Source organism: Eumetopias jubatus, unplaced genomic scaffold, assembly GCF_037043125.1.
Source record: "Eumetopias jubatus isolate StellerSeaLion01/CBP00866 unplaced genomic scaffold, mEumJub1_p1.0 scaffold_2, whole genome shotgun sequence".
NCBI classification, from domain to species: Eukaryota; Metazoa; Chordata; class Mammalia; order Carnivora; family Otariidae; genus Eumetopias; species Eumetopias jubatus.
In genome coordinates, this window is record NW_028274808.1 from 32,336,930 (window position 1) to 33,490,362 (window position 1,153,433).

Genomic DNA, 1,153,433 nt, shown 5'->3' on the forward strand with positions numbered 1-1,153,433 from the left:
TGGGGATAGGTCTGAGGACCCCAAGATCACTCCCTGAGCCAAAATCAAGAGTCAGAGGCTTAACCACTGAGCTACCCAGGTGCTACGTATTTGACGTTTTAGCGTTTTAGTGTGTGTGCTCTCAGCAGGGCCTCTACATTGCTTAATGACAGAGGCACGATTCCTAGTCCCCACACTTAGTCAGGACACAGTCCACATGAGCAGGGGCTATGGGCCCGAGGCTAAGGGTTTCAAGCAAGAGAGTAACAAAACCGTCGTAGATTTTAAAAAGAAGCCCCTGGCTTCTATGTAAGCAAGTGCTTCAGGGCAATACAATGAAAGCTGAGACCTTATAAAAAGCCATTGGTATAATCTGGCAGGAGGAGATAACGGGCTAAACCTAACAAGGAGATAAAGAGATATGTGTGGATTTAAGCTGCATTACCAGCTGGAGCTGATAGGGCTCACTGATGGATCAGAGGGTTGTGGATGTGGGGGAAAGTGACTCACATATCTGGTGTCTAGGCAGCAAGGTGTGCAGTGGTGCCCTTTACCAAGATGGAAAAGAGGTGGTTTGGGAGGGAGAGAGGTAAACACACCTCTAGTTCCTAACAAACCACCTTTCCTCCCTGTTCTCTTTCTTCTGCTTTGTCAATCTGTCCCTTTCTATTGATCATTCCTAGAAGTAACAGATGTACAATAACATTTCCCATCTCATATCCACTCCCTCGGCCTCCCCGGTTCTGCAGGGTCTGGCCCCGATGGGCTGCATATCCCATGCTCACAGGTGAGCTGGCCTGTGCTGGGTTTGGCCAATGAGAGAAAAATGGAGGATTGCAGGACAAGAGGAATGAGAACCAAAACGCTTCTCCAGGCCCTCTGCTTCAGCTGGCATTGTTGGTAGAATCAAGGACGTTGGTACCCCGACTCTATTTAGAGTTCAGGAAGGTCAAAAGGATCCAGAAAAAGGGACTAAGATGGAGTAACCAATAGAAAAAGAAGAACCTGGGGCACCTGGGTGGCTCAGTAGGTTAAGCGTCTGCCTTCGGGTCAGGTCATGATACCAGGGTCCTGTGATCAAGCCCCGCATCTGGCTCTCTGCTCAGCAGGGAGCCTGCTCCTCCCTCTCCCTCTGCCCCTCCCCAGCTCGTTCTCTCTCTTTCTCTCTCTCAAATGAATAAATAAAATCTTAAAAAAAAGAAAAGAAAAAGAGGAACCCCATAAACCAAGTGGTAAAAACTTTTCCAAAAGAGAAAACAATCAACTTTGTCAAATGCTGCTAAGAAGCCAAGGAAGATGATGACTGAGAATTATCTATCATGTTTCACAACTGATACTATGAGAACAGTTTGGTTGGACTGGTGAAGATGAAAGCTTGACCAGGAGAGATCCACCCAAAATATGAGAAGAGGAAATAGAAACAAGTATTGCTACATTTCAAGACCAGAGAAATATGACCCTCATTTAAAAGGAATATAGTGTTTGGGCAGGAATTGTCTAAAGATGGGAGATCTATCCATCAGAGTCCACCCAGTAAAACAGAAATCTCCTGAAGCATTTAAAACAAAGGTAATTTAACCAGATAATGCAAGAGCTGAGTTACCAATAGGGTCAGATGAAGGAGCCCAAGATAAGTGGCCTGCAGACCTCTACTTCCTTCCACCTAAAAGGACAAAGGGAAGTAAGATGTTGCTAGAATCCAAAATATAGGGTCACCTTCAGAAGCTGGAATCACAGCATTTGTGTCCATTTGGATCTAGAGCCAAGAAGAAGACACAGCTTCTATTAGATATATTCTAATTATTCAAAATTCTTCTTGCTGATTGCTCAACATTGACTTGGAGAATCCTACACTGGGCAGTGATTCTTAACAATGTCTGTAAATACAAATCATCTGGGGTGCCTTTTAAAAATACCAGTACCCAGACTGTACCCCAAACTAATTCAATCAGAGTCTATGAAGTTTTGGTATGTTTTTAAAAATTGCCAAATGATTCTGATGTATTGCCAGGGCTGAGAACCACTGCTCAAAATTCTGCATGATAAAACAGTATCAAATCTTCCTCGCACAAAACTGCCTCCAGCACTCGAATCTGGTCCTAAGGTATACATCATAGCAACAAATGGTAAAAGCCCAAATGGTGAAAGCTCCCTGCATCACTGAATTAATTTTCTTAATGAAATCAGCTGCCTGAAAGCTCCCATCTCTTTAATGCTCTTTTGAGGTTAGAAGAGCAAAAGATGAAAAGCCCAGAAACAACATTCTCTGTGTTTCCTTTCACCATAACAGAATAATTAAGTGGTGTGGTTACTCACATGGCGCAGAGAGACACATTTTTCAGGATGCTATAGGTCACAACTGATAGAAGTAAAGGGGCATACACTGCCCACGTGGAGTGAGGAATTAACACACCTGATCTCTTTTCAAACCACTCAAACGCCTTTCAGAGTGGCTCATGTTTGTGCTTCTCTAATTTGGAATATATTATGTATCTCATAATTAGGGCTTCACTCTTTCTGGGAGCCTGAAACATTTGTCACTTTTACGGAATCGAAATCTTGAGTCTGTGGATCAGAAATAAGCTCCTGGTCTTTTATTGGGAATCCTGCATTTCGGGTAATTTCCCCCAAGCAGCTGGGATTGAGTCAGTGTTCTTAGTTATAATTAAATGATAAATCTTCACATGGAAGGCATCCAACACCAAATATGTCAGTCCCATCAAAGTGGAAGAGAGCACAAGATACATTTACCTAGGAGAATGATTCCACTTTGGAAAATTATATTCTCTTGTCAGAAGCCAGATGACAAGCAGTTGCCTGTGAACAGTCGATAACAAAAGGCTCTTTAGTGGCTCATGATGCATCTTTCAGACCCTGCATCCATGCAGTTTTCTGGAAATAATGAGTGGCTCCCTCCCTGTCTGACATTTCCTTATTGGCATCGGCATCACCAATGTCCAGATAGGCTTAGTGCTCAGCATTGATTTAGGGATGCTGGAATGCTCAGCTGGAATGTGAAGCACATCGCAGCCAGTTCTTCCTGTGGCACGCTGATCATTCTACCATTCAGGACTGTTACTTACGTTCCTTTCAAACCTCCTCTCAACAAACATTTATTAAATACTTACCGCGGACTGGGCTTGTACTGGCAATGTGGGAGGTTCAACCCTGACTGTGACAGTTTTGATTCACTTGTCCAGTCAGGCATCAAGAATTCGTTAAGATAGGGAGAGACAGAGAGCTTGGAGTTGGTGATTCAAAATTGTCCTTTCCAAATTGAAAATGATATGGTTCTGTTTACATATGCTTGTGTGTGTGTGTTTAAATATAGCACTGTTTAACTCATTTCTGTATCCCATGTGTCCTAGCACAAGGCACTATAACTACTAAGAATTCAGTAAGCTTCTGCTGACAATGCATTGCATGAACGAGATAATTAATTATGGTCTTTGGAAATGCATAGCATAAAATTTTCGAATAGTAGCTAACACATAGATGGCATACTGTGTGCAGAAGACTCTTATAAATCATTTAATCCTCACAAGAACCATAGGAAGTATTACTGTTTTCATTTTAAGATAAAAAATGGGAGACACAGGGTGCCTGGGTGACTCAGTCATTAGGCGTCTGCCTTCGGCTCGGGTCATGGTCCCAGGGTCCTGGGATCGAGCCCCGCATTGGGCTCCCTGCTCCGTGGGAAGCCTGCTTCTTCCTCTCCCACTCCTCTTGCTTGTGTTCCCTCTCTCGCTGTCAAATAAATAAATAAAATCTTTAAAAACAAAAATGGGAGATGCTTAGAAATCAAGGAAACCATCCAGGCACACACAGCAGGTAAGGGGTGGAGAGAGGGTGCGTACTCAGGCTTTCTGGTGTTATTGCCACACCAACAAAACTAGAGAGCTGTTGTAAGTTAGTGTCTGACCTAGGCTAGCATTGTTTCTCAGAAGTAGGGAAACATGGGGCCCTAGAAAGGGATTTGTCTTTGGGATCCAATATACCCAGCCCCACATTGAATGGCTATGTGACCTTGGGTCAGTTCATGGACCTGTCTGAGCCTCAGTTTCCTAACCAAAATTATAACTGTGCCTATCCTGTTGGTAAACAGACTCTGGAGCCAGACTGTCTAACTGCATCACTAAGCAATCTACTTCACCTCTTTGTGCCTCAGTTTCCTTGTTTGTAAAAGGGGCACAGACAGGTAACTATCTCCTATGGCTGCATAAGGGTATGGCATAAGGGTAACATGTATCAATGTATGAAATGCTTTGAATAATGGCAACACCCAACAAGTGCACACCATCGATGTCATTTATTATTGTATTGCTATAGATATTACCATTATTATTTGGCTTTACTAGACACTGAATATTTGTACTGCTACCTAAGGCCAATTCTTCCACTTGGCAATAAATCAAACTCTCTTTCACCTACTCAAGGATTCACTCCAGGAATGCCTCCCTCTTTGTCTTATGTCATCCTCTCCACTGGGTCATTCCAATCAGTATTCAAACTTGCTATAATTTCTCCCGTATTCAAGAAACAACTCATTTTATCCCATTTCCACCTCCATTTCTGCTCCTTATTATAGCAATAGTCCTTTAAAAAGTTGTAAATATTCGTCATTGCCAATTTTCCTCCCATTCTCTCTTTTTTTAATTTCTGTGGTACAATATGTATAACATAAAATTTATCATCTTAATCATTTTAGGTGTACGGTTCAGTGACATTAAGTACATTCATATTGTGCAGTCATCATCACCATCCATCTCCAGAACTTTTTTCATATTTCCAAACTAAAACTCTATGCCCTTTAAACAATAACTCCCTATTCACCACTCCCCCAACACCTAGCAGCCCCCATTCTCCTTGCTGTCTCTCTGATTTGGCCGACTCTTACTACCTCGCATAAGCAGAAGCATATAATATTTGTCCTTTTGTAGCTGGCTTATTTCACTTAGCATACTGTCCTGAAGGTTCACCAAGTTAGTATATGCCAGCTTCATATATCTGATGCTCTGTTATTGGGTACATACATTTTATAATTATTGTATCTCCTTGTTGTACTCGACCTTTTAATAGTATATGATATCCTTTCTCACTTGAAAGTTTGACTTTGAAAGTTTGATTATAACATGTCATCGTGAGTCTCTTTAAGTTCACCCAGTGGGGCAGGTGCTTTTTGACTGTCACTCACTGCTTCTCATGCCTGGGGCAGGACAGGATAGGTGCTTTGTTGCACTGGTCCAGCCCCCGCTGTGGGCCAGGCTCCTTCTTAGTGGACCTGAGATGTAGAGATCCTCAGCATTCCTGCTTCTTCTCCCTGTAACAGCCAACTTTGCCTTGAGTCTGTGGTAGAGTTTGTGCAGAAGAGTTTCTTGCCTCTCAGTAGGAGACCTTAAATATAGACTCTTCAACCTAAAACCCTTTCCTATTCTTTCTCTAGGACTAAAGGGATTTTTCTTCTATCCTTTCCCCAGAAAAACATTAAGGTTCACTGCCTCTTCCCAAGAAGCTTAAAGGTTTTCTTTTGTGTGAGCAAAGGGGTCTGGGGAAATATGTGATGTTTTATGCCTGCTCTGGAGTGGCAATCAAACCCCTCTTACAGGCCTATAGCACTGTAGGAGAGTCTCTGGTCTCCTGCTCTGGGCCACCAATCTTTCTACCAAGCACCTGAATGAGGTCCGTGAAAAATATCCTGTAAATGAGTATGAAATCTCATTGTGTCTGGGGTCCCGAGGGGATCTATACTGTCATACTAACCCACATTCAACTATTAACTGTTCATTACAATATTTACTGATTTTTTTTTTCTTACCCGTAGAACGACTACTGGTGCTTCTCCCTCCCATTCTTTGTTACTTCTCTCTCCTTGAAAGGTCCTATCCTTGACTTTTTGGCCACTTGGTTGCCCAACATATCAGCTTTGATAGGTTCCAGAAAATTAATTACTTTGTAATTTATCTTGCTTCTTGTTGTTTTGGTGCAAGTGACACACGTTCTAGCTTGGTATATTCTAATAAGAAGCAAAATTTATCCATTATTTTTTATACTACACCAATTAGGATTTTACCTACACCTCTCGACTGACACAGTCGAAATCATCAGACAGCTCCATACTGCTAATCTACTAGATAATTCTCAGTACTAATCTTTCTCCATTAGTAACTCTAGGCAGAGTTGATCCCTCTCATTCCGTAAACATTTTACTTGGTTTCCAATACACAATAACTCATAGCTTTCCTCTTTCATCCCTAGAAGTTCCTTCTCCCTGTATTTTGCTGACTCCTCTTCTTCTTTTCAATGTCTTAAACTCAGAGTACCCCTGGGCTCAATTATTTCACCTCTTTTCTTCCCTGCCTATGTCCATTAGTGATCTCATCCAGTCTTGTGCCTTTAAGTATTAGCTCAAATTTCTCTATCTAGCCCAAATCTCTGTTCTGCCACGCTCATATTAACTTATTATTTGACTTCTTCACTACAGTGTCTAATAGGCAGCTCAAACATATCTTGTCAAAAAAATTAATTCCTTATCCTCATATCTGAATCTACAGCACACACATTCTTCTCCATTGCTCTAGATCACAACCTCTTATTTCAGATCCAGAGGACAAAAACAAAAACTTAGTTACCCTTGCCTTCCCTCTTTCACTCATGTCACCCAATTAACTCTTTAGCAACTCATCAGTTGGCTCTACCCGCAAAATAAATAAAATAAAATGTTTTTAAAATAAAATAAAAAAATTCAATTTTTTCTAACTGCTTTGATTATTGCAACCAAATCATCTGTTACCTGACTTATTGTAATTATTTTCTATCCAGTCTTCTTCATTCCACTTTTGCTTCAGTACATTTTCATCATGGCATTAAGAGTAAATTTTGGAAATAATAGGTCAGATCATGTCACTTTCCTAGCCCAAATCCACTAGCAACCCCTAAATAAGCCAGAATGAATACCAAAGGTATTACAAAAACTTTTTCTCTGGACCTCCCTATCTTAACGTCATCTCTTACTGCTCTTCCTCTCACTCTCTAAGATGAATAATAAATTTAGTCTACTAAAATAAAAAAATAAACTCCAACTACATTTGACTCTTTCTACTAGTCTTTGAAAGTACCAGGCATATTACCACCTCAGGGCCTTTGCACTTCCTGTTCCCGCTGACTGGAACTCTTCTCTCCTGGGCATCTACAGAGCTTACTCCTTCACCTTTAAATATTAGCTCAAATGTCATTTTTTAAAACAATAACCAACCCACTTCCAACAAGCACTCTTTGTACTTCTTACTTTGTTTAATTTTTCTTCATAGTACCTTTACCATAGTATACAATTATTACTTCTAACAAAGTATATAATATACTTATATTCTATGCTTATTATTATGTTTCCTCCCATTAAATAGAAAACAATAATTTGTCTCTCTTTTTCACCACTGTAACCCCAGTGTTTAAAAGAGTATCTAACAAAAAAAAAAAAGAGTATCTAACAAATAGTAGACAATCACTACATATTTCTTGAATGAGCTATCAGGCTTGATTGTATGAATTAAATTAAGTAACATAGGTAACGCATCTGATATCCAAGAGAATCTCAGTAAATACTTTCCATGAATAGAACAAGCAGTGATGGACACATATTATAAATATTCTTTGATAAACTAGTGTGACTTTTCAGTTTTTAAGTTTTAAATTCCCTATTCTGAGTAGAAACAAATAATGAAAAAGTACATATTTAAAAATTACATTCTCATAAGTGAGAAAGAGTAGTAGAGAACAATGTGCATTTTACCATTTTTGTGGGGTTTTCCAAGTCTGAAGAGAGTTTTTCTTTAACAACACAAAACTATGTGCTACAAGTAGTTGTCTATGAAGGGACCTAGGGCAGCAGTGAGAATCACCAGTGTGATACAGAGACTTATTTTTCACTGAATGCATTTTGTACTTGTCGATTTTTTTAATCTTATGCATGTATAACTATTAAAAGTAAATAAAATCCAGTAATTACATTTATAGATGTATTTGAATTCTACAGAGAAACAAACAAACAAAAAGAGTGTGTGTGTGTGTATGTGTGAGAAAGAGAGTTATTTTAAGAAATTGGCTAACATGATTATGGAAGCTGGAAAGTCCAAATCTGCAATGTGGAGAACTAATGGGGCAGATGTAATCCAAATGCCATCTGTCGGATAATTCCCTCTTGCTTGAGGAAGCCAATCTTTTGTTCTATTCAAGCCTTCAACTGATTAGATGAAGCCCACCCACATTATGGAAGGCAATCTGCTTACTCACATTATAAATGTTAAGCTCATCCAAAAATATTCTCCAAGTTGACACAAAAATTAATTATCAAAATAGCTATTTAAACACATTAAAAACCCTTAAAAAAACTTGTACAAAAATTTTCATAGCAGTTTCAGTCAGAATAGACAAATCTGGAAACCTCTCATTTGTCCATCAGCAAGAGAATACATAAATAAATAGTGGTATACTTATAAAGTGAAGTACTACTCATCCATAAAAAGAAACAAATTCCTTATCCACACCAACATAGATTAAGCTCAAAAACATTAAACTGAATGAAAGAAGGCTTACATAAAAGAGCACATATGGTATGATTCCATTAAATAAAGATCTAAAACTGGCAAGACTAATTTATAGCAGAAAAGAAAAACAGAATGGTGTGTGAATCTCAGGGCAGGTGGGTAGGTATTGATGAGAAAAAGAAGTGAAGAAACTTTTCAGTGTAATAGAAATGTTCTGTATCTTGGGGGCACCTGGGTGACTCGGTTAAGTGTCTTCTTTCGGCTCTGGTCATGATCCAGGGGTCCTGGGATCGAGCCCCACATCTGGCTCCCTGCTCAGTGGAGGGTCTGCTTTTTCCTCTGCCCCATCCCCCCACTCATGCTTTCTCCCTCTCTCTCAAATAAATAAAATCTTTAAAAAAAGATAATGTTCTATATCTTGAAGGGATTGTGGTTTTCACAGATGTGTGCAGATTCCAAACCTATTGAATTATACACTAAATTTTTTCATATACTTATATAAAAACTTTACCTTAAAAACAATAAGCAAATGTTGAACACTAGTTAATGATATGTATGCTCAAGTATTTAGAGGCGCCTAAATGCCTTAGCATGCATATCATTAAGTAGATTTTAATATTTATTTATAGCCTACAACCTACTTAAAAATGCATCAAAAATTAAGTGGATTTGTGGGTAAACAACAAGACAGATAGATAGTTATGTGAGAAAGCAAATATAGTACAGTTAATCAAGGAATCTATGCGGTAAATATATGGGTATTCACTGTACCTTTCTATGTTTTTCTACATTTGAAACTTTTTGTAATAAAACATTGGGAAAAAATAAAATGTAAATAAAATAATTATTTGTAAAAGTATCTCTCTATGCATTCAACATAACTGACCCCCTTTTGGAAAAAATGAAAACTCATTTTCCTAATTTATATTTAAGTAGAAAACATCTACAAAGAAAAACTGTAAGGAAGTTTTCCATGTAACTCTTTCAGTTGCATTTTTTTACTGTAGAGCAGAAGCAAGGTATAATAAAAACTAAAGCATTGCTTGTTAGGGAATCCACATGATTAGTCCCTTCAACCAGGCATGAAAGGGAGAATTTTAAAAGAGGGCTCATGAGGCTCCTATCTCCCTGTCTAAAATGTATTATTATTGCTTTTGCTATTAGAACTCTAGACCTAGGAGCCATGGGATATATTACTGGAGCGTTGATAACAAAGCATCCTTGTATCACTGAAATTCTCCAGTTGATGGGCTCTGAGTACTTCAGATAGAAGGGGAGTGATACCTATCAACACTTTAGTCTGATCCCTGATTGTAAAATGAAGGTGTGACTTCTCACCACAAATTTCATAATAATTTGTCAGTGACTTTGCAAATTAAGGGTTGAGAAAAGAAATAGTAAAACTTCTAAGTTTCCAACGGCAATTTCTGAGGTAATATAAAAACACTGCCTATATCTGAATGACTTCTATTAAGTTAATAACTCTGCACCAATTATGGTGAACTTGACCATAGATACTCCCCATTATCATCAGGTAAGAACTCAATTATCTCCTCTAAATTGGAGCCCTCTGGATCTCCATCCCACTTTTGCCTCTCTCCATTATTCCACTTCCATAGGGTCCTTGCTCAAATAGGCACATAGACGCAGCCTAATAATGTTGAAAAAGTATTTTCCAATAATAATACTTCAATGCCAGGGTGTCTGGGTGGCTCAGTTGGTTAACTGTCTGATTTTGGCTCAGGTCATGATCTCAGGGTCCTGGAATCAAGCCCTGAGTCAGGCTCTGTGATCAGTGAGGAGTCTGCTTCTCTCTCTCTCTCTCTCTCTCTCTCTGCCCCTCCCTATGCTTGTGTTCTCTCTCAAATAAATAAATGAAATCTTAAAAAGTAATAGTAATACTTCAATGCCAGGGTGTCTGGGTGGCTCAGTTGGTTAACTGTCTGATTTTGGCTCAGGTCATGATCTCAGGGTCCTGGAATCAAGCCCTGAGTCAGGCTCTGTGATCAGTGAGGAGTCTGCTTCTCTCTCTCTCTCTCTCTCTCTCTCTGCCCCTCCCTATGCTTGTGTTCTCTCTCAAATAAATAAATGAAATCTTAAAAAGTAATAGTAATACTTCAATGCCAGGGTGTCTGGGTGGCTCAGTTGGTTAACTGTCTGATTTTGGCTCAGGTCATGATCTCAGGGTCCTGGAATCAAGCCCTGAGTCAGGCTCTGTGATCAGTGAGGAGTCTGCTTCTCTCTCTCTCTCTCTCTCTCTCTGCCCCTCCCTATGCTTGTGTTCTCTCTCAAATAAATAAATGAAATCTTAAAAAGTAATAGTAATACTTCAATGCCTTTCATTCACATAGTGCCTTATATTTCAATATGCTTTAGTAATAGTAATCCACTAAGACTCAATAGGTAACGCTGTCTGCAGCATTAGTTCTCAAATCATTGTTCAGATAAAGTAGGAAAATCACTGGTGGCTTATTTTAAAAACAAGTTTATGAGAACAATCCTACAAGTACCCAAAAAGAAAGAATTCTGTAAGATGGTGCCCAGAAACTATAGCTCCTTTCACTCAAGAAAGTTCAAGAATCCCATGTTCTTGCCAATTATGCCTCTTCTTTGGCATGACAATCTTGATTGCAATTATCACCCATGTCCCAGCTAGTTAAGATAGCGATTCATAACAATACGTGTAGAACTTTTGAACTTTTGAATTGAAAAAGAGAAAGGGTTAATTGAAAATACTTTAATGTCTATGATGGAATGGCTTTACTAGAGCATGCGCGTACGGAAAAAGAGAGGGACAGAGGTATAGACTGTGGAAGAAATAGGGAATAATTAGAGTCATTTTTAACATGGTTCTGGTTATAATGCCTAATCCCTTCTTTGTAGCAACTAGTGATAATACTAATCAAATGAGGCTAACAATAAATCTTTGTTTGGCCATAGTCTTTCTTTTCTTGTCATCCTGGGTCAGTCTTCTTAATCTCTGACTTCCAATGGAATAATGGCTTCATTATGGCAGCTAGGAAATTTCAATGTTGGGAGACAATTATCCAGAGGTTTCTCATATTTCTGCATGTCTTACAAGCCGAGACAATGATTATATGATTGTTCTGAGCTATATTTTCATGACTGTTGGCATAGCAAGCAGCCTTGAATGATAGAGACAGTGTCTTCCTTGAGAGCAACAGGAAGGATTGCTTAGTGCCCACTATAAAAGATGCATGTTTCCTAAGCTCAAGGTTTCTTTCCTGTAATATAACCCATCACGTGTAAGTGTCACCTGGCCCTCCTCACATCACCTTGTGGGAACTGGGGCTTAGGGCATCAGTGCAAGAGAAGACTGATTCTCTAGCTACTGTGTAATTAATTGTCCTTTGTCTCTAATCTAGAGGTTGTCTTCTTTCATCATCTGTGGTGAGGTAATTCACTAGCTTAAAGGTAAGGTAAAATCCCAGGTGCTTCATGGTTTTGACAGTGAATTGCATAACATTTTCCATTTCTCTCTTACTAAAAGTTCAGACTAAGCAGCAAGCCCTTGAAAACTCTATTTGTATAATCTAGTTATCTCTATTGGTAACTTACAAAGTTTCAAGTGACTCTTTCACTTTGTAGAAAGTGTAGAAAACATTTCTACAAGTAATTTGTAGACCCAGACATGGCATCCCTGTTCTAACCAGGTCTACACTCTCACATGTTGTCTCTCCTGAGAATTCTGATTTGCATTCTATTGGAGGAACAGGCTGGCGTTTTATCTCACTATGGTCTCTGTATATGGAGCAACTTGCAGATCAAATCTTAACTTAAACATATTCTCCTACTGATTTTATGATTGATTTTCTCAATGTGTCTAATAAATCTGACCATAGTTTCCTGTGCAAGTGGAGAGGAAGGAGAGTGGTAATATTTCCTTACCAATTTATCTCTGCAGTCATATATAGACTTCAAAACTTTTATTTTGTTCCCTGTTTTTGGTAAACATAGTATCATAGACTTAAATTTTAAAGTTGAAAAATATTTAAAAGTCATCTCTGTGCAACCTCCCACAGAAAGCAGATACACAAAATATAAGCAGACATTGCTTAATAATCTACGGTGATGGGAGCTTATGGAATTCACAGGAAAGGGCTTATCATGATTGAGTTTATTTAATATTTAGAAATGTCTTCTTATACTAAGCATAAATAACTTATCCTAATGATCTCTAACCAAAGTCCTAGGACCATCCTCTGGAGCCTCCACTGAATTTATCTGTTCTCTCTCAGATATCATAAGCAATTTCCTCCCCAATCTAAACTTAGTCTATTATTTCTTAAATGGCATGACTTCAAAATCTTTGGGTATTCTGGCAAAATCCATACTAAAATGTACTTTATATGCACTCATCCCACAAAAGCCTAATAGCAAAACTTAATACTGTATTTCTCCTTTTTTTATGTACAGTTGCCTCATATTGTCGATTTATATTATGTTCACAGTTAACTAGAAATGGTAGGTCTTTTTCACATTAATTCCTGACAAAGCAAGTTCATCACATGTTAAATTCACACAATTGATTTTTTTTCTCTTATCTAAAGTAATCAAAAAGAACTGTGCTAAATTAGTTTCCTGGGTTTAAATCCATTTTCTATTCTCTTAGGATTCTTTTTGAATGTTATTTCTCTAATCAAAACTATTGGTAGCTTTTTCAAAATTTGTCATTAAAAAATCTGAAACAAATGCCTTTAAACCCTTATCTAAGTTATTGATTAAAACATCAGATAGAACAGGACCAGTAACAGAACACTTTGATCTTTAGCTTTCTCTCATAATTAACATGATTTTTAAGATCTGTATTTTTTTATGTGTGGTTACTCAAAAGGTTTCAAATTTATCTTACTATATTGTCAGCTAGAATTTATTTAGTTATCTCATTTCCAAAGTTACAATGACTTGAGAAAATTTAATGTGACTTGCTGAATTTGGGTAAAAAATATTTGATTAATCTTTATTATAAAATGTATGAATATTTATTGGAGAAAATTTCAAAATCACCTGGAAAATATAGAGTGCAGTTGACCCTAGTATAAAGGTGGCTATCAAAAAATAAATAAATAAATAAATAAATAAATAAAATAAAGGTGGCTATCAAAATCAGAATAGGCCCACACAGTCTGAAAAATAACAGGTAGATAAATGAAGAAATACAGATAAAACCACACAAAACACACAGCTTCTGTATTATCAGAAAACAGAGACTACTCTGAGTTTTAATTATCTGTATATAGAGAAATCAATATTAAATACCAATGTAGCTACTATTAGACTTCTGACTATCACTTCAAGACAATGTGTATAGAAACAGAGCTAAGACTGAGGAAACTACATAGAAAACATGAAAAGAGAAAAGGGGGCATCACAAAGCAAACATAAAATTACCACAGAATAACCCAACACTGAACACAGGTCTAAAACCTGATAGCTGAAAGTGCTAGATGTGGCAAGAAATTTGAAAATATATAGGTCCTGAGGTGGCAGTCTTGGACAGAGGACATTTCTGGGGGAGAGGCAGGTAAATAGAAAGGAGAAGACATCCTTTTAAACTAGTAGTGAAGGCAAAGAAAGAATAAAGAGAAAAAAAATAGAGATCTTAAAATTTAAAAAAAAGACATGAATTATTTCCTTCCACCACCAACAACATAAAAGATATCCATTTTAAAAAAAAGTAACTTTATTCTAGCCACACAATCAGACAAGAAAAAGAAATAAGAGGCATCCATATTGGTAAGGAAAAAGTTAAACTGTCACTTTGCCCAGATGGCAAGATACTATACCTAGAAAACCCTAAAGACTCACCAAAAAACTATTAGAAGTAATAAATGAATTCAGTAAATTTGCAGGGTACAAAATTAATACCCAGAAATTGATCCAATTTCTACATACTAATAATGAAGTAGCAGAAAGAGAAATTAAGAAAAGTTCCATTTACAATAACACCAAAAAGAATAAAATACCTAGGAATAAACTTAACTAAGAAGGTAAAAGACCTGTACTCTGAAAAACTATAAAACACTGATGAAAGAAATTAAAGATGACACAAACAGGGGCGCCTGGGTGGCTCAGTCAGTTGAGCATCTGCCTTTGGCTCAGGTCATGATCCTAGGGTCCTGAGATCGAGCCCCATGTTGGACTCCCTGCTCAGCGGGAAGCCTGCTTCTCCCTCTCCCACTCCCCCTGCTGTGTTCCCTTTCTCGCTGTCTCTCTCTGTCAAATAAATAAATAAAAATATTTAAAAATAAATTTAAAAAATAAATATATGACACAAACAAATATAAAGATATTCCATCCTCATGGATTGGAATAATTAATATTGTTAAAATGTCTATACTACACAAAGCAATCTACACATTCAATGCAATCCTAATCAAAATATCAACAGCATTTTTCATAGAACTAAAACAATTAATACTAAGATTTGTATAGATTTCTAGCCACAGCAATTTTGAGAAAGAACAACAAAGCTGGAGGTATCACAATTCCAGATTTCAAGATACACCACAAGTTGCAGAAATCAAACAGTATGGTACTGGCATAAAAACAGATACATAGATCAGTGGAATAGAACAGAGAGCCCAGAAATAAACCCACACTTACACAGTCAATTAATCTATGACAAAGGAGGCAAGCATAATAAAATAGGGGAAAGACAATTTCTATAATAAATGATGCTGGGAAAACTGAACAGCAACATGCAAAAGAATGAAACCGGACCACTTTGTAACACCATACACAAAAATAAACTCAAAATGGACTAAAGACCTAAATGGGAGACCCAAAATCATAAAAATTTATAAGAGAACACAGTAACTTCTCTGACATCTGCCATAAAAACATGTTTCTAGATATGTCTCCTCAGGCAAGGGAACCCAAAGCAAAAATAAATCATTGAAACTACATCCAATTAAAAAGTTTTTTCACAGTGAAGGAAACCATCAACAAAACAAAAAGGCAACCTGCTGAATGGGAGAAGATATTTGCAAATGATATAACCAATAAGGGGTTAATATCCAAAATATATAAGGAACTGATGTAACTCAACACCAAAAAAAAAAAAAAGAAAAGAAAATCCAATTTAAAAACGGGCAAAGGACCTGAATAGATATTTTTTTCAAAGAAGACATACAGACAGCCAACAGACACATGAAAAGATGTTCAACATCACTAATCATCAGGGAAATGCAAGTCAGAACTACAGTGATATATCACCTCACACCAGCCAGAAGGGCTCGTATCAAAAAGACAAGAAATAACAAGTGTTGGAGAGGATACGAAGAAAGAGAACTGTTGGTAGGAATGTAAATTGGTGCAACTGCCGTGGAAAACAGTATAGAAATTCCTCAAAAAATTAAAAATGGTAATATCACATGATCCAGTAATTCCACTACTAGGTATTTATCCAAAGAAAATGAAAACACTAATTCCAAAAGATATATGTATTCCTGTTGTTTATTCCAGCATTATTTACAGTAGTTAAGATATGGAAGTAACCTAGTGTTCATTGATTGATGAATGGATAAGAATGATCTTGTAACATATATACACAATAGAATATTATACCACCATAAAGAACAAGAGCTCTTGCCATTTGAGGCACCATGGATGGACCTCAAGGGTATTATGCTAAATGGAATAAGCCAGACCGATAAATACAAATGCCATATGATTTCACTCATAAGTGGAACCTAAAAAAAAATGAATGAATAAATAAACATACCCAGAAAAAATTCAGGCAATTAAAACATAATCTGGGCGAGAGCAGCTCTTTGATATAGGAGACAGACTTCAAAGCATTATTTATAAATATATTCAAAGAATTAAAAGAAAAATTTTCAAAGAATTAGGGGGAAAATGATAAAAGTGAGTGAACAGATAAGGAATATCAATAGAGAAAAAAATTATCAAAATGCATAGTATATAACTGAAAAATACAGTAACAGAAAGTTAAAGCTCACTAGATGAGAAGTAACAGCTGATTGGTGGACTTCACTTGACTTTGAGATTGCACTAAAGCAAAATAAAAAAGAGTAAAGTTTGAACCTAAAAAAGGATATTTACTTCAATGGAACAGAAAAGAGGATTTAGAAGCAGACCTAAACTTTTATGAGGAACTGGTTTCTGACAAAGGCACAAAGATAAGTCCTTTGTGGGGAAAGGATTAATTTTTCAGCCTATGGTACTTGCAGGACTGGATATCCATCCATTAAAAAAGTAGAACTCAAGCTTTACCTCACATCATACACAAAATTAATTCAAAATAATGTATAAATAATTCATGGGCTTATTGTAAAAATTAAAACTATAAAAATTCTAGAAGAAAGCATACAAGGCAACCTTATGATCTTGGATAAGGCAGGACTCAGATTCCTTAGACAAGACCTAGGAAACAGGAAGTGTAAAATAAAAAAATAGATAAAGTGGATTTCACCAAATTTTTAAATGTCCAATTTTCAAAAGATACTCCTAAGGAAATTAATAGGCTGCACAGACTGGAAGAAAAATATTCACAATACATATATATGATAAAGGAGTTGTATGCAGAAAATATAAAAAACCTTACAACTCAATAACATGAAGACAAACAACTACCAAAAAACTGGCAAAAGATTTGAACAGAAACCTCAAAAAAAAAGCTTTATGAGTAGCAAATAATTACATGAAAATGTGTTCAACAGCATTAGTCATCAGGCAAATGCTAATTAAACAATTAGATACCACTCCAGACCCACTAGAATAGCTAAAGCAAAAAACAAATGAACAACAAAAAACTGAAAAGACAAAGTATTGGCAAGGAAAAGGAGCACCCAGAATACTTATACATTGTTGGTGGTAATGTAAAATGGTTCAAGAACTTTGCAAAACAGTTTGGTAGTTTCTCATAAAAGTAAATCTGCACTTACACTTGCAGGATCCAGCAATTCTACTCCTATTTACACAAGAGAAAGAAAAGCATATTATTATTATGTTCATACAAAATTTGTACACAAATGTTCATAGAGGGCTTAGTCTTTTTTTTTAAGATTTTATTTATTTATTTGACAGAGAGAGAGACAGCAAGAGAGGGAACACGAGCAGAGGGAGTGGGAGAGGGAGAAGCCAACTCTCCGCTGAGCAGGGAACCCGATGTGCGGCTCGATCCCATGACCCTGGGATCATGACCTGAGCCGAAGGCAGACGCTTAACAACTGAGCCACCCAGCCATCCCGAGGGCTTAGTCTTAATAGCTAAAAAGTGAAACAACACAAATGGGTATCACTGGGTAAACTCATACACAAATTGTGATACATACAGTGGAATACTACTCATCCACAAAAAGAAAGAAACTAACACATAATATGGATAAATTTTAAAGCCATACTGAGAAAGAGAAGCAAAACAGAATGCAATATATAGTTCATACTGTATGATTCCATTTATATGAAATGATAGAAAATTAAATGTAATCTATAGTGACAGAAATCAAATCAATACTTGCTTATAGCCAAGGAGTGGAATTTTGGGATGTTGCATGTGTGTTGGGGGAAAGGTATTGACCAAAGGCAGGCACAAAGGAACTTCCCTGAGTTATGAGAAAGTCCTATATCCTATATCCTAATTGAGAAAGTCCTCTATCCTAATTGTGATGTTTATTACATGTTTTTTACATGGTTTATACAAGTGTATACATTGTCAAAAATCATTAAACTCTACATTTTAAATGGTTGATTGGATTATTCATTTTGGGGTGTTGAATTATATAAATTCTTTATGTATTTTGGATACTAACCCTTTATCAGATTTGTCAATTGCAATGATCTTCTCCCAACACCCATAAAAAGGAATATTCCAAACACAGGTGAAGACATGAATATATTTTTCCCAAAGAAGGCATACAGATGGTCAACAGACACATGAAAAGATGCTCACTAACTTATCATCAGGAAAATACAAATCAAAGCTGCAATGAGATATCACCTCACACCTGTCAGAATGGCAAAAATTAACAACACAAGAAACAACAAGAGTTGGCAATGGATGTGGAAAATGGGGAACCCTCTTGCACTGTTGGTTGGAATGCACACTTGGGCAGCCACTCCGGAAAACATTATGGAGGTTCCTCAAAAAGTTAAAAACAGAACTACCCTACGATCTAGCAATCACACTACTAGGTATTTATCCAAAGAATACAAAAACACTAATTCAAAGGGATACATGCACCCTGTTGTTTATAGCAGCATTATTTACAATAGCCAAATTATGGAAATGGCCCATGTCCGTTGACTGATGAATAAATAAAGAGGTGGTGTATATATACAATAGAATATTACTCAGCCATAAAAAAGAATGTAATCTTGCCATTTGCAACAAAGTGGATGGAGCTAGAGAGTGTTATGCTAAGCAAAATAAGTCAGAGAAAAACAAATACCATATGGTTCACTACTATGTGGAATTTAAGAAACAAAACAAATGAGCAAATAGTAAAAAAAAGAGAGAGGGGTAAACCAAGAAACAGACTCCTAACTATAGAGAACAAATGGATGGTTACCAGAAGGGAAGTGGGTGGGGGGATGGGTTAAATGGGTGATGAGATTAAAGAGTGCACTTGTTGTGATGAGCACTGGATGATGTATGGAATTGCTGAATAACTAAATTGTACACCTGAAACTAATATAAGTTAACTAACTGGAATTTAAATAAAAACTTTAAAAAATGGTTGAATCGGGGAGAAGTGCAGCTGGCGGGAGCTGCGGGATTTGGTGGTTTGGCACACAAAGAGCCCACACTATGACTGGGCAACAGCTCTCAGGGTGGTGTGACCCCCAAGGGACACTGGGGCAGCACTCAGCATGACCTGGGAGCTGTGGAAGAGGGTGCATGCGCGAGCCCACAGCCGCTAGCGATTGCAAAGTCACAAAGGGCAGAGACACTGGCAGGTCCCCGTGACTCCCCCAGGAGAGGTGTGGAGGGCAAGAATTGCATGAGTCTGTAGAGATTGACCTGGAGGATTTGCTGAGGTGGGGAGACAGAGACATTGAGGCTCTGGGCCAGAGATTTCCCACAACCATGTTTGCTCTGACCCTCTAAAGAGACGCAGAAGGATGTCAGGGAACAAAAGCTGGGCAGCCAACCAGTTCACATTAAGCCCATCCCCCTGACAAGGGTTGGGGCAACTCCACCCAGGCAAAGACACCTGAGAAACCAAGCAGCAGGCCCCTCCCCCAGAAGACAGACTGGAAGAACAGGTGAATGATAAGCCTATTTCCTACAGGACTGTAAAACTCCAGCGCCTGGAGAAAATTATATAGGGAGCTCCAGGTGTTCCCTCATGACTCACTTATACTTCAGGCTAAAATTTTACATTTCTTTTTCAGTTTCTTTCCTTATTCTTTTTTTTTTTTAACCCTACTCCCATTTCAAATGGATTCGTATTTCCCAACCTATGTTTTTAAGTCACTTCTTAACTTTTTTTTCACATATATGTCTTACAGATTTATGTCCCATACTAGCCTGTTTTTCACTCTATTCAATTTTATCTTGATATAAATGTAAGTTCTCTTTCTTTGCAATTTTGAGATAGAGTGTCTTCTAACACACAGACCAAAAATCAAGCAGGAACAGGCAGGTCACTCTGCTGAGTCCACCCTGAGAGATTATAATCTCTTTCCCTGCCCCCCCCTTTTTTCTCTTTTCTTTTTTCTTTATTTTTTATTCTTTTGGATCATCTTGGACTTGGTGGCATATCTGTGGTAGCTTTTGACCACTTTGGATTTTTTCTTAGGTGCATTTGGTTGGGTCATGGTTTATATTTTGGACTCTGTGCATTCCCTCAACGATCCCTCAACAGAATGACTAGGAGGAGGGACTCCCAACAGAGAAAAGAACCAGAGACAATGTCCTCTGCCACAGATCTAATGGATATGGATATAAGCAAGATGTCAGAGATAGACTTCAGGGTAGCAATCACGAAGTCAATAGCTAGGCTTGAGAAAAGCATTAGTGACAATATAGTATCTCTTAAGGGCAGAAATGAGAGCTAATCAGACCGAACTGAAAAATGCTATGAATGAGATGCAGTCTAAACAGGTTACTCTAACAGCCAGGGCAAATGAGGCAGAAGAATGAATTAGTGAGTTAGAAGATAAGCTGATAGAAAGGAAGGAAGCTGAGGAAGGTAGGGATAGGCAGCTAGAAGCCCATGAGAACAGACAGAGAGATCATTGACACCATGATATGTTCCAATGTCAGAATTATTGGGATCCCTAAGGGGGTGGAGAGAACTAGAAAGCATATTTGAGCAAATTATAGCTGAGAACTTCCCTAATCCAGGGAAGGAAACAAGCATTCATGTCCAAGACATAACCCCTCCCAAGATCAAGGAAAACAGGCCAATGCCCCGACATGTAATAGTAAAACTCACAAATCTTAGAACCAAGGAAACCATCTTAAGGGCAGTTAGGGGGAAAAGATTCCTTATGTACAGGGGGAGGAACATCAGAATAGCATCAGACCTATCCACAGAGACTTGGCAAGTCAGAAAGGGCTGGGAAGACATATTCAGGGTACTAAATGAGAAGAACATGCAGCCAAGAATACTTTATCCAGCAAGGCTTTCATTCAGAATGGATGGAGAGATAAAGAGCTTCCAGGACCGGCAGAAAATGAAAGAATATGTGACCACCAAGCCAGCCCTCAAGAAATATTAAGGGGGATTCTATAAAGGAAGAAAGACCCCAAGAGTAATATAGACCAGAAATTAACAGAGACAATCTATACAAACAGGGACTTTACAGGCAATATGATGGCACTGTATTCATATCTTTCAATACTTACTCTCAACGTGAATGGGCTGAATGCTCCCATCAAAAGGCACAGGGTTTCAGATCAGAAAAAAAAAAAAAAAGCAGGACCCATCCATATGCTGTCTACAAGAGATTCATTTTGAACCTAAGGACACCTCCAGATTGAAAGTGAGGGGATGGAGAACAATTTATCACCAAAGGACCTCAAAAAGAAAGCTGGGGTAGCAAATCTCATTTCAGACAAGTTACATTTTAAACCAAAGACTGTGATAAGATATGTAGAGGGACACTATATCATACTTAAAGGGTCTATCCAACAAGAAAATCTAACAATTGTAAATATCTATGCCCCAACATGGGAGCAGTCCTCTACAAAAACCAGCTATTACCAAAATAAAGAATCATATTGATAATAACACATTAATAGTAGGAGACTTCAACACTCCACTCATAGCAATAGACAGATCATCTAAGCAGAAGCTCAACAAAGAAACAAGAGCTTTGAAGGACACGTTGGACCAGATGGACTTCATATATACATACAGAACATTCCATCCTAAAACAACAGAACACTCATTCTTCTCAAGTGCACACAGAACTTTCTCCAGAATAGAACACATACTGGGTCACAAATCAGGTCTCAACTGACACCAAAAGACTGAGATTATTCCCTGCATATTTTCAGACCACAATGTATTGAAACTGGAACTCAATCACAAGGAAAATTTTGGAAGGATCACAAACACTTGGAGGTTAAAAAGTATCCTGCTAAAGAATGAATGGGTCAGCCAGGAAATTAAAGAGGAACTTAAACAGTTCATGCGAACCATTGAAAATGAAAACACATTGGTTCAGAACCTATGGGATACTGCAAAGGCAGTCTTTAGAGGGAAGTACATAGCCATCCAAGCCTCTCTCAAAAAATTAGAAAAATCCCAAATGCACAAGCTAATCTTACACCTAAAGGATCTGGAGAATGAACAGCAAACAAAGCCTAAACCAAGCAGGAGAAGAGAAATAATATAGATTAGAGCAGAAATCAACGAAACAGAAACTAGAAGAACAGTAGAACAGATCAATGAAACTAGAAGTTGGTTCTTTGAAAGAATTAATAAGATCAATAAACCTCTGGCCAGACTTATCCAAAAGAAAAGAGAAAGGACCCAAATCATGAATGAAAGGGGAGAAATCACAACCAATACCAAGGAAATAGAAACAATTATTAGAACTTCTTACCAGCAGCTATATGCCAACAAATGAGGAAATCTGGAAGAAATGGATGCATTTCTGGACACTTATAAACTACCAAGACTGAAACGGAAAGAAATAGACAATCTAAACAGACCAATAGCCAGCAAGGAAATTGAAAGGGTAATCAAAAACCTCCCAAAAAACAAGAGTCCAGGGCCAGATGGCTTCCCAGGGGAATTCTACCAAACATTTAAAAAAGAAATAATACCTATTCTACTGAAGCTGTTCCAAAAAATAGAGATGAAAGAAAAATTTCCAAACTTGTTCTATGAGGCCAGCATTACCCTGATCCCAAAACCAGACAAAGACCCCATCAAAAAGGAGAATTACAGACCAATATTCCTGATGAACATGGATGCCAAAATACTCAACAAGATCCTAGCCAGTAGGATCCAACAGTACATTAAAAGGATTACTCACCATGACCAGGTGGGGTTTATTCCTGGGATGCAAGGGTGGTTCAATATTCACAAATCAATCAATGTGATAGATCACATTAACAAAAGAAGAGACAAGAACTATATGATCCTTTCAATTGATACAGAAAAATCATTTGACAAAATACAGCATCCTTTCCTGATAAAAATCTTCAATATATAGGGATATAGAGAACATACCTCAATATCATAAAAGCCATCTATGAAAAGCCCACAGCAAATATCATTCTCAGTGGGGAAAAACTGAGAGCTATTCCCTTAAAGTCAGGAACATGACAGGGATGCCTATTCTCACCACTTTTGTTCAACATAGTACTAGAAGTCCTAGCCTCAGCGATCAGACAACAAAAAGAAAAAGGTGTTCAAATTGGCAAAGAAGTCAAACTCTTTCTCTTGGCAGCTGATATGATACTTTATGTGGAAACCCAAAAGTCTCCACCCCCAAAATATTAGAGCTTATACAACAATTCAGCAACATGGCAGGATACAAAATCAATGCACAGAAATCAGTTGCACTTCTATACACTAACAATGTGACTGAAGAAAGAGAAATTAAGGAACCAATTCCATTTACAATAGCACCAAAAACCATAAGATACCTAGGAATAAACCTAACCAAAGAGGTAAAGGGTCTCTACTCTAGAAACTACAGAACACTTATGAAAGAAATTGAGGGAGACACAAAGAGATGGAAAAACATTCCATGCTCATGGATTGGAAGAATAAACATTGTGAAAATGTCTATGCAGCAATCTACACTTTCAATGCAATCCCAATCAAAATACCAACGGCATTTTTCAAAGTGCTGGAACAAAGAATCCTAAAATTTGTATGGAACCAGAAAAGACCCTGAATAGCCAGGGGATTGTTGAAAAAGAAAACCAAAGCTGGGGGCATCACAATACCTGACTTCAAGCTATATCACAAAGCTGTGATCATCAAGACAGCATGGTATTGGCACAAAAACACACAGACCAGTGGAATAGAATAGAGACCCCAGAAGTGGACCCTCAACTCCATGGTCAATTAATCTTCAACAAAGCAGGAAAGGATATCCAATGGAAAAAAGACAGTCTCTTCAATAAATGGTGTTGGGAAAATTGGACAACCACATGCAGAAGAATGAAACCAGACCATTCTCTTACACCATACACAAAGATAAACTCAAAATGGATGAAAGACCTCAGTGTGACACAGGATCCATCAAAATCCTAGAAGAGAACATAGGCAGTAACTTCTTCAACATCGGCCACAGCAACTTCTTTCAAGACATATCTCCAGGGGCGCCTGTGTGGCTCAGTTGGCTAAGCAACTGCCTTCGGCTCAGGTCATGATCCCAGGGTCCTGGGATCGAGCCCCACATCCGGCTCCCTGCTCGGCAAGGGGCCTGCTTCTCCCTCTCCTTCAGCCCCTTCCACTGCTAGTGCTCTCCTGCTCTCTCATTCTGTCAAATAAATAAATAAAATCTTTAAAAAAAAAAAAAAAGACACGTTTCCAAAGGCAAAGGAAACAAAAGCAAAATTGAAGTTTGGGGACTCCATCAAGATAAAAAGCTTCTGCACAGCAAAGGAAGCAGTCAACAAAACTAAGAGGAAGGGGCGCCTGGGTGGCTCAGTTGGTTAAGCGACTGCCTTCAGCTCTGGTCATGATCTCAGGGTCCTGGGATCGAGCCCCGCATCAGGCTCCCTGCTCAGTGGGAAGCCTGCTTCTCCCTCTGACCCTCCCCCTGCTTGTGTTCCCTCTCTCACTGTCTCTCTCTCTGTCAATTAAATAAATAAAATCTTTAAAAAAAAAAAAAAACTAAGAGGCAACCCACAGAAGGACATTACAGATAAAGGGCTGGTATCCAAAATCTATAAAGAACTTCTCAAACTCAACACCGAGAAAGTAAATAATCCAGTCAAAAAATGGGCAGAAGACATGAATAGACACTTCTCCAAAGAAAACATACAAATGGCTAACAGACATGTGAAAAAATGTTCAACATCACCAGCCTTCAGGGAAATAAAAATCAAAACCACAATGAGATACCACCTTACACCAGTTAGAATGGCAAAAATTAACAAAACAGGAAACAACAAATGTTGGTGAGGATGTAGAGAAAGGGGAACCCTCTTACATTGTTGGTGGGAATGCAAGCTGGTACAGCCACTCTGGAAAACAGTATGGAAGTTCCTCAAGATGTTAAAAATAGAGCTACCCTATGACCCAGCAATTGCACTACTAGGTATTTACCCCAAAGATACATATGTAGTGAAAAGAAGGGGCACATGCACCCCAAAGTTCATAGCAGCAATGTCCACAATAGCCAAACTGTGGAAAGAGCCGAGATTCCCTTCAACAGATGAATGGATAAAGAAGATGTGGTTCATATATACAATGGAATATTACTCAGCATCAGAAATGATGAATATCCACCATTTGCATCAACATGGATGGAACTGGAGGGGATTATGCTAAGTGAAATAAGTCCAACAGAGAAAGACAATTATAATATGGTTTCACTCATATGTGAAACATAAGGAATAACATGGAGGACCATAGGGGAAGGGAGGGAAAACTGAAGGGGGAGAATTCAGAGGGGGAGATGAACCTTAAAAGACTATGGACTCTGGGAAACTGAGGCTTACAGAAGGGAGGGGGTTGAGGGGGTGGAGTAACCAGGTGATGGGTATTAAGGAGGGCACGTGTGGTGATGAGCACTGGGTGTTATATGGCAACAAATGAATCATTGAACATTACATCAAAAACTAATGATGTATTATATGTTGGCTAATTGAACATAATAAAAATAATAATAAATAAATAAATATAAATTAAAAAATGGTTGAATCTTATATATGTAAGTTTATGTAATTTTACATAAGAATCAGGAAAAAACTATAATCAAAGAAAATTTTCTTAAAAAAAGATCTGCATCTATATATTATAAAGGTCCAATCGAATAATTGATTTGAAATTCTGAACTCCATGGCACACCCTGGTAAAACTATTACAATTTAAAGTTAAAGACAAATATTCTCAGGATTTACACACTAAAAGGCCAAAGTTAGAAAATAATATTATAATCAGACCTCTCAAACTCAACATACAAAGCAAGGCCATAGTGGAACAACATTTTTAAGAAACTCAAGGAAAAGGAAATGTGATCTAAGGGTGTTATATCCAAGTCAGCTACTGTTCAACTGTCAAGACCACAGACAATGATTTACACCTGAAATAACTCAGACTCTTCTCAAGAGTCTTTCTAGAGGAAACTACCAGGGGATGATCTTCATCCAACCAAAAGATAATGTGAAATTTTTGGCAAAAGGATGAACAGAGAACAATCGGTATATTTAATTTTAGATGTAAGACCAAAGCAAAGATGAGAAAAAAGGTGAAAGAAAACCATGTAAATATGATCTCAAAAAGTACAAGAATTCCACTTTTAAAATGAATTTTTTAAATGGAGTGTAAATGGGAAAAATAAAATAAGCTCACTGATTGGAGTAAAAAAAGACAATCATTGTAAACTGATGAATTAAAAAAGGAAGGTAAGAGCAAAAGGGGATTAAGGGTGCTATGAAAGGTAAAAATATAAAGATAATTTCAAGAACAAACAAAACAAAATGAATCCTTCCAATATACTAACACTTTTTTAAGAAAAGATAATTTTTTGAGAAAAAATATCATACATAACTTTCCAGAAATGTTCAATATTAACTAGAATTCCTTCCAACCTCTCCTTCCCCACCCCCCTCTCCTTTTTCTCATCCACTCTTGGCTCTCTCCGTGTGAATTATCAGCACAAACTTCAATTGTTGGATTGCATTTTCATTTAATATTTCATCATGGGCATTGTCCATGCCAATAAATGTTCACAAAAAAAACATGACTTAATAGATTCTTATATATTACATGTAATGGATGAATTGATATATTCATCTGAAGTCTTGTTAGTTCATTCTATATTTGTGATTAAGCATGCATCTTTTATTCAATCATTTAACATGTATTTGTAAGATGTCTTTTGTATACAATACATCTATGAGCAGGATAGATGTATTCTCTGCACTCCTTGGAGGGCCCATTAAATAGTTATATGTTAATTATGTGGAATTAATGTTAATAATGTGGAAATTGAGAGAGGTGTGGGAGCGTGGTTTAAGGGGATTTATCTCAATCTGGAGATAAAGTCTAGGCATACTTTAGGCACCCCTGTGGAAGAAAGTGAAGCTTAAAATGAGCTGTGAATAATGTGAAGTGGGCCTGGGGAGAGGAGATGGGGACCATTTGGTTAAACTTCCTTAACGTCTCCATTTCTCTATCACTTAAAGGTTACATTTTTCTTTGACTTTTGTCCTCTCTCTAAACTAGACTATATTTACTTTTTTTAAAAAGATTTTATTTATTTATTTGACAGATAGCAAGAGCAGGAACACAAGCAGGGGGAGTGGCAGAGGGAGAAGCAGGCTTCCTCCTGAGGAGGGAGCCCAATGCGGGGCTCGATCCCAGGACCCTGGAATCATGACCTGACCCGAAGGCAGACGCCCAACGACTGAGCCACCCAGGTGCCCCTATTTATTTTTTATTTCTAGAAGCCTTGAAATTGTTTTTTTAAATTCCAGTATAGATAACATAACAGTGTTATATTCATTTCCAATGTACAATATAGTGAACAAAAATTCTATACAACATTCAGTGCTCATCATTATAAGTGTACTCTTAATCTCCTTTACCTATTTCACCCAAGAAGCCTTGAAGTTTCAACAAAATATGTTGAACCTCTTCTTTTCTCTAATCATGGTGTCTTCACTCTTGTACTGAGATGAGAAAGTACCTAACTTTGTTTCCTTCTCTGTTGCTACTCCTTTATCAGTTTTGTTGTTATGAGCTAGAACTTTAAATTCAAATTTTATGAATAATAATGTCTTTCATTATATATCTTCTTTATACACACACACACACACACACACACACACACACACACAATGGAACATTACTCAGCCGTCAGAAAGTATGCATACTTATAATTTACATCAACGTGGATGGAATTGGAGGGTATTATGCTGAGCGAAATAAGTCAATCAGAGAAAGAAAATTATATGGTTTCACTCATATGTGGAATATAAGAAATTGCACAGAGGATCATGGGGTAAAGGAGGGAAAACTGAATGGGAAGTCATCAGAGAGGGAGAAAACCATGAGAGACTCTTAACTCTAGGAAACAAACAGGGTTGCTGGAGGGGAGGTGGATGGGGGGATGGGGTAATTGGATGATGGGCATTAAGGAGGGCATGTGATGTAATGAGCACTGGGTATTATATGCAACTGATGAATTATTGAACACTACATCTGAAACTAATGAGGTACTATATGTTGGCTAATTGAATTTAAATTAAAAAAATTAAGAATTTAGATGTTTGCTCTATTTTATAAACATTTTAGTGACCGTTAACTTTGTGTATAATTGGTTGTTGAGTTATTTTATACCACCACCTGTCCATTTTCAATTTCTTATGTTGACTACTTTTTGTTTACTCCACTATTTTAAGTTTTTCCCCCAGGAAAAATATCCTTGTTGATATTTATATATATCTTGTGTATGACAATTTTAAGGAAGATTATAGTAATTTAAACAACAAAGAGTCAGTATCTTGTAGCAGGATTTGTTCTTAAAAATGAAATGATGAGGGGTGCCTGGGTGGCTCAGTAAGTTAAGCATCCAACTTTTGATTTTTGGCTCAAGTCATGATCTTGGGGTTGTGAGACTGAGCCCCATGTTGGGCTCCACGCCCAGCATGGAACCTGCTTGAGAGTCTCTCTCTCCCTCTGCCTCTTCCCTTTTCTCTCTCTCTCTGTCTCCCCCCCATAAGAAAAAAGGAAAAATGAAATAATGATCATTAAGAATCAGTTTAAATCCCATTTATCTGAAATATCCAGAATAGGTGAATCTATACACTTGATCTTAGCCAAAAGGCCGAGATCTGTAGAGATAGAGAATAGACTAGGGTTTGCCTGGGCCCATGGGACTGGGGAGATGAAGTGCAAAGCTAAGTGATATGGTGTGAGGTTTCTTTCTGGAATAATGAAACATCATAAAACTCATTGTGGTGATGGATGCACAACTTTACAAATATACCAAAAGTCATTGAATTGTATACTTTGGGTGGATTATGTGGTTTGAAAATTATATCTCAATAAAGCTGCACAAAATGAATCAGCTTGTTATTTTCACTGTTCAATAGCCTATTATTTGCTGAAATTTATCTTCTTTTTTGAAACCAGAGGCATCATCTGCTAATCTCCAGGCTTTTGGCATCTCTCCTCTTCACTGTGGTTTCAAACTCAAAGTATGAACTAGATGAAAATCACAGCAGAGAGAATTTCACTCTGTATCAGCTGGATATAATAATATGGATTTCAAAAATCACTTCCACTATTTACTTTTTGTTCCACTTTGGTTTTATCTGTGTCTCTGATGTCTCATGTTCTGCCCTCCTCACACTTTGACCCCTTAGACAAATAAGCTATTATGAATGTATCTGATCTACTGTTCCCTGTGTATAAAGGCTTACATCGTGACCCCAGGAAACATCACAATGACAAAAACCCTTAGGTCGAAGAGCAAAGGTGCTAATGATGAAATTTAAGGCAACAGAAGAGATTAGAAAAGCATTCTGGAATACAGAGATTCTCCAGTACCCGGAAATCAGGATACGTGTGGGTCTGTGGCAATGCATCCTGCTGAGGCTGGCTCTTGAGTGCCCCTGGTTTACGCTTCCACACTTTGCACTATAATTCTGAAGGCCATTAAGGCTGGTTTTTCACCAAGCACTTTCCCTTGTCTAGCCTGGGGTAGGTTTAAGATTTATTTATTTATTTTAGAGGGGCAGGAGGAGGGACAGAGATCCTCAAGCAGATTCCCTGCTGAGCCCAGAGCCCAACACAGATCTTGATCTCACGACTCTGAGATCATGACCTGAGCCAAAATCAAGAGTAGTCTCTTAACTGGGATAGGTTTAATAACACCTTTATCATCCTTAGCTTGGTTTTTCTCCTCTCCTTCATGGTCCTCCCCCTGCAAACTGTAGATGGAAGATGTATAAGGCCAATGCCATGAAGAAAGTAATAAATTCAAAGCATTCTTTTAAATTTATGTTGCTTTATTGAAACATTTTATGAACCTTGGCATTTTTTTCTTCTCTTTATCTAAAACAGTGCTTCAAATACTTAAAATTTCAGACAAGACATTTATGAAGCCTTAGAAAGAAAAATAAGAAAAATACAACTGGAGAAAACATGCTTTCTAAAGATTACCCGTATTCTTTTGGAAATTTTTCTCAGTAACTAGGGGAGGAGGACAAAAAGTCATATAAAGATATTTTTTAAATTAACTGGGCACCACTCACTGGCATTTAGAGGTCTGTGGAAGTGAAGTCAACAGGCTGACACTTCCCAGCAAGCACCAGCCTCCTTGGGAACTGGTAGAATGAAAATAGAATCTAGGCCTTTGGAGGAGCCTTCTAAGGTCCCATCATCCACTGCCCTCCCCCTCTATCCAGTAATGAGGGCTGTATCCACACAAGCCCTTCCTGCTAAAGATCAGGTCATTTTTTGGAGGGGAAAAAAAATGGTACTTTAATTCCAGGTAGTCTGCTGCTATTTAACAACACTAACAATGACATTTTTAGCTATTTTTGGACTATTTTAACACTCCTCAGCTACAACATAGCCTTTTATCTCCCTCCTCTTGTGTCCAGTGGAAATGAAAGTTTATCATCCTTTCTGGATTTCAATGTGTTTATTGTGGATTTTCTTTTTTATTTTAAAGATTTTATTTATTTATTTGACAGAGAGAGAGACACAGCCAGAGAGGGAACACAAGCAGGGGGAGTGGGAGAGGGAGAAGCAGGCTTCCCACTGAGCAAGGAGCCGGATGAGGGGCTCCATTCCAGGACCCCGGGATCACGACCTGAACCGAAGGCGGACGCTTAAGGACTGAGCCATCCAGGCGCCCCTATTGTGGGTTTTCAAGTGAAGTCGTCTTTCTGTTCCCTTTATCATCATCTTCTTCTTCTTTTTCTTCCTCTTCTTTTTTTTTTTTTTTTTTTTTTTGGTGGGTCATCTGAAATTTCTCTTACAGTTTTATCTCTAACTCGAGTGAGTGGTGGAGTTGAACTTCGCTTCCAGAGTGAAATACCCTCCTGGCGACATGTCCCAGAACTTCCGAGGTTACAGACCCTCGCTCACATCAGACTTGCTGGCTGATGGAATCTCTGCATGGCTGACTCCCAGTAGGCTCATGATCCACCGTGACCCCTCAGTTTTTCTCCCTCCCGCGTGCCCACAGCTCCTCCTGCCTGGCCGAAGTTTGCTTTGACTTCCTAAGGAGAACTCTTGCTTTGTTTCCCCTACCCTTTTGCAGCTTTTCAGGGAGCCACGAGTGTCAGCTGTTGAGGCGCTTTTTAATTACTGACTCATCAGCCTTGGCCTTCCCGGGGGAAAAAGAAACTGCTTTTTCACATTTGTGCTATTGAGGGCCATGTCGAAGATATGATAAATAAATAACAGCGCATGATGAGTGTCTGATCCTCTGCAAGCCGCAAGAGACAACGTGTGTCGAAGCAGCCATGCTTCTTTCTCCTGCTAACAAAGCGACACCACTTTCGAGGCCCCAGCTGCTAGGGTAAAACAATAAGCAAGTACTTAAGGCTCCCAGCTTTCCCATGCCCAGACAAAGAGGGTGGCAGCCTTCATAAATCCTAAACTGTGGGCCTCATCTATTTTCATCCTTTTTCTGGACCATTTTAAAGGAAGAAGAACGGAAGTGAGAGTTCCTCTCTGGAGACCTGCATGCGTGTCCTTGCTTCATCATTGTGGGGTCCTTAGCCGCTCACTGTCTCTCCGTGCCTTAGGTTCCTTCTCTACAAAATAGAAACACTACCGCACTGTCTACTCCGCATCATTGTTAGGAAACCCCAATGAAAGGGGATGCATGGAAACTAGAAAAATATAAATGTTTATTAGCAGGAGGTATTTTTCTCTTCCCTCATTCTTTAAGTTGACGAATATGTAAAGATCTAGGAAAGCTGCACTTTAATTTGCTCACTGCTATTACCTAAAATCATGCCTGACGCATGGTGAGCACTCATTACATATTCAAGGAATAAATGGCTGAAAGAATGAAGAAATGAGTTGAGCTTCTACCGTGTAGTTATTGTGCCTGATACTGGCTAATATGAAGGTACCTAAAATGGGCATGACTTCTGCCCTAGGGAGATTTATAGACCATATATATAGATCATACATCATAGAAACTATAGAGTGCTTAGAGCAAAGATACTGAGATCCCCGCCCCCAACTTAGAGACTGGGGGGAAAAAAAGAAAAGAAGAAAAGAAGAAAAAAATGCAACTAAGTCTAGGTCTAAAATTAGGTGAACTTTGGAAGCCCGCAAAGTCATCTTGAGGGGCCAGGTTTTCTCTTTACGTTCTCCCGGCTTCTTAGCAAATTTCTTCCCCCCAGTTCTCTTTCAGATTACCCCCTTGTGGCGAATTCTGTTTTCCCTGCTTTCAAACTCTTCTTATAGAAATATATCTGTGACCTTCATAATATTAATGCATTTCTCAAACTAGTATCCTGGGAAATGTCAATATTTGCTTCAAGGAAAGTGGATTTTGGTGCTGAATAGCTCTGGAAAATGGTTGCTTAAATGATGTTCAATAGGATGCCATTTAGTCTGTAGATGAATTTGGTAAGAAGTGACATCTTTGAATGATTAAGTCTTCCAATCCATAAATATGTATATTTCTCCACTTACGTAAGTCTAGTTTTTTTATCATTTTATTTTTTCACGATGATAAGTGTACTCTTTAATCCCCATTACCTATTTCACCCATCCCCCTGCCCACCTCCCGTCTGGTAACCATCGGTTTGTTCTCTATACTTTGAGAGTCTGTTTCTTGGTTTGCCTCTCTCTTTTTTTTCCCCCTTTTACTCATTTGTTTTGTTTCTTAATTCTGCATATGAGTGAAATTATATATTTGTCTTTCTCTGACTTATTTCACTTATCATTATACTCTCTAGCTTCATCCATGTTGTTGCAAGTGACAAGATTTCATTCTTTTCGATGACCGAATAGTATTCATACGTGTGTGTGTGCACACACACACCCACACACACCACTTCTTCTTTATCCATTCATCTATCAGTGGACACCTGGGCTGTTTCCATAATTTGACTATTGTAGATCATGCTGCTATAAACATCAGGGTGCATGCATCCCTTTGAATTTGTATTTTTGTGTTCTTTGGGTAAATAATCAGTAATGCTGGATCGTATAGTTCTGTTTTTAACTCTTTGAGGAACCTCTATACTGTTTTCCACACTGGCTGTACCACTTTGCATTCCCACCAACAGTGCACAAGTGTTCCTTTCTCGACACATCCTTGCCAACGACTGTTGTTTCTTGTGTTGTTGATTTTCACCATTCTTACAGGTGTGAGGGGATGGCTCATTGCAGTTTTGATTTGCATTTCCCTCATGATGAGCATGTTTTCATGTGTCTGTTGGCCATCTGGATGTCTTCTTTGGAGAAATATCTATTCGTGTCTTCTACCCATTTTTAATTGGATTATTTGTTTTTTTGGGTGTTGAATTTTATAGGTTCTTTATTATATTTTGGATACTAACCTTTTATCAGATATGTCTTTTGCAAATATCTTCTCCCATTCTGTAGGTTGCCTTACAGTTTTGTTGATTGTTTCCTTTGCTGTGCAGAAGCTTTTTATCTTGATGTAGTTCCAATAGTTTATTTTCGCTTTTGTTTCCCTTGCCTCAGGGGATTTATCTAGAAAATATTGCTATGGCCAATGTCAGAGAGGTTACTTCCTGTGCTCTCTTCAAGGACTCTTACGGTTTCAGGTCTCACATTTAGGTTTTTAGTCCATTTTGAGCTTATATTTATATATGGTGAAAGAAAGTGGACCAGTTTAATTCTTTTGCATGTGGTTGTCCAGTTTTCCCAACACCATTTGTTGAAGAGACTGTCTTTTTTCCATTCTATATTCTTTCTTATTCTGTTGAAGATTAATTGACCATATAATTGTGGGTTTATTTCCAGGTTTTATGTTCTTTTCCATTGATCTATGTATCTGTTTTTATGCCAGTACCATACTGTTTTAATTACTACCACTTTGTGATATAACTTGAAATCTAGAATTGTGATATCTCCAGTTTTCTTTTTCTTTTTCAGATTGCTTTGGCTATTAGAGGTCTTTTGTGGTTCCATAAAAATTTTAGGATTGTTTGTTTTAGTTCTGTGAAAAATGCTATTGGTACATAAGTCTATTTAATTATATTCAGTAATATTTTGTAACTTTTAGTGTAGGAGTCTTGCACTACACTTTTAAAATGTATTCTTAAGTATGTTGGGGTTTTATGTTATTTTAAACATTTTTTAAATTAAGTTTCAATGTTTGTTACTAGCATATAGAAATACAATTGACTTTTGTATATTGACATTTTATCTTCTGACTTTAATAAATTTACCTATTTCTAGTAGTTTTTGTAGATTCTCTGGGATTTTTTTTTTAGAGGATGAAGTCATCTGAGAATAAAGCAAAATTTTTTTCTTTCCCATAGATGTCTTTTATTTTCCTAGCTTACCCTATTTCATTGATTCAGACAGCCAGTTCAATGCAGAATAAAATTAGTGGGAGTGGACATCATGGAGATAATGTGCTCAGTATTTTATCTTTATCCTGATATGGTGGGCTTTTTTGTAGATGCCCTATGCCAGAATGAGGAAGCTTTCTCCTATTCCCAGTTTGCTGAAACTTTTTACTGGAATAAGTTTTGGATTGTGCAGATACCATTCTGCATCTAATGAGATGGCAGTATGATTTTTTTTATTCTATTAATATGTCAAATTACATATTGATTGTTTGTTTAATGCTAAACCAATTTTGCTTTTCTGAAAATAAGCCCTGATTGCTCATAATATATTGTCATTTTATGTATTGCTGGATTTTATTTGCAAATATATTTCTTAAAGTTTGATGTTCATGAGGAATATTTGCATGTAACATGTTTATTTTTGGAATATCTTTGGCAGGCTTTGACAGCAGTATTTGGCTGGCCTAATAAAAGAACTTGGTGTTTCCTCCTCTACTTTCTCAAAATATTTGTGTAAGATTGATAGTATTAAATTCTGAAATGTTTGGTAAAATTCATCACTGAAACAATCTGGACCTGGAATTTTCTTTGTGGAACAATTTTTATAAATATTTGAATTATTTTAAGGGGTATATGAGTCTTCAGATTTTGTTTTATCTTGTACCATTTTTTGGTAGGTTTTAAATTTCAAGGAACTTACCCATTTTATCTGAGTTGTCAGATTTAGTGGCATAAAATTTTTCATAACATTCCCTTAGTACCATTTAATATCTGTCTATCTATACTGATATACATTTCATTGGTAATTTATGTCTTTCTCTCTCTCTCTCTCTCTCTCACACACACACACACACACACACACACACACATACCGGTCTACCTGGGGATATATCAATTCCATTAATACTTTCAAAAAAACAACTTTTTAGCTTTATATTTTTTCTATTATATTTTTGTTTTCTATTTCATGGATACCTGCTCTAATCTTTATTAATTCCTTGCTTCTAATTACATTATATTTACCTTGCTCCTCTAGCTTCTTAAGGTGTACTTATGGATCATTGATATTAGGCCTTTTCTGTTTTCAAATATAAGCATTTAATTCTATCAAGTTTACTCTACACTTAATTCCCCTCATTCTGTTCTTTTATCTTTTCATTATCATTAGATAAAAAGTAATTTCTAATATCTCTGTGATTTATTTATTCTTTGGCCCACTGGATTCATATAGATATCTTATTATTACTAATTTAAAATTTAATTTCATTATAAGCAGAGGACATTGTCTATAAAATTTCCGTCTTCTAGCCATATTGAAACATTTAAAACTTTTGCCATATCAAAACTTGTTTAATAGCCCAGAGTATGGTATATTTTGGTGAATGTACAAAGTACACTTGAATAGAATATGTATTCTAGTATAGTGTTCTATAAATTATAATTAGTTCAAGGATGTGTATAGTGTTGTTCAGAGCATTTATGGGCATACTAATTCTTTGTCCAGTTTAGAAAGGGGTTTAAAAATTTCCAGCTGAATGTATAGATTTTAATATTATTCTTTTCATTCAGTCAGTAGTCACATAATGTATTTTAAAACTATTATTAGCCATATACATACTTATGATTGGTATGTCCTCCTGGAAAAAAATGACATATTCATCATTATGAAATTCCCTTCTTCTGTAATACTCTTTAACTTGACATCTGCCTTACTCGATATTAATATAGCCACTCCAGCTCTCTTATGTTTATTGCTAACATTGTGGTTTTTTTCCACTTCTTTCTTTTTAACCTTTCCTCTTCTTTTATTTTTTTGTAAGGCATTATTTTTTAGAGAAGTTTAAGTTTCACCAAAAAATTAATGTGAAGGTAGGAATTTACCCACTGCCCCAACAAATGTACAGCCTCCCACATTATCAACATCACTCACCAGAGCAGTGCTCTTGTTACAACCGATGAACCTACACTGACACATCATCACCAAGAGTCCACAGTTTGCATTACAATTTACTCTTGGTGTCTGTATATTCTGTAGTTTCATGAATGTATATATCTAGTAGCCACCATAATGATATCACACAGAGTATTTTCACTGCTCTAGAAATCCTCTGTGCTCCTCCTCTTCATCCCTCCCACTCCCAACCGCTGGAACCACTGACCTACTTACCAGTGATCCATTGTTTCAGGAGTTTCACCATTTACAGAACGTCATATGGTTAGAATTATACACTATATAACCTTTTCAGATTGGCTCCTTTCAATTGTAATATGCATTTAAAGTTCCTCTATGTTTTTTCATGGCTTGATAACTCATTTTGTTAGGCACTGAATAATATTTCGTTGTCTGGATGTACCACAATGTATTTATCCATTCACCTATCGAAGGACACCTTGGTTGCTTCCAAGTTTTGGCAATTATGAATAAAGCTGCTATAAACATCCATGTGTAGGTTTTTGTGTGAACCTAAGTTTTCAACTTCTTTGGGTAAATACCAAGGAGTGCGATTGTTGGGTCTTATAGTAAGTGAATGATTAGGTTTGTAAGAAAATGCCAAGCTGTCTTCCAAAGTGTTTGTACCATTTTGCATCCCAGCAGCAATATATGGCAGTTCCTGTTGCTCCACATCTTCACAAACATTAGGTATTTTCAATGTTCCAGATTTTGACCATTCTAATAGGTGTGTAGTGGTGTCTTATCGTTTTAATTTGCATTTCCTGATGACATAAGATGTGGAGCACTTTTTTTTTTTGCTTATTTAACATTTGTATATATTCTTTGATGAGGTATCTGTTAAGGACTTGGCTTATATTTTAATCAAGTTTTTTGCTTTCTTACTGTGGAGTTTTAAGAATCCTTCATATATTTTGTATAACAATCCTTTATCAGATGCGTGTTTTGCAAATATTTTTGCCCGGTCTGTGGCTCATCTTCTCATTTTCTTGACACTTTCACAGAGCAGAAGTGTTTAATTTTAATGAAGTCCAGTTTATCAATTATTTCTTTCATGGATTATGCCTTTTGTGTTGTGTCTAAAAAGCCATTGCTATACCCAAGGTCATCCAGGGTTTTGCCTGTTATCTTCCATGAGTTTAGAGTTTTGCATTTCACCTATAGGTCTATGATCCATTTTGAATTAATTTTGTAAGGAGTGTAAGGTCTGAGTTTACTTTTGTTTTTATTTTGTTTTTGTGTGTGGATGTCCAATTGTTCCAGAACCATTTGTTCAAAAGTCTATCTTTGCTCCATTGTATTGCCTTTGCTTCATTTTCAAAGATCTTCCAACTTTGTTCTTCTCCTTCAATATTGTGTGGGCTCTCCTTGGTCTTTTGCCATTCCATATAAACTTTAGAATAAGCTTGTCAATATCTATAAGTAACTTGATAAGATTTTGTTTAGGATTGTATTGAATATATAGATCAAGGTAGGAAGAAGAGACATCCTTACAATTAGGGTATTCCCATTCATAAACATGGAATATCTCTCCATTTATTAAGCTCTTCTTCGATTTCATTCATCATAGTGTTGTAGTTCTCCTCATACAGATCTTGTACATATTTTGTTAGATTTATACATAAGAATTCATTTTTAGATGCTAATATAAAAGGTATCTTTTTTTTAAGATATATTTATTCGAGAGAGAGAGAGAGTCAGGGGAGGGGCAGAGGGAAAGAATTTTCGAGCAGACTCCCAGTTGAGTATGGAGCTGGACGCACTCACAGTCTCACAACACTGAGATCATGACCTGAGCCAAAACCAAGAGTCGGATGCTTAACTGACTGAGTTACCCAAGTGCCCCAATGATATCATGTTTTCAATTTTAATATCCACTTGTTAATTGGTGGTATATAGGAAAGCAATTGACTTTTGTATATTATTTTTTTAGTCTGTAACCTTGCTATAATTGTTTGTCAGTTCTGGGAGGTTCTTTTTGTTTTTTGTTTGTCAATTCTTTCAGATTTTCTAAATAAATGATTATGTCATTTGTAAACAAGGATATTTTTATTTCTTCTCTTCAGATTTGTATCGTTTTTATTTTCTTTTATTGCCTTATTACAATGGCAAGAATTTCTAGTAACATGTTGAAAAGGAATGGTGAGAAGAGATAACCTTACCTTATACCTGATGTTAGTGGAAAGCTTTGAGTCTCTCACCATTACCCATGATGTTTGCTGTAGGGTTTTTGTAGATATTCTTTTTTTTATTTTTTTTTTACACTTTAAAAGGATACATTTTATTGTATGTAAAATTTGCCTCAATAAAGTTGATTTTTGAAAATATAATGTTACAACCACAATACCTTATCATAATTTGTGAAATAAAAGCATACAAATTAAAAGAAATATTAAAAGGAAAAACCCACTCAGATACCACGATCCTAACAAAGTTTTTCCATTTCTGCTTGTAATCTTAGTCAGTGCATATATATTTTGTGCAGCTGTTATTGTTTTGTATAAATAATTTTACATCCAACTTTTTATTTATGTTATACACATTTTTCACATTATTTCCTAGGCTATACAAAATGACATTATATTTCTTGAAGTAGATTTGCTATAAAAAAGTAGATATGCTATAATTTAGTTATCCACTAATCTTTAGACCATTTGCATTGCTTCTCATTTTTTCCAATTATAAAAATTATCATAATGAACATCATATATAAAGAATCTTTTCTTTTTTTTAAAGATTTTATTTATTTATTTGACAGAGAGAGACACAGCGAGAGAGGGAACACAAGCAGGGGGAGTGGGAGAGGGAGAGGCAGGCTTCCCGCGGAGCAGGAAGGATCCGAGGACCCTGGGATCATGACCTGAGCCAAAGGTAGACACTTAATGACTGAGCCAACCAGGTGCCCCAGAGATATTCTTTATCAAGTTAAGAAAGTTCCCTTCTATTCCTAGATTGCAGAGAGGTTTTATTATGAATGGGTGTTGAATTTTATCAAATGCTTTTCTACATCTATTGATATAATCATGTGAGTTTTCTTCTATCACCTGTTGATGTGATGGATTACATTGTTTTTTGAATGTTGAACCAGTCTTGAATACTTGAGATAAAGCTGGTCACGAGAAAAACTTGGTCATGTTGTATAATTCTTTGTCCATAATGTTGGATTTAATATTTCAATAATATCTTGTGAATTTTTATATCTATATTCATGAAAGATACTGGTTTGTAGTTTTCTTTTCTTGTAATTTTTTTTCCTGGTTTGGGTAGTAGAATAATGTTGGCCTTGTAGAATGAGTTAGGAAGTATTCCTTCTGTTTCTGTGCTCTGAAAGAAACTGTAGAGTATTGGCATAATTGTGTCTTACATATTTGGTAGAATTCACTAGTAAACCAATCTGAGCCTAGTGTTTTGCATTTGGGAAGGTTATTGTTGATTCAATTTCTTTAACAGATATGGGCCTAATTAAATTGTCTAGTGCTTCTAGTGTTTTTGCAATTTATGTCTTTCAAGAAATTTATTCATTTTATTTAAGTTATTTATGGGCATAAAGTTGTTCATAGTATTTCTTCATATCCTCATAATTTCCATGGAATGTGTACTGATGTTCACTCTTTCATTTCTGATATTAGTAGCGTATGTCCTCTATTTTTCTTCATCAGTCTGGCTAGTGGCTTAGGGATTTTATTGATCTTTTCAAGGGCTAGTTTTTAGTTTCATTGATTTTTGCTATTGATTTCCTATTTTTAATTTTATTGATTTCAGCATTAATTCTTATTATTTATTTTCTTCTACTTGGTCTGGTTTTAATTTGATCCTCTTTTTTTTAGTGTCCTAATGCGGAAGGTTAAACGATTGATTTTAGATCTTTTTTTCCAATATATGCACTCAATGCTATAAATTTCCACCTAAGTGATGCTTTCACTACATTGCACAAGTTTTGGTAAACTGTGTTTTCAGTTTCCTTTAGTTCAAAATATTTTAAAAGCTTTGATTTCTTCTTAACCCTTCTTATCTTCTTGTTTATTTAGAAGTGTGTTGTTTAATCTCCACATATTTGGGGGATTTTTCAGTTATCTTTCTGTGGTTGCCTTCTCGTTTAATTTCACTGTGATCTGAGAACATATATTGTATGATTTCTATTCTTTTAAATTTGTTAAGATGTGTTTTAGGGCCTGCAACGCCATCTACATTGGTGAATGTTCCATATGAACTGGAAAAGATGTGTATTGTTGGATAGAGTAGTGTATAAATGTCAAATGGTGTTGTTGAGTTCAACTATGTCCTAACTGATTATCTGCCAGCTGGATTTGTCCATTTCTGATAGAGCAATGTTGATGTGTCCAATTATAGTAGTGAATTGATCTATTTCTCTTTATAGTTTTATCAGTTTTTGCCACATGTATTTTGATGCTCTGTTGTTAGGTGCATACACATTAAGGATTGTTAGAAAATTAAACCTGTTATATGATAATCCCCATTTTTAATAGGTGCATTTAGACCATTGATGTTCACAATGATTACTAATATTGTTGGATTAATATCTACTGTATCTGTTACTGTTTCCTATTTGTTGCCCATGTTCTTTGTTTCTGTCTTCTACTCTTTTTCTGCCTTCTGTGGTTTTAATTGAACATTTTATGTGTTTCCATATTCTCTTCTTTTTTAGCATATCAGTTATGCTTCCTTTTTTTAAAACTTTTTTTAGTAGTTGCCTTAGAGTTTACAATATACATTACAAGTAATTCAAATCCAATTTCAAATATTACTATACCAGGTGAATGGATAAAGAAGAGGTGGTATATATAGACAATGGGATATTACATAAAAAAGAATGAAATGTTGCCATTCACAACAACATGGATGGAGTAAGAGAGTGTTATGCTAAGCAAAATAAGTCAGTCAAAGAAAGACAAACGCTGTATTATCTCTATCTCATTTATATGTGGAATTTAAGAAACAAATCAAAAGAGCAAAACAGAAAAAAAGAGAGGGGGGAGCAAACCAAGAAGCAGACTCTTAACAATAAAGAACAAACTGATGGTTACCACAGGGGAGGGGGTGGGAGGATAAGTGAAATAGTGAAATAGGTGATGGGGATTTGTCCTGATGAGCACTGGGTGACATATGGAATTGTTGAATCACTATATTGTACATCAGAAATTAATATAACACCATATGTTAACTATACTGGAATTAAAATTAAATTAAAAATAAAATAAAGTAAAATAAAATTACTATACCACTTCACAGGTAGTGTGAGTACCCTATAATACCAAAACAATACTAATTCTTTTTTCCTACTCTTGTATCATTGTTGCCATTCATTTCATTTATATATAAATATATATGTAAGTATATAGATACGATGCATACATAAGCACACCCAGAGTATGTTGTTACTGTTATTATTTTGAACAAAATGTTATCTATTAAATCAATTAAGAATAAGAAAAATAAGTTTTTTCTTGGGCGCCTGGGTGGCTCAGTTGGTTAAGCGACTGCCTTCGGCTCAGGTCATGATCCTGGAGTCCCAGGATCGAGTCCCACATCGGGCTTCCTGCTCAGCAGGGAGTCTGCTTCTCCCTCTGACCCTCTTCCCTCTAGTGCTTTCTCTCATTCTCTCTCTCTCTCAAATAAATAAATAAAATCTTTAAAAAAAAATAAGTTTTTTCTTTTACCCTTAATCCTTCCTTGATGCTCTTCCTTTCTTTGTGTTGATCCAAATTTTATATACTTTATATATATAAATAAAGTACTTTTATCATTTCTTGCAAGGCAAGTCTACTGACAAAAAAAATTCCCTCATTTTTTTGTCTGAGATAATCTTCTTCACTTTTAAAGGATAATTTTGTAGGATACAGAATTCTAGGTTGGTGGGTTTTTTTCTCAATACTTTTAATATTTTACTCTACTCTCTTCTTGCTTATGGTTTCTGAGGAGAAAGATGTATTTATCTTTGTTCCTCTATAGGTAAGGTGTTTTTTCTTCCCTCTAGCTTCTTTCAGGACTTTTTTCTTTAGCTTTGGTTTTTTGTAATTTAAAAATTATAGATTTAGGTGTAGAATTTTTTGTTGTTGTTATTGGCGGTGGTGGTGTTTTGTTGGTTTTGTTTTGTTTTGCTTTTTGCGTTTAGCATTTATCCTGCTTGGTGTTCTCTGAGCTTCCTGGATCTCTGGTTTGGTGTCTGACATTAATTTGGGGTATTTCTCAGTCATTATTATTTCAAACATTTCTTCTGTCCCTTTCTCTCTTCTCCTTCTGATGCTCCCATTGTGTGTACATTCCACTTTTTGTAGTTGTCCTACAGTCCTTGGATATTCAGTTCTGTTTTGTTTTGTTTTTTAGTCTTTGTTTCTTTTTGCTTTCCAGTTTTTGAAGTTTCTATTGAGATATCCTCAAGCTCAGAGATTCCCTCTGCTCTGCTTCTAAGCCTTTCAAAGACGTTGTTTATTTCTGTTATCGTATTTTTTTTTTTTGTCTCTAGCATTTCTTTTGGTTCTTAGAATTTCCATATCTCTGCACACAATGCCCATCTGTTCTTGCATGTTGTCTTCTTTATCCATTCTAGCTCTTAGCACAGTTGTTTCAAATTCCTCATCTCATACTTCCAAAATCCCTGCCTTGTCTGGTCCTCAGGATTGTTCTGTCCCTTCAAATTGTGAGTTTTTGTTTTGGGTTTGTTTGGGTTTTTTGTTTTTTGTTTTTTGTTTTGTTTTGTTTTGCATTTGGGTATGCCTTGTAATTTTTTTTTTTTTTTTTGATAGCCAGACATGATGTACTGGGTAAAAGAAACTGCTGTAAGTAGATCTTTAGTAATGTGGTGGTGAGATGTGAAGGGAGAGGGAGCTTTATATAGTTCTATGATAGGTCTCAGTCTTTTAGTGAGGCTGGGACTCTGGACTGTGAACTTCACAAGTGTTTCTCAGTTTATTTTCTCTCCCCTTAGTAGGAGAGGATGGCTAGAGTGGGCTGGAGTTGGGTATTTCCCTTCCCTCAGGTCAATTAGACTTTGATAAAACACCAGCAGGTTAGGTTCTGGTTAATTAGTTTCTCTTGAAGGCAGATCTTGTTAAGAAGACCAGAGTGCTCCTGTTATTTCAAAATGGTTCTTTTTCTCCTCCCCCTGACAGATGCTTGAGGGTATGTTTATTATTTACTGTGGGGATTTGGTTGAGCCACTGGAAGTAAATTTCACAGTATTGGGGGGCCCTCCCTATGACTAGGTCCCTGCTAGAGTTTTTAACTCTCGGAATTGTCCGTACTAAGCCTCTGATTGTTAATTACAGTTCGAGGTTTCCCTACCCTGGCACTGGTTGCTGAAGCGGTTTTCCTGTGTGAGTCTCTGCTCCAGTGAACTGTTATTCTTCATATGTGCCTGTCTGTCCAATATTGGGCGCAGTGGTTTATCCTGTGTCCTCCTCTTTTATAGGTCCTAGAGGAGTTGTTGATTTTTCAGAGTTTTACTTGTTATTAGGATGGAGTGGCAACTGCCAAGCTTCTTATCTGTGGAACCAGAAATCATAATTCATAATTTCCTGTTTTAATGCATCATTCCCACTCCCAGTCACACATGCTGTCATTCTCTTAACTCATCATCCCTTTTGGCAATCATTTCTCTCTTCCCCTTTACAAGAAAACTTGTTTAAAGAGACATCCTCATTGCAGTCAATTAGGTTCCCATTTCCCTTGGGTCCTCGCCAGTAGGGCTTTCGCCGGTAACACTTTACAATAGCTTTTATCAAATTCACGTAAGTCCTCCATGTTGGTAGGTCCGATAAATAATTCTTAGTTATCTTACTTGATGTAACACTAATACTTTGCATAATCAATCACTCCTTCTTCTTGGAAATATTTCCTCTGCTTAACTTGAACGATATCATACTCCATTTCTTCTTCTCCTTCTCTGGGGGCTGCTTCTCAGTTTCTTCATCTGATTTTCCCTCATCTCCTTGTCTTCTAGGCAATCTAGGACTCACTCTTTGGACCTCTACCCTTTTGTATTTACTCTTCTCATTTTGTGATCTTATCCAGTAGCCTCGCTTTAAATAGGATCTGTATGCTGATGTCTCCCAAATTTGTATGGCAACCTGGTCTTCTGTGAATTCCAGACTTGTAATTCCAACTACCAAATATTACACTCAGCACACCCATCAGTAAAAAGGCATTTCAAATTGAGCATATGACCTTCCCCTCTAAACATACTCCACCCACAGTCTCCATTAGTTAGTGGCAAGTGTGTGTGCTTCAGGTAGCTTAGGAAAATCTGTCAGGAAACTGGTTAGGAAACCCTCTTGTCTCCACCACAATATATATTCAGAATCCTCCATTATCACAATCCCTACTATAAGCCCCCTGCCAAAGCAGCATTTGCTCTTTCCTGAATTATTGACATATTTTTATTATTTGTCTTCATTGTTTCTCTTTGCCAAACCTCAGCATGCAACCAAGTAGGCTAGATCCTCTTACTTCTCTGGTCCAAACCCTCTGATGGCTTTCCACCCAATGTAAAGTAAAGATCAGGAATATTTCAAGAGCCTAGAAGGTCCTACACAATCAGCCTCATCCATTACCTCTCAAATGTCATCTCCTAGCCCCCCTACTTATTTATTCTGTTCTGGTCACACTGGCCCTCTTGCTGTGTGTGTGTGTGTGTGTGTGTGTGTGTGTGTGTGTCCCACATTTTATACACAGTTACAACTTTTTGATACAATGTTCCTATTTCTAGGAATGTCTGTCTTCCTCAGATAGTTGTGTGCCTTGTTGCTTTTCCTCCTTCAGATTTTTACTTAAATGTATTATCAATGAGGTCTCTCATGATCATCTCATTTATAACTGGAATCTTTCAACCTCTCTAACTCCCTTCTTTATTTTTTTATTTTGAAACTTAACCCCTTCTACTGTTACATTTATCTATTTATCTTTTTGTTTTTTGTTTTCCCCTCACTCAGTTCCATTTGTGGATATATGTTTGTTCTGTTTGCACATTTAAAATAAATATATATTTATGGGCAAGCATTAATTTTTCTAACCAATGGAAGATAAATCTGAAGTATGAATAATGAAATAATTTTAAGTGTTGAATAATTAAAGTAGCCTTTATGTATTGAGAATTTATAATATGTCAGCCTCTAGATTAAGAGCTATACTTGTAGTATCTCAGTCATCACAGTCACCCACGTAGGTAAAAATTTTTTTCCCAAATTTTCAGGCAAGGAAACTAAAGCTAGAGATGATAATTACCAAACAAGGTGAGGGTCAGGTTAGTATCTGAACCCAAGTATTCTGATTCTAGAGCCCATACTCTCAGCCACCACACTAGCATCTGACATAGGTCTGCCTTTCTACTAGGGATTCTTCCTGAGTTTGGCCTTTGGATTGCTTTGTATGGGATATTGTAGATATTTGTGAACATATATTGTTTATTTCTCCCATATATTACACTCTGCCAGTGAGAGATCAGATCCTATCTTAGTCAACTTTGTATATAATGTTCAGAGCAGGGTCTTTCTCATGGAAGGAGCTCATTAAATGTTGGCTTAAGAAATATAAACCAATGTGTGGCTGCTTGATGATTGATTGAAATTAAAATAGTAACTTTGCCTATGGAGTTTTGATTCTAGAAACGCAGGGAAGCTGTCCAATTTCTATCCTTTTTCTTTCAACTAATCCTTATGATCATGCTAGGAGATAGAAGCAATACTTTCTCTGAATGTTGCCAAGTTTATCCTCTCTCAAATGTTTTAGAGCACACAGTTTTCTGCATCATTCATAAAAATAGAAAGGATTGATGTCCATTAAGCTATAATTATGCAGGTTAAAGACTTCATAATTAATTAATGGCAAAGCACTCTTCTAGCTTTGTGATATATAAGAAGATGATATAAGTAAATTTGTCTTTCAATTAACTTGAAAAAATCTAACTGACATTAAGATGGTTCTTCCACCCTAAACATAAACTTTCTTTAAATATTATTAATCAGGAAAATAAAAGGTTCTAAAGTGTTTTTGAATTAAAATTATAGAACCATCACACTTTGATAGACTACCCATGCTGAGTTACGCAATTGTTAAAGTTACATTTTTTTCTGTCATGGGCAGCTTTGAATTTACAGCTCTTAAAAACTCCTAAAAGGACACAAATAAAATTTTAATGGGCATTTCAACGAAGTCTTTCTGAATTTTGTATTAGATTTCCCTTTAGCCTTGGGTAAAGCCATAAAAAAATTGCCTGCTTAAAAATGTAATCATCACACAGGAACCTTCCTAAAGTCAGCCTCAAATAGAATAAAATATATTTTATTAATGATACAATTCACAAAATTACCAGCCCTGCCACTCTCTGCCCTCCAGGGACACCTCCTCCTCCTGTTACACGTCCACCAGTCACTGGTGTTTTCTCTGTGTAATTTAACCTTCTGATTGCCTTGAATGTTTAATGAGCCAGATTCAGTGAAATGCTGATTAGGAGTGTTGACTCCTGTTGGTAAAGTGGACCAGTGAAATCTCTTTTTTGAGGCACAGCCCAAGCAAGGCCCAGTCCTGATTAAAGAACTAGAACTAAGAAAGCCCAGGCAAGCTTTGTTTGTTTCCACTTCTAAAGTAAAGTGTTAGTAAGTAAATGGAGTCCATTTTCAAAGATCCAGTCAGACCTGGGAATCTGAGCCCCTTTGCAGGGGCAGTGACCCCATTCTCCTTAAACGACTTATTTCTTCCTCAAGGTATATGTCTAGGACTCATACCAAATTGTAACTGATCTCTTTTCTTTTGCCTTAACTTAGTTGGTTTATCCTTGTCTCAGAATTAAATAAGTTTCTTCCTAAATAAATTTCTTCCTCAAGGAGAAGGAAGAGGCGGACCTTCCTGGGAGACTAGTCCACAAGCCTGAGATTAGATCCATCGTGAAGCCAACACCTTACTCTTACAAAGACTCCCAGCAAGGTCCTGTGCCTTCTCAGACAGAGAAAAATGCTATTGGTTAATGCTTATCATTTGGTAAGCAATAAAATTTGATTATAGTGTTTTAATCTGGGATTCATTAAACACTGAATATTATTTGTTAGATATTAAAATTTATTAGGCTTTGTGGGCTAACCCAAAAAAACCAAGATCATTTTCTTAAACAGTTTTCATAGCAGTTCATACTAGATGTTACTCATAACACCTGGTAAAAATGACATAATAACTTGGAAATATCAAGTGGAAATTTAAAGTACTGTTTACATGTTCAAACTTGAGAACTGAGAAAGGAAATATAAAACCAGGGACATTTACAATAACAATATTCTAATATCTAACATCAGCTTTACTATTGGAATAGAAGAAATGGTCAAAACAGCATGTTGATTATTCTGAGACTAAATTTCTACTGGCTATCTAGACTTCCACAGAAAAATAATTTTATTTACTTAATTTATTTAATCCTCAGTGAAATTATGTCTCTACTTCAGAGGGCATCACATCTGCTGTAAGAAACATACTTCACAAGAGCAGAATGTCCATATGATGAGATAATTCTACCCTTACTCTAGGGGTGGGAAATTAGGAAATAATTAGCACTACTTTCAACTATTCCTCTATTCTAATGTTCTCAATAAGGTGGATTTTCCTTACCTTTCATTAAAGGAAATTTAAATGCATATTACTGAATGAAATAAGCCAATGTGAAAAGGCCTCATTTTGTATAATCCAACAATATTACTAAATAAAAAGCCAATCTGAAAAGCATAATTCTGTATAATCCAATAATTTTTGCCTATTCTGGAAAAGACAAAACTGTGAAGACAGTAAAAAGGTCAGTTGGTGCCAAGAATTGGTGTAGAGGAAGGATGAATAGATAGAGCACAGATTTTTAGAGGAGAGAAAACACTCTGTAAATTATTATAATAATAGATATACATCATTATAATATTTGTCACAACCCATAGAATATACAACACGAAGAGTAAGTCCTAAAGTAAATTATGGAGTTTGGGTGATTATATGTCAACATAGGTTAATCAGTTTAACAAATGTACCACTCTGGGGAGTGATATTGATAATGGGGGACACTGCATGGGTGGGGCCAGGGAATATTTGGAAATCTCTGTACCTTTCTCAATTTGGGGGTGAACCTAAAACTGCTCTAAAATAATTAAGTCGGGGGCACCTAGGTGGCTCAGTTGGTTAAACTTCTGCCTTAGGCTTAGGTCATGATCTCAGGGTCCTGGGACTGAGCCCCACGTTGGACTCCCTGCTCAGCAGGGAGCCTGCTTCTCCCTCTCCCTCTGCCTGCCATTCCCCCTGCTTGTGTTCTCTCTGTCACTAACTTTCTCTCTCTCTCTGTCAAGTAAATAAATAAAATCTTAAAAAGCCTGGTGATGGGTATTAAAGAGGGCACGTACGGCATACAGCACTGGGTGTTATACGCAAACAATGAATCATGGAACACTACATCAAAAACTAATGATGTAATATATGGTGATTAACATAACATAATAAAAAAATAAAATAAAAAGACAAAAAATAAGTAAAAATAAAATAAAATAATTAAGTCAGGAAAAAATTAAAGAAAAAAAGAAAATTATTGACTTTGGGTGAGAGTGAATTACCATAGTGATGTCCTTGGGGATACAGAATGAAGTCTAATATTAAGAGTACCTAGGATGGTAAATGAAATGGCAGGACACTGTGGAAATTTTATTCTGATTATCTAGAGTTGCTCTGAGAATCAGGAAATAAGCTACAAGCTGAGAGTATTTCAGAGAGAGGAGAAGGTATGAATCATTTTCTAGAACAGTGCTACTTTTTCCTAATCTTTTAGTAATGATAGTAAACTGGTGTGTAGGGACTGTCTGCTAAGATAGCTGGTTATCTGGTCATCTCAAATTGTCATTTTCTCTCTTTGCTGAGATGATTCAAAGACTCACTTTTGCCACTATACTGTTTTCGGAGAACAAGGATCATGCCTTTGTAACGTTGGCACTTCTTTCAGTGTCTGGCAAACAGTGGACATTGAATCAATGTTTACCAAGTCAATAGATATTTTAGGACCTTACTACATTTGTGTATATTGCTGATTTTTTACATATATATTTCTTTCTTTTTTTTTTTTTTTACCATAAACCGTAGTTTACTTTTCTGGGTAAAGGAAAAAAAAGAAACCTTTATAATCAACATCCCACTCGTAAGTAAAAGCGGGAGGGAGAAAACGTGATTGTTTTGAATCTGGCATCTGTGTGTCCTCGCATTTCCTATGCACAGTTTATTGGGTACCACTGCCGTGGCCGGCAAAATACCCAAAAGTAAAAACAAATATCAGGAAGGAAAAAGTATTAACAAAAGGAAGCTCAAAAAGACAGCTTCAGGAGGGTGGGTGGCGCCCCGGGCGCCCGGCCAGGTGGGTCAGTAGAAGCAGACGGTGTGCAGGAAGGCTCTGCTGCTCTTCTCCTCAAACTCCTGAAGCAGCTCATCGATCTCGTTCTCCATGTCCTCTGTGTGCTGAATGCACTGGCACAGCTCGCAGATGAGGAACGCCCCCAGGGTGGCCTCTTCGTGGTTGTCCTGGATGTCCACATTGATCACGTGCACTGGCTGGCAGGTCTCCTGCTCTCTGGAGTTCAGATCTTCCACCACCTGATCGTACACTCTCTCTTCACAGGTGAGGATCAGATCAAACAGGTCTCTGCAGTTCTGGAACCTTTCTGGCTGTGGCTTGATCCTCTTATTTCTGTCCAACATATGTAAGATGCCATTCTGCGTATAGAGTTCTTTGTCCTTCCTAAGGAGATCATTGTACATCTGATCATATGTAGTTTTGAAATCATAAACATTTGGCTTGTCGGGTGCTGGTCCTGGGAGCTTCACATGAGTTCCTGTTCCAAAGGACCGGACACTGAATCCCCGTTTGCTGAGGATGTTGTGCGCCTCCGTGCTCCGGTTCTGGTTGCTCGAGCGCACCACCGCCACCCGCAGCAGCGACGACGGCATAGCGGCGGCCGCACCGACCGCGACGCAACCGCTCCGGGACCCCCACCCAACCGTAGCGCTTCCGCGCGAGCAATATCTACATATATATTTCTTGAGGGTATGTGTCCTGTTAGTCCCAAATACTTCCCGACACTAATTATCCAGCTCTATTTGGATATTTTCTCTCCTAAAATTAAAAAAGAAATTTGCTGTCTTTTAGAGAATATTTTAATGGCCCACACCCTGTAAATATTCACAGTTAGGAATAATGTTTTCACTAACCTCTATCCCAGGGCAGAAATTCCAACTGTTTTTAGTGTACTATCAGCATGAAGCAGTCTGACATGGAGGAAAGAACATACTGTTTTAAAATCAGAGATACTGTAATTGGAAATTATAGTTCTATTTGGAAAGTTATTTTAGTACTTTCATAGCCTGTGTCTACAGTCTGGAATCACACATTAAATGAGATATTATGGTCCAGTTCAAAGTCAGTATATAGTGGGCATTCAATAAATTGCAGCTAAGGAATCCAGTGCTTGAATATTATATTTCTATTTTTAAGACAAGTTGTCACTGAAAGTTGTCCAAATAGAGATCACATGTTACCTTGGACTGTATTTTGTTCAAGGAAGAATCACTTGAGTGGAATTCTATTATTATACAAATGTAAGACTCAGAGTTACCCAATGACCCAGGGAAAAAGACTGTGATCGGATTTTTTTTATGTAGGCTGAAGAAAGCCAATTACATTCGGTAGGTGAGCTTTGGACAAGAAGGCAAGCTAAAGAATATCAATACGCAAATGGATCTCTCTCACTGAAAACCATCGAGGCTTCTATGAGTGTTTGGAACAGAAAAAAACATCATCATATCAGTGAACAAGATAGCTTTAAACTGGTTAGACCAATACTTCACTGATTTCTAAGAGTATAAGCAACAGTAATGAAGCAGCCCTCTAGCAGACTTCCTATGTCCTCCACTGTTCCGCCATGATGCACTGAAGCAGAGTAAGCATCCTCAGATTCAGAGACAATTCTGCCCTACTCTCAAATGGAGATTCAAGTCAGTTGTAATCTGAAAAATGTTTTAATGTGTAACCCTTATTTGATAGTAGCAGTTAATTAGGTTTTAGCTATTACATTATTGTTACTAATAACATTATAATCATTATTAGGTAACAGCTTCATAGAGAAACTCCATGGGGAGAACAGAATGGCCAATATTTACCTCTTATATGTCCCTCGAGTGTCAAAGTTTTCTCTGAAGCTTTTATTTTTTTAAAATCTCAGGCATCCAAGCTTCTGAACCCAACTTCCTACCAATTTTCATGGAACTATTCTATTCTGCTTCTTTTCCAGAATGCTCCATGGAACACACACACACACACACACACACACACACACACACACACACACACAGCAACTGGATACTTTTACTTCCTCTTTAGAGACAATGCCATCATGTCTCACCTTCCTAGAAAAGCCATAAGCTCTTCGTAGGTAGGTACTATTTTATGTTTGATTTATGGTTGGCTCTACATAACATCCAGCACAGTGAGTAGATTTATGATTGATGGATTGGTTAGTTGTGAAAACATATTTTATAGTGGACAGTGAACTCAGGAATTAAGAAAGTTCTCTGTCACAGCTGAAATTTCCAATATCCCAGTGGTGCTAATCGTGACTTTCCCATTGTTTTACTGTGTGACATATCTGTTTCTCATCAGCATTCACCAAGTGCTACTGTTCATGTTTCACTGTTCTTCACGTTGACTTTCATTGCTGTCATCCCCTCACCACCACCACCACCACCACCCCAAAAAGCACACACAGATATTTTTGGTGGTGTAGTACATATATTCTAATTGCTTTTTGGTGTAAAATGGCAAGTCTGTGAAAATTTAGTTTATACAAAGACCAACAAGAAAAAAGGAAGGCAGTTGCCATAAAAGCTTTATTTGACTCATCCTTCCCCCCAACACTAACATTACCTCTTTTGAGCCTTTCCTCTTGCTTTTGTTATTCTATTCTGTGACCACAGCTATATTTAGTACCTTGGACTATCTTCATTCTTAAAAGTGAAGAAAATGTTAATTATGTCAAAGGCTAAGCATCATTTAATTACACATTTTAAAGAATGTTAAAGGCACTGAAAATATTTAACCACCAGGTGAACCTCAGTAAAGTAACGAGGTTAGCAGGACAGTGTTCCAATTCAGTGAGCAGCAAGCTGGATTTAAAGAATGTAAGTGAATGGAAGAGAAAATGTGATTAAAATCTCAGTCCTGCCAATGGTCAATTACTTTTCCCAAAAATATACTAATAGAGTTCTTCAAGCAGTTTATTGTGTCTCTTATCTCCATCATCACCTTTCTTTGGGGGGGCAAATAAGGCCTCTAATATGGTTTCCTAAATCGTTTCTTACTGTTGAAGCAGATGTAAGACTTCAAAAGTTATGTAATTATTATCTGAAAACCAGGTGCTTGAATTTTCTGTCCTGGTTTATCTTCCTTCTAGGAATTTCAGCCCTGAGACTTTCAGCCACCCAATTCTCTGATTCAGACTCGTAATGAACTGAAAAAATTGGTGTGGGTGATTGGGTAAATAGGGTAGAAATAACTCATAAATGGGGGGTATAGTAGGGGAGGATAAAAATTGATATCCAGTTTAAGTCCAAGGTGCAAAGGGCAGGTACTCACCATGATACCCCTATTCTAAAGAAGCTTCTCAAATATCAGACTACCCAGCATCAGTCACCACCCTCATCCATTCTGTTCTAATTCACCAAGTTTATATTTTTAAGTCTTTGATTGTATTATTTATTCATTTCAGTCATTCAGAAACACACATATTTAACACCCCCTCTAAGCCAGTTGTCATGTTAGGGAAAATGATTTTAAAAAATTAGAAGGAGGGGCACCTGGGTGGCTTAGTTGGTTAAGTGTCTGCTTTCAGCTTAGGTCATGATCCCAGTGTCCTGGGATCAAGCCCTGCTAGGGCTCCCTGCTCATCAGGGAGCCTGCCTCTCCCTCTCCTTTTGCCTCTGCCCCTCCCCTGACTCAGGTGCTCCCTCTCTCTCTCTCTCTCTCTCAAATAAATAAATAAAACCTTTAAAAAAAGAAAAAAATTAGAATGTATTATGCTAAGTGAAATAAGTCAGAGGAAGACAAATACCCAAATACTATATCATTACACTTGTATGGAAAATTTAAAAAAAATGAACAAACAAAACAGACTTTTTTTTTAAGATTTTATTTATTTATTGGAGAGAGAGAATGGGAGAGAGAGCATGGGGGGGGGTCAGAGGGAGAAGCAGACTCCCTGCTGAGCAGGGAGCCTGATGCAGGACTCAATCCTGGGACTCCAGGATCAAGACCTGAGCCGAAGGCAGTTGCCTAACCAACTGAGCCACCCAGGTGCCCACAAAACAGACTAAAATACAGAGAACTAATGGCTGCCAGAGGGGAGTTGAGGGTGTATGGGTGAAATAGATAAAGGAGATTAAGAGGTACAAACTTCCAGTTATAAATAAGTCACAAAGATGAAAAGTATAGCATAGGGAATATAGTCAATAATATTGTAATTATTTTGTATGGTGATAGATTATGACTACACTTACTGTGGTGAATGTTGAGTAATGTATAGAATTGTTAGATTATTATATTGTACACCTGAAACTAATATAACATTGTATGTTAATTATACTTCAGTAAAAAAATAGAACATAACATTAGGGTAAAAACAGTGTTTTCAACAAATGATGGTGGGAAAACTGGACAACAGTATGCAAAGGACTGAAACTGGACCACCTTCTTCCACCATATACAAAAATAAACTCAAAGTGGATTAAAGACCTAAATATGAGACCTGGAAACATAAAATTCCTAAAACAAAACATAGACAGCAATCTCTTGGACATTGCCCTTAGCAACATATTTATGAACATGTCAGGCAAAGGCAGCAAAAGCAAAAATAAACTATTGGAACTATGCCGAAATAAAAAGCTTGTGCACAGAAAAGGAAACCATCAATAAAACAAAGGCAACCTAGTGAATGGAAGAAAATATTTGTAAATGATATATCCAATAATGGGTTAAATATAAAGAATATATAAATATATAGTATATATTTTAATATATCATATAATATATATAAAGAATTTATACAACTCAACAGCAAAAATCAATCCCATTTAAAAATGTACAAAGGACCTGAATAGACACTTTTCCAAAGAAGACATACAGATAGCCAGCAGACACATGAAAATATGCTCAACAGCACTAATCATCAGGGAAATGCAAATCAAAACCACAGTGAGATATCATCTTATACCTGTCAGAATGGCTAGTATCAAAAAGACAAGAATTAACAAGTGTTGTTACAGATGTGGCAAAAAGGGAACTCTCCTGCACTCTTGGGAATATAATTTGGTACAACCACTGTGGAAAACAGTAAGGAGCTTCCTCAAAAAAATTAAAAGTAGAGATACCACATAATCCAGTAATTCCACTACTGGGTATTCAACCAAAGAAAACAAAAACACTAATTCAAAAAGATACATGCACCTCTATGTTTATTGCAGCATTATTTATAATACTCAAGGTATGGAAGCAACTCAAGTGCCCGTCAATAGATGCATCACTGAAGATGTGGTATATATACATTGGAATATTACTCTGACATAAAGAAAAATGAGATCTTGCCATTTGTGACAACATGGATGGACCTAGAGGGTATTATATTAGGTGAAAAAAGACAGAGGACAAATACCGTATGATTTCACTGATATGTGGAATCTAAAAAACAAAACAAATGAACAAACAGAATCGAGACTCTTAAATCCAGAAAAAAATTGGTGGTTGCCAGAGGGAAGGTGAAGTGTGATAGGCAAAAGAGAAAAAGGGAATTGAAGCTACAAACTTCCAGTTATAAAATAAGTCACAAAGATGAAAAGTACAGCATAGGGAATATATAGTCAATAATATTGTAATGATGTTGTGTGGTGACAGATGGTGACTATACTTATCATGGTGAGTATTAACAACAATAAAAAAATGAAATAGCGTATGATCCTTTCTTAAAAGACTCACACCGTCTTCCTGGGGTACATTCATATAAACAAACCAAAGCCTACACCTAATTCAGTGGAGCATAGAAGAAAGAATACCCAATTGTATGTAGGGTAACCAGCAAAAGCATCACAGATGCATAGAGCTTGAACTTTGGCACAATAAGTGAACAATAAGGAACACACACCCATAGAGAACAACAGGAATGAATGCACAATGGTATAAAAGAAAATGGCACCTCCAAGGAATGCATTTGTTGTGATGGCAGCAATACAGAGTGCATACAGGAAGGGCAGCAATTACAATAATTGAAACTAAAAAAAAAAAAAAAAAGTAGGTTGGGCACAGGCCATAATAAGATTATTTCACTGATGGGAAGCTACTGAAGAAGAATTTTGTAAAAGGAAATTATGTGATGATAGGGGCACCTGGGTGGCTCAGTCATTTAAGCGTCCGCCTTTGGCTCAGGTCATGATCCCAGGGTCCTGCTCAGCTGGGAGCCTACTTCTCCCTCTCCCTCTGCCTGCTGCTCCCCCTGCTTGTGCTCTCTCCCTCTCTCCCTCTATCTCGGTCAAATAAATAAATAAAATCTTAAAAAAAAAGAAATTATATGATGGTTTAAGTAAGACCCACGTCAAGGAAACTAATAAGAAGATCATCCCAGTAGCTGTGAAAAGAGAAGATAAAAGCCTTTGAAAAGGCAATGGCAATGATTATTGAGAAGAGGGAAGAGGTTGAAGAGATATTGGAAGTTAAAAGAGACCTAACTGAGTCATACAAAAAGATGAAAAGAAGACTACAGGGACTTCCTGGTTTCTGATGGGCTTCTAGGTAGCTTAGATTCTTTAATAAAATTGACAATATAGAAGGATGCACAAGCTTGAGTGGAAAAGATAGCATTCCGATTTGATTATGTTTATTTGGAGTTATTTGTGGGATTCCCCAGGCATTGGCACCCATATATGCCTGTAATTCAGGAAAGTGTTCTGGTCTGGAAACTTGGATGTAAGAGCCATCACCAGACAGGCACTAATAGAAGCTGTGTCTTTGTATGAGAAAGCATTCAAGGTTTTTACTAACCCACCTCAACCTACAGTTCTAGCATCATCTATGGCATTTTTCTAATCAATTCCTTTCCTACAGAGAGCACATATTGATACTATTGCATTTTCCTAAAAAGTCCTCTTCCTCTTTCTTGACTCCCAACATGTTATGTTTCCTTTAAATTAAACCTGAGACCTTGGGGCACCTGCGTGGCTCAGACGGTTAAGTGTCTGCCTTCAGTTCAGGTCATCATCTCTGGGTCCTGGGATCGAGCCCCACATCTGGCTCCCTGCTCAGCAGGGACTCTGCTTCTCCCTCTCCCTCCGCCCCTCCCCCCACTTGTGTTCTCTCTCTCACACTCACTCTCTCTCAAATGAATAAATAAATTCTTTAAAACAGAAAAAAAAAAAAACTTGAGTCCCTCTTAGCCTGGGAACCCTTTCCTGGATAATTCAGTCTCACTAATGCTTTCACTCCTTCTTTCTAATTCCTATAGGATATACTGCCTATCTCAACTATTAGTTAATTATATCCTAGTTAGCATTAATTTATAACTTATAATAATTTATATTTATGTATAATATAACACATATTCATAATATACATGTAAATACTTCTGTTTTACAAACTTATTATTTTTGCAAGCAATGGATTATAGCCTTTATGGTTGTTTGTAATGTACCATATCACATACATAATTGGTATGCAACAGTATCTGCTGCAAGTTTTATAATATACATGTTGTAACAACTATACTACTAATAGTGCTTAGAAGACTCCTACAAACTGTTCTGAGGTTCAAGTGAAATTTATGAAAAGTAAATGCTTTGTAATTGTAGAGCATTTTAAAATTTGAGAAAGATTATTGGTATATTAATTAAATGGTAAGTATGCAAAATTACATACGTTATTATATCCTCTATGCACAATGAATGATTACAAGAAGTTTTGGATCACCTTACATGCCAAGCCTTGTGAAATACTGCTTCAGAGTCTTAGATTGTTGGCCTTTAATAGTAGAACCCCTATTTTATGATGAGGGAAATGTTTGTGTTCTAAACTCACAAAACAGAAGAACAATTCTAGGATCATAGTTGTTCTAGAGAATGTCATGTTATTTTCTTCTTATACTTCCTTAGAATTATGTTTTTAAAAAAGATGTCCATTTGCACACATTCTTTAGAGGAATGTAGAAATGACCATACAAAACAACTCTTAAAAATAAGAGTTGGAAGTTTATACCCAGCTTCTAGACTTTAGTAATAAAGACAGTGTAGTATTGACATCAAGAAAGGAAACTACAGAATGATGGAAGTGAATAAGCTATCCAAAAATAAACTCACACTCATATGGTCAATTGCTTTTTCATTAAGATACCAAGAGAATTTATGGGAAAAGCTTTCAACAAATGGTGCTGGAACAATTGGATACCCATATGCAGGAAATGAACCTTAATCCTAACCTCATAGCTTAAACAAAAATTGAATAAAAATTGAACATAGGCTTAACTGTAAGAATTTAAAATCTAAAATTCCTAAAAGAAAACAGAGGAGAAAATATTAGAGATCTTGGGGTTGATAATTTTTTAAATAGGATGCAAAAATTATGAACTATAAATGAAAAAATCAATAATTTGGACTTCATCAAAATTTGAAAAACTTGCTCTTCAGAAGATACTGTGATAATAGTGAAATAACAATCCAGAAAATGAGAAACTATTTGCAAACATATATCTGAGAAAGGCTTTGAGTCTAGACTAAATAAAGAATATTTACAACTCAATGTTAAGAAGATAAGCAACCCCAATTTTTTACATAGGCAAAAATAATTGAAGAGACATTCCACAAAGATGTGAATGGCAAGTATGAGAAAAGATGCTCAAATCATCAGTCACTAAGAAAGCACAAATTCTGCTTGCAACTAGATATTACTACCTACCCACTGAATGTTTAAAGTTAAAAATAATGATCTTACCAGTTGTTGGTGAGAACGTGGGACAATTAGAACTCTCATTCACTGCTGGTGGGGATGTAAAATGATTCAACGACTCTGGAAAATGTTTAACAGTTCCTTAAAAAGCTAATCATAGGTATAATATACAAGACAGATAATCAGCTTTAGATATTTACCCAAAATAAATGAAAATATATGTCTAAACAAAGATATGTACATGAATTTCCACAGCACTTTTATTTGTAATAGAAAAACTAGAAACAAGTTGTCCATCAATATGTGAATGAATAAACAATTTACAGTATCTTCATACAATGGAATATTAGTCGACAAGGAATAAATTATTGATATACACAACACTGAATTTATCTCAAATAGTTATGCTGAGTAAATAAACTAAATAGAGTTCATACTGGATGTTTCCATTTATATAAAATTCTAGAAAAAGCAAACAGAACTCTAGTGACAGAAATCATATCAGTTGTCAGGGCTGGGGTAGGGGAGCGGAGGAGGAAGAGAGAGAAAGACAGAGGCATAAGACAATTTTTGGGGGTGATAGATATGTTCATTTTCTTGAGTGGAAGGTGAATAGATGGCAAATTTATCAAACTGTACACTTTAAATATAGGAGTTTATCAAACATCAATTATACCTCAATAAAACGATAAAAAAAACATTAAAAGCCAAATGTCTACTTCAGACAAAAAACATGCATATTTTTATACCTTCTTGAGAAAGTAGAAATCGCTGCCAGAACTTCAGCTATATTAACAAAAACACCTACTTTGCTTCATATTTCTCTTATTGGTCCTCCTAAAATCCCCACTTTCATGCTCCATATAGTGTTGGGTCAGTGGAAGAAGAAAGCCAGTGTTCCATCTAGGGACCAGGAAAGACATGTATCTGTCTCTCCAGCCTTACACACTGCACATCAGGGCTCAGTACGGCATTGTGTTTGGTGAAAATTTTGCTATGTCAATAAAGCAGGAAGCATTTCTTCTCACCAATATTGATCAAAAAAAATTCTTTGACAAACTCCTTTTGTTTGAGACCAGACCTTTACTGCTATATACTAGAAGTCACTCCACACAGTAGGACCTATATGAGACACTTTTATCATCCCCTTCATGAAGTGAATCCTGAACCTTTTCTTGCCATCTGGAATTACATTTTCCAACACCTGTGTGTTTCCAGGTATATCTACAGATTGTAGAGATGTATCATACTGACCACAATAAAAATTACAACAGAAAGTTACAAAGACAGAATGAGTTATCGCTGTAAGAACTCTGAGTTTAGTTCAGTTGAAGATGGAATGTGCTATATATCCAAGAATTACGGAGCTTAGTCTTCCTTGGAGGAAAAGAAACTTACCAAAAGAGAATGAGAACTGGCTACTTGCCTTCACCAGGCTTTTCCAGTATCATGCACTGAGAGGATCACTTGCAGACTGAATTATGAGCCAACTCTGACCATTGGTAGCAGTATATCAAGAGATACCTTCCCACCATCAAAGAGCAGTGAGCCTGGAATTTCTTTCTGCATTAAATTTGGTGTCAACTTTGAACACGTGTGTAGTCACTGAGTTGTAGCTTCCCATTACCCATCTATAAACAGTATGCCTATTCCTAGGGTTTGGTTTTCTGAATTGTCTGATTACATTTCAATTCACTTCAATGAATAGTCACTAAATCCTACTTTGTGCATTGAATTTTGTTAAGTCAAGGGACCACAGGGATAAATACAGACTGAAAACTCACTAGTACATGAAAATAGAAATCTAAGAAATGCATGGACCTTGATCCCAAGGAACTCCTCTAAAATGGGAGACTGATCACCAAGTTTCTTACTAATGCTGGTCACATACCTACTTATTGATCGGTTCCACACATCTCCTCCTGGGGCCACTTTCTTTTACTGACCCAAAATTCTTGTTACTATACCAGGGATCATCTTGGTCTCCTTGGGTACTGATCCACAATGTGTGTTTTCCAAAAGTTTGGACACTGTAGTTTGAATAACTGGCAACCCATCTTGGGATCATCCCTTCAGTTAATTACTAGTACAGTCTATTCCTGCCTTCTTTATCTTCCCTAGCAGCTTGCTATAATATTCCATGAATCTTTGTACCCAAGCCTGACACGCTAAGAAATTCTAGTCAATATTAGCTCCAAATATCATTATGACTCACTTTAATATTCAAATATTGTCCTTGACTTACCAGAAATTCAGGGAGGGCATCCAAAGTAAGTGCAAATATCAAGGATCAAGAACTTGAATGCCAGGCAGAGGCAAAAGAGACCATGATTTTATCCAAATGTTACACTAGAATAATTTGGGCATTGTAGAGAATGATCAAGAAAACTCTAACTTTTCCAGAATAGTGGAATCTGGCCTTGCTCTTTGACACAATAAAAGAAAGGAAATCATAGGCAGGGAGATGTCAAAGAAAGGGTTAAATCTACAGCAACTGATTCTAAAGACAAAGGAGGGGTTTTGATCAGGTGCATAGGAGAAAACTTTGGTAAAGATAAGGGATACAGGTTTATGTGATGTCATAATAGGAAGAGAGAACAGGAAGGACACTGATATGTATTGAGATGTTGAAGAAAGTAAAGAAACTCAAGTCAGAAGTTTTCAATTCTGCCAGTATCATAACTGTAGTTAGAACCTTCAGGTGACATGTGTAGGGGTGGCAACCTAAGGAAATTAACAATGTGGAATAATGTGGAGCAGTGGCTGTGGGGGATGCTTTGTTGCATCCCTCCACATATAAATAAATAGATCAAGGATTACTGAGCAGCACGGAAGGCCTGGCTGTGTTTACTTAGCATGAAATTGCAGTGGACCCAATTATTTCAGTTTTGTGACTTTCTTTGTCCACTGCTGGCAGCTCAGCAGAAAGAGTTGAGAATGCTTGATGGGGTTATCCTGAGTTAGGGATCTATAAACTAAACTAGACAGAAGGTTGGGAGTGGTGGTAGAGAATTCTAACATGTTAATGAGATGTCACTGAATTGTCCGACCATAGGTTCCAGGCTTTATAGGAAGGCAAGTGGATTCAGAGAGAATTGCGGGACTATAAGAAATGGGAAAGTTTCAGGGATTCACATTTATGAAGACTGAGAAAAGTATTTCAGAAGAATAAAGAATTAGAACAAGGACCTTATAAAAAGATGATAGTCACCAAAAAATAAATAAATAAATAAATAAATAAATAAATAAATAAAAGCATCCCAGAGATCCCAGACTGCATGAAAATGAGGTCTATTAGGCAGCCTTACTGTTATGTATGTGTTATGAAATAGAAGGAATGTAAAGGTCAAGACAATCACAAAAAAAGAGGAGATGGGTAAGCAAGATGCTATGCCCATTACGAAAGACAGGGCAACACCATGGATGTTGATCGATGAATGTGGTGGATGTCTTCAGTCGAAAATGGCATAAACTTCAAAAGTAAACACGTTATTGAGTAAAGCCATAGTCTGGAAGTAGCCATAGCATGAGACAGGTTAAAAACAAAGTCTGACTCCATCAACTTGTCTCAAGAATTGTCAAGCAAGAGAACAAAGAATTTGGTAAGGAATTCAGGAAAAGGAAGCCATTGGAGAAAGGCAATTTTCAATTAAAGCTAAGAGCTAGAAAGAGCACAAACAGAAAAGTCTCAAATCAGAGGGAAATTTCCTTGCTTACAGTACCACAAAGTTTCCATGTAGGAGGGGAGATGGAAAATGTGGGGGGCTCCTAAGGCAAGAAAACTTGAACCTGAAAAAAATTGGGAGCGCAGAAGACAGGAAGGAAAGGATTTGTTCCTGCAACAGCAAGTGTTGATATTTGGCATGAAAGGAGTGTTGTTGAAGAATAAGTGAAATTAGCTCTTCTCAACAATTCTTTGCTAAATTCCTTACACTTTCATATTACTACTTAAGGATAGTACTTTAATATTGAAAAATAAATCATTGAAGTTGGTGGAAAAAAGAAGGTAAAAAGTAATGTGAGAAATAAATTTAGAATTCAATCAATTCCTACAGTACAGAAAGTGAATTTAATGAAGTTAAATAACCTGTCTCAACTTCCTCGGCTTGGAACTAGAATTCACATCTTTTAACCATCTGCCCCTAATTAACTGTCAGTCAAACAGACTCGTATTTTTGCCCCATCTCTACTATTACTGAGTTTTTTGCTTTGTTTTTAATCACACTACCTGCTCTTTTTCTTTTATTATTATTATTTTTTTTTTTACATAATAAGTCACACAAAAAGGCAGAGTGCTTGAATCTCCCTGTGTCTCTTGGTGGTAGGTGAACTCAACCTGACACCATACGCTAGCAATACTGCATGCGGTTTCATTTCTTTTCTCAAGCAGAATGGCAGGATGGACTTTTAAATCTGAGTTCAAAATTCTTACATTTCCACTGACAACTTTTGTCAAAATAAAATTGCACACAGCTACAGGGTTTTCATTCTAGCCTGTGCTTTCCCTTTTATTTCTCATATTATTTCCCTGTGAAATAGTATGTAAAACATTAACAGACTTTGCTCTTGACAAATGTTTGAACTGTATCAAGTCAGTTCCTCTTTCTGGGTCACTAAGTCATTTCTATGTGCAATGAAGAAGTTGTACTACACTATTCCTCAAGCCATAAAAGCAGATATAAGAATTTTCTATGAAACTCTTCATCTTTCCTATGCTCTCTTCCCTTTCTCCACAAAGCGTCAGAATTTTCCCCAATCTCCATGGGTTCAAAAGCCTGTTTAGTTCTGAAATGTGTAGCAGACAGAATCTGCCCTAACATCATGCTACAGTAATAAATAGCCCCCAAATTGAAATTTATATCCAAAGGGGCACAAAGTTTCAGTTATGCAGGACCTGTACTTAACCATACTACATGTGTAATGAAAGTTTGGTAAGAGGGCATATCTTAAGTAGTTTTATCACAAAAGAAAAGAAAAAGGTAATTTTGTGAAGTGACGTCTATGTTAATTAGTTTGATTGTGGCAAGTATTTCACAATGTATATGAATATCATCGAAACATCAAGTTGTATACCTTAAAAGTATACAATTTTTATGTGTCAATTATAACTCAATAAAAATGAAGTTAGTCATTCATACAAAGTCCACTGTGAGTCTGAATGAATCCCAGATTAACATTTTTCCTTGTGAAAGCTCAGCATTCCAGACAGGTTGGATCTCACGGTGCCTCTACATCAGCACACACTATCAAATCCTGGGTGACTAAATAGTCAAGCATTGAAAATGAAATGCCTTACAATTGGGTTTATACTTACTAATGCTGTAGGCAGAAATTGGTAGGTCTGAGAAGTTCCAAAGTGGAGAACCTCCAGAATAAGATATCTGGGAAAGTGTTGGGAATGTGAGAGAGTATCGGGTCTGGAGATGCCAGGGACTCACGTACAGTAATCAGAACACTCGAGTATTTACCTGAGAAGTTTGCCAAAGTCCTTGCTTGGAGCAATGGTGGCGAGTGGAATATGAAAGGTATGCCTGGTGGCAGTAAAAGGAATGATTTTGCTATTGCTGTATAGGCCCTTAACTAAGAATTTATAAATTAAAGCATCAGCTTATATACATCAATCATTTGCTAAGTGACAAGTTTCAGTAAGTTTTTACTTACTGAAATTAATCAATTACCTGAAAGATAATTGATTTCGATGTTTTGAACTATATCCTTTCTATTGCTGATAAATTCAGTACTATAGTGACTGGCAAAAACTTAATGATTATGTTTATAATCAGGTAACTCCAACAATTGAATTAGACCCTACCACTTCATTACCAGCACAACGTAGGCTAAGCATTCTGCTACCTGAACAGATTTCTGCAAAGATACTGCCAAAAGTCGTGCTTCTCATTTCCTCCCCCTTGACAAGAGACATCAGGTATATTATGAAGTGTGGCTGATTTTTATCCACTGTGTTAAACAAAGCACTTTTTGTTACCTCAATCATACTCTGTTCCTTCATGGGAAACACTCAGCATGACTCATGGTACCTGCTGGTGCTCATTACCTTGGACTGTGTAAGAGGTAAAATAAAAATGATCAGATTTAAAGGGCCAGAAGTAATAAGGAAGCAGAAGGAAAATCATCTGGAATAAATGATTGTGTGAGGACATGGCACATGCCCAGTAGCTAAGTGTTGAGCTTTGGAGTGCTTCCAGGCTCCCACGTCACATAAGGGCAAAACAAAATTTCCTACATTCCAAGCAGTAGGAAACAAATCAGTGACCCTGCAGGGAGAAATGCTCATGATTGCTCTGGTACTTACATCTAGAAGTGATAAGCAGATGAGTCAAAATCATTGCAGGATATTGAGAATACTTTACTACTAACAGGTGAACATAAAGTTTAGTATCCAGGCTGGGATAAAGGAGACAGTGTTAACTAATAGAGCCATAAAAAATATTCACAGCTGGAGGCTACTCAGATATGTGATTCACTTTTCTTTTACCAATGAAGTCAAAATGCTTTTGAAAAATTTGGAGACTGAAATTCTGGACCGGCTCCTTGTGGAACAATGTGTCACTCTCTATACCTGAGAGGTACAGCTCCAGGAGACTACAAAGCTTGCACTCGAATTTGGGAATTTCCTAAGTGTGGTGGCCCTTGTTGGGAGCCTTTAACTGCTGCAGTAATAGCCCCTTTTCATCAATTTGTCATTTTTTTCTGGCAATTTTAGAGGATTATCCATCACTTTCATGGGGGAGGGGAGCAGATGTATCATCTCAGGCAGTTTTATAATCTACAATTTCCTTATCTATTAGGCTCTTCCGTCGTTGATCTAGGTTAGGGATTCCCAAACATTTTAATACAAGAATCACTTGGAGAGATAAAACTTTTATACCAATGCCTGGGATTGCCTCCAGTAGTTTTGGGTGGGATCTGGAAGTCTAAATTTTTTAACAATGACTCAGCTGATTCCTATGTAGGTGCTCCAAGGATCACACTTTGGGAAACACCTCCCATGAATCACCAAGTCTGCAGAACCCATTGCTTAGGAATAACCATGGCTAGGGCTCTGCTGAATACAAATTTGGAATTAGGTTTAGAGGAGAGCTGAAGAAGAAAAGATAGATTAACAAGAAATTTTACCATAAGTCCATGATGCATCTATCTCCAGTGCATGAGCTGGCTATCCCTACAGTGAGAAGCAAGTCTCGTTTTTGATGACTAGAAAAGAACTCAAGAGCAAGTTCCTAGGAAAATGGAGTTTCCTAACAACTTAAATCCATTCATTCTAGTGGTCAGAATCTTACCCATTTCCAGTAACCACGATCATTCTGGAAGGTAAAATGATCTGTCTTCTCACTGAGATCTGCAATCTCAAAATAGTAGCTCTACTCCTCTCTGTTTGTGGCCTGGAAATCCCAGAGGAGAGTGTCGCTCACTGATGCTGTTTTTTACTTAAGGAAAGGCATACCAATACATTTTGATATAGTTTCAGGGTCACTGCTATCGAGTCCCCTAAATTTCCACTTTTGACCAGCATGAGGTCTAAGTCTGAAGAGGAAACCTGTGATCATTCAGTGCATTGCTAAACAACTGTATATCATGTAGTTGACTTTGTTCCCTATCTCACATACTCGTGCACATATAAAAAATAGACCTACTGTAAAAAATCACATGCAAAATTGATATTTTATAAATGTTTCATGGTAAAATGGATGAGTGGAACTATTACATTATGTACAAAACACCAGTTTTAAAAAATTCTATTTTCCCAAACAATTTAATAAACCACCAGTTTATGCAACCCACTAAACAAAGTCCTCTGATACTAGTATTTAGGAGAACCAAACCATTTCTGAAACTCAAAACTATATGAAGAACATCTCTTTTAAGAAGTGGACCTTGTCATTCGTTAGGCTTTCAAACCCTGCCTGCCTCTGTGAATTAACAAAACGATGTTTTGGTTCTTTTTAGCCACCCAGCTCCTCTTTCCTTTAGAATCTAAGATAAATCAAAATGGGAAATATTTTTGGCTTCTGAATTGATTAACTGCTTAACCAACATTTACAGAAGGTATCCATTAGGATCTATGGGAACAATTTCTTAAAATAAGTACTTACAAGTTGCTTTCTATTTGCCCAAAGTGATCCTTCCCCTTCAAGTATAGTGAGGTGACTGAATGTCAGAGCTATTTCTTTGATGGCTAATAATGAGCCTTGCTCTAAGGGCACTGGCTTGGTCCATTTTCGATGACATTCCTGAGTAATACATCATGTCTGACACTTAACCCTTTTACAATTCAGTGGAAACACAGGCCCCTGCTGTTTTAATGCCTATAGGAGAATCAAATGTGCTCAGGGATGTAATCACTCCTTCTTAGGAGAAGAATTCGCCTTCAAATAACCTGTTTTTAATGTTTTTCAAAAGCTTGCAGCTCAGAGTAGGTAAACCTGTCAGTAAATTGCTTGTATTAAAATTTAATTGTATTATTTTTACAGAATAGTGGGTTACTTCATGCACTTGGCTTTCTTCTACACCAAATATGGGAACACGAGAAGCAGAAGTCACAGAGATAAAAACAAAATCTTGGAATAGTACAGTGTAATAGGAATTTAGAGATAATGGTGTCTACGCTCATTTTACAAATGAAAAAAGTGAGGTCCAGAGAGGTGTGTCTCTGCTATTGCAGTATGTCACATTTTCTAATAACTCTCTTTTCTCTCTCTTCCTGGAAACTTCAGCTTTCTTTCTTCCATGTGACTGGCTTCTACATACTCTAAGCAGCAACTCAATGCTGCAAGTCCGTAGCACTTTGTTCTTATGATATACCGCTAACAGTATTTTATGAATTGGCTGCACATCTATCTCTTTAGGGGCAGGGCCTTCATTGTCTTTTTAGTCTCAGTTCCAACTACAATGCATTGTACAGAGAAGTTACTAAAAAAAAAAAAAAATCGGAGTAACTTGCTCAAGTTCACACAAGTAGCCATGAAAATGGCCACTGGTTTGTTTTTGTTTTTATTTTTAAACTCTCTCCACCTAGTCCTATTTCAACTTTGTTAGGTTGACTCAGAAATTGTAGAAGAATTGGTTATGTCTAATATGTTTCTCTTTTTATCAGGATACATCTGGAAAAGGTGTAAAGTGTTGAAAAGACTTAGCCAGATCCATTTTTTTTAAATAACACCAAGTCACATCTTTATAGAAAAGAGAAACAAAAATAGCAAGACCTAAGGACTTAAATAGCATAGGATTAAAATGCTGGTTCTGCTACTATCTATTTGTGAAATTATTCAGCTAATCTGAAATGTCTGCCTGAGAAATTAATTGATTTATCTGAATCCCCCTTCCTAAAATGATTATTGTAAAAATTAAATGAGATTCTGAAGTATGACATTTTGTAGAGGTTACTTTTCTCCTGTCTTTTTCACTAATTTGACACCATATAATTTCCAGGATTTTTGTTTTTAACATTTTCTCAGCTGAGTTATTATAGCTCTGTGAGGTGGCCAAGAGAGATATTACCCTCTAATTACAGGAAAAGAAAATGACATGTTTGAGATATGTTTCTGAGGATCATATAAATAAAAAACAGGTTTGTTTGGGTTTTTTTTTTTTTTTGCATCTATCAACACAGTATCCATCCAGTGCCAGGAATCAAAGCTAGATCTTCCCATGTGCTAAAGTATAAGATAAATATAAGCTCTCCCTTCCATGGATACCTGGACTTTCCTAGAAAATTCCAGGAGAATCCAATATGAACTGTGTTAAGGTCTCAGAAATAAACACAATCCAGTCTGACAAGGACTAATTTAAGTCAGGCATGCTATCAGTGTGATAAAACTATAAAGAAAAGCAACTAAAAATATATATCAAACAGGGAGGTGATTGCCATTCATTTGTAAATGAAATATATGGACATATCTTTCTACACCCCACTGAGATGCTTCAGGTGACAGATGATCAATATTTTCTCTGGGTGGGTCAATGTATTCATTATGTCCCCAATCTTAGTGATGCTTCTAAAAGCATTTGAATAGCTGGTGGACTGAGGAAGCTCTAGTCCTCCCTTATATAACAGAGGAGACAGAAGTCAGATTGTTGAAGTGCAATGCTGTCCATGATTCATGTAAGCATGTGGTTATCCAGTTTTCCCAGCATCATTTATTGAAAAGATTATCCTTTCCCCAGTGAATATTCTTAGCACCCTTTTCAAGTATTAGTTGACAATATACATGAGGGTTATTTCTAAGTTCCTAATTCTGTTTTATTGATCTATGTGTCTATTTTTATGTCAGTATTATACTGCTTTGATTACTATAGCTTGGTAGTATGGTTTGAAATCAGGTATGTGATGCCTCCGGGTTTGTTCTTCTTTCTTAGGATTGCTTTGAGTTCAGGGTCTTTTGTGGTTCCAAAAAATTTTAGGACTTTCTTTTTCTATTTCTGTAAAATAATTCCATTGAAATTTTGATGAGGACTGCATTAAATCTATAGATGGTTCTGAGTAATATGGACATGTAAACAATATTAATTCTTCCAATCCACAAGCATGAGATATCTTGACATTTGTTTGAGTCTTCTTCAATTCCTTTTATTTTTTATGATCACTTATATATTGTTATTTAATAATCAGTTCTTTTTAAATTTTTATTGAGGTATTGTTGACAGGCAATATTATATTAGCTTCAATGTACAACACAGTGATTCAATGATTATTTACATTATGAAATGCTCAGCACAGTAAGTGTATTTACCATCCATCACCACACAAATTTATTATATTGTTGACTATATTCCCTATGCTGTACTTTTCATCCTGTGACTTATTTATTTTATAACTGGAATTTGTACCTCTTAATCCCTTCACTTATTTCACCCAATCCCCCCACCCCTCTCCTCTCTGGCATCCACCAGTCTATTCATTCTATTTATGAGTTTATTTCTGGTTTTGTTTGCTTCTTTACTTCTTTTCCAGATGTTTTGCTTTTGGTGTGTAGAAACACAACCGATTTCTGTATGACTATTTTCTATCTTGCAACTTTACTAAATATGTTAATTAGTTTTAACCATTTTTGGTGGAATCTAAGATTTCCTATATATAAATCATATCATCTGCAAACAAAGATAGTTTTACTTCTTCCTTTTATTATTTTTTTGTTCCGTGGTTGTCCTGGATGTGGGTTTGTCATAGATGGCTGTATTATGTTGAGATATGTTACTTCTATATTCAATTCATTCAGCATTTTTATTATAAAAGGATGTTTTATTCTGTCAAACACTTTTTCTGCATCTGTTAAGATAATCATATGATTTCTGTCTTTCATTCTATTAATATGGTGTATCACATTTACTGATTTGCTTATGTTGAACTATCTTTTCATCCCAGGAATATTTCCCACTTAACCCTGGTACCAAAACCAGATAAGGGAACCAAAAGAAAAGTAAATTATAGAACAATGCCACTGATGAATATCAACGTAAAAGTTCTCAACAAAATATTAGTGGGCTGAATTCAACAGCATATTAAAAGTATCATATACCATGAACATCTAGCATGTATAAAAATTATGCTAGAGAAAAAAACAGAAAGTGAATGAAGTACTGATATATCTTTAAGGAACTTGAATCAAAGAACCAAAATCTATGGGAGGGAGGGAATAGCAAACAAATAACCTATATGCAACCAACATAGAGAAAGACATTCCCAAGATTGAATCCCAGATCTACAAAGTAATAGCTGGTGACATTGGGCTAGTAACTTAATCTTTCTGAGATTAAGAATATTCTGAAAAAAATAAATCTTCATAAGTGTGTTTGGGAGATAAAATCTAAATCAATTTAAATTAACATGGGGGTAATAGATTATTGTAGGTAAGAACTCATTCTCAAGAGCTCTACTGCCTTAGTTCATACTCTACAAGTCCCACTACTAGTTCTATGACAAGGTAAACAATTTGTTAGATTGGATAATTTAGTTAATTTTCTTAGTTCTTAGTTTAATCACCTGTGAAGTAGGAAAATGGAAAAGGAGAAGATTGGGCAGGCTTACAGTGTTACCAAGAGCTCTGATTTGTCTACTCTGAGTTTGTTATTCCTTTGAAAAACAGTGGAGCTATTCCAGGGAGAATTCATAGCTGGAGATATATATATGGGAGTGACAGGCATATAGGTGATAACTAAAATCAGTATTAGAGGTAGGGCAGATGATCTGAAAAAGTAGGAACTATTAAAACTAATAGTTGCAGGATACAAAAAAGTTGCAGGATACAAAATCAATATACAAAAATCTGTTGTATTTCTATACACTAATAACAAAGTAGGAGAAAAATAAATTAAAACAATTCCATTTATAATTAGCATCAAAAAGAATAATTTACTTAGGAATAAATTTAATTGAAGGGATGAAAGACCTGTACTCAGAAAACCATAAGACATTGATGAAAGAAATTAAATATGATACAAATAAAATGGAAAAATATACCATGCTCATGGACCAGAATAATTAATATTGTTAAATGTTCATACTACTTAAAGCAATTGACAGATTCATGGCAATACCCATCAAAATACTACAGGGGCACCTGGGTTGAGTAGATTAACCATACAACTCTTGATTTTGTCTCAGATCATGATCTCAGGGTCCTGAGATAGAGTCCATGTCAGGCTCTATGCTCAGCACAGTCTTCTTAAGATTCTCTCCCTCTCCTTCTGCCCCTCCCCTCACCTCACCCTCTTTCTCTCTCAAAAAAAAAAAAAAAAAATACCACAGAATTAGCACAAATAATTCTAAACTTTGTATGGAACCACAAAAACAATAGCCAAAACAATCTTGAGAAAGAATAAAAAGGAGGTATCACAATCCCAGATTTCAAACTACATTGCAAAGCCATATTAATCAAACAGCTTGGTTCCGGCACAAAAATAGACACATAGATCAGTGGAACAGAAGAGAGAACCCAAAAATAAAGCCATGCTTTTATGGAAAATTAATCTACAATATAAAAAAAACCTACATTGGGAAAAAGACACTCTTCAATAAATGGTGCTGGAAAAACTGGACAGCTATATGCAAAAGAATGAAACTGGACTACTTTCTTATACCATATACAAAAATAAAATGGAGTAAAGACCTAATGGAAGACCTGAAACCATAAACTTTTTTAAAAGAAAACATAGGCAATAATCTCTTGGATATCAACATTAACAATATTTTTCTGAATCTGTCTCCTCAGCAAGAGAAATAAAAGCAAAAATAAACTTTGGGACTACATCAAACTAAAAAGCTTTTGTACAATGAAGGAAACCATCAACAAAATGAAAAGGCAACCTACCAAATGGGAGGACTGATTTGCAAATGATAAAGCAGATGATGGATTAATATCCAAAAGATACAAAGAATTTATACAACTCAACACTAAAACACCCAAAAAATCTGATTTTAAAATGGACAGAGAGCATGACTAAACATTTTTTCCAGACGACATAGAAACAGCCAACAAACACATGAAAAGATGCTTAATGTCACTAATCATCGGGGAAATGCAAATCAAAACCACAGTGAGATATCACCTCACACCAGTCAGAATGGCTAAAATCAAAAAGATAAGAAATAAGCATTGACAAGAATGTGGAGAAAAGGGAACCCTCTTACACTGTTGCTGGGAATGTAAATTGGTGCAACCACTGTGGAAAACTATATAGTTTTATATATACATATATAAACTATATAACAATAGCTATAATATATAGTACTAATAACTATATAGTTTTTATATATGTCAGTGTATATATACTGATAATATGAACATAAAAACTTAAAATATTCTTTATATATTTGCTATACATAAATATGTATTTTATATATAACAAATGTGTATGTTATATATAATAAATACATAAGATACATTAATATATAATATAATAATTGTATAATATATATTTTACATGTGACATATATATATGTAATGGAATATTACTCAGCCATAAAAAGGATGAAATCTCACTATTTGCAACAACATAAATGGACCTAGAAGTTTTTATGCTAAGTGAAGTAAGTTAAAGAGAAAAAAGACAAATGGCGTATGATTTCACTTATATGTGGAATCTAAAAAACAAAACAAATGAACAAACAAAGCAGAAACAAACCCATAAATACAGAAAACTGGTGGTTGACCGTGGGGAGTGGAGGTGGGTGATGGGCAAAATAGGTGAAGGGGATAAAGAGAGAAATACTTCCAGTTAACAAATAAAATGAAATATAAAATGAAATTAAAATGAAATATAAAGATAAGATAATGAAATAAAATTAATTTTTCATTATAATTAAATTAATAATTGATTAAATTTAATTAAATAACAAAAGCAGGTGGACTGGTTTACCTTGAGTCAGTGTCTCCTGGCCACATCGGACTACAGGGGTTGGTGGAAATATCTGGAAGCTGTGTGGCCCAATAGTACTTGAGTTGAGAGCTTGGTGGGCAAAACTGATCACCCCCAGAACAAAGAAAGTTCTGGGTGTGGAAGACTCCTGTTCTATGCACTGACACAAAACTGTAGGGCACACCCAACCTGTCCCAACCAGAGAGACTTTTTGGGAAATTGAGAGTTGTTTGGAGCCGCCCCACCCCATCCTTCCTAGGCAAGGTAGCTGAGACATAGCTCCATCAACTCACTGTAGTTCCCAACCCCATCTGATGAAAAAGGCTGCTGAGAACACCTGGAAGCTGTACAGATCAGTGATATTCAAGGAGGGAGGGACAAGCAGAGCAGAAACTTTGCAAAGCAAACCCAGTGGACCTATTTGGCCAAGGAACTTGAGGCATAGGTCAGCTTGAAATTTAGGACAACAAAGAAATTTAGTAGTCTTAGAGCTGCTTCTCCTACTGTGCCCAGGCCGGGAAACTAATTTGTAGTTCTGCTCATTCCTGAATACAGACTCCAGCTTGCCCAAACAGGGAACCCAACTGGAGCACATGGGAAACTATGTAGCCCATCCAAAAGCTTTGTTTACAGCGGCATTTGAACAGAGAGCACAGCCCATGGCTTTCTGGATCTGCAGAGAAGAACTGGTGGCCTCACCTGATCAGGGAATTTAATGCACACTCTTGCCCGATTTGGATTCCCAAATGATGAGTTTCAGATATAGACCCTGGGTCTCAGATCCTGATACCTTCCAGGACAGGCAAGCTAAATCATAGCCTCATTTACCAATGAATATAGTACCCAGTCCCAACCATCTAGTAAGTCTGACCAGAGAATCCAGGCAAATACAGGACCCATCCTACAGCATCACTTAAGTGGAAAGCCAAACAAACAGTCCTATCCAACTATTGTCAGCCAGTGACACACACTCCTACCCCAACCTCAGAGGACAAACAGTTTTCTCACCCCAAAATAGACCATAACAGCAGGCCCCACTTGCCCAAGAACATTACCAATAGACATACTCAGAAACTCAAACTGAGCTACTGGTAAAAATCTGTCTGTGCCAAAGCAAGCCTAAAGTCTGGAAGAGGAAATTGATTACTCAAATGTGCAAATACCAGTACAAAGAGTCAAGGATCAAAAACAAAAACACAGGTAAATATAACACCAACAAAGGAAACTAATAAAGCTCTAATAACTGATCTTAAAGAAATAGAGCTGTATGGACTATCAGCCAGAAAATTCAGAATAATCCTCTTAAAGACATTTAATGATTTAATGAGCTGGAAGGACAGACAGACAGCTAAACAAAACAGGGAAACATGCATTAAAAAAATGAAATCAACAAGGCAATGGAAACCACTAAAAAAAAAAAAAAATCCTTGAGATGAAAAATATAACTAAACTGAAGAATTTACTAGAGAGTTTCAAAAGTAGACTAAACCATATAAAAGAATCAGTGACTTTCAATCTTTTTACTTAATAAAGTGAAAAAATGAAAACAGTTAAGAAAGCCTACAAAACTTATGGGACACAATGAAAAAGAACAATATTCACATTATGGAAATTCTAGAAGAGGAAGAAAAAGAGAAAGAGGTAGAAAGTACAGTTAAAGCAATAATGGCTGAAAACTTCCTGAACTTGGGAAGAGAAATGGACATCCAGATCCAGGAGGCCCAAAGAACTCCAAATAGATTGAACCCAAATAGGACACCAAGACACATTACAATTAAATTGTCAAAAGTCAAAGAGAAGAATTTTAAGAGCAACAAGAGAAAAGAGAAGTTGCATACATGGGAACCTCCCTAAGAATACAAGCAGATTTCTCAACAGAGACATTTCAAGCAAGGAGAGAATGGGATGACGTATTTTAAATACTGAAAGGGAAAAAAATCTGTCAACCAAGAATTCTATAGCTAGCAAAACTGTCCTTCAGAAATGAAGAAACATAAAAACTTTACCAAACAAACAATAGCTGAGGGAGTTCATAACCTCAAGACCTGTCTTACAAGAAATGCTAATGGAAGTTGAGTAGAAGTAAAGAGGCATTGGTTAACATAAAAACAGAAAAAGGTAGCATATAACTCATTGGTGATGATAAATTAGACTCAAAATTAGAGTTGAATTAGAGTCAAAATTAGATTCTGTAATTAGGTAATGATGTTGCATAATTCACTTACAACTCTAGTTTAAAAGTTTAAGAAAATGAATGCAGTAGAAATAACCATAATCAGGATAATCTGTTAATTGCTACACAGTATTAAAATATGTAAATTATAACAGCAATAACCTAAAATATGAAGGGGGGAGGAGAAGTAGAAGTGTAAAGTTTGGGGAGTCTATTGAAGTTAAGTTGTTATCACCTTATAATAGGGGTTTATAAATTTTTATATTTTATGTAAGCCTAATGGTAACCACAAGGGAAAGAGCTGTGGCAATAATGCAAAATAACATGATGAAAAAGTTAATATATACTGATATCAAAAGACATTAAAAAGGAAAAAAAGATAGCAAGATAAGAAACAAGGAATAATGAATCTGCAAAACAACCAGAGAGCAATTAACAAAATGGCAATAGTAAGTCTTTACCTATCAATAATTACTTTAAAAAATTACTTTAAATGTAAATAAATTAGATTCTTCAATCAAAGACATAGAATAGCATAAAAAATACAATGTTATGCTGCCTACAGAGGCTTACTTTCACCTTAAAGACACACATACACCAAAAGTGAATGGATGGAAAAATTCATTTCAAACAAATAGTAACAAAAATAACAAAAAAAAGCAGGGCTAGCTATATTTACATCACACAAAATAGACTTTAAACTAAAAAGAGAAAAAAAAGAAAGAAAAAACAAAGGTCATTACGTTATGATAAAGGTGTTGATCCATCAAGAACACATAACAATTGTAAATATTTATGCTCCCAATATCAGAACACATGAATATATAACATAAAAACTAACAGAGATAAAAGGAGAAATAAAAAGTAATGCACTAACAGTTGGGGACTTTAGTCACACTCTTGATGATGGATAGATCATCCAGATAGAGACAGAGAATCAAAAAGGAAAGAGTAGATTTGAACAGCATGATAGACCAAATTGACCTAACAGACATATACATAACATTCTATCCAACAACAGCAGAATAAACATTCTTATCAAGAGCACATGGATCATTTTCTAGGATAAACCATATGTTATGCCACAGAACAAATCTTAGCAAATTGAAGAAGATTAAAATATCTTCTCTGACCACACAGTATGAAACTAGAAATTAACAAAAGGAAAACTGGAAGATTAAAAAACACATGGAAACTAGAAATTAATAACAAAAGGAACACTGGAGGGCACCTGGGTGGCTCAGTCAGGTAGGCATCTGCCTTCCTCTTGGGTCATGATCTTGGGGTCCTGGCATTGAGCCCCACGTTGGGCTCCCCACTAAGTGAAGAGTCCATTTCTCCCTCTTCCTCTGTCCCTCCCTCTGCTCATGTTCTCTCTCTCCCTCTCAAGTAAATAAATAAAATCTGTAAAAAAGAGGGGGAGACACTGGAAGATTCACAAACACAGATAAACAATACTCTCCTGAATAACCAATGGATTAAAAAAGAAATGAAAAAGAAATAACAAAGTTTCTTAAGACAATAGAAAATGGAAATACAACATACCAGAACTTATGGGATGGAGCAAATAAATCCTAAGAGGAAAATTGATAGCAATAGATGCCTACAGTAAGAAGCAAGAAAGATTCCAAACAAACTAAATCTGCTTTAAATAATTGGAAAAAGAAGAATAAGCAAAGCCCAAAGTTTGCAGAAAAAAAAGGAAACAATAAAGATTAGAAAAGAAATGAATAAAATAGAGAACAGGAAAAAAAATAGAAAATTTTAACCAAACTAGGAGTTGTTCTTTGAATTGATAAAAAAAATTGAAAAACCTTTAGCTAGACTAACCAAGGAAAAGAGTACCCAAATCACAAAAATATAAATAAAAAAGAAAACATTACAATGACTATCAGAAGTACAAAAGATCCTAAGAGGCTACTGTGAACAACTATATACCAACAAATTGGACAACCTAGAAGAAGTGGAAAAATTCTTAGAAAAATATAACCTACCAGGACTGAATCAGAAAGAAATGTAAAATCTAAACAAATAAATTACTAGTAAGGAAATTAAATCAGTAATCAAAAAAAAAAATCTCTCAATGAAGACAACCCCAGGACCGGAGGGCTTTACTGGTGAAGTTTACCAAACATTTAAAGGAGAATTAATACCAATTCTTCTCAAACTTTTCCAAAAAATCAGAGGAGGGAACACTGCCAAACTGCTTTTGCAATGCCAGCATTACCCTAATACTAAAACCAGGAAAGAACACATCTAGAAAAGAAAACTACAGGCCAAGTTCTCTGGTGAATATAGATGTAAAAATTCTCAATAAAATACTAGCAAACAAATTTCAGCAGCATATTAAAAGAATTATTCACCATCAAGTGGGATTTATCTTTAGTGTACAAGGATGGTTCAGCATACGCAAATTAATCAACACAATACATCATGTTAATAGAATGAAAAAAAATCATATGATTTCAATAGATGCAGATAAAGCATTGGACAAAATCCAGCATCCATTCATGATAAAAACTCTTAACAAATTAGGCATAACAGAAACATATCTTAACATAATACAGACCATATATGACAAGCCCACATCTAATATCATACGCAATTGTGAAAGGTTGGAATTTTTTTCTCTAAGATCGCTAACAATACAAGAGTGCCCACTTTTACCACTCCTATTCAATATAGTACTGGAAGTCCTAGCTAGAACAATCAGGCAAGCAAAAGAAATAAAAAGTATTAGAATTGGAAAGAAAGAAGCAAAATTGTCTCCATTTGCAGATAACATGATTTTATATGTAGAAATTCCTAAAATCTCAACCAAAAAATATCAGATTTAATCAGTGAATTCAATAAAGTTGCAGGATACAAAATTAACATACAAAAATTAGCAGTGTTCTATACACCAACAATAAGTTTTCTGAAAAAGAAAAAATTTGATTTCATTTACAATAGAAAAATATAATACATTTAGGAATAAATTTAACCTAAGGAAATGAAAGATCTCTACTCTGAAAACTAAAAGACACTGATGAAAGAGATTGAAAAGATACAAATAATTTGATATGATACCATATTCATGGATTGAAAACATTAATATTGTTGTGGTGTCAATACTACAAAAAGCCATCTATAGATTCAGTAAAATATCTGTTTTCAATGGAACTTTTACAGAAGTGAACAAAACACTCCTAAAACTTATATGGACTCAGAATAGCCAAAGAAATCATGAGAAAGAAGAACAAAGCAGGAGGCATCACATTTTCTGATTTCAAGCTATAGTAATCAAAACAGTATGGCCTAAAAACAGACAAATAGACCAATAGAACACAATTAAGAGCCCAGAAATAAATCTAAGCACATATGGTCAACTAAGAGTTGACCAAGGTGCCAAGAACACTCAGTAGAAAAATACAGTCTCTTCAATAAATGTTGCTGAGATAATTGGATATTCACATGAAAAAAAAAATGTAGCTAGACCCCTATCTTCCATCATTCACAATAAACTCAATGGATTGAATGGATTAAAGATTTAAAGATCTGAAACCATGAAACTCCTGGAAAAACACATAGGAATAACACTTTTTGACATGGGTCTTGGCAATGATTTTTTGGATAAAGGAACTAAACCACAAGCAACAAAATCAAAACTAAACAAGTGGAACTACATTAAACTAAGAAATTTTTATACAACAAAAGAAACCATCAACAAAGTGAAAAGTCAACCTAACCTATTGTATGGGAATAAATATTTCCTAACCATATATCTGATAAGGGCTTAATATCCCGTATATATAAAGAACTCACACAACTCAATAACAAAAAGAAACAACCCAATTAAAAACTGCACAAAGGATCTGAATAGACATTTTTTTCAAAGAAGGCATATGAAAGACCAACAGGTACATGAAAAGATGCTCAAGATGAAGTCATTAGGGAAATGCAAATTAAAACCACAATGAGATATCATTTTATGCCTGTTAGAATGGCCATCATCAAAAAGGCAAGAGATTACAAAAGCTAGCATGGATGTAGAGAAAAGGAATTCTTCTGTCTGGTTGGTGGGGTTGTAAATTGGTATAACCACTATGGAAAACAGTATGGAGAGTCCTCAGAAAATTAAAAATAGAACTACCATATGATCCAGCAATTCCACTTCTAGAATATATCCAAAGGAAATAAAAACATTAAAAGATATCTGCACACACACACACACACACACACACACACACACACACCCTGTTAATAGCAGTATTATTTACAATAGCCAAGACATGGAAACAACCTAAGTGTTCATTGATAGAGGATGGATAAAGAAGTTGTGAGATAAATGACAGATAGATATAGATAGATGATAGATGATATATAGATAGATAGATGATAGATGTTAGATAAATAGATGATAGATAGATGATAGATAGATAGATAGATAGATAGATAGATAGATAGATAGATGATAGATAGATGATAGATGCAATGGAGTATTATTCAGCCATAAAAATGAGAAAACCCTACCATTTGTGATAGCATGGATAGAACTTGAAGACATTATGTTAAATAAAATAACTCAGACATAGACAAAGGCCTTATGAACTCACTTGTTTGTAATTTATAGATAAATACATACATATATACATACATACATACATATATGCATACCAACCTCATAGAAAAAGGGATTAGACATGTAGTTTCCAGAGACTGAGGGTTCAGGAAGGCAGAATTGTGGAAAGGTTGTCAAAAGGTATTAATTTCCAGTTATAAGACAAATAGATACAAATAGGAATGTACAACTTGACGACTATTGATAACACTGCTGCATGATATATAGAAAAGTTTTTAAAAGAGTATATCCTGAGTTCTCATCATAAGGAGAAAATATTTTTTCTTCTCTTTCTCTTTATTGTATCTATATGAGAAGATAGATATTAGCTGAACCTATGGCAATAATCATTCCATAATATATGTAAATCAAAGCATCATGCTTTATACCTTAAATGTAGACAGTGATGTTTGTCAATTATTTCTCCTCAAAACCTCAAAAATTATTTCTCCTCAAAAATATATATGTATATATATATAGTCTCTTCATCTCAGCTGAAAAAAAATTCTATTCAAATACAATTGAATCCTACAGCTAACTTCAAAGGAGAGATCTCTGTATGCACTAGAAGCCAAATGTAGAGGTGAGAGTCTATCCACTACTGAGAATTCCTTTTTTTTTCTGCAACAGCATTAACTATTTATATATGAAGTAATTTATATATGAAGTAATTCAAGGGCCTAACAGGAAGTTAAAGTAGCAACAGAGACCATTCCTTTAGGAAAATATTAATATCAATCCTGATCCCCCTAATTTTTTTATTTAAAATGCTAAAAATTACTCAGATATATTTGTTAATAGGAATTCTCTATTCAAATTTTGACTGCCATTAGCATGGACTTCTAAAGAGATGATCACTTCTCCCCAGGACTGCATGGATTTTGCTTTATTTTAAGGTTACTTATATAAATTATTAAGAGGCCTGGGTAGATGACATAACAAAATGAAACTAAACTTCGGAACCTCATTTTATGCTTTCATTTCTGAGAGATTGAACATCTGTAGAGATTGTGGGTTTGGCAATGGTATGACGGGGGGGGGGTTGTTTTGTTTTGTAAACCTCCTTTTCCTTACTCTTCCTTTTTCCTTTTCTTTATTTCTCCTGTCAAAATAAGTGAAGACCAATCAAATGAGACAGGGAAAAGTTACTGAATCAGAGTTTACAATAGCAAGAGAGTCAAACACCATCACATGGGGTCTGGCAGAGATGCAAAGGCAGGCAGAAGAAAGAAATCTTCAGAGTGGAAAAAGGGGAAGTCTCAAGTGGGCCCTGATTGGAGGTTGTTGGCATGGGAAGCTGTAGGCAGGCGCACTAGAAGTGGAGCATTCTATGTGATTAATTATGGGTGCATATTTGGCTTTTTCTGGTTTGTGCAAAGTTGGAAGTAGGGACAAAATTTAGAGAAGTTGTCAGTTATTCATCAAGTCCTGGCCACTGGGGGCCAATTGCTATAGAAGTTTTTGTTCCCCTTCCTGGATTGTTATGAGATACCAATCTGGCTTCCTACAAGTCTAACTTATAGAATGCTGGCTTCCTGAGCCATTCACTGCAGATAAAGTGGTTGGTTTTCCTGAGCAAATTGCTGCAGATTGTGGGTCAGATTTTTGTTTTTTCCATATGATCTGGCCATTGTCCTTATGTATATTCAGTCTCTTACTCCTCTTAACTTTTTATCTCCTTTTCTCCAAATCTTTTTCTCATCTTTCTTTATTTCTTCTTAATATGTGTGTATTTTTCTCAGAGCTTAGTAAAGATTGGGGAAAGGGAATGTGAAATGTGGTCAAGATCCAGTGTCTCAGGAAATATTTTGTTCATTCATGTCATGTTCTGAAGAGCTCTTAAATAAAGGATGGGTAATTTGGGTAATTTTGTGATCCAGAATGTACAATAAAAATTGTTCTTATGAACAAATATTAAACACCATGCTATTATTTAGCTATTCTAAAACATAATAATGAAGTGCTTTTCTGTATAAGTTTCCCAGAAAATAGAAACTTAAAATCTGAAAATGTGATTTAGTATCTTCTGGAAGTGAGATTGAACTGAACATTCTTAATTTCTCTACTCTGGACTTGCCAACACATGGGACTATTTTGAGATGAGACAGCAGAAAAAAATAACATAACCTCCAATATGTACCTCCAAAATATTTAATCTTTTTCGTTTTAGGGACTAAGAATGAATCTTAAGTGTGGCCATTTGGCCTAACAATTCTTCCTATTTGAAGTTGCATTCAAATTTTTTAAAAAAACAGGCTTTAGAGAAAGTGGATATTTGTTGTCTTTTTGGAATATTGCCAACTGGAGCAGTAAACCTAAGTGAGTCAGTGAGACTCAAGAGAGGGAAACTCATTTAAATTAACAGCCAGATCTGATATTTTTACAGGACACCTGCTCCTGTGTGCTGAAGATCTATGATCAAAGTGCTAGGAGTATAGAAATATTTTATATTCATTGCAGAATTGCTAAGTTTGTGGATCACACTTTATTACGTGAAATGTATTTTTAATGGCACTCCCTCTTTTCTGGATTTTTTAAAGCCAATTAGGCAATAATACCTTTAGCTGTGAACACCTGCAGCATCTTCTTGTATCCACTCTTCACCTAGCATAACACTGGGTTTTTGCAGGGGAAATAAATATTGCTGTATATCTCCAAACCCAAAGAGGAGGGTGGTAGGTTAGGCCTCCAGATCATAACAGCCTCCTAACTCTACAAATGTGCCCAAGAACAGCATTTTTGAAGGTAATCCAGCTGTGCAAGCTGAATCACTGCTCACAGTAATTTTACTAATGCATTCCATCCTAAATTTCAAAAGCCTGATGAGTCACCCTGTATCACCAACTGCTTACATTATTAAGCAGAACATAAAAGCATTTACATACATTGGCACGATCCATTGCTATATCAACCACATTAACTCCTACTTTTATAACCCTTCAAATTTCACAGGGACAAGATAAATGGTTCTTTAACTAATAGAATGTGTTGGCAAATGTAGAATTAAAATGTCAGCTGTTCTATTCTCTCTCATATTTTATGTCTATGTTGTTCTTCCATGAAAGTAGTTAACCAGTACACATGAATTTGAGGGACAGCAGAAGACTGGGTTAAGTTGTCTCATGTGCTAAATGATACCCATGTAAGGATATAGGACGTTTTCCTGGCATGGCTTAACGAGACAATATCCTTATATTAATTTAAGAGAGGCAGAGAGTGGACTAAGTTCTCTCTGAAGAGTGCATTGAGTCTAGAAAATTTTCAGCTTCAAGAGAACCAGATCATCTATATGAGAGGTCTTAAAGTCCTTTATTTTAAAAAAAATGTTACTGTGTTTAAAAAGCAACTTTTTCCAGGTAACAATAATGTCTCTATTCCTGTGGCCATTCTCTACCATTACAATCATTACTCATCATTTACAGTACATGGCACTTTTGATCTTCAGAACATTTGAGGCATTTTATCAAATTTTCCACACATCACTAGGAGGCACAGCTGCCTATAACAGTAGATATCACACTACTTTTGAAAAGTATCTTGGGATTTTATTTATTGAGTCATTAATGATAGGAACAGAACATCTATATTTATCATCATCTCTAAAAGAACACTGTCATGTGTTCAAGACTTGAAAGCATTTGCTTATAATCTCTAAGGAAAAGATATGATTGTTTCCCATGTTGTACTTCTTTTGTTCATGTAGTGCTTTCACACAGTGCTTTTTATATGTTTGCTCAGTATCCATATCATGTTACCATGCTGCGTCACTAAATATCTAGTATGGTCATTGAACATTTTACACTCAATATTCTTGAGATAATGATTTTGTATAAACAAAAAAGTGTAACAGGGTTAGATAATATTTATGCAGTATCAAATCATCTTAAAGTTGCAGGGATCTTGAAGAATCCCTAAACCTTTTTTAACAGATGCTTGAATAGCTCCAGCAATAGCTAACTCACTACCTTAAGCAGCTCGAGGAGATGCCAGCTTCCAAAGCTGTATGGGGACTAGATTATTAACATGCATGAAAGGGTAACAGATAAGGCTTGACCTTTTCAGGATATAAAAGTGAAACTGAGATTGCCATGTAAAATCAGAATCTCTGTAGAAGTGCAGACTTAGCACATAGGTATACTAGAAAATTATCTGGATACCAAAATAAGAAGAACCACAGAAGTTTGTTTGGGGTCTTCTATTCCTTGTTTTATTGTGGCTTAGCTTCTGTGCTTGGAAAGAACCCCTCTCATTCAGAATTTGTATTATATGCATTTGAGATTTAACTTGTTATACCTGAAGGGTTAAAGAACACCCATCCCCAAGCTAATAAAAAATATAGTACTTGACTAATGACAACTCTGGGGAGCTAAGCATAAAACACAAAACCTCTCACACAACTTGAAGCAACCTATAAATCTCTCCAAAAATCTCAGCGATAAATCATTTCATCAACCAAAAGTATAAAGCATATAAGGAAATCATCTACTACAAGTGAGAGAGAGGGCTATTGGAATTAAAGTACCCTAAGATCTTTATATCTTTCTCAAGGAAGTAGAGGTATACTGCATATTAATTGATGAATCTGAAAAGTCAATATGCATGTTAAAAATTTAAGGGTACTTATAAAAAAGAAAGAATATACAGTGTTAAATCAGTGGTGGTACAAGGGAAAAATAATAAACTCTAGAAGATAGGGAAAAAGAAGAATCAAGATGTAGAGTAAACAGATAGCAACAAATAAGATGGAATATTAAAAATCAGTGTGGGAAATTACATTTCTAAGAAGATGGAGTATTCCTACCTCCCTATTCCTCCCACTAAGTACAACTAAAAATTTGGACACTATAAATAAAATAAACATAAGAAGACTCTGAAAGATGGAACGAAGACAGATTAGCTGAGGATCTCAGAACATAAGGAACAGTACAGTAATGATTTCCCTGAGTTTTCTTTTTGTTTTATACATTCCATACATAGAGTTGAAATAGACCACAACACAGAAATACTAACATGTATAAAGAAAAAGAGCTCCCAAAAGCCTGCTCCCTTTTCTCAAAGGACCAAGAAAGACAGAAAACTTTTAGACAATAATCAGTCTATTTCAGTCAAACACCACAGAAAGAAAAAAAAACTGTGACCAAACCACCATCCACATTAGAAAAAGCCAAAAAGAGGAACCTAGAGTTCCACTCTCAAGACACTATGCACAGGTATCTCAGTACCTTTGCCAGGATGGTATCAGAGATGACCAAATGGGAGCTTGACTTTGAATCCTTTACATAAGAAGCCTGAATGTCCATACCCACCCAGCACTGATGAGGTGCCTCAATTTGTTTCTACTAGAGTGGCATCAGAGGAGGCCTAGTGAAGGGTCAGGACTTGCCACCATTGCCCACAAGGGGCTTCCTCTACCCTGAGCTCTCAATGAATGGTGAGTAGGGACCACGGACTTCTAACTCCACACAGTACTAAGAAGGCAGCACCCAGCCACCCTCAAGTTTGCCTGCCAAAGCAGCATCAGACAAAACCAGCTAAAATAGAAGATTTAAATAAGAATCAGAGTCTTATAATATAATATGAACATCTCTGAATTTAAATGGAAAATCATTCATCATACCAAATATCACAAGGAACTCAATCAGAATTTTTATAAAACGACAGCCAATATATATCAACACTGGGATAACAAAGATGTTATTACCTGGCAAAAATTTTAAAGCAGGTATTATAATAATGCTCCAGTGAACAATGACAAAAAATGATGGAAACAAATGAAAAACAAAGTCTCAGCAAAAAAATAGAAGACATAGAGAAAATGCAAAAGGAAACTTAGAACTGAAAAACAGAGTAATCAAAATAAAAATGAATGGGCTCAAAAACAAAATGTAGTGGATAGAGAAAAGAGTCAATAAGCTAGAATATATAGGAATAGAAATTACCCCGTTTGAACCACAGAGAGAATATGGACTAAATAAATAATGTGAGAACCTGAAAGACAGGTGAGACTATAACAAAAGATTTAACATTCATGCCATTTGAGTCTTGGAAGGTATGAGAAGGAAGGTGAGGCTGAAAAGGAATGCAAAGAATTCTTTGCACAAAACTTTCCAAGTTTGGCAAGAGACACAAACCTGCAAATAAAAGCAGTGAGTGAAACCTAAACAGGATAAAACCAAATGAATCCATGCTAAGACACATCATAAGTAAGCTTTTGGAAACTAAAAGAAAAAAAATCTTGAAAGCAGCAGCAAAAAACACCTTATCTATAGAGGAAAGACGATTAGAATGACATTGTAGCCCTTGTCAGAAGTCTTGGAGGCCAGAAGGAAGTGTCACAATATTTTCCAGGTTTTGAAAGAAAAGAACTGGCAACCCAGATTCCTCTATCTAGATAGTATCCTTCAGGAATGAATGGGATAATCGAGATATTCTCAGGTAAGAAAAACAAAAAGAATTTGTCACCAGCAGACCTAAACTAAAAGAATGACAAAACAGAAATGAAATGACATAAGAAGGAAACTTGCAATATCAAGAAGGATTAAATATGATGATGGAAGCACAAATTATAGCACTGTCAGATGCAGATCTACATGGACAGAGAAAATATTTAAGATGATCATATTATAAAAATGGGAAAGGTAAAGGGACATAAAGTGTGTTTTCTGCACTTCACTCAAATTGGTAAAATGTTGACAATAATACACTGTGTATATAATGTAATATCCAGAGCAATCACTAAAACAAGCTATAAAAAAAGATACAGTCAAAAACACTATAGATAAAACAAATCAAAATTCTAAAAAATATTCAACTAACTTAGAGAAAGACAGAAAAAACAGAGAAACAGAACAAATGGAAAACAAAAATTATAAGGCAGACTTAAGTGTTTATCCCAGAGAAATGAAGATTTGTGTTCACACAAAAACCTATATAGGAATTTCTGTAGCAGCTTTATTCATAATAGACAAAAACTGGAAACAACTCAGATGTTCTTTAATAAGGAAATATTTAAACTGTAGTACATACACATCATTGAATACTACTCAGTGATTAAAAAGGAGCAAACTAGGGGCGCCTGGGTGGCTCAGTCATTAAGTGTCTGCCTTCAGCTAAGGTCATGATCCTAGGGTCCTGGGATAGAGCCCCACATCGGGCTCCCTGCTAGGCAGGAAGGCTGCTTCTCCCTCTCTCACTCCCCCTGCTTGTGTTCCTGCTTTCTCTCTCTTTCTCTCTCTCTCTCTCTCTGTCAAATAAATAAATAAAATCTCTAAAAATAAAAAATAAAAAGGAGCAAACTATATGATATACCCAACCTGGATGAATCCCCAGATAATTATGTGTATGGAAAAGGCAAAGTCTGAAAATTATACAAGTATGATTCCATTTATATAACATTTTTGGAATGAAAAAAATATGGACTTATTATGGTTAGTTTTTGCATCATATATCTTTCCTTATCGCCTTACTCTCAACATGTTTGTACATGTGAATCTACAGTGTATCTCCTGTAGGCAGAATAGGCTATGTGTTTTAATTCACTCTGACAATCTGTTTTTTGATGGCTGTATTTGCACCATTTCTATTTAATGGAATTATTAATGTGTTAGAGCTTACGTCTGCTATTTTTCATTTTGTGATCTCTGTTTTTCATTTTTGTTCTCTTTTTCTGTGTGCTCCTATGACTTATTTGAATGTTTTTTAGTATTTAATTTGGTTTATCTATATGGTTTCTGAGTGTATGTTTTTCTATAGCTTTTTAGTAGTTGCTTTATGTATTACATTTTATATATAAAACTTAACACAGTCTACAAATGTTGACATTTTACCAATCTGAATGAAAATAGAAACCATGCCTTAATTTACCTTTCCCCTTTTATAATATAATGGTCAAGTATGTCCTCTATGTTCATTTAAGGGCGCATCAGAGAGCGCTACAATTTTTGCTTCGATCATCAAGCATAATTTAAGATGCCCAACATGACAATAACCTGTAGTGTTTATATATGTTCACTGATACCACCCTGGTGGTGAAAGATTTTTACCCTTTCTGTTGTTCATTCTTCTTTTTGATGTTTCCTTCTTTTGTCATTTCCTGTTTAAGGGACTTCTGCTAGCCATTTTCTCAGAGTAGGTTTATTAGCAACAAATTCCTTAGTTTTTCCTTCATGTGAGAACGTCTTGATTTCTACTTCATTCCTAAAGAGTATTTTCACTGGATATAGAATTTGGGGTTGAAATTCCTTTTCTTTTCACACTTTAAAATGATGTGCAGCTTTTGCTTGGCCTCCATGTTCTCTGATGAGAAATCCACTGTCAGTTGAATTGTTTTTCTCTGTAAGTGGTAAGGTATTGTTCCTTTCTCATTGTTTTCAAGACTTTTTCTTTGTCTTTAGTTTTCAGAATTTTGACTGCACTGTGTTTTGATGTGAATTTCTTTGAATTCATCATGTTGGGTTTCTTTCAACTCCTTGAATCTGTAGGTTTATGTCTTTTGCCAAATTTGGAAGTTTTCAGCCACTATTTCTTAATTACTTTTTCTGCCTCACTTTTTCCTCTTCTGGGACTCTGGTGATGCAATCCTTTAGTTACAGTACCATAGGTTGCTGAAGTTCTATCTTTTTTTTTTTTTTTTGGTATATTTTCTCTCTGCTTTTATGAAAGTTTCTATTGTTTTATATTCATATTTACTGATTCTTCTTTCCTCCTGACCATTCTGTTCTGCTAATCCACTGATATTTTTATTTTAGTAAATATATATTTCAGTTCTAAATTTTTTCATTTGATTCTTTTTATATCTCCTGTTGCTTTGCTGAAATTTTCTGCTTCTTTACTTTATTCAAGTTGTCCATTTTTTTTCATTTGTTTTAAGAATTTATTAATTACTCATTGACACTTTTATGATAGTTGCTTTATCACTATAGGATAATTCTAACTCTGTCATCTCAATATTGGTGTCTATTGTCTTTTTTTGTTCAAGGTGAGATTTTCCTTGTTCTTTTTATGATGAACAATTGTCAGTTGAAACATGGACATTTTTATATTATGTTATGAAACTTTGGACTTATTTAAAGCTTCTTTTTTTATCTGGCTTTCTATGATACTGCTCTGACAAGGAAAGAGGGTAAGGGAGAGTGCTGCATTTTTGCTGCCATATCAAATAAAAGTCTATGACCCTTCATTGGTCTTCACTGATATCCAATTAAGGGTGGGTGGCTCCTCATTACTGCTGGGCAGAGGTGGGAATTCCAGCTAGGATAGGAAGGAGTGCTTTATTATTGCTTCCCATGCAGCTCCACCTAATCACTAAGGGAGGGGACTTTGTAAATGCTGGATGGTGGTGAAAGTTCTGACTCTACTAGGCCTCTTCTAATACCATCCAACAGGAAATGAGTAGGTTTCCTCATTATTGCTGGATGGATGAGTAGGGAGAAAATGTCCAGGCTCCCCACATTGTCTCTGGTGATACTGTAGGAGACAAAGAGGGGATAACTTCACCATCTAAGAGGGATAAAACTCTGAGCTTCGTACTCAACCTTCTCTGACACCACCATAGTGGTAAGGTGTTAAGGTGTCTCATTTCACCCTGGTGAGAATGGAAGTCTAGATTTCCAATTTGGCCATTGTTGACCTGGGTGAAGATGAAGTATGCTCTGTGGTGTTTGGCTGAAGAAAAGTAATTATTGCCTTAAAAATTTTCATTCTCTTATGCTACTCCTTTCCTGGTCCTTCAACTAGACTGAGCAAGTTTTTCTGAAGACTGGGGTTTTCTGTTTGTTTTTTTGTCTTTTTGGTTTGTGCCCATTTTTATTTATTTATTTTATTTTATTATGTTATGTTAATCACTATACATTACATCATTAGTTTTTGATGTAGTGTTCCATGCTTCATTGTTTGCATATAACATCCAGTGCTCCATTCAAAACATGCCCTCTTTAATACCCATCACCAGGCTAACCCATGCCCCCACCCCCCTCCACTCTAGAACCCTCAGTTTCTTTCTCAGAGTCCATAGTCTCTCATGGTTCATGTCCCCCTCCGATTCCCCTCCCTTCATTTTTCCCTTCCTACCATCTTCTCTCTCTTTTTTTTAACATATATTATTTGTTTCAGAGGTACAGGTCTGTGAGTCATCAATCTTACACAATTCACAGCTGTGCACATTTTTAAGTTGCTCCTTCTAGGCTGGGACATATGAGGCAAACTGAAAACCTAGGGAACTCTCCATGTATTGTTCCTCAACCTGGGATCCCTAGCCATTCTACTTTTTTTCCTTCCAATCTCTCTGAATCTCATGGTTGTTTTATACATAATATTCAACATATCTAGTTTACCTGGTGGGAGGAATAGGAAAAAGTACATGTATTCCATCTTCCCAAAGTCGAACGTCTTTAGATTCCTTTTTTAATCTTCTTGTTTCCCGGAATAAAATATATTATAGCCAAGACAACATAATATTTGTACAGCAGCTTGATACTCTCTCATAGTCTCTTTGCTAAACTTGGATATCTGTTCTCCTATATTTAGCTCAAAGGTCAATATCCAAAATAGAGAAGGAGAAGAAAAAAATTAAAATGAAGTGTACTTTCTTTATTGTATATCTATATTACATATTGACAACTTCCCTTACACCTCTGGGCAGCAGACTTATTCCTTTTTTGGTCTTCTGATTTCTAATGTAATTTTAACATGTGCTTATTGTTTTTAGCATTTTTAGAGATTTGCATATTTTCAATCATACATGCTACAATTTTTAATTTTTAAAAATAATTTCTCATTTTACACTACCATTTATTTAGTGTCCACTATGTATTTTACCAAGTGACCTGTGTTTTGCCAGTGACTATAGTATTGTTAATTTTAAAATTATATGAATATAGGTTTTAGAGTTATTTATTCATAAAGCATATTTTTTAAGATTTTATTTATTTGTTTATTTTAGAAAGATAGAGCATGTGTGAGCAGGGGGAGGGACAGAGGGAGAAAGAATCTCAAGCAGGTTCTGTATCAAGCAGACTCCACACTGAGTGTGGAGCCTCATCCAGGGCTCAATCTCAGGACGCTGAGATCATGACCTAAGCCAAAATCATGAGTCTGACACTTAACCAACTAGGCCATCCAGGCTCCCCTCACAAAATATATTTATTCATAAAACATACTGACCACACAGAAAAATAAACAGACATGGTCTCAGTCTTCATGGATTTTGCAATCTGGTAGGAGAGGGAAAAAGAGATAAACAAGAAAGCAAACAAAAATATACAGTAACTATATGTTGTGGTGAATGTTCTGAATGACTTTAAAATATAGAGTAGTAGAGCATAACAGGGTAAAACAACCTAGAAAGTTGAGTCGTCAAGGAAGGCCATACAGAGGAGTCATTTAAGCTAAGCTTCGAAGGAACAAAAAGAAGTCAGCCCTACAAAGCATGAAGTAGAGGGTGTTCTAGGCAATGAAGGGCAAGAGAAAAAGTAGAAAATATCACAAAGTAACAGAAGAGGTATAGTGAATGACCCCACTACATTCTGAAAGTGCCTTCCAGGGATCATTTCCAGTTTGGCTTTCTTCAACTTTTCAAGATGTTGTTTCTGCCTACCATCTGCTCAAGCAGAAGGTGGTCAAGCCTCAGGGACGTTGGTAGTGCCAGTTTTCCTGGTCCTCCAGAAGCCTCTGGTCACTAGCTGATTACCCATTCCATCTGAATTCAAAAATCTCAAAACAATAACCTTTTCTCATCTATCCCATCTCCAAAGCACAAGCCACAAGGAAAGAAACTAAGTGAAAAGAAATGTTTTGATGGAACAGTTGTAGACTGTAGACAGGGAATAGAATGCCAGAGTTCCAGTGCTAATTCGGCCATCCCTCATTTTTTTTACATGTATAGGCAATTGCCTTCACTTGACAAAGTATTCTTTTCTCCCTGGGAGGATGAAAATCTTAGAGGCAGAAAAGACCTTATAGATTCATCAGTATAGCTCTCTTAGCAGCACAACCAGGTATACACTGATTTTCAACCTTCATATCAAAAGATCTACTACACCTCACAGCTGTTACACATAAAACCTGCCTTGTCTGAGCTCCCAGGAATTTAAACTAGAATAAATGCTAAGTGATCAGTCTACATGTGAATGTATGTATATAGTATTTATAAACATAATCTATACACATTTTTTGAAACACAAGTATAAAATAATTGCACAAATGCCTTGATTTCCTCAGAAGAACAGCTATCCATATGCAAGGAAAAGATAATGTTAGAGAAGAAGCCAAGTACATACAGTTTTTCTTCCTCGATGTATATTCCTACCTCTGCTAAAGGCAAAGATAGTTAACTATTAATTGCCTTGGGAAAATGAGACACAGAGAGCATTTTCTCTTTTCAGATAATGCTGAGTATCTCTCCAGAGAAGGATAAGATTTGACAAGAGGAAAAACCATGGAAAAGTTTTGTTTTTAAGTGATCCAAACACCAACTGTCAGCCTCAAAGGAAAATAATATGCAAGACAGAAATAAAAAATGAATGATGACTTAATCAGGACATTATTAGAAAGGGCACAGAGAATTTTAACTATACTACTTAAAAGTTGTTCTACTTTCCAAAATCAAGGCATAATCTATGGCCAAAGATGAATCTAGCAAGAATTCAGATCAACTTTATGTTTCTGAGATTCTAAATTTTTTTTCTGTTAGCCATAAATAATTAACATAAATATAGTTTGACTGCAGTGACATACTCCACCTTAACCATTACCTAGTGAGCTTATTTGACCTGAAAGTACACACTCTATCTCTTCCAGGACCAACATCTTCCAAAGCATCTTCTGAAAGTCCCATTAAAGATTCAAGATATGTCTCAGGAAAAAAAAAAAAAACTCAGAAAAAAGATTCCATGTGAAGTTAAATTCAAGAAATATAGAGTGAGGGGTGCCTGGGTGGCTCAGTCAGTTAAGCGTCTGCCTTCAGCTCAGGTCATGATCCCAGCATCCTGGGATTGAGCTCTGCATCAGGCTCCATGCTCAGCAGGGAGCCTGCTTCTCCCTCTCCCTCTGACTGCCTGTCTTCCTACTTGTGATCTCTCTCTCTGTCAAATAAATAAATAAAATCTTTAAAAAGAAAAGAAATATAGAGTGAAATGAAACTATCTGCACATCTTCAAAGATCTTAGCAAAAAGAAATTAGCTGCATTTCCCACATACATTTGAGCAAAGAACACCTCTATGAATCAAGAGAGAGATACTAGTTTTCCTTGAAACATAACTTGGGAACAAAACCCTGGGCACTCTAATCAAGCTGCAGTATCAAACCACAATTCATACTTGCTTCAGCAGCATATATATTAAAATTGGAACAATACAGAGATTAGCCTGGCGCCTGAATGAGGATGACATGCAAACCACAATTCATGGAATCCCTGTGTGAAACCAAAAATTACTTCCCCTTTCATGTTGCAAAAATGTTCCATGGGATATGAATCTGATATCATTTGCCACTTAATGTGTACAGCTTTGTGATCTCATAACTTTTGAAAGCACAGAATGTTTTCCTTTATTCTCCTAATCTACCTCAACACTTGTATTCTACAATGTGATTATCTAATCTAGTTTTGTAGACCAGAGTAAGCACCAGGGAATTTACCCTCAATATTCTCACCCTTGTTTTTTTGTCTTTTATATTATGTATCTTTTGCTAGTTATAAATAACAAATTCATGCTCATTGTAGGAATTTAACCAAAATATAAGAAAACTAAAATCATATGATTTGATATTTATAAAAGTATCTTAATGTTTATATTGAGTAATAAATACTTAAGAATAAACAAGAACATCATGAAGCAAAATAACAGGAGTAAAGGTAGTATAGGAATTTGCCTTACCAGATATCAAAATATACTAAAATTTCACTTAATATGGAATGGACAAATAGATTATGGGAACCAAACAGAAAATCCAAAAATAGATCCAAGAAAATATAATAATTGAACATGTGACAAAGGGGTATTTGAATTCAGTGGGAAAAGATGATGTATTTTTAAAGGATACATGGACAATAGTTATATGTTAAAAAGAAAACAAAATTATATCCCTTCCTCACACTATATACAAAAATAAATTACAAATGGATTATACACTTAAATTTATTTTTTTAATGAGACAATAAAACTCTTAGCAGAAAATCTAGAAGACTGCATGTTAAAAATTTAAAGATGCTGAGGATGCAGAGGAAGGGGAACCCTCCTACACTATTGGTGGGAATGCAAGCTGGTGCAGCCACTCTGCAAAACAGTATGAATATTCCTCAAAAAGTTGGAAATAGATCTACCCTAAGACCCAGCAATTACACTACTGGGTATTTACCCCAAAGATACAAATGTAGTGATCTGAAGGGATACATGCACCCCAAAGTTTATAGCAGCAATGTCCATAATAGCCAAACTATGGAAAGAGCCAAGATGTTCATCAAGAGATGAATGGATAAAGAAGATGTGGTATATGTATATACAATGGAATATTATGCAGCCATCAAAAAAATGAAATCTTGCCATTTGCAACGACGTGGATGGAACTAGAGAATATTATACTAAGTGAAATAAGTCAATCAAAGAAAGACAAGTTTCATATGATCTCACTGATATGAGGAAGTTGAGAAACAAGACAGAGGATCATAGGGGAAGGGAGGAAAAATTAAACAAGATGAAACCAGGGAGGGAGACAAACCAAGAGAGACTCTTAATCTCAGGAAACAAACTGAGGGTTGCTGGAGTGGTGGGGGGTGGGAGGGATGGGGTGGCTGGGTGATGGACATTGGGAAGGGTATGTGCTATGATAAGCACTGTGAATTGTGTAAGACTGATGAATCACAGACCTGTACCTCTGAAAAAAATAATACATTATATGTAAAAAAAAAAAAATTAAAGAACAGAAGACACTCTAAACCAAACAAGAAACCTAAGCCTACAAATAAATAAATTTAAAATATGTAAATATGTAAACTTTCATATGCCAAAATACATAATAAAAAATAAATGATCAGCTTTGAAAAAAATAATACAGTTGACAAACTGCTTATATTTGAAATACACAAGGATTGTTTTAAAATACAAGAAAAATACAAACAACCCTATAGAAAAGTTGGCAAAATTGGGAAAAGGCAATTCATGGCATAGAAAATTTTAATGACAAAATTAATACTAATTAGGTAAATTCACCTTAACATAACCACAAAATATAACTTTATACCACTAAGATTAGCAAATATTTTTTAAAACAGTATTTATTGCTAGAAGAGATAGGAGATGAAAACATAAATTGTTACCATCTTTGTAGAATGTTGAAAGAAATCTGGCAAGAGCAATTAAAAGTAAACATACCAGGATGCCTGGATGGCTCAGTCAGTTGCGAGTCTGCCTTGGGCTCAGGTCCTGATCCCAGGGTCCTGGGATCAGGCCCCACAGCAGGCTCGCGGCTCAGTGGGGAAACTTCCTCTTCCTCTCCTGCTTCCCCTGCTTGTGCTCTCTCTCTGTCAAATAGAGAAATAAAATCTTTTTTAAAAAATTAAGAAAAGAAAAAAGAAAAACAAATAAAAGTCAACATCCCCCCTGCCAAAAAAAAGTAAACATACTAATACCATTTCACACTGAATTCCTGCTTCTGGTCATACTTCCCATTGAAAAAATTCTCAGTTAACATGAACATATGTATATAGATGATTAATATGAAATTATTTGTAGTGACAAAAGATACAAATGAGTTTTTCTTTCACTGGGAAGTAGAAAGATAGAAAAAGAATTTTGAGACCCATTAAAACAAAAGTTTAATGAGAAAAAAAAAGTGCTCATCACTTACCTTGATGAGCACTGAGTAGCACATAGAATTGTTGAATCATTGTATTACACACCTAAAATTAATATAACATTGTATGTTAATTATACTTAAATAAAAAATCTTATTTTTTAAAGAAAAGCACAGATCCCATAAACAATGAGAAAAACCAGGATCAACTAAAAATTATACCTTTTCTTGACCCCATTGGAGAAGTTGGAGTAACCAGAGATGGATAGGCCCCTCCCAGGAGAGACAAAATAAACTGACTAGCTTGTGACAGAGCACAGGGAGAGGAGCTGGCTATTCCAGCTACTCTCATGGGTTCATTTGGAGTCTCTTTTTCACAGAACCTCAGCAGGTGCTCACAAGAATACTGGTGACAGGGCAGGGGAACAGAGCAACCCCCCCTCACACACCTGCTTTGCAGTCAGATATGGAGGAGGGGATTAGGAATCACAGTGGAAAGGGCACAGAGCCTCACCACCCCTGATCCCCTGCCACAGACATTTTTGTCATTTCAAACCAAAGCCTTAAGCTCCTAAAATGGTATTTAAAATACTGTTACCTGCAGGGTACACATCGAGACCCATGGTAGCTGGTGAAAGGAGAGAAGGAAAAACAAAACAATTCCACTACTGATGGGAAAGCAAAACGTAATAATAATAATAATAATAATAATAATGGGTCCTAGACCCCTTATTTCCTGTGTGCAAGTGTAGCGAGGCTAGAAGGTAAGAGTAGAACACAAACACCAAGAAAAGCCCTCTGGGACCACAGCTACCTCCCTAAGCCCAAGGCTACAATGGTGAACACTTGAGAATGTTTTTGGTAACAGCTTAATTGAAATACAGCTCACACACATACAATTCATCAACTTAAAGTGTACAATTCAGTTATTTTTGCTACATTTACAGTCTTGTGCAGCCATCACCACAATTTTAAAACATTTTTATCTCGGGCGCCTGGGTGGCTCAGATGGTTGAGCGTCTGCCTTCGGCTCAGGTCATGATCCCAGGGTCCTGGGATCGAGTCCCACATCAGGCTCCCTACTCAGTGGGAAGCCTGCTTCTCCCTCTGCCTCTCTCTCTCTCTCTCTCTCTGACTCTAGGAATAAATAAATAAAACATTTAAAAAAAATAAAACATTTTTATCTCCCCAAAAAGAAACTCCATACCATTTAGACACCCCCAACTATTCCATCTCAATGATCCCCACCACCAACTCTAAGACAACCACTAATTTACGTTTTGCCTCTATGAATTTGCCAATTCTGGATATTCTGTATAAATGGAATCATATAATTTGATTATTAATTGTGGCCTTTTGAGACTGACTTCTTTCAGCATGTTTTCAAGGTTCATCTATGTCACAGCATGTATCAGTACTTCATTACTGTTTATGGCCAATAAATAAATATACCACATTTTGTGTATCATTTCATCAGTTGGTGAACATGAGTTGTACTCATTGTTCTCACTTTTAGCCCATCATGAATAATGCTGCTATGAATGTTCACATACAATTTTTAAAGATTATATATATATTTGAGAGGAGACCATGAGGAGAGGGGGGAGAGGGAGAAGCAGACTCCCCACTGAGCAGGGAGCCCAACATGGGGCTTGGTCCCAGGACTCTGAGATCTTGACTTGAGCCAAAGGCAGGTGCTTAACCTACTGAGCCACCCAGATGCCCCTCATATACAATTTTTGTATGAATATATATTGTTTTGTGGGACGTATATACTTAGGCATGGAATTGCTGGGTTATATGATAATTCTATGTTTAATTTTTTGAGGAACTGCCAAACTATTTTCTATAATGCCTGCATTATTTCCATTCCCACCAGCAGTGTATGGGGGTTCCGATTTATCTACAACCTTACCAAAACGTATTATCAGTCTTTTATCTTTTTAATTTTATTATGTTATGTTAGTCACCATCCAATACATCATTAGTTTTTGATGTGTGATCCACGATCCATTGTTTTCGTATAACACCCACTGCTCCATGCAGTACGTGCCCTCCTTAATACCCATCACCGGGCTAACCAATCCCCCCTCCTACCTCCCCTCTAAAACCCTGTTTGTCTTTCAGAGTCCATAGTCTCTCCCTCCAATTCCCCCCCCTTCATTTTTCCCTTCCTTCTCCTAATGTCCTCCGTGCTATTCCTTATGTTCCACAGATAAGTGAAACCTTATGATAATTGACTTTCTCTGCTTGACTTCTTTCACTTAGCATCATCTCCTCCAGTCCCATCCATGTGGATGTGAAAGTTGGGTATTCATCCTTTCTGATGGCTGAGTAATATTCCATTGTATATATGGACCACATCTTTATCCATTCATCTGTTGAAGGGCATCTTGGCTCTTTCCACAGTTTGGCTATTGCGGACATTGCTGCTATGAACATTGGGGTGCATATGGCCCTTCTCTTCACTACATCTGTGTCTTTGGGGTAAATACCCAGAAGTGCAATTGCTGGATCATAGGGTAGCTCTATTTTTTAATTTTTGAGGAACCTCCACACTGTTTTCCAAAGTGGCTGTACCAACTTGCATTCCCACCAACAGTGTAAGAGGGTTCCCCTTTCTCCACAACCTCTCCAAAATTTGTTGTTTCTTTCCCTGTCCATTTTTGCCATATTACTCATGTAAGGTGGTATCTCAATGTGGTTTTGATTTGAATTTCCCTGATGGCTAATGATTATGAACATTTTTTCATGTGTCTGTTAGCCATTTGTATGTCTTCTTAAGAGAAGTGCCTTTTCATATCTTTTGCCCACTTTTTGACTTGATTATTTGTTTTTTGTGTGTTGAGTTTGAGAAGTTCTTTATAGATCTTGGATACCAGCCCTTTATCTGTAGTGTCATTTGCAAATATCTTCTCCCATTCTGTGGGTTGCCTCTTTGTTTTGTTGACTGTTTCCTTTGCTGTGCAGAAGCTTTTTATCTTGATGAAGTCCCAAAAGTTCATTTTTGCTTTTCTTTCACTAGGTTTTGGAGATGTATTTTGAAAGAAGTTGCTGTGGGCGATGTCAAAGAGGTTACTGCCTATGTTCTCCTCTAGAATTTTAATGGATTCCTGTCTCACATTGAGGTCTTTCATCCGCTTTGCGTTTATCTTTGTGAATGGTGTTAGAGAATGGTCGAGTTTCATTCTTCTGCATGTGGCTGTCCAATTTTCCCAGCACCATTTATTGAAGAGACTGTCTTTTTTCCATTGCATGTTTTTTCCTGCTTTGTCAAAGATTAGTTGACCATAGAGTTGAGGATCCATATCTGGGTTCTCTATTCTGTTCCATTGGTCTATATATCTGTTTTTGTGCCAGTACCATGCTGTCTTGGTGATCACAGCTTTGTAATATAGCTTGAAATTGGGCAACGTGATGCCCCCAGCTTTGTTTTTCTTTTTCAACATTTCCTTGGCGATTCGGGGTCTTTTCTGATTCCATACAAATTTTAGGATTGTTTGTTCCAGCCCTTTGAAAAATGTCATTGGAATTTTGATCAGGATGGCATTGAAGGTATAGACTGCTCAGGGTAGCATAGACATTTTAACAATGTTTATTCTACCGATCCATGAGCATGGAATATTTTTCCATCTTTTTGTGTCTTCTTCAATTTCTTTCATGAGTGTTCTGTAGTTCCTAGAGTATAGATCCTTTACCTCTTTGGTTAGGTTTATTCCGAGGTATCTTATGGTTTTTGGTGCTATTGTAAATGGAATCATTTTCTCTAATTTCGCTTTCTATGGTTGTGTTGTTAGTGTATAAGAAAGTAACTGATTTCTGTGCATTGATTTTGTATCCTGCCACATTACTGAATTGCTGTATGAATTCTAGTAATTTGGGGGTGGAGTCTTTTGGGTTTTCCACATAAAGTATCATGTTGTCTGTGAAAAGAGAGAGTTTGACTTCTTCTTTGCCAATTTGAACAACTTTTATTTCTTTTTGTTGTCTGATTGCTGTTACTAGGACTTCTAGTACTATGTTGAACAATAGTGGTGAGAGTGGGCATCCTTGACGTGTTCCTGATTTTAAGGGAAAGGCTCTCAGCTTTTCCCCATTGAGGATGATATTCGCTGTGGGTTTTTTGTAGATGGATTTTATCAACTTGAGGAATATTCCCTCTATCCCTATACTCTGAAGAGTTTTAATCAGGAAAGGATGTTGTATTTTGTCAAATGCTTTTTCTGCATCAATTAAGAGGACCATATGGTTCTTCTCCCTCCTCTTATTAATGTGTTCTATCACACTGATTGATTTGCGAATGCTGAACCGCCCTTGCATCCCGGGGATAAATCCCACTTGGTCGTGGTGGATGATCCTTCTAATGTATTGTTGGATCCTGTTAGCTAGGATTTTGTTGAGGATTTTGGAATCCATATTCATCATAGATATCGGCCTGAAATTCTCCTTTTTGATGGGGTCTTTGCCTGGTTTGGGGACTAAGGTAATGCAGGCCTCATAGAATGAGTTTGAAAGTTTTCCTTCTGTTTCTATTTTTTGAAACAGCTTCAGTAGAATAGGTATTATTTCTTCTTTGAATGTTTGGTAGAATTTCCCAGGGAATCCATCAGGCCCTGGACTCTTGTTTTTTGGGAGGTTTTTGATCACTGCTTCAATCTCGCTATGGTTATTGGCCTATTCAGGTTGTCAATTTCTTCCTGTTTCAGTCTTGGCAGCTTATAGGTTTGCAGGAAGGCCTCCATTTCATCCAGATTGCTCAGTTTATTGGCATATAGTTGTTGATAATAATTTCGAATAATTGTTTCTATTTCCTTGGTGTGAGTCGTGATCTCTCCCCTTTCATTCATAATTTTATTAATTTGGGTCCTTTCTCTTTTTTGGGGGGATAAGTCTGGCCAGTGGTTTATCGATCTTATTAATTCTTTCAAAGAACCAACTTCTAGTTTCGTTGATCTGATCTACTGTGTTTCTGGTTTCTAATTCATTGATTTCGGCTCTAATTTTAATTATTTCTCTTCTAACGCGTGGCTTAGGCATTGTTTGTTGCTTTTTCTCTAGTACTTTAAGGTGTAGGCTTAGTTGGTGAATTAGGGATTTTTCTATTTTTTTGAGTGAGGCTTGGATGGCTATGTATTTCCCCCTTAGACCGCCTTTGCAGTATCCCATAGGTTTTGGACCAATGTGTTTTCATTCTCATTGATTTCCATGAATTGTTTAAGTTCTTTGATTTCCTGGTTGACCCAAACATTCTTGAGCAGAGTGGTCTTTAGCTTCCAAGTGTTTGAATTTCTGCCAAATTTTTTCTTGTGATTGAGTTCCAGTTTTAAAGCACTGTGGTCTGAGAATATGCAGGAAATAATCTCCATCTTCTGGTATCAGTTGAGACCTGATTTGTGACCCAGTATGTGGTCTATTCTGGAGAAAGTTGCATGTGCACTCGAGAAGAATGAGTATTCTGTTGTTTTAGAGTGGAATGTTCTGTAGATATCTATGAGGTCCATCTGGTCCAGTGTATCATTCAGAGCTGTTGTTTCCTTGTTGATTTTCTGCTTAGATGATCTGTCCATTGCTGAGGGTGGACTATTGTGGTCTCCTACAATTAATGTATTGTTATCAGTATGACTCTTTATTTTGGTTAACAGTTGGCTTATGCAGATGGCTGCTCCCATGTTGAGGGCATAGATATTTACAATTGTTAGATCTTTTTGTTGGATAGACCCTTTAAGAATGATATAGTGTCCTTCTGTGTCTCTAGTTACAGACTTTAGTTTAAAATCTAATTTGTCTGATATAAGAATTGCTACCCCAGCTTTCTTTTGAGGTCCGCTGGCATGGAAGATGGATCTCCATCCCTTCACTTTCAGTCTGGATGTATCTTTAGGTTCAAAATGAGTCTCTTGTAGGCAGCATATGGATGGGTCCTGTCTTTTTATCCAGTCTGCAGCCCTGTGCCATTTTATGGGAGCATTTAGGCCATTCAAATTGAGAGTGATTATTGAAAGATATGAATTAATTTTCATCATGTTGCCTGTGAAGACGTTGTTTTTATAGACTGTCCCTGTAACTTTCTGTTGTAGATGACTCTTGGGGTCCTTCTCCTTTTATAGAACCCCCCTTAATATTTCTTGCAGGGCCAGCTTGGTGGTCACATATTCTTTCAGTTTCTGCTGGTTGTGGAAGCTCTGCATCTCTCCATGCATTCTAAATGACAGCCTTGCTGGATAAAATATTCTTGGCTGCATGTTCTTCTCATTTTGTACCCTGAATATGTCTTGCCAGGCCTTTCTGGCTTGCCAGGTCTCTGTGGATAGGTCTGACGTTATTCTGATGTCCCTCCCTCTGTACGTAAGGAATCTCTTCCCGCTAACTGCCCTTAAGATGGTTTCCTTGGTTCTAAGATTTGCAAGTTTTACTATTACATGCCAGAGTGTTGGCCTGTTTTCCTTGATCTTGGGAGGGCTCCTCTCTGCCTCTAGGACGTGAATGTTTGTTTCATTACCCAAATTAGGGAAGTTCTCAGCTATGATTTGTTCAACTATATCTTCTAGTCCTCTCTCTCTCTCCACTCCCTCTGGGATTCCAATTATTCTGACATTGGAATGCCTCATGGTGTCACTTATTTCTCTCATTCTATTTTCATGGATTCTGAGTTGTTTTTCCCTGGCCTCCTCTTTTCCCTTTCTATCTATTATATTGTCTTCCAGGTCGCTTATTCATTCTCCTGCGTCAGTTACCCTAGCTGTTCGATTATCTAGATTGGATTGGATCTCACTGATAGCATTTTTAAGTTCTGCCAATTCAGCTTTCATTTCTGCCCTTAGAGACTCTATGTTGCCATTAATTGATTTCTCCATTCTAGCTATTGTCTTCACAATTGCTAGCCTGAATTCCATCTCCAACATCTTGGTTATATCTGCATCCATTTGTAAATCTGCAGCATAAGTCATGATCTCTGAATCTTTTCTATTTTGGGAGTTCCTCCTCCCAGTCATTCTGTTGATGGGTGTTTGAGGGAATGTATAGAGTCCAAATTATTGACCAGAACCCAAGCAAGATGCACTTGTTTTCTTGGGACCTTAGGGTTGCTGGCCTCTTGTTTTCCCAGCCTGTCTTCTGGGGGAGGGGCCTGCCGCGCTGTTACTCAGGCAACCCTGTTTGGGTGGAGTTGCCCTGCCCCCCTGTGGCGGGGGATGGGCTCAGTGGAAATCAGTTTTGGGGGCTTTTGTTCTCTGGCGGCTTTCCGTGGCAGCTTTCCACATCTCTTCCATGAGTCAAAGCAGAAGAGACTGTTTCCAACCCTCTGCCTCAGAGCAGAGAGACCGCAGTCCATTCTTCAGTGAGCTTTGCAGGCCACACCATCTCCCCTTCTGTCCCTGCTGCTATAAACTGCAGTGTCCTGGGTTGTGCGCCCCTCCGCAGTGCCCCCAGTCCTGCCTCCAGGTCAGGGAACGTCTCTGCCCTTTGTGCTTCTAAAACCGCCAGCTGCTCTCAGTTCACATGAGCAACCCCGCCATTCCGGGTTTCCATCCCAGGGGCTGCCCTAAATTCCTTTCCCCGCCCCTATTGGTCTTAGAGTCTGTGCCCAGTTCCCAGCGCCCGAGGCTGTCACTCACTGGCGGTGTAGGATCCCCACGGCCAGGCTCCCTCCCGCTGCCGTTTATCCTCCGATATCTGCCCATGGAATCATGGCTCCCCTCTTCGTACCTCAAAACCAACTGCCTGCGATATTCTTTTTGTAGAGATCCAGATCTTACATCTCAGGCTGGTTTCATGGGTGCTCAGAGTGGTCTGGTAGATATTCAGCTCAATTCCGGGGACCAGTTGAAATAGGGTCCCCTACTCCTCCGCCATCTTTCCTTCTCAACTCCGTATTATCAGTCTTTAAGATTGCAGCCATTTTAGTTGATAAGAAATGGTATCTCATTTTGGTTTTGATTTGCATTTTCCAAGTGGCTAATGATGTTGAACATCTTTACGTATATTTATCATCCATTTATATGTCTTCATTGGGAAAATAACTATATAAATACTTTGCCCATTTTTAATTGGGTTATTTGCCTTTTTATTATTGAGTTATAAGAATATTTTATATGTTTTATATATAACTCTGTCATTTTATGTTTTATATATAACTCCAATATATAATTTGCAAACATTTTCTCCCATTGTATGGGTTAACTTTTACTTTTTCCCCAGCTTTATTCAGACACAATTTACTTGTATATATTGTGAAATGTTTACCCCAATAAGGTTAGTTAACACATCCTTCACCATACATAATTACAGTTTTATTCTTGTTGGTACTATGGTTAGAGCACTAAAGTTCTACTCACATAGCAACTTTAAAATATACAATGCCATATTATTAACTATAGTTGAGGCTGTACCTTAGATCCTCAGAACTTATTCAATAACTGAAAGTTTGTACCCCACCACTAATGATCTCACTCTCCATTCCTCAGCCCCTGGAAATAATCATTCTATGTTTCTATGAGTTTGATATATTTTGATTCCAAATTTAAGTGAGATCATTCAATTCTTTCTGTATAATTACTTATTTCACTTAGTATAATAATGTCAAGGTCCATCCATGTTGTCACAAATGATAGGATTTCCTTTCTTATGGCTGAATAATATTCCATTATATAAATACATATCACATTTTTTTACCCATTCATCCATCAATGGACACTCAAATTGTTTCCATCTCTTGGCTATTGTGAAGAATGCTGCAATGAATATAGGAGCACAGATACCTCTTCAAGATAGTTATTTCAGGGGCGCCTGAGTGGCTCAGTTGTTAAGCGTCTGCCTTCGGCTCAGGTCATGATCTCAGGGTCCTGGGATCGAGCCCCGCATCGGGCTCCCTCCTCGGCAGAAGCCTGCTTCTTCCTCTCCCACTCCCCCTGCTTGTGTTCCCTCTCACTGTCTTTCTCTGTCAAATAAATAAAATCTTTTTTAAAAAAGACAGTTATTTCAGTTTTTTTGGGGGGGCGCATATACCTAGGAGTGAGATTCCTGAGTCATATGATAGTTCTATTTTTAATTTTTAGAGGAACCTCCATACTGTTTTCCATAGTGGCTGCACCGATTTACATTCCCAAGAACAGTGCACAAGGTGTCATTTTCTCCACATGCTCACCAATGTTTTATTGCTTGTGTATATGATGACAGCTATTCTAACAGGAATGAAGTGATATCTCGTTGTTATGATTTGCATTACCTGAATATTAGTAACATTGAGCATCTTTTTATATATTTGTTGGCTGTTTGTGTATTTTCTTTGGAGAAATGTTTATTCAGGCCCTCTGCCCATGTTTGTTTGTTTTTTAAAAAAATTTTATTAATATATGATGCATTATTTGTTTCGGAGGTACAGGTCTGTGATTCATCAGTCTTACACAATGCACAGCGCTCACCATAGCACAGACCCTCCCCAATGTCTATCACCCAGCCACCCCATCCCTCCCACACCCCTCCACTCCAGCAACCTCAGTTCGTTTCCTGAGATTAAGAGTCTCTTATGGTTTGTCTCTCTCTCTGGTTTCATCTTGTTTCATTTTTCCCTCCCTTCCCTATGATCCTCTGCCTTGTTTCTCAATTTCCACATATCAGTGAGATCATATGATAATTGTCTTTCTCTGATTGACTTATTTTGCTTAGCATAATACTCTCTAGTTCCATCCATGTCATTGCAAATGGCAAAATTTCATTTTTTTTTTTGATGGCTGCCTGGGCCCTTGTTTTAATCAGATTATACGTGGATTTTTGTTGTTGTTTCATTGTGGGTTGGGGAGGTTGTTTTGTTTTTGTTTTTGTTTGCTATTGAGTTGTATGAGTTCCTTAAATATTTTGGATATGAAATCCTTATCATATAAATGGTCTGCAAATATTTTCTCCCATTCCATGATTACATTTTCATTTTGTTGATTATTCCCTTTGCTGCACAGAAGAGTTCAGTTTCATGTAGTCCCATTTGTCGATTTTTGCTTTTGGTGCTTTTGCTTTTGGTACCATATCCAAAAAATCATTGCCAAGACCAATGTCAAAAATCTTTATCCATATATCCATATCCATTCTTCTAGGAGTTTTAGTTACAGGTCTTATGTTCAAGTCTTTAATATATTTTGGATTAATTTTTGTAAGTGGTATTATATAGGGGGTCAATTTCATTCTTTTGCATATGAATATCCAATTTTCCCAACATCATTTACTAAAGACACTACCCTTTACCCATTGAGTATTCATGGCTCCCTTGTCAGATATTGGTTATCCATATATGTCTGTCTTTATTTCTGAGCTTATAGTTTGAATCAGGAAGTGTGATGCCTCCAGCTTTGTTCTTTCTCAAGATTGCTTTGGCTATACAGGGTCTTATGTAGTTCCATATAAATTTTAGGATTTTTTTCCATTTCTGTGAAAAATAGGAATTTTGATAGGGATTGCATTGAATCTATACATGTCTTTGGGTAGTATGGACATTTTAACAATATTAACTCTTCAGATCCATGATAAAGGGGATAGCATTGCATTTATTTGTATCTCCTTCAATTTTGTTTTTCATCAATGACTTATAGTTTTCAATGTGATTGCTCACTTCCTTGGTTAAATTTATTCCTGAGTATTTTAGTTTCTGAAGTTACTGTAAATGGGATTGTTTTATTTCTTTTTCAGATAGTTCATTGTTAATGTATAAAAACACAACTGATTTTGTATGTTTATTTTATACCCTGAAACTATTGAATTTGTTCCTTAGTCCTAACAGTTTACTGGCAGAGTCTTTAGCATTTCCTATACATAACATCATGACATTAGCGCACATAGACAATTTTACTTCTTTCTTTCTGATTTGGATACCTTTTTTTTTTCTTGCCTGATTGCTTGGAATAGGGCTTCCAGTACTATGTTGAATAGGAGTGGGAAGAGTGGGCACACTTGTCTTCCTAATCTTCGAGGGAAAGTTTCAGCCTTTTATTATTGGTTATAATGTTAGGTATGGTTTTGTCATATATGGCCTTTATTGTGTTGAGGTATGTTCCTTCTATAACCAATTTGTTGAGCATTTACATAATAAATGGATATTTTATTTTGTCAAGTGTTTTCTTTTCATCTGTTGAGGTGGTCATATGATTTTTGGTCTTTCATCCTATTAATGTGATGTATCACATTTATTGATTTGCATATGTTGAACCATCCTTGCATTCCAGGGATTAAATCCTGCTTGATCATGGTATATGATACTTTTAATGTGGTATTAAATTTGGTTTGCTAGTATTTCTTTCAAATTTTTTGCATGTGTATTCATCAGAAATATTGACCTGTAGTTTCTTTTAATATGTTATACTTAGCTGGTTTTTGTAACAGGATAATGCTGGTCTCACAAAAAAAAAAGTTTGTAAGTATTCTCTCCTCCTCAATTGTTTTGAAGAGTTTAAGAAGAATTGGTCATCATTATTTAAATGCTTGATAGAATTCACCACTAAAGCCATATGTCCCTGGCCTTTTTTGTTGTCATTGCAAGACATTCGATTAAAGGTTCAATCTCCTTACTTTCAATTGGTCCATTCAGATTTTCGGTTTCTTCATGATTCAGACCTGGTAGATTGTGTTTTTCAAACTCTATCCATTTATTCTAGGTTGTCAAATTTTTTGACATATAATTCTTTATAGTAATCTTCTACGGTCCTTTGTATTTCCATGTAATCTATGTCTCTTCTTTCATTTATAACTATTTATTTAAGTCCTCTATTTTTTTTCTTGGTAAGCCTAGATAATATATGTTTGCCAATTTCGTTTATCTTTTCAAAAAACAAATTCTTAGTTTATTTATCTTTTTTATTGTTTTTCTGGTCTCTATTTATTTCTACTCTTATCTTTGTTATTCCCTTCTCTCTGCTAACTTTGGCTTAGTTCATTCCTTCTTTTCTAGTTCCTTGAGGTGGAAATCAGTATGAACTTCTCCCTTAGCCCTGCTTTTACTACATTTCATAAGATGTCATATATTGTGTTTCATTGGTTTCAAGATTTCTTTAAAATTTTCCTTTTGATTTCTTTCTGACCCGTTGATTGTTCAGAAGGGTGTTATTTAATTTCCACATATTTGTGAATTTTTCAACTTTCCACCTGTTATTGGTTTCTATCTTCATCCCACTGTGGTCAGATTTATAGCTAAGTATTTCACTTTGAGGATGCTAATGTAAATGTTATTGTGTTTTTAATTTTGAATCCCACTTATAAATATTTACTTTGGTATATTTACTTTGTATCATGTAAACTTGCTATTATTGCTTATTCTTACTAGTTCCAGAAACTTTTTTGTTGATTTTTTAAGGAGATATATATATGTCTGCAAACAAAGATAGTTTTCTTATTTCCCTCACAGTCTGTACTTTGGGTCCTTTTCTTGTCTTATTGCATTAGCGAAGACTTCCAATATAATGTTGAAAGATGTAGTGACAGGAAACATCCTTGCATTTTCCCAAATTAGTGGGGAAGCTTCAGATTTCTCATTATTAAGTATGGTGTTAGCTGCAGGTTTTTGTAGATATACTTTTCAAATTGAGGAAGGTCCCTTCTGTTCCTAATTACCAAGAATTTGTCATGAATGGGTGTTGGATTTTGTCATATACTTTTTCTAAATCTATTGATATAATCATGTGATTTTCTTCTTTAGCCTGTTGATGTGATGGATTATATTAATTGACATTTGAATACCTCAGATAAACCCCACGTTTTCATGGCATATAATTCTATTTATACATTGTTGGATCTAATTTGCTAATATTTTGTTGAGGATTTTTCATCTATGTTCATGAGAGATATTAGTCCATATTTTTCCTTTTTTGTAATGTCTTTTTCTGGTTTTGGTATTAGAGTAATGCTTATCTCACAGAATGAGTTAGGAAGTATTCCCTCTACTTCTATCTTCTAAAAGAAATTGTAGAGAATTTGTATAATTCCTTCCTTAATTGTTTGTTAGATTCAACAGGGAATCCCTCTAGGTCTGGTGCTTTATGTTATGGAAGTTTATTAATTAGACCCAATTCTATTTTTTTAATATTTTTAGAGATAAAAATGACATATAATATTATATTATTTCAGGTGTACAACATATTGATTCAATATTTGTACATATTGCAAAATGATCACCACAATAAATCTAGTTATCATTTATTACCATATATATTTACAATTCTTTTCTTGTGATGAGAATTTTAAGATCTCCCAGCAACTTTCAAATATACAATACAATAGTATTAATGGCAGTCATCATGCTGTAACTTATATTCCCATGTCTTATTTAATAACTGGAAATTTGTACCTTTTGGCTCAACCCATTTTGCCCCCAATCCCACCCCCAACTCTGCCTCTAGCAACGACCACTCTGTTCTATTTCTCTAAATTTTTTTCTTTTTTAGATTTCACATATAAGTTAGATGTTAGGGTATTTGTCTTTCTCTGCCTTTTTTTACTTAGCATAATGTCTTCAAGGTCCATTCATGTTGTTGCAAATGGCAAGATTTCTTTCTTTTATGTGGTTCAATAATATACCACTGTATACATTTACCACATTTTCTTTATCCATTTATCCTTTGATGGACACTTAGGTAGCTTCCATATCTTGACTACTGTATATAATGCTGTGATAAACAGGGGTGCATATATCTTTTTGAGTTAGTGTTTTTGTTTTCTTTGAATAAGTACCCAGAAGTAAAATTCCTGGATCATATGGTAGTTCTCTTTTTAATTTTTTGAGAAACCTCCATACTGTTTTCTGTAGTGGCTGCATCTATTTACATTCCTACCAACAATGCACAAGAGTTCCCTTTCTCCATATCCTTGTCAACACTTGTTATTTCTTTTTTATAATACTTATTCTAACAGGCCTGAGGTAATCTCTCATTTGGTTTTGATTTGTATTTCCTTGATGATTAGTGATATTGAGCCTATTTTCATGTACCTGTTGGCCACCTGCCTGTCTTCCTTGGAAAAATGTCTATTCAGATCCCCTGCCTATTTTTTAAATCAGATTGTTTTTGTTGTTTGGGGTTTTTTTTTATGCTATTGAGTTGTATGAGTTCTTTATATATTTTGGGCATTAGACCCTTGTCAGATACATGATTTGCAAATATTTCCTCCTTCAGTAAGTTGCCTTTTCACTTTGTTGATGGTTTGCTTTGTTGTGCAGGAGCTTTTTAGTTTTATATGGTCCCACCTGTCTTTTGTGGTTCCATAGAAATTTAGGATTGTTTGTTCTATTTCTGTGAAAAATGCCATTGTGATTTTGATAGGGATTGCACTGAATCTATAGATTGCTTTGGAAATCATGGTCATTTTAACAATATTAATTTTTCTAATCCATGAGCATGGAATATCTTTCCATTTATTTATGTCTTCTTCAATTTCTTTCAATATCTTAGTTTTCATTGTACTGGTCTTTCACTTCCTTGGTGATATATCATCTACAAATAGTGACAGTTTTACTTCTTGCTTTCCAATTTAGACACTTTTTTTTCTTGCCTAATTACTCTGGCTAGGATTTCCAATACTATGGTGAATAAAAGTAGCAAGAGTGAGCATCCTTGTCTTGGTCCTGATCTTGTTTCAGCATTTTGCCATTGGGTATCATGCTAAATGTGGGCTTCATAGACTCAGTTCCTCTAATAGATATAGGCCTATTCAGAATATCTATTTCTCCTTGTGTGGGTTTTGGTATATTGTGTCTTTTAAGGAATTGGTCCATTTCATTTTGATTATCAAATTTATGGGCATAGAGTTGTTCATAGTATTCCTTTACTATCCTTTTAATGTCTGTGGGATTATAGTGATGTCTCACCTTTCATTTATGATATTCATGATACATGTCCTCTTTTTTTCCTTAGTTAGCCTGGCTAGAGATTTATCAGTTTTATTGATTGTTCAAAGAACTAGTTTTTTGTTTCATTAATTTTCTCCATTGGTTTCCTATTTTCAATTTTGTAGATTCCTGCTCTCACTTTTTTTCTTCTTTTTCTTACTTTCGTTTCAATTTGCTTTTCTTTTTCTAGTTTCCTAAAGTGGAAGCTTAAATGTTTGATTTTGGATCTTTCTTCTTTTATTCACTCAATGCTATGAATTTGCCTCTAAACACTGCTTTTGGCACATTCCACAAATTTTGGTAAGTTGTACTTTTACCCTCATTTAGTTCAAAATATTTATAAATTTCACCTGAAATTTCTTCTTTGCCCTGTGTGCTATTAAGAGATGTGTTGTTTAATTTTCATATTTTTTTTATTTGTTGCCCTGTTCTTAGTTCCTATTTTTGTCTTTTGGTCTTTTTCTGCCTTTTGTAATTTTAACTGAGCATTATATATGTTTCCATTTTCCCTCCTTCTTAGCATATCATTCATACTTTTTTGTTTTACTCTTTTTAGTGGTTTCCCTACAGTTTGCAATATACATTTACAACTAATCCAACTCCATTTTCAAATAACACTATACTTCATAGGTTGTGCTAATATCTTATAAAAACAAAATTATCCTAATTCCTCCCTCCTGTCTCTTTTGCCACTGCTGGTATTCATTTCACTTATATTTGGGCTGTGTGTGTGTATGTGTGTGATACCTTTTGAAGTTATCCCACAATTCTAGCGTTGTCTGTTCTGGTCTATTTTCTCTTTGCTTTAAGTTTTGGCAGTTTCTTTTGAGATATCCTCAAGCTCAGAGATTCTTTTCTCAGCCATGACCAATCTATTATTAAGCCCATCAAAGACATTCTTCATTTCTGTTACAGTGTTTTTGATCTTTAGTATTTCTTTTTCTCTTTTCTCTCACAGTTTCCCTCTGCTTATATTTCCTGTCTGTTCTTACATCCCATTTACTTTATCAGTGAAAGCCTTAGTATATTAATCTAGTTGTTTTAATTCCAGGTCTGTCAATTTAAACATGCCTGCCTGATTTTGATGCTTTTCCTGTCTCTTAAAATGGATTATTTTGCCTTTCAGTATGTCTTATAGTCTCTTCTTGATAGGCAGGCATGAGATGTACTAAGTAGAAGAAACTTTTACAAATATATTTTTAATTATGTTGGTAAGATGTTAGGATAGGGGAAGTATTCATAGTCCTATGATTAGGACTCATTCCTTTAGTGAGAGTTTGCCTCTGAACTGTGAACTTCACTAACTCTTTCTAGTTTTTCCTTTCCTTAGATGGAACAGGATGGCTAGAGTAAGCTGGATTTGCAACTCAATTTTTTTTTAATGGCAAAGGATTTGGATAAATATTTCACAAATATGATACACAGATTAAAAATAAGCACGTGAAAATATGGTCAACACCATTAGCCATTAGGAAAATATAAGTTAAAACTGTGAGTTACAGCTACATATATAATATATTACTTCATTTACAGAATATTCCATAATAGGCAAAATTATAAGGATAGAAAATGTATCAAGGGTTACTATGGACTGAAGGGTGGTGAAAGAATTGACTAGGCATGATAAAATATTTGTGGTGGTGGAAATGTTCTACAACTTATTTGTAGTGGTGATTACACAACTGTGCACTTGTCAAAATTCATAGAATTAAATACCCAAAAAGGCAAATTTTAGAATATATCAAATATATATGAATAAACTTGACTTTTAAAAAGTAAACATTAAAGCATAGAAAATAAAGTAGACTATAATGGAATTATTGAATAAATTATGTATATACACATGATAGAATAATATTAGTTGATGTAAAACCATTTCCACAAAATATTGAGTGAGAAAGGGATCATGCAGTAATCAAACATAAGTGTAAATGAGGTTCCCCAGAAGGAACACCAAAATATTGACAATTTTTTTAAATACTTAAAATTATAGTTTAAGAAATATTTCTAGAAATCAAAGATTGGAATATGCAGAATAACTGGCAAACTATGTCCCAGAAAGGATGTCACAAATGATCCATATTGGAACCCATCCCAGTAAGGTTAAGAAAATATCCTAAGCTAGCCAGTCAAAAATCCCCTCACTGATGAAGGGGTAAATAGCAGCTGGCATGAAATTTTTCCAAAGAAATATTCAAAGACAGAAGATAGTAAAGTGAGGCAAAATAGATAGAAACACTGGTAGGAAAAGGCATTCTTTCTATGACTAATCAACTGGAAAGAAAAAAAAAATGTTACCTTTGGGAGAAGCTGGGTGAAGAATACAGAGGACTGTACTAATTTTACACATTTTTGAGGGTCTATAATTAATTCAGAGAGGGCAGGGAGACAAGATGTTACCTAACCTAAAAAAGAAAAAGAAAAAGAAACAAACTAAAATACACAGAATAAAAAAATGTTACAGCAGAGATAACCAAATAACCGAAAATTCGGGAAAAACTCAAATTCTGAAAGTGTTTTTTTTTTCCATCTTAGGGAAGTGATTGTTGGATGAGATTCAGAATTTGAGATGTATCCACATCTCAAACCTGTACATTTTCCCTCCATCAGAAACTGCTACATTCATGTATGGCACCACCATTTCTCACCTGCCTTCCAACTCATCTCTTTGATTCCATCTTACACCTCTCAGTCATTCTTCACACAATAGCCAAAGTAACCTTTCTAAAATGTTAACTGTACCAGGTCACCAAAAAAGTCCCTTCACTATATTAAATCCAAAAAAAAAAAAAAAAATTCTCCTGGGTTGTCTTCTATTTTTTAAGGTTTATTTGTTCATGTAACTTTTTAAATTTTCATCTTTATGTAAATATGGAGTCTTTTTTTCCCAAACAGTTAACTATTTAAACATTTAAACAGTTAACCTGATTGTTATTAAATAAGACTTTCTCATATTTATTTGTGATGCCAGTTTTCTTATATAATAAATCCAAAATACTCTTATCTATTCTTGAGTTATTTCCTCTCTTAAGTTGGTCTCTCTGTTAATTTTACTTTGTTATCTTGCTTTTATTTTAATTTATAGTATATTATAGTACCTGGTAAGAAATCTTCCCTTATTACTTTTAATACTCAAAATTTTTAATTTTAATTTTTGAATCTTTAATTAAACACTTTGCAGGGTTCCCAATCATTTTATTTTTACAGAATTCTTTATTCATGCTTTCAAATTACAAAAAAAAAAGACCTTTTGAGATTTTCAATTAATTTGTGTTTAAAAATATAAAGTAAGTTGACATCCATAAAATAATCAATCTTCTTGTCCAAGAATAAAATGAGCCTACTGGCTTAATTCCTGATCACTTAAAAATTTTGCATTGATGATGCTTCCAACTGATGAGGCTTCAGTTACTTAAACTTTTCTCCTCCAATGGTCTTATCTTCCTACCTACCTTATTTATTCACTTCTATAATCATATCTTAGGCCTCTTATGCCAATAATCACATCTCTTCTATATCAATTCCAAGCACCACCTCCCGTCTTTCCAGTTCACTGCCTTTAGAACCCTAACTCCAAAGGCCCTTAAGTCTTTAGATCTTATAATCTCTTTTCACTTTCCTCCACACTCTTTACATCTTCACCAGTTTCCATACACAATTTAGACACTAGGTTCTCATTATATTGATGATTATTCTTTTGTATAGATACAATCAACTCAGTCGCCCTTCTCTCCATTGATCCTACTTGCTCAGAAATTTAACCTTGATTAAAATTCTCTTTCTACTTATACCAGTATCCATGTAGCAGAATGTTGACTACCCTGCTGACTATCCCTACTCTAAATTCATGACCACCATCCACAAAGTGCCCTCAGTACCATGGGATGATTCTACTTCCTTTCCCCATTCCATTCAATTTCCAAATCACCTAGTAACTAACTACTTTATACATTTGTTGCGGCCTCTAATCATCTTTCCCTTTCTCCTCATTTTCAATTGATGATGTTGCTTTCTTTTTTAATTAAGAAAATAAAAACAATTACAAAAAGAAAAAAAACTTTCACATGCTCCTATCAGTACAACTTCTATGTCACCTACATTTGTGTCCACATGGACTAACTTCCATTCTATTTCCAGAGTTAAACTCTGTATGGCTTTCTAAAACCACACAATAGGTGATATAAATCTACCTGTAAACTGAATTCCATTCCCTTTTGCCTACCCAAAAACATAGCTCTAGTAATTGTTTCCTACTTCTACCACATCACAAAATTTCTCTTCTCTATAGATTTATTCCAATCAGTATATGAACTTTTTCCCATATTAAAAAAATATTATGTTATGTGAAATCTGCCTTCACCAAACACCTCATTTATTAGCTTCTCTTTGCAACAAAATTTCTTAAGAGTTGTCTATCTGTGTGATCTCCAATTCTCTTCCCTTCCATTTTGTTTAGAACTACTCCAGTTATACTTACACTCCCACATTCTATCAAAAAAAATTTTATCAAGATCACTGAAGGCCTCTTTATTTTTAAATTTAATGATCAATCCTCATCAATCTATCACTAGTATCAAACTTGATGATTACATCCTCTGATTCCTTTTTTTTTTTTCTTTCTTTCTTTCTTTTCTTTTAGACTGGCTGCCTGGACAACAGTTTCTTCCTCTCCACTTTTCATTCCCTTGGCTAGTTTTTCCTCATCTTTCCTCTAACCTCCTAAAAGGGACTGTCTCAAGTCCCCATCCTTGGTACTCTTCTCTATCTGTAGTCTCAATCTTGGTGATCTCTTCCAGTTCCAAAGATTTTTATTAGGTTGAATCTTATGAAATTGCTGGCATTTGCAGTCAAAAATCACCAAGGATTGTCAGTTGTATAAGGTTTAACTTCTATCCCATCTACAAGGTGCCAACTCTCAGCTCAGATATATCTTCTAAATCCCAACCAATATAGCCAAATGCCTACTCAGCATTTCTCTTGGCTGTCTAATAGATATCTCACTCTAAACTGTCATGCCTGAACTCCTGCTCATTTCCACCAGCCCACACCTTTTTCATGCTAGCCCATCTAAATTGATGGCAATTCCATCCTTTCAGTTGCCCAAACCAAAAATCTCTGAGTCATCTTTGCTCTCTTTTTCCTGCTCCCCATATGCAAGCTGCCCCCCCCCAAAAAGTCCTATTGGTTCTACCGTCAAAATATATCTAGAATCCAACCAACTTTCCATGAACCGCCCCCAGCCTGGTACTAATCACCATCTTCTTTCTCCTTGGTTTTTGCTTTTCCCTTCTAAGTCTCCTTGCTTCTACCTTTACCCTCTATGCTCTATTCCCAAAAAAGTAACCATAGTCATCTTTTTAGAACATAAGTCAGATTATTTCACTTCCCTTCTCAAAACTACCCACGGCTCTCATATCACTCTGATAAAGGTCAAATTTAATGCATTGATCTTTAGGATCCTACTAATTTGGCTTCCAGTGACTGCATATTCTTACATATCCTCCCTCTGTCATTGGGCTTTGGCCTTGATGTTCCTTCTGCCTGGGGTGTCCTTCCCCAGACAGCAAAGGGATGAAATTCCACACCTATCTCATATTTTTTCTTGAATGTCACATTTTCGGTGAGGCCTACCTGAGCAACCAGCCCTCCCCCTGACCACACTGAGGCACTCTCAATCTCTGCAATCTTGATGAATTTCTTTTTATTATTCCATATCACTAACCACCTTCTAGCACACTACACAATTTACTTATTTTATTCATGGCTTATTTTTATCTCTCCCTGCCAAATGCAAGCTCCAAGATTGCCTGCTTTGTTTATGGATTGTATTCTAAGTACCTGGAATGGTGTCTGGTACATAGTAAGTAATAATATATATTGATTCACCCACAAGTGTATTTATTCCTTAATTTTAAAAATATTACCTAAATATCAGAAAAATCTACAAAATTTTACTTTCCATATTGATTGAGCTGAACTCTCTACCATATAAAATTGTTGCAATTCTATTTCTCCAATTAATATCACCCAGATATTCCTATCTTAAACTATGGATAAGCCTCATTTTCCCCCTGATATCTATCACTTTTTGTTCATGCTTCCCTGTTTTTTTCTTTGGACTCCAAAATGCTGTCCAAAATCTTTGCCATGGACTGTTTTGACATCCAAATTTAAAAAGAAATATCACTATATTTACAGTCTTTAAAACCTCTATGACGACTCACAATATAAAGTTTCTTTAATAACCACAGGTTTCCTAAATCCAGTTTTACCAGAAATGAAATTTCTTTAACTGATTTTTTCCCTCTCCTTAAACTTTTTAGCTGACACACTAAATTGATGCAAGTCATGTGATGTACTGGAATATGAATCTGCCATCCATCTTGATACATCCCAATTCAATGTGTCAGCTGAATTCATTTTCAAAAGCCCTGCAGCTCCACAGAAATGCAGCTCTTTAAAGTCACATAAAAATAATAAAAGATTGAAGGTTGGATGTTAACTTTCTAAAATACCACAAGCAATAAAAGAGACCCCTCAACATGAAGTGCTCCATACCCATCCCTCATAATGGTACGCACCACTTGACAGTGATATCCAGGATATGGCTTATCGATCTTGGACTTCTTCCATGTTCTGTTTCTACAGTAATCCAAAAATCTTTATAATAAAGGGATCTCACATATACTCTGCCGTCTCACACAGGGACATCAAAGCTGGCATAGAATATAACATCTGAATGTAACAAAAATTCTTGCTCTCTACTCCTTTGAGTAACAACATTCTCTCTAGCCATCCCAAATGAGAGATATGTAACTGACAAATGTACCTCTCTCTATATAGTAGAAATAAATTGTGAAATCAGATGTTGCATCTTCAATATTCATTTATTGGCCCTGGATTTAGGTGTAAGAGGTCTGTTTCTCTTTGCCAGAAACAAATGCTTATAAGAAATGTTCTCATTATGTAATGGTTAATTTTATGTGTCAACTTGGCTAGGCCATGGTATCCAGACATTTGGTCAAACACTAGTCTAGATGTTATAGTCAAAGTATTTTTTAAAAGAGATTAACATATAATCAGTAGACTTTGAGTAAAACAGATTACCCTCCATAATGTAGGAGGGCCTCATCCATTTACTTGAAGGCCTTAAGAGAAAAGACTGATGTCCCCAAGGAAGAGGGGTTTTTTGCCTTTGGTCTGCCTTCAAACTTGAGCTGCAGCATCAACTGGGTCTCTAGCCTGCCAGCTGGCCCTGAAAATTTTGGATTTGCCAGCCTCCACAATCACATGAGCCAAGTCCCTAAAATAAATCTCTCTCTCATGTTCCTCTCTCTCATTAACATATAATACATATATGGTATGATATATATATGATATCATAAATGTATTATGTATATATGTGTATATACATCCTATTGGTTCTGTTTCTCTGGAGAACCCTGACAAATATTGACATTGAATACTACTAAGAAAACAATGTTCCAGAATAATATGAAACATAGATAAAATTTGTTATTATTTGCCATTCCCCTCTTTCTTAAACTAAATTTGTTATCAATGAACCAAGAAGCTTATTTATTTGGTTATTTTTAAGAATCCGTGTTTCTAAGAAGGAAAATACTTCCTAATTTGAACTCACAACAGAAGATTATATAACACTTGTCACAATGGTATATTTCATAGATTTAAATGTTTCTCTTTGCTAGTATAGGCTCTTAAGTATCTTTTACAAAATGGTTTTAGAGAACACTACCCTTGGATTACATTTGGAAAATTGTTTTTTTAATCAAAGTGTTTGAAAAACTGGGCTTAAAATTTATTCTCAAAGGTTTCTTTCTTTTTTCCAAAATTGCATAAGTAGGAAAAATAGGCTTATGTCAAAGCATATTTAATATGCTTGAACCTTAGGGGTGGGGAGAAGTAAATTGCTTAACTGGGTGAAGCACACCGTTTCTTAGAATCAGGAATCAAATTTGTCCATCTCTGTTTTGCATTTAGCAAAACTATGTGACCAAAAAAATTTCTAAAATGTTGTAAATTTCTTTTTGAGTCATGGTTTAATACAAAACTGCCATACATCATTGTGGTTACAACTGAGTCTGAGTTTGAATTTTAATTTTTGTCACTTAATAGCCATGTAACATGGGGTGAGTTTTAAGTTCTCTGGGCTTCTGTTTCTCATCTATACAGAGAGAAAATAATTGTATCTTTCCTCATGTCTGTGCTGCTTAAATGAGTTTAATGAATGTAAAACCCTTAGAATGTAAGAAACACTCAAGCTATATAGTCTTTGTGTATAATTGGAGGAGTTCTAGTTTATATTTATTATTGTGTTTACACGTAAAACTAGTTGAAACTAAGAGGTGCATTTGAGTTCAGTGTAACAAACAGAAACTAGTTACTAATAATTTGATTTCACAAGTTTTGTTTGCTACATACATTTGGGCATTTTGGCTAATTGAACATGAGCCGTGTGCATCCATGTGATGGAGCTGCCCGTGTCACGACTTCATTTGTGGATGTAGCCCTTTGATGGGAGGCCTCAGACTTCTGATGATGATGGCAAGTAATCAGCTCTCCTGGAAAGAGGGTATCCTTCTGAGAAATTTTCTGAAAGCCATGTTCTTCTGCTATTTTAGCAACAACTTGTAGGCAAATAACTCATCTTCAAATTCATTTCAAAAAAATTTTTTCCATGAAATACTTGAATATTTTTCAAGTTTTTCCTTTGTTCATCCACTTTCAATCTCTTTCCCTTGCCATATCCCTAATGAGTTGCATTCTTTCTTTGCTATTAGATTATATCTTTTTTTGTTTTTGTTTTTGCTTTTACATAATAATTTCCTACTGTAACAAAAAAAAGGTATTAATGCTTACCATTCATTTTACTTTGGTTTCTCTTTTTCATTTTCACTTCTCATTTTGTTGTACTGTTGTTCGTTTTGTTTAATGACAGAAAGTAAAACTAAAAATCACATTCAGATACCATAATATGAATATCTAAAACATAAAATAATCCATTAAACAATTTCCTCCTAAATAAATTAACTGGATCTCAGTTGGCTTTTCAACCATATTTTTTCTATTATCTCTTTAATCCATAAAATCAAACTAAATTCATATCCTTCCCTCAACTACAAGGGAAAAATAAATCTTTACGTTTCCCCCACTGTCTCATTTTTACGTAAGGTAGTTGCCATATGGACATGTTAAAAATGACATCTAAAATTGCATGTATGCAGATGTTCCACAAATACTGGTTTTAGAGAAATATAATTTTTTCTGAAAATCTGGAACATCAGACATGTTCCATCTTTATTTAATGGAACAGTCTAACCCTCGCTAAAATTATAACTTTCATGATTGATTACATCATTGATCAAACCAAAGCTATTCTGGCATTAACATCTGTTAATCAACCAGATGTTCTCTATGTTCTCAGTGATTGAAGAAGACTCTTTCCCTGCTGGTTGTGGGCTAACGGGGAAGTGTTTTTTGCAAGGGACATTTCTCAGTGCTGAAGAAAGAACAATATAAATTCTAAAAAAGCAAAAATGGATGATGAGTCTCTTTAGATTTGTACTCTGGCACACTGGAGTTGAATATATACAATCTGTGTTCTTCTTTGGGTTAATAAGTATGAGTCACTTTCTGACATCAATTCCAGTCTTATTTTAAGGGAGCATATTTTGACTCCCTTTCAGTGAAACATCTGCAATCCACACACACACAAATAAGTTACTTGTAAACCAAAAATCTTTACCTATTTTATAACTCAATCTCTTACCAATCTTTGGCTTATCCAAGTGAAATGTCAATATAGAAATATACCTACTAGCAGTAATGCCAAGTCTCAGTGACTGATTCATAATCAGAATCTCTTTAGTTACATGCATGTGGAATAAAAAAAAAGAAAGCTCCAGTAAATTTAGCCTTATCTTTTTTATTTAGAAGGAAGGAAGGAAGGAAGGAAGGAAGGAAGGGAGGGAGGGAGGGAGGGAGGGAGGGAGGGAGGGAGGGGAGAAGGAGGAAGAGGGAGGGAGGAAATATCATAGTCTTTGATTTATCTTATCCCTAAGAATGTCTTAAATTGACCTAAGGCCCAAAGTTATCCCTAAAAGTATGAGGTCAAAAGGAAATTTTAATTTTTTTGATCTTCCTTTCCACCTCATTCCATCTCTAATATTTACATAAGATCTGCTCTAAATAAACCCAAAAAAGCACCAAAAGTTATAAGTTGCACAATATTTTAGCCTTAGAGGTCTGAGGGGAAAAGCTAATTCCCAATACTAAGGATTGGTTTTTGTGTTATGGAGAAGCTGAGGAAATATTTGCAGGTCTAAGCCCTGGCTTGTTTTAGCAGCAGTTCACAGATCGGCCTTGACTCCCTCCCTTCCCCTCTCTCCTTGCCCACCACATGCATGCAATCCCTGTCCAGGTAAGCAGCCATGGCAAGGGAAAAGCAGGACTCAGCACACCTACCCAAAGACAATGCAAGTAATACGACACTAGAGCTGCATGATGTTCTTCCTGTCACATTTTTTTCCCCTTATATCGTCTCATTTTCATCCTTTACCTGTACAGAACAAATCTGTAAGGTAAGCATGATAGAATTTATTTCATAGCCAAGGGAACTAAGGCTCAGAACAGTCAGGTGGCCACCCAGGGCATACACATACTGAGGGGCAGCTGAAATTGTAACCCAGTTTTCAAATCTAACAGTAGAGGAGTTCTTCCTCTATTCTCCAGAGTAAAGGAGATGACTCACTGAAATGACAGTGAAAGGTCAGAAAGGATCAGTGCTGAACAAGCTGCCACTTCTCTTTCCTCTGTATCACAAATTCTCTCAGAATAACGTACATGGACCCATAGACACACACTCAGATGTGCTCACACATCATCCCGGATCCCTAGTTGGGGGAGGACCTCTCCGGAGACAGTAGTCCAGCCATGTGACAATTATCTGTATCCATGGAGAATGAAGGAACACTGATAAATTTATGCTCCCAAACAAGCCTTAAAAAAAAAAAAAAAAAGCCAAAGGGCACCTGGGTGGCTCAGTTGGTCAAGCATTGGATTCTTGATTTTGGCTCAAGTCATGAACTTAGGGTCATGAGATCAAGCCTGGGTCAGGCTCCACACTCAGCACAGTCCGTTGGAGATTCTCTTTCTCCCTCTGCCCCTCCCCACCTGCTTCCTCTCTCTCTCAAATAAATAAATAAATCCTTATAAAAAAATACAAGAGCCAAAAGAATTCATATTTTTGAGTGATTCTTGCCTGGTGGGACAATTCCTAACCTCTTCCGAAACCACACACCATGTTGAGTTTTTATGCATCCATGTTTCACCTTCAAAAAATCACAGCGAGAATTAATAGCAACTCTCTCAACTATAAGAGGGGTGAAGAGACTTTGATTTTACAGCAGAAAGTTGGCAGGCCATTACCATTTTGAACTTTTCATACAATATTCCAGAGTTAGGAAAACCTGGCTTTTTCAGGAGACGAATCTCTTCCTTTCCCAGCCGAGTAAGTTTCCAGCTGCAGCCAAACCCAACCTGAAAAATCTCCATTTCTCCTTTTCACAAGATGACCACAGACTCAGGTGGTATAAAGGAAAAAGGAACTAACTCTGTGAGGTCAAATGATCTACCTCACAGCTGAAGTAATAAAAATTGCTTCTAGTTCATAATATGGCCCCTATTCACCTTCCTGTCTTCTGTCTGGACTGGGGGAGAATTTTTCAGTTAAGTTGCCACGTAAAAAAAACATTTTTCTAACACCCTTAAAACTTTAGAAAAAGCAGTTCTCTATAGACTTATGAGATTCCCAAAGACAACTCAGCTAATTGTTGATGACACAAGACACAAGAATCAGCCCACCATCCTCAGTCTCAGTCTCTCCAAGGTTAATCTTTTTTTTTTTTTTTTTTTTTTTGCCTTTTCTTATGTGGTGACTGGTAAGCTCTGTAGCCTTGTGATTATAAAAGTAGGTTGTCATGGAATGTAAGAGTTTGTGTTCAAATGCCAGCTGTACTAATTCTTAGCCTCGCTTTTTTAGTGTGTTTAGTGGGGATAATGATAACTAACCCTTAGGGTGATCATGAAGAGTATAAGAGTAAAATATGCAAAGCACTTAACACATTGCTTAGCACATAGCTAGTGTTTAATAAACAGTAACTCAACAGAGAGCATAAGACTATATATATATATACACCACAAAGAAAAATAAGGAATACATTTCACACACTTAAAAAAAAAAAAACTAAAATAAAGGAGAAAGAAAACTGCTAAAGATATAAGTCACAACTGAATTCTAATTCTTTTTAAAAGTCTTTCTGAAGAAGTTTAATAATTCTAAAAATTCTGCATGTAGCTATCATACTATATTCCTAGCCCTTTTTACAATTCCTCAATCTGCTACATCCCAATCCCCAGCTCCAGTGTTAGCCCTTCTAATTGAACTTGTTAATGCTATTGGCTCAGAGGAACAAGGTAACAGCCAATCAGGACACGAAAGGCAAGACTCTCTTCACATTGTCCTTTATAATTTAAAGGAGTTGAATGCCTTGTATACTCAATGGGCAATTCAGAGCAATGTCAGGTTGATTTCCCAAAGGGTAGAATTCAATGTTATAATCATCACACATATGGAATCCAGCTTCACACACTGAAAAAAGAGCAAAGCTAGAATGTATTCCTTGTTTGAAGTTAATTAAAATGATAGTGAAACAACCCATAGAACACTGTCTGCAGCCAACTAATTCTACTCCACCAAGGATGTTGATTTATCTTGATTCTGGTACATATATTTTTCCAGTTCTGCTAATCAAATAAACAAGAGTGCCTTTTTGTGTGTGTGAAAATTACCAGAGGCACTTAAAAGTGGATATTTCAAGGGCTCACGGCTGGTCTTTTGCAGGCTGCCCACTTCAGGTTACACAAAAAGAAACAAAACTCTTCTCTGGTTTTATTTCCACTCTGTATTTTAGTAAGGCTTTGGCCTTCGAACGCATACACGATCATTTAGAGAACGAGATCACTCGCCATTGTTTTAAGGCCACGTAGGATACAAACAGAGGCAAGTTAGTCATTTGCATAGGCTAAAAATGGAAACCAGATTTTTCTCCATTTATCTACTACTCTTCTCTCTGCTCCAAGAACAGAGTCTGAATAGGTTATAAGTCCTCATGAGTGTCTGTTGTGAGTGCAAACACAAATGTCCATTCTTGTTTTTTAACCTCTTTATGCCCACACATGTTCTTTTTGTATAATGAGTAAGAATCAAGCAATTCCTAGATGCCACAAACTATTCTTCTTTTTCCAAAATTTCTCACCAAGAGCCTTCTTTGAATTCACTCTCTATCACACCCATCCCAGTATAGAATTATTTACTAGATAGCTGGCATTGTGCGATGAGTTTTATAATCAGTGACTTTTTGAAACCTTAAAACATTCCTAAGGAGTAGATATCATTTTCATTTTTAGGGATGAGGAAATGAAGGTTAGAGACTTTTAATGATTTGATCAAAGCTACATCATAGGGATGATATTAATCATTTCTTCATGATTACACTGCATTGCCTTAACTAATAATTTGACTCAAATTTATAAAGAGAGAAGGGACTTAGAGAACATTGAGTCCAATTGCTTCATTTCACATGCGGGGAAGCTAAGTGAGATTAAATGTTTAGCCCAAGGTGTCAGGGCTCAGCAGATCTAAATTAGAAGCCATAATCCAAATTCAAGTCTATGTTCTTTTCACATTTCTAGAATCCATAATCTACTGTATAATTCAACCCAACAAAAAACACGCTTGCCAATGCTTTGTATTCATTGCTAATTAATGCCATCCTTTACCTAGTCTCCTGCCCCTTTACCTCTCCTGCACTTTTCAACAAATATTTCTATCTTCACCAATTCTCATTTATCCGTCTTTCCTTTCCTCTGCCCTCTCCTGCAGTATATGATGTTTTGAACTCCTCTTCCTTTTGCCCTAGTGTGCTTTGGTTCCCCTGACTATCTTGTCTCCCTATTTTCTTTCCACATATCTGACCGCCTTTTTCAACCACCTCTGCTTGCTTCTCCTCTTCTACCATACCTTATACTACGTGGCCGCTCATGGTTCATCCATGGTTTTCCCTTTATCTCAATCACAACTTTGTTTATACTACCACCCCTATCCTAATAATTCCACATCAGAAACTCCATCCTGATGCTCAAACTCAAATTTAACACTACCTGCAGAATATTTCAACCAGCATGGAGTTGAACCCATTTTCTTTGCTTCCCATCAAACTTGCTTTTTAAAATTTTTCATTCCATGGCATCGCCATCTACTGATCATTGTAGCAGAAACTGGCCCATTATTCACCAATATCTGAGTTCTATTCCTTAATGCCACCCATTTCCTGATTCCCTTGAGATTAACAGAATTTGGGTGGAAGTGGTGTGAAGACTTCCTGAGTCTGATCCTAAAGGTTTATGAAATATTCCACTCTGTCTTCCTCTCTTACCTCACCTGTTGACTGAATGCAGAGGCTTCAGTGTAGGAATTCAAGTTCCTGCAAGGTTGTGGAGCTCAGAATGGAAGGAGCCCATGTCTTTGAATTACTTCATGAAACAGACTGGTCATGGTCACTCCTCTGTCAACTCGCATTAGAATGTAAGTAAAAAAATACATTTTCATTTCAGCCACCGTGTGGGAGATGTCACAGAAATTAGCTTACCCTGACCAATAGCATCACCTAAGTAACTAGTCATTAATCACCCTGTTCTTTTAGTTCTTTTATATACCCAATCATTCCCAATTCTCATTACTTCTTCCTAAGTATTATTTTTTTAATCCTCTCCATGTTTATCACTGTTATCCCAATGTAATTGTTCCCATTTATTTCACGCTTTCATATCTTTTACTAGAACTAATGCACTTTATTCTCCATTGCCCTTTGCTACAAATATTTGTCAAATTCATTTGTTAACACAAGTCAACATCTAAAATATCAAGGCTTAAAATCATTCCATGGCCTTAAATCATTGCTATCAGGGTGAAGTCCAAACTCTCGATCTTGGCACAAAAGATTGTTAATAGTTTTCTTTTCTATTCGTTTGCTGCTCTAAATCATTTAGCATTTGGGGCGCCTGGGCTGCTCAGTCGTTAAGCGTTTGCCTTCAGCTCAGGTCATGATCCCAGGGTCCTGGGATCGAGCCCCACATCAGTCTCCCTGCTCCGTGGGAAGCCTGCTTCTCCCTCTCCCACTCCCCCTGCTTGTGTTCCCTTTCTCACTGTGTCTCTCTCTGTCAAATAAATAAATAAAATCTTTAAAAAATAAAAATAAAAAATAAATCATTTAGCATTTTACTTAAACTATTCACACCCTTATTCCATCAATTTATTTATTCTATAAATAAGTATATAATTATAAAGAATTATAATTCTTTTTTTCTCTGCTGTCAAAATTCGTCAAGGACTAAAATCATAATCTCTATGGTGCTTTCTCTAATCCCAAGATCAGAAATGATTCCTATACCCTTTGTGTGTGTAACTGTTCTATCAAACTGTTCACCTTAGTTCTGAATATCTTAGTCTCTTCACTACTTTGAGAGATTCTTATAGCCAAATATCAGTGTCTTTTCCAGTGTTTATTTTCTGGTTCTGAGTGTTTATTTTCTAGACCAGGCTTTATACTTAAAGTAAGTACCCAATAAAGATTCGGCAAATTTTTGAGGAAATAAATATATGTACAAATGCAATATCAAACATATTGCACTTGTGAACCACATTGCTAGGCACCAGTATTTATTAAAATGGTTCATGATATAGTCTGCTTTCAAAACAAAGTCTAATGGTCTCTGTCTGTATATTCCAACCCATCAATGATTTGTTATTGTTGTTTTTTATAGTTGTTCATTTATCTCAACTCTTTGAAGAGGTTGGAGTTCAAAGCTGCCTTTTAACTTTTTTTTTCATTTTTTTATAACATTTTAGGCTTTCTTGAATTAAGCATAAAACCACTTACCTTAGAAAATGCATAAGAGATCAAAGTAAGATAGCTCTGGAAAGTACACTTAAGAATTAGGAAAGGGTAGTAATATTACCATATAATCATTTTAATTTACCTATTTTTCAAAGCAAAAATGATCCTCCTTTGCTTCTCTAGGCCATCAGTGACCACCTCCTATAAACACATAGAACTCTTTAAGCATAAAATCTCTCTTGGAAATGAGGTTCTCCTCCATAACTTATTCAAATAATAACTCAATTTTTGTTTTGTTTTAATCCTTAGAACACACAGTGAAATATTCATGCTTTTTGTGTTTTTTTTGGAGAAGGGGCTACATTTCTTTGGCTTAGTTTGGTTAATTTAACTTTATTTTATATGTTTGGCCTTTGCTATCCCTTATTTGAGTAATGGTGATCAAGGCACTTAATTCCAGGAAAGCTCACTTGGTGTATTTTGACTGAACAGGAGCGATTTGGTGAGATGATAGTAAGGGAAATCATTTGTGATTCATATTATTTTGGTCAGGACATGAGTGTTTAAGCATACATGATTCTGGGATTGGTTTTGAGAAATGACAAAAAGAGAGGACAAGATTCACTCTGTGTCAATAACAGTGGAGTTTAAATGCCAAGACTGATTTCCACTCACAATTTTCACTCCTCTGGACCCCGGACAGTCAGCTATCCCTTCACTCATTTCATTGTTTTTGTTTACTATGTGTACTCTCAGGAAAGAATTTGCCTCCTTAATGGCTATATACTTGCCTCAGATTCTTAGATTCATCTATTATTTGAGTGAAGGAGAATCGAAAGCAAATGAGGGCTTGCAACTAGGTCCTCAAGGCTATTTAATTAAGGTATAAACCCCAAAGTGGCCCATTTGTTTTCCTTCACCCTCCATTTTGAACTGGAGAGAAAGAGCGAGGAAGTAGTCAGAAGCAGGCACAGAATTAAAGCTAATTATAAGAAAATTAAAACACCAGTGTTGCTAAGCATTCCTCTTTCTCTTCTCCCCATAACAACAACAGCAACAAGAAATCGCAAGTGACTCCAGTCACATTTGGAATGGGAAGGTAAAGCTATAGTGGTATTCAGTGTTTTTCTGAATTTTCGGCAGGGCAGCTCCATTCCAGCCTCAACACTGCCATAATGCCTGGCCAAGCAAGTATCCACTAAAGAAACCATCTACCACCTGGCAGCACCCTGCCTAGGATGTGGAGGATGGACCGTTTTATATGTTGCAATGTCTGTATACAACCTCATGTTCAAGGCCTCTGGAATCCCCGAGCCAGAAAGTCAGCTTGCAGAAAGGAAATCCTTAATCGAATGTTCAGAGTTCATTACCTCTAAGAAGGTCTGAACTTTCTTCCCCACGACCACGTGACAGATGGAAAAAAGAGAAATCTACTGCCATGGTGTCTGAGGGAGGAAAATCTTGGTTAATATTTGTTACTAACATGAAGCCTGAAACCCTCAGACAGTATTTCTCTTCATTTAGTCTGCAAATCCCTCACTGTCCTTTTATGTATAATGGAGTCAATTCCCAGAGCCGGCACTAAAATAACACACATCGACAGCTTCTCTTTCAGCTCAGTTTGGGGAGCATGTAGTATCAGGTTCAAAATGGCGGTCCCAGGTCCAGTTGCCTTCCGTTCCCTAGCCAGGAAGAACACCACGGCCAAACTTAATGAAATCGGCCTCGAAGTCAATTTGCATTGGTCTGTCCCCTGCCCTTTGTTACCAATAGGTGGAGCTGCTGCAAAGCAGATCAATATATATACGGTGCCTACGGGATTGTGTTAGCTGCAGACTTGTATGCACTGGAGCATATGCGCTCCGGTACACCCTAACAGCAGAGGGACTGGCCTTAATTCCATCACCAAAAATGGTGTTTATTCATTAAGAGAGTGATCATCCACAATTTCAAATAGCATATCTGCGAAGGACCCAAACTTTGACCTCTATTTAAATAAATCTAGGCTTTCCTTTCATTTTTTGCATTCTTTGCTTGAAATGAGCTCAACTATAGTTTGCCTCATTAAAATATTTTAAATATTGATTGCATTACAATTCCCTCAGCAAGTCCTGTTAGAGTATTGTTGTCAGTTTTAAATATGAGAAACAAGTTTTCATTTTTCCCCCTTTCTTCCCTTACCTGACACTGTCAACCTTGACTTTAAGGAAAATAGCATCTAATCATGCCATGGGCCATGGACTAGAACAGAAGATCTGACTTCAGAAATCTGTCAGAGACAAGGAAGTAAAATCAAAACTGGATCAAAGAAGATATACACATACATATACCCATATTTATACGTACATATATATGTGCATATATGTATGTATGTTTATCTTCCCTACAAAATCACCCATGCTTTATTCATCAATGCTTTTTCATACCTTGACAGAGAAAATCTAGTCATTTTATTAAAATGACGTGCATAAAGTGAGGTTAAAATAACAACAAGTAGAAAATCACTCCTATACATCTCAGATGAGTTGCTGATCACATAAAGAGAAGCTGCAAGGAAGTACAAGCTAAATAAGGCCGATGATCCTCCCTGCCTTATGCTTGTCCATCTTTCTATCATAATTGTGGGGATCGTTAGCTGGTGAGTGTTACTGGAGCTCTGCTTCAGAGAGTGATGATCCCACAGAGAATGTTGTGTGGACCTATACAAACTCTTCCAAACTCACAAGACATCTCTGAATTTTTTGCTCCTTAGAAAAATGACTTACGCTTTCCAATATTGGTTCTGAATATTTTTGCTCATAATTCTGGCAAAGCATTGATTTCCAATGACACCCAATATAACTTCCCCGAAATCATTCCCTTCCCCAAGAGGCTGCTAAATGAAACTGTCTCCAAAAGCTACATCATTAAGTGAGAACAAGCAAATGGTCATTCCATAAGCTTGGAAGAAAGGGGAGGACAGTGGTATTCCAAAGTCAGAGCAGATACCAATGGAAATGTTCACATTAAAGTTCCTGGAACTCACTTGATCTCAACTCCAGTTGCATCACCAGTGAAATTTCTTTGTCCCTGCCAAGCTCAGCCTTTCTAACAAGGGTCATCTCCCCAGAAATAGGTTTAGTACGTTCAGCTCAGTGTTCAGTGCATCTGAAACTTAAGCTGAGCACCATTATAGGTTTCTGGGCATTCTTAGGATATCCCACTGGCTAAAGTTCCATGATTAATATTTTAAAAAATCTGGTTTCAGGAAGTCTGTCTCTTCTATGTTAGATAATAATGCATTTCTATATAAGAGAAATGTGACAGTATCAGGGAAACACCTCTGACACCCTGACCTCCATCCAAATAGAAAATTATTGAACCATAAATCCAATATTATGAAAATCAATTGCTAAACCACCGACAGCTAAACATTAAGTTTGTTCCTGCTTCCATGCATGATACTATATGTCTCTCCAGATGATCTTTTAAATTAATTCATAATTTTCTTTAAAAAGATATATTGTATCTTCCCTTTCTAAAGATAGAATACTTGTAATACAATTGAATTATTTCTCCTTGATAATGAAAACATTCTTTAAGTCAACTTAGTCAATGCAGTGTCTATCTTAGGTGACTATTGAGAAATTCCCTCTATTTATGGTCTCTCTCCCACTGTACTTCCCTACTTTTTATTCACCAAATAACATTTTAAAAAACAAACAAAAAACAGATGCTTGAGCCTACTTCAAGAGATCCTTGTCCACTTGCTATGTAAGCAAGAGATTTTAGAACCAGAAATTTAGTGAAAGATTATAGTTTATTAAATTTCCTTTGAACAACACATTTCCAAAGCATCATTTCAGAACACCCATTACACATTCATTGGTCTCAGTGAATTTTTATTAAGTTCTTAGTCAGCGGGGCAAATGAAATTTTAAGGCTCAAATTCCTCAAAGTGGTTCATCTCAATCATATTCTTAATGGTACTTGTCTCTCTTTAAAATTATTTATTTATAAGCACATGTATTTTCTTTCTGACAATCATATTAAATCTTGACCAAAAAACATTTGAATAGTGTTTGATACATAGGGACTCAATAATTACAAATAAATAAACAATGTCTTATACATGCTGTTGTTATACATGAAAATAATATAAAAAGTTAATTCACCTTCATTCATTGTTGGTGGGAATGCAAAGTGGTATAGGCAGTTTTGAAACCAGCTTTCCAGTGTCTTATGAAATTAAACCCACCATATGACCCAGCATTTGTGGGACCTAGCAATCCCACTTCTAGGTATTTACTTAAGTGAATTGGAAACTTACACCTACAAAAATCTGTACACAGATGTTTATAGCAACTTTATTCATAATGGTGCTGAAATTTGAAACAACCATGGTGTCCTTCCATAGGTAAATGGATAAGTGAACTGTGGTACATCCATACAATGGAGTATTACTCAGTGATAAAAAGGAATGAGCTCTTAATGAAATTCAAATTCATTTTTCAATTTAAGTAAAAGAAACAAGACCCCAAAAGCTACATATGGTATGGTTCATTTATATGACATTCTTGAGAAGGCAAAGCTATGGGGGTGGAAAACAGGTAAGTATTTGTACAAGGGATTTGAGGAGGGAGAGTGATTGATGCAGGGGGGCACCTATGGGAACTTATGAGGTGATAGAACAGTTCTGCATGGCACTAGGGAGGTATAAAAATGACTTTGTGCATTTGTCAGAACCCACAGAACCATACACCACAAATTATCTTTATTACATGCTAATTAAACAAACAAATAAACAGAACATGTTGGGAATCCTAGATGGAATGCAGACTCTGACAAATGAATCTAACTATAGTACAGATATGTGAGAAAATCACTCTGAAGGGAATGGGGTAAAAAATGAGCTGACCTAAGTAAATTTGGCATGCAGTGGTTTAACTGGAAAATGTAGGACTGAAGACAAATGAAAACTTTACCTGAGCGCTGTATTGTGGTCAGTAAGTTTGTTTTTCAGGGGTATAATTAAGCAATTCTGAAGCTACTTTGTGTATACTCTAGTGAGTTTAACACTCAGTAAATGACTTGTAAATAATAGAAGCCAGATCTTTCACTGCCAAAGTAAGAAGTGGGTTAGAGTGAAAGATGGTGTGTGTGTGTGTACACGTACGTGGAGAGAGAGAAATGGGAGGGAAGGTACTGAAATGTAGATATGAGTATATCCACAAGATAGTTTCTGTACAGATAAATTTTCTAGTTCTGCACAGTGAGAGAATTAAAAAGCATTGACAGGCTAGGAGCAGCAAGCACACACAGCTATTGCCCAGGTCTTGGTTTCTAAATACCATTCTCTGATAATAGGAACCAGGGCTTCGTAGAAAAATAGTTGGTTCTAGGGTTCAGGAAATACAAGATAATACTGGAACATCTTGAAATTCCAGAAATTAAAGAAGGGTTCAAAAAAAATGGAGGCACCTGAGTGGCTCAGTTGGCTAAGTATCTGACTATTGATCTCAGCTCAGGTCTCGATGTCATGGTCGTGAGTTCAAGCCCCAAGTTGGACCCCACACTGGGCATGGCGCCTACTTAAAAAAAAAAATGGAGGCATGCCAAAAAGACATGAGCTTCCAAAAGCCAACGCTGGAACCGAATAAAGAGAATATTGCATTATAACCCAAATAATAATATAAACATATATCTATGACATACTAACATAAATAAGTGAGTAAATGAATAAATGTGCAAATGGACAAATATTCCATAGAGAAGAATCCCAAATGATTAATACAGAAGAAGTGAGGGAAATAGAAAAGCACCTTTAGACCACCATAGTAATAACCTGCAAGATTCACTGATAGATGCTAAAGTTAATGAACAAATATTAAGAAGAAACAGGATAAATCAATAGCCTCAAAGTATGTCTCCCAGAACACTTAATAATTGCCATTGTCATCTTTACTATATTTCCAGAAATTCTTTCATACTCCTTTCTACAGGAGGTGGACCTTAATTTCCCTTCTCTGAAATGTGGGCTAGCCACACTTAGTGACTCACTTTTTTTTTTATTACGTTATGTTAATCACCATACATTATATCATTAGTTTTTGATGTAGTGTTCCATGATTCATTCTTTGTGTATAACACACAGTGCTCCATGCAGTACGTGCCCTCTTTAATACCCATCACCAGGCTAACCCATCCCCCCACCCCCTCCCCTATAGAAGCCTCAGTTTGTTTCTCAGAGTCCATCATCTCTCATGGTTCGTCTCCCCCTCTGATTTCCCCGCCTTCATTCTTCCCTTCCTGCTATCTTCTTCTTCTTTTTTTTTTTCTTAACATATATTGCATTATTTGTTTCAGAGGTACAGGTCTGTGATTCAACCATCTTACACAATTCACAGCGCTCACCATAGCACATACCCTCCCCAATGTCTATCACCCAGCCACCCCATCCCTCCCACCCCCCCCAGCACTCCAGCAACCCTCAGTTTGTTTCCTGAGATTAAGAATTCCTCATATCAGTGAGGTCATATGATACAATCTTTCTCTGATTGACTTATTTCGCTCAGCATAATACCCTCCAGTTCCATCCACGTCGTTGCAAATGGTAGTGATGCACTTCTAATGAATAGAATATGAAAGGGGAAAAATAATAACATAGTAGAGAAACCTAACAGACAAAACTTGATAAAATTTGAGGCTAACATTACCAGTGATAAGTCACAGTGGCATCATGTGTTCTCTGGTATAACGTGATGTTAAGGACACTTTATCTCTTCAATGTTCTTCAAAATCCATAACCTCCATCTTGTCATGAGAAAACAAATGGAGGTACAGTCTACAGAACACTTGTTTAGTGCCCTTCAAAAGTGTCAAGGTCACACACATACACACACAAAAGTCTGAGAAACTGTCACATATTGGTGCAGACAAAATGACATGATGATTAAATGCAATGTGGAATCCTGGATTGGATCCTGGAACAGAAAAAGGTCATATTAGAAAAAATAGGGAAATCCAAATCAACTCTGCAGTTTAGTTAATAGTATCATACCAAGCGAATGTCTTAGTTTAGATAAGTGTACCATGATTATATAAGATGTTAACATTATGGGAAACTGGATGGAGGGCATCCAGGACACTCTGTATTATCTTTACAACACTTCTGTAGATCTAACATCATTTCAAAATACACCTTTAAAAAGAAAAACAAGTTGATTAATAATACATGTCACTTCTCCAAAGAAGACATGCAAATGGCTAACAGACACATGAAAAAATGTTCATCATCATTAGCCATCAGGGAAATTCAAATCAAAACCACACTGAGATACCACCTTACACCAGTTAGAATGGGAAAAATTGACAAGGCAAAAAACAACAAATGCTGGAGAGGTTGTGGAGAAAGGGAAACCCTCTTACACTGTTGGTGGGAATGCAAGTTGGTGCAGCCACTTTGGAAAACAGTGTGGATGTGCCTCAGAAAATTAAAAATAGAGCTACCCTATGACCTAGCAATTGCACTACTGTGTATTTACCCCAAAGACACAGATGTAGTGAAAAGAAGGGCCATATGCACCCCAGTGTTCATAGCAGCAATGTCTGCAATAGCCAAACTGTGGAAAGTGCCGAGATGCCCTTCAACAGATGAATGGATAAAGAAGATGTGGTCCATATATACAATGGAATATTACTCAGCCATCAGGATGAATACCCAACTTTTACATCAACATGGATGGGACTGGAGGAGATTATGCTAAGTGAAATAAGTCAAGCAGAGAAAGTCAATTATCATATGGTTTCACTTATTTGTGAAATGGAGGACATTAGGAGAAGGAAGGGAAAATGAAGGTGAGGAGATTGGAGGGAAAGATAAACCATGAGAGACTATGGACTCTGAGAAACAAACTGAGGGGTTTAGAGGGGAGGGGGTGGGTGGATGGGTTAGCCCAGTGATGGGTATTAAGGAGGGCAGGTACTGCATGGAGCACTGTGTGTTATGCGCAAACAATGAATCATGGAACACTACATCAAAAACTAATGATGTATTGTATGGTGACTAACATAACATAATAAAATAAAATTTAAAATAATAATAATAATAATAATAATAATACATGCCAAATGACTAGTGAAGACCAAAACTGAAAAAGGACATCACTGTGCACATGAATGTTAACAAGGGAGCAGGCAAGGAGTTGGGTGTAGCAGGGTGGTTAGGATTTGGACATGGAGAAAGTAAGAGGAAGGGGTAGCATGAGCAGAGTTAGAGCAGGGAAGGGCACAGCTGGGAGGGGTTTGCTGTGAATGAGCCAGTCCAGCTAAGCCTCAAGTTGGCAGAGTTAACAGGGCTCCCTCCCTTGTTGTATAAATAATGGTTTTGCAGTGTAGGCATTGGATTTAATTGCTTGCAATATTCATTTTTCTAAACAAAAATATCTTTACCCTTATTCTTAGATAAGAGGGCGACTTCCTTAAAATAATCCAGACATTATGTCATCAACTTGTGACTGGTAAAGACATAGTGTTTGTTGTGATTTGGTTTAGGATGTTTTTTCAGCTACCAGTGAATCCATTAGTGGTCCAAATGGTTGATAAAACATCTGTTTATGTCAGTGTCTCAGAAGGAGGTTAGGTAGAAAAATTAAGACCTTTGAGTCTGATTGACTGTTATTAATGTGCTACAACACTTGATATGACATGACCTTCCCTGGATCATTCTATTATTACATAGTTGTCTGTCAAAGACCCCTCCCAGGGTTCCAGAGTGACTGTCCTCAGATATTGGCTCTTTCTCCTCATGAGGAGGTTCCTACCCAGAAGTCTTGCCATCTTTGTGCATGAGGGATTTGAGCTATCATTTCTGGAAATTCTAGTAGTGTTTCTATATGATTTAACATTTATTTTAGTTAAGGAGTCCACCTGGAATGACTGGGGCATTGTGCATTTTAAAATTCCCCATAATTCCCATCTAGAAGGCTTCCTGAGGCCCTCAAGAGCCCTCTGTGGTCTTCTTTAGTGTACAACATCTTTGCCACTTGGACATTTTATGGGAGAAGTACAAAGCTACTCCTCTAGGAGGCTAGCACGCTACTTAGCTGAAGTTCAGCTAATGATAGGAGGTACAGATAAAGCATGGAAACTAATTCCCCCTCATTGTCTTTGTTTCCTTGACAATCACTAAATTCTGCTGGCAAGGTACTTCCAGGTAGCAATCCCACCATCCAAATGCAAACACACATTGCCCCTCCTCATTGCAATCAGCCCTTACACACACACACACACACACACTGACACACACCCTTTGCTTTCATCACAGGGAATCTAGCCTGGAAATAATTGTCTGCTTTTGGAGAGGAAATTCTTTCTTTCCTGCTAGTAATGAAAAGTATAAAAATGTGTCCATGAAAACTATGTCTCCTAGGAATTCACTGCTGCTTGAGCCAAGATCTCACTGGTAACAAATGACTGAGGGGAGCGGGGAAGGACTTGATGGCTTGTGGTGTCTTCATCAAATTCCAGGCACAAATCTGAACAGTCACTGGCAAAGGAACCCTGGAAACAGTATATATTTTGCATCTCCCCAAAAATGATCAAATATAGATAATTTTAATAATTCTAGTTTTGTTCTTGAAAGTAATTATGGGCTAGTCCAAAGAGCACTGAAGATTACCTCTGCTTGATAAGAGTCTTAGTACAGGGGTTGGCAGGAAAACAGTTTCTAGACTATGGACTTAATTAAACTGAAAATACAGAATGTTAACGTTAAAACCTCAGACTCACAGTGGGGTTCGATCCAGGAAGGAAAAAAAAAAGCCTCTTAATCCATGCAGAAAATAATGGTGCTTTAGAATGTGAATTTGGTGCCAACGAGGGATCCCGGCCAGAGTTCCAGAGGCCAAGAGAAAACCCAGGTAATTGTAACCCAGAGCCCTCGCCATATCCTCCATGCCTGCTGGTGCCTTGGCCCTGTCCTGGAGGTACCATCCTCTTTACAGAGCAGTGTGATGCCACATTCAGACCTTGGCATCGCTGTGGAGATTCAAACACTTCTTTGGAGAAGTGGTTTTCAGCCTGTGGACACCCCATGTTCTGCAAGGAAAGGGACAGTGCTTCAATACGGATTTTCCTCACTCCGCTGTGCTGATGAATTCGCCTGCATGGTTCTTTCAGCTCTCCCCAGGCTCTCAAATCCTTTTTCCTTGACACACACACACCTGAACTTCATTGGAGCTGAGTCCCTAAGAAAACCCAAGACACAGGCCTCCTTTTTATGCATGGTGCCAAGCAGGAGCAAACACTGTCTGCTCCTACTCATAAATTCTCTTTCATTTCAACAAGAAATTATGCTCTTTCTCTGTCACCTTCTCTCTCACACACACACTTGCACACATTGACTCACAGAAATTTTCTCCCTTTCAGCTCATAATCAATAGGAGGATACACTCTCCTCGGGAAAGTTGCAGAGTGGGCCTCCTGCATCTCGAAAACAAGGGAAACGCTGGGAAAGCTTTTCCTGGAAGAACCGTCCAAGTGATCAGCATGAAGCCTGATTTCAGTCACCAAGAGAGAAACTGAGTGAGCATTGACCAGGGTGAGTTGGTATCTACCCAGTCGCTTCACCAGCTAAACTTGTTACTGGCTGTCTTGACATGATGGCTTGACATTAGATAAATAGATTCACAGAATGAGAAATCACGGAGGAAAATAATTGCGCCTGGCAGAGAAGAATGGTGTGACATTTCTGGATCCCCAACTGCCTTTCCTAAGAAATCATTCTCTGGCATCAAGAAGTCTCAGAGTTAAAGTCTGATAAGGGACTTTATTCTCTGTAAAGGAAAAAAAACAACAACAGTCAAACAAAAAAATTTTAATGGGAAAACAATACCGTGGTTTCTTTCGCACCTCAGATGAGAAACTCAAAAATCAATTTACAAAGAAAGTCTTGCTTATCTTGTGAATTAGGAACTCTGCAAGATGAAAAATTCCCCTTTGACTTCGATTTCTGCTGCAACCCTGAGAAGCAGCCAGCTGATGTTCTTGAAAGTTCCCCCTGTTGAGGACATATGATGTCCAGTTTTTCTGATAAAATGATCTTTTCCTGTCTTATGCATACGCCTTCCCTTTTCTCCTTCTTGATGCATCAACAAATACAAGCAAGACTCTGAATTCAAGAAGACTTTGTCTTCAGCCTCCCTCTAGACATCATGCTTGAGTCTGACCTGAACAATCTCAAATACTGCTTGATGAAATCATTTCCTTTGCTTGAAAAAAAGGATTTTCAAGCTTTAAAATGTGATGGTTTTTTGTTTTTTTGTTTTTTTTTTTATCTCAGCTCTTGTCAATCACCTTCTAAACAATCAGTAACGACCCTCTTTTAACCTTCAATTCTATCTTGGGCTGTAGTTCAAAGATTCACAGAAGTCAGAGGAAGGGGTATTCTCACTTTCCATTGAGCAATTTGTTCTCAAATGTGTCTTCCAGAGCGCACGCCCTCATCCGCGGCCACCTTGCTTTCCTTTCTGGGGTGGCTTTCACTTTACTAGCATGTTCATTTTTAAAGAATGGTTCGTTTTAAAATGAAAAAGTGACTTCCAGAATCAGGAAAACACTACCTTTAAAAGGAAGAGAAGTGCGATGGACCATACCCATCCTCTATCATATGTCATTTTGCTTTCTCCTTGTAATAAGTATATGCCAGCCATCACTGATCTCAAGTAGTGAATAAGGAGCCTGGGCGTGACTCACGCACAGCTCAGCTGAGAGGTGGGACCCCAAACCAGGCTTCTGTTACTGCTGAGCCTACCTCCCCTCTGCCAGAGGATGCCCCTCCCCAAGGTCATTAAATGGGTGTATGAGAACTAGAAGAAAAGGTCCAGGAAGTCTGAAACTGGGCATTTTTTATTTCCTTACCTTTCCAATAAAATATTAAGCTTCAGTTTTTAATATTAACATCATAAGTTCTTTTTTAATGAGCACTAGTAGAAATCAGTTAATGTAAAATAATCTTTAGAAACTAATAAGTGTATTTGTTTAAGTCCAACAAAAATAGGGAAAAATTTTACCTCTCTTTAAGCATATTCTAGATCTTTTTTAGAAATGCCAAGAAAGGAAAGATGGCAGTGCTGAAAGCCAGAAACTTAATAAAAAGAATCTGGTCCTTTAATTACCCAAGCTGAATGGAATATAAAAGCACACCCTGAATGATGAGAAATCTTCTTTTTCCTCTTGGGGAAAGGAAATAGTCATACATTGCATATATCTGGTTTTAATGATAATGTGTATATGTGTACTACTTATTATGTATATACACACATATATAATGTATAATGTGTATGTGTGTATACTGTTCATTATGTATACACACACATACACCTTAAACACACACATATTATACATTATACACACAGGTTTACTTGTAATTTACAAATAAACCTGTGCGTATACTGCTTCTGTGTCAGGGGTTGGCAAACCACACTCAAGGGCCACATCCTGTCTTTTTTTGTAAATAAAGTTTTATTGGAACACAGCCACACTCATTTGTTGACATATTATCTATAGCTGCTTTCATGCACACACGATGGCAGAGCTGTGCCATCTATTACAAGTAGAGGCAGTCTGGCCTGCAAAGCCTAAAATATCACTATTTGGCCCTTTACAGAAGAAGTTTGCCAATCCCTGATCTACATACAATGCATAACTACCGATCAATTTTTGTGGGATTGAGTTTCGTTAAGGATCTTTCCTGAATGTATTGCAGCAACAGATTGTATAATTGATGAACAGGTAAATTCATATGCTTGAATAAACTCTGTGATTATGTTTCTGTTCAACATGATAAAAGTGAAAAATTATTTTATATATATTGTGTTATATAATGTGGTATTATAAGCAAATATTGACAAATATAAGCACAAGTTCCTATGAACTTTCAAGGAAGATTAAAAGTTGCTCCTTATCAGCTCTGAGGCCTTGGCCTTTCTAGGCCTCAGTTTCCCCATTGGTAAAACTATGATAATAATAGGCATATTATTGTATACTAACATCATATTGCCGTAAGATGAAAGGAAATGAGTGCTTGGCAGAGTGCCCAGCACAGACTAAACACTTAATAAATGTAAGTTACTAATATTTTTATGACTATTGTAGCTATTCTCAGGAATCTTTGCCCATGAGTAGGCACCTCTATCCATCTCTGAGAGGTGGTGTATGATCTTTTATTTAGGGGAGACTTCAAGTCGTTATCTGAAAATGTTAGCTTTGCCATCTAGACAAGTGTGTAGAGCCTTAATGTGCCAACAGTCTGGACTCCAGATTCCTGTCAGAGCTTACTCTGGGGGAGCTTTTTTTCAACTTATGTGAAAAGAAAACTCAGAATGATTGAATATGCTAAGGGCAGTATAAGGAAAACACTATTCATCCATTCTTACAGGCTTTCTTGAGTTGAACTTGTATCAAGTTCACTGGTAAAGAGAACACATAATCTAGGATGTATTCCTTCACATCACATCAATTTATCAGGTGCCAGGGAGTACCTTTGGGGCACAACAAACACTAGCCTGGCCTTATAAAAATTACTCCAGTTGGGGGCTTGGGACATCCAATGACATTTTGGTTCTACTTCTCCCCTGTACCTCTTTCTCTCCTCAACTCAACCTGGTTTTTGAGTTATTGATGCCAGGTAATAGTATCTTGTCTCTAGCTCTGGTTTCTCTCTCTTGCATGGCTTTCATCTTCTTTTATATATTCCATCATTGCAGTGTTCAACTCTGTTTTTACTTAATTACAGAGAATTAATAAGATAAATTTGCTGTTTCTTCAGCAAACTTTCACCTCTGTTGGTACCACATGCAATATAGTAAAATACTTTTACCTAATTAAAATCTACACGACATCCTAAATTTTATATAGGATCATGGTAAGAAATATGTTCATGGGGCGCCTGGCTGACTAGGTCAGTAGAGCGTGCAACTCTTAATCCTGGGGTTATGAGTTCGAGCCCCACGTTGGGTATAGAGATTACTTAACAATAAATAAAATATTTTTTAAAAGAGAGAAAGAAAATGTGTTCATGAAGTAAGTTTTTCATCTTCTAGAAATTTTCTTTTGAAGGACTCTAACGTGAGGATTTGTATTAAGTTGTTCTGAACAGTAAGTTAGTGTCAGACATTGTCTCTTCTAAATGAAATGCATGTTTTTTTAAGCTGTGAAGGCCATATATCTTTTCTTATCTATCTATCCATCTATCTATCTAGAGACTGAATATTTGGAAGCTCTGAATAAATTTGATGTTTAAGTGTAATTACCGCATAATCCAAGTTTCTGTGAGAATTTTTATTCCATTTTCTGTGAAGACACAGATCTTGAAACACAGAAGAGCAACACAAAAACAGCGCCAAAATAAATATTTTTTATTGTGAGATTTTTCTGATTTTTTGTTCTTATGATTTTTAGATGAGTTAGATATAGTATTAGCATACCATACATTCTGAGTAAATAAGCACTACTTTAAAATATGTTACAATGATGCCCTCTATACATGTTTGAAAAAAGAGAATCCCTTTGTGAAAATGCATGGGGAGAAAATTAGATGCTTTTAAATCTGTGTATTGTTACAGAGATCCACTGATACAGTATATCGGTATTTTAGCTTAATAAAGATATAGAAACAGCAGTCTACCTGTAAATAGTGATTGTTATATAATGTAGGATGCTAGATCTTGGGAAATACAAAAGATGAAATAAATAACACTTGCTTAAAGGCAATCACCATTCTTTTCCATGGCTTCACACAAAAATCCAGTATCATCCCTCTTGGTTGTGAGAGTCGACCAGGTCATCATGGGTGGTGTCACTTAGGGACCTCTCACCCCACAGCAGTTTGATGGTCATGAGGCCAGAGTCATCTGGAGGCTTTCTCACTCATGTGTGGTGCCTGAGTGGGACGTCATGATATCTGCGTGGGCATGTCTTTCTTGCTCTCACGCCTTCTCTCCATGCAGCCTTTCCCCATGGGTTCCTTCATGGCAACCTCAGATTCACTGAACTTCTCACCATGACAACCGGCTTCCCTTAAGCAAGTGTACCAAGAGCTTAAAATCATTTTAAGAGTTAAAATAATAGTAGTATTTTAAAGATTTATTTATTTGAAAGAGAGCGCATGAGTGGGGGGAGGGGCAAAAGGAGACGGGGAGAGAGAATCCTCAAGGCAGGCTCCCCACTGAGCATGGAGCCCAACGCCCTTGCAATCACTTGAGTGCAAACCAAGAATCGGTCACTTAACTGACTGAGCCACCCAAGTGTCCCAACAATAGTAATATTTTAATGAGCACCTGTTTCTATGCCAGATATTATGAATATCTTTTATTTTATTCTCCTAATAACCTTGAAAAATGAGTACCATTATTTCTATTTCTCTTTTAAAGATGAGGAAACCGAGATTCAGAATTGTTACCTAATTGTGTCAGTCCACATTGCTGCAAGGTAGGCAATCCAGGTTGTCCGATCCAGTTATTTTGTCCAATTTAAATCCAAGCTCTTCCCTCACTAGAACCCATATCCTTTCTCCTATGCTGAGCCACTGCTCATAAAACCATGAAAAATTAAATGGCACTATAAGAGATAAATAACAGTTCAATACACATGAATCCGTTATGACTAATTGCCAAATTAAAATACAGATAACAAGTCCTCTAGGAGTACAGCATAGGGAGACTTCCCCATGGACTAGTATTTTTGAGGAGTTTTCTTAGAACTAAGTGACCTAAGTGCCACAAAGTTTTGTTCACAAACGGAAGATAATTCAACAAGTTATACATTTTATTTTTTGTTTATCAGGTATTTTTTGCTTACCTCAAAATTCTGTGGATACCTTTTTCCCTTACATAGATATTAAATTCCAGATCTGTAAAAGGCAGAGCAGATACCATTTTCTTCAAGTGGCTTGGATAATAACTCTTGGTCATCTAGATAGTTTTGCTGATTTCCTTTTTACTATATTAGATTATATGGTCATTATTATTTAAGCCTAAAAGAGAGTCCAATCCTTTGATTAAAGCAGGAAGAAAGGACTATTTCATTAGAAGAGGCAGTTGTGCTTTCCTTTATGGGGAGAATGATGATCACAATGTTAAATCAGAGTATTTTCTCTGTTCATTGCAGAGAGAGCCTTGTACAACTCTAAAGTGCTCTTCAAACTCTGCTTTGTGCCTACTGGATGTGTTAGTAGCAAGTTTAGAGCTTCAGCTTCTGTTGACTCTGGTTTCCTACTGCACGCCCCTCCCTAGTGAGAGCTCCAAAGAGGGTCTGTTCCAACAAGTACAAACTCCATAAAAAGGGAGAGAAAGGACACATGCTCATAGGAGACCTGCAGCCGATTCATCTTTACACTGATTAAATTGCCCAAATCAAGTAAAGTGGGCCCATGACAAATTAGGCAATGGAGCCCTTTGATGAGTTTGCAAGCTGGAGTTTCACAGAATTCGGTGTTGCCAGAGCAAGAGCTGAGGGGAATAAAGTTGCCCAGGGCAAGTCTACATACAAGTGTTGTCCAGACCATTTTTTTTTCTCACGATGCTTTCTATTCCTGGGCTTACACATTTTTAAGACTTCTGTGGCACACGGTGCACCTGGGTGGCTCAGTCATTAAGCATCTTCCTTTGGCTCAGGTCATGGTCCTGGGGTCCTGGGATCGAGCCCCGCGTCGGGCTCCCTGCTCAGTGGTGAGCCTGCTTCTCCCTCTCCCACTCCCCCTGCTTATGTTCCCTCTTTTGCTGTCTCTCTATCTCTGACAAATAAATCAATAAAATAAAGATTTTATTTTATTTATTTATCTGTGGCACCATCCAGAGTCTTTTGGTTTGGTAAAAAGAGTAATCCAACGATCCCATCAGTCGCCTAGACTCTATGCTCCTGGAGGCCGAATGTAGGCAAGACAATCAGATCCTTCCAGGCATCTAGGGTAGTGCTTGCCCACATGATATTTGCTTTGCAAGTCAACACCTCTTGAATGTCTGCCTGCTACCACACTTTATACTAAAGCAATATCAAACTCTTGCAGTTGGCTTCCTACCCAACTCATGCTCTGGAACTTGTCCACATCCTTTGCTGTCATTCTTCACGTGCCTTACTCCTGCTTAGCTGCAAGTTTCAGCTCAGATATTTTCCCCTCCAGGAAACCGTCTAAAGCTCCATTCCATGCCATGCACACTTCTATCACATCCCTGAACTAGTCTGTCAGAGACTTCCGTGTAGTATACCTGGCTCCATCGGCTCACTGAGAATAAAAATCATTTCTTTTTCATCCTTGCACCTCTGTTCCCAACTCCAGGCCTGACTTGTAGTTTGAGCTCAGTTAATAGTTGTTGCATGGAAGAATGGGATGAGACAGGAACTTGATGAGGCGAACAAGGGAGCTGGGCATCCCAGATGCCACCAGTGTCTTCCACATCCCTTGGAAAAGGGTCGCTTGTGCAGGGATTTTGTTCAGATTAACTCCACGCTGCCTCCTAGAAACACAACTCCATTCTTTTTTGCTTTTTAAAATTCAAAACTGGGGCACTCGGGTGGCTCAGATGGTTAAGCATCTGCCTTTGGCTCAGGTCAAGATCCCAGGGTCCTGGGATCGAGTCCCACATCGGGCTCCTTGCTCAGCAGGGAGTCTGCTTCTCCCTCTCCCTCTGCCTCTCCCCCTGCTTGTTTTCTCTCTGTCTCTCTCACAAATGAATAAATAAAATCTTTAAAAAATAAATAAATAAAATTCAAAACTGCTATTGAAAACAGAATGGGGAGGTTCTAACAAATAATTGAATCTGTCCCACTTCCCTTAGGAGTTGTGGGAAGACCCAAGAGGAAGGAGGTAGAAACTGATGCCACCAGAGGGGTTCCACAGGTGTCAGGGCTAGAGAGGGGGTTTCTGATTACCACCAGAGAAGCCGTAAATACAGGAAAGCAGACAGAATGGAGTGATACCACATGAAAGGGGTGTGTTCTCCTGGCACAGGAGAAAAGACAGCAAGCCAAAGAGGTTAAGCATAAATGGAAAGGAATTTGAGTTAATTCCCTAGAAGAACTGACACTATTTGAGACTTGCTTGGATGTGCCAGATTTTAAACAGCCACGGGCTGAATGGATAGTGAGTGTTGGCTGCCTTGCGGTGCCTTCCAGAGATCAGCTGCATATGCTGGCCTGCACCACAGCAGATCAGACATGAGAAAGCGTGGGATGTTGGATGCCCCGTGAAGGATCCCAGTGCCGACCAGCAGATCTCACATTTATTTAGGGCAAGAGGAAACAAAGTAGGTATCAGGCCCCCCCTAAGGCTTTCTGATGAGCTTGGAAGCAAGGCAATGGGACTGACCAGACAGTCCTCCAAAATCAGTGAACTGTCAGTTGCATCTCCTTGGGGAGCAGGAGAAGGTGCCAACATGAAAGGACAGGAGGGCATTTCCTTCACTACCATGCTGTGAAGCTGCTGGGACCTTATCCCAGCCTCACTTGCTCCAATGCCATTTGAATTAGATCTTCTGTAAAAATGCTGCTTTTGAAAGAGATGGTGCTAATGTTTCTTGTTGGACTTCAAAAAAAAGGGTGAAGGAATTGCTTCATCTGGCTCAGCCTCCTCATCAGCGGATGGGATTCATGACCCCAGACAGAGGGGTGTTTTGGTTTCTTCGAGTCAAGTCCTATCCCCCAGAGCATGGCATGTGGGTTGCCCTGAGCTATTGAGAGATGCTCCCGGACAGAAGGGAACAATGAATTGCGGTTCCCAACTGCATCTGAACGTTTCCGATTAGCTCACTATCCTTTGCAGTAAATCAACTTAGTCTCCATTACAATAGTGCATATTACTTGTCAGCAACATGCCGCAATAATAAGACTCTTTCAAACTGCCTCTCAAATGCTGATTGTGATGTCTGTGGAGAAACAGAACTGCTTTTAAAAAGAATATGAGCAATAAGTAATAAGGCCAGATCCAGTATTGAAACAGGAGGGTTTCTGAATTTTCTTACATCATGTCAAGAAATTTATTGCAGAAAGCATGGTGAAAGTTCATTATTTAATTGAAAACTATTTATGAAATTGAAGTCCTATTAATTCAGCAAGAAAAATATAGCCTCCAAAATGCTCAAAGCCTACGGAAACTACAAATTATCTGGTGGACTCTGGAACCAGCCTGAAGGATCAGATTCAAACCTTGCCTCTGCAGCTTACTACCCACACGACTATAGGTGGGTTACTCAGACGCCCTCCTTACCTTATTTGTCTAACAGAGGTCATAACAAGATGTCTGTACAAGCTTGTGGATTAAACAGGATAACGTCTGCAATGTGCTCTAACAATGCCTGTAACACAAGGGTCTGATCGATGTCATTTACAATTATCTTATGCCCAGTGTTTTCAGTTTCTAACATTGAAAGACCAGATGCACCATTTAATTCAGGAAACCCATAGGATGCCTGTTCCTTATTTCTTGCCCTTCCCTTCATGCCAATATAGATTTGAATTCCCAGCCAATATTCCAGGGGGATTGAATTCTGAGCTTCCCAAAGGGAGAAATAAAGACACCAAAGTCAGCTTGACCCCACTGGGTTGGCATCTGACAAAGATTTGAAGTGGCTGTGAGCCATCATGGCAAGTGGCTAAAAATCACATTGTCAGCCTGAAACGCATCAAAGCTAGTTGCTGGCTTGAGCTACCCCAAGGAGAATCTCCATTCAGCTTCGTTCGTGCAGAATCACGTTTGGCCCTGGTGGGATGGAAACTAACTTACCATCCCATATGGCACCTAGTTATTGTAAGCACTTGATGAGAAAGAAATCATGACAGTCATAACCCCTCTTCACCCACAAACAGTACTCAGTTAGGGACATCTGTTATCATTATCACACGGCCACAAATTCTGATATTACTTGGTGCCATGGAAAATCTAATGAAGCTCTTCGCTTTGCAGCTAATAAGGAGGGCATCTTGCCTAAGCTGTGAACGATAAGGAAGTCCGCCAGTGGCATCAAGCATGCCTACCCCCACCCTCTGTGGCTGTCTTGTTAGCATATGGAGAGCACTAATACATCCTCTTTATTTTTCTTGTGCTTAATTCCACTTCATTAGCCAGAATCTTCCTCCCTGTACTTTTGGATAATCCAGATTCAGTGCCATCCTGTATTTCCTATTGGCTTGGGTGATGAACGTGCACCCTCCTACCAGAAAGATCTCTGCAAACTTGGGGAGGGAGTTCCTGCTAGACCCGTGATGAGTCTCCCCTTGCTCGCCGACTGCATCAAGTCACTACTGGTGCACAGGTCACATGAGCTAAGTCAGCTTCTTAGCGACCAGGGGTATGCAGTGTTCCTGGGACAGTGGTTTGTAAGAAATATGAAATCACTTTGAGTTTCTTTGTAGATTTAAGGTTGTGCTACATTATAGGCTATTTCTACCCAGAAGGAAGTGAGTTAATGACAGAAGGAGGCAGTTTTCCAAACTCCAGAATTGGACAAACATCAGCCCAAAATAGAGCCCCTTTTTTTCTCATAATTTCTTTTTTTTTTAAGATTTTATTTCTTTATTTGTCAGAGAGAGACAGCACATGCAGGGGGAGTGGCAGGCAGAGGGAGAAGCAGGCTCCCTGCTGAACAAGGAGCCCTATGTGGGACTTGATTCCAGGACCCTGCGATCATGACCTGAGCTGAAGGCAGATGCTTAACTGACTGAGCCACCCAGGCATCCTTTCTCATAATTTCTTACTTAGTAGGTCTCAATATTCTGGTTGGCTAGGAGGAAATAAAATTTCCATGCCCGATTACTTTAAAGCAATGAGTAAGTCAAAGTCCAGTGAAATGTCTTGAGTCAGGGCAAACACAATCCACATTGTAAGTGATGAGTGAGAAATCCCTGCCCCCTGTTGCTTAGGCACTGGTGTCTTTTCGTAGCACTTGGTTAGTGTCTGCACTTTGGTACATGTTCTTCCTCATTTACTCATCATTTTGCATAAAGGATTGAGCTAATGGTAAGATATTCTGAATCACAAAATCAGCTAGAAAAACTTGGAATTTAGTTTTTCTGTTTGTCACTGAAAATTGTTAACATGCATGAGCCCAATTCTACAAAAAAACTGTTTGATACATAGAAAATATATCATTTAGGAGCTCCTGGGTGACTCAGTTGTTAAGCATCTGCCTTGGGCTCAGGTCATGGTCCCAGGGTCCTGGGATCGAGCCTCACATCGGGCTCCCTGCTCCACGGGGAAGCCTGCTTCTCCCTCTCCCACTCCTCCTGCTTGTGTTCCCTCTCTCGCTATGTCTCTCTCTGTCAAATAAATAAATAAAATCTTTTAAAAAAAAGAAGAAAATATATTATTTATTACATATATCCCAAATGGTCCAAAAACAAATGTTCTAAAGGTCTGAAAATAAAAACTAAGGCTTAGATGAGTAGAGTTATTCTTGACGTGTAAGAGATTGAGTTTCATACTCTGTTTTCTGCTACCTGTATTCAGGTGAGCCCTTCCACCCACCCCTCAAATTACCTGTCCTCTGTAAGCCTCCTTTGTCATTTCTAGAACAAGGGAAATAATTTTCCTGTCTCATAGAGTTGTCATAATGATTAAATGAGCTAATCCACAAGTGACATTTATTTATTTTTATTTTTTTTAAAGATTTTACTTACTTGTTTGACAGAGAGAGACACAGAGAGAGAGGGAACACAAGCAGGGGGAGTGGGAGAGGGAGAAGCAGGCTTCCCGCTGAGCAGGGAGCCCGATGAGGGGCTTGATCCCAGGACCCCACGATCATGACCCGAGCTGAAGGCAGACGCTTAATGACTGAGCCACCCAGGCGCCCCTCCACAAATGACATTTATCCTTGTGCCTACAACACATTAAGCCCTTAGCAAGCATTACCCATGATGATCATGTGACAATTCCTATTTCACTTTGCATTTTACTAAATAAACATTTCCATGTATATGAACATACGGGATTTTCTTCCCCGTTTCACTCCTTTTGTTCCTCATTACTAAAAGGAGAGGAGTGTTTGAAAGATGGCCAATAGAAGCAAGAGCAAGTTTCATTACCTTGTAAAATGCTTCACTCTTAGGGAGGTGAGTATCCAAGGCAAGAAATGAGAATTTCCAGAGACTAGTTTGTTTTAAGTGAGGATCCTAGGAACAGCAGTAGAGGAGGTGGGTGGTTGTCTCAACTGGGCAGGGGGTACACAGAGCTGCCTTTCCGGGAGCCCACAGGAGGTGAACTTGTCACTGATTGAATGGAGTCCCAAGAGAAATGAAGATGATATTTACACCATTGCCTAAGCACCGAGTCTATTCCTAACTGGCTGCTAGTAAAAGTAGAGTCTTTGGGGAATGGAACAATGTAAATACTTCTCAGATATTGAGGACAGAAAGGCAGGGTTACATAAATTTTCCAGCAATGTTTCAACAGATGGCCAGCTTCATTCTCTGAGGGAGGTAGCATTATTATCCACGTTAACAGTGAAGACAGTAGTCCCTTCGTAACTTTCTTGGGGGTCACACTCATTTTATTTTATCATGATAAAAAATAAAGCAGGAGATCTATCCTCCACAAATCATGAAGTATAGAGTTCAGTATTCTTAACTATAAACAAAATGATATACAGCAGATATCTAGAACTTTTTCATCTTGCATAACTGAAACTTTATACATAATGAACAGCAGCTTCCCATTTCTCTCTCCCTCAAACCTTTGGCAACCATCATTTGACTGTCTGTTTCTAGGAGTCTGGCTACTTTAGATACCTCATAGAAATGGAATCATGCAGTATCTATACCTCACTAGCTTATTTCACTTCACATTATGCCCTCAAGGTTCATCTATATTATTGCATTGTGGCAGGATTTCTTTCTTTTTTAAGGCTGGATAATATTCTAACGTGTCTACACATGACACAGGGAGAGAGCTCTGGTATATTTCCTACACTTATAAGCCTTATCAGGCAAGGGTCCCTTCCTTATGACCTCATTTAACCTTTATTACCTCCTTATAAACCTAATCTCCAAATATAGTCACATTGAGGTTAAGGCTTCAACATATGAATTGTAGGGGTAAGAAACATTCCATCCATAACGTGCACCATTCTGCATGTGGAGGTAGGTAGTACGAGAGAAATATTTGGGCTTTTTGTTGTACCAACATATCAAAGGCTGTACATTTTTTTATGTTGTTCAATCTCCGAGAGGTATTGTCAGGTAATTTTTGCAAGCTTAGATGGTTGATTTCCTATCCAAAAAAAAAAGGAAGAAAACCCATGCTAGGTTAGTGGTGTGCTCTGGATCTGCTAGAGTGGTTTTCTTCCATCCAGTCAGCATGCGGTTTCCTTACGATGGAGCACTTCATGTGCTGCTAATCATATGTCAACATCGATACACCATAAGACTTTCAATATCTAAGGCTTGATGGGGTGAGTGAAGTCTTGCATTTCTATTCCCACTGGACTGGCCAGCTCTCACAGGCTGGTGGTTGAGATTTTGTGCTCATGGGACTTTAATGTAACTTTTGATTATAATATGAACAAGATGATTCAGAAGCAGTAGATAGAAGTAACCGGACCCAAACCTTTCATTCAACTACCCTTCTACCTTCACCCACCCAACTAGGCTTCAGCTGACAGAGGAAGACATTTTTCTCTTCCTCCTTTCACTTACCAATCTCAGCAGTCATCAACACTTCAACACCTAAAGCATGAGCAACAAAAGCAAAAATAAGGCTCTCAAGAGAGCCTCTTTGTAAGTTCAATGAGCCGTTTTCATATCCCCAGAAATGGTCTTAGGCTGGTTCCTTTTCGCAGGGTTGTTTAACTGTATATGGTTTGGGGGGTGGGGACAGTCACCACTGCACCACTGCTTTCTCACACTTTTTTTAACTAGAACATATAAATGCACTTAGTAACTTTTTTATTATTTATTTTGCTAAGTTAATATTCCTTGTCTGAGGTCCAAATCAAAAGATATTCTAGGGTTTAAGAGATCTTGAAATAACAAGGTTTGAGGTGATTCCCTCCATGCAAGACAGCTTATACCACCATAATGTGGTTTTTGTTTGTTTTTCCAGTTTTACTGACATATGATGGACATATAATGTTGTATAAGTTTAAGGTGTACAACCTAATGATTTGATACATGTATACATTATAAAATGATCACCACAATAAGTTTAGTTAACATCCATCCCCTCACAGTTATAATTTTTTTCCTGTGATGAAAGCTTTTAATATCTACTATCTTTGCAAATTTCAAATACACAATACAGTACTGCTAACCACAAACTCACACATATACAGTGAACTAATATTTGACAAGGAAGCTAAGGATATTCAATGGAGAAAAGACAGTCTCTTCAATAAATGATGCTGGGAAAATTGGGTATTCACATGCAAAAGAATGAAAATAGATTCCTATCTTATACCGTTCACAACAATTAACTCAAAATAGACTAAACATTTTTTTTAAAAGATTTTATTTATTTGACAGAGAGAGACACAGTGAGAGAGGGCACACAAGCAGGGGGAGAGGGAGAGGGAGAAGCAGGCTTCCCACCGAACAGGGAGCCGGATGCAGGGCTCAATCCCAGGACCCCGGGACCATGACCTGAGCTGAAGGCGGATGTTTAATGACTGAGCCACCCAGGCGCCCCTAGACTAAACATTTAAATGTACGACCTGAAACCACAAAGCTCCTAGAAGCAAATAGGGGAAAAGCTCTTTGACAATGGTCTTGGCAATGATTTTTTTTTTTTTTTTGTATATGACACCTAACGCATGAGCAACAAAAGCAAAAATAAACAAATGGGACTATGTAATGTTTTATTAATAACATAAGGATGATAACTAATATTTATTTGTCCTTACTATAGGTCAATAATATGCTAAGTACTTAATATGGCTTATAACATTCAATCTCATAAGAGCTCCACGAAGTAGATGCTGGGGAAGTATCCTTATTATGTAGATGAGGAAATTAAATTAAGAGAGTTTAATGACTTGCAAAGTGACAGACAAGAAGAGATAGTAAAATCTGGATTTGAGCCTAGAGGGGGTCCAAATTTCCGTCTTTACTTGTAACTGTTACATTTAGATGATGCGCTGCTCTACCATCTTTCTTGTCACACCTTTCTTCTTCCCTTTATTTATTTCCTTTCCCTACATCCCAGGAATGCTGGTGGTTGTGATTAATTGTGGCATAAGGTGTTCATTTATTGAACAAATATTTATGATAGTCCATGAGTGTGTAAAAGCAATTTCACCTGGTAGAAAGGGAAAAAAATAGATACACGAATTATTTTCTAAACTCCCAGCTTATTTCTTTTCCCACATCTTCTGTGTTGAGTATAATCTCTCTGTCCTGCTCTCTCCTATAAAGGCTCTGTAGCTTTTTGCACTTAACAAGCCCTATTTTACACTATGCAGTGCTGTGCACAACAATGTATAAGATGTTTTAAAGACCATCTTGGGTAACTTTGCTGTAATGTTTGAATCTGAAATGTTTTCCCCTAAACCCATTATTTTCCATATAGTCAAGCTGCTAAATTGCCTCTCTGAGAGGCAGAAATTACTCTGCTGATTTGATTTCTTTTGTTTCTTAAGCAAGTATAAGATATAACCGATTTCTTTTTAATCCTACCACGATTGCCACGTCTCCCTCCTCACTTTTAAAACTCTAGACAGTTTTCAAAAATAAGTACCTGAAGAAATATTAATTTTTATGGAATGAGGAAAAGTTATGTGCTCTAATGTTTTAATTGGCATCCTTAACCCTCTTTGTGAACTTTCTAGCCCAGTTTCTAGCAGCAAACAAGCAATCACGGCAGCCAGGAGTCAGCACCATCTTCTTGTTATGCTTCTGTGTTTCCTGTTTGTCAAGCAGCAATTGTAAGGCTGCCTTAAAGGTCTCCCTTAGGAACCAGATGTTCTTGAAGACTTTTCTATGTGCTAATTAGTCAATATGAGAAGATACGGACCTTTGTGTTAAGAAAATTTGTCAGAGAGGTGACACTCCTTCCGGTAAAGACTAAGTTGGACTCTTGTTCTACACATATCAGAGTTACTTAAAATTAGAAGCAAGCAAGTAGTTAATGACTAGCTTCTTCCCCTGAACCTGGATCATGACACAATTAAGTCAAGAGAATATCAAGTAGGGATAATTTCTCTCAGTTACAGAACAAGTAAAGTATTATAAGGATTTATGCCACTTCTTTAAATAACTGAATCCGATGATTCAAGAGCTTGAATTTGATTATGCACTTGTGACCAGAATCCCATTTTTGTACCTACTCTACTGAAAACACAGCACCTCCTAAGAGTTTCTGCTTTGGTGAGAAGTTCCTCTATAGAATTTGGTTAGATTTTGAATGTCTGTTACCCTTCATTTTAGAATATTTTGCTTATTCACTCTCAGAGTTGGTTTATGAGTTAGGTATATATTGGTTTTATTCTGTGGTGTCTGATTTGGGATATATTAGGACTTCAAGGTAAAGATTTCATCACAGTTCACTTGAGATACATATTAGGAAATGAAGGCTTGTGTGCTTCTATAAATAAAAACAGACTACTTAGAAATTTCTGATTTAAGGGGCGCCTGGGTGACTCAGTCGGTTAAGCGTCTGCCTTTGGCTCAGGTCATGATCTCGGAGTCCTGGGATGGAGCCATGCATCGGGCTCCCTGCTCAGTGGGTGTCTGCTTCTCCCTTTCCTCCCCACTCGTGGGGCTTTCCCTCGCTATCTCTGTCTCTCTCTCTCTCTCAAATAAATAAATAAAATCTTTAAAAAATGAATTTCTGATTTAAACACATATTCATGTGCACACACACAATACAACCTAAATTTGATATATATGAAAATTCACTCTCACAAGAAAACTTTGGCTTTATTCAAGTTAAAATGGAAAGGCCTAGAATACGCCTTTCAAATAAAGTGATTATTTTGATGAAGCATGTTTTAGCTGGTTTTTATATACCTGAAATGATTTTCATATTGAGATAAATCAAAGCCCTTAACTAAGTAATGAATTGAATGTTATTGGCCATAATCTCTTAGGCAGAATTTTAGATTTTAGATAATATTTATGTGGATGCTCATAAGTATGAAAAATAGGCAGAGAAGTTAATTTGTCCTTACCTGGCATTAAACCTTCTTGCTTATCATAGTGTGGGGCTGGCTGAACAGAGCTGCAGTGACCTATGTGTGAGGGACAGAGCCTCGGGTGGAGGCTGGAGTGATCTCCAGGCACAGACCTTGTGGTTACCATTTCAGTACACCTTCTAGAGCATCGTAGAATCTCTCATCACCCCACGACCTTCTGCCATTTCTGTACCAATTCCCAACCCTAAGCCTTCCATCCCGTGCTCTCCCAATCTTTTAACTCTCAGTGGCTGAACATGAGGAGAAAAGTCATGAAAATGTATTCTCTCTTATCTCCTAATTCATCTGTCTCAACTCAGTTAGACTGCCTGGACTACCCAGAACAATTTTTATTTATCATTTATCTCCTTTTATAATCCACAGCAGGCTATTCTACATTCCTTCCATAGCTTTTGGATACCCATTGTCATCTCCATATCCCTAACTCTCAAGGGGTGGTCTTTTTTCTTCTTCTTCTTCTTCTTTACCTCGTTAAGAAAGCCTAGCTCATCCAGCCTTAATTCCTGGTTCCATTTCTGCTTCACCTGACCATTGTTTCCCATCATCTCAGGGTTCCCCTGAATGTTGCCCTAAGCTCTTTTCCCTCCTATCATGAAGAACAAGACATCTCTCTGTGTTACTGACACTATAGTCTTTTGCATCTCTCGAGAACTTCTTTGTATTTCTTTTTCTTCACAATTTTATTTTGTGGCTTTCCATTGGCTTTTTCCCTTTTGTTTTTCTCTGTGTTCAAGTCTCCTCATGTATAAAAATAACTAAAAGCTAACAAATCAAAAACACCCTGGTATGCAATGGGAAGAATTTAAATCAGAATCTTCCCCTTGTGCTCTAGGAAATCATAGAAAGAAATAAGGGAAAAACTAAGTGCCCACAAAAAGATACACACACTCCATTTAAAATGAAACAAAAGACAGAAAGCTGCTAGGGCAGGGGTGGAGTTGTCAGGGAGCTGGTGTGGTATTTGGCATCAAGAGCAGCAGTGTGCTATGAATGAAATGAAAAGACCTCAGGATAGGAGTCCCCAGAAATCACTGGCAAAAATAATTCCTGAAGATAAAGGTCATATCCTAAGGTCCAAAAGCTGCCTAGGAATACTGAGAACAGAGTTGGGGATTATCAGGAGACTCGGTACACAGAGATGGCAAGAAAAATGGCAACAGAGGCTGGGACAAGCAGTGGCTGATTGGGAAAGCATTTAGTGACATGCCCCTGAAATAGATCCCATGAAAACAGCGCTTGCCAGCCCAGAGCTGGTAGCAGAAGCCCTCCTGGACCAAATTAATTTTAGAAAAAGGTGGAGGCCTATTCAGAAGTCATAGAAAAACACACAGAAGTGTCATACTGGAGTAAACAGTCTGTCCCTCTGGCAGCAGAAGACAGACCCTTGAGCTGTGCAGCCTTTTCCTTGCCACACACTTCCCCAGTCCCACCTACCACAGAAACCTCCTGCAAATAGCTGGTCTGGAAAAATCTAACCCAGTTGACCTTGAGTCATAAAAGAAGAGTGGTACAGAATCCATTCAAAAATACTATTAAAAATGTGTAAAGGAGCAGTAAAACTTTCCAACAGGAGAACAGTCACCAGAAAAATATTGTCAAGTTGTAGCTGAAGATTTAGCCAAAGATCTCACCATTAAAATGAGTTATGAAGCAATCACAGCAAGAAGGAAAAACACGAAGCAGGAAAATAAGAAGGTGCAGGAAATGGCCACACAATGCAGACAAGTGAAACAAGAGCTGACAACACTCAGAGAAGGAAGAGACGGAAGACAAAAGGATTGCACAAATGAAGATTATAAGAAAGAGCACAAGGAGAAGAGTTATTGTGGCTATCAGTAGCCCCAAGGGGACAGTAAAAATGATAAAAGAAAAATAAAATGGATGAACTCTTTTAACTCTAAGAAGTGTAGAGGAGAAAAGCAAAGGGCAGGCAACATATTCATATTTGGAATCCTTAAAATCCAACAACAAAAGCAATGGAACAAAAGAAATGTTTTTAAATGTAATTCAAGAAACTTTTCTGAAAATAGAGAAACTCAGCCTACATTGTGTTCCAGAAAATACAGACGAGAATAGTCATCTCTACGATGAATACTAGTAAAGTTACTGAATGTTAAAGATAATAAAATAATCCTCCAGATGTAAAACCAAAAATAAGGTCCTAAGGGAAAAAAACTTCTATATAATCAAGCTAAAATCAGACTTGTCTCTCTACCCCAATATCCAGCACCAGAAGACCAAAGACAGTGAAGTCACACTTAAAAAATATAAAAGGCACATAGATTCTGAGTCAAAATTTTATATCTAGCTAAGCTATCCTTTAAGCATGTAAGATATAAAAAGCCATATATGATAGTTACAGAAAGTTTAAAATGGAAAAATTCCAAGAATACTTTTGCTGTAAGCTCTACTTGAAGAAATGATTTAAGACTTTTACTCAGAGGAGAAATGACTGCAGAAAGTTTAACAACAGACTGGGGAGAGGGGTGAACTACGAATATGTTTTGCTATAACTACAATTAAAACAAGTGTGGGGATAAGGGTAACAGCATTGTATGGACATATGAAGAAAACAGCTTACAAAAAGAAGAATAGAATATAGACCTAGAAAAGAGGAAGCACTGAAGCAAAACAGAAGCTTTTATTTTAGGTCTTAGAACTGCAATTCAAGAGCACAGATTTGGGTAGCATCCCAAATAATGTCCCATTGACATAAAAGCCTGCATTAGCAGGGGTGCCTGGGTGGCTCAGTCAGTTGAGCATCTGCCTTCAGCTCAGGTCGTGATCCCAGAGTCCTGGGATTGAGTTCCACATCGGACCCCCTGCTGCTTGTGCTCTCTCGCGCTCTCTCTCGCTTGCTCTTGCTATCTCAAATAAATTAAATCTTTAAAACAAACAACAAAAAAAAGGCAGGATAAAGAGTTTTAGTCCCCCCAGATAGAATCTGCAACGTTCAGAGAGTTTACAGAGGTTCACAGGTCAGAGGGTGCCCGTGAAATAAACTTGCTAAAGCCTCATTGTTAGTAGCCGAGAGGCAAGAGGTAGCATTGAAAGCTGGCAAATCAAATAACAGAAATATAAGCAGAGTTACAAATACAGTGGTAAACGTGAAGGGAAAGGACTTTGAGGGAGAGATAGATAGGGAGGAGATAGAAAAGAGAGAAAAGAAGGTGGATGAAGAATACAGGAAGATATCAACTGATTTTCTAATGCTCACGGAAAGGAAACTAATAGATAGTAGGTATTATTATAGTGGTAATCACCTGAAAATGCAAACTTTTTAAATATCAGAGGTTGTACAATTTTTTTTAAAGATTTTATTTATTTATTCATGAGAGACAGAGGGAGAGAGAGAGGGAGAGAGAGAGAGAGAAGCAGAGGGAGAAGCAGGCTCCCAAGGAGCAGGGAGCCCGATGCGGAACTCGATCCCAGGACACTGGGATCATGACCTGAGCCGAAGGCAGACGCTTAACCATCCGAGCCACCCAGGCGCCCGAGGATGTACAATTTTTGAAAAAGAGAATAGTAAACACAGTGGAGCCTACCCTCAGGAAAAATGAGTTAACTGGAGCCTAACTGACCTGGGGGAAGGGAAATACCCAGCTTGGAGCAACTCCAGTCATCCTCCACTACCCAAGGGAAGAGAAAGAACCCTGAGAAACACTGGGAACGGTCACAGTCCAAAGGCATGAGCTCACTAAAAGACAGAACCCTAGGGCACCTGAGTGGTTCCGTCAGTTAAGTGTCCGACTCTTAATTTCTGCTCAGGTCATGATCTCAGGGTTGTGAGATAGAGCCCCGCGCTGCACTCTGCGTGGGGCGTGGAGCCTGCTTAGGATTCTCTCTTCCTCTCCCTTTGCCCCTCCCCCTCTAAAAAAAAAAGACTGAGCCCTGACCACAGCGTTATTGAATACTCCCCCTTCCCCACACCTCACTACTACATCACTGAGAGCCCACTGACAGCAGTAAACACAATGGATAACATATATTCATATTCAAGAAAATGATTCACGTGGTGGCCTGTTAGAGGCCAACAGGCAAAAACCAGAGTAAACAGGGACTTGTCTTAACATTACACTTTTCTCTGTTTGATTTTTTTTACCAAAATAAATATATTACCTGTAAAAATGATTTTTATTCAAAATAAAAATTTAAATATTTAAATATTTAAAAATAAGAGAAATTACATTCCAATAGCAGAAATGTCATCAGAAAACTGTCCTTTGGTTCTGTTGCCCCTTCACACTACCATTTGACTTCCTTTTCATATACATGCAGACTTCTTAAAAGTGTAATACATATTATTGTAATAAAAACGAGTAAATTATATCAGCTTTCTCCACTTTCTCACCCTTTTCTACTTACCACATAAATATTTGCAGGTAACTTCCCAAGGTCACCAATGATCCCATGTGGACAAAGCTATAAAAATTATCATCATTAATATACCTCCTTTTATTTAACCATTCTGTATAATGCTGTCACTAAGTCAAATGTTGGTGAAGTGAGAAAATAAATCATTTTAGTAAATGATATTTATCTCTTAATTTATTTGTTTCTTATGTTACAAGTTTTGATGGTTTCAATTTTGTTAAGATAATGTTAGATGGAATGATTTTGATTTTTTGAAATGAGATTTTAGTAGGAATATTACTTTTTGATTCTATTATTTAAAAAAAGTTTGTGTGTATGATTAGGTGTGCATTTACACAAGGCTTCACAAAATGTCCACACCCCCATTCCAGGGTGCCAACTCACACATTACAATCTGGCCACCCAATTCCACATCACATAGTGCCCACTCATAGAAGCTCCTTAAACACCCATCCCAGGCCTCTTCTTAGATCCTCCCCACTCACACACCCACCAGGTCTGAAAATGTTTGTTACTGAAGCGATAAATTCATCGATAGGTACTTGCTTCCTCTAGTTAATGCCGGCTCCATTTTCCAGACTCAGGGTGAAGAAAAAGAATCTGAAATTGCATTTTGTCTGAAGTAATAAGGGATCACTAATTTTCCTGACACAATTGAAAGAAAATGTGTTTTAAAAATTAAAAATAAAACAACATAGAACCTGCAAAATGGCCTTTGTTTTCCTCTCAGTGCCAAAGCTTACTTCATTATGCTAATTCCAGAGGGCCAGCATAAGAAAACTGACTTAAATTGAAGAGTAATCCATAGTGAAATTGACTAATCTGGTTTCACTTATTACTGACTCTGTTAAATGCAAAAGTAGTACATTAAATTGAAAATAACAAAAGAGCAAACAGTGTTTCTAAATTGCTAATACATTGGAAAGCCAATGTCTTCCAGCACGAGGTATGCATGTAGCATAAGGCACATGTGTCAAATGGGAATTTTGCAGTCTTTTCTTATAAAAACCTGTATGAAACTCTATCAGAATTCAAAAGCATAATCTTTAACTGAGGCAAGTCAAAGAAGCATTTTTACCCGGCAAAACCAGACACAAACAAAGAAGAGCAGGTAAATGTCAATTAAGAATCTCTTTAGGAAAAGCCATAAAACAATATAAATGTTCACTATATTGTGTAAAGGATTTCAGTTTTAAAGGGTACCTCACATCCACACATCCCCCGCTCTCATCCCACAGCAGCCTCTGACATGACAGGTTGTCTTCTTAAGTACTGTCTCAATTCCAATTAAAACAGCATTCTCAAAAATAGAGAAAAGTATGTACAGTTTGCTATCATTCATCTAAGGGAAGAAGGAAATACAAATATGTGTGTGTATAAGTGTGTGTGTATGTGTCTACTTATACACATGATATGTATGTTTGCTTACATTGTTAAGGACACCTTTAAGGGGATAGGTGAGAATAAGGTAAAGGGAACAACAATTCAAGCTAAACTCCCTTGAATGTAGCTTGTTTTCTAAATTAGAATTTGAAATCATGTACATGCATTATATAATTATAAAACAAAATGTAAATTTAAAAAATGATCCTATAAATAAAAAAATGAAATAACTAATAACTGTGTAATTCAATTTTTGGCATGGCCAGAGAGGAAATATTTCAAGGGACTCTAAAACACAATAATTTGGCTGCATGTCCATAGTGGATAGATTCCCAAGAGAAACAAATTGCAAAAGGAAAAATGTAGCTGTTTTCAGTAATCATATTATTGGTGGTAATGTTGTATTATTGTTATGAGACTGTTATGTCTATGAGATAAAACAAATAAGTAATTATATTGGTGTTACTGAGAACTAAGATTTGGGGCATGGCATAAGTAAAACACTGATATTAACTAAAATCTCTTTAGTTCTTGATTTTAATTGGAAATATCAGTATAAATTCACAATGCATTTTGGGTTTTTTAAATGTATATTTTCCAGTTCTGTCCCCTAGGAAGGCCTAAAAACAATGAATAATACCCCTTGTCATGGTCTTGATATGCCATCACCAACCGAGAAGAACCAGGAGTCTTTGAAGACATAGCTGTTACCAGGAAGAAGAATGTGTCTTGGATAATTTTCAAAATAATCAAGGACAAGGTACCTGGGAAAGTTTAGGAGTATGGAAGAAACAAGATGAGCATTTCTCCACCAGAAAGCAAGGGAGTTATCTGACATGACTACACTGTGTGAAAGAACTTTGGAGCCAACTTAAACAGGTTCTCGCTGGTCAAAGATGAGACAGAACATCAATAAAGGTAATGACCACAGTAGATTGAAAAATATTAAACTATTTAAATCCATCAGTTCATAATGATCCCTAAAAAGTCAGTCATCACCTTTGGAAAATATTAAGTCTCACTATTTTGAAAACTCATAAATGGAAGAAAATAACCAAGCACTAAACCTTTAACAACTATACCTTAGGGCAACCAAAGAATTGATTAAGACAGATTTCTCTATATAGAAGTATTTACAGTAATGATTGAAGAAGGAATGATGGACTATTACCCTTCTATAACCTCTAATGAATTAATTCATCTAATTAGTGATTTTCAATAGCTACTAATATCATAACAACAGAGAAAACTTGAAGTTAGGTACCTCTTATGGGAAGAACATACAACCACCTATAAAGTAGCCTGGGAAAAAAATCTAACTTGAATATGATGATTACCAATGTACATGAGAACAGAGCATGTTATCATTATGGATATGACGTCCATAACACAGTCTGCAACAAATTCTACAGGAAAAATGACTGGATTCTATATCAGCAAGAAAAAAATGCAAGAAAAAAAGAGAGATGGAGAAGACACTTAAGGGACATGCTAATCACAGTGCATGGATCTTATTTAGATCCCAGTTCAATAAACAAAGAGTGGAATTTATGACGAGTGATGTATCTGATGCTGACTGCACTGCAGGAACATTCCCTATCTGTTCCAGATGTCAGAGGCAATAGTTCTAAGGCCTGCCAGACTCTTCCTGCATCTCTCTGAGGACATTTTCTAGACTCAGAAACAGGCCAAAAGTCCCAGGACATAACTCTCAACCAGTGAGATATGACAGAGGATAAATACTCAGTCTCCTTGACCTTTTGTGGGATAATTCTGACATGTGCCCCACACCGTGTCTCCAAGGGTCTCCAACGGGATTGGATCCCACTTGCCTACAACAGTATTTCTCCATTAGCAAGCTCTTTATTCACTTTCATTTCCTCCACTTGCCCACTTCCTCCCCTTCAGAAAGCCTTCCTGGTATCACCTTCCAAGGTAGTTTATAATAGCATCCAAATCTTTGTCTTAGCGTTCACTAATTTGAGGGAACTTAGACTGTGACACCGGGAATTTTATAGTAATAACTTTTTATTTTTCTGGAGTGTGATTATAGGGCCAATGTTCTATTTTAAAAAGAGGTCCTTTTAGAGATGCTTTCTAAAACCTTTATAGATAAAATTATATGATGTCTGCGATTTGTTTCAAACTAATTTATGAGTTGCTGGAAAAGTAGGTGAAGTTAGAAACATACAAGATTGCCTGTGATCTGATAATTGGTTAAGTTATATGGTGGGTGTATGGAGGTTTATTATACTGTTATCACTACTTTTAAAGATGTTTAATATTTTCTATAATAAAAAGTTTTATCAAATTAAGTCCACAGTAATGGCTAATGGCTTCAAAGAAAATAGAAAAACTGGTTGCATCTAGTATGGGTCACATTGGTTGCATGTCAAAAATTGGTTACATCTAGAGAGTAGGAAAATATAGTAAAGGGAGGTGCCTGGGTGGCTCAGTTGGTTGGGCGACTGCCTTCAGCTCAGGTCATGATCCTGGAGTCCCAGGATCCAGTCCCGCATCGGGCTCCCTGCTGGGTGGGGAGTCTTCTTCTCCCTCTGACCCTCCCCCCTCTCATGCTCTATCTCATTCTCGCTCTCAAATAAATAAATAAAATATTTAAAAATATATATATAGTGGAAGGGAGATTTTTCACTCTATAATTTTTTTACATCTTTTAAAGTCTGACTATGAGACAGTGTTACATTTTCCAAAAAATATAATTCTATAATAATAAAACTAGAGTTTAGAAGAGAAAGTGAAAAGCAGTGTGACTGATCACATCACTTTCCTGCTTAAAACCCTTCACATGTAGCCCATTGGTCTAAATGTAAAGAGTAAAATCTTTACATGTCCTAAAAATCCCTGCAGGACAGTCCATTTCCACTTCTCAAGTTTAAGCTCTTTATAGCTTGGCTCAATATACTCTAAACATGGACACCTGGCTGGCTTAGTTGGTGGAGCATGCAACTCTTGATCTCAGGGTTGTGAGTTCGAGCCCCATGTTGGGTATAGAGATTACTTAAAAATGAAATCCTAAAATATATTTTTTCTCTCCTCAAAGACTTGGCACAAGCAATTCCCTCTTCCTTAGGTGGGCATTTCCTAATCCCAGACTATGTCCTCATTTCATATATACTCACAGTACCCTATGCCCCTGATGCTCACAATTGTGATTTCATTTTTATATTATATAATAATATATACAAAAGCTATGGTTTTAGTCCACAAACCCAGCTGTGTAAGAAACGTATCTTTATTTAGTGTCTGTTTCTTCCCTGTTAAGACTTCATCTTTGGGCGCCTGGGTGGCTCAGTTGGTTAAGCGACTGCCTTCGGCTCAGATCATGATCCTGGAGTCCTGGGATCGAGTCCCACATCGGGCTCCCTGCTCAGCAGAGAGTCTGCTTCTCACTCTGACCCTCTTCCCTCTCGTGCTCTCTCTCATTCTCTCTCTCAAATAAATAAAATCTTTAAAAAAAAAAAGACTCCATCTTTATTTTTTTTTAAGATTTTATTTATTTAGGGGTGTCTGGGTGGCTCAGTTGGTTAAGTGGCTGCCTTCAGCTCAGATCATGATCCCGGGGTTCTGGGATCGAGTCCCGCATCAGGCTCCTTGCCCAGTGAGGACCCTGCTTCTCCCTCTGCCTGCCACCTCCCCTGCCTGTGCACTCTCGCTCTCTCTCTGAAGCACAGGCTGGGGGAGTGGCAGGCAGAGGGAGAAGCAGGGTCCCCACTGAGCAGGGAGCCCAATGTCAGGTTTGATCCCAGGACCCTGGGATCATGACCTGAGCCTAGATGCTTAACTGACTGAGCCACCCAGGCATCCCAGGACTTCATCTTTATGAGCACAGATACACTACCATGGTCCCTTTGAAAACTCCAGCATATGGTAGACACTCAATATTTATTGGAGAGAGATGGATGGATGGATGGATGGATGGATGGATGGATGAACAAATAAGTAAATGAATGGATGTATCCATGAGCAGAATCTTTTGAATTTTGGCCATCGATTTTGTTGCCCAAAGATTTGAGTTAACATGTGGCTGATCTTTGTATTTCAGTGTTTATAAAACCAAATGAAAGCCTTGGTTGTACACTAGGATAAGGAGAAAGGGATGATATGTGGTTGAAGTGGACACCTCTAACAAGTTGAGGCCACTCCACCTCCATTTGTCAGAGTAAGCATCATTCTCTCTCAACACTTTATTTATTTTTTTAAAGATTTTTATTTATTTATTTGAGAGAGAGAGAATGAGAGAGAGAGAGAGCACATGAGAGGGGGGAGGGTCAGAGGGAGAAGCAGACTCCCTGCTGAGCAGGGAGCCTGATGTGGGACTCGATCCCGGGACTCCAGGATCATGACCTGAGCCAAAGGCAGTTGCTTAACCAACTGAGCCACCCAGGCGCCCCCTCTCTCTCAACACTTTAATACTGCAAGCAGTGCAAAGGGGACTCTGTCTCCTCCACTACAACATGGGAATGCTAAAATCTCTTTGCAACATTATTACAGGTACCATTAAGTAATAATATATGTCAAAGTGCATTGTAAATGTCAAGGGTATTAAAACTGAAGTCAGTCTGTACTTTAAATGATGTCAAAGTTAAACATGAAAGCCATTCTTGGGCAGGAAAATTTGTTACAAAAGACAAAATGCAGACATGGAATGTACCTGGAAGAGAAGGAGATCATGTTGACTATGGGTTTCCAGTGGAATTCAGTTGGTAAATTAGTTCTTCTTGTTCATTACATCTCATCTTTTCAGGATCAGTCTGTCCATTGGGAATATAGCCTTCTCTGAATTCAAGATGAGATCCTCACCGAAGCACCCTTCCTGCTTCATGTTTGTAATGTATTTATTCTCTAACCCAGCCAACTGTTGGGAAGGTGGGCCATCCCAATAGCTTATTTTCATGACTCCAGCTTTCAGAGGGAATCGACGTGCCTACAAGGGAGAGATTGTGCTTGTAACCTGGAGGGAGGCAATTTGGGAACACAAAATAAGTATCTACAGGTTTCAGACTTGTGTATTTTATGTTCATACATATCCACACTGCTGATAGGCATCATTTCTTTTTTCAAACTATCGTGCAAGATCAGGCCCACCTCATCAGACAGGAGTGATTAAGAGAAGAAAAACTGGGGCCTGGGTGGCTCAGTCGTTAAGCGTCTGCCTTTGGCTCAGGTCGTGATCCCAGGGTCCTGGGATCTAGCCCCGCATCGGGCTCCCTGCTCTGCGGGAAGCCTGCTTCTCCCTCTCCCTCTGCCTGCAGCTCCCCCTGCTTGTACTCTGTTTCTCTCTCTCTCTCTCTCTCTCTCTGTGTCAATAAATAAATAAAATCTTAAAAAAAAAAAAGAGAGAAGAAAAACTGCAGGCCTTCGCCCACATGATTCCACAGTAAAGCATTCAGCATAGACACTCCATGTGGGTTGGCATTCCTGAGGACAGTCTCCCTGCTCGATCGCCTCCCTCTTTACAGGGCAAGCATGCAAGCAACATGATTAGTGAGGCGACACCTACACATCTTGGACTCCAGACTGCACAGATACAATTACCAGCAGTTTGCAGACACTGCCTGGAAACGCTTGCTGCCCAGAACCTGGGACTCCTGTGAAGGTGCTGTGCTCCCCTTCCTGTAGGAAAGATCCCATGAATCCCAAAGGAAGGTGACCTTGGATGCAGCCCCTCTAGGTTGGAAAAAGACTCCCCTCCCCAACCTGCCCCACTAGCTCCTTGTCCAGACCACCTGGAGAAGTCCAGGTTCATTTTCAAATAGTCTTGCTTCTTGCATCACACAAAGCAACACTAACATCTGTTCAAATTCACTCTGAGTTAGCAGGGGCATTCAGCACATGAAACCAAAAGTGGGCCGACCTGTACTGCCAGTCAACTAAAAAACATAACACTGAAAAATATATTTAAATAAGCAGACATTTTCCAGGCGTCCTTACCTGTGGATTCAGTTAAAGGGCTAACTTAAAATTCCCTAGTTTTTCTCCTGCTTATATAAACCCAAGGCCATCTCTTCTCAATTTAAAAATATGTATATTCATATGGCCATGAAATACTCCTTCATTTCTATAAAGAAAAGAGGAACAGTGTGCTCAGAAATGAAGAAAGATCTTAAAATCAAGAGCACAAATTGGAGCAGTAAAGAGAAACAATTAATTTGCTGGCAGCAGGAGGGGATGACCTCCTTTCAGATAGCGCAAGTTTCATATGTTACAGACTGGTCAGATGAAAGGCAGAGTGGGGAAATGAGCAGGTGATGTGAAATGAGGTAAATGTTTCATTACCGATTTGAAGCAGATGATGTCAGGACTTGCAGTGGAAGATCAGCAAGGTAAGGGGATGCTGTGCACTAGGAGCTGGCCACTCTTGGTTCCCTTGGTGTTGCAAAAAACAAAACAAAACAAAACAAAACAAAAAAACACAGCTCTTGGTCATGTAGGAGTTTCTGACCAAAATGTTCACCCTTTACAGAAGCAAAGTTGTCACAAAAATCACAGAAACAGCATGACCGTTTTGAACATTGCCTCTGATACTGTTTATACTGTTGAAAACAGTGGAAGAAAGTCTTTTAATTTCTAAGCAAAATCACTGTGGCAGTTTCTTGATGGTACAAGATATAATATATGCTCATGAAAACTATTTTCTTAGGCACTTAATCTGATTATTTTTTACCAGCATAGCAGGTGCAAATCTATCCTCATATACTAAATTGTATCTTAAGTTAATTAAAAAAACACTTTCTGAAGAGAGTGAATATGTTGATTCCCCTTTCAGCTAGTTGTAATGACTCACACAATTATCCTTTCTCCTTTCTTATGGCACTAACGGGTACCCCTGACTCAGCTACAAAATCAGTTGAGTCATCAAGCTGATCTATAATCGCTGCAAGAAGTTCTCATTCATCTTATGATGTTTCTTTGGAGTACCCAACACCATCAGACTCTGTGCGTATGGTCACTAATGTTTTGTCTCTCGTAGTCATCTATTTTTACTTATTTATTCAAGTGAGGATCTTGACTTATGTTTCAAACAGCTTCTGAAAATTAAATAAACTTCAAGTTACCAAATCTTCAATTCTTCCAGATTCTGCTAAGATTCTTAAGTGTTAGTTAACTCCCCTCCCCTTTTATTGGATTGTTCAGGAAGCACAAATAGTGTGAGATTGGTGTTTAAATATGAAGTGTTGTGGGGCGCCTGGGTAACTCAGCCAGTTAAGCAGCCAGCTGTGGATTTCGGCTCAGGTCACAGTCTCAGGGTCCTGGGATGGAGCCCCGCGTTGGACTCCATGCTCAGCAGGGAGTCTGCTTGGGATCCTCTCTCTCCCTCTCCCTCTGCCCCTCCCCAGCTCTCTCTCTCTAAAATAAATAATTTTTAAAAAAATATTAAGTGTTGCACAATGTCCATTGTCTTTGAGTTCCACCCACCTCCATCACACAATGAAATAAACATGGTGACAGCCATTGTATCTGTGGTTTTGCAACATGACACTATCCGAACATAAGGGAGAGATTTTTCCATGGAACAACCTGAATCCGAAGCATTAACAAGGAGACGTTACCTGAATTCAAACAAGGTCCAGCCACTCCCACATCACTAAAACACAAGCTGGAGAAAACCCCCACAATAACCAAAAGGCAGATCTTTTTAGCAATACTACTATTCAACTCAGTTCCACTCTCCACTGCGCATGGCTTATTTATCATTCTGACAAGTTTTGTGCCAGCAGTTGTGACTATTCTCTAGAGAGTCATGCACACTCATGAATTATTTTGGCAGAGCTTTGTTCTCATGTCTTATTTGGATCACTATAACAGGACAGTGAAGGGGCATACACCCAAAATATCAGTTGGTACCAAGGCAGAAGACAATGCTAAATGATGGTTTGGCTCAGTGTGGATATTTTTATAGCTCTTATTACCCTAAGTCCTAACTCAAGGAATTACTCCAATAAAGCAGTTTGTTCCTTCCTCTGTGTCTAAAATGTAAGGGGAGAAGAAAGAGTCTAGATATAATTTTCTTCTGTCTCTCATATACATAAGAATATATATATAAGAATAGATGAATCTATGATTTTCATCTCTCAGGCAAATACATATATACATTCATTTTCTATATATGTGTGCGCATATATATATATTTATGTGCCTATTTATTGTACATATATACACTTGTGCATATATATAATGACTTTCTGATAGCCAATCAGTAGACTTGCATTTTTATTGGATTGCTCGATTCTGCAATTGAGCACCTTGGAATGCTTTGCATCATTTAATTACATGCTGGTAATTAAATAACTACATTCAGGGATAAAAAAACACCACCAAGCAGATGTCGTATACACAAGGAATGTCATATTTGTTCTACAGATAAAAACAATTGTATTAGTTTAAAGTAGATAGATGTTTAGTGCAGTCTTTCCCATGCCATGTTTGTGCTTTTCCTCAAACTATATGTATCCTATGCCGAGAGTATTTTTCTGTTTCAATCCTAAAAGCCTCTTCCAAGGTGTCAGTAAAGAATTGCCTATTTTTCTTTGTCTATAGCCTGGTAAGTGAAGATCTGAAATGAGCAGGTCATTTTCACAACCAACACCAAACCATCCTTCCCTCTCTTGTTTTGTGATTTGTAGTTCACACTTCTTAAGAAACAGAATTCTCTTACACAAATACTTATGCATAATACATTCATTTAATTTATTTTTACCAGGTGGCTTTGCTCTGACTTGTTTCCTAGTACTTGAAATTCTGCTTTGTTTATATTTCTCTTTCTGAGTACATTTTGTTTGTGTCATGGTTTTCGTAAGAACCCCTAGATGATAGGGACACTGCCTGCCTTGTGTTAAAAAAAAATAAAAACCAGTTGGTTAAATTGTCAAACCTGCTTTTCTGTAAATGCAGCAAGAACAACATTGACTGTGGCCAAGTTAATGTGATGAACAGTGTGTTCATTCTTTGACAGAATACTTGAGCAGTATACAATAGAACTGTTTTAAGTTATAAGGTAATAATGATGTTGACCTGGCATAAACAATAAGAACACATAAGTTGTGGGACGCCTGAGTGGCTCAGTCGCTTAAGTGTCTGCCTTCGGCTCAGGTCATGATCTTTGGGTCCTGGGATCAAGTTCCGCAACAGCTCCCTGCTCATTGTCATAATACCAAAATATTTTGATGACTCAAACAACAGGAAAAAAAGAAGCCTGTGAATTAAACGATTTGTCAGTGTGTTTTTATATTTTCCAAAATGGGCAGTGTAGGGGATGATTCTATTGACCAAACTTCCTGATGTAGATAAAAGACCCTAGAATGAAGAATGGCAATTTCTGATGTTATGATAATGTGTTAGAGGTACCTCTCTGGGTCCTCCCTGAACTTCAGTATTCTGCCTGCCTAAAGAATGGAAGTCACTCATCAGAACTCCAACGTACAGACTGCACGCCACAATCTTGCAGCAACAGGTAGGATTATTTATTTAGAAATTCCTATTATTCTTTGTAATAAGTAAGGATTCTTGTCTGTCAGTTTAATATAGGCTTGGAATTACAAAGGAGCCAAATCACTTCAGGTCAGATCACTGAGAATAAGTTCTTGTACCCACAAAGGTGAGACAAGATTTGATTTGCAGTGACTGAAATAAAGTGCAGATGATCCTTGCAGCCATGCTTTAAATTGGATGCCAACTTCTTTCTGTCCAATGTAGCCAATTGTCTTTGTCACATGCTAGTTAGTAAGCAGTTAATGGGAATACTTAAAAATAATGTGGTGTTTACAAAGCTAAGATTTTAGTTTCTATATCTTCAATTCATTTGTTCTAAAATTGTCAATATTCAGAAATACCCTATATTTCTTTATGATACAATCATTATCAAAATCATCGTCATCACGCGGTGCACAAGTGGCTCAGTTGGTTGGGTGTCCGACTCTTGGCTTCAGCTCAGGTGGTGATCTCGGGGTCAGCAGATTGAGCCCCATGTTGGGCTCCACACTCGTTGGGGAAACCGCTTGAGATTCTCTTTTTTCCTCCCCACCACCCCCTGCCCCCATGCTTCTACTTTCTATCCTATCTGTCTCTGAAACAAATAAATAAATCTTTTTTAAAAATCACCATCATTGGGGCGCCTGGGTGGCTCAGTCGTTAAGCGTCTGCCTTTGGCTCAGGTCATGATCCCAGGGTCCTGGGATCAAGCCCCGCATTGGGCTCCCTGCTCAGCGGGAAGCCTGCTTCTCCCTCTCCCACTCCCCCTTCCCTCTCTCGCTGTGTCTCTCTCTGTCAAAAAAAATAAAAAATAAAAATCACCATCATCATATTTGGACAGACAATAGAGCCATCTCATGATTTCATAGGCAAAGAGGGTTCATACTTGCAAAGAAGTAACCCCCTTTACAACAATGGAATCAAGGCATTGTTTTATCTCTAATAGAAGGACCATAAGTCCAAGGGCTGGGGTAATTTACCCAATGACACAGCCTCAAACTTTATATTTTTGGCAATAGAATAATGTTATTTACTAAAAGGAAATGAAATACAATTTTTCAAATGAGTTTTAATCAAAATGTAACTTATGTATCAGACATATTTTTTCTTATTTTGCTTAAGGGGGTTGACTTCCATACTTCAAGCTTTTTGTAGTGTGGAATTTACCTGTGAAATTTTGTCATGTGATGGATCCTGTGAATATTCATACTTTTAAATATTTAAATAATTGGCTGTATCAAAGCATAAAGCATCTCTTTGCCCTGTCAGGAAAGATGTAGTTGCTTCTTAGGGCTTGTAAGGAGATGCTAGTTGTTGAATTATAGATTTAAAAAATAAAAAAGGGGTCACCTGGGTGGCTCAGTCATTAGGCTTCTGCCTTTGGCTCGGGTCATGATCCCGGGGTCCTGGGATCGAGCCCCGCGTTGGGCTCTCTGCTTGTTGGGAGGTCTGCTTCTCCTGCTCCCACTCCCCCTGCTTGTGTTCCCTCTCTTGCTCTCTCTCTCTCTCTCTGTCAAATAAATAAATAAATAATCTTTTAAAAAATAAATAAATAAAAGATAAAAAAGGTTTCATCTCAATATTAACCCATGGGCAAGAAATTAGGAAAAGGTGACCATTTAAGAGAAAAGGAGAATGTGATTATGTCTACTATTCAAATTTATGAATTTACAGTTCTGGGGAGCTTGATATTTGATTCTATTATCAAATAATAGAATAATAGAATAGAATAGAATAATAGAATAATATTCTATTATTAATCTTTGAGAACCTGAGCATTGCAGAAATTATTAAAATACCAATTTGAATTATTTTCATTGGATAAAAAGCAAGAAACCATTGTATGTTCTGAGGCCAGAAAGTAAGATTGTAAGTAAAACTTACAAAGACTTAACTTGCCAAACAGTTTGTAGGACAGAGGAGTGCAGAGAGTGACTGTGGGCAAAATCATGCTGTAATGTCACAAGAGCTCTCCCATGAGAGTTGTGTTGTCTGTGAAAACAAAAATAAAGGAGACACTAATAATTATTTGTGCATCTTTTATTGAAAATTTCAAAGGGAGTCTTTGGGCATAAAATATGGAAAATTCAGAAATGTGTAAAATTAAAACACATTCAGAATACAAGATGTAGGATAATGGGTAAGGCAAGGAAATCCCTTGCTATTGTTTAAACTATTTATTGAGTTTTAAATTTTCATTACTCAATATAAATTTCTAGAAATTTGATTTAGTCATGTTTCATTTGTAATTTATATAAGACAATATCCACTTATTTTAAGAGTGCAATTCAAAGAGCTTGAAAAAAATTGTGGAGTGGTGTAATATCATCACAAATCAGTTTTAGAAACAATTCCATGACCTCAAAATATTACCACAAACAAGTTTACAGATGATCCATGCTGCCACCACCCTCTGCAGACCCAAGACAAAACTACCTTAGAGTGAAATTGCTAGATTGGATGGTAAGTATATGCTGTGTTTTAGAAAACTGCCAAACCGTTTCCCAAAGTTAGCTGTACCCACCAGCAGTGTATGAGGGTTCCAGTTGCTCCCTGTTCTCATGAAAATTTGATATTATCGATCTCTTTCACTTTAGCTAGTCTAATGGTTATGTAGTGTTATCTTGTATTGTTTTAGCTTGCATTTCCCTAATGACTAATAATGTTTAAAACATTTCCATATGCTTATCGGTCATTCATACATTTTCTTTGGTAAAAGACTTAACTAAAAATTGACAATTGGCATGCCTGGGTGGCTCAGTTGGTTGAGTAGCCAACTCTTGATTTAGGCTCAGGTCTTGATCTCAGGGTTGTGGGATCAAGCCCCGTGTTGGGCTCCATGCTCAGCAGGGAGTCTGCTTGAGGATTCTCTCTCCTCTGTCTGCCTCTCCCCAACTTGTACTCTCTCTCTCTCAAATAAATAAATAAATCTTTTTAAAAATGGACAATAGCCTGACTATACATGACAATGCATTGACTCTTAACTTCTGCAGCAAAAAGTCCAGGAAGCCAAGTAAGAACTGCTGCACCCAGGGGCAAAGAAAGGTCAGGAATTGGTCAGGAATAGCCAGTTTTTCTTATTTTTACCTCCACTTTCAATTCAGAACTGGAGAAGGCCAAATAGTCTCCCAAACCAATTACACTGGCTGCCCCACCTCCAGGTTGCCCTCCTCCAGTTTCTCCATGCCAGTAATCTCTCATCAAAGCCTGCCTGAAAACTTTTCCATTTTTCACTATTAAAATTTCCCACTTCTTTGCCTGCCTTTGAGTCTCTGCCAAACTCAAGAGATGGTGGCTGACACCCTTACAATAGCAAGCTCTGAATAGTCTCTCTTGGTTCTCTTTTGGGTTGTCTTCACTTATTTTTGAACTGGTGAAGCGACTATTCAAATTTTTGTGCATTCTTGTGGGGCTTTTTGTCCTCTTATTATTAAGTTATAAGTGTTCTTTAATTATTCTGGATATGTCTATAATCAAATACATGATTTGCAAATATTTTATCCCACACTGTAACTTATTTTATTTTCTAATGGTGTCTTTCAAAAAACAAAAGTTTTAAATTTTGATGAAGTCCAAATTTGGCCATTTTTATTCATGGATGATGCTTTTGGTGTTACAGTATAGAAAACTTTACCAAATGCATGGTCACAAAATTTCTTTTCTATTTTTTAAAAGTTCTTACATTTATTTCTGTAGTCTGTTTGGAGTTCATTTTATGTATGATGTGAGGTACTAGACCAAGTTTTGTTTGTTTGTTTCATATGGATATTCAGTTAATATAGCACCATTTTTATCTTTTCCTTATGTAATCTCCATGGCACCTTTGTCAAAAATGAATCGATCATAAATGTGTGGGCATATTTCTGGACTCTCTATTCTGTTGTGTTTCTATGTCTACCGGTATACCAATACCATTGCCTTATTATAACTTTACACTAACTTTTGAAATCTGGAAATTTAAATTCTCCCAATTTGTTCTTTTTTAAAATAGTGTGATTTTTATAGGTTTTTTTCCTTCTGTATACATTTTAGCAATCCAAAAGAGAACCAAGAGAGCCTATTTATTCAGATCTTGCTAATTTCTACAAATAAATCTACCGGAATTTTCATAGGGATTGTGTTGAATATGTAGATCAATTTGGAAAGAGTTAAATTTTTAGGTTGTTCATCGATAGTATATAAAAACATAGTTTTGGGGTGCCTGGGTGGTTCAGTCAGTTAAGTGGCTGCCTTCAGCTCAGGTCATGATCCCAGAATCCTGGGATCAAGCCCCATGTTAGGCTTCCTGCTCAGTGGAGAGCCTTCTTCTCCCTCTCCCTCTGCCTACTTGCTCTCTTTCTCTCTCTGTCAAATAAATAAATAAAATCTTAAAAAATAAATAAATAAAAACATAGTTTTTTGGTTTTGGGGTTTTTTGTTTTTTGTTTTGTTTTGTTTTTTGTATATTGATCTTATATCCTGCAACCTCCCTATACTCACTTATTAGTTCTAGTAGATTTTTTTTTGTAGAATCCATAGGTTTTTGCATCTGAATGATCTATCCATTCCAAATGGTATGCTTTCTTTCTTCTTTTTCTGTTTTTCTGTTTATTTCACTATCACCATAACTACAATGGTGAATATATATGGTAGAAGTAAATATCCTGACAGTGTTCTGTATCTTAAGGGAAAAAGAGTTGAGTTCTTCACTGTTAAGTATGATAGTAGCTATAGGTTTTATCTAACTGTCCTTTTAACAGGTTGAGGAAGTTCTCTTTCATTCCTAGTGTTAAGATATCTTCTAATGAATGGATATTAAAATTTTTAAATGTTTTTGTGGCAAAATATGTAAAACATAAAATTTACCCTTTAGCCATTTTTTACATGTACAAGTCAGCACGGTTAAGTATATTCATCCTGTTATGCAATCATTCCTACCATCCATCTCCAGAACTTTTCCATTTTCCCAAGCTGGAAGTCTAAACCAATTAAACAATAATTCCCCCATCCCTCTTCCCCTCAGCCCCTATAACCATTATTCTATTTTCTGTTCTGGGTACCTCATATATGTGAAATTATACAATATGTGTCCTTTGGGTCTGGCTGATTTCACTTAGCAAAATGTCCTCAAGTTTTGTCCACTTACAGCGTCTGTCAGAATTTCGTTCCTTTTTAAGGTCGAAAAATTGTATCACATTTTTTTATCCATTAATCTGTCAATAGGTATTTGAGTTGCTTCCACCTTTTGGCTATTAATAATATTAACATGAACATGATAAGTAAATACTTGTTTAAGCCTCTGCATTCAATTCTTTTGGATATATGCCCAGAAGTAGAATTGCTGGATCATATGTAATTTTATTTTTAATTTATTGAGGGGCCACTATACTGTTTTCTGTAGCAGTTGTACCATTTTACATTCACACCAGCAGTATACAAGTATTCCAATTTCTCTACATCCTCACCAACACTTGTTATTTTTCTGTTTTTTGTTTTGTTTTGTTTTGTTTTTGTAACAGTTATCCTAACGAGCACAAAGTAATACCCAATTGTGGTTTTGACTTGCATTATCCTAATGACTAGTGATATTGAGCATCTTTTCATGTGCTTATTGGCTATCTGTGTATTTTCTTTGGAGAAATGTCTATTTCTTTTTCAGAATCATTGAGATGATCATGTGTCATTTTTTTCCCCTTCATTCTGTTAATGTGGTATATAATATTGATTGGTTTTTCTGTTGAAATATTCTTGCATCCCACTTGGTCATGGTATATACTTCTATTATGTTGTTGAATTTTGTTTGCTAGTATTTTGTTGAACATTTTTGCATCAATATTGATAACGTCTTAGGTTGTTTCCATGTCTTGGCTATTGTAAGTAATATATCAATGAACGTAGGTGCAGATATCTCCTTGAGATAGTGATTTCTTTACCTTTGAATACATATTCAAAAGTGGAATTTCTGGATCGTATTAATCACTTTATTTTTAATTTTTTTGAGGAATCTCCATGCTGTTTTCCACAGTTGCTATACCAGTTTACATTTACACAATGTACAATATTTCCTTTTCTCTACATCTTAGCCAGCACTTATTATCTTTTGTCTTTTTGGTAATGGCCTTTCTAATGGATGTGAGGTAATATCTCATTGTGGTTTTGATTTGCATTTCCTTGATGATTAGAATGTTGAGCACCTTTCAAGTTCCTGTTAATCATTTGAATATCTTTTTCAGGAAAATCTCTAGCCAGGTCCTTTGCCCATTTTTAATTGGACTACTTGATTTTTGGCTGTTGAATTATATAAATTCCTTATAATTTTTGAATATTAAACCCTTATCAGATATGTAGTTTGCAAAATATTCTCCCGTCCATAGATTGTCTTTTCATTTTGTTATTTCTTTTGCTGTGCAAAAGCTTTTTAGTTTGACATATGATTTTAATCTTTCATTATATTAATGCATAGAATTAAAAATAAAAATAATATGGTCATCTTAATAGGTGCAGAAAAAAAATTTGAGAAAATTCAAAATCAATTAATGGTAAAAACTCTGAATAAACTGGGTATTGAAAGACCATACCTCAACGTAATAAAGGCCATATATGGTTAACATCATACTCAATGGTAAAAGGTTGAAAGCTTTTCCTCTAAGATCAAGAACACATTAAGGGTGTTCACTCTCACCATTCCTATTCAACATGGCACTGGAAGTCCCCAGAGCAATCAGGCAATAAAAAGAAATAAAAGACATCCAACTAATAAAGGAAGAAGTAAAATTATCCTTGTTTGCAGCTGACACAATTTTATATAGAGAAAATCCTGAAGATTCTACTAAAAAACTATTCAATATAATCAACAAGTTCAGTAAATTTCGGAATACAAAAATCTCTTAAAAAATCAGCAGTGTTTCTATATACTAACCACAAATTATGTGTAAAAGAAATTAATAAAACAATCCCATTTATAATAGTATAAAAATAATAAAATACTTAAAAATAAATTAAACCAAGGGAGTGTAAAGTCTGTGCACAGAAAACTATAAAGCACTCATGAAAGAAATTAAAAGACATAAATAAATGGAAAGATATCTTGTGTTCATGGCTTGGAAGAATTGATATTGATATTATTAAAATATCTGTACTACCCAAAACCACCTATAGACTTGATGCAATTCTTAATCAAGATTCCAACAGGATCTTTTACAGATAGAAAAAAAAATCCTAAAATTTGTGTGGGACCACAAAAGACCCCAAATAACCAAAGCAATCTTGAGAAAAAACTAACGCTGAAAGTGTCACACTTCCAATTTCAAAGTATATTACCAAGCTATAGTTATCGAAAGAGTTAGGTATTGGTATAAAAAAACAGACATAGAGGTGCCCCTGGGTGGCTCAGTCATTGAGCTCCTGCCTTCGGCTCAGGTCATGATCCCGGGGCCCTAGGATCGAGCCCCAAATCGGGCTCCCTGCTCCATGGGAGGCCTGCTTCTCCCTCTCCCACTCCCCCTGCTTGTGTTCCCTCTCTCTGTCTCTGTCTCTCTCTCTCTCTGTCAAATAAATAAATAAATAAATTCGAAAAAAAAACAAAAAACAAAAAACAGACATAGACCAGATCAAGAGTCCAGAAATAATCTGAAGTATACACAGTCAATTAATATTTGACAAGGGAGCTAAGAATCTTCAGTGGAGAAGGCAGTCTCTTCAAAAAATGGTGCTGAAAAAAACTGGATATTCACATGTAAAAGAATGAAACTAGATCCCCATCCTATACTACTCACAAAAATTAAATTGAAATAGACTAAGACTTAAATGTAAGACCTGAAACCATAAAACTCCTAAAAGAACACACAGGATAAAATCTTGACTCTGGTCTTGGCAACAAGTTTTTGGATATGACACCTAAAACACAAGTAACAAAAGCAAAAATAGACAAGTGGGACCACAGCAAACTAAAAAATACACTTTTCTTACAATGTCTTTGGCTTTGGGAACAGAGTAATGCTGTCATAGAATGAGTTAAGAAGCATTCCTCATTTTCAATTGTTTTGGAGATATTACAGAAGGTTCAGTGTTACTTTTTCTTTAAAAATTTGGTAGAATTTACCAATGAAGTCAGCTGGTACTAGGCTTTTCTTTGTTGGGAGGCTTTAAGTTACTGATTCAATCTCCTTACTATATGGAAATCTATTCAGATTTTCTACTTCTTCATGATTCAGTCTTGGTAGATTGTGTTTTTCTAAGAATATGTTCATTTCATGTAAGTTATATAATTTTTTGGTGAACAATAGTTCATAGCACTCTCTTATAATCCTTTATTATTTCTGTATAATTCATTAAAATGACCTCACTTTCATTTCTGCTTCTAATTATTTGAGTTTTCTCTCTATTTTTCTTAGTCAATTCAGCTAAAGGTTTGTCAATTCTGTTGATCTTTTTGAAGAACCAAGTCTTGGTTTCACTGTTTTCTCTAATCTTCATTATATATTATCTATTTTTTCTCTCTCTCTGCTATAATCTGTGTTAACACTACAACTATAAATTTCCCTCTTAAAACTGCTTTGGCTAGGGGCACCTGGGTGGCTCAGATGTTTAAGCCTCTGCCTTGGGCTCAGGTCATGATCCCAGTGTGCTGGGATCCAGCCCCACATCAGGCTCCTGGCTTAGTGGGGAGCCTGCTTCTCCCTCTCCCTCTGCATCTCCACCTGCTCATGCTCTCTCTCTCTGTGTATCTCTGTGTCTCAAATAAATAAATAAAATCTTTAAAAAAAAACTGCTTTGGCTACATCCCATAAGTTGTGGTATAATGTGTTTTTATTTTCCTTTGTCTCAAGATATTTTCTAATTTCATTTATGATTTTTTCTTTGACCCATTGTTTGTTTGAGTGACATGTTTAACTTCACATATTTGCAATTTTCCAGTTTTCCCTCTGCTATTGATTTCTAGTTGTAGTCCACTGTAATCCGAAATGATACCTTGTATGATATTAATCTTTGTAAATGATTAAATTTGTTTGTGATCCTATGTATGGTCTATCCTGGAGAGTGTTATATGGGCACAAGAGAAAATATATATTCTGCTGTTTTGGGGTGGAGTGCTCTGTATATGTTTGTTATGTTCAATTGGTCCATAGTGTTCATGTCTTCTATTTCCTTTTTTATCTTCTATTGGTTGCTCTATTGATTAATGTAAATAGGGCTTTGAAGTTTCCTATATTATTGGAGAGCTGTCTATTTCTCCCTCAAATTCTGTCAATGTCTGCTTCATACACTTTGGAGCTCTGATATTTGATACATATATGTTTATAATTGTTATATCTTCTTGGTGAATTGACTCTTTAATCAACATATAATGTCCTTCTTTGTCTCTTGTAATAGTTTTTGACTTAGTCTACTTTGTCTGATTTTAGTATAGCTACCCCTAATCTCTTTTGATTATTATTTGCATGAAATTTCTTTCTCATCCTGTACTTTCAACTTAGCTCCATTCTTAGATATAAAGTGAGACTTGTAGACAACAGATAGTTGGTTTTTGTCTTTATATCCATTCTACCAATCTGGGTGTTTTGATTGGGAAGTTTAACCCATTTGCAAATTTTAAAGTAATTACTGATAAACTTATTTTTGATGTTTTGTTATTTATTTTCTGTCTTGTAGAGGCCGCTTTTAGGGAATAGGCTTGAGCAATGGAAACCTGAGTAAGGTAAAAAAGGACCCCAGGCTGTGACCACCAGGCTGAATGCAAATAGGCCCATTAGGTGACCCACCTCAAAACATCCATAAGCCCTAGCTGACCAATGGGCTACTTATAACTGTGCACAGATACTACAAAAAGGAAAATTCCATGTGTTCCGATACCTCTTCACCTTCCCCCTTTAACTATAGCTCCCCACCACTGCCTTTTGGCAGATAGTCTCTCCTTTGCTGTCCTGCCTGCTTCTATCTCCTTTGTTCTGCCTCCAGTGAATCCTTTCACTGCCTATGCCATTACCCTCCACCTGATTGGGTCATCCCACATGTCTTATAATTTTATTGTCCCAGCTATATTTCCAGTGTTTTTTATGGTTTCGCCTTTGAGAAGAAGGTTGCCTCTTTACTGAGTCATTTTATTATATTTTAATTTCAGAGCCCTGAAATGGTTCATTTTATCTAGTTTTAAACTTTTTTTTTTCCAGATAGAATCCACTGAACTTCTTTTCTTTGAGTACATTTATAAACTGCTAAAATCTTTCTCTGCTAAATCCAACATCTTGGTCAAGTGAATTTCTATGACTGTCCTTTTTTCTGAGTATAGGTCACACTTCCCTATTTCTTTGGATGGCTCATAATTTTTGTTTAAAAATTGGACATTTAAAATAATATATTTTAGCAAATCCTAGGTGCTCTTCTTTTTTTTTTCATTGTTTTGTTTTGAATATCCTGCCTAGAATGAAACTGTGGAATCTGTTTCCCACTCAGTACAAGTGATGTTTCTTCTTAGTTTTTGATTTTTCTATTTTATGTTCTAGCCTGGTTGCCTAGGGTTTGTCCTTGTGTCTGCCTAGCTCAGTGGTTAGCGAGGTGATTTGGAAAGAGCTTGTATCCAAACACCTGAAGCCCATAAGGCCGCCATCCTATGCATTTAGATCTCTTTGTGGTTTGGGGAGCACATTCAAATTTAGAGCCGGTGCCCACATCTCCCTTGCCTTTTACTTTTTGCTGGATTGCTCCTGTATGTAGTTTCCCAGTCACCCAGATAGATAGAACTCATCTCAGCACCTCTATGGCTCTCACCTCTCCAGAATCTCACGTTAATTTCTGCACGATTGCTTGCCACAACTTGGGACCTCACTCTGGGGACTGCACAGTTGCAGGTGTTTCCCATTCATTTCCTTTTGAGTGTTCCATTTCAAGCTGACAAAGCTACCAAATGTAACCCCTGTCCAAAACTGAGTCTCCCACTCCAGCAGCAAAACTGCTAGGATTGTTGCCACTCCTACGCTGGTAAAGCTATAGTTCTTATCAGTCAAGTTAGGAAGGAAGGCTAGGAGTGTCCCAGGCCAGAAGGCCAAAGACTCTCACTGTTTTTACCCTCAAACTCTTCTCATTTTATCTTCTTGGTTTCTCTCGCTTCCCCCCACCCCAATTCTTAGAGCCCTGAAATGGCTTTTTTCATCCAAAAACTTTTTTTTCTAGATGGTATTCATTGACACTCAATGCTTACATAGGCATAAGTTTGTCTTCTTTATCAAGTTTGGATACTCTGAAATAGTTGTTATATTCCACAGCCCAGCAAGGTAAGTTAGATAAAACAATACTCTACGGATTGCTTCTTAATTTTGTTTTCATAATTCTGTCTTGAAAACTTCTATCTTCAGCTATTTGGGGGGAGCTATATCAACCACAAACTCTTACTGAATATCCCTATCAACTAATTGTGTGTTGGATTATAAACATATGGAGAATGACACACTCCCTGCAAACTTCCTGAGGGAAAGGATCTATTTAGTCTTTTTGTATAACATCTTGTTTCTTGCCAGTGTGTTTCAAATTATTTTATTTTATTAAATATTATAAAAAGTCTTATTTAAATTGTATAAACATGGGGCGCCTGGGTGGCTCAGTTGGTTGAGCGACTGCCTTGGGCTCAGGTCATGATCCTGGAGTCCTGGGATCGAGTCCCGCATTGGGCTCCTTGCTCAGCGGGGAGTCTGCTTCTCCCTCTGATCCTCCCCCCTCTCATGTGCTCTCTCTCTCTCTCTCTCTCATTCTCGCTCTCTCAAATAAATAAATAAATAAATAAATCTTTAAAAAAATTGTATAAACAAAATTACAATATCTGAATTTTTCAGTAACATGATTCTTTAGCTTGTTGATTCTGTTAATGGACTCTTATTGATGCTTATTTCCTGGTATTTGTCATACAGATTGTAAGTTTATATTTGCCGGGGTTTTATGGGGAAAAAATTCCCAGTGTTCAAGGGTACTCTCTCTAAAGAGGACATTCTTTTCCTTTTGCTACATACCCTGCGCCTGGGACACTACCCATCTAGCACAAGTTAGTTTCATGATTTCAATTTTCTGTAGCCACATAGGTAGGTAATTTTGACCCTCAAACCTACATTCCGGAAGACCTCATTTAAAAGTCTTAGAAATGTTGTTGTTGTCTTTATTTTTAACCAAATCTTAGGCCAAGACAGATGAGCCTTTCTGTGGCCTCTCTTTGTTGGTAAGTGGCTATTTCTGGTCCACGTTTTCAGTTGTGTTGAAGCACTTAATGGGTCCCTGGTTTGTATGCAGATCTCAAGTCTAATTCCTCCCTTTTGGAAGCCCAAGAATTAGCCTCTTGTCCTCAGAATTAGCATTAAAATGCAAGCCCATAGGCTGTAGACTTTGTTAAATTCCTCAGGACAACGACAGCCTCAAAGTAAGTTTATCATTCTGATTTCCAGGTCTTGAAAAAAATTTTAGCTTCTGCATTTTCCCCTTAGTTTGACAGGAACTTGACAACGCACTGCAGAGAAGTTTGTGATATTTTATCCAGCATTTCTAGTTTTGTTTTCTTTTTCCAGGTGCCACAAGCAGAAATCACCATAGGGGTTTTAGTAAATTTTAAAGTTTAGTTTCTACTTAGAAAATCATACATGCATAAAGAAAAGAAAAGATAATCATACATGTATAAATAATCTTTGTTCACTAGTCTCCATTATGGTACGTGGAATTTAATAAAAGAGTTAACTTCTGAACAACATGGGTCTGAACTATGTGGGTCCACTTATATATGGATTTTTTTCAATAAATATAATTTTTAAATTGATGGAGATTTGTGATATTTGAGAAAACTTGCAGACAAACCACATAGCCTAGAAATGCTGAGACACTAAGAAAAAGTTAGGAATGTTATGAATCCATAAAATACATGTGGATGTCTGTTTTATCATACACTACCATAAAATTTGCAAAAATCTATGACAAAAAGTTAAAATTTACCAAAACTTACCCACACACTTACAGACCATACATGGCCCCATTCCCAGTCCAGAGAAGTGTAAACAAATGCGAAGATGCAGTATCAAATCATGACTGCATAAAATTAACTGTACTACCTATTGTATTACTGTAATAATTTTGTAGCTGCCTCCTGTCCTGTTGCTATTGCCGTGAGCTCAAGTGTTGTGAGTATTCACTTAAAATGCCATGTGATACTAATCTTCTCCCCACGAACAGTTCATCTCTCCAGTATATCGCATATCGCAGAAAAAAGCGATCTCTTGCATTTCTTGTGTATTTGTTATCATGTCTAGTGCAAAAGTGTCGATTCTGAATAACATCATGGGACCCATACAAAGTGCCAATAGTGAATCTGGAGATGCTCTCAAGAAGCAGAGAAAAGTCATGACATTACAAAAAAAAGTTGAATTGCTTGATGTGTACCGTAGATTGAGGTCTACAGCTGCAGCTGCCCATCATTTCAAGAGAATGAATCCAGTGTAAAGACCATTGTGAAAAAAGAAAGGGAAATTTGTGAAGCCATTGCTTCAGTTATGCCAACTGGCATGAAAATCTGGGACTTTTTGTAAGTGCCTTTTTATCTTGTATTGAAAATGCAGTTTTTATATGGGTGCAGGATTGCTATCAGGAAGGCATACCTATAGACTCTAATATGATTCAAGAGAAAGCAAAGTCATTATATGACAACTTAAAGCAAAAGGAAGTGAAGCATCTAAAGCTGGAGAATTTAATCCAGCAAAGGATGGTTTGATAATCTAGATAGAGGTTTTCTTGCCAGGTGGACCTGGGGAGACCCCCAGGTGTTGAGGCCTCTACCCAGCCCATCCCCTGGATATTGGAGGTTCTTGATCTCTTAGCAAGAAAGAATTCAAGAACAGGCCAGACACAATGGTGAGTCTTGCAAGGAGGAAAGTTTATTAAAGTGAGAGTATACTCTCAAGATGTGAAAGCAGGGGAGTTATAGGGAGAGATGAGCCCAGGGTTTGGGTTCTAGTTGTTAACTAGGAAGTGGGATGTTCATTATTTGGCAAGGAGATTTCTTTGAGAGCACGGTTTCATGCCTTTTCTCCCTTACTTGGTGAGGGTTCTCCACCTTCTTTGACTTGGGCCTGTCTGGTTTGATCCAGCTTCTTGTGGCTTTGTTTTTGGAGGGCTGCCAGGACAAGTCTCTAACTGCCCCCCCATAATAGGCCATGATTCCCCCCTTTGCTGGCCTCAAGGCAACCAGTTAAAACCTAACTAACGCCTACCCTAACAGTTTGCCTTAAAAATTGCAAGATAACAGTAGAAGTAGCTTCTGCCCACCAAGAGGCAGCCAACAAGTTCGTAGGTGCCATTAAGAGAATCATTGAGGACAATGGATATCTGCATGAACAGGTTTGTAATGCAGATGAAACTGGGGAAAAAATGCCACAAAGGACATTTATTAATGAGGAAGAGAAGTGAGCACCAGGATTTAAGGCAGGAAAGAACAGGCTAAGTCTAATGTTTTGTGCAAATGCAATTGGGTTTATGATCAGGACAGGCCTTGTCTATAAAGCTAATAACCCTGAGTCTTGAAGGGAAAAGATAAACACCAGCTGCTGGTCATTTGGTTGTACAATAGGGAGGCCTGGACAATGAGAAACTTCTTCTGGATTGGTTGCAGTGATGATTTGTCACTGAAGTCAGGAAGTACCTTTCTAGTAAGACTTGTCTTTTGAAGTTCTTTTGATATTGAATGATGCTTCTGTCACCCAGAACCCCATGAATTCAACAGCAAAAGTATCAAAGTAATCTATTTGCTCCAAAACACAATGTCTCTAATTAAGCATCTAGATCAGGGGTCATAAGGACCTTTAAGGTTTATTTCACATAATACTCTAAGGAATGGATGGATTGTCAACCCTATGGAAGAGAACCTCAAGGAAGAGAACGTCATGAAAGTCTAGAATGATTACACCATTAAAGATGCCATCATTGTTATTAAAAAAAAAAAAGCCATGAAAGCCATCAAGCCTGAAACAATAAATTCCTGTTGGAGAAAACTGTGTCCAGATGTTGTACATGACTTCACAGAATTTACAAAAGAACCAACCAAGGAAATCATGAAAGAGTTTGTGGATATGGCCATAAAGGTGGGAGATGAAGGTTTCAAGACACAGACCTTGGAGAAATCTAAGAGCTAAGAGACACCACACCAGAGGAATTAACCAAAGATAGCTTGATGGAGATGCATGCTTTTGAACAAGTGCCAGATGATAATCAAGACGACATAAAGGAAGCAATGCCAAAAACAAAACAAAACAAAACAAAAATTGACATTAGACCACATGGCAGAAAGTTTCTAATTATTCAAGACCATCTTTGACTTATTCTACAACATGGACCCTTCCATGATATGGGCACTGAAACTAAAGCAAATGGCAAAACGATTGGTACCATATAGAAATATTTTTAGAGAAATGAAAGAACAAAATACCCAGACAGAGATTAGAATGTATTTCTGTAAATGTAACCCCAAGTCCTACCTTTGCCACCTCCCCTTCTGCCTCTACCACCGCTGAGATAGCAAAACCAACCTCCCCTCTTCCTCCTCCTCAGCCTGCTCAATGTGAAGACAATGAGGACCCACTTCCATTTAGTGAATAGTGAATAATGGCAATGCCATACAATTAAAAAACTGACCTGGTGTATATGTGTGAGTGTCTTTGTGTGAAAATCTAATAACCATACAGCAGGAACCAGATGAGACATTCTGTGCCATCATCATCATCACCTGAATATTCATCGTGTAACACATGGTGTGCAAGGCTCATGCAGAAGTGGTTAGCCTATATTTACATGGGCATCAGGTGAGTGATATTTAATATCAAATTAATAATGTGTTATTTTTTTACTATTTTATAACATTGCTTTTGAAGAATGACATTACTGGGGCACCTGGGTGGCTCAGTCGTTAAGCATCTGCCTTCGGGTCAGGTCATGATCCCAGGGTCCTGAGATCGAGCCCCACATCAGGCTCCATGCTCCACAGGAAGCCTGCTTCTCCTTCTCTCACTCCCCCTGCTTGTGTTCCCTCTCTCGCTATGTCTCTCTCTGTCAAATAAATAAATAAAATCTTTAAAAAAAAAAATGAAGAATGACATTACTGGACAGTATGCCTCTCTCTCATAACCAGAGAAACCATGTATCAGCTTATCATAACAGGTAAGTGCTTTTAAAAAATAACAATTTTTCTAATATTGTATTATGAATATGACTGCAATACTATATTCCATAAAATTTCATAGTGATTAATTCATTAGTATATAGGCTAGGGTACCATGAAACAATCATATCAATGACATAAGACTGCCATATGGTAATCATATTGCTACTTCTTTATCAGTGCGTGAATCATTATACCTGCAAATAAATATGAATTTCTTTTTCACATTATTTCATTTTTATGCCTAGTGTTAGTAATATGTATAACATCTACACTGTTTTGTATTATATAAGACAATATTATGGAGGTACTGACAGATGATTCACCTTGTAAACAGACAATGTAAACTCACGGTATTGAGAAATATAGTAAAGGACTGTAAATATATTTTCTCTTTCTTATGATTTTCTTAATAACATTTTCTTTTCTCTAGCATACTTTATTGAAAGTATACAATATATAATACATACAACACATAAAATATGTTTTAATCAACTCCTTATGTTATCAGCCTTCTGATCCACAGTAGGCTAGTGCTAGGCAGGCTTTTGGGGAGTCAAAAGTTACACATGGACTTTTGACTGTGTGGGAGATCTATGCCCCTAACGCCGGCATTGTTCCAAGGTCAACTGTAATGCATTACAGAGGCTGAATCATCCTGAACCTTGTTAAAAAATTAGAATGAGAGCATTGTAGTTCATTCATAGTTTTAATGAGAATGACTGTATTTTGCTTTATAAATTTGGCTCTGGGTTTGGAATAGTCAATCTTAAGAGTGTCTTCCTCTTTTTAGTTTAGAATATATATGCAAAATGTAACAAATGTCTTTTTTGCATCTATTGGGATGACTACAAAGTTTCAAGTATTCAAGTACTACAATATTTTTGCCCAGCAAGAGATAGCTGTTATCACCTTCAGCGGAGGGATCCCAGTCCACCAGGAGCCGCAGTCTCAGGATGTCGATTCAGTCCATGGTTTGGTGTGGCAAGAAACACAGGAGTCATACAAATATTAGATGGAACAAGGCCTACTTCCAAACGGAAGAGACGGAACAACATCGCTTTAGTAGTGGATGTTAGGACCCCAACAGCCAGTGGGTCTCGTCCCAAAGTGACAGAGTGATGGTCTGCATGCACCCCTCTTCTGTAAGCAAAGGATCCTGACCCCTCCTCCATGGGGTCTGAAATTCAGAAAGCTGGGGGGCATGGCTGAGGGTTACATGATGCACACCCTTAAGCAGAACAAAGAAGCACTCATCAAGCCCTGAACTGGGAAAAATACTCCCAAATGGGGAGGTATGCCCAGCACAGGCTGTATTATGTAAGGAAATATTTCAGGCTCAAGGCCACTCTTATGCAGACATGCAGGGTAGAAAGATTGCATGCACAAAAGGAAACAAACTGCCTTTCCCAACAAGTTTCTAATATTGAACTGCTTTACATTCCTGAAAAATCCTTATTTGGTCAATTTTACATGTATATATACATATATATATGTATATATATAAATATGTAGGTATATATTTTAAATATACATTTTATATATCACATATACACACATACATGTATAATACATTTGTTTTACTTTAGAGCTTTGTAGTTATATTCATATAGAATTTATTTTGTACACACTATGTTTCCGTGAATTATGGTAGTTTTATAATTAGGAAGGAATTTTTTCTTAATTTTTCCTTGTCAAATTTTGAATTTCAAAAGAAATACATGCTCATTTTATCTAGTGGAATAATGTAAATTATTTAGTGGAATAATGTAAAGATGCATAAAATAAAGTCAGCAATCTCTTCCCATTCCCAAAATTTTCCCACTTTATTTCTACATTTTTCTGTTAATAAAAATTCCCAAATACTTTATATATTTAAATTTTTTTGTTTGGGTACTTTATTGTTCTTATTAGAATGGAATCCATAGTGCTCATGACTTACTTTCCCAAATTAATGACATTGGATATATTGGGTATCTCTTCAGGTCTACATGTATAAACGTATCACCTGTTTTTTTAATGGTTACATAATATTTCACAATATGGATGAACTACAATTTATTCACATTTTCCTCCCATTGATGAATATCCACATAGGACTTATAAAGAATTTGTTATTGTTTTGTTTTTATTTGCCCCTACAAAAAATAAACATCTTTGTATATATAAACTATATACAAGTATTTTCAAGTTTATAAGATAAATTTATCAAAGTGCCACTGTAATACAATAGATATTCTCGGAAAAGTTTCCCAAAGGGTTATAGGGTCATACTCATCAGTAAAATATGAATGAGCATTTCTTCTTCACACCAACATTTTTATATTGTATCTTCTGTTCTAGGTAAACAGTGGAGGAACATTGTATATTTAATTGACTTTTCCCAGACTACTAATGAGATTGATCATTTCATGTATTTATTTTCCATTGGATTTTCTTTTAGATAATTGCTTTTCTTTGACTATAATATTATCAAATTGCTTTTAGCTATCAATATATAGAAGCATATCATTATTAGCCATAGTAACTATTTTTTGTCATTTAAGTTGAAAAAATATTCCCCATTTTACTGTTTGTTTTTTGATGTTATAAAGTTACAATGTTTGGACATAATTTTTTTTTTTTTTTTTTTAGAGTGAGAGAGTGAGCATGGGGGTGGGGTGGACAGAGGGAATGGGAGAGAGAAAATCTTAAGCAGGCTCTACACCCAATGCTGAGCCCCACGTGGAGCTCAATCTCGGGGCTCAATCTCAGAACCCTGAGATCATGACCCCAGCCAAAATCAGATGCTTAACCCACTGAGACACCCAGCGACTTGGACATAATTTTTAAAATCATTATTTAGGGTGCCTGGGTGGCTCAGTTGGTTAAGTGACTGCCTTTGGCTCAGGTCGTGATTCCGGAGTCCTGGGATCGAGTCCCGCATCGGGCTCCCTGCTCAGCGGGGAGTCTGCTTCTCCCTCTGCCCCTCCCCCCTCTCGTGCTGTTTCTCTCTCTCTCTCTTTCAAATAAATAAATAAAATCTTTAATAAAATAAAATGAAATCATTATTGAAGTATAATTTACATATAGAAAAATGAACAAATCATAATTGTACAGCTTAATAATTTATCATGAAGTGAGCATAGTCATGAAGCCCTCACCCAGATCAAGAAATAGGACAACAGTGGCAGCCAAAATCTCTCCTGTATTTCTTCTTGATTCATCACACTCTCCCTTGTCCCTGACTTTTAACACCATGGATTAGTTTTGCCCGTTATTAAAATGCATATATCTACACATATCTTAAACACATTATGACTTCACTGTTTGTTACAATCGATTTTCATTTTACTAAAAATGCCATCTTTTTATTGCTTTTCTTCTCCATTTTTGTATTTGTCTTTTCATATGGTATCCTTCTCCTTCTGCCTAAAGAACTCCCTTTAGTATTTCCATTATATGGCATCTGCTGATGGTAAATTCTTTCAGTTTTGTGTGTAAAAAGTTCACCCACTTTACTTTCATTTTGAAGGGTATTTTCCCTGAATATAGAATTTAAGTTGATATTTTTTCATTCTTTTTATGACCCTCTTCCACTGTCTTATAACTTCCACCATTTTGTTGAGAGGGGAGCAATGATTATTATCATCACTCTGCCATTCCTTTGTTTTTACTGCTTCCTTCTAAAAACATTTTTTTTCCTTTTTTTCCCTCCTTCCAATAGTTTTACTTGATATGGTATGGTTTTGCTTTGTATCCTGCTCCAGCTTTTTTTACAGTTTTGAATCTTTATCTTAATGAGTTTCATTTATTTAATCACATTTTCAGGCATTATCTTTTCAATATGACACCTGCTCTTTCTTCATTCTTGTCTTCTTCTACTGAAATTCCAAATTAGTCTTTTCCAGAATGTAATATGTCTCTTGTGCTCTTTTCTCCATTTATTTTTGTTTGTTTCTCAATGCTTCATTCTGGATATTTTCTTCTGATCTCTCTTTCACATCACCAATTAACTCTTCCTCTGTGTCTAACATAATATTACTCACCCAACAAATTCTGAATTTCAATTACTAAATTCTTTAGATCTAGAATTTCTAATGGATTATTTTGACTTTGTTAGTCACTGAATAAATTCTCCATATTTTCATGTAATTCGCTAAAAATACTAATCATATTGATGTATTGACCTGTATCCCTTAATCTTTTATGTGTAAAACATCATTTAAAATGTTCTATATTATAGATTAAATTAATTACATTTTACATTGATACTTATTTCCGTCTAATAGTCAGATGATATCATTCCATGATCTTGAGCCATCCACAATGGCTGATGTTAAATCTGTTTCTTTCTACATAATATGTATTTTTAAAAACTTCTTGGGGCACCTGGGTGGCTCAGTCATTAAGCGTCTGCCTTTGGCTCGGATCATGATCCCAGGGTCCTGGGATAGAGCCCTGCGTCGGGCTCTCTGCTCAGCAGGAAGCCTGCTTCTCCCTCTCCCACTCCCCCTGCTTGTGTTCCCTCTCTCGCTGTGTCTCTCTCTGTTGAATAAATAAAATCTTAAAAAGAAAACTCATAACTTTTAATAGTTCTTTTAATCTTTTATATTCTGTTGTATCACTATGATGTGTTGATATGTGGATATATTTTATATGTATTGTACTTAGTAATTTGAGTATAATTTTCAGCTGAATAATTACTTATATCTTTAATCTTGGAAAAATTTCATTTTCTGTTTCCTAAAAAGTTATTTCTCTACCATTTCCTTTATGATAATTTCCTGCAACTCTTATTGGATGTTTGTCGGAGTATCTCAATCTAGCTTCAGAGTCTCTTAATTTTGCTTAAATTTTGCAATTACACTTGCATTTTTTCTATATCTGATGTCTCTTCAGTATTATTTTCAAATTAATTAGTTGTCTTTTCATCTTTGCCAGCCTTGATTACTTTTCCGTTATTTGACCATAATATCCAGTTCCTAGATTTATATCTTTTCTTATCTACCAATACTCATTACATTTTTTTGTTTGAATTCAGTTGTTATTTATTTTCTATAATTTTGTAATCAATGTAGTTCTTTCTTTTATTGTTTGGAGCTTTCCGAATACATACATTTTAAGTTCTATGATGCTTTTTTTTTCTATAAAGTATGAATTGATGTTCAAATATTGATTGTATTATTCTGTATTTTTTAAAATGTTATCCGCAAGTGTTTTAGGATGCTGGTCAGTATGTTCATTTTTTAAGGGAGGGGGTTCATTTTTCTCTCCCCTCCCCACTATCATCTATCTCCTTCTGGGATTACCACTCTTTGAACTGTAGCTTTGTGGCTACCTCCACCTAAACCCAAGGCCCGAAGTCATTCAGGACATCTAAGTTGTGGTATTATTGGGATATATCGCATTAGCCCTTGAGCCAGTGTATGGTTAGGTGCAGTTCTCGGTGAAGAAGCTGTGTCTTTGTAATTCTTGCTTCCCTAAATAGCAGTCTTAGATTGGCTGAGTGTTTTTCAGGCAATTCCCTTGCGTTGGGGAATTCCATGTCAATTCCTTATTTAAGTTGTGCAACTGGCACTGACATCTCATTTGTCATGGAACCATTTGTTCCCTATTACACTGCATTATTCAGACTTCCATATTCCACTGCCTGCTTCAAGAGCCAGGGTCCAGAAAGTATATGGATTTAGCACCACTCACCATTTATCAATTTTGTTTTGTTGATGATCCATACAGGTATCTGTCTTGGTTTTGAGCTAGGCAATGTTTCTTCAGTTTCCTATTTGATATGCAGCCTCATTTCTAGGTGTCTAGAGCAGACAGAGGTTAAAGTAAAATTATGAGGTCATCTTGGTCAGAAGTCATCTCCTTTCCTCAAAAATACTTTCAAATATTTCAGTTCTGTTTTCACACACACACATGTACACACACACACACACACATCCCACACTCTGGTTGGATGTGCCAGTTCATTCACACACACACTTAACACATATATGTATGTATGTATGTTCACATGTGTGATATATATATGCATGGGACATATATATGCATAGAGATATATTGATTCATTCATCTGTATACACATAAACAGTTCATTCATATATACATAAGTATAAATATATAATATTCATTCATATATATGTAAATGAAATGGCACAAATACCCAGAGTGTGTATATATATATATGTATGTGTGTGTGTGTGTGTGTATATATATATATATATATATATATATATATAGTGAGTGTGTGTAATTTGCTTCTCTTCTCAACAGAGAAGTATATTGTCAGTAAGTTGAGGGCAGGAGAATCAAAGGAGTTCTAGCTTTATTTTCTGTTTGGATTAGTTTCTTACCAAAGTAATAGTAATGATCATGGTCTTCTAGTGATCCCCCCAAATCTACTCTAGAACTAGACTGTCTGTCTCTAGGGAAATTGGTACTTGAATTGGGATGAAGTCATCCTTATACCTGACAAGATGAGTGGAATATGTGGTTGAATTAAATTGCAAATGGTACTCTCTTAAATTTTATTTTCAGTAAAATACTACTTAACATGTAAAGTAGATCTTTTCTCCTTCAAAATGCATGACAGTCATTTACTAATGAATGCTTTTAAATCTACTGCCTGAGCCTTAAGATATAACAAATTATAAATTCATAGGGTTTTTAGGGGTTGGGCTATAAAGATGGAGGAAGGAAGCAGGTGTGGTAGGATTTGGGCCATGAAAGTCAAAGCTTTATTTGAAAATTGGAAACAATTCTGTTTGTTAAGCTAGCATTTTCTCTTTGCACACCATCAAGTGGAATCATGTAAGAGTTACTTAAGTCCCGCTTTAAAGAATCTACTAGAGTTGTCATCCTTCTCCTAGTGACAGGGATTAATTTATAATATCTTATTCCAGAGGCAAAGTCAAGGAAAGTGAAGGAAAAAGGAAAATGAGAGCAGAAAGTAAAAACTAGGAAGAAAACTTATGGTTGTTGGTTTTTGTTTTGTTTTGTTTTTTCCTTTCAGAGAGCCATTCCTTTCTTTTCTTAGTGATTTCCAGCTGGCATTTGTACAAGTGGCTTATTATGGTTAAAGACTCTTAGATAAATTCCTTTGATAGCATAGGCTACTCCCTGAATATGTACACTAACATTCTGTTTGTCAGATTTTGTTTGAGGCCAGATGACCACTTTTGGTTCTATTACTCTAAAAAGGTGCATATTCTGTTCTAGTCTCTAATTTGGGCATACATATATCCTCCTGACTGTGTCCATTTATTCCTTAGCCCTTGTCAGGGAGGAAAATGGGTAGCTTTAGTGGAAAAAGATATGTGCTTGCTCTTGTCATGTCTCTACATGGAATCTGCGTCTAACCCTACTTTCCCACAACAATTTGCTCTGGGTGTTGTGCCAGAACCAGGAAAATCGAACACCTCTGGATCTCATAACATTAAGGAGGGGATGGGAAGGTTGGAATATGAGTTTGCTCAACTTGTTACAACTTTGACTCTTGACTCTCTTCTTGACCGGAACTTGCAGGGCAACCATCTCCGCTGGGCTTCAGCCTTCTGTTTGGATATAGCTGTGTGGTTAACCTGTGTGTTCTAGTCAAGGCTATGTGGCACTTTGAACTATAAATTTGCTTTAATTGTCTTTGGATATCTCTTCCCTTGCCCCCTCCGGGGGGCACAATGTCTACCAGAATGGGTGAAGAGGAGCAAATGAATGAATGACTGAATGATGTCCCAAGGCAGGGTGTGAAAGGAACAAATAGAAACAAACTAAGCAGGAAAAAACCTGTCCCAAATAAAACTGTCCCAAATACACCCTCTACAGAGGTTTGGCAGCATCCTCCATTTGACAGTAAGAGCCATGGTATTTTCTCCCAAAGTGGAAAGACACCAGGCTATCTCTCAGCTACCACAAATACCACAAAGTGCCGGGATGTGTACACTGTCACATGTCTGATGCTAAATGCCAAGGTCAGGTAACTCAGGGGTCGTGTGTTGTGTTGTCATCCGAGGCTACATCTTTTATGGGTTAACGCATCTCATCTTTTCTCCTCAGTTTATTATTTTTTTAAGCGCTAACACATTAATTTTACTGCCAAAGAATTGTGTTTGTTGTTATTATTTTGAAGTTCTTTCATTCGTCTGTGTCAGCAGCTGAAGCTAAAACTCCAGGATGCATGATTCCAGGAAGAATTCCCTGGGTACAAAACGGGGAAGGCACACTTGCAATGTCAGGAAAAACTTGTTTAGTTAGACTCTTATCTTGGTGCCCCACTGCCCTTCTTAAACAAATGTATTGGATTTTTGCACTTTATTGCTGCTTCATAACCCAATATCTGAAATGGACTTCTCTAATTTTGTGTGAGAGGGTTTACTTAACAAAACGATCCCTTATTGCTTTTAAGAGGGGAGACTGTTAACCTGGATTATTGTGCACAGACAGAACATGACATGTGAGGAAATCACAGCTCCCTGGCTTTGAGCATCCTTTCTTCCCCATGCTTCCAGCAGGTTCATGAATCATGAGCTGGGCTGGGAGCACACGGTGCTGCTGAATAAAATTCAGCATGTTCTCGAAAGTCGCATGCATTTCTAAAATGTGCTGCTCTGATTGAACAAGACCTTCCTGGGGAAATGACTGGCACAGAGTATTCCCAATGGAAATATTGCTTGTAGAATATCTCATTTACTTACATTGTCAGGTTCACCCGTTGAAGTTGCCAACTGTTGCCCTTTTGTCCAGTTGATTTTTGGTCTTCCCTATTTATTACCGTAATTGTATGATTAATAGAAATGGTGGCTTTTATCAGAAAAGTCTGCGAGTGGCAGAGCTAGAAATAGTTGTGTCTTCAGAAACAGTAGTCAGGTTCTGGGAGGAGGGAGGCCACAGTGTTAACATCCCAAATGTGGGAAGACTGCCCTTTCTCTATAACCCATGCCTAGGAGAGGGTCTGTGTGCAGTGTAGAAAGGCCCTACAAACCTTAAAAATTCTTAGAGCAGTTCTAACTAAAATTGCCAGTTGAGCCCAGAAGGTTAGGTAAAAGTATGATGCACAAATATATTGCAGAATTCTTTTCAGCTCCTCTTTCCCTTAGTCTTTTTTTTTAAAGATTTTATTGATTTATTTGAGAGAAAAAGAGAAATAACAGGAGTGGGGTGGGGGGAGAGGAGAGGGAGAGGGAGAAGCAGACTTTCCGCTGAGCAGGGGAGCCCTTTGTGGGGCTTCATCCCAGGACTCTGGGATCATGACCTGACCCGAAGGCAGCCACTTAACCAACTGAGCCCCAACTTTCCCTTAGTCTTTTTTCTTTTTTTTTTTTTTTTTAAAGATTTATTTATTTATTTATTTGACAGAGAGAGAGGCAGTGAGAGAGAGGGAACACAAGCAGGAGGAGAGGGAGAGGGAGAAGCAGGCTTCCCGCGGAGCAGCGAGCCCGATTCGGGGCTCAATCCCAGAACCCTGGGATCATGACCTGAGCCAAGGCAGATGCCCAGTGACTGAGCCACCCAGGCGCCCCTCTTTCCCTTAGGCTTAATGTTCAATGTTCTTAAGCCCATTTCCTCTCCTTTCAGCTACAGCTGTGCTCTGTTCCCCAGGGTCTTGATCTCACTGACTTCTGACACCTTGCTTTTGTTCAGATTTTAAATGAGGCACTTCCTGCTCCTAAAAGAATGCAGGTCTAAGGTTTAGGACAGTCCCAAAATATCTCCATACTTTTCAAAAGCTTCCATGTCTAAAGTCTTTTTGCTCTCTCCCGAGTGTTTTGTCTTTAGTAATCTAGGTGCAAACTACAATCTCTTCACCATTTTTCATGAATTCACTTGCCTCTGTAAGCTTAAAGATGATTTGGAGCTCCCAGGAGAAAGGCCACATCTTAGCCAGGTCTTGGCTTTCCACCAACCCCTTGGCTCCCCTTTTCCTTCCGCAAATCCTAGAACAGATTCTTCCCCTTACTCATGTAGAATATTTCTATTTTCTTTAACTTCCCTTGGAGTTTTACAATTTACACCAAGCAGGTTGGCTAAAATCTTTAAATACCCTTTTCCAGACAAATACAGAGCTTTTACTAAGGACTTATAGTAAGCCATTTTTAAAAAATTCATTATATTTGGGAAAAAATTCATTATATGTGCAAGGACAGATCTCTCTATGCCCAGTCTCTATCTCCCCTCCTCTAAGTTTGATTTAACTCAAACATTTTCTATTTTTGAGGCTAAAGATGGCCAAAAGGCAATGCGAGTAGAAACCTTCTACCTCTTTATCTTTATGTATAAAGTGTTAGAAAATAGGCATAGTCAATTCAAGCAACAAAGAATAGAGGAAAACACTACCAAGTCTGTTCTCTGAATTAATATTACCTAGTTACAGCTAATAACTTTAGGGTGGCTATCATCCCAAATAATCTGTCTAGAACATATTTTGCATTTGTTACATGATTGCCCCAATTCCAGAATAGGTGGCTTGATTTCTGATTTGGTTGTACTGAGTATTCAAAATCATAATATGCCACAGTTGAAAATGATGGATTTTAAGAAGGATTGAACTTAAAATTCTCTGGTCAAATACTCCCATTTTTTCAGATGGGGAAACGGAAACCAGATGTTGACTTGCTACCAGGCTACAGAACCAGTCCTTGGCAATGTCATGGTCCTAGTCCCTTGGTGTCCCGATTCTCAGGCTGTTTCTTCTTCTATGGCCTTGCTGCTGCTGTTTCATGGCTGGAGACATTGGTCCTGGGCAGTGACTCTTCAATTTATTTCTCCAAGTGGAATGGACTACAATTCATACATGTTTAAAAATAGCCAGAATTAGATTAATACACGATATTCTAATATATGGAACTTAATTAATGTGTCATGTATAATTCATACATGATGTGTAATATGTGGGGGTAATACTGAAGATCCAACTTCTCCCAATTCAATAGCTAAATAGTACTGAGGAGGACAAGGTGGAATATCTATTTCTGGAACATCTGATTGAAAGGATACTACCTCAACCTTCATCTTGGGTTTAGAATCACACAAACTCACGTCTCATTCTTGATGTTTGCACACTTACCTTTAAGATCTTGGGCAAATCACTTCTCTACTCAGCCTGACTTTCCTTATCTGCCAAAAAGGGATAATAGTACCTATATTCTAGGATTTGGTTCTGCTATGAAAAAAAATATATGTGAAACAACCATTTCTTTGAACAGGTTATGCACTCAGTTTTCTTATTTTCTCTCCTGTCTCATTTGTCATTGCAATTTTACTTTATTAACTAATATTAGCTCATCTAGTTCCGATATATATATATATATTTTTTTAAAGATTTTATTTATTTATTTGACAGAGAGAGAGACAGTGAGAGCAGGAACACAAGCAGGTGGAGTGGGAGAGGGAGAAGCAGGCTTCCTGCTGAGCAGGGAGCCCGATGTGGGACTCGATCCCAGGACCCTGGGATCATGACCTGAGCCGAAGGCAGACGCTTAACGACTGAGCCACCCAGGCGCCCCTGAGATATATTTTTAAAAAATAAAATTGTTTTTACTTTTTCTCCCCTCTGGGGACAGTAGTAATACTTAAATACTATTTTGGAAACATAGTAAGTCTTTTTTCTTTCTTTCCCCCCCTTTTCTTTTTTTTCAGAAAGTACTCATTTGTGATAGAACTGCCACGTAGTCTTGAAGAATAAGGAACGTCAGAGGATGAATGACTATTTTCCAGAAGACAGGTAAAGCATATTTGGTAGATTAATTCTCAATTCACCTTCTCAGAGGAAAAGGACAAAACACTCATCTACCAAGATTCTAAAGAGATTTTCAGGCGACTCCCTAGCCAGACCCACATTAGTCTTTGCTTCGAAGCATTCATTCCCCAGAGCTTGGTTTTCTTGACCAGGACCCAAACTTTTTACTGAGCTGCAAGAAGACTGGAGAAAGCAATTGGCTCCTCTCCCCGACATTCACAGGTCTGGTGGCATTCAGGAGAGGGATGGCGTATGTACTTATCAGGGAATCAATCTTTCTGACTCCTATCCTCTTTTTCTTCAGTAGAGAGCGAGTTAACACAATTACCTCATCTAGAACAATTACCTCACTTTAAACTGTTTATTCTCCGGAGAAACGTGTTTGGGAGCAGGGAGCACTTTGGCAAGAGAGAGATGGATTTTTTTTTTTTTTTTTTTTTTTTTAGAAATACTCGTATCAGTGTCGAGTGTGGGCAGTGGGGAACCGTCGGGAAGGTTTTCTTTTGAGCCAAGACTTCATTTTCTGTTGGGGTCAACCTGGCAAAAGGGGACGCGTGTTCTAACCGGTTGAGTTCTGGCACCATTTTGGGGGCTCACACCTGGGAGAGATGGTGCGTGCTTTGACTATGGAGTCTTGGACTCAGGGCCAACTCCCTAGGTGTGTTCTTTGCTCTGAAACTGTGTGGCCTAAGGCAATCTCTCTTAAGTGACTACTTCGGAGGGAAGAATAAGAGGCAACCGTGAGAACTTTCAAAAGCAGTTAAAGATTTGACAGGTTATTCAAAATAAACCACACTTAAGAAAAAGTCTTTCCTTCTTGTTATAAAGGCCAGCACGACTCACTTTCCCTGATACTTAGAAGAAAGGCAATTCCCAGGGCCCAGATTAAAACAAACAAAACCAGGAGGCGTCAGAAATGAGGAAGCTTTCAGATAAGTTAAGAAAAAAAGCAGAAATAAAAAATCTATCACATACCCGTTAACGCACCCCTGACTGTAATTTCCTTACTTCTTTATTTATATGCATGCAGATTTAGCATAGTTACAATAATGGATTTATTCTAGTGTTATTTTTCCCCACTTGGCATTTAAGCCTTTTTCTTTTTTCTTTGAACATGTACGGAGTGCTGTCTGATCTGATGCTAAAAAATGGAAGCAGGAGAGGCAGGACTGCGAAAGGGCTCAAAGTTTAACAAAACAGAGATTTCGTGGAAACGGCAGACTCCGAGGTAGCCTGCCGAGATGCTCACATCTTTCCGCGCTGTGTTCGCCTCCGAGAGGTCCGCAGGCGCCACTCACGTCCGTAGGCGTGAGCTCGCGTCCCCGAGCCAGGCTCCCGACCCGCTTCCTCTCTCCGCGAGCGGGGGCCTTTTGCGGAGCGTGGAGGAACCCGGGGGCGCGTGCCGCCGCCGCGGGGCTCACCTGAGCCTCCCGGCCTCCCGCCCCGCGCGGCCTGCCGCCGCCCCGCCCCGGCCCGGCTCATTGGCTGCCTCTCGGAGGGGAGGAGAAGGGGCGGCCGCGGGGATCTCATTAGCGATGCGGACTCGCTCCTCGGCCCCGTAGTCCCGGACCCGGCAGCAGCAGGAGCGCGGCGAGCGGTGCTGCGGAGAGGACGCGCGACTCCGGCAGCGGCCGTGGCGGCATTGGTCGCCCCGCCGTGGGAGGCTATGGGGGCGCGTGCTGGCTCCCGGTGCCCGGCCAGCGGCGGCTCGGGGCGCCCTGCCCCGGGGCTGTAGGGAGCCGCCGTGGACCAGTCACTCGCCGAAGACCTCCGGGACCCGCTCATCTCGGTCCCCGGCTCGCCGTGTCTCTCCCGGACGCCCGGGGCGTGGAAGAGAAGCCAGACTCCGAGCGGGGCGAGGAGCATGGGGAGAGCGGCCGCCGCAGGAGGAGGCGCTGGAGGGGCGCGCCGGTGGCTCCGGTGGCTGGGGCTCTGCTTCTGGGCGGCGGGGGCTGCGGCTGCCCGAGGTAAGCGCCGGGCGGAGCGGGCGGCGGGGCTCGGGGAGAGACGAGGGGGCGACGGCGAGACCGAGCGGGACCCGCACCCATGGCACTGGCTTCCCAAGTTGCGCCCTGCATCTCTGCGCGCGCGGACCCCACAGGGTGGGAATCGGGCGGAGGACCTCGGAGGGGACCACTGCCTCCCACCCCAAGTTTGCAATCAGCCGCAATCCTACAGGTTGCTGTGACCGGGGCCCCTACCCCTTGACGCCCATCGCCTGATCCATTTTCCGAGCCCTCCCCAATTGCTGCAGACCGGAGTACCCACCTCCAGCCTCGCTCTCCCCTGCCCTCTTCATCTGCCTCCAAGGCGAGAGACCACGGGTGGGCGCGCATAGTGGTGTCCGAGAGTTCCTGGGAGAGGGGCGGGGTGATGGGAGTCTCTTTAGGGTGGTCTTGAATGGAGAGGGCGCTTTTTCCCTTTGGGGAGCAGCACCCAAGCTAAAGTCCGCTGAGCTTGGCACCCCACGGGCGACACTAGCCTGAGGACCTAGACAGCACTGGGCTTACTTTCGAGGAGGCCGCGGTGTGCGGGAGCCCGGGAGAGCTGTGTGCACCATCCGCGTTTAGCTGTGCCTGCAGTGCCGAGCCGGGGTAAGCGTTTGTCCCGAGGCCGCTCACCCGGCGCCTTCTCCCGCTACCGGGTGCTTACTCCAGCTAGGGAGCTAGCGAGCGCAGGGCTCCACGGCGCAGCGGGGCAACCTCCGCTTCTTGCTGACTTTGAAACGTAAACCCCGTTTTCCTGGATCCTCCGGACTCCAGTAGAATGAAATTTCGCAACTGGTTTCACCTCCACTGTGAACGAGAACCGTGAGCATCACATTAAAGATAAATCCCGTCGACTTGTTTTGAAGATGATCAGAAGCAATTTCAGCACATAGCTTGAGTATTATGGCTTTACCTTTGAAATAACCCCGAAGCCTCTCCTTCCTGCCCATCTTTACCTTTCTCCTTCCCTGTGTGCCATCCATTAGGTTTTAGAATATGTAATTGCACTGAATGATTTACCTTAACGCTTGTCTGGCGAGAGGGGGACTGAGCCGACCACCTCACCTTCTGCTCTCTTGGCTATCCTGAACATAATGAGTAGCCAAGAGACAGAAGAGGGTGCAAGGGGTTGACGACGATCATAAAAGAACCAACACAATCTAATTTTTATAAAAGCTAACAGTGTGTTAAAAGCAGTCAGGGTGCCTAGAATGAAGAATTAAAAAAAAAAAAGGAAAAGAGGTAGATAGAGGCTGTTTTATGATCCTGTTCAGTGACTATTTGCATTTCATTTCCTGAAAACTTTTTTTCCTTTTTGTTTTGTTTTGTTTTGTTTTTGGTGGAGCAGACTTTTTAAAAAGCAGCAAAGGTTTAAAAATGAGCCTCGTGATTGCACACTCTGGGTTCTGGTGAAGCATAGTTGTTTCCCTTGCTGGAAGAAGCATAAGCTTCAGCCATTTAATTTACTATGGAGAAAGCCTCCTTGCAAAGTCTGCTCTGAGTTGTTTTTAATACACTGTTATAGGGAAAAGCAGGCTTTTTCTTTTCTAAATTATCTAAATGTCTGAATTCCCACTTGCTATTTGATGTGGAAATACCTAAGAGTGCCTGACTCCATGTACTGACCCCTTGGAATTTGGTTGGTGGACTTGTCTTGAAGCCAGCCCAAAACAAGAGGTGGGGACATGCCAGAAGCCTCTTGGATGGAGTTTTGCTGGCTGTGAAACTAAGGCTAGCACCTCTTGTCTGCAAGCTGTTCTTTAAAGGTCTCCTAGAAAACATACTGTACACTCTGCAGGCTTATTTACAACAGAATGTCTTGCACAGATCATAGTAATGATCAAGACACATGGAGTAGAGCAGTAAATCTGCCTAATATTTCCCTTGTAGTATTTTATGTTGTGGGGGTATGAAGCCCATTCCTTATGAGGAATTCTGAGATTCAATAGGGAATGAGTCGTAAGCCGACTCTGGAACCTGTGAAGCTGCATGCACCTGGTTTTGGACAGGTGGGCACTATGGGAGTTTTCAGAACAAAGGGTGTGTTTCAATGTTACTTAAGTTCTGCCAGCTTGGGAAGGTGCCCGTTCATTAAAAGCAAGAAGAGGTGCACTCTTGCAGCATGTTTGTTGAGTCATCTCACCAGACTCTGTGGGGTTGACCCTAGGTTGTTCTTTATCCAACGAAGTGTTTTTTTTTTTTTTTTTTGCAAGCCTTTTCATGTTGATTTGAACCAAGGTATTCTGTCCCCCCAAACAACAGGGTATATAGAATTATGCCATTTGCTTTATGATCTAAGAATATTTAACAATTCAGTAGCATTTTCTTTATAATGACTTACGCTTTGTTTGCCAGATGACTGTGCCAAGTTTTTTTTTTTTCTCCTTTTCTTCTCCTCCATACTTAATGTAAAACTGTCTGAAAATCAGAGGGAGATTTCAGGTAATTGGCTTTAACTGAACGTACTAGAAGGGGAAGATAACTTGGGACAAGGGACTGCCCGGAGGAACTGGTGTGGCCCAAGGAACAAAGTTCTGGTTCCTTCCTTTGCAAACAAGACTTATCTTTCCAGATTTGTGTTCCTGACTGCTGGCACACTGTAAGGAAGGCACTTTGGTGCCATGATTACTGTATATTTTAACACTTTCCAACTTAAAAGAAGGTTGTTTAAAAGTTATTCATGACCTGCCAAGTGCTAATTGAATCCACATTGTGTTGTCATGTTGATTTGTTTTTGTTCTTTGAAAAACAAGAGTAGTGCTGTAGATCTGGTTGTGATTCCTGTATTAGATACTGTACATAAAGATATCCCCATCTAAAGGCGGGGAGGGAGGTAATCTTAGGCTAAACTTCCCCAAAATTCCTTGCTTTAAAAAATGTCCCGGACAATGACATCTTCCTTATAATAGCTATAGTTAATGCATTAAGGGCAAGAGAGGTACACATTTATTTTCTGGGCATAGTAGGGTCAGACGGTTTACACATACTTAAATCTATTTATCTACCTGGTTCATACATTTTAAAATCTTTAGTCATTTCCTTGTTAATGAACTTTATATGCCTCTGCCTCCTTCCCGCCCCCCCCCCCCCCCCCCCGGCCTTCCTTGTTCTGCTCCTTTTCCTCAAAAACACTGTTCCTCCAGAGTGCTATGAGGAAAGTGTCTTTTCTCCCAATTTCCTTCCAGGATTGTCTTATTCTCACTCTTGGGTTGTGCTCGCAGCTTGAACAGTCCCGTGGCACCTTCTTTTCCTGCCTGACGAAGTGTTCTGCTCAAGAAATGTCTTCGAGTATCTTAGTTCTTAAGATGAGATTTGTTGTTCTGATTTGGCCCTTAGAAAGAAAGTTGTTCTTTTGCAGGGTCTCGCTGTGAAAAATAAATGTCCTTCCTCACTCTTTGACCTTTGTATGGTTCTGGAAGTGGTGGCCCATAGGGTGGGAAAAGCTACGGGGCCAGGAATCCTCCTTGAGCTCTCAGAACTGTATGACTGGGTGGGTCAGGTAGTTCCAGACCCTGCTGTCTTACTAGTTAGGGAAGCACTTTTCTCTCTATCATCTCAATGACTTTATTGTCCTCCTTCTACCGTATATAGTACCCAGCTAAAAATGTTGCCAACTCTAAAGGTTTCTCAAGGAATTAGTTGTACAGGAGATAGTGAATATTTGATACCACTCCCTTGTGCCTTTTCTTCTTTTTTTAATGTGACAGCTAGAGACCCAGGCTGCATGCATTCACATCTAATCCCAAAGACAGGTGTATGTACAAAGAAAGATGTATTCTATAACATCCTCTTAAAGAAGGCGGTAGTGGGGATACAGGTGTCCCCATAATGGACAGGCACACACATTCACAGAAAGTCCCGATGGGGATGCCTCTTGATTGCACTTTTGCCACTAATCCTAATCCCGTATTGAGGCAGGTGCCAGCTGAGCAGCCATGTCATTGTCTTCTCTTCTGTCCTTCTCCTTCTGATATCTTCGTGAACTAATGGCATGACTGAATAGCCAGTGGGAACTTTCCTATAATGAGAGCTGCAAACTAGGCGAAGACCCTGACCAGCTCAGCCCCCTCATTTGCTAAACGGCCCCTGTTGGCGTTATAACTTACCATCGTGTTGCTACCGCTCTTTATATTCTGCCTATTCCTTCAGAGAAGGCATGTTTGTACCCTTGTTTGAGTGTGAAATAATAATAGCAATTATTGTACTTAGTGTGTGCCATTGATTATTCTAAACACTTTACGTATGTTAACTCATTTAGTCCTTAAAATACCACTCTGAGGTGAGTTGTATTCTCATTTTTAATACAGGAAACGAAGGGCAAAGAGGGATTAAATAACTTGTGCAAGGTCACAGAGTTAGTATATGGAGGAGCCTGGATTCGAACCTACACTGTCCTGCTCCAGAGCCTACAACAAGGACCGTTTTCTAAACTATGCCAAAAATAAAGTGACCCTTATAGTTTGGTGACAAAAGGACTAAAAAATTTCTCTATCACTGTGAGAGTTGTAGAGGGATTCAGAGTAGCTTCAATAAATCTATAAATATATTCAGATAAATCTCAGAGATTTATGTTGTATGAAAACAACCACCCTCTCACCATTCAGCTTAATATTCTTTGGGATTGTATTCACATTTAAAATTCTGAACGCCAGTTTCTAATACGATAGCTTGCTTTATTTTTTTTTTTTCAATTTTGAATTTCAGCAGAAAATATTACTCTGATTGAATACGCCATCCATGGAATGGCAGATCCCAAGAGACTATTGGTTGCATGTCTTGTATTTTTAGCCTTGTTTGCCGGGGAAATGTGGAGCGTGAGATTTGAGAGTAGACTGTTAACACCAGAGGCTGCTGTTTCTGCTGTTTGGGGTACTCCTGCTGCAGCTCTTTTGAGGCAGATAGCTAGATTCATTTACAGAAAATAGATATTCGTTCTATTTTGCATTTCCGCTTTGGAAAGAACTTTTAATTGTTTGTGCCACATTGCATTGTGGGGCCTTATTGTGTGCATATACATGCTCTGCGTAGATAATTTTCAGAATTAGGTGGATGTTAATATATTCACTTTGGACTGCCTTAGAAATCCACTGTGAACTCCGCTGTGCTTTTGCAGTATTTCTTCCGAAAGCGGGTGTGGGTGTGCAGGACGGGGTCTGACCCGCGTCTTCTGTGCTCAACACCTGCCCCTCCCCACTGACTTCACCAACATAGAAATTAGGGGCAGAAGTCCTGGGTTGTGTTTCTGGGGCTCGAGTAGAAACAACCCACCCGTATGATGCTTCTCAGGTATATTGGACCACTACAGGACTCAAGAGTATTTCCCGATATTGTTTCTTAACAAGACAAGAGTAAGGTGAGGCCTGAATTCTTCCTCTATGACCAGTTCCTTTCTTCATAAATAAGGAAACTGGAAAACCAAAAGCTGTCTTCCAAGTGAGGTCAAGGCCAGCTTCACTTAATGCAGATTCTGATTCTCTGTCCCCAAATTTCTGGTTCATAAAGTGCAAAAGAGCCTTACTCCCCAGGAAGAGAGACCTTGGCGTGCAGGTATCCCACCAACCCAAGCTGGCATTTTAAGGCTAGGAGGAATCATGTGGCGTAAACGTCACTGCAGCAATGTGGAGCTTGAATAAGAATGAATTTCGCAGATGCTTTGTTGTAATCTAAAATCAAACGTTGTAATTTCTCAAATCAGGTGAGTCCAAGGGAAAGTGATACTGCAGAAATTCCGGCAGGTAGGTGGTTGGCAGGCAGGCATGGGAAGAAATCATCCTGCATACTTCAAAGGCTCAACTAACACCAGCATAGCTACGTTGTGTGTACTATCATTCACAGATTTTTGATAACTTACTATAAAAGCAAATTTATTTTCTAAATATTGGGTGAGAAATTTGCCCCTGAATATATTTGTGCGTGTGTTGTTGGGAGTAGTGTGAAAGGGATTGGTGGCTTCTGCTAGCAACAGTACTTATTTAGTAGTTACCATCTTTGTTTGAATTTAATTTAATAAAATCTATGAGGAGAGGAGGGGAAACCAAATGATCATGGGTTATGGAAGCTACGCTGGTAATATCTTTGAAACTTACAAATCAGTGCTTTTCAAATGTTAATGTGCATGTAAATCTCTGCAATTCTCCTAAAAATGCACCTTCTGATTCAGTCAGTCTGGGGAGGGGCCTGAGATTCTGCATTTTTGATAGGCTTCTAAATGACCGCATCCATGAACCCCATCCATCTTTAAGTAGCAGGGCCATATGTGATAGTAATTCAGAGTTTGTATTTTCAATATTGTTTTTCACATGCAAGCCAGTATGAAGTGGAATACAGTGTAAGACTATTTTTAAAATGCCAATAGAATAGGTAAACACAAATGTCAGTTTTAACTCAGACAAACATGCAGCAACTCATAAAACGAACACATTCAGGAGCTCCATTCTGAGATGATATATTGTCCTGCTTCCAGCATTTGTAAAGACAGATGCAATATTTGAAAAGTCTTGAATCCAGGGCACTTGGGTGGCTCAGTCGTTAAGTGTCTGCCTTCGGCTCAGGTCATGATCTCAGGGTCCTGAGATCGAGCCCCGCATCGGGCTCCCCGCTCCTTGGGAAGCCTGCTTCTCCCTCTCCCACTCCCCCTGCTTGTGTTCCCTCTCTCGCTGTGTGTCTCTCTGTCAAATAAATAAAATCTTAAAAAAAAAGTCTTGAATTCTATTTTGAAGTAATTGAGGACCGATGTTTGCATCTAATTAATTGCATGTAATAAAGAGGAAACTGGAAGTTGAGCAGTTTGCCCAAAGTCAGATTTTCTACTCCTCTCAATCGCCTTCATTCTATCGTATCTCTTGACCTCACCCGCACTTGAAATGATCTGGAATTCAAGATAATGAGAGAACGAGGCCATAGTTAAGTAAGAGGTAGAGTAAAACCAGTTGGTTCAAAAAAAAACAAAAAAACAACCCGCCCAACAGAGCACTGTTCATACAGCGTACTGAGGCTTCCCCACCAGCTGGATTATCGTTGTCACATCGTGTATGTGTTTGGGGTCTGTCTTTCTCTGCTGCAAGGTAGTTAGTTATGTCTCCTTGACAGGGCCCATTGTGCTTACTGTTACTCACCCAGCCCCTGGCAGTCATTGTCCAGTAGCATACACCAACCAATATTTTTTACTACAACCTCATTGTGTTAAGGCATAAATACTATTTAGGTGAAAGTTTCTAAAACTTATTCAATATTGCGATAAAATAACTCAGGGAAATGTAATTGCCAGAGAAAGAATTAAATAACTGTAAGAGGGTTTTATATATATATATATATATTTTTTTTTTTTTTCCCTTAATAGGTTGGAAAGCCTACATTCCTAGACAGACTATTCTAAAAAGATGTTTAAGAGTGATACTCTCATGGATGACTGTTTTGAGTAATCATTCATTTGCTTGGAACTTGGCACCTTTAAGGGATGTTTACAAGTGTGATTGCTTTGTATTTTCACATCCACCCTGATCTTGAACAGATGATAAAATTAGATTTAGAGATTCTTCAACCAAGGCCAGACAGGGAGCAGTAAATAGTACCAAGCCTAGAAGCTGAGTCTCCAAATGGTTTCTGGGCCTTTTGGACTTCCTTACCATGTAATTCTATTTTATTACTAGATGGATTGATTAGACCTGAGCCAGACGATACAGCATTTTGCTCACGTTGCATTCGAGACAGGGCCGTGGATGTGTGAGCATGTGTGAGGAAGGAGAAATACGTGAATAAAAATTTTGGATGATACCTGTGTTGCCTTCTCGGTCTGTTTGTATTATGTTTCTCATGGTTATAAACAGAAATGGCCTTGCCTGGGAAATGTGTCCGAAGTGATTGGAGGGAGGGGCGCCTGGGTGGCTCAGTCATTAGGCGTCTGCCTTCAGCTCAGGTCATGATCCTGGGGTCCTGGGATCGAGTCCCACATTGGGCTCCCTGCTCGGCGGGAAGCCTGCTTCTCCCTCTCCCACTCCCCCTGCTTGTGTTCCTGCTCTCTCTATCTCTCTCTGTCAAATAAATAAATAAAATCTTAAAAAAAAAAAAAAAGAAGTGATTGGAGGGAAGTAAAATTGTGAATATATCACTAATGGCATACTGTGGTCTGGAGTAAGTTGTATGTCACATATTCTGAGGAACTTGCTAAGCAATAACATTTTCTTTATCAAAGGAATGAAAGTGTTCATTAAAGTAGGTGAAATCGCAAATTAGTTCTCTGGTTTTATTTTTAAAGATGCCATTATAAACCAGGCTTTTTAGAAATAGAATACTAGCTCCTCCATCTGCATGGCTTTCTAAATACATTGCCTTTATTATTAATTTTAAGTGTATGTGCTGTATTTTTTCTTTCTGTGTACACTTGTAAAACAAGCTTAAAGTCTTTAAATTTGTACTTGAAGGTTGTGCCGTGGCACAAGGCAATTGGACTTCCAATAACAATTTTCATTAGTGTGTCTTTAAGAATTTTACAGCCTGTCTTCAAAAAGATATAGGGCCAAAAAAATACAGACCACCAAATAAAATTCTTTGCCAGGCAAATGTAAGTATTTTATAAGCCATTTGAGAGGGGCTGGAAAAAGTTTAACTCTCCTCCATCTAAATCAGCAACCCTTGTATCTCCCTCAGTTTTGGGACCAGAATTACACTGATTGCATCAAATTTCCAAAGTTGTTTTCCTTACGGAAAAACAAAAACAAAAACAAAAACCCAACAAAAACAATCAGGAGGTTCACAGGTTTTGTCAGTGTGAGGTGTGTGGGTGGGATGTATTTGGGGGTTTGCTTTAAAGAAATAAAGCTGAATAAAAGATTTGTCATTAATTTCTTTTTTTTACATTGGGGCAAAAAGAAAGCAAAAAAAGAAAACCCACACAACCCATTTAGTATTTTCTCAAGTTTAACAGACAGCTTGAGACGCATTTCAACCTCTGGAATGGCAGTGTGGAAAGACAGCACTACCATATCACATCCTGCAGCAGAGAAGACCATCATTTACAAAGCCAATCATTAATAATTGTCAAGGTGATAAGTGCTTTGATGCCTGGGTATCTGTGTATGTATTATATATTAGTAGAATGTCATATATCATCCTTATAGTAAACTTAGATCATGAAAGTTCTATGCTATTAATTTAAATGGCATTAATAACACTTGAGATGTCGATTTAATTTTGACTTCTGAGTCAGCTTCTTAATTTAGGTACTCTGTTTCTCTCTCCGTGGTATCTCTTGTCTAACCCCCAAATCTTTGTATTTTTTTTTTTAAGATTTATTTATTTGAGAGAGAGAGAGCGTGAGCATAGGTGTGGAAGCAGAGAGAGAATCTTAAGCAGACTCTTTGCTGAATGTGGAGCCTGACACGGGGCTTAATGTCATGATGACCCTGAGCCAAAACCAAGGGTTGCGTGCTCAACCAACAGTTCCACCCAGGCCCCCCTGTCTGTTTCTTCCTCAAGACTCCCTTCTCAAAAATTCCCTTCTCCTTTAAGCAGTGTGATGAGCCTGGGAAGTTCGAGACCACATGTGCTTCAACGTGTCACTTCCTTCTCTGGTTCTTCACAATATTTTTATCATTTTGGGAACCATTTCTTGGCATTTTAAAAATATATTAAAACCTTTAATAAAAAATGCTGTGGATGTAGAATTTTCAGGACAAGTTAGTGGGACTTCAGGAATGATGCTGGTAAGCCTTGGCTGAAGCATTTTGAGGAAGTTACCGACACCATAAAAAATTTAATTCTAGGTATCAGTTTCTCTTAAATCAGTGGTTGTAAACTAATGCATACATGAGCAACTCTAGCAACCGAAGTGGGTTGCATGGAAAATGGCCGAAGGAGTTAGGACCCCCTGCACCCCCACTGTGGCTCATTTTTGCTCAGTTGGGTGCAGGGGCCTATGGTTGCTAGAGTGACTTTTTCTTTCCAATAGAAACCAGATTTATGAAATTTTATGTTTCCAGGTTCTCTAATTCTTCTCACATTGTAATAAAACACCTTTGATAAACAAAACTCACTGTGTAGAACACTCTGACTTCCAGTTTGTTTCAGTGACCTTGGTGTATTTTATGAAGAGGTTGAAAGGATCCGGGAGCCAGTCATTTCTCATGTTCAGTACTCATCTTTGAGCTGCACTTCTAAAGCTTCTTCTAGCTTTGTGGAGGGGCACTGCCTAAAAGCAGAAGATAGAAAGCATTTACATGGCCATCCATTTAATGTTTCACAAACATTAATTTGATCACCAAGTTTCTATGTAATTCTGTAGAGGAAAATCATAAAATTGTATCACTGAAAAGAACCCTAAAATTTCTAGGCCAAAACCCAAATTTTTACATGAACAACCAAATTCTAGAGAAGCAAAGTAGCTTTCCTGACTTTTATAGATCATTTCTGTCGGTGCTCACCCATGAATCCAGATCTTCACTTTCTCAATGTTGTCATTCTTACCTCTTTTCGTTTCTGGGCCTATAAAAACAAAAGTAATCAATAGAGGCACAAAAGAATTCAAAAGGAATACCAGAAGACTAAAGACTATTGATTATTTTTCCTCTGTTAGAGGATGTCTTCCTTTTATTTAAAATGTTTTTATTTTTCTAAATACCTTTGAAATAATATAGATCTCTCTTCTTGGCTCAGTTCTTAGAGAACATTAGGGTTTTGATTTGAGGGGCTCAGGTTAGTTCAGTGTAGCAGAGCTAATTAATATAGTAAAAAGTTTCTGTTATGGATTTGTTTCATGTTGGGAGGAAATTTGGGGTGAGTCTTAAGCTTTTGTCTCAATTACTTCTGCATCCTTGGTAATAGATGTGTCCAGTATGAACAAATACTGAACTCGTATTTAGGATCTACTACAATCAATCACTAGTAGGTCCTAAATACTTTCTAAATGTCATTGTTTTAAAAATCTGTACACAGGAAAGAATATTATTGTAACTGCATTTTCACTAATACTATAATATTAGTGCTGTGAGTTATACTTTACTCAAAGAATATGATTTTATTTTTATTTATTTTTTTTATTTGAGACAGAGAGAATGAGAGAGAGAGAGAGAGAGAGCACATGAGAGGGGGGAGGGTCAGAGGGAGAAGCAGACTCTCTGCCAAGCAGGAAGCCTGATGCGGGACTCGATCCAGGGACTCCTGGATTATGACCTGAGCTGAAGGCAGTCGCTTAACCAACTGAGCCACCCAGGCGCCCAAAGAATATGATTTTAGAGTATTTGCCACACAGCTCCGAATTCTTACCTGGGTAAATAAATCACTTCCAATTTCCATTTTTCCTTGTGTAAAGCTGGATTTTCAGGTGTGGTGAGAGGGTAACACTTTCCAGTTTGAATGGTCCACTTGGCCCATTATGAGGTGGTTATTCAAGTGGATGTAATAGTTGGACACTCTGAGGACACTGGGTGGGGCAGATTTCAAATGTGCATAAGCATTTGACTTGTGGTTCTTCTAAGAGAGCTTTTGATGTTGGCAGCCCTATGCTAGTGATACCCTCAAAAGGCTATAAATCTGCATTCAAAGAGAGCGACTGGATATAATTTTGAAGGCTTCAGTTGCTGCTTCTCATGGAGTCCCTATTTTTCTTTATTTTCAAGTGAATTCTGCACCTCCGAAGGCCAGGATAACTTGCAAAAGCAATCCCCATGATTGAGCTGGAGCCTGGAAAATTGGGAGACTGGATCATGTTGATGATTCATATCCAAGCCACTTTGCTGCGGAAGTGTTAAACACACGGGGTTTAGGAAACTTCTGATTCTTGGAGATTAGGTGTCAAAATATTCAGGCTTTTTTTTTTTTAAGATTTTATTTATTTATTTGACAGAGAGAGAGACAGCGAGAGAGGGAACACAAGCAGGGGGAGTGGGAGAGGGAGAAGCAGGCTTTCCGCAGAGCAGGGAGCCCGATGAGGGGCTCGATCCCAGGACCCTGGGATCATGACGCAAGCCGAAGACAGACGCTTAATGACTGAGCCATCCAGGTGCCCTGGGTTTGGTTATTTTTTTAGCAATTGTCAGCGAAGGCTCTTGCTGCTGGAAATGGTGGTCAGGTTTTAGATCTCCAAATCTCTGGTCATCACCCAATGCTATTTTTTCAAACCCAGCAGAAAAGCGGACTTCTGTAGTATTGTCAGCCAGGATGGGGGAGGAAATCCTATGCAGGTACTTTGGAAGTGTGTTAACTTCTTTTTTTTGAGTTTCAAACTGATGTTTAACAGTTTAAAGTATGTTTAAACAGTTTTATCGAGAAACAGTAGATAGAAAGATGAGCGCCAAATGTTTAGTGTAGCCCTGGTTTATTGAAGTACATATGTGTGTGATTTAAGTGATGAAGTCACTGTCTCTCTGACGTTCTCAGTCAGCTGTGACAAGGTCCTCTAACTCAGAGGAATCAAGTCAAATCTCCTGGGGGATGACCCACTGGTATTTTTTTAAGTTCCCCAGGTGATTCTCAATTTGGGAACGCAAGATCGAGAGCCATTGATTTAATGGGTGCATTGATTGTGTACAAATGTCGACTCTGATCTTGTTTTAAAATTTAGAGAAGTGATTTGGAAATCACTGTCCAGGCAAAAGGTAAGGGATTAAAGGTGACCATACCCCATTTGCCTCCCCTTCTGTGTTAGGCGTCGTCTTTCCACATTGCATCCCAGATGACTTGCGTGAGTGAAACTGTCCGCCGGCACAAGCCGAGAAGCTTGACTTTTCCTGCTAGGAAGCAACACCTGGGGTATTACTAAAAGGGATAAGATTATATGAGAGGGACTAGGCATTAAGGACTCAGGTTTGGAGTTTGTACCATGTTTCCCTTCTGGACAAAAGCACAGGGCTCACATTTAGAGACTCCTATCCCCTTGAAGCATCATTGAACATCTCCCAGGCCCAGGATGTACATGATAAGTAGTCATATTGATGAGTGGATTAGTATCTTTGTGCTAGTCTTGGTGTCTGAAGGATATAGGCAGCGTAGCTCCTACATATAGTGGAGGGCCAAGTCCCAGGGAGCACCACTATTGTTGACGCAGAGAGGTAGGCAGGGACACCATTGCCATTCCAGGCAACTTGGTGTAGGAATTCTTCTCACCGCAAGTGTTTCTAATAGTACTGCCCTGTTCACAACTGCCAATGGTTCCTTATTTGTCTGTGAAATCAAATATAAACTGTAAGATGTTTTGTGATTTTATTGTTGCATATGAATAGTTTTTTTTTTAAAGATTTTATTTATTTGACAGAGACACAGCAAGAGAGGGAACACAAACAGGGGGAGTGGGAGAGGGAGAAGCAGGCTTCCCGCTGAGCAGGGAGCCCGATGCGGGGCTCAATCCCAGGACCCTGAGATCATGACCTGAGCCGAAGGCACTTAATGACTGAGCCACCCAGGCGCCCCTGAATAAATAGTTTTTTAAAAATCAAATTACACTGGGTATTTGTGCGTTTAACACCACATGTAAGAAGTGGGGCGCTGTCAACACTTGACCCTTGTGTGTGTTTCTCCCATCATGCACCACTCGGGTCCTCCTTCAGAAGGAATCATGGCTCACTTTCTGTGCTCATCATCTCTTTGTTTCTAAAAAATAGCTTAAACAAATATGTATGTACTTCGACACAAACACAGTTTACTTTTGCTTCTTTTGGAGATGTATTTAAATTAGAGTCTACATATTTCTCAGCAGTTGTTGTTTGTCACGACAAGATTGTGTTTCATCTCTGTTATTACATGTACTGTTGTTGATTCACTTCCCTCAGATACGATATTCCGTGGTGTGACTCAGCCATAATTGACTTATGTTGCTGTCTGTGAAATTTGGGCTTGTTCAGATTTTTTTTCTTTTATGAAAAGTGCTCCTAGGAACTTTGTTATGCATGCCTCATGGTACCCATTTTCAAGTGTTTTTACCTGAGAGGAGATCACTAAGACCTAGAGGGCGAGCATGTTAAATTTTCCAGACAATGCCACATCGTTTTTCAGCAAAATGTAAGTTCTCATCGTTTCCCATCAACCACCATTGGATATTAATAGGCCTGGAGGTTTCTGCTCATTTTTAGTGGGTTATAATATGATTATCTCTGCATGGACTTAATTTTCGTATTTCTGATTGCTAATGAAGTTAAACATTCTTCCATATACCTCATTGCCATTTATATTTCTTCTACGAAACACCTACTCAAGTCTTTTGCTCATTTTTTCTATTATTGTATCTTATTGAATTGTAGTAGTTTTAAGTATATATGTGTCATGCATGTTTTATGTATGCACATATAAAATCCTTAATGTGTTATGTGTGATTGAAATTTGGTCTAGTTTTTTTTTAACTTTATGGTATTTTCTGATGACTTGAATATTTTGTTATTTTCTCATGAACTTTAGTTTCAATTTTAATGTAATCAGTGTTTTCAGTCATTTTAGGCTTAGGTCCTTTGTGTTGTGCTTAGGAAATCTTGCCTACATGTAATTAAATACATTCTCTTGGGGTGCCTCGGTGGCTCAGTTGGTTAAGCGACTGCCTTCGGCTCAGGTCATGATCCCAGGGTCCTGGGATCGAGCCCCCATTGGGCTCCCTGCTCCGCGGGAAGCCTGCTTCTCCCACTCCCCCTGCTTGTGTTCCCTCTCTCGCTGTCTCTCTCTCTGTCAAATAAATAAATAAATAAAATCTTTAAAAAATAAATAAATACATTCTCTTATATCCTAAATTGTATAGTTTGGTCTTTCATATTTTTGCCTTTAATCCAACTAGGATACATTTTTATTTCTTTTTTTTCCTGTGTAGAGTTTGAGTTAGAGATTTCATTCTTTCATGCACATAATCAGTTGTCTCAGAACCATTTATTGAGAAGTCCCTCCCTTCTTTAATGATCTCTGATGTCACCTTTGTAACATATGAACATTTCATATATACATGGGTATTTTTTGGTCTGGCATTAAATGGTCTTCAGAACACTTCCAACAAACCTTTCTGTTTTTTTTTTTTTTCCTACTGTCTCTTCATGTACCTTCTAATCAACTGGACTCCTTGCTGTGCCTCAAAACTACTCCCACGATTTCCTTTGTCTTGTGCATTTTGTTACTTGTACTTCTCACATGTTGCCTTGTGTATTATTTTAGGTATATTCATTTCTCTTTTGCTCCCTATTATATGTGAACTTTTGGTAGCAGGCATGATGTTTTATTCATCTTTGATACCTTTGTACAGAATAATGTCTTTTACTTAACAGATATTTGATAAATCATTGAACTAAAGTGGGGTTTGTAAATGAGGGGCTCTTGGATACTTTCCAGTTAGTCTCATTGTATTTGCCCACTGATGATAACTGAGATTTGTAGAATTTAAATGCAGTGCCCAGGGTCACACAACTTGGTGGATCCTTGATTTTTTTTTTCTTGAACTTATTCCAGAACACCTTTCATTATATGTTCCATAGACAAAGAACTGAACTATCAGACATTGTGCAGAAGTATGAACTAATATGAAGGTACTGGAAAAAAAGTGAAGAGATATATGTGGTAGGTCCAAGATTCCTAGACTGGTTGAGTCCATTGCCAACAATGACATTCATTTCATACCCAGACACTGGGCATTTCCTAAGCATGTTGTGCTAACTCACATCTCTATGCCATTGTTCCTTCCTCTTGGTCAACAAATCTGTCCTCATGGACCACTATCCATGAATTTTCCCCACTCCTGGAGATTAAGTTGTCCTCGTTGAATGCTGTATTTCCATACCTTGACATCACTTCTGGTACTGCACCAATGAGACCATATTCTAGTTCTTTTTCATAAGTCTCTCTTGCTCTTGATTTTTACCACTTGAGGGCAGAGACAATTTTCTATTTTACTGTATCTTCTCAACACCTAACACAGAGCCATGTTTGGAATACATTAGGTTTCCAAGATGTTCCAACTGCAGAACGGAGACAAGCAAAAAACCAAAACCTGCACGTGAGCTTATAAATATGTTCTGTCATTCCACTGTTTAGGTGTATAATTCATTTTGGTAGAATCATTGTGCTACCCCATCTAATAAAATACAAAACCTGTGGGAATGATAACATATTTCTACAGCGTTAACTGTTATCACAGTAGTCTAAATTAGCTAAGGAACTTGGTCTAAGTATTCAGAGGTCCCACGTTAGGGAAGCTTTGCTAGGTTGAAAGCACGCTGGGTTTTTGAGCGAATGATGCTGTATAGTTGGGAATCTATATAACCAGAAGAGAACTTAAAGATCCTAGGCATTTGAGTTGAAGGTTCAAAAAGAGGATAATTATAGGAAAAGGAATGGAGATAAGAGGGTACCAGCTACAAATAATAACGCTTTGGTTCAAGGGATAGCCCTGCAATGGTTACAGTTCTGGAGTGAGCATTCCAACTTGCTCTTAGTTTCAAGTCATGAAGGTGAACTCTTGAGTGTCTCCTTCACTGCTGGGAGCTTCCAGGCAGGAGAACATTGGGAAGCTAAGTCAGTGATCCAGCAGGGCTGGCAGTGGGAGTTTCAGGAGCTGGCATTTTCTTTTCCATCCTGGAAGTCAGGAGTTGGCTAAATGGTTAGATGAATGCAACTAAGGAGCCCAAGGGAGCTTAATTGTACTTACTCTAAGTAGTTCTTTTAGGTGAAAGTATTTTTTCCCTTAATTTTGAAAGTATGTGTTTATTATATTAGAAGAAATCTGAAAATGTAGGAAACTATTAAAGAGAACAAAATCCCAGTAGATACCCAAAAAATAACCACTCAGGGGAATTCTCCAGGTAGAAGCCATATTCCTCATGGTGCCTCTGTTAGTCTGTAAATCCCTGTTGGTTCCTCTCTGTCTCTACCATTTTGAAAGAGGAACAACCAATTATCTGAGTACTAAACCAAATACTTTAGTTCCTGTTCTTATCTTTTCAGAATGTTGACTTCTTGGTAGCAGATTCTGAGTAGCCCTGTGACATATCTTCAGTGCTTTGGATGATGTGAGAATAGCACGTATTTGTTATTTTTCAAAAACTGGCCAGAGCTACTGGACACACCCATTGTAACTGTAGTGCCCCAAGACCCTTGACAGCTGTGTCTTCTGAGAACTTACATAGTAGTGCTTTGTATTCATTGAGCTGACTAGAGAAAAAGCCACCAAATCATTTCTTTATCTCTCAGTATGAGGATGGTGTGTGATTTGGTTACTGCTTTGGAATTCAGAAAGACAGTTTTTTTTTTGTTTTTTTGTTTTTTTGACACTCCCAAGATAACTTTAAAGGATGGTTTTTCTATACCTGGTATGTTACCACGTATGGATTTTATCTCAGCATCAGGATGAGTCAGACCTTGGCTAATATGAGCTCTTCTAACTATTGTAGACTGAGATAAATAGGGATATATTTGTTTAGAATATATTGTTCTTACGTGTATGCAGGCTGTCTCAGTTGTGGTGAAGTCTATCCCTAGGTAGCCAAGAGCAATCATCAATATATATACTCATGTTTATGTTCTGTATTTTTTTTCTTTTCTTGGCTAGAAACAATTATATGGAATTCTCATAGGTAAAACTAATTAAGATTAGAGCAGTTAGTCTTTGCCAAGTCCCCTTCTTACCTTCTTCTTAAACTGATTTATTAATAAAATGCATCTGAAGTAATTAAGATGTAGAAAACAAAAATCTGACTACTATATTTTTTGGCAATCTGTGACTTATGTTTTCAATTCATCTGTCCCATCACCACTACCAGCACCTCCCTTAGCTAAATTCCTCAGCTCCAAAATGAAAGCTTCTAAATTCCTAATCTACAGAAGTGTTTTCCCCAATATGTGCATATCTGTAATGGTATCAAAGTTTCATAGCTGGTAATTGTCTGTGTAGGGAGTTGAATGTCTGTTTATGTTTCCATATAAAACACCTTGATGACAGGCTTGTTGTTTTCTGAATCTTTGCAAATACTTGTAGTTTGGCACATTTTAGTAATTCAAGGAATAAATGAGTAGATGAATGGATGAATAGTTACCAGCTACAATGAATATTTGTGTGTTAACTGAGCTCTGGCTTGCTAATTGTATATGATCATGTGACTGTCTGCTTGTGCCATTCATTATGGTAGATGCTTGACATATGCTTTAATTCCTACAATAACTGTGTCAGGTAGGCATTATTATTTGTTTACAAATAAGGAAATTAAAACTCAAATATACTTTCCCAAGGCCATACCTGTAATAGTGGAAGGGGGGTTGGATATGAGCCTAGGTCAATTTAGCCCTAAATACATGTATGCTGTATCATATCAAGGTACCTTCCAACTTTATAATGAAGATTCACACAAGTGTCTGAGATTCTTTGGATAAAATACTCCTTTGCAAGCCAGCGAGAATTGGTTTTCCCAGCCACTTCTTAGTTACCAGGTATGGTAGCTGTTCCCTAAGTGAATGTGTGTTGGAATCTATCTTTTGGTTCTGTCCTTTGCTGTTGTCTTTTGTATTGGCAGTTTGTCAATTACAGTTTTTCCTAATGTGTAACTGTCCTTGAACACTAGCCCTGTTTTCCTCTTTGGTAGAGGAAACAGCAAGCATGGCAATGATGGAGTCTGCCTCTCTGGGGCTCTGGTGGGCCCATAAGTCCACTTCACTGGTCTTCTGCTGGCTGGTGACCGGGCCCTAATTTGCACGGTCCGTGCTGTTTCAGGGCCGATGCTTCCCTTACATCAGGGGAAAATTGCAACAGTAAGCTCTCGGCCATGGAGTCTGCGTTATATATGACAGACCTTGCTTTGGGCAAAGATGGTACTTGAGTTGATGTAGGAGCTGATAATAGTTGGTAATATTAATTATAGACCAAATGATCATCTCAGGTAAAAATCAGTTGCCTGCATTTCTAACTGGGCTTTTATTGCCTGAGACTCACTATGAGAATTCATCCCATTGGTGGGTATTTGTGCAGGAGAATGAACGTGTATTCAGCATACCCATGCTTGGTGCTAGCCAGATTGCAGGGCCTTTTTTTATTTAGTTCTCAAAAGGAGGAAACTGAGGTTGCAGAGAAGGAAACAAAATTAGAAGATGTTAAATGAACTCTTTTGGGATCATGCATTTTGTAAATGATGTATCTGAATTTTTTAATTCTTCCAAAAAACAATTGAGTATATTTACTGTATGCATATATTATTTTTGAAAGGCAGTGAAGAATAGTGATAAAGCACACAGTTCCTAGAATCAGACTGTTTGAGTTAGAATTCAGTTTTTAGCCCTTATTAGCTGTGTGGCCATAGGAAAATGGCTTCACCTCTGTGTTTCAGTCTCCTTCCCTGTAAAATGGGGATGACTGATAGGGATGTTCTGAGGGTTAATTAATATATGCACAGGACTTAAAATAATTCTGATACATAATCATTTGTATTTATTACTCCTCCTCCTGTGTTTAAGTCACTGTGTTGGGAACACAGTGGATCTAGAAGTAAAAACTACTTCAACTGCCATCAAGAGTCTTAGAGTCTTCTGCGGGAGATGCTAGAATAAACCTTACAAGGCATTATGGGAAATGCAGGGAGTGAGACACCACAGGATGCTCTGGCTGCAGGGAGGGCCCCCTCCACACCCCGGCCCCCCCCCAAATTTTGGAAGTGGGACTATACCCAGAGAAAATGATCCCCAGGCTGAGTGATGCATTTTAGGTAGGCAGGTTTGGGATCATCACAATAGTAGTTCGAGAGTGTTTTTTCCCCTTAGAAACAGACACCACAAAGGTTTGGGCAGAGGCAATACCTCGCGCTGTGTTTTCCAGCGTTGGACTCCTGAGCGCTGTGTATATATGCGTCACTCCAGGCTCCGTGGCTGCCCCCATCACATTGGTAGTTCATTTTTACTTTTTCCAAGTGAACACTTTAGGCAGACTGATTTACTTTTTTTCCTCCTCTATGAAATAGAGAAGTGCTCTTTAGCACTTTTACCCTTTGAAAATAAAAAATCACCCAAGGGCTTTCATATTTTCAAAGGGCAGAAGCAACTTTAGCAAGAGAGAAGAGTGCAAAAAGCTGACTGATCTTTTTTTTTTTTTAAGTGTTATAATGAAAACATGTATAAGACATATCCTCTGGGCCCGTGTGTGTGGATGACGGTAAAAAAGGTAGACGAGGTAAGGAGGGTGAGAAGGAGAGAGGAATGCGTATTTGGGAGAGTTAACAACCACTTTCTCTGTTGCTGGGACTTTTAAATTTTTTTTATTTTTCCCTTTTTAACTTTCTGGAGAAGAAACAGCCGTTATTCCTGCCCCCACCCCCCAGGCTCATGCTAAGATGAAATAAGTGGTGTCCCTCAAGATTTAATGGAGAAAACACCTGCTTCCTTCCTCAGCCTTGATTTGCCAAATCTCTGACCCCAGGAAATGAAAGCATAACCATCAGGAATTTGGCAGTGGTATTCCTGAGTTAGTTTTGCCTTCGGAGTGACAGGTATAGTTATGTCTCCTCGAAAATGCAGAGAGAACAGTTCCCCTGTCAGGTAAGAAACAAATAACTGATCCACCAGTCGGGCCCCATTATCTTCCCCCCACACCACACCTGTGCATGGTAGACACCTCTGTGGTGTCCATCTTTCAAAAGGGCCATATTTTACCCAATGAGGTACTTACTACGAGCAGCCATCGAAATGATCTACTAACTCAGGCTTCATTGGCAGGGCTGGCTGTTGGCATTCTGTGCTAGATGGGATGTTTGCCTTCTCCCCAAAGCACGTACCACAAAGTATTATCTGCAGGCAGGATTTTACTTATTTATGTTTATTATTAAATATACACGTGAACAATGGCATAGGAGGTTTGTGGCAGTTGAGGTTCTTTTTTTTTTTTTTTAAATATACCTATTCTTTTTTTTTTTAAATGTTTTATTTATTTATTCATGAGAGTCAGAGAGAGAGAGAGGCAGAGGGAGAAGCAGGCTCACCACAGAGCAGGGAGCCCGATGCGGGACTCGATCCCAGGACCCTGGGATCATGACCTGAGCCGAAGGCAGACGCTTAACCATCTGAGCCACCCAGGCGCCCGGCAGTTGAGGTTCTTAAATGCTATTTGCGAGAAATGGTGTCTTCCTTTGGGTCCTCAGGGGTCACAGCATTAATCAGCAGGCCAAGGGGACGCCTGGGTGGCTCAGTTGGTTAAGCGTCTGCCTTCGGCTCAGGTCATGATCCCAGGGTCCTGGGATGGAGTCCCACATTAGGCTCACTGTTCAGCGGGGAGCCTGCTTCTCCCTCTCCCTCTGCCTGCCGCTCCCCCTGCTTGTGCTCTCACACTCACACTCTCCCTCTCTCTCCGGCAAATAAATAAATAAAATCTTAAAAAAAAAAAAAAATCAGGCCAAGGAATTGCCCCAGACCCTCATTCCAAGAAGACACCCAGGACATTTCCAGAATGAGTTGGATTGGGGTTTGCTAGAGTCTAAAGCTGATAAGGAACACATTCTGCTATTTCAGGGACTCCGTGGTATTGTAATGACTCTGACACACTCTCTCTCTTTCTCCCTCTCTCTTCTAAGATAGCCTGCACTTCTTGAGTCGGGAAACAGGAAGAATGTTCTGAGTGGTAGAGTTACACTCTTCCTTGAGCTTACTACAGAGAAGCAATTAATTGTGAAACTGTGTAAGAGTTTATGATCCTGCTTTATATGGACTTGCCCATCAAAGGGCCACTTAAAATTCATGCACAGTAGCAACTGTGAAGGAATACCTAAGACTCATAAATAAAGCAAGCCTATCTTAATTTATTGCCAGTACCTTCTATACCCATTGAGCTATTCAGAACCGTGCACAATTGATGTTTCTTTCCTCCAGTTATTTCAGTAAAAAATGAACTCTATTTTATGCCACACAAGCATACTAATAAACCAGTGTTTTGCTGCTTATAAAGGCAAACTGTCACCTGTTAAAATATGTAACTGTCATAGAAAGATAAAAAAGGATCATTTAATAATGATGAACAATGTGCATGTGGCATAAATAGAATCCAAAAGGTAAACAGCAGTTTATTATGCTATAGCCAGGTAAGCTATTCCTCAATGGAGAGCTCTGTGTTGATCTTTGTGCTCTTCCTTTTAAGGGAAATATAACCTGGCTTAACAATAATTCGTGTGTGCGTGTGTGCATGCTTGCGCGCGCGTGTTTAATGGAGGCTCATTACTGGTGCAAAATATGGACTGTTGCTCTTATTAAGGGGGGAGAAATGGTTTTCAGACCTATTTTCTTAACTCTGATGAGAACAATCTTAAGTGCTCTGTGTTATTGTTTCCTAGTGCTGAATAATAGGGAGCGTTTAGAAACTTCATTTTGCTGGTAGGTTTGGGAAGGAGGATGTTTTTAATTAAGCTCTTCAGCTACTTTTTTTCCCCCCAGTGTTGGAAGCCGAATATATCTCTAGCAAGAATATATCTGATGCAACTAAATAAAACCAGTGCTAGCGGAAATAAAAGTGGGCTCATTATAGCTACCTGGGTTTCTTGATCTCTTTTTATTGACCTGTACAAATAATACCTACAAGGTACAGCAATGAAAACTCTCCAGATTTCCTTCATGATGTAAGCGGACAATTGTAGGTGGTGGCACAGTGTTAAATTTATGCACCTGCACGGTAAATTTTAACAGTCCTGGGGAAGGGGTCTGGGTTTTGGTGCTACTAATAAGAGATTATAATGGAACTTTTTTTTAATTAAAAAATACTTCAGTTGTAGTCTGTTAAACTCCAGGGAAGTCAAAGCCAGGAGAGTTACCAGAATAAGAGCTGCTTCTCTTCCAGGGCCGTTTCTTCTCCCTGTTTCCAGTTAGCATGTATTTACAGCGACTAATGTCTTGGAAACGACAATTATGGCTGGGTGAATAAATATTGAATGTTTTAAAGATTGTGTAAATATTTGCCCAATAGACAGCCCTGGCTTCTTAAATATTTGGCCTTTTATATTAGGTTCAATTTGAAATGATTTAAAAGTTTACTTAACTATTGAACACAGCTATACCAGCTTAAAAAGGAGGGAAAAAAAAAGCGCTCTTTCAAGCATAGTTAAATTTAAAGTATTGTATTCAGTAGGAAATAGAATTTTACCCAAATCAGAGGAGCTAAAGAATTAAGAAGAGCGGGGCGCCTGGGTGGCTCAGTTGGTTAAGCGACTGCCTTCGGCTCAGGTCATGATCTTGGAGTCCCGGGATCGAGTCCCGCATCGGGCTCCCTGCTCGGCGGGGAGTCTGCTTCTCCCTCTGACCCTCTTCCCTCTTGTGCTCTCTATCTCTCATCTCTCTCTATCAAATAAATAAATAAAATCTTTAAAAAAAAAAAAAGAATTAAGAAGGGCTTCACTGGAAAGCCAGGGTGAGCTCTCGTTCCTGGGATTGGGAGCTAAGGTTCCTGGTGTCCCAGCTCCACACCACAAGTGTCCCCCTCACGGGGAGATGTCTTGATCTAGATATTTCATTTCTCAGCAAAATGCTTAAAATAACTCTGTTGTTTGCCAAAGTGATTTATAGACCTAGAAAAAAACAATCACTTCATAAATTCAGGGTAGAATCTAGTAATATTAGGTACTAGAGCAAGATTGGGCCACCTTCCCATGTCCCATAGTCCAATTAATCTTTCTACCAGAAATCTATTTCTGAAAGCCTCATTTTTATTATCTCTCCCCACCCCCCCCACCGCCGCCCCAGTGGACAGCAGTTCTCTGGTGCCTTTAAGCTGAAGTACACATTCCTTGATAATGTAACTTGGCCTCAGTGACTCTTCTGGGTTCATCCTTCACCACCATCCACCGTGTACTTTACACTTCAATCACAAAAACATTCCCTGAACTTTTTGCAGCTCTGTAGTTCTGCATATGCTTTTTTTCCAAGACACAAATTTGCCTGACTTTTCTATTGGGCCGATGAACTCCTACTTCATCTTCTACACCCATTTCAAAGGTGAGCCCCACTGGAAATTCTTCTAATAATTCCGCTGAGTGGAATGAATCACTCCTCTCTGAAGCCAGTAGTTAAAATATGGCATTTGCCGTATTAAGTTGCAATGAATAGATTGCCTATTTCTGTAAGTTTGTACTAAACTTTAAGGGATTGTGTGTGTGTGTGTTTTAAAGATTTTATTTATTTATTTGAGAGAGAGAGAGAGCACCTGCCAGAGAGAACAGGGGCTGGGTGAGAGGCGGGGGAGAAGCAGACTCGCCACTGAGCAGGGAGCCCAGTGATGCCCCAGACCATGCCCCAGATCATGATCTGAGCTGAAGGCAGATGCTTGACTGAGCCACCGAGGTGCCCCAAGGGGTTTTGTTTAATTCATCCGTGCAGCACATCACGGATACTTAATAAATTGTCATTTTTCTTTTTAACTAGTAATGGACTTTCTCATTTAACCTAGTGGTGATGAAACTCCAAATCTGTGGCTTTGTCTCCGCACATTTTGACTTTCGGTTTTCAAAGGGCATCTGAATATTAAGCCTTGATAACAGTAAGAACAGATGTGAGAAAACAAACCAAACAAGTGAACTAACCTTAGGAGTGAGAGTGACATGCTTGATGATTTTGGTTCTTCCCATCCTCCTGGATGTTCCACAGTTGACCACTGACTTGCGTTGTGGCTGGCTGTCAGCAAATTTCCTAACCTGTAACCTTCTCATTTGACAAATGAGAGTAAATAATGCCATTCTTTCCTTCTGTCCTGGATATCAACTCCAGTAGTCTAAAATTGCCACAAATTTATCTGAAAAGAATATTCACGTGTGGCTTTTTTGGGCAATAATTAATACCGGTGTTCAATTTGATGTACTTCCCAGAAAAAGAAAATAAAAGCACTCTGTGTTTTTTTGAGACAAAACTTACATGGGTCATCTTTTATTTGGTCCAGGGAAAAACGTAATCAAACCAGGTCACCAAACCAGGTGATTTCTAAGATAAAGTGACATTTTGGGGAGTGAAAGCATGGGCTCATTTATATCCAGCCACAGAATATATAGACTAAATTTACAGCACAAGCTGTAGCTTATCAATTCATTGATCTATTTGCTCCGGCACTGCAGATGTTTTAAGTGTAAATGGATGGAGGGATAAAATTCCCGCACAAGCCTTAAAAGTGGGGTTTACAATATGATCTCTTGGGGTGTAGGAGCAAAATAGCTTTTCCTGTGAAATATTTCAAGTATATAAAAAGGCATAGAGAATACTATATGGTGATTATCCATGGTCCCTGCCCCAAGCTTCATCAAACATCCTAACTTTGTATCTAGAAAATCATAAAGGATATTAAGCTTTTAAAATATGTAAGACACAAATTGACTCCTGCGCCTGCTCAGGCTACAGGAAGGACCATCCTGTGGCACATGAGAGCCTGGGAAAAGCGGGGTCAACACAACCCACAGGGCTCGCAGGGGACTGCTAAATGATGTTCTGGTCTTAACTCATCAACATGAAATGGGCAGATGGGTCATACCTATTCCTGCAAACAAATAGTACATTGAAAATAGTGCTAAGGAGGCAAGCACAGATGAAACCAGAAGAAAATGAGAGAGATGTGCTTCTTCAGGTCTGAGTGCATGCTCCTTGTGTTCTGAATTGTGAGGAAAAACAGTAACAATCAAATCGAGTTTGACAGAAAGTCAGCCAGATGATTTTAAAGTGACCTTATTTGACTACAGTGAATAATAAATCCTGCCTTTAGTTTATATTCAGGCTCTTACCTAATCATAGCGGGAAGCTATTACCATATTACCAATCTAAGTATGGGACTATAATGACTAGCAAGGTATGTTATGTTACTTTATTTTTTTAATTCTTTATCTTTTAGAGCAGGGGTTGGCAAGCTTTTTATGAATAAGGGCCAGATAGTAAAAATTTTTGGCTTCCCCATACTTAGGCTTGGAGCCATAGGTTTGCTCACAACGACTCAACTCTGTTGATGAAAACAACTATAGACAATCCATTAGTGAATGAATGAGTGTGGCTGTGTTCCAATAAAACTTTATTTATAAGAGCAGGCAGCAGGCTGTATTTGATCTACAGGGTGTAGTTTGCTGCCCCCTGTGTTAGAGATGCATACAGAAATGCTTATGGAAATGATATGATATCTAGGATTAGCATCAAAATACCCTGGGAGTGTGGGGGATGTGCTTGGAGATATAGATGAGAAAACATAGGCCATGTGTTGATAATTGTTGAAGTTCAATGATGGATATATGAGGGTTAATCATATATTTCTGATGATACACATTTAAACTTTTCATAAGAAAACCAGCCTTTAGAACATTAGGACAGATCTCTTTTTTTTTTTTCCCTCAGAATGTTTAAAATCAGCATTCAGTCCAGTAGATTATAAAATTTCACTATTTTTGATGATAAATGCTTAGGAGCTTATTTGAGATTTCTTTAGATCAAAAGGTAATTGGCTATATACCACTGGAAAAAAAGTTTATTTCCCTTTCCTTGGTAAAAATGGCTGAAGTAATATGCCCCAAACATTATGGCATTCGAGTGAATTGCATTCCTCTGCTAGCAAATACTGTTGGAAAGCAGATAGTAAAAATTCTCGAAGCTTTCAAGGAACAAGTATTAGAAGAAACTATACCACACAGGAAGTTGGTCACATAATTAGGTAAAAGTACAGAAGTTTCAACATCTCAGAGCTTATGTTGTTTGTTAGATTATGTTCTAATAGTGAAATATATAAAGATCTGTTCCAGTGACTATTGTATAATAAACCATCCCAAATTTAGTGGCATAAGACAATCATCATTTTATTGTGCTCTTGAATTCTGTAGGTCAGGAATTGAGCAGGGTGTAGTGAGGGTGGCTTGTCTCTACTCCGTGGCTTGTCTCTACTCTGGGGTCTTAGCAGGGATGACTTTGAATGACAAGAATGGTTGGGGCTGGAATAATCTGGAAATTTCTTCACTCACATAACTGGTAGGTTGTCTCTGGGGTCTTAGCAGGGATGACTTTGAATGACAAGAATGGTTGGGGCTGGAATAATCTGGAAATTTCTTCACTCACATAACTGGTAGGTTGGAAGCACCTACAGGTGGCCTTTCTCTGTGGCTTAGCTTCTCTCAGCAAGGCAGCTAGGTGCTGAGAGGAAGCGTTCTAAGACCAAGCCTCTGGAGAGCGAGTGTTCAAAGAGAACCAGACAAAAGAACACAACTGAAGACAGAATTTTGCAACCTAACCTCAAGAAGTCACTTCTGTCATACTGTGTAGATTGAAGCCATCAACCAGCCCGCCTGGATTGAAAGGAAGGGGACACAGACCTCACCTTTAGGTGAGAAGAGTGTCACAGTATTGGGGAACATGGACAAATCTGTCATAAGGAATGAACTTTTCTTTTGTTGAGCCATTAAAAGAAAGAGTAGAAAAATCTCAACTGTAAACAATAAATAAATCTATATGAGTGTAATTACTGGTGGAGCAGCCATGTTGATGGAGAGAAAAATGATTTTTTTCAGAGTAAGTTTAATGAGAAACCAACTATAGGAAGTTGATTTCTCTATCCTTTAAGACTGAACTTTTTAAAAGTTGAGAACCTTAAACCACAGTGACACACTGAATAGCATGTTGCATTGATATACCTTATTTTATGAAAGAATAGAACTTGTTAAATTATTGTAGAATCTTGACAGTATTTTGTGATGAGTTGGGAAATGACTGTGAACACTTCCTGAGCCATGTGGAGATTCTCTGGTTAGATTAGCACAGTAACCTAAAGAGCTGTCAGACTTAAAGATGACTATCATATTTTTTTTTTCCTAAAAAGAAGATTGTTCCAAGTTTGCTGACCTTTTCTGTGGTGACAAGAGAGTGTCACTTGATTTCCAACAAAGTTTTTGAAAAATTACGTTTGATGTTTCTTTCTTTTTTTTTTTTCTTAAGATTTATTATTTGAGAGAGAGAAAGAAAGAGAGCATGAGCCAGGGCAGGGGCAGGGAGAGGGAGAGAAATCCTTAAACAGACTCTCCGCTGAACGTGGAGCCTGACAATGCAGGGTTCGATCCCGGGACCCTGAGATCATGATCTGAGCTGGAGAGCTCAACCCAATGAGTCGGAACCAAGAGTCGGAAGCTCAGCCAACTGAGCCACCCATATTTGATGTTTCCTATCATTATAAAATGAGTGAAAACAGAGTGATTTTTAAAATAAACTTCAATGTACAGAACATTTGAAAATGAGACTTTGGAAATGACTTAATTTATATTTTGTTATCATATACTATTTGTGTTCCCTAGAAATTTCTATATCTACTCATTTAGAAAACTTAGAAGCAGAACTTATAAACCTACTTTAAAGTCTTCCAAAGTTAACATTTTCAGTGGCTTTCAGCCTTTTGTTAAAAATATAAAGTTTTGGGTGCACCTGGGTGGCTCAGTCATTAAGCGTCTGTCTTCGGCTCAGGTCATGGTCCCAGGGTCCTGGGATCGAGCCCCGCATCGGGCTCCTTGCTCAGCGGGAAGCCTGCTTCTCCCTCTCCCACTCCCCCTGCTTGTGTTCCCTCTCTCGCTGTGTCTCTCTCTCTCTCTGTCAAATAAATAAAAATTTTAAAAAATATATATAAAATTTATGTATCTTCCAATTCATTTTAAGAACAACTGAATGACATTAGCAAAAATGAAAATTCACTGGATGAAACTAACAAAAATTGCTGAAAAAAAAGGTGGATTAAACTGAATGGTGATTAAAGTACTTGTAAGTGAATGTGGAAATGTAATCTTCTTTTGGTCCTGTTTTCTTGGGGGATCTGTTGTAACTCTAATGGCCATCATCTAGTTAGTGATAAATAGAATTTAGAACCAGAGCCATTAATTCCTTCATCACCAAGTAAACCAGGATAATCAAAAATATCAGAGTATGTTCAATCACATTTCTTTTGCTAAAGATATTAATAATTGATACTTTGTGATATCAAAACTTTTTGTGTTCTTAATGAAATGACATGTCTTAAATATATTTACTTCAGGTTTTCTAATTTTTTAATATTTTCTGTTTTGGTATATATTTTATAATACTATCATAATAGCTAACTTGTATTTAGAACTTACAGATCCTGGGTACTGTCCTGAAAATATTGCTCATATTAACTCATTTTATCCTCATAACACCCCTATGAAAAAGGTGCCGTCATTATCTCCACTCCGGAAACTGAAGCATGGAGAAGTGTCTTATGCAAGGTCCCACAGTTAAACTGTGTAGGTAATAGTGAAATATCACTGTATATAAGTAAATAAATGTACATTTATTGGAACTATATTAACAAAATTATAACTGAGAAAAGGTATGTGGTGATACAAGTTTGTCTACCAGTAACCTAGAGGACGAAATTTATAAAGCAACCTCTGGACCTCTTCATAGCCTGGCTTTAGTTCATAGTGACCCTTTTTTCATGCCTCTAAATCTGGGGTGTACTCTGTCTTCTTTCCAAACTGGCCTATCCAAGTGCTCACTCATTCTTGGAGACCCAGCTCAGATGCCTTCTTTTCCGTGCTGTCCGCCTTGACTACCTCTGCAAAATTTATGGTTCCCAGGTGCACTGTTTCCACTTATTTTATGTACTGTGCATGTATTCCTGCATTTATTTATCAATTTACTTAGTTTTCTCCTTTATCTTTCTCAAGAGAATATAAAGTTACACAGACCAAGAACCAGGACTGTTTGATTTTTTTTAATCCCCACTGGTTGGCACAATGCCAGGCATGTCCTATTTTGTTTTCTACCATTGCTGGGCTGGTGCTGCTATTCCCACTGCTGATTTATTTATTGAGCACTGTGTGTTCAGCACCTGAGTAGATTACTTCATTTAATCTGAACAATAAACCCAATAAGGTAGGTCTTGTGGGAGTCTGAGTCACCCAGGCAGATGAGGAGATTCAAACTCAGGTCAGTGACTGTGAAATGCTGCCTCCCATCCTCCACGCTAGATAAAATCCTGTGTTCAGTACAACTTTGATGGCACCTGACAACACCAACATTTGAGACATCTTCAGCGGTGCAAAATAGGATTTTAAGGTTGGGAGTAGGGTGGGAAAAGAGCTTCTATTCTACCACTTTACTTCGAATGTTTTCTCTCCTGGATACAATGAGAAAATTGAGGGTAGGGGGCAAGGAATGAAATGGAGGCAGATGGAGATGTAAACTTTTCTTTCCAACAGCCCTGGGATCTACCCTAGTTTCCCTTGTAGGAACTTCTCCTTATTTTCTTCCTGTAATTTTCCTGTCTGATTTGAAGCAGTCCCCTACCAGATGTTTGTGTGTGAACCCATAAACTCATAATGTGGTGTAAGTCGTTCATTTTTTGGGCTTTAGATATAAAATTGCATGTGGTTGTAGCTCTTTGTAGAATTAGGTATTAACTACTGCTGTGCCTACTACTCATACTGATTTATTTATTTGTTTATTTTGAGAGCGAGAGAGAGAGAGAGAGAAAGAGGGACCCACACGCACACATGTGCACAGTGCGGGAGGACAGAGAGAGAGAGGGAATCTTAAACAGGTCCATGCTGAGCGTGGAGCCTGACGCAGGTCTCAATCCCACAACCCTGAAATCATGACCTGAGCGGAAATCAAGAGTCCCTCGCTTAACTGACTGAGCCACCCAGGTGCCGCTACCCTTACTGATTTATTGATTTAAGACTTTTTAAATTTATTTTAGAGAGAGAGTGAGCATGAGTGAGGGGAGGGGCAAAGGGAGAGGGAGAGAGAGAGAGAATACTTAAGCAGACTCCCTGCTGAGCATGGAGTCCCACATAGGGCTCGATCCCAGGACCCTGAGAATATGACCTGAGCCAAAGTCAAGAGCCAGCTGCTCAACCGACTGAGCCACCCACGCACCCCACCCTTCCTCATTTAATTCAGCCAGTGGCCATCCTTGAAAGGGAATCAGTTTCTACTCTTTTTCTCAGTAGATGAGCTTCATGACAAACAATTTTCTCATTCTGGTTAAAATTAATTTTAAGCTTTATATAACTTTAATAATAACAATAATAATAACACAACAGGCTGTCTTACTTAATTAGTTATTATGACAAATTGATGGACTGTGTGTAATTATCGTTATAGTCGTGGTTGGTGCAATTTAGTATATTCTTTGAATTAAAAGTAAAACCATGTGTCCTGTCAGATCTTAAATTATAAGATCTAAGACAGAGTTGTACTGTTCATTTATATTTTTATGAACCTCTTAGCTTTGTACAAGTCTCTAGCAGACACCTGCTTCATAGCCGTTTAAAACAGTGTTCATAACATACAGTAAATTTATAGGCAGTCATTTCTTGGATTTGCCAACTTATGGTACTGTACTTGTGACTGCAGTAAAAAAAATCACTATTTACTTCTTTAAATTTTACATCAAAATGTGCTGCTCAGGGTACATTATGGATATGTTACTCTGTTACTGGGGGTGGCTCCTGCCATTCCTCATCAGCTGAGCACATCTCTTTGGGTGAGCTTTGTTTTTAAAATAGACACCTGTCACAATAATCACGACTGATCTTTTAAGGAGAGATTAATGAATTCTGTCCTATACTTACATTGCAGAAAAGTAACCATCCTTAAAGATAGTGTGAAAATTGGATTTCAGAGATTCTTTTATTCAATAACAAATATATTTGCTAGGCATTGCTGTGGGCACTAGGGTAAGAGGGACAGGTTTCTCCCCTCATGGGGCTTCCCTTTGGGTATATTTAAAATAAATTGTATCTCTAAGGATAGCTTTTTAGAAGCCTTTGTGTCATTGCTGTAGATAAAATTATCATGGAAAACATAGTAAGGATGGAGGCTCTTTTTTAGCTACATGTGCAATGTAGCCTCGGTTAGGTGTGACATATGGACAGTCTACCCACCACTGAAATAAAACTCCAAAAGATCCCAGCAGCTGTGGAATAGAGTTAATGCAATGCTGCTTTTGAAGTTGTTGGATTTTTAGGGGAAAAAAGTGAAGTTGAATTGCTGAGTGTTTATGTAGGTGCAGACAAAACTGAAAAATGATACATAAACATAAATATTACTTAAAGTAAAATTTCGGTTGTCTAGCTGGAGAGTGCACTATTTTTTTTTTTTTTTTTTTTGCATTTTTGAATGTTTCATCTTAAGTAACTGTCATAGGTTGGGTTTCCTGAGATGCACATGGCGGGATGCAGACCGGCATGCAGAACGTTTGTTGTGAGCATTCTGAGAATCAGTCCAGGGCAGAGAGAAGGGGGCAGGATTGGTGGAGGGAGCAGCTGAAAGGCAGTGTGGCTACTCCAGAGGCCTCAGATGCTTCATGGGAGCTCAGAAACCGGAATGACCCTTTAGAATTGTCCCAAATTGAGGCAAGAGCCTATGACTATAAATATACCTCTTTGTCCCATTTCTGTCCCCAACAGTCACCAGATTTGGCCTGCCCATGGAGTGCTTCTTGAAGTGCATGAGACTTTTTGACTGAGAAATCACCTCAGGGCTAGTTTCCCAACTACTGTGCTCTTAGTGTCCCTGGCTCACCAGTGGATTCATGGGGACCCTGCAGGGAACTACAAGCTTGAGATAGTTCACAGTTTCCACACTGGATCACAGTTTTCCTTTCAAAACCAGATTGCAGCAGTCAGTATGGGTAAAAGCAAGTACCATGTGAGAAATAATGCAAAACAGCAAAGGAAGGTGGGAAGTGTCCAGTCTTTGAAGACTTGAAAAACGTAGCGCCTGATGGGTGCAAAAGTCATTAAGACTTGAATACATGTTGTTTGACCTACTTATAAGGAGGTTAGGTAGGCATCTCTCTCTCTCTCTCTCTCTCTTTTTTAAAGACTTATTTATTTGAGAGAAAGAGAGAGCATGAGTGGGAGGGGGAGAGGGAGAGAGAATCCCAAGCAGACTCCACGCTTGAGCTCAGAGCCTGATGCAGGACTCGATCTCATGACCTTGAAATCATGACCCAAACCAAGAGTCGGAAGCTTAAGCTACTGAGCCACCTAGGTGCCCCTGGGCGCCTCTTAATTTAAGGAGTGCCATGAAGGGCTCCCAGGAGGAATACAGTTTGAGGAATTCTGGAATGGTGCTGGGAGAGGGGGGCTTAGCTTAAAGCCATCAATCCAAACAGCTGGGGACCATGTGCTTTTGTTCTAAAGGATGGAATTTGGTTGCAAAACATAGCATTCATTATAATGACGAAGAACCGTGCGTCTCATAACCTTCCTGCCAGATACAAGTCTTGAAAGTCTACAGACAAAATCAAACAAAACACTGCTTCTTATATTAATCAGCTAGAGCCAACTGAAAATTATGCAGGTGTGGTGATTCGTGTATCTTCTGAGCTGTTGTTTGCTCCCCATCATGTGAGCACATGCAGATGTGTAACTGTGGGGAAATGTGTAGGTGTTTCAAGATGGAATCAGAAGGTGTGATTTAAGTTCCTTACCCTAAATTTACACTTTGGATCTTCATGTTGAATCTTGTTAGGATGAGAAACTGACAGCCAGACCTCTTTTGGACTTAAATAATCCAGTTTCCCTCACTGGGGTCCTCTGAGTTCTGTGAAACAGTGGTAAAGAGCCTCTGGTATGTTTGGAAAGCTCCCCAAAATGTTGACTTCAGAATTCTTTTTCCCCAGGGAAGTTAGAAAAAATGAATAGCTGAAACTCACCAAAAATATACTTAATTTTGATATTTTACTTTCATATAACCATTCCAGGTTGGTAATTAAACATTTGCCATGGGTGTTTATTGGTTTACCCAAATCCAGTTGCTTTTCCAGTAAGTGTGAGTCAGAAACATTTCCATAGACCTGGAAAAGTTTGTTAAATGTAACTCTCATATCCACTCCATTAATTTTATTTGTAACTCTGGGAGAAATACAGGCCTTAACCACCCAAAGCATTTTTCCCCCTAGGGTTTGTGGTGTCATTTTTAAACCTATTATGAACTTTTAATTCATCCTGGAGTTTTTTTTTTAAAAACTTTCTCAGGAAAGAGGACTCATTTGTCTACTTCAACTGCGCATAATTATGGTTTGAATGGAGCCCATTGTAACCTTTGAGAATCTCAAATCTTGTCTCTGTAAAGTTCAAAAGATCTTGCTGGTTATCAGCTGGCATTTAAAGAGTAAAATCTTTTCTTAGTCATCATAATATTATGTAGGTTTCCTTGGATGATGATGTGAATGTGAGGCTTTAAATACACCACAATGCAAAAGGACTAGCTGGGTGAAGATCCAAGAGTGAAATGCTTTCTTCAGATGATTTAGGGAATCTCTAGGAAGGATTTGTCTTAAGAACCCATTGCCTAAGTCCAGCGTAGCAGGAATCACATTCTCAGAAACTAAATTGTCTCAAAAGGGAGAGAAAATAATTCTCCAGCCAAATTCAATTTGTAATCTGTTTATCCAGCAAATGTTGGATGAGGTCCAGCACCTCTCGGGGGTTGGTGCGTGCGTGTGTGTGATGTGTTTGTGTGTGTGTGCCTGTGTACAGGTGTGCATGTGTGCAGTTGAAATGGTAATGACAGGTGGTTTCATGACAAGTGGTTTTATCAGCCTGGAAGAGAACCTTCAAACCTCATTGCTCTATGATACACCTCCTGGTGTCCTTTGGTGGCAGAGTTTAACAACATTAATTCCTTATTTGTTCCCTAACACAGGTGGGCCGAGCAGCAGTTTTATAACTTCTAAGTTCGTCTCCCTGTGTCTGAAACACTGAATATGTATTTCTATCAGAGGTAACCACAGCCAGAGAAAATTTAGGTAGGCAAAAAATCTCTTAATATATTGTGAAAGTGGTTTAAATTGGTCAATTCTAAAAATCTCCTTTTGATTAAAATAGAATGAATAGGAAAATAAATCTGCACTGCTCTCTCCTTGCTGTCCCTCATTTGCCTTCCGTATTTTGGCCAAATTTCTCAGTTTCTCTTCATAACTGTTCCTCCGTTGCCTGTTTCTCTCACCACCCCTCCTCCCAAAGACCTTCGGCAGAAGAAATCTAATATTTTAGATTAAAAGTTGATAACAAGTGTCACCATCTGTTACAAATTAATTAGTGTGTCCTAATTTCAGGCAGAGTGTGTTGGAAAAAATAGTTTTATAAACACAAATCAATATTATTGTGACAAATCGATGTGACAAACGTGTCTTTTATATAGAGGAACTCGGCTTGCTTTTCTTTTCTCTGGGACAATATAATTGAAAATTGGTATTCGTTTTCTTAGGTATGTTTTTTTCTCTGCTTACATTCAGCTCCATGAAATTATGCTTGTTTAATTTGTCTTCCTTATTTTTGAAGTGCAGCTGATATGTTGACAAGAAGTGTGACCTTTGGAATCTGGCACGTGTAGAGTCTAAGCTCCACCATTTCCTGTCTGTGTGACCGTGAGGCAAGCAGTGTGCCAAGGTTTCCTTATCTGTAAAATTGGCATCATGATACTCCCCCCCCCCCCCCAGAGCTCGAGATGGTATATAAAGTGCTACTGATTTGCCTCTGATTGCAGGTTTGTTTGTAGGCTGTAATCTTACATATCTGTATCTATGTATGGATCCATGGTTTTCATTTATAGTTTTGAATATTTTCTTATAGCGCCAAGCCCTTTTGTAAACACAATAGTTGTAAATCTCTAAGGGATTAGGGGCAGATGGCCAGGGAGATGGGGTATGTGCAAGTTCTGATTGTATTTTTTAGAAGATGGGTGGACAGAGAGAGAAGATTCCCTTTGTGACTTACTAGATGGTCAATTTTTTGTTAGTGATTAATGGAAATTGAATATAAAATGCATGTTTTTTATAGGCAGGTTATAAAGCTTTCAAAGTGTAGGCATCTAATAACCTCTCAATTTTTTTTTCAAATTCTTGAGAAAATTGTCAGTACAGGGGGTTATACTGAATTGCCCCATAACAGCACAGTTATAATGGCAGTAAGCTTGTCCTCTGAGTGTTAAATTGAAAACTGACATATCGTAGATCAAAGGTCCAAGATGTGGTATTTTATTTATTTATTTTTAGTCAGCATCGCTTCTGGGCCAGCAAGATTTGACTTTGACTGGAAATGGATTGATTGAATTAACATAATAGCCCATTCGAATGTCCATCAGACTCCACTGCTTGGACAAGTGACATCAAGGAGCCCTTCATGACCAGTGTCAGTGCAAGCACTCCCCAAGTTACAGTGAGATTTTGCCAGTGGATTTGAGCATTTTTGAGTCATTAGTATGGTGATACGTACTTTTGGATGGCTGTATCCAGTTACTGTAAGAGGATACCATTGAAGTTTTGATATATCCATCGCTTTCCATTTGTTTTGATCCAGTGCTCAGTGAGCAGTCTTCTGAGTTCTGAAAAAGGTCCCGATGTAGGTCTGTGTACAAGGAGAATCCAGGTGAATTTTGCATGACAGTCCTCTATCACTGTTGATTAATAGATCAGTATTGGAAATACTGGTTTGTCACTTGGCAGGAATATATTCTTAGGGCAATATATTTTAAAGACTGGCAAATGGATTGTGTATCGTCAGAGCTTTTTCTCAGGAAAGACAAGTTTTCATTTTTTTTTTAAATATTTTATTTATTTATTTGACAGAGAGAGAGACAGCGAGAGAGGGAACAGGAGCAAGGGAAGTGGGAGAGGGAGAAGCAGGCTTCCTGCCGAGCAGGGAGCCCGATATGGGGCTCGATCCCAGGACCCTGGGATCATGGCCTGAGCTGAAGGCAGACGCTTAACGACTGAGCCACCCAGGTGCCCCAGGAAAGACAAGTTTTCAATTACTTGTTCTTTGGTAATTCTTTTCCGATGTCGTCTGTGTTCTCTGGCTGGTGTTCCTGTAATGCCTACTGGCCATCCTGGGCCTGCCTTCATTGTCCTTTAGCTTTTATTTTTAAATTTTTATCACTTTGGGGCACCTGGGTGGCTCAGTCGTTAAGCGTCTCCCTTCGGCTCAGGTCATGATCCCAGGGTCCTGGGATCGAGTCCCACATCGGGCTTCCTGCTCCGCGGGAAGCCTGCTTCTCCCTCTCCCATTCCCCCTGCTTGTGTTCCCTCTCTCGCTATCTCGCTCTCTGTCAAATAAGTAAATAAAATCTTAAAAAAATTTTTTTTTTTTTATCACTTTGTCCTTCCCCTTGAGTCTTGGGAGACATTTCTAAAACTTTTGCTTTGCTCGTTTTTTTTTTTTTTTTCCCCCTACTCTCTGCTTTCATTGTCATCTCTAATTACTTAGGCTGGGCTTTCAGTTTTTCCTTGTTCTTGACTGCTGCCTTTCTTGACCATCTATTCTCATTTCAGAGATGCAGTGTCTTTTTGAGTTCTACTAAAGGAATACATTTATTTTTTGTTTTTAAATTTTTAAAAAGATTTTATTTGAGAGAGAGCAAGAGCACAAGCACGGGGAGTGGTAGGCAGAGGGAGAGGGAGAAGCAGGTTCCCTGCAGAACAGGGAGCCCAATGTGGGGCTCGATCCCAGGAGTCTGGGATCATGACCTGAGCAGAAGGCAGATGCTTAGCCAACGGAGCCACCCAGGCGCCCCAAAGGAATACCTTTAAAATCGCTTCTCCTATTTCTTGTTACTGTTTTTCTTAGGAAGACAGTTGCTTTGCTTCTTCAAAATTTTGTTTCTCTGTATGGTGGTTGGGGGAGTCTATGCTTTTCAAAGATTGGTAATTGCAGTGTGTTCTTTCAGAGATGATGTTAAATGCTCTTCAAATTTCTCAGTCTTTAATGAAAGAAGATGGTAAATTTTCAGAGATTCTGTATCTTGGGCTGGGGTGACCAGAACCAGAGGAAGTACCCAGACAGCTTGACCTGTTTGTCAGTTTCTTCTATATTTCTATAGTGTGGCATGCAAGAAATAGTTGGACTACTGTCTCTTTCCTTGGCCTGGGCTGGTTTTTCTAATTAGCAGCCAGCCCAGACTGTGCTTCATTCTTCATGTCCAGTGAAAGCCAAGTTTAATCCAGCAGTGAGTTCTGATGTCAGGTCCTGCTCAGAGTGCTTTCCAGCCACTTGTGCCCCCGAGATGTGCTAGGAAAGTCCCAAGTGCCTCATACTACACCCACACTCATCTCCAGCCATGCCATTGCTACCTAATGGGCGTCAGCAACATTAACTTTCTAGGATCATTTCTACAACCTTCCCAGGTATATACTTCCTTCACATGTAATATGTCTTCATCAGGTCATACTTTTCCTTAATTTTGATTCCATCCGCATTATATCTAGCAAAAAGTCCTTGGAGTTTCTGCTGTGAAAAATATAAGCAGGTTATTCCTTACTTGAAAATATCCTGTTGATGGTCATTTCAGTGGGTATCTGAATTAGGGGATGGAGTGTTGTGTGTTCAAGGCTGTATATTACCTAGAGAATGGAATGTCTTTTTTTTTTAAGATTTATTTGCTTATTTGACAGAGAGAGACACAGTGAGAGAGGGAACACAAGCGGGGGGAGTGGGAGAGGGAGAAGCAGGCTTCCCACCGGGCAAAGAGCCCGATGCGGGGCTTGATCCCAGGACCCTGGGATCGTGACCTGAGCTGAAGGCAGACGCTTAACGACTGAGCCACCCAGGTGCCCCGAACGGAATGTCTTTTAAAAACAATCCACTAAATGTTATTTTGTGCAGTATGGTAGGTACCAGTTACTATCACCAGTAGAGAGTAATCATCTTCCCTAGGAAAGATGCAGGGTTTAAATAAATCAGATTTTTGCCCTCTCCCAGGCTCCTTGCTATAAGCCCCACCCAGATCAGGAGAGTCTGATGAGGTGAGCTCCAACAGAACCTCTCTTGCCCCACAGAGATGCACTGAGGAAGATGAGGAGTATCTCCTGAATTCTAATGATGTTGTGTGGACTGAACATCTGTATGTTCAGTCACTTTGTAAATAGTGATTGGTGCTTACAGACTTGAGTTAAGGCATTATTCCAGAGTGTTTCCAAAAAAGGAAGATAAATACACTCAAAGGGAATATGTGGGGCTTTACTCCATTGTCCACCTGTAACTTGGTGTGGTTGTATTTACTTCTGGGGGTGGGGGAGATGAGGTTGGGAATAAGGACCAGCTGTCTCTGAGACACAGTGATGAACTTGTAAACTATTTGGAGAACATAAACATAATATAAATTTTATGTGGTGGCAAATTGCTCCCAGGTCGACTGACCCTTTGCAATGAAGAAAAAATTTGTCAGCATTGTATCTTTGTTGTAGGTCACATTGGTGACTAATGAACGCAGATCCCAAATGTAAAATGTGGAGGAATCGGTCTTCCACGGCCAGTTAATAACCAAGTCTACTACCACAGTAAACCTCAAGGGATGATGGTGATTTCCCTCTCACCTTCATCTCAACTCCCTCCACACACATATATCAGTGCTCTGATGAGGAACACTTCTGAAGTGACCTTGCTTTGCTTCAGAAAGACATTGGGGCAGAGATAGGCTCAGGCTGTAGTAGCTGTTGGCTCTCCCAGAGGCGAAAGATCCCCAGTTTCCAATTAGCTACAGCACATTCGAGCCAAAACAGAAACAGAAGATAGAATCTATAGACGTGGCCTTGTAAAGTCGAGAAACATTCTAGATTCTGAATGCTGTCATGGAGGAAATGGAACATCATCTTTTCAGTCGTACACTTAAGGGCTCAGACAACATACATGCTGCCTTTTCTTTCTAGGGGTTCATCTGTAATTCCTCCACTCTGCAGAATACCTGTGCGAGAGGATCTTTTTGAGAAGACACTAGTGAAGTCTTGATATTTAATCGTTTAATATTTAATGAAAGAGTCTATTTTGTCCAGTGTTCTGCATTAGAACAGAGTTGACCTTCCCAACAGTATCTTTATCCCTGCATCTGCATTAACATGTGAAATTGTGTGTGTGTATGTGTGTGTGTGTTGGGGTATGTGTGTGTGTGTTGGGGGCAGGGAGACTGTTAATGTGAGGATGCTCCACAGAGTAACGGGGATATACCCTCCGCTTGGCAACTCCTTCTGCTTGCTGTCAGCCAGAACGGAGTTCATACAGGCTTGGCAATACTTGCAACACTCCTTGATACTTCTCACAACAAGTTAAGTTGTTAGGAATCTGCGTATTCTGATTTAGTGCTGGGCCTTCTTTTTATTCTCATAAATAGCTGTCTCTTGCCCAGAAGATGGCACACAAGTGGACGTCCATCCTTGCCCACCGATTCATTCCGTCCTGGGTCTCCAGGTTCTTCTCCCTGCTGTACCCTGTGGCTTTGTGTGTGTGTGTGTGTGTGTGTGTGTGTGTGTGTGTGTTGTGTGTGTGTACACCCTATGGTTGTGTCTCCTTCCTCAGGTTCCCCCTCTCTGTTTCCCCATTGCCCAGCAAATAAAGCTCCGACGTGATATTTAGTTGAAGCATATGTGTGCCTGTGTCCCAACTCACTGTATCTCTCAGCTTGATTCTTTTTACCTGTCACTGCAGACACAAAGCCTCCTCTCTCTGCTCCCCCAGCTGGGGCTCACCTGGCTCCTCACCAGCTCCCTGGGCCTGCACTGTGCCTCAGATCTCTGCTCTGTGGGAGAGCATGATCACATCTCTATGTATCTTCTCCCTGTGGGCAAACTCCTCTTTATACTAAAGCCCTTCTTTCAACTCCTCTTTTGAGTCCTGGCCCTCAGGAAAATTTACCTCTTTCCTGATAATGCTGCATTCCCTGGTTTTCTCTGTGCTCTGCCTGCCCTGATTCAGCGAAGGAAAGAGGTTCCCATGGTCCGCTCCATGCCTGCCTGGGGTCCAGATGGGGCACCACTTATTAAAGAATGGATCTTTAATCTCTCTGTCTCTGTGTGTGAATGTTTCTTGCATTAAATGAGTAATTATGAGTAATTATAGCTTCTTCTCTCCAGTACTTTCTGTCAAACTCTTCTTTTTGAAATTCTAACATACTATGCCTCCTTTCCTGAAAATAGGCTTATGGGCCGTGTAAAGGATTCTTGTAGGATGTTCCCCTGTGAACATGCCTCGGGGCTGAAGTCTGGCTGTCCACCATGGGCTGCATCTTCATGACTATGGAAAATAAATCCCGTCGTGCCTTTGATGCTCTTAGGAGATACCATTCTCTTCACTTCTAGCTACTTCCTTGATTTCATTTGGTAAATAGTGTTCCAGTAATATCCTGAATCTAGATATCCTTCTCAACTCTTACATTCTCTGTTTTATGAATTACTTTTATGTCACTTCTTGAATATTCACATTTAATGAAGTACCCCTTCACATGTACTCAGTTATCCTTTTAGGTACTAAAATATGGGGTTATTTTGTATCACTTCATAGCCATCTAGGCAAGATTCAGTTGTAAAGAACAGTTCTCAATCTCTAAAGGCTCAGAGGAATTTGCAGAGGCAGGAATTTGGTCAAACTGACAGGTAAATCAAATATATATATATATATATGTATATATGTGTATATATATATTTTGTTTTTCTTAAAATAAGAAGGAAGAAAACTAGTCCTAGGTGGCCTGTTTTTAAAAATGCCTCAGGAGGGGCGCCTGGCTGACTCAGTCATTAAGCGTCTGCCTTCGGCTCAGGTCGTGATCCCAGGGTCCTGGGATCGAGCCCCGCATCGGGCTCCCTGCTCAGCAGAAGCCTGCTTCTCCCTCTCCCACTCCCCCTGCTTGTGTTCCCTCCCTCACTGTGTCTCTCTCTGTCAAATAAATAAATAAAATCTTAATAAATAAATAAATAAATGAAAATGTCTCATGAAACAGTGGCCATTCTCTGAATGCTGCTGTCACCGTACCACAGTATCCAAGACCAAGGACAGCATGCTCTTGCCTTGCTGGCTACCGACCCGATGAACAACTTCATTGCGTAGTTTTCCTTCCTTTTTACCCGTTTTCTGCTAAAATTTAGTTGCAAATCATGTAAATGTAGTGCAGTAACCCCCCCTCCTCTTACAAGAAACAACAAACCAAACTTACACTCTACCACTCCATGACCCCCACCCCCAATACCAGTTTTAATCACTTCTACAAACGCATTATCAGAAGTTGTGTCATATGTAAGATCTCTTTAACAAGGAGGAGAGGTTGTCAGGAAAGGGTAGAATTTCTGTAGTTTTGTCCTGTGTATATAACTTTGCATAGACCCTCCTAAGTTACTGAAGTTGATATACAAGAGTTTACAAAACTTGATCCAGTACCATAATTTCTTTTTTTTTAAATTTTTTTTATTGTTAGTACCATAATTTCTGAGGTAAAAATGATCCCCGTGTTCTTTAAAATGTTTTTTCTGGGCTGAACTTTATTTTGCTACTCTAACAGGTCAGAAAACACAACATACTTCCTTCTTTTTTTTTTTTAAAGATTTATTTATTTATTAGAGAACATGCAAGCATGCGTGGGGTGAGGGGCAGAGGGAGAGAATCTTCAAGCAGACTCCGTGCTGAGCCGGGGAGCCAGGGCTTGCTCTCAAGACCCTGAGATCACAACCTGAGCTGAAGACAAGAGTGGAATAACCGACTAAGCCACCCAGGCGCCCCACATATTTCTTTCTTGATGTTCCATCCTGGAGCGATAATATTTATCAGCTAATGTAAAGTCATAACACTACTCATGAAACCTTACAAATATATTGATTATGGATGTTTATTTTCTAAATCTGGAGTGAAGTATCTTGTAAAGGATTCCCTCTTTTTTAAACAAATCTTTCATTATATGAAAACATCAGTACATTTATCTTAATAGACTTTCAGTCTTGACAAACACTTTTGATGTTTTATGAACTCCCAGGTTAGCTAAAACTATCAGCTTACATGTGGTTTACACAAGCATTATTCATTCGAAGATTTAATGCTCTTCAGAGGTTATTTAGGGAAGGTTCACTCTTGAGGTTGTCAGTGGTAGAGAATATAAAATGTTTTTCACAAGAAAATGGAATAGTCTGCAGTTAATATTGAGTAAGGTAGACTGGAGAAAACGGAGTCTCAGGAAAAACTCGATTTATAAACCAAAACTGAATTTCTAAATAGAAGTTCAAAATACTTTCAGTAAGATATTTAGGATGACAGTTTTAATTTTACACATTAAAGTAAAACTACCGTATCATGTACAGGGGGAGAATAACTTAATTTGAGAAAATTTGCACATGTAATCATTTCTCTTTTCCTGTTTTTTAAAAAAAGTGTATTATCTGTTGGGGTCTTTCTGACTACCTTTGTCTCCAGTATACAAATAAAAGGGTTGATTTCTAACTATTCATGGTAGAGTTGGTGACTACCATCAGCGCTTAGCTGTGTATTTTCTCTGTAACAATGTTTGGAGGTGCGAGATGAAACATAGACAGCTCTGTTGGTGAGATGTGCCACGTCAAGTCACAGATTAGCCTGCGGCAGAGGTTCCCAGATGTGGGCTGGAATCGCTTGGGGAGGTTTAAATCTACAGATGCTCAAGGTTGAACTTCAGAGGTTTTAATGTAGTGTATACAAGAATGGGGCCCAGACAAGTGTTTCTTAAGAGTTTCCCAGATAATTCTAGCAGAGCCAAGGTTGAGAACTACTTATATCAAGAATCATTCAAGTACCTAGACTCTTCAAAACAATCTTGAAACCTTTTCACGTGAGTAATTTCTATAGGTGTGGAAAGGGATGTTTATTGGGAAGAAATTCATTTTAGAATAAGAAATGATTTAGTGAGAATTCCAACAAAAAATCTTGGTCTTAGCCAGGTCTGTGAATAAATAGAAAGAGATAAAGATTACATGAAGCTGTATTAGACTGTATTATGCTTATGTATACTTGTTGCTGAAATAATTGCACAGAGTTTAGAAATTATATGTATAAACTGATTATAGACTCGGGGCGCCTGTGTGGCTCAGTTGGTTAGGCAACCGCCTTCGGCTCAGGTCATGATCCCAGGGTCCTGAGATCGAGCCCCGCATCGGGCTCCCTGCTCGGCGGGGAGCCTGCTTCTCCCTCTCCCACTCCCCCTGCTTGTGTTCTCTCTCTGTCTCTCTCTCTCTCTGTCAATTAAATAAATAAAATCTTTAAAAAAAATAAATAAACTGATTATAGACTCAGAGGGCGTATGAATAAACTGATTATAGACTCAGAGGGCGTATGTGGCTTTTATTAAACTAATAGTGAATATTTTTAAAACCTACAGATTACAGAACCTTTTTTAAAATTAATTTAGACAATTGCTTCTTCTGGTGACAGAGATTTTCTCTGTATACAAATGTCAAAAATATCACCTTCCTCTGCCCCCTCAATGCCATCCATCTAAACTCCAAGGTCGTATGGTGAGTTGGAGATAAACTACTTCCTGATAATTTCAGTTATCTGTACTGGTCTTCACTGGTAAAGAAACCACATCTCTTTTTTGATTTAGCAGTGGGAAAAATCTGGGAAAAACTATTTAAGCAATATAATGTGCATTTTCTATAAGTCGAACATTTCTTTTTTCTTTTTAAGATTTTATTTATTTATTTGACAGAGAGAGACACAACGAGAGAGGGAACACAAGCAGGGAGAGTGGGAGAGGGAGAAGCAGGCCTCCTCCGGAGCAGGGAGCCTGATGCTGGGCTAGATCCCTGGACTCTAGGATCATGACCTGAGCGGAAAGGCAGATGCTTAACAACTGAGCCACCCAGGCACCCAAACATTTCTTGCTCTGAGTTATATACTATATAGTAAAGTTGTTTTAATCACTTTGCCTCCGTTGACCTCAACTACATTGTTCCTTTTTGTTGCCTTTTTGACCTGTGATCGTAAAACAGACTCATTCTGGGTGGCTTTGAGATTGTTACTAGTACTTAAATGATATATTCACTAAATGGTGACCCTCATTTCTGGTGTGTTTTTAGGCTTATGCTGTCATACAACATCACTAATTGTGTAATTGTAGTACTTTCACCCCCATGGCCTACAAATTCCAAATTGTAGCTGGATGGATGTGCAACTGTGTGTTAGTGGTAATGGCCTCATTGTCCGGTTCCTGGATGAGGAAAAGGCATGTGGGTTTCCTCATTCCTCAGTCCATTCTCCGCAGGATGAGACCAATTTATCTTCAGGAGAACACCTTTCCCTGGGTCTCTGTAGGAGAATTATAGCATTCATGGTAGGACATTCTGTAGCACAGGGAAGATGACTGTTATTCCGAATGCTTGGCTATAATATTGCTCAGAAGTAGTAACTGGTTTTAGAGGAAGCTTCGAGTAAGTTCGATTTCTAGGGTTCTGTGGATCTGTAAATAAAATTAAATTTCTTCATAGGAGATAATACATGTATCTGAGTGAACCTTCTGGGGAGCATTTCCTTTGCTATTATGTGAGATGAAGGGAAGGAAACGATCAAGTTAATGGATCATATTTATTCAGTGATTCGGGGTAAACAATTTGTTCCTTTGGTACAGAGCACAAAATGGTGAAGACAAGCACGTCAGGTTAAACTTTTATCGAGGAAACCTTCCCTGATAAGACCCAGCAAAAGTGTTTCGCTTGGAGAAAAGTTACTCCACAGAGGGCTGGGAGAATCCAGAGATCTATTCCTTCATCCATGCACCTGACACTGAGGCAGTCATCACTGTCCAGCTATTTCACATCTGTCTATCTGTGGTTTGGAGTTTGCAAGCCACAGAGGTGAAAGTCTTGTGATTACATAGTTACCAACTTTTATGTGATAGTACAAACTTAAAAATAATGTTAGAAGCAGAAACATTAGAAATACAACATGATGAGCCCAGGGTGTTGTACGGAAGTGTTGAATTACTATATCATACACCTGAAACTAAGAGAACGCTGATGTTAACTCTACTGGGACTAAAATAAAATTTAAAAAAGGAAATGTGGAAAATCAATAAAATTTAGACTAGCACTCAAAAAAAGTCACAATTTAGTGAGTGTGTCATTTCTAAGGAAAAAATTCAAAATGGTTAACTATTCATGGGATCCCAAAGTTTTATATAAAGATGAAAAAGCTCTTTGGGGGTTATGAATTACTGTAGTCTTCTGTTAAATCTGTCTTGACAACTGTTAAAAGGCATTATCATCAAAAATAGGGCTGCGTTTCACTCTGTCTGTCAAATATAACCAACATATCAGACTTTAAGAAAGTGTGACTACAAGGTGTGTCAAAGCAATTGGAAGAAATAACCAAAGATCAGCTACTTCTTGCTACTGTTGGAGAGAGGCTTTAGAATAAAACTCCCAAACCAATGCCCAGTACCTAAGTGAAAACTGAGTTATTCAGAATTATCATTCGTAAGCTGAGAGCAAATAGTGTAGGGATTGGAAATCACTTCTCTATTGTATAAGTCAACCAACCAACTAGTCTAAAAATGAATACCATAAAGGAAATGTCTCTGCAAGTTCACACGGCATCCTTGGTGGTCTGAGGATCATGTGTGGTGGTGAGCCACCACGTTCAGGGACCTTTGGAACTGCTGGTGGGTGAACAGGCCACTTCTGCAGTGGAGAAAACATTGAATGGGAAACCGAAGACTTGGTTCTTGACCCAAATTGACCTGTCCCTATGGTCAGCTCTTAGATACTTGGGTTTCTTCTAGGCTCTCCTTCTTTATGCTTAAATGAGGTGAGTGGTGGAATGTGTGACCTTTAAGGCCATCTCACCTCTGAGATGCCTTGATTGTCAATTCGGCTTCTTCCATTTCTTCCTCTTGCATTGTTGAACTTCAGGTACTATATAAATAGCAGCTTGTAAATATCAAATAAATATTGTATATTAAATAATAAATATTCATAGTATTTATCCTGTGACTATTATAATGTATTAAATATTAACTATGTTAAATATTAAATACATTACAAATATATCTTTCAATAAGTTATATAAATATGATTAAATATTATTTATTAAATACTAATAGCTACTTCTTTTACATATGTAAAATTTAAAAAATGAGTACCTGGTTAGACTTCGAACTGGATTTCATCTTTATAGCAAATGGTGTCACTCTGAGCTACATCTACATTGGTTAGTTGAAGTTCAACAGTGAAAAAGTTATATGTTTAATGTATTAAGTATAAATATTTGCTATTTTATATAGCAATATATAATTATTATTTTATTTTTTAAGACTTTTTTTTTATCCATTCGAGAGAGAGAGAGGGAGGGGGAGAGAGAATCTTAAGTGGACTCTGTGCTGAGCGCAGAGCCTGATGTTGGACTCAGTCTCAGGACTGTGAGATCACAACCTCAGCTGAAACCAAAGAGTTGGATGCCCAACTGAGCCACCCAGGTGCCCCAGCAATGTATAGTTATTATAAATATACTATATTATAACTACATTATAGAATATATAAATATATACTATTTTGTATAATATATAAATAGAAGCTAATTATATAATATATTTAGGTATAAGTACATCAAGGTATAAATCAAAGAATATTGTATATATAATCCTATATGTAATAAATCACACTTATTCTTCATGGACTTACTTGAAATAGTTGCTGTTGGTTATGAAAGATTTGTGTAGCCATGTCAGAAAAGATACATTTTTTCCCTAAGGCACCCACCACTGGTTTCTTCTAGTTCCTGAGACCCCCAGTTGTCTTTCCCCCATTTTGTCAACCTAATTAAATTTAGGCTGCTTTCTAAGTAGAGAGATTCATAACTGTAAGTTGGCCAGTTTCTTGGGAGATTTTGGAAAGTCAAAATAGCTAGAAGGAATTTTAACAACTCTCAAACTCCAAATCCCTTTGTGATTGATACAGTTCAATTTTTCCTTATTCTTTTCTTGATTTGTTTCCTCTCTTTGCTATTTCCTGTTTTTGAGGAGGGAACTAAAGTGTCCAAATTGCATGCAGGGCATTTAAAAAGAATTTGTTCTGCATCTCTAATTACCTTTATCTATTATGTTAGGATTTAACTCATTTTGCCAAATTGCATTGCTACAAAGCCCATTAGAGATTTTTAAAAACCAGGATTAGTGCATGCTGCATATTCAGAACTTCAGTTATTAATTCATTTCTAGCAGAAAATTTTTGTTCTAATTATTATAGCATTGCAATATTGGACACTGGTCAAAGCTTCCACAGATAGTTATAAAGCAACTTGAATTTATTTTAAAATAAATTAGTTGATTATATTCAGGGTCAAAAATAAGTATATCAGACTACTCTCATATAACACACTGTTGTGTAATACTCATATTTTTAAGTCAAAGGGCATTCAACAAATAATGCCATACCAAATCTGTGTCACTCACCACATAGTAACATTGCTATTGATGGATTCCTTAGAGTTGAAACTCCTATATATGAAATTATTTTTTTAAGATATTTAGTTGAATTAAAGACACAAAAACAATTTTATTAGTTGTGGGAGAAGCAGATGTTTAGGTAATGACCATCCGTGGGAAAGTTATGTTTGTCTCCGTTCATTGGAATCAACAGGGTTGACCCCAGGCTATCTGACCACTGTTTTTGATGCCTCTCAAAAAAGTAAATTTTGTATTTCTCATTTTCCTTCTCTACTTAAAAATTTCTCATATCTAGTCATACAAATACTCCTTGACTGTTGGATTCATTTTTAAGAAAGCAGTTTACTCTAAATTGTGGCTTAACCAACATTCTCACTTTTCAATAAATTATAGGCATCTAGATATCAATAAAACAATCTGCTAGGAAGGTGGAGATGTTTCTGAAATGATGTTGTGTCCAGTTTCTTGGACCTTCATTTCCAGTGTTTTGAGTGGTGGAGGATAGAAGGATTTATATGATGGAGTCACATCCCTTAAGGAGATTTTTTTCCCCTGAATAGGCTGACTGAGGCCACATTGGGCAGTTGAAGAGCCAGAGGGACCTAGAATTTATTCTAGGAGTTCCCACTAGGATAGAGTCCCAGCCTGTCCTCCAGTGGACCCAATCTTAATGATGAAGGTGCATAGAAAAGTTTCAATCCTTTCCCTTTAGCATTTAATAGGTGATAACTGTGACAGGTGTGATTTGTTTCCTAGACTCTTCTGTATATCTTTTTTTTTTTTTTTTAACTTTAGCAGGTTAAATAAGGCACAATATCTACACTCATCAGGGTACTAAGAATACTAAGACCCCAGACTTACTCAAATTTGGCAGAGTCCCATGACTTCCATTGGGTAGGTTCAAAAATGGGGGCTTCTTGGTGTCTAAAACAGAGGGTAGGAGCCTGGTCTTTGGTCAGTGCAGCTCTCCCTTAGCTTCACAGTCAGCACTGTGTTCTTTCTGATTAGTCTCAGAGATGCTGCTCAAAGAGCTTCTCCCTCAGGGTGAGACCATAGGCTCAACCACAGGGGCCTCTCCTGCTCTGGAAGGTCACCTCTAGGCCACATCATCTGCTGACTCTCTAGAGCCTTTTCCCACTTGTGTACTTTGCATACAAGCAGGATCTAGGACTCTTACAGAAACACCCCCACACACCCTGGATCCTTCCTAGTCCCAGAAAAGCCAATCTTGTCTTCCCAGTTGAGCTATTCAGGCCTTCTCCCACCCTTGAGCATTCCCAACCTACCTCATCCCTAAAGTTTGGCTCCATGGCCTCTTTGAACGTATATTTTTAAAAACAACTGTTAGTTCTCACTTGCGAGGAACTCTTGGTACAATGTAAGCCTAAAATTATTGGGGGGGGGGAGATATGGATATGGAGCCTGGGAGATGATTTGAAAATTTCAGCAGTGGTTGGAAAGCCATGGGTTTGAGAGATATACAATTTTGTACCTGCCTAAGTGGGGTGAGAGGTAGTGGAGGTTGGGAGGAGGGATAAAGGGTAGAATTTGACTCTTGTTAATCCAGTTTGGATAAATTCAACAGCTAACCCTTCTGCTTGAAATATTTATTTAGCACTGAGCGGCTCAGTGGTGCCATTGGGTTTTGAGGAATGAGAGAAGCTCCAAATCTCCAAATGGAGATGGGCCAAGAGCCAAATCTAGAAAATTCTTTCATGGGAGAAATTCAATCTCTCCACTCTTCCCCTTAGGATTCTGGATGTTTCCTGCATTATAAAAGGGGAAAGCTAAGCCCAAGTGCAACTGAAATGCAGTGCAACAAAATGACCTTATTCCTAAATGCAAGAATTGCAGAACTCTTTACATATTTTCCTTTCTCTGATGCTGTATGACATCAGGACTTTTAGAGGATTTTCAAAAGCTGCATGAAAGAACCTTCTTTCCAGGACCAGCTATAATGGTGGTAGCTCTGTGTGTGTATATGTGAATGCAGAAGGTAGAACAGAGGTAGCAGGGATTTTGAAGGGATGCTATCTGAAGGCAGGGTTTTTAAAAATTCTTTCACTTCTTTGATCTTGTATTGCAAAGTATTAAAAAAAGAAAATAATGATCTAGGAAATTTAGATAGTTATTTAGGATTTTAAGGTATTAATTGTTCCAGATAAGTAGGCCATTCTACTAGTAGAATTAATAAAAATTACCATTTATTGAGTGGTATGCCAGACACACTAGGGAATATTCTTTATATATGTGCATTTTAATTTTTATAAAACCCTACAGTGTAGTTATTTATCCTCCTATTTGACACATAAAGAATCTAATGTTTGGAGCAGCATTGCCCAATAGAAACATAATGCAGGTCACAAATGTAAGCCACATATGTACTTTTACATCTTTTTTAAGATTTTATTTTTAAGTAATCTCTACACCCAACTTGGGGCTTGAACTCACGATCCAGAGATCAAGAGTCGCACTCTCCATTGACTGAGCCAACCAGGTGCCCCTGTAATTTTAATTTTTAGTAGCCACATTTAAAAAGGTAAACAAGTGAAATTAATTTTAGTTGTATGTATGACTTAGCTCAGTTCATCCAAAATACCATTTCAATATGTAATTTATATAAAACATTATTAATGAGATATTTTACATTTTTTATGCTAGATCTTTAAATTGTCACTTCTTTATGTATCAACATCTCAGTTTGGATGCTAAATTTTTATTGGAAACTCTTGATCTGTATTTAGATTTCATAAAATGTATAGTTGAAACATTTATATACGCAAGTTGTTCCAACATGCTTAAGGTTGTTCCAATAATTGAATAAACTTATCTGTTTTTTAATTTAAATTTTAATTAATTAAAATGAAATAAAATTTAAAATTCAGCTCCTCCATCACACTTGCCACATTTGAAGTGCTCCGTAACAACATGTGGCTGATGGCGATCACAGGGGACAGAGAATTACAATTAGTTACCAAAGACCTCAGAGCTCATCAGTGCTGGAACTGACATTTAAATCTGAATTAACATGACTCAGAATTTCATGATCTTCACTCTAACTTCTTGTATGAAAATATTGTTGCTTAGCAGAAGTTGGGTGGTAATGAGAGTTTGCTTAGTTGAATGCATTCTCTCCTCTGCTTTTTGGTAATTGTACTTCAGCTGATGGACTGAATGCCTATAATCAGTTGTCCACTGTGAGGCAGCTTGTTTATAAGCATGAGCAGGCGGGCCTTCAGAGAGGAGCAAGCAAATACATTTCACAGGCGGAAATGCTAATGTATTTCTTGGTCAATCTCGGTCATTGCCACAGTGCAATGAGAACAAAAATGCAAATGGTTAGCTGAAACCGGTTCACTCTGGAGGCTGGTTCTGTTTTACCCGGGGTCCTGGTTGAACTTCATTAACAGTCTGAGTTGTTTGTCTTTGTCATACCGTTTTTATTTTTGTTTTGTATATTTTGGGGCTTTTTCATGGTAAAAAACAAAAGGCAGTTAGATTCCTCTTCTCAAGGGACTCACATTGATCTCCCCAGTGAGGGGTTTTGACTTCTAAAACGAAGGAAATCTAGACAAAATCCTTTAATTGCCAGAGAAAATTGCCATGGACTTGATTTTTTCCCCCCCACTCAGCATCATTAGAGAATCGTTTTGATGTTTCATATTTTTTTACTACTACTCTCTTTTTAAAAACCCTTCAAACACATTGGTTTCATTTCTTGATGCTGGTTTATCAGTTATAGACATGTTTCTTAGGAAAGACACTTGCTTGTTAGTGATTTGCATTTTGACAACGGGTTTTCCTTAGGGAAAAAAAGTGTGCTGGGCAATATCTGTCCATGAAAACAGAAAACCCTGTTTCTTGACTTTGACCATTCTTCATATGGTGGATAATTGTTTTTGTACACAGAGAAGGAAAAGCGTAAAAGAAGAGAAATTGAATGACACGCCAGTGATTTTAGTTACTTTCATAATAACTTAATCTACGTCAGACAGAATAAAATGAATCACAACTTAAAAGGAAATGACTTTTTAATGAAAATTATTCAGGCATGTCATTTATGTGTGTGTGTGTGTGTGTGTGTGTGTGTGTGCGCACATGCATGTGTGTATTCCTATTTCAAACAGAAAAGCCATTAAATAGAAAAAAAAGAACAGTGAATATTAAAAACCTGTAGTAATTTTGTAAACCAGTGTTTTGTTTTTCTCTTAGTTTTCTATATGAAATGTTGGATGCAAATTATATGGGATAAAATAATTGTTCTCTCCCTGAACTATAGTCACAGGGTGACCTATTGGGTTTGCTCTATTTACTGTGTCTGCAGCATAATTATGAAGACTTAGCTGTTCTCCCAAATAGTTACAGATGTGGGAGAAAAATAAATTACTTTTGCATACTAGCCCTGGAAGTCGTGCTGTTGTAATATAATGTAATCAGCCATGAACAAAAGGAAGTTATTATATTCATTTATATTAGTTTGAAAGCCAAAGAAATGTATTATATTATTTTAGGCTGAAGAATTGAAGCTGTGCCATTGATGATTCTCCCCCCTGCTCATCTAGCTTTATTCTGAAGGTCATCTTCATGAAATGTGGTCATCCCAGCCTTTTTATTTTACTTAAGATATAAGCAGTTCATGATAGCTGTCATCAAATATTGGAAGACTTACGGAAGAGGGGTTATATTTGGTCTGTATGACTTCGGGTGCGAGAAACAGATCAATGGCTGGAAGTGACAAGACAGATTTTATTTTATTTATTTATTTTTTTAAAGATTTTATTTATTTGAGAGAGAGAATGAGAGAGAGCGAGCACATGAGAGGGGGGAAGGTCAGAGGGAGAAGCAGACTCCCTGCTGAGCAGGGAGCCTGATGAGGGACTCGATCCCGGGACTCCAGGATCATCACCTGAGCTGAAGGCAGTCGCTTAACCAACTGAGCCACCCAGGCGCCCCAACAAGACAGATTTTAGTTGACTATAAGGAAGCCATGATCATGATCAGAACTGTCTAAAGGTGGAAGGGAATTCCTTGAGAGCTGAGGAGTTCTCAGTGACTTAGTGTCCTGGGAAGTCGCTTCCTTTGAGGCCATTCTCCAGAATTAGATAACTAGATAGGTGGATTTAAAAACAACAACAGAAGGGCGCCTGGGTGGCTCAGTTGTTAACCTCTGCCTTTGGCTCAGGTCTTGCATGATCCCAGGGTCCTGGGATCAAGCCCCGCATTGGGCTCCCTGCTCAGCGGGAAGCCTGCTCTCTCCCACTCCCCTGGCTTGTGTTCCCTCTCTCACTGTGTCTCTCTCTGTCAAATAAATAAATAAAATCTTTAAAAAAAGTAAATAAAAACAACAACAGAAAGCATCTAAAGTCCTTTTACTTCCAACCTCGAGACCCATGAAATCAGACCTCTAGAGGGAGCCTGGGTTTGTAGCAAAATACTGTCGAATAGTGAGTGAGCCACTTGGATATCATGACTGGGAAAAACCCTCCTACCACTATGTAGGTATGCATACCTAGGAAGATAGTGGTAGGAGGAATTTTAATGTATGTATTTTAATGTACAAGTATATAAAATTTAAATATGTTAAAGGGAAGGTAATGATACTTTTTTCCTTAACACACAGAAATACAATTAAGTTAATATGGCTTTCTGTAATATATATAGATCTATTTGCTAAACTTTAAATACCACTTTAACATAAAGATAGTGAAGTGTTTCATTCTAATTTACCTGGAACGGCAAAACAACAAGAAGTTGATTTAAACTATATACAGGGGAGTACATAAATGATGCAAGGTAGGCAAAAAAAAAAAAAATATGACCTTTGGAAGAGGTGGCAAATTTTTTCCATGTTCTTTTTAAAAAATTATTTTCATTTATAAGATGTTTTCAGTATGTTCTCACCTAATGATCACCCTTTGACTCACTGGCTTAAAAATACCCACTTAATTTTTCTCAATTTCTCAAAGTTACCAGTTATATTTTCAGGTTTGAAACACACTTTTATAGACATAATCTTGGTCATTTTTAAAATCACTCCTTTTTAAAGGGACAGATACTGTAAGCAGTGTCATTTTATCTGAATACCATGAAAAATTGTTGAGACATATACATAGAGGGCGAGAAGCAGAGACACAGTGAGACAGGGATACATATCCCTTCTAAGGGGTTATTTTGAGTGAGCCTTCTTAATTATTTAGGTTTTTAAAAACCTAGTGAAATTTTGGTAATTCTTGGATACCACCCAGCTTGGTAAAACTTATGAACTACCTCTGGAAAGGGATTAGTTTAGGTTTATGTAGGGGCATTAAAGGAAGAAGACCTTCCATAATAAATCATCACCATCATGAATCATTTCTGAAATTTGACATCTAAGGTGGGTTTTTTTTGTTTTGTTTTGTTTTGTTTTTTAACATAGGGTATTTACTGAAGTTGGAATTCACTTCTGGGGTTGAATAGACATTTTTTTTCCAAGTTCAGAGTTCCATTTATTTTTGAAATAGTTTAAACTTGTTTAATGGGAAATTTGAAACATTACTGATCCCATTCACTCTATTGTTGTGCTTTTGTTTTTAGTTTTAGTATTTAGTATTTAGTATTTCCAGTTGAAAGACAGTTTGGCAAATCTCAAATTTTGTTAGGAAAAGGTATTCACAGTTGGGAACATAGAAAACAGCAGCCCATGCCATAGCTTAAAATTCAAGGACGGGACTTGGGTTGAGGTAAATGATGTACTTTGCATTGCGTCATTACTACTCACTGGTTACAGGTCATTTTAAGATTTCTTAACTGCCAGTATTTTCTCATTCTGCTCTTTCCCACGGGATCCAGGTGAGGGGGCATTGTTCATCTTAGCAGCTGGTAATCTTCAGTATTCTCTGATACGGTTGTGACCTAGCCATTCGCCTGGTACTAGTTACTAATGGGATGATGAGTAGACTTACAAGTGATTCTTTGGTTAAGTGAGGAGAGATTCTGGAAAAAGTGAGAAGGAATGAGTTGAGGGAAGGGAAGTCCCCTTAGTTAGTGCAAAATCATTTAAATTGCCTTAGATTGAAATGATAGTTTGAAACAGAAGGAAAAGGCAAGGCATCATCATTCGCGGTGTACCTGGTTTAATTAACCTTGCATTTCCACTTGTGCAGTCTTTTGGGTAGGTGAGGAGAGAATGCTCTGAGATAAAATTGACCTTGCTTTCCTACACATGCATATGGAAATGCCATGCAGGGACTTTACAATTAATATTGATTCAGTGTCAGAAGCACCACATTGATTGCAAGGGAAAAGACTATGGGGGGGAACCTCCTGAAATTTTCATTTGGAATGTATGAAAGTGCAAACCCTAATTATTGACTGATGTGGAGATCTTGAGGATACGTGCTGAGGCCTGTGATGATCCACTTCTCATTTGCTATAGAGGCAGCTTTTTCATACCACTTTGATTATGTCTTATCTATTTCTTACTCTAAAAAGAAGGAAATATTTGCAATAGAAGCCATAGAGTTACCTATCTTAATCCTTTTCCATGTAATGATAGACATGTGCCTATAAACAGAAGCTTAGAGAGAGGGAAGCTTTTATTCCAGCCCGTGATTTTTGTGTATCAGGGGTCTCTGTCAGAAGGATGCCCTGTCAGTAAGTAATTAACAGAGCTTTACATGGAGTGGACACAAATTAGTAGCCACATTCTTACTGGTTAATACAACGCTCTTCTCACCTGGGACCTCATTCTGTGACATGAATCCAAGGACGTTCTTACAGGGAAACTGTGGACATTCGAACATGTTTTATGACCAAACAGTCCTGGGTTAACAGCTACCAAGGGGAAGTCCAATTAACAAATTTATTCATTTGGGCCCTATTTATACTTCTGCTGTCAACTCTAATTACTTATTTTTGAAATAAAAACTTTGGCCTTCACTATGGTCTCCAGTGCCTGTCAGTGAATGATAATCTGTTTGAATCTCCTCAACTCTATTAGAATTTCATAGGTCTGCCATCTGGTAGTAGGAACCAGAACTCAATCAATATTTATACATACAAAGTGACAGTTCCTGAGAAGGGATCGTTTCGACTTCAGTGAATGCATGGCTAATGTTTATACTAGAATTACAAACATAGCCATGATTTGTGCGTCAGTAACGATTATTCCATGCCGTGGATGTTTTTAGTCCTTCATAGGAAGGAGCCATTATGCTATAAAACTTGGAGGATGTGAAACCTATGCTTTTACCGCCTGAAGGCAGGAGAAGGGGAGGAAGAGAGATGATGCTAGCCCTGAGCAACCCTGGGGGTAGTGATGGCAAGACAGCCATGCTGCTTCCCATTTGCTTTATCCTTGGTGCCTTCCATTAAATCTTCCCCAAAAAGCCAGCTATCCACAAGAACGCTGGTTGAGAGCTCAGCCCAGCTCAACTGGGCTCTTTCTCATTCCTCAACAGTGAACAGTTTTGGAACCTTTAAATGCTTGGCAAACTTCCCTCACAATTTTGGTATTGACAAACACTAACGTTTGCCAATAAACAGAGCTCTGTTTCAACGTATGGGTTTAGAAACTGAAGCATGAGGCCAATGAATGACCTTGCCCCCCCAAAAAAACTCTGTATTCTCAGAGTAGAAGGAACTGCAGCAATTTCTAGCTCTACCCACTCATGTTGCAGAGGTGACACTGAGGTTTGGAGGAGTTCAACGGAGGGTTCGATGACATGGTCACAGCTGTACTGGCTTTGGGACAACACCCGGAGTCACCTCATGTCTAGTCTTTCAGCCTCGTCGCTTATTCGAGTTCTTAGTTCTTGTGGGTCTTTGATGGTGTTAAATGGGAAATATGTGTCTGGACAATGAACTTTTCTTTGTCAATATAAATATTGCTTAAGTGTGAGTCCACTTTGGAACAAACTCAGAATGCTACAACACAAATATTAATTTGAAAGGTTAATTGTGGATAGTTCGTGGCTTTCAAAGCTTCCTTGTTCTGTGCTGAAATAGAGGATTCCCAAGAATGACTTTGCTCACATTTTTGTCAATACAAGGTCCCTTTTTTACCTAACAACTTAGAATGTTCTAAAACTTTCGAAGACAGAAGCTTTCCTAGGGAGCTTATTTAAGATGCAGATTCCAAGGTTACAGCCCCCAGACATTGCTATCGAGTAGTGCTGGTGTGGGGCCCAAGACATTGCGTGTTCAACCGGCGTTCCAGGTGGTTCTGTTACAAAAAATCAAAAAGACATTTTGGGAATCGTCAACCAAGTGTGCTGATTTTGAATTCTGATTATTTTTAAATTTTAGTCACTGTTTTTTGAGAAATTTGTGAATTACAGCATTGCCTTAAAACGAAATACACATAAGTGATTCTCTAGTTTGGTGCTGTTCAAGATTCTTCACGTCTAATTCGATTTTTATACTTCGGCACTTTATTCAAATATTTCTTGAAAGTTACAAGTGTCTTTTTAAGAACACAGTGCCATAACCGTTAATACGTAACTTCTTAATTTTGTTTGTTTTAGTGTATAATCCAATGTGAATGGGAAATTCTATTTGTTTTTATGTCTTTTTAAAAGAAATCTCCCAATGTAAATAACAATAAACAATGAATGAAAGATGCAGAATGAAGGGGGAGCTCTACTTAAAATTTCCTGAAATTGTTAGGCCCTCCGGAATTTACAGCTAATTTACAAAGATCTCCAGGGGAAAAAGTATAGATACGGCAGTTAGAACAGCATTCTTCACAGAGTTTTAACAATAATTTAGGAAAAGAGGGAATAAAGGACGGAAGAAGGAAGAAAAAGGGAAAGGAAGGAAAAGTATTGAGTGATTATATACCGTAAATATATTTGCGTAGAAGCTTGGCTCTTGCTGTGTATAGAGTATATCACAAATTCCTTTCTAATTTATTTCACCAAGCATTTTTAAGTATCTACTGTGTTTGGGACAAGCTACCATGGATGCATTAGTTTGCTGCCAGAACAAAGCCCCACAAGCCTGAAGTGTATTTTGCAAAATTTTGGAGACTAGAAGTTCAAGATCAAAATACCTTCAGGGTTGGTTTCTCCTGAGGCCACTCTCCTTAGCTGGCAGACTGTTCTCTTCCTGCTGTGTTTTCATACAGTGGGCCCACACCCCCAGTGTGTCTCTGTGTCTCCAGATCTTCTCTTCTTATGAGGTGCAGTCAGGTTGCATTAGGGTCCCATCCTTATAAACTCCCTTAACCTTAATTGCCTCCTGAAAGGCACCATCTCTGAATCAGTCACACTAGGGATTAGGAATTCAACATGAGGGGCGCCTGGGTGGTTCAGTCGGTTAAGCGTCTGCTTTCAGCTCAGGTCATGATCCCAGGGTCCCGGGATCCATCCAGCGTGGGGCTCCTTGCTCCGTCAGGAGCCTGCTTCTCCCTCTGCCTGCCGCTCCCCCTGCTTGTGCTCACTCTCTCTCTCTAAATTGGGTATTTATTTCAAATAAACAATAAAATCTTTTACAAAAAAAGGAATTTCAACATGAAATTTGGGGAGCGGGCACAGTTCAGTCTGAGTGAATGAAGAGGTTAAAGACAGAGTTACCAATTTTAAGATATGTGGTGAGGGGGCTAATTGAACTATACTACTCTAATGTGGACAATAAGGTGGGGTTTTTTTTATTATTTATTTGAGAGAGAGAGAGAGCATGAGCAGGGGGAGGGCAGAGGGGGAGGCAGACTTCTCCGCTGAGCAGAGAGCCCAATGCGGTGCTCAATTCCAGGACCCTGCGATCATGACCGGAGCCAAAGGCAGACGCTTAACCGACTGAGCCACCCAGGTGCTTAGGGTGATGAGTTTAAACAGAACCTATGAAAGCCTAGAGAAAAGCAAAGCTGTCATAGGACCCGGTGGGGAAAGCCTCGTGGAGGGGATTGTATTTGAAACCGGTCTGTGGAGGCGAATTTGGTTTTGTAAAAGGAAGGGGAGGCAGAGAGTTAAGCAGGATGAATGGCCGAGGAGTTGCTTATTTGGGCATCTACAAATAGTAGTGATAAAAGTGAGAAAGTGTCCAGAGAAATAGAGGGGCATGAAGCTGAAAGGTTATTTCAGAGAACATTAGAAAAGGTCTTGACACTGTGCCGCTGATTTGTTGGACCATGGACAACAGGCGGTCATTTTGTGCGGAGGGGTCACGTGATCACGTAGGCGTGGTCAGAAGCTCAGATTCCATTGCAGAACATGGTAGATTCCTCATCTCTACAATAGGGCTAACACCTCCCCATCTTCAGGAGGCCTGTTTTGAGGAGTGAATGAGAGAATGCATATAACGTGCTTGCCTACAGCAGACGCTCAACACTGGTTAGAGAGGAGATCATTTTTTTCATTCGGCAAATATATGTATGCTAGGCATGGTGCTCCAGCCAGGGGTTTAAGAATATGAAAATGATTAACTCAGTATAGGATTTAAAATACATTGTCACAGCCTCAGCACCTGCGTTCAAGGCCAGTAGTTAGAGGAGTTGACTGAGGAAGGAATTGGGGGAGGTGCTGGAGGCAAAGAAAACAGATCAAAGCTATTTTAACAGTACAAGGAAGAGACTCTTCAGTTGGGTCCTCAAGAATTAGTGGGATACGTTTTAATCTGTCGGATCTGCATTACTTGTATCAACACTCCTGACTCTACATTGGCATAATACATTCCTGTTTCCTAGAGCGATGGGGGGTGGGGTGGGCTGGGGTGGGGGGGAGAGGAAATCCCCCATTCTTTTTTTCTTTCTCTTTTTAATTCCCTCATTCTTTTTAAATTCTTTCTTTTATGCTCACACTGTACTCCATTCAATCAGTATTTCATTCTCGGAGGTAAAGTCATGTTTCCCAAACTAACATTGTTTTTCAATTAATTAAAATCAGTTAAGAACAATTTAATTGAATGCTGTCACTAGCGCCATGAATCACTGTGATGCCTTGCTGTCATCACCCAGCTTCTGAAAGCACATCTCGTGGCAAGATCCGACACAGCTTATAGTAATATCCAAAATGTTTAACCAGGATGACATAATTGTCAAATATGTAATTGTGCTTTTACTGCCTATAGCATTCACTACCATTTGAAAATGTCAGAAATTACGACCGCAGGCAAGTCGAACATTTAAATATATGTCCAGGGTACATCTGCCAAGATAAAAAAGGATCACTTCTCCTTGGTGACTTTAAAGTTTAATATCCTGTGTATCAGGAAGTGTCTTCCTGTGTGTTCACACTACATTTCACGTTTGGGAAGAATGCAGCCCCAACTGTGTGACTAAGAATTATTAGATGTGGAAATTGGATACAAGGATCTTTTGAAGGGAATAAGGATGGGTTTGTCACACTGGGTAATATTTTAAAATGAATTTTGACATGTTCAATAGACTTCCTAACAAATGATTAGCATCTTAGCATACTTATGGACTGTAGTGACACCAACTGCCTTCTGAGGGTGTCAGATCATAGCACAGATTCACTGGAAGGAAGTGTTGAATTTGTGTTGAAATTCCCCTCTACCTTAGCAGTTAGCGCTGTCTTGACTTTGGACAGTATTATCGAATGTAAACTTTCACTACATTGTCACTGTTGTCTAACATTTATTTACTCTTTGGCTTCACAACCTAAATTGTCAAATTAGTGCCCCCTTGCCAGCCTCCTCCTGGACCAGCAGAGGACCTGGCTGTATCAATATGCATTCATTTGACAATTTTGTATCAGATGGCAATACAGTTCTCTCTAACAGCTGGGTAACCACATTAAAATAATTCAACAGGTCCTTTGAAAGAAACAATCAGTTCAAATTCAATGGAAATGTGTACTTAAAGGGAGTAGAGCAGCCACCACTGGAATAGATATTAGCCCACATTTATTTTATTAGAGTTCACCCATGACATGTCATTAGTATGGACTGTGCTTTTCTTAAAATGCAAGGAGTGCCAGATCCTGTACATTGCAACTATGATGCATCCACTCAGATATTTATTTAGAAGGATATAGTTCACGGAAATCTTTTCTTTGTCATTGAGTACAATAATGCTCTTTAATATCATGGTGCTTTGTTTCTGTGATCCTGCATTTGACTGTGATGAACTGCGGCACAGAAAACATTTGAGCATATTGTTGACTGCTCATCAAATTTTCTCTTCCATGAAATGAAATAGAGCGTGTCCCAAGTGATAGAAAATTACTACAATTATCCCATTCTACATGGAAGTTTTGTGATTATTTGCAGAAAGAAAACCCAACAACCTTCACGCCAGCAATGGGCAGACTCTTGATGGTCTTCCACTGACCTGTCTTCCAAATGAGGTAACGCAGGTGGGAGGCCTGATTGATTACACCAGTCATCAGGGACTGATTTGAGTTGTCTCGTTTTGTTGCCCCCGCTATAATTAAGGGGATGGACACAGGATGGGGCTGTTTAGGTCCAAATACTGGCTCTGCCCCCCAGGAGCTGTGTGATTTTGGCAAGTTACAACCTTTTTATGTGTGAGTTTCTTCTGTTACATAGATATAATAGCACGACCCGATGGGATCGTTTTGAAGATTGAATGAGTTTATGTATCTTTCTGTCTTAGAGCAGGCCTGACACATAGTAAGAACTCCGTAAATTTAGCCATTATTATTATAACTTTTGTTAATATGAATTGATGTGTTGAAGTTAAGTACTATTAAATTTTTTGATGCTTCGTTGAGCATGAGAAAGGTGTCAGGAGAATGGAAATGTTCTAATTTTCTAAATTGATGGAACATTTGGATTCTGAAAATAATAGATTGTTACAGTTTCTCCTTTGAAAAATTCTAGTCAAAATTACTAAACAGATGGCTTGTGAGTGCTCACAAAAAACTGTGGTGGTCACCACTATCATAATGTGTTAATTAAAAGCAAGTCATTTCAAACTAGCCTAATCTCATTTTTGGAAAGAGTTAGTGGATTGTTGGAATAAGAGATGCCTTACTGGGATTTCTGCAAGGTGTATGGATGCTTTCGATCCATATCTTGATCAAAATGAAAAAAACCTAAGCGTGCTCAAATAGAGTTACTATTTTTGTGGGTAAAATCCCACAAGAATGACTGTTATTCTCAAGGGAGGTTGCTCAATTTAAAAAAAGTACAGTTATTTTGCCCCTTTCATTCAGTATTCGTATCCCTGGTTTCCATGAAGACTTGGAAAAGATTCACATCATGTGGGTGACACACATTTCATTAAGGTAGCTAATGTTGATGACAAATGTATGTTTCAAAAAAAAATAGAACAGTGGTTGATACAAATGAAGGAATGTTTAATGGGAACATATGTAAAGTCATTAATTTGTTTTTAAAAACTCAAAATAGTAAAGCAGTCTAGGCTTAATAGAAATTTATTTAAAAACACTTTGAACGTTGGGGTGCCTGGGTGGCTCAGATGGTTGGGCATCTGCCTTTGGCTCAGGTCATGATCTCCAGGTCCTAGGATCGAGTCCCATGTGGGGCTCTCAGCTCAGTGGGGAGTCTTCTTCTCCCTTTCCCTCTGCCGTCCCCTGCTTGTACTCTCTATATCTCTCTCTCTCTCCAGTGAATAAATAAAATCTTAAAAAAAAAATCTCTTAAAAAGAAAAAACAACACTTTGAACCCTTAAATGCAAACAGTTTTCTTTTGGAGAGTCAACTCTGGTTGGTTAGATAAGTTGAATTAAGTGCCATGCTAAGGAGGAGTCCCAAGTAAAACAGTAACTAATACCCAGTAGAGACTTAGGCCCTACCTTTCAGGAGCTTGTAAAATAGTGTGGGTGACAAATCTACAAGTAAAAACAATACGGTATGGAAATACCAAAGCATTGTGTTCTTGAAAATTTGCAGAAAGGACATTTAACACCACATAATGGTGTCAGCAAATGATCTTCAAAAGAGGATATGATTAAACTCAGAGGGATAGGAGTTTGTGAAGTTAGGGTAGGGGCACTGGTATTCCAGGCTGATAAACTATAGAAAGGGCCAGAGATGGGCATGCATGTATATTCCAGGATTGTAAGTACCAGTGGTCCAAGTAACAATAGAATGTGAGGTAGAGACCACTGAGTTTTAATAGCTTATATTCATGTATGCCTGGTACACATGAAAGTATTTTACTATACTAACTCATTTAACTGTGTTGTATCCAATAGTTTTTGCTGCATAATAAACCCACAACTTACTGACTTGAAACAATCCCTTACTGTTATTCTTGAGTTTAGGATTCAGCAGGGTATCTCTGCTGGTACGGGCAAGGCTTGGATTGTCTTGGCTGGATTTGCATCTTCATCTCTGCTCAGCTGGTTGTTCATCTAATCTGAATGGTCTAGAATGATCTCAGTCACATCTCTAGCAATTGCTTTGCTTTTGTTGGGGGCAGTAGAAAAGACTTGACCCCGTGTCTCCGGTCATTCAGCGAGTAAGCCAGACTTGTTCACATGACAGTCAGAGGGTTCTAAGATCAGCGGGAGGACCGATCTCAATGCTCAAGCACAGTAAAGCCTCTGCTAATGTCCAAAGCAAATCCACAGGGTCAGCCTGCATCGAAGGGTATGAGAAATGTGACTTCATACCTTGAGAAGAGTGAAAATATGTATGACCAATTTTGTAATCTGCTACAACTTAAGACATACCTTGAAGGTAGGTGCTTTTATTGTCAACCCCAATTAACCTCTGAGGTACAGGTAATATTAAGCTTGGTCAAGGTCACATAGGCATCAAGTGGTAGGTCTGGGATTTTCCAACAGGGCAGTCTGTTTCCTGATTCTTACCCACTGTACTCTGCAGCATTTTAGGGAAGAGATAGGGCTAGGTACAAGACTATGAAGAACAATGTATGTTATTGTGAGAAGTTGGGCTTTTATTCTGAGGGAAGAATGATGATCAGAAGACTAACACAATCATCTTTGCAGCTTAGAAAGATCAGTTGGGCTGCATGATGGAGAATGAATTATAGGAGGGCAATATTGAAAATTGACTCATCAGCCAACTTCTCAGTATATTAATCTATCAGGATGCTGATGGAAGACTGACCTAAGGTAGAAGCAGTTGGATAGCTATATAGTTTTATCTAAATTAAGGAAATGCCATGTTAAAAATCATCATACCTATATGACACTATTGACTGGCTGTTAGTAGCTGGGGAAAATGGAATTGTGGGTTTGTAATGTGGGTTCCACATTTAGGGAAGTACAATTACTTTATCATTTGTTAGTCAATAATGAGTAATCAAGGCAGAAGATTTTAGGTGATATAAATAAATGATTGGAGTTGACAGTAGAGGTGTGAAAGGGACTTTAACGAATACATTTGCTAATTGGCTTTGTAAAGATGCCAGTCGCCATTCTGTCTCTATAAGTGAAGCATATAAATGGCACTTACTCGGTGAACACAAAACTCCTTTGTGATTGTCCATTTGCCAAACTAACTCACAAGGTGTGAACATATATTTTTGTAGAATACTGACTTAGCATCTTAGAAAAACCAGATACATTGCCCTAACTATTCAAGAATGAAAGAGGGATTTTGTTATCTTATTTGATTTAGCGATTCGTAGCCTCTTGATTTCTGGGATGGTTCATATGAGCCCAAATGAAAATGATTACAGATTTAATTGAGAGTATAATTATTGAGGTTAAATTTTTATCAAGCCTGCATTTTGGTGTGATGAGTAAGTAAGATCAGAGATAATGCAGAGACTATGGAGATTAGTTTTCTTTATTGCTTATATTATGTTGTGTTTTCAGGAAATACACTGTCAATTGGGTTGGCAATATTAGGGGCCACCAGAGGACATTCATTTAATCACCGAGAACAGCCATAACAGCCAAAGAGCCAATATTTGGAAGAAAATGAAGTCATTTCAGCATAAAATAAAATGCTCTGACTTTTAGAGGATCTGCTAACATCTTAAAGTGAGAGAATGTTAGAGCTTTGGAAGGGACCTTGGACAGCACATATTCAATATTTCCATTTATGGATAAAGGTACTGAGGTTCAGAACAGTTAAATAACACTTCCAAGGTTATGTTGCCAATTAGCAACCTGGTTAGGAAAATAACCCAACTTTCTAGTTCTCATCCAATACATTATCATTTAGTTGTTCAGAAGAGTGTGTGCCTGCTCCTGCTAAAATGAAGAACTCTGTCCATTTTCTGATAGAGAGCATCTCTTCTTGAATAGTTACATGGGTTCTGAAGATATTTAAAAGAAGGTGCTTTGGGTTGCTTTAGCTCGCTGAAGGAACTTGTAACAGTATCTGGGTAAGTTTGTCATGGTCAAATGTATAATTTTTTACTTACCAGTCCAAAAATTACATGAGGACAGTATATCAGGATGTGCTTGACTAAGGATGCTACACCACATTAACAATACTTGAAAGACACTTATAGGTAGAAAGCAGAGTGCCCATCAGCTCGTGGCATTACAATAAGAGATGTAACCATCAGTCAAAGGAGACATTCTTTTGGACCTATTGTGTGCACTCTCCTGCTTCCACTGACCTAGGAAACCAGATGACTTGACAAGCTCAGAGTTAGACTGAGAATAGGTATTGATAATTGACAAATACTTCAGAGTCCCAAGCTAATATTGCCTCTTTTTTTTTTTTTAAAGCCATGGTCTTTTTTTTTAATTTTATTTATTTATTTGAGAGAATGAGAGAGAGAGAGAGCATGAGAGGGGGTTGGGTCAGAGGGAGATGCAGACTCCCTGCCGAGCAGGGAGCCCGATGTGGGACTCGATCCCGGGACTCCAGGATCATGACCTGAGCCAAAAGCAGTCTCTTAACCAACTGAGCCACCCAGGCGCCCACTAATATTGCCTTTTATGTCCATGTTCAACCACTCAGTATTTTGTCTTCTGCCAGGACAAAATAGCTTGGTTTGGAGGCATGCGTAACACACCTTCTGGTTGGTTTGAGGATCAGCATGGCCAAAGCTTATTCCAGTGACATGTTCTCATTTATTCAAGTTCCGACTGTCATTTTTTTCTGGCTGATACTCCTGCCCCACCCCAGCCACCACATATATATTAATACTTTTCCAAGTCTTGTTAGGTATCAGAGATCTCTTTGAACAGAGACTTTACATGTCTCTGATCTCCCTTTACTATTTAACTTTCGGAAGGCAACCTAATTCCCTTTACTTCCCAATTCTTGGAAGGTACCACATCACCTCTTGTCATTTCTGTGTTCTGCCTCTAGCCCTGCCTCAGTTGGAGTCCAGATTCTACATAAATGTTAACAAAGTCTGCCAGGGGTTTAGCTGGACTGATATGTAAATAGCAGTTATCTTCCTGGTGCTCAGCAAACCTCCATAAGTACTAATTCTCATTCACCTATTAATAGTAATGAAACTGACAGATTCTGTTTCCTGTAAGCAGTATAAAAAGTAAGCACATGAGAAATACATGAATCCCTAACATAGGTACAAAAAGGATGGATTTGGAAATCAGACATGGGGTTTGAAGCAGGCCTCACCTCTTACCAACTGTGTGAACTGTATCTTTGCATCTGATCCTGTTTTATCATACATAACATTTTATTTTTTTTAAACTTTTATTTATTCATTTGAAAGAGAGAGAGAGAATGAGAGGGAGTGAGCGGGAGAGAGCAAGAGAGCACGAGTGGGGGTGGGGGGCAGAGAGGCAGAGGGAGAGGGCAAAGCACTGAGCCCAATGCGGGGCTGGATCCCAGGACCCCGGGATCATGACCTGAGCCAAAGGCAGACGCTTAACGACTGAGCCACCCAGACACCCCTCATACATAATATTTTAATGATACTTGCCTTTTAGGATTGTTAAAATTTAAAGCAGTTCTGTACATTTAAGGCTTTATTAATATGGCTACCACATAGGTGTTTACTAATTCTGTATTTTTCAGCTGAGAACTATAGATTATTGATATTTAAAGATGGAAAAAGTAACTTCACATTGGCTAAGACTTTGTTAGCCTTAGAATAATCAGAGCAGCCTGAACACATATGCGGTGGTGCCTCATGTAGAGCATTCTCAGTGATGTTAGGCTTAAAAATAAAACTGGTATTTTACCAGCAAAATGGGTATATTCCAGAACAGCAGAGAATTGCCGTTTGGAACATGCAAGCTATAATAGCAAAACCATAGCAAGTCCAACAAAGGAGAGGAACATTATTTTATGGAGAAGAGGGTGGAAGTTGGGAGGGGTGGTTTTGAATGAAAATCCACTGGAGAAAAGCAAGAGTTCAGGGTGATAATGGTTTCTCATTGGCTGAGTTGCAGGGGTAGGCAATTCCTTGTAGGGGATGCAACGTGCATCTTTCCCGTTGGGTCGTGTAATTGACGATTCTTTCCTGTTGAGGAGTCTTCTGTTGGGATCTGTAATTGACAGTTCTTCCTATAATTGATGCTGAGGGGCAGTGCGCCCCGTTCTGTCCTCCCAACTCCATCGGAGTGAGGTTTCCCTGTATTCATTTTCACAGTAAGACTATAAATTTTCACCCAGAGACCTTTGGATACCTAAACTGCAAAGATATGAGTTTCTGGAATAGCTGTAACTTATCCATTCAAAATGTATCTGAGAGTATATTCTTAGAACACACAAAAATTAATCCTCACTTAGGAGTTTCTTTTAACAGCCAATCTGCCAGAGCGCATAGAGTGTTAGAGAAAGACCTTATTAACATTCCCTGAACAATAGTCCTCTATTCTTTCAGGTCTTTAGAAAAAGAAAGGATTCGATGATCCCCCATGGTAGCATTTCATAACCATATGTTGTCTGTGTTTAGTAGTTAGCTGACAAGGCATCTTCGAGCTCAGCTGCACAAGTTGTGGCGATAAAGTCTGGATTTTTTCCCCCCTTGTATGAAGTGTACAACCACATTATAACTTACTATTAAAATATGCCCTTCAGGCTAACTTAACATCTCATTTATGGAAACATGAACATACTCCCTCTGCCCCCCACTGGCCTCAACAGTGTTGACTTGCTACAGTTTGTAGAATACGTTTTTAATTTGCTCCTCCACTTGTCAGTAGCAGCCCACATTTTGTTTTTGTTGTTACATAAGCAGCAGCCCAGAATCTTTAAGGGCTGCATGTCAGGCTGTCTGAATCCTTGATACAGCATGCACTGGGAGAAAGGTCAGATTAATCTGTATTCCTTAATAAGATTGTCTATTTCCCTATGATATAGAATAGCTTTTGTCTCCTTGAAATGTGTATTTTGGTTAAGACCACTCCACTGTCAACTTACTTTCCACAAGCCTCTGCCTATTTCTCCTTTAAAATGGTGGTTAGCTAAGAGAACCACCAGACTGAGATAAATTGATTTCAATTTACATAGTGAAGACACCAGAAAAGAACAAGACTGTATTTTGGCCATAAGTTTCTGATACGATTGAAACTTTGTAAAGTGACCAAAGAGGATATATGCCTTCATAATTCTCATGTTCTTCTGGGAAGTATCAGTAGCATCTGGAGACCAAGGAGAGGTGGGGACTGTGTATTCCTTGTACCACGACTTGCTTTTGGACAGTGGGCTATAATGATAGTAGGTCTTACACGAGACTCTGTTCAACATACAAACTTCTGTTAGGAGGCAGCCCCAAACTATCATACAGCCTTTCTGTAAGCTCATGTCGGACCTTCTGTCCTCATGACTGCAGCAAGCGTTGGCAGCATGGAAGGTTAACTCTGTAGCAGGTTCAATAATATACAGATAATAGGACCAGGCGACTCTATAAGCAGATCAGAGTTGGGGTCCCTGGGTCACCAGGATTTCATATCCTAAGTGCTGCCTATAAGATGCTAGGAAGCTGCTGACTTTCTATGCTGTGATCACATCTCATTTCACCTGCTAACTCTGTAGCAGGTTCAATGATACACAGATAATAGGACCAGGCGACTCTATAAGCAGATCAGAGTTGGGGTCCCTGGGTCACCAGGATTTCATATCCTAAGTGCTGCCTATAAGATGCTAGGAAGCTGCTGACTTTCTATGCTGTGATCACATCTCATTTCACCGTCCCTTAAACTGATTAACAAACACTGTGGCACAAATTATAAGAAAGTCTTTTGTTGAACTGTTAAGTAGATATTTTTCTCTGTCTTGTAGGCAGGAAATGAAAACCCACAGTACCTATTTCATAGGTTTCTTAAGAGGAATACATTAGGAACATGTATGTGAATTGCTCAGCCTGGTGCCTTAAACATAGTACATGTTAGCTTTTTTTATTATCCACGTGATCAATTATTGGTTGTAGGATGAAAAATATTTTTAACAATTGCTATGAACATAGTACATAATATCATCATATGAGCAGATTCTGGTGTTAAGAGTTAGCTACAGGGGTGCCTGGGTGGCTCAGTCAGTCTGCCTTCAATTTGGGATCCTCGGGTCCTGGGACCACATCCGGCTCCTCACATCCGGCTCCTCACTCGAGGGGAGACTGCTTCTCCCTCTCCCTTTGCCTGTCACGCCCCCTGCTTGTATGCCCTCTCCCTCTGTGTCAAATAAATAAGTAAAATAAAAAAAAAAGAGTTAGCTACAGTGAAGGGGTTATTTATTTACATGGTCAAGGATTTTCTCCTTCCTTCCATCCTTTCTTCCTCTTCCTTCCTTCCTCCCTTCCTCCCTTCCCTCCTCCATTCCTCCCTCAGATGGCACATATTAATATTTATTACCTGCTCATTCCTCAGACATGCTAAATTTCAAATAGTTAATGGTTCTTATTCTTTACATAAAGAACTGAAAACAAATACGGATTTTCTCTTCCCTTCTTCTTTCCTTCCTTCCTTCCTTCCTTCCTTCCTTCCTTCCTTCCTTCCTTCCTTCCTTCCTTCCTTCCATCTCTCTCTCTCTCTCCCTCTCTCAGGTCCTTTAAATTAGAAAACTGTTTCTTCTGCAAGAGTACCTAATGAATCAACTAAGACAAAACACGTAAATCTTCATTTTACATACTCAGCTTCTTAGCTTCTTGGGATTAGCAGCTGCTTTGGGTACATCCCTTTGCTTGTGGGCACATACTCCCTGTGTCAGTCAGTCTGTTGCTTTCACACAGTAATACAGTTTTGGATTCCCCCAGGGGACTAAAGGAAACATTGTGCTTTAATCCCCTCTCTGACCCTGCCTCCTCAGGAGGACTTAATCATGATGTGAATAGGGAGTAAGTGTATGCGAATATCCCTCATTTGCAATGCATGTTGTGTCTGCCTCTTTAAATAAAGTAAAGGTTAATATGTTGATTTCCTATTTATAGGTAACTTAATGCTTCTAATTTTTCCTAATCATGGTGCAAGGTTTTTGCTCAGTACTACGATTTCTTAAATGATCTTTCTAAATTGTTATAATGATTTGATGAGTTTACTACTCTCTGAAGAGGTCCGATTGACAGGTTTAAAGAGACAAATCATACAGTACTTTTTTTGCCGCATAATATCTAGTTATAGCAGTAGGTCCTTCCATTAAGCAAACTGTATTTCTCGTTGGTACATCTTTAGGCTTTTTTCTTTGAGCCCAGACATTTCTTTTTTGGCAATCCAGTTTTAAAGGTAGGGCTCATCTGACCTTCACATATATCAGAATAGATTCACACAATATTTAATCTGAAAGCTGAACTAATATTATCCATCAGAGGAAGTAGATACTAATTCATTACATCATTTCCATTTCTGACATTAGAAAAGAAAAACCAGCTTGACATTTTACTGTTTTTTCTTCCTCCTTTCCTTTTTTTTACATGAATTAAACTGTAGAAAAGCCTGTCTTCAGACAGTGTGAGACCTGGAACCATCTTGAGGAACTAACCAGTTACTAATCTTTGCCTCAGCAGACTGGGAACAGGCTACTTAATTGGTATCTTTATGTGTTTTGTTCAGTGTATTTGACACAGCCTTTCTTCTGGGTCACTTGGCGTTCCAAGGAGATGCAGTGTACCATCTGTAATGAGTTGCAGAATGACTTGTCTGCCCACCTTCTAGTCCTTTATTATTTTCGAGTCATTTTAGACAATATAAACTATGAAAAGACACAGTTTTTCCAAGTAGAAACAGGTCTGAAGGATCGTTCATTGATTCAACAGGTATCAGTTGAGTGGCTCTTCGTGGCAAGCACGGTGTGGGCACTCGAGGTATTAACCACCACTAACTACAGACACATAGAGGATGTCGATGGTGTGTGGAGCAGAGCTTTAAACATTTCTTAAAAAAAAATTTTTTTTAAAGATTTTATTTATTTATTTGAGAGAGGTAATGAGATAGAGAGAGCATGAGAGGGGGGAGGGTCAGAGGGAGAAGCAGACTCCCTGCTGAGCAGGTAGCCCAATGCAGGACTCGATCCCAGAACTCCAGGATCATGACCTGAGCCGAAGGCAGTCGCCCAACCAACTGAGCCACCCAGGCGCCCGGGAGCTTTAAGCATTTTTATATAGATTAATCAAGTTTTCTTGGAACATCCACGTGGGACAGGGACTATTAATATTCCCATATTAGCAGAGAATAAATTGAAGCACAGAAAGCTTGTTACTTTTCCAGGGTGGAACTGAATCTGTCCCTACGCAGTGCATCTCCAGAATCTATCCTGTTAAACATGTCAAAAACTAACATTCAGCCCAGTAAATTTGAAGATCTAATTGGCTTTATTAAGCAATTCATGAATTCGGCAGCATCCTGTTTAGCCAGTAGAAAGGAGCTCCTAGGAGTTGTACAAAATGGGAGGGTTTTAGAAGAAGGAGGTTGCAACAAGGATGTTAGGAGCCAAAGAGAAGAAAGGATTGTTTCAGGCAAGGTAATGTCCCACAGGGGGAATGAACAGGGTATTGTCTCATCAGGCAGATTAAATCATCATCCTTTGGGGGCTCCAGAGGGGGAGAGTCCTTGTGGCAGACTACCTCATTGGTGGCTACCAGAGAATTCCTGACTGGTAAAATTCCATTTCTTGGGGGGACAAGGGGTTGAAACTGGGTATGAAGCCCAGTCTGGTGACATAGCCTAGCATAAGTGACTGCCTTTTGAGCCTGTGATTTTCTTTGTGACAAAATCAGTATATATGTAACCACTTGCGCAAAGGTGACTGATAACAAAGTCATTGCCTTCCTCCGGCCCATGGGATGTCCAGTTGTCCATTTTTGTTAGGAATAAGTCCCCAGTTCTGTGCTGTCGAGAGCATGCCCTGTGTACACGGGTTTTGGGCAAACTTAAGAATAATGGTGAATCATTCCACCCTCTGTGCATGAGATGGATGTTTATTGAGTACTTACTATGCACCAAATGCTATGCAAGACACTGGGAGCCAAAAAGAGGAATAATAAAAACCATTTTCCCAATTTCATACGCAGTTTAAGCTGTTCATTACATCATTTCCATCTTTTGTTTTCCCGCTGTTTTAAAGTACTTAAAATGGGTAATGTGGCTATATAAAGAGCACACCATAAATTATAAACCGCTATGCAAATATTAGGTTTTATTTTTATCATTGCTTGTTTTATTGAACAGCATCTTATGTGCCCTTCTCATAGGTAACTTTGGCCATTTGTTAATTCCATTTATATTCCATCCAAATGATTAAACTTGGTGTTTGTGGTTCCTGAGTAAAAGACACATAGTCAATTAAAATTTCAGGACTAATATTCAGTATGAGATGGCCGTGTTGCTAAATGAAAATGCATATTATATGATGAAGGGAAGCTGCAAATTTACTTGGATTTTCCTATCAAATTAGCAACTTGCTTGTTACAGAAAATGAATGCTAATTAGGTCTCTGTTCTGCAGAAGGCAGCCCATCCCTACCCCAGGACAGTGTTGGTAAAGCAATCTCAATTCTGCAAGGACTGTTCTTGCCCTCTTTTTGCTGGCACTGGCAGGAGAAAAGGACCAGGGAGGATCATTGTCGTGTGCCAGAAGCGGTGTTGAATGATACCCCTCATCACTGAACCTGAGATGGTCATGTTTCTCAAAGTAGAAGCCAACCTTGGAAAGACTGGGGGTTCCAGATGAGGTGGGTTGTTTCCTGCTGGTGAAAAACGGACACCTATAAAAACCAAGAGATGGGGCACTCTTGGATTCAGGGCTAAGGCAGGCAAGTAGAATCCAGTAGGGAAATGACAAAGCAGTCTTTATCAATGAATAAAGAATTTTGCGCTTTGGGGTCAATGGTTAAGCAACTGATTTTCAAAACAGATCTTTAAAAGCCACAACGTAGAGGCCGGGGGCTGGAGATGCAAAAACAAATTTCCTGGTGATTATTTTAAGAGGGACTTAATTTGATAATAATGCTTGCCACACACTTCTAGGTTGAAAATCCCAAGGCTACCAGTGAAAATGGAGGAGGATCATGTCCGGTTTTGTGACAGGTAGCTAGACACAGGTGCCAGGACAAGGAATACAGGCAGAAAAGTATGATTGAGGAAGCTCAGAGTGACATGGTGAGTGGGTGGGTGCAGAGGGAGGATTGGGCAGGTGTCTGTGCTGAGTGATCAAGGCATGGGGTATGTGAGTCAGCCGAAGGCTCCAAGAGTGCATTAGAAGTGTAGCATCGGTACCAAAGAAGTCACAGTTCTGCTCTGCACTGGTCTGAACACACAGGAGGTAATGCATTCTGTTCTGGGGACCACGTTAAGAATATAATCAACTAGGGGCGCCTGGATGGCTCAGTCATTAAAGCTTCTGCCTTCGGCTCAGGTTGTGATCCCAGAGTCCCAGGATTGAGTCCTGCATCGGGCTCCCTGCTCCGCGGGAAACCTTCTTCTCCCTCTCCCACTCCCCCTGCTTGTGTTCCCTCTCTCGCTGTGTCTCTCTCTGTCAAATAAGTAAATAAAATCTTTTAAAAAGTAAAAGAATATAATCAACTAGAACACGCACAAGGGGGTGTTTCCACCAGCATTAAGTGATTTGCAACTGAGAGACTATTCAAGGAAGGCCTGATGACCCTTTACACATCTGAGAGACTGGCTTTTATGTGGGAGAAGGGGAGATAGAAAAGGAAGAACATTTGTATATTGTCTCCTGTGTTCTAGGCCCCGTACTAGAGACTAAAATACCACAATTAATCTTCACCAAAAAAATCATGGTTGCTCAGTATGGAGTCGAGAAAATGAGGCCTGTAGAGGTTGGGTGTGATGCACAAGCTCACACCAGAAGTACTATGTGTTGCCATGATCCCAATTAGGATCTTTTGGCCTTCGATGCCCATCTTCCTTATTCTCCACTTTGTTCTGTTCTCAGGGGTTAGAAATGAGACCAATAGGCAGAAACTTTCACAGTGATTTAGATTAACATAATGAATCATTTTTACCAAATTCTCTTACTATTCAAGAGGTTTTTATATGAGAAAGGAGTTACTCAGGCCAAAGCAGGATGTCTCCTCAACTGGGAATGTTTTAGGGACAGTTGTGGATGATGCCCTTTAATATCCCTTCCAACCCTGAAAGTGTATATTTCCTGATTTTATGAATAAACCCAGAATGAGCATCGATTGAGCATCCAAGTGTAGTTAGCATATTGGAAACAGGAGGGAGGCGGGCAGAGAAGGGACAGGTCAAGGCAGACAGTGAGAAACGAGAAGACATGTTTAAAAGGCAAGGCAGGGGGATGCCTGGGTGGCTTAGTTGGTTAAGCCACTGCCTTCGGCTCAGGTCATGATCCTGGAGTCCTGGGATCGAGTCCCACATCAGGCTCCCTGCTCAGCAGGGAGTCTGCTTCTCCCTCTGACCCTCTTCCCTCTCGTGCTCTCTGTCTCTCATTCTCTCTCTCTCAAATAGATAAATAAAATCTTTAAAAAAAAATAAAAGGCAAGGCAGGGAAGGCCCAGATGGTAGCCCACAGGAGATGAGAGAGCAAGGTCTCATGTGGAAAAGAAATAAGAAACAAGCCATCAGCAGGGTGCCTGGGTTGGCTCAGTTGGTTAAGCATCTGCCTTCGGCTCAGGTCATGATCCCAGGGTCCCGGGATCGAGCCTCGCATTAGGCTCCCTGCTCATCAGGGAGCTTGCTTCTCCCTCTCCCTCTCCTGCTCCCCATGCTTGTGCTGTCTCTCTGACAAATAAATTAATAAAATCTTAGAAAAAATAAAGGAAACAAGCCACCAGCACCTGGAGAGCATTGACTCAGAGGTGAAGTTGTGCAGAGTCCACAATCGCCAGTGACAGGTGCTATACCAGCATGGGTAGAGCGTGGGGTCCTGGATGATTGCAACTATACACACAGATTGACTTCCAGGAGTAGCATCATTTTGTTTTAAGGTTCAGCTGCAATAGAGTTGTAATGAACATTGCCCCCAACTGAATTGACTGGTGGTGGTGGTGTGGGGGCATTTGTCTGAATTAGTGGAAGTGGTCAGATATGTACTTGTATGAAGGGCTGAGCACCAAAGGCACATTACCCAAGTAGATCTTTCTTGGCAGAAAGATGAACAGGAAGAATTGCCTGTTAAAATTAGTCGCCCACGGAATTCTGAAACATATAGCCGTAATGATATTTTCTAAATCATGTTTCCCAAAGGATATTTCAGTGATGAGCATACAGCTCACTTACTTGAAACTGTGTAAATTGTAGCAGTTAATTTTCACATGGACTAAATGGCCTTTTCAAATGATTATAGCAATGCCCTTTGCTCCGGAATGCATTTTCTGCGTGTTTGTGTTGCAGGGGGCGTGTTTGCTGACCCATCTCCTGTCAGAGACCTGTGCACAACTGGTGTCCATTCATCCCAACCTCCCATGCTCTAAGAAAGAGTTCCCAACTTCTAGAAAATGCCACATAGTCCCTATTTGGCAGGAAGACCATTTTCCTTCTCCCAGAGTTCCGTGACTCCAAAGGGAGGATTGACAGGGCTCCTTGGCCAGAAGTCTGTCTGCTGCATTGACCGTCCAAATGTCTCCTTTGAGCAGATGCTTATCTCTTGTAGGGGGAACCTGGAAAGTTGGTTCCTAACCTGCTTAACTGACTACACCTGCTCTTTCTGAGCTTGGTTGTGGAACTATGACCACCTTCCGATCCGCAGTGATGGATTGATGGTGACAGGCTGCGTTAAAGTTCTGAGCTCCCAGCTGGTCAGTTCATTTCACAAGTACAGTGTTGCAAGAGCCATTTATCAGGAGTGTGAACCCAGAGATTTAGATGTTTGAGGGGACAGCTGTTGGACACACTGCTTAGAGAAATAACTCACAGAAGATTAGGGTAAGACAGCCTGTGATACAGGACGGTGGGTTCATTTGTTAATTTTTGGTCTATGTGATTGGGGAATTGTGGTAAGGAAAGGTCTCCATGGACGTTTCTTTCTTTCTTATGCCTGGAAAAACACCAGCAAAGATTTGGGTGACCCCAAGTCTCATTTGCTATAACCCTTATATAATGTCTGTGTATGTATTTGTAGAGAAATTAAAGCAGGATTCACTTTTTCGTGTGCACCTAACACTCCGCTAATGGTGAGTTGATAAAAATTCCTTTGAAAAGACACACATAGGACGCCTGGGTGACTCAGTCGGTTATGTGTCTGCCTTCGGCTCAGGTCATGATCTCAGGGTCCTGGGATCCAGTCCTGCATCGGGCTCCCTGCTGAGTGGGGAGTCTGCTGCTCTCTCTTCCTCTGCCCTTGCTCATGCGCACTGTCTCATGCATGTGCGTGTTCCCTCTCAAATAAATAAATAAATAAATAAATGAAATCTTTAGAAAGGTTTAGAAAAGTCACACATAGCACTGGTTCAAATCCTTTTTAATCACAGACCATAGAATTCATGACAGTTGTGCTCTTCAAACAATGAGCACTTTCAGCCTCCCCAGGGAAGTAAAATTAAATCATTATTTGTGATGCTGTTTTTTGCTTGTTTGTTTATTTGTTTGTTTTAATTGTCTAAACATTAGTTTTGAGCAAGCCTTTTGACATTGATTTCCTGGCAAGAACATAGGCCCGGTTTATTTTCGTGAACTAATTGCTCCAGTCACAGCAGAAGCTCAAACTCTTTCTTTCTTCCCGCTATAATAATTAATGCAAATTACACTCCCAAAATATGTCTGTGGGTCTCCCTTCTTGTAAACTTTTGTTGGTGTCGGGCCTCTGGATGCAACATACTGGGCCTTCTGATGCCACTCCCCCAAGTAGATAGGACTTGCATTTGAGAGAAAATTTCAGTACTCCAGCTGAGACGTCACATATAAACTTACTAAAGTCAGATTGGCCCGATGTGTGCACTCTTTTTCCAAGGCAGTCTGTATCAGGAGCTGCATTTACTCTTTGAAACCACAGGGGTATCCTTGGGCGTATTACCAGTATGAACTGTTCTTTCATGATCCATTTTGGAAATATTCTATTTTTGTTTCTTCCCCAGTCACACGCACATACTCATTACACTATTTGTCTTTCTCTGGTTTTTTTTTTTTTTGTTTTTTGCATCTTTTTGCTCCACATCCCTGCTTTAAAACACACACACTCCTGCATGAGTTCATGATCTCAGTCTTATTCTCTGAGATGAGTGAGTGCATTGGCAGAGTTCCCTTACTTACAAAGTCCTCTTTTTCTCCAGTTTTTTTTTTTTTTTTAATTTTGTGGAGGATAGCCTTTTGGTTTTGTTCTGTGTTTGGTCTTCTTCATCTTTGATGTGTATTATACCCACTACTCATCACTGGCATCTGTAAAGTAGATATGTTTTCTCTCTTGTACAGGAAATTGCGCTCAGAGAGGTTAAATTACTTGCTGGAAGTCAGAACCGAAATTCGATTTTGGAATTGTCTACCTTCAAATTCCATTTTTTCCCTCCTGCTGTAGTCCCCAGTGCCTCTACCCTTTTTCTGCGCATAAGAAGATTACGTATTTCTGATAAAAAATGAAACAGATAAGCATCTTCCAACATATGCAAGTAGTGTAGGTAGGGAATATTCCCAATTTCCTGGTTCTTACTACGGGGGCATATCTGGAAAAAAAAGAAAAATTAGATGTCAATCCCAAAAGCAATAAATTAGATTGGAGTTCTAATGCGACGAGAGAGTAGATAAGCTCCCGAACCATCGTTATTAACTTCTGTTAAGAATGGCTAAGTCTCATTCATTATTTCAGTTGTGTTTTGTTATTTCCTTCTCCCTGACTCCTTTCCATACATTAGGCTACAGTCGGGTTTGCTATAAAGTTGAACCAGTAAAAACAAAATCCCCAATACTAACAGTGATAAAAATAAAGAAGTCCGCATCTGGGACCCAGCCCAGTGTGCCTGAGGGGGCCTCACCCTAACTAGAATCAGTGGTGTCTCTGCCCTTTGCATTTGCCTCCAGGACTGTTCTGAACTTATCCCATTATTAATTCAGCATTTCTCTGCTGGTCTCTAGACTTGTATTTATAGCCCTTGAGCAGGTATGGGCAATGCTTTCTTCACCTTGTAATGACAATAGCTAACATTTAGTGCACCTTTAATAAATTCCAGGCACTGTGCTGAACACTTCAGCTGCATTATCTCATTTAATTGTTCACACTCACAAAGGAGGGGATGATTATGGAATAACATTGGGAAATTTAGTAACTTGTCTGAGGTTTCACAGGTGCTAAGTGATTTGCCCAGTCACAGAGGTAGCAGGTGGGCGAGCCAGCTTCAGACTCTTCATTCTTCTGACTCCATGGCCTCAGTCCTTAGCACTAGATTTCCATTCTTTAACACAGTCTTTGTCACAGTCATTGCTCAGAAGGGCTTCTTGAATCAAGAGAGAGACTGAATTCTGTTGAAACAAACCACAGGCTTATAATTAGAAGATCAAGGTTTGAGTTGCATCTACACCACTTTTCACTTTGTGACCCCGATAATTCACATCCCTTTTCTGCACCCCCTTTTTCTTCAGCTTTAAAATGTGGTGGGAAGGGTTAAATGAGCTCTGAGGTCTCTTCCAAACTCTGACGAATACAGTGAGAAGTGGAGACTAGAAAAATCATTCAGAACCGCCAGCTGATGCACCAGTTAGTGGGCAAACAGCTATTGCTTTATTCCAGTTGGTCTTCACTTCAGCTGTAGTGGTATAATTCCATTTAGATCCAATCTAGATATGTTTTTGCAGGGCCTCTATCATTTTCCAGAATGTTTGAAAAACAAAATACATTTAGGCTTCTAACCCTGAGTTTGGAAATCTGAAATATACATAAGATGATATGAATGAAGCTGACTTTGATTACCATATAGTGGCATAGCTGGGGGCTGCAATAAAAAAACCTATAAAATTGAACTCGATATGAACCATGACAGGCCTCCTTAATGCATGGATGCTTTGGCTTTCAAGTGTATTCTTTCGCTGCATTATACAAAATGTGGATAAAGTGATAAGTGAGTTTAAAAATGATTGTATAAGTGAAGTGCACTGTCACACTGTAAAGCATTTTGCCCTAGGGAGACCAAAAATGTAAGGCAGCCTCATTTCCTTTCTTTTAAGTGCTTTCTGGGTTGCTTAGGGTTGCCATTGATGGGTTGGTTGGTTTGTTGTTTGCTAAGTTAATATTAGTCTTGAATTTTCTTTTCTTTTCTTTTTTTTTTTTTTTAGGAATTGTTATTCAAAGGGGATTTGTTGAGAGGGAGAGAAATAAAGGCAGCAAGATGGGGGAAGATGAGAGCTGAGAAAAAGAGAAAAAACCAGAGAGAGAGAAATAGATGTTAATTCATAAGCCTATATATAGATACTTGAAACCATAAAAAGGCACAGGGCTTGTATCTTGGGGAGGCCACTGGGCTTGCTTGAAGTCCAATGATGCAAAAAAATTAAAACAACCAAAGTTGATGACCATGACCACTCCCTTCTCTAGCAGTTTATAGACCCCAGAGCATGGACATTGCCTCTGTCCCAGCCTCAGTGCCGTGAATGTTCACAGAGCCCTTTGCTTCTCTCATGTGGTAGACTGTTCCATTCATGGAGGTAGCAATGGCCACAGAACTGCAAGAGGACCTGCAGACTGGCGGAGCAGATAGGAGCTGTGTGTCTACCTGTCTTATCCTCATGTCTTCTATCATCTCCACCGCTTGTCTGATAGTTCAGCAGCTAACCAGAGAGAAAGTTACTCCAGTTTCTATTACCAGTCAGTTGCACCAGTCTCTGTACACGGACCAACCTTTGAGGTCAGGCTTAACTAACATACAAAGTTTTATAATGTTTCCTTCCCATCCTGAGTCAGTTCTTATCAAGAAGGATAATGAAAGTGACACGAACGCAGTCCAACTGCCTGATACAAGATAAGAATGGGCTTTGGATTCAGCCTCACATCCTGCTTCTATCACTACTGATGGTAGGTAGGAAATTTGCCAAGGGCTTCTCTCTGTACCTCATTGGAAAAGGGGAATACAATGTTTCCTTTGCCCAGAACTTGGGAGAGGTGGGCTCAGTACCTATAAGGCATAGTTCCTTGCATATAGGTCAAGTTCAATATTTGGTAGTCATTGTTATTTCACTTGCACTCTTGCCTGAAGGGAGCAAGCTCTTCTTTTAATGTAGGGAAGCCTTGCAGTTGAACCACCTACTGTGGATTGAGACTTCAGCATGACTCCGTGAGGACCCTCTATAGAGGGATAAAATCATAAGCTTGCTGATTCAGGCCCAAACAGGCTAAAACTAGGGTGGGCATGATGCTAGGAGTGTGCTCACCTAGCAGTTTTTAAATATAATAATGTCAGATACAGGTGTAGCATTCAATCTGTATCCATTCTGGAGGCCTTTACTATATACTACTGTAATGCAGCAGAGCAGACTTATAAAAAGCTCACTCTCAAAGTGCCTGGTCTTATATTCCCAAATGCAAATCTTCCAAGTTCTAGTGAGGATAGCGGCAATGTCTCCACCACCACCAAGCACGTGTCTGTCCTTTACTATTTAGTAATAACCCTAAGTATTTTTCAAAATGCAAAGATTTCACTGAAACTCTTGTGAAATTTAGCAGCTCTTTTGTTTTAGTGGCTGCAGTTAGCATACCCTGAGCACTGATGGTCAGAGCATTGTTACTAAGACTAGTATGTGGTTTTAAAAGAGAAAATACTGGTAACTAAACAGTATAATTTCACACAATCAACTTTCAGTTATATAGGGTCAGATCAGTCCTGCTTAAGACCAAGCAAGTTCCGGATGTTTCATTTCTGGGCTAAGATATCTGATACGGGCCACCATTGACAAATGCTAAATACCCCCCTCGATCCAACCTTGCATGGTAACTGCAGTGGGGTCAGGGGAATGGGTTTAGTTTGAGGTCTGGGAAGGTGCAGCATTACCACCAGATGGTTCCCACTCCAGCATTCACTGGGCCCACATAGGTACCCATCAGAACTCCAGATACTGATCACCCTTCTGAGTGGGGTTAACCTACAGCTCTCATCAAGAGCTTGCTGCCTGATATCCCAGCCCCATTGGGGAGAGGAACAGGTCCTAAATCACCTTATGAATAAGCTGCTCTGAGAACAGAGGTGGACATGTAGCTAAAGACATTTAAGCATTATCCCTCTTACTTGCCTGGGGCCGGTTCCATATCCTGACATAGTTTTGTATTTGTTATTTTGTAGTCTTAAAGTGATCTCCTCAAATTGTGTAACTTCTAGCTCTCTCTGAAGCTGGGGAATGAGTATTTATTTTAATCATTATTTGGGGGTAAACCTAATATGACAAAGTTAAGTTTAGAACATAGGGTGCTTTATACTACAATGTTTTAAAATGTTAAAATAATACTGTGACTTGTGTCAATTACCAATTACCTAGTGTTCAGCTGTGGGGAATTTTGGGAGGGACTCAGGTTTGAACCTAGGTACTCTTAAATGAGTGAGCCATCAACATCAATAGAAATGCTTCTAACAGCATTTTCCTATGTAGGTAACGTGTGGCAGAGAGCCTCCTTCAGCACAGATCCAGTTTGAAGATTTTTTTCCACTTAATTTTATATGCAGGGTGTGCTTACCATTTTTACGTAACTTCTTACCTCAGGGATTGGAATAGCAGACAGCGAGGAAAATAGATGAAAAGAATGTGTAAGAGAATAGAGCCACGTAGAGAAGCGAAACGTACCTGTAGAGATCGCAGCTGGGGAAGATGGGCTGCATCAGTGAAAATGCAGCAACAGCGTGGGGCCATTCGGGGTAAGGGCGAATTGATCAAAACAGATTTTTCCCTAGGGATTTCACTTGCAGGGAGGTAACAATCACACAGTAGATCAATTAGCCCTTTATATCTTAAATAGGGGCAGATAAGTGATGTTGCACTAAGTAAAACTGAATTTGGACTCAATATGCTTCTTATGCTACGTAGAAATTTTATCATATCTGAGGCTATATATGCTGTGTGGGCTAATGCACAAGCTTTGGAGTTGGAATGCTAGCTTTTTAAATTTAGGTACAATTAATGTACAATAAACGCACACAAAGGGCACAATTTGATGAATTTTGACCTATATAGTCTATGTGAAACTGTCACTCTAATTAATAACCTCACCCGTCACCCTCAAACATTTCCTCACACCTGTTGAGTCTGTCCCTGTCTACTGTGTACTCGCCTTCCAGACGTTTACTGTTAGGCTTTGTGTTACTGTAGATTAGTTTGCATTTTCTAGAAATTTATGTAAGTGGAATTATATACGTTATTTTTTTGGGGTCAAAATTCTCACTCAGCTTAATTGTTTTGAGATTCATGTACCTTGTAGTTACTTTTTATTGCTGAGTAGTGTTCCATTGTGTGTACATGTGACAAAGTTTATCTGTTTACCTATGATGGACGTTTAGATAGTTTCCACTACTTGACTATTACAAATAAAACTGTAGTGAGCCTTCATTTGCAAGTCTTTGTATGGCTATGCATTCAGCCTCTTGGGTCTCTTCCCACCTAGGAGGGAAAGGGCTGGGTCATATGCTAAATGTACATTGACTACTTGGATTTAAATCTCTGTTGTACCACTGAGTAGCTTATGACATTACATTAGTCATTGCATCTCTGGTATGTAAGGCGCAAGTCTGTTAGAAGGATTAAATCATATGATTCATGTGAAGTGTTTGCTTAGCACTGTGCCTGGCTTATATATAGGAAGCATTGATCATCTTAACTGTAATCTTTTTTAACTTTAAATATTTTAAAACTGTAGAAAATTTCATTGTTGAAATTTTTTAGCTTTATTTCTCGGGAAAGTTCATTCATGTGAAAAGGGATTATGCCGTCATATATAATGGCACATCTAATAAATACTCTATTTAAAAGATATGTTTCATTGTAACAGGAGGTATGTACATGGTTATTAGCTAATGAAATACATAGAATGCTTACCAGGCTGGCAACCTTTGAAATGATAGATTGACATGAGAGATTTCAGTTTCTAAAAGACTATCCATATATTAAAATGCACGGAATGTGTAATCAGTTTATTTTTTAAATTTTTTATGTGTAATCAGTTTAATGAGGGTTAATAATAAATATCCATTTATATATGAAAAGTCAATGATAAAAGAGCTAAGATAAAGACAATGCAATTCTGTAGCTTCTCCTTGAGTTCTGGTGTAGTAATTGAGGAGTGATCTCTACATTGAGAGGGGACCCACTTTCCTTATTAGCTCTGTTGCTTTGGGGACATCATTTAACCTCTCTGCCACTTAGAAGAATTAGCCTCCAGCTCAAAAATCTATGATTCGGTGACACATTACATGGCAAGATACTTCTTTAACCATTCTGGCGCTCCCTCAAATCTAAACATTGAGTTGAAATCATTTTTTAATTATGCCCATGGAGAGTTTTATGGTTGCTTAAGGAGAGGTGTAGATATTAATGCATTTATGCAGGAGTCCGCACTGGGTGTCCACATTCAGTGCTGTTATCTTTTTGGTCTGCATGCTGAAAACCAGTCAGGTATCACAGGAGACAGAGCTGAGCTCTCAGGTTTTATCACCACTGACAGAGGGTCAGAGCCGAGCAGCCACCCTCTCTCCAAGTTTGCTTGAAAGTCTCTTAGACGTGAGCAGTACGCAGACATTTTGCTTTCCTCCCAACTGTGGTATAGTACGTGGAGGAAGGTCCCTCTTCTGGGATGTGGTTTTTGCAACACAAAGCCCAGAGAGACACAAGGAAACGCTGATTTTTCTTCTACTTTATTTTTAGTTTTACTGTTGTTTGGATATTCTTTTCAGCAGTGCCTTATATGAAATTAACCATAACACTGCACTTAAATTGACACCTGCTGTCCGTCTTTTCAACTAGCAGCTGGATGAACAGATGCCAGTGAGCAATTGCTGTCCAATAACCACCCTGCTCTATTTTGTCAGAACTATTATTTGCATTTTTCATATTTATTTATTTATATGTATAGCTGCTTTTCCCTGAGTAATATTCAAACTGCTGACCCCATTGTTGGAGAGTAATGATTTAGAAATACTGCAGTGGTTATAAATTCTGATATAATATATCATAGACTGGAACTGCAGAATGATCAGACAGAAATGCTGTCTTTTTCAGATGCACACTTGAGGGAGACATCAGTGTCTCTTAATAAATTTCGGTCTCCCTGCCCCCACATCTCCACAGGACCACCAGGGCCATCTGCTGGAGAGGATTTTTGATAGGAGTTTCTAAGGTTGTTGCTAATATCTCTTCAATTAAACACTGGTTACTTTCTTTGCGGAATCCTCAAAGGCAGGGGAAGTTTATTTGGCAGTATCTTTAGAGCTTGCTTTTAAACAGAATGATTTCTTTCCATTCTGACATAAGGAAGGGATGTTTTGGGCCACTACTGACATTTTATTCATGCATTTAGCTTATTCAGTGGGTCTGCTGGGACTGAGCACATGGATTGACTTCAGCTTCCAGTCCTCAAGAAAGCAGTCAGCTTTTCCTACGGAGTTCAGAGAATATGCCCCAATTTGTGGGTAGTTCCTCTTAGCATTCCTGTGTGGTACACAGCATACATTGAATTTTGTTCCCTTCAGTAAATTGCTAGAATGTTTTCTCTCAAACAAACTCAACTTCTGATCATCTTTGTTGGAAAAACTATAAAAGCCTCATTCTGTGCAAATATGGAAAAACTATTATCTTTCCCTATTCTGGGGCAAAAAAAAAAAAGGCAAATCAGATAGTCAAGAAAGTCAATTGTTGGTTTAATTTCAACATTTCCAAAGTGGTAATCATATTTTTAGTTATTACTGTCAAAGTTATAAATTATTAAAGGTCTGTGTTTGTGATATTTTTTCACTTCTGCATTATCCAAATTGATTGGCATGCGGTAATAATTTAATTTGCCTTTTGCTTTCTCGTTGCTTTAAAATGTTTACAGAATGCAAATGATTATATTAAAATTGTACAGTATTCATAATCAGTGTGCTAGTTCAGTGTTTTAAAAGGAAGCTCAAAATGAAACCTTTCAACCTTCATCCATTGATCTTCTTGAATGTCTTTATTTTTTAACCTAATTTCTGGGGAATTAAATGATCATGTAACATAAAGGTAATATATTCTCCTGTAGAATGTAGAAATTTCTCTAGAATCTATTCTCACAGGATAGGCTGCCAGATGCCAGTCTCCCAAAAGGGAGATTTATCCAAATTTTCAAATTTGCTATTCTTAAGGGTTTTTTTCTTTGTTTTCTAAATGTTGAGCAACTAATAGCAATTGACAGGAGGGATTTGTGTCTAAAATTCAGTGATGCCTTCAGCAATATTCATTTAATCAAGTTTTGCTTTGTGTGTGTGTGTGTGTGTGTGTGTGTGTGTGTGTGTGTGTGTGTAAAATAAGAAAGGCCCATGAGATGATTTCCCAAAAAACAATGTTTGATTCCCTAGGATAGATTTAAGAACCAGATCAACTGAGCCAAAGAGCAGTGGGTGCATAACTCATATTCAGATTTTCCAGTGACCTTGGAGATTCTCTGTTAGAGACCACTGAAGGATTAGCCTTGGGACATTGGGGCAAAGGAAAAGTTCTGTTCCTATGTCTGACTTCAATATGACTTTTCTTCCTACCTCACTGTTTAGAAACACTAAACACTCCAGTTTCTTTTTTTGTTTTAAAGATTTTATTTATTTATTTGAGAGAGAGAAAGAATGAGAGAGAGAGAGAGCACATGATGGGGGGAGGGCCAGAGGGAGAAGCAGCTGATGCGGGACTCGATCCCGGGACTCCAGGATCATGACCTGAGCCAAAGGCAGTCGCTTAACCAACTGAGCCACCCAGGCGCCCTGAAACACTCCAGTTTCTTTACTGCTTTCACACTTGCTGTTTACCCTTCTATGCCCCCATCCACAGTGCATTTAACAAGGCAGGAGGACAGGACTGGTGAAAGCATTTTCAAAGGCACCCTTGCACATCCCATGCTCACAGAAGGACGCAAAATCGGTTTATCCCTATAATACAAAATACTTCTCTGTCTGATAGCAGGAATATGTTTTTAAGTACAGATATTCTTGGGAATGCCTTGTTGGACACCCTGCACAGGATTATGGAAAATATTGTAAACTGTTGAATGACAGATACATCAACCTAGCACATGGTTGTGTGTGGACCAGAACTGTTTTTACTCTGTGGGATTTTATTAGTGACAGATTGCTTTACTTGCAATATGCTCATGAGTTTGGTGTGTTTGTGGGTTTACGTGGGCATTATAAAGTGTAGATAAAAACAATAAGGCATCAGATGGGGGTGGAGAAAGTGAGTATCTCTTCGTGGTCGTTGGGATAATTTGGGATCTTCCATTTGCAATTTACAGAGAATTTATATCTGTTTTGTCTCTGGCACCCATGTCCAGAATTCTCCGCTCCCCTGTTCATAGTGTGTTTGGTCATATGGGATATACCACAGGGAGAAACAACTGAATATGTGTATGCTAGTGTACAGAGCATGGATAACAAATAGGACTCTGACTTGGTGACCCTAGAGTTGGGATATACATAGTAGCCACACAAGGGGACAAAAAGATTTGTTGATTTACAGCCTTGAAGCTCAGAGGCCACATATTTCTAGTCAGATGTTGGGTGGGTAAAAAGTATTTTGGCAGCCGCCAGTCCTTTGAGGACTCCACCGTCTGCTTCTTGGCTGTCAGTTTCAGCCTCCAGCGCCTTCCAGTTTTCAGCATACCTGGTCCAACCTTCAGTGGCACTAATGTGAGCTCATCGGGCACTCCCCCAGCAAAGCAGTGGCCACCCGGGTGGCTGGATCCACAGTCCGGCAGAGAAAAAAATGTGAGCTGTGGAACAAGGAACGCAGGGCGCACAGCCGCAGTGGCCACTGGGGGCATGTGGTGATTCTACACAGAAAACTCACCTGGGCTCAAGGTTGTCCCTGTTCCAGTATTGGTTATGAGTCTTCTGTTCATCATTTCTGTATTTATGTTGCACATTTGGGGCAAGTACACTTGTTCATAGATTCGGTTACATCCATCTGTCTGTCATCTGAAGAAGAAGGAAAAAAACATATCTTGGACTTTCTGTTTGTGAGAAAGAAATATTCTGTAAGCTTATTGTTTTACAGGGAACTTAACAAGAATTGATTTAAGGAATCAGTTTTTTTCTATGGCTAATAAACTTTTTAATTCATTTAAAAAAGAAGTATTTTGGTCAAAAATCTATTCATTTGATACCCACCTTCTTCCTGAGAGTATAAGATATTTCCAAGAGAATAGAATGGTTTTCTAAATCTTATCTTCCATATTTGAAAAATGGTTGATTTCAGGGGCGTCTGAGTGGCTCAGTCGTTGGGCATCTGCCTTCGGCTCAGGTCATGATCCCAGGGTCCTGGGATCGAGCCCTGTGCCGGGCTCCCTGCTCCGCAGGAAGCCTGCTTCTCCCTCTCCCACTCCCCCTGCTTGTGTTCCCTCTCTCATTGTGTCTCTCTCTGTCAAATAAATAAATAAAATCTTTAAAAAGATAAAAATAAAAATGGTTGATTTCAGAACTTAGGAACATACCCTACTATGACTATTGTAACAGCAGTTCTCTGTGATTATTCACTTACTATATTCTGTGTTAACACAATGAAATCACCAAGATACCAATTTTGGGGAACTATAACACTCAGAGTAAAATTCCTAGAATTTTCTACCGTATAAACTATATTGAAATAGTTCAGAATTTTTCCATTATAATCTAGAAATGATTTTTATAAGTACTCAAAACTAAATGTGTGAAATATAAGACATTTGGCATCCATTTTTGATATATATCTAAGGTGGAAAAAAGGTAGGGCTTAGTTAAACAACAGTTCTCTTTGAGTAGAGTTCAGTGTTACGTGGGTTTGAATTCTGACTTGACTTATTGCTCAGATAGTCTTCCAGGTAGAAAGGTAGTAAGCAGACAAAACCATAACCAAATTGGGGCAGGAGTGTCAGGGAGAAGCTTTTGTTTTTAGAAGGGACAGATTTGAATGAAGTTGACTGAACTGATCCTTGGATATGCTAACAGCATTGCACTTACTTCTTCCTCTTCTTTTCCACCATTTTAAAATCTTTTGGCTTGTCATCTTGATATAACCTTTGTACAAGGACTCAGAAGAAAGTCAAGCTGCTTAATAATCATATAAATTAGGTAGAACAGACACATCTTTGATAGGAGAAATAACTAATAATGAAACATGTTCTTAACAAGTGGCCAGTGATGTGACAAATATTTCCTATAAATGGAATTAAGGGTGAAACGTGCAGCCACCAGCTAACATTTTTAAAATGAGAAAATCATAGTTAATTCAGCTTTATGAGACAAACATATTTAAAAAGATGTTGTATAAATGCCTCATGCAGTAGTATGTGGTTTTTTTCTTTTCATTTATTTGTACTTAGGAGAGTAGGGCAAAATGTCAAGCATTATAATTTTATAGTAGCCTAAATGGCATGCCTCATGGTATCAATACTGTAGAATATAGGTTTTGTCTCCCACCCCCATCCTCAAGACTCTTGGCTGTCAACCTTGTAATATCCTGAAAAATTTAACTCACCACTGTTGCAGTTATTGAAGTGATTTCTCCCAAGGTGATGTGTGGTCTAAACAAAGCCCTTCATGGAATTTTTAGGGCTCAGTGGAGCTCACAGATAGGAATCTTGTCTCTAATATGTAACTGAAAGTTGGTTTCTTTGGAATATATTGCTAGGAAGCACTGGCATGTAAATGGGTAATAGCGATGCTGGAGGTATAGTGATCGAAAGGAAGCAGGGAAGGGAAGGAGGCCAATATAGGATATAGATCTGAGCAGGTTGCTCTGCACCCTGGGGCCCGATCCTGCTGGAAAGGTCTGAGAGATGCTGTTAGATGCTTTCAGAGTTGTCCCTGCCTCAGGGTGTTTATCCACCCTGTGACCTGAGAATCCCAGGTAGGTCAGATTGTGCCTCGTGGACAGACAGAAAGAAGGAAGGTTGTTCTTGTACCCATTGATACTCGTTCTTATTCATTGTGTGGGACTGACTCAGTCCTCTAGTGAGTGACCACATGGCGAGTTTTGCTATGTGTCCTGATTCAAAGCACATTCATTATGGTCTTCTGTGTCAGGTGCAGGAAAATAGGAACCATCAGGAAAGTTGTTGGTAACCACTGTGTGCAAATAACGGGAGCATGGGCCAGAGAAATACACCATAAAACCATCCACAGATTTGGTCTGTCAAATATAAATTGCTTGTATCTTCTGGGGTAGATGACTGTTTTGCCAAATCCATCATATACTAAGAAATATGGAATTTGTCTACAGCAGTTTTTTTTCTTTCTTTTTTTTATTATGTTACGTTAATTACCATATATTACATCATTAGTTTTTGATGTAGTGTTCCATGATTCATTGTTTGCATATAACACCCAGTGCTCCACGCAGTATGTGCCGTCTTTAATACCCATCACCAGGCTAACCCATCCCCCCACCCCTCCCCTCTAGAACCCTCAGTTTGTTTCTCAGAGTCCATCGTCTCTCATGATTTGTCTCCTCCTCCGATTTACCCCCCTTCATTTTTCCCTTCCTGATATCTTTTTCTTCTTCTTCTTCTTCTTTTTTTTTTTTAGCATATAATGTATTATTTGTTTCAAAGGTACAGGTCTGTGATTCAACAGTCTTACACAATTCACAGTGCTCACCATGGCACATACCCTCCCCAATGTCTATCACCCAGCCACCCCATCCCTCCCACCCCCCACCTTGCCATTTGCAATGACGTGGTTGGAACTAGAGGGTGTTATGCTGAGAGAAATAAGTCAGTCAGAGAAAGACATGTATTATATGACCTCACTGTTATGAGGAATTCTTTTTTTTTTTTAAAGATTTTATTTATTTGAGAGAGAGAGAATGAGAAATAGAGAGCACGAGAGGGAAGAGGGTCAGAGGGAGAGGCAGACTCTCCGTTGAGCAGGGAGTCCGACATGGGACTCGATCCCGGGACTTCAGGATCATGACCTGAGCCGAAGGCAGTCGCTTAACCAACTGAGCCACCCAGGTGCCCTGTTATGAGGAATTCTTAATCTCAGGATACAGCAGTTTCTTTTAACCATGTTCTTTTAAAGCGATGTAAGCCATCATCCTAAGGAAACCCCAGGATACTTGGTAAAAACCCAGATTCCTGAGTACAGACCTATTATAACACGATCTCTGGGAAGACTGTGTGTCATGTGCTCTGCATTTATAGTCCACAGTTGTTACTATTTGCCAGATTTCCTTTGTATCTCTTCTTCTGTCTAATGCAGAAGGGATATTGTTGTAGCACAAATTCAGCTGCAGACCATGTGACTCGTCATCTTTAACTGCTATAGCGCCATAACATTTAAGCAAGTTTCTGCAGCAACGCGATATAAGCTACAATTTGAAACCAGTCTTCTGAGGAGCGGTTCTCTTGAGCAACTTGAGCATGCATCAGAATCTCCTGGAGGTCTTGTTGGAGTTTCTGGGAAGTTTCGTGGATCTGGGCTGAGGGCTAGGGATTCGTGGTTCCAACAAGCTCCTAGGGGAGCTGACACTGCTGCTCTGGGGACACTCAGAGAGGAGAAACTTTGTCATAGCGTGTTGAGGTACAGATTGTATCTAATGAGGACTCAAAAAAAAAAAAAAAACACTTGTTTCAGGGTGCCTGTGTGGCTCAGTAAGTTAAGTGTTCGACTCTTGGTTTTAGCTCGGGTCATGATCTCAGGGTTGTGGGATCGAGCCCCACGGTGGGCTGCTTGCTTAGCAGGGAGTCTGCTTGAAGGATTCTCTCCCTCTGACCCTCCCCCTACTTGTGCTTGGTGCTCTCTCTTCTCTCTCTCTCTCTAAAAAGAAATAAATGTTTAAAAAAAAAAAAACATTTGTTTCTAGTCCAGTCTATCAACTTCCTCTTCTTTTTCTTTCCTGCCTCTAATTTCTATAATTAGATGAGAATGGAATCACACTTTAAATTATACCATATATTTGTATTCTCATCAAATGTGTTCTTTTTTTGTTTGTTGTTTACTAAGTTCATCAGCCAAGAACCAAATATCTTGGGTGAGAACACAGATGAAGACCAAGTACAGTGGACGATGTTCTTGGGGCAGGTTGCTCTCCAAGGGCTTGCATTCTAAGGACATTAGATATAGGACCCAGATGTATTGGGGGAGATTAGTGTTACCTTATAATACTTCTTTTTTTTAAGATTTTATTTATTTATTTGAGAGAGAGAGCATGAGCGGGGGGAGGGAACAGGGGGTGGGAGGGGCAGAGGAAGAGGGAGAAGGAGACTCCCCACTGAGCAGGGAGCCTGATGCAGGGCTTGATCTCAGGACTCCGAGATCATGACCTGAGCCAAAACCAGGGGTTGGACACTTAACTGACTGAGGTGTCCCTGTAACACTTCTTATTTAGACTGAGTACTACCATGGGGAGGGTGTAGGAAAGGAAGGAACTTCCAGAATAACTTATGGCATTGTCACTAGGTAGCTGATGCTTCCTTACTCAGAACGAGTGGGGCCACTCCTTGGATCCTGCTCCTGTGGGCTTTTTCAGGCTGACCATAATGGACCTGAGGGTGGGTTTGTTGGAGATGGAAATGCAAGAGAATTGGTGGATAAATACCTCGAGGCGGGCACAGCTCTGAAAGCATCCAACAGCATCCATCTCTTAGAGATTCCCAGTAGGATGGGGCCCCATGGTACAGAGCAGCCTGCTCAGATCTAGATCCCGTATTGGCCTCCTTCCCTTCCCTGCTTCCTTTCGATCACTATACCTCCAGGCATTGCTGTTTTCCATGTACATTCCAGTGCTTCCTAGCAATACATCCCAAAGAAACCAACTTTCACTTACATCCCTGTCTCAGAGGTTGCTTTGGGCGTGGGGAGTAAAAACTTAAATAATGCCGAGAAAGTAGAATGAGCACCTGAGAAACATTTATATAGCAACTCAGCTTTTCAGTAACTCTTTGTGAGGTATACTTATTTTATTAGCAATGAATGTTCTTTATAGAAGAACTAGAAATTTCGTGTATCAAAACTTAAAAGTTTAAGTCACACAACATCTAGAGGTGAATGTGGGGGTCAAATCACGTACTGTCTCATGCCCCTAACCATGAACCCAGAGTCTAGTCTCAGAGCTGTGTTGTGTTCAAAAGGAGACATCCATCAACAGAGAAGCAATTAAAGTAGAACAAATTCTTTAATTGTTTTTCTTGGACTATTTAAAGGTTAATAAGTATGTGAAACATGGTAATTCACTTCTAACATACCCTTTGTTCTGTCCGCACCTGTCAAATCCTAGAGCACCTCCTGCACTTTTTTCTTTTTAGTAGTACAACTTCTTCTAAAACTCACACATACACACAAAAATCTACCCAGAATTAGATTGGTATCAATTATTCTCTATTCCCATCCTTTTTGTTCCTAAATTTACATGATATTAGAAGTCTGAAAGAAGGGGCACCTGGGTGGCTCAGTCAGTTGAGCATCAACTCTTGGTTTCGACTCGAGTCGTGATCTCAGGTCATGGGATGGAGCCCAACATCGGGCTCCCTGCTCAGCGGGTAGTCTGGGATTCTCTCTCCCCCTCTCCCTCCGCCCATGAAAAGGGAAAGAAGTCCGAAAGAAGATGTCTGACTAGCTGGGTCCCCCGTTAGAAAGCTTGGAAGAAAGTAAATGCAGAAGCAGATCCCCAGTCTCCCTTAGCAGGTTGGGTGGGGTTGGGGTGATCTGAAGAAATTAACTGATTAATAAAATGTGTTCTATTACACAGATATTTATAGCATGCCTTATTTTTCTGTGACAGTTTTTTTTTTTTTAGTTAGCGATACACAGATACTTTCCTTTTTTTGGAATACTTTCCTTTTTAATAATTATGTATGCACGGTCATCACTACTATTGGATTTCATAGATTTAATCAAAGACTATATCATAGATTCAATGAAAGACTATAATTTATTTTCCCAGTCTCCTACTGGGCATGTATGGTATTTCCATTTTTTTCTCCTATCATAGTTATGCTGTGTACGTATTTATGTACTGACTTGATAATTTCCTTAGGATCATTTGCAGAAGTGGAATTACTAGGTTGGAGATCGCTATTTTCAACTATTCGGATCTATGTTGCCAACTTATCTTCCAGCAGTACATGGCTATGGTGATTTTGCCAGGACCTCAAAAACCCAAGAGGTCATCATTCTATCTTAGTCTTTGTCAATCTGATAGGCAAATAACAAATAAATCAATAAATAGTGTCTTGTAAAACATCTGGTTTTTTTTTTTTGACCACTCTCAATATTGATGCTTTTTTTTGTACGTTAGAAAAACTCTCTTTTCTTTGTGGCAAATTGCTTTTCTAGCTGTAACTTACTTTTTCAGGGAGGTGTTGTTAGTCTCGATGTTTTGTGTTGGAGTGCTTAATAGATAAACGAAGATATCTCTTTATCTGGGAAATATTTCCCAGTTTGGGCATTTTCTGTTTTTTTTTTTAAAATTATTTTTTAAAGATTATTTATGAAGAGAGAGAGAGAGTGCATGTGAGCAGGGGGTGGGGTGGGGGAAGAGGGAGAGGGGGAAGGGAAGCCAGCTTCCAGCTCAGCACAGAGCCCATCATGGGGCTCAATCCCAGAACCCTGAGATCATGACCTGAGCCGAAGGCAGACACTTAACGACTGAGCCAGCCAGGCGCCCCGAAGAGTTATACTTTTAATAAACGAATTAAAGATCTTCTTTGCTGTCTGGTTCCCTTTTACCTCGTGGCTGCTACAAGCTTCAGTTCTTCCAATCGCAGCACCGAGGTACCTCATTGTATGTGGTGGCCACTGTTTTTCAGAGCCTCAGATGTCGGATGGCACTTATGATTCTGTAGCATTGCTATTTCGAACATAAATGAATTTGTTTGCAAATTCCCCTTAAAGACTACTTTTTATCATTCTCACGGCTTACAGTTATTCACTTACGCAGGAATGTCATGAAGGATTCATCCAAAGGTTATATTAGATTGCATATCCAAATTGGTGTTACTGACAAGTGCTAGAGGATTTTAGAGAAGGTGGTGACCATTGTCTGCTGAAGGAGTTACTTCTCATGGAGGCAGTGCCTTGGAATGGCTCTGTTGGGGTCTCAAGAGGTAGAGAGGTAGGAAAAGGCGGTTCTGACTCTGGTTCTATTTTTCTCTTTAGCAAGTGTAAAAATAAAGGAAACCTCATTTAAAATGGAGTCGGGAAGCCCTGAAGGGGGCACTCTCATGCATGTGCCTGCCGCTCATTCATTGCAGGCTGTACAACCAGCAGAAAGAGCTAATGATGTAATGTACGGTGTTTAACATAACAATAAAAAATTTAAAAAAAAAGAAGATATTAGCTTGACAAGGGGCACGTGGGTGGCTCAGTCAGTTAAGCATCTGACTCTTGATTTTGTCTCAGGTCATGATCTCAGGGTCATGAGGTCCGGCCCCATGCTGCACATGGAATCTGCTAAAAAAAAGAATTATCTTGGCAAGGGAGGACAGTTTTCACAAAGCAATTTCATCCCAGCTTTTAAGAAAAAGAAGGAAGATCCTTCCTTGCCTCACCAACAACACACTGCCTACCACTTGTAGCCAATGAGAAACTGCCACAACCTCAAACTCTTGTTCTTATACAGTGAATTTTATTTAAAACAACCTTCCTTGGTTTCCGCTGACCCTTCCTCTGTCTTTTTGGACATGCCTATGGTTCACAATAGCTTGCATGTCCCTAATTGCAATTCCTCTGCTATTCCAGAATAAACTCATTTTGCTCATAAAATAACTGTGTATTTTATTTTTAAGGTTGATGCAAGAAAGACCTCGTCCAATACAAAGCAAATAAATAAAGATAAATGGCAATGCCAGTACACGGGCCACCTGTTTACCCACAGTTGAGTTGCCTAGTAGCGAGATTCTGCTGCAGGCATAAGGCCAGATGACCTGGGCTACTCTCCACACGCAAAGCACATGATGGCCTTGAGTCTTGGGTCAACCTTGGCAGCAAAAATACATGATCTCCATGATTCTGCTTGGAGAGAATTTTGCCTTCTTCTCTGTCTTTATTTTGGGTTCACACGCATTGGCTCAGATAATCATACCGTGTAACTTGAGAAGACTGTAAATGATATTCCTTGATATGCTGAATAGCTGTGCAGGAATATAAATGATATTTATGAGGAAGTTGGGAGTGCTTTAAATATTGTGAAAATGCTGACTTTGACACATTGGGGATAATGATGCAGAAACAGTAGGCTCTTTGTAAACTGTTTAAAGGCAACAATTTTCTAAATCAAAGCAATCTACCCTTCCCCATGTACAATTTCATCTCCAACTACTATAGTCTCATAAAGAGGTTTACTACACGGAATCTTTTGCTTTTCTGAATGGTTATCCGGTACTCTGATGCTTCAAACCGTTTATATTTTATCTTTTTAAAAACTTAGAAATGTTGGGTGCCTGGGTGGCTCAATTGTTAAGCGTCTGTCTGCCTTTGGCTCAGGTCATGATCCCAGGGTGCAGGGATCAAGCCCCAAATCGGGCTCCCTGCTCTGCGGGAAGCCTGCTTCTCCCTCCCACTCACCCTGCTTGTGTTCCCTCTCTTGCTGTGTCTCTCTCTGTCAAATAAATAAATAAATAAAATCTTAAAAAAAAACCCAAATCTTAGAAATGTTATTTGGGGGTTGGAGGTGTTTGTCATTTTGATCTGGATATGGTATTGTTAATCATTACAAAATTTATGTAAGAAGCTCAAATTTCAAAATGTGAGTTGATGTCATGTTAGTGTTTAGTATTCTAGATAAATATTAATACTTAGGTGAGCAGGTTTGTGTGCTTGTATAGAAATAACATAATGGTAATATACATATGTCTCTAGCCTATTGAGTAGAGTGTTTGCAGTAGTAAATGCCAAAAGGGTTACACAGTGCAACTCAATTACATTTAATGTTTCAAATATGGCAGAGTTTAATCTATATATTAACTTATGAATTTGCTAAATCACAGGCATTTACCTCAAATGCATATTTTTCTCCTTGCTGGAGCCGGAAAGAATTCTTGTAATCTAATTATATTTGATTGTATCCAGTGCTGTTTACATCATAATGCCTGCATTTATTCCTGACCTGCTGTATCTTCATTTCAGGAGTTTCTTTGAGAATTTTCCATGACCCCTTTGCTTGCTTACATGAGAAGAGAAAATAAGTTGCTATAAAATAGCAGAAGTGTGTGAGAAAAATGCCTCCTAGAAAACACTTAAGTCTTCCCAAGGGAACCTGGAGAAAGCTTTCCTACTATGTGGTTCTTGTCATGCGGAGCATTTCTAGAAACAAAAGCTCTGCTGCACTCTGCTTTAGGTACATTTGAATAACACATCTCAATGTTAGTAAGTTTCCTCTGACTCCATTTTCATTTTCATTTAAAGAGAGGGATTTCTTTTATTTGGGAAAGTAATTTTCATCATCCTTGACAGTGTAAGGCATGGGAAGAAAAGTAAACGTAGCTCTGTGCTCAGAAACACAATATGCCAACTTTATATCTCTGGGACTTTGCTATAAACTTTTATTTTAAATGTTCTTCTGTGTGCTCACAAAAATTTAGAGGATATGAAACACATATTAGATTTTTTTTTTACCTCAGACACTGAATAAAAACTCATGCATGAAAGTGCCTAATAAAATGGATAATGTCCAAAGGAAGGGACAAGGATTTTATGATTTTAATACAGACCTGACAGAAAAAAAATAAGTTAAAAAGCAGAGTCATCTCTTTGAGGTGTATCACCCACGAGTTTGAAAGAGAAAGAAGATTTGCACATTTAATTCCTGGTGGTCTTAAGGTCTCTCTATAGTCTACCCTGACCTTTTGGATCATGGTACATAGTTTCCGTGGAGGAGTTCCAAGTCATTCTTTTCCTGTTGAAATTCTTAAAAGAGAAAAAATACTCTAAGTTCAAAAACACTTTGCTCTACCTGATGCTCCCTTTCTGTTTTGTATATTCTCCAGGGGAAAAAAGGAAATGAACGGTAGCTTTGTATGAAGTAGACAGAAACTGTCAGTGGCTAGCATGATATCATCATTATTTAGACAAGTAGGAACTGACAGAGGAACCCTGTGGAAACAGTCATTGTCTTTGTGTGGAATTGAAAATCCGATTAGAGACTTCCAGTGATAATGACTAATTAAATATATATTTATATAGAAAGTAATGAAAACTGATGAGGTCTGCAGAGATTTGAAGGTGACATGGAATTCAAAGTGTATTTTCATCTTTAATATTATTATTTTTTATTTTTATTTTTTATTTATTTGAGAGGGAGAGAATGAGAGACAGAGAGCACGAGAGGGAAGAGGGTCAGAGGGAGGAGCAGACTCCCTGCTGAGCAGGGAGCCCGATGTGGGACTCGATCCCGGAACTCCTCCGGATCATGACCTGAGCTGAAGGCAGTCGCTTAACCAACTGAGCCACCCAGGCACCCTTCATCTTTAAACATACGTGCAATTTTACTGCTTTTTTTCAATATATGGTTGGACAGTGTATGCATTATGTAGTTGGAGCAGATACACACACACATATATATGTATATATATAAACTATAAAATATAGATATTGGCACATATGTATAAATATTGTATTGTATTTTCACAGAACCAAGAACTTTTAAGCTTAAATAAAGTATTTGATACAATAAAAGATGAGATGAATATTTTGTATTGAGTGTACAATGGGATCAGTTGCTCATTTGGACTGTAGATAGTGGAGTGTCACCATCCTAAATGTTAATCTCTTTATTAGAATTGCAACAAGTGTGACTATTCTGAGGAGTCAGTAAGCCTTCACTATTCCTTCATCTGCACATCTTTTTAATTTTTGTTCCCCTAATGATTCTGTGTTAGATGTTGGCATCCATAGCAATGATATTCTCTTTCTGTTTGTGTTTGTTTCTGTAAAACCACCCTGGGTCTCTTCAGAGCAACACAATACATCAAGGTAGATGAGACAATTTATACATTAGAGCACAATAGCTATGATTCCCTGGGTTAATTGAAGCTTGGCAGAAGTGGAACTAAAATTAAGCAAATATAAAAGAGGGATGCTTGCCAATATTAAAAGGATAGCGAAGAACAACATAATGTTTTGGAAAATGGCTTTGGAGGCTTGTAATGTGAGTGTGGTCAACAGATCACACCAATTGCCAAGTTAAAAGAATTGACTCATTTGGACCAGAAATAGGTTCTTTGTCGCAAGGAGCCTAAACAGGCTGATTGCATGAGCAGCAGTTGTGGTGGTTCATGAGCTAATCGTCAAATCGTCCAATCATCTAATATGGTAGGTTTTGTAGGGTATGGTAGGTTTTGTAGGGTGTATATTTTAGTCACTGTCTTTCCAGGCTTTGTAACCCAAACTTCTCTGTCATATTGTGTAACGGAAATATGGCAGTGACCAGTCATCTTTAGTCTATACTCAGTTTAATCTAAATACATTTATGTGGTCACTTTAATTGCAGCTGATGTGCATTCTCTGGGATGAAGTGAGAATTCTCTTAAGAATACTGATACAAAACTTTTGCTAGAATCATCAGAATTGGTGTCATTCCCCCCCTGCCCAATATACTTAGAGCTCATTCTCTTAAACCTGTGATGTGATTCCTTTAGGGTTTGGTTGGAGGATATCTGAGTGCCATCATGCATTGCTCAAACTCCCAACACATCCCTCCTTGCTAAGTCTGCTCCTGTGAACCTTGATGTGGTCACAGGTAGCAATGAGAGAAAGTGACCTGGCCTCAAGATCAGTGCTCCTTGCATATTATTGACTGTCATCCTAATTTGTGATTTTTGTATGATGATTTTAATTCTGCAGAATGCTCTAGAATTCAATTTACATTTATACTGTATACCCAAAGAAGTCACACAATGGAAGACCAGAGAAATTTATGTAAGATTAATGAAGGTCTAACATAAGCAGAACTAAGAGTAACCTCAGATTAGGAACTAGATGTAAAAAGAGAAGTGAAAAAGATTAGAGCAGACTGATGAGATCTCCATGAGGGCGGGTATTGTCTATTTCATTCTTGCTTGCATCTTAAAATAAGTAGAACTGCCCAGCACATAATAGGAACTCAATAAGTTTTTTTTTTTTTTTTTGAGAGAGAGAGATCCAGTAGGGGGAGTGGCAGAGGGAGAGAGAGAGGCTTAAGCAGGCTCCATGTGGGGCTCGAATTCACAGCCCTGAGATCATGACCTGAGCCGAAATCAAGAGTCCGACCCTTGACCAACTGATCCACCCAGGCACTCCACTAAATAAGTATTTTTTTTAACAAATCAATAATGTCTATTAATAAAATTTCAAGAGTGTGCAAAACTACACAATACAATGTTTAGAAAACACTGGGGGAATAAGCTCCTTCAACCCTCCCCACTTTGGATTTGAGAACTCACATCTAGCTTTTAAAATTGACTTGAACACTGAGTTCGTATTTTCCAAATGATTGTTTTGGCATAATTATTAGAAACAGTCAAATTTCCTATCCTCCATCTTTCTTCTAAATCTTCATGGAAATGAGGTTTATAGTTCCTTCAATAAGCCAGGGGATGGAGGGAATTCGGTTTAGAAAAATAGGTTAGATCATGCTGTTTTCTGTTTTTGCATTTGTTTTGATTTACAATCTGTGTATGCTCTTTTGTGAGCATCAAGTGCTTGTGGATTGTTGCATTTGCTGCTGTTTTTGTTATTTTCCTATATTCCCTATATTCATGAAGTGGAAAATGTTCAGATTTTATTTACTGGGGAGTGGTGGATTCTGAAAATTAATAGAAGCTTATATCTTGAGGCTCCATGTTATTCTGGTGAGGGGGTATTTCTTTCTACTGGTTTTAAAAACAGCAGAGTGTGTGTGTGTGTGTGTGTGTGCACGCTCGCGCATATATTTATTTTTATTTTTTTGTATTTAAACTTTACAAACAGCCAACTTGAACACACTGGCATAAGTATGCTTCAGCCTTTGATGGCTGAAAATTAGCTGCAGGAATCCACATGTGTGTGAGTACTTTTTAACAGAGGCCACATTTCCAAAGACATGAAAACATTTTTTTTTCCTAAAAGATCATTGAAAATTCTTTTTTTTGTTCTTTATTCACCTAGTCCCCACATGGCTCATGTAACTTTTAAACAGTTTTAGCTTTTAAAAGTTAGAGGTGATCTTACAGAGAGATTTCTAAAATATTCCTGGTAGTGGCATTTATAAAGCCGCTGAGCTCAGAATATTAAATATATCTGTACATTTTATAAAGCTGGACAGGTTGACATCTGCCAGTGCAAATATTATAGCAAATGGCACCATGAGAGTAGCATCTTCCTTGCTAAATTATCGTCAGGGTCCTTCTACCTGTGGTGTTCTTGAAGATTGCAGAACCAAACAGCTACTCTTCTGCACATAAAGACTAAGAATGATTATCCCTGAGGAAGGAAAAAATTCATTGCTTTAAATAACTACCACCTCCAGAAAATGAAATTTACTAATTTCATTGTCCCTAGGTGACATTCATCAGGCAATTGCCTAATATAAGAAATGGTTTTTGTTAGTGGAATTATAGATGATGAAACTTTAATTTTATTTTAAAAATGATTGATAATTAAAAATGCAAGTTAAAATATGGAAGTACCATATTTCCCCTTTGAAGATTAACAAAGGATTAAAAGTTTGGTGATAACTGGTGGTGGTATTGGCATGGATATGGGAATTGGGCACATGTGTACATTGAGAAATGGATACTGGACAATTACCTTGATGGTAAGTTCTCACTGATAATCAAAATTCCTTAAAAGTGATTCATATATTCCCTTTTTTGAAATTTTTCCAGGAAACAAAATAATCATGTAAACATGCAAAGATGTTTTTACATAAGGACATATCTCAGTGTTTTTAGTATTTGCAAAAATGAAAAATAAGCTAAATCCAACATTAGGGGGTTGGAAAAATAATAAATTTAGAGGGTATTATATAACCATTAAAATAAGTGTATAGTTCTGAAGTTACTGATACAGAAGGATGCTCTTACAATGTTAAATGAAATAATCAGGTTCAATTTTTTATTAAAACGTATATATACATGTGCATTGAAATAAAGCAGGAAAGATATACATGTGAGTAATGGCTGTTATTCTGATGGAAAGAGGCCCAACAATTATGGCTTGATTAGATTGGTCCATACTCCCTTTCCAGGCTTTTTATAGCATCATTTGTTGTGTTTATAATTTTTTCCAACATGTTGGCACCTACACCTATTTTGGAATGACTACCGATACCAAGATCATTAACACACTTATCACCTCCATAGTTAACTCTTTATTTTTTTGTGGTGAGAACACTTCAGATCTACTCTTTGGCAACTTCCAGTATACAATACCATATTTTAAATTATAGTCACTCTGTTCTACATCAGATCCTCAGAACTTAATCTTTCTATAACTGTAAGTTCTTTACTGTACCTCATTTCCCTCTCAGCCCAGCCCCTGGCAACTGCCAATTTATTCTCTATTTCTGTGAAATCAGCATTTTTTTTTAAATTAATTTGTTAAGATTTTATATATAAGTGATAATACACATTATTTTGTGTTTCTCTTGTCTTATTTCCCTTAGTGTCACATCCCCCAGGTTCATCTATGTTGTTGCAAATGTGAGGATTTCTTTCTTTTTTTATGGCTGTGAGTCACATTCCATTGGGTATATGTGTGTATGTGTATATATATCACATTCTCTTTATCCATCCATCCGTTGAAGGAAATTTAGGTTGTTTCCATATTTTGACTATTGTGAATAATGCTGCAGTGACATGGGAGTGCAGATATCATTCTGAGTTATTGATTTCATTTCCTTCGGATATATACCCAGGAGGAGAATTGCTGGATCATTTGGTAGTTCTATTTTTAAATTTTGAGTATCCTCCACACTGTTTTCCACAGTTGCTGCACCAGTTTGCATTCCCACCAGTGGTGCACAAGGATTCCTTTTCTCCACATCCTCACCAGCACTTGTTACTTCTTGTTTTTGTTTGTTTGTTTTTGATAGGAGCCAAGGGAAAAGATGTGAGGTGCTAACCTCCTATGGTTTTGTCAGTCTCTTTAAATTTATTAAGACTTATTTTGTGAGCTAATGTATGATCTGTCCTGGAGAATGTTCTGTGCGTGCTTGAGAAGAATGTGTGTTCTTCTGCTGTGAGATGGAATGTTCTGTATGTGTCTGTTAGGTACATTTGTTCTAGAGTGTAGTTCAAGTCCATTATTTCCTTGTTGACTTTCTGTCTGGATGATCATCCGTTGTTGAAACTGGGGGGTATTAAAGTCCCCTACTATTATTGCACTGCTGTCTATTTCTACCTTCAGATCTGTTAATAATAATTCACTGTATTTAGATGTTCTGGTATTGGGTATGTATATATTTACAATTGTTATGTCCTCTAGGTAAGTTAACCCGTTTATCATTATATGATGACTTCTTTGTCTCTTTTTACAACTTAATGCTGATAAATTTGCTGTTAGCCTTATCAGGGTTCCATTGTATGTGATTAGTCCTTTTTCTCTTGCTGCCTTCAAAATTCTCATTTGTCGTTGATTTTTGAAAGTTTGATTATAATGTGTCTGGGTGAAGATCTCCTTAGGTTGAATCCATTTGGAGATCTTTGAGCTTCATGTGCCTGGATGGCCATACATGGCCCCAGATTCAGGAAGTTTTCAGCCATGATGTTTTTTAAAATAAGTTTTTGATCCGTTTCTCTTTCCCAGGACTCTCACATTGCTAATATTCTTTTCTTTAGTGCTAGCCCTTAATTCATGCCGGTTTTTCCTCACTCCTTTTCATTGTTATTTCTTTTCTTCTGATTAAGATTAGGAGATCAGTTTCAGGATTTTTCTTCTGCTTGGTTGAAACTGTCATTGTAGCTCTTTGCATTTTTCATTTTATTCATTATGTTCCTCCGTTCTCTAATTTCTGTTTGGTATGTCTTGGAGAGCAGAGCTGCAGCAGTGTTCTCCAGCAATGACAGGTCAAAGGCATAACTTAGAACCCTTGGGGTGGGGCTCAGAGCTACAGCACTGTACCCCAAGGATGGCAGGTCAAAGCCAAGACCGAGTACCCGCTGTAGGCAGTTGCAGAAGAGCAGTGGCATGGCCCTGGGGAAGGCCCAGTAACCCTTCCTGTCAGGCCCCAGAGGTTCCAGCACAGAGCTGCAAAAGCAGGGTGCCAGTGATCACAAATCAGAGCGGTGACTTAGGACCTAGGGTCCAACTGCAAAGCAGCATTAGTGCAGCGCTAGTTATTGTGGGTCAGAGCTCTGACTTGGGACCAACTGTCGCAGAGTAGCAATGTGGACCTTGAGGGTGGGGTGCAGGACAGCAGTATCTCTGGTCCTGGGGAAGAGATGCATTGGCTGGACTCTGGGTAGTTCTATCAGCTGTGTTTGGCGTGGGTGAAGACTCTGGGGTCTTCAGTAGCAGGGGCTGCAAACATTGATGCAGTAAAGCTTGCTGAGTGTCTTCTACTCTTCTTTTCCTGGTGAGGTGAAATTCCTCTGAAGGTGCCGAGTTGCTCTGGATTCTGGGATGGGGTGATTCAGGGAAGATGCTTTCTATGCTTTTCTGTGTAGGAATCCTTGGTTTGAGGCTCTACAGAGTTTCTGTTGCTTTGTTGTAGTCCCAAGCTTTCCCAGAACCATTTTTTAACAATTTGTAGTTGTCTGTTTGTTGTTTGTGTAGGAGAGACAAGATTTGGGAACCTGTAGCCCTTCATCTTGCTTGTAGTATCACCTCCTCAATAATTTTAAAAGTAAAAACCTGTCAACGTCAAAAATTATATAGAATTGTGTTGTTCAGTGAAAACCAAGAAGTTGTCTCCATGTTTTTTTTTTTTAAGATTTTATTTATTTATTCATGAGAGACGGAGAGAGAGAGAGAGAGAGAAGCAGAGGGAGAAGCAGGCTCCCCACCGAGCAGGGAGCCCGATGTGGGACTCGATTCCAGGACCCTGGGATCATGACCTGAGCCGAAGGCAGACGCTTAACCCTCTGAGCCACCCAGGCGCCTGTTTTTTTTTTTAATTATACTATAATTACATTGATTCAAATGTTGCTAGAAAGAAAGGATTCATTAATAAGGAGATGAGAAAACATTTTTGTTATATGAAGATGTTCTCAATGATGACATTTCTTAATGACATTCGACTAATATCTGTTTGCTTTTTATAGAGTAGGGTAGTGGATTCATTAAAGCAAAATAAATCAAGAAAAGTAGTCTTTGCAACTATGACCCTAAATGCACAAGCCACTGGATAAAAAGTTTGATAAATTCTCATAGCAAACCCTCATACACAAATTCAAAGGACAATTTGGGAAAATAATTTTTGGAAATCCTGTCACAGCCCAACTGCTAATTTCTTTAAAGAATTTCTAGAAATCGATGGGAAGACTACTAATAGCTCAGTAGGAAAACAGAAAAAGAATATGAGCCAAGGCTTAACAGAGTAGAAAGCACAAATAGCTCTTATACATAAATAATCAATGGGAGAAATCTCAGGGAACAAACTGAGGGTTGCTGGAGTGGTGGGGGGTGGGAGGGCTGGGGTGGCTGGATGATAGACATTGGGGAGGGTATGTGCTATGGTGAGTGCTGTGAATTGTGCAAGACTGTTGAATCACAGATCTGTACCTCTGAAACAAATAATGCAATATATGTTAAGAAAAAAAAAAGAAGAAGATAGCAGGAGGGGAAGAATGAAGGGGGGCAAACTGGAGGGGGAGACGAACCATGAGAGATGATGGACTCTGAAAAACAAACTGAGGGTTCTAGAGGGGAAGGGGGTAGGGGGTGGGTTAGCCTGGTGATGGGTATTAAAGGGCGCACGTTCTGCATGGAGCACTGGGTGTTATGCACAAACAATGAATCATGGAACACTACATCAAAAACTAATGATGTAATGTATGGTGATTAACATAACAATAAAAAATTTAAAGAAAAAAATTATCAATAGGAGAATGACAAAATAAAACATACCAAAATACCAATTTTTCTCCTGTCAAATTGGCAAAAGTCTAACCATTTAATAAGACTATTGTCATGTCTGTGGATATAATTAACTATTGCCTTTGGGATTGTACCTTTATACAATGTATATGTAGGCCAATTGTACTTATCCAAATTATAAATATACAGAGAATTTACCCTTGAACAATTCTACCTGCCCACCCGTGCAGTTGAAAATATTTGTATAACTTTATACCCTCAAAAAACTCTACTACTACTACTAGCCTGCTGTTGACCAGAAGCCTTACTGATAATATAAATAGTTGATTATCACATATTTTGTATGTTGCATGTATTATATATTGTATTCTTAAAGTAAGCTGTAGGAAAGAAAATATTTTTTTAAGATTTTATTTATTTATTTGGCAGAAAGAGACACAGCGAGACAGGGAACCCAAGCAGGGGGAGTGAGAGAGGGAGAAGCAGGGTTCCCACTGAGCAGGGAGCCTGATGCGGGGCTTGATCCCAGGACCCTCGGATTATGACCTGAGCCGAAGGCAGACGTTTAATGACTGAGCCACCCAGGCGCCCCTAGAAAGGAAAATATTAAGAAAATCATAAGAAAAGGGCGCCTGGGTGGCTCAGATGGTTAAGCGTCTGCCTTCGGCTCAGGTCATGATCCCAGAGTCCTGGGATCGAGTCCCACATCGGGCTCCCTGCTCCTTGGGAGCCTGCTTCTCCCTCTGCCTCTCTCTCGCTCTCTCTCTCTGTGTCTCTCATGAATAAATAAATAAAATCTTTAAAAAAAAAAGAAAAAAGAAAAAAATAACCCTCAATTAAGAAATAAATGATGGTTATGAAAAAAAAAAAAGAAAGAAAATCATAAGAAAAATACATTTATAGTACTGTACTTTATATATTGGGAAAAAAATCCACAGATAAATGGACCCACACAGTTCAAACCTGTGTTCAAAGGTCATCCGTATATACCTTTTCACCCAAAACTTACACATCTTGGAAATGCTAGAGATATTGCTAGCAAAGAATGTATGTATGAGGTCATTCATCACAGCATTGCTGGGCAAGGTGCAAAGACTGCCACCATTTGATGTTCATCAAGGGCTCTGATTAAATATAGAGCAGTGTGTTATGTATTATTACACCAGAAATGAACAAGGTACCTCTTTCTATGTATTAATATTGGAAAATCTCCCAAAAACATATTGGAAAAGGGAAGGTTTAGGACATTGTATAATGAATGTGTAGAAAAGGGGAAAAAAGTTATGTACATCTATACATTCATACTTGAGTACATAAAATTTATATATATAAAATGCATATATATATATATATATCCCCACACACAAATACATATATGTGGCATATATTTAATATAATTATATAAAAGCATATGTACTTTCATTGAATAAAATATTTCTAGAAATATGCACAGGAAACTGAATATATTTGTTGTCTCCAGGGAATGGTGCTGCATGGCTAAAGATGATAGGGTAGGGAGAGTGACTTTTCTTTCTATTCTCTTTACCAAGTTTAGAGTTTGAATAATATAAATCTATTACTTGGCCAGAAAGCAAATGCTATATATATAAAATTTATTTTTTTTAAGACAGAGACAACAAGAGCTAGGGGGGAGGGGTAGAGGGCGAGGGAGAGAGAGAATCTTAAGCAGGTTCCACACCCAGCGCGGAGCCCATCTCGGGACTCGATCTCATGACCTTGAGATCATGACCTGGCCGAAAATGAAGAGTCAGATGCTTAACTGGCTGAGCCATCCAGGCACCCCATATATATTTAAATATAAATAAGATATCAATATGACTGCCCACAGTTTGTTTCAGGTGTGTTCAGTAATTACTCACAAGGTTGTATTGAGTACAGGAAAATTCACTGGAATCACTGAGTGCTGTTATCTCTTTCTTTTTTCAAAAGTCTTCATCTTCAAACAGGGTAAGACAAGTGGGTCATTTCTTTCTGGGCCATGTGTTTATTCTTTTTTCTTACCCCCATTCTTGTCTTTCCTTTCTTCTGATATATTAGGCAAAGCAGGGACAATGCTCAAGTACATGAGTGACAGCTTGTCATTGCAAAAGTTCATTGTGGGAATTTTTATGAGTTTATGACATCTTTGTTAATAAGCACTTAAAATTATCATCTTACAAGATGTTAACAGAGGGGTGTAGTGAGCTTCAGTGTAACTTGAGCTATTTCATATGCATGTGTTTTCAAGGTGACTGAGCTTTTCCTTTTTGTTATGCATAATTTATTCTGTTTTGCTTAGTCTACATAGTAACTACCATCATTGGCCTGGTCACTATTTATGTTGCTAATATACTTTCATGAAGGAGAGGGAGAGACTCTCTTGATACCAAAGAAGCAATTTTTTACTTAGGAACTTAAAATGGCAGCCTTGTTTTCTTGGTTCACTTATAATTTCGTCCCAGTTATCCTTAGATAATTGCTGCATAACAGACTGCTTCAAAACTTAGAGGCTTGCACAACCATTTTATGTGGCTCACGACTTTCCTTTGGGTACAGATATTAGGAAGGGTTCGACTGTGTGGTTTGGTTTTCATCTGTAGCTGGGGCTGAAGGATGGATCCATTTCCAAGATGGCGTCTTCACTCAAATGTGAGGTACCTCAATTCTCTGTAGTTCTCTGTCCATGCAGTGTATTGTCCTACAAGGGCCTTCTTGTGTAACTTGGGATGCTCACAGTATATTGGTATCAGGGTAGTCACTCTGCTTCCATGACTGCTGGTTTCCTAGAATGAATTTTCCAAGAGACAGGAAATGAGAGCTGTCAGTCTCTTTAGGATGGACCTGGAAACTGGTGCCAAGTCACTTCTGCCATTATTCCTTTAGTCAGTGCAGTCTCAGAGTCACTCAACTCAGGTTCATGAGAGGAGACGTGGACCAACCTGTTGATGCGAGGCATGTCAAAGAATTTGTGAACAATTTTAGTCCTCCTAACTTTTTTTTTAAAAGATTTTATTTATTTATTTGACAGAGAGAGGCACAGCGAGAGAGGGAACACAAGCAGGGGGAGTGGGAGAGGGAGAAGCAGGCTTCCCGCCGAGCAGGGAGCCCAACACGGGGCTCGATCCCAGGACCCTGGGATCATGAGCTGAGCCAAAGGCAGACGCTTAACGACTGAGCCACCCAGGCGCCCCTAATCCTCCTAACTTTTTTTTTATTATTTTTTTTTTTTTGAAGAACGTGGACAGGATTTAAAAAATATTTTTTATTTTTTTAATTTAACTTCAATTAATTAACATATCGTGTATTATTAGTTTCAGGGGTAGAGGTCAGTGATTCATCAGTCTTATATAACACCCAGTGCTCATTCCATCATGTGCCCTCCTTAATGCCCATCCCCCAGTTACCCCATCCTCCCCAGTCCCCTCCAGCAGCCCTCAGGTTGTTTCCTATGATTAAGAGTCACTTCTGGTTTGTTAAGGACTTTATTGGGAAGTTTTAAAATGCCCTCCTTCAGCTCAAACTCCAAAGTGTACCTTCCTTCTTTGTTAGCAATTGGTCTGTGCTTCTGTGCCAAGTCAAAGCAACTTACTATTCTTGGCCTTACTAGGAGATACCTGCCGAGATGGGCATTGTGGATATTGAATTCAGCCTCTGCTCTTCCTCTTCATCCCAGCAGTCTGTAACCTGATCCTCAGTCCCAAAGGTGTGCTTATTTGTTCTTCCATAAAAGCCTTTTAAAAATAGCTTTCTTGGTCTTCCATCTTGGTATGTCAAGCAGATTGAAGCAGCTGCCAAGAACCTTGTTAGGCAGTGCCACCATTAACAAGACACTGGGGCTTATTTCCAATTCTTCAGCTCTCATCATTCAGCCAGTGCCGTGGACTGGGGGAGTATAGAAGAGTAGGCTAAGCATCTTGTTTGCGTCTGTTTCCTCAGCACCAAGAGGCTCTAGGAATATGGTCAGTGCTCAGTATAGCTACATAAATGAATGATGATAAGGCAATTATTCTCTCCTCAAACTTCATGAACCTACCCCTGCCGACCTGTTTTATCTCTCCTCTTAACTTTTGCTTCTGTTTTGGCTACTATTCTAGATCTCATTCATCCCAAGTCTCCCAGTTAATTTCCCTGATACCAGTCTCGTCTCCTGTTTTATTTTTCACACTGCAGCTGAGGTCATCATCCTAGTGTGAAAATCTAATGATGTGATATCCTTGCTTAAATTTCTTTAATGGCTCTGTTGCCACTTAATCAAATAACTTACATGCCTCTGAACGATTGGCTCTTGCTTTCCTCAGGCTTCACCGTGACCCACATTCCGCTTCTTACTTGATGTTCCAACTGTGTGAACTGCTCGTTTCCCTCGCGTGCTTTGCTTATTCTCAGCTTCAGGCCTTGTGCATGGTGTCTCTCCCCCCGTCCTGTTCCCGCCCCGTCTGTTTCCTTCACCCTGCCACTTCTTAAGTCTCAGGTGGTAGCACGGTGGCAAGGGGCCTGCCGTGACCCACCAAGGCCAGGTTTCCACTGCATATGCTCCTCATTCACTCTCTTATTTTCTCCATGATAGATATCATTGCATTACTGTGTTGGCTTTGCTTATTTGCTAGTCTAGTATCTTCTCTTAGAAGCTTGGGTGGCTGGAGACTGGAGTTTTTTTGTTCGTTTAATTGGAGTATAGTTGACACACAATGTTACATTCGTTTCAGGTGTAAGAGACTGGAGTGGTTTTTTTTAATATTTTATTTATTTATTTGACAGAGAGAGACACAGCGAGAGAAGGAACACAAGCAGGGGGAGTGGGAGAGGGAGAAGCAGGCTTCCCGCCGAGCAGGGAGCCCGAGGCGGGGCTCGATCCCAGGACCCTGGGACCATGACCTGAGCCGAAGGCAGCTGCTTAACTGACTGAGCCACCAGGGGCCCCGAGACTGGAGTTTATTGAGGGCTATATTGCCCCTGCTTTGAATAATACCTGGTATATCCTAGGCCTCACAAAAAGATCAGATGGATGGAAAAGTGAAGCTAGTAGTAAATACCCTTTGGCCAATTGTTCTTTGGGTAAAGCACTGTTGCCCATTGTTACTGGCCACATACTTGTGGTTGACCCAACTAGCTACCCAATTTGCTTCCCTCCCCTCCCCTCCCCTCCTCCTCCTTCTCCCTTTTCTCCCTCTCTCCCTCCCTCTCTCTTCCTTCCTTCCTTCCTTCCTTTCTTTCTCTTTTTGGTTCTATTTTGATCTAGACAGTTGAGATTTCTGAATGACTGACTTCCAGATGAGTGGGGAGTTGCTTTAATTTATACCAGCATCTTTCCATATTTATATCATATTTGGAGCTCTGGAAAATTCTGTTTTGACCTCTAGATCTTTCCTTACTCTCCAGATACTTTAGATCAAGTTCTGTGTTCTATATCTGCTATATCATGTTTTCAATCACATTCATCTCTTCTTCATGAGATCTCTTCTAACTCTTGAGCCATTCCATTCCAACTTTCTCTTTCCTTAGGAAGCATTCTTAGATTTGTGATACACAAAATTTTGTCCAGTGACAGTAATTCATGCTTCTGTATTCAGAAAACTTTAAGGACTAGTACTACATCTATCCTTTGGTATTCCTGTGGAGGCAATACCACTGTAAGACTTTATTAGGTTAACTGGAAACTGGATTTTTATATGAAAAGCTTAAAAATTAACCTATTTAAAATCATGATCACTTATTAATATATAAACTACAGGTGGAAAATGGACCTAGGGATTATAAGTCTTTTTTAACAAAGAAATTGTTAAAATTTGTTTTTGAAGGGACATATTTTTGATTGGCTTTACATTCTTGCTTTTTACACTTAGCAGAAGTCTAAACACCTCTGTGACCCTGTGGTTTCCTTTTTGTCCTTGCACACAAACTATCAGCAGTCTCAAAACAGAAATTCTTTACACAGCTACCAGGTTCCATATGATTGCCAAATCATGGGATGAGAAGACTTCATCACCCCTTTAGAATATATATCCCTTTGTATATATCTTTATTTATTTTTAAAGATTTATTTATTTTAGAGAGAGAGAGGGAGAGGGAGAGTGAGAGAGCACGAGCAGGGGGAAGGGCAGAGGGAGAAGCAGACTCCCCGCTGAGCAGAGAGCCCGACGTGGGGCTCCATCCCAGGACCCTGGGATCATGACCTGAACTGAAGGCAGATGCTTAACCAACTGAGCCACCCAGGCACCCCTGTATATATTTTTATTTGTGGACATTCATAACATTATCGAGGTCTCCTAAATGTGAGAGGATTGTGGTTCATGTGGCAATCCATGTGAACTCTGGATTCTTTGGCCTGTAGTATTCTGGTTAATTGCATATCTGATTAATGAAGTTACCACTTACACCCTCCGTGGATTGCGTAGTGTTGAAAAACAGTTATTCCCCTTCCTTTTAATACCTACATTATGACCCTTGTATCTTCCAGTCCCGCAGCATTGAGTACAGTAGCTTTATTCAAAGTATACTCTGCATTGCATTCATTAAGCAGATGTTTCTGATGATCTTTTATGATGATTCAGAGTGGTATAGGATCTGAAAATTATGAATACCAATTATCATTCTACCACAAAAACTTGGAAGTGAGGGTTAATGGAGAGTTTCTGTACATTAGCTGACTCTGTGATCACTTTCCATTTTGTTCTAAATTAGTTGAAATTATACCACTTAGTGTGCAAACTCAAATGAGAATGCAGTGGAAATTTGGTTTGTTTTACGTTTTTTTTTCCCCCCATGTCCCCGGGCCATTCTCGGTCTCTCTCCTTGTCCTTGAAGGCTCTATCTGCAGCATGTTGATCAAGTTTGGGCCCGATATTGTGCTTATCTCATCACACCTCTAAGATTAGTGTTGTCTCTTGTTTTCTGTCATGTGGGAATATGAACAGCCCCTCCAAACGGTCGTCACATGTTGAATTCCTGTAATTCACGCGTCTCTTCCATACGGAGTGCCTCAATTAGAGAATCTCTGTACTCTCAATTTTGTCCAAGCCTTCTCCCTTGAAAGCAGCTTTTGTGAACTTCATTTAATCAGAATTATGGACGTTGCAGTCTCTGAGCTTGGGCTTTGCTGAGCTGCTGATTGGCTTGATGTGCTGTTCGGCGTATTCTCTGGAATGCTGAGTGTGTTCCAGGATTCTATAATCTGTCTTGTTTGGTGCACTGCCTATAGGTCACCAGTCATTACTTGAAAAAAAAAAAATGTCTTCTCTGTTCCATGTATCTGAATTTTAACCACAGCTGTGCTATAAGTCAAGTATGTCCATTTCTGAATTCAATCTATTAATTTCTGCTCACTGAGTACATATTTTGGGAGTGTGGAAGATTAGATGGGCATGGTGGTAGGTGTAAAGTGTGGCTATATTCATATGAATACATATTCCAAGAGGCGATACGAAATTGGCAATATGTTTTTTTTAAAAACTCAAACTACAGCTACTGACAATAGTTTAAAACTCCTACTGTGTTTTTTCAGTTGGTCTCCCCAGGTGGGAGAGTTGTGATTGGAATAGTATTACAAAATTGCAGTTGCTTTAGATGGCTTTATTTTTATACAACTTGATTTTAAAAAGATTTTTAAAAAATATGTACCCTCAAACATCAAAAGCACATTTTGATTCATTTTTTAAAAAGGAAAATAAGTTTAATGGATGTGAAAATACATGAAAACAAGCATGCTTGCCAGGATTGTGATAATGGGCATGTGGGTAGTGGAGGAGTTTCAGGGTGGTTGCAAATACTGAATTAGGTTCAGTCCTCTGCATGATGAAATGGACAGGCTACTGGACCAGGAGTGAGGACTCTGGGCTCTGGCCTGGGCTCTGCCCCAGTCTCCCTTACTGCCTTTATGCAAAGATTCTCACCTCTCTGCCTCTGTTTCTTCCTTTGTGGAATAAAGGAGCGAGACTAAATGGTATCTAAGACCCAACTATGAAGTCTCCTGGCTGCCCTTGATTTTAACATGGACAGTAAAGAAATAAGGATATAAATAGGGTAGTTTGACCTTAAATTGTCAGACTGTACAACCTCTCCAGAACAACAAACATTCAGGACTAAAGTCACAAAAAATTAGCCACTTATCCCAGTGTCTTCAAGTTATCACCTCTGAATGTTTAGAATTAAGGACAGTGGACTGATTTCTTTCAGGTGGGATATTGACTGTCATGGATACCAGTAGCCAAGCACTCACAGAAATGCAGAGATGTGGGGCGCCTGGGTGGCTTAGTCGTTAAGCGTCTGCCTTCGGCTCAGGTCAAGGTCCCAGGGTCCTGAGATCAAGCCCCGCGTGGGGCTCCCTGCTTGGCGGGAAACATGCTTCTCCCTCTCCCACTCCCCCTGCTTGTGTTCCCTCTCTCACTGTGTCTCTCTGTCAAATAAATAAATAAAATCTTAAAAAAAAAAAAAAAGGAAATACAGAGATGTGTGAGAAGGTCATTAGTTTGCAGCCAACAGAGTCTGTGCGGGAGGTAATTTGGGTTCTCAGAATCGCTTGTGCAGCTTCTTTCATTCGTCAGAGCTGAAATTTTCCAGTGTTGACCAGCATTCCCTTTAGTGTGAGTCTTAGCAACGGCTTTAACTGGCCATCTGCTTCAGTTGTTGCTTTCTTTGCTAAGGCAGACCTGGAATATCATTCCACAGGGAACAATCCAAATTGGTAAAAGGTACCTCCAAAAATATATACTGATCTTGTATTGAGTATATGTTGTATATTGTAATTCATTCAGAGGTATACATTTTACTATTTTTGATTTAGAAGTACTTATAATTGATGGCATATTCAAGTAAAACTGGCAAAGTCTTTCCTCTTTGTGGTCAGTAAAATACTGGTGTATCTTAAAATCAATGGTATCTCAGATCGGATGGTTTATGAGATTAACCTGTATCACCAGGACGGGTATAGGTATTAGTTTTTTTATTCAGACAACCTTCATCGTAAAGTAGAGACAGAAAACCTCCATTAGTATGTTTGGGATGTTGGGATGGGGGAATTGTGCTAAAAATAACCCTTTCATGCCGTGTCCTTGATGCTTGAGTCAATATCTCATGCCACTCCTCTATAGCTCTTGCTGGCTTACTTTACTATCTAGTAAAAAGTGTTTTTATGGAATTAGAAATCTCTGAGTAAATGGATTTTCCTTTTTGCAAATGCACTTCTTTACAAGAAAATAGGTGTTAAGCACTTAGCCCAGAGCCTGACACAGAATAAACGGCAACCATGAAGTGTGTTCTAGGTAAGAGCACTTTCTGGCTGAGTGCATGGATTTTGCATTTCCATGTTTAGCGTACTGTAAAAGTAGCTGTCTCTCACGAGAGGCAATGAAGGGCCAAACCTCAGTGTATTAAAGCCAAGGAAGAATCCATCTTACAAATGACTGAACCACTCTGACAATGGAAATGACTAGGCTCCAAGGTATAGATTATTTTTGGATTATTCATTTTGAAATATTTGCAGACTTACAAAACAGTTGCAAAAACAGAAATCCCTGTAAACCTTTCTCTCAGAAAACTGACCTTTTCAAGAACCACAGCACAGTGACCAAAATCATGAAATTGACAACCTTGATACAGTACTATTTTCTGATCCAGAGATGAGCATCCTTTTTCGGTAAAGGGCCAAAGAATGAATGTTTTTGGCGTTGTTAGAAGTAAGGTCTCGGTCACTACTGCTCATTCCCGTCGTAGTGCAAGAACAGCTGTGGATGATACTGACATGAATAGGAATGGCTGTGTTCCAAAAACTTGAATCATAGAAATAGGTGACCAGTTGGCTCTAGTTTTCCAATCTGTGAAATCTAAGACCTTTTTCCAAAATGTGTCCGTTTTCCTGCTAATATCCTTTCTTGGGCCTAGAGTTAATCCCAGGTCCCGTGTTACATGTCCTCATGTCTGTTCCACATTTTATTTGGAACAGTTTCTTAGTCTGCTTTTATATTTAGTGACTTTAAAACTTTTGAAGCATATTGGCCCGTTATTTTGTAGGTTTTATGTCAATTTGGGCTTTTCTGATAGTTCTTCATGGTTATATTTAGATTGTACATTTTTGTTAAAAATAACAGAGATGAAACTATGACCTTCTCTGTGCACTACATCAGGAAACAGACTGTTTATTTATCCCATTATCGGTGATGCTGACATAGGTCATTTGGATGGCATGTTATCTGCCAGGTTTTTCCACTGTACACTTATTCTTTTTCTATTTTCAATTTAAACATTACAGGGTGCCTGGCTGGCTTAGTGAGTAAAGCATGAGGCTCTTGATCTCGGGGTTGTAAGTTTGAGCCCCACAATGGGTGTGGAGATTTCTTAAAAATAAAAATCTTAAAAAAAGTTATTATTTTTTCCTTTGCAATGATCATACTTTGAGACTATGTGTATGAGACTATGCGTTCATCCTTTTGCCGATTAATTTTAGTGTTCATTTTTTATTCTTTCCTTAAACAGTTCATAACCATATTGTTTGTCAAAAAGTGCATTTTTTAGTTTCATTATTCCTTTTTCATTTATCAGTTGGAATTTTACAGTAAGGACCTGCTTTTCCCTTATTCCCTTTTTGTTTATATTAGTATGAGCTCATGGATTCTTATTTTGTACATTGGGCTAAGTTCTGTTGCTGTCCTCATTTTGTTTCTGGAAACATCACAGATTTGGCTGCTGGGTGGCCCCTCTGGTTAGCTGTTGTGTCCTTTTGTATGTCCCCATCAATTTTTAAGCACTTTCTTAGGTTATGGGACCACAGGATGTTCCAGGTTCATCTTGTGCTTTGGTTGCCTGAGCCCTGGAATCAGGGCGTTTTACTAAGGACTGCTGGCTCGTTTTATTAAGTAATAATATTTAGAAACAGTGAAGAGAGGAAGTAAGTGTGCTTTTGTTACTGGACTGCCATAGGCTTTATGCCCTGTCAGTGAACCAAGCTGGAAAATAAACACACATAAGTGTACACACACACACATGTGCGTTTGTATCTGTATCTGTCAGGATATATATTAAAATTCATATCAGTACATTTAATTTCAGTTCAGTATAAAGGGAATCCAGGCTTTCCCTCTTCCTTATTTATAAACTCTCTTCCTTTCCACTGATAAAGCTGGCTCCCAGTATGCATGATATACTAATTTCTTCAATCCTAGAAGAATCAAGGTAGTTTTGAAATTGCTACCCTATACCTTATGAAAACACACTTACTATTTGTGTGCACTTTTTTTTTGGTCTTTAGCCTTAGATCATATAGTCAGTATATTATGTTCCAGGATCCTTGAGGTTACCCGCCTTCAGCGTAGTTATGCTGTTCATTTGTAATAAAGTTAATTTTGTTTCTTAGTGTTTGTATACCGTCTTCCCACATATATTTATTTTATTTTATTTATTTTTATTTTTTAAATATTTTATTTATCTATGTGAGTGAGAGAGAGAGAGAGAGAGCATGAGGGAGGGGAGGGACAGAGGGAGAAACAGATTCCTTGCTGAGCAGGGAGCCCAACTCGGAGCTCAATCCCAGGACCCCGAGCCAAAGGCAGGCGCTTAACTGACTGAGCCACCCAAGTGCCCCTACATTTATTTATTTTAATTGCATATTACATAATATGTAAAACCTTACCATAGTTCTAAAGTCAGAAAAGTATGAGAAGTTATCCTCAGAAAAATGTCACCCTTTCTGTTCCTTCTACTCCAGTCCCATATATACATTTTTCCATTCTGTTCCCACTTATCCCTTGGGTGTAACTAATCTCCTTAGTACCTGTTGTATGCTTTCTATGTTTCAGTTTATACAAGTGAGCCAGATACGTGGAAAATTTATACATTCTTCTGTACCCAGCAATAGGAAATACATATATATAAAATATGTTTAATTGCAGTATTGTCTTGTAGTGGCAAAATATCGTGAACAACCTCAATGTCCACACATAGGAGAAAGGTTGAATTAACTATTGTCAATTATACATCCATACACACTGGTGCTGGGCTGTGTAGCTGTAACAAAAATGAAGATCTCTATGAACTGATTTGGAGGTAATTCCAGGATATATTGTTAAGTTAACACAAAAAAGTACATAAGGAATAGCTTTAAGACAAGGTCCCAGTTGGAAGTCCTTATTGCATGTGCCTTCATGAAATTTCTTCCCTATCCCTTTTTGTCCAAAATTCTCTCACTGGAGGATTATCTCTTCAGCTTGCAGTTTCTATACAAAAAAACAAAACAAAACAAAACGAAGGATAACAAAGCAATGAACTGTTACCAGTCGTTACAGTCAGGGCAGATGAAGGGTTGAGAACTTCCTTGGTCAAAGGTGGCAGGAATAACTTCCTAGGGCTAGCCCACACCGGGAGAAATGGGGAAGGGGCATCATGACCTGGGCTATACTTCCACTAAGTAGTGGAAGTAACAACCAGCTGCAGATCTCTTGACCTAAAATGGTACTAGTAATTCTGTTACTGTGCAGGGAACTGAGCCTACTGTATGCATACTACTCTTCACTGTGAACCTCACAGAGAATATAGTATATGGCATTTCCATGATGATCATGGAACACTTTTTCTTTCTCCCCACAACAGAGCATCTTGTAGAAATAGTGATTCTCATTCTCTTTTCCCTTTCTCTCTCTCTCTCTCTCTCCCCTCCCCACCTACCTATTGAAAGAATGATTATAAGTTCTTACCACCTCTCTCTCCCCCTGCTTTCATGATCTTCCACAATTCCTGTTTGCCATTAAACTTCTTTTGTTTTTCTCATTTTCTCACTTCTTCCCTATATAAAAAAAAAAGGACGGAAGAGTTCAGACATACTAGACTTTCTCACCAGAGCAGGGACTGAGCCCTCTCCAGACGATAACCTGATCGTCAGTGAATCATGTTGGGGACCAGTGAGTATGTGTCTTTACATCTTCCCGGAGGGAGAAAACAGTCCTAAGTATTGGGAACATGCTAGAACTCTTGAACATGCTTATCTCAATTATGTGCACTCCGAAATACTTCAATTCTGAATTCGTAATGGTATAAAATAGCAGATATAAAAATAGTGAATTCAGCAATTAAAACAAAAAATGTGGCATTAGTCAGAGACATCCATAAAATAAAATGGGCAAGAAGAGTGAATTTATCATGGCGGGTCTTCGGGCTGCAGGAACCTTGATGTTTGCTCTTACAGGCTTGTTTGACCAGACGAGCCAAACCAGTTAATCCTTCTTCTGTGTGGTGTGGGGCATAATAAAAAGATTGCAAGTCCGTGAGTCATTTACCATATCCTTTACTCCTTCCTTTCTCCCTTCCTTACTTCTTTCTTCCCTCCCTTCCTTCTCTATATTTTTATATTTTTCTATACCTCTCTTTTAAATTTATTAACAAGGAGATTTCCTTTCAAGTGTGCACTTGAACACAGATGTCATCCTGCTTTTGGAAGTAGCGGTTTAATAATACGGCAGGACATTATCATGGGGGAGCAAAAAGATCATGTTATGTCCCTTAAGGGACACATTTCCAAATACCTAGGAAAAGAAAGAGGTCTTAAAGCTGGTACAGCTCTAATACTATTATTTAGGTTTTAAAACATCACTTTAGGTAGCTTGATGATTTTCCCAATTTTTGTTTTGAAAAATTTCAAACCTATAGGGAAGTTTGAAAGGAACAGCAAATACACTTGTGTGGAGTTCTCATTCAGATTTACCAGTGACTAATATTTTGTAACATTTATTTTTTCTCTCTCTCTCACACCACACAAAGAGTTTTAAACTAACCCATTTTAAAGAAATTTGTAGAAATGTTTATGGTTTATTCCTGAATACATCAGCTTATATTTCCTGCTAAAAACAAAGGCATTCTATTGCATTGTATCATATCACACTCAAAATTTAAATATTTAATATAAATTTATTTAGGGGCGCCTGGGTGGTGGCTCAGTTGGTTAAGAATCTAACTCTTGATTTCAGCTTAGGTCATGGTCTCTGGGTTATGGGATCAAGCCCTGCATCCGGCTCTGTGCTCTGCAGGGAGTCTGCTTGACATTCTTTCCCTCTCCTTCTCCTTCCCCCACCCCCTGCTCGCACACACACACTCTCTCTCTCTCAAATAAATAAATCTTAAAAATAATTTAATAGAAGTTAAGATATGTAATACAAATTTAAGATAACATGATATAGTCATGTATGATATATAACATGTATAATATATATTATATAATGTATTTATTATGGACTGAATGTATCCTCCCAGATTCATAGGTTAAAGCCCTAACCCCCAATATGATGGTGTTTAGAGATGGAACCTTTGGGAGATAATGAAGATTAGACGAGGTCATGAGAGTGGGGCCCTTATGCTGGGATTAGTTCTTTTCTAAGAAAAGATAGTAGAGAGCTTGCCCTCCCTATCCGAGTGTACACGCTGAGGGAAGGCCATGTGCGTAAACAGTGAGAAGGTGGCCTCGTGCAAGCCAGGTAGTGAGCTCTCACCAGATCCTGACCTTGCTGGTAACCTGATCTTGGACCAGTGTCCAGATCTGTGAGAAAAGAAATTTCAGTTGTTTAAGCCACTGAGTCTGTGGTATTTTGTTATAGCAGGTTGAGTTAAGATGCCATTATAAAATTATTATATCATATATTATGATGTAATATAGATATATTTAAGATAATACATCTTATTCCTACTTTAAACACATTTTATTTAGCAATGTAAGGACTTAATGTTCTGAAGAACAATGTTGGTGATTAGCATGTGGTAATGACAAGACCTGTCTCTCCCGTTGTCTCTGTCCCTAAAGAGTGAGCTTCTAGAGGTTAAGGATCAGGTGTAATTTGGGATTCATGTACTAGTCATCTTTGTATTCTCAGCATCTAGATAATGCTGAGTGGAATGCAGAAAACTTGATGAGTAGAGCTGTACTTTGAATTCATTTTATTTAAATTAATGGATAGAATGATATTCCTTTCAATAGTCAGGTTTTAGGGCCTTTGAAGTAGAATTCAAGTATACATACACTTAGTGATAGTGCTTTTATGGTCGGGTGGAAAACACTAATGGGTATATTTGTCAAGAGCGGTTGGGCAGGTGCTCTTGTTCGCTCAGATTTTTCTTGCGTCTGCCTGAGAAGGCTCTAATCCATATCGTGTGGGTAGATCTACTGTCTCAACAGCTTCCCCCTCTTGCCTTGGTCCAGAAGGCCCAAGTTTGTTTAATTGGCTATGTTCCGCTATAGATGCATCCCGTAGAGTTCTTTTTCCTCTGCTGGTTTTGTTTGTCTGTTTGCAAGCAGCTCCCTTAGGAATAGGCATGTTGGTTGTTCTGGGATGGTATGTAGACTATTCCAGGTTTTCTCTCCATTTTTTGTCTCTTTTATTACCCCTCAGAATAGACTATCATGAGCAGACCTGTGTCTCAGGAGCTTTTGTTCAGTAAGGATTTTATTAGATCTTTCTCTCCTATGCTTTCCCTGTATATTCAATAATCATATTGTGAGTGGCACAAGGAATGGAAAATTAAAGCCACTCACTTGTTTTCTGGGTTGCAGTTTTCTGTCTTTTTGCTTGGTGTTTGGCTTCTCTTTTTTTTCTGCTTTCTTGTTTCCCACTCTTAGGAATATTCTAGGTGTGTTTCCCTTTCTTCATTTTTCTTCTACCTTGAGATCAATTTAGTGATGAACATTTTATCCACAGTGCCTAAGAAGCTAGCACACCTTTCCTTTTGCCGGTGTTGGGGTCGGGGTAGGCTTTTTCTAATTAAATTTGATCTATGGTCTTTCTTACTTGAACCTAGTGAAATATGACTCTGTGATAATCTCTAGTGCAGAATAAATGCCATGTATTGACCATGGCTATTCATTTCTAAGGAGGGCTTTCAAATGGAAAATTAAAAAAAAAAAAAGCTTGGGTGCTCTGCCACGGCATATGGCAATGCTAAGATAAAGAAAAAATATAGTTTGTAGTAACAGATGGATTTGAACCACACTTGGATCTGCTGAAATCTTTAATATTTAATTTACAATGAATCTTTAATATAACATTTAACTAAGTGTTCTGTCATAGGCTTTTTAAATGTATGAAGCCTTTTCAGTGTAATTGTGTCTAGAAGATTTCATAAGAATATTGAAATGTTTAAAATTAAAACTGTCGTTGGAGGGGGAAAAACGGTAATTTTCCCAAGATTTTTATGGTTCACTTTTATTTGTGCTATTTAGAATGTTGTATATTTTTTTTAACAGTCTGTCAACTTCTGCTTTATTTCCTGTTAGCTGGAAAAAAAATGAAAACTAAATAATAAAAGTAACTTTCGTCATGAAAATGAAACATATATGACAGCCATGCTGAGGCCATTGAATCCATTCTATTTGTTGGTATGGAGCCAGGTACCACCATAGTTTTCTAACAGTGTGAGAAATTATGGGTGTAGCATAATCAAGGGGTGCCCCCCTTCACGGAGAGAGGCAGGATAAATGAAGGCATGAAGGAAGTGCTAAAACAGCCTTGTCAATCACATCTAAAGAAACCCGAGGGGGGCGCCTGTGTGGCTTAGTTGTTGGGTGTCTGCCTTCGGCTCAGGTCATGATCCCGGGGTACTTGGGATCGAGCTCCGCATGGGGCTCCATGCTCGGCGGGAAGCGTGCTCCTCCCTCTCCCATTCCCTCTGCTTGTGTTCCCTCTCTCGCTATCTCTCTCTCTCTGTCAAATAAATAAAATCTTAAAAAAAAAAAAAACTCGAGGAAAATTTCTGTTGAATTCCTTATCCTGTACCTGTTACATTTCATACAAAATTTATTTTTGATTGTTTTCAAAAAGTGTATCAGGCGGTTGGGGTGGAGGGTGTAGGTAAGACGTGTTCTGACTTATGCCTCATGCTGGTTTGCCATTGGATGGCTACGTCTTACTCATGTTTATCACACTTGGGTCCCATTAATGTGGAAGAGAGAAATGAAAACTCTTTCCAGGCCAGTACTTATTCAGTACTCCCTCCCTTGCACTTGATGAGGTCCTCTGTTTTGGCATGTGTTAGGCTGGCATTGTCCTTTTTTTAAAAAAAATATAGAAGATGTTAGAGGAATGAAATGTTCATCACAGAGATGGCTGGATGTCAAGCCTTTGTCTAGTAAATGCCTAGTATGAGAAGGAACCCCGCCGACTGAAGGTCTGTCTTTCCTGGTTTGGGAAGAGGAAATTGAACCGTGCTACAGTTTCTTTTTTCTTTTCTTTTCTTTTTTTTTTTTAAGATTTTATTTATTTATTTGACAGAGAGAGACAGATAGTGACAGAGATAACAAGAGAGAGCACAAGCGGGGAGGAGAGGGAGAAGTAGGGTGAAGCTCCTGCTCGGTGGGAGCCTGACTCGGGGCTCGATCCCAGGACCCCGGGATCATGACTGGAGCTGAAGGTAGATACCCAACCGACTGAGCCACCAGATGCCCCCATGTTACAGTTTCTTAGGTATTGGTCGTTGTCAGCACTTCTCAAGACGCGTACTGGTTAGAGAAGTTGGTCCACGTTATAATTCTTGAAGTCTGAGTCTCTGCACACTGCTGGCACATCCTTTTATAATTCTGAGTCCTAGAGGTTTTGTGTTTGGTTACAGTTTTATTCGTCTCACTGTGTATTGTAAGTATTTCTGCACAGTGTCCCCTCAGGAAATTTAGATGTTAGGGTGTTTAAAGACATTCCTGCAGTCTTTCTTCTTTGTTGGGACCTGTGGGCTTTGGTCATTTTGAACAGATCAAACAAGTATGAAAATGAACAGTTGTCTAATTGGGTGGGCGAGGAGGAGTCATGGTGACGTACATTACCTACTCTTTGGTTCTTTGGTCTGAGCCTCTGATCTGTATCTTGTTATTCCTTTCCCTTCCCCTACCCTCACCCTTACCTTTGATAATGACGTGAGAAGATGTATTACTTGATTTGGCTCCTTACTAGTTTGGGGCCCTTTGAAATGTCCTCGGTCTTGTATATTTTTAGGGGTTAATATCTTTTTGCAGAAGAGCCGGATTGGCTTATGTAACAAAGCCATTGTTTGATATTTGAAGCTGCAGCTTCGGAATGAGAAGGAATAGGCACCCAATTTCATAATGGGTCAGGCAGTCTGAATATTTTAATCTGCCCATTCCATTCACATTTCCTTTGACCGAATCATCTTTTTGTCCAGCCCAGTGAGCGCCAAAATATGATTCAATTTCAGGGCCAATGGTTTGCTTTATTTAGCGTGCCAGGTAAACAGCATCTCCATTCTCCCTGCCTGGTCCACTCCAATCGCACACATTGGCTAGCTTAGATATCCTTTCCAGAAGGCTAGCCTTTCCTCTTGTATTTCTACAGTGGTTTCATATGTAAAAAAGAATAGCTTCACTCGTGCTCAGCCTTTCTGAAGGACCCCAAATGGCATGGTTCTCAAAATAGTTTTATTTTTTAAACAAATAAGAGTACAAAGTGAAATGAATTGTGAATAATTTGTGCCCTACTGTTCAGTGACATTACTGTACCGTATGGTGCTCCACTGAATGATTTCAAACATACTGGGAAATGTTACCTACTCCGCGGTACAATAGGCATTTAAAAAAAAAAAATACATGTAGCAATAAAGCATGGCCATATTTATCCTTCTCTTCTGTCAGGCACATTTTTTTTTTTAACACAGCTTTTATTTTCTAGTTAATAAGCATCACATAATAGGAAGCCACATGCCTGTTCTCCTTGCCTGGGACATATGCATGAGCTCGTGAAGGTTTAATTACTATCTCTGGTGCAATAAAGTGACAGTTTGTGCAGGCAAGGGGCCCCCTGATAAGGCAGATGATGTTGTTATTTTGGATTTATCCTGTCTCGAGAACTTATCAGCAATGCATTTAGGATTGGCTTACCCTGGAAAGCAGATAGGGAATTGAGAGGAGAGCCAGAATCAACGGATCTGCAGTTATACACTGTGTGGACGTTTAAACCTCAGAGTTAGCTCAAAATTCATGAGTCTAAACTTATCTTCCCTTTTTGGTGTCATTATAGGAAAAAAAATGTTGATGAATACATCAGTATAGACCCTTCCGTATCTCCTGTGAGCACCAGGGCCCCAGAGATCAAACTGGTCTTTCTTTGCTGTGGTCTTATTTTCCAAGATGGGTTGGGAACTATTTTGTCTTAAGGGAAGGGATAAGCAAGTGAGTGAATGATGTGCATTTAAAAGGCTATTTTTTTTATACAATGGATTAGCTGCAAAAAATACCATGAATTTTGCAGAGAAACCATGTGTTTTTTGGTGACATATTGGTAGTTTTATATACATCTTAAATGTGTATTGATGATGTTGCCTTTCGGTTGGAGAAATTACCACTGTACTTTTACTTTGCTTTCACCATAAACTGTTCCTTTGCTGTTTAGTACTAGAAGTAATTCACTTAAATGATGACAGAACGTATATGTTTTAAATAGAGTTTGTCTGCTCTTCCCAGCCAGGTGTCCAAAGATGATGATGTAATAATGGTAAGCATTGATAGTTGCACTTTTGGTCCAAAAGAAGTTGGAGGAAAGAAATACTAGTGAGAATGATTTTTCAAAGGGTATTCACCCATTTGTGGTCAGAATGAGAAGCTGCTATGAAAACAGTCTCCTGAGGGGTGACAAGAAGGTAATGTTACAGCTTAGAGAATGCACAAAGCTTTTGGTGTATAAAGAATGGACTGGGTATGGTAGAGCTAGGTTGGGTCCACAAAGAGACCAAATCCAAAGGAGGCTATGAGGAATCAGCAGCCTCCTTGCTCCCACCCCACTACCTTCCACCCACGTTCATATCTGGAACATCAGCAGACTCTCCAATGCTTATTTGTTACTGTTTCAAAAAAAAAAACCACACTGAAGACTCATTTCAGTTATACTTCATCTTCCTCTGCTTTCCAACACAAACATACATTCATGATCTTCTTCGATTTAGACCTTTTGTGGGAAAAGTGAAATGGGTGGCAAGTTTGGATTGTAGAATTTAAAAACTGGAGCACATTTTGTTGCTGTGTAATGCATTGAGAACTAAATGCTCACGGTTTTGCCTGAGATTCTTTGAAGGTCTGCTTTAATAAGGAGGTAAGACTAGTTTTAATTAGCTTTAGCAGATCAAGTTTTCATATATAAATGAACCTTCTGAGAATGAGAAAATTTGTTTTATTATAATTAGCTAAATGTTCTTTTACAACCTTTTCCATATTATTTATTTGCATGGTTTTTTTAATCATGTGTAGTATCAAGGTGGAATTCAGCTAAGAATTATATGCAGATTATTAGAGACTATAATAAATGTTTGAAAGTAGTGAGCTTGTTATACAGGGGAAAGTATGTGAACTGCAATCTAGGTTAAGAAAAACAATCTTTTATTTACATGTGGGTTCATGTTAATCTCTCTCACATTGAAAGGGGAGGGGAGGAAAAAGCTCTTATTAAGTTTGCTTTCTATTAAAGACTGTCTACAGAAGAACCACAAAGTATTTGAAGCAAAAATTATCTGTTGTCAACACTTCGTTAAAGAACCAAGATATTTAGTATGAATTACTGAAGTATACCTTCCTCAAGAGTTCATACCTTGATAATTGCCCTACTTGCTGGTACTGGGGAAGAGAGAGAAGAAAAAGAGAGTGTGTATGAAAGAATACACCTATAGGAATTAGAGATGGTTATAAGAAGCCCCCTCCTTCAGTTGAGCTTTTATCTAATAAAAAAAGACAACAGGCACACAAAATGTAACTGTGAGTTGCGGTTCAGACCACGTGAATGATGGCAAACCAATCCTCATACAATAACAATAGTAACAAATAAGATTAATGGTGGTGACTTTACAATCTATATTTAATTTTGACCATGGGAATTCCATTTGTTAGAAATCACTAACATTTTAGAGCAACAGAATAAATAAAGGTCGTTGAGAATTTTCTTCTCTAATCCAAACTATTGATTTCAGTCGAGATTCATGGAGTCTGCAGTTCCTAAAGCTATAGAGGATTTGCCAGGCAACTAAATTTGTCCTATTAGTTCAGTTGCTTTTTTGAAAAGAGGAATTTTTAATCCCTTTAGAATAGGAACCCAGGGTGGTATTTGGACTCCCAAATGCTGATCATTTTTAGATTCTTTAAATATGAAAATTCCAGGTAGGAGAATCTGGATGGCACAGTTGGTTAAGCCTCTGACTTGGTTTTGGCTCAGGTCATGATCTCAGGGTCCTGAGATCGAGCCCCACGTCTGGCTCCTTGCTCAAGAGGGAGTCTGCTTGAGATTCTCTCCCTCTCCCTGTGCCCGTACCTCCCCCCCCCCCCACCGGCTTGTGTGCACACGCTCTCCCTCTCAAATAAATAAATAAGTCATAAAAAAAGAAAAGAAAATTCTAGGTAAAAGCACCTCCTCTGAATGCCAGAAGAAATGTGACACAATCCCAGAAATTGGTTTTTGCCAACTGCAGTTGGTATCTCATTGTGCTGAAGAAGTTCTTATATTGTGCATTTTTTTAATCACAGAAAATCTTACCACTTTTTCTATCTTTAGTAAAATTGATCTTTCAAAAATGGATTAAATGCACTCTAGTGGAGCTGAAGTATAAGCAGAGCATACTGAGTATTGTCTTCTTGGGGGAACCCCTTTGACTTGGGGTTCCTCATCAACACTTATGTTGTGTGTCCTTCTGATTCTGGCCCTCCTGATGGGTGGGAAGTGGTAGCTCACTATGGTTCTGATTTGCATTTCCTTGGTGACTAATGCAAAGACCAATCCAGGGCAGTTTAGGATAGAGAAATGGATTGGTGGAATGCAGTAGACAGTCCAGAAATGAGCACTCATACTTAGTGGTCAGTTGACTATCAACAAGGGTTCTTTGTATCATGCACCTTCCCTTGTACTGGCAAGCATGTAAACACCAGCAACAGAAGCAAAGACAGGCATGTGGGAATTTTAAGCCTCTCCCCAAAGGCCTTTGCTTAAAAAGCTTTTCTTATCATGACTTTGGACAATAGGCCAGAAGGAATTTCTGCACAGTAAAATATTTGGTAAAGAAAGGGGGGGATGTTGGCTTATGTGATGCCCTTTAGGAGACAGAACAGATACAAGGCACGGTGAGGGAGTGAGTACAATCCATGGAATGGTGGCTGGTCAGCTTGGCTGGGAAGAGTTCTGGGCTAAACAACTCAAGTTGTATGCATGTGAGTAAGGAGGGCTATTTGGAGGGGAAGGTGGGAAAGCAGATGTTGTTTTTCCTAGTGAATGCCATTGATAAAAAGAGTTGATAAGAATATGTGGCAAGGCATATCCTCCCAACCTGTGACCCCTTTGATTTTTTTTGGAAGTTCAGTCCCAACTCCAGAACTTTCAGTGGCTCCTCATGCAGGGCATGGGATCTATTCACAGATCTATTCTACCTACCTGTGCATTATCCAAGTGCTCTCTATGTGAAGTCTCTGCTCTGTAACCAGCCATGGTCTTCCTTCCACTCTCTGCTCATGATTTTCCTCTAGCCGGGAGGCTTCATCCCAGTCCACCATAGTTCACGTACCTACCATCCTCCTGGGCAGCAAAAATCATAACTGTCTTGTAAAAATGCCCTCGACTACCCATTTCATAATGCGTGCTGTCTTTTCTACTTGCCTTTGGCAAACTTGGGTTGCCATCTATGAGTCCTTACTTCTCCTTACATATTTCTTTTTTTTTTTTAAGATTTTATTTATTTATTTGACAGGGAGAGAGACAGCGAGAGAGGGAACACAAGCAGGGGGAGTGGGAGAGGGAGAAGCAGGCTTCCCGCGGAGCAGGGAGCCCAAGGCGGGGCTCGATCCCAGCACCCTGGGATCATGACCTGAGCCGAAGGCAGACGCTTAATGACTGAGCCACCCAGGCGCCCCCTCCTTATATATTTCTTTTATGTCTGCCTCATCTCCTCCAGCTGGATATGAGGCTTTTCCCCAAAAGCACATGTGGTATTTCACTTTGTCTCCTTCACAGATGATACGCGGCATGGTGCGTTGTTGCTCAGCAAATATTTGTTTGGCCATATGGATCATTGCAGACCCTGATGACAGAACTGACTTTGGATGTCTGACCCGATCTGGGGTGCAGTAGCCCTCCTGCCTTTGCCACAGGGCAACACTTTGTAGTAAACCCTTATCCTGGCTCAGGTGCAGGATGACCGCCATCCTGTAACCCGGAGCATAGATCTCTTATCTGCATTTTAAATCTTCCAGGAGCCCCTGCATCTGGCTCCCACGGTGCACAGCCTCCTGCAGAGCCCAGTGGGAGCACAAGGGCAGAGAGAAGTGAGTGGCATGTCTCTGCAGGCTCTGGGTTCGGGGTTATTAAAGCAGAGTGTTTCTGTAAGTGCAGCACAGTGGGAAAGCTCCCCATGTCACCTCCTTGTCTGCTGACCCCAGCTGCCTGCTGTGCAGCCTGGGAATATATTAGTAAACCTCTATAGGAGTGCAGGGACAGCTTGAATTCCTTTGATTTGTCTGCCCTTTTCCCTCTAGTTTCTCTGTGTTTACATAGAAAGGTGGTGATATATATTAGAGGAGTCTCCAGGTGAGCCATGGGGAAGACATTCATATACGTGGATACTGCTGTGTCACGGGGACATCATGGGTCACTTTTCTGAAGGATTTAGCAGAAGGGTCGCATCTACACTTTTTTCTTTCTTTCTTTTTTTTTTTTTTTTACATGTTCTTCTGAGTCTATCCATTTGCTTTGAGCTTCTAGTTAGTTTTCCTCCTGAGAGAAGTTGTCCATTTCTATTTTATACTTTATTTCTGCTTTCTTTTTTATGAGATTCATCCTCTGTCCTCTTACCATATTACAGACATTCCATTGTCATCCAGGGCTTTTGCTGCCCCTGTTTTATCCTCCCTAGAACCGCTTATATGACATTTGCTGTCCAGTGATTAGGTGATTATGAATCATTTGTAGCTACTCCTGTCTCATTACTCATCTCCTGTCCATCAGGACCCTCAAATCTATGGTGTTCTTTAAAATTCTACTGTGAGGATAAACAGGCAGGCTTCCTAACTCCTATGCCCTATCTCCTTGCCTGCAGTGTCTTACGACAGCCCTTCCTCAAAGGGCATAAACATGGGGTCCTTAAGTACATCTCCTGACAGATGGGAAGACCTGTATGAGCATCATGTTCTGCCCACAGAGGAAATTTTACCTTGGACTCACTTCACATGGCTTCAACCCTCCTGTGCACTTGTAACATTTCCCTGGAGGCTCCCACCTCCTTCATGGGTTCCAGGCAGAGCAAAAGGATTGGAGGAAACTGGCCCAGTTCTGAAGGGTCAGGCAAGCCTTCTGTTCCATGTCCGACTGAGGAGGATGTGTCAGATCACATGTGAAGCAGAAGCCCCTGTCCTCTGGAATCAGTAGCCAGGCCCTGGGTATGCTGTTTGTCTCGGGTTCTCTTGCCCGACAATCCCTACAACCCACAGTGTGGCCTGACCTTTTTGTTTGACACTGACATCTGCTTCCAAACTATAAGCCTCGTGGTGTCGAGAGGTTTGCCTCTTCCAGTTTGGCCCATAGCCAAGACCTCACCCTACCCCCTGAGTCTGCAAGTTCAGGTGTCTCCTGCTAGCAGGGTGGGGTATCCTCCCTCAACCACAGTGCACAGCTCCCATGTTTTTGGCTGCACCTGCCTGATCCTGGTCTGGTTTCTGGTTCTCACCCCTGCTGGAAAGCCCTGTGGCCACTCAGGAAATGGAACTTCAGCATCCATATCTTCGTTTTTGAGCTCATTCTGTTTCACTGGCTTGTGGAAGCCATAGACAGTGTTGAACTAGTTGAGGATTTCTTCTTCCTCTTTTATTTAAAGCTTTTACTTTTTTTAGAGGGGCAGGAGGGGCAGAGGGAGAGAAAAAAACCTCAAGCAGACTCTGCACCGAGGGCAGAGCCCCATGCAGGGATCGATCTCAGGACCCTGAGATCATGACCGGAGCCAAAAACAAGAGTCGGACACTTAACCAGCTGAGCCACCCAGGTGCCCCAATCCAAGTATCTCTGTTAAACACCTGGGTTGTGGAAGTTCTGTGGGGTGATAGGGCACCACGGAAGGAAGGATGAGGAATGAAACAGGTGGGCCCTGCAATTGTAGTGATGGGCTAGGAATTCCTACTGTGACTCTAGTCCAGTTGCCTTCTTATTGTGTTCCTCTCGTGCCACTAAAAAAGCAGGAAGCCAGGTTCCTCGTTATGTCAGGTCACAGGTGTAGAGGTGCCCCAGCAGGTGTCCTTGATTATCAGGAGAGCCCCAGAAAGAAGGTTAGCAGGAGATTCTCTGGTCTCTCTCTCTCTTTTATAGCTACTGCCCATGTCAAGGAGAATAGATGTTTCTTTTGATTTCCTATATTGCTGATTGGGGAAATAGAAGCGATAACACTAGAGTTGTAGTCTCCTGAGCTGAGGGAAGAATAAAAATCATCTAATTCAGCCTGCTCATTTGACAGGAGATAACTGAAGCCTAGGGTGATTTACGTGTCCTGCCAAGGTCACCGCTGCTCGGTGAGGGTGCCCGAGCTCTCCCTTTCCAGGGTTCTTCCCATTTGCTTTGACACCGTCCATATTGTTTCCTTACATTTCAGCTCATTTCCCACCAACAGGTCCCCTTCTTCTTGTCCCTCTGTGCAAATGGCATCACACCCAACTCCTCAGTCTTCCAAGTTGAAGCCTTTAATATCTTCTCTGCCCTTTCTCTTGGCCTCTGTCAGTCACTAGGACTGGTGGATTCTCCCATCTCTGGATCTGTTCTTATCTGTGCTCTTCCTTTCTTATCTTTGTCATCTTTGGATGTGGCACTTCTGTCCCCATGACTGTTTCCCAGAAAAATCCCACCAGGGATGGCAGTGGGTTTTCCTGACTTTCTGCGGTATCCGGCCCTAAAATCCCACTGCCAGATCCACGTACCAAATGCATGGCTATAGACCTATCTATCTTCTCTGGCCCCTATTATCCGAGCCTTAGAGTTTACTCCGTTGCCTTAGAGTTTCTGTTTGGGACCCCGAGTTAGGAAAACCAGTGACTTAATGAGGAGAAAGCAAAAACTGCAACTTGCATTTACACAAAGGCTTCTGTGAGGAGAGACAAAGGGAATGTTGGTGCCTCCTTAAGGTTAGTTTTCCCTTGTCTCGTAGCCTAAACAGAGTACACTTTGACATGTCAGGCTGCCATTTTTATATATTTTATTATATAGTTGTATACATGTAATGTACACACATACACAAACACAAGTGTATATGAATATATTTGAATATATTATAGCACGGGCTCATGAATTATGGCTGGAAAGAATGATGTTGCATCTAGGCATGATTTTTATTTTTAGGGGAAGTTGAAATCTTTTTGTGAGGAATACAATGTAAGGATTTTGGGGTATGATTTCTTTGAATGTTGGTTATATTTTTAAATTATAATCTCAAGCTTTTAAGAATCTGGCTTCCAGATTAGAAAGCTGAAAGGAAGGCTTCTTTGAACTCGATCTCATAAAGCAGAGGAAGCAAAACAGTTTACTATAAAATTACAAATTCGACGAAGAGGGAAGATTTGGGATCTTACACAATTTGGAAAGACATACACTGTTAATTATGTCAATCTGGGTATATTGTGTGGAAACTGATAGGATGTATGTGTTTGAATCATAGTTCTTCTGTTAAACCTGTAGCAGTTTTTAGGTCTGCTCTCAAGAGAAATAAGCCCTGAAAATGAAGTGCTTGGTCTAACATCATGTTCTCTGGGACTCTGCTTCCCATCCCCTTGCTCTAGCTGTTAACCTTCTAATCGCCCAAAAAATATTCACTGGATAATCAGTAGAATGGGTATTGTGTTAGGCCCTGTGGATAGACAGAAAGCTCTGTGTGTGTGCGTGCGTGTGCGTGTGTGTGTGTGTGTGTGTGTGTGAGAGAGAGAGAGAGAGAGAGAGAGAGAAAATTCTACCAGGAAGAATTATTGATCGAGTTAAATATACAAGGTATTCAAATTAATATGATAGTCAGCATGGAAAATCAGCTTCCTAAATGTTCCAGAGGAGTGGAAGAGGGAACTCCTAGGAATTTGAATGAGGTCTCCGTGGGTTGACTGGGGTGATCATGAAAACTTTTATGGAGCAAATGATACTTAAATTTTGCCTGTAGAGTCCAAATAATTTATCTTGTTCTTTTTACCTCTACCTCTTCCAGGGCCCTGAATCCTGGGTGATTTATAACTGTAGATGTTCACGCTGGAGAGGAGCTGGGCCATCTAGGGTTCTGTTAGCAGAGCCCTTCTAGCTATGGCGTTCCACAAGTCCCCTCCACCCTCCATGCAGGGATTCAGCTTTAGTGAGATCCTACACTAATCACCAGCTCTGCTCCTAGATCCTAGGTAGCACTTGGCTATGGGCTGTTATTATGTTTCCTGTTATTATTTAGAGTGAGTAATTTAATTCAAGAAAAGATGATCTATATTCTTTTAGGTTTCATTAAGTAGTCATTAGAATGCTTAATCTCATGCAGCTTTTTTTTTCCCCAGTCAGAAGCACTGCCATTAGTTTAGATAGCACTTATTAAATTTTTAGCCCTGCCAAGCCACAGTGGTAACATGAAATATTGAAGTTTTGCTCCTTTGATTCTAGCAGAAAGCCTTATCACAAAACATATAGTCACCCTGTGCTTTGCACACTTGCCTGGGTTTGATTTAAGAGAGCCCCTGCTTCGCCTCTTCTTCATGCTTGCTTGTCACAGATTTCTGCTGCTTTTGTTTGGTGCCAGAGTTTGCATTTTGTATCAAATCTTCATTAACTTAAAAGGTGAATGGATGTTAGTACGGCAACACTGCCAGGAATCACCTGTTTGAAGGGTGGATGTGATATCAAAAGGGAGCGTTGCAGCGTTTGAAAGGATTTGTCTGCCTTTTGGGATTTTAAAATAACTTTGTAATTATGGATTATTTCAGTGCAAATACATTTTTAAGTAACAAGCGCCTGAAAACCTTGACACGGTAGACCCACCATAATGCAATCTGAAATAACCTTGAGGAGTTCTTCACAGTTCTGCCCAGACGAAGATAAAATCTGTCAAGGTGAATTGAAAGGCATCCAGAAGCCTGGAGTTTGAGGTTCTGTGTTTTCCCCTACAGCAGTTGATGACATTTTTTGATATGTAACTCGGGCCAGACAACTGGATTTCTTATCCCCCTTTTCATGTCTGTGATGTCCTTAAACAGAAGAGGAAAAGAACGCTGGAGAGATTCTTAGAATTGCCTCAAGTCACTTTTTCTAAGAGAAAACTGAACCTGTTCAGAGTCCTTAGCTTACACCACTGGGAACAGAGATGCCCCTTCTTATTTTTTGACTTAAAAAAAAAAAATGTAATGTTCCCTTTTGCTGATTTTGGAGTTTACAGATATTTTATTTATTTTAAAAAATACAGTTTTTTATTCACCTTAGAGTTTACTGGCTGAAGTACCTTATCTTTTTTGTATTGTCTTGAGGCTAAGCTTTAATATTTCATTGGTGATAAATTCCGAAAGATGAGTAGGAATTGCAAAGGAGATTTTTGCTTTGGAGATTTACAGTGACTGTGTCTGCACTCACATCTCAAGGAGGATGTCCACACCCACCGGTTCCACGTTGCTTGTTTATGGAGCTCAGCATGCTGGTGAGGTGGCCTGTACCCCTGGACTGAGACGGCGACTTTGAGGCTTCTGTGAAAATGTGTGCCTCCCGTTTATATCCTTAATCATCATCACTCCTCCCGTTCATAGATATTACTGTCATTTTGTTAATACTTTCCTCATCGACTTTCCATGGAAAGTCCTGGGAATTCTGTGCTAGAAGACTGCCCAGGCTCAGTACACGTTAGATGTTATTCGGAACCTGGCTTAACACACTCCCTGCTGAGAAGTGGGAGAGAAGAACCTGCATATTGGGTGGTGATTTGACAACCCGTTACAACGTAAAGAACCCTTTCATATCAGTGATCAGATTGAAGCAATTCAACAGTCGGGCAATTTCCTTTCCTGATTTTGCGGATAAGGCACCTTCATCACAATGACATTGAACGGTTTGTCCCACAGCTTACCACTGGTAAAACCAGAGCCCTGGCTGGCACCCAGGACTTTTTAGTTCAGGGCCCCACTTGCTTTCGCTGATCTGTGTCATTTCCTGTAGCACCTGTCACAAACAAGTGTTTCAGTTAAACATCCTAGTTAAGTGTTAGGAATAGCTGTATGCATATTATATGGTAAATATAAAGCTTCAATAAAAGCGTTATTGAAGTTAGATAATTATATAAATATATAATTATATATTATGTATGCATGCATAATTATATGTATGCATATTATAATATTACCATATTTATTATATATATTATATATATACTGTATGCATATTATAATTATTACCATATTTATTATGGTAAATAGATCATGGCCTTGAGGAGCCCACAGTCACATGGAGGGAATGAACATTGCAAGGCCAAGTTGAGAAGCGTTATTGAAGTTAGATAATTATATACCCATTCCTTTGAGTTCAGAAGGGAAAACCTGACCGATGTCATCTGAGAGATTTCCAGGGGGAAAGATCTTTCCATCTGGGCTTGAAGGATAAGTAAGTAGGTAAGGAGCATCGGAGGTAGGGGGCACAACATGGGCAGAAGCATGGCGGCGTGAATGGGTGTGGTTTGTGGTTGGGCATCGGAAGAAATGGTAGCAAGTGAGGCTGAACAGGTGGGATTTAAAGTAAATTATGGCTGAAAGCTGAACTTCTGGTTTTTGACCTTGTTTGGTAGTGGAAATGTCCTTAATTTTTTAATAAAGCCAAGTTCATTGCACATATAATAAATGTGCCTATGACAGTAGTAAAAATACCCAACATTTAGAATAGGATGGTCTTAGAAAATTTTTGGTATATTTATGAATTAACTCTGTCTCTCAGTGTATTTAGAGTAGGTTGTGCACATAGAATAGAGGCTTAGAGAAGACTTGAGTGCCACATGAATGCGCTATGAATGTGGCTGCAGGCGTGTATGTACCTTTCATCTCGCCTTGCCTTATGTTCCAGTTTCTTTCTCCTTCTTCCGCATTTAAGTTGGAAGTATTTTGTATCTTTCAAGTCCACACTGACAGAGTCAGACCTCTAAAAGCGCCTTCTGTTGTTAATGCCTGTTTATTTGGTGGAACTTTGCTTCCGTGTGCATTGGCTTTTTCCACTCAACACTTTCGGCTGTTTAATAGTAATTCCAGACTCTTAATCAAAGTTACAGATGGTGGCACTTGCACAAACCCAAACTGGGGCGGAAGAGAGGAAAGAAGGTGAGCGGTTCACCCACACGTATAGATTGTGCTAATTAATTAGCAGGTGAGAGGTGCCGTTTATTTCATTCTCAGTTTTCAATTTGACAGGCTGAGTGGAGATTTTGTCCCCCAAAAGGAAGGTTTTATCTACCTACTGTAAGTGCAGCCCTGGAGATCAATAGGACTAAAGGTTTACATTGGGGGGGGGGGCGGGCTGTGGGCTTCCAGCAGTCTGGCAGCAGCGTGAGAGTGTCCAGGACCCTGGAAGGCACGGGACTTAGCTTTGGAATTGGCATGAGAGGGTGTTAAATGCATTGGAGCCTTTTGGGAGCAGGCACTGCAGTGGAGGTGGGGAGTAAAGTCTAGAGCCTCCAAGCCACGTGTTGAAAGTGTACCCCAAGCGGTATTCTGAGAATGCCGGGGTGAAGTCACAGGAGCCTCGGCAAGAAGCCGTTGCTCGAAGCACACAACTTCCTTAGTGAAATTCCCCTGGCGTGGCTAGCGCTGTGAAGTCATAGAAATTCAGATGGGAATGGTCTCTCCGATGTCCTCCAGCCCTTCCCCCTCCATCAGGCCAGGGATTGTTCCTTACAGGTGAGTCTCGAGTTCTTTGTCTGGTACACTTTTAACTGACGCAAGTGATAAGGTATTGATCCTTCCCAGTGGTGAATTTCTTTTGATTTGTGCAGGCTGTCATTCTGCACACGGACTCTTGTAGCTCCTTGTTAAGATTCTTGCACCATCTGAAACCTGCATGCTACCAATTTTTCAATGGGATGGTTACTCTCTGAGAGAAGGTCACCCTCGTGTGGCTTTGTGTTCACATCCTTCTGCCTTCCTCTTCTCAACAAAGAGGACAGTAGAGGGACCCTCTTCAGAAATGCGCAGATATTTAGCCAATAAAAAGAGGATTCGCTTTGCAACTGAACATTTCTCGCATGTTTCACAATCATTTCTGACCTGTCTAACCATATGCAGGCAATGGTTCTGTATTTGGTGGTAGTCGACTGCCTTCAGTTTCACTTCTGACTACGATCCAGTGTTATCTGTAATTATTTGTCAGTTCAGTTCGCAGGCATGTCTTGTGGCATGGGGTAGTTAGTATAGTTACTCAGAATTATAAAGGAGGTTATTTTCTATTTGAAATGTCAACGTTCCTGCCTAATTTGATTTTTTTAAACTTCTTTCCCCTGGTTTCTCTTTCTTTAGTAAAAATTTCTGAGGTGAAGAAGAATAATAAAGTCAGCTCTCACTTATTTTCAAACCATGTAACCCAAACTCTGTAAGAGCACCAAGTGCTCAAATTTAAAGATGGACTTTTCAATCAGGAACTATTAAAATTATTAGCTAAGAGTAGAAATATGATACATCTTTCCTTAAAGGGCCACACACACACATGCACACATGCACGCAGCAATTTACATAAGGAAATCACTCAGCCCTGAGACCTATAAATCAATTGCTTGTCTTTTAACAACAGTACCTCATTGTTTTTTAACTGAAAGATTGAGTGATTTCTTCTGTTAATTATTTTTTTGTAAAAGGAGACTCAGTGCTGTGAAAGGGAAATCCACGAAAAGCCTGAGGAGAGAAAAAATGTCTAGGTTATAATTTTAGAAGAGCCATCCCCGTATTGTTAACCAAACTCCAGCTGTGTCAGGTGCACTGAATCTCTGACCTATGAAAAATTGTTTGGATTCCCCCCATTTATCTTGTTTGACCAGTAAAGAAAATATAATTGAAGAAATGGCATTGAAGAGTATCCGGGGTTATTTGTTATCAAAAGTGGCATGCAGGAGGCTTTCCACATTAAATTCAAACTCAAGAAGTGGCTAAATCTATGACTATGGGAAGGGACAATTTGAGTTTACCTTTTTTTGAAAGCTCTGGTAGAAAATGATATACACAGGGCTTACTTTTTCTTTCTTTCTTTCTTTCAAACCAGGACTCTCTTCTGAAGGTGATAATGAGGGGGAGTCCAAGATTGAAAATGAAAAGTGACTTAGGAAATGTGATGAATGTAATTTGCAAATGACGGATGGTGAGAAAGAATCTACCTGCCCCACCCATCTCCCCAACCCCATAGTGGCGGCATGGATCAGACACACACTAAAGTATGAGACCTTTGGGTCTAAACAGTTTTCATAGATGAGCCCTTCCTTCTCTAGTCTCCGAATTACTTGCATTACCAGCTCAAAATACTTCTCTGTTGGCTAAGGGTGCAGAGTTCTTTAACACTGAAGAAATGAACGGTAGCCAAGAGACAAACAGGAATGGGGACGCCTGGGTGGCTCAGTTGGTGAAGTGCCCAACTCTTGATTTCAGCTCAGGTCATGATCTCAGGGTCGTGAGATCGAGTCCCATGTCGGGCTTCCTGCTGTGAGTGGAGTCTGCTCTAGATTCTCTCTCCGTCTCCCTCTGCCCCTCCCCATCCCACAGCTCTCTCTCTCTCTCTCAAAAAAAAAAAAAAAGGAAGACAAATAAGATTGGGATCATGGAAGAACACTACATCGAGAAGTAATGATGTAATGTATGGTGATTAACATAACATAATAAAAAAATTATTAAAAAAAAAAGATTGGGATCCAGTGTGAAGACCCTTGAGCTGGCTATCTGTATTTGAATCCTAGCTAGGCCACTTGGTGCCTGAGCCACCAGGAACCATTTCCTTAACCTCTTTGATCTTCGGTGTCTTCATGGGTAGGATGGGGATGATACAAGGATCATTGTATTATCCATCTGAACAGATTTTGTTAGTATGTATGTTCAGAGATGGTGCCTGGGACCTAGTAAGCATGGAGTAAACTTACCTATTATTTTAATTATGACTAACAATAAAAAATAATTTTGGAAGGGGTGATCTAGTATTTGGTATCATGATAATGTGTGAATGAATGCTATCTCGTTCTTTTCTGAAAGCAGCCTTTGATGGGATGAACAGTTAAGAAGAAAAATAATACCAGGGGCCATTGGGTGGCTCAGATGGTTAAGCGTCTGCCTTCGGCTCGGGTTGTGATCCCAGGGTCCTGGGATCGAGCCCCACATCGCTTCTCCCTCTCCCTCTGCTGCTCCCCCTGCCTGTGCTCTCTCACTCTCTCTGTCAAGTAAATAAATAAAATCTTAAAAAAAAAGAGTGAGAAATAATACCAGATTTCCAAAGGAGCAGTACACAAACCTATGAGGAAAGGATCAAGAATGGGTAAAGGGTTACATCGAAGAGGTATTTCCTTAAGTCCTGTTCAGGGATCAGCTTTTTATTAAGAAGGAAGATTTGAAAAAGGACGCTAATCCAGAGCCCTTCAGTTTTTTTTTTTTTTTTTTTTTTAATTTAAATTTTAGGGAGAGGGAGAGAGAGAATCCCAAGTAGGCTCCACGCCTGGTACGGGGCTCGATCTCATGACCCTGAGATCATGACCTGAGCCGAAATCAAGAGTTGGACACTCAACCGACTGAGCCACCCGGGTGCCCCAAATCCTGAGCCCTTTAAACTGCCTTCTTTTCCCTATGTTACAGAGAACGTTCAGTCCACCACACTTCGAGCACGTTTAGCATGTTCGTGTGTTTTCTTGTTTCCACGGTGTCAGGATTTAAATCCGAACATTCTGCAGTATTGTAAAACTAACCAAAATAAAAGGGTTGTAAAGTCAGAGAGATCACTGGCAAGTGTGTGGCACAACTATAGTTTTTCAGTGAAGGTTAATACTCTTACCAATCTATAGGCATGTTTTCAGTCACTTCCGTTAACTGCGAACACTCTGTGTAATCCCCATGTTCCATGCTGTAGATATAAACAAGTATGAAAGACAGTCCAGCTCTCAAGATTCTGACATGGTATTTTCCTAAATGGCTCTTCTCTTTTGTTTCTTTTGTTTGTTTGTTTTTGAATTGAGAGGCACTGATATGTTCCAGAATGTATTTGACTTAATCATCTTTTGACGTAAAATTTGAGCATTGATAAGGAAGTCAACATTTAGAAATGAAAAAATATAGCTCATATATATGAAGATTTCTCAGGTTAGTAAAATGAGTAAGTTCCCCCCCACCATCCAAGAGACTTCAGAATCTCTTGGAGTGAATGGAGTAGTTCCTTTCCCTGAATCCATTCAGAGTTCATTGTGTTGCTCTTTAAAATGTAACTTTCCTATACTTCAGAGTTGACAAATAGACTGAGGAATGTTTGGGGTGTGTGTGTGTGCAGTTAGTTCTTAACTGGGTGGAAATAAGATTCTTTAAACTTAGTGACCTATGGTTTTCAACACTGACTCTATATCACAACCACCTGTGTCCAATTTTCTTTAAAAATATGGAAGGTTGGAGTCTATTTCTGGAGATTCTGACTTTGTAGGACATATTCTACCCTGGTGAATAATAGACAGCTAAGGTTGAGAAGTCCTGCATTTTTTTAATTTAAATTCAATTTAATTAACATATAGTGTATTAGTTTCAAAGGTAGAATTTAGTGATTCGTCAGTTGCATATAACACCCAGTGCTCATTCCATCAAATGCCCTCCTTAATGCCCATCACTCATTTACCCCACCCCCCTACCCACCTCCCCTCCAGCACCCCTCAGTTTGTTTCCTAGAGTTAAGAGTCTCTTACGATTTGTCTCCCTCTCTGATTTCATCTTATTTAATTTTTCCTTCCCTTCCCCATATGTTCATCTGTTTTGTTTCTTAAATTCTACATATGAATGAAGTCATATGACAATTATCTTTCCTTGATTGACTTATTTTGCTTAGCATAATACCCTCTAGTTATATCCATATCATTGCAAATGGCAAGATTTCATTCTTTTTGATGGCTGAGTAATATTCCTTATATGGAATATATAATATATATATGCACCACACACATACACACACCACTTCTTCTTTATCCATTTATCTGTTGATGGACATCTGGGCTCTTTCCATATTTTGGGTATTGTGGACATCGCTGCTGTAAACATTGAGGTGCATGTGCCTCTTCCAATAACTATGTTTGTATCCTTTGGATAAATACCTAGTAGTGCAATTGCTGGGTCGTAGGGTAGTTCTATGTTTAATTTTTTGAGGAACCTCCATACTGTTTTCCATAGTGACTGCACCATTTTGCATTCCCAACAGTCTAAAAGGGTTCCCCTCTGTATACATCCTCACCAACATCTGTCGTTTCCTGAGTTCATTTTAGCCATTCTGACTGGTGTGAGGTGGTATCTCATTGTGGTTTTGATTTGTATTTCCCTAATGCTAAGTGATGCTGAGCATCTTTCCATGTGTCTGTTGGCCATTTGGATGTCTTCTTTGCAGAAATGTCTGTTCATGTCTTCTGCTCATTTCTTGACTGGATTTTTTGTTTTTTGGGCGTTGAGTTTGGTAATTCTTTATAGATTTTGGATACTAGCCCTTTATCTGATAAGACATTTGCAGATATCTTTTTCTGTTCTGTAGGTTGCCTTTTAGTTTTGTCAACTGTTTCCTTTGCTGTGCAAAAGGTTTTTATCCTGATGAAGTCCCAGTAGTTCATTTTTGCTTTTGTTTCCCATGCCTTTGGCGATGTTTCTAGGAAGAAGTTGCTGTGGCCAAGGTCAAAGAGGTTGCTGCCTGAGTTCTCCTCTAGGATTTTGATGGATTCCTGTCTCACATTTAGGTCTTTTGTCCATTTTTATTTAAGATTTTATTTATTTATTTGAGGGAGAGAGTGAGTGAGAGAGAGAGAGAGCAAGTATAAGTGTGTGTGGGGGGGGCGAAGGGAGAGGGAGAAGCAGACTCCCCTGCTGAGCAGGGAGCCCGACTCAGAGCCTGACCACAGGACCCTGGGATCATGAGCTGAGCTGAAGGCAACGCTTAACTGACTGAGCCACCCAGGTATCCCTCTTCAATACATTTTGAGTCTATTTTTGTCTATGGGGTAAGAAAGTGGTCCAGTTTCATTTTTCTGCATGTGACTGTCCAATTTTCCCAACGTCATTTGTTGAAGAGACTGTCATTTTTCCATTGGATATTCTTTCCGGCTTTGTTAAAGATTAGTTGACCATAGAGTTGAGGGTCAATATCTGGGCTCTCTATCTTGTTCCATTAGTCTATGTGTCTGTTTTTGTGCCAGTACCATACTGTCTTGACTACAGCTTTGTAATAGAGCTTGAAGTCCAGGATTGTGATGCCTCCAGCTTTCGTTTTCTTTTTCAACATTCCTCTGGCTATTCAGGGTCTTTTCTGTTTCCATACAAACTTTTAGGATTCTTTGTTCCAGCTCTGCGAAAAATGTTGATGGTATTTTGATAGGGATTGCATTGAATGTGTAGATTGTGTTGGGTAGCATAGACATTTTAACAATATTTGTTCTTCCACTCCATGAGTATGGAACATTTTTCCATTTCTTTGTGTCTTCCTCAGTTTCTTTCATAAGTGTTCTATAGTTTTCAGAGTGCAGATCCTTTACCACTTTGGTTAAGTTTATTCCTAGGTATCTTATGGTTTTTGGTGCCATTGTAAATGGGGTCAATTCCTTGATTTCTCTTTCTTCTTCATCATTGTTAGTGTATAGAAATGCAACTGACTTCTGTGCATTGATTTTATATCCTGTGACTTTACTGAATTCCTATATCACTTCTAGCAATTTTTTGGTGGAATCTTTCAGGTTTTATACATAGAATATCATGTCATCTGTGAAGAGTGAAAGCTTGACTTCTTCTTTGCCCATTTGGATGCCTTTTATTTCTTTTTGTTGTCTGATTGCTGAGGCTAGGAGAGAAGCCCTGCATTATTCTTGCTTGACTCCTTGTACCGGCTTTCTCAAGTTATAAGAGAAAAATATCTAGGTCATTGCTCTCAAATTTTAATGGGCATGCAGATCACTTGGGCATTTTGTTCAAATTGGGTAGGGCTTGGGACTCTGCATTTCTGAGAAGTTGGTGGTGATGCAGATGCTCTAGGTTTTCAGCCCACACCTTGAGTAGTAAAGAACTAGATCATGATCTACACTTTAAGAAACAGTACTATACCATGATTCTAATTACGACAATCCAGAATCCCACGTTCTTCCTCTTCCTGTTTTGTAACAATGGAAAAGAATATTATGACTTTCTAAATAACTTGCCCTTTTTTTCTTTACATGATTAAATGTATATTACCAAGCCTGAAAATGACTTTGCAGTATAGAAAGGATTTTGCAACCACGGTTCACCTCCTTAATGGAATTCTAGAAGTTAATGTTCTGACTGATAAAAAAGTCAGTCTTTTGGGGCAGTATATAGAAGTAATGAGAAGTTAAAAGGAAATGAGAAAGAATATGTACGTGGATATCCAGATACAGTTATAGCTACATAATTATAATCATCATTGCCTATTAAGAGAAAATACCTCCTGGTTATACCCACCTGTTAAGAGCATTAATTTAAAATAGGTTTGAAAAAAAAAATAAAATAGGTTTGAAACTCTGGGCATGCACAGTAAATTCTCAGTATATAGTAGTTATGGCCATCATTCTTGTTAACATTATCACTGGTGGCAATGCTCCTATTTCATTAGGTCCTTTTAAGGGAACTCTCTCAGTGTTGGTTACAATATAAGAAGAACAAGAATAATTCTGAAGAGAAAAATTCTGAGAATCAAAATCTTTAAGGGGTAGGATAAAACCAAAATACAACAACTTCAGGGAAAAAAAAGAGCAAAAGTGCTTTTTTTGTTAAGTAAACATCCTCAAGAAATATTTTTCCTGTTCATTGATAATACTCTGGCATATCATTAATCCAGGCAAAGTCTTTCTAAATTTACTGATGCATGTGTTCCATTTTCAAATATCTCATTGGTTCCCCTTTATGGATTAAATGTTCATGTTTACTAGTGAACACCCAGTTCCAAGAGACAGATGTAATTTGGAGGTAATGGATTAGAAGTCGTCTTCATTGTCATTTGAACTAGTTAAACCAATGCACCAGTCTACTCTCTTTATTGTTCTGAGAGTTAAAAAACAATAAGAATGAGAACAAAAGCTTAATTCCACATGCCAAAAGGCAGTTGCTTTTAGTGATAATGTTGGGATGCTTTAAGGCATTCGATGAGCCTTTCTGTTTTGTGTGAGGTTGGAGCCTGTGGGAGCTGAGTCTCTGACCTTTCATCTGTGACTGGGCAACTGGGCATGTGCTGGAGGTTGTTGAGGGGGGATAAAAGCTGGATGTCCTGTGCCCTAGGCATAGGTGGAGGAGTCTTTTTGAAGAAACATGTGACTGGACTGCTTCTGTTGAGGTGAGACATTTGTTCTGTCTTTGTGTTATGAAATACATGGTTATGGGGTGGGGGAAAAGCCATCCCGTCTGCTTTCCCTGGGTGGATGAGCAGACCTCTTCCTTCCCATCATTGTTCCTCAGCTCCAGACGGAATTCCTCAGTTCTTTGTAACATGAGCCAAGCTAATTAGCCGTTGGAGACTGACTTACCCCATCTCCATGTAAAATTTTTATGAAATGTAAAATTTTTATGACATTTGGGTGTAGCATTTAAAAAATAAGCACAAACAAATGAAGAATTATGGCCTTCAGTGTACATTTTCATTTCTTTTTTTTTAAGATTTTATTTATTTATTTGAGAGCGAGAGAATGAGAGATAGAGAGCCCGAGAGGGAAGAGGGTCAGAGGGAGAAGCAGACTCCCCGCTGAGCAGGGAGCCCGATGCAGGACTCTATCCCGGGACTCCAGGATCATGACCTAAGCCGAAGGCAGTCGCTTAACCAACTGAGCCACCCAGGTGCCCTACATTTTCATTTCTATCATTCCATTGTGACATCTCGGCCAAAAGTATACTTTGGGTCCGTATGCCTTTGCCTTTATAGTTATGCAAAGAAATTTTCAGTTGTGCCAATGGAAGAAATACCGCCTGTTGTGTGCAACCTCCCCTCAAATAGGAAACACTGTTGATTAAGGATAAGTTTAGTAGACTTATTGCAGTAAGGAAGAATATCAACTTGAGGAGTGTTAGGAGTCTCACAAAAGGAGGAAAATGAGGATAGCTGTTTATGAGGTAAAAAGCCTGGATGGGTGAGTTTGAGGCAGGTCTTGTAAATGAGGAGCTGGTTAAGATTATGGAGTTCTTTGTGGAAGAACTGGTCTGGAGGGTACAGTGAGATCAGGGTATAATGAGATCAGGATCGTAGGCCAGCTGTTAGTCTTGTCAATAAGTCACCTATTTTACCTGGTTTATGGTCTTAGCTTCCAGAGACAAAACCAGCCAACCAACCAAGTATTTCCCTCTGCCTGATTCCAGTATTTCTTACCACAGGAACTGGAGTGTGTGATAGTTAAAATTCTCAAACATCATGATAAAGAAATGGTATGTATTAGTGTCCCATTGCTGTCATAATTCACCACAATCTTAGTGGCTTAAAACAACACGTATTAGTCTACTGTTCTGGAGGTAAGAATTCCCACACGGGTTTCACTGGGCTCCATTCGTGGTATCGGTAGGGCTACATTCATTTCTAGATGTTTTCCAGGGAGAATCTGTTTCCTTGAACCTCTCAGCTTCCACATGTTGCCAAGACACCTTAGCTGGTGGCCCCTTCCTCCCATCTTCAGAGCCAGCAAACTTGCATCTCTCTGACCCTTCTTAAAGTTATGAGTTCATCTTCCACTTTTAAGGACCCTTATGATTGCATTGGACCCCCTTGGATGATCCAAGATACTCCCTCCACCACAAGGTCACATCTTCAAAGTCTCTTTTGCCATGTAAGATAACATATTTACAGGTTCTGGAGATGAGGGTGAGGACATCTTGAGGAGTGGGGAAGTTGCATTATTGGGCCTACTGCATGTATGATAGATTCCCCTGGGAATTGGGAAAACTTTTTCCTCTTGCAGCCTTTGGCTACCAAAATGACTTCATGGTACAGATAATTCTTTGATAATTCTTGGAGCATTTATTTATGTTCATAAAAAGCAATAATTGTAGAGCTTCTTCTTGTAATCAGATGGAGGTCAATGAGATCTATTTGATAACATTCATTTATTCTGGGCTTTTTAAAAAATCTTTTCTATGGTGTTTTTTAGAGGAAACTGCCATTCTGTTCTTTGTGTGCTAGTTAGCCCCAGGAGAACATGGGATACCTACTTCAGATGATTATGCAAATATAGCTAAATATCTGAATACCTATTTCTACATTTTATCCTCTGTAATCTAGTGACTCCCTTGATACAATACTATTTGAAATTATCTTCAGTGAGAAATGACTTGCATTTAGCTTTTTATATCACACTGTCATCTAGATCACTCTCAGTATCGTTTTACATAAATTAGGAGCCCTCCTTTCTTTAAGACACAGTGCAGATAGTATTCCCCAAATTAAAGCCATCAACAGCCCAGATTTTGCCTCATTTGAAAAGCACCAGTGGCGCCCATAGATTTGCGTGCCCTACTTTTGTTACTGAAAATGAAAAGCACAGGAAGACTCTTTTCTTTTTCCCCTTGAATTACCATAAGATTTTTCAGCCATGGAATATGTTCTCATTAAGCCTCAAGCCATCTCATGACTACCTTGTGACTCCTATGTGAAGTATGTTTAAAGGAAAGGGGAAAGAACTTGCTTTGTTAAACTGTCAAAATTGGCCTTTTTTAAAAAAAGATTTATTTATTAATTTTTTTTTTAGAGAGAGAGAGAGGGAGAGCGAGTGAGCAGGGGGGAGGGGCAGAGGGAGAGGGAGAGAGAGAATCTCAAGCAGACTCCCCACTGAGCATGGAGCCTGATGTGGGGCTCAATCTCAAGACCCCGAGATCATGACCTGAGCCAAAACCAATAGTTGGACGCTTAACCAACTGAGTCACTCGGGCGCCCCGGCCTTTTTTTTTTTTTTAATGGTAGTTTGAAATGAGACTGGAATAACGCACTGTAGAGCTTAAACCAAGATAATCTCAATTTTAAACTTTTGTTTGGCTAAATGAAACACGGGAATAAATATAGAGCTGGGATAGGAATTTATTTCTGTCCCTCTTCTTGCTCTTTTTCCCTTTCCCCTTCTCTTCTTCCTTTCTTCTCTCTCTCATTTTTTCCCCTCTCTCTTTTGGTTCTCAGCCCTAGGACTTTAAATGACCTATATTTTAAGCACACCACCTGACCATTCTGTCATGGACCCGAGTTTGTGTTACCGAAGTAGTTCCTTACAAGCAGAAGAGAATTGCATGCATAAGAGTATTTGTTAAGTGATTCTTCACATGATGAAAAATTGGAAATTACCTAAATGCCTATCAGATAGAATTAAGTTAAATAATTTAGGAAAACAGTGCAGTGTTAGTAGTGAATATTTACTGACATGGAAAGTTGCAGACAGTAGAATCCCATTTTGTGGTATATTCAATGTTTCTTTGTCTGGGAAATAGTTACAGAGGGATGAAAATACAGAGAGTGTGTGCACCAATGATATGTGCACTTTTGTGTGTACACATTTTATTTTAATACTATTAGATGTATATATCTGCTGAAATAGAAACATGTGGAAGGCTATATTAATAACTTAACAGGGTTAGAGTCATGTTGGGGCTTTTACTTCCCGCTTCCTACACATCTGGATAACTTGCAATTTATGATCAGCATTTCTATTTACTGTCTAAAGAAAGAAAAATTAAGGAGACTGGTTAATTTATGGTATATAACACAGCTTAGTAACACTGTTTAAAGCAAATGAAAAAGCGAAAACTGTAAGATACTACTAACTACAAAAAATGAGACAAACCAATTCCAGCTTCTGTGTCATCCAGATAGCATGAAAATTAAGAAAATAGGGTAAGAGTCGTTATGTATATATGAAAAGGTATTATTTCTTGTATTGCCAGAAATCTTGTCATTATAATTGTTAGGTCACATTAGTAGTGAGAAAGGCAGAAGGGCCAATCTTTAGATCAAGGGTTATGTAAATTGGGTTTCATACTCTTAATCTCAAGGGTCTAGCAGAGAATCTGGAACTTGTTGTCAAATACATTTGTGGGATGAATAGATGGATAGAGCAATGGGAATACCTCAGCCTACCTTACTTTTCTTTGGCAAATAGTTGTTTTCCCTTTGTAGTGCCTTCAGTATTGATGTGTGAAAAATTAAAAACAAAAACAAGCCCCCCCCCAATCCAAAACCATAGGGCTACTCTTTTTTCTTCATAGCACTGGTGGGAAATTACATGGACAATGTGTATTGAGTGCTTTCGGAATGTCAGGTCAGAAGGGAGACCTTTTATTCCAAGCAGTAGTGGGCCAATACTAGATTCTTCAAGAGCAAGGACTGTCCCTATGTTTATTACTTTCCTTCAATATCTAGCACTGTAACTTGAATATTGGACAGTTCGTAAAGCTATTTAATTATAAAAATGAAGAAGAGGTAAATATTGTTTTTCCATAAACATGTGGCTAGGAAAATAGAGAACCTAACCAGATAAGGTATTTGCACATCTCCTAGAGTAAAAAGCGACCACTCATCTGAGCAGCCTTCTGAGCATCATTTTAAAAGAAGCAAAAAGAGAAAGCTAGCCAGAAGAGACTGTGGGGTAGAGTTAATGTTATAATTATCCTAAAGTTTATTTGGATTCTCTTTTGCCTGTATTGCTAGAATTGTTATTTTGTATTTAAAGAAGCTTTTCTCTCAAGAATTTATTTTTAGATGTAATACTAGAGAGTAAATCATTTTAAATGCTTGGAAAAGTCATGAATAATCACTATACTAGCACCAAACCTGCTCAGAATTCACATCTCTATGTTTAGTGCCGGTCCCCTTCCATCCAGAATAGGTAGGCAATGGCTAATTCTGTATTTTCACAAGATAAGAAAGCACCTCTTATTCAGGGAAAAAAAAATCCACAGGCGCTTCCTCAGCCACTGACATTATTTTCCTCAGACATCAGCAGGCCCCCGTCTCCCCTCTGTCACAATCCCCAAGTGCTCTGTGTGGCCCACAGGAGCAGAATTTAAACTCGATTCTTCAGCACAGAGGAGAGCCCAGGCACTGGATCACTGGAAAATTTAACCTGAATGTCAAGAAAATATCAGTAATTTCTTTTTTTTGGTATGGTGACTTTATCTCCCTGAAGAAAGGAAGGAAAAGCTCCAGAGCATGAGCTATGTAAACATCAGTCTGGAGCGCATTTAGCATTTAGTATTTATTAGACTAAGTAGTTCCAGAAGTCCTATCTCTGAGGTATTTATCCTACGTTGTCCACTCTTCCTACTTTATCTTCTTTTATATGTTAATGCTGAAATCTCCATTTTGGCAGTTATAATTGCGTCCAAGGTCTCCGAGGTTATCCTCGGGTTTGGTGGTTCACTAGGAGGACTCAGGCCCATGATGTATTAAAGCCAAAAGTGCAAAGCAAAGATCACAGAGGGAAAGGGTGCACAGGGCAAAATCCAAGGAAGGTAAGACTCATGGATCCAAGGGCCCTTTCTCAAGGAATAAGATAGGAGATACTTCATCCCTTCAGAACAAATTGTCACAGTACATGTGAGGTGCTGCCCATCAGGGAAGCTCATTAAGGACTCTGCCCAGGGTTTTTGTTGGGGGATGATAAGGTAGGAACCCTCTGTCTGGCATGAACCAAAATTCTAGACTCCCATAAGGAAAGCAGATGTTCCACATAAACCGTGTTGTTCATACAAGCAGGTTGGTCATGAGGCACCATTCTTACCAGATCTGGGAATGGTGGGAGCCCTCTTGAAATCCAAGTTCACAGAGGCAGTTAAGGACCAACTTTGTAAATACACCCTTGAAAAGATAGCCATCTGGCCTTGCTGGGTTCTCCCTTTTCTGCACAGTCTGTATATTAATCTATAATCTTCTCAACTTCTTTACCTGACGTTTTGAAACTTTATATAGAGTAGGCACTTGTTGAAAACTCTGATGATACCTACCTTTTTTTTTTTTTTTTGCTGAACACTTGGTGGATGCTTTACTTCCCTTTTCCCCCATGCCAGTGCACAGTCCTGTGTCATCTGTGCCTAAAATAGATCCAGAGTCCGCCCACTTTCTTTCTTTTGCCCTATCCTAGTTCAAGCCACAACTCTCTTGATGAAACTATTGCAGAGGCCACCAAACCGCCTTCCACATGCCACAAAGCAGCCGAGACTGTTTCTTAAAGCTGATTAACATTACTCCTTTACTTAAAGTTCTTCCGTGAGCTCACATTATTCTTAGGATGAATTGCCAAGTCTGTGACAGCAGCTAGCTCTAACTCATCCAGCCCCATCTAGGACCATTCTCTTATTTTGCAGTGACACTGGCCTTCCCTGCTGTCTTCAAATGTCCCAGTCTCTCTCCATCCTCAGGCATCATACCAGCTCATTCATAGACCTGGAAGGCTAATTTTCTTTCTTATTGTTAGGCTAACACTTGCTGATTACAGCTTACTTTAAAGGTAGGGCAACCACGTAATTTATCATCCAAACCAGGACACTGTTTAGAGTAGAAGGGAGTGTTATTTGTAATTCTTCCAGGTCAACAGGTGTAACCTTGGAAATGTTGTCATGCTAGTAATCAGTCCCTCCCTTGGAGAGCCCTTTCTTGACCCCGTCCTGTCCTTCTAAATTGGATGACTGTCTTCCTCTCAATAACAACCTGTCATTTTCCTTTACACCACTCATGTCATAATCACTATGTACCAATTTATGTGATGATTTGTTTAACATCTTTTATCTCCACTATGCTGTGAAGCTTCACAAGTTCATGGGCATTATAGCCAGCACCCAGTAGTGGTGCCAGGAGACATTTTATAAATAGTCCCTAAATTCACAATTAGGTAATAGCCATGCTTCCAAACAGGCATTTTTTTTTGGGGGGGGGAATCTGTCTTTTCTTCATTCCTCTTGCTTTGTTTTTTCTCCCACCGAACTTGTATTTGGGGAGCTCTTCATTAATTTTCTTGGATTTTTCTTCTAGTTTTTGTCTTATTGAGTATATAAAAGGACTAATTTGGTTATGTGTTGACGTTTCACCTCACAAAAACTCTCAAGCATGCTGGTTTGCTAGTGATTTGTGTGCATTTTAAATGGGCATCTTTCAAATTTCATTTCATTCATTTTTTTAAAAACAAGAATACTATTCAATTAAAAAAACGGTTCTCTTTATATCAATTAATTCATCTCACCCTTTGTAGGTGTGAATTTGCTCTGATCTGGAACCGGCCAAGGACAAAATTGGTTTCTATGAACAAAGCAGTGTACACCAAATGCTAGGAAGACTCTGGCATTTCCCAAACTTTTAGGTGGTGATCCAGGCAATGCTTTCTTCTTTTTCTTCAAAGGTCTAAACAGGTTAAATAGGTGTACAGTTGTGGGTAAGATTAAAAATTTGGCACAATTCCTATCATCCTGCTGTTTTGATACTTTATTAACTAGAGTGAGAGCTTTTATTTTGTTTCAGATTCAACCCAAAGTGAAGGGTTTATCAATTTTCAAGCCGCATACTTTCCACTATCTTTGGAAATTTATTTATACACTGATTTATACATCTGGGCATCACAAATTTCCATGCATTTATATGTCAAAAGTTAGTATACTTAACATCTGTGTCTCTTTAAAGGATAAGAAAAAACTGAGAATTGGAATTGAGACTGCTTTAATTACAGAATGAAGACTTTTCATTGATCTTCATTCAATACAAGAGTTTAAATTTTAATTGTGAAAGCTGGCTCTGGACACAGTTGACTGCCTACTCAGTATGGTTCTTCTTTGCCAGCAGAGCTGTCTTCAACTATAGGGCTAAAAGATATAATACTCACTTCTTCTGAAGCCCCAGCATCCAGGAAGTAGGCAAATGGCAGAGACCAGAGGAGAAATCTGACAGTAGGGAATAGGGTCTGAGTATAGTCAGCTTGGGAACTCCTGGAATTTCCCTCATGATTAAAAACAGCTATGTGTGCAGAAACTGCCTTTTTTTTTTTTGGCCTTTGGATATGGTTAATAAGGATGTGATGCCTGGAGCAATAGCAGCCATCTTTTGACCATATTTTGGCCAGGTGGAAAGAAGAAAAGAAATGTGTCTTTAATGACACCATTAGGCATTTGCAGCAACCTTGGAAGCACTGGGTGTCCCCCAAGACTTATGCATGTGAGATAATACATGTCCTTGTAATTTAAGCCATTTTTAGATAAGATTCTGTTTCTTAAAAAAAGAAAAAAAAAACCACTTGTTAATACACTGGGAAAATAAATTTAAAAATTCACATTTACCTTTAGGATATCATTTGAAGTGTGTGTGTGTGTGTTGGTGGAATATTTTACTTAGTACCTCAATTTAGGCAATAGATACTTTACCACTGGGCTGAACAATCAAGCTGTTCATTATCCTGTATTATGGCAAAATTTTGTTAGCAAGGACACGTTCTCATTTACTGGCCTTTTCTGTTCCTCAGAGGCCTAACCACAGGCGTAGATTTCCTTTTTTTTCCGTTAATAAAATAAAATCCTACCTTCATCTCTCCTAACTGTGTTCTCCTTCGGTTGTTAGAGCAACAAAGATACCATCACGGTCATTGATTTTTATTAACACAGGTGTTGTTTGGCTAGTTGATGAAAACTTTCTAGACCAGATTTTGGAAAGTGATACATTTTGACAAAATTTTATAGATATTCTACCACCATCACCATCTCCCCCATGCTCCAAATTGACTTCAGTTATAATCGTTTACCACTCCTCCCTGCTCAGTTCACCTATGAGGGAGAGGTAGAAGAAGTGCGATTAGAAAGTCTGTCATTTGTTGTTCTTAGTTCAGTTATTTGTGTTACTGAGTAGTGTGTGTGTGTGCACAGTGGAGGGGTGTGTGTGTGTGTGTGTGTGTGTGTGTGTGTGTGTGTGTGTATAACTGATACATAATGCCTATTCTTTAGCACTAAAAGAATCCCCAGGAAGCAGTCAGCCTCACTGTTATCTTGGCACCAGTAATACAATTTACATTCATAATATTCTCTAGAATTACCAGAAATTAAGCAGTAGGATTACATGATCTCAAGAATGTCCACCCTGATGAGCTATATACTTCTTATAAAAGAAGATAACAGACTTATGGTATAGAATGAACAAGGTCCACTTAACCATGCCAAAGATACTGCTAAAAAAAAAAAAATGAGGGAAAGAAGCTGGGAGAGAAATATTAGCTTCATTAATGATTAGCTTAATTAATTAATATTGATCTTAATTTCGCTCGTGAATAATGAATTTAACCTGGAAAGTTTTTGCTCACTTGCATACCGGTGCACTCTCTGATCAGTCTTTGTATGATTGCTTTTCTGCTTCATTATTCATGCTCCAGGTGGGTCACTGAAATGTCCTGCATTTCTGAATGTTAAATCTAACCTGCAAGGAGTTTCGTTGGTTTATGTTCTGTTGAGTGGCTTACAGAAAACTAAATCTTTATCTGATGTGTCTGTCATTATTTCCTATCCTCCTAAGTAGGAATTTGAAATTTATGCAAATTCTATATTCTCATGAGACATGAGGAGATTGGTTTCTTTGGCCCATTCACCAACTTGATGACCAATTAAGCTGTCTGACAATGGCTTCTCATCTTGACCCTCCAGTGGAGGAGGCATTAGGATTCTCTATTAGGAGCTTGATTACCTTTCACATTACTATCACTCTTCTGAACATCTTCGTTATCCTTACGCCCTCTTCCCTATTAGTCCCAAAAGAATAGTGAGAAGTTGAAAACCATGACCCCCAAGGGATTAGGGACAGTTTGATGCCCCTCAAATTATCCAATGCTTAGTTCATTTAGGGGTTCCTCATATTTGTACACCCTGGGGTTCTAATGGTCCAGGCTTCACTTCCAGTGCTACCCCAGTCTTTGAAAGCCATATCTGCATAAACATTCATTTTCCCTCAGAGACTTGTTCTTTCCTTCTGGCGTCATAGTCAGGTCCTGCCAGGTCATTGAACAACAGGCATTATCAGCTCCTAAAAGTCAGGGAGTATGTGAGTTAACATTGGCCACTTTTTGCTGTTCTGCTCCTTGCCCCCTGTATTTATTAATCAGACTCAGCCATCGCATTACACAGTGTAAATCATGGAAGCAAAAGCATACGCCATTGGTAATGATCTCACCTTTTGATGAAGACTGCTGTCCAGTAGTCTCCGGCCCCCGTGTCACATTTGTAATAGCCACATTCAGGTCACCTCCTCAGACCTTTATGTTGCTGCCTATTCTAGATGGTCAGGACACCTGGAGGAGGTTGCTTCTGTATCCAGCCTGAGGCCTACTCCTGAGCGCTATAGTCTTCTTGACCATTCCAAGAGCTGCCAAGTTGCTTCTACTGTGTGGAAGACACTGAACTAGGCACTGGGCGTATAAACAGTCTTGAGAGGTACCTGAAGTAGAAGAAAGGGTAAATACATCAGTGCCCTGAGTTCACTTAAAGTAAGAACATTCTGCTGTTGATGTGGAGGATTATCTCTGAAAGGGATAATCCTCATGATCTTCTTCAACTGTCCTCTGATTGACTAGACTGAACTAAATCCCGTTAGGCACTCTTGTGTGGCAGCCACAGTGTGGGTGTTGTCATGTGCTCTCTGTGATTGTTCTGCTAGCCTGAGGTCCTACAGATGTTCTTACCTGCAAATAGAAACCACTTTACATCTTCCCTTTCAATTCTAACACTTTTTGTTTCTTTCTCTTGCCACATTGCTCTAGCTAGAACTTCTAGTACTCTGTTGAATAAGAGTGGTGAGAATGGATACCCATATCTTGTTTCTCAGATGATTCTTAGGCACATTTAAGTTTCATAAGCATTGGTCTTACTAATAACTGCTAATATTAGGCTTTTGGGGTTTTGGTATCCTTATCTACAAAGTGGGGATTTTTAGTAGCTATCTCACTATTATTGTAAATATTTAAAAAGTAATTATATATTTGAAACGCTTATGAAAACGTAAGGGCTTTTAAAAATAACGTGTAAACAGGGAGCCGTCAAGACTTTAGAGACTTTGTATAAAAAAATCTCATTTTTAATAGCAGCAACAGTTCCAACCCACATGATTGTAGCTGCTTTCACCTAGATGTTGGAGAAAGTGGGAACAGTTGGAAGTCAAGGTTGGAGGTAGTGTATTGGGCTGTTGGGGGTGTACATTGGCTCCCACTGAAAGTGAACCCTATACTCTAAGATGTTACAATATTTACAATATTCTGAAATTCTAGAGATCCAGTAGACAAAATATTGGAGATACCTGTGAATTCAAGCTGAGCCTATGGTTCACATAGTGCCTTGTGTCAAATTTGACCAACAGGCTTTACATTGCATAGAAAGCTGACATGGTGATGGTATTACATATATGATGATAAATGAAAATATTTAGCCCCTGTTAAATGTGAAAGGAGAAGTTAAAAATATTCCCCCCACATTCTTTATTTTCATAAAAATGTATGTTCATTTGGTAATGAAGTTTCCTCTAATGTTAAACTGTTTTCAGGAGTTGACATTCTCTATTCACAACTTTTTTTATAGGTTCTGAAATCACATTATCACAGTTGATTCATTTTCTAATTTTCAACTTCATTTCTAGTTACGACTCTGACCAGCTTTTAGCACTTCTTTCTTGTAGGAAAATATTATTACATGTGACTATATATTTCCTTTTGGTATGCTGAATGGGAGTATGTAAAAATAATATCTATATGAATATAATTTGCTGAATTTAGAATCCTGACATATGTAACTCAAAGATTTAGCTGCAATCTGGGTTTGTAGATTTAAATTGGCTAAAAGGAAGGGAAATGCAAACTTACATGTTTCTGACCTCTCTATAGTTATTAATATAACATTAATTCAGATTAATTATGGAGTACAAATAATGCAGTGTGTTTTGTGAGATCTCACGTTTCCTTCCATTTTATCGTCTTTTGGGCTTGATGGTGAAATAGTGCAAATGAGAGGGACTAGAGATAACAAACTTAGGTTTGCCACATTTTAATTACTGTTTGTTTGTTTTTTTTTTAATTAAGTAGGCTCCATACCCAGTGTGGAGCCCGTCGCAGGGCTTGAACTCACGACCGTGAGATCAAGAGTCAGAGGCTTAACCAACTGAGCCACCCAGGCACCCCTAATTACCTTTTATTGTTTAAAAAAAACCAATAATGGGTTCATGGGTGGCTCCATCCATTAAACGTGGGACTCTTGTTTTTGGCTCAGGCCATGATCTCGAGGTTGTGAGATCGAGCCCCAAGTGGGGCTCTGTGCTCAGCAGGGAGTCTGCTTCAGATTCTCTCTCCTTCTGCTCCTCCACCCACTGATGCACTCTTTTCTCAAATAAATAAATAAAATCTAAAAACAAAACAAAACAGTAACTGAGTCTTCTCCCATTGTATCTGTTGAGTGCCATATCAAAAAGTGACAATAATTGGGAAACCTTAATTATTTTCACATTGCATACTGAGGTATTGACAAGTTACACATATTTTTAAGAATTATGAGTAATATTGCTTTCAAGGATATATTTACCTTGATAAAACTTACCTACTTTAATTTTCCAAGACTGTGTGTTATCACAGTCATAACGGGCTGGTCCTGAAAGGTCAATGTAGACAGTCATTTGCTCTAAAAATGTTGTAATAGTGAAAGATACAAGTAGCCTCAGTTTAAGATAGTGTAATTCCCTGAGAGACTTTGGTACTGATGGAGGGGGAACAGAGTCCAGGTGGGAGAAAGAAACAGGAGGTACTTAAGTTCCCATGAAGGGCTTCCTTAGGACTTTGATAGAATTTTAGGACTTGAAATGACCTTCTAGATTTAGGAAATTAAAGGATAAGGAAAAAGAAATATCTTTTCAAAGGTCCCACAGTTAAGATTATAGTCTCCTACTATATTGGTCTTGTATTCCAGTAATATTTTCATTGCACCACAAACTCAAATATCCAGGATTAAATATATATATGGAATATATGGTATATGTATACATATGAACTACCATATATGTGTGTCTGTATATATATATGTATAAGTAAAAAGTATGTATATGTGTATATGTATAAGTAAAAAACTCTTGGTAGTAATACTTTTGAGCATGTAAAGATTTTATTTATTTATTTGAGAGAGAGATAGAGCTGGAGCAGGAAAGATGTGGGGCTTGATTCCAGGACCCCGGGATCATGACCTTAAGCCGAAGTCTTAACGGCCTGAGCCACCTGGGTACCCCGAGCATAAAGTATTTTTGATTGTCCAGTAATATACTTTCAGACAGAAACACACACACCATTACATTGAATTTGACCACTTTCTCCCTCTCTTTCTTTTTTTTGAATTTGATCACTTTCTGAAAAAATCTCAAAGGCCATATTATAGAAATGTAAGTTTTAAAACAGTAGACTAAACTATAGGGCGCCTGGGTGGCTCAGTCGTTAAGCGTGTGCCTTCGGCTCAGGTCCATGATCCCAGGGTCCTGGGATCGAGTCCCACATTGGGCTCCCTGCTCGGCGGGAAGCCTGCTTCTCCCTCTCCCACTCCCCCTGCTTGTGTTCCCTCTCTCGCTGTGTCTCTCTCTGTCAAATAAATAAATAAAATCTTAAAAAAAAAGAAGAAGAAGAAACTATAGTTATCTTTCCACTTTTAGATCATTTGGGAGCAGCTCTCTGTTCAGGAAAGTTTGTGATCACTCATAATCATTTCAGACACGTGCTTTTTCTCAAAATATTTTATAAAATTATTAATATTTGAAAAGAAAGCTAAAGGCTCCATTTTAAACATGTTCACGTGTAATCATTTGTTTTCAATATTTGTTATCATTTTAGTTAACTCATTTAAAGACTAAAGAGCTCTTTGGTTCACATTCCTTCTTTGTGATTGCTTGTATTCCTGAAAATTCTTTGCTGTTTTATTTATTTTATTTTATTTTTTAAAATATTTTATTTATTTATTTGACAGAGAGAGGGAACACAAGCAGGGGGAGTGGGAGAGGGAGAATCAGGCTTCCCGTGGAGCAGGGAGCTGGATGTGGGGCTCGATCCCAGGACCCTGAGATCATGACCTGAGCCCAAGGCAGACGCTTATTGACTGAGCCACTCAGGCACCCCTGCTGTTTTATTTTTTAATTCTGACATATAAATAACAATCCAGGAATAAACATCCTTATTTTAATAGCGATAGGGTCTCAACTCACATTAGGCAAAATGAAAAGCACAGAATATAAAGGTCCGTTGGAGTAACCGCTTGCCTGTGTGTGTGTGTGTGTGTGTGTGTGTGTGTGTGGTGTGTGTGTGTGTATGTGTGTGTGTGTGTGTAATTTGCATGTTGTGTTGAACTTTGATTACATGGGGAGCCAAATCCAGACAGTTAGCTCCGATGGTACTGCTTTCTACTAATACTTGGCTCTTCATTTACATGGCTGTGAGAACATGGCTAAAATGTATTATTTAATGGGGAACCAGAAGGAATGTTGTGGGGGCGACCAGAAGGAATGTTTCCTGTATGAAATCAAAAGTGTGTTCATAAATATTACACACTCCAATGCCAGCACAATTTAAAACTCATATTCACAGGTAAGATTTCAGAAAAAAAAATTCCACAATGTAACCACACATTTAGATTCCTAGGTAAGTAGACAGAGATTTCATAGAAGTAGAGAAATCGGTACCTATATCTACGTCTGTCATAGATGCCCATGATTTCAAGTTGGTTCAAATATATTTTTAATTTACAAACAGTGAAATGCATGGCTCCATGAATCTTGATAAACGTGTAGTCATGTAATCACCATGACATTCAAGATCCAGAGCACTTCTTTTATCCCCCAAACATCTCCCTCCTGCCATCACTTTGTAGGGAAACACTCCGCCCTTTGCTCCTGTCAACTACTGATCCCTGGAGCTTTGCATTTTCCAAAATCTCCAATAAATAGAACATGTAGTCTTTTAAGCCTAGTTTCTTTCACTTGGCTTATTGCCTTTGTGTTTCATCCATATTGTTGCATGTATACGCATGGTTTCTTCCTTTTCTTTTCTGAGTGGCGTTCCGCCGTAGGAATGTACTACACCGTGTGCTTATCCAGTCTCCATTGGAGAGGTACTTGAATTGTGTACACTTTGGGTTGTACAGTTGTGAATAAGGATGCTGTAAAAATTCTCGCACAGGATTTTGGGTGGACCTAAGTTAATTTTTCATGGCTAAATACCTAGAAGGGAATGCTACGTCCTATGGTAAGTATATGTTAACTTTATTTGAAATCAAAACCAAGACCCCAAAAACTTCCAGACTCTTTTCAAAGCTGTGTAGCTCTTTAGCATTTTGCATTCCTGCCGGCAGTGTGTGACCTTCTAGTGCCTCTCCACATCCTTGGTATTGCCAGCTTCCGTTGTTTGTTTTAACCTTAGCCTTCCAACAGGTAGAAACTGCTATCTCCTTATGGTTTTATGTTATTCTAAATGCTTTTTGAAAGATGTAGATCTTCTTCGGTGATGTGTCTGTTCAAATCTTTTGCCCAGTTTTAAAGTGGGAGTTTTGTTTTCTTGTTGAGTTTTGAGAGTTCTAACCATATTATATATATATATATATATACACACACACACACACATACATTCTGAATACACTTTTTTTAAACTGAGTATGTGATATGAAAACATTTTATCCCAGTCTGTGTCTCGTCTTTATTTTCTCTGTGTTTAGCAAAGCAAAAATTCTTAATTTTGACAAAACCTCATTTATCAAGTTCTTCTTTTGTGATCAGGCTTTTGATGTCATATTTAACATCATGACTGGCATCAACCACCCGAGGCCATGTGGAGTTTCTCCTGTTTTCTTCTAGAAATGTTATAGCTTTACATTTTATGTGTAGGTTTGTAATTCATTTTGAATTAATTTTTGCATGAAGTATGATTTATATTTTTAGGTTTTTTTTTTTTTTTAACAGAGGGGGGCTGTCAGGGGCAGATGGGGAGGGAGAGGGAGAGAGAGAATCTTAAGCAGGCTCCATGCCCAGTACAGAGCCTGATGCAGGGCTCGATCTCACAACCCTGAGATCATGACCTGAGCTGAAGTCAAGAGTTGGACGCTTAACCGACTGAGCCACCCAGGTGCCCCAGGTTCTTTTTTTTTTTTTACATAGAATATCCAGGTGTTAAAGCACCATTTGTTTGAAAAACTATCTTTTCTCCATTCAGTTAACCTTTGTACTTTGTCAAAGTGTTGACTGTATTTGTGTGAATCTATTTCTTGGTTCTCTTTCATGTTCCATTGCTTTGTATCTCTGTGTTTTCACCAGTACTGCCTTCTCTTCTCTCTCTCTCTCTTTAAATTTGAGTGTAGTTGACACACGGTGTTATATTAGTTTCACCTTGTACAACATAGTGATGCAACAAGTTTATACATTATGCTCTGTTCACCACAAGTGAACTTACCATCTGTCAGGATACATCCCTATTTTAATATCACTGACTATATTCCTTATGCTATACCTTTCATTCTTGTCACTTATTCATACCATAACTGGACACCTGATCTACTGCCTTCTCTTAATTACTGTCATTTTATTGTAAGCCTTGAAACTGGGTTGTGTGTCCTCTGGCTTTGTTCTTCTTCAGAATTGTTGCCTATGTAGTGCCTTTGCCTTTCCTTATAAATTTTAGCTTTAGCTTGCCATGTCTGTAAAAAAGTTGCTGGGATTGGGATTTTGTTGAATCTATAAATAAAATTGGTTGGAAAGAATTGACATTTTAACAACAATGAGTATTCCAATCCATGAGCACAAGTAACTCCGTTTGTTTAGGTCTGGGATTTATATTTAACTGAGGATTGTGCTCTAACTTGAGAACATCTAGTTAACTCCCAAGAGCAACTAGTGTCTGGTATGTAGTAAGCATTCAATAAATATTTATTGGATAAAGCAGCAGCTTAGCCAAGATACTATTGATTTTGTCTTTTCTCCTCTTTCATTTTATTCAAGGGAAACCTTTAGGGGTAAAAGACACTATGCAGGTTTTTTTTTTTTTTTTTTTAAGAAAAGAAGCCTTCAGGTCACTCACTGCACGGTTACTGTGCTCAGTTGCCGAATGAAATTTTGGTGGTATCATGGCGGTACGTTCTTTTATCCTTGGAAAAATTGAAGGTAGCACGTGTGAGGCAGGATTAGACTTTGTTTTTCAGGAAGTTTCCCCTCCTCTGCCCAGCTCTGACCGCAAGTCTGAGAGGTGTTAGAATTCCTGGTTCTGCAGGGTAGAAAGAGGCTTCAGAGAACATCTCTTCCAGTGATTATCACATTGTTTTTCTTTTTTTCATCAGGGCACATACATTTCAAATGAAATCTTACTCAGAAATACAGTCAAAATAGATAAAAGCAGAGCTGCTCAGGTTGAACTGGACTCTGCAGAGATATTTGAAAGCTTCCTATGATTAATGCAGTGATGAGAAAAGTGAGCCTCAAAGAGATTATATGACTTGCCCAAGGTTGCACAACACATTGTTGCAAAAGCATAAATAGAGTCCCCATCTCCTGATTCTTAGGACAAAGCCCTAAATGACTGCCTTTCAGATTTTCCTCAAGCTGGGTTCTTTGTTTCTATGGAAACTCTGTTTTTTGTTTCCTTTGTACGCTGTAGTCAGAAATGTGACTGGACTTTCTCTTAGCTTCAGTGTTTGATTTGAGAGAAGGCTGTCTTGAGGCCCCCTCCCCCCATAGTAAGGAGACCTATTCAGTAGCTAAGTCTCACCATCAGGATTTCATTACTTCATGTTGTTATTCCTGTAATCCAGGTGGAAAACACTGACAGACTTGAGAGAGAGATCACCAGAAACTAAGTGTCAGCTTATTTTAATGAGGCTTCCTGGCACAGGACACTTGCTTTTCCAGCCGTGACCCATGGCACATGGGTTATTCGTGGCACAGGAATCATTCAGGTGCTTCAGGGCCTCAAAAGTTTGTACTCACCTTGGAGTAAAATGTCTCTTACTGTCCCAGAATACATGAAGTCCATCCTGAGATTTGCCAGTGAAGCTGTTTAAACCTGTTGCATTTACGGTTTCTTAAGTATGTGAATTTGATTTGCTTGAGTTGAAAAAGAAACAGGTGAACTAGAACACACATTGCACGAGTTACCTCTAAAACTACAAAATACCATTCCTCATTTCAAAGTGACATTGTTATAGCTTTCCTTCCCTACCACTAACTAGTTCTTATAGAGCAGAGGCTTTTTGAATGCCATTTTCTAACGTATGTTAACTACCCAGAACAGTCCTGGGCACCTTATAGACACTGACCCAATTTTTTATGAATGACTGAGTGAATGAAATACTTCTCATTTAGATCTCAAGTTGAATGTCACCTGAGAAGTCCACCTGCCACCTTACCTCTATACACAGCCCCTGTCACTCTTGACACTCTTGATTCCATTAGCTGACTTTCTTTTCTTTATTTTAAAGATTTTATTTATTTATTTGAGAGAGAGAGAGAGAGAGAGAGAAAGAATGGGAGGGAGAGGGAGAGGGAGAAGCAGACTCCCCGCTGAGCAGGGAGCCTGATGTGGGGCTCCATCCCAGGACCCCGAGATCACGACCTGAGCTTAAAGGCAGATGCTTAACCGATTGAGCCACCCAGGCGCCCCTATTTTCTTTAAGTCTCCTATTATATATAGCACTAGCATTATATTACATATATACTTATTTCCTCTCTCCTTCCTCTTGAATGTAATCGCCAGGATGGCAACGATTGTGTTTGCTTTGTTTACCGACGTATCTCCGTAGTACCCAGTATGGTTCTTTACGTATTGTAGTAAAAAATGTTCCACAGGTGTTCCTTGACTGAATGAATAAAATGATTCTTACCTGCTTTTAATAATTGTATTAAAAATGAAAGAATAGATCATGAATCACCTTATGTCCTGTCCTGCCCCTGTCACACTAGGGAAGTATTAAAGAGAGGAAGGGCTTTCACAATGAACAGAACATCTTTTAGTGAAAAAGTTCGTTATCCGCTGTGTGGACCTCCTTGGTTTTCCTGATGGGTTTTATCCCTTTGTTATTTATTGGGGACTGAACTGCCTCTGGTCAATGTCTGGTATTCTCCTTTACATCTCCTTCCAGGCTTCAGGACGTATCTTGACTGCAGTATTAATGGTTAGATTCTCTGAGCTCCTGCCGCTCGTCCTATTTTTAGAACCCTCCTCCAATGGGCATCAGTTAGAACATCCTTAAAGTGTCCACAATGACAGTAATAGTGTTCTGTACAGATTGGTGGTATTGGCTTTTCTGATCTGATCATAACGCTAAAAATATGTGCACCATTGGGTTAAGTAGAAACAAAGGATTTGGCAGAAACTTCAGAGATGTTCCGTTGGGCTAAGGATGCTCACTGTTTGCATTGCCGAGGTCCTTTGCTCTTTGTACGTAATAACAGAAAAAAAAACATGAGCCGCAAATCTGAAAGATGTGACTTCTATTCTCAGAGCCTGTTGGGTTTCTGTATGACCTCAGGCAGAGTACTTAACCTCTCCTGTGCCATGGTCTTATCATCGTTAACACGACAACATGGTGTCTTCCTTTTTATGAGTGGGAATCTTAAAAAATGAATCAATCCATGTAAATAAAGTGCTTAGCCTTTTGGAAAGGAAATCCTCACAATAAGATAAGACGGGCGGATTTGCCACTCAGCTCGTTGTTGTGATGGGCCTTTCCTACTGGGCAGTCTGCTTGTTATCAGGTATGGGGTACCGCCCTGGTGCATACCTGTTTGTCATGCACAGCTAGTTAGGTACTTATTCCAACTCCCAGGATTAGTCATCTAGAAACAGAACCTAACTCTGATTCCATGGAGAGCTGCAGAAAACTCTTTTCGAGAGGGAGGCGAGTATGCAGTCTACACAGAAAGAGCTTCATAACACACGTGCGGGTCTCACTGGCTTCCTTTTCAGCATATGAAATGACCTGGTTCTATTGAATTTCACTGTTAAGGTAGTTTTTTTGTTTACACTGAGTGGCTCTGAGCATACCATGTAGTGGATTAATGCTCGGAGCTGCATACAAAGTTTGCCAGTATTGGCCTGTTTACTTCGAAGGACAACTGTGAATTGCACTGTGCAGACGGTGCAAAATGAAATCTACATTAGCTGTGTCCCATCTCCCTGCATTAAAGATACCCGTCTCAGGTTTTCTAATGAGGGATTTTGATCTCGTGCCGCGGCACCCACCCCGCCACCCCCCCCTCCCCCGCACTTCTTTGCAGTCCTAGGCGAATTGGAGATGGACATCTCTGGAAGCTAGGGTTTTAACAGACTCTGCAACAAAACAAAACATTCAGCTGTTTGTTCTCTCCCCTCCTAAACTCATTAAGAATATAGACAGAAGCCCTGTGCTACCGGGAGCCTTTTACGGCTGCATTCTCTGTGAAAATAGCAGCTATTGCCGTACCGCACACAGGTGCTAAATGGGGTGCTGAGGGAGAGAAGGGTGGCGGCAGGTGGGGAGGAGGATCATGATGACCCTTTGACTTTCTGCCATCATCCAAGTCACGTGACAGGATGTGAAAGGAGACAATTTGATCTTGATGAAAGGGTCTCTCTACCCAGGGAGCTCGTAATAATGTGCAAAGCCCAAAATACTTATTTCCAATTCCTCCAATCATCCATTCAACTCAGAGAATGGCTAAGATCTTTTCAAATGCCCTGTGAAAGTAGTGAGGCTGGCCTGAGAAATCACAAAAAGTGGAGGAAAGAGGAACTGCTCGAATCCATCTCTTAAATTGGTAGCAGAAGAGTGTTTTTTTTTTCTCCCTAGTAGAATAGGTCTACACATTTTCTGCATATAGAATTTCAAGAGTATAGGATCTGCATCAATGGGTCTTAATGCTGGCTGTTCATTAGAATCATCTTGACAGATTTTAAAAGATACCTGTGTCCCGGTGCCACCCTCGGATTCTTGATTGGAATAGGATCCAACTATCAATGTGTTGCTTGTTTGTAAAAGTTCCCCAAGTTGTTTTAAAGTTCCATTAACGCCGAGAGCCACCTGTCATAGCCTTCGTCGATCCTTCTAGCTCAATTTCCCAACCCGCCCCCCCCAGCTCTATTATATTAATCTTACTGTAAGGTCTGCAGTCAAGATTCTCATGGAAATCTAAAAGAGATCCAAGAACGCTTGATGAAATTGTGATTATAAGTCACTCAAGGGCATGAACTGTGTCTTTCTTATTTCTTCTTCATGTCCTCTTGAATATTTATCTTGTTATGTCTTAATGCAGGATTTCATGATCATTAAGGTTTAAAATTTATGGCGATTACCTGTTCCCATGTAGTTCTAATGCATGCTGTCTTATCTATTCTCCAACTATAGTGTCTTCTTTTTCTACCATTGATATACTCTTCTTACAATCTTCATTTGTCTCATTTAATTAAAAAATCATCTAGCCCAGTTGTGAGTCTAATATAGGTCTTCCAGCTACTTATTTACCAATCTAAAACTCGACAATGAAAACAAAACCTATGATTTATTATCAGGATAATTTCATTTTTGAAAAAGAGTGATTTGAGAACCAAAATATTAAAAAGGACACAATTTTCAGAGGAAGTTGAAGAAAACTTTGGAGGAAGTTGAGCTTCTTGAAAAAAAAATACATTGTCTTGGTTGTCACATTTTACCATGGACTGATGCAAATTTTGATGTGGGTGGGAGGCTTTAGGATTTACTTTTGAAGAAATTCTGTCTGTTGCAATGGTTGTTCCATTCATTCATAGTTTTCCTTCAACCCATGAAGACATGGGTCAGTTTTCCAAATCATAATAAACTTGATCTTTTTTTCCTGTCTCTGTAGTGAATGTGGAAACGCCCACTGGGACTTGAATAGGAAGACTCATTCATTATTTTGCTCTATCTCTTGTCATTTATTAGAAAATACTCTTTAATAACTACCACAGTGTTCAATAGAACACTCGACTAGCAGTGTGAATCCACATCACCTAGGGAATTTCTGTAAGGTACATAATAGCTGGACCTCATCTCAAATCTGCCAAATCAGAATTGTGTTTGGGGAAGGGAAGGTGTGGGAGCTAGATAACCGTATTAAAACAAAATTATCTAGGAGATTCTGCTTATAAAATTTTGCCTGTCCCACCCAATATTATTACAAAAATTTATTGTAGATTTTCTGCTAATCATTTTATAGTTTGTTTCTAAATTTATAACTGATCTTGACATAATCGTGTAGGTTTAGTCTGACAAACCTCAGGATCTTGCTTTATTTTTTTCTAAATGAATAACCAAGTGACTCAATATGACTCAATAATTCCAATGTGAAGTCAAGGTTGAAAAGGAAATTTCCAGACTGTCTATGACAATGCAGTCCTCTGGCTTCTTTTCTTTATTCTTTATTTATGTATTAAATAACCTATAAATGCACATCTTGAATTATTTAAAATCTATATAATGTTAGTCAGAGAGGAGAGAGTATTCTACCCTTCTGTCCCCTGTCCACTTAGTTTTTCCCTACCTCCCAAAGCAGTCACTCTTCAGTTTCCTGAATATTCTTCATCTGACTCCTTTTCAACTAGGTAGCTAAACACTTCTCTTATACAATGGCCATGGAGGGTGCATGTGGTACCCTCCCACTTGGGAGAATTATCCTGGTCATTCTTTTCATTTTCCAGTCATCCGCTGCTGTTTCTGCTACTTTCCTGATTTTTGTGTCTACTTTTAGTTACATCTTTTGTAGCACTGAATATTTCAAAAGTTACACCAACAGTTATGAAACCCATGATAGCTTGTTTCCCTTTTACGCTCCCTGTTTTCCTATGGTTGACTGTGTAAACTACTTAAAATTTAGAATTTTTTTATGCATCTGAAAAGTGAACCACAATGGATTAGGAAGATAACTGAGTTCCTGTGAAAAGATCTGGATTTGATTTCCTCTGGGAATGTACCTTGCACACTGTAAAGTACTCAGCGAAGTTAAGTTTTGTTACTACTGTGGCTGTCTCCTTTATATGATGCAAGATTCCAAGGTACCAAGAAGTGTCAGGCATAACCATAGGAAGATTAACGTGGTCTTGGGATTGCACCTGCTGGCTTTTTTGTTAAATTAATCACTAAATTAGAAAAAGGAGAACCAGATTTTGAGCACAGAAAGGAGATGTAGGGAGTAAGATAAAAAAAGAAACAGCTCAGCCAAAAACAAACAAACAAAAAACAAACCAAAAAACCCCTTTCATATTGTACTGCACTGATTTTTGTTTTGTTTTGTTTTGACTTACAAATGACTAATTCGGAGCACATTTAAATCTTGCATTTGTTTTAATCAGTATTTCATAAACAAGTTGATCTATAAAAGCTTGGACAATGTAAATACCAACAATTGTTAGCCAGTCCTAAGAGGGAAAGTTGAAGATAACCCTAAAAATATCTAATTGGATAAATGTGTGAAGAAAACACAGGTGGCCTCACAGTCTACTTTTGTTGTGTTGTAGTAAGTATTTGCATTGATGGCATTTCCTTTCTCATTATAAGAATCAAGTCAGCAGTAACTATTATGATTTTTCCATCTGAGAGGGAAGAAAGTGTGTGTGACCTTGATTTACTAACAATAACATGCTACATAGTGTTTTGCCTCTGTTGCAGACAAACTTCATTTGAAAGGCAGCCGATAAATGTATGACAGTAATTGTGCAGCTTTTAACATCCATAGTCTAATAGCAAGCTCAGTTATCGTTGAGATGGAACTTGGCAATCTGAGGGTTCTTTAAAATGAACCATTTGAATGTGGGGTCTGCTATTAAGAGTTAACATCTAGAACTTGGTCAAGAAAGGATGTGTGGAGTGATTTTTATATCAGATTCAGTGGGGCAAGATGAGTTTGGGTTCTTGCATTAGGTTTGGATATACATTTTAAGTAGGATTGATGTGGCTAAGGAGTGGATTGTACAAATGATTTATTTTCTCCAACAGAGCCATTTGAAAAAAGTTAGTGTGCAGAAAAGCAATATAACATGGAATGAATCAGCCAGTACAGCACTCCATTCTGATTTTGCTTGAAGTAACAGGTCAAACATATAGATTTTTTTAAATGACACGAATCTAGTTGTTACACAGATAAATTTTTCTCCTTTAAACATGCTAATGCCTTTTCATTTACTTATTTATTATGACATGTATTCACCTTTTGGTTATTCAAGTTCCCTGTTGAAATGGGAACTGTCTTTTCATTTTAAAAGTGATTGCCCAAGAGACCCCTGGGCATGTTATATTTCTGCTTCCATATTTCTAGGCAGACCAACAAAAGAATATTATCCCAGATCCACAGATGTGAGAACATCCAAGGCAGAGTATTTGTGTCACACAATAAATCAGTGGAGTGAAGACAATGGGACTTCTGACTCCGATTTCTGGAGTTTAACTGTGCTCATTTTCAACTCCACTGAACAGTGCTTAGGTGAGGTAGTTTAAATCTGGTGAGTGCGTTTATTTCCCGTTGCAAGCCACAAGCCACCCTCCTTCCAGGCCCTGAGCCCGCTGTCCAGAACGACCCCCCTTCCAGACCCTGAGCCCGCTCGCTGTCCAGGGCAACCCCCTTTCCAGGCTCTGAGCCCACTGTCCAGAGCGACCCCCCTTCCAGGCCCTGAGCCCGCTGTCCAGAGCGGGTGCCGAGTTTTGAAAACAGAGATGGGGCTAGAACCACCTGGAAACTAATTGGCTTTAAACATTATTTTTATTTCATTAAAAAAATTCTGCCCCATTCTTTTTTGTGTCTTACTGCCCAGGGCCTGTGTCAGTGGTGTTCAGAAATCATCTTGGCGCTTGGTTATGCTCTCCCGTGCCTCCCTTGCTTTGCTCACAGCAATGGCGCAGCCTCCCGGGAGCAGCTGTGAGCAGACAGTCCTCCTGTTCCCCCGAAGTGCTGTGGAGTTGTTGCCAACACTTCATTTCATTGTCCTTCCCTCTGCAGGTGCCAGAAGCTTACTTCATAGTTGATGTGTGAAGGCATTTGGGTCATAGCGTCATACGTTAATGATTTTAAAGCCCTTATTGCCTCCCCGCTTTTCCATATGCTCTCGACCCCTGTTCCAGGCTGAGGAAACACAGAAGTACCTCTGTCGAATCGGACAAATGCGAAGGCATTTGCTCTCCTGTCTTCAAAATATGTCGGGATGCCATTCAGAGTCCTGTCAAGAGTTCCTGATTGCGATGCCAAAAACAGAACGAAACAAAACAACAAGGAAAGGTGGAAATGAGTTGGAAGGACCATGTAAAGGAAAGCCCTACCCCGTGACTTCTCCACATCTCATTAACAGTATTGTGTTCTGTGTAAAATGAACACGGTAGCATGGGATTCTCCTCCCCAGCAGACTCCGCCACGTTGAACTCTTCCCTCTGTCTCTACAATATCTTAAAAGTTGTGTTCAAAACTGTTCAGCACAAATTCCTAGAACATTCCCTGTTGAATCAGGGAAGTGTTTTGAGGGGGTGGGAAGGATGGAGCAGCATAGGTTTTGTGGGCAAACAGCCCGAGAGCCCATGGGTGGTCCCTGACTTCAGCTGGGCATTGGGACCTTGGGAATGGGAGCACACTGTTAGTTCGGGTGGCAGAAGCAGCCAGAAATCTGCAAGAATCACTTATTAGTAGAAAAATTCACCATTCTATGTGGTTCCCAAAATACAGCCATGGGTATCACAATGAAGTGGCTCATTAGCACCTCCTTTTAAATTGCTGCACTTTGTAAGTGGCATCACTGCCTTGCAGGAAGCAGGATACAAATTGCGTGTGGACTTCTATGTAGTAAGAATGCTCTAGCATCACAAGTCATGCTAATTAACCAGCTGACTGGACTTCCCTGGGGGAGGAATCCTTGCATCTCTGTGGCCAGCTAATGAAGGATCATTTGAGCAACTATTTTTCCTTTTCTTATTTTTTTAATAAGAAAAGAACATAAAATTAAAGAGCCCCCTCATAGAAGCTGAGGGGGCTTTTATTAATATATTTATAATTTAATAGCATTCACAAACCTGGTAAAAAGCTCATAAACATCCTCTTGATTAGAGATTTAAGAACAAGATCTGACCACCTAGGAAACTTCTCATTAGAGTCAACTAACATAGCATTTTCTCTTTTTATTGATTTCCCCTGCATGGATGCCTTTTTCACTGTTCGTAAAGGTAGTTGCCAATGTGGTACTGTACGAGCTACCTTATGATGTATCCCGAAGTCAGATAGGAGAACGGAGCTCACGATAAAGTGCCGGCTACCTCCATTAATTTGACTATAATTAGTCTGGAGTCTTTGGAAGTCACAACTCAAGAATAGACTAGCAGATGCATTGTGAAGACACCAATTCCCCCGTAGGGAGCCGAATGTGCTTCCTGTCCTTCTCTACCTCCCTTAATAGTCTACAGTTTAGGAGGTAAGTGAGTGGAAAAGTCATACTGATGCTATATTAATTAAATGCATTAATACCATGGGTTTTTCTGGAGAGACTGCTATTTCAGGAGGTTGAAAGGGAGTGTGTATATTTCTCTCACGCCTGAGTATAGAAAGGGTAGACCCCGGAGAGCTATAAAAATCACCATTATATAAAGTGTCTGACAAGTCAAGTAGGATACAGGTCAGAAATGATGTGTGACTCCTTCGTTCTGGCATTACCAGAGAACTTTGACTTACGTTATAGCTCGGTTGCCACTATCTTTCTTTGCAAGCCGGGGCCAAGGCTACTTTGTGAAGGTATAAAGTGTCCCCTTTTCCAGTACTGTGTCGTGTCTTACTTCCTCTGCCTCTTTTCCCCCATGTAGGAACTCAAAGTGCTACTTCTTCCACCCTCCCTGACTCCCAGTCTAAGTTCGATTTCCAGAAGGGTTATGGCATGCATCTTAATCTGAGTATATGTCAGTTCTCTCAGATGCACAGTCGGAGTAGGTGAGAGACCTGTGGCATTTGAAAGCTACGCGTGGTTTCTTCGCACAATCGAAATGCAGTCTCATCTCATCAAGTCCTCTACTTGGTGAGACTTGTCCCCACTTTACCAGCCTTCCCTGCCTAGTCAGCCTTGGCATTGGCCTCAAGACCTCACCTAATAACTATGGTGGAATGGGGAGAGGAGAATTATTAGTACTGTGGCATAAACATTATTTAGGAAGGAAGGCATTTATATTGTTGACACATACGTATCAGATCCCCATTGAAGAGATTTGGTGAGAAAGTACAGCTCCTGTTTTTAGAGACTTTTCTTTTTAAACGATTTTATTTATTTATTTGACACAGAGAGACACAGCGAGAGAGGGAACACAAGCAGGGCGAGCGGCAGAGGGAGAAGCAGGCTTCCTGCAGAGCAGGGAGCCCAACATGGGGCTCGATTCCAGGACCCTGGGATCATGACCTGAGCCAAAGGCAGACGCTTAACGACTGAGCCACCCAGGTGCCCCTGGAGACTTTTAAATTATGCTTTAATAATGGGAATTGTTTGTAATTTATCCATTTGTTATTTGGCAGCAACATTGTACATAAAGTAGTGTTATAATTTATACACATCAGTATTGATTGCATTAGTTTCTTTTCTTATGAGCTTGTATTTTTATAGCCATAAAATATTTATATATCAAATATATGTGTATGTCTGTGTGTGTGTATCCAAATAACCCCACCCTTCAGTTTTAGATTTCTTTTGACTAATCTAAACTTTTAGATTTCTTTTGACTAATCTAAGCTTCTCTTTATACCATCATTTAGCTTTTAAAAATAGTGGAAAGGAAAACTTAAACTCGGTATCTGTATATCCACATGTTCTGTAGTGGGCCTTTCTGAATAAGTAAGTTTTCATTGCTGTCCCCCTGAAAGACACAAGATACAAACTGAACTCTGAACAGGGTATAATATACCTTCTGCCTTCTTCATGTCCACTAATGGAACACTTTTTCAACCATGACGTTTTGACAGTTTTAACTCGGAAGTGATTATTCGCATGTGGTTTATTAGCTGATTGTATATGCACTGGGGTTGCTGGAGCTGTTTCAAGAATGCAGAGACCCTTATGCTCTCCAAGTTGCTGCCAGTCATCGCAGACCTCAATATGGCCCTCTTCCTGTGAACTTATGGCACACGGTAACTACAACAGTTGGACTGCTGTTCATGGTACTCTATGGAAACAGCAAAACAGAAGAATGCGGTAATAAAAATGTGTCTAGAAAGAAGTTGGAGAGGAGTGAGTTTCATTGGGAGACCATTCTCAGTTAGCCTTTGTTTTGCCGAGCAGAGGGTGTTTGAATCAGTCCTGGTGTGAGAGGGGGTTTGATTGCTCTCTGAAGAAACAATATTCTTTCATTGTCAATGAAGGTCTAGAAGCAGTTGCCGTGCCTAGCAGGAGACCAGTCATTGGATTCAGGCATTAATGAGCAGAAGAATTGCGTCCACAATATAAAATGACAAAAGGTGACATGTCTTTCCATGAATACTGCAGTTCCATTTCCCCATAAACTTCAGTATCTATGCACAAAGAGAATTTTTGTTTTGTGTTTGACTAAAACCAGTGCCAATTTTGTGTGCATAAGAACTTGAATGTGGGGCGCCTGGGTGGCTCAGTCGTTAAGCGTCTGCCTTTGGCTCAGGTCATGATCCCAGGGTCCTGGGATCGAGTTCTGCATCGGGCTCCCTGCCCCTCGGGAAGCCTGCTTCTCCCTCTCCCACTCCCCCTGCTTGTGTTCCCTCTCTCGCTGTCTCTCTCTCTCTCTCTGTCAAATAAATAAATAAATAAATCACTTCAAATAATAATAATGGGGAGAACACCCCATCATTTATTGAACTCCTACTATGTGCCAGGTGCTTTATATAAATAATCCCGTTTAATTTTTATAACAACCATATGAGATGTGTGGTACTTTCTCTCTTTTAAAATTCAAAAACTGGGATTGAGAAATAATAAGAGTCTATCACCAAAGCCCGTGCTTCTTACGGTCTACCATGTTGTGATCACTGTAAATTAAAAGTGGGAAAGGGTGCACATGTCTTATGTGAGACTCTCAGATAAATATCTCACAGAAGAGGACACAAAGCCCCATACTTTAGTGACTTGCCTCAGATTATACAGTTACTACTTGAAGAGCTGTCTCTGGAATCCAGGTCTTGTCACCCCTCCTTCCATACTGATCCTTGTCAAGTGGAAGTTACCCTTTTGCCTTTGAGAAACGGATGCAGTGCAGCTTAGCCAGTGGTTTGATGGCCAGTATGGCATGACATTATTCCCCTTGCTGGGGAACAGTGTTCATGTTCAGTTGGTGAGGTGAGAACAGGTAAGATGATTGTATTGAGTATAGGGCACCTCTTCAGAACTTCCCCCCTCACACACACACAGACACACACACACACAGACACACACACACACACACACACATCACGAGTCTCTGTCACCACACGGGTCTTTAAGCATGTTCACAGGACCCATGTTGGCCATATTGTGCCCGACAGAGGCCATCCTCATGGCAGTGTTCAGACCTTCACTCCTGATGTTTCTCCTGTCTTAAATGTCTCTCCCTCCCTGCCACGTCAGCAGCTCCTACTGCAGGAATGGGATAGACACACATGAGCGGTAGTAGTCTCCTTCCCTGATGAGACTAATTTTCTTTAGGCTAAAAACCATATACCTTATTTTCCTTTTTTTTCCCTCAGTTGATTAATAGACACATGGTCATAGAAATTGACTCCGTTTTTCAATGAATACACTCAGTAAATAGGAGAGTGACAAATACTTGAGCCATCACCCCTTTTGGCAAGTCACCATTGATCACCAAATATATAATGTCATAATTTTGGATAGGTGCCAAGTTTAGAAGATAAAGTCGTTGGAAAAATATCTCCTGAAGGATGGAAAATTAAGGATAGCATCATTTCCACAGAAGTATGAAGGGTGACTACTGCTGACATTAATTGAAACCAAAGGGCTCAAGAGAAGCTGAAGTTAGTTAAGACACTGAAATAGCAGTAAGTCTATGTGTTTATAACCTGAGAGGTGTTTTTGTTTTTGGTTCCCTGAAAGATGTTAATAATAAAGAGTATAGTTCTGACTGAGCTTGAATGATTTCCTTCTGTGGAGCATTTGTATGATACAGTGTATGGGGAAGCATATGCTTTGAAAATATGACAATCTATAGAATTATAAGACGTAATTAATGCAGTACCTACAGGTCACATATGTAATTTTTAACATTCTATTTACCACATTAAAAAAATAAAAGGAGGGCACCTGGGTAGCTCAGTCAGTTAAGCGTCTGCCTTCAGCTCAGATCATGATCTCAGAGTCCTGGGATTGAGTCCCGCGTCGGGGTGGGGGTGGGGGGGTCCCTGCCTAGTGGGGAGTCTGCTTCTCCCTCTGCCCTTCACCCGACTTGTGCTCTCTCTCTCTCAAATAAATAAATAAATCTTAAAAAATGTAAAAAATAAAAGGGAACAAGAGGAAGTAATTTTAATGATATATATTATTTAACATGATATGTCCAAAGTATTATCTTTTGAAATGTCATCAGTATTCCACAATCTCTTTTTGGTCTTAAATTTTAAGAATTTGATATGTCTTCTACAACTCATCTCAGTTTGGATTAGGCATGTTTCAAGTGCTTAGCAACTCATGTGGCTCCCATATTAGACAAGGCAGATCTAGGGTAGCAGTGTAGGAATGATCCACAAGCCCTGTGGTTCTTGTGTGAGTTGCAAAAATCTCTATCAAGCTTTAAAAAAATAAGGTGTCCTAGACCCTGTTCATAGAGGTTTTGACCCAGTAAGTCCGGTGTGAGGCCTCTGCATCTGTTGCTGATGCCCTTTAGGTGATTTTGAGGTGACTCTGACCCTAACCTCCCTTGGGTGGACTCAGGCCTCTGCCCTCTTTTCAGTTCTAATGGCTCTGCTTTGCAAAAGGTAGCTCAGCATATAACAGATTTGTCCTTATGTAAGTGAGGGATGGACTCATTGGAGGCTGATACTCAAGTAGTGAATCATACAGGAATCTAACCTTTTTCTTTCACCCTTGGTTGTGGGATAGTCATGGGCCTATTTGTTTAATGTGGGTGGGCAAGTACAGAGTTGAAACGGTCCCTCTTCTAGCCAAGGTGAGTGCTGGGGAAATTGTCTTCACTCTGTTCTTAGCCTGTCTCAAATGCCCATTACTTGTTAATGCTCTGTGTAGAAACAGAGTCATTGAAAAGGCAGAAATCTGGGAAGGTTCTGTTTCAGCCCCTGGCTAAATACATTATTCTTTTAGCCACCCTTTTAGCTTCTTGATGCTTCTGTTTATCCAGCCACAAAATGTGGTAAATGCTGATGTATCAGCCCTCGGAGACCCCCAGGTTAAAACACTGCTGTGCTCAGTATACCGTGTCACCTTAGGATTATGGTAAGCTACACAGCATGCCCGTAAGTTAAGTGAGTGTTTATAGAAATTTGAACAAAGCTGTACTCTAGAAGGTCAGATTGACTTGCTCAAGGACAATACATTTCTCAAGGGCTCTGATTCTCCTCCTCAGAGCCAATTGACTTTCTCCTATTTACTGCTCAAATCATCTGGCTTCTCTACCTGCCCTGCCCCCCCCTTTAGAGGGGTAGATTGACAGGCTTTGAGTTTGTGAAGGTTTGCCCTGTTTTCTAACCCTCTCAGGGTTGGAAGAAACCTGAAAACAATCTGGTTTAACCACTTATGTGATTTTTGAATATGCTAACATCCTGACATTTTTTCCTCTATTTTTTAACAATGCCAATGATAGGAAGTTCACCACCTCGTAAGGCAGTCCGTGTCATGGACAATGAGGAACAGCTCATTTTCCCCTCCAATTCAACGGAAATATTTATTCCCTATAACTTCTCTCCTTTGAAGCTGTGTAGGGCACCTAAGTACGACAACCTTTCAAGTATTTGAAAATAAGGATTTTGGCTATGATTCCTCATCCCTTCATCAATATATTCTTCCTGCCTTTCCTTCTTTGGGCTGAGTAATCCTGAGTTCTTTCAAGCGTTCCTCATAAAACATGGTTCTAAGTTCCCTTATTCTTCTCTGAATGGACTTCAAGGACTATGCACTTAATGTGGTACTTTAAATATAATCTGACAAACACAGATTCGTGAAAGATGGAGGAATAAGGGAAATAAAGGAGCAACAGAAACTGATGTTAAGGTTTTCTTTTCTCTTCTGAATAATCATAGAATTCACCATTTAGAAAATAATCCTGCATTCCACTTCTTGCAGTACTTTTGTGAAACCAAGTAGGAGGACAGTGGGTGTCTTTCCTTCGGTAAGTGTTCCTTTCTAGTATTATACTAGGAGAGTTGTTTTGAGGTTAACTTAATGTAATTAGTAAAATATCTTGTGATGATCTTACCTGGGCATCTATATACTCATATTTCTTAACTTGAAAGCACGTATCTCTTACTTTTACAGTTGGCAGACTTAAAACTATTAAAAAGGTGGTATTTTTAACTTCAGAGTTTTGTTGTCCCCATATGCCCCTTTTTAGTGTTTGAAATTAAACAGCAGGGAGATTTAGGCGGAGTGTTCCAGGACAATTATAGTTAGCTAGACCTCTGAGATGCATTCAGCTTTGCAGAACTAACAGAGTACTTAATCCACGTCATTGCCTGGACTCTAGGGTGCGCGCCCAGTGGAAGGCGTTTATTTACCAAATTAAAAGCACAGCAAGTAAAAGCCAAGGTATTATTTAAGCACATTTATCGACTCTTATTCTGCTACTATTTACTAAATTTCTCACTGATGGAAGATGATGAACGAGTTTGATTCTTGCAATCACTTGGCTCCACTAAAGGTGAAATACATCTTCCTTGATTTATTCCTCTTGCATTGACAAAACAGCGTATGGTAGAATTAGAGGATATCCAGCTCTAGCTGGATATAGTATGTATAATTTAGCGTTGTTTTTTTTTTTCCTTTTGAATTATTCTGTCAAGCCTGTTAGATGAAATCACCCCTAAAGAGATGGAGACATGCCTGGGATTGGGTGCCTGTTTTCACCTCTGCTTACCTAAGTCCCTTCTTTCTCTTCTTCCATTGGACGTTCACATGCAAATAGGAGGGTACACACACACACATACGTATTCACACACGCACAGGTGAACACAGACCTTCAAAAACCTATCTGTGGCTATCTGAAAACAGATCGGAAAACAGAATAAGTCCAGAGATTTCTCACACTACTGCTGTATGAAATTCTACTTGTTGAACTGCTTCTGTGATCAAAGAATTTCTCATCTGTTTTTGCAGGATGGATGCCAAAGTTTGATATCTTTGTCTACCATCAGCCTTGAGAGACATGCTGCTTTTTGAATAATGGGTAGAGATAGATATTAGATATAGTGGTGTTGGAGTTTGGGTGAAATAGGGAGAAATTGTTGATCGTGGGTTATTTCAGTTAGGATATTTTCTGCTCTATGATCCCAAGAGAGTAGCTTTTAATCCCTGTCCTTTTTTTGTGCACTGACCAGGCTAGACTAAGTTATTTTTGGTTCTCTTGGACAAATTTTCCCTCACTGATAATCTCCAGGATGAAGTCAACCTGATCAGATTAAGGTTTTCTCTGGAACACTCGTCTATATGTTACAAGCTTCTGGGGCATATTTGCCATTTTCTCCTAATAAAATAGCAAGTTTTTCTGTGTCAGGGCAACTCAGCCTATGCATCTAAAACTCATTGGTGCAGTGGGTCTGGTGAGTGTTATGAAGTTGTAGTTTGCAAATACTTACAACAGCCAATTTTTTTTTCAAACTGAATCTTTTCTGGAAGCCCAATATTTGATAGAGATAAATGACATAGGTCTCAGGTTGAACCAACGATGGAGAGTCCAGAATCCTAAGACACTGGTAGAGGCTGAGGGCCTTGCTCATGTGACCTCTCCCTCATTCACTGATGTGAGTCTGAGAGACTCAGTGGTATGTCACGTCACATCATATTTTTAATCCTACTTCTTGAAAAATAATGGATGGCGCTCCTTCCTGACTCTCCTCTGCCCCACTTAGGATGCATTTTGCCTTGTGCAACATAAGGTCACTATGCTTGTGTTCAGAAACTATGACACACAAACACACACACTATAATTCTTGTTGGATATCCATGTATCTTAATGAGTACCTGAGATTAATTAACAAGTTAGTGTTGAACCCTTGACCAGCAAGGACTCATCTATCAGAGTTTTCTGTCATAGCTTAACTTGGGGGAAAAAGTTTTGCAGTAGTGAGGAAGAGGTAGCTCGCTAATGAAAAACAGCAAACCAACCCTCACCGGGGTGGGGTGGGGTGGTGTTAGTGGTTGCTTTCCTGACCACTTTTTGCTTTTTGTTCAAGGTTTTACAGCCTTCAAATAGACAGTAAATAATCACTGGAAAAAGTAGGCAATTTACAAAGAAATTTAATATGGTAATTGATTAGTCATTGAGAGAAGGGGAGATGTTGCTAAGCTGGAGGAAATCCATCTCTTTACCCCAGTTTGCTAGTTAAATGGAAAATATGGTAGCAATGAAAGTGAAATCTGTTGGCTATTTTATGCTTCATTTACATCGTATAAAACACACATCATAGTTGATTGTCAGCATGAATATGGACTGTGCTTTTCAAAGGCTGCATTTGTCCCCTTTTTAAATCTTACTTTTTGATAACACTGACGGAGGTCCAGCGGGCATTAGTGTCTTTAAAAGGTCAAGGAGCTTTGTGAAAGTGATTTTGAACTGTAGATTTTTCAGAGATAGCAATAAACTGAGGTCATAAATTAAGCAGTTGATTAGATTTTTTACCATGTGACCTGTTTTCCCATATGAATATTTCAGTGGATAGAGTATCACTAACTTAGTGTTTTATCTCTGGTAGAAACCAAGGTGGGTTTGTTCAACCACATCTGTTTATTTACGATGTCGATCTCAAAACTCTAGATATGTATGCCACAATGTCTCTAATGTCTTATAAGATATGAACACTCAATGACCTAAGACTATAAGAACGAATCCTCATTCTTTTTGAATATTTTATATTCACTATATTTTATATTATCATTATTTTAGCCTTTTAGGTTGAAAATATTCCTTGGGCAAATGAGTTTCATAAGTGTATTCTACAAGGTATAAAATAATGTTTTCCCCCATTTCACAGTACATTTTATGTCATTGCAGTACAATTTATGTGTAAAAAACTATATCCATTTTAAAGGTACTCTTTGATGAGTTTTGACACCATCCTAATTAAGATACAGAGCATTTCCATTACTTCCAAGTTTCTTTTTTTTATTTCTTTTTATTATTATGTTAATCACCATACATTATATCATTAGTTTTTGATATAGTGTTCCATGATTCATTGTTTGAGTATAACACCCAGTGCACTCTTTAATATCCATCACCCGGCTAACCCATCCCCCCACCCCCTCCCCTCTAGAACCCTCAGTTTGTTTCTCAGAGTCCATAGTCTTTCATGGTTCGTCTCCCCCTCCGATTTCCCCTCCTTCATTCTTCCAAAAGTTTCTTAATATCCCTTTGTGTTCTGTCGCTGTCCCAGCCCCCAGCCTATGACAACTACTGATCTTATATTTTTCATCTCTGTAGAGTCTAATATTTCATTTGAATGTGTCCTGGAACTACCTTTTGAAATCTCAATACCTAGTTTTTTTGCTTTTGGCAAGCAATGGTAGAATGAAAAATACAGTAAAAATTATAATCAGTTTGGCTTTTCATTTGGGGGGTATAAAGACTCTGTTATGTCATAATTTAGAAATAAAACACAAACATTATTTATGCCAAACTTTTTTTATGAATAAAATCTAAAAACTCTAAGCATTAGATAATGGAAGACATTTTGTATAGTTTTGATACCATATCACTCTACATTTTTCACTCTACATTTTCATAGTGTGTGTTTGGTTTCCGAACCTAATACAATGTAATACTTAATTAAAAATAATTTATAAATTGTGCTTTGTCTCAAATAATAATAGTAATAATAAATTATTCTTACAATAAGTAGCATGGGCCACTTTTCAATGGAAGGAAGTAAACAATTTTCTGTGTAAGTTCTGATTAATTTTAAGTAGAATGTTACCAGGAACTTTATGTTATAATACTTAAAAACATACTGACTTAAACTTTCTTCTTTATTATATCACAGAAAAATGATTAAGAGCATGGTCTCTGGAGTGACCTTGGGGAAGTTATTTAATCTCAGTGTAATTATGTATAAAACAAGGGAAGTAATGCCAAACTACATCATAGTGTTATTGGGAGAGTTAACCAGCTTAGCCACAGAAAATATTTAAAATCATATCAGGCACATAGAAAGACCTCTATAATTATCATTATCATTATCATTATCATTATCATCATTATTATTATTATCCCTCCCCAAAATAGTTTTTTAATCCTCCAAGTTTTGAAAATATAGCATATTATTATGACACAGTTCAGTGAATCAGAAAATCTTTGGAAACGCTCAGCTGAAAGATCTCCAATTTTCATTGTCTTGTTTTATGAAATAGTTCCTCCCTTTCTGGCTCTATGGTTCTGAATACTGACGGTACTATCCAAGGTGTTGAAAAGCCCCATCCATTTTTACTGTTACTATTACTCTTTATACTGAATATTTTAATTCCAACTAGAATCACTTGGGTTAGAGCATCAAGGTTAGTGCATAATTCTATGAAATTAATGTTGTCTGCTTGGTGGCAGAAAAGCAGGAGAAAAGTGTTTGATGATGGAAAAACTTGGGAAAGTGGGTTGCTTGTCAGTTAAATAACAAACCATCCCTTATTTCACTTGCACTGAAATCACATTTTGTGTATTTTTCATATTTGCATAAGAGTAAAGGTTTCCAATTTCTCATTTCAGTTCGCCAAATAGTTGGATATCTTGCCTGAATACTTTTGATCTGCAGTCACATTCAAGACCAAGGGAACTTTGTCTAGTGCCAGGAACAATTAATTTCTTGAGGCTCTAATAAAGAGAGTTTTTTATAGTTACACAGGTAAACAGTGAATTTATAGTTAAACAAACAAACAGAAAGGATCTTCAGAAATAACTTGTGAGATTTCTGGAGGTCAAGGTCTATATCATATACAACATTGTGTCCTTGACAGTTAATAGTGTGGACACATATTAGCGCATAAATCTTATGTTATTGAATTGAATACTTAACTGATTTCTAAGGCTGAGTCTGAAAGCTAAAATTTATCTTCACTATCATGTTTTACATGAAGACTTAGATGACAAATTTCCATTGGTTTGCCAGATTTCTCTAAAAATAGTAAGAATCAAATTATAGGATGAATAATCTAATGCAGTAGTTAGGGTCCAGGAGGATATGGATCCACCTGGTCTGTAATGTTCACAGGTACCTAGGAATCTCCCTTTTCATCTCAAAATTTTGGTCCATTTACTAAGAATACAATATTAAGTTTGAAATTATATAGAATACTCTCTATCTGGATTTTCTAAAATTTATTTCTTACAGTGGGAATAATATGCAAGAAAAAACTCACTAACTCCTAAGGAAAGTAATAGTAGTTTATCTGAGGTTAAATGGACTAATTTCAAACAATCCACCTGCAACAAAAACATAATCGTAAAAGTCTACTTAATTCTGTTGTGAAAGACTACTGTTAAAAATAGTGGTATATTTGGGGCGCCTGGGTGGCTCAGTCGTTAAGTGGCTGTCTTCGGCTCAGGTCATGATCCCAGGGTCCTGGGATCGAGCCCCGCATCGGGCTCCCTGCTCAGCGGGAGGCCTGCTTCTCCCTCTGCCACTCCCCCTGCTTGTGGTCCCTCTCTTGCTGTCTCTCTCTCTGTCAAATAAATAAAATCTTAAAAAAAAAATACTGGTATATTTTACTGGCGTAGAATATGAACATAAATGAATAGAATATTCATGGACAGTATATTTATATTTAGTTTTTATATCTTTTTTTAAGATTTTATTTATTTATTTGATAGAGACAAAGCAAGAGAGGGAACACAAGCAGGGGCAATGGGAGAGGGAGAAGCAGGCTCCCCGCTGAGCAGGGAGCCCAAGGCAGGGCTGGATCCCAGGACCCTGGGATCATGACCTGAGCCGAAGGCAGACGCCTAACGACTGAGCCACCCAGGCGCCCCTATTTTTTATATCTTTTTAATTGGTTTATAAACCATCAGTATTCAGAGGCCATAAGAATGAAGAAAGTACTATTGTAAATATTAAAATGTAAAATAATTCTTAGCTTTATGTTAATGAAGAGGACCATTTTCACTGATAATCACCCTATGTTCTAATTTATATCAGTGAATGTTATCACTTCAGTGATGATATTAGCAAGCTATCTTTTTCTGATTCCTAGTCTATTTTGTGATATATGCTTACAATATGTTTTATTATTCCTTCCTTGTTTAGAATGTACTTTTTAAAGTAACATTTTTTCATTAAGGAGTTAGAATATGTAACATGATAAGTCTTGGGATAAAACACTAAAATCTATTACTTGATTGAGGAAAGTAAGAATTTTAGCCTTTATTGAAAAGTCTGGTGAATTTTATGAAATCTTGTGATGGACTTGACATTAAATTAAATCTAATCAATTTCATATGGATTTTTATATATTAGCTCATCCATAATACTAAAATACAGAAATAAATTTGGTTAACATCTTAGTGGAAATATAGTAAGTTCTACTAATAAGAACCAGTGGTTTAATTTTGGGTTTTAAAAAGTATCAATTATTGCCTTAGAATTGCTCTGAAATGAATTTTTTTTTATTTGGGGAGCTGTTGAAAGAGTTAATGGTTTTTAAATTATTTTGATTTTATGTTATAGCTATGTATGTAACAAGAGAAACAATCTCTTTTTAACTTCTGATATGGAAATGTAGAATATTTGCTTTCAACTTTTTTGCACAGTATTAATGTTTTTGATAAGAATCTGTTTCCCAGAGGGGCACCTGGGTGGTTCAGATGGTTAAGTGTCTGCCTATGGCTCGGGTCCTGGTCTCCACATCCTGGGATACAGCCTCATGCCCAGCTCCCAGCTCAGCAGGGAGTCTGCTTCTCCCTCTCCCTCTGCCTCTCCCCCTGCTTGTGTGCTCCCTCTCTGGCAAATGAATAAATAAAATCTAAAAAAAAAAAAAAAGAAAAAAAAAGAAACTGTTTCCCAGAAATAAATTTAGCATTTTTCTTCCTCCTCTTCATTTCTCCCTCCTCTTCCTCTTTGCATATTTGTTATTCACTTACTATAAATCTTGAGTGACTACTACAGTGCTGCATTTAATTTAGAAGTAGTTCATATACCATTCATTAGGAAGATTGTATTTTCTAAAGATACCAAAATTTAAAAGCAAGTTGGGTTCCTGAAAACTGTCATGAAAGTTCTTTGCTAAATCAAGTTTCATTAAAAAACAAAACAAAACTATATGTTCTAATAGTTAAGGTATATTATTTGGCAAATGATAGACCCAGAGCAATGATTCTGTGGATTATTAATGAAAGGACGGGAATTAGCCCTTGGTCTGTTATTATTTAAGGTGTGTGTGTGTGTGTGTGTGTGTGTGTGTGTGTGTGTGTGAGAGAGAGAGAGAGAGAGAGAGAGAGAGAGAGAGTTTTTTTACATTAGCTAGTGCTATTTTTTTTTTAATTGTTTAGCACCCTTTAAGACTAGAACGATTGTGGAGTATGATTTTTCTGAAAGGGGTTCAATGATTCAAAGGGGTTGAAAACAATGATCTTTTATTTGATTGTATGGGAGTTTCTCCAAATCATTTCGTCTTTATTTCATATATGACCGTCTGCAATTTGTTTTCGAATGTCTTAACATGATAAACAGATTAATTCAAGATACTTATGAAGAATTAAAAATGATCCATATCCTAATGCAGACATTAAGGATTGCACTTCACTTCAGGAATAAGAGGAGAAGCTATGATATAACTTTATCATAGCATGAAAACATTCTCTCTCTTCATTCTTAAATTTTGGTCATTTCTTCTACTCACTTCTGGGGAAAGCTGGAAAAAGTGAATTGCCATCTAAAATGTGACTGATTTGATAATACAGAAATCCTTCACTTTCTGAGAACTGGAGGTTATAAGTAGAATGACCATGAAAGTTGTAAGCAAATAGTACAGCAGAGCCATGTGTTAACCGTAATCCAATTAGGTATATCATTATAATGTTTCTAAGCATATAAAACAGTGCAAAAATCTATAGAAGAGAAAAAAACCTTCTTTGGTGATTAAGTGAAAATTTGTCTTAAGAGCCAAAGAAATGTAAAATTCAGGCCACTGGGATATCTAAGTCACTTGTGGGTTGGGAGATACACTGTAAAACTTGAATTTCAGATGTTGGAACCTGCATCTTTTTGGTTATCGACTGTGGAACCTATAAATCATATTCAGACTTCCCTCCCAGGATAACTGTTGAAAATGCAGTCAGCCTGTTAGCTTGAATTTCTGGTCATTTTGGGAGTTGTAGAACACTGAGAAATTAACTCCAACATTACTTTGGAAGGTTACACTGTGGGAGCTGAAATACTTATTTCTTTGGGAGTGAGCATTTGTTAAATCTTAAAAAGTTTTAACATGAAGTAAAGGGAACATTGATCTCATTGTATTAATATTTATCCAAAAGAGGGGTTATAAAAACTTGTGGTTACCATATTTAAGAATATTTGAACTAATAGAAAAATAGATTTGCCTGAAACCCCAATTCTAACTTAATTATCCAAATTTATAATTTGAATAATTAATTTGGAACCATGATTTTAAATTGAGTCTTAGTAAGCTTGTAAACATTATTGAAACACTTAATTTATAAATTTTGCATTTCTTTGCATTATAGTTTAAATATATTGATTCTAACAGTAATTTAATTACTCACTAAGGCCTATAACAAAATTTTAAATGTATAAATGCAGTTTCAAATGTTTGAAGATGTTTAAATTTATAATGAAAGCAAACATTATTCACAGCACCCTTAAAATAAGTTATTAGATTTGGGCGCCTGGGTGGCTCAGTTGGTTGGGCGACTGCCTTCGGCTCAGGTCATGATCCTGGAGTTCCAGGATCGAGTCCCACGTCGGGCTCCCTGATCAGCGGGGAGTCTGCTTCTCCCTCTGATCCTCCCCCTTCTCGTGTGCTCTCTCTCTCTCATTCTCTCTCTCAAATAAAATAAATAGAATCTTTAAAAAAATAAGTTATTAGATTTGTAAATAGCACGTTGATTCATTTAGTTTATTTATTTTTTTTATTTTTTTAAAGATTTTATTCATTTATTTGAGAGAGAGAGAATGAGAGATAGCACGAGAGGGAAGAGGGTCAGAGGGAGAAGCAGACTCCCCGCTGAGCAGGGAGCCCGATGTGGGACTCGATCCCGGGACTCCAGGATCATGACCTGAGCCGAAGGCAGTTGCTTAACCAACTGAGCCACCCAGGTGCCCTGATTCATTTAGTTTAAAAATTTAAGAAAAAGTTTGAGCTTATACATTTTTAAAAAACTGAATTTTGTAACAAACTAAAGGAAAGCTCTGATTAGCCTTTTCTGTACTCAAAAACTACTCTTGACACCAAACCCCATATATTTAGCTGAGAAAGTTTCTGGTATTTTCAGCAATTGGCATTCAGTTTTGTTGACTGAGGAACTCATCTAGAAGTCTTCGGAACTAGCATTGGATTTTACCATGTAAATACTAATAAAAACTCCATTTGGGAGTCACAAGAGGAGAGAATCAGAATGTGTTCATTTGATCAGGAGGCAAAGGTTTCTGATAAGTCCTGAACTCTTTAGGGACTATAACTTGAAAGGAATAAATACTTAAAGTCAGAATTCTTACTGTGGTCCAGTTTAAAAAGGCTCTAGGCTTTTTTTTTTTTTTTTATAGAGCATTTCTTTAAAATGAAACATTTAGTGCTAATTGGTATGTGTTTCTACATTGGGGAATAAAGGAAAGTATTTTGTAAACTATTTCAAATGCATCTTTAATAGCAATACTGGGATGCTCAATTTACTATTATAATGAAACTTCATTAAAACATCTCATTTCCATGTTCGGTTATTCTGAGGGACGAAGTATGCTCTCAAGTTCTTAGGATGGATATCGCATTTATCATTTTCATTATAAAAATCTAAACATATGGTATGACTAGTATTTCCTTGAAAACCATCGTATTTTGCCCCATATCATTGACTTACTGATTTCTCAATGTATTAAATTTTCTCTGTAGCATGGAATGAGCAGATGATAACATGTCTAATATAGAGCCACAATGAAAAAATATATATAAGCCCTTTGATCTGTGTAGAATGGTCAGCAAATTTCTCTTCTGACAAGACGTAGACATTTCCTCCTGTATCTGTCAATGTTACACTGAATGAAACATCGGTAGACGATTGCCTGATGAATACCCATTAAATGTGCTAATATCTATTCCAGAATTAAGCACAACTATAACATTCACATACCTGAATTATATTTTATTAGCTTCCTGTTAAATCAGTCTGTTTTCTCCACGCTCACTCCCTCTCTCCTGAATTATGCTTTGGAGTGGTGCCATTAGCCAATAACAGAGGACACTATAGAAAAGAGACCTTTAAAAATTTCTTAGGTTTATCGTAAAGATGTTGTTGTGATTTTTGTTCATCGGATATATTGTCCCTTTTATGAGTGCTCCTAAGGTGAATTGGTTTGCTGCTTTTTGGACTTAGTACCTGCAACAGGTTTCTTCACATCAGTTGATGTTTTTTTCTGTTCTTAGTAATACTTGGTTTATAAACTGATTAGCTTTCTCACTCAATTATTTATTATATGTTAAATAATTTGATATTATAGTTCTGTCTGGCTCCATTTTAAGTCTCTGTTTTCTAGTATTTGTATTCCCATTTCTTCAGATTTATGTTATTTTGGTATATTTTATGTCTAATTATAAGCCACTTTCCATCTATGTTGGAAAAGGTGGAAAAATACATGGACTGTTGGACAGGCAGACGGACAAGCAGGTGTTCCAGAGGCTCTTAGGAAAGCCTTCTGGAGAACAGTATGATACAGAAGGGGACTGCCTGGAGCCTCACTTCAGACAGACTTGGGTTTGAATTTTCCCTCCGTTTAGTTACATCTCTCTTTGATTCAGATATTTTAAGCTCTCTAATTTTCATTTAGCTCACTTATATAATGGGAATAAGGTTAGCTACATTTTCAAACTCCTGGAAAAATAAAATTAAGTTGTTTGAGGCATGCCTTCACAATGTCTCAATAGTGCACATGATTGGGATAACCTTAAAGTTTATTGTTCAAACAGAGCCCCTTGAGAGTTAAGTGGGGGCATATTACTAATTATATACAGGACAGTCAACATGAAATCAGGTCTGGTCTAGACAAAGATGTATGGTCACCTTGTATATAGGAAACTATAAATGCCTTTAATTCACAGATGCTTTCAAGGATTGCTATTTTTGGTGATATATGTATACGTGTGTGTGTGTGTGTGTGTGTGTGTGTATGTGTATGTGTATATCAAAGACTATGTAATGTAAGACAAACAGACCACCTTTAGTGGAAGATTTGTGTTGATCCTGGCTTTCACATAATTTGCTTTGGCAAAATCTGCAGCAAGTTCCAAGAACTAAAATATAAGGTCAATGTTTAGGTTAATGAACGATCAAGAACTGCGAGGTAGAAAACCAGCACTAGAGAATTTGGAATATCAGCTTATAGTTATCAGAAGCCCGTTTACCATAATTAGGACATGAGGGTAGAGGGAAATGTTAGGTACAGATCTCCCTTCAGAGACAACAGGGATAAAACTATATGCAGATAAAGGGACCTCTGTGGAGGGCAAGACGGATACAGAGGCTGGAAATCTGCCTAATGAATTAGAGAGCTCTGGTCCAAATATTCATTTTGCCAAGCTGAGTGAGTAAATGTGAGTTTTTAAAGCGATCTGAGCCCTCTTTCTAGATCTCATAATGTGGATAATAATACCTGCCTCACAGATTATTTGAAAGACTTGAAAAGTACTTAAGATAGTGCCGCCTGCCCGATAGGCTCCCAGTACTTAGTAATTATCCTCGTGCCCCAGCACATGGCTGCATTCTGCAAGCAGGTCCAGTGTGTGCCACTGTTCATAAAACAGCATGAGAGTAGCCTTTTCTTAATTTGCAGGAAACTTGAGTATGGTTGGGATATTCTCAATTGACAGTTTGTCTGAGATCGATGTTTTCACCCTTTGGTGTTTACTGCTCCTTGCCTGCCAGTGGGCCGCAACAGATGACAAAACAAATGAGTGAGCAGTATCAATATTTCATGCTGTTCTCCCCAAATCAACAAATTCCAAGTGTTTCACTACTTGGGCAAGTCTAAGAACCATTGTCTGGTTTAGAACGCCGTGTCTCTGACTTAATGAATGCCTGTTTTAGCAGAAGTCTCTTGAGGCTGTGAAATGGCAACTTCCTAATCTCTCAGGCTTCCTTTTTGCTACCTACAAGGGAGTGGTTGGACAAAACTGTCTGAATTCCCTGTCATTCCGAGGAAGAGTGTCGTTTTCTAGCATTGGAAAGTGTCTTTTCCTAGGACACTTTGCTGTGCTGAGGAGAGGAAAAATCTACCCCCTTTGCTGACTTCCTGCCTGAATCAAAGTATCGAAACTCTCTCCAGCAGGCATAATTCATGTTTTAAAAGTAAATGAAAGGAGATAGGAAAATTATTTGTAGTTATAAGAAGTTGTATTCAATTGGACTATATAGGGATCTAAAGGTCACCAAGCAGGTACGTTCAGATTTAGTGCCGTCCCCCGCCCCGCCCCGCCCCGTGCTCACTGATCCTCAGCTGTTACCTTCCCCCAATTATCCACAGGTTCAGTTCTATCACTCTGGTGACCATAGGCCCCTGGAGGCTCTCACTAACTCCATCCTTTTGTTTTGGAGAAATGTTTCTTCGTAGGTAAGAAACTAAGCATCGCCATCTGGGCTTATCTAAGATCCTAAAAGCCCTCTGAATGTGTGTTGATGGTCTCATTTTAGAGTCCCCTGTGCATCATTGGAGCATATCACAAGAACACAAATCACTGTTAGAAGGTGCATTCTTCCAAACTCAGTCAGCCTGTGTCTCAGAAAATACATCCACTTCTGGCAGCTTCTCATGAAGCACGCCCTATCAGGAAAAATAAATAAATAAATAAATAAATAAATAAATAAATAAATAAATAAATAAAACATGAATTTTAAGATTTTTGTGTTTTCTGTTGTGTGTGTATTTTAAATTTGAGCTTATGTCCAGATAGACACATAGTATATAGTGACTCCTTCTGTTGGGGCTTTCTGATGCATTCAGGCCCTTTGTTAAACTTGAGCCACACTGAACTTGAGAGCACTTTCTCCACACAGCCTTCCTTGGCTGCTCTTGTCTTGATTAAAGACAAGGGCTATTAATGCACGTGGAAGTGCTATGCAAATGTTAGTTGCTGTTGCCAATTTTTATCTTCCCTAAACAACTCTGCCACATAAAACGTTTGTCATAAATTAATTTGTATATATTCTTTGATTAATGAGTGCTATTTTTGTCTTCCTAATACTGTCCCTGATTCATGTGTTTTCAAATACATTGTTCGGTGATTCATACATGATCTTATCTCCATGAGCAGACTATTAATGTTCTAAGATGAAGCAAGGAACAGATATTATCTGTTCCCTTAACTATGTTTAGTAAAGGTCTGCTGTTTAGATGTTTTCTAAAATGTTGGCTGGTGGAAGATTTGCAGGTCTTCGGGGCATGCAGTTTCCTGTGGGTGTACCTAACTCCCCATTCTCTGCCATGACATTTGGTTTTCTTGTACCAAAGGATCTTTATTTTTTCAACCACCTTATTGAGGTGTGAGTAACATGTAAAAAAGACTGTGCATATTTATCGTATAAACCTGATGTGTGAGGGGATAAGTATCATCACTGATGATGAGACCAACCCGTGAAACCAACACTGACAGCGAGACCACAGACATATTCATCACTACTGTTTCCTCCATTATTATTAATATATTGTATATGTGAGTTTGAGTGTGCATCTTTTTTTTTTTCCAAGATTTATTTGAGAGAGAAAGAGCGAGAGAGTGGGGGAAGGGGTAGAGGGAGACAGAAAGAGAGTATCTCCAGCAGACTCCCCACTGAGCGGGGAGCCCAATGCTGGACTCAGGTCCCAGGACCCTGAGATCATGACCTGAGCTGAAACCAAGAGTTGGACGCTTAACTGACTGAGCTGCCCAGGTGCCCCACTGAGTGTGTATCTTAACATAAGATCTATTCACCTTGCAAATTTTAAGTATAAATACAATATTGTTAGACATGAGCACTATGCTGTGTACTGGCTACCCGTTATTTATCTTTATTTATCTTGAAACTTTGTGCCCTTTGACCATCATTTCCCTATTTTCCCCTCCCCTCAGCAACTGGTAAAACTGCTTCTATGAGTTCCACTATTTTAGATTTCACATGTACATGAGATCATACAGCAGTAGTCTTTTTATGTCTGGCTTATTTTATATAGTGTAAGATCCTTTGTGTCCATTCACTTTGTTGCAAATGGCAGGATTTTCTTCTTTCTTAGGGCCAAATAATATTCCAGTGTATGTATATACCACATTTTCTTTATCTGTTCATCCTTCACTAGACATATAGGCTGATCTTGGCTATTGTGAATAACACAGCAATGGGCCCAGCAGTGCAGACACCTCTTTTGGATCCTGATTTCAATTCCTTTGTATAAATAATCAAAAGTAAGATTGCTGAATCATATGTTAGTTCTGTTGAGTAATAGCCATACTGATTTCTATAATAGCTGTACTGATTTACCTTCCCAACAGCAGTAAACAGGATGTGCTTTTCTCCACATCCTTGCCCATACTTGATATGTTTTGATTTTTTAATAATAACCATCCTAATAGATGTGAGGTGCTATCTCATTATGGTTTTGAATCGCATTTTCCTAATGATTAATGATCTTGAACACCCTTTTGTATACCTGATGGCCATTTGTATGTCTTCTTTGGAGAAATGTCTATTCAGATTCTCTTTTTATTTGTTAATTGGGTTATTTGTTTTTTTGCTATTGAGTTTTATGAGTTCCTTATATGTTTTGGATATAACTTCTTATCAGACATATGGCTTGCAAATATTTTCTCCTATTCCACTGGTTGACTTTTTATTTTGTTGATTATTTCCTTTGCTATGAAGAAGCTTTTTTTTAGCTTGATGTAGTGCCACTTGTTTATTTTTCTTTTTGTTGTCTGTGCTTTGGGGGCTAGATCCAAAAAATCATTACCATGTCCAATGTCAAGGTGCCTTTTCCTTAGGTTTTCCTCTAGGAGTTTTACAGTTTCAAGTCTTACATTAAGTCTTTAATCCGCTTTGAGTTGATTTTTGTGTATGGTGTAAAACAGGAGGCCGATTTCATTCTTTTGCATGTGGATGTCTAGTTTTCTCAATAACATTTATTGAAGAGAGAGAGTCCTTTCTCCATTGTATAGTTTTGGAATCTCTAACAAAACTAATTGACCATGAAAGCATGGGTTTATTTCTGGGCTCTCTATTGTGTTCCACTGATCGATATGTCTATTTTTATTCCAATACCGTACTACTTGGATTACTGTAGGCAAGCCGCATTTTATTGTACTTTGTTTATTGTGCTTCAGATACTGCGCTCTCACAAAGTGAAGGTCTGTGGCAACCTGGCATTGAGCAAGTCTATCAGCACCATTTTTCCAATGACACTTGCTCACTTTGTGTCTGTGTGTGACATTTTGGAAATTCTCACAATATTTCAAACTTTTTAATTATTATATTATCATGATGATCCTGATGAATGATTACAACTTGCTGAAAGCTTAGATGATGGTTAACATTTTTTTAGCAATTAAATATTTTTAATTAAGGTATACACATTTTTTTAAGAAATAATGTTATTACATACTTAATAGACCTTCAGTATAGTGTAAACATAAATTTTATATGCATTGGGAGACCAGAAAATTCATTTAACTCACTTTATTGACATATTCATTTTATCGCAGTGGTTCAGAACTGATCCTGTGATATCTCTGAAGTATGTTTTGTAGCTTTATAATATAATTTGAACTCAGGAAATGTGGTGCCTCCAAATTTGTTTCTTCTTGTTCAGGATTGCTTTGGATATTTGTGTTCTTGTAGGACTGTTTTTTTCTCCTGCTATCAAAAATGCCACTGAAATTTTGATAGGAATTGCCTTGACTCTGTAGAACACTGGATAGTATGGATATTTTAACAATACTAATTTTTCCAATTTATGAATATGAGATATCTTTCCATTTATTTGTGTCTTGTTCAATTTCTTTCATCGATGTTTTGTGGTTTTCAGTGTACAGATCTTTTACCTTCTTGGCTAAATTTATTTTATTTTATTTTTTATTTTATTATGTTAATCACCATACATTACATCATTAGTTTTTGATGTAACGTTCCATGATTCATTGTTTGCGTGTAACATCTAGTGCGCCATTCAATACGTGCCCTCTTTAATACCCATCACCAGGCTAACCCATTCCCTCACCCCCCCTCCCCTCTAGAACCCTCAGTTTGTTTCTCAGAGTCCATAGTCTCTCATAGTTCGTCTCCCCCTCCGATTTCCCCCCCTTCATTTTTCCCTTCCTTCTTGGCTGAATTTATGCCTAAGTATTTTATTTTCTTCAGTTGTATTATAAACAGGATTGTTTTCTTAATTTCTTTTTCAAGTGGTTCATTGTTAGTGTATAAAAACACAACTGATTTCTGTATGTTGATTTTGTATCCCACAACTTTACTGAATTCATTTATCAGCTCAAAAAGTTTTTTGATGGAGTCTTCAGGGTTTTCTATATAAAAAATCACGTCATCTTGTAAGCAAAGACTTCCTTTCTGTTTTGAGTGTATTTTATTTCTTATTTTATTTCTTATTCTTGCCTAATTGGCTAGGATTTCCACTACTAGGTTGAATAGAAGTGATGAGAGTGGGCATTCTTGTCTTGTTCTTGATTTTATAGGAAAAACTTTCAGCTCTTTACTGTTGAGTAGGATATTATCTATGGGCCTGTCATTATAACCTTTATTATGTTTGAGTACATTCCTTCTAGATCTAATTTATTGAGAGTTTTTATTATGAAAAGATGTTTTATTTTGTCAAATGCTTTTTTATATCTACTGATGTAAGCATATGATTTTTTCTTTTTCATTCTATTAATGTGGTATATCACATTTATGGATTTGTGTATGTCGAACCATCCTAGCCTCCCAGGGATAAATGCCAGTGGATAATTTTGTGTGATCCTTTTAATGAGCTTTTGAACTTGGTGCCCTAGCATTTTGTTGAGGGTGTTTGCATATATGTTCATTAGGGAAATTGGCCTATAGTTTTCTTTTCTTGCAGTGTCTATGACTTTGGTATCAGAGTAATGCTGGATTAATAGAATGAGTTTGAATGTGTCATTCCTCTTCAATTTTTGGAAAAGTTTGAGCAAGACTGGCATTCATTCTTCCAGTGTTTGATAGAATTCATTTGTGAAGCCATCTGCTCCTGTTTTTTGTTTGTTTGTTTATTTGTTTGTACTTTGTGGGGAGATTTTTGATTACTGATTCAATCTCCTTCCTCATTATTGATCTGTTTAGATTTTCTGTTACTTCATGATTCAATCTTGGTAAGTTTTATATTTCTAGGACTTTACCCATTTCTTCTAAGTTATCTGTGTTTGTGGTATCATTTGTAATGTCTCTTCTTTGCTTATAATTTAATTTTTTATTCTCATTTTTCTTAGTGTAGTTAAGAGTTTATGAATTTGGGGCACCTGGGTGGCTCAGTCGGTTGGGCGTCTGCCTTCAGCTCAGGTCATGATCCCAGGGTTCTGGGATCGAGTCCCACATCAGGCTCCCTGCTCAGCGGGGAGCCTGCTTCTCCCTCTGCCTGCCATTCCCCCTGCTTGTGCTCTCTCTCTCTCTCTCTGTCTGACAAATAAAAAAATAAAATCATTTAAAAAGAAGTGTTTATCAATTTTCTTTATCCTTTAAAAAAAAGCAAATCCTAGATTTCTTAATATTTTCTGTTACTTTTCTTATCTCTATTTTATTTCTGCTTTGATCTATATTATTTACTTTGCTAAATGTGGGTTTTGTTTATTCTTTCATTTTTAGTTCTTTGAGGTATAAAGTTAGGGTGTTTGAGAGCATTCTTTAATATTAATGCAGTTGTTTATCACTGTACACTTCCTTCAGCATTGCTTTTGCTGCATCCCATATGTTTTGGCATGTTGTGTTTCCATTTTTGTTTGTATTAAGATATTTTTTGATTTCCCTTTTGATTTATTGTTTGATCTATTGGATGTTCAGGACTGTCAGGTTGTTGAATTTATACATACTTAAGAATTTTCCAATTTTTCCTTCTGATCTTGATTTCAACTTGCATACCATTGTGGCTGGAAAAATATATTTGATATGATCTTTTAAATTTAAGACTCTTTTGTATCCTAACATATGATATGTCTTAGAGAATATTCCTTGTGCATTTTAGAAAAAAAATGTATTTTGCTGCTATTTGAAGGAATGTTCTGGGGCACCTGGCTGGCTCAGTCGGTTAGGTGTCTGCTTTCGGCTCAGGTCATGATCCCAGGGTCCTAGGATTGGGTCCCATGTCGGGCTCCCTGCTCAGCGGGGAGTCTGCTTCTCCCTCCCTTTCTGCGCCTCCCCCCACCTCTCAAATAAATAAATAAAATCTTCAAAAAAATGGAATGTTCCGTATATGTCTGTTGGGTCCATTTGGTCAATAGTGTTAAGCCCATTCTTATTAACTTTCTGTCTGGATGATCTATCCATTATTGAAAGTGGGGTGTTGTTGAAGTCTTTTCAGGTGTACAACATAGTAGTTTGACATTTATATACATTACACAATGATCACCAAGATAAAACTAATTACCATCTGTCACCATACAGAGTTATTACGGTATTATTGTCTTTATTTCCTATACTATACTTTATATCCCTGCAAATTATGTTTTGTAACTGGATGTTTGTACCTCTCAAACTCCTTCACCGGTTTCACCCATTTTCCAACCACTTTCTCTCTAGCAACCACCATTTTGTTCTCTGTGTTTATAAGTTTGTTTCCATTTTTTTATTTGTTTTATTTTTTAGATTCTATATGTAAGGATATTTGCCTTTCTCCGTCTGACTTATTTCACTTAGTACAATACCTTCTCTAGATCCATCCATGTTGCTGCAAAATGAAGTATTTCATTTTTTCGTGGCTGAGTAATATTCCAGTGTGTGTGTGTGTGTGTGTGTGTGTGTGTGTGTGTGTGTGTATTATATATATATATATATATACACACACACACATGTCACATTTTTATCTATTCATGTGTTGATGGGCACTTAGTTTATTTTCTTATCTTGACTATTGTAAATAATGCTGCAGTGAACATAAAGGTGCATATATCTTCTCATTTAATGTTTTTGTTTTCTTTGAATAAATACCTAGAAGTAGAATTGCTGATTATATAATACTTCTATTTTTAATTTTTTTAAAAAGATTTTTATTTCTTTATTGAGAGAGAGAGAGAGAGAGAGCAGGAGAGGGAGGAGGGTCAGAGGGAGAAGCAGACTCCCCACTCAGCAGGGAGTCTGATGCAGGACTCGATCCTGGGACTCCAGGATCATGACCTGAGCCGAAGGCCATCGCTTAACCAACTGAGCCTACCCAGGTGCCCCTATTTTTAATTTTTTGAGTAACTTTCACACTATTTTCCATAATGGCTATAACAATTTACTTTTCCACTAATAGTGCACAAGGGTTTCCTTTTCTCCACATTCTTGCCAACACTTATTATTTCTTATCATTTTGATACTAGCCATTCTGAAAGGTGTTAGGTGATATCTCCTTGTGGTTTTGATTTGCATTTCCCTGATGATTAGTGAAACTGAGCATCTTTTCATGTGTCTGCTGGCCATCTGGATGTCTTTGGAAAAATGTCTGTTTAGGTCTTCTGTCCATTTTTTAATCAGATTTTTTAGTTTTTTGGTGCTGAGTTGTATGAGTTATTCTTTATGTTTTTGGATATTCTTATTGGATGTATCATTTGCAAATATCTCCTCCCATTTAGTAGGTTGCATTTGTTTTGTTGATGGTTTCCTTCTTATGTAAGTGGTGCTTTAGTTTGATGTAGTCCCAATTGTTTACTTTTGCTGTTGTTGCCCTTGCCTGCAGAGACAGTCCCAAAAACACATTGCTAAAACTTTTGTCCAAGTGTTTCCTACCTATGTTTTCTTTTAGGAGTTTTATGGTTTCAGGTCTTACATTTAGGTCTTTACTCCCTTTTGAGTTTATTTTTGTATATGGTGTTAGAAAGTGGTCCAGTTTCATCCCTTTTCTTGTAGCTGTCCAGTTTTTTTAATGTCATTTATTGAAGAGACTGTCTTTTCTTTATTGTACGTTCCTGCCTCCTTTGTCATTGATTAGTTAACTAATTAAGCATGAGTTTATTTCTTAGTTCTCTTTTCTGCTTTATTGATCTATGCGTCTCTTTTTGTACCAGTCCCATATTGTTTTAATTACTGTAACTTTGTAGTATAGTTTTAAGTCTGGAAACATGATACCTCCAGGTTTGTTCTTTCTCAAGATTGCTTTGCTTTGGGACACCTGGGTGGCTCCGTCGTTAAGCATCTGCCTTCAGCTCAGGTCATGATCCCAGGGTCCTGGGATCGAGCCCCACCTCAGGCTCCCTGCTCCGTGGGAAACCTGCTTCTCCCTCTCCTACTCCCCCTGCTTGTGTTCCCTCTCTCACTGTGTCTCTGTCAAATAAATAAATAAAATCTTTAAAAAAAAAAAAGATTGCTGGGCGCCTGGGTGGCTCAGTTGGTTAAGCGACTGCCTTCGGCTCAGGTCATGATCCTGGAGTCCCGGGATCGAGGCCCGCATCGGGCTCCCCGCTCAGCGGGGGGTCTGCTTCTCCCTCTGACCCTCCCCCCTCTCATGTGCTCTCGCTTTCTCGCTGTCTCAAATAAACAAATAAAATCTTAAAAAAAAAAATAAAATAAAAAAAAATAAAAAAAAAGATTGCTTTGGATATTTGGGGTCTTTGTGGTTCTATATATATTTTAAGATTATTCTTGTTCTGTAAAGTCATTGGTATTTTGATAGGGACTACATTGGATCTGTAAATTGCCTTGGGTTATACGGGCATTTTAACAATATTTTTTCTAACCCATGAGCATGATCTATTTTCTGTTTATTTGTGGTCATCTTCAATTTCTTTCCTCAGTGTTTGATAGTTTTCAGAGTACAGGTTTTTCACCTCCTTTGTTAAATTTATTCCTAGGTATTTTATTCTTTTTGATGTGCTCATAAATGGGACTGTTTTACTTTCTCTTTCTGATAGTTCATCATTAGTGTATAGAAACAACAGTTTTCTCTATATTAATTTTGTATTCTACAGTTTTACTGAATTCATTCTTTATTTCTAATAGTTTTTTTCATAGGGTCTTCACGGTTTTGTATGTATAATATCATGTCATCTACAAATAGTAACAGTTTTATTTCATTCTTACAAATCAGGTGCCTTTTATTTGCTTTTCTTGTTTGATTGCTTGTGACTATTACTTCTAGTACTGTATTGAATAGAGATTTGTTAATATTTTTGTGGCAATTGGCTCTGATTTTTTTTCTTTCTCTTCTGTGTATCTACTACAGGTTTTTCCTTCGCAATTATCATGGGATTTACATAAGTATCTTATAGTTATAACAGTCTATTTTAATATGACAACTACTTAACTTCATTCATATATAAATACGCCATACTTTTACTCCACTTTCCCACATTTTATGTTATTGATGCCACAATTTATATTTCTTTTTATATTGATGTCACAATTTACATGTTTTCACATTTCAGCATGTTTTATACTGAGATATAAAGTAGGGCAGCTGTTTAGGCCAGTATAGGGCAACAGAATAGGTTAATGAGAGAGGCTGACTAAAAAGTCTATACTAGGTATTGCCTGTGAGAGGCAAAGGTGAATCAATGCCATATTTAACAGAATCCAGATTTTGATCACATATCAATATCATAATCATTCACATCAAAAAGGGAACAAACGACAAGCAGGAGAGATTCAATTAGGGACCAATTAGGGACCCATGTGCCAATAAAATTCTGATTCTAGGGCCTATTTGACTTTCACAATATTAACATACTACTTTCCTAGTATTGCCCGTGTACCAGGCACATAACATTACGTGTTGTCGTTACCAAAGCCTGTCTATCCCGTGGATCCTGTGCATCCCAGTAAAATACAAAAATACTATTTTGATTTATTTTTCTATGTTTTGTAAACTGATGGAACCAAATTTGTTTTTCATAATTAAGTGTTTTTTTGTGCTATTTTATTGTTGTTTTGCTTTGTTTTTTAATGAATAGTCATTGAAGGTAGGAACAGTTACATGTATCTTGCTCGATAACCTTGCTGTCATATGCCAAAGTATATTGTGATCCAAACCTTGCTACAAATACAAATATTTATGGAAATGAAAGTATGAAATTAGTCATAATCATGTTAGCTGAACAGCAATGGCCAGAGGTCTGTTCTTTTAAGAGTTCTACCCATAGGTTGTATAAAAAAATTGCAGCAAACACAACAGTTATTCTAGAGGCAAGAATTAACTAATATTATAATTGGCCTTCATAATCAGAATCTTCTGTAATAGTGTTGAGATTCAAGGCTGTTTAAAAACCAAATCTCAGGTTCCATTTCAAAGGTAAAGGACTTTGTACAACAAGTTCATGCAAGGAAACGTGTAACATTTCTAGCCCATCTGCACAATTTGAAATTGCACCACCAAATTCGCCAGTGAAACCCCATTTCAAAAATCTTTTATGCTATTTAATTAAAATCTCTTTTGTTGATCAGAGATAAAGATAACTGGAGTGTTTTAGTAGCTACTATATCTTTTAGATTATATGAGAACCAACCCAATTCAGACAAGTAACTACCCTTGGTTGTAAATTAAAGCTCTGTTTATCACATATTAATACACACACACACACACACACACACACACACACACACACACACACCACTATGCTTAAGTATCTTAACATCTATTACAGACATTATGACACCATTTTATAATGAGGACCATTAGGCTCAGAGAAGTTAATTAACTTCCCTCTGAATTTAAAACTAGTAACTGGGAAAAGAGAGAGTTGACCCCACATGGTCTTAGACTATATATTCATACATGTTTTTTATACCATACCGTACCTCCTGAGCTTTTTCTATCGGTGGGTGCTCAAAACCAAATAACCCTATTTATTTGACTAAGCATGATGCATTCCTTGGTACCAAGAAGGAAATGCTAAGGACTCCTGTAAAATATGTACCTATTGCAATTTCTTTCTTGGAGCATATAGCGACTTCTGTTCCTTGAGTCAGTTTGCTGTGTATGACAATGAGGTGCTGTATCCAGGGGAGAAGCATGGAGATGATTCAGCAGGAGTTAGTCTCAACAGATCACTAAATTACTGCTGGCAGGGGGAAGTAAGCCACAGAAGCTGGCATGCTCAGATGGGAACAAATGGGAAAAAGCTCCCAGCCAGATACTAAATAGAAGAGGCATGTTCTTATTCTGTCTCGATGCAGCTTGGGGTAAATGATGTTGGTGGCTTTAGTTCCTTGGTGATTCTCAAAAGATAGATTATGGATTCCAATGAGAATGTGATAAATATCTAGTTCTAATCAAGAAGAAAGGCACTGTATTATTTCTGCTCTAGATATTTTCCTGCTGATGGTTATAGCTTCACACTAGAAAGAATTCTTTTTTCTAACAAATTGTGGTTAAAAGCATAAGATTTCTCTTTAATGAAATGGTGCTTTCTGAAGTCATTCCCTTCAGGTCTGATTGTTGCCATAAATTTAACACCTGGGATGTTATATAGAATTAGATTTACATATGGAAGTCTATATGTTAATGTATCTGAAGGTGATGTATCAGGTAGAAGTAGCTGATCGCCTTTCAGCATGGGGACAGAAGCAGGATTTGTAAGTTCTATGTTGATCCTCTTAGAAGAAGCACCTAAGAAAGGGCCACTTTCTTCACTGCTTCTAATATAGAAGCTGATGATATTTATTTTTCTATGTACTTTTTCTGACTCATTTTAAACATGTATTTTGGTTGAAAAAAATGAAATTATTTGATATAGCCTAATAAGATAATTTGGTATTCTTATCCACTGTTCAGGGGCAATTTGTCTTTATTTTTAATTGAAGTTTAGTTGACATAGTAGTTTCAGGCTTCTAGCATAGTGACTCAACAATTACATACATTATGAACTGCTCACCATGACACATGATAAGTACACTTCTGGAAGGTACCTTTTCTTGACCTATCTCTGAGTGTTCATTCTTCTGACAGAACACCCTAGGTTTGCAGTCCTTAGGGGAACAAATATCAAGTTCCCTATTCTCCCTTCTGTCCCATTGAATTTTGTATGTGTTTGTGCTTGCTTTTATACTTCTCTTAATACCCTTTGTACATTCTTCTAGTTCTTCCTCTTTTAACCAAGTGATAAACTCTTTGGGGGACTCGGCTAATTTCAGTTTGGAAGCACATTCAATCTGAGATTACTCAAAATGTTTAGAGAATGTTAACCTCCTGGAAAGTAATCAGTCTGTTGGAGATTTTCCCCTGGTCTTTGTGGAAGGACCTTATTGATTTTCTTTTCCCCTTTGATATAACACATAGAATGAGTGTGTGTGTATGTGTTTGTAATGCACATGTATGTGATGATGAACACACACACACACACACACACACACACACACACACACTTTTCCCAAATCCATTCATCTGCTAAAATCATACCAGAGCTAGAGAAATTGTCTTAAGTAATCCTAGCCTTAGGAGGGTCAACGGCAACAGAAATTATAGGATAGACATTTTTGGCATGGACCATCTTGAATTTAGGTCTCTTTGTCTTCCAGGTTTCTGTTCTTTCAACTAAATCATGCTTTCTTCTAGAACTGTATCTGAATACCAAGTCCCCAAGGTAATCCAAATCTGATGAGCATGATCTTTGTTGACTCTAGGAAAAGGATAATTTCAATTTAGTAATTTTGATATCAAAGGAAGGGGGGAATTGTGGCTAAAATCTCATTTTTTTTTTAAGATTATTTAGTTATTTGAGAGAGAAAGTGAGCATGAGGGAGAGGCAGAAGTGAGCAGGGAGCTCGATGCAGGGCTTGATCCCAGGACCCCAGGATCATGACCTGAGCTGAAGGCAGACACTTAACTGACTGAGCCACCCAGGTGCCCCTAAAAGTCTCATTTATACTTCTCGGTCCATTGTAATAATCTTACCTCTCTCTGTTCACATTTATTGTCTCAATTTGGATGAGAAATTACAGAGTCACTCTAGCTATGGGCGATGTTTTTATCCTGGGGTCAAATTGTATCATTTATATGTACAATTTCTCACCTGACTAAGTGATGTATATACATTGACACTTAGCCGCTTCTTCCATTGGCTTCAGAGCATCGCTCCCCAGCTCCCCATCCCTGGGCCACCCTCCGGCACTTGGTAAGTCCAGACTCAGTTGGCTTTTCTTCCCACCCACTACCCGGCCTCCAGTAAACATAATTCTTGTAAGTTTCTGAATGACTGTATGGGGATTAATATCTGTGCACAGCTACTGCTTCTGCCTTTAGGAGTGTGAATCTCTTTTACCTTTACGTGGAGACCGGGAGGTTTGGGGGCAGGTATGGGTAACAGGTAGCACAGTGATTGTCATCACCACCATCATCGTTACCATGGTTACTTTATACCAGCCAGGCTGTTCTAAGTGGTCTCTGTGGAACAGCTCGTTTAGTTTGTATAAAAACTCTGGGAAGTAAATACTCTTATTTGTCACCATGGCACAGAGGGGAAGTTGCCTAAGGTTCTGTGGCTGAGAAGTGGAATAGCTGAGTGTTTATTGGTAAGACACTTACCACAAAACCTAAATATCTACTAAATGCTTATTGAATTGATGAAATTCCATTTTACATAGGAAGAATGTGGCATTCCAAGAGGTCAGGGTATTTGCCCAGGGACAAATCGCCGGCTGTTTGGTGGCCAGCCGCAGGAGGTTCTCATTACAGCTGGGAGCTTGTGATTACACACTTCTCATCAGCTGCTTAGAGGAACAGGCCTAGGAGAGCACAGGTGTGAGAGTCCAGGCTTTGAAACCGTTTGAATCCTTCTACTAACATGTATGACTTTTTGACCTTCAAGTCATTTAGCCTTTCTGAGCCTCTTACCTCATCCATGAAGTGGAGAAAATACTGATATTTTTCTGGGAGATATTATGAGGCGTTAATGACATTTAAAGTACTTAAAATTGTGTCTGTTAGGCAATTGTGCCCAATACTTGGGCAGTTGCCGTGAAAACAGAAGATCGTTTGGGTGAGCTGACTTGTGTGTATCATAAAGGTACTGCCTTCGCGTGGAGAGGAAGTATTACCTTGAAGGACTTATTATTCTCTCCTCCCCACCTACGGTGGAGAATTTCAGCAAATCTAGCTCCTCTTTCCTCTCCATCTTTCCTCTTTCCTCTGCATCTTCTCCTTCGAAATCTGCTGCTATAATTACGGGCTTAAACCAGTCACAGGAGAACTTCAGGAGGTCTGGGAAATTCAACAATATTGTATCAGGAAATAATACTCCTCTGTCCAAAAGTTTCAGAAATTTTCCCTCCAAAAATCCTGCCTTTTTTGAGGCTCTTTTCCAGCATTCTCCAAAATCTCCCCCTCCCTCCACCTCCCCTTTTGATCCTTGTGGAATTTTTAGCTGCAGCAGCGACACATTTTGTCATCAATTTGAAACTGATGACAAATCAATTAATAAAGAGGCTGGCCTAGAGTAAAGAAAAAAGGAAGGAAAGGAAAACAAAGGCCATTGCTAAAGAGCAATGCCATTCCATTCTGCCCCCATCGGATTAGGCTGGTGGTGTTCCATATGCTTTTTGACCACTGGAGTTTTGTTATTGTATTTTTGGGACTATTAAAAGAATATTTTAAAGATAGTCTTAAGAAAAGGATTTAAGTGAAGGATTAGTTCATTTGCCTTAAATATGGTGATGATGTTGGTGGTGGTGATGATGGGATGTTTGGAAAGCTGAAAAATAATGTCTTATTGTTCCTTAGTAAATGCTTTTCCCCCAGCTCTAATTACTTTCCAAGATAGACTTCACTTGACCCAAATTCCTTGCTAAGTTCATACCCTCTAAATCAGTGCTACTTAAATTGTGGAGGGCGGGGCAGGCAACATCAGCAGCACCTGGAAGCTATTAGAAATTCAACTCCTCAGAACTAATAAACAAATTCAATAAAGTTGCAAGATACAAAATCAACATACAAAAATCAGTTGCATTTCTATACATGAACAGTGAGATACCTGAAAAAGAAATAAAGAAAATGATCTTATTTATGATAGCATCCAAAACAGTAAAATATTTAGAAATAAATTTGATGAAGATGAAAATCTGTACACTGAAAATGACTTTGATGAAAGAAGTTAAAGACACAACAAGGCGAAAGATATTTTATGTTCATGCATCACAAGAATTAATATTGTTAAGATGTCTCTACTACTCAAAGCCATCCATAGATTGGGTAGAATCCCTATCAAAATTCCAATAGCGTTTTTCACAGAAATAGAACAAATGATCCTAGAATCCAAATGGAATCACAAAAAGATCCTGAATAGCCAAAGCAGTCTTGAGAAAGAAGAACATTGTTGAAAGCATCACACTTCCTGGGTCCAAACTTGACTACAAATCTGTAGTTACCACTAGATCAGTGTACTGCTAGCATAAATATAGACACATCAACCAATGGAATAGAGTTGGGAGCCCAGAAGTAAAGCCATACATATACAATCAAATAATATTTGACAAGGGGCCCAAGAATACTCAATGGAGAAAGGATAGTTTTTCAATGAATAGTGATGGGAACACTGAATATTCACATGCAAAAGAATAAAATTAGACCCCTATTTTATATCTTTCACAAAAATTAACTCAAAATACATTAAAGACTTGAATGCAAAACCTGGAACTGTAAAGTTCCTAGAAGAAAATATAGGCAATATGCTCTTGGAGGTTGGTCTTGCCAACTATTTTTGGATATGACTGGTACAGGGAGGGTACCTTCCACATGGAAGATTTATTTCAGGTCAACAGAGGAAGGTCAGAGGGTCCTTCTTGCACAGGCTGTTTGTTAAATACCTTCAATTCAAGATAATTGCTATGCCAAAGAGGCATATTTTGGGGTGACAAATTCTGTTCCCCTTTAAGTCCTAGTGATTAGCATCCATTAGTAGGGAGACTCAAAACTTTCTCTTTCCACGTTGGTGATAATTGTCATCATTACTGGACAATATCATTACTGGACCAGACTCCAGTTCCTCTGTCCCCACCACACCCTCAGTTTCTCCTCATAGGGCCTTTTCCCTGGAACATTCCATCTCCACTCTGCTCTGTCACAGAAATCTGCCCATTGTCCATGACTCAGTCAGTGCACATGGCAGCTCATTCATGAAGCATTTCCTGACTCTCAAACTCCCCTTCTGTAATATTGGTCTGTACCCTACTTTTGTCTAGAATATTTTATTTTATTTTATTTTTTTAATTTTGTTTATTTATTTGACAGAGAGAGAGACAGCAAGAGAGGGAACATAAGCAGGGGAGTGGGAGAGGGAGAAACAGGCTTCCCGCTGAGCATGGAGCCTGATGCAGGGCTAGATCCCAGGACCCTGGGACCATGACCTGAGCCAAAGGCAGACGCTTAACGACTGAGCCACCCAGGCGCCCTAGAATATTTTAAATCTCTTTGATGCTTCTTCATTAAACAAATATTTACCGAGCAACTGCTTTGCCAAAATAGCAAGAAAACAGATTTGGTTCCTGCTCTCACGGAGCTTATATTTTCTGTGCTTGGGAACTAGAATCTTTCTTATGTAATTTAACTCATTTCACATCATGTTGTCAGTTTTTTTCCTTTTTTTATGTATTTAACTGTATTGAAAACTCCATGAGATCGCGTGCCTCTTTTAGCTTGCTACCTCTGGCACCCTGCCTACTGTTTATACACAGTAGTTGTTCAGTATATTTTAGTTCCATTAAGGACCTCTCTGTATTATAACTAAACTTACTCTAACATTGACTGCTATGCATTGCAATTGCCAGTCTTTGACCTTTTGCCTACAATGTTAATCTATTCAGCATGACCTTTGTAACTGTTCTGTGCATTTCTGTCTTTCAAGAATTGATTCCCACATGTGATGTTGTGATTTACAATAAGTAACATATATTTAGTCTTTAACCCCTTTTCTGCCACCTTGGAAATTCCAGAGGTGAGAGCAAGGAAGGTGTTTTTTGTTATGGTAATGAGGTGACTTTCAGAAAGCACCTAAGCAGGTGGGCTGGTTGCCTGGAGAACCCATCATGTGATTGGAGGATTGGAACTTTCAGGCCCCCTTCCCCACAAGAGGGGCTGAGGGTTGATAACAAATGCTAATGAGCAAATATTTCAATCAGTCATGCCTAAGTAGTGAAGCCTCCATAAAACCCCAAAAGGACAGGGTTCAGGGAGCTTCTAGGTCAGTGAAACAGAATGCTTCCCTGTGCCACCATACTGGGCTGAGGACTGCAGGACAGAAGCTCCTTTGTTCACTGCGTCACCTTATGTAAGTCTGCTTCTGCCTGTTGATTCAGATCCTTTAATATCCTTTGTAATGAACTGGTAATCTAGGGAGTAAGCTAGTTTCTGGAGTTCTGTGAGCCTCTCTAGCAAATTAATTGAACCTAAGAAGATGATTATAGGTACCTCTGATTTATAGCTCGTTGGTCAGAAGCCCAGGTAACAACCTGAACTTGTTGTTTTTCAACCTGAACTTTCGATTGGTTCTGAAGTGGGGACAGCCTTGTGGGACTGAGCCTTCAAGGTAGATAGAGTAGGGATTGAGCTGAATTGTAGGACACCCAGCTCCTGTGGAAGAACTGCTTGGTGGTATGGGACAAAACCCACAGGCATCAGAACTGGTCCCAGAGTCTTACCATTTTCCTTTTCCACAAAGCCTTTTTAGACCATTTTGGGACCCATAATGATTTCTTATAAGATACTCTTCTCTGGATTTTTCTGGAACTGTTGTGTGACACAGTTTTGTTAAGTTTATATTATACTAGACATGCTACCTCAGCTAAATTTTAAACTCCTCGAAGGCCAAAAATGCAAATGTAACCTGTTTAGCACTTAGTAAGATGTCTTGTCCACGAGTAACGAATAAATGTGGATTGATGAGATGCATGCTAATGCACTCCAATGGCTCACTAAAATTCCATCCTTGTCACTTCTAGTGATCATTAGTTTACATGTCCTGTGCCTTGCCCAGAGTAGGTTATTACTCTCCTCTACCAATAAAGAAAATATCCTCAGTAAGATAGCTAGCCATATGCTTCCCTGGGTTTTTCTATTCTGGCCTTTTATTTATTAATAACATTGAGCTCTATAGTAATATGTAGATTTGTTCTTTACTTTGGGACTTAGGAAGGCAAAAGTGCTTTTGAGTTTGTCTAACGATAAAGTAATAATTCATATGACACCTTATGACACAGGGAGTATTATCTACATTATAGAGGGAGAGCTATGTACTGTTTATAAAGTAAACTCACAAATGAAGATTAACTACAGTACTTTCCGAAAGCGATCTGCATCTCCTTCAATAAGAAATGAGTACTGTTTTTTTATAACCTAGATGAGTAATTGAATCGTCCATTTGTTGTCAAATCTTTATAAAACACTTGACTAGGTACCAGGTATGATTTTAAATTTTTTATATGTGTTAGAACGTGTAGTCCTCACCCTCACCCTGGTCCAACATGGATGGAACTATTACTATCTTAATTTTACAAATGAAGAAACACAGGACAGAGGAAGGTAAGATGTGCTCAGTCAAGGTCACATAGGGACTGAGCTAAGGTTTAAACTCCAGAATGAGCGTTCTGGAGTTTCCATCTTTTCACGCCCTTAGATGGTATGCCATGTCGTAACTTTGGCACTGCCATATTCTTGTCTGTGTGTCCCAAAATGTGTGTGTGGGACCCTGCTATGATGCTGCTTGCCTCTTGTTATTGAATGTAGGTCATTTTTCGTCGGCGCTTGTTGCTGAAAGTCCGTTAGCTCGATCACTGTGGGTTGTGCCTTGGGTTTTTCTGAGCGATAGTGGAGTTCTCTCTTTTAAGTTCATTTTGTTCTGCACACTGTGATACTAAGGGAAGAAATTTGAAGTGCCTTTGGTAAGGGAAAGCCTCATCCCATTGGGAAAGAAACCTGAACTAGAGCTTTCTTTGGTGAAGCACCCACACTTCCTGTGAATCCCCTTTCCTCACTCCCCGCACCCACCCAGGCAAGGAGCAGTCCTTTGACACATTTGTTCAGTGAGAGAGTTGCATACATCACTTCTCCGTATTTGGTAAGCTGTTTATGGACCGTCTCTGCCCAATTCTAAGTACAGTACTCAGGGCCTGGCACAGAGCAACCACTTAAATTCTTAATGAGTTAGTGTGTGAATTGATGTGTCACAAGCGCACCATACAGATTTGTCAACTTAATTGCTTAAGAGCTTCTGTGTGCATGCGCGCGCGCCTGTGTGTGTGTGTGTGTGTGTGTGTGTGTGTGGAAAAGAGAATTCTAATTTCCTTCATTAACAAACGTTATCAAGCACCAGAGCCACACGATGCTATCCTATTTGCTGCCCAAAGTTAGCTAAAAAGAGACACAGTCGAGGCCTGTTTTTTTGAATTCTTGAGGATTTAAAACACAAAAACAGTGTAGCTGATGAATTTGCACAAGGCATGCAGACAAAGAAGGGCATTACATAGAAAATAAATGGGTATTACTGACTACCGCTCCATGCGCCACAGGTATTTATTTATTGTCCAAATGGACTTACGTGAAAGGTTTCTAATGGAAAGATAACAGACTAAAGGCCTCTTCAGATGGAGGCATTAGTATTCTGATCCAAGAGTTTCAGAGGCATTAGTTTACTTTGAATATTTTCATATCTTTTTACCACTGGGGCCTTTAGTATTGGAACAAATTGATGTCTAGAGTCCAAAAAAGCTGTTTAGTGTGTGATAGTAGAAAATTAAATAATGCATTTGTCCTGCAGGCTTCTGGCTCTCACACTTATGCAAAATCGCTAGAATACCCACAGCCTCTTTTTGGAATGTTGGATATCTTCATTGGAATGTGAGGACATCTATTTAATTACTGACCTCAGATGAATGGAATGAGGATGAAGTTGCCTTTTTACATTGGAATTTCTGCTCCTGTCTCCAGTAGCATTTGCTGACCCTGAGAAAAATGAATGCTCATCCTCAAATTCTAGACTTTTTTTGTAGTCATTACCCGTGGTGCCCATTCTCTGCACCATCTCCATCAGAATGGAGAGTTAAGTCTGATGAAGTGAATGCATTGTATTTTGACGGCCTTGAAAAATAGATGCATTAAAAAGGATATCTAAGGCAAAGTTAACTTGGAAGTGGGTGGCATTAACTCTGCAAGTTCAAATTTCTGGCAACACCTGGTCACAGGAATCTCCATGTTTATCATTTGAGGGATGGACAGGGTCCTCCCTGATGACAGAGTCCTCAGAGCAGTTAAGAGTAAAGCCAATCAAATAACAGAAAATTCTGTTTTTTTTTTAAGAGTGAGTTTTAAATTTGTATCTGGGAGAACAGAGAAAAGGGAGGAGAAAGTCCTCTGGCATTTTCCCGGTTAATGTCTCCTCCTAATTGCTGTTTGGCCTAGTTCTTTTTTTGTCTGTGTTCCCTCCATGCAGGGCTCTTGGCTGCTTTGCATCTCAAGGGGGTAGCATATTCAGGACTCCAGTTTCAAATGTGGGTTTCTAAAAGGCAGAGCGAGACATCTGCCACCCACCCACTCTCCTGCCTACCAGGACATTCCTCATCTTGCTTTAGCTGGAGTGTAAAATTAACCTACTGCCCACTCTCAGTAGAAGGGGCTGGCTTTGTTTTTTGTAAGTCATCACGTCCGCCAACCCCCACACCCTGTTTCTCCTAATGGCAGAAAAATACAGAAGCAGAGAAATAGATGAAAGCATTAAGAAAAAAAGATACTGATACTGGGCTGTTTCCATTGCATAGCATATTAAATTGGCCCGGTGTACTTGGATCTTGGGTTTATGACTCACCGTATGACCTACCAACCTGATCAACCTTCCCTTCCCTCTCTTGCCTGAGTTTCTTCTTGTTATATAGAAACCCGGTGGTGGGCATTAAGGAGGGCACGTGTTTTGATGAGCATTTGGTGTTATACGCAACTAATGAACCGTTGAACACTACATCAAAAACTAATGGTGTACTATATGTTAGCTAACTGAACATAATTAAAAAAAAAAACAAAGAAACAAGTGGAAAGGGGAAAATAGCCTATGGCCATCACTGTTGCAGTCGTGATTCTTAAACCTCTTTGCTGGGACGGGTCGGGATCCAGAGCTTAAAGGAGGTCACACATACATGAACACACCAGAGGAAAGAGAACCAGCAAACAGAGGCATTTTTCTTCACTGACTCAGAGATTTGGGAGTTCCTGGTGAAGGGGATCAGAATATGCCACCCCAAAATACGCCACCTTGTCATAAGGATTATTTTGAGCTGAAGGCATTGAGAAAAAGCAAGCCCAGGAAGAACTCTCTACTTTCCCCTTCTTGGCCCAAAAGCAGGGCATCAGGTTTTCGCTGTGAATGTACCCTTGTTCCTTCTCCTATCCTAGGAGGAAGAGAACAACTGTAAACACCAGAGATGGAAAGTTTGCCTTGAGAGAAGTCCGCACAAACTCATGTTACTAAAATCACCCTTATCTTTCGTTAGTTGCCGAGCATATTTACTTTCTCAGTTTACTGCTCCTAGAAGCTTGAACCCCTTTTCCTTTCTCTAGTCACTTCTCCACAATTTATCACCTTTTATTAAAATGGTATGTAAGTTCTCAAGCCTAACGATGTAATTGGTTTTTCACTTGTTTTCTGTGAAGCCCCCGTCCCATAAAAATGAAAAACATCACTAAAATGTATTTGCCTTTATTCCTGTTAGTCTGGCGTTTGTCAGTTTAATTCATCAACCCCAGTGACACAGCTTAAGAGTGTAGAGGAAAAGTTTATCCTCCCACACACTGGTGAAGAACTGTTTCTTGACTGGCAGCTTCTCTTCCTGGACTCAGAAAAACTTCTCTAGAGCTCATTTATAGCTCTGAGTTTCAAAGGAAACATACCACATGTCATGAATTTACTCCTTTTATCCAACAAATATTTTATGGAGCACTTTCATTAGTAAGGCTTACTTCTTGCTCTCATGTGGTTGATAATCTAGCAGACAACTTTTTAGGCTTTGTAGAGACTTTAGATTTGCTCCAGTGAAAATTGCCATATAGTTAGAAGGTACCATGCTATCTACCAAAATATCATTTATTAATCATCCATCCATCTTTCACTCCATCTATTTATATCATTGTGCTTTCAGATATAAACTATATTTTATAAAGTAGTAATAAATGTTTCACCTTCCTAACCATCATTAGTTTTAATAATTGAAAAATTTAAATTAAAAAATTTAAATTAGAAATGGATATTCTAATATGTAGAAACCACAGATTATGGTTGTGAAATAAATGTATAAAATAGCCAGGAATTTAGACACTGTACTTTCTAGCAGTTAAGGTAAACCTAATGGCCTGCATAATTCAGATTTTACTTTTAAGGAAGAGCATCCATTTATCAAAACAGGCAAGCATATTTCTGATTCCACATTCTGTACAGAATTTCATTAGAATATTACCTTCCATTATAATTGGTTGGAGCTTCTAATTCTTTCCCTCTTACTTAGATTTTATTTATTTATTTTGAGAGAGACAGCATGCACGCACACAAGCTGGGGGAGGAGCAGAGGGAAAGATGGACTCTCAGGCGGACTCCACACTGAGCTCGGAGTCCAACGCGGGACTCAAATCTCATGACCTGGAAGATCATGACCTGAGCCAAAACCAAGTCCGATGCTCAACCGACTAAACCACTCAAGCACCCCTTTCCCTCTTATGTAGAATCTGGGTTACTAGGCTGCTATTCTCTTTAAGCTAGTTTTTCTAAGCGGAATGAGTATCTAAGTCATCTGGGGGGCTTGTTGTAAGTGAAAACACAGATTGGCTGGGTTTCATCCCCAGGCTTGATTTAGTTTTTTCAAGCCTTGGGTTGGAGGGCCTCCCAGCTAAAGATTGGTAAACTTCAGATTTTGATTCTGCAGGTCTGGGATGGGGCCCAGAATCTGCATTTGTGGGTGCTGCTGGTGCCACTGGTCATGGGAACACACCTTGACATCCATGACTCAAGGACACAACGGGTCACAAAAATTAGAGAAGTTTGGGTGAGATTCACCCCCCTTTGTGGATGTTCAGGAGACAGTTGCAGATCGTTACATGTATCTAACATTTAGTATTGTGTCCTTAACGCATTGCGAGAATGGGGTGGTGATGCTCCCCCCTCCACACACACACCCCGGTGTGGCTTGTCACAGCATCACGGTGCTTAAAAGTAGAAATGTGTTTGGTGAGGCAGGACCTGCCTGACCACAGTGGGCCACGGGAGAAAGAGTTATTGATGTGATTGACCTTATCTGTCAGAATATTTGTTAAAAGTCACGAGTTGTTAAATCCAATAGTGCTTCACTTCATCACGTAGGAATCTGGGTCTTCATGCTATACTTCTTAGTAATGTTCTCTGGCTTGTTAAGAAAGGACTATGGGAAACACAATTTAGGGGGTGAGTGTCGGGCCATTCTCTCAGATGTTACAAGATCACACTCAGCCTGTGTCTCACTCTTCACTTTCTTAGCAGCTCTGGTCTATGTAATACATAGGTAATACACATGCTGTTACCTATTTTACTTGTAGTGCAATTAGACAAGATTTTTGTCTTGGCTCAGAAATTTATTAATGTATGCCCTCGAGCGCATTTTCTTATTGTTTCCAACTGGGCCACTTTTCCTACTCTGCTAAGGGGATAATAATACCTAGCCTTAATTAGGTTTACTTCGAAGATTAAATCATATAGCCTGTGAAATGACTGGCACATAATAAATACTTCATTCTTTCCCTTTCTTTTTATGTCATTTGCTTAATAATATTAAAAATCTTAAAATTAATTGAAATCTCCTGATTTCAGACATAATTGGAAAGATTTTTTGGTCTCATGATGTTTCAGTGTTCTTTAAGACTCAGACGGGAAGCCTCCCAGTTAAAGACTGGTAATCTTCCAATTTTGACCTCCTCCCGTTGTTAAAGTCTTTCCTGCTGTGCCTGAACAGGATGGCAACGGCCAGGGTCTCACCGTCTCCAGCTGATTCATTCTTACCAGACTATTTATCATCCCCAAGGTAGCAAGTTTGAATATGTCTTTACCCTTCTGATAAGTACTTTACGCTTTGGTGCTCCTGCAGGCAGGGGTCTGGAGCCTGATTCTAAGTGGGGCGAGAAAGGTTGGAACCGTGTCGAATGCCCCAAATCCATGAGGAAGGGACATGTCTGAGGGCAGTTCTCCGCTGTTTTTCTAATTTCCTAGGCTACTTATTCCCTGAGTCCCTTAGAAACCTAATGGGAAGAATCTGCTTGAGGACACTGGGTCTTATTTACTCTCTTATTCCTAGTGCTTGGCGTAGTGTCCACACAGGATGGGCTTAATCACTGTTTTTGAATAATAAAAGAATTTCTACACAATCCCAAGTTATGCAAGGATCTCATGAAAGGCTGGCAAGCAACTTTTTTTTTTTTTTTAGATTTTATTTATTTACTTGACAGAGACAGTGAGAGAGGGAACACAAACAGGGGGAGTGGGAGAGGAAGAAGCAGGCCTCCCACCGAGCAGGAAGCATGATGTGGGGCTCGATCCCAGGACCCCGGGATCATGACCTGAGTCGAAGGCAGACACTAAACAACTGAGACACCCAGGTGCCCCTGGCAAGCAACTTTTTAAAAGGCTTATTCAAATTGGCAGTAAAGCAAGGAGCATCCTGTTAAGACCCTGTGAAACTGTATTAGTTTTCAGCTCTTTGGTGGACTGCTTTGCGCTTTAATCATGTGGCTGCAGGACCGTCCCCACTCATACAGAACAGAATGTTAGAGCAGTTTCTTGGAGAGGGCCCAGGGCAGTCCCCTCATTGCACAAAGGAGGAAACTCACTGCCTTTCTGGGGAGATTGTGTTTTCTGGCACAGAAATGCCTACCAATACCTTTTCCTACCTTGTAATGAACCCAGAAATGAGTTCTGTAATTTAGTACGAATGATCGTCAGAATACGTTCCACAGAGAAGCACTGCTAATGGTGGTTATTGACCCTGTCACTTGCTTGCTGTGGAGGGCTCACCATGACTGGTAGTTGAATAGTGCTACCATTTTCTGAGGCCACCAGCACTGACCTGCTGGCCATGGGATTCAGTCTCTCTTCGCTCCAGCAAGGAATCTTTAATTAATAGCATTTAAAGGAAAACAAATAAGGGAACAAGGCCGGCATGGAAAGCCCTCATGTATGCCACTAAGGAAAACCAAGACACTGATCTTAAACGAGACACTTGCAGATGGATGAAAACAGGTGCACCAAGAGCAGAGCCCAAGGATACTGGAAATTGTTGGTACATATCCAGGGTCAGAGACATGCTCTAAAAGGAAAGCCATGAAATGAAACATTACGAGTAGCCTTTTTAAGGCCAGTGTACCTTAGGCAAGCTTCAGATTTTTGGGGTTTTCCTGTTATTTCTTATTTTTATCCAAATAAGTAGCATTTTCATTATCTAAGTATACAAACCACTTCTCTCCTCTTTCTCTCTCTCTTTCACTCCACCTTCTCCCCCTTTTCACCTCTTTTGGTCCCCACTGCCATGCATGTGCAGTTAAAACATTTCAGAAGGTCTGTGAGCCAGTAGATACCTCAATGGGAGTCATGGATTGATGCATTAATAATTAATTTTCCCTAGCTCTTTTGCAGGGTGTGGTGGGAGGAGAAGGAGGGTAATATCGGACAGCCTAATTCATCTGATTTCATGAGTAGTTGTGTTTCCCTGCTGATGACAGCCTCTGGTGGCCTGGTTTGGACAAGAGACTACCGCATTCATTCATTCTGCGTGTCTCAGTCAGTTAGGTGAGGCTAGAGAATTTCAAGCAGCAATGCTAAGCCTTTAATCAGAAATGATAGTATTGCCAATAACAAGGAGAAGCAGGCTAATAACATTTCAATTTTTACATTCTTGGCCCCATTTTTCTTTCATGCTGAAATGTTATTGAAGTATAACTGCTTGTTGAACACACATTAATTCTGGAATTTGTGGTGAATCCAATCACACATAGCTGAATTCACCGGCTCACTGCATAAGCCTTTTGACATTTGAGGCCAAATGTTCAAATCACAAAGCTGAAGGTCGTGGCATGTATTAGACAGGGAAGAATTAAGAAGATACATAGCCCCCATGATCTCTTGCACAGTCTTTACAAACCTGTCACCATCACCAATGCATTATTTATCAGATTAGGTGAAGGAAATACTATCCTTTTCTTTTTTTTTTCCTAAACAGGGCCTAGTTGTGGGGGTGGGTGGACTCCACTGGTACTGTCAGATAGAAAAGCATCTTATTTCAAATGTAGACCCTTCCAGTTACACTAATGAGCCTTCTGCTTTGATTTCTAACATGTTATTGCATATATTTTTAGGTTGATTTTATGCCATTGGACAGTCCGTCTATAACTGGCAAACATTTGCATGAACATGGCTCATTAGGTATTTTTAGATCTGCTGTGGCCTTTATAGAATATAACTGAACTGGAGAGTTCCGTTCTGCAGGATCCAGCTCCATACATGCTGGAAGAGCTGAGAGCAACTGGTGAGGGTCAGCCAGCTCCTCTGAGCAGGAGAGCCGATCCCAAAATGATCTGGAAGTTTGGAGTGAAAGGAAAGGAAAAATAAGCTCATTTTGGCATCAACTGAGAAAACTGGGATTATCAAAATTTCTTTATTTCCAGAACATTAAAAGACTCTGTCCTGGGCAGTCAGATGGCAAATGCTGGCCCTGCTGCTTTCTGAGCAACAGAGCGGGGGGATATATTCTCTTCCTCAAAACATTCGGGAGGCTTCCTTTCCCGAAAAGAGGTTATCATCTCCCCAGGGAGAGCCGTCTTGACAGCTTGAGAGACACCAGAGTGGAGCAATTCAAGATACCTCATGGAAATGTAGGTTAAAACAAACTCCACATCCGGAAATGGTCCAGATGCTGTAACATGAAATGCAAAGTCTGAACTTGTTAACCTGAATGATACGAGGACCACAAAACCTCTGAAACACACATGGCTTCATCAACTTACTCTAAATCCCCTGGGTAGATAGGGTTTCAGCCAAGGAAATGCAGTGACCCCAGTGCTAAACCACAATGCCAATTAATTTTTATTCATTGATTTTCGAGGGTATATTTTATTTATCATGCCCGCATCTTTCCCCCTCGTTTGGAGTGATGCAGAAGCCTTTTAAATTTTGAAAGCTGCTTGAAGCCTTTGCTCGCCTGTTGGGGACCGTTTTCCTTATCGTTTTCTTCCTAGTTGCGTTTCTCTGTTTCTTGCTCTGTTCTGTGCATATGCCCTTCAGGTTAATTTGGATCACCCTGTCCTTTAATTCAGCGCATTTAGAATGTCTGCTTGTCCTCACCATCTGCAGCAGTGATTCATTCTATTTATGTTTTTCTCGGACTTTGTCCATCCAGTGGTCTGTTTCTTTGGAAAGCAAAACAGGAAATGTGGTCAGGATGGTTCCCGTTAGTGGTTCACGAGCAGATCCTTACCCTATCATTCCGCTTTTGCATTTAGGCAAGTGAAGCGGACTAGGTCCCAGCACTTGGGATTGCTGGATGTGACCCTGTTTTGAGCACGAGATGGGGTGATCCTGAGAGCAAAGTCGCCTAGGTGGAGATGGCATGATGAGGTAGTTACCTGAATAGTTACAAGAAAGCTACCGTGCATTAGACTCTTTGCCAGAAGAGGCGATGGGGGAGTTGGGTAGAGAAGGGACATTTAATGAAGGGTATTTGTTGACAGATTCTATGTTCCATTGTTTCTGTAGGTGGGCTGGGGCCTTTCAGTTCCAGAGCTATTTCTGGGTTTATATCTCACGCTTCTGCATTGCTTACGTTCCGAAGCTCCTACTTCTGTGCTATATTCTGATGAAAAGAGGAAGGCTCAGGGTTGCGTCTGGAAAGATTCCATGAGCAGAAGCAAAGTGGAGCTGTGCAAGGTGGTGGAGAGCCCATCCGTCACCTGGAGGAAGTGGAAAAAATTCAATATACACAGCCATTAATGGGTTGTAACACATAATAATAGTGATTCCATTCCAGCTCGAGAAGAGGTGCATTCATCGCACTCTTTGAATGTTGTCCACAGACACCTTTTAGCATGATACGGGCCAACAAGAGAGCAGAAAATTGTCATAAACATGCCTTGGTGAGATGCAGCCTCTACATGAAATGAAGAAACACTGCTTCCTTAGTCCTCATGGCACCCCAAGGAGCAGGGGCTGGGAAGTCTGCTTCTTGGGTGTGAGGGTGGGAAACAACTTGGTGCATAAGGTCCTAACCGTGCTTCTGGGATAGGAACTGAATTTATACCCAATTGCCCTTTGGAGGAGACTATAAATCTGACCAACAAGGAATAACAAACTGCCCAGCAGGCCGAATACAAGACCTTCAGCTCTTTATAAGGAGCTGGGTGGGATGTTAGAGGTTCTTTACCCCAGGCTTTTCATAACCCATGAGGTGACAGATACCCTGGGTAGTCACATGATACCTGTGGGAGCTTTTCGGTGTTCTTAACCATGATTTTAAACCTTAGAAAGATTATTGAAGGGCTACTTTCATTTTGAATATTAATATTTGCTTTATTAAAATTACAAATTCAAAAACTGAGTTCTTTCTTAAGCTTTAAGTTCAATTTACAAATCTCTTTTACTAAATCTGGCAACTTTAGCAATCTACTTTTTAAAGGGTTTTTTTTTACAACCTAGTTAATTAAATCACTTAAATATTTTAAACTGCACTTATAAATTTAAGATACTAGATTTTCTTTTTAAGTACTTAAATTGTCTAACAAATAAACTTTCTCATGTGCTTAAATAACACTTGTAAATCTCCTAAATTGAAGTTGTAAATATGGCGGATTGTAATTCTTCTGCATGTTACAAGATTATTTACAACTTTAGGAAATTTTTTTATAGCTACCAACTTAAATTTACAGTTTTAAAAGTTAGGGGCACCTGGCTGGCTCATTCGGTAGAGCACAGGACTCTTGATCCCGGGATCAAGAGTTCAAGCCACATGTTGGGTATAGCACCTACTTAAAAAAAAAAGAGACAAAAGTTATTCAGTTATGCCTCATTTAAGACTTGAACCATAAAGATGATTTCTTAGGTATTCTATATTGAATTCTCTTAAACAATACCAATAGTGTACTTAAGGTATCAGTTGTACACAGATTGTACACAGAATATTCTTAAATTTAACAAAAATAATCAGGCTGGAACTGATTGACTTCATTATTTTTGCACATTTTTCTAAATTTCCCTGGGATTAAATGACACTTGCACCGAACAAGAGGAAGAGAATGTCATATCAAGGGGGAGTGGGGTCCATGTCCTCACATAGGTGAGTTACAGACCCAAAATAATAGGGTGAAACAAACAACTTGGTTTTTGCCAAAGACATTGCCCTAATGATGTGTGCAACAAAGTTGAACTTAAAAAGGGATTTGATCTCATAGTTCCAACCTCCAGTTTAAGAAATGTCAAAACTTAATTCTCTCCACTTAATTCTCTCCACTTAATTCTCTCCACTTAATTCTCTCCTTGCACAAAGTTGCAACCATCTCTGGACATGTAGCTAACACAGGAGGATTTTTAGTCTTCGTACTTTCATAAGCCATGGGACATCTTCCCCTTTGGAGCATCACATCCTTATGTAAGACTTCTCATACCTCTTTGGATTGGATACATGTTGGATCTGTATTCTTAACAAATGTTTTCTTCCTGGTAGAACTACAACTTGTTGAGGTGGATATTAAAAGCATTTCCAGTTGGATTTGCATATGTCACAGCATTGCCTGAATGTGTTCCCACAGACTGAAGCCATGCCCCATTTCTCCCACATTGCATCTCTCCCATTATACTGCTGCTTGCCGAAGCCCAGGATGGGTTTCATTTATTGATATAGCTCTGATTTTTAATATTAGTTACAAGAGAAAAAGTGAGACGGCAAATAGAAGCATTTATGCAAATCTGGAAAGTCACTAATACTAATGTGAAGCGCAGCTACTTTTAAAAATATGCTAGGTACCTCTTCTCGGCCTTTTGGCTACGATCAAGTGTAGAAGTAGGCTAGGTATCACTTTTTTTTTTTTTAAGATTTTATTTATTTATTTGACAGAGAGACAGCAAGAGAGGGAACACAAGCAGGGGGAGTGGGAGAGGGAGAAGCAGGCTTCCCGCGGAGCAGGGAGCCCGATGCGGGGCTCGATCCCAGGACCCTGGGATCATGACCTGAGCCGAAGGCAGACGCTTAACGACTGAGCCACCCAGGCGCCCCTAGGTATCACTTTTTCACAACAGGGACTAATTATATCCCGAGAGGCAGGACCTGTCGTGGTTACTCTGAAGCCAGACCACCTGGCTTTGCCCCCAGCTCTGTGTCTCCTGGCTGTGTCAGTAATACCTGCTTCAGGTACCTCATCTAGAAGACCTGCCTCACAGGACTCTTGAGTATATGAAATCCACGAGAACAGAAGCTTCATGAAGACTAACAGTTGCCTCGGTTTGGTGATGGGTATCTCCTTGTCCCCCACGATAGTGCCTGGATATTATATCCGTGCATTTAGCTAAATGTAAAGTGCTTAAAACAGTGACTGGCAGGTAGAAAATTTCCAGCAAAAATTGATTATGATTATGTTTTGGTGACAGTTTGTCTGCCATCTGTCCCTTGCAGATTTCTAATCTCGCATTGATCTATCAGGAAATAGTTTGTCGATGATTCCCATGCCGGTGGTTTCATACCTCTGTTAATTTGTGATAAGTGCAATTACTTTCACCTCGAGAAAACCTTTGGTAAAGCTAAATTAACTCCAGCACTTGGGTGCCCAGGGTAGTTTTAATTTCCTGGGTTTGTAGGTCTTTCTTGTCCTGCTCAGCATATATGTGCAGCTTTCATTGTTCACTGTGTGGTTTCTTTTTTTCCCCTTTAATCTCTCTTGTCCTTAAGTCTTCCTTCGCTCTGTCTTAGCCTTTTTCCTGTTCTCTTCCTTTGTGCACCCTTTACGTGGAGGCAGTCTGTGAAGGTCAATTCTCAGCTATTTATTTTCATATTTCATCTAGTCTTCCAGGCCAATCTTGTAGACTCCTGTCGCTTTAAGTAAAGCTCCCTTTATCCCTGTCCCTGACCATTTCCTAAATCATGACACCCCCATGCCCAAACACTTGCATAGTATCTACTATGTTCCCAAGTTCTGATAACAGAACGGTATTTTTCTTACATTTGAGACTTGGGTGGTGGTAGAAGCTTCCATTGTCTTCTCCAGAACCCCAGTGGTCGTCAAAGTTGTGTGTTCTCCCTAATACAGTGTTTTCCACATCTACTATTCACACAATCACCGTATCAGTTCAGACCCTTATCGTAATCACCTGGGCTCTCCTCATTGGTTTCCCCGCCTCCAGCAGGTACCTCCTCATCCACCTGCCATGGTGCAGCCAGAGTTGTGTTCTTCCTAATACATATATATTTCTCTATGCTCGGAAGCCAATGGGGAGTCTCAGTTCTCTCTCTCATTTCCAACTTTATCTCCCCTTATTTCCTTCCCATATGTCTTTGTTTCTTTACCTGAAACCCAGTCTACCCACCATCTCTTACTGTGGTCTTCTCCCACCACAATAGGTAGAATAATACCCTCCTACCCCTGTTCTAATCCCTAGAACTCAGGAAGATGTTAGGATACATGGAAAGGGGAACTTAAGATGGCAGATGGATCGAAGATGTTAATCAGCTGACCTCAAACTAGGGAGAGCATTGTGGATGACTCAGGTGGGCGCAGTGTAATCACAAGCGTCCTTAAAAGTGTAAGAGGAGGGCAGAGGGGAGAGTCTGAGGGGGATGTGACCTCAGAAGAAGATATGCATGATGACATGGGACATGAACTCCATCTGCTGTTGCGGGCTTTGAAGATGGTGGAAGAAATACCCTGAGCCAAGGCATGTGAGTAGCTTCTGGAAGCTGGAAAGGGCAAAGACACAGAATCTCCCCTAGGGCCTCCAGAAAAGGAGTGTCACACCTTGACTAGCCTAGTGAGACCCGTGTCAGACTTCTACAGAACTGTAAGATAATGAGTTTGTGTTTTCAGCCACTATGCCTGTAGTAAATAATTTATTAACAGCAGTGGTAGGAAACCAACATACTCACCTCTATGCTTATACTCAAGTTGATCATAATGTTGAAGGTGAGCTGCTCCTTCCCACTGACTTAACTGAAATCAGGTAGACTTCAGGGTCCGGTATAAAGCTCACTTGCTCCAGGACTTGCTAGGAACTTGCAGTCAAAATTCATGTCTGTAACCCTTCCATATTTACCTAAAACCTTGTGTCCTGTGTCAGCACTTTCTCTCTTTTATTAGATACATGTGTGTCTCTCTAACCTTGGATTGTGAACGCCTAGAAAATATGATTCGTATATTATTTTTGTAGTCCCTCCCAGAAGCTTCACATTCAAGCCAATGCTTTTTTGAATCAAATTGTAAAAATGCAACACATTATATATAGTGCTAAACATGAGTCCTATATGCCCACAAGATGGAGATATTTCCTTAAAAAAATAATTTCCTTATCCCATGAGACCATTTCTCTTTGACCCCTCTTGAAACCAGAAACTCATTGCTTTTTAGTTGAAAGTGAGAATATTGGAATTTCAAGTCTTGCATTTGGAATCATAACTCAGGATTTAAATATATATATAGATATAATGAAAACTTCATTGACCATTTTAAAATAAAGTATGCACATATATTAAATCTGTTTGCTTAAGAGGACTTTGGTAAACAGCACAACTGTGCATTCGCAAGTGCAATGTGGGCCAATGACGGACTGTCACATGGAGCATGGTTGTATTTCAGAGTATGTATTCTGTTCTCTTTAGGAAGAGGTCAGGAGAAAATGAGGAAATGTCTCACTTGTTACAACTTAGTTTAGTTTTTTCTATTGGAATACAAATTAAAGTCAAGGATGCTCTCTCCTAGAGATTCTTCGACAAGGGGCAACATTCCAGGTTGTGTGAACATTTATGACTATAATAAGATAAGCATGTGAACACACTTAGGATGTCTTCTAACAGGCAGGATTTGGATGTTTAAGCTCAGAAATTCATATGCCCTCATCAGTTCTTCAAGATGTCTTTCTTAAAAATTATCCCTACCTCAGTGCCATTTGCCCTTAAGTTAAGTAATGGATGGCTGGTTTCTAATGTCTAATGTCCTTTTCTGAGAACTCAGCTGAAGCTACCTGTTCTCTTTCCAATGCCAAATTCATCCTGGAACTTTGTTCTGGGAAGATGAGAAGAAGTGTGGGAGGGTGTGTGGACATGCTGAGTTAGTTGGTTTCAAAGTGGGTGGATTGACAGTTTGAAAGCACAAGTTAAGCTATGAAGGCAGGGTTGAAGATAATTTAAATTCCATGGAAATACATGAGATAGTCGGATTCATCCCCTTAGGTACGGAGCATTAATGTTCAGAGTAATCCAGGGCCATTACTTTACATCTGAAAGCATCCCAGCCATAATGACACTATGACTGGCCAAAATAAATAAATAAATAAAAAACAGGCTGGTTTGAGTTACCTGTCAATAACTGTCTCCAAATATTTAAAGGACTTGAAAATTATCTCCTTTACTGTGGCATATAGGGCAAAACCAGAACTTATGTGCAGATGTTGGGGGGAGGTAGAGTTCATTCATTGTTACAAAGCATCATCTTACAAGAGCTGAGTAAGCGTGGACTGCACTTAATAACCTAAGGCTTTAACCAAAAGGCTAGACGATCACTTTTTAGGGAAAGGTCCCGTGGGAAGTGATATTGGATGACCTTCATGATTTTTTTTCCTACCAAACCTAAAATTTCGTTATCAAAAGGACACACACACACACACACACACACACACACACACACACACACACTGAGTTTTGTAAGTGTTTGTAAAAGAAAAAAAAAACCCAAATTGATCACCAGAACAGACTTTACTAGCTGTTGACTTTAGTCGATAAAAGAAGGTGGCGCTCCCAATGCAGTGGTTGATGAAACTAAACCTGGAAGCACGCTTCTGGTATAGGGTTGGTGAATGCTAGACTGATGAGTGGTCACTGGGAACATGTGAAATGAAGCCTCAGATAAATAGAGATAGGAAAGTGCTTTTGAGCTTCATAAACCAAAGATGACCAGCTCTTCCTACCAGCTGATAATTCTGTTTTGCCTGCACTCTTCGGAATACCAAAATTCTCCTTCAGGTTGCCTAGAGTAGCTCATTGCAGTGGAAGTTGTATTTCATGCTCTTTTTTTTTTTTTCTTACAAAGGAAGAATGAGTTGTCCGTGTTGACTATCAAATCCCAAGCTCTCCTTTGTGCAGCCCTGACCCCTGTGTTGGTAGGGTCTCTGTCTCCTTGAGGGATTGTATTTATGGGGGGGTCAGGATTCTCTGTTCTTGCAAATTCTGTCACAGCCTGGATGGCTTCCCGCACTAACTGGATTATCACCTGGCCAGTGACAGCAAATCGCTCTCGGGGTTTGAATCTTGCAGAATGACCGGAGTCCCATTTTGCTGTCACTAAAACATCTCTTGGCAAATAAGGTGTGATTTCCATGGGGTGGTGCGGATGACTTTTTAATTAGGATTCTTCTCTTTAGCGTGTGCTGAATTAATAGGTGGTTTGGAAAAAGAAACTTGAGGGTGTGGGAGCGCCTGGGAAATGGGGGAGCTGTTGTTAATTGGCATTAGAAACTGGAGAAAAGTAGCCAGAGAAGCCTCTGCAGAAAGAAACTATCCATGTTGTGTGGCAGGTGGGAGTTGGAGAGGGTGGTAGCTGATAATAGGAAATAATCCATGATTACACCTTTCTCAGCAAGTTAAAAATGCTCTAGTGATGTGACAGGAGCTATTAGCCCGTTCTGATCAGAGAGCGAGCAGGTTTTACCGATGACATTTGTTATCAGACCAGCATAGGTAAAAGCTTCTAATTATCAGGTGGACATACACTTAGTTAAAATTTGGAGCCAACTAGATTCTATTTAGATAGTTCGTTTAGGCTCTACGAGGCTCATTTTCTTCAGCTTTAAAGTGTGCATAATAATGCTTGCCTAATCACATTATCTTGCAAGTTAAAGCAAATGATAAAATGCATAGAAGGCACTTAGGCTACGATCTGTCCATAAGAAGTATTCAATAATTAGAATAAAATATTTTCAGGACCCAAGCTAAGGAACCTAGAAGTTACCAAACACACTGTCACCCTTTCCTGGAACAGCCTGGATCCAGTGCATGTATTTGCATGTATTTGGAATTGGGGAGGGGGTAGGAAACTGCAGCCTCCAGTTTAGTAACTCCTTTTGCTTCAGAATACCTACTTAATTAACACATCTATGCCTTAATATCCTGACCACACCCAGAACTTGATGTCACTAACTGCCCCTTTCTCACAGTGAAGCCACAAAGGTAGATTTTTATGAATCTACACAGTATTTTCACTGGACCAAAGAAAGGCATTTGAAGGGAACTGTAATGCATTTCCTCAAGAAGATCTGAGTGATCAATATGATCACTCAGATCAGTCAGATCTCCCGACCATATTATTTTATGCCTGACATACATCAGTTTTTACACCTTAAGAGAAGAAGAAATCTCAAAATAGGATAGAGATTTAGGTATATGGTAAAGGGAGTGAAGGAAGGAATGTTGGAACTCTGTCCTTTTTGAATGTCTGATGGACACCACATAATGGCTGAACCTCTCCTTCCTTGTCTTTTGGGTCTCATTGGTGAAGGATGTTGTAAGCATGGTATTGGGCAAAACACTGGTCCTAATAAATACTTTTCAGATTTGGCTTTTGAATGACCTTCCCATAGAAGGTTAAATAGAATCATGAACAAGTATCACCTGGGAGCTGAGGATTAAAAAGTAAATACAACCAGTAATTGAGACAAACGTGTAAATAATTCCAATTAACTGAGACATGTATTGATGTAGGTTTGCTTAAAATGGTTTGGAAACACCACAGGATGGTGTGGGGGATTTTAGGGAAAGACTTTCTTCTTTGAAACAGTATCTGTGGCCCTAGCCTAACATGATACAATTCTGTGTAGTTTCTTAACAAACACATATTGAACATCTTCTGGTCCTGGCACTTAGTTGGTTTGTGGGAAATTAATTGTACATGCTGACATTGAGGTTTTGGTCTCGCTGGGGAAGGAAGACACACACACACACACACACACACACACACACACACACACACACACACACACACACACACAGTGTGAAGAATTAACATAGGATTGCCTTGCCATTGACTGGTAAAGCACAATTTGGCATCAATGGGTGACAACCTGTGCCCCGCCCACCCCGGCACCATTGAGGCCTTGAATTTTTATTAGGTATATTAAAACATGCTTTCCTAGAGATCATCTCACTGAAGCTTTGTACCAACCCTTTGAGGTTGACTTCCTATTTTGTAACTATAGAAACGGACTCAGACATTTAAAGGATAGTCTTAAGGTCACATAGCATGCTAATACAGGTTCCAGCACTTGAACCTAGATTTCCTAATTCTGGTATCTTGAAACTGATGCCTTGATCCTAGTGTCTTCCCACCCCCACCTCTCCTTCAGAGCCATTGCTTGAGAAGGACTATTTGATGACCTTGTTCTGCAACTAGGGGTGACCAGTGTTGTTTACCCACTAACACCTTCTTCACCTCAACGTTTATTCAAAACCTCCAATATCCAGGGAATAACCACTGTAAGAGGGTCCTGAAGTAAATATCTCTATTGATATATGCTGTAGAAGATATAACTAAGATATTTCACAAGGAATAGAGAATTGAGGAATTAGACCAAGCACTTTCCTGTCTTCTTCATCCCTGTAACTGGAAGGCACTGCAAAAACTCATCCTATTTTAGCTACGAATACATTTATTGAAGGCTCTTAAAATTGCGGTGAATTGTAACACCTTGCAAACTGACTTAGAAAACGTTGGAAAAAAACTCTGAATTTTTGTTGTGTTAATTCAAGTTCCCCAGTGGACTTTAAAGCAATTAATGCCAAAACAAAAGTAGTAAAAACCTCCAACTGTGGCTTTAGCACATTCTGTTGTATTACATCTTTCTCTTGTTAGTGTATATCCTTGTTCTTCATAGCTAAGACTTAATATTCTGGGATCTGGTAATGTTTTCATGATGCGGTAGACCACAACTACTTTTCTTATGTTTTACTTAATGAATTAAACAAACACATACTGGTAGGCACATCTTTTGCCTGATGGCTGTTGTAGAATGTGGCCTTTGGTGAGTATTTAAAGATCCATTGAGTTATTAAAAGAGGAAGCTGCCATTACAAGGAGATATATTGATGCTTTATTGTGGATTACTGCCAACCAGTTAATGGCTACATAAATTAAAACAAAACAAAACAAGCAAACACTTCAGTGTTTGCTCTGTGGTTCAGTACTGGACGAGTAAAGCTGTTGAATTTTCTTAGTCCCTGTCTAAGGAATTAAGACAACAAGAATCAAATGCATAAACAAACACAAAGCAGAATCAGACCCATAAATACAGAGAAGCTGATGGTTGCCAGAGGGGAGGGGCGAGGCGATGGGGAAGTGGGCAGAATGGGTGAGGGGGAGTCAGAGATACAGGCTTCCAGTTATGGAATGAATAAGTCGTGGGAATAAAGGGCACAGCATGGGGAACATAGTCAATGGTATTATAATAGTGCTGCATGGTGACAGATGGTAGCTACACTCGTGGTGAGATTATCATAACACAGCGTTGTTGAATCACTGTGTTGTACATCTGAAACCAATGTCCACTATTTTCAAAACCGAATCAACTGAAAAGAGACAAGACAGACCTCAAGTACACAGCATTGAAATATTTTCCACTTATGCAGAAACTAGGGATTTCATCCATTATAGGAAAGCAAAAGGAGGCTTGAGATCTGTATAGTCAGACAAGAAGATCTCCTCAAAAGAGCCTTTACCCAGGCCCCTAGGTCAGGAAAAACTTCCTGGTGAAGGAAAGGTATGCGCATGGATTTGGGGCATAGTCAGGGGAATGGTGCCCACGCAGGGGTGAGCAGCAAGAGTTTAGAACCTGCACTGAAAAGAGGAAGAAGAGGTTTGGTGAGCCCTGGTTTAGGAGAGCAGCCCACAAAGAGAGGGGATGATGGGTGACTCCTGGAGCCAAGAGTGGGTTGGCAGGATGAGTAGGAGGTTGATATATGGTCTTAAGCTGAGATGAATGGCAGAGTGGGAAGAAGTTATGAAAAGGACTTGGGAAAAACTTTGAGAAAAGTGTGAGGCTTTTGATCTGAATGTGAAATGCCCTGGTAAGCAACCAGATGAACTGTAACCTTGTGTTTTTAATGGGAATTAAGCTACGGTCCGACAAGAATGATAGCATACTTACGGGAAAGGATGTGGGAAATAGAGACCATCCAGGAAAATTAAAAAAAAAAAAAAAATAGGCCAGATAGTCTCTATTACCATAAAGCCCTTGGTAAATAAAAGGGAGGTGGGAAATGAACTGTGCTCAGAAACTCTGAACCAAGCATCCTCTTGAAGCCCCAAAGAGGAAAAAGTGACTTGCTTAAAAAGTTCAGGAAGTATTTTGTTCTCAGGATTAGTAGAGGACCCACGTTTCCTATCAAACTGGACCTTTCCATGATACATGACTTGAATAATGAGAAAGGGTGAAAGATGGAAAATAAAGATTTGGGGTTGGAAAGGCTTGCATAAAGATGGAATGTTGGAAGCCAACTTTTCCACGGGGTTCAATGTCGTGGGTGTGGGAGTCACAAAAGCACATCAGAGAGGCAAACCAGAGTTGCTGTCCTACTGGGCTGACTGAGCAGTGGACCAGGCAACACAGATTGTGAAAATATTCAAGTTGTCAATTGTAGAATGTAAGGTTTCTTTAAATGTGATTGCCCTGACAGTGAGTGACAGAACTTCCAAGAAATGAGTGAGTAGATGACCTCTGTGACAGGGAAGATGTCAACCTCCATTGAAAATGTGGGAGAACCTAGAGAGGATTAGGCCTATCAAGTTCATCTTGGGGATTGGGGAATAAAAGGAAGACTGAGGAAAACAACCAACTAGAAAAAAACACATTGGAAACTAGGGAATGCAGTTATTCTAGAAGGTAAGTTCAATGAAGGCACAGATTTTTGTAAACTCTATTCATTGCTTTGTTCTCAAACTTAGTGCCTGACACGTGGGAGACATTCAGTGTTTGCTGAATGTTTGGATGTTGAGCATATCCCTCTGACCTTTAATTTTCCCCAACCTTTGCATATTAATTGGAAGGTACATCTTTTTTTTTTTTAAGATTTTATTTATTTGAGAGAGAGAATGAGAGCATGAGAGGGGGGAGGGTCAGAGGGGGAAGCAGACTCCCTGCTGAGCAGGGAGCCAGATGTGGGACTCGATCCTGAGACTCCAGGATCATGACCTGAGCTGAAGGCAGTCACTTAACCAACTGAGCTACCTAGGCACCCCAGAAGGTACATCTTAGGGGCACCTGGGTGGCTCAGTCAGTTAAGCATCTGACTGTTGATTTTTTGGCTCAGGTCATGATCTCAGGGTCGTGAGATGGAGCTCCTTGTTGGGCTCCACACTAGGCATAGAGCCTGCTTAAGATTCTCTCTCTCCCTGGGCGCCTGGGTGGCTCAGTCGTTTGAGCAGCTGCCTTCAGCTCAGGTTGTGATCTTGGGGTCCTGAGATCAAGCCCCACATCGGGCTCCCTGCTCCTTGGGGAGTCTGCTTCTTCCTCTGCCTCTGCTATTCCCCCTGCTTGTGATCTTTTGCTTGTGCACTTTCTTGCTCTCTCTCTCAAAATAAAATATTTAAAAACAAAACAAAAAGCTGCTCTCTCTCCCTCTGTCCCTCCTCCACCTCTCTCTCTCAAAAAAAAAAAAAAAATCTTAAAAATACTTTTAAGTTTTAAAGAATTCCCTTTACAAGCTCAAGAGCTCCCTGCAGCCTTAAGAATGATGTTTAGGACATTCCCTCTTTTTCTTAAATCAACATGGGCCATCAGGGGCATTGAATGGTAGAAGGTAGAAACCACCAGGGCGGTACCTAGACTTCATTTGCTTGGGGAAATGAATCACAAACTTGCCATATGTCAGAGTGCAACTGACAATGGGTCAGTGCTGTTTTGCAGGGTGTGTATGTGTACTCCTACCATAGGAAGTTTACAATCGAATGCAAATCAGTGTGTTCATCAGAGGTAACACCAATTGTGATTCTTTGCCCCTTTGTTTTTTTCACCCCTTTCCTGATGATTTACCACAGTTCACTCTTGACCTTGTCTACTTTCTGATCCTTTAGTATATGCAAAAACATAACCATTTCTTGTTTGATACTGTTTAGTTTTGTTTGTTTTTAATGGCTTTCAATTTACTCAGCCAACTCCTTAAAACACCAGAAGAGAATGTTTCCCAGCATTCAAAGGCAGGAAAACAACTTCTGAGAGGTGGACTATGGGAATATGGGGGAAAAAGGTCCTTCCAGAGAGCACAGGTATGCTAATGTTGTATGTAGATAATAATTATTGCTGTCATAGTAGAGATTGCATACACTAAATATTTCATGAGCTTCCTTATTTTTACTGGCCTCTTGAAACTGGAGTGAAGCCATGGGATGAGTTCTGGCCACTGAACAGAAGTGTGACACGTTACTTCTGGGTGGAGGTAGTTAAAAGCCAGCGAGATGCCTCATCTCTCCCTTCCCTGCCTCATCAACCTTGAAGGCCACATGTTGAGATGGTGGCATCACAAGATGGCAGTGTTATGGGTCCCTGAGTCTTGGATGGAGGTGGTCCCCCATTGACCTGCTTTGGATTTTCTGTGAGGAAGGAATAACCCTTTCTTGTATCAGGCCACTGAGATTTCATTGTCTGTTTCACCAGCTAAGCTATCCTGCCTAATAAAGTTTTATATAATGTTTTAGTGAATTGAACTACTTTATAGTGGTAGAAAGGAGGCCCACCAGAGAAGTGAATCATAAAGCTCTCCTTAGGTGTGTGGAGTTGATAATCTGAGCCTCAATAGGGGAGATCCTTCATTATGTAAATCGCTTAAATGCAGGGGATTGAATTGTGAAGAGGAAACAGCAACTGAGTTCATGGTCCTCCCCAGAGGGGTCTGGGAGGCTTAATCTGGGCTTTAACATTTGGGAGAATAGGAAAGAATATTCCAGGAGTAAGGGGAAGGGTGTTTGCTTGATGGGTCTTACTTTTGCTTTACTTGTATTGTTCTTAAACTTTAACAAATATGTTAAACAAGGAGTTGTTAAATTTGGAAATCCTTAGTGCGATCACTTAGAAAATGAAAGCACCCCAATGAGACAGGCAAAGGAGGGCCAAGTCTGGGACTGCTGCTTGTCTCTTTTTCTCCACCCTGCCCTTTTTTGCTGGACTTGCCTACAAAGCAGTCACATTCAGACCTGGCAGGGGACTTAAAAGAAGCTACCACAACCTCCCAGAAACTGGCCACCTCTTCCCTGTGTTGGCTCTGTCCTGGGACTTGAACTTTGGCAAGGCATTCTTCTGCGCTTGGTCTGTTGGACCTTCTTTTTTTTAAGTATGCCGCACACACAACATGGAGCCCAACATGGGGCTTGAATTCATGACCCTGATACCAAGACCTGAACTGAGATTAAGAGACACCAAAGCTTCTGAGTCACACAGGTGCCCGGACCTTCCGCCTTCTAAAGTGCTGCAGGCTGATGTTGTGCCTCTAGCTTTGAGCAGCCCTTCCCAGTGAGTTCCCAAGGACCCAACCTACCTCCCCCACCCCCCGGTGAACAGGTGTGTGGGAGGAGAAGGGGGGAGGAAGGCAAATTTGGCACCTTCTTTGAGAATTATTTGTCCCCCAGACCTCTGTTTTGTATCTTGTTTCAACACGAAGGTGGGGGCAAATTGGTCTGCATCTTAATTTAAGTTTTAAAAATTGTGGCACAATTGCATGTTGACACTTGATGACCATAATGACCCATCACCATTTCTGTTCTGAGCGTATGTGGGGAGGTGGCCATCCATAGTGTACTTGGAGAGGAATCATTTCTTCGAACTATTGAGCATCTGTTGATCACCATCTGGCAGATTCTAGCATCCTAACTATCAACTCTGTCTACAGAGCACCCCCTGGGTGCTTGGCCTGAAATAAGTGGCTCAGTGACTAGATTAATGAAAACTCTTTGAGGGCAGTGTTTGCCATCATTGACTTCCATCATCGGGCAGTACCTTGCACATAGAGAGACCTCAATGTCTCTTGCATTGGATTTAAGGTAGTGGTGCTGTGTGAGAGCTGGAATAATTCTTTCTGGCTGAGGCCTGCTTGCCTTGTCCACTCTTGATATTGGGTTAGGACCAGTGTCCCTGGGATCACCTTTTAACAAGCCTCCAAATGACTCTGTTACAAACACCTGTTTTAAGAACCCGTGAGTTGGGCCACGGATTCTTGCAAGGATGCTGGAAGAGAGACACACCAGCCTTGAGGAACGGACGACGGGGGTCTAGGCCTGGCTCTGGTGACGTTTCACCAGTCTGGGTATTGGTTTATTCATGGAGCTTTAAAGGTGCGCTACTAAATGCTTGTAAAGCTTTCTCCCAGCTCTACAGTTTGAATTCTTTTATTCATATCTGCATTTTCCCAGGAGTGTAGTTTGAGTGTTGTGTATGAAGACTGATAAGAGAGAGGGAAATCTTTTGTGATATAGAACGTGAATGCTCTCTGGCCTTAATTTGGCCCTCATGATGCGGGCTCAAAGCAGTAAGTGTTAGTCCTCAACCCTACCGCTGACAAATAGCTTCCTGAAGTTTATTTCCAAGCCAGGTTTCCCTTCTCTGTTATCTCCTGCCCTGCCTTCTGCAAGGCCATTTGTCCTGGATTAGCCTCAAGTGGAATTCAGACCTCTGCTGAAAATAAGACCGCCTCTCTCTACAGACATTCTTTCCTGTTTATTTTTCTCCTCCAAACTCAGGCTGGAAAAAATAAATGAAGGATTATGCATATGTATCTTTATTTCTTTCAAGCGTCACAGCCCAGGGTCAGGATGTTGAGTTGCAAGGCTTTGATCACCCATTCTGGCATTAATACTGATTTCCATTCTGTTCTTCCCTTGCTCCTGGAATCGGGCCCCTCTCTCCAATGTCTGCATCTCATTCCTTCTGTGATCATTATAGCAGGGCATGCATTTCAATGTTTAGCAACATCTACTGCATTTATCAGGCAACTAGCCCCCTTGTGGGTCCTTCTGGTTCATCTGATGTGCTGCACTTGAAAAGACCCTCTGTCTAATCCTCTAAGGTAATTTTCTTTGTACTTTAAAAGACATTTGCTTGCTTTTGAGATTCATTTCACTTAATTTTGAAGTTATTCCAGGTTTTAATTTTAATGCATTCAAAACTTAGAATGTAGTCTTTTTCTTCCTCTTTGATTGGTTTAAGAATTTTCATTTTTTATAGTAATTGGTCCTAGTGTACATGTTGCACACACAAGCCTGAGACTCATGATGGTATTTTACCTTCTTTTTTCCTTGTTTTGTTTGTTGTTGTTGTTGTTGTTCTTTCTCGTCCATTACATATCATTTGGGTATTTACCTGCATGATTTCAAAGTCTGTATCACATCATTGAAAATCAGCTTCTTTTCTCTTCAAGATGATTTTTATGATGCGCATTGTTGAGAGACGCCACTGCTAATGATGTTGGTTTTTTGTGCCAGAAAAAAATTCTTGAATTTATGTGTGCGTGGAGAAAATTTGAATGGAGCTAGGCACAAACTATTCTGACATCCAATCAAAGACCATCATGTGTGGCTAATAAGCAATACGGAAAGAAAAACAATAGTAAAAACTAAAGACTAGCTACATCCAGAGTCTCAGAACCAGAAACTTAATATTGCTTTATTATTCTGCACGTTCTACCAAACACTCATTAATCAACACTCAGTGGTTGCATCTGGATACACAGTTCAACTTATAAAAATTACAAAATCCTACCATGTCTTGAATGCATGCTAGTGATCACACAGACAAAAGTAATTAACCACTTCTGCTTATGAGGTTCTGCTTATGTTTTCATTACCAAAATTAGTGGCCTGAGTTGGAAGATACTCTTTGAACATTGGCACATAAAAGTAAATATTCACAAAGAATTTTGAAGTCCATGCCAGAGAACTATTATCACTAATGGAGATAAAAGGCCTTATATTTATTGTAGGCAGATTTATAATTCTTGCACTTAGCAATGTTCTTTTCCATTGCCCTTAGATATGAACACCTTATGCCAATATTAGAATCTATCATGCAATAAGATAAAAAGCCAAACTAATCAATACAGATGGGTTTGCTACTCAAAAGTTGTTTATTTATTTAGCTTATTTCAAAATGTGACAAACCTATGTGAGCCCCCTTGAGAAAACCAACACGGTGACCTTAGCTTAAGTTAATGTTACCATGCTAACTTTGTTCTTTTAAGTTGGTGACTAAAGTGAACTGGACATCAACAGTCTGTAGGTTAGAAGCACACGCATAAAAGCTCTTCTTCCTTCAGTAGCTCTTATGGAAGTGACTTGTCATCATAAAGTTGTAACTTATACTCTAATATTCTGGTAAAAACATATACACAAACTTGGATTTCAGTATCTTTTCTCAGTAAGGTTCATATTTCAAAATCCTGTGTTCCACCAACCTTCACGGTTGGTACTAAAGTTACTTGTTCATAATGGAATCAGATATCAAGCAGAAGACCATGCTTTACCGATAGGCATATATCTGTCTCTGGAGGGAGAAATCCACACTGAGTTCTGATCCTTAATTTTGGTTTTATTTTAAATGTTTTTGAATATCAGATCTGAAGCTGGTGGTATTGAAATGTGTTAATAACATTAAACATTCTATGCTTTTTGATCAAGTGTGAGGTATCCGAGGAAGCAAAAAGTCAAGTACATCATTCTTTAACCTGCTTTTAATTAGATCATTAGGGATTTAAGGCTCAATTGGTTGAATTACACTGCAGCTCCTCATTCTTAGCTATTGAGTTTATTTAAATTACATTTCAAACTAGTCAGTATAGAAGAGGGTTTTAGGAAATTTTCTAAGTGAAATAAAGGACAACTCTTTGGAGAGCGTGATGTCTTTTTAGACTGAGAGACTTAAAGAAATGTCTTTGTCTTTGGAGCTCAGAAGTAGGAAGGTAGTTTCTAGCAACATCTTCAGTACTGGATTTCTTCATTTTTTATGTCTCACCATACTGTTTGCTTTGAGAGGCTTTGAAGAGCATTAGCCCTGCCTTTTGATGGTGTGGACAAACAGAGAACCAGTAAGTCTATGTTGCTTCAAACTTGGGGGAGAAAGTCACCCTCCTAGAATTTCTAATAAGTTAGAAATTTGTTAGCCTTTGAGAGGTTTTGATTCTTTATGAATTTTCTTTTATTAGAGGAGAAATACAAAGGAATTAAAATCAGTAATTGCTGTGCTGAGTATCTGATTCCTGGGGCAAAAGTATCCATCCTATGACTATGGAGCCCTCCATTAATAATATACACATTAAAATTTGGGGAATCCATCACTCTGTCCTTTGGAATGCACTACTGACCTGTCTCTACCATGTGGTTCTAATGGTGATCCCGTGACAAACTACGATTTCTTTGTTAGCAATGGAATGCTAAAAGCCTATTCAAGATCACTTTAGTCTCCATTTTATTGTGTTTTGGTAATAAATTAGTGATTTAGATGTAAAATATTGAACGCATGGCCTTTATTGATGGTAGATTTCTCTATATTTGCTTTTTTGTTTCAGAAAAGTGTTTTTTAATTTTTTTTAAATTTAATTAGCCAACATATAGTACATTGTCAGTTTTTGATGTAGTGTTCCTTGATTCATTAGTTGCATATAACACCCACTGTTCATCAGATCACTTGCCCTCCTTAATGCTCTTAAATGTATGTGATTGCACTATCATAATGCTATTCTTCCAAAGGATCACAAAAGTCATAAATAGCAATACACACTAAAATTAAAAAAAGAAAACTAAGTTAAGAAAAATGGAACTAAACAAAACAATTTTGTTTTGGAATTTCAGAATATCTAGGGTTTGTTTTATTGGAAGAGTTGTCAATGAGATTAAGAACTCAGTATATTTTGAGAATTATCTTATTTTTGGCATCTGATCTTTTTTTTTGTTGGAGTTCCTGGAGAATCTTGAAGAGACTCCTTGGTGGAGAGTTTGTTGTTCAATTCAGTTTGGTAAAACAAAACAAATATTTATTGAGGGCCTACTATATGTGAGGGTTTATTCTAGCTTGTTGGGATACATCAGTAATTGGAAGAGACACGGATCTCTGTTCCTGTAGGCCTTAAGTCCTGGCAGGGTCAAGACAAGAAATATATAGCAAACCTCTTAACTAAGTGAATTCTATAGAAGGCTAGAAAGTGATAAGTGCCATGGTGGGGGGAATAGTAAGATAGAGGAGGTCAGGAGAGGTTGCCATTTATTAGGACTTGTTGGAGTGGCCCTTATTGAAAAGATAGCCTTTGAAATTAAAAAGGGAAGTTAGTGGAGTAGATCCTGGGGAGGAAAACTTTTACTCTACCCTTCAAGATTCTTCTCTCTGGTCTAAGAATTAAGTTGACTTGAAACAGATTAACAGGGGAAAAAAAGAGTTTAATTGCATGCATATGGAGGCCCAGTAATAAAGTTGAGACCCAAAGAAATGACCAAGGCATGCAGCTCTTACACAGTTTAGATAAAGAAACCTAAATCTGTAAGGAATTGAGGGGACAAAGAGAACTTATATTCAGGGGCTTCAAATAGTAAGGAAAAAGTAACAATGTTTATATAGGCTTCTTGGGCCCTGAATTCCCTATTTCTGACGATAAGGATGTCTCTTCCTCCTAGTTCAGGGAGGGTACTTTTGACATGGGAGATTTATTTCCTGCTTTCTGGAAACAAAGGAGTGTCAGAGTATTCTTCCCACACGGGCTGTTTCTTAAGTACCTTTAATTAAAAACAATATGCCATCATGGCCCATTTTCAGGTGGCCTAGCTTGCACCACTACGATGTCAAATAAGAACGTTCCGGGCAGAAGGAAAAGCCCAAGCAAACCCTCTACAGTGGGAGAAGCTGGTAGGTTGTAGGATAATGCTTGTACATTTGACAGGGGAAATACATGGGCATAAGGAGTCATTTGGGGGGTTTGGTCAAGGCATAAAATGTTGTGACTTACCCTTTCTAAGGCATCACTCTGTCTCCTGTCAGATTTTTAGAGCCTAAAGAGAAAGTAGTAGGACTAGTTGTGAGGCTAGTACAATTAATTGTCTAAGCATGCTATTGTATTTGCTTCAGTCATTCTAGTAGCAGTGGATATGGTAAGAAACGGGTCTAATTTGGATATATCTTGACGGGAGAGCCAACAAGATTTCCTGATAAATTGGATTTGGGATGTGACAAAAGTCTATCAATAATGACTCTGGTCCTCTTGGTCTGGGTACCTGTAAGATTAAAGTTGCCCTTCACTGAGACTGAGGAGAATTTGGTGAGAATGGGCAGGGGGTAGGGATTTCAGTTTTAGATGTGAATAGTTTAAGATGACAATTAAGGCTCTTGAGAAATGCCAAGTCAAGATGTAGAGTTGCATATAAACACCTGAAATTTGTGAACTGTGAGAAACTGAGAAGGTAATAGGTTCTTCAAAGGGTCTCTATGGCACACACTCTTAATTTATTCTGTGGATGAAGTAATCATTGGTCAAGCCAAATGACTTTATTTGCTTTTTAGCATGTAAAGCTGTGCACATACTTCATCAAGCAAACATATCCTACCAGAAGAAACACTTGACCTTTAACATTGAATGAAGTGCTCAGAGCCCATCTGATGGGCAGAGGATTAAAGCGCAGAAGGCAGAAAGCTGATATCATTCCTGTTCTTATCAGCGCTGAGGCAGAGTGTATTTGCTCTCAGCAGTGCAATTAGTGAATGGATAACAACCACAAAAAATATATAAAATTTAAAACCAGACCCCATCGTATACAGTAGATTTGTATTGACTTTCTAGCCCCCACATACTTAACACTTGATAACATATTTGTTTTTCGGTGTTGTGCAGTATTAAACTCGAGAATAAGTAAGAACAGATATTCTTCACTGAGCATACACTCTTGTCAACCTCTGGATTCAGGTATAAGGATTAGTTTTGTAAAAAGGATAATATTGAAAGAGGGTTAAAACAACTAATATCTAAAACTGAAACTGTCCATAGTTCCCTCAAGTCTGTGGTTGCATTAAAAAATGTTATCTTTTAATTTAACTTAATTTTATTATGTTAGTCACCATCCAATACATCATTAGTTTTTGATGTAGTGTTCCACGATTCATTGTTTGTGTATAACACCCAGTGCTCCATGCATTACGTGCCATCCTTAATACCCATCACCAGGCTAACCCGTCCCCCTACCCTGCTCCCCTTTAAAACCCTCAATTTGTTTCTTGGCGTCCATAGTCTCTCATGGTTCGTCACCCCCTTCTCTCCCCCCCCTTTCATTTTTCCCTTCCTTCTCTTAATGTCCTCCATGATATTCCTTATGTTCCACAAATAAGTGAAAGTCATTTATTTCACTTAGCATAATCTCCTCCAGTCCCATCCATGGCAAAAATTGACAATGCAAGAAACAACAAATGTTGGAGAGGTTGTAGAGAAAGGGGCACCCTCTTACACTGTTGGTGGGAATGCAAGTTGGTACAACCACTTTGGAAAACAGTGTGGAGGTGCCTCAAAAAATTAAAAATAGAGCTACCCTATGACCCAGCAATTGCACTCCTGGGTATTTACCCCAAAGACACAGATGTAGTGAAAAGAAGGGCCATGTGCACCCCAATGTTCATAGCAGCAATGTCCACAATAGCCAAACTGTGGAAAGAGCTGAGATGCCCTTCAACAGATGAATGGATAAAGAAGATGTGGTCTATATATACAATGGAATATTACTCAGCCATCAGAAAGGATGAATACCCAACTTTTACATCAAAATGTTATCTTTTAGGGGCTCCTGGGCAGCTCAGTCAGTTAAGTGTCCAACTCTTGATTTTGGTTCAGGTCATGATCTCAGGGTCGTGAGATCAAGCCCTATGTCATCAGCCTCATGCTGGGCAGGGAGCCTACTTAAGATTCTATTTCTCCCCCTCTCCTTGTGTCCCTCCCCCCACTTGCATGCACACTTCTCTTAAAAAAAAAAAAAGTTAACCTTCTAATTATGGTCCATAAGCATATGTAATAATTGGATGTTATGCTAACATGGATAGAATTTTATATTTTTTAATTTTCATTAACTTATTAATACACTAGAAATTTTGTTCACTTCGGTTTTGTTTTTGGTTTGGTTTTAGATACTCCATTCCAACACTCTCTAATTTCCTAGACAGCCAGTGTGAACAGCCTGATGATTAGACCTCTACACCTTTATGTGTGGTGTGTGTGGTGTTGGGTATATTTTGTCATGTCAAAAGAATTTTCTGAAAAACTGGATTTGAAGTGTGATAAAAATACACCAAGTGTGTATATATAATGTGTGGTCCTTTTACGGTCCTACTACACACATTTCCCTGTAGGTAGATTGAATGGTGAATATCTCTCCAGGTCTGTAGATACAGGTGTAATCATTGTTTTTAATATCCACACAATATTTCGTGTTATTAATTTATCATTTTTTTAGTTCCTCTATAGATGGATAATAAAAATAATTTTACTTTTTTTGAACTGACTACAGTGCTCATGAAGCACATTTTGCAGTGTGTGGCCCAGAGTAAGCACACAATAAATGCTAGCTGCTATTATTGACACGTTTGATGTACATAAGTGCTGGAGCCCTGTTTCCAACATGGTTACTAGAACTTTCCTCTTCCCCCTTGCCTCTACTCCCCCTTATCTTTCTCTTCCTTTCTTTCTTCAGTAACAGCTATAATGCTTCTGTGTCTTAAGCTCCCCCTTGGATTTGAGATCAATGTCTGACCTTATGATGCCTATTTCCATATATTTCTAATATTTCCCTCTAAACTTTTGATTTGAAAATCAAACTTGAGTTGTTATTCCAAAGCTAGTTCTCCCCCACGTTAAAAAAGAATTGTATCAATATTACAAATATTCCTTTACCCATCTGTACCTTGAAATTATCATCCTGTACCTTTTTAATGCCTTCACCTCCATATCCAGTTAATCACAAGAATATGTGGATTGGATTGCTCCCATATCCCTCAAATCCTTTTTCCTATTTATTCTTACTTTTCTCATCCTATTTACATATTTATGACTTCAAACCTAATCACATGCTTTTGTCTTTATCCTGTCAAATATATCCTACCATTTACCAAATTAAGATGTTAGAACATGCTTTATGTACATCACTTTCTATCTAAAATAAGCTAAAGGCTCCTTTTAATCTATAGATTGAAAGTCACCGAATCATGACCTTTTTGGAGGAAGGGACATTACCCAAGGTCAAGACATCCCCTCTGTAGAATTCCAGATGGCTAGGGTCATTAAGTGGTGGTTTGGATACATCTGATAGTGGGATCTGCACTTCTTCCCAAGGGAGATGCTTAATTTTTAGATAATTTAGATTGTGAACATGTTCTTCCTAAACTTGAGTTAAATATGCCTTTCATTGCTTTCCGTGCATTTTCTTAATTTTGCCTTTTGAAATTCCACAATAAGTCTTAATTTCTCTGAAACATAATTTTCAAGTCCACAAAGAATACTACTATATCTCCATCCCATTCCTGGATGCCACTTCTGATTTTTATGTTGCTGAAATAACAGACTTTCTAGTTTCTTTGCCATCTTGGTCAGCCCATTCCAGACATAGTAAAAAATCCTCTTAAAATATGGACCTTAGAATTGAAAACAGTTGTCTAAATGAGAAAGAATTCATTAATTTGTCAGTATTTGTTTAAAGATTGTTAAAACGCAAAATTCAATTGAATAAATTTTAAAGGTCTTATTGTCTTTATTCAAAGATTCCTGAAATCAGGCAGCATCCAATTTAGCAGATAGAAAGGGGCTCTGAGATCTGTACCAAATGAAAGATGTTAGGCAGAAAGGGAATAAGGAAATGATACTAGGCAAAAAAGCAAGTTCGTTATTGCAAGGTCACTTTTCTCTAGGGGATAGGAGGGGCCTATCAGGCCAATCACTTAGGTCTACCTAACTAGAGTATTCTTGTTTGACTGGTTTAAGATGTTATTTTTGGGAGAACCAAAACGAATTAAGTCTCAGTTGGTGACATGGGGCTTAGCATAGTGACTGCATTTTAGGCCTGTTGTCTTGTATTTAACAATACTTACTTTTTGTGGATTCAATGTGTTAGGTAAAAAAGGAAACAGACACAAATACTAACCTCATGAAACTTAGGAGAGAGCACAAATATAAACATTAAGTCAAAAAATGTATGTAATTTGCAAAGTAATGACAATTGTCATCAAAGAGATCCTTCCAATTTTTTAGTGCTGTTCAGTCCCACATGAAATAGGACAGAGACAATGCTCATCAAGACTTTTAGATCTTGGTGGGCCGGCCTCCAGATCTTTGATCCATGCATTGACAGCACAAGGTGATACGTATCTTCTCTGATCATGAACTAAGTAGGTTCAAAAAGATTCCTCCTTCCTAAGTTCAGAATGACCTCTCACCACCAACTATAAGAGCTATCTACTGATGGTGAAGGGGAATAGAATTTGTTACCCCAAAATATGCCTTTTTGGCATAAGATTACTTTAGGCTATTTGTAATGTAAGAAACCGCAGAAGCTCTGAAAATGGAGAAGTTACTTTTTTGTAAGAGACATTTGTATTTATAAGGGAAGTCTCCATTTGTAAGGGTGTCTCCCTCTCTGTACCAGGAGGAGCAGGATGACTGTAAATCTCTAGAAACTCTTATCTCTGGAGAAGACAATGATGTAAATCTGTATAACGACCTTATGCTTGTGTACTGTGTTTTTCCTGGTAACCTCCCATAACTGCGTCTCCCCCACCCCCAACATCTTTTTTCTTTAGCTGGAGATACTGTTTAAGGTGGTAGCTTGGGTCATTTTGGAGAGTTGGTCCGTTTTCCTGGGTGTCCCCCATGCGTATAGGAGGTATACATGTCGTTAAAGTTGTGTTTTTTTTCTTCTGTTAATCTGTTTATTACAAGGGTGTCTTAGCCTTGTTAAGGTAGAGGGAGAATTACTTTTCTTTGCCTACAGTGGCCAAGTTAGAGGAATTTGTGCATCCTACTAAGTTTACTTGCCATCAATGGTTCAAGATACACAGTCTGTATACATCTCCAATCACCAGAAGAGTGTGTGTGTGTGTGTGTGTGTGTGTGTGTGTGTGTGTGTGTAAGTTTGGTTACATTTTCTAGTTCATATACTGCCACCAGACTAATCTTCCTGAAGCTCAGATTAGGTTGGGTCACTCATAAGGGTGGCTTTTGTTGAGTGAAGTTTGGCTTGGAAGGTAGAAACTTACCTAAGAACTAGAGCATTTTGTTTCACCTCCTGTTAACGATATGGTTCTTCCTCTAATGTTGAACTCCCTAATAGGGTGACCTAAGAATTTCTATTTCTCTGTTATTGTAACAGAGGTGTTTAGGCACAAAGAAAACTAAGGGTTTTTCTTTATCCACCCCAACCACCTTGGGTCCTAGGAGGTATTGATTAAAAAACACCACTCATAGGAGCAGTGGTTGAATTAATATATTACTGTAGGATGAGACATGAGAACAGATAAAAACATTTTAATTATTTTCTTCTTTAGGCAGTCACTTAGACTGCTTTTCTGACATCTGAGGCTCAGAGTGTAGTGAACACAGGGCTGTTGGGAGTAGAGATTCCAGGCAGGGTGTTTGTGCTGCATCCAAATGTGGGGAGCTGGGGAGGGGCTTGTGAACTGACCAATCGATCAGCTGCCTCCAGAGACCTGGCTTCAATTCATAATATAATCATATCTAGATAATGACTCTTAAGGGAAAGCGGAGTTCCTTTATCTCTGCCTGTAATGAATTAAGCATATTTACATTTAATTACCAAGACATCAATGTCAAGCTCCTTCAAAAGCCTGTTAAGGGGGTGGGGGTGATGGAAAGGAAAAAAAAAACTCTTGCAACCCCATAGAATCTTTCTACTCTGTTTTTGTGTGAACCTTCTCAAAGAGCCAAAGCTTGGGGTGGCTTTGGCTCACTGTCTGGGCTTTCCCTGGGGCTAGCCAGCCACTCTTCAAGCCAGAATGTCCAGTTACTACTCATGTTCTCTTTTCCTCACTCTACTTTGATCTGTCATCGGAGAATGTTACCACTTACTCTCGAAAACCTATTTCTGTTCCTTCGTTTTTTCCATCTGCACTACCTGTGTTTGGTGTTAGGCACCATTTCATCCTTCCTGTCACTGAACCAGCCTCCTGACTGGTTTCCTTCACTCACACAGGCACATTGAAGGTCATTCTTCACCTGGAAGAATGATCTTCTTAGAAGTAACTTGGATGGCACCACTCCCCTGCTGAGATCCTCTGGTGGCTTCCCACTGACCTTTCAGGGAAATGCATACCACATCCTTCATGGGCCTTCAGGGGCTCCCCTCATATTCCATGGCCCTTCTTGAGTCCTTCTTCCTTCCCACTGTAGTTTCTCAGTGCCTGGAACACCCTCTTCTCTGTCCTGCCTTAGAACCAGAGCCTCGTTTTCTCTGCTTTGAATATTCTTCCCTACTGTGCATACCAATCTCCCCCACACTCTCTTGCGGGTCTCAGGTGAGAGGCCACCATTTCAGAGAGGTGGCCCTGACCAGCCTACTTAAAATAGTCCCTCCCAGTATTCTTTTCCTTGTTTACGTCTTTCTCTCGTTTATTTCCTTCAAGCTGTATATCACAAAGTAATTATTTTTTGTCTACTTTTGTCTTGGTCTTTCTCCCATGATAGAATATATATTTCGTGAGATCAGGGACCATGCCAGTCTTGTTCATTGTTTTCCCAAGTACCTAGCCTAGTGCCTGAGCACGATTAGTGCTCAATAAATAAATATTTATTGGCAATCACTACCACTGAAGTAGTCTTTCTATGCCCTTATCTACAGGTTGGAGCAAGAGGGAAGACTGAATTTAATGGTATACCCCTATGAGAAAGCAGGGCTCTTTTGTTTTCTGCCTCAGGATCTATGGTGCAATCCTAGTACTTTTTTTTTTTTTTTAAAGATTTTATTTATTTGAGAGAGAGAATGAGTAGGGGGAGGGGCAGAGGGACAAGCAGATTCCACACTGAGCAGGGAGCCCAATGTGGGGCTCCATCCCAGGACCCCAGGATCATGATCTGAGCCAAAGGCAGATGCCTAACCGACTGAGCCACCCAGGCACCCCACAATTCTAGTACATTCTTATTCAGATACCATGTGCTGCATGTTCAACCAGGCTGGTGCCAGTATGGCATGATTTGGGCAAAGATCATCCCAGCACTCTTAAAGGCTTTCCCTGACTTAATTGACACGGACGCCTGCATTCCAAGAACAAAAATGTATCCAGCAGATACTGTGTGTGTTCCACCATGCCAAGTGCTTGATAACACCCCTTTGCGGATGGTATTATCACCATCTTTAGTGCAGAATCTCAGGCTGACAGAAGTGGGACTGTGTGCCCAATATCAATGTCGCTAGCGGATCCTGGATTATAACCAGGTGCTCTGACTCCAGTTCTCAGTATCTTAACTCTAATACATATATGTGCCATAAATAGCCTCCCCTTTAAATTGTTTTATTTTTCCTGATACAAAGGATGTTGTGGTAGTAATGTTCTACGTCACCACACAATATTTCCTATAATTTCATTGGGTCACTCTCCTCTATGACAGAGGAATTCATAAATTCAAGAGACCAAACCTGACAGGCAACATGCACAGAAAAAAAAAAGGGTAGGTAGTGATGCGGTACTGAAAGTCTCATACCAGCTACTTTACTCTTGGCCTTAATGTTCATTTTGGTGGTTGTGAACCTAGGAATAACAATCGCTCTTACATCCTTATGGCTGAGCCAGTATTTGTTTCCGGAATAGCTTCAAAATAACTTAGAGGTGGACAAGATGACTGGTATATATTTTCCTTAAATTTGTAACTAGTTTCAGAATTTAGAGTGAGAAGTAAGAAGAAACCTTCTGGTTTATCATGCTTTTACTTGGTGCATTGTACTTGTTCACACACTGTGACTTTATATGGAGAGTATCTCCTTTAATCTCCATACCATAAGGTAGGTGACTATTATACCATTATATGGTGGTACAGTCTGATTCATGGAAAGCTTTAGGCAATTTTATTTTATTTCATTTTTATTTTATTTTATTATTTATTTATTAAGGAGGGAGGCTTCATGCCCAACATGGGGCTTGGACTCAGGATCCTGAGATCGACACCTGAGCTGAGATCAAGAGTCAGATGCTTAACCCACTGAACCACCCAGGCATCCCTAGGCAACTTTATATTCTAGAACTTATATTACTATCCACTATGTGAACCCACTTGCCCTGCTGCCTTGTGGTGCTAACCCCCAAAATACCGCGGATCTCCTGAGTAACATGGCAGTAGGGCCAGCGAAAATAACAAAGGTGTTGAAGACAGACAAGACTTTGCTTGTCAGTCCTGGTTCCTGCTTTTCCTAGCAGCGAGACCCTGAGCACAGTTTTAATGTTGCTGTGGCCGAGGTTTCTGATGTATCCAATGGAGATGATCAGAACCTGAGAGTTGTTCCAAGAATTAAATGAAATAGTGTGTGTAAAACCATGGTAGACACAGGGGAGGTGATCAGTGTCTCCTCACCACAGTCTCCATCGTGGGCCGTGTTATCTCTGGTCTGAGTTGCACTTGGCCTTCCCTGGCTCTGGTCCTTCATGCTGCCCATGTCACTCATGCCTTTCTGTGGCTTGGGGATCACACCAGGGACTGGCTGCCTATTTCTCAATGCTTTAAATGTCATACTGCTACTTTTCCTAGGCAGTAATTTACCTTTGACAGTGATGGATTATTATTCAGCTTTGATTCATAGCAGGGTTGCCATATAAGGACAGAGTGGCATATCAATGAGGAGTGCTGCCGTTTTAAATATGGGAAATATTTTCAGTAATTTCCTAATTAGCATGAGTAGATATAAAAGCCATTTGCTAAGCTCTGTGAGGAGCATGTTGTAACTCCTGTAATGCATACATGTGGTTAAATTCCCTCTGCAGTGCTGATTCATCTAGCCCACTCTGTCTAATGGGATCTGTTCCCTAAACATGTAACCTAGTGCCCAGGTTGAGGACAGTGAGCTAGAAGTTCAGATGCCGACTGAGAGGGGGGCCCAAGGAGACATTTGAGATCTTCGTCTGAGCTTCTCTTTCTGATAAATATGAAAATGGTCTTTGACCTTTCCTACTCCATGGGACACTTACAAGGATTTGAATCTGAAAAAAAAAAATCCAAACTTAGAGTCAAAGTATAACATTAACTTGGTTTTGTTTAATCATCACTGACTGGTTTGCTTCATGAAGTCAAAGCCAGTTATAGTCAGAATGTCTGTGATTTGTCGTAAGGGAATCAGGTAAGGAAATCCAATTAAGTAATATGTTTATCTTTAGAAAAACAAAAACCAGACAAAAAACCCAACCCCCCACTTCACTGAATTCAGTGTCATCATTGTGCATATGCGAGTATCCCATATTGCTAAACTGTCCAGGGACATTCCTGGAGCTGTTTGAAGAGGCTGTCCTGAGTGTTGTCATTGTAGACATGGAAGAATCCTTAGCTTCTAATATACCCCCTGACTGAACACTTAAGGGAATCAAGCTGGGAGATGTGGTCATACAACTAACTGCTCATAAGGTTAGACCCTGAGCCTTAAGACTCCCAGCCCAGGACTAGACAGTGGCAGAATCCTAGACCATACCATCCATCCTCAGGTCATAATGTTACAACAGATTTTAGTACATGATTTTGATTATGCTCAGTGCTTTAAGCGATTTTAGTCCAGTTACTCCTCTTCTTAGAAGATAAAGATTTTCAGAATCTGTGGAACTTCTTCTAATGGACCACAGCACTACACCCAATGAATATACCTTATGAAACTAAAATGATACTTGGTGTCATGAGTAACTTTATGTGTCAATATAGCTGGACCATGGTGCCCAGATATTTGGTCAAACATTATTCTTGGTATTTCAGTGAGGGTGTTTTTTTGGAATGAGATTAACATTTAAACTGATAGACTTTGAGTAAAGTAGATTAACCATGTAGTGAGGGTGGGCCACATCAAATCAGTTGAAGGCCTTAATAGAACAAAGCCTGATTTCCCCCAAGAAACAAAGAATTCTGCCAGCAGATGGCCTTTAGACTAAAACTGCAACGTGATCCTGGATCTCCAGTCTGCCGGCTGTCCCTGCAGATTTTGGACTTATCACACCTCCACAATCATGTGAGCCAATTTTAAAGCTGTCAATCCCACTCTCTCTGTGTGTGTGTAAATGTATACCTCATGAAACTTAGGAGAGATCACACACGTCCTGTTGATTCTGTTTCCGACTGATCCCTGATGAATACAGATTTTGGTTTTGGGAAGTGTTTGCTGCTTGTGACAAATGCCTAAAAGTGGGGACATGGCTTTAGAACTGAGTAATGGGTAGAGGCTTGCACATGGTAGAAAAAGCCTAGCTTGCCTTGCAAAGACGGTTGGTGGAAATGTAGATGTTAAAGGTTTTGTGGTAGAGAGACTTTGTAAGTAATGTAGTTGGATGTTTCGTTGAGTGAATTTCTAAGCAAAGTGTTGAAGGTGTAGGCTTTTGCTTGTTGCTCAGAGCAAAATGCCAAAAGAGAGAGCTAAATTGGGACGCCTGGGTGGCTCAGGTCATGACCCCAGGGTCCTGGGATCCAGTCCCACATCGAGCTCCCTGCTCAGCTGGGAGCCTGCTGTCTCCCTCTGCCTGTCGCTCTCCCAGCTTGTGTTCTCTCCCCTTCTCTCTGACAAATAAATAAATCTTTAATTTATCTCTCTTTTTTTTTTCTTTTTTAAAGAAGGTGTTGTTATATAGAAACCAGAACTTGAGCATTTGTAAAATTCTCAGCCTATGCATGTTGCGAAAAATGAGCGAGCACTTCTGGAGAGAACACCAAAGGTGTGGCTGGGCAGTCATTTGATAAAGAGATTATGGGTGTGACTCCTAGATCCAATCAGCCAAGTCAACAGAAGACTGCATTAGAGATGAGGTTATCCCAGCAGAAACACTGCCAGTTTGGACTAAAGTGGACAGAAATAGGGTGAAATGAAGAAGACTGTCAGATTTCTGGGCTCCTACAGGATGAAACAATAGAGCAATTGGGCAGTGAACATGCCTTGCCCTTCAAGAAAAGGGAAGAATAACCTCCAAGGTGACTGGGAGATTGGCCTAGCTGCCACTGGCCCCTTGGGCCCAGAAGGCACAGGTTTGGGAAGTGAGTCAGTCAGTCCCCTCCTCAATTTTAGAAGGCAGGGCCACCTCCTAGGTTTCAGTGGGCCAGTCTGCAGCTCAGAGCCATCACCTTCCCAGGCCCCCAGGACAAAGCATCAAACCAAAGTGGATTCTTTCTTTTCTTTCTTCTTCATTTATTTGACAGAGAGAGACAGAGACACAGCGAGAGAGGGAACACAAGCAGGGGGAGTGGGAGAGGGAGAAGCAGGCTTCCCGCAGAGCAGGGAGTCCGATGTGGGGCTCGATCCCAGGACCCTGGGATCATGACGTGAGCCGAAGGCAGATGCTTAACGACTGAGCCACCCAGATGTCCCCAAAGTGGATTATTCTTGAGCCTTGAAATCTAATGGACTCTGCCCTGCTAGGTTTCAGACGTGCTTGAGACCCATGATTCATTTCTCCTTTCCTGTTTCTCCCTTTTGAAAGGGGATTATCTGTCTGATGCCTGTCCCACCACTGTATTTTGGAAGCATATAATGTGGTCCAGTTTCACAAGTTCACAGATGGAGAGGAATTTTGCCTCAAATCCTCAAGTCACACCTGTACTTGATTTACATGAGATTTGGGACTTACTATTGACGTTGGAATGGGTTCAGACTTTGGGAATTGTTCAGGAGGGGGTGAGTATGTTTGGTATGTGAGAAGGACATGAATTTGGGGGGGGGCAGAGGGTTGAACTGTTTTTCCCCAAAATTTCATATTTCGAAGTCCCAAACCCCAAGGACCTCAGAATCTGACTATATTTAGAGGTTGGACCTTTATTTTTAAGATTTTTTAATATTTACTTGAGACAGAGAGTGAGCACGAGCCAGGCGGAGGGGCAGAGGGAGAAGCAGACTCCCTGCTGAGCAGGGAGCTGGGCACGGGGCTCCGTCCCAGGACCCTGGGATCATGACCTGAGCCGAAGTCAGACGCTTAACCGACTGAGCCACCCAGGCGCCCCGAGACTGGACCTTTGAAGAGGTTTGACTAACTGAAGAGGTTTGATTAAGTTAAGATGATGCCATTGGGCTGGGCCCTAATCCAGCCCGACTAGTGTCCTTCTAGGAGGAAATCTAGACATACACAGATGCTGGGGATGAACACTTGCACAGAGGAAAGGCCATATGTGGACACAGGAAAAGGTCACCATCAGTGAGCCAAGGACAGAGGTCTCAGGATAAATCAAACCTGTGGATGCCTTGATCTTAGACTTCCAGCTTCCACACCTGGTGAGGAATTAAACTTCTGTTCTTTAAGCCACTGATCCTTTGTTATGACAGCCCTAGCAAATGCATACACTTGGCAAACTCTTCTAAGTAGGTCATTCTGAACTGTTCACTTGTTAAAGTCAGCCTTCTCTGTGAGATTCCCTTCCACATATATGATGCTTTGGGTTGGTTATTGTAAGAGTTATGCAGCCGAAGGTATTCTGCCTACTCCGGAATCCTGAGACACCATCTGAGCCAGGTCCATTACATCTAGCTTTAATTGTATTTATAGGGTATTTTTGTTCATGTTGAAGATCCTTTTTTAGTTTCCACAGGTAATAAATATGGCCCATTGAAAAGCGAGAGGTTATCACTACCCATATACCAACTTTGACTTCACTTACATATAACCCCAGTGGGAAGGATACATTGTAAAGATAGTATATTTTATTATAATGTATTTTCTTAAAATTGCCAGTTGGTTGCTGTTTATAACCAGATCTCTCCTTACTTAGCAATTCCACTTTCTCTCTTTTGGCAGCCACTAGAAACATGAGTACAGGATTGTCTTATATATTTTGCTTTTTTAAGGATTCTGGAGGTTTGTGGGAGGGAAACCTCTAGATAACCAAAGTTGTCTTTTATGTACCCAAACTGAAACAGAGCCCCTCGTAATCCTGGATGGAAATGTCTTTATGCACATGAATGATGCCTTAGCTTGGTGTATCAGATAGACTGGACCGGTATTTCCTTAGGAACGTTATTATTCTTCTGACCTCTGCGAGAGTAGGGAGCTCAGGAGATATTTATTATAAGAGTTCAGTGCTGGTTATCATTTCACGAAACAGCTTCAGGTCACTCTGTGACTTGAGTTCTGGGGGATAGTTTTAGAATTTTTTTTTTTTTTAAATCAGAATTTTCCTTAACTATATTTGATTGTTTCGTTTTCTTCCTTTTCATGCGCTTGCTTGTAGCGTTCCTTCTCCCCATTTCTTATTTGCTTTTTAAAAACTCACTGCGGGCTTACATAATTGAATTGGCTAGTGTTGTTTGCAAAGTAAGCAAAAATAGGCTGTGATTATAGGCCTAATTTATAGTGCTTGAACTTTGCAGTATTAACATTCACTCTTAAGAGATTACCAGTGCTTTCTGTTGGCTTGTTTACATTCAGCTAGTTGAGGCTGCTGAGCTGAACTTTAAGGAAAGAAAGTATTTTTATAGCAGGTTTCATCAAGCCAGAACCTCTTTCCAAAAGGTTATCTCTTCCTGTCATTTGCAGTTTTTGTGCAAGTGAGATATAAATGCTTTGTTTTAGAGAACATATCATTTATTTACCATGTAGTAACTTTTCAAACAAACATTAATTGAATTAGGGAGATACTGACTTTTAATGTGACTATTAACATGACAGACCCAAGTCTTTAAGCAATAAGTCTATGTTTGATAAATTAGATTTCCCTTGACTTACATCAGGGATGTCATTATTTAAAGGTACCCCAATACAACATCATCACATTACCATGTCCTTCAATTTTAACTACTTTTTACAAACTAGATGTTTTAGATGGTTCATTTTCAGAAAATGAGGAACCCAAGCATTATTTTATCCATGGTAGCTCTAGCAACATTCTCAAAAATACACTTCAAGAAGAAGGCAGCACTTTAGACATTGTTTCCTTGTGGGAGGAAATCCACAACTCAAAATAATTCTTTTTGTTCTTTCAGCTTCTAGGAACTGTCTTTAGGGATGGATAAAATGGTACTTTGTGACACAGGTTTCCTTTGTTTTCATTTTCTTTTCCTGTCCCCTGCCTTATCCTAATATTGAAACTGCATTTTTTAAAATAAATTTTATTCTCCCCCCAGACCTTTATTTGCTAGAAATGATCAACTATGTATATGACCGTCATTAGTTTTTGTAGGGATACTTCTTAATTAGATCCCTTCTGTCTTAGTTTTGTTTGCATGTTTTTTTTTTTGTTTTTGTTTTTGTGGGTTGTTTTGTTTTACTTGTTTCCTTCTCTCTCTTCTAAGAGTACCAGTGCACCCTTCAACTTGGGTAGACGGCGTTGCATGAAGCACATACTTGATAAACAGTAATGAACTCGTCTCAAATATTTCACTAGCTAGTTTACTTTATTTTCTGTTGCTTCCTGAATACTGCACTTTCCTTTTTGCTTTCTTTCCTAGAGTCCAAACGTCAGTCTACCTTTCTTGTCATTATTTCCTTAAGCAAAGAATGAGCTTCAAGTTTTGGTCAAATGCAACTGCTAGCTAAGCTATTCCTCACCTTTCAGAGCTTACAGATTTATTTTTCTTATTATTCATCTGTTTTCTTTTAACTATGACATGATGTGAGTCAGAAGAAATAACTGTCAGTGGGGTATGCTGCTTCAGTGTGCAAAAGCAGAGAAATAAAAGGTGACTACTAGCATTTTCATCTAAAACCAAGGAAATGCTAGTTAGCCATCAGTGGTTGAGAACTTGGGGTCCCAGAAGGTGTCACATGCATTATGACACTGAACATTTCCTCTTATCTGTACTTTAATTTTACTAACAATTAAGATTTGCTTCAGTGAAGCCTGTGACAAAAACCAGTTTGCTCTGTAGTTAAGCATCTGTTTCTAGTCTTGAAAATAGGCAGCATGTTATCCCTCTTGCTGAGAGGGAGTGTCAGGGTTGTATGTGTTTTGAGATGTTGTGTCACAGAGGGTCTGGAAGCCAATTACTTTATTTTTTTTTAAAGATTTTATTTATTTATTTGACAGAGAGAGACACAGCGAGAGAGGGAACATAAGCAGGGGGGAGTGGGAGAGGGAGAAGCAGGCTTCCCGCTGAGCAGGGAGACCGATGCGGGGTTTGATCCCAGGACCCTAGGATCAACCCTGAGCCGAAGGCAGATGCTTAATGACTGAGCCACCCAGGCACCCTGGAAGCCAATTCCTTTAAAACTCCATTGTGTTTTCTTATGTTGTTGGTCCTGTGTTTATAATTATTAAATTTGCCTTTCCGGTTGGCACATAATTTAAAGGTAGCTTTAGGTTATTTGCATCACGGAATTAAAAAAAAAAAATCCAAACCCACAAATGGGATTAAAACAAAAAAAGTTGTTGGTGTTATAAATATGAAAAAGTATTTGAAATTGTTTTGAATTAAAGAGAATATTGAAGGTTTCTATTGAAGGTTTCTGTATTAAGTTTGGTTTACAGCATGCTTTATAGTGGGTTTTAGTGGATATTTTCTTTCTTTAATTGAAAAACTGTCTGCCATATTTCTGTTAGCAGGAGACCTTGAATGTCTAGGTTTTACTAGAATGTATCAGGGAGAAAGTTACTGAAATTAATAGGTGGATTTTTCTCTTACGCAAAGAACATGAAAATATTTTTAAATTAATTGCATTTTTCATAATTTTGTTTTCAGATAACTAAATTCAAGTACATGGAGACAGAATTTAAGCCACCTTTTATTAGTGATGGATCCCTTTGATAAAATGCCGACTAATGAGTCAGATTCTCAAAATGATCTTTCTCATCTTCCCATCATGCTCATCTGTCCTAAATGTTCACAGTTTCCTTTTAGTTTGCTTTCCCTCTCCTGCAGTCTGGGCAAATATACAGACTACCTTCTCTGTCAGATTACTGGTACTTAGTGATACAGTTAAACTGCATAACTTAGTGTTTAACTTGCATTAATGAAGTCTCTGATTCAATCTTTGCCATCTCTGCAGAACAGTTCCTAAGAGTGTAGTTCAAAATGTTTCTAAAGGAAATTAAATGAAATAATGTATTAAACACTATTTTGCGTTATGATGTGCTTTTTTTTGGACATCTTCAGATTATTTACCCTAATGACAGAAGTATGATAATATAATAACGTCTTTACTAACCAGAACTTTTACTTATGCTACGATATTTTTGTTACTCTTTAAAAAAAAATCCTGTGAGAAAGCCAAGTATTATTATATTCATTTTACAGATAGAAAATCTATAATCTCTGGAAAGAATTGATTTCCTAAGAATTATAGATAGATGGTGACCGTGATGAAAAGCAGTACTCTCCATTCAACTGTTTGCTATTCAAACCATTTGTATACACTGGCAAAATTCTAATTTTGTGTCTGTGCCTCGCATAAGTTGAGTCAAATCCTTGGAATATTTATTCAAATGCAGTTGTCCAGAATGATTCTGACAGATTAGGATTTTGTCCACATCTACAACATCAAAATTTCAGTTACCATTTTTGTGATTTTAGTTCAAGCGTATTTTAATTGTTTCATATTGTTTTAAGTTTATTTTTTTAAGATTTTATTTATTTGAGAGAGTGAGAGAGAGTGTGGGCACGCACACACAAGTGGAGGGGAGGGGGAGAGGGAGAAGCAGACTCCCCACTGAGCAGGCAGCCTGATTCAGGACTCAATCCCAGGACCCCGGGATCATGATCTGAGCCGAAGGCAGGCGCTTAACTGACTGAGCCACCGAGGCGCCCCAGGATTTTTTTTTATTCTTTTTGAGTAATGTCTACACTCAACATGGGGCTTGAACTCACAACCCTGAGATCAAGAAGGCAGACGCTTAACCTGACTGAGCCAGCCAGGCTCCCCAGTTCTGTTTTGTAAGAGGGGACTTTCCTTTGCCCTGTTTTAATTATACTTTTTCACTATTTCATTTTTAATGTCTCTGAAAAAAGAATCTTAGAAATCTTGTTTTAACACTTTTTTTTTTTTTTCCTCTCCACAATTCCAGCTTTCTTTCCCCTCTCCATGCCCCTTAGGGTTCCAGGTTTTGGGTTAGGAAAAGATACGCAGAAGATGGGCCCCCGTGAGTCTCAGGGCTTACAGAGGAGTGACGGGGTTGAGACTAGACACCTCACAGCTAAACTTACTGCCAAGTGATGGTTGGGAGCTTATTTTAATCACAGGGGAAAAAAAGAGGAGAGGAGAAGAGGGAGAGAGAGAGAGACTGAGGAATCTGGACTTGCCAGAGGTGCTGTCATAGCTCCGAACAGAAGCACAGGGAGAAGTCAGTGTATGTAGAGATAAGGAAAGGATGTCAAAACACTTTTTCTTAGCAGAATTTTGGAGGAGGCTGAACATTTCTATTTGGCTGGCAGAGGCTCTTTCTATTAAATAGGAGAGAAGCCATGATTTCGAGACAGGCTTTGAAGTAATTTCTGCCTCATCTTTAAGGAGATGGAGCTTTCCCGAATTTCCCTTCTGGCTGCTCTTGTCTGGGCCTCTCAGAGACCATCCAGCTTGTTCGTTTCCGTCCTCAGTTTACCTGGGTTTAACGGAGGAAAGGAAACTAGGTTATTTCACAGGTGTATTAAGAACTCTGTGTGTGTGTGTGTGTGTGTGTGTGTGTGTGTGTGTGTGTAAACTTAATGCTAAAGAATAGCAATCCCCTCTCCCATGACCGACCCATCAAGAAAGGAATTTCCTATTCATTAATAAGTGGCTCAGTCGTTAAGCGTCTGCCTTTGGCTCAGGTCATGACCCCAGGGTCCCAGGATCGAGTCCCACATCGGGCTCCCTGCTCAATGGGAAGCCTGCTTCTCCCTCTCCCACTCCCCCTGCTTGTGTTCCTGCTCTCGCTGTCTCTCTCTGTCAAATAAATAAATAAAATCTTTAAAAAAAATAAAAATAAATAAAAGGCATTGATATTAACTCTTGCCAGTGGAGAAGTTATTCTTTGAACATTTAGTTATATAGTCAGGTACCAGTCTAGGTGCTGAAGATGCAGTGATGAACAAAAGGGCAGATGCACCTGCACTCCCTGCTCTCTTGCAACTATTATGTGGGTGGAGGGAAGGGTGGATATTAACCCAAGTCATCATAGTGGTGAAGGTTTAGTTGACAAACTGGAATCCATTCCTTGAAGACCGGAATTGTGGTTTTCTGAGGCCAGTAACTAATGGGGCCGACTTACACTGAGGAGTCAGGGTAATTCTCCTCAAGCCAATTCTTGGGTTGCCACCCAATGGGGAGTAGAAATCGAGCAGGTGAGGATGGGGTGGAAGAGGGCTGCAGGGGAAATGTCCCTGACCCAGGAGAGGTGTGGGGAGGGGAGGATGGGGGCAGAGGGTCAGCAGGCCAGTCACGCTGAGTCTTCTCGGTTGATTTAAGGAATGTGGCTTTTAAGAACTTTAGAAGGCAATAAAGGTTCTTTTTTTTTTCTTAACATATATTGCATTATTTGTTTCAGAGGTACAGATCTGTGATTCAACAGTCTTGCACAATTCACAGCGCTCACCATAGCACATACCCTCCCCAATGTCTATCACCCACCCACCCCATCCCTCCCACCCCCCACCACTCCAGCAACCCTCAGTTTGTTTCCTGAGATTAAGAATTCCTCATATCAGTGAGGTCATATGATACATGTCTTTCTCTGATTGACTTATTTCACTCAACATAACAAATCGGGGGGGAGATGAACCATGAGAGACGATGGACTCTGAAAAACAAACTGAGGGTTCTAGAGGGGAGGGGGGTGGGGGGATGGGTTAGCCTGGTGATGGGTATTAAGGAGGGCACGTTCTGCGTGGAGCACTGGGTGTTATGCACAAACAATGAATCATGGAACACTACATCACAAACTAATGATATAATGTATGGTGATTAACATAAAAAAAAGAAAAAAAAGGCAATAATGGGTTTTTAATCAGGAAAGGTCTTTCTGGCTGAAGTCTGGATAACGGTTTGTCGGTTTGTCGTGGGTACCAGAGCTGATGGAGACACGGGTAAAGTATCATCTCAGAAAGATGATACTGCTTTAAAGTAGAACACAAAGGGGCATGTGGGTGGCTCTGTCAGTTAAGTGTCTGCCTTCGGCTCAGGTCATGATTTCAGGGTCCTGGGATCGAGGCCCATGTCCATGTCAGACTCCCTGCTCAGCGGGGTGTCTGCTTCTCCCCCTCCCCCCTGCTTGTGCACTCACTGTCTCTCGAATAAAATCTTAAAAAAGAGCAGAAAATGGGTGAATTGAGAAATATTTTGGTAGTCTGGTGGAATTTAGGAATAGGTTGACAATGGAGATGACAGAGAAAAGGGAGGGAATCAAACAGCACTCATATCTATGTAATTTTGAAAGCTGTTTCATTGAGATACAATTGACACACTGCAAAATTCACCCATATTTTCAGTATACAACTCATTAGATTTTAGTATAATTTTAGAGTTGCACTGCCAACATCACAGTCTAACTGAAGAAAAAAGTTCTGTGTATTTGACACACAATGTCACATTAGTTTCAGGTGTACAACAATGATTCAGTTTCTCTATGCTGTGCTCACCACAGTGTAGCTAGCATCTGCCACATGTCATCAGCTCGATGACAAAACCGTCAACTGTATCGCCTATGCTGTGCCTTTTATTCCTTGACTTATTCATTGCATAACTGGAAGCCTGGATCTCTCATTCCCTTTCACCCATTTTGCCCATCTCCCTACTTCCCTCCCCTCTGGCAACCATCAGTTCCTTCACAGTCTAATTTTAAAACACTTTCATCACCCTAAGAAAGAGAACTCAAGCCCATTTACAGTCACTCCCCATTCCCATTCTCTGGCCCTAGGCAACAGCTAATCTAGTTTTGATCTCTATAGATTTGCCTTTTCTAGACATTTCCTATAAATGGAATCACACAATGTGTTTTATGCCTGGCTTTTTTTCACTCAGCAAAGTATTTGAGGTGCATCCATGTTGTACTTTACCTATGTAGTTCGAAACCTAGTGGGTCCTTTCTTTTAGAGAGGTAGCACCAGAGGGGACGGGATCGGCAATGAAGAAGGTGAAGGTGATGAATTAGGTTTTAGGTATGTCAGGAGTGAGGTGCCTCTCAGATATCCAATGGAACCATCTAATTTATAGATGGTAACTGAAACTCTGCGCATAGATTCAAAAGCAAAAGAAGAAAGAAAAACGGCCTAGGACTGGACCTTGGGGGTATCCAACAGTTTACAGGAAATATCCTTTGAGCTAAGAGGACAAACGAGCAAAATGGTGAGAACATTTCTGGAACAAGGTAGTCATTGAATATATCAAATGATATAGATATGTCACTTAGTTTGGGTGCTGAAAATGTCCACTGGTTGATTGTCATGGAAGCCACTGGTGATGTTGGTTAGAGCTGTGTGGCTTGGATGGTTAAAGGTTGGGTAACAAGGAATTATGAATGCACCTTTTGTGCAGAAGAAGAAAGATAGTTGCATGTAGAGCTGAATACTGCTTTTGATAACAGGAGAGAGACTTTAGTGCAACTAAATATGGACCAGGAGGATCAGTTCAGGGAAACTGGAAAGCTGTATGTAGGAAAGAAAGGCTATATAGTAGGTGAGCATCCTGGGAAAGCAGAAAAATAGGATCAAAGGCATGGTTGCATGAACAGGAAGATGGACACCCCTCCTGTACACCAGGAAGAAAATGGGTGGAGATGTGAGTAGATTTATGGTTGGTTTTACGACTTGTGTTTCCACCCTGTTGATACATTTGCACTGATATGGCTGGCCTGTTTCTCCAAAGGCGGTTGGCTGGATTTAGCCATGAGGCATGGTCACGGTCTTGTATGTGGAGGAGCCACAAACCTGGCTTCATGAGCTCGAAACTCATAATCACTAAGAGAAATGTGTGAATACTCAATGGTTGATAAAAATTGAGTTTTTTCAGAACTTACCTTATAGATTTTCATGATTTTGAGTCCTATGTCCTGCTTTCCCTGGGTAGATCCTGCTGCCTAACACTTGCTTCCAAGCATTCAGACTTTTTTTTTAAACTTCCTTGCTTGGAAACAGGACCCTCTACCAGTGTAGTCTAAAGCAGGATGTGAATTAACACTGCTGTAAGCACCTCTAACATTTGAATCAGCAGTTGGCGGCTTCAAATCTCTTTACTTTAATCACGGCAATTGATCTGCAAATCAAGTTGAGGGAAGAGCTTGGGGATTGGTTCAGACCAATAGCTTCAGTAAATGAAATGTTTCTCCGGCTAAGAATACACACCACAGCACAGGTGCAATTATGACAGGGGCAGGATTCGGTTACATTTATTACTGTCCTCCTGCCAGTTTGTAAGTGAACGCATTAGCAAACAATTCAGACCAGAGGCCTCCTAAGCATCTACCTTAGGTCAGTAATTGCACTTGGGAGGAATTTTGGGTTAGTCCCCTCCTTGGTGGAAGATGGAGTATTAGCCCTGCTCCCCGTTAGTTCTCCCTCATGAACATTCGTCTCTCTGATTCATCATAACTGAACTGACCGAAAGGACAGAAATCTTCTCAGCAGACAGCCCACACGTGATTCAGTGACCGTATCAATTTCCGTGGTTGGGAAAACTTTGTTCTCTGGGTGAAGCCTTTTAAACAAATGTTGTAAATATATTTTAATTATGTCTGTTCTGGTATCACTGAGCCAGAGGAAGCAATTTTTGAGGAACGCATTTAATCTCCCTTGAAAGTTCTGGTTTTAATGTTGAAAAGCTTGTGAGAAGAGTAGCTTGGAGGGAGGAATGGGGCGGGGAGAAGCTGCAGGACCACAAGCTGTTTGTAAGTCTCATGTAAAAGGCCCATCTTCATTCCCAAGCAGGGCAGCATTAATATGTAACAGTTAATACCCTATATTGCTTCTTAGCTATTGCTCATTAGTTGGAATGTTGCATGATATTGGAAAACATCCATGAATCAGGCAGACTCAAACATCTCATTTTCCCACCCCGCGATGTTTCATTAATTCTCATGCTGGAAAATGCAAAACATCTGATATTCTAATCGGATTTTGTGCAAATGAAAATATCAAGTTGGGAATGGATAAATGTTACCTCGCCCCATTCAAACCCAAGACTGCATCTAGCAACAACAAAAACAAATTAATACCATCCCCCTTCATTTTAGATAATTTATTTCGTGTTTGAGTGGCATTAAGCCATGTGTGCTGGTACTGAGTTTTCAAGATTTGTCTTCACCTCTTTTCCTGACTCTGCTAGGCTTATAGGATGCTAAATGCTTCTATTAGCTCTGCATGTGGCTAGTCACACTGTGTGTATGTGAACTAATGACTTAAACATTTCCTCCTCTGTGAAGCCCTCCTTGACCTCTCTTTTCGGAGCACATCATCTCATGCTCCTTGGGAATGATTCCACCTTGCCTACTAGACTCTGAGCATCCTGAGGTCTGGTTCTTCTCCTCATGCTCAGCACAAAGCCCTGCAAACCATGGATGATCAGTAAAGAATTGGTGATTGAACGCATGCATATGAATGAATGAATTACAGGAAAAGATTGGGCCAGACCCTTGTGAAATTCACCAGATGTTGTCTACATTGAGGGGGTGGGTGTGGGTAAATATGTTTAAAAAGGGTGAAAAGTATAACCAAAAACATTCTGTCTTAGGGGTTCATAAAACTGTTAAAATCATAAGATTATGAAGTAAAACTATAATGAAATAAATAAAGAAAAAGGGTGAGAAAGATTTCTTGAGGCATTTAGAATACCACAGTTCTTAGCAGTGCGCCTCTGGGTACACTATCGGGGAACTTGTCCGAGTTGTGCCCTGCTGGTATATAGTAGGTACTCAATAAAAATATGATGTCTGAGGACCACAAACAGGCGAACCGTCAGCCATGAGGGTGCTCTGTGGAAAAGTTCACCCATTTCACAAAGAGTGATTACCAGGGCAGTAGATCTAGGCCCATATATGTAGAGGGGCTTAGTGCCAGAAATAAGTTCTCTTAAGACCACCGTCACTTCCAGGTGCCACCTGATCAAGGTTAAAAGCAAAAAGAGCTTCAGTGGCCAGCCTAGAGGGTGTTTGTCCCCTAGGTGTTGCTTTTGTGCTGGTGGCTGCTTTCCTTTACATTTCTGTACCAAGGATCCTAAGGAAGTTGGAAGAAAGGTCTCAGGTACAGACCACCCTGGCCTCAGGTGGAGGCCATCTGTGCTGGGACGGAGAGAAAGGCCTCTGGGGGAAATGTTCTCAAGTTACCCAGAGCCAAAGCTTCACTTTGCCATCTTTCTGGGTTGTTGACGTCTCTGTGTAAGGGCAGGTGGACAGATTCTGTAAAACATGTCCTGAAGCTCCTCTAGTTCTCAGTAGTTGCATCTTTAAAAAAAAAAAAAAAAAGGAAGGAAGAAACAAAAGTCTCAAATCACTGCTCTTCTCATTCAGAATGGAAAAAAATGATTTGGAGTAAAATACCCCATCTTTACCATCATTAGAACATATTTAGTGAATACAGATTCCCTTGAGCCTTACAAACTTTCCACTCTGATACTTTACCTGTGAGCAAATACTATATTCTGTTTTATTTGATGTATTAACAAATAAAGCTTTGTGTGTGTTTGAGGGACTGATTCATGTTTATTGAATGTGGTTTCTTAATCTCTGCATTAAATAAATGTGAGAGACAGTACTATAACTTGCAGTCTACTTAATATTTAAAATTTGAGGGTTTTTTTTTGTGTGTATATATGTATACATAGGTAGGTAGGTATGTAAAAATGAGGAATTAAAATGCAAAAGAGACTGCAATGGGATGATGATACTGTCTTTTCAGCTACCACTAGTGTTTTATGAGCATATTAATCCTCATTGATATAAATGTGTTCATCTCCCGGAGCCAAATATCAACCTGCTTTCTGGGAAGTTACCCCCTCTTAATTTCTGCACAGTCTCACCAGGTAAGGACCTCCTGGCAGAGCTTCCCTAAGGCACACAGAGAACAGAGTGGGGTGAACTTAGAGACAAGGGCCGCCCATAAAGTTATCCTTCCTACAAGCCAAAGTCCTTTTTTTTTTTTCCACATTCCATAGAGTCCGTAACATTTGTTTATTGTGCGTGCTAGTAATTAGGACCAGATACTGCCCCCAGAATTGTTGCTGAACAATAATTTCAGAGATTCTGCAAAAGGAGACTGGATGCTTGTTTCAAAAAGGTCTTGCAAAGCTGCCTGTGCAGATTTACCTCTCAAATCAAGTAAATGATCACGAGTGCTGCATGCTATAGATTTATCAGTGGCCTCTGTGCTGCAATGACTCATTTTACTACTTGCCTAATTTAAGCCAAAGTCCTTTCTAATCCAAGAGCAGGTAGTGTTCAGATCAAAGCATAGTTGTCCCAGCTGTGTGTGAGCAGGATCAAATTTCAGGCTGTCCTTCCTGCCCTGGATGAAAGCTCCCTGAGCCCTCGTCCTGATGTTTAATATTTAATAACTGGCTTTCATTTACATATGGTATCCCAGTGGGCCCCCTGGTGCCTTAGGCTGGATGCTATATACTTGATATCGAGTCTCTCATTGAGCCCTCACAGAGACTCTGTGTTGTAGATACTGTTATTTTTTTAATTTATCTCTTAACAGATAAGGAAACTGCTGCTCCAAGTGTTGTCCATAGGCCACAAGGATCAGTATCAGATAAAAACTTATGTACTACCTTTTCCCAGAATGACTTAATCAGAGCCTGCATTTTAGCAACATTCCCAGGTGATTTGCAGCATTGCCAAAATTCACATAGCTGATAACGTGGCCGAACCAGGACTCAAAGGCGCCCCTGGCACCAACATTCACATCCAGGTAAAATGACTTGCTCATGATCACAAGATGGCAAGTGTCCAGTAGGATGTGACCCAAGCTCCAGACTTTGTAGAGTTCTCTCTCTGTGCTACAGTTGTATTCTCTTATGGAGAAATTAAGAGTAATGAGTAGCATAAGTTTTTGTTAATTAGAATGCTTAAAAGCTGTGCAGGAAGTTTTCTTAATAGGAAGGGAGTTAGAATTTTAATTCTCACTCCCACTCCTGGTGTTCCTCCCTCTGAATCATCACCCTGGAAGAGTGTATATATTAAAAGTGCCTCCTTGTGTCTCGTGCTATCTTAAGATCTAAAGATAGCGAGTGGGCCAGTGAGAAGAACATTAAATATAGCTACCTGCTATGCATGCTAGCTGCGTGCTGGCCCAGTGCTTATTAGCATTTACATATAATTTAAATTTCAAGACACTTATAAAGTAGGGAATGTTCTCTCCTGTAATTTTAACCCATGAAATGGTTGCCATGTTTGGCTGACTTTTGTTAACCACGGGCCTTAAAGGATGGATAAGAGGCAGAAAGATAATGAAGGCATGGCGGCATCCCTGGCAGGGGCAAGTGTGAGATTCAATTTGGAGTGGGGGAGTGTCACGTTCATGGGCCTTGCTGGCTGGAGTGAGGAAGTAACTACTAATGAATTCTCACTGAATTCTGGCACTGAAGCATTGTTGCGAAAGGGTACTCACCCTGGAACCACATGCCTGGATCCAGTCCTGGATCAGCCATGACCGGCCGTGTGACCTTGGGCCAGTTATGTAACCTTTCTGGTTTTAAATTTGTAATGTGGCAAAATAACAGGAGCATAGCATCGTGAAGAGTTAATATACAGGAGCGCTTAGGTATTGCCTATCATGGGCCCTTTATCAGTGTCAGGGCTTAGTACTCAAGCCACTTTGGGAATACTGAGTAGTATTAGATATAGTCCTTGTAAATACAACTGTGGGGCTAATGATCTACTTGTGAAAGGGTGGGGAAATGTCTAAGTGGGATGTAAGTAGTTCACTGTATGAGAACAAAGGAAGAGAAGAGAAAGAAGACAGGTTTACCCCAGGCTTAAATACCATATGAAAGTGTTTAGATGCCATTCAAACCCTCCACTTTGTTGGCTCCTTTGTTCTTTCTGGCCATTATGGCCATTATGATAAAGTCCTAGATTTTAATGTGCATCAGAATCTTCTGGGGAATGGTTTAAAATGAATATCCACGAGCCTTTTATCTCTAAAAACATTGTGTTAAGTCTGGTGTAGGACTCAGACATCTGAGTTCTAGTAAGTCACTCATTTGGTGGTAGTGGTTCTATGTGGCTTTTTCCCCTACAGTAAAACAGAACCCATCTTCCCATCTCATGGCCCAGCAACCTGTCTCTACCCTCAAGTTCCCTCTTCAAATGGAAGAACAACTCGATCAGACACCGTATGTGACTAAAAGATAAAGGAGCCATTGTTCTGGACTGGGTAAACATGTGAAGACAGGAACTTGTTCAGGGTGATTTGGATCAAATCACTTGGGAACAATGAAGAAGGATGTTGGAAAATTACAGGAATATTTTGGAGATAGGAAAAAGAAAGTGGGTCCTAGTGTAACTGAATGGTCAGAAGCTATTCTGGTAGGTTTGCTTGAAGAAACTGAATTGGGGTTTGAAAAAATAACACTGGGGTCTGAGGAGTGGCCTGCAGCATTGGGAACTCCCAACAGAGGGAGAGGTTAGTCTTGAGAATCAGGTGTAGCAGCACCTGGGTGGCTCAGTCTGTTAAGCGTCGGACTCTTGATTTCGGCTCAGGTTGTGATCTCACGGTTGTGAGACGGAGCCCTGTGTCCGGGCTCCATGCTCAGTGGGGAATCGGCTTGAGATTCTCTTGCCCTTGCCCTCTGCCCTCTGACCCACCTCCCTCCCTCACGCTCTCTCATACACTTGATAAAAAACAAAACAAACCCCCCAAATAGAATCCAGTCAAAGTAGAACTCATTTGAGACCAGGTCTAGGATAGGGATGTAGGCCACCAAAATACCACTGGGCGGTTTGTGGTGAGGGTCAGCGTGGATAATAAACTCTAAGATCTAGGTACTGAGGGGATGAGTACACAATGGCAGTGGGTGAGGAGATGCCTGATGCTATAGGATACGTATGGAACCCATCATTGTTAACAGAATTAATATTGTTAACAACATAAGAGCATATTTGAAAGCCTTCAACTTTACATGAGGAACAGTCTAGGTGGCTTTGTTTTTAAAGCTAAACCTGTTTCCCCATATGAGATCATGTATATGAGTAGGGAAAGAGATTTTCAGTGTTGGCTCTGGACCCAGACCTCTTGTGCTCAAATGCCTACTTTTCTGTCCCCTATTGGGCGAAGCGAACAGGTTCTGCAACGTGTCTGTGCTGTTTTCTCATAGACTCTGAGGATTGTTGTGATAATTAAATAAGTTAATATACTGAAGTGTTTCAAATAATACTTGACATTGAGAAATTTCTTGATGTTAGATAGTGTCATTATTTTTACTTAATATGCTTTCTTGCAGCTTCAAGTGGTAGAAAAAGCCCTGGCTCAGATTATCTAAATTATAAGGATGTTTATTATTTGACACAACATACGTTATTACTTCAGCAGTTCAGTAAGGATATCAAAACCAAGTTCTTTTGGATTTTATACTCTGCAATCCCCAGTGAGCCAGTGTATCTTCAGGCTGGCTCCACTGTAGGTAACAAGATACTATAACCGTTCCAGCCATCACATCCAGACACAACATTGTCTAGTAGAAGAAAAAAAGGTCCTTTCTTCTTGGGTGTATCTTTTTAAGTCCCAAAGTCCCCTAGCATCCTGTCATTCACATCTGAATGGTCAAAATTGCTTCCTGTGCCTATTACTGGTAAGTCAAATGGAATGGAATTTTCCTGATTGGCATAAGAAATTCCAGGGCCTCATAAAGGAGTACGAGATAGGGTTTTTCTTCAAAAGGAGGAAGAGATTAGTCAACGGTAGTATCTATTAAAGATACAGGTAGAATTAGTCAGCATCAGAAACAAAGAATCCGAGATTCACAAATTCAAATCATTTGCCTAAGATCACACAGTTAGAAAATGATGAGCCCGTTTTTGAACTAGGGTGGTTGACCATAAAGCTCACAATTTAAAACTCTTCCTTATAATGTGATTCATAGACCTATTTGCTTTGGGTAGCACATGCATCTATTTGGAGTCTGAGAGCGCTGATTAAGTCATTGTGAGGGATATTATAGAATGGAGGATTCAGAACAGGACAGCTGTGTGGTCCAGCATGAGCTCATGACTCTGTAGGCATCTAAGGACTGTGAGTTGGAAGTGACCTGTGAATCCAGAATGGGACACGCGTGACTTTGTGGGTCAGGGCTCTTAGAAAAGGGCTGTCAACTTCTAAGACTAAATGAGATGGACCACATTGCTTGAACTGATTTATTTAGTGTCATCCTGGCTTTTCAGTATCATGTGTGACAGATGAATTCATACCCTTTGAAGGTGTTTTTGTAGGGGTGAGTCTTTGGGGCACATTTCCATCCTGGTTTCCCTTCTCATCAATCCCTGTTGACAGACCCACAGTACAGGTGAAATAATGTGGTTATTGGTGCCATTAGAGGGAGTCTGTCCTTCACTCTGGGTAATTAAGAATGGCTTCATGGCGGGAAGGTCCTGGAGGACAATGACAATGCGATCTGGTAGGTGGGGAAATTGTCAGGGGTCCTTGGTTGACTGATAAAAGAGGAGTCAAAAAGAAAAATCATAGAAACCTTGCTCTCAGAACTGAGTAGGTTGCAGAAGCTCTGCTTTAATGGAACAATGCCGGGCCGAAAGGCAGAAGCCCTTGCTCTTTACTCGCTGGTCCTGAGATGGCCAATGTAGCTCTTGAATTTTCTTCCTCAGTAAAATGAGTTTGATCATGGCAACTCCCAGGGCTCTTATAAGAAATAAAAGGGTTGAATGCAGGTAGGAATGCTTTGAAAGTTAGAAACTGCCCCCTAGGAATGTCCTGGCATCTTGACACTCCTGTCACCTCACTGTTTGGACACAAGTGCATCTTAGTGTGGTGACTTTGGAGGGTCTTTTGTCTGTTCTATTTAAAGGCAATGGCTATTTTCAGAGGCAGCTGGGAGGAAAAGTTAAAACTTTGACCTCGGTCTAGATCATTTCAATTTTTTTAATCATCCTAATTTGCTGAGGGCCTGACATTTTGACTTTATCAGAGCACCAAGAGTTTCCTAATGACAAAGTTGGCACTTCGGAGACCCGCGAGGAAACAAAGGCGGGGAGGGTTTGCCCCAAGCTGCTGCATCCGAGTCTCCTCTTGTCATCACTACATAGGCAAGTCAAGAGGGAGGCCTCCCAGGAGACAAACTGCACCCTTTCTGAAGTCCTGATCACAAGTAGAAACTGGCTTTACATCTCTTCCAACTCTCTCCTCAACGGGAAGATTTTAGAGAAGAAAATGGCAAAATGGCAGGAAACAAATTTTGATAGATGGCCAGGTGGCATGAGGGTTGGGGCTGTGTCTCTCAGAATTCCACTGAAGCACTAAGCCCCTTAATTACACACGCTGGTGATAAGCTTACACGGAGCTGAGAGGGTCAGCATTGGAAAATCAAGATGTAGGGCTTCGTTTGCAGTCTAGAAATGAACTAAAGGTAGTTGGCAGAGTTCTGTCACCTTCAGAAAATGGAATTGAGCAGTGTGCATACCTCAGGTTTGATTTAGTGAGCATAGTTTCAACACTTAAAATAAATTTTTAGTTTGAGTTTGTTAGTAGTAGCTTATGTCAGGGTCTCGGTCAGTGGAGCCTCTGACTCTTGATTTTGGCTCAGGTCATGATCTCAGGGTTGTGGGATGGAGCCCTGTGTCTGGCTCCATACTCAGCATGGAACCTGTTTAAGATTCTCTCTCTCTCCCCCTGCCCATCCCCCACCCCCACTCGTTCTCTCAAATTAAAAAAAAAAAAAAAGCTAATGTCTAAAGAAAATGTAGAATGAGTTTATTTTCATCAAGTCTTGCTGCCATTCCTCAAGGTAGATCTTATAAATTGCATCTTCATAGATGAGCCTCTCAGGAGGCTTCGTGTCTCCCTTAAGAACTAATATTGTCCACATTCAGGTGTGACTGGCTGCCGTCACTTATTCTTTTCCCATATTTTCTCCCATGTCATGGAATAAAGTCTATACTCAGAAATTGTGTCACCATGGGGAAGTAGTGTGTGTGTGTGTGTGTGTGTGTGTGTGTGTGTGTGTGTGTAGAGAGAGAGAGAGGATGGAGTTTGGAGCAGGTTGGAGTATCAGAGTCACAGGAAGAACACAATTGTTTTCTTTCCTGTGGATCCATCAAGGGATATATATGTATTATCACATCAAGGTAGTAGGAAGAAGGATGAGAGGCCTGGCCTCAGCTCTCTATGGAAGGTGTACCAGGGCCAAGAAGTGCGAAGGGGGAGGTCCAGGAAAGGGTACTGATTGCTAAGGCCCTGCAGCAAGGAAGGGAACAGAAGGTCAACATGGATCCCATTTAAAGATCTTCAGCTTACCTGGCTTGCTGGGGCAATCCTCTTCTTTGGGGTCAGGGGGGAGGCAAAAATGGCTCTTGGAGACCCTGGGACATATCACATGCTGGACTTCTTCCCTGCACTGGATACATTCCCCATCCTTTCTCACCAGCTCCTTTGTTGAAACAGGTATCGCCAATTTGGGCTTGTGTGTTTTCAACACCTCCAACCACTTATCACCTCCTGGCTCTGACTTGTTTAGGGAAAATAAAACTTTTTTTGTGGATGATGTGACAAATTGCTTCTTAGAACCTCTGCCCCATGAGGATGCCTGAGCCCAACAGAGAGATGACTCACCACCACCATTGCCCTGCCAATAAGCTCAAATACAGACCACTTGCCCAGCATTGAGACAAGCCACGCTGTAAATTGGAATCAGTCCCCTTGCTTTTCTAAGGAGATGATTTTTGCACTTTTTTTTTTTTTTAGTGGTTTGCATAGGTACCATAAAAGTTCTCCCATCACCTTACCTGTTCTGTGCTCTTGTCACTATGAAGGACTTAACAGGAAAATTGATGTGTACTTAAGATACTAAAGATGACACACATAAATCAATGTCTGGTATTTATATAATGTCCCACTTAAATTATTCATTCTTGACAGTAACAAATGTATAGTAAAATTTACTAATTTAGACTAATTGAGGGAAAGGCCAATTATATAGCAAAGCCTCCATTAAGTGGAATCCAACTAACAAGACCCAAAATCAATCAATTCTGGGTCTTCCCGCATTTGTAAGAGAATTCACCAATCTTAGGAAAATCAAACTTTCAGGGACTTTCCCCCTCAAAAGTAATTTCTAGATTCTATCTTAGGGTCAATGCAAGAGTGTTACCTCTTTCACTGAACCCTGATCCTTCCCCCTACTTAGCTACATGAAGTGCTGCAAAATCCAGAAATGCCAAGAAATACTGAAATGAAGTCTTGTAGAATTCTAATTAACGTGATCTCCGGCTAGCCCTCAGTAGCTCAGGACCAGTGTGCAGAACCAAGTTAATGACAATAATACCAATGTAGATTTCAATATCATTCACTCAATAACAAGCATTTTCTGTGGTTTAAGTCTTAATTTTCACAACCACCCTAGGAAGAAAGTTCTGTGTTTACACCTATTTTACATGTAAGAAAACAGAGGTTCATGAGAGTTGAGTTAATTATTGAAAGTCACACTAGTAAGTGGTGGTAGTGGGGATCTGAATCCATGCTCTCTGACTCCAGAACTTGTTCCCTTAACCACTGCGAGAACCTTCTGAGCATCTGGCTATTTGAAAGAGAGGTCTTTAGAGGCAGTGATGGACCACATCATCAGATGTGCTCTAGCAGGAGATGGACAGTATGCTGATGAGAGTTCAAACATCTACAGTATATTGAGGTGAGATTATAGTATCTCAGAGTTGGAACAAGACTTACATATAATTCTAACCAGGAAACATACCTGGCTAAAACACCTTATCCCCATAGAGTATCAGCTAATGGATATCAACTATGGTATGCCACATTACATATATAAAGTATAAATTAAAAAAGAAACTTGGTAACTTTCCCATTTCATAGCATCATACAGATAGTTTTCCAACTAGATTCTTGAGTGAAGATACTTGGACTCCATGTGGAATGGAGGCTTCTGAAGACTTTGAAAAGCAGGAGTCTTTTCACTAGCTTCAAATTTTTCCTTCCCCAGTCTTTACATTTTTAATTTACCTGGTGTACTCTCCGTTTATAGAGAATATAGCAGTGTATCAGGATAAAGGATCATCATTTCTAATTAGGGTATAAAATTAAGGGTCGTTTACTATAAGATGTGTATGGCTATTAAACTATTGAACTTGAGACCAGGTTGCGGATGTCTGTTTTGCTGTACCTTGACTTGCCATGCATTCTGAGGCCTATTACGCCAACACACGCACTCCCACAGAAAAAACGAACATGGGGAGTAAGACTGTCTTTACATAAGACACTGAAGGAGCAACCCGGTCTGCAGTTGCTTCATTAGTTACCTGGCTGCATTCTTGTTGGTTCTTAGAAACTTTTACCATTATCTTTAAGAAAACTAATTAGATTTACTAAGAAGAATTTAAATTACATTTCTTCCCTTGCCAATTATTAGAAAGGACTCTAATAATCTGACAAAGAGCAATTTCTTGAACTTGGGAGGGTATAGCAATCTTGAAGAGAAACACTGGCAAATGTGTTATTTTAGTTTCCTTCTCATAGAGACTCATTTCTCCCCCTTCTCCTCCCTTGTCAACCTGGGTGATAAGAAATTATTCTTTTTAGCACTCACTTCCTCAAAATTTCCCTTTAGTATTCAAAATATAGTTTTTTTTTTTTTTTAAAGACTATTTATTTGAGAGAGAGCACGAGCAGGGGGAGGGGCAGAAGCAAAGTCCTCCCTCTCTGCATGGGAGACCCATGTGGGGCTCAACCCCAGGACCCTGGGATCATGACCTGAGCCGAAAGCAGATGCTTAACTGACGGAGCCACCCAAGTGCCCACAAATATGGAAGTTTGTAAGAGCATTTTCTTAGCATTTTTAAGACCTCCTTGAATTACTCAGAGCAACTGACAGTATTCACAGCCTTACTGAGTACCTACCGAGTGCCAGGGACCCGTGTAACTGCCTGGGATTCATCCGTGAGCCAGCTGGATACATGTCCCTGCCTTGGTATATTGGACATTTCTAGTAGAGGAGACCAGGAATAAACAGTGTATATTATAAATCAGAAAGAGATCTGGGAAGAAAGAAGGTGAAAAGTACTATGGGATAAGAAGTGAGTAGATTAGAGCATGAGGAATTGAGAATGAAGGCCTGCACAGGTTGCAGTATTAAATAGGGTTGTCAAGGTAGGCCTCAGAGAAAGGTGACATAGGAGCTGATGTGAAGAAAGTGAGATTGTGATACCTCTGTTGAGAAACTAAATGTTTGTCACCTCCCTCAGACTCAAAATCCCATGTCCTAAAAGGGTCCACATGTGTACTGTGGCTTCTCTCCTTTATTTTCCTGTCCTCCTCATCTCCCTGCTTTGCCTCCTACCCCTTCTGACCCCCATACACACCTTTCTCTGCATTTGCTTCCTATGGTTCCTCTAGTATTGCAGTCACCTCAGGACCTTTGCACTTGCTCTTTTGTATGCCCTAAATATACTTGGCTAAGTATCCATATGCTTTCTTACCTCCTTTGCTTTCCTAAACCCTTCTTAACCACATTATTATAAGTTGAGATTCCCCCTCACCCAGGAGTTTTAATCCCTCTTATCTGCTCTATTTTTCTCCATGGCACTTTATCATCATCAAATATGCTATATATGTTTAAATAGGTAAAAAGTATATATTGTCTATCTCCCCCAAGAAAGTTTACTTGAAGGGGAAGGATTTTGTCTTTGACCACTGAAATTCCACTCGTAGCATGGTGCCTGGCACAGAGAAAGTGTCAGAGATAGTTTTTTGAAAGACTGAGTGGTGTGTATGATGGTTGTAGACTTATTAAATGGGTTCTAGGAAAAGAGTTTGCTTTTTAAAACTAATGCATTAAACTGGTCATTTTGTTTCCATTCTTTAACATTCCTGAGCTATTACAAAAATATACTTCATCAGTGGATTGCTGTAATTGTAATTTAAAAATAAAACTCCAACTAAGTAAACTGGAATCAATGGGTTATTTATTGTTACAAACACAAGCCACATAAAACTACTGGCATAAAGTGGGGGAGGGAGGAAGTCTTCCAAATAAATGAAAATGGATTAAATTAAGTTGTTCAGTACACTATTTTAATAGTAGAATCCTTATTGCCTCCTGTTCTCCAACTGAATCCATTTTATATCTCAGCGGCCATGTGAACTGACATGCATAAGCCCCGCCACAGGAAAGAATGGTTGAATAGTTCGTGTGCAAGACTGAGGACCCAGAGTGCTTGTGTGCAATCCTCTCTCTGTCATTAACTTCCTATAAACCCGTTTAGCCTCCCCATGCCATCACATGCCCATCTGCCAGGCTCTTCTATGGTTAGGGAGTGAGCAAATGAGGGCTTTTGAGAGAAACCTTTAAAGGAGACATTATCAGAATGCTCGGGATCCATCTCTGTGTCCCAGAGCAGATGGAAGTCACTGTAACCAACCAAGAAGAGTCAAAGCCCAACATACATTTCCAGGCTGGCTTGTGCACAACATTCTGATTGGAGGGGGTAATCTCATGGTTTCTAGGAATGAGATGATGATAGAAAATGGTCTTTTTGTCCTTGCGTCCAGACCCGAGAGATGCCACGAGCCTCGGACAGCTTTCAACATGGCTTCACTTTGTTTGAATTGAACATTTCTTTTGGCTTTTTTTTATGCCTGAAAATAATTTCTCTTTCTTTAGTGGCAATTCAAACAAAGAGAAATCAACATTTTTAAAATTCAGATAAGCGGGAGTTTACAGTTAGAGATTTGGAGCACACTGCTTTTGTGTGATAATATTTGAAATTTATTTCCACAAGTTATTGCACATTCATTTCTGGAGTTTTCATTGCAGAAAATTGCCAGAAGGAATGGATTTTGTCTTCTTCAGCTGGCAGAACAATTTTCCACCTGTCGCCCAAATATTTGATGAGAAGGATTATGTTGCCGGCTCTGAAAGTTTATACTGTGGATCTTTGGAAGTGAGAGGTCCCTAATGAAACTACTACCCTGATATCAGAGTCCAGCTTGCAAAAGTGTCTATGAAGCTGTGGAAGGATTTCTGGGGGTTGGGGCAATTTCCAAAAGCCTAGTTTCAATGACAGAAACCTATGTGTGTTTGCGCCGAGGAGCGCATGCGAGCGCGCACACACCGTTCTCAACTTGCTGTGTGGCAGTTGACGTTTTTCTTTTATGTTGTAACAGTATTCTTGTATGCAGCAAAACTCTTGTGGCCTTGCCAAAGATCTGAATTAATTGCCTGAAATTATTGCTATTCATCTTCCTGGTAAATGGAAGCAAAGAGAGGCACTGGTGCATGGATATAAATGAAATTGTCGTTTGATTTCAGGTTCAAGTAATTGACTGTCTCCACTGAGTTTTATATCCCTCTGTAGTTTGTTAGGTATATAGACAGCATCGTTGGTACAATCAACAAAAACAGATTTTCAAAAATCCATGCATAATGGCAGCAACCTTTTAAACTGTCAGAATAAATATAAAACTGTTTTTCCCTTGTTTCTTCAAACACTTTATGGACATCATAAGTAACAATAATATCGCTGCCGTCAGAAGAATTTTTCTGAAGCCTGGATTTTGCCGGGCTGTATCAGGACTCCTCAGTTACCTCAGAGGAAAGGCTAACGTCTGTGGCCTGCTCTCCTGTCCCTGGATAATGAGCCCTTGTCTTGGATTTTCTATCTTATCTTCCTCTATACCTTACAAGCCAGTCAAGCCCAGCTGTTTCCTACATATTCCTTGCAAATTACCGAAATCGCCATGCTTTAGTTCATGCTGTTTCTCATCCTATTTATCATATTTACGTTTTAACTACCCATCATGACTTAATACAAATTCTCCTCTCTCCAAAAAGCCTTCCATGAAGCATGCAGCTGTAAATAATGCCTCTGTGACCTCAGACTAGGTCATAGACATTGTTTAGGGAATCTTTCAGCTTATTTTTTTTATAGATTTAAGATTTTTATTTATTTATTTGACGAGAGAGAGAGCGAGAGAGGGAACACAAGTAGGGGGAGTGGAAGAGGGAGAAGCAGGCTTCCCACCGAGCAGGGAGCCCAATGCGGGGCTCGATCCCAGGACCCTGGAATCATGACCTGAGCTGAAGGCAGACGCTTAACAACTGAGCCACCCAGGCGCCCCTCAGCTTATGTTTTTTTTTTTTATTCCCTTCAGTTGCATTCAAATCTAGAATAAGATGGATTCGATCTTTAAGAGCATTTTGTTAGGTTGTTTATGTGGACACAATAGCCTTGCTCCAAACTGAATTGTGTGTATTTTCTTCTGAAAACCTGTTCCGGTTCGTCCTGGATGTTTGTACTTCCCACAGCTCAGTAAGGTCACCTGGCTTGTCCTTTGCTATTGGTGTGCTGAGGGTTTCAACAATCTGCTAGAAGCCAGTGCTGATCATAATCTGTCCTTAGAGCATGTTGTCAACTGATGGAAACACAACAACATTCACACAAGGTGTACCCAAGATGCAGGATGGAAAAGCTGACCGTATATCCGTCAGCTCACCTCCTCTCTGTGTCCCCTCCCAGGTGTACCTTCCCATATCTTTCCCTTCAGGCTCCTTCTTCCTTCCTCCGTCTGGGTACAAATCCAATGAATATCTTTGCTTACCTATTTTGTGCTTCCCAAGAAGAGCTATACCGTCCTGAGTACAGGCAGTATGCAAATGTAGGAGGAATCCATCTTTTTGGAGCATTAATTTTACTTAAATATACCAGACCATTTTTTGTTTTCATTAACTAGATATATCATCAAGTAAAATTCAAAATTTGCCCAAATTTTAAGATGAAACGGGTAATAGCAGAGAAATGCCTTGTGTGTGGTCCCACTGTTCTCACTTGACCCTCTTAAGACATCTACATTCTTCTCTGGCTTTAGGATTATTTCAGTAAAATAATTTAAAAAGCATTAGGATTAGGATTTTGAGGTCATTTAGTCTTTTTGTAGTTGATAAATTTTGTTCCCTCTTTACCTTCTTTTCCAAAACTTTGTCTTCTCTTCTCCCTGCAAACCAAAGGTTCTGTCCCACCTTCGGGAATGTGCCTCTCTTTGATTTCCCTGACCAAGATAGCTGGATGGTTGATAAAGCATCTATGCTGTCATGCAATCTTGTTCAAAGAATTTGGGAACCAGATGTATGGGTGGAAAACAATGGAAAGGTAGTAACTAGCTCTTGCTGGTGGCATGGTGACTCTGTAGCAGATTAAATCCTGACATGGGAGTTAATTGAAAATAGGCAATGTTTTTGTTGTTTCCTTTTATTTTTAAAGAGCGGGAAATGAGATTGGGAAAGTCTGATTACTTGTCTGTGTGTAGACCTGTGCTGTTCCAGAGCCGGAAGATATGTAAGAGAGCTTTGCTGTCCCCTTGACTTTAACCTAGGATGCCATGGGGTTGAAGAGCAGTTGGGGAAAGCGCACTATTTCCAGCGTTTAACAGAGCATTATGAAAAGTGAGCATTTACTCATAACACATTTTTCTGATTTGGGCTGGAACTTCTGAAATTCAGTAGAGTTATACTGGAAATAATGGATTAATCAGAGATTCTAATTGTTGTCTGAGAATTTTAAATAATATAAATGTATATCTTTAACCTTGGTTATTTTTAATTATTATTTATTATTAAGTGGTATCAGTTTTCTGTATTTGCTTGGTATATTTTTAAAAAGAAAAAAAAACCAGTATAGATAAAATCAGAGCACTTTTTTTTTCCATACCTCTTTCCATCATCTTTCCCTCCTCCATTTCCCCAAGAGCAGCTTCTCTTGGTAATTTAATATCCTTCTATTTTATTTTTGTATTTTACATACATTTATGTACTTGTGAGTAATATTTATTGCATTGCTTTATGCTTATGTTCTATAAAATTTTATAAACATGGAATCCTACAGATATATTTTTCTGTAATGTGTTTTTTTCTTATATGTTGAGATTTTTCCATGTTGGTAGATAGATCAATGGTCCCTTCTTATTGCAGTATAGTATTCTATTCCACAAATATGCTTTACTTGATTTATTCTACTCATAGTAGATGGGTATATTGATTTTACTTTTTGTCTAAAAAATACCTAGAACAAATTTATCCATGCTTATTTTGGCTTATGTCCTGGTAGAAATTTCTTTATGTCTCTAATTAAAAAACAGTGGGGGAAATTATTACTTAACAAATACTGGTTGCTAGGCAGAGTCTTTTAAACGATATACTCCAAAGGAAGGAATCGTCAAAGGAACTGAATGTCATTGATATAATGTACCCCTCTCCCTATGAACAGGGCTAAATTTAAGTTTTCTTAGAAATTTTCTCTTTACCCTTTGAAAAAATACCAGACTAGTGATGCTGGATGGGCCAACCCTCAAGATGGGGGCCATCATGCCCCTCGCCAAGAGCTGGGGCCTCATTCCCCTCACCAAGAGGGTTCTTGGCTTTTCATGAGGAAGAATTCAAGAGAAAGCATTTGAGAAAGGGACAAAGAGTTATTAAGTACAGAAATAAGGGGCTACTTCATAGACAAAGTCATGGCATCTCCTCTCAGATGGAGAGGAGGAACCCCCCCCTTTGCCTCTAATGAAGGGTTTTATAAGTTTTTATTATTTTTTAATTAGCTAACCATATAGGAGGTTAACTTTGGGTTTATCATTTACCTTGAGTGGTGAGTTTTTCCATTGTCTTAGGGTTGTTTAATTATTGACAGGGAGCAATTTTAAGAATGTCCAGCCTGTATGGCTTTTACTTCAAGAGGAAGTGAGGTCTTGTGGTTTTCCGTGAGCCAGATCTTGTGACTCTTTTTATGACCTGCTGACTTTCAGGTTAAGGGTCAGCCTGAAACCAAAATGGCTTTCCTTTGGTCAACTTGTCTCCCTGGTCTCCCTTCTATCCTGCTTCAGTAGGAGTCCTCAGATCCCTTGGTTACATATTTTAGTATCTCAGAACACTAGAGTTGGAAAATTTTGTGTAGCATTTGACCTAAAATCTTCTCTAATTGAAGTCCCATTCTCTTGTTTTTCTCCAGAAGTGATGAAGACCAACTATTTGCCTTTACCCTTAAAATAACCATGTGTTCCCAGATGCTGATTTGAAGGTTTTTTTTCCTTTAGACTGCATGAGTCTAGTCTCTTAGGTCATTCTCAGATTTCTTGCCGTAGGTCATTTGTGTAGTTCTAATCAAGGATTTTTCAGATCCATATCTTTTTTTTTATAGGGCTCAAAATTTAAAAATATGATGGCCTTGAACAGGGCTGACTGTATTACCTCATAATTTTTATATACAACTTTCTGAATTTATATTTATGTATAGATATTTATATATCTGTTGCTTTATTCAGGAAATATATATTGTGTTCCTTCTGAGCAAGGCTTCAAAAGTTAGAACAAATATATATACTCAGTATACATCATGTACTAACAGTACTGGGTGGCTGGATTACATTTAGCATGTAGCCTATTAGGTTGACCGGTTAGGCCTTTTGATATGTTGCACAAAGGAAGTTTTTACAATTAGGCATTAATTTAGTTGATAAAAGGGGGAGCATGTGATTATTTAGAGTATACTAGAAGATATGTAAAGAAAGTTCACAGCAGGATTGTTTTCAATAGCTGAGCAAAGCAAAACAAAGTGAAATGGCCATTGACAAGAGAATGGATAAGTAAATCATGATATATTCACGCAATAGAATATTGCAGTGAAATGCATGATCTCCAACCACATGCATTGACAAGGATGGATTTTAAAAACAATGCTGAGTGCAAAAAGCAATCAGAAGAACAGAAATGGCCAATAAACATATGAAAGATGCTCAACATCCGTAGCCATTAGGGAAATACAAATCAAAGCCATAATGAGATACTACCTCACACTCACACTAGGATGGCTATCATCAAAAAGAAAGATCCTAAGTTTTGAAGATGTGGAGAAATTTGAACCTTCGAACATGGTTGGTGGGAATGCAAAATGATGTGGGCAGTATGCAAGAAATGGCTGTTTCTCAAAGAGTTAAGCCTAGTTACCATATGACCCATCAATTTTATTCCTAGATGTAAACCCAAAAGAAATCATATGTCCATACAGGGCGTATGTGTGGCTTAGTCAGTTAAGTGTCTGCCTTCAGCTGAGGTCATGATCCCAGGGTCCTGGGATCAAGTCCTGCATCGGGCTCCCTGCTCAGTGGGGAGTCTGCTTCTCCCTGTACCCTTCCCCCCCTTACTCATGATCTCTCTCTTTCTCTCTCTCAAATAAATAAATAAAATCTTAAAAAAAAAAAGAAACCGTATGTCCACACAAAAAAGTGTTTGTGAATATCCACAGCAACATTATTCATAATAGTGAAAATGTCCCAAATGCCTATGAACTGATGAATGGATAGACTATAGTATGTACTTGATAATTTTAAGGAAGCCCTGAGATACACTACAATATGGATGAACCTTGAAAACATTCTGCTAAATGAGAGAAACTGGTCACAATCCATGTTATATGATTTCATTAATATAAAATGTCCAGAATAGGCAAATGCATAGAAACAGAAGTATATTAATGGTTGCCATGGGCAGGGAAGGAATAGAACTGCTAATGGATACAAAATTTCTTTTTGAGGTGATGAAAACATTCTACACTTAGATTGTGGGGTGCCTAGTTGACTCAGTCTGTAAAGCATGTCACTCTTAATCTCGGTCATGAGTTTGAGCCCCATGTTGGGCATGGAGCCTACTTTATAAAATTTTAAAGTAAACTTAGATTGTAGTGGTGGTTATCTAACTGTGAATATGCTAAAACCATTGAATTATACACTTGAAGTAGGTGAATTTTATGGTATAGGAATTCTATCTCAAAGATATTTATTTTGGGGCGCCTGGGTGGCTCAGTTGGTTAAGCAACTGCCTTCGGCTCAGGTCATGATCCTGGAGTCCCGGGATGGAGTCCCACATCGGGCTCCGTGCTCATCAGGGAGTCTGCTTCTCCCTCTGACCCTCTTCCCTCTCATGCTCTCTCTCATTCTCTCTCTCTCAAATAAATAAATAAAATCTTTAAAAAAATATATTTATTTTTTAAAAGGAGTCTGAAGAATGCATGTACCCTATGTGATTTTTATGAAGTTCAAAAACAAGTAAACAAAATGTTGTCTATGGTTATATACCCATAAGGTAAATCCATAAACCTAAAGGAGGGAGTGAGCTAAAAGAAGAAAAATGTAGCTAGAGTGGTGGTTGTTAACAGTGTGTTTCAGACAGGACATCATATCAGAGGGGAACACGGAGCCATGGTGTTGGGAACATTCTGTTTCCTTAGGATGAGTGGAGCATTCCTTTTATTCCCATGCTTCATCCCTCATATTCACATTATGTATATTGTTTTAACCATTGTTTAGTACTAAAATGTTTATATGCATCAAGAACTGTATAGTAAAAATCTGAATGCGGCCTTCTCTACCCTTTATTTAAAGACTTTTGTTTATTTTGAGAGAAAGCGGGCATGTGAGAGAGAGAGGGAGAAGCAGACTACCCGCTGGGCAGGGAGCCCAACTCGGGGCTCAATCCCAGGACCCTGGGACCATGACCTGAGCTGAAGGCAGACATTTAACTGACTGAGCCACCCAGGCACTGCTTCTCTACCTTTTGAAGGAGATAGTGCACCTGCTATTAGTGGAACTGTATATGTTTATACTATTTCCATTCCCTCAGACAGACTGGTAGGGAGGGACAAAGGGTGACATCTGGTGGAGGTGGTGCATTGCTTAGCCAGCATGCTGATGAGTTTTGGGTTATAGGAATCTGAATTGTTTTGTATTAGAAAATGGAAGGAGGGGTGCCTGGGTGGCTCAGGCGTTAAGCGTCTGCCTTCGGCTCAGGTCATGATCCCGGGGTCCTGGGATCGAGCCCCGCATTGGGCTCCCTGCTTGGTGGGGAGCCTGCTTCTCCCTCTCCTACTCCCCCTGCTTATGTTCCTTCTCTCACTGTCTCTCTCTGTCAAATAAATAAATAAATTCTAAAAAAAAAAAAAGAAAATGGAAGGAAAGCATTTTTTTTCCTAAAAGGAAAGATTTTGTTTGTTTTGCTCTTTAAGAGGGATTAGCAGAGGAGAAATAGGTGAGGGTAAGAGGTGAGGTGAGAGAAAACGGATAAAACTACATGGGGAGGGCCCCTGGGTGGCTTGGTTGGTTGAGCTTCCGATTTGGGCTCAGGTCAGGCTCCATGCTTGGCAGGGTGTCTGCTTGGGGTTATCTCCCTCTCCCTCTCCCTCTGCCCTTCCCCCTGCTCGCTCGCTGTCTCTAAAATAAATAAATCTTAAAAAAAAAAAAAAAAACTGGGGGAGTGAACAAATTCCTTTTATGAAAATGACTACCTGAAACCCAATTTTGATTGTTTTCCTGTTACAGAAGAGGAGTTGCATCAATGACACAAAGAGGAGGTAAACTGAACTAGTCTAGAGAGGGAGAAAAATATAGGAGCTAAGAAATGCTCAGTCTTCCAGACTTCTCCCAATGGCTCCTTGTAGAGATTAGGAACAGTTGATCCTAATGCTGTGATTTCCAACCCCAAGAATGGTTTGGTGGGTGAGAATTTCATTTGAAATCCCATTCAAATCTTAAAATATAAGATCTATATAAGCCATATGTGATATATATGTATATCTGTCCTTGGGTTGTAAGATCATTCTACCATCTGAAACGTCCCTGTTGGCCTTTTTAAATATGTCTTTCTCATTGCATATATGTCCATTTTTCAAAATTGTAGAAGTGACATAGTATTTTAAGCAACTGCTCTAACATTGCTACACACTTATCTAAATTGGGTCTCATCAGCACCTTAATGAACAAACTCTCTATAATCCAGCCTTAATCAAAATGTTTTTTAAAATTAAAGCAATGATCAGCTCTATGTGCTTCCCTTAGGTATTGAACTTGAGATGCCTTGAGGAACAATTCACATGATTGTTTGAATATGCAAAGTCTGAGATTTCATGACCTCGTGATACCCTGCCCCCATAACATTGTACATTGCATGCTTTACTAATCCTAATATCCTCATGTAATATCTGCTAATTCTAAAAATTAACATTTAAGTATGTTTATTTTGTTCAAAGACCATTTTTGGAATAAATTCTGTGACAATGCTTTAGAGAACTGGCGTCATACTTGGATGTCTAAAATCAGGATTTTAGGAGTCATTTTTCTAATCAGTTGTGCACCCACTTGGCAGTAATCTGATCTAAACCCAATTCTTTTAGTCTTTGATGAGCTCTCATGTGGAGCCAAATCTAAATTCCCTCAAAGAGCAATATTTCACTTGCCCTTTTTCTGATCAGTGGAGCCCTCCCAGAATTCCGAGAGCTTGCGAAGATGATTACAATGAGCTCTGCGATTTCAACCAATTCCTGAAATGCCTTGGCATATTTTTACCCTGCAAGATGTTTATGCAAAGAGAGGACGTTTCAGCTAGAAGGAAAGAAATACTTTAAGGTAACTTTGGGTTTAAATGTCAGGTTTTTTTTTTTTTTTTTCACTTGAATTTTGGTTTCAGATGGCAAAAAGAACTCTATTAAGAGATGTGTTTCTAGTTCCCTAAACTTCATCATTGGGTAGTTGAGTAAACTTGGCCAAGTTACTTAGGTTCTATGATTGGCACTTCTCTTGTCTGTAAAATGAGTTAAGTGAGATGATTTCAATAGTACTTTCTATCATTAACACACAAAGATTCCTAAGATAGATTTGGACCACTCTGCCCCTTTCTGCCTTTTCCATAACAAAGACGCTGCAAATGTCCCTACAAAGTATTTTTCTTAGGCATATATCAAAACAACATAATATTGAATTTTACCCTTGCTCTGAATACTTGCTGTAGAAACCTGATTAACAGTTATTTACCAATTAGTGATTATCTTTGATATCTACCAGCTTTGTTTAAAACAGATCTATATTAAACAAATTATATTAAACAGATCTAGAATTATTTCCTTTGAGTCCTTTTGTGACTTAAGACCTACATAATTACGATGGCATTGTTGTGTAGGCTTATCTAAAATGTAACTTCACAAACAAAAAAAGCAGCTATGAAGAGATACTGCTGTATCTTTTTTTAAGGAATGACAGATCTGTGACGCTTGGGTGGCTCAGTTGGTTAAGCCTCTGCCTTTGGCTCAGGTCATGGTCCCTGAGGTCCTAGGATAGAGCCCCATGTCAGACTACCTGCTCAGTGGGGAGTCTGCTTCTCCCTGTGCCGCTCCCCCTGCTCGTGCTCTCTCTCTCTCTCTTTCTCTCTCAAGTAAATAAAATCTTAAAAAAATCTGATTTTTCACTTGGACAGTCACATGGATAAAATTAGAGATTCAGAACAACTTGAAATTCCTTTCAGAACCTCTGATATTAAGAATGCACTCTTTTGACTCTTCAACTTGTTTTTTCGTTTTAATTGGGCAGAAAAGCAATGTGTTACTTCAAAGATATTTAGTCATAGTAAAATCCAGTGTAGCTATTAAACAAGAAAATCTTCTTTTCTCTCCCTGCCCTAGAGTGTTCATAAAGAGTCTACAAATACGGTCTGTTATTTTGTGCATGTCCCAAATATAACTGGCATAATTATCTTCATATTTGGCTCATTAAGGATTACATTCTTCTGTGAATCACTACAGTGTGACAATGGCCCAGGAATGAAATAGTTACCTGTGAGACAAAGGGAAAAAGCACGATTCTGTTCCAGTAGTTTTACCTTTAAGTCTACTGTTGTCAATGGAGAACATGGCTTTGATGTATAATTAATCTAACTGAAGCCCACTGTTTTCCACTTACTAATAGAAAACCAGTAATCTGCATTTGTGACAAGCCCAGACCTTCAACCAAACCCGGAGTCCACATTTATCTTGCAGGTATGTGTTGTTCCTTGCAGTCATGGGGAGAGAGCACATTCTTCAGAAAGTGGCTTCTTGAGTCCTTGGACACCGGAGTTATAATAAGTGTGGGAGTTCGCCTCATCAATCTCGGCTACGTCTGTAACGTGCACCCGGCCTCCAAAGCGTGTGGTGCCTTGGAAGCCAAGTGGATTTTCCCCATCACCCCAGTCTTTGTGGTTGTCCCTAGTGGTTTCATCTGGGATTAGTGTGAGGTGGGGACTACAAGTGTAGGGTAGACTGGAAGATGAGTGAATTGTTTTGTTTTTTTTTGTGTTCACATTTTAATCTCTACAGGATTATGTCCAAGAACTTCAATGTTAGAAGATGAAGGATTACTTTTCTTTTCCCATATGAAAATCTAATTTCTGCCATCCAAGAAAAGGCAATTATCCAAGAGGGATAAATGCTTATGTCACTTATAATGGTTTTCACTGAGTATTCAATGTGCCCTATACTGCATAATTTTTATTTTATTTTATATTTTATTTTATTTTGTTAGTCACCATACATCATTAGTTTTTAATGTAGTGTTCCATGTTTCATTGTTTGTGTATAACACCCAGTGCTCCATGCAGAACATGCCCTCTTTAATACCCATCACCAGGCTAACCCATCCCCCCCCCCCTCTAGAACCCTCAGTTTGTTTCTCAGAGTCCATCGTCTCTCATGGTTCATCTCCATAATTTTTAATGATGGGTCAATGCCCAGTTTGCTCCATTAAATGTGTATTGATATAGCTCATCTTTCACCACCCTCCATAGTGACATTTGTTCCGGCCCCACAGCCAGGCATGCTGTGTATGAGTAACTGGTTACTCGTATTTATTATGGGTCAAAACTTTGTGTGTATTCACTTCTGCTTTTATCACAATTTATTATGAGCTTCTATATAATAAGTCACCTGGACCAAAAAAATAAATAAATAAAACACCTTAGTAGTTTCACGCTGAGACCTTGAATAGTAAACCATTGTAGGATCCTTGGTTGTTGTTTTTTTTTTTTTCCTCTTTGTTTTGAATTGAGACTTTCAGGGTCTTCTCTTATCCCTTTGCCCCAAGGACCCTGATCTTGCCAGTGGCATTCCCTATAGCAGATAAATAAGGAGGTGGTGTTTTGATTGGAATCCCTTGTATGTGGTGATGATCATTGTATTCCAGAGGCTCCTTCCTGAAAGATAGACAATGTCCAGTCAGATTTAATATGACTTCTAAAATCAACTGGTCACTTTTTAAAGAAGATTTTATTTAATTATTTGAGAGAGAGAAAGATAGCAACAGAGAGCACAAGCGGGGAGGTGAGGGAGAAGCAGGCTCCCCGCTGAGCAGGGAGCCCCACATGGGGCTCAATCCCAGGACCCTGGGATCATGACCCGAGCCAAAGGCAGACACTTAACCGACTGAGCCACCCAGGCGCCCCTCAACTGGTCATTTTTATAGACAACATAATATATTATCATCCATCCAGTGGGAAAAAATCATTTCTAAGTCTCTGTTTACTTTTACATTTCGCATCTTAGGGATTGTATAATAGGGATGTAATGCAGCATGGGTCTGGGGGTTTTTCTGGAGTGGATTCTAATGTCATACTTAATAGCTTTCTCCAGGACTGCTGTGCCATTGTATACCTCATTCTGTCAGCTTTAAGCACGGTCTTACATTGATTTCTGATGACTTTGTTTTCTTCTGATAAAAGTATTTAGTGTGCTTTCTGTCCACTTGGCAGTTATGGCATTCAATTCTAATTCTAATCAACTATAAGCATCTTTTTTGGTCTCGTGTTTGAGAGCCCTTAGGTTGATGATTCTAGAGTTACCTAAAGATCAATTCTAGGAGCGCCTGGGTGGCTCAATTCAGCGTCCCACTCTTGATCTCAGCTCAGGTCTTGATCTGAGGGTTGTGAGTTCAAGCCCCACGTTGGTCTCCCTGCTGGGCGTGGAGCCTACTTAAAAAAAAAAAAAATATATATATATATATATATATATATATATATTCTAAACAAGTATAAGTTAACCATTTAGAGAAAATTGTATCTGAAAAGTACACAGATCCATTTTTAAAGGAAGGATATCAGAACATATTTCCTTCCTCAGATTTTGCAATGCTATTGCTTCTGTAAGTTAATATTTTAAATGGCCACAGAGACTGTATTTGACTAGGCAAGTATTGTAGTCAAACTTGCTTTAATGTATATTTGCGCTTCAAAAAAAGATTGAGACAGGAGGAGGAGTAGAAGAATGATAGTGTAGTGATCTCAGCGTCTGTTCTTTCATTTCTCCACTTACCTAACAAGAAAATTTTGATCCTTTCCAGGACTCCCTACATCTTTGCCCTGGAAATTACCTCTAACCAGTAGGACATGTTTCATTCCTTCTAGGGTACATGGACCCATTTGAATGCTGGTTTAATATCTTCCCCCAAAGTACCAACTAGTACTGGTTGTTTCTTTTAATTTCAAAACCTGTTCAGTAGTAACACAGGTCATTGCCGATCTCCTGACCCAGACCCTAGGTGCCAAAAAATGAAATGCTTGCTATAAGCCACAGATACCTGCAAGGCATCAACCTACTGATGACAAATAGCAAACTGGAATGGCCCTAGTGATATGTACATGTTGCCTGATTCATATTCATTTGCATATGGAGGTAGGGTGCTGAGATACCTAAATAATTAAATCACATCATGTAATTACACTTACTGTTAGAGTGCTCTTTTTCCTTCCATTGTTCTTGCTGACAGCATGCAGACCAGGTTTCACCCCAGTGCAATTAAGCTGATTAGGTAATACTAAGCGGCTCAAGTGTGTAGTAGGCTTTTCTGTTGTTGTTGCTTCTTTTTTTTTTTCCTTAAGCTTCGTAAGTCAAATGCCAGATTCTCAATGTACAACTTTAGGTTTTTAAATGATGTACATAAAGCTCTTTACCAAACACATTACAGCAAAGCCTAGTGGCCTTAATCCTCAAAGAACATTCAGGTCCTAAGAACTGGTCACTGGGTTGTGATCTTAGGGAAGGAAAATTTTTCCTTCTCCCTTCTAGGTTCTTTGGCTGGTCTAATCATTTAACTGACATAGGTCATTGTTACAGGAGGTAAAACACACACACACACACACACACACACACACACAAATTTAATTCTGTACATATGGGAACCCCAAAGGTCTGAGCCTACCAGGCAGGTAGGCAGTTGAGGCTTATATGCTATCCTGAGTTAAGGAGAAAGGGTTGCGGTCTGTAACTACAAGTGGGGGAAAGACAATTCATAGGAAGATGGGAGGAACAAGTGTTTGGTTAAAAAAAATATTTAGATAAATATATGTGTATATATATATATTTTTTTCCCCCTGTGCCACAGGGATAAGTATTTCTGTATTTCTGACATAAAAAGTTATCTATGGTATTAGCTCTCTTCATGGTACAGGCTCTCTATCCAAATTCTTATAGAAAGTTAAGAGAGAGGTGTAAAAACAAAAACCTCTTACTGAATCTGTTGGGTCTTGATTGCCTTCAGCTCAAAATAATCAACGTGTTATAGTGTCATATTTTGGGGTCATGTATTCTCCCCACGAATCTCACCTTTGAAACTTCCCCAAGAAATTTCACAGTCCAGATGTTGAATTGGTAGATTGCTCTCTTTGATCCAGTGTCTAGTCCTGACAATAGATCAATCCAGTTAAAGTCATTTCAAGCAAGCAGTCAGGTATGCATGAAGAGATAGTTCTATAGAAACAGAAGGACAGCAGTTAATGATTGGAGCAGAGAACAGTCTTGGTTTCAGAGTTTTGAGAGTAGCCGGTCAAGAAGATTTTTAGCTGTCAGGGTCAAGGCTTCTTCAGATAGAGTGAGGGTGGGCAGTGGCAATTTGACAGATTTTCCTGGTTTGCAGTTTGAATGTCTCGGGTGATCTGAGTGGCCCACACAGCAACAGGCACAGGGATTGTCTGTACATGACCTGTTGTGATTTCTTTGAAGTGTATATCATGTCCAACTTTAGCTTACATAGCTTCAGTAAAATGGCAGCGTCCGTTCTCAAGGATTTCAAGTCAGAAGGTTGGAGAGAAATTGGAAGTGCTGGTTTAGGGAGTGGTAGCCAAAAATTTGAGGAAACTACAATAATTTTAGGATCCAGCCCAACTTACAGGTGGAAAACAAAACCTCAAAGACAATGAACAGAACTGGAATCTCCATAAGTGTGTATTCTACTGAAACATTATTTTTCTCTCTACAACCACCCCCATTTCCATCGAAGATAACCATAGTAAGACTAATTTGTTTGCCCATCATGTCTCGTTTCAATAAAGTTGGCTTGATTATTTACATAAGGACAGCAAGAATAGTGATTGACTATAGAGAATCTTTTAATCTGTTGTGCTGGAACTTTTTATTTTTTTTAAATTTTATTTATTTATTTGACAGAGAGACACAGCGAGAGCAGGAACATAAGCAGGTGGAGTGGGAGAGGGAGAAGCAGGCTTCCCGCTGAGCAGGGAGCCCGATGTGGGACTCAATCCCAGGACCCTGGGATCATGACCTGAGCCGAAGGCAGACGCAGACGACTGAGCCACCCAGGCGCCCTGTGCTGGAACTTTTTAGAAGGAACCTCAGACTTTTAAAAGCCTTTCAAGGGGCGCCTGGGTTGCTCAGTCAGTTAAGCATCTGCCTTTAGCTTGGGTCATGATCCCGGGGTTCAAGGATGGAGCCCCACATCTGGCTCCTTGCTCAGTGGGGAGCCTGCTTCTCCCTCTGCTTGCTGCTTCCCCTACTTGTGCTCTCTCTCTCTCTGACAAATAAATAGAATCTTTAAAAAAAATTGGCAAATTTGTGAATATATTTCATATCTTAGAAGCATACATTTTCTTATAGTACAGTTTATTTTGTATGTGGCACCAGACATGTATACTGGCAGATGCAAATATCTTTAGTTTCTCTGTAATAAGTCAAAAGTGGATAAACCTATGTTCAATAACCAATATTTCTGTATTTCATCATATTTGGAAATGACCTAGATAGTCAATGAAATGCCATCACTTAACCTGGCACAACACTTACAGTGGAAGTCAAAGAAATTTAGCTATTTTTAGGTAGATATACCATAGAACAATCATTGTTGAAATGATTACCTAAAAACTCTCCTCCTATTTCTATTTAATACCCTTTTTTTAGCAACCATTTTTAGATTCCTTATGAAGATTTCATGAGACATTAAAGCAGTTAGCCCTTGTTTTAAGTTATCTTTCTTGCTGACTAAGTAACAGAGATAGCGTGAGTTCAGTTGACTTTTAGTAAACACAGGTAGAATGTAAGTATAATAGTTAATGCTGATAACTCCAAAACCAACAAAATTAAACTAACTTTTACCGAAGAATTATATGAGAGCATGTGAACTTGATGAACATTTGAGTTCACTTCCATTATATTTCTGAGATTTGGAAATACTTAATTTGATAAACACTCATTTGTCTGTAAGCCCATTAAATAGACTTCTTTATAAATTAATTTTGACAATAACATCCAGAGGTAGAAAAATGTCATGTGTGTGTGTATACATACATACATACATACATATATGTATATATCCGTTTATATTTATCCATAAATAAATATAAAAAGGCAGACACAGAGACTCTGTAGCTTTTGTTCTTAAAATTTTAGCTATAAATCAGGTGCAATCCAAAACTCACTAGTTTATGAATCTTGGTGTCTCTGGCAGATGGAACAGGATAATGTTACCCGCTTAGATGGTTCTAGTTTTTTTACTAGTATTTGTGGAGAAGTCTTTTAAGATTTGTCTTTGTCCTTGACAAGTGATATTATGATGGCTGTGGACCGGATTGTGCAAAGGAGCTTTTACATCTCCCTTCTTATTTTTAATCTTACAGTATAGTTTTCCTTCCTCCTGGGGTGTTTGCTCTTCAAAGACATGGTAAGATTTACATCTTCAAGGGACAGGTAAGAATGTAAGCTTTCTCCTAGGATTTTTGGAGTGTGTTTGTCTATCAGAAATCTGGGGTAATTTCTCCTTTTTCTTAAGTGCACGACAATTGTACTTTCAATGTCCTGATTATTTTTACGGTATCTTCAAATGTCTGAAGGCAAATAGGAAAGGGTGAGTGGACTTGGAGTTGCTCTTAGAGTTAAGATTTTGTATCTCTAAAGATTCAAGTTGTCAATCAAGAACTATTTATTCTAATTCTTTTTTTTAAAGATTTTTTTATTTTTTTTTGACAGAGAGAGGCAGTGAGAGAGGGAACACAAGCAGGGGGAGTGGGAGAGGGAGAAGCAGGCCTCCCGCTGAGCAGGGAGCCCCATGAAGGGCTCTATCCCAGGACCCTGAGATCATGACCTGAGCTGAAGGCAGAAGCGTAATGACTGAGCCACCCAGGAATTATTCTAATTCTTCTAATTCTTCTTTTTGTTTTGTTTTTGGGTTTTGTGTTTTTTTTTCCCCCCTTGGTCTACATTCCTGCAAGCTATGTTCAAAGAATTGTGTAGTTTTTTTCCCACTATAAAAATACCATTATTAAAGAGTTTGAGTAGCCCACCCAAGCACACTATTTTGATTTTGCCTTTTTGTCAGGGAAGAATACTGTCTATTAATACGTAAATTACAAGATTTTTGTGTTCTAGAGCTTCAGGGTTTAGAGCAGTATGCCTTTGAAAAGACTGCACAAAGTGTTCAGCAAAGGCCTTTGGATGTTCTCCTGCTTTTTGAGTGCCCAATTTAACCTTAGATCAATTCACCTGAGGGGAAGAAGCCTCTATTTATGTTTCTGTCAGTCCCTGAATATCAGCCTCCAGCTTAACCATTTCCTGGTCATGTGCAGGAGGGCCTGGAAATTTTCTGGTCTACTGTTGCCTCTGTGAGAGAGGTTTTATATGGGGGGTGGGGGGCTGGCTTGTGTGATAACTACAGGATTATCATGGTTGTGAAGAACACCCCTTAGCAGCCAAATATATTCCCTGTGAGTGGGCTTGTGAATGGCCATTAATCTTTTTAGTTCCCCTTTAAAACTGGTAGGATCTAAAAGTAGGGGTAAAGGGCTCTGTAATTTAGAAGTGCTGTTGATCAGGGGACACAAGTTCTTTGAGTGGAGGTCCACGACATATCCACAAAAGACAGGGAAGCCCTGAAGCTCATAGAGCCTGATTACGGAGCCCAGCAAAAAGAGCCTTATTGTTTATCCCAGATGCTTCTCATAAATTTGCTCCCTTGCCTTCTGCATTTATATGAGTAACTTCTCCATTTGGCGCCTAGAGATGAGGCTGGAGTGCTCTGTAAATCTTGTCAGAAAAGGAAAGCTAAAATAGGTGGCTGAGTGTTTACCTCATTTTCTGGGAAGGTGGGGGAAACCTTTGGGGAGGTAAAGGAATTTGGGGAAGTAAGCAGGCCAGGTCTTAAAAAGGGAAATTTATGTTAGTTGTGGACTTTAGTTTTTGTTCTGATTTCTGTTCTTTCATCTTATTAAGGAAATCTCTACTTTTTCTATGGTCTTTCCACAGGAACGAGTAAGACTATTGCTTTATGATGAGAGCTTTCTAATTTTTTTTTTCAAATACAGTTTTCCTAAGTTTCCTAAGTCAATCAATCTCATCCATTGATGGGTAGAATCGATTATTCTTAATAGCTACTCAAGACAGTAAGCAAAGCTTTTTATGGCTTAACCAAGGATGCAATAGGCAGTCCAGAGGAAAGTGCGAAAGGTGTGGCCCTCATAAGATCCAGAAAGTTCTCTCCCTGAGTCAGCCTGAGAAAGGAAAGACCTTTGTTGTCTTGGTTGGTAAGAATGGTATAGTGGAAACAGGGTTTTGGTTTTTTTTTTCCCTTGGGGTCTCCCTTGGGGTCATGAGATGCCTCGAGTCATAGACGCACTGCTCTGTGACACCAGGCACACACTGCTGGAATGGGACTTTTCCAGCACTAACAAGACAGTCAAGGTTTAGATGACAAAGGCCACTTATGGGCTGGATTCCTTAAGACAGATTTCCCTGAGAGCTGGCATGGCTGGACAAAGAAAGTGCTCTTGTGACTTTGCATTTCAGAATCTCAGAGTATTCAACTGACCACATGATACGCACCTGTACTTCCCCCTTTCAGTGGGCAGAGACCTGAGAGAATATTCTCACTGGTCACAAAACCAGACTCTCAAAATATAAAACATGATGTAGGGAAACCTCATCTGGTTTTTACATAGGAGACCCGCAGCAAGTTTGTCTGAACAGACACCGATCTGGTGAGAACTTTGAACTCACCAGTCTGTGCGGCCGGCTGGAAACACAGGCTAATAGGACCTCTGCCTGTGTTCTAGCCTATGGTTTTCTTTCTTAAGGCAATGACACAAAAGACTAAGATAGAGGAAAACAATGGCCATCTCTTGGAGGAAAAGGATTGATAGAAAACAAGAGTATTCTTTTTTTATTATTATTATGTTATGTTCATCACCATACATTACATCATTAGTTTTTGATGTAGTGTTCCACGATTCATTGTTTGCGTGTAACACCCAGTGCTCCATGCAGAACATGCCCTCTTTAATACCCATCACCAGGCTAACCCATCCCCCCACCCCCCTCCCCTCTAGAAACCTCAGTTTGAAAACAAGAGTACTCTTAATAGATTTTTACCAGAGTTGCTATACCCAAGGAACTAGTTCACACTAATATTTTCTCCTGCTAATCTGCATTTGGAAAAAAAAAAAAAAGAAAAGGACTTTCACCACTTTCATTTCCACCAGATCCCACAGCCAGAGATCCAGAAAACTGACGTGGTAAGAATTTTTACCTTCTGCCAGCTTCTGTCAAAGGTCCCGGGATCTCTCAACCACAGAAGCTCCAGAGGGAGCAGTTCCAGTGAGTGGAGGGTTCTATATTGGGGCACCATATCTGCAGGGGAAGAACACTTTTTCCTTCTTCCTTCTAAGTTCCTTGCCTGGACTAATAATTAAATTGGTATAAGACAGGTTAACAGGAGAAAACAAATTAATTTCCTGCATAGGGGAACCCCAAAGAGATGAGCCTCCCAGTCAGGCAGTTGTCATCCTGAGCTAAGAAGAAGAGGTGGGGCTGTGGGACTTCAAAGGAGAGGAAGATAATTCATAGGAAGATAAGCAAATGCTTGATAAACAAATGTTTGCCATGTCCTAGGCATCAGTCTTTGTGATGTAAAAAGCTATCTCTGGCATTAGCTCTCTTCCTGGTCCAGACTCTATCTAAATTGTTTTAGACAGTTAAGGAAGAAGTAAAAAGCTCTTGAGTCTTTTGGCCTCGAATGTCTTACCTTGAAACAATCCATATGCCAACATAGCATATTTTCAGGTCATGTATTCTTTTTTTTTAATAATTTTTTTATTATGTTATCTGCTCCCCTTGAGTTTGTAAGGAACAAATATGTAAAATTTTTAGGCATTTTTTGAAGTGCTGAGTCCTGGGGGTTCTTGACATAGCCATTTTTTTCTCACAAATGAAATAATCTACAGATGGAAATCTACATTCATCCTTTGCCCATCCATCTATCTCTTAATTTCCATTCAATAATTAATATGCTAATAATAATTTCTATTATATAGTGAGTGCTTATCATATGCCATATAATCTGATAAATTTACACTTACCTACTTGAATGTATACAACAGTTTCGTAGTACTATAGCACTATAATACTATAGTATTCTTTTTCTATGTGGAAGAATTTGGAGGACAAAGTAGGTTAGATATCTTGCCCAAGATATTATAACTAATTGTAAGAGAGCCTGGATTTGAATCAAGCTTTAACTCCAAGCCCCCATTTGTTCCCTTATATCAAGCTGCCTCTTGATGAAAGACATCAGGAGGAACAGTATTTTGTGTTTCTAATACAACTTGGAATAAATCTGTCTCTGACAGTGTCTGACATCCTCTCTAAGGAGGGTAAGGAAATTAAGCCACCTCAAATGTACACTTTCCACCTCCCAGTCAGATGACTGCCAAATCGAATCAGAGCACAGCTTCTATTGCTGGTCAGTAGTGCCATGTGGTTTATTGTCAGTCTTTACTAAATACCACATCTCAGCAGGATCAACTAAATCTGTGTATTAGGAAAAATAACAAAGGAATTAAAGGATTTCATATGAGCATGAAAACTTCATCCTCATATCAACATCCTGTGTGATTTCCAGAAGAAGGACTTTGTTATGCAAAGAAGGTCATCTCATTAAGAAATGGAAGACAAATCTTATTCCTCTTTTCTTTATGAATCCTCCTCATAAAATATTGATTTTTTTTAAAATGTAAGTTCTTCCCTGCGTAAGACCTTTTTTTGTCTAGAGCTAACCATTTTAGTCAAAATTCTGTTGCTTTTGGAATAGTGGAACTGATCTTTTGATTTTTTAAGTCCAAATTGGTGATGAATGAAAGAATTGATGGATTGGAAGAAATACCATAAAATTAGGGTATAATTGGTATGATTCAGCACCTGATATGGAAACAATGGAATCTATGCATTTAAGTTATGTTTGTACTTATTTTTAGAGCTTCTGTAGCTACATTTTTCTTAAAACTAAAACAAAATCGAAATGGTAGAAACTATGAGTTTGAAATTTGTAAAAGGATAAATGAAAATAGTTGATAAACATGTTTTAATATTCAACTTGGCTGGTAACCAAGAAGTATATGTGAAACAATATTCATTTTATCCATCAATTGACAAATATCACCAAATGTTTAATGCTGGTAAGGATGAGGAAAATTATTAAAGTTCTATAATGCTGGTGGCTATGCCAATTTGCAAAGTTTTTCTGAAAATAAATTTAGTCACACATATGTACTTAATACATATTTGTTACAGAGAATGGTCACAGCATTTCATCATGGCTTCATTTAACTGCTTATTTAGATATGCTTGTCCTTTGCCTTCATGGAACCTACAAGTAAGGTACATTGGTATACATGAATAATTATATAGTAGTACAAAGTATTATGGAAGGACAAAGAAGGAATGTATCCTGGAATTTTTGTTGTTTCAGTAGGGCTTTACATATGATATGTCAACTAAATAAAGCCTGAAAGATGAGAACAAGCTATAAGCCAAACAGGGAGGAATTAGTAACGTAGGCAGAAGAAAAAGCATGGTGCAGAGAGATCCCAGGTAGAGTGTTGGACCCCCAAATGAATTGACAGGCCCTGGAGCCTCCTGTTGGTGAAATGATTCGATGTGAAGGAGGGCAAGCAAGAATGACGATGAAGCCTGGGCCAATGGTAGTCATTCAGAAGAACAGTGGTGATGACTAGGGGCAGGGTAGTAGGAATAGGGATGAAAAGCAGTTACTGAATTACAAAGATATTTAGGAGACAGAACCAGTAGGGCTTAGTGATAAATTGGATGTGGGGTCCGAGCAGAAGAAAGTAGGTGATGCCCAGCCCTGGGGAACTTGGAGAACTCAGTGACTGCTAAGGTTACTCTTTCATTTGGGGAACTTAGGCCAAAGAACAGATCTAAGGGTCCAAGTAATTATAAGCTGCGCTTGCATAAAAAGTTTGAGGGTTCTACGGGTGCCTGGGGGGACTCAGTTCGTTGGGTGTTGACTCTTGGTTTCAGCTCAGGTCATGACTTCAGCGTCCTGGGATCAAGCCCTCTGTCCTGCTCTGCCTCAGAGGGAGAGTCTGCTTGAGGTTCTCTTCTTCTGCGCATGCTCCCACTTGCATGTTCTATTTCTTTCTCTCTCAAATAAATATTTAAAAACATTTTTTTGAGGGGTCTATAGGGACATTTATGTAAATATATCTGGAGGCAATTTCTTATATAGATTTGAATGTCCAGAGAGAGAAATGAGTTGAAGATACATATTTGAGTCTAATCAGAATATAAGTAAGTGGAGCATTATAATATCAATAGAAAATAAAGTTTGGAAATACCTGTTAAATAGTAAGACAATGGCAAGATCAAAATTGACATCTACTCTCAATCATTAAGAATCTGGTTAATGAAAAGTAATACCATGACAATATGAAATAACATCTCACAAATATGCACAGAAAACCCAAATATTAAATATACATCTGATAAAGAAAGATACGGAATGAAATATACCGACTTATGAATAGTAATAATCTTTGGGAATTTGGTGACAATAGACAACAATGTGTTCAAAAATATATGTATTATTTGTCTTTTTCTCTAGTGTTTTGTAAGACATAATTTTCAATAGAAAACATCATGAAAGTTAAAGATTATATTTTTTGTTGTATTTGATTTTTCTAGAATGTTTGCAAGTTACAAGGTCATCCTAAGATTTTACAAGGTTGTTTTCTGCACATAATTTCTCAGTAGATGATAACACAAGACTTAGTCGTATATTCAGCCTTTTGTCTCCTGTCCAAAGGAAAACAGAATGGGGAAAATATTATTGTAAGTGTCAACAGAGAGATTTCAACCTAAGTTTGCTCCTTGGAGCTCTTTGACAAGTTGTTTAACCTCTGAGGGCCTGAGGTAAGAAGAGTTGGCCCAGATTTTATCTAAGATGAACTCCCACTCTGTTTTGCTTGAGTCCAGATCATCTACAAAAAAAATGTATCAAACCATGTTGCAGTCAAATAGGCCCATATTAAAATTTTGAGCTATGCGATTTATGGGTCACCATCTGAGTTTTTAAAATGTGACCCGACATGTAACGGAAGTGTGTTTATTTCAAAAGGAATTTAGTGTTTGTTCCTTATGCTTTTGTTTCCCACCTTTTGTTTCTTCTTTTTGTCATAAAAAAGATTGAAAGTCCCTGCTGTATTCATGTACAGAACATAAAACATGAAGCTCTTCCTGAAAGGTAATTTTCCAAGAATGAAAAATATGAGAATGGTGTTTGATTGTTTGGTTTTCTGTCATTCAGTGTTGCATTAAAACAACCATTTTTCCATAACTATGAATGGCCTCACTCTCGAAAACTGTCAGTTACAAATGAAAAGCACTTTGAAAAGCAAAACCTTTCCCAAATCCCACTAGGTTTTCAGAAGAATTTGAAAACTAGTCAGTGGTACATATTCATAGACAAATGTATCCATTGTTGGGGGAAAAAATTAAGAAACAATTTCTAAGCTTCATCTTATCTACTATTTTCAGCAAAATATTACTCTTTTTTTTTACACTTTAGAATGAATAATTTTTATAAATCTTATAATCTAATCCTTTACATTTTTTCCTAGGGACATATTTGTTAGTTTTTCTCTGATTTGTGAATTTTAATACATAGAAGTTAGACACCATGAAGTAAAATCTAGAAGTTGTCATAGTTTATGGAGCCTTTTATATCCCTTTATTCAACAGATAATTGTTTATGTATATGTATATAAATATATGTATATATGTATATATAGGTATATAGTTATATATTCTGTTCCTAAGTGTTTATTTTTGGAACATATTTTGAAAATATAGTGAAAGCAAAACAATAAAAATTTAAATCCTTAATAATCTCATCACAGGTAGAGAACCATTGGACTAAATTTGGCCTCTCATATCAGAGTCCCATTGGAGAAACTGTTATCGTGGGTACAGGGGTCTTGTGCTAAATCTGGTTGTATATTGCTTGTTTCTGTTCAGGAACAAGGCCTGCCATCAGAAAGAATGTGAAATCTCTGACTTAGACTCACCGTCAGAAGTCTGTTTTGTGTATAAGTCAAGGAAGAACCAAAATGGTGGTCATTTTAAAAACAAAAAGAACTTTCCCTGTGGCCTTGGGAGATATACCACTTGTGTTGGTATGGCTTAAAGAATAACTCCATCCCATGTATCAGAACAAACATGGTTTCTCCCTCATTCAAAGCATACACAAAGAATTACTTTAACCTGGCTTTGGGACCCATTTTGTTAAACCAAGAATGCTATCTCTCTGTAGTTTAGTAGTTTCTTTGTATCTACATCTAAGAAAGCTCTTAGTCAAAGGCACATAAAAACAGGGATGTTGGGGGAATGCTTGGGCGGCTCAGTCGGTTAAGCATCTGCTTTCGGCTCAGGTCATGATCCCAGGGTCCTGGGATTGAGACCCACGTTGGGCTCCCCACTCAGCGGGGAGTCTGCTTTTCCCTCTCCCTGCTCGTGCTTTCTTATTCTCTCTCTGTCTCTCAAATAAAATCTTTTAAAAATTCTTAGAAACAGGGATGTTGGAGCCAAGTAGGGCCAATGATTTAGTATAAATGTTAAAGTAAACTCTAAAATGTGAGTTCTGATGAAGATATATCTCCCTGTTTTCAACTTGTATTGCATGGTGTCACATGCCATGACCTAGGTTGGAATGCCTTCTCCCATTTGTTCCCCTGTTCAATTCCCGTGTCCAAATTGTGCTGAAATGTTTTTTCCCTTGTGATGTTTGCCATGAACACTCCCAAGGAAAGTCAGGCTGGCTCTCTCCACAGTGCTCCTATGACATTTTGTGTATACTTCCGATATACCGTTGGCATGTTTATCGTTGTTCTATAATTTTTTTGTCTCTAATTTAGTGTGTGAGCTCCTTGAGTAAATTAACTATGTCTTAGTGAACTTTGAATCTCCAATACAGAGAACATTGACTAACCTTAGTAGTCATGCACACGTACGTCAATTAAAAAAATGAACATATGAAGGTAAATTATGATAATTTGGGGAATAGTGAATGTCCTTTCATAAGCTATACTGAAATCTAAGGTTTCCTGTTTGAGGAACAAAGAGTGACCTTTCATATTTCTTTGACTGTGTTGTAAGCATTGTTTACTATCTTCTACTCTGCAAAATTTAAGATCTGCTCAATGGAATAATATCCTAGGTTGATGAGATAGAAGATCGACACAGGTGAAGTGAACTATGCAAATGCAGTGATATATAAAACATTTCCATTTATATGAGAGGTTGGGAAGAAGGCAGAATAGTTTGAGTTTAAAAAAAAAAAGAAAACTCTTATTGAGGTCTAGGGAAAGAGTCTGTTTCATAAATTGCATTAAATATTTGCTATGTAAGATTCCTATTGTTCTTCATTCAATGGGTGCAGTGCATTCCTTATCTAATTAAATAACCATGTGGAGACAAGCCACATTTCTGTAAACAAAAACAAAGAACCCAGCTCTTTTGTGTTGTTAGATTATGTAACTTGGTTTGCCTCCTATGGCTTTCTGCTCTGACTTGCATATTTCCGTGGACCAGTATGCTCACAGACACTGAGTGGAATTTAAAGAGCTATTTCTAAGGTGCCTTGCTCATTTAAATATGACAGAGAGGGCCTCTGGACTACTGTGAAATCTCCTTTGGTTAATAACTGCTTGCCTATTAAAGGCAATGGTTTTGGGATCTGGCCGTCAGGAAGTCCATTGTGTATCAACCTACTGCTTTGCAGGATGACCATGTGCCTGGTGTATGGTATAAGCATTTGCTACGTGTTTATTGAATAAATAAATGCTTCACAGCATGTTTTCCTGGGTTTTGACCTAACAAAATTATACTAACATACATATGGGTAGTAAATAGTAAAAACATGTTACAAGCAACAGTTCCATATCATGAGGGCTCCGGGATGAAAATAAGAGTCATAATCACAAAATTGAAATATAAATATTAGGATAATAAGCTTGGGAATGGAAGTTCTAGAGATCATAATTATAAATATCTTTCTTTTCTTTGCTGTTCTTTATCCAGGAGGTTGTAGTGGTGGCATATTGTATTTATGTAACATTTGGGCATTTACTGTGTATTTTTTATATACATTATCTCACTTGAATGTCACAAACCACTGACTAATAAATTTCAGTTGCTCATTTTTATGAATGAGAAAATTGGAACCTCATAGTTAAGTTACTCACTGAAGTTCACAGAGGTAACCCAGAGTTTAAGTCAGATTATTTGTTTCTAAAGTTCTTCACTCTTGCCAGATTTAGTCTTTGATTAATGGCAGAATTATTGGTTGGACATTGAAACAAATAGGAATGTTTTGTTCCAATGAGAGTACAAGCATACTTTGGAAACAGAAGAGGAAAATAGGGGGCACCTGGGTGGCTTAGTGGTTAAGCGTCTGCCTTCGGCTCAGGTCATGATCCCAGGGGTCCTGGGATTGAGCCCCGCATCGGGCTCCCCGCTCAGCGGGAAGCCTGCTTCTCCCTCTCCCACTCCCCCCGCTTATATTCTCTCTCTCTCTCTCTCTCTCTCTCTCTCTCAAATTAAATAAATAAATAAATAAATCTTAAAAAAAGGAAAATAAAAAGAAATGTGCTTCAAAGTACTCTTGTGGGTAAAAAGTGTGAAAATAATTTGGAATTTCGCTCAACTCCATTTATACTCTAACCCTGTGCAATGCCAACATATTTTGGTGATAGTCCAGGGTCTTATGAATCCCACTTTGGAATGACTCTGGCCTCCAGTGTGCCCAATCTTGTTACAGATTTAACAGATCAACCAGTGGAATAGTGGCAGTTTTGTATGGTTAAACATGATAGAATGGCATTGCCGTGATCCCAGTCTCTTTCTTCCTGAGGTTCACTGTTTCCTATAATACTCCTTGTTATTTTTTTTTAAGATTTATTTCTTTATTTTTATTTTATTTTTTTAAAGATTTTATTTATTTGACAGAGAGAGATACAGCGAGAGAGGGAACACAAGCAGGGGGAGTGGGAGAGGGAGAAGCAGGCTTCCTGCCGAGCAGGGAGCCCGATGCGGGGCTTGATCCCAGGACCCCGGGATCATGACCTGAGCCGAAGGCAGACGCTTAAGGACTGAGCCATCCAGGTGCCCCTATTTCGTTATTTTTAGAGCGAGAACAAGGGTGTGTGCATGTTCACAGGGGAAGGGGCCAAGGGAGAAGGAGAAGTTTAAGCAGACTTATCGCTGAGTGCGGGACCCAACATAGGGCTCGATCTCACAACCCTGAGGTCATGACCTGGGCTGAAACCAGGAGTCTGATGCTTAAGGGACTGTGCCACCTGGGCATCCCTACTCTTTGTTATTTTTAATGGGAGTTTCAGTAGTTAAATATTCCTGCTCAGAGATGAAACAATTTCCAAATGAAATATTGAAAAAGCTTTCTCATTTTATTCTCAAACACGTATTCTTCAACTTCGTTGTTTTCTAACTTTAGTGAGGGTACCTAGTCATTTGATCATAATTAGTTGAGTACTTTCTGTGCTCTTCTCTCAAAAATATTTTCTCAAGACCTTGTCTAGGATGTGCCCATAATATACCTGGAATCACAGTCCAGCTAATGGGGTAACTGTGTGAGTGATCTTTAAGATGAATATTATACTTAAATGTAGGCTGTAAGGAACCACACAGATAATGTATCCATTCTATATCTGTTTTTGGTTTTATGAACCACATGCTGCTGCCATAAGGCACTCACTAAATTACCATACCAGACTTTGAAGGGTCCGTTCATCTGAACTAAAATGGAATTGTGAGGTGATTGGAGTCAGAGAACTGTGTTCACATTCTGAGCCCCGTTGACTAGGTGGATGACCTTAGACAAGGCACAGAATCGAAGCATTTCCTCAAATGCAAACAGGATAGTGTGCCCACCCCAGAGAGTTGCTACGGAGCTTAAGTGACTTAATCCACGTAGAAGGTGTATCACCATAATCTGTAATCATTCAATACCGAGCTGCTCTTACTTTACTGTCTGCTATCCTAGTTTCCATGTGTTTTAGCTGTCCAAAATTCAGTAACACGGAGAGCATTGAATTTAATAAAATGAAGCTTGGAGCCCTGGCTTTGTTGAAGAAGGAAGATCTAGTTGTATCAGTGAGGAATATCTTCTGCGGAAACAACAGAAAATCTGACTGTTAGTAGCTTAAATAAGGAAAGATTAAAAAAAAAAAATCATCTGGAAGTGGGTGCCCCATGGTGTTATTTCAGCCTCTATGTTGTCCGCTCCTCTGGGACTGTTTTTCCTCTTGATTTTCCCTAGTTAAGGCAGGGACAAAAGGGAGAAGGGACAGAACCTACCAGACCTGTTTCCTTTATCAGGAAAATGAAAGCTGTCTCAGGAATCTCTGCTTGTGACTCATTGGCTAGATGGCTGTCACGTGACCGTTCCTGCCTGCAAAGGAGTAAACTGAGTCCATGACTTCTCCAGCCTCTATTGTAAAAGCAAGTATGGAAAAGGCAGTTGACTGGGTCATATAGTTGCCAGCATTCATCACACCAGGTTTAAAACTTTTCTTTGAATTAGAAAGCAGGGGTAGATGTATTGAGGTCAGTAGGTACATTCACCCTGAAGCCCAAAAGTATTCAAGCAGGCTTCCATAAAATCATTTATTAAAGTGAGTTGCCCCCCACCGCCCACCACCTCTAAAGAAGAGGATCTGTTGGCAAATTCTAAGCCCCTGAGAAGTACCCAAGTCACTTCCTTTCTTTCTGTCACATCCCTTTTGCTTTGATGAATCCCCTGAGAATTTCCTGAGCAATTATGTTCTAAGCCAGTCCGTGGGGTTGAGCACAGAAGGCATCCTTGGGGCAAAATGGAGGTAGGTGACTCCCAGCCTTGTGAGGTAAGGAAGGGGTATGATCCTGGAGGTCGGCTTGTGGGGAGAACCCAGCCTTCTTGCAGCACCAGAGTTATCTGAAGGGCAGGGCATTACTGTAACGTGAACTTGATCCTGAGTTGGGACTTAGGGGAGGGGAAGTGGGACTAGGGGAACAGTGTTAGGTAAATACCACTCCCAACACTTCATTATACAAAGCAAAAAACAAAACAAACCAAAACAACAAAAATCAAAACAAAACAAAAACCAAAACAAGCAAACAAAAAAATCACTTATTTCTTTGTGGGAAGGATACAAATAAATGGTAATGTGTATGCAAATATACCTATGATCTCACCTTCCCACTGCCACCCTTGATAAATTGATTTTTCCCTTTGTTCCTTGTTTTCATGGATCCTGGCCCTTTTCGTATACATATATGACTTTGACATGGCTTCAGTAATAATTACGATGTAATGTTACAATTTGCCTCTCCCCACCCACCCCACCTCCTCTGAGCATTAGGATTGACTGATTCTTTTTTTTTCCTTGATAAGGATCTATTTTTTTTATTATGTTATGTTAATCACCATACATTACATCATTAGTTTTTGATGTAGTGTTCCATGATTCATTGTTTGCGTATAACACCCAGTGCTCCACGCAGACCGTGCCCTCTTTAATACCCATCACCAGGCTAACCCATCCCCCCACACCCCTCCCCTCTAGAACCCTCAGTTTGTTGCTCAGAGTCCATCGTCTCTCGTGGTTCTTCTCCCCGTCTGATTACTCCCACTTCATTCTTCCCTTCCTGCTATCTTCTTCTCCTTCTTCTTCTTTTTTTTTTTTAACATATAATGTATTATTTGTTTCAGAGGTTCAGGTCTGTGACTCAACAGAGGATTGACTGATTCTTAATGGAGGTCCTTGAGATAGCTAGGACACTTACCCACCTACTTTTCTATTCTACTCTTCTGCTCTGTTTCAGGTGGAATCTGAACTTGTTACTTTATTTAAAGGGTATTTATTAAAATAACAGGAGGGTAGCCTAATTGCTTTTGGATCTCTGTTTTGTGAATTGGATGGTTTAAACTTGATTTGTGATCTAGTGCCTTTGTCATTTTATTGATTCTGAATAAATGTGGCCTTACTATTTATTTAGGGTTAGTTATGATGCTCCTTGTCCCTGCTTTAGTAGTTACTTTGGACATTGGTGTATTGTCACTAGTTAAGCAAAATTCATCCTTCGGAATGTATGCCTGTGGCTATTCATTCAGGCTACTACTATACGGTTTGGATATTCTTTATCAGGTGACCCTTTTCTGCAGCAATGAATTACTTTGGACAGAACTCAAGCCCGTGATGGGAGTGTGAGTTGTTTGATGTCCATATTAAATCTTTTAATGCCTTTGTCATTTCCTCTAATGCATGGATTTACAAAAGCCTGAGGGGACTTAGTATTTATTGAAGATGGAAATTGGCATGAGCAGTCAGTAACAAAATGAATTAATATATGATCTATTTTATGAAGTCCATTGTAAATGTAATTTAAAACATTAAAAAAAAAAAAACGCTCTCAGATTCTGTCCTGAAACCCTTCTTATTCCATATACATACACATTTTATTTTCTGAGTGACTGTATTGGTACTTTTATGACATAAATTGTTTATTCTCTTGCTACTTAGGGCATTTGCTTTCTGATGAATTTTTGGTACATCCAGTTACATATGAGCCAGCTTTTCTATTACAAATGGATTTTAAAGCTTATAGTATCTTTTTTTTTTAAGATTTTATTTATTTATTTGACAGAGAGAGACACAGCAAGAGAGGGAACACAAGCAGGAGGAGTGGGAGAGGGAGAAGCAGGCTTCCTGCTGAGCAGGGAGCCCGATGTGGGGCTCGATCCCAGGACCCTGGGACCATGACCTGAGCCGAAGGCAGACGCTTAACCACGGAGCCACCCGGGCGCCCCTAAAGCTTATAGTATTTTAAACTCTTTGTTGTGTGAGATCTCCCCCCCTTATGTTGATGCATTTAGTAGCAAAAACTAGTTTGGAGATTCAAACTCTTGTTTAATTCACTGCGGGGCACGAGTGGCGCTCGTGTGTTCCCACTGGCAAGGCATGTTTTTCATAACTCACTTCCTTTTATTTCCTAGAATTAGAGGCAACCATACCTCTTGTGCCCTAGTCTCTCCCCCTTGATTTGCATTTGAGAATGCCCTAAGTCTTAAAATATTACCCCCTAATATTGTGGCTTGGGTTTACCTTTGATAGCGCTTACTTGATATAGCTGATTGGCTTAAGTGTGAATAGTAAGAGGCTCAGTTGTTTTGTTCTGAATGACACTGAAGGCGCAAAGAGAACCAGGCAAAATCACAAGACACATCCTCTCTGTCACCTAGGCTTGTGCCAGGTGAACTGGGTTGTTCTTCCAGGGCTTTTGCTAGGTTCCTTTCCCAGCTTCCTCCTGGAGATTGGTTTGCTTTGAATATGAATAATCCTTTCCAGGGCATAGTGGATCTCAGTACTGTGAAATTCTTGCTTTCTTTGTTCGTTCTTTGGAGTGGCCATGGAAGGCACACTTGTTCCTTCTGGTCATTTCCACAGTGCTTAGTTAGTGTTCAGACCTTGCTGCCCTTGACTTTGCCGTAGTTTCTCAGGACTTAAGTCCTTGCTAAGTGTAGTAAAGAGGTAGTGAAGCAAAATCTTGGCTTCTGCTTTTCCCTTTTTATTTTGCTTCTCTCTACTCATCAGTTCCCTGAATTTAGGGGAGAATCATGTCCATTTTTTATCTTTGAAGAAACATAATTATAGGTCCCAAAGTAAAAGCTCACGGCTATTTTAGGGATTCGTTTTAGTTTGTTGCCTTGGAAGTGAGATTCGCAGTATATCGAGGAGAGTGTTGGGGGCAGAGAATGGAGCTGTGGGCCAGTGGAACAAACGTGCATTCCTTTTAGAAGGTTCAGTAAGTTGGTGAGGTTTTGGAGAAAACTCTTTCTAAGGTAGAATATTAGCCAGCCTCCAGTTTCAGAGGTAGAGAAGGCAGACGATTTGGAATTTTTTTCACATGTCTTAAGACTGAGTATCCTCCAACAACATGGTCAATATCCACACTCATTTATGGGAGGACAAAAGCTATTTCCATCATTATTTCAAAGTTTTGAGGCAGCTTGGGGCCTCATTGAACCTAAGGTAACCACTCACCAGACTGAATCTTAAGGTTCAGCCTCTCATCCCCCAGATGTTGTCTCTGTTCTTTCAGCAAAGACCTGCAGACTCAAAAGTGTGGTTTGAAGATGTCTCCTATTCATTATTTTCCCTTGTCTGGTGACCCTGAAGGTGTGTCCAGCTAGAGATACCATATTATACTCGTTCAGCCTCTAGAAGAGAATTCATCTGCATAGGCTGTATCGATAGGCTGCAGTATTTTCCAGCACAGATTCTTAGAGCTGGTGTGGGTTATGCTTTGCATCCTGATGCATGTGCTGTTGATATAGGCAGTGTTCTCATGGCCTCTTTGATTTTGCAGGAACTGACAATGGGGAAGCCCTTCCTGAGTCCATCCCCTCAGCTCCTGGGACGCTGCCTCATTTCATAGAGGAGCCAGACGATGCTTACATCATCAAGAGCAACCCCATTGCACTGAGGTGCAAAGCAAGGCCAGCCATGCAGATATTCTTTAAATGCAATGGCGAGTGGGTCCATCAAAATGAGCATGTCTCCGAGGAGAGTCTGGATGAGAGTTCAGGTAAGAATGTGAAGCCATTCTTATATCCTCACCTGGTATCCTCACATTGTCGTATGGCTGGGAAAAACTATGTGAGCCACCCGCCAGTGATTTATTTGAATGAGGTCATATTAACATCATCCAGAAATATTAGGTGCTATCGTATGCTTATTTTTTTTATTTAAATTCAATTAGCCAACGTGTAGTACATCATTAGTTTCAGATGTATGTTCAAAAATTCATCAGCTTTGTATAACACCCATTGCTCATCCCATCACGTGCCTTCCTTAATGCCCATCACCAGTTACCCCATCCCCTACCCACCTCCCCTCCAGCAACCCTCATTTTGTTTCCTAGAGTTAAGAGTCTCTCATGGATTTCCTCCCTGTCTGATGACTTCCCATTCAATTTTCACTCCCTTCCCCTATGGTCCTCTGCCCTGCTTCTTATCATATGTTTAAATGACTCCACAGCTCCTTTGCTAGCCTATTCTAGGAGGGTAAAGGGGCATTTTTATCTCCCTGCTCTATATAACTTTAGCACCCAATTTTGTATGGAAGCTAGTATTCTTACTGGAAATAAAACCTACAAGTCACTGCTTTCATTTTCTCCATTCTAAATATTTTGGAAGGCAAATCTTCCACTGAACACCTCTTTAAGCAACATAATTTCAGTTTATTTAACCTTTCCTCCTAGATCTTATCCTTGTTTATGTCATTCTCCATGGCCGGTGGTTTCTGACTCTCCTTTAAGTTCTTTTGATTACTGTGTAATGACAAAGCCCAAATTTGATTGCCAAATTTGAACAGGACCTCCGGTATGAAAGAATTTAGGGACCGTCTTTATTAATGTGGCTGATTTGGCCTATGAGTGGTGGATGATGAGAGTAATGACCGTATTGGTTAGTGTTTATTGAGCACTTACTATGTACCATTCTCATCTAAGCATTTGACAGAACTTCCTATCTCACTGTCCTTCCAACAGTCCTCTGGGATAAATGACACTATCATTACCTTCTTATAGATAAGGAAACTGAGACTCAGAAACATTAAGTAAACCACAGATTTGTCCTGATCTGAAAGCAAGATCATTTGACCTAAAACTTGCAAAATTTAGGGGCGCCTGGGTGGCTCAGTCAGGTTAAGCATCTGACTCTTGATTCCGGCTCAGGTCATGATCTCAGGGTCATGGAATTGAGACCCAAGCTCAGCAAGGAGTCTGCTTCCTCTCCCTCTGCTCTTCCTCCTGCTTGTGTGCACTCTCTCTCTCTAAAATAATAAATAGATCTTTAAAAAAAAATTTGCTGAATTTATAACTTGTTAAATTTTAGTGTGTAACAGAAACAGTATATGCTTTTGAACTTTGGCTCCTCAGACTAACTGAAAATTTAGCCTCACCCTAAAACCAATCTGCTCTCACCCTAGATCATTGCTCTCATTAGTCCCCACTCACTGTCTAGATAACAGAGTTTGAATAAGTCAAAAAGCCTGAATATAATTAGGAAGTTTCAAATCAGCTTAATTTATTAACTATATGCCACTGCTACTCAAGGCCTTGCAGAGTATTCAAAGAATGGTAAAATGCAAACAGCAATCTCTAGGACTTTACACCTGTTGATAGGTAGAAGTCCAATATACCCATAAATGCACTATCCTATGGAGGATTAAAAAAAAAAAAAAGATTATGCCCAGTTAGGATTATCAGGAAAAGCGTGGAATCCATAGCATTTGAAAGGGACATCAGTGTCTACTTAATTCAAAATAAGTAACTGAATTAATTTATTAATTGATGCTACACTAAGTAAGAGAGAGAGAGGGATCTCTGTGGCTTGGAGGTCAACATTAGCAAATGAAAGAAAGCTTAATATCTGTTCAGCAGGAAGCTTGATTTGGTTGAAATAGAAAATGGATGTGGAAACTGGCAAATTCAGTTCAATCGAGGGCTCAAAAGGCCTCAAATAGGAAGTGAGGAGTTCCTTACTTAATTTTATGAATCTTGGTGGTAGTGGGGATTGATTGTATTGATATATGGGAATGCAGTGGCTGGAGCTCTGCTTCAAGGAGCGAATCTGGCACAGGTGTTTGGGAAGGTAAGAAGAAACGAGAATGGATGAGTTAGGAGACTTTGATATTTCAGTTGAGGGAAGGAAAAGTCTGCCTCTAGAGCAGTGGCCACAAAAATAAGAACTACATTTCTTGTATGAGAAACACTTTAACAAATCAGACTGAATAGCTGACGGAATGAATGAATGAATGAATGGAGAATATGGAGGAATAACAATCCCAACAGAAGCAGAAGGGGGATGCTATTGATGCCAGTAATTATATCAGCAAGGAGAGAAGGCTGAGATCATTGGACAAGCTGAATTTGAAATATTTATGGGGTATAAGGAAGAGGTGTAGATCTGGAGTTTGTAGAGCGCTGAGATAGAAGAGTCAATTTGGTAGTCATCAGGAAAGGATGAAGCCATGAAGACAAAGGAGTTGTCAAGAGAGAATGGGTAATATGAAAAGGAAATGGATCCAGAGCGCTACTTCCTTAGCAGTCAGGAGGAGGAATATCAGCTGCCAGCAAAGAAGCAAGCAGAGAAGAGTATGCTCTCTTCCAAAGCCAAAAGTGAAACTTGTTTCAAAAAGATCTTTGAGCAATACTCTGTTTCTTCCTGGGAATCAATAAAGAAGAACACAAAGAACTAAACCTATATAAACAGTGCTAAACATTATACAGTTCTGAACTCATTTGGGATTGCGTTATAGATGCATAACTTCAGAAGGTAGAGAAACACCTAAAACCTTATCATAATTCCCTGTTGCGGTTTGGAACTGGTATGAGGAAGGGGAAAAAAAAAAGTGCCTGTTTTCGAGATGTTGTTCTTCAGACCAAAACATGCTCAGAATTCTGGAATTTAAATGTGAGAACTGGAAGGGACCTTAGTGATAACCTAACAGGCCTATTTTACACAATAAAAATCTTAAATTCCAAGAGCTACAACTAGTTTATGGCATAGCTATTTCTAGAACCCAGATCTCCTGGGGCACCTGGCTGGCTCAGTCAGTAGAGTGTGTAACTCTTAATCTTGGGGTTGTTTGAGCCCCACATTGGGTGTAGAGATGACTTAAAAATAAAATCTTATGTTTTTTTAAAGATTTTATTTGTTCATTTGAGAGAGAGATGGAGACAGAGACAGAAAGAACACAATCAGGGAGAGGCAGAGGGAGAGGGAGAAGCAGGCTCCCCCACTGAGCTGGGAGCCTGACATGGGGCTCGATCCCAGGACCTGGAGATCATGACCTGAGCTGAAGGCAGATGCTTAACCATCTGAGCCACCCAGGCACCCCTAAAAATAAAATCTTAAAGAAAAACAAAATAGAACCCAGATCTCTACTCTCTATGTATGGTTTCCTGTTCTCCTTCCTAGTCAGAATATTGATAAATTCCCTTACTGATGTAAGGATGTGTTTCAGCACATGGCTCCTCATTTTCCATCCTGAGCCTGTTTCATATTTGTTTCCCAAGTGTATAATACCATAGCTGTTCCATTGGGATTTCTTTATCCCTCATCATTTCTGCCATCTCTGTGAGGGCTAATCCTTTGTTCTAGGTCACGTTTCTGGCACTGTTAGGCAAGAGTTTATAGCAACTGAAGACAGAGATATACATTACAAGTATAGTATCCTTCTTAAAGAAAAAAGATTTGGCGTAATCAAGGTAAAGGAGGAAGACAAATCAAATCTTGGTGTCACCAAAGTTTCTGCTTTTGTGCTCCCAGGGTTGGGATCTTGTATACTCCTTGTGTTGGGAGAGACTGAGTCACAAACAAAGCAGCCCCATTTATCCTGGTGTGAAAACTTCAAAGAAAGTCTCTGAAATCTGGGAGAGGACAACAAAGGGAACAGCATTTGCCATGTGAGCTGCAAAAGCCTGTAAAACAATGGGAGAATATGAAAGGCTTATATATCTTATATTCAATTAGTCCAACTGGAAAGGACTCAAGTGCCAGTGTCTCAGTGAGGCTCTGTGTTTTATTGTCAGATGTTTCTGGCCTAGATTTTGTCCAGTAATGAACTCAAAATGGCAGAATTCCATTGGGTAAACTCCAAATGAAAGCTAGGAAGAACACTGAAAAGTGGCCAGGTATTTTTTTATACCACTCCTAGGAAATCCTATATCCATTCTCAAAGAAAGACCTTTTGATAAGTAGTGCAAGCCAATTTAACACTGTGCCCTCTTGTAATTTTGCAGGGTTCTGTTTTGCTATTGCTTCCCCCTTTTAATTCCCCTAGCATTGCTAGGCAACTCCATGTCTTGCAGATAGCAGCGCTGATTACATTCTCTGTTTCCATGTAAAAGTCTCCCCTCTCCACTTAAAAAAAAAAAAAAAAGGAAAAAGAACAAAAAAGACCAATAAAAGTCACAAATTTCAAAGGAACTGGGAAGAACAAAAATTCATAACTGACAAAACCTGAAGAGATTATATACCAATTTTTTGTTGAGAAAGAATTTAAATTTTAGCAGCTACCTTTTTGAAAAGAATTTAATCAGCCCAGCCTTTTCTTCCAAGTCATTTTGATTGAATCAATAGGAAAAAAAAATATGTGTCTCTCCCTAAACAGTTTTCTTCTGTACTTAATGAAAATCGCTGTCTACTGCACACTGCAATTATGTTTCCTAAGGTCTGTATTAATAGAGGGATAGTGGAAAATGGAGCAAGATGAGTGGAGATGGTGTACGCCAAACCAATACATAAGTGCAATTAAGGCTGGAAACAAAATGGCCTCCGGTATTGAAAAATAGATGCATTACTTCCCTTCGGTTCTTCAGTGCCGAGCTCAAGCACAGGGCTTGACTTAATGGCTTTGGATTGGGTCTGCAAAATAACTCCTGCCAGTCCAGTAGGAGGGAAGGATGCCAAGAGGCCAAGGACAGCAGGACCACATTCGAGCAGATAGAGAGGTAGAGAATTGTCCGTGTTCTTTTAGGAAGTTGGTCGTAACTGCTTATATATCTTCGGCCAACATATTCTGTATTTCAGCACTCCCAGAGAATTTTTATATTCTTATTGCTTAACGTTTTTTTCCTTCAGAGTACTAATGGGAAATGCCTAAGACCTGGGAGTGTTTGGAGTAGACACAGAATCTTTTGTATTTCCAAATTGGAAGCGATAAGTCCTTGCAGTTGTTAAAGGCTGCAAACTGCCTTTGGTCTTTCTGGTAATTTGGTCCCGTCATCTAAGAGTTCAAATAAGAAGAAAAAAGATTGTGTGTTTTCACGCAATTTAGCTTGGAAAACCCAGAGCTAGAGTTCTTTGCTGCAAAAGGCACAATTTATTTGACATGAGTTACTGTGTTTGCACAGACATGGTTATACCTCTTAGTAATGTACACTTTCAGTTCTGGGCACGAGCCAAGGGGTCCTCTTTCAATTGTTCTGCCTCATTTCATTTGGAAATATGGGAACTCTTCTTCCTGGTGTTTTTCCTCTGTTAACATCTGGAGTTGAGAGGTAATCCCAACCCGGGGAATCATGCCCCTGAGAAACAGGCGGAGGGTTCAGTACCAGAGAAATTAAGAGATTTAACGTAACAAACAGGCGGACGCACACACAAACACACCCCGAAAAAAAAAAAAAAAGAACCAGTAAAACCCATCCTTGGCAATCAAGGTAATGTAGCCTGTGGGAAGCCTGAGTTATCAATAAGCTAAACCACTTCTTTATTGTTCAATAAAAACAGGAGTTCCCTTAACAACGCTCCATGGCTCTTATCTTATTCTACCTTGGAGATATTGAACTCTAATGAGTGAAATAATGTGTATTCCAATGTGTTATGGGAAAAGTCTCAACTCCGGTAAACTAATCTTTTTCTTCTTAAAGAATATCATTTCAGGGCTTTCATTGTGTGTGATTTCTTTTTTAAACAACTGGAGTCCCTCTCTGGGGATAAAAGGTTAATGGATTGTGTTGAGCAAAGGGAGAAGAGTAGAAATAAAAATGTATTAAATCTTTAAAGTTTGTATCCAAGAACTTTGCCATGCTAGTGATGGGGATTTGAATATAGTTTCTTTCCAGAAAACCATTAATTTGAAGTTACCTTTGATGAGTCACAAATCACCAAGGTACATTTGGGAAGCATATATTTTAGTTCACGTAACACAGAAATAATTAATCTCTCAGGTGTCCCATTGACAGTTTGTGGGTTTAAAACTCACTTTTATAGAAACGTTCTTCCATCCCACCCCAGATTTCATCTTGTTCATCCCTCTGCTTCTCAGAGAGGACTGACCTATTCTTAAAAGGTTTTCAGGAAAATAGTATGAATTCTTTCCATAAACTTGTGACAGAATATGAAGACCTTGTTTCTTGTGTCCAGTTTAACCTTAGCTACAAAAAACTGGAGTCTGTTTACACTCACTCCATCCTTAGCAGAGATGGAAAGCAGCTCACCCTGTATGTAATTTTTAATAACAATTCCTGACAGGGACCAGAGATTTGTTGAAAACACTAAATTTTTTACCAGCGCCTTTTGACTTTTCCCATTTTTTCTATTCGTACAACACTCAGAAGTATGTTTTAAGTAGGAATGATAAGAATCTAAAAGAAACCCTGAAGACAGGAGTGGTTAAGAAACATGGGTAATCAGTGTTGGATGGCACCATGTTTGTTTGAAATCTGGCTCTCTCTTTGCAGACTCTTTTATGTACATGTGTTACCCAACTGCCTTCTACCTCAGTTTCCCCAAGTGTAAAAGAGCCATAATTTTATTTACCCCATGGAACTGCTATGAGGATTACAGAGTCTGAGGGCTTGGCATCTAGCAAGTTGGTCGATCAAGGTTAGCCTTCGAAAGGATAAATCTAAAATGGCTTATTATTCCTTTTTTTTAAGTGGAGCAAGTGACTGTTGATTACGCCTCCAAAAACAAATAGAAAATTGTGGACTTTTATAATTCCAAAAAGATAAAAGCGCTGATAATATCAAGAGGCAAATACTGGTCTTTCGTAGAAGAACTTGTTCCTGGCCTGCGATTCATTGCTTCAGTTTGCATTCAGGCTTTATGTTATTCTCCAAGCCAATGGTAGCACCGTGGGAGGCAGAAGTTGTATGATACAGACCCTGACCTCAAGGCATGATCTACTCACAGCAGGTAATTTGAGTGACTGCTGGAAAGGAAAGTCACTGATGGGACAGCAAGGTTGGAAATCATGACTTGCCCACAAAGCTGTGAATGTGATGTCTGAGTGAGTCATTCAGGGTTATAACCCTACTGTGTCTACTCTGGGCTCTTGAGTTTCCCTCTCTCTGCTATCAGACAACACTATCAAGTTAATTTGCTTTCCTCTGCCAGACACCTCTGTGCTGATTAATTCTAATCTCTGGTGTGGAAGAAACTGGAGAGCTTGAGTGTATTCTGAGTTTCTGTACTTAACACTGAACTTGTGGTGCTTCTGAGGAATACGTGGAGTGATTATTATCTTGGGGAAACTAAAGAGTATTCATTAGGCATTGCACACATTCAAAGGATTACTATTTTTTTTTATTAAAATACATTTTAATCTTGTTGCTAGGATGAAGTGGCAAAAGACATTTAGCCCTAATTAAGCATCTGCCAGTAAAATGAAATATGGTCCTACCTTTTAATTATCTACATTTAACTTCCTATTTTCAATAGCGCGTTGGCCTGAAGATATCTTATCTAAGGTCCCCAAAGAAATGGAGGCACACTTCCATGGAAATACTTCCCTAGTATCTCAGACTTTTGAAACTTCAAATATGTGTCCTGATTCAGGTGTCCTTAGGAGAGCCTTGCTTTACATGTCATCCTAACTAGGTAAGGGGAGAGACTTCAAGTCGCTGGTGGATTGAAGCTCCTGTTGTTTCGAAGAGGTGGGAAGCCACTCCTGTGTGGTCCTGAGCCATCCGCACTCCCGTCATGGCGGTTTTCATGCCGCGTCGTTGGGGCAGGTTGAGAAGTCTCCCGCAATATCCTGTAAGCTCCTCCAGGGCAAGAATCTTGAGCATCTAATCTTAAAAAAAGGAGGGGGGGGTGAGAGCAGGGTGCACCTGCGTGCCTCAGTTGGTTAAGCATCTGCCTTTGGCTCTGGTCATGATCCCGGGGTCTTGGGATCGAGTTCCTCATCGGGCTCTCTGCTCGGTGGGGAGTCTGCTTCTCCCTCTCCTCCCCACTTGTGCTCTCTCACGCGATCTCTGTCACTGTCTTTCAAATAAATAAATAAAATCTTTAAAAAAAAAGAATTGAGCATCTACTTTGTCATGGTCTCCTCAGCCCCTAGCAGAGTGGCAGGCATGTTTGATGTGCTGGGTTATTGTTTTCAAATAATGTATGTTGCAAACCGTGTAACATCTTTGATGTATTTCCTATGATGTGGGACCTGTGGCAAGATAAGAATAGGAACAACAATAATGTGGTGTTAGGATGAAATAAGGTCATGCATGTGATGGCACTAATAAAGTAAAGGGCTATAGAATGGTAGAATAATCAGTAATGATAATGGCAATGTTATTCAAAATATGGGGAAGCTTCTCATTGTGGAAGCCTGTTTTCGCGGCTCCAGCCCTGGATGAGGAAGAGGCACATGAAAAGCATTCCCTTCTAGAAATGATGGATCACTTCCTCCAGCAGAATCGTTGTTTGTTGTCTTCTCAGGAGACTGTGGAGTAAGGACAGACTGTCTCAGAGCCAAATACAGGCATCAGAGGGGACTGAGACACCTTGGCAAATAATGGTTCACCAGAGCAGGCTCCTGAATAGGAGATGGTTGCTTTTCAGGAGGAGTTTGATTTTTTCTTTTCCTCTCCCGAAGAATTGAGGAAGGCCCTATGCTACTCATGAAGCTATACTGGAAAGAGTTTTTTGGAGCTTTGTCTACGGAAAGCAATATCCTCGTTCTCTTGGTGAATCCCCAATTGTGAAACATTACAACATGGAAAACGAAGCACGGGGTTGGTCAAACGCTGAGCTACACTGGCCCAGGGAAAGGGCCACAGAGCCTTGGATGAGAAGACAATTCACCAAAACCTGGTTTGCTAGTTTCTGACTTCGTCTGGGTGGTTTTGGGATATGAACAGTATCTCCAAGGAGGAAGAGGGATCCTTAACCTCCCGTCTTGAATCTAGTTATCCAGTGTAGTTAAGCCAAGCATCCAGCTACAGAGGGACCTCCAAACGACTGAAGGACAGGAAGCTGTGAGGGGTGGCAAGCATCAGAGAGCTGGGTCTAATTCCTCCCCAAGTGCCCATCACCAGGTGTATGTGAGAGCAAGTTGGCAACCGTCACCACGGCAGGATGCTGCCACTGGGCTTTGTGGAAGTGTGATAATGAGCAGTAGATAAAAGACGTGGGACAGCTGTTAGCCACCGGGCTGCAGTTGGCATGGTGCTGAATGTTCTTTCTTTTCTAGGCAACAAGTTAAGACTAAAGCTATAGAGCCCTCTTATTAGAAGTTGGCCAGGAATAAATGATTTTCCTTCTTTTTCTCACAACATCTCCCTTCCCGCTGTCTTCTGTATTTCTCTTCTTAGAACGCTAAAGCGCATACCTTCAATTAGTTTGAAAATTCTGTAACTTTTAGTCTCCCAACAGGATTAGACCTGCTAAGAGTAACTAGTGTTTTCTATCTGATAAATAAGGGGATTACAGCAATAACTGCTGTCAGCATTTTTCTCATTTAAACAAATAAAGCTGACAAATGATGAAGTTCTTTGCTGCTCTGTTATGTTTAGTACATGCAGAGCAATTATTCATCTGCTGCCAACATTAGTCTCCGTACAGCTGAACCATCCAACAGCGTAGAAAGCTTATTAGCATATCAGTCCCATAGTCATATTTTTATATTCTGGAACTCTAGTCCATAACAAAGGTCGATGGTTATAATTTACACAATAATTTAAAGGGTTGGACTTTTCCGTGCTTATCAGAGTTACACAAGTTATGAGGTACAGTGGTACTCTTATTTATGAGACATCATCTTCTGTTTGCCTAGGAGTTTTGCTCCTCGGTAGCACTTCCTACGAACAAGTTAGCTGCCTTCTTTGGAGATGTCGGAGGGGATGGCCGTCTCTGAAGCACTGTTGGATGAACCGCAGTGGAGGGGAGTGGGTGGAGGTTTCCTTAAATAGAGCTGTCTCCATGGATGTTTGTCACGTGCACACTTGTGTGTGTGTGTGTGTATGTGTATCACTAGACAGCTGTAATGGAGATTTGAGAAGAAATACGCTATTTAAAAACTTTTATTCAATAGAATTATTTCTTGTTATGGTAGAGATAAGTGTAATAGAAAGTATTCATGGTTTTCCAAGAGTTCTGTTAGAGGGAATGATTTGACGACACTGAAGGCTTCCCGTGGGAAGAAGGCCTAATCCAGACAGATAGTGTATTTGGGGGTGTGGGGGTGGTGATGTCACTTGTGGCCTTTCAAAGAAGCCTGCCACCCCAGTGCTCCCTGCAGGGAAAATATACTGTGTTTAGAAATAGTTGGTTTATATTCACTTGGCTTCTCCAGTCCCCTGGGAGAGCCTCTGTGAAGGATTGTAACTGAGCCATCCTAACGTTGAAACTGTGACTTCAACATCGGGCTTTCACCTGCAGTTAGTCTAAAGGAGGGGGTAGTTAGGTAGGACGTTCACGGTGACGGTCCGTGGTCTACAGTTTATGCTTCCCAAAACAAACATGAGGCTTTCTGTCTCTGTGTCCTTGTGTCCGTGTTTAGTTTCTGTATTTGATGCTCTGACATCTTGGGGTCTTGCTGCCCCTGGAGGGACTGTCCTGCCAGAGGGCTGGCTGATTCCCAGAGAAAGCCAACAACTGGCTTGTGAGAGTGCCTTTCATGTGCAGACCGACCAATCCAGAGCCCATCCCCCTAGCCTCTTCATTTATTAAGCTCTCAGACTCCAGGGCAATAGGCCCCTATCCTTGCATCAGAACCAGGAACCTCACAACTAGGGACAGCCATTATGTCCCAGAGCCCACTGAAATTATTCAAACTAGTCAATTCTAAGCCTGTTTACCCTGCCACTTCCCATGGAAACCACAGTAAAGGCTCTTGCCCCCATTTCCCCCATACCCTCCTGCCTCCTAGCATCCCCCAGGCGGTCCTGCATGGTGTGTTGTGCCTGTTGTTTCTAGTGCTTTCTGAGTGTAAAGGTCTCCTTTCAGGACAGGTGTTTCTGTTTTGTGTGCATCTTACCATACCTCAGTAAAACAAATCCTGGGTGTACTCTTAAAACACCATGGTGCCTAGATGAAATCATAGCAAATTTTGATGTTTGGATGTGGAAACTACCTATTTCATAAGCACGATCATCCTGAACCATTCTGAGGTGGTGTTTGTCTCCATTTCCAATCTAGAGGAAGCTGATAACTTAGATGTCCTAATAAGATGCGGAAAGAATAAATACATAGAATAGAATTGAATAGGCCCACCTTAGCTTGAACACATTTCTAGATTTTTTTTATGTTAGTCACCATACATTACATCATTAGTTTTTGATGTAGTGTTCCATGATTCATTGTGTGTGTATAACACCCAGTGCTCCACGCAGAACGTGCCCTCTTTAATACCCATCACCAGGCTAACCCATCCCCCACCCTCCTCCCCTCTAGAACCCTCAGTTTGTTTCTCAGAGTCCATAGTCTCTCATGGTTTATCTCCCCCTCCGATTTCCTCCCTTCATTTTTCCCTTCCTACCACATTTCTAGGTTTTTAAAAATTTATTTGAAGGGGGTGCACCTGGGTGGCTCAGTCGTTAAGCATCTGCCTTTTGCTCAGATCATGATCCCAGGGTCCTGGGATCAAGCCCTACATCGGACTCCCTGCTCAGCAGAGAGTCTGCTTCTCCTTCTCCCACTCCCCCTGCTTGTGTTCCCTCTCTGGCGATCTCTTTCTGTCAAATAGATAAATAAAATCTTTAAAAAAAGAGAGAGAGAGAGTACAAGCAAGTAGGGGGAGGAACAGAGGGACAAGCAGACCTCTTAAGCTTATAATTGAATGCTTCTCTGAGAGACCCCTGATTCCTAAATGATGGGCATATTCTGTCTCAGTAGGTCCCTTGGTCCTGTGACAGAATCTCTGACACCTGGATGCATTGATTTGGTGTTCTCTCTTTTCCCTTCCACTAGTCAAAGTAAATCATCCACCGTTTGCCTCAAATCAAAGAGAGAAATAGAACAGAAGCCCTCTGCTCAACAGCCCCAGTTCCTTACTTTTGTTTATTTCAACTTATTTTCAAATCCCCAGCATGTGCAGCTGCACTCCGGTCTGCTTTCTGTCCTAACCGTTCCTGTTTTGTCTGGTGGCTTAATTTTGATTCTCCTTGTCTCTTTCACATGCCAACCCCACCTCCTCCTCACCCTTATCTTCCCCCTCAGACTTTATATTTGTTTAAGTGCAAAGATGAAAACACCAGCGTCCATCAAAACCCCTCTAAGGGTCCTTTCCTCTTCAGTGCGGGGCACAGCTTTGGGGACACCCACATCTCTGACAGGGAAAAAAGTATACTTCTGCACTGGCCCAAACAGGGAAACGTGAATTATCAACTGTCATCAAGATGATTTTCTATCTGTGGTCCCTCGTCAAAATTGAGAGAATGTAACTCCATTTGCACACGGTGATTTATGTGGTCATAAAACTCTCTTTCATCACACACTGTAAGTAACATGCTATGGACTGGGGAGAAGGAAATGTCTTCCCAGCCTTGACTAATCCGACACCTCTGTTCTTGTTCTTTAAATCCTCTCACCACCCAAGATAGAATCCCATTCCACCTCCTCCCTCAGGAGCCCCTGGCTCATTTAGTTATACTGATGATTCTGTCCCGTGAATTTCTTTTGAATTTAAAGGAAAAAGCATAATCATACACTTACTATTTCTTTAAATGGTCCCTGCATTAGTCTTATTTGAATAATGAAGTGTAAGCACCTAAAATACCGGGACAGAATTTTAATTTTTGAGATGGACATGAGCATGGTGTTGGTTTTACTGGAAGACAGATCTAGGTTCAAACCGCAGATCTTCCCTTATGAGACCGTGTAACTCTGGACAAATGAATTCATCTCTCTAAGACGGTTCTTCTGTGTGCATAGTGGGGATGCGATAGTTTTTCCTGCATCAGTGTGTTGTGAAAACGTAGTGAGTAGATTAAAGGCTTATCGTGATGCTAAGTACATAAGTGGAATTCAGTAGGTATGACCCCTTTTTCTCCCACACCACCTATCCCAGAGCAAGGCACAGCCTCAGCATATAGGGTGGGCGGAGCGAGCACGCGGACCATCAGGGCTGCTATATGGCTCATGATGATGGGACTGACACGGCTAGCGAGGAGTGTCCTCTTTCATCCTTGGCACCCTGTGCAAGGTGACCATTCTTCCCAAAGAAAGGAAGGCTGATAGTCCTTGGTCAGGGGTTTGGAAGCAACTCACACTCCCTTGTAAGAAAAACCCAGCACATTTTCTGTTAGGAGGATGCAAAGTAATGAATAATAATAAACATTAAGAGGTGGCTCTCTTAGTTTTATCTTATTTTGCAGATGTAACCTCAGCTCCTCTTTCAATAAGAGCCTCTCCTTCCTTTCCTTTCAGATGGCCACTGCTAAAGGAGCCTTCCTGGGCTCTCTTGTCAGGACTTTGAGACTAACATAGTTCAGTTTGTCTGCATCGCATTTGTTGTCTGAAGCTTGTGAAGCCAAGACTTGGCCTTTCCTTGGTTTCCTTGCCTGTTCACACATGATCATGGTTCCCTCTTTCTCCTAAGCCACACTGCTAGACCCTTGCCCACTGCCATATCCAGGGGGAGGGCCATTTAAAACCACCTGGAACTACGTCTCTGGGGTCCGTGTGTTGAGGCCTCTTTACCTTCTAGAATCCCAGAAGTTAATTGTGATACTACATTCCTCATAGTAGGTTTTACCCTAAGAAAGACCAAGAAAGAGCACCAATCAAGGTCCTGTGAAAATTATATTGTATTGGAGCCACATTGGTGGGTAATACTTAACACTCATGTTTTCCAGCCTACTCAGCTGTTGGAATTTAATTAGCAGCAATATATTATTGTCAGAGTAATTAAAACCTTGCCTTGATTAAAAACAGAATTGTTTAATTAACAAGAAAAGGTTTGGCTAACCTTAACTTTCTGTTTGAAAAATACAGCGGCCTCAGTGGATCTGCTCTGTCTCCCCATCAGGCTTGAAGGTCCGGGAGGTGTTTATCAACGTCACCAGACAGCAGGTAGAGGATTTCCACGGGCCAGAGGACTACTGGTGCCAGTGTGTGGCCTGGAGCCACCTGGGGACCTCCAAAAGCAGGAAGGCCTCCGTGCGCATAGCTTGTGAGTACATGAGGGGTGATGGGCTCGTCTGGTAGGAATGCGGGCCAGAGTTCAGTGCAGCCGAAGAGGGGCTTGGGCTGTGCCGGGTGCTTCTGTAGACTCGAGATTAGCGGATGTCAAGAAACTATCACAACGATCTCTATCTCTGCTAAATTTCCTGTTTTAAAGTTGTATTTTAAATGTTTGATAATTTCCTCTGGCGTACAATAAGCCAATCAGTTACGATAAGCGATTCTGCCTAGACTGTCAGAGTGCAGGTGTCTTGACAATGCCGGGAAAATCAGTTCCTGAGAGAAAGAAACCCAGGTGAATGGGTTCTGCTGTTCGTTGTCAGTGACGAAGTTCAAGGGGCATTGATGGAGAAAAGGTGAGCAGTGACTGTTTACTGCTCTTTCCAGCAAATCTGCAAAAATAAGACATTAAAGATTAAGGGATTTTTGTAGCCTACTATTAAACCTCTTGCTTCTGAATCTTAAAACATGGAAATGGGTTTTAAAACTGCATGTGTTTGACCCACGGAGAACTCCAAAAAAGGAAAAAAAAAAAAAAAAAGACACTGGCGGGGGGAAGAAGAAGAAAATTGCTTTTCAGGAGAGTCCAAGATTTCTTCATCATATTTCAGCATCAGTGTTTTTATCATCTCAAACATATTTAGAAGTACAGAAACTTCCTTTCTCCTCCCTTAAAATGTCTTCATTCCCCTACTCCCATTCTCCCACCCTGACGGGTCCCCATAAAACCTCCTTTGTGAACCCAGGAGTGTAAAAGCTCCTCCGGAAAGAAATTGAGAGAAGGAGGGCAGACTTCGTTATTGTTGTTTTATTCAAATGCTGCCTTTTGAGAGTGCCATAAAGAATACGGGACAAGGGGGATTTATTTGAGGACTCAAGGAATTCATAGCAGATGTCGATGGTTTAGGGATTGAGAATAGGAATGAATTGCTATTTGCAGAGACATTTATGTTTCTTGGGAAATGAAATCTTCTCAAAATATGCATTTCACCTTCACTATACTGGCAGTTTGGGAGGCCCTCTCCTGGATGTTGACTGAGCCCTACTAGGCCAAGGAGAAGAGGTCATTGTGTCAGCTGTGCTCTTGATGGAAGAGCCATGGGAAACCATTTTCCTATAGTTATTTAGTTAATTTTAGCCAACAAATATTTTATGACTCGAAACTGGCGGTCAGCTGAGAGAGGAGAATAATATGTTCAATTTTTACTTTTCCTTCCTTAACACCACCAGATCTGTGATCCCCACATGGCTTCGGCTAGGCTAGTCTTGGTATTTGGTCCTGGTCAGGGGGAAGCGGATTATCTTCCAGGCTCTCTCTCAAGAGAGGCCAGGGCGCCTGGGTGGCTCAGTCGGTTAAGCGACTGCCTTCGGCTCAGGTCATGATCCTGGGGTCCTGGGATCGAGTCCCGCATCGGGCTCCCTGCTCAGCAAGGAGCCTGCTTCTCCTTCTAACCCTCCCCCCTCTCATGTACTCTCTCTCTCTCTCTCTCATTCTCACTCTCTCAAAATAAATAAATCTTTAAAAAAAAAAAAAAAGAAAGAAAAAGAGAGGCCAGACAGCACAGGGGATTTCAACATGGCCTCCCTCCCACGTGTGGCTTCTCCACGTGACTTTTCCTGATCCTCCCCTTCTTCCACATCTCTGAGGCCCACATGGCCTATTCTAGGATTTACTAGAAATAGCATCTCACTGATCTGTCACCTCCAGGCTCTCTCACCTCCACACTTGCTTGCTTCATTTCTGATTGTCACCTGCTTGCTAGAAAGCTCCAGGGGTTTTCCCCTCGCTTACAAAGTTTGGCAGAGAATAGCTCCAGTTCTCCTTTGTTCATGTCCCATAACCTTTGATCATGTACACCATATCCTTCCAGGCACTTGGCTATTCTGAGTATCAGCCTCACTCCTCTGAAGTAAGCCTTTGCGCCTACAATTTTCCAGGGTCACCATGTGTACTGTGGTGGTTAGGAAGCCAAGGACTGCCTTCCTCTCGGTTTCTGGTTCCACTAGTGGTTTTGTGATGGTGGACAAGTTATTCATCTCTCTGTGTCTTAATGTTTCTAATGATAAAAGGGTGCCTACTTCAAGAGTTACAGGTATTGATAACTAGAAAGTGTTTAAATCTCTACCTGGCACAGAGAGTTAGCCCTTATCAGTTATTAGCTATTGTTTTATGACATACTTGAGCCTCCAAAGAACCGGTATCACTCCTCAGTAGGTGTCTTACTACTGACTAAAACTAATTGTACTGAACTAAAATTGTAGTGCCTTAGCAAATTTTCTGCAGATTATGGCTATATGGACTCTAAAAATCCATTTTAGGGCAGCCCTATGATCCAACTCTCCCAAGCATGATAGGATCAAAGAACGTTACAAATGGAAAACCCTGTTCTATCATTTCCTGCCTTTTTAGAGTTGTCTGATACTTTTGTGGTAATAATCTCATCATTCTCTTCGAGTATTAAAAAAATCATTTTGTCATTCTTGTATATGATATGCACATGTGAATATGATAAGCATGTGATTTTTAAATTAAAAAATTATCAATAAAACCTGTATTATGCAATCTCCTGTATTTAACATATTTTTAAAATTTTTTCCTATGTATCAAGTGACACATCCTTTAATTTATTTAAAATTATTTATGTAAGTCAAAACATGATTTGTCATTAAATATTGCGTTTGACTTGGGTACCAGTGTACATTAAAATGTAAATTGAAATTTAACTATGTTTAATGGCATCAGAAGTGGAGGGGAAAAACTTGCCTTTAGGACCTTGCTTGAAATTCTTTTCATTTGCTTGTAGGGGGGAAAAAAGGCACTCTCTCTCTCTTCTCTCTTTTTAATAACTTTCATGTTTTGTTGAAATAGATTTCTGGCTGCTATTTGCAAGTACTTCCCAGCAAATAACACATTGCACATGAGGATAGTCTTTATTCCTAGTAAATGAAAAGCCAAATTGGATATAATTGTCACTGTGTTTCTTCTTTTTAAGATTGGTTTTTGAAGTACTAAAGATATCTTAATGTGCTAAATATTTTGATAGATGAATGTAGCTTATGAATCTGATGACAATTGTCTTGAGGGGACTTTGCAAAATTAATATCATTTTATATTATTCATTAAATTATTGTAGTTCAACATCAGAGCTCTGTATGCTTCCTACATGTAACCGATGATGCATTCAGAATTTAACAATTTTGAAACTGCAACAAGCAAAACCTTCATGGCAATTGGGGCATTCAGCCAAGGGGTGTATTGACTGGAGTGACTTGACGTGATCACATTAGGTAATCTCTGCAAGAATATCAGGAAGCTCACTGGCATGATATCACTTAGACATCATTTGATTTTAAAGGAAAACAGGATAAATACAATTATTTTATTTATTTAACTCATATTTTTATTGACATGGACCCACGTGGGTTATTAGTTAAATGTGTAGATTCTTAGCTTCCACCCCAGGCCTGTTGAATCAGATTCTGGAGGAGGCACCAAGGAAGCTGTGTTTGTATGAGGTTATTCAGACAGTGCTGTGATCAGGTAACCTTGGGACATCCTGCCCAGAGATAGTGCTTCTCAAACTTTGACATGCATGAAAATCAACAGGGATCTTATTAAAATACAGATGATTCAATTAAAATGACTCAGTAAGTCCGGTCTGAGGTCTGAGATTCTATTATTTGTAAGAGTTCCTAGATGATGCTGCCAGTCAGTCCGTGGGCCATAATTTGAGTAGCAAGACCCTAAAAAAAAAAAAAAAAAAAAAAACAAAAAAACTTTATGAAGCACTATTTGGGAAATGTTGATTTAACCCATTTGTCCAGCTGCATCCTTTAATACCTTTATAAGTGATGTTCAGAAAAGTTAGGTTGGCTTGACCGAAGGTCCACCCAGCAGATGGCAGATATCGTGGAGCCAGATATCACACCCATTCACCCCTCCTCCGTGCTCTTGCTGCTATTCCATGTTGATTCCTTTCTATCAGATGGAATTTGAGAACCACCATAGAAAGAAAAGTTCACGTGCATTTAAGTGTTTCCTTAAGGAAAGCGGTGATTGCCTCTCCATTCTGTTTCTGGGTAAATTCTTCCTTGTGGTAAAGTTATTGCATTTATTGAATATATGTCAATGCATGTAAGTTGTATGTATTATATACACACACACGCATATATGAAGCCACAACACATTGCTGCCTTTGCCTCGAGAAAACAGCACGGGCTTTGTTTTAGTAGCCAAAGTGCCTGTCATCTTAAACTTGTATTTTCCTTAATAATTCCACACTGTGTCAGGGAGATGTTGGCCGCCTTCCAAATGCCTGGGGCAGGAAATAGCTGAGGCCCCGTTTCAAAAGTGATCTTCTAAAGGTAAAAATAAATAAATAAAGCCACCCCCCACGCCACCCCCACCAGGTTGGCAGAAGCCCATCTCCAGGGAGGGACTCCCACGGGCCTTCTCTCGTCTGTCTGATTCAATCCAGCTGGAGGTAGCCGGGCCGCTGTGGTATCTGTTACTTATGCTGCTGGACCATTGTCAAAACTAGGAATATTCAATTATTCCTAGTTGTTTACTTTCATGTGTGAACATTTGGCTGCTTAGCTATTGCTTTTCTTGCCCGCTTTTCTCCCTCTTCTTCATGGGCTTACAAAATGTTCTGCCAGTATCATTAACCCTTCGTTGGTCAACTGATGCTTGAGACGTGGGCCTTTTTTTGACTAGAAGAGCTGGGGCTGGAAAGAGGGGAAGCCGGTGTCTGTTAGAGTCACCTAGCAAGCTGCCCTTCTCGGAAAGCAGGAAACCACTGTTTTGTTGATTTTTTTTAAAAAAAAGATCTATAAAATATCCTGAATACAATTTAAATAGGCTGCTTCTAAAATATCTGTGCCGTTGTGCTAAGAATGAGTGGAGAATTTAAAGGAAAACCTCATTTAAAAGCTGGGGAACTCTCTACCTAATTTTATAGGCACACAGTAAAAACAGTATTATTTTTGTTTCTTTTTTTGGGGTGGTAGTTTCTTTTTGGAAACTATAGAATAGAGACCGCCAGTTAAACCTCCATTATGGATATCAGCTCCATGGCGCTGATAATTTCACCTGCTCAAAACTGTCAATGAACCCCTTCCTGACAGCACATTAGATACAGAAATAAATAAAAGCACATCTGTCTGATGGTCAGATGCAGCCTTAACCTACATTTCTAGCCTTGTCTCCCAGCACAAGTCATGCAAGTGTGCTGAGCTCCCACTAAGTTAGCACAGCTCAGATTCTGGACATGAGACCCACTCTTCCCCTCTGTGATGTGCTCATATTCTTTCTCCTCCCTGGAGCGTGTTTTTAGCCCCACTTTGCACTCCTGCCTCTTTCCACCTAATTCCCACATCCAAGGCACATCTTGTATGCTGCCTCCTTTATGAAACCTAGTTAACAAATCCCTTAATGCTAATTGACCTCAGCACCTGACAAGCCAGCTGAGCCATTGACAAAGATACCCACCCCCCCCCAACCCCACGCCTCCCTGGGCCCCATAGCATCTCCAGCTTCAAAACTGATAAGATCTAAATATCCACTTCTGAGTTCTCATAGCAATTTATTTAGTACTTGTCCCATGGTACTTACTATAATTTGCTCAGTATCATAGTTATTTTGAAGTTATTTGGTGATTTATTTCCCTTCTTAGAATGGAACCTGCTTTAAGATTCAACTATATCACCCTCACTGTCTTGACTTGTGAGCCTACTACGGAGACTGACAGATAACATTCCTGGTCTTAGGAATGTTTGTTTTGGTTTGAAAAGGCGGCCTCATCAATGCCAGATCTGATTCTATGAAAAGGACATCTGTTAGTAGTTTGTCACGATTGTGTCCTTGTGCTAACGGGGCGCCTGGCTTCTTAGAGAAGCCATAGCTCAGCGGGATGTTATTATAAGGATCATATCTGTCCTCCCTGCCTTGTGCGTACTCCTAATGATCTTTACTGCCGTAAAGAAAGGGTCAAAAGGGATTTGGGAGTAGGTGAATCATTACAACCATACAACTCTGTGATATGCGGTGTGTGGCTCTGAAGGAGGCCAAGACCACCAGCTCTGCACACAGTGTCCGTTTCTCTCTTTTCAGCCCATGGAATTCATTCAGAGGTCATGGGAAAAAATTGTTAAGACCTCTCAGTACTTGGTAGAAATTGCACAAAAGCTGGAAACCCTCCTTCCCCTCTTTATGGAGGAATGTGGCCAAAATAAGGAGAAAATATTATTTTACTCTGCCAAAGGCTGATCCTTTCCTTTAGACTGAAAGTAATTTACAGTTCACCCTTCAACACCATGGGAATTAGGGTCGCTGACCCCCCTCCATGCAGTAAGAAAATCCACCTTAGAACTTTTGACTCCCAGTAACTTAGGTGCTAATAGCCTATTGATTGGAAGCCTTACAGATAACAAAATCGACTAACAAGTATTTTGTATGTTATATGTATTATACACTATATTCTTACAGTTAAAGCAAGCTAGGGAAAGAGAAATTTTAAGAAAACCATAAGGAAGAGAAATTACATTTATAGTACTGTATGTATAGAAAAAATCCACACATAAGTGGACCTGCGCAGTTCAAACCTGTTTCCAAGGGTCAACTGTATATGAATATTATCGAAGATATGAAAGTCAGGGCCTCCAGACCAAGCTGGACACTGTATGGGAGCATCTAGCGAGGGAAGGGAATGGGGGTTGAAATGCAGCCTGCACCCCACCAACCAGGATGTGTACCTGGACCATGGTTGCAATCACCTGAAGGCAGGGGCTGGTTTTTCTCAGCACAGAGGTGATTTTTCTCAAGCTGTGTGTTCACGTGTGTCTAATTTACACAAAAGTGCCACATAGGCTTGTGGCAGCAGGACTAGGGTACGTAATCTGTGGGACTGAGTGCAAAATGACAGTGTGGGGCCCCTTGTACAAAAATTAAGAATTTGAAGCCATCCACATGGGAGCCTTCAGTCAAGCAGGGGGCCCTGGACCACCTGCTGGCCCCATGCCCATGAAGCCGGCTGTGAGTGGCAGTAATGTGATGGTTTGGGAAATCACTTCATATACATAATGTTTATATAAAAAGGGAATAATAGGCCTGGAAAGATCAGGGACTCATTCATTCTGATTCCATGCAGAATTGGGAACAGGATTATTCTGTTTTACTCCAAAGCCAGAGGTAGCATCATAGGATCTTAGTTTTCAAATGCATATTTGGGGTCAAGTTGGCAACTAGAAATGTTCATTGACAAAGCGTTCTTCTTTTGGCCATGTTCTCCTGTAAACTGTGCATAGGCCGCCAAGGGGCACATGTCTGGTGGGGATTCTCTAGAAGGAATTACTGCGCTAGGTGAGTAGGTAGAATATACGCTAATAGAGGTTTTTAATTTTTTTTCCTCTATTTTGACGTAATTTCAGACTTCAGAAAAGTTACAGTGTAGTACAAAGAATCCCCCTAAGTCTTTTACTGAGACTCTTGAAATGTTAACATCTTACCACATTTGCATTGGCATGAGCTCTCCTTCTGTGTTTATATATGTTTTTCTATATAGACTATTATGGTTTCTTTTCTTTTTTTTTTTTTAATTTTTTATTGTTATGTTAATCACCATATATTACATCATTAGTTTTTGGTGCAGTGTTCCATGATTCATTGTTTGTTCATAACACCCAGTGCTCCATGCAGAACGTGCCCTCCTCAATGCCCATCACCAGGCTAACCCATCCCCCTACCCCCCTCCCCTCTAGAACCCTCAGTTTGTTTTTCAGAGTCCATCATCTCTCATGGTTGGTCTCCCCCTCTGACATACACCCCTTTTCTTCCTCTCCTGTTATCTTCTTCTTTTTCTTTTTTCTCAAAATATGTTGCATTATTTGTTTCAGAAGTACAGATCTGTGATTCAACAGTCTTGCACAATTCACAGCGCTCACCGTAGCACATACCCTCCCCAATATCTATCACCCAGCCAGCCCATCCCTCCCGCCCCCAACCACTCCAGTAACACTCAGTTTCTTTCCTGAGATTAAGAATTCCTCATATCAGTGAGGTCATGTGATACATGTCTTTCTCTGACTGACTTATTTCACTCAGCATAACACCCTCCAGTTCCATCCACGTCGTTGCAAATGGCAAGATCTCATTCCTTTTGATGGCTGCATAATATTCCATTGTGTATATATACCACATCTTCTTTATCCATTCATCTGCCGATGGGCATCTTGGCTCTTTCCACAGTTTGGCTATGGTGGACATTGCTGCTATAAACATTGGGGTACACGTACCCCTTCGGGTCCCTACATTTGTATCTTTGTGGTAAATACCCAGTAGTGCAATTGCTGGATCAAACGGTAGCTCTAATTTCAACTGTTTGAGGAACCTCCATACTGTTTTCCAGAGGGGTTGCACCAGCTTGCATTCCCACCAACAGTGTAGGAGGGTTCCCCTTTCTCCACATCCCCGCCAACATCTGTCGTTCCCTGACTTGTTAATTTTAGCCATTCTGACGGGTGTGAGGTGGTATCTCATTGAGGTTTTGATTTGGATTTCCCTGATGCCAAGCGATGTTGAGCACTTTTTCATGTGCCTGTTGGCCATTTGGATGTCTTCTTTGGAGAAATGTCTGTTCATGTCTTCTGCCCATTTCTTGATTGGATTATTTGTTCTTTGGGTGTTGAGTTTGATAAGTTCTTTATAGATTTTGGATACTAGCCCTTTATCTGATATGTCATTTGCAAATATTTTCTCCCATTCTGTCGGTTGTCTTTTGGTTTTGTGGACTGTTTCTTTTGCTGTGCAGAAGCTTTTTATCTTGATGAAATCCCAATAGTTCATTTTTGCCCTGGCTTCCCGTGCCTTTGGCGATGTTTCTAGGAAGAAGTTGCTGCGGCTAAGGTCGAAAAGGTTGCTACCTGTGTTCTCCTTTAGGATTTGGATGGACTCCTGTCTCACGTTTAGGTCTTTCAACCATTTGGAGTCTATTTTTGTGTGTGGTGTAAGGAAATGGTCCAGTTTCATTCTTCTGCATGTGGCTGTCCAATTTTCCCAACACCATTTGTTGAAGAGACTGTCTTTTTTCCATTGGACATTCTTTCCTGCTTTGTCAAAAATAAGTTGACCATAGAGTTGAGGGTCCATTTCTGGGCTCTCAATTCTGTTCCATTGATCTATGTGTCTGTTTTTGTGCCAGTACCATACTGTCTTCATGATGACAGCTTTGTAATAGAGCTGGAAGTCCGGAATTGTGATGCCGCCAGCTTTGCTTTTCTTTTTCAGTATTCCTCTGGCTATTCTGGGTCTCTTCTGGTTCCATACAAATTTTAGGATTATTTGTTCCATTTCTTTGAAAAAAGTGGATGGTATTTTGATGGGGATTGCATTGAATGTGTAGATTGCTCTAGGTAGCATTGACATCTTCACAATGTTGATTCTCCCAATCCATGAGCATGGAACGTTTTTCCATTTCTTTGTGTCTTCTTCAATTTCTTTCATGAGTATTTTATAGTTTTCTGAGTACAGATCCTTTGCCTCTTTGGTTAGATTTATTCCTAGGTATCTAATGGTTTTGGGTGCAATTGTAAATGGGATCGACTCCTTGATTTGTCTCTCTTCTGTCTTGTTGTTGGTGTATAGGAATGCCACTGATTTCTGTGCATTGATTTTATATCCTGCTACTTTACTGAATTCCTGTATGAGTTCTAGCAGTTTTGGGGTGGAGTCTTTTGGGTTTTCCACATACAGTATCATATCATCTGCAAAGAGTGAGAGTTTGACTTCCTCTTTGCCGATTTGGATGCCTTTGATTTCTTTTTGTCTGATTGCTGTGGCTAGGACTTCTAATACTATGTTGAATAGCAGTGGTGAGAGTGGACATCCCTGCCGCGTTCCTGACCTTAGGGGAAAAGCTCTCAGCCTTTCCCCATTGAGAATGATATTCGCTGTAGGTTTTTCGTAGATGGCTTTTATGATATTGAGGTATGTACCCTCTATCCCTATACTCTGAAGAGTTTTGATCAAGAAAGGATGTTGCACTTTGTCAAATGCTTTTTCTGCATCTATTGAGAGGATCATATGATTCTTGTTCTTTCTTTTGTTAATGTATTGTATCACGTTGATTGATTTGCGGATGTTGAACCAGCCTTGCAGCCCAGGGATAAATCCCACTTGGTCGTGGTGAATAATCCTTTTAATGTACTGTTTTATCCTATTGGCTAGTAATTTGGTGAGAATTTTTGCATCCATGTTCATCAAGGACATTGGTCTGTAATTCTCTTTTTTGATGGGGTCTTTGTCTGGTTTTGGGATCAAGGTAATGCTGGCCTCATAAAATGAGTTTGGAAGTTTCCCTTCCATTTCTATTTTTTGGAACAGTTTCAGGAGAATAGGTATTAATTCTTCTTGAAATGTCTGATAGAATTCCCCTGGGAAGCCATCTGGCCCTGGGCTTTTGTTTCTTGGGAGATTTTTGATGACTGTTTCAATTTCCTTAGTGGTTATAGGTCTGTTCAGGTTTTCTATTTCTTCCTGGTTCAATTTTGGTAGTTGATACATCTCTAGGAATGCACCCATTTCTTCCAGGTTATCTAATTTGCTGGCATAGAGTTGCTCATAATATGTTCTTATAATTGTTTGTATTTCTTTGGTGTTGGTTGTGATCTCTCCTCTTTCATTCATGATTTTGTTGATTTGGGTCATTTCTCTTTTCTTTTGGATCAGTCTGGCCAGGGGTTTATCAATCTTGTTAATTCTTTCAAAGAACCAGCTCCTAGTTTCGTTGATCTGTTCTACTGTTCTTTTGGTTTCTAGTTCATTGATTTCTGCTCTGATCTTTATGATTTCTCTTCTCCTGCTGGGTTTAGGCTTTCTTTGCTGTTCTTTCTCCAGCTCCTTTAGGTGTAGGGTTAGGTTGTGTATTTGAGACCTTTCTTGTTTCTTGAGAAAGGCTTGTATTGCTATATACTTTCCTCTCAGGACTGCCTTTGCTGTATCCCAAAGATTTTGAACAGTTGTGTTTTCATTTTCATTGGTTTCCATGAATTTTTTTAATTCTTCTTTAATTTCTTGGTTGACCCATTCATTCTTTAGTAGGATGCTCTTTAGCCTCCATGTATTTGAGTTCTTTCCGACTTTCCTCTTGTGGTTGAGTTCTAGTTTCAAAGCATTATGGTCTGAAAATATGCAGGGAATGATCCCAATCTTTTGGTACCGATTGAGACCTGATTTGTGACCTAGGATGTGATCAATTCTGGAGAATGTTCCATGGGCACTAGAGAAGAATGTGTATTCCGTTGCTTTGGGATGGAATGTTCTGAATATGTCTGTGAAGTCCATTTGGTCCAGTGTGTCATTTAAAGTCTTTATTTCCTTGTTGATCTTTTGCTTAGATGATCTGTCCATTTCAGTCAGGGGGGTATTAAAGTCCCCCACTATTATTGTATTGTTGTCAATGTGTTTCTTTGCTTTTGTTATTAATTGCCTTATATAATTGGCTGCTCCCATGTTCGGGGCATAGATATTTACAATTGTTAGATCTTCTTGTTGGATAGACCCTTTAAGTAGGATATAGTGTCCTTCCTCATCTCTTATTACAGTCTTTGTTTTAAAATCTAGTTTGTCTGATATAAGGATTGCCACCCCAGCTTTCTTTTGGTGTCCATTAGCATGGTAAATGGTTTTCCACCCCCTCACTTTCAATCTGGGGGTGTCTTTGGGTGTAAAATGAGTCTCTTGCAGACAGCATATTGATGGGTCTTGTTTTTTAATCCAATCTGATAGCCTGTGTCTTTTGATTGGGGCATTTAGCCCATTTACATTCAGGGTAACTATTGAAAGGTATGAATTTAGTGCCATTGTATTACCTGTAAGGTGACTGTTAACTGTCTGTTGTCTGTGTTCGTTTCTGCTCTTTGCTGCTTTTAAGTTCTCTCTTTGCTTAGAGGACCCCTCTCAATATTTCTTGGAGGGCTGGTTTCGTGTTTGCAAATTCCTTTAGTTTTTGTTTGTTCTGGAAGCTTTTGATCTCTCCTTCTATTTTCAATGATAGCCTAGCTGGATATAGTATTCTTGGCTGCATATTTTTCTCGTTTAGTGCTCTGAAGATATCTTGCCAGTCCTTTCTGGCCTGCCAGGTCTCTGTGGATAGGTCTGTTGCCAATCTAATGTTTCTACCATTGTAGGTTACATATCTCTTCTCCCGAGCTGCTTTCAGGATTTTCTCTTTGTCTCTGAGACTCGTAAGTTTTACTATTAGATGTCGGGGTGTTGACCTATTTTTATTGATTTTGAGAGGGGTTCTCTGTGCCTCCTGGATTTTAATGCCTGTTTCCTTCCTCACATTAGGGAAGTTCTCTGCTATAATTTGCTCCAATATACCTTCTGCCCCTCTCTCTCTCTCTTCTTCTTCTGGGATCCCAATTATTCTAATGTTGTTTCGTCTTATCGTATCACTTATCTCTCGAATTCTGCCCTCGTGATCCTGTAGTTGTTTCTCTCTCTTTTTCTCAGCCTCTTTATTTTCTATCATTTGGTCTTCTATATCGCTGATTCTCTCTTCTGCCTCATTTATCCTAGCATTTAGTGCCCCCATTTTTGATTGCACCTCATCAATAGCCTTTTTGATTTCGATTTGGTTAGATTTTAGTTCTTTTATTTCTCCAGAAAGGGTTTCTCTAATAACTTCCACGCTTTTTTCAAGCCCAGCTAGTATCTTTAAAGTCATGATTCTGAACTCTAGGTCCGACATCATACTAATGTCCGTATTGAGTAGGTCCCTGGCTGACGGTACTACCTCTTGTTCTTTTTGCTGAGGTGATTTCTTTCGTCTTGTCATTTTGTCCAGAGGAGAATAGATGAATGAGAGAACAAAAGGCTAACAGGTTTACAACTTCCCCAGCAAATATAATGTATACAAATCAGAAAAGACCTGAAACCAGGGGAAAAGAAAGGGAAAGAAAGAAAAAAGAAAGAGAAAAAGAAAAAAAAAAGAAAAAAAAAGATAAAAACAAAAACAAAACAATTCAAAAAAGGCAGAATATGATCAAATATGATCAGGCTAGTGCATAGATCAGTGCCACACACTAGATTTTGGGCGTATTTTGGTCTGTTAGAAAAAAGTGCCTCCTAAAATTTTAAAGGTAGAAAGACATATATGTACAAAATAAGGGTTGATACAATGAAGGGATGGAAGATGACTGTAAAGATGAAAATTATAAAAGATTTTATAAAAGGACTTGGTAAGATAAGTTGTTTGAAAAAAGAAAGGAGATTTAAGGAAAAAAAAAAAAGGAAAAAGGGAGAGAATGTGATCAGGCAGGAGACTAGAACAAAGCCATACACTAGTGGTTTAGGGTATATTTTGATCTGTTAGAAGAAACTGTACCTCAAAATTTTAAAGAGAGAACAACTTATATATATATGCCAAAAACAAGGATAACTACTATGAAGGGATAAAATATGACTCTAAAAATGAAAAAAAAATAAAAAATGTTTTTTTTTTTTTAAAAAAAGGGATTTATAAGATGTTGGTTGAAAAAGGGAAAAAGAAAAATAAAAAAAAAGTCAACAAAAATTAACTTTGATGAAATAATGAATCATGGTAAAAAAAAAAAAAAAAAAAAGAAGCCATGAATCTATGTGCAGTATTCCCTTAGCGCTGGAGTTCTCCTATTCTCCTTGATTGATCAACTTGGTCTTGGCTTGCTGGCTGTTTGTGTTGATCTTCTGGGGGAGGGGCCTGTTGCTGTGGTTTCCAAATGTCTTTGCCGGAGGCTGAATTGCCCCGCCCTTGTCGGTCCGGGCTAAGGAAGCTGCTCCAGTTTGCTCTCAGGAGCTTTTGTTCCCTGCAAGCTCTCGGTACAGCTTTGGAGGACCAGGGCGAAAATGGCGGCCTCCCAGTCTCCGCCCGGAGGAGCCGAGAACTCGGGGCCCCACTCCTCAGTGCGCCCCCAGAGAAAAGCAGTCACTCCCGTGTCCCCGGTCTCTGGCCGCACTCCGTGCTCACCCGGCCTGTGATCGAGCGTTGCTATCTCTGGCACCCGACCCTGCTCGGAGTCTCCAAACCCAGCAGATCCCTGCAGTGCGTTCCCGCACCGCTCCTCCCCAGGAAGGAAGGGGAGTCTCCCCGGATCTGCTGCTTGTTGGGTCCTTGCTGGGGGAGCCGTGCCCCGACTGGGCCGCAGATCACAGTTTATGGCAACCCTGAGCTGAGAGCCTGCGACTCTGCTCCGTAGCTGCAGCCGGCTTCCCCACCCTGACACCTGGGAGCTCTGCCGCACTCAGGCACCCCCGGTCTCTCTGTGACCCCAAGGGTCCTGAGACCACACTGTCCCGGGAGGATTCCACCCCCCGCTTAGCCACTGCAGCGACGTCCCTCCGCCGAGCCAACTTTTAAAAGGTCCGATTTTGTGCTCCGCGGCTCTAGCACTTGCCAGAAGCGGCCGGCGGAGGCCCCTCCCCCGCCGTCTATCCTCCCGAATATCGCCTCGGATTCACTTCTCCGCACGTCCTACCTTCCAGTAAGTGGTCGCTTCTCTGTTCAGAGAGTTGTTGCTACTCCCCTGTTCGATCTCCTGTTGAGTTCGTAGGTGTTCAGAATGGTTTGATCCCTATTCAGTTGAATTGCTGAGACCAGACAAAATCTAGGTCTCCTACTCCTCCGCCATCTTGCTCCGCCCCCTATTATGGTTTATTTTCTGACATGTTTCAGGTTAAACAGCAGCAGACATGATGCCCCCTTTCCCTTAAATACTTCATCGTATATGTTTTTAAAGAACAAAGGTATTTTCTGATATAACTAGTAGTATAATTATGAAGAATAATTATAGATAATAAATTATGAAGAAATTAACATGGATACAGTACTGGCATCTTATCCTGAGACCTTATTCATAGTTCATCAATTGCTCAGTAACATCCTTTTCTAACCATAACAAAAATCATCATGGGTTATATTCAGCTGAAAGGTCACTTTAGCTTTCTTTAATCCAGATAATTCCTCAGTCTTCCTTTGTCATGCATGACATTGAGTGAAGTGTAAATCTCAGTTATTTTGTATAATGTCCCTCATTTTGAACATGTAAAGAGGAGACATCAGCCAACTAGAAAGGACTCCCCCTGGCCAAATTTGGGACAGTTTGAATATCAAAATAATTGGCAATGATGGGTGATAACTCAGTACATAACCCAAAAATCCGCACTGGTATTTTGAAATAATGACTGAATAAACATATAAATAAATGGGTGCAAAGGGAGAGCCCTTCCCTTAGAATAAGTGGATAAATGAAAATCATTATTTAGCACCATCATAATATTCATTGATTCAGACAGGTGTCCTGGATGCTTAAATTAGAGGGTAAATGTTTCAGGAGTAACAGGATACTGATATAATCTCAAAGTATCTCTCCACAAGATACTTAAGAATTACCAAGGGGAAATGCATAGCTTTTCAGTGAAAAATCCTGCCAGCTACCATCTTTATCAAGTGATGGATGTTGACTTCACCAACAATGGGACCCATCGGCAGTGTATGTCTCCCGATGTGATGGACAGAGCAGACTGAATCACTTAGTGCTGTTTCTTCCGAAAATGTCTAATCTATATTTAACCATAGGAAAACATTGGACCAAACCTAAATTGAGGAACATTTTACATAAGAGGTCATTTTTAACTTCACACGTCTCTCAAAAATGCCAGCCCTGCATGTAACACTGCAGGGATGTTCTGGGGAGACAAGAAACCTCAGAGTAGACATGCTGCCTCTCTCTGTAGCATCAGGCATACTTCCCTTTTAGATCAGTCGAATGTAAACATGGATTCAAGGAGTAGAAAGCAAAATTTTCTTAAATTGTGTGAAGGTGCAACTTGAAACTTTAAGGCCATTTTATGCATGTCCTGTCTTTTTAGGCCCTACCCGTCAATGCAGTGCAGAGATGAATCTGTTCTCCTCTGCCCGCCCATAGGGACACTTAGGTAGAAAGTGTGAGAAATACTGAACAATAAGACATGATTCTGTGAACAGAGTAGAATGGTTTGGATAGAATTGATTAAAATGGTGCTACTATTGTACTACTGGGTATTTACCACAAAGATACAAATGTAGGGATCCGAAGGGGTATGTGCACCCCAATATTTATAGCAGCAATGTCCACAATAGCCAAACTGTGGAAAGAGCCAAGATGTCTATCGACAAATGAATGGATAAAGAAGATGTGGTATATATACACAATGGAATATTATGCAGCCATCAAAAGGAATGAGATCTTGCCATTTGCAACGACGTGGATGGAACTGGAGGGTGTTATGCTGAGTGAAATAAGTCAATCAGAGAAAGCCATGTATCATATGACCTCACTGATATGAGGAATTCTTAATCTCAAGAAACAAACTGAGGGTTGCTGGAGTGGTGGGGGGTGGGAGGGATGGGGTGGCTGGGTGATAGACACTGGGGAGGGTATGTGCTATGGTGAGCGCTGTGAATTGTGCAAGACTGTTGAATCACAGATCTGTACCTCTGAAATAAATAATGCAATATATGTTAAGAAAAAAGAAAAAGAAGAAGATAGCAGGAGGGGAAGAATGAAGGGGAGTAAGTCGGAGGGGGAGATGAACCATGAGAGACTATGGACTCTGAAAAACAAACTGAGGGTTCTAGAGGGGAGGGGGGTGGGGGGATGGGTTAGCCTGGTGATGGGTATTAAAGAGGGCACATTCTGCGTGGAGCACTGGGTGTTATGCACAAACAATGAATCATGGAACACTACATCAAAAACTAATGATGTAATGTATGGTGATTAACATAACAATAAAAAATAAATAAAAATAAAATGGTGCTACTTTGGGTTTACTTGTGCACAGTTGAGCACACCCACCTGAAAGATGGGAATTATTAGTTAGCGGCACGTTACTTCATGACATGACCTACTGTGGATGTTGAAAAAATATTCCCCAAATACTATTCGTTCGTGCTACTTTTTGCTGACCATTATTTGACCGAGAAGAATTTGCAAAAATATGGCCACCACCTTTTTAGCACTACCAGGCTGCTCTTCTTGTGGTAAAAATAAACCTTAAAGTTCCTAGAAAATTGCCATTTCTGTAAACACTGCCATGTAGTAGGGAGGAGGACACGGATTTTATGTCATCCCTCGTTTTCTCTACTAAGGAACTCTGCTGATGGATAATGCAAACAGCTGTTAAGCAAAACAAAAATAAAGCTTTATTAATCTTTGAGGACTCTGAGCTTTGGGATAGTATTAAATTAGTCTTGCATCCCTCCTCCAGAATAAGGACATTCTAGAAATTTGATAAGTAGCAAAGGAACGCTAACTTAGATGTAGAAGTGTTCGCCATCCATGAATGATTCTCTACCATGTTCTAGATAGCGCAGCCATAAATCAAATTCCATCCCTTCCTGTGAAGAGTTTACAGTCTAGGGAAGGGCTGTGTTCAAAATAAGTATTTTCAATGAGGCATGTTCGTCGTAAGCTCAGTGTGTTTTGGGAGGGGCAATTTGCTGCTTCTCAAGATCTTAGATACACTTCCTGAGTTACTGTCTGAGCTACTTCCTGAGAAAGGAGGAGGGTTAACAATTTAAAGAACAGGGCAAAAACACAGGTGGAACAGTATGTACTACTTGGGAAAACTAAGAGATGCAGCTAGAAGTAGATAGGGTCACATTATGGAGGGTGTTTGAATTCTGTTGAGTTTAGACTCATCCAGGATGTGGCCAGGTACCTTTGAAGTATCTTAAGCAGGGTAGTGATGTGACCTTGTTTTCTAAATCTCCTGCCCTCCCTTTCCCCAGAGCCAGAGAGATTTAAGGGGAACAAGACCAGAACAGCAGACCAGGAGTGAAATGCTGTAAATGGTTAAGGGGTGAATGGAGAAAGAGCCACGAAGGAGACTGGGGTTGGGGGAAGAAAGGTTGGGAGACCTGGGAGACCTAAGAGGGGGTGCAGACGTGTATGAAGGAATCAGTGGTCATTAATGTCCATGTGATCCAAAGATGAAGGTAAGAAGTGAGAAGAGTCAGTGAGATGTGATCACCTCAAGGCTCAGTGGATCTGGGCAAAGCAGTGTACTGAGAGGAGTTGTTAGGAGATCATAGTGGATCTAGGAATCCATAAGAGATGAGAAAGCAGAGGTGGTATGAACAGTCTTTTCCAAAAATTTGACCACAGAGAAAAGCTAGAACAATGACTAGAGTTAACCATTTGAGGAATGTATGGTGATTTAATATAAGCATGAAGATTAGAAGGGTTCATATTCTCAAAGCACATGAAGAAGGACCAGGAGCAGCAGAAAGTGTGAAGGAGAGGTCAGAAGAGCTGGCTTTGCATTCTGGGTTCAACCAACTAGCTTTGTGCTCCTGTGTAGAGTTCTCCAAACCTGCTGCATGTGAGAGTCACACTAGAGATGCTTCGAGATTAAGGTGACTGGACCTCGCTGGAGACCCACAACATCTGAATCCCTGGGGGATGGGACCCAAGCTTGCTTTTTATGACTTTTGCTGTCTTGTCTTCTCCTTCTCAGTACCCACAACTCTGTTTGCTGTGCAGGTTTCTCCTTCTCTTCCCACTTCTAAGTATTGGGGTGCTCTAGGCCTCCCTCTTGAAACCTCTTCTCTCCTCAAGCCCCAGACTCTCCCCAGGTGAAATCTTTCCTTCCATGGCTTCAGGTCCTGTCTCGACTGCAGATGACTCTCAGCCCTGACCTCACACCTCATCTCCTGACTTCTTTACTCACTGCCCACCTCGTATATCTAGGAGGCATCTTTAATGTAATACATGCCAAAGAGAATTCTCTTGGTTTTCACTTCGTCAGCACTGCTGCAAATCTGTGTTTATTCTCCAATCTTTCCTGCTTCAGTAGTGGCCCCTCAGGTGCTCCTGATAAGACCGAGGCATCATCCTTGACTCCTCTGTTTCTTCCAGCCACGTCCCACCCAGTAGCAGCTTTATCTCCAGAACAACCCTGAATTTGCCCACTTCTCTCCATTGGTACTAACAGTTGTTATTCCTTTACTGTGATGATCTCCTCCCTGCTTTCATTCTTAACATCTTAAAATATATTCTCCACACTGAAGCCAGAATGCTTTTGCTCCCAAAAAGGTGCACAACTTCTGGCTGGCGTGATCTCTTAGATCCTTCTTGTTCTGGCAAGATTGATTTGAAGTAAAGCAGAATGCAGGTTTTCTTCCTTTCACTCAGTTGCCGTATGGGGCCAAGCAGGGGGCAGGGGTGCTAGATGTTTGGTGGTATATTCCAGTGTTGACATGCTCAAGACACTGGCCACATCCTGTCCTGATCGACCTTCCTGGTCTTGGGGAGACCTGGAGTGGGGGAAGAATCAGAGAATCAGAAAGCTAAAAAGGCAGGTTAAAAAAAAATTCTTCTTACTTCTGGGGTGGCTCTTTCTTTTGGACTCTCTTCCCCCACTTTCTATTCCCTACCACCCATCCCCCCCATCTCAGCTGGTACTGAATTCTAATGAGACGGTGGGTCTGGAAAGCTTCAGATTACTTTTAGGTCATTTCTTTTGAACCTCACTGCCAGTTCACATCCTTCTAATCTTCTGTGGAGGGCTGTGAGGGCACCGGGAGAGTCAGGAGTGATTCTTCATGCCTTTGTTGTTCTTAAAACTCTCCTCAACCATGGAGTCTGTTTTGCATCCGAGTGTTCATCAGGATGCTGAGCTGTAGGAGTGCGAGTGCAGCTGGGAGCGGGGGTAGGGCTTAAGGGACACTGGGGATGAGCAGTGTGACCTTTCTTTATACTCCTTCAGAGCTGGGCAGCTCAGTCTAGTCATGATTCCTGGGACTGCAGTTTTTTTTTTTTTTTCTTCCTCCATCAAAAGCACTTTGGTTCGGAGTCTCCATCTGCATTCATCTAAGACTCTGTGTCCTCATTAGCATAGCAAGTAGGGCAATTGTACTCTTAAACTCATAGGATGTGGAGCTTAGGGGTACATTTTCCCAAAAGCATTCAGTGGAACATGATGTAAAGATACAATACGCGAGTTATTAGCTTTATTTTAATTTGATTTAATGCCTTAAAAATAAGGGAGCCGAGGATTTCTATATTTTCACCTAATAACTTTTTCCTAGTGAAGCTTATGAAGATCTGCTATTTAGGTCAAACTTCAGCGGTCCTCTATGAGCCAAGTCAATATAATTGATACACAGAAAGTGCTGTATCATGGAGCTTGGAGTCAAAGCAAACCTCAGAAATCCTTCTATGGGCATGGTTCCTTTGTATGGAGTCCTGCCCATATTCCTTTGTTGAGGGAGGTGGTGTCGATAAGCATAGGTGGCCACGCTGTGTCCCTCCTCGGCCCACTATCATGTCCATTGGACCAAGAATGTACGCCTAGGTTTGCTGCATAGGAGTAAATTCAGTACGAGAGACCCTCTCAAGAAGGATTCGCATGATTATGTACTTCTAGATTCTTGCTCTTCTGAGGATGACTTGATCCTGAAAGAGAATCATTCGTTGAGGCAAGAGAAAGGGACAGACACCAATAAAGAAGCAGGTTGTTGTGGCCCTGAAACAGAAGACATGAGTGCAAGCAAGAGATACGCAGAGGCCATTAAGACGGTAGAACAAGAGGCACTTGATTAGGAGGGGCACAAGTGACAGAGGCCATGTCTGTGCTAGGAGGACTATGCAGTCAGCCAGTAGATAGAATTACACTGGATCTCTTCATCCCCTTGTTTGGCCGTGTTACGGTCTCTTTAGGACCTGCTTGTTTGTGACGCCTACTCTCTCTTTCAAGCCTGGTTTATGGTCTTTCTTGGTTTCCGATCAGTCCCAGACTCAAAATGAAGATTCTTATCCTTCTGGTTTTCAATAAATGCTCAATTTTTGATGGACTCTGAGTGAGTTTTGCATCCTTGTCAACCAAAAAGGCCAAACGCAATGGAATGTATTGACTTGGGAATAGCTCAATAGAGAGCAGGTTATATTAGTGCTCAAAGCAGTTTGTAAGACTGTGGATGTTTCTCCCCACCATAATGTATTCCTGCTGCTGAATGCAGCACCACTGGGGCCTGACAAACTAGGCTACTTAGTGTGCAAGGGGTAGTGACACACAGGACTGGTTATAAAACAATTTATTGATAACTGCCATTGAACAGCAGAGGGATGGCAGAGCACAGGGGATCTAGCAAAGTCCCAGAGTTATTCTGTGCCCCTGAAAAACAGCCTTGAGGAGTCTCTGAACGACAGGACCCCTGTGATCAGCCAAATGCCTTCTTGCTCATGGCTTGGCACCAGGGTGGGGCCATGGGGAATGCAGAGAGGCCTGTGCAATTCAACTATAGTCAAAGGTATCCCTCCTTCACTATTGCTGCAAGATTTACTCAGCAGGAGGTAAGCCTACAATAGTCACAAATTTTAGGAAAGAGAGACGTGGATGTGGAATTACGCTTTGGGGCCAGTTGTCCTTCAAGGACACACGGCAAAATCAGAACTAAAAGATGTCCACAGTGAGGACATGAAAGATAGCAGTCTGGCATCACTTTGGATCAGTGGTCAAGAAATGTGCAGAAAGCGTAGGTCTCAGCAAGGCAGAGAACTTAAGCCAGGCCAGCAAGGAAAGCGTATCTAAAGGAAGGAATTGACCTGACAGGGAAGCCTTTTATATGCTTCCTCTGGGCACTGGAGTCAGTAGCTGACTTCTCAGGCCATAACCACCTAAAGGCTAGAGGATTGAGGCAGAACCAAATGGGGGCACCAGGCCTTGACTTTCATTTTCCATCTGTTCTGCATTTGAACCAGTCCTTTTATTCCAACAAATGATCTGTATTTGGCTAAGTTACAAATTCCTTTTATGTATGACAAATGGGGTTTGTTGTTCCTTCCGAAAAATATGGGTGGGAGAGATTCAGAGCTGATTTGCATACCAGTGTCGTTGGACAGTAATGGGACATTGTACCATCCTCCTGCAATCTTAACAAATGACTATGACTATGACTATTAAAAAAAAATGACTATGATTTTTTACTGGCTTATTTGGTTTGAATGAGTAAATTATTTTTATTTCATTGCATTAACTGCCAGAACATTGAATGAGCCGATAACTCCCTGGTGTTGCTGAGCCGCAAAGAACTATTATTCGGAATTGAATTTTTATTGATTTTCTTGTGCTACAATGACTTTTCTAACATAGTAGCCTGAAAGGAAAATGAGAAAAAGGCCAAGTAGGGCATGGGGTGAGGAAGGGGAGGCTGCTGTTTCCCATGGCCTCGCCCCGGATGGACTGCTTATTGGCAGGTGCTGCTGACTCGGGATGATCCTGGTGCTGATTAGATGATTTACAGGTTAGCCAGATACCTGGCTTCATCACCTTGTCCTCCTCTTCCGTCCTGCTGCTGTCTTTGCTTCCAGTCACGTTGAGCCTGGTTGGCATTCTGCTGTGGAGCCGGACAGGGCAGTGGGGTGAAGAAGGAGCTGAAGTAGACGGGGAAATGCTCCACGTTGGTCAGTGCTGGTGCTGTTAACATCGTGTGCGTGTGCGTGCACACACGCACACGAGGGTAATGAATAAGTGTTCCTTTAACATCATTATAGTACATTTCATGTGTTTCATGTGTTTGCTTTTTCTAGTCATCCTAACTGTTAGAGATCTAGTTGTATCTAAGTTCATAATCATTCGGATGAGTTGAAATGGAAACTCATTCATTGATCCAACGAAACTTATTGAGTGGCTCCTGTATACCCTTCTAGGTACTAAAGGCAAGGCAGTGAATGCTACAAATGAAAAATTTTGTCCTCGTGCACAGATTCCTATGAGTCAAATTTAAAAAGAATATTTTAGAATTCACGAAAGACTGAAAAATATAGTCCTTCTTGCTTCCTTTAATAAACATGATAAGAGTAAAACTTGTTACAATAAAATGAAACAAAATGTCCTTCTTCCCTGGTTTCTGATTCACTTTGATCTACTTTAGAGAATCTTGACAACTCCTAGGAAAGAGTGGCTTTTTTTGGACACAATTTTTTCTGGCTGTAAAAATAATCCATGTTCATTGCAGAAATTTTAGAAAATGCAGAAACAAATGAAGAAGAGAATTGGTACACCCAGGCTCATCCAGCTGCAGATCTTTGACATGTTGAATTGTTTCTCTTTAGGGCTTTTCCTATAACATATATAGTAATGCCACACCAGTTGCTATTTTAAAATTTTAAAACCTTCAATCTTGCTGTGTATGTATGCAGTTTGGTTCAGTTCCCTTATACAAAATAATTTGAAAATTATTATTTCTCTTCTTTCCAGAGACCATGTGAGCATGATTGTGAGATCAGAAGGTGGAAATCTATTTATATTCCACCCTCTCAATATATATGAATAGAAGACCAAGTCTAATAAAAGAGCGTCCTTATGTGATGTGATAACTTATGGAAAGAGAGGTAGCAAGCCAGGCATTTTGCAGAGACTTGCAAGAAAGAAACGAGAGCATCTACATGCAAAAAAAAAGCCAGTAAAAGCCTGATTGAAACAGTAAAAGTGGTACAGTGTGTATTATGTAGGCTGGGTGATTCTCTACCTCTGTTTACCTAGAATTTTCTCTAAGAAACTTTACTGGAATCACTAGATTAAGGTAGGTCCCACTGTGGTAGATCCCTACAGAACTTTCTACTTCTCTATCTCATCATTCATTTATATACATCTTAATTTCTTGCTTAATGTCTGTTCTCTCTGCTAGCATATATGCTGTGGGAGGGTGGGATGGTGTGTGTCGAGTTCAGTAATATACCTCGCTGCCTGGCACAGTGTCTGGCCCATGGTCCACAGCATGAGTGGATGAAAGAGGCTATTGCACATACACTGAAAACCTGAGGGCAAATTAGGAGGCCTGCCTACCACAGCAGGTTTTAATGCAGATGTACCTACTTTTATTTGGAAGTAGATGCATTCCATAAAAACATAATTATTACATTTTGAGGAGGCCAGTTCTCACATATTAAAAAATATATAAAAGATAGAGACCATTCACTCCATGCTATTTTATCTCATGTAGCAATTTATTCAAACATTTAGTTGCAATTTACAATATTCTTTGAGCTTTTTAACATTTGCATAGTATTCCATTATATAAATGCACCAAAAGATACTATCCATTATTGTATTTTTGAATATTTCGATTGTTAGCAAGTGTTCAGCATTATAAGTGATGATTTGAGAAATGTTGCCATGCCACATTTTTCTAGGTAGCTTTCTCATCCTTTCCTTAGAAAATTTTTGAAGGAGATTTCTTGAATTATGTAATGAACCCTTTTAATAATAGCTTTATTAAGATATAATCCACAATACCTTGCCACCAGTTCATCTATTTAAAGTCTACATTTTAATAGTTTTTAGTGTGTTCTCAGAGCTGTGCAACCGTCATCAGAGTCTGTTTTAGAATACTTACATCACACCAAAAAATAAAACCGTTCCCATTAACCGCCATGTTCTCCCCACCTCCAGCCCAGTCATCTGCAGTGCTCGGCAATAACTAATCTTTCTGGCTCCCTGGACTTGCCTCTTCTGGACATTTCATATAAACAGAATCCTACAATACGTGGTCTTTGGTGTCTGGCTTCTTTCACTGAGCATATTTTCAAGATTCACCCCTGTTATGATATGTACTTCAGTATTTTATTTCTTTTTATTGCCAAATAACATCCCATGGTATGGATATACCACATATTTATTTATTCATTAGAAAGTGAACATATAAATGAACTCATAAAGTGATTTTGACACATCTTCTAGCTTGCTCTTCATGTTGACTCATTTTCACTTCATCTAGCAGTGTTGACTAGTTTCCCACACTTTTTTTTTTTTTTTAATTTATTTGAGAGAGAGAGAGAGAGAGCATGAGCAGGGGGAGGAGCAGAGGGAGAAGGAGAAGCAGACTCGCCACTGAGCAGGGAGCCAACCCAACCAGTGGCTCGATCCCAGGACCCTGGGATCATGACCTGAGCTAAAGGCAGACGCTTAACCGACTGAGCCACCCAGGCGCCCCTCCACACTAATTCTGGGGATTAGTACTTAAAGAAACAGACAAAACAAAGCCTGTTTGGAAAAGTAGAGAGACCTACTGATGCTTTTTAAATGGGCATTTCTTTTTTTTTTTTTTTTTTTTTAAAGATTTTATTTATTTGAGAGAGCGAGAATGAGAGAGAGAGCACATGAGAGGGGGGAGGGTCAGAGGGCGAAGCAGACTCCCTGCTGTGCAGGGAGCCCGATGTGGGACTCGATCCCGGGACTCCAGGATCATGACCTGAGCCGAAGGCAGTCGCTCCAAAGGCAGTCGCTTAACCAACTGAGCCACCCAGGCGCCCATGGGCATTTCTTTAATAATTAGTGCTATTGGGCCTTCTAATTATCTTTATTAGCCATTTATGTCTTTTCTCTTGTAAATTTTGCTTAAATACTCCTTTGCCATTTTATTTTAGGGTATTTATCTTTCCCATTTCTTTTCAAAAGTGCCCTTTATGTATTAAGGCTGTCAAACCTTTGCCTATAATGCTGCTTGTAATGTTTGAGATTGAAACAATTTAATTTTAACAGTATCTACCAAACATTATCTGCCAAAACAATTATCTGCCAATTATTCCCTTAAGCGTTCTTCCTTTCGTTTTGTTTAGAAGTGCCTTCCCCATTCTAAGACCCAATAAGTATTTTATTACTGCTGTGGTTTTACCATATACTAACTTACACTTTTCACTTGAGTGTCTTTGAAAAATGCTCTAAAATTTTATAATTAATATGTATATCTGATTTATGAAAAAGCCAACCCCTTTTAATCATCATGGCTTTATAATAGGATTTAGTCTTATTTGTGACCTTTTATTAAGCCATGTTATGTACCCTGCTCTTAAAAGGATTTTGTACATATTAACATTTAATGCTCACAAAAACTATACGTAATAGAAATTATTGTCCTCATTTTACAGATGAGGAACCTAAGGCGGAGAGAGCTAAAGATACTTACGGAATCAAGGTTCTATTAGGTGGCAGACCCAGAATTCAAACATACTCAGTCTCTAGCGCCACCTTCTTCCACTGACGTGTTTGGTCTTCCCTACTGGAGTTCTGGAAGAAATGACCTAGGAATTTAAATCCTTATCCTTAATTATCATGGATGGTTATGATGTCTTATGCGTTTCTCTTTCCAGAGTTTTTGGATAATTGCATGAATATTCCTTGCTATATTATAAATATAATTTAGGGGCACCTGGGTGGCTCAGTCGGTTAAGCTTCTGCCTTTGGCTCAGGCCATGATCCCAGGGTCCTGGAATCGAGCCCTGCATCAGGCTCCTTGCTCAGCAGGAAGCCTGCTTCTCCCTCTCCCTCTGTCTGCTGCTCCCCCGGCTTGTGCTCTCTCTGTCAAATAAAATCTTTAAAAAAAAAAATTAGATGTAAACATTTTAAGGTGGTTTTTATTGGCCACTGCCAAATTTTTTGAAACCACAACTTCCGAATACTTAATTCATTACTTTGAGCCTTATGTACAAAGGTGATGATGTTTTCAGGAAGGGTGTGTGGTTGATTCCAATCCCTCTTGGCCCTGTCGTATCTGAGACGATATAGTTGTTAGTTTGCTCACGTATAATAACTTGTTTGGGAATAAAAAATTAGTGTCCATGCTTTTTTGTCCTCAAAACTAAAAACATAGATATGATTAATTATACTCTAGTATATGCTAATATAGGAAAAAGTTTTAGTCATAGCCTGATTTTTGTTTCATAGTCAGTTACTTTTTAAAAAAGTATTTAGGGTGCCTGGGTGGCTCAACTGCCTTCGGCTCAGGTCATGATCCTGGAGTTCCAGGATCGAGTCCCGCATCGGGCTCCCTGCTCAGCAGGGAGTCTGCTTCTCCCTCTGCCCCTCCCCCCTCTCATGTGCTCTCTCTCTCAAATAAATAAATAAAAAATCTTAAAAAAAATTTATGTAGCTGTATTGAGATATATCTGACAAATTACGATTTGTGATGATTTGATATATTTTTATATTGTGGAATGATTACCACAATAAGGTTAGTTAACATATCCATCACCTCACATAGCTACTGTTTTTTTTTTCTTTTTTGTAGTAAGAACATTTAAAATTTACTCTCTCAGTAACTTTCAAGTGTCCAGTATAGCATTGTTAACTATATCACCATGTTGTATGTCAGGTCCCCAGAATTTACTCATCTTGTAACTAGAAGTTGTACACTTTGACCTCCATCTTGCCTTTCCCTCACTCCCCAGCCCTGGGCAACCACTAATCTACTCCTTGTTTGTGAGTTCAGCTTTTTTGTATTCCAGATCAGTATTTGTCTTTCTTTGACTTATTTCACTTAGCATAATGCCCTCAAGGTCCATTTGTGTTGTCACAAATGGTGGGATTTGGTTCTTTTGTAATGTATATTACATATACATATATGTATGTATATGTAATATACATACATATATATATATATATATAGTAATACACACACCTCCATTCATCCATTGATGTACTCTTAGGTGGTTTCCATGTTTTTGCCAATAATGTTGAAAGGAGCGTAGGGTGTCAACATCTCTTCACCATAGTGATTTTATTTCCTTTGGATATATATATCCAGGAATGAGATCGCTGCATCCTATGGTAGTACTGTGTTTAAGTTTTTGAGGAACCTCCATGCTATTTTCCGTAGTGGCTGTGCCAGTTTACATTCCCACCAACAGTGCACAAGGGTTCCCTTTTCTCCAAATTCTCGTCAACATTTATCTCGTCTTTTTGGTGACAGCAGTTCTAACAGGAGTGAGGTGATATCTCACTGTGGATTTGATTTGCATTTATCTGATGATTAATGATGTTGAGCACCTTTTCATGTACCTGTTGGCCATTTGAATGTCTTCTTTGGAAAAATGTTTATCTGAGTCCTTTGCCCACTTTTTAAATGGATTGTTTATTCTTTTGTTGTTGAGTTGAATGAATTCTCTGTATATTTTGGAGATGAGCCCCTTATCAGACATATGGTTTGCAAATATTTTCTACCATTCCATAAGTTGCCTTTTCACTTTCTTGATCATTTCTTTTGCTGCACAAAAACTTTTTAATTTGATATAGTACTAATTGTTTGCTTTTGCTTTTGTTGCTTGTGTTTTTGTTGTCACATCCAAAAAGTTGTTGTCAAGGCCCGTGTCAAGAATCTTTTCCCCTAGGTTTTTCTTTTAGTCATTTTATGGTTTCAGGTCATACATTTAAGTCTTTAATCCATTTCTTTTTTTTTTTTAAGATTTTATTTGAGAGAGAACGAGAGCATGAGCATGAATGGTAGGGAGAGGGAGAGGAAGAAGCAGACCCCCCACTGAGCGGGGAGCCCAACATGGGGTTCAATCCCAGGACCCTGAGATCCTGACCTAAGCTGAAGGCAGGTACTTAACCAACAGCCACCCAGGCACCCCAAGTCTTTAATCCATTTCGAGTTAATTTTTGTGAGTGTTAAAAGGTAGGGGTCCAATTTAATTCTTTTGCATGTGGTTATCCAATTTCCCCACTACCTGTTATTAAAGAGATATCCTTTCCTCATTTAGTATAAGTGGCTCCCTTGTCAAATATTAGTTATCTGCATATTTGAGTTTTTATTTCTGGGCTCTCGATTCTGTTGCATTCATCTGTGTGTCTGTTTCTGTGCTGATACTATATTGTTTTGATTACTATAACTTTTTGGTGTAATTTGAAATCAGGAAGTATGATGTCTCTAGCTTTATTTTATTTTATTTTTTTTCCAAGATTGCTTTGGCTCTTCGAGGTCTTTTGTGGTTCCATGTGAATTTTAGGATTGTTTTTTCCTATTTCAGTGAAAAATGCCATTGAAATCTTTGTAGGGATTGCATTGAATCTATTGATGGCTTTGCATAGTATAGACATTTTAACAATATCGATTCTTCACATCCATAAAATTGTTAGTTACATTTGTTTATTTACTCCAAAGATACTTATAAAATTATTATGTTTATAATTTTCTTAATTTTGTTAAAGTTCAAAATTTCAACTATAACATAGTTAAGGCCTTTGTTTTTTCTTTTTAAAAATATTTTACCTTGTATCCAGTGAGCTCTTTTGCAAACTCGCGTCTTTTTACAGCTCAGAGACGAGTTATTATCATTATTAAATAGGTTATCATTTATTTTCTTTCAGCTTGTTATTGCCTTCTAAAATTCCTATTATATTTAATACTCTATTTCTCTATCTCAGCATTATCTTTTATTATTTATTTTGCTGGAAAATCTTATCATTTTATCATTTTCCTCTTAGCTCATTCATTCAACATATATTTATTAAGGACATGCTCTGTATCAAATGTTCAGTAGGCACTGGGAATATGTAGGTGACCCTCTCAGAAATAAAGCCCCCCTTCCTAGAACTGATGATCTGGTGAGGAAAACAGGTAAGGGGGTAAGCAATTGTAAGCCCCCACAAAACTTCCTAGAGGAAGTTTCTTAAACTGGGTTTTGTTGGTTACAAAGCTGTTCTCTCTCGCCTCTAAAACCACTGGTCTGTAGTTTGTAAAGGGCTGGGGACTTCTTTGCTAGATCCTGGCTCCCTGTAAGGTTTCACCAGCAGGAGGCACCAGAGGGGACTGAACAATGGAAGTGGGAGAAAGGCTACTTCTTGTGAATTTTCTGTCCAGGTCAGTACACCACCCCCGCTCCCCTCACCCAGAGTTTCTTCATCCTAGAAGTGGCAGTTGCTTCTTGTTTCCGGCTTACTATTTTTTCCCAAATGCTTCCAGAACCAGCTTTGTCAGGCCCCATGGAAGTGCCAGCACCAAGCTGATGCGCAGACTTTCTCAGAGGTCTTGGTCTTGACTTGGATCCCTCTTCCAAGTTCCCGAGGTGCCCGCACCAGTGCCCAGTGCTGTGCGGCTCTGTTATCCCAACCTCTTCCTTTTGCCTCATCGTCCCCCTTTGCCTTTTTAATTTTCCTGCCTGGATCCTCCCTCGTTTGATATTCTGCAGTATTTAGGATGCTGTTTACAGTCTTCATGATATGTATATTTCTAACTCAGCACTTATGTTGTTTTTTTTCCCCCTGCATAGTGGCAGTTTTTTTGATCTCAGATGTTATCCTATTTATAACTCCCTACTCTAGATTCTCAGTTGCTATTTCCTTTTGATTTTAAAGAGCTTAAATTAGAAGTTATCCAAAAATGCCTCCTGTTTCTTGTCTTAGAGGAAGCCACTCAGTTTCAGTTCTATGGTTTGCCTCCTTTATTTGTAGAAAAATTGTTTTTATATGGTGGGGGATGGTTTCCCTACTGTTGGAAGTTGCATAGGTTCCTGTCTGAATTTTTCAAGCCTTGGAACTAATGTAGCTGATAAAAGTACTTAGTTGCCAATTCAGAAACTTAATTAGGTTGAGTGACCTATGGTGAGAATCAGAGGTAGAGCTGGAAGCAGGTACCTCTGTGTCTAAGAGTTTATTTCCATGGTTTTTAATACATTTAGTAGTTAGCTGGAATTTGTCTGGTCTGTTTGCCCTCTTTGGGAATCAGGAATGCCAGAGTTCCCGCCTCTGGTACAGGCCAGGACGCGGTGATAGTTGCGTTTCTCCTTTGGTATGATATCTGGTACATGGTCAGCTGCCTGTTAGGATCCTGATACATGACACCACACTTTTTCCCTGACCCCTTACTCCATTGCTGATTAATCTTTCATCTTCTTATCTCCACACTGAGGAGTGTTATATGCGTCTTGTTGGAACCCTTCCAGTGATTTCCAATGTCAATGGGGAAGAGCAAGAGGCTGGGTAGGTCCCTTCATTTGTTTGGTCCTGGCTGGAGGAGATCTGCTAGAACTGTCTCAAAATTTCTTGACAAGTACCCTTTCCTACATCCCAGGGTCAATACAGGGTTTTCTATTTTGTTGAGCAGTTTGGAAGGGGGAGGAAAAATGATTTTGCTCTAGTTTTCTTTTCATCTGCCTCTGTATTAACGTAGTGGAGTGCAGAGCTAACCATAAACTATGCATTTTGCTACCGTTCCCATTTCTTCTGAGTAAAGAAAAGGAATAGGAGAGGAAGATAGAATAGAAATTCCCACTGTCCATTTTCTGTGCTTCATCTGGTTGAATACAGATTATTTGGTGTTGTCAAAGCTGCAACCATTATGTAGCAGCATGAAGTAAGCCTTCATTTAGAAAACAAAGCAATCAAGGAAAACAAAATGGCAAACAAACCAAACAAAAATAGCCACAAAAACTCAATCCTTTCCATTAGCAAAGTGAGTGTTAGCAAAACTCGTGTTAGAGTCACTCTCACACTGTATGCTAGACCAATTTCAGTGCGGTCCTCATGGATAAATGAATCCTATGGAAGAGGGATTTTTGACTCACAGATTCCTTGTGGGAGAGCAAAGGACACTTTGTGGTCCAGTTGTGCAGGCAATGGGAGATTTTTCATTCTGGTGTTTACCCACAGTTCCTCACTCACTTTTATCATAAGTCAGGTGACCCTCATCATACTTGGAGTCAGAAATTCTGAATCATAAGGGCTATGGCAGTTTACGGATCTCGAATAGAAGGAAGCTAGCTTTACGAATCAGGGGACAGCAGAGAAAGGAGAAGAAGGTTCCTGCCACCTGCCTGCCATGCAAGCTCTTTTCATATCTTTTGCCTCGTATATACTCATGAAGATCCCTGAATATATAGCACTACTGACAAAAGACATCGGTTGCCTCTGGGAGGGAAAACATTAAGAGCAGAATTCCAAAGAATATGAATACATGGATTGCTCTGCTTGATATTCATCCAGTGTTTCTGACTTGCTAAAAGCAAGTTTAATGTATTTATACAATTTGTAAAGATATAACTGATTCTGGAGCTCTGCTGTTTACAGGGAACATATTTCATCTTATTGTAAGCACTAAAGAAAATTAAATCAATAAATCCACAGCCTGTAATTTGAGATACTCAATTGAAGAAAAATACATTGTCTGGGAGGGAGGGGGAATCATTTACTTCGAGAAAGACTTGTAAAGCTGTCTTCACTCTACTATCCCAGGATTTCGAGTGACGGCAAGAGTTAAGCCTGTGCTGTAAAATTATCAAAGGGTTGTTGTGACACCTCAGAACAAGCAGAGGCCAACTCCCACTTTGGTTCTTGAGGCGTACGCTCAAGTGGAAAGCCATGCAAGGCAAAGCTTTTTCTCTCTGAACTATCCATGTGTCCTTTTCCCTGAGAAAGTTGGGCTGGGCAGAGACTGAATGTCAGGAAACTCAGTGCATGTTTCCCCCTCGTTGCCCTTGATGTTCTCTGTGACCACTGGAAAGCCAATTAACCTCTCCGAACATCACCCTTCCATGTGTAAAAGGTTAATAGTGAAGCTTGTTTGCAAAGTGCCTTGAGCCTTCCATGAAGGGCACTACACAGATACCCAGCGTCGCTGTTCGACTGGAGGGCATTGTATTTTTTAATTATATGTTTGGTTGGATGGGTTATAGATTTTGTTGTGGTTGGATGTTGCCCCATTCTCCCTGGTTACACATAAAAGACTAATAGGTAATCTCCCTCTATTACCATCTTCTAGAGCCCACTAGAGGGTTAAGAGAAAGGCAGAGGTTACAGATTAATAAGGCATTCTTCAGTTAATAATAAAAAAAACACATGCATCTCAACTGCGTAATAGCTGTGGATAGCAATTTATTAGGCTAAGTGTTTCATCAGCTGCTAAGCAGATTATATTGGCAGAGACTCAGGGAATGATGAGTTGTTTTTTGTTTGTTTGTTTTCATTCTGCTCCCCCACTAAATCTTTTCTCCTTCATATCAGTATAGAGCATTAGGAAGTTCCGTTTAAGGTTTATTTCAAATGTGCTTGTGAGTATTTGGCAAAACAATTTTCTTCTTCTGGAATTTCTGAAATCCGCTGACTTTTCCGTGTATATCTAGTTTATGACATTAAGCTCACGATTTTATTGTATTTGGAACAAATGTGAATAATACTGGCCCAAGAGCAAATTGTCAAGACCTCACACTTTTTTTGCAGATTTACGGAAAAACTTCGAACAAGATCCTCAGGGAAGGGAGGTTCCCATTGAAGGCATGATAGTGCTGCATTGCCGACCACCCGAGGGAGTTCCTGCAGCTGAGGTAAGTGACCCATGGGACCAGACCTGGTCCCAAGAGGGAGAGTGAAGTTCTGTGTGGTCCTAAGTGAAGTAAAAGAGCCTGGGTCTGGCATTCTTGCTGTCTGGACCCATTTGCTAAAGACAATGAAGAAACTGAGAAGGAAATAAGTTGGAAAAGGAAATTGTCTCTCGTCTACTTTGTTGTTGACACAAAGCTCTTGCGAGGTAGTCTGAGTAGGATTTGTGTTCTTGATTCTGGTGACCTCAGATGACACAGATGGCATCCTTTGTGTCCTCAGTCAGTCACCTTGGTTGCCGTGATATGCACATTGGGTCCTGGATCAACCTGAGCTCTAATAGGCAAAGCCACATGAAAAAGTGCACAGGGAAGTAGATCAGCCCTTCGTGACAAGTCTCACTGGTGTTTGTACTTCGTTTTTCTTTACTTATGGAACCAACGTTCATTGAGCATTTATTATGCTGTAGGCACTGTGCTGGCATGGCAGATATAAAAAGTGATGATGTAGCCACAGGTCTCCTTCAGAGTGGGGGTCTAGAATCTGGAGTCACTCTGGTTTTTGCTCCTTGCATGTTTTCTAGAATGTCTACCATGCTATTAGAATATAATTGTCAGGGATGACATATTGTGGTCATAGGGAAGCCTTCCTAAGTCTTTCAGTCACTCTTAAAAGATGTCCTGATAGATGAGTAATACAGTCGTGAAGGCAATATTAGGGGCAGGGACAAGCTAGGCAGTACCAGGAATGCTTAGTAGAATGATCATTTTTCTAAATGGAGGCCTGAGTTGAGTAATAGATAGTCCAGTTGTGGCTCTTCTGTGGGAAGCTAGGAAACCTACCTCAGAGCAATGGTTTGTTTATTCGCTGAGAAGTAGAGGTTTAAAAAAAAAGGAGCCTTTGCCTCCCATTTTTCGCTAAAATTGCTGTGGGATTTTGTAATTGGAAGGACAAAGGAATAGAGAAAATAAAGGGGAATGGAAAAACACACACACTTGCATGTTTAGATAGAAAGCATGCTGGGTGGACACTATTCAAAGCTCAAGTGGTTCACAGAAATGAAGTAAACGGACTTGAAAATTAAAGTGAACATTCCATGCATGATAGGAAATGATTAGAAAGGAAATTTCTAATCTTATTTTTAGATTTTTATTTAATGTGAACAGAAAGATTTTTGATCTTCTTTTGCTCCCTTCCTGTTCCTTACAGAGCGTGCTCTGGTTTCCAGAGCGGGGTGATGGGCAGCAGGGCGTTAAGCTCACAGGTGAATGTTTCCCTCCTGTTCAGGACACCCCAGTGGTCCCAGGAGTCTGACCTGGGCATCAGCAGTTTGCTAAAGACACCACCCACCTCTGAAAATCCTGACTTGCAAATGTCCGTGTGGACATGAAATCGGGGCGGGGGGAGGGCGTTTAACTCAGTGCACTTCCCATTCTGCCTTTGACATCATATGACCCTTTTATTTTAACCATGTGTATGTTATTGGGAATAAATTTCAGAGCCAGGCTGGCTGATTTTAAATAGAGGGCCCTTTCAAGGAGCAGCCAGGGCTGCAGGATGTTTTAAAACAGAGATTCTGAGCTGAAAGTGAGGGGAAAGCTGTGTTTTGTACATTCTGTCTTGTAGGATGAATATGGAGAGTGTTTCAGCTACATTATGGGTTAATGGGCTATTGTGGAGCCCTGACAAGCATTTATAGCATCATCATAATGTGAGAAAGCATCCCAATTCCAAACACTCGAGTTACCTTGGAATTTATGAGTTGGATATACCTATATCCACGCACCAATATTTACAGCTCCTTTAGCATGCAATAGCTTACACGGTGGTTATTACCACCACCATCTGTGTTTTTGCTGAAGGGAGGGCAGAATGCGAGAAGAAAGCTGAGGGAAGAACAAGGAGAGGGAAGGAGAGGGAGAATATACATACCCTTCCAGATGGGGTCTCCCGGGGTGGAGACGACTGCCCATGCCTGTCACGTGGTCTTCAGATCTCCAAGAGTACACCGCTGTGCATTCTGACCTCACAGGCGACGATCCTGCGGTTCATGACTCTCCAGGATGGCCGTGATTGGGAACTCTGCTTGGAAATCGATCAGTTATGTCAAAATTGTCACTGTAAAATACTACCTGTTCTCTTCCTTGAGCGCGGACGCTCTTCCCTTTCCACCACGTGATTCCCTTCATGCCCACCTGCTGTGGGGCCACGGGGTCATCACTAGAAGGGGTTGTGCCTGACAGGACCACTGGTATGTCAGCTGGTTTTGTCCTCCTGTGACATAGGAGGTATCCTCCTTGGCACTTTGAAGACCTGTACAATTGTCTTCGCTCTGTGAGGTAGAACTTCCTACACAACTGACTCACCCGTATGAGCACAGAAGATGGTATTGAAGCATAGAAAGAACTACCACGTAGAGAATGTCCCCATGTGCTGGGCGCTGTGTTCAGTACCTTCTCTGTAGTATTTCATTTGATTTGCAAAAGAGATGCCAGAAAATTATAGGTGTTTTCATGTCCTTCTTACAGGAACTTGCCCAAGCTCTCAGATCACTAGCAAGTCAATCTAACCTTAAAGCTCAGATCTTTTATTTCTTCTCTAATATTTTTTGTTGGTTTTTAATGAGACTGTTGGTTGTCAGTTTCCCCCAAGCCTTTTTGAAGCTTAAGAGCCCCTTGGCCAGTGGTAACCTCTCTGTTTGCTATGCTACCTGACTTTCCATCCTTAGAAATGGAGCTTTAAATTAAAATTTCTTCTAGCTAATATGCCAATCCTAAACCTTGTGTAAATTGTGTTCTTTTCTTTGAGGTAGGTAATCTGGTGGTAAAACAAAGAACAGCGCAATGAAAAAATAGAGGCTTTGGGAGCTCAGGGGGACAAGGAACAGGGAGAGGGACATCTGTGGAGCCTCTCTGCTCCCAACGGCCAGCAGCCTCGGTTTGATGCTGTCCTAGGAGATAGGAAAGTACTGGATGTCCAGAGTTACAGGGAAGAGGCCATGGAGGAGAAGAAAAGGGGGCATATAAAAGCGGAAGGGAGAGATCCTAGGGTAATCTCTACCCTCATTACATTTTTCCTATGTCTGGCATTGGCCATGACTGATCTCATTGTCATGAAGGGTCAGACCCTGACTAGCAATTCCCAATGCTGTGACCTATAGCAATTTACTAGCTACTGTGAACCTCAGATTCCTCATCCAGAAATGGGAAACATATTTTCCTTGTAGGATTGCTATGACGCAAAGAAAGAAAAAAACCTGAGAATATGCAAAACGGTTTTTAAGTACTAAATAAATAGTTTGGATTATTGTGGTTTCTCTTCTTCCTCTTTATCCTAGTCTTTTATAAAAAGATTCACAAACCTTTGGTTCTCAGAGAAGATGTAAAGGCTCCATTGTGGTTGGAGAACCAGAGTAAAACTGAGACCCTTAAGATACCTGACACATTTTCAGCCCCGTGAAAAAGCAGGGTGCTGCTAAGACAATCCCTCCTTACCTCAGACTTCCCATGAGCTCTGCCTTTCCCGCCTGAGCCCTCTGTTCTTACTTCTCAAGCTCATCAAAGGACGAAGGCATGCTCTCCACTTTCCTCTCTTTTAATCTATCACATGGAATGAGTAAATGGTTATTGACAGAAGCTGGTGACTCTCAATGTTTGTTCATCTCACTTACCCCAATGGAGAGTCTAATGTATGGTATTGTTAGTAGCAAAATACTTTCCAAAAAGTAGCATATGAACTTGAAGATTCTCACCAGACTCATTTACACACTGGTTTGGATGAAATAATAGGCCACACACTCTGCAAGGTACCTGAAATGTGAACAGATGATAATTCAAGTTTTTCTAAATGCTGTGAGCTCATCCTATAGCTGGATGTATTAGAGCATATTTGTCACGCAGTTACTTTTAACCTTAACCTTGGGACAATTCTAACTAAAGAGAGCAACTTTAGTGTTTGACACTTGATGTTTAGCTAAAACCAGTTTGCTCTTTTCAAAACAATTCATTATCCCACACTGCACTTTTTTATACTCCCCAATTAAATGGTAAATCTATCTTTCATAAAAGTTAGAAATTATGTCCAATGAAAATCTGACATTTTAATGATTTTCCACAGATTAAAATTGTAGAGTTCTCAATAAATCCTGATTTACTGATGTTGGCTATAAAATGGTTATTGCTGTTAATAAAGCTTGTAAATCTAAACAGGTTATATTTGCCTTGGACAATAAAACTTGCCATAAAGGCTTAGTGTCTAAGGCTAATTCTGCTCACATCAAGGTAAACAACCTACTCAAAATAATTCAATGTCTTTGAGAATTAAGGCCCCAAAGCTAAGTAACTGACAGATTCTAGCCTTGAACCAGGCACTATTCTTGTTTTTATCTCACCAAGGAGTCAGGACCGTGCTGGAATTAGAAAATTCAAGAAGGTCAGGGGCCTTAGCACAGTGTGGGTAAGGAGAAGGGTCCCCTCTTTCTGTTGAGCGCCAAATCAGTTTTGTCATTGACTGATCACTAGGTTGGAATGCTTGTATAGCAAGGGGAGGTTCCAGGACTGGAATGAAAGAATGTATTTTCGGTTTCGTAAAGTGTGTCAGAGTCATACAAGTATAAGAAGCCAAATTATTGGTGGTAGGGGTGTTTGGGAAGGGGGAAGTGGGGGCAGGGATTTGGGGGCAGGAGAGCCTTTCCTTTCCAGATGCCCAGGTGGAAATCAAAGGTATTTTGAGAAGCTCTATTAATCTTAGTGTACTTGGTGGACCATTTGCTTTGTTTTCTTATGTTTGTGGAATTTTTTTTTTTTTTTTTGTCTTCCATTTCTAAGGTAAAGGACAAAAAAAAAAAAAGGATCGTCTAGTCTTCTTTGTGGTTAGTCCCCTATGAGTCTGGTGTTCTTGCACAAATCAGGTGGAGAGGTGAGCAGTGTCATGTTTTTTGAACTGTCAGGATATTGCCAAGTGACTCTCCCTTTCCCTACGGTGTGGTTGAACATTTTCCCTGGCTGCTTGGCACCCTGGCCTGGCTCTTTGGCCTTCCTAGAGGCTCTGGATACTACTAATATTTTTTTTTAAATTTTTTTATTGTTATGTTAATCACCATATATTACATCATTAGTTTTTGGTGCAGTGTTCCATGATTCATTGTTTGTTCATAACACCCAGTGCTCCATGCAGAACGTGCCCTCCTCAATACCCATCACCAGGCTAACCCATCCCCCTACCCCCCTCCCCTCTAGAACCCTCAGTTTGTTTTTCAGAGTCCATCATCTCTCATGGTTCGTCTCCCCCTCTGACATACTCCCCTTTTCTTCCTCTCCTGTTATCTTCTTCTTTTTCTTTTTTCTTAAAATATGTTGCATTATTTGTTTCAGAAGTACAGATCTGTGATTCAACAGTCTTGCACAATTCACAGCGCTCACCGTAGCACATACCCTCCCCAATGTCTATCACCCAGCCACCCCATCCCTCCCATCCCCAACCACTCCAGTAACACTCAGTTTCTTTCCTGAGATTAAGAATTCCTCATATCAGTGAGGTCATGTGATACATGTCTTTCTCTGACTGACTTATTTCACTCAGCATAACACCCTCCAGTTCCATCCACGTCGTTGCAAATGGCAAGATCTCATTCCTTTTGATGGCTGCATAATATTCCATTGTGTATATATACCACATCTTCTTTATCCATTCATCTGCCGATGGGCATCTTGGCTCTTTCCACAGTTTGGCTATTGTGGACATTGCTGCTATAAACACTGGGGTACACGTACCCCTTTGGGTCCCTACATTTGTATCTTTGTGGTAAATACCCAGTAGTGCAATTGCTGGATCGAACGGTAGCTCTAATTTCAACTGTTTGAGGAACCTCCATACTGTTTTCCAGAGGGGTTGCACCAGCTTGCATTCCCACCAACAGTGTAGGAGGGTTCCCCTTTCTCCACATCCCCGCCAACATCTGTCGTTCCCTGACTTGTTAATTTTAGCCATTCTGACGGGTGTGAGGTGGTATCTCATTGAGGTTTTGATTTGGATTTCCCTGATGCCCAGTGATGTTGAGCACTTTTTCATGTGCCTGTTGGCCATTTGGATGTCTTCTTTGGAGAAATGTCTGTTCATGTCTTCTGCCCATTTCTTGATTGGATTATTTGTTCTTTGGGTGTTGAGTTTGATAAGTTCTTTATAGATTTTGGATACTAGCCCTTTATCTGATATGTCATTTGCAAATATTTTCTCCCATTCTGTAGGTTGTCTTTTGGTTTTGTGGACTGTTTCTTTTGCTGTGCAAAAGCTTTTTATCTTGATGAAATCCCAATAGTTCATTTTTGCCCTGGCTTCCCGTGCCTTTGGCGATGTTTCTAGGAAGAAGTTGCTGCGGCTAAGGTCGAAAAGGTTGCTACCTGTGTTCTCCTTTAGGATTTGGATGGACTCCTGTCTCACGTTTAGGTCTTTCAACCATTTGGAGTCTATTTTTGTGTGTGGTGTAAGGAAATGGTCCAGTTTCATTCTTCTGCATGTGGCTGTCCAATTTTCCCAACACCATTTGTTGAAGAGACTGTCTTTTTGCCATTGGACATTCTTTCCTGCTTTGTCAAAAATAAGTTGACCATAGAGTTGAGGGTCCATTTCTGGGCTCTCGATTCTGTTCCATTGATCTATGTGTCTGTTTTTATGCCAGTACCATACTGTCTTGATGATGACAGCTTTGTAATAGAGCTGGAAGTCCGGAATTGTGATGCCGCCAGCTTTGCTTTTCTTTTTCAGTATTCCTCTGGCTATTCTGGGTCTCTTCTGGTTCCATACAAATTTTAGGATTATTTGTTCCATTTCTTTGAAAAAAGTGGATGGTATTTTGATGGGGATTGCATTGAATGTGTAGATTGCTCTAGGTAGCATTGACATCTTCACAATGTTGATTCTCCCAATCCATGAGCATGGAACGTTTTTCCATTTCTTTGTGTCTTCTTCAATTTCTTTCATGAGTATTTTATAGTTTTCTGAGTACAGATCCTTTGCCTCTTTGGTTAGATTTATTCCTAGGTATCTTATGGTTTTGGGTGCAATTGTAAATGGGATCGACTCCTTGATTTGTCTCTCTTCTGTCTTGTTGTTGGTGTATAGGAATGCCACTGATTTCTGTGCATTGATTTTATATCCTGCTACTTGACTGAATTCCTGTATGAGTTCTAGCAGTTTTGGGGTGGAGTCTTTTGGGTTTTCCACATACAGTATCATATCATCTGCAAAGAGTGAGAGTTTGACTTCCTCTTTGCCGATTTGGATGCCTTTGATTTCTTTTTGTTGTCTGATTGCTGTGGCTAGGACTTCTAATACTATGTTGAATAGCAGTGGTGAGAGTGGACATCCCTGCCGCGTTCCTGACCTTAGGGGAAAAGCTCTCAGCCTTTCCCCATTGAGAATGATATTCGCTGTAGGTTTTTCATAGATGGCTTTTATGATATTGAGGTATGTACCCTCTATCCCTATACTCTGAAGAGTTTTGATCAAGAAAGGATGTTGTACTTTGTCAAATGCTTTTTCTGCATCTATTGAGAGGATCATATGATTCTTGTTCTTTCTTTTGTTAATGTATTGTATCACGTTGATTGATTTGCGGATGTTGAACCAGCCTTGCAGCCCAGGGATAAATCCCACTTGGTCCTGGTGAATAATCCTTTTAATGTACTGTTGGATCCTATTGGCTAGTATTTTGGTGAGAATTTTTGCATCCATCTTCATCAAGGATATTGGTCTGTAATTCTCTTTTTTGATGGGGTCTTTGTCTGGTTTTGGGATCAAGGTAATGCTGGCCTCATAAAATGAGTTTGGAAGTTTCCCTTCCATTTCTATATTTTGGAACAGTTTCAGGAGAATAGGTATTAATTCTTCTTGAAATGTCTGATAGAATTCCCCTGGGAAGCCATCTGGCCCTGGGCTTTTGTTTCTTGGGAGATTTTTGATGACTGTTTCAATTTCCTTAGTGGTTATAGGTCTGTTCAGGTTTTCTATTTCTTCCTGGCTCAATTTTGGTAGTTGATACATCTCTAGGAATGCACCCATTTTTCCAGGTTATCTAATTTGCTGGCATAGAGTTGCTCATAATATGTTCTTATAATTGTTTGTATTTCTTTGGTGTTGGTTGTGATCTCTCCTCTTTCATTCATGATTTTGTTGATTTGGGTCATTTCTCTTTTCTTTTGGATCAGTCTGGCCAGGGGTTTATCAATCTTGTTAATTCTTTCAAAGAACCAGCTCCTAGTTTCGTTGATCTGTTCTACTGTTCTTTTGGTTTCTAGTTCATTGATTTCTGCTCTGATCTTTATGATTTCTCTTCTCCTGCTGGGTTTAGGCTTTCTTTGCTGTTCTTTCTCCAGCTCCTTTAGGTGTAGGGTTAGGTTGTGTATTTGAGACCTTTCTTGTTTCTTGAGAAAGGCTTGTATTGCTATATACTTTCCTCTCCCGACTGCCTTTGCTGTATCCCAAAGATTTTGAACAGTTGTGTTTTCATTTTCATTGGTTTCCATGAATTTTTTTAATTCTTCTTTAATTTCTTGGTTGACCCATTCATTCTTTAGTAGGATGCTCTTTAGCCTCCATGTATTTGAGTTCTTTCCGACTTTCCTCTTGTGGTTGAGTTCTAGTTTCAAAGCATTGTGGTCTGAAAATATGCAGGGAATGATCCCAATCTTTTGGTACCGATTGAGACCTGATTTGTGACCTAGGATGTGATCAATTCTGGAGAATGTTCCAGGGGCACTATAGAAGAATGTGTATTCCGTTGCTTTGGGATGGAATGTTCTGAATATGTCTGTGAAGTCCATTTGGTCCAGTGTGTCATTTAAAGTCTTTATTTCCTTGTTGATCTTTTGCTTAGATGATCTGTCCATTTCAGTGATTGGGGTGTTAAAGTCCCCCACTATTATTGTATTGTTGTCAATGTGTTTCTTTGCTTTTGTTATTAATTGCCTTATATAATTGGCTGCTCCCATGTTCGGGGCATAGATATTTACAATTGTTAGATCTTCTTGTTGGATAGACCCTTTAAGTAGGATATAGTGTCCTTCCTCATCTCTTATTACAGTCTTTGTTTTAAAATCTAGTTTGTCTGATATAAGGATTGCCACCCCAGCTTTCTTTTGGTGTCCATTAGCATGGTAAATGGTTTTCCACCCCCTCACTTTCCATCTGGGGGTGTCTTTGGGTCTCAACTGAGTCTCTTGCAGACAGCATATGGATGGGTCTTGTTTTTTAATCCAATCTGATAGCCTGTGTCTTTTGATTGGGGCATTTAGCCCATTTACATTCAGGGTAACTATTGAAAGGTATGAATTTAGTGCCATTGTATTACCTGTAAGGTGACTGTTAACTGTCTGTTTGTGTTCGTTTCTGCTCTTTGCTGCTTTTAGGTTCTCTCTTTGCTTAGAGGACCCCTCTCAATATTTCTTGGAGGGGTGGTTTCGTGTTTGCAAATTCCTTTAGTTTTTGTTTGTTCTTGAAGCTTTTTATCTCTCCTTCTATTTTCAATGATAGCCTAGCAGGATATAGTATTCTTGGCTGCATATTTTTCTCGTTTAGTGCTCTGAAGATATCTTGCCAGTCCTTTCTGGCCTGCCAGGTCTCTGTGGATAGGTCTGTTGCCAATCTAATGTTTCTACCATTGTAGGTTACATATCTCTTCTCCCGAGCTGCTTTCAGGATTTTCTCTTTGTCTCTGAGACTCGTAAGTTTTACTATTAGATGTCGGGGTGTTGACCTATTATTATTGATTTTGAGAGGGGTTCTCTGTGCCTCCTGGATTTTAATGCCTGTTTTCTTCCTCACATTAGGGAAGTTCTCTGCTATAATTTGCTCCAATATACCTTCTGCCCCTCTCTCTCTCTCTTCTTCTTCTGGGATCCCAATTATTCTAATGTTGTTTTGTCTTATCGTATCACTTATCTCTCGAATTCTGCCCTCGTGATCCTGTAGTTGTTTCTCTCTCTTTTTCTCAGCCTCTTTATTTTCCATCATTTGGTCTTCTATATTGCTGTTTCTCTCTTCTGCCTCATTTATCCTAGCATTTAGTGCCCCCATTTTTGATTGCACCTCATCAATAGCCTTTTTGATTTCGATTTGGTTAGATTTTAGTTCTTTTATTTCTCCAGAAAAGGTTTCTCTAATAACTTCCACGCTTTTTTCAAGCCCAACTAGTATCTTTAAAATCATGATTCTGAACTCTAGGTCCGACATCATACTAATGTCCGTATTGAGTAGGTCCCTGGCTGACGGTACTACCTCTTGTTCTTTTTGCTGAGGTGATTTCTTTCGTCTTGTCATTTTGTCCAGAGGAGAATAGATGAATGAGAGAACAAAATGCTAACAGGTTTACAACGTCCCCAGCAAATATACTGTATACAAATCAGAAAAAACCTGAAACCAGGGGAAAAGAAAGGGAAAGAAAGAAAAAAGAAAGAGGAAAAGAAAAAAAAAGAAAAAAAAAGATAAAAACAAAAACAAAACAATACAAAAAAGGCAGAATATGATCAAATATGATGAGGCTAGTGCATAGATCAGTGCCACACACTAGATTTTGGGCGTATTTTGGTCTGTTAGAAAAAAGTGCCTCCTAAAATTTTAAAGGTAGAAAGACATATATGTACAAAATAAGGGTTGATACAATGAAGGGATGGAAGATGACTGTAAAGATGAAAATTATAAAAGATTTTATAAAAGGACTTGGTAAGATAAGTTGTTTGAAAAAAGAAAGAAGATTTAAGAAAAAAAAAAGGAAAAAGGGAGAGAATGTGATCAGGCAGGAGACTAGAACAAAGCCATACACTAGTGATTTAGGGTATATTTTGATCTGTTAGAAGAAACTGTACCTCAAAATTTTAAAGAGAGAACAACTTATATATATATGCCAAAACTAAGGGTAACTACTATGAAGGGATAAAATATGACTCTAAAAATGAAAAACAAAAATTTTTTTTTAAAGGGATTTATAAGATGTTGGTTGAAAAAGGGAAAAAGAAAAATAAAAAAAAAAACAGTCAACAAAAATTAACTTTGATGAAATAATGAATCATGGTTAAAAAAAAAAAAAGCCATGAATCTATGTGCAGTATTCCCCTAGCAGTGGAGTTCTATTCTCCTTGATCGATCAACTTGGTCTTGGCTTGCTGGCTGTTTGTGCTGATCTTCTGGGGGAGGGGCCTGTTGCTGTGGTTTCCAAATGTCTTTGCTGGAGGCGGAATTGCCCCGCCCTTGTCGGTCCGGGCTAAGGAAGCTGCTCCGGTTTGCTCTCAGGAGCTTTTCTTCCCTGCAAGCTGTCGGTACAGCTTTGGAGGACCAGGGCAGAAATGGTGGCCTCCCAATCTCCACCCGGAGGAGCTGAGAACTCGGGGCCCCACTCCTCAGTGTGCCCCCAGAGAAAAGCAGTCACTTCCGTGTCCCCGGTCTCCGGCCGCACTCCGTGCTCACCCGGCCTGTGATCGAGCGCTGCTATCTCTGGCACCCGACCCCGCGCGGAGTCTCCAAACCCAGCAGATCCCTGCAGTGCGTTCCCGCACCGCTCCTCCCCGGGAAGGAAGGGGAGTCTCCCCGGATCTGCTGCTTGTTGGGTCCCTGCTGGGGGAGCCGTGCCCCGACTGGGCCGCAGATCACAGTTTATGGCAACCCCGAGCAGAGAGCCCGCGACTCTGCTCTGTCTCTGCAGCTGGCTTCCCTGCTCTGATACCTGGGAGCTCTGGCGCACTCAGGCAACCCCGGTCTCTCTGTGACCCCAAGGGTCCTGAGACCACACTGTCCCGGGAGGATTCCACCCCCCGCTTAGCCACTGTAGCGACGTCCCTCCGCCGAGCCAACTTCTAAAAGGTCCGATTTTGTGCTCCGCGGCTCTAGCACTTGCCAGAAGCGGCCGGCGGAGGCCCCTCCCCCGCCGTCTATCCTCCCGAATATTGCCTCGGATTCACTTCTCCGCACGCCCTACCTTCCAGTAAGTGGTCACTTCTCTGTTCAGAGAGTTGTTGCTACTCTCCTGTTCGATCTCCTGTTGAGTTCTTAGGTGTTCAGAATGGTTTGATCCCTATTCAGCTGAATTCCTGAGACCAGACGAAATCTAGGTCTCCTACTCCTCCGCCATCTTGCTCCGCTCCCCCTTTAGCACTCTACTAATATTTTTTTAATAAAGTTCTTTTCTGCATACACGAGCCAGGGCAGAGTTTGTTGTTTGTGGTCAAGAATCCTGACTATTACAGTGCATCTGCCATGTCTTTAAGGATGCCTTCCTTTGAATCATACGTCAAAGTGACCTTTGGAATAAAGCAAGTCACTATGAGCTAAAGTTATGGGACATTAATATATTTTTTCTTTATCTGCAAAATAATTCTCTTAATTATTTCTGATGCATAAACAGTAGAAGCCACATACTATCTATGACTTGCTTTAATAATTCTGCACAGCCTCGTGCCAGACAGTTTTTGATTCAGAAGCCCTTTGCCCTTATCCCCTGTGAGGGTATTCTTAATGAAAGGTTCGTTTGTTTCAAATGTGTTCATTGGCATAAAACCCAGGAGAGAATCTTATGACATTGAACTGTTTAATACAAGAATCACTAGACTATTATGTTTAACCTCAATCAAACAGACTATGAAATGAGGACTTTATTTTAAAAATAAGACTCTTAATAATTCACTAGAGAAATGTTAGGTGAGGTGCCCAAGTTCTGAAGCAATGGGCCTCAGGTATAAATAATTAATCTAATTTGGTGCAGCCAAAGCAGAGAGAATGTCTAATAGTCCAGATAAACTTTGCTTTGAGGAGACTGACAATGAGGACCTTTGCAGAAAGCCACATTTGATTAGAATGTATAATATTGTAATAGAAACCTAATGGACTCTTAAGAAAAGAGAATGTTGAATTGGTTAAATACTAGTAATTAAGTGCCAGTAAATTACTTCTCTAAAAACATTTCTGCCAAAAAAAAAAAAATTGCTATCGCAGGAGAGATGGGAAAATGAGGTTAATATAAGTTACTTAAACAGTGACTGTCTACAGCCCAAATACCCTCATCGTTAAAACTTGTCCCTAAGTAAATCTTATTAACATACTGACTTTTACTACATCCTTATCTGGGAGGCTCTGTTTCCTTACTGAGGAAGGAAAGGAGAGAAGACATCTGAAGTTCCTGATTTGTATTTATTTTCTTCTTTTCTTCTTGTTCTATATACCTGCAGGGGGCGGGGGGTAGAAAAATAGAATTGCATTTCTCAAAGCCAAGGGCAGGGACCTACAATGAGTTTGCAAAGGTTGCCTAGTTGTTACGTTTGCCTTCCTTTTTCTTTTTCTCTTCATTCCCTCAGTTAGCTTCACACACTCTGTCTCTTTCTTACCAAGCACTACTCTCTGTTATTTACGGTCCTATCTCTCTGTCTTCCCAATTTCTCCTTGCCTGGAATGCCCTCAACCTCTGACATCTATCTATAGTATGCATGGTCTTGTAGGATCCATTTTCACCCAGCTGGTTTCTGACTTCTACCCAGGCCATCCCAGCTGACCCCTAATCTGATTGGTGTGGACTGCTCAAGGAAGGGCAGCATTTTTTCCCTCCCTCAGAAGACTTCTATTAGCATATTGTTTTGAGCATTTTGTTTTCTCTCCCCAGCCCACTTCCTCTCATATTTAACTTTTCATGACTGTATGTCCTGTCTCCTTAAGGTAATTCCCCTCAGGATAGGAGATGCAAATTATACTTTTCACTGTCCTTTCCCATCTGCCTTAGCAGATAATACAAATGCACCTGGCAAGTGTTTGTGACTTAATGGATGGATATTTACACAATGGCTCTGTGGTACATATAAGAATAACTCTTTTAAGTGGGGGAGGGGGGAGGGGGGAGGGGGGAGGGGGGTGGGAGGGGCAGAGGAAGAGGAAGAGAGAGAGAACCTTTAAGTGGACTCCATGCCCAGCAAGGAGTCGATGTGAGGCTCTGTTGCATGACCCTGAGATCATGACCTGAGCCTAAATCAAGAGTCAGACACTTAACCACTTAACTGACTGAGCCACCCAGGCACCCAAGAATAAACTCTTAAATTTTATCACTTTAAAATTTACATAGATTTTCACATGTATTGACTCATTGGATTCTTAAAGCTACAGTTTGTAAGTAGGCAAATATAGTAGTATCTCTGTTATTTATTTATTACTGAACTGTAGTTGACATAGAATATTACCTTGGTTTCAGGTACATGACATAGTGATTCAACATTTGTATACATTAGGAAGTGATCTCAACTATAAATCTAGCTGCCATCTGTCACCATACAAAGGTGTTACATATTATTAACTCTATTCCCTATGTGGTACATTGTATCCTCGTGCCTTATTTATTTTATAACTGGAAGTTTGTACCTTTTAATCCCCTTCCTTGATTTTGCCCATCTTCCCACTGCAAACACCTCCCTCTGGCAAACACCCAACTGTTCTCTGTGTCTATGAGTCTGTTTCTGTTTTGTTCATTTTGTTTTGTTTTGTTTTGTTTTAGATTCCACATATAAGTGAAATCATACAATATTAGTCTTTCTCTGATTTATCTGGCTTAGCATGATACCTTCTGGGTCCATCCATGTTATCACAAAGGGCAAGATTTCACTTTTTTGAATGGCTGAGCAATATTCCATTGGGTATATTTTATATATACACATACATACCACATCTTTATCCATTTATCTATTGGACACTTAGATTGTCACCTTATCTTGACTATTGTGAGTAATGCTGCAGTGAACGTAGAGGTGCATATATCTTTTCAATTGTATTTTGTTTTCTTTGGATAAATACCTAGAAGTGGAATTGCTAGATCATATGGTAGTTCTGTTTTTAATTTTTTGAGGAATCTCCACACTGTTCTTCCTAGTTGCTGCACTATTCCACATTCCTACCAACAGTATGTGAGGGTTTCTCCACATCTTCTCCAAGACTTGTTATTTCTTCTTTTAAACAATACCCATTCTAAGACAGATCAGGTGATACCTCGTTGTAGTTTTGATTTGCATCTTTCTGATAGTGAGTGGTGTTTAGTGTCTTTTCATGTGCATTCTGGCCATCTGTCTCCTTTGGAGAAATGCCCTCTTATCAATTTATAACGGGATTGCTTTCGTTTTGTTTTTTGTTTGTTTGTTGTTGAATTGTGTGAGTTCTCTTTATATTTTGGATATTAGTCCCTTATCGGTTATATTGTTTGCTAACATGTTCTCCCATTCAGTAGGTTGCCTTTCCATTTCGTTCAGTTTCCTCTGTTGTTCAAAAGCTTTTTAGTTTGATGTAGTCGCATTTGTTTACTTTTGCTTTTGTTGCCTTTGCTTGAGGAGACAGTTCCAAAAAAAAAAAAAAATGTTGCTTAGACCAATGCCCAAGAGCTTACTGCCCATGCTTTATTCTAAGAGTTTTATGGTTTTGGGTCTTATATTCTGGTCTTTAATCCATTTTGAGTTTATTTTTGTATATAATGTATGAAAGCGGTCCAGTTCCATTCTTTTGCATGTAGTTGTCTAGTTTTCCCAACACCATTTATTGAAGAGACTGTCTTTTTCCTATTATATATTCTTGCTTCCTTTGTTGAAGATTGACCATGTAAGCTTGGGTTTATTTTTGGACTCTCTATTTTATTCCATTGATCTTTGTTTATGTTTTTGTGCTAGTTTTGATTACTATAGCTTTGTAGTATAGTTTGAAATCTGGAAGTGTGTGATACCTCCAGCTTTGTTTTTCTTTCTTGAGATAGCTTTGGCTGTTTGAAGTCTTTTGGAGTTCCATCCAAATTTTAGGATTTTTTATTCTAGTTCTGTGGAAAATGCCACTGGTATTTCAATAGGGATTGCACTGAATCTGTAGATTGCTTTGAGTAGTATGGACATTTTAACAACATTAATTTTTCCAATCCATGAGCATGGTATATTTTTCCATTTATTTGTGCCATCTTCAGTTTCTTTCATCAATGTCATAGTTATCAGAGTACAGGTCTTTCACCTCCTTGGTTAAGTTCACTTCTAGGCATTATACTTTTGATTCAATTGTAAACAAGACCATTTTCTTAATTTCTCTTTCTGAGAGTTCATTATGCAATGACAAATAGAGTCATTTATTCCAGATATAAACTAATGCAGAAACTACTATATAGCTAACATTTATTGCATATGTACTCTATGCCAGGCACAGTTCACTGAATCCTCCTGACAGCTCTCTGAGGTAGATGCTAATAATCTGCCAGTTTTATAAATAAGGAAACTGAGGCCCAGACAGGGTAAGCACCTTACTGGAGGACACAGTTACTAAGTGATTGACCCAATAATTGAACTCAGATAACCTGGCTTCTGAGCCTTTTCTCTTAAAATCCACCTGACAAAGCTTCTCTATGTGCCAGACATTGCATGCTGAGTACCAGCTGAGTAAGTTCCATGCCTGGCAATAACTAGTCCACCGTCTCATTTCATGCATACACAGCTAAAAGTATTAAGGTAAGATAATGGCATTTGTAAATATATATGAGTGTGCACACACGCAAGCCTACTGCTTTTCCTCCATGTTGTTGCTCATGTCTGTGATTACAGGTCTGAGCCTTATTGCTCCCCAATTGCAGTTAAACCCCATCACCTGATGGCTTTGGAATCCACATTGGTTCAAGTTCTAGAGATGGTTTTGCAGGGTGGCTCAGTGCCAGTGGCGACTTTGAGCAGGCTTTGATCAGATGCAGAAACCCTGCTAACAGAATATATCTCTTTATCTTACTCTTGATTTTTTTTTTCTTTGACAGGAAATTACATCCTTTATCCTTTTAGAAATATAAAATTTGCATATTGTGTTTAAGGTTTCTCAAATTGGGAGAAGCAAATGGATCAAGAGGGAAGGTGGTTTGATGAAAAATCAGAAAGCTAGCAATCAATCAGTCAGTAGTAAAAAAAAAAAATAAAGAAAAACACATAAGGAAAGGAAATGTATGATTTCTAAATTAACCTAATGAAGGCAGAGAGCTATTTCTCTGTCCTGTGCCTTTTTTCACAGTTTAGCGGCAATAAACAGTCTTTATATCTTGAATTATGCAGAAGTAAAAGCAGTCTGGGAGGCCTCTACATAAAGAGCTTCAGTTCTGTAATTCAGCAGTAATGCTCCATGGGCATGAATCAAGAACTCCATCCCAATCCTGCTGAGACAGCATGGATTTTAATGTTTCTGTGAAGCACAGCACACACCATCCTGATTCACTTAGCAAATGCCTTTGTTTTGTAGGCAGACCTTATTAAAACAGAAACACACAGCCGCTACTGTATCAGCTTCTCTGGGTAATCTTTTGCCATGATCTCCAAATCCTACCCACTGTCTATAGGGTCTGTTTGGGAAGAAAGTGCCACCTTCTGTAATGCCTTTTGTTTTTAGTTAACTGTGGGCTACTAGAAGGTACATCAGCCCCCCCGGGCAATTTTTCATGTAACTGCTTGTAAAATAGAGCATGCCCATTTCGGCTTCATGGGGTAGAGACCTGCCGACTAAGCACCTGCCTGCAGGTACTGTTGAGCTACACCCAGCTGATCGGACTGCAGTTTCGCTCCGGTTCCAGAATTTGTGCCTGCTGAAAGAAGCCTAGATGGCCTCTTACATTACACTGCACAGCGCTCAAACTTCCCCACTTTGTAAAATCTAAAGGAGCTGTGATCTCTCCCGTGGAGCCACCTTAGATTCAGTGCAGTAAGTACACTGAGTGAAGGAGAGTGACTTATTGAAACTCCCAGAGCTTTGGTTTGTCTGAATTGCAGTGGCTCGCACACCGCAGATTGATTACAGGCGCACCAGCTTAGCAGCTACGCGACTCAAATCTGCACATAATTCAGATTCACTTGGTTCTATCAGTTAAGCTTCCAGAAAAAAAAGAAAAGAAAAAAAAATCCCCTGCCATGGTGAATTTCAGTTTAAATATAACTGAGTCTTTCTTGACTCTGGTTTAGCTAAATTGGACCTCTTCCTTGAATTGTTGATTCAGTATTGACTTAGAGATCTGGCTGTCAGTCCTTCCAACAGAATCTCTGTAGACATGTGTATTAATCGTGTGCAATATTCCTCACCCTCCATGCACTGCCAGCCCTGGCTTGCGCTAGCTACAAGTGATGTTTTAAACTTTGATTTCCGTGTGCGGTAAGTGTCAGACGGACGATTCATATGCTGGCTCAACAGTATCATTTGGAGATCACCTTCAGAAGGCAGCTCTGGCATGCCACGACGGGGAAGCAAAAGAACAAACAGATCTGCATCATACCCCCCAAATTTGACAGGAGCAGTCGCTCTGGGGCATCAGTTATGTATGAGGCTAGGTGGTCAGTTTAATCTTTCCTTTTAACATTATCATCTACGCACTGCCTGAAATGCCGTTGTTACAAATCTGGGTAAGGGGTAAAGTATTATGTGGTCATGGACGTTGTACATTTGCCTGGGAAAAAAAACTGTCTCTTTCTTCATAGCCTGGGAACTCACATTCTCATTTTTAATTAAGCCATTCAAATAATAGGCAGCAGGAATTGGCGCTATGGAGGGATAACAGTAAAAAGGATAACAAAGCTAGTGGGGAAAAGAAACCTCAAAGTAGAGATGGGGGCTAACCATGATGGATTGTATTTATATGCCATGTCAGTCAGTATTGTGATTTGCCAAGATAATAGACTCCCCGTTACTGATCATCGTCGTTACTTGCCATATATCGAGGACCACATGGCAGACTCTCTGCTGTAGGCACTACCATATGTCATCCTATTTCATTCTCTCAGCTGAATTAACATTTCCATTTTATAGATGTGAAAACTGAGGCTAGGTGAAGTAACTGCCCCAAAGTCCCTCAGATAGTAAGGGGCCAAGTTCTCTTTGATTACAAAGCCCAAATCTTGAGATAACCCAACAGTGTCTCTTGTTATTGGCCATATGCCATGCACTTGGTAAGCAAGGAAGAAGAGATCCCAGCAGGGATGTGTCTGATTCCAATGTTGAGTCCTTTCGATTATATCACCCTACCCATGGGTGCTGGGTCAGCTTTGTGGTATCGGGTATCAGAGCATGACTTTAAGACAATTCATGGACAGTCTTTGTGTGGTCTAATACAGCTTTAATCTCTTACTACTTTCACAGATGGCTTCTTTGCTTAAGGCATACAACAATAAATGAGAGTTGGTCTTTATTCCTGACTAGATCCAGCATCCAATAACCGGGATAAATATGTAAATAATGATCTAAGACAGTGTACTCCCTATAAGAATAACAACAACACAATAGAAGTCGTATAATTATTTCTGTTGGCCAGAGTGGTCAACCAGGACTTGGCAAAATATAATTCCCATACAGGTTTTTGAAGGATGAAGAAGAGATCATTGCATGGGACATTCAGAGAGCAAGATCATCATGGTCAAAAGCACATGGCTATGAAAGAGCATGGTTGGCCAGGAAATCCAGTTAGTTTTGTTTTGAGAGAGCCTAAAGAACACATGGAAGAATCACGGGGTGGAAACTCTAGGTTGAAGGGAGGGGTCCGATAGGAGGAAGCCTTGTCTGCCATCCTGAAAAACTGACTTTTTGCTCGTAAGTGATGGGGGGAGCAACTGAAGGATTTGAATCAGAGAAGTGAGACACCAGATTTATTTGCTTGTCTGTTTTTTCAGTGTCCATGCGATTTTTTTAGTTCAAGGACCCAGACTGTAACAGGGAAGCCTGTAGCAAGTTTTAAATACATGTGTGTCTATGTCATTGTTAGAACTTTTTCAAAACTACTTATTTGTACATAATGGGGAACTGGCAGAAAAAAGTCTCAAGAGTGAGAATAAGAAATCCACAGCAGATGCCTGCTTTCAACAGTACCCTGACCACCATCCCGGCCTCCATTGCCCCAGCAAGTAGCCAGCTGGTCTCTCCAAACCCTCTTGTCATTTCTGTAGATGGGAGGAAGTGCAGACAATGGAGACATTTGTGTTCACCAGCCTTGATGCTGGAACCTCCGAGAATGAGGGCCTGGACTCCCTTCACTCACACTACGCAGCTTACCTAGTGGGGGCCCTCCCCCGCCCTGCTTCAGAACAAATGTTGCAGGGGCGCCTGGGTGGCTCAGTCAGTTAAGCATCTGCCTTCGGCTCAGGTCATGATCCCGGGGTCCTGGGATCGAGTCCCACATTGGGCTCCCTGCTCAGCGGGGAGCCTCCTTCTCCCTCTCCCTCTGCTGCTCCCCCTGCTTGTGCTCTTTCTCTCTTTGTGTCAGATAAACAAACAGAATCTTTAAAATAAATAAATAAAAGACCACTCCAGCTTGAGCATTCCCTATAAGAGTCACTCACCACTTCTGTTTAAAAAAAAAAAAAAAAATAGCAGCTGAAGAGAGGGGTCGACATCTTTATGTCAGTAGATGCTTCTGCACCAGCCCTTCACCTCTATTCAGCGTAGGCTTCCCGAACTATTTGACAAAGCCTTTGAGGTATCCTTTATCTTCTTTGTACTTGCTCCCCATTTTCCTTGAAACGTGCTGAGCTCCTTCTCTTTGCCGGCGACTTTGAGCCCATTAGAGGCATGAGCACAACTCCGGCTTTTGCGGTGACTTTGAGCCCATTAGAGGCATGAACACAACTCCGGCTTTTCAGGCTGTCCCACGTCATTAGGGTATTTCACTAAAGCCCAGGTTCGGGGCAGACAAAGGACGGTGGAGTGTTGTCATTATTGTTTCCAGGAGGCAGGATCTTTTCATCCAGATAATGTGGATATCCTCTCAAAGGTTCTTTGGAACCATAGTCGTGGAAAGAGCTTTTGTTTTCTCCTAGATTACCTCTGCAACTCCTCATGTGAAGTGAGTTTCTCCTCACATCCTCCCCTTTCCCCATTGTCTCAATTACCCTTTGCATTTGCTTTCACCCTGTACGCATTTGTTTAGTTGGGCTTTATTCAGTCAAGTCTCCTCGTGTTATTTTGGCTTACCTTCCCTCCTGCATTTAGAGTGCAGGGACCATTATTCCTTTGATTTGCTTGCTTTAAAGTCTCAAATCTGCCTCTAATTCACTTCTATACCTGGGACTAATCATGCTCTTATTACTGGGTTTTCATCCCTGAGTTTCCTGGTTTCTATTGACTTTCTGGCTCCCGGAAGCCACTGTGGATCCTGAGGCAATTGAGGATAGCTTCTGTCAAAGATAATTCCTTTCTCTCTTCTGGTACTGGTCACTCAGTACTTAACACTGACTTGGACTCAGAGGAGCATAAGACAGAGCAGGGTTCTCAGCCTGACCATTGTTCACATTCAGGGCCTGATACTCCTTTGTTGGGGGCCCGCCCTGCTCTGTGGGGGATGTTTAACGGCGTTCTTGGCTTCTACCCATTAGAGGCTAGCAGCACCTCAACCTTCACACCCCATTTTGTGACAACCAAAAATGTCTCCAAACATTGCCAAATGTCACTCCTCGTTGAGAATCCTTGAGACACAGAGTTCTTGCTGTAGGTTAGAATCCCACTAAGATCCTATGCACAGTGTATAATACACCGGCTGCCATATAGCAGGTGCTCTGTAATTTTCTCTTGAATTGAGCCCAGCATCATCACGTAGCTGTTCACATATGCCTGTTGGCTTGTGATTACATTGAGGCGGTGGAAACCATGCCATATTCATCTCTATGGCCAGCCCCCAGCACAGTACTTGGCATGTAATAGGCACTCAGAACGTATATGTCAAGGGGATCCTTAGATGAAAAGAGTAGGCAGAGAGCTCCGGTGAAAGTGATTGTTAGATTTTGCTGATTAATCAGGGAATTACACATATTGGGTGGGCATGAGGTGCACTGTGAAGGATGAGGTGAACACATGCAAGGAAAGACAGATAAAGAGGAAATTACGAGAAGCACGTTGAGTCGGGCAGGTGTAAGTTCTATTCCTTAAAGAGTGGTCATTGTCTACACTCTGCCTCTATGCCTCAGATGGTCCAATTTGCTTCACATGGGGAAAAAGAAAAGCCACGTCACACAACTGTAGACTGTATCTGTGGACTTAAACTGGTGGGCTCAAAAATGTACACCCAGGATGAATCCCATCAAGTCACCACCCTGCAGAGGAAGTCACCTCAGAGCAGAGAGCCTGCTGACAACCCCAAAAGGTGCACAGTGGAGACAACCACGTGTTCCTGGAGTGTGTGCCTCAGTCTCCACTAGGGTGGTCCCTTCAAAACCCAAGATTTCCATCGTCGTCCTATAGCTCCTCTTGACATGATGGTAGAGGTGATGTGACATGGGTCCCACATCCCCTTCTCAGCCTCATAACTAGGAAAAGTTAAAATCCCTTGGGGGTTCTTTAAATGGAGCTATTACCTTTCCTACTTGAAAGGCAAGGGGTTGGAAAAAAAAAAACAGTCTTTTGGCAGTCCCTTAAAATCCAAGGGAGGCATTATTTACTATCAGCATATTATTTAAAAGGATATATCTTGGAATCATAAGTCAGGCAGGTGTGGCTTAATCCAAGCCCCATCTTTTATTAGCTGCATGATCTTAGGCTAATTCTATAACCTTTCTGAACTTCAGGTCCCTCATATGCAAAATGGGATACTAATGCCTCATAAGGATGCTGTGAAGATTGACTTAAATTAGATAATATCTTACAGCATTTACTTTAGTTCTTAGCACATCACACAGTAAATGGGTATCGTTATTGGTTATTGTAGTATTAGATAATGGAATCTATTAACACCTTATTTTTTTTAAAGATTTTATTTATTTATTTGACAGAGAGCGAGAGCAGGAACACAAGCAGGGGGAGTGGGAGAGGGAGAAGCAGGCTTCCTGCCGAGCAGGGAACCCGATGTGGGACTTGATCCCTGGACCCTGGGATCATGACCTGAGCCGAAGGCAGACACTTAATGACTGAGCCACCCAGGCACCCAACACCTTATTTTTTTCTAAATTTTTCTCTTTGTTCACAGCATACCACTAGCAAGTTTGAGGATCTAGCCCTGCCTCCGTGTTACCCTCCCACTGTAACATGTTCTGGTGTAAGGTCATGTTGAGGTTTGCCTCGATTATTCTGTCTTCCTAAAACCCTGTCGTCCAACTTCATCCCCACCCTCACTGAAGTGTAATAGTTCATCATATTCCAGTCAGGGCTAATGCATTCTTTCCAAGTCATCCCGGTCTCTCTCGATTTTAGGGATGTAGCAACTGTTGGAATCATGTTTTCTCAGTGACAAATCCATTTGCTTTCAAAGTAAAACAATGAAGAATGTGAACAACTTGATTTTGTCATTGGAAGTGCTCTGTACCAGTCAAGGTGGAAGATCTAGAATCAATATGACTAATGGATCCAAGCTCTAAGTGATAGAGTCAGCAAAAAGGATAAATTATCACTTCCCCATGCCTCCTAGATGGTAATTTCTTCTCGCCACCTGCTCTGTGATAGCCAGCGCTGTGTTCTCCATGGTGGCTGCCCGACCAATCACAAGCCAAGACCGGGAAGCAGTTGGTCAATACATCCAGTGCGTCAAGCTTTGAGTCATTTTTATGTTTTTGTGTTCCCCTTATTACTTTCCTTGGCTGAGTAAAATCTCTATTACTTTGGGCTCAGGAATGGAGAATGTGCTGTGAACACCCAAGGTGTACATTTTATTTTATTTTTATTATTTTTTGTGATGACTTCATTATTCCCTTATGCCTGAATTTTTCCAAAATTGTTTTTTCTCCCTTCCTCTCTCTTTCAACATCCTTGTCTTTGGCTTTGCCATTTATTCATTCAAGCTGCATGGTAGTGAGCTTATGCCATTGCTTGGCCTCTCTCTTTCAGAGCAGCAAATGACTCCAACTTCTGAATTTCACAGACTGGTAAAATTACTCCCCTCACCCCTCTCTAAGAGGAGGGACTGGCCGATTGTTGCCAACTATTTTTCAGGGAAGGACATTATGACATCATAACAGCCACTTTCCATACCATCATTTCATTTAGACAAGGACATTTAAAAACAACATGCAATCTAAGAATTACACATATTAAATAAATTTTGCATTGTAATAAATTCATCATATTGGTCTCATTTTGCAAAAGTAAAAAAAAAGTCATCATAAATGATGGATTTTGTGAATGAACGATGGATGTTGCCGTCTTCGGGGAACACTGGTACAGAACAGTGCTAGAGGACATCTAGACCAGAAGCAACAGTTGAAGGTTCCTTTTTCTTATCCAATTCCTATGCCTTACTCTCATTTTCAGGAGTACCTCTCTAAGCATTTTGTTGACATGTTTGCAATGAAATCATCACTGCCCGGAAAGAGAAATTATTTTCCATTTGCATTAAAAGCTGCACATCCGAGTTTGTGTAGATATCCACGGGGACGTCACATCAAGCAGAGCCCATTAAAGTGCCAGACCCCGTGGTAAACACTCTTGTTACATGTGTGACCGTGATTTGCCTTTAAGATTGATACCGTGTATCATTCATTCACAACATGCATGACCTATGTTTGTTTTGCTTTTGCATTTGACTTGTATGTTCATTAACAAATGGCCTGGGCTTTTGGAGTCAACAGACAAGGATTCACACCCTCCTTCTGATAATCACTGGCTGTGTGATCTTGGACAGATTCCTTTCTCTAAGGTGATTTCTTCGCTGGTGGAAATGAAAGTGGCAATAATGCCCACCTCTGGATTGCTCTAAGATTTAAATGGAAGTATGTAGGAATGACTGGTACACTGCCTGACACATAGCTTGATGGGATACACATGCATTCTCTTACTCTTGTTCATTTAACTTGCAAGCACTTTTGTTCAGGGAAAACCTAAATGGGGCGTCTTAAAACCATTCAGTCTCTCTCCAAATTAACTAATTGCTGTGGTTCTTGCCTCTCCACAGTCAGCCTGCTGTTTTGAGTCACATTCCACGTATGTATTTGACATTAAACCTCCTTGTTAATTTATTCTTTAAAATAGGGCCTTTTCAATTACGGGAATTAATTATTATTTATCACGCCTTAATTATTGTAATCGACCACACGCTTATTTTGGGTGTGCATGTGTGTTTCCAGCCAGCAGTCTGTGAACGTCCGCCTCCAATAGCCTTTTATCTGTTTTCTCCCATCACTGTTTCATCCCCAGCCCTGACAGGGCTCTGCGCCTTGATGTGCCCTGCAGCTGCTTTACCGGCAAACATAAACTTGCCTTGATTTTTGAGTGTTTTGCAGAGGTTTGTACAGTATTATAAAATATCTTTAAAACTCTATCACTTGAAAAAAATGTTAGGAATGTGCCTTTCAGATACCCTTTTATCAAATGTTTAACACAGGGTTTGGCACTTTAATGGGCTCTCCTCGGTGTTCTAGTGGATATCTACATAAACTCTGATGGTTTATTTACTACCGTAGCTTTTAATGGAAATGTAAAATAATTTCTCTTCTGGGCAGTACTGATTTCATTGCAAACACATCAACAAAATGTGAAATCCACATAAAAAAGCAAAGTTGGAAGTATCACTAAAGCTGGGAGAGTCATTGCTGCATATTTTAGATGGGCTAGTGTATTTATGGTTCTTATACACATACTGTAAAATGTAATGTGGCAGGATTGCTATATTGTAATAAAACAATGTGGTGCTTGCTGAAGAAAAAAAAGGACTGGTGAATTATAGCAGTCATTGTACCTTGTTTCCCGTTATTGAAAATGGAGTATGATTATTAAATGCGTGCAGTGTGCATTTTACACACTTAGTTATAGATCTTGGTTTTTATGTGTGCCTGGAATATCAATATTTGCTTTACTTTTAAGAAACATTGGTTACAATAAGCGTGTTTCATTTTTCATCGAGGACATACCAGCTTCAATTCTCAAGTCAGAGTGTGCAATATATGTCTCAATGATCATTGATCTAAAAGCCCTGTTGAAAGTAAGCAAGACTGGTTTTGTAATAAGCAAACACGGGTGCCGCTGCTGCTCTCTGAAACCCATGAAACTGGAGTGAGTGACAATAAATAAGAGTTTAATTAAATTGCTCCTTGGCAGATAGCAGGACTGTCTTTCAGCTGTGGTTTAGAACCTGTGGGGTCTCTTTTTCCTCTTGATGTATGTGTGGCATTCTCATCAATACCAATGGGATCCGTGTGCACTAAGGGGGCAGCTGACCCCCTGTTCTATTGTGTCTGCAGAATACCTCATGGAATTTTCTCCCTTGGGCCACTCCGATGAGGGGGAGGAAAAAGGCGAAGAAGGAAATCTCAACGTTTAAGACAGTCTCAAGGCATAAACTTAGGCGTTACTCTCAATCGCTTACAGATGCTAAAATAATCATCATAGTATCTTAGAAATCCTTAAAAAATGTCCACTTGCATTTTATGTGGGACTTAGTTTCAAACTGTAATTATAACCAAAAGATTAAATACAGCCTCCCGTTGGAATTTAACTCTGATTAGCTATATGCATATATGTGATTATGGTGCTTGGTAAACCATGGAAACCATGCTCCTAGGCTAGAAATGAATGAAAATGATTAATTAGATTCTGTAAGGTGTTGCGTTTATAACAGGGCACACGTAGCCTTCAGCTCATTTGAGTTCAAAGCCATCTGAAAGATAGGAGTGCTTGAAAATGATTAAAGCAGAGCTAGCAAGGTACAGATTCCACTTGCTGTGTTGCTATTACTTTCCCTAGAGCACCGACTAGGAATATGTATCATCCAGGCATCCTCAGTGCGCTAGCAAGAGATATTTCATTATTTCTCTGTATGAGTTCAAACATTTTCAGGATAATACTATCAGGCAAACCTACATATACATGTAGAGCCCACATCTATATATGAAACTGCCTTGCTGGTTTGTAATTGCTTGTACGTTCGCCCAGACATCTGACTTGTTGGTCCTAGAGATAATTTCACTTAGATTCTGCGGACCGGCTCTGAGCACTGAACACTCAGTACTCGTAACCTAGCCGGTGCTAACTCTACGTCTGTAGAAACCCTTCAACACCCATCCCCTAGGAAGCGGTTAGGAAGGCAACGACTGAGTTCATCTTTCTAAATTAAGTGCAGGTGTGAACAAATGTATTTGGGTATCTTTAAGCTCAAAAAAGAAGGGAAAAAAAGCTTTCCAGGGGTTCCACCATATTAGCTTCATCTTCCCTAATTCTTCTTACCAGCTTTATACACACCCTCTAGAGTAAAACCCAATGACCTTTAAGGTAGAGTTACGAGTTCTGAACAGTAACGTTCACACATAATCACCTGGCTTAATTAATCTAGTAATTTCTGCCCTAATTTGTTTGATTCATCATCTTGCAATGACAGAGGAGCGGGGTTGGGGAGGGCTGCAAATTCTTAGTGCACTCAGGGCATCTTTATTGTATTAATTTGTCACCATTCCCCTCATAGTAGTCACACGGTCTTTTGCCCTGGTGAATAATTTATAGTGTGTTGGTCTTCTTCTGCCTGAGAAGGCAGCCATCTTTACTTGGCAAAATCCAGCCCTTTTGTTTCTGTGGAGAATAACCCAAGATTTTCAAATAGTCATCATTGCAGGAAATTTCAAATGTCATTCTCTACTATGTACTTTATAAAAATAATACACACTCCTTTTGTGTTTATTGTCACTCCCTATTTTTTTTTTTGGAGGAAAGGTGTGCATTTGGTCTTTATGTGACAGATAATGCCATATTTCATAGATTCTAAGATGACATCCGTTGTAAGAAGAACCATTACTTGATATACCACTGAATAAAGGCCACTTTTTAATTTTAACATGTTAACTATAAAACCTGTCCTGATTTCAAAGTGCCAAAATGAAAAGTGCGCATGTACATTGTAGAATCAGAGAAATATGTACTGTGTCTACTCTTTGACTTTTCTCTCTTTCCTTTTCCTTAGTATTGAAGCTTAGAAACTTTGCAAATCAACAAACAGTTGTCTTTAAAAACAAAACACAAAACTCTGTCCTTCGTGTTCTAGGAAATGGATTAGGTATTAAAATACTAGGTACTACATAACCCTAGAGCGATAGGTTTTGTAGGTTCAAAGAGAAGTTAGGTTTATGAAGAGATTAAAGAACAAGCTTGTTTTCATAGACACCATGGTAAGCTAGCCTAACGCTGTATCACAGTATGAGCCTTACTTTTGGTGATATGATGATTAGAAGTTTCCAACAGGTTGGCCCCTTCTAGAGAATATCTGTATATCTCCAAGAATTGGTGACTGTCAATTCTGGATAGAATTATACTAATTATCTAGAGTTGTCCAGCCCCCATGTAGAGGTGAGGAGATCAGTCTCAGAATGCAAACATGGTCAAGTTCCTGTCTGGTACTCTGTCCTCCCTGTGGGTATTCTTACGGGTTTATTTGGTGTAGATAGGGGAGCAGACCTGTGGTATGGTTTCCATCCAGAACTTCTAACCCGTGCCTTTTGTGTTTGCCATTTTTCTCCCAAACTCCTAGCACCCTTTCAATAGCAAACTATTTTTTTTCTAATAAATAAATGGCAGCAGTGTTTTCTGTTGTTTTAAATCAAAGAGTAGAAAGCTACTTGGACATGAGCACTTTACTACGTTTTGAATCACTCATTCTTCCCATAATTAGAAAAGGGAATGCTTTTGTTTCACAAAAGTGAATACAAATTCTAGCACACAGCTGTGACCTCTGTGCTCTAATGGATTGTCTGTTTATGACAATCTTTGGTTCCCCTCTGAGTCGTAAAAGTGTTCACATCATTATAAATGAGGTAATCATATGATGCCTAGACCCAGAGTTGTGTTGTCTTTTGAGGTAACCATAAATTTTGTTTGTTTTCCCTCCTTTTCTATTTCCTTTTTAAAATTGAATTATTTATTTAGAATATTTTCTTACCTGGTAACGGTTTCCTTGAAAAAAAAACAAACATGTAATAGATATTTACATGTGGAAAAGGCTTTAATTTGGTCTTTTATTTTCTGAACTGAAATTGATTAATCCAATGAAATAAATTTAATAAATTGCTTCCCTGACAACAGACAAACTTTGGACTTTTTATACTGGACTTTACCTACTTTACATAGGAAATTTATTTATTTATTTATTTTTAAATGAAAATGGAATTAGTGGTAAAGATTTTATTTCAGCAACTTGGACCATATACAACCACTCTTGTGTTCATTGATCTGCAGATTTCATTTTTCTCCTGCTTGCTATTGCTTTGTGTGATCAGTGTATGATCCAGGATTAGTAGTCACTCATATGCATTCTGAGCAACCCTGATCTTAGAGAATAAGGCTCCCTTCATGGATAGTGCAGTGTTCCTATGACAGTGACTTGAGTTGTCCAGACTAGTTATACCTGGAGCAGAGGAAAAGGCAAAGCTAAGTCTTGTTAACACCCAAGAAACAGTGGTATCCTTTTCTGTTTCTGTGTCATCCAGCCAGGGATATCATGGCAATTAGGTATGTTTGACAGTGGTCTGGCTCTCTCTCGTGGGGGCCACGTTGCAAATTCTTGTCTTATGTAATGTCCTGGGATTTTCGTCAGAATTTGAGGACTGCGCCATCTGATCCAATTTCTTGCTCTCTCTTATCTAGTAGTTCCTAGAGAAAAAAAAGTGGTTACTTACATCTTCCCCATCTAAATCAGTTACCTGGTTTAAAGCTATCATGAGTAATTCAGAGCCAGAATAGTTGACAAGGGGGAAAAATCTGTCAGAAGTTTGCAAACTACATCCCTAGTATAAGCTAGGCTTCACCCAAGGGCGCAATTGTGGGTCTCAGGGATTCAAGACAGTACATTGATGTCTCAGTGCCCACCCATTACCATTTGTGAATGAAAGCAGTTTCTCTGGATGGTGGGTCTCTGACTTCCACTTTGTGGAAACACAGAATAATTTGAGCTGGAAGGAGTCTTCAAGATCCTTTGACCATACTGCCTCATTTTATGGAAGGTGAGATGAGATCCAGAGAGGCCTGATGATTTATGCAAAGTCGTACTGTTGGTCAGTGTCATGGCAGCCTCTCAATGTAGCTCCTCTGACTCCTGGTGGAATGTTCTTTCAGCTGCACCGTGCATTGCTGGATGGCTCTACCTGCCCACTCTTAGGAAGATGCTGACCTAGTTCCCTCAGATCATTGGGTGTCAAGCCTCATTTGGCTTTGTTGCTACAGCACAGGTATGGACTGGGGGAATTATAGTTAATTGAAGCACAGAAGTGCCTCAGATGTTCATTTCCACAGCAAGTAGTCTGAACAGAGTAGGTGAAGAAAGAACTTACTCTCCTTCTGCTTAGAGCTCTTATGCAGTGTATTTTGCCTCCCTGGGACTCGATTCCACACTTGTAATATGAGGACATTGACCCTGATGATCCTTAGGCCTGACCTTAAGTGATTATGTGTACGGATTGTTTACAGTTGTAGAGCTTTGGGATCCATGTTCTGTCACTCTCACCCTTTCTCTAGAATGGGTTTTAACATGAATAACCAACTTATGTTCATATGTATTAAGATCTTATATTAGCCAAAAAATAATTCCTACACATCATTTATCCAGTACTCTAATGACAAGATGAATTCCTAACAGGGGTCCATATGGGCATTTGCACTCTGCATGTGTCTGGCCTTGCTCACTCTCTGACAGGCCTTGCCGCTCTTTCCAGACTTAGGCACAGAATCTGCTACCTTCTCACAGGGCGGCCACGCCCCCTTGCCCATAAGACTGAGAACCAGCTATAACTAGACTCTTGACTCTGGTACGTGCATCTGTGAGTTGGGACCAGTGGCAAATCCGTAACCCCTGCTGCCACGGGATCAGCATTCATATTGGAAAATTTTTTCATTTCTCCTCTTTGCAGTGAAATTTAGTCTTTTATCCACTCATGCTTCCTTGTTGAGATATGTCGAGGGAGGAAATCCTACATCCTTTGAAGAAAGAATCTTTTAATCATGGCGGTGACTCCCTCCAAAACCTGGAACTGAAAGCCTCGCTACTTTTATTTGGCCTGTTATTTGGGATGACAGAAATCTCTTTCTTGTGACCACAGTGAACCCCTTAGTTAGGAAAGCTGAGGAAGGGGGCCTGGATCCCCAGAGCCTGAGGGGCATTTGGCCTCAACTTCATGTGATTGTCCTCTGGTACAAATCACCTCTAATCCAAGGGGGTGAGAAAACCTTCCAGCAGCCAAGGTCTCGTCCCTGTGCTGCTGAGGCTGCTGCATTCACAGGTAAGAGGGGAAATGGAATTCTCTGAAGATCACATTCCTGAGGCCAGGGCTTGCTCCTCTTTTCGCTGTCTTGTCCACTGCAGAGCGGGGCAGATGGTCCATGTGAGGTCACACCTCACAGGGCCATTCTGCTCCTCCAGAGCCAACTCAGGCCGAGGTCTAGGTTCATTCCCTCCTCTACCACCAGGGGGAGTGTGGTCCAGTTCTTTCTAATAGTCCTCTCTATTTCCCAGCTACTGAGTGGTTTCTTTAGCACCTCTTCCCTAGTTCAAAACCACCCCTTGACAGCCCACATCATCACAAACTGCCTGCCAATGGATTTTCACCTCCTTTGTTCAGACTCTAGTTTTAATAACCAGCTCCCACCTTAGAGAAGAGAAGTTGGTTCTCTAGCACCAACTTGCAGATCTGAAAGTCTATGTCCCAGTAATTCTCACCAAGTCCGTGGGCTTGAGGTCTGTTCTGTAAGGCTCTCTGCCTTCCTCTGACCGTGCCATTGACAGCAGAGCCTGAAACCATGCTGCCTGAGATAATCCGTGCTCCTTGATGTTCTGGGCTCCACTGGGGAGAAGATTCAGCACACAAAAAGTTGAGATAATAGCTCCACAATGTTTAGTCTGTCTTTACATTCTTGTGAACTTGCTGCCAGGTTCAAAGCCTCCATGCTTCTGTGCAGGTGGGCCTCTGTGTCCCACCTTTACTTGATTTACAAAGACATTTTCTAAACCACAGCCTATAATTTTAGGGGTCCATATACCTTCTAGTCTAATATTGAACAGTTTCTTTTAGCTTCTTTTTGTTCTGCAGGATAAAAATCATTTTCTGCTTGGATGCCCAGTGCAGCCTCTAAAATGTCTGGTCAGAATGGCTACACCTGCAGTTTCTATTGTCCCATACACACTTCCAGTCAGGCAAAGCCCCAGATCAGTGGGGTCCAGGCAGCAGTGTAGGGCCGCAGAGCCTGGGTTAGGCATGAGGCAGTAAGTCACTTACCCACTGGTTGGAGTCCATAGAGCGAAGAATGGTCACATGGAAGGTAGAATTTTGGCAGAAGCAGGATCAGAGCCCAGAAATTGGTCCAAACCAGTCACCCATCAGAATTAGCAAAACAAAAAATAAAAAACAAAACAAAACAAAAAAAACCACAGGTGTTTTAGTAAAACAAAAGAAATAAAAAACTGACATTTGATTTTTAACTCTACCACTCATTAACCTATGTGATCTTAAGTTTTCTGAATCTCAGTCCTGATAATAACATCTATCTCCCTTGGTTGTTGGTAAAGTGTGAAATTAGAGCTGTTTGAAACATGACTTGTAAACTCATAAGTGAGATGAAAACAGTAGCCGTTTTGCTTGCATTCAGCTCTTACGCATTTTTCCAGAATCACATAGAATTTCCGTTCAGTCAAGGCAAGGTAACATAGTACTCAGAACCAAGAAGCTTGCCTATTTTTGCTTCTGTGTTAAACCGTAAACTAAACAAGTCAGCTCACAAAGGAGGAACAAAGGTTATAGAAATGAAATGCTGGAGCAAACACATCCCCACTAATGGGAGCACTAAAATGACAAAAATGTGCATCATGAGGTCCTCTTGGCCCTGACTAGATAGCCCCTTGTACAGCTGTGTGAATTCATCTCCTGGGCCTAGGGTGACCTAAATGGATCTATCTGATAGAATTAAAAGCATTAGAAGAAGTATACTGAGTTGCAGGGTACAGAGAGACAAGTTATTTAGTTTTGAAAGGTTGCAAACACTGATGCAGGGGCAAAAAATAGAGGATGTGATGGCACATATTGATTTTGAAGTGCTTTTTGCACATTTATAAGGCAAATAAAGGTGCAGTTCTCATGGTGTTTTTTTTCCTCTCTGGATTTTTTTTTTTTAAGATTTTATTTATTGGGGCACCTGGGTGGCTCAGTCATTAAGCGTCTACCTTTGGCTCAGGTCATGGTCCCAGGGTCCTGGAATCGAGCCCCACATCGGACTCCCTGCTCGGTGGGAAGCCTGCTTCTCTCTCTTCCACTCGCCCTGCTTGTGTTTCCCTCTCTTGCTGTGTGTCTCTCTCTCTACTCATTTGTGTAAATCAATTTCATCGATGCGGGGGGCGGTGGGGGGGGAAGCAAACAGAGTCCAACAATAGGTTTGATACCTACAAAGAACCATTTTTAGTAACTGAGCATCCATCACAAAGGAGATGGTGAGTGACCGAGAATCAAATAAGTAAAGGATACATTCTTTTGATTTCGATCATAGCTCTCTTTGAGAGAGACTGAGCACAGGAGTTGTGGGCAGAGGCAGAGGGAGAAGCAGGCTCCCTTCTGAGCATGGAGCCCAATGCGGGACTCGATCCCAGGACACTTGAGATCTTGACCTGAGCCGAAGGCAGACGCTTAAATGACTGAGCCACCCAGGCGCCCCCCCACCTCCGGATTTTTCTACAAAGTTGCACGAAACAAATATACAGAGTTCTTTGAAAGGCCCACTGGAGTTTGATTTTTCCTCTCCCCCACCCCCTACCCTTTGGCACCATGACCCCTACCCATCCTGTTGTGGGGAGAATGGGCCCTCCATTTTCCCTCCTGACTCCTGTCCCTGACTCAGCTCAGGTGTCTCACTTTAAGTACTTGCACCCAGGTGTTTCCTCTGGTTTGTAGGGATAAATCTGTAGACTGACACCTCAGCTGCCGTCCCACAGCATGTCCATATGCAACAAAATCTTCTGACTTTGAAAGGGATGCACATTTTATTTTAACCTGTCTTCTGCTTTTCCTGTTGCGCATCCAAGGTCTGCTCACCTACCCAGGAAACCAGCTCTGGCTCGGAGGCAGTTCAGCTCTTAATAAGAAGTTGAACAGAAGTTATAATAACTCATTGCCTTGCCTGCTTAGAAAACATGATAATGCTCCTTAGTTGTAAGAAATCATTTTAACCACACCGACTGGTGGCAGTTCATTGATGAAGGCTATGTGAAACCTGCTATAAATAGCGCATGATGCATGCAGTAAAGGGTTCTTCTGTGTGGCATTTATTTATTTGTAATTTATACCCTGCCTACTTTCACAAAAGGATTTGAGCTGGCTGACAATAAAAGACACATATACAATAAGATTGTTATGTATATAGAAATAGAAGATCAAAAATCATATGGAATGGGGAAAGGAAAAGAGTTATGTTTGTAGTGTTTTCCTCCACATCAAGGCAATAGAAGATTATGGTTTCAGCCTTGCCTCTCCCGGACTCACGGAGATGTGCTGAAGAGGGGACGTGCCATTTACCCCTCAAAGAAATAAAACAAGTAAAATTACTCTGCTGGACATAGGGGAGGAAACTATATTTAGAAGAAAGGAGAAATCTCAAAAGATCTTATTTTGGGCTGAGAGCAGGTACAGTGGGGAAGGCCATGGATTAAGCTAAACTACATAGTGATTATATTTTTCCTAATCATTTAGAGTGCTGATTACCTCCTGCCCAGTCCGTATTGCACTTGCCCGGCATTATGCAGGAGCTATTGATTTGTTCTGTACTCATTTGTGTAAATCAATTTCATCGATGGGGGGGGGAAGCAAACAGAGTCCAACAATAGGTTTGATACCTACAAAGAATCATTTTTAGTAACTAAGCATCTATCACAAAGGAGATGGTGAATGACCCAGACTCAAATAAGTAAAGGTTACGTTCTTTTGATTTTGATCAGACACTGTTGACATTTGGGGCCCAATAATTGTCATGGGGGCTATCCTGTGAATTGTAGAAAGTTTAGTAGCATCCCTGGGCTCCACCCAGTTGATGCCAATAGAATCCCTGCCCTGTCTCAGTTGTGCCAATCAGAAATGGCTCCAGACATTGCCAAATGCGCCCGCTGAATGGTGTGTGAAATTGTCCCCAGTGTAACCACTGGTTTAGGTAAAGGCTGGTACACAGACTACCTCATGGAACAGATGATGCCAAGGAATCTTTCTCTGGTTCTCTCTTCCCCAGTGAGGGAACCCATCTGCCAAAGAAATGCCCACTGGTGTGGGAATTCCTACTGGGTCCCCTAGAAGCATATCCTTCCCTTCTGTTCTCATGAGGTCTTTGTGTATCTTGCCTAGGCGAGCATTTTGGAAAGTTGGCATTCCTGCTTCCTCAGCAGATACAAGTAACACCAGTACCGAGCATAACAACCCCAGCAACATTGCTGTGTTTACTCTGACAGTGGATAAATCACAAATCAGTGTCATGTTCATTCCCACGTGGGGGAAGTTCTTCATTTCTGCCTGAGGTCTATCCCTGTACTCATTCTGACTTCCTCTGGAGAAGATGCTAATAAATGCTCTTCTAATTCAACTGATAAGAAATGTTTGAAACAAGTTGAACTGCAATATGATCATGCCCAAGCACGTGGTGCAATTAATTGCTCTTAGTTTTCCAAGTGGACAGCCAATCACCAGTTTCCGAAAGTGGTTCACGATTGGCAACACACATTGTTCATGTCAGGTCCATAGACAGATTTGTGCTCTGAAGAACTTTACCTCTTTTGTCTTTTGTTCATTTCTTTTAATAATCACACCTTTTCTTTGTGATTGAGTCACAAACGTACTATAGCTCAAGTCAGGTTTAATTGTCACACCAATAGAAAATACTGTCCTATCTGGGTGTCATGTGGAAGCCAAGCATCCCAGGTGCATATAATGAATTAATTTCTATCTAGTTCTACTTCAATTGCCATCTGAAATCTCTAAAGCACTTTGGAGTATCTTTACAATTATCTTTACAGCACATCTATAAAATGAAGAGGGAGCCAGTGATAATGAGCCCATTTCAGGGGTGGATGTAAGAGACAGGATTAGAGTTCACATTTTCAGAGGCCTCTCTAAGTGGTCTGGGGTAGTCTGGGATTGGACAGGATCAGTATATTACCCCTGAAGATGAAGTAAACACATGGTGGTAAGATCTTAACACAAGTCAGCCTCCTCTGTTGGCATTGGTGTCTCTTGGAGTTGATGGAGATTTTTTACAGGTTTACATTAGAGGGGAAAAAATGGTGTGCTCCCATTTCCTGGGACAGAGCTTCTGTTCCTCTACAGTTCCTGCCTGGTGATGAGGATGCTTGCAAGAGGCACTCATCCTCTGATATTATTCAAGAGCTGCTTTCTGACCTGTGGGTTTTGTTGACCCTGCTCTTGAGTCCCCATGCCCCAGCCAACCAATGTACAACATGATAGATCTTGTCCCTTTATTATGTTTCTAATTCGGGCCCACCTGTCACTACCGGCCCTTGCTGTCCAGCATGTTTCTAGGCCAAGGCCCTCCAGGGCCTGAGAAGGATGGGAAGGAACAAACGAGAAATCTGTGGTACAGCTTTTGCATGGAATGTTTTCACATTTTTATTCTAAGAACTATGTGCGTACCAATTAAAGATTGTTCGCACTTTTTCATCTCTAAGGAAAGGCAGTTATTTGCTGTTTAATCCAAAACAGTGAAAGAAGATATTTCACCTACATTTCCTGCACATATTTTTGTTATGAGAATAAACACTTGTCTCATAGCAATTAAACCATAAGGCACAGTAGCTTAGATGCTCAGCTTTGCAAAAGATAATGGGAGCCATCGAAAACAGGTATAGTGTATGCATGTGAGGGGACAGGCTTAGGTACAGGAAGAATTCTCTGAATCAGAATTCACTACCTGCAAATAGTATCTGGCACGTAATAGATTCAGTTTGACTAAATGAATGATAATTACAAGAGTGGACTATGTCTTTTATTGTTATTTTTTGTTATGTTTTGTTTTTTATCCTCTACTAAGGAAAGGATTAAAGTTTAATGTATCCTGAGACTAGCCCTAGTCATGGTATCAAGAATAAGCAAAAAGGACCAAAGTGAACATTCTTAATTAATACTGAAACTTATTGGGGCGCCTGGGTGGCTCAGTTGGTTAAGCGTCTGCCTTCAGCTCAGGTCATGATCCCAGGGTCCTGGGATTGAGCCCTACGTCGGGCTCACTGCTAGGCACAGAGTTTGCTTCTCCATCTTCCTCTGCCCTGCCCCCCCTCCCCCAGCTCATGCTCTTGTGTTCGCTCGCTCGCTCCCTCTCCCTGTCTCTCAAATAAATAAATGAAATCTTTTAAAAAAAAATACTGAAACTTTTTGTAGTTAAGACATGGTAAAGGGAAGAAGGATATATACTGCTTTGGTTGATTTTCTTTTTCTAATTAACATTTGTTAAGTCTCCTATAGGTCAGATTCAGGAAAGGTGCTATAGATATCATGGTAAATATACCTTTCTATCTTTGAATTGTGTACCCAAAGCAAACCTCAAGTGTAAAGAACCATGGCTAAGCAAAAGGCCCTGAAGCAGGTAACTCTGACGTAAACAGCGGGATAGGGACATCCAGAAAGCTTGTCTCCAAGAAGACAGTGGAACTAAAGGTTACCTAATTCATCCATGTAATTCATCTGTATATATTGAGAGGTTTACAGTTCTTTTGGAGATTTAGATGAAAAATTTCCTCCATCGAAAATTAATGGAATTATTAACTCCAGGGGGTAAAAAGAAAGTGTTAAGAAAGAAAAGCAGTCACAGCAAACTAAGTAATTTAAATGCAAAAATGCTAAATAGTCACACTGTACACCTTGATTATTAATTTAATCAAAAGTATAATATATTTATTATATTGCTAGGGTGATTAAGAAATATGCTGCTGAGGGATAGTGTAATATTAAATCTTCCTCCTCAGTAGTGAGAAGCAAATAGATAATTTTTAGAATCTCAAGTCTAATTAATAACCAGAAAAGCACATTATTTAAAACATACTGATGTAAATACTAGAAGATAAAACTTGAAGGAAGGAAAGAATAGGGGAAGTAACCGACTCTTTTTCATTTAAGTCATGTAAAATCTCCTGGTTTTTCCAGTTATGTACATGGCTCATTTTACTTTTTTGAAAAATAGTTAAGATATCTCCTAGAGACCCTCACAAAATGTAAAAAGAAAAATCTAAAGAAAGTGAAAACGGGTAGTTTCTACCAATTATAAAAGCCCAGCTTCTGCTTACACTTTTATTCCTACATTACATCACCTTACCTGGCAGGTCTTTTGAATTCTTATCTATCGGGCAGTTCCTATTTAATACATCAGAGATTTTAAGATATGCAAAGTCCGTCTATATGAGCAAAGGAATACTTTCAGTGGAATCAGTTTTTTCAGAATTTTTGCCCTGTTGTTCTTTAAACTCAACTTTCTGACCCCACCCCTCCTCTGCATCTCCTTCACTCTGTTCTCTCCAATAATTCCCTGAGCCACAACCTTTAACACCCAAGAGCATGTCCTTTCTTTTGCTTCTTTTCACTTGTGAGATAGCCTTTTTGAGATATGAAAGTACATCCGATGTGACCCAATCAAAGCCTAGAACTGTAAGCTGTTTAATAGAGATGTTCATGATATACAGACTAGGGTTGAGAAAGTTTCTCAAAGAGACAAGCATCCCACGCTTCTCTGACCTATAGAGACAAATGTGTAGAGTGTTTTCTATGTTCATATTCACCTCATTTGATAGGGAAACAAAGTCTACTAAGTTATATTTTATAGCTGCCAAAAGTTTCTAATCATTCACTGTCTCAGCTTTAGGCCAGCAGGAATGTGGCTGCCTAGCACATCTTACTGCCAACCGGGGGGGGGGGGGGCTGGGGGGAAGGAGTCTACGACATTTGGGAAGGCATAGGTCACTGGCTGGGAGGCCTGATGAGATCTTTGCCTCAGTTTAAGTCAATGGCCCTGCGGGGGCGTCATTACCTTTCCCTCAGTGGGGCACCTACAGCCTTCATTTCAAAAGTGATGCTAGTCTTCATTAGAGATTGAGTCATATTCTACAGTTTGTAATATTTTATGATAGTATAACATATTCTGTAGCATCTCACAGGCAGAAAGGAGGGAAAGCAGAAGCTGGGACTCAGATTCTTGGGCTCCATTCACAGAGCCTGTGCAAAATAGTGCTGTTTCCAGGTCACTGGGGAAAACAGGAGTGCAGGATCTCTAAGCAGATAGGCCTTGAGAACAATATCATTTATCTGAAACTCTGGGTTCACGGATCCCAATTCCAAATGCTGTCTAAGACTTTTATAATCTGAATAGAAAGGCCTGGCACAATCTCAAGAGGGACCGTATTTCTCCAGGTTCTTTCCTGGGTGCATACGGGGGCACCATCTCACAATTTAATACCCAGAAAATCCTCACAAACACTCCAAGACCTTCGTTACAAGCAAGGACCCCCTGAATGTCTCTGAAAAGCCTATTGCTGTTAGTTGACATTTTCAGTCTGAGGCTTTGAAGAGTCCGCCTGGCTCACTGGCCTCAGGAGTCACTTCTCTGGATGAGACTCTGACAGTACTACTCCTACAGTTGATTTTACTCTTGTAGTTGTACAGATATGGCAGATCTTGACATAGTAATCTCGCATTGATAGAAGAATTAACAGGAGTGGGGCACCCGGGTGGCTCAGTCGGTTAAGCGTCTACCTTCAGCTCAGGTCATGATCTCAGGATCCTGGGATCAAGCCCCACATCAGGCTCCGTGCTCAGCAGGGAGCCTTCCTCTCCCTCTCCTCCCTGTTCCTGCTCTCTCACCATCTCTGTCACTATCTCTGTCTCTGACTCTCAAATAAACAAAATCTTTTTAAAAAAATTAACAGAAATGCTGCAGCCCCTCACCTCACATCCTCCCTGTAAATTAAGTGTATGACCTACAGGACCTGGGCATTGATGAAAGCACTATTAGATCCGAGGTCCTGGGATCAAGAGATTTTTCTTTTACATTTTTGCATCTTTCCTTTTTGTCCATGTTTTATTAATAGTAGATTGTATATCCCGTTCCCATGTTTTGACATGTCCCTTACCACCAAAGTGATAGAAACAACAGGAGAGAGTATTATGTCTTTTAGAGATTTTTTTAGTCTCCCCCCGCCCAAAGTCTTTCACTGGGCAAGCTGTAAGTTGTATGTCTAGGTTTACACTCAAGCTTTAACCAGTGGGTGGATGTTTTCGCTGATAGACACGTGTCACTGGCTAATGGCGCTCCCCTGAACCCTCCCAGGTCCAAATCAGTGCAGTCTACTCATCAAACCAGGCAAGAGAGGAAGCATATCAACAGATTGCTCTCCTAGCTGGCTTCTTGGCTAATCTCAAAGCATTTGCTAAATTTAATTAATACATAGTCCAAAGATTACTGGAAAGTACTGGTTTTGGGCAGGTACAGATTTAATTTTAATGAGGCATTAAGCACCTATAAGACATTTTAATGACGCACTAAGCTCACAGAAGGTACATTTTTGCATAATTACAAATTACTCTCCCCCCCCCCATCTTTAGTTCCAAGAATTGTGTTTTCCTCTCTTCCCTGTCCCACTCTAAATCTGGTGAAACATGTGTCCTTTGTTGAATAGTTAACACCCACTGAATGGTTTATTATCTCAGGCTTAGGAACAGGCGAAGGAAGTCGTCCTTAGAGAAGGGAACAGACACGATAGCTTCTGGTCATCCTGGTAATTCTTGTCTCTAGAGAAGTCAAAATTATTAATCTCCCTACATCAGGGACATTGGGGGCCAGATACCTCTTTGTTTCAAGGGCTTTTCCTCTGCACAGGAGGGTGTATAATAGTGTCACTAGTATGCCCCCCTCCAGTTGTGACAACCAAAAATGTCTCCAGACATTACCAAATATCCCTGAGGGGGAAAGTCACCCCTCAGTTGAGAACCTCTGCTGTGATTCTGTCTTCATCTCCCAAGTCTCCTTCATGCAGCCCCTCTCTGTTTTAAAAGCTCAACAATTGAGGTTTACAAAGCAAGTCAGTCCTTATGTGACTTTGACATCATTTAGTGGCTGCTAAATGTCTAAAAATGTCTCAGAATGCTAATGGGTCAGGAAAGAGAATGGAGAAGGAAATGAAATCTGGAGAGATTGTTTTACCATTTTAATTAAGTGGTGTCCACAAAATTCAAATAGGATGAAGAATAAAGCCCTGGTCTTCATCAGGCTTCTGCAGCCCAAGACTGTTGTCATTCCCCAACCCCACCTGCAGCCCACCGTTTCTCTCATACCCACAGGTCACAAGGGGAGAACAGTACAGATCTTGGAGCTGTTGGGCCATCAGCTATGTATCTCACCAGTTTCAAGATTTACTTCTGCCCACAGTTTCACTCTCCCTTCATTGCCCCCAGGTACTTGTAAGATCTTGAGAATTAAAGTTGACTGTAGACCTCAGAATGGAAAGTTTCTCATCACATTCAGTTCCTGGGTCTATAACCTAGCACCATTTTGAGCATTTTTAAAGCTCTCTGGGCTCATTGTATCAGACTAAAAAAAAAAAAAAAAAACCCAACAGTAAGCCCTACAGCTCATGCTGTAACCTTCACTCAGGTTGTCTTCCTGTTACTGCCTCTTTCTACCCTAATTGATAAAGAGCATCTCAGATTCTATTTCAAGAATGCATAGCATTTTCTCCCTTCACGTGACAGTTCTCTGATCATCTTGAAGGGTTATGGTTAATCACATTTGTGCCCAGCTAGGAAAGAGCCTGCAAACTGTAAGATTCCTTGAACCCACTTGTAACTTCTCCATCCAAAAAAAACCCCAAAAAGCATATTTTTAAGTGAACTCTGACTTGTTTCTGATATTTCTACTCTTCTTTTCATCATATGTAATCTAAATGAGGTGAAATCACTAAAAGTCAGAGGTCTGAGGCCTGGAATTCAATCAACATAGACACAGATTAAATAAACAGTGAGACTTGGAGCGGTGACTAGTGGAATTCTGGGATTGATCCTTTTCCAAATAGCTGATATAAATGTAATTATACCTAGGAATTCTAAAGGTCTTTGTCTCTCCGTCCCACAGATCTGTTTTCTCTTGGACAGGGTAACTGCAGTAGCCCGTGCTTAATGGCTCCCATTTCTGGTGCGCACGCGCACGCACACACACAGCACCGGCCCATATCCCCACCTCTTATTTCTGCACAAATCTGATTTTGTTGTCTTAATATAAATGTCTTTTTTATGTACCCTGGAACTCTTGGAAGAGCTTCCCTGAGCTAGCTAGCTACATAGAGGGACTTCGTCTGGAGGGGTGACAGAACCCGTATTTGGCTTAATACACTGCTTTTAAGGAAGCTGAAGCAGCAGCCTGGTCTCCAAATTAATCAATTATTGAATCCATTGGGCACGCATTGTGTTCTGTTAGGAAGATGCACGGAAGCTGCCTGCTTTGCAGTTTTAGCCTCCAGGTGACCCTTTCACAGAACAATGAAAGAAACCGGAGGGAAAAAAATGCATGGACACCGTAAGATCTTTGTACCCACGTGCAACATTTCTCCATCAAAAAATATATATATATATATATATTTTTAAGTGAATTGTCCCTTGTTTCTAGTCCTTCTCTCTCTCTTTCGGCATGTGTAATCCAAGTGAGGTGTTTTCCCGCCGGGCAGAAAACCTAGAGCCTCACTTCCTCGTAGTAGCATTCTGTGAGGGTCTCTGAACTAGGACACTTTCAAGTAGAAGTGCGTGTTCTTCAGAAAATCCATAGTGGCGAGGCATGGGAATCATGTTATAATGTTGAGGGTTTTGTTCTCTTTTCTGCCCTCCTAGACTCTTGCAGGTCAAGGTCAAGACAGTTGAGACCTTTAAGGCAGAGAATGATGACTTAGACCCAACTTTCTTTTGTCTTTAGCCTATTTATCGGTCCTGGATAAGAGTGAGGTCTGTGTTCTTTTAGGGCTTTAATTCCCTAAAAACACTTCATTTTTAGGATTTTGTTTTTAGAAGATACATAGGAGATACAATCCTATACTCAAGAGATTGTGCTAAGGTGTTCCAAAATTAAACCAATACTAACAATAGTAACAAATTCCCAAATAAAACCAGTAACAACTTCTGCCTGTTGGATTCAGCAGAGACTACTGACCCATGAAGTAATATAAGTGGCACGAAGGCCCATGAAGTCACATAAGTGACATCTGAACAAAAAGGGAGCAAAATAGTATTAAAGGAAGTTTTTTTTTTTTTTTTTTTAAAGATTTTATTTATTTGACAGAGAGAGACACAGAGAGGGAACACAAGCAGGGGGAGTGGGAGAGGGAGAAGCAGGCTTCCCGCGGAGCAGGGAGCCCAATGCAGGGCTGATGCAGGGCCCAATCCCAGGACCCCAGGATCACGACCCAAGCCGAAGGCAGACGCTCAACGACTGAGCCACCCAGGCGCCCCTAAAGGCAGTTTTTATTGAAGGCACAACTGAGCACATTTACTGTCTTCTGAACACTCAACAGTGTGTCAGGTATTTAGGCTGGGTCTGGACCAGGCAGATGAGACACAGTCTCTGCTTTAAATGTGTAGGTAATTAGGTGAAGTTGAGAAACAAGAGTTACCTACTTAGATGTGGAAAAATCCAAGAGAAACACACTGCCCTTCCTTTCTTCTACAGAGCTAAAACTTTTTTTTTTTTTTTTTAAATCATGACTTGTCAGAAGCCATTTGAGTCAAAGACTCTGGAATGAAGCCGAGAGAGCCCTGGGAAGAACCCTGGAAGGTGCTCACGAGCCAGTGAAAATCAGCTCCTCATTATCCGTCTCTGTTCCTGATGGCGTCTTTAGTTCGGACATTATTACCACTACAGCTTCAACCCGCTCATGGAAATACTCCGCATTGTAAATTATGGACCCCGGTGTCATGACTGATGCTTGTCAGTAATGTGCTGGGGAAGGGGGGATTAAATGACAGTATTGTGGTACTTAAAGACCAGCATCTCTTTAAGGACATCTCCCTCTCCATCTGCTCCAAATGAGAGTGTGGGTACATATAAATTAGCTTGTGCATCTGCAATAAAAGATAGATAGCAGAGACACCCAAATTATAACAGTGTTTATCACTGAATGATGGGATTGTTGATTATGATTTGTTCTTTGTTTTTGTTTTCTTCAGTTTTTACAATGCATGTGTTATCGGTGAAAAAGAAGAGTATTAATTTTAAAGCAGGAACTCTGACTTGATAAATATATTTAACATAATATAAATGTGTATTTGCTTAGGTGAAAATGGGATGTCGCCATTGATGTACTGGATTTTTTTTTTTTAGCATAACAGACCCTGTGCTTGCTCGTAGTTAGTATTCATCCAGCCACACCACCTAAATGTAACACATTTGTTAACCAATAATTGTATTTCTTCAAACATAGATGCAACATTGAGTTCAAACATTTATTCCCAGTGCAAATAAGAGGATGATTCATTAGCAGATCTTAATGATGTTTCTATCTATCTGACTTCACCTGCATCTTATAAACAAACGAAAAATGTACTCTTTGAAGGCAACTGTTTATCAAGAGAAAACGTCTTATATCTGCAGCCTTCTTGGTTAGCTATAACTCTAAACATAATCACATGTAGACTCTATTGCTTTTACACACAGTGCAGAAATACTCAAGTTGCTGCTGTAATCAAAAATAAGGACCACACAAGCCAGCGATGGAAAATAATTTATTCTTTTCTGACCATGGTACATTTATCAAGATGCTTCATTAGCATTAAAAATCCTAGTTTTGAGCTCTTGTGTGCTGTGTGTTTATATCTGAGACTGTATGTGTGTGTGAGTGTGTGTGTGAGTACTTGTTCATCTGTGTGCATCAATTATGTTTCTTTTGGGACCTCCAACATTATACATTTTTTTTCTAAATTTTATTCAGTCTTCTTACTACTTAATTTTCACATTAAGGGATAGGAGATACACAAGAACTTTATTGATTTATCGCATTAGGTTTTCTATAATTATGTCTAGATCCTAATCTTTGAAATGAGTGCTAGCCAAGTGTTCTCCCAGAAGATTATACAAAAATACAATCAGTGCATTCTTATCTACAGTTGTCCTTTTGCACAGTTTATCTGTTGGCAATGTGTAGGCATTTCCTGGTTAATTATAAATGAAGACAAACTAGAAATAAGTATAGACAATGATTTTGGACTTCTTTTATCTGTTGATGTAGATTCGAGAAATCTGCTTAACTCAGCATTGTAGAAAGCAAAGCTTTGTGTTTCTCTCCCTCTTTACTCCCCAGGTTAGCAAGATAAAGTACTGTTCCAAAGACAACTCACACAATTTGCTGTTCTCATTCCCATGAACAATAGTCAAGGGATCCAGAGTTTCAGCAATAGTCAAGTCATTTATTTCTTACTAGAGAGTAATTGAAGTCAAGTGATGCCTGTGTTGGGCATCACTTGAAAGTGTACCACGTACACATACTGAACTATCTGTGGTCCCTTCTGTCACCAGTGAATCATAGTTCAGCATCTGCAGAAAGAAAGGAATGAGTGGGTATTGCAATTAAAATAGGAAAAAAAAAAGCCAAATAGCTCTTCCTTATAGAATGTGGTCTTCCATTAGCCAGTTGATCACGTCTTTTAAAGTACATAATTATTATGTAATGGTATGGCCTAAATCTACAACCTGCACCCTATACCCTGCAGTAATGTTCATCATAGGACTGTTATCATTAACAAATGAGGCATGAGCACCTGCTTTCACAACAGCCTCACAGGCCGGAATCCTTAAGGAAATTAAAGATCCCCTAAAGTCAATAGTGAGAGAAGCTGCAGAGAACAGCAGGTAAAGTGAGAATCCTTGGCAATATTTAAGTCAAGATCTAATAATATAGTTGTGTCATTGACAGATGGAGTTGAGTTCATCATACTTTGGCATGATATGCCTAAGAAGGATACCAGACAGGGCGAATACCGCCTCTGTCCTCAAGAGGTGATAATCTAAAACACCTAACACTGATTTCAGTATGCATAAAAAGTACGAGCAACTGTACAGGGTCTAGCAAGGCAATGCAATGTCAAGAACAAGAATTATCAGAAAGAGGTGATATTGCATTTTTGTCACACACTAAGACTTCGCTTGTCACTGAGATTACATTCTTGGAGAAAGAACAAAGGGAAGGAATCTTGTCACATTTCCATAATCACATTTATAAATCAGGTTTTTAGATTCATTGGATGAGAATATTTCTAGAATGGGGAAAATTTGTCAAAGTAATACAGGAATACTGTTATAATGAACAGGCAAGGGAAGTTGCAAACATTTCCACGCAGATCATGAAGACCGAGATTAAAGAAAGAACTATGTAACCCATATCTGACAAATAATCTCACAGCACCAGGACTTTATAGAATAGAGATTAGACCATGATTAAGGCTCTGGCTCTGCTCTGTGACTGACTTGGTGTGAATCTTGTGATCATTTAGCCCTCTGGTGGTTCTTGCTTCCTCTCGGAGGTAATATTAACTTACTGTGGCTTTCAGGAGCCTCCATGAGTCCTGATGAAGCAGTTTCTAATATGATAGATTGTTGAGAGCAGGAGTATTTTTTACTCTTCTTAACGATCACTACCCTGGATTACAAAGTGGAGGCACTGTGGAAAAGGTGACTATTTTTTGATGTAGCACTGGGCCTGCATTTGCAGGAAAGAAGCCAGAAAGCTAGAATTTGCATTGCTAATACTGTTGAACATCTTTGCAAATCATGATGATTTTCAATGAGAAGGAGGTACTTTATCGAGAAATAAACTTTTTTTTTTTTAATTTGTTACTTTATATACCTTCAGGGTCTTGTAGTCTTAGTAGACTAACAGGTGTTTGGCTCTGTGGTCATACTCTAGGCTCTGCTCATAGAACTTTCCATATCTATCAGGGATAGTGCAGTGTTCATGTTGCCCCTGATGTATCGCTGGACACAACAGAGTCAGTGTCCTTTAAAGGATGGCCCTGAGTGGGGAGTAAAGACACACAGCCTTTATTTTTCTGGTATCCATACATAAACTGGGTCAATCCAGCTAGGATTTTTTTTTTTTTGAAACAGTGCATGTGAATATGAGTTCCAGGGGCCAGGCCAGAACATGAAGGTTGTATGTAAATATAGGGAACCAAAGAAAAAGAAGAAAAGCATAGCTGGAGGGACCCAAGGTTAGAAGCTAAGAGTCACCATAAAAGATGCATAAATGAAGAGAACACGGAAGCAGGAAATGGAGAGACAGTGGTTGAGAACAGAGCTATGAGCCAGGTTTGAAGAGGCTGAGATCAGACAGTTTGAGAAATCAAAATCTGGGTATGTGGCATGAATCAGGTTATGCTTTACTGTTTTTTTTTTTAATGGGAAGTATTAAAACTAAATAATTTACAGTTTCAGCTTAAATAAAATTAACTCACCAAAACAGTTTAAAAAATAAAACTTCTGGGTGACTGACCCCTTCCCACCCCATCCCTGCCATATACCTTCTTTTTCTCCCTGCTAAACATCACTTCCATTTTGAAATTAGAGCTATTCATTCCTTTATTTTCTATAGTTCTTTTTTTTTTCTGCTTTATATATTGGATACATTCCTAAATAATATACTATTCAGTTTTGTCTAGTTTTGAATTTTATGTAAGCTAAATTGCATTCCTCCGTGTCTTATTTCATGAACTTGTGTATGACTGAGATCCATCTAAGTCGATGTGTAAGTCTGCTTCATTCATGTTCACTGCTCTATACTGTTCTGCTAAGTGTGTATGCCACAGTTTAGGTAGTATTTCTCCTACTTAAGAACCTTTGGAAAGCAAAGCTGGAGGCACCACAGTTCCAGACTTCAAATTATATTACAAAGCTATAGTAATCAAAACAGTATGGTACTGGCACAAATATGAAAATAGAACAGAATAGAAAACCCAGAAATGAACCCACAACTGTATGGTCAATTTGACAAAGAGGGAATGAGTATCCAATGGGAAAAGGATGGTCTCTTCAACAAATGGTGCTGGGAAAACTGGACAGCAACATGCAAAAGAATGAAACTGAATCATTTTCTTACATCAGACACAAAAATAAATTCAGAATGGATTAAAGGCCTAAGTGTGAGACCTGAAATCATAAAGTCCTAGAGGAGAATATAGGCAGTAACCTCTTTGACATCGGCCATAGCAACCTCTTTCTAGATATGTCTCCAGAGGCCAGGGAAACAAAAGCAAAAATAAACAATTGGGACTTCATCAAAATAAAAAGCTTCTGCACAGTGAAGGAAACCATCCACAAAACTAAAAGGCAACCTATGTAATAGGAGAAGATATTTGCAAATGACGTATCTAATAAATGGTTAGTATGGAAAATATGTAAAGAACTTATACAACTCAACACCCCAAAAAAGGAATAATGCAATTAAAAATGGCCAGAAGACATGAGACATTTTCCCAAAGAAGACATCCAGATGGCTAACAGATACATGAAAAGATGTTCAACATCACTGATCAGAGAAATAGAAATCAAAAGTCTGAGGTGATATCTCAAATTTAGTCAGAATGGCTAAAATCAACAGCACAAGGAACAACAGGTGTTGGTGAGGATGCAGAGAAAGGGAACATTCTTGCACTGTTGGTGGGAATGCAAACTGGTGCATCTCCTCTGGAGAACAGTATGGAAGTTCCCCAAAAAGTTAAAAATAGAACTTCCCTGTGATCTAGTGATCATACTATAGGGTATTTACCCAAAGAATACAAAAACACTAATTGGAAGGGATACATGTTCCCTTATGCTTATTTCAGCAGTATCTAAAATTGCCAAACTATACAAACAGCCCAAGTGTCCATCAACTGATGAATGGATAAAGAAGATGTGGTACACACACACACACACACACACACACACACACACACACACACACACACACACACACACATACATGCAGTGGAATATTACTCAGCCCTAAAAAAGAATGAAATCTTGCCATTTGCAACAACATGGATGGAGCTACAGAGTATTATGCTAAGTGAAATAAGTTAGAGAAAGATACCATATAATTACACTCATGTGGAATTTAAGAAACAAAACAAACGAGCAAAGGGGGGGGGGGCGGAAAGACAAAGCAAGAAACAGACTCTTAACTATAGAGAACAAACTGATGGTTACCAGAAGGGAGGTGGGTGGGGGAAATGCGTAAAGTGGGTGGTAAGGATTAAGGAGTGTACTTGTTGTGATGAGCCCTGGGCATTATATCAAAGTGTTGAATCACTATGTTGTACACCTGAAACTAATATTACACTGTGTGCTAACTACCTGAAATTTAAATAAAAGCTTAGCAAAAACAAAAACCTTTGGATTACAAACAATGCTGTTATTTCCATTCTTGATATGTTTCCTGTACAGAGATGCAGGAGTTTGTCTAGGGAATATACATAAGAATAAGCTGGCTAACAGAGTCTGCATATCCAACATTGCCATGCCATGCCAAGCTAAATTATTTTTCCAAGTGGTTATACAAAAGTAAACTCTTATCCAGCCGTAACTGATCCTTATGGCCCTACTCAGTGACACTTTGTTTTCAAACATTCAACTTTTTGCTAGTAAGCAGGAAGGTAAAGTGGCATATTATGAAAGTTGAACAAGTTTGTGTTTAGAGTCAACTAGTTAAAGCTTATTAAAAACGTAAACCGCATTCATTGTTCCTCAGAATCGACTACTTATCATTTTAGTAATTTTTTGGTATTTCTATCCATGTTTCAACTGCTATGTCTTGATTTCTCAAATTGAGATACTCACTGTATTACTCATAGAAAATGAGGCTTGACCTTCCTTTTCTCTCTTGAACCTCCTTATGTACATGCACAATTTCTAGTGCCCATCTTCACAATATAGTTGTTCTATGTGGATCATTATATGATCATTTATATTAGGAGTATAGAAAAGCTGTTCACAGATGAGCAAGGTATAGCATGATTACTTTTATTACACAATATTTTATTTTTCCTGGAGAGTAATTACTAATCTTTTTTTCCCCACTTTTCTTACTTTTCTATGTGATTATCAATCACTCAACCCCTAAAATTTTTGCCAGGTATGAAAATCTTTTTATATATATATTCAAGGATATTAGGTATTGTGTGTTCAGTGAATATTTTCATCTTGAAGCAATCTTTCCTTTAGGCTTCTCATCAGCTTTTATCTGCACTGACCTCTCTCTAGGCTAGACTGTATTCTTACGATTTCCTATGACTCTAAATTGAATTTCTTCACTGACTGTTTTTAAAATCTTTGGTCTTTTGTGTTTTTTTATTTTTACTGTAAGTAAGGATTTCTTTTTATTTATCCAGTTTGGGACAAATTGAACTTCTTGAGTCTAAGAGTTGGTCGTTCATTAATTTAATACATTTTGAACTACATGTAGGTCTGTGTTGTGTCTTGAAAATATACTGATGCTACTGCTGTTCTTCTAGGAACCACACCTGGACCAAACTATGTTAGACCTTCTTATTCTATTTTCCCATGGCATTTAACCACTCAGTCATAGATGCCTTATTTTCTTTCTCTCAGTGCTTCTTTGCATACGCAGTGATCTGTGTATGTCAGTTTACAAAGTTCCTCTTCAACTGTTAAATTTTATATTTTCAGCTTTATTCATTTGAGTTTTAAATTCAAATACTTTTCATTTCTGTAAGTTCTATTTGTTTCTATTTCACTATTTCCCGATCAATTTTAATAGAATTGTTTTCATATGTTATGCTTTCATATATTCTTGGACTTAAATATATTGAGGCTGTATTATATTCTGTACTTACTAATTATATATGATCAGTTTTGCAAATCAAATACTTTATTTTTTGTTTCTGCAGATTCATTCACAGGACTTGTTTCCCCGTGTACTTACAGGTATTTTTTTATGATGAGCTCATGTTTGTTAGAATTCATGTATAGGAATACTGTGTGGCCTATGCTTAGAATGTGTTTCTGTAGAGAATATTTGTAAATTGTTTCTGCTACCTACTTAGGGGTACTACTCATCTGATACTTCCTGAGATTTTTCTTATCATATGAATCTTGTCCTCACTCTTTGGAAAATGGACTTTGGGTAAGGAACTCTCAAGAGAGACTTTTTGTTTTCCCTGTTTCATTTAACATCAACTCCAACTGTGTGTTTTTTCTAGTGTGTCTTCAATGAGTTGTTGCCCTTTGTCAGTACCTGCTTTATGCCAGGGTCTCTGAGGACCTCCTACTTACTTGGATGTGAGGCTTTGTCTCTATCCTCTATGCATTTCTCACTACCCCAGGGACTGGCAGGCATACCCATGGAAAATGCCTGCTCCTAGACTCACCCAGAAATTGCCTTGAGATGTCTGTTCTCTAATTTTTTATCTTACCAGTACCAGCCTAGCCATCCTTTTATAAAGGTGGTTTTTTTTTTTCATATGTTATTTAGCATTTTTAGTTACTCTGCACTAATAAGGATTTCCCTGTAGAGCTGCTCTGTCGTATTTAGAGAACCAGCATTTCCAGCTTTTTTTTTTCTTTCTTAGCAGAGCTTGATATACCTTCCATGGTGACTACCTTTGATTAATATACGAGGCCCAAAATTACAGGCCAGTCATGTGATTTCAAGTAACTTGTGTCACTCCTTTGCCCCGAGTTTTCTGATCAAAAGCAAGGGGGCTAAGCTAGACAAACTCTAGGCCTAAAATTCACTACTTTTGCTAGTTGTAACTTTATATTCTAAATATGAATAATATAAAGCTGGGCCCAACTTCAGTCACACATTTATATAAAATGCTACCTGAATTTGCATGGGAATGATACTCAACTTGGGGGCTATTGATATTAACCCTTTGCACGTTCAGCAGGAAGAACATGTTAACAATTTTCAGGTTACACTTATGTGATTCGCAGCATCAGCCTCCCCCTGTCAAGAGTCACCTTCTTCTTTATGTGGGAGAGACAGAACCCATCTCCTCTCCACTCCTGAGCCATTTGCCTCTCAGCTGACAGGCAGGTATTGTGAGCTCCTGCTCACCATTCCCTTCTCTAGCGCAGACCACTGCTAGCTTGCTCCTGGCCTCTGGAAACCCTTGCGGTCCAACTTCAAAGCAAGAGAGGTGTGTTTAGCAGGACACACTTGATTTCATCGTCTATAGCCTGTATTCCTCCCGGCATAACCAAACAAAGCTATAAGGTGTATCAGGTTTTACAGAGAAGTTGAATGTTAAGAGGGAATTTTAGAATAGAAAGCAAAAGAATTGAACATGGCTGATTAGAAATGATTTTCCTCATCATTCAGTGGAAATTCAGTTAGAGTTAACCACTTCACAGGGCTTCCCTTCTTGAACATACCCCATTCCGTAGCTTTTCTTGTTCTCCTTCCTCCTTATCCTTAGGTCACACCAAAAGTTACTTCCTTTCAACTTCCGTAACGTAAGCCTTAGCCCTCTGGAGGGAGCTCTACCCCAAAGCTCCATCACCATTAGGTTGGGTCTTGGTCCCAGAATCTGTCTCTCTCCCCTCACTTTGCAATCCCGGGAACATAATTACCAATCACAGTACATTCCCCAAAGGCTGAGTTATTCAGTGTAGACTGCACACAGGGAAGCTTCAGCAGCGCAGGCCAGAGTGGAATTTGCTGTATAGTTAACCTCTCTAAAAGAGGAAAGTGCACACATGCCTTCTCATTCGTCCCATCTTCCAGCAACTTCTAAAAAATACAACAAATAGACACACACATGTACACATGCACACACGCATACAAATGCACACACGCTCCTCCAAAAATAAATATTAATTTTTAAGTAGGGCAGTCTGGAACCACATTCAGCACTTTACCATGAAAAATATATATATATATATATATAAAATATATGGTATATTCTATTTAAGAAAGCAGAACCAGGTGCTCTTTGATGCCCATTCTCTGTCTATACAAAGATCTGGTCAAAGTTTGAAATAGCTTGAAATTTTTTGTTGTTTGTTTGTACCTTCAGCCACACTAGATTTTTAGGTATGGTATATACTTACATTAATGTCCATTTGCAAAAGATGGTAGTATGAAGATTTATCGTTTCTATCCAAGAGAGCTGAAGGGCTACATTCCAGTTGTAAATTATAATTCTTGATTATTTCTGGCATTTTGCCTGAGATTGTGTTATTTTTATAGTCTTTAAAATTAGCAGATCTTCTACAAACGTGAAATAGAGGAATTTTTCATCTTCAGAGAATTGTTGGACCAACCAGGCACACTATTATAACTTTGTAAGTAACATGAAAACTTAAATGAGCTTGGAAAAGTCAGTCATCAAGACGAGAGGTTTGAATAAATATGCTCTGTAACTTGTTACCATCAAAGGCATAATGACTATATGTGAGGGGCACCTGGGTGGTTCGGTTGGTTAAGCAGCTGCCTTCAGCTCAGGTCATGATCCCGGGGTCTTGGGATCGAGCCCCGCATCGGGCTCCCTGCTTGGCGGGAAGCCTGTTTCTCCTTCTCCCACTCCTCCTGCTTGTGTTCTTTGTCTAGCTGTCTCTCTCTCTCTCTGTGTGTCAGTTAAATAAATAAATAAAATTAAAAAAAAAAAAAAAAAAAGAAACACAAGGCAACATCTTAACATTATGTGTGAGGTAGCAAATATATTTTTTAATATTTTTCTCATCCTTAGTAAAATTCACATCTGCTTAGGTTGACATAGTTCCCCTTGGGGGAACCAAAAAATTATATGGCCTCCACAGACTAATGATTTTTTTAGGGGTCACAATATTATAAAATGGAGAAACAACTTCATTTTGTCTATACAAGAAATTATTTTAAAAAAACTCTTTAAAAATTTTTTAGGTAGAAGTATATTATGTCCACAAAATTTATTTTATAAGTGATGTCTGTTCATTGTAGATATGTCCGCAGGTATAGGTCCAATTTAGAAAACCTCTTTACTTGGGTTTAAAATTATGATATTTCTTCCCCCAAAGGTATTACATCATCCTTGAAGCCAGGGAATACGTCTACTTTTCCATCCCAGTTAACAGCAGGCAAAGTGCAGGACATGTCATGGATGCTCTATAAATAGATATGTTGGTGGGCTGAGAGTGCCCAGATGTTGCATGATGTTATAAAAACAGAATGGCTGATGTGATCAGATTGGGGGAGGGGAGAGTTTAGGAAGTGAACTTTTGGAAAAATTCATGAATGAAATCTTTTTTAAATGTCTGATTGCACAGAAAAATGGAAGTCAGCATGATCGTCCACATTGGCAGTAGGATTAGGATAAATCAACAATGAAAACAAGAAGTGGAGTAGCAAGGGTTCGTTATCTGAATGGCTCAAATGATGTTATGCTATGCATTTTTATCATACTTTGTTCCTTTTTTTTAATCCCCCCTTTTCTCGGGCCTTCAGAATAGAAGTAGAAGCTGATTTATGAGTTGAGAGTCAGTGCAGGGTGTCAGGTTTCTATAATGACATTATATATTAAATCTAATGAAGGGAAAATATGCTTACCCAAACCAAATGGCAGTGCCATGATTAAAGGACTCAAGATCTCTCCGTGGATTTGTTTAGACAATATCACAGGTAAAGTGACCTCCTCTTCTCCTAGGTTTATGATCAATTCTGTGAAATGAAGATTTATGTCTTTTATTATTCTGATGACATAACAATATGATCATAGAAGCAAACATGCACAAGATGGAACTAGTAAGCCAAGGGATGTGTTCTGGGTATTGTGGAGGTCTGCTTAGATTAATCACCTGTGTTACGTTTTATGGTGACTGCTGACTTCCTTGTAACAATGCAGTTATGAGCCTCTATTTATCCTTTAACTTAAATCTCCAAGGTATATTTTTGTAAGCGCACACATGCATGGGGTGTCTCACGCCCACATGTGCACACATGCACCAGAGTATGACCTTGTGGGGGAAGAAAACTTCTCCCTTCTTCCCTTCTAGGTTCTTTGGCTAGAATCATAATTAAATTGACATAACAGAGATGAGCATGAGAAAAATTTAATTATGTACATACAGGGACCCCACAAAGACATGAGGGGCCCCCAACAGTCAAGCAGTTCAGGTTTATCATCTTAAGCTAAGGAGAAAGGGGGTAAGGGTCTGGGGCTTCAAAGGGGGAGAAAGACAATTTATATGAAGGTGTGAGCAGCAAATGCCTGGTAAACAAATGTCTGCCATGGCATGCAGATAAGTCTGTCTGATGTAAAATCTTGTCTCTGGTTATTAGCTATCTTTCTGGTATAGGCTCTGTATGTACATTATTTTAAATCAGTTAAGGGGGAGGAAAAAAACTTTTTGAGTCTGTCAGGCCTCGATTGTCTTCAGCTTGAAATAATCTGCATGCCAAGATGGCACATTCACATTCTGGGGCAGTCTGCTTTGAACCCCATCAGTTGCCTCCTCTGAAACTTTTTACCTGGAAATGTCACATATCGAAAGCTGAGCTGTTAGATTGCTCCAGTATTTCATTGAATTAATCTCTGAGTATTGAAAATAGGTCAGTTCAGCTAAACAGTTGTGTGTCATTTTAGGAGGTGGTACAGAGCTGGGCTCCCCAAGTTAGGCCTGTATTGTTTGAGAAATCAGGTGTTTAACAAGGAAGCTTGATGGAAGTGAAAGAAAAATGATGGTTGATGATTGGAGCAAATTACAAGCCAGATTCTGAGTTCTGAGGAGATCCAGTCAAGAAAATTTCTAGTTGTCAGCCTCACAGCCTCTTCAGATAGAGTGAGGGTGGGCAGTTGCAATCTGACAGATTTTCCTGGTTTCCAGGTTGAATGTCTCCAGTGATCTCTCTGAGTGGCCCACACAGCAACAGGCATGAAGACTGTCTGTACATGGCCTGTTGTGATGATTTCTCTGAAGTTGATATCACGTTGTCCAACTTTAGTTGGCATGGTTTTGAAAAAAACAGTTTGGTTCTCAGTGATTCCAAGTCATAAGGGTGGGAGAAAAATTGAAAGTGTTAGTTTGGAGAGTTGTAGCCAAATGTTGGAGGAAACAACAAGAATTTGGGATTCAGTTCAGCTTACAGGTAGAAAACAAAATCTCAAAGACAGTTAACAGAACTAGAATCTATTATCCACAAATATGCATTATAGTTTCTACTGAAACATAATTTTTCTTGCAACAGTCACCCCCATTTCTCTGAAAGATAAGCGTAGTAAGACTGATTTGTTTGCACAATACATTGTTTCAATAAAGTTAGCTTGATTATTTATATAAGGGCAGCAAGAAGAGCTATTGACCATATAGAATCTTTTAAGCTGCTTTACTGAAATTTTTTATAAGGAATCTCAGAGTGGACTTTTAAAAGCCTCTTGAGTCTAGGAAACCATGCCAAGAATTTGCCATCAGATTATGCTTACAGTACATGTAGATTTGGGCTAATTCATCTCTTCTTAGAGTCCCCCAAATATCCTGAGGTTCTTGCACCTGCCAGAAAGTGACCTTCCTTACCTGATAAAGCTGCTTAGAACCTTTTAAGCAAGGTACCAGGCCATTTTTTCCAAGGGGTCTTATGGGCTCCATAAAGTCAACCTTAGTTCCTTAGAGCTGTCTGATTATATCTGAATCTTCATACATCTCTCTCAAATATGGCATTCCAGTCAAAGCTTTGGTTATATAATCAAAGTGTCCAAATGTGTCCTGTTACAAAGGAGGACAGATTCTTCGTGAATATCTGCCAACATACAACACTATGACAATACCATTGACTATATTCCCTATGCTGTACCCTGTATCCTTGTGACATTCATTCCATAACCGGAGGTCTGTATTCCCCCACTCCCCTTCACCCACTCTACCCGTCCCGCCACCCCCTCCCTTCTGGGAACCACCAGTTCTCTGTATTTATGAGACCCAGCCTTCTTAAGTAATCAAAGACTTGATATGAAACATAGGAAATTATTTTGACAAGACACAAAATCTTTGTTTTAGGAATATTACTTACTATGCAAAGGAAAACTTTGCAAAACATCAAGAGCAGATCAGTAGTCCAAGAAAACTTTGTCCTTTTGGCAGATGAAACAAAATTAAGTTTCAGTTTTACATAAGTATGCTATTGTTATTAAAACTTCATTTTAAAAGTTTATACTAATAATTCAGTTTTTAGCCAACCTGAACACACAAGATGACATCTTTTGCTCTGTTGTCAATGTTCTATATCCATGGTTTACTTTTTGTTTTCCTCCTTTCTATCCTGAAATAACCAGCTTCATTTTGGGACAAAATGAACTTTTCTCCTAACAAAAATGTGTCTCCATACCTCCTACCTTTTCTAACCAAAAAAACATATCCTACTTTCCTTGGATACAGAGTTGTTTCCCTTCTTACTCCTAGTAGTTTTAATTACATATATTGAAATTTTTAACCCTTTAAAACCTTACTTTCTAGGGAAAACTAAGCAGTTGTGAACTGTGCTGTTTAGATTGGCAAATTTATAAATACATTTCATAATTTCTAGAGACATATGCATCTTCATAGTACAGTTTCTCAATGTGACATGAAATATGTTTACTGATAGACCCAAGTAGCTTTAGTTCCTCTGTAAAAGGACACCAAAAATGGATAAACCTATGTTCAGTAATTAATGTTTCTATGTTTTATCTTATTTGGAAATGATCTAGATAATCAGTGAATTTTCATCATTTAATTGAACTTAGCAAAACACTAAGGGTATTTTTGGAAACTGTTTAAGTAGATATAACATAAAACAATTATTGCTAAAAAGTTCACTAAGAACTCTTAATTCACATTTATTTCATTTGTCCTTAACAGTCACACTGAGATTACTCATGAGACATTTAAAGCAGCTAGCCAGAGCCTTATTTTCTGGTGGACAAATTTTGTAACAGAGACAACATGAGCTTATTTGACATTTAGTAACCAGATATAGAATGTAAGTATTATACTTAACGCTGTTATTAATGTAGACATGGCTGTATTAATTAAACTGGCAATTCTTAATTAGCTTTTATTTACTGAATGTTATCCTAAATAATGTGAACTTGAAAAATATTTCGGTTAGTTTCTATTATATTTCTTTTAAAAATTTTTTAATGCCAGTATAATGGTTTTTTTTTTTTTTTTTAAGATTTTATTTATTTTTTGACAGAGAGAGACACAGCGAGAGAGGGAACACAAGCAGGGGGAGTGGGAGAGGGAGAAGCAGGCTTCCCAAGGAGCAGGGAGCCTGATGCGGGGCTCGATCCCAGGACGCTGGGATCATGACCTGAGCTGAAGGCAGACGCTTAACGACTGAGCCACCCAGGTGCCCCATGCCAGTAAAATGTTAACGAACAGTTTTCTATTAGTTTCAAGTATACGATATAGTTATTCAACAATTCTGTACATTACTCAGTGCTCATCGTGGTAAGTGTACTCTTTAATCCCCATCACCTGTTTCACCCATCCCCCACCCACTTCCCATTTGGTATCCATCAGTTCTCTGTAGTTAAGAGTCTGTTTTTTTGGTTTATTTCTTTTTCTTCGTTCATTTGTTTTGTTTCTTAAATTCCACATATGAGTGAAATCATATGATACTTATCTTTCTCTGACTGGCTTATTTCATTTAGCATTATACTCTCTAGTTCTATCCATGTGTTTGTAAATGGCAAGGTTTCATTCTTTTTATGGCTGAGTAATATTCCATTGTATATATATACCACTTATTTATCCATTCATTAGTCGATGAACACTTGGGCTGTTTCTATTGTTTGGCTATTGTAGATAATACTGCAGTAAACATAGGGGTGCATGTATCCCTTCCAATTAGTGTTTTTGTATTCTTTGGGTAAATACCCTGTAGTACGGATTACTGGATCACAGGGAAGTTCTATTTTTAACTTTTTGAGGAAACTCCATACTGTTTTCCAGAGTGGCTGTACCAGTTTGCATTCCCACCAGCAGTGCAAGAGGGTTCTTCTTGCTCCACAATCTCCCCAATACCTGTTGTTTCTCGTATTGTTGATTTTAGCCATTCTGACAGATGTGAGATGATACCTCATTGTAATTTTGATTTGCATTTCATCTTTTCATGTGTCTATTGGCCATCTGGATGTCTTCTTTGGATAAATGTCTCTTCATGTCCTCTACCCATTTTTTAACTGGATTATTTGGGGTTTTTTTGATGTGAGTTGTAGAAGTTCTTTATATAGTTTGGATACTAACCAAATAATCAGATATCAGATGTGTCATTTGCAAATATCTTCTTTTATTCAGTAGGTTATCTTTTACTTTTGTTGGTTGTTTCCTTTGCTGTGCAGAAGCTTTTTATTTTGATCTCTCAACCACAGAAGCTCCAGAGTGAGCTGTGTCCAGTGAGTGGAAGGCTCCATGTTGGTGCACCAAATCTGCAGGGGAAGAATATTTTTCCCTTCTCCCTTCTAGATTCTTTGGCTAGACTAATAATTAAATTGGTATAAGACAGGTTAAGAGGAGAGAACATTAATTACATACATTCATGAGCCCCACAGAGACATGAGGGGCCCTCTGACAGGCTTGTGAGGCTTATTATCCCATCCTGAGCTAAACAGAAAGGGGAAAAGGGTCTGGGATTTCAAAAAGGAAGAAGGCAATTCACTGAAAAATGAGAGGATCAGCTGTTTGCCCTTGCCATGGGGATAATTATTTCACATTAAAAAAAAAGAAACAAAGTTATCTTTGATAATCACTCACTTTCTGGTATAGGCCTTCTATTTAAATTATTTTAGGCAGTTAAGAGCAAAACAAAAAGCTCTTGAATTTTTCTTCAGCTTGAAATAATCTGCATACCAAAGTGGCACATTCTCAGGTGGTCTGCCCTGAACCCCATCAGCCTCATGCTCTATCTTATAGGTAACAGCAATTTAAATGGGTACTATCCTCACTGCAAGTGAGTGTTCAACCAGAATGGTTCTAAGATACCTCAGCTTTGCTGGAGCAAAGGCATGAGTAGTAACTGGACTTTTACAGGGTCAAATTTGAAAATGTTGAAAATGTTGATATATCCAAGTTCTAAGCATTCCAACCACTATCACCACCCATTTTTAGAAGGGAAAAGAATGCAGATACAGTAGCAGTCAGCCCTGTAGAAAAGAGTTTCTGTGAATGAAGAAAACCATTTATGGCCTATAACTTAAGATTTAATTTACCAAAACTTCCATCCATTTCCAGCTAACCATTTTCTCATTCTTGCCTGAAATTTCACCATTAGAGAGTCATTTCTTGGACTAAACATTTCCCTCCAATTAAAACACAAATATAGGAGACTGTGTCATTTTGTAATCTCCAAATAAATATTTTCAGATCCTATCTCTGTGGGCAGGACATGATAGAAATGGAAAGCTTAAGGAGCATGGAAAGAAGAGAGAATGAGTGAAACAATGTATCAAGAAGAAAAAGTTTTATGTCTATTGTGGTTTTGCCTAGAGGGGGCCATATGACAGGAAGTAAGCCTGATGAATGTGGTTTTCTTAGTAGCTTCCTCCACTCACTTTTAGTTGCTCCACTGCTGTTTTCTTCTTTAATATTCATGCATTTGAGTTCTGTGATCTGTAACCGAGACTTCATGGTATTTAGCGTTGCCACATGCAGATACTTTTAAGAGCGACTCCATTAAAGATCATTTTCTCCTGGAGCATTTTGTGCTCTCCAGTGGTATTTATCACCCAGCATTTAGTTTTGATCCTTGTAATATATGCAGAACCAAAGACACCCCTTCATCACTCTCATTCTGCTGGGAGTTGGTTTATGTTATAAAACAGTGGAAATGGGGAAAAAGGGAGCCAGACAGAAGCAGAGTTTCATATATAGAGTTATGTGTTGAGATAAAATAAAGCCATGGCACTAGACAATGAGGGAGTAGGGTTGGGAATAGATGGATTCCCTCCCCTCAGGGCTGCCTATTTACAAGCAAATTCTGGCTGACAACATTCTGCCTGGGTTCTGCTTTCTCTTCTTCCATGAAATGAGCTTAGAGCAAGTCACCTTTCTCCTTCTCCCACACACCGCCAGGCCTTAGGTGTATATTTAGGGGTTCTGATCCCTTGGTGAGGTAAGAACAAGAAATAGGTGACATGTAAATTCCTGTGCCTCTCCTTTCAGGGTAAATACTGCAAGGCACAGTGCTTTTATACCTAGGGTTGCCTCAGACAAGAAATATTTATGAAATTCATTGCAGTGGAGAGGAGCTTGTTTGAAAGGTACTATTGGATACATTGCTTGTTCCTAATGGTTGAAATAATGAGACATCCTTGATTGAGCGTAGAGAAAACTCAGGATCTGGAACCCAGGTTTTGGATTAGGCATGCCTGTTTTAGTGCCTTCCGTGTTTCTGTTTAAAATTTAATTTCTTTTTTTTTAAACTCTGAATATATTTTTTAAAAGTTTTTTTTTTTCTGGTTTAATTTTTAACTTCCTCATTTCTGGTTTAATCTTGGTCCTGGTTTAAAATCCCCATGGGAGGGGCTCCTGAGTGGCTCAGTCAGTTGAGCATCTGCCTTCGGCTCAGGTCATGATCCCAGGGTCCTGGGATCGAGTCCCACGTCGGGCTCCCTGCTCAGTGGGGAGTCTGCTTCTCCCTCTCCCTCTGCGTTCTCTCTCTCTTTCTTTCAACTAAATAAAATCTTTAAAATAAAATAAAATAAAATCCCCACAGGAGATTTTTGGATAGGAAAGCCTTGGGAACGGGCCCTATACTTGCAGATTTTGATGGAAAGAAGCCATACAAAGAGAGAATGTACAATTTTCACATTCACATCCGTGATTAGCTTTCCTTCTGTCCTTGCACTGCTTTATAGACTTTATGCTCAGGACCCTTGGCCCCCAATTATAGGTCGATTTTTATGTCAGATTCTAGAACCCATGTTCTGCAAGATTCAGGAACTCCGAGGAGCCGTGAGTCAATCTAGTAGACATGTAGGACACATCAGCCTTCTGATCAGCCGGAAATAAAGCTTCTGTCAATTAACTGTCCCTGTCTTGCCACATTTTACCCCTTTGGGTGATCACCCTTCGTCACAAGTGAAGCACATATCATTGAATACAAAACAAACCAATAACTGTATCTGTTTAGTGAGTGTATGGGTTTCTCACTCTTCAGGTTTCTTGTCTGGGATTCCCGAGTAGACCCCAGCCCTGAACCCCAGGTAGCTCTGTTGTGACTAAGAGCGTGCATTCCACTTAATTCCTGCTCCATCATGCTTCCCTCCCGGCACTCCAGATCCTGTGGCTGAGGACCTAGCATCATTTTGTGCCAATATTATTTTCTCATAGGAAATAGGACAATAGGTTGCAAAATGCATTTTCTGCTGCCAGGACTGATTACTCTCCTAAAGGTATATCAATTCCAGCACTGTCCCTGTATGAACTGCAGAGGATGTGTGTTCCTTTGAGTCTCTTTGCTTTTAGCAAAATCAAAAAGAAAACAGAAGCTTAAAAAAAATAGAACTGTACAGAGTAGAGACGGATTTCAGTGAAACCTGGTTCTCTAATGAGATGTGGTCTGGCAGCCCCATCTATAGTTAGAGTTACAGACTAGACGGGGAGAGCCCAGGCAGGCCCTGTGCTTTATGGAAGCTGTAGCAGTTCATAAAGCAGACAATGCCCTCTGGTGATATCGCGTTACCGCCAAGGTTGATAGGGATTGCAGATGCGTGGATGAGAAAGTGAACAACCGCACTCGGTCTGTGATTTGTGTAAAAAATATGAGCTCGTAGGAGATGAGTCTTGGTTTAAAGCAAAGTAAATACTTACAGGGAAAGGATCACAGAGCTCCAGGAGCCTGAAGGGGAGGAGAAGATGCCAAAGCCAGAGCAGGTACCACCGCGCCCTCCCTCCATACATTTATCACACACCCTGCTCCTATTTTCAGGCAGGCAAATCCAGGCTAAAAAGGAACAGCCCTGCAAAGGAAGCAAACTCATAACTGGTCGCATGTTTGCTATTACCATACATCCCCTTTAGGGCCTCATTGAGATTTACTTACTCCTAACCGTTGTGTGCCAGAAACAGGGCTCAGGGACGAAGCAACACAGCAAGCACATTTCTTGTCTTTAGGCAGCCCAGAGCCTCATAGAAAATGATCGATCTTTTTAGCACTTCCCGGCCAACCAGCCATCCTGCTCTTATTCCAATTCCTTGTACTCTAAAGACAAATCCAATCAGCTCACTTTTTTGTTCTTCTTAAGCACTAGAGAGATTGACTCTATTGATTACAATGGTAGCTACAGTGCACTTTGGATGGTTTGAGCCTTTTGGCCTAAAGGTAACATAAGTATTCATGATACGCTAAGAATCCACAGGAAAATAAGGAAGGTACCCTTCTTCTGTAATCATGTTTGTCTCGACTCCGGCGCTGGTGATGGTGGTGGTGCTGAGCAGGGTGGTGTGTAGAGGTTTGGGTAAGTATGTCTAGATGTGTAGTAGAGAAAGACATAGAGGAAGAGAGAATATTTTCGCAATGGGGGAAGAATTTGATCCTAATTATTCCCCAATATAATGTCCTGATTTCTATCCCAGGTACTATGTGCTTTGTAAAATGATGACAAAAAATATCCAGTCTTTCATTTTGATGTGTCCTACTTACACTAGAAAATGCCGATGAGAAGTGGTTGGTTTAAAAATAAAGGGTCACAATGAATCATGAGAGACTAAGGACTCTGAGAAACAAACTGAGGGTTCTAGAGGGGAGGGGGTGGGGGAGGGGTTAGCCTGGTGATGGGTATTAAAGAGGGCACGTACTGAATGGAGCACTGGGTGTTATATGCAAACAATGAATCATGGAACACTACATGAAAAACTAATGATGTAATGTATGGTGATTAACATAATAAATTAAAAAGAAAAAGGGTCACAGATTAACTGGGGTAAATAGTTTGTGAACAGGCAATGTGGCAAGTGTTAAACTACGTTCCAGGCGATACGGGAGCTGGGCAAGCATGCCCTGAACTCTTCTGAATTTCGGTGGCACAGAATCTGGCATGATGCATATGCCATACGGGTATGCTATTGTGTGCGTGTGCGTCTTGTTTTCCCATTTGCTTCCGTGTTCCTTAAGCTGGGCACTGTGTCATTACCTCTTTGTTCCCATGGTGCCCAGTACAGCGTCACTTACATAGTAGACGGTCAAATAATGCCTATAGAATAAAGAAATAATTTTCTCTTACAAAAAAAAATAATAAAAACAAAAATAAAGGGTAAAGAACCTTCAGCTAAATTTTCTTTTTCTTTTTTTTTAAACAAGAACATGGGCTTATAAACCAAAAAAGAACAGGCTCTAAAAAAATGAGTCATAACCACCAGCCAGATGTTGACCTTTTTAATTTTATGCTGGTTCCAGTGTGATCATGCATCCAGAAAATGACTGATTGCTCTTTCAAGGAGTGGTGACAGTCTAGATGTGGTACCTCTGATGTTTGTACACTCCACTTCTTGACCACAGTCAAAAGTCAGACGTGTAAAAGGCCAGAGTAACCTCCTCTTAACTCAAGAATTATGAAGTTATTTCATGGTGTGACCTATAACATGATCCCCACCAAGCAGAAGCCCGCAGAGAAGCCTTGTGTTTTTGTTTGTTTGTTTATTTGTTTGTTTTTTTAGTTATTCATTGTTACTTATTTTTTAAATTTTGTATTGTTATGTTAATCACCATACATTACATCATTAGTTTTTGATGTAGTGTTCCATGATTCATTGTTTGTGCGTAACACCCAGTGCTCCACACAGAACGTGCCCTCTTTAATACACATCACCAGGCTAACCCCTCCCCTCAACCCCTCACCTCTAGAACGCTCAGTTTTTCAGAGTCCATCATCTCTTATGGTTCGTTTCCCCCTCCGATTTACTCCCCTTCATTCTTCCCCTCCTGCTATCTTCTTCTTTTTTTTTTCTTAACATATGTTGCATTATTTGTTTCAGAGGTACAGATCTGTGATTCAACAGTCTTGCACAATTCACAGCGCTCACCATAGCACATGCCCTCCCCAATGTCAAGAAGCCTTGTTTTTATTGATGATTACAGTGCCTGGTGGAAACGTTCTTTATTCTCAAACCAGAAACACTGATTGTTGCATGTTGCTGGGATGTCTGTTTAGCTGGGTGAGTCCAGTTGCTGAAGTTGATGATCAGTTCTTAAACGTGTCCAACAATGTAGAAAACATGTACAAAACAGGAACTTGACCTTGAAAATCCGGGACCCCTTGTCTTGGTTAAGGGTACACGTTGCCCAAGCTAGGAACTTGTGAATTGGGCACTTTTCTTCAGATCCTTCATTCACCCCTTCTCTGATGATCAATTACCACGACGTATCAGTTGTATTTATTCTGTGTTGAGTCTTCCTTATCTTTACTGAATGCCTTATGCAGGCCTTCATCCTTTCTCTCCTTTGGTGGACTAATAACTACCTATCTGGCCTCTCTAATCCAGCATCACTTGGCGCCTTCACATTGATACCAGAATGATTTTTTTTGAACCCAGACTCCTTTGGTTAAAACCCATCAGTGGCTCCTTAGTGCTTTCAGGGTTGAGTTCAAATTCCTTGAGTGGCGTGTAGGACACATATTCAGCGTGCTATTGTCTGGTCTTATCCTCTTGAACTACTGACTTTATATCCTGAGTGAAGCTGCACAAGACCATCTATCTGTTCCTGGAATCTGCTACCACGTTACATTAATTTATTGCTTTATATTTGTACCAAAGTCACTTCATCCATGGTTTCATTTTCAACCTCCCAAGATCCCTGTGAGGAGGGGAAAGAAGGGACCATATTTTTTTTTCTCTCATTTTATGGAGGAATAATAGTGGTTTAACTCCACACTGATTTAACAGGCAGGTACTACACAGAATCAACTCTTGATAATCTTTATGTACATTATAGAATTCATGAGTTATCTGTGGAGAAAGTGCAATGTATATTTTTATGGTCTAGCATACTACTGGTCTTCTGGAACCTATATTCAGCTAATTCTTTGATAAGAACTGTATGCTCACTTAAGATACATGTATATACATTTATTTTTCCCAAAATGATTAAATATTCAACTCCAAAATAGGTTATACTTCTCTTTTTCAACAGTTGTGATCATTTGATCATTGAATACTTTTGATAAGTAATATGGAAAGGTAGAATAATTAAGGCAAGTAAACTGCTAAATATATTATATGCATATATAAAATATGTAACATATACATCATAGAACAATGAAAGATAGGAGTGGGGAGAATTATAGACTAACCTGTATATTGCATAGGAAACAAGTGTCCCCCCTAGTGATATTAATGGAATATCGTAAGCTCATTTTAGTACCAAGATTTAAATTAAAAAAGAAGGAGGGGGTTATAGCATAGAGGCTGTTGAAAAATCTCATTTTCAGCAAATTTGAAAAAAAAAAAGTCATGAAGGCAATTTTGTTTCTTTTTTAAACATTCCCTGTAGTGTTGTGAAAACCAAAAAGCAGCTCTGAGCTTGTTCATAAAACCAGAATGCAAAGAAGAGGGGGGATAAACTGGGAGGAAACAAATAGGAAACCATCCAATTTAATTGACCAGGCTGATTAAAATGGGAAATGTAAACACCCTCCCCAAATGAGACAGTGTCACAGTGTTGGATGTTCAGAGTCACTTCTTTCTGGATTCCTCATGGAATGTTTGTAACTCATGACACCACCTATGTAATTTAAAAAAAAAATTAAAACAGAATTGGAAAAACTCAATTTTGCTGATGAAATTGTATAGTTAACCGAAGTGAGCATGACATGTAAAAGAATATAATTTCATTTAAATTTTCCTCCATGGAGGTTAGAGTTTGGAAGCAATGACTCACTAGCCATGATCTACACTGTGTACGATGATGCAGAAATCAAAAAGTTATCTAAAATAACCAGGTAAGGATGCCTATGAAGATAAAATGTGATGTGGGACAGTCACTTAGCCTGCCAGCCATCTAGAAATGGATTGCTTTTCTAGTTAATGTATTAGTTTGTGGGGGGAAAAAGAGATGCAATTTAAGATAATTTGTTTACCTCTTAGAGACCAGGAGTGTTAGAAACATTTGGAGGAACATATCTTTGTTTAATGAAAATAGCTTTTTGCTTTCTGCTTAAAAACATAATATAGATGGCAGAAAATAAGGTAAACTAGATGATAAAGTAACAACCTAGAAATCTCAGTAGCTTAAAACAACGAAGATTGATTTCTCTCTTGTGTTACATAGCTATCACATGTCATCTGGGAGCTCTGTTCAGGACAGTCTTACTGCAGTTCCAAGGTTAATGGAATAGCCATTCTCAAAAAAAATTGTGAGCTGTTGTGGCAGAGAAGTCAAAAGAGTCTCAACACAGAAAAGTAAATACTCAGTCCTGGAACTGACAACCAACTTCTACTGACGACTGATTGACCGGAACTAGTCACATGACCCCAGCAAACTAAAAAGGGACCAGGAAGTGAAACTACTTATAAAAGGGGGAGTCAGAAATTTTGTCAGATAGTTCATACTAAAAATTTCAGCAGTATAGGGATTTAGAAAGAAGAAAATTTTGATCACTGATAATTCCACCACCCAAATAACATTTGGTCAACTGCCTTCCAGCTATTTATGAGTGCCTCTGAATGGAGAGATAATAGAAATGCAGTTTTAAGATCTGCTTTTTACACTTAATAAATACCTCATGGAGATATTTCCCATTAGAAATGCATCCTTCTTTTTGATGGTTGCATAGTATTCTGTGGAATAAATGTCCATAATTGACTGAATCTTTAGTGAACAATTAGGTTGTTTCCAGTTTCTTCATTATTATAGAAAAGGATATAATTATCATCTTAGCATATATCTCTGGATTTTTACCGATGATTATTCTGCTGGAACTAGTAGAAATTTACATCAAACGATGGCAGTATTTTCAGTTTTGGTAAAAACTGCAAGATTGTCCCACAAAGGGATGTACTAATTTAGACCAGCACCTAAAGTAAATGAAAACATCTATTCTTTACAATTTTGACAACCCTATATAGTTTCAGACTTTACCACAGGAATAGACTAACAGTAATGTTCTCATTTTCATTTTTGGAGAAGTTAAACAACTTTTTATGTTAGTTCTCCATACATATTTTTCTCCTCTAGTCTATTGAAGTACTTAGCTCATTTTCTGTTGGAAGTCGTCTTTCCTATTGATTTTAGCATGATCTTTGTATATTAGAAAGCAAGCTGATATTCAGTCCATATTGGTAAAACATATTATCAAGCATCCATTATTATTGGATAGGCATCATGCTGTACAAATTACAAAATGTATTTAATATCTCTGTTGATTTTAGTATAATAACACTTCGTTGTATGTTGCAAACATCTTTTTTATGTTTAAGGCATCTTTTACATATATTAAACTTTAAAATTTTAGTAGTCAATCTTTGTGGCTTTTGCTATTATACCATGCAGGAAATCCTTGTCCTGTCTAAAAATTACCAAAATACTCACCTGTGCTTTCTTATGGCACTTTTGTGGTTTCACTGACTATATTTTTAATATTTTATATGCCTGGGTTTGTTTTACCATAAAGAGTGAAAAAGAGATAACACTTTATTTTTCCAGTGACCAATTAACTTTGGGGAAATTCTAGTGGATATTGAGGAAAGTGAAAGAGGAGGAAAATATTTTACTTATTTATTTACATTCATTCATTAACAAAGACAGAGTGGAGTCCTTTAGTTCACATGTTGTAGGAGGAGCTTCATGTTGAAATGGAGCCTGGGACTTTACTATACTCACCTTTTACTTCAGGGGTAATTTTTCAATACTTAAAATGTTTTCTTTTTTGGCTTCCATGATACATACATTTCTGATTTCTCTCTTACCTCAATATCACGAACGTATTTTTGTAGCTTCCTCTTCCGTTTTGTGTCATTAAAATGGTGATTTTCTTTAGGGTGTTGTATCTTTACCCTCCCCCCACTCTCCCCCCTAGCCATTTTATACTTTTTGCTTCATTTCACAATTAAATACAATGGATACAATTTATCCTGAAGCCCATGGAGGAAATATGCCCACAAAGTAGTTGACTATGTTGGTCTGGAGCTGAAGAGAGACCTGGGTTAAAGTGTTTATTTCAAAGCCTTATATACATTGTAAACTTCACTGAGTTATTCAAGTGTTTAGCTTATTTTTCTGTTGTCATATTTGCTTCTCTGTTTCTTCTACTGACTTGAGAGTGGTCTTTGTATATTTAGGACCAAGGTGATATTCAGTCAGTGCATATCAGTACAACATCCCCAAATGACCTTTTCATCTGAGTTCCCTATATCACTCATCCAAGTCAGAAATACGGGTGCCATATTTCAACTGCCCTCTCTTTAAATATTATATCAAATTAGTCACAAATTTTCATTCATTCTGTTTTAGCCCTTCACTTCTTGTCAAGACTCTTTACTATATACCCATCACAGCCTGCCAGTTCAGTCTACCAGAGTCTCCCCAGGCTTATTGTTATAGGCTTCTAAGGATTTTTCTGACTTAGCTTTGCCTGTCCCTCCCTGTCCCGTATATTCTATATATGAAATGAAGAGCGTGCTTTTTAATGTAAAATTATTATGTCACCATCCCTCCCATTTTTTCTGTGAATCCCTATTTTCAGATAAGAAGGTTCAAATATTATAATGTCAGACATGTAAAAAAATCCTCTATTCCTTTCTTCTGCAAGAAAAAAATTCTAAATCCAATTCTACATGTTGAGCTTAAAGTATCTTTGAAGCATACAAAAACAGATGCTGAGTAGGCATCTGAATATAAGAAGCTATAGCTCAAGGTCAGTGAACTGAGGATATTGATTTGGAAATGTTCAGTATGTGGCCATGACACACAAGTCTGGTAATTTCATGGAAAGACATTGTACAGGGAGGTGTAGAGAGGGGCCTTATCCTGAAAGCCAAAGAAATACAACACTTCATGTTTGAATAGAGAAGAAGCCAACAAAAGAGACAAGGCAGGATTGGTCAGAAGGGTGGGAAGAGAGAACATGTGGAATTACTAAAAAACAATGGAGGAGAAAATTCTAGAATGTTCTCATTATCCCTGAAAGTCCAGTAAGAATGCAAAACAATGTGCATTTAGTGAATGTAGCAACTTGGAGATCACTGGTGGCCTTAGCAAGAGCAATTCCAGTGAGTTGATGGGGTGGAAGCCTATTTGAAATGTAATGATAAGGGTTGAGTATTTGCCAAAGAATTCAAGAGAGGCGGCTATGAAAAAACAAAGGAAGGAGTTTTTGTTTGTTTATTGATTTAAGTTGCTAGAATTTTGAGCATGTTTGAATATCTCAGTTCTTGCTTTCTCAGATAATTTTTAAGTATAAAAACATAAGGATGCCCAGCTAACCAAGTGGGTTAAGATGTGAAAGAGCCTAGACTAGTATCCAATGCATAGCAGTCAGTACAAATAAAATGTGAGTCTCCCTTCCTTCCTCTTTTCCCTCCTCCTGCCCCCCTGGGCCTATCATCCTTTGTAACAGTACAACCCATTGTATGTCATTACAGTAGAAATCCTTTTCTGCCTTTCTCCATATAACCTGCCCTCTCTTGAGCATCTCTTTAATGTTTGTTGAAGCCCTGGGCACATTCTAATACATGTATGTATAATCTTAACTAGTTAAGTTGAATTGCCCCTTTAGCTCTAAAATTTGGAACTAAATCTGTTGCCCTCTTTACAAAATAGATTTAAGTCTCCTGGACCCTTTCCAGGCTGACAATGGTTAACAAGGCAACAGGTTCCATGTCTGATGGGAAGGCAAAAATGAAAACAGTATGAACAGCAGTGGAGTTACCCTGGCCAAACGGCACTACGTTTCTGCACAGACAACTTTTGTTTGGAGCAGATAATGACAGGTTTAGTCACAGTTTTATTCCTCATCAATATTTCGGAGAGAACATAAGAGGTGATGGGAAGTACTGTCTAAAATGTAAAAGCACTATCCTTAACCACTGATCTAGAGAAATTATCCATACAAGACTTTAGACTTTACAGTTGTGTTGTTATATTGAGCGTGATTTTTTTTTTGTACAGCATGTATTTTTTTTTTCCTTCTTTCTTAGCAGCTTTTTGTCTGTCAGCTGAAAGGGAACTTGGCATGGAGTGTATAGTAATCAAAGAGATGAAAGATGAATGAGTATAGAGCTTTTTTTTCTTTTTTAAGCACTATTAACTCAGTGGCATCTACCTGGAATGTAGATGCACTTTGGCGATTTCATTTTGATAATGTTGTACGCTGGTCTCTGATAATTGCCTTCTGTAATTGGAACAAATTTATGATTATGCTAATTCATTCTCAGTCACCCAGTATACGGAAGCTGAGCTAATCCATATCTGTCCATGCATTTCCTTTGTAGATCATTACATGATTAGCCTTCCACTGTGGCTGATGGAAACATTTTTATTCCAAGCAGACTAGATTTCTCAGATGGTGTATGTATATGTGTAAGTGATATGTGTTTGTGTATCTTTATCTAATTGTATGTAACTCAGATATCAGCACCTAAAACCAGTTCATGATATGAATGTTTAGAGTCTTTAATGCTTTAATCCTTAAAAATGGCTACTTTCTCAATGTTTGAGCATATATGACATGGTAGCAAGGAACAAGAAAAGGGAACTGTTAATTTATATCTCCTGACTACCACCTTTAAACCTTATTTACATAGTAGAAATTATGGGAGGAAAGATGAATACAGAAACAGTTTTGAGTCTCTCTGAAAGCCAACTCCTTGTAATCTTGTTAGAGAGTTCTTCCCATCCTAAATTAGTCTCTTAAAATGAAATGGAGCATGACACTATATTTATGATCACTCCTTGGGATATCAAGCTTTGCAAGCACCTTCTAGGTGTTGCTTCATCAAAGGTTCAAACCCAGAATCCTTTTTTTCCCTAGCAGATGGGAATGAGCAAAGGTAGAGTTAGCAAAACGCAAGATGTGTTGCACTATGGAAAACACAGCTGAAAATGGCAGCAGGTGCCTCTCCTGACAAATCCTCTGCCCATTGCTTCTCTCTCTCCATTCTCCTATTGATGTTTCCTCTGTTCCATGTTGTCTTTTGCCTTTCACATTCTTGTAAATGTTTTACATTAATGTAAACAGGGCTCATTCTTCACTCGTGACAATGTTACACTTTCAGTAAAGAGTGGATCAGGGTGTTCCCTTTCTCAGAGACCATTTACCTGTCAAAATGAAAAAGAAAATACATGAGACTACACCTGACTTTCATAACTAAAAAGGGGAAGTTAAAGGACAACACTGATCTGACAAGAGACATACAATGTCAGAACACCAAGTTCCATCATCAGAATCCTGGCTTCTGCAGAGGTACGCATGTCTGTCATTTCCTTCAGCATCAGCGAGTGCGATTCAATCTGTGATCGTTAGGTTCCTATCATTTGCTTGGTTCTGCTGCTGTGACTTCACAATTAAGTTGGATTTCTGCTTCCTTTTGTGATGCATAATCAGATAAGTAGAGCTAAATTGAAGAAACTGCAGTGTAGGTGGCTTTAAAATCAATCTATACAGTCTGGCAAGAAAAGGAAGACAAAAGGGGAAACCTGATAGTACAGTTATAAATAACTTGAAGGAAATATTATCAAGGAGAGAGGAGAGGACAGGTGACATCTCCTCTGAAAGTAGCAAAGCAAGAAATGGCCTGAACTAAACCTTAGAAAACAGTATGCTCCGGGGCGCCTGGGTGGCTCAGTCAGTTGAGTGCCAGCTTTTGGCTTGGGGTTGTGGGATCAAGCCCCACGTTGGGCTCCCTGCTCAAAAGGGAGTCTGCCTTCCCTCTCTCTGTCTGCTCCCTCCCCCACTCACATGTGAGCACATGCTCTCTTTCAAATAAATCTTAAAAAAGAAAAAAAAGAAAGAAAAGGAAAAGTCCGTATGCTCCACTGTGAGTAGAGGAATATCACTCTATGCAATAAGTAAGTCCCAGTTCAGATTTATTCAAGAATGGCAGGCCAAATCATGGGAAATGTTAAAGAATAGCACTTTATGTGGTCTGTAAAAGACATAAGAAAACAGCTAATGTTTTCTGGTAGAAAAAGTATTTGAAGGCTACTGCTTCTAGTTCTGCCATTTTCCAAGTATGTTGTATTAGGCAAATCCTAAGATCTGTGAAATGGGAAGAAAATCTTTTCTTTGCCTACCTTGGAGTTCTGAGGATCAAATGAGATAATGTCTTGAAGGACAGTGTGTTCACTTGGGAGTATAAAGACCTTGACCAATATCTCTGTGGCTTCTTGCCTTTTGCTCATGGTCACAAGATGGCTGTCATGTCTTTAGAATCACATTCATGCCCAAACAGGTGAAAGGCCAGAAATACCTGTTCCTTTTCTCAGGAAAGCAAATGTTTTTCTACACATCCCCCAACACACTTAGATACCGTTGGCCTTCTTAAATATTTTAAGACTGCAGGCTGTATCATCCCAGCCTGATTTCATGGACTATGTGTTCCACTCATTTCTGCGCATTGCCAAAAAAGCAAATAAAACACCAGATAACTTTGAGAGGGCTACCATAACTTTCCATGAGTTATACGTGGACAAATATTGAGTAATTTTTGATGTCAAAATGACTCTGGCCACATTCTGAACATTCTGACATGTTAGTATAATATAACCAGAATGTGCACATTCAAATGAGAGCTGTCCTTTAAATCAGCCCCCTAGGAGAACATACACTGATTCCAACAGTGAGGCTTTTATCAAGAAAATTTTTGCAGCTCTTCCTTAGGAATGATCATGAAATCCTGAAATATGTCTACAAAATTATCTTCGATGGTGCCAGTCTTCTCTATTTCCGTGTAATTTTGCAAATAGCATATGGTCATTCTGCCCAAATCTGGCAAATGGTATAGATGACTGAGCACAGTTGTTGCAAGCCTCCCGGATTCCGATTCTGGCCCTGCCATTGACTATGTATCCAACTCTGGGCAAGGTATTCTTGGGGGCTATCTCAAGGTGCTTATCTACCCCTTACCAGTAGAATGAATTCCTCTGCTTTCTGTTTTCTCACAGAAGTCATCACATTTGTTAGTTTGTAAGATGGGAACTTCACAGAAAGTTTGAGATGTTATGTAGGAAATGACCACAGTGGGAACTGCTGTGCCCTTCCAGTATTTACCCGACTCTGCCCCTGCTACTCCCTAATGTAGTCTTTCTCTCCACTCTGTCCTACGGGCTTGCCTTCCCAAGCCATCCTTAGTTGTAGTAGGGAGAAAAAAAAAAACCACATTGATTACGCTTATATAATTCATACTTTGAGCAAATACATAAATTCAACATAAGACCATATGTAGCCATTTTGAAGTGGCTCCCAGAATATATTTAAGAACAACTACCTTAAAAATGTCTGTCTTCTAGATCATATCTGTGCTCAACCCTGGGATCTAAAGCAAGGAAATCCTTCTCCTTAGACCCTCACTCCATGATGCAGCTGGAAGTTTTATTGTATGTGTGTATGTGTATCATGCCTGTTTGTAAGCACATCAACTTGAGCTAGAAAATGTGTTCAAGAGATGCCATTGAACATCCTCGGAAGTAGGTTCTGTGCAAGATAAAAGAATATTTAAAACATTGTTGCATGTTCATAAGGAGCATGCCACTGAGTCATTTTCAGAAAGAAAATGATCACAGGCAATGAGTAGATGGAGAACCTTCAAAAGTCATAAATCTGAGTTTACATCTATAAGACATATGGGCAACTCAATTTCGTAACCAGTCTAGCAAATCCCCAAAGAGGACTGGAATTGGAGGATAGGTACATGATATCAACAAATGGTCCTCACTGGCATTTTCTCAGGGATATTAAGGAAAAGTTTCAGGTTGAAGCTATCTAGAAATCAGAGAAGAGGTTTGGGATCCTGCATGGGAAGAGAGCTGGCCTATTAAAATGGCTTTTTCTTTCTAGGTTTTCTTTTTCTTTTTCTTTTTCTTTCTTTCTTTCTTTTTTTTTTTTTTTTTTTTTTACATTTCTGAAAGGTTAGTAACACTGCCTTCTCATTCTCTTATGGAATATTAAGAACAAGAACAGGAGCATTAGAATTCTGACATACTGTCTGATGGAAATAAACATTTAAGTGTAAGGTTTATGTGTGTACATTCATAGATGTCTTTGACAAAAGGTCAGTAGAGGTGAAATGTTAGGTCTCATGCAAACATTTTCACCCATAACCCAGGTCTCAGACAAGGTTAGCCCCCACAGAGCATCAATCCATTACTCTTCTAAAGGAGGTTCCCTCCCCATCCAATTACACCTTGCTGCCTATTGTTGAGAAAATCTATAGGTTCATCAAGTACATACATTCGGTCCCCAGCTAACCAGAATGAGTGATCAGGAACCTGGCAGGATATCTAATTATCTTTGATGGTCTGCTTTTCCAGATTTGTTTATAAACTGGAAAAATCTACAAATTGCAGACCATCTGTACATAACACTATGCTAATAGATGCGGGCATCCTGCAAATCCATAAGCTCATTACCTCTAAGTAACTAGTTTCTTCACTCGCTCCTAACTGGGTTTATCTATCTAAACCAAATAAGGAGAGACATATGAAGAATTGTTTCTCTGAGGGGTGAATGCTTCCAACAACCTTCTGGACTGGTAAGCCTCTCTGTCAAAGAGATGACCTGTTAGCACAAGGTTATTTGGCTTTAGTGATACAAATGTCCTTTAGCTTAAGGTAGTCAATGTATTGATCCCATAATGCTAATTTGAGAATTTGCGTTGCTTCTGTTAAGGGCTTAATTAGGGCCTTCCCTGTGTTGGCAACCTCTTGTAAAATAATTTTCTAACTCAATATTCATGCCCTTATGATACTTGTCAGACATTCCCATGAGAAAGCCTGGAGAGTGGCATATGATACATATGAACCATAACATTTTAGGATGATGGGGGAGGCAGATTTAATGAAAAGGAATTAACTTCAGTGAAGGGTATCTTTGTGGTAATGTTCGCAAGTGGCCGGAAAGCTGGTGTGTTGTATCTGTAGAGAAGAGGGAGTGAATCTAGTTCCTGGATATATTTTATTTGGCCCTCCCAATAGATTTTGAGCCATCGTGTTAGAATCAAGAAATATTACATTAGAATATACGTCCCTGGTTTCCTTGTGAGAGTTGGAAGCTCTGGTTACACTGGTAGCCACGGTCTGAACCTGACTGATGGCTGCACATTTGCAACAGGTCATGTCATCTACATTTTGTCATAAATAGCCACCACTTTCCCATACATCCTGACACAGAGGCTCAATACTCCAGAAGTTCAAAGACCACCGTGATAAATTTAAAAGCAAGAGATTTTTAAGCAAAAATGAGGTCATTTTCACTTTAATTATACTCATTGTTGGTTTTTTGCTTTTTTTTTTGGTTTTTTAATACTCATGTCTCTACCTAAAGTGGGAAAAACAAAAGGAGACAGAAAGTGATAACATCTTTTAAGACAAATGAGAGTGAGCTCATTCCTTTGGGGAAATGAACGGCCCCTTGTCTTTAATATGCAAGTGATGTTCATGGATGTCTTGCACCCAGGGCCACTTTGGTAATTTATGTTCCCTCCCTGGCCCCCAGGAACATTTGAGTTTGCAACTGCTGGTTTGGGGCATGCTTTTGCTATCTTATTTATTAAACTACTCAACATTAGGAGCACTTAGCTCATCAAAAATGTTTTAAAATTTCTCTAAGTGACAAAAGCGTAAATCCAAAAGCAATTTGTCATTTTTATAAGCCCAGAAAATACCAAACTGATTTCCTCATAAAGATCCTGCCATCAGCTTAATGGATAAACTATTAGTTTACAGAATAAAAACAGTCCCAGAGTTAGGAGTCTCCTAATGCGCTGCTTATTTATAGACATAATTGGATTGAGGGACCTCAGTCATGACACCATAAACACTGAGTATACCACAACATGTATATAACTATGATACCAAATTCATCCTATATCAGTGTTTTTCAGAGTATGATCTGGGGAGACATATTGCATATGTCCGTAGCACATGTGGGTGGGTAGGGGGTAGATTGTGTGGTAGGGGCAACTTATATGGTGGTACAGGTTGTGCACTGAACACCTCTACAGGGCATGACTGACATAGGGAAGGACAGGAATGATTTCTCCTGGAGTTCTGCCAACAGTGGCTCTGGGAATGGCCATGTTAATTCAGCTTAGGGTCCCTCACATCTGTGGCTCTGATACCCTCACTTCTTCAGCAGTTGTAAGAAATTTCCTTATCTATTTTTTCATCTTGGGCTTTCAGATAAGCATTAAACTGAGGAAACATTCTATGTTTAAATATAAATTTGAAAACCACTGTGCCACATGGTAATTAAGAGGGATTTTTTAAGCTAAAGTGATTTTGTCAGATTACTAAATAGCTTTCCATTGAATGTGCCACAATTAACCACCAGGAAGGACAGTTTTCTCTTAAAACCTCTATAAACATACTGCATTTTCTTCCAATCATTTTTTAAGTATATATATGTTCATGATTTTTTTTGTTTTATGAATTTATGATAACACTAAACATAATTTTGCATTTTGACTCTTTCATATATTAGCATTTTCTATGTTTTCTCTAGTTGAAATCATGATTTTTCATGTCTATATAACATTAAATCATATCGTTGCATCATGATTTATTTAAACAAAGCTCTATTTGGCATGTGGCTTTGGCATACGTTTTTCTTTCTCCCTCCCTCCCTCCCTCTCTTTCTCTACCAAAAATAATTTATTGTGTTTAAATCCTTGTTGTAGCCCTTTCCTTTAGTAAATTCCTAGGATCATCATTACAAGAACAAAAGGCATTACTATCTTTTAAGACTATCGGATGGAGATAAATATTAGGAAGAAGATTAAAGCGGATAGGGCAGAAGAGTGGGCAGGGAAGGGAGGCTGCTTAGGAAAAAGGACGAGTAGGCAAGATCTCTCTGAGGAGGGAACATTTGATCAGAGACTTGAATGAAAAGTGAGATTGAGCCATGAGGGTGCTTATGGGAAAGGCCTTCCAGGCAAAGGAATCAGCAAGTGTTAAGGCCCTGAGGTGGGTGTAGGTTTGCTTTGAGCTTTCTAGGACAGGAAGGAGTCCAGGAGGGCTGGAACAGAGGGAGCAGGGATTACTTGGGGGCATCTGAGTTGGAGAACTGATTGGGGGGCCAGACTGAGAAGGACTTTGTTAGCCTTGGTAAGGATTTGCGATTTCATTCTAAGTGAGACTCAAGACCATTGAAGGATTTTGAGCCAGAAAGTGACATGATCTGATTCCTTCGTGGAGAATCAACTGTGGAGGCAAGAATAAAAGCAGCTTACAGCCCAGGTAGTTAGAGGCAGTTGCTCAGATACCAGAAAGGGATAATGGTAGAGTAGCAATCACAGAAACGCCCCATACTCTGCAAGTTCAGCAAAAAACAAACCACAAAAATAAAAACTGTGTGTGTGTGTGTCTGTGTGTGTGTGTAGAATTTTAATCTTTGGTATTTTGATAGAAAAAACTTCATTATATTAACTTTCTTATGAGTGGTGTAGGATATTTATTCAGTTGTCTAATTGCCACATGTCCCTTTTCTTCATCTTTATGCTGTATTATCAAGGATGGAGTTCTATCATTAGTGTACGAGAGCTTGAGCTCTTAGATTATGATTCCTCGGATCATCATATTTTCCCCCTTTTATCTGCCACATTTGTAGCAAATATTTTCCTAGTTTGTTGGTTTAATTTTGTGTATGGTTTATTCTTATATAAGTTTTCAATTTGAAGCCAAACCTCTACTTGATGATGGTGGTTTTGATTTCTTCTGAGCTGAAGTTCCTCCAGGAAAGCTTTCTTTGATTTCCAGGTGCTGGGACTCTTTTGGTTTCGGTCTCCAGAGCTCTTTCTGGCTGTTTACTCAGTAGAGATCATTGACTTCTGGGTCAGAACTGCCTGACTTTACCGACCAACTGTTTGTGGGGAACTGTGGTAAAGAAGAGCTAGGTGAGGACATAGGGAACAGCTTTCTAGGTATCACAAATAGCCAGAGGAAGGGAATGAACAATCGGAAAACCGGGCAATTTACATGCAGAATTTCTGAACCAGGAGAGGGGAGTAGAACAGAAGCTCCCCAGACCAACTTTAAGCAGACCAGCTTGTTCTTTCCAGTGACATAGCTGTGATGGTGATGATTTAAAAAAATCCATCCCTGTTGGCCTTACAACAAGCATTTCATCCCAGATATCAGTGACAGTGTGACTCCCAGCTCTCGTTTTCTTGTTGCGATGTGGATTGACTTCTTTATTTCCACCTTACCCATTAACTCTAAGGTCCATGAAAGGAGAGCCTATGCGGGTGGGTTTCGTGTATCTAGCTTCACCCAACTTTCCAGACCCCCTCTGATAGCCAGTGTGTGTTTGAATATTCATCCGTGAAGAAGTGAATTACTATAAAATATGCAGTGTCAGTGGGGAACGGAGGGTATTTTTTCACAGACTGGGGGTCAGATGTGTTTTAAAATCCCTTCCACTGTCCTGCTTTGTTAAACAGAGCAGTGCTTTGGGGATTAGGGGGTCATCATTAGTGCCTGTACCTCCTCCAGCCTGGGACGTGGTGACCCCTTCAGCAGCTGCCAGGAACTCTTGGTGGTCAGGCTTACTTCTTTACTTCATGGGCCCTGAACCACATTCCTTTTTCTCCTCTTCCTGATATGTAAAAGCAGTTCTCAGATCTCTTCTTTTGGCTTTTTTGTGTCACCTTATTTTCCAAAATTGACCTCTTGGGGGGTACCTTTTGGATGGTGATGTTTTTGGTACTCTGAACTCTTGTTTAATGGGGTAAATTTCATCATAGAGACCAACAAATCCTTATAAAACCAAATTATACAACAGATATCACTTGTTTATTGGTAAATTAGAATTCCTTAAATTTAATTCCTTAATTCCCAAATTCGTTAAATTTAAACAGGAATGAGGCATCTTATTCCAAAGCCAGCTTTCAATCATCTGCATCCCCCAATGCATTTGCTACTGTGTGGTATCTCTTTGGTGTAGTCACTGCTATTGCTTTCTGTGTTACATTATGGTTTTGATGTGTCTGTTAATTTTCTGTGTATAATATACTCTGATACCTAGAGCTAAATGGTTATTGTCAAACAAGATGCATCTAGCGCTACCAAGATGGCACTAGAGAGTGGAGATGTTGTTTAGATACAGAAGCAGAGGACACAATGGGAAGGCAGGCAGTTAGTTCAGGGGTGAAATTGGCCTGCTTTGTAAAATAGGGGCACTAAGGGTGGTGCACTCCATCTGGGGAGAAGGTGAGGATCTAGGGAACAGAAGGTTCCATCTCTGTCTTCTCCAGGTATCCAAGGAAAGTGACGTTTGGACCAAGGGTAGGATCAGAGCAGAACTGGAAAGAAGAAAATAGGTTCTCTGGGAGCAAACTAGAGAAAATAAATCAGTGATGGGACTAGCTTGTGCCCAGAGAATGTTAGAAGTCTGCTCCTCCAGAGGAGAAGCTGGGCCTTAAATGTGCCGGGCATCTAACCCAGCCTAAATGTCTGTTGGATCACTGAAGGAGTTACATAATTGATCACCAGAGAAATGTAACTCCAAGACTAGAGAACACTGAGATTTGGATTTTACTCCCTATGATTGCCCAAATCTGTATTGTATTGGCCTTTATACATTATCACACCTTTTTAAAAAAATTTTTTTAAATATTTATTTTAGAAAGAGAGTGCGAGCAGGGGGAGAGGTTGAGGGGGGAAGTGGGGGAGCAGACTACCCCACTGAGCACAGAGCCCCGAGGCAGGGCTCAGTTCCAGGACCCTGTGAGCTTGACCTGAGCTGAAACCAAGAGTTGGATGCTAAACCAACTGAGCCACCCAGGCGCCCCATCACACCTTTCTTAAAATGTGTTTAAATGCAAACATTGACCTGAAACCTTGTCTGACAACATAAATATCCTCTCAGCACAAAGTTCTGCATATATGTTATGTTGACTTTCTGAGCTCCATATTAGACTTGTCATGGAAACAGGTGTCATCATCAGAGTTGCAATAAAATGAAATATAACAAAATGACCTAATTGTAGTCCCCTCTTTTCTCTCTTCCACTGCCTTTTTAAAAAATGGGTCAAAGTCAGTACATATTTGTTTTCTTTTCCTGCCTCCAGTTTATTAACTCGAGTGAACACTGATTCATTTCCTGAATATGCCAAATTGGCTAAATAAAAGGGATGGGATATGGAAAAATCATTCAGTTCATTTCCTGAATATGCCACATTGGCTAAATAAAAAGGGTGGGATATGGAAAAATCATTGCTGTTACTCTATATGTTAGGAATGTCTCTCTCTCCCCACACCAGAACTACTCACCTAGCAATTCCAGAAAAGAGTTCTTTTTCTTTTTAATGACCAGTAGATGTTCCTGTCTTCTTATAGGTGGAATGGCTGAAAAATGAGGAGCCCATTGACTCCGAGCAAGACGAGAACATTGACACCAGGGCTGACCACAACCTCATCATCCGCCAGGCACGGCTCTCGGACTCAGGCAATTACACCTGCATGGCAGCCAACATCGTGGCCAAGAGGAGGAGCCTGTCAGCCACAGTGGTGGTTTATGGTAAGACCAGCCCAAAGGCCAGGAATGGATAGGGAGGATGGAAAGCGGAGAAGTAGAGGGATGCGTATTACATTACAACTTTAGTTGTTTAGAGCTGAAAGGACTTTAGGGGTCATTCACTACTGTGCTCTCTCCTGCCTCTCCCATTTGGTGGGGGGAGAACACGTGCCTACTACCACTGATGTGTTTGCTCTTCCCTCCCGTACCGGACTTCCATGAGATAGGGACATTTCTGATCCCTCTTTTAAAAAGAATTTTAAAAGTCGTTCATTTTCTCCCATTTTCTCTCTCTTTTAATATTTGAAAAGAAGCAAAGTGGGCACCTTCTGCCTCCCACCCTCCCAAATCCAACATCCACCCCCATCCTCCCCAGACCTGCTCTGGGCACTTCCTCTCCTGGCATAAGAAATCCACCAGAAACAAACATTACTATTTTCTGAATATCTCAGGTATCCTGTAGAAGAACTTCCCAGCTATTTAAATAAAGGCCTTCCCTTCCACAGCAGAAGAGCCCTGGGATTTATTTTTGAAGCACTTAAAGTAATAGAAATTCAAATGCTGATATTTTCTTCCTGTACTCTGGATTTTCAAGTGCTTTAGAGATGTGTTGATGACTTCTTCCTGTTTTTCATAATTTCCCACAGAGGAAATTCTCTGGGTCCCTATCCTATCAGATGAGTAGACTGAGGGACAGAGGTGAGGGGAGCCCCACTGTTGCCTCATGATGGAGCAGCCAGTGTGGGTCCGCAGGGTCTCTTGGTCCCTGGATGCCGAACTCACAACACCCGGCGCAGTGGCTTGCACATAGTAGGCAATCAGTAAAAACCTCTCTCCTTTCTTTCTCCCCTCCCCACTTCTCTCTCTCAGTGAATGGAGGCTGGTCTTCCTGGACAGAGTGGTCAGCCTGCAATGTTCGCTGTGGTAGAGGATGGCAGAAACGTTCCCGGACCTGCACCAACCCAGCTCCTCTCAATGGTGGGGCCTTTTGTGAGGGAATGTCAGTGCAGAAAATAACCTGCACTTCTCTTTGTCCTGGTGAGATATGTGTAGATTCCCTTTTCCCTTCTGACCCACCAATACTAGTAAGCTGGTGGGAAACAGTGAATAGAACCTTCCTTCCCAAAGTTATTCTCTCCCATCTTCTCACAATGCAGCCTTTGTCCAAAATGCTAGTGTGGACCTCACTAGGGTAGCAAGAACATGGGTGAGATACCTCCCTTTGGGAGTAAATATATATATTCAATATTTACGTGATCCTGGACACTCACCATCAAGAAGCCAAAGGCTTTGAAGTATTTCTATATTATCCGGGTCTGATTGGGCTAAACCCTCCCTTCTCTCCTTGGGTTCTCCCATCTGGTGGTACTTACTTGAACAATAACAGGGTTGGAGTTGTCCGTGAGCACAAAGCAGGTAGCAAAAATTTGACCCTTTTCCATCCAATCAACTCACCTTCTCAGCTTTGTATTTGTTTCCAATACATTTGGCACAGATGATACAGTATCACAGCAGTTTCTATTTTACATGTGGTCTGTGTTTGCCTTCCTTTCTGAATAGAGGCTTCGTTGACCAAATATGGCTCTTATAAGCTCTTTCTGGTTCATCTCTTACTGGCTCTAACCCAATTTCTACAATGAGGAATAGATGAGATGGAAGATGACTTTCTTTATGGAAAGCATATCCTCCCACTGAGAAATAAATGGATCCTGGGTCTCACATGCATTATACAACATTAACTCCAAGGACACTGGACTCGAGCCTCGGGTCTTTAAAATTTCAGATCTAGTTCTGCTCAGAGCTAAGCTGAGCCTCTCACCAGCAGCTTATTCTTGGAGTTTCATTTTAAACTCATATTCGGTAAACATTTATTGAGTGCTTACTATGTGCAAGATATTTGTATACATGTAATGTCATTTAACTCTGTGTTGTGAGTTTTATTAGCCCCCAGTTGACAGAAATAGTAAACTAAGGCTAAGGGATTGCCCAGGAGCCAATATGTGAACACAACCAAGACAGGTTGTTGGACATTTTGCTTCAAGTTCAGTATTTTTTATGTTACTCTCTTCTTGACTAATTGCTCTAGATTAAAAATTGCACAATCTATCTTAACCCACATAAGCGTGGTTGGACTATTCCTAGGAGGTAATGGGACAATTGCCTCCAACAGCTCCCATAATCTCTAGGGTCAAGTTTTAGTGGAATTAAAATCAGTTTGTTCATTTCTACATAGAGCAGCAATCTGTGATCCACGAAATTCTATTTATGTAAGCCCTGGTATCTTGGGGTTTGACTGACCTGTTTTACTTTAATACTATCAATATATATAGGTTTAACTTCTTATTGTTTAGGGCTTTTAGGGCTTAAAGATAGTTCATTCTACTCTCTGTTCTAAACTGTCAACCCCCAAGGAACTGGTAGTTACCCCCACATACTTTATCCATCTAAGATGCACCTGGGCATGCAAGACTGGGAAAGAATGGGTAATGACATTATTAGCCACCCCAAGGGCATCGATCATGCGAATGCTTGCCTAAATTCAGTAACTGGTCTCCTCCCGAAATAGCCAGAGAATTACACCACTGCTTCTGTTAGCCTCTGTCTTTAGGAAAGAAACCATGGAGAGAAGATAAACAGAAATTATTTTGTTTTTTTTTTTTTTTTTTTGTGGTAGTGGTGATTTCTTTAAAATCTAGCTATAAGAACAACAGTAGTCCTGGGGTGAGTCTCCTGACATATGCCTGCTTCGTTCTAATGGTGGTTCCTTTTGTTTCCCTTGAAGTGGATGGGAGCTGGGAAGTGTGGAGCGAATGGTCAGTCTGCAGTCCAGAGTGCGAGCATTTGCGGATTCGGGAGTGCACGGCCCCACCCCCAAGGAATGGGGGCAAGTTCTGTGAAGGGCTAAGCCAGGAATCTGAAAACTGTACAGATGGTCTCTGCATTCTAGGTAACACCTTCTGTTTCACATTTTCAGTGTTTGTCCACAACATGAAAAGAAACGTCGTGACCATTCATTTGCTTGAACACGTTAGCAGGAAGTGAAATCGTTCTCCAAGAGCAAAAAGAAAATGAGTGAGAAGAGTAAAAAAGTAGTCAAATACATTTTTAGTAGCGATGGGGTCATTTTAAATATTGTATCACTGTAACTTCCATAAAGGTGCATACTTATTAATCTAACCAATAACGTTTTAAGAGAGCTGATTTAAGAAAGTGGTTAACATTGCTTTTTAGCTTAGCAGTTCTTTTCTTTTGCTAGCCCCCATTTTAAAGTTTGGTGACATTCTGTTACTGATCACCATATGCTTTTATTTCTGCCAAGAATTTCACAGTACTATAAAGCATTTATTATTCTATATATATATTTTATAAATTTTGTATTTTATTATACGCAAACAATCATGGAACACTACATCAAAAACTAATGATGTAATGTATGGTGATTAACATAACATAATAAAAGATAAAGTAAATATATATATACATATATATATATATTTTACTATACTTATATTTTAATAATTTCCAGAGACCATGGCTCTGTGGCAAGGGACATGTGTTGTGACTGTTACCTTACAAATGGGGAGGGGGGAATGACGCTTGAGATGGGTGGTTTTGTATCAAAATACAATGTTCAGTTCAAAACTCCCAAGCCTCTGCTTTATTCCTGAGGTTATACTATTACCATCTCCAGGTGACAGTCTGCCTGGGTAAGAAAGTATGGGAAGATCAAGGCATCACATAGACAGGTTTTAAATTGGTGCTGTCCCTTACTAGCTTTGTGACCTGGACAGGTCACCTAACTGCTTAATTCCTCTCACTGTGTAAGTACCAAAACTTGGTTATTGGCAAGACTAAATGATAAAAGAATATATGTGAGTATTTCATGGCACAGAGTAGGTGCTCAGTAAATACTTAATCCCTTCCTCACTTGCCTACTCAGATGAGTGAAGGTATATTGATTTTGCTTAGGTCCTTAAGAAACAGGAGATTCAGGACACACTTATTCTCTAGAACTAAGTAGCCTTCCTGGACAATAGCCAGCAAAAAATAATATAGCTCAATAGTTTGTCATCTTTTCAGGAATATGTGTCGCTTTTTATTTGGGAAAATGACAGTATGAAGGGAATGCCTAAGTTGGATTTACTTTTCTGCATCGGTATGTTTGGGTAGCCTTCAGAGCAAGGATATTCAAACATGCTGTTGTATTTTCACAATAAATCTAGATGCTTAAAACATTAGTTAAAATGATTAATACTTTGAAATGACCACTTATTGATGCTCATAGTGCCTTTATTTTCTCAATCCAAGTACTGAAGGCCCCACACATGTCAGATTCACCCTCTCTAGTACTCCAACCATTGGCCTTCCTCCAAATGCCTTCTGTCTTCCAAAATGTAAGGAAACTTAACACAAACTCAGTAGCAAGAAGTTTAAGGAAATGTGTTTTTGACTACCCTTGACTACCACCATATTTTCTGAAATAGACCTTTGAGGTCTATTTTCTTTTTTAAACACAGAGCCATATATTTTGATACAGTTAGGACTGTGAATCTCAGCTGTCTTCTAAAGAACCACTGACAATATAAATCTTTGGCTACTGGCTGAATTTTAGATAATCATAGTAGTAATCCTCTCTATCAACCATCGATGAGACTTGCAGCGGGGGGAAAATCTATGGCTAAAACTTAGTCTTAAGAGGCACTGCTGGAAGCAGACAGACAATGGTTAGCCCTTAAGGGAAGAAAGAATTGTCAAACATGCGCATATTATTTATTCACGCTTGTATTGTGGTACATAGGCATTTGTCATTTGAGTAAGAGTTCTCTTTAGGGCTGAAAGGAATTACCAGTCCTGAAAGTGTACTGGTCAGCCTAGACCTCAAGTCTCAAATCTGAGAACTGTATTAAGGGGTGTGTGTGTGTGTGTCTGTGTGTTTTATATTATATATATACACATATGTGTGTGTATGTGTATAAACATATAATTATATATAAATTATAAGGAAATTTCTCATGTGATTATAAAAGCCAGCAAGTCCAAAATCTTTAGAGGCAAATGTCTCACTTCAAAGACAGGCAGAAAAATTCTCTTACTCAGGGGATGGTTATGCCTTAAACTGTGCTTGGATGAGGCCCACCCACATCATGGAGGGCAGTCTGCTTTTCTCAGTCTGCCAATTTAAATGTTGGCCTCATCTGAAAACACTCTCACAGCATGATTTTCAACCCAATACTTGGGCAGCTGATGGCACAGTCAGGTTGACCCATAAATTTAATCACCACAGATACGTACGTACTTGTGAAGTTCCAAAGCTTCGTTCTTTCCCTAGAGCAGGTCATGGCCATAGTTCAGGCGGTTGCTTGAAGCAGTTCGTTCGTTTACTGAGTGAACCTCTCTGTGGACATTGGCCATGTATGGTTTCAGTCACGTGTGTAATTTAGTGGGTTTTCAGTTTCCGTTTTCCTGTAGTGGAAATAAAATCTATAGGAAGACAAGGAAGTTTGGAATATGTCTGGCATTGGAGCTAAGATCTCTGTGAAATCCCTCCGTGAGTTTAAAATGCTGTGTGAGCCTTTTCCCTCTATTCGTTCCTCTCTTGTCTACTGAAGCATGGTTTTCTAGTGTCTTTTAGCCTCCGTTTTATGCATATTGAGATGTCAGTCAGATATGATCAGGGACTCTTGAAAAGCTTAGTCATTGCAGCCATCAAGGGAAAAAGAGTGAAGCATCTGAAATCATAGAGGTGCATAAGATCTATTTTTACATCAGTGGGCAAAGGGTGTGTTTGTAAGAGCCCAACACCAGAACATATTCTGCCTTTTAGACAGAGTGGCTACCATCTCTGCAGGAAGCAATGAACAGCAGTCTAGTTAAATGATGCCAACATCACCGCACGTGTCACTGGTAGTCTGCCAGAGTGCTCTTGGTAAAACTAGCTGTTTCAGCAATGAAGGCCGGGTTTGATTAAAATAGCACTGGGCAACAGCTTTGTGGAGCAGGAGCTTTGCAAAGGATCTAGGTCATGTTACAGTTGGGGAATCTCCTTCATTCTAAATTTTTCCTTTCATGCCAAACATAACCCTAAAGCAATTCCTCAGTTCCCGACTTTTCTTGGAGGCTTAACAATGGCACTGTTTGACTCTTGGATGACCTACAGTTCTTAGATTTTATTTAGCTTTCAACAGAGTACCTGGATTTCCTTGGTTGTCCCTGAGGGCTGCATTTCTCCTAGAGATGGAGCTGCCAGCTCTGAATGATCGCTTTAATATTTGGGTGTGATTGTTGCTTGGTCAGGTGTGACTGGCGCACAGAACCTTAGTGTTATGCTATCACAGATGGCCACATCTAAATGCTCTCCACCAGAAAATAAATGCCCCAGGACTGGTGAGAGTAAGATCAGACAATCTTTGCCAAAAACAGTCCAATGATCCAAATTACAAGCTAAACTAAACATCCAATGCTTTTATGGTAGCACATTTCTCTTCCAGAAAGATAATTCTGTGGTATGACTGTCAGGAAGCTTTTCTAAGCTTAGCCACCAGCATCGGGTGGTTTTCTGACCAATGCCTTTCTACTTGCTGACCCTAGCGACTTCTGTGCTCTGAGGATCGCAGCCAGAGGTCAGTAACAGGTGCATACCTCATTGATGGGAACAGAAGGGTGAAATATGTGGGGTGTTTAGCTCGAACCTGAGGAATAAGAGAAGCCTGTTCCCTCTCTATTCTAGCAGATAGAAAACTAAGGGCTGTGGCTTGAGAAGATTAAATCAGTCTGCTTCAGAGGAGATTAGTACCTAGATGTGTCATGAGACTGAAGCCAGAGAAATGCCACAGGGGTCTGAAAGAGAGAGGAAATCTTTAAGGCTGAGCTACCTAATAGCTAATCCGACCTTCTTGTCAAGATGTGAGATAGGTCAGTTCAACATTGACAGTTCAGAAACCAAAATTGCAGTTGAATGCTGGTTTGTTTTCATTTCTGATGGGTATATTGATAAGAAAAGTTTGAATAGACAGTTTGGAAACAAAATCAAGGGTAAAGACATCTATACAATAGCAGGTTCAAATAAACATCCCCAAGCTACATCTAATAATCTAACTACATTGTCTATTGAATGATCTACTAAAATGACCTAAAGGAACCACCTGAAAAGGTGAGCCTGTAATCACATCAAAGTAAAGGCTGCCTTGGTAAGCATTTTCTCTTGGACCAGTCTGAGCTTCATTATTATCCATTACAGTAATTACCTGGGTCCCTTCCTGGTCTTTCCCAGGGCATGGAAGAAGAGAATTTTCATTCTGGGTTAGCTCAGTGCATCTAAAATAACTCTTTTTGCTAGTGGTTTATAGAATGCCTACTTTTTGCATATAGGATTACAAAGGGTAGGTTTCCCTTTACCAAAACAAAATTCATCCTTTCCTTTCTCCAGGCAAAAGAGTCCAGAATACCTACTTGACTCATTCCTAAACTTTGTGTTGGATAAGTTCCTATTTCAGAGCCAGCTGCACTGCACGATTGCTTCATTATAGCATAAACTCTACATAGCAAAAGGAAAATGGCGCCAGCAGGTTAACATGCCAGCACAGTGCATTCTTAAGTTGTCATGAAGTTTACTACTGCTTGCTAATTCTCCCAAGTAGTTTTAATATTAAAAACCCATTTCCATCCCATTTATAGTACATAGTGTGTTCTCCTTTTTACACAAAGATTTTTCCTAGAAATACCCAATAGCTGCCTTTCTGTATAACAATTGATTAATTCAGAGTTGCCTTCATGTATATTGCATAGCAGAAGTGGATATAATATTGCAGACCCACAGGAGTAGTAAGAATGTAGATTTGGACACATATGGTGTCATTAGCAGCTTAGCAACAATCTCTCCCCCATGCCCCAGTAAATACTTTCCCATTATGGGACCCAATAAGAAAGCCTGTGAATAACAAGCTTTAATGAGACAGAGTGGAGTGGCTCATGACTAAAGTTTCCATTGTGCTTAATTAAAAAAGAAAATAAAGCAGAGATATCTCAATACTCATGTGTTTTAGTGAAAGCAGTTTTTTAATTCTACAAGGCTAAAACTGTCATTTTTGTGTTGTGTCCTGAGTGGGATGGAGCATAAAAAGAATAAAGAATAAACCATATTCAACAAATTACCATAAAATCTCTCCCCTTTGTTATCCATTATAGACTTCTCTACTTTTAGCCTTGTTAATAAAAAGATAAAGACATCTGATCGTTTTTCTAGCATAATCCTCCTTCCAAGTAAGGATTGGCTTTCATCCATTGGTCTGTGACGGATGTGTATTTTGTAAGTCATTAAAAATCTATGGCCCTTCTTATTAACTGGCTCTAAAACAGTTAAGATGCCTTTCCCCATCTAGGACGTTTTTCTTCTGTCACCACCTTCTCTTTACTTCCTCATAGACCTGTGTGCTGCATATACATGGTCAAGACAGAGGAACCTAGGGAAGAATTTCTCTCTCAACTAATTGAAATCAAGGCAGTTATTGTGCCTGTCTCTCTCTTCCATCCTCCTTTTCCTGTTCCACGCCCCGCCCACATACTTCAATCTGTACTTATACTACGCTTCTATTCTTTTGGTGAAATTAGACAAAGTGCTGCACATGCTGCAGAAACACGATCTCTGAAAGATTGTTTATCTCAGGCACATCTTGTTAACTTTGTTCATTTTATGAGCAGAATTGAAATAAAACACCTCCACTGTAAATAGGAAGGACTTTAAAATTAAATTTGGGCAGCTGGAGAGCAGGATACATTACCTCCAGATCATATTACTTAGATTGGGGAAAAAAAAAACAAAAACAAGAAAAGTAAACAGATCTCCATGACAGTGTAAATAAGACAGCCCATTAGAAAACTTACAAACATTTCTTAAGGAAGTGAAATTTCAGCCACAGAACCAGAGAGTTGGTGGGAATGCACATCCGTAACAAAGTAAATAGAAATTTTTGTAGATGCCATACCCAAGAAGCACAGGAAAGGCAGCAGCATTGACCTGGGGCTGATAGTCGGAAGGTACAGAAGTTGAGCTCATGGGGGCCGGCCCGGGTTGGTAGATCTGGCATTCAGAGCAAAGGTTGAATCGCCTTCAAATGATCTTTGTGATTCTGAGTTGAAAGAGGTTAGTCTCTTTTTCAAAGATTGGAAATGGGCCTGAACCTTGGATTGAAAGAAATGAATGAACCGAGCCTATGAGATTTGAACATTTATCCCATAGATGAAGAACAGGGTTGAAGAATCAGGGCTCTGGGGTCAGACTGCTTGAGTTTGAATTATAATTACAGTCCTATGAGCAAGTTTAATTTCTCTAAGCCTCAATTTACTTCTCTATAAAAGTTCAAATAGTGTCAGGGCACCTGGGTGGCTCAGTCAGTTAAGCGTCCAATTTTGGCTCAGGTTGTGCTCTTGGGGTTGGGAGATCGAGCCTCGCATTGGGCTCCATGCTAAGTGAGGAGTGTGCTTGTCCCTCTCCCCTGACTGGCGCGCTCGTTCGCTCTCTCTCAAATAAAATCTTTAAAAATATATATTAAATAATATATATATATATATTAAATAAAAGTTCTAATAGTGCCTATTAGAAAGGGTTCCTTTTGAGGACGAGATGAGCTAATCCCTGTAAGGCATTTAGCACCCACAGAAAGTGCTCCATTTGTGTAAATAATTATCATGTGTGTGTGTGTTCTAGTGAAGGGATTCCTGTGGCAGAAAAACTGTTTTCCTTGTTCTGCTAAATATTGACACTGTGACACTTTAGATATTTTCTTAAAACATTTCCTATCCGACGAATATAGTATATCTAATGAAATAAATTGTACTTGTCATTAAAATCTATGAAATACAAATTGTGTTCTTTATACCAGCCAGTTCTAATTAATAGATGTTGGAAAATAGAGTTTAGGAATCATGATTTTTTTTTTTTTTTAAGATTTATTTGAGAGCGAGAGATACAGAACATGTGAGCAAGGGAAGGGGCAGAGCGAGAAGGAGAGAGAGAATCTCAAGCAGACTCCCAGCTGAGCGTGGAGCCTGTTGCAGGGCTCCATCCCAGGACCCGGAGCTCCTGACCTGAGCTGAAATCAAGAGTCGGGTGCTCTGCCGACTGAGCAACCCAGGGGCCCTGGAATCATGACTCTTAAACTCTGGTGTTAAACCAGAGATTGAGTATCCTTTTTCAGAACTTTCTAAGTAGCTGAACAAAGGGTTCTTGATCTTCCAGTCTTCCTTTGCAGGTGGGATTTGGTCCTGAGGAGGAGACAGGTGATTAATGAGGTCTAAACCAGTTCTAAAATCCTATGATTCTCACCACTAATTCAAAATCACTCAAGGGGAAGGCTGCAGAGAGATCCCCAGGTGAGAAAGTCAGTCCTCACAATACCAACTGGAGGATTATATAGGTTTCCTTCATGTTATAAAATACATATGTTCTGACTACCTCATCAGAAAATCAATTTTTATAAAGCAAGTCCTAATTTTTCCAACACAAATTCAAAAATTCTTTTTCTTTGGAAAAAAAATCCAGCATACACACTATGAGACTGTATATACAGATTCCAGAATTACCCATCTGTTGCCAGCCATTCTGGATTAGTATTTGTTACACATCTGGTACTTCCCCTATTCTACATTCCCACATCTCAAAATTAGCAATTTTCCCATATTTTTCCATATTTTAAAAAATATGCTTCATAGGTTTGGTTGTAACTATGGATATCCAAAGTCCTTTTTGGAAGTTTCCAAAAATTAGGCTTTCTGGCCTATAAAACAAACTCTTTCCATTTCATTAGTTGTGTGAATCCAGATTCTACATTTGCAGTATATCTAATCAGGATTCAACAGTACACAACCCTGGGTAAGAAATATTAGTCTAGACTAGAGGAAGATTTAATGCTTGAGATCATAGAGTGGTCCAACTATAAAAGAAATGGCAAGAACCCAATCAAGGAAGTGATTTAAAACGGAGTAGAGAATTCAGTGCCCTCTGGGGTGTACTAACAAAGTGAATTAATAGAGAGGAAACCTCTTTGTGTTGATCCTACCTTTTCTTCTTAAATTACACATGCGTGTCTTCAAGATCACGGAGAAAGGTGGTACCTAAAATGAAGATATTAACATCATCAGCAGACATCCTCATCACCCTGACCTTCCCCTTTCTCCAGAGGAGCTTCAGTATTACAGTAAGAAAAGACCTGGCTTTGCGTTCATGTGTTTGGCAGAAGACAGTGTGAGTGTTCAGTGGAGTGGAAAATTGCCAACGATCATTGAGAAAGAGATCACGGGGTAGTGAAAGGGCTCAGAATCAGGAAGCAGGAGTCCTGGGTCTTCATTCAGTTGTTTCGTTAACTAACACGTGACCTTGAGCCGATCTCTCCGGATTCTGTGCCTTTCGTCTGTATCTATTAAAAAGAGCAGGTTGGGCAAGATGATTTCTAGGTTTCATTCCACGTTAAAAACATGAAATTATTATAATTTTATATCCGAAATGTAGCTTACATATATACATAAATATGTATATGAATGTATGTAGATTTCACAGGTAATTTTCAATAATTTATGGTTAATATATATGCATATAAAATATGAAAATATCACAGACATGTCTGTGCTTTCAGATACTTGTTTTTTTAGCCAGTTTTGAGGAGAAATTTTAATTTATTCGCACCTAAAATTAACCTTTCAGATGATTATTAAGCAGCATGAGGGAGGACAACTTTTAGATACGAAACAAAGGTAAAACCATAACACTCTCGCCTAGGAAATGAATCATCAAATCAGGCCTCTAGCTTTCTATTTCAATCCCTTCACTGAAAAGCCACAATATCCTAGGAATTCGTACAGACCATAGGGAATTTATGGACCCTGATGTTGTATTCAACAAAAACTTGTAGAAGTATTCGACAAATACTTACCGAGTACCTACTATGTTCCATTTACTGTTATAGGGACTGGGAATAGGTGGAAAACACAGATATAGACTCCACGTGCAAGTAGCTCAGTCTATAATGGTAGGTACATGTATGACTAGCATAGGGACTGATGAAGCTTAAAAAAATGTACAAGTTGGGATGCCTGGGTGGCTCAGTTGGTTAAGCGTCTGCCTTCGGCTCAGGTCATGACCCCAGAGTCCTGGGATGGAGCCCTGCACTGGGCTCCCTGTTCAGTGGGGAGTCTGCTTCTCCCTCTCCAGCTTCCCCTACTTGTGCTTGCTTGCTCTCTGTCAAAATAAATAAAATCTTAAAAAAAAAAAAAAAGGTACAAGTCAAGGGTTCTTCACAATTTCTCTTTAAGCAATTTTTTTTAAGACAGGACTGATAAACTATGTCTATCAATTGTTAAGTGTTTTCTTAGCAATTGGTAAATAGTCATTAAACAACCACCCTCCTGAATCTCACCATCCCATCCATTCCCTACCCAGACTTCCCTATGATCCAGCAACAAAAGGGACAACCCTGGACATAGCAGGAAGCCACACGACCCTATGTCAAGGCCGGCACTTACATTGTAGAAGGTTTTTACTTTTTTTTTTTTTTTATTATGTTCAGTTAGCCAGCATATAGTACATCATTAGTTTCTGATGTAGTGTTCAACGATTCATTAGTTGCATATAACACCCAGTGCTCATCACAACACGTGCTCTCCTTAATACACTCACCCGGTTACCCCCCTCCCCCAAACCCCCTCCGCTCTGAAACCCTCAGTTTGTTTCCTGGAGTCCAGAGTCTCACGGTTTTCTCCCTCTCTGATTTCTTCCCATTCAGTTTCCCTCCCTTCCCCTGTAGTCCTCTGAGCTATTCCTTATGTTCCACGTGAGTGAAACCATATGATAATTGTCTTTCTCTGCTTGCCTTCATTTGGCATAATCCCCTCCAGTTCCATCCATGTCGATTCAAATGGTGGGTATTCATCCTTTCTGATGGCTGAGTAATATTACATTGTATATATGAACCACATCTTCTTTATCCATTCATCTGTTGAAGGGAATCTCGGCTCTTTCCACAGTTTGGCTATCGTGGACATTGCTGCTATGAACATTGGGGTGCATGTGCCCCTTCTTTTCATTACATCTGCATCTTTGGGGTAAATACCTAGTAGTGCAATTGCTAGGTCGTAGGGTAGCTCTATTTTTAACGTCTTGAGGAAGGTTTTTAAATTTTTTAAGATATCACTCCTGCCTTAAGGTAAAGAAAGTAATCATCAGAACCTTAACCAATAAATTATTTCCTTAAACTTAATATAAATCTGAACAGTGTTTAGTTTAGAATGTGTGTGTATTCCTATTGTGGTTGGAAGGGAGGAAATCAAAGCAAATTAATTTCCTGGATAGAAAAAAAAGGATTTTAATAGACATCTTCCTTGGAGCAGAGATAGAAACATTGGATTTTATTACTTTGAGGCCAATTTCTGATAGTCTTTGTGAACCCATGCTTAAAAGTGTTTGCAGCGACCCAAGAGCATATTTTACTGTTTACCTATAACAAAAAAACTAACACACAGAATCAGGGGAATGGATGTAGAACTTCATAACAAAGATGGTATGGATTCTAGAAATTCAAATGATTTAGCTCAAAAATGAAATATGCAAATGCTCCTTGTGAACCTGGTCATTATGGACACCGACTTGTCTGAGTTTAGAAAATGCAAAGGGCATTTCTACAGAGAGACCTCAGTTTTGAAAGGTGGGGGAAGACGCCATCTCCTAATGCACACTACTCATGTGCTTTGACCGCGGGGCAATTCTGGAAGATCACTGTCAAGAGAAGTGACACCCATAAGCTCTCAGTTGTGGTACCTGCCTGACCTCCCCTAATTAACATGGTGGAATCTTGAACAATTCATAAGTAGAAGATGTCCCTAGAGCTGTTTTTCATTTACTAATAATGTATTTCAGACCTGAGCTTTTATTCAGGTGGGTGTTTTTGCCATTCAGTCCCAGAATGTCACTAATTACCCAAATATCTCTGACCAGCTGGGAAACCCTGGGAGGAATTGCTAAAAACCTCCTATTCTCTGCACTTGTCCTCCATGGATGTGCTCAGAAGGCATTTTCAAAGGAGCAGTAGATCTTGGAATAGTCTGTACAGGCTGGGAACGGGCAAGGGTAGAAGGGGTGGGTGAAGAAGCAAGAATTGAACCAACCCAGTAAAGTACGTGTGTTGAAAATCTGGTCTCTAAAGAGTAACTTCGGAGCACAATCTTTGAAATGAACAAAAAGCAAAATACAGTGAGGAAATTAAAAACTCAAAAGAGTGGAAACCAGAGATGGGCTCTGTTTTATGCTCTTTTGGTTTTTCTGTGGTTTTGATCATTGGAAGAGTTGGAGGAATACAGGGCCGATGGTGTATCTCTGTGTGTTCTACTGCCTATAGGAACTTTCAGTGCTGAGAAGAGAATAGAACAGAATCCCCACTTGTCATCTTCAGGGTCTGCCTGACATATTCAATTGCGGTGATTTCACCAATGCAAAGCAGGCCTTGTATTTATCTAATTATCGGCCGGAGCTAATATAAGGCAGATTGGCCAGGCCCTGGGATTTCCTGCAGCCTTGGCTAGCATTCAGAGAGCATAACACTGGTCCTTAATTATTTCTAGTTATGGGGGGGAGCGAAAGCATGAATAAATGAAACACATTGGTAATCAATAACGTCAACCTCTTTTCTACCAATCAGTAAATAATCAAGCAAATAGCTTTTAATTTCATTTTTCCTGTTTTTCTTGCTGTGATTCTCTGGTTGCAGTGCCAATGATTCATGAGCTAATCATTTAAATATGATTTATATGTTAGGGACCCATAACTGACGGAGATTAAAAAGTCTAAAATAAATCAAACAAACAGTATACAAAAAGTATACAAAAAAAAAAATCCACATTGTATTTTTTTAAAGTAAGCCCTATGCCCAATGTGGGGCTCAAACTCACATGCCGAGATCAATTCTCATGCTCTACAGACTGAGCCAGCCAGGCACTCCCTCCCACATTGTATTGTAGTGACTATAAGTAAGATAAACTGTCCAGAGAGGTGTGACATCCCTGTAAGTGAAGTAATCACCAAAAAAGATCAAGAAGGCATCAGAAATTGATCTGTGCCTTGGAAACAGGACATTTTTATATAGGAGGGAGAAGGGCCTCCCAGGGAGAGGCAATAGCACTGAGGTGAGCCAGGAGAGATCAGGAATTGATCAGACTAGAGCTTGGATTGGTGCTGAAGTGCTAACAGAAACTAAGTTACTGGTGGGACCAGTTCATAGAAGACCGGAAAGGCAGGCAGAGCAGTTGGCCACGACTTGCAGGCAATGTGGAATCATGGTAGACTCCTGGCGGCTGATGCTACAGAATTATTCCAGTGAATACAAAAATAGCTAGAGAATCGGTGAGAAAGAAGATTTGACTCTTCCACCAACTTCAGAAATCAGCTCTTAAATATTTTAAGATGATGAAGAATGTGGAGAGTCAAAACAGTCAACACGTATCTTTTGCGTGGGGAGCTGGTGGAAAGGGTTTCAAACATAGGATCTATGATGGAAATAATAAAGATGGTCTTTGGAGATAAAAAAATGGGACATGACTGATTTAGTGAAATTAGATAATGGTAATAATCATTAACTATAATGACATATGTGAATTGCTGCCTTGGAGGAGAGTCCGGGCTCACTGTCCTGGTGGGTATTCAGTCACACTGAGTGGGCTCTGTGCCTGATCCTCAAAAATAGTGACATAGACTCTGATATCGAACATACCTGTGTAGTCTTTAAAAGGCAGAGGAGCTGATTTCAGATAATCAACCCCAGGTTTTGAGAAGCAGTCTCTTGCCCACTCTGTGGGTTGGAGTTGAACTCATCTGTCCCCACATGCCATTTCTCCTCAGGCCTGCTCTCTTTACATCGCTAGGATAGGGGCTAGGATACACATAGCTGGCCACACTTGTTTCCCAGCAGAGAAAGGATAAGGCTGGCTGTGGGTGGGAAGGTAGGGGTGCAGCTATAAATAGCTCCTAAGAACAATGGATACCATGGAAATGCTTGAGGAGCATCTCCTATAACAGAGGAAGCAAGAAAAGTAAAATGGCAAAGAAATGAATCACTACCAAAAATAAAAAGATAGATTGTCCTCTCTTTCCCTTTTCCTCAATCATTCTTATATATAAATATGTATACCTCTATACACACACACACACACCACAGACAAAAGCAGACTGCAAAAAAATATACAAAAGACAATTCCATGTCTTTGTAGGTAAAAATGATCAATTACTATCAATCTTCTGTAGTTTCCTGCAAATATATATGTATAAACATATATGCGTGCGCATAGTTTTATACAAACATATACGGGGGGAAAAAGACTAGGTTGTGTATATGTAACTTAACATTAATGATGGTTATCTCTTGGTGTGGAATTATGTTTTTTCTTTGTACTTACATATATATTTTATTTTGGAACACTGTGTACTGAATGTGTAAATAATAAAAAGGATCTTAAAGAAAACATTACAATTTAAAATATACTTTTGCATATAACACCAGGTGTTATATGCAACTGATGAATTACTGAACTCTACATATGAAACTAATGATGTTCTCTATATATTGGCCAATTGAATCTAAATTAAAAAAAAAAACCACACAGACTTTTGCATCTTTAACTTGTAAATGCACACAATCATTATAAGACTGAGTTGTAATGACATCAGTTTCCATTTACCCAGAAGGTGCCTCTCGGTGTCTAAGTTAGACCCCAGGAAAACTTGTGATTTTCCCAAACTACAGCTCAGCTGCCGCTAGCTCAAAATTATATTTTTCTGCCTGCAGGATAAAGGAGGGCTCCTTCTGGATCCATCTGTATACTGCAGCCACCTCGAAGCTTCTCAGGGAAGCAAGACTAGCTGAAGTTGAACATGCAGGGCCCCAGATTTGTTGGCAGGAAGGAGTGGTACACTTGGTAATCACAAAAACACAAACCCCAATTAGGAGGTCTTAGACAGGGGCCCGGGCATGGGTATTTGCTTAAAAAGCTCCCCAGGTGATTCTAATGTGCAGCCGACATTAAGAACCATGGCCCTAATGGATTAATTTCCTAGGGGGTTATTTGAACATGGGCTTGGAGAGAGGTAAAATGAAAGCAGAGAGGATTTTGTTGACCAAGGCCAAGTGGATGCATGGCCCAGGGCCTGTGAGAATGATTTTGCAAACAATAAAAGAATATGGAGTGTGGGGTGGGCAGTTCTTCCAAAAGATAGTGAGGTCGGTGGGTAGACCTCTCCCTCTCTCAAGTTCATGGTAGAACAATCTTTGATATTTCAAACCGGGAAAAGGTTTAATGATAACAGTTGCTGTCAAGATACTGGTATCTCACAAAATCCAGCAGGACCCAATTCTGATGCTGATGCCAGGGGACTGAAGTTCTCTTGGGCCCCCGAGGTTTCTAGCCTTTTCTGTTCGAGGATGCACACTGACACACCGGACCCTAGCATGACAAATCCTACAGTAGAGCAGTGGCCGTTCGAATAATTTCTTACTCTGCTTTAGGAAATCATTCCACATGGATTTCTGTGGAAGGCCTCTGCTTGTTACTCCACAGATTTATAGTGGGTGAAAGCTAGGGAGCCCACAGGGGTCTGCTGGTCTTTGTCCTTCTTTTTTCCAATGAGGAAACTGAAGTTTTGACTTGTGCTCAGTTTCCTAAAGCAGAAGCTAAGACTGGACACAAGTTTCTTAACTCCCTTCAGGAATCCCTGAAATCCACTACAATTTCTGATTTGGAGTTGTGACTTGTCTCAGGCCATGGCCTGAGATGATCTTAATGATGATCTTAATTCATAACATGTTGAGTTACGTATCAGCTACCATTTATCAATACCGAACACGTGCCAGCCCTGGGCTATTGGCTTTATATTTATCATGTTTAATTTCAGCACCGACGCTCAAGGACGTTACTATTTCCATTTTACTGTGGAGAACACTGAGGTCACACAGATAGAATGAAGACCATTCACAATGGAAAGCCTATTCTAACCGCGAGAGTCTGCACAATTTCCACAACGCCACTGCAAGTCACGATGACCCCAGAGCTGGGTCAGAGAGGGAAATGCCCCACTCTTCTGCCCTGTGTGCCCTTGTGGCCCGACTTTGTCTCATGACCAGTTAAGCCCTGGCTTTTCTGCCCCATTCACTCTTTCTTCCTGTAGAGCTGCACCCGATCACCTCAGTGTTTTAACAGCCTGACTGTATTTGACTTATTTTCTGAGGAGTGGTTCTATATCTCACCTGTTTTTAATGGAGTTTCATTTTGCTCCCCAGCATAATCTTCGTTCCTGTGGTTTGGGAGGAAGAAAATGCTGTTAAGCTCAGCTAGAGTCCTAAACAGATGTTCTGCCTGTCTCTGTGTGCAGCGTTAGCAATGCATCACTTCCAGACGTCTTGGCCTGGCCTGCCAGCATCCTGCGCCCATGCCAAATTCTTTCTGATAGCAGGCAATAAGCAACAACTGAAGTCAGGTTAAAACCACCAAAGTCGTTGGATTCTAATTCTTGAGTGCATTAGCATCTGGACTTTGGGAGGTGGCACCTGCTCTCAGGCAAACTAGCTGCCCTCGATTCGGGCGGGAAGGGGGATGTAAGTGTTGTCTGTTTTAAGAAACCTGATGGTATAAAAATCTGAATATGATCCTATCTGCTTGAGCAAATCATTATCTTTTATGAAGATTTTCCATTTTAAAGAGAGATTGGTCAGGAATTACCCCTTGCCAGTTAACCTTTCTCCCTGTGATGAGAAAAAGACAAAATGGTGGTCCCTTTGCAAGACTGTGACTTACAACTTTTAAAAGCTACTTCCATAACAAATCAGATGGCAGAACACACGAGAGCTGCCTTCAGTGAAGCACACCGCAAGGGTTTTCTGTCAGAATCAGTATTAAGGGCAAGAGTGGGTTAGGGTAACACATATCTGGTGAAGGATTCAGAATATAGCTGTGTCTCTCTGCCTGGGAGGGGTTATGTGGCAGTCAGATAATGTTTATGAAGTTCTCCAATATGCACTGGGCGAGATTTGATGCCGTTAAAAACGTAATCCAAAATGACAGTGTCTCACCCCGCTCGTCTCGCCTTCAGGCAAGTGGAGGAAAGGGACTGTGTAAGGTGACCTTTCAAGGTCCCCCTACCATCCTGTGATTCTGTGAATAATGAGCAACAGCCTCAGAGCTTACAGTCTGACCATGTTCCGTCGAAGTCCTCAGAAGGGCACTGAGAAGAGGGAGGTCACGCCATGCAAATCTTCTGGAATCTTGATGCCGTGACTAAAGCACCCTTTTCTCAGGTTTCTGTGTCGTGGTGGAGTTGTGTTGGCCCGGGACAGCCGGAGAATGGGGACTGGGAAGTAGACGGCCTGTAATCTAAGACAAAGTTAGCCATGGGCACCAAGTCTCAAAGTGATTTACAAGGTTCTGTAGTGATGGCAGACAGGGCAGGACAGGGTGGCTGGAGGGCAGTGGGGAGAAATGATAAAAAGGTCTACACCTGAGCCTGATCCCTGAATGGGTTTTCTCTGTCCACTTCACCTGCCTGCTGAACTGCCCAGTACCCCGATTACAGAGAGATGGTACACATTGTCAGATTTCAGAGCGATATGAAACAAACTGTGCCATTCAGAGAGATGGTACATGGTGAAACAGATCAGAGGGATAGGAAACAAACAAACCTCCAACAAGCTCCCAATACTGCACCCATCCTCAACAAGGATGAGCAAACGGCATAGCCTGGAACTTTTTCATCCAGGCTGTAATAACCACTAAACCAATGTAGGATCCCTTTAAATAGGTATTCACCAGCTCATTTTTTCCATCATCACATACAGTGAAATAGCATCCTTTACCTGAGCAGTCTTCTGACTGTATAGGAACTAGGGACTCGCTGCGAGCTCACCGCTCTCATCATGCTGATAAGAATCTATCTAGCAAATGTAACAGAGAGAAACTCCAGTAAGCCTGAGGGAAAAGAAAAAATAAAATAATAAATAAAAGGAATGAAGCAATCATCCCAGGAAAACATTGCACAAGAAAAAAACACAAAATTAGAATGAACAGGAAAAATACGGACAACATAATCCATATCGTCTGCAAAAATAGAGAAAATGTTTCATTTATGGAGGTGGACATACAGTGATATAGGAAATCTATCTGCTCCGTGTAAATTTATTAAATGAAACTTTCTTTTTCTCTTTCTTTCTTTTAGATAAAAAACCTCTTCATGAAATAAAACCCCAAAGTAAGTTATTTTTCCTCTTGTGAATATAATTTATTCTCATATTTGCTGCCTTACTGTTGTATTTGTTTAGGAGCCAAACAGAATTGAAGTTTGTGCGAAAGACCCAGGGCTTTCAGGGCTTCTCCTCATCGAGTTTGGAGTCACATATCAGAGGTTGGAATCGAAAGGAAATATGCACACCCCTTCCCTCCCTCAAAGTAAAAGTAAATCTCTCGTCTTGATGCTGCCTGCCTATGAGTCCATTTCTCTGCAAATGTCATCTAGGATTCTTATTGCCAAGGAGATTTATAGCATTAAAATTAATAAATATTTGTCAGTACAAGCTTTCAAGAGAGCAGCCTTGGTCAAGAGCCTGACTACAAGCCTCTCCACCTAGGAGGAGGAGGAGGAGGGGCACCTGAGATGCAAACCGTGAACTCCATGGCAACTGGGTAGATCAGAAACCAGTATTCCCCAGTGACATCATCAGGAACTGAAAAGTTTGGTGTCAGTGCTGGCTTGAGCTCTCCATCCACAGGTTGGCCTCCGGGGGAGGCTTTTGTATTATGTCCACCGTACACAGCCAACAGTTTTGGGAAAAGCCGTGCAGCGTGAATGGTTGGCAGCTTGCCATTTGACCCTACGGTTTTCAGCCTTGGCTGAACTTTAGAACCACCTGGAGGTCTTTTCAAAACCCTAGTTCTCAGGCTGTATCCTCGGATCAATGGGATCAAAATTGGGGTGGATTAGAATCCCTGTTTTTTGTTTGTTTAGGATTTGAAAATTTTAATGCATATTTCAGTATATATGATTTTTTTCCTTGTAGTTGATAGACAATATTATATGCACCATGATTCGACTTTTGTGTACATTAGGAAATGACTGCTGTGATGTCAGTTACCGTCTGTCACCATACATAGTTATTACAATATTATTGACTATATTCCCTTATGCTGTACTTTATATCCTGGGACTTGTTTCATAACTGGAAGTTTGTACCTCTTAATCCACTTCACCTATTTCACCATCCCCCCACCCCTCTGGCAACCACCCCCTTGTCCTCTGTATTTATGAATCTGTTTCCGTTTTGTTTGCTCATTTGTTTTCATTTTTAGATTCCACATAGAAGGGTAGGAATGCCTATTTATTAAAAGATCCTCAGATTCCAATGTGCAGCTTGGGCTGAGAGTGACTGTCTTAGAAAAGTATTTCTCAAAAAGTGGATCAGCAACCATGTGCATCAGAATCTTGGGGTGTGGTGGAAACTTGTAAAATACACCCCACCTCAGAATAGAACAAATGAATCAGAACAAGGGAGGGGGAGGGTCCTCCTGGGAATCTATGTGTTCATATGTTCCTCAAATGATCCTGAAGCATTCAGGAGTATGTCAGGTATTCCAGGGAAACGTTGAGATAGAAGGGCATCAGCAACACAGATCTTAGCAACAGGAAAGTAGCGAGCTGCCTAGTTTGGTTTATAAGCTTGTAGAAGATGTCCCTGGCCAGTATCTCCCACTTTAACATAAAGTGAATGACTTTTGATCTTTTAAATCCTAGGGTATTAAAATTCAAATAGCTTGGGAGAGCTAATAGCTTTTATGAGCTAACTTCTTTGAAGGAATTAAGACCCTGTGAGGAGAGACAGAAATAGCTACCTTGGGACAGGGGTCAGGAAACCTGAGAGAAAGAGCCAGGAAAGCTGTTAGGTTCATACTGCGTTGTTGCTCCAGGCGGACTTGAGAGATAACGGGGCCATTGCCTGCAGCGTGGGAGAACTTGGCAGAACAACAAAAACAAACTTCCTTACCCCTGAGGTCCGAGGCCTGTCAATGATTGGTACTTAAGGAGTAGTCCCCTGACATCCTGCTGGCTTGATTTTGAACTCAGGAAGGTTGAAGTTGGGGGAACCTGGTTGTGTATGTGTGGGTACGTGTATGCTGAGGGAGGGAGGAAGAAAATCGGCTCAGTGAATATTTGGCTTGAGCCTGTGTCAAGAGCTCAGGGTGACAGCTGGACTCCCAGCTGCCTCCTGGTGACGTAGCCATGCCCCCCACCGGGGGTCATGTGGAACACCCTCAAGATCATGGGTATCCATGTGGTGGCCACCGTGAGAGTTACTTAGGACTGTGTTTTTTAAAAATTAATTTCATGCTTAGTTTGTGAGTCCTGTGCCATTCTAATTTGGTTACATCTGTACTTCCAGCCATAAACCCCACAGTAGCTATTTCTAGTCCTCAGGGACTCCTGAATTAGTTTTTGCTTGGGGTTCTCGCTCGTGAACACCATGCTTAATTGCTGGATACTGCAACGGAATCGCTTAAACTGTTTTAATTTGTGATTTCCTAAAAATAAAACCTTAACAGAATCAATGTGATTGCAAAAGGCTCCCAGAGGAATCCAGTTGGGGTTCTGTAAGCTGCATGGTTAGGAGTGCATTTTACAATTTCAAGCTATGGTTGTTTAGTGAAAGAGGGGCTTAGTTTAAGACGACATGAATCATCACTGATGCAAAATCAAAGTCAATTATGAAGATAATTGAGAAACAACCTGTTCCCATATATAGCTGTACACATGATCCTCCGCAAGGCCTGGTAGATAGAAGACATTACTCAGAGCTCACTAGCAGTGCTCTGTGAGCAGGCGGGCCAAAGAGCCGGCTTTGAGTTGCAAGGAGGTGTAAAGAGAAAGTGAGGTCTTAAGATATCTGTTGGCAAATCATAATGACAAACTGGGGAAAATATGTGCTCCGCATAGCTCATGAAAGCACTTATTGTAAATGAGATAATTTAATCAATTACATTTCCTAATGTACTAAACCGAATGTTTCATTTTCTGCCTCTGCACATCTTAAATTATCTTCAGGTGCTTTATGAGATTTAATCATAGTTAATAGAAACTTCATTACCATCAAATGTGCTTTCAATAAATGTTGTGTAACAATGTCAGGAGGTGCAGTAAAATATAGTAGGTTCTGAATGGCAAACACGCACCCCCAGAGTCAGACAGAAAAAAGGCTGCCTTCAGACAATGGGGCTCCATGGAGGCTTGGGGCCATGGCTTTCTGAAAGGCCATGGGTTCCTGAGGAGTGGCTCGCTCAGCACGTTCACCTTAGCAATGAGAAGGATTTCGCTTTCCCCTAAAAAATAACCCAGAACCACGCACACACACACACACACACACACACACACACACACACACACACGGCCTTCTCTTCATCTCCTTTCCACATAGTTGTTTTGCACCTAGCAGCAATGCCTGCTCAGCACAAATCCCATTAGCATGTCCAGAGTCGGCCACCTCCAGGACCTCCATCTCAACTTTTCCAAAAGTCAGTTTCTCCTTCTCTGCCCCTATTCTTCAGTCCTGCATCCCATCTTCTCTAGTTCAGTCAAAACCACACCATCAACTCACTTGTCCAGGGGTGGATCTTGGGCAGTCTCTGAGACCCCTCTTTTTCCTCTCTTGTCTCCTGCTCTGCTCGTTACTCAATAGATCATTACAGTCTGATTATTCTACCACCCGAACAGATCTCGAGTTCATCAACATCTCTCCATTTTCACTCTACCCATATCCATCCCTCCATTCACTCAACAGCTGTCTACCGAGTGCTTACCACATGCTAGGCAGGGGTGGTGGGGAAGCAGCACTGGGCTGAACAGGTGCAGTTTCTGCTTCCACAAAGCTTACTGTTTTAGTGAGTGGAGATGGATGGATGCAAACCGGAAAACCTATAGTGTTGATGGTGAGTGTCATGAAGAGAAATAAAGCAGGGTAAGGGGCTCAAGTGGGGTCGAAGGGAGTAGTTGCTTTTTTTGTATAAGGTGTTCAGAGCAGGTCTCTGTATTAAAATTACATTTAAGAAGAGACCTGAAAAACAAACATTCTGGATGTCTGGAAGAGAGTGTTCCAGACAGACAGAATACCAGATGAAAAGGTGGTGAAGTGGGGACTTGCTTGGAGTGTCTGTGGAAGAGCAAGGAGGCCAGGATACCTGGAGCAGAGTGGCAAAGGGAAGAGTCCTGATAGCTAAGATCAGAGAAGGTGGGATGAGAGGGGAAACTGCCAGATGTATCATTGCTATGACTTTGACCAAAGGGAAGCCATTGAGCGTTAATCATAGTGACATGACCTAATATTTTCAAGGATAAACTCTACCTGCTGGATTGAGTGTCCACATATAGGGGATCAAAGCGGAAGCAAGACCTGTTACAGTGATCTATTGTAACAATAATCTGTTACAGTAATCTAGGCTGTTCCAGTATGGAGGCTCTTACAGTACCAAGGTTCAAGATGACTGTGACTTGGCATGGATAGACAACATTAGAAATTGTAAAAATGGGTCATATTTGGGTATCTTTGGAAGGCAGAGAGGATTTGCTGATGGGTTGGGTATCAAGTGTGAGATAAAGAAAGGTGTCAGGCATGATTTCAAAAGTTTGGCCATGCAGCTAAAAGATGGAGTTGCCATTACTGATAATGGAGAAAATGTGGTCTAGCAAATCCAGAGGGAGAATCAAGAGTTCAGTGTTACTAGTGCTAACTTTGAGATACCTCTTAAACATCTAAGTAGAGAGGTTGAGCAGGCAGTTGAATATATGAGTCTCGAGGTCAGAGGAGAGTCTTGGCTGGTGACATAAATCTGGGGCTTGTCAGTGTCCAGATGATATTTAAAGCCATTAGGTTGAAAGAGATCCCGGGCTAATGAGTGTGCTTGGAGACAGAGAAGAAAGTGGAGGGCTGAGCCCTACAGGGCATCAACATTTAGATGTAGAAGAGGTCAAAAGTCACTGCAGAGAAGACAGAAAAGTAATAGCAGGCAGAGTAAGAGAAAAACCAAAAGAAAAGAACATGCTGTCCCAGAAGAAAAGTTTAAAAAGTTCAGTCCATCTTCATTCCCAACCAGGATTGCTACAGTGGCCTCCCTGGATCCAGTTTTGCCCTTCATCAATTTTTCTGACCTTTCTGAAACATAAATTCTGGTCGTACCACCTCCGTGTTTAAAGCTCTTCAATTGCTCGCCATTAGTTCTAAGATCTAGTCCGAGGTACTGAACAGGTATATGATCTGGTCTCAGCTTCCTTTTCTTAATCAGCCTAATCATTAGGTAAGTTCCTTCCTACGTGCTTGCCACTTCCTATATTCTTCAGCCAGATAAAGCTTCTGGGTTTTCTGAATACCCTCTGCCCATTTTCTCATGTACATTCTGTTACTTCTGCCCAAAAACCCGTTCCCACCACTTAAGCCTTAACTTGTTAAGCTCATTCCTTCCTTCAGATCCTCTGCAAGACCTTCACCCACCAAGCCTACATTAGTTACTCCTGTATTTTAGCCAGTATCAAACTATCTCCTTAATTCTATAGTGTATTTTCATTGTTCTGATGCTGGTCTGGATTCCTCTTCTCAGACATTATCCTATCTACCTATAGGCAGGGATTAACTCTTATTTACTCTTAACACCTGTAACCATTACCGCTGGCCTAGTATGTACTCGATGTTCAAAAAACACTTGAGTTAATGCCTTACATCCTCCTGTTAACTCTTCATGGGGCCTTTTGTTGTTAAGGTGAAAATAAGTGCTTCTAAATATTTTTACTCATTTATGTAGTAGCTATTTATTATACAGTTGTTCTATATAGTCTTGTCCCAGTGAAATGTGAGGGAAAAAATAAGAAATGTTTCTTCCCCACAATTTACAACATAGAAGATGATAAATGACTTGAGAAAAGGGGAAGGAACAATCTTGAATAATCATTTATTCTCTACCAGATACAAAGTTAAAGCCCAAAATGAACGCTTTCCAGAATCATTTCCATCAAAGAATGGTCCAAATGTGTCCTTAAAGTCTAAAAACAAGGTGTACTCTTCTCACTAACACCCATCCCATTCTATATCTTTTCCAAAAACACACTGCCTTCATCCATACTGGAATCATATGAGGCCTGGGAATCACCATCCTCTGTGATCTTCATAGGGTTGAGGAATGCCTCAGAAGATATGGGACCCACACTACATTCGGACATTCTTTTAGGCTATGAAAACTTGAATAGTGCCTTGAGCCCATAGAACTGTCTGGGACTTTGGGACCTACCTTCACATTCTCAACAGACTTTTAGGCTCTTCTAAGCTAACAGTAGGCTACTGGCCTCAATGCTGATCTTCTAGCCATGCTTTAAAACACTTTTTTTTTTTTTTATTTTGCCCATCATTTTTCTTCACCTCCTGCTGATTATTTTCGATTACATAAACACTGCACTTTCTGCAAATTGCATGACTTGCTTTGTCATTCAGGATCATCCCTACTGTGAATCAATCCAATATGTCTTTATAGGCAACATTTGTAATTTTCTTACCACTTCCAGTATCCTTATTATCCAATTTTTATCCTATAATAAGTCTGTGCCTTTTCTTACTACTGTTTTCAATGATATTGTTGACTCTGCCCTTAATGAATGTGATGGGAGTTTGTTCATTATATAACTCACAACTAAGCACAGAGGAGTAGTTGATAGACCAATATGTTCTTCAACAAGAGAATAACCCAGATAACTTGTTAGAATATGAATTCATAGGCCCTATCTCTCCACTTGTCAGTAGTTTCAAAGTTTATAGAGTTTGTGCCTTCAGTCTTTAGGATAGGAAATTAAATAAATTGAAGTCATTTTTCTCAAGGGCTGGAGTTTAAATCCTATTCTTTTTTGACTCTATCGCTACTCTAACTTGGTCTTCATATCTGATGGGGGGAAAAAGCACAGTTCTTTTGCAGCCAAAGGTAGTTACGAGATAAAAGAGAGGACCCCTCGTTAAATTTGAATTTCAGATACATAAGTTTTTAGCATAAGCATTATTCCAGATATTGCATGGAAAATACACTAAAATTATTCATTGTTGATCTAAAATTCAAGTTTAACTGTGTCATATTTTTATTTGCTAAATCCGGCAGCTTTGCTTAAAAGGAGGACCATAACATACATGAATGTGCACTACCAAGAAATATTTTATAAAATAGATTACGTTTACTGGCAATCTTGGAAGAATGGCTAAAATTGAAACAGATATTGGAGGGAAGAGCCCTTCAGTAGGAGCAAAAAATCTGAACCAAAAAAAAAAAAAAAAAATGTCTCCTGGAGTATAAGGTCTACTTGAAAAAATGAGTAATCAGACTTGGCCAGAGAGTAGGGTCCACATGAATGAGAAGTGGGTGAAAGCTTTTGAAAAATGGGATGGTGCAGAGCATAAAGTGTCTTGAGCCATAATGTAAGTCCCTGTTGGAGTGGACTCAATTCATATTAGAGAGTCGTTGAAAGGTGTTGGAGTGGCAGTACCAGGACTGTGTTTGGGAAGACGAATCCACATGTAAAATGTCTCTGGGTGACCAAGACCGTGTACAAGGTACGATGAGACTGAACACCATGGGTGTCAAGTGGGGTGTCTCCTGTTGAAATTGAGATGCAAGAGGCACTGGAGATGTAACGAGTAAGGCATGTGAGTGGTTTGGAGAAGGACTCAATGGGGACGGAATGAAAGATGACTCTTCATTCTCACTCATGGTGTCACATTACCTGAAAAAGGGAATTCAAGAGAAGAAAATATTTGAGGAGGTGAGAATGATGAATCTAGAAGTCAGATGACAGATTTGAGATGTTAGCACAACATGCAAGTGGTTTTGTCCATCGAGCAGGAAGGAGATATGGGATGAGGTCTGCAGACAGGAGATGAGGCAGGAGATCTCCAGTGGAGAGTGTTAGACATCAAGGAAATAGCACTGTTTGTGATGATTATCCAATTGGATTGGCATGGAGAAAGGAAAGGGGCTGAGAAGGGAACTTTAAAGTCTGTTTATAGAACTTTGAGAATGAAGGGTGGTTACTAAGTAAGAAAGAAGAAAGTAGAGGAATCGAGTTTAAGGAACATTTTTTTTATCTCTCTAGAAGGAGGATTGGCTTGGCTTGTCTGCCGCTACAGAGCAGTGGGAAAGAGTAAGACAGAGAACATTCCTGTTGAGGCAGTGGTAGTAAACAACCTTCAAAAAGGAACAGTGATTTGGCAGAAAGACCTTAAAGGGTAAGAGAACAATCGAATATTGAAATACTGGACTAATAATCAGACTGCCTGGCAACAGGCTAGGCAAATGTAAAAAGAAATGAAGTGCATCTACAGGTTCTGATAGGAAAGACCTGCAAGATACTGTATGTGGAACAACAAAAAGCAAAGTACAGGAAAGGAAATATAATGTAGAGCCTTTAGGGTAAAAAAGGATAAATGAAGGACATTCACATTTCTTCCCCCGAAAGTTCTCAAAGATACTATCAAGACTATTTCTGGAGTAGTTGGAAGATGCATTTTCTCCTTGCATACTGTCCGTTTTTATACTTCCTAAACATTTTCTCCCCTTATACGGGTATTTTATTTATTCCCTTAGCAGGGACAGCAGTTAACTGGTTGGGGAAATCATGTATTAAGAAAACATATATTAAGAAATGTTGAATGTTAAACAAAAATGCTCTAAGTTCTTTTAAACAAACAGCTAAGAATCTATGTATGTAGAGAAGACCGCATTGTTGAGAAGTTTATCTGAGGGGAAGTTGGGGGAAAGATTTGGGGAGAGGTGATCTAAGAAGACTAGACTGTGTGTGCAGGCAGAGGGCAAGGCTCAGGTGCAGAGGAAAAGTTTGAAGATGCAAGACCAAAAAGGAATAATGAATGAGTCCAGGTCCCAAGGGAGGCAGGAGAGGGCAGAATTAGAGCCGGCCTGACACAGAAGAGGAACAGCTACTTAGGGAACAGAGAAAAGGGAAGGAAATGTGCGGGAAAGAGCAGAGGAATTTTAGAGTTTGGGGGAGTGCGCTCACATGGGACAGCCTCCATTTCTTCAGTTAGTAAGAGGGCAGGTGAGCAGGAGGGCGCTTCTTGAACTAGAATGGTGCCGGGCACATAGTAAGTGCATTTAAGAATTGACTCTGTGGTCATTCATTACAAACGTAAAACAACAATCACCACAATATCAATAATGAGGTTTTTGACAGGAGATCAGAAAAGCCGAGGTGCTGATTGGTAAAGGGGTTATAAGATTCCAAGCAGTGCAAATATAATCGGAGTGGTTCACCGTAGTTGGCCATTTAAAGCTATTTTCTGACGTGTTATTAAAAAATGTTGCTTCTCAATGACAGCAAGCATAAACCATTCTAACAGAAACTTCTGTTGTATCTTATTTCAGCATCTAATTAAATATTCTGGCACATGACTCTGTATCCACAGCACTGGCTGTGCAAGGGGTCAGGGGCAGGTCCTGAGACGGCCGGGAGCTGCCCTTCTTGGGGAGTGAGCCCAGCAACAGCTTCTTCCGTCTTCCATCTGTGAATTTTGATGATGTTTGTTCCTTGGTAATTCACCGTTTCTAGTATATGATAGTCAAGTTGTTGGTTTTTCTCCTGAAATGGCAGCAATGGCCATTCTACCATATTTAATGGGAGATAGAGTATTCTATGTTTTGAAAGGCATTTTCTGTGCTCCTTAATTTTGTTTGTAGCTATCTAATTCTATAAAAAAGATTTTAATCTGATATATAGTTAAGCTCATAACATGAGAATTGGGTTAAATTCCCATTAATTAGTGGTAATAATCAGTCTTTCACATGGGAGACATGTGAAGAAAGGCAAACCTAGTAAACAGCCCTTGTATTTCATCCTTTGGGGACTACTTTGGTTCCTCTAAATGACTAGGTATGATGGCAATTCCTAAAGACATAGAACTTGCTGATGCCTCGTCCTTGCACTAGGAAGTTCACAGGGGCTTTGAAAGGCCACTTACTCCTTCTCACCAGCTTTGACCAAAAATAAATAAATAAAATGCCTGCGGACAATTGTCAAGTCATGCTGCTTTTTTTTTCCCCAGAGACTTTCTGAAAGGAAATTTCAGTCTCCCTCAGGACTACACCACACTTTTTTTTGAACAACCCTCATTGTAGAAAAGGTCATTTTAATATCTAACCAGAGTCCCAATTGCTATAATAAAAGGCTATGTCCTCCTGTTCAGTCCTTGTTAGAGACGGCGAAGCGTTGGTTACTCATGTCATCATAAAGGAAGGGTCATTGAGTGCCTACTGTGGGCCTTTTCTCCTCTTGTGACAACGCTGTGTGCATTAAAGATCACCTCCAGTCACTTTATAGCTCTCCCTTCTCCAGGCCAAATGAACCCATAAACATGGCCTCTCCAGGGTCCTAATTTCCAGCTCTCTATTAATCTTTGCAGCCTTTCTCTGCAGATATTCCATACTCCTTCCAGCAATGAACATACTCCTCAGTAGTTCCTGACTAATTTGGAATACAAGAGATTTCTTAGTTCTCAGTTTTGTTGTGTTTTCTCTAAGGTGTAGATTTTTACACAATTTTTTTATTAGTTTCAAAGGTAGAATTAGTGATTCATCAGTTGCATATAACACTCAGTGCTCATTCCGTCAAGCGCCCACCTTAATGCCCATCACCCAATTATCCCTTCCCCCACCCACCACCCCTCCAGCAACCCTCAGTTTGTTTCCTAGAGTTAAGTGTCTCTTATGGTTTGCCTCCCTCTCTATTTTCATCTTACTTTATTTTTCCTTCCCTTCCCCTATGCAACCATTTTTTTGCACCACATGTTGGGTCCTTCCGTGCTTTGCCTAAAGGTTTTGTGACTCTTGGATCAAGGAAAATGGGGGTGAAGACACAGGAAAGACATAAATAACACATTGATACCTAAAGCTTCATTCGTGAAACAAAGTCAGAGAACAGTATCCTGTGCCTACAGAAAACGGAATAGCATTGTCTCAGTGCTTCTGTTTAAAATCACTTTGAGCAAACAGACCAGTAACACATGTGTATGTGAGCAAGCAGACAGGTGTAAACATATATATGTGTTAAATGTAAAGGGAGTCCCTGTGGCAGGAGTTCCGTAATCAACCTCAGACTGTGATTTCTTTAATGCTTCTCTTCCCACAGTTGGAGACCAGGCGAACAATCAATGAATAGTTGCAGTGATTTGCAAATTTTCTGTGGGAAATTGTAGAGATATTACTGCTTTTGAGGTATTTAAAGCAGTTAGGGAGAATGCATTGGCATTCAGATAATTAAACAGTAACAAGGATGATCCAAAATGAGTTGTTGGAACCCTGAAGTGATGTTGGAGTTTAGAAGAACATGGTTGGCAGGGTTGGCTGGATCAGCCAGGCTAAGCTTACTTTCTTGGAGGAGGTGGACCCTGAGCTGGCATTTGACGGATGAGTGGTACCTAGATGCCCAGTGGGGTGGGGCGATATTTTACAATGACCTTCCATTCACTAGCAGGCATCCATCTGGCAGGTAAATTACAGCTGAGTTTGGGGTGTAGGGTAATGCAGCAAAGGGGAGCATGAGCACTGACATGGGCCATGGAGAAAGTGGCCAGCGCCTGGGTAGTGCTGGCACCAGGTGGTCATGTGGTTGGAAAGACTCGCCTGGGAAGGAGCAGTGGCGGCTTCCAATGTTTCGATAAGAGTTGAGTGTGTGCCTATGTGCGCACGTGCATGCATACACCCCGCTTCCTCCCCTGTCCCATGAAGTTGTAGTGGAAAATGTGGAACTGAAACTCAGATTCTTCTGGAGCCAGTCCTGAACACACAAGAAAAGCGAATGGATTATGTTTGTAAGCACACAGCGGTCCTTATAGGGGAAACCACTCTCCTTTCCTGGAGGACAGATTAGAAAAGAGTGAGACAGAGGAAAAAAGACAAAAAGAATAAGGTGAAGTAAAAGCAGGTAGAGAGAAGAGAAAGAAGAAAGAAGCACTGTGGCCCAACTTTGGAAGGGTTTGAGCTGTGGGTAAGGATATCTGATTACATCTCTCCATACACACATGTGGCTTTGAGTAACTTGTGTCTGCCTCTGTCAGAATCTCATCACTACTGTTGGATGAGAAACAAGAATATGTTAATTCATCCGTGCATCCTCATTTCCACAGCATGGTTGGCCCTTAACAAATGTTTGTTGAATAAATGAAATTATTAGATTCTGAAGTTTTTAATTCCCAAGACAGATTGTTCTTGTAAAATAAATACCACATTGCTTATCTTCCTGTAGGAGTCTACTGACTTCTGGTTTTTAGATTAGACTGTCCCACCAAATACAAGGGTAAGCTTTATAAGGACACGGTGCCCTCCATAAGATCTCTGTCCCTTCTCCCCCGACCCCCACCCCCAAAGTCCCCATTCTTATTTTTTTAACTTCTGTAATTCAGTATTTCATTCCCTTGACTTAAGTCAAATAGATTCAGCAAATATTCTTGGGAAACGCATTGAACCATATCAAACATTTAAATCTCAATCTGAAGGCATAGGTCCTTTCCTAAAAACACGGTTTGTGTCTGAGAAGGAGAATTCTGCTTGTCTGGGTAGCATAAAGGACAAGATAGGAATACAGAGGAAAAAACACAACTTGTTCCTGCTACTCAGTTTCGTCTCGGGATGTTCTCGTCTAGGGATGTCAATTTCCAGCTGAAGTCTTTTGCCCTGGTCATCCTCCTGGCTTCTGCTCCTGCCTGTTTTAGCACCTGGGGCACTAAAAGGGGTCATTGTCTCTACTTTGCCAACTCAGCAGCTGCATTCAGTACACTGCCAGGCTGTTTCTCTGTCTGTGCTCGGATGCTGAGCAGGTGTGTTCTCCCCAGATACGCCTTTTAAGCTGATAGTGTCATCAGTCAGTACTGCCTGAGGAACCAGTGGCAAGCAGGGGGAAGGCTAATTGGTTTCAAGCCAAAATTCTCTCACTACTCCTGGTCCCCTGTTGTGTTCTGTGTCCTCTCTCTGCTCTGAGTACAATTATGTCCTCCAAGGAGCTTAACTGAGTGGAAGGAGGGTGGAAGCCTAAGCAGGAGTATAGCTGCCCTTCCCTTTCTCTGTGTGACACAGGCAGACACTGGAACCCTGGGATCGGTTCCAGTTGCCACATGCCTGGTTCTGGGTGGTCAGAGCAGACCACCACCCAGAAGCCTCCATCCCTTTCCCTCTCCCACTGGGACCGCCATGACATTGGAACTAAAACCCCAGTCACATCCAGTTTCTCAACACCTCCTGGGCTGTTGTGGTTACTGACAGTGTCTTATAATCCTCTAACTTTTCAGATACCATTCTTTTGGATGGTTACACTCCCTTGCAAATTATTTGTATGTGTTTGCTGCCCCTATTGCTGAACTAGTTCTGCTTGATTTCCTCGTTCACTCTTTAATTTGGTAGCTCCTCATTTTATAGTCCACTAACTTTGTCAAAAATAAATTCCTTTTACCTGTGTGGTTAGTAGCACTCAGTTGATAACATAAGTACCATAATAGGCTGCAGTGAATGCACAGTAAGCACCATGCAATTACAAGGTGAATATATGATAGCTCTATTTTAGCCTCTAAACCCAATACAGGGTGACAGAGTAATTACTTTGGGACCTATTAAGTGTACTCGCCCCATAATCTGTAGGGAGATGAATTACATAGTTAGCACTTGCCACCTTCTACTTCCACATACTTTCCAAGATGAAGCCTCTCTTAGGGTTGTGTGGTTGGATAAATCTCATTCTGAACAGCAGTAGCCATGTTGAATGTCTTCAGGAATGAACCACACCCAAAGGACAACTAGCAAACGAGTTGGAAAACAGCTACAATCGATCTTGGGGGTTGGGGAGACACCCACATTCTCAATTCAAACTAACGCTTTTATTTTTGCTTTGCCTATGCATTCAATAGGATGGAGTAGGAGAGGTATGGGAGAAACAGCATGTGCCCTTTTAGAGACCAGTCCTCCTCCACAAAAACATATTAAGTCTAGCATTTAATGGTGCTAGAAAACATTGACCATGGACACTGGAGCCCCTAGGACCAAGACCTCCATATCTCACAACAGAAACTCTCTCATAATAATTGTAAATACCCTAACCTGATGTTGTCAATGTTCTCTTAAACTGAATGCTTTGTGCCAAAGCTAAAAAATTCCTATTTGTGAGCTCTGGTCTTCTCTCTCTCGACTCCTAGACTGTGTATGAGCTTCTCACCCCAGCCCACTCTCTGTGAATGCATGTGCCCATCATATAGAAGCAGAGCAGTTTGCCCATGTTTTGTCATTGTATGTGGATCTCATGTCCCCCCTCAAAAATAAGATGCCAAAAAATACTTTGAGGGTAAATATGACTTCCTAAACCAAGTTAATTAAGGAGTTGTCTGTTTTTCCTTGAAAAATACTGCATTCTTTGCAAAATTGATTCTCTTTAAGATTTTATGACGTAGTAAGCTACCTTAATGCAGTCAAGATATTTGACTCGCGTCCCTCTGATTTATACAGGGTATTTGAGAAACATGATTATGTATGAAAGTAGAACTTACGGCTAGCTGCATTTGTCATTTTCTCTGAGTGGTAGCTCCAAAAAATCCAATAGCATTTCATTTGTTATCCCAGGGTGGCTCTTCGGCTCTGTGCCCATGTTGGCCATTTAGGATTTCTCTTGTGTCTTTCAGGCATTGAGAACGCCAGCGACATTGCTCTGTACTCGGGCTTGGGCGCTGCCGTGGTGGCTGTTGCAGTCCTGGTCATTGGTGTCACCCTTTATAGACGGAGCCAGAGTGACTATGGCGTGGACGTCATTGACTCTTCTGCATTGACAGGTGGCTTCCAGACCTTCAACTTCAAAACGGTCCGTCAAGGTCAGCGGCGTAGGTCTCCCCAACACCTCGTCCTCAGGACCATAGAGACTACGCTCACACAGGACCCCCAGTGCTCTCCGGCCCTGTGTGAAGGTAGCTCTTGGCACTGGGAGCCGCTGCCTAATTGTCTAAACATGTTAGGAAACCAGGCTTAGTGGGTTAGTCTGCCTCAGTCCTTGGCTACGAGGAGGATGAATGGATCTCAGCTTACCATTAGCAACATTCTCAATGGGGCACTTCCATCCCTGATAAGTACTAAACTTAGCAAGTTATTTTGTTTCAGATTATCCAACTTTCTATTTTAACAAGCCTGCTCTGAGGATATTTCATTAACTAAAATACTGATTATTCAAACCTGAGCACCAACTACTTTACCATAACCTCCGATGCATATGAATTATACTATTTATTAGGTAGAGTTATTTGTGTTACTTCTCTTTTGTGGAGGTGAAAAGGACTTCAGAGAATCTGTGATGGGTCAGGTAGCCAGAGGGGGAGGGAAAAATGAAGCTCCCAGCTTAAATGACTCTCACCTGTTGCCTGGTCAAAGCAATCTTTTGTTGGAGAGAGAAGGAAATCGATCATGTCAAGCTATAGCAATGCTCATTTTCAAAATAGAGTCATTTAATTCTCTTATGTGAACCAAATCTGTTTCTGATTGCAAGATGGAGATGAGCTATACTTGGATTTAGGTTTAGAAAAAAATGAAACTGTCTCCCTTCAGAGGGTGAAGTTTTCCACCTTGACCCTTCCTGTCAATATTGTCATCTTTATTTCTATTTATTGTGCATCACTAGCGCCTGTAGCCCTCAACAACAAGAAGTCTCACTGCATGTCAGTGATTGAGTAGCGACACGGTTCTGAAGTGGAACCCAAACATGCTAGAAACTGGGAGATGGCTCGCAGAGACAAAAATGCTTTCCTGCCTGCCGCTTACTTCTGGGCACCAGAGTTTCAGGTCTGAGCCTACTTCTCAGAAAGGGACACATCCCCTTGACTTGGGTACATAGCTTAGTAGGTACGATTTAATTAGAAATAAATCGAATGAAGAACTGATTTTTATACTACATAAGAAACTGGAAATCTTTCCATCAAGTACAAGATCTCAGGGTCTCAGACCATAACATTTTAAAATAGAAGAAATACAGTCATTTGAGAGACAGAGGTTTTGAAGTCAGATTGATGGAATCCAAAATTGCTATGTGACCTAGTTCATTGATTATGCTCTGGGTCTCAATTTTTATAGCTATAAAATGGGGATCCTCCTAGCCACCTCAGAGGGTCCTTATGAGGATGAAGTGACTTGGAATAACAAGGGTCATAAGCCCTTGGCAGAAGGAGGGTGCTCAACAAATGTAATGAAGAGGAGTCTAACCGCTGGTGGGTTCCTCTGACTTTGGCACAGGAGGCCAGGGTGTTCCCTGAAGCAGCAGGTAGCAGGTGAGGGGGTGGTTCCCTCGCCTCAGCATTTGGAGAGTGCTGACTTGCATAAGCTGAACCACATCTCCTTAGTGTGGGCCTCCTTAGAGCTTATGGTGTATTGTGAATCTCTAAAAGAATAGATAGCCTTCCCAAACTTACTTTACCATTTTGTTTTTATTTTTAACCAAGAATATCCCAAAGCTAGTGATTAAAGCAAAAATCTTTTATTAAGATTCTACTCTACCCTATATTCACTGCAATGATAAACCTCCCATTGACCTTCATATAATTTTTACCTCCGTTGTCTTGAGACATCCCTTCTTGAGCCAATAGAGTGGAAGGTGAATGGTGATGAGACTTTTAAACAGAATGCCATACTTCGAATTGAGCAGAAGTTTTAAAAGGATTTCCAGAGGGAGCTGTAAAGTAATCAGCCAACTTTCTTCAACCGTGGACTCTTGTCATACGTACATACTTTTATAATCAGACATTTTCTCCTTAAGTTAGACTTCAGTGTAACTCTAGGAAATCTTTTTGCTGCTTGGCTTCACATAAGCTAGGAGGGTCTTTTAAAAAGTGGCCAAAAATTAAGCTCCAGAAGGCGAGGGCTTGAGATAAAATAGCCATGAGACTCAGGGATGCGATTTTTCAGGTCTCGGTGGAAGGGCCTGTTCCAAATTCTTTTCAGATGTGACATGGTTCTTAAGTACCGCTACTTGCCTGGGAAGACCATAAACAAGAACCAGGCTGAGACCTGTAGAATTCAGTGCAGCTCCATTAAAAAGCACAGCTCCTTGATTGTGTCTTGGCACCAGAGCCTCAAGCATGAAAAAAATGCATCATCAAGGAGCCTTTAGATCTACAAAGCCATTTCATCTCATTTTGAACCTCCTCCTCTATGATTTTGGATTCTTAGAGCATCAGAACAAGAGGTGGGAAAAGTCAGGGTTATAGATTTCTTGCTGGCATTGCTACAAATTATGAGTTGGAAGAACAATAGAGGCTAATACAATATGGCCTAGAATTGCAACATTTTCAAAAATAGCATACTTAAAACATTTTGTCAGGCCCTAAAGGAAGACTGTTTAATATGGTTTAGGTTTCAATTTGAGGAGTCACAGTGACGGACTGATACAGGTGGGAGATTTGGGACTGAGGGTTATTTCATTATTTACTAATAAATGAGATTACTTCATCACAAGAAAATAGCACGGCATTTCATTTTTAATATTTGGCCTAGAAAAAATCGGTGAGCCCCAACAGATGAAAGTCTAATTTCTCATGTTTTTGTAAAGATTTTTGTTTTCAGTTGTTTTGAGATGGAAAGGAAGCCATTCTAAGCTGCTGCCCACATAGAATCGGGAGTCTCACTCTCCCCGCGTGGGGCCTCTTTTCCCTCTCAGAGTGACATATGCACTATTAGAGCAGACGGACTCCTCAGACACAGAGTGATCCGTGGGCTCCCCAACGCTTTTGCTCCGAGGACACAGTGTTTCCTCCCCCAGCTCCGGAAACTGCCCAGAATTCCATGCAACATGCACTGGCATCAACACCGCTCTAGTTATAAACAGCCCTACCTAGCTGTGTCACCTCTTACCATTTAAAATGAACAGATGTTATTTTTCCTCCAAACTGGATTGCAAAACATCTTTCTTCCTTTTTTTTTTTCTTTAAGCTTCTCTTTGCCAGTTAAAATAATCACATAAATAGTAATACCTGAGTTCATTGCCTGACTGAGTGCCAGAAATACTTGTTTTGGAAAGATGGCATCCAAGGAGCTCTGGAATATGAGTGACTTGGGTTCAGCGGTACTCAGAGAATCTGCTGGAAAAGCCAGAGCTCCAGATTCCAGGGCTCTGGTCACTCCTGACCAGCCTGTGAAAGCTGCCACAGATGCTCAGGGGTGGGCCTGAAGGGCAGCTGACAGGCACACGGTGGTTCTGCAGTTAGGAGAGGCAGAGGCAAGGGGGTAACTGTGATGCCTTTTCGTTTCTGAGTGACAGATCAATTTTCTTTGACCAGGTAACTCCCTGCTCCTGAATTCCTCCATGCAACCAGACCTCACGGTCAGCCGGACATACAGCGGTCCCATCTGCCTCCAGGACCCTCTGGACAAGGAACTCATGACAGAGTCCTCACTCTTTAACCCTTTGTCTGACATCAAAGTCAAAGTCCAGAGCTCATTCATGGTGTCCCTGGGCGTGTCTGAGAGAGCAGAGTACCACGGCAAGAATCATTCTGGGACTTTTCCCCATGGAAACAACCGCAGCTTTAGTACAATGCACCCCAGAAATAAAACACCCTACATCCAGAATATGTCATCACTCCCCACCAGGACAGAACTGAGGACCACTGGGGTCTTTGGCCACTTAGGAGGACGCTTAGTCATGCCAAATACAGGTGGGTGGTACGTGTGCATTTGTGTATTTCCGAGCGTTCTTTTAAATGATTTATATTGACAATTATGTCCCATAAGATTTATTTTTAAGATGTTTACCATCTTTGTGTCAGAGCTATAAACTGTGGTTCCATAAGCCTCCTCGATTTACACAGCAAACCAGAACTGATGCTGAGATTAGATTTTTCAATCTTCACCTCAGCATGGATCAGCTGTTCCATTTGATGCCCCGTTCGAGTTGACAGCCATATTTTCTCAGAAGGTTTGGGTGGTCCGCAGGGTTTAAGCCCCCTTGAAATATATTTCCTAGAACATGATCAGGAAGCACTGAAAATATTCCTTGATGGGAATGAGAAATACCATGTTTTATAGCCAAACATGGTTTATACACTAGTAGATAATTTAGCAGAAGGACATCGAAGTCGAACTTCCTCCATAACTGACCTAATAAACACTGTCAGTGTCCATAGACCTTGCTATAATGTTACTTTATGACAAGCAATGAAGAAGGTTCATCACGGAGTTGCTCTTTTGAATGCAAACTTCAGGTCCAGGGCTATATCGTGTGTACAATTAGTTCTCAAGAATTTTTTCCTCCTTTTGGTTAGAAGGGAGAGTTTCTTCATGTTTTGACAAGGCTACTTAAGGTGTACAGACCAAATCACTTTTAAAATGACATCCTATCTATGGATTAGTCTTCAGAGATGCCATCTAAGACCTAACTGAGTGGCCACAGAGGGCATTCTCTCCTCTGATTTCTAAGCAACGAGAATTAGGTAGTGCTGTGAATCATCGCTGGTTGGCTGCTGAGAGGAAAGAGTACACTATCTCTCTATGTGTGACAAAACCACCAGACGGCATTGAATCGGGACCACTGGGGCTTCGGCTGCCTTCTCTCTGAGGTACAGCTCTCCACCCTCTCCAAATCAATCATTTTATCCTCTAAAATGAAATCTGCGATAGGACTAGTCTGAAACTCCCATTCCAGCTAACTGACCCTACAGTAGCTTAGTGACCTGACACTGCACTTTGGTTCAAGTTGAGAAATGTCTTGTTCTCCTACATCAGTTGCTTCCTTAAAAATCGCCCTCAAATGCAGGCCCACTCATGATTTTGTTTTCTGAACTTTCAACTCTCAAAATTTTCCTTGGTCCATGTTTTAGAATGTGGTAAGAATCTTCGTTTAAACATGCATGAATGTCAACATGTGACATAATCCTCCCTGGTTATAATTGGCAGTCAGAAGACTCAACGCGGAACGAGTCAGTCAGCCATGCTTACCAAGTACTCTTCTTGTAAGAATCTATAACCACCCGGTGATGGGTATTAAAGGAGGGCACGTATTGAATCGAGCACTGGGTGTTACACGCAAACAATGAATCATGGATCACTACATCAAAAACTAATGATGTGATGTATGGTGACTAACATAATAAAATAAAATTAAAAAAAAAAAAAAAGGATCTATAACCTGGAAGTGTAGGCTCTGGAAAAAGAAAGTGCCGCAAACCCCTCCTAAGAACAGGATATATTCATCAGAATCCTGGAAGGTTGCATTTTGTCTTCCCTTTCCTTCCTAACCCAGTGTGTGGCACTTCAGAGGCTCCCAGTCGTTATTGGTTGAATAAATTGGCCCACACGCCTCCTCTCTCTTCCCATCTTTGTGTGTGTTTACATACATGTGGCAGGCATGCCAAGATCAACCCATTCATTGGCTGTTTGTTTAAGGTTCATCAAAGAAAGTGAGATGGAATCATGAGACAGATTTTTCTTTTTCCTCCCTTCTGACTCGAGAAGCACTTGTGTTGAAAATGCAAAGTTCTGATGGCGTCTGATTCCCAAACACTTCCTCTGTGAAAGGGCATTTTAAAAGTTTCTAATAAGAAGCCCTGGACAAGATTGAAGCTGTTCACTGGGAATGAGTTTGAGGAAAAATAAGTGTGGGGAATTGAAACATATGCTGTGTTATTTGCAGAACATAAATGCAAAATATGCCCTAGGGGGCTAAAGTGTAAAGAAGCAAGGCACAGCAATTAAATTGTTCTAGTGCCATCCGTCCTGAATTATTGTATGGTGCGTGGCCATGATTTTTCAAAAAGGATGGGATGGTCCCCATGCTGTAGAAGTCATTTATTATGCAAAGTATGAAGCAAGAAACTCAGACAGGTGGTTCTGTTGTCATATCAAATAAAAGGCTGTCAGGGTAGCAGGTGGAGTTTGGGGGAAAGTATGTTTCTTTAATTAGAGATAACTGGTGAGTGACAAATTGAAAACAGATACTTCTTTAGGGGACCACAGGCATAAAGATTCCCCACTATGCCTTTCCTTCTTCTTAAGCTATAACTTGTCACCCACACTACCACCTACCACGATCCTGCCTCTGTGTTTGTGTCCCATCTCTGTTGACAATCTGCATGTTTAAGTGGAGGAGGGAAGTATGTTTGAAAGAAGAAATTTCTGGTCAAAGGAAAGATGAAATCGTTTAAAGCTCTAATGATTCTATGGATTCAGGTTGTATTTAGGAGTATTATGAAATAATGTTTCAATCTGAACACAGGGAATTAAGCTGACTTGAAAGGAATAAGATATGATCCGTTCTACAAACAGCCCTATCTCAAAAGTCCACACACATATTTATTCTGATTCGATCTGGGAGTTGACCGTCAGGCACTGATGATCTAGAGAAGAGACCACGTCTCAGAGTCTGGCTTTTTTTTTTTTTTTAAACAATTTTGAATCCTATTCCTTCATCTATTTAGAATTTGGTTTTTGTTTTTGAGTGCCTACTGTGTGCCAGGCATTGTGCAACATGTTATTGATGTAATAAGCCTTCCTTGCTTTTTTTATTTTAAACACACTGTAGGATTTATTTGCAAGTTTACAAAAGGCACACTAATCAACATGTCAGAAAGTGAAACGTGATCATTTGGATTGGCAATCGAAGAACTGACTATAAAGGGCACCAGGCAATTCTGTGGTGATGGCAATGTTCTGTATCTTGACTACGGTGGTGATTACATGAGAGCATACATGAGAAACTCATCAATTTATACTCTTAAAATGGGTACAATTTATTGCCTGTGAATTGTACCTACAAAAAGGAAAAATATAGGAAAAGAAAAATGGGAGCACAATCAAGTTATTCTTTGAGGTTAATTGCCTAAGATGACATCATTGCTTCAGGATGCTTCTATACCTAAACAATAAGGACTGAAGATCTCTGTTGTCATAAGGGCCTAGGGAGGCAACAGAGAAGAAGCACTGTGTCAAACAAACAGAATACAGAATGTCTAGGGTGTGCATTCAGCTTGACATCCACACACACACTGAATATCCTGTGTATCACAACTTCTGCTCAACAGTACTGGAGTCCACTTCCTTTGGCAACTACATTTAAAAAAGAACAGGAAATGAAAGGAGGAGCCTGATCAGAGGCCCCTAAGTATGGCAATTACAGTTCCATTGACATTAAAGTCCAGAATATAAATGGATAGTCTTGCTGAAAAGCTGTGAGCAAGATTTAAATGTGCCTCATTCTTAGTGCTGGCGAAAGATACTGATGATAACTAGCATGTTACTGAATAATGCTCAAAATGTGCATCACAGATAACTTGTTTTGCAATGAGTCTTGCATTCCTTGATTCCATAGCAGCTAACAGGCACGTAGAAGGATATCAGGAAATCCTGCCATCTCTAGATGTAAATTACCATCAGCAATCTGAAAAGCTTTCTGTGCAATTACATCAGCTCTAATGGAAGGGGGAAAGGTGGAAACCGTATTATTCAAAGAATAGGAGGATGCCCTGAGATTTTATTTTGCAAAGGTCTTACTGTGTCTCTATCTCATCTCTTTTTTATAAACAAGAAGCTACATTAAAGAGAATCTCTGCCCTCTCTAGATTCCTCTCTCTTGGCCAAAGTGAAATATAGATAAGAAGAGGGAGAGGATATTGCAAACACAGTGTGATGTGCCTTCCTGGGCCTTCCCTCCCCTGTGTTATAGGATTTTGCTAAAGTTAGGCTACTGATTTTTCTCTGATTTGACACCAACATGAATATGGTTACAGCACCTTTAACTCTCATTGTTTTTAGCTTCGGTTTGCAAATATAGGACAAATACCAGCTATACAACAACCTACAATGTCCCTAAATTTATCCATGCTTTTTTTTTCCCTTCAGTTTTCTTGACAAAATACAGTACTCTGTTATCACCTCTTTAAACCTACTTTGAGATGCATAATTTATAAGACAATTTCATACAAGGCCTGAGCAAAGCATTAGAGGGCTCGCCCACCATCTCAGATGTCTTTTCAGGAAATGACTGGAGAGAGATGAGCTACAGGAATACATTTTGAAATTTTGCAGCAGATTAACCAATACACTGATAAACTCTTATATTCAGACATGTTTGATAGTGCCTGGTCTCAGGACACCCAATCTTTTAAGAGAATTAAAAAATGCTGGGAAGACTCTAAATAATAAAAAGCGAATTTGAGTACACAGTCGAATAACATGCTCCTCTTTATGTCAGTGTTGGGAAACAATGTTTTCTCCATTAGTATCTTGAACTTTATAAACTTTACAAAGATCAGGATTTCATAAATTGCTGTGAGGTGTGTGTGTGTGTGTGTGTGTGTGAAAGAGAGAGAGAGAGAGAGAGAGAAAGAGGGGCGGGTTATCTGTAAGGTGCTCAGCTGTGGAGCTTCAAGATCATTGGAAAATCGATGAATAACCTCTTGGCTCTTTCTGTTTTAGGGGTGAGTTTACTCATACCACATGGGGCCATCCCAGAAGAGAATTCATGGGAGATCTATATGTCCATCAACCAAGGTGAACCCAGGTGAGAGACAGAGAAGGGTGGCATATTGATGACATTTTAAATATGGACATGGAGCGACTGCAGAAAATCTGAGGTTTTTAAGATAATTTGGCATGGAGGTGTACAGCTAAGATCTGTGAGTTATTTGACTATATAGAGGAAAAAAACAGTTGCAAAACTATTGGATAAAATGAAAACACACAGAGCTAGCTCCACAATTTTGGGTGACTAATCTAGGTCACTGACCTCTTGACTGCAGACACCAAATATAAAACCGTGTGAATCATAGGCAAGTCATTAGCAGGGCCCCTCCGTCAATATTGACTGCCTCACATAGTCTTCCTCTCAAAAGAAAAAAAAAAATCATCCCAGGAGGTGCTCTTTGGTGCTAGGCATTATGCAAATGCTGAGAATGACCAACCTGTGACCTTTTCAGGTCAGCACAAGACATGCTCTTGGCTTAGGATTTCTCAGGTAATCTTCCCTCCATGTTAAAATACCATCTACACTGCAATAGCTTTCAGGTCTGACACATTTCAGTAGCATTAAATTCAATTACATGAACAAATACAAATCTTGTCACAGTCTTTAATGAAAGTAGTTGGTTATTTTCTTAGCGCAAGTATAATATTTGCGGAAATGTTGCTTTCCTCCACACAAGATAAACCTAGCTCTGCTTTAGAAAGCAATCTCTCTCATAAACTGGATGGATCCCTCTGGCATTTTCAGTCTTAACATCTTGGTTATTTTAGGCTAGATTTTTTGTTGTGAGCAGAGAACACATGAAGGAAAAACACTGGAAGGGAAAAAAAGCCAGAGAAAACAGATGGTTTGAACAGATTCTGATAGCTATCTCCATGAAAGGATTTGTTGGTGCCCAGTGGTTTTAACTTTCTGCTCGAGAGAGCTTGGAAGGAATGGAAAAGGCTCTGCTAGCTGGCTGTTGGCGAGGCTTTCGGAGGGCTTGTGAGTAGGCCGTGCTGTGGTTTGTTCTCGTGCTGTCTCCTTCAGTCCTGGAGAACTAGATCCCTCACCTACACACCTGAAGGTACGCTAGTATCTGATCACCTCCACGTGCAAATAGAGGCAACCACGGCGCAGAGGGGCTTGGAGAGTTTATTCAGAATCTCAGTTAAGCAGACCCAAAAATGGAGTTTCCTGGATAAGAGTCGCCTCTTTTTTATCCCTTTGGATGAGTTATACGAGAAACCATACCTCTTTAAAATTTAGGTCAGGGTGCATTCCACACATGCTGACTGAACACATCGTCCTGCAGAGATCGAGTACGAGGCAGAATCCAGTCAGCCTGACTGAATCACAGCCTCCTGCCAACCTTCACCCCTGCATCCTGCTTCCTTCCTTATAATCCATCCACTGAGCCTACATTCAACCCTTTCCTCTCAAAACCCAGTGTCTTCCACCTCATTATGTGAGAACCAACCTAGGGCTAGTTCACATTTTCAAAGGCACCCAATTTACAATTCACCTCAATCCCTGTCTCTTACTAGAAGCTGCATCTGAGGAGGTCAGAATGTGCCAGAAGGCTTAAACAGACAGGACTTATGTGGGAAATATCACTCGAGATGTCCTGCAATTATAAAATATAAATTATAAAATATAGGATTATAAAATTATAAAATAAGGAGTTATATTATAAATAAGGAGAAATATATTAAAAACAATTATAATTATAACTTTTTATTATAAAATTAGGAGATTTTTTTATTATAAAATTATAATATTATAAAATAAGGAGAAATATATTAAAAACATGCCAGAGCCCACAGACCTTGAAAGACAGGTTTGGCCTGATGTGGTCGCCTCCTGGACCACCACTAGCTTTGTAAGTTCTGTGTTAACCGGTTTGGTTTGTCCATCTGTATCTAAGATGTGAGTTTATTACTGCTGTCCAGGAAGGTGGAGTGGACAGCAACAGGAACAGTTCATCCAGGACTTCAGATCTGTGAGGTATGCATTTTCCTATCTATTAAACGGAGGGTAAAGTACAATTGTAGGAGGCACACATTCCTTTTCATGTTGCTCAAACCTTCCCAGATGTTCCTAGCTCTCAAGAAAATGACCAGTCCCCAGGCTACTGCTCATTTAGCTTCCTTGGCAATCTTCATTCCCTTTAAAGAAGCTCCAAACTACTTACTAAAACACTAAAAATAGCACATGCCTTTCTGCTGCTACTTTTCTTAAGCTTGGTGATTTTTTTTCACCCCTAACAGGAGGCTGCTCAGAGCTAAGTTCTGCAGCTTTTAATCCTGTGGTTAATCGAAAGTCCATTAATGAAGCGCTCTTTAGTGTCACCTTTCCTTTGTGATGTCACTTAAAAACCCATTTTCATCTTATGCTGTCCCTCTGTCCTGCTGAACTTGTGCTCAGAATAAGGCCTATTTTTCTCACCATCCGTAGACCTGGAACAGCATGGCTCTGTCTCTTTAACCTCTGAGTCTCCGTCGCTTCCACACCCAGAATTACAGTCAGATCTTCCAAACAGCCTCTTTATGCTATAAACTATATTTAAAGTCCGTTCCATTTTCCTATTGATGGTACCCTTCTGTTGCCTTTTTCTGAGTGACATCTCTGAGATAGCTGGGTGATGATTTAGTGGAATTGTCACTGAAATCATTGATCCAAATTCAGTATCAGATTCCCAGAGATAGGGCTGGGTGGAATGAATCACAGACTTAAAATAACCCCCTGTATTCAAATAGGCTCCTCTGGCTGTATCTTGAAATTCCGGTAGGTTTTAAGTGAGGGGGTTCATTGTATGAATTTATGCACCCTGGCCCTCTCCGGAGGTCCTACTTCTATTGCTGGGAAGCCTCCTGGAGGATGCTCTGTATTTTCCACTAAATGGAATGATGTCACTCTCCCTCAGTGTCCCTCCTCTGTCTGGCTTGAACTATCATTTTAATGAATCTCTTCCAACCTGTGCAGCAGTCTGGACCTCTGGTTGCTCATAACACTTAGGAAATGATCTCTGTTGGCTTTTTGTACAGACATGCGTATTAAATGGTTTGCTGGACGAGGGCTTTGCGTTCTTGGAAAACTAATAAATTACCTCTGCTTCCATGTAACTTGCAAAGTGCTCTCACATGCATTTGACTCATTTAGTCTTCCGTCATGTCAAAAGAAGAGGATTTTGTAGCAATTTTAGAGAGGAGAAAAAAAAATCGAAAAACATGAAGGTTCCAAGAAGCAAAGGTGCTTCGAAGGGAGTGTTACTCTCCTGGCAGAGCTGGGATTTGACTTCAGGCTATCTGACCACAACTGCAGTGCTCACACACTAAATGATGCCATCTCTCCCTGATGTCAGAGCCTTTACAGAAACAGCTTTTTCTTTTTTTTTAAGATTTTATTTATTTATTTGACAGAGAAAGACACAGCGAGAGACGGAACACAAACAGGGGGAGTGGGAGAGGGAGAAGCAGGCTTCCTGCCGAGCAGGGAGCCCAATGCGGGGCTCTATCCCAGGACCCTGGGATCATGACCTGAGCCAAAGGCAGACGCTTAATGACTGAGCCCAGGTGCCCCCAGAAACAGCTTTCTGACTTTTGCGTTCCAACTCTTGGCCCCTAGAATGGGGCATCTCTGGAATCGCTCTGTATGAGCCCTGAGAATTAAGCAAGGCAGAAAGGCAGGATCAAGTTGAATTTTTCTTAGAAGTACATCAGGGAAATTGCTGTTGTTACATCATAGAACTGAGAGCACAGAGGCTGGAAACATGTCCCACTAAATTGCTGAGTCTCAGCAGACACAATGTTAGGAAACATCTGAACTCAGTGGCTAGGAGTGTGAGCCCAGGCATCAGAGGCCCCGGGTTCAGATCTAAGCTCCACTGCTATCATCCATGTGACCTTAGGGAAGTTCCTAAAACTCTGCAACCCAGATGTGTCCTCCTCTGAAAAACAGTAGGTATCTACCTTATAGGGATATCGTGGGAATGCATGGTAGACAGTGATACAAAAATCTAAAAGATGATAAAATAGGTGTTCTTTTCCTCATTGCTACACTTATATTTGACAAAGCATTCTACCTACAGTATATCCTTTCATCTTCACATGGAGCCTATATAGTAAACAATAATATGATTATCCTAATTTTTATAGATTTGAAAATTAACACCAAGAAAAGTCAGTAAGCTCAATTTAGGGTGTAGCAAGACTAGGCGCCAAAGCAAGATGATCTGACTTATAATGTATTTCAATGCTATATCACAATCCCTACCATAAGGCGCAGTTAGGTATGTTATCCATGAGTCCAGTAAAGCACATTTGGGGTGTGACAAGGCTTATGCCTAATAATGGAAATACATCATGAAACAGATGCAGAGGGGCCCAGATTTGGGAAGGCCATTATTACTTTGCAACTCAATGTGGAACCACACTGCAATAGGGGATCTCATGGAAAACCATGGAAAAATACAAAATGGCCCTTAATCTGTTCTAAGCATAGACTCACAGACAGGGTGTGGAGAGAGTACCTTTCAGAAGTTGTCACTTGACCTGAGTCTAAAACATCAGTGGAAATTAGCCAGGCAAAGAAAGGTATAAGGGCAGTAAGTATCCCAGTGTCCAGCTCCGGGATACATTTTCCGTTATCTACATAGCATAAGAGGGGCAGGGGGAGAAGTCTGTAAGAGCGGCTAAATCCAGATACCTTTCCCTGCTTTTAAGTCATTATCTTAAGCAGCTTCCTTCCAGCTGTAGCCCAGGCCAGGGCACAGGTAGGACAAAGAGTTAGGTTTCACGAGCTGCCCTCTTCACAAATTAGAGAACGCTTAGTGACATCACAGGAACGGGAACTTGAGCAGCCTCACAGAAAGGCAAGGGCATGAAATTGGGGCTGCCAGAAGTATTTGCTGGGGAAGCCCTTGGGCTCTTCCTGGATCCGGGGCGTTTAAGCAGCTAGCTCAATTCTAGACATGGCCTCCTTTCCTATCGCCCCCCTTTGGAGGGCAGGAAACCAGCTCTGATCAGTCTCAGAAAGACTCTCTCTTTTCCCGAACTTCAATTTGAAAGAATCTGAGGTGGTTGTTAACATTTCTACAGGAGCTTTTGGGGGGAAATTTTTCTTATCCTCTCTGACTGGGTTTTGATAATTTTTTATAAAATGTAGGTGTGTCAGCAAGGGAATTAAAACTCTCATTTCAGAGACTCCCCCCACGTGGATTACAATAAGAAAACGATGTGGATGCAGCACAGCCTTCCCTCTGCCCCTCACCCGGCTCCTGCACCCCTCCCCACCCCGCAGTCGGAGAGTAGAGAACTGGACCAGAAAATTATTATATGGAGCTTTCTTCCAAGAAGCAATAAAACGAAACCAAAGGCAAACACTCATTCCTTTTTCCAATTACACTGTCATGTGGATATCCCTGACGAAATGCTTAAACTGGAATTGGAAATATAAGTGATCTTATTGACGAATTTACAAAAGGACACGTATTTTGGAATTTGGGCTCAGCCCAGATAGCGTATTTCAACCACTTTTTCTCTTTTTTTGTTTGTTTTGCTATCGAATGGTCTGACTCAGTGAGTGCTTCTTGGGGTAAAGATCAGGAAAATAGACACGGTGGTATTAGGAAGCATTAGCTGTTTTTAGGGTGCCTTGATGGAACTACGGTTTTAATAGCAAAGCATGAGGTAAGACCAAATACGAGACTAGGAAGACACCAAAAGTCACCCTGGGAAATGAAGAGAATTTCTTTCCCAGGAATGGCTCACCATGAAACACTGCGGTGAAGTCCGCTCCTGCGGAATGGCTTCCTGTAGCTTTGCCTCCACAGTAGCAAGACCAGCGCGCGCGCGCGCACACACACACACACACACACACACGTCCTCACGTATAAGCCTACCAGAAGATATAAACACTCAGAAACACTCTTAGACTGTTTGACCTCGCTTCTAGAAGAGTAAGAAGAAAACCTGGATATGTATGGCCATACCTGTAAAAATGAAAGAATCTACCTACAGTCGACTAGTCTGTGTGTGAAAGCAGATATTTGAAGCCATTCTAAAACCCCTCTTCACAGTAAAATAGGAAACCGCATTCTCTATCCTGGGGCCTCCCAGAGCTCTGATTTCTCATGAGGTAAGGAACCCCAGCCACTGGGCTACTACAGTTTGTGTGGAGATCCCCCAAACAAGAGCACCTGCTTCTGACTCCCCCCGCCTGACTGACACCAGGTTACTGGTCAGGACATTGCCAGCGGGGAGAAAACCTGGCTAAAAGCTTCTGGGTTGATTTGTATCTCTGTTGGCCTTCTTCAGGTTGGGGGACCTACCCGCTATGTTCCCGTCTCAAGCCATCCCCCAGCACAGGCAAAAAACACTGCCCCCTCTCACTGCAAAAATATTATGGACTTCTGGAAACGTTTTCACAGTTAATATTAGAGCTCAGTGTAGTCCATGACTATTAAGCCCCAAATGTGTCTGATACTACAGAACAGGATAAAATACCATCCCTTCTGTAAGGAGTTTATTTCTGGTGGAGGTGATGGTTGGAGGACAGAGGTTGTATATATGTAGCAGAATGATGTTTGGGGGGTACAGTGGCCTTTTCTGTATTCTGAAAAATGGACAAAGCTCAGAGCTCATTTATAAAAAGAGCAAGAGAGAGAAGTGCCCCCACATTCTCATTTCAGAGCATGCCAAAAGCTAATTTTCCCACCTCACCACAAAACCTTCCAAGAAGCATCATTTCATCAGCATGGACACTATTGCTCCCCAACCCACTTACTCACCAGGTCCTCTCCCTCCCTATTGATAGGAGAAAGGGACGAGAAGAGAGAAAATAAGTCCTATTTTGGAGGAGTACAGGGTATCAAAAATGGCCACCTCTGCTCTCTCCAAAGTCAAAGAGAATAGACTCAAGAGAATTACTCACAAAATTTGGGCCATTTGCAGGAGAACTGGACAGTGATATTTGATTTTCTTATTGTTTATAAGCTCATTGACTTGTCCAATGCTGCTAAAGCAAAGGAGAGAGGGGCAAAGAACACTTCCGTTATTCCCAGGTCCCCATCCTCCCAAGGGGTAGAGAAGATTGACCCAAGCCAGGGAGGGTAAGTGAGATTGAAAACAGGTTTGCCAGGGGCCAGTGCAATGTGAGGCAAAAAAAGTCAGAGAGCGGGGTCAAGATGCCGCCAGATGGGGACGAGTTGGCAGAAGTAACTGAGACCCACAAGGAGCTACCGATGCTTCACAACAATGGTTTGCAGTCCCAATACCTGCACCCTCTGTCCGGGAGGCCTTTTGGCGTCCCCACCTATCAGTACTGAATCCAGTAAGGATTATCTTAAGACACTTAAGTCATCCAAGAAAATATTATCACCCTGTCACAGGTAGTTACGTAAGGAGATGGTGTGTTTTCCTATCCCTGCCCTCTATCACAGTGCCATGGGGATAAGCTCATGGAAGAGGGAATCAAGCATCTAGAGGTCCGTAGACATGCGTGTGCATGCATGTGTGGCCACGTGTGTCTGTGTGCATGGGTACTGGGGGTGAGGGTGGAATTTTGAATCAGATGGAAGATTAAATTTTTAAACTAGTTTTTAGGTCTCCTCTGTTTAATAAATAAAACTATTTTAGTAGGTATAGAATCAAAAGGAGAAGTCTTCAAGGGACCCTGTTACCATGGGCAGTTCCAGTAAGCACAAGTGTTAGCAAATATAGCCGGCCCTTGAAAAACACAGATTCGAATGGTGCTCGTCCACCTATGATTTTTTTTTCCAATAATACAGTACAGCACTATAAGTGTATTTCCTCTTACGATTTCCTTAACATGTTTTCTCTAGCTTACTTTATCATAAGCATACAGTATGTAATGCATGTAACATACAAAATATGTATCAATCAACTGTTTATGTTCTCAGTAAAGCCTCTAGTCAACAGTAGGCTGTGAAGTTTTGGGGGCGTCAAAAATTATACGCTCATTTGCAACTTGCACTAGGAAAACTAGAGCCACCTAACACCACCGAACTAGACCAAAGATGAAGCCCCCAAAGCAAACCCAGTAACTCAAATCACTGATGATATTGCAGCATTATATATGTGGTGACAGAGATACACAGATGCTAACCAGGAGCAAAGGGATGGACCCTGTCTAAAGGCTCGGGGAAGGCTTCCAAGAGGAAGGGACAATTGACTTAAAAACTGAACGTGAGTAAAAGACATTCCAGTCAACAGGAATAGAATGTGGAAAGGCACAGGGGTACAGATAGCATCATATATTTTGGAACTAAGCAAATCTGCAGAAAATATAAAAGGAGGAGTGATAAGGACTAGACTATGTAGAGGGTTATTTGCTGCCTAGGGGAAATTGACATTTACCTGCTAGATAGGGATGGAGGAAAGATCAGCTTCAGGAGACCCAGTCGTATTTACATTTTCGGTATCTTATCTTCTTCTTTATCTCCATGACCACTCCCCAGTTCACATCTTCCTTACACCAGCACACTCCTTAGGAGCACAGTGAAAATATGCCTCATTTTTCCTAGCACTGTTATTAATAGTGCCCTTCATCATCCTCGGAAGTATCTGAGTTTGGACAATAAATTAGAGTCACTCTACTTTTGTGTGTCCTTGTCTTTGGTTGTGCACAAGAGATTGGGAGGGGCGTGTTAATGTGAGCGGTGAAGGAGTCGAGGATGATTCCCAGAATTCTGCCTTGGGAACTGATGATTAACTAGTTGAGAGAGATTTGCCAGCTGACGGTCACCTGAGAGTTTGTGGTAATAGTTGCTCCAGGAGCCACTTCGGCTTTCTTTCCAGGGAATAAACACAGCCCTTTGACTTACAAGAAAGGGGGTAGAAAGGAAATTGATTAAAGAATAAATCAATACAATTCAAAAACAAAATTTATAACCAAGGAAAAAAAACAACTATTTAATCAAAATCCCATGTCCAGCTTTTGGCCACAGTGTGTGGCAGCAAATACACCTAGAGCAGAAAATCATGATATTGGGCACAAACCCTGCCTGTCTGCTGTGTGCAGGGCACAGTCTTCTGCCCACCTTTGTTTTCTTTGCCTCCCTAGGTGGGTAAGAATCTGCCGGTCCTGGAGTTCACTGAAGTGAACGGATAACATACATAACTTGTCAGGAAAGTAGTGTAGATCCAGTCGTTGGCATCCCCTGAGAGGTAGAGAAGGATCAGAAAGGAGATGATGGGGGACAGTGAGAACACAGGGATTCCGAAGGCTCGAGTTCCAACTCCCCCGGGACATCTCCAGCCTGAATGGCTGTGAGCAAGTAATTTTCTTTCTCTGGGCCTCTACTGTACCATCTAGAAATCTTGTATATTATTAGCTGCATTCCAGGATTTTGGTGAGGACAATAAAGTGACATCATATATGACATCATATATATGACATCATATATATCATATATAAAGTCTCGTGCAAAGTATAAAGTACCATACAAATGCTACCTTTTGATATTATTGTCCTTCATCTGGCTTTATTTTTTTCATTGCATAAATAACAAGTTGTTTAGAGTCCCTGGAATTTGCTTTAGCTCTGTCCAGATGATGCTGGGTTCCTTTTTGACTGCTACCACATTCCTAGACTTGGAGGAAAGATCAATTCAGTGATAGCAAATGCATTAACCGTCCACTCTAAAATCAGAACCTTGTGCAGATACGAAGGACTCTCTGCATCAATTCCTTTGAGTCTACTTCGATCTCTCCTTACACTGGGGCCTATGATTTATACTATAAAGGCATATTATATGGAGTCCAAACAGTGGACTCGCGTTCATAGTAGATCAGTGACCAGTCAAGCTGGGCTGGTGGCTTAGGCCACCTTGAACAAGCTCTGTCAGGCTTCCCTTGCTAGATAGTGATGGATAGAAGTGAACAGATTGTTTCTGTCACTAGTTCTGTTCAATGCTCAGTCATAGATTGGCATACTGCTTGTTGCTTTAAGTGAGTTTTAGAGATTTTTACTGGAAGAATCGGAATGGCGAACATCTATCCCTTTGAGGGGATCTGGCATTAATGAGCTGTGTATTAGGCAGAGGCAACTGCTGAGGAGGGAAGATGCTTTCTAAGGAACAAAGGGGCTCTTTCCGCTAGTGCAAGGGAAGCAAATTGCTGCCATTTGGGAAACACATTAATTTGTTCACACTACCAGTGCCATGCAGTGTGATAAAAGGGGCAGTTAATCAAATGGTATCTTAATGGCTTAGAAGGGTTAATGCACCTTTAGCTGAAGGCTGTGCTCTTTACTGCAGTGAAATCACAGAGGCTCCTTCACAAAGTCATTTCAGTTAGACTAGAATGCCATTACCCCCAAAACGAGAGCAGGGGAAGAGAGAAAGAAGGAAGGAAGGAAAAGAGAAAGGAGGGGGGAGAACTCTCACACTGTCGTTTTATGATCTGTTTTTGGACAGAATTTCCCCACACCACGCTCCTCACCGTTCCTTCCACCCCATGCCCCCTTGGTCCACAAACAAATATGCATAAATAAAAATTGCCATCATTTTCATCAGAGTACGTTTGAAGCCCTGTGAGTTCACAATGTGAAGTGATTAGAAAGGTCCAGAGAAGTCTTTAATTAAAGATGCCATTGACAAGATAACAATGGTTTGTGAATGTTGTTAATAGATCTGAATGGAAGGTGCACCTTAATTCAATAAGAGGAAAGTCATCAGTTCATGAGTTTGATTGCACATTGTAAAGGAACCCCACATACTGTAATTATTTTTATTTGTATGTGCCATCTCTTTTATTGCCCATGCTGGAAGTAGAAATAACCTGTCCTATTAAGATATTTAATATATATCATCCTTTCCACTTCACTTAGTTATAGCCTAATAAAAATGCCGGGAGAACACACCAGCCCACACTGAGGCTGGCCTCCATGCTTTCTAAGACAATCCACACTGCCCTTGAAAAAACCTAGATGACCAACCTCCTAACTCCTTTGGTTATCATCTTTAGACAAAGGAACAGTAACTTCCCAGGACTCCATAAAGTGTACGAGATAAGGAGCTTCACTCTGGAAATGAGGACGGGCATGCCCAAAAGTTAACTGACACCTTGGTCCAGTTGTGTAGTGTCTTGGAGACAACAGGGTTTCAGGAGGCAGAAGCAGGGGGATCTCTAGATTCTAACTTCAAAGTGAACAAGCCATGAAAAGCCAGGTAGCAGACAGAAGAATGCCCCCCACACACCCAAAAGTGTCCACATTCTAATCCCTTGAACCTGTGAATGTTATGCTACATGGCAAAGGGGACTTTACAGGTGTGATTAAGGTTAAGGACCTTGAGAGAGAGAAATTACCCTGGGTTACGCAGGTGGGCTCATGGAAGGGTTGCTGTAAGAGGAAGGTGCGCGTATCAGAGTCAGATACAGAGTTGTAAGGATGCTTTGCTAGTGGCAGATGAAAGAGGGGCTTCCAGAAGCTGGAAGAGGCAAGGAAATGGAGTCTTCTCTAGCACCTCAAGAAGGAATGCGGCCCCATTGGCACCTTCATTTTAGCTCAGTAAGACGTCTGATTACAGAACTGCATGATAGTAAGTTTGGGTCGTCTTAAGCCACTAAGTCTGTGGCACAGTTATAATGGGAAACTACCACCAAGCTTCTGTTGCAATCACTGTACCTCGGTGCCCTGCCATCATACTAAGACTCAGTCCCTACGAATACACCCTTATAACTCTCATGCTAGTGTTTTACCTTAGAAATGCCAGGTTTGGGGAATGTATCCCAGGGAATATTGGTTCCTTTCCCTGCCTGCCCCCACACATACCCCTCAACCACTACCACTAACAGGACAGAAGAATCTAGTCCCTACTTTGTCACAGGCGAGGTCTAACTTTGGCCATATCATTCCACCCCACGCCATGCCTTGTGTTTTGTCATCTGAACAATAATGGTATCAGGGCTGATAACTCCTGGGTCCTTTTCCAGCCTAAAAGAAAGTGATCCTAGAAATAGGACTCAGGTTTGCCCCAGAAGAGTCTGTTTTTCCCATTCAAGATGTAAATGCATAGACAACCTGGTAGATGGAAAAACTGTCATAGCCATGTGCCGCATAGACCCACACACTCCTGTCCCGTCTTTCACCGTAAAGCATCTCAATGAGCCATCATTCCGCTCCCCCTGGTAAACAAGCTGAACACAAGCCCGACACTGCATGAAAGATGAGGCTTAAATTGTGTCTAAGAACTGGTGGCTTACATATGATTTGTGATTCCTTTAGTATATTAATTGGTAAACACCTATGCATGCGTGTGTAGACTAAAGCCGTTTAATGTATGCCAACAGTTTAACCTCTCAGTGTGGTATTGCTCACATTTCAGCAAACTCAGATACGCACTCCAGTATGAACGTAATTCGCCTCCTGCCCCAGCCCCCCTCGTGTCATCTCCCCTCCTGTGATCTATTTCAGATAATACTGAGTGGGTGACCCAGATCTTTAAACCCTTTCATCGTAGAGCCGTATGCTTCTATCCTCAGTGAATTGTGCTTGTTGCTTGTTGTAATCCACTGTTCTCACTGCTCCTTTCCCTACCCCAACTAATGGAATATAATGGCTTGATGAGTTATAGCATTATTTCCAGTTACTGCTAATCAACCCCCCCTCAACCTGACATCCCAGTGTCCAAGGTAGCAGGGCTACCTTGCATGTAAGGAACACAGATAAAAAGTGTATGTTCCTGGGCCCTGTCCCAGAAATATGGAATCAAATCGTTTTTTTAAGATTTTATTTATTTGTCAAAGAGAGAGAGCACAAGCACTGGGAGCAGCAGACAGAGGGAGAAGCAGGCTCCCCACTGAGCAGGAAGCCCCATGCGGCACTCAGTCCCAGGACCCAGGGATCATGACCTGAGCTGAAGGCAGACGATTAACCGACTGAGACACCCAGGCATCCCCAGAATCAAAATCTTAACTGGCGGTATCCACAAGTATCATTTTCAATAAGCTGCCCAAAGAATTCTGAACCACTCTATAGTTTCAAGACCACTTAAACACTGAAAGAGGGATCCACGGTGACAAAGAGAAGATTTTGCTTAACTTCTCTCTGTCCTCTGTTTTGCTCCTCGCCCTCCTCCCTTTCCAAAAGTCTTTTCTTAACTCACACAGGGCAGTTATAGAATGAAAATCCTCAGGAGACCTGCTAACGGTGTTGGGGTTGATTGATGAGCCACGCTGGCTTTCAGGGGCTCCTCTCCGCAGGAGGTTCTGTGACGTCATTTTCCTGGGGCTTGGCTGTACGATCTGGTCAGAGCTGGAGAATGCAACAGGTATCTGACTCCAATAAAACAAGAGGAATAAGAGAGAAGGAAGGAAGGATGGAAAAGAGAGAGGAGCGGGGAGAACTCTCACACTGTCATTTTATGATCTTGATTTTCATCCACAGCCATGTTAGCATTCAGGTCAACATAAGAGGTTTTTAATGAAAAGAGAAAAAGAATAATAAGAGTTAAAACTATCTTCTTGGGCAGGAAACTGTAGGAGGCTGGAGCTACCTTGTTTTCTGAACTCTAATCTTAAGACTAAGTATAGCTTCCCTCTCTCTGCCTTTTATGTCTATTCCATTAAAATATGATTTAATTATGTATCGACCCAGGGTCTGGCATAGTAAAACTATCATTATTCTCCTGCCTGCATTCCTGAGTGATACTCTGGGTAAAGGTGATCAAACCTACATTAATCTATAATATAGACCATGAGGAGGAAAGGCGGGAGCAGTAATTACCAAGCGCAGCATGGCAGACAACAACAACAATGAAAATCTCACCTCAAAATATGGAGCTAGTTGATTTGCTTGAAGAGGGTGACACATTACCAGTCCAGAATCAGGTCAAGAAGTACTGAGAGCAAAAGCAAAATGTGCACAGATCCACCTCCAGACCTGCAGTGGTTCGCAGTTGCCGCCTGGCAGCGGACCTTGTTGAGCGTGACCTTCTGTGGCCACTGGTGTGCGCATGTGTGCTGCATAGTGGCAGTTACCATGTGGCTGGTGTGGCCAAGCTTGGGCCACCAGCTGCAGCACCTGTCACCCTCCAACGCACATTTTATGCAGTAGTCAGTGACCCCGCTGATTTCATTATAAGAAGTCTGGAAAATTTTCCCTGGGCATCTATCTTCATTCATTCATTCATTCATTCATTCAAAAAATTATTTTTGACACAACTTCAAACTTAAGGATGGGGCACATGGGTGGCTCAGTCACTTAAGTGTCCAACTCTTGGTTTCAGCTCAGGTCGGGAGATCGAGCCCTGCATTGGGCTCTGTGCTCAGCACAGAGTCTGCTTGAGATTCTCTCCCTCTCCCTCTCCCTCTGCACCTCCCCCCACTTGCACACTCTCTCTCTCTCTCATAAAATCTTTAAAAAGTAAGGAAAAGTTGCAAGAATATCATTTCCAGCCATCCCACAGCTATATTCACCAGGGTTAACATTTTACTAATTTACCATATTCTGCTCTCTCTCCATATGTGTATGTGTGTGCATACACACACATATATATTTCTGGAACCATTGTGAACAAGATGTCCTTTTGCCCCTAAATACTTCAGTGTGTATATCCTAAAAAGGAATTCTCTTATATAACTGCAGCACAATTCTCAAAACTGGGAGATTAACATTGATACACTTCTATTATCTACTCCACAAACTTTATTCATATTTTGCCTGTTATCCGAATAACATCCTTTGTAGCAAATGAAAATCCAAGTCCATTCATTACATTCTATTGCCATGTGTCTTTAGTCTCCTGTAATTTGGAGCAGGTCCTACATCTGTCTCTATTTTATGACATTGACCCTTTATAAGAGTGTGGATCAGTTCTTTTGCACCACATCCCTCAATTTGGGCTTGTCTGATAGTTTCCTGTGATTAGATTCAGGTTATATATTATTGGCAGGAATATTACAGACATATGCCAAGTTCTTCTCACTGTGTCCTATCAGGAGGCATGTTCTGTCCATCCATCCCGTGGATTAGTAAAATGTTAACACTGCCAGTGTTAACTTTGATAACTTGGTTAGGTGATGTCTGCCAAGGTTCTCCAAGGTAAAGTAGTATTTTACCCTTTGTAATTAGTAAGTATTTTGTGGGGAGCTACTTTCAAACCCTATAAATAGTTCTTATTTTCTAAACTTCCACCAAATAGATTAGCGTCTATTCATAATTCTTGACTGAATCAATATTAGTATGGTTGGTTGCCAAATGATTTTCTGCATTTATTAGTTGGCTTCCTGCTGCATAGGAGAGTTCTCCCTTACCATTATTCATTCATATTTATATCCATATGTCTCATGAATTATGTTATTCAATGGGTTATAATCCTATACTACCATTATTTACTTTGATACTCAAAATGTCCCAGTTTTTGACCAGTAGGAACTACTTCAAGCTGACTCCTCTGTCTCTGAGTGCTCACACCCGGCATCTAGTAGACATTGTGGATACAATGATGAACGGGGAAAAAAAAAAATTCCCTGGCCTCATAGAACTTACATTCTCTTTTCTGGGAGACAAAAGGAAACAAATATGTAAATGCTATAGTGTATTAACATATATAGTGTATTAACTACAGTTAAGTGTAGTAGAGAAAAAAGAAAAGCAACGATCAGCTTTGGTGTCGGGAATGGTCAGGGAATGCGTCCCTAGTAGGCGTCATTTGAGCACAAACCTGAAGGGCTTGAGGGAGCCCGTCATGGGGCTGATGGGACGAAAACTTCCAGGCAGCACAGAGCGCTCCAGAGCAGAGCAGCTGGGATTCCTGAAGGGGGGAACACATTGGCATTTTCGGTGGGATTCCGCTGGTTGCCGAGTTGAGGACAGACTGTGGGAGGTAAGGATGAAGCATTGCCAAGGTGCTTTAAATTCCCTTAAATAGCGCACATCCCTAAGGCCGTGAAATGTTTGTTGAAGCATATCTTGCTAGAATGGCAATTTATTGAATCAATTAGCAATCTCAAAAAGCACAGTTCTTATAAAAATAAGGCTCTTCAAAAGGCAGGAAAGATGGGCATTCAGGATTGGGAGAAGCAGAACCTCCACCCACTGAGCACATATTAGGTGTTTTTTGTGTTTTGTTTTGTTTTTAATTCTCACAACAGTCTTAGAGTAGGCATTATTTTGCATGTAAGGAAAGTGAGGCTCAGAAAGGCCTGGGCTTTCCCTTCTGCCACACTGTGGTTTTCACGACAGAAAAGGTCAGACGAGGGATGTGGTATCAAGGGCAGTGCTGTGAAGAGTTCAGTGAGGACACCAGTGAGACATAAAAGGATGTTCTTCTACCCACTTCTTGTGTCCTCTGCAGCTACTCTTCCCACGTTTTCCCTTTCTGGTTCTAAACAAAGCAGCAACACGAGTCTTCGTGTCTGACCAGATTACTAGGCAACATGTTCCTGTGACTGTTACGAGCACCCTCTCCCCCCATGGATATTCCGTGGTTCTCTGCAAAGCTGGCCAGAGTTTTCCCTAGAACCCTCAGCCGCACTGTGTAAGCAGAAATTTGAATTCACAACCTGGTTACCATACAGTTGCCCCACAAACCATCTGGCTGCACAGAACTGGCTCTTAAATTATTGATCTTTTTATATCCATAAGTGTTCATAAATATGCACAGCATATGGATGGGTGGATGGATGGATGGATGGATGGATGGATGGATGGATCAAACACAAGGAAAAAGACAAGTAGCAAAAGTCGAACACACCCAGATTTTTCCATCTACATTAGAGTGCGTGATGCCCGGAGCTGGTTCCTAGGATAGGCCCTGCAATCACTGCTGTTATTAGTTCACGGTTATCATTAGCTCACAGCAATTTTAGAAAAATGTGGGGTTTTTGGGTTGTTTGTTTTTTTCTCCTAGCAAGAGTGTGAGTACTTCCTTATCACATGTACTCTGGGAAAACTGAAATGCTATCCATACCGTCCTTAGGAATCTTCATTTTTGCCCAGGCCCAATTAAAGCCTTCTCTCCCCAGACCTCCGTCCTCCAGTTTCCTAAGTCTGTATCCATGACGACACTTGGACTGCATTTCCCCCCCTGTCTTTACTTGGGATGTCACGAGAGCCAGCAGCCTGACCAGAAATCTGCTAGTGGTTACAGAGAAGGAAAGTACATCCTATCACAGAGAGCAGGAACCTGTGTACGAGTCAGAAATTTAGAGTGCATTTTGTGGCTCATCGCTTTGACGGACTGCTCTGTGACCTTATGCTGTTAACACCTGCCTCCACAGGTGTGTGAAGAGCTTTAATTAATATTTGTAAATCTCCCTGATTGCTATAGATAGAAGATGGCAGAGAGGGACAAATTATTATTAATCATGGGGGGAAAAATGGTTAGATTTAAGTTTTGTTCCTTCACCAGAGACCTACACCCACAGACACTGTTTTCACAGTAGGAGGATTAGACATAAATCTTGATTTACTTCCTTTGCACTGGTGGAAATGCCCAGTCTCTGCTTAATGCAAAGCTCCCGTTCCCAGCTCTGCCTGAGACTCAATGTGCTCCGCCTCTGCTTCCTAATGCTATTTAAGTTATTACGGGAAGAAGCGTTGCTATTCATGAGTGTGAGAGTTCATCTAATTAGCTGATTTCAGTTCATTTGGCATTAAATAATTCCCCAAATTCCCATATGTTTAAACAATATGTTCAACAAGGGGGATGATTCTCTGAAAGCAATTAAATAGTTCTTTTAGGAGAGCTTGTCATCGGTCACTCATAAGCATCCCTGCTATTCCTGTCTGTGATGAAGGCAAGCAGCAATTATACGGAAAGCGCTTAACCTTCGCTAATGGTCACTGGCAGGCATCCACAGACAAGCTGCCACCCCACGCTGCTTAGAGCTCACAATGGAATTTTACCCTTCCCCCCCCGTCCCCCCCCCCCCCGCCCCCGGCAAACTTCAAGTATGTTATTGTATCCAGGCTGTTCAGCGAGCATTTGTTATTGCTCATACACTACTTTCCAACCCCGCCCGCCTCGCCGCCTCGCCGGCCTGCTTTGCTTAAAGGGAGATGTAGACATATTTTAAGTTCCCCCTGCACCCTGGTTGTATGGGAAGAATTGTCGACTTTGGACAGTGGTTGCCTCTGTGTATGATTGAAGTTTGCGAATCCATCTTCGGGGCTTCCTGAAAGGGGGGAGGATACTGCATTCACGTTCAGGTCTGTTTTAGATAGAGTAGAGAGACGATGCCCCTGCCCCCTTCTGTGTCTGGACTTGTAATGCAGCAGCAAACTACAGGTCATGAGCTAGAGTAGGACCATTCCTAACAAGCAATGTCAACAAAAGCAGCTAAGAAACATGTACTCATAGGAAAACTGTGTTTATACAAGACCATGGAAAGGTGGCATCTTTTGGTGATAAATTTCATCTTTATCTTGCTCAAGGGGTGGCTTTTTTGACGAGGGATGACATATTTAAATGTCCTTCCTAGGGCGCCTGGGTGGCTCAGTTGGTTAAGCGACTGCCTTCGGCTCAGGTCATGATCCTGAAGTCCCTGGATCGAGTCCCGCATCGGGCTCCCTGCTCAGCAGGGAGTCTGCTTCTCCCTCTGACCTTCTTCCCTCTCATGCTCTCTAGCATTCTCTCTCTCTCAATTAAAAAAAAAAAAAATCTTATAAAAAAAAAAGTAAATGCCCTTCCTAGGTCGGGTAAGAGAAAACTTCTGTATTAATACCAATCCCAGTGCTCATGTAGCACTGTTCATCTGAGAGTCCTAAATGGCTTTATGGACTATATTCTGTATCACTGTATTTTTACAAGTGAAAATACAGGTCCCCCAAAAATCAGATAGCTTGTTCAAAAACACAGAAGCAGTTGGGGAAGAACGAACAGACTTCTGGGTTCTTCTCACTCACTGCTGGCCTGTAAGCCAGCCTACCTTACCATTTGGGGACAGAGATTAAAACCAAAAGACAAGAAATTGAAACATTCAATGATATCATTTCCCTTTAGTTAAATTTCACCTCCTTTTATCCTTTCATGACTCTGTATTCCCATTGTGAATAATTCACAATACAGAAAAGTCTCCACACTAGGTTTGGGTGGAATGACTTTAAATTTAGAACTAAAATAGTGAAGAGTTGATGTATTTGATTATACACATTTGTAACTGTCTACTATGCTATCACTATATAACCTAGGTATTTGTGCATTGGCAGAAAACAAATGTTTTCAAAACCAGCAGTGACTACTCAATCTGGGTATGTCTGAAGGTTGATTTGTTCATAATTTGTTTTATCACTTATTAGCATTAAAAATATTTGTAGAACGTGATGTTGGGAGGAAGGAATCTGATGGGAAGATTACCAAATCAGTTGTTCCTACAAAGCTCTCGGCTTTGGTCATTGATAATGTTATCAACAAGAATAAGGATTCAGCAGCTGCTGTGTGACACACCAGGCAGGTCTTTGCTCTCTTCTGTTCTGCCCTGTATTTCTGAAAAAGCACCTGTCATTTTGTCAAAACCTAGATTTGAAATCTAAGCTAAACTCAGTCCGCGTGCTTGAGCCGTTCAGGATAAATGGCTGTTGCCCAGACCAGCCCTGGGCATGTGTGGTGCCATCCAGGAGGGAATCCTGGGAAACCGTTTTCCTCAGCCTCAAGAAAGCCCCAGTCTATAACTAAATTCTCATTCAAATGTGCCCCCTTCTTTACACGCTTCTTGTATCCTCTCCCAACTGTAAAGCCTCCAGTCCGATGGATCCGAGGTGCTCCTGAGTCCTGAAGTCACCTGTGGCCCTCCAGACATGATCGTCACCACTCCCTTTGCATTGACCATACCACACTGTGCGGACGTCAGTTCTGAGCACTGGAACATCCATTTAAAGAAGCGGACGCAGCAGGGCAAGTGGGAGGTGAGACCCTAGTCTTCCTTTTGAAAAAATAGGATTTGGCTTCCACCCGTTGGATAGATTTAACCTTACCGTCTTTTAACACGCGTTTGCTGTGAAATCTGTAAGCATTTTCTTGTTTTTTTTTCAGAGGGTTGGTGGCATGTGCTTTACAATATCCTCAAGGTATTGGCTAGTGTTTTTCCATAATAATGGAAAAGAGAAGCAAGAGAGGATCCAGAGCTTCTGTCCTTGCTTTTAGAATATAGTTTTAATTACCCACACAGACACGTACCATTATGTGCCCATTCCTGGTACATAAAACTTCTGTCCTTCCTCCCAGAGCGTGTCCCTGTCTGAATTGACTTTCCCTGCAGCCTCGGGAGGAAGCTCAGGGCATACAGGCTGTGTTCATAAAAGAAACTTCGAATCATAGGGATTAGAACATGTTGAAATGTTCAGCAACACAGTAGTTGCTAAATATGTTCTGGTGAATTAATGAATACATTGACAATTAATTGAGCGTAGGTTGCCCCGTGTGTAGGAGTATATATGAAAGTGATACAGTCCAAGGGAGAGCAGAAGAGAGACAAGAAAATGAGGAAGTGTATGGGGAAGGTAACAACAAGAGAGACAGACAAAGCAACGATTGCACTGTTATTACTATTTTGAGTGAAACCTCTGATTTATCTGTCTGATAGGGATTCCTTTTATGTCCGTCTGAAGTCAGTTTGCATGAAAGCAGTTGAATTATCTTGCTGGAACACAATGACCTGTTCCAGCTAGCCCTGGGGTCGTCCCTCCCAGGAGGTGCTTCAGGCAAAAGGAATAAAAGGAAGATCTTGTTTCTTTAGGAGAAGAAAATTCCCATTTGCTACAATGGATCACATTTACCTGGCCCAGCTCTCTCAGCAACTAGCCTGGACTCTTTGTTGCAAATGCATTCTGCTGTTTATTCAGTCCTGGTACAACCGGTGGCACATTTCACGGGCATAAAGTTCCATGGGTTCATAAAGGGGCAGGCTTTTGCTCTCTTTTCCATTATGGTTTGCTTTGCCTTGATTTTTACCACTTTTTCTGTTGAGCGCTTCCTCACAAGCTTTTCATCCAGATGGTGTTATATTTATCCTCTACCCACCCAGTCACACAAACCAAAGTTCTTATCAGGGAAGGTGAAATATTCTCGTACATCTTATCAAAACCATTTATTTAACGGTCCCTCATGAATGAATTTGGTGGAAAGAGGATAAGATATTTGAAGGAAAATAAATATTACCTTAAGGATATTGAAAGAGATTTTCAGAAATAGACCTTTTTCAAGACAGAGTTTGCTTGTCGGGTGTTAATATTGAAGGTTTTTCTTAAATTCAGCACTGCACAAATTAACTGAAAAAAAGGAGAACTTTGGAAATGAGTTTTGTTGTAACCTATAGAATTCCAACACACTGAATAGAACTATTTCTTGAGTTCCTGATGTAAGCAGTTATTTGCTAGAAAAAGCGCATTTAACGTCAAGGAAATGAGGACAATAAAAATACTCCGAAAAAACTGTGTCTGTGCATGCAAAGTCATTGTTAAATCATATCTTATTTCCAAGCTGAGACAATTTCATACACCGTTTCCCCACAGGAAGTGATGTCGGTGGAGGATGAATCCACATCCTGTTACTGCCTTTTGGACCCCTTTGCATGTCACGTGCTCCTCGACAGCTTCGGGACATATGCCCTCACTGGAGAACCAATCACAGATTGTGCCGTGAAACAGCTCAAGGTGGCGGTTTTTGGCTGTATGTCCTGTAACTCTCTGGATTACAACTTGAGAGTCTACTGTGTGGACAATACCCCTTGGGCATTTCAGGTCAGCCTTTTCTCTAGAATTCTTCTTTTGGTATCATGAAAGCATGGGGTTTCCTAAAGATCAGTATCAATAGAGAATTCTATAGCTGAGGGTCTGCAAGAGGAAGCCACACCACCGACTTGCTGGGGATACCTATCCCGAAGCAAGAGTTGTGTTATCGTATGTCCAATAATGTGCTGACGCCCGAGGACATGAGGTACTTGGCACTCAAGAATAGAGAAGAGTCGGGGCGACTGGGTGGCTCAGTCAGTTAAGCGTCTGCCTTCAGCTCAGGTCATGATCCCGGGGTCCTGGGATCGAGTCCCGCATGGGGCTCCCCGCTCAGCGAGGAGAGTCCCTCTCCCTCTGCCCCTCTCTCTGCTCATGTGCGTGCTCTCTTGCACGCTCTCTCTCTCAAATAAATAAAAATCTTAAAAAAAGAATCGAGAAGAGTTACATAAATACATATAGAAAACACTGTGTGCTGAATTATCAACTGACTTAGAAGTCTAGTCAGAATTCAGAAAACAGAGACCCAATTGCAATAGATTGGAGAACAATCTCTGAGAGCCCTTTGTGAACCTTCATGGATGTCATTTAGGAGCAAAAGAGAAAGAGCTGCCATGTCAAGAAAGGAGAATGGCATGAGCCACAGGAACAGCAAGAGTCATTTGATGTGCAGAAGGCGGTGAGAAAATTGCTTGAACAACTTAAGGTTATAGTTAGGGAACAACAATTATAAATCTTATCCATCAGCAGGCAGTCATATTATATCCTGGATACATAGTCTACTAATTATTAGGGCTACTAGGGCAGAGATAGTTCAAGGTTCCTTTCCATTTTTGGTACTTTTAATCATGTAAGACTCATTTTAAATTAGCTACTCACGAAGGGTGTGAGTTTATTAATAGCAGCAAGGATAATGCAGAAGTGCCTGTGTAAGCTCTGCCCATATATAAATAGCATAGCTCTCCTGACACACCTCATCCCAGACCCCTGCTATTCCAGTCCTCAATCATTAAGTCCATTATGCAGAGCATTTCCTCCGTAACTAGCTTTTAAGACACTGAGCTGGAAAACTCATGTTTACCAGTAGAAGAGATACAATGACCTGAATCCTGAACATAAGCCAGTAAAGGAGACACAGTGCCAACCTATGTTCTCGAAACTTCCCCATCAACGAATAACTTTTCTGGCCCACAGGTCATTTTGAAAGGCACACTTAATATTTGGCTGCTCGTAAAAGAGCCTTTTTTCAGAGGGGCGCCATTTTGGTAGAGGAAAGACTTCCATGTGAGTTGTTAAACGTCATCCTATGATTGCTATTTGATAATCTGCTTTTGCCACCCCCAATAAGAACATATTTCCGAAATAAAACGCATTAATTGACATTCAGCAACCAAAAATAATGAGTTGAGGTCATTACTACCGCTGAATGTGTCGACTGAAGTCAGATGTTTAGTAACTTGGCCAGATTTTGAAGGCTGAGTAAACTGGAGTAAACACGGGTGGCCTTGGAGGATTTCCAGCCTCCAGGCTCATATGGGCAACCCACTGCCGACCAGTGTGCCTGTGAGGATCTGTTTATCACAACTGCCTTGGAAGTCAGCCCTCATAGCCATTTTGATCTCACTTTGAATAATGCTGATGTCTATTATATACCAGTGAGTTTGACATTTGCCTAAAGAAAAAACTAAGTGACTTTCAGATAATCTATTCTTACTCCTCTTGATTGCTACCAGATTCTACAACAGCTCAACCGTTCACAGATGAATATGAATTGCAGTGTAAGTCACGAAAATGAGGCCCTAAACACAGCTTTTCCAAACCACTCTCCTTTCCTATGGGTAATAGACCCTTCTTCGTCAGTGCTAGGGAAAATGGTATTCTCCCTCTAAATTGAATCCAAATATCTTTATTTCATCATTTAGAGATACTTCCTAAAACACTGTAGTTTTGCATTAGAGAAATGTTTTCCGGTAGAAATACTCTTGACCCCATTTGTCATAATCTATTTACCTCCAGTGATTCTCCTAGTATGTCCAATAAAGCTGATTTTAAAGGGGAGCTTGGTTGTACTTGCTATTGACAAGATGTACGTGACAGCTATCATGAGCAACAAAAGCCACGCTTCCTCCTGGGGTGGTGAGAGATCGTCAGCCTTGGTTGAATAACTTTTCTGGCCCACAGAAAGATTACAACACAACTTGTAGCTTTTCAGAACACAACCATGCAGTCTGTGGTCTTGATCTCTGGGTTTTGTTTCTGAGAGAGTCCAGCTTTCGGGATTTTTACCTTCCTAATAAGTGAACATGTTCAGGGCCTTCTGCCCAGGTTCCTTTAAAACTACCGCAACATCCCAAATCATCCATGTCACGTTTTTCACGGCTTTGTATGTGGTATTTAATGAGAGGGGAAAATTATATAGTTACTAACCCATTAAAACTGTTCCACTTTAAGAAAGCCTTAGCAACAGTTCACTTTTGAACCTCTAGCAGACTTCACACATTAATATTAGCTCCCCCAACTTGTGTGGTGTGAGCTGAAAATATTGTATACAGTGATGACTCATGTTCTGTAACTCGGATAGAACCCTGACTTCTTAGTCAAAAGTAATGGGTCATCTTTCAAGAAGCATTTCTGCTGAAATTGCCTGTACTGGCATCTGCCTCCATTATCACGGTGTTAAAAATGTTTCTTGTGACTTGGAAACAGATACAAGCTTGGTTGCAATAGTTGCTGTGTTTATTATAGTGCATCTTTCATGTCTCAAAGAAATAGCAACATATATGTGCCCAACTAGGACTGTCCTCTTGATCAACAAAGAAGCCTGGTTGAAGATGTCTTTCATTTCATTCATAGCTCATTGAAGTTATGTCCAATAAAATAAGTAAAATCTCCCCCCTCGCTGGAAACCTTGGAAGGAGACAGCTTCCCGACCCAAGTCTTCTGTCCTCTTAGAACCAGTGAGGGTCTGGCGACATAATGGTCCCACCAAACTGTAGTCCTGTGGAGGGTTTTAGTACTGGAACAGAAACATTGTCCCTTTCCAGGCTTGCGCTCCTCCCCTGTACCTCCTGCAGGGGCTGCTATGCTGGCTTCTCCTTTGCTCTGGGGTTACTTCATCTGAATAATAGTACTGGTTTCTCTCAATGACAAAAGCAAAAGACCTTCTACACCTTGGTAAGACATAATTTCCTTTCAGGTTTTTGAAGATCTGTTCTGATAAATACATCTACAACTGTCTCTGGGAAGTTAAATTAGCTATGTTGGTTTTTTTTGTTTGTTTGTTTGTTTGTTTGTTTTTAATAATCTGCCTGAAGGTGAGAGGAGAATAAGAGAACAACCCATGACTTCTTGTCCTTCCTGTACCTGTGTTTCTGCGATAATTAGAGCCCTTTCGTGTGTGTGTGTGTGTGTGTGTGTGTGTGTGTGTGTGTGTGCGCGCGCACGCGCGCTTGACATCATCTCCTTTGGTGAATTCAAACCAAAGGTTGAGAAATGGTGGTATATTTATAAAACAGTAACATTTTAAGACCTAGGTTTCTGTTACTGTCTGTTTTATTTCTTTCTGTGTCTGTCTCACATGGGTGTCACGCACGCACACACACACACACACACACACACACACACACACACACACACAGCTCAAACAAACCTTGACACAGGGAAAGCAAGGAATTAAACACTTGCCCCATCTTAGGAAAAAAAAAAAGGAAAAACAACTAGTTTTTTTTTTTTTTTCTCCATTGCCCCCAGCCCTCCTATTCAGTACCTCTCAGTACTCATTACTTACTTGGCATTAATGCAGATTTAGAATCTAATTTCAAAGGATTTCCTCCAGATGTAGTTCTTGTGTTTATCAATAATGCAACCTTGGGAAATATTGTTCACGTAAAGCATTTAAAGGAACACACCACAGCGACATAATTTCTGTGTGTGTGTGTGTGTGTGTGCGCGCGCACGTGCACACGCACATGCTTAAGTTCAGTTTTGTCTCATAAATATGTAAATTCTGCCTGCCTGCTTTAGTATCCCCGAAGCCCACCTGAATATTGCTGCCTGTCTCATTAAATCAACATAAAGAGCTCACTGAGGCACAAAGCTCAGGCTTTTCCTGGCCACAGCTCCAGGATCTGGATAGCTAACAGCCCCCAGTGTGAAATGAGGAGGGAGACCGACTAGAACCACCACCAACCATAGCCTTTGGGTACATTTTATAGGAAATAAGCTGGCCAGACCCTATTTTCTAGTTTAATTAATGCAGATATCAATTTAACAATAGAACTGGAGATTTAACATAAGGTCCTTGTCATATAGGAGGCGGATAGGAAAAATGAAGCGAGTATCAGGCCTCACGCTTGGGGTGATATATCCACTGAGTGACTCAGAACTAGCTCAGCAGAGTTGCTTGTATCAGTGATTCTCAAACCCAGCTGGGCATCAGAATCATCTGAAGAGCATTTAAAAATACAGATGTCCGGGCCCAGCCACAACAATAGGTTGTGGGCATAACTGGGAATTCTTTGCTAAGTATAATTTATTATTTTTGGAGAGTGTTTTAAAGCTTGTACTCAGGAGTTTCTATAACTCTGAAGCCAGTTGTACCTTTATAAATATATAAATACAATGATTACTTCCTTATTGGGCTTCTTCATTTTAATAATTACTTGTGCTACAGAATAACTATGATTGCTTAATATTTTGTGCAAGATTATGAGACACTGGTTCAATGTGTGAAGGTGAAAGTAAGCTTAAAAAAAAAAGCAAAAATAGGGCGCCTGGGTGGATCAGTTGGTTAAGCGACTGCCTTCGTTCGGCTCAGGTCATGATCCTGGAGTCCCGGGATCGAGTCCCACATCGGGCTCCCTGCTCAGCGGGGAGTCTGCTTCTCCCTCTGACCCTCTTCCCTCTCGTGCTCCCTATCTCTCATTCTCTCTCTCTCTCTCAAAAATAAATAAATAAATAAATAAATAAATCATGGTTGTATTTAAATTGGAGACCCTAAAGCAGGAATTTCTAAAAGGTACCATTTTCCTCTGTGATAATTCTAAGTGGACATCTATTAAAAATTTCTAATATTCTCCACTCTGCATTTCAGGACCTGCTCAGGCACTATATATAACCATAGGGCAAATACAGACTGACTTACATCATCTTTATATATATCTTGCCCAGTGAAAAATTTACGGGACAGAGTTAATAACAGTCTGACCTTCACATGACTCAAAAAAAAAAAAAAAATCAAGCATAGGATAGAAAAAGTCAGGGAAATGTAGAAAAAATACTAGACCACAGTCAAGTTGCCCTGTTTTAGTCTTCGTTCCATCACTAACCCTGTAACTTGAGGAAGAGGACTCTTTGGGGGTAAGGGTGTGCTTCAAATTTTCATCTCTTAATAAGGTACATGATGATTTAAAACTACGTTCTCTTCTAGTGTGACGGTGCTCCATATGACTTCTAAATATTAAAATAGCCTAGCTCTACACTAAGAAGTGCACCATCTTGCACAAGACACTTCATCTTCTGACCTCAATTTACTTCTCTGTACATTCAGGCAAGTTAGATTATTTAAATAAAAAGAGTATGCTTTAGAGAGCCCAAATATACTTTGAAGAGTCCACACTATTGTTATTGTGTGGCTTTCACATGGTTTTAATAAGTACATTCCTTATTTGTACTGGTTTCTAACCTTATACTAGAATTGCAAAAAGAGGTTAATAGAGTATCAGGCTGATGATTTTGCTTGGCCATGAATAAGCCAGGTAAGGAACAGAGGCCTAAAGATAATAAGTAACCTGCCAGAGATCATGGAAATGTGACTGGAGTCCTGTGCCTCCATTTTTGGGTTACAAGATTCATCCTCTTTTGAGTATATGTAGTCCCCCAAAGATTCTTATACACCTTAAAACCTGAGTATGCATTCTAAAATTAAGTACAAAGTCCTTAGCATGGGAAGCGAGAATTCATGATTTGATTTTCATCACCTCCAGCCACTCACTTTCTACCCTAACCTATCCCAGCTCTGCCTCACCCCATACCTTTGTGCATACCCTGCTCACTGCCCCCAGTGTGCCCCCCCCACCCCGCCTTCTCCTGTGACTAGCCCCGATCTTTAACTTCAAGGTTCAGCTCAAATATCACTTCTTCTGGTAATCCCCCACTTCTTTTCCTGGCCTCTCTTCCCATCTGGGTTAGGCTATACCCTGTACCTTGCCTTGACCTCCTAGGTAGACATGTATTTGTAATACTTAGATATGATAATCAGATGCCTACTGTTCTGAGCCTCTCACTAGGCTGTGAGCTCCCTGGTGGTGGAGACAGTTTTATAAACTCCGAGTCCAGCTCAAGCATAGCTCCAGGGGACACTCATTAAATCTCAACAAGGAACCAGTGATCAGCATCTGTAAAAGACCTCCACTCAGCATGTGGAGTGAATTCTCTCTCCTCCCTGTCCTGCCATGATCCTTCCACTCTTTGCAGCCCCTATCAGATGCCAGCCACTATGTCGTCATGCTCAACTCCTAGACCCACACTGTTAGGAACTACCTAGCACTCTGTTGTTCAGTACAGTAATTACCAACAGCATGTAGATATTTAAATTTAAGTTAATTAAAATGAAAAACTCAGTTCCTTCCTCACTCTAGCCACATTTCAAGTTCTCAACAGCCACTGTGGCCAATGACTACCATATTGAGCAGCACAGATATAGAACATTTCCTACATCACAGAAAGTTCACCACTGACCCAAGAGCCCCCAAGAAACACCCTTCTCATTAAAAGAAGCGGAGCGAATGACCTTGGAATTGAATCATTTAGTCCCGAGAAGAGATACCAGCAACCGATTAACAGTTACGTGTACGTGACGGGTAAAAGCTGGACAGCCGCGTCTTAGTAAGACATGTTTTTATTCCTGTTATTCTGCACCAGACAAGAGTCAGTAAGATAACCTCTGGAGCTGCTTTTACTCGCTGATAATTGAAATGTAAGTTTTATTGTATTTATAAGCTTACTTGCCTGACTCTCACAATCTTTTAGAATCTGGAAAGATTACAGGACATAATTAAAGGATCTCAGTTTTCTTATTTATCGTACCTCTGCAAGGGAATTAGAAGTCAATTAATGGTGACTTTAAGAAATGGATTTAGGGGGCTCTCTTATCTCCAGGAACACTAAAGGCCTCACCCCGAGGGCAGGTTAACCTTTTGCAGAAATCATGCCTGTTATTTTATTTGGCTTATCATCTCTCCAATAAGATTCTAGACACCACAAATTTGGAACCAATTAAAATGGTTTGCTCATCATGGAACACTACATCAAAAACTATTGATGTAATGTATGGTGATTAACATAACATAATAAAAAAAATAAAATGGTTTGCTCAGTAGAATGGGGGTGAATTGTGTGAACTGTGTTTGTATTAAATATAATTATAAAGATTTCTCAGTGAAAAATACAGGAGTATTTATCTTCAGGAATCTGATTTCTTTTTTCTGAGCTAAAACTAACTTGATAAACAACTTTTGTCTTGGCTTTTTGGCATAACTTTAATGAACATTACTACAAATAAATAGCATACGTGCACTCTGTAACATTTATTTTGAACCAAAGAATAAGTATTGTATAATACCCATATTCATGATGAACATGTGAAAGGGTAGAGGTGGTGAAAGGATGAAGTCGTTGTTCAACTTTCAGTGTAAAATCTGAATACATCTCTTGATTATGGTTATAGCGGACGAAATTCACACAGTTGTGGAAACTCAACCGTATAACAGTTTGCTTGGGGCAGGGGAGGTCTTTTAGTTTTAAAGAAAGGCATGGTGTGTTTAAAAGCCTAAGCAACACAAATAATGAAGAACAATTATTTCTTTCTGCCCAGATCCCTATTAATCAGCAGTTTTGAGTCCCAGTCCTGACCTTGCAAGGATATAGGGTTCTCAAAGAAGTGTGTGTGTGTGTGTGTGTGTGTGTGTGTGTGTGTGTGTGTGTGTGTCTGTGTGTCTGTGTGTGTCTTTGTGTGTGTCTGTGTCTGGGTGTGTGTGTCTGGGTGTGTGTGTGTCTGTGTCTGTGTGTATCATGCTGTTTGTCTATTTCCGGGAGATACATGGTAGGGAGCATACCTATATAAGGAAAGAAATATGGCAGAAACTGGATACTTCATTGTTATGCCTCTTTTCTCTTTCCTGCCCTGTAGGAAGTAGTTTCAGATGAAAGGCATCAAGGTGGACAGCTACTGGAAGAGCCAAAGTTGCTGCATTTCAAAGGGAACACCTTCAGTCTTCAGATCTCCATCCTTGACATTCCCCCATTCCTCTGGAGAATCAAACCATTCACTGCATGCCAGGTACTGGCCAAATGGGCTGCTAACAGAAATAGCTTTGCTTTAACCAGCAAGCAGGTCACTGAACCCTGGTGAGGGTACTCTTGACTTACCTCCTCCTTTAAAAGTATGGATTTAATCTCAGAACTGTCACAGAAATGTAGCAATTCGGACTACACGCAGAGAATTAATCATATTGTCATCAACTCACAGGTTTCTAACAGGTGAGGGGAAAAGGTGCCTGATGTCAGGTAATGTGAAATTTCTCCTCTCCCTTAAACTCTCGCTCAGCATAGGTTGAAGATAGTCATTGAACAAGTTAGAGCGAGGTTGGTTGGTTGGTGGTTTTTATTAAAACCAGTTCATTATGAGACATGGTTTTAATCATGGTCAGCTATGAAAGGTCTGGATGTCAGTCCTTCAAAGGGTGACAGTTCTGAGTTGTGGGGAGCTCTGGGTGCCCAGGTAGACACAAGAGGTTTTGTCCAGAATATATGAAGTGCTTGCCTCCAAGTAAGCTGGGTAAGATGGGAAGACAAAATTATAAACTGAGAGCCAAAGAAAGGATCATGCCTCTTAGAATCCTTTGACAAATATATAAACATATCTCTGCATTATTATTCACCTATCTCTGTATCAGAGAATTTTAAAACATTGCAAAATGACTTAGAGCCTCCTCAGATGACTTTTAGGGGATTTGAGTAATTGCTTAGCATAGAAGGATCTCTTATCGACGTGTGACCCTGCCACCGAATGCTGTGGAAATTCCCTGTGATGAGTACTGTCATCATAAGCAGCTAGCTGATCTGCAATTGTTTCCTAAACTGAAGTCACCTGTGCTTCAGGTAACAGGACAGGTCCTTAACTTTGGAAAAGCTTCTGGTGGGCTCAGATTGATCCAGAATCACAGGAGGCTTTCAGATGTCTTTGTTTCTGTCATAACCTGTGAGCCCTGTGGGGTTTTAACCTTTCCATCCTTGCGGCATTTATTAAAAACAAAGACCAAAAACTTGCACAAGGTAAACCAGCTTGTCAGAATGGGAACAAGCCAAATCACAGAGAGAAAAACCTTGCCTGAGCCATGAGAGTTAGGAAAAAAAGAAGAAGAAAAAAAAAAGGTTGACCCACCAGTCCTTTTGCCTTCAAAAATTCACGATTTTCAGATGGGACAAGGTTGTATTTTCCTGTTTACTTTTCAGACTTCTCGTTACCTTGGGAAATGCCCCTCTGCATCCTCTTTCGGGGCATTCGGAGCAACAAAAGCATCTCTTATGGCCCCAAACCATTTTTTTGACACATTCAGCATATTTCCTTATAGTGAGAGGTTTTCTATGAATAAATGGATTGTTTATGATGTTCTAAGACCTAGGTGTCTCTGTGTCCAGGAAAGCGGTATTCAGAGTTTCCGGTCCAAATTGAACTTCAGGGCATTGTTAAAACAGGTCCTGAAAGTCATGTAAATTCCTCTGTATTAATCTTTATAGGCTTAAAGGCATCATTCCGCTGGATCTAATGCAAGTGCCTCTGTCCAAAGTAACTATTAAGTTTAATGTTTAGAGATTAAAAAAAAAAATCAGATGAAAGGACCATAACTTTGCACCAGCCCTTAAACAATAATTCCAACACCAAGAATTCCAAGGAGAGCCCGGGGCAGGAAAGGCATTGGGGGCTAGGAGCCTGGGGACCTTGGAGCATGCAGCAGGCCCAGCCAAAGCCAAAGGGCATTGGCTCACACGAAAACCCAACAAGCTTTACTGCGGGGATGGGTTGGATTGCCATGGACGTTGTGAACATGGATAAATATTTGCCTTCTGTAATTGAACATAATTTGAAAGAGTCTTGGAAGGCTGAGAAATAATTTAATTTTCTCTGCACCAGGAGGTTTGCCACTGAGTTGCATTTCCACTTCATTTTTCTTACCCACAAATGGCTTTCTGCTCTATTCCTCCTTTCCCACCCCCCCGACCACCCTCCTTGCCGCCAATTGTCTTGCCCCTGTCATCACTGAAATCCCCTAGCCTGTATGAATACATATTGTGCTGCTCTTAATGACCCTGCTGCATTTGCTCCAGGCATCAGATGTAAGCACTTCGGGGAGGGTTTGTGTTCATGCTGCTTGAACCTCATGTAGAACATGATGTGCACTGATAAACTTGGCGTGGATAATAGAGAATGGCTTTTCATTAGGGCTTTGCGGATGGGAACTAACTGAGAGCTATTGGCAGGGACAGAAAAGCTCACTCTTCCTGAGATCATTTATAGGTCTCTCCTTCAACTGGTAAATCTCCCTGTCGTCTTCTGTCATCTTCCAGCTCAGTGCATGGAAGACCTCTGGTCTTCCTCTCTCCCCCTTTCTCTAACTTCACATCAGGAATCTGAGAAGTGACATATTCCACTTGGTACCCAAAGCCTATTCTCGGAAACCTTCCTTTCTTCTTCTGGGAAAGGTGGAATTTACCGGGAATTTTCGGGCTTGGGAGGTACCCACTGCAGAGAATATCTGCCCTATCAGACACCAACCAACTGCATGAGGAATGCTTTTAGAATGGTGTGGATTCAAGGTTGGATCCAGAGCTATGTGCAGACACCCTGTGTATAGGCAGACCAGCTAGCTTTGAAATCCAACTGTTGGGTAGGTTCGGGAGGATTACAGTTGATGAAATGCTATGCTACCACCCACAGTGCTAGTCCCCACCCCGCCCCCACCCCCACCCCCCCGAGAAAAACAAGTATTCCTTCTCTTCTTCTCAGGCTTTTTAGAACTTGACCACAGTTAGAGATTCCCCTCCACAGATTTAGCAGACCTCGTCTAGGAGGTAAATAACTCCGCTTTCCGTAGGTTACTGGGACCTGGCTGCTACTGAGTCACACGTTCTGCTATTTTTTGCTGACTGTGGGGTGGAGAAGCTGGAATAGACAGTATACAATAAACTATTATTTTTTAAATCCTACAGAACACAAAGTCGTGCTGTCACCTCCCTAGGATAAAAGCAGCTGTCTTTTCAGCACACTTTGTGTCTTAGGGAACCCAGTGTCTGTCTCCTGCTAGAATGTGATTTACATTCTCTCCATCTGCTAGGAGCCTAATTATAATGGAAATCAAAATGAAAACATTTCCGGAATTCTTTAAACACCCATAACTTTGCTACGCTTTGTCCTCCCATATTACTTTCCACATCATTCCTCTCACTCAGTGAGCATCTTGATAGTTTTTTTAATAATGAAAACAAAGATGATTGCCCTGACAACACACTAATCACAGTGCTTCTAATTCTATTACTTTTAAATGTTTTGTCAAGCCCTATTGGCAGCTGTTACTCAAGCCAACAATAAAAAGAAATATTCTTTTGATACGGTCTTAAAATCAGAATTTTATAATGTCTTGATTGTGTGCAGTGGGATGCAAAGAGAGAAGAGAGTGTGTGCTTGCGCACACGCTCATTCTCGTGGCTTTCTGCACGGGAGGATTATCCCTGCAGTGGGCATTACTCTCTTACCTTTCTGCCACCATTCTCTGGAGAAAATAGAAGAAATGTAGCAAATTATACCAGAGAAGACACTTTTCAATAAATGGCCAGTACCATTTTTTTTTTTTTTAGGAAAGGAAGCATTATCAAGGATTCAGATCCACCGCACAACATGGAGGTCAGTTTAAGAGCAAGACCTTGAATTCAGCTCTGTCTGACCCTGATGCCCAAGAACTTATGTTATGCTATAATGACTCAAATTTCCATTTAAAAACACAAAGACCTGTTTAGTTTAGTTTTTTTTTTCTTTTTTTTTAAGAGTGGGGGAAGGGGCAGAGGGAGAGAGAATCTTAAAGCAGGCTTCACACTCAGCATGGAGCCCGACACAGGGCTTGATCTCACAACCCTGAGATCAGGACCTGAACAGAAATCAAGCATTGGACACTTAACCAACTGAGCCATCCAGGCGCCCCCTTACTTAGTTTTCTCAATTAGGCAAAAGTACCTGTTAACCATGGAGCCCTGTGTTACAGTTTCTTTCATGAAAGGGGGTGGTGCAAAGGAACTATAAAAAATGTACTAGTTTGAAGGAGAGTTCATTTGAGGGCTATTAAAATGAAGATGGGACAACAAATGATGGTAGCACCAGGCAGGAGACTCTGTTTAATGTGGCAGGCATCAGGGGGCTATACTGGGCCCCATCGCAAAGGATTCTTGTAACAAGAGCAGAGTTCCCAGGCGATCTGGTCACATCAGTGTCCCCCAGTCATGATTAGACATACAAGAGACATCGCAATGCTATTTCCTGAAGAACACCAATCAGCTGCTTCCCGTTTCCCTCTCCAGTCAAGCCCTAACCCCCTCATTAGCTGAGTATTGTAGAGACTGCAGGCAGGAGATTGGGGAGTAGATCACCACAGTTAGCTCTAATGAGGAGAGAAGAGGATCATTAATGGCAATAGGAAAATTAGAGAAGGACAAGACAGTGAATGGCGATAATTAGTTTTGAAAAGGTAGAGTTGTCAGAGAAAGTAAAGGCCAAATAAAATGACTTGTTGTGATTAGGGGTATAATGTCAGTGATTGATCATGAGATAAATTCCAGAGACGTAGCTTTTGGGAGTTCTCCACAGAGAGGTGGCAGTGAGCAGATGGGATCTTGAAGAGTTCATCAAGCAGAGAGAGAGGTGTTGGAGGCTGAGATAATAAAGTAAGTATTACCCCCAGCTTACAAAATGGAAGAAGCCTTAGGGGGGAGAAGCACAATAAGAGGTTGGACAAGAAGAAGAAATGGCAGGACTTGTAAATACATATTATTATTTATCTGGTGTAGAATTTGGTGCAGGTAAAAAAGTCATTTTTGAGTGTTGTCATGAAAATGAATTCCTCCAAAGATTTCTGGGGGACCTCACCAACCAATCTCACTCCTTCTCTCTGCTTCTTGAGATGAAAATTCCACTGCCTTTCACTTGGTTTAGGATTAAGAACAAATGAAACAAAACCACAAAACCCTTATACTCCTTACTGGGATGTATGGTAGGAGTTGGGGCATGAGTTTCTTCTCTCAGACTCGCTCAGCTAGGGCTCCTCTCTTCAAGTGGACAACAATCAGAGTCCATCCCTCCTTGCTGATCCCCCCAGCAAGCATCCAAAATCCAGACCTGTGAGACTTCCACTAGAGAAAACTAAGCTCAGAAACAAGCAATGTGCCCATTAGAGCTCAGGAAGAACTAGGTAACTCCTAGTTCCTCCGAGTGAGTAGTCTGAATTTTAATCATGGCCCCAGTCTCCTAACACATGATGGCTTCATCATCAGTCACACTTCAGAGTATCAAACCTCCAAACCTGATACATCTTCTGCCACCCGCCACTGTTAATAATGGAGAAAATGATATTTATAGCAACAGGTAAGAAAAAAAAAACAGTACATTAACGAGAAGAGAAGAAGAGAAAAAGGTGAGGATGAACGTTACTAGAGGCTGGTTATACATGGTCATTGCCAAGAATCTCAGCTTGATTTGAGCAGGAAGGAGAGACTTTTTTTGTAAATGAAAGAATATCAATGAGTGACCTCTAGTTCGCATTACTGTAAGGCCACATGTCTGAGCACAGTCTAATCAGTGGCAGACACGGACTAGTAACAGGGGAAAAGGCTGTATGTAGATTTTATTATTTCCCCCCTCATTTAGTAAAAATTGCTTTTGCCCCTCAGTTGTAAGTCTTGTGATGGTAGAGACTGAACCTAGTTTCTTATTATTTCTTATTGTTTATCTTGTACAGCGTCTGGTCATTAGCAGTGCTGAACGGATGAATTGAGTGAATGAGGAGTTGACAAACAGGACTGTTCTGGGCAGCTTAGTGTGTTTGTGTATCTCTCTGGGATGTGTGTGTCTGTGCATGTGCATTCGGCAGTAGGTATAATTTTTATGCTGGATACATTAGCAATATTGTGTTCAGTTTACACACTTCTGTAGGAGCTTGTGTGGTGTTGGGATATGTTCTTGTCAGTCAGTTCTTTAGCATAATTTTTATTTAAGTGAAAAGATATCATCCTACCCCAGGCTTAGGGAGAAGGATGGACCAGAAGAGTCTTCTCAAGAATATTTTTTTCTCGTGGGAAAACCATGAGGATTAATTTTTGATAGTATCCTAATTGTGTGTGTCACCAAGTGAAATCTGAGTTCTTGCGCTGTGGTTTTGGAATTCAAATGTTATCAATTGGAATTGACATTAATTACTTTCTGTGCTGCTTGGCATATGCTGGAACATTATTTCTACAACAATTCCACCAAAGTCGCTGAGGCAATTATCTCTGCTGCAATCATTGTCATCATCATCATAATTATTGCTATTAAGTCTCTCCTAGTGTCCACTCGTCTCAGCCGGGCTCTGCACACCATACCCCTCTTCTCTCCCCCGTTTCCCTGCAGGAGGTCCCATTCTCCCGCGTGTGGTGCAGTAACAGGCAGCCCCTGCACTGTGCCTTCTCCCTGGAGCGCTACACGCCCACCACCACCCAGCTGTCCTGCAAAATCTGCATCCGGCAGCTCAAAGGCCATGAACAGATCCTCCAAGTGCAGACATCCATCCTGGAGGTGAGTCCTTGGTCTGCAGGACCACTTGACTCCATTTCGACAGGACACTAAGATTAATGTACCTATTTCAGTAGTGCTACACAGGGTCTAAAAGAGCTTCATCCTTGTTACCAATAAGGGCAAATAAACTTTTTCTCAGGCTGGGGGTTGAACTGAGCTTCCTATTGGGCAGAGAAACTCAACCCATCAGAGCTTAGGCTCCATGGAGAGCCCTTTGGGGAAAGAACTGGTAAGGGCTTTTTATACACAAAACCACGAACAATCTAATAGTCCATTGTAGGTTTGGAATATCTCCTGAGATTCATTGGTGGCTGATGGTACATTTGAAACACATACCATGAAGAGGCACAAGGTCACCATGGAGCTGTTTTTCTACTGGTTCTGACCAGTTTTCCAGAAGTCATCTTCAGGACCTGCGTTCCCTGTTGTCTTACAATGTCTCCTAGCCCCCAGGTTTGGGGTTCTGCATAGCCCCATCTCCACTGAATCTAGATTCATTGATGCAATCATGTACAACAGAGTAGATATAAGTCTCATTCTACAAAGTAAGGAAATGCAAGTGCAGAGAAGGAAAGGACACTGTCCAAGGTCATATCACTATTGAAGGGCAGAGTTAGAATGGGAGTCAGAGGAGAATTCACTTTTGCAAAAAGACACTTGATTTCTGCCATGGCTCTGATTTGCCCTAAACCACTGAATGGCTTCATGGTTGTGGACTTGGCTTAGAGAGATGATGGCGTTCCTTCCTGAATGGTTATTTGAGGGTAGAGGGCTGGAGTAGCTGAGTGGTAGAATCAGGGGAAGCACATGTGATGCTTTTGTTGAGCAATTCTAAGGTAATCCCTGGCTAGTGTAGAAAAACACATTTTATTGCTCATCAGAATATATATATATATATATATATGCATGCATGTGTACAGGCACACATACATATTTATGTACAAATACATAAATAATATGTATTTATTCATTCAGGCTTGGCAGAAGGTTTAACAAATGTTATATACATAACTACTCAATTTCGGGGTTTTTTTTCTTTGAAAACCTGTAGCTTTATAGCATTATCACTTCACTCCATTCTCATTTCAATTCATTGTTTATGCAAAATGAGCATTGCTAATTCCCTGAATAGTTTTTCTGAAGAGTGGATGGCTTTCCAAAGGATTGTGCCTCAAAATTGATAGCTGTCTTTACTGACATGTTTGTACAGGATTTGCATTCATTATCGCCGATTAACATTGTGCGCCAAAGTAGTTGTGATGGGAAAGGTAGATCCAGAAACATAGGGTAGGATATTTTGAGAGTCTTCCTTCTTGAACAGTCATGGCATATTTAACTCAATACATTTCAAAGTAAAATAAAAAATTGCAAGAAAGTTTTAAAATAAACACAAAAGGAAAATCCAAGCAGATTTTCCTTCTGGTGTTGAGAAGCAAGCATGAAAAGGCGGGACAGAAAGATGACCTCCGATGCAAACTGACCTAAAATGTCTGATCCCGATCAATGCAACAATTCCAGGCTTAAAAGAGTTTTTATTTTTTCAGGCACTCCGATAGAGAGGACCAACTTCTGCTATTACAGGAAATCCATGTTAAAGGACTGTGATAGAGTTGATACAGCCTGGTACCTGTGCTCCTTGCTTAAACAAATTTTGGAAGTGCACAGGAGGAAAATCTTACCCTTTACTCTCCATTTCCTTGTCTAATGCTTCGCAAGCTTACAATCACTTTGAAATGCCTTGAAAAAGACGATACCGCCGTATCTCTTGATAGTAAGAGGCCAGCACCCAAATAATATTTATTCACTGTTGGGTTACCACTATCCAGTTTGCAGAGGACTGCATTTTAGAAGCTCAATTAACCCTTTCGATCCTGGAAGGATTTTATTAATTCTTCAAGTGTTACTGCTGGCATTTGGCCCAGTGCTTCACCATCTCTTTGTTAATAACTGTATTTCTTAGGCAAATCTGTTATTTTGTCAGCAGAAAATTAAGAACTTTTGAAAGCCACTACATTTTGGTACCATTTCATGCGCTTTCACAGGTAACCATCCAGCTCTGCAGATTAAATACTGTACTGTCACAATTTGACATGATGTAACATTCTCAAAGAGGTCAACCTTTTTGTCCAAGATGATAAAACCAATAATGGGGAGCCAGAGTTCCCAACTGAGGTACCTGACGTCAAGGTCGAAGTCTGGATTTCCATACTAGACCACTTCCAGATCCCAGTCAGGGAAGTCTAATTTAGCAATACAGACTGTGGGCCTTGTACATAATGTAAGTCTTCTTTCTGGGGGGCTGCAGCACTAGTGACAAACATTGCAGCATCAAAAATTTGGTCTTTGAGTATGAAAGTAGGTGAAAATTGGGAAGTTCTTTCCTCAAGACTGCAGAAGGATGGGACGGCCTGGAATAAGTGTTCATTCTATAGGTCTTCCAAGAATAGAATAGATTTCCCACATGTCAGTCTGCCTGGAAAGGGAGGTCTTAAGGTCACTCACATTCTTTCCAACTCCAGGACTGTCTCATTCCTGGCAGAAACATACATCTACTGATAGATCTAGTGAATACAAAGTATCCTCTTCCCCGGAAAATGACTTGGATTTTTGTGATAGTTCCAGAAAAAGTGAAGATACGTAAAGTGCTGAGAAACTGGGATCACCTGGCGAAGTGACAAGATACATTCTAGACATGAACTTGAATTAGTCAGTGAGTTGGGAATTATAGATCAGTTAGTGCATCATACTTTATGGCCTCTAGGCTGTAAGACCCTGCATTAGGTAGTTTTAATTAGTAATAGGATTTCATTGATTAAAGATAATAAAAATAATAAGGAAATAAATCTTTTGAAGCTTTGAATAGATGTCTGGATTTTTTAAGTATCTGTCCCTCTCCCCACTCAAAAAAAAAAAAAAAATCCCTGTATCATTAAGCTCAGACCTCCAACTTCCTACCTTACTTTAATGGATCCTTAGTGTGTGTTTCACGAATTTAACAATGGAACCAGTCAAGGTAAAAGAGATACATATGTATGTCATTGTATATATATTTTAAATATCTGAATCAATACACTGATTATCCTCATTGAAAGGACTTTCGTTCTTTATGTTCAGCCTCCCATCCATCACATTCCTTCGTGCCGCTCATCTAAATGGCTTTCCAAATAAATATAATCATTCGTGTCATTCTCATACTTAAAAATTATTTCAGTGATCAAAATAATGTATTTTTTTTCTGTCTTTTGAGTGACCATTATTGTGTCCATCTGTAGAAGCAGGTGGTTCTCTTTAAATGTAACTTCACTGAATTACCTAACAATTATCACCAATCGATACTCTGTAAAAGCAATGGTATCACCGCTCTAAAAATTGTGGAGTGAAGCAAAATAATTTTACTAATATTGAAGAGAAGGGAAGAATCCCTAAGTAATTTATTGTATCATCCCTTGTTAATGTAATATTATTGGAGAATTCTTTTTTTTTCTTTTTTTCGTAGAAAGAACTTAAATGGGAAACTTGCATGTTACAAGTTTCCCTTCAAGCAATTCTCTTATCTTTCTTCCAGAAGTGGTGGAAGGTTAGGGGATGATTTGTCTGTTGTGAAATGGACAGAATACTTGGAATTCCTCATTGATTTACAGCTCCCGAGCTAGCCAAGTAGCAGCCTCTTATCTCAGATGTGCAGAGAATGAAAATCTGCTGTTCCTCTGCATATTTAATTTAAACAATCAGAAAATGTGTTGTATCTACAGGATTCTTATTACTTGGCCCAGCTGTCTTTTAGAATGCACCATAAATGTTAAAGTGTCATCCTTATGCATGGCAAATATTTAAAGTGGGAAACTTTATGAGGGAAATGGGGGCCCACTTACTAAACTGTCGAAAATAGAAAAAATACTTAAGAGTCGGTCTCCTACAATATTTTATTCACTTTGAAATCCTACCACTTCTGTCCTGAAGACTGTGGATCGGGGTGGTCTCTCTTCTGCCAACAGTAAAGACAGAGCATGGTGAGCTTGGTCCACTCAAAGATGCCATAAGAGATTGCACAAGCCAGACCTGTCTATGCAGTCCTTTGTCATGGATACTTTCAGTGTTTTCAGTTTCACTGGCAAGCCACCTTTTCACATGTGAACACCCTTTGGTACTGATTTAAATGACAGCGCCCATGTTATCTTCCTTAGAATTCCATAGAATTCCTTTTTTTCCTCTCTACAGTTTCTACCATCTTTTTAAAGCACATCCTCCTGCCTTAAGTCAGGAAATTGAAGGAAATGGTTTTCAATTTACATTTTTTAAAGGCTAGGAGAAACTTCAGAAACCATGATTAAAAATTTTGTTGCTCATAACCTATTTCATACAGCAAGAAGCCTGAGTTGGTTCATTTTATAACCAGCCAACATCAGAATAAGAATTGTTCATTTTGCCAAAAATCACTAGTTACCCACTCAATTTCTATTCAATCAATAGCTACTCATCCTTCAAGGCCAACCGAAATGCCTCCTCCAGGAAGCCCTTCCTGCTCTTAATTCCTGAAGCATAAATCTAATAACGCTCAGCATTTTCCTTTTTTTTTTTAAGATTTTATTTATTTATTCATAAGAGACAGAGAGAGAGAGAGGGAGAGGGAGAAGCAGGCTCCCCGCTGAGCAGGGAGCCCGATGCAGGACTCGATCCCAGGACCCTGGGATCATGACCTGAGCCAAAGGCAGATGCTTAACCATCTGAGCCACCCAGGTGCCCACTCAGCATTTTTCTTAACCACCTGCTTGTCTTGAAGCAGGGTGGCATAGAGAAATGAATCTTGGTATAGGTATTAGGAAATCAGACTTCTAGTTTCAGCCATGTTACAAACTACCTGGGTATTTTCACCACATTTCATAACCTTTGTGGTGTCTATAAAAAAAAAAAAAACATGCCAAAAGACTGATTAGGAAATTGGACAGATGTCCTGGAGCATCCAAGGTCACTGAGCTAGGAAGTACAAAATCATACCCCAAAGCAAGGTCCCTCTGCCTCCAAAAACGTGCTTTTCTATTGCCCCATGCTAACACGAAATACTGGAAGAATTTTGATGAGTGTTGTTCTATAATATTCCAGGGAATAGAGGGAATAGAACTAAAACCAGTAAGTAGAATCTATTTAATATGATAATATGTACTTTGAATTTCCAAGCAGAAGTTATAATACGCAACGTTTCTCAAATGTATTTGACCAGAGATCGGCTCTTTCTTGGAACATCTTCTGAGAAACCCTTTTGGAAATAATGTGTTAAGGCACTGTGTTTCCAAGATACAGCCCTCAAAATGTAACTGTGTCAAATGGTTATGGAACAACAAAACATATTATCATTAATAAGATCCCTGCATGAACCAGCTTCCTCAATTAACAGATTCTTGAAGACAGAAGACTCACTGAGGTTTATAGCCATGTGAGCCTGGCCACTTGCCAAGAAGGGCTCTCACGGCTGTGGTGTCCGCAGTAGGAAGAGGTGTTAAGGTTGGAAAAAGCTTCAAGGCAGGATCCCAGAAGAGTTCATAAACTGCACATGTTGGCTTAAAGGAAAACCCAAGAACACAAGAGGACACATTCCTAACATGAAGGATAGTTCTTGGGGTTAAAAAGTCCTAACTATTCCCTCAACCCCATCTCAGATTTGATGTTTTAAGTTCTCTTTATATTATTATCATTATATTTTCTTTTTTGCTGTGTAACCCATTACCATAAACTTAATAGGACAAAACAATACCCATTTACTGTCTCACATTTTTTGTAGGTCGAAGTCCAGGCGTGGCGTAATTGGGTTTTCTGATCAGGATCTCACAAGGCTGAGATCAAGGTGGTGGCTGGGCACACATTTTCACCTAGAACTTAGAGTCCTTTTTCCAAGCTTATTTGGATTGTTGACCAAATCTAATTCCTTGCAGCTCCCTATTTTCTTGCTGGCTCTTGGACAGGGGTCATGCTCAGCTCCTAGGGGATGCCCTCAGGTCCTAGCTCCCTGTCCAGCTCTATAGACAGTTCACAGCCCTGCTGTTTGCTTTCTACCAGGCCAGCAGGAGTGATGCCTCCAGATAAGAGCTGCCTCTTCTTTCTTCTAAAGGTCACCTGATTAGGTCAGGCCCACTCTGGAAAATTTCAATCAATTCATAGTCAACTGATTAGAGACCTTAATGAAGAAACCCTTGTGTCTTGTAACCTGTCATAGTCACAGGAGTGATTCAATCAGATACTGTTTGGCTTTAAAATTCTGTTGGTTCACATAAACTTATCAGCAGCCACTTTAATCTAACCAATGTCTGTATGGTTTCACATTGGAGATGATGATCTGATTGCTGGGATGCACTGAAATCACCAGTCCTCACTGGACAGCTCTAAATCAGAAGCAGGGTGGGCAGCAGGCAGAAGCCTTCCACCACACCCCAGGCTCTAGACCTCCTCATGGACTCCTGGCGGGCGCGTATATGACCAAAACAATGTCATTCTGAAACAAAACCAAAATATTTACTACGGAATCACTCACTTCACAATCAGGGCGGGGCAACACAAACTTAAAGATGATCAATATGTAATCAGGTCCCCTCTGTAGCTTTCCTGACAGGTGCCTACCCAGCCAGCAACTTGGATTAGCCCATTCGTCTTTGGTCAGCTCTAACACATGTTCATTCCTTACACTGAACTGAGATCTGTCATTTGGGGGCTTCTTCCTACTGATTCTAGATCTATCCCTGAGAACCGCCCCCCCAAAAAAAGAAAGAAAGGTTTAATTCTGCTGTCACCTGACATCTCCCTGGATGTAGGAAGCTGATGATTGTGACCCCCCCACACACACACCCTCGAGTGAAAGACACTGTCGTAAATCTCCAGTACACGATTCACGAGGCTGCCAGAGAAGTTATTTACTATGTTAGAAGATAGGGGAACGTGTCAATGTATTTTACAGAGTCTATCACAACAGGCAAGCATGTTGTGCATGTGCGTTGATAGATTTTCTTAAAAAAAAAAAAAATAAAAGTGTTGATCGGTAATGCTTCCGTTGAGATCTGACCATGCTTTCTTTGTTTGTAGAGTGAAAGAGAAACCATCACGTTCTTTGCACAAGAGGACAGCACTTTCCCTGCACAGACTGGCCCTAAAGCCTTCAAAATCCCTTACTCCATCAGACAGCGGATTTGTGCCACCTTCGATACCCCCAATGCCAAAGGCAAGGACTGGCAGATGTTAGCACAGAAAAACAGCATCAACAGGTAACTGGGGGCAACTGGAAAGAGGTTACTCCTGAGAGTTTTGAAAAAACGAAGGGGGTTGGGTACATGCATGTGATTTCCAGGCGCTGATATCTTTATCAATCCCTCCAGCCATATTTCATGTGAGGCCTGGCTACGTATGTGGGCATGATCAAGAACAGGACACTATGTGTGACATTTCCTTCCACCCACTCTGCCTTCGGGGACATTATAGAAAAGTCTTACTTTGGTCCTGGTCCCATCTTTAGGTTGGCTAACTTGGGCCACCCAAATGGGGGTAGAGACTAGGTCATCTTGGTCCTTGTGGGAGATCCCAGCATGGTCTTGAGCCAGTGATAACAGAAACAAAGAAGTAAGCGTCTCCCCGCTCCTACCATCTGGCCACCTGAAACGTTATTTCACCCTTCATGGGGACATGCTCAGCATGCAAAAGTGGGTGCTTCAGTACTAAAAGTTTGAGGATGAGAATTCCCAGATATGAAGGCAGGGGACACGAAACAAGCAGGTAACCTAGACACGTGAACGAGTCTGCTGCTTCACCAGGCTCCCATGACTAATGCTAGCTTTGTAGTTAAGTTGAGAGTAGAATAGAGAGATTCATAATGGTATTGATTACTTTCGATGAGAAGCTAGAGTGATGGCATCCCAGGCAGCACTGATGGGCAGGCAGCTTCGGCTGGGCTCGAAGGATAACCAGCAGGGAGAGGGCATTGGCAAGCAATACCTCCCCTCCCCCACCTCCCCCCATGCCCCAGAATGAATAGAAAGGAGAACAAGTTTTGCCAGAACCATTTTACTTGCCTTTTCCTCGGGTACTCTTTTTTTTTTTTTTCTTTCTTTTGAGGCAAAGCCTTATTTTCTTACTGTTTGGCTTGCTCTGTCATTTCCATTTTGTGTTCTTTATTTCCACAGACATCCTACCTGACTCTTTCTTCTCTGAAAGGGAGGTAGGTGTCTGCCAGGAAGTGATAGAGTGCCGCTCCCTGTTTCAAAAGGGATCCAGAGTCCAAGAATGAAGGACCCAACTAGAAAGCAGTCAGGCTCAGAGAGGCAAATCAAGGAAGAAGGCATTGGTTGCCAAAGAAAAGGGAATTTGCAGAGACAGGCAAACCCGGAAAGAACAGATACATTCTTGAGAGTCGTATATTGGAAATGAAAGAATACAAAAATGTATATGTACAGGAAAAATAAATTAGGTTGAATATTTCCCAGCAAGTTTGACAAAGGGAAGAGATGTCTCATTTATAACCCCGAGCACCATGACAATGTCAAGCTCACTTTCTGATCAACACAGGGACAAGAATGAAAAACCAACCCAGAGAACAGAATTTGGTTGACAAAGAAAAAAGGGTGGGGGGCGGATTGGGCCCCCCTGTAAGGCATCCCTGGTTCTCCAACCCGTACCAATCTACCTGAAGACCCACTCACCAGCCCTCTTTTTCTACAATTGCAATTCATAGAATTCGAACTGCATTAACTCCCTAATCCATTCTGACCATAAGAGTTTATGATTTTTAATTCACCATTCACATGAAAATAATTGCCCCAAAATATCTGTGGATCCACAGAAGCTATCACGTTCCTCCTGCCTCATTCCATTTCATTCTCTGCTTACAGTTTACTTATGAGAACGACAATGAGTGCCCCAAAGTCAGCAGTTGGGACCCTTGCACAGTAGGGAAAATGCATTTCAGACTGGGAGACGAGAGTCAACAACCTTTTGTGTCTGGGCTGTCATGAACAGGAAATGGCCACACGGGAGCAGACCACCCCTCCAAGTGTCCAGGGTCCTCCAATGTGAACACTTGGGTGCCTATTTGCTTTGGACTGTCCCTAAGACCAGTCCCTTCTCCAGGAAAACCTAAATTTCCTTGACATAAGAAAAACAAATGGCCTACTTTATGGAAAGTTTCTAACACAGTGCCCAGAAAATGTTGATTTTCATTTTTTTTAAAGATTTTACTTATTTATTTATTTGACAGAGAGAGACACAACGAGAGAGGGAACACAAGCAGGGGGAGTGGGAGAGGGAGAAGCAGGCTCCCCGATGACCAGAGATCCCAACTCGGAGCTCGATTCCAGGACCCTGGGATCATGACTTGAGCCAAAGACAGTCTTAACCAACTAAGCCACCCAGGTGCCCCCTGAAAATGTTGATTTTCAATCAGTGTCACTCTTTGCAATTTTCACTAATAGCAAATTAGGATGGCATGAATACATGTAATCTATTTTTAAATCTTCTTTGGTGAACATATTCAACTTCAGTGAATGGCATGTCCTGCCTCCCTCTTCATTCTCTAGCTTAGCCCTCCAAAAGTCATCTAACTACCAAGTGAGAATGGTGTAAATTGAGAATCAGCAAACTTCTTTCTGTTAAAGAACCAGATAGCAAAGAGTTTTAGGCCATAGAGGATCTGTTGTAATTGCTCAGTGCCATTCAGCCCTGCTTCTTCAGTGAGAAAGAGCCAGAGAAAATACATGGAACACAGCTATGCCTATTTGTGCAACAAACTTTCTTTATAAGAACAAGCAACAACCAGCGTTTGCCCTATAGAACATGGTTTGCTGACCCCTCGTTTAAATAAATCTGCCCTCATTTAGTAAGATTTCTATAGGCTCTTGTCGCTTCAGTCAGAGTAACACCAGGAGATGAGGCTTCTCAGTCAGTTCAGCATCCAAGCTTTGGGAGGGAGAGAAGGCGATAGGACCCTTTTGTGCAGACGGGCTGGTTCCAGCAGAAGGGCCACCAGCATATTCACAGAAGCAGAGTAAAGACTACTGAAAGCCACCTTGCACCATGTTAGCTCATTCTCATTTTGCAGGAATGGTCAAGTTCCTTTTATGTTTTCATTACTGTACCAAAAATCTGTCTTCTCCTACATGGGAAGAAGCCCCACGAAACAGAGAGGAATGGGGTTTTCAGAAGTAATTTGTCACAACTTCCTATTGCGTAATCCCAAATCACTGGCTGGGCTCGCTTAGGGTTACAGATAATTTAGCATAGAACGGATCATTAATGTGTGTTAAAACAGAAAAATCTGACATTGTCAATATGCGGACATTATTGGGCGAGAGAGCCATCCCATTGCTTGAGATCCCATCCACTCTGGGATCACAAGAGAAAGGGTGACAAAGCACGCAGGCTTTGTTTGAAAATTCACCTTCCTTGATCTCGTGACAGCACTTTTCACCTGCTTCTCCTCCCCCCCCCGCTTTCAATTTCCAGAAGTATCCCAAACCTAGCAAATCATGAAGGAAGAGTTTTCAAAGGGAGTGGGGGGAAACTTCATTTTTATTGCCAGTGAAAATGCTCCATACCCTCCTTTGGGGGAAATGCAAATGTCACTGATGATAATCTGCCTTTTTGCCAAACAAGTTTCTACTTAGATCTGAATGGGGGCCGGGGGAGGGGAGAAGACTCAGAATATAAAGTGAAAGGCTTAGCAATCGATGAGAATGTGAAAAATGTCAGTGGTGTGTGTTATGAGGCAGCAACACAGGTGGCCTTGCAATTTGCCTGGCATATGGATCACGCTAAGGAAGCTACACAGCCTAGCAAAGAATGTCATCGAGAACAGTTGCAATTATAGATTCTGTGAGCAAACTTTGACTATTACTCAGAGTCCATACTTGCTGCATTTGAAAGCCGAGATTGCACATTTGTTCTCTAAATTCTGCTGCAATAAACCCTCCACTTCAGTGCTCCTGGCCCCATGTGATTGGTAGGTGGGGAGTGCTGAGAAATAAAGAATTGATCACGTGAAAGTAGATGGCAAGGAACATCGCTGAGGACCGAACAGATTAATGTCGGAAACAAACTGCTTCAGCCAAAAGTATTCTCCCATCTCTAAACTTCCCTAGTGCTTTGTATTGTGATGACACTATGTATCTTTAGTTATCGTTAAACCCACCAAGATGGTTCTCTCTACTTAGGGGAAATCCGGTAATTTTTCTTTGAATGAAGGACACGAACTCTTTCATTGGACACTAACAATGCTTTACCTCAAAAACTTTCTTCCTCATAAATAGAGTTGATAGGAATAACCATCAAAGGATTTTCCAAAATTGGTCTCCAAGGAAAACAGTTTACACGGCTGACATGAGGGAAGATTCTGGTCTTCTCTCTCAGCTCTTACACAGTCACCGAGATTCTACCATTAGCTCATTCTTCTTTAAGGCCTCATGATTTTCATATTCCAGAAACCCTTGTGAAAACATAGCCAGCTTGACCATGTTGCTATGGGAACAGCTGCTGGAGAAAGTGCATGAGACATGGGAGTCTGAGCCGAGGGGAAGCAGCCGAGATGGAAAAGAGGGTGCCAAGGTGGAAAGCAGCACATAATTACATCCTATTAACAGTTTTTCGTAATAGTACACAGTTGAACCTTGAACACCACAGTTGAACTTTGGAACTGCATGGGTCCACTTATACATGGATTTTGTTTTCAGCAAATATAGACCAGTGCTGTAAATGTATCTTCTCTTCCTTATGATTTTCTTAATGACATTTCTTTTCTTTCGCCTACTTTATTATAAGAATACAGTATATGATACACATGACGTACAAAGTATGTGTCAGTTGTCTGTTTCTGATCTCAGTAAGGCTTCTGGTCAACAGTGGACTAGTGGTAGTTAAGTTTTGGGGTAACCAACTGGATTTTTGACCTCGCGGTGGGGGGAGGGCTAACTCCCCACATTGTTCAAGGGTCAGCTAAAACATATTTCTAATGTCAGGGGTTAAAATAGTTTATTTTGGCTGTTAATGTTCATGGCTGATGGTGTAGCAATTGTGAGCAAATGAAATTTCTCAAACCTCATGGCTGATAAGCAGTGCTGTATAACCAGTTTTTCTACTAGGACCTCTAATGAGAAACAGAATCTTCTCCTACTGAGGTCATATCGTTTCATTCCCTCTGTCCACCCTCTTAATTGGATACACGGGAACAGCGAAATGACCAGAGGACAGAGGAAGGTCACAAGGCAGCTTCCTCGTTTGTCTTGGAATAGCTGTTGAGAATTCACCACAAGTAGAGCAGCCCAGGTTCCAGCTGCCTTTTGGGGTGAGGGAGGCAGAGGAGAACAAAAGCCATACGGGATGCCTGTTTCCCAGGCAGGCCACTGTGCGGGGCAGGGGGGAATCTCGCAGTGACCACGGAGACTCTCTGTTTTCATTCCTGTGGTTTGGGGTTTACCATGATGACATCAAACTCCGCTTTCTTTGTTCTGCAGGCTGGAGGCTAGAAAACACATCCTAACCTTTCCGTAATAAAAATGGATGTAAGGGCGTCGTATCCCAAAAAGCCACCTTTAGGACTCTTCCAAGGAAATTTAATACATAGGGAGATAGATAGCATTTACATGGGTCCTTGGAGGCAAAATAGGGGGAAGCCCAAATCAGATTTTCTGGTTCTGGCCCAGGAGGCTTATGCAGGGGCTGAAATGTGAAGAGCCCTTAACAGTGAAGCCAGAGGGACCCAGCACAGCAAAGCTTCATTCCACCGAGGTCAGTGACTCATGAAACTGCCCACTAATGCGAAGCGGAAGCAGATAGCCCTGGGACAAGTGTAGCCGTGAACAAGCTGTATACGGTTTATAAGTGGCAGGTGTCCATCCTAAAGGCTTTATGGAAAAGAAGTTTCTTAATGTTCCTTCAAGAGAACCAAAGCCATGCTTCCCTAGCCCCAGGCCGCGGGGACAAGGGCACTGTATTCCTTCTAGGCAAGGGGCGAGTTTGTGCTGATCCTTAAAGGAATAACAGGCTCTCCTCCTTTATGCTAATAGGGTTTTCAGAAAAGATGGACATGCCCAGGCCTCTCTTATAGCCTAACTAATCCCCTTCAGAAGAGCGGTCTCAGACAGCATTGAAAAAACTGGCAGCGTCCATTGCCTGAATATGAGGTGTTCATCATCTGAGAAAATTAAATTATAGGAAGGATTTTAACCTAATTCATTAGAGGATTCTTTAAGGGATTAACTGTTTCTTTTCAGGGATTTGTGAGGTTTTATCGAAACACATAGTGAAGTATTTTGCAAAGGGAGAAGTCTAAATATTTCACGATTCCCTTACTCAGCATTAGCACAGGGGTCTTTCCTCTCGGAACAGATGGTGGTCATTCTCCTTCACCCTCAGGATGCGTAGAAGGTCTCAAGGTTATGGAGTGGGAAAATTCGTTTAAATGAGACCTCTTTTTCCTTGATATTTCCCAATTCAAAGAAAACTAGAGATTCGACTTGGTAGTTTTCATGGCCATTTACTTCCAAATATGACAAATTGTCATAGACACTTTCATCCTGTCAGGAATGAAACTAGAGAATTGAAAACAACAGGGTCTATAACTGGCCTTATTCTCCTTTGGCAACTCACGGGTGGCCCTGAAAACTCCAGGTCCTTAAATGTTTGGCAACAACAACAAAAAAAACAAAAACATCCTTGCTATTCCCCTTCAAGAGCCAGATAATAGAAGAGACAAAAGGAAAAACCGAGAGGAATTTCATGGCCACATTAATTGACCTAAAACAATGAATGTACCTGCACCTGTCTGAGGGCAAGATAGAGTGGAACTCCATGTTTTCTATTGCCTGTACCCCGTCCTTGTGGGTCCCCCCTGACAGCTGCCTTGCACTTGAAGGCACGGAAGACAATAGGCAGAGGTTGAATTATGGCATCCATCTTTTACTTCTTTGGAAAATGCAGCACTGACTTGGCTTTATCCTGAAAGCTGCTTTGCTGTTTGTTGAGTACCCGGGGAGGTTCAAGTTTGGGGATGGAAGCCTGACAGGTGGGACAAATGGTTGTGTTTTGTCCAATTACTGCTGTTCAATATGAATGGCTTTTCTCTTCTGTCCGCACTGAAAGAACCATATGGAGGGCTGGTTTTGGTCACATACAAGGCTCTCATTAAATGAGACAATGAGGATGATAGCAGGGATATTAATATTTTTTCATTAGGACTCTGTTTCCATTCCCTCTGGCACTAACAGTAGGATTATACACTGTTCCTATAAATGATGGCTCCCGATTTGTTATGGGCAGCTTAACTTAGTTTTCACTTTTTATACTACAAGCCTACTTGGAAAGAAGATATTTTTAAAATATGCTTTTTTAAAGGCTAAAACAATTCAGTTGACTTAAATGTAAATGGCAAGTTTGTAGAATATAAACAGACTTGCTGCCCTCATGTTACAGGGATTATTAGTACCCCCCACACAGCTGAAGGTGTTGGGTGAAATCCTCAATTCTGAACTGATTTACAGCATGCCCCTCGTATGAGGGGGTCTTCTGTGCTAATGACATTAAACTGCAGCTCTAATGTGGTCTCCAACTATATTTCAGTAGGAAATCCATTCTCCCAGTTAGTCACAAGAGCTTACAGCTTGCAAATAAAGTAGATCAGCCCCCACGGTAGCAGGCTTCTGAGAAAATGGGAGTTTGTTATCTGTAATTCAGAATCAAAGGGAGTCCCTTATAGGGCACACACAGTTGGACCTAAGAACACTGAGCCAGGCCAACTCCAGTGTGAGCGCAGAATGCCCTCCAGAGAGCTTCAGTGTGTTTCCCCAGGGCTGACATTGAGCCTCAGACCTGTGCCTGCCCCCATTACCCTTATCTCCCTGTTAAATGACTGAAGGTTTAGATGTTACTATTCCTGAAGATATTTACATTTGAATAGGCTTTCAAGTACTTAAGAAAAGGTGGTGTCTCTAAACTCACACCAAAGGGACACCGAGCCACTTTTCCTTTTCCTAAAACTAGCCTGTAAACACATTGGAGGGCAGAATTTTATCATGGGCCCTTAATTCTTCCCTCCTCTTTGCATCCAAAAATGGAAACAGGCACAGTCATTATTCCCAGAAATCCTCAAATTTTAACCTAATTTCCATTATTCATTTAACATGGTCATTAATTTGAAGATGTATTTTGAGAACTGTGATTCTGCATAAAAATTTGGTTTTGGACCTATACACCATTATAGGTTGGCCTGTGTCTAGCTAGTGAAATCGCGAAGGTAAAGATTTATGCTCCCAATTCTTGTCCTGGCTTCCACCTCAATCACGGGATTTTAATTGAGGATAAGGGATGGGGATAGGAAAGTCTCAGAGGAAATTAATCATGGTAATAAAACCACCATCCCCCCCCGACCTTGGCCGGCCCCAGAACGCAGGTGAATGAAGGCATGTAGGCTCAACAAGACAAAATTAAATTTAATAAACCATTACTACTCAACAAACTTACATGGGTACATTTGTCCCACTGTCTTAGCGTGTGTGTGTGTGTGTGTGTGTGTGTGTGTGTGTGTGTTTTAATGGTTTACTCTTTTAGTGGAAGTTCCAAGGGAAAAGATAAAGTCATCGATTCTAAAAAGCTTAGGACAAATAAATTGACCTGAAGACCTAGAAGGAGTCTAAAGTAAATTCCTAAAATTTAAGAGTAATCTTACCTGCATAATATGCAGAATCTTTATGACACTACAAAAAAACGAAATCTTATTTTTTCAAAATAACCTCAGTCTATCAGAATCCTAAAAGGCTATGACAAAAGGTCACCCAAAGTTCAGAGCTTAAAAAAAAAAATAACAATATGAAGCATCTAACACCAGCATTATAAACATTCAGTTCTTTAAACATGTTTCAAAGAGAAAGAAAATAATTAAGTTTTACTTTGAGACATCCACCTAAATTTCAAGACTACTAGTTTTGCTAAATGTTCTGGTTGCATTAAAAAAAAAAATCAAAGACACTCAGAAAATTGCTTAATACCAACTATTGCTATGAATTCTATTAACAATATTCCCTGAATTGTGTGTGCATTTACCTGCTAGTGTCCAAATCCACCACCATTATGAAGAGAAATGAGTCACATAGACTGGGATCAGAATAATTTCAAAAGGGCAGTATGGAAACCACCAAACAGATGCATGGTATACCAATTTTCAAAACAAAACAAAAATCTGTGCATTTGCACACATGCAAACAGTTAAAATAATCCAACTATCTTGGAGGAATAGCCTATTGCATTAGGATTTTAGGGTCTTTTATATACTAATTATTCTGGGGTAGACAGGTAAAGGTAATTTAATAGGAGGTCTGTTTATCACAAAGCTAACTGAATCATTTTTAATAAGACTGATTATGTTCCTGTATGTATCTACTAAAATTAAGTGGAATTTGAGATTTGTGTTTGTTATGATGAATGTGCTTGTATAGAGGATAAATCGGAGCCATGCTTTGGGGAGCACATTTCACTTGTTACAATATGTTCAGAGACCTGTGCCAAGTGAGAGTTATATTTCTGCCTCTTTTGATCACTTAGCTTTGCTCTAGCCCTGGGTGCTTATTCTACAAATCAGGACGTTTGCAGGACTGCTGAGAACCAAAAGGCTGGCAGGAACCCTTCGACAGTCCTGCTCTTCTTCCTCTATACTTAGAACACCTTCCCACCCCCACTCTCAACCCCACCACGTATTCATGAAAACTTCTGATATCCTGTTGGGACAAAGATTCATCCCGGCCTCCAAAACATATTCTGTATGCCTCTCCCAGAGTTTTATTATTGCATTTTTATGCCTGGGTCTTCCTGTCATGTCTTGAAATGTCAGAGATCCCCGAACACTTAACTGAGGATGAAGCTCTCAAAGTGCTTGAGGCAGGATGTGTAACCTGTGGATTCAACAACTTTAACCGTCTGGGTACTTATTTTCAAAGGCAGCACAAAACATAAAGTTCAGTCTAATCTTCTCTCAAATAGTTAGCACCTCTGGAAATCGAGCTTGGGTTGTAAGACAGCAGAGGACAGGGATCAGCACTACGGCCTAAAGGCCAGATCTGGCCCACCACCTGCTTTTCTATAGCCCAGGAGCTAGAATAGTTTTAGGTTTTTTTAAATCGTCAGGAAAATAAATAAATAAGTAAATAACTAACTAAAATAAATTATCAAAAGGAGAAATATTGTGTGATGTGACAACTGTAGGACCTTCAAATTTCAATGTGTCTCAACAAAGTTTTATTGCCATGCTCATTCACATGTGTCATCTATGGCTGCTTTCACACTACCATAGCTAAGTCGGGTAGCTGCTTTAGAGACCACATATGGCCCCTAAAGGCAAAAATATTTACTAGCTGGTCTTTATAGAAATATTCCTGGTATAGAATAAAAGCTTAATTTGGGCGTTAATAAGATCACAAGGAATCTAGTTATTCCCACAGGTCACTAGTCCACTGTTGTTCAAGGGAAAATACAAAATATAAACCCTCAATAGAATGATGAGAAATCTGTGCTTTTGCTTGCTGTTTTTTTTCTTTTTGAAACAACATTAGATAGCATAAATATTTACCCATTCCAGAAATAAATGTGTGTTTATGATCTTTATTCTCAAAAAGGACATGGAAAGAGATTATCACACAGCCTTTCCAGAGTTCACTGACACCTAGTCTCTCAGTTTGCCTCTTTCTCAGCTATTTCTTCAGTTTGCGTTCTGCCTGAATGTTGGGAGGGGGGTGTCAATTGACTGAACAGACCTAGAGATATAGCAGCTTTCTCTACAAACATTGTCCCATGACCAAGAAGTGACAGTATTTAAAACAAAGTTCTTAAAAAGAACTAGGATCCCTTCAATTGCCCAAGCAAGGTTTGATTTGCCATTTCCATTAGTGTAGAAATAAATAACTATACTTGATTCCAAGTGAGGGGAAGGGGCAGCTGGACGGGGGGGTCGGGGAGGGGGGAGATAAGGAAAAAGATAAGAGAAACCGGAGAGAACATTTTTAAGCTGGCCTTCTCCCACTCTCAATTACAGATTCGGATGTAGTAGAAAGTATATAATAGTACCCTGATAGTTATGCTATTTGGCAACCAACTAGCTTTAAGCAGTCCCTTGAGACCTTTGAATAAAAATAGCACTTTATTCAGTCAAAATTACTGTATGTGTGTGTGGTGCTTGTAAATGGTAATGTGCCCTTAAAAGCTTGTCTTCTCTTCCAAGTGCTCTTAGTTACATGAGTCTACTTTGTGATTATATGCTGAATGTGGTGAAGAAAAATGGTGCCAGTCTCAAAATAGGCAATTTTTGGTTGACTCTCAAAAATCTTTTCAACTTATCAAAATTTTACCAAAGGTGACATTTCTATCCCTGCTGTGAAAGTGCCTATGAAAACTGTGACCTTTAATCTTTTGTGTTGTCTTAATCTTCATCATAGCAAAGTCATTGTCCAAAAGGTTACCATTTGTTTTCACTGAAGATCCCGTATCATCTGAAAAAGGCTCATAGCAATCAATTACTCAAGACAATAGATATTGAATAAACACCTGTCATAGTATTAGATAAGGACTGTTGGAGAATCATAAGATGATTAGCTATGATCCTTTCCCTTCAAGTGTCTGTAATCCTGCTGGGTGGGCAAAACTCACATGGAATATGTAAGCAGTTTATTCATATGAAAATTTAAGCACAACAATAGAATTCAGAGAAGAAATAAAGCATTTGAGCAAAGAGTAGAGGAGAATTGAACCAGGCATTACGGGAGAGTAAGATCTTGAGAAACAGACAGTAAAGAGAGGAAGTGGAGAGAACAGATCGAATGAAAGCAAGAAGCAAAGTATTACCCAAGCCAGCATTAATGGTTCAAAGGGCAAAGGAAGACTTAGCATGTCAAAAAGAAAGCAGTAACATAAAAGGAAAAGTCAAAAATAAATGTCCTAGTATGAGAAATTAGAAGGACATTTGTAATTACTGGGATACTTGTTATAGTTACAAAGGAGGCCAATTTGGAGGCACAGGAAAGATAACCATTTCTGCGACATTGAGTTTGAGGAGGTGGAGAGATATCGAATCCGAGCAATCCCAAGGTCATTTGGAGACCTGTAACTAGCTCCCATTAACCTCCATTCCTACTGTAAGAATATCCATTGCAATTCATTTTTAATTCCCTTAAAATGTTTTATTTGTGCCTTTATTTGTGTTTTCATTTTCGTTATTCTTTGTTTAAATCTCTCTGTCTAGGAATTTATCTTATTTTGCTACACAAAGTAGTCCATCTGCTGTCATTTTGAACCTGTGGGAAGCTCGTCATCAGCACGATGGTGATCTTGACTCCCTGGCCTGTGCCCTTGAAGAGATTGGGAGGACACACACGAAACTCTCAAACATTACAGAATCCCAGCTCGATGAAGCCGACTTCAACTACAGCAGGCAAAATGGACTCTAGTCCAAGATCACTCGTGAGACAGTGACGGCCAGCTTCGGGACATTTGCTTTAAATGGGAAAGAGGCAGCTTTCTGCCCAGTGGCATTTGGAGAATTCAGCATTCATTTACAATCAGTGTGAATCCCTGGTTGAAGAAACTGAATTTTATATAGGTATAATATGTTCATAGGGAAAAGTACAAGCTCTCTTGAATATAAGAGGGCTCTACTGTCTCGTCTAAATCTGCACTCGGGCGAACACTTGATGAACTTTCTCAGCTTTGGAGTGGGGAGGATAAAAGTGAGGGCATAGCTAGAGAAAATTAACTGGGGAAAAGATGAGCTACGGTAAAGCCAGGAAGGCAGAGAGTGAATTGTGCATGTTTTGAAACAGGTTTTTAATGAGGTGCCCCAAAGGGCCAGCTGATTCTGGTACCAGATTGTCAGGGTTGTCTCCCAACTGGCATCCGTGAGGTCAGCAATTATGTAAAACCAGCTTTGCGAAGTGAAACGGGGTGTCCAACCCATTTGTAGGACTTCGGTAACGTCAAGGAGGGCATTTAGAATCTAGATTCTGAGTTCATCACACCAGCACCGATTCCCCATTTATCCTAGCCACTTAACGGAAACAAGATCAGAAGGTGAGACGGACCACAAACTAGTTCTTGCGCTGTACGCCACCTTCGTTTTCTCCCCGAGACAAATATGCCCACCTTCTCTCTACCCCTTCCTTACCCGGTTTCCGAGCATAATTAAACTCAATATGGAAATTTACTTCTCCTAATTCAACAAAGCAGAATCCTCCATTCCCAGCTAAGCCAGTCGAATTGCAGAGTGCTATTAGAACAGAGCTCGACGTGGATTTGGGGGGGGGGGCGCGGTCAAATCGAGCCCAGGGAAAGACAGGGACTGCAGACGCCACAGGCCTCAGATAAGCTGCAATTCTAGGATGGAGGTATTGACCCAGTCTCAACATTGTTATAAGGGGATGAGGGGTTCTGCTCAACTTTTCAGTCCAGGTTCTTGAAACTTTTTAGCCTCTTCGTACTGTGTTATCACAAAATCTCTCCGTAGGACTATAGGGCATCCTCCTTTTGCCTCTTGGAAAATTAGCAGTTAGTCTTTGGTCTAAATGATATGAGTAAATAGACGTGAGGAATAAGTCTACCACAGTGTCCCAGAAACCACATGCAGTGTTCAGGAAGCTTTTGAGCTCTGATTATTCAACCTCACCAAGTACGCTTTCTCTACAGGACCATGAACATAGGACTATTGCTTTAAGATTTTTTTTTTTATATAGAGGCAATGATATTGTGGAGAATTGAAGTCCACAGAGAATTCATGAACCCCATCTTAACATTGTAGTCCATCTTTTATCCTATTACATCATTTTTGACAAAATGTCCTGGTAGACTAAAGATGAACAGATCTGTTCTTGCTCATCTTCTGGTGGATGTTTTAATTAGCTGTCCACAATCAGGACAAGCAAGGTCAAGGACCTAGATTAACTATAAGGCTGATCAGCTACTTAGAGGTTGGCTACATTAGAATAAAATATAGTCAGGGAATGGGGGAGTTGGAGAGTACTTGGCAATGGGGATACAGTCAATTTAAAAAGTTTTTGTAAGTCCTCTGTAAAAAAAATTATATATATATGTGTGTGTGTGTATATATACGTGTGTATATATATATACATATACATATATATGTATGTATATATACACATACATATATATATATAAATCTCCACCGAAGTAAAAAAGACCTAGAGATAGGTGGAATTTATGATACCATGGGTAAGGCATTAAGAACTCTTGAATGTGTTAGCCATTGTCTCTAACGTGTGGTATATATGGACCCCTGTATTGGATGGAAGGCTTTGCCACATGAAATTCAAAAGCATCTTGCTTTTCTCAGGAACCAAAGGCATATTGCATAGAACAGACCGTCCTAGAATTGCTGAGCGTATTTTCAAAATACCATCTCTAGATCACTGTAGAGCAGGAAAAGACCCTTTTGCTAATGTGCTCTACTTGTTATTTCCTTCTGGAGAGCAATGAAGAGAAGGCATGAGAGGGTAAATCATCTGACACCCTTGCTAACATTCCTGGAAGAGCAAGAAGTTGAAGTAGATGGTCAGTCACCCAAAATAGAGAGTTGACTGGCACAGTGTTATACAGAAAGCATCTGCATTGACTGTTTAATGATCACTTGTAGAAAACACATTATGGAACACTTTTGTCAGCTTCCGTCGTGGAGGATTTTTGTTTTAAAACCATCCTATCCTTTTTTGCTCTTCCCTTCTAATTGGCCTTATCATTGCTTTATATATTCCGTGAATCCACACAGGTCTTTTAGATCTGATACATTTTTTATATCTTAAAACAAATGAAAAATTTCAAGATTTTCCCTAGAATCTAGCTTAAGTTAAGATAAGAGATTATCATTAATTCCTCAACCTCTAGAATTTCCTCCCATGGACTTTTTTTTTTTTTTTTGACCTGGGTGTTTATAAATGCATGTGACCATCATAACATACTGCACAACAAAGGAAGCAAATTAACATGATTCACGGCTGACTTCAGCCTAAGGTTCAAATCCATCTTTCAGTCCATTTTGCTCCCTCTTTTCATTTCTCTTATTTCTGCTAGACTTCTACATAGGATTTCTACAGAAATGTATGAAATTCTGTGGCCGTTGCATGTCAGGACCGTACTTTACAATAGAATGCCAAAGAGAACCCATGTTTGTGAGATGTTCAGACACGGTTGGGGGGATAGGGGTGTCAGGAGGAGCGGAAATCACAAATCAGATAGACTTCGCTGACACTTGAACTTGTGGTTACTCGCTGTGACCTAGGCCCTTGTTCTATTTTAATGGTTTCCCATCACAACACAAATGCCCTTCTAGAAAGAGATTCACTTGCCAGTACACGTGCTTACCTTAGAAGTCTTCTTGTCCTAGTGTAAAAGGAACCAAGACATTAAAAGTGGGCTTTAATACTTGGTAGGTTACTTAAAAATTTTTTACAAAATATCCCACTTACTGCCAAATCTTTCAGTCCTCAAAGGCATTTAAGTCTAACGGTCATGCTTTAAACAGGACTTCAAATTATGCCACCAAAATGGTGCACTTCACAGGTGTACCAGACTGCCGCCGCATCATAAAGCTAATATTCAGTTTTTACAACATTGCTTGTGCAGTCTTACTGGTTTACATTAAAATCCTTTAAGCCAAAAGGAAGCTCACTCTACGGATTTAAATGCAAACTTCATTTACCAGTGCAGAAAGTCTCGTAAAACTCAGCTGTACTCCCACAAAAATTTTATTGGCCTTTTTGTAAGAGATGAATAGGAATTGACACAATTCTCTCTAAAGAGGGGAAATTTTCTCTCTTTTTATTATTTTTATCTCCAGCTGCAGGTGTTCTCCGGTACCATGGTCCCTACGTTTTTCTTTCAGTTGACTTTGAGAGGGGTTATTAAGTCAGAGGACTAAAACAGGGTTCTCTTTGGATTAAAAGTTCTGGAATTTATTGCATCTGTTTTCCTTGAGAAAAATTCTTAACATCATAATTCATAAGCAAAGGTGGAATATGAAAATGGTATACAGAGTTTCCTCAACTTTTGATGGGGTCACATCCCCATAAACCCATCGGAAGTTGAAAATATCGTTAGTCGAAAATACACTTAACTACATCTAACCTGCCCAACACCAGAGCTTAGCCTAGCCTAACTCAAAGGTGTTCAGATCACTTGACATTAGCCTCCAGTTGGGCACTATCATCTAACACAAAGGCTCATTTATAATGAAATGTTGAAAATCTCATGAATGGTTGCTGCTGGGTTAGTTGTTGTGGCTGACTGGGGTCTGCACAGCCAACAGCCTGAGACGGTCAACCCAGGTATCGCTAGCCCAGGAAAAGATCCAGATTCAGAGTTGCTAGTATGGTTTCTGCTGAATGCCTATCACCTCTGTATCGTAGTAACGTCAGACCACCATAAGTCGGGGACCATCTGTAATTGGTTTTAGATCGTATTCTCCACTTGCCAAACTTCCGGCACAATTGACCTGTGGATTTCAAAATGTTAGAAGACATTTCCATGTGCTTATTTTTTTTTTTTATTTTTCCTTTTTGCCATTTTCGCTGCAATTTCTTAGTCCTCTGTAAAGGTGTGGAATACTAACTAGCAGATGTGGGGAAGTTGATGTTCCCTCAGAGGTCTTTGTTCCAGATCTGTGAACGTCACAGGAACCGGAAGGAGCTGGAAAACATGCTTCTTGTGGCCCATCGTGTGGCCCATTTCCATTACTTTTCCTCATGAAACATTGCAGAGTTCTGAATCCTGGTACCTCTCATTGACTGGACTAGGGGTCACATCCATAGCAAATGGGAGAGCAAAATGTTGTCCTACAGGTAGTGACAAAATTTTATTAGCTCTTCGGTGTTAGTGGCCATAACGCTGTATTTGAAAAATCGATGCTTTAACCAAAAGCTGAACGGCCACCCTTTTCCGCAGCTTCCACTGTTTTGTCTGCATAGAATTTTCCTGAACTACAAGCAAAAATGTATTTTGTCAAATGTCACAAAGTGAAAATGTTGCTAATCTTAGATGTGTTACATATTTTGTGTTTACTTTCCATACTCTTAAAAGCTGCAGTTATAAAGCTGTTTGGCTGTGTTGACAGCATGTGGTGTTCTTTGCAAAAGCAATTCTAGGAGAGCCAGTGTCTACCACGGACTCCTCACGTCCCCACTCCATGGTCATCAGCAGAAAGCAAAAAAAAATGGCAATCTGTGTGCTGTGTTTTTTCAAAAAGATAAAAAGGGGATGGAAATCAGACCTGGCTGTTAGTCACTAGTGTGTAGTACTGTGATCTGAAGTAGGAAATTTAACTCACATAGAATAATTGTGGTGTTTGAAGCAGCTACTTTGCTTTTTCCTTTTGCTGTGAAGATCATGGATTTGGAATGTCCTCATGAGGTGGGCCTAAGACGGCGACTGTGAACTTCACGTCTTAGTGCCCACCCTCCATCTGAACCCAAAGATTAAAAAGGCAGTAAGCTTCATGTTTAGGCCTAAGCTTAAAAATATCCTCCCTCCTCCCACCCCTAAGACTGAGTTGGGCAGAGGATACATCCTCTTTCCCAAAAAAGGTACAGCCTTGAATTATAAAATGGATCACTAAATTTGGCAATGTAACCCTGTGCACAAGTGGAAACGTATGCCAAGTACTTTTACGAAAGGCATGATTATGACCAAAAAATGTCCTTTTGCCTCAAATCTTGCTAACCCCAAACAGTATTTCACTATTGCAAGCATTATTTACATACAAATTCCAAAATGGGATAAATTCTACAAGTCCCTTAAAATTAAAGAGATACGGGAGGTAGAGATTTAAGTATGGTTCTGTCGAATTGTGGGAAGAGGCTATCTTAAGGGAATTTTTAAGCAGAATACCTTGCCTTACAACCCCCATTACAATCAGAAACGGATCTAATAATTCCAAAATCCTTCATGAAGAGCTCTCATGAGACTGAAGTAAGATCACCCCTTACCAAGAAGCTTTGATCTAAGCCTCATCAGAGTGTAGCTAAAAAATTTCAATCAGAAACACTCTGTAGGCCTAGCCTAGATTATGAAGACCCTTCCCATTCAACATGTCTCTATAAGGTGAAAAAAAAAAAAAACTCTGTGGGAATTTTCTGGTCAGTAAAACAATTTTCTCCTTTTCCAAACTGGAATCAAGACAGATTTTAAATTTCCCATTCTTCACACGTCTAATTGGTACACTTAATACTGTCCGTGTCACCCTGGAGATAGCGCCAATATAAGCAGTTAGCGGAAAACTGCCTTATTCTCCTGACCCGAACTCAAAAGATCTGAGTAATTGTTTACCTGCATTTCTGTACGGAAGAATTTTAAAACATTTCATTTTGGTTCTGTTTATTTTGGGAAGGTGCGTGGGGGGGGTGGTTTTTTCGTGATTCATATCTCCAACCCATACCACTCTCAACTTTTATTTGATGTGTTCAAAGCCGGAAAACAAACAAACAAACAAACAAACAGAACTGAACACTTAATTTGACATGAAGCTGAAGGAGGGAGCAAGCCAGAGGAGAGTTTGAATAAAGCATGGCCTTGGCTTCATACCACACTTTTTGTGCCTTGTATTATCAATGTAAATTCTGAATGTTGTACAGTAAATACTTGGATGGACTTCTTAGAAAAGGCTGCACTGGCTTCTTTTTCAGCACATGTACATATCTATAAATATATATACATATATATTTGGTAATGCCAAACAGCTGTGTTATATTGTACTGAACAAAATGGACCGTTTGGATGTTTTATGTAGAGTTTGCAAAAAAAACCAAAACAAAACAAAAAAACAACAAAACTGGATGGCTACAGACTTTTCAAGATAAATGTACAGACGTAAATTACCGCATATCAGTTATTTATGAATAAAGAGTCTTTTATTGACATTTTAGGATACTCCATGAGTGGAAATTTGAAATCCTGAGGAGGAGCCCCTCTGTGCACATCTTAGCTGGAGCTAGAATTCCCTCCACATTGGGGACAGTTTCCAAATACCTATTAAGGTATTGAACCTAATTTCTCCTTGTGGCCTCAAGAATGAGACACCACGAGGCTACTGAAAACAAAGATGAGATCATCTCCTACCGTTCTCAACCCAACCACCCCGCACATACACACAACTACCCTTAGGACATAGTGTTACAAACTGTGAGAATCCCAACTGTACCATAACTGGGATACCATTCACCATAGTCCTCAAAATGCTTGGGTTATTTTTTTTATTATTTTTTACAGACACTCTAGAAATTTTCTGCTTTTCCATGGGAAAAATGTTACAAAAATAAGTACAATGTTGCACATTTCAGATATGTCTTCACTGACTGGATCTGAACGCTCCCAAGATCCCAAGAATTTAACCATAATTCTTTGGAGCTGGTCAGAGTCCGTTTAAATAGTGTGATCTACTCAAAGATGGCTTCTGATTTAAATTAGTCATAAATTAAAAGGTCACAAATTGGTTTAAAACCAGTATTTTCCAGAATTCATCTTTAAACAAAATACAATTTCCATAGTAAGATAACAGGTTTTGGACCCCCCACCCCAACTTGTCAAATTAAGCTTGGAAAACTATGGCAAAAATGAAATCACATTCTCTAGACTTCTGAAAACCTTTAAGGGTACAATGGATCTAATGTATATGACGGATCTCTAAAGGAGGAGTATATGCAACATTTTCTAAATGTTTGGACCATGTAATTTTTTTTATGGATCATCTTATAGGACTAGCAGGGATGATAATATCCACAAAGTGGCTGTGAGTGGTTCCAGTCCTTTAAAGCTAATTAGAATATATTTAAGTTACTGGTAGAATGAGAATTGGTTTTCATTAACTAGGTTAATCAGTATGATTAGGCAGAACCAAGCCAAAAATTTCAGAACTATTTTAATATAGCAAACAAATCAATCTGAGTTGGTCAACTATAAAGAATGCTGTGACTGGCAGAGAGATTCAAATAGAACTAGCTCATTTTGATAAAAATAGAACATATCACCTTGAGCCTATAATCAACTGTTCAAAATATTTGTTTTGTCTAAAAATATTTTATCTCCCTAGTAACTGATTCTGAGTGGATTAAGCTACTTTGGGCTAATGTTTGTGCTCTTTAGCCAACGTTTATTAGAATTTGATCAAATTTATTCTGATAGGGTTACTTATTCATTCAAAAATATTTAGATTTGCCACATTATAGCAAAGCCTGGATTTAAATCCTGCCCGTGTCACTTAGCATTTAATATCAGACAAAATACTTAATGTTTCTACTTTATAATATAGGAATGATTGAATTTTAGATTCTTTCCAAAGTGTGAGGTGAAAAAAAGAAAAAAGATACATGTAAAGTCCTCAGCACACTAATATGGTACTTAGTAAGCAACTAATCAGTGTTCGCTTTTACCTTATTTTAGAAAGGCAGTAAGCATGGTAGTTAACAAAATGTGTTTGAGATCAACACAGGCTACGAGGTAATCCTGAGTCTGCCATTCTCTGGGCAGATGACCTTGGCCAGGAAACTATCTCTAAAAGGAAATAATCCTATCAAGCTCATTAGGTACAAAATAAATGTTCAAGAAATAGTATATGACTAAACACATCTCTAGCTATCTCTTGCCTGTCCTAGTTCTGAACAGAGATGTCCTAGAGAGTTCATTATATGAACATAGCAACGTGACAAGAGGGGCAAAGATGTACCCAATTTTAATTTTTCTGATAGCAGAATGTTATTTAAGGCAAAAAAAGTCATATGACCCCTGAAACAAGTGAAATATTTTGCTTTTCAAATATAAAGGTTAATGCTTAATACAGTTAGCTTTAAATACTCTAATAAGGTCCATTATATCCACCCACCTAAAATGATTTTAGGAGGGAAGGAACTGGAGTCAGATGATGGGGGAAATACATATTTAAAATGTATCTATTTTAAAATGGTGGTCTTGCGTAGAGTAGACGCCCCATCAATGAGATGACCCATTTTCCGGTTTTCAGACAACACAAAGGCCTTAAAATCTTAAGAGTATCTACACAGATTAAAAGTCACCTGGGCATTATTACTCTCTCCATTCTAGACCCTCTACAACAAAGCAGGCATTCATGAAAAAACAAACAAAAACCACCCATAGACTCAACCTTCACGAAGCTTACTCTCTGTATGAAGTTATCGTACCATCAAACGAGTGCTGTGAAAGAGAGGAGCACAGATTGTTAGGGGAGGATAAAGGAGGAGACGTGAAACCAGGTTTTGTGTGAGGGAAGGTAACATGGACATGGGGTCACTGGGCTAAGATGTAAAGATGGTATATTAACATAGCTAGCTCTATACTAACACTTTGCAACAAGCCCCGTTATTTGTGGCTTAAAGTAACCATTTATTATTCCTACAGATTTACGGATCAGTAGGAAGGTCCTCCTGATCTGAGCCTTGCTTGGCTATCTCAGCTGAACTCATTCCTATACGTGCTGATACCCTGGAGGTTAGCTGGGCTGGCTCTTCCAGACTAGGTTCCTTACATGGAGGGGGCCTTGGCTAGCACAATAGGACTAAGCTCTGCCCCATAGGTCTTAGGATGCAGTAGGTTCAGCTGGGTATGTACTCATGGTAAAGACAAAGGAAGAAAAGCATTGCAGAGGTTTCTGAAGAATAGTCTTGGACCACCATCATTTCAGTGATATTTTATTGGCCCACATAACTCATAAGACAAGAGCATTCAAGACAGACAGAAATAGAATCCAACTCTTGTTGGGAACTATTGCGAAAATCACAGTGCTTTAAAGAGTATGGATGCACGAAGGGTGGAGAATTTAGGTCATGGTTCCAATTTCTCCATCAGAGTGGAGTAAGAATCTGTCAGACAAAAATAAAAGAGGAAAAGCATTCAAACGGGAATATTGACATAGATAAATAGATTCATAAGTATTTTATTCAGGAGATGCTACCATACTCCTTTTCATGCTTCTAGTCCTTATGATACACTGGATCTTCTATGCTATGTTATTAGGTACTGATTAGGTACTGATCCTACATTTAGCCATGTTTGAGGAAAAGCAGACTTAATCACATTTACAGGGGCTTTACTGTATGAATTCTCAAAGATCTTTACATAATGAAGGTGGTCAATACTTTTTTAATACTTTCACTCTGCTAGGCACTTGACACAGATTCACTCATTTAATCCCCCAGCAACCATATGAAGTCAGTACTATTATTAGTCACATTTTATAAATAGGAAAGCTGAAAAAAGAATTATGCTAATATGAATTTTTAATCACTCAGCCAATGTCTACATTTTCCAAATATTTGTCACTTACTCCTACTTAATGAGCATGTAGTAACATCTCACAGTTAATATCCTGGGAACCACTTTTCAACGATGTAGAAGAGATAAACTGAGTCCTCCATCCTAAATTAATTCAGTCTAGATTTTCTTCAACTTCTTCTCATCTACCAACCCCTTTCTTTGCACTTTGCAAAATTTCTCATCTCTAAGCATATGCTAAGCTCATGGCAACCTTTTTAACATTTTAATTCTTGGCTATGAATACTTGATTTAACCATGTTCCTCTATAATTAAAAAGGTTCACTTAAAACTGATAAGAATGAGTTGTAAATATTTTGCTCCACCTTCTAAAGACAACTTTAAAAGCTGGAGGCATCTTTCCAATGAAAGATTTGTATCGAATAACCTTGCTTTCCCCAAGTTCAGAGAAAAATTCAACATTCATCCTCCCAAAGGGGTGAGTGTTAGGTGTCCAGCCACGAGGAAGATTCTGTGCAATTAACAGAGCCCAGAACAGGTTAAGGCGGCTCTAATCTTAGCTGTCACGCCTGCTGGTGGAGTCTCAGACAATTCATTTTACTCTTTGAGTCCCCATTTCCTCATCTGTGAAATCAGTCTCACGCACATCCTGTCCTACTCCCTTATCTGTCCGTAGCCAAAAGAAAACAATGTGATCAAAATAGGAGACCAAATTGTTAAAACACACAGTACAAAAAAATGTAAATGACCAGGACTTGTTCATCTCCTTGGATCCCTAGCTTGAATAATTTGGTTATGGTCCCTTCTCCCAGCAATCTGAGCTCTAAACATCCACATACTTTGAGGAAGATCATCAATAGGAGTGTGCTCTTGACAACATCAAAAGCGAAAAATTATATAAAATGCTTAGGTCAACTACTGATTTATCATCACCAAAAGAACTTAAGAGTTAGCACTTCTGGGGGCACCTGGGGGAGCTCAATCACCTAAACGTCAGCTCTTGATTTCGGCTCAGGTCATGATCTCAGGGTCGTGAGATCGAGCCCCATGTTGGGCTCTGCACTGGGCATGGAACCTACTTAAGATTCTCGCTCTTTCCCTCTCCTCTGCCCTTCCCCCACCCCTCTCCCTCTTTAATTAAAAAAAAAAATTAACACTTTCTGGCTTTTATGGGCCCAAACTATCATTTCTTTCTATCATCCTTTATATTCTTAGCAAAAATGGGGACAATTTACCATTTAAGTGTGCCTCCTATTGACTTGCTACTTTACCCAGGTGTTGAGTTTCTTTAAAAAAATAAGTTATTGTCTGCACTGGGGGAGGCACTTATAAAGAATGGGAATATGGCAATGAACAAAAGCTACCCCCCTCATAGAGAACCATTCATTCTGAAGGGAGGCAGAGAGTAAAGACTAAATAAGGAAAATATAAGAGTCAGTTAGACAAAGAAGAGAAGAATGGGGTTTCTGGGGATGTGATTTGGGTTGTATTTTTAAACAGGGTTGTCAGGCAAAATCTTACTGAGACTGACACTATTGACATTTGGGCCTGGATAATTCTCTGTGGTGAGGGGATGCTCTGTGCTTTATAGGATATTCTGCAGCTTCCCTCGCCTGTAGCCACAAAATGTCAATAGTCCCTACCAACTATGACAAGCAAAAACATCTCCAGACATTTCCAATGATCCTCTAGGGAGCAACCACAGCTGAGAACCACTGATCTATATATGTTGATAGGTCACAGTAAGTAGCTGAGCTAGGATCAAAAACAAAAATCACTGGAGAATCAAAATTCAAGGAATTAGATTAGGGAGGTAGAACATCTATATGCATACTCCAATCTCCAAAATTTAAACAGGAATGTGTTGCACAGAATGACAGTCAGAAGCTAATGCTTCAGTGAATAACAGGACTTGACTTGGGCATCTGTCGATTACTACAACCAGCAGAGACAGTGGCTGGCATGCTCTCAAAACAGGAGTATCAAAACATGGAAAATATTAGGGAGAAGAGAGAGAAGTGGTCTGGACATGGCCATGAGAAGGAAAGACAACTCCTACCCCGCCTCTGGTGATACAGAAAGTATAGGAGAGAAAAGAGCCATTAGCTAAAAGACCACGGTGGAAGGAATTTCTTTAAGAGCCAGTTTTCACTAACAGCAAGAAAAAGAAGGAAATGTTCAGCGATACAATTTGACAAGGAGAAAAAAATTATCCCCTACTCTCGTTGGGTCTCTGGCTGGGCGTAACAATTAAACAGACATAAAATGCATGAACAGGAGAAAAGCATACACGTTATATTGAATTTGTACATATACAGGGGAGCCTTCACAAGAAAATGAGGTGACCAGAGGAGGAGGCTTTTATACCTTTTAGACAAAGAAACAATAAGTTGATGAAGAATTGATAAGACAAAGAGATAGTAAATGGTGAAGAAGTAACAGGGCTTGTTTATATAGCCTTCTTGGCCCTATATTCCCTGTCTCTGGTGACAGGGATGTCTCCCTTCCTCCTGGCACAGGGAGGATACCGTCCACATGGGAGATTTAGCTCCCACTTTCAGGGAAGAAGGGGAAGAGGAGAGATCACAGTGACCTCTCTGTTTCTGCCATTTTCTCAAACTCCTGCAGCTTAAGATATTCAATATGCCGAAGTGCCATATTTTTTTAAAGATTTTATTTATTTATTTGAGAGAGAGAGAATGAGAGATAGAGAGCATGAGAGGGAAGAGGGTCAGAGGGAGAAGCAGACTCCCTGATGAGCAGGGAGCCCGATGTGGGACTCGATCCCGGGACTCCAGGATCATGACCTGAGCCGAAGGCAGTCGCCTAACCAACTGAGCCACCCAAGCGCCCAGAAGTGCCATATTTTAGAGTAACATGTTCTGAATCCTATCAGGATGTAAAGCATTTTGGTGAGGAATGTAAAGCACTGAGGAAGGGTTTCACGAGTTGGGGAAAGTGGGAAATGGGTCAGATGTACAACCCCTTAGGAGGATCATGGTCCAGTGAATGGGAGATATGGACATCCTCTGGTGACTGACTTCAGCAGGGATAAAGGACATGATAAGAGTAGCCATTAAAACTGAATAAATTAAGGAATTGATTGACTAAAAGTTCATTAGGTTCATCCACTTATTCATACATTTAGACATTATCTGTTTTGTGTCTAGAAACTTTCTTCCAAGTCCTGTGAAGTAGGTAATTATATGCTTCTTCAAACAAAAAAGTAGTAGAAGGGAAATGCAGTGCTTAGCCAAAAATTACAAAGCTAGTTGGGGGGCAGAGTTTAAACCAGGTCTTCTTCTGGGGTGTTATTTCTAGAAAACAACATTTTTGTTTTTCTTTTTTTTATTTTTTATTTATTTATTTTTTTTAGCCACAGTATATAGAGAACAGAAAGTCTTATTTCAAGGGCAGAATGCAGGACTTCTGACAGAATGGATCACCCAGGCACACAGTTAAAGAATTTTACCAGCTGCAGCTACTGGAGTCTGCAAGGCTGACCTCCTGCATTGGCTTCCTATCAGTCACTGCTTGCTACAGGCTTCTGAGAGCCCAGTGCTTCTGTTTAAAAGGGAGATCAGCAGCCCTGACAGATTGGAAACCATCAGAAGACACTAGAGTTGGTCAAGACATGGTAGTACCTTCCAGAAACTTCCTTCCTGGTGCAATCAGAACAATGAATGCATTAAAAAAAAAAAAAAAAGGAGAGCTTTGGAAGGGAACCTATTCATATATCTGAAAGACTTTTTGTAGTGAATACATTGATATAATTCTTTATATTGCTAAAAGAACGTGTTTTGCAGAGAGTTAAAAACAGCTCACATATGAACACAGAATGAACATATTTCAAAGATATACATAACTCATTAATGGGGAAACTGGTTAACATTAGTCCAAAGAAGAATTTTAAGAACACATACATATGTATACACACACACACACACACAGACATACACGTGCATACCCATGGGAATTCTGAAATGAAAATGCTAATAAAGAAAAAACTGGTTAATATCTCATAGGGCAATAATAGATGCCCTATAGGATATTGGCCAATTTTGTAATATTAACCTATATTAATACCCTGTAGTAAAATAAAAATTTAGTATTTGAGGTTGTCTTTTCTACTCAGTTGTATCTGGACAAAATTCATTTGCATGACTTACAGTTTTCTATAGCTTCTCTTCTCCTGCTACAGACCTGTAATGTAAGCAAGTCAACAGAGGTCAAAGGAGCACACCCCTACAGAATCAAACAGTCCCCAGATGACCAGTTCAACAACACCCAACACTTCCCTGAAAAGACAGTCCTTTCTTTTGTCCATGTTCAAGTCTTTGACAAGTTTTCCTTGACAATACTCAGTGTGTCTGGAAAATCTCCTGGGAGACTTTTATTTGTGCAGCATCTCTCAACAACTTTCTAAGTCACTACTGGGCTTTGTGTTCTTTTTTTTTTCCTTCCTTCCATCACCCCAAGAATTGGCAGGTCTATTTCCCTTCTTTGCCACCAACATCAATAACTCAACACCTGAAACCACTAGGGGAAGACAGAAGTCATGCGGCCTCTTCTACTATCATCTCCATCCTTGCAGAAATCTAAGCAATTGCCAATCCTGCACTTGTTTGAGGACTGGTTTTCATTGTTACTATAAAGTAGTGAGGCTGTTGGGGAGGAGGGGGAGGGTAAAAAGTCTGTTTTGATGTGTGAGGCTTCATCCATCACTGACATGTACCAATGCTCCTCTTTTTCTTGCTTTCTTGTTTCCCCCCATTTTCAATATAATTAGATTCCGGGGGACTTGATATGGTCTTCAAATATTTGAAAATCTGTCATGTGGAAGACAGATCACACTCGTTCTGGCTGGTCCCAAGAGGAAGACCTAGGGCCAATTCTCCAGAAACAACAAGGAGACTTCCCCGTCCTCCACCCCCCCGCCCCCGGGCCCCACCGCTTCTATAAGGGGGAAGTTTGAACAGAGCTGTTCAAATCTGGGATGAGCTTTTAAGGAATCTTAAAAACTGCTGGTCATTTTGATCCATGACTTCCACAGAAGCCTACAAACAGTGCCCACGTTCTCTTTATTGACAATTTTTTTTTCCAGTTTTGGTTAAGTCCTTCCCTCCTAAGACATCACTCAGGCTTTTTTTCTCTTTCCCTTCAAACTGAGATTCTTGGTTCCTCCCACCAACCAGATCTTCATTCCCCAGTTTAGGGATGAGCACACGGTTTTGGTAAAGCCCGAGTGTAAACGTTAGGGGCTACAAGGTCTCCACTGAAACTACTTGACTTGGCCACTGTAACAAGAAAGCAGTCATAGACTATATATAAACTAATGAGTGTGGCCGGGTTGCAATAAAACTTTATTTATAGACACTGAAATTTGATTTCCAGATAATTTTTATGGGTCACATAACATCACTCTTGATTTTTTTCAAGCCTTTTAAAATGTTAAGACTATTCTTAGCTCACATAAGCAGGTAGCAGCCTGGGTTTGGCCCAATGGCCATAGATTGTCAACCTCTGCTCTAGCCTCTCATTACCTTTAGGAGGGACAACTTGTCCAAAGAACAGAAGTAGATTCATCGACCTCTCAAAGAGGACAATCTGCTGAGGACTGGGGAAAAGAAGTCTTCTTGTATTAATGTTTTTTATCTAAGTGGGCAGTTTCAAAAAATGGTTTTCGTTTGAACATACAACGATAGGGGGGCCCGTGTGTGTGTGTGTGTGTGTGTGTGTGTGTGTGTGTGAACACAATACCTGGAGTAAAAGTCAGAAACTCAATTAGGGAATTAGAAAGCAGAATTGTATTTGTTAACAAAACTCTTTCCTATGACAGATCCCAGCTCTGGAGCGGTAGTTCTATACTCATCAGAGAGCTTCTTGGAGATAAACTATTCTTTGGTCTGCCTCACAATAAAGTTTGACTGCACAGGCACATTATTGCCTTGTAAAACCAGAGCATCCCCTTCTATTATTATCCATTCCAGGCTTAAAGTATAACAGATTACAATGAAGACTCTTTATATGTTTAAAGATTATTTCCCAACCCATTTGGTAGCACTTATGTTAATACCATCAAGGCAGATCCCCAAAAGGTACTAACAAAAAATTTCAATAGCACGTACAAGATTTTTTTTTTTCAAAGGGAGATTCTGCTGACAGCTTTTTCTTTTGTAGGAACCAGCAGAAGGGAGAAGTTTTAAGGTATTTATGTCTGTTTTTACCGATTTGCTTCAATAGGTGAGGTTTCATCCATCACTGACATGTACCAGTTCCCCTCCTTTTCTATTTTTTCCCCACTTTCAATATAATTAGACTCAGGGGGACTTGATATTTATCTTCAGATATTTGAAAGTCTGTCGTATGGAAGAGGGATTAGACTTGCTCTACCTGTTCCCAAGCGGTAGAACGAGGACTAATTCTGTAGAAACTACAAGGAGTTTTTTTTTTTTTTTTTAATTCCTTACAGGGAGCGTAATGTTCACAGAGCTATCCAAAACTAGGATGAACTTAAAGAATTTCAAGTCACTGAAGGTGTTCATACAGAGGCCAGACTACTACTTGGAGATTTTGTAGAGCAAACCCAAACATCCTAAAATAACTGAAATGTCAGTTCCAAGATTGAGTCAGCGAATTGCTGCCATTATAAAACAGCTGCATTATTTGACTATTTACTATTGCCATATACTGTACTGGAATCTACATGCTTACTTAATACAATGATAAGGTCTACACTATCGGTGTTTAAATTTGGTAAATGATGATACCAAGGCCTGAGAGGTTAAGTAATTTGCCCTAAACCACACAGCTACTAAATGGAAGATTCTAGATTTCAATCCAGGCTCTTAAAATTATGCTGCTTCCTTATAGTGGTGGTACGCCGTGAGTTTTATGGACCCGATTTGTGTTCCAGGATAGCTTTTAATCTAAGATACACAAAGGTAAGAGATACAGAATATACGCTTGGAAAGTCTAACAGCTGTTACGTGTATGCCTCAACAGGTATACATCATGAAAACGTGTTGAATGTAAAGAAGTTGCAGAACAATATGTATAATATGACACTATTTACATAGAATTTCAAACATGCAAAATAAAACATTATTTAGGGCTACATACATGGACATTAAGATCTCCACATAGATGGGAATAAGATAGATGAAAGGAATGACCTACTCTGAAGAGTGAAGGAAATGAACAAAATTGAAGAAAGTTAAGACAGTCTATACCTATATATCTGTGAGATACTTTGGTTCTTTAAAAATGAGAGTGAGAAGACGGTGGGCACACGAGGGACGGGGACAGATACTAAGACAAAGATGAATCGGAAGCAAAGATGACCAAAATGACAAGACTTTTCAAAGCAGGTGTGGAAACATATGTTATTTTGTTTTTTATACTTCCTATACAATCTCAATGCTTGAAATTTTTCATTTAAAATACATGTAGGGGTGCCCAGGTGGCTCTATCAGTTAAGAGTCCGACTCTTGATTTTGGCTCAGCTCATGATCTCAGGGTCATGAGATTGAGCCCTCCGTTGGGCTCTATGCCCAGCATGGAGCCTGCTTAAGAGTCTCTCTCTCCCTCACCCACTGCCCCTCTCCCTCCCTCTCTATAAAGAAATAAATATAATATATGTAATTATGACAATTAAAGCAGAAAATCTTTCACTGAGCTTTGCAGCTCGTTAAGTACATATTAGTCATCTCTCCCATCTCCGTTGCCTACAAAAATGGCACAAAGGAACGAAAATGGAAAAAGAAAACAAAAGGATAAACCGTGCATAAACCCACAAAGACAAGAAGAGCGGGAGAGGATCAAAGAGCAGTGAGGAGAAATTAATCTGGATAGAGGAGTGGTAGTTAAAGTAGCATATCCGAGAAGGCTGAACCCCAGACCTGCAGGGTAGGAGTCTAGAGTAAAACATGAAAAATGCTCAGCAATCAGAGTCAAAAGTTGAAAATCATTCAGTAGTTCAACAAATATTTACTGAGTGCCTCATATTCAGCAAGTGCGGTTCCAAGTGGGGATATGTAGCAACCAAATAGTGAAGGTGGGGATGTGGGGTCGTTCAGCTAGCAGGATTAATTTTAAACAATCCTTTGAAATAGGCTTTAACAATTGCAGATAGACCCCCCAGATACTTTCCCCATCACATGAGGTGGCTGCCCTGTGCTGATCACAGAGTTTGTTTACTTTGAAGAAGCTGAAACAAACCAGCTGTAGAGAAAACAGTTCCTGCTTAGCTGCAGAAAGGTGTGTCATGCTTAGAACAGGGAGAGTGACAGCAAATATTTTGAACAGTGAGACCATGGTATACCCTTCTCCCATCTCTTGTCTCGACAATGCTTGTATCACTCATGCAGGAAATTGGTGGATTCTTCTGTAAGGAAATGAACACGACTGAGAGAGAAGACCATTGGATACTGATGTTTGGAGGTCCTCAAACAAGATGGGCAGGGTCAGCCTAATTACCTAACCATGAAGCTTATCAGTTGAGGAGTCCTGCCCATCCACAGAGTTTTTGAATAGGGGTATGTATATATACTTCATTTTAAAATATGAAAAGAAGGCCAATGATGACCAGATGTGTGAGGAAAGTCTCAAGAAACCAAAAGGATACCAAAATTGAAAGAGAATAAAATAACTGAGGAAAATAAATACAATATAAGAGGAAGTAGTAAGACTCAAACTAAAAACAAGATATAAAACAAAAAAACCACTTAAAAGCATCTATGATTAATATTCTTAGAGCAATAAGACAGCCAAGTATAAAACATGAAAGAAAATCCTATTTTAAAAAAGTATCAGAACAAAAATAGAGCTCTGAGAACTAAAAATAGGACACCATTTAAAATAATTCCATAGAAGTGTTTGTAGTTTCAACTTAATGGTTGAGAGAAACTCCCAAACCTAGAACAAAAGATACGAAAATTAGCTGAGATTAAGGAATTAAACCTGGAAATTAGTATTCAAATAATAGCCGTTCCAGAAAAAGCAGATAGCATTTAAAAAGAAATTGCCCAGAACAAAACAAAACAAATTTCAAATGGCAGGGCACGACATAAATTGAGAACACTTGTGAAATACAGAATGACGGAAAATAAAAGATCCACAGTGAGATATATTACTTTGAAATTTCACAGCACCTAGCATAGAAGTTCTTAAATGTTTCCAGAGTCAAAAAGACCAAAGAACATGAGCAAGGATGTCCTCAGTCTTCTCTATTCTAAGGGAAAGGATTTGCAACCTGGCATTCTCTACCTAGCTAAGCTATCACTAATTAAGGGGAATAGAAAAAAGGCATTTTCAGACAGGAAAGGTATCACATTTTCTTTTCTTAGGGAACTCCAGGAAGATTTGCACATGAAAACAAGAGAGAAAACTCAGAAGAGAAAAATCTGGAATCCAGAAAACAGAGCTCCAAAGCAAAAGAGAAGCAAAAGGGACTCCCAGGATGATGGCAAAGGTTCTGATATTACTGACCTTCAAGCTTACAGGGGAATCAATCAAAATTGGAGCAAGAAGTATCTAGGCTCCCAGAGCAAGATCTCCAGCAAGATAATAAAACAGAACACCTGAGTTGTTTGAATATATTCAGGCGATGGCTTCAAATCTGTTAGAGGCTCTGGAGATAGATTTGTGAATGATACAGAGATCACCAAGCAAAATTAAAATGTGGTAAAGAGGGCCACCAGGAAGGCGTTAACATTTTATGAGCAGATGTGATCGTGATGAATTACACGGTTCAGCTGTGAATGACTTTCCTAGTCTTGGTAATATAAACCTGTTAAAAGTAATCTAACAAAAAATGTGATATAACTTCATTGGAAGAAGAGACTCACTATATTGAGAGAATAGGATATTATGAGTGAATGTGATTGTGTTGGGTGTGCATGTCTTTGTGTGTGTGTGTGTGTGTGTGTGTATGTGAGTGGGTGTGTTAAGTATTTAAGAGAACTAGGTTCTCATCCTTCCTAGTAGATATTCTATGGAAAATATATAAAGCTTTAAAAAAATTCAGGAAAGTAGTATAGAAATAGTATTTACAAATATAGAAGTAAGTAGGAAAGAATACCCAAAAATTGAAAGGGGTTTCCTCAGGGGAGCAAGAATTAGGAGTGAATAGGATAGAGAAGAAAACTGCTATTTTTCAACATTTTAAAATTTATATTTATATTTTCCTGTAATAAAGAAAGGGAGAAACATATACAAGTAGACAATGAGGCATTTTCAGAAGAACAAAAGGATTTCCATGGCAAAGGCAATTCACAGAAGGAAAGAATAAGTGCCTAATTGACGTGGAATACCCGCAACCTTTCACTTTAAACTGCAGAAAGGAAAAAAAAAAAGTAAGAAACTTAACCAATCCTGTCAATACACTTAAAAATCTCGACTGAGCGGAGCAGAAACCAGCGGGAGGCCAGCGGTCCCTGTATGACTGTCTTTCTGAGGTTTTCCACAGTTCTGCCGCCACCTTCGATACCAAGCCCACTTCTACAGATGCAATTAAAATTCTAATTATCCTCAACCTACATGGTGTTCTTAGGGTTTGTTATGTGTATGAAACCCGAGTGAAAACATACCACGAGTACATGCCTTTTCTGACACATGGAAGGTTCAATCCAAGTCAGATCAATGAAGTAACATTACTTGAGGCTGTGGGAGCCGAGACAGGTCAGAGCTACGGTAGCAGCAAGAAAGATAAATTGCCAGCCACATACACAAACAACCAAGTATCTCATCATACATCAAAAATCTCTCTGTTCTGAATTAAAAAAAAAAAAGTATTTCAAGCCCTAGAAGGTGAATGCTCAGGATGGTTTGATCAAGAAACGTGAGCCGTACCAGGCAATAGATCATTCAACAAAATCAACTCTATTCTTCCCATCACTAGGTTCTTTATGAAATACAAAGGAAATGTAAGATACGCTTCCTGCTCTCAAGAAGTAAGCAGTCTATTTGGGGAGACATGACTGGCATACAGGAAATGTAAAGAAAGGATTTGGAAACTCTTATGAATATTAAGTAACCAAAAGTAAAGGCAAAAGTGTAGGACTCAGGGCTCAGAGCAAGGGAATGAGGAGCAAGAAGAATCATAGGGAAAGCGGACTTGAGTGAAGCTTTGGGGAATAGGTAAGGATTTGGGCTGGTAACTGGAAGAGGTTTGAATTATTTATGCTTTAGAAACTTGAGTTAGAAGCAATCATATAGGGTTTAGGGTTGGTGGGGGAGGGAGCAACCGGGAAGTGGTCAGTGTATTATGTTTACTTTTTATCAGTTTACTCTAAATTCTGGCTTTATTTCCCTTCCAGTCCTTTAGCTTTTTCTTTGGGGGACTATGCGCACATCAGTTACCCAATACCCACCAGATGCACATGGTAAAAACATTTGTCAGTATTGTCTTCCTTTTAAATTTCCTCTGTTGCAACAATTTTTTTTTATATATTCAAGTCATCTCCCTAGTAAAATTATTGCTCACTGCAAATGTGGTCTTGAATACACCATTGAATGGTTCATCTAGTTGAAAGTTGGGAATGGGGAAGTGGGGAAAAAAAATACATTTGAAAGTGATTGGCCATTCATTTTAAACAAAATGGGGGAAACTAAGCCCAAGTTGGGAGTTTCATTTCTCTACAGCCAAGATATTTCCATTAACAACCTGTTCCACTGCTGCTCCCAGGGCCTTTTGGGAACTATTCTGTGGAAGCCAGATCTTTGAGACTCTGCCAGGGGCAAATGGACCCGAAGGACATCCCCCCAATTCCCACTGCTCACTTTGCAGAGAAGCTGGAAGAAATCATGGAGACCCATAGAAGTAAATCACAGGTAGTTCTAATCTCAGATCAATCAAAAAAATGAGTAAAGAGGAGAAAGATGGATCTTTTTCTTAAGCATTTCAGTCTACTTGTTCTTTGATCCTCTCTCCTGTGGCTTAAGCCATCCATACTTAGTTAAGAATGGGTTGCCGCTAAATAGGAAAAAAGATGGATTTCTACTATTCTGATACTGGACTATAAATAATAGAGATTCAGTGTCTGCCTTCTGTCACATCCAATTTTATGATATTTGCAAAAAGAGATTTTTACAAGATATTTGCAAGAATTAGTCAAGTGGTAAAAATGGCTTCATGGAACTCCCCTGATGGCTGGAAAGAAAGGTATCTGCAGGGAGGCCTCCCCCTCTCTTACTTACTGGGTGAGCGTATCCTGGCTGTATGGAACACTGACCTGGAGCCTGTTGTTGTTCCAACTTCTATTTTGTCCTCTCTCAAGTACACAGTTCCTCCAACAGCCTCTCAGGTTAGGGACCTTCTCCCCCGTCTTTGCCCAGGTAAGGTTAATTAATACTCTAATGGAGGCATGACACTTTGGGGCCTATTTAAGTTTTCTGATCTGCTTAAGGAATAGCCAGAGGCATTAAATGTTAATGAGATTCTGCCTAGAACTCCTACCTTAAAGGGAAATTTGTAGACATGGAGTTTCTTTAAACGGGAGCTTCTTATCCCTGGAAATTCTTATGATAGGGTGATGATGATTGCCTTATTAAATTTAGAAGGCCAAAAAGAAGCTGGGGTAGCAGGGAAACAAAGCGTTTCTCAAGTATTTAACACTGTAGTGTGGTAGGCAAAATCCAACAATACAAACCATCTGAGCAGGAGTGACCATCAGAGAAGGAGCCCAACACTAAGCTAATGACAATATACAAAATAACATAAAATATGCAATATACAAGATACACAAAATGCCCAACAAGGAGAGAGATTCCGTTCTGACACCAGTCCCCATGTATATTTTTCTTCCCCACACCACCGAGCAGTTCTCCGACACCGGCTGGGTATCCTACAATTTAACTCAGTTCTGACATTATCTAGAGATACTATCAGATCCCAAGTTTAAGGGATCAGTCCCAGAGGACTGCGGCCCCCGTCTTCAGATGCCAACTGTAAGCAGAAATTGTCACCTATGCTTCTGACCCACCAGCATAGATAGGAGGTTCCTTCAACCCCTTCTTGGGTTCAGTTAAGTTGCTAGAACAGCTCGTAAAACTCAGAGAAACATTTTACTTACTAGATTGTTGGTTTCTTCAAAAACAGCCAGATGGAAGAGATGTATAGGGCGAGCTCCCATGATTCTCCAGGCAGGCCACTCTTCCCCCGCCTCCACATCTTCACCAACATGGAAGTTCTCCAAATCTTACCTTTTTGGGTTTATGGAAGTTTCCTTCTGTGGTCATGACAGGTTAAATCATTGACCATCAGCCCCTCTCCCCACCCCAGAAGTCAGAGGTGGGACTGAAAGTTCCAACCCTTTGATCACCTTATTGGCTTCACTGGCAACTAGTCCCCATCCTCAGGTGCTTTTCATTAGTTGCCTTATTAACATAACAAGAGTCCTTTACCACTCTCTTCACTGGAAATTCCAAAGGTTTTAGGAGCTCTGTGCCAGAAATGGGGACAAACACCAAATCTATACTTATTGTAAAGTACAGTATCACAAGGAGTGAAGTGATAGATTCCCATTTTACCTCAGTAATTAATTGCTTGACAGGACTAGATTGGAGCAAAGAAAAGTTAATGTAAGTGAAGAAGTATTGAAATTCTAGAGAGGGAGTTTGGAGGTGGCTCTCCTCATCTGAAAACATCTAACCTGGGTTTTCTTTAGGTTTTGTAGAGCCAAGTCCAAGGAAGATTAGGTGACTGTGTCTCAACCAAGCAGAGAATCAAGACTAAGCTCAGAAAGTCTAGCAGGGAATTTTAGACCTAAATAATATTTTTAGCGGGGAGGCTGTTTATGGAAATAGGAAGGAAGAAATAGAAATTAGTGTTCCAAGACCCTGAGTTTTGGAATTGAAAACACCTGGATCTGAGTTCCCATGCCATCTCACTTATTAGATGTCTGACCTCGGGCAAGCTACTTAACCTTTCTAAAAGCCATAGTTCTCTTCTGTAATTTGGGGAAAATCATAGGATATACTTCAATGAAGTTTTGTTTTATTTGAAAACTGAACAAGAGAATGTGATCGGCATATAGCAAATATTCCATAACTGTTCTTGGTTGTTACTACTAGGCCCAGGAGTTATACTGTGGTTGTCTTTCCCCTGCTTGGCGGCTCTGTAAGTATAATGTAAAGATTATATTACATCTATGATGTAAAGGCAGAGCTTTCTAACAGAAATATGTTCTTAATGATATAGAATTGAACATCATTTGGGGCTGAAATTAACTAATTAATTAAACTAAGAAGAGTTTGTTCTAGATCTTACATTGTATGTAGAGACCACAGTTGTTCCAATCAGGATCCTATAGCAGAGACCAAAGGACCTGGATCCTGTCACAGCCAGGAACCCCATCACCTACATAATCTTGTAACTTCTACTAATGCTCCTAGTGCCTTAACTTCTCCATCAGCATAAATGGACTACCAAGAATGCCACCTTGCCTATGGACTGTTGTAAGGACTTAATATAAAAAATATACTCAAAGGCGACCTGAGAATAAATGGGATGCTGAGAAGAGCTGCAGTTTACTATGATGGTGTTTAAAAAATTAAACTTTATGAAATGCCTACCATATATCAGAAACTATTAGAACATTTAGATACATCATTGGTACCACCATTATCATTGGCATAATAGATAAGTAAGAAAGGAAAGAACATTCAAGAGAGAATTCGAGTCATTAACACAACCATATAATATACACAGAAGATAATTTCTGTTTGTGAAAAGGGATGCAGTATATATATGATAATGAAAGGAATATTCCTATAGACCTCATAAAGCAGAATCATTTACACAGTATATTGTGCTTAGATTCCTCTCTACTAAAAAAAATGTCATTCTTCTGTTACAGATGGTTGATGATGCCTGAAATATGATTTCCTGATAAGTAGGGCATTACCCACATTGTTTTCACTATTAATATTGATACTGAATGAGGGAGAGTACAATGAGGTGAATTTCTTGGCTGTCCTCCATTTAAGGTTTTATATTGGGACAATCCAGTCCATCAGACCCTCTCTCTCTCTCTTTAAACTATGTTGTCAGAGACTTTAATGACTTGAAAAATATTCATGATTTTAAGGAAAAGACAAAAGCCGGTTACAAATTCTTATGCCAGTTTTATAATACATACACAGTTAAATGACCAGAAAAAAAAATTCCTCCATATGCTAATACTATTAATGGTATCATCTCTGAGCATTGGGATTTTTAGCAATTTTAATATGCTTCCTGATACTGTTTAATATTCTCTAATTTTTTTCAATAAATGTGCATTATTGCTTTTTCCTCAGCATTACTGAGATAATATTAACATATAACTTATATAAGTTTAAGTTGTACAAATTGATGATCTGATACACATATATATTGTGAAATGATTATCACAATGATGTTAGTTAACACCTTGATACATAATTATGTTTATGTGTGTGTACATATGGTGATAATATTTAAGATTTACTCTCTTAACTTTCAAATATATAATACAGTACTGTTAATTATATTCACTATGCTTTAAATTAGATCCCTAGAACTTACTAATCTATTACTAGACGTTTGTAGCCTTTGCCCAATATCTTACCATCTCCCCCACCCCCCAGCCCCTGGCGACCACCATTCTACTATTTCCATGGGTTCAGCTTTTTTAGAGTCTACATATAAGTGAGAATGTACAGTATTTCTTTATTTGTCTGATTTATTTCTTTTAGCATAATGCTATCAAGGTCCCTCCATGTTGTCACAAAAGGTAGGATTTCCTTCTTATTTATGGCTGCCTAATATTTCGTATAACATATATATATCACATTTTCTTTATTCATTCATCTGATGATGCACACATATATATGATGCTACAATGAGCACAGAATGCAGATATCTTTTTAAGATAGTGATTTCATTTCCTTAGGATGTAACCAGGAGTAAGATTGCTGAATCAAAAAGTAATTCTATTTTTTTTAAGATTTTATTTATTTATTTATTTGACAGAGAGAGAGACAGCAAGAGAGGGAACACAAGCAGGGGGAGTGGGAGAGGGAGAAGCAGGCTTCCCGCCGAGCAGGGAGCCCAATGTGGGGTTCAATCCCAGGACCCTGGGATCATGACCTAAGCCGAAGGCAGACGCCCAATGACTGAGCCACTCAGGCACCCTGGTAATTCTATTTTTAATTTTTTTTAATATTTTATTTTTAAGTAATCTCTACACCCAACGTGGGGCTCGAACTCACAACCAGGATCAAGAGCCCCTAGTGAATTCTCTAGTTCTGTCACTGAGTTCTTCAACTCTAGGATTTCTGGATTTTTAAAAATAGTTTCTACTCCTTTGTTGAACTCATTTTGTTCATGCAATCTTTCCTAATTTCCTTTAGTTGTTCATTTGTGTTTTCTTGTATTTCACTGAATTGCTTTAAGAGGATTATCCTGAACTCATCCTTAGACAGTTCATAGCTCTTCATTTTTTAATATTAGTCTTAGGAGTTTCATTAGTTTCCTTTGGTGGTGTCGTGTGTCTTTGATTATTCATGATCCTTGTGACCTTAGTTGGTGTCTGTGCATTTGAGGAAATAGGCACCCTTTCCAGTCCTTACAGACTGGCTTTTAGCAGGGAAAAACCTTCACCAGTCAGCCCATCCAGAGATTCTGTGTGGACCATCTGGTGGTGTCCGTAGGCAAGCTTCAGCAGGTAGATCTGTTGCCTAGGTCAAAAGCTGAGAAAGCCTTGTGTTTGGGTATGTGGAACCAGCATGGTGCCTGGATCTGTGGGAGCAGGCTTGAACCTTGTGTTCAATGAGGCAGGCCTGGTCCTTGAGTCTGTGATGATGGGTCTGGGATCTGGGTCTGTATGGGGGGATCTGGATCTTGGGTTCTAAAAGACCAACCAGAAACGGGACTACTGGAGTGAACCTGGTATCTGGATCTGCAGAAACTGGTCCAGTAGTGGGATGGGCAAGGAGTCTGGCCTCATAAGAGTCGACCTGGAAGCTGGGACCATGGGGACCTGCCTGGCTCTAGGTCAAGTCTATAACCTGGGGTTTTAGAGGCCAGATTGAGGTTGGGTCTGTGGGGCTGTTTTGATGTTGGGGAGGGCCTGGGGTAGGTCAAAATCATGGGTCTATGACAGCCAACCCCCCAATAAGCTCCTACAAACCTAAGGTCCACATGGTCACATGCACAACCAGGACCCTGGCCACAGGATCAGCCCAGGGCCATGGAAGCCTGTGGTGCTGGGATGTGCTATGAGCCTAGGTTCACATGAGCCTGCCAAGAGCCTATCAGGCTATCTCTTGAATTCTCACTAGAGTAGCAGCCTCAGGAGCAAATTCTTTCATGGATCCTTCTCTCCATTCTAACAAGAAATTGATTTAAAATGAACATCATGTTATATATTATATCCCCAGAATTTTATTTATCTTATAACTGAAAGTTTGTACCTTTGACCACCTTCACCCAATTCTCCCATTCCTCATCCATGCCCCCTACCTCTGGCAACCACAATGTAATATCTGTTTCTGAGTTTAGATTTTTTGATTCCACATATAAGCGAGGTCAAACAATATTTGTTTTTCTCCTTCTGACTTGTTTCACTTAGCATAATGACTTTCATGGTCCATCCATATTGTCTCAGATGATAGGCTTACATCTTTCTACATATCTTTCTTTATATATATATATATATATGTACATATATGTATGTATACACACATATATGTATCTTCTTTCTACATATATAACACAGTATTTAAGTTCTCATCACAAGAAAAAAATTTGTAACTATGTGACGTGTGGATGTTAATTAAACTTATCATAGATATCATTTTGTAAAATATATATCAAATCATTATATTATACACCTTAAACTTATACATTGCTATATGTCCGTTATATCTTAATAAAACTAGAGAAAATATCAGAGCTTCCTTGAAAAAGTTAATAGCAATGTATAGCCCAAACACTCTGTGCATAGAGTCGGGGCAGATCATTCATTTGGCCTTTGATATGAAGGATCAGACATTATTAATACCGATAATAATTTCTAGCAGGCATTGGACATTCCCATGTGGGGCCATTGGGTTGCCCAGCTCCACGCTGCATCGTTCACATCATAATAGTTGTAACAAATCCCCCCCCTAGATAGTTCAGTGGTGGTACTGCTGCTCTTTTCCTGCAGTTTATTGAACACTCTGTATGCATCATTTCACCTAATCTTGAAAGCAACACTGAAATAAGAGTAATATAATAAATGGTAAGAATTTATTTGATGATAATTATGTGCTAAAAGCTATGATACATTAATTATATAATTTGATCCTTACAATAGTTCTACACATTTGGGATTACTATTATTTCTTCTCTCATTTTACATATGAGAAAACTGGAGATTAGAGTATCTGATTTACTCATTCAATAGCTATCAAGTTATGGAGTCAAGTTACAGGGATATGTCTTGATCCTCCAAGTTTGGAACTGCCCAAGTTTGAGCCTGTTATCAAGATGCTACCTTGTATCAGCTAACTGTTCAGCATGCCTTCAAGTTAACACTAACTTGTTATATTTGAGTTTCTCACATGGGCTACTGAGAACACTTGCAGAAGTTGTATACTGCATAGATTAGGATGATATAATGCCCCAAAGCCATGAATGAATTGCATTCACAACTATATTGGGCAGGCCTACTCCTTTAGGAAATAAGGTTTCTAGCAAAGCATTATCTGGAAGTGTGTGGTTTGTAAGAGTCAAGACCCCTCTTGGTACATATCACAGATGTATAGTTTAAATGCTCTTTATATACCTCAAGCAGTTGGTGAACTGATATTAGTTGTTGCTAAACTCATGTGACTGTTTAACTCTATATACTGAGAATCAATACATAACTAGGAATAAAAGCAGATCCTTTCATAAAAACTTTCAAAAATAAAAGTCAGTAACATAGTTCCCGATGTAGGTGTGTTGCTATTATGTATGTGACACTTTTACTTCATCATGAGTATAAGCCTAAATCCATAAACATCAAGTCCTGATATGCTCACATTTATAAGATCTCAAGTGTATTTTACTCCTATAGCCTCCTAGTATTCCTCCACTGATTTAAAACAAAAACAAAAAGCAAAGAGCAATGAAGGATTCGTCTTATCAAAACTGTTTTGTGTGATAACAGACACTTTTGGTTGATCGCCCAACCAAATCTCTTCTGTTCTTCCTCACTGGTTGAGCACCTGATGTGTTTGGGTGTTCTTTCATTCCATATGACTCAGGGTTAATTTCTGATTAGTCCAAGTTATTGGACAAGTATCTCATTTCTTTGTCAGCAATTGGTTTAAGGGTGGGTATCTAACCAGTTCTAGACACTGATAATGTGAGACCCTGCTGGGAGAATATTGGGAGAAGTTTTCTCATTCTTCAAGAGGAACAGACAAGGAAATACAATCCTTTTCTTTTATTGGCCCAGATTCCTGGAACTACAGCATATCTTGCAAGATGGGAACTCTTGATTTCCCCGTCTTGGGGCTTTTAGAAAACATTTTAATATAGTTTTAATTTTTTTTTCAAAATACATGTACTTACTTGAAAAAAATCAAATGATCTACAACACTTATTCTAATAATAATTAGCAGCTCCCTGAACACCCATTCCCAATCATTCATTCAGCAGAGGCAGATACTATTAACTCCTTTAATTTTCTTCTACCTACTTCCATGTTTCTAAGTAACATTGCTATTCTTAAATTTTTAGTTTTAGACATTTAAAAATTTTCTTGATAAAAGATGAAGATTTAACTCTTACACTACAACTTCCACATAACTTGTACAACTCTACCCTCCCAACATAATATTCAGTGTTTACAGTTGAGCCAAGTGGGGCAACATATCACATTGTCTTCTTGTACCATTTGTTTTCCTTGGAGTTAACAATTGCCTCAAATTTTTCTTTTGTATAGTTTTAGAATATACGTCATGACTTGTCTCTAAGCTCTCTACCCAAACTGGAAAATTTCTCTCAGTATAGCTAATGGACTCACAGTCTATGAGTTCCATTTTTTTTCCATGCAGCATATCAATGTTGGCCGAGGAAGTGATAGCCTACATAGTAGAATTTGGAGGAATGGCAGTGTCTCCCTCTACTCCCCTTTAAACACCTACCCTACTGTCTTTATTGATATTTTGGATTTTACTTTCAATACTTTACTTCTTTCCATTAGCTATTAGGTTATCCTGATGACCTTTTGTGAAAATGTGCACATCTATCAGGACATACTGAATAACCAACATGGTAGTGTAACCAGATTATGCATATCTTTTTTTTTCTATGGCAGAGAGAGAGGGGTGGCATGGAAAGGCTAATAAATGGGCAGACAGCAACAGTAAAGAAGCTCTTTTTAAAAATATTTTACTTGTTTATTTGACACAGAGAGATAGAGAGAACGCACAAGCAGGGGGAATGGCGGGCAGAAGCAGAGGGAGAGGGAGAAGCAGGCTTCCTGCTGGGCAGGGAGCCCAACGCGGGGCTCGATCCCAGGACCCCGGGATCATGACCTGACCTGAAGGCAGATGCTTAACTGACTGAACCACCCAGGTGGCCCAAGAAGCTCTTTTTATTTGACAGACTTACCCTGCCCACCTCTGCCATAGGATTCCTTATGTTTGTTGAAGCACCAAGCAAAGAAGACAGCATTAGTCAGGTTTGAGATGGTAACATATATGGCCTCTCATCCCCTGGAATGAATAATAATAAATGGGTCTTGCCTTTAAAGGCAACAACTATTATTCTAATCCCTCTTTGAAGATTTTTCTTCACAGGTGAATGGCAGTGATGGTTAGCAAACACACACACACACACACACACACACACACACTCTCACATGCATGCATGCATGCACACACAAATACATCTACACACAGAAAGCTACTCAGAGGAGAGCTGAAATAGACTACAGGCCTTGATTTTGGCCTGCTGAGTAAGAACTCGTGCTGTATCCTGTCTTTCTCCTTCTATGGCAATGTTGTTTCCAGTAGTGAGTGAGTAGAATAAAAAAGCTAAGTCCAACATGAAAACAGTTTTATTTCCCTGGCATCCACATAGATACCTTCAGACACATAAAACAGTTTGAACTGCAGGTGATTGTATAGAATAGAAAACCAGTCTTTTCCTTATTCACATTTTTGGTTAAATTTGACAAGTTTGAGAACGTAACATTTCCATGGGCAATATTGACATGATCATTAGGTTATGGTTTAACAGCATGCAGCTAACATTTGTTTCCCCTCGTGTAGCTTGGATCTCAATATAGCATTTAGTGAATGTCCAGATAAATCAGTTAATGTCAGGGCTATCTAGTTCCAGATTTACTTACTTTCTTTCATTTGCTTTTCTTCTAATCCTTCTCCCATCTGGTAGTAGCTCCAGCTAAATGCAGCTTAATCTAGTATATGCAAGAATGTGAGGTTAAGAAAATATTTTATTAGTCCCCAGCCCTAAGAATAGCCACATTCCATGATTTGCCTGGAATGGAGGCAGCCAATGGGCAAGAACGTAAACCCTGACCACAATGGGGATGCAGAGTAGTACAGATATTTTTGAGTAATTGAATAGAACCTGACAGAAACCAGATTGCAGGGAGGGAAAATATCAGCATAAAGAAGCAAGGAGTCTAGCCCAATGATAGGGTGTAAGGTGGAAGGAAGAGTATTTCTATGTACCTTGAGGCTATGTTTGAATGCATCTCAATTCAGCGCCCTGCGGGGAAGATAGCTCCCTTAGGAGGAGAGGTCTGGGTGGTAAACTTCCATTGCTTTCATTCTTTGGAGGTGATGGCAAGAACATGTCTTACTGCTATAACCATCTCACAACCTCCTCAGTAGAAATTATGATTCTAAAAATAAAGGAGAAGGAATTTCCTTACAAGCAAGAGAGATAGAGACAGAGAGAGACATATACATCAGACATCTGGAGGTAAGAGGTAGGAATTTCAAACAGTTAAGGGGTGAGTACAGAAAACCTGGGGACTGTGAATAGGGGGTGTATGTGTTGCTGGGGTCGGGGGGATGGAAAGTAAGATTAGCACAATCCATTTTGAGCAGGTGTAGGTGGTATCAACTGGAGCACGCACTAAAAGATACTGGGCTGGCAAGTAAAGCGGAGTCCAGGCCCCAAATAAATGTAATACAAATGTCCATGTCCTGTTTATTGCTCTCTTTGAATACCTGGAGAAATGCAATGAACTCCCACTCTTCAACAGAAGGTTATCAATATTAAGGATGTAGGATCTGATGACCACTAGAATCTGACTTAGGACCCATATGGTGGTGAGCTTGATGGACATTAAGGAATTTTATATGGTTACATATACATATAGACACATATAAATACATAAGTATGTTACATGTGTATTGTATATAATAAAAATGGCATAGCTGTATATATGAGCATCATCTAGAACAAAAGCTAATGTTTACTTTGCATTGAAAAACTCAGAGAACCCTGAGAAATGATAACATATGCACATAAATATCAAGTATTGTTTTCTCTTATGAATGAATCATGTCCAAGAGAAAAGCAAATGCATGTATTTCTTGAATGGAAAATGGTAGGGGTACTTTTTCTCTGGGAGGTTTCACATGGTATGGTTCTCCTAGTCAATATGAAAAGAAAATATTGAGATGGAGAATCTTGGTTTGGCTCTTGCCAACACATCCCACCCCCTCAGCAATATGGCTTTAGGCCACTCTGTCCAATAGTTCCCACCATATGGTGCTAACAGAATAGCGTTCTTTCCATTTCAATGAAGTGGCTACAAAGAACCCGCTAAAAGCCTAAATAGGTAACATAATTCATGAGATTTACGTCATATTTGGGTCACGCACATGAACTCCTGGGTTCTCTTCCCAGTCCCAGTCAGGAGATCTGAGAGCCGCTAGTTGTTCCCACAGGGCTGTTTGCGGCAACAATGCCACCTTGCGCGGGCAAGAGCCGGGCATCTGCTGTTCCTGCATCTCCCCTTTGTAATTGGGTCCATCTTGAGGAAAGCCTAGAAGCTTGGGCGACAGATTCTCCCTTCCCTTTTGGTGAGATAACCAGCTCATTAAATCTCAATGTGAAGGGCATTTTATTATGAAGAGTCAAATCCAAAGATTTACTTGCCCATTTGTCACCTGCTTCCCCCTCCTGCTTATTCCTTTGTATTCGCTAATGGCCTTTCTCTAAGTTATATAATCCTGTCACGGGTATAAAAATATCACTCCAAGGCTGCTCATTTGGCCTAAATCATTCAGCCGTTAGCAGTGACAAGGCGGGAGTATGAACCTCACTGGAGGCAGGAGGACAGCTAGCCCACTCTCTACTCCTTGTCACTGGGCTAAGAAACGCTGAGATTTTAATGAAATCATAAAGTGAAATGACATGGACTGGCATGATAGGTAGTTTTCATTAGCATTCCGAAGGCCTGCGATAATAAATTAGAGCAATTGAGCAGAAATGGGCAATTTGATTATTCAACATTTTTCAACACCCGCCCAAGCAGCTGGACCCGGAGCAGTTCTGCTGACTTCTCCCCACGTGGCCTGGCTGGCAGGGCACAGGTGAGGGCACTGCCATCACCTCCTCCCACCTGGGCTCGGGGAGGGAGCCCCGTGGATGGTGTCCTACATGCTCGGTGAGTGAGAATTGATGACCAGGAGGAGGAAGTCTCCATATATCTTTGTAGTGGAGGTGGCAGAGTTGGACTGGCTGACTCTCTTTTACTGCAACAGGCCCACACTAATGGAGAGAAGGCAGGTGCCGAGGGACGAGAGAGGAGCCCCTAAACCCAGCAATTTACATTCCTGCCAGAGGGGCGGGCTCTCAGTCAACACGGTTTTCCTGTAGAAATTCTAATACAGCGTGAGACTGGTCTTTAATGTATTCACTCAGGCTGGGGGGCTACGGGTCAGCTTTTCCAGACGGTTCTCAAACCATATTTATATGTATTATATAAATTATAAACCTTGTGTATAAATTGATTAGATGGGGCAGTTATGTAAGCAATCATGGTATTGTATGTTTAATAGGACACAGGATCATTTGAACCCCTATAAAATTCTCATTTGTTCATTTGGGCTTCATGTTTGGCTTTTTTTAAATTGGCATTTCATTAAAAATAGCTTTAAATTTAAACTGTTAATAAGAAGGTGAACGAAGTTCGTCAGAATGGATGAATGCAGAAGGGCTTTCTTAGATATTCCCATGGGCATCTTTAAGGAAGCTCTAAGTTCTGTTCAGAGCCACACCATGGCTTTCTGATTGTCAGAAAGTTCCTGATTGTCAGCATTCTGTTTCGACATCTTGTTTTCTTCACACCAGAGTATCTTACCCTAAAACTAGGTAGTAGGTGTCATGTGGTTCAACTGTTTTTGAACAAAAAGCCTTTTGGTTTTCTCAATTTGTTAGTTCACTAATGTTAGACACTTGGCCTCACACCCTGGTGTAATGGAGGGGTCTCATACTTTTAGCTTAAATAGTAGAAAACATCAAAAGAGTTAGTGCTAAAATTGATTTTGATGTCACAACTTAAAAAACTTAACAGTTCAACCATTGAGACTATACATATTGATGTGTAACAGAGGGTTGTCATCATTCTTCAGTGCCTTTTAGGGTGGGGTCTTAGTGTGTGCATATATACGCATTCCTGTGCATGTTTGTGTGTATACACATGTGTACAAAAATATACATATATGCATTTACATGAAAATTAATTTTGCCTTTGAATTAGCTTAATTAAGAGACTACTCACCCATCCAAGGACCACGAAACACATTTGGAACTACTCTTCACAGATATTTATTTTATTTATTTATTTATTTTAAACTTTTTTTTTTAAAGATTTTATTTATTTATTTGACAGAGAGAGACAGCGAGAGAGGGAACACCAGCGGGCGGAGTGGGAGAGGGAGAAGCAGGCTTCCTGCCGAGCAGGGAGCCCGATGCGGGGCTCGATCCCAGGACTCTGGGATCATGACCTGAGCCGAAGGCAGACACTTAACCAACTGAGCCACCCAGGCGCCCCTCTTCACAGATGTTTTAATAGTTAATTTTAGTTATTAGAGTTAATAATAATAATAATTAACTCTAATAACTATACTACTACTCTAGTTAACTCTGCTTCTTTTCACTCTCAGTTCTTCTGTCAACAGCCTATAGAGACTCACAGAAGGTATACACTGGAGCAGAACAAAAGCCAAGAGAACCAGCAAGAACCTAGGGACTGAGGGCTGGGGAGTGGCAAGCGCCGAGGCTTCTGCCTAAGGTTGTGACATTGGAGTGGCTTACAGGGCAACAACATGGGAAGGCTTGCCTTGGAATATTAAAGGCATGGGCTCTGAGACTCAGAGTCAAGTTCAAATCCTGATTTGGGTACTCATAGCAGTGTGACACTTGCGAGGTTGTCAAGAGAACATTGGCTTTCTTGTCTATAAAGTAGGGATAATCATTTAGTTATATCAGGAGATTATTGTGAGGATTAATTATGTGGGAAACACTTAAAATGGCCCAGAGTGCAGTACTCAGACCTCTTCTCTCCTCTGTCTACACTCACTCTTAGTGTTCTCATGGAGTCTCGGACTTCAAATGTCTGTATACTGATGACTCTCCAATACACACATTCCTCCTGAACTCCAGACCCATGTATCCAACTATCTACCTGACACCTCCTCTGGGATGTCTAAAAGGCCTCTAAAATTTAAAATATCTTAAACTGCATTCTTTTTTTAAAAAAATACTGTATTTATTTATTTGAGAGAGTGCACGTGCATGCACGTGCATGCATGAGTGGGGGGCGGGGCAGAGGGAGAAGCAGGCTCCCTGATGAGCAGAGAGCCCGATGTGGGGCTCGATCCCAGGACCCCGAGATCATGACCTGAGCCAAAGGCAGATGCTTAACTGACTGAGCCACCCAGGCGCCCCTCAAACTGCCTTCTTCATCTCTGTGCCTTCATCAGCTTTTCTCTTCTGGTACCCACCCTCCCATTCCTCAGCTTGACACCCTTGGAGGCACCCGGGACTCCTCACTCTCTCTTCAACTCCAGATCTAACTCATTTGTAGTCTTTTGGGGCCTAACTTCAAAACCATTCCAGAATGCAGTCACTCCTCACTATCTCCTCAGCTAAGAGTCAGCTTGCCATAGTTGACGTTTATAGAATACCTCGCCAAACAACAGAAAACTGCACATGCCTTTCAATTGCCCCTGAAACATTTACCAAGATAGACCATATACTGGGACATAAACCACATCTCAACCATCATTACATCATGCCCAAGGCACTAGCTAGCTTCCATTCACCCCTGCTGAGCCACTGTCTACCACACTCTGTGGCTCGCTCCCCGGAGGCAAACCGGTGTGGGCAATTAGGGATCAACAAACCTTTTCTGTGAAGGGCTAGATAGTAAATGCTTAAGGCTTTGCAGTCCAAACCGTCTCTGTTGCTGATACTCAATGCTGTTGTGGTGTGAAAATGGCGGTAGATAATCAGAAAATGAATGAGCAAGGCTCTGTTCCAATTAAACTTTCTTTACAAAAACAGGTGCTGGGCTGCGTTTGGCCTGTGGGCCAACCCTCGCGCTATATCGGGATCTCCCTTGCCCCGTGGATTCCACTGGGTTTGGTCACTGGGGAACCTCAGCAAGGAATGAGAGGGAGAGTGTAGTTTGCAGGCACCTGCAGGGTTACGGCAGCCTGGCTACTTCCCCCAAGCAAAGGCTCAGCCTCCATCAAGCAGCCTGCTCCACGCAGTACTCTCCGTCTCTGGGTTTTTCTGACAACTTTCTCCCTCACCTCTTCAGGCCTAGGGGTGGTAAGAGTAAATGCTCCATTCCTTACGGTTTCCTGACATCCTGCCCATTGTTTTGTAATAGTCCCTTTGCTAAACTGTTCTTCAAATTACCCACTTTAGTGTGTCACAGTTTCAGTTGGGATCCTGACTGATACACTTAGATTATAGCAATAGCCCAGTGCCCACCCTACCTCCCTCACCAGTCTGTTTTTAACACAGCAGGTAGAATGATCCCACTAGGACTGGTAGCATCAGGTCATGTCACTCATCTGCTCAAACTTCATGGCTCTGCATTTTTCTCAGAGTAAATGCCGAAGTCCTTATGGTGGTCTGTAGGCTCTGCGTGATTTGCCCTCTACCACCCATTATGGCTCACTTCATTTCTTTCCACCGCCCCCTCCCTCCACTCCTGACTCATTGGCTTCCTAACTGTTGCTGGAACACAGCAGGCTCACTCCTGCCTCAGGGTCCTTGCACTGGCTACTCCTCCTGCCAGAAATGTTCTTCCAAGTATCCACAAGGCTTCCTCCCACCACTTGGCCAACTCCCTCGTTTTTTGCTCAAAAACAGTGAGGACCTCATTTAACATTTTATATAGCCCCTCCTTCTGCATTCCCAGCTGGTTTTCTAGCTCTGTTTTATTTTCTGGAACACTCACCAGGTTCTGGCATACTATGCAACTTACTTATCATCTCTCTCCCCACTACAATTAAGCTCCATGAGGGCAGGGATTTCGATATCTTGACATCTACAGGCGTAGGCATTAAATACCTATTTATTAAATGAATTACTAAAATTAATAAATTTTAATAAATAATTTAATCAGTTAAAGTGATTTGTGGAAAGTGCTCTGGACTCCTAGTTGGGAGATGTGGTCTGGACTCCAGGTTCTGATTCATTTGTCCATCATTGCTTTCCTCCTTCCCTCCCTTTGTTGTTCCCTTCTTCCTCTGAGAGCCCTTGAAATAAGTGTTTGTCTTTGTAATTGCACAGAAACTTTAATAGAAACCTTTACTTAATGAAATCAAACAGTATTCTCACATCCTAAGCCTCTCAATATTGATTTCAATATCCAATGTTCCTTTCCACCATTGTTCATCTGCAGATACAATCTCTTTTTTTAAGATTTTATTTATTTGAGAGAGAGAGCATGAGAGAGAGTGCAAGTGTGTGTGCATGCAGCAGTGGGGTGGGGGGAAGGGCAGAGGGAGAGGGAGAAGCAGACTCCCCGCCAAACAGGGAGCCCAAGTGGGCCTCAATCCCAGGACCCTGGAACCATGACCTGAGCCGAAGGCAGACACTTAACTGACTGAGCCACCCAGGCGCCCCTGAAGATATAACCTTAAAATGATAAACATAACATAGGTACTGTTTTTGTATTTCACTTTTCGGCTTAATTTTTCCACAGTGAAAAGGGCTCTCCCCCGGCTCTCCCAATTCCAATTATGCTCCTTGAGAAAGAAATGAACACACAAAATACGAAGAGAAAAATAAAAGATACTAAATTCTCACCACCTGAGATACCACTGTTAGTGTTTTGATAATCATCCTTATATGCATCTCTTTAGGCATCTGTATGTGTATACATATATGTATATACATATATATTTAACAGAAAAAGCTCAGCATGATAAATGCTATTTCTAGTCACTGAATCTATGTAAAAGCAAATAAGAAAAAATGGAGCTTCTCCAACCAGGATACTAAACTGGTACATAATATTTTACCCAGATCTTTCTCTGCTTTGCTTTACTCTCAAGTTGGAATTTCAATGTTTGTTTGCTTTTTCCTAAGGGAAACAGTGCAATTGCTCTCAAACTTGAGGATTTTGGATCATTTTGAAGTCAAAATAAGGTTATTGTAAACCCTGAGTACTGACTTGGGTTATTTTGTGAAAATGTTACTTAATATCTACTAACATATAACTTCATGTTTCCTATGTTCACAGTTCTCGAGTAAAACCAAAGCAAGTTTGTAAATTAAATATAAAAACAACACTGTAAAATCAATAAGATTCAAATGAATAATATTACTTTAATGTGATGCATGGCACTATTTTGATGAAATTAAATTACTAATGTTTAGCTTAACAATTGAACGATACAGCCTCAAGTTTGGGCCTATATTTAATTTCTCTAGGTATTTTTACTTCAGTAATACAGAAAATGTTAATTTGTAATTGTGTTTTACAAATGAGTATTAATACCTTTAAGGCATCATTGGCTAGTTCAAGTTAATCAGGCCACATACTTAATCAAAATTGCCACCAATCAATTCATGATAGCAAATTTTAATGAAGTTTCATTCTATAAAGTTGTTTTATTCAATTAAAGATACTGGTAATCTTAGCATTGCTGCATTATTGAAGTCTGCTTTCAAATGGTCAGTTTTCACTAGGATTAGGAATAGAAATTGTTTCCGGTGCAGCCTTCCTGTTACTGTGCCGATTTGCACAGAGATGGGCCATCTGTCTGTGGCCCCACAGTTTCGGGACAGCTTTAGTTGTCTGAGGCTGCAGGGCTTGGGGTGGCTCCGGTTTCGTACTTCTATTCCGTTCATTTATTTATTTTTAAGGATTTTATTTATTTGAGAGAGAGTGTGTGAGCGAGAGCACACAAGCAGGGGGAGCGGCAGAGGGAAAGGGAGAAGGAGACTCCCCACTGATCAGGGCCCGATGCGGGCTCAATCCCAGGAGGAGCTGAAGGCAGATGCTTAACCTACTGAGCCACCCAGGCGCCCCTCCTTTTCCCTATTTAAATCACAGTAAAATATACTGATTTGTAAGATGTTCCCTGACATTATTTGGTTATCATTTGGAAGGAATATACTCATAAACACAAACTCGGACTTTTAGGTGATGTGGTCACTACATGAGTACTAAAAGACGGTCAACGTGCTGATAAAGGTGCTTACATTTTTCATGGAGGTGATCACTATAAATAAGCCCAAAATTAACACATTGTCTTAGAGAGCTCACTGGCCTAAGGGAGCAGGAGTCCAGCATGGCAGAATGAAAAACATAAACATAACGAGTTTTTAAATGGTTCTGAGCTCAAATAATGGCTTCACAACTTACAAGCTATGCAAACTTGGGCAGTTTACTTAACCTGCCTGCAGCTCACTTTCCTCATCTGTAAGATGATGATGATTCTTGCTGCTCACACAAGGACTTAACAAATTGTGACATACCAAGTGCGCGGCCAGATCGCAGTGCTTGGGAACTCGTAGTTGTTACCCTTGCAAACAGCGCAGCTGGTGGAGCCTCTAGCCCCAGGGAAAAGCCTCAACAGTTCATTTGCCGAGTTCCTAAATCACTGCACTGAGTGGGTGATTATAGACTTAATCACCAGCCAGATATTAAGACCCAATTTTACAACAACAACATTACATAATTTTCCAACAAGCAAGGGGATAATCTTTTCACATATGACCAGTCCCTGATCCATAAGAAGCAGTTTTCTTTTCTAAGGTTAAAACCCAAACTCAGTCCAGAAATGGCAGGCCAGTTAAACATGCATCCGAATTATGAGTTTCAATGCTCCTAAGGAGCAGTGTTTGGGGCAAAGGGGCATATAAGGCAATCAAAAAGAACTTTTGTGGCTGGTTAAGTGTGTGAACAGTTTTCCATATTCGATGGCAATAAAAACAAGAGCTAGGGTTGATTTTGATGGCTTCCATCTAAAGCGTAGCCTTTAATTCATTTAGTAGATGTTTCTTCAGACCCATTGTTTCTTCCAGAACTCCATGGAGGAGATGGTAGTATACTGGAGAACATTCGTAGACACATGGACGCAATACAGCGTAAGACATCCTGTATTTACAAGAAGTATTTACAGATAAAGCAAATCTTTTATTTTTATTTACTCACCTGCATGCTTTTTAGAGCATAGTGTATACTTACTGCCTTCGCAGACAACTTGCATTTTCTCTAAGGTCAAAGTTAGGAGGATAATTACCTTAAGCTGAAGTCTACTTGGGAGGCCAGTAAGATCTGCATGTAGGTGGGCCATGTGAAATTGAAGAGCACATAGCGACCCAGACCTAACGCCGAACTAGGAAAAAACCTCTCCTTCCTGCGAGACAACTGAAAATTTGCTTTCGTCCTAGAATGCCCACTCCCTGAGTCGGTGCAGGGGATGAGCCGGTTTTAAAAAGGGGTCTAGTTGGTGGATTAAAAAAAAAAAAAAGACAAGGGAGCTGTATATAAATTACCAGGGGAGGCTGGAAACCTAGAAATGACACTGTGTTATCCCTGTAGTAACAGGAGCTCTAAGGCTGACAACAGCATGCTGTAAGCCAGGGATTAGACCCAGTGCCAGAGCAAAGACATATTCCCTTCTCTCCCCACGGGAGCTCTGGCCACCTTCCGTCATTATTCCCATTATCTCTTCTTCCACGAAGCCACCTGGCCACTGCCACGCTTTCCTCAGCTGACACCGTTAATTGTGTTTATTCAACGTCCTCTGCGTGTCTCGCTCTGCCTCAGTGTTCCCCCCTCCTGGGCTGCGTGGGGCTGAGAAGCTTTATAACTTTCCTTTCAACAGCTGGTAGCTACAAAGTAACTTTTTGACTTCATTAGGCTAATATGCTGAATTATCCCTAATTTGGAGCACCTGAAGCACTTCCCATCCCCTTCCTCTCCCCCCCCAATCCCCCTCCCCCCAACCACCTTCTCTCATCAATCAGGGGCTGAGTAGCAGGGAAGCAGCATATGGAGCAAAAGGCCAGCTTGGTCAGAGCCTAAGTGTGTTTTTCTTTCCCTGCTGAAGAACGGAAGGGCCCAGACCTTTGGGGAATCAACACATCCTATGGTCAGGGCTGGCGTGAGTACAAGATGCAACTGCGGTTGCAAAACTAGTGGATGTGACCAGACAGGTCAATAGTCCCTCTGCCTTGGGGGCATGCACTTGTCCTCGAGTAATTTCCATCCTGGATGGTCGAACTCAGAGGTGCCTTCGGCAGCACGGATACCTGTGATTGCCTCCAGCATTCCCAGAAGTCAGACTAAGTGGAAGAGCATTTCCTCCCGCCCTTCCCCATTTTCCCAGCAATCAGAAGACCAAAAGCTTTTACTTCACACAATCAGTGAGAAATGGGAAAAAAACCCAAAATCAAAACCCCCAAGTTTTATAGTCTTTCTTGAATCACACCTGCGTTTACTGATAGGGGCTCCTGGCTAGCTTCCTTCCAGCTGGATTTCCTTTAAAGCCCCAAAATAGTTCAACACAGTCTATAAAGTTGAACAAAGATCTTCCCACTATCCTGTCAGGCTCAAGTGCCAATTTTCTTCCCAGAGAGTTTTCCCTAGAGGGTACTGAAGGAAAACCAGCACAAACAGAACTCTTAAAATCTCTTTCGGATCCATGGTGCACTGCTCCCTGCAGTTTTAGCGGATAAAACTCTTTTCATCATATGGCTCTCCTGGAACCCTCCCTCCCTAAAAGCTTGGCCTGAGAATGAGGCTGGCGAGACGGCAGAGGCAGATAAACAAGATTTGCTGGAACAAAAAAGCCAAAACATCCCTGACTTAAATCTTATAAGGGGAGTTACGCTTTGTAAAAGCAATTCAGATGCACTTTGTACATGGAGTAGTGGTGGAAATAGTTTCTTGGAGATAGAACTGGAGCATAGAAAGTGAACATCGATGCCAGAATCTTAAATTGGGTATTACTTGATTTTCCTCCCCTTAGGGTTTGTTTTCTGCATGCTTTTGTTTTTATAGTTTATAGTTTGGGCAACCATATGTCCTAATTTTCCTAGGAAGATCCTTGTTTCCACCTGTTATCCTGATGAAATTTTCAAAAGGGCCTTCTTCCACTTTCAAAAATTATCCAATTTGAGCAATAAGCTCTAGGTTCACCCTGTTTGCTGTGAGCTTCCCAATGACCATTTGTCCAATCTCCCAACCTCGAGATGCTAGGCAGGGTGGATCAGCTGCTCTTTGAAAGTTTATGTTAATATTATGAGAGAAAAGGTAGCATTTCGAGTCTCATTTTTCCTTTCTGTCACCCTTTCCCCACATTTAGAGCAAAAAGTGATCTAGAAGCCATGTGTTTGTTGGAAAGAGTGTAGAACTTGGAATGATACAGGCTTGGCTTTTAAACCCCCTGCTGACACTTACTCTTAACTTTGGTTGAGTAAATTTAGCTCTAATTGTATCTCATTGTCTTTGTCTCAAAGATGAAATTATATGAAAGATACATTTATTTATTTTTAGGGAGAAAGAGTGTAAGGGGGGGTGTGATGGGGGAGGGGCAGAGGGAGAGACAACGTTAAGCAGGCTCCATGCTCAGTGCAGAGCCCCAAGCAAGGCTCGATCTCACGATCATGACCTGAGCGCAAATCAAGAGTCAGACACTTAACGGACTGAGCTACCCAGGCGCCCCTGAAAGAATTATATAAAGATGTCATCCTTTTGGAGCCAGCATAGTGGCTGGGAATGGCAGCTCCAGCAGGCTGCAAGAGTTACGGCAGCAGATGCAGGGGGTAGCCTCAGGGTAGCAGAAGAAAGGCTCTAGATTTGGGTCAGATGATCTCTGGTTAAGCATTTCCTATGTAACCAAATAGCTATGTAACCTTGGAGGAGCTCGCCAGTTTCCTTCCCTGAATTTCATGTAGGTCTTGCCTAAATTGCAATTCCTTTCTTTTAATGGTAAAATGAAATAATGCTTATGAAGAACGTTACAAACTATACAGGTTGTATGGACATCAAGTATCATTTCTTGGTTGCTCTATTGATGCTGTTTTGGAGATCATTCCTATATGTAATAAGAAGATGGCTCATGTCATAGTCCAGGTGCTGGAAAGTACGCTATACTTGAGAATGAGGGTCCTGATTTCTGAAGCCCCAAAGTCTGCCAGGAGTGAGCTGTGAGTTGAAATTAATGGGTGAAGGCATGTAGAGGCAAACCAGTTGTCAATGAAAGAAACACCTGAATAATCCAAGTGGTTGGAGACCCAGTGTCCTCTCTGTGTGGCTGACACAATTAATTGCTTACCCAAGAGTCACCTTCTCTTATTTTCTGCGAATATACCCCTGATTTTAAGGTAGAAAAAGATCCTCCATCCCAGTGGAAGTTGGACCTGTTTTTAGTCCCAGGGATGAGCTATCGGATGTGGCAATCCCATCCCTTTCTGCCAATGATTGAGGAGGGAGCTCAAGTTCCAATTCTGGCCAATGAGGCATAAAGCGAGGTGTGGGAGATGGGGGAAGTTTGCTTCCAGCATAAAAAGGCAGAACTTTTCTAGGAATAAGGCTTTCCCTCATTCCTGTTTCCTGCCTTGACTTCATTGAAGGAGTTTGGTGGCTGCCATGCAATCAAGAGACTGCATGCATGAGGATGAGCAGCCAGAATGGTGAGGACAGTCCCACCATCATTGCTCAACTACTGATCAGCTCTGGAGGGTCTACCACTAGATCACTTACAGGAGATAATAAATATAGATGTATTGTCTGTTCTACTCTTAGACATAAAGCCAGAAGACTTCCTAAGTGACACATTCCTCTAAGTTAGAATTAGATAAGTGAATCCAAACAGTTTCATTTTTTCCTGTGTTTTCTTTAAACTGTCTCTGGTGATCAACAGTTTGGCTGAATATTTTGCTTGGGTCACGAAAAGAAGACAAAATATCAGCTGTAGATGAGACTCTCTCATTTCTTTTCTTTTTTTTAATGTATTCCTACATATTTGCAAAGATAAATGTGGAAATTATAGGATAGTGAGAGGATGTTGTTTTCTAAAAGGAAAGGATTTTTAGACTCCCAATCAGTGGATGCATAAAATTCTGCTGTGATGAAGCCATGAAATGTAACTCATTCAATTGGTCTGAACATTTCGAATTTGTATTTTTGGAGTCTGGCATCCTTTATGTCTTCAGACCACATAATCTGTGTATAAAAACTAAGAGTTAAAAATAATAAAAATAAGACTTGAAAAACCATATTGGGCTTCCTCGGCAGTAGCGGTTCCATTTTTATGTGTCAGAATTAATATTTCACACACACCAGCTCATTAAAAAAAGTAACCTTGGAACACAGTGTCAGGTGGAGATTTTTTTTTAAGAGGTGCTGGAAATTACGCAGCCATAAAGAGCATTCCCACTAATTATCTTGGCACTCACGTTATGCTGACCGGTCTGTCACCAAGGTGGGGGTGGCAGAGCAGAGAACCCTCTCCATGCTGTCTCATGCGTTGCTCCGCTCCATTTTCTCTACTACTCATTTACTCAATGCACATATTTATGCAAAAGAGGGTGATGAGGTAGCCAAAGGTTAGAGGGGGTGCAAAGGGCTTGTGGATCATGAGAGCATTGGTAACTAGGGAGGCCAGGATTGGGCTGTCTGAAATTGAAATTTGGGGCTAAATTAATAACTCAACCTGAGCACATGCAGTTTTACAGTAAGTCTGTCTCCTCTAGGGTTGACACTGTGTAGTTTGACATAAAAGGATCTCTAGATATGATAGAAGAAATTAAGTCCAAGACTATTCCATTGAAAGTAGTGCCTTTTTTGGGGGGGGAGGAGGCAAGCAAAAGAGGGGTGGTGGGACACCCAGTATTCAAACTTTCTCCAGGGGCACCTGAGTGACTCAGTTGGTTAAGCAGCTGCCTTCAGCTCAGGTTATGTTCCCAGGGTCCTGGGATTGAACCCAACATGGGGTTCCCCGCTCAGCAGGGAGTCTGCTTCTCCCTCTCCCTCTGCCCCTGCTTGTACGCTCACTCTCTCTCTCTCTTTCTCTCTCTCAAATAAATAAATAAAATCTTAAAAAAAATTTTCTCCAGAATGTACTTTTATATTTCGGTCTATAGCATGTATTTGCTTATGTGCAGTTTTAGACATCAACAATGATCTTGCACATAATTATATGTGCAAACAAACGAGGCATCTGTTCTACAGTTAACTCCTTATGATTTCCTCCAAAGTCAGTGTCAGCTAGAGTCTGCGCAAAGCTCAGGAGCAGAGCAAGATGCTGATTGAATTCATTGGCTTTCCTTTTACTTTATTTCTTTGCATTTCAGGATGGGGAACAGGGGGATAATTTCCCAAAGTCTGGTGAAAGATGTGTTGGGGTATTTACCTGTATTTTCAGTGTGAGTATGTTCAGGGGAATGCTCCTGAGGGGGAAAAAGTCAAAGATGACCATGAAAAAGCCAGAAAAGGACACCTGGGAGACATTACAGATTAGCCCCTGATGACAGTAGCTTCCAGCTATTCTGTTGAATGAAAAGCAGTCACGATTCGAGGTATCACCGACACGGATTAGGACAAAAACAGAATCGTACCTGTGTCCCGAACCATGTGTCCCTCCCAGTTTTGGATGATATTCTTGATTATGTTTCAAAATAGATGTAACCTCTTGATAGGATCAAGAGAAAGACACCAACCAGCTGAAAGAAGAAAGGGGGTTACTATAGGCTGGCCAACTAACATTCTCGGAACTGTATAGTGTGGAAAGTCATGGCCAAAACATGGCTGACTAGTGGCTATAGTGGGGCTGGAAGTAGCGACTCAACCAAACTTGCAATTTCAAGTCCTCCAAAACTGGACAAATCGAAGGATTCTTCGTATAAATGAAAAAGACAGGATTTCAGTGATCCTTTTAATGTCATCCAGGGATCACATTGGAACAATGTTGTCATGATGGACGCTGCAGGGGGTTTTTCACTTCCCAGCAGTTCCTTTTGAGCTGGGCTATGAGGTGAAGGAATGCAGGGTCTCCAAGCTCTGTTCCGGTGATGTGGTGTGATGGTACCATCTGATCATCTGTGACAAACCGATGATGAGGGCCGTCTCTGGCCACTGATAATGCAGAGATTGTGAGGCGGTCTGTGTACTTTTTCTGCAAGAGGTGCTCTGTGATTTCCTTTCTTCCGAGAATTGGTTCTCTCACCAGTCCAGGAGTGAAAGGCAAGACCTTTTCCTCTCCTTTAGCACAACGAAGAATAAAGGTGTTTAAAAACTCTTTTATTTAACTTTAAAAAAGGTAGCTCTTAGCTAGGTGTTCCTTTCCAACTTCTTCTCCAATTAGGCAGCCAGAAGCTAAAGGGTAGGCATGCTAAGCTTTATAACCAGTGCTCCCTATAATTTGGCCCCACTTTCTACTCCTGATCTAATTTCCCACAACTCAAACCCTAAGTCAAACTGAGCTGCATTTTTCTTTCCACAGATGCTCATATTCATGCTCTTCAAACCTCTGACAGTGGTCTCTTTTTCTAACTTTCTTTTTTACCATCAGGAAATTCTTTGGTCTCCAGTTTCACACAGGACCACAGGTACAACCTTAACTTTCCATGGCCAAATCTCCAAACCCTATGCCCAGGCTCATCTTATGTGGCTTTCCTATTTTGTTTTTAATCTAAGGTCCTCCATGTTCTCCAAAGATCATCCCCTGTGGTCTTTTATGGGATGTAAATTACTGGTTATTCTTTCACTTGTATCTTAACTTCATCATCTCCTAGATCCCTGCTACCAGGACTAGAACATGCTCACAGGTCATCCATTGTAAAAATACCCTCCCTCAATCCCACTCTCCTGATGCTAAAGACATTTCTCTTAACTATAGTATATAGTACCTTTACAGTTATAGGCATATAATAATTATATAATTCACTATATAATGTTTTTCTTTCCTCTTGACCAAAGTGCTACGGAGCAAGGACTGAGCTTGTTTAACTTATTCCTGAGTATCTTGTACCTAGCCCAGTGTCTCAGCCATAGTAAAGAGGTATTCAATAAGTTTTCAATGACTGATTAATTAGTGAGTGAATGAAGGAATGTATGAACATTCTTCCTTTGACTCTGCTCATATTGTTCCTTCCCTGTATTGAAATGCTCTTCCCTGTCACCTTTTTTCCTTTCTTCCTTTTTTTAAAGATTTATTTATTTATTTTATATAGAGAGAGAGCATGAGTACATGCGTGGGGGAGGGGAGGGCAGAGGGAGAAGGAGAGAGAGAGAATCTCGGTAGACTCCCCACTGAACAGAGCCCCACGTAGGGTTCGATCTCATGACCCTGAGATCATGACCTGAGCTGAAATCAAAAGTCAGATGCATAACTGACTGAGCCATCCAGGTGCCCCTGTCCCCTCTTTTTCTTATCAAAATCCTACATATTATCAGTTGGTGATCAAATGAATTGTATCATATTGTCCACCTTCTCCCACAGCAGCAGGATTCCCTGATGTCTCCAAGTTGCCCCCTTAAAATGCTCATTATTAGAAATTTCTGGCATCTTACACTCTCATAACTTGTATGCATGACTCTTCAGTAAAATACTGAATACTTATTGAAGATAGGTTCCAATACAGTGGCATCATGTATCCCCCACCAGAACACAGCTTTGTACAGGGAAAGGGCTCAATAAGAGCTAAGCTAATCAAATCATTCATTTATTCATTCACTCAACTATTTATTGAGCTCCCATTAAGACCCAGGTAAATGTGCCAGAAATAAAATGATGTATAAGACATAGTCTCTGTCTTTACAAAACTTATGGTAAGAGAGACAGAAGAATTAACAGGAAATTGTGTTAATATGGTAGGTATTAACGGTAAGGAGAACTGTGAAAAGGGACACGTAGGGCAGCTTGTTGGATTCAGAGAAGGCTTATCAGAGAAAGGGATACCTGAGTTGAGTCCTAAAAGATGAGCAGAAATGGGTCTAAGCTCAGGGAGCAGGAGGAGAAGCATGTGAAAAACTTCGAAGGTGAGTGGGAGAATGAACTCAGGGAACAAAATGTCTGGTGTGGTAATCGCTAGCAGGGCAGGTAGAGGTGGAAACCAGAGCTACAACTTCAACAGCTTTATTTAAAGACAAAAGGAAACCGCTGAACTGGAGAATTACATGACTGGTTTTGTGTGTTAGGAAGGTCTCTCTGGCTGTCGTGCATGTGTGTGGGCGCACGCTCACACACACACACACACACACACAGACACAATGAGGACTTCCTCTGTAGAACACGGAAGTTAAACTCCCTCATCTTTGATTTTTCTCTCTCTATGTATACATTTTCTGGGATTTACCATTTGCCCCCGAGGGAGAGTGTATTGTGCATCTTGTCCTTTGGTCAATTTTTTTCTGTGAGACTTTAACAGTCTTTTCAGGTTGTTCAGAATTAATGAAGCAAATGTCCTCAATCAAGAAGCAATTTAAGAACATGCTGCTAATTTCAATGAGTTCTGTAAATGAACTAATTTAATATCAGTTGACCTTTTTATTTAAGGAGAATGATTTGTGGCTGTTTTCCTGATTTGTGCCTACAAGCCTTGGTGATCTAAATGGGCATTTTCAGCCCAGAGGTAAACATTAATCATGGTTCCAGGATGGTGCACTTCTAAGGGGAGTATGGGACATTCACCTCAGTGAGGAAGTGGAGGGTTCTTTTAAGAGGAAGTTCTTACCATGTTTATAAAAACCGAAGGTCATAGAATAAAGAATACTATACTTCTCTGGTGATATAGACCAGGCAGAAAGATGCTGAATATGTTATGAGATTTTAACCATGTCCTACAGATTTTGCTACTCTGTTCTTTTTTATATTTTCACCTCTTTGGACCTGGGTGGTACAAACTGCGTTTAAAAAAAAAAAAACTCATTATTAACATAGAAGAAAATCTTACCTCCTGAATAAACTCAATGCACACTAAATGATACTTTAGTGATCTTGCCATTGCTTCTGCCTTTTAGCACTTCACCTAGTAAAGGGCTCATATTTCTGTAGCATTTCCTCTAAGATCAAGCTATCAGTAGGAATGTATCTTTTACTGATGACTTTATGTGAAAGGTTTTGCCTTAAACCAGCAAATCTACAGGTCTACAAATGATGAGAAGATTTGACAATGCCATCATACCAGTAAAAGGATAACATATTGTTTCTGCCACTGAAGCAGTTTCCACTTAATGGGGAAGTATTGTTCTAAGTATGGTTTAGCGTTGTTGAATCAAGGCTGAATCAGCAGGTTTCAAGTGCCTGGTAAACTCAATCTTCTTTGAAAACCAAGGGAAAGGAAAATTGAACTGATAAAATCAGGATAGGGTAGAATTTCTTTTAAAAGTGGCAAAAAGCACTAACCATAAGGGAAATGATTAATAAAATGACTACATTAGAATCAAGAACTCCTATTCACAAAAAAAAGTCTGAACAGAGAAAAAAGACAAGGCACAGAGTGGGAAAAGATATTTGGTACACATATAATGCCAAAGGGCTTGTATTAAGTGTAAAAATAGAGCTCTTACAATCCTGTAGAAAAATGGCTAAAATTCTTGAATAAGTATTTTGGGAAAGAGGAAATCTGATGGTCAATGAATATTTGAAAAGGAGTTCAAATCCTTTAGCAATGAGGGCCATGCAAATTAAATTATTGGATGTCATTATATGCCCTTCAAATTGGCAAAAATGAACAAATTGAACAATTCACCTTGGTTGGCCCAGACCAAGAAAAACAGGAACTCTCCCATACTGCTGGTAGGAGGGAATTTATTAAGACCACAATGAAAAACAAGTTGGCATTACCCAGAAAAGCTGAAGGTGCGTGCCCCCTGTGATTCAGTATTTCTACTCCAAAGTGAGAAAGTCACACATATGTGTGCTCACAGGTTGTTTCACTTAAAAAAATCTAGAAGAGAGTTTGTTTTGTTTCATTTGGTTGTGAGAGAGACTCTGGATCAAATATAGGGTGATAGAGACTTAGGGAGTAAATAAAGGAACATTTGCACAAAAAAAAAAATAGGAAAGAAGGAAGGGAGGGAGGAAGGGAGGTTTTTTTGAGGTTCTTTGCAAAGTGAGTTCTTGAAGAAACTGAAAAATGTTTCAATTTTGATGCTCTGCAAGCCAGATAATTTTCTTTAATTTGTATGGGACAGTGACTAGGAAGAAGAAACCATTTCTTAAATTAGATGCTATGGTCTTACAAGCTAACATTGCCCAGAAATGTGAGAAAGAATACAGGGAGTCCTCATTCATCTTGGATTATGAGAAAAGAAAAGCCCAAACCGACACTTAGGGAAAGTGAAGTTGTCCAGGATTACAGTACCTGTAGGTGGTAAAACTGGCATTCAGATGTAGGTCCATGGTTCCTAAATAAGACATACAGGTGTACTCAACTTTTCTTCCTTTGAGCTATACTCCAAACCCATTTGTGAAAGAGAAACTTAGCTGGAACACTTTAAAACCCAGCCCCTACCCCCCCCCCCAAAAAAGTCAGAAAAATGTCTTTTCTTATTACTTGTGAAAGTAATGGCTCTTAGGCTTCACCACTCCTACCTTCTCTGTTGAGTGCCGTGGGGGGCAGGCACTATTTTTGCCTGTGGAGAATCAGGAAAACCCATGAGCAGCGGGTTTGGCCTTCTCTCCCCTTTCTATGATTCTATGATTCTTGCTTTTGTTTTATCACCTCTGTGTTTCTTCAGGTAGAGCAGAAACTCAGGAGGAATTCGTCATTGGCACACTGAGTGGCTTATCTTCAGGAATTAGGGATACTTACTGAGGTGTATAGGCAGGTCAGTGTAAAAGTCTCCTGAGCTTTAAAAGATAGGGATATACCTACATACACATATATGTATGTAGGTATACCCCTATCCCATATGATATAGGATATCAGATCTTCTGGGTTAGTTTTTACTAGTTCCTTTAGTTTCTTCTAGAACCTACATGCGTGTTATATGCTGTGGAGCTCCAGCAAAAGCCTCTTTTTGGCCATGGCCCACTGATGTGTGGCTGGAACCCAAAACCCCTGGTGGGGAATGACTCCTGTCTCAGTCAGTTGGTGACATCGTATCCATAACTGTGTCAAACACTCAGAAGAAAAACATTTTTTTTCTTGATTTAATGTCAACAAGTTTATTGAACACACCAAGCTTCTTTGTTTACCCATATTTTCTGATCCCAGACATGGTTCAAAACACGGTGCTTTGTCAGGAAAGATGTCCCTGCCCTTTGGAAGCACTCGAATAAGGAGGTAACCGTGACATTTTTGGTACTACACTACGCAGGCATATACAGAAAGTGAAGGTCTTTGCAAGCTGGAAGCCAGCTTTGGGGGAGATGCAAAATTTACACATTGAGCACCAATTTAATGCCAACAATTCCCCCCCCCCCTTTTTTTGAAGTTAGTATACGTTTTTACTAAATGGTTAAAAAGAAATTAAGTAATTATCCAAATGATTTCTAGATTCCGTATGTCATTTTTTTTCATACTTTCACTATTGTTTTTCCCAAATTATCTCCTTTCAGCATTCCCATGAATGTAGCTGGCATGTTTTCAAATCCTTCAGTGATGTATTCATGGTACTGGATTTTACCTTCTATGACCCATTTCAGCAAGTCTTTCAGAGCCTTCTGGCAGACCTCTCCTTGCCAGTGGGTGACAATGAACCCTTCCATGCAGAGATGCTGATAGATAATATTCTCTGGGGGTGGGCCTGGGGGAAGAGGGCAAATACTATTTTATGTAGAGATGGCCCCACATATAGCAATTCTTCCAAATTTCTTCATCTGGGGGATAACAATGTTTGAAAACTCTCCACCTACATTATCGAAGTAACAATCATAACCATAAGGAGAGGCTTTTTTCAAAGTTCTTCCAAAGACTCTACTGTTTTGTAGTTAAAGGCAACATCATATCCAAGCTTTTTGAGGTAGGCAAGCTTTTCATCAGATCTTGCTGCTCCAATAGCTTTGCAGCCCTTGAGCTTAGCTATCTGCCCCACCACAGAGCCCACTGCTTCTGCTGCTGTATTAACCATCACTATTTCTCCACCCTTCTTCACACCACAAATGTCAAGTAGGCCAAAGAAGGCTGTCATGCCCAGGGTTCCCAGAGCCAAAGACACCAATACTGTGTCTGGCCACTCTGCGGGTAGCTTTTCCAGATCTTTCCCATCAGAAATAGAGTGTGTCATCCAGACTGAAAAAGCCACTACCACAGTTCCTGCCGGGAAGGCTGAGTTTTTACTTTCCACAACTCTGGCCACTTGCTGCCCCATCATCATATCACCCTCCTTCAATCTTTTGGCTGCCACTCTCATATAAGGATCCATGGTAAGGAACAAAGTTTCCAGCAGAACCTCTCCATTTTTTAAGGATGGGGGTTCAACTGTCTTTAACTCAAAGTTACAATGAGTAGGGCTGCCTTCAAAGTGCTTCTTCAGGGCCCAGCTCTTAGCATGAACCATCCTGAAGTTTCCGAACCCACAGGTTCCACTACCTAGACAGAATGTGGTTGGGGTTGTCAATTTTTCCCCCTTTCGGGTAATTCATCCATCCTTAAGTAACACCCAACACTCAAACCAAAAGCAATAACCATTATCAGTGACACAAAGTAGTTAGTGACATTATTTTAACTGCCTGATACAACTATGGAAAGCATACTGAAGAAATCTAATGCATGCCCTTTATCAAGGAGTGTGTGCCAAGTGGGTTATTTGAAGATGCATTTTACCTCTTCAGTAGCATGGATGGAAATTTCAAGGGAAATTCATCTGGTCCGTCTGTCTTAATATGCTCTGTTTATCCATGTCGGGTCGAACTACATAGCAACAGAAGTATCCCAGTTACTGGTACTTTCCATCCTGAGCAAAGTATGACAAGTGCATATACTCCAGAGTTAGTACATCTAAAGAACAAAGAGCAAAGGGAGGGCATAAGAGAATAAAGTAAAATGTATAAGGTATGTTTTATCCTGGGATCTTAATATATATTGCCTGAGGCCTGAGACTGATCTTCTTTTGAAAGGTAATTTCATAAAGAAGATAGAAAATGACATATTGGTGACTTTATTAATTAATATTTTATCCAATTTTTACCTAGGTTTCCAAGGTTTGAGTGATTTCTACTCCTCCAGATTCATTTTTTTTCTTTCACTGACTTCTAGCATAACTTGATTTCTATGTATCTCATTGATCGCTATTAGTCAAATAGAGTAATATCCATTTCTCTATTTCCAGAGGAAATTGTTATGAATATCAATGATGAAATAGGATGACATCAATAAACTAATGTGCTGAGCTCTTTAGGAAAAAAAAAACCTTTACAAGTAGTCTCCGCTTTTTCTATAGCTTTAAATTTTGCTGATATACTTATCTAAAAATGCTTACCACACACTTATATGCAGTATTTATCTCAGCGGTCTGAATATCTGTCACTTTTCTTTAATGTGGGGACATGGGAAGTGAACACTTGGCGGTAGAAGGCCATCTGGTGTCAATGGGGAGTAACTACGGGTTTCCGTGGAAGCTTTTTCTACCTCATTCTGTTCTCCGGTGGGTTGTTTTTTTTTTCCCCACAGAACAGTTTTTCTTTTCTTTTTTTTTTATTATGTTATGTTAATCACCATACATTACATCATTAGTTTTTGATGCTTTCTGCCTTGATGTAGTGTTCCATGATTCATTGTCTCCGGTGTGTTTTGAAACACACTCCGCATATCCAATCAGGCTGTACAGGAGGCCCCTCATGATCTCTGCAAACTGGGAGCAGTTATGGTGCCTTTTGGGCATTGTTTTTACTATGTTATGGTCTGATTTTTATGGGTTTTAAATTTGACTTCAGAATACATTTGAATCACTATTCAATTATGAACATCTTGGATAATTTGAGATTTTATAATATAGTATGACAATCCTGTATAAAGTTCTGACTCCAAAGACTCTAATACATTGTTTCATTTTCCTACTGAGTCCAAGCAGGAATATTATGACCTCTGAGATTTCTATAAAGCTCTCCTTCCACCCCATTCTTGCCTGTGGCACTCTGCCCTTCTTAGGTTCATGGAGCCATAAGTGTGTCACTTGGGATGTAGGGCTCTTCTAACTCATTTGGGCCTGTAGGACAAATGGAAGACCTGCGTGCTTTAAAAAGAACAAAAGTGTCTAATTTTCTAGGAATAGAAACATGTAGATAAGGACCAATAAGTGTGGGAGGCAAGTTGTGGGTGACAGTGCCATGGTTATATTACCTGTTTTAATCTGGTTAGTGTTGTAGACATAGAACAGATCAAAATCATCCCTTACCCTTGGTGAAAAGCTTTAAAAACGGAAATTTCAGAAGTGATAACTGTGGAACTTATCATATTCGATTGTTTGAAGAGAGAACAAAGAGACTCATTCAGTTGCTTTCATCTCATTTGTTTGTTTATAAACCCAGAAGGACTCACTCAGGATGGATTTCTCTAAAGAAGTGACTTGGAACTTAAATGGACCTGAAATTAACGTTCTTCTCTTTGTCAATTGCTTTCTCTTACACAGTATAATGGATGATGTTGTCAATGATTCACTCAGTTTTGGGAAATAACTTTTGTCACCTAGCCTGTTCTTTTCCATGCTTTCTGTTTCGGGCTGATGAATGCTGAAAGGGTAATGGAGATGCCTCGTGATAGGAGACTGAATTTGGGAGGGCATCTCCCTTTCTCCTTTGGCCTCCCGTGGAGAGTTCTGGAAACTGAGTGGATCAATCTCCAGTGGATAATATAAGATGTAGGGCAGACTAAAACTCGCAAGGATTGAAGGTCTGATCTCTTCCCTTTTGGACGATCTTGTTAAACTTCTTAATGTCTCAGATTTACCTGTAAAGCAGGAGATAAAATGGGAAGTGAGAATATAATAAAATAAATATATTTGAAAATTGTGGCTATTCTTTACGGGCTGGTGCTGCTAGAAGTGAAACATTTTGCTATGAAAATGGATGGGATGCTTTCTGCCTTGCTGGAATGTCAGCCAGTGTAATTCATTAGTGGTTTGAAAAGTGCTTTGAGCTAATGGAATGAGAGGCACTGGAGAAATTTGAACTAATATTATTAAAAATGAAAAATTGCAACAGAGAAACTTACTTCCCCCAGAACATAGACATCAGCATTGAGTTTAATATTGCCAAGAACACCAGTCTGAGAAGGGAAAACGCCAGTCACTCATCCGGACATTTTGTCTTACACGTTTCCAAATTACCATTTTGACTGTTTTTGTTTTCCCACTAAATTGTATCAGTTCAGTTTTTCTCTGAGAGCCATTGAAATCGACACTGTGTGGTATAAATTCTTCGATTACACTACCTTGTTTTATTCTCCATAACTCTATCTTGATCTGTAAGGTCCCATGTATTCTTCTCCCCCAATTCCTATATACCCCTTGAAATTCAAATTTCAAATCAGTGCATGTCCTCCGCTTTAGAGATGGTCGTATTCATCATATTGCCATAGTAATTAAGACGGGACATCCTGAAGTCAGTGCAACAGATAGCAAGCATTTGTGCAGGTTTCTGAGAATATGAGGCACATTATTGCTTTGTTCACATGTACTCCCCCCCCCCCCCCCGCAATAACGTTGAGTTGCATATTAATGAACACAATTAGGGCTTTTTGATATGGTAAACCTCGGAAACTATTCATTATTCTGTTAACAGAACCTTGCTAATTTTCTTCTAAATTAATGTACTCCTGTGGAGATGTAGATTATGTTTTATAATGCAACACAGTCGGCTTTCACTTTTCTCCCTTTGTTTATTGATTTCGGTTTCTTTGTTCATGGCGTCATTCAGGTGAGTTATAAATCAGAATAACTTCCAGTCATCTTCAAGGGAAGAAACATGCTTCATCTAAATGATAATTTTTTATCACTGCCATTTCCCTTTTACTGTATCATCCAAACACAAAGACCAAAAAATTTAATAATATGTATTTTAAAATGCACCCACTAAGGTCTTTTTGCAATAGAAAAGAAGGTCTTAACTTCCTCCTCCTTCCTTTGAAAATTATACTTCATGTCTTCTGTCAAGACTCTTAACACAACTCATATTTTGTCATTACTTTGTAATGCAACGTAAAATCCCGGCAGCAACCACTGAAAGTGAACATTAGTGAGTCTAGACATATATTATGTAGATGCTTCCAGCCTAATTACCAGATAACTCTGCATGGAGAATGGAAAGGAGCAAAGGTTAAGTGTCTGCTTTTCAATAAATTTTAAAACCAGGATGAACTACTCTGAGCCTTCATGCAAGAGTGGGCTTGGCTCACGCTAATTCACAAATGTATGTGTTCACAACAATATTTTATTGTTATTTTATTATATTTCTCAGCTGCAGAGAGAAGAAGCTCTTTCTCCTTAATAGCCCTGAAAATCGGCACTGGAGTGAATTCAAGAAGTGAACAGCTGCTCTCATTGTCCTTACAGCGGGTGATGAAGGCAGGCGTGGCAGGCATTGAGTTGGCCCTTCCGAGAGATGTTTCCTTACTCTCATCTCTTTTGCATTAAAAATTTTTTATCATTTACACATTGGCCATTTTCCTCCCTTTTCTATTTCTTCTTGTCTTGTCTCCTTTCGCTGTCCCTCTTTCCCTGCTTTCCTTTCTTCCTTCCATCTTTTTCTCTTGGATTGTGTGTGTGTATGTGTGGTGGGGGGGTGGGGGGAGCATACAACACAACAAAACTACCTGCCACCTGAGTATCCACAGAAATGCAGAAGGTGAAAACTGCCAAGTTCAAGCTGTGCGAAACCTTTACCAGAATTTGCTCTGCACTGGTTTTCCAACAGCTAGATTTTGTGTGTGCGTATGTATATGCCTGGTCTATTTTAGACAGTTTAATGTCCTGGGGTCTCCTATGCCTAATCAAATTGGAGTTCAGTCTAATAAAAAAGTCCACAGAGGATTAAATTTAATGCACTGTAATAGGTTACTGAGCTTTTGTTAGTGCACATTTTATGCATGTGACTCTTAGGAAGGACCCAGAAAATAAGGTTTACAAGCATTTTGGAATGTTTCCTTATGGCCTTTTGCATTCTTTCTTTTATGTGGTGATCTCCAAAGAGACCATATGAATGTTGGAAATACCAAGTGAAGAGTCAGAGAAGGCAGGGAGTGAGCGAGACTTTGAAGCCTGGTGTCTTGAAACCGTTTCTTCGAGAGGCCGATGGTGAGATTAAATTGAATTGATTTACACAAAAATTGGATACAGGGCACCAAGTAAAATGTCAAACGCAAGGAAAGAATTACAAAATCTGCAAGCATGATAATTATGCAAAAGAATAATAATGGTTTTCACAGCGAGGGGCTAAGCGTGTCTGACTTTAGCTTATTTACATCTGTGGCAGAACAGAAATTAAGGACCAGTGAAGAAAGTGTGTCCCCTCATGCTCTAGCTGGTAACCAGAGAAACCACCAGCTTTTTCCTGAGCAAAAAAGCCAACAGGCCAATAGGCTTACAGAAATACAATGATAATCTGCATGTGTTTAGAGTTTTACACTTTTCAGAGCAAAATCGCTTTCGCATTTTTAATTAACATTCCCATTTATTTTGAAATGTGGGTAATGTAGGTATCCCATTGCTACAGATGAGAGTATTAACACATGGCAAAATCACAGAAACAAGTGCAGTGGTTTTTTGCTTTGTTTTGTTTTTACTTTACTAATAGAGCTTTGTTAGCTGTGTTATTCAACCCATGTTCATTTACTGTTCACGAACTTCAGACAGTAAGCGCCACTGAAGATTTCTAAATAGAGAAATATCAAGATCAGAATTGTGTTTGGGGAAATATCCAGAATGCTTTGGAGGAGGTGGAGGGTGGTTCCCAGCAGGGACAAGAGACTACATCGTGGAATATAAAGTGAAAAGGATAGGATGCTTTGGAAGGGACTCTGAAGGAGAAATCTCAAATGTGCTGGAGATGAGCCTGCTCAGGGAGAGGAATCGGCACTGGGAAATGTTGGTAGAGCTCACGCCAGGTTGGCAGAAAGCCCACTGGGTTTGCAGGCTCCCACATTTTCAAACTCATTTTTTACAAGTTCAGAGAATTAAATCTTACACTAGTAATTGTCGTGATGGAATCTGAATTCTATTCCACCAGAAGCAAATAATCTTAGAGATGGAATAAATACTGTAATAAACCACGGTTCTACTAATTTGGAATGCGTACTCACTTGAATAGGGTCTATTAGTTGGAAATTCCCTACCATCTGTAGAAAACAATTACTCCTTAGGCAGATTACTAATAAAGGCAGGCCAGCACCGTCCTCAAAATCTCAAGGAAATTAATTGTTTTCCTGGATTTGGAAACCACTTGAACAACAGTCACCGGCATATGATTAATGTTAAAAAATAGAAAATTTTCATTAATATTGCAACTGGAGTGTTTCATGGCCTCCCGTTAGAAATAGTTTAATTATATCATATGTGATATATATGTGCTTAAAATAATGTTAACGTTTCTATACTCTGGATATTTCACTTCTGCCTATTTACTCTAAATAAATGTGAGTTTACTGACACTACAAATCCACATATCAGATTCATAAAATATTTTTATTTTTTCTAACATTCCATGGGCTCCCAGAGTCCCACGTTCAAACAAAATTAAGCAAGTTTAGTTCCAGACAGTTGTAACTGACTCCAATTCACCTCGCTATGTTTTATGTTATGGGAGGATATGGAAAGAAAGTAAACCAAGCTATGGAACTTTAAGGTCGTTTCATTCATTTCACCATTCCCGATTCTGCTCCCCAAATATGATGTAGTTCCCGGTGAACACTAAGGCCTTGTTGATTTGCTCTACCAGAGGGCCTGTGGATGTGTGGGCTGCCTAGGGGTCAGCAGCAAATCACTGTGAGCTTACCCCATTTATGAATGACTTCCTACCAGTTTCCTGTTTCCACACATGTGAAATTAGTTTCAAAGGAACATCAACCGCCTTTTTGTTTGGCGATGTTTTCAGGCTATAAGGACTAATTTTATACATATGTTAGAGAAAGGGATTTGAAAGGCAGTTCTTTCTTCCAGTGATCTGCAAGGTGGTGGCCCCAATTCACTGTGGCCATCATGTGGACGTTTTTAATTTAACTGCCTGTAATCTCTGCTACACGTGAATTAAATAACATGATGCAGCTGGTTTCTGTTATAGCAATTTGGTCTTAGAAGAGGCAGGCAATTCTACATTAGAAAATAATGTTGACTTGATTCTTCATGCTTATAACCAGTTTTTTGACTGAATGCCATCGTTATACTATAGAAACTTCCAACATCTGCTTGCTAAGACATTGGAGAACAGTTGTGTTTTCTTTTAGTTTTATTTCAACCTTGGTTCTGGCTGCCTCTTTTGGTCTGATCCTGAGAACATGTTTCATATATAATCATGTGGATATTCACAGTAGATGTCTCTTGTTCCTGGAAGAATTTAAAATGGAATTATCTATTTCCTCTGGCTTATTTTAATTGTACCCAGGAATTTTTATGAAACCATGTCATGTTGTCAGAAATGGCCTCCATATCAAACTTTGCCTTGTCAAAATAATTTTATCATTCATAAATATTTCAGTGAAAACCAAAGACTGCTTATAAATGATTGATTCTGTAGAGTTCACTGACCTTTCCTGTGAAGTCTTTTATTAAAATTAGAGTATCCCATCCTAAATCTGACCATTAATTGTTAATAATGTGGTGATTGAAACCTAGGTTTCTCTAAAATATGAGGAATTAAATTGGTAGTTGTAATGATATACTGAAATTAAAGAGGGTCATTGCAGTTCAAAGCTCATTCTCAAGCTCAGCTCTATGCTAGAATGTATTTTGGTTTCTAAATTAAATCAGGCAAGCTTTAAACCTGAAGTATTCTACATTATCTGGAGAGTTCTAGAAGCAACGAGGTAAAGAACCCTTTGGGAAACTGGAGATTAACATGGATGGGTTATTTATGTCATCTCTTCCATCTTAACCATTTCTTTTCTTTATTGAAAGATGGCATTGCTATTTTAGGTGGGCCTATAAGAACAATTATCACTTAACAAATTACCACGTGGCCTGAGAGTTGAAACATTCTGATATTATACAGAGCCAATCACGGATATAGGGCTGAGTTAATTTGAAGAAGGAGCCTGTTTTCTAACTTTCATCTTTATCACCAAAGTCGATTTTTTTTTTAAAAATTGCTTTTTTTATGCTTTCCAAATTCTCTAAAAAAGCACATATTGTTTTCATGAAAAACAAAAGTAAAAAATAAAAGAAAGCAAAGGCAAAAACAAAAGCAGGAAATAATTCCACCAGCCATAGATACCATTTTAAAGAGCACATTTCCGGTGTCCAATAATGACTGGGGGATCCCGGTGAGTAACATGACCAAAAAGAAGCGGGAGAATCTGGGCGTCGCTCTAGAGATCGATGGGCCGGAGGAGAAGCTGTCGCAGTGTCGCAGAGACCTGGAGGCTGTAAACTCCAGGCTCCATGGGGCAGAGCTGAGCCCAGAGGCCAGGAAGTCTCTGGAGAAGGAGAAAAACCACCTGATGAACAAAGCCTCCAACTACAAGAAGGAGCTAAAGTTGCTTCGGCAGGACACCGGAAAAACATGCTGCTCTCCGTGGCCATCTTCATCCTCCTGACCCTCATCTACACCTACTGGACCATGTGAGCCTCAGATTTCTCCACAGTCAGCACAGGCTTCCCCTTGGCCCCCTGGTCACCACCAACCGGGCCAAAAGCTTTAAGACAACCAAGGTACAGGAGCATTTCTCCCCAACGCAGACACTGGAGCAGGGCCTCCTGTCAGCCCAGCCCCTCTCGCCTCCTGGTCCTGCTGTGGGGCCTGAGTCTCCAGAAGGACTGTGTGCTGGTTCCTCCCTCAGCCCAAGAGAAAGGCAATAAAGAACAGCCAGGCTGCAAAAAATAAAAAAATAAATAAAGAGCACATTTCCTTTTGGTTTTTCCATACTTAATTTTTTGCAGTTTATCCAAGGAAACAAGTATTCGTGGAACATTGTTGTGCTCTGGGCACTGAGAGTGGAACAGAATAAAACAGAGGCTCTATTCTGCAGAAATGTACAGCACAGTTATAGAACCGAAAAGGGTGCTGTAAGTTCTCAACGGGTGGCAGAGACAATACTGTCATGGGAAGAGTTTGAAGAAGATGAAGATGCTCATCTGTGGTGGTTAGGAGACCCTTGATGGAGGCGGTAGGGTTGAGTGTGTTCAGGTGTGGTCCTCCCACCCGTCCAGTGACCTATGTAGATGAATGCAACAAGCTATAGGTTGTATATATAACACAGTAGATGGATCTTTAGGGCTTCCATATCTACCACAGGGCTTGAGAAATGAACTTCCTATATGGCAGATGTTGACGGTGCCCTCACTCCTTCCCTTTGCCATTTCTTTGTAAGCTGGCTGACTTCCAATGCCAAGCACCTGTTCTCTTTACCTGAGGTTGCTCTTTGGCTATCAAACCTACGATGCCACCATGGTGTAGACCAGAAACCCTGGGGAGTCAATGTCCCCATTGAAGCAGTTTTCAACAAAGGAATGATGGAAGGTGGTGGCTGAATACCTGAATACTCAGGTCTCTTGGCTCTCATACATCTCTGGAGTGTAACCTACATGGTCTTCCAGAATTTCCCAGCTGGATGGAGGGCTACTTTAAAATTGTGGTAACCAATATCTAATTAATAACACACTTTTAAAAAAAGATTTATTTATTCATTTGAGAGAGAGAGAGAGAAAGAAAGAGAGAGAGAGATGGGAGGGGCAGAGGGAAAGGGACAGAGAGAGAATCTTAAGCAGAGACCTACTCAGGGCTTGATCCCACAGCCCTGAGACCATGATCTGAGACAAAATCAAGAGTTAGATGTTTAACTGACTGAGACACCCAGGTGCCCCTATTTTTTTTTGCCTTCTAAAGCTTATTGTGGAAAATACAAAAGATGTAAAGCAAGATCATTCAGTAACATCCCTGTCCTCTAAGTAAGCTTCCAGCAATTGAAGGCATGTCAGAGGTTATCTAAACCAATTACCTTCTAGCAGATGCTCCAGATACCTTGCCTGCATCCTCATGGCCCACCCTGGAGACGGCTGTCCCATGCTCAGCTGGTTTCCTGCGTCTCTCTCTGTACTCTGGGAGTGGAAGCATCCTTGGTCCCCATGAGATAGGACTAAGCACCCGAGGAGCAACTGGCATGCAACAAAGAGCAGGTATGGATGAATACACACCCTGGTGGGGAATTCTGAGAAGTCAGCATCTCGGAGCATCTCCGGCAGGATTTCTCTTCCATTTTCCATAGGGTTAACTCATTGATCAACACTCCTTTCCTTTTCTGAATCTCGCTTCCTCACTCTTCCCTGCACCTCTTGGAGTCATTGCCCTAATAAACCACTTGTGCCTTGGACGCTACCTTAGTACTTGCAGGGGAGGAACTGCGACTGGGACACTTCTCCTTATAGAGAAGGGGAGGGAACTGAGGCCAAGAAAGTGAAAGTCACTTGCCAGCAGGCCTAGGCAGTTTTGTTAGATGGTAGAGATTATGGCCCGTGTGCAGTTTGTCATTCTTTTGTCACTGAACTGTTTTCCCAGTACTCGAATTTAGGTAAACATCTTTGAAAATAACCATCTGTCATGTAAAAGAAACACCATTTACTTACCCAGACCCTAACGGTCGGTATTTGGGTTGACGCATCTATTGAAGGAATCATGGAAACTCATCGAGGAAAAGACTGCTTTGCTAGAGAAGCTCCCGATTCTACCTGAACCGAAGATACTCTTTAGTTGCATTTATAAATGTCAAAGTCCACCCTCCTCTGCCTGTATTTATGAATACCAGATGGGCTTTTTTTGAATGACAGCACAGTAAAATAATGGCCACCCATTAAGGTCATTAAGGGAAGCCTGTGTGGAATTTATAATCAGTGGGCTGCCATTTATGCAACCAACTAGAATCCATAAACTACAAGATAATCTGACATGGATTTGGTTTCTGATCGGAGTGAATGCGTAGGAACTTCTACATCTGTAGACATGTGGTGTCTTCCAAGTCTTTTCTAGTGTTGTCTGCTTGTGTCCCTTGGTTATCTTTTCCTTCATATTATGCAGGGAGAAAATTAATTGGTAACTGCTAGGTTTCCCGAGCACAGTTAATGCATAAGCCTGTTTACTGCGTGCCAGATGGTTCCACAGTTACTCGGGAAGGGACAAATATCCACAAAACAGTGTCTTCAGTATAAAACAGTGCCACCAAACAGGTCTACATGACAGATATCTGAGGCTAGGGCACTTGAGGAAAAGAACAACCTTCCAAGGGGTTGCAGATTCTTTCTTTCCCTGGAAAATAATCAGGCCCACAAATGCCTTATTCTGTAGCCCCAAAGCTCTGCATGACAAAGAAGAAAAAACTTAGCATTAACATGGGTCCTACTCTCCTGCTGGTGTTAAGATGATAGAGAATGAGGGGTGAAAGGCATAATACTAGAAGTTTGCGAAGTGGGGAAGGGTCAGGGCAGCAGCAAAAGAACCCCTGGTGACATTTTTGTTCTTCCCCTGAGCAATTTTTTTTTTAAGATTTTATTTATTTATTTGAGAGAGAGAGAATGAGAGATAGAGAGCACGAGAGGGAAGAGGGTCAGAGGGAGAAGCAGACTCCCTGCTGAGCAGGAAGCCCGATGTGGGACTCGATCCCGGGACTCCAGGATCATGACCTGAGCCGAAGGCAGTCGCTTAACCAACTGAGCCACCCAGGCGCCCCAGCCCCTGAGCAATTTTTTAATTAGAGCCCTTGAATAGTGCATGCTCTTCTGAATCCTCCTCCCTTGGAATCAATAACTACAGGAAGGTGCTTTTCCATGTTCGGGCTGGGGCACTCTCGCCTTTCATCAGACACAGTGACTGAGGGGCACTCAGCAGTGCTGTCAGAGTGATAAATCCATCTCGACTTCTGCCTGTGGTGCCACCGAGGGCTGACATGTTAGTCCAGGGGCTGTCACCTGAACAGTACGTTCCCACTGCTCGGGGTGGACTCCCCATTGCAGAATCATTTTGAGAAGTCAGTTATTGATTTTTCGTATTTCAGGGCAAAGGAGGTGGAAAGAAGTTGCTCTTCCTGCAGATGGCCGGAGGTTCTATTAAAATCAGAAAATACCGTCTTAAGCATGTCTGGTTTCTCCTCTAGATTAAAGCCCTGGAAGCTGAAGCAAACATGCAAGTATGTAAGCATGTTGCCTGGGAGGGGAACACAAAACACTCCTAGAAACCATTAACATGTGCATGCAGATTAGGTCACTACAATCACTTTGGCACTGCTGTAAGATGTCTTGGGGAGAGAGGAAGGGAAGCAGAACACACTGGGAGTCATAGCAGGCTCTGGGGAGTAGTGGGCAGTGGGAAGATAACTGGGGGAGGAGACACTAATTGGGGTAGAGTGGGGCAGGAGTAGAGGGTCCCTGAGGCGCTCACTTTACTTCCATCACAATACTGCCCTTCCAGGGACTGCTTTTTCTGCATCACCAACAAGGGTTGTTCAGTGTCTCCAAAATTATAGATGTGTCTATGAATATTGATGAATGATGATGAAGCAGGTATAAAATGTTACAGGATCTCTGGAGAGATTCGAAGAGCCATTTCTTGATCAGATTAGGAAATAGAATGCCCATTAACATTATCACTTCGGAATTACCTTTTAGACCAAACATTAGCATTTAGTTCGAATTGAAGCTAAACCTCCGCATTTAGAATTTGAATAACTCTGTCCATTCAGAAAATAAAAGAAAATTTGCCATCTTTTAGCCACTACATAAAGAAAAGCTTTTAGGTTCAGCTTTTAAGACCCAAACTTTCTTCTTAATAGTTCTGCTGAACTCGGCACTGGAAATCCATCTACATTCAAAGGATTGATTGCAGAGCATTAATTTCATCAATATAAGCCCAGCAGTTTAAGAAGAGGGGTGAGTTCAATGTTGCACAGGGCTTGTCAGTTCTGATGCTTGAAAACCTAGCGGAATACAAACAGAATTAAATGCTCACCCTTTCTCTTCTACCTTCTTTCTCTCTTGCTTTCTTCTCCTTCCTTCCTTCCTTCCTTCCTTCCTTCCTTCCTTCCTTCCTTCCTTCCTTCCTCCCTTCCTCCCTCCCTCCCTCCCTTCCTCCCTCCCTTCTTTGCAATGACAAGTTGTGCTTTTTCATGACACATGAGCTTTCCTCCAGGTAAATGATTTTATGCCTCCTGTTTTCTCATGCATACAACCTCTTTTTGAAGGGAGGTGGCAGACAGAAGTCTTCTGTGACAATCAGAAATGACCTCTTAGAAGAACTGGCTACTTCTCTGGATTTTAGTCACAAGCCTAAGTATTGGGCCTCACTTGGAATTGTTTGGATGTTATCTTTAAAAATCTGATTTCAGGAAAAAAAATTCACTGAGAAAAATCAATCTGCTGGGCCTATAGAGTTGCCTGGGAAAAATAAACCTTGACTCTTAGGACATGAGGTGACATTTTCAAAATTTGACAAATGAGAGTTGTACCAAGTAAACAGCATTTATTGCTTCATGATTTTTATTGCTTTTCAGGATCCCTGGAAATCAACCAGTTCTATCTGTTGTAGCTAATGGTCACAGAGGAGAAGGCCAATTGGTACAAGCTAGAAATGATATCCCTGAGCTCCCTTTTCACACCACTCTGTGATTTTACAGAAAATGGTGATTCAGAAGTGGGTGTTTCTCTAATCAGGCACTTTCCAAAAAAAAAAAAAAAAAGTGCCAGAGTTTTAAATTTCATATGATCTCGCTCATTAAAAAAGGTGAGGCAAATACAGAGGAATATGAAAATAATTGGTGAAAAACAAAGTCAGTGGGTTTCATACTATCTGAGAGCTGTAGTTTTTCTTTCTTTCTTTCTTTCTTTCTTTCTTTCTTTCTTTCTTTCTTTCTTTCTTTCTTTCTTTCTTTCCTTCTCCTTCTCCTCCTTCTTCTTCTTTTTTTTTTTTTAAATTGGGGCATAGTTGCTACTCCAGGACCTGAAGAAATAGATTCTTTATTGCTCTTTGGTATTATACTTATTCCAACTAAATAAATGTCAAAGGTGTGTTAGTTGGTAATGTTGAGGGTCATTAGCTCTGACAATTGCATCATGTCCTTGTGACTACATTTGCCTTGATTAGCTGTATGTAGTATATAAACGCAGCCATGCAGATACAGAAAAGCTCTGGCCTTGAGATTCTACTGAAAAACACTTCAGCTTGTCTTGGTCAAAAGTCAGAATAAACATGTTTATGAGGAGTCTAATCTTTGGATGGTAGAAATTTAAAAAATGATCTGCAGTTTTAATAGCATTCATATCTATAGCCCAAATATTTATTTTCCACAACAATGGTGTAAAGTGCAGAATGTGGTTTCTAAAGCTGTTCAGGAGACTCAGTAATTTCTTAGACAGAAGAACACAAGTTTGGTAATATTAAGAAGCTTGAACCAGGTAACAGGGATTGGTTATGCATAGAGATTACCTCTCTAGCAGTTAGTTGTTCTTGCTGGAAAACCTAGTGAGGCAAGAAAAAAGAAACAAAGTCTTCTCTTAAGACCTACATTGTTAAAAAAATACGCTACCGCTAGAAGTTTAGTAGTATGTCATTGTTAGTTTCCGTGAGGTCTGGAATTCTGTTATGACATTTAATACCCTAAGTCTTTTTTTTTTTAAGATTTTATTTATTTTATTGAGAGAGAGAGTGAGTGTGTGCCTGGGAGGGGGTTTAGAGGGAGAGGGAGAGAGAATCTCTGTTTTGATGTTTAATACCCTAAGTCTTTTTTAAGATTTTATTTACTTTATTGAAACAGAGAGAGAGAGAGAGAGAGAGCATGTGAGACTGGGGGGAGGGACAGAGGAAGAGGGAGAGAGAGAATCTCAAGCCAGCTCCCCACTGAGCAGAGAGCCTGATGTGGGGCTTGATCTCAGGACCCTGAGATCCTGACCTGAGCTGAAACCAAGTGTTGGACGCTTAACCGACTGAGCCACCCGGGCACCCCTTAATACTCTAAGTCTTAAATATACTTACTAATGATATAAATGGGGAGAAAACAAGAAAGAAGAGAATGAATATTTATTGAATATACTGCCTGTAGCACTACCTTAGAATTGTATTATTATCAGTATCTTATAGATAAGAGAAACGAAGGCTTAGAAAATCTCACGAGGGTTGTATGTCGCGGAGCTTAGATGTGAAGCCAATGCGTCATTCTGTTCCACGGCAGTGAGTGAGCTTGCTGATGACCCAGCACACCCGTGGCAGGACCCACCTCCACATTTCATTGCTGCTGTGACTTTGTTTGGAGCGAGAACTGAGGATATGCTCAGTAGCAAATATGAGGAAAGGGAGGAGCAGATCCAGAGGACAGACATTCCTTGGCAACCAGCGAAACAACTAAAGATACAGGACATCAATCTAGGATTCTCCAAGGCAAACAAAGACTAATAATGTTATAAAACAAAGATTTTTTTTATAAAACAAAGATTAAATAATGGAATGAAGGAAAAGATTAGGCCAGTCTCTCAGTTCACAAACTGCTGCTGGGTTGATTCGTGGGCACAGGGTGGGGCATCAAACCCTCCCAGAGTGGTTCCACTCAACGAAGAATATGACTCTTTAGTCTTTTGGTTCTATAAGGCTCTGGGGCCGGAAAGAAATGAAAACTATCCCTGGAGTATGTTAAATGCGTTCAGAAGAAAACAAGGAAATAGCATGGCGTTGAGTGCCCTGAGTATTTCCATTAGGGGCATGAGACCAGAAAGATCTAAGGAGGGAAGTGGTAGGAAAGGAATTCCAGATACAAACTAACTTCCAGTTTTGCCCCTTGTCAAAATGGACTACCGGCTTACTTTAGAGAACAAATGTGTTTGAATAGCATTGCCCTTCCCAGTTGATTTCATATGTGTTACGGACATACAGATCTCTTGTCTGACCGGAGTGAACAAATAAACAAGTACCATCTTACTATTACGATAGAATTCTCTGAGCATGAGAAATTATTACCAAAGCCTACGAAATGACAAGCTCCATCAACCTCTTCTAGGCTGAGTTTAGAAAACGAGGTGAAAGATCCAAATATTTGTGGTAGGTGAAAGGATCTTTTTCTATATCCTTAGAAAAATAAGAAGAGAACGGGAGGAAAGGAGATAGTGCTGTTATCATGTTACAGATCCTGTTTTACATGAAGAACACAGTCCCGCGACAGCCATTAAGTGCTAGGATCAGAGGCAAGATTCATATATTCTGCAAAATGGTTTAGTTCAGTCATTCAGTGAGTCAACACATTCCCTTAAGACACAAAGCAGTTGGCAGATGAGGTGCGCCCTTTGCTGCTGTAACACTCAGGGTAATCATGTCAACAGTGTGAGTATAACAAAGTGCATCTGCTTATTTTTTCTGTTTTCGAAAGGTGAGAGAAGATATTTAACTTGAGGTCCATCCTTACTTTCTTGCTCAGCCTGGAAACGTTTTCTGTGTGGTTCTCATATCAAGGCACTCATACAAGGTCTTGGGCATTGCAAAATGTGCCGGGCAAAGAAATTGGGTCTCTCAGAGGAGAGCTGTGGTGAAAAACAAATATATAAGCAAATGAAATCTGAATTTCAGGTGGGCAAAGCAATGTGCTTTGACATTTCTGCCTTTATATCACCTTTCTGTGTGTGTGTGTGTGTGTGTGTGTGTGAGAGAGAGAGGAAGAGAGGGAGACCCCATGCTACTCAGACTTCCAGTCAGTTTTAAACGGCATACCATTTCTCTCAAAATCACAGCTGGCTTTTGACCCCCACACTCCACAACCGACATGAAGGGCAGGACAGCTGGGTGAAAAAAGAAGGCAGGAGGTAGGAATACTTTCATCTTTCAGCATGAAGTTTTTTGAAAAAGTCTAGAGTTAAACATAAGAAATGAAAAATGTAAAAAAACGGAAATCGCCGCCGTGAAAGGTAGGGCAAATATTTCCAACAGGGGTATAACCAAAAAAGAAGGGGGTGTGAATTTAGAGGTGATAAATGACTTCCTGACTCAAACGATGTCTGCCTGCCCCTGCCAAAAATGACACAGGAGCAGTTCCAGAGGTGTGAGGAGGTTTCTTGTACTCTGCTAGACCACAGCATTTTGGAGTTGAGAGAAATTAGAGGGAATCTATATAAACGTCCTGAGCCATCTTGACAATCCCTGGACAGCTGAGGGAGAGAGGCACATGAGCAATGAGTGACTCATTAAGACAGCAATTCTAGTGTGTATGTGTGTGTGTGTGTGTATGTGTTCGGGAGAGAATATGAAAGTAGTCAAAGGGGCATTTCAGAATGCCTGAGGTTTAAAGATAGGTGATTCAAAAACATTCCCCAGGTATTGATTGATGATTTTCCTTCTCAACCCCTGAAGAAATAATGATCAGTACTCTTCAAATCCAGCCTGCATCAGAAACACAAGGAGGGCTTGTTAAAACACAGATTGCTGGACTGTGTTCCTGGAGTTTCTGATTCTGGAGGTCTGAGGGGGAGCCCAGGAATTCACATTTCTCTCAGGTTCACAGAGGATGCTGATTCTGCAGGGCTGAGAGCCACCCATCTAGTGCGATTGGATCATTACATGGTATGTATTTATTTTCTCTCCACATTTTGTAGATGAGGAATTGGAATACCCAGTAAGTGGCTCCAGGAGTTCTGATTCCAATTCCAGGCTACCTGATGCAAATCAAAATGGTGTTTAGAAAGATCTTTCTCAAGATTGGCCTGAAGAAGCCTGTCAATCATTTGCGGCTAACCAGAACTTGGGTCAAATGCATTTCAGTCCTGAGACACCACCATCCCAGGATTTGATTAATAGGTTCCTTTTACTGATGTGTTCCCTCTCAAATAGCTCTCTTTGGCAGGCTGAAGAACTTGTTGCATTAGCCAGCTTTTCCCCTTCCATTTTGATCATTTACAATAAAGGTTTATTTTTTTTTCATTTTAAAAGTAGTATTGGTGCCTGTTGAAAATACAGTAGCAGTATAAAAAAGAAAATAGTAAACTTTAATTTTATCACCCAGAAATGATCGTGGTCCATAATTTAAAGGTTTTGAGGTTAAGTTTTGTTTAATGGAGTTGTATGAGGTTTTTCTCTTTCCTCAAGACTTTTCTTAAAAAAGCGGGTTTGTTGATTCATATATTCACATGAAAATAGAATTCACAACCGTACAATTCACCCATTGAACGACTTCTCATGTATTCAGACAGTTGTAGAAGCATTGGCACAATCAACTTTAGAAACACTTTCATCACCCCAAGTGAAGCCTTGCTTTAGCGGTCCCTACCCTCCTCCCCGCTCCCGCCCGTCTTCCCAGCCCTGGGAAACTACTAATCTACTTTCTGATTCTGTGCATTTGCCTCCTCTGGATGTTTTATATAAATGGAATCATACAAAAGGTGCTCTTTTGTGCCTGGCTTCTTTCACTTAGCATAATGTTTTCAACGTTCATCTATGTGGTAACACATATCGGTACTTCATTTTGTTTTATTGTTGAATAATACTCCATTGTATGCATATACAACGTTTATTTCTCCAGTCGTCAGTTGATGAACACTTGGGCCGTTTCCACTTCTTGACTATTATGAATAGTGCTGCTTTAAACATTTGTGTGCAAGTTTTTATGTGGATGTATGTTTTCTGTTCTCTTAGGTATAATTCCTGGAGCATGTCATTACTCTATTTTTTTTTAGATTTTTATTTATTTATTTATTTGACAGAGAGAGAGAGAGAGAGAGAGGGAACACAAGCAGGGGGAGTGGGAGAGGGAGAAGCAGGCTTCCCGTTGAGTGGGGAGCCCGATGCGGGCTTGATCCCAGGACCCTGGGATCATGACCTGAGCCGAAGGCAGACGCTTAATGACTGAGCCACCCAGGTGCCCCTCATTACTCTATTTTTAACTTTCTAAGGAGCTGTGAAACTGTTTTCCAAAATTGCACCATTTTATATCCTCATACGTATGAGGGTTCTAATTTCTCCACATCCTTGCCAACACTTCTTATCTGACATTTGGTTATAGACATCCTAGCGGATGCGAAGTGATATCTCATTTTGGTTTTGATTGCATATCCCTAATAGCTAATGATGTGGAGCATCAATTCATATGCTTATTGATGATTTATAGCTTCTTTGAAAAATGCCCAGTCAGATCCTTTGCCTCTTTTTAAATTTGATTATGTATCCTTTTATGAACGAATTGTAGAAGTTCTTTTTATATTCTGGATACAATTCCCTAATCAGATAAATGATTTGTAAACATTTCTCCTGTTTTCCGGTCTTTTCATTTTCTTGAAAGTTGTCTTCACTTGATGAGGTTCAAGTAATCCATTTTATTCTTTTTCACTCTTGTGCTTTTGGTGACACATCAAAGGAGGCTTTGCATAACCGAAGATCATGAGAACTTACTCCCATGTTTTCTTCTAGAAATTTCCAATGTTTAAGTCTTACATTTTGGTCCACGATCCATTTTGAGTTAACTTTGTTTACAATGTAAGGAAAGGGCTCAATTGTGTTCGTTTGCATGTGGATATCCTATTGTCCCACCACACTTATTAAAAAGACTCTTCCCCATTGACTTGTCTTGGCACCTTGTGTATAATTTTCTATCATGTATTTACATAAAATTGTAGGAACATTTCTTGATTGTTTTAGATATAGTCCCCAATATGTTTTAAACGGCAAGTTACTGTCCTTTGGTAGATGTTATCTTCCTACCTGCATTCAGGAATTAATTTAGGAAATTGCCCTTCCTACTGCCTGCACTGAACCATGTGTCCTGTAAAGATCAAGTGACCCCCTATGCCTTGGTCACAGCTGATTGGACTAAGGTGTTGGGGTTTAGAGATGTCTCCACTTCACAAGTTCAAAACCATTGGAAAGACAGAAGCAGGAAATGGCAGATATTAGCTTTATTATTGCTAAGGTGATTGGAAAATGTGACTCTGGATCATTGGTCAAAATGGCTAAAATTCCTCTCTCACCCTTGCCCAAAGTCCGGAACTTGGGAAGGTCAGTCTGAGTGAAAGATTGGTTCCATACAGCACGAATCTCTTACAGATTAAAGGCAGAGAGAAATAGAAGGGATATTCATCTGGTTCTTATCGTCCCACCTGAGAAATACAGACAAATGAATGCCACCTGTACGGCAAAAAATAGTAAGAGGGAAGAGGCCAGGACTGTTAATCTAGTGCAGTGATTTTCAAATTTTAGCATGCATCAGAATCAACTGAAGGGACTGCTAGAGTCATTTATTATTATAAGCTTTTATTTTGAAATAATTGCAGACTTAACAGAAAAGTTGTAAAAATGGTTCCCATATAGTCTCCCTCTAGTTTTCTTGAATCACAGTATAATTAGCAACACCAGGAAACTAACATTGACACAGTAATAGTACTAACTTAGAGACCTTATTCAAATTTCACCAGTTTTCCCAATTACATGCCTTTTTTCTTTTTCCCTTCCCAGGATATAATTCAATTGGAGTTAGTTGGTACTCTGCTTAGTATTTCCCAACTCTATGAGAATTCTTCAGTCTTTCCCTATTTTTCATAACCTTGACCCATCTGAAGAATACTGGTCAGGTGTTTTGCAGAATGTCTGTCAGTCTGCAAACAGATAGTTTTCCTTCTAAACCTACCCTTCTTATGCCTTTGTTTTTTCTTATCCAACTGAACTGGCTAATATCTCAAATACAGTGTTGAAAAGCAGCAGAGATAGTAGACATCCTTGGCTTGGTTCTGACTCTAGTGGAAAGGCCTCTAATGTTTTTGCCCATTGAGTAAAACACTGGCTTTAGAATGAGCTATACTTATTTAAGTACCATTTTATGAAAAGTAGCCTTTGATTCCTATTTCCTTGGATGTTTTTATCATGGATGAGTGTCAAATTTTGTTAAAGGAGTTTTCAGCACATATAGAAATAATTACATAATTGTTTCCTTGGATATATTAATATATGATATCAGTGGACTTTCTAATATTAAATCTACATGGCATTCCTGGAATACATCCCACCCATATTACCTTCTTCTTGTGGTGTTGAATTCTGTTTGTTAATAATTTAACCTAGTTGTTTTGCATTAGTATCCATAAGTGGTAGTGTGATACTGGTCTGTCTTCTTCCTTCCTCCTTCCTTTCTTCCTTCCTTTCTTCCTTCCTTTCTTCCTTCCTTCCTTCCTTCCTTCCTTTCTTTCTTTCTTTCTTTCTTTCTTTCTTTCTTTCTTTCTTTCTTTCTTTCTTTCTTTCTTTCTTTCTTTCTTTCTTTTTCTTTCTTTCTTTCTTTCTTTGTCTTTCTTTCTTTCTTTCTTTCTTTCTTTCTTTCTTTCTTTCTTTGTCTTTCTTTCTTTCTTCTTTCTTCTTGTATTGTGTCTGTCAGGTTTAGGTATTAATATTAAAGGTGCTTCATAAGAATAACTAGAGAGTTTCTTCAGTTTGAATGTTCTTGAACTATGTGTAGAACACTGGAACTATCTTTTTTAAAGATTTGGTAAAATTCCAATATGAATCCATCTGAATCTGGTGCATTTTTGTAGGGTAGTTCCTAAATACATTTCTCTATTTCTTCCATGGAAATTAGTCTGGTTGATCTTTCTAATAAAATTCTAATTCCAAGGGGCTCAAATTTGGCAATCTGTATTTTCCTAAGAAATTATCTGTTTCATCCAGGTTTTCAGATTTACTTGTAAAGGCATCTGCAAAGTAGTATCTTATGAATTTATTTTTAAATTTCTGTGGTTGTGTCTCCATTTCATTTCATATTTTGCATATTGTGATCTCTTTCTTTTTCCTTCCAAGTTGGCTGGTGGTTTGTAGATAATTATTTTTCTAAACAGGGATTTTGATTTGTTGATTAAGTCTGTGTTACCTCATTGGTTTCTGTTTTTATCTTTATTTCTTCTCTTGTTCATTCCTTTGGTTTACTGTATCTTTTTTGCTTGTTTCTTGATATGGTAATTGAATTCAGTTATATTCATTCTTTTATTTTACTGATGAAAATGTTTAGTTCAATGCAGTTTACTCTGATCACTGCTTTACATGTATCCCATAAATCTGGTATGTAGCATTTTCATTTTCATTATTTTTTAAAAATTCTGTAATTTCAGTTTGTATTATTTAATTAAAGAATTATTTAATAGTTAAAAAAACTTCCAAGTGTAAGGGCTGTTCTGTGTTTTTATTCCTAACTTCTAATTTTACTGTACTATAATAGTTCTACTATATGAAATTACCAATTTTTTGTTACCTAATATTTGGTTAATTCTTGTGAATATTCCATGAGTCCTTGAGAAAAAGTTTCTTCCTGTATTATCAGATTATAGAGATTGATATATACCTATAAATTCTACCTTGTTGACTGTGTTGTTTAAGTATTCTCTTTAGTTTTTATTTGCTTGATCCGACTTGTATTGTAAATGATGTACTCAAGTCATATTTTTAGTGGGTTTTTATCTCTGTCTCTTTGCACCTTCTATATTTTTTGCTTTATAAAGATGGTTACTGTGTTATTTTGTGCACAATTATTCAGTTTTATATTTTCTTTGTGACGTGTCATGTTTAGCATTAAAAAGTGCCCTTATCATTTGTTTTAGCTTGACTTCTACTTTGTCTGATGTTAGGATCATTACTCTTCATCTCTTTTTCTTTCCATTTGCCTGATATACCTTTGTCTACCACTCACTTTGTAGATACTTCAAGAACAGTAGTGCAGCATTCAAGTTCTTGTATGTTGAAAACTATTTCATGTCCTCAAATGCCTGCTTGAGTATATTTAGTTCCATTTGGAATGCCATTTTGCAGTTTTCTTCTCTTTCATGGTTGGGTTTTTTTTGGGGGGGTGGCATTTGGTTTCTGAAATTGATGTGTACTGACTTTTTGCAATACTGCTGTATAGATCTGTTGATTATCTTCTTGTTTACTTCTTTTGTGGTATTGAGTGTTTTACAAGAATCCTAGTTCAACCACAACTCTTCTGTCAGATTCTTCAGTGGAGTTTTGTTTGGTGGTAAAGGAGGGGTTGTGAGAGATGCATGTATGTGTGTGTGTTTCCTTTTTTTTTTGTTAAGATGTTTCTCCAACAAAGCCTATTTAGTACTTAAACCAGGTGATATGGTAGTGTTTGCCTTAGCCCACTACACACTTTCACCAGGCTTTTCCTTCTTCATTTAAATGACCTCCCTTGCCTCCCCCTTTATATAGCTTTTCTCTTTGAAAGATTATAATTACATCAATTTTGGAGACCACTGGTAAGCCTTTTCAGATGATAATTCTAACATATTTCTCAGTTCTCAGATTCCTTTGTACCCATTTTTTAGACTGGACATTGTACACTTTTTATTTTTATTTTATTTTACTTTTTAAAGATTTTATTTATTTATTTGAAAGAGAGAGAGGAGTGGGGGCCAGAGGCAGTGGGAGAGGGAGAAACAGACTCACCACTGAGCAGGGAGCCCAATGTGGGGCTCAATTCCAGGACCCTGAGATCACGACCTGAGCCGAAGGCAGACGCCTAACCAACTGAGACACCCAGGTACTCCAGACACTTTTTAATAGACTGTTTCACTCTCTAGTTCTTTTTATCATCTTTAGCTTTGTTTTGTTTATTAATTTCTCTTGGTTTCCCAACCAGAAACTCAGACTGTGAAGACAATATACATAAGGTCTCAGAATTTTTTACCTCGGTACTGCGTAGCATGGTGCCAGGAATATAGTAGGTATTCACTAAACACTTACTGCTCGGTAAGTAATGGAAGCCTAATTTTAGTGAGGAAAGGAGAAAAACCTGTGAAGCAAAGCAAAGTCATCAAGTCAATGTGACTCCCCCTCCAGCTGTGTTTGACAAACGTCCCAGAGAAGTTGAACAGGGGGAGAGATGTTCCGGACAAGCTGTGTGAAAAAAAGCTAATGAACAGCAGGAGGAAAAGAATTTGTCAGCAATGCTCTGTTTGCACCACTTTTTAGTATAATCACTACTGAAAAACAGAAAAGTGAGAGAGAGACTTGCTCTTTGGCCCAAAGATAAGCCAACAAGTCCAGCTTGCCCAGTTGCATGGTTTGGCATAGCCTGCCAGGTCCTAACCTTAATATGTATGTGCAGATAAAGGGGTGGCATAGTGGGGAAAGCCAGGATTTTAAAGTTAGTCAATTTCAACTACTACCTTTACCAGTTTATTAGCAAGCAAGTTAGTAGTCACAAATTGTATACCTTGTTTGATCATCTGTAAAATGATGGGTATTAATAATGGTCCTGTAGATTGCTGGCAGAAGAGTGTGGTCAACTGCCTGACTCTGCCTCTGGGACTTTGGGCCAGTTGCTTAACCTCCCTTGCTTCACAGCTTTATTTGTTACACAGGGGTATTAATATTATTTACCTTGGAGGGCTCTCATGAAAACTAAATGGACCAATACACGGGCAGCCATTTAGGACAGTGCCTGGCAAATAAGAAGACCTCAGTTAAGTTTTATTTTTGACTGTGTTGGTGCATCTAAAGCACAGTGTCTGACACATGGTAGGTACTCCTTGAATGCAGCTATCATTAACTCATTATTTAGTAACAATTATTTATTAAGATTGTCCTTGACAAAAAGTCTTTTTTTAAAAAAAGATTTATTTATTTTAGGGAGGGGGAAGGGGAGGGGCAGAGGGAGAGGAAGAGAGAATCTCAAGCGGACTCCATGCTGAGTATGGAGCTGGAAGTGAGTCTCAATCCCAGGACCCTAAGATCATGACCTGAGCTGAAACCAAGAGTTAGACACTTACTGACTATACCACCCAGGAGCCCCACTGACAACAATTCTTTAGGGAGCAAACATTCTCATTCTCTGAAACATTGGAAAATATAGAGGGAATGGTGATTCTAATAGCCACAGAGCCTTTAACCATGACCTTGTTAATTACTCATGACCTTGAAATAATCAGGCCTCTGATTATTTCAGCTATAAAAGGAAGTGTTTAGGAGTTGGTCTCAAAGCTTGCTTGCAAAGATGAAAACGTCCATCCTTCTAAACAGGAGTCACCTGGGTGGCTCAGTCGGTTAAGTGTTTGCCTTTGGCTGGTGTCATGATCCCAGGATCCTGGGATCGAGCCCCACTTCAGGCTCCTTACTCAGCAGGGGCCCGCTTCTCCCTCTCCTGATCCCCCTGCTTGTGCTTGCTCTCTCTCTCTCTGTCTATTAAATAAATTAAAAAAAATCTAAACAGAATGTATGTATGCCCACATATACCTTGTGGAATAGGCCTGTGTTAGCTGAGGGCTGGAGCAGTAATTCTCAAAATGCGGTCTTCAAATCAGTAGCACCAGCATCACCTGGGAAATTGTTAGAGATGCATATTGTGGGGCTCTACCTCTAACCTCCTGAATCAGAAACACTGGGGAAATGGGACCCAACACCTGTATTTTAGTGAGCCCCCCCAGGTGATTCTAATGCTCATTAAAGTTTGCAGAACACTGAGCTGAAATACCAGAAGAAATTTAATAAAAAATAGGATCTTAGTGGTTAAGTAGATCCTAAGGAGAAGCAGTGGTTCTCAACCCAGTCCACACGTTAGAATCACCTAGGAAAAAGAGTACCAAACACCAACATCTGGCTCCAGCTCCAAAAATTCTGATTTGTTTGGTGGAGATGAGCCCCAGGAATCAGTGTCTTTAAGAACACCCCAGGTGATTCCTATTGAGGCCCACAGCTTGTTAAACAATCTCATTATGCAAATGAATAAAGGGGTGCTCTGAGGAATTAGATGCCCAAAGTCATAGAACCAATTTGAACTCTAACTCAGGTGACCTAATCCTTCAGCCAGTCGTAAGTCGTGTTTATTTTGTTGTATTTTATTAATTAAGTTCTATAATCTCCCCCTTTTGGAAAAAAAATCACAGAGTCAAAATATTCCAAGTATTTAGTTATCTAATATGTGTTCTGAAGAATGTCCAAATCTTTCCATATTAGGGGGTTATTGATGTTTTGCTTTTCATTTTATCAGTGGTTGTCCAAATATCCCCTTACACACACACACCCACACACACCACCCCGAGTTCCAGTTTCCTACATAAACATGTGTATGTGAGCTAGTTCATATAGGATATCAAGTGTTCTCTTGTAAGTTAACACTTAACAGGATTATAGCAATGGAAAGTTGAAAATAGCAATCTCCATATTGACAAATTTCTTTTTTTAAAAGATTTTATTGATTGATTGATTGATTGATTTATGTGAGAAAAAGCGCACAAGCAGGGTGAGTGGTAGGCAGAGGAAGAAGTAAACTCCCCGCTGAGCAGGGAGCCTGATGCAGGACTTGATTCTAGGACGCTGGGATCATGACCTGAGCCGAAGGCAGATGTTTAACCGACTGAGCCACCCAGGCACCCCTCTCTATTTGCAAATTTCTAAGAAGAGTGCCTCATAGGGAAATATGAGAGAACCTATGATCAGTGTTTCCTGGTCACCTACTAGACACATTAGTTATTGATGGCTTTTGGAGTCACTATCTAACCAGGGTAATTTTTAAAAAGTGACTTAATAGCTCTGAATGTACTTTGCTCTTAAAGGAACTAGAGGAAGACAATTTTTTATACTGTGGGGATGTTAAACTAGCACCACCGGTGCTTTACAGAAACTTGCTAAGTGAAATATGGCAAGATAGCAATATAGACTGTGCCTTTCAAACTATATTTATTCTTCGGAGGTGTTTGTAGGTTCTGCGGATGATTTAAATCTCCTTTTTATACTTTATTTCAAACTGTTTTAAAAGTTGAATAAAAAGATGAATCACGGAACACTACATCAAAAACTAACGATGTAATGTATGGTGATTAACATATCATAATAATAAAAAAAGAAAATAGGCGCATTCAAATGTGTTATATGACATTTAATACGCTGAAGGTGACCAATGAATTAGCTTTATTTATTGATTAGCTTTACAAGTATATGTTATAAAGTTGAATTCAGTTAATATTTGTAAGTATAAAATATACTAATAAATATGCTTTTATTTGTTTTATTTATTGGGAGTTTGTGTGCGTTTCATTAAATACACATGATTCGACAGTTTACAAATTTTAGATATCATTGGACTAGAAAAAGATAAATAGAAGTGCTTGAGAAAAATCAAAGCTACTGGATAACATCTAGATAAAATAGCCACATGAAGAGAAAATATTTTTAGGTATCTGAGGCACACTGACATCTACTGATTTATTTGGATGGATTACTAGATTAACTTTACGTGTATGTATGTGTGTGTGTGTGTGTGTGTGTGTGTGTGTGTGTGTGTTATGGGTTTTACAAAATGTATCCAGGATCTCTATTAGAATTAAATTCCATGGATCATGTTCTCTTTTCCTTTTTATAGGCTCCTGCATTGGTGGTATTTCCTTGCCCCCCAACCTCAGAGTGGTCTATAAATAAGGACTCATTAAACTTGGTTGGAAAAGAAAATGATAATCCCCCCCAAGAAAGAAAGAAAGAAAGAAAGAAAGAAAGAAAGAAAGAAAGAAAGAAAGAAAGAAAAGAAAGAAAAGAAAGAAAAGAAAGAAAAGAAAGAAAAGAAAGAAAAGAAAGAAAAGAAAGAAAAGAAAGAAAAGAAAGAAAAGAAAGAAAAGAAAGAAAGAAAAGAAAGAAAGAAAGAGGACACCTGGGTGGCTCAGTTGGTTAGGCAACTGCCTTCGGCTCAGGTCATGATCCTGGAGTCCCGGGATCGAGTCCCGCATCGGGCTCCCTGCTCGGCAGGGAGTCTGCTTCTCCCTCTGACCCTCTTCTCTCTCGTGCTCTCTATCTCTCATGCTCTCTCTCTCAAATAAATAAATAAAAAATCTTTAAATAAAAAAGAAAGAAAGAAAGCCATCCCTTTACAAAGTTTCTTTTCTTCTCCAGGTATAATCTATATTCAAAGACTGAAAATAGAAATATGTTCAGGAATAATAAATCCATAATGGCAAAATTATGACTATTTAAGAAGTTTTTCTACTCTCTTATTCATTGTATTGCAAATTGCAAATTTCGACACCTATGATCTCCCACAGACTACAAAGAGCAATAGCCATTGCTGACATGAACCAAGGTTTGGTTTAAAAGGACTAAGTCCCATGTCAGAGGTAAATTAACCATAGCTGATGTCTTCTCTCACTTCTTGTGTTTACCACTGGCTCAGCTAGGCCCATATTTTAAGATCTATAACTTTCATCTTCTTTTAGGCAACCTCTGGGTTTCTACAATTGTGCCAACAGTAAAGGGTCTGCTAAAGGAAAATGGCCTCTAATAGAAAAGCCCTGTTCAGTGCCCCTTCTTAGCCCTGAAGGATAATGTACAAGAGAAATTCTTCCAAAGAATAAAAGTGAGGCTGGCCAGGTTACTTCAGCAAGAAATCTTTTCCTAGAAAGGAGGATATGGTACTAGATATTGCTCTCTATGTTCTATTTTTCACATGGGAATTTTAATGTGATGATCTTTTTGTATATCTTGTAAGTTGGAAGTATTAAAGATGGTTGCAACTTTAGCTCAAAGATTGAAAAATCCCAAGGAATGTATATAAGATCTGATTAAATTTGAAAATGAGATGCAGGTGTGTCTGGGTGGCTCGGTGGGTTGAGTGGCTAACTCTTGATTTCGGCTCATGTCATGATCTCAGGGTCCTGGGATCGAGCCCCACATCAGGCTTCATGCTCAAGATGGAGTCTGCTTGTCTCTCTCCTTCTACTCCTCCCTCTGCTCTCTCTCTCTCAAATAAATAAATAAAATCTTTAAAAAATAAAAGAATACGAGATGTAGAAGGTAGACAAGTTTTTGGCTTTTCTCTAGTAGGGAAGATTAATATATTTGTGGTTGACGGATTTGTGTCACTCTCAGCTTCTGTCCTCTCTCTCTGTATGTCTGTTCCCTCAGACTTTGAGATGTGATGATACCACTCTCATGGACCAACAACTATGACTCCATCTCTAGCTACTAATTCAGTTTCAGCTCCATCTTCTACTGCCATAATTTCATAGTTTAAATTCCTAAGATAATTTGGTCATATATATATATATTTTTTCTGAAACCATGTCAGATGGAAGCAGTCAGTTTAAGTGTGATGTAATCTGAGGTCAGTGCACACTCCTACGTTATGGAGGATAATCCTTTCCTCTTGCTTCATTTTCTCAAGTGGCTGTTTTGCACCAGAAAAGTGCTTTCAGTGTGTGGTACTTAGGATTAAACATCACCTAGGAATTTATAAGAAATATGCATTTGCAGGCCCCATCTCAGGCCTATTGAATCAGAAACTCTAGAAGTGATTTAGTAATCCATATTTCAATCTATGTTTTTATAAATTGTTTAGGACTACCAGGTACCTGGAAGCAATGGTGGTTGCCTACCTTCCCATCCCCCAATATTTCCTCCAGAAAACAATACAGAATAGTAAAAAGGGAAAGATAAGTTGACACCAAAACAATGCCCTTGGAGTAACTTAAAAACAGAGGATGCCCAAACTTCAAAATAACTGTAAAGAAAAATGACCAAATTTCAGTGCTCTATTTCTCAGATTCGCACCCCACCTCTCCTCCACAGCAGGGTTTTTGTCATGCAAAGAGAGGCTAAGAAAAACTGCAAGGAAGACAGAAAAGGGAAGACGGTGAAGGAGTCGTGGATCAATCTCAACACACCACTAGAAAGACTGAATCTACCTTAAGCCTAAAATTGCTAAAAAAAAATGTAAACAAGTAGTTCAGAGCACAGACTATAGGGAAAGGACTTAAAAGTATGTGCAGTTTGAAGGCTCAGTCTTCAAATATATAGATTCTGGGAGAGAGAATAAAAGGAAGACCCAATAAAACTTGGGAAAAAAGGAAGAAAAGAAAGCACCTTTTAATAATAGAAAAAGAAGCAAAGAGGAAAATTATGGAGTCCTGAAATTCAAAAAGTAACCACAAACAATAAGAAAACAAATAACCCAATTAAAAAATGGGCCAAAGACCTTAACAGACACCTCACCAAAGAAGATATATCGATGGCAAATAAGCATATGAAATGATGCTCCACATCATATGTCCTGAATGAAATGAAAATTAAAACAACAATGAAATACTACTATGCGCCTATGGGAGTGGTCAAAATTTGGAACGCTGACAACACGGAATGCTGGTGAGGATGTGGACAACAGGAACTCTCATTCACTGCTGGAGGGAATGCAAAATGGGACACTTTGGCGGTTTCTTACAAAACTAAACATGTTCTTACCACATAGCCTAGCAGTTTCACTCCTTGGGTATTTACCCAAAGGAGGTGAAAACTTATGTCTACACAAAAACCTACACACACAATATTTATGGCAGCTTTATCCATAATTGCCCAAATTTGGAAGCAACCAAGATGTCCTTCAGTAGGTAAATGGATAAACAAAGTTTGGCACATCTGGACAATGGAATGTTATTCAGCACTAAAAAGAAATGAATTATCAAGGTGTGAAGAGACATGGAAGAACCTTAAATACATATTACTAAATGAAGGAAGTCAAACTGAAAAGGCAACATATTGTAGGATTCCAACATGTGACATTCTGAAGAAGGCAAAACTATGGAGACAGTAAAATCAGTGGAGCATGAAGGATTTCAGGCAGTGAAAATACTCTGTACGATGTTGTAATGATGGATTTGTGATGATACATTTGTCCAAACCCGTAGACTGTACAATACCAAGAATGAACCTGACATAAATTATGATATTTGGGTGATTATAATGTGTCAATGTAGATTCATCCTGTTTAAAAAAAAAGTACTTTTCTGGTGAGTGATGTTGGTAATGGAGGAGGCTATGCATGCATGGGGTTAAAAGGATATGAGAAATCTCTGTATCTCCCTCTCAATGTTATTGTAAACCTAAAACTTCTCTAAAAAATAAAGTCTAAAAAAAAAAACAGCACATGCATGCGCACGCGCACACACACACATCCCTCATAACCCCTCCATTACATCCAAACAAAGATCCACTAAAGTGTCTTTCAGAAAAGGAGTTGTTAAACTAGGACTCTTGCAAAACATAGAATACCACAAAAAAATCACTTTGTTTAGGCACTGAATAGGCTTTCTTGAAGGAATGTATAAGAAAAAAAAAATCAACAAAATAGGGTATGGCCCCACACCTTACTGCTATTCTGTGGAGGGTAGAGCTTGATGTTTTTACAATAAAAGCTTAGGAGGGATCCCACAAGCAGGAGAAAAACACTGAACTTTGTCAGTTGCTGCCTGTTGAGAGACCGTTCTTTATGGGACTCACATTTCTGCACATTGACCAGCCTTTGTTCAAATTATCTTTTTAAAGATGTTTATATAGTGAACAGCCTTAGAAGATAGAGATGGTATCTCCCTCTGGAGCAAAATGCAGGCTTATTAAAGCTTTGGAAGGTAAAGAGTTTCCCTCCAGAACAAGGGGTAAACATGCTTATGTCCATTATAGAGGATCAGGTTCCCAAAGCTCTGGGTTTCTCTAATGTAATACAATCCACTGCTTGTGAAGATGTCATATGTCCCTCTTTGTATTACCACATAGGAATAAGGTGTGGGTAACTAGAACCAATGCTATTACTCTTAGTGCTATTGCTGTGAGTAAAAAACTCTCCTTGGTCTCTGATTTAGTGGTTTCACGTCTTCTGCTAGCATCCATCAAAATGCAGCCAGTTAACTTCTTAACCAGTAAGTAAGGTAACATTTCAGACCCTTAATAGTTATGGAGACATGCATCTATGCAGTCGTGACATTTAGGGCCACTGTGATCAGAATCTAGGCAATTTGTTAGAACTTTGGCTGATTCTCTTGTTAGGAAAGAACATGCAATGCTTGTGAGGGAAGGAAGGTAACAGCAAGATCATCTTATGGCTCAGCCCTTCCTGCAGCCTTTTATGCAAACCTTAGATCTATTTGAAGATGACAGTAAAAAGTCTCAGAGTTCTTTGCAGTAAGATTTGGCATCTATAAGGGTGTTTAACTCCTTGGGGAGATTTCCCTATGAGAGACAAAATCCTGTGGAAAACCATAGATAAGGCAGTGAATAATACTTGGGCTCTTGTTGCCCCAGAAAGGGTTTCAATGCTGATGAAGGTGATCCACTGGAGAATGAGAAACTGTCCCAAAGGAATTCAAATACATTCTTGTGATCAGCCCCATTGTCCTAGAATACTCTCTTATTCCTTGTATTGAAATCAGGCAAGAATATACAACATGTCATCCTGACAATGAAGCAGCAAATGCTTGGGATTAAGATGGACTCCTTAAAAAAAGATGTTACTGTGGCATAAGAATAGACATATAGATCAATGGAATAGAATAATCTAGAAATAAACCCTTACATTCATGGTCAATTGATTTTCAACATGGATAGCAAGACAATTCAATTTTAAAAAGTGCTGGGACAACTGGTATACATGTGTAAAAGGATGGAATTGGACCCTTCTCTTAAACGTAAACAAAAATAGATCAAAATGGATCATAAACCTAAAAGTACAAGCTAGAATTTTGAAACTCTTAGAAGAAGTTATAGTAGTAAATCTTCATGACCTTGGGTTAAGCAAAGATTTCTTTGATAAGACATCACAAGAAAAAGGGAAAAAAGAGATAAATTGAATTTCATCAAAATTAAAATCCTTTGTGCTTCAAAGGACATCATCAAGAAAATGATGAAGCCCACAGAATTGGGTAAAATATTTGTAAATCATATATCAATAAGGGATTTGGATCTAGACCATATAGAAAATGTCTACAGCTCAATAATAAATGGATAAGTACTCCAATTAAAAATGAGAAAAGGACATAAATGGACATTTTTTCAAAGATTATATATAAGCATAAATAAGCACATGCAATGGTGCTCAATATCTTTAGTCATTTGAAAAATGCAAATTAAAACCACAATGAGATGGGAGATCACACACATTAGGATGGCTATATCAAAAAGACAGATAAGAACAAGGATTGGTAAAGATGTGGAGAAATTAGAATCCTCATATGTCGTTGGTGGGTTGGATGATTTGGTAAATAGTTTGGCACCTCCTTCACAAGATAAACATTAAATTACCATATGACTCAACACTTCCACACATAGCCGTAAACCCAAGAACATTGAAAATATATGTCCACACAAAAACTGGTGCATGAATGTTGATAGCAGCCTTATTCATAATAGCTAAAAAGTAGAAAAAAACCACGAAATGTCCATCAACTAATAAATGGATAAATGAGTCATAGTATTCATTTGATTGAACATTTGGCCATAAGAAGGAATGATGTACTGGCATGTGGTATAACACAGTTGAATCTTGCCAAGGGATAGAAGGAATGGGGAATTGCTAACAAGTACACAGTTTCCCTTTGGGATGATGGAAATATTTTGGAATTAGATAGCAGTGATAGATGCACAATATTTGAATATACTAAAAACCACTGAATTGTACACTTTAAAATGGTGAATTTTACGTTGTGAGAATTACACCTCGATACTAAAATACTGTAAAAAAAAATACATGGCTGAATATTGAAATCATTGTGGTAAGTGAAAGAACCCACACACAAAAGGTCACATATTGTATAATTCTGTTTACAGGTTTCCCTTGTATTCTGGAAGTTTCCTTTATACCACATCACTTTTTTTTAATTTTAAAATTTTTAAAAAATTTTATTTATTTTTTTTAAAGATTTTATTTATTTGACAGAGAGAGAAACAGTGAGAAAAGGAACACAAACAGGGGGAGTGGGAGCCGGAGAAGCAGGCTTCCCGCTGAGCAGGGAGCCTGATGTGAGGCTGAATCCCAGGATCCTGGGATCATGACTTGAGCCGAAGGCAGGCGCTTAATGACTGAGCCACCCAGGCGCCCCGCCACATCACTTTTGTAAAAGACCTATGGTAGATTCTGTTTTTGCTAACTAAAAGAAATCTGAAGAGAATTTTTGCTTTCATGAAATGGCAATTGCTTCTTTGCTTTAGGCCATTTTGGCTTACGAAGTTTTCATAGGAACATTCTACTTTTGGATAGCAGGTGAAGCCTGCATAGGAAATGCCCAGAACAGGTAAATCCATAAAGACAGAAAGTAGATTAGTGGTTGCCAGGTGCTGGGAGTGGGGGTGGTGTGGTGGTGAATGGTAGTGACTGTTAATGAGTCTGAGGATTTTTTTGGAGGTGAAGAAAATGTTTTAAAAATTGAATGTGGTGATGGTTGTGCAACTCTATGAACTATATGAAAAATCATTGAGTTGCATACTTTATAAAGGTAAACTTTATGGCATGTGAATTATACATCAATAAAACTGTCATAAAAAGAAAAAATTATCTGTTTAAGAAGTAGAAAGTGATGCAGTACCCATAAATAAGGAAATTGTTTAATAAATCTTTATATCTTATTATCTATCAAAAAAAAGGTGCTACTATGCAAGTCAAGCCCAAGTTCACAGAAAACATAAACCCTGATGTCCTAGGCAGAAGATAATGCTCCTATGGCTGCTGAGTCAAAGGGTTCCCAAAGCTGAAATAGATGGGCTTTCAGTGGATAAAAAATATGGAAATTTCATTTGGTTGAGTCACAAGCTGCCACTATATTTCTCAAAACTGAAAGCAAACATACCTTGTGATTAGTGCCACCTAGACTTTCCTCTACTCCAAACCCAGCTGCTTTAAGTAGAAGATGATTAGAAGTAGGACTGAGGTCTCTCTGTCTTCAATGACTACCAAAGGCCATATATACCAGTCCCTACCAGTCTGAGTATCCACCAAACTTCTGGATGGGGCAGACTTAAACTCCTATGGTTCTGTTGATACAAGCATCCAAGTCACCGTTCTACCCAATCTTGAGAAGGGAGAGGGGTCCCTGAATTCAACTCATGGGTTTTGGGAAAGATTAGCGAAAAAGGAAATCTAACATGACCTTGTGGGTGGGGCTTTGGGAGGATTTAATGTACTGATGTTTCTACATCAGTGAATACATTGGAAGAACTGATGTGTTACATGCTTTTACTTCTCTGTCCCATAAATGACAGAGAGGATTAGTCTGATTAGGAATTGTTGCATGTAGAGAGATACTCATACCTTTGAGGTCCCTTAACTCTAAAGACTACTTTGAATTACAAGTCTCTGTGACTTACAAATTTACCAGTTGGAACTTCCAGTAATGGGAGCCAGCCTCTACCTGGAAGCATTTTGGATTTGTTGCATCCCCTTTGAAAAGCAGCTATTAACTTACTATTGGACATTTGTCAAAACCAAACCTCAACTCATAGAGAATTTGATACTCTACAGCCTGATGTTTGTATATTGCAGTGGATCAATCCATATCTACTGACTGAGAATGTGGGAGGTGTCCAAAGAGATTGCTTTTCTTTTCTTTTTTTTTCATTAACATAAAATGTATTATTTGTTTCAGAGGTACAGGTCTGTGATTCATCAGTCTTACACAACTCACAGTGCTCACCATAGCACACACCCTACCCAGTGTCCATCACCCAGCCACCCAACCCTCCCATCCCCCTCCACTCCAGCAACACTGTTTGTTTCCTGAGATTAAGAGTCTCTTATGGTTTGTCTCCCTCTCTGGTTTTGTCTTGTTTCATTTTTCCCTCCCTTCCCCTATGATCCACTGTCTTGTTTCTCAAATTCCTCATATCAGTGAGATCATATACTTGTCTTTCTCTGATTGATTTATTTCGCTTAGCACAGACCTTCTAGTTCCAGCCACGTCATTGCAAAAGGCAAGATTTCATTTTTTGATGGCTGCATAATATTCCATTCTATATATATACCACATCTTCTTTATCCATTCATCTGTCGATGGACATCTAGGCTCTCTCCATAGTTTGGCTATTGTGGACATTGCTGCTATAAACATTGGGGTCCATGTGCACCTTCGGATCACTACATTTGTATCTCTGAGGTAAATACCCAGTAGTGCAATTGCTGGGTCATGGGGTAGCTCTATTTTCAACTTTTTGAGGACCCCCCCATACTGTTTTCCAGAGTGGCTGCACCAGCTTGCATTCCCACCAACAGTGTAGGAGGGTTCTCCTTTCTCCAAATCCTTGCCAATATCTGTCGTTTCCTGACTTGTTAATTTTAGCCATTTTGACTGGTGTGAGGTGGTATCTCATTGAGGTTTTGATTTGGATTTCCCTGATGCTGAGTGACGTTAAGCACTTTTTCATGTGTCTCTTGGCCATTTAGATGTCTTCTTAAGAGAAATGTCTGTTCATGTCTTCTGCTCATTTCTTCATTGGATCATTTGTTCTTTGGGTGTTGAGTTTGATAAGTTCTTTATAGATTTTAATTACTAGCCCTTTATCTGATATGTCATTTGCAAATATCTTCTCCCATTCTGTCAGTTGTCTTTTAGTTTTGTGGACTATTCCTTTTGCTGTGCAAAAGCTTTTTATCTTGATGAAGTCCCAATAGTTCATTTTTGCTCTTGCTTCCCTTGCCTATGGCGATGTTTCTAGGAAGAAGTTGCTGCGGCTGAGGTGGAAGAGGTTGCTGCCTGTGTTCTCCTCAAGGATTTTGATGGGTTCCTGTCTCAAATTTAGGCCTTTCATTTTGAGTCTATTTTTGTGTGTGGTGTAAGGAAATGGTCCAGTTTTATTCTTCTGCATGTGGCTGTCCAATTTTCCCAACACCATTTGTTGAAGAGATTTTTTTCCATTGGACATTCTTTCCTGCTTTGTCGAAGATTAGTTGACCACAGACTTGAGGGTCCATTTCTGGGCTCTCTATTCTGTTCCATTGATCTATGTGTCTGTTTTTGTGCCAGTATCATACTATCTTGATAATTACAGCTTTGTAATAGAGCTTGAAGTCTGGAATTGTGATGCCACCAGCTTTGCTTTTCTTTTTCAACATTCTTCTGGCTACTCAGGGTCTTTTCTGGTTCCAAACAAATTTTAGGATTATTTGTTCCATTTCTTTGAAAAAAGATGGTATTTTGATAAGGATTGCATTAAATGTGTAGATTGCTCTAGGTAGCATGGACATTTTCACAATATTTGTTCTTCCAATCCATGAGCATGGAATATTTTTCCATTTCTTTGTGTCTTCGTCAATTTCTTTCATGAGTATTTTATAGTTTTCTGAGTACATATACAAAAATAAGGGTAAATACAATGATGGGATGGAATATGACTGTAAAGATGAAAATTAAAAAATATTTAAAAAAGGAATTGATAAGAAGTTGGTTGAAAAAAGAAAGAAGAAAAATTAAAAAGAAAAAAAGGAGAGAATGTGATCAGGTGGGAGACTAGAACAAAGCCATACACTAGATTTAGGGTATATTTTAATCTGTTAGAAGAAACTGTAACCCAAAATTTTAAAGAAAGAAAAACTTACATATATACAAAAAATAAGGTTAAATACGGTGAAGGGATAGAATATGATTATAAGAGTGAAAATTTAAAAAGATTTTAAAAAAGGAATTGATAAAATAATATGTTGGTTGAAAAAGGCTAATCTGCTCGGGTTTGCTCTCGGGAGCTTTTGTTCCCTGCAAGCTTTCTGTACAGCTTTGGAGGACGAGAGTGAAGATGGCGGCCTCCCAATCTCCACCCTGGAAGAGCCAAGAACTTGGGGCCCCACTCCTCAATGCGCCCCCAGAGAAAAGCAGTCAATCACTCCCGTCTCCCTGGTCTCTGGCCGCACTCCATGCTCACTGGGCCTGTGACCGAGTGTTTCTATCTCTGGCGCACGACCCCGTGTGGAGTCTCCAAATCCAGCAGATCCCTGTGGTGTGCTCCCGCGCCACTCCTCCCAGGGGAGGAAGGGGAGTCTCCTCGGATCTGCCGCTTGTTGGGTCCCTGCTGGAGGAGCAGTGGCCCGACTGTGCCGTGCATCACGGTTTATGGCAACCCCGAGCTGAGAGCCCACTCCTCGGCTCTGTCTCTGCAGCCGGCTTCTCCGCTCCGATACCAGGGAGCTCTACCACACTCAGGCACCCCTGGTCTTTCTGTGACCCCGAGGGTCCTGAGACCACACTGTCCCAGCAAGGTTTCCACCCCCTGCCTAGCCAATGGAGCCACGTCCCTCAGCGGAGCAGACTTCTAAAAGTTCTGATTTTGGCTCCACGGCTCTATCACTTGCCAGAAGCAGCGGCTGGAGGCCCCCTCCCCCGCCATCTATCCTCCTGAATATCGCCTCGGATTCACTTCTCTGCACGTCCTATCTTCCAGAAAGTGGTCGCTTTTCTGTTCAGAGAGTTGTTGCTATTTTTATATTTTATTTTCTTCAATCTTCTGTTGAGTTCGTAGGTGTTCAGAATGGTTTGATCCCTATCCAGCTGAATTCCTGGGACCAGAGGAAATCCAGGTCTCCTACTCCTCTGCCATCTTGCTCCTCCCCCGAGGTTGCTTTTCAGTTGGAAATGGCATATTCAAGAATATAGAGGGTCTGGCTCCACCAGTATCTGAGTTTTCATGAAAAAGTGACAGTCATTCCATTTGGAGGAAATTTCAGTCCCAATTCCACAGCCTGTAGCAAAGTCGTTGGCTCGGGGGACTCTTGATTTCCAGGAGTTCTCCTAAATGATTGGTCCTTGGTTAACAGACGGCTTGGCTAAGCTGGCGCCTGATGGCGTCCACTGTGCTGCTGTACCAGCTGCATAACGGTGAAAACGGAAGTGGTCATTCGACTCTAAACTCTTCCACTCCAGTGGACAGGACGCAGGGTTGTTCTCATAGCTTGGGCCAATACCTGCCTTTATGAATTTGTTATATTTTTACTGATTCTTGAGCTGTTGCCAGTGGTCTGGCTGTTTGGTCTGCCACTTGGAAAACCAGAAGCAGACAGATTAAAGACACCCTTCGGGCAAATTAAAGGCACCCTTTGGGGCAAATTAAAAGCACTTTCGGGACTGCTGATTGAACCATCTGTGTCACTCACAAAGATGCTCGTGGGAAGGCCCTGTTCTCTGATAAGATCAACTGTAATCAAGCTGCTGATGAAGCCTGTACTACACAAATTGCCAAATCTGCCTGGGTTTACCATCATACCACACATAGCAACACACCTACCACTGTATACTGGGTGCGAAAGACTTTCTGTTGCTGATTCAGGTAAGTGTGTGGCTGTGCCAGTCCGTTCAGCTGACCTAAGCCTCACCACATGGCCTTCGAAACTAATTGCACCATGTTTTTAGCTTTTCAGATAATTTTCAGACTAAAAATGTGATGTAGTGTTATGCATTTTATTGCAACAACCACCCAACAAAGGTTGATAGGAAAGATATTTGATGGACTATCCACATTCCTTGTCATACATCGTCATCTGCTATTTTTGAGCTTGGAATGGCCTCCTTAAATGTTAACTCAAAAAGATTTCTGACTCTACCTCCTTTAACTGCTCTATACTTTAGTAAGGCAGTTTGGTCCCTCATGAGTTCTCTCGAGATCTCCCTAGGGATAATTTTCTCTTAGCTACTTTATGGGTAATGATCAGTATGAATAAAATAGGAAATAATATAGACATATTTTGAGAATTTGGGATTGTTCCATGACCATTCTTGGGCATGATGCCTTTTTCTTTTCCCTAATGAAAATCCCAGGTCAACACAGTTGACACACCTTCTGAATGACAGCCTGACCAAAAGGGAACCTACAAGACTGAAATTTAATTCTGGTTTAGGCCTTTGGATTTTCTTGTTTGGTTGACAGGGTCCATGAGCCTAAAGGTAATAAACACTTGGTTGAGTACATTGCTTGCAGAACTCCCATATGGAGGCTCTCTGGGCCAAAATCTGGGGATATAATGGGTCTATGTAAGATTTGTAAACATTTACTTCTCCTGTTTGCAGTTGGCCCTTCTGGACAAAATTTTGGTTTATGTGGGGAACAGGTCACATTATTGTGGCAGTGGAATGAGAATAACAATCTTGGTACCTGGGAGGGAACAACTTAAACCCTGAGAGATATTGGAGTGTCGGGGGGGGGGGCAAATATTAATGATCTCTGTCTTTCAGAGTTGTCTCTGGAGCTTTCTTCACAAAGGAAAACACCCTGTTGTCAGTGGTCCCAAATTACTGCAAGTGCCTTAAATTTAATTGAGTGTTGGATCTGCCATTCCTGATGAGATAATCCTGACCACAATTTGATCACATTTTCTCTTAAACTTGCTGACAAGTCTATCAGGGGACCCATAACAGCAGGGGATGTCCCCAGTTTCTACCCGTCATCACTTTCTGATGTCTTCTCCACTGTTTTCAGTCATTCATTGTGGCATGGATAAATATGACAGACTGAAAGACTGGCTTTTGGATGTCCCTCCAAAAATACTTATTTAAAGTGAACTGGAAAACCCAAGACCCACCATCTGACTGAGATGCTATCCTGGAGGTATTGTCAGCTTCTGCCATCAGACTGATATAGAGTCCACTTGGCAGGCCCTAATAATTGTGAACTCTTTTAAGTGGTACTATTTGTGCCTTCAAGATTGTACTTTTTGTGAGGAAGTCAGACATTCAATAACTTGCCTCTCTCCAAAAATATGGTGACTGGCACCTTATTGGTGATCATGAGAGATCTTCAAGTATTTAAGGAAACAGCAAAAATAGATCATGTAGCCCTTCATTGACTGCAAGATCTGTCTAAAGTAAAGTTACTCTTAGATATCAGAAGGAAATTCTTGGAGGGATAACTGGCTCATTATTTATGCTCACCTTGTAGACAGTTATCTTTATAATGGACAGTTATCCATATGATAGGTGTCATTCAATTAGAAAAAAAGTGGTAATGACACAAACTTTACCCTAGAAAGCATTCAGTTTAGCTCCAATTCAATGGTAAGAACAGTTATGGATTATGAGATTATTCTAGACTTCCTTCTTATGGGCAAAGGCACAGAGTGGGAACGTGCCAAATACATCCTGCTGTACATGAATTAATGTCTCAGGTCAAGTGGAAAAGTCAATACAGAAACTTAAAGTCACTTGACTTTCTAAAGTAAACCCTGATGCCCTATATGGTTTGTTTAGCTGGCTGGATCTGGGATCCTGGGAGGCATGGTTGAAGTTATGACTGCAGGCTGGCCTCATCCTGCTGCCTGGAGTCTTGTTGCTAATAATCTTGATTAAATACTATATGAGAAAATTGAATGGATTTGGTCCCAGCCTCTGCTGGTCAGACTATTCAGAGTAGGCAGTGTAGTGAGAAATTCATGGGAAAATTCTCTAGAAACAGGGATGACACAGGAATGAGAGGTAGATGTTGGTAAGATAATTCTCTAGGAGTCTCTTGTATTTCTGTGCATCTTGGGAAGCAAGACATTGACTGGTTTTCACTCTAGACTTGCACAGCTAACATCCTTGGATGGTGGAGATCATGTTTCCCTCCACAGTAAAGGCCAGATTTACTTATAGTCTTGGGAGATAGAGATAAGGTTTCTTTCTGGAGCAAAAAGCAGGCATGATTTCTGACCATGATAGAAGATTCTAGTTCCCTAAGCTCAGGGTCCCTTTCTTGTAATGGAACCTACTGCGTTTGATGGTTTCATTTGGGCCTCTCTGTGTCACTGTCTCAGGGAGCCAGCATAAAAGCTAACACTCTGGCACTTGCTGTTGCTATAAGTAATAGACGTCCTTTTTCTCTGACATGCGAGTTGTATGTTTTCTACCTGAAAACCCACGAAACTGTGTCAGGCTAACTTGTTAGCTTGCAAATAGAGTAAAATTTCACAGAGGAGTTATGTGTTAGAAATAGTGCTAATCGTACTAAAGATGCTGAGATCTTGGCAGTTATCTCTCTTGCTGGGGTGGAAGGAAGAAGAATTTTGGGGGCAACATAGAGCAAACCCACAGAACAAATAGAAAGTCCATTGTCTACGCTGGACTATCACCTTAGGTGACAATGTGATCACTCATGAAGATCATTATGCCAGAAAAATTATGATGAAAGCAGCTTGTTAAGGTACATTAAACTGTTAGTATTTTGTAAAATGGACCATGAATCAATGAAACAAATTGAATTCAACTAACATATTGAACACACTGAACACCTACTATGTATGAAGCCACTATGCTTTCTACAAATTTTTACAAATGATGCAGAGGTGAAAGATGAGAAATAAGAGACAGCTTATAATTTGGTTGGGAAAAATTTTGTATAAAATCATAGTACAAACTTGAATAAAGTAAATTAAATATATTGTATAAATAAAGAGATGGAAGTAAAAAAGGACTCAAAATTTTAGAGGAAGAAATTAGGAGACTTTGCTTTTTTTAGCGTGGCTCCATATGTGTGAGCTCCATAGCCCTGGTTAGCCTACACATTCCTAATGAAAAGTTAATGAACAATCCTTTTTCTGAAGAAGGTCAGAGCAGGGACCTGAGAGAGCATTCATTACAGAATCTACGCAACACCGCAAATGCTTCATGGCACTGACCTGGGTTTACTCATCTTAAGTCTCAGAGTTGGGGTCACTCATCAGTCACTGAGCAGAACATTATTAGAGATGAGGAGAGAGCACAGATGATGGATTTAAGGAATGAGGAGGTATATGAAGAATAATTATCCTTCATCTTCTTACTTAGGGATCTGCTTCTGTGCTTAAGTTTATAGACAAGGAGAACCCAGAACCTAGATTCCTACTTCCATTTCCATGATTGCTCACAGCAGCACAAAGGTATCTCAGAGTATGTCCTTCACTGGCATGCACTATGATGGCTTTTCTCCTCTAGCACCTGCACATGTGGGATGTACAAAGTAAGCCTATGATGAAGTGATGTTTATTAAAGTTTATATTTTTGAATAAAGCATTTGAAGAGGTAGCTTTATTTGCTAGCAAATTTTAAGCTCAAAATTTATAGTATTACCCTAGCAATACACTCCTTTGGGACCACTTATAGGGTAGTTGTGAGGATTAATCAGAGTTAATATATGGTAATCAGTAAAATGGTAGGTGAATTTTAGAATTTATTTATTTATTCATCCGAAGCTTTGCTTCAGAAAGAAGTTAAGGACTATTATTTAAATATCTATGAATAGCTGGTCATCTACTTTTTGGCTAGGAGCAAAGCAACTGAGATAAATTTAAACATTTATTCTGACTGTACCATCTCCCCCAGAGTTCCTGTGCTGGGAAAGCTCTTTCCTTCATAGGGTAGGTGTGCCTTTGGGAAGACTAAAAGAAAAAAAATATATATATATAAAATATGTATTGTTTATATAACTACGTTTTCTTCTCATTATACATTTCCATCTCAGAATATTTAGAAAAGGAAAGCAGTCAGAAAAAAAATGAAAATTACCCTCTGAGAAAGCGATTCTTGACAATATTGTACATACTTCATATCTTTTTTCCAAAGATCATATACGTTGTTTGAGAGCTTATTTTTAAGTTGTTTTCACTTAATGCTTTATGAACATTTTCTCATGTTCATAATATTCTTCAGAATCATACTTTTTAAATTATAAATGTTGCATTGTGTTCCATTTGGAGATAGTACCATTAATTTATTTAATTATTGTTTTTTGTTTAGATGGTGTAAAAATTTTCACTTAATGAATTAAACATACACCTACCACATGATTGATAAACCATTCTACTGCTCAGATATTTACCCAAGAGAAATGAAACATCTGTCCATTCAAAGAGTTATATGTGAATATTTTGTAATACCTCAAACTGAAAGTGACACAAATGTCCTTCTGTAGGTGAATGAATAAATAAAATGTGGTATGTACATACGATGCAACACTAGCAATAAAAAAGAATGGACTACTGACACATGGAAGAATCTCAAAATCATTGTTCAGACAAAAGAATCCAGACAAAAAATAATGTGCTTATCATTCCATTTACATGTAATTTCAGAGAATGCAAAGTGCTCTATAGTGATAGTAATTGCCTGAGGACAAGAGTGAGGGAGGGTTGGATGAGAAAGCATGAAGGAATGGAAATGTCCAGTATCTTGATTTTTCTGATTGTTTCATGGGTAGAAACATTAATCAAAATTCATTCTTTCTTTCCTTCTTTTTTTTTTAGATTTTATTTATTTATTTATTAGAGAGAGCGAGAAAGCATGAGCTGGAGGGGCGTGGGGGCGAAGGGCCAAGGGAGAGGGAGAAGCAGGTTCCCCACTGAGCAGGGAGTCCAACACGGGACTTGATCTCAGGACCCTGAGAACATGACCTGAGCCAAAGGCAGACACTTAACTGACTGAGCCATCCAGGTGCCCCGTGATACTTTTTCTTTATTCCTGCAGAAAAAAATATATATATATTTTAAAGACTGCTTATTTATTTGACAGAGAGATAGAGAGCATAAGTAGGCAGAAAAGCAAGCAGAGGGAGAGGGAGAAGCAGACTCCCCACTGAGCAGGGAGCCTGATGCGGGGCTCGATCCCAGGACCCTGGGATCATGACCTGAGCCGAAGGCAGACGCTTATCTGACTGAGCCACCCAGGAGCCCCTCCTGCAGAAAATATTTGTAATAAATATCAGTCTGTGTGATTTAGAGGAAGGACCAGGTGTTGAAGCTGGCTTCAAATATATGATTTAGGACAAGTTGCTCATTTCTCAGAGGCTGATTTGGGCAGTGAAATTTATCTTGCAAGATTGTTTTGAGGAAAAACGAGATAACATATATAAAAATTTACAATGCCCAGTGCAATGTTAAATATTAGCTTACTTCCGAATTAAAAAAAAGTAAACATGTATAAGTCTAACTTTTCCCCATAGATTGTCACTGCATCTTATATACTAGCTAAACTGTTGTCAGAAGGAAAACATGACAACTATGAAAATGTTTTGTAAACTGTAGGATACCATACACATCTGAGATGCCAGTTATCTTTGCTTTTAAATCCTATAACACCTGTATCAAAGTTAGCTCCTCTGAAACAAACAGAAAGTCTGTAGTGGTTGATTGATAAAGAGTAAAGAGACCTGGTACTCAGACATTTCAACTGATGCCAGGATGCTAAACTACTGTTTTTTTGGGTTTTTTTTATATGTAGAAGAAAAGCCCAGGGCTGACTCTGTCCGCTGGATAATTACCTTGAGGATGCCAGTGTCTGCTGTTGGCAGCGGTTTCGGGTCTTTGTGAAGCACCTGGAATGGAGCCAGGCAACTTTACTTAAGGAAGGAGGGTTGTTTATAAAATATACTCACAAAAACATTAATGGTCATGGTTTCTAACAAAGGAGAGACTTCAAGAAAACTAAGTTGGAAAAAAAGCATTTTCTTACCCTTGATAATGAGGTCTATGTTGATAGCCACTGTGAATTTGGAATAGTTGACATGCCATTAACAAAATGCTTACATGGACTGCAAAGCTGGGAAGAAAACCAGAGAGCCTGTTTCCGAAGGGGCAATGAGCATGCCGACACACTCTTTCCAAACCTTATGACAGCCTGGGAAATCTCTGAAGTTACCTTGTATTTTTGGAAAGTGGGAAGCCAGAAAAAAACAAAATGAAACAAAAAAACCCTGGGAAACCATCCAAGTTTAAAAACATCTTTTCTCTTCCTGGCCCTCCTTGCTGTTATTTCAGCTCTCTGCAAAGAAGGACAATCAATAGTTATTTTTAGATATTTAACACACCATGACATTGGCAATTAACCAAGGCAATGTTTCTGAAAATAGTTTGCTTCTATATATGAAGGTAATATTTGCATGAGGGTTTTCCTCCCCTATAGCAAATGTTTGTTAAGCTCATTGCAGACATTCATCCCTGCCAGTCATGTACAGAGGTCATGATTATCTGTCTTGCTGCAAATTGTTTCTCTACCTTCTACCCACCCAATATGACAGAACGAGAGGGAAGGGATCAAAAAATCTGAGCAAGTGGAGTGGCTAAGAGAAGGTGTGTGGAAGCACCAGATTATTGTCTTCCTTATTTGGAATAAAAAGGTAAGAGATGAAGTAAAGCATAAAAGATCGAGAACTACACAGAGGAAAAAAGAGGTAATAGCTGGTAAGCTGTTCCGATGGCAGGTGAAAGAAAAAGAAGATAATGTTACAGACCATTACATTTTGGAACAACACAAAAGAGGGAGCTCTCAAGCAAGAAAATTATGTTTATTTTATTCTAAACAAGCATGTAGGAAATAACAAAGATGATTGTCCCATATTTAATAGGCAGCAAGCTGACTCCTTGTTTCCATCTTCTTTGAAGATGCAATCTTTTAAAATAGTGTATATATATATATATTTATTTAAATTTATATATATATTTTTTCCATTAAGAGAGGGAGGTAGTCTCTCAACAAGTCTGCATGTTCTCTGCCAGAGCCCTGCCATTTTCTTATAATTGTAAGATCTGCTTCAGAAGCATGACATCCAGGGGAGAGAGATGCCAGGACATTAGCGCATTGTGAACATCTGACCTCTGATTTGAGGAAATGATGAAAAATTAATGGGTGCAGATGTGCTCATCCTGCAGCAGACAGATGTTCTCTTTACACACCATTTAGAATCCCCTGGTGTGTTTGACTACAGGATGATGAATACAACAGCTGAATGATGTGGGGATCAGCAAAAATGCTGGAAAAACCAAAGTTTATGCTACAGGATGGCTGCAGTGTTCTCCACCAATGGGCAATGTTACAACTGAGAGCATGCTGTTGGGATGGAGGTGGCTTCACCTGGGGCAGATGTCACACTCAAAAGGAATCGAATACTGCGACGCATATACTGGTCTCAGCAGAGGATAAAGTAAGGACATATAGTTCTTGATCCAAACTCAGCATGCAAAGCTCAGCGACTTGCAAATGGACTCAAATCCTTGCCTCATCCAAGAATATGGATCATATCCAGGACCGCCTGTAACAATGATTCCCTAGGCTTCATTAATCTAGGTGCCTCCCTTGATATGGCACCAACACACTGAAGTTGGAGTTGAGGAAGTGATCCCTTAGAAGGGGCTTTATCATTTCACCTCTCTGCTCAAAAATGTTCGGTGGGTTCTCATTGCCAAAGACATTTAAAAGTGACTCGTGCTTTATCCAAATGGAGCATGCTTATGTGGCAAGATAGACTACTTGAGATGTCTCTGAAGACGTCTCTAGAAAAACCAAAGCTTGGAAAATAGTAACTACATGTAAAGGTTAAATAAAGAAAATAAATACATCTATCTGAAGAAGAGAAAGCTTGCTGGTGGGATAATAATAGTCTTTAGGTCCTCTACTAAAACTGGAAAAACAGTATAGATGCTTACATTAAGCAATACAGGAAATTGGATCAAAGTAGAAATGTCATGACTAAAAACATTTCGAACCCAAGAATGGTATAAAAACAATATTTGGAATCCACATTCTTTAAAATAGGACAAACATCCCTCTCACAGGAAGGGTTTTATGAGCCAAACTGTCTAAAGAGAGGCATGTGGAATGAATCGAAGACAGGAGATTCCTTCCAGAAATGAAATCTTCTGAGACTACTAGGGAACAGGGGCATCCAGTAAATCCCACATTATAGTTACTTCTTCAATTTCTCCTAACATCCTCCTTTATTTCTACTCAGCTGCTATACTAATCTGAAATTATCTAGTATTTCATTTGGTCACTAGCATAGGGTCTCTTCCCTCTCATAAAAATGTGTGACCCACAAGGGCAGAGACCTGGCCATTTCTTCCCAGCATAGCCTTGTGTGCTATCTAGTAGGTGCTCAATAAATATTAGTGGAATAATAAAACTACACACATGGTTGCTGAAGTGATGGGGAAATGAGATAGAGGGGGATGAGAAAATGGAATCCTCTCTTTCTCTTAGAGACTAAACTATTTACATCACAAAATGCTTTTTGGAATTACTTCAATTTTCTGATTTTTGCAATGCGTTGGAAGGCAGAGTGGCAGCAAAGTTTCCCCTGACTGAAAACTCAGGTACTGCATATGCTAGTCCTTCCTCAGGTTTCTTGAAGATCATAGGTTCCTCCTGGTCTGATCCTTTGTGCTTGAGGAGTTGGCTGCCTTTCCTGAAATTATTATTTTTTTCCTCTTCTATTATGCTTGTTCGATGTGGCACTTATACTTTAATGCCTTATAGATAAAATGATCTCTGTCAGTCTGCACTTCTCATGCCTGGAGAAAGTTTTACTGCTTCATAAAATCCTGTAATGCCCCAGTGTTTAAAAAAGATCTATCTCTCTATCAGTGGGTCTTTATGGGCTCTGTGTACTTTTTTTTTTTTTTTTTTGCAATGCAAGGTTGGTTTCTTGAAGCAGAAAAACGGACAGAGATAAATGGATCTGTGTGTGCTAACGAATGTCAAGAATTCAGCTCAATTTATGCCAAGGTGGTTCTAAATAACTAAGCAAATTGTGAAGTATCTCAGATACAACTGCATTAAACATCACGAAGAAACTGTAATAAAAGATTTCCCCTTCGTAAGTGGTTATGGGAAGATGACTATTTTATTCACTGGTTTGGCTACAGAGTCTTGATGGTTACAGCTTCTGTTCTTCTCTTCCTGACAGGTGCTCAGAGGCCTGATGCCTACTGAATTTAGTTTGTGGACAGGGGACACTGGGCATGACCTTCCTCTTGTCCCCTGCTCTACACCAATCATCTCTGTATGCCTTATAAAATCTTTTAAGGACATATTTTCAAGATGTAAGCTAAAGGGAGATATGTCAGATTTCAAGCATGAGATGTAGCTCTCTAGTCTGTTGGTTTAGGACTGGCCGATTTCTGTCAAGATGTGGATATGTGTGTGTGCGCTCATGTGCTTGTGCCTACGTTTGTGCATGTGCGTATGTGCACGTGCATGTGTGCAGGTTCCCTCACCTAGATGTGTGGCACTGGGGCTATGTCTATACGCGTGTAGGTGACCCAAACTGGCCCGGTGGAGAGGTGTGTCTCCCAGAGCTTGGAGTTAAGTTGACTCTTCTCCCTGCAGGGCTGCTGTATCATTGCCTGTGGTGTGTGTGTGCATACAGAGAGTCAGTCTCTCACGGTCCCAGGGGTCCACAGTGAGAAGGTGAAGACAGCATCTCTTGCGCCACAGCCAGGTAGAAGGAATGACCTGACTACCTGTTGCTGGGCACTGGGCCAACGAGGCCATGCAACTCCACTGCCCATCCCTCTGCCACATGAGCCATTCCTCTCCCCGTCTCTTCGTCGTTGTGCACCCCACCTTGTGCTCGGAAGCTCTCAGGGAGTAAATGAGCATCTGTTTCTGCACTGCTCAACAATTCCTTGTGTTAGAATGTATTTACTAAGTAGTTTATTTATGCTCTGTGCTTTGATAACAACTATGATGAATAAACACGTAGTGATAGTAACCGGAAATGGGAGCTGATGCAGGAGTACTTGGGTAATTTCAAAGCAAACAATGCAAACAAATAGCAGAAAGCCAGCAAGCAGGAAGCGGGCAGCGGCTGCACTGACATGCCCTTGAAATCTGCTCCACTGCACCAGCTTTCTGCATCTATGCAGCTGGACAATAGTGTATTGAGCAAATGAATATGTAGCACCAACTGCTTGTCCTCCCCAGCCCCGCGGGGATCAAAACCACAGGGCATAAAACGCAAAAATTCTGCCTGGGAAGAGTTTATTTTTGACCTTCAAAGATGTGATTTTAGGTGGGAGAGAGAGGGAGTGGTCTGTTGGTATGGAGATTGTTGGAAGCCGGGTTCTCCTTCCTGCCACAACCCATGAAAGAAGGCCCTCTTAACACACTTGCGGCCTGGGCAGGAGAAAGGGGGAGGGGATATGTGAGGAAATATACATTCTGGTCACCTCACAGCTTCCACACCCCTTGTGTTATATGACTTTGCTCTTTCAGTCTTCACTTCACGTGCTAGGAAAAAGAAATGTCTGTGTCAGGGAGGAGGGGCTAAGGAAAGGTTATCTTATGGACTTCTACTTGATACTTGTATTAAGCAAGATGTCGCATGGGTAAGGGCTTTGGGAACTGGGTTGTGCTATACCAGCCAGTCCTTAATCATGAGGCAGGAGGAGGGTCAGCTCAGATGACAGGTGGGAACTTGACACAGGTGCAAGGGACACTCCTGGGAAGGGCGCTGAAGAGGCAGATCTCTGTCCCATGGGCATGGGAGGCTCTCAGTCTTGTGCTCTTTGCCAACAGCTCTCCCTACCCTCAAAGCACTAGCATGAAGTAGGACCCTAGTGAAAAGTGCCTTTTATTACTATTTTTAATATTGTTAGCGTTGCAATTCTAATAAATACCGTGTAACCTCCCCAAAGCAGTATCAGACCCCAGCTGAGGGTCACTCTGCAATATTACAGAACCAATGTCTTTGGAATAAAAACATTAATTAACAGGCCACTAGAGGTTCAATGTGATCATGGATGATGAGAAACCAAAAAGCAAATACGTTTATCTTTACAACAAACGATTTGCGTGCGGGAGGGCTTCACCTGTGTGTATGTGTTCAATTCTGGTTGCTGTGTGTCAAAGAAGATATGACACAGCCGGAATGTCAATCCTAGCCTGAGGACCAGCTGTCACAGAGAAGGATCAGAAATCTGTAGTCCTGAGTGTGAATCAATAAGTGCTGAGCCTGGCATCCTGTTACAATAGAGTCTGATTGATCTGCAGCTTGGGTCGAGTCTTTCTAGGGATGGCTCTTCCCTCTGCCCTGGAGGAGTCCAGTCTATGTGCCTGGTTTTCTGTCCTGGCTCCAGGCTTGTGTGCTGGCTCCCTTGAGGGACCTGAGTCTAGTCCAGTTCTTTGATTTGACCCCTCCCTCTTTCCCTCTCTGCAAGGAGGAGATCCTGCTCACAGTACCTTCAGCTTAGTTAGGGACCCAGCTTCATTCAAACAATTCTCCATGAAACTCAGTAAGCCTGTTCTGGAATCTGATTTTTTTTTCTTGAATTCTTGATGAACAAACTCTAAAAATTTTGTTGCCTAAACGCTTCAAGAGAGGACGCCTGGGTGGTTCAGTCGGTTAAGCATCTGCCTTTGGCTCAGGTCATGATCCCAGGGTCCTGGGAATGAGTCCCACATGGGGCTCCCTGCTCAGTAGCGAGTCTGCTTCTCCCTCTGCTCCTCCCCTCCCCTGCTCACGCACTTGTGCGTGCTCTCTCTCTCAAAAATAAATAAATAAAATCTTAAAAAAAAAGCTTCAAGAGAATGTTCTACCTTTTCAAGTGTGGGTTTTTTATTTTTTTCCTGCATAACTACCTAAAAACTCATATTATAAAAACGACAATAACAAGGACAAAAACTCATATATTATAATTTCCCCACAAACAAAGACTGCTAAAATAATGTTTAAGAATTCTGATCCTAAAGGAGAGACAGAAAATTGGTCTGGGGGAGATCATGTGGGATCATGGGGAGAAGCTTATTAATGTAAGCTCAAGGATAAGGAGGAAAATTGACACATAACTCCAATTGTCCTTCTGGCCCATTGGACTGAGTTGGGAGTGATTAAGAGATTATGATTAAGAGACAAGGTCTGTTAATTGTAAAATTACTTATGAGAAAGTTTGTGGGTCTCTATTCTTAAGCCAAACTGCTTTAGGTACCAGGTGACAAAATGTAGCTCAGAGTGAGAAAGAAAGATGCTCTCTCTGCTTCTGCACAGAACCTAGTCTGCTTTGGCTCCCTGAAAAATGGCAAGGTTTGGGCCTATCAGAGGCTATATCCCTGTGTCGTGTATTGTGGCTCTTATTATAGTCAGCCTGAGCAGTGGTGGTAGGAAGACTTCATGGATGTGATGAGTGGAAGCCAGAGTAGAAGAGGGCATACGTCATGTGGTGCTTATAGCCAAATGACTGGTTTTTGGGCACATGTGAAGTGCCATTTTGGAAACCACTGGAAAAGAAAAACATTAATGACACTTACCAGAGGGGACAAATGTCATGCTATTATGCATTTGGAGGTTATTGGGCCAAGAGAACTTGAGTTGCACTCGAGCCACCGTTCTGTCACCTATGTGAAGAAGCAGGATCGCTGCCATTCAGTGATTCCTGCTGCTCATTAGATAGGGCAGTTAGATGGTCACCACCCATTTTTCATCTACCTGGAGCCTGCTGCGGACATTCACTGGGCCTGCTGATGAGCACTTCTATGGGATTATTCCTTGAACCATAAAGAAATTGAGTCCCTTTTCTGGAGTCAAAAACTATAAATTCATAAGATGAAGAAATTTGGTGAGAGAATCTGAAATGCTCAAGAGATTGTAGGTTTGAGGGTGGCCACGTGGAAGGAGAGACATGGTGAAGAGTCTTAAGTATAGAAAGACAAGGCAAAAGGTGATGGAATAGCATATCCATGAAAAAGCAAAGTGTATACATACAATAGACATATGTTTACCAAAGCATAGGATGAAAGAATTAGGGGTCTTTATTTTAAAAGTTCCAAGAAGGCAAATAAGGGAAAATAGTGTTTCATTAGCATGTTGTTATAGGAAGTAAGAAATAATTTGCCAAACCCTTTACAGAGCTTTTAGTCATTATTATTTTTTGCTGGTTTTGAAAACATATTTTAAAATTTTTGAGGTAATGAGTTAGTAGAGAAGTTTATGTCCAGGGGATGTCCGTAACATCCCAGGTGGACGCCATAGAAGATGATCATTTTCTCTCCATGCTGATGGATCATCTTAGACATAATCTTGGTGCCTGATGCCATCATCTTAGGCATAATACTGGTTGGATGAACCATAGAAAGAATCAGAGTTGGTATGTACAATTGTTTAACTGTTTTCAACACCATTTTAATAACCCATGAACTTGATCAGAATCTTTCCAATAGCAAAAGGATTAACTTTGTTATAAGTCAGTAAATTTTTTTGAAACAAAGCCCCATAAAGTTAAGCAAAAACGTATTGGTCACATTAATTCAACTGGTTAAATCCTCCAATATCCTCCCAAGTCCTAGAAATAATCATGTTTAGTGTATTTAAAAAGATGTCGGAACTTCAATCCAATGAGCATCTATTGATCTCCTACTATCTTCCAGGCCTATGGCAGGTGCTAGAAATTTATAGCTGAATAAGACAGGAACACTTAAAGCCTTTGACTCTAGGGAAAATGCTCAGAACTGTATTTATGCCCCCACTGAGTGAGCTTTCTGATGTTCTCTTAAGAGATCTAGAAATAAACAGCTGACATTATGGGTTATTGAGGCAATTTTATTAAATGCCCTTGCTGCCAATTCCTTGTCTACTCTTTCAGAAAGGCTTATACCATCACCTTAGGAGATCTTTACAGTCAGAAGACCTGAATTGCTATCATTGCTGATTAAGCACATCGGTTGAGCTGTATTCTGTCTGGAGTGAAGCAGAATAGGGGGAGTTTGAGATGCAGGACAGGGGAGGGGATAAGAAAAACAGTTCTCTGTCAAAGAAGGAAAGGAGGAAGAAGGGGGGAAGGAAAGAGACCAACAAGCTAGATATTCTGTATGCTGTATGGATTTGGGTGTCGGCAACATTTAATGAGAACAACCTTCAGAACCTTCCATATTCTTAGCAAAAGTCAATTTAGATGCTGACCCTAAAATTGAGGATCTTTCTAAATTAGAGAAGCAATCTAATGTGATGACCAAGAAATACCAACAATTTGGTAGTTAAATTAGTATCTAATATGTTGTGACAAATATCCTATGATCTTACTTGTATCTGGACTCTCTAAGAAAAAAGAAAAAAACCCGGCAAGCTCACAGACATGGAGAACAGATCAGTGGTTGCCAGAGGCACGGGGTGGGGGTGGGGGGTGGGGGGTTGGCAAAATGGGTGAAGTGAGTCAAAAGTTACAAACACAGTTATACAATAAATAAAATGAGGATGAAATGTACAACGTGGTGACTATAGTTAATAATACTGTACTACATATTTGAAAGTTGCTGAGAATAGATCTTAAAAGTTCTTATCACAAGAAAAAATTTATAACCATGTATAGTGACAAATGTTAACTAGAATCGTCGTGGCAATCTGGTTGAGGAGGTCAAGAGGATGTGACACCCAGTTGACCTTTGAGCTGGACTTGGGCAATTAGAGGCTCCTCACCCCCTTCCCTGTGCTCTCTTCCCACCATTGGGAGCTATTTTCAAGAACCAATGGGTTGTTGAGAACCTCTGAATGCTATACATGACTGAATCTTTTTTAAGATTTAGGTGGACAGGTACGGAGATATACTTCTGAAGTGGCCTGCCTTTCTTTGATCTCTCCTTGCTTCTTATGGGGACCAGTTTGTGAACCAACTTGATCATTTTCAGTGTATACAAATATCAAATCCTTATGTTGTGTACTAATGTATACATGTATGTATGAAACTAATATAATTTTATGTCAATAATCCCTCAATAAAAAATAAAATAAACTAATAGTGTCAATAAAAATTAAGTAAGACTGTGAATGCATTTTGGAATTTAAAATATGAAAGTGGGTGGGGGGTGCCTGGGTGGCTCAGTTGTTTAGTATCTGCCTTCAGCTCAGGTCATGATCCCAGCGTCCTGGGATTGAGTGCCGCATCGGGCTCCCTGCTCCGCGGGAAGCCTGCTTCTCCCTCTCCCACTCCCCTGCTTGTGTTCCCTCTTTCACTGTGTCTCTCTCTGTCAAATAAATAAATAAAATCTTTAAAAAAATAAAATATGAAAGTAGGAAAAGTATATTTACAACTGAGACTAGCTAACATAAAAGGAAATTCTGCCAAGTTTCTAGTAAAAACAAGTTAATCTTGAATCCCACTTAAGATTCAGGAGGTCTCAGAATAATGTATATTGGAATTTAATAAGTTTGAACCAGATTTTTATTAGATATTCTTGTATGATAAATAGTAAAATTATTATTAACACAAGAGGGGAATGGTAAAATTAGGAAGTGATCAGAGATAGGACTGTTAATTAACCATTCCTAGGATCTTTGTGCTAGTTTCAACATGTAAATTATTGAGACAATAGCTTAAAATCCTCATTGTTTCCCCAAGGCTGTAATAAATTTAGCCAAGAGAGGAAGAAAGTGAGTTTCTGCAATTAACATTGTACAGCTTGGAAGGAAATGGGCTAGCTGTAGAGAGTATTTTCTAGATAACTGAAGGGAGGGGTGCTCATATTGTTATCTCTAGGAGTAATTCCTAGAGCCTCTACCAGCCCTAAAATTCAAGGTACACTTTCCTAAAATACACAGCTAGTTAGTGAAAGAACTCCTTAGAAACATTTCCATTTTCCCTGGCTGCCTGCTCCACATCCACCAGTCTGGGGGCACAAGACTTACCTATACATGCTGAATATTATTTCTTGAGAACCAGGTTAAAATCCAGTTATGGCTGGTTGAAAACTCAGTTTGGGGCCAGCTGTGTCAGTAAAAGGAAATTTTGACATGTCACACATGTACCCCATTTCATCTATTTCGGAAGAAGGGTAAAGATAGATTCTGTGCAAACCAAGAGAGTTTGAGGTGTCTTGCTTTGATGTTAAGTCAGAATCTCTCTATTCCTTCTTCTGGGACCACTTCAGAGGAAGAGTGATGATGGCCAGGGCAGATGTGTGAATGCCTAGACTTTAGATTTAGGTCAATTTCCATAGGTTTGAACTTCAGACTTAGTGCTAATACGTGAGGGACCCCGAGCAATTTGCTTAAGGTACCAGGGCCTCACCTTGCATATCTCCGAATGAGGTTCATAGCATCAATCTCATAGTAATTGTGTGAAGATTAAATGAAGTAGCCTATGGGATATACTTGGGATATACTATGAGATATACTTGGATAAGTGACTGACTCATTGAGAAAACATTCAATAAGTGATAGCCGCTATATTTTCTAATGTGAAACAATATTAATTGTCTGGAGACTTTTTTCTTTTCTTTCTTTTTTTTTTTTAACAAATGTCTGAGTTCCTTTTTGGTTTTAGGCAAGTTTTATCAAAGGGCAAAACTGATTTTAACACAAATATTCTTACAATCATTTGTACCACAAGCTAATTTATGAAAAGGACAAGAATGTGGTTGGGACCCAGAAGATGCCTTCACCAGTTTTGTCACTAAATACAGTGTGGGCACAATCATGCCTCACCCAGCAGGCACCTGGGATTCAGGCCAGAAATCACCAATGAGTGCCAGTGCTGGCTGAAAGGGTTCAATCAACATTAATCCTTAAATATTACTTGCAGAGTTTATGGGGAAGAAAATGTGATTAATCTACACAAAAAGAAAAAAAATAACCCCATTTCTCAACTGAGGTGGAAAATTCCTTTGAGCATAAACAGATTGCACTATTTATACATGAAATATTTTCTGCATCTATAAACTTACCAAGCTCAAGTATTCTAATTAATCGTGGTGGTTGCCAAGGAAACCAAACCAGCTCAATTATAGGTCTGCAGGAAGGTACGACATATTTATGACTATGAAGCAGGTACTTTTCTGTGCAAAAACTAAAACTGAACAGATGCCTAAAGATTTTAAATGTTTTAGAGAACACGGCGTTATCTGGATGGATTTCCTGAAAGAATGTCTTTGTTTTCTTTCTTCATGACAACTTGGTTTGTTGATATAGATCATCAATGTGGTAGATTGGTAGGAGGTAATTAGGAACATGATCAGTAATAAAACCACAGGAAATGACTGAATTAGGAGGCTGTGATTCCCATTGAAAGAGCCTTAATTCTATGTACCATTTGTGGTTTAGCTATCTTCTTATCTAAATACCTGAGGTTCAAAGAGTATAAGAAATAAGGGGGAAGCAACTGGCAGTGAAAATAATAATAAACATAGAACCAATGAGTTTAGTTGAAGTAAATTGTGGGAAATTGATGACATTTGACCAGAAGACCCAGTCATGATCACATTTCCCCTTCTAACAACCTATTATCCCATGAAAATCCTCAAAAAGGTGTATACAAAGAACTAGTAGCCAATGAAATAAATGGAGAATGAGGCAAGTTCAATCAGGCTTGAGAAAGTTTCTACCATGCCATACTCATTAGGTAAAGACATTATATTATAACCTCTTAAAAATATTTATTTATTTGAGAAAGAGGAAGAGAGAGAGACAAAGCACATGAGTGGGGGAGGGGCAGAGGGAGCGAGAGAGAGAGAATCTTCAAACAGACTCCCTGGTGAGCTCAGAACCCGATATAGGGCTTGATCCCAGGACCCTGAGATCATGACCCGAATCGAAATCAGGAGTCAGCTGCTTAACCAACTATGCCACCCAGGCGCCCCAAAGGTCCTATAATTTTTAGAGCCTATTGTTTTATTTTTATAACTAAGATGTCCTGGTATTTCCTCACTACATTATTAAAATCTTTAATTAGGAACGCCTGGGTGGCTCAGTCGGTTGAGCATATGCCTTCAGCTCAGGTCATGGTCCCAGGTTCCTGGGACCAAGCCCCACATTGGGCTCCTGGCTCAGTGGGGAGCCTGCTTCTCCCTCATGCTCTCTCTCTCTCAAATAAATTTTTAAAAAATCTAAAAAAAATTTAAAAATTAAATCTATAATTAGAGTTTTAAAAATATGTAAGTTATGTCATCACTGTCCAGATATACTATTATCCTATTTATCATGTAAACAAAACAATGTTTTTCTGAGGCCCAGACTGACCATCTAGCCATCCATCCATCTGTCCATCTGTTCCTGTACTCATCCAACCAACCACTTATTCAATGAAAAAGTTTTTATTGAGTTCCTACTTTGTGCTTAGCTGTATGCCAGAACTTGGTGTACAATAATAAATAGAATTTCTACCTTTAGTGAATTTATAATATGATGAGGGAGACAACTGATAAACTGATAATTATAAACACAATGTTCAATAAATTACGACTTTGTGAACTCTTGAAAAAGCTTGACAGGAACTCAAAGCTCAATCTACCATTCTATCTCCATAAAAAATCCATTCTTTGGATAAATTGCCACAAGAGAGGGAACACAAGCAGGGGGAGCGGGAGAGGGAGAAGCAGGCTTCCTGCCCAGCAGGGAGCCCGATGCAGGGCTCAATCCCAGGACCTTGGGATCATGACCTGAGCTGAAGGCAGACGCTTAATGACTGAGCCACCCAGGCGCCCCTGTTTTATTTAAATTTAGTATAATTTCCGATGTATTTGGTTTTAAATCTACCATCCTACTATTTGTTTTCTGTTTATCCCTGCTCTTTTCCTGTCCTCACTTATTTTTGAGTCAAGTAGTATTCTTCTTATTCAACTTTCTAACTCTGTTAATGTGTAAGTTATACTTTAAAAAAAATTTTTATTATTTATTTATTTGAGAGCAGGTGGGAGAAAGAGAGAGAGAATCTGAAGCAGACCCCACACTGAGCACAGAGCCCGCCTTGGGGCCTTATCTCACTACTGCCAGATCATGATCTGAGCTGAAACCGAGTTGGACGCTCAACCAACTGAGCCACCCAGGCGCCCCTGTGTAAATTACACTTTTAAAATTAATTTTGTGTTAGTATAGAGATGATAAAATGAATCTGGTATAAGCTGGAATATTTACCATTTTCCAGCCAATATAACCCAAGAACACTTAATTCTCTGAACTCTTCTTATCTTCCATGTGATTTTGTCTTGGCCTGCATTGCATCTACATTCTACCCGAAAAGACTGATTTCACATACTCAGTATAATGTATATTTAGCCACATATTTACTCTTTTTCCTGCAATCCAAGTTTTCATCTGGGCTGTCTTCCTCTGGCCTGAAGTATTTACTTCAGTAGTTCTTTTTGTACACATGTACTGGTGAAAAACATCACTTGATTTTGGTAGTTTGAAGGTATCTTTTTTATACTCATTCTTGACGTATATTTTTACTGGATATAAAATTCTATGTTGGTCGTTATCTACCCCTCCCATTGTTTTAAATACTCTTTTGCATTGCTTTGTTTTTAAAAAGGGTAGATATCTGGGTTTCTTTCCCCCTTTGGTCACTTATAAAGACTTTTCCTTTTGTCTTTTGTCCTTAGGAGTTTTAATATGATATGGCTAGGTGTGGCTTTTTTTTTTTTTTTGTAATTAACCCACTTGGGGAGAGTAGTGACTTGGGGAGAGTAGTGAGTTTATTCCTTACATGGTCTAACTTTTTTTTTAAATCAGTTTTGAAAAAAAAATCTTTGTTGATATATTGTTTTCTTCTTTCTTTCTTCTCCAATTACACACGTATCACAGCTTTTCACAATGTTCCATAGGTCTCTTACATTCTTCCCTTTTTTCTAGGTGCTTCTTTTATTCTAGTTTGAGTTCACTCCTCTTCTGCTCAATGTAATCTATTTTAAACACATTTATTAAGTTCTAAATTTTAATTATTTTTTTCAGATCTAGAATTTCCATTGGACTCCATTTTATAGATTCCAGTTTTCTGGTGACATTCTCTATGGTCTTCAATTACCTTGAACACCTTAATAATAATTATTTTATCTTGCATCTGATAAATATGATATCTGGATCACCTATGAATCTGCTTGTATTGAATATTTTTTGATCTTGTTTTCAATCCTTTGGTACATACTCCTGCCATATGTAATAATTTTTGACTAAATGCCAGACATTATTATGAAAAATCGTATAGATATTTTGAGGTTCTGCCTCATGTTGTCATTCTCCAAAGAAGATTGACTTTTGTTTTGGTACAGGTAATTAGAGTTTAGGACTGTGCTGTTTCAAGTTAAGGTTGTAGAATTTGTGACAACGGGTCTATTTTTATTTGTTTTTACTACTAGGATAGCCCTTCTGGGTCCCAACTAGCAGTATGTGATGTTTACCAGGGCCCTACCACCCTGGTGCACCCTGAAATATATTTTTGTTACTCCATTCCCATGAGATTGCCAAAAGTTGTGCTAGGTTTTCTAACCTTCTAGCTACTGATTTCTCCTCAGCTCTGTGTCTTGTCCTGGATCCTTGGTAAGTGTCTGATGGGAAAAACAATTGTGTCAAAAGTCTTTTCCTCTGGAATCCCAAGTCTTCAAGTCCTGGCTGCTATGCTAATGCCATAATGCCTTCAAACATGAGTTTTAAAAATTGGCCAGCTTTTTTAGTTTTCATTAGTTGGTTTGCAACAAACTCCTCTGCTACCAGAAGGGGAAACTCTTCATTATATTATTTTTGTTTTCCTGAATTTCCACATTTATTTGGGCTTCACTGACAGATCAGGCCCATATGTATTTTTTTCTAACCACCCCCCCTTCTGTTATTTTCTTTCAACAAAGCCATAACTTCTACTTTTTGTTTTGTTTTGTTTTGTCAAGATTCATCATTCATTAATCTGTTGGCAAAAGTAGTTTGTCATTCTTTATCCAGCCCCTGCTAAAGTAGTTTTTGATCATCTCCATAGTGAGCTAGGTCACTGAACTAAAAATAAGTTTGGTCCTAGCTTTTATGTGGACATCTCTTATTCAAAATCGTTTGATAATTTTTACATATCTCTAGAATCTTTAAACTGCCTTTATCCTGAAACACGTTAATTATACTTCTACTCCCCCCAGCAGATCAATGCAGGCTGTGGAAGGCCATCCTTAAGAAATGCATGAATCTACCTAGTTGCAGGACAGTTTTCCATTGTGCAGCTGCCTCACTTGAAACATATATGAATTGTTCAATAGAGAAAATAAAAAATGAGCTTTAGCAACTTCTTGGCACCAACTCTCTTGATCCTCAGAAGGGTTTCTCAGGTGAATCTTCTTAAAGGAAGAGAGATAAAAAGGAATCTTAGGCATTTCTGGCATCTTGTGAGACAACTGGAATGCCTATGAGATGCTCCTTATTTCAAGAATAATATCCAGAAAGGAGACTGTATTCTGTGCAGCTTGACCAACCTGGCTTGACAGCACATCACACAGTGCCTTTGACAGCACCAAGGATTGGAAAATGGAATTGCAAGTATCAGGCATCAAGTTATGTTTTAACATTTAGTTATAAAGGCCATGTCATGCCCTCCAAGGTACAGCAGGAGTATTAGGCCTGACATTTTGAATTTCAAATGCAAATTGGAAAATCCAGCCCAAACTAGGAAAGTCAATGTGTGTAAATGGACTGAGTTCAGTATCCAGGAGTGGCTCCTGAGTGAAGCTAGTCAAGTCTCCCAAAGGCTCTTGTTTTACTCTGTCAGCCACACAAGTGAAGACAAATTTCAATTAATATATCTGTATAGTATCTGGAAAGTATCACCTGAACATCTTAGTTGCTAAAGGGGTTTTTTGGTAAGTTGTATCTAAATGATACAAGTAAATTATGCCATGATAATCTAACTTGTTCCACAAATAAATTATTGCACAGATTTTTTTTCTTTTTTTTGAACTACGTATTCAAAATCTCCCAATAATGGTACCCATAGTAATAGGTTTATATTTTCCAAAGCTCTTAGGTTAACCTGTTAGCACTATTTTTCAGAGTAGTTAAGTGACTTGCCCATTTTGAGAAAGTAATAGAATTGGGTCTGGCACCTGTCTGTCTGATTTCCATTTCACTGCTTTAGCTCCCACTTCAGCACATATAAGACTGCATGCCACATACAAAATAGTTATGATGAGAAATGGAGAAAACACATAGTTTAGTTGAAACAAGTCCATTCTTTTTTGTTTAATAAGCACAGTTGTGTGTGTAGGAGGTAAGCATTGGCCAGTAAATGCATGGCTTTCAGGTGGGCCATAGGCCCTGGTAACTTACTGTGTTCTCAGTGTCCTTTTTGAAACACAAATTTGATGAAGTTTTTTCCCTTACACCTTTAGGGGCTCCCCATTGCATAGGATAAAGTCCAATTTCCATTGCACAGCTTACAACTGCTGGACCCCTCCCTGCCCTTCTTGCAGTTCCTTGAATGCTCCATGCTCTCTTTACATCTGGGTCTGCAAATTTGCTGGCCCTTCTATTTAGAAAATGTTCCTTTTCTTTTGCCCATTGCCTGGCTAATTCTTGTTTGTCTGGTTTCAGCTGTTGTCACTTCCTCTAAGAAACATTTTTTGTGTCCCAGATCTAAATTAGATTCACCTCCTATGTTCTGAGGCACCCAGTACTTGTCTTATCATAGGCATTATAATAGGCACTGAAACTGCCTATTTGTTGGTCTTTATTATCCATTATTCCCTATGCACCATGTGTGTAAGGTCTGTATCTATCTTGTTCTTCATTTTATTTCTGGCATTAACACCCTGCCTAGCGGATAGCAGACTCTCTATATATTGGAAGAATTAATGAATAAAAAACTATCTGACACTTTGAGAAAGGCCTTTGATGGGCAAAGACCTTCACAAGGACAAATGCCACACTGATTTATTATCTATTATGTACCAGCCATTTTCTATATGTTATCTTTCATTTAGAGCTATTTTTATGGAAAAAAATAAAAAATAACAAGACCTCATAGTAGATTGTTTTATTGGCTAATATTCAGTGCCCTTCCCTGATGGTACACATCCTTGCCCTGTTGAACTCTGGTATGGGCATGTGAAATGGGAGAAGTGACAAGTGTGACTTCTGTGCAGTAGCTTCACCAAGTGGTTCATGGTGGCTTGCCTTGTAATTGATCGTTGATATGTTTCAAAAAGAAATGTCCCTAACTAAAGCCTCAGAGACTGTGGAATAGAGCCCCAGCTAACTTGAACTGAGTGAGAAATAGAAATGCTTGTTATGGTAAACCATGAGTAACATGTGTGAGAAGTAGAAATATTTGTTATTGTAAACCACCGTGATTTGTGTGTGTGTTACAACTGCAAACTACAGTCTATCTTGACTGATGGAGATCTTTTCAACCCAGTTCAAATGAAGGGGAACTTAGTGAAAGGATTCAACAGGGAATCTTAAGCACATCATAGATTAGATACAAGAACACTTAGGTTTCACTGGAACAGGAAACTCAAAGTTGGAAACTGAAAGTCAGAACCTGGTGCTATTTTATTCATATTTTAGAGCTGTATAGACTCACATTTCTGCTTCTCTCTGCTTACCTGCTACTTTTTCTTCCTCCAGGAAACTTTAGATACATAGTAATCACAAATTTGACCCAAATGAAGATGATCTCCAGCTCTTGTCTTTATATGATTTCCCATGTCAGAGCCCCCTACCAACTGCTGCCTCTCTCTGAGTCTCTTGGTTTATATTCTTGAGGGACATAATTATGGTTTTAGTGCATCTTTTTGAACAGGTTACAAGCCAGATGTCACTGACTAGTCAGTGTTAACTGGTTACTAGTCTAATGCTTGCTCAGTCAGTTGTGCCTGTGTATGAGTGTGTCGGGGAGGGTGGTGGTAGGTCAGTAACAAGCCGTGTGGTATGAAACGTGGCTCTTGGGGACAGCAAACACTACGTGTAAGATTCAGTGTCTTAAAAAATCTACATAGAGAAAAAGTATCTTAATACATATTAATGTTGTATAGCTATGTTCGTTCTATGAGGAAAGTATTATTAATATTATCATAATTACCAAATTTCAGATTATGAAACTAAGAGCAATAAGGTAACTTGGGTAAAATTGCATACTAATATGTGAAGAGCAGAGTGGATTTAAAATTTAAAACTTGGTATAGTTTAGCTGACCCCAAATTTTGTGCTCTGCAATGTAATAAATCATCTCAAAGATTTGAATTCTCCCTATCAGTGAAACAAGTATGAATAACTTTACAGAAAAAATGAAATAAAATAAAAATTATGTAAAGGTAAAACAGATGGGGTTATTTTAGAGGAGAACAGTATAACTGGTGTATGATGAAGGTTAGAAAGTATGTAAGAGCCCCAAAAAGGTTTTCTTTCCAAACACATTTTTCCAATATTTTATTGTGAAAAAAATTTCAACGTATAGAACTTTAGAGTTAAAAGCCATATATCCACCTCCTAAAGTTTATATTTGTTATATTCTTGCTTTGTCACATATCTATGTATCCATCCTCTTATTTTGAATGCATTTCTAAGTCAGTTGCTTGGATGCTTATCTTTTTAAAATATTTATTTTTTATTTTTAATTGAAGTGTAGTTGACATATAATATGTTAGTTTCAGGTGTATAACATACTGTGATTCCATGATTATATACAGTACCAACTGCTTACTACGGTAAGTGTAGCCACCATCTATCATCATACAACATTATTACAGTAGTATTGACTATATTCCCTGTGCTGTACTTTTCATCTTTGTGACTTATTTATTTTATGACTGGAGGTTTGTACCTCTTAATCTCCTTCACCTATTTTTCCTACCCCCACAGCCCCCTCCTCTCTGGCTACTGCTAGTTTATTCTCCATATTTATGAGCCTACTTCTCTTTTTGTTTTTGTTATTGTTGTTTGTTTTAGCTTCCACATATAAGTGAAGTCATATGGTATTTGTCCCTGTCTGACTCATTTCACTTAACATAATGCCCTCTAGGTCCATCCATATTTTCACAAATGGCAAGATTTCATTCTTTTTTATGGCTGAGTAATATTCCATTGTGTACATGTACCACAAGACCCTTTATCTTCAAAGACTGAATGAGTTTGGTGGGGTCTTGCAAAAATGTTTTCTTAAAAGCACTCTAAGTCCTTGCTACTCAAAGTATGTCCCATGACCACCAGCAGTATTGGCATCACTTGAGACTTTGTCAGAAATGCAGAATCTTGGGCCCTACTCTAGATCTAATAAATCATAATCTGCATTTTACTCAGATCCCCCAGGTGATTTGTGTGTGCAGTAAGTATTGAGAAAGACCAATATGGATGATTCCAACAAACACTGAGGGTTGAGAAATACTACATTAGACAAGTAGTTGTATTATATATTTCTTCCACTTACCAATAGTACGATCTTAGACAATAACTTATTTGAGTCTTAAGATTTTTATCTGTGGTATGGGAAGAACAGTACCTACTTTGCAGATATGATGGGTCAGATATGATTATTAATGGAGCAGAGCTCTGGCATAGTACTTATTATTTCCATAGGCAAATGTGTGTCTACAAGGGCGTGCAAGCAGTAGCATCCAATTTAAGAGCTTCCCAAACAAAATTGCTCTAACTTACTCTTGTATTATTATCCAATTTTGTAGATAATGATGGAGAAAGTAATCTGGGTTAGGCCTAAACAGATGGAACAGGGTTTGAAGTAAGTTGGATAAATCTGATTAAAGGACTGAATGTCTACAAGCAGGAGTCTGGGCTGCATGTGGAGGGAGAAAATGGAGTTTTGAGTGAGTGTCGAGGCTAAAGAGAAGTGAGAAAGGTACATTTCTTTGTCATTTACAGTTAAGATTTACTGAGATGGGAAAAGACAATATGGCAGGGTCACAGATTCAGAGATGCCAAGATTTCCCCGAAAGGGTAAAAAGTGACCAAATGATTTGACAGTGGGATTTATTGGAAATTAGCAAACATTTTTTGATGAATAGTAACCATTACACAGAGCACACGTTGTTTGCTGATCAAGAATGGTAGTGAGGGAATCACAGATACAAGAAGAGGAGGCAAAAGATAGCAAGTTTGAATTGTGAGACAGAAATGAGAGAAAAGAGAAATATATTACAAATCCCAAGAGCTCAGAGCAGAAAGAAGAGAGATACATGTGGTAGAATAACAAAATTCTAACAAAATTGTTCAATCCTGTGAGCATTTCCAAGGTAAATGCATGCATATCAGGGCTCAAAGGCAGTACTGCCATATTCAATAGCTTCCAAACAAAATCATTGGAAAGTTTTGTAGTATTATTACTCAATTCTGTATTATGCCAGCACCTCTTAGTTCTACAGAACTTACATTTGAGCCTCCAGAATTGGGCCAAAGTCCTTCCAGTGACTGATTCCTCTTACCTAACCTCCTTGTTGAGTCACCAATTACCCTTTCTTTGTGAGTCTCTCTTTTTTCTTTAAAATAAAGGCACAATGAAGACAGGGGAAGTCCTTCACAAGTAGAAAGTCCCAATATAGGAGAGAAAGCTAAGATCACTTACAGTATATCCTAAACATGAGTAATGCTAAAATTTTGTCTGTTTTCTACTCCAGCTTCTTAGGGATATCATTATATTGGTATGGCTGTGGTGTCCTAAATGCTTTAGGCACCTTCTCAAAAGTGTCACCTGAAAAATGTATTCTTTCTACCAGATGTTCCTTTTTTTCATCAGCAGTTATGGATGCTATTTTTAGCTATGGCTGAGTTTTTGCTTTCCACAGCAAGGCTGTTGCTTCAGTTTCCTTTATCTTACTTGCTTCCATTTTTTTTTAAAAGACTCATTTCAAAAAATTTCCAAAGATGTCTTTAGCAAATTTCAATGCTATTTCTTTTAGTTTCTTAAATAGAACAGGCCAAAGAATGTAGCCTTTAGACATTGTCTTAAAGGTTAGTATTTGATTTGGGAAAAACAGTCTGAACTGTAATGATGTAAGTTAAAGAAAAATCCAAACTGTCCAAGGATTGAGTATTTTTATTTTAAGGGGAAGAAATGAGTGATCAACAGGCAATGAGAAAAGAAAGAGATACAAAATTTCTGGCATAAATAAAACTTGTCTTCTATAGCAAATGTATGCTCATTTCAAAATAATACTTTTGTTCTATCCCATACCATAAGTTATTTTAAGTGATAGAGGGTAAAAACAGATGTCTTGGACAGTTGCCATTTTCCTCTCCAGATTCATTCTCCATACTTTCCTACCCTACTCTGTGCTTGTATGCTGGCTCTGCAGGACTGTGTTAGTAGGCTTTCTTGTCCTCTGACCTGCAGATGGGTCTGTCCAATAGGAGGAATCAGCGGGATATATGAGGGCAAAGGAAGGAAGTGATCTGTGTATTTGTCTTCCAAGCTCTTTTCCTACTGGGTCACCTCTGATTGGCGGCATCCCTCTACTGAAATTTATACTTCTTTTAGGCAGTTTTGTCTTATAGTTTCTCTCTTCATATTTTGGCATCTGATTCCTTTCCTTGCTCCTTTAAGTGTAACAACAACACCATCCCATTGTTCTTGGCTCCAGGCTATTTCATCATCTTTATTGGTCCCCTCCAATCCTGTCCACACTTTTGTAAATAAGAGTTTTAAACTTTACTGAAACTTCCCTATTTGAATTTTCCATGTGCTCTCCGCAGGTGCCCTGACTGATACAGAAGAGTTCAGCTTAATTAATTAATTAATCCATCTATTCCTTTACTGGTTCATTTATTCAACAAATATTGTATATCTATTGTGTGTTATGTACTATTGTGGACCTTAGCAATATAAATACTGAAGAAAACAGTAAGAAATTTCTGCCCCTATGAACCTTGAGTTCAGGCAAGTGAAATAGGCAATAGATAAGAGAAGTAGCTGAATTATAGTATGCTAGGAGGTGGAAAGTGCTGTGAAAACAAGACAAAGGAGCGTAGAGGGATAGAAAACATGTGTGTAGGAAAGGACGTGTGTGATTTTAGATAATGTGGTTAGGGAAGTTCTCACTGAAAATGTGGCATTTGGATAAAGATTGTAGGAAATGAGAAAAGACAAAGCAGAGGGGAAGCATTAGAGGCCGAGGGAACAGCAGCTGCAAAGGCCTACAGGAAGGGGGTGTGCATGGATATTTGAAGACAGTATGACTAGAGTAAAATAAGAGAGAGGGAAGTTCTATGAAATGAGTTCAGAGAGCCACAGGGGTGTCAGGACATATAGGGCAAACAGACCATTAGGACTTTGACTTCTACACTGAGTGAAGCACAGAGTCATTGGGAGGTGCTGAGAAGAAGAATAACCTTAAAATTTATGTTTCAACAGGATTATACTGGAGGTTGGATTGAGACTAGACAGTGACAGTGAGAGTGTGGGATCAGGGAGATTAATTAGGAGACTCTTGCAATAATCAGGTGGAGAGATTATGTTGGCTTGGAACAGGCAGGTGGAAGGAGAGGAGAAGGTGAAAAGTGGTCAGCTTCTGGATAAAGTCCAATAAAAACCCATAAACCCAACAATCACTTGACAGACTTACTAATAAGTTGGATACAGTGAGTGCCACAGATTAAATATTTATGTCTTCACAAAATTCATATTTTGAAACCCTAACCCTCAGGGTGATAGTATTAGGAGATAGGGTCTTTGGTTGGCGATTAGGTCCTGAGTGGAGTTCTCATAAACAGGGTTAACTCCCCTATAAAAGAGACTTGGAATGTCCCTGGCCTCTTCCATCATGTGAGAACATTGCAAGAAAAGGGTTGTCTATGAACCAGGAAGGAGACTTTCACCAGACACTGAATTTACTTTTATTGGTGCCTGATCTTGGAATTCACAGCCTCCAGAACTGTGAGAAATAAATTTCTGTTGTTTATAAGCCACTCAGTCTGTGGTAGTTTTTTATAGCAGTCCAAGCAGACTAAGATAGTGTATGAATGAGTGCATTCCAGAATAACTCCAGTGCTTTTAGACTGAGAAAATGGAAAGATAGAGTAGCCATCTACTGAGATGAGTGGACTGGAGGAGAAGGTTTTGGAGTGAAGAACTGTATTTTAGGTTTGGACACATTAAGTCTGAGATGACTATTAGACATTCAAGTGTAGATGTTGCAAAGGCAGTTGGATGTATCAGTCTAGAGTTCAGAGGAAAGTTCTGGGTAAAAAATATAGATATGATAGTCAGTAGGTTTTATATTGTTTCATGGGCCATAAGCCTGGGTGAATTTATTGAGGGAGGAAACCTCAATAAAGAAGAGAAGAGGTCAAAGGACTGAATCTTAGGCTGCTCCTACAGTAATGTTATGAAGAAGAGGGGGAAACTGGCAGAATTGACTAAGAGTGTCCAATGGAGTGGAAGGAAATCCAGAACAATATGGAGTCCTGGAAGCCAAGGGAATACAATGTTTCAAGGAAGAGAGAGTACTTAACTGTATCAAATGCTCCTGACATTACAAGATGAAGATTAAGAATTGTCTGTTGGATTTGGGTCACTGGTGACCTTCAAAAGAATATTCTCTACAAAATGGAGAAGTTAAAACCTTCTTGGAGTGGGTTCAAGAAGGAATGTGAACTGATGAATCAAGGAAGGAGTACAAACAACATTTTGGGGAACTTTGCTTTTAAAAAAAACAGAAAATTGGGCAACAACTGAATGATAAAATGCTGTTGAGAGAAAAAAATAGCATTATGGTTGTGGGCAGATGGGGAATATCTCACAGAGTGGTGAAACAGTATTATATATATGGCAGTGAAGTGAGAATTTCTGGAGCAATGTCCTTGAGGAAAGGGAACAGAATAAAATGTTACTCGTGTGGGAAGTGGCGCTTGGCAGGAGCAGGACTAGTGTGGATAGTGACAGGCATAAACGCAAGGCAGGTGAGAAGATGAGATGGTGGGACTAGTGGGGATTTGATCATTGACGCTTCTATTTCATCATTAATATAAAAAGCAAGATTGTCAGCTGAAAGTGAGAATGGAGAGGATATGTTGCAGATTTGCAAAGAGAAAGGAAAGATAGGAAATAGTCTAAAAGAGTGTAAGAGCTACCGGACAAAGAAAAGATGATAAGATTTCTGGGCAGCCCTGAGGGTCTGTTTGAGGTCAGTGGCATGAAGGCAGAGTGAGACCGGTTAGCACTGCTTTGTGCTTTTCTCATCATCAACTTCATGGATGTAATCAAGGAGTGAGAAGAGCAGTGTGTGGTTTATCCAAATGTCATAGGCTATGTTCCCTGGGAAATAAACTCTGAAGCTGACATTTGCATACAGATGGTTTTGTCCTTTTGGGAAAGACACTTCTAAGTGAGGAAGGGAAGCAGATTTGAGGAAAGGGAGGAGCTGAACTGTTCCCTGGTCTTGCCCTTCAGGATTCCTCAGGATCCTGACACTGGAATGACTCTTAAAAGATGAAAGATGTCTCGATTGAGAAAAGGGAGGAAAATCTTTTAGATCCCTCATATCAACCAGTCACTAAATGTGGGCTGCCCCTAGGGCTGGAGGCCAACTTCTGACTAAAGCTTTAAGTCCTACAGTTGCAAGGAAATAATTCTGCAAGCAACCCTAGTGAGCTTGGAAGCTGACTATTCTCTCTCCTCTCTGGTAAGAGGAAGGCACTAGACTTTAACAGAAAGGAATGGGATATGTCTGCAGCCCCCAAATGTTCAGGAAAATCTGGCCATTTGAAATTTGGAAATGCTCATATGTTCCCATCTCAAGTCTCAGAGTCACATTGCTTCCCAATCTGGGCCCCAACCTTGGTGTAGCAGACTTCTCAGATTGTAGAACCCAAGCCTATGTGGCACTCCACTACCATTTGAAGTCCTGAGCCTGATCTTCAGTTTTCTTTTTTCCCTCCAGCTAGAGCAGATGAGAGATTCTTTCCATGTTGCCAAGGATACTTTCACTATGTGTCTTATACTGACGATTGATTACCCTTGGCCTTTCACTATCCTTCTACAATATTTTAACAACCCCCGGTAGCAGCTGTCCAATTCTATAGTTTGTATGATTAGTATTTTCCTGTATCTCTCAAATGCTTGAGACATATCTCAGTGTATTCCTTCCATGGGTTCCATTTCTGTTTACCACAATCATGACGCTGCAATGCACCAGGACCTATCCTAACCCCTCCGCCACCAGAGATGCAGTCCTTATTGCTGACCTGGAGACAGATAATCCCATTCCAAATTCCGACTTTAGGATCTACCCTCATGTTCCACTTCTAACTGTTTAAGTCTCCATTCCCAGACTCCAAGATGGAGATTTGTGTGCAGGTGTTTTATAGGGCTCAATCTGGGGAATAAACCTGTATGGAGTAATGGGAATAGGAGCAGGCAGAGGGAGAAGTTAAAATCCAGTGTGGTCTTCAGTTGATCCTAGTGGGAGAACAGAGCTGGGAAAGCCCTTCAGAGATGTCTCTGATTGAGACAAAAAAGCTGGGCCTTTGTCACCCCTACATCAACCAGTCATTGAAAGTAAGATGCTCCTGGGAAAGAGGTGTAATCTTGGACAATCTGGTTCCCTTTGGTAGAAGGCAGTTCCTGGGGAGCAGGGGGGAACTCAGATGTAAACCAAAGACAGCCAGTAGTCTTAGCAGTTGGGTGAATGAATACTTCTGTCCTGAAGAGGAGCTCTGGGTGGTGCAAGTAATGCTAGGGAGGGTAGGGTAGCTCAGAAGGACCATGGAATTTAGATAGATGAAGGGAAAAAAAAAAGGATATGAGAGGTGATGAGGTGGTAGGTCAATGGTTGGTAGGTCCTAATGATGTCAGTGGATTTTTGGGAATCAGCGTTTGGAAAGTGGGATGATTGTAATTGAGATTTTGGAAAGCTTTATTCCCAGATCCTTACATGACTATTCTCAAGAGTGAATCACTCAAGAAAAAGAAAAAAAAGAGTGAATCACTCAATCAGAATGTTTTGACATATATCAAATTACTTGCCAAATGAAAGCTTTTCTACATATACCAGTATACAATTCTATTAGGATTCTATGCGTTTAAACACCTTCACATATACGACCTCAAGAGTGTGAAGGCTATAGTCATTTTTGCTCTGGTGCTGGTGACAAATTACATTGAAAAGTTTGGTGATAACTAGTTCAGCAGTTTTCAAATTACCTCAGTGGAAATAAATGGTGTTTTTGCATCAGAAGTAACTCTCACCATTACCCCCCACCACCAAAAAAAATCTAGTTAAAAAATGGATATCAAAATATAAGTAATCAAATATTCTTTGTCTATCTATACTTCTAAACCAATTTTCTTACTTCCTGGCCTCTGAAATACTTTTTATAACAATTGAAATGCAGGGTTTTCTTGGTAAGGAAAGTTTTGGAAAAAGTGGAATTTTATAGACTTCAAATGCCAAATGAAAGCTTGTAGTCTTTTAAACTCCAACTAAAATATCCTTCATTAGGAACTTCAATTTTTCATTTATTTCCAGAAGAACCTCACTATCCTCCACTAAATTTTGAGGGCTGTCAGCATAATTCAGGATGAAATAGCTACTTGCACATGGACATAAGGCAATGATGTGAACTTTAATCAAAATTGGAGATTGAAAAGAATATTTGAGCTATTCCTTCCCCGTGGGGTAGATATTTCCTATAGTCCAATAAAATTTTATTAAAAAAAAATTCTACCTCTAATTCTGCTGCTGTACTTACACACGCACACACGTCTGTAAATGAGTAGCTCTGTTCTGGATACAATCAGGAAAACCCCAACTGCTTGACTTTTTTTCAGAGCCCTTTGAGTGCTTTCTCTTAATATTCATGACTGATTTTCCCACATGTGTTTTGGAAGTATTGTGTGTCTCAGAGCTGAGGCCCCAAATGGCATGACCAAGAAGGGCAGACAATCTCACAAATGTGTGTTGAATATTAAAGAGGTAAGAAGAATAAAAAGAGAAAGAATCTGCATAAACACAAAACCAATAATGACAAAAAAATTAAAATAAACAAATTAATGATTTCAGATCCATTGTATCATCATCTTATCAGGATAGGATTCTCATTCTACTCTTAAAACTTTCTTTCGCATAGTTTTTGAGACCACCTGCCAAATGATGGTTGAGTGGTTTGAATCAGTGTGACTAGCCAATCAGATCACTTTCAGAAGCCTTCAGGATTTACTTTTGCCCCTTTTCCACTTTGTCTACAATAGAATGTTCAAAGGTTATTCAGTTTTTTGAGTGGAATCTGATTAAACCTATATGTGAGAGATATTTTTTAATGAAAAAAATTGAGTGGCTCAATGGACCAAAAGAAAGAACACATTGATTTTGTTTTCATAGAAAAAAAGATAAACTTGTGCCCAGTTAGGGAGCACTAATATTCTTAAGAATATTTTCTAGCTCCCCCAAAGAGACTGGGATTGGGGGAAAGATAAACAAGGGCCTCAACCTTATCCTGGGTATTTGAAAAGTAATCAAAAAGAAGTATATCACATTATTAGTATAATATTTGACAAATCTGGGTGGTAGCTACATGGCTGTCCATCATAATCCTTTTTCTGTATGTTTGCAATATTTAATAATAAATATACAAGATGCTTATATAAAGTATAATATTAAGTTGAATTATATAAAATTAATTGTATTCAATTGTGTTTGACCCATGAAAAATGACAATTTCATATGGTTCAACCTCATGTTGTACATTTGAAATGTCCCCTCCCTGGTATTGCTCGTGGAACTAATTTTTCTTGATCTTTTGAATTGGTCCAAGGAAGGAAAGCATGAGGTTTATGTGTTACATTTTTGTTTATGTTTATGAGGTTTATGAGGTTATGTGTTACATTACCAATCCAGAAATATAGCTTCTTTGATTTCATATTTATTTTGTAACCAGTAATGTCTAGTGTATCTGTTTTACTCTAAATGGAAAAATCTCATAATATCAGTGTGAAATATTAAGGATGGTTCTAATGTTTGTTTTCTGCAGTGAAGTGAAGAATTCTACACAGAGAAAATGAACAGAAAACCAGTTGAATATGTATGGTAAGTTGAATAATGGCCCTCTCAAAATGTCAAAATCCTAATCTCCAAAACCCTGTGAATATGCTACCTTACATGGCAAAAAGAATGAGCAGATGTGATTAAGTTAAGGAACTCAAGATGGGAAATTATCTGGATAGGCCCAAGATAGTCACAAGAGTTCTTACAAGAGGGAGACAGGTGGGCTGGAGTCAAAGAAGATTTTTTGACATGTGAGGCAGTGGAAAGAAGGAGAGGTACTGATGGAAGCAGTAGTCAGAGTGATATGGAGCCCTGAGTCAGGAGCATGAGCAGTTTCTAGGAACTGGAAAAGGCAAGGAAAGAGAGCTTCCCTAGAGCCTCCTGAAAGAACCCATTCTTGCTGGCCCATTTGAGTTTTCTGACCTCAAAAATTATAAGAACATAAATTCATGTTGTTTTAAGCCACTAAAATTGCCATGATTTTTTATAGCAGCAATAAGAAACTAATACAAAGTATTTTTGAAAAGGAAGAATTTCTATTACTTTTTTTTTTTTTAAATCTATGTAGGCCTCATATACTATTGGTTTAAAAAAGTCTATATTTTTTTTAGACCCATTTCTGGAAGTATAGATTTTAAGGATATTTTAAGGTCTTTTCAACCAACAAAACTTCTGATGTTTCAATTTCCCTATCCTTGTCTATCACCGATGAAAGCAAATCCAAAAGTGCTTTAGGAACTTTTGTACAGCTATATGAAAAAGCTCTTTCTCTTATGGGTGTCTCCCATTGGTCTTAGATTTACTTTTTGAGATTATACTAAATAAGGCCCATTTATATTTCACCAAAATATTGGAAGACAGCTAATGGGACTATCCTTTTTGTAATAGAGAGGCCCATCCTCTCCGTAACATCACAGAAAAATACTTTGACTTCTGACTCAACAACCATTTTTTATTTTCCCCCAACTTTATCTAGATACTGAGTTGCATCAATATTTAAGAGTTTCCCAGTCCTTGGAAATGAACCATGATTGTTCCAAGCTGTTCATGGTTGCTTTATTCCCTCATATCAAAGATTATTCTAGGGTAGATATCTGGCAAGTTCTGACAAGGGCACATATAGTGTATTCTGCTCTTATTTTAAATAAAGGCACATAAAGAGAAAATCACTTTCTTGAATTGGATATGGGTGTGTGAAGGAACAATGCAGGAGCCATCTTGCCAACATGAGGGGTCAAGCATGAAAAGCAAAAATTTGAGGATAGTGGAGCAGAATGATAAAATGAATTTGGGTCCTTGATAACATCATGAACAACTGAAACAATGCTTGGACTACCAACTTCTATACTTCTTGGTTTTTGAGATAATAAAATAACATTCTTGTCATCAGTTTGGGCTGCTATAATAAAATACCATAAACTGGTGGCTTAACAGAAATTTATTTATTTATTTGTTTGTTTATTTATTTATTTATTTATTTTATTGAGAGAGAGAGAGAGAGAGAGAGAACATACAAGCAGGGGGATGGCAGGGTGAAGAAGAGGGAGAAGGAGAAGCAGACCCCCCCCCCCACTAAGCAAGGAGCCTAACGTGGGGCTCAATCCCAGCACTCTGGGATCATGACCTGAGCCGAAGGCAGATGCCTAATGACTGAGTCACGCAGAAGCCCCCAGAAATTTATTTTTTAACAGCTCTGGAGACCAGAAGTCTGAGATCAGAGAGTGCCAGGGTGGTCAGGTTCTGATGAGAATCCTCTTCCTGGTTGCGGACAGCCACCTTCTTCTCCCTGTATTCTCACATGAAGGAGAGAAAGAGTTCTGATATGTTTCTCTCCTTAAAAGGACAGTAATCCCATCATGGAAGCTCCACCCTCATGACCTCATCTAAACCTAGTTACTACCCAAACACCCCACCTAATGTGCTATCATATGAGAGGTTAGGGCTTCAACACATTGGGGGTTACAAACATTCAGTCCATGACAATTTAAGCCACTTTTAGTTGAGAATTCTAGTAGACGTGCCAAAAGAATCCTAATTCTTGCATTTCTACCCCAGTTCCTTCAATATTCTCCATCCAAATTGGGTGCCAAACTTTTCATTGCCTTGCCTAATTTACATTTGTTTTTCTTACATTTATCTATATCTCTTTTCAAGAATGAGGGTATGAATAGAAGACCTAGGTCTAGGTTTAGTCTGATGAGACAGAGTGAGATTATGTCAACGTTAATTTTAGATTTTATGGTTCTATTAATTCAAAATATAATTTACCGTTTTTTTTTCAGTAATTTCAACCTTCAGTTGACTCTAAATGAGTTCAACATTGACTCCCTAGCATTTGGTAAGCTACGACTCATCTGTCACATAATTATGCCGTTGATTATTGGGACCCAAGTGTATGATCTTAGTCCTATTATCTTAGACCTATTTGATTTTTTAAGATTTGTTTCATTTTCTAGTATGTTCTAATATTCTTAAATTTTGACTTAAATGGTTGTAAATGTGCAATCTCCCTGCCAGTCTTAGATGATCCATAGATGTGATGAATGCTTACCTTTTATTTTATTTTTTTTAAAAGTCAAGTCACTGGAGAAGACAGAGCCTTGTGTTATTCCATGTGAATTCTCCCTTCAAGTTCATAACAGTTCAGTCATTCAAATTTAATAACTGCATAATAATCCCAATTACATTGTGATTACCTTTATAAGGGGGACCAGTATTTATTCATCATTACCAGGTATTGGAAATGCAGTACTGATTTCTGGTAGGTGCCAACAGCATGTTTAATGCATTGGTCCTCCACCCTGCCTGCATATTAGCGTACCCTGTGAACCCTTTATAAAATACTAGTCTCACCCTAGTCCATCTGAATCAGAAATTTTGAGAGTTAGACCCGGGCACTGATATTTTTAAAAATATCCTCAGGCAATTCTGATGAACTGTTACAGTTTCAAGCCACTGATTTATTGAATAATTCTTTCATGACTCTGGCTCAAATTCTTTTATCATGTCCATTAAGTTATTATATATTAGATACACTTTTTGCCATTTTTCCTTCATCACATTTTGTTCTTATTAATAAGGCATGTAAAGGTCTCTCTGTTCTTTCAGGTGGTAAGTTACATAGGGCCTCAGACCATAATTTCTTTTACGTAAAAAAGAGTACAGTACCTTCCATATAATAGCTACTCAATAGAGGCTTAAATAGAACTGAAAAATGATGTTTATGAGCAAGGATTGGAAGTGATTTGTCTGTTCTTAGAAGCAATCACCTTAATATTGTACTCTTTTTATTTTGCTTTTAGTGATAATACACTATTTTTGGAACATATTTCCATGTTGGTTTTATAACTGGTCTTCCATTAAAGGTTTTGTTTTGTTTTACTTATTTGTTTGCTTGTGTTTCCAGTCTCCTGCTAAACTGATGGGTGGAGGACAGAGTTTAGCCAGTGTTTGGCAGGGACATTTTTGAAGAGAGAGAATTTCACCATGTGTTTGCCATATGTATGTATGGTGTTTATATAGTGGATATTCTGTATAAGAATCAAGATTATATACTCACTGAGAATCCTTCTTGGCCATGGAAATTATGTATGTCAGGATATTTGAAGGCAGAGAGGATAGTAAGACATGGTATAGGAATCAGAATGCTAAAGTGACTTAGTGCAGGTTAAATCCAGAGCAAATTTTTTTTCAGTAACTGAGTCATACATAGTTGATGCCCTGTTTGCTTTCTATATTTTGTTATTACTGACATAAACATCTAATTATTATGCTTTGATGTTCTTGAATGGATAATCTAGCCAAAAAATGTGGAGTAAATTCTACATATTTCTGGCAATCAGTTGAAAGATACCCTCACGTTGGAACCAAATAAGCTCTGTATTACAGGGTTTGCTTTGGTACCAATTGCAGCTTTTCTTGGATTTATATACTGAGAAGATTTTTATTTTGCCATAAGAGACCAGAATAATAATGTTAAAAGACACCACTTAACCTTTCTGATCCCCAATTTCCCCATTAAAATGAAGGAAATCAACCAGGTGAGTGACTTGTCTGAAGTCATATACCTGCTCAAAAGCACTGTTAGAATTAAATCTGGATTTTTAGACTTTCTTTCCATCTACATTATTTGGTTTACTTTTAGAAAAGCAAACAGACTTTAAAAGAACATACATAATACTCTGTTTATTTTATGAAATCCTCTTAGGATGCCATATTGATATCTTTCTTCCTACTTTGCCTAGATTTGACATTTGATTAACTTGTGAGATTATTGAAAATATCCTTACCCCTAGCACGAAAATTTTTTATACAAATGAAATCAATCACATGGACAAAACTCTGTCCCTTCTATTGCTGGACTTTCTATGCATATCAACCCTAAAATTGTAGTGGTTTCTTGAATGGCATGTTTTTGGATCATGTGTTGCAACTAAAGCTATATCAATCTTTTTTTTTTTTCAGAAAGTTCACTAGACACAATAAATACCAAACAACTTTTAAATAAATCAGGGTCAAGATGATTTCTGAGCTTTAGTCAGTCACAATAAGAAAAATTATAATTATTCAGTACAAAACATCTATGTGGGATAAAATTTCCATGCCTGCTAGTGAAACACTAAACCATCTGATTTGAGTCAAGGTTACATTCTTCTGGAGGCAGCATGATAACAGTAGAAAGACCAAGAAATTTGAAATCTGAGTGGGCTTCAGGAATCAAACTGTATACTGCTATTTTTCAGTTGTGACATTGAGATGGCTGCTTGACTTTTCCAAGCTTTACTTTCCTCATGTGCAAACTGAGGATAATAATACCAGGGTTGTTTTTAAAGTGAAGAGAATATATAAAAAGTATTATGCTTATCAATTACTTAATGTTTCCCAATAGTTGATAGATGCATATTGACTATAACTAACTTCCAGGAAAACAGCTCACATCAGGTTCTGAAAAGTTTCTTGTAGGTTTCCTGAGTGCCTTATGTTCAGTAGGCTCAAGAGTTAATTTGCTTGGCAAAACAGTGACTTCTTGCCCATTGGAAAATTCAATGAATGAGTTGTTCTAATTGCAACTTATGTTTAGTCCATGTCCATCTTATGTCACACATAAGCTTGCTGCCAGAACAAGTTTCTGTGACTGAGAAGAGGTGGAGGAAGGATAGACTGAGTGCTGTCTATAAAGTTTAGCTCTCTTTCCATGAAATTAGGCTGACAACAGATATATTCTATGCTTTAGAAAGTAGAGATGAAAGCATCTTCTTAAGAATTAATGACATTTTCACAGTGACACCTAACTCAATCAATAGATTTACTATTTATAATGGAATTACTTAAGTAATTTGAAAATGTACCGAAAAAGAATGCCTGAGTTCCCTAAATTGCTAGCTTAGTACACAAGAACATATACATTGGTCCTAAGACCTATCGGTGCAGGTGAAGAGAGGACCCTGGGAAGTTCAAATCATGGATAAAAAGTGCAGTTACTATACACAGTAGAGGAAACTCTCAGCTCCCTTCTCTACCCTAAAGTCTTTGGTCATGAAAAATAAAATAAATATATATTACTAAAAAAACCACATGCCAAAGATTTCTACTTCTGGCTAAGATGGAGTGACAAGAATCAGGTTTACCTTCCTGCCTGAAACAACCAAAAAAATAAACAAAGTTATGAAACAACAGCTCCCACTGGGCATCAGGTGACAAATTCCAGAGATGAGATGAACTCTACAATTGCCCCAGATTATTGCCTTGAAAAAGTTTCCAGGCCAAGGTGCTAGAGGAGGGAGCCAGGAACAGCCTGGGAGAATCCTTGAGTTGAGGATATAGAGCTGCAAGTCTGAGAAGACTAAAGCAACTAGAGTTCACAGGAAAGAGTACCAGAGAGGAAAGAATTGTGCAAGGAAAAAAACTCCAGAGAGCTGTGGAGGGTTTCTCTCAAGTATTCAGTAGAGTATCAATAAAAATATGTATTTGATGAAGTTATTCATGTGGGAAAGACTCACCTGAAATGATTAGAAATAATAGTACCTGTTATATGTCATTTATACTTCAATAAAAAAGAAAAAAAGAAAGTCAATTGATTATTTAAAAAAAAAAGAGGAAATAATACCCAACACACACAGAATCAGAAGTAGTGCCTGTTCTCAAAAACTAGACTGGAAAACATCATAATTCACAAGGCATTGAGGAGAATACACGAAAGGGTCTAGCCTCAGTTGTGGAGCATAAATAGCCCTATACTAAGCACTGTTCTGGTAGAGTCTTATAAATCTTAAAATGAAGACTGAAAGGATCACACTGATTCCAGGGCAATTAGGTGCATTTTAGAACAAAGCTTAGGAGTATTTGTAGGAATACTAAAATGTCCAGCATATAAAATATGCAGGTGAAAATACAATATCTGGCTTCTAATAAAAATTTTTCTGGCAGGCAAGTAAACAGGAAAATATAAACATATGAAGAGATAAATCAATTAAATACCCCCAGACAAACATAAATATTAAAATGAACAAAAAACAACATTAAAATTTGTTATTATAATTGGATTCCATTTGTTCTAACACTTAAGTAGAGTCATGGAAGATACAACAAAAAGCCAAAATAGATTTCTAGAGATTGAAAGCTTCAATGTGTGAAATAAAATATACATAGGATAGGATTAATGGCAGATTAGACATTGCAGGAAAAATTATTAGTAAATTTAAATACATAATAATAGAAGTTATTAAAATTGAAACAGAGAGAAAAGATAATATTAAGAAAAAAATAATAAACAGAGCATCAGTCAGTTGTGCAACATTTTAAGCAATCTAATATTCTATAATCAAATTTCAACAAGGAGAAAACAGATGGGTGTGTGGGCAAGCAGAAAAAAATAATTAAAGAAATATGGCCCAAGTTTTCCAAATTTTATGAAAACTATAGACACATAGATTCAAGCAGCTTAATAAAGGCCAAGACAAGAAACATGAAAAAAACTAAACTCAAACATCATAATCAAATAGCACAAAACAGTGATACAAAGAAAGTCTTAAAAGGAATCAGAGAAAAATGATATTATATACAGAATACCAAAGATAAGGATGGCTGCAGATGTCTCACTGGAAGCAGTATAAGTGAGATAAGAGTAAAGCAACATCTTTAAAGAAAAGAGAGAAAGAAAGCTCTCTGTCAACCTAGAATTCTATACCTAGCACAGTTTTCTTTCAAAAACAGTGGCAAAACAAAAATGTTTAGATAGAGCCAAGCTAAAAGAACTTACCACAGAAAACTGCTGCTATAGGTATTTCGAAGGAAGTCCTTCAGGCAGAAAGAAAATGGCAGGCAATGGAAATATGGTTTTCACATGAAGGAAAGAACACTTAAAATGGTAATGACATGGGTAAATATAAAATACTTTATTGCAATATAAATATTTTTTAAAGATAGTTTTTTTAATTTTTTATTTTTTTAAAGATTTTATTTATTTATTTGACAGAAATAAACACAGTGAGAGAAGGAACACAAGCAGGGGGAGTGGGAGAGGGAGAACCAGGCTTCACATGGAGCAGGAAGCCCGATGTGGGGCTTGATCCCAGGACTCTGGGATCATGACCTGAGCCGAAGGCAGACGCTTAAAGACTGACCCAACCAGGTGCCCCTTAAAGATAGTTTTAAACTGCTTAAACAAAATGAAAATACAGTGCAAGGTTTATAATTTATGTAAAATTAAAATATATGGCTATCATAGTGCAAAAGTCAGAAGAGAACTGGAAGTCTGCAATTGTAAGATTCTTATGCTATAGGTCAAATATTATAATATTGCTTGAAGGTAGACTGTGATACATTAAAGATGTACACCAAGAGACAATCTATGAAATAAGGTATAGAATAGTATATTTGATAAGGGGTGAATATCCAAATTATATAAAGAATCATACAACTCAATAACAACACACACACACACACACACACACACACACACACCACACAAAACCCAACAAACTGATTTAAAACATGGACAGAGAAACTGAATAGACATTTTTCCAAAGAGGACATACAAATGGCCAACAGGTTTATGAAAATGTGCTCAACATTACTAACCATTAACAAAATGCAAATCAAAACCATAATGAGCTATCACCTCACGCCTCTTAGAATGGCTATTATCAAAAAGACAAGTGATAACAAGTGTTGGTGAGGATGTGGAGAAAAGGAAACCCTTGTGCATTGTTGGTGGGACTATAAATTGGTGCAGGCAATATGGAAAACCATATGGAGTTTCCTCAAGAAATTAAAAGTGGAACTACCATATGATCCAGCAATCCTACTTCTGGGTATATATCCAAAAGAAATAGAAACAAGATATCAAAGAGTTATCTGCACTCCCACGTTTATTGTAGCACTATTCACAATAGCCAAAATATATAAACAACCTAAGTGTCCATCAAAACATGGATGGATGGATAAAGAAGATGTAGTATGTGTATACATGGCATATATACACAATAGAAGGAAGTCCTGCTCTTTGTGACAACATGGATTAACCTTGAGTGCATTATGCTAGGTGAAATGAGATAGAGAAAGAAAAATGCTACATGGTATTATTTATATGTGAAATCTAAAAAAAATAGGTCAAACTCATGGAAAAGTGGTTTTTGGGCTGGGGGTGGTGGAATAGGGAGAAGTTGGTAAAATGGTACAAACTTTCAGCTGTCATATGAATAAAGTCTGAGGATCTAATGCAAAACATGGTAACTATACTTGATAACATGGTATTGTATAATTGAAATTTTCTAATAGAACTTAAATGTTCTCATCAAAAAAAGTGAAGTGATGGATATGTTAATCAGCTAGATGGGGAGATTCCTTTCATAATGTATATATGATTATCAAGTTACCACAATGTATACTTAAAATATTTTAAAATTTTATGTCAATTAAACCTCAGTATAATTGAAATTAAAAATAAATGCCTACTATAAACTCTATAAAACTGCTAAAAGTGATCTCTAGCTAATAAGCCAAAAATGAAGATGAAATAAAAAATTCAAAAAGAGACAGAAAAAAAGGAGAAAAATGGAAAAAAGGAATAGATAAGATAAATAGGAAACAAGTAGCAAGCTATTAGATTTTAAACTCATCCACATAATTAAACACATTAAATATAAATGGTCTAAATACACAAATAAAAAGGCAGAGTTATCAGACAGGATAAAAAAGCAAGATCCAATTATTTGCTGCCTGGAAGAAATGCACTTCAAATATAAAGACAGAAATAGCTTAAAAGTAAAGGATAAGAAAAATGTCTACCATTATAACACTATAAAAAAATCTGGAGTGACCATATTAAAATCAAGCAAAGCATATATCAAATCAAAGAATATTACTAGAGACAAAGAAGGTTATTTTATAATGATAAAGGAGTTAATTCATCAAGAAGATATAATATTCCTAAATGCTTATGCATTTGATAACTAAGCTATAAAATACATGAAGTTAAACCAATTCAACGACAAGGAGAAATAAAAAAATTCACAATTACAGTAGGTGATTTTTGATAATTTATAGAAGAAGTAGACAAAAACAAATCAGTAGGGAATGTATATTTGAACAATTACATCCACAACTTTATCTAACTGATATTTATAGAACACTCCACTTAAGGGAATACACATACTTTTCCTGTGCACAGGAAACATTTGTGAAAATAGACCATAATCTGGGCAATAACACAAGTCTCAACAAATTTAAATAATTCAAGTAATACAAATTATGCTCTCTGACCAAAATGGAATTAAATTATAAATCAATCATAGAAGTAATATCTAGATTCTAAAAATCATGTGGAACTACAAAGGATTTAGAATTGCCAAAACAACTTTGAGAAACATCAAAAGTGGAAAACTAACACTACATGCTTTTGGGTGGTATAAACCCACAGTAATGAAAACAGAGTGGTATTGGTGTAAAGATAGAGATACAGCTCAAAAAAACAGAATAGATTTGAGAAATAGGCCCACACACTAATTTTCAATAAAGGTAAGAAAGTAATTCAGTGGAATAGAGAAAGTCTTTTCAACACACAGTATTGAAACAAGTAGATATCTCTATACAGAAAAAAAAAGAAAAAAGAAAAGAAAAAAGACTATTGCCTCATACCTCACACCATATCCAAAAAATTAACTAAAAGTGAATCCTCAACTGAGATGTAAGACCTAAAATGACAAAATTTCTAGAAGAAAGCATAGAAGAAAACTTTTGTGACCTTGGGATAGGTAAATATTTTTTAGATATGGCACCCAAAGCATGATCCATAAAATAATAAATTTATATACTGGATTTCATCAAAATTAAGTTTCTGCTCTGTGAAAGGTGTTAATGAAAAGATGGTAGCCGCACTTGTAGTGAGCATAGAGTAACACATAAACTTGTTGAATCTCTATGTTATCTACCTGAAACTAACATAGCATTATGTGTCAACTATACTCCAATAAAAAAAATTTAAAAAAGAGAAGCCAAAAACTGGGAAAAATATCTATAAAGCATAGCTTTGGTGGACAGCCTATATCCAAAATACATAAACATAGTAACAAGAAAACAAAACCCTATTACAAAATAGGCAAAAGATGTGAACAGAGTGGCTGTACCAACTTGCATTCCCCTTTCTCCACAACCTCTCCAACATTTGTTGTTTCTTGCCCTGTCCATTTTTGCCATTCTAACTGGTGTAAGGTGGTATCTCAGTGTGGTTTTGATTTGAATTTCCCTGATGGCTAATGGTAATGAATATTTTTTCATGTGTCTGTTAGCCATTTGTATGTCATCTTCAGAGAAGTGTCTGTTCATGTCTTCTGCCCATTTTTTGACTTGATTATCTGTTTTTTGTGTGTTGAGTTTGAGAAGTTCTTTATAGATCTTGGAAATAGGTGCTTTGTCTGTAGTGTCATTTGCAAATATCTTCTCCCATTCTGTGGGTTGCCTCTTTGTTTTGTTGATTGTTTCCTTTGCTGTGCAGAAGCTTTTAATCTTAATGAAGTCCCAAAAGTTCATTTTTGCTTTTGTTCCACTAGCTTTTGGAGATGTATCTTGAAAGAAGTTGCTGTGGCCGATGTCAAAGGGCTTATTGCCTATGTTCTCCTCGAGGATTTTGATGGATTCTTGTCTCACATTGAGGTCTTTCATCCATTTTGAGTTTATCTTTGTGTATGGTGTTAGAGAATGGTCGAGTTTCATTCTTCTGCATGTGGCTGTCCAATTTTCTCAGCACCAACAGTGTGGAGGTGCCTCAAAAAATTAAATATAGAGCTACCCTATGATCCAGCAATTGCACTCCTGGGTATTTACCCTAAAGACACAGATGTAGTGAAAAGAAGGGCCATATGCACCCCAATGTTCATAGCAGCAATGTCTGCACTAGCCAAATTGTGGAAAGAGCCAAGATGCCCTTCAACAGATGAATGGATAAAGAAGATGTGGTCCATATATACAATGGAATATTACTCGCCCATCAGAAAGGATGAATACTCAACTTTTGCATCAACATGAATGGAACTGGAGATTATACTAAGTGAAAGAAGTCAAGCAGAAAAAGTCAATTATCATATGGTTTCACTTATTTGTGGCACATAAGGAATAGCATGGAGGACATTAGGAGAAGGAAGGGAAAAATGGAGGGGGAATCGGAGGGAGAGATGAACCATGAGAGACTATGGACTCTGAGAAACAAACAGGGTTTTAGAGGGGAGGGGGGTGGGGGGATTGGTTAGCCCGGTGATGGGTATTAAGGAGGGCACGTACTGCATGGAGCACTGGGTGTTATATGAAAACAATGAATCATGGGTCACCACATCAAAAATTAATGATGTATGGTGACTAACATAACATAATAAAATAAAAAAGATATGAACAGATGCTTCAAAGAAGATTAAAGAGCTGGCAAATAACACATAAAACATCATTAGTCTTTTGGGAAATGCATATTAAAACCACAATGATATTGCACTACATTATCGATTAGAATAGCTAAAATTATAGAATGACCATATCAAATGTTGTCAGTGATGTGGAAGAATTACAAATCCTCTACATCGCTGATAGTAATGTAAAACCCCTTTGGAAAAGTTAGATATTTTCTTTAAAAAGCTAGGCATATCCCTACCATAGGGACCCAGGCATTTAACTCCTAGATATTTCTGTAAGAAAAGTGAAAGCATATGTCTATAGCAGCTTTATTTGTAATGGACAAAATGGACAAAAGCTGGAAACAACTCAAATGTCCATCAACATGTGTATAGATGAACTTTGGTATCTACATACAATGGAGTACTACTCAACAATAAAGAAAAATGAACTATTTTTTAAATGATTTGATTTAATTAATTGAGAGAGAGAACACAAGTGGGAGGGAGGGGCAGAGGGAGAGGGAGAAGCAGACTTCCCGCTGAGCAGGGAGCCCAGTGTGGGGCTTGACCCCATGACACTGGGATCATGACCTGAGCTGAAGGCAGATATTAAAACCGCTGAGCTACCCAGGTGCTCCAAGAGAAATGAACTACTGATACCCACAGCAAATATGGATGACTCTCAAAATAATTATATCAAAAGAAGCTGGACAAAAAAAGAGAATATATATAATATAATTCCATTTATATAAAATTCTAGAAAATGCAAACTAATCTACAGTGACAGAAAGATCAGTGTTTGCCTAGGGGAGGGCAAAGCAGACAGGTGTGGAAGGGAAAGATTGTAAAGGGGTACTAGGAAATTTTCAGTGGTGGTGGATAACATGTTCATTATCTGGAGGTGGTGATTATTTCAGAAATACATATATACATCAAAAATTATCAAATCATACACTCCATATATACACAGTTTATTGTCTGTTAATTAAAAACAAAAAGAACAACCCCCCCTACATGCTTCTCTATCCCAAAGAATAAGTGCCTAAACACAACAGTATTTTTTTTAAAGATTTTATTTATTTATTTGACAGAGAGAGACACAGCGAGAGAGGGAACACAAGCAGGGGGAGTGGGAGAGGGGGAAGAACACTTCCTGCTGAGCAGGGAGCCTGATGCAGGGCTCAATCCCAGGACCTTTTGGCTCATGACCCGAGCCAAAGGCAGACACTTAACGACTGAGCCACCCAGGTGCCCCTAAACACAACAGTATTATCAGGTAAAAGTTCTATAGTGCTTTCATCATATAAAGCACATAGAAGCTAACAAATATTGATATATTTAATTTAATCATAATAGATCAATGATTCTGAGATGATCAGAGATTCTGTAGATCTAGTTTCCAATCCTCCCCTCACCCATTCTAAATCTTTCAAATGATCATACAACTTGGAAATATTCCTCTGAGGAGTATCTTTAAAATCGGCATATAACAGATCAAAGCAAAGGTATGCAAAATCTCCATTCAGAGTCAGGAATGTTTTTAGGTAGAAACACATGATTGCAATTTAAAAATATCAACTTGATTGGATTTATTAAGGGAAGAATATGCCAATTATGAAGGGATTTGGCTGCCAACAGAAACCTAGGCAAAGGAGCATCTTGGAGGTATCTTTTTTGAGTGACCACTAAGTGCTCTCCAGGAAAAAGAGTGCTGAAAAACTTGACCTATCCTCTTTTTATGGCACATGTATCCTTGTTGTGAGGATGGGTTCATAGGTCTGAGTGTGTTGTTCTCAAATATCTAGAATCAGATAATTAAATGTTCTGCATATTCAGAAAGCCTCCTTCTAATAATAATCTGACTTCCCACGGATGCTGCCTTCAAGGAGATAGTGTACTGACAGAGAAGTGCAGTGCCCCTTGGTAGTTACAGTTTTCATTTTAAATTAAGCACAACATTTCAGAAATTATACCTCGGTCTCGGTGTGCATGACTAATGTGAAGCATCACTGGAAAGACAGCCATTCCTGTTACTGAACCTGCAAGGTGGAAATGGGGAATGGAACTTTGTAGCACATGCCATAAAAATCCCACTCTGTGAGGACCTTGCCACAGTGGTCCAACAGCCTTTTCCATGAAAATTTCTTTGGCTATTTTCCTTCTGTTTTAGAATTTCTGTAATTAGGTGCTGATACAGCCATTTCCCAGATGAAAAAACAGGGTCAGCGATGTTCTATTTCTTGCTCAAGTTCATCCTACTGGTAAAGGAGAAAGCTTAGTATCCTTCCTACCCAGGGCTTCTGACTCCAAGTCCAAACTGCTCTTGATTGATTGCTTCCCGCTAATAAGGTGTGGTCCATGTCAAGAGATTTAACTTTAACACCTGCGGGCTCTCTGTAGGTGCTGGTACAAGACCTGGGGGCTGGTGAGAAGGCAATGGAGGTGGAGCAGGGAGAAAACATTTCTTAAAATGCAGCTACCAAGTGAAATAAAGGCATTTAAGTCTTAAATAGTCAGTCTAAACCCTGCCTTCTTAACAGCGAAAGCATCCATTGCCAAGATTCCGCCTCCTGGCAGTTATTGACTTGCTCAGACTCAGAGGGTCTTTGCTTCCACTCAGGAATAATGTGTGTCCGTGTGTGCGCTCCGTCTGCTCCACGTATGCAAGTGGATGTGACTAGGTGAGTGTTCACGATTATCTTTAGACATTGTTGGTAATTGGAAATGATTTCACTTCAGCAGCAAATGCTGAGCTGGAATCTGATTGGGAATTAGTACATGTCTCACCCGCATAGGTAAGTCTCAAGGGCTAGGATTATCAGGCTTAGTTTAGCCGCTAGTTCCATTACAGTTCATTATCTGTGACTGGCTGTCTCAGGAGGCCTGCAGCGCCCTGCTAAGACATGCAGGAGATATCAGCCTAAAGAGTCTATATGTGAAAAGGGGGGAGTGAGGCCATTTTCTTTTCACTGTGCTAAAGCCGTGGTAATTAAAAATGGCATAGCTAATCTGTTGTTAGGGTCAATATGGCGGTTGGTTATTTCTGCACATTTTAGGGTGACAGACTCACCTCAGACTGTCTTCTTCCCAAATGGAAAAATCAGCATTTACCCATCTTGCCAAATAAAATGGTCTGCACAAATCAGGTCACTGTCCAAGGGAGGGTGAGGGGCTGGTATTTTGTAAGGAAGTAGGAACTAGAATTTCAAGGTCTTTAGTGAAAAGAAAGAATCAACTCCCAAAGCAATTAGCATTTATGTTGGAATGGGGTCTAATTCCTTTGGCTGAGAACTGTATTCTTTTCATTTTGTATCATAAAACAGTAACTGGTACATAATAGGTGCTCAATAAAAATTTGCAGTATTTCACTAAAGCATGATTTCAAAAAGAAAGCCATATCACAATTCAGGGCTCTAAGAATTTTGTTTCATGAATTTTTTTCAACACCAATCCATTCCTGCCTCCCTGTGATTTAATACCCACAGTTTTGTTGAATTGACAATAGCAAACTTGTTCTGTCTGACAAGAGAAAGGGAAAACAAACTTACACTTGATTCTGGGGTTGATAGTAGCTAATAACTTTGAATATTTAAGTTTGAATTGTCGAAAGATGAAGAGAATGCATCAGGTGTGTCTGTACATGTATTTCCATCTGGAGATAATATAAATAATTTCTAAAAATGTTTATTAAAAGACTTAATTTTTGTCTGAACAGATTCATCAATCAATACATTTAAGTAATGCCAACTATGTGAAAATCACTATGGCAGGCAGAAAGCAAAACACGAGGAAAGCAAAGGCAGATTATCTGTTTTTATAGAGCTAACAGTTCATTTGGGGGAAAATAATTGATGCAGCACACTTTTTTTGCTGCATATTTTGCACTACCACAGAGAAGGTATAGTGGTAGGTGTTCTGATGGCCATAAAAAAGATGAAAACATAGACCTCAACTCAAAAGGCTATTGCCTAGCAGGAGGGATAACACAAGCATATAAACCTATTTAGTGATCAAGTATGAAATTTATTATAAGAGAGATCTAAATACAGTGTGATGGAATTCAAAGAGCAAGGAGAGCATACGTCATGTCAGAGGTTTCATTGAGCATGCGGCCTTTTGAATAAAGTTTGACAGATATAAAATACCAATTGCTTTCTAGTCACCTTCAATATTTCTAAGATGCTGAAGAGAGTTTGACACCCTCTCCATTTCTCCATTTGTAATTCCAGATGGCTCAGGAGAGAAGTCATGATAGAATGTGACATGCGCATGTGTGTGTGTTGGGTGTGTGACATGGAGAAACGTGACCTTATAGGATGTTTGCTATCTCTTCCGTGTCCATGACTTTAAACAACCATGTGTTATGAATGACTAACTGACCTGGATCTTTAGCCCAGATCTCTCCTCTGAGCTCCTAGCCTCACAAAGCCAACTGTCTAATAAACATGTTCTTGAGGTATTTTAAAAGTACCTCAAACTCAGGTCTGTGATTGAATTTCCATATTCCCCTCAATTTTGCTGGTAGTAGTGAGTGCTATTTCTGGAGCTCTTCTTTCTGGTATATTGTACTTCTTTGTGCCCTTGAAGCTTGGTGTAGTCACAAAACTTGCTTTGGTCAACAAAATATGAGCAGAAGTGACATGTATCACTTCTGAATATAAGCCTTTAAGAGCTGCTATGAAATTTGTAATAGTCCCGTCCCTCCTGACAAAGAAATCAACATTTCAGGTGATGGAAATGCCATCAACTTTGTTTCCTAAACAAGGATGCCATAGAAGAGAGTCCCTGTCTCACCTGACATGGACATGTAGTGTGAATGCGAAATGAATCACAGTTTTTTATAGCTGTATTGAGATATATTTCACAGACCATAAAATTAATTCAATGATTTTTAGTATATTCAGAACTGTGCAACCATCATAACAATACAATTTTAGAATGTTTTCAAAGCCCCTCAAAAAACTCTATAAACATCAGTCATTCCTCATTCCCACTTACCCCAATCCCTACCTCCGGGTCCGGGTGACCTCTAATCTACTTTTGGTCTTTGACCTTGTATTGTTTACATCAGTTATAATTGGAGGATGCTAATTTTTGAAGCATAACTTAGCTGACAGATTGGCTTTCTTCTAGTGTTCTGTCTTAATAAATGGTGCAAACTGTCACAAAAATCAGAAACTTAGAAGTTATTCTTAACACCCTACTTTATTTCCCACATTCAGCTAGTCTACAACTCCTGTGAATTTTACTTCCTGGGTATTTCTTTGATTTGTCTATTTCTCTCCAATTTCATTGCTACCACTATAATTCAAGATACTGCCATCTCTTTCATGTGCTTTTGCTAATGTTTCCAAATGCCTGAAAGATATTAAACTTCAGGATTTGGGAACGAAAAATCAGAATTCCTGAGAATGTTTTGGAAATCCTGAAATCCTAAACCATTCTGTATTTTTCATAACAATCTATGTGTTTTTTTGGTGGCAGAGTTGTAACAATAATTCTTAACAGTATTTACCTGTACATATTTACATTCATTAAAAGCAATAAATGGCTATAGTAATAAAGCATGCATTATTTTTCTGTGACAGGACTGTACTAGAAGTTTCAGAGATTTTCTATAAAAATATAAAAATAAATTCATGCTTTCTTATTATCATGAACCAACATATTGTGACAAAATTCTATATTTCAGTAATATTTAAAAGTGATCTCTGCCTGATAAAGACATTTGGTGACAGAAAACATTAAATAAAGGAAACAGTAATACAAAATAAATGCCAAAATATAAGTCCCTTAAAAATTGAAATATTAAACACCAAATATTTAATAATTATTCTTAAAATGAAATGTAAAAACACACAAAGCATTAATTGCTCTAATAGCCTTGATGTTTGTTTCATGACAAGTATTACAGATGTAGCAAAATTTCTTACACTGTTCATTGGAATTTGAATTTTTAAATTTTTTAGTTTTTATTTTGTTTTTAACTGATGTAACAGATTCTTTTTTTCTAATTACCTCTTTAATTAGCTATTTTATGTGGTTATTTTGTAGTTGCATACATGTAATATAAACACATTTAATATTGTTTTAGATCCAACAGGCCTTTTTCTTTTCGTTCTTTTCTTTTCGTAAGTATAGTTGACACATGAAGTTACATTAGCTTCAGGTATAGTGAATTCAACATACTGATTCAACAACTCTATATGTTATGCTATGCTCAGCATATGTGTACTATCTGTCACCATACAGTGCCATTACAGTATCATTGATATATTCCCTGTGCTGTACCTTTTATCCTTCTCACTTATTCATTCCATAATTGAACCCCTATATCTCCAACTCCCCTTCACCATTTTGCACACCCCCACTCCCCCTTCCCCTCTGGCAACTATCAGTTTGTTCTTTGTATTTATGGGCCTTTTTCTGCTTTTTGTTTGTTTGTTTATTCATTTGTTTCGTTTTTTAGATTCTACATATAAGTGAAATCATATGGTCTTTCTCTGTCTGACTTATTTCACTTAGCATAATAACCTCTAGGTCCATCCATGTTGTTGCAAATGGCAAGATTTCATCCTTTTTATGGCTGAGTAATATTCTATCATATATATATATGCATCCATCCATCCATCCATCTATTGATATTTTGGCTATTGGGCAATAAACATAGGGGCACATGTATCCTTTTAAGTTGGTGTTTTTGTTTCCTTTGTGTAAATAACCAGTCGTGGAATCACTGGATTTTATGGTATTCCTATTTTTAATTTTTTGAGGAAACCTCCGTACGGTTTCCACAGTGGCTGCACCAGCTTGCATTCCTACCAATAGCACATGAGGTTTACTTTTTCTCCACATCCTCGCCAACACTTGTTATTTTTTGCCTTTTTGTTTCTAGCCATTCTGAGAGGTATAAGGTGATATCTCATTGTGGTTTTCATTTACCTGTCCCTGATGATGAGTGATATTGAGGATCTTTCATATGGGCAGTCAAATTTTTAAGAGTTGGTCCAGAAGCATTTTCAAGCTGGGCATTAAGGTACATATTACTTCATATAAGCTCATTTTTTAAAAATCAATAAAAGTATTCTGTCTGATCGCTCCAATTTTAGTTTGCCATGAAATCCTTAGTGCTTTCGCTACTTCAGATTTCAGATCAGTTTCTAATTTTGTGTTTGTCCACAACAATATCCTCTTCTCTTTCCATTTCCTCTGTTCAAGTGTTTCACTGAACTGTAGCCCACAGTAAATATTCAAGCACTAGACAACACCGGTGAATCACTTATTGAAAAGTATTAAAATAACATGACTTCAGATCTTCTAACAAGCTTAATAACATGACTCAGAATCATGTGTCAAACTGCCAGATCAAGTACTTTGCATCCAAAACTTGTTATTTTTTTGGTACATCACACATAGGATTTGTATAAAGTATACTACATGAATACATTTATTAATTATTTCTATTTGAATGAACAACTCACCCTTATCAGCATACGGGGCTACAGAGATAACTTGTAATGTGATAAGAACTGACTGATTTGACTGTGACCACTTTTCTGCCATGTGCCCTTGTCTCAAGTCCTAGAAATATTGACCTTAGCCTTCCATTCCACGTGTCCATGTTAGCATTTCTTGCTCTGACCTGTCATTCAATGTCAGTAGATTCTTTCAAACCAGTAGTCTCAATGTGGATTGTGGAACTCTGGTTCTTACAGGAGGATTATATTATTTTTCCTGTTTTTCTGAACTCTTGATTGATTTTTCTTGAGATTCTAAAAAACAAATGTCCCAAGACATGTGGGAAGGAATTCCTATATGGAAATCCCAATTCTTACAATAGTCTCCCTTTATCTAGGCCAGTCTTCCTTTATTGTATTCAAGATTTTTTCTGAAAACACAAATCTGATGGAGTCTTCCCCAGGTTGAAATGTCTTTAATGGCTTCCTCATTGCTCTTAGAATAAAACCCAAATCCTTAAAATGGACTTTAAGTCACCTGCAAACCTCTGGCCTCTCATTATACTCTTCTTTCTTCTCAATGACTGTTTTACATTTGGGCTCCCCAGGTCTCCTTTTAATCCCATGCTTTTCTCAACATAGGAACTTTGCAGGTACTGTGTCTTGCATCTGAAAATCTTTCTCACTACTTATCCTTCTGATCTTAGCTCAAATGACATTTCTTTAATTAAGTTTTGCCTACCTCAACTTATGTCAGGCTTCTTTATTAAGTGTTCTCTGAGTCTATCTGATTTTCTACAAAACACTTAGCTCAATTATAATTATACAGTCATTTGTGTGGGGTTATCTGTGTAAGAGTATGCATAGCATGCATAAGGCACTTAAAAACATGTTGAATGAATGCTAAATGAATAAAACTCATGCTTCAGGAAGAAGCAGAACATGATATGTGTAAAATTTAAGGTCCCTGTCAGATCATAGTAAAAAAAAAAATGTTCTGTAGTCAATATTCAACAATACAATTGAGTACCTATTACATCCCAAGCACTATGCCAACTTCTGGAACAAAAGAGAACAAACTAACAACAAAAATCCCCGTCCCCATTAGAGCTTATACATTCTTGTGGGAGGAGACTTCAATGTAAAAAATTAGTAAGTATATATGATATGCTAGATGGTGATAAATACTATGGGAGACAAATAAATCAGGGAGGTAAGATAGCAAATTTTTTTTGGTGGGGGGTGAGAATTTCACATTTATAAAGATTGCCCAGGAGAGCCTCAGTGAAAGTGGCAAAAGGGGCAAAGCCTTAAAAGAGGTGAAGAAATAGTGTGGAATGGCTATCCAGGAGAAGTGTATTCCAGGTGCAACCATGAGATGGGAGGATGACCGGCATGTTCAAACAATAGCAAGAAAGCCAGTGTAGCTAGAGGAGAGTGAATGCAGAGGAGAATAGGAGGAGGTAAGTTTAGAGGTGATGGGGGAGGGGTACAGATCATATAGGACCTTGTAGGTATTGCCATTTTTGGCTTTTACTCTAAGTGAAACCATTGGAAGTTTTTGAGTAGAGCTGTGACATGACCTGACTTATATTTTAACAAGATAACATTGCCTCTGTTGAGAATAGAAGGTAGTGGGTTAAAGACAGAAGCAGGGTGATTAGGAAGCTATTACAATAATCTCAGTAGTAGTTCATGTTTAATGGTGAAAGAATTAGTATGGTAGCAAGGAAGGAGGTAAGAAGTGGCTGGATTCTGGATATATTTTGAAGTTGAACCAATAGGATATGCTTCTGGATGGGATGCCAGCTGTGAGAACAAGAGAAGAATCAAGATTGACTCCAAATTTGTAGTTATAATTTTGACAGAAGGATGAAGATATTACCTGGAGTGGGGCTGGAGAGGAGGTTTGTGGGATTGTAGGTTTGGACTGGGGGAGTCCAGGAACCTGGGTTAGAACTTATTAAGTCTGAGATAGCTGGAATCAATCTAAGTGAAAATGCTAAATAGGTAATAGGATAAGTTTGAAGTTCAAGAAAAAGAATGGGGCTGGAGATATTAATTTGGGAGTTATCAATGTATAGATTGTATGTAGAGCCATGAGACTAGGTAATGTACACAACAGAGTGACTAACATTAAAAAGAAAGGAGATCTAAGGACTGGGACCTGGACATTTTAATAATACAGATATGGAAATTAAAAAAAAAAGCCAAAAAAGTGTATTGAGTAGTGACCAAAGAGATGGGAGGAAAACCTGGAAAGGATTAGAGGTCTGGACAACATAGAAGCATAACTCGGAGTGTAGGTAATTCTTTTTGATCTTAGCTGGTTGGCAAAGAAGCAATCTTATGTCAAGTGCACAGATGACTTCTTGATTTCTGCTGACGAAGGCTTCAATGCTGACAGAGGAATGGTACTACATTGAGTACCTGAGGTCACCACTTGACCCACAACATTGAATTCTAGAAGAAAGGCAGCTGAGCTCTGAGACTGATTGCTCCCTGTTAGGTTCTGTTGATGATATGGTATCAAGGCTAGTCAGGAGGTGGTTTTACTTAATATGAGAAGCAACTATATATTTGTATGAATGTAATAAGATGATTTACAAGAGAGTTGCTGAACATAGACTCTGTTATCCTGTGTTGATTAGAAAATATTACTTTTTAAAATTAGTTTACCTTTTTTATAGGGACGGGAGTAATGAAAGCAATTAGGACATTGGACCCTGAGCAAAAACTCTCTTTGGTGCTGGCTGGTGACATCACACAATAGCAGGACAGGTTTAAATTCTCATTCTAGCTACTTTTCTCTTAAACCATATTGTGTGATCATTATACATGGTAATGTCATTTTATATGGCGTTCAGATTTTTTTTCAGGTGTTTCTTGTATAGACAAACTATAATAATCATTGTAAAGTGAGGATGAAGTATAGTAACTAACTTTCCTTTGGTTAAAGATAAAACTCCAAATTATTCCAGGGGCCTGGTAATATAAGCGTATGACTTTTAAAATTAGGACCAAAGATACTTTAAAGTATTAACCCTATCAGACCAACAACCTCAGCTGAATGCACTAATCTTCTTAAGGACCCCAAGTAACCTAGTGTTAAGCTAGGTTCAAATCCTGACTGACCCTGTCACTTATATTCAAATTACCTTGGGCAAGTCCCATAATGTCTCTGAGCCTGGGTCATCCTTTATAATATATAATAATATCTCCTTCATAGGTTCCTTTAAGGATTAAAGGACATAGTCTAAGTGAAATCACCTAGGATCAACTAGCTAAGTTGAATATGTGTGAGGTGAGGTCAATCCAGCCATGCTGTGTCAGAGGACATAGGAAAAAGACAATTAACTCACCATTTAGGAGACCTAAAGGATAAAGAGAGAGACAGAAAACATTAAGGAAATATTTAATTCTGTGATTTCACAGCCAGTCACTTCCTGGAGGGACAGGAGAGCAGGCAGCACGCCAGGTAGGCAGCGAACGAGGAAAACCGCACGGGCACTGGACAGCAGGTGTCGGGGGCGTGTGTGAGGAGCCCTCCCCAAATAAATATTTCTAATCAGCAAAAAATAGTTAATAGTAATGACAACTAACAGTTATCTCTGAAGCCTACATTCATTTTTTAATTACCCCATTCCGTATGTGTTGTCCTCATTTTACAGATGAGAAAAGTTACACACAGTGTTTAAGTGACTTAATCAAGGTCACTCGGTAAAAAATACAGTAGAGCTGGTTATAGAATCTAGAAGGGCTTATACTTTTTCTTTCAGAGCTGATTACAAAAAACAAGAAGAAGAATGGCATTAAAAGGAGAAGAATGCCAAGTTCATGCTTGACAACTGAATAAGCACAGTAGTTTAGGAATATATAAATATTTCTTGTAGAACAGTCATTGAAAATATGTGAAGAGCACAAGGCCATTTTCAGCTGGCAGCAAAACAACAGCAAAAATCGTTTAGAAAAAAGGTACGGTACCATCCAGACCTATAGGATGATGAACACTTATTTGCCTCTTCCTGAAGAATAGAGCAGTGAGGGAAAAACAAAAAAAAAGCTCACAGAGAATGAAAATGTGTCTTATTCACAATCAAATGAAATATTTTTGGTCCTCAGCCAAAAAAATATTCTGTGATTGATTTTTTTTCAGATGCCTAAATTTAACTTGCTCAATTTTATTTTCCCCTCATATCCTTCATCATCCACAAAATGAGGGCTTTTGACCAAATAATCTCTAACTCCTTTCCAGCTCTTAAATTTCATGACATTAACTTTTAGTAGGAAATTTCTATTTCTTCAGAAAGATAAAATAACATGTCCTTGACTTAGTAATTCTCTTCATAAAATAGTTTTCTCTTTGTACCTTATGCTTAAAACATCAGTAAAAGGAGATTTCAAAAAAAAAACCCAACACCAACATTTCAGACCTGATAGACGTGGGAGGATCATAAGTATAAAAGATATGACATCTACTCTCAGAATCCTAAGCCTAGATTGGATTCTTTTTTTTTTTTAAAAAGATTTATTTATTTATTTGTCAGAGAGAGAGACAAAGAGAGAGGGAGGGAGAGGGAGAGAGAGCACATACAGGGGAAGCGTCAGGCAGAGGGAGAAGCAGACTCACTGCTGAGCAAGGAGCCCCATGTAGGACTTGATCCCAGGACCCTGGGATCATGACCTGCACCGAAGGCAGATGCTTAATGACTGAGCCGCCCAGGCGTGCCAATTTGAAAGATTCTTAAGCATATTTGAAAAGTAGGAATCAACGGAAATTTTTTCATAGTGAAAATTATCGAAATTCGTTATCTTGAATGGTTTGTTTAGTGCAGCTATTCTAATAGTTTGGTGTGGGGAACAGCTGATTGATTATACTGCAGAATTAATAGATTGACAACATCAAATCTATAAATATAAGAAAATGTTACAAACATTTTGAACAGAGGTTTAATGTCCTCTAAATACTTTAATAGCAATGTATACTATTATCTGGATACAAAAAGTCAAAGACAGCTTTATCATGTGAAATGCTAGGCCTGGGAGTCTCCTCAAGTTCTTGTAAGCTTGTCAATATCTTACCTTTTACAAGATGTAATACAACACTATCAGGCCTCAGAAAATTGAGAAAGAAATAAAATATGTTTATAGGATTCCCATTACTAAAGCAAGAGTGAAGTATGTTATTGATAACATCACCAGGTTAAATTAAGAATTAATAGAAATAAGAAAATCGGTAGTTTTAAAATTCTTATACCATTGAAAACATATTTATCAGACACTTGTTCAGTAATACAGAATGATATCAATGTGACAAGCTTTATAATCTAATGTCACTATATTATTTTGTGTAAATCAGTTAAGTTCTTTGGGACTCAATTTCTTCATCTGTAAAAGAAGTTAGATTGGATTAATCTTCTCCATGAGAGCACATAATAATAGTAAATGTTTATTGTACATTAAGTATTTGTCAGGAATTTTTCTTTTTTTCTTTTTTTTAATTTTTAAATTAATTTTTTAAAATTTTATTGTTATGTTAATCACCATACATTACATTATTAGTTTTTGATGTAGTGTTCCATGATTCATTGTTTGTGCATAACACCCGGTGCTCCATGCAGAACATGCCCTCTTTAATACCCATCACCAGGCTAACCCATCCCCCCAGCCCCCTCCCCTCTAGAACCCTCAGTTTGTTTCTCAGAGTCCACAGTCTCTCATGGTTCGTCTCCCCCTCCAATTTCCCCCCCTTCATTTTTCCCTTCCTACTTCTTCTTCTTCTTTTTCTTTTTTTTAAACATATGATGTATTATTTGTTTCAGAGGTACAGGGGAGGGTATGTGCTATGGTGAGCTCTGTGAATTGTGTAAGACTGTCAGGAATTTTTCTAAGTATTGCGTCTTTAAGACAACAGTATGAAGTATTTACTAATATTGTCATTTATGGTTTTACAGATTACAAAACTGAGCCATAGAGAGTTTCAATATGTATGGCATTGAGATTTCATAGTTACTGAGTGGCAAAAGTGGGATTTGAAGTCGCCATCTGGCACCAGAGTCCATGGTCTTAACCACGATGCAATACTGCTTATTTGTCAAACACACGTGCTACTATACCCTCCCCTCTTACTTGAGATCACTACCTGTGGTGCACAGAATAGTGCCCTTCCTCCTCCAAAAAGAATTCCTAAGGAAGTCCTGAAACTTAATCCCTGAAAATTGTGCAAACGTTGCCTTATGTTGCAAAAGGGACTTTGCAGATGAGATTAAGATAGGGATGCTAAAATGGGCAGATTACCCTGGATTATCTGCGTGGGCCTAATGTAGTTACAAGGGTCCTTTAAGAGTTGAGTGGCTGCCTTCGGCTCAGGTCATGATCTCAGTCCCGCATCGGGCTCCTTGCTCAGTGGGGAGCCTGCTTCTCCCTCTGCCTGCAGCTCCCCCTGCTTGTACTCTCGCTCAATCTCTCTCACCCACGCTCTCTCTAACAAATAAATAAATAAAATCTTAAAAAAAAGAGTTCTGAATTAAAGTCAGATGGCTATTAGATCAGTCTTAATTCAATATTTGAATATAGTTGAGAAACGCTTTGTTTTCCCTTTAAAATATTAATTTTCTTCCTCTAAGGAGAGTTAGTCACAAACTCTAATATTCCTGATTCATTATTTAGACTTTGTGTGTGCATGTGTGTCTTACCCTAAGACAGCTACTTAAAACCAAAGTGGACATGCATGGGATCCAAGGTGAAGGGACAAGGATGAATATGAACTGACCGAGACAGTACCAATTTACCTCATTTCTTTTCTATTTTTTAAAAATTTTTCTTAACATATAATGTATTATTTGTTTCAGGGGTACAGGTCTGTGATTCATCAGTCTTACACAATTCACAGTGCTCACCATAGTACTTACCCTCCCAATGTCTGTCACCCAGCCACCCCATCCCTCCCATCCCCCTCCACTCCAGAAACCCTCAGTTTGTTTCCTGAGATTAAGAGTCTCTTATGGTTTGTCTTCCTCTCTAATTTCGTCTTGTTTTATTTTTCCCCTCCCTTCCCCTATGATCCTCTCTCTTGTTTCTCAAATTCCTCATATCAGAGAGATCATATGATACTTGTCTTTCTCTGATTGACTTATTTTGCTTAGCATAATACCCTCTAGTTCCATCCACGTCATTGCAAATGGCAAGATTTCATTTTTTTGATGGCTGCATAATATTCCATTGTATATATAATACCACTTCTTCTTATCCATTCGTCTGTTGATGGACATCTAGGCTCTTTCCATAGTTTGGCTATTGTGGACATTGCTGCTATAAACATTGGGGTGCATGTGCCCCTTCAGATCACTACATTTATATCTTTGTGGTAAATACCCAGTACTGCAATTGCTGGGTCGTAGGGTAGCTCTATTTTCAACTTTTTGAGGACCCTCCATACAGTTTTCCAGAGTGGCCACACCAGCTTGCATTCCCACCAACAGTGTAGGAGGGTTCCCCTTTCTCCGCATCCCCACCAACATCGGTCATTTCCTGACTTGTTAATTTTAGCCATTCTGACTGGTGTGAGGTATGGTATCTCGTCGAGGTTTTGATTTGGATTTCCCTGATGCCAAGTGATGTTGAGGACTTTTTCATGTGTCTGTTGGCCATTTGGATGTCTTCTTTGCAGAAATGTCTGTTCATGTCTTCTGTCCATTTCTTGATTGGATTATTTGTTCTTTGGGTTTTGAGTTTGATAAGTTCTTTATAGATCTTGGATATCAGCCTTTTGTCTGTAGTATCATTTGCAAATATCTTCTCCCATTCTGTGGGTTGCCTCTTAGTTTTGTTGACTGTTTCTTTTATTGTGCAAAAGCTTTTCATCTTGATGAAGTCCCAGTAGTTCATTTTTGACCTTGCTTCCCTTGCCTTTGGCAAAGTTTCTAGGAAGAAGTTGCTGTGGCTGAGGTCGAAGAGGTTCCTGCCTGTGTTCTCCTCAAGGATTTTGATGGATTCCTGTCTCACATTTAGGTCTTTCATCCATTAAGAGTCTATTTTTGTGTGTGGTTTAAGGAAATGTCCAGTTTCGTTCTTCTGCACGTGGCTGTCCAATTTTCCCAACACCATTTGTTGAAGAGACTGTCTTTTTTCCATTGGACATTCTTTCCTGCTTTGTCAAAGATTAGTTGACCATACAGTCGAGGGTCCATTACTGGGCTCTCTATTCTGTTCCATTGATCTATGTGTCTGTTTTTGTGCCAATACCATACTGTCTTGATGATGGCAACTTTGTAATAGAGCTTAAAGTCCGGAACTGTGATGCCACTGACTTCGCTTTTCTTTTTCAACATTCCTCTGGCTATTCAGGGTCTTTTCTGGTTCCATACAAATTTTAGGATTACTTGTTCCATTTCTTTGAAAAAAGCAAATGGTATTTTGATAGGGATTGCATTAACTGTGTAGATTGCTCTAGGTAGCATAGACGTTTTCACAATATTTGTTCTTCCAATCCATGAGCATGGAATGTTTTTCCATTTCTTTGTGTCTTCCTCAATTTATTTCATGAGTATTCTATAGTTTTCTGAGTACAGATTCTTTGCCCCTTTGCTTAGATTTATTCCTAGGTATCTTATGGTTTTGGGTGCAATTGTAAATGTGATCAACTCCTTAATTTCTCTTTCTTCTGTTTTGTTGTTGCTGTATAGAAATGCAACTGATCTCTGTGCCTTAATTTTATATCCTGCCACTTTACTGAATTCCTGTATGAGTTCTAGCAATTTTGGAGTGGAGTCTTGTGGGTTTTCTACATAAAGTGTCATATCATCTGCAGAGAGTGAGAGTTTGACTTCTTCTTTGCCGATTTGGATGCCTTTTATTTTTTTGTTGTCTGATTGCTGAGGCTAGGACTTCTAGCACTATGTTGAACAACAGTGGTGCTAGTGGACATCCCTGCTGTGTTCCTCACCTTGGGGGAAAAACTCTCATTTTTTCCCCATTGAGTATGATATTTGTTGTGGGTTTTTCATAGATGCCTTTTATGATATTGAGGTATGTACCCTCTATCCCTACACTCTGAAGAGTTTTAATCAAGAAATGATGCTGTACGTTGTCAAATGCTTTTTCTGTATCTATTGAGAGGATCATATGGTTCTTGTTTTCTCTTTTATTAATGTATTGCATCACACTGATTAATAAATCCCACTTGGTTGTGGTGAATAATCCTTTTAATGTACTGTTGGATCCTATTGGCTAGTATTTTGGTGAGAATTTTTGCATCCATGTTCATCAGGGATATTTGTCTGTAATTCTCCTTTTTGATGGGGTCTTTGGTTTGGGGATCAAAGTAATGGTGGCCTCATGAAATGAGTTTGGAAGTTTTCCTGTCATTTCTGTTTTTTGGAACAGTTTAAGAAGAATAGGTATTAATTCTTCTTTAAATGTTTGGTAGAATTCCCCTGGGAAGCCATCTGCCCTGGGCTTTTGTTTGCTGGGAGATTTTTGATTACTGCTTCAATTTCCTTACTGGTTATGTGTCTGTTCAGGTTTTCTATTTCTTCCTGGTTCAGTTTTGGTAGTTTATACTTCTCTAGGAATGCATCCATTTCTTCCACATTGTCTAATTTGCTGGCATATAGTTGCTCATAATATGTTCTTATAACTGTTTGTATTTCTTTGCTGTTGGTTGTTATCTCTCCTCTTTCATGCATGATTTCATTGACCAGGGGTTTATCAATCTTTTTAATTCTTTCAAAGAACCAGCTCCTAGTTTCATTGATCTGTTCTACTGTTCTTTTGGTTTCTATTTCATTGATTTCTGCTCTGATCTTATTTCTCTTCTCTTGATGGGTTTAGGCTTTATTTGCTGTTATTTCTCCTGCTCCTTTAAGTGTAGGGTTAGCTTGTGTATTTGAGACTTTTTTGTTTCTTGAGAAAGGCTTGTATTGCTATATACTTTCCTTTTAGGACTGCCTTTGCTGCATCCCAAAGATTTGGAACAGTTGTATTTTCATTTTCATTGTTTCCATGAATTTTTTAAATTCTTCTTTAATTTCCTGGTTGACCCATTCATTCTTTAGTAGGATGCTCTTTAGCCTCCATGTATTTGAGTTCTTTCTGACTTTCCTCTTGTGATTGAGTTCTAGTTTCAAAGCAGTGTGGTCTGAAAATATGCAGGGAATGATCCTAATCTTTTGGTACCAGTTGAGACCCGATTTGTGACCCAGGATGTGATCAATTCTGGAGAATATTCCATGGGCACTAGAGAAGAATGTGTATTCTGTTGCTTTGGGATTGGATGGAACGTTCTGAATATATCTGTGAAGTCCATCTGGTCCAGTGTGTCCTTTAAAGCCTTTATTTCCCTGATGATCTTTTGCTTAGATGATCTGTCCATTTCAGTGAGGGGGGGTGTTAAAGTCCCCCACTATTATTGTATTGTTGTTGATGTGTTTCTTTGCTTTTGTTATTAATTGCCTTATATAATTGGCTGCTCCCATGTTAGGGGCATAGATATTTACAATTGTTAGATCTTCTTGTTGGATAGACCCTTTAAGTAGGATATAGTGTCCTTCCTCATCTCTTATCACAGTCATTTCTCCAGAAATGGGTTCTCTAATATTCCATGCTTTTTTCAAGTCCAGCTAGCATCTTTATAATCATCATTCTGAACTCTAGTTCCGACATCTTACTAATGTCTGTATTGGTTAGGTCCCTGGCAGTCAATACTGCCTCTTGCTCTTTTTTTTGAGGTGAGTTTTTCCGTCTTGTCATTTTGTCCAGAGGAGAATAGTTGAATGAGAGAACATAATTCTAAAAAAAAATGCTAAAATGGTAACAACGATCCCAGAAAAATATACACTAAGCTAATCAGAAGAGACCCAAAACCAGGAGGAAAAGAAAGGGAAAAAAAGAAAAAAAATATGATCAGGCTGTTGAAACTAACAGAGCCACATGCTAGATTTTGGGTGTATTTTGTTCTGTTAGGAGAAATTGCCTCCCAAAATTTTAATGAAAGTAAAACTTATATATGTACAAAAATAAGGGTAAATACGATGAATGGATGGAATATGACTGTAAAGATGGAAATTAAAGAGGATTTAAAAAAAGAATTGATAAAGGAAGAAGGTGGTTGAAAAAAGAATGAAAAAAAAAAGAGAGAATGTCATCAGGTGGGAGACTAGAACATCATATGCTAGATTTAGGGTATATTTTGGTTTGTTAGAAGAAACTTTATCCCAAAATTTTAAAGAAAGAACAACTTATGTATATACAAAAAATAAGGTTAAATACAATGAAGAGAGAGTATGATGTAAAAATGAACAATTAAAAAAGATTTTTATAAAGGAATTGATAAGATGTTGGTTGAAAAGGAAAGAAGAAAAGTTCAACTAAAAAATAGAAAAAGAAAAAAATACAATTAAAAAAATTAACTTTGAAAGACTAAAGCATCATGGGGAAAAAAAGCCATGAATTCTATGTGCTGTATTCCCCTAGTGCTGGAGTTCTGCCATTCTCATTGATCGGTAAACTTGGCCTTGGCTGGCTATTCTTGCTGATCTTCTGGGGGAGGGGCCTGTTGCAGTGATTCTCAAATGTCTTTGTGGGAGGTGGCATTGCCCTGCCCTTGCCAGGGGCGGGGCTAAATAATCTGCTCAGGTTTGCTCTCAGGAGCTTTTATTCCCTGCAAGGTTTCCATACAGCTTTGGAGGACAAGAATGGAAATGGCACCCTCCTAGTCTCCGTCCCAGAGGAGCCGAGAACTCGGAGCCCTACTCTTCAGTGAGCCCCCAGAGAAAAGCAGTCAATCACTCCTGTCTCCCTGGTCTCCTGCCACACTCCGTGCTCACCCGTCCTGTGACTGAGTGTTTCTGTCTCTGGCACATGACACCATTTGGAGTCTCCAAACCCAGCAGATTCCTGGGGTGTGCTCCCACACTGCCCCTTCCAGGGAAGGCAGGGGAGTCTCCCCGGGTCTGCCGCTTTTTGGGTCCCTGCTGGAAGAGTAGTGGCCTGACTGTGCTGTGGGTCACAGTTTATGGCAACCCTGAGCTGAGAGCCCACTCCTTGGCTCTGTCTTTGCAGCCGGCTTCCCTGCTCTGATATCTAGGAGCTCTGCCGCACTCAGGCACCCCTGGTCTTTCTGTGACCCCGAGGGTCCTGAGACCACACTGTTCCAGCCAGGGTTCCACACCCCTGCTTAGCCACTGGAGCGACGTCCCTCAGTGGAGCAGACTTCTAAAAATTCCCATTTTGTGCTCCACGGCTCTATCACTTGCCGGTAGCGGCTGACAGAGGTCCCCTCTCCCTGTGGTCTATCTTCCCGAATATCACCTCAGATTCATTTCTCCGCATATCCTACCTTCCAGAAAGTGCTCACTTTTCTGTTCAGAGAGTTACTGCTATTCTTTTCTTCAATCTCCTGTTGAGTTTGTAGGTTTTCTGAATGGTTTGATACCTATTTAGCTGAATTTCTGGGACCAGACGAAATTTAGGTCTCCTGCTCCTCCACCATCTTGATCCTCCTCTCCATCTACCTCATTTCTAAGCAAAACCTGAATCATGATACAATGAGATTAATTTTTAAAAAATGTAGAGGCATGTGTTAAATTCCCAGAAGGAAACATCTATGTGCAAAATTCCTGTCTATTCATTTGATGAGCTTCTCCAAAATTTCCAACTATCAGAAAATTTATAGTTGTTCTTATGACAATATCGAGCTGACATAAGTGATTTTGATATTGTCTTACACTCAGGTTGCATACGAAGGGATTTTTCTTACCTGCAGGGATATCAGAAGCAGGTTCTGAAATGAACTAATTGGTGAACAGTTTAAGAGGTACTTGCTCCAGAGCGTATAAATTACAGTGTTTTGAATGCCTTACAGAATGCTGGAATAATTTAGAGTATCATGGCAAGAAGCTAAATCTCAGTGGAGCTTTTAAACATATTTTTAACATCTAAGGATTTCCAGTCTATGTGGAAAAATGGATTCCATTTCCTAAAGAGAATATAGTAAGTGTGTGAGTATTAGAACAGAGTTGCTTGTGTAGCTCATCTGGTTTTACCTGAAACTTATTACTGTATAAATTGAAAAGGTTTGTATGCATTTTACAAAAACACTCTGTTGTCCTAAAGTAGCATCTTCTATCAGCTGTGTGAGGTTAGGAAGTTCATTTCAGTGAGTTAGTAGTTGTTTATGAAGCAAGGATTTATAAAGTGCATATTGTCTAATTATGAGGGGTCAAAAGAGTGGTTCAAAGAAAGGAAATGAATATGGTTTCTCAAGGATCTCTTTAGACAAACAAATATATGAGCAAGATGGAGAAAAATAGAGCACACAAACAAATATACAGGAATGTGACCACGAAGGCTGAGGAAAGTCAAAGTGAAGATCAATGTAAGCCTCAATTAGTGAAGAAAGGCTCCTAGAAGAGACAAGACTAGACCATCTAGGCTGTGGAGTTAATTTGGGATATAGAGGGTCTGAGGAGAGAAAGAAGATAATTCCAGGAAAATCAGGATGGAGAAACTAATGGAAACTTCATTTATTCATTCAAAAAACATTGATGCTTCTGTGTCAAAAGAATACAAAAATGAATAAAGCAATAAAAAAAAATCACATTCCACCTGGTTTACATTCCACAAAAATAAGTCAAATGAATGCTTAGACGATGATAATTGCTATGGAGAAAATAAAACAGAAAAGATGACTTGGGATTACTGGGGGCAACTTTAAATAAGGTAGTTAGGGAAGCTCTCACTTAGACTGTGACATCTGAAGATCTAAAGGAAGTGAGGGAGCAAATCCTGTGGAGATCTAAGAACAGAGTGTTGAGACAGGAGGGTCATACCTGATGTGTTTGATCAAGAGTGGGTGGGAGAATGTGGTTGGAGCAGGAGAAGCAGAAGGGAAAACTGTTGGTGATGATATCAGGTAAGCGATAAAAGCCAGATGGTATAGGACCAGGTGGGTCAGTTTGAGGATTTAGGCTTTTACTCTGAGTGACAAAAGGAGACACCGGAGAATTAACAAAGAGGAAGGATATGAACTGGTTTCCATTTGGCAAGATTATTCTAGATGATGTGCTCCGAATAGACTATAAGAGCAAACATGGAGGGGAACCATGGGTAGGAAGTTAGCTGCTGCAGGAATCCAAAAGACAGACAGTAAATAATGCCTTGGACAACTGTGGTAGTTGCAGAGCTTGTGAAAAGTGGTCCAAGTTTGAATTTGCTTTGTAGGCAGAACAAATTTTGCAGACAGATTGAAAGTGTCACAGGAAGAAGAAGGAAGGAAATGAGGGAGGGAGAGGGATCTATAAATGAGAATAGATTCCAAGCAACTGGAAAGATGGAATTGCCATTCACTGAAATGGGGAAGATTGTAAGAAGAGTAAGTTTGAGGTAAAGATCAAATGCTCAGTTTAGGGCAGGTTATGTTGATGATCCTTATTAGACATTCAAGTGGAGATGAGGTTAGGCATGAGTCTAGAGTTGAAGAAGAATTACACGAGGTATATATAAGTTAGACAGTTATAAGTGTACATTGTACTTAAAAACTTGGGATAGCATTAGGTCACCAAAAAACTGAGTGTAGATAAAAAAGAGGTTCAGGGCATGAACTCTAGGTTTCCAATGTTATGAGTTCAGAGAGATGAGGAGAAAGAGGTACATGAGATTGAAAGTAAGCAGCTAGTTATCGGCAGAAGAAAGACAAGCAGCATATGATGTCCTGGAAACCAAATGAAGAAACTTTCAAAGAGTAAACAGTGATGCCTTGTGTTACCAAAAGGTAAAGTCATATGAGGACAAATTTGTTCATTAGATTTAGCTATGTAGAGTTTATTCATAGCTGAAAACCTTGGCAAAGTTTGCTTATATAAATGTAATCATCATTTTCCTAGGCCAGATTTTCCTCGGGGTACAATATGGTTTCAATACAAATTATGGAATACTTTCAGGTTTCTGTTTGTTGGAAAATATTATCACCAATTCTTTGATACATTCTCCTTTAAAACATGGGGCCTAATACCCTTCCTCTTGAGTGGAAGCTGTATTTAATGTCTTGCTTCTAATGTACGTGATGGAAATGAAAGTATGTGAGGTCAATTGGGACCTAAAATACTGTGGTTTCCTTTTGGATTTGACTGCAGCCTCAAGAGGTACCTTGAGCCAGAATTTTCCAGTTACAGGCACTCCCAAATTTATGACTCAGAGAAACTGTGAGATAATAAATGTGTGTGTGTGTGTGTGTGTGTTTGTTTGTTTTTAAAGTTTTGGGATAACTTTGTATGAAAATAGATAACCAATACACATTTTTGTATCTGAAAGTGAGGTTGCTGTCATAACAAATACCTCAAAAATGTGGAGTGGCTTTGGAACTAAGTAATGGGCAAACACAAAGAAAGACTTTGAAGAGAGTGTTAGTGAAAGCTTATGAACCTTGAATAGAAGTTGGGACTTTTGAGTGGCTTGTCAGTGAGGCTCAAAGCAAGGTGAGGACTATCTTCCTGGAAACTGAAAGAAAGAAATCTTTGTTCTGCAGTGGCAGGCAGGTTAACAACACTGTCACCTGTGATAATCTGGAAGTGGAAAATGAATTGAGTGAACAAGCTAAGGTAATTTCTACGCAGAATGTTGAAGGTACTACTTGGGTTCTTCCTACTTACAGTAAAATGTGAGAGAAGAGAGACAAGCTTATGGAAGTTCGGCTGAACAAAAACAAGCTAGTGTTTTAGCTTGAAAAATCCCATAGCCTTGGGGCACCTGGGTGGCTCAGTGGGTTAAGCGTCTATTGATTTCAGCTCAGGTCATGATCTCGGGTTCATGAGAGTGAGCCCTGAGGCTCTGCGCTCAGCAGGGAGTGTGTTTGGGATTCTCTCCCTCTCCCTCTGCCCATCTCTCCTCCCATGCACACTGGCTTTCTCTCTCTCAAATAAATAAATAAATCTTTTAAAAAATTCCATAGCTTTTCCAGATGGTGAAAGACGCTAAAATTAAGAAATAGCTTCTGTACAAATATCAGATCAAGGGCTTTGCCAGTTCTAACATTGAAGCTGAGGGTGTGGCTATGAAATCTTTTATTAAGACTTCAGAGGGATCAATGGTGCTGCGTCAGAATAGCATTTAGTCAGAAAAAAGGGCCCTCTGAAGATCCATAGGTCTCAGACCTCCCTTTAATCAAACAATATGGCTTCTAAGAAGCTTACAGATACTGTCCCTCAGCAGAAGCCCTAGATAGAGAGAGCTTATCTTGATTTATAGGTGTAGATTTATCTAATGAATTGGAGCCCAACAACATTCACAGGAGACCTACAAAGTTTTAAAAACAGAATTATATCAGCAGAAACACATCAGCTCAGACTGAAAGCCCAGAGACAGCATTAAATATAAAGAGGAATCACCCCTCCCCCCAGTTCTACTAAGGGGAATCAGGCTCAGAAAACTACTCAGCTACAAAGATGTGTTACCTTTCATGAAAAAGAAGGATGACTCAGAAGGTAAAAATAAGAGTGGGGCCAAGAGCCATGGAGAATTATTCCCAGGCCTTGAGACCCAGTCAAGAAACTGCCAACCCATGCTAGACTGGATTTCAGAACTGGTCTACACCAGTGACTCCTGAGCATCTTCCATGTCTATACAATATATTTTGTGCATCTCCCTCCACTGAATGTAGGGCGTGGGTAGAAAGCAATAACTTGTTTCTTTAGTTCACAGGTCTTTCAGTCAAGAGGAACTGTACTTAAGGATCTGTACTTAAGGAACTACATCTGAGAAGATTCATTCATGTTTTGATCTCATTTATATGACAACATCCTGGATTTCAAGCTAGTACTGTATTGGGGTTCTTGGGAAGGGCGCTGAATGTATTTTGCATGTGAGACAAATATAAATAAATGTGGCCAGAGTACAAATTGCAGTGGCTTTAAAATATGTCTATGGATTCTCTTTTTAACATATGTATTATTTTAAAGAAATTAATACATATTTATAAATTATAAATTAAAATGTATAATACATATTTAAAATATGTATCATAAATTATGTAATATTTTAAAATATGTCTATGAATTCTCTTTAAGATGTAGAGCTTAATACTGCTTTCCTTGAGTGTGGGCTGGACTTAGTGACTCATTTCTAAGGAATACAGTTAGATGGAAGTGACAGAATGTGACTTCTGCGATGAGGACGTAAAAGACATTGCAGCTTCTTTCTCTTTCTCTCTCTCTTGGATTGCTCGCCTGGGGAAAGCCAACTGCCATATCACAAGGACACTCAAGCTGCTTTAGGGAGTGAGACCTGAGGCCTCCAGCCAAACACTGCTGCCTGAGGTTGGAAGCAGATCACCCAGCTCTAGTCAAGACTTCAGATGGCTGAAGTCCCAACTGACATTTTAATTTCCACCTCATGAGAGATCCTGAGCTGGAGCCGCTCAAATTCATGACCCACAGAAATTGGGAAAATATATGTTTCTTGTTTTATGCCGCAAAGTTTTGGGGCAAATTGTTATGCAGCAATAGGTGACCAATCCGAACTCAGCAGTCTCTAACAGAATTGCTGGAACCCTAGCCTCATAAATTCTTTAGGGGTATGTGCATGTGTGGAAGGGGATAGGGCGGAATTCCAGGGTTCATGAATGATGTTCTTTCTCGCTCTTCCATCTGGCTTTTCTCTTCTGGAAAAGCCCATGGGAGGCCTTGTCCTCTGCCACAACCCTGTGTGCTACTGTCACAGTGATACTGTTTTATCTTGTGCCAACTCTCATCATGCTGAACTGGAGAAAGTTTCCTTCTCCTCACCTGTGCTATAGTCTATGCCTGAAACCACAAAAGAGAATTTCTTTTTCTTAAGATTTTATTTATTTGAGTGAGAGAGAGCACAAGCAGGCTCCCCACTGAGCAGGGAGCCAGACATGGGGCTCAATCCCAGGACCCTGGGGCCAAGACTTGAGCAAAGGCAGATGCTTAACCAACTGAGCCACCCAGGTGCCCTGAGAATTTCTTTCTTTCTTTCTTTTTTTATATTTACTTTCTAGCCTAGCCTCCAAGAATGTTGCTCTTTTATTGGCCTGCTTTGGGTTTAAGCCCCTTTTCTCCTAGAAAGTTAATACACTTTGTTCCTCAGGGGCAAGGCTAGAAGACAATCTGAGAGACAACACGCTGGAAGCACTAATCCTCTGCACCCTAGCAACATCTAGGTTAGGTGCCTGTATATTACTTCCCTCTGACTAATCCAATTAAGCTTAGGTTATCTACAATATAACTATGATGGTATAGATAGATTTTAAGTTTGAGAACTTAATAAATAGTGATAGGACCTAAAATATTTTACTAGATGATTTCTTCACAAGGTATATAAAGTTTAGCATTGCCATAAATAGTAATTTATAATGACATAAAATCTCCCTCCTCAGTAGAGATTGCCCTGAAGGGACCAATAGGCTGATAGGCACTCAGAGTTTCATAGATAGATCTCTTTAATACAAACTCTAAGCAATAAGTGGAAAAATGACAACCTCTTGAGTCTCCTAGGCAAGATGACCAAAAGTGACTCCTTACATACATGTTGCCAAACTTCAAGCCTTTTGACTTTGCCACCCTGACCACCAAAGATTGTCCTACAGGGGGACGTTCTGCCGTAGGCAATTACCTACAGAGGCTGCCCAGAAGCCTGTAAGGTGGCTTGGCATGAAAAGCTTACTCAGTATGGATGGTCTACTATGACTCAATCTTCTCAGAGAGGATCTGATTTTATCAGTTTTTTCTGAGACACAAAGAAAGATGATAGAGTACTAAAGAAAAGTATGGATTCAGAAAGGGGGTTAAAAGAGGAATTGTGGATTATGGGGAAGAGCCCCTGCACTCAGCACAGAAGCTGAGCAGAGAGCAGAGATGGGGAAAGACAGATCCTTAGATTCTGTGGGGAGACTGGGACTTCGGGGGTGTCTGAAACTTCCAGTTTTCTAGGAGGCTCTATTGCACTTCCAATGACATTGATTCCCCTCCTTTCTTGATTTCTATGTGGTTTTATGCTAAACTCCTATCACTGGAGTGAACCTGATTATTTGGTTCTTTTATTAATTTTTTTTAAAGATTTTATTTATTTGTCAGAAAGAGAGAACACAAGCAGGGGGAGCAGCAGGAAGAGGAAGAAGCGACTCCTCACTGAGCACATTATCTGGCTCAAACCCGGCCCCGGATGAGAGTTTTTTCATTCAACCCGTAAATACTGAGCAACCAATAGGTGCCAATCACTGGTCTAGGCACTGCAGATTTAGCCATGAACAAAAGACAAAAAGAGCCTATATCCTAAAAGACAGTGACAGACAACACATAAAATAGTTAACTGATGGGTTTAAAAACAAAGAATTCCAGGTGTTGGCCCCAAAGATCATGCTTTTGTAGGTGAGAGGATTTTGGCTATGAAATCTATCTTTTTAGGGAGGATCCTGGTAGCATTTTCGTACTTAGTTTTGACTTTACTCCACTGTATCAGAGAATGCTGACTCCTAAATATGTGTAAATTCATTGTGGCTATGCTAAGTCCTCATTCCTGAATACTTCTAACATAATGTTTTCTTAAAATTACATTTTAGGAGAAATGGTAAGATTCTCTTAAAATTCGAGGTTAACCCTGGATAGTACAATGTATGCTGATTGATACTAGGGATCCTGCAATGCATGCATTTCTAAATATTTGATTAGGATTGGAGAGAGACTTAGCCTTATAAATCCACTAGCAAAGAAAACACTGCTTTTAAAGGTGCAATCATGGAGTTTTTAGAAAAGGACATCTATTGGGGTTATTGATTATTACTTTATAAGTTTGAATTTTATAGGCACATCATCTCAGGAAGAATTAATGAGATTTAAAGACCTGACCTTAGAAATTCTAAATCTCTAGATAGGGCAGGCGGGAGGGGATGGGAGAAGGACAAGTGAGAACATTTGTTAGAGGCCACCAAATGCTAACACGTGCTTTGATTTAATATAGGAAGTGAGAGGGAGGTATTTCATTCGAAACCCGGAAGGAGGAAATAGGCAATTAGAGCACACGGCTGGTCTGGGGAGAGGAATAGCAACTGCCAAATGAATTCATTTGCTCAGGGAATAAGGGACTGCTGGTGAATCACTGGCTCTAAATAGGGCTTGCTTTGTTCTAAAGACATCATTTCAGGTTGAAGACACGGGCCTTTAAAAACAACCTCACCCAGCTTTTCATATCATTCCCTAAATTTCCTAGGTCCCCAGCCTTCCCTGAATAGTCTGGTATCATAGAAATATGCTTAGCCTGTTCTAACTGGACTTGTCTATGAAGTATAACACTGGGACACTCAAATTAGACCAGCACCATGGAAAGACTATTCTCAAAACCCAGATTCTAAAAGACAAGCTGCATTTCTCATTGTTTTCCTCTCCTTCGGTCAGGACTCTAGAGTACATGTTAAATAATAACTATGCAAGAAATTGCCAGCATGAGTCCGCCTTATTACAGATGAACAGTTCATCACTAATGTATTTAACTCAAGTTCTTCTTGTTCTAATGAATTAACTGCACTTAAGTGGCCTGCAGCTGAAAACTTGGTTGGGGAAAATGGCTCAGATACAAATCCCAACTGTAATCACCCCTTTAAAACATTTAATACTTGTGCAATATTTAAATCAAGGATTCTTTCCCATTCCATTGTCAGATGTCTTTAAGGAATGTAAACATCTTGTGATTTTTTTTTTTTAAAAATATAGAAATAAGCAATGCATGTAGTTAACCATTAGGAATAAGTAAAAACAAATATAAAAGGCTTCTATAATTGGGATCTCTTTTCTCCTTCAGGATATAAGTGCTGTATTCCTGTGTAACTTAACTACTTCACCATGGAAAATTCCAGCTGATGACTCTATCTACAAGGCACAAAATCATATTGTAGATCAGTTCTAAATCCCCTGAAGTCAAACAACCACTATTTGATTTATCCACAGTTTGTAGAAAGGAGATACACATGTCTAAAGTGATTCTTAGGAGTTAATATCAGAAGTGCCATAAGATCATGTATCGTGCAGTTCATCATGTGGTGATTTGAGCAGCATTTGGGAGTCTCCTGTCAGTTCATTGAAGGAGAGCCTATAAATAAACACTGCTTAAAGTGCTTTGCCTATGAGCTAACAATGTCAATAATGTCTAGAGAGAGCCACAGTCTCTCTAAGAACCTACAGCAACTTCCCTTAGCCAGTGAGCACAGACACAAGAGTCCTCACCTGCACTCTTTTGGTTATAAGAGGGCTCAGCCAGGCTATCCTGACCTTGAACATGAAAAGGACTCACTATCAAATGCTGAAGCTTTAATAAGACACAGACACATAGATGTTACTCAAAACTCGGCAAGACCTTAACAGAACACTGTACCAGGTTTAATTTCAGTATGTGAAAAGAGATGTCTGGAAATTGGCTGGGGTCCAGAGACGAAAAAAAGAGAGATAATTAAATGGTAGGGGAATAATAGTTTCTAAAAAAGTCTAAAGAGATTGGGATTTTTTATTCTGAAGGAGATGGGAGCTAGAAAGTTTTTAAAAAATCATGTTCCTTTTTATATCAAAATATTATAAAGGTAAATTGAGAGGTTGTAGATGGAGACAGCACATAATATAAATGAGTTTATAGAGAGCATGAGGATAATGTGTTCTCTTATTTGAAAGTTTTCCAAATGCAGGAAAAGGCCACTGAGGGTGAGAAGGATGATTTTCTCCCCTGTTTGAAAATCACCAGTCTCAGGCAGGATTGGCACTGCCTAGGCCATCTCCACAATTAATTTTTAGCTTTATTTCAGTTTGGGTACAATTTCTCCAGACTCATTCATGCTCCCTATTAGAGACTTACTGATTATGATTTTTTTCTAGTCCTGCCTGCAGGACTTTTTTTTTTCTGCTAATTTTTATGTACTTAACATATTGGGTTCAAAATATCTGATGCAGCTTTATGAAGTATGGGCCTCTGAAATTCTGCATAGCTACTCTTGCTCAGTCCAAATCATCTATTTCTGAACATTAACCCCCTTCATTTTACACACTGCAGACTAACAACAGAAATATCTTTAACTTGCTGGCCAACTAAATTTCCTTTCTGACTACTCTTGCCAAGGAGATAGATACAGACTGTAAAAGTATTAGTGATTAATTCAGCTTACCCTATATGATTAAATTCTCACTTATGTAGAGATCTTTTCACAAGACCATTATATAATGTAATTAGTCAAATAGCTTTCATAAACAAGGAAAGAAAAGGATTAATTTCTCTTTCTTTGGATGAAAGGTGTGTCAAGATCACTCTGAATAAAAGATGTATATGTATTTCTAAAACATATGTTGAATGAATGAACACATGAATGAATGGAGTGCATTTTGAAAATTGTATCTTAAATACACAAATTACTCTCCAATCACATACCGTGGTGAAAATTTCATATTGACCATTGTTCTGATTCTGCCTGTTCTCAGTGGGTCACCAGAGCATTCTTGAGTTCAATAAAGACATTTTTTTCCATCTTGAATTGATAATCAACTCCACCTTCCTTCTATCCATAACCATGAGCCACAGCAGTCAAGAATATATGGCTAGCATTGAAAAATCACTCTATAGAGATAGCTCAAGTGCAATTCCATAAATAATGAATCAAAGACTCCCACTGTATCTCTTGTACCTTATTGAATCATTGCACACTTTAAACTGCTCTGTGGTGTGTTTAACAAATCTTTAACCATGTCCCAAAGTATTACTCATAATTTAGTCTGAAATACTTAGCAATTTCATAAAGTTTTGCATTCTGGCTCTAAAGTGAACCTTTAGAACAGAACTGAAATGTTAAATGTGTTTTACGTAAGTAGAAGTGATGTGAATTCATACATTACTAAACGTTTTTATGCTTCTTTCCATTTAACCATTAATGCTTTTTCCTGCATAGCCATTAATTTTTGTTGTAGCCAACAGATATTGAGCCCTTTCCTGCTCACTTATAATGAAGCCCGTAGACACGATAGAATAAAAGAAAATGGAAGAAGCTTTCATTCAGACCTGTTTGGTGTCCTGGAATGGCTGTTATTGTTAATAACCTTGCAAGTGTAGAACTCAGAATGTGAAGGAAATTTTACTGTCATTGCTTGCTGGCTAGGCCAGCTTTCCCATACGGGTTGGAAAGATAAATTATTTTAGGAAGAGGGCAGATGCCAGAAGCCATCATGAAATCATGTATCTATCAAGCAAGCACTGAGCTGATTTTCTCCTCTGCTTCCTTGTCCCTGTTTCCTTTTCTACCACCTTCTTTTCATTCTGAGCCAACTTCACATCTTCTTTTATCCCCCTCCTTGCCAGCTTCCTTTCCTGAGGTGTTGATTGTCAGCAGATCCAGCCCCTCTGACTGGACGCACCTGTTCCTTTTGTTTCTGCTCCACACAGACACGGTGATGAAAGAGGAGTAGGAGTAGAGAGAATTATGCCTGAGATCTGTCCCATTGTTCTCTATCCATCTACTGCACAGCTTGCTTCTCATGCTCTAATCTACAATCTTAATTTGGAAACCATCTCATGTTTGCTTCTGTGAATAAAAGTTTAAGGCAAAAAAAAAAATTGAAAACTTTTTTTATAGAATTTTACACAAGGTTTATGAAAACACTTTAGTCTCTTAACATAAGGTGGTATATTTAACATAGTATATTCGTTTTCTCTCACTGCATAACAATTGCATTCATTATCTTGCAGTTTCCGTGGGTAAGGAGTCTGGGCCTCACTTAGCTAGGTCCTTTGCTCAGGATCTCACATGGCTATAGTCAAGGTGTCAGCCAGATTTGGGGTCTTATCTTCCAAGCTTATGTAGTGGTTGGCAGAATTCATTTCCTTGTACTTGTAGGAACAAGACCCTTAGCTCCTAAAGACTACTCATCCCCCCCCCCACCCCACTAGAAATTCACCACATGGGAAAAAAAAAAGAAATTCACCACATGTCTTTTGCTTCTCAATCGCCAGCAGGAGAGCCTTTCTCTGACTTCTCCTTTTTCTGAGCTATAGACACACTTTTAATGGCTCACCTGAAAAAGCCTCACCTGGAATAATCTCCTGCTTGATTAGCTTAAAGTCAATTAATTAGGGGTCTTAATTACACCTGCAAAATCTCCTATCTATGCCATATAACATAACAGACTCATGGGAATGATATCCCATCACTTTTGCATGTTCTATTTGTCAGAAGCAAGTAATTAAGAGGGAGGAGTCCACGCTCAAGAGAGGGGATTCTACAAGGGTGTGGGTCATTGGAGGTCATTTTAGAGTTCTTCCAACCACAGGTGGGAATCAACACATTTGACAATTTCCCAATTTTTTTTCCCTAGCCATTCTTGCAGTAGTTGCCCCTTCTCCCCAAAAAAGCCTTATCGATTATTTCCACCTTTCACATCAAGAGTGACTTCAATATCCATTTCTATAACCTCTCCAACACACTATCCTCACATGTGTTTCTTTCCTTTACTCAATTCTAAAGATTTTTCTGAGCATCATTCAAGTTGTATGCTTTCCTTGTCCTAATCATCATCAACCAGGAATCAGAACTGTACCCAATCAGAAACCTTAAATGCAGATATTCTACTCTCTCACCTCAGACTGTTATCAGTCAAGCTCATGTCCTCACTCCGAGGACATCTACTCTGACTGCAGATAGGCAATGACCCCATGACTGTCCCATTGTCTTCTGGATTATCGGCCACCTATTGACTTGCTCATTTTCCTAACTAGTCTAGACTACTTAGTTTATTACCTCAATTGCTTTCTCAGTGACATCCTCAATTATCTTGAAACCCAGTATTTCCACTGTACCTTCCCTTCATAAGCTCAACCTTATAATCCCTTCATACCCCTAGGCTGCTTAGCACTGGTGGAGAAAAGCAACAAAATGTGCCCTTTAAAGTCATTGTACACTTACAGGAGGTAGGCTCTTAATTATCTTACAGTTTTAGTTTTTATTTGTTCTCTCTCCCAGTCCTCTCAGAGACTGTGTCTTTGGTATTCTGTTCAAGCCTCTTACCCAACTACCATATCCTTTCATCTAAAACCTAATGCCCCATGACTCACACAGAAAGCTGAAGCCTTCAGGGACAAACAGCCTGCTCTTCCCACCACCTACAAAATGTACCCTTAACCTTGCTTATTGCCTGCCATGTCCCATAAGATCATCAATTATCCATTTTCTCTTCAGTGTAGTCAACTTTCTTTCCCTTCTTAATCCTTACCTTCTTTATATGAATGTATACCTACCAAAGGAGAACACAGCACATCCCCATCTTTTCCTATTATCATAGCTCTAGCTCTTGATCTCATCATCAGTCATTGAGTCTATGTAAATAACATCTTAACCAGACTCCCTGTATTCATCGCTGCCAGAATACTACATATAAACTAAAAACATCACTATGTCACTGCTTAGAGACCTTCAACAATTCCCTTTGGCTTCTAAAACAAAAATACATCCTTAGTATTGCATACGGCACCTTCTAGATACAAGTCTCCATCCAATACTCTAGTATTTTTTCCACCATTCCTGTCCTCTCACTTTATATCTTACTGCTAATGAATGTCACCCTTCAGATTAAATTTTGTGGGAGATGACAGTATTTGTTGAAAATATGTGTTACCCTTCCTTGTGGGAAGGTAATACTTTCCGACTTCATTATGTTAGGCTTGATCGTATGACTTTCTTTAGCCAATAGAATGTGGGTGAGAGTGACAACTGCCACTTCAAACCAGAATCTTGAAGAGCCATCATGTCCTTCAACCATTCACTTTTTTCCCCTCTGCCATTAGGCTGGCACAACCCAGATGGGAGATGCTCCTTCAAGCTTGGGTCCCAAAAGAAAGAGGACGTAGAGCACACACACACAGCCTATTAACAATGAACATGAATATAAGCGAGAAACTTTTATTGTTGAGAGCCATTCAAGTGTGGGGGTTGTTTCTCACTGTAGCAGTATCTAGGGAAATTTGACTAATATGAAAATGGGTTCCTCCATTAAAAAAAGAACCAAAATGTGGAGCTTTGGCTTTTGGGCCACATGGTGGGGGTTGGTGGAACTGAGGAAACGTGTTTTGTCACTATTTTTCCAGCTTGCATAAAACCATAACCTATAATAACTCAGAAGGCAAATAATGTACCTCATAAACTTGTGGCTTTAGGGAAATAAAGAGAAAAAAATGTTGGTGACATGATTACTATTGGCTGTATTTGACAAAATAATGTAGGAAAAGATAAGCTCATAAAAGAACTAATTGATTTGCACATAATTGAAAGGAATAGAGAAAATCCAGAGATAATGAGATTTGCAGAGTTTGAATATGCAACTGAATGCCATTTCCAACTAGTAAGATATAAAATCTAGAAATCTGTGGATACCAAGAGCCAATTAAAACAGCCTAATGGCATGGTCCAAATTTAGGGTGCTGCCAACAAAGTTTCTGCTGAAATTTCTGAATTGTATGGAGAACATAGTCAATCTTGAGCCCCAAAGATTTTACAGATAAGAAGCAGGCTGAGATGCTCTTGAACCTCTAAGAAAACCACACTCTCCAGCATCATCTACAGATGTAGCCAATGAGGATGAAAGGAAGAAAAGGAGCCTTCCAAAGATGGAACCAAAGCTACAGACATGATGAACTGAAGAGCTTTTCCTAGGTTGTAGATCTTGGGGAAAATTTTAAAAAGTTTCAGATCTCCAGAGTAGGAACCACTTACATCATTCTACCCTATGGAATTTTTGGATTGATATAGATAAGCAAGTAATAAGTGTCTTATTTCTTCCCCTTTCCAAATGCGAGTATTTATTTTAGGTACAATTTCCCGGTTCCACTATTACATATTGAATATGTGAGGAAATATAATTTATCTCTTTAAGTTTACAGGTTACTGAGTCAAGAAGAGCCATGTGAAGATTTGCTACAGAGACTAGGAAAAGACCCTAGATTTTGAATCTGAATGAGACTTTTTGGTTGTCTCCTTTGGAAAGACGGGAGAGTGAGTGAACTTGGTATACAGAAGGGAGGAAAGAGAATATTTGTGATCAAGACACTGTTATTTTATTTGTTTGAAATATTTACTATCCCTCCATGTAGATATTTATACATCCCCACTTCACTGAAGTCAGGCATGGCCATGTGACTTTCTTTGGCCAATAAAAATATGAGAGGAAATGAATCCTATCATTTTCCTAAGTATCTTTAAGAGTCATTGTGTCATTTGGCTATTTGCTCTTCTCCTTTAAGGCATGTTATATCTTCGGGGACAACTGCTTTTACTACCTAGGGCTTGGAATGAAGATTAGAAAGAGAAATGCAGCCAAATACAATGGACATCAATGTAAGTAAAACAAACCTATGTTGAGACTTTGCAATATGCATTAGCATATTCTGATAGAATATGAGAGGAAATAGAGAGATATTCTCTCTGTTTGCAACTCAGTTCCTATTGTTCTTTGAGTCCTTATTTCATGCATATTATTTAAGGCTTAACTTATAAAGTTGTTTTTTTTTTTTTTTTAACTCTCAGGCTGGGGGAAAACCTTATATAGGCTTCCATAGCACCTGTGTATATCTGTACTTTTAAAACAACCAAAAATATGAAAAATGTCAGTTATGCAAAAACAGGAAAAATGGTCTTAATTTTCACATTACTCACCCAAAATAGCATAGTGCCTGTGATGGCTTTGTGTTGTGTCAATTTGCCTAGGCTGAATTGCATTTTCCAGAATTTTCTTTTTTGTAAATTTCCTGTTAGGGTGGGCCACAAGGGAGATCCATGGGAAGTTTGGAAGGCGGAAGAAGAGCAGCGGCCTCTGTGCAGCTTACACACATTGCTGATCTGCTGATGTACCTTGTTGGCATGAAGTAGCAGCTGGGCCTGTAATTGTTCTACCTATCCCTGAATCCTCCTTCAGCTTCTTTGACTCCTGGGCCAGGTGTGAGTGTTTATAGCTCTGTAATGAAGGGTCCTGACTTCTATAAGATAACCTAATTACCAGGGTTGGTGGAACAAGAACTGTTTGTTCTTGTCTGTTCTTAAGGGGGGGGGTGTGTGGCTCTAGCTATTCATGCTTGTGGATTCCAGCCTGCTTATGGTCGTCCCTCCTTGTTTGTCTTAGGACTTCAAGTTCCAGCATCAGAAACAGAGACAACTTTCTCTTTTATTTTTAAATTTTTTTGTTCAAGTATAATTAACATACAGTGTTATATTAGGTTCAGGTGTACATTATAATAATTCAACAATTCTGTACATTTCTCAGTGCTCATCCAGATGAGTATACCCTTAATCCCCTTTATCTATGTCACCCATCCCCTCATTCACTGTCTGGCGATTACCATTTGTTCTCTGTTCTCTGAGTTTTTGTTTGTCTTTTATTCTTTGTTTTATTTCTTAAATTTCACATGAGTGAAATCCTATGGTATTTGTCTTTCTCTGACTGGCTTATTTCTCTTAGTATTATACCCTCTAGGTCCATCCATGTTGTTGCAAATGGCAAAATTTCATTCTTTTATATGGCTGAGTAATATTCCACTCCCCCCACACACAGCCCACATCTTCTTTATCCATTCATCTTTGGATGGACACTTGAGTTGCTTCCATATCTTGGCTATTGCAGAAAGTGTTGCAATAAACATAAGCGTGCATATAACTTTTCGAATTAGTGTTTTTGTTTTTTTTTTGGGTAAATACCCAGTAGTGGAATTACTGGATCATACAACTGTTCTATTTTTAATTTTCTGAGGAACTTTCATACTGTTTTCCAATGCAGCAGTTTGGATTCCACTAATAGTGCACAAGTGTTCCTTTTTCTCCACATCCTCACCAACTTGTTATTTCTTGTCTTTTTTATTTTAGCCATTCTGACAGGTTTGAGGTGATATCTCATTGTTGTTTTGATTTGCATTTCTTTAATGATTAGTGATGTTGAGCATCTTTTCATGTGTCTATTGGCCATCTGTATGTTTTCTTTGGAAAAATGTCTATTCAGGTCCTCTGCCCATTTTTAAATTGGATTATTTGTATTTTTGGTGCTGAGTTGTATAAGTTATTTACTTTAGATATTAGTCTCTTATTAGATATATTATTTGTAAACCTTCTCCCATTCTGTAGATTGCCTTTTTGCTTTTCTGATGGTTTCCTTTGTTGTGTAAAATCTTTTTATCTTGGTATAGTTCCAATAGGTTAATTTTGCTTTTGTTTCCCTTGCCAGAAGAGACATAATTAGAAAAATCTGTCTATGGCTGATGTCAAAGAAATTGCTGCTTATGTTTTCTTATGGTTTCATGTCTCACATTTAGGTCTTTAATCTGTTTTGAGTTTACTTTTGTGTGTGGTGTAAGAAAGTGGTCCAGTTTCACCCTTTTGCATGTACCTGTCCAGTTTTCCCAGCACCATTTGTTGAAGAGATTGTTTTTTTCTCATTCCATATTCTTGCCTCCTTTGTTTTAGATTAATTGACCATATGGGTTTATTTCTGGACTCTCTATTATTGATCTATGTGTCTGTTTTTATACCGGTACCATACTGTTTTGATTACTACAACTTTGTAGTATGTCTTGAAATCTGGGATTGTAATGACTCCAGCTTTGTTCTTCTTTTTCTTTTTCTTTTTTTTTTTAAAGATTTTATTTATTTATTTGAGAGAGAGAGAATGAGAGACAGAGAGCATGAGAGGGAAGAGGGTCAGAGGGAGAAGCAGACTCCCCACTAAGCAGGGAGCCCGATGTGGGACTCGATCCCAGGACTCCAGGATCATGAACTGAGCCGAAGGCAGTTGCTTAACCAACTGAGCCACCCAGGCGCCCTTGTTCTTCTTTTTCAAGATTGCTTTGGCTATTTGGGAGTCTTTTGTGGTTTCATACAAATTTGAGGATTACTTGTTCTAGTTCCATAAAAAATGGGGGTGTTTGGATAAGGATTGCATTAAACCTGTAGATTGCTTTGGGTACAATAGACATTTAAACAATATTGGTTCTTCCAATTCATGAGCACGGAATATCTTTCCATTTGTTTGTGTCATCTTCAATTTCTTTCATCATTGTTTTATAGTGTTTGGAGTACAGATCTTTCACCTTCTTGGTTAAGTTTGTTCCTACGTATTTTATTCTTTTTAGTGCAATTGTAAATGAGACTGTTTTCTTAATTTCTCTTTCTACTGCTTCATTATTAATGTATAGAGATGCAACAGATTTCTGTATATTAATTTTGTATCCTGTGACTTTACTGAATTCATTTATCAGTTCTAGTAATTTTTGGTAGTCTTTAGGGTTTTCTATATATAGTATTATGTCATCTGCAAATAGTGAAAGTTTTACTCTTTCCTTAGTGACTTGGATGCTTTTTATTTCTTTTTGTTGTCTGATTTCTGTGGCTAAGACTTCTAGTACTATGTTGAATAAAATTGGTGAGATGGACATCCTTGTCTTGTCAGGGGAAAAGCTCTGTGTTTCACCATTGAATATAATGTTAATTGTGGGTTTTTCATACATGGCCTTTATTATGTTGAGGTATGTTCCCTTCTAAACCTTCTTTGTTGTGGTTTTTTATCATGAATGGATGTTGTACTTTGTAAAATTTTTTTCAGCATTTATCAAAATGATCATACAGTTTTTATCCTTTCTCCTGTTGATGTGATGTATCACGTTGATTGATTTGCAAATATTGAACCACACTTGCATCCCAGGAACAAATTCCATTTGATTGTGGTGAGTGATTTTTAAAAATGTATTGTTGGATGCAATTTGCTAACATTTTGTTGAGGATTTTTGCACCTACGTTCACCAGAGATATTCATCTGTAGTTTTCTTTTTTGTAGTGTCTGTAATCTGGTTTTGGTATCGGGGTAATGCTGGCCTTGTAGAATGAATTTGGAAGCTTTCCTTCTCCTATTTTTTGGAATAATTTGAGAAGAATAGGTATTAACTCTTCTCTAAATGTTTGGTAGAATATACCTTTGAAGCCATCTGGCCCTGGACTTTGTTTTTGGGAAATTTTTTATTACTGATTCAATTTCATTGTTAGTAATTGGTCTGTTCAAATTTTCTATTACAGAGACAACAGTCTTACAGAGACTTGCCTGTTTAACCATCTCCCCAAATTTTGTTAGCTGATTCCTTGTAACACACACACACACACACACACACACACACACACACACACACACACACACACAATAGATATCTAACTATATCTTCTACTGGTTCTGCTTCTCTGGTTGAACCCTGACTGATAGAGTACTTGGAACATAGCCACTTACTTGTCAACTTCACCTGAATGTTTAAAAGGCAACTCAAACTTATGGTCTGTACATTTTTATTATTCACTTAAATTTAGTCAATGGCACTACCAGCATCTTATTATACAACTTAAAAAACAGATGTCTTCCTTGATATCTCCTTTTTCTCTACTCTCCGTATGTGATTGATCACTAAATCCTATCAACTATAACTCTTAATTGTCACTAAAATATCTATCATTCTCTATCATTCTCCATCTCTACCACCAACAACTTGGCCTATGCTACTATTATCCCTTGAGTGGACTACCTCAAGAGTCACCTAGTTCTTCTATTTGTATACCTTGTACTAGTTTCCAATCAGTATTCTATTTTGCAAGATAGTGCTGTTTTCTTTTCTCTCTCTCTTTTTTTTTGAGAGGGAGCATTGATGTTTTTTTTTTTTATGTTCAGTTAGCCACTGTATAGTACATCATTAGTTTTTGATGTAGCGTTCAATGATTCATTAGTTATGTATAAGACCCAATGTACATCACAATACATGCCCTCCTTAATACCCATCACCCTGTTACCCCCTCCCCCAACCCCCTCGCCTCTGAAAACCTCAGTTTGTTTCCCAGGATCCATAGTCTCTCATGGTTCATCTCCTTCTCTGATTTCTCCCTCTTCAGATTTCCTTCCCTTCCCCCATGGTCCTCTGTGCTATTGCTTATGTTCCCACATATGAGTGAAACCATGTGATAATTGTCTTTCTCTGTTTGACTTACTTCACTTAGCATAATCCCCTCCAATTCCATCCATGTTGATGCAAATGGTGGGTATTAATCCTTTCTGATGGCTGAATAATATTCCATTGTATGTATGTACCACATCTTCTTTATCCATTCATCTGTTGAAGGGCATCTCAGCTCCTTCCACAGTTTGGCTATTGTGGACATTGCTGCTATGAACATTGTGGTGCATGTGCCCCTTCTTTTCACTAAATCTATATCTTTGGGGTAAATACCTAGTAGTGCAATTGCTGGGTCATAGGGTAGCAAAATAGTGATGTTTTCAGAGAACAATTACGGTTATATTGACCTTCTGCTTAAAACACTACGTTGCCCTCCTATTGGTCTTAAAAGAAAAACCAAATCCTTAACACATTTAATAAAGCCATTGGTGGTCTTCCACCTTTGCCCCTTTCCATCTGCAGTTTCATTTTGTTTTATTCTCCCCCTTTCCCCAGCTCTTTGAATGTTCCACATTCCCCAAACCAACTTACCCAGGGCCATCATATATGTTATTTCATCTGTCTGTAATATACCTCCATCCCCTATTAAATTTCTATTCCTCCTTTAAAAACCGGGCCAGGAGAGAGAAAAGATGGCAGAGGAGTAGGGGACCCTATCCCAACTGGTCCCCGGAACTGAGCTGGATATCTACCAGACCACACTGAGCACCCACGAAATCAGCCTGAGATGTAAGAAAATAGATCTGGATCTCTACAAACAGAACATCGCGGGTGGTTGGTTTTTAGGTACGAAGTGGGGAGCAGTGATTCTGTGGGCAGATACTGGAGGATAAATGGTAGCGGGAGGGAGCCTGGCCATGGGGATCCTAGACCACTGGTGAGTGATAGCCTCCCACACTAGGGACGGGACACAGACTCGCAGACTGGTAACGGCGGGGAAAGGACTTTAGGGCAGCCCCCGGGATGGAAACCCAGAGCAGCGGGGTCGTGCATGCAAACTGGGAGCGGCTGGCAGTTTTAGAAGCACCCTCCAAAGGGTAGAGACATGCCCCGACCTGGACGCAGGACTGGGAGCACTGCGGAGGGGCACACAACCCAGGACGCTGCAGTTTATAGCAGCACAGACAGAAACGGAGTTGGCGTGGCCTGGAGAGCTCACTGAAGAACTGACTGCAATCTGTCTGCTCTGAGGCAGAGGGTTGGAAATGGTCTCTTCTGCTCTGACCCTCAGAAGAGACATGGAAAACCGCCAGGGAAAGCCGCCAGAGAACAAAAGCCCCCCAAAACTGGTTCCCACTGAGCCCATCCCCCGCCACAGGGGGGCAGGACAACTCTGCCCAAACAGGGTTGCCTGAGTAACAGCAGGGCAGGCCCCTCCCCCAGAAGACAGGCTGGGAAAACAAGAGGCCAGCAACCCTAAGTTCCCAAGAAAACAGGTGCATCTTGCTTGGGTTCTGGTCAATAATTTGGACTCTATACATTCCCTAAACCACCCCTCAACAGAATGACTAGGAGGAGGAACCCCAAAAACAGGAAAGACTCAGAGACTATGACTTATGCAGCAGATTTACAAATGGATGCAAATATAACCAAGATGTTGGAGATGGAATTCAGGCTAGCAATTGTGAAGACAATGGCTAGAATGGAGAAATCAATTAATGGCAACATAGTCTCTAAGGGCAGAAATGAAAGTTGAAGTGTCAAAACTTAAAAACGCTATCAGTGAGATCCAATCCAATCTAGATACCTAACAGCTAGGGTAACTGAGGCAGAAGAACGAATAAGCGACTTGGAAGACAATATAATAGATAAAAGGAAAAGAGGAGGCCAGGGAAAACAACTCAGAATCCATGAAAATAGAATCAGAGAAATAAGTGACACCATGAAGCGTTCCAATGTCAGTATTGGAATCCCCGAGGGAGTGGAGAGAGAGAGAGGACTAGAAGATGTATTTGAGCAAATTGTAGCTGAGAACTTCCCTAATCTGGGGAATGAAACAAACATTCGTGTCCTAGAGACAGAGAGGACCCTTCCCAAGATCAAGGAAAACAGGCCAACACCCCGGCATGTAATAGTAAAACCTGCAAATCTTAGAACCAAGGAAACCATCTTAAGGGCAGTTAGGGGGAAGAGATTCCTTACATACAGAGGGAGGAACATCAGAAAAACATCAGACCTATCCACAGAGACCTGGCAAGCCAGAAAGGCCTGGCAAGACATATTCAGGGTACTAAATGAGAAGAACATGCAGCCAAGAATACTTTATCCGGCAAGGCTGTCATTTAGAATGGATGGAGAGATGCAGAGCTTCCAAGACTGGCAGAAACTGAAAGAATATGTGACCACTAAGCCGGCCCTGCAAGAAATATTAAGGGGGGTTCTATAAAAGGAGAAAGACCCCAAGAGTGATATACAACAGAAATTTACAGGGACAATCTATAAAAACAATATCTTCACAGGCAACATGATGACAATTAATTCATATCTTTCAATAATCACTCTCCACGTGAATGGCCTAAATGCTCCCATAAAACAGCACAGGGTTGCAGATTGGATAAAAAGACAGGACCTATCCATATGCTGCCTACAAGAGACTCATTTTGAACCTAAAGATACATCCAGACTGAAAGTGAAGGGATGGAGAGCCATCTTCCATGCCAGCGGACCTCAAAGGAAAGCTGGGGTAGCAATTCTTATATCAGACAAATTAGATTTTAAACTAAAGTCTGTAGTTAGAGACACAGAAGGACATTGTATCATTCTTAATGGATCTATCCAACAAGATCTAACAATTGTAAATATCTATGCCCCCAACATGAGAACAGCCATCTATATAAGCCAACTGTTAACCAAACTAAAGAGTCATATTGATAACAATATGTTAATTGTAGGAGACCTCAATACTCCACTCTCAGCAATGGACAGATCATCTAAGCAGAAAATCAACATGAAACAAGAGCTTTGAATGATACACTGGATCAGATGGACCTCATAGATATTTACACAGCGTTCCACCCTAAAACAACAGAATACTCATTCTTCTCGAGCACACATGGAACTTTCTCCAGAATAGACCACATAATGGGTCACAAATCAGGTCTCAACCAATACCAAAAGATTGAGATGATTCCCTGCGTATTCTCAGACCACAGTGCTTTAAAACTGGAACTCAATCGCAAGATAAAATTTGGCAGAAATTCAAACACTTGGAAGCTAAAGACCACTCTGCTCAAGAATGTTGGGTCAACCAGGCAATCAAAGAACTTAAACAATTCATGGAAATCAATGAGAACGAAAACACATTGGTCCAAAACCTATGAGATACTGCAAAGGCCATCCTAAGGGGGAAATACATAGCCATCCAAGCCTCACTCAAAAAAATAGAAAAATCCCAAATTCACCAACTAACTCTACACCTTTAAGAACTAGGGAAAAAGCAATAAACGATGCCTAAGCCACACATTAGAAGAGAAATAGTTAAGATTAGAGCAGAGATCAATGAATTAGAAACCAGAAACACAGTAGATCAGATCAATGAAACTAGAAGTTGGTTCTTTGAAAGAATTAATAAGATCGATAAACCACTGGCCAGACTTATCCAAAAGAAAAGAGAAAGGACCCAAATTAATAAAATTATGAATGAAAGGGGAGAGATCATGACTAACATCAAGGAAATAGAAACACTTATTAGAAATTGAGATGATGGACTCTGAAAAACAAACTGAGGTTTCCAGAGGGGAGGAGCGTAGGGGGATGGGTTAGCCTGGTGATGGGTATTAAAGAGGGCACATTCTGCATGGAGCACTGGGTGTTATGAACAAACAATGAATCATGGAACACTACACCAAAACAAATGATGTAATATATGGTGATTAACATAACAATAAAAAATTTTAAAAAAAGAAATTATTATCAACAACTATATGCCAATAAACTGAGCAATCTAGATGAAATGGAGGCCTTCCTGGAAACCTATAAGCTGCCAAGACTGAAATAGGAAGAAATTGGCAACCTGAATAGGCCAATAACCATAGCGAGATTGAAGCAGTGATCAAAAACCTCCCAAAAAACAAGAGTCCAGGGCCTGATGGATTCCCTGGGGAATTCTACCAAACATTCAAAGAAGAAATAATACCTATTCTACTGAAGCTGTTTCAAAAAATAGAAGCAGAAGGAAAGCTTCCAAACTCATTCTATGAGGCCAGCATTACCTTAATCCCCAAACCAGGCAAAGACCCCATCAGAAAGGAGAATTTCAGACCAATATCCCTGATGAATATAGGTTCCAAAATCCTCAACAAAATCTTAGCTAATAGGATCCAACAATACATTAAAAGGATCATCCACCATGACCAAGTGGGATTTATTCCTGGGATACAAGGGTGGTTCAACATGTGCAAATCAATCGATGTGATAGAACACATTAATAAGAGGAGGGAAAAGAACCATATGGTCCTCTCAAATGAGGCAGAGAAAGCATTTGACAAAATACAACATCCTTTCCTGATTAAAACTCTTCAGAGTATAGGGATAGAGGGAATATTCCTTAAGTTCATAAAATCCATCTATGAAAAACCCACAGCAACATCATCCTCAATGGGGAAAAGCTGAGAGCCTTCCCTTAAGATCAGTAACAGGTCAAGGATGCCCTCTCTCACCACTATTGTTCAACATAGTACTGGAAGTCCTAGCAACAGCAATCAGAAAACAAAAAGAAATAAAAGGTATTCAAATTGACAAAGAAGAAGTCAAACTCTCTCTTTTCACAGATGACGTGATTCTTTATGTGGAAAACCCAAAAGACTCCACCCCCAAATTACTAGAACTCATACAGCAATTCAGTAATGTGTCAGGATACAAAATCAATGCACAGAAATCGGTTGCTTCCTTATACACTAACAATGCAACTGTAGAAAGAGAAATTAGAGAAACGATTCCATTTACAATAGCACCAAAAACCGTAAGATACCTCAGAATAAACTTAACCAAAGAGGTAAAGGATCTATACTCTAGGAACTACAGAACACTCAAGAAAGAAATTGAAGAAGACACAAAAAGATGGAAAAATATTCCATGCTCACAGATCAGAAGAATAAACTTTGTTAAAATGTCTATGCTACCCAGAGCAATCTATACCTTCAATGCCATCCACATCAAAATTCCAATGACATTTTTCAAAGTGCTGGAACAAACAATCCTAAAATTTGTATGGACTCAGAAAAGACCCCGAATCGCCAAGGAAATGTTGAAAAAGAAAAACAAAGCTGGGGGCATCATGTTGCCCAATTTCAAGCTGTATTACAAAGCTGTGATCACCAAGACAGCATGGTACTGGCACAAAAACAGACATACAGACCAATGGAACAGAATAAAGAACCCAGATATGGGCCCTCAACTCTATGGTCAAATAATCTTCGACACAGCAGGAAAAAACATGCAATGGAAAAAAGTCTCTTCAATAAATGGTGCTGGGAAAATTGGACAGCCACATGCAGAAGAATGAAACTCGACCATTCTCTAATACCGTACACAAAGATAAACTCAAAATGGATGGAAGACCTCAACGTGAGACAGGAATCCATCAAAATCCTAGAGGAGAACATAGGCAGTAACCTCTTCAACATGGGCCACAGCAACTTCTTTCAAGATACATCTCCAAAAGCTAGTGAAACAAAAGCAAAAATGAACTTTGTGGACTTCATCAAGATAAAGAGCTTCTGCACAGAAAAGGAAACAGTCAACAAAACAAAGAGGCAACCCACAGAATGGGAGAAGATATTTGCAAATGACCCTACAGACAAAGCACCGATTTCCAAGATCTATAAAGAACTTCTCAAACTCAACACACAAAAAACAAATAATCAAGTCAAAAAAATGGGCAGAAGATATGAACAGACACTTCTCTGAAGATGACATACAAAAGGCTGACAGACACATGAAAAAATGTTCATCATCATTAGCCATCAGGGAAATTCAAATCAAAACCACACTGAGATATCAACTTACACCAGTTAGAATGGCAAAAATGGACAGGGAAAGAAACAACAAATGTTGGAGAGGTTGTGGAGAAAGGGGAACCCTCTTACACTGTTGGTGGGAATGCAAGCTGGTACATCCACTTTGGAAAACGGTGTGGAGGTTCCTCAAAAATTTAAAAATAGAGCTACCCTATGACCCAGCAATTGCGCTCCTGGGTATTTACCCCAAAGACACAGATGTAGTGAAAAGAAGGGCCATGTGCACCCCAATGTTTATAGCAGCAATGTCCGCAATAGCCAAACTGTGGAAAAAGCTGAGATGCTCTTCAACAGATGAATGAATAAAGAAGATGTGGTCCATATAGACAATGGAATATTACTCAGCCTTCAGAAAGGATGAATACCCAACTTTTACATCAACATGGATGGGACTGGAGGAGATTATGCTAAGTGAAAGAAGTCAAGCAGAGAAAGTCAATTATCATATGGTTTCACTTATTTGTGGCACATAAGGAATAGCATGGAGGACATTAGGAGAAGGAAGGGAAAAATGAAGAGGGGGGGGGAATCAGAGGGAGAGATGATCCATGAGAGACTATGGACAGCGGAGGGTTGTAGACGGGAGGAGGGTGGGGGGATGGGTTAGCCCAGTGATGGGTATTAAGGAGGGCACGTACTGCATGGAGCACTGGGTGTTATACGAAAATAATGGATCATGGATCACCACATCAAAAACTAATGATGTATTTTTGGTGACTAACATAACATAATAAAATTAAAAAAAAATAAAAATCAAGCCAATTACCACTTTTGCTTGTTAGATAGCATATCAAATTTTGAAAGAAAAAGTGAGAAATTCACATTACTGTCCCCAGTACAGGTTGACATTACAAAATTATTCTTTATGAAATCATCTATGAAGACCTCTCTTGGATTTAAATTCAGATAATTCAGTTGAATTCCTGGATTTCAATTAAGTTAGTTCCCCTCTTGAATTTAAATTCAGATTTGTACAGAACTCTCCTAAAATTTAGCCATTATTTATTTTGATACTCTCATATATAAACTTTTTGTGGAAGAGATTTTAAGGAATTGAGCTTAGAGATAAAGCCACATAACTGATCACATGAATAATACTTTAACCGGAACAAAGTGATTGATGATTTGTTTTCCTACATTCTGTAAGCTTCTTGAGGACAGGAACTTTATTTTGTTATTCATTTCTGTGTTCTGAAAACATCTAGTACATTGTTTTACACAAAATAGATGTTCAATAAATGTTGGCACACTCAGTTTATTCCCATTACAGTATGTATCACAATCTGTATTCATCTTTATTTGTTTACTTTTCATTTGTTGCCTCCCACAAATAGAAGGCAAGTTCTGTGAAAAGGATGGGGAACTTGTCTGCCTTGTTTACAACTCTATTAATTAGTTTTTTGAACAGTGTCTGACACTTAACAGATATTTGTTAAATGAATAAATGTCATATTTAAAAATATCTGGCATACAGTAGGTATTCAATAAATTTACAAATACCTTTGAGAAATGTGCAATTTCAAAGTGATAGAAAACTAAATTAATTTCCTTTTAAATCAGCCTCTCTTCCCATTTATAGAGAAGAAAATTCCATGCAAGAGGAATACATTTTAGGACTTGAGAAACATCTATCAGAAAAGTGGCATAGTCATTGCTATTTTTCTCCAGGCTTTTTAAAAAACCTAATGTAGCATTAAAGATGTCTGCTTGAATGACACAAAGCATTATCCAAAGCACAAGGGGTGTCAGGAAGGTAGGTTTAGACATACTGTAATATGATTACATTGTTTTGAAGTTTCATTACTTTTTCATCTGAATGAATATGAAACTTAGAATATTAATACAATGAAGATTGGCAGTTGATGACCCTACAGAGGCTGCTCCAAGTTGCTGATAAAACATGGACTGTGGTACTTCCAAATCTCAGAGTCATTTGTAGGTGTCTTGTCTGTAATCAGGATTTGCAGGTGATGGTGCATGAACTGTTCTCTGGTCATTGTTATTCAATGCCATCACCTACCATTGTCTGTAATCATAAGTGGGCTGTCTCATATATCAAACCTCCCCTTCCTCTACTCACAGTATCTGGAGGATCAGCAAAGCATGTAAAATCACCACTTTACTCAGTCCTTGAGAGGGTGCTGCTTCTGGTTCTTGAGAATTCTTACTTACCCCACCATTCCCCATGACAATTTATAGCCCACTCTGCATTTGACTTTTGCAAATATCTTCCCTCATATATAATGAGACCCCCTGGCACTGAAAGGTGAAGGGGGTTTTGAGTAATGCCATTTCCTTTTTTGATGCCTTCGTGCCTGAGTGCTATGTGGAAGATTTAATACCAACTCTATTCCTCTGATGCATATGACAATATAATATCCTCTAATTGCATCTGTTATGTCTTTGTACAAGGAGGGAAAATATTCGTTACAGCAGGGCTACAAAATTGCACACATTACGACTGAATATTCAGGTATTAAAGTAGGTTTTCTTGCTTGTTAGGGAAAAGAAGAAACTGGAAATTGTTTTGATTTTTATTTGTTATTTTATATACTATGCACCTGAAGGACCTAGATGGGTAATTTTACAGGTGTTTTAAGATACATGGCTCATGGATATTTGATAGGAGTACCTTGGGATACCAAAGTTTTTTCAAGTAAACAATGGAATAAATCTATGTTATCATTTTTAGTGCTAGTAAGGAGAAAGTTAAAGGGTGATTGGATTGCCTTTTTTTGAAAAACAAAAACAAAAACAAAACAAAACAACATCTGTTTGCTTTTTACTACCTTTAGCCATCCAGAGTTGTGCTCAATCCATGTAGTATTTAGTTTAGTGCATTTTGTCAGTATATGCAACTATCTGGCTGCATATCTATTCAAATTTGACAATTTGTTAAGAGCTGTGTCATTTGCAGAATGCTAGGCACTCCATGGTCACTAAGTAAATATAAACCCAATGCAACTGAAAGTGGTTCTCAATCATTAAAACATAAAACCATTTATTAAGCATCCACTTGTCTTTCCGCTGTGCAGACTCATTTCATTTATTCCTGCTTCTAAAGAAGTCATCATTTTCAGTAGCCAATAATGGCCCAGACCAACTGATAAATGACAATGGACATATAAACAAATAGTTTTTGTCTTATGTAAAGATGGTGCTGCCATGATCCTGAGAAATGTCCCGGTAATGCCCATTCCTGCACAATCGTCCTTGCAGAAAGACAAATGATAACACTCATATCTCAATGCCTGAATCAAAATTTCATTCCCTTAAAACTGGGCATTCCAGATGGGAATACAGCATGCTATCTTGGTCTCACAACACGTGCTAAATCAACAAACTCAGTTATGGGAGTGGCCCCACACACTCCTTTTCTTTTCCCACTGCGGTGCCTAACATTTTGCATCTGGATATACAAAAAGCCTATTAACTTGTATTTTTTAAAAGATTTTATTTATTTATTTGACAGAGAGAGAGAGACAGAGCGAGAGAAGGAACACAAGCAGGGGGAGCGGCAGGCAGAGGGAGAAGCAGACTCCTCACGGAGCAGGGAGCCCGATGTGGGACTCGATCCCAGGACTCCAGGATCATGACCTGAGCCGAAGGCAGATGCTTAATGACTGAGCCACCCAGGCGCCCCAACTTGTATTTTTGAATAAAGAATACATTGATGCTCAACATCACTTAATCATCAGGGAAATGCAAATCAAAGTACAACGAGATATCACCTCATACCTGTTAGAATGACCATGATCAAAAAGATAAGAGATAACAAATGTTGGTGATGAGGGGGAAAAAAGGGAACCCTCGTGTACTGTTGGTGGGAGGGTAAATTGGTGCAGCCAATGGATGGAAAACAGGATGGAATTTTCTCAAAAAATTAAAAATAGAACAACCATATGATCCAGCAATCCCACTTTCTGGGTATTTGTCTGAAGAACACAAAAACCCTGACTGGAAAAGATACCTACAACCGCCACCCCCCCATGTTCACTGCAGCATTATTTACAATAGCCCAAATATGCAAACAACCCAAGCGTTCATCAGCAGATGAATGGATAAAGAAGATGTGATGTGTATATCTAATGGGATATTATTTGGGCATAAAAAAGAACGAAATCCTGCCATTTGCAACAAGATGGATGGACCTTGAGGGCATTATGCTAAGTGAAATAAGTCAGACAAAGATAAATGCCACATGATCTCACTTGTATGTGGGATCTAAACAAAACAAAACAATAAAAAAAACCTCAAACTACAAACTCAGAGAACAGACTGGTGGTGGCTGGGGGTGGGGGTGGGGGGAAAGCACAAAATGGGTGAAAGTAGTCAAGAGGTACAAACGTCTAGTTATAGAATAAGTAAGTCATGGAGATGTAATATACAGCATGGTGACTGTAGTTAATAATACTGTATTGCATAATTCAGAGTTGCTGAGAGAGTAAATCTTAAAAATTTTCATCACAAGAGGGGTGCCTGGGTGGCACAGTCACTTGAGCTGCTGACTCTTGGTTTTGGCTCAGGTCATGATCTCGGGATCTTGGGATCATCTTGGGGTCCTGGGATCGAGCCCTGTGTCGGGCTCTCCGCTCAGTGGGAAGTCTCCTTGAGGATTCTCTTTCTCTCCCTTTGCCCCTCCCCCCTGCTCACACACTCTCTCCCCCTCTCTCTCAAATAAATAAATAATAAATAAATTCTCATCACAAGAAAAAAATTTTGTAACTATGTATGGTGATGGAGGTTAACTAGACTTATAGTGGTTATTTCACAGTATATACGAATATTGAATCATTACGTTGCACACCTGAAGCTAACATAATGTCACATGTCAATTATACTTCAATGAAACAAAAATACATTGTACAGTACACACACCAGGTAAATAATAAAATAAGAAATAGCTATCTTATCACTAACTTCGTTATTGAGTTCACTCTCAGTGCTAGAACTACACAGAAATATACAATATGCTTGAGAAGGAGCAAATTATGGTTCAGTTTATTTGTATCCTCTTGGTCTGAGGAGACTTTATCAAGAAGAGTATATGCAGAGCCTTAACATGTTTCTCTTGGGCTTAACATGAAGCATTAGGATAGAGCTAGGTGACAGAAAGAGATGTAAAATGTAACAAGTTTTACAAGCAATAATTAAAATCATGGTTTTTGAGTCTGTGATGGGTAAGAACATCAATTAATACTCTCATAAAAATGGGACAATTACTTCACCCAAACTGACTCCTTCCCCTCATCATTCTGGGCCATAACTAAAAAGTAATTAAATAGCAAATTAAGAGCCTTCACACTCAAGATCAATAATTAACTCTGTTATACAGTCCATTTGAAATCGTCACAAAATTAATTGGCTTCCCTGTGTTCACCAGTCAGATTATATCTATGATATATCTACAATGGAAATCTCTGTTAGGGCAAAACCCATCCTTTTTTTTCCTTTTGCATCAAAACTAAAAGTACAAGATCATTTGCATGGTGTACAAGGCCTTCCTATTACATGTTCCAACCAGAATCCAGCTCTTGATTGTTATTTTTGCTCCTTTATGAAATATATACCAAGAGTAGAAGTTCTCACTTCAAGTTTTCACTTCTCCCACTATAACCCAGGCCCTGACAGAATGATAAGTAAACTTAGTATGTCCTGTGCTTTCTTTCCTTCCAGAGTCCCACTTGAAATATTTTTCCTATCACCTAGGTTCACTTGTTCTGTAATGAAGTCCTCACTGTTAGCTGTCAATTTGACACAGTGACAAGGGAATAAAAAAATCATAGATTTTAAAGCCAGAAGAGAAATTAGAGCCTATCAGGCCTTCATTTTCAGATGAGGTTACTAGAGTCTAGAGTGTTAATGACAGCTAGTAGCAAAGTTAAGATTAGAAACTATGTTTCCTGACTCCAGGACCCAAGTGGCATCTGTTAAATGATGCAGTCACATATGACCCAGTGTGACAGCAGGGCTAAGTGCTCCTACTGATGTTACTAAGTCAAAAGGATTTAGAATTTAGCTTTGTTCTCTTCTAGACCACCGATCTGTCTGAGCACATCTGTATTAGTCTTCGGAATATTAAACATCCCACTTTCTGCTAATAAAGTTCTGAATTGCCCATCTGCTGTTGTTTCATTTATTCAATCAATATATACAAATGCCTACCCAAAAGTGCACTAGGTACTGAAAATTGCAGGAATAAATTGTGCACTTCCTATTCTGAGATAGCTCGGAATAAGACAAAGACGGGAGATGGCTTAGGTAAGTTTGGAGCTAAGGAAGTAAAGAATTGAAATAACCTACACCTGATGGAATCAATTTTATCGTTTATTTTTTTCAGTAGAAAAGATGTGGTCTTATGCAAAGGATGAGCGGCTAGCTGGAAGCTTGAGGAAAGAGGAGGCTCTATCTGTTTTTGAAGAATGAGAAAGGGCATGGTAGAGATGAATTAAAGGATTACCAAGCAGAGAGTGCTCTCTACGCTGAAACAGGATAGGAAAAAAAAAAAAAGGATACTGCCATTGTAAAGTCCATTACATTGATATTGTAAGTCCAAGTGCATTGCCAAGGAAGTCCAATGTACAGTCATGTAACAAAGGAATCTTTTCAAAGTCTGAGAGAGTGCATTGAAATGTTTAGTCATGAGTTCCAAGCAGATGAGAGAGGAAATGGAATTGAGGAGATTTATCAGGAAGTAGGAGAAAAAAGATTCAGGGTCAGAAATCAATAAGAGCTTCAAGGAAAGAATGAGTCGGAATTGAGAGAGGGGTGTGGTAGAAGATAGGTCATTGTTGTCTAAGTGAGGGCAATTTTAGAAGTTGGAGATGATGGCACTTTACGGTTCTCAGAATGGCTCATTGAGACAGAGTAATGGTGAAATACATTTAAGAAGAAGAATTCGTGGAATTGTACAATGGGGAACTGAATAGCCCATTAATATGACCTGGACACACACTCAGAGTGTTAGGAACACAATGAGTGACCTGGATGCTGGTGGATGTCAACATGGAGGACAGGAAGAAAGTGTACTTATCTATGTCCTGTCCTGAGCCCTGGAATATGAGGTAAATGAGAGCTACATTCTAGTAATAGATGAGTAGATAAATGAACAACATATTTTAAGGAAGTGACAACGGTTATAAAAACAAGGCAAGGTAGTGAAATTAAGAATGTCTGGATATCAGAAAAGGCAAAATTCTAAGGAGGTGACGTTTGATCTGAGTTATGAGAAGCCAGCCATGCTAGGAGCTGGGGAAAGACATTTTAGGCAGAGGTAAAAATGTGTACAAAATCCCTGAGGCAGGACAGAGTCTGATCTGTTTCAGAAAGAAGACCAGCATGACTGAAATGGAATAAATGAGGTGGAGACTGTTAGGAGGTAAGGTTTGAGAAGTGAGGGCCAGAACTTTGAGGGTGTGATTATCCATAAGGAATTTACTTGTCATTCTAGGTACAGCTGGAAGGCACTAGTGGTTTCCAGGGAACAGGATTAACTCTAAAGTAGGAAGGATTATTAAAGAGAAGTGAAAAATCGTAGTCTCCAAATGGTAAGCAAAAGGCAAGAGAATGGTGTGCCTTCTGCTGGTCCCAAGATATTGAGGGAGGGAGAAGGGGAAGAAGTAGGGGAACACAGGAGAATTAGAAGTCAGGATTAGTTTCCCACAACCTTCTTGGATATAGAGAGTGTCAAAAAATCAGTAATAATCACAGTGCAACCAGGAAGCAAAAGGAAATGCTGACTCCCTAGTGTTCCATTTCCCCCCACAGAACAGCAACAGGAAGGGGTCAGGAGGAGTCCTAAACAGAAGATTCCTACCTCTTTTATGGGCCCATGCACTGGGGGCAGGGCCAGGAGTAAAAAGGTACTGAGCCAAAATGGAAAAAAGTACCTCAGCCAAGGCCCCTGGGCTAGGAATGTAGATATGCATATGAGCTTGGTTGGACCAGGCCTGGTGCTGGAGGTGGGTGACCAGTTCTTGACCGCACATCCCTCCTGAAAACTACAATACATTGGCTGTGCATCAAGTCTGGATTGGAGAGGGACGCTTTCCCCCATGAGGACTGACAGACAAAGCCTCATTGGGCCTCCAACATCACCCAGAAGATTTTGGCCTAGATCGGACTCCTCAGAGAGAAATCTATTTAGTTAAGTTGGAAAAATAAATCTGAGTCAAGAAAGTGAGAGGAAGAAAGGAATTATCTAATGATATGTTGGCATCTCTGAAATGTACCTTTCTGGAGGAGAGAAGAGGGCTACTTGTGTCAAGTCGAAGGGTCTGCTGGGTGTGGGAGTTGTCCTGTGACAGTCCCATTAAACTTCCAGCTTTGGAGGGAGGGACTTCTTCATCTTTGGTGCCCTGGCATTAGCCCAGTTCATGACAAATGCTCGATTCACATAAATGAATCAACGAATTACAACTGGCTTCTGGAACATTGCTCTACAGAGCAGTCTTTAAAGTGAAATTAGCCCGGTCACAAACTCAAATGCCTTCAAGCACCAGGCAGGAAGGTAAGGTAAATGTTTAAATCAGACGAGTATAAGACATACCTGGGCGGGAGGAATGGTGAGCAGTAGCATCTGTGAGCTGCCTCATGGCATTTAAATTCAATAAAAGCAGCAACAACTATACTCTGCCAGCAAAAGAAGATGGTTTTGCTTATCTTTTCAATCTGGAGGCTCCCACTACATAACTCATTGCTCTAAAGTGTGGAGAATAGCAGAAAAATAAAGATTTGCTAAAAATCCCAAAATACACTAAGCTTTTCCTCTATTCATTAACTTCTCATTCATCTGTTCCTTCATTTATTCTTTCAATAGCTCTTTTTTTGAGTATCTATCAGGTATTATTCCAAGTGTTGGAGATACCACCATCTACCAAACAGAAAAAAATCCCTGCCATCACAGAGGTTACATTCTAGAGACGTGAGACTGACAACTAACAAAATCAATAATAGACTACGCTAGATGATGACGAGAAGAATGGAGAAAAACACAGCACAGAAGTGTAGATAGGGAAGGTGAAGCGGGTGAGAGGATGGGTTTCCATTTTAAATGGAGCTGTTGGTGAATAAGTCACTGAGGGGGGGACTTCAGAGAAAAGGCCAGAGGTGAGGGGGTAAGCTATGAGACTGTCCAGGAGATACCAGGAAGGTCAAGTGTGCGGTGTTTGAAGATGGAAGAGTGAGGGGCACGGATGAGCAGCAGGAGAAAGGCCAGTATGAGGGAAACTGAGGGAGGGAGGGATAGAGGAATAGCAGATGAAGTTGGAGAGGCAAGAAGGCAACAGATTATGTGTGGCTTCATGGGCTTCTCTAAGTATCTTGGCTTTTATTTAAGAGAGATAGGAAGTGCTGAAGGGTGTTGAGCAGCAAGAGATGATGAGATCTGACCTGTGTTTAGCAGACTTATTCTGCTTGGGGATAATAGATGGACAGGGACAAGGGACAAAAGCAGTAGCAGAAAGATGGATGTAGAAGCTGTGAAAACAATTCAAGCAAGAGAAGAGGGTAGTTTGGATTGAGGTAGAGGTGATAAGAACTAGTCAGATTTGGGACATATATTGAAGGTTGAATTGACAAGATGATGACAGATGAGATGTGGAGTATGTAAAAAAAGGAGAGATGTCAGGACAAATCTAAGCTCTGTGTGTGTGTGTGTGTGTGTGTGTGCACGTGTGCACATGTGCGCGAGCATGCATGCTTTCTTAATAATATTGCTGTTTGACATTAACCAAGATGGGGAACATCTAGGTGGAGCAAGCTTAGGAAAGAAGATAGATAAGCCAGTCTGCTTAGCACATTGTTAGTTTGAAGATATATACACATGGCCTGTTGTTATAGGATGCATCTGTAGTGATGTGGTCATGTCTTTGGAACTTGAGCCTGCAGCAGCCAAAAGCCAAGATACAAAATTATTCATTGTGTCTTAGGTCCTACATCTATCCACCAATGGTGTAATTCTATTCCAAGTGCTTTATTCTAGTTCATTCTATTCTAACTGCCTTTCCATGGCAGATGCAAAGGGCTGATTACTGTCAAATAAATCTGATGCTTACACCTTGATGATTTGTATGATGTGACTCTTACTAAATAAGAGCTTTCCCATATAGATAGGGTAAATTTGTTCTCTACAATGTTCATATATACTGAACATAAAAGGGAACGTATGGTAGCTTTTGTCCCTTACCTTTACCACCTCTCCTCCCCCCACCCCCTGCAAAGCGAACAACTATATAAGATGACATATGCTACATTCAAGGACATAGATGATGCTTTGGTATTATTTGTAGGCACAGAAGCAATATCTGCAGACTTAAGGATGAAGGATACTGTTTTTATTCTTGCTTTTCAGCATATTACTACTCTCTGGATAGCAGAGTGCAGTGAGGTAAAAAGCATTCTGGATAAGAAATCCAAAGGTCTGTGTTCTGGGCTGATTGTGTGACACTGCACAAATTATTTCTCATCTTGGGTCACATATGCAAACAGAAGAAGAAAGAATTAGATAAATTCTAAGATCCTTCAGTCTTAATTATCTGGGAACAGGCTCGAGTATGATCCTCCCAAAGATAACTTATGTGTTTCAACAAGGGACTCATGGAGCCAGAACCCCCACGTGTGCAACAGAAACCACTGGCCACTATTTGTTGGCAACATAGGAAACATTTTGGAAGCTAAGTGTACTTTTTCGCTTTCCTCAAATATAATCACAGAAGCTTCCATTTCATTCACTCACTATTGTGGCTGGCTCTCTTTCTGCTTCTTCTAGATGCCTGCTCTTGGTTAAGATCAGGTGACGGTCTTTGTCTTGCCTATTCCAGAATCCTGGCAGCAGCCAGAGACTTTCCAGAGAAGATCACTGTGCTTACTCTCGCCCCTGGAAGAAAGGTCTTAGAAATGATTCTTGGTCAGCAATGGTGCCCTTGCTATGAGTCTGGAGTAATCTGCTTTCTTATTTGTCTTTCTCAAAACAAACAAACAAACAAACGAAACCAAAACCTGCTGTCAGGAAGGAATCTGGTGAATTCTTTTACCATTAAGGGTCACCATGGTCACCAAAAAATGATTAAGCAGAAATTTCCTGTCCCCTAGCTATGTTTGGGAATCAACTGTGCCCCCTGCAGAGAAGAGGATGGGCTGCAGGTGAAGCCCAACAAGATGGCAAAATGGAAGAGTGAAAATGTTGGACACAAGGACATTGTGTTAGGGTACAACATACATCAAAGCAATAATGCCTCGTATCCCACTTCACATGTGTCAAAACTTTGATATGTATATTCTTTCACTTGCTAGTTCCCCAAACTGTGCTAACTAGAGTAAAGCAGACAGCAGCCACTTTTTCCAGATGAAGAAACTGAAGCCAAGAGATTTAACCTAAGCATAGTCAATCTGGTTAGCGTATACGAGGTCACACTGTGCTAACACACCCTTAAATCCAAGCAGTTTAACAAATAAACGTTTCACCCTCATGCAGGGTCCAGTGCCTGTGTTTGCAGTCAGGGAGAGGCATTCTTGCGGCCATTCAGGGATCCAGTATCCACTGTGTGGCTGCACCCTTCTCTAGATGCTTCCATCACGTCTTCCTCATTCAGCCAGTACAAAGGGAAAGAGTTCATTTTTAAGAGCCAGGCATGGAAATGGCAAATATCACTTCTACTCACAACCCATTGGTCAGCACTCTGTCCTATGGCCACGTTTAACAGCAAAGGAAACTGGCAACTGTAGTGTAGCTTGAGCCCATGAGGAAAACGAGAGCAGTTTTGGCCAGCACAGAACAGTCTCTGCCAGTCAGTGACAGATCACAGGGCATGCCACCACTTGGGTGCTCTTTACCTTGGACTCCTTCCCTTTTGCTAGTGGTCACTCCTAGCCCTAGTTTCAGATTCAGTTTGCTCAATTCCTCAGCATGGGCAGCATCCCTAGGAGAGAGGGCATGTCCACAAATTCCATTTATTTCACCATCCCCCAAGTCATTCTAAAAGTCACACATTCTCTCAAGAAGATTTCAAGAAACAGCCAGATAACAGAGAAGCAAAATGAGCTTTGACCATATCTGGGAATTTGAATTCTGACAGGGACACCTCAGTGCCATGAGTTTGTCATTCCTCTATTAAATTTTGTGATAATAATTTAACACAAATTCTAGCAAGGCATTTTGCCCAGTTCTGTGATTTGTATATAGGAGCTTGAGCAGGGGAGAGGGGGAAAAGCCCCCCTTTGCCATTTCAATCCAAATACCTACTTGCTGCTATTGATGAGGAGGAGAACCCACAAATGTTTCTGAATCACTGCGTTTCTCACCTTCTCTTGTTCCCTGGTTCCACGCTCCTTGCACTCTTCCCACACTGGAGTGTTTCCTCCCTGTGTTCTCTCCTCTGCTTTCCAGTTTCATGCCTCATACAGGTGTGCGTAATTTTACCCAAGGTTTCTCTAAGCCAAACAGAAATTTATCCTAATTTGTGACTTGGCCAACTTTGTGCCCCCACACCCCCAACTGGCTTTTAAGGAGCTCTGGGATTCAAAGAATGAAAATAGGGTATCTGGATGAGAAGTAGGATACCAAGCCACGGAAGGAAAGTTCACATGCACATCTTAAATATTTTTCAGGAGGAAAAAAATTGTCTTTCCCAATGGTGAGGCCCATCTTATTTTTCATTAGCCTTGGGCAGCTTGGTAAGTAATTATCTGCAAAGCCTGATAAAATTTAAGGAATTTGGCTGCGTGTGTGTGTGTGTGTGTGTGTGTGTGTGTGTGTGTGTGTGTGGACAAACACCCCCGCGCGTGCGCATGGAGCCCTGAGTCCTGCCCTGGCATTTATTCTGTTAGGTAAAGGGGAGGAGAACATTTCCCTCTGTCACCATGCACAGAGCAAAAGGAGTCTCCATCTGCTCTTGGGACTCTATTCTTTATGGGGGTCTGTCAGGCTGTTTCAGTTTTGACTGACTTAAATGACAACATTATTCTTTTTTAAAAATTATTATTAGAAACAACAACATTCTCAAATCCTTTTAATTATTTTTTCATAAGTTCTAGGTTTTAGTCTTCTTGTTGCTGTGGTGTCTGACGTTAAAATGACATTTACCCTGAAGCTTTCATCAAATTTTCAGAACATCTTTAATATTTTTAACCCATTGCCAGTGACACCTCCTCTGGCTTGCCATGTTGGGGCTGGAGCAAAAAAAAAAAAATCTATCATCTATCTATCTATCATCTATCATCTATCATCTATCTATCATCTATTTATCAATCTACCTATCATCTATCTCAGTACTTCTAAGTGGGGTGGAATTTTACCATTTGCTCTCTCACCCAAAATGAGAACAGTCTGCTGGACACTGGCAGGTTAAAGAAACAAACGTGACACCTTGGGACTTAAAGTAAAATAATTTTTCTTGCCTGTTGTCCTCTCCTAAATGGCTAGAGGCAGATTTGGGAAGCAAATGTGTCTTTAGTCTTCTACCTCAGCCGTGTTAAGGGCCCATCATGTTGTCTTCAAGTTGTTCACCCTTGTCCGCCCAACACATTTCTCAATTCTCTCTAACTTAGTCCATCCTTTCCCTAAAGTGTCATTCATTCACTTGTTTTCATTCATTCGTTTATTCATTCATTCATTTCCATCATTCATTCATGGGCATTGATTGAGCGCCCTCTATATGCTGGGCATGTGTCTTTGTATGAGGGATATAGATCTCCCTATCATCCCTAAATTTCAAGATCTCAAAGTCTAGTGACAGAAAAGGCAGACTGTGTGAAACAGTTTTGTACAAGGTATCAAGAATCATCTCAAGGTGCCATGAGAACCCAGAGGCTAGTATGGCAACTCCGCCAGGTCACCTGGTGTAGGTGTTCCAGAGTGGAGACAGCTGACCAGATACTTAAAGACGAATCGGACAATCAGAGGAGGACCGGCCAGATGAGGCAGCAGCATGTGTATGGTTACATACAAAGAAGGTAAAGTACTCAGGGGAAAAATCTGAAATTCCATCTTCTAAAAAATCCCACTCCACAAAATACATTTTCTTTAATACAGACCAGTGGTTCTCAGTATTATTTTACAGCCCTGACATACCAAAAGATACAATGTGCTGTCATTGGTAAAAGTAACTCTGTGATTTGAAGCATATCGCAGTGTATGTGCACCTCTGCAGGGAGAAGAATCATGGGGCATAGTTCAGGAAAATCCCCAGGAGTGATTTTGACATACTTTGGCAAAGAATCATAGGCACAGGTGCTCCTAGGCAAGAGTGACTAGTATGTCTTATCTTTCCTTGGTAAAATTTATAATACAAAGAGAAAACTGTGATGAAATAGAAATAAAAAATTTCAAAACGGTAAAAGGAGAAACCTCTTCAAGAGGGAGAGGAATAGGGATAGGAAGATTTTTATATTGTTTTAAAATATAACCCTATAAATAAACAATGACTTTACTCGCAGTCTCTAGGAATAGGTTTTTTTTTTTTATTTACCTCTAAAGTTAATTCTGTTGGATAGCACCCTTAAAAACTGTGGCAGGAACAATGGGGATTAGAAATTTTTTAAGGTAAATTATTTTATTTATAATAAAGTAATGGATAAAGTAGAAACAATATCCCAGAAGATTTGGCTTGGTAGCATTCTCGATTGAAGTGAAGATTCTCTCTCATTTGCTTCAAGTCTGTATAGAAAAAAAAAAAAAATCACATCTGCCCCAGGAGATCCATCACCATATGGAAGAGTTGGGGTAGAGGGAACAGAGTAGGATAGATAAAGATGTTCCAAAATATGAAGGTCTCCGGGACGGTCCTTTTTAATGTTGTCTCACAGCACGATGAGTATAGGAGCTACAAAGTGATCAGACGGTAAATTTAGAGACAATAAAAGGAGGCACTTCACAGGGCATGTAGCTTGCTTGCGGGAATCTCTGACATGGAAGGTCAAGGAATTAAATACTAGAGTTGGATTTATACTAGAGCTGACTGTTTTTATGGCCAATACAACATTTATCGGTATGCTAGGATAAAGTTAATCAAGTCTTGTGCTTCATGGTGGGGAAGCAAAGATTACCTCTTGAGAGTAAGGAAGGGATCTCTCCCAGAACACCAGAGTATACACACTTGCACAGTCGTTTAGTTTTCTCTCCTCTCCGGAGGTTATTAGAAGTTCATGTAAGACATGATGAGCCTACGGGCTCTTTAGAAAAAAATGGACATCACTGTGAAGTTGTCACGTTTTCAGGGGTGCACTGTGCAAGCTTTTTTATATTTGAACAATTTCTCACAAGGCAGAATGTAAACCTTTTAATTCTGTTCCTAATTCTTTGTGGAGTAAAAGGCCAATATCCCAAATTCTCTGATTCCTTTTTCTTCTTTAAAATTGGCTTTCATACGTTGTAGGGGTGATGGGTTAAGTGAAGATTTAGAATCTATTATTCTTGAAGAGTATTCTACAGTCCAGTTCTCAATTATTAATGACCATTTTAGTATTTACTTATTTATTTATTTATTTATTAAAGATTTTTATTTATTTATTTGTCAGAGAGAAAGAGAGAGAGCACAAGCAGGGGGAGCAGCAGAGGGAGAGGGAGAAGCAGGCTCCTCACTGAGCAAGGAGCCCGATGTGGGACTCGATCCCACAACCCTAGGATCATGACTTGAGCTGAAGGCAGACGCTTAATGACTGAGCCAGCACAGGCATCCCTTTTAAAGACCATTTTAGAGGGCAGTGTTAGTGTGATGTCAAGTTGACAATCAGCAATACCAATAGGTCTGTATTTGGGGAAAGCAATTTATAGTTTGGACCTTCACAAAGAGATTAAAAAGTATCATCAAATGGTTAATTACTGATTGGTCTGAGACCAATGTTTCAGAGCTTGAGTTAACTAGATTAGAGACAGTTGAAGGTTGAAGATGTGTATGGCAGCCGCTAACGAGCAGCTTAATGTCATGAAAAATAACCAGGGTTCAAATCCTGGTTCTGCCAATTAGTCTCCACGTGACCTTGACCGATCATTCACCTTCTCTTGACCTCAGTATCTTTCTCCATAAATTTGGGATATTGAAAGCTAACTTGCAACATTATGCTAAAGATTAGACTTAATAAAGGATTTTAATAGGGACTGTTTTGTCCTCCAGGGAGGATTTGGTAATGTCTGGAGACATTTTTGGGTGTCACTAACTAGGGGAGGAGGTGCAACTGACATCTACTGGTAGAATCAAGGGATGATACTAAACATACTGCAATGCACAGGACAGCCTCTTATCCACCCTAACAAAGAATTAGCTCGTCCAAATGTCAACAGAACTGTGTTTGAGAAACCCTGGACTTAATTTGCATTAAGTGATTAGAATCCTATCTGGCAGAAAAAAAAAGAATGTTGACTGTTATAGGTGGAATTGTGTTTTCTAAAACTTATATATTGGAGCCCTAGCCCTCAGTATCCTGGAATGTAACTCTATTTGAAGATAACGTCTTTATTTATTTATTTATTTTTAAGATTTTATTTATTTATTTGACAGAGAGAGAGCGAGAGAGGGAACACAAGCAGGGGGAGTGGGAGAGGGAGAAGCAAGCTTCCTGTGGAGCAGGGAGCCCGATGCGGGGCTCGATCGCAGGACCCTGAGATCATGATCTGAGGCAAAGGCAGATGCTTAACGACTGAGCCACTCAGGTGCCCCTGAAGATAACGTCTTTAAAGAAGGGATAAAATTAAAATGAGATCTTTAGGGTGGGCCCCGACCCGATATGACTAGAGATTAGAACAGAAGACACCAGGGGCACTTGTTCACAAAGACCAACCATGTGAAGACACAGTGAGAGACTAAGCCATATGCAGGCCATGGAGAGAGGCCTTGAAAGAAACCAATCCTGTTGACACCTTGATGTGAGACTTCTAGCCTTTAGAACTCTAAGAAAATAAATTCTATTTTGTTATGGTGGCCCCTGTAGACTAACACAGCAACAGCTACTATTATCATTATTATTCAAAAGTAAGTACTCGGTTTTGAAAGAAAAAACTACCACAAAACTCAGAAGTAGGATATTAATGCTGTATTGGTATTCTACTTGTTTGTCGCCCTGTAAGCAAAAGAGTACCTAGCGATAGTAAAAGCAAATTTAAAAAAGGAAATGCTTAGCCCATGGATGTGACAAAATTTACCATTAGCAGGGATCCCAGCAGTTAAGACTTTATCCTCATAGAGTTACACAGGTAATTCTGCATAGTTACTTGGCCCCAAACTGACCAGGATCTGACATTGTGAAGCTTATAGGTAGGTGTCTGCTGATGTCACAGATTCCCGAGTGAAATCTGCAAAGGGCACAAAGCCAGCAAATAAATATTCTTCTTAAAAGCTGATGTTCTGGTCCCATACACTGTGTGGAACCCCAACTCTGACATGCCTGGCTGGACATCTGAGGTCTGAGGATCCTTTGTGTGTGGCCATTCTAAAGCATCCCCACCCATCACCCAAAACAGACTCCTTCACGTTCTCATCCACTAGCTCAGACCTTCATTTGAAATGATAAGGTCTTATACCTTTGATGATGAGAAGCCAGAAAAGACACCAAGGCAAAGAGTGTTTTTCTTGAGGCCTAGAACAGAAGTTGCCTGTTTCCCTAAACATTCCCTTCAGACCTTCTCTTGACTTGTTCCTTCTGAAAGGAAGTTAATCTCAGACATCAGGTATAAGGGGGAAGAATGTCACTAACAATGAGTGAACATTAGGTGATGCTTTTATGAAGATGAAACATTGCTGCTGTCACCAGGTGCTTGTACTCAATTAGAAGGAAATGATCATTATATTAATCCATGGTTCAGGAGGAGAGCATAATACTTGTGCAGGTCTCACTCCCATTTTCCTGAAGACGATGAGTAGAGACCATTAAGGGCAATACAAAGGCTAACCATTCAGAAATTTATGAGAATTTAAAAAGGCATCTATTTTGGTAGGCACATGGAATATTCATACTCTTATTGAAAGTGGATTCTTTTAAAAATTTGGAAGAGACAGCAGTTTGTTCTAGCAGGGAGAGCCCAGCTTGGAAGGCTGGCCGAATTTCAGCCCCGGAAGTCCCCTCCTTCCTGTGTCCTTGTGCAGTGAATCAGAATGCTGGAATAGTTTACATCCAAGGTTGCTTATGACTGTAACATTCTTGGTTTATTAATGAAGAAACTGAGGTCTAGAGAAGTAAAGTGATGTACTAACTTGAGACTACTAGTTAGTCGTGCAAGGGGCCTCGGGATGCAAGTGTTCTGATTGCCAGGACATGGCTCTTTCCACTCTACAGTGTGTGCAAGGCACTCATTCTGGAGGACCTTCCCAAGGGAGAATGAAGATAGAAGAACCACCCAAATTGCACATCTATACTAGAACATTCATTCTCTTTATCCTCCTCCTCCTAACTGTATATCCCCATCCCTTGGACCCTCATGTCACCCCACTCCTAGACTCTAATGTATTCATGAAGATTGGATCATAGCCAGGACATATGTTTCAGCATGAAATACATCCATAGTGTTGATTAGCCTTTAGGTTTTTATTTAAGACTAAAATATTTAGTTCCAGTCTTTACCAAATCTAGCAACTCTCAAATTTTCTTTTAATAAAAGAACACTAATAAATTATATAGATGCAATAATAAAGTCAAATGAGATTTTTGAAAAGAGAGGAATAAAGATGCTAGAATTGGATAAGAGAATTTGATAACTATGAAAACAGAGAAATATATCAAGTAGGAGTAAAAAACGATTTTGGGTCACGCGCACACAAATCCTGGTCCAAAGCTGGTCTGCTTATTATTTATGATCTTGGACAAGCTACTTAGTCTCTCCAAATCTTGGTTTCTTCAACTCTTAAAAAAGGAAAATTATATTTAACAAACTGTGTTCTTGCAAAAATTGGGGAAAATTTATGTCGGTCACTTAGCATGGTCATGGGTGTTTTATTATTGAACTTTATGTGCTTTGCCGATAATGTGTTTTTTATAAATTGAAGGTTTGTGACAACCGTTCATTTAGCAAATTTATTGAAGTTATTTTTTTCAACAGCATTTGCTCACTTTGTGTCTGTCACATTTTGGTAATTCTTGCAATGTTTCAAACTTTTTCATTACTATTATTTTTGTCCTGGTGATCTGTGATCAGTGATTACAACTCACTGAAAGGTCCAATGGTGGTTAGCATTTTTTAGCAATACATTATTATTTTTTTTATTTTTTAATCAAGGTATGTATGTTTTTTATACCTATTGTATACATATTTATGCTATTCATACTATTGCACACTTAACAGACTACATTATAAGGTAAACATAAGTTTTATATACACTGGGCAACCAAAAAATTCATTTGCCTCCCTTTATTGTGATATTCACCTTATTGCAGTGGTCTGGAAGCAAACCAGCAGTGTCTCTGAGGTGTGCCCATATTGAGTAGGGAGGTGGATAGATGGCAAAAATGGCCCCTCTTTGTATCCCCAGCCTTTTCAAGGTAACATTGCAGCTCCTTCTCTCAATCCATGGAGCCTATTTCCGTACCTGAGGAATGGAGCCTCATCCTTGGTTGGGTTGCTTTGGGTTAATAAATACTGCCCCAGTTCTGAGGTAAGGGCTTCTGCTTGCTCTCTTGGACCCTTGTGACTGCACATACACAGGCCTGGGCTAGCCTCCTGGAAGATGAGAGTGATGTTGCCCAGTTGTCACCATCCGTCTAGCCAACAGCCAGACAACCTTCGCAGCAGTGCTGCCTGGCTGGCAAGCATTTGACTTCACAGGAAGCCCTGCCAAGGCCAGAAGAACTACGTGATAAAGCAGCTTCAATTTCCAACCCACGGGAATGTGAACCAAGTAAATGCCTGTTGTTTTAATCCACTATGGTTAAGGATTACCTATTACGCTGCAATAATAAACTAGTCCGGGTAGTATTTTTATTAGAGTGTGTAAATCACCAAGGATATTACTGTAAGTTTAAGCAACTCCAGGCTTCCTAAATTTCTCATGCATGCAAAGGAGATCTGCAGAATTTTCCTTCCCAGAGTACAGGAGCATCCTCATAAAAAATTTTTAATTTGGCTCTGAAAACACTGGTTTTGTCCAAAATGTCAGGAAGAAATTTTAATAAATGACTACAGCAAAGAGCAGGTACAAATGATAATAAATAGATTAGCAGTCTATGTTTTTCTTGCAAATAATAGTTCTTTTTTTAAATAATAGTTCTTCTAAAAAGACTTTAAGAAGGGTCTGAAGGAGTAGGGGAATTACTGTTAGAATGATTTGATGATAGTCTTTAGCTTTCAGTTATTAGTTACATGCTCATGTTCTCTTTCTCTCTCTCTCTCTCACACACACACACACGCACGCATGCACACTTTCCCCTTGCAACAGCTTTTCCAAGGGCAGTTGGTAGATGACTGTACTCTTTACCCTTCTTCTCCAGAAAACAGTATCAACCTCAGGCCAACCATTGTCCCAAAACGTTTTCTGTTTGGTCCTCATGTCAGAAACCAGCTCATTTATCCCACCTGACCCTGACCTCTGCAACTTCAGATGCTTTCTGACAGAGTACAGCTTGGCCCCTGTCTCCGAGTGAGGCTCTACGAGGAAGTTGTGCTGGGGTCTCCGTGCCAGATGTCTGCCTAATGGGCAAACTGGGTATGGTTTGCAAACAGACAGAAGATGGAGACTCTTGAAAGCAGTTTGCTTTGGCTCTTGCTAGGAAACAAGGGTACAGACATCACAGAGGTTTGAAAAATCAGGTCACATGGGATGGGAAGTTGAACAGAGGCAACTGTTGCTTTTTATATCTGTGTTTATAGATTTTTTTTTCTGTAGAAGTAGCTTTTCAAGAGCGGCAGGCCTGAGGAAGTTTGGCAGAAGAGAAAGTTTCTTATTTCTTTTCAGCAAATTGCTCCCGGATATATCTTTGGCTGGATGCCGGGCCAAAGGCACCTGCCAGTTTCACCTTCGGTTTTGATAAAGCAATTGAGCTATGAAAGAGAGTGTGCTACTATATATCTTCTCAAACTCAAATCCAAACAATCCACACAAGGGAGATCAAAGAGAACAATTTTTCTCCAATTATTCTACATAGTCATAAAGATGTGGAAAAAAATTATATTTACTTGGAGGGGGCAAAATAGAAAAGATCAGAGAATTAAAACATTTTGGCATTGAATAGGTCTTAGAAATCCTAACATTTTACAGAGAAAGAAACTGAGGTCCAAATAGTTGAAGCTGTCAAGCCAATACCTTTTGCTAGAAAAGCAGGTGAATTTAGAGATCTGGGGTGGGACAAAGTTAATTATGCAAATTGGAACACAGCAGATTAATTTCTCAACTAATTTCTTGGAAGAGTTGGCAAATGCATTTCTGGAGTTGTAGAAATAACATCTCAATTTTCTCTCCTCACCAACTTTTTATTTCATGCAACACCTGAGGATTCTGAATATTCCAGATCTAATTCTAACTATGTATTGCAGAAGCCAACCCTCCACCCCAGAAAGTGAATTCTATACCTGTGTGTGTGCATCGCTAGTCCCCGCTCTCAGGCTCCAAAGGTGAATATCTTCAATTATTAGAAAGATTAACTAATCTAAAACTTCCAATATTACCATTTCCCAAAAAGCTCCGCAAGGCTATGTGGTAGTTCTCTTTGAAATTCATAGAATGAGCACAGAATGGCTGCAGATCAGGACTTTTCCCCAGCACTGACCATCACAATGGAGTACTGGGCCTGTGTGATCTTTTTTTTTTTTTTAAGATTTTTATTTATTTATTTGAAAGAGAGAGAGAGCGCAAGCACAAGCAAGGGGGAGCGGCAGGCAGAGGGAGAGGGAGAAGCAGGCTCCTCGTTGAGCAAGGAGCCCAATGCGGGGCTTGATCTCAGGATCTTGGGATCATGACCTGAGCCAAAGGCAGATGTTTAACCAATTGACTCACCCAGGCGCCCCAGGGGCCCATGTAATCCTGATTTCGCCTACATCTCCAGATTCACTTCTTGCCACTGTACTGTAGCGACTCTGGCCTTACATCATACCCCAGAGTCCAGCACACTCAAGACTCAGGGCCCTTGCACTTGCTATCTCAGCAACCTAGAAAGCTCTTCCCATCCACATCAGGGGACTGGCTTCTTCTCAGTCTTCACGTGGCAGCTTATATACCTCCTCCTCAAGGGTGGCTTTCTCAGGTAGCCCTGTCTAAATCCTCCCTGACTAGTATTTCCTACCACCACAATCTGCTGTTTTGTTTTTCAGCCCTGAAAACAGTTGGTTCTCAACCAGGAGTGTTTCTGCCCTCCAGAATCAATTTGGCTGTGTCTGGAGAACATTTTTCCTTAGTGGGGGAGGGCTTGTCACTGTCATCTAGTGGGTAGAAGTGGGAGAAGTGGATAAACACCCTACAGTGCTCAAGACATACCCCACAACAACGTATCTTCTGGCCCGAAATACAGGTAGTGTGAGATCCTGAAGGCCTGACTGTTGAAAGAAGTTATGGGGTGGGTGTGACCTCTGGCTGACCTGAGAGCTGGCCCAGGGGAATCAGAGGCTCCTCCTTCTACCCGTCCTTGGACTGTAGGCTCCACCCACCACCCCCACAGGCAGAGCCATTTTCAAGGAAGTTTGAGTGAGCAATATGTTGTTCAGACCATCTGAGAGTAGATGTGACTCAAACCCATTAAGGCCTCCACATAAACTTATGGTTTTGGCTGGCACTTATGGAGATGTCTCTCAGCTTATGGCCACCCAACACAAGTCTTGGAAGTGAGTTCCCTCGCTTATGAAACCTGTCCCTTACTGATCTGGAGGGGGGCTGCCTTTTTCTTCAGTCTCTCCTTGCCCTAGGGTCTGAGAGGCCAGTTTCAGGTATCACCTAGCTGCTCTGGGGGTTTGCTCACCAACAACTGGTGAGCCATCTCAGAGACTAGTGACCACAGAAATGGGCTTTGGGAATGAGGCATCCACAGGGGAAATCCGGGGGTGACCACTGGCCTCTCTGCGGGGACACATGGCCTGTGTGTTATATGCTTGTGGATCGCCCTACGAGTACAGGGCCCCTGAAAATGCCAGTTGGCCTAATGTACCTGTTTGAGGAACCACGTGGAGCACTGTTGCAAAGAAGGGAGCCTAGCAGATGGTCAGTAAATATTTATTGAAGGAAAGTATGATCCAGCCACATTTAAAGACAGAGCTATGGCTGACAGCCTTTCGAGACAGAAATAGGAAAAGGCCATAGAGAAAAGATAATTCCAAATTTAGCAGGATGCAGTATTTGATGACACATCAATGAAATGATTCTTCTCATTAAAATCAAAAGGTTCTCCTCAGGATTTGATACATAATCTGTTCTGGTAGGAGAAGACATGTGAACAAATTGCCAAGCAGATCAATACTGGTTCAAGGGACAGATGAGTCAAGGTGGCTTAGCCTACAAAGCCAATGTACCGGCAGTGGTCACTAAACCAGAAAAGGAACTCCAGCATGAGGGCTTAAAGTTGATCATGGATGCATGTGATTAACTATTTTTGAAACATGCACTCCAATGAATGCACACGTTTATTCATAAATTACATATATATACTACTGGCATTAGCTTACAGCATAAGGAACATAATTTACTTATACCAGAGTCCATTAGGAAACATAGCCAAGTGACATCTATTGATTGGATAAAAATCCATGTTTTAAATGGTTTTCTTAATTTCTAAAAATTCTGGGAACTTCGTGTGAGCCCTCATTAACATTGCATTTTTTTTTTCCTTGTAAGATTTGCAAAAAGAATATTCAGGAAAGTTAGATTGTCAACCTCATCAATTTTTGGTGTTCATCTGTCCCTGCATTATCATCTTTAATCAGCAGTGTTTTTATTCAGGAATATATTAAGGCAGTTGTACATTTTTGAGGGTTAGTTTAGTAGAACTAAACAGTACAATTTATAGACCCGCTTAAGTGGGAAAATGCTGCCCAGTATTACAACAATCGAAAAGCAAATGAGGATGCCACCGTTTAACCATCCATGCGGCAGACCCCTCCTCTTTCTTCTGGTCACTTTGTATGTTATGTATGACGTGTGATTCCAAAAGTAGGAAAAAAAATGAGAATGAGTTAATATGATTCCATAATTTCTTTCCTTTCTCCAAATTTAAAAAAGATATTAAAGAAAGTTCTAATAGTTTCTTCCTATACTCCAGGAGGTTATCTTCCATAGCTCAGGAGGTGTATATACATCTCTTTGATCATCACTGATTCAGAGGACAGGCAAATGACCAGGCTGCCCTTTGATCAAGAGTGGCGCTCCTATGGGAGCAGAGTTCAGAGACAGCACAGCCTCGGGGCTGATGTGGAATGCCTTAACGTGAAGTATATCTATTTTCAGCTCTAAAGGGAAGGAAAATGACCTATTTCCTTCTGAGACTGTGGAACCTGACCCCACAGGAACTCAGTTAAAATCCATAAATGAATGAATGGATAATGAGCACAAGGAGAGGAAGGACATCATGCCATAGCCTCATCAATGCTAGAAAAAGGGGCAAAACTATCTTATGTGAGGGTAGCTACATCTAGGGTGATGATCCTCGGACTTGAGACACAAGCTGAAGTATCTGTAACCAGCAACTTTTGAGGCCCAGAAAGTATATACTCTTACTGCAAAAAAAATACATATATATATGTATATATATATATGTGTATATATGTACATACATACATACACAGATCAGTGTAGGAAGAGACAAGAAAGAAGCCACATAGCTTTTCTTTTTTGCTTCCTTTTATTTATATCCACCTATCTCTGCCTATTTATATGGCTCCCATAAGTCTCTTAGATCATCTCACATAGGAAATGAGGAAAAAAAATTGAAAATGATTAACGTCTTTATGAACTGCAAAAACTCTGATTTAATAAAAACAACAGCAAAAAAAAAAAAAAAGTCCTAACAGCCTGATTATTTCCAGTAAATCCTGGCCCCAGAATATTTTTATTTCTAGAGTTCTTTAACTGTGTCTTCTTAATTAAGATAAAACAATGAACTGACAGTTAAATTCCTGCTCATCTGGAGACTAAATAAACAATGAACATTCAAATCCTGCTTCTGAGATCGACAATTTTGGAAAAGATGGGCCAGTGAGGCAGGTAAAAATATTTTGAACGGACAGGGCTGAGGGAATGGAACCTCAAATCATAAAATGGAACGATTATGGTTAGCATCATCACATTCTTTTTTTCCCACACAGTATCTTGAGATTCTGACCTTTTCTTTGTAAAAGTTGCACCAAAAATCTAGCATAATCATGCTAGAGTTGAGAGGGATTACTATTTTCCATCTACCCCCAAGCCAGGTCTACCTTAAAGGAAACGCCTGACCTTTTCAGCAATCTGTCCAGGGGTCAGCATGGAGGAGGAGGATTATGCAGTCACTCTACTTCACCTTTGCTCATTGTTTGCCCTCAAATAAACCTCTTTTCATCAATGCAAGAGCCTGGTATAAAGAGCGTTCAATATGACAGGCCAACACTGATGAGATCGGGAGGAAGGAGATGAGTAATCCCTCAGTCTTCTCTCTAATCCAAGGCCAATAGGGGTATTGTGAAAACTGTTAAATATATCAGCATTTTAAGTACCCTAATAATGCCCCCCTCTACATTTTGTTTGTAAATACTTCATTGTTGCTCTATACTCAAGCCTCGAGGTACAGAATTCTTTTCTATATGTTAAGCTGAATTTCCTTGACCTAGAGGACCGACCATACGAAGGCCCTGTCGTGGTGCCTTTCAGGGCTGCTGCACACCTGTCATCCTGAGAGAGGTGACTGTCATTTAGTAGCAGAACGGACCTGTCATGGAACTGGTTATGTCCCTCCAACGCTATGCTTCTGTATAGGAATCGCTCATTATATATGTATGTTTCACATTCTGATGGGAAATTGTGTCGAGTTGGTAACACCTGTGTTATGCACAAAAGACTTAGAGTCTTGATCAATGAACTATCCACAGATGCTCTGAAATTCCATACTCAGTAGGTGATTCCTTTTATCCTCCACAAATAGAAATTGTCAAACACAAGATCATTAAAATATATAAAAGATTTGATTCAGTGACCTACCACCTGGAGGAATCAAAATGTGTATTTGGGAAGTGGGGAGCAGGGAGAGTATAAGGTAGAAATTCTTAAATGTAAGAAAATGACAGCAATTTCTGTCTTAACCTCTTCAGCTCTGGTTGCTAAGTTACCATGACATACCACTGTGTGTGCTTTTCAGTTTTTGGTCTTGGGCCTGACAGTTTGATTAATTCTCTGGAGTGCAAAATCTGCACACTGAATATTTAAAAATTACACACACATGCACACACACACACACCCACTCACCCAGCACCCCATTATTGCTTCTGATTTATAAAATCTGTTTTATAATTGAATTGACATATGTAGGTGGAAACCTTAAATGCTGCTTCATTTTGGGAAGAGAAAATCCTTTACTATGGAATGTTTTTGAAATCTTCCTTTAACAGAACCACAGTTTGCATGGTCCCGAATAGCAGGCATTTTTCCCTTTTTAATGTGTGCGTTTAACCCTTGACTTCATGCCTAAGAAAAGTGGAAAAATAAGACAAGTGTTATTTAACTGTTGTCACTGTTTTTCCTTCTTCTGTAGGTTTTACTTGCTGTGTGATTGAGTTCAAAGGTGTCCATAAATATTACCATAAGCTGGATGACTAGTGAGCTGTGGGTTGTCAGATGTATCTTACAAGAGAAGATGTCAGTGTCAGCTAGCCAGATCTGTCGTGGCTCAAAATCCCAGGGCATTGCACTGAAGATAATGCAATAAACATTTTTTTAAAAAGTATACCAGAAAATGGCTTCTAAGCTATGCTGTTGTCTTGTTCTTCAGCATTTTGGTGCAGAGGTTCTGTAGTTAAAGGACATATTGCATTCCTCTCCCAGTCTTTGTGCATGCTTCCTTATATTTAGACTTTTAGAACAAAAGTGACAACTTAAAAATTCTTATCACTAAAACAAAATGAGTTTTTAAACACTGATACAAAAAGATTCATAGCAGCAAGTATATGTGAGTAAATGCAAGCAAAGCTATTCCAGATGCTGAACAGAATTTACCTTTTACTACTCCTGCTGCATTTTTATCCAAAATCTGGCATCTGACCTCCAGAGAACAGCTAGAGAAGTTAGAATCTAGGGCTTTGCTGATCAGATGGTGGAGTCTTTGATTTTGTTATCTGATTTTTGCAGTGCAGAATTAGGACCAGTTTGCTCTTCTTAGCAAGGAAGGGTTGGTAAAATCTGGAATCATTCCAGAAGACTATACACTTACCTGCATCCAGTCTTCTTCTTCATTCTTCCTACTACAAAGCTCAAGTTTCTCTTCTGTTATCCAAACCCTGTTCTTCAAGTGTATTCTTGATACCATTCTTCCTCAACTTCCCAGGGATACTACTCTGACAGATCAGTTCTCCTAGATTTTCATCACTGGTCTCTTTCCCCTCTACAAGATCATTATGATCAGTGGATAAACATGCTCTAGAATCTCCCATCTTTTAAAAACCTTCTTTGGTATGCCATCCTTGAGATTTTACCCTAATTTTTGCCCCCTTCAGAGACAAAGATTTTTTTTTAAAGATTTTATTTATTTATTTGAGAGAGAGAGAATGAGAGACGGAGAGCACGAGAGGGAAGAGGGTCAGAGGGAGAAGCAGACTCCCTGCTGAGCAGGGAGCCCGATGTGGGACTCGATCCTGGGACTCCAGGATCATGACCCGAGCCGAAGGCAGTTGCTTAACCAACTGAGCCACCCAGGCGCCCCGAGACAAAGATCTTGTAACAGTTATCCACGCATGCTATCTCCACTTGCCTGAGTGCAATTCACTATTTTATTCCCCTTTATTTTACATTAATTTTTAATTTGATGCTTTTTTTCCTCAGGTCCCTCTCCTCCTCCTTCAACTCCCACCATTCGGAGTTGCATTTGTCAAGATGGCTAATGACCTTTGTGATTTCAAAATTTTTAAATATTTTATTTATTTATATGAGAGAGAGAATGAGAGAGAGCACAAGAGGGGGGAGGGTCAGAGGGAGAAGCAGACTCCCTGCTCAGCAGGGAGCCCGATGTGGGACTCGATCCTGGGACTCCAGGATCATGACCTGAGCTGAAGGCAGTCGCTTAACCAACTGAGCCACCCAGGCGCCCTCAAATTTTTTTTAAAAGATTTATTTATTTATTTGAGAGAGAGAGTGTGCACGAGTGGGGGGAGGGGCCGAGGGGGGGGGAAGTAGACTTCTGCTGAGTGCAGAGCCCGAAGTGGGGCTCGATCCCAGGACCCTGAGATCATGACCTGAGCAAAAATCAAAAGCCAGACGCTCAACTAACTGAGTGCCCCCGATTTCAAAATCTGAAGACATGTCACCTTCCTCAACCTCTTAGCAGTTCCAACACACATGACTACTCCTCTTTCCTGAAAACTTTCCTCTTTTGGCTTTCATCTAACTATACTTCACTAGTTTTCTTTCTTTCCTTTCCTTTTCTTTCTTTTCTTTTCTTTTTTTTACCTCCCTGTTCTCTCCTGTTTCGTCTCCTCTGATGGCTCCTCTTCTACACAAATTCAAAGTGTTGGTGTTGCTACAGACTTTCGTACCTACTCTCTCTCCTTAGGTGTTAACCTCTTCATTTCATTCATATGATTTTGAATTCTATGTCTATGCTTAGGACTCCCAAATTAAAAACTTCCCAAAAGTATCCTGTCCAAATGTGAACTCTTGATTTCTCTTTTCCCTATCAATTTGCTTCGTTCACATCTTAGAAAAGGGATTGTCATCTGTTCCACTGCTCAAGCAAGAACACTAAAGGCATCTTTTGTTGCTCCGGTCCTTTACACCCTTCATCTAAATGAGTGGGAAACCCTGCTGATTCTACCTGTATGATTTATTTCCAGTGTGTCCACTTCTGGTGCAGATACGGTCATCATCTAAATGGTCTTCTTGCTTTCACTCTTGCTCTATATCCTCTCCATTCCCCACTCCAGAATCATGTTTTTGAAACATATCACATTACTCCCTGTTAAAAATGTCATGTCACTCTCTATTTTAAAATCATTCAGTGGTTTCCCACAGTATTTAGAATTTGGCCCATATTCCTTACCTTGAAAATCTGTATGTTTTATCTTATGCCCACCTCTCCAAATCTCAGGTTATGGCTCCATTCCCACTATCCTCGAATCACTCTCCTGATTTCTGCCTCAAGGCTTTCCCACTTGCAGTTCTGCCTGGGACACAGATTGTCATTCTCACACTACTTCACAAAACTGGCTTCTCATGCTTCTCAACTTAGAGAAGTCTCCAGCCACTTTATTTAAAGTATTCCCCTCTGCATTCTCTACAACCACTCACAATTTACTCTCTTCATAGCGAGTAACATAACTTTTATAAATATTTCTTCATTTGTTCATTTACTTGTTTATTGGCTTTCTTCTCATCAGACTATACATTTTAGAAGAGCAAGGACTGTATTTGTGTAAGTCATAATTATATCTCCAGTGCCTAACACACAGCCTGGTAAATAATGTTTGTTGAACAAATGAATGAGTTGAATGATTGCTGGTACAGACAGGCATGGGAAATACCAGGGAGGTGAAAGGGATGTGAAATGACATGAATCAGCCAGGGAACTAGAGCTTTAGTTGAACAATGAACCCCTCTTGTATATCCTCTGCTAAGGTAACTCTCAATTATCACTAATGATTGTGAATATGTGCCCATTTCTCTTTAAAGGGAGAGGCATATTACCAGGGCGATGAGAATCTGTACAAATATATGCATTTGCTTGACCAAGCCTCTTAGACTACTATGTGTGGCAAAGTTAAGAATTTGCCTCTCGTCCAATCTCATCTTTTCATTAAGAAAACAGCAGAGTATGCACGTTTTTAATAGTACAGAATAGTCTGGGTCTTAGACTGTAAGAAAATACAGATGTAATGAGGAATGCCCATGTACCACAGCTCAGATGAAGTCCTGAGGCAGAATGACAAGTCACATGGAGAAAAAGATGAGAAAGTGTTCAGTCCATCAAATCCCTGTATGCACATACCTCAGAGGAGAGAGGTCTTCATTTTCAGAGGGAAGAAAGCCAATTTCTATTGAGCAGGGCTGGTTCAGCACTCCCATTTTCCTTCATTGGACATGATTTTACCAAACATTTTCCAACATGAAATATAACTGATGATGGTAATGGAAAGCACAGGAAACTTCACAAGTTAGACCTCAAGTTTTTAAGGCAAAGGGCTGAAAGAGAACTATGTTTTTGTTTTGTTTTTAAAGATTTTATTTATTTGAGAAAGAGAGAGAGAGTGCGAGCACGCAAGCAGGGGGAGCGGCAGGCAGAGGGAGAGGGAGAAGCAGGCTCCCTAAGGAGCAGGGAGCCTGATGTGGGGCTCAATTCTAGGACCCTGGGATCATGACCTGAGCTCAAGGCAGACACTTAACGACTGATCCACTCAGGCGCTCGTAGAACTATGTTTTTTTCATTTATCGTTTTTGATCAGTAAAGAAGCACAGATTGCTTCAGATTATACAGGTTTAGGTTGCCCCCAGTAGGAAGGTAATTGAATCAAATAGAAAAGACTCTTCAGGCCAGCCATTCTAAATGAAAGGCTACATAACCATGAGAAATAGGTTTGGGTCTGTGCACCTTATTTAGCTTTCCTGCTTGTCATCTAAGAGAAGGCAGAAAGCGGGGAGCCTGGGTGGCTCAGTTGATTAAGCGGCTGCCTTCAGCTCGGGTCATGATCCTGGGTTCTGGGATGGAGCCCCAAGTCGGGGGTGTTCCTGCTCAGCGGGGAGTCTGCTTCTCCCTCTCCTCCTGCTTGTGCTCTCTCTCTCTCGTGTCTGCTCGCTCTCTCTCAAATAAATAAATAAAGTCTTAAAAATAAAAGACCTTTTAAGAGAAGGCAGAAGGCAATCAACAGTGAGAACCAACAAATTTTACCCCCTTGCTTAAGTGCATGGATTTCTCTTTCCTGAAAAAAAAAAAAGGAAGCAATGAAGGAAGGAAGGAAAAAGCAAAGAAGATCGAGCCCATAAAAGAAATCTGCCATGTAAATGAGAATTTAAGCTGCAGAAGGAAAAAAAGTACTTCTGAAAATTATTTACAATTAGATAGAGAAGGAAATTTCATAAAGTACGTGGTTTATATGCTCAAGAAAATTCACAGAAACAGACTCCAAAATCAGATGTGAAAGCTGACAAAAAGCAGTAGCAGAAAACTGAAATGTACAAGATGCTGGTTGAGAAGCACAAGAAACAGAGAGCTGAATGAGAAAGCAACACTACACTGTAAGTAAAAATACAATAGGATAATTAAATCGGTATTAATTGCAGTAAGAAGCAGAATCAACGCTGGGCTATACTGACTTGTGGAAGATATACTGCAAATATCCTTCAAAATGTGGAAAGAAAGGAAATAGTAGGAGATAATATACCTATGGAAGACAGAGAGACTGGAGATCCAAGACACAGATAACTGCTGTCCCCTAGGAAGACACCAGAATATAGAAACAAGAAGAAATAAAGTCATAAAGTAAATTCTCCCGAGTTTGAGAGACCTAAAACCAAAAATCAAGAGAGCTAGCAAGCAGAGTTAACAAAACAAGATGCATAGGTACACGTATCTTGTAAAAGCCCTGAATTGGAAAACAATGAGCTTCCCCCCAACCCCGCCACCCCCATCAGGTTTCCTCTCCCAGACAAACTCACCTGCTATGCCACACCCTCTCATTCACCTTCATTTCATTCTCTTTCCATCTACCAACTTAGAGGCCCCAGGAAATGGGAAGGGGAGGGGAGAACAAAAGAGGAAGACAAAGCAGGAGAAAGAGAAGGAAGGGGAAGACCTAACTCTGAAAGATTTTCTGGAATTTACAAGTTCCTCCTTTCCACCCACCACCTCGGTTTGCAAACCAATCAGCCAGGGGCAGAGCTAACCAGAGTCCTGCCCACCACCACGTCTTCCAGTCTCTGAGTTGCTGAGTTTAGCTTAAGCCAACCCTGGACTCCATGAGGAACACTTGCCCCAGGAGGCAATAACAGACTCCAGAGGAGCTCACTGACCTCATGGACAAGGAATCCAGAGAGGCCTCATGGTTTTAGTCACAGCGAGGTTGAGGACCTAGATTCCATGTTCAGTGACTGAGCCTCAGAGTGCAAAGGTAGCTGGCAATTTTGAGTTGTTAGCAAGCTCAGGTATAATTGGGAGAAGATCATCTTAGGGCCGAGATGGAAATTGGAATTCTGATAAAACAAAACCTGCAGCACCTGTGATGCCACAGACGACAGTAGTGATACTCCCAACTTGCAGGCCCAGTGAGAGCTTCAGAGACAGGTACTGTGCTCCTCATGATGCAAAGGCCCACTCTGGGTTCTAGATCAATTACTTAGCTCCAGTTGCTTCCATGAGCTGGGCAGCCAAAACTGGAAAGGGCTTGAAATCACCATTGACCTTGATACAAGGACACTTGGTAGCAGGCTCCATTCAGAGGAAGACCAGAGGGGCAAAGGAAGTACAGTGTTGTGGATGGAAAGATATCATGGAATGCATATGATGGTTACTCTAGACAATTTTAGACTTCTCCATAAAGGCACCACTCCCACTCCTGACCCAAAGTGAATATGAGGCCTGCAGTCCACTTCAAGGAAAATATGCCAGTACCTTCCAGTGCTTCCCAGTCCAGCTGAGCTGCCTCTATTTTGGAGGAAAAAAAAAAAAAGACACTTGGGGGAAAGTGCTGATTTGGCTGTGAATGCACTAGAAGCAGGAAAGTAGCTACAAAAGGAACAAGAGAAATGGCAACATATGCCGAAGTAGCCAAAATTAGGAAGTGGTGTGGAGAGACACCCAAGCTGGCAGAACAAAGCCCCAGGAAACAAAACAGTCAAAGCCTGGAAGTGAGTTGTAGCAGTCTGACAGTTCAGCCTTTTGGAGAAGGATGAAAAGCACAAGAAGGCTGTTTTATGCTGGTCTCTGCCTCTTGATCAAATGCTATGGGCTAGAAAGGCCTGGGGGTGCTCTCCTGGGCCCTGGGGAACTTCCCACTGACAACTTCCCTAACTAAACCAATGTTAGTACCGGACCAACCCTTGTGGTTCTTATGATTGCATGATGCCCTTCAGCAATAACCATTAGGAAACTTGAAAGGAAAAAAGGGTTTATTACTTACCAGCCCCGGAGCATACAAGGCCCGTCAGGGGCACACAGCGAGGTCTCTGGCAGAAAGCGAGAGCCTGGGGTTCTGCTTGTATGGGGTCTGGGATGGGGGTCTAGGGTTTCAAGGGCTGACTCCCTTGGCGAATGTAAAACATATGAGCAGGAATTTAAAGCCGGGGGAAAAGAGAAAAAAAAAAACAAACAAAAAACAAGTGGCCCAAAAGGTCAGTTATCAAAATCAGCCAAGATCAGTAAAATGAAGGCTGATCCTCAGTGGGGGAAGGAGGCCTGGCTCTTCATTCAGTCTGTGGCTAGCAATATATTTATTGGTGATACCCTTGAAGTGGATGCCTCTGCAGCACTCAGAAAGCTTAAATCAGACACTTGCATTACAAACAGAAAAGGCAACCGTTGGGGCTTAAATACCACAAAGGCAGAGTAAGGAGACTTGAAAATAAACCGTTGAACGAGGAGGAAGATTCTCTTTATCTTAAGAAACTGACAAGCCCTCCATCAAATAGAACTCTTGGGTGAAGCAAAATCCAAGTTCTTGTCCTTCACAAATGCTCTTATGCAGCAGTTAAATACAGTGCTGGTGGAAAAAAAGCTCCAGTCTTGCAGTCTGAGGAAAAGACAGCTAGGGAGGAAAATAGAGAAGCAAGGGGCACCAAAGTGGGAATTCTGGTGGTGGTCCAAGGAAACGGAGCAAAGAATACTGGAAGGAAAAGTATCCAGAAGCACGATTCCAGATCTGCGCTCTAGCCAAAAAATCTGAGGAAAATCCAGTTTCTTCAAGGAGGGCAGAGTTAATTGGGAAGATAAAAACAAGGTGAGAAGTTATATAGAATTGGACTCCCCTCCCCTTCTCCCTCATGATCCTGGAACATTCCAGAACAGTACAATTGAATGTGGTAATCACCTCCATGCTCATGCAATTATATACATGTAATTAATTAAAATGTAATAAAATTAATTTGCAGCAGCTACATTTCAAATGCTCCGTAGCCACATGTGGCTGATTGCTACTGTATTGGGCAGCACAGATATAGGACATTTTTATCACCACAGAAGTTCTATTGGATTGCTCTGTCTGAGACCAAATCCACCTTCTATCCAGACAAAAGAAATGAAAATTCTGCATGCATACAAGAATGAGAATTAAAAGTAAATACAAAGGAACATGTAAATACCCCGACCTCAGTCTTCTCTCACACAGACCTGATCAGAAGGAAAATCAGTTAGAATTCACCTGAAGGCAACAGTAAGAATTGTTGTTTGAACATGAGCAAAAAGTTCACTACTTTCATAGATTTATTTTCCTGGGGAGAAAAATATTTAAGCAGGTCTTCTGGATAACTTAGAGAAAAATGAAACCAGAGAACCCAAGAATGGGAACATTGTGGTATAAAAGCTAGAAATAAACCTTGAAACTAGTTAAACAGAAAAGTAAGACTGACAAATTATTGTAACTATGAACAAAATCAAAATTAAAATATCAGGAAAAATTTTTGATAAGGAAGCCATTAACGTAAATGACATTGAGTACCTATATTCCAGTTTGAGAGTCTCAGATTTTTCTTTCATAGGAGTGTGTCGGGGATTGGTGGAGAGGGTGTGGAGAGAGTAGAAGTGCGCTATTTTCCTAATATTGTGTTGGTGGAAAGCAGTACATTATTTCTTTTGTTACACTGGTGTATTGAGAAAGCTTATGATTATAAATATTTGAGAGTATATACTATTAAAATACAATGTATATTTCTTAACTTATTAGGGAAATACAAAAAAAAAGCAAGCAAAAGACATTGGTAAAACACCAAATAGTAAAGAAAACAAAAAGCGTAAGAGCTAAAAGTGTAAGAAATATTTATGATATGTCATCTCTTAGAGGCCAAAGGCTCATATTAGTTAAAACAACCAAAACACAAATCTTTTAGCACAAATCTTAGCAGCACAACTATAAGAGAATTTTAATAAGTTAACAATTGGAACAAAGATTTATCAGACAATATCAAGGAAAAGAAGGCCAGAGCTACCACCTGCATCAAAATAGAAATCAGTTCCACAAGAAATAAGTAGCCAAAAATGATGATTTAATTTTGATGGAAAATTCCACAATGAAGATATAACAGTTACAAACCGCGAAACATCAAATAGTATAGAATATAAATATACCCAATGAGTGCTTTTAAACATGCAAGGACCTTTTGACATAATCATAGTAGTGGAAGATTTTTTGCACATCTTTCAGTCTGGAGAGATCATTTAGGGAAAAGGAATACATGACAATAATTACTAATTCATTGAATTACAAATATTTCTGGAGTATGCCTGGCATTGGCCAAGCCCTCATGACACAAATGTGAAAAGGACAAATATAGTCCTTGTACTTTGGAGCTTAGTGTATATGGAAAAGGTTATTGGTAAAGATGTATATATAATAAGAATGTGTATTAAGAATATACATGCAGGAGTGCCTGGGTGGCCCGATCAGTTAAGCAACTGACTCGATCTCAGCTCAGGCCATCCTCTGGAAAATACATTGCCTTTTAAATACTAATGGAAAATTATTTAAAATGAAGATGACTGAGGAAAATAGGGAAATGTCAATTACTAGACAGGTAAGATTCCATCACCATCTTGATCTAAACAGAGAAATTGATTACAAAAAGTTAAAAAGATGATGCTTTTTGACCTGGAAAAAAAATCAACTCTCCTCAATAGCTAAAATAAAATATGACAGTTGCAACCTCACTTAAGAATAAAAGACAAGAAGAGCGTTATATCTGTATGATAATTTATAGCATATGGTCAAATCTATCTTCAGAGAAAAATTTATATTGTGAAATGCTTATTAAAAATAAATTAGACAGTCATTGTACTCTAAATTCTAGAAGGGGATCAAGAAAATATGCCAGAGAATTTAAAGTAAAAAATGGATAAAAAACACAAATATAATAGTAATATATAATAGCAATATATAAAATCACAAAAATATAAATATATATGAATAAATTTGGGAAGGCATGTATAGAAACTATATAAAGAATTACATAAGTGCATATATGGAGACACATATACATAAATATCTATGTAAAATATTATTACAGAAATATTAAGGAATATCTTTTATATATTATTTAGAAATAAATTTGACAAGTCATATGTAATATCTCTATGAATAAAACTACAAAAAAGCCATAAACCACGATGTATATAAATGGAGAGATACATCATGTTTCTGAAAGGAAAAATTCGATCCTGGAAAATATTTCTCACGACACTACTCTGTACTTTTAAGAAAATGAAAAGTTCCAGTGGGATTTTTTTGGGGGGTGTGAGGGTTCAGGGACTATTGGCAGAGTTATTTTAAAATATATCTAGGAAGAGATTAGTGAGAAGAGTGAACTAAAATATCATTTTACTTTTATTATGATTCCAGGTGTCAGTGCTCTCTAGCCAGAGACCCCAGCACCACACACATAAGTGAATGTTGGGTTTATAACTCCTATAATAGGACACTGAAAAGAACAATGAGATGCCTCAGTAAGAAGGTGTTATAAAGGAAATCTTATGAGATTTGGGCTTTGGGAGGGGGTGATTTGGGGGGTGGTTTAGGAAAAAAAAGGTTTATTCTGGATTAAGTGCTATCAGAAAATGGGCACAATTCTTTAATTGAGTGTCTTAACAAATCTGCGCTATAGGATGGCAGGCTAGAGTCGGACAAAAGTGTGATTATTACAAAAAAAAAAAAAGTAGTATTCACTCACATTAGCCAGGAGAGGGAGTGTCTGTCATATCGTGGATTGCACAGCGACAGTGACTAGGTTTAGACAGTATTGTAAAGTGGTCTTGTTTGGTCTCACGTAATTGTGATCTCACTTAATTGTGATAGCGACTTTGTCTGAAGTCAGTGTTCTGGTAGATTACTTACATCCCACAGGAGAAGCTCATGGCTAGCTTTAAGAGATAGGCCTACTTCACAGAACTCTGAGACCTACTTGTAATTGTCAGGCTATTTCCTGGATCTCAGAGACTGAAGATTTTCTTTCTCCCAACCCTCTTTGGACTTAATTCTAACATCTTATTTTTTTTCTTCTTTTTTTTTTAAAGATTTATTTATTTAAGAGAGAGAAAGCGAGCTCTTATGAGAGTGAGCAGGGGGAGGAGCAGAGGGAGAGGGAGAGAGAATTCTCAAGCAGACTCCACACTGAGTACGGAGCTCCAGGCAGGGCTCCATCCCAGGACCTGGAGATAATGACCTGAGCCGAAATCAAGAGTCGGCTGCTTAACTGACGGAGCCACCCAGGCGCCCCCTTTCTTATTTTTTAGTTCTAAACTTCCTTGTTTTTCTTTTTTTCTGACTTCTTCTTGAAGTTATATAACTTGTTTCTATTCTTTTGGTGGTTACCCTTAAATCCTTAAACTCCTTTCCCTAAAAATCTAGTGCTATTTTTTTGTACATTGGTACATGAGCTTTGGAGTATTTTCACTCTGATTTATCTTCATTTCCCATGTTATGGCTTCTATTTTAGTTTCATCTTAGTTTTTTTTCTTTTTAAATTTTATTTATTTTTTGTCATAAGAATTATTTTTTTAGTTTCATCTTAGTTTTAAACCTAACAAATCACCGGGCGCCTGGGTGGCTCAGTTGGTTAAGTGACTGCCTTCGGCTCAGGTCATGATCCCGGAGTCCTGGGATCGAGTCCCACATCGGGCTCCCTGCTCGGCAGGGAGTCTGCTCCTCCCTCTGACCCTCTTCCCTCTCGTGCTCTCTATCTCTCATTCTCTCTCTCTCAAATAAATAAATAAAATCTTTAAAAAAAAAAAACCTAACAAATCACCTTATTGGTATATTGTGAACAGTCAATCCTCATTTAAATTCTTTCAACATATTTTTAAAAATTCTTTATTCACACTTTTTGTTTCCCTCTGCTTTCTTCTGGTTCCATTTTATTTCCTATTAAATGACATAGATCTTTTTAGAAGTTCTTTTACTTGGAGTTTGTATTGCATAGATTATCTTTTTTTTTTTTTGATAGTCATAAAATATTTTTTACTTTGCTTTTCACCCTTGCATGACAGCCTAACTGAGTACAGAATTTCAGGTTGAAAGCAACTTTATTTTTCTTGCCAGTTTGGAGATAGTGTTCTGTTGTCTTTGAGAATCTATTAGTACTGATGTGAAGTCAGCTATACAGGAAAAGTCATGTCATTTGTTTTGGTTGCTTTTAAGATTTTCTTCATCTTTGATGATTTTTTACTCCTTTCAATGAGTGTTTTAATGTTTGTATACTGTAAGAGTTAATAATATTCTAGCAAACCTGGGTGACCTCAAAGATTGTGCATTTATTTGTTCAAACAAACATTTATTGAAAGCCCATTACTTGCCAGGACGTATTTCTATGTGCTTTGATTACATACTAACAAATGCCCAGTGTATGAAATATTATATATGAAACAGTTTAACTAAGCTAACAGTGTAACTAACAGTTTCCTGCTATCTAGTTGTTTGGCTTCAAAAAGCTGAGAACAGTAATTACCAGAAGAACTCTGCAAGATAATGCTAAGACTTTGGAAGATTGTTTATGATTCCTAGTTTATCAATTATCTCCAGCTTTTATGAAATAAGGCTATTAATTCATTAAAAGTTTGGAGATTGGCACAGAATATATTTTTAGAGAGTGGTCAGAGTCTTTATGGTGGGCGCAGGGGAACTCAAGGAAAGCTCTGAGAGAAATCGACATATGTCCCCTGGAATTTGGGAGATTCAGAGACTAATGACTCACAGCTGTAAAAGTTCAAAAATTATCAACAAGCTGGTGTAGTCTTTTAATGCACAGTGAGAAGAAAGAAGCTATGATGGGAGGAAGCTGAACTTTCACTGACAATAGTGGAGGCAAGTGTGTGTGGTATCCGTGGACGAGATGGGGAATCCACTGAAGGAAACCATACTTTAGTCTGTAAGTCCAAATGTTTTCCTTTCTTTTACCTTGTAATACTTTAGTGAAGATCTAATGATTTGTTGCTGGGTCTTGAAGAGTCCTGGCCCAAATGGAAAGTAGCAGTGCCTAGATTTACCTTCTTACCTGAAACAACAAAAACCGGGCACAATAAATAAAACAATAGTTTCTATAGCATTGACTATCCTGGGGAACCTGGGTGGCTCATTGGTTAAGTGTCTGTCTTTGGCTCAGGTCATGATCACAGGGTCCTGGGATGGAGCCCCATGTCAGGCACCCCGCTCAGTGGGGAGTCTGCTTCTCCTTCTCCCTCTGCTTCTGACTCTGTCCCTGCTCATGCCCTCCCTCTCACTCACTCTGTCTCAAATAAATAAAATCTTAAAAAAAATTATTGACTATCCTGTAATAAAGGATAGTAGCCTTTGAGAGACAGGGAAACAAGTGAAGTGAGCCTAATAAATGACCTTGTTATTGTCTGGAGACTTTCCAGACTACAGTGCAGGTAGGGGAGCCCCAGGTGGAGCTCCAATTTCTCTCACCAAAGGACACAGAGCTGGGAGCCCAGAGAGGTAAGAAGGTAGAGTTCACAGCACAGAGTATCAGAGAAGAGATTCAGAGAGAGCAAATTTTTGAAGATCTGTAGAGGATGCCCTCTCCAGTCTTCAGCTGAAAACTGATCAGCTCATGCATGTAGGAAGATATTTATCCAGTGAAACAAATAACCTCAAAATTAGATGAAGTATTTCCTATAACTCAGTGAGAGTCAGGGATGATCTGTTCTGCACCAAAGTGGAAAACTCCATAATTCATGGAGTAATGGGTACTCAGAAGGACCTTTCTTAAATAGTAGTGCAAAATTAATTCTAGACCCCCCAAATCAGACTGTTTTCATTTAATTTAAGTGAATCTCTAAACAAAGCTCCAAATATTTATAGTTAAATAAACATATCAAACACCCCACAAGGCAACATTTACAAAGCATGGCATCAAATAAAATTACCAAGCATGAAAAAAGCAGAAAAATGTGACACATAATGAAAATTAGAAAAATTATTACATCAAAATAGATCGATTCTATCACAGTGATGATAGAATTAGTGGAAGGAGACATCAAAACAGCAATTGTAATTGTCTTCTGTATGTTTAAGAAGCTAGAGGAAAGATCGGGCACAATAAGTAGAGACTTAAAATATTTTAAAAAATTCAAAAACCAAATCAAACAAAAACCAAATCAAACTTCAGGAGGTAAAAATTAGTATATATGAGATAAAAACTATACTACATGATCAAGAGAATGAGAAGATACACCACACAATAGAAAAAAAAATATTTGCAAAAGACATTATCTGATAAGGAACTGTTATATAAGTTATACAAAGAACCCTTGAAACTCAACAATAAAAATCAAACAACCCAATTGAAAAAAAGGCAAAGACCTTAACAGGAACCTCCCCAGAGAAGATATACATCATATATCATTAAAGATTGAACATTTAAACAATGATGCAATTATACTACATACCTATAATAATGGTCCAAATCCCAAACTCTGACAATATTATTGGCATGTGTACGTTGGCATGAGGATGTGGAGAAATAAAAACACTCAATCAATATTTTTTGGAATGCAAAATAGTACAGCAACTTTGCAAGACAGTTTGACAGTTTCCATAAAACTAAACATACTTTAACTGAACAATCTAGCAATCATGCTCCTTGGTATTTACTGAAAAGTGTTGAAAACTTCTCTCTGCACAAAAACCTGCATATGCATACTTATTGCAGCTTTGTTCATAATTGCCAAAACATGGAAGAAACCAAGGTGTCCTTCAATAGGTGAATGGTTAAGTAAACTCTGGTGCAGCCATACAATGGAATATTATTCAGCACTAAAAAGAAATGAGCCATCAAGCTGTGAAAGATATGGAGGAACCTTAAACACATATTACTAAGAAGAAAGAAGTCAATCTGAGAAAGCTAGATATTATTTGATTCTAATTAGATGACGTTCTGGAAAAGGCAAAACCGTGGAGACAGTAAAAAGATCAATGGTTGCCAAGGACTTGGGGCGGGGCAGGGAGGGGTGAATAGGAAAGGTAGGTAGAGCATTGGAGTCTAGGGAAATAAAACTCTTCTGTATGATACTATAAGGGTGGTTACATGCTGCTGTACATTCGTCAAAAATGATAGAAAGTACAATGCAAAGAATGTACCATAATTAAACTATGGATTTTGGTTGATAATAAATGTGTCAAAGTTGGTTCGTTGATTGTAAAAAATGCACCACACAGGTGAGGGATATTGATGGTAGGGAGGCTGTGTGGGAGGAGAAGGGGCATGTAGGGACTCTGTACTTTCTGCTCACTTTTACTGTGAATCTAAAACTGCTATAACTATAAAAAAAATTTCACCTACACTAGATGAGATATCAGACTAGATGTTGCAGAAGAAACAATTAGTGAACTTGAAGACATTGCAAGTTTTAAATTTTGGTTAATGTGTTTTTCAGTTCTAAAATTTCCATTCAGTTTATATAATACTTCTTTGCTGAGATTTCCTATTTCTTGTGGAGACTTCATACTGTTTTCTTCGTTTCAAACATGTTTGTAATGCTCATTGGAGCATTTTCATGATGGTTGTTCTAAAATCTTTGTTATATAACTCTAATATCTCTGTCATCTGAGTGGTAGCATTTATCAATTGTCATTTTATACATGGTGAGATTTTCCTGACTCTTGGTATGACAAGCGATTTTTTTAAATTGAAAGCTGGGTATTTTTGGTATTATGTTATGAAATTCTGAATCTTACTGAAGCCTTCTGTTTTAGCTGGCTTCCTCTGACACTGATCCAGGGAAAGCATCGAAGTGCTGAGTCACTACCTGTACTGGGAGTAGAAGTTTAGTTTCCAAACTGGTCTCCATTCACCCCCCAGCAGGGGTGAGAAGAAGAACTTTACTTTTTTTGCAAGGGCTAGTGCTTGCTCCACGCTAGGCCTCTGCTGATACCACTCTGGCTGGGAGGAGTAGAGTGTCTTATTACTGGTCCTCATGTGGCCTAAGTACCAATGGGAGATGCCCTCAGTACTGATGGAAGCCAGGGAAGGTTTTAACTCTCTATGAGGACTCCTCTGATAGCCCTGCAAAGGGGAGGAGAAGGAACATCTCTTTGCCTCCTCGTTGGGGTAGAAGTTCAGGCCATACATATGGTGTCCACCAATACCATGCGGGAGACTTTTTACTGCTTGATGACTATGAAGTACTGATTCCATCCTTGGTCTTTACTGACACCATACTGACAGAGCTGTTGGGGAACCTTGTAACAGTTCCATTCAGATGGGATCCTATGCTCCCCCTTCACTTTTGCTGTAGAGTAGTTATTGTATAAAATTTTTCTTTTTATGCTACCCCTTTCCTGATCCTTTTATTAGAAAGACCAAGCTTTTGTTTTTGTTGTTTTGTTTGTTTGTTTGTTTGTTTATTTGTTTTTTTAAGTGTTTACATGTTGGTGTTTTGGGGTTGCTGGATTTTTTAACCATAAATTCAGGGTATATGATACAATAAAAAACCCAGGGTACTCACCACTATGTCATTCCTTGGGTCCCAGTATCCCTATAGAGTGCCTTCTTCTCTCCATCCTTCACAGTCTTCTTAGATTCATTTTATAATGTTCAAGGTTTTTCATTTGTACTTAGTGGGAGGGATAGGGAAAAGTACTTCTATTCCATTTTCCCAGGAGTGGAAGTGATGGTGATTTTATATAATCCCTAGAACTTCCCATGTTATAGTCAGGATCTGTTTCTCTTTTTCTGTTTTCTCTCCCAACCTTGCTAATAAAGTAACCAATCAAGTTACCATCTTTTTTTTTTTAAGATTTTTTACTTATTTATTTGAGAGAGAGAATGAGATAGAGAGAGAGCATGAGAGGGGAGAGGGTCAGAGGGAGAAGCAGACTTCCCGCTGAGCGGGGAGCCCGATGTGGGACTCGATCCCGGGACTCCAGAATCATGACCTGAGCCGAAGGCAGTCGCTTAACCAACTGAGCCACCCAGGCGCCCATCAAGTTACCATCTTTTAATTCAATTAGATTTGTTCTTTAACATCTTAAATTTCTCCCAGGCATACACTATTCTTTCCTCCCTAAGTCACATGTGCTTATTGGAGTGTATTCATCTAACAACTGACGGTGTCTTTATTTTTTCTGGCTTTATTGAGCTATAATTGGTATATAACAGTGTGTAAGTTGTGCAGTGCTCATGCTATTTAGGATTGTGTTTCATGGCTCTTCGTGCTTAACTACCAAACTCAGCAAAATCCATGAAATTCTCTTGGCTAATTGGGGAGAAGATATAAATGCAAGAATGTTGTAATAGTTTTAACATCTTGAGATGGAAGCCACATTGCAGAATCAAACAGCAAAAATGATTTTCACTTCTGGTGCTATTAGCATTAGTGTTCTCTGGTTCTTTTGCCATAATTTAAAAATGTCCACAGGGACTTGCGTCCATAGTCATAGTAATTTCCTTATTTATAAATACAAGGAGATAGAGTGAAAAATATGAACTTATCTTTCATGGCTTTATCTTTTTCCAGAGTAGATACTAGTTGAATGCCACTTAAAAGAAAGAACATAACAGCTACTTTTGACAAATTTCTCCAAAAATTTACCGTGGAAAAGAAAACCAGAGCAGCATCTTCTTTTTCTCTCCCTCACTTTCTCCCAAATCACTTCCCATTTCTTGGGTAAGGTAGAAAATGTTGGTTCCCTCATAGGGGTTCTCACAAATGCAAGGTTGTTTTTCTGAGATACTAGAATTCTGTCCATGAAAAAAAATTGCAGAGTATGCCTGAAAATCTGTCTCTCTTCTCCCTCTCCAGTTCAGTGGAACAGAGAACGTGTGTGTCTGGAGCTTCTAGTAGAGAGGATTTCATCCCATGGATCATCAAACCAGGAACATGAACTTTTATCATTATTATCATCATTATTATTTTACATTTCTATACTTCTGAGTAGAAATATCTCATTTTCATCCAATATTCAAAACTCTACTTAGGCTGAGGTGCAGAAACAGATATGTCACCTTTGGAGATGGTAAGCAAATACCTGAGGTTATCTTGAGCGTCTCTGCTAGGTAGAAGTGGAGATTTATGCAACCTTTTGTTCTGTTATTCTGGGGTAGCTACAAGTTTTAAGGTACTTGAAGCTTATACAATTTGAGGAGACCTCTGTCAGAAAACCAATACATAAATAGGTCTTAGAGTCAATATTTATTTAGAAATAGTAAAGACATCACAACAGACTTAATCACAGTAATAATTACTGTCTTTATCAATAATTCAGTTTCTCATCTACCATGATTGATCAGTATATGAGTAAAGGTTTAGAAAAGTTACCTTTTTTGCTTCACTATTCATTATAGTAATGTCATATAAAATTTTTAGTAGTGTAGCCAAAATTTTAAAAACCTTTATCAAGTTTATTTCATTTATGAACTATTATAGACACACTCATTGCTATTTTTAGTAGCCCTATAGTTTTGTGTTCTACAATAACTGGAATGCAGGTAAATTCTATTTTGCATGATTACCATGTAAAAATGAAAGTGTATGGGGCACCTGGGTGGCTCAGTCGTTAAGTGTCTGCCTTCAGCTCAGGTCATGATCCCAGGGTCCTGGGATCGAGTCCCACATCGGGGTCCCTGCTCAGCGGGAAGCCTGCTTCTCCCTCTCCCACTCCCCTGCTTGTGTTCCCTCTCTTTCTGTCTCTCTCTCTCTGTTGAAAAATAAATAAAATCTTTTAAAAAATGAAAATGTATGGTGCTTTTATAATTTTATGTTGCATTATTGAGTATATTCCTGTTTTGACTAGACATTGATGAGAACTATGTTCTCTGCTTATAATTTTACATGTCTAATGACTGAAAGAATTTCATATAGATGAGCTTCTGGTTCCACATTTGTGAATCTTGTTTTTCTTCCACTAGTCACAGATTTTTGCCAGGTGTTGTACGACACATTCATATTGTGATACAGCCTCTATTTTTGCATCTTAATGCCACACTCGTGGTTGAGTCAGCAAAGTAGCCAGGGATAGAATTCCTGAAGCCGTTTTTTATGGAATAGCTAAGAGCAAATTAACTTCACTGAGAAATACTTATAAACAGCATAAATGTATCCCACTAAACCCAATGAACGCCCAATTCAGCTTCCTCTTAGTAATATTCCACACAATGTCCACAGCCACTTCAATCTTATGCATCATAAGAGAAAATGTGATAGAGGGGAAGTCACAGTGGAAAAATATATTTGTGTTACTTTTGCAAATTTACAAACACCTTGTGCATCCATGTCTCCTGCCTGAGATCCTGAAAGGATCCTGAAAGTATATTATACAATCAAGGGTCCTTGCAGCTTAAGATTCATGAGTTCATTCATGAGTCCATCTTTGCTATCTTTCTTCTGTCTGAATTATAATTGCAGTTAGGCTTTTCTACATCTTGACCGCCATTGGCTGGGGATAGTACCTCTTCTACAAGAGGTCAAATATTTTCCTTAAGTAGAAATCAAAAGTAACCTTTGGGTTGTTTGGCTTCTCAAGTTAAGTTATTTTCAAACTGTTTCAACATATTATGCATGGAACAAAAATAGGATTAAGGACCTCAGGAGTTAGATTAAGCTATGTTTTTTATTATTATTATGTTATGTTAATCACCATACATTACATCATTAGTTTTTGATGTAGTGTTCCATGATTCACTGTTTACGTATAACACCCAGTGCTCCATTCAGTACGTGCCCTCTTTAATACCCATCACCAGGCTAACCCATCCTCCCACCCTCCTCCGCTCTAGGACCCTCAGTTTGTTTCGCAGAGTCCATAGTCTCTCATGGTTCCTCTCCCCCTCTGATTTCCCCCCCTTCATTTTTCCCTTCCTACTATCTTCTTCTTTTTTTTTTTTAACATATAATGTATTATTTGTTTCAGAGGTACAGGTCTGTGATTCAACAGTCTTACACAATTCACAGTGCTCACCATAGCATATACCCTTCCCAATGTCTATCACCCAGCCACCCCATCCCTCCCACCCCCGACCACTCCAGGAACCCTCAGTTTGTTTCCTGAGATTAAGAATTCCTCATATCAATGAGGTTATATGATACATGTCCTTCTCTGATTGACTTATTTTGCTCAGCATAATACCCTCCAGTTTCATCCATGTCATTGCAAATGGCAAGATTTCATTCCTTTTGATGGCTGCATAATATTCCATTGTGCGTGTGTGTACCACATCTTCTTTAGCCATTCATCTGTTGATGGACATCTTGGCTTTTTCCATAGTTTGGCTATTGTGGACATTGCTGCTATATACATCAGGGTGCATGTACCCCTTTGGATCTCTACATTTGTATCTTTGGGGTAAATACCCAGTAGTGCAATTGCTGGGTCATATGGTAGCTCTATTTTCAACTTTTTGAGGAACCTCCATACTGTTTTCCAGAGTGGCCATACCAGCTTGCATTCCCACCAACAGTGTAGGAGGGTTCCCCTTTCTCCACATCCCCGCCAATATCGGTTGTTTCCTGACTTGTTAATTTTAGCCATTCTGACTGGTGTGAGGTGGTACCTCATTAAGGTATTGATTTGGATTTCCCTGATGCAGAGGGATGTTGAGTACTTTTTCATGTGTCTGTTGGCCATTTGGAGGTCTTCTTTGGAAAAATGTCTGTTCATGTCTTCTGCCCATTTCTTGATTGTATCATTTATTCTTTGAGTGTTGAGTTTGATAAGTTCTTTATAGATTTTGAATATTAGCCCTTTATGATATGTCATGTGCAAATATCTTCTCCCATTCTGTCGGTTGTCTTTTGGTTTTGTTGACTGTTTCTTTTGCTGTGCAAAAGCTTCTTATCTTGATGAAGTCCCAGTTGTTCATTTTTGCCCTTGCTTCCCTTGCCTTTGGTGAAGTTTCTAGGAGGAAGTTGCTGCGGCTGAGGTCGAAGAGGTTGCTGCCTGTGTTCTCCTTTAGGATTTTGATGGACTCCTATCTCACATTTAGGTCTTTCATCCATTAAGAGTCTATTTTTGTGTGTGGTGTAAGGAAATGGTCCAGTCTCATTCTTCTGCATGTGGCTGTCCAATTTTCCCAACACCATTTGTTGAAGAGACTGTCTTTTTTTCCATTGGACATTCTTTCCTGCTTTGTCAAAGATCAGTTGACCATAGAGTTGAGTTGACCATGAGCCCAGAGTCCATTTCTGGGCTCTCTATTCTGTTCCATTGATCTATGTGTCTGTTTTTGTGCCAGTACCATACTGTCTTGATGATGACAGCTTTGTAATAGAGCTTGAAGTCCGGAATTGTGATGCCACCAGCTTTGCTTTGCTTTTTCAACATTCCTTTGGCTATTCAGGGTCTTTTCTGGTTCCATACAAATTTTAGGATTATTTGTTCCATTTCTTTGAAAAAAGTGGATGGTATTTTGATAAGATTTGCATTGAATGTGTAGATTGCTCTAGGTAGCATTGACATCATCACAATATTTGTTCTTCCAATCCATGAGCATGGAACGTTTTTCCATTTCTTTGTGTCTTCCTCAGTTTCTTTCATGAGTATTTGATAGTTTTCTGAGTACAGATCCTTTGCCTCTTTGGTTAGATTTATTCCTAGGTATCTTATGGTATTGGGTGCAATTGTAAATGGGATCGACTCCTTAATTTCTCTTTCTTCTGTCTTGTTGTTGGTGCTTAGGAATGCCACTGATTTCTGTGCATTGATTTTATATCCTGCCACTTTACTGAATTCCTGTATGAGTTCTAGCAGTTTTGGGGCGGAGTCTTTTGGGTTTTCCCACATACAGTATCATATCATCTGCAAAGAGTGAGATTTTGACTTCTTCTTTGCCAATTTGGATGCCTTTTATTTCTTTTTTTTCTTGTCTGATTGCTGTGGCTAAGACTTCTAGTACTATGTTGAATAGCAGTGGTGATAGTGGACATCCCTGCGGTATTCCTAATCTTAGGAGGAAAGCTCTCAGTTTTTCCCCATTGAGAATGATAGTTACTGTGGGTTTTTCATAGCTGGCTTTTATGATATTGAGGTATGTACCCTCTATCCCTATACTCTGAAGAGTTTTGATCAAGAAAGGATGCTGTGCTTTGTCAAATGCTTTTTCTGCATCTATTGAGAGGAGGTATGGTTCTTGTTCTATCTTTTACTAATGTATTGTATCACACTGATTGATTTGTGGATGTTGAACCAACCTTGCAGCCCAAGGATAAATCTCACTTGGTCATGGTGAATAATCCTTTTAATGTACTGTTGTATCCTATTGGCTAGTACTTTGGTGAGAATTTTTGCATCCATGTTCATCAAGGATATTGGTCTGTAATTCTCCTTTTTGATGGGCTCTTTGTCTGGTTTGGGGATCAAGGTAGTGGTGGCCTCGTAAAATGAGTTTGGAATTTTTCTTCCATTTCTATTTTTTGGAACAGTTTCAGAAAAATAGGTATTAATTCTTCTTTAAATGTTTGGTAGAATTCCCCTGGGAAGCCATCTGCCCTGGGCTTTTGTTTGTTGGGAGATTTTTGATGACTGCTTCAATTTCCTTAGTGGTTATAGGTCTGTTCAAGTTTTCTATTTCTTTCTGGTTCAGTTTTGGTAGTTTATAAATATCTATGCCCTTAACATGGGAACAGCCAATTATATAACCAATTAATAATAAAAGCAAAGAAACACATCAACAACAATACAATAATAGTGGGGGACTTTAACACCCCAATCACTGAAATGGGCAGATCATCTAAGCAAAAGATCAACAAGGAAATAAAGACTTTATACGACACACTGGACCAAATGGACTTCACAGATATATTCAGAACATTCCATACCAAAGCAACAGAATACACATTCTTCTCTAGTGCCCATGGAACATTCTCCAGAATAGATCACATCCTAGGTCAAAAATCAGGTCTCAACTGGTACCAAAAGATCAGGATCATTCCCTGCATATTTTCAGACCACAGTGCTTTGAAACTGGAACTCAATCACAAGAGGAAAGTCAGAAAGAACTCAAATACATGGAGGCTAAAGAGCATCCTACTAAAGAATGAATGGGTCAACCAGGAAATTAAAGAAAAATTTAAAAAATTCATGGAAACAAATGAAAATGAAAACACAACTGTTCCAGATCTTTGGGATGCAGCAAAGGCAGTCCTAAGAGGAAAGTATATAGCAATACAAGCCTTTCTAAGAAACAAGAAAGGTCTCAAATACACAACCTAATCCTACACCTAAAGGAGCTGGAGAAAGAACAGCAAATAAAGCCTAAACCCAGCAGGAGAAGAGAAATAATAAAGATCAGAGCAGAAATCAATGAAATAGAAACCAAAAGAACAGTAGAACAGATCAATGAAACTAGGAGCTGGTTCTTTGAAAGAATTAACAAGATTGATAAACCCCTGGCCAGACTTATCAAAAAGAAAAGAGAAATGACTCAAATAAATAAAATCATGAATGAAAGAGGAGAGATCACAACCAACACCAAAGAAATACAACCAATTATAAGAACATATTATGAGCAACTATATGCCAGCAAATTAGATAATCTGGAAGAGATGGATGCATTCCTAGAGATGATTAAGCTACCTTTTTAGTTTTGTTTTGCTTTCCTGCCTGTTGGCTACTTGGAGAATCCAATAAGTGTACTTGAAAGATCTTACCTTTGTATATGGTCTTTTTTTTTTCTTTTTTTTTTTAAAGGTGGGAAAGGCAGAGGGAGAGGGAGAGAGAGAGAATCTCAAGCAGACCCCCCACTGAGCACAGAGGTGGATATGGGGCTCGATCTCACAACCCTAAGAACATGACCTGAGCCAAAAACAAGAGTCAGATGCTTAACTGACTGAACCACCCAGGTGCCCCAACCTTTGTATACGGTCTTTAAAAAGATGGTTCAGTGATCATGTCTCCAGCATATGAGCAATTTTGACTTGAGATAAGAAGTATGATTAACCAAAGACAAAGAGAATTAATAGTATCAAAATATTAGATGTAATTTTCATGACAATTACCATCATTTTTTGAGCACTTAAAAACAAGGCAATATATTAAAGATGTTATATATTATATCAGTTTGAGCCTCTGCAGGAAGGACATGACACATTCAAACAGGATAATTAAGGAGAGATTAATAAAGAAGTTGTTTAGGTGAGGACATGTTTAAGAAACCAATCAAAGATCATGGAGTACCCTGAGACTATCAATCTCTGAGAGCTGTTAGCACCCCTAGGCCTGAAGGGGCTTAAAATGTGGATGATGCTGAAGCTACAACTAGCTAACGGGGAAGGCCATGTGAGAAGAGCTATGGAATTCATTGGATGAATGTGATTGCTGGCCAAACTGTTATCTGGCAGTAAGGAAGCTGGGAAATAAATATTCCAAACACATGCTCCTCCTGTCCTGCAATTTACTGCCTGTTCCTTCTGAATTAACCGGAAGCCAGATGGCAAGAGAGCTGTTCATGAAGCTCTGCCTCAGAACACAGAGCAGAGTTTATGTCAAAATGTATAGACTGGGTCTAAAAGGGCAAATGAATATCAGCAAGCATGTTAGGTTGAGGTATGTGAAATTGCCAACATTTGACCATCTTTAACCTATAACAACAAAAATGTGTATACTATTATAACATTTAAACTTTTCAACAAACTTGCAAGGTTTAATTATGATCCTTACTTTATAGTGACCATTCTAAGGCTCAGAGAAGTGGAGATTGGGATAAGGGGAAAATTTCAAAGAAGAAATTCTCAACATTATCTAAAAATAGACTTTGCTGCCACCTAACTTATTTTGTTTATAAGGAATAGGAGCTTCAGAGCTCTTTTCCAAATATTATCTTCCTTAAAACTCATTAAAAAAAGGAAAATGGTATGGTAATTCCCCAAAAATTAACCCTAGAATACCATATAATCCAGCAACTCTACTTCTAGATATATATTCAAGAAAGTGAAAGCAGGGATTCAAATAGATATTTGTATACCCATGTTCTCAGCAGCATTATGCATAATAGCCAAAAGGTGGAAACAATCTAAGTGTCCATGAATAGATGAATGGATAAACAAAATGTGGCATGTAAATATACAAGAGATTATTATTCAGTCTTAGAAAGGAAGGAAATTTTGACACAGGCTACCACATGGGTGAATCTTGAAGGCATTAAACTAAGCAAAACAAGCTTGTCACTAAAGAACAGATGCTGTCTGGTGCCTTTTACATGAGGTTCCTGAGGCAGTCAAATTTATAGAAACAGAGAGTGGAATGGTGGTTTCTAGGGGCTGGAATAGGGCACAGTTGGGAGTTAGTGTTTAATGGGTATGGAGTTTCAGCTGGGGAAGATGAAAAAGTTCTGGAGATAGATGGTATTGATGGTTGCATACCATTGTGAATGTACTTAAAACTGCAGATCTGTACAGATAAAAATGGTCAGGATGGTAAATTTTATGTATATTTTATCGCAATAAAAATACTAAAAAATTCACAAAAGTGTAGTCAAATTGATAAAACAGTTATTGTTAATATTGTTAATAACTTCTAAATATATGGACATGCCAAAACACAGAGAGGTAAAATATCTTGCACAATATTATACTACAGTTAATGAGTATAGAGACTAAGCTTCAACCCCATCCATGTCTTCTAATAGAAAATCTAGTTTCTCTTCTAGAAATACAAAACATTTTACAAATCCACCCTAGGGCCCAGAATAACCCCCAGGTTTATCGTTTCTAAGATTACTGAATAAGGCAACTAATGGTTTAGTGAAGGAAATCAAATCATTTCCATGAATAAGTAATGTGTTTGTCAAGAACTTGCTAATTGGTAAAATCCATAATTCTCAAAGGTAACTATTAAGGATCTGATGCATAGTATTTGATTCTCATTAAACTGTGTTGTTAATTTTGTGGTATGATCTTGAGTGTTTGTTCTCCATGTTGTTGAGATCTACAATTCTTGATGCCTCTTTCATCATTGCCCAGAGTATGGAAACAGAGACTGCTTTTGTGTTTTTGTTCCTTTTTAATTTTACTTTCTGTTTAAGAGAGTAGATGGAGTTTGAAAAATATCTATGTTTGTGTGGGGGATGTGGTGGGTGGGTGTATGTGGAGACAGTGAGAACAGAAGGGTCAGTTTTGGTCAGAGAGTTGCCTTACAACACAGCTCTACACTGCTCTTGGCTCAAGAAATGCTGACAAACATTCACAGAAAGAAGGGAAAAATAAAACATTTTATATTCATCTTTCAATTATGAAGGAATATCATTTCTAAGTTTAACTGTAAATTTATGTGTTGTTAATCAAAACTGGAGCTAGAAGGTGTTGGTTGGGTTACTGAGTGAGTCTCTACCATTCAAATATCTGTGTGGAAAACCTCAAGCTTTTATTTGACACAGGACACAACACAACACAGGTGAAGGCAAAATGCCCTAATTGAAAGAAAAAACTGTCCTTGTTAGGGATCATGTTTATACATCTATCGCCAAAATTACTAAATATTTTTCCTAAAGGCGCCATTGACTTTTGTGTGAACTCTAACCCTGATACTGTCCACCTAATTAGGCAAAATAGCAACAACAACAACAACAAAAAGAAAACAAATCAAACCAGTTAGCAATATGGACACCATTGGGAGAGGCTATCAATTAAGACTATAGGCCTACCAACTTTAAGTGATATATTTAGTGTCCTTTTAGGACCCCAGCCTCAGTTCCTTAAGCCCTATAGGGTGGACTAAGACCTAGAGATCAAGCAGATCCAAGGATTAAGTAGGACCGAATCCTGACATCATTCAAAATCAGGATATTGATGTTGCTACCCATGGTTGCTCTTAAGGTAAAGGACTTGGTTATATTCTCTTTTTAGGTCCAGTTCGAAATAGACACTCAATAAATGTTTGAAAGAAAGGAAGAGAAGAAATCAGAACTTAACCCTAAAGCTGAGATTTATCAGTGTGAGAAAGGAAAATCTATGCACGTCAAGATAATGCAGAACAATAAACAGATAAAGCAAATAGGCTGGTGGCATCTGTAGAGATTTAGAACAAATATTGGGGAAATTAAGGTTCAGGGACAAAATCTAGACATTAGTATTCAGGAGGCTAAGGTACCAACTTTATCATCATAACTGGGGAACATGGCATGAAACCAGTTATTGGGAAATTTGACACTAAGGTCAGAAAGACTCTATAGTAAGACTGACTTTGAGGTTGAGCTAGTGAGTTACTGCCACATTTAAGCAATCCATATATGTCCTTCATTTGGGGTGAAGATTAGTCCCAGAGTCCGTAGAAGCTGGCTCTCTTGGCAGGTTTTCATTAAGCATATTGAGGTTATTACTGTAGAAGTGAGGAGCTGAATGGAAATTACAAAGGCCAGAGAGAGAAAAGGAGCCCATTCCCTGATGATCTAAGCAGGTTGCAGTTTGGTTTGTGATTTTTCAATTTCCAGAGTGAGCTCTGCCTTTTCTCAGTGCTTCAGACTTCAGCTGAAATGGGGGAAGGAGTGTTCAGTTTTAGGGAGCCATGTTTGGAGACTCAGGAGCATATTTGTCTAGGAAAAAAAGAAAGAATATTTTTCAATATTTTAAAAATTTGAAACTTCTGAAAGGATCATAGGGGAAGGGAGGGAAAAATGAAACAAGACTAAATCAGAGAGGGAGACAAACCATAAGAGACTCTTAATCTCAGGAAACAAACTGAGGGTTGCTGGAGTGGTGGGGGGTGGGAGGTATGAGGTGGCTGGGTGATGGATATTGGGGAGGGTATGTGGTATGGTGAGCGCTGTGAATTGTGTAAGACTGATGAATCACAGACCTGTACCCCTGAAACAAATAATACATTATATATTAATAAAAAATTTGAAATGTCTGGATGCCTATTTCCTTGAATGACTTAATTTTCCCTGGCTTCTCTGAAGTGTGTACTTAGTTCTACCCCCACTGCCTAGTCTCACATATTCCAGCTTGGATTTTCATGTTTCAACAATTAACATAAGCCACTGAACTTGTGGGTATTTATCCAAGATCTGGTGTGTGAACATTTGGAGGTTTGCTCACAAGTCCCTTTCACTGAAATCTTTCCTGGGCACTGAATTGGGCTAAGCACACAAAGTACAAATTGGCTCTTAGGACAGAGATGCCAGGCTGAGGCTGATAAAAGATTTACTGCAGAGTGCTTAGAATCACTGAGCTTTGTTATGGAATTATTGTAGCCTTTTCCACTGGGATGCAATGATTTATAACCTACCAATAGACAAGAGTGTTTAACTCTGTTCCCATTAATTGATTGAACTATTTACTTTCTGCTTTGCGCTCACACCTGCTCTTGATCAAAGCTGGTTCATATTCTGCTCTTGGCTATTGCATGATGCTGTATTAATGGTTTATTGGTTCCACTGTGCCTATAACACAGCAGAGTTTATGATGTTTAATAAAATGACATGTCTGAATAGTCTCTTGGCTTTGTATTGTCTTTTTATCAAATTAATATCATGATGTGGGTTTTCCTTGTACTTCAGAATTGCAAATTTCTGCAAAAATCTGCCACACAACACTTTAAATATTTGAACAGTACTCTCACGATAAATGAAAGGGGGAGAAAGTAGTTTCTTGCTAATTGGTGTTCTTTGCCATTTACTTCTGTCACTTAGGGGACTCTAGTAGTAGTCTCTTGGGAGGGAGGACCAGGATGAAGACAATTTTATACATGTTCTATATCTCCTTCTCCTTGAAATCAGGTATTTTTAGGAGAGAAGGAAGGGTGATTTACCCTGAGGAGTACACAGGGGAAGGTGAAGACTTTTTTTGAAACAAAAGATGTCAGAACACTGATGAGAGCACTCAGCAAAATAAAAGTCCCATGGTAGCTGAGTTAGTTTGGCCTATTTCTCTAAGGAAACTTTGGTGACTTGGAATATCTTCTCTTAAGCTTATAAGAGGTCATGTGGGAGGTAGGAAAATCTCCACTTACTGGAGTGATAAGGATCACTTATAGAGTGATACCATTTATCACTATGCCATTCTGCCTCCAGTAATAGGAAACATTTATTGATATCTTTCTAGATACCATGTACTGCATGAAGAATTAAGAGCGAGATTTCTGGAGTCAGGCTACTTGGACAAAATTCCAACTCCACAAATCCAAGGCATGCTAAGCCTCAGATTCCTCTGTGAATTAGGTAAAATAATATCCAATCTTGGTTGTTGAGGTTTAAATGAGCCAAAGTTAGTAAAGCTGTTAACATGATACTTGTCATTTAATAAACACTCTACAAATGTTAGAAGTTATGATTATAACAAGGTTAAGTCATAGATATTTCAACACTGCCCTATAGGTGAAAGGCAAACTAGCTGGTACATAGAAGGAAGGAAGATGGAGGGGATGAATATACAGTAGTGGAAGTTTCCTTGGTGGTGACTGATTAGGTCAGATTAATTGTTCTGTACAATTGTTCAGATAAATTGTTTAGTTTAATATATTGCCATGCTTTTAGTAAATGTTCAACAAATGGTAGTAATTGCCATGAAAATTACTTCTTAATTTTTTGCTATATTACTTACTTTGTCCTTGGTTTATATGAGGTCAGTCAGCTAGGTTATGCGATCAAAGATTGCATTCCTAACCTCAGCAAAAAGCTCTGGACTTGTGTGCTTGAGGGAGAAAGCAAGGAGACTAGGTCATCACCAGTGGAAAAACAAATCATGCAAAACACAGACTCTGCTAATGAAAATTATGTTCATCTACAAAGAACTTCATGATTTTTAATTGTAAGAATATAATGTCAAAACAAACAAACCAAAAATAAAAATGGATAATGTCAAGCACATGCTTTTCCTCCTTCCTGGAGTGTCCTTATTCTGGCTCTCCAAATGACTGGCTCTTATTTATCCTCAGTTTGACTATCACTTCATCAAAATGGTCTTATCTGACTTTCTTTTCAAAGTACGTCCCCCTTTCAGGGCCTCCATTGGTCTGTATGGTGTCTTTGGGCAAATTGGAAAAACAAAAACAAAAACAAAAACAGTACTTCCTCAAGACCCTTTACTTAGATAATCAAAAAATGATCTTAGTATACCAATTTATTTGAACAAGACACTTTACTGCCACCTGCCAGAAATCTTTTTCAGTAAATATACAAATCTTCAGTGTCCATGACATGAATAGCACCTCCTAGGGTTGTGTGTGTGAAACACGCATGACTGTATGCAGCACTCCATAACCCTTTATCCTTTATAAAAGCATCCAGTTTGTTTCATCCACAGTATTGATTGCATGCTGAAAATATTTGTTGTTTATTTGTGTCTTATTCCTCCACTAGTTTAGATGCTCCAGGAAGGCAGGAACCACATCTACCTTACTTATTAAATGCTATATATCATTAGTACACAAAACAGTGCACATTTCATTATAGGTGTTCAAATAATACTTGTTGAATAAATGATTAAAAAATGCTTATATCTGTTTAATCTACTAGTCCAACTTCTCTATTCATATAGCTGAATGCAGTACATGGTGAGAAATCTGATTTAAACCTCATTGGCTGTAGAAGTAGATAGCATAGTGTCCTGAATGTAGTAGCAAATTAATACCAATGCATTGACTGAAATTGAAAAGCTTGCTCAGAATCTGCAAGGATTATGAGCATATAATCATAAAAAATGGATCTTGCCATTATAAAATCAACATCTTCTCTGAATGATCATAAGAAGAACTTAATTTTCTTTGGTTTTCAAGGTAAAAATGGGGATACTGGAAGTAAACACAAGGTGAGTTTTGAAATCTTGCTTTGATGGGACCATGGTTTTGGAAGTTAATAGTCACAAGTATTTTGAACCCACCCTCTGGCCATAGATAAACTTTCTCACCATTTTGTTCTCAGTTTACACATTTATAAAGTTTTTGGATGAGAATTCTCAAGTATTTTAGGTTATGTGCCAATATAGCATCCACCTATTATCCTGAGTTGAGAACCCCGGGTTTAAGATGATCTCTTTCCCTTAGACGATGGGAGTAAGTGAATATGATACCTCGCTGTGACTCAGTTTTTGCATCTATTAGAAGGGAAGTAATGCCGCATGTTTTTCCCCATCTTGTTATGAATTTAGTAGATATATATGCTGGTGCATGCTAAGCAGTCTTAAGCTCCTCCGGCTAATTTAACTCTCACTGTAATTTCTAGAATCACAGAGTCACGATCTGTCAATTGTTTCGAATAAGGGTATTGTCCTCCTACTCGCTGTGGCATTAATGAAATAATCAACACATGTATTTGTGTGAGTAAAAGATGGTTGTAAATTTGTAATTTGAAATGGAGAGTTACATTAGTCAGGATCTATTTACCAAACAGTATTTAGAGTATTTAGAACAGAAAGACTTAAATGTAGGTAACTGATTATATAGATGAGAGAAGAACTGAGAAGCCAGAAACTGGTAGTAAGGCCAATCAGAAAGTTGGGATAACAGAGGTAGATTTTGATGCTTTCTTTTTCTTTTTCTTGCCTAACTTCACTGGCTAGGACTTTTAGTACTACATCAAATAAAAGTGGCAAGAGTGGGCATCCTTGTTTTTTTCCTGATTTTAAAGGAAAAGCTAAAAGCTTTCAACTCTTCACCATTGCGTATGATGTTAGCTCTGGGCTTGTCATATATGGCCTTTATTATGTTGATGTACATTTGCTCTATACCCAGTTTGTTAAGAGTTTTAATCATGAATGGATGCTGAATTTTGTCAAATCCCTTTTCTGTGGCTGAGATGGTCTTATGATTTTTATCCTTTATTTTGTTAATATGGGGTACATGTTGATTGACTTGCTGATATTGAGCCATTATTTCATTCTCTGGAGGAAATCCCTCTTGATCATGGTGTATGGTCCTTTTACAGTACTGTTGAATTTGGTTTGCTAATATTTTTGTGAGGATTTTTGCATCTGTGTTCTCCGGGGATACTGGCCTGTAGTTTTCTTTTATTGTAGAATCTTTGTCTCGTCTTCATATTAGGGGAATGCTGGCCTTGTATGAGATTAGGAGTTTTGCTGCTTCTTCTATTTTATGGAAGAGTTTGAGAAGGCTAGGCATTAATTCCTTTGTAACTGTTTGGTAGAATTCACCAGCGAGGCCATTTGGTCCTGACTTTCATTTGTTGGAAGATTTTTGATTATTGATTCAATCTCTTTACTATTAATTGGTCTGTTCAGATTTTCTATTTCTTTATGATTCAGTCTAAGTAGGTCGTGTGTTTCTAGGAATTCATTTCTTCCATGTTATCTGATTTGTTGGCTTATAAATTGTACATAGTAGGCTCTTGTGGATCTTTTGTATTTATGTATCAGTTATAATGTCTCCTCTTTCATTTCTAATTGTATTTGCTTGAGCTCTCTTGCTCTTTTTTATGTTAAGTCTAGCAAAAATTTTGTCTGTTTTTCTTATCTTTTCAAAAAACCAGCTGTTAGTTTCATTGATTGTTTCTATTGTCCTTTTAGTCTCTATTTCATTTATTTCTGCTTGGTTCTTTGTTTTTCCCTTCTTTCATCTAATTTTGTGCTTAGTTTGTTCTTCTTTTTCTAATTCCCGGATGTGTAAAATTAGGTTGCTTATTTGAGATCCTTCATGGATTCTTTTTTTTTTTAATGTAGTCATTTGTCACTTTGAAATTCCCTCTTAGAACTGATTTTATTGCATTCCAGAAGTTTGGTACATTGTGTTTCCATTTTGTTTATTTCAAGATTTTTTTTTTAAAAATTCACTTTTGGTTTCTTTTTTGATTCATTGGTTGTTCAGAGTGTGTTGTTTAATTTCACAGATTTGGGAATTTTCCATTTTCCTTTTGTTAATGATTTCTACATCATGTCATTTTGGTTGGAAAGGATACCTAATGTGATTTCAATCTAAATTAGATTCTAAGACTTGCCTAACTTATGATCTAAACAGGAGATTGTTCCATGTGCACTTGAGAAGAATGTGTACTCTGCTGCTGTTGGATGGAATGTTCCACATATGTCTGTTAGATACATTTGGTCTAAAGTATAATTCAAGTCCAAGCTTTTCTTATAGATGATCTATCCATTGTTGAAATTGGGGTATTGAATTCCCTTGTTCTTACTATATGTGAGTCTGTTTCTCCTTCAGAACTGCTACTATTTAATATATTTAGGTGCTCTAATGTTGGCTACAAATATATTTATGAGTGTTTTATCCTCTTGATGAGTACACCCCTTTGTCATTATATAATGATCTTCTTTGTCTCTTTTACAGCTTTTCAGTTTAAGTTTATTTTGTCTGATATAAGTAGAGGTGCCCCTGGTTTCTTTTGGTTTGCACTTATATGCAATATCTTTTTCCATTCCTTCCTTTTGAGCCTATGTGTGACCTTAAATCTAAGGTGAATCTCTTGTAGGCAGCATGTAGTTGAATCTTCTTTTTGTTCATTCAGTCACAGTATGCCTTTTGATTGGAGAATTTAATCTCTTTCCATTTAGAGTAATTATTGATAGGTAAGGACTTACTAACACCATCTTATTCATTGTTGTTTCATATGTTTCATATTTTCTCTTTTGTGCCTTCCTCTGTGGATTGATGATTTTCCATAGTGGCATGATTAGATGCCCTTCTCTCTATCTTTTGTGTATGTACTATAGGTTTTTGCTTTGTGGTTACCATGAGGTTTACATAAAACATCTTATAGACATATCAGTCTATTTTATGATGATAACCACTTTAATTGAATTCAAAAACTCTACCCTTTTATGTTTTTGATGTCACAATTTACCTTCTTTTGTATTGTGTATCCACTGACAAACTATTGTAGCTATAGTTATTTTTAAATACTTTTGTCCTTCAATCTTTTCACTAAAGTGGGTTAACATGCTACCATGTTACAGTATTAGCATATTCTGAGTTTGACTATATACTTAATTTTCAATGAGTCATATATTTTCATATGCTTTCATATTAATAATTAGTGTTCTTTCATTTCAGCTTGTAGAACTCCTTTCAGCATGTCTTGTAAGGCAAATATATTTGTATAGTTGTGGTGCACTCTCTCAGCTATTGTTAGTTTGGGAGTATCTTTATATCTCCTTAATTTCTGAAGGAGAATTTTGCCTGATAAGATACTCTTGGTTGGCCTTTTCTTTCTTAATTAAAAAAAATTTTTTTTATTATGTTATGTAAATCACCATACATTACATCATTAGTTTTTGATGTAGTGCTCCATGATTCATTGTTTGCGTATAACACCCAGTGCTCCATTCAGTACGTGCCCTCTTTAATACCCATCACCAGGCTAACCCAACCCCCCACCCCCCTCCCCTCTAGAACCCTCAGTTTGTTTCTCAGAGTCCATAATCTCTCATGGTTCATCTCCCCCTCCAATTTCCCCCCTACAGACCTGTACCTCTGAAACAAATAATACATTATATGTAAAAAAAAAGAAGAAGAAGAAGAAGAAGAAGAAGAAGATAGCAGGAAGGGAGAAATGAAGGTTGGCCTTTTTTTAAGTGAGATAGATGCTTCTATTTCCTTAGGTTTATTAAAATTTCTCTCAAAACTATGTTATAATATTTATTTTATAAATTCTGTATATCTTTCAGGAGATATTTTCCCAGGCATTTAATGTTTTTAAAATCTATTGCATATAGTATATTTTAAATTCTTTTATTTATTTTTTGTAGCATATAGAAATAAAACTGATTTTTAAATATTGATCTAGTAACTTATGACCTTGCTAAATTCATCTATTAATTGCACTGTTGTTTTGAAAGTATGTAGGATAGATTTTATATACATAATCACATAGTCTGCCAGTAATGATACCTATATCTCTTCCTTTCTAACCATTTGTCTCTTGTTTCTTTTCTTTATCACACTGCTTGTGACCTCAAGAACAATGTTGAACAGAGTGGTCTTCAGTGAGAATCCCTGTCTTGTTTCTAATCTCAGGAACAAAATCTCTTAGAGTTCACTACTGAGCGTGAAATTTGCTATACATTTTTTTAAAAGACATTCTTTGGTCCTAATTTGCTAAAGTTTTTTTTTTTCTTTTATTCATAGTAGATTTTGAATTTTTAGAGTTTTTTTTCTGTATTTATCTGGATGATCCTATGGTTATCTCAATTGTTTTGTTACTGCAGTAAATCAAATAGATTAATTTTTGAATTTCCAAAACTACCTTGCACTCCTGGAATGCCCAAGTGTGTTGTAGAGTATTATCTTTTTAAAACTATATTATATACCATTGAGTTTAGATTTGCTAATATTTGTCAAGGATTTTTGCCTCCATAATTATATGATTTTTGTTTTTAATTTTCCTTTCTTGTAATGTTCTTTGAAAAATTTTGGAATCAAGATGTATGTTAGCTTTATACATACAGACAGAGTATTCACTCTTCTATTTTTTGGAAGAGATTGAATGAGATTGGTATAATTTATTCCTTAAATACTCAGAGGAATTCCCCAGGGAAACCATCCTCACAATACCAGAATTTAGTAAGTGTCTCATATTGAAAACTGGCCAGTCATTTTTGTTCCCTCAGATTTCCAAATTGAGTCCAACACCACACAATCTCTCCAAAATTTCCTGTCTCTCCACCCCTCCCTTCCTACCTCCCCAAGAAGAGGCTCTCAGTAAGTGCTATTGTTAGCTCAGGCACAGAATTGACAAATGCCCCTAGATGAAGATAAAGGTTAGGCATGATCAGGTTATCTTAGAAATATTCCACACTTCTGGAGTTTTAGATAATGTAATTCTTTTTGATGTCTTAAAATATATGGCTTTTGGTAATATATGTGACTTTTCCTGGTTGTTATTACAGAAGCCTTGGCCTGCTATTATGGGCTGCATTTTACCCATGTGCAGAAGTGTAGGCTCCCTTAGTTTACCAAACAGATGGTAGGCTTTCACTTGTCTGGAATCAAGGTTCTAGAAAGGCCATAAAAGTTCTTTATGATTTTTTAATGTTTACAAATGTCACCCATTCATTTTTTTTAATTCAGAAAATAATACCTGTTGACTTTATGTATATGATAGTCATTGTGCTCTTATAAATTCTCAAACTGGGTTAGAATAAAAATTGCTTTTGTTCTTGTTTGAAACAAGATTAAAGATTAAAGGGATTCAGTTCTGGAAATTCTCCAAAATGATTGGGTAGAACCTAGGAATCTGTAAATTTAACACACTTCCCAGGCAATTCTACTGCAGCTTATTCACACAAAGGCATTTGGAAACCACTGAACTAGGCAGGAAGTGATTAAAAAGTAATGTTGTGAGTCACTACTTTTTATGACAGAATGCAGAAACTTTCACGGGCTGTAAATAGGGGGAGATCAATTTTTAGTTCCCACTCCTCGTAAGTATAGAACTATAGATCTCTAGAAGTTTAAAACAACTTCCCAATATCACAGTACATAAAAGAAAGTAGTGATGACAGAAAGAATGTAAAGGTCAGAATTAGAAAATTCTGGATGGCACATTCAGTTGAGCATCCAGCTCTTGGTTTTGGTTCAGGTCGTGGTCTCAGGCTTATGAGTTAGCATAGAGTCCAGCTCTGCACTGAGTGCGAAGTCTGCTTAAGATTCTCTCTTACCCTCTACTCCTCCCTGCCCCCCACCCCGGCTCACTCTCACACACACACTCTCTCTCTCAAATAAATAAATAAATCTTTAAAAAGAAAAAAAAAAAAGAAAATTCTGATCCTACAGGTAGGGAACTGTTGCTCACTTGAAGCTGTGCTAAGATTTCCTAGAGGCTGAAAAGTCATTTCTGGTATTATTTAGAAAAGACCAAGAACTCTTGGTGATTAGAACAAGAATCCTGAAAGAAGAAACAAATACTTCTAAGCAGACCCTATTATGCTGGACAAGAACAATGTGAGTCACTCAGAAGTGAGCTCCTGCTGGATCAAAAGTGTTTTTGTAGTCTCACTATTGGAAATTATTATAACCAATATTTCAGTGAAAAGAGAACAGGAATTTGATGTTAAAACCTTTAATACTTTTTGTAAGTTAATACAATAAAAATCTGTTTACATGAAATCTCATTTCAAAATGTAGCTTTTGTTATTTTCAGTAAATCATTTTATTGTCTTCATAGTTCCAAAGCTAAAATATCTTTTAAAGTATTATTTTTAAAATTAGAGTTACTTGGTAATGCCTGTTACTTATTGAAATCAATAGTTTGGTACCCAGAAATGGTAAATTAAGGCAATCTTTGACAAATTCTCTCTAATGAAGCCCTATTTATGTGTGCCACACATCAGTGCAGTCAGTAATTTAAAGGATCCAGGATGAAAACAAGCGTACTTAATACAGTGTAACAGGAGTGGTTGTGAATGGATATGTAGGATATGTAGGAATGTATATGTACTGAGTACAGAAAAATGAGCACCCAATTCTCTTTGTTGGAGGAAGTAAGGCCAAGGAAGTTCCATCAGAGAGGTGATCTTTAATGTATTTAAAAGATCAAATATGAATAACATAGGTGGATAAGTGTGTGTCAGGGGGCTCAGACATAGGAGACAACATAGAGTAGAAAATGGCTCATCTAACAATATGGTGTGCTCTGAGAAGTACAATAGTCACTTGGATTGAAGGCATTAGTTAAGGTACAGATGAGAATGAGGTTGGATAGTTTAAGGAATATTTGACTTCAAATGACATTTTAAACAATGCTAATAAATTTGGACTTTATTCTGATTACAGTCATTGAAAGATTTTAAACAAAAGAGTGGCATGAACAACAGTTTTAAGAAGATCATTTGGGTGGTGTGTAATTTGGTCTAAGAAGGGGAAATTCTAAGGGCAGAATAGCAATCACAGTTACTTTCCAAGACTTCAACTGTGAGGATGTAAAGGAAGAGATGAATTTTAGAGACATACTGAAGATGTAATTTATAAAACTGGATTACTGATTAGGTGAGTAGTAGAGCAAAAAAAATGAAAAATTTAGAATAACCCTTCATTCTAATGGCTTTATTAGTTTTATGGTGGAAAGAACAAAGGTAGAAGACATGAGGAGAAGCAGATTTATAGGGGAAAAGAATGAGCTTAGCTATAGACTTGATAAGTTTGAGATTTCTACTGAGTATCCATGAAGATGCAAAATAGAAGGATGTGATATTTTGATTTATAATAAGTAATATATTTGGTCTTTATCCCTGTTCCTGGCACAGAATATGTAAAACCCTTGGAATTTCCCATGTGATGAGAACAACAAAGATGTTTTTTGTTATAGTAATGAGGTGATTTTTGAACTTCACAGAAGGATGGGGACTGATAGCCAATGGAAACAGCCATGTGATTAAAGGGTTAGAACTTACCTCCAGGGAGGGGGAAGGGCTGGAGATTGAATCAGTGACCAGTGGCCAATGATTTAATTAATTATGTCTATGTAATGAGCCCTCCATAAAATCCCAAAAGGTTGGGGTTGGTGCACACATGGAGAATCCAGGAGAATAGCATGCTCAGAGAGGGCATGGAAGTTCTACCCTCTTTCCCCATACCTTGCCCTAATACATTTCTCCTTTCTGGCTGTTCTTGTGGTAGATCGTTTTATAATAAAGCAGTCATCTAGTAAGTAAAATGTTATCACTGAGTTCCGGGAGCGATTCTAGCAAAATAACTGAACCCAATGGGGATTTCATGGAGACTTTTGATTTATAACCAATTTGTCAGAAGCACCGGTAGGCTTGTGATCAGAGTCTGAAGTGGGTGCCATCTTATAGGACTGAATTCTTAACCTGTGGAATCTGACCTTATCTCTGGGTAGATAGTGTCAAAATTGAGTTGAATTCTTGGACACCCTACTGATGTCCCAGAATTGCTTGTTAGTGGTGTGGGAAACCTCCCTTCCCCAACCCCAAGTTGGAATTGGGTCCAGAAACCCAAAAGAGATGACAAATGCATCAATTTCAAGCTTCTAATAGAAGAGTTGAGTGCCAATAAAAAAGTTTGAATCATCACTATGCATGTAGTAGTAAAAAACACAAATAGAACATGTAGGAATCATAAGTAGAATAAAAGAAACAAGAAATTCAAGGACAGAACTCTGGGAAATATCAACATTTTGTGGTGAGAAGGAAAAGGAAAGCCACCATAGTGAAAATTTATGAAAAATAATCATAAAAGTGGAAGAACTACATGAAGTAGACACTGAGTAAGGACATCAATGGGGATAAATAATACTGAGGGATTAAGTAAGGTAAATAAGGTTTGGTATTTAGGACCTATGTTACAGACTGCTCATTATTCTTCCTCTACTTATTCTCCTATTCTTCACGGTGTTCAAATGACTGCCTAGAATTAACATTACATGCTTTAACCTCCCCTGCTGCTAGCTGTGGCCAAATGACTATGTTCTTGCCAAGGAGACCTTAGAATAATTGTCCTATCAAAATTTCCAGAACTTTTTAAAAAAGTAGCTGATAGAGGCCTTTTGTCTTCTTCATTGTTCTATCCTTTCCTCTGCTTGAAATAGAGACTTTATTTCCCGAGATGGAGCAGTCATCTTCAATGACAGTATGGTTCTATGAATGGTGGTCATGTCAGTGAAGCCATATATCCAGGGAGCCTCTGTCCTCAAAGACCTCATGGAGAAGCTCTGTCATATTGTCCCTGAACATCCCATGGCAGGACTTCATCTTGACTAAGAAATAAAGTTCTATATCATATATGCCTTTTTGTTTTATGTTCTAGTGCTACTTGTTGTTGAACCTAATCCTTGGTATGACTTCATTGATGAATTTTGTTGGGCTACTTTTCATCAAATAACAGGCATTAGCCCTATCACTCTACATGATACAGTGAATGGCATATGAGTAAGTAAATGTAGTAAGGGACATCTATTCTTTCAAGAAATTTGATGATAAAACCATAGTATATCTTCTCTACATTGTGCAGTCTTTTTAATTGATGTTTAAGTAGTATAATAACAAGGAAAATTGTTTACATTACAGGGTTCATTGGAAAAGCAGGACACAAATCTGCAAATACTATACAAATAAAATTGCATGAAATTACCCCATTTGTTGGAAGCAAAAGACCTAAAGAATACAGCGATCTCTTAAAAATGTTGGTTTTGAAGAAATGGTCTGTATGTGGTGTTTATTTTCTTTGTAGTATTTTGTATTCCAGATTTTGATATAATTACTTTTTTATTTAATATGGAATAACTATTGAAGGCAATGAGAGAGGGAACACTGAAAAAAATCAAGATTTTATAATAAGGAAGTAAGAAATATACATATTTTAAAAAGATTTATTTATTTATTTGAGAGAGAGAGAGAGAGAAAGAGTGCACAAGTCAGAGGGGCAGGGAGAGGGAGAGAATCCCAAGCAGACTCCGCACTGAGCAAGCCTGACATGGGGCTCCATCTCACCACCGTGAATTCGTGACCTGAGTGGGAACCAAGAGTAGGATGCTTAACCAACTGTGACACCCAGGCGCCCAGAGAAATATTTTCTATTAAGAAAAGTAAAAGATTTTCTGACTGACAACTGAGGCATAAATGTTTAATGCCACCAGTCCAACATGTGGCAGAATGATCTCAAGTATTGTTCCACAGCCCTGGTACAGGAATAGAGAAGTCCAGAGGCTGGAGTGACCAGGCTTATGGTTTTTCAGGAGGGGGTGGTGGAATGGGAGAGGGATGAGGAAGTTGGGACTGAAGTGCTGGACTTTTGGGGCTTGACAAAGCAAGGAAGTAAGTGAAGCCGGAAGACTGATTGACTTCTTTGGGACTCCAGTTCTCCCAAGGCTAAGATCAGGTATCATGCAGGGGAAGAAGCAAGAGTTGAAAGAGTTGTAATAATACGAGAGTAGGTTTTCAAATTTAAGATTTCAAAGGTGTATGAGTTGTGATGATTACACTTGGTGGTTGTGACCTTGAGCTGGGCTGCTGAAGATGAGTGCTTCACTGAGGTCATCAGAGATCTGTTAAGTTCGCTAACTTGCTGATTAGTCATAATGTTTCAATGAGGCTTACAGTTTCTTTACATTAATGGGAATCCAAATCAAGTGATAGCATCACAAATATGAACAGATACTTAAGAATAAGTATCTAATAACTTTCAGACTGTTTCCTAAGAAATGATTAATTCGTCATTTAATATCCATTATTGGTTGAAAACAGAAAGAGAACGTTCAATTATGAAGGTTATCTTTTAAGAATTGAGAAAGTGTTTCTAAAGGAAAACCCAAGGTGCACAACAAAGATGTGAAAACCCCATTGCAGAAACACCACTTAGACCCTCAGCCAACCTTATCACTCACATTTGTCTCCCACAGTACCTGCATTTTCTACTTACCAGAAATCAAATATATTTATTTGTCTACATAGGTCCTCTTAAACAGATTGTGAAATCCTAACTTCAAAGATTTTGCTTTTATACTGTCAAAATATTGCACAATGTTTGGCACATTATAGGTATTCAATACATTTCTGTTATATGTATGTTTTTCCTGAAATAGTGCTAAAAATCTATATTCCTATAGCTTGCAATCTGAGAGTCAGTCATTCAAAACGAGTGATTTTCCATTTTGAAACATATACTATGTTTATGCATATATAGAGGGCTTACTAGTTAGGAATAGAAAGGACACACAGAAAACAGGCTGGGAACTAAATTGTTTTACATACTCCCAACCTTACAGAATCTGTGAGTCTGTAACAACTAGTTGTTTGCTTCCCTCTATGGGTTAATAAGGCTGTGGAACCTCTCTTGTCTCACTGTACGTTTACAGCTGGAAAACATATCAATTACCAGTAGTACATCTTATTGTACAATTAGAGAACCTTAGGGCTCAAAGGAACATTACATGTCACCTCATCCAGGAGCCCATCTACTTGAAAACCTCCAAGATACACAAGAGAAATTCTAGACACAAGACAAGGAAAGATATGATAACTGCTTCTCAATTATTTCACTTTTTTTCATCATTCTTAGGGTTCTATTGTTCCTATAAATAACCCATTTTATCCCTTCCTGTGCTCATTAGATATTGAGACATAAGCAACAAACAAACGGAGATAAAAATTATAATATTGCTAACGAGAAAATAGCTTCTGATGTGTGGTCATAATGGATATCCTATTACTCACTCCTGAATTGAGCTTCTTCCCCGAGATTGAAAGGCTTTACCTTCTGAAGGCAGAATCTGAATTTGTAAACTTATCACATGGTGGGGACCACACCAAAATTCATTTTCTCTGCAGGCAGACTGAAGCTGAACATGAAGAGTCTGAGTGGAACAGGTGCCAGGTCTTCTAAGTACACCCATTACACAAGTGACTCCTCCTTTCTGGAGAAGTAAGAGCTGAGAGTGTTTTCCCCATACTTTTCTTGTATGGGGACTACAGTCTCCTCCTACTGTGAGTACCATCCTTCTCCCTTCACAACATCCAATGCCCAGCCATTGTCCTAAATGGCACAAGTATTTCACAAGATCACCCTATCCAGTATTGTCTTGGCTAAAAATACCTAATGGTTTCCTTCCTCCCCTGTCATGGTCCCCATTTCCTTATGGCTCTGCTCTACATACTACCATGGCAATTGTTGATTTGGGGTAGTGTGTTCCACCCTTCATAAATAGGGTATTATATTGTACTTTTGGAGTTCTTCCTTCAAGGCTCTGAGAGGCTGTTGGAGAAAACATTTAGGGGAAGCAATTAATAATAAATGGCTTCAGCCCATACATCAAGGCAACAGATTACACTGGGGAATCAGTCCCATGAGGCAAGATGGTCTTTTGGCTGCTTATGGCTGTGCATTGTAGTTGCAATATGTTTATTATGAACACACTCTTTTCTTTTTTTTTTTTTTAAAGATTTTATTTATTTATTCATGAGAGACAGAGGGAGAGAAAGAGAGAGGGAGAGAGAGAGAGAGAGAGAAGCAGAGGGAGAAGCAGGCTCCCAAGGAGCAGGGAGCCCGATGCGGGACTCAATCCCAGGAACCTGGGATCATGACCTGAGCCGAAGGCAGACGCTTAACCATCTGAGCCACCCAGGCACCCGAACACACTCTTTTCAAGATGATTTTCTTCTTCCCAAACAAAAGATTTTTTAAAAAAATTTATTTATTTATTTATTTGAAAGAGAGAGCATGAGAGAGAGAGAGCGAGCACATGAGAGGGGGGAGGGTCAGAGGGAGAAGCAGACTCCCTGCCGAGCAGGGAGCCCGATGCGGGACTCGATCCCTGGACTCCAGGATCATGACCTGAGCCAAAGGTAGTCGCTTAACCAACTGAGCCACCCAGGTGCCCCCAAACAAAAGATATTTATTTAAGGCTACAAGTTCCTACAGTCCATTCATATCACCTCATGTCATCGATCTGGTTCCTTATGCTTGCTTCATATAGCTAGGGAATTCCTAAATCAGAGGCCACAAACTCAAATATCTACAGAGGCCCAGAAAACAATGTAAATGAGCAAAGCAGAAAGCTGGGATTTATGAGCAAATACTGGGGACCATGGCATATAGAAAATACACACCCCATGTGAAGAGGTAGTTACTAATCCATAGTATGGTTTGTCATGATTTTATGTGGTAAACTAGCTATCCTTCTATCTTCCAAGTTTTAAAAGAAAGCTGAGAAACTCAGACTTTTATGTGAAGTCCTTTGAGAGGGAAATATTTGAAACTAATTTAAAATACAAAATAAACTTTTCACCACACTAACACAAAACAAATAAAAGCAAAATACAATAGAACCCCAAGCTAAAATACTCAGACTGTATAGGGCCCATAAGCTACATATTTACAGCTATTCCTCTGTATTAAATCATTTGACTCTTAACCTACCTTGCTCTTCTGTTTACCAGGTAGGGTCCAAACCTGCCCCTCCCAGCTGGTCTTTTCTGCCTGACACCGTGTTACAGCCCCTGACCTGTAACTGGGAATTGTATCTGCAGAGCCAAGCTCCCCATCTGCTGCTTCTTAGAGTTCCTGGATCAGAATCAGAATCAGAATCTTTTTCAAACTGGAGCTTGGCTTTTAAAGACAATATACATTTTCATGAGGAGCCTGGGTGGCTCAGCCAATTAAGCATCTGCCTTCGGCTCAGGTCATAATCCCAGGGTCCTGGGATGGAGCCCCACATCGGGCTCCTTGCTCAGCGGGGAGTCTGCTACTCCCTCTCCTTCTGCCACTCCCTTTGCTTGTGCTCTCTTGCTCTCTTTCTCTCTCAAATAAGTAAACAAAATCGTTAAAAAAATAAAATAAAAACAATATATATTTTCACAATATGAGCCATGAAATGCCATTTCAAATTTGTTTCTTTTACATTGGACCTGGCACAGGCAGAGTGGAAAGGATTCAGGTTAGCTTTGTGGGGGGTGACATAGTGAACAAATCCTTGGTGAAAAGTCTGATGAACAGGGCTTCTAATCTTGTCTCTGACATTTCTTAGCAGCATGAACTTGTTCAAGTCCCTCAGCTCTACTGAGTTTTCATTTTCTCACATGCAAAATGGAGCTACTAATGAAGGATTGTTATAGGGATTAAATGGGATAGTATATAAGAAAGTACCAAGAAACCCATAAAAGTGTTATTGAAACATAGAACATTATTATGATTGATGCTTTTAATATTTAAATGTAAACTTGCCTCGAATTTCTTTTGTTTTATTGAAATTACTTACTTTTCTGTTTTCTAGAATGCAATTAGCAAAAGGCCATATAAAAAGGGGAATAACTAAATCTTAAAGCATGGCAAGGTTTTAATGGAATATATTGATTTGACACAATATTTTCCCCAATATTTCATTCTTAGAACAGATATTTATTGAGTACTTGCTATGGGCCAGACATTGTTCTAGCCAACAGGTATATAGGGATGAACAAGACAGGAAAAGAACCTGACCTCTTGGAATTGGTATTTCTAAATAGGGAGACAGACCATAAACATGTGAGCAAATAAATATATAATTTAACAGGGTTTAAATGATTTAAGGTAAAAGATACTAAGCAAGATTTGGGGGGGGAAGTGACATTAGGAAAAAAGAGGAGCTCTTTTCAATAGCATGGTCAGAGAAAACCTCTGAGCAAGTGACATTTGAGCAGAGATATGACTGAAGTGCAGGAAGAAGCCAGGCAGGTGCCTGAGGGGAGAAGTGTTCGAGGCAGAGGAAGCAACAAATTCAAAGCATCAAAAGTCAGAATAAGCTTGGTATAGTCAAGGAATGAAAAAAAAAAAGACCACTGTTACTAGAACACAGAGAAAAGGAGGAGGTAGGGGGTAAAGCCTAAGGGTTGGGAAGGACTGGGTCATGTGGAGCCCTATGGGTCACAGGGTGGAGGAGGGACAGGCGTGCACATTTTGTTCTGAACATTGTTAGGTCTGACCGGGAGTCAGATCACTCAGCCACTAAGTGAAGGAGAATTAGTTTTCAGGGGACAGGAGTGAAAGGAGGGAGAGTAGTCACAGAGAGATATGATGCTGGCTCTAAGGGGTTGTAGCAGGCCACACAGCAGGAAGTGGTGAGATTTGGAGTACCCTGTGAAGGTGGAGCTGACAAGACTTACTGCTATATCATGTGTGAGCGTGCGGCTAGAAGTTATCAAGTGCGGTTTATAGGTTTTGGGCCTGACTTCCTGGGTGAATGGTATTGCTATTCATGGCATGGGAAAGACCGGGGAAAATGCAAATAGGATAGAGATGGGGATGGAATTTAAAAAAGTTTGTTCCAGAGAGGAGTGTTAAAATCAAGACTCCTGTGAGACACCCAAGTGGAGGTATCAAGTAGGGAGCAGGATGTTGGCACCTAGAGCTGAAGAGTAAGGCGAGAGCTGGTGAAACAGAGAGTATGTAAACCAAAGGACTGGATGAAACCACATGGGGAGTGAGCATACTTAAGAAGAGAAAATACAAAGACCTTGAGCACTACAACTTCAGGTGGTCAGGAAGATGAGGAGGTGCTAGCAAAAGAGACAGGGGAAGAAAGAGCAGCCAGGGTGGTAGGAGAAACATTTTAAGAAGGACACTGTTTTAGAAGCACAAAGAAAACCAAGGAGCAATCAAATGTGTCAAATGCTTTTCACAGATGAGGTAAGATAAAGCCAGAGGATTGATGTTGCCTTGGCAACGTGGAGGTTGTTAGAGACCTTCCAGGAGGAGTTTTAATTCGGTGCTGGCATAAAGTCCTGTTTGGAATAGGACAAAAAGGGAATGGGTGGGAGAAAAATGGGGACAGCTGACTACAGACAAGTTCTTGGGGCTCCCCCCTCCCCTGCCAGGAAACGCAAGCAGGGAAATAGGCAGTACCCGAAAGACTTAATGAGGTCTGTGGAGTTTCTATGTAGATACAGACAGTGAGTAAAGGAGACAGAGCAGGGAACTAACTCAAGGATGGGATGAAATTGATGAGGAAGAATTACATCAGAGCACATGAGTCATAATTTCATGAGGCTAAACGGGATTTTGAACCTATGTTTATAAGCTCAGGTGACCCATCCTATTTTAAACCTAAATAGAACATTTGAGTGCTTCCTCCATGGTCAAGGAGTCTACAGAGCGACCACAGTTAATCTGAGGCTTATCAAAGACCCTGTTTGTTCCTGAATTTCCAGGGAAACCATTCTGTCTTTTACCACTAAATATGATGTTACCTGTAGGCTTTTGGTAGATGGTTTTTTACAGGTTGAGAAAGTTCCGTTCTATAACTAGGTTTGCTGAGAGATGTTATCTTAAAGGGGTATTAGTTTTTTTTAATGCTTTTTCATCCATCTATTGTGATAATTGTATGGTTCTGATCTTTAAATTTTCAAATGGTAAATATATCAATTATTTATTTATTTTAAAAGATTGTATTTATTTATTTCAGAGAGAGAGAGTGAGCACAAGCAGGGAAACCAGCAGGCAGATGGAGAGGGAGAAGCAGACTCCCCACTCAGCAGGGAGCCCCATGCGAGTGTTGATCCCAGGACTCTGGGATCATGACCTGAGCCAAAGGCAGACACTTAACTGACTGAGCCATCCACGTGCCTTGATTTTCGTTCATTCATTCATTCATTCATTCATTCATTCGTTAATTTATTTAGAGGAGGAGTGGGCTAAGGAGCGGGGAAGGGTGTTGCCTGGGGAGAGTGGGAGAGAGACGGAAAGAGAGAATCCTAGGCAGTTCACCCACTGAGCATGGAGTCTGACATGGGCGTGTAACTCACGACCCTGAGATCATGACCTGAGCTGAAATCAAAAGTTCAAGGCTTTATCCATTCATCTGTTGAAGGGCATCTCGGCTCTTTCCACAGTTTGGCTATTGCAGACATTGCTGCTATGAACATTGGAGTGCATATGGCCCTTCTTTTCACTACATCTGTGTCTTTGGGGTAAATACCCAGGAGTGCAATTCCTGGGTCATAGGGTAGCTTTACTTTTAAATTTTTGAGGCACCTCCACACTGTTTTCCAAAGTGGTTGTACCAACTTGCATTCCCACCAGCAGTGTAAGAGGGTGCCCCTTTCTCCACAACCTCTCCAACATTTGCTGTTTCTTGCCTTGTTAATTCTTGCCATTCTAACTGGTGTAAGGTGGTTTTGATTTGAATTTCCCTGATGGCTAATGATGATGAACATTTCTTCACGTGTCTGTTAGCCATTTGTATGTCTTTTTTTGAGAAGTGCCTGTTCGTGTCTTTTGCCTATTTTTGACTTGATTATTTGTTTTTTTGGGTGTTGAGTTTGAGAAGTTCTTTATAGATCTTGGAAATCGGTGCTTTGTCTGTAGTGTCATTTGCAAATATCTTCTCCCATTTTGTGGGTTGCCTCTTTGTTTTGTTGACTGTTTCCTTTGCTGTGCAGAAGCTTTTTATCTTGATGAAGTCCCAAAAGTTCATTGTGGCTTTTGTTTCACTAGCCTTTGGAGATGTGGTTCATATATACAATGGGATATTACTCAGCCATCAGAAAGGATGAATACCCAACTTTTACAACAACATGAATAGGACTGGAGGAGATTATGCTAAGTGAAATAAGTCAAGCAAAGAAAGCCAATTATCATATGGTTTCACTGATTTGTGGAACATAAAGAATAGAATGGAGGACGTTAGGAGAAGGAAGGGAAAAATGAAGTGGGGGGATATCGGAAGGGGAGACGAACCACGAGAGACTATGGTCTGCGAGAAACAAACTGAGGATTTTAGAGGGGAGAGGGGTGGGGAGATGGGTTAGGCCGGTGATGGGTATTAAGGAGGGCATGTACTGCATGGAGCACTGGGTATTATACAAAAACAATGAATCATGGATCACTGCATCAAAAACTAATGATGTATTGTATGGTGACTAACATAACATAATAAAATAAAATTTAATTTAAAAAAATTAAAAAGCCAAACTCACAGAAACAGAAAAGAAAAAAAAATTCAAGGCTTAACAGACTGAGCCACCCAGGTGCCCCATCTTTATTAACTAATTTTTAAATGTTAAGGCAATCTTGCCTGGGTGAACCCCATTTGGACATATTGTATTACCCTTTTTATGTATTGTTGAGTTGACTTGCTACAATTTTGTTAAGTGTTTTTGCACTTACATTTATGAAGGATATTGGTAGGCAGTTTTGTTTTCTCTTATAATGCTTTTATCTGGTTTTGGTGTCAGAGGGGGATGGCTTCACAGGATGAATTAGAAATTAGTTTTTCTTTTAATATTCTTCTGGAAGGTTTTATGTAGAATTGGCATTATTTATTTCTTAAATATTTGATAACATTCCCCAGTGAAGCTCTCTGGGTTTGGAGTTTTCTTTGTGAGATTTTTAACTATGAATTCAATTTGTTCGATAGATGCAGAGCTATTACAGTTAGCCATTTCTTCTTGAGCCAGCTTCTTTAGTTTGTGTCTTTGCAGGTATTTTCTATTTAATCTAACCTGTCCAAAAGTTGACATATTGTTTTTTTCATAATAGTTACTTAGTATTCTCTTAATATCTAAAGAATCCATAACAGTGTCACCTTTTTCATTCCTGATATTGATAACTTGTATTTTCTCTCTTCTTCCTGATCATTTTGGCTGGCTAGAGGTTTAGTGTTTGTATTGATCTTTGTAAATAACCACCTACTAGTTTTCTTGTTTTTCTCTAATATTCTGCTGTTTTCTAGTACACTGGTTTTTGCTCAGGCCTTTATTATTGTTATTACTATTATTTTTATTTATTTATTTTTTTACCTTGGAAGCTGAGGTCATTAGGTTGAAACATTTCTTCTTTTCTAATATACTTTAAGCTATAAATTTCCCTCTAAGTACTGTTTTATATGCATGCCACAGATTTTGATATGTTATGCTTTCATTTTCACTCAGGGAAAATACTTTCTAATTTCCCTATTGATTTCTTCTTTGATCAACATACTATCCATTTTCCAAATATTTGGGTGATTTTCTGGATATCTTTCCGTCATTTATTTCTATTTTATTCCATTTTGGTTGGGTACATTTTGTATGTAAGTAACCTGAGCCTCAGAAAATATGCTATATGTCTTCCTTTTGTCCCTGTAGACCCATTCTCTACTCTCCACTTTGATTTGTGACTTGGAAGGCTGTATAGATTGTAACAGGGGATACTCTTTTGCTTTTGCATTTTCTTTTGTCCATGCTTTTTGCTTTTCGGTGGGGAGGAATGCAAGGAGACTGGAGGGAAGGAAGGGAGATATATGTGGCCAAGGTACTAATTTCCTTAGTACTCTTCATATAGAGACACTATTCTTACATGCTTCCTTTGGACAAAGATCAATCAGCATGCTCCACAAAGCTTTCTCTGCTTTTGACTTACGATGACTTCTCTCTCTTCTAGTCTTAGAAGTTTGAGGAATCAGTCCCTGAATACTGCACTATCTCTTAGGGGTTGTAAATAACCCCTTTACTAAGTTTCCTCAAATTATCCCAGTTTGAATGTGCCATCTGCTTCCTCCAGGACACTGACTGATATAGGGAGGACTTTGAAAGGTAGAAGAGCTAACTGTTCTCAGGGAGCAAAGAGGAGAAACAAGCCACACATTTTGCAACCTGTTGTTAATTGTCTTTAATATATCTGTAAGTGTCAAGTGAGTGAAATGGAGAGTAATGGCCATAGGGATTCCAGCATGGGAAAAAGCACTCCAAATAACAAATCCATTCTAAGTTTCTGTCTGACTTGGGAACACTTCCCTATTTCCTAAGCAAAGAAAGCACTAATCCAAACTGAACTAGGAAATAACAAGATTTTCCATAAGAGATGGAATTCAGCCAGGCGGTTAAAACGTGCAGTATATTTGAATCAGTAGAGATGCAGCATGAAGACATGCTAACCTTGGAATCTTCTCTAATTATTTAATATATCTTTTGTTTCTCCAAACCTGTACATTTTCTGAAAAAGCTTATAATAGTGTTCTGTGACTTATTTTCTTCATCAGAGGAAGGGGCAAACCTGCTGGGAAAGCTAGACACTTGAATTAGTGCTAGGGTAGGATGCTTTGGCCCTGTTTCTGGGGAATGCATTCAAAATTATCCTGAAAAGTAGGATGCGAACAAAGAGAAATTAAAATTACAACCGACACAAAGAGTCAAATATCTGAGCAGTGATATCAGCCTTATGTTCAAGAGGAGGATTTGAGTCAACAGTCAAGGGACAAAATATTAAGTCAAGAGCGGAGAAGATCAATAATACATTGGGAGGTACAGTATATGGTGTCATGAATCAAAAGAATTTAGATAATATCGGGTGAGAAAAGAAAATCTTTGAGTACTTATTATTACTGAGTACTGTCCAGGAGGCCTTGAAGTGACACTTTAATAAATATCAGTGGGGTAGATGAAAGAACGGTTAAGTGAATACTTCTATAGACAACATGTAAATTTCTATAAGAGAACACTTGTGGGCTGAAATGAATTAATGTGCTCAGGCTCTCAGATATTGAGATTACAGGGAGGTAAGGTTCAGGGGTAAAGAGAGATACACACATGTCAGTGATGAATGGTTATCTGGAAGTGCACTGTGATGTGGACCCAAGCAAATGAGTTGTGACTTTATTAACCGCTGTGCGGCAAAAGCAGACCAAACTATATGAGTGCTTCCAGTAAGCTAATAGTTTACTAGTTGTATCATTTTAAACTTACTTGACATGTTTTGAAGAAAAGAGGATGAATACTGTGAGAGGGAAGGGCCTCAAAAGGTGACTGCTGGAGTTAGCACTTAGCTTCTGCTTTTGACCTCACGGAGTTCAACTTTGGTCTCAAACTGTCTCTCTTACTCACCAGTCTGAAAGCTTCCAGTTAACCAGCCTCATTTTTCTTGAAAGGGAACTAGGGACTCCCTGTTATTATTCAAGTATGTCCCTTAGAGATCTTTTTTTTTTTAAGATATTATTTATTTATTTAACAGAGAGAGACACAGAGAGAGAGAGGGAACACAAGCAGGGGGAGTGGGAGAGGGAGAAGCAGGCTTCCCTCTGAGCAGGGAGCCCAATGCAGGGCTCGATCCCAGGACCCTGGGATCATGACCTGAGCTGAAGGCAGACGTTTAACTACTGAGCCACCCAGGCACCCTATCCCTTAGAGATCTTAATCCAGCCCTTTTATGACATTCAGATTTTTCTCCAAAAGGAAGACTTCCAGGAGCTTGTTATTAATGAAGACAAGACTGTGAGCTTTGAAGTACCACTTTAATAAATACCAGTTGATTATATAAGTGGCATTAAACCAATTCCTACCCACAGGCATTGTGAGTACCAACTTTTCCAGTTCCATTTTTATTATAATTCCCTTTTCTACATTGATCTGCCATGCTACTTGTATCATCTTTCAAAATTCCATGTGTATGTTGGCCTTTTTATGGGCTCTGTCTTCTACTCTATACCATTTGTCAATTTGTCTGTTTTTTCATTAATGCATGCTGTCTCAGTTACAATAGTTCCATCATAAAGCCTAATATAGGACAAAACATGTCTTCTCTTTTAGCTGTTTTTGGACTTATCCTGATTATTATTGACCCTTCATACCTTCACAGAATTTAAGAATAAGCCTCGTGAAAGTCCAGTTAGGATTTTGATTGGAGTTGCATCGAGTCCATAGGTCAGTTTGGGGTGTATTGGCATCTCCATGATATGTTTCTGCCACAAACATGATCCTCTTTCCAGTTACTTAGGTTGTCTGGAATGTCTCTCAGTGGAATTTTATAAATTTGTACTCCTAGGCCTTATACATCTTTGGTTAGATTTAGTCCTAAAATTTTACAGGGTTACTTGCGTAATATCTTTATTTAAATTTTCACATTCTCTTATTATTTGCTATTGATATATAGAAATACAATAGGATTTTATATTTTGCCCTTTTGTTTTTCTTCTTTTTTTAAAAAAATTATTTATTGTTATTTATTTATTTATTGAATGAGAGGGCACACGTGAGCCGGGGCAGGGGCAGAGGGAGAGTGAGAGCAAGAATCTCAAGCAGACTTCCCCCCGAGAGGGGTTGGCTCTCAGGACAGGGAGATCATGACCTGAGCCAAAATCAAGAGTCAGACACTTAGCCAACTGAGCCATGCAGGCAACGCATATTTTGTTCTTTTAAAAACTGCTCAATTCTCCTATTATTTATAAATTTATCATGTTTATATATTTTATAATACATCTTTATAATAATTCTCTGTTGAATCTTTAGGGATTTTTCTGAATAATCATATCATCTATTTTTTTTCCTTCTTTTCCAAGCCTTGTACTTTACCGCTTTTTCCTATCTTATTCTACTGGCTAGGTGACTGGATATCTACCTCATACCATACAAACTAAACAACTTCAGATGCACTGGGGAATCAACTACCAAGAGTGGAATTTTCATAGATAATCCAGGTAGGAAACTTTTCCTTCAACAAGATATCAAAACTATTAACCACAAAAGAAAAGATAGATAAATTTGTGATAAAAATGAAAACCTCTGATAAAAGACAGCTTAAAGAAAGTGGACAAAAAAAACCCAATAAGCTATAATTAGGAAATTGACACCTATAATTGACAAAGATTGGTCACTCTCTGTTTAATGGATAAAGAACTTCTATAATACAGTATTAAAAAGGGAAAATTATCATTTCATAGAAGAAAATATACTTATGGCCAATAACCATATTTAGAAATATTCAACTTGATCAGTGAAGAGGGAAAAGGTAAGTAAGACCATAATGTCATGACACATTTTACGTGTGCTATTGATAAAAATTTTAGATGTCTAAAGATGCCAAGTATTAAAGAGTATGCAGATCAATAGGATCTTTTATCAGTTGCTAGTCGGAGTATAAATTGGTATAAGATTTTTGGAAAGTAAGGCATTATCTTGGAAAGTTGGACAGTTGCATGCCTTACAATCCAGTAATTCAACTTTTTGGTATATACCCAAGAAAAATCATTGCATAGGACCACCAGGAGATGTGAACAAAATGTTCGCATTATCATTGTTCATAATAGTAAAAACCTAGAAACAACTTTAAAAAAAATGAAAAATTATAGTATATTCAAACAATAGAATATTACAGAGCAGTAAACTATATCAACCCCATGTATTCACTGTGACATGAATGAATCTTACTAATTTAATGGAAATGAAAAATAATCAAATTCCAGAAGACTACAAACAGTTTAAATATTCTTTTACAAAATTCAAACAAATGAACTAAATGATAAATTGTTTAGCTATACATATATGGTTCTAAAGCTGTTAGATATTAAAGGAAATAAGTAATACAAAATTTGGGATTATATTTATTTTGGGGCGGAAAGACAAATAGACAAAAGATATTGTTGAGTTTGAATTACTGGGTTTCATGCTGCATTATTATTTAGTCTATTATTAAAATGAATAGATAACTAAATTAATGTTACATATAGATTACTGATAATAGTTTATCATGAACTAAAGATTATAATTGATCCAATTCTGTACACCTGAGTTTCTTTAAAATAATATATAACAAGACCACTTAGGAGCTGGAATCAATTGCTCTGCAGGACCTCTCAGAGAGCAGAGTATAAGGATGGAGAGAAAAGTACTTTAGTAACAAGTACCATGGAAATGCACTGATGCCTAGATAACTATACTTCCTCTCAAACAAACTGTGGGATGTGTTTTTCTTCATTATTGTTGGGGTAAGATGAGTCAAAATTATCAATTTTCTATTCAAAGACTCACAGGATTTGACTTTAATATGGATCCTATATTACATCCACTCCAATGATTAAAAAGATTCTCTGATATTTCTTTAGAGCTGCTTGAATGATCTGATCTTCACTTTTAACCTAGGTATTACAAGTTTTTTCTCAGACTCATCTTGGTGTTTTGTTGTTGTGTTGTTTGTTCGTTTGTTTTTGAGGTTTGCCCTTATGGCAATATATAATTTAACTTAGGAGTATGGTCGTGCTGCCTGATGGATCCCCCGGTTAATTTTATTAGTAAGGCTGTGCCTACATAATTTTTTTAGTTCAAGTGAACTCCCTCCCACACACACACACACTCCTATACCTCTCAGGGCCCTACAGCACTTTTCAAAGCCACACTGCTGAGGGCAGGGGGAGGAATGGGTGGGGGTTTGGGGGGGGACAGAAGAGGGAGTCAGGACATAGCATAGAGAGTTCAAGAATGTTTGAGGTGGAAAGAACAGCAGAGGTCTTATAAATGAGAAAACTGAAGGAGAGAGAGATGAAAACAGTTACCTAAAATTACGCAGTCGATTAATTAATTAATTTAAAGGTATTGTTGTGGCCAGTGGAAGAGTCAGAACGAGAACCCATTTCTCTTCCTATTTCACTAGGCTGCTCTTCACCACCAGCTTGTATCCAGTGAGGGAGCCAATTTATTTTTGTCCTGTTTCATTTACACCTAGAAGTTTCTAATGTATACCCTCCTGATACTTGAGATTCCACTACACAGGAGAGGTATCAGATTGCTTTAAAATCTCCTATGGAATATCTTCATTGCCTGAAATAAGGAGAGCTCAGTTTTTGCTGCCAAGAGACACAAGAAGGGTTACCACCAGGTGCCATACATGAGCTCTTGAGCCACCTGAGTCACTGCCAGTGGTGGTAATAGGGGGCTTTGGCAGGTGCGTGCTGGGGATGTGAGCAGGAGACAATTAAAACCTCTGCTTTTTTTGAGTCCTGTGGACAGAACATGACATTTCTGTGGTGCCTCCTTCTCCCATGAGTTTGTCTGCCTTTAGCCTAAGATGCATATAATAAACTGATTATCTAGTATATGGATACATTTTATTGCATTGTCACTTGAACTTGTTTTCTTTGAACTGTCTTCCTTTCAGCCATTTTTTTTACAGCCTGCCTTTTAATTAAACTTCTAATATATCTATTTAAGACTTCCCCAGACTGATTAATCAAGTGCACCAGGAAACTGAAATTCCATCATAAAACAGTCACTAATGTGTGAGGGGGGATTATTAAATTGCTGTTTTATTACCAAAATTGACAAAAATCAGTGATGAAGAGTGAGCATCCTGGAGTCGCGTGGCAACACGCTCATCTAATTAATAAAGTGACAGTTTTATGCTGTGAAACAGCAGAAGGACTTGACAAGACTCATGGCTTTTCTCATTGACTCTAACAGCTGGAATGATGTTTCTTAACGTTTTCACAAGGTTTGGCAGTAATATATTACCCTTGTCATACTTAAAAAAGGAGGGAGGGGCGATTAAATTCTTTTTTCCATTGTTGATGAATCCCAATAGGAAGACAAGGCTGAGAGCTGAATGCTCCCCTGGCTCCCATCTTACCTAACTATCAACGCGCCCACCCCCTCCACCATTCACACTAGGATCAGATATCTCTATTGTGAATCTTCTTGGTTTTTGTTTTTGTTTTGTTTTTCCGGTACCTTTTCTGGGGGAAGATGGAGAAATCAACAGAGACTGACATTAATTTTTCCAGGGAGAAAAGAAAATAAAAGCATAAGGCATTGACACACAGTTAATGATTCTGAATTCATAAACCAAGGGGATCAAAAACAGAAAACTAGGACTTACTCTGAATTAATCAGACATGAATAATATCAATGATTGTTTTCAGTGACAATAAAGGCTGTGCCTTTATCAGAAGAAAAGGCAAATGATTTAATCTTTTTTTTTTTTTTAAGTATCTGTTGCCTGGCTACTTCTGTTGCTTGGCCAAATATTTGGGGGCTCTGTGTGTTTTGATTCTGCTCAGATAGGCAAAGGGGATCAGATGGATTTGAGAACTGTTTCTCTCTTGAGTCAATGAGAGTCCTATGGAGATCAGATGAAAAACAGCCCGATCATTTCTGGGATTAATAAAATTCCAGAAAAACAGGCTACATGGTATTACAAAAGCAATCTTGCTTCTGATATTTTAGCTGTTCTATTCTTTCAATATTTCCCCTCCAAACATCCTCTATTAATGACAAAGGAAAAAAAAAAAAGCTGTCTTTCTCTTACACGGTTTTCCTTGGTTGATATGGGAGGGTCCAGCCTCAGGTCTCAACCAGCTCTAACCCCAAGGTTATGTGTGTGAAGCTTGATCCTAAAAACAAAAATTTTTTTGAAGATATATGATTATAAATGTAAATTTCAACTCCCTGTGAGGCTGCTTGGCTGAGAAGGATTTCTGGGCTTGGCACAGCTCAGGGGTAATTATCTAGACTTGGACACAGTTTTTGTTTCAAGGGGAAAGACATTTGGCAGCAGCTCCTGCAGCCTCGAAAAGGCGACATCGTTTTTTTCCCTGGGATGCCAAAACCTCTAATTTCCAGACATAAAATGTTAATGCTCTTCTTTCACCCATATCCCGGTCCCCACCGGCTCTGAGGAACAGGTATAGCTTTTTTTTGGAACACTCCCATCACAAGAAACCACAGAACTTACAACATGGCAGAATTCCTCTCGGTGCCAGTGTATCATTTAGGCCTGTCCATATCGGATGGCTTTCAAGTCTGCACAGCCAAACGTGTGTCTTACTTAAAGGGATAAACCAGAGTTACTCAAGCAAATGATAATTAAGCTTTTTGTACAGTCCCCTGAACAGATTCATCTCTTTTTCTTCTTGAAGCAACAAGAGGAGCAACAAAAGCAGTTTTTTAAAGCATCAAGTATCTACCAAGTGTGCAAACCAATGCAGAGAGATCCCAAACTGGAAGTCATGGTTCTTGACTTTAAAGATCTGTGATCTGTTTGGGTAATAATACCAAAATCGGCAGCAGGGTATGTTTTCAAGGCCCTGCATGAGCAATCAAAAACTATTATGTGTGTGCATGTGCATGTGCATGTGTATGTGTGTGTGTGTGTGTGATAGAGAGAGAGGGAGAATATATAGTGTATTCACTTATTCTTTCAACAAACACTGCACTAGTATCTCAGCATATAGATGACTAATATCCTCAAGGAGCATACAAATGATGGAGAAAACATGTACAAACAGATCATTCCTTCAACAAATATTTATTGTGTACTTATTATAAGCCAGGCACTCACTGTATATATACAATGTGTACAGTATATATATATACCATATATACTGTATGATGGCGGAGATAATGCTAAGATGCTTATTATGATACTTGTCCTTATGGGGTTTATAATCAGGCACTCATTTATAAGAATAGTTCAGAGTGTTATGATGTACAAAACAGTAGATGGGCTTTGAAGTAAAATCCACCTATGGTCAACTCTTAGTTCTTGAATATACTACCTAGGTAAGTTACTAAACCTAAGATTTGCTTTCCTCTTCTGGAAAATAGGTCTAATAGTATATACTACACAGGTTACAGTGATTGAAAGAGGTGATATAAGTACTACACCTACTGCAGTGTCTTTTACATCATGGGTACTCACTGATAGATACAACAGGGTTGGTTTTTTTTGTTTTGTTTTTGTTTTTGTTTTTAAGTAAGTGATGGTGATATGTAGGTGGAGCATTCAAGCTATATGAGGGATAAAGATGACCTGAGCTGGACTTGAAGAATGAGAGGAGTTAAGGAGAGAAGCAGTGTGTAAAGGCCCAGAAAGCAGATATTACCCTAGCTCTGGAAGGCAGAGTGCTAGGGATGGGGCAAAGTAGTGGTGAAGGATTAAGTCAGATAGGAAAACTAGAACCTGACCATGAAGGACCTAGTATTTCTTGCTAAGAAGTCTGGAATTTCCCAAACAAAAGCTGAGTGACTTCATTACCACCATGTCTGCCTTACAAGAAATGCTAAAGGGATTTCTTTGAGTGGAAATAAAAGAAAGCTAATCACATCATAAAAACACACAAGGTCATGTAAATCTCATTTATAATGGTAAATATATAGTCATAATTAGATTCTGCAGTATGGTAATAGTGGTACATAACTCACTTACAACTCTAGTTTAAAAGTTAAACAAAAGTGAGTGTAGTAAAAATAACCATAACCACAGTAATCTGTTATTAGTTACACAATATAAAAAAATGTACAAATTGTAATGGCAAGGACTTAAAATATGAGGGGGAGAAGTAAAATTGAGAGTTTATGAATTCTATTGAAATAAAGTTATTATTAGTGTAAAAGAGAGTGTTGTATGTTTAAAGATATTTTCTTGTGAACTTCATAGTTACCAGAAGGGAAAATCCTGTAGTAATTATACAAAAGAACATGATACAGAAGTCAAAGCAAAAGACCCTCAAAATACCAAAGGACATCAAACCGCAAAAAAAGACAGCAGGATTAGAAATAAGAAACAAGGGGATCTACAAAACAAGCAGAGAGCAATGAACAAAATGGCAATAGTAAGTCCTTACCTATAAATGATTATTATAAATATAAATAGGTTAAATTATCCAATCAAAATACAGAGAATGGGTAACTGGATTAAAAAAAAATAAGATCCAACAATATACTGCCTATAGAGACTCACTTTAGCTTAAAAGACACATTAAGACTAAAAGTTGAAAAGATGAAAAGATATTTCAAGCAAATAGCAACAACAACAAAAAAGCAGGAGTAGCTATACCTTTTTCAGACAAAATAAACTTTAAACTGAAAATAGTAAAAAGAAACAATGAAGGTCATTGTGTAACGACAAAAGGGTCAGTTCATCAAGAAGATACAATTTATGCACCCAACATCGGAACACCTAAAGTATATAATGCAAAAACAGAGCTAAAAGGAGAAATAAATATTAATATAGTAATAGTTGGGGACTTTAATACCCTACTTTGTCATCCAGACAGAGAATCCATAGGAAAGAGTAGATTCAAACAAAACAATAGACCAAATGGACCTAAAAGAATGTGTAGACCTTTTATACAACAGAAGCAGGATACACATTCTTTTCAAGCACACACGAGACATTTTCTAGGATAGACCTTATCTTAGGCCACAAAGCAAGTCTTGGCATATTCAAGAAGATTGAAATCATGCCATTGACTTCTCTGACCATGGTGGCATGAAACCAGAAATTGGTAACAGGAAGAAAACTAGAAAATTCATGAACACATGGAAATTAACCAATGCTTTCCGGAACAACCAATAGATCAAAGAAGAAATTAAGGGGGAAATTTAAAAAAAAGTATTTTGAGACAAATGAAAATGGAAACACAACATACTATAACCCGTGGGATGCAGCAAAAGCAGTTCTAAGAGGAAAGTTTATAGCAAAAAATACTTACATTAAAAGCAAGAAGAATCGCAGATAAGTGACCTCACTCTATACCTTACAGAACTAGGAATAAAAAGAGCAAACTAAGCCCACAGTTAGCAGAAGAAAGGAAATAATAAAGATTAGAACAGAAATAAATAAAATGGACAACAGAAAAACAATAGAAATGATTAACCAAATTAAGAATTGGTTCTTTGAAAAAATAAACAAAACTGGTAAACCCTTAGCTAGACTTACCAAGGAAAAAAGAGAAAGGACCTAAGTAAATAAAATTATAAATGAAAAAGGAGACATTACAACTGATGCCAAAGAAATTCAAAAGGTCGTAAGAGGCTACTATGAACAATTATAGGCCAAAAAACTGGACAACCTAGAAGAAATGGAAAAATTCTTAGAAATGCACAACTTATCAAGACTGAATCAGGAAGAAATAGAAAGTCTGAATAGACCAATTACTACTTGAATTGGTAATCAAAAATCTCTCAACAAAAGAGAAGCCCAGGACTTCAAACTTATTCATGAGACTAGCATTATCCTGATACAAAGATCAGAAAAGGATGCTACTAGAAAAGAAAACCATAAGCCAATATCTCTGATGAATACAGATGCAAAATTTCTCAATAGAAAACTAGCAAACCAAATTCAGCACCACTAAAATAATTATTTACCATCATCAGGTGGGATTTATCCCTGGGATGTAAGGATGGTTCAACATATGCAAATCAATCACTATGATACATCACATTAATAGAATGAAAGGAGAGAATTATCATTTCAATAGATGCAGAAAAAGCATTTGACAAAATTCAATATTCATTCATGATAAAAACCCTTAATAAATTAGACATTGAAGAAACACATTTCAACATAATAAAGGCCATATGACAAGCTCACAGCTAACACCATACACAATGGTGAGAGGTTGAAACATTTCTTCTGAGTTCAGGAACAAGAAAAGGATGCCAACTCTCACTACTCCTATTCAACATAGTACTGGAAGCCCTACTAGAGCATTCAGGCAAGAGAAGGAAATAAAAGGAATCAGAATTGGAAAGGAAGAAGTAAAATTGTTTCTATTTGCAGATGACATAATTTTATACACAGAAAATCCTGAAGAGTCAACCAAAAAACTAAGATCTAATCATTGAATTCAGCAAAGTTGCAGGATATAAAATTAACATGCAAAAATCACTTGTATTTCTATACACTAACAAATTTTCTGAAAAGGAAATAAATTTGTCCCATTTGCAATAGCAACAAAAACAATAAAATTCTAAGAACAAATTTAACTAAGGAGGTGAAAGATATCTACTCTGAAAACTACAAAGCACTGATGAAAGAAACTGAAGAAGACATAAGTAAATGGAAAGGTATCCCATGTTCAAGTATTGGAAGAATTAATATTGTTAAAATGTTGATACTATTGAAAGCCATCTATAGCTTCAATGCAATCCCTATCAAGATTCCAATGACATTTTTTACAGAAGTGTAAAACACACTCCTAAAATCTATATGCAATCACAAAATGACCCTGAATAGCCAATGAAATCCTGAGAAAGAAGAACAAAGCAGGAGGCATCACACTACCTGGTTTCAATCTATATTATAAAGTTGTAGTCATCAAAACAGTATGGTACTAGCATAAAAACAGACAAATCAACCAATAGAACAGAACTGAGAGCCCAGAAATAAACCCAAGCATATATAATCAACTAATATTTGACAAAGGAGTCAAGAATACTCAATGGAGAAAAGATAGTCTCTTCAATAAATGGTGCTAGGAAAATTGTATATTCACACGTAAAAGCATGAAACTGGACACATATTTTACAGCACTCACAAAAATGAACTAAAAAATGGATTGAAGACTTAAATGTAAGACTTAAAACCATGACCCTTCTAGAAGTAAATATAGGAACAAATCTCCCTAACATGAGTCTTGGTGATGATTTCTTGAGTATGATACCTAAAGCACAAGCAATAAAAGAAAAATAGAGTAAACTAAAAAGCTTTTGTACAGGAAAAGAAACCATCAACAAAGAGAAAAAGATAACTCATGAAGTGGGAAAAAATATTTGCAAGCCACATATGCGATAAGGAGTTAATATCTGAAATATATAAAGAACTCATACAACTCAATAGTAAAACCCCAAATACCTCAATAAAAAATGGGCAAAGGACTTAAATAGCGATTTCTCCAAAGAAGATATATAAAAAGCCAACAGGTACATGAAAAAAATGCTCAACATTACTAGTCATTAGGGAAATGCAAATTAAAACCACAATGAGATATTACCTCATGCCTGTTAGAATGACCATTGTCAAAAAGAAAAACAAGAGATAAAAAATGTTAGTGTGGATATGGAGAAAGGAAACCTTTGTTCACTTTTGGTGGGATGGTAAATTGGTATAGCCACTCTAGACAACAGTATGGAAGATCCTCAAAAAATTAAAAATAGAACTACCATATGATCCAGGAATTCCACTTCTGGGAATATATCCAAGTGAAACAAAACCACTAATTTGAAAAGATACCCGGACCTCCATGTTCAAATATAATATAATATAATATAATATAATATAATATAATATAATATAATATAATAATTTATATGTTTTATATATAAATATAGTTTAATCCAAATGTAAGTCCTGAAAGAACTTTTAAAAATTATTTTTATTATGTTTTTTTTGTTTAAGCCATGCCAAATTTTCTTTCATCCCTGTGAAGTTCTTATATTATTTAAAAAATTATTCTGCTTTCCACTTTGCCATTTTTAATCTGAGCATTCTTTATTTGTTTGACTTGGTCTCTACCTTTCATGACAGTGGTGCTTCTCAAATATTGTGATTTCTTAAATATGAATTAACAGCATGGAGTTGGAAAGGATGTCTGTAAGTGAAACTTCCTATTGCTCAACCTTAAATTGATCCTACTGTTAACCTCACTTCCCACCATGGCCATCTGAGGAGCCTGGGGCCTACAATTCCTGAGGTGTCCTTGTGTTCTTTGCATGGGTCTGCTTGCTGCTCATTGCTTTCTTTCTCTGTTGTCACCCAAGATCCAGCTTTCTCTGCTATGTGAAGGCATTTGCCACTCAGTCACTCTTTTTCATCTTCCAGAAAATCATCGACCTCTCTTTTCTGGTGTCATTTCTCTTCTAAACTCTTTGTCTTTGTGGGTTTATGACTTAACTGGATTTCAGGAGGGAGAAGACACTTTACCTTATTTAAGTAGAAGGGTGTTATTGTTATAAAGACATATAAATATTTGGATTTAAAATCATGAAATAGAGGCGCCTGGATGAATCAGTCTGTTAAGCATCTGACTCTTGAATTCGGCTCAGGTCATGATCTCAGGGTTGGGAGATAGAGCCCTCGTCAGGCTCTGTGCTCAGTGGGGAGTCTGCTTGAGATTCTCTCTCTCTACCTCTCCTTCTGTCTTCTCCCCTGCCCCCCCGTCCACTCTCTCTAAAATAAATAAGTCTTAAAAAATAAAAAATCGGGGCGCCCGGGTGGCTCAGTCGTTAAGCGTCTGCCTTCAGCTCAGGTCATGATCCCAGCGTCCTGGGATCGAGCCCCGCATCGGGCTCCCTGCTCAGCAGGAAGCCTGCTTCTCCCTCTCCCCCTCCCCCTGCTTGTGTTCCCTCTCTCGCTGTGTCTCTCTCTGTCAAAATAAATAAAATCTTTATTTAAAAAAAAATAAAAAAAATTAAAAAAATAAAAAAATCATGAAATAATTATTGATGCAGAAAGACACTCCTCTGAGACTGGTGTTCAATGTTTAAACTTTTGAAGCCTGCATATAGGTGCAGTGTGATCATTTGAATAGTGTCAGAAATTTTCTGTCTATAGTTTGAAAGACATAATGGGAAATTTATCTTTAGGACAGTCTCTTCTTTATTCTGTGATGGAATCATTTTGGTTGGGTTTCTTATTCATGTAGTATTTCATTTTGTTGTGTGTAGGGTAGTTCTACATGATTTTGAAGCAAACAAAAACACAAATGCTTTAGTCATTCATTCTTTCACAACTCAGTTATTCATTCAGGAGAAAGGACTCTGAGATCATGGAATTTCCAGTAGTCATTTTTAAAAATATATTTGTCCTATATTTAGACTTGGCTTTTTGAAAATAAGGATGTGCCACTACCTGTCTTATTGAAGGTTTCCATGATTATTCTTTTGGTTTACTTTATGTGCTTTGGAATCCACTTGCTGGTTGGATATGGGAGTAGGATCCTTCTATTTTGGTATTCATGTTAAAACTATAGGCACCCCTGAATGCTGACAGAACCAGCACATCAGCTGTGAATGTTGTCCCTACCACTATGAGCTTTGCTCCTTCCAGTGTCTTGTTACGTTTGCTAACACCATGCCAGGGCCAAGACTGCTCTCAAGGTGACATTGATATTTTATTGAAATTTGTTCCGTAGCTTTTATTTTTCCTGGGATGTGGGTGTTAATTAATAAGCACTGAATTTTCTTAGTAATAACTTAGTATTTTCAACTTTACCTACTCCTTTAAATAATAGCTTAATATGTATGAACTGATTTTCCCATACCTTCTTTTCCTTTTGGTTATATTTTTATCAGAAGGCTTCTTCCGTGCTCCTGTAAAGAGATGCCTGGACAAGTCCCCAGTCCTTCATTCGAGTTCAGACATGCCTTTATGTATAGATTAAAGCTGTCATTTTATTACACAGATTACTCAACTGAGCTTGTTGATTACATTCAGTGACAGCAGCTGCAGTTGGTGCTTTCCATTTCCTTGATGCCTGGGGAGGCATTATGGCATACTGGAAAGAACACTGGGTTTCATGTCAGAGTTGGAACTAAAGTCTAATTCCAGCAAAACCACATGGCCTAAGAAAAAACTACCTCTCATTGTCATATTTGCAAAATTTTGGTACCATCTTACCCCTAAGGGTCTTCCATTACTAAAACCCTGTGATTCTATGATACAGAGGTTCATATTCTGTTCATAAACTTTATTCTTGGGATTTCAGCCATGAATATCATTCTTATTTGGTAACCAGAAGTATGAGTGGGTTTGGAAGATTGGGAGCGTGTTTGAAGGGGGAGATTTAAAGTCAGTTCTTTATGTACCCTCCAGTCCCAGAAGCTTTTGTAGAAATCTATTTCCTAAAAAACTAACTAGTATGGAATATCAGGTTCTCACCGTTAAGGTCATTGTTATGTGGGTGAGTTTGGGTTTCCATGTTGTTCTCCTCTGGCATATTCACATATATCTTCAACTGTTAAGATTTTCTGGATCAGCACAACTCTCAATTTCCCCCCTATTTTCAGATGCTAATAATTTCTCATAATTTATGTCTGTAAACACGTATGTGTATACTTGTTTTATCTCACAAATTACACTGGGGTCCCATCCTAGAACTTGAGCCTTGCTAATTTCGGAGATCCCTGTGTTTAACACAATGCCTGATACTAAGTACTTATTGAATAAATGGAAGATTCTATTTTTTAGTAAAAGGGTAATTTGGGTGGTGGTCTGTAGATGTGTGCCTGTCCATGAATTTTTTGTTACCAACCCATAATCAGAAAAGTACAAAAATTGAGATTAAGTGATAGAAATTGTTATAACAATTTGACATTGCTGCATCAAAATATGCTGAATAAGGTATATGATATATTAACTTTGTATCCTTCTAAGTTGCTAAAATCACTTATCATTTCTAGTTGTTTTGTGGTAGATTTATGGGGATTCATTTGTGACATTAGCAAATGAAGTTTGATTTTGTCCTTTCCAATCTGTGTGCTTCCCGCCCCCCCAAACCTCACCATCTAAGACCTCCAGGATAATGTTGAATAGGAGTGAGAAGATGGGGTATCCTTGCCTCATTCTTGATCTAGAGAGAAAGCATTTAGTTTTTCACCATTAATTATAATATTATCTGTAGATTTTATCATGTGTCCTTTATTAGATTGAGGAACACTGATCCCTTGTATTCCAAGTTTACTGAGAATTATTATTGTGAATGGGCCTTGAATTTTATCAAATGCTCTTCCTTGAAATCATCATATGGCTGTTCTTTTTTGATCATCAACCTAATGAATCACAGTGATTGAGTTTCAAATGTTACACCAACTTTATGTTCCTGGGATTTGCCCCAACTGGTCATGATTCCTATATTGCTGGATTTGGTTTGCTAAAAAGTACATCAGGAATTTTTGCATCTATATTTTTGGGGAATATTGGTTGGTACTTTCTCTTATTTCAGTATCTTTGGTTTTAGAAATGGGGTAATACTAGCCTTTTTAAAATCATTTAGGGAGGGTTGACCTTCTTCTATGTCCTAGGATAGTTTTTATACTTGGTATTATTTCTTCCTTAAATGTTGAATAAAATTCACCAATGAAGCTATCTAGTTCTGAAGTTTTCTTTGGAGAATTTTTTTAGTCTGTGATTACAGGTGTAAAAATTAAATGTATAACTATCCAAATGTTTCTTCTTTAGTAAGCTTTGGTAGCCTGTGTCTTGCACAGAATTTTTAGACATCATCAATGATATTTAATTTTTCATAAGATTATTCATAATAGTCTCATATTTTTAATATTTTAGGACCTGCAGTAATGGCCTCTCTTCCACTCCTGATTTTGATTATTAGTGTTAGTCTTATTTTCTTGATTAGTCTGGCTATTGTTTCCCATTTTGCTAATCTTTAAAAAAAAAACAGCATGTGATTTGTTATGCATTACTGGGCTTGTGTTTCCTGTTTCATGGATTCTGCTATTATCTTTTTTATTTCCTTTTTCTACAGTTGTCTAACTTGCTATTTTTTGCTTTTTAGTGGTTGTTCTAGTATTTACAATATACATCTTTAACTTATCACAGTTGACTTTCAAATAATACTTTCAAATAACTTTTGTCTGAAGAAATTTCTTTACCATCTTTTTTAGTGTAGATCTGCTAGAGATATATTTTTCAGCTTATACATGTCTGAAAAATCTTGATTTCACCTTTCTTTTTGAAAGATATTTTTTTCTGAGTATAGAATTCTGGGTAAATTTTTTTTTCTTTTAGCATTTAAAGATGATGCTGCATTGTCTTACAGCTTGCAGAGTTTCTCATGAGAAGTCTAGTAAAATTCTTCTTTTTGTTCCTTTGTATTTAATGTTTTTTCCATTTTTTTGTTTTTTTGTTTTTGCCTCTGAAAGATTTTCAGATTTTCTATTTATTGTAGGTTTTCAGGAATTTGATTACAATGTATATTAGTATGGTATTGTTTTGTTTATTCTGTTTGGATTTTATTGAGATTTTTGCTCAGTGGGTTCTAAGTATTCATCAAATTTGAAAAAAAGAAGTTGAGCATTATTTTATCTATTATTTTTTTTCTGTTTTTCCCTTCCTTCCTACTGAAATTCCAAATATATTTGTCTTAGATCATTTGAAATTGTCCTACATGTTGTTGCTCTTCCATTCAATATGTTCATTCATTTTTCTCCTGTGTTTCACTTTGGATAATTTCTATTGTTATGTCTTCAAATGTAGTAATCTTTCTTTTGTAGTATACAACCTGCTGTTAATTATATCCAGTGTGTGTGTCTATGTGCGTGTTTGTATTTCCTTTTAGATATTTTATTTATAACCTCTAGAGGTTTCATTGGGGTTACTGTTAAATACTCCATTTCTTTCCACATTATATTCACATTTTCCTCTACCTTACTGGTCTTCCGAAGTATATTTATGATAGACATTTAGGCATCTCATCTGCTGATTTCATATTTACATCATTTGGTGATCTGTTTTAATCCATTGAATTTCAAGTGGTTTTGGGTTGTATTCTCATGCTTCTTGGCATACCCAGTAATTTTTTACTAGATAGTAGATATTGTTTTTTTTTTTTAAAGATTTTATTTATTTGACAGAGAGAGACACAGTGACAGAGGGAACACAAGCAGGGGGAGTGGGAGAGGGAGAAGCAGACTTCCCGCAGAGCGGGGAGCCCGATGCGGGGCTCGATCCCAGGACCCTGGGATCATGACCTGAGCTGAAGGCAGGTGCTTAACAACTGAGCCACCCAGGTGCCCCTAGATAGTAGATATTGTGAACTTTAGGTCTTGGGGAGCCATATTTTCTTGAATTTCTTTAAATACGGTATGTTGTTTTGGCACTCGTTTAGGTTACTTAGAAGCAGGTAGATCCTTCTAAAGATTGTTTTAAGTTTTGTTAGAGTACATCCAGAACATCCTTTAGTCTCGAGCTAATTTATATCCACAAGTAAGGTGATATCCTTCTGAGGATTTGACCTGGTGTTTATTATGTAGTTTTTAACCAGTTACAATTAATGGGAACAGAAACTATTCACAGCCTTCTTTGGGAATTCTGTTTTGGCCTATTTTTTCCAGGGGTCTTTTTTTCAACCTTGGGTGGTTTTCTGTCATGCATATATAGATGGATAACATGCTAAAGACATGAAGGAACTGCTCTATGAACATCTGGGTTTCTCTCAATATGTAGTCAATTCTCTTGGTACTGCACCTCTCATATTCCAGCATTGTTGACCTTCTTTTACTTTGTCTCCTCAACAGAGACTCATGGAAACTTCTAGGCTGTGTTTAGATTTTTCTTCCCTGAGGCTTAGAAACTGTCACTGAGCATAAATTGGGTCAATCATAGAACTCACCTCTCTTTGTTTCACTTTTTTCAGATGTCAAGTTCTGTGCTGCCACTTTTCTAATGCCTGAAAACTCAAAATATATTTTATGTAGTTTTTCCAGTTTTCTAGTTGTTTAAGACCAAAGGATAAATATAGCTCTTGTTACTCCACTGTAGCCTGAAGAGAAATTCCTGAACAGCATATAGATCAAAAAGACTTTATGATAGATTGGAAAAACAAAACGATGACCAGTCAACAATAACTAGTACTTCATCATAGAGCAATATTTTCAAAGAACTATCTGAGTTGATGAAAATGTTCTATATTTGCACTATCCTCTACAATAACCATTAGCAGACTTGTAGGTATTTCAAGACATATCGAACAGTTGAAATGTGGCTAGTATGTCTAAAGAACTGAATTTTTAACTATACTTAATTTTAGTACACTTAAATAGTAACATGGAGCTAATGGCTACTTTATTGGACAACTCCAATCTAGAGCCTTTAGAAAAATGTTAGCAAAGCTCGTACAGGAAGAATGTCAGTAAAAGAGAACAAGGCTAGACTGAAGACAAGGGATTGCTGTTTATCTTTTTAGGTAGAAACAAAGTTGGGCAATGTGGGCTTAAGGCTTGTACTTAGGAAGACGATAGAACAATTAGAGAAGACAGTATGACATCATATAGTCAAGGTTAAATCACTAATGTTTCACAAATACTTTGGAGAAGATAATGAAAGAGTCATGTTAGCCGTTGCTGCTAATACTATTTCCCTAGTGATCTAAGGTTAAGGTGAGCAATTGGATAACAGATACCACAAATAAGTAGGAATATCTGTCTCAATTCTAGCTTCCCTGTCATTTAGCAGTCATACGAATTTTTAGTCCTGAAGAGACAGGATAGTTTATAATGGCTCTGCTGTGTCCTAAGGTATATAAGGAGATAATAGTTAAACTGATCAAGAATAGCACCTCTTCCAGAATGTTAAGAGATCTGATACTTTTCCAACATGGGGTAGCTGCCATTGAACTTGACTTTCACAGTTAATCTGCCATCCAGAGTGACCATTTGTCATGGCTTTAATTTCCGGAAACCATTTTACTGAAGCTCAAATTTTGAGAGACCAGCATGTCAGGAACGTTTCCTTGTGTGCAATCTTCATGATAATTAATGGCTTCTGGATGGGGAAAATGTACAGAGATCTTTGTAAGTTGTACATGTCTGCAGTCACTTCAGAGTCTAGGGGTCTATTCTTCCCTTCGGATGTTGAATTACATTTGAGTGTCTATACGGAAGTTTTATTTCAAATTATCACTTCAAGAAGGCCTTTTCATGATCGACCTATTTTTATGGGCCAAACCATTAAAGAAAATAGGAGATAAATTGCATTGTTTGCCATTTGTACCTATAGTACTGCATGTATAATTCACTAAAACACACAAACTTCTATTAGTCATTGTCAGGATATCTAACAGCTTTGCTTGCTTATACCTAATCCATCATAAATTTTAACCAGAAATATGGTGTAGTTGTGTGTTTTTCTTAAAAGATTTTCTTTAACATAAAATAAGCTGGACAGATCAGTTACTGGATTGTAAGAGAACATAAGAGACTCTCAGGTAGTTCAAAATAGATCACAAGGGTAATGGTGGTAGGATAAAAACAGTGCAATAAATTCATTACAGAATGAACATGTAAAAATCACAAGGAGCTCTCAAACAAGGGAAGCTGGGATGATAGGCTTAGCAGAATAAGACTGGTGCATAGCGGAGGTGGAGAATGGGGTCTTTCTCAAGTCCTGTAGTGCAATGTCAAGAGCATGAGCTCAGATAGAGGGTTGATTCCTGGCTCTAATTCCTGGTTTTGAGTTACTGGTTCTATGACTTTGGGCTGGCATCTGAAACATAGAAACAATACTTACAATTCCTCACAGTTTTGTAAAAATCAAATGACTTAAAGTTTGTGTAAACACAGGCCTATAAATTCAGATTAGCGTGGTGATATGGCTGGTGAGGTAGTCCTGCTGCAGGATTTTTGTGTGTGTGAAGATGGAGCCTCAAGAGGGGCAGGGAGGGTAACTCATTCTAAGGCAAAAGTAAAGCCTAGATGACAAATTGAGGACTTGACAGAAGTGTTAGAGTGGAGATGTGCTGGGGACCTCTCAGAGCCTATCTGGGCCTGTTTCTGCAATAAACAAAGAAAAGCCTAGTTTCCCTAGATAAAAACTGAGAGTAAATGATGCTTTGTTTTAATGAGGTATGGTGATTGTGCCAATTAACAGCATTTCCCTCTTTTTGGATTCCTTCTAGAATATGATGTGATATGGAAAAATGTAGCATCTTGAGTGCCTGGGTGGCTCAGTTGTTAAGGGGCTGCCTTCGGCTCAGGTCATGATCCTGGGGTCCTGGGATCGAGGCCCGCATCGGGCTTCCTGCTCTGCGGGGAGCCTTCTTCTCCCTCTCCCACTCCCCCTGCTTGTGTTCCCTCTCTCGCTGTGTCTCTCTGTCAAATAAATAAATAAAATCTTAAAAAAAAAAAGAAAGAAAAATGTAGCATCTGATTCATGAGGGACACCAATGCATATGTGGCAACACCAAAAAATGTCATGTTGTGGTAGCTTCACAGTCTGTATCGTGTCAGCTGAGTTAGTGGTGATAAAAAAATTTTCAATTCCCATAGTAAGAGAAGAGGAAAATGGGGGGGCATCACTCAGCAGCTGTGAAGATGTTCATAGTGTTCATAGCAGAAGTGAGACATCCCCACAGAATGTCCAGAATTGATTTAGGGGCAGGACTTTTGAGGACATTTGGGTTTACCATTATGGTCAGAAAGAACACTTATTTTCTCAAATTTTTAGATCTAGGTTAGTGAAACGTGGAGAAGGTGAGGCCATGGAAGGGCATAGTAAGGACTACATAGTAAGGACTCAAAAACTGTTATGTCCTTTCTCTTTTCTCTTGCTCCTGGAGACACTTATACATGGATAGTAAAGACAGCAACGAAGACATTCTCTTCTGCTGCTTAGGCTACCCCCAAGATCTCCCCACAGAGAATCTGAAGCACTCCTGTTTGAGAACTTGCCAGCTTGAAACAAATCAGCCTGAGGAAAGCTGGTAAAAACAGGAATGTGGAACTGGGAGTTTTGAGACTCTCTTCTGTCATTGCCTTGCTGTACAACCTTGAGCAAGTTATTTAATCTTTCAGGACTCAGTTTTCTTAACTGTCAAAGAAGGCTAAAGGATCTCCAAGATCCCTTTCCCTGACATTCTGTGAGCTCCTCCGTGTTCTAAATTCTCTACTTCTGTCAGGGTCTCCTCAATAAAGTGCCAGGAAGCATTAGCATGAAGGTTGCAGTGGTCGCAGACGACTTCTCAGATTAAAGGGAAAGAAGTGGAGTACGGGAGTGCCCAGTGGACATTAGGGAGACCAGTTTGACTGAAATTGAGTGTTCATTGGGGTATTAGTAAAAGATAAGACTAAAAATATAAGCTGGGGTCCAAAGTTGGTCCAGGACCAGCTAGAACTCTCTCCTCACCTTGATTTCTTTTAGATTTATCTGAGTTGAGACCGGGGCTCATCCCAAGGCATCTGCCTACTACTGTGAGGCAAAGCAAGCAACAATTGTGTATTTTACTTCTGTGTACAGTAGATGGTTAGCACTTTGACAGAATAACAATAATGGTAACAATTACCATTTATTGAGTGCTTGCCTAAACTAATCACAAGTCCAAGATGCTTGACATTCATTTTCCCATTTAATTCTCATAGCACGCGACAAGGTTGGATTTATTTTTATTACCCATTTTACAAATGACAAAACTGTAGCTCAGAGATGTTTACTATCAAAATTCACACAACTCATAAGTAATGGAGCCAGAATTTGAATCTGAATCTGCTTTGACCCCCAGTGCTGGGCTTTTATGTTGACTCCTTTAAGGTTGGGAGTGTAGAGCAACATGCTGGAATGGCATGCCATGCAGAACACATCAAAGTCTCTGGGCAGTTTAATGGTAAATGAATTAATCAAAAATAATTAAACATCTCAAGCATATTAAACACAAAATAACTAGGACGTGGTTGGATCTCCACATGAATTCCTCCTGATGAAGCACTTTCTGCTGTGACAGAAATAAAATAAAGTCTCTTGGTAATTTGAAGCATATACAGCAATTAATTCTACATTTATATGGTCTTTTTTTTAGAACTGTATTTTAATTTTTTAAAGTGCCATTTTAATATCTGTGCTGTAACTGATAATTATTTTGGGAAGAGGGCAGGAGCAAGAGGATTTCAGTAGCAGTGCAAATAATTTTTAATGCAACAGCTGCAAGGCTTAAACCAACCAAGTGCCAAGAGTCTTGTAGCCTGTCAGAGGGAAGAGAGTCTATAGCCAGTGCTTCCCACTTCAAGGTCACTGGTTTGAATCTAGTCAAAGTCAAATGTGGCTGAAGGTCACCTTTCCTTGATAGCTACTTGATGGCCTCAGTAAATGAGATACTGGACTTATTCAATTTCCTCCTGGGCAACCACCCGGGACTAATTCTGGAGGCTCTTACACAAACGGGAGGACCAACCTTGGCATAGACTCATCATTATGTCCGCTCAAGGTCTAGGCCATGGCTGATCCTGATTATTATTATTGTTGTTGTTATTATTATATATCTACTAAGAGACATCTAGCAGAATACCAGTTTGGGAAAGAAAAAAAAAGAGCAAGCACATTAGCTTTAGTTGTTATTGGTCAGGATGACTAGAAGTGAGCACAGGAACAAGTATGAAGTTCATTACCCCTATTTCAACAATCTCCTAACTGTACTTCAAAGTCCACCTCACTAAAGCCCACCCCAAAGCTGTTCAGGACCAGCAAGCCCATGAAACCCCATGAATTCCAGTTGCCTCTGTTACCTACACATACTCTTATGGATATTATCCTTCATGACTTCATATTATTTTGTACTCTCATTTTGGATGCTCTAATGGGAAATAGCAAGCCGGACATTAAAAAATCTTCCGCAAGTTCATTGACTCATGAACCTTGGGTTAATATAAGCCTTCAGATGTCTTAGTTATTACAACACCAGTTTCCTCCAAGGAGTCCTTCCCTGAATGCTTTCCTAATATATCAGGCTACCTACAGCAGCCACACACCACTGCATCCTTATTCCTAGCATATATAAAGCAACATAGAAGCGGTGGGTATAATTCTCTCAGGGTACCTCCTGAATTATCTTACCCTGCTTACACCTTAGAATTCTTGTTTTTTTTTTAAGAAACGGGTAGAACATTAGTTAATTAGCTAATTAACCTAATATTTTGTGTAATCTCCTGGATACCATAATACCTTTCCATAATACCTCTGTTGTAATCACTTAATTTGTAATAGATGTTTGCTCTCGACATCAGGGAAATCCAAATCAAAACCTCAATGAGATACCACCTCACACCAGTCAGAATGGCTAAAATGAACAAGTCAGGAAACGACAGATGTTGGCGGGGATGTGGAGAAAGGCGAACCCTCCTACACTGTTGGTGGGAATGCAAGCTGGTGCAGCCACTCTGGAAAACAGTATGCAGGTTCCTCAAACAGTTGAAAATAGAGCTACCATACGATCCAGCAATTGCACTACTGGGTATTTACCCCAAAGATACAAATGTAGGGATCCGAAGGGGTACATGCACCCCAATGTTTATAGCAGCAATGTCCACAATAACCAAACTGTGGAAAGAGCCAAGATGTCCATCGACAGATGAATGGATAAAGAAGTAGTGGTATATATACACAATGGAATATTATGCAGCCATCAAAAGGAATGAGATCTTGCCATTTGCAACGATGTGGATGGAACTGGAGGGTGTTATGCTGAGTGAAATAAGTCAATCAGAGAAAGACATGTATCATATGACCTCACTGATATGAGGAATTCTTAATGTCAGGAAACAAACTGAGTGTTGCTGGAGTGGTGGGGGGTGGGAGGGATGGGGTGGCTGGGTGATAGACATTGGGGAGGGTATGTGCTATGGTGAGCGCTGTGAATTGTGCAAGACTGTTGAGTCGCAGATCTGTACTTCTGCGACAAACAATGCAACATATGTTAAGAAAAAAGAAAAAGAAGAAAATAGCAGGAGGGGAAGAATGAGGGGGAGTAAGTCAGAGGGGGAGACGAACCATGAGAGATGATGGACTCTGAAAAACAAACTGAGGGTTCTAGAGGGGAGGTGGGTGGGGGGATGGGTTAGCCTGGTGATGGGTATTCAAGGGGGCACGTTCTGCATGGAGCACTGGGTGTTATGCACAAACAATGAATCATGGAACACTACATCAAAAACTAATAATGTAGTATATGGTGATTAACATAACAATAAAAATGGAATAGATGTTTGCTTTTAATTATTATGACTTTGGTTTTTCCCATGTTGTAAACTTTCTGCCTCAGATATGAATCCCCGGACCCATGTGTGCAGGGAAGTCTTGTGTCCTATCTAAACAAAAATGAAACCAACAAATGAAAAAACTCCCCTGCTCAAGTATCTCTCCCCCAGGTTACTCTTCAATCTGAGATAACATGTACTTGTAAAAGGGACCTGGGCCTCTGGAATACATGGGCAAGACTCCATCACAGCTATGAAAGAGTTAACATTGCTTAATAAATATGTGTGCAGTCAATTGAATGAATTAATGACCCTCAAGTGCCTCTGTAAACAATCCTTTCCATTCCTTCCCATTTGGTTCCCCCGGCCCTGAGGAAATCCCAGGCCACTGAGAACTCCAACCTCACATGGTGACTGATTCAACCACCTGGTCCTAGACCTAGACAGTCACCTGTCTAACAATTACTTTAGTGATATACCACTTATGACTTTTTATCTCTGCACCCGGCTGTAAGAAATACCATACTGTTTAATTTTTCTAAATCAAATTAGTTCTGAGTTTGTGCCCACACTAGTCATGGTTGGGAGAAATTTAAACTCAGTAATAGCTTTGGAGACAGGTGGCTTATATGAATGTCCAGAAGCTGAAGAAATGTTCTCTACCCTTCAGTCTACCGTGGTGCTGTCTGATAAGTGCACTGTTCAAGTCCATGATCCATACACAATGCACAGACCTGTTACTACTCCAACTTGGGTGTGGGGGTCTTCATGTCGTGTAGGTACTAAAATAACCTCAGTAGACATAACAAGCAGGTCCAGGGTGCTGCGAGGGAATTGGCCAAAACTTTCCAGTCTTTATAATTCTCTTCTTGTTCTAGGACCAGACATTCTGTCTTTAACTCTCCAAGTATTTCTCTCTATTCCTTCTTTCTGGGAAAAACCTTGCCAGGTAGTGTGACCATGTAGTATGTCATCCAAATCAGGACACTTCTAAGGGTGAAAGGAAGCAATAGAAATAACTACACTGGGAAAACAGGAATAACTGGGGCAGTGGGGTTGTGGGATTATCCCATGTGTAGGTCTTCCTAAGTGCATCTTTAGAGATACAATATCGATTTATTTTTTTCTAGAGGTGACATCCATTAGCCTTATTCCATCTGCTTCTATTATATTTGAGTACTGTAGATCAAAAACCATTCCTCTTTTGGGGAAGGTTTTTCTCCCTGGCAGTGTGTATGTGAACAGAGAGAGAGACTGTCAACACCCTCCTGATCACCAAAATCGACCAAAACTACTTTCAAAGACATTGGGATAAAATGTCTCAGAAGAGATGACCAATAGATTACCAAATGAGTATGAGCCTAGCATGTCAATTTATCATGTCCAATGGCTGCCATTTCCTTTTGCTTTATGCTACAAACAGAGAATTAGAGGTTGTTGCATTGCGCAGTAAAGCTGCTTCTTAAATGTGAGTCTAGATACAGCTCAGCTGAGATGCTCTCAGATTCAGAGCTTTCCGAGATGGGAGATGCAGAAGGCCTCTATTTCCAAAAGCCATTAAGGAACAGTTGCAGGCACTCAAGCTTTCATGTTAACAGCAAAAAGCCTCCATCTCAGGAGTTTAAATCTATCTCCAAGGTGAACCTAGGAAGGTGGCAGAAGTGTAGCTATTATTATAGCAATTTGTTTCCTACAAACAGTAGCCCCCAGGTGTAGAAATGTGAGTAAACTTGCTTTTTTCCTCCTAGATTATTTTTTTCCTGAGTCCCCATGGTGCCACCTCTGAGAGGGCAGAGCGGCCTTTTCATGCCCTCCTGTCATACAGAGTACAGCTCAACATCTATTGGTTGCTGCAGAAGCATAGACTCTCCCCAATGGACAATTAGACATTTTGAGAGCAGAGAATATCAATCCTCAATCAAAAGACACAGGAAACCCAATTATCCTACAAAGAGAACAGAAGAAAAAGTCAACACTCACTTCCCTTTCTTCCACAGGTTTATGAGGGACAATTTCTGATTCATTCTGGTGACACTTTTGAGGTGAAGAGTTGGTTTCGTTGCTTTTGAGGCTCTAAATTTTTTTAAAAAATCTTTTAGGAGTCTGAAAATATGGCTATACTTTTTTGTTTACAGGCTGAAAAAAATCAGATAGCCTCCCATATTGCCTGAGAGATGAAAAATATATTCTGTTTTTGCTTTCAATATCCAGGTCTCCAAAAAATTCATATTTTTCTCAGATTCCTATTCGGGGCTGGCTTTTTTTTTTTTTCCTTCTCATCTCTAACAGAGGAAAAAAGGTAAGGCACATTAAGAGGAAAATTTTACTCCTTTGTAATTAAATATATTCAAGAGGAATTTTCCATACTTCAAAGAAGGAATGTTCAGTTCGAGCTGGGGGTGGGGGACAATGCTGGGCTTTATTTCCCTAGCCTGTAACAAGGAGTATGAAAAATATTGATTTGCTCCTGAGAGATGCTGGAGCAACTTAATTAAAGTTGCTTAAGTACTTTGGAATCTTTTGATGGAAAGGAGCATATAAAAGTGTAATGTGCTTTAATTTAATTTGAACTTTTCAGAAACCAGAAGAAAGCCTTTTCACACCCCATCCCATTTCAAAACAATATGCTGGCAATGATATCTTTTCAATATCCATGTATATTTGGTTGTGATAAATATAGTCTCTGACCTTTAACAGATGTAAAAGTGAAAACACAGAGAAATTGGACATGCTGTGATGGCTATCGCCTATTTTATAGAGCCTCTCAGCATATTGATTAGGTGGAAGACACTTTGAGAGCTGGTATATAACTCTTAATAAATCCACTCCATTGGGGGAGGAGTGTGTGTGCTTCTAAGACTCTACACGAGATAAGTCACATGAAACAAAGCCTGGAATAGTCAATAAACCTAACTGTGACAAGAGGATAGCAGGAAGCTCTGCATGACTTTTGTCAGGGGGTAGCCAATTTCCCCCTCTTGGTTGTCTACACTTTATAAAACGCATATATTTCCCTAATAAGAAGCTCTGGAGGGATATGCTTAGCTGATGTCTCCAGGAACATGCTGGTCTTCTGTCAACAAAGTCAGTATGAAATTCAGCTGGCAAGGTCTTGAATTCTATCATCCTTGTCAAGGATTTGACTGATCTACTTTTCCCTCACAGCCTCCCAGGGTTCTCTCTCTGGCATGTATCTGCTTAATCGAATTGTTGTCAAAGTTCTGTGTCTCAACCTTTACTCATGGGAGCCTTGCACACATTTCCATATTCAGTAAAGGTTTTCTTTCCTACAAGCCAGACCCTGCTTCTGACTTCTTGATCGGGTTATAGTGGCAAGCTGTGATTGGAGTTTTAGCAAGGGTCGCCTACTTTTTAGGCTATATTATCATGGTTTAAACTTTGAACTATCAGGGAAAAATGGGGTAGGGGATTTGTCTGGGAAGAGGAAGCTTTACTGGAGTACCTCTTGACACTGAATTGACCTGGGAGGGGCTACAGTGAGTGAGGTCACACACTGGACTGGAGACTGAATAAGGGAAGTGATTTCCACCATTGCTAAGAATCCTTTCCTTCCTTGGCCTCTCTCCTAATGAATGGAAGTCCCCTCCCTCCCTCCCTCCCTCCCGTCCGTTCTTTCCTTCCTTCTTTCTTTCCTTCCTTCCTTCCTTCCATTTGTTATCATTGTTGTATTAGCACAAAAACCTTTAATTCTTTTTCTTTTCTATTTACATATTTTTAAACAAAAATTGTATATTTAAGTTGTACAATATGATGATTAGAAATATATAAAGTGAAATGATTGCCATATTCAAGTAAATTAATATATCTCCTCACACGATTACCATTTTTTTGATGATTAGTGTACCTGAAATCTACTCTCCTCGCATATTTCCAGTGTTCAAAACAGTATTAATAACTATAGTCATGACACCTATACATTAGATATCTAGAATTATTCATTCTACATGCCTGCAACTTTGTATCCTCTGATTAATATCTCTCCCTCCCCTCAACATTGTTCAACTTTGTGCTTCTATGAGTTTGACTTTTCTTTCTCTCTCTCTCTCTCTCTCTCTCTCTTTGTGAGATAATACAACGTTTGTCTTTCTCTGGCTTATTTCACTTAGCATAATGTCTTCCAGGTGCATCCATGTTGTCACAAAAGACAGAATTCCCTTCTTTCTTGTGGCTGAATAATATGCCACAGGTATATACCACATCTTTATGCATTAACCCATTGACAGACACTTGAGTTGTTTCCATATCTTGTCTACTGTGAATAATGCTGCAGTGAACATGGGAATGTAGATATCCCTTCAAGATCCTGATTTCATTGCCTTGGATATGTACATAGAATTGGGATGGTTGTATCATACAGTAGCTTTAGTTTTAGTTTTTTCAAGAACCTCTATACTGTTTTCCACAGTGGCTGTACCAATTTACACTCCCACCAATAGTATACAAGCGTTCCTTTTTCTCCACATTCTCACCAACACTTGTTATCTTTAGTCTATTCATAATAGCCATTCTAGCAGGCACTGGGTGATATCTCACTGTGGTTTTGATTTCAATTTCCATAATGATTAGTGATGTTAAGCATCTTTTCATATATCGCTCTCCTTTCTCCTCCTGACAGGACTGAGACTTGGCTGTTTGTATGTCTTTCTATGAGAAATGTCTATGTGTCCTTTGCTGATTTTGTAATCAGGTGTATGCTTTCTTGTTACTGAGTTGTTTGAGTTTTTTATATATTAACCCCTAATCAGATAGATGATTTGTAAATATTTTCTCCTATTCCATGTATTGTATCTTCACTGTTGATTATTGTCTATACTATGCAGAAGCTTTTAAGTTTGATACAGTCTTGTTTGCCTATTTTTGCTTTTGCTGCCTGTGTGTTTGGAGTCATATCCAAAATATCATTGCCCAAACCAATGTCAAGAAGCTTTTTCCCTGTTTTCTTCTAATAGTATTACAGTTTCAGGTCTTATATTTAAGTCATTAACCCATTTTAATTTGATTTTTGTTTATGGAGTGAAGTAAGTATCCAATTTTATTCTTCTGCTTGTGGAAAACCAATTTTCCCACTACAACTAACTGAAGAGACTGTCCTTTTCCTATTGTATGTTCTTGGCACCTTTACCAAAGATCAATTAACCATAAATGTGTGATTTATAACTGGGCTGTCTATTCTGTTCCATTGATCTATATACCTGATTTTTATGCCTGTACCATGTTATTTTGATTATTATAGTTTTGTGGTATATATTAAAATCAGATATTGTAATGTCTTCAACTTTGTTCTTTTTGCTTAAGATTGCTTTGGCTATTTGTAGTCTTTAGAGGTTTCATATGAATTTTAAGATTTTTTTATTGCTTGAAAAATATCATTGGAATTTTGATAGATACTGAATCGAAAATGTAGATCACTTTGGGTGGTATGGACATTTTAATAATATTAATTCTTCCAATCCATGAACATGGGATATCTTTTCACTTACTTGCATCTGCTTCAATCTCTTTCATCAGTGTTTTATAGTTTTCAGCATACAGATTTTTCACCTTGTTGGTTAAATTTATTTTTAAGTGTTTAGTTTTATTTTTTGATGCTATTGTAAGTGGGATTTTTTTTCTTAATTTCTTTTTGGAGTAGGTCATTGTTATTACATAGCAATGCAACTGCTTTTTATATGTTGATTTTGTATGCTGTCAATTTACTGAATTTGTTTATTAATTTTATGAGATTTTTGTGGAATCTTTAGGGTTTTCTAAATCTAATAGCATGTCATCTGCAAATAGAGAATATTTTACTTGTTTCTTTCTGATTTGGATGCCTTTCTTTCTTTCTTTCTTCTCTTTCTCTCTATCTTTTTCTCTTTCTCCCTCCCTCCCTCCCTTCCTCTCTTCCTTCCTTCCTTCCTCCCTCCCTCCCTCCTTCTTCCTTCCTTCCTTTCTTTCTTTCTTTCTTTCTTTCTTTCTTTCTCTTTCTTTTTTCTTTCTTTCTTTCTTTCTTTCCTTCCTTCCTTCCTTCCTTCCTTCCTTCCTTCCTTCCTTCCTTCCTTCTTTCTTTCTTTCTTCCTTTCTTCCTTTCTTCCTTTCTTTCTTTTTCTTTCTTTCTTTCCTTCTTTTTACCTAAGTACTGAGGCTAGGATTTCCAGTATTATTTTGAATAAAAGTGGTGAGAGTGGTCATCCTTTTCTTATTCCCGATCTGAGAGGGAAATCTTTCAGCTCTTCATTTTGTTGAATATGATGAGAGCTGTAGGCTTGTCACATATGGCCTTTATTATATTGAGGTATGTTCTCTCTATACCTAGTTTGTTAAGAGTTTTTATTATGAAAGGATGTTGGATTTTGTCAAATGCTTTTCCTGAATCTATTGAGATGATCATATGTTTTATATTATATTATATTTACGTGGTTTATCACATTTATTGATTTGTATATGTAGACCCATTTTACATCCCAGGGATAAATCCCATTTGATCATTGTATATGATCCTTTTAATATGCTATTGAATTTAGTTTGTCAATATTTTGTTGAGAATTTTTTCATGCATATTCACCAGGGATATTGGCCTATAAATATAAAAATAAAAATTTTTTCCTTTTAGTATTCTTGTTCTCTGTCTTTGGTATCAGAGTAACACTGGCCTTGTAAAAATAAGTTTGGGAGTTTTCCCTTATCCCCAATTTTTGTAAGTGTTTGAGAAGGATTGGCATTAATTTTTCTTTAAATGTTTGGTAGAATTCACCAGTGAAGCCATTATGTCTTGGCTTTTTTTTTTTTTCTTTCCTTATTGGGAGTGTTTTGATTACTAACTCAATCTCTTTACTGATTGGTTATTTATCTATTTAGATTTTGTAGTTTTTCTTGATTCTGTCTTGGTAAGTTGTATGTCTCTAGGAACTTATCTATTTCTTCTACGTTATTCAATTTGTTGGTATGGTAAATGTTCAGAATAGTCTCTTATGATCCTTTTATTTCTGTGGTGTCATCTGTAATGTCTCTTCTTTCATTTAGAATTTGATTTATTTGAGTCTTCTTTTTTTCTTAGTTAAACTAGTTAAAGAATTGTCAATTTTGATTGTCTTTTCAAAAAACCAACTCACTTTCACTTTTTTTTCTATTTTTCTATTCTCTATTTCATTTATTTCTGTTCTGATCTTTATTATCTCCTAATCTTTATAGTTTCTTGAGTTTTAAAGTTAGGTTGGTTATCTGAAATCTTTCTTTTAATTAATGTAGGCATTTATTGCTATGAACTTCCCTCTTAAAGCTGCTTTTGCTGTATCTTATGTTTTGTTCTTATGTTGTGTTTCATTTTCATTTTTTTAAAGATTTTTAAAATTTCTTTATTTCTTCTTTGACCCATTGGTTGTTCAGGAGTGTGTTGCTTAATTTCCACATACTTGTAAAATTTCCAGCTTTTCTCCTGTTTTTGGTTTCTAGTTTCATACCATTGTGGTCAGAAAAAAAACACTTGATATGATTTCAATCTTCTTAGATTTATTAAGACTTGTTTTGTGGCCTAATAGGTGATCTACCATGAAGAATATTCCATGTGCATTTAAAAAGAATATGTATTCTATTGCTGTAGGATGGAATAGTTTGTGTATGTTTGTTAGGTCCAAGTCTGCTGTTTTTTATTGACTTTCTTTCTGGTTTATGATTCCATTGTTGAAAGTTGAGTGTTGAAGTCCCCTACTCTTATTGCTGCCTATTTCTCCCTTCAGTTCTGATAGTATTTGCTTTCTATATTTCAGTGCTGTGATGTTGGGTGCATATATAACTACAATTGTTACATCCTCTGGATGAATTGACCCCTTTAAGATTACATATTTACCTTTTTGTCTTTTGTGACAGTTTCTGTTTTATAGTCTATTTTGTGTGATATGAGTACACCCACCCTTACTCTCTTTGTTGACCATTTACATGAGATATTTTTTCTATCCCTTCACTTTCAGCCTATGTGTAGCTAATCTATGTATTTTGTAGAAAATTTAATCCAAGTACATTTAAAGAAATTATTTATAGGTAAGGATATACTCCTGCCTTTTAAAAAATTATTTTCTGACTATTTCGTAGTTCCTGTCTTTCTTTCCTTCTCTCTTCTTCTGTGATTTGATGATTTATTTGTTGTAATGATTAGATTTCTTAATTTTTTTGTGTATCTATTACAGATTTCTTTATATTTGTGGTTTCCATGAGATTCACATAAAACATCTTATTGTAACAGTTAATTTTAATCTGATGACAACTTAACTTTAACTACATACAAAATCTCTATAATTTAACTTCCCCTCTACCCACATTTCATGTTATTTATGTCATTGCTTATATCTTTTACATGTATGGTATTACTATTAGCAAATTATTATAGCTATAGTTTTTTTTAATACTTTTGCCTTTTAACTTTTATGATAGAATTAAAAGTTATTTATGCATCACCAGGACAGTGTTTTCTGAATTTTACTACATTCTTACTTTTATAGTGAGTTTTATACTTTCATGTGTTTTCTCATTGGTTGCATCCTTTGTTTCAACTTGAAGAACTCTGAGTAGCATTTCTTATGGGACAGTTTTAGTGGTGATGGTCTCCTGTAGCTTTTGTTTGTCTGAGCAAATCTTTATCTCTCCTCCATTTTTGAAGGACAACCTCACCCAGTATAGTATTTTCGGTTGGTAGTTTTTTGTTTATTCATTTTTCTTTCAGCCCTTTGAACATATCATCCTACCCTCCTGGCCTACAAGCCTTCTATTGAGAAATCTACTGATAGCCTTATGAGGGTTGCCTTGTATATGATGAGTCATTTTTCTCTTGCTGCTTTTTTCTAAAAGATTTTGTTTATTTATTTGACAGAGAGAGAGAGACAGTGAGAGAGGGAACACAAGCAGGGGGAGTGGGAGAGGGAGAAGCAAGCTTCCCACCAAGCAGGGAGCCTGGAGTTGGAGCAAGTTTGGCCTGAAGGGATGGGTCTCAATCTTGGTTCTGTTGGTGCTAGACTGGAGCTTGAGGTTATGAGTGCTGACTTGTAGCCTGGGGACATCCTGGTGCTGGGGTAAGCTAGGGTCCTACATCTTTGGGATGCAGGCTAGAGACTGGATCTGTGGGAGCTGGCCTGGCACTGGTGCAGACTGTGAGCCTAGGACCACAGAACCAGTCTGCAGGCTGGGGCTACAGGTGCCATTCTGGAGGCTGTGCCCACGAGTCTAGTCTGATGCTGGGGCAGAATGGGAGCCTGGGGTCATGAGAGCTGGCATAGGAGTTGAATCCACTGGAGCTGGCCTGGCACTAAGTTGAGCTTGGAACCTGGAGCTTTGGGTGCTGATCTGGGGCCTGGGGCTATGGGGGCCCTTGGCACTGGGGCATATCTAAAGGCTAGGTCCACAGATCCTCAAGCCACAGGGGCTGGCCTGGTGCTGGGGCTCATGGGGGTGGACCTGGTTCAGGGTTTGCATTGAAGTCAGGCATTCATATCACTTTCCTTTTCATGTGTGGATAGTTGTTCAAATTGATATTTCTGTTAGGGGTGGGGCACTGGAAACACATATCCTGTGATCTTGCTGGCATCACTATAGCTGAATAATTTTCTTTCTACTGCTCTGTAGGCTGGGTTTAAAACCAACAATGGGTATAATAGTGAAAAGCAGTTTGGGTCAGGCAGAAAGAGAGTGAACAAGGAGTTAATTTGGGGTTATTCTAGTTCCAACCTGTCCAGAAGGCTTTCTGTAGGGCTTGTTTGGTGGGGTGACTTGCTGAGTGATGGGTGGGTTCATCCAGGGTCCAAAGGAGGATAAGACAAGGGCTCACAGAGAGAAGCTGTAGCCGAGAGACCTGTAGGAGAAGCCATGAGGCCTACACAGAGCCAAGGAGGAAGAAACCACAGTTCAGTGGGCCACAGAGGTTAAATAAAGGCACAAATAGAATGTACATAACTCAGCTGGCAGATAGTGCACACCCAGGGGCTCATGAGGAGCAAGAGTCTCCCCTTCTTTCCAATGTCACACAGTTATGAAGGCTGTCCCCATACCCCAGATGCCAACTGAAGAGCCAGGGAGAAGGGGAGGAAATGAAAACATTGAGTAAGTATCTCAGAGAACATCTAGTTGTATCTAGAGAAACTGTTTACATTAGTGGGTCTTTGTATATTTTAAATTAAGTTGGACTGAAATAAGTCTTTTAGCTCCTGCTACTTATTCACTGGGGGGCTGAAAGAGAGGTCAAGGAGTTCTGGAGAAATGAAGAAAGCCTGAGGAAATTTGCTATTCTGCTACAATGGGAATTTTTCTATTTTTAATATTAAATATGAGGCTTACTATATATTCCTGGAAGATACTTTTTTTCTATTTTTTTATTAACATACAATGTATTATTTGTTTCAGGGGTACAGGTCTGTGATTCATCAGTCTTACACAATTCATAGTGCTCACCATAGCACATACCCTCCCCAATGTCCATCACCCAGCCACCCCATCCCTCCCACTCCCCTCCACTCCAGCAACTGAGGGTTCCTGGAAGATACTTTTAAACAAATTAGGGCTGAATGCTTCTAGTCCTAGCTTGTTTTGAATGTATATAGAGAAGAGGAGTTGAATTAAAAAATATATATATACATATATATGTGTGTATATATATATTTAACTTCTATTGTTTTTCTCTTTTTAAGTCTATGTGATGAGATATATCATTAGATTGCCTAATGTCAAATTATCCTACATTCCTAGGATGGAGGCTTTTTCTAAATATCAATAAATTTTGTCTCTTAATGGATTGATCCAGAGCCATCTGCTCCTTTCTTCTAGAAAGTCCTCAAAATTGCAATTTGCATACTTTCTTAATTTTCAGTGCTGGCAGAATTTTTTTTCATATGTTTTTTGGTCACTTCTAGAATTTTTCAGTAGAAATGAAGTGAAGTGTATTTTCAGAATCTACCATCTTGATCAGTAGCCTATCTATTTTACTTTAATTTTTTTGAAGATTTTATTTATTTATTTATTTGAGAGAGAGAGAGCGTGCGTGCACGCGCTAGAGAGAGCATGAGGAGGAGGAGGGGCAGAGGGAGAAGCAAACTCCCCACTAAGCAAGGAGCCCTACAAGGGGCTTGATCCCAGGATGCTGGGATCATGACCTGAGCCAAAGACAAACGCTTAATGGACTGAGACACCCAGATGCTCCTCAGTAGCCTATCTATTTTAATATGAAAATAACTCCCCCGTCCAAATATCTAGTGATACTGCATTCCAAGAAGCTCCTCCACAGTTATCTAAGTAAGTCATATTTATTGATGTATTTTCTTTCCTCATAATTTCTTCTTGGAAAACTCCATCCTTCTCCATCTCCACCAATAAAACGGAAGAGATGGGTCTTTGTGTTATGATTCACTATCCCCAGCTTTTGTGGGATTATTGCATTTGGGGTAAATAGCTGACCCTTGAGATCATTTTAATCCCCCAACTCTTGAAAATATTAATCAGGACTTGGTTCGTGGTTGTCTTTGGAGACAGGAGATCAGGTAGACTCTGGGTCCAGAATGGCCAGTGTTGGGTCATGTATGCTGGAGAGCAAGCAGGGCAAACTTTGTAGCAAAGAGAAGTCCTAGAAAGCAGTGGAGAAGTCCCCCCACCATCTTGTGATCCTTTTGTGTTCAGATTAACAGCTAACCATGAAGAACCCTACCTTGCATTTCTTAGATGAGACCCATCTGTGGTTTTCCTCAATGACCTTCCTGTTTTATAAAATCCCAAGTTTTCTCCACCTTCTTTATGATGGTCCTCATTAATGAATGTTTTTTCTATGGCAATATCCTGAATAAAATCATCTTAGTTGTCCAGTGCATTTTGTCTTTCATATAGGAAAACAGAACAAATGCATAAACAGAAGTGCCCCCGCAACCAATTTGGTAAAATCAGGGAGCTCAGGAGAGGAGAGATACTGCTTTAGTCCTTGATAGCTTTCAATGTCTTCCAAAGTCCAGTCCTCCTTCCACTTGGGGGCCTATCTAGGTTTCCTGCTTTGGGCTTCTGTGACTTACTTCTGTGTCCTTAAAATAAGTCTCCCTATGCTTAAGCCAGTTTAAGACAATTTCCATTTCTTGAGACCAAATCACTCTTTGCCAAGAATCTGTAGCTATGCATACTCCTGGCGCATTGGGTCTGTAAAAGCATGAGTGTAATAGAAAGAACAATGAAAAAAAAAAAAGGTAGACTATCTGGATTAAATTCTATTTCTTATGTTTTACTGCAGAAAGTAAAATCAGCCTGGAAAATAGTATTTATTAGATTGTTTTAGAATTGCTCCCCTTCCTGACCAATCTTTTATAAAGCATCATACCATTGTTAATGACAAAGCCTTGATATTTTTATTGCAAGGGCCTGCAATGTACCCAGCACATAATAGGCTCTTAGAAGCCTTGGCAGAATAATCAGTGACTGAAGTGGTATAAAGAAGGATTATGTGCTCATTTTGTTGTGACTTAAGCCACCTACATGACCTTGAATATGTCACTTCATATCTCTCAGCTTGTCTGCGTGTCTGTTTACCTCACAGTCTCCCATAAAGATCAAGATAACTGAGGTAAAGGACCCCACACATTTTGAAAACTTAGTGCTGTAGAAACATGGGTAAAAATCTTTGGCATCAAAACTTGCCAGATTCTTTAGATAATCTTTTCTATTCTATGACAAGTAGAACCTTCATCTGATATATAACCAAATTGGAATTGCGGGGAAGAAAATAAGACTTTATATGATGGTTCTCATTTTCTTGGTCAGTATTTAGCATAGGGAGGTTTCCATTACTGTAGCAGAGGCTCTCCTTCAATGGAAAAATGCCTGGTCCCACATGTAAATGGCAGTCAATATGAGAGAAGACATTCTTAGCAGCACCCCCATTTGAGACTTACCAGATGTTTTCAGTGCATAGGAATTAATATGTAGGTTGGCCATAGTGTGACACTGCTGTGTCAATAAACAAACACAAATCTGAGGGCAGATTCTGCCAGCAAATGTACTCAATTATGATGTAAATCGATGCAAACCGTTAATAAAAAATGTAAAATGTGGCAAGGAAAGCAAGTGATTACCTGATTTTTTTTAAACTAAATGTTTGTTGCTGCTAAGGCCATAATTAGATTTCTTTTCTGCAAAAGAGTTTCATTTTCCTCACTGTTAATGCCGTGACTAAATAGAACAATTGTTATCTCTTGGGATTTAAAATCTGTGAACAATATTAGGCTTACCTTGTGTTAAAAAAAGAAAAGGAAAGCAAAAAGAAAAAAATCAGGAACTTTCAGATGAGCAAAAGAATTTTATTTGAGTGTGGTCTGATAATTTGATTTTCAAAACAAAGAAATCAGATATTTGGAGAAAAAAGTAGGCAATTATCAGTAGTAAATATATACAGACATTTCTATTATGTACTATAAGGCAAATATGTTTGTAAATTGGACTTATCTTGAATCTCATCCAGTTACATTTATATACCCCTATTTATTGAGTATAGACTGCTTAGCACATGCTGTGCTATCTGCCCAGAATACAAAACTACATAAGATATTTAGAGTATGTGAAGTCCAGTACACAAATCCAGGTGGATAAAAAATAGAGCATTTTTATTTTTCTCTGAATCAATGTAATTTCTCTCATGAGTCCTATTCCTGCTGTGTTGGCAAGAGATTGACTCAAGGTCAGCACATGGGGGTTCCTTCCATTCCTGCACCCATAGGTCAGGCTATATGCCATTCTGGGACATCCATAATGAGAGGATGCTAGAGGGAGCCCCCATTTATTAATACCTGCGGTGATGAGATATATCTCTCCCGTGTTTGTATGGTGCCTTTAGGTCCTTCCTGCATGGGAGGAAAGTATCTGACAAGGCTGGGTGCTCTGGGTGCTCTGTGCCTAAGTGCTTGTCGGACTGTGCTGCCAGGCTTCTTTGGAAACCTGCTCCCATAACTCCCATGAGCCACAGACCTCTCTCTCCCTGCAGTCTAGGGGAACATGTTTTATAGTCTGGAAAAATATTACTTTCCTTCTTGCTTCTTCTTCAACACCCTACTTCCCCCTCCCATTTGCTTCCTACAAACTTTCCAATTATCTTTTCCTTCCTCCCTCCCTCCCTCCCTCCCTCCCCCTTCTTTCTTTCTTTTTTTAAATTTTTTATTATTATGTTATGTTAATCACCACACATTGGATCATTAGTTTTTGATGTAGTGTTCCATGATTCATTGTTTGCATATAATACCCAGTGCTCCATGCAGAATGTGCCCTCCTAAATACCCATCATCAGGCTAACCCATCCCCCCACCCCCCTCCCCTCTAGAACCCTCAGTTTGTTTCTCAGAGTCCATAGTCTCTCATGGTTCCTCTCCCCCTCCGATTTCCCCCCCTTCATTCTTCCCCTCCTGCTATCTTCTTCTTTTTTTTTAAATATATAATGTATTATTTGTTTCAGAGGTACAGATCTGTGATTCAACAGTCTTGCACAATTCACAGTGCTCACCCTAGCACATACCCTCCCCAATGTCTATCACCCAGCCACACATCCCTCCCACCCCCCACCACTCCAGCAACCCTCAGTTTGTTTCCTGAGATTAAGAATTCCTCATATCAGTGAGGTCATATGATACATGTCTTTCTCTGATTGACTTATTTCGCTCAGCATAACATCCTCCAGTTCCATCCACTTCATTGTAGATGGCAAGATTTCATTCTTTTTGATGGCTGCATAATATTCCACTGTATATATATACGACTTCTTTATCCATTCATCTGTCCATGGACATCTTGGCTCTTTCCATAGTTTGGCTATTGTGGATATTGCTGCTATAAACATCGGGGTGCATGTACCCCTTCGGATTCCTACATTTGTATCTTGGGGTAAATACCCAGTAGTGCAATTCCTGGGTCATGGGGTAGCTCTATTTTCAACTTTTTGAGGAACCTCCATACTGTTTTCCAGAGTGACCATACCAGCTTGCATTCCCACCAACAGTGTAGGAGGGTTCCCCTTTCTCCGCATCCCCGCCAACGTCTGTCGTTTCCTGACTTAATTTTAGCCATTCTGACCGGTGTGAGGTGATATCTCATTGAGGTTTTGATTTGGATTTCCCTGATGCCGAGCGATGTTGAGTACTTTTTCATGTGTCTGTTGGCCATTTGGATGTCATCTTTGGGAAAATGTCTAATCATGACTTCTGCCCATTTCTTGATTGGATTATTTGTTCTTTGCGTGTTGAGTTTAAGAAGTTCTTTATAGATTTTGAATACTAGCCCTTTATCTGATATGTCATTTGCAAATATCTTCTCCCATTCCGTCGGTTGTCTTTTGGTTTTGTTGACTGTTTCTTTTGCTGTGCAAAAGCTTTTTATCTTGATGAAGTCCCAATAGTTCATTTTTGCCCTTGCTTCCCTTGCCTTTGGTGAAGTTTCTAGGAAGAAGTTGCTGTGGCTGAGGTCAAAGAGGTTGCTGCCTGTGTTCTTCTTTAGGATTTTGATGGACTCCTGTCTCACATTTAGGTCTTTCAACCATTTGGAGTCTTGGAGTCTATTTTTGTGTGTGGTGTAAGGAAATGGTCCAGTTTCATTCTTCTGCATGTGGTTGTCCAATTTTCCCAACACCATTTGTTGAAGAGACTGTCTTTTTTTCCATTGGACATTCTTTCTTGCTTTGTCGAAGATTGGTTGGCCATAGAGTTGAGGGTCCATTTCTGGGCTCTCTACTCTGTTCCATTGATCTATGTGTCTGTTTTTGTACCAGTACCATACTGTCTTGATGATGACAGCTTTGTAATAGAGCTGGAAGTCCGGAATTGTGATGCTGCCAGCTTTGCTTTTCTTTTTCAACATTCCTCTGGCTATTCGGGGTCTTTTCTGGTTCCATACAAATTTTACGGTTATTTGTTCCATTTCTTTGAAAAAAGTGGATGGTATTTTGATAGGGATTGCATTGAATGTAGTTTGCTGTAGGTAGCATTGACATCTTCACAATATTTGTTCCTCCAATCCATGGGCATGGAACGTTTTTCCATTTCTTTGTGTCTTCCTCAGTTTCTTTCATGAGTATTTGATAGTTTTCTGAGTACAAATCCTTTGCCTCTTTGGTTAAATTTATTCCTAGGTATCTTATGGTTTTGGGCGCAATTGTAAATGGGATCGACTCCTTAATTTCTCTTTCTTCTGTCTTGTTGTTGTTGTATAGGAATGCCACTGATTTCTGTGCATTGATTTTATATCCTGCCACTTAACTGAATTCCTGTATGAGTTCTAGCAAAGAGTGAGAGTTTGACTTCCTCTTTGCCGATTTGGATGCCTTTTATTTCTTTTTGTTGTCTGATTGCTGTGGCTAAGACTTCTAGTACTATGTTGAATAGCAGTGGTGATAGTGGACATCCCTGCCATGTTCCTGACCTTGGGAGAAAGCTCTCCGTTTTTCCCCATTGAGAATGCTATTCGCTGTGGGTTTTTCATAGATGGCTTTTATGATATTGAGGTATGCACCCTCTATCCCTACATTCTGAAGAGTTTTGATCAAGAAAGGATGCTGTACTTTGTCAAATGCTTTTTCTGCATCTATTGAGAGGATCATATGGTTCTTGTTCTTTCTTTTATTCATGTATTGTATCACATTGATTGATTTGCAGATGTTGAACCAACTTTGCAACCCAGGGATAAATCCCACTTGGTTGTGGTGAATAATCCTTTTAATGTACTGTTGTATCCTATTGGCTAGTATTTTGGTGAGAATTTTTGCATCCATGTTCATCAAGGATATTGGTCTGTAATTCTCCTTTTTGATGGGCTCTTTGTCTGGTTTGGGGATCAAGGTAGTGGTGGCCTCGTAAAATGAGTTTGGAAGTTTTCCTCCAATTTCTATTTTTTGGAACAGTTTCAGGAAAATAGGTATTAATTCTTCTTTAAATGTTTGGTAGAATTCCCCTGGGAAGCCATCTGCCCTGGGCTTTTGTTTGTTGGGAGATTTTTGATGACTGCTTCCATTTCCTTAGTGGTTATAGGTCTGTTCAGGTTTTCTATTTCTTCCTGGTTCAGTTTTGGTAGTTGATTGATACATCTCTAGGAATCCATCCATTTCTTCCAGATTATCTAATTTGCTGGCATGTAGTTGCTCATAATATGTTTTCTTTCTTTCTTTCTTTTTTTCACTCTAAAACATTCCATACATAGCTACTAAATTACTCCTCTCCTTAAGAGTAGCTCTGGTCTTGTGCTCTCCGGTTCAAAATCTTTCCTATTTTTCCATTACCTTTAAAATTAAGTCCTCACACCTCTGATATTTGAAATCTTCCATGTTAACATGGCCTAATATGACTTAAAATTTTCTTTCTCATGAGTCTCCTGTGTGTCCCTTGTGTTCCAGCCAAACTGCAAAAACAACTTTACACTGGGTCGCCTGGGTGGCTCAGTTGGTTAAGCGACTGCCTTCGGCTCAGGTCATGATCCTGGAGTCCCGGGATCGAGTCCCACATCGGGCTCCCTGCTCAGCAGGTAGTCTGCTTCTCCCTCTGACCCTCTTCCCTCTCGTGCTCTCTATCTCTCATTCTCTGTCTCTCTCAAATAAATAAATGAAATCTTTCAAAAAAAAAAAAAAGCAACTTAACACTGATGCTTTACCTTTTTCTGTCTTGGTTCATGATGTTTCTTCTGCAAGAAAGGCCCTCTCCTCCCTTCATACCAGTTTCTATGTGACCAAGTTCTATCTCGGCTGTAAACATGCTTATCTTCACCATAGTCTCCAGATGGAAGGTGATGTTCTGAAGCTAGCAGATATTATTTAGACATTATTATTGTTTTAGCTGATCTAAATGAGGACCACGGGTATAGAAAAGAGAGGACTCATTATTGTTGCCTCCAGGGAGGTGTGGCTGGCCAAGAAGCAGAGGTAGCCTACGTCTGGGCTTTTTTTCCAGTAGCCTAACCCCACAGAGTTCAAGGGCCTGATGCCCTGCTGGTTTCTTCACGAAGCCTTCCCCTATTCTCAGAGAACACTAGTGGCAGGAAATGAAATAATGTAACCAAAAACTGAGATAAGTATATGGCTGGTACCAAAAGACCAGAATGGAAGTTTATTCTGGGAAAAAAAAGGTAAACACGTGAAGAGAAACTATTATCACATAAGAGAGATCAGGATGTGAATCAAATCAGTAAATCAAATTGGGACCTGAGTGAAGAGTTACTCAAGACAGAGTGGTGCCTGAGAGCCTGTCAGGGCCTGTATATCTTTTGTGATGCTAAAATTACTAATCAAATGAGATCATTATTTATCCACCCTATCTTCACCCCTGGACTGTAGCCCCTTGAGGCAAGGCTCTCACCTCCTTCATCCTGGTGCCCACTAAAGCACCTGGCACAGGACTCTGCACATAATTCCCATTTTGAAAATAAGCAGTCGCTTAACCAACTGAGCCACCCAGGCGACCCAGTGTAAAGTGCCTTACATATTCAGGCATAGACATCCAGGATGACGTCCAAATCATGAAAGCGTTAACACAACAGGAACTCAAAGACCAATGAGTCTGGTGCAATAAACATGCTTCTCTTACTCAGTAGAGTCTCCAGATGAAATGGTGATGTTCTGAAGCTAGCAGGTATTATTTCCCAAGACAGCACGTGGCAGTTAGCAAGTTCCAATACTCCTGTTTTTTTCAGTTCTGAGTGTATCTAATACTACAGATGTTTAAGTCAAACCTGAGAGGCACAAGCCTGGCATATCACCCAATGCCTGCAGGTATAATTGGCACGAAGTCAGAATTTTCCAGGACACCTAAGACATCCCAACACTAGGGAAGAATATACTCATTATATTTACCTTAGGGAAAAATTAACATGAGGGGGAAAATAGTATTGCTATAAAATACTGAGGCTACATTAAGAGTCTCCCACAGTCTTTAATGAAGTGGAAAAACCTTCCCTGTCCACTACCCTGTGAGCAGTCTTGATTTGCTTCATAAATGAGATACTTGGGCTGGATCTGGACAGAAGCAACATGATTAAGGGAGTCACTTTGTTAATTAAAAAAATATGTATTTGTTTGTCTGTTTTAAATTTTGTTTCACTTATCTGGTTGGTACTTCCCCTAACAGGGACACTCTGCTTCTTCATAAAAGGAGACCTGCTCCCAAATCATTTAGGCACATGGTATTTCAACTAGCATTGTTTGTGCTCCAAGATCCTCCCACGGAAGTCTTTGAAAGCACCTTTCTAGAAACGTCTCCTTCCTTTCATGGCACCCTGAAAAGCAATGAGATTTAAATTTACTTTCATTCTGTCATCTCTGGGTAAAATCTTTTTTTCCTCATCCGGGAATAAAATGTTCTAATGTTTATGGACATCACGGATCCTAACAGTTTCCATAGGTCCTGAGCACGTTGGACTGAATTAAGTAATGAATGCTTCAAGCCTTTAATATTATTCCTTCTACTTTATAACCCTACTCCCCTGCCTCAAAGAACTAAGGGGAATTGAAGTACTTGGATGAAAGGCTGGTCCGGTGATACCTTATTTGCCTTCCTGCCTTCTCTTTCGCTAAATGCTACATTGATTATAGCACTTGAAAGTGTCTCCACACACAGCGACACAAATTTCACATGATTTGATATTTAACTTACAGGAAAGGAGCCCAGATCTTTCTCCCTCTTTTTTTCTCTCTGTGTGTTTACCGAAATAGGAAGTGTCATAACCAGCTTGTCTGTTTCCTTTCAGCCCATTGTTTTGGGAAGAATAAAGAGAAAACTGACTAGCATTCAGAAACACTAGTCAGGAAAAGCACACATCCTTCTTCTTCTTATATATCAACTTGTTTAATCAGAGCATTTGTACTTTGATGTATTATTATTATTTCTCTCTATGGGAATTGATTTGTAATGTTACCCAATCAGTGTGGTTCCAATTTTAATCTCAGAGCTGAGTAATAAATATAAGACATTAATTTCCATAAACCATATATATTTGAAAGCTTCATTTACATAGTGAGCAATTTAGGCCTATAAATTCTAATGTGTTTCTATTCTTTTTGGGTTACTGTTTGCATAACCTTTTTATAGCTCTGGCAAACCATAATGCTGCCCACTGCTGACAAATTTCTTGCTGTCGTCCGATGCATAAAAATGTGTTTTAACTAACTCTCTAACACTCTCTCAGTAATTTTTCTTCTTTCCCACTCACCAGGGAGGGTAATTCCCTTTTAGGAGCTGAAAAATTCCATTTCTTTTCCCTACCCATTTCTGCATCTCATTTGGCAGCTGTCTATGATCTAGTATATTGTTCTGATGTAGCTGGTTCCAGTAGCTGGTTCCAGTCAAATCCCATTGATGGCAGGCAGGACTACTTGACTTTAAGTAATACCACCTTGTCTCTAAGAGGTCGGAGCATGAGACCAAGTGTCACTGAGCACACTTCACACAGCACCTGAGCATTTTTCAGGGTGAAGTAAGAATGGATTGAAGATGTTAAAGTGGATCATCTCAGTTCATAATGTGTGTGTGTGTGTGTGTGTGTGTGAGAGAGAGAGAGAGAGAGAAAGAGTGAGACAGAGACAGAGACAGGGAGACAGAGACAGGGAGACAGAGATAGAGAGAGAGAGATAGGGTTTGAGTGGTTTAACACGGAGAAAATAGATTCAGCTCCTGACGATTTATCTCTAGTAGTTTCTACACGCTTAAAACTTCAAACAGTTAAAATTTTTGGCTTTTTATAGACAACTACCTTGAGCCTAATCTAGTAACATCCAAACTTTGTAGTTTGTAATGCACTCTCGTGTACAGTATCACATTTGATCTTTACAATATTTCCAAAAGGTGTTGCTATGTTCATGTTTAAAGGTAAGGAAACTAAGGACCAGACATCTTTATTATTACATTGTTATTGACACAAAAGGAGTATTTGTTGGGTTTATCTGGGTAAAGGAAGAACTAAAATACACACTTGCTCATGCGCAGATAGTCATTAAGACATTGACACCTTTTTATAAGACCACAGTAAATGTTCCCTGGCTACCCAAGCCTTTTGAGCCTAGGGGAAGATGAATTACAGGCAAGCCAGAAGTGCCGGCTCACGCCCTGTGTTCTCCTGCGATTCCGCCCACACAGATTTCCCCAATCTTGTCCAGTGGTAGTGAACCAAAATCAAACAAGGTGAAATAAATCAGGGATCTCAGCTCAGTTCCTAAAAACACGAGTTTATTTCACCCTTGCAACCTCTGTTAGGCAGCCTTAGTGGTCAAAGATTACTTGGTACACAAGAAGGGTGTTCATTGCTCTCCCCGGAGGCAGACAGTCAGACGCTGGAGAGGCCGCTGGCTATGTTGTGGATGTGAGCCGAGGTAGCGAGGTAGCGCAGCTCAGAGGCGAAAACAAAGGGCTTCCAGGGATGACGCTAAGCTTTAGTTCCACCAGCAGCACCACCTTAACTATCCCGCTGACTCAGTGTTTCTGTGGATGAGCTGGTTGAGGGAAGCAGGGGGTTGGAGTCAGTGCACCTGGGTTGCAATCCGCCCTGCTCCATTTACCAGCATCCGGAGCTAGGGGGTGTTGCTTCACCTCTCTGAGCGCAGAGAATTGCTAAGTATGTACTAGTTTTCTACTGTCGCATAACACATTGCCAGCAATTTAACACCCATTTATGATCTTGCAGTTTCTGTAGATCCAAAGTCCAGGCACAGAATGATTGGAAATCCTCTCTGCTCAGGATTTCTCAGGACTGAAGCCAAGGTGTTGGCTAGGACTGTGGTTTTCATCTGGCACTTAGGATCTTCTTCCACGCTCACAGGCTGTGGGCAGAAACCATTTCCTCAAGGTTGTAGCACTAAGGTCCTCATTTTCTTGCTAGCTTTGGTGAGGAACTGCTCTCAGCAACTAGAAGCTGCTTGCGGTTCCTTACTGTGTGGTTCCCACCAGCAGTTTACCAAAGGATGTTTGCACATTTCCAGGCCAAATGAAGCACATTTCTCTGATTTCCTCTTTTGCCACCAGCCAGAGAAAAGTCTCTGCTTTTAACTGGTTCTTGTGTTTAGGTCATGCCCCCTCCCCCCCAGATAATCTCCCTATTTTAAGGTCAGTTGTGCCATAAAACATAACCTAATCAATGGAGCAAAATCTATCCTATTCAGACCCAGGATTATGCAGAGCATGTACATCACTGACAGGAAATCTTGGGGACACCTTAGAATTCAACCTATCACAAAGTGATACAATTTGTGTGAAAATCACCCAGTTCCAGGGAAATACTTGGCATACAATAAATGGTAATTCCTCTATAAAATAGGGATAAGACTTGACAGATTTTAAAGGGTATAATTCTGGTAACCAATTTGTGCATCCATCTCCCACTAAGAGAAAAATTCCATGTAAATTGCAGGTTGTTTTTTTTTTAATCAACCATACTGCCTTACTTACCACCAAGCATTTAGTAAGTGCTTAGTGAAGACTTGTTTGAATGACATGAATTATGGAGAAGTGAATCATCCTTCCACAATAGGGAATTATGAAGACTGTAGACCATGATGCAGTACTCTCTCAGGGCATCCATATTCATATTTAAAGGTTTAAGCAATATCACAAATGTTTATTTACGGACCTTACCACTGTCAGCTTAGACCTCTATCTACAGCGACATACTGGTCATCTCCACTCGTGCGTTACCTAACATCCCAAATGAAACATATTGCGAATAATTTCCTCTTTTTTGTAACCTCTATCTCAATAAATGTAGCCTATTCGCTCTAATCTCCAAAGCCAGAAACCTGAGAATCATTAATCTTAGATCCTTTTCAATCTTCATTCCTTTATCTAAACCATGGCGATTGTCTCCTGAATACTTTAATTATTCTTCTTTTCTTTGCCTGTGCTAACCCTGCCCTTGTTTCCTACCTGCACTACTGCAGTAGTGGATTCTTAATCACGTTTCCTGTTCTTGGCCTCTCCAATCCATTCTGTATTCCATTGTCCAAGTTATTTTTCAAAAGGTATAAATCTGATTCCATCTCTCTCCAGTTTTCAATGACTCTCATTTGATGGCTAAGAAAAAAATCTGGCTGTGCAGCTTCTACTTGCACCACATGGCGTTACATGAATCTCCATACAGCAGGAAAAGTTCTCTTTTAAAAATATTTTCAAGGCATAATTTACATATGATAAAATACACGGATATTGTATATGTTCTGATGAGTTTTGATGAGGACATGTATTTGTGAAGCCACCATCCAATTAAGATATAAAACATCAGTGTCATCTTTGTAAAATATAAATCATGTTATGTTACTTGTCATAACTCTCAAAAGTTTCCCATCACAGACTGAAATGCAATTCCCCAACTCACCTATATAATTACTACATTGGTGGGACCTTGCCTACCTCTGCAGCCTTACTCCTACCACCACCTCCTCACTCGCACAGCTCCTGCCTTGTGGTCTTTCCTAGTTGTCTCAAATATCCCAAGCTCATCCCTGCCTCTGCCTAAAACATTCTCCCGGCTTTTCCCTTACTCCTCTACTTCTTTAGAGCTCAAGAAACCCTTGCTTAAATGACTTGTGCTTTGGGGAGCTTTCTTGAACACCCCATTTATTTATTTGTTTGAGATTTATTTATTTGAGAAAGAGAGAGTGCACAAGAGAAGGGGGGAGGGGCAGAGGAGAGACTCTCAAGCAGATCCCCCCCCATGAGTGTGGAGCTCAATGTGGGGCTCAATCTCACGACCCTGAGATCATGACCTGAGCCAAAACCAAGAGTCAGATATTCAACTGACTGAGCCACCCAGGTGCCCTGATCACCCCCATCTGAGTCCTTCTCCTTCCAGGTACTACCATCTGATACAATTTTATACATTTGTTTGTTGATGCGTTTACACTGAGATGTAAGAGGGCTCAGATGTCTTGTTTACTGCCATAGCCCCAGTGTTTCAGATGGTGTCTGAGAATAGCTTCTCAATGAGTATTTGTGAAGGGAGGGGATGGAATCTAAACTCTACAGTGTGACATAAAAGGCCCTTCATGATCTGGCCTCTGCCTTATTTCTCACTTACATTTTCCACTTCCCATAGTCCCTAAGCTTCAGTCAGTTTCTACCACTTTCAGTTCCTAAAGACACCACATCTCCCTTCACCGCTGAGCACATAGCCTCCCCGTTTTCAGGATGGCTGCTGCCTTTGGTACCTTTCAAGTGCTGTCCTTTCTCATCTCGAGTTCCTTCCTCTGAGACTCTCCCTGCTCCGTGCTTCCTCCTTCAACTACACTGCTTAGAAGAGCTCCCAGAGTATCCAGAAATCAGCCCTATTTCAGCAGTGGTTTTCTAGCAGTTCTTTGAGGATATTGATATTGATATTTCTTTTTATCCTTGTATCACCAGGACACAGCCAGTGTACTGTAGAATTTGAGCACCATCGTTTTGTTGTTGTTGTTAAAAGATTAACAGGAACTGAAAGAGGAAAGGGAGAAAAGAAGAAGGCAAGAAAACAGAAAGAGAAGGGGTAAGCTGGAAAAGAAAAAGAAAAGAGATATATAGATAATGAAATGTAAAGATTTGAATTCAGTCCCTCAAATGCAAAGAGGCCAAGGACTCAGGAAAATAATCTAGAGTTAATTCACGCCTCTTTTTGGTTATCAAATCTAGGGCTTATTTACTCTTAGGACTTCCAAATTCTTTTTTCTTCCTGGTGTGTGTGTGTGTGTGTGTGTGTGTGTGTGTGTGTGTGTTTCTGAGGGGGAAGAAGATTGTACAGAAGATAAGTAGTGGTTTGCATATAAACCCACAACAGGTTTAAATACAGCAAATGGTACATACACCTGTGTGATGTTTATTATACATGGAACTAGTTCCTTAATATTTTATGTAATTGATGGAAAACACATTCACAACATAGTCAAATGTGAAAATAATTTTTAGTATTATGTATGACACCCAAAAAACCACTGATTTTTCATTTTTTTTAAAGAATTTATTTATTTATTTGAGACAAAGAGAGAGAACGTATGAGAGGGCACAAGCAGGGGGAGGGGCAGGCAGAGGGAGAGGGAGAAGCAGGCTCCCCAGTAAGCTGGGAGCCCGACATGGGGCTAGATCCCAGGACCCTGGGATCCTGACCTGAGGTGAAGGCAGCTGCTTAACCAACTGAGCCACCCAGGCACCCCTAAACCACTGATTTTTCATTTCTGTTTGGTTCATTCCTTGACCAGTCTTTGCTCTTGAAGTTGGATAGGCCAAGAAGAGGAGAGAGAGAGAGAGAGAGAGAGAGAGAGAAAGCTTGTGCACGCAGGGGTGGTTGTATTAATCATGTTTTTTATTTTCTATATTTTATGATGCTTGGACATCTTGGTGCCATGCAGGCTGGCAGAGGCTGCCCCTCCCAGAGCTAGCTAATTCTAAGACACTAAGTGACTCTCCCATGGGCACTAGCTTTCCTATGCCAACCAACCAATGCAAAGCCCACTCCCCAACACCTCCTTTATGTAACTCTCAAGGAGTTAATATTTCCCGTGCCCTAAATCACCCCAGGGTCAGGTACTGCATAATCAGAGACCAACCTACAGCCCAGAGCCTGTTGTAATTACTTAAATTGTCCAATCCTAAACTTGCTCAAGCTTGCCTACCCTATCTCCCTCATTCTTTCCCTAGATACCACAATAGAGCTCTGAGCTAGCTACACTTTCTCCTTCACTTTTTCTGCCTCCTGACCAAACTGCAGGTTCTCCCATGTAGACCTGCATGGTGTGGCATGTTGTCTTCTCTTGGGAACTGTGAGTAATAAAGCTTCTTTAAATGGCATTGACCTCTCCATGTCATCACCTCTATAAATTAAAGTTGGTCTTTATAAATTAAATTCCAGGTCCAATTACGACAATAGTTCCATGTAGATAAAACAAGAACCAGTAGTGAGTCCTTGAATAAATTTGATTCATTCTAATTATCAGTAATCTGCATGCCCCTCTCCCTCAAGAATTGCCCATAATCGTAATCATACCAGAAAAATCAAGAATTTCCTGTAGTATTAATCACACTAGAATGTAGGGAGCTATGAGGAAAAGAAATGGAGGAATTCCCTAGGAAACACTGTAGTGCATGTTCACATCATTCTCTGGAACAATACTTCAGACGAAATCCATTTAACTTGTTCTCAACCATCATGGTTGTTTTCCTGAATCATAAAATCCCTATTATGAAATAAACCCTGACATCAACTTGATTAGTATGATCATAAATCTTAACAGTAATACGCAGGCTTTAAATTGCAGTTTTTTTAGGCCACAAGTATAGATTCTATTATTTCCTCTACCTACTGAAGTAATTAGATATTATTTCAATGCACTGCCAATTGTTGGCAGTAGTTTTTTCATACATGTAAAAAAATCATTGGTTTAAAACCATGAAACAAGGTTTTTAGGAGCTCAATGGTAATATGTTAAGTAATAATTGTATTGATTAATTTTGGATTCAATTAAAAAGAAACCAAACTTATGCATAGTTTTTGGTTATGAAGTTATATACTCCCCTTTATTTTTAGCTTTCTTTGAGCCTTTAGATGTATGTGCACATCTATATCTACATAATTAATTAGTTATATTATTTAGATATGTTTTTAAAGGGAGCTTTCTATTGTAAATTAAAAGCTTTGTAATGAAGACTTCTTTTGACTGCATTTATATGCATTTCATAAAGTAAAATAAATATTCAGCAATAGCCTGTGTCAAATGGACTACGGCCATAGGATGCTCTCTGGGCATTCGTGCAGAGATGGAGGTTTGGAATTCAGGCCTCTGTAACTGGCTTGGTCTTATTTCTGAAGGTAAAGGAACTTGCAGCCAATGATCAGACACAATATCAGTACTCAGAATTTCCATTCACAATGAAACCCATCACCTTTACCCTTGGTAAAGCTTTGCCAGTATTTAATTATGAGTGGACTTGTGTTCATCACTTGACCTCTGTAATCCAGTTTCATCATCTGTAAAGGGAGATGTTGAAATTAATGATCTTTTTCACCTGCTAACCTAACAAAAGTATAGAATTAAAGAATTGCATAATATAAACATCTAGATTGCAGGTATAGAGACAGAGAAGGTAACTGTATCAATTACTGTGTTATTCATACACATTCATTCACTAACTCATTCATTCAGTCACTCATTATTCAGCCAACTCTTGTTAAGTGCATATGAGATAGAAAAGAAAAGCCAGCTGGGCTTCTTGCTTTAGGGATGACCTCTCTCTATCTCCCCGTCAGAGGTTCATTAAACAAACACTGTTTTGGAGGGCGCCTGGGTAGCTCAGTCAGTTAAGCGTCTGACTCTTGATTTTGGATCAGGTCATGATCTCAGGTTGTGAGATGAAACCCCACGTCTGGCTCTGGCCTGGGTATGGAGCCTGCTTAAGATAACTTTCTTCCCTCTCCCTCTGCCCCTCCCCCCACTCTGGCATGCATGTGCTCTCGCTCTCTCTCTCTCAAAAAAAAAAAAAAGGAAAAAAGAAACACTGTTTTTATGTTTGTTATGGCCAGATTATTTGCTTTAAATCCTGGCTCTTCAGATGACACACATAAATAAGTTGTTGAATAGTCACTTTGGTGAGATTAGAAAAGGTGTGAAATGATGTTAAAAATCATCATTTAGTTTTTGTTGCTCAACTTCATCCCCCTTGAAAGGTGCAACCATGAAAAACTAAAGAGAAGACATGTTTCACAATTTGTTTTTTATGTAGAATTGGTTTTGTGGTAAAGACAGCTGAACAATTGAATGGGATTCGAAGATAAATGATCAAAATTTTTTTGAAGTTTCAAAAAACACACTGCAGTGGGGCACCTGGGTGGCTCAGTCAGTTAAGCATCTGCTTTCAGCTCAGGTCCTGGGACTGAGCCCCACATAGGGCTCCCTGCTTAGTGGGGTGTCTGCTTCTCTCTTTCCATCTGCCCTACTTGTGCTCTCTCTTGCTCTCCCTCTCTCTCAAATAAATAAATGAAATCTTTAAAACAAAACAAAACAAAAACACAATGCCTTATCAGTCGTCTGAAATGGTATGAAATGGAGCTGACCCTCATAGAGGCTATTCGTATGAATTAAGTGATCATGCTTAAAATAGTCATAATGACAACAACAATAATATGTATGTATTCTGGTCCCTGGTATACCACAGTTCAAAGTCAGTTCAAAGGTACAGCCATCTAACCAATGATTAGGACTAGTCTTATTTACAGACCACAAAGACAACCTGAGAAACTCCATTCTCATTCACTGAGAAAATATATCCCTAGTGATTCTCTTTAATGATTAAAAATCAAAGCTGAAATAACATGACACCAGTCTTGTTGCTTGTCCATTCTTTTGGGACTCATTCTTCTAGCATATTCTTTGACTGTTTACACACACACACACACACACACACACACACACACACACACACAAACACACACACACGATAAAGCAAGGTGCAAATCAAGCAGAGAATGGCCCGCTGTTGCTCATTACCATATGACAAAGGCCTATAACACAATGCCCAGTGGAAAGAAGTCTAAGCTAATAGACTGACTAAATATTCGATGTGCTCCAAAATCCTGATTATAAGGACAAGAGCTAGAATAGCTAATGCACAAGCAGGCTCAATTAACCCTAATTAGCTCAGAGTCAGGCTACGAAAGACTTAATTAGCAGTTATTAGGTGCCGCTCAGAAACGGAGCATAAATAATGGTTGGTAGCAAGCTGTGTTTAAGAGTCTCTTGGATGAGTGATACCAAAAAATATAAATAAATAAATAAATAAATAAATAAATAAATAATAAAATAAAGTGAGATAAAACTCCCTCCGTTGGGGATTAAGTGTGAAATAATAATATGCGTCTTGACTTAAATTTCATTTATTCAGAGTGTGTCATTGATTTATTTTTTTTTGTGGATGACTCAGATGCTTCAGGAGAGGAGTTTGAAAGTTTAATTGTAATGGTGTGATGGTTAAGCTGTAGCACAAGGAGACTGGGCCCAGCTCTGACTGGTCCAAGCCTTGTCAGTCCTGGGCTGCCTTCTGTCCAGCACAAATCCTCCTGCCTTTTCCCTTACCTTGTTTATTCACCAACATGTTTCTCACAGGAGCTGAACATTGAGGACCCCCTCTGACTGTACAGTAAAATTATTTTTATTAAAAAGGTGCAGTGACCAGATTAAGATAAAAAAGATCAAGAAACATGATATACTCCTTCCCATGGAGACCAGTCTTGCTTTCTCTTTCTCTGACATGTTTTTAGAATAAACATGAGTATCAGAAAGGTAGAAAATTACAATAATCCTCTTAAGCTTTATAATATCTTGCACAAAATACGGGCTTAACATGAGTGAGGCCAAGAACTTGTTTTAGAACAGTCCAGGATTCCTATATTTTAATGCGCATTTGATTGTCTTTATTTAACATGACTATACATGTTATGGTTCATTAAACTATTCAGCTTTGTCATAAATTATTTCATAGAAGAATACGGTTTATAGGTGTATGTAAACACAGAAAAGCTGTATTTTAAGAGTCTACTTTAACCAACCATTAATTTCATGTAGTAACTGGCTTCTTTTTAAAAGGAAATAATGCCAGAGGACCACTTAGGAAGAATGGAAGTGTATTAGTTTTCTATTGCTATGTAACAAATTACCACAAACTGAACATCTTAAAGCAATACCCATTTATTAGCTCACAGTGCTGTGTGTCAGGAGCCCAGGCTGATTTGGCTGAGCTCTCAGAAGGTCAAAATCAAAGTCAGGCTGAGCTTTTACCTGCAGACTATTGGGGAAGAATCCTTTTCTAAGATCATCCGTGTTGTTTTCAGAACCCAGGTGCTTGTGGCTATAGGTCTGGTGTCCTGGTTTCCTTTTAGGCATTAGGTGAGGGCTACCCTTAGCTCCCAGATGCCCCCCCCCCCCGGCCCCCGACAATCCTTCTTGCATGGCTGCTACCATCTGCAATGTAACAAAGTGACACCAAGTCCTTCCACTTTCACAGTCTCTGATTTCTCCTTCTGCTCCCAGCCAGAGAAAACTCACTGCTTTTAAAAGTCCCATGTGATTAGATTGGGTGCCCTTGAATGATCTCCCTTTAGATGAACTCAAAGTGAATTTATTAGCAACTTTCATTATCTCTCAAAATCCTCTTGTCAAGGAGCATAACATAATCACAGGCACAATATCTCACTATATTCATAGTTCTAGGGATTAGGGCTCAACCTTCCCTGCATCCACACCCAGGCCCCTCCTGAGGGCAGAGGGTGGCGGTGGTCACTGGGCAGATGCAGGAGAGGGAAGCCAGCATGGTACCCAAGTGCCAAGGGCTGGGAAAGAAGTTGACTGAGCACATATCCTAGAGACACAAGGGGCAGTGGGAAGGGGTACTGCATATGGGCTGGGCCTCCAGGCCTCTAGCACATGCTCCATTGTCCATTGGCCTTTAGAATCAAAGATAAGATTATGAAGAATTTTAAGATGGAAACTGCAAAATATTAAACCCTACTGGGGGTCTCCCTTCTGACTGGGGGTCACTAGGAGACCATGCTGACCACATACTCATGAAGCTGGCCCTGGAAATAAGCAATAGAGAGGTGTTTGCTGTTATTTTTTTTAATGATAATAGTAGTCTTTTGCAGATATCAGACACTTAGTAGACAAAATGCTTAGTTGCTTCAGGATGCCTCCCTTATTCTTATTTTGTACAATATTGGGACTGATACAGAAGTATCTTATATTAAATGAGGCTGTTCCAAAGGACTCTGTAAGAACTCCAAACCATCGATTTAAAGTATTTCTACTCATAGTGGAAATGGTATTGACATTTTACAAGGACTATGCAAAGCTCTCCTCTTTATTTACTTTTTCTGTTATTCTGAGTATTGTCCTAACTCCTAAGCCTAAAATCTGGCTTGTTTCACCATCACTGAAATAAATCAGCTTGAACCTACATTCACTTTAAGTATTTCTTTCTTTTTTTTTTGCTTATCACATAGTTCAAATTTCATTCTATTAAGAATAAGTTATGAAAATTGCACACAGTTTTCCCCTTTTTTTCTTCCTTTGCTGTCAAAACTACTATAGATGGTACAGGCTTAATCCCAAGGCAACTATAAAGTGAAGTTCACGCAATTACATATTATTTTCCTGTTATGTACAATTCTCTCTGGGCGCCCAGTGCTCAGTGATTGACTGATCTATGAAGCCAGAGCCCTGTCTGATTTTAAGCTTTGAGTATTCAACCACCTCTAAATTTTTGACAAGTCTGTTTAAAGAGTGGTGTGATTTGATCATAAGACCACTCAAAAACTGCAACATATGCTTTGTTCTGTGTGGGGAAAAAAATTCCCATCATCCACAAAAGGAGGAAGGAAAAAAAAAACCCACAACAAAACTGCATAAGAGTGGTGAGCTGAAGCCAAGATGATATGTACTGGAGAGAGATGGAGCTGGGCTCTTGGCTAATATAAAATGAGGAATCAAAGGGCAGCAGTGACAGCAGAGAGTGGGTCTAATTATCTCCAGCGGGGGGCATTAGGATGTTAGGACTCCAGCTGTCAAGTAGCTGTAAACTTCTCCAGGCTGCTGTTTGAGTTTTCAGAGTGCAACACCGGACCTCAATTCCACTAAAAGACCATAGTGCCAATGCAGAGCCAAGCCCATCCCAGTCTTCATATGTTGGAAGAATTGCTTAAACAAATCTGGTCTCCTTTCCAGATGCGTGGCTCTGCTCTAAAACATGAAACACTTGTAGTGATACCTTTGAGACTTCAAACAGTAAGCAAGTTTTGATTCTAATACTTGTGAGATAGTTGATCAACACTACTGAATTTAATTCTAACATTTATCAAGCACTATGGGGAAAGAATTTTGTCAAGGAGACAGCATCATGTGGTGGTTGACAGCTGGACTTTTCCACTTGTGTTACCTGGGACAAGTAGCCTAATTTCTCTAAGCAAGGAGGTTCCCATGTTTATCATGGCAAGAATAACAATATAGATAGTGATTGTCTTATTTTGTATTTCCTTGGAAGCAGGCCCGCAAATAAGGATTGAATACAAATAGTTTACTTGCAAGATCTCAGAAACACTGGTAAAGGAGCAAAGGAGGGAGGGAAGAAAAGACAACCAACGAAGGATAGGCTAAGAAGCAAGTTATCACTGTGGTACCTGAAGCAAAGACGGATTCTCACAGCATGGTTCCTGGTTGACCAACATCAGTATCACTGGGGCAGTGGTTAGAAATGCAAATTCTCAGGTCCCACTCCAGATCTACTGAATCAGAAGCTCTGCATGTGGGACCAGCAATCTGGTCTAGCAAAGCCTGTTGGTGATTTTGATACTCCCTCAAGTTTGAGAGCCAATGAGTTAGGGAACTGTGGGAGCAGATGCAGAACATCTGTCTCAGAGTCTATTTTATTGGGGGGGGGGAAGGTAGTTGGGACATTTATGTACCAACTCCCATAAGTTATTACTGAGGATGGGGAGAGGGTTTGGGAAATAAATATTAATTTTCAGCACTTTCTCCTGTGGAGCCATTGGTCTGAATGGATTCTGGAGTAAACTCTTGACTAAAAGATGTTGGTTCTGGCAGCTGGAGATCCTAGGAGGATTACAATTTCCAGGCCCGAGGATATATGGGTGGGACACCAGCAACTACTGTCCTGGTGTCTTAAGACTTGAGACAACACACTTAAGGGCATAAAACAGTGCCTATCACAAAATCCATTGTATATGAAAATCTCTGGGTAATACAAAATTAACAAGTTATAATCCCTGCCCTCGGAGAGTAGGCAGTTTACAAAGGGAGCCAGGATGCAGACTCATAAGTAGAATCTAAGGCAGAATACAGTAAACCCCAGGGCTGATGGAAGTGTGAGAGGGAGGAAGCATAATCTGATTTGGGGACGAAGGAAGATGCACGTGTCAGAGGCATCTGAGGTAGGAGGTGTAGACTGGCAGGCTGAGATGAAATGAGAGGGCTGACTAAAGTATGCGGAGCACAGGGAGCTGTATCCGCTGCCCATCATCATTGGAATTCAAGTGTCTATTGTCTATCTGGAGGCCTGAGCTGCATCATGAACAAAATGGGAGTAACTTCCACAGCTGACAAATTTGAAATGTAGGGGTGCTAAAGGTTAGTATTTCTTTGTTACGTCCAATCTCCAACAACCTCACCAGCGATTTTCTGGGAAAGAATTAAGGTGTACTGGTTTGAAGAACACAAAAAAGATGTTTCAAGCAGATGCACAAACATGCTGCTTTCCTGGGATTTGATGGAAATGAGAAAGTGCTGGCTCCATTTTTTTTTCAATAGCATTATTACCATTATTACATAACTTTCGAGGTCTTAGGCAGAGCTGTCAATATGTACTGTGAAAATTTTGCACATATAATTTTTAAAAACAATTCAGTTCTGAAGAGGAGGGTGGAATGAAGAGAGGAAATCAGTTGAGCAGAATGAATCCCATAGTTTCAAGGATTTTGTTACTGGGATCTCAAATCTCATGGCAAAATGCATCCTCCCTCAACTCTGCTCCCCTACCTGACAGATTTCCTTGGTGTCCACCCCGTCTAAAGCCACTGCTATGGACTGAATGTTTGTGTCCCCCTGCCAAATTCATATTGAAGCCCTAACCCCATAGGGTGAAGGTCTTTGGAGAGGGGGTATGCCTTTGGAGGTAACTGGTCATGAGGGTGGAGCCCTTATAAATGGGGTTAGTGTCCTCATAGGAAGAAACATGAGAGGTGCCTGAATGCAAACCAAGAAAAGGATTCTCACCAGACAGTGTATCTACTGGCACCTTGGTCTTAGACTTCTCAGCTTCCAGTGCTGTGAGAAATAAATGTTTGTTATTTAAACGTCAGTCGATGGTATTTTGCTCTAGCAGCTCAAGCAGACAAATATAGCCATCAACCCCTTAGGTTTCAGTTGCTTATATGTACTACATTTTATTGCGTCCCTGATGCCTTCCTCTCTTTTCCTATCTGTAGGCTCAGCGGAAAATGGTCCACAATTAAGCATATATTGGGGTTCTCCTACCTTTTAATGAAGAGGGCTTTTTTCCTTAATTTCCTTTTTTTTCCCCCTGAATCCTTGAGAATATTAGTTAAAATAGGCTGGAGAGAGGAAAGAGGAGTTAGTAATGAGGTGCTTAAGAAAGGGGAAATGGAAGAAACTTTTGAAAGGAGAAAAGAAGGAGACTTCGCTGCCTGCTGGGCTCTCCTCTCCACTGTGGAAAGTTGTGCGTGTGTGTGTGTGTGTGTGTGTGTGTGTGTGTGTGTGTCACACAAAATGAAATCTATTCGTAGAACTTGGTAGAATTTGCTCAAGTAGTTGGAGACCTCCTGAAGGTTTTCCTGTCTCAAAACCTTAACTGTTGAAGTGTTTAGTGGACGTGTGGTTACGTGATGCCTGAGCTATTGCACAGCACTTATGCCGGCTGTAATCTTGAAAAGTAGACTTTTTAGTACCATATGAACCAAATTCTCCAAATTATGGACAGATAAACATTCTTGTGTTATAAATTGAGAGACCAAGTTCTGGGAATATTTTAGAGGATGTTGCAAAATACCTTTTCCATTAGCTCAAGATTAAACATTATGCCTAGATTCTTTTTAAGTATATATAAAGCAGGTAAATGTCAATTTCTCGGCTCACTGGTCACCTATTATGCTGATTTAATATTTTATGAAGGGTTGAATACTTGCATATGACTTTGTAAATTATTTTCCCAAAGTTTTCTCTAATGACAGAGTTTTCTCTCTCTTAAGACATAAAACACAGGGGTGTTAAGAGTATTTGTTACTTAAGTCAAGCTGAGAGGTGAGCTGAGAGTAGTGAGTCTGGTGGTGATCACAGGCCTATTACAGGATTAAAATCAATGCCTTTCTGCAAAGGAGTCAGTGCTTTGCATAGATGAATAAAATTTCAGAATAAAATGCAGAGCTCAGCAGGCAAATCAGAGATTGAGGATAAAGCAATCAAAATATATCAGCAATCCTAGGGGCACCTGGCTGGCTCAGTTGGTGGAGCATGCCACTCTTGATCTCAGGGTTTTGAGTTTGAGCCCCATGTTGGGTGTAAAGATTACTTAAAAATAAAATTTTACCAATAATCCTTTAAGTATCTCAGTCTGTAAAACAAAATGCAGTGTCTTGGGACGCCTGGGTGGCTCAGTCGGTTGAGCGGCTGCCTTCAGCCTGGGTCATGATCCCAGGGTCCTGGGATCGAGTCCCACATCCCTTGCTCAGCAGGGAGCCTGCTTCTCCCTCTCTCTCCCTCCGCTTGTGCTCTCTCTGTCAAATAAATAAAATCTTTAAAAAAATGCAGTATCTTTCAAATGCACCATGCATTCATTCCACTTCTTCATTTGATAAATATTTATTAAAGATTTTCAATTATACAGAACTAGGCACGGTGGGGGATACAAAAGGGAATTAAGAAATGACCTTTGCCAGAGGTCACCAAAATGGCAGCATAGGAGACTCCAACAAAAATCAACAATTAGACAGCTATGCGTGAATAGAAACAGCTCTGGGAGACCTCTGGAGTCCACTTACAAACTTTTGGCTACACAGGAGAACAAAAAACCTGAGAATAACCACGCAAGAAGAAAAGTGAGACAGCTCCATTTTGCCTGCATCATCCCATTTCCCCCATTGCACAGTGCAAGAGGGAACCTCTCAGCTAGAAAAATTCCTTCTTGCCAGGGAAGGAAAAGCCAGGAGATCAGCCTGCTTCCCCAGCCCTTTGAGGCACTGGACTAAGGTCCTGCTCTGGTTTCACCTCAACCAAACTGGTAAAGCTGAGATGTATAGAGAGACTAGGAACAAGGAAGAAAAGCAGGGGTTACCACTAGCAGCAATTTAGTGGGAATGATTGTGGTTGTGTGATCTGTTCTGCAGCTAAACCCAGCAGGGCCACAGACAGTACAGCCACGGTGGACCACCTGAAGATTTCACCAGCTTCCATTCCAGGGGTATTCATGGTTGCTAATGCCAGTTGCCAGAGCCTCTCTTCACTCCCTCCCCAGCCCTGCCCCTGCCAGAGCCTGGGAACTGCAACCAGTTCAGGCTTCTTTAGCTATGAGAGTACAAGATGTCAGGCTAGACCCCTGAAGTTGACCCTCTTTGTCACATGCATGCTTAGGGCTAGCTCCTCTGCTGTTCACAGGCACTCAACTGGTCTATCCTGCAGTGCACATGCCAGGGGAGAGCTGTGTAGCCAGACAGAGCTTCTTCAGCTGCTTGTGGGCCTCAGTCAGATCTTGTCGTCTGTCACTGGCTTGCACCACTGTGTTCACCTGCAGCTAGTCTCTTTAGCTGCACTTGAGCACACCACCAACCTGAACCTCATCACTGACCTCCTCTGCCGCTCATATGCCCAGGAGGAGATTGTGCTGCTACAGGACAGCATGCTGACAGCCAGGAATCCTAAGCTGCCAGTGAAACAATGTATGCATCATTGCAGTCCCAGGAGAAAAGGTGCAAAAGGGGATAGAAAAACCTTATTTAAAAAAATAGTGGCTGAAAACTTTCCAAACCTGTAGAGATATTTGGACATCCAAGTTCATCAAGCTAATAGGTGCCCCAAAGTTCAATCTAAAACTAATTTCTCCAAGACCCACTAAAATGAAATTCTCCAAAACCAAAAACAAAGAATTTTAAAAGGAGCAAGAGGAAAAAAAAAATTATCTCCAATGAGAGAACTACCATAAGGCTATCAGTGGTTTTCTCATGACCTTGTAGGCCAGGAGAGAATGGGATGATGCATTCAAAGTGTCGAGAGGAAGAAAATGTCATCCAATAATACTTTACCCAGAAATGAAGGTGAGATAAAGACTTTACCTAACTAACAAAATCAGGGAGAATTGATTATCGCTGAAACTGCCTTACAAGAAATGCTGAAAGGAATTCTTCAAGCTGAAATGAAAGGATGCTAGTTAGCAACATGAAAACATATGAAAATATATAACACAATAGCAAAGTTAAGCATATAGTTGGATTCAGAATACCCTATACTGCAATATGGTGCGGTGTTAACTACTTAACTCTAGTATAAACGTTAAAGGCAAAGTACTAAAAATACCGACAGCTGCCACAACTTGTTAATAGATACAGAATATAAAAAGATGTAAATTGTGACATCAAAGCCATAAAAGAGCAGGAGTAACACATATATGTGTGTGTGTCTGTTTTATACTATATGCATTGCAATGTTTTGTGTGAGCCTCATGATAACCACAAAGCAGAAACCTACAGTAGATTTACAAAAGATATAGAATGAGAATCAAAGCATAATATTGTAGTATTATCAATGCACAAAGGAAGGGGTGAGAGAGGAAGAAAGGAATAAGAAAACTAGAAAAAAACCAGAACACAACTGATAAGAAGACATTAGTAAATCCTTACCTATTAATAATTTCTCTAAATATAAATGGATTGAAATCTCCAATCAAAAGATATAGAGCGGCTGGGTGGATTAAAAAAATGACAAAACAAAAACAAGATCCAAGTGTACGGTGCCCATATGAGACTCACTTCAGTTTTAAGGATCCATATAGACTCAAAGTGAAGGGAAGGAAAAAGATATTTCATTCAAGTGGAAACAAAAGACAGCAGGAGCAGCCATACTTATACCAGAGAAATTAGACTTTACCAAGAGAGAAGAAGGTCACTATATAATGATAAGGGGGTTGATTCATCAAGAGAAATATAACAATCATAAATATATATGCACACACCACTGAAGCACCTGAATATGTTGGGCAAATACTAATAGATCTGAAGAGATAAATGGACAAAATATAATAATAGTAGGGGACTTCAATATTCCATTTTCAACAATGGATAGATCATCCAGACAGAAAATCAACACGGAAACGTTGGAGTTGAACTATACTATAGGATATGTGAAACTAAAAGACATACACAGAACATTGCATCCAACAGAAGCAGGATACACATTATATTCAAAGTGCACACGAAATATTTTTCAGGATTGATTATATAACAGATGTAAAACAAGTCCTAACAAATTTAAGAATATGTGCTATGGTGAGCACTGTGAATCACAGACCTGTACCTCTGAAACAAATAATACATTATATGTTAAAAAAAAAAAAAAAAAGAACGATAGTAGGAAGGGTAAAATGAAGGGGGGGGAATTTGGAGGGGGAGACGAACCATGAGAGACGATGGACTCTGGGAAACAAACAGAGGTGGGGGGATGGGTTAGCCCGGTGGTGGGTATTAAGGAGGGCACGTACTGCCTGGAGCACTGGGTGTTATACAAAAACAATGGATCGTGGATCACCACATCAAAAACTAATAATGTATTGTATGGTGACTAACATAACATAATAAAATAAAATTTAAAAAAGAGAGAGAGACCAGAAAGAAATTCTCTCATATTTGGTCAACTAATATTTGACAAGGGAGCCTAGAATACTCTATGAAGAAAGGATAGTTTCCTAAGTAAATGACGTTGGGAAAACTGAATAACCTTATATAGGAGAATGAAATTGGGCTCCTATCTTACACCATTCACAAAAATTAATTTGAAATGGATTAAAGGATTAAACATAAGAATTGAAACTGTAAAACTCCAATAATAAAACATAAGAGTAAGTCTTCTTGACATTGGTTTTGGCAATGATTTTTTTGATATGACAACAAAAGCACAGGCAATAATAAAAGCAAAAATTAGTAAGTGGAACTACAAACCTAACAGCTTCTGCACAGGAAAAAAAAATCCACAAAATGAAAAGGCAATCTATGGAATGGAATGGGAGAAAATATTTTCAAATCATCTATCTGATAAGTGGTTAATATTCAAAAAATATAAAGTAAGAACTCTTACAACTCAATCACAAAAAGAATAAATAAATAATCTGATTTAAAAATGGGCAGAGGAGTTGGAGGGAGAGGAAAATGTGGAGTGACTGCTAATATATATGTGGTTTCCTTTTGTGATGATGAAAATATATTGAAACTAGGTAGAGGTGATGGTTGCACAAATTGTGGATCTACTAAATGCCACTGAACTGTGTACTTTAAAATGGTTAATTCTTTTTTTTTAAAGATTTTATTTATTTATTTGAGAGAGAGAGAATGAGAGATAGAGAGCACGAGAGGGAAGAGGGTCAGAGGGAGAAGCAGGCTCCCCGCTGAGCAGGGAGCCCGATGTGGGACTCAATCCCGGGACTCCGGGATCATGACCTGAGCTGAAGGCAGTCGCTTAACCAACTGAGCCACCCAGGCGCCCCTAAAATGGTTAATTCTATGTTATAAGAATTTTACCTCATTAAAAACAAAGAAAAGTAAAAAAATATATAAAAAATAAATAAAAAAATAAAAGTGGGCAGAGGAGCTGAATAGACATTTTTCCAAAGAAGATACACAAATGGTAAACAGGGATATGTAAAGGTGAACATTATTAATCATCAGAGAATACAAATCAAAAATAGCACCTCACACCTGTTAAAATGGCTATTATCAAAAAGGCAAGAGATAACAAGTGTTAGCACAGATGTGGAGAAAAAGGGAACCTGTGCCCTTAGTGTATTGTTGGTGGGAATGAAAATTGGTACAACCACTATGGAAAATGTATGGAGGTTCCTCAAAGAATTAAAAATAGTACTACCATATGAGCCAGCAATCCACTTCTGGGTACATATTTAAAGGAACCGAAATCAAGATCTTAATGAGATATCTGCACTCCCATGTTTATTATAATATGTTATATATTATAATATATTTTTCTAATATAATAAATTTGTTTATTATAATATATATGTATATATTCAGCCATGAAAAAGGAAGAAATAATTCCATTTACAACAACATGGATGAACCTCGAGGGCGTTATGCTAAGTGAAATATTTCAGACAGAGAAAGGCATATATTGTATGTTCTCACTTATACGTAAAATCTAAAAAAGCTGAACTCATACAAACGTATTGTAGAGTGATAGTTGCCAAAGGCTTTGCGTTGGGGGAAATGGAAAGATTTTGGTCAAAGTATACACACTTCCAGTTATAAAATGAATAAGTTCTGGGGATCTAATGTACAGCATAGTGATTATAGTTAATACTATTTTATTATACGCTTAAAAGTTGCTAAAAGACTAGATCTTCAATGTTCTCACCACAAAAAAGAAATGGTAATTATGTGATGTGATAAAGGTGTTAGCTAATGCTATGATGGGAATCATTTTACTATATATGAGTATATCCAATCAACACGTTGTACACCTTTAACTTACACATATTTGAGATATAACTATGTGTCAAAAACTTAAAAAAGAAATGATTTTTGCCTATAAATACATTATGATTTAGTTGCATATAGGATAAAGCTAACATATATACTACATGATAAATGGTAAGTGCATTTAGTCCTCTATGTTTGGAGGAGGGATGCAAGAAAGAATTTTAATGCAAAAGTTTTTTCAGGGTCAGGAATTTGACAAGTAGTGAGCTGTATTATGCGAACTAGAAGGGTTCACCAGGTGTCACAGGGAAAGCCCCATTCTGCAAGGTTTAATATTTGTCCATGGGGCTCTCTGAATGGGCAGTCATAGGAGGACTGAATGTTACTCCATATGATTTAAGTCTCCGCAGCTTTATGGAAGTGGTGCCAGTCAACAGTCACTTTTCTTGGGTGGTATTAGAAACTGATTTACTTAATGTACAGTGTAACTCCAGTTATAAAATTTTAAACAGGATACACATTATTTTTCCTTTCATGGACACTTATAAAAATATGCTGTTACAGAACTTTCTAACTCAACTTAAATAGGCGTATGCAACACCACCTGCCATGCAAATTTAGTTTTTATACTTACAATAAGAGCACTTACAGTTCACATTTAAGCAACACTAATGTGTTGCTAAAACTAGCAAAAGGAAATGAATAGACCTGACCCTTCTCCTTTAGCTCATTGTATTATATTCAGGCACCATGACATATGGGATACCCTTAAACCCTGACCTATTGTTGTAGTTATCTATTGCTATGTAACAAACTACCCCAAAATATAGTGACTTAAAGAACAATTTATTACTGTTTCTCAGGATTTTCTGAGTGACTGCACTCACCTGGGCTTTTCATGCCTAAGGTCTTTCACATGGGTTCAGTCCTATGGTTGATGGGGCCCAACGAAAGTCCTGTGGTAGATGGGGCCCAACTAAAAGCCTGGCTGGGCTGGATGTCCATGATAACCTTTTAACTCACATGTTTTGTGCCTCGCCTGAGAAGCACAGAACATTTGAGAGTTGACTGGGTATTTCTCTCTATCCATAGTCTCTCTTAAGCTAGATGCCTATAGCATGAAGGTCTCAGTATAGACTTGTTACATGGTGGCTGGGTTTTCTTTGAACACATATTCCAGGAGACAATGCAGAAACTGCATGTTTTTTTTAAGACCTAGTCTGTGGAATTAACACAATGTCACTATACAGGACATGATTCCTGGGAGGCATGGTTCAATGGGGGACTCCCTCTTTGAAGAATAGTGACCACATTTGTCATGTACACCTTAATAAAATATGTTGATGCCTGGCTTTGATAGACTCCTGTTATACTCAAATCAATCAGATAGTGAGCAAGTATTAAGAATTCACTTTCAAAAGAGCACTTAGAACAATCATTTAAAATCTGCATCAGGGGGACGCTATAGGAAATAAGACAAAGAGAAACAAAACAAATTCTTGCACTGCATTTTTATAGATAAGATATAAGGTGTATGCTATAATGTGTTCTGTAGATTGACATTGAAAACTTGAGAGATGGATTTCTATTGTGTAGTAAAAAAAAAAATCCCTTAAATTGTCTCTTAAAATATACCTCAACCCAACACATGTTTATCAAACACCATGCTCAATGACAGTAGTTCTCAAACTTTAGAGAGCCTCAGAAACATCTGAAGGGCTGGTTAAAATGGATTGCTGGGCCCCATCCCCAGAGTTTCTGATTCAGTAGGTCTAGAATGGTACACAAGCATTTGCATTTCTATCAAGTGCCCAGGTCTTACTTGATTTGTTTAGGGGACGAGACTTTGAGAACCACTGCTATATGGTTATTCACTGTATAGAACAGTAGTTAAAAGCATAGACGTGGAGTCATAGACAAGACATAGGGGTGAATCTTATAATGTTACTTAATCTTTCTAGCTTGTTTTCCTGATCTTTATAATGAAAATAATTAGTAATAGCCAACCCATTGGATTGTTGTGTGGATGAAATGATGTATAGCAGGAGTTCAATAAATATTAACCACACTAACGATTCTAATTCTATAAAAGACTTAATCCTATTCTCATATAACTTACCAGAGGGGTTGTTACATGCTTTGTGTAATGGTATACCTGTTTGCTCCACAATCATTTTCCAGGTTTCCTACAATCATCTTCCAAACTACACAACCGACCACTGTAAGCATTGTGCTTTTCCCTGTCCCCTTCAGAAGACCAGAAACAATAGAAACGTCTGACTATCTATTTTCTCCCTCGTATACAGTACATAAAATCCAGCAACCAGTATTTAAAATAGTCTACAGACTCAAAAATAAATCTTATTGTTTTCAAGTTAAACTCTTCCTGGGATTAGTATTAAAGGAGAATTAAGTTTGCATTAGTTGAGCTTTTCAGGATGCCTGATAATGCCTCAGCAATCAGAATGTAATTATAAAGTGGGGATGCTTCAGCAGCAGCAATTTTTTTTTCCTATTAAATGTGAGCTGTAACAGTCAAACATGTAGGTACATTAAGGTGAAGATAACAAATGACGTTCCAGATCACTTATCAAGCTATATGGTCAAACATGGGGCACCAATGAACAACAAAAAGCCCAATAATAAACAAATCACAATATATTTCCTTGACTGTCAATAAATGTCATAATCCTTACCTCTCCAATAACATATTCCTTCTGTAACGCACCTGGGAGTGAATAGGATGGGAATATGATCATCTTGCTATTCTTTTCACTGAGCCATTGCTTCATCCACTTCATCCACTGGGCCACACTTTTTCTTTCTGTGCCTCAGTTTATTTATCCAAACTAGATCAACATTTTTCAACATATTGTTTGTAGAACACTAGTCAAGTGAGATGATCAATAGAAAAAGTTTTCTATAGTCAGAAAAGTTCTGGAAGCATTTAAGCTCTACCATCTTTAAGAGTCAAGACACATATTAGCATTTGAAACTTTGAGAATCCTTCTTGTAAAGAAACCACTGTTTTCCAACTATAATAGACCATGGATATTCCATAGCAACTGATTCTCCAAAGGATATACTTCTTTGGGGAATGCTTTTCCAAGTCCTAATTGCCTCACACTTAGTGCATTGTAGACATTCATGAACTGTCAATCAAGAATTCTTTATCCAACAAAACTACCCTTCAAAAATAAGGCAAAATAAAGGCATTCCTAGGTAACAAAAAACAAAGAATATTTTTTGCTAACACATCCTTTAGGCTGAAAGGAAATGACAACTAGGCATGAAGTTAAATACACAAGGAATAAAGAGCAGGGAAATGATAAATATGTGGATAAAGAGAAAATACTCTTACTATATATTTTGGTTTCTTGTAATTTCTTAAAAATACTCATAAGATTATTTAAAGCAATGATTATAACAATTTTACTGGGTTCATAGCATATATAGATGCAATATATATAACAATTTTAGCACCAAGGAGAGGGGAATGGAGCTATATTTTACTAGAAGTAGGTCAGTCAAATCTAAAGTGGGCTGTGATAAATTAAGGTGGGAGGTGGGGGAAATGGGGAAATGTTGGCCAATGGATACAAAGTAGCAGTTTTGTAGGATGAGTAAGTCTAGCGATCTAATGTACAAGAATGTTTGATACAGTATAATATTGTATTTTTTAATTATGTTATGTTAGTCACCATGCAGTACATCATTAGTTTTGATGTAGTGTTCCATGATTCATTGTTCGTGTATAACACCCAGTGCTTCATGCAGTACGTGCCCTCCTTAATACCCATCACCAGGCTAACCCATCCCCCCACGCCCCTCCCCTCTAATACCCTCAGTTTGTTTCCCAGAGTCCATAGTCTCTCATGGTTCATCTCCCCCTCTGATTCCCTCCTCTTCATTTTTCCCTTCCTTCTCCTAATGTCCGCCATGCTATTCCTTATGTTCCACAAATAAGTGAAACCATATGATAATTGACTTTCTCTGCTTGACTTCTTTCACTTAGCATAATCTCCTCCAGTCCCATCCATGTTGATGTAAAAGTTGGGTATTCATCCTTTCTGATGGCTGAGTAATATTCCATTGTACATACAGACCACATCTTCTTATCCATTCATCTGTTGAAGGGCATCTCGACTCTTTCCACAGTTTTGGCTATTGTGGACATTGCTGCTATGAACATTGGGGTGCACATGGCCCTTCTCTTCACTACATCTGTGTCTTTGGGGTAAATGCCCAGGAGTGTAATTGCTGGGTCATAGGGTAGCTCTATTTTTAACTTTTTGAGCACCTCCACACTGTTTTCCAAAGTGGCTGTACCAACTTGCATTCCCACCAACAGTGTAAGAGGGTTCCCCTTTCCCCACAACCTCTCCAACATTTGCTGTTTCTTGCCTTGTTAATTCTTGCCATTCTAACTGGTGTAAGATGGTATCTCAATGTGGTTTTGATTTGAATTTCCCTGATGGCTAATGATGATGAATATTTTTTCATGTGTCTGTTAGCCATTTGTGTGTCTTCTTTGGAGAAGTGTCTGTTCATGTCTTCTGCCCATTTTTTGACTTGATTATTTGTTTTTTGGGTGTTGAGTTTGAGAAGATCTTTATAGATCTTGGAAATCAGTGCTTTGTCTGTAGTGTCATTTGCACATATATTGTCCCATTTTGTGGGTTGCTTCTTCGTTTTGTTGACTATTTCCTTTGCTGTGCAGAAGCTTTTTATCTTGATGAAGTCCCAAAAGTTCATTTTCACTTTTGTTTTCCTTGCCTTTGGAGATGTGTCTTGAAAGAAGTTGCTGTGGCCGATGTCGAAGAGGTTACTGCTTATGTTCTCCTCTAGGATTTTGATGGATTTCTGTCTCACATTGAGGTCTTTCATCCATTTAGAATTTATCTTTGTGTATGGTGTATCACATTGCCTGATTTCAAGCTATATTACAAACTATGGTCACCAAGACAGCATGGTACTGCCACAAAAACAGACACATAGATCAATGGAACAGAATAGCGAGCCCAGATATGGACCCTCAACTCTATGGTCAACTAATCTTTGACAAAACAGGAAAAAATATCCAATGGAAAAAAGACAGCCTCTTCAATAAATGGTGCTGGGAAAATTAGACAGCTATATACAGAAGAATGAAACTTGACCATTCTCTTACACTATAATATTATATTGAATACTGGAAGTTTGTTAAGAGAGTAGATCTTAGGTGCTCTCACCACACAAAAACATGGCAACTATGTGAGGTGGGGGCGGATGTTAATTAGCTTAGCTGTAGTAATCATTCATTGTGTATATGTATATTAAAACACCATACTGTACACCTTAAATATATATAATTTTTATCAAAGGAAAATGCATGTTGTAATCCCTAGTGTAAACCTTTATGAAAGTTAACTAAAACAAACAAACAACAAAGCTAAAATCTTAGGAGAGTAATTTAAAATTACTGAAAATTTACTAAAATATACTGGTTTAATGCCAAAAAAAGGCAGTAAAGGAGAAACACTAGAAAATGACAAAAATAAAAATACATGAGACATATAGAAGACAAATAGAAAAATGGCAGACATAAATCCAACAACATCAATAATTATATTAAGTATGAATGCACTAAAGACTCCAATCAAAAGGCACAAACCATCAGTCTAGACAAGAAAAAGCAAGATTTAATCATATATGCTGTACGACAGACATCATTTATATTCAGACATAGAAGGTTGAAAATTAAAGGATGGAAAAAGATATACCATGCAAATAGTATCCAGAAGAGAGCTGAAGTGCTTATCTTAAAGAGGTAATAGAAAAACTTTATTTAAAAATCTGTATTTATAGGGCACCTGGGGGCCTCAGTTGGTTAAGCGACTGGCTTCGGCTCAGGTCATGATCCTGGAGTCCTGGGATGGAGTCCCACATCGGGACTGCTCGGCGGGGAGTCTGCTTCTCCCTCTGACCCTCTTCCCTCTTGTGCCTCTCTATCTCTCATTCTCTCCCTCTCAAATAAATAAATAAAAATCTTTAAAAAAAATCTGTATTTATAAAATGCTAGCAAGTACTTTTTTTTTTCCAAACATTTAAACATATTGAAAATCTAGATGTCCTTTTAAAATGTACAAGGGGATACAATGTTTTTTTTTTTAACTTGTTAAGGGCTGTGGGAGTAAAAATATTTCAAGTCTGATCTTCTACACAGATTCTGTCATTGTACAGTGAAATAAATTAAGTTTCATGGAGTTCTGACTTATCCAAAATCACAGTTTATAGCAGAGTCAATATTAGAAGCTGTACTCTTTTTCTTGGTCCTGTATTTCTTGCCCATTTTAAAGAGGCCTCACAGAATAATGATTAAGTTCGTGGAGTTTGAAGCTACATTTGAAAAATTCTAACTCAAACCTTGCCTGCTGTGTGACTTTGTAGAGTTTTCTTGAACCTCCCTGTGCCTCAACGAACTTGTCTATAAAATGGGGATAATAATGGTATATATCGCATAGGAATATTGTGAAGTTATGCATGTAGAATATTTGGAACAATACCTGGTAAAAGCAAGTACTCCATAAATGTGAGTTATTTTTGTTCAGGGGTTTGGAATGTTCCAAGAAATGTGCTAGAGATAAATCACTATCACATCTGCCAGCACATTTCCACAATGCTGGAACAGATTTCAGAGCTCCTGACTCAGATGTTGAATCTACATCTGGACATCAAACCATTTTAGCAGTCAGCATTAGAGAGATTGAGTTACAAAAAGGCAGTGCTGAAGGGAACACCTTGCTAACAAGATAATTTGTGCTGAACTCAGCAGCTTTGTCTGTTATTGCTGAAGAAGGGGAGACAGTGCAAAATGGGAGATGTGGGACACTCAGAGGAAAGTCTGTATGTTGCACATAATTTATTGCTGGCTTGGATGACTAGAAATGGCCAGATGGCAACTCACTGACCTCAGAAATTCACTTCATAAATAACTTTTTTTCTAGCCCTCTGCTCTCTTATTCCTTTCCTGAACTCTGGGTGCCTGGGTCTCACAGACACAAGCAGAGTTCTCTTGCTTCTGTGCCTTTGCTCATCACTTGTTCTAGAATGTTTCCTACCCACTCGATACTTTTCTCTCCCATTTTTTGTAACATGTTTAATAGAGTACAGTTTATTCGCTCTAGCACTTAGTATGTCCTGAATACTAGGATGAGCACTGAGGATACAAATTTGTACATGTTTAGAATCAAGTGTGAGAGAGTGTGCCTATCACAATTTGTTATAACTCTCTACAATAGAGATAGGCACCGGTGTCCTGTGAGCACAGACAGGTGTCTTATTCAGGCTGGAGATGATCGGCGACCATCTTCTGAATGGTTTAATGAGTTGTAGTTAACTCTATAAATAAAAAGAAGAAACAAAGGCAATAACACATGCCCAGTTCAGAGGGGAGAGTGTGGCATGTTCATTATGGCTGAGGAATAAGACACTTGGTGGGCAAGTGAGTAATAATGAAGCTGGAAATGTAGGTATGGGTCAGATCATAAAGGAGCTTAGAATGTTGAATGCCTTGCTAAGGAATTTGGATTTGACTGTGACCATGATGGGAAGCCACCAAAGGATTTTAAGCAGTACAAAAATTTGATCAGATTTGCATTTCAGAAAGACCACTTTGACAGAAGTATGAAGAATGGATGGATTAAAAGAGTGGGGGCAAGAATTGAGTGATTAATTTAGTTAGGGGACTATTGTAAAAATCAGTAGGGAGAACGAAGACCTACACATAGGCAGTGATGGTGAGTAAGAGAAAGGGGGATCAATCTGAGAGTTACCCATGGAAGAAATCAGAATTCCTTGAAATCTAATTGGATATGTGAGGTGTAGAGAGTGTAACTCTCTTGAATTTTTGGCTTTGGTGCCTGCAGAGATGGTAGTACTATTTCTGAGAAGACATGTAGAAAGAGGGATAAGGTGATAAGACTGCATTTGAACATGTTAACTTTAGATTCACTTATTTATTCACTTAACAATGTTTGCAGAAACCCTACCTACTAGCTGCCAGACACTACTCTTGGGGCTGGACATACATAGTGATTCAAACAAATAAATTCCTTCATGGAGTTTACATCTAGGAGGGTAGCCATGGACCTCCCAATAGGTGATTGAATTGATGTTGGAGCTCAGATGAAATACTTGGTCTAGAAATGTTGACCCAAGGGAGAACAGCTTATAGGTAATAGTTGAGATTATGGCTTAATAAGTGTCTGTAATGAAAAAAAAATTTTACTACACAAAGAAAAAGATGCAGTTTGGCAGAAACATTTAGGGTGGCAGGGGTATTTAGGCTAATGTGGGTCAAAAATGAATACATCATCAAAAAAGCTAATGCCAATAGATGTCGCATTAGTGGATCTATAGCCCTAGAATTGAAGAGCCACTTTAAGAGGGATATAGACAAACTGTAGGACATTTAGGGAAGAGTGACTGTGAACTGGAAGAATTCAAACTACGTCGAATAAGGAATGGTTAGATCAAATGGACATATTTAGCCTACAGAAGATAATCATGGCAATTGTCTTCATATAGTTAATTCTGTTATAGCTACAAAAGGGGTAGCTAGTATTGATGCGAGGAAGTTACAGAGAAAATGGCAATAAGATTATTGCCATCTCATGTGTGTCCTAAGATATTTAGCCTCAGATTCAGTGGTGTACTAGTTAGCATTATCCAGAGAAACAAAACCAATAGGACTGTGTGTGTGTGTGTATGTGTGTGTATGTGTGTGTCTGTGTGTGTCTGTGTGTGTCTGTGTGTGGATTTAAGGAACTGGTTCATGCAATTAAAAGGCTGTCAAATCCCAAGATCTGCAAGGTGAGTTAGTAAGCTGGAGCCCTAGGAGAGCTGATGGTATAGTTCTAGTCCAAAGGCCAGAAGGCTCAAAATCCAGGAAGAGGTGATGTTTCAGTTTGAGTCCAAAGGCAGGAAAAATTCTGATGCCCTACTTTGAAGGCTATCAGGCAGAAGGTATTTTCTCTTACTTAGGGGAGGTTCAGCCTTTTTGTTCTGTTCAGGCCTTCAATTAATTTGGATGTGGCCCACCCACATTAGGGATGGTAATCTGCTTTACTCAGTCTACTGATTTAAACATTAAACTCATCAAAACAAAACAAAACAAAACAAAACCTAGCAGAAATATCCAGAATAATAGACCAAATATCTTGGCACCCTGTGGCCTAGTCAAGTTGACACATAAAATTAGTCATCATAAGTAGGAATTGTTTCTACCTGGAGACTGGTTAGAATAGACAGGATGGTCAGAATTTTTAGACCAACTAAACAAATTCACTTTCCGGTGCTTATTCAAAGACTTCGATCAAACAGCCTCCAGATTCTTAAAAACAAAGGAAAGTCTCACCAGGTCCAGGGGTCTCTCTGTCATTCTCAAAGTGCGATGAAACCCAGAAGGCCATGCTGTTGGTTAGAGTTAGAAATGATGCACCACTGCATGTCACAATCCTGCCTAAGCCACTTTCCAAACCAAGAATATCAGCCAAAGGCAAACTCTCTTCTCATCAGTTCAAAGTTCTATTTGTCCTTTTTGTTTTGTTTTGGTTTGGTTTTTGGTCTCTCCTATTGTTTCTTCTCAAGGACCAGACCCAACAAACAGAAGAAAAGAGAATGTGAGCATTTAAAATGTATTTTTAATTGGAGGACTTTTATCTGATCCAAAGCACTTTAAAACTGCAAGCTCTCACGGTGCCCTAGTTCCCATTTAATCTTCATTTCTCCTTTTCTCATCAGCTGTGCGTGCAGATGCCGAAATCTTGTTTGTTTATCATGGGGCCAAGAAGATTTATGGTTGGGTGCATGTTGGGCTGCCTTCCCCGCTCTCTTGGCACAGCCTCTGAGCTGCACAGCACGGGGGACCCTTAAATATGCTTAATAGGGAAGTCGGTCCCACATGTTCCCTGTAGTTCTCATCTGGTTATTTTTCAGCTTATGCTTTGGTTGGAGTTAAGGTAATTACAAAGTTATTATTTGTCATTTCCATTATCTTTGGGGTCAGAAAGACATCTGTTGAAAGTTAGCATCATCTGCCGTTTATGCCAGCTGGTGGTCAGCACCTGAGTGGACGTACAAAATGAGGGAAGGCACTGGGTGTGCGTGCAAGCTAGCTGTGTGTGTGTTTGTGTGCGCGTGTGCATGCAGAAGAACCCAACTCTGGTGTGAAACCTCAAAAAGTCTGTGCCTTCTTGTAACACCAGTAATACTGAGCTGAAAAGAAGCATGAGATGCTGCTGTCCATGATATTCTCAGGATTTTCAAGTCACTGATGTGGAGAGAAGTAGTAGAGTCAGAAAAAGTATTCTGAATTTCCTTCCTGCTGGGTTATTTATTTCCTTCCCTAACATGCTGCACATAGTTTTTTTTGCAGAGTGAAAATGAGAAATGGTCTAGGATTTGAAATGCTGCATTATTCAATGAAGAAATATAGGGTGTATATGATTAGTGGGTTTTTTTTGAGCCAGCAAATATGTTAATGTTTGCAAATCCAGAGTTATCAGCTGATCTTTTCTGTTCAGAGTTAGCAAACTTTTTCAGCAAAGGGTCAGATAGGAAAATATTTTAAGCTCCAGAGGCCATATGATATCTGTCATAACCACTAAAATCTGCTGTGGTAGTCCCCAGACAGTCATAGGCAATGTGCAAATGAAGGAGCATGGCTGTGTTCCAATAAAACTTTATTTATAAAGTCAGACATTGGGCCAGATTTGGCTCATGGGTCATAGTTTGACAACTCCTCTGTTCATTGACATGCCACTAGAAGCTTACCCCTGAGCAAACAGGCCATGGAATAGAAGCTTGAGATGTGATTGTAGAGTCAGAAGGAAGAAGAGTCAGGAGTCCTATACCAAACTGTGTAGTTTCCTAAGCATTGGGCCCATCACACTGCCCCAGATGTTCTCTGAACAACATATTTACCCCACTCCATTCATAAAACTTCTGTCTACTGAGGCTGACCAAACTTTCTTTAGGATTATGTTCTTCAGATCCAGTTTTGTCTTACATGCTCTGAAGAGATAAAATTTTGGTACATTTCTTCTTCATACCATGACAGTATGGGTGATGCTCAAAATTCTCTAGGGCTGAGTATTCAGATATTCAGAATATGACTACAATCTCGGCATTAGTGCTGGATTGTTATTGTTTTCAACTCACATCATTTACCAAAAAGAAAACAAGCAATTGTGGAGTGTGTTAATATCCTGCTCCTTTGTTAGATGGGAAGAATTTCACTTACTCCTCAAAGAGGAAAATGAAATCTTTACAGATCAGGGAAGTTAGTACAAACGTCAGTTCAGAGAATGATAATATGCCAAACCAAAGACCACGGCTTAGCTTTGGTGTGTTGAGCACTCACCAGGATTTAGAATATGGGAGATTGACTTTGAACTCAGTTTCACAAATGCCTTTACCTTTTCTCATAGGTTCATTTCAATTTGACAGGTTTAGGAATCTTGTTATGTTCTTCTGGATTTGTTCTACCAAAGAAGTTCTTAACAGAAATAGGAAACCAGGACCAACTTCAACTTTCATAAGGAAATTAAACTAAAACCAAACACGTTTACTTGGATTTTAAAAATTATGAGGCAAGAATTAAAGAAGTGTTACAATTTGCTAAAATTCACGAATAAAGTTAAGCATGGCGCACTTTTAGTATCTGTTTTTATTTATTTTAGTGTATGTGTGTATGTGTGTGTTTTCATTGAGAAATTAGTTCTGAGGAACTTTCTCTTCCTCTGAGAACAGAAAGCAGGGAACTTCACAGACCTCTGGTAAGATGTAAAGTCCTTTACAGGAAAACCACCAGCCAATCCGTACATACTTTGACCAGACTTTTCAGGTAGATTATATGCTTAAGGTGGAAAAGTTCCTTCAATGTCTTCACATGCACCTGCTACTTTCAAACTCAGCCACTCATTATGAAGGTTGTGGACAGACCGTAAAGGGCTATAAAAGTAACAACGATCCTTGTCCATTTGGGATGAGGGATAAATTGCTTTAGGTAACATAAAAATGTGTTCAGTTTATATGAATCAGGAAAAAAGAAGAAATATGTGTATTTGGGGGTCTAAAAATCCCTTAACAAGCTCTTTGAAGATATTGCCTTTAACATCAATTAGCTTTATTTAGTACAAACCCACATGAAATGACTCATTATTTTAAAGTCTTAACTCTGTCTTTGACCATATTCCACCAGATAGTGTTCCACTAAATTACATACATAGACAGATGTTGATGAGCCAATATAAATATAAGTAAAAATGTGATTATTCCTACAACTGAGTGAGAGGCTTTGCCTGCATTGAACATTTAGTACTAGCAACTGGTTGATTGCTACAGCACAAGTAATTGGTATAAATGTCATACATTTGCATTAATTGCAATCACATATAAAAATGTAGATTTAAAATAAAATTTAAAATAATAAAAGAGTAAAAAAACCTGACATTTGGAATTTGAACTATGTGCGTAAGTTTCAAAAGTATATCAAGTTCTTTCTTTTATGTACCAAAATTAGAATAATTGACAGAAATTGCTTCTAAGGATGTGTATGTATGTATGTATGTATGTATGTATTCATAGAGAGAGAATGAGAGCAAACAGGGGGAGGGAGTGGGAGGCAGCAGAGGGAGAAGGAGAGAGACAATCTTAAGCAGGCTCCATACTCAAATGTGGAGCCTTACGGGGAGCGTGATCTCACGACCCTAAGACCATGACCTGAGCTGAAACCAAGAGCTGGATCCTTAACCGCTGAGCCACCCAGGCACCCCTAAGGATGTGTATTTAAAATATAGTCTGCATTTAAAAAATAAAACAAAATAAAATAAAATATAGTCCCATTTTAAGAAAAAAATAAATAAAGCCTGGGTGCTTAAGCCCTTCACTACTAGGAACAATCTGACTAATAGGCATAAACATTCAGGAAAATGTTACCTCAGAGGTTTCTTACTACTTCACTTATGAGATAAATAAGAAATGAAGCCTTCATGTAGTCATGGGTTTTGTTGTTATTTTGCAAGGTTTATTATCAAAAGTACAAAGATATTGACAGACATGAGGAAATAACCATTAAAAGCTTTTCTAACACAGAATTTGCAATGTTGATCAATTGCCTTATAAATATTTTAATAAAACAACTACTAGTGAAAAATGTAAAGGCCCAATATTATATGGATTGACTATTAATTTGTTAAACAATGATCGCTTGCTTAATGCTTATTGTGTAATGCTATATTGTATTGTGAGCTACAGAGCTCATCAGTAAAATATATGTGTTAGGGTACTATTTTATCATCAGGATCTAGGACTTATTCATCTTTGCTTCACCCATAATGGCTGGAACAGTCTTGGTAATAACCAGTCATAGTGATAAGCATGACTCATCATTAAATGCATGGAATCTACTGGAAACACATCTTATATAGGTAAAAAAGAAATAAGCCTAAGACATTAATATTAAAATGATCCACTGACCTTTAAAATATAAAATTAGGCTATATATAATATACATATAGTAAGATGATAGGAGATGTATACTAGGCTTGCCCTGTGGCACCAAGGAACATTGTCAAGGGTTTTCATAGGCTTTATGTACTAATTGATCACTAAATTTTGTACATCTCAAAGACTGCAGGGAAATGTGCTACTTGTCTCTTCCAAAAAGGAATACTATGCATTATTCTTTATTATTTTACAACAGATTTCAAATTTCCAGACACAAGAGTTGTTTTTGCTCTTTATAGATGTGTATCCAAGTAGACATGCTCGGAATCCACATGGCTGTAAAGACACATGTCTGAAGGATTGTAACAAACTGATGGGGATCTTGGAAATGATAGGCATGCACACAAATATATCACACAGCAGATTTTCCAATCCTAAAAAGACACACCTTATCATCTCTGTGTTACCTAAACCATACCTTACATGGGGAAATGGCCCTCCATGATTTCCTTTGCCATTATTAAGATAGCTGTATTTCTTATGCTTTCATCTTCTCTTTCATGGCAAGGCTTCAAAATCCTGCATAAATAAAAATGCACATAACTGCAGGACACTCAGAATGTCTAGACTACAGGGACAAAGGACACAGTTTTGCATTTATACACCCATGAAGGCTGCATGTCCTGGAATGTGACAGGAAAAATGGAGTGGTGTAATGGCCAGATCAGTGACCCCGACATCAAGATAACTTGTGTCCCAGTGTTAGCTTTGCAACTAGTCACCTTTGGATCTTAAGCAAATCTCTTAACTTCTCTGAGCTTCAGTGATGTAATCTGTAAAATGACATGTATGCCAGTGCTCAGATCTTTGTTTCTACTACCAGTCTCCAACAAAAGGAACCAGGGCTACTCAAAAAAAAATGTCTGATATGAGGACTGAGGCAGAGAAGATACCGGATGAGCCTAGAATGTCTTATAGTGTCAGAAAATAGGAAAGAGCTCCCAGAACAAGATGCCAGGACACAGGAGCCAGCAGAAGGAGCTCCCAATAGTAAAGCTAGAGCAAGTTGAGCAACAAAATATATAATATGGCATTAGATTATACCTCAGAGTATAATCCAAGATATGAAATACCTATCCATGAATTCATAATGATATAAATAAATAAATGAATAAGTGACTAAGGCGAAACCCAAGGAGATATAACAGCTAATTGAAATGTGATATATTGGATGGGATCCTGGAACAGAAAATGGCAGTTAGGGAAACATTAATGAAATCCAAATAAAGAATGAAATTTAGTGAATAATAATGTATCGGCATTAATCTATTACTTGTGACAAATGTACCACAATAATATAAGAAGTTAATAGGAAAAATTAGGTGTGGGGTATATGGGAGTGCTCTATACTATCATTATATCTTTTCTACAAATTTGACACTAACATGAAAAGTTTATTCAAGTATTTTAAAAATGACATGGTTGGAGTAGAGTCTACATATTAGCTTTTTGCTGTTCTATGACTGGGTGTTGAAGTATTATTCCTTTGTGAGTTTGGGCCAGAAGAAATCTATTTATTATGGCATATTTCGTGATAGAGGATGCTGAAAAATCTCATGTCCCCCACTGCCTTCATCAGTCTCCCTGGCACCAAACACAGATTTCTCAATGCATGTTGATTACATGGGGAAAAAAATGATCATGATTATCTTCCCCCTGATAAATAAGTAGAAACAAATCCTCACTCAGGAATGAAAGTCTTGTTTTTCTCCACAAACAGTCTTTTAATCTTTAATAACCACCCCCCCAAAATAAGCAAATGCAAAACTTTTGAATATATAGCACATGCACTAACATTTTAAGTCTATTAATATCTTTTCATTACAATAATTGTTTACCAATACGCTGTACATAATAACTATAATTAACTGGCCGTGTCAAAGAGTAAGCAAATTAGTTCATAGTCCTTTGGCATTTGAGTAGCTCAGCCCAGGCAGTAGCAGTCTGTGAGCTGTAAGCTTTCTGCCAATCTGGATGCCAGCATTACTTCAAAGGTTAAACCAGGCTAGGTCTGTTTTAGCAGAGATGGATCTGCCAGCTTTCTTGGAGGCAGAAACCCAAGAAGGGGGAAGGGCTTCTCATATACCCTCATGCAAACCAATCCATCAAAAAAAAAAAAAAAATGGTATAATGTGAATCTCCCTTCCCATTCTTAAATGCTTATGAATAGAGAGAGGATTTTAGAGGGAGTATATTTAGAAGTGTAATTTCGACCTTGAAAATGTTTCAGCATTTCTGATTCCTTGTGGTGGATTTGCTTTGTGACATTCCGTTGTGCTGTCTTTCCCTGTCAACTCTTTATCCATATGGATCTCTGATTTCTCTACTCCAGGGCATGATTAGCCAAACCCTGTCTTCTCTCCTGGAGTATTGCTAGGATGAATAAGGGAGGAACTGTCAGGGGCCTTGTGAGGTATGATCTATTTAAATGTGAGGATATTCCTGAGATCGTCACCGCCTGGTTGACAAAAGGCTAAATCTCAAAGCAGCAGCCATATTTGCCAATCATGTCAGAGAGATTGAAATGTGCCGCCCAGTGAAGCAGGACACTTGCTTTAACTAAGACACAATAGCAAGAAAAGAAATATGGAAAAGAAAAGCATTTCCTAACTGATTTTGAAAGCCATGCTGTGGTTATGTTGGAGAGATTAAAAGGATATTCGAGGCACATATTTGATTACTAGTTTATTGTTTCCTTCATGAGCTCTCCTGTCACCAAATTTTTTCTTTTGTTTTGAGTTAATACTTTTCTTGGGTAAATTTGTTAAATCATACTACATGGACTCAGAATTGGTGACAAATGGCATAAGATTGCTTTAATTTACCTTTATGTTGTCTCCACGTTTTTTATTTGCTTTTTAAAAAATCTATAAATCTTTATTAAGTTGTACCAAAAGGTCCAAACTGTTTAAGAGAGTAAGCTTTTTATAAGAAGTATCAAATGCTTTTGAAATTCCCATTACTAATCTTAATTTCAGTTTATTATTTTGAATTGTTTAAAGATTTTCATTTGGTCCCTGTAATCCAAATTGTTGTAAGCACTAACACATAATACAATTGTATCAATTTGAAAATACTCTAAAAGGCAGCCCTTTTAATTCTTCAAATTCACCTTGTCCCAAAGTATGTGTATTTATTGTGTGTGTGTGTGTGTGTTAAATGCTACGGTATTATACTCATATGGCTATGTTTTGCCCCTTTCAAATTCCTAGGGTTTCATGTTGTAATTGTTGGGGGGGGTAGTAGGCAAAAAACTCTGTTTTACTTCAACAGAGACCATTTTTATGAATGAAATGCACATCCCTTTTCGTGCTTTAGAATCCAATCTACCTGATGTCATCACTAGACTCCATGGAGTTGTTTGTGTTAGAGAAAGGGTGAATGCAACAACTGTGTCTCTGGTGATGAAGCTCCTTTGCCTTAGAACAAAAGAGGTTGGAAGGGAAGATGCTTAGTAGTCACCTGTCTTTTCACTGATGACAAAATTGAGCTCAAAACAAGACAAAACAAAACAAATAACTTGTTCAAGCCCCTGGATAATGGAAAGTGGAACAAAAAAGTACCCGTCAGGTGCAGCTGAATCCAGGTTCTCCCCAAACATCGCCATGTGCTGTCGGTGCTTCTCACAAACTCTGTGAGGGACATCGCCAAGCTCCTTCTTGCCCTTCATTAATGGTGTCACTGTTTAAAAGGCCCCCATCAAGGGTTAGTTGTTCTCAGAGAATGACACCTCTCTCTGGAGTCTTTTAATAGAATGAGAAGTTCTGTTCTGTTTAATGGGAAGGGAGCTGAAATTCACTTAAATTTAAGTTTCCCTCCCACCCAGAATGAACACATGAAAAGGTCATCCTGTTATTTCTAACCCCCTGGCTTCCTCTATGGAGCTGCTCTCATGAGGCTGCTCCAACTTTTGGCAAAACCCTTTCCTCCTCAAGGGAGGAACAGATGCAGGAGAGAAATCATCAAGACACATGCATATCAGACCATTGTTTTCAATTGAGCCATGTCCTCATTTTGCTCATGAAGGAAATAGGTCAGAAATATAGAGTCCAAAATCTGTCTCTGTTGCTTTTTAAGACAAGCAAAAGATTGAGATCTTATTTTTCTCTCTCTCCCCCATTTTAATTCTGAGGAAACTAAGGTCCAGAGTGTTTAGGTCACTTTGATACATCTCTGCTGTTGTCTGGAAGGTATCTCTTTAGCTCACTTTAAAAAGATGAACTTTGAATCTCTGAGGTTAAATTAGAAAAAATATTGGTACCTAGATAAACCTATTTTTAAAGGATGTCATCCAACTGCCCTAATTTAAACTTAACTGATCATGAAAATCTGAATTTTAACAATAAAGAATCTATACATTCAGGGGTATTCTGTTATGGTTAAGTCCCCAGGTGTCCTAATGCCCAATTCACCCAGTGAGCCACACTATCTTCTGCTGATTCTCTGAGTTTCCCTCAGCTGAGAGCTTGGTTAAAGATGGTGGACTTTTCTTTATGGAGGAGAATCATATGTATTAGGAATATAAATGCAATTTCAAATCCCTTCTAAAGCCTGTACATCAGCATCTAAATGCCATTTATTGAAGTTCATAGGAAACAAATTAGAGCTGAGAACTTTTTAGATCTATGTTAATATAGTCAATTCTCATTTATGTGTGGTAAACTTATAAACTTTAAGAAGCAGTGGAAAATAATTCTATTAGAAACATACTCTCTAATTTTGTAATAGTACACTTTAAACTACCCACCGACTTTTTTTTCTTTCCCATAGGCAGTACTGCAATAAGGCCAAGTGAAGTCTACTCAAACATTATACAAGTTTATGTCCAGGTTACCAACTACCTTCCCAACTACTTAGCTATAGAGTGTTTTATAGCAGTTCTGAGAGTATAGCCTGTAGCCTTGTGTTTCTTGAGTGGGCTACTTTATTACCTTTTAAATGAAATAAAGATTAGGAAACATTGATTCACATAGCAGGGTGGCTCCCAGACAAAGAAGCAGTAAAACACAATCATCATTGGTATGAAAATTGAGCTTATAGGACATGTTGGAAAAGACCTGGAGCATGAAGAGAAACCACATGCTCCAATTTCATGAGAGCATAGTCATGGAAATCAGTGATAATAGCACAGGATTAAAGAAAAAAATTAATTCCGGAACATCATGATGCCATGAACTTACACCCAAATATTTCTGTAGTGAGGACAATATTTTGGAAATATTTTATTGATTACCAATCCATGTCTTTCCACTGTTGTGCTCCCACCATTAAAGCTAGGACATGACGACTGTGGACACAAGGAAATGAATAATGATATTTTAAAGAAAGGTCTATAGTTAGAGAAGATGAAAATATGGTAGAACTGGAGGTCTAGTCACTTGGAAGAGGGGAAAAAAAAGAGCTTCTAGTAATGAGAGGGGAAATCAGGAAAGAGGACAGGAGCAAGAGGTCAGACTTGAATTCTCTGCTTTCCCCTTGAGATCAAAATCCCTTTGGAATAAAGGGAAGAGAATATCTAGGTTGTCCTGAGAAAGTTCCAGTGGATGATCTCACTTCCCGCTTCTATATGGGATTGAGAGCAAGAATTAATCAGTCATACAATATAAAGCTTGTCAACAATATTTTCATGAATGGAAGCACGTTCATTTCAACTTTCTACATTCCTACAATAGATATGATAAAGCAAAGAATGTAGCTAATAGTTTTAGGCTAATACCGCATTAGGATATTAACCATGACTTTTGTGGCTTATTTCATGGACAATTTAAAAAATATATACCTACTTTTCTCCTCAAAACCTATTTATGTACTCTGCAAATTAATAAGATAAATGGCAAAAAATCACAACTTAAATGTTTAACTTGATGACATGACCTTTGGGTTCTTTCTTCATTTTATTTAAGCATTTGTGAAGTATTTGCCACTTTTCAAAGTTTTAACTAATGTGTGAATTAAAAGCTAAATGTACATATAAGCACTTTTCAATTAATGCACCTATTATGGATAGCAGCCAAAGGAGGGAATCCACAAGAGAATCTCTTTATAGCCTGAGACTCTGCCAAAAAGGAAGTCTGACATTTTGTTTATGCTTTGACATCTGTTCAGCCACTGGCTAGCTTGGTGTTATCATGCACTGGGGATGGGATAACCCGGAGGTGAGGGGGGGTGTGGGCTTGGGGGGGGAGGAAGCTTGAGGAAGAAAAGAAGCAAGAGATGGGGGTTGTGGTAGGTACGTATGTTGCATGCACCAGAGAGAGAACACGGGACAGAGCAAAGTTCTCCCAGCAGGGTCACTGGCCCCACTGGTTCATCCTCCTGATAGAGGGGTGGGAGGGGTGTATTTTTGAATCAGTTATGATAATAGTGGTTTTTTTTTAAGTGAATAGAAGGACTATTTGAATAACCAAACATAGTTGATGATTATGAAGTAAGACTTCATTTTCATAAACCTTCTATTCTTCAAAAAATGGGAGTGGGAAGTCAGCAGAGCAGAACTGGTAACAGTTAGTGGAAAAACAAAACATTTTCATGTTTTTACCCCAATCAGTTGAACACCCTCACTGTTTGAAAGCAGCAGTTCTTATTGACAGGATTAAACCTTTGCACATGAGTCTTTGTTCACAGGGTTAATTTACTAAGGAAAAAAACATGCTTTCACAATTGTATCAGTGAAATTTCAACCCAACCCATCCATAAAATTTTAAATTCTTGTTAGTGGGATCTGAAATTATGAAGATGTACTGTGAAGCAATGTAAAACCCAAACTCAATCCAAACTGAAAGAGTTCATTATCAAATTCAAAGTGATAGTTTTAGCTGGGTGTTTTGTTCATGTAATCATGTAACAGTATAGACTTGTATAATTCTCTAGGCAGTGGACATTAAAAAGGAAAATTAAAAAAACCCTCTATAATTTCCTCCTTTCACTCAGCGAATACGTGAATTAAATATACTAAAATCCTCATCACAATTTCCTCCCCACTCCACGAGCACAGACTTGGCTACTCTCAGAAATAATTGCCTTCTTTCTTTTTACATGCATTGATAAACTGAGCTGCTGTGAACTGACATTGGTTAAAAGGAGGAAAACTTCAGGTTCAGAGGTTTAGGAAAAAAAAAGAGCAACTAAATGTCTCTGCTTAATAAGCTTTAAAGAGACAACAGCTGAGCCGCCTACTTGGCGCTCTGGTGTTCAAAAGAAAGGTTTTGCAAACGGAATCTATTATGATGCATTATAACTGTCAAGACCAAGGAATAATACCCTTTCAGTTATTCTTTGAGGGCTGAAGGACTTTTTTTTTTTTCATTAAAGCCTGCAGCCTAAGAGTGACCCTACAGGTGCACAAAGGAGAGTCTTTGGCCTGTCAGGGGCGTTGATGAAGGGTTTGTCTGTTTCAGTGTGGATGCTTTGGAAGGGTTTTATTGATTTCAGGGAAAAATCAGGTGCTTTTTAGTTCAGATACATTTGACCTAAATGTTTTTACTCAGAAAAAAATAAAGGAAGAGAGAGTGAAAGAAGACTGGGCTGTGTCCTCTACTGTGTCCTTGGTAAAACCAATGAAGGACACTTTCAAAAACCCATCACCCTTCTACTCTCTTGATTTGATCCAGAGCAGTAAGTGTGAAGTGTGTTCACTGTGGAGAGAAACAAAACAACACACAACATGGAGTTCAGGGCTTTCGTACTGTTCCTATTAAGATCCAAGGCAGACCAAAAGAATTATTGGAAAGAAAATACTGGTATCTGAAGGTAAATTCTAGAAAGGACCTCACATTAGATGGGAAGAGGACTGATCCACAGTTGGATCCTGGAACAGAAAAAAAAAAAGGCATTTATGGGAAAACTGTTATAATTAAAATAAAATCTGGAGTTCAGTTAATGTATCTGTGTTAGTTCCTTAGTTTGGAGAAAAGTACCACAGTAATAGAAAATAACATGAGGGAAAACTGAAATTGGGTAAGGGGTATACAGGGACTCTGTACTATGTTTTCTATAAGCCCAAAATGATCAGAAATAAAATGTTTATTCCAAATTATTCCAAATAAATACTCCATTTAACAAAAAGTAAAAGCTTCCAGAGACCATTGCCCAATCTCTTATAGTGCTGATTGCTCTGGGGTACTTTGAAATTCTGTCTAGCAAAAATAATGCTTAGTGATCTGTTAGGTCCTTAAAGGAGTAGACTGGGCAACAAGCCATTCCCTTCTATTTTTTTTTGAAAATGAGATAAACAAACCTGTCTCATTCTAATGATATGTGTTCTAAGAGTGACGACTGCAGTGGGGATGGTCAGAGTCTGGGATGTTTGTACCTGCAGATTTGTGTCTTTAGAACTGGACACTTCTAGTCAACAAGGCAGAGATACTGGAATGATGGCCCTGTAGAAACCAGCCTGCTTGAATCCCAGCAGAAAAGTAGCCTTCAAGTCCCTACAGAATTAAAGTGAACTCAGAGAAAGCTGCTGAGATTCTAGGGGGAAACACTAGCCTATACGGTGTCTCAGTTTCCCTAGCATTAAAGAGAACAGAGTATGTTGTCCATAGATGCTTTCGGAATGGGCCCAGTTAAACAAGCTCTCAGGCATAGTTCTTCCAGTGATAGATGTGATCTCCTCAATGTCATCTGCTCACCATCCAGATACTGAGACATCCCAGCCTCCTGAGTAAGATCTGTATTGAAGGGAAGTTGAACGGACAATTACCCAAAAAGATGATCTGAAGGAAGGCAAAAGGTCAGGTGGTCTGCAAACTGTGTCCTGCTAGAGCTGGAAAGGGCTTATAATTCTCATCACTCACTCCTGGAAAGCATCTTTTAAAATGTTGCTTCAGTGGAACAGTATGTCTGCAAACAAACCATCGATGTCCCATTAATAGGGCATGATTGAGAAAGACAGAGAATCTCAAACCAGTTTTGATTAATGAAGGTCAGGTAAGGGGAAAACATGAAGCTAAGGACATCTATGACTCATTCTCCCATCGGCCTTTCCAGAGTCATATTTCGCCACTTGCTCAGACCTTAGTACATACCCAGTTCTCATTCGCTGTGAACTTGGGATTGAGGATAGAAATAGTTTAGGGTAAGATCTAGTACCAGAAAAGTCCTGAAAAAAGTCTGAAGGTGGAACATTTGGAACTGTTAAGTGAAGTTGATAGTGCCAAATAACATTCTGTCGATTGGCCTAGGGCCCCGTATCCCACTTTCCAGAAATGGATTCCATTTTCCTGGGGAGGGACTTTTTTCAGTAACTACTATACAGAAAACAACAGTAGGAGGCCATCCAATGTGTAGTCTAATTCAAGGCAGATGTGGTTGTTTTTTTCCTGAGCTGTCTTCATCATCTGTCAAGGAATAGAAGACCTTCAACTTCAAGACAAAGTCCAAAAGTGGTTAATTAGAATACCTGTATGTCTAATTAAAATTGTGAATGTCTCCTAATTATTGATTTCATTAGCATTAATTATTATTTCAAGTAGATAACCATAGATTATTGCCATAGATTAAAGTGCATTTTAAGGTCAACTCACAAAGGTATTTTTTTCCTTATACAAAAGCCACAGAGGAGACTTGCTAGTAGGCCCCCATCTTATTCAGGGTTCAACATGTTCTCACTGAAAATTATCATTTTCTACATGTAGTGAAATGATTTTAAAATTCCAATAGCTTTCCTAAGGGCAGAATATTGATATTTACCTCTCTTAGAAAGATATGCTTCACTCTGGGAGTGCTTACAAATGTTACCTAAATTAGCTATCTTCATAATGAAGCTAACAGAGTCAAAATTGATCATGCTGAAAAATTCCTATAAGTAGCAATGACAATTTTGATCTTCCCCTATGGTTTTTCCATAGAGTGACATCATTGCCCTCTGTCTCAAATTCCAAAATGCCAGTAAATAATCAATGTGTAATCTAAAAACAGAAAAAAATTCTAAGATTGTACTTGATCTAGGTGGTATTTATGAGGAAATATATGTATGTGAAAATTTATTGCACGGTACAATTAAGATACTATATCTATGTTATAATTCACAAAAATGAAGGCAAAATAAGTATAAGAGTAGAAGGGATGCACACAAAAAATAGAGCATTCTCTTAAGAATTTCAATTTAAATATGTCCATCATTTTTACAAAATTTTCAAAATTCTGATACACAAATTCATTTGCCTTTATATGGTATATATTAAGGGAAGATGTGGATTTAGCAGATTGCTAAAGTAGGGATATGTGCTTTGTCATCCTAAGCCACTCATCTGGTAAATTTTTCCAAGTGTCTAATATTCTGTTTCTTTAGAACCCTGTGATACACGTATTATATCACACACCATATTTTGTGGCAATTACTAAATTTATTGTCTATCTCCCCAACTAGATAATAAAAGAAGGGACTGAGGTTGGTTGGTTGGTTAGTTGGTTGGCTGATTGAAGAATTTATTTAATTCTGGTATCTAGCACAAGGCTTGGCACATAAGAAATGCTTGATTTTGATAATTAAAAAAATAGTTTTATGGAGATAACATTTACCTACCATAAAAAGGAGGAGTTTGTGAATTGTTTCAGACATGTAAGCAACACCACTTTCAAGACATAGAAAAGTTCCTGTAAAAACATCTCCCAGTGTCCCATGCAGGCAGCTGCTTCATCCCGGGTCATCATCCTGGCAGCCCCCAGTCTACTTCCTGTCACTAGGTTTTAACTTTTCTAGCATTACATGGAAATGGCATTATAAATCATGTAAATTCTCTCCCTTTCTATCTTCTTTCATTTAGAATAATGCTTTTGCAATCCATCCATGTCTTTGAATGTATCAGTGGTTCATTATTTCTTGTTACTGCTTACTTATTCCATTGTATGGTTATAACACAATTCAACAGTTGACAGAGATTTGAATTACTTAGATTGTTTCCACTTTTGTTTTTGTTTTTGTTTTTAATTTACTTTGAACAAACAAGTCTATGTGAATATATGCCTTCATTTCTCTGGATTAATTTCATGGGAGTGTGATTGTTGTGTTGAATGAGTATGCTTAAATTTATAAGAAACCCCCAAAGTGTTTTCCAAAATGGCTCTGATAGTTTGCATTCCCATTAGCAACATGTGAGAATTTGAGTTGTTCCTTATACCTCATTGGTATTCAGCCATTCTAAACAATGTACAGTAGTACCTCATCTTGGTTTCACTTTCATTGCTTTACATTTTGGAGTTAACTTTCATTTTCCTAATGAGGAGTGAAGATGAACGCTTTTTGTGCTTTTTGTCACTTGTATATCTTCATTGCTAATCGATCTATTCAAATCTTTAGCCCATTTTAAAACCGGGGTTGTTGGTCTTATTATTATTGGGTTGTAAAAGTTCTTTGTGTATTTTGGATATAAATACTTTATCATATCTTTCAAGTGATTTTTTTTAATCTTTATGAGTCTAATTTATAATTTTCTATGATTCACGTTTTGTCATATCTACCATATTGCTACTTGTTTTCCATTTGTCCAGTTGGCCTTTGTTCTCTTTTCCCTTGGTTCTGCCTTCTACTGGAACAGTTGAGTGTTTTGTGTAGGTTTATTTTATTTCCACTATTGACTTACTAGATACACTATTTTGGTTTTTTTCATTGTTGCTTTATGATCACGATTTATATTTTTAACTTATCACACTTGAAATATAGCAAATGCAAAAGTAGTCTTTTCAGACTCCCCTTCTTTGAATAAAATCAGAGCCTTCAGAGAGTCAAGTTGTTGTAAATCCCTTCTCCAAGGGAGTTTTGCAGCCAGGTAGGAGATTCAGCAGTTACACTGGGATAAGTTGCATAAACAAATGTTATCACAAACTGCCCTACCTTCTATTCGTCTTTCCTAAAATCCCACTTGTTTTCCATAGAACTCCTTTCTCCCCCTTTCCTATTCCCTATTAGAGTGGCATATAAACCCCGCCTTCATCCCAATGCTCCCACATGTAGATGTAAGTGAACCTTGTCTTTTCTCCTATTAAACCTGTCAACTGTCAGTTAATTTGTTCGTCCCCAACACTGGATCTAAGTTGGTAGAAGTAACATCTTTCCTCCAAACATAGCTTACCTTCAAATAATATTGTAGCACTTTACAAACAATGTAAGAACTTTGAAAAGTATATTCTTTTCTTCTATACTTTGTCCTTGTCAAGCATTTTACTTCTGCGTGGTTATAAACCAGCTTATTTTTATTATGTTTGCCCTAAGCAGATAATTATCTTTTAAAGAGATTTTACAATGAGAAAAATATATCTTTACTCAGCTCATTTCTGTTACCAGCATTATTCATTGCTTTGTGTGTGATTCTGCCTGAAAAACTTTCTTTAACATTTCATGTAGAGCAAGTCTGCTGGGAATGGCTTTTCTCAACTTTTATTTGTCTGAAAGTATTTCATTTTCATTTTTGAAAAAGGTTTTCACTGGATAAAAAAACCCTAGGTTGACAGGTTTGTTTGTTTTTTTTTTAAGTATTTAAAAATATTCCTCCATTGTCTCTGTTTTGCATGGTTTCTTATGAGCAGTATGTCATCATTCTTGCTTTTTAAACTTTGTATATATCTTTTCTCCTCTGTTTTTAATATTTATCTCTTTATCACTGGTTTTCCACAATTTGATTATGGTGGGTTTTTTTTTTTTATGTTTATTCCTCAGGGAATTTGTAAAGCTCCTTGGATTTATGAGTTTACAGTTGTCTTTTTTTTAAATTTAAATTTGGGGTATTTTCAACTTTCATATCTGCAAATGTTTTTACTTCCCCCTTTCTGGAAATCACATTACACATATGTTAGATTGTGTGGTATTGTCCTACAAGTCATTGATGCCTTTTATTTTATTTTATTTTATTTTATTTTATTATGTTATGTTAGTCACCATACAACACATCATTGGTTTTTGATGTAGTGATCCATGATTCATTGTTTTCATATAACACCCAGTGTGATGCCTTTTATTGTTTATTGTTCTTTTCTTTTTTCTTGATGCTCTGTTTTGTACAATTTTTATTTCTGTGTCTTTGGGTTTACCCATCTGTTCTTTTTATTATCTAATCTGGCCTTAAAGACATCAAGTATATGATCTACTATTAATCCTACCCAGTGTTTTTCATTACAAATATTGTATTTCTCATCTCTAGAAGTTTAATTTGGGTCTTTTTTTTGTGTCCTTTATGTCCCTCCCAGTCATATCCACGTGTTCCATTCTTGAGCATATTTATGATAACTGTTTTAATACCTGTTTCTAGTAAATTTATCATCATTGCCATTTCTGAGTCAGTTTATATAGATTGATTTTTCTGCTGTATCTTATTTTCCTACTTGCTGGAACACCTGGTAATGTTCAATCAGCTATCAATGCAATATTATGATTTATAAGAAATACGTATTTGGTTATTCAGATGATTTATAAGAAATATATATGTCTGGTCTTCATTCACAGTTCCTGGCTCACAGCTCCCAAACCTTTGGAATTTCTTAAGCAATAAAAACAATGGGAGAATCTTTTCTGTTACAAATTTCATCTCTTGTCTTCAGTTCCTGAAATCATTTCAGAGCCATAAAGTTGAAATAGGTGTTATTTGTAATAAGTCCCTTTCCATCATAACGGGGTTTATGTTAACAAAGTGACTTTTGAAATCACCTAACGATGGGGGCTGGTTGCCAGGGAAATCAACCATGAATAGAGGTTTGGAACTTTTAGCCCCACCCCCTGATTTTCAGGGAGAGCACATGGGCTAGAGGTTAAATCAATTATCAGGGGTTAATGATTTAATCAATCATGCGTATGTAATGAAGCCTCCATTTAAAAAAAGGAAGGAGAGGGGTATGTTCAGAGAACTTCCAGGTCAGGGAACCAGAATACATTCATGTGCTGCCAAGATGGGCCCCAAGCTCCACAAGGACAGAAGCTCGATCTGTGTGTCTTCTCATCTGGCTGTTGATTTGCATCCTATAATATTCTTTGTAATAAACCTGTAATCTATGGAGTAAACAGGTTTCCTGAATTTTGTGAGTGGCTCTAGCAAATTAATTGAGCCCAAGAGGGGGATTATGGGGACCTCTGATTTATAGCCAGTTGGTCAGAAGCACGGGTAACAACCTGGACTTGTGATTGACATCGGAAGTGGAGGGCAGTTTTTGAGACTGAGCCCTTACCCTGTGGAATCTGATGCTATCTCAGAGTAGATGGTATCAGAATTGAGCTGAATTCTAGGATATCCAGTCGCTACCTGGAGACTCCTTTGTTGGAATTGGATGTGGAACCTAGTCAGTCATTGTGAGTTGTATATTTTTGAGTTCTGGATTTTGTTTTATTCCTTTAAATGGTATTATACTTTTTCCAGGCATGCAGTTAAGGTATTGGTGTCAGTTTGATCATTTCAAGCTTTGTTTTTTAGGTTTGTTAGAGTGGGTCCAGTTTAGTCTTTAGTCTTAGGCTAATTTAGTTCCATCTCTAAGGTGATGTCCTCTCAGGACATTAACCGAAGCCCTGTGTGTTAAGAAATCATTTCATCTGTCTCCTTGGATTATAAAAGATTCTCAGTCTTATGTGAGCTTGAGAATTATTTGTCTTACTGCTTTCCATGGTTCTTTCCATGACCTTGCATAGTTACTGCCCATATATGCCAAAGGTGGGAGGGAACTTCTTACCTATGGACATCTCAGTCCCTCCTCTCTGCAAATGTGTTTCACACATTCTAGGGCTCTTTTGCTTTTCAATGCTGATCTCAATCTCTTCAACTCAAGAGGGTCATTGGGCAGCAACCAGGTATCCCTTCCTTATGTTGCAACCTCAAAACTTAGTCTAGGCCGTAATTTGGGAGTGATCTTAGAGCTTATCCCATTTGTTTCTCTTCTCTCAGAAACCACAGTTCTGAACTGAGTATTCTTCAAGGCCTGACAACCATTCCTTCACACATTTTTTTCCCCAGCTTTCTAGTTGTTTAAGGTGTGAGGACGTGAGGATAAATCTGGTCCCTATTATTTACTCAAGTCTGAAATCATTCTTACTCTTGATAACTTTTTAAATAGAGTGAAAAGATACAAAAGATCATGGTCATTTAATGTGCAAATTACATAAATTTGAGGGGAATAGCTAAAAAGTTGAACAATAGAATAAGTATTCAAGGATATCCTATTATAATAAAAATGGGAAGTCAAAATTTTACTGGTTAATATCAATTCCAGCATTTAGGCTCAATTAAATCAATTGTTTAGTGCAAATGAAAGAGAGGGTGAGACCTGGGAGGTGTGGTTTGATAGCAGTTTATGTAAAACTATCTCAGAACTTTTAATAATTTTAGAAAAGTTCTGTGCAGGGCGATTTATCAAGGAGATTATTTTTTAATGTGGTGTTCAAAAAAAGACCTTCATAGAAATATGTGTCCAGATCAAAGGAGTTATGATCATCACCATGTAATTTTATATTGTCCTGCTTAGAACCCAATTTTATAAGTCTGCTTTATCACCTCTAAGTGGGTCACTGGTATTAAATGTCTCTGGATGGAGAAAATCATGTTCTACAACAGTAGGCTAATGTAGTATTTTTCCAGTCACCCCAGAGCGATCCAAAAAGCAAAGTTTACCATTTTACGTGCTCTATTCTCCATGTCCCCCTCTGCAACAGTAGTACGTGCTTGTTTTTGATCTAACCTCCTATATACCACTTTCTCTTCAGCAGGAAACATGGCTCCTTTCCTTGCATTTAATAGCATCCTTAGTGGAGAGAGGCTGAATTAATTCTTCTCAGTTAAAAATTCCAGCAAAGAAAACTGGTTGTCTTGGTTCAGGTTCCAGTATTCCTTTGTGTCAATCAATAATCATTAGTGATTAGAGGGTCAGGCTCTCTCTGCTATTGTGGTGTGTGTGTGTGTGTGTGTGTGTGTGTGTGTGTGTGTGTGTGTGTTATGTGCGTACTCACCATTATACACATATGTGGAATCTGTCCTCCAACTATTTAATATATTTAGGCGTAATGCTTAGGATAATTCAATGAGGTAGATGCCAATATTTCCGTTTCACAAGGAAACTGACACATAGAGATGTGCAAATATACTATGAAGCTCACATAGCTAAAATGTAGGTGCCAGATTTTGAGTTGTGTTTGTCAAGGCTTTGCTCCTTTCCTTAAGCAACACCTCTTCATTTATCATTTTCTGTCCTAAGAATTTGTGTGCTACTTCACTCCTCTGTCAGTATGTGAGATTGTCTCTAATGTTTCTAGACAAAACATTATTTTCGGAACCCAATCTAAACACCTATTTTTCCCTGAAATCAGAATAAATGGATATTCCCTCTCAAACCCAGGGCTTTCATTATCACAGTTCACATGTTCACTCTTTTTAGCTCCACACCACTGGTTCTCTACTTTTCTTCAGGCGTTCTAATGTCTAATTTTCAACAGTTTCCCTCCAAATGGAAATCACTATTGGTATGGTAAGCATTTGGAGCTTTATTATTGATTTATGCCTTGGGTGAAGAGGTTAATTAAATGTGAATTTTAAGCCGACAACATGATTAGGAGAGTGAAGCAAGCGGAATTCATGAATACTTCCAGGGCCATTAAAACTATTTAAAATTGAACAATGACTGAAGGTGGGGGGAAGGAGGTGGGGTGGGAGATGGACCAGCCCTCTGTTATGTGTGCCTGGATTAATGAAATTCTGAAGAACAACGAAGTCTTTCCAAGGCTTTTTATTTTGCATTTATATTGACATTAGCATGGAATATAATACAACCCTAATAAACCACTCTTCTGTATTGTCTTTGTTTCTTCTGTTTCAGATTTCATCATAGAGCTCTGAGCTGACCAGATCAACAGGACAGACTGGAAGGAGGGGGAGGTTCATGGGCTACTGACCGTGAAAGAGTCCTTCGGACGATTTTGTAACACTTGAGAAGGATACACACACTCAACATGTCATTCTCCCTGTTTTTCAGGAAGACCTTTCAGAGGTCATGATTGGAAAAACTGAATCACAGGTGGATCTTATCCCAAAAAGTTGCAGAAAGATAATTACACAGCAATCATGGATATGAGGAAATGAGGAATCTGAGTTCGGTTTCAACCTAGATTGTAATTTCCCCAAATTCAAATAATATACAGTCAAAAACACCATTTATATCTAAAACCTCCTTCCTCTAAATCCCAGGTGTGTAGTGGATAGTCCGTTCTGGTGAATGATAAATAAAGTTCTGGAACTCCAGGGATTTCAAAAAATAAATAACAATGATTATGTAATCATAATCATTGTTATAAAGAACACAAGCTGACTGTTCAAATTAAGTGGGGTAGTTATTCAAGAACACTGAAAATTACAAAGGATGGCATACTTAGAAATTAAATACTTATATGATTATAGAAAAGGCATCTGTTTTAGAGATAAAGCAAATGGTTTTTGACACTTTGTGCTGTAGCAAAAATAGATCCTAAACACAATACGTGTCGTAATGATATTTATTACATTTTGGTTTGCAATGGGCATAGCCCTGTGAACAAAGAAATCAGCAACTATAATGCAATATGCAGAAATGATGCACACGTGCTAAGTAGTGAAGTAATACTTCCGAATCAATCTTAGAACACTAAAGAAAGCTATTGTCATCGTGATTTCATCTAAGCAAATATGTCTTGTGCCAAGATAACAGAAAATATATAGATATATATACTGAGTTGGAATCAAAGACTCAGCAAAATGGAAGTTAAAAATCAGCCCAAGAATCAGATATTTCAGATGAGAGGATTAAAAATCTCAACAAATGCTAAACTAATACCCAGATAAGGCTAAGGAAGGGAAGGTTGAACATTCTCCTGTTAGATACCGTAAAGCCATATGCTAAAAAGCATGGTGAAAGTTCTGGTATTTCACATGCTTAGCTCAAAGACAACAGCCAGGCTCCAAACAATGAGGTACTGACTTTTTGTCTTAAAAGCTGCAGCAGATCAAGGTCTAAGGCAATGACATCCAAATCAAGACTGCCTGCCTCAGAGCAATCAAGGGTCCATGGAATCAAAATGGATCTACTGTCTGGAGAGCTAACTGGTGAAACTTAATATTTCTCAGGGTCACCAGAATGATAGAAATACCTCAGTCTCCCTTTCAGGTTTTCCCCTCCACTACAGGAGACCCCACTGTGTCCACAGTGAGTGTCACACATATGCTTCTGATATGGTCCTTGTCATCACCTCTGCCACTCACTTTCCGTGGCTCCAGGTGGCCAGTCTGGCTTTCACACATGGGCCGTGATCTGGACCTTCTACAGGTCTGAGGCAGCAGGCATAACCTCGGAGCAGGGTTTCAGAGCCTCGCATCTAATGACATTTGCAGCCAGCAAATTTTTTGTTTTGAGGGTCTTTTTTGTGCATCACAGTATGTTTAGCATCATCACCAACCTTTACCCACTGGATCTAATAGCACCCTGATTGTACAATAATGTCTTCACACATTCCCAAATGCCTCCCCTCATCCTGGAGGGATGAGAATGCTTGTGTTGGCTAAGAACCACCGCCTTAAAGGTTTCTGCCTTTAATATACTGGCCTTGGGAGTCCAACTTTCAGCCTAGCTAAGCCCAGATTGTATATTTATTGAGAGAGTAAAGACATTTAAAGATTAAAGAAGATTCTAATGCAGGAAAACGTTTCAACCATCTACGAGAGGCGGCTGTTCTCAGGACTCAGAAGCCCATCCTTTTGAGTCTGTAAGAGAGGGCTTCTCTAGATGGCTACAGGGCAACCTCCCTACCAAACTAGAAGGGTGCTTTGTTGCAGAGCTCCCTACTACCTAGAAGTACACTTAACCTTCTCTATATTTCTAGAAGACTAGTTTCAATGGGGTCAGGGCTAGAGAAAATAAAGTTTTCTTCTTCTCTTTTGTGTCATAAATCTTTTTTCCAAGCTCTGATTCCTTTCAGGAATGTTGACAGTCTGACTATCCACTTTCTTCTGGGAAAACTCTATTCTATACCCATGTGTGTGGCCTTGCTATGTATCTGTAACAGAAAATTACTTCAGAATATAATAGCACAAAAAACACAAATAAAGCTATGAGTGGGTTGCTTTTTAATATTTCCTTCTTCTGAATTATATAAATAAGTGGTAACTTCATCCATCTATAACATTCACCAAAATTTTCCCCTGTGGAAGAATCAAACTACATGGTGGCAAAAACTAATATGGGACCAAAGTATGGAACTTACAGGTGGGAGATTTCGTGTCCCTAGAAGGAAGGAGATTGCAGTGTTTGCAGTCACCCAAGATGCAGTGAAAGGCATTAAGTTCCAATTCCTTTAGATACTTCAACCAGAAGCTGGAATATATTGTGAAGGAAAACTTACACATCAGATGAGAAGTTGGTCAAGATGATCCTTTGTTATACAACTCTGTGGACACTAGAAGATAATGGGAACATCCATAATCCAACAAGCCAAAATTTCAAGAAGAACTTACCCTCAGGAAAATGGCCTACTTTTTTGGATTCATCTGAATAGCACGTACTACTTGAATATATTTAGATCTATTAACCAGAATCAAGAGACTCAATTCTTTGCCTTATTCTGGTGTGTGTGTGTGTGTGTGTGTGTGTGTGTGTGTGTGTGTGTGTGTGAATGAATTCATGTCATATGGGGTAGTCAGTCAGTTGGAGACCATGACTAACTTTTACAAAAATTTTTAGTAAAATAATTATGGTAATTTTAGGGGCACCTGGGTGGCTCTGTTGATTAAGCATCTGACTCTTGGTTTCAGCTCAGGTCATGATCTCAGGATTGTGGGATTGAGCCCCGTGTCAGGCTCCATGCTCAGGGTGGAGTCTGCTCCAGATTCTCTCTCCCTCTCCCTGTGCCCCCCCCATTCATGTGAGTGTGAGCACACACCCTCTTTCTCTCTAAAATAAGAAAATAAAATCTTTAAATAAATAAATAAATACAATGATTATAGTAATAGTGTAATTGTCAAATTACTACAAATCCATGACTATACAAAATAAGTTTTAGTTTGGAGCTTAGTAAAGTGCATATCTCTCCTTGTCTCTCCTCTACCAGGGGAATGCCTCTCCTCCTCACCAGTTAGACCTATGAGAGTAGCATCACTTTCTTCTGCCAACAGGCTGCCCAGAGAAAGGAAAGGAAGGTGGGAGCCTCACCTGCTTCCTGTCCATACCTGTGGCCCCAACATCCATAAGAAGGCTGTGAGGACGAAAGATTCGGGCAAAGGAGGAAAAGCGGAGGGAGCGAGCACGCAGCTAGGAGCTTTATGATGAAGGAGGGTTGGGTATGGAAGGTAAGGAAAGTCATGGAGAAGGGATTTAATTCATATTCAATTTAGTTCTTATCTGAGTTAATGGCCAGAGAGGTAGAAACACTGATGCTACATTATTTTTCCAACGATTCTTCCCACCCCACCACAAGTTACCTTTCCTTCCTCTCTGGGCCCAGCAAAGAACTTGGCATTCTTGAGCTATATCTGCAAATCTTTACAACAATGCACCATCGAAATCAGCAATAAAATGTTGCTTTTTCTCCTTGCCCTGGGCATTGTGTGCGTGGGTGGCTCGACAACCTATAGAGCAAGTGCCTGAACCATTTCCGGCCGTCCTGTAATATGCTATTGATATTTGTTTTCTGGCGACTAGTGGGGGAATACATGTGGTGTGGGTTTTTTTTGGGGGGGTGTTGATTTCCCAGCCTAAAGAATATTTATTTATCTATTGAAAGGTTAGAGTTAGAAAGAGCAAATCTCCTGGAATACCTGCTTGCAAGATAACTGGAAAGAAGCACAGATAGAAAACTTCCCACAGCAGATTAATAATCAGAATTTTTAAAGCCTTGAGAGGGAAAACTCAGAAGCAAAATTGCTTTTTGTGTCCTTCTTTTTATCTACACTATACCTAGGAACACTTTTCATTCTGCCGCTGATTTACAGCACGAAACAAAAAAGAAAATCTCATGGTTATACATAGCTTATGATAGCCCAATTGAACTGTTCAGGCCCAGAACTCCACTTTTATGCCTGAATTATTGAATTCTTTGCAATGGATTTCTGCATCAACGGGCAACCAGATAATTATTAAATGTCCCTATTTTCTTGGCCATAAGCATACATACATTTATGGAACTGGGTTAACTAAAGCAAAGGGAAATATTGAGCCAACAATTGCTCGAAGGGCACTGTAGGTAATACAAAGGGCAAATTACAAGGTCTCTGAACTAAAGCAAATCTTATGCTCATCACATAGTAAAGAAAACCCTGACAGAAGATTTTACTTAATGGCAAAAATAAAATCTCCTTAGTTTGGCCAGCAATGACTGGAAGATTTTGCTGTTTCAGAGTGAGAGCCGGACTTCCTGTCATGTCTGATATACTGACAGAGACATGTTGTTTCTTTCCCAGGGTCACCTCAGAAGCCACCTGGTCATTCATTCAAAATGTGTCATTGAAGAACAAAGAAAACAAACCAAACCAAACAAACCCCAATGTGTTACTGGATAAGCACATGTTTTGTACTCCTTTTTTAAGAAAAACTGTCATCAGAGCTTCTAAGAGGATATTTTGAAAATTATCAATTATGATAGCTCTGGATGATTTTGCTCATTTCTGAAAAAAAAAAAAAAAGAAAAGAAAACGTCTCCTAAAAAGATGAAATCCAAATTTGATGAATAAGGTGGGAGTTCGGTCCATTTTTGGTCAGATTTACCATGACATAATGAAACTCCTTATTTTAGCCAGGATGTCGTAGGTAAAACAGGATGATCCATTAATCCTGCTAAAATACCTTCATTGTCATCAGTTTGTGTGGAGTTTATTGTTTTTGCTTTTTTAACACACACACACAATGTCTGTTCATTATGGGATTGAGAGAAAAGATCAGCTTTCCTTGACTCCTTCCACTTGTAGATTGATACCTATTCTTCCAGATACAGGTAAGAGATTTGTTCTGCACATCATTGGAATATGTTTTCAAGGGGAAAAAATTAGAATAAATTAAAGCTGAAATTCTTCAGTCAGCCAAATTTAATTATAGAGTAGCCGTCAATTCTCTCACATGCAATGTGTAGAAAATTGCCACTCACGGGTCTTGTGTACTGCTAGACTGCCTTGTATTGAGGTAGATGTATAAATATCTCACTCCCCCAACCAGACTATTTTTTTAAAGATTTTATTTGAGAGAGAGAGAGAGAGAGTGAGAGAGAGTGTGAGAGGGGAGAGGGTCAGAGGGAGAAGCAGACTCCCTGCTTCTCAGATTGAGTCCCACATCAGGGGAGCCTGATGTGGGACTCAATCTGGGGACTCGATCCCAGGACTCCAGGATCATGACCTGAGCCGAAGGCAGTCGCCTAACCAATGAGCCACACAGGCGCCCCCAACAAGATTTTAAATTACCAGGGAGCAGGACTTGCATTATGGAGTTTTCACCTATTTTTATTTTCTCCCATCTTAGTGATTGGGACTTAGAAGGGGTTCAATAAATAGGTCCTAAATATAGTTTCATACAGGCTCTAAAGTCCAAAGAGGACTAAAAATATTTCTTAAGATTTTTAAGGATCGATAGCATGAATAGAATAAACTTGAGACTTCCCAAATTTACTTCTGGAAAACATGTGTATACTTGATCTGTATATGGACCATGAGCCATATAATTTCACTTACTTGCTAATAAGCAAGTCTATCTTTTAGTTGCATCTCCTGTGGTGTGTTTTAATAACAGAAACTGTTAAAAAGGAGACAGCAGGCCCTCTGTGGAGTCACTTGCGCTAAACCCAACCTCAGCAAATCAAGACTTAATGCCTGACCTGACTGGAGTTTTCAACTTCCCAGGAATGTAATCTTTAACCCATCAACTTGGATTTACCTGGTCAGCACTAGTGAGGTAATCTGCCGGATAGGCCCTTCCACACCCCTTAGGAGGGTGACCTTGCCTGAAACAAGGCATTCTTTGCCAATAATTTCCCTTCTCTGCTTCCTTTCCACCTTTAGAAACCTCTTGTTCTCTGCAGCTTAGCAGAGCTCCTTCTACTTGGATGGGATGCTGCTCGATTCATGAATGATTCAATAAAGCCAACTAGATCTTTAAAATTAGCTCCGTTGAATTTTTGTTATTTAACAAAACAAATGTGTTCTTTGGCACATGTAATCTGCTCCATGGGACTCAGCAGCTCAAAACTGATTTTTAATTTGAGTTCTCTTGCTTACTAGTTTGTATAAACTTGGGCATTTTACTTAACCTTCCTAAACCTCAGTCTTCTCATCTGTAAAAAGGAGATATTAAATACTATTTAGAATTAAATTAAATTTAAATTTAATTAAATGAAGTTAAACTGAGTTTCATTAAAAGAGATAACATATGTAAATTATCCAACACAGGTCTCAACATTTAGTAATAAACCCATGGTTATTAGCTCCTTCCCTTACTTCAGATCAAAATGCATTTTTAAAGACCTGCCATTGTATTTCTATGAAGCCTGAAAGCTATCGAGACAAACTCATTTTATCTGTTCGTTACAGCAGATCCAGTCATCCCTCTAACTGGAAACACGCTTCTATCAAAGTTACTGTATGCAGCTGGAAGTTATAAAACCGTATTTGCTTCAGAAACATCCATAATTTTGGCTTGCTTTATGTATGCATTTTATTTTGGCCTCCATATATCTAATATTGTCTGCGCAGTTGCACAGACAGGATTCATTGCTGCCATATTTTGTGGTGTACTTCATCTCCTCCCAGTTACTCACAATTGGGGAGGTTTTCTGAAATTAGAATGGAAACTCTCTGAGGTCTTCTGTTTGCTTGGTCAGTATCTCCTTCATGAGCAGCTATGTAACTCATGACAGGATCATAATTCTGGCAGCAACTGCTAATGCTGACAGAAAGCTTGAGCTGAGCTCTGCGGTTTAAAATGTGTATCCTGAGTTGTCAAGGTTGTTAGATTTAATGTGTTTGACTTTGGGAAGGCTTTGGACAGATTTTGATAGACAACTCCTAACCCAGACCTGGAACTCAATTCACCTCTTGAAATGAGAAAGGCCCCATTTCCTTTCTTGTCCCTCCCGCAGCCCCACTTCCTCAACCTCATTTCTTCACGTGGTCCAAGGACCAATCACCCAGGAGACAGATGGTACATTGAGAATGTGAGCAAGGAGAGCTGATTCAGGAGAAATGCCCCCTTCTCTGGTGGAGGGGGGCGGCTTCCATTCCGTTTCAAGCTGGACTTGAAATCAATATGTCATTATAAACAAATATGGTACAGGGAGAGATAGGAAGTAGATACACACCCAGGATAAAGTAATTTGGAAACATTAGTTACTTTGCTATGTGCTGCACACCAGAGGAGACAAGAACATTTCACAGTGGATTTCTTTGCCTCAATCAATGTCCTTTCTTTTTCTTACTTGAAGCAGTTTTATAGACAAGCATGGTTACTTGCTTGGGGAAAGTTCACATTCCAGTGTCAATTTCTGATTGCTTGTCCAGCTTCCAATCTCTAATTGTTTACTTTCAACTAGCACCTACATCATTTGCTTTGGAAAGAGAATCCCTGGTAAATTTGGAAAAAAAAAAAGGAAATGTGTGCTTCAATGTATTCTACAAGCGATGATGTTTGGGACTCAGCTGTTGCTCAGTAGTAGAACTATCTTGAGCCCTTTGATAACGTTTCTATTCCTTTTGCCCCCTCAAAAATGCAATAAGCTACTATGACAAGCAGGCAGTGATACATAAAATTGAGAAAGGGGCCAGAACAGGATTTACAAAATTCTCCTCTAGTTTTCCACACCATTCGATCTTCCATGGATCTTCCTCAAAATACTTTGTTACTTCTCCTAAGCTACTTTGAATCATCCCATCCCAATTCTTCAACTTCCATTGGGGACACAGGTATGCAGCTCCCTGTTCACCTGCTGCAAAGTTTTTTTCCTCCCCAAGATTGCTCCACTCCTCTATCTTCAAACCTGCCCCCGATTTAATGAGTTGTATCCTTTAGAACCCGATGGCCATCCTGACCCTCTTTACATAAGGGAAGTATCTTGCTCTGTTTTCTAAGAATAAGGATACATTTGTGCTGATCCTGTTTCATTCTCTCATTTGATTGGGGACTGAAGTTTAGACTTTGGAACTTGAATGGAGTCCAGCTAACTGGTCAATGTGGGGATTGAATATGTAACCCCAACCTCATTAACATCATGTTCCAACTAATTGATTGACCTGGTGGTAATCCAGGCTGGCTCCATCCAGCTTTCTACTCCCAGTGTTACTTCTAATATATTTTTTAAGGGCTTGGTGGATGGATATATTTAGGTCTTTTATGGAAAAATATTTTAAGAATAAATGCAGCTATTTATAGAACTTGCTTTTAAAAGATTTGCATTATGCATGCCTGTTGAGACACTGATAACCTTGGGTTGTTAATTCTCTGGTCTCCATATAGAAACAAACATTTAAACCATAAATCTGTGTAGTAAAGATTAGCTTGGCCTTAGACTTTCCAATCCTTTATTTTTGTTAGTTGGTACAGTTGCTTGCTATATCAGTTTAATCAAATATGAAGAGGAGACTTGGCTATCCAGATGGATCTAATGCTAAATGCAAAATTTAAGACACACTATGCTATTTTGTTTATCTAATTTAGCCAATTTAGAAGTACACAGGTTTCAAAGAAAAAGGCTGCTTTGCCAGTCTCCAAAGATTGATTTTTAATTCCAGTTTATTTGTGCATCTTTATTTTCACCTCTTCTTTCATTCACTCGATATTTATTGAGTAATTACAGTGCAGATGGCACAAGGCTAAGAACTGGGTAAAGATCTAGTGGGGGAATTGAGACATCTGCAAATGACTATAACACAGGCAGAATGTGATACCTCTCATCAAAAAAGCATGGAAGACTGTGGACATTCACAGATGAAGAAAATAAGTTCCAGTTGGGGAGGACTGAGAAAGACCCCATGGAATGGATTGCTCTACCCATAATATAAACACAAAGCATTTGGACAGACCCCCTAAAGGAAGGAAAGGAGAGAAAACTATGTGAATAAGTCAGACAGCAGAAGGCCCTGTTAGGAATGGGACTAATTGGTCTGGTGGGGTAAAGTATATAGAGAAGTAATTGGAGATAAAATTTAAAATAAGCACTAGATGAACGAGTCTTAAAAATCAGGGTAAGTTTTTTAGGATGGTCATAGAGAACAATTTAAAAGAATTTGTGAAATTATTTATTTTGTTTCCTTTTTAGCAAGAAAAGAATCTATGTGGAAATAAAAAAAAAATAAGACCCTGTTAGCTTCAAAAAGGCTATTAAATTAATTGAGGTGAAAAGTAAAGAGGTTTTGAATGACGTAGCACAGTGAGAACAAAAAAGGAAAGAACAAATTAAGACATAGTATAATTGAAATTGTGAAGACAGCGTAGATCAGCTTTTAGAGAGATGAAGGTCAAGAGATAAGCTCCATATTTTTATAGAGTAGCACAAAGGGAAAAACCAGAAAAATGGGGAGGAAAATTAGAGTAAATGCTCTCTCATTCCCATAATCCTTCAAGAGAGGTTATATGGTCTGATCATTCAAATGTATTAAATTGCTTTCAAGTAAAAGACCATTGACTCTGAAGTCTGATTGCTTTGATATGAAATCTGACCATCCATTGGAGCAAAGGATGTCCACCTGGTCCCCATGGCAAGCTTTAATAAAGGTCAATCAAAGGCACTCTTGTGCTTTCAGCCTCGTTGCAATGATCAGATTATGGTTTGAAGGTTTTACAAAGCTGGATATTTTATAAATCATATTTATCCAAGAATGCTATGCATGAGACCTATACTAGATGCTAGTCTCTGCCTCCCAAAACATGGACCAATGGGGAAAGAGGCCATGTTTCCTTCACTTTGTTTCACTTCCTGACTCCTGACTCAGTCTACAGTGCTTTGCAATCTGATTTCCTCCCCACTATTCAGTTGAAACACCTATTTCAAGCTATGTCAGTGTAGTCACCACATTGACTAGCTTCTACTGATCCTCATTTCCTTCCTTCCATCTGTGATATTTGCAATTACTGATCACCTTCCTGGCCTCAGATCTACTTCCTCCCTCAGTCACCGCTGCTCCTCTGAACTTTCATGGCAAGTAGACACAAAACAAACACATACGTAGTTTTTTCTTTTGCTCTCCCATTGATTTCTGGGACATTTTTCTCTACTAAGTTTTCTTACAATTCTCTTTTCCTTTCCCATTCTTTCTCCGACCTTCCTCCTCTCTTTAACTCCTATAATGTAGGTTTCTGCCATAGTTTTTTTTTTTTTTTTTTTTCTGAGTCGTTCTGTCCCCTATTTAAATGCTCATTTCTTTGTTGACTTCATCTACCCTTAGGGGTGAATGCTCTTTTGCCTCCCAGCTTTACTGAGATAAAAGCAACATGGTGTAAGTTTAAGGTATGTATGCAAGGGAATGATTTGATACTCAAATATATTGCAAAGTGACTACCACAACAAGGTTAGTTTACACATCCCTCAGCTCACATAATTACCACTTTTGGGTTGTTGTGAGACCCATGGTGGTGAGAACATTTCAGATCTACTACCTTAGCAACTTACAAGTACACTAAATATACTTACAAGTACATTTGTACTTGTGTACAACACAAGTACAAATACAGTATTGTTAACCATTGTCACCAGGTGCAACTATTAAACATCTTACAGAAACAAAGGAGCCCTGAAGCTCTTGGTAATAGTAAGTAGTTTGTTAAAGACTGAGAGTGCTGGAGGGCAGATTGATAAAATAGGCAGGACCAGACCCTGTGAAAACTTCTGTGTCAGAATAAAACCGTAGACTGTATCCTATAGGCAAAGGAGGACAATTACAGCACTTTGAACAGGGTGGTGACAGCATTTCATATTTTCATTTGTTTGTTTTAGAAGGACAACCCTGAAGCAGAGTGGGGAATATTTGAGGCAAGGCAAGTGTTTCTATTTTCTCATGTCCCATTCACCCCTTTCCAGAAGCTACGCTCTAAAAGCAAAAAAAGTGAGGCTGTGGAAAACTCAAGGTCATGTCCCCCTTTTTCTGGGTTTTTGAGTGGGAAAGGTGCGAGCGTGTTCACAAAGGACAGCGCTATCTGGGAGGGGCATGCAGAAGAGACAGATGAGAGGTGCCTGGACTGGAGAAAAGGTAGGACGATCTTGGAGAGAGGAGCAAGGAAACGGGAAAGTGGGAGTGGGTGCTCGTCAGCTTGTAGGTGTTGGGGAGGAAGCTGAGGGGATTCACATATCGAAGGCTCATTTCGTTCAGTCAGCTAGGTTCATTTCCTGAGAGAGAGGTGGGGGAGGGGATTCCAAAATTTCTTCTTTCGTACTATTCTTTTGTATTTGACATTTGTACTGAATGCTGTGGGCAATTAGAGGCAGGTGACTAGCAAGGAGGGAAAGGTCATTTGAACATTTCTGAAGACCGAACTGTGGCTTTCAAATGGAGTTGGTAGTTCTTACCCTTGGTTCTCACAGTATGATAAATCCTGTACTTGGCTACAATTAAAACAATGCTAGCCAGAGAGGCCTGCTTTACCCTCTGATTCTTGGGTTTGATGCCACTGGGAGCAAGGAGATGGGGGGCATGGGCAGAGTCGGGGGGACACCCAGGGCATCAGGTAAAGCTAATCGTTTCTCAACGCATCCCTGAAGGAAGTCTTGGGAACTTAGTCCACAATGATGATTCTTCTAGCTTTATGTAGTTCTTAGATCTCCTCTAATTATTCTATCAGATTCCTCTAGAGCCTAACTATGTGGTGTCCTCCACTGGCTAAATAGCATCAGAACTGTATAACCAGCTTTGACTTTCTACTGTCTCCTGCGAAGTTATATTTTCTGTAGGTGCCTTTAGACTAAAAGCTTTCATCTTTGGGTTGGTCCTGTTCTCATTGACCATATACATCTTTCCCCAGTAAAAATCCATGTGTTTCCTCTTCATCTGATTAATCAGTGAGCAACTCCTCCCCAGGACAGAAAGCCAATAGACTGTTTCCAATAAATAACTCAGCATGCTCTCTTCTGGATGTGATGAGATTGGCTGCTAGACTCCATAAGCTGTTGAACCACAGCTGTGGTTTACAGATACTAAATTACAGGGTAGTGCCAATGGTTGTGAAGTTTGTGTTTGACAGCCTTGAGATGTGCACACCAGGGAATCTATGGTTATTGATTACTCTAAGAATGTGTCTGGTTGATTCTTTAAGGTATATGTTCCAATGGGTTGGCATTTCAAATACACATGCAGACATGACGTATGTATGTATGTATGTATGTAGAAACATACACAACAAGGAATTCAGCTTTTAGACAAGTTACCAGCTCATGTATGAGAATTGTTCTTAGAGGTAAGGGGACCAGATTTAGGCTGAGATGACAGGGTGGCCTACTCATTGTCATCACTGTCCACCTCACTGGTGCCTCTGCTATTGATTACTACGAGTGGAGTCTGTTGCTTTAGGTCTTGATTTGGCTTGTGGAAAGTTTGAGTCAGTATTGGTCCACATGCCCTTATCAACAATTATGAAATACCAGAAGCTCTGAAAATCAAAAGTGGATTTATAAGTATGGGTAAATTCATTTGATGGCAAAACCTGACTTCAGCAGATGTGATTTTCTCTCTAGTTTCAATTTCCTCACTTAGTGTGAATGATTTCCTACAGACATATTAGTTTTCTGGCTACAGGGTTCTCTATCCCCATAGCCTGATCAAGGAGCTACATGATGTAAATATATTACTATATAAGTTCTAAAATATGGAACATTCTGAATATTAAAAACCTGTCCATCCCCAAAGATTTCAGATAAGGAATGGAGAGCCTGTACTTAACGTTCATTCCGTCAAAATGTGACCACACTATTTGCTTGAACGTTTGGAGACATTTTGATCTTTTAACCTTTATTTTCTGTAACTTACTGATTCTCAAATTTTACCGCACAGTGGAATCACTTGGAGATCTTTGAAAAAATACTGAAGTCTGAGGTCTGACTTCCACCCTCAAACATTCTGACTTAAGATGGGGTATGACCTGGGTGTCAGCATTAAAAGCTGCTTAGGGGGTTCTAGTGTGCAGCAAAGTTTGGAGACTATCGTTTTCACCTATCACAGAGTTATTTCTGGGGATGTGAATATCTCTAGGGCTGAGCGTGGACATCCTGAAGAGTGCTCTATAACACTTGAAATCAATTTGACTGCATAGACACCGCTCTTTTGTTAGTGCACCATAATACATTTTGTTGTGTAGTGGGTTTTGTTCTCGCTCTTTTGCGTGGGGCTTTCTTTGGTACTAGAGTCACATCACCATTATAAATCACTGCAGTACAAAGACCTTCAATTTTCCATCCTAATTACACATTTGATACTTGTGTAATTCTGACAAAGTAGTATAACAACTCGATTTAGTTCCTCATAGCCTCAACGTAATCTTTCAAAAATCAACTGGTACTCAATTACATAACACCTGATTTTAGTCCTCTAAATTAAAAAAAATTGTTGGGGCACCTGGGTGACTCAGTCAGTTAAGCATCTGCCTTCGGCTCAGGTCCTGGGATCAAGCCCCGCGTCGGGCTCCCTACTCGACGGAGAGTCTGCTTCTCCCTCTGTCCCTCACCGCTCCCCCCTCTTTCTCAAATAAACAAATAAATAAATAAAATATTTTTAAAAATAAATTAATTAAATAACTGTTATGCATGCAACATGTTTTAAAAACTGTTGCCCCATTCGTGTCCTAGCTATTACAAATTTTTTGTTTATTTTCTAGTATGTCCTCAGCCCAAATGCATCCACTCTAGGTTATGAGTACTTACAAATGAGAAAAATTAAATAAATAAATGAAGGGAAGACTTCCCAGGAAGGCTGGAGGTCAGTTTGATTACCAGCTGGCTCCTGATTCTCTCCAATTTATTTACTTGGACAAACTTAATAACTTCAGCGTCCGTGCCTTGTCACAAGTATGAAACTGAGGCCAACTTTACAAAGATAAGGGAAGCTTTGTTACATGAAGCATCTAGAAGCCCCTGTATTTCAAGAATGGAACCACTTTTTCAGGGTTAAAAATGGAACTATGAAAGCACACAGATTCTCATACAGCAAAGAATGGGGAAAAATGTAAATGTTTTCCAACAGATGCGGAAGGAAAATGCTCCTCGTTGGTGATTGAGTTATAATGTAGCAAATTCACTTTCATTTATGGAAAATGTTTTTTATTGTTAAAGGAGGCAAATGAATTAGTGATAAGCTTTGTCAGCAGGAAGCCCATGGCTGTGGTTTTCCCAAGGGAAGGATAGCTAAAAAGTATACATTTAGTATTTGTCACAACTTAAAAGAAAATAACTTGCTTTTACCACTAACTATGTGGCTAGTTCTGTTACCTAGAGCTTCAAAAGCGGAATTTGTTTTCATAAGCAGATGATGCTGTTTTTCTCAGTGTTTTGCATTGCTAGCCTTCCAAATGGCAATTAAGGCACAGCCAGCATTAGAATTTGTGAGGCAATATAGCGAGAAGCACGCACCTTTAGTAAGCCAGTATTCTCCAAGTGGTGTGTGTGTGTGTGTGTTTTGGGGTTTTTTGTTTATTTATTTGTTTTTGTTTTGTTTTGTTTTTTACCCGTTTAGCCACCTAGAAACTGAAGTCCTGACTGCAATTGTCAGTTGGAGGCCACCAAGAAGAGAGAAAAAATGTACGCTAATTGGGGAGGATCTTTTATTTGGGGTATTAATAACAAGCACACAAGGGTTGCTTGAGAATGGGTCCATACTGTGGAGTGACCTGTTAGGTTAACTATAAAATAAACTGAGGAATACATTCAGATTCACAACTGCAAATGGTATGCTTGTGGTCCCCGGGTTAGTATCAAATCCTGCCTCACTAAGAGAGAGAAGTGGGTGTTATTTATGTTCTGGGACTATTTGGACCCTTTGCTTTAAGAGTTCTGGTATTGACCTTTCTGCTCATCCTCCTTGCGCCCTAAACTTGCCTGCCCTGAAAGAATCATTCCTTGTATTGAGGCTTCTCACCATTTTTAGGGAATTCTGTCTCTGCTGTTGCTTGAAATTCATACTACATCAACTATTTCTATAATCTGGGGAGGCAATCTGGCCATACGCTTTCTTTTGAAAGCAAGAAAAGAAAATATGAGAAATATTACATAAACCCCAGTGAAGCATTCTGTGCATGGCAGGTACATAACAGATGTTGAATTAAATTAATTTCATTAAGAATGAAAACCCAAGTGGTGCTGTGTGCATTGCAAAGTATTCCCGCCTATGAAGGAGAGCTGGTTAATTGATAGTAAGTACTTCTTTCTAGGTGTTCTTGAACGTATTGAGTTGTTTACTCACACACCCATCAACATTTAAACATCTCTGGCCAGATTATATAGTTTTAAGGCCAGACCCACGAGTAACCTATACCGTTACTGTGTGTCTATACCCATATTTCACTCTGTATCTTGCTGAAATAAAAATGTGGGTGCATTCAAGATAGACCTTGGCAGTGGAGCTAAAAATCCATAGTAAAAGATGGGAATGCTGGTATCCAGGTCCTTATTATAACCCAGGATCACATGCCAGGCCTGCTTCAGAGCTGAGGGAAATATCATGAGTGAAATAGAACTTTGCAATGATGTCTATTTGATTATAATTCTCCATAGCTACTTAATATCATCCTCATCTCTAAACATTGTACAAGACAAAAGGCAGGACAAAAATTGACACTAGAGGTTATTATTTCACCATAAGCTTTTGGGGATTTTTTGCTTAAAATAACAATGACAACCCTAACCAAAACATTTCCTTGGGATTTAATGACTCGATGGGGCTGAGGCCAGCTAGTGACCAATTGCTAAAACACAAGATATGCCAAGGATCATGATGGATTTGACTATTATCTAATAAAATTAGGAAATGTCAACATTTATGTTCAGAACTGAATGTCTCACAGGAAGCTGATCCAATACATAACTGGTAAGTTACTGAAAATTGTATTATATGTACTCTATGAGAGAATGGAGGTTATCCTGATTTTGGTGGAGTCCAAACACCTACTTAATTAATCCATATTAATAGGTCAGTACAGCTCTTAACCAGGAATGCCTTTCCTGGCTCACCTCCTTGCACCCCATCCCACCCCAACCCACCCCACCCCACCCCAAGTTAAATAAAAGTTCTCAGCAAGGTTTAAGCCACTTCTTATCAATCAGGTCAGAAGCACAGAATCTCTTTTCCTCTATCTGTATTTGTTTCCTAGGATTGTTGGAACAAAATACCACAAACTGGATGTCTTAAACAACAGAAATTTATTCTCTCCCAGTTCTGGAAGCCAAAAGTCTCTGATAAGGTGTCAGCAAGATTGGCTCTTTCCAGAGGCTATGAGGGAGAATCTGTTTCCTGCCTCCCTCCTAGCTTCAGGTGCTCTACTGGCAGTCTTTGTAATACCTTGGTTTGTCAATGCATTGCCATAATCTCTGCCTTCATGTGGCATTCTCCCTGTGTCTATGTCCATGTCCCCATTTCCTCTATTTATAAAGACATCTGTTATAGTGGATTAGGACCACACTAATGACTTTAACTTTATTACTGTAGAAACTCCTAATGTCTAAATAAGGTGACGTTCTGAGATACTGGGCTTATGACTTCAGCATATGTTTTTTTGTGGGAAGCAAAATTCATCCCATGATACCATGCGTCCACCATGCTTCATCTCCGTCCTCATTCTGATCTGATCTACCTGATGTTGGGTCATAGGCAGAACATGAATGTGAACTGATATGATCCATGGGTTTCTGTGGGAACAGGAGTTAGCTAATCAGTGGGTAAACAATGCTTTCTTCTTCCCTCTGATCAGATAAGAACTGCCACAAAAGGTGTTGGACAAAGCAGTACTTGATTTTTTCCATAGATCAAGCTCATACTCGTGAGCAGGTACAACCGTTACAACACACACACACACACACATCTAAGGAATCAGTGTTAAAATAAATACCCAGGGCAGATATGGTGACTGGTGGAGAAAGATGGCGGAGGAGTAGGAGACCTGGGTTTCATCTGGTCTCAGGAATTCAGCTGGATAGGGATCAAACCATTCTGAACACCTATGAACTCAACAGGAGATCGAAGAGAAGAATAGCAACAACTCTCTGAACAGAAAAGCAACCACTTATTGGAAGGTAGGACGTGTGGAGAAGTGAATCCGAGGCGATATTTGGGAGGATAGACGGCGGGGGAGGGGGCTTCCTTCGGCCACTTCTGGCAAGTGCTAGAGCCACGGAGCACAAAATCGGACCTTTGAGAAGTCGGCTCCGCTGAGGGATGTCACTCCAGTGGCTAAGCGGGGGGTGGAACCCTCGCGGGACAGTGTGGTCTCAGGACCCTCAGGGTCACAGAAAGACCGGGGTGCCTGAGTGTGGCAGAGCTCCCAGAGATCGGAGCGGGAAGCCGGCTGCAGAGACGGAGCCGAGGCGCGGGCTCTCAGCTCGGGGTTGCCATAAACTGTGATCCGCAGCCCAGTTGGGCCACTGCTCCTCCAGCAGGGACCCAACAAGTGGCAGAGCCAGGGAGACTCCCCTTCCTTCCCTGGGAGGAGTGGCACGGGAGTGCACCGCAGGGATCTGCTGGGTTTGGAGACTCCACACGGGGTCGGGTGCCAGAGATAGAAATGCTCGGTCACAGGCCGGGTGAGCATGGAGTGCGGCCAGAGACCGGGGACACGGGAGTGACTGCTTTTCTCTGGGGGTGCACTGAGGAGCGGGCCCCGAGTCTCAGCTCCTCCAGGCGGAGATTGGGAGGCCACCATTTTCACTCTGGTCCTCCAAAGCTGTACCGAGAGCTTGGAGGGAACAAAAGCACCAGAGAGCAAACCTGAGCAGATTGCTTAGCCTGGACCGACAAGGGCGGGGCAATTCCGCCTCCGGCAAAGACATTTGGGAACCGCGGCAACAGGCCTCTCCCCCAGAAGATCAGCACAAACAGCCAGCAAGCCAAGACCAAGTTTACTGATCAAGGAGAATGGGAGCACTCCAGCGCTAGGGGAATACTGCACATAGAATTCATGGCTTTTTTACCATGATTCATTAGTTTTTCAAAGTTGATTTTTTTTAACTGTTTTTTTTCTTTTTTTGAATTTTTCTTTTTCCCTTTTTCAACCAACATCTTATCAATCCCTTTTTAAAAATTTTTTTTTATTTTTCATTTTGTAGAGTCATATCTTATCCCTTCATAGTAGTTACCCTTATTTTTGGCATATATATATAAGTTGTTCTCTCTTTAAAATTTTGAGATACAGTTTCTTCTAACAGATCAAAATATACCCTAAATCACTAGTGTATGGCTTTGCTCTAGTCTCCTGCCTGATCACATTCTCTCCCTTTTCTTTTTTCTTTTTCTTCTTTGTTTTTTAATCTTCTTCTTTCTTTTTTTCAAACAACTTCTTATCTTATCAATTCCTTTTATAAAATCTTTTATAATTTTCATCTTTACAGTCATCTTCCATCCCTTCATTGTATCAACCCTTATTTTATACATATGTAAGTCTTCCTTCCTTTAAAATATTAGGAGGCACTTTCTTCTAACAGACCAATATACGCCCAAAATCTAGTGTGTGGCACTGATCTATACACTAGTCTGATCATATTTGATCATATTCTGTTTTTTTGTTTTGTTATGTTTTTGTTTGTTTTTATCTTTTTCTTTTTCTTTTTTCTTTCTTTCCCTTTCTTTTCCCCTGGTTTCAGGTCTTCTCTCATTTGTATAGAGTATATTTGCTGGGGACGTTGTTAACCTGTTAGCATTTTGTTCTCTCATTCATCTATTCTCCTCTGGACAAAATGACAAGATGAAAAAAATCACCTCAGCAAAAAGAACAAGAGGTAGTACCGTCTGCCAGGGACCTACTCAATACGGACATTAGTACGATGTCAGACCTAGAGTTCAGAATCATGACTTTAAAGATACTAGCTGGGCTTGAAAAAGCATGGAAGTTATTAGAGACACCCTTTCTGGAGAAATAAAAGAACTAAAATCTAACCAAGTCGAAATATAAAAGGCTATTAATGAGGTGCAATCCAAAATGGGGGCACTAACTGCTAGGATAAATGAGGCAGAAGAGAGAATCAGCAATATAGAAGACCAAATGATGGAAAATAAAGAGGCTGAGAAAAAGAGAGATAAACAACTACAGGATCACGAGGGCAGAATTCGAGAGATAAGCGATACGATAAGATGAAACAACATTAGAATAATTGGGATCCCAGAAGAAGAAGAAAGAGACAGAGGAGCAGAAGGTATATTGGAGCAAATTATAGCAGAGAACTTCCCTAATGTGGGGAAGGAAACAGGCATCAAAATCCAGGAGGCACAGAGAACCCCTCTCAAAATCAATAAAAATAGGTCAACACCCCGACATCTAATAGTAAAACTTCCGAGTCTCAGAGACAAAGAGAAAATCCTGAAAGCAGCTCGGGAGAAGAGATATGTAACCTATAATGGTAGAAACATTAGATTGGCAACAGACCTATCCACAGAGACCTGGCAGGCCAGAAAGGACTGGCATGATATCTTCAGAGCACTAAACGAGAAAAATATGCAGCCAAGAATACTATATCCAGCTAGGCTGTCATTGAAAATAGAAGGAGAGATAAAAAGCTTCCAGGACAAACAAAAACTAAAGGAATTTGCAAACACGAAACCAGACCTCCAAGAAATATTGAAAGGGGTCCTCTAAGCAAAGAGAGAGCCTAAAAGCAGCATAGATCAGAAAGGAACACAAACAATATACAGTAACAGTCACCTTACATGCAATACAATTGCACTAAATTCATATCTTTCAATAGTTACCCTGAATGTAAATGGGCTAAATGCCCCAATCAAAAGACACAGGCTATCAGATTGGATTAAAAAACAGGACCCATCGATATGCTGTCTGCAAGAGACTCATTTTAGACCCAAAGACACCCCCACATTGAAAGTGAGGGGGTGGAAAACCATTTACCATGCTAATGGACACCAAAAGAAAGCTGGGGTGGCAATCCTTATATCAGACAAATTAGATTTTAAACGAAAGACTGTAATAAGAGATGAAGAAGAACACTATATCCTACTTAAAGGGTCTAACCACCAAGAATATCTAACAATTGTAAATATCTATGCCCCTAACATGGGAGCAGCCAATTATATAAGGCAATTAATAACAAAAGCAAAGAAACACATTGACAAAAATACAATAATAGTGGGGGACTTTAACACCTCCCCTCACTGAAATGGACAGATCATCTAAGCAAAAAATCAACAAGGAAATAAAGACTTTAAATGAAACACTGGACCAAATGGACTTCACAGACATATTCAGAACATTCCATCCCAAAGCAACGGAATACACATTCTTCTCTAGTGCCCATGGAACATTCTCCAGAATTGATCACATCCTAGGTCAAAAATCAGGTCTCAACCAGTACCAAAAGATTGGGATTATTCCCTGCATATTTTCAGACCACAATGCTTTGAAACTAGAACTCAATCACAAGAGGAAAGTTGGAAAGAACACAAATACATGGAGGCTAAAGAGCATCCTACTAAAGAATGAATGGGTCAACCAGGAAATTAAAGAAGAATTAAAAAAATTCATGGAAACCAATGAAAATGAAAACACAACTGTTCAAAATCTTTGGGATGCAGCAAAGGCAGTCCTGAGAGGAAAGTACACAGCAATACAAGCCTTTCTCAAGAAACAAGAAAGGTCTCAAATACACAACCTAACCCTACACCTAAAGGAGCTGGAGAAAGAACAGCAAATAAAGCCTAAACCCAGCAAGAGAAGAGAAATAATAAAGATCAGAGCAGAAATCAATGAAACAGAAACCAAAAGAACAGTAGAACAGATCAATGAAACTAGGAGCTGGTTCTTTGAAAGAATTAACAAGATTGATAAACCCCTGGCCAGACTTATCAAAAAGAAAAGAGAAAGGACCCAAATCAACAAAATCATGAATGAAAGAGGAGAGATCACAACCAACACCAAAGAAATACAAACAATTACAAGAACATATTATGAGCAACTCTATACCAGCAAATTAGATAACCTGGAAGAAATGGGTGCATTCCTAGAGATGTATCAACTACCAAAATTGAACCAGGAAGAAATAGAAAACCTGAACAGACATAGAACCACTAAGGAAATTGAAGCAGTCATCAAAAATCTCCCAACAAACAAAAGCCCAGGACCAGATGGCTTCCCAGGGGAATTCTACCAAACATTTAAAGAAGAATTAATACCTATTCTCCTGAAACTATTCCAAAAAATAGAAATGGAAGGAAAACTTCCAAATTCATTTTATGAGGCCACCATTACCTTGATCCCCAAACCAGACAAAGACCCCATCGAAAAGGAGAATTACAGACCAATATCCTTGATGAACATGGATGCAAAAATGCTCACCAAAATCCTAACCAATAGGATCCAACAGTACATTAAAAGGATCATTCACCATGACCAAGTGGGATTTATCCCTGGGCTGCAAGGTTGGTTCAACATCCACAAATCAATCAATGTGATACAATACATTAGTAAAAGAAAGAACAAGAATCATATGATCCTCTCAATAGATGCAGAAAAAGCAATTGACAAAGTACAGCATCCTTTCTTGATCAAAACTCTTCAGAGTATAGGGATAGAGGGTACATACCTCAATATCATAAAAGCCATCTATGAAAAACCATAGCAAATATCATTCTCAATGGGAAAAAGCTGAGAGCTTTTCCCCTAAGGTCAGGAACGCGGCAGGGATGTCCACTATCACCACTGCTATTCAACATAGTATTAGAAGGCCTAGCCACAGCAATCAGACAACAAAAAGAAATCAAAGGCATCCAAATCAGCAAAGAGGAAGTCAAACTCTCACTCTTTGCAGATGATATGATACCTTATGTAGAAAACCAAAAGGACTCCACCCCAAAACTGCTAGAACTCATACAGGAATTCAGTAAAGTGGCAGGATATAAAATCAATGCACAGAAATCAGTGGCATTCCTATACACCAACAACAAGAGAGAAGAGAGACAAATCAAGGAGTCGATCCCATTTACAATTGCACCCAAAACCATAAGATACCTAGGAATAAATTTAACCAAAGAGGCAAAGGATCTGTACTCAGAAAACTATAAAATACTCTTGAAAGAAATTGAACAAGACAGAAAGAAATGGAAAAACATTCCATGCTCATGGATTGGAAGAACAAACATTGTGATGATGTCAATGCTACCTAGAGCAATCTACACATTCAATGCAATCCCCATCAAAATACCATCCACTTTTTTAAAGAAATGGAACAAATAATCCTAAAATTTGTATGGAACCAGAATAGACCCCGAATAGCCAGAGGAATGTTGAAAAAGAAAAGCAAAGCGGGCGGCATCACAATTCCGGACTTCCAGCTCTATTACAAAGCTGTCATCATCAAGACAGTATGGTACTGGCACAAAAACAGACACATAGATCAATGGAACAGAATTGAGAGCCCAGAAATGGACCCTCAACTCTATGGTCAACTCATCTTTGACAAAGCAGCAGAGAATGTCCAATGGAAAAAAGACAGTCTCTTCAACAAATGGTGTTGGGAAAATTGGACAGCCACATGCAGAAGAATGAAACTAGACCATTTCCTTACACCACACACAAAAATAGACTCCAAATGGTTGAAAGACCTAAACGTGAGACAGGAGTCCATCAAAATCTTAAAGGAGAACACAGGTAGTGACCTCTTTGACCTCAGCCACAGCAACTTCATCCTAGAAACATCACCAAAGGCAAGGGAAGCCAGGGCAAAAATGAACTATTGGGATTTCATCAAGATAAAAACTTTTGCACAGCAAAAGAAACAGTCCACAAAGCCAAAAGACAACTGACAGAATGGGAGAAAATATTTGCAAATGACAGATAAAGGGCTAGCATCCAAAATCTATAAAGAACTTACCAAACTCAACACCCAAAGAACAAATAATCCAATCAAGAAATGGGCAGAAGACATGAACAGACATTTTTCCAAAGAAGACATCCAAATGGCCAACAGACACATGAAAAAGTGCTCAACATCGCTCGGCATCAGGGAAATCCAAATCAAAACCTCAATGAGATACCACCTCACACCGGTCAGAACGGCTAAAATGAACAAGTCAGGAAACGACAGATGTTGGCGGGGATGTGGAGAAAGGGGAACCCCCCTACACTGTTGGTGGGAATGCAAGCTGGTGCAACCCCTCTGGAAAACAGTATGGAGGTTCCTCAAACAGTTGAAAATAGAGCTACCATACGATCCAGCAATTGCACTACTGGGTATTTACCCCAAAGATACAAATGTAGGGATCCGAAGGGGTACGTGCACCCCAATGTTTATAGCAGCAATGTCCACAATAGCCAAACTGTGGAAAGAGCCAAGATGTCCATCGACAGATGAATGGATAAAGAAGTAGTGGTATATATACACAATGGAATATTATGCAGCCATCAAAAGGAATGAGATCTTGCCATTTGCAACGACGTGGATGGAACTGGAGGGTGTTATGCTGAGTGAAATAAGTCAATCAGAGAAAGACATGTATCATATGACCTCACTGATATGAGAAATTCTTAATCTCAGGAAACAAACTGAGGGTGCTGGAGGAGTGGGGGGTGGGAGGGATGGGGTGGCTGGGTGTTAGACACTGGGGAGGGTATGTGCTATGGTGAGCGCTGTGAATTGTGCAAGACTGTTGAATCACAGATCTGTACCTCTGAAACAAATAATGCAATATATGTTAAAAAGAAAAAGAAAGAAGAAGAAGAAGATAGCAGGAGGGGAAGAATGAAGGGGAATAAGTTGGAGGGGGAGACGAACCAGGAGGACGATGGACTCTGAGAAACAAACTGAGGGTTCTAGAGGGGAGGGGGGTGGGGGGATGGGTTAGCCTGGTGATGGGTATTAAAGAGGACACATTCTGCGTGGAGCACTGGGTGTTATGCACAAACAGTGAATCATGGAACACTACATCAAAAACTAATGATGTAATGTATGGTGATTAACATAATAATAAAAAAATGAGAAAAAAAAATACCCAGGGCAAACCCTGAAAAGAAATAGTGACAAGCCACACATGCTATATGCAAAAGAAAAGCTCCTTGTCAGGAGGGCCCAGCTGTTATAGAAATTTTATAACTGATAGCCTGTGTCTTTTTGTACACAAGCTAGCAGATTCACCTCCTATTTTGCTGACTACCTAGCTCTAATGATCTGGCCCTGGAAGCATCTTGGCACACCCTTCAGTTTGTTGGACCCACAAGGTACCTACGTGTGGTAATGATGGTCCTTCTTCAGGTTGACAGTTTGGGGCCAGGCTGACGTAGGCTTACAACTCCGAGTACAGCCAGTAGAAAGCTGGGAAGAACAGCAGAGCAATTGCTGAGTTCTTATTGCTGATTTAGTTTTTTTTCAAATGCAAAAGTTCCAACAGGAAGGATCTTTAAGAATACCAAAGTCTGCTAATAAGCCACCTATGTACCAATGATAATGAGTGTGATATGCATGGAAATTAAGTTTTTCCCTGAGGTGGAAATTGCATTTTAAAAGAAGAGCTGGTACTCTTTTATAAGTAATGATCCATGAGCTATATTTTCAGAAGGTCTGTTCTTTGAAATAGCAGTTGTTCCCGCATCGTGCACACACACAGGGAAGCAACTTTTTGAAGTTGTACCTCTGCCTGCTTTGTTCTGCTATGTAACCAGCCCTGCAGTCCTTTGCAGTAGGTGGCCTTCATCTGCCCTGTGCTTGCTTGTAAGACCTAGCCACATCCTCATCTTTTACAGGAATGCTGCTGAAAATGGCTGAACCTGAGGAGACACCTGGTGGAGAAGGGAAGTATTCGTCTCTCTGGGTAAAGGCATATTTCTTTTTTTCTGATAGTATTTCAGATGCTAAGAGATCAAGGTAATGCTGCAGAATCCTTGTATTTGCTTTTTAGCAGTCTGGAGATGTGGAGCAATTATGCAAGCAGTAAAAAAGATGCTGCACTAATTTAGCCTCCTTATAGTTTATACACTCGTAGTTTAATTATTATTTATTTATTCACTCATCTATGTATTACAGGTACACCAGGGAAACAGAGGTCTTGGGCCCTGTGGGGAGCTTATATTGAGCTATGGAGGCAAGGCGTATAGTCATCAAGAGCAGGGATTAGAGGTATAATTGTGTGGAGTTGAGACCACAAATAAATGCTAAGTGCCAGGTAAGCAGAGAATAGGTGAATAGGAGAGAACTCATGAATGGATGGACTGGAAGTGAAGTGGTAAATAAGCAGATTTGGTTGAGCAGAGAAGGGGTAGTGACCACTAGCACTGAGTCCATGGAGAAAGAAAGAGAACACGTAAGAAGAGCTAGTGGAAAGACAGCTGTGTATCTATAGCAGAGAAGTGGGTTAGGGGATAATGACAGGTATGTTGGACTAGCTTGTAAGGTAGAGGTTACTAGAAGAAAGCTTCTTAGCCTCAAAACTGAGAAGCTGTCTAGACTCAAGATGATATGTTCAGTAGGCATCTGGCATAATGGAATGTCGGTGGTTTTGGAATCAAAAGTAATGACTGATCTCTGACTCTTCTCCTAACTAGCTGTGTAGCTTTGGCAATGTGCATGCTGTTACTACCTAAACCCAGCCAAAACTCAGTGGCTTAAAATACCAATCATTTATTATTCTGTTGGCCAACTGATCTACCTCGAGCATACCCAGGGTGACTCTGCTCCACGTTCCTCTCATCCTTCTCCTGGGACCCACATGCTCTCCTGGGCATGTTCTTCTCATGTTGTTGGTGGAGGGCTGGCACTCAGAATTGGCACACCACTGCTTCCCTCTTGTTCTGTTGGTCAGTGCAAGGTATAAAGGCAAAGTCAGAGTCAAGGGGTGGCAAATATTCTCTACTCCTTTTGTGGAAGGAACTTAAAGTCACTTGGCAAAAGGGATTGTTGCAGGGAGGGGTGAGGAATTCAGCCAATAATGCAATTTACCACAGGTAATTCCTATAAATTCCTAGCTATATTGCCTTCATCTCTAAAATCAAGTAATAATGCCTGTCCCTTCACCTCAAGAACTATGAAGATAAATACAATAATTAATGTACATATAAGTTTTTACTCAGCAATAAGGCATAATGCAAAGTAAGGAATAATTATTTTGCACCTGCTTATGTTCTCTCCCTTAGGCAAAACTATAAAATTATTTTAACTTCAATGCCATCCCCTAACCTCTAGTGTAATACTCTAGAATGTCCTTCCAGTATGTGCTTCCTGAAGAAAAGTAGGATGAAAATTTCTAAAATGGCTTTGAATATATCCAGAGGAATAACTGGAAAAAACAAAACAAAACAAAACTCTTGCATGTTGATCCTGCTTTCTTCATAGATATTCAGACAATGCAGGAGATACGCTACCCATCAGAAAGGTCTTGAGGACCACTTCTTTCCCGGGAGTGACAGTGTTCTTACGCTGCTCATTCCACGCACTCTTGCTCTTCTCCTCTATGGCCAAAGCATAAGTGGATAAGACAGTGAGTGGTCTGGGTTCCAGGAGGGACAAACAGAATGATGCAACCTAGCACTTCATTGTTTCAAATTATGCTCTAGTTAAAAGTGAGTTAACCTTTTGGACATGTTCAAAGTTAGTCCCACACATGTTCAGACTTATTAATTCGTTCAAAAATTATTGACTCCTGAAGGTAAATAGCATAGAACTGAGCATTATTTAGGATAAAAGGTAATATGTTACTTTCACATTGGAGCAGCTTGAACTCCAGGGCATGAAAGATACTTCTTAAAAAAGCAAGTTAGGCGATTTCAGTGGTTTTTAGTCATCTGGATTAATTGAAGAGAAGAGAATGAGTTTTCCTGATTTTTTGCAGCAAGGCATAAGTTCATAAGTGATTTTTAAAGATTTTATTTATTTATTTGAGAGAGAGAGAGAGAACACAAGTGGTAGCAGCAGCAGAGGGAGAGGAAAAAGCAGACCCCCCGCTGAGCCGGGAGCCCGATGGGGGGCTCAACCCCAGAACCCCGGGATCATGACCTGAGCTGAAGGCAGATGCATAACCAACTGAGCCACTCAGATGCCCCCATAAGTGATTCAGTTTAATCGGGGTTGACTTTGTTTATTTTTTAATTTTATTTTATTATGTTATGTTAGTCACCATACATCATTAGTTTTTCTTTTTTTATGTTATGTTAATCACCATACACTGCATCATTAGTTTTTGATGTAGTGTTCCATGATTCATTGTTTATGTATAACACCCAGTGCTCCATTCAGTACGTACCCTCCTTAATACCCATCACCTGGCTAACCCATCCCTCCACCACCCCCCCAACCCTGTTTGTTTTTGAGAGTCCATAGTCTCTCATGGTTCATCTCTCCCTCCAGTTGCCCTCCCTTCATTTTTCCCTTCCTTCTCCTAATGTCCTCCATGTATTCCTTATGTTCCACAAATAAGTGAAACAATATGATAATTGCCTTTCTCTGCTTGATTTATTTCACTTAGCATAATCTCCCCCAGTCCCATCCACGTTGATGTAAAAGTTGGGTATTCATCTTTTCTGATGGCTGAGTAATATTCCATTGTATATATGAATCACATCTTCTTTATCCATTCATCTGTCGAAGGGCATCTCGGCTCTTTCCACAGTTTGGCTATTGTGGACATTGCTGCTATGAACAGGGTTGACTTTAAAAGGAAGCTGGACTCTCCCAGATGACAATCAGCAATTCCAGTGGGGAATGGGAGGGAGGGAACAGAGTTTCACATATCTGCGCTCCGAGCTCCAGTTCCTCACTTCACAGTTAATTCTCCAGAAGTTATTTTTGGCAGAGATTTAAACTGGGGGAGTTGTGGACATTCATATAATCTCAGATTTGAAAAAATGAAAGAAGTGACCAAGATGATTTAGAACTGAAGTCTGTTCAAAGCCCAAGCTCTGCAGAGGAGATCATGTGCGGAGAAGAAAAGAGGAAACAGCAACTAGAAAACAGACACATTTGCCACTTGTCATGATACTTTTCGACTCCCGGGGACTAAATCTAAAGACATGTCCATGTTAAGCTTCAAAATGGTGTGTTTCTGATGGAAAGTTTTAGCTAAATTCTTTTATAGGCAGAGAGGTACCTTTCAAGCTGGTTTGGATTAATTTGGATTGGATTGGATTAAGTCGAGTCCAAATTTGATTGGATTAAATGAAAGCTTTTGGAAACAGATCTATTTACAAAGTCCATGGAATCCTTCAGATGTGTGTGGTTTTCCCCTCTCCCTAGCACCATTTTTTTTTTTTTTTGTCTTTGAAAAACAATGCCTTGCAGCTCCTTTTTCCAAGATGGAAAAAAATCAACCATCAACAAGAGTCCAGAACTCAAGAATAACCCAGAAGTAACAAATAGGTCTGTGTGTGTGGCTGAGGAAGAGAGAGTATGTGGTGAGAACAGCTGCCATTTCAGACTTCCACGGGGCAATTAGAAGGAACAGGGCAGAAAACATGATTGGGAAAAGGTGAGGAAAACACCAATTCCACAAAGATTTATGAAGATCCGAGAATTTGTATTCAGTCAACTTGCAACCACGTTCTCTTTGTGGCCAGCTCTGCCATCCTCCTCACCTCACTGACACTGAACAGATCTACCTGTCTCTTTACTGTAGTATGGGGGCAGAGGATCAGCCAGTGAAGAGAGAGAAGGTAGCAATTGTAGATGCCTGCATCCGAGCTCTTTGAGTATGTGTGGCTAAAGCGATGGCTTTGCAGCAAACAGCAAAACAAATCCACGTTTCCTGCAGGCAGTGGAAGAAACCTAGACTTGGAAGTCAATCAGCTGTGGTTTATTTATTTTTTAATGCACTTTATTGAGGTATGTTTGATACACAAGAAGCCGTAACTGTTCGATGTATGCAGCTTGATGCTTTGGAAATAAGTATGTCCTTGAAACCACTGCCACAGTCTATGTCATAATAATATATTCTTCACCTTCAAAAGTTTTCTCCTGCCCTCTATTTATTGTTTTATTATTATTTGTATATGTATGAGAAGAATACTTAACATAAGATCTGCCCTCTTAGCAAATTTTAAGTGTACAAGATAGTAGTATCATCTATAGGTGCTATGCAGTACAAGAGCTCTCTAGGATCAATTCCTCTTGCATAACAGAAACTTTGTAGCTGTGGTTTATAATCTAGGCTTACTAACATGGCCTTAGACCAGTGTCTGAACTCCTGTGTGTCTGTTTTTTCATATGTGGAAAATAAATTAATTATTAGCACAAATATATTGTCGTGAGAATTACAGCAGGTAATATATATAAATAGCCAAGCAGGGTGGCTTGAACAAAGTAAGCGACTTTTACACGAGCTCCAGGTATGATATTAGGAAAATAGGAGGCAATCTTTGATAGATTAATTATTCATATGAGGATTTCGAGTCTAGTAAAGGCAAGAATACTGCATGGGTTTGTGTGCCAACTCTGAGTGACTGGCAGAATCTGCCTGGAGAATTGGGATGAGAATGTTTTTGAGAAAAAGCATAAAAGGAAATTATGTGGTGGTGGGCTTTTGCTCTCTGTTGTGTGTGAGGAAAGAGAGAAAGAGGGCAAAATATGCCATGTGCTTGCTATTGGTGAATACTAATAAACAAATACAAATAAATAAGAATAACAGGCATGTCTAATCTCCAAGAATTGCATGGTCTAGTGGGAGATAAATACCAATAAATTAAGTGTTACAAAAGCTACTCTACCCTGTAGTACCCTAATACCCTGGGCAGATGTCTCTTAGTGTGCTTATTCCAGAAGGGGGTATCATTGTAAGTTTCCCAAAGGGATGATTCCTGAGCTCTGACGAATAGCAGTTAGCCCTGCAGAGGGTAGAGGAAGAGAAGCATGTATTCCTGCAAGAGGGAACAACACAGACAAAGACCGAGTCAGGAAAAACCATAGCATGAAGGTGAAGAGCATGGAGGCTTGTAAATCTGAAAATAACATTTGTATGGCAGAAGTGCTGCTGAAGGTGAGTTTGTTGAGGTAGGCAGGCTGGGTATCATGTGAAGCTCTAAAGGCATGTTATTGACTTGACTTGAGGGTGGCGGTATGCAATCCAATCCATAGCTCCAAGAAATTCCCATTCATGTGCATTAAAAACAATTTCCCTGACATGTTGAAACTTAAACACTGATGAGATGCCATAAATTTTTATGTGCAGTTTCATTCTCTTGCCATGATCTGTGCCATCTCAATGATGGGGTAGGTCCTAAGATGAAACAAAATTGTGTGTACTTAGAGTTCATTGTTCTGACAGGTTGTTATTGCCATTAGCATAGACACAAACAGCAATGTGCAAGTAAGGATTTCTAGGGGACAGCTTGTGTTCATTTGGTTGCTTGGTCTGCTCTGTCCTTTCTTCCTTACAAATTATTCTCTAATACCCCTGGGAAGCTGCACCAATTTCTCCCCAAAGAATTAACCACCCCTTTCTCTGTGTACCCAAAGCACACTGCTTATATCTCTGTCATGGTCTTTATTCTATTCAACCAGAAACTTGTTATTTTTTTTCATATGGTAAGTTGCTAGAAGACTGTCAGATCTGTTGTATAAACTTCTGGAAGAGAAGGACCAAAGCTTTTTTGGTCACTGTTCTGGGTATAGGACTCAGCCCTGTACTTAGCACATACCAGGTGCTCAATAAATGCGTGTCCAAGTGAATGAATGATGATTGCTATTTGATGTTCGAAGTTTAGTTATTTATCATTATAACGGAATTGGTCATCTACAAAGCTTCCACTATCATTCATAAAGCTATGTGTCTAAATACTTGCCATGTTATCAAGGTATTTATATTCCAAAAATAGATTAAGGGACAAAGGCCATGATGAACTTAAATCAAATTTATCCGGCTTATAACAAATTAAATACAAAGCAACTTATGATTATGATTTTAGTTATCATTGTAGCACCAACACATTGAGATTGCTAGTTCTTGGGATAAAAATCTGATTATATAACAAACAAGTGTCTTTTGAATTGACATCAAAGAATAACAGTGCTATAATTTAACCATACGGGGGGCTGGTTAAATATAGGGAAATGATCTAGGTCTATAGGAACTAAAGGACCACTGAGGAAAAGATGCCCAATGGGAATTAATAGTAATTCTCTGGCAAGTCCAGGGAGAGTTGCAGGAAGAGCAAACTATGATGACTATGGGCAGAAGGTGACATTGCAGAGGAGAAGCAATTACAGTTTCCCCCTGTAGAGCAGTATAGGAGTGCAATGCAGAAGACAAAGATCACTCAGGGAACAGGAAAGATGGTGGCATAGATGACACTCCCTTGTGGTTTGGGGAAGGGCTACAGTTATTAGGGTTCACTCAGATTATGGGAGATGATGACCCCAGAACAAGTATGAAAACTTTATTCACGTGGAGGAGGTGCCATCCAAAGATGTAATTTTAGACAATGGCACATTTTGGCATTATGTAAAATGCAAATGTAATTTTAATTACATGTCTTTTTGTTATGTTACAAATTCCCATTGAGATAACAGTGCAACTAGATTATCAGTCCTGGATTTCCAATATTTCCAAGAATGCTGCTGGATGGAGTAGTTAAGGAAAGGAGACAAGACAGGAATATATCTTAACATGCATGGGCACAATGCCGGGCTAGTTCTATAGGACACCATGGAGAAGTAGAAGAACCCATCCCAATTTTTGGAGAGGTCTGCCTTTATTTCGGTGCTCCTTAATGTCCAAATTTGCTTTAACTCTTCTACCAGAGATTTTCTCTTTGTTTTATAGCTCAGTCAGATTGTCTCCATGAAAGCTGTGCTCATACCTTTAGATAATCAATTCCACATCACTGTGGACATATTTTTATTTATTTTTGAGGTATTTCCTAAGCAGAAAGTAAGAAGCACCCAGGGATCACAACTTAGCTGAAAAGCTAAATAAAGCCAGTAAAGCGTATCCTCGACACTCTTCATTCCATGTCACTCTCCCTTGGCTTTTAGGGGGTCACTTCTCTCTCCCACCCAATCTTACTCTCAGAGTAGGATCTAGAACTAGTTAGACTTTGATATGAGTCTGGGACCATGTTGATGAATACCATTGATCTTTAGATTTGAAAACGATGATAAATAGATATTAGTCCAATCTCCTTGTATTAGATATAAGGAAACCATGTCCCACAGAGAAATCACAAGTGTTGCAGCAAGTTAATGGCAGACCAGGGAGCCTGGTGCTCAGGTTAAAGAGAATAGATGTTTCATCATTAAAAATGTCTTTGGTTTCGGGTGCCTGGGTGGCTCAGTCAGTTAAGCGACTGCCTTCAACTCAGGTCATGATGCTGGAGTCCTAGGATTGAATCCCTCATTCAGGCTACCTGCTCAGTGGGGACTCTGCTTTTCCCTCTAACTCTATACCCTCTCATGCTCTCTCTCTCAAATAAGTAAATAAATAAAATCTTTAAGAAAATTGTCATTGGTTTCAAATAAAAGAAAGTTCAATCCAAATTTGCTTAAGGAAAAAGAAAAAAAAAGTGGGGGTGGAGCCAGCAGAGGCTCACTAGCTGGCCTTCCCGGGATGGTCTGGACACTACATGGTTTTCCTCTTTCCAGTTTTCAACTTTTCTCCCTGGGAGTCAGTTCTGTTTTCACATTGGCACTCCCAAGATGGCTGCCAGCACTTCTGCAGTTGCTTGCCTTCTCGTTGACATTCAGGAGGAGAAGAATGTTTTCATTTCAGTATTCTCAGTGAAATCCTCTAGTTCACACTAACTAGACCAGCTTAGATCACTTGCCCACCCGAACCAGTCACTGTGACCAAGTGGGTGGAGGTCATGAATGGCTTAGCCTAGGTTATGGGTTTTACGCTTACCCATGGAACTGGCAGGAGAGCTGGATTCCTTGTGATCATGTGGACCAACAACAACAACAGCAACAAAACGAAGAGCTTTGGGAAAGTTGGAAGCAGGAATGAATGCCAGGGAAGCAACAAGAAATTGCTTCATGGTACAATTGATTCATATACTTCTTAAGTTACGGAAATGCAAACTTTGGTGACCATAATAACACTTTCTCTCTCTATTTTTTTCTCCTGCTTGCATTCAGTCCTGGATAAAATGGTATATTATTCCACACTTGGGGTTCAGCGTCAGGTAGAGAGGGCAGCATAGCCAATCACTCTCAGCCCTAATTCTGCCCTGTACATGTTGACAAATTCTCAACTGGACTGGATTTTGAGCCTAAAAATACCGTCCCTGTCTTTATTTCTGTGTTCACAGTGCCTGGCACCAAACAGATCTTCAGACAGCAAATGTTTGCAAAACTGAGATGACTGCCTCACTATACTGGACATCCAAACTTTGATGTTTGCCTTTAATTTCTGTTTCTAGGCCATCCTCATCTGGATGACTAAACGCCTGCCCAGTCACTCACAGGGACCTCTCCCATTTATTAAATTTCACCCAAGAGCCCTGTTTCTGCTTCCTGATCTCCTAAATTCTGATTTGCACCCACTGCCACCAACCCCAGTGCTTTCTATATCAGGGTTCCTTGGTGAACATAAACCACAGCCCCCTCCCTGTGATGTTTTGTGCCCTGAGGCATAGAACTGAGTTTGGTGCCTCAGGTTGGCCCCCAGATCAGTTCTAGAGTGGTTTCCCATTCTCCTTCCAAATCCCCCCCTCCTTTCTATCTTGTAGGCAAAGGCCAGAGTGATATCTAAAGCAGCAATGTCCTTGCTGTATAAATCACCTCTTAGTCCCTGACCTTTCCTGGACTTTTTCATAGCTACTCGGATCCTGACTCAGTGCTTGTTTAGGATTTTGTTCACAGAGCTACTACACACGTGGATCTCCATACTTGGAACTCACAGGATTTGAAAATACACACAAAGGGATCTGCAAAGTCCTAACACTTTTGTCTGTTCCAAAAGCCTCTGGATTTCCGCTTCTCCAGGTGTTGATCTTTTCCCACTTAATCTCAGATTTTCCCACAACTCTGCCCTATGTTACCACCATTTGTATTTCCAGATTGTCTTTTGGGAGTCATTTCTGTGAGGTACATTGCTCCTGCATTATTGTCATGGTCACCCACCTAATATTGTAGATGAGCATTAATGAAGCCCAGGGAAGATGGGTGATTTTATAAGGTCACATGGCTAGTGTATGGCAGAGTTTGGATAAGTCTCTTAATGCTAATTGTTAACTTAATTTAAAAAAGAAATATTTGGTAAATTATGAAAACCACTTAAAGACAGCACATACTGATCACTTTGATTGAAGCAATACTCAAAATAACTTCCAAATTTACAACTTAGGGCAGTGGAGGAAAATGGGGTAGAAGTTAGTCACAATGATATAAAACAAGAGAGGGCTGATTATCTATTATCCAGAGCATTTGCCTTTCAGGGAAACTATCATGAAGTCAGAAAATTACATAAACATTATGAGAGCATGACTCACAGTTTTTTTCCTTAAACTTAATAATAAAACAATCAATTATGCATCTCTGGATTCTCATTTGTTTTCTTGCTTCAAGGACAAAGTGAAGAGTACATCTTCAGGGAAATGCTCTCTATTAGGATTGATTGACAAAAATTTCCTGGTGAGTTAACTGGTCCCATTTCAAACATGTTCTTACATAAAGGCATGCATGTCAATGAAGACAGCACTCTAATGAAGCAAAAGCCCCATTGCCTGACCATTCTAACATGATGACAAATGTTTATTTTATTATTTTATTTTGTTTTTATTTATTTTTATTTTAGAGAGGGAGTGAGGGGAAGGGCAGAGGGAGAGAGAGAGAGACTCTTAAGCCGGCTCCACACCCAACATGGAGCGCAACAAGGGGCTTGAAGTAGGGTCCCATCTCATGAGATCATGACTTAAGCCTAAATTGAGAGTCAGGCACTTAACCGGCTGCACCACCCAGGTGCCCCAATAAGTTTTGTTTAAAAAAATGTGTTTTCTGACCCTAAATTTAGTATTTGGGAATTCAAAATTTCCTATTTTTGATTCTAAGAAAGAGAGTTTCATACAGACCTGTAAAATATCTTATTGGAGAGATCAGAAAGTGACCTCTTCAAACTGAATTAGTTTTATTCAAGTTCAATACTGGAAAAATGATTTAGGTGAAGAAGTGGCCCTGGTTAATGATGACATTCCATTCTACTCTGATTCCATCAAATTTTTCAAATAAGAACTGATCTTTGGGAGCTTATCAGAACCACTTGAAATTTTTTTCCTCTTGCACTTGGGTTTTAAATCTTTCTTAATGAATTGCACAATGCCGTTGATTAGCTGATATTTAGTGATTCTTAAAGTTTTGACTTGAAAGATGGTAATTGCTAGCATAATACTGCCGTGAGTTTAACAGAAGAAAAATAAAGTCAAAACACTTTACTTTGACTTTTTCTAGAACACTATTTTTTCCTCTCTGGCAAAGCTTTTCAAGTCTTTTGCTTCAAGTTGGTCTCAGTAATTAAAATAATGATTTAAAAAACTCTCAAAAAGGATTCTGCATATTAAAATTCATTAAAATGCAATATTCACAAAACAGGATATTTTATCATAAGTATATATGGAGAAGAAAATGGGAAGGAAATTAGGTGCTTCCTCCATATGCATTGCCCGTGTGTGTTTACTACAGTTTAGTTGTATAGCTGAGAACTTGACACGTTAGTAAGTAGTTACATGGCCATTACCTCAATTTCTTTTTAGAAACTTGAGAAAAGGAAGGAAGAATGAAAGTAAAGAAGAAGAAAAACCCTACTTGCTAAGCTGTCCATTAGAACAGTGTCCATTTGGGGCTCCTGTGTGGCTCAGTGGGTTAAGTGTTAAGACTTGATTTTGGCTCACGTCATGATCTCAGGTTTGGGAGATCAGGCTCTGTGCTGAGTATGGAGCCTGCTTGGGATTCTCTCTTCCTCTCTCTTTGTCTCCCCGGCCCCAAATCCTGCCCATGTGCACACACACATGTTCTCTCTCTCTCTAAAAAACAAAACAAAACAAAACAAAAAAAACAGTGGCCATTTAATTCCCACAGAAGTGGTATGTTCACAGCTAATAGAACTAGTTCACTGGTGAACAAAACTATTCTATTGTAATGATATGGTACAAACCCATTTACCACAAAAATAAGGACTATGTGTAAGCTTATATAAGGTCATTGTAATCAAACAAGTGGGGAAGCTATTCACATAAGTCACTGAGCATTATGGAAATATAGCAACTGGATAATTGATGGAGTATCCCCCAGACTGGGGTGTTGTCATGGAGACACAACCAAAGTGAGCCTTGCAGTAAGCTTGGCAGGAAACATCCTTGCTAAGCCAGGCTGTCAAAGCCCAGGTGTCACCTGTCTGTAGCCAGCCCTGGGAAATGGTCAAATAGATAAGAAGTTCTTACTGTGACCTATTTCAGAAAAACTCTGAATAAAAGTAATTCCAAGAAGAAGGAGGAATTAGGAAGGGTTGTTGCAGGCATTCCAAGATCTGATTTTTAAAAAATGCTACAGAATGCATGGCATGTTACCCAGTAGCATGAACCAAAACCACTTTCATAATCAATTTATCATTTCTCCTAGTTAATATTAGTAATAATTTTTACAAAGAAATTAAAGGTTCAGTCTGAAAATTCATTTTGATTCAAAACCAAACCATTTAACCATGTCCTAGTTTTTAACATATCTTAGCACTTTGCCTTAATGAATGAGATTTTCACATTGTTATTTAACATTTTTGGCTCTTTATATCTTGCCCTTCTAAATGGACTAATATCATCTAAAGGATAAAGACTCCATAATATCCTTCTTTTACCCCCAGTCTATTTCTCCTACCCTATAGGTTCAATAAATTTTTCTGATTTAATTGGGTTTGATTGTATGGGGCATCTTGAACACATCTATCTCTCCATGGCACACACTTCTGATTTTCTTGTTGCCTCAGCTGTCTTTAGACTGAGGACCTACAATATCCTTATCAGTCACCCTTTTACAACTAGAATCTGGTCCAGACCACAATATAGTAGCTGAGTTCCTACTGCCTGGTACAGAATTTGCTGGCAATGATCCCTACTCTAAGAGTCACTTGCCCTGGATTTTTTTTTTTTTTTCAACTTATGGATCCAACATTCATCTGAAAGACATCCCTTTCTTTGGAATGGCTACCTGGACTTGACTTATTTTGTAGACAGAAATGGCTTATCCACTGACTCCTGGAAAAGGAATAGGATGAACTATCTTTAGAAGGATGGGCATTCCTGCAGTGCCTACATTCCTGTCCACCCACTGCTGCCCTAATTAAGTGAGGAGACAGCAGAAGTTTAGTAGATATGGCAATCAGAGCTATGTTCAGGTGATGGGATGGATCTGGGATTGATTGTACCCACTTGCTAACCCTTGCTGAGCCTGTCCAAACATTCTCAGTCCACATGAAATGCTGCTCTTGGCAATAGAGTGATATTTAAGAGCAGATTTTAAAATGTTTCATTTCTGGGCGCCTGGGTGGCTCAGTTGGTTAAGTGACTGCCTTCGGCTCAGGTCATGATCCTGGAGTCCCGGGATCAAGTCCCGCATCAGGCTCCCTGCTCGGCGAGGAGCCTGCTTCTCCCTCTGACCCTCTCCCCTCTCATGTACTCTCTCTCTCTCATTCTCACTCTCTCAAATAAATAAATCTTTAAAAAAATAAAATGTTTCATTTCTTCTTAATTATTAATTTGTTGCCTCAAGACCTATGACAGAAACCCATCTTATAAGAATGTCATTGATAAGAAATTTCCAGATAAAATTTTCCTTCATTAGAATTTGTGTGGGTGTGTATGTGGGGGGGAGGTGAACTTCCAAAGACATGAACAAATTATTGAGCTAGATTGTTATGGTAGCTGATGAAAGCATCAAATTAAATACTGTAAGAAACATTCACTGTATTTTCTCTTTATTTTTGGTAAATGTTCCTAAGTTCATTTAGAGTGCTGAGGAACTGAATCAGAGGACATGCAGGTGTTGACTGAGCTCAGGAGGTAAAGAAAATCCTATACCACAGTTAGCAGAGTCATACTCTCAGCTGGGGGAGATGGAATCTGCACTGCCTGAAAATCCAGATTCTGGGGAGGGGCTGGGGCTGCAATGATGGGGACACATCAAAAGGTGAAGGAAGGTGATCAAGGTCAACCCCTGTAAATGTCACAATTTTGGTCAAAGCCTTCCATGGGTAGTCATTAGAACTTTATTGCTGCCTATGCCACTAACTAGATCTCCTCAAAGTTATTCTTTTTCCCATGAACCATGTTGGGCCCCTTAGAATGGACACTGAGGTGAGTTTAGCCATAGAAGTCAATTTCAAGATGCAGAAAGACCAGAAGAAGATTAGAAAACAAGAAAAATATTTCACCCTGATTCTACATAGACTGGACACCTAGTAGATATTCACCAAATGATAACTAAGACATTGTTTTCGAAACACTGATATGATAGCAAGTGTCTACTCTTTTAGAAAACCTTGAATAAAAGTATAAATGGAGAAAGAACTTGTGGGTAATTTTAGTTTTTTTCTTTGTGATCTTTTTTGTCTTTTTATGTAGTATACACTAAACATAGATTTATATATTTTTATAATCAGAATACGTCAATGGAATTTGACTCGGAAGGAAAGGAAAAAGACAGGGCAGTTGCTAGGATGAGACAGAACTCTTTCTAAATATAAAAGTTTGATGATAACTCCTCAGGCTGAAAGGAAAGATTCAGAGTTAAAAAAGAGAGTATTACATGTGAAAGATGAGGGGTTAACTGATTTTATCATACTCTAGATAAGGAGAAGGGATGTCATTAGAAGTATGGTGGAAGAGGTAGTCCTGAATTGAAAGAGACCTACTTTATACTTTGAATCTTGAAGAAAGAGGAAAAATGTTAAGAAATATGATAATAGTTTGTAAAAGGAGTTTGTGTGTGTTTGAGATGGTTCATGCCAGGTGGATCAAGTTTTCTTTTCTTTTTTTTCTTGATGAAAATACAGGACACATTTGTAAAGAGTCATGAAGGAAGAGTCAATAGAGACAACGGGAAGAGTGAAAATGGCTTTGAATGGTCCCTAAGAAGAAAGGTTATGGAATTGGCAGGAATGAACCAAAGGGTTCTTAAATGAGACTAAGGACACTAAAACTGGCATTGGCTTTGCCAATGAGGAGATTTCAAATTGTAGGTATTAAGATTCATCCCTAAATATTCGTAAGACTTTGGGTCATGACATCTCTTTCCTAATACCCAATATTAATTATTTACCCAAATTTGGCTCCTTTTTACTTACTGACATGATTTACTTAGCTGACATAATTACTTACTAACAGGATTTACTTAGCTAAGAAAAGAACTCAGCTACATTTTCTTCCCAGTCTTATAAACCATCAAGCATACCCCCCACACCAAGCAGCAGCAACTACATAAGAATAGTGCATACTATTCCTTCTGATTGGAATGTTCTGCTTTTTTGCCAGGTGAAACTTTCTTCATCTTTTGAGTATTAGTTTCTTCTTCCTTAAGCATTTTCCATTCCTTAGCCAAATTTGGCCCACCTAAGGTCTTTTCTCATAGTAACTTATTCTTTTATATTTATTACAATTTATAATTTTATATTTTATGTTTCTTTGTTTAAGACATGCTTTCCCCACCAGACAGAAAGCATCATTAATATATGGTTATGGTTACTGTGTTTAGTATAATATCCATAATACCTAGAGCAAGATGTAGCATAGGCTTGGTAAATAGATTTTATTCAATTAATTGGTAATTGATTAATAAAATGATTGAAAAATAGATGAATTAACTAAATCATTACTACTTTTCTTTTTTTCATGGCCTCATCTTAAACTTTTAAATGGACATATTTCTCACTCTAAATCTTAGTTTGCCTCGTATCCTGTCAGCTTCTGATATCATTATTTAGTTGCCTGTATATGACTTCCAAGTAACCCAGATCAATCTTATTATCCACCATCTGGAATTTTCCACTGCTCTGGCATGCCCTTTATATTGCAATTACTGGACCCCATGTTTGGATGAACATATCCAAGTTCAGTATGACCTCTGACACTGTTCTGTGTGGGCTGCCGAACTCACTGCCTTTACCTGGCTTGGGCTCTGTCAACAGATCAGATTTGCCAGCTGCATATTATGTTTTAGCACCCTTTTGTACCCTTACAAGCCCTGAGTTGGCCAAACTCCACTTAGCTCAGTCCTGATTATCTTCCATAACCCAGGTGGAAGGTAAGTTTTCAAATGAAATTAAAAGAATCATTCACCCTTTGGAGAAATGTCTCTCAGAGGAGAAAAAAAGAATGATATCAGCAAAAATGGTAGAATAAGAAACTCTAAAATCTCTCCCTCCACAAAAGCAACAAATATATTGGCAAAGCTGCCATAATCAACTTTTTTGAACTATGGAAATTAGCCAAAAGTTTGAAACAACCAGAGGAATCCTTAATCAAGAAAAAACAGCTGAATCTCTGTAAGAGAGCTTTGTGGCATTTTATTTTACCCTGAGCCCATCTCCCAGCACTCTATGTCTAGCAAAGATATTCTGCAAACAAGAAGGAAAATTAAAATACTTGCAGATAAAAACAAACTAACAATTTATTGCTAGTAGACTTGTTCTACAAGAGATACAAAAGAAAATACTTCAAGCTGAAATGAAAGAACACTAGACAGTAACTTTAATTCATAGAAAGAAATAAAGAACAGAAAAGTAACAACATAGGTAAAAATAAAAGAATTAATATGTTTTTTGGATATAATTCCCTTTTTGTGTATATGATTTAAAAGACAACTGCATGAAACAAGTATAAATCTATATTGATGGCTTTATATATATAATGATTAAAATAAAGAAGATATTAATAAAGAAGTTATATGAAGATATAACAATTTTAAATGTATATGTACCTAACAACAAAGCCCAAAAATATGTGAATCAAATAATGACACAATTGAGGGGAGAAATAAGTAGTTTAACAACAACAGGTGGAAATTTTTTGAATAATGAACAGAACAACTAGACAGAAGATAAGCAAGGAAACTGAAAACAAGAATAACACTATAAACCAGCTAGATCTAATAGATGTAGATGTAGAATACTTCCCTCAACAATAGAAGATACATATTCTTCTTGAGTACATATAGAGCATTTCCCAGGATAAACTATAGACTACATCATAAAACAAGTCTCAATAAATTTGAAAAGATAAAATCATGCAAAGTATCCTCTCTGGTCCCAGTAGGATGAAATTAGAAATCCATAGCCAAAAGAAATCTGGAAAATTCATGAGTATATGGAAATTAAGCAATTCAATTTTATTTTTTTAATTTTAATTTTTTATTGTTATGTTAATCACCATACATTACATCATTAGTTTTGGATGTAGTGTTCCATGATTCATTGTTTGTGCATAACACCCAGTGCTCCATGCAGAACGTGCCCTCTTTAATACCCATCACCAGCCTAACCCATCCCATCCCCCTCCCCTCTAGAATCCTCAGTTTGTTTTTCAGAGTCCATTGTCTCTCACGGTTTGTCTCCCCCTCCGATTTCCCCCCGTTCATTCTTCCCCTCCTGCTCTCTTCTTCTTCTTTTTTTTTTTCTTAACATACATTGCATTATTTGTTTCAGAGGTACAGATCTGTGATTCAACAGTCTTGCACAATTCACAGCGCTCACCATAGCACATACCCTCCCCAGTGTCTTTCACCCAGCCACCCCATTCCTCCCACCCCTCACCACTCCAGCAACCCTCAGTTTGTTTCCTGAGAGTAAGAATTCCTCATATCAGTGAGGTCACATGATACATGTCTTTCTCTGATTGACTTATTTTGCTCAGCATAACACCTTCCAGTTCCATCCATGTCATTGCAAATGGCAAGATCTCATTCCTTTTGATGGCTGCATAATATTCCAGTGTGTGTGTGTGTGTGTGTGTGTGTGTGTGTGTGTGTGTATGTGTGTGTGTGTGTATGTGTGTATACACCACTTCTTCTTTATCCATTCATCTGTCGATGGACATCTTGGCTCTTTCCACAGTTTGGCTATTGTGGACATAAGCAATTCAATTTTAAATAACAAGTGAATCAAAGAAGAAATGACAAGATAAATTAGAAAATATTCTGAAATAAATGAAAACAAAAATATTGCATACCAAAACTTAGGAATGTAGAAAAATCAGTTCTCAGGGGGGAAATTTATAGCTATAAACACCTACATTAAGAAAGAAAAAGACCACAGATTAAGAATCTAAAGTTTCACCTTCTGAAATTAGAAAAAGAAGAAATTTATTTACCAAAGCAAAGAGAAAGAAAAGAATAATAAAGATTAGAATGGAAGTAACTGAAATAGAGAGCAGAAAAACTAGGAAGAGTAAATAAAGAGTAAATAAAATAAAAGTTGTGGGTTTTTTTTTTTTGAGATCAACAAAATTGACAAAACTCTAAGTACAATGACCAAGGAAAAAAGAAGACTCAAATTACTAAAATCAGGAATAAAAGTAGGGATATTATGAATGACCTTACATAAATAAAAATAATTTCAAGAGAATACTTGAACAATTGTATCCAAAAAAGAAAGAAAAAAGTGAAGTCCTAGAAAAGCACAAACAACCAAAACTGACTCAAGAAGAAACAGAAAACATGAATAAACTTATAACAAGGAAAAAGATTGATTCAATGATAAAAAAGTGTCAAACAAAGAAAATCCTAGGGCCAGACGGCTTACTGGTAAATTCTACCAAATCTTTAAAAAGAATTAACACCAGTATTTCTCAAATTCTTCCAAAAAATAGAAGAGGAGGGAATACTTCCTAACTCTTTCTATAAGACCAGTATGAACCTGATACTAAAGCCACACACTAACATCCTAAGAAAACTACAGACCTATATGCCTGATAAATATACATCCAAAAACTTCAACAAAATACTAGAAAACTAAATCCAGCATCATATTAAAATAAATACGCCATGACAAATGGGATTTATCTGAGGAATGTAAGATATCTCAACACATGAAAATCAATGACTATAATCCACCATATTAATATAATGGGGGGAAAGCATATTATCCTTTCATTTGGTGCAGAAAAACATTTCACAAAACCCAACACCCTTTCATTATAAAAAAAAAAAATTGTCCAAAAACTAAGAATTGAAGGTGTGTAGTAAAAGGCTATCAGCATGGGCCATACCCTGCACATTCCCAAAAAAAGGTCTTTAGGACTAAACCTTAGTTGACTCCTAGGAGACAAGCTTTAGCCCTTGGAATATTCTGCCTGATAAGAATGTGTTTGAATGTCTGAGGCTTTGGGCCATGCTGTACCAGTTTGGTGAGATAGTTTATACTAACAAATGTGATTTATGGTGAATGCTTGCTTTTTGTATGCCTGAGGCCTTGGGATACATGGTATCCATGTGATCAGATAATTCATGCTACCAAATGTGATTTTTGATGAATGCCTATTTTGGCTTAGGGGTCTGGAATCTGAATAGCTAAGTTCAGTCATACAAGGTGTATGTATGCCAACCTAACTGACCCCCAGTATATACACTGCTCCAAATGAGCTTTACTGGTTGACAACACTTCTCACATGTTGGTAACACTTCACATCATTGCTGGGAAGATTAAGCATGTCAGTGTGAAAACTGCAAGAAGACACCTGGAAGCTTTTGCCAGGTTTCTCCTAGACTTTTCTCTTATAATAAATTCAAACAGTGAGTATAACAGCTCTGAGTCTTGTGAGTCCTTCTAGCAAATTACTGAGCATGAGGGTGGTCTTAGTTTCTATAGCACAATTGGTATCACAAGTGGGATTCAGTAGCATGACTCTGACTTACTAAAACATGGGAAAAGTACTGTTTGGAAAAATGAAAAAAATGATGGGATGAGAGATGACCCACTTTTATGTCTGATGGCCACTGAGTTACCCATGGTAAGAGACAGCAGCTACACGGCAATCAGCTACATTAGTAAAAATTACCAATGAAATTTAAAATGATAGACACAACTCCCAAGAACTTGTACACTAGATATATAAGGGAATGCAAAATAATGAAAATCATGCTCAATATACAATGTCTTATTTTTGTCTGTAATAGTTAAAATTAAAGTAAGGAAGAGTGTTGGGGCAGATCCTGGCACAGTGTCAGGCTCAGACTGTAGCCAGTCTAAGCTATGACCACTAGCCTCAGGGCTACTACCAAAGAGAAAAATTAGGCTGGAACAACAGACAGCACTTCTATAATCTGAACGCCAAAATGTAGTCGGTGGTGGGACCACAAGAACACTCAAACCAAGGGGTATAGTGTGATGGAGTTGTCTTATTTTGTGGATTGCTGTTACCAGCTTCTGAAGATTATGCAAATGGATTATAAGAGTGACTCACTTAGGAGGAGTCTTCATGGTTTTCAATGCAGCAGAATGGAGAAGTATTTTTGGATTAATTAATGCAAGTACTTGCATTAATTGCGTAATTAATGCAGCTTACTACGGATCATCATGATCCAAACATACAACCGATGTTCCTTAAGTGACAGCTAGCTTGGTGGACTGGATCAAAGCTGATGCAGTTTGTTTACCCCGAGAAGGGCACTTGTCCTTTATTCTTTTAATGTCAAGAAGAACTTCCCAAATGAACTGGCTGATATTTGGCATATGCAAGTCATGCTGGATTGGAATGTTCATCCACCTAATATGCCCCTTACTAAGGTTATTGTAAATGCTGTCATTAAGGGACCCCTTTTGCATGGGTATCTCATTGTACCTTTATGCTGAAAAATCTATCAACGATCCCAGAAGCCATATCAGTTTTCTCTCAGCTTCTCCTTATGGGTATTACAGAGGCTATGAAAATTAGAGTAGTTCACAAGAGAATGGGGAAAAACAAAGTGGTATCAAAGGACTTGGGCAGTGCAGTGAAAAGACTTTAAATTGTAATTAAGGAAGGGAATACATAATGTAGATATCGGTGTAGTCAATGAAAAGTTCTTAATATAACACTGTCAGAGGTTGGGTGGGCTGATGGGAGTCCCTGATGGTCTCCTAAAACTGAAGATCCCTAATTAAATCTACTCTATTTATCCTATATGAGGGGAAGGTACAAAGCTGGATGACAAAATGACAATGACAAACCTAACCTCTATGTCAATGGCCTGGCAAATTAATCAGGACAGAGACTGATGAAGGGACTAAAGTCTACTGGTGCAACTCCTGGCTGGGGACGCAAAGTCATATGCACATGTACAGATAAAGTGGCCAACAGGGTAGAGAAGAAAGCTTTCTGGGTCTCCTTGACAAAACTCCAGGTAATGTAATTCCAAAACCATTGGCGAAGTCTTAATGTGGACTACAATTAGATTGAGAGGTTATAGGGAGACAAAGGTTGATGGGATTTAGGTAAAAGTTTGGATGAAAACTGGAATATTTGAACAGAATTTATATGAAGTAGATGTGTCTCATTTATCTGAATGTATTATTGGATGGATATTATATCTGAGTGGTGAACACTTCCACTACTTGGTATTGTAATACTTTGACCAGGATTAATCTGACATACTAAATGGGAAGCCATAGAATTGCCTGAGTCCATTTGGTTGTTAATTTTGAAACAGTATTGCATAACTTGTGGGCAAAAGGGATTACCACTTTAATTAATGACATGTTAGAAATTGGAGTGCCGGTACCAGTACATCTTCAGTACAATTGCACTATGTGGCCCATGGAAAAGGCAGGTGGCTCATAGAGACAAACAGTCCATTATCAAGGCTTGAATAAAGTCATACTGCCTAGAGCATCGGCAGCCCATGAGATGATTTCAACAGCACAGACCCCACCAAAATCTAAGAGACTGTACTCAGTGACTGGTCTAACAAATGCTATTTTCTCAATCCTGATCCTGGAAAAGAGCCAACTATAGTTTGCCTTCATGTGGAAAGGCTCTTGATTTACAGTTTGTTATATTACTAGAGGACTATTTGAATTCACCAACTTCTATCATCATTTGGTTTAGAAGAATGTAAAAAATTTGATTTAGAAGGAATTTACTCCAGGTCCCCACTGTGAGAGAACACTATATTTTGGTGATATCATACTATCAAAAACAGAAGAACAAGTGAAAACTGACTTGAATCAAGTGATGGCACACATGACTAACAGAGGCCAGTTGAAAAACTTAGCAAAGAAGCAAGGGCCTGCTTAAATTGTGTAATTATTAGAATAACCTGGGCAGAAGACATCCATGACAAGAATTCCACAGGCAACCAGAAATAAACTGCTGTCATTGTCTACCCCTGGAACTAAGCAAGAAGCACAGTACTGGTCAGGTTGTTTGGACTGGGGAGGACATGTGGGAATTTGCAGCCTCTTACCCATAAAACTACGTGAAAGGAGACCGTGATTTGAATGGGAATGGAATAGCAGCAGGCTATATCAGAACTGCAAAGAGTGGTGGTTCAGTGAATTCCTTTGGGCCCTTATTATCCACACTCAAATTAGTTTGGAAGAATCTTCAACTTGCACTTATGCTGATCAGAGCTTACCGCAAAAGCCTATGAGTGCTGCCCAGCATTTTGGACAAGGAAAGTTTCACATGTGACGGTAGGGTACATGCTATTGGGAGACGGTGTTTCGTTATTGGGCCTTAATTGAAACTGCCCATATGACTGAAGGCCATAAAATAATCTTGAAATCTAAAATACCCATAATGTTTCGGGTAATGTCCAAAAAATGCTCTAATAAGGAAAGCAGTGCCAAGAAGAGTTGCATAATAAAATGTAAATGGTTTATACAGGAATATGCTACTGAAAGAATGTGAGGTGGTATCCAGGAGTATTCATGAGTAGGCAGCTTTTTTTCCTCTAGGATTGACTTTGGAATCACCTGAGGAGCTTTCAGATCCCATTATCACACGGACTGTGCCCTATTAACAACTATTTTTTTTTAAAGATTTTATTTATTTATTCATGAGAGACAGAGGAGGAGAGAGAGAGAGGGAGAGAGAGAGAGAGAGAGAAGCAGAGGGAGAAGCAGGCTCCCAAGGAGCAGGGAGCCCGATGCAGGACTCGATCCCAGGACCCTGGGATCATGACCTGAGCCGAAGGCAGACGCTTAACCATCTGAGCCACCCAGGCGCCCCCTATTAACAACTCTTAATTGACCAATAAAAAACTACTTGGTTTGTGGACTTCATCCTGTTCAAAAGGCTACCACACTACAACTGGATGATGGAAAAATTCTGATTGAAGAAGGCAAGAACAAACCAACTCAATGGTCTGGATGGCATGTTGTTTTCCTTGCAGTGATGGGAGAATTGAACAATAAAAGTCCTAATGTTTGGGTGCATACAGACTTACTAGTGGTGGCCAATGATCTGGCCACATGGTCAGGCAGATGGGCATGCCTATATGGTCACAGGCCTGATGTGAACCACTTTGGGAATCTGAGAGACACATTAGAGTAGAACCTGTGGATGCCCATCAGAAGGATACCTTTACAGAATTGGAAGGATATTGGAACCGGTAAATGGATATCTTGCTGCGCTCACTTAAGGTGGTCACATGGGTCCATGGAATGAGTGGAAATGGAGGACCTTCAGCAATATTGAGATGGGCTGATCATTGATATATGCCTCCTGCACCTTCTAAGTAAGGCCCAAATACTAACAAGAAAGACAGAAATTGAAGACGACTGTGGGGCAGATTCCCCAGGGCAGAGGCCCTACACATGTCACTGGACCAATACGGACAATACTAGGAGTCTAGAAATGGATCCTGACAGTAAATAGACATTTGTTCTGGACTAGAATTTGCATACCCAGTGATAGATGCAAATTGTATTAGTCAGCTGGGGCTGACATAACAAAAGACCTCAGACTGGGTAGCTTTAACAACATCCAGTTTTCTCACCATTCTGGAAGCTGGAAGTCTAAGTTCAAGGTGCCAGCAGGGTTGGTTTCTGGTGAAAGTTTTCTTTCCGGCTTGCAGAAACCTGCCTTCTTGTTGTGTCCTCACATGGCTTTTTCTCTTTGTGCATGCAGAGAGAGAGAGAGAGAGATATCTTTGTTTCTTTTCTTATAAGGACACCAGTCCCATCAGATTAGAACCCCATATGACCTCATTTAGCTTTAATTATCTCCTCAAAGGTCCTCTCTCAAAATATAGTTGGGGGATTAGGAATTCAACATATGAACTTGGGTGGGGATATAATTCAGTCCATAACACAAATGCTCAAAATGCTAAACAAAACAAAACAAAACAAAAAACAACTGGAACTGAAGGTACTGTATTAATTTGGACTGCCAAGTTACATTTCTTCAAACCAAGAAACACAAGTTTTATAGCTCATGGTGTCCAAAAATGGCCAAATAGGATAACGTATCATATTTACACATTATGTTGCATGTCATCCTCAGAGTAAGTGGTTTTATAGAGAATTGTAATGGGTAATTGAAACATTTTTGCTAAAATGAGAGGCGATAAAAGAACGAGGTTCTGGCTTACATGCTTTCATGAGTGTGGGCTCACTCTCAACATGAGCGTGCGGAGGAAAGTTTCCTACTCAACTCATTCCCCTACTTTTCTGGTTAATGTGGGGAAGAAGATTGGGAGAAGATGCAGTTCAGCTGTATAGTTTTTCCCCAAATCACCTCAAATTTCTTTTTACCTACCTGTTATGGTGGTCCTAGGATCAGGGATACAACCACAGGTGCCCAAAACAGGGATGATTCCTAAGCAAGAGACTGTAGGCATACTTTTAAAGCTTTATGCCAACATTCCCAAGGGGCCTGTTGGTATTAATTGTGCCATCTGGCAACATTGGAATTGATGGTGAATGCAAATTTATTCTAGTGGCTGAGAGAGCTCACTCGTTCTGGACATATGTAACCCTGCCTTATGTACTGGGAGTGGGTGAGGAGGAGACTGCTAGTCTCCCATCGCAGCCAGCAATGTGGACCAACACAGCGACTGAACATGTATTTCTTTCAAAAGTGGGGAAGTTTAGGTTAAAAACAATGATAAATGGAGAAAGAGAAGGAGAAATAATAGCAGAGGGTAGAGGAACGAATAGATGGCTTACACAAAGAGGGAAATGCCATATTACCCTGGTGCCTAAAGAGAGGCTCAGAATAAGGGAATGATACTGTCTCTTAGCACATTTAAGAAGCTCAAAAAGGTGAAGCCATACATTTTCCAGGATATTCCTGCTTCTGGGAACTGACAAGTTTGAACAGAAGCCTGCAAACTTGTGTGGCATCACTTTGGGAGATACCTGGGTTATTTGACATGATGATGCATTGGACCTATTGTTAATGACGGAGTAGAATGCTGGCCAAGTGCCAGTATCTTTGGGCTCATTTTTCAGGTTACATATACTACAAAGGGCATCATTTGGGAAAGAATTTCTAGGAACTACTCCCCACTGGCCATCAGACTGTGCGGTGTACAACTCCCGCAGACTGATAACTGTTAAGTATAAACCTTGATGATCAAATACTTAGAAAGGTCCCTGCTTATAATGGATAACGATATAGCAGCCGCATGTATGACCATGCTGTTAACGAAGACATAGCACTTTTGTTTCTGTAAATGAAAAGCTGTTAGCCAGAAGAGAAAGGAATAATGGGTTCCTGATGGAAATAAAGCAGCAGGCTTCACCCTGGTAGATATGAATTCCCGAGGTAAGCCTCCCTGAACTGGGATGAGAAAGGCTCTAGGGGGCCTCATGGCATACTCAGACTAAATTTCACTGAGGTGTGACTACCCCCCATCTAAACCTAGGGTGGGAAATTCAGCATTTAGGGGTATGGGACATGTATCCTAAATGCGTTCCATTAGGACATAATGGCAAAAGCATCAGTGACAGATTAGATGACATTGAACCACAAGACAGAGAAGAGCTTACGAGATTTAGGTGCCAATCTAAGCATCATGAGACAAGCTAAATTTGCTTTTAATGAGGAGTGGAGTTCAGAGACAAAGATTTATTCACTGATTAGAGGAAATTCTCTTCTAGGAGGAAGCAAAGGATGGGAATAAGTCTGGAAATCCCATGAAGCTTTCGTGAAGTGGGTAAGACAGATTCAAGGACTAATGTTATATACTCTTAGGCCCCAGTGTTGGGAAAGGGATTGTATCCCAACTCAACAGCACCTCTTGACTATGTTAATAAAGATGGAGAGTGAGGGAGCCATGAGGCCATGCCTTCTCTACTTGGCTGCTAAGACCCAGGGGACCTGACTATAGGACCCTTGGGGACCTTCATACTTATGGGAAATCTCTGAGGGCATTTGCAATTTACACTGATGTACTATGACTACACTCATGCCAACCGTACCTCAGAATAAGACATACACTGTGATACAGTTACAGCAAGAAGTAACACTTGTGTCCTGCCCCTAGGAAGGAACTGAGCCCTGTTATATAATAGCACACAATTGATACCAGTCTCAGCACAAGCCTGAGAATCCAGACAGGGTGACTGGCTTTGTCCCCAACTGACTTGGCACCCAGAAATAACTGAATTGTGTGCCAATTGTAACAATGTTTATCCACAGTAATATCTGGTACATTGGACAAAGGCTGATTCTGTTGGGAAGAGATGTCAAATACCTTCGTAATTCCTACTGATCTGTTCTGTATTAAAACAGAATTCTATCATGACCATATGGTGATATGATGTCACACTGGCATTTTTGGTAAGATGCATGACCTGTGTATATAAGTCATGTGATGACACTGATGATGATGATCAAATATATTGAGAGTTCGAGGTAAAGCCTCCTCGGGATATAATGCTAATGGAAAATGGATGGCCTGGGGAAGACTGGGATTTAGCTAACCACTAACCAACTGCTATTCTGAATAGTTCAGCACAGAGTTTACCACAAGGTACAAATAAAGGTAAATTAAGGAAAAAATGAGTAATCAATAGTATAAAGATATGAAAATGTATGTAATGGCTTTAGAGGATGGATTAGTTGTCTTCTTAAGTCTATCACTACTCCATGATGACTCCTCCAAATGTGAGGCATATTCACGCTGATACTATTGTTGTATCTGATATATTAATACTATATCAAATACAGATGCCCAGAAAGATATGACAGTTTTGCTATAAGACAGCCTATGCCAAGGGCTGGGAGGGTGACTGGGCATGGAAGAAAGGGTTAATTTACCTGCCTATGGTTCAAACGCTGTACATTTCCAAGAAAGTCCTGTCTTCAGGACTGGCGCTTGACTAACAAATACCTGGTAATACCATTCATACAAAATATCCAGAATAGGCAATCCATAGAGATGAAGTAGGTTAGTGGTTGTCAGCTCTCTGACGGAAGGAGAATAGAGAGTAACTGAATAACGTGTATGGTTTCTTTTTGGCATCCTGAAAATATTCTCGAATAAGATGGTGGTGATTGTTCTATAACATTGTGATTATATTAAAAACCACTGAATTATAGAGCAAAAATGACTAAAATAAAAAGGTGATTCTTATGTTGCATGAATTTTATCTCAGTTAAAAACAAACATTTGAAAGAACTCTGGACTCCTCCCATCCATAGGTGTTCCAGTCAAGGAGAAATGAGAATCTCGGGGGGGTTCAGGTGGTGTTTCAACATTGCTATAGAGACTGGGGTAGAGTTTTCTTGGAGATGACTTAAAAGGAACTTAGAACATTTCCAGAGACCTTATCAGTAGTTTCCGTGAAATCAATAGGAAAAATGCAAGAAGGTGTGCCCCAACAGCAACATAAATCACAACAAAAAATTGTGGCAGATATAACTTCTTTTGGTGTTGCCTCATGTATGAATCCCTTTCCACATTTGAGTCTGTGGCCTTGGCTTGGCATAGTGGTCTCACCAGGTCTGGTTTTGAAACAGGATCCGGGGCTGGATGCATCCTTCCTGGCAGCAGCCGCAGTGATGTCATCAGGCTCTGGTGACCACAACCCTGGGGGCATGAGCCGCAGCTTGTGCTCAGCAATGGAGGGGGCATCTTCCCAGGGGACTGTGTCTGCAGTTACCTTGGCTATGGTACGGCCAAATATTCTCACTTTATTCCTATTCATTTTCAGTACCTATGCTTCAGAATTCCGAGCAAATCTGTGAGATACCTGATAGGCTTTCGAAATAATCCTTTCTTGATCAAATCAGCCACTATCAGTTTCAGTTGCTTGTGACATATAACTGGCTGTGACAAAATATCTTTGTTCAAAGCATCTGATGATACTAGCTGGGCTCCTTGAGCCTTGACCTTGAACATTGACAGCGGTAACCCCCTAAAGCTGTGATGCCATCGATCTGGCATCCAGGGTCCTGGTCAACTATTTCTCCCCACCCAGAGTTTTCCCCATAGTCATTTTTCACTAACATCTGCATCATTTGTCCTTTTCACCAAATAATTTAGTTCTATATATCCCACAATTAGTTGTTTTTAATATTTATTTTCCCCTTCAATTCTTACCTCTCATCCATCAAAACCCAAACGAATTCCTCTTCTCCAGAAAATCTGTTCAACTGCTCTTCAAACTTGCCCCCTCCTAGACATTATCTCAATGCTTATTATAAATGCGCAATCCTATGGCACCATCTGAATCCACATTTCTAAAGAATTGCTCTTGTATCTCTTATCTTTCCAGCTAGCCTGGTAAGTGCTGTTTCTGAATTTCTTCAGCAAATTCTTCTCTTACCACCTTAGTGTATGGCTAGAACTGCTCTCTGCATTTGATATTTTTTGTTTCCAATATCCAGGATAATTGTTTTTGTGTGAGCAAAACTGTAATGATCTATCTAAACTGAAATCTAATCAAGTCAGTTAGCAACTCCCTATTACTCATGAGACAGAGACTCCCTAGTGGTGCCTGACTATCGGTCCCTCCATCTCTGGTGCCAAGGATTTCTGCAGGCTCTGTAATGCACACCCCCTTTCAGGAATTGCATGTTTTATTTACCCTCCTAGGTTCCTTGAGGTTCTTGGAAAGCCATTGTTTAGCACGTCTGCCTTCGTGTGCATTGTTGTATTTTTTCTCAGATTTTTTTCCCTAACATATAGATATTTACCCTCAGGACCTAGCTCAAAGGTTTCCTCCTCTCCAAAGCCTTCCAAACAACTCAAGTGTGGTTGGTCAAATGGAGAACAGGAAGCATGCACTCTGCTCCCAGCTTGGACACTAACTGTGTATACCCACGAAGGCCACTCAACCCCAATGGGTCTCTAGCTCTCCTCAATATCATGATGGTTCAGATCCTTCTGAAGACAGTCACAGTGGGGAGACACTAAGATGCCAAAGAGCTCAGAAAGATCCGAGTCTACTTTATTGATTACAGGTTGAGCCAAGATCCTTTATTTTTTTGCATTTAGAATTGCTGACTAGTGCATGCCTTATGGGCACTGAGATGCAATTCACTTTTTATACCACGGGGAAATAGTCCCACAGTATCCCCCCTCCCGAAAGTGAATATTCTCAGGGCTAGAATGATCATGGGCCCCAGAGACTGGAAAAGAAGCTTATGTCTTATGTCCCCAGCCAAGGAGAATAGGAATTTGGCCAGAGCAGAATAGAAAGATGACAGATTTGGCAGCTGTGCCCAGGAGTGCTGTGTGCCTCTGGGGAATACACACTAGCATATTGCCTGCTTCTTTCTGAAGCAGTTGCTGCCAGCACAGCAGACAAAGCCTATTTATTGAAGAGCATTGTTTCGGCTTTCCTACAGCTTTGTGAGACAGCGCGATGAGGCTTCTGAGTCCGCATAAAGCTATCGACTCGGGGAGAATGGTCTGCAACCTTCAAAACACTCTTTTCAGCACACGGAAAAACTAAACACAAAAGACTCTTGCAGAATAACCTCTGGTAAAATGTGACCGAATTCTGCATTAAGTAATTAAATATGGCCTTTCTTATTGCCAGTTGGATGGATGCTGGGTATCGGGAAAGGAGAGTAGGGGAGAAGATGTGAGAGGTGAAATTTTGTGGTTCGGCAAACCGCTATATTCGGCTTGGCAGGGGGTAATATTAAAACGGCTCGTGAATTTTACAAAGCATGCTGTAATATTTTTCATTAACATTCCCTTTAGCTTTAATGGTAGGTAGTAACTGCTGACAGATGACAGCCATTGAGGTTGCCTGCTAGTACAGCTCATTCCATGGAAGGCAGAGTAAATGTGAGAATCCATTCCACTTAAAGTGGATACCTGGGGAGAATCAATTTGGTGGGCAAAACATGAGCTCCAGAGGCGAGTCATTCAGCACTCCCTTATGTTTTATTTCTAAGAACCTGAACTTTAAAAACCTGATGAAATCTGTGTCTGGGACTGAGGTTCCTTCAGTCGTTGTGACGTCCACGTGATCCCTAAGGGAAAAATGAAGACCAAGGCTATCCGGCTTGACACTCTTTGACATTATGATACATGCTGGCACCTTGCAATCAGGGAGACCCACTGCTCAACCAGCTTCCATAAGTATATTCACAGAAATTCGCCGTAACTCGCATCCCTTTCCATATGAGAACATCATTGGTGTTGTTCTTCGGGGTCACTCACCTCCTCTGCCATCGTGATAACCAACAACACTGGAATGCAAGAGTCAAGAGAGCAGGAGCCTTGTCTGCCTTGCTTTCTCTTCACCTAGGGGCCAGCAGAGTCTCTAGCGCATTGGAGCTGCTCAGTACATATAGGTTGGCTGACAGAGGACCCCCGAGTCAACAACGTGGCACTCTACAAATGGACATGGGAAAACAAGCTGGCAAAAATGAACCTAAAAAACCAAAACAAATGAATAAACAAGCAAACAAAAAGCAGCATCAGACCAATTAACATACAGAGACTAAATGGGTAGTTGTCAGAGGGAAGGGGGTGGGGGGATGAGCAAAATCGGTGAAGGGGAGTGGGAGGTACAGGCTTCCCGTTTTGCAATGAGTAGGTCACGGGGACAGAAGGAGCAGTGTGGGGAACGTCGTCACGGGTGCGGGAACACTGTTGCGTGGTGACAGATGGGAACCATGCCGTGGTGAGCAGAGTACAACATGTACACTTGTCGAATCACCACGCTGCACACCTAAAACTAATGTAACATTGTACATCAACTGTATTCAAATTAAAGGCTAAAAAAAATAAAATAAAAAGATCTTGCCCCCTAGTTTGAAGGTGTTTGACTTAATGATCCCATCCAGTGAAGTCTTCCTCTTCTGACCTCTAGATTGCGGAATCTATGTTTTCACTGGATATTATGGTCAGAACCATATGGGCCCTCCTCAACATCATTTTTATATGTCCAAGAAGGTAAAGCTTATAGAAAAACCTATAGGAAGAATTTTGGAAATTTGTTAACCAGATCTTCTTTCCATTTGGGAAATAAGTTTGAGTCTATCTCCTAAGGAAACAGATGCCTTGACCCAGTTTCCAGCCATTCAGCTTCTTCACATCCTCTTTGAGCACTGCGCCTTTTAGCTTTTCAGAATAAAACAAAAACAGCCACACACAAAAGCATCTTTTGATTTGAAATGAAAAATAGGCACCAGGCAAGGAAAAGCTATTGGAAGAATGAAATGTCTGGAAATAGAGTAAAATTTGGGAAATCCGGAGGACTTAGTGGGCAAATATTGCTGAGTTTGAGTTGGGGGAGGTAGATTTTCTTTCTTTTTTATTTTAATTTTATTTTATTATGTTATGTTAGTTACCATACATTACATCATTCGTTTTTGATGTAGTGTTCCATGATTCATTGTTTGCGTTTAACACCCAGTGTTCCATTCAATACGTGCCCCCCTTAATACCCATCACCAGGTTAACCCATCCCCCTGCTAACCCATCCCCCCACCCCCCTCCCCTCTAAAACCCTCAGTTTGTTTCTCAGAGTCCATAGTCTCTCATGGTTCCTCTCCCTCTCTGCTTTCCCCACCTTCATTTTTCCTTTCCTACTACCTTCTTTTTTTTTTTTAACATATAATGTATTATTTGTTTCAGTGGTACAGGTCCATGATTCAACTGTCTTACACACTTCACAGTGCTCACCATAGCACATGCCCTCCCCAATGTCTATCACCCAGCCACCCCATCCCTCCCATCCCCCACCACTCCAGCAACCCTCAGTTCCTTTCCTGAGATTAAGAATTCCTCATCTCAGTGAGATCATGTGATACATATCTTTCTCTGATTGACTTATTTTGCTCAGCATAATACCCTCTACTTCCATCTATGTCATCACAAATGGAAAGATTTCAGTTTTTTGATGGATGCATAATATTCCATTATATATATATATACCACATCTTCTTTATCCATTCATCTGTTGATGGACATCTTGGCTCTTTCCATAGTTTGGCTATCGTGGACATTGCTGCTATAAACATTGGGGTGCACGTACCCCTTCGGATCACTACATTTGTATCTTTGGGGTAAATACCCAGTAGTGCAATTGCTGGGTCGTAGGGTAGCTCTATTTTCAACTTTTTGAGGAATCTCCATACTGTTTTCCAGAGAGGGGGAGGTAGATTTTCAAACCTTAAAATGATTGCAGCCCTCTGAGTTCACCAATCAAATCATGGATCAGACATTGGTTAATTTCAAATCCTAAGCATGATCAGAACAACTGACACAGCATCCTGGTTTGTCTTTTCCTTGGCTTTGGGATAACAGGTAAACCTTCTAATGTTCAGGGGGAACAGGTGGCTGAGCAGGGCTGGCAGGACAGAATTCAGCCTCTGGGGCTCCGGGGCAGTGGTCTTGGCTGCTTTACATCTTCGTACAGGCCTGGCCTAAATATATGGTCCTGCCAACCTAGATCTCCCAGTGAGAGATATAATTTTGCACATTCTTAAACCATGCCATTTTTCATTGTGAAAATGCCACAACAGAGAGAGTGTACTACAGCCCTGAGACAAATGAAACAAAATCATGTCTGTCTACCTGGTAGATTACATTAACAACAGACAGCAAAATGACTCCATTTGTGGCTCTCCCCAGTCTCCTCAAAATTTAGTCCTAATGGTTTGTGCTTTGTGGAGCAGCTCTTTAAATCAGATGGAACAGGAAATAATCTACTGAGCACATTTTGTTTGTCTCTCCTGCTTTCTGTCCTCCTGTAGCGTGGCTTCCTTCTGTTTTCCAACAGTGACAAAGAACAGCTTCTCAGACTAAGAAAAAGCCGAGGAGACACAGAGGTGCGAGACTTTGGGACTCCTTACCTTAATTGCTAGGCTCCTAGGACATGATCCTGGAGAGAAGCTTTGAGGAAGAAGGAGGTGGCCAGTGATAAAAGCACTAAAGCTTCCGTGACACGTAATAGAGATCTCATCCAGAGCAGTGCTCCTTAAACTCTGGTGTGCAAAAGAATCATCTGGGGTCTTGGGAAAATATAGACTTCAGGTCAGCAGCTCTGGGTGGTGCCCAGGAGTCTGCACTTCTAACATTCTCCCAGGCTATGCTGATGTTGCCAGTACACAGACATCCTTCAGTCATGAGATTCATGTACTAACTTGTGACTGAAGCAAGTCACTCGAAGTCTGGGGACACTGGGTTTATTTACTTCTAAATTGCGGTTACTATTGTCAACAATATGAACACCTATCTCACAAGGATGCTGGGAGCCATAAAATGAGAGCTAGATCTTTAGTGTACTTATATGTGTGTGTGTATATCACATATATTGTAATGCTGCATATAAATAGTATTCATTAATCACTAGTCCACGTCTAATCTTTATCAAAACCATCATTATGACAAAGGGCAAATGAGAACCCCATCCATGGTTAATCTTCCAGGATTTCTCTCTCTTTAAAATAGCCTTTGCTAATCACATTAACAGGATTTCGTTTGATTAAAAATCTAGGAGGAAGGTGAGTGTAGATAAGGCCTCTGGACACAAATAGACTTGCCCCGGACACAAAGACCACTGCCCTATACGTGGAAAATTGCAAGATACGAGGCCTTCGGGAAATCTTAACCTCAGTGCCATTTGGATTGTCATGTGATTGTTACTACCAAAGAATGACTAGATAAGGAAGACAGGAGATTTTAAGACCAGTTTAGATGCAAATGAAAGTACAAGGAAGCAGCACTCCCTTGGTAAAAGAATGTGATGAATCAAACACTGCTGGTTTGTTCAACTGAGCTCTGTGCTTCCATTTCGGATCTCTGTCTGTCCACGGGTGCGGACTTCTCTCTCTCTCTCTCTGTCTTTCTCTGTCTCTCTCTCTCTCTCTCACACACACACACACACACACACACACACACAGAGCTAGGAACATAAACTTCAGAAAGGAGCTGGTTTCTGAATGGCTAGCTTTGAGCCAAAATTGATAGTGACTCATTGCTTTTTGAAATGTTCTCTTTGTCACCTTGGCTTTATCATATGAGAGGAGGAAGTAATTTGTCCCTGATATAGCCAGATATAGTATTCAATTTAGGAGAAAATATTTTTTCCTCTAAGTGTGCCTGTTTTCATAGAGCTTTATGTAGGGAACTTGCTGTAACTGATGGAGGATGCGCGTGTTCTGTTGCAATTAACCAAGGCAGGACATGGCATTCCAGGCTAAAATCAAGAGGTTGACCTGAATTTTTGAAGGCAACGAAAGTTGGGAAGGTACTTTCCTTGCAGGCAAGAGGAACAGGCTCTGGCTAACTTTTTTTTGAAAAGGAGAATCCATAGGAAAGGCCGAGGGAAGACAATGAGAGTGGGAGGGGGAGTGTCAGAATCAAGCTTGCAAGGGAACAAGGCAGCTCCAGGTGGGGCTAGCAGCAGGAACAGCTCCACAAGTTCCCAGCAGCCTGAACAAGCTCTGGGGCTCCCACCTTCCCCTGAGAAATGTGAGTCCCAAATGAAAGACTGATGAGCCACATCTTGGGTGAAAGGACACGGAGAGGGAGCATTTGGGCAAGAAGCCTTCAAGAACAGTTTTTACAATGGGAGGGCAGCACCAGGATTTAATACCCTGGGGGTCGCTGAGAGGTGCTGGGTGCAGTCTTCTTTGCGTGACCATAGGACGTAGATCTTGGTGACAATTCTAAAAGTGGCCTCTGATTACGTGCCAGGTCAGAGTCTGTGCTCACATTCTGAAATTACAAAAATACAAAACATAAGAAAATAAAACCCAGTCCTAACCAGACTCAGGAAGGAGAGGAGTCAAGAAAAGGAGCTTAATTAGATGGAAAATAAGGTTCAAAGCAGACTGGTGGAATGGGAAGCAGAAGGGCAGCTTTCTGGTCAACTTTTCTTTTAGTTCAGATGGACTAATTTGACCTCAAACATTTAGACAGTCTCCATGGAATATACACACAGGACATGGTAGTCTTCCCTGTAGCTAGCTGCTGAGAGTTATTATGGACCCAGGCCCATGAGCCATGTGAAGACTTTAGTGAAGGATGATAAAGAAATAATTCAGGATCTATAGCAACACATAAAGAACAAAGAAATCAACGGTCTTCAGGAGAACGAGGGAGGTAAGAAAGGGCACCATCATTTCTAATCACAGAACAAATAACCCCGGCAAACTTGGGCCTAATTTTGACTGTCATTGATAGCAAAGAGTCTGATCTTATGGTTTGAAGTCTCTGGGCAGTGGCTGCATGAAAATTCTGGTCCAGTAAAGGGCTTTATTTCTGATGGATTTGATAATATTTTAGGACCAGCTCTTGCATTACATAGATGACCCTGTGCCTACAGAGGGGCCACAATAAAGCAACACAAAATATCAGGCTTCCATGTACAGAATCAAGTTCTAAAAACATGGTCATCTGGGGGTGCCTGGGTGGTTCAGTCGGTTAAGCGTTCGACTCTTGACTTCTGATCAGGTCACGATCTCAGGGTAGTGAGATTGAGCCCCACTTTGGGCTCTGTGTTGAGCATGGAGCCTGCTTAAGATTCTCTTTCTCCCTCTCCCTCAGCCCCTCTCCCCTTCCCCTGCTCACACGTATGCACTCTCTCTCTAACAAACCAACAAACAATCATAGTCATCTGTCCAAGTTTCTGCTTTGTTCTCCCATTCCCTGAAATGGGGCACCTGATGTAGGAGATGGGTAAAGGGTACAGCTTGGTAGGCATGCCTTTGTCAACTTTTACTACCGCTTCTCTTTCTAGTCCACTGTGCTTGGCATCTGACCGATTCTTGCATTTAAGAAAGCTGAATGCAGAGTCGAAAGAAATCCTGAGTCCATATTTCCCATTCCAAGGAGGCCAAATATTTTTCCTTCTATTATCAATTCTTTATGAGAACTTCAGTTCCACTGAAGGCTGAGCGAGGGTAGACAGTAAGCTAAAAGCCAGATACCTGAATGTGACCAGATGAGCAGAGGCTAACAATGTTACCCAATCAATAGTAAGTTTTAAACACTTTTGTTCAGAAAAATATATTTGGAGATATATAAGAAGCAAGTTTCAACTCCCAAGAGTGGAGAAATGAGAATGACCTTAGCCTGTAAATCTGCATCATGTTTTAAGGGAAAACCTTTAAGAATGGAGACTGTCCTGAATCCAGATAACTGCAGAACTCAGCAAGCCACTTTTGTCAACCTGACTTAACTCTTGCCCAGAAAGATAAGGCTGTAAAGGCATAAAAAATTTCACTGTTTGCTTCAGGGAATTTCTGCAAATCAATTTATGGGAACAGTTTGCTCATCTGGGTAAATAGTTCTCCTATCAGGATAAACACATTGTTCCCTTGGGCAAATAGCTCACTTGGCAAACAAAAAATTTCCTTATCAAGATTTTAGAGCTTATCAAGACTTTAAGACCATCACCTCATGGAGTCCACCAATCTTAAAGTATCAGGCCAAAAAATCTTATTTGAACCTCATCAGCTCTCTGCCTTGAAAGATCTGCCCAAATAACAAAACCCTTTAAATATCTTCCCCTAACTCCTGCTTTTGAGACACCAGAAATTTCCTACCAGGCTCATATCCACCCCCCCCCCCAGCCTTGTTCTCACTTGCCTTGCTGAAGGGAGCTGGCCTTTGGAGTTCAAGTGGATGCACAATGACCATGAGCTCACCACCTACATCAGTGAATATAAGTATATTATCCCGTCTTTACAGAGGCTTGATGCTGGGTTTTACCACTGTGTGGTGCGAAACAGGATGGGAGCTCTCTTGCAGAGATCAGAAGTTCACGTCGCATATATGGGAAATTTCATGGATACAGACCAGAGGAAAACGGTGTCCAAGGACATGCAGCAGTCCTCAACTTACTGCCCATCACCTGCTGCCCGAGACCACAAGTGACTTGGTTCAGAGAAGGGCACAAGATCATTCCCAGCAACAGAATAGTAAAAATGCCATAGAAGAAGAATATCTAACGATATGAAGAGGTCTCACTATTCCCTGAAGTGTGAGGTGAATCACAGACTGAATTTTGGACTAGAATGGACAACTTCCCTGCTTCAGCTGTGGAAACCTACAAATAGTTCCACGGAGAGGCCACATGGTGGAAATGGTTCAGGAAATAGGATACCCTTCTCTCTACTCGGGGACCTGTATAAGGAGGCAGTGGTATTCACAATAAAAAGTAGAAGACAAATATTCTCTGGGGGTATGATATTTTAAAAAGAAATAAAAAGATTATTATCTGAAAAATTATCTAACTCCTGCTTTTGAGACACCAGAAATTTCCCACCAGGGTCGTATCCCCCCTACCTGCAGTGGGCCAAATAAACTTAGGTTTGCTTCATCAGTATGCTTCCTGATGTTCTTTGGGGAGTCCAAAGTGGACTCTTCCCTGTTCCTCCATCCACATCTTGGGACATTTCCCTCCTCTGCTGAAAATCTTGCAGAATAGGCATAGAAGAGATGCAAGGCTAAGCATAATGAACGAAGGATGGAGTGAGGAGTGATCCTGTTATTCTTGTCAGTTCTCTTTAAGAAGAAGTCTGTCTCAAACCATAGAGAGTGATAATTCTTCCAGCTTACTTTCTAGGCAGCTCAGACAAGTATCAGTGTAAATAATGTGGAGGCTTTTTCATAAAACAGAAATATCTATCGTTCCTTTTCTAAAATTGGCAGAAAGAGAAAAAAGAAGCCTAAAACATCAGATCCCTAAATATTTAGCCATGCTCATTGTGGATTCAGAGTCCAAGTGAACTCATTCCTCCTGTTAGGGGAGCGTGTCAGCGAAAGCTGTCAGCGGCATCCTGGGTGGGTGAGCCTGTGATTTCTGAACTTGACATAGAGTCTTGAGGAACAGGTATTCTGTTGCTTACGAAGAAGTGAAAGCCAAGCAGTGGAATAACGAAGTTAGCTATTCTGACACTATTGTTTTCAAGAGCTGTGACCATCATTGACATTTCCATGGCATTTTAAGGCACTCCACAAAATATCTTATAAATACTACCTAATGCAAAGCCTGAACTTCCACTTAAAATACAGCTACTTACGAGATTTATTTTTTCTGCTCTACATTTTTTCTTTCTTTCATGCTGTCCATGTATGGTTATTTATTTATACCACAACTACTTCCACCAAAATGATTTGAGGCAGCTTACAATAGAAGTAAAAATGAGGCCAAAATGTGCATCCCATTAGGGGTAAAATACGGGCTGCATACACTTTTCATAAAATTTTTGGCAGTATTTACAGCTCCTTATCCCTCTAGTCCAATGTGCTTAGCATCTAATTGCAAATCTTCCTTCTAAGAATATTCTGCAGAGTTGAAGAAAATCCTGAATCCAAATTTCCAAATCCAAGGAAGTGAAACTTTTTTCCTTTACTTGTCAGTTCTCTGAGAGAACTTTAATTCCATTGAAGGTGTCAGACTACTAATGACAATCTTAACTCAAACTATGCATCTCATATGCACACACCTACACACACACAATCAGTCAATTAATTCATCTAATTCTCTTCCTTCCTATTTCCACTTCGAGTGGATCATTTAATTCAAGATGTGGCATACTTTTCTGGAAAGGGCCAGATAGTCTATACTTTTGGCTTTACAGGCCTTATGGTCTCTGTTACAATTCCTCAACCCTGCTATTATAGCACAAAGGCAGCCAGAGACAATATGTAAAGAATTTACATGACTGTGTTTCAATAAAACTTTATTTTTTAAAATATTTTATTTATTTATTTATTTATTTATTTATTTATTTATTTATTTGAGAGAGAGAGAGAGAGAGAGAGCGTGCACAAGCAGGGAGGGGGCAGAGAGAAAGGCAGACTCCCTGCTGAGCATGGAGCCAGACATGGGGCTCAATCCCAGGACCTTTGGATCATGACCGGAGCCTAAGGCAGACACTTAACTGACTGAGCCACCCAGGTGCCCCACAATAAAACTTTATTTACAAAAATGGATGGGGAGCTGGATCTGGTCCATGGGCCACGGTTCGATGACTCTTTTCCTAATGCTTTCCATGACTCCAATTTAGGTTCAGAGTAAAAGGGTAAGTTGAAGAAATGAAACAGTCAATAACAGCCAAAGTGGATAGAAAATGGTTATTGACCATATTATTCTCATTATCTCTATGTCTCTGCTGTGTTTGGATAGACTGTGTTTTTGTGATTCTGTTTTAGTGGGATGAACAGTGACTCCAAAGATATAACCATATACTAATCCTGGGAACCTGTAAATATCATCTCCTTTGGAAAAAGGGTCTTTGCAGATGTGATGAAGTGAAGTGAAGGATCTTGAGGTGAGATCATCTTGGATGATCTGTGTAGGTCCCAAATTCTATCACAAGTAGCCTTAAAAGAGAGAAGCCAAGGGAGATTAGACAGACACACATAGAAGATGATGTGGAGAGAGAGGCAGTAATTGGAGTGATGTGACCATAAGCTAAGGAATGGCAGCAGTCACCAGAAACAAGAAAAGGCAAGCAACAGATTCTCGCCTGGAAACTCCAGAAGGCTTTGGGCCTGGGAAACTAATTTAACCCAGTGAAACATGTTTAAACATCTGGCCTCCAGAACTGTGAGAGAGTATTTCCATTGTTTTAAGCTGTCCTTTTTGGTCATTTATTACAGCATCCATAGAAAAGTAATATACCTACACCTCCTTTCTCTGGATTGGAAATTATTCTCTCTTCTCCTAACCCTAAAATGCACATTTGACTTGGGAGCATAGACATTTAGGTATGGTCTCTGTATTCCACCTGAACCACAAAGGGAAATAAACACACCTTAATTCCAAAGATGCCATTTCAAATTCCATGCTATTACCTAGTGTTTTAATTTTCCTTACAGTCAAATCCCAAAATCGTTCTTAAAATTAGATTATTATTTTATTTTTTCTTTACAATTAATGAGTATTTACCTACTTTCTCATGTTTAGCAAGTTTATCAGTTTGTCTGCTTCTATTGGTGAGAGCTAATCTTTACTTCCGGGTTTAATTTTCTTTTTTTTTTTTCTCATTGACTTCTTTTTTTTAATCTTTTTTTATTATGTTATGTTAATTTTATTTTATTTATTTATTATGTTATGTTAATCACCATACATTACATCATTAGTTTTTGATATAGTGTTCCATGATTCATTGTTTGTGTATAACACCCAGTGCTCCATTCAGTACCCAGTGCCCTCTTTAATACCCATCACCAGGCTAACCCATCCCCCCACCCCCTCCCCTCTAGTACCCTCAGTTTGTTTCTCAGAGTCCATAGTTTCTCATGGTTCATCTCCCCCTCTGATTCCCCCCCTTCATTTTTCCCTCCCTACTATCTTCTTTTTTTAACATATAATGTATAATTTTCTTCTTATTGAGCACAGCCTTTAGAAGATCATTCAGTAGAAGTCTATAGAAGAAAATTCTTCATTTTATTGAAATTCTTTGTTTTACTGAAAATCTTTGCTTTCTTAGAAAAAAGGAATTTGCAATTTGCCTTTATTAAATGGTAGTTGAGCTGGATATAGAACTATACGTAGATGATTATTCCTTTCAACAGAGCAAAGAGGTTGGCTGCCATTCAAATTTACTTTTCTCTTGTACATAATCAGCCTTCCTCTTATGGTTGCTTTTATGGCCATCATCATTCTTTGTTGTTCTACAGACAGTTTTGGTTAGAAACTCAGAGTTTGGCAGGCTTCTTCAATCTCAGAACCCATGTGTGCCTTCCATTCTTGAAAAATTTCAATAGTCTTTTCAATATTGCCCTTCCATCATTTTTCCTTTTTAAAAAAATTCTAAATTTAAAGATGCACGTGTTAAAATTTTCATACTATCTTTAATGTCTCTTAGCCTTGTTTTTATTTTTTCATTAATTTCTTCCTCTGGGCTGAGTTATCAGTAATTCCTTACTTTTTTCCTTTTGGGTTAACTAATTCTCTATCAAATCTCCTTTTTCATCCATTGACTTATTACTTTTAATGATTGTACTTTTCATCATTAGTTTGATTTGCATCTTTTTTAAAAAATTTTTTATTGTTATGTTAATCACCATACATTACATCATTAGTTTTTGATGCAGTGTTCCATGATTCATTGTTTGTGATTCGCATCTTTTAAAAGTCTTCTTATCTATTTTTCATGGTGTCCTTTCTTTCATTGTAATTTTTACTTTTTCTTTTTGTTCCTTAATACTTTTTAATAAACTTATAATCTCATTTAGGTTGTTCTATTATACCTTTTTATTTTAGTGTGTCCAGTCACATACAAGGTAGAGCTTCTCCTAAAGGATTTACCCTATCTTATTCTGAGCTTATATTCAGTGGGAGTTGATTTTTCTATGGGAGATTTTTGCTCCATGAGTTTGGGAAATTTCCAAATAGAATGCTATGTCATGAGCTTCTCCTGCTGAGCACTGGGGAAATCAATTCCCTGAGTTCAGTTCATATATTAATTCACCGTAAGTCTCATGTAAGTCTTGAGATTTGTAATGCCTCATTGCAAGTTCATTTTCAATGGAAGTCTTTTTGCTCATTTGTGGTGTGTGTGTGTGTGTGTGTGCGCTCATGCACAGCATGCGTGCACACAAAACATCTCTGCAGCATAGGTTGTTACAGCTTCTGAATAGAGCGCCATGGCCTGAGCTTCTACTTTGGGCTCTGGGTAAGACTACTCTCAGTTCAGTTTATATGTTAGTTTACATCCTGGGAAACTTGCATTACATGAGGTATGGTTCAAGTGTCACATCTGTCCATGGTGGAGTCTTGATTTTGCAATGTTTTACTATGAGCTCACTTTCAGTGGGAGTTTGTGGGTTGGTTTGTATGTATGTGTGTGTGGTGTGAGTTGCAAGCTATCTGTGGACAATGTCATTTAGAAATTTGTAAGTAGAAGAGTATGGTAATTGCTTTTCCTGGAGGTCTCAGGTCATTTGCTATTCTGAATTCAGCTGCTATGTTAATTCATCCAAATGGGATACCTGTAGTATACACGGTGTCCATTAAGGTTTCACATCTGTCCGTGGTGAAGTCTTCGGGTTTTGATTTTCACAAGAGATTTTTCTTCCCTCTGAAAGACCCTGGAGGATGATGTTTTCTTGCTGCTGTCCATGGTAGTGGGTGTTATTTTATTCCCTGTTCCTGGAAAAGAAGTCTTCCAGAAATTTCTCTGGGTACATTGTTCTTAGTTCTGTCTCTCTCATGCAGTCTTCAAGGTTACAGCTTCCGTGCCTGGATGGACGTTGAACCATAACCCCCCTGAAGTGCACACACCTATATCTAGATCTATTACCTTCTGGACTACCACTGAGTAGCTTGTACAATAACTGCATTGGTTACGAATTCTCTATTACTGAGAAAGAAAGTCATTTTACCATCTTTCAAACCTGGCTATATATATTTCTGATTTTCTTTCATCCAGGATTACTACGTGTTTGGAGCTAGAAGGGGGTCTATGTGAGCTTAAATCTTCCATGTGGCTGAAGCCATGTCTTAGTAACTCTAATTTCAAAAAAGCCATGAGCTAAAGAAGGTCTCTTGGCTAATGTTCAAAAGTGATCTGTGAATCACAGGCAGGGTGAACACTGGATGTTGAAGAGGATGATGACTGAGAAATTGGACAGTGGGGTCAAGATTCAGAACATGCACAGATAAAGCAGATGAAAGACAGAAGGTGATGGAGAAGATGAGATGGATATTAGGTTTGAAACGAGTGATGTGGGGACGGCAGGAAAGGGAATCTCCCATGTGCCTCCTGCTGAGCTGGACAGCAGCCCACGGAAGGAGTCGGTCAAGACTATAAACCAGAGCAGCTCAGACACATCTGGAGGGAAGGCAGTGAGTAGATCCAGGCTACTCTCTTGTGTCTGTGCACAGAGTCAGAAATGCAGACTCTCAGGCCCATCTCAGAGCCACTGAATCAGGACCTGCATTTAACAACATCCCCAGGTGACTTGTCTAACTCAAAATTAAGTTTCGAAAAGCACTTGTGTGGCATCCCGATTGAAAGTATAGATTTGGAATGAGAGAGAACTCAATCCATGACTCAGTAGCCATGTAAACTTAAAGAAGTTAGGTTCCCCTTTCGTCAAATGAGACTCAAATCCACTGCACTGGGTATTTGTGAAGATTAAATGAAATAATATATCTCAAACACTTAGCACAGAGTTTGGTACATAGTAAGAGATTAAAAAAAATTATTATTTTGAAAAGAGAGTTATCCTGTCTGAAATCAAATATACAAGTAGTCTGGTCCTTAAAAAAAAAAAAAAAAAACAAAGAAGAAGATATAAAGTAGTTATTTTTCAACATCTATTATTTTCATGCCTCAGTGATTCACTATCATTCAACAAACCTGTGGCCGTCACCTATAGAATGCCAGCTATGATATTAATGGTATGATATTAATCACTTAAGGTGGTTAAAAATGAATAGAGAGGCCCTTTCCCTTGAGGAGTTTGCTATTTCAGGGGAAGGGACAGTCAACAAGAAATGTGCGATGCTTAGGCTGAGTCTTAATGTATTAGCAGGACTTTACTGAGAAGGAAAGGAGAAAACCATCCCAGGAAGAGAGAAACATTTTCTATTCTCAAATTGAGGCAGCGAATCTGACAGTCTGTCAAGATTCCCAGAACAGCACAGGACATGATCCGTAGCCAATGTATCAAATTCCACCAGCAAGTAGGAATAAAAATAGAACACATTTGTGGAGTAACTACTAGACTGTCTTTGATGAGACGGAGTCTCAGCACTTCTAAGTCTTTACAGAGGTATGTACATGGAATTTACATTTCACCCTCACAGTTACTCCGGAAAAGTGATACTATTAAGGTTTCTCCTTACAGATGAAGATGCTGACTTATAGCAATACACAACATGGCTTGAAACATTTTAAACCTTTCACTGATACCTGTAGACATCCTTAATGAGAATGGTTACCAGGAAAAATGCAGTATCCAGGGGATTCCTTCTTTCTCCCTTGCACTGTGCCCCCAAGGCTCTCCAATGGAGCAGAAGGGCACTTGCAGGCAATAGCACTATTTGTAAGATTTTACTAACACTTCTATAGTCACAGGATCCATAGTAGTAAGAGTCTTATAAAACAAAACAAAATAATAATAAAAATGATTGGGAAACAATATATAGGGGTATCTACATTTGGCTATCACCTAGAAACTAAGTAAAGATGGGAATTTTATACCACATCTAATTGCAAAACAGAAGGAAGAACCAGGGAGGGCATTATAACTGTCCTTGGAAATCCAAATACTTTTCTAGTGAAGAAGAAATGGATACTTTACTTTATTTGAGAGAGAGGTGGGTGAGGGGCAGAGGGAGACAATCTCAAGCAGACTCCCCACTGAGCATGGAGCTCAATTTGAGGCTCAGCTCAGGGCTCGATCCCACAACTGACCCAAGATATCATGACCTGAGCTGAAACCAAGAGTTGGACACTTAATTGACTGAGTCACCCAGGTACCCCATAATTGGATATTTTTGATGACATTCAATAAAGTAGTTCCAGGTGCAACAAGCAGAAATGTCTTCTCTCATTCAATGAAATCATAATAGAACTATCCCAAACCAGAGAAAGTTCCTCAGGAAGAATTCCTGTCAGCATATATGAGGTGACCAATGGGAGGAAAGGTCAAACAGGAACCACAAATATGACTTACAGGTCTTTAAGACCCATTTGTATCACTTTGTATTATATTGAACTATATACAATAAAAGCATTGGTGAAACAAGAGAGAAGTTTATTTCTTTCATTTAAAGAAGTCCAGAGACAGGTAGCCAGCAAGCTTCAGCCGAGAGAAACACAGAGTCCTCTCTTTCTGATCTTCAAAGTCACCTCCTGGTGCATTATGATTGCTGGAGCTCTTGTCCAGACAGCAGAAATCAGGAAGGAGAAAAGAAAGAAAAGAAAGAAAAAAAAACAACAGTGTAGCCCTAGTGGGATCAGTTTCCTTTAGGAATTGGTCCTAGGAGGTCGTAATGAAAATTTCTGTCATTTGTCATAATTTAGTCACATGACCATATTAGCT

The 1,153,433-nt window shown here is 39.2% G+C and overlaps 1 protein-coding gene, 1 non-coding gene and 4 pseudogenes across 10 annotated transcripts; 4 read left to right on the forward strand and 2 right to left on the reverse strand.

Annotated features, from left to right (window-relative positions):
* Positions 1-49,729: 49,729 nt before the first annotated feature.
* Positions 49,730-50,633, reverse strand: LOC114198154 (RNA polymerase II subunit A C-terminal domain phosphatase SSU72 pseudogene; annotated as a pseudogene).
* Positions 50,634-93,074: 42,441 nt separating this feature from the next.
* LOC114198163 (U6 spliceosomal RNA) lies at positions 93,075-93,179 on the forward strand. Its single transcript, XR_015767813.1, has one exon. It is a non-coding gene; the product is annotated as a U6 spliceosomal RNA (small nuclear RNA).
* Positions 93,180-198,516: 105,337 nt separating this feature from the next.
* UNC5D (unc-5 netrin receptor D) lies at positions 198,517-729,688 on the forward strand. 9 transcript variants are annotated; one of them, XM_088021397.1, is made up of 18 exons: positions 198,517-198,619; positions 500,922-501,140; positions 515,312-515,455; positions 548,477-548,580; positions 629,955-630,135; positions 631,003-631,170; positions 632,915-633,079; positions 650,369-650,401; positions 664,122-664,136; positions 664,887-665,072; positions 668,517-668,894; positions 673,648-673,732; positions 693,376-693,544; positions 695,150-695,377; positions 703,554-703,703; positions 710,076-710,240; positions 717,309-717,487; positions 729,484-729,688. In XM_088021397.1, the coding sequence occupies exons 1-18, from the start codon at positions 198,517-198,519 to the stop codon at positions 729,686-729,688; spliced, it is 2,877 nt and encodes a 958-aa protein (XP_087877523.1). The 9 variants fall into 9 exon arrangements, with proteins under 9 accessions (XP_087877523.1, XP_027945247.1, XP_087877525.1 ...); XM_028089446.1 differs by lacking the exon at positions 664,122-664,136; XM_088021399.1 differs by lacking the exon at positions 664,122-664,136 and having other exon boundaries at positions 664,887-665,033.
* On the forward strand, positions 278,559-285,997 carry LOC114198152 (protein transport protein Sec61 subunit beta pseudogene; annotated as a pseudogene).
* Positions 729,689-781,511: 51,823 nt separating the features above from the next.
* Positions 781,512-782,494, reverse strand: LOC114198147 (prostaglandin reductase 1 pseudogene; annotated as a pseudogene).
* A 7,906-nt stretch (positions 782,495-790,400) lies between these two features.
* Positions 790,401-790,706, forward strand: LOC114198160 (coiled-coil domain-containing protein 167 pseudogene; annotated as a pseudogene).
* The last annotated feature ends 362,727 nt before the right edge of the window (positions 790,707-1,153,433 follow it).

Excerpts from the sequence above, each read along its gene's own strand:
- UNC5D (XM_088021397.1), top strand. The coding sequence starts at position 198,517 with ATGGGGAGAGCGGCCGCCGCAGGAGGAGGCGCTGGAGGGGCGCGCCGG. Across the intron at positions 631,171-632,914 it reads CTGCACTTCTCTTTGTCCTG|TGGATGGGAGCTGGGAAGTG; the intron begins GTGAGATATGTG and ends TTTCCCTTGAAG. Across the intron at positions 710,241-717,308 it reads TGCAGACATCCATCCTGGAG|AGTGAAAGAGAAACCATCAC; the intron begins GTGAGTCCTTGG and ends CTTTGTTTGTAG.